This window comes from Sus scrofa, chromosome 9 (assembly GCF_000003025.6).
Source record: "Sus scrofa isolate TJ Tabasco breed Duroc chromosome 9, Sscrofa11.1, whole genome shotgun sequence".
NCBI lineage: Eukaryota > Metazoa > Chordata > Mammalia > Artiodactyla > Suidae > Sus > Sus scrofa.
In genome coordinates, this window is record NC_010451.4 from 122462566 (window position 1) to 123491144 (window position 1028579).

A 1028579-nucleotide genomic window follows, 5' to 3' on the forward strand; every position below is an offset into this window, starting at 1 on the left:
CCATCTTAGTCATATCCAGAATCCTTGGACTTTGTTAAGTGACCTCTACCTTTATATGAGTAATTTTTATTTATTCTTAGTTTATGAGAATAATAATGATTAATTTCACACTTGCTCATTCATTTCTTTTTCTCTTTTCCCATATTTTCCTAAGGGAATTATGGGATTTTTGAATTTTTAAAAAATTAACTTAGTATGTCTTGAGTTCTTATCTTGTGCTAGGCATTACTTTAGTACTTAATTTCAGCTGAAATTGGTTTCATTATCATTATAGTTCTATGGAGACAAGCAGGGAAATATGATAAAATTATTTCTAAACTACTTAACTGAAACCACTGCCAAGAAAGCAGACTGTCCTGTTACTAGGTTATCAGCACCCCAGGATAAGCTGAATTTTCTATCTCAAATTAGATAGTCTTCTTCACTCTTTCCCACATAGACATCAAAGTCTATTATCCTGTTTTTCTTAAGTCATCCTTTAAAAAATAAAAGTATTAGGAAGTCCCCTTGTGGCACAGTGGGTTAAGGATCCAGCGTTGCCACAGCTATGGCACAGGTCACAAGTGTAGTACATGTTCAACCCCTGGCTCAGGAACTTCCATATGCCATGGGTGCAGCCAGTGGGGTGGGGGGAGTGTTAATTAGAACTATAGAGATTGATTTCTTCAGAACTTTCCATTACCAAAAAACTGTATAATTCTTGCTTTGAAATGTCTTATCTGAATGGATGTACTTTTTTTTTTTTTTAACCACTGGGAGCAGTTTTCACACAGAAAAATTTAAATGATACCACCAAGTAACAAATTGGCATCAAAGTTCAACAAATGTTTACCTTTATAAAATGAAGTTTTCCCCAAATATTAATGTATTTTATATTGACTGCATAGCCAAATGAGAACAAGGATGATAAAGCACTCAGCCTTTCTCCAACTAGGAGAGCCCTCTGGCTTCTTTTCTGCATAAGTGAATAGAATAACCAAAGTCAAATGATTTTTGGCTGTAGATTTGCTATGCTCCTCTATTTTCTCACGGTAAGTTTCTAGGGTGAGAAAAAACCAAGTGACTCTAGACATAGGCAAGAGAATCAAGGAAAAGCATATTAATGATATGAACTCCCAAATTCCTTGCCACTTTGCTAAATTTCAGAATTGCTGTATCTGTGGTTTCTCAAACACTTTCTTCTGATTAGAAAAGCTAATAAAATTTAAAATTTCAGTTAACCAGGGCTCCTGTAACTCTTCTTTAAAGAAGAATCAAAGATAGTTTAGAAACATTAGTTTGCCACAGTTGTCAACTGTTGAACTTAGAGTTTTTTCGTGCAATTCCATAGATTATTTAGAAAAATGGAAGCCTCTCCCTGGCAGCCTTCATCAAAAGACCTTCTGGATAGAGTGTATACCCTGCTACCAGCTATGGTCGTGTCCACGAGGATAGAGTTGATTTCCTTCCGTGTCAATGCCCCAGTCTTGACCAGTCTGGAGCTCTTGTAGTAATACACTTAAGGGGAGAAGAGACGTTCTTTTTCCAAACGTGCTTTGTTGTCACCAGAAGTCACGCAAAATCGTATCTACTGAAGTGTGTCGAATGTCTAGCAGATAGCAGAGGCTTATTAAACAGTTGTTAAATGGAAAAGTAACTTCTACAGCCTATTAGTAGATGAGCTACTAAGTACATGTAGGAGGTCACTGGCTTTTTTAATTGATTGCTGCCGAGGCTGTGCCTCTTAGGACTCTTACTTACTGGCAGACTGGTCAGTGTCCTCACTTTGATCCTGTGTTGAATCAGGTCATGTGAAAACTTGACTCATGCTCCCTCACTGGTAATTAGATCGGTCTTCATCCTGTGGACTTTCTATTCTTCCTCATGGAGAGCAGACCGGGTCCCTCAAGGACAGAGCAGTCACTGCCGACTCACTGCCCACCAAGACAAGGCCCATCTCACATCAGTGTGTATTGTGTAGTGTTAGCTCCATTTGCAGAGGAGAAAACCACAGTGTTGAGTGACTGGCTGTGGGCACAGTAATTTCAACCAGGGATTAGGACTCAGAGCTGGCTGGCTTAGTAGCCCACCTGCTCCCTATTCCTTAAAGGAAAAAGAAAGAAATGGGTCGGGAGGGGAATGTCCTGCCTGGCAGCCAAAACTAGAAAGTGGCTTGTGACTTACTGCTTCTTTCAAAAGCTACGGCTGATTCGATCAGAACATGACCATTTTAAAGAAAATCAAAGAACAGCCTTCTCTCTCCCACAAGACACACACACACAACTACAGATTCCTCAGCAAGCTGGGTCCCCCTGATTGCTGCTGAGAATTTGTCTAACCCTCCAGGGAAGAAGGCTCTTGGGAATGTTTAACTAGTAACAACAAATGAGCTCCCTAATTGACTGCTTTCCATGGGATCCTCTCCCTGGAGCCAGGCACCTTCCTTCCCTCCTGTCCCTTCTTTCCAATGTTTTTAAGGTTTCATCCGTGGTGAATTGGGATGGTATACCCGAGAAGGCATGCACTTGCAGTGTATCAGGCATTGAAGGCGTAGAGAGGAGAGGGTGCCTACACAGCAATGAGATTGGCTGGCTATTGCTAAGTGCCACTGATGGCTCCAGGAGGATCGTGAACAGCAGAGGACAAGTACCAGGCAATTGAAAGCCAGATGTGGAACCAGAGGACTTCTTTGTTTGCATACAAAGAGGCTCTTATCTCCTACGGTGGGAGGGAAGAGGAAGGACCAAGATGAGGACTTAACAGAGTAGCAGACCTACAAAGGCAGGTCTGTTATGCTCCATCAGGGCTCCTGTTGGGAAAACCTGACACATGAGATGCGACATCTGGTTGGATCCTTCCCAAAGATTTTTGACTCCTCAAACCCCTGGGAACAGTCTGAGCCTAGGGACATACCTCACCATAATCCTCACTAGCCTTCCCTCTTCCCATTCCATGATTCCACAGGGGCTGGAGGAGACCCTGAGGGTGCTTGAAGAAAGGAGCCAGAATATAAGATCGAATAGAAAAGAATTTTTGGCTTGGAAGTGCTCTCAAAGATACAGAATTTAACTCCCTAGCAAGGATTCCAGGAGTCAGTACAAACTTGCTACCACCATGGCTTCTAGAAACATGGGAAAAGTGGTAGTCCATAATGAGCAAAGTTGAAGTTCCAGAATGTCTATTGCAGGCAGTGAAGGCACAAGCTGAAAGGCTCAGGGAAGTGGGCCTGCTGGATGCACTATGGCTGGAAGACCAAGAGGACATACAGTTAGGGACAAATATTATAAGGAATGTAATGGGCAGAGGTACAGCAGGATCACTGCAAGTTCAGAGGTGACTCTCTTCTATAAAGACACCGTTACAGAGCCATGCGGGCTGATAGCAGTAAGGATGATAGGACTCCAGGTGGCAGCACAAACCCATCCAAAGCTGATCATAATTGCTGCGAAGACTGGGAAGCTCAGACAGAGTGGCAGCCAAGGTCAGAATCACCGAGTTATGAGAATCTTTACTGGAATAGTGTTCCTAAAGAAAAAAATAGATGGACTGTTACCCAACTTTTATGCCTCAGCTTACTAGCAGAAGAAATCAAAGATGATCCACCAGGAAGCTGAGGGCAGTTGCCCAATGAAAAGTCGTTCTCCCTTGCCCAATTTCTGAATCTGAGTCAATTTTCAAACCCAAAACTATTGACAGAAGTGGCTGGGTCCATCAGAGGAAAAACACTGCAATATCATGGCATGTATACGCAGTAATGATTCCCCCATATCTTCCCCACAGGCTATTTACTCGGGTAACTAGGCACTAAGGAACAGGGAATACCCAGAAATTTTGAACAAGGTTGGACCGAAGCCCTAAATGATGCTCAAAACCTGATTCATCATGGCCCCATGTTAGGGTGAGTCCTATGGGGGCCAAATAATAAATGTAGTCCTGACCAAAGTCCCCTTTACAAAGATCCCCAGCACACATGGTCCCACCAAGTGGTCAATTACCCAGCCCTCGAATATGTAATTGTGATGACCTATTTGGCAACTGGCCTAACCTCCCACCTTGCATCCTCAGACTGCAAAATAAGAGCTATCGTATTGGGAAAGGCCAAATGAAGCCTCTGAAATTAACCCTTCCACCTAGGCACAAATAAATAAATGTAAAGTCATATTGTGAGGTGAGAGGGGAATCGAGATTATTGCCTCATTCTAGCCTCTGCTCCTCCTCTCCATCCTTGTTTATTTGACCGAGCTGGTGCCTGAAGAAACTAGATGGGTTGGGAAGGGTCACTATAGACCATCACAAGCTCAATCAAATACAACCACAATCACAGGCACAGTGCCAGCTGTGGTATCTTCATTAAACCAACTCAATATCACCTCAAGGACATGGTATACAGCTGTGGGTTGTGACGAATGCACTTTTTTCCAAAAAAAAACACAGGACTAGAAAAAATTCATCTTCTGAGAAAAATGACCATGTACATTAAGGATTTTTTTTCCAAGACCATGTTAAGTTCAAAGAGATCTGGACCAGCTGGACATTCGCAGGATGACATTATATTGATTGGAGCAAGAGGTGGCTAGCATACTGGAGACCTTTACAAGAGATGTGTTCTAGAGGGTGTGGAGACTCCCACACCTGTGACATTTTCAGGACTCAGTAATTAGGTCCAATAACCAGGGCATTGATAACCGTCTAGAAGTTGTTGAGTCAGCATATTCTACACCTCAGAGATACTGCTCTGACTCATGTACCAGGTGACATGCAAGCAATTCTGCTACTTGGACCATATGATGTGACAGACCCTATGGGGTTGGAAGTAAAGGTGGTGGGGAAAGGTACCCCGTGGAATTTGTGGCTCCAGTGAGAGAATCACAATGCAACTCCCCAGGCTCTGGAGCAAGACCATGCCATCTGCAGTGAAGAATTATATGCCTTTGAAAAACAGGTTCTAACCTGCCAGTGGGCCCTGGTAGAGAAAGAATGAGTCAGATGGGTGGAAGTGGTACTTCCAGGATTGAGCACAAGAGTGCTGGAGGACACAAGCAAGCTGCATGAACAGCTAACCCAGACAAACCTGTTGTCTACCTGAGATCACCCCAGAGCGCCTCCCTCAGGCCATGCCCATGGCTGTATGGGCATTTTATAAGAGCAACCGAAAGAGGAGAAAAAAAATCTGAGCTTGTTGCATGGATGGGTCAGGACCACATATCTTTTTTTGTTTTGGGGGGTTTTTTGTTTTGTTTTGGTTTTTTGTTTGTTTGTTTAGCTTTTTAGGGCCACACCTGAGGCATATGGAATTTCCCAGGCTAGGGATTGAATCGGAGCCACAGCTGCCAGCCTACGCCACAGCACAGCAACGCCAGATCCGAGCCGCATTTGCATCCTACACCACAGCTCACAGCAATGCCAGATCCTTAACCCACTGAGCGGGGTCAGGGATCGAACTTGCAACCTCACGGTTCCTAGTCAGATTGTTTCTGCTGCACCACAAAGGGAACTCCAACGCCATATATTTTGAAAAACCATAACGAAGGAAAATCCTCCCAAGGGCCAGAGCTTTGAGTAGTGTACTGGTCATCCATTTGGTGTAGAAAAGAGAAGGGACCCAGAGTTAGTCTAAATAGTGGTACGTGCCTGGCCAGCTGATTAAGAAAAACAGAAAGATCAGGGATAAAGAGTCTGGGGTAGAGGTACTTGGGTGGATTTAGTGGAGGTGAGCATGAAGTGGGAAAATCTCTGTACCACATGTTAACATCCCCAGAGAGTATCTACCTTTGATACTAAACAACCAAGTAGATGGCTCAGTCCACTGACCTCAGCAAGCCTCTGTCATCAGCCACTCCAGTGCTAACACGGCAGAAGCATGAACCAAGTGGCTGTGGGGGCAAAGAGGGAGGCTCTTTATGGGCCAGCAGTGTGGACTATCACTCAGGATGATATCTGCCCCCAAAGTCATCCGCCTGAAATAGAACCCCCAATATGGCACCACACTGGTTGGTCTTCCTCAAGAGACAAATCAGCCGGTTGGTAGCAAGCCGACCTCATTAGGCCCTTTCCATCTGTTCTTCACTCTCAGAGGAATAGATTCATATTTAGGCTGTGAGTTTGCCTTTCCTGACAACAGGGTCTTGACCAGCACAACTATCTGAAGGCTTACAGAGTATTTGATCCACTGGTACGGAATTCCATGTAATATCACCTAAGGCCAGAGGACTAATTTTTACAGCATGGGAGGTGTGAGAGTGAGCCCATGGCCATGGAATCCACCACCTAGAAGCTGCCAGCTTGCAAGACCCCTGGCGTGTATCCTGAAGACACAGCTACAATGCCAAGTCAGAGGCAGTACTCTGTGTGGATGGGTGTCATCTTTCAGGATTCTGTATGTGCATTGAATGAAAAGCCTGTATGCAGTACTGTGCCCACCAAGGGCACACAGGGTCTGAGAACCAAGGTGTGGAAGAAGGAATAGACCCACTTAGCATCACACTTATTAATCCACTTTCTGCTTTGTCCTCCTAACTCTGAGGTCTGCAGGACTGGAGGTCCTGGTCCCACTGAATTATGAGCTAGGGCACTTCGGGCTTCCTCTGTCCAGGCCCTAGCAAGCAAAAAGAGCAGTCATCAGTCGGTAGAATAATTGATCCTGATCATCAGGAAGAGAGGGCTGCTATTCCACAGCGGGCGCAGGGAGGAATATGTTTGGCATCCAGGGATAGAAAAAAAACCTGTTTCAGTGAACCCTGTGTCGTGTATAGCCTACCCTTCTGGATTCGCAGATTCTAGTCCTTTTCCTCATCCATCTTCAAACGGTTTTTCAACTCTTTGTAAGTTGTACGTAATTACACGTAAATTCTTTCTTGTCTGGTAGTGATTTTAGTTGACTTTCTTCCCACTATAGAAAAAAGTTTTGTCTCTGCTTGCAATTCATCCCAACATTTCGTTATGCCATACCTGTTCGTTTGGGCTTTTATGCCTTTTCTAAACTTTGTATATATACACACATACATATCTCATTCATCTTTATATCTGTTTAAGAGTCATGATTTTGTCTTTTTTCTGAAAAGAAAATTATGTTTTAATGCCAGTGACTTGGGCACTCTTGATACTCCTTTGCCCACGTGTCACTGTAAATGGAGAAAGACACAAACCTCAGCCCAAGGGCATGGTGACCAGAGCTCAGATGCCCTGAGGGTGGTAAGGTCTGGGCCGTACCACCAGACAAGACTCTGAAGCCGGAAGAGCTGATAACAGATGATGCAAAGCATCTAGAATGAATGGGTGTCAATAATGGCCCAGGGGCCAACCATATCCGTGGGGGTGGCTCGTCCTACTAACCGCCCTCTTCTGAGTTTCCTCTCAGGAAGAATCACCACTGGAGGAACTACTGTCTGAACCTGTGTAGAAAAGTGTGCCAAATGGGACAGAGGGTGGACCAAGATGGACACAGAAGAGCATGATCCAGATCTCTGTCCCTGGAAGGACTTGCCTCACAGGTGTGGGAGCACAGGTATGGGGGCTGCTGGGAGCCGTGTCTCTGGCTCCCAGCCTGCCCAGGCTCTGCCTCAGTGGCCGACAGTTACCCAGCCCCAGACCATGCCCTTTGTGGGGCAATCCATGTCCAGCGACTAGACCACCTCAATTGGAGTGACTGTACTGTGTACGGATCATAGAAGATCTCAGCCGTCTTGTCCGAACAGGTGACAGTTCTGAGAGGCAGTATCACTCCAGGGTCCCATGCCAGGTTGGTCAAGGATTTATCAGCCGGTCTCTGAGGGTCAACTCCTTCCTCCACCCATCCTGCTTCTCCCTTTAATTTCACAGGGGCAGATCCCTAACCCACTCTATACTTCATATTCCCTCTCAGTGCCTTCTTCTGTGGAACCTACCCTGTGAGGCTGGTCCCCTTGCTTCTAATCCATCTTCCCTCTGCAATTCAGAACTTTTAAATACACACCCAACCATGTCATTCCATCAGAAACTCAAAGTCATGGAGTTCCTGTTGTGGCTCAGTGGAAATGAATCCAACTAGGAACCATGAGGTTGTGGGTTTGATCCCTGGCCTCAATCAGTGGGTTAAGGATCCGGCGTTGCTGTGAGCTGTGGTGTAGTTCACAGATGTGGCTCAGATCTGGCATTGCTGTGGCTCTGGCATAAGCTGGCAGCTATAGATCCAATTCGACCCCTAGTCTGGGAACCTCCATGGGAACCTCATATGCCGCAAATGCAGCCCTAAAAACCAAAAGAGCAACTCAGAGTCATCAGGGACTTCTCAGATCAGGGTATTTGTTCCCTTAGACATGCAGGAGATGTGAAAAGCCAAAAATTACTCTCTTCTGTAATTTTAAATATTACCTACAATCTGTCTCTATTGTAGGACACGAGGCCCTTCAGAATCCGACCGTTGTCTGCTAGTCCCTCACCCTCAACCCCCTCCATCCTTGGAAGGGTAGCCCCAGGAAGGCGTACCTCCCAGCCTCCACCTCTGGGGCTGATTCTCCACAGAATCTCCCCGCCTGCCCTTCCCCTGTGCAGAAGGGCCAGCAAGCACTGCTCTTCGCTCTCTCTTTCAGGAAGATTAACGTGCCCCCATTCTCACATTCCGACCCCATCTCTGTTAGGTCTGGTCACTTGTGGTCTCTATCCCTATCCCAAAATTTCACCCTTTCGAGCGGTTCTTGAGGGAAAGGACATCTTCCAACCACAATGCCTGGTTTGCACTAAGAAATATTAGCTGAATAAATGAATTGAATAAATTTGGCCAAAGACAATTTTTTGGAATATGAATGTCAATAGCAGCCTTATTCATAATTGCAAAAAACTAGGAACAGCCAAATGTCATCAACAGACGAGTAGATAAACAAATTGGGTAAACTGTCTCAGTCTGCTAGGGCTACCATAACAGAATGCCACACGCTGGGTAGCTTAGATAACAGAACTCTATTTCTCATTGTCCTGGAAGCTGGTAACACAGATCAGTAGATTTGGTTTTTCTGGAAGCCTATCTGCTTAGCTTGCACATGGCTGCCTTCTCACTGTGTCCACACATGGCCCTTTCTCTGTGGACACACCAAAAAATAATTTTAAAAGAGGGCATAGAAATGCCTTTCACAGAGGTATAACATGAACATGTGTCATGAGTTCCCATCATGGCTCAGTGGTTAATGAATCCGACTAGGAACCATGAGGTTGCGGGTTCAATCCCTGGCCTCGCTCAGTGGGTGAAGGATCCAGCATTGCCATAAGCTGTGGCAGCTTGGACCCGAGTTGCTGTGGCTCTGGTGCAGGCCAGTGGCTACAGCTCTGATTGGACCCCTAGCCTGGGAACCTCTGTATGCCACATGGGTGCGGCCCTAGAAAAGACCAAAAAAAAAGTGTCAGATTTCATTTAAGTCATTAATTAATGAGAATCAATACAATGTTCCAACTTGTTCAAAAGAGAATCTAAAACACAAATATATACATATTTGAAATGCTGAGAAAAGTTTATAAATAAATGCAAAATCAGCAAAACTGGTCAATATTCATGGATCAATTCCACCAAATGCAATTGGCATTTCTATGGACAAAAATCATTTGCATTACTATCAGTTTTTCTACAACTTGGATAACGGCAGAGTAGCTCAGATAACCTGAAAGGGTGCACGAGGCAGAACATCCAATAATGGTTTTGGTCCATTTCAATGTTTTTCACAGTTTCCCCTACATTTTAATTAATGGCTAATGACCCCAAATGATATATGTCATTTGACATAATTAGATACACACACACATACACTCTAGGAAAAAATCCTTTTCCACTTGGGCAGTTAGCTACAGCCAGTGGCCAGTTCAGGTCCTGGGGCAGATGGAATCCTTCTCAGTTCTCTTGTTTCCTCTAAATCTTCACAGAAATGGTCCAATTCTTAGTAAGAGATATTACTAGCACCATCACTGTCAGCAAGAGAAAGTGTCTTAGATGCTCCATGCGGAAGAATTTTAAAAGCTAAGCACCTTTTTGTGATGTACAGGGCCCTATCAACCATAATTTCACCACGGCTCTCCTGGGGGCAGAGACAAGTCCCCAGGGCCCAGCTCCCAGGGCTGCTACAGACAGGGAGCTGGACTTGCAGGAGAGACACTGGTGCAGAGGCCCAAGGCGGGGAGACAGGGTGGGAGACTAGAGAGGTGATTCTGGGTGAACTGCATCTTGGGGGAGAAAGTAAACAGCCATGAACCATGCAGAGTGCCTTTCCAGATGGGGCTGCTTGTGAAGGGCCGATGGGGAGCCCAATGGGGCAGGACTTTGCTCATGAAAATCAGAGCTTTCAAGGGCTTGCAAAGCCCCAAACATGGGCACTTCTAGAAGGCTTTCTAGGAAAGTCAGAGAGTCTGCTTTGGCCTGATCCTGAACCCACTGGCCACGTGAGGATTCTTCTGTCCTCACCTCAGTCAAGGGAGCATCTCACACCCTGACTTAGCAAGCTCTGGAAAGGGACACTGTCACAGCTGCTGCTTCACGCAGTGAACACACTTCTGCACACCACTCCTGGGGTCCCCACCCCAGGGCTCTTTGGGGGGCACCTTCCCTTTGAACACCCTAACCTCCCCCACAGCCCATCCACCCCCTTCTTTCTCCACCACGGCTCTTCTAATCTGGTTTTGGACCCAACCTCTTGAAAAAGGAGCGCCTTACCATTTTGTTACCAGCGGATCCTTGATTACTGCTATGGACCTTAAGTGTGTAAAGATTTTGTTCATCAGCCCTATTTATTGCATAATAATCCTTGTCCCCATGACAACCCGTGGTGTCATACTGAGTGGATACAACGCTAGTCAAAAGCAAAGATACTTCTCATGGTAAATGTATAATTTCCATTAGACTCCTTTAAATACGGGATAGAGTTTATGCGCCCCTCCCCCTTCGCTGTCTGGGGACCCAGGTTGGGAAATTCTGTGCTGAGAAATAATGTTGAGGGAATACAGCCAAGTGTCCCTTGCTCTCCCCTGTCTCAGGTGGGCAAACTGAGGCTGTTGGTTGTAAGGGGAATTGACTTAGTCAAACTGACAAAGAATCAGAGTGGGAATTGAGGTTTTTTTTTTTTAGAAGTCTTCCCCTTTTTTGTCTCTAACTCCTCATAGCATTAAACGCTTTAAAAAAATAAAATAAACCTGGGGTGGGCTGCTATTTGCTCCCTCAGGGAGTCTTTTCTGCCTGCAGCCTGGTCCTTCCTATGGGATCCTAGAAGTATGGCCTGCTCCTCCCTTCAAGAGGCCTAAACCATCCCGGCAGGAAGGGGCCTGAGAGGTTATCTGGTCCAGGTTGTCCCCTAGGATGTTATTTGGGGGAAAAACAGCTTCTGCGGTCAATGACTTTTGAGTAAGGCAATATTTAACAAAGAGAAATAGGTTTAGCTTAGTTTTGTTTTCATGTCAGGACTTGGCTGAGCCTTTGAAATGCCTTTGGGCCTCATAACCTACCAGGATGGGACTATTATCATCCAAATTTATGGGACCTGAAGTCTCTTTGTCAGAGGAAACCTATTAATAATACCTCATGGACCTGGGGTTCTGAGGAGCGAGGCCCTTAGTCCAGCCCACCATTTCCAGATGAGGAAACCGAGCTGCAGGGGGGCCCAGCACTTGGAGCCACCAGGAGATGTGGCCCAGCCAGAGCCGAACCCAGGTTGCCAGAGTCTAATCCCGGACTTTTCAAATGTGGGTATTTCCCTCCACATCTCACCCACCACCTCCCTTCATTTCAGCCACAGAGAAAACTTCCGGTGGCCCCCGGAAGTGGAGGGAATTTGCTCAGACAGAGGCTGCTTCTGAGGCTCGTTTGTTTCCTCAGCAAAACCTCCCAGGCTGGTGGGAGCAGGAGAGGAGGCAGGAACCCCCCCGCCCCCGCAGGATGAGGTGTTGCACAGCCAGGGGGTTCAGAGGGCTCGCTCTGCAGCGGAAAAGCCCTGAAGGCAGCTTCCACACAGCTTCCTACGAGCCTGCTGCCTGCGTCTGGTCTTGTGCCTGGGCCAGTGGGAGGCCGTCTGGCTGCAGCTGCTGTGAGGGCTCTCAGGTGTCTGTCGCCACCCTGGTGGGCAGGACGACGCCTCTGGGAGGTGGAGAGGACCCGACTGCTCTTCAGAGCTTGATGGACAGCATCCCAGCCAGAAGAGAGGGGTCAGCAGGGCTCCAGGCTAACTGCTGCGTGACTCGAGGCAGTGCCTGAGGGGCTGCCAACAGCAAGGTAAAAAGACTTATTTTTCTCAAGAGCAGCATCTGGAACCCAGAAGAGCTGGGGCTTTCCGGTGCAATTGTGCCGCCTTCCATGCAGCTAAGTTGTACCCCGTCTCTCCCCTCTGCCCAAAGCGGCTTCTGAGACTCCAGGGAGACTCTCTCCCACGCAGGGTTAGGTTAGCCCTCCAGCAAAGCCAGACCTCCCTCCCTCCTTCCCCACCTGCCCCTAAAAATGTGGGAGGGGCATGTGTGCGGCTGTCCTTGGCGCCCAAGATGCCCAAAGTGAATGTCGAGCGTTCAAGGTGTGTGTGTGTGTGAGAGATAGAGGGGAGCGTTCTTAGGGCCCCCACTCTGAGAGCAGAGGTCTGGAGGGGCATGTGCGGGACTGTTGCTGGAAGGCTAGTCCCTGCCAACAGCCAGAAATGTAGTATCCTGGCCTGAAGTGGGGCTGGGGACTGGGTTTCTTTGCAACTGAGGCTAAATTCCTAGACCTTGGGTCTTAGCATCTTCTTCTGCAAAATCTGATTTGGGATAGTGATTGGGAGGTTTTTTAGAAATATGAGGTGCTGCTCTAATGCACACACAGGTATCTGCCTTTCACAGCAGGGAGACAGAGGCGATGGTGGCGTTTTAACACCTGTCTCCACTGACATGGGTAGGAGATGTGTGGGGAGGTTTATCCCCAACCCAAGACCCATGCTTCAGTCCTGAGTGAAAACCTCCTTAGAGAGTTTCTTCAACAAGTGCCATGCATGTCCAGTGCCCTCTTTATCCTCATTTCACTTGATCGAGTTCATACCCAGACCTGAGCTAAACCCTCGACCAAAGGATTCCACAGACAATCTGTGACCTCTTGTTGTCAGCAGTGTAAGGAAATGAAGGGGAGGGGTTACCTGAAGGCAGGCTCCTCTGGTAGTTGCAGATAAGGAAGGAAACATTCGACTGAGAAATATTTCAGGTCCCACGAACAGAGAAGGAAGAGGTGAGGCGTTCCCATTGTGGCTCAGTGGTGACGAATCCAGCTAGCATCCATGAGGATGCTGGTTGGATCTCTGGCCCCACTCAGTGGGTGAAGGATCCAGCGTTGCTGTGAGCTGCGGTGTAGGTCGCAGAAGCAGCTGGGATCCTGCGTGGCTGTGGCTGTGGTGTAGGCCGGCAGCCATATATGGCTCCAATTCGACCCCTAGCTTGGGAATTTGCATATGCCACTGGTGTTTGGCCCTAAAAAGCCAAAAAAGAGAGAGAAAAAAAAAAAGAGAGAAAGAAAAAGAAAGAGTGCGAGATGGGAATACACGGGCTGGATGACCAAAACAGCCTCTCTTAATAGGGACTGGTTGGTCACGCCGCCCTTGACAAGATCCCGTCTAGTCACAAACGCCCTTTGGAGGCAGGTGACCAGCCTTGCCTCTTGGGCTAGGTGGTTGTCCCTCTGAGCCTCGGTTTATGCATCTATAACAGGGGGGTGACAATATCGACTCTTAGGCTTGCCTTGTGGGTTAGACTAAGTAACGTACGCAAAGTCGGCCTGATTCTAAACCTCAGGCCTTAATCACTGCAAAGAGCTATGGACTCGTGGAAGAGACAGAATAAACCGCCCAGAAGGCGCTGCAGACCATGGGTGGTGTTGGGACAGAGGAGGTGGATCGAGAGAGACCCCAGGTGGGGAAGGAGGGGCCTTCCAGGTAGGGAGTATGCCGAACGTGAATTCCACAGTGAGGCGAATGGGACATGGGGTGTAGACAGGATGTGGGAGAGAAGAGACCAGAGCAGGTGGAAAAGGTGGGTAAGGAGGTTTCAGGCCTGCGAGCCGAGGTCGTGGACCACATTTCACTGGTCACAAGGACGATCGGCTGAGAAAGCATGATCAGATTTGGGTTTTAGAAAGCTCAGCCGGCAGCTACAAGGAGGAGAGACTGGAGCTGGGAGGCCAGGCAGGAGGTGGGTTGGCTTCTGTGGGGCTTCCCGGTGCTCTGACAGAGGGGAGGGCCGTGGAGAGAGGAGACAAGTGAGGGCTCAAGCCAGGTGAAGGGGGAGCCCGTCAAATGGCTGTCTTGGGGGATGGATGATGCCATTTGCGGGGAAAGGTTCAGAAACAGGGAAGATGATCTTTTAATTCCTAACATCTTCAGTTTGAAGTGTCTGAATAGGTGCACATGTCCTCCACCCAGTTATGTAGCACATAGCAGGAGCTTCATAAATACCCGTGAGTAGGAGTTCCCATTGTGTGCTCAGTGGAAAAAAATCTGACTGGTATCCATGAGGACGCAGGTTCGATCCCTGGCCTCGCTCAGTGGGTTAAGGATCTGGTGTTGCCGTGAGCTGTGCTGTAGGTCGAAGATGAGGCTCAGATCCCACGTTGCTGTCGCTGTGGCATAGGCCAGCAGCTACAGCTCCAACTCAGCTCCTAGCCTGGGAACCTCCACGGGCCCCAGATGTGAAAAATAAATAAATCAATGAATGAAATAAATACCTGTGAGTAAATGCGGTTGGGAGCTCAGCAGAGAGGGCAGCCTGAGAGGGGGCTGGGGCTTTGGCATACAGGGTGTGGCAGGGTGGTCTCAGGTTTAAGTGATGTCCCTTGGGGAGTCTGTACCACGTGAGAGTGGGGACAGAGCCCTGGGGGCGACAGGGGCAGGCAGAGGAGCTGAGAAGGAGCAGTTGGCGGCCCATGAGGATAAGCAGGAAAGACGGGGCTGTGGCAGCTGAGCAAAGAGACAGACTACAGAGAGGCTCAGGGACAAGGATTGTGAGGCATGCAGGGCATCCTGCAGCCCCAGCCCTGGCACGTGGGGGCAGGGAGCCACCGCTACACGGTTGCAAAGGGTACATACAGCTTTTTCAATTTTTCATTTAAAAAACTCTTTTTGAAGGATAGTTGATTTAAAGAGTTAGAGATTTTGGTATAAAGGAAAGACATTCAGAACCCAAAGGAGCGATATTACCCCTTTTAACCATTCTTTCTTATTAAGGACAAACCTCCACAGAATTAGCATTAGTTTTTAGCCACATGGCTGCGTGTGTAAGACCTGGAGTTTCAAGGCAGTGGTGAATTTTGTAAAGTACCTTTTTACCCTCCATGGAAATAGGATGGGAGGGGGGTTGTTGTTTGTTTCTTCTGTCTTTTAGGGCCGCACCCGAGGTATATGGAGGTTCCCAGACTGGGGGTCAATCCGCCACTGGCCTACACCACAGCCCCAGCAAAGCCAGATCGGAGCTACGTCTGCAACCTACCCCATAGCTCATGGCAATGCCAGATCCTTAACCCACTGAGCGAGGTCGGGGATCAAACCTGCGTCCCCATGGATACTAGTCAGATTCATTTCCGCTGAGCTACAACGGGAACTCCAAATAGGATAGTTTTTTAACTGAACTTTTGGTGTGAGGATTAATCTATTTTTTTCATAGCTTCATGTGTCTTAATCGAATGATTAATATAGTACGGAGCACTTTCTGTCTTTTCTCAAAATCCAAAACTGTTATAACCTTGACTCCAGCTTCAAACATCAATATCTTTCTCCCTGAAGCTGCTCTCATTCTGTGAATGAGAAAATGGACTTGGCCAAGATGACAGCGGTCACTGACAGAGAGCTTGGAGCTATAGGTGTCCCTCATACTGATGACAGCCTCCCACACAGCAGGCATGGGAGAGGAGAAGGGAGAGTATTAAAATATTTTCCTAATCCCCGTCATTTCCCCGTGATGAGGCTTATGGGATGAAAGGCTACAGTTTGGACTCGGACACAGGAACGGATACCCAGCAGAGTCAGGGTGGGTACAGGGTGAGTGGGGTTCAACGGTGATGGCGTCTGGCGTCTGGGTCTCCAAGAAAGGTCCCTGTCCCATCCCAGCAGCCTCCCTGCCTGCCCGCCTGGGGGAGCGGGTACAGGCTGACCCTGACCAGGTAGGAACCACGCCTTTGTTCTTCTTGGGTCTTAGTCAATTCAGGCGTGCATGGCAAAGGAGTGCGTGGCATACGTGTGTTCACACATGTGTCTGTACGTGCGTGTTGGCATGTGCAGAGAGGTATGACTAGGAAACTGGGTGGCCGCTTTCTGGAGGTGCCCATTTGTTCTAATGTCCTCATGTCTTCTCCCAGCCTATTTTTGCATGCTTCTCTTGTTATTTTCCCTTGCCCCTGGCCCCCACGCTCGACTATCTGTTTCTTCTTCTGATGGTTATTGTATCGCCAAGTTTCCAGGTCACTTAGGACTGACGTGTAAGGCCCACACCACTGTCTGTGACCCATGGCCACGCTGGGAAACGGGAGGAGGGCAGGTGGAAGGAGGCCTGAGCGGCGGGTATAAATGGAGTCAGGAAGCCCGGGTGCTGGTCTTGACCCTGCTAGTGACCGACCTTCTCACAGGCCCTGGGGCAGGATGGGCCGAACTGAGGGAGTGAATGAAACCCTCCGGAAATGACCTTGATCCTACTAGAAAGCAATGGCCCCCTCTTCTCCTCTTGGGCATCCTTACCTAGTAGAGAATTTTTTCTTTCATTTAACCACGTGGCGTTTAGTCAATACCTTTTATATGGCAGGCACGTGTTGGGACCAGGAATACAGATTGGGATCAGCATGTGCTCTGGGCGGTGTCAGATGTTGACAGCTCCGGGTGATAAGTGCTCTGGCAGAAGGGGCTCAGGGTGTTCAAACCCGGGTTAGGAGGACTGTGGAGGATGTGGGGAAAGCGTCCTTGCGGAGGCAGCACTTGAGCTGAGTGTGGCAGGTCTAGGAAGGGTCAGCCAGACTGGGACAGGATGTATGTGTGTGTGGAGCAGAGCAGCGTGTTTCAGGCTGAGGGAAAGGCGAGGAGGTGTGAACTAGTCTGGCCAAGCAGTTTAGCGCGGTGGGCAGGCAGCTTAGACTGTGAGCTGGATGGATCCCTGCGCCACGAGCAGGAGTTTGAGTTTTCACCTGCGGACTTGTGCTTCTTGAAACTGAGCTCAAAATCACCTGAGAAATTGATTAGGAAACAGATTCCTGGGCCTAAATAGGGAGTCAGAATCCCCATGAGTGAGACCTCAGAATCAACCTTTTCAGCAGCATCCCAGGAGAGTCTACACAGGCGCTGGTCTGACGGGCTGTGGGAAGCTGCGGGAGGGTTCTGAGCTGGGGAGAGGCAGGCACCTGGAAGACCAGTCCCGACACTCTTGGGCCTCTGCTGGAAGGAAATGATGCGGCCCAAGGGCAGGCCCCATGAGCTGCTCCAGGATCAGACCGTGCACCCCATGAGCAGGACAGGAGCAGCCAGGAAATTCTGATTTCCAGCTGGACAAGCTCCTCCAGGCAGCACAGTGCAGGGATGGCAGAGGTGTCCCTGCCACCCCACCTGCTCTAACGGGGAAACCTCCAAGACTCTCTCACCTTTTCCCTCCATCCTAAGTGAAACCCTATTTCCACCTCCCACAAGGCTCCTTATTCAAGTGAGTGTTCAGAGCCCACGGGGGAGGTGGAGAAGAGGCGTGAGGCTTGTGTTTTCATCCCCAGACGAAAGGGAACGAGGCTCCCTGGGATGGTGGATTTCCTGGGTGGTTCGAATGGAGGAAGGGGGCTCTGTGATTGCTATTTGCCAGATATGCGTGTTCCTCCTAGATTTCTCTCCAAAAGATAGTCATGAAAGAGTCTGATTGATACCCAAAGAAATAAGGCAGTTCCCTGGCCCAGAAAGGTGCCATGCTCAAGGGCCAAGGAAGGCCTGGCACAGACCACCCTCCAGGGACTCCCAATTCAAAGGATGGAGCCTAAGCCAGGCTCCTGCTCTGCAGCCTCATCTCACCCCCAGCCTTTCCCAGATTAATTTACACTTAACGCTTAAACCAGGCAGTTTCACACCTCCTTGCCTGTGTTCATGCTAATCTGGCCGGCTGAAAGGCCTTCTCCCACCCCTCCCCCTCTGTCTGGCTAATTCCTGCTCTTTCTGCAAGTCCTCGCTCTCCGTGATAGCCCCGCCCACCCAACACACATCTCAACCTAGCTCTTCCCATGAACCACCCACACCTCCACTCTGCTGACCTTGACGGGACCACTTACATGGAAAGTTTACGCACCTGCCCTGCCCCAGCACCAACTAGACCAGAAATTCCTCAAGGGCAGGGCACATTTTGTCTCCTGGTGCCTGGTACTTGGTAGGAGCTCCAGAGATCTTTGCTGAACCACACAGAATGCACGTGAATGAGAAGTGCCCTCAGACACGCGAAAGCCCAGATAATTTAACAGCATTCCAACGATTTGCTTGTGGGTGTTCATAGGACAGGTGCCTTTAAAGCTTCTATAGAGATAGGACACCTCATCCCCCTATAATAAGTGCAAAATAACAAATGTATTGACGAAATCAAAAGGGGATTATTTGCATTTTAAAGGTCGGGGGCGGGTTTTCTTTAAATATTAAGCTTTTGCTAGAACTTTCAGAACCTTGCCTTACAGATCATTAACTTCTGGGGGAGGGGCGGGAGCAGCAGTCATGGAGCCAGAACCTCTATGAATCTGAGCTCCAAAGTGTTGCCTCTAAAAAGAGGAAGCAAGCAGAAGCTTTTGGATCCAGACAGAACTGGATTCAGATTCTGGCTGTACTAGCTGTGTGGCCTTGGGCAAGCCCTGTAACCTCTCCGTACCCTGACTTTCATATTCCTAAAGTGGGGACACACTGCACCTCCTTGGCAGGCTTGTTTTAAAGATGGAAAAGATTCTCCGTAGAATGCCTTGCCTCAAAGGAGGTCCCCAGTAATAAGCAGTAACAGCAGTGTTGTTGGTAGGGTGACAACGCAGGTGGAGGAGAGGAAGGAGCCTTTTGAGGTTTACAGGAGTTTCCCTGGGCTGGCAGAACAGGTAGGGAGAAAGGATCCAGAAAGGAAGGGCAGGACCACCGTGGCAGCATATTTTGACTATCACAGCATTTTACAACTTTTTTGATTTTTTTTTTTTTTTTTTTTTTTGCTTTTTTCAGGGCTGCATTTGCGGCATATGGAGGATCCCAGGCTAGGGGTGGAATTGGAGCTACAGCTGCCACCCTACGCCACAACCACAGCAGCGCAGGATCCAAGCCGCACGTGCAGTGTAGACATGGCAACGCCAGATCCTTAACCCACTGAGCAAGGCCAGGGATCGAACCCGCAACCTCATGGTTCCTAGTCGGATTTGTTTCTGCTGCGCCACAACGGGAACTCCTGGATTTTTTTTTTTTTTTTTTTAACAAAACCTTTCCAAGTTGAACGTGACTGCTGGCGACAGCACTCTGCTATGTGGTTAATGTGAGGGTCTTGGACTTACTAGCTCTATGATCTTGGGCAGATCACCTGACTCAGTTTCCTCATCCGTAGAAAGGAGACAATAAAGAGTACCCATCTCTTAAGGCCGCAATCTGAGATAAGGAGTGTAAGGTGCTTAACCCAAGGCCAGGTGCACTGGATGCCCTCCATAACTAGTCCTAGTTACTGAAGTGATCAGTACTAATAAGCACAGAGTGGTAAGTTCCCTATTGGAGCAACTACTTACCCTGAGAATATGGAGCCGGGAGGGTGTTATTTGCAAGGGCCCTACCTTTGACTCTGTAGACCACCTGTCCCAGAGCTGCGTGAGCTTGGGCCTGTTCTGTAGCAGAAGGTTTGGCCTAGATAATCTCCCAGGTTCCTAAATTAGCTAGTCCTCCCCACTCCCACAGCTACCCAAACAGCTGCTCTCAGGCCTGGCGGGGTGCTATTGCCCTGCCCCTGTCCCCACCTTCTGCGGGGTAACTCCTACTAACTCAAGGGGGGGCCTGGGCTGGCTGGTTACCACACTTCCCTGCCACCCACCCCTGCTCCCTGCGGGGTCACCCTGAGGTCCTTACTGTTGCTACGCCTATTATCACGAGGCGACCCTAGCACGAATCAGTGCAAATAGCAGAGTGGCCAGGCTTGAGAGCGAAGCCTTTGGGCAGAAGGAAAGATGAGCCAGCACTTTCCCTTTATAGAGATTTCCGGAATCTCCTGGGTCCTAACTTACTGTTTCCTGGTGGAAAATAGATTTGAAAACGGTTGAGGGAGTTCTCTTCCTGATGCAGTGGTTAACGAATCCGACTAGGAACCATGAAGTTGCTGGTTCGATCCCTGGCCTTGCTCAGTGGGTTAAGGATCCGGCATTGCCATGAGCTGTCGTGTAGGTCCCAGACTCAGCTGGGATCTGGCATTGCTGTGGCTGTGGCTGTGGCATAGGCTGGCGCTACAGCTCTGATTAGACCCCTAGCCTGGGAACCTCCATATGCCGCGGGTGCGGCCCTAGAAAAAGACCAAAAAAACCCCAAAAAACAGTTGAGGCTCACCCCTCCCTCAAAGGAAATTCAGAAACTCCCTTTGGCTGGGGCCACAGCTGCAGGTAAAGTCCTTTGCGCCTCTTTCCACGTCTGGAGTCCCCAGGAGCCCCGAGAACCGGTCTCCTACCCAAGATGACTGCCAATGCGGGCACCTGGCTCCCCCCTTAGCAGAACACGTTGAGGGAACTCGCGTCCCCTCGGGTTTCTCTGGTGCCGCTGGAAAGAGGAAACAAATGACCTTGACCTCCAAGGAGACGGCCCCTCGCAGAGGGCGACTCCTCCGGAAAAGCTGTCCCAACAAAGGGCATTCCTCAGCTTCCACCCCGCTGCCGACAGCCGACGGCCCAGCCTCCTCCCCACGCCCGGGTGGAGGGCTACCCGCCCTCCCGCGACCCTCGGGAAGAACGTGGTGTTTTCGCAGCCTTGGCTGGTCGCACGGCCGCGCCCTCCCGAAGTCTCGGCTGCAGGCGCTCTCCGGGCAGACGGGGCGAGGCGGACCACGAGGGCTTAGGTCCGGGGGCCCGGAAGGCCGCCCCCGACTCGTGACCCATCCGAGACCCCAGACTCGCGGCCGTGCTCCCTGCTTGGACGTCTGGGGGCCTCGCTCGCCGCCGCCGGCGCCCCCGCCGCCGAGAGGGGCAGCTCGGCGGGGCGCGGGCGGCCGGCACCCAGGCCGCGGCGAGCGCGGAGGGCGGCGGGCGGGCCGGGTGGGGGCGAGGGCCGCTCCTCCAGCCCCTTCCGCCGCCCCTCCTCTCTGCTCTCCCGCTCCCTCTTCCCGTCCCGGCCGGGAAGGCGCGGGGCTTGGCCTCTCCCCCCTTCGTGGCCCAGCCATGAGCTAGCAGCCCATGCCGCTGCCTGCCCTCCCGGCCCACCCGGCGCGCTCTCCCCGCACCCGGAGGGCGGCCGCGGCCCGCGGGGCGGCGCCTCGGGCCCCACCTCACCCGGACCCCGGGGCGGCCCGCAGAGCCGGGAGCCGAGCCGGGCGCGCCCCGAGGGCCGAGGCCTGCGGGCCGCGCTCCCGGAGCCCCGGCCGGAGCCCGCGCGCCCGGGTCCCCGAAGCGGGCCTGGGAGGGAAGGAGAGCGAGCGAGCGAAGGGCCTCGCTTCTCCCGGGGATGGAGGGCATGGAGGCGGCGGGCCGACCCGCCGGCGGCAGCCTTCAGTGAGTACGGAGGAGGTGAGGCGCCGGGCGGGCCGGAGGTGCGGGACCCCCCGAGGGGAAACCGAAGGAAGGGTCGCGGGGGAAGCCCAGCCTTCACGTCCACCCTCATTTCAGCCCCTCCCGGTTGGAGCGAGTCCAGCATTTGGGCCGCAGACTGGTCGGTACCCCCACGGTTCCCCAGTGGAAGGTCTCCTCCTTCAGGTCTCCAGAGATGGATGATCTCTGGAATGCGCTTCCAGAGTTGACCTGAAAGAGAATTCTTTTAGGGGAACGGAAATTGCTCCCCATTACGTTCACATCCTCTGCTTTCGGGACTGAACCACAGAAGAGTGGAATCAGTGGTCGGCTGCAGAGACCTAGTTGATAAATTCTTGATTAACTGGTCCAGGAAGTGATCCATCCTTCCAGAGATAGTGCTTAAACTTCACTGGCTTAAAATGATGTGACATTCACACTCCTGTGTGTATTTTGCTTTATGAACTATGTGCCTTCCTGAAACATGTATAAATTGAATCATCATAAATGACCATAGAGGGACTTGGCATTTAAGAGAATCCTGCAGTGAATCTTTAGTCAATATATGAAGTAACTATATTAATTCCTAACTTGTAACTTATGTAAGTATGGATTTTTAAAATGTTTTCTCCAGAGTTCCCACTGTGGCTCAGTGGGTTAAGAACCTGACTAGTTTCCATGAGGATGTGGATTACATCCCTGGCCTCTCTCAGTGGGTTAAGGATCCTGCTTTTTTTTTTTTTTTTTTTTTTTAATCCTTTTCTAGGGCTGCTTCCCATGGCATATGGAGGTTCCCAGGCTAGGGGTCTAATCGAAGCTGTAGCCCCCAGCCTATGCCACAGCAACGCGGGATCTGAGCTGCGCCTGCGACCTACATGACAGCTCACAGCAATGCCGGATCCTTAACCCACTGAGTGAGGCCAGGGATCGAACCTGCAACCCCATGGTTTCTAGTCGGATTTGTTAACCACTGCGCCATGATGGGAACTCCCCAAGGATCCTGCTTTGCAGCAAGCTGCAGGATAGGTCACAGATGTGGCTTGGATCCTGTGTTGTTATGGCTGTGGCATAGGCCGGCAGCTGCAGCACCAATTCGACCCCTAGACTGGCAACTTCCGTATGCCACAGGTGCAGCCCTGAAAAAAAATAAAATAAAATAAAAATAATTTTTTTTTTCTTTTTTGACCACCTTTCAGCATATAGAGTTCCGGGGCTAGGGATCAGATCCCAACACAGGATCCTTAACCCACTATGCTGGGCCGGAGATCGAACCTGCGCGATCCTGTTGTGCCACAGTGGAAACTCCTAAATATGGATTTTATACATGCTGTTTACTTCAAGTGGGACAAATCTAGATGTACAGCGTTTAAGGAGCAGTTTCTCAGAGAGCAGGATAAATATTAAGACCTTGTGGCGTGTATGTGTGCATAGGATAGCTTGGGGAATAAGTTCCCAGCTCACTTTTATTCCCTGTGAAGACATATCAACCATGGCATCAAGGAGCTGTGTAATTTGGACAAGTCACTTAACCTTTCTAGACCAATATTCTTGTAAGAAGGGGTGTGAGAGTGAATGGTCATGAGTGCTAAAGAGACCTGGCCTTGGGAGGGGAAGCTTTGCACTCTCCTCCCGGCCTCCCCAGCACCTGTGTCACCTGATCTCTCTGTATCTCTGGTTCTCTGGAAAATGCGGATAATGCTCCTGTTCCAGCAGAACTGCACGAGGAATATTTTAGAGAGTATATTAGAAAGTGCTGGCAGGCATGCCTGGCACAGAGCAGATGCTGGTAGGGGTTGGTGCCTGATCCTGGCTACCGTGTGGGCACAGCCCCATGTGGCTGTCCTATGGTTTGTGCCAAGGGGACACCTTCCAGCAGAGGGTCAGATTCCTGGGTGGCACCTTCCTCGGTCCATCCTCGGCAATGGCGCTCCTTGGAAAGGGAAGAGCTTGCTGGCTATTAGCCAATGTTGACATCCTTCCCTGAGGCCTGACACCTGTCAGCAAAGTAAGAGGCCAGGCACGGGGGAATCTGGCCCCCATTTTCACTCTGGTCCACGCTGGGCAGAAGCTTCATTGTGCCCCACCTGTAACATGGGGGTGGAAAAAACTGAGAACACTCTTCAGACTTGGAAGAAAAACCTCAGTAATAACTTATTTGTACCATGCAATGATTTATACTCTCTGAGATGTTTCCGCATGACCTAGGGGGCATTCTCTGCTCTGACCCCAAGTTATTTTCCTCAAAACAGGGCTCTATATTGAGGCACTTTGGGGACCCCGCTCTCTGGAGCTCGCCCTGTGCTGGGTCTAAGGAGCTCTGTCTGCTTTCTTCTCCAGAGGACCCCAAATAGGGAGTCGAACAGCCAGCTCCATGGAGGTGACCTCAGTTGTGGAGAGAAGTGGCCCTGAGCCACAGCCAGAGAACGGACACCTCCCAAGACACTGGCCCTGTCCTCGAGAAGACAGGACACCCAGCCCCATGGCTCCCCAGCCTCCCAGGGTGTGGGGGACACAGCTCCAAGGCCCCTCTGTGCTGGAGTCCAAGGTGAGGGCCTTGAAGGAGAAGATGACAGGCAAACAGGGGGCAGGCCCCGGCCTCCCTTCTCAGGAGCGGCCATCCCTCAAGAAACCCAAAGGCAGGCGCGTCAAGGTGGGTGGACCCAGGACCCCGGCAGAGGGGTCTTGCTTGCCCGATGCTGGGATGGCCCTCCATGCTCAGAACCACGACGACAGGCCACTGGACGGCAGCGTCACTGAGGAGTCTGCCGGGAACGGGGGTGCCGGGCCCCCCCGGTCGCCTGCCCCTGGGCTCGAGTGCTGGAACAGGAGGAGCCCGCGGCCTCCAGAAGTGCTACGGCCCCTGCCTGACTGTGACAGGGCTCTGCTGCCAGGGCCTGGCTCTGGGCAAGAGAGCCCCATGCACAGGGTCCCTGCAGGCCAGCCTGGGGGCCCGAGTTCCTGTCCCAAAACCACATACATGCCCAGCCCGAGGAAAGGAAGGCCATACCCGCTGCAGGATGGTCCAGTCACACAGGGAGACCTGGACAGCTCGTCTCCGACCTCTGAGGAGGACTTTGTCCCCAGGCCAGTCCCGCGGGGGGAGCTCTGGAGAGCCGGAGACCCTGGGCGCGGCACCTTGTCCCTGTCTGACCGTGTGGAGAGGAACCGCCTTCTGCTGCAGGAGATGCTGAGTACTGGGGGGCAGGGCCCCTCCAAGGCGGGAACCCCAGCCTGGACTTCATCCTGGGACGGCGCTGCGCCAGGTAAGGCCCATTCCGTGGGTCTGGATGCGGGGGGCGACAGGAGGGAGCCCGGGAGAAGGCAAGGGGACTGGGGTTGCCCCGAGGGGTTGGCTGGGAGAGGCCGCGAGCATGGCTGCCTGTCACCAAATTCGTCGGCATGTCCTCTTCTTCTCGGCTTTGCCTGACCACCTCAGCCCCATCTGCTGACGAGCCCCAAGATCCCCCCGACCAGTGGGAGGCCATCCTCTATCCTTGGGCCGGGGCCACCCCACTTCTTCCCTGTGGCTTGGAGTTCTTTCTGGGTGGCTCTTTGCGTCTTCCTCAGGTGACGCACCCTCATTGCCTAGTGGACCTCACTGTCCTCTTGGTAGGAGCCCCTCCCCGCAGAGAGGTCCAGCGTCCCGACAGGCGGGCTGAGCTCCCGTGGCAGCCCTCCTGCAGGTGGCCTGTCCTCAGGCCTGTCTTTCCCTTCCTGCCTCCCGGTTCCCAAAGCTCATTCCTCACCCAGCACCTGCGAGGACCCACGTGGGCCCCTCAGCCCATGACAGTGCCTGCCACAGGGCCCCCCAGCTGTCACCAGGGCAGGCTGTGCCTCCATCGCAGTGGTCAGAATTATCTGGGGAGTAGGTGGCTTCTGGAGAAAACTTTCTCCTCATGTTCACTAAGGGGCAGCTGAGAGCCGGCTTCCTGACTCTGCCCTGATCTCTGCTTCTGTTTGGGGTCCTAGAGCGCTTGGCAGGGGACGTGATCTGGGACTCCAGAATCTGCCTGCAGGACGCGGCCCAGAGCAGGTAAGAGCTCAGAGCCCGCGTTTTCTCGCTCTCCCTCCTGGCAGGTGTCCCTGTCCCTTCATTTATGCAGCATCAGGAGAGTAGGAGACAGAGAGAAAGGGGGAGGCGGGGGGAGGGAGATGGAGCCGGGACAGGCAGACCCTGCACTGCAGGCCACGAGGCTCCTCCCAGAGACCTCCCGAAGGCACCTGTCACCCGTGGCCCGGGCCGTGCCCCTGCTACCTTGAGCAAAACCATGGGGCACAGAGCATGATGCGAAGGACGTCGCAAATGACCTGCTCTGCATCTTGGGACTCAGGGCCCTGCGCCAGCCTCTGTCTGTTTATCTTTAAAGTGGGCCACATAGCACTTGTGTGGCGTGCCCCTCAGGGCTGTCGTGAGGCTGACACAGGCGACAGATGTGAACATCCTTAGGGAAGGTATGCGAATGCGAGGCTTCTGCTCCACCAGCTCCTTTCCAGCCGAGAGCTGTGAAAGGACTCCCCTCCTCCACCCGCCCAGACTTCTCTAGCCCCTCCGCCAGTGCCCGGGGGAAGCTGGGCACCTGGGGTGGGGCAGTGCCCTGACCAGGCCAGTGAGAAGAGCCCCAACCGGGTGGGGCGATGGGACATCTGTGGGCCTGAGCTGGCGGCTGCCCAGGGCTTGGCCTCATCCTCAGTCTCTGCCGAGCGCCCGGCAGGTGAAGCCGAGAGAGATGCCATTTCCCCAGCTGTGCAGTGACGTCACCCTCCAGAGGGCCTCCTGGTTTCTGCTGAGGGCGGATGTCAGCAACGGTCGCTTCTCCCATCATCAGGCCACTCCTTGCGTAAATCCGCTCAGTTAGTTTGCCCTCCCCTCCAGAACGCATGCACGGGGCCCCCAGTCCTGCTTCCGCAAAGTGAGGGCTGCCCAGGTTCAGGCCATTTAGCTTCTGCTCGGCTGTTGGCCTCGGTGGCTTGGGCCAGGACCTGGTGGAGGGGGGCTGCCTGCCTCTCCTCATGTCCCCATCTCTCCTGGCCACAGGGTGGAGGAGCACGACTGTGGTCCTCGGTGACACCCTGTCCCCCACCCTGTCCCTCATCCTTCCCTGGGGAGCCCCAGGGGAGATGGCCTGGGCCTGGACATGACACAGCGGGCAACCATACCTTGTGTCCAGTGGAGGTGGGGCCTCCTCTTCTTGCAGCTGCTCCTCCCCTGCTGCCCCCATGTTTTCTTCCCTGATGGCAGGGGGGTGCAGCTGCAAGATGGGCCATGGCGGGGGGTTTTCCAGGGGTCGCTACCGAAAGGAAAAGCCCCTGACTCACATGTTGGATAATAAGTAATAAAAACATCCATCTTGGAGGAAAAGAACCTCACCCATGGGGTCAGAAGGGGCTGTCCCCAGGCCTGCGAGGACATGGCATTTGTGTAGAATCCTCAGGATAGGAATTTCTGGGCTCTTGTTTCACCTGCCAGGCCATCTGCCACAGTTGAAGGTTAAGTAGGGTGTCTGTGTACAGGCGTGTGAATATGTGTATTACATGATGATCTGACATGTGTGTGTGCGTGTGAGATGAACGTGAGTGTGTGTGTGGAAGGAGGTGGAGGAGGGGTGCCTCAGTGAGAGTTAGGACCCTGCCCGGGCCTCTCCGGGCATGGAGCTGACGTTCGGAAAGCTGTCCTCTGGCTTGTCTGGAAGGCCATTTGGTGCCCAGGGACTTTCATTGGTGATCTTTGCTTGGGCCCCTGCTGCGTAAACACCCAGCCTAAAGGGCCAGAGAGCATCTCCAGCCCAGGATGGGAGAAAGTCAGCCATGTCTCCAGGCCCCTGGGATGGGGCTCCTCCTTTGGCTCTCTTCCCGAGTTCCCCGGGCAGGCGCTAAAGGGTCCCTGAGACACCGCAGGGCTCCATCTCCCTGCAGGCAGGATGGGTTTATCAGTGTCACTTCCAAATAGCTGAACTTCCCGAGAGGCCTTTGAAATGAGGCACACTCCCCCAGCGCCACCCCCAGACCTTGGGGCCAAGGTCCTGGGGCTTAGGGACTGTCTCGGGGGGCTGAGGACCCTGGGCAGCGAGGGCTCTGAGACTGTGGCCCCATCGTGATGGCTGTCCTGCAGGGGCCAGCACATCACTCAGGACGGGCTCTGGCAGGGGCCCCTCTGAGCTTCTCAGTGTTTGAGGCTCAGAGGGTCCGGCTTCATGCGCAGTCAAGTTTAGCATCAGTGTAGTTCAGTGTTGCAGCCAAAGAGTGACCGAGTGAACGCGATGTGTATTTTATTATGTCCACAATTGTTCCTGCTCTGCATGGCAATAAGACGAGAAACCCTAAAGTGACGGTGACAGCAGAGGCCAAGACAATAGTCACTTTTCAGCTGGGGAGCTGGCCCCGTCCATGGCAGGTGGTCACAGGGAGAGTCGGTCCAAGAGGCCATGGGAGCCCTGGAAATGCTCCCAGACTCTCAGTGCCGAGACCGCCCCTCCCTCCCCCACCCCCGGTTGTCCCTGTATTGAGGGGCAGAGGAGGCCCAGTCCCAGAGGACTGGAGCATCCTGGTGGCCCTTCCCTCCGAAAGACCACACGGCACTTGCTTCCCAGCCTCTGTGCTGAACCACATCTTTACTTCAGCCTAATGACGAGCCCTGTTGATTGTTCCTGCTTCCCTGGAGGAGGCCCGGTCGGTCATCCAGCTCCTAGGCGTTGGGGTCAGTGTTCACTGTCAGAGCTGCTCGGTACCAAGGGCTGTGCTCTAATCATTAGCCAGCACTGCCGCGAGCTGTCCTCTTTGTGCCACACAGACCACACCTTGGTCGGGGATCTAGGGTCTTCAGCCTCCCCCAGCCTAGTGTTCTCACGTATAAACAGAGGGTGCTCAGACTCCACGGGGTAAGCTTGTTTCTGTCCTAAGTCACTGTTGACATGATTGAGGAAATGAGGTTTTGATTTGGGGGCGAGGATGGGGAGACGTAAGCCCTTCACTGGGGGCCACGGGGGTCAGTGCTGTCGGGGACCTTGCTCACAGTGGCCGTGACTGGGCCCTGGACTCATCAGAGATCGGAGAGGGTGCCCTGCCCCAGGTGGCTCTGCCCACATCCGATCTTAACTGCCCGCGGCATCCCATCCCCGGCGTCTGTAAAATGGCCAGGGCCGCCCAGCCTCTTACCTCTCTCCAGGCTCTGAGAAGGCGTGTTGGGATTGTTGGTTGCTTAGGGTCCCAGATCTGCCCCGCCCGTGCAGGAAGTATGAGAAAGCAGAGGAGCAGCAGCAGTCAGGGTGATGCCCACCCTGCAGGCCCCGCACCCAGAGTGGGTCGGAGTATAAAAAGCACCCAGGAGTTCCCGTTGTGGCGCAGCGGAAATGAATCCAACTAGGATCCATGAGGTTGTGGGTTCGATTCCTGGCCTTGCTCAGTGGGTTAAGGATCCAGCGTTGCCGTAAGCTGTGGTGTAGGTCGCAGACGTGGTTCGGATCCTGCGTTGCTGCGGCTCTGGTGAAGGCCAGCAGCTACAGCTCCGGTTGGACCCCTAGCCTGGGAACTTCCATGTGCCACAGGCACAGCCCTAGAAAAAGACAAAAAAAAAAAAAAAAAAAAAGCAGCACCCGGTGTTGGGCTGCTGAACGTGCCAGGGTGGTCCCCTGAGGCCCGAGAGCCCTCCTTGGCAGTTGGAGAAGCAGTGCTGTGTGACCCAGGCCGCTCAGCTTCAAATCACCCTCTGTGTGTGCTGTGGGATAAATGGAGAGAGAGGTCCCTGGGGTTGTGCTTGGTTGGTGCTGTGATGGTGAAGGCAGCTCAGGATTTCCTAGGTTGTTGATGCCCCCATTCCTGCGGTGGAATCGTGCCCATTTCTAGAGGCAGAAGCCGAGGCTCAGCATGGGGAGCCCAGTCTGCCATGTACACACCTCGTCATGAGAAGAAAAGGGATGGGGGCCAGCCTGCAGCAACTCAGACCTTGGCGGTGGGGGAGGGGGCAATTTTCAGGCCCCTTTGAGATGGCTAGTGATCAATGCTTCCTGTCCCAAAGCAGTTTCTAGACTCCACTTTAAAGGAGGGGCTGACAGGGAGCCCTCAGGAATCTCTGGGGCCCAAGAGATCGGACCCACAGCTGTGAGAGAATCTTGGGCTTTTAAAACTTAATATATTACCTGACATTCTGGGAGACTCTCCCGTGGTTCTGTGACCAGGTGTGATTCTAGATGGACTCCCCACTTTGCCCTCCCTGCCCCCTCTGCCTGCCCCAGCTTTGACCATAGCTGCTGCTGGTGGATCTCCCGCTAAACTGTCTGGGAGAAGCACACATGCGTGTAAGTGAGGGCTCGCCAAGGGCTGGACATCCCCAAGAGCTTGATGGGATCTGGATGGAAATAGGGGCGGATATTCCAGATGAGAAGGGCGTGCAGAAATGCACGGGAGAGGTGTGAGTGGATTGCATGGGGGATCCCATCAGGACCCAGGGTGGGAAGGCAAGCTGAGGCCCCGGATGCAGAGCCTTGGCATGGAGAGTTTAGGTGAGGCGATAGGAAATGGAGAGACATTCACTGGCTCCCTGCCTGCATGGGTGACCTCATCTCCTTGTGGTGCCAGGACGTTGCTGTACCCAGGTAGCCCGGCGAGGGGCTTTGGAGATCATTTTGGCTCCCTGACCGGGTTCTGGATCTTCGGGGTCCCCGGTCTCAAGGGGTCATGAGGCGTTCTGAGGGTGAGCGTGGGAGAAGACCCGAGGATTTGCAGGGTTGCAGGTGTACCTGAGGACACCCCCAGGCAAGGGCATAACAAAGACAAGCTGAGCCCCCGCCCGTCCTGCATACCCTCTGCCATTCCCCATCCTGCCCACAGACTCAGATATACAGACACAAAGGGAAACTGGAGGAAAGCCCCTTGCCACTCCCACACCCACTAAGACTAAACCTAAAAAGAAAAAAGTTACATTTAACCACTCACCAGCCTTTTCAACTATGTACTGTGCTCCCAAAGAATCTAGCGTTCTGGGTCCTGGTGGAGAAGGTAGGACAGGAACACTTGAAGCCCTACCTCACAGCTGGTGCCACCTGCAATTTCAGGCATGTCATTGTCACATAGACACCCCCCACATGAAAATCTCATTATGGTCCCAAGCTTTATGAATAAAGAGGCTCAAGACAGTTAACTTGCCCGAGACCATTCATCTGGAGGGGCTTGGACCGAAATGCAAGAGGAAGCCCTCCTCCATGGCCTCCAGAGTGGGACAGGCCACTGTCCCCCTATGTGGGGTGTCTTTGGTCACCTGCCTCCACACACCGAGTCCGTGCAGTGCTGACCAGAGGGACAGCCCACAGGGACTGTGTCAGCCTTCGTCAGAGAGGCAAGGACAGAGCCCCCTGCTCTCCCTGTAGGAAGTGCCCCTCCCAGGGCAGCTCTGCCCGCCTCCGCCCAGATCTTTTTAAAGGTGTTCAATGAGGCGTATCCCATAGCAGCTGTTCTTAAGGATGCAAGCTCTTCCTTCTCTGTTGAGAGAAGCGACTGTTTATTGTCTGGGCAGTAGCTCCCCTCTGCCACCAGCCTCCTCCACCTAGAACAAAACCTACATGCTCTCTCTAGCTTTAAGAGGATTTGTCACTTGCAAACATGCCTTCCCGGCAGATGACAAGGGGATCTCTTCAGCAGGTGATTTTAGTTCATGTTCAGGAATTCCATCCTTTGCTCAGGAAGAGGGCGACAGTAACTTAAGATGACAGCGCAAATAACAGAAGCAATAATAGTAATTCATGCTAACATTGATTGGGTCTCACCAAGTGCCTGGCTCTGAGCTCAGCTCTTGTAAGGGGATCCGTCTCCCTTGACAACGGAGCCCTTGTTTAGGAGAGGAGGCAGCTGAGGCTGCCAGGGTGTCCTCTGGGGTGACACCGCTGGTAAGTGGCAGCCCAGAATTAGAGCCGGGCAGGCTGCCTGGGAACCCCGCTTCTCACTACCGCTCTAGGCTCTGTCCTGTCAGTGTCCTGCAGGCCTGGGAAGAAGGGCCCCTGTCCTCCAGGAGCACGTGTTCCAGGATCAATTCCTGGCCCAATCTTTCCTCTTTGCCTCACTCGGGGAACTGTGCACAGTATGGCAGCAGGAGCACCCTATCCTTGGTCATAAAGAGCTTTGTAATAATGCGCAAAATGGCACAAAGGCTAGGCAGAAAGGCTTATATGCGTTCTGCACAATATATATTTTCCCTCTACCTGATGCATCCTGGAATATGGGAAATGTCAGCTCTGTTTCCATTCCAAATTATTTCCCTAATTCATGTTCCTGGGATGAAAGGGTTAAAGCCAGACTTGCTGGAGCTGATTATTTTAATCTAGGATTATGATGGCTGCAGAGAGAGGCTGCTCTGTCCCCCTGACCTCCCTGCTGGGAGGAAAGGGTGCTTGTCCTGACCGGAGATCCCGACCTGGCTGGACCTGGCTGTGAGGAGCCTGCGGTCAGAGCTAAGCCCAGCTCTACTGGGAAAGCTTCCCGGCTGAGGGGGGAGAGACCAGAGTGGGAGGGGGCTGCATGCTGCTTTTTGTCCTGGGAGCAGCTTAGGATGCTTGCGGTTGGAAGGCAGACGGAAGGGCAAGAATACTTCTGTGGGTGGGGGTGGGGTTCCCATTGTGGCTGGGCGGAAATGAATCTAACTAGTCTCCATGAGGACACAGGTTCGATCATCCCTGGCCTCACTCAGTGGATTAAGGATCTGGTGTTGCCGCGAGCTGTGGTGTAGGTCACAGACACGACACAGCTCGGATCTGGTGTGGCTGTGGCTGTGGCTGTGGCGTAGGCCAGTGCCTATAGCTCCGATTCCACCCCTAGCCTGGGAACCTCCATGTGCCGCAGGTGCAGCCCTAAACACACACACACACACACACACAAAGAATACTCCTGTGGAAACCCTGCTGTCCCCAACAGTTAGCTCTTTTAGGTGTTGCTGCTTCTTAAGGGCCAAACATCTGTGGTGTGACTGCCACCGCCCCCAGGAGAGGACCTCAAGGTCTCCTACCCAACTCGTGGCAGTCCAGGCTACCTGGCCAAAGAACTGGCCCACAGGTATCAGCATCAGTCCCCTGCCTCTGCAACTCCCGCTCTTGACAGATGGGGCCACTGAGGCTCGGGGAAGCACTCCGCCAATTTATCCTGTGCCCCACCAACTGAGCCCAGATTGCCACTTTCAAGACAGTAGCAAAAGCTGTCTGTGCTCGGGTAGAATTGCCTTTGCCAAGCCATATAGGCCACAGATTGGCCCACATCTTCCAGGAGTTCTCCAGAGGGACTGTGGGAGCCAGGACTGCAGGCTGTCATCCATGCTAGGAAGGGACCGCGTCCAGGGCTGTGGTCAGCTTAGACCGGAGAGCCTCCCTCAGAGGGAGGAGTCTGAACCTGTCTGGTTGGCACCCCTTGGGTAGACCAGCGCAATGCAGCATTGGGAGTGGGACAGGCTCACAGCACTATACCTACTTGCTCTGTCACTTGGAAGAAAGACCCCCTTCCCGCCACAGGGCTGTCAGGGTCTGCTTTCTCCAGGGTGCACCATGACCCAAGAGTTGCCTGCCCTGCTGACCTTGGCCGCAGTCTGTGAAGGTGGCTGCTGTTCTCCTCCCTGCTCTGTCTGTTGCTGCATGGATGCCTCCAGGCGCCTGAAAAACCCTGCTTTTCAAATCAGGGGAGAAACTAGCTTTGTCTGCCAGGAACCAAAGCAGGGCAGCTGATGGGAAAAAAAAAAAAAATTAACAGCTCCAAATCGAGGGAGCAGAAAGGAAATAGCAAAGCTGCAAAATGGCTTAAAAACCTGGGGGGAAGGCTGATCCTGGCAGCATCTGGCCAGCTGCCTGCAGCCCTCCAGCCTGCCCACCAGGTCTTGTGACAAATGCCCTCCGACAGCCGGGGAACCACAGCTGTCACCGGAAGGCTCCGAGTGAGCAGGCTGGCGGCCAGAGGCTCCGGCTGCAGGGGCGTCTCTCTGGGCTGGTAACCTCATTATCTCCGCTGGCGCAGCCGGAGCCCCAGGGAGCGCAGCTGCTCTCAGCAGTGCATTGGAGGTGCTGCCCGCTCGCTCGGGAAGCTGTGCCGAGGGAGGCCTCTCCCCACAGGGCAGCGGCCTGGAGACTCCGTTTCACTCGCTCCTGCAAGCCCTCCTAGTTCCAGAAGAGTGCCTGGGCCCTGCCAGGGTTCACAAGCACAGATGGTGCCTTTATTCTGGCAGTACTTATTTTTTAATCTTGGGCCCCAAAGCAGGATTAGGTGCAAATAATGAGGCGGGGGGAAAGAACTACAGAAAGAAAACATGATAGACTACCCAGAGCTTGTCTAAAGATGGCCCAAGGAGGCCTCAGGGTTGTGCCATTTTCCACTCACATCTCTGTCATCTGTCACCTAGGAAACTACTCGGTATCTCCCCGTGTGGAGCCGAGGCCCCTTTCTCTGGGCGGCTTTTGGGGTGGGTCAGGCTGGGGTCTGAGATGCAGGCGGGGCTGAGCCCTTACCTGCCTGAGTTCTCTCTCTGCGGACCGCCCCCCCCCCCGCTGCCCGCCCTGCCGCCCCAGGGAGGACAGCCCAGCAGAGGAGACAGCGAGGACAAAGGCAGCTGCTGGGGCCGCTGAAGTCACATCAAAGCATGTGTCTGACTCCAGCCGCACCCCGCCTCCGCCTGCCTGCCCGGGGACACGATGGGGAGGGCGCGGAGGAGGATGGGGGACAGATGCTGGAGGCGGTGGGGCTGGCGGTCGTCTGCTCTGCTCTCACTTGATGTTCGACCTTGAGCGACACACCAAATGTTCTTCTCTACCCTGGAACACCCTCATCTGTCAAGCGGAGCGCACCTGCCCTCGGCCAGCCTGGCCGGGGAGCGGGAGCTCAGGGAGAGAAGCGTCTTGTTGGTGGGGGCGGCGGGGCTGCTGTTTTCGCACAACCTGGAGCTGGCTATATGTCACTGTCGGGGAGGCAGCTTTGAAAAAGGGTTGCTGTCATTTTCTGCGGCTCTGGCCTGGCTGGGGAGGCAGCACATCTGGGAGGTGGTGAGGGCTGCTCAAAGACCCTTCATTGTTATGAAAATCAAGCCATTTGCTGGCTTGGTGTGGGTCCAACTTAATCTCTCAGGCCTGAACCGATGCCTGATGGGACTGAGGCAAGAAAGCACCAGGGCTCGTAAAAATGTCATTCCCCCGAGGAGCAGCATGGTGGCCGGCAGAGCCCGGATTCCTCGTGCCTGCAGTGGGAGCTCAGGGTGGTGCTGCGTGAGCTTGAGTGGGTATGTGTGGGTGCAGGGAGAGGCAGAAGGAGAGAGGGAGGTGGCGCGTGTAAAGACCATCTGGCTGGGCACAGGCCCAGCCCGACAACCCCGGGCCTTTTCTCCCCTCCTCCCGATGACTCCTGCTGTCTGCCCAGGGCAGGAACAATAGAATAATCTGGAGACTGCCCTACCCTTTTCTGGATCCTCCTGGGGTCTCTGCCCCCAGTCTCTGAGCAGATGTCCAGGGTTGGCCCGCTCCCCAGCCCCATCCAGGGTTGCTCAGGGCCAGGCCCCAGGCCCCGGGCGAGGTGCCCTCCGTGTGGGAACTGGACAAGGAAGGCCGCGCATGCAGGGCTGTTTCTGGCACAGCCATGCTCCACACTGTGAAAGCCCTCCTAATCCCTGTTATTTTCTCCTAATCCCTCCCCCGCCCGCTCTGGCCCGCGTGCCACCCGCAGGACCTTTGGTCCCAAGCCGGAGCCCGTGCTGAGCCCCAGGCATGAGGAAGCCAAGCACCTGCTGCAGCGAGCCCGCATGAAGGCCAGGACCCGGCCCGTCCGTGCCAGCCACGATATCGTGCCCACCCTTGCCCAGGGCAGCCGGTGAGTGGGGCCCCCGGCCAGACTGGCCTGGAAGGGCTGGGCCAGGAGAAGAGATGGGATGTAGCCAGAAAGCCGCTGCTCGCAACTCCCGGCTGTCTGTGGGGGAGGGTTCCCATGTCAGGCACGGGCTTTAATTCCTTCCCCGTCACTGAGCACCTTCTGATGTTATAGAACACGACCCGCGCTTCCCCGGGGGAAAGAGGTCAGAGTCTCGGAAGACAAAGACAGGCAGGCAGATCTGCAATTCTGTGGACTGAGGTATAGGAGAGGAAAGCAGGAAACCTCTGACTGCACCTGCAAAGGACAGGGGAGGCTTGAGAGGAGGTGGCTACTAAGTTTGGGCTTGAAGGGGATGTAGATATTCCCTGGGCAGATGATGGAGCCAAGGTGAGCATCCCAGGGCAGACACTGAGCAATGGTCCTGGGCTCGGGAGTTGGCCGGGCTAGAGCCTGAGAACGTGCTGGGGGTGCAGGCATGAAGGCCGGAAAGCTCAGTGGAGGCCGGTCCTAGAGGCCTCTAAGCCTGCCCAACAGTGTGGCCGCCTCCCCTAATAGCCAGGAGCCACCGCAGCAGGTGGGTAGCGCCATCACATCTTCAGGAAGGCTGTTCTGCGCAGGGGTGGGTCGGATCTCGGGGCCTGGGGGCAGTGAGGACGCTGCACCACCGGGGTCCTGGAGAGCTGTGATAGGGAGGAGAGTGTGGCGACAAGAGGTGGCTAAGAGCCAGGCCAGCAGGCTTAATGAGGCAGCAGGGAAGTGGTTAAGGCTCTGGAAACAGACCACTGTTTGCTGGCTCTGCCACTTACCAGCTCTGGGCCTGAGGAAGCCTCTGTGCCTCAGTTTCCTCGTTGGCAAATGGGAATCATAATCGTGCCTGTCTTAAACGGTCGTTGGGCGGGTTATGTGAGTTAATCTATGTAACATGTTTAAAGCAGCACTCTTACACGTGTAACCTCTGATGGTTAACTGTTTAATCAACTGGATGTGGGAAACACGAGAAAAGGAGCCTCCGGGATGGAGCCCAGGGTTCTGACTTGGCGTCTGGGGGTTCGGTGGGGCCTTGGCCAAGGGCTGAAGCTTAGGTGCAGGGTCAGGCTTTGGAGGGGTGGCCCACGAAACAGCCCTTGGAGATATGTATCAGACAGGTGGACACAGGATCTGCAGAGGGGCAAAGTCGGAACTGCAGATCGGGCATTACCCTGATTTTCCGATGCTGGAGCCGTGAGGGAAGGTGAGCTCGGGGATGAAAAGAAAAGAGCAAGTTCAAAGACGTTCACATCAGCACTCCACATGTGGCTGCTTCCTGAGTGATACCCGTCACCCCTGCCCGTCCCACAGTACACCTTAAGGAGTCCCTTGCATGTGGAGTTGGCCAGTGCACTTGGCCTGCAGTGAGGCTGCCAGCCCATGCCAGCGTGCCCCAGGTCCCAGCAGGAGCATCTGTGGCTGACAAGGCCTGTGGCTTCTTTGGCGCCAGGGGCACGGGGTGTGTGTGTGGCAGGGGGCCGGGGAGATTCTGTGTGAAACTGGACCAGATGGTCTTTGACAGGGATGCTGAGCCCACTCATTAAAGGCCGAGGACCTTCATGGCACCCTTGGGATGACTCCAGCATGAGCAGAGGGCTGCAGCTTGTTCAGTGTGTTCAGTGCCACTGTGACCCTTAGGAGAGGGGTTCAGGAGACCCTAAATCCTGGCAAGAGGTGCCAGACAGGCTACACTTTTATTTCCACGTTTTATGCCCTATCTCCCTCTATCTGGACAGGACTAGTTAGGGATGGGCGTGGGTCATTTGAAGCCTCCTAACTATCCTTCTCTGCATGCATGTGAGGCCCAGAGCCTTAGACGTCCGTGGAAGCCTCCCGTTTCATGTTCTGTAGGTACCTGGGCTGAATGGCATAGCCTCAAAACAGACACGGCTACCTGCAGAGCAGACTCGGCGGTGTACGTGTACCTTGAACACGCCCTCTTCCCGAAATCAGCAGCTCGTGACCATGACAGTCACTAACCTGAAAGGAGGTTCCCTTTCGCCAGGCTGGTCGCCGGCAGTGGGAATGCTGCTCAAGTGCAAGGTGACCCACTTTAGCAGCTGCTGTGTCCAGAAAAGAATTCCTTTGACTTGGCAGCCCTGGTGAATCCTCAGAGGGTATCGCTGAGAAATCAACGCCAGATGGCTTGCTGCAGATGCTTCTAAAGGTTACGCTTGTCAAATCACCCTGGAGAGCCATGCTGAGCTAACGTGGAGATGCCACACAGGCCCCGGGCCTCATTAGATGCAGGAGCCCCTCCCCCACCCCCAGAGCCCGGAGGCATCACTCCTTGCAAAGAGCAGCTTGATGAAAGGGGCTGGGAGAGTGGGGCAGGCGGGGCAGGCTCCAGAAGGCCTTCTTTATCTGAGATCTGGCTGGAGGTGGCCAGGGCCATCCTGGACAGGCAGGCTTTTCCAGGAGGCAAAGCCATAGTAAAGCAGCAGCCGCGTTTTCTGGAAGAAAATCAGTGGAGAACTGGAACAGCTCTTGGAAGCACGAGCTCTTGCCACTTAGGGGGCAGGCACACCGGGGTTGGTGTTCTTCGCCCAAGGAGGGCAAAACCTGCCAGCAGGAGGCAGGGCCCGGGAGGGTGACACCATAGGGGCTGTTCTCCTGTGTCACAGTGGCTGTCGTGTAAGGCTGTAGGGAGCCTGTGTGGTTGGGACAGTGTAGCCGGCCGGAGGGAGGGGCCTTCCTGTGGATGCTGTTCAGCTCCGGAGGGACGGTTGCTGAGGCCTCCACGGAGCCTCCTTGGAGAAGCTTGGCGGGTATGGTACTTTCTTGCTGCTAACGTGCCTTATTCACTCTGCACTTGTCTCCAAAATCCTCTCATCCCCTTATGCACTGGTCCCAGCACTGCTGGTGGAGGCCCCTGGAATTCAGCAGTTGAGATGAAGGTGCCTTATATGATCAAGCTTTCCTGCATTTCTCCATTTCTTCTTTTGATCTTTGTCTTTCTTCTTTTTTTTTTTTTTTTTTTTTTGGTCTTTCGTCTATTTAGGGCCACATCCACAGCATGTGGAGATTCCCAGGCTAGGGGTCCAGTTGGACCTGTAGCTGCGGCCTACACCACAGCCACAGCAATGTGGGTTCCAAGCCTCGTCTGCGACTTACACCACAGCCCACAGCAACGCTGGATGCTTCACCCACTGAGCGAGGCCAGGGATTGACCCCACATCCTCATGGATACTAGTTGGGTTCATTAACCACTGAGCCACGACGGGAACTCCTCTCCATTTCTTCTTTTAGAACAAAAATATTATTCCTACCTTTGGCATGAATTCCAGGATGGCGCAGTTCACCATCCTGAATGTAAAAGTTGGGCTCGCTGATGTGGCCCACCGCCCCCGGATTTCCTTATTAGATTAGGAATGTGTTGCCTCTAAAGCGGGGACTTTTTTCATCCTGAGAAAGTATCACTCACGTCCTGTCAGCAGAGCAGGGCATTGCTCTCTGGGGCCTGTGTGGGGGTTGTTGTGTCTAAACTGGGGTACTGGCTCTCCTATAGGGCCTGTCTTGCACCGGGTGGGCCTGGCTGGCCAGGGCATCCTGCCTGTGCAGCAGGGGCAGAGCTTCTGCTCAGTGGGGCTCTTCTGGTTGCTGTTTTTCTGGCTAGAGCCGTCTTTTCCTGGGCAAGAATGATCTGGAGTGCTGACCCCGGAACCCCACATGGATAGTCGAGTGCCCAGAGTGACTCTAGCACAGCCTCTTCTCAGATCCTGACAGCCTGAAAAGATGCAGGTGCTGGGAGTTCCCTGGTGGCCTAGGTGTTAAGGGTTTGGTGTTGTCCCTGCTGTGGCTTGGGTTTGATCCCTGGCCCAGGGACTTCTGTGTGGCCACCAAAAAAAAGAGAGAGAGAGAGAGAGATGCTGGTGCAGACAGAGTCTTCAGGGGCAAGGGCTTGGGGCTCTACTGCTTCATGATCACTTAAAGAGACCTGTCACCAGAAGATAGATCAGAGGGACCTCCCCAGCCATACTGAGACCTGCACGCTGCTCTCCAGTGGTGAGCCTGTCCAGGAGCTGTGCCTCTCAGCTATAAACCCCTCTCCAAAGGCAGGCCCACATGAGGACTTCCAGGGACCCTGGGCCCTCTTACTTTCGTGGGCTCCTTCCTCCATAAAAAACTTTATATTATATGACCATGCTGGCTTAAAGTTAAATGATATTAGTATTCTATCTGATCATCTTTTCTTTGACCTAAAAGTGTATTTATTTATTTTCCTTTGACTTTGAACAAAACGAAAATGTTTTCATGGGCCCTGGAAGAATCGTGGCCCCTGGGGTCTGTGGCTATCATGCCTAGTTGGATAAGTCATACCTGCCTAAATGTGGTTCCAGAACACAGGATGACCGACGATGCTGCAGTATTCCTCAAAACAGCCCTCGCAAGCACAGATTTTTTCAGATCTCAAAGCAGGCAGATCCACTTGCTTAGCACTAGTTCTTCTCTAAAAAATAATTCCTCCTGCAGTAGCGCTGACCAGGGGAAATGCTGCAGTCAGGAGTGTGGCAAGTGTGCAGGCCCCGCTGCTCCTTGCATCCCAGGGCGGTGTAAACCCAGAACGTCAGGCTCCGGGGCCCCCAGAGTTTGCACAGAGGCACTTTTAAGCTGCCTAATTTAGGAAGTACTCACCCGGCTCCTTGGAGTGAATCAAGGGCTAGGGCACAGTGCAGTATGACATGGCAGGGCTTTGGCTCTAGCTTTATTCTGCCATCTTGGCATTCACGGTGGGGTGAGCACCAGCCCCTCTCCTGGTGGGACCAGAGGCGTGGGATCCAGGATGTGAGGTTGTCATGTTCTGGCATGGCACAGGTGAGTGAGTGTCTTAAGCTCTCAGCCGTAACTGGCTCCCCTGGAGCTGTGCAGGGAGAGTCTTGGACAATTTAACGCTGACATCCCAGTCCACCCTGTGACCCTAAAGGGCAGCCTCTATCCATCATGCTCCATGCCGGGCACAATCCAGACCATTCCAACCCATCAGGGCTATGAGACTGGTTGGTGGCTTTGCTGTCAAGGCACCCAGGGAGGGGATGATTCGGATGGCCAGTGACCTGCCCAGGGCACAGGTAAACACAGGCTCCCCTGAGTCAGACATTTCTCCATACCAAAAGAACAGCCTGGAAGGACGCACTGTCCAGCCAACACCATGTGTAGTTATGGAAGTCAACCAGTTCGGAGGCCACTCTCCCCACTGGTTGGCACGTCTTCGCAGTAATTGCTAAGCACGGAGGGTTTCTTCTACCGTTATCTGAACTCCCTTCCCTTCGCTCGCACACCGTATCCGTCTTTCCATTGGGGAGCTAGAAATGGGGTGAAGAAGGAACTCAGGTTAAGGCAGCCTTTTTCAGAGCCTTGGCATCCATCCTGCGGAATCACTGAAGCATCCAAGGAGAGGAAGGTTTGGTAAATCGACCGATCACTCACATGCATTTCACTATAATAAGTTGTCAGGGTGTCAGGACAAGCTCGAGTATGGACAAGTGGGGTATGATTAGGGAGACCTTCCCAGGCTCTTCAGGGACTGGGAACCGTCACATAGCCATAAAGCATGTGGCACAGGTGACTGGCCACTCGGTACTTTTCTTAGTAACTGGAAAGAAACAGCAGGTCTCTCAAATCCAGGCCCCTGTCTCCAGACACGACTTGACCAGGAGCATGGTCAGTGTCTAGTTCTGTTTTCTTCTGAGGGAGAAAAAGTTCCCGCAACCTGCCTTCCTCAGCTGTTCATGTGCCAGTCAGCCTAGGGACCGGTCTCATGTATCCTCTCCCTTGTAGACACGTCCCTTCCAGCCCTGACATCGTCCGAGTCTGTGATGACAGGTGAATGGCCTGGGCACTCAGAGGAGGAGACATCATCATGATGGATTGGTCAGCGTTCTCCAAAGAGAGAGGCCACACAATTGTGTTTATATAGAGACAGAAAATTTCATTTTAAGGAGTTGCCTCCCAGTATCATGGAGGCTGACGTACAGTCTGCAGGATAGGCTGGCAGCCTTGAGACCCAGGGAAGAGTTGCATCTCAAATCTAAGCAGTCAGCTGGCAGAATTTTTTCTTCCTCAGGGAGATCAGTCTTTATTAAGACTTTCAGGAGTCCCGTTGTGGCTCAGAGGGTTAAGAACCTAACAGTGTCTGTGAGGATACGGGCGCAATCCCTGACCTTCCTCAGTGGGTGAAGGATCTGGCACTTGCTGGGCATAGGCTGCATATGCAGCTTGGATCCAGTGTTGCTATGACTGTGGTGGGGGCCAGAAGCTGCAGTTCTGATTTGACCCCTAGCCCAGGAACTTTCGTATGCTGCAAGTGTGGCTGTTGAAAGAAAGAAAGAAAGGAAAAAAAAAAGACTTTTGACTGATTAGATGAGGCCCAGCTCATCATAAAGAGCGATTAGCTTTATTTGAAGTCCACCAGTTTAAATGTTACTATTATCCAAAAACAATCTTCACAGGGAGTTCCTGTTGCAGCTTCCAGGTTATGAACCCGACTAGTATCCACAAGGATGCAAGTTCGATCCCTGGCCTCACTCAGTGGGTTAAGGATCCTGTGTTGCCGTGAGCTGCAGTAATAGGTTGTAGATGCAGCTCAGATCTGGTATGGCTGTGGCATAGGCTGGCAGCTGCAGCTCCAATTCGACCCCTAGCCCAGGAATTTCCATACACTGCAGGTGTGGCCCTAAAAAGCAGAAAAGAAAGAAAGGAAAGGAAAGGAAAGGAAAGGAAAGGAAAGGAAAGGAAAAGGAAAAGCCTTCCCAAAAACATCGAGAATAATGTTTGATCAGTACCTGGGCACCATAACCTAGCCAGGTTGACACATAAAACTAACCATCACACAGTGGTATCTACACTGGTAAAATTTAATGATGAGGATTCAAATGTAGTCAGGTTAAGAAGAAAGACTCCAGGAAATGATGGCAGGAGGGCTGCATGAGGTAGATGGAGTGAAAGGCCTGGAGGCCGTACAGGTGGTGGTGGGGGGGGGATAGAGCTGGAGAGGAAAGCAGAGGATGAGGAGGGCCTGCATTGTTACCTCAAAGACCATGAACTTGGTCTTGTGTCCCCTTGGGGGATGGTGTGTGGAAGCTGTGCTCCAGGAGGACCAGTGGAGAAGAGGCCACTTCACGGGTCTAGCGTGAGTGACAAAGAGAGACAAATAAGAGAAAAGATGTGAATCCAGCCACTTAGCATCGATTGGTGGGGAGGTGCTGCCTCGAAAAGGAAGGGAGGAATGTGGTCCTGCCTTAGGTGGCCTCAGAGGAAGTGGCCTGTGGGCCAGGTTCCATCGTGGCCTGAAAGTCAGATTACCTGGCTCCAGCGGTTCGGTGTGAGATTGGTACAGGTGTTTCCTTCAGCTGAGCGGGATTTGACTGCCAGCCAGTGTCTCCCAGAGCCAAGGCTGATGACAGAATGTGAAGACTCTTCCTAGCACAGGAATTGTTGTCACAGCTTTTCAGGATGCGTGCGTGTGTGAGGGGCTGGGGTGGGCAGGTACAGGAGGGGATGTTGGAACAGCAAGGTGGAGAGTCCGGTGTCACTCTGTCGAAACTCCGTCCAAGCAAGGTGATTAGGAACCCTCCCCCGGTGGACACTTTTGAGAGCAGGAATGCTTAAAAACCGGACTTAGCCCCACACAGTCTCTGCAGAGACTTAAAATGTGCTCTTCCCCTTAAACCTTTCTAACAAATATAGTATTGCCACAGCTGATCACAGATCACCAGATGCTTACGATGGCCAGGCTCCCTTCTAAACACATACACACATAGCACACACGGGGACATCTGTATCATCCTTTTGTGCCAGCCAGAGTTTAATAGTGTTTCATCTTAACTCAGGCTGAGCCAGGCAACCGAGGGAAAGCCAACCATAAGGCCGTGTTCATTTTCTTTAGCTCTGTGTTGGGAATCAGGATGGGCTTGTCAACTCCTCTGCTTTGCTGCCTGGTCCCCGAGGAACCTGATTTGGGGCGACTTTGGGCTGTAGCTGCTTGGAGCATTGTGGGAAACTGCACCCCAGGGTGGAGCGGTAGGGCTGGGGTGCCCAGGGAGGAATCCGCACCTCCGTCCCCTCCTTCTGCCCATGACCTCCCTTCTCCTGCCTCCCCATCAGAGATGGGCGGAAAAGCCCAGCCCTGGACCCGAGGATGACCTTTGCCGGCAGAGACAACCTCCAGAATGGGAACACGAGTGACTCCTCCAGCGGGGAGTCCAGCAGTGGGCAGCGGCCGAAGCGCAGCGCCTCCCCGTCGCACGTCCGCTTTGAGGATGAGTCAGCCCGCGACGCCGAGTCCCGCTACCTGGAGCGGCTGCAGCAGCGCCAGCGCCAGGGGCTGAGCACCACGCTGCAGCCCGCCGACCAGGGTCCCCTGCGCTCCAAGCCCGACCTCGCCGACTACATCTACGGGGGCTACTGGCGCCGCGACCCCGGCGCGGGGTCTCTCCACCCGCTGCTGAGTGGGCCGGAGCCCAGGGGTCTCCCGGTGCCACCGCCTGCTTGGGGCAGCGAGAGGAGGTGCCACGCCTGCGGCCACTGCATCACCCCCGATCTGGGGGTCCTTCGGGAGCCCAGAGCTGCGCACAGGATGGATGGGGTGTTGCCGCAGCCGCTCCTGTCGCGGGGCCTGAGCGCCACACTCGGGCTCCTCCCCACCGAGCCTGGGCTCCACACCGAGTGGATCCGGGAGACACACATCGGGGACCAGGCACGCGCCGAGGAGGTGGACTCGGCCTTGGACAGCACGGACACCTCCGACAGCTGCAGGACCGACAGTGAGGAGGCCGGGAGCACCCAGCCCAGCAGGGCCCGTGGGACCAGTCCTCGCGTGCGGGCCTCCAGGCCTCGTGGAGGCCACAGGTGGTTACGCAGGGCAGAAAGGGAGCCTCTCCTGGGTCCTCAGGCCCCTCACTACCTGCCTGGACCAGAGCTTGTGGAGGTGTCAGGTGAGGCCATGGAAGGCACAGGACACACGCCTGAGGGGACCCTGCTCCCCAGAGAAGATGCTGCCTCTAAGCCTCCTGCCCAAGACTCTAAGAGGGCTCCCCTGGGGTCCCAGGGGCAGCCTGGACCAGGGCTGGAGAATCACTGGGCTCACCCGGAGGATCCTTGGGCAGCCTGTGCTGTGGCCTCTTCCTCGGGGCCGGACCGGCAAGCCCAGGTTACAGAAAGCCACCAGAGCCACCCAGAGCCCTCTGCCCCCCGCCAGGCCCAGCAGCCAACCGCTCCCCTCCCCCCTGAAGGCTGGAAGCCTATCCCTCCCTCTGCAAAGAAAACCACCTCTCACAGGAAGGCAGCCCTGGCTGGGCTTCGCAAGCGGGGTGACCAAGGAGAGCCTGCGGACATCCGCCCGTCTCCTTCAAGAGGCGAAGTTCCCAGGACCTGTGATATCACCCCGCCACAGCCCCCACTCCGCAGCCCCCACGTCAGGCACCCACTGCAGGCCCTGGGCAACAAGAACTGCAACAGCACACCCCAGGGGCCACAGGAGCCCCAGGGAGGAAGCATCCACAAGGTCCAGGGGCAGAAGGAGCCCGAAGCACCCCTGAAGGACTGCAGAGACGGTACGGGATTGCCCCGGGCGAGGGCGGTCCTAGACCAGAGACCGCAGGCTGAGTCTCGGTCTTCACGTAGGGTTCATCCCAATAGATGACGTAGCCACGCACCGCTCCTAGCAGCCCCCGGAGCTCTCAGAGCCGCGGCAGGTGTTGGGGAAGCTGGTGGGCTGGTCTGGGGTTCAACATCAGCCTGGAGGCAGATTAGCCAACTCCCCCCAGGGGAGGCAGGGTGATGATGGTGGTGCCCTCTGATTAATGGCAACCTTGAGGTGTGTACAGAAGCTCCGAGCTCCATGGCTACTAGAGGCCTGGCCTTAAGGGAATTTTACAGACAAAACAGGGAGAGGCAGCAGCTCCAGGATTTCCAATTCTCTTAGAGCAGAAAATGCCAAATAATCATGTAGCTGAGGTCCTTTCCTTCAACTCCTTCATTTCATTCAGTCACTCACCATTCATTCAGCGTCGATCAAGCACTGGTTTCCTGCTGGGCACCGTCCGAGGCCCTGTGGGGGATGCACAGGTAAACTCATTCATCAGGAGTCTGGCCCTTCTGACCTTGAGACCTTGAGACCAGGCAAGCATGCCATCCCAAGGACACGGCGACCAGTATGCAGAACCCCTGCAAGGAGTGCTGAGGTGGTTCGCCGGTGTCTGAGCCCTCCTGGACCCCCACCCCTGCTGGGCAACATGGCAGGTTTCAGCAGGCGACACCGCTGAAGGATGGAGGGTATCACCTCTGTCCTGGGAAGGGGTCCTCGTAGTGTGGGCACATCCTAGGCACCAGTGGGCCTTGGGCAGATGCTGTAATCTGAGGTGAGCACCTTGGCCACTCACACATAGGCAGAGAAAACAGGCCCGCCACACACATGTGCCCGAGCTCTGGCAACCACGGCGCTGGGATCCCGGGCTTAGAAGCAGAGTGGAGGGGAGAGGGCAGAGAGGTGACAGGCCACCTGGACCGTAGTGAGGATGCGGATGCTGAGCGGCCGTCCCGCCCCTCCATCGCCCACGGGGACGCTAATGCTTTCCCACCCTGAGATCCCACCTGCCCTGCGCTAGGGCGTAGTTTTCTTCCCTCCAGGGGCCTCTAGACTGGCTGCTGGCTGCCGCTCCCCGCTTCCTGCAAGGCTTCTGTTCTGAGACCTGCTGACCCTTCTGGGCAGCCTGGCCTTGAGCTCCCCAAGGCCTGGAACAGAGGGCCGGTTGAGGCTGCTCCTCTCATTAGCCAGGAGGTCCTAGGCTCCTCCTGTCTCCTCCTCTGTAACCTGAGGGTAATAGTAGAACCATCTCCTAGAAACCCATGAAATAGTCTCTGTAGAAGGTTTAACTCATTGCCTGGCGTATCAGAGATGCCCCCAAAAAGGTGGCTGTCGTTTAAGCTGTGGAATATCGTAGCCAAGAAGATGGTGGTTCTTATCCCAGGAACCCACCATTGGCACCCCCCAACCCCCGCTCCTCTCATCCTCTGGCTCTGCTGCCTCTTGCTGGGAGTGTCCCCCTCCCCAACTGTGACCTTTAGGATGGGTCAGTGACACAGCAGGGTTCTATGGTTGTTGCAGGAAGACGCCAGGGCTGCAGCTCAGCAGCTGTTAGCACCCTCAGCTCCGTGGGCATGACCGTCCCCCTGGCCTCTGAGGAGCCAGGGTCCAGCCAGAAACCAGAGAGAGACCTGCAGAGGACAGAGCCGAGTTCCACAGGACATGTGTCATCCAGGTGAGTGACAAGAGCGTGAGCCCTCACTGCAGGAGGTGGGGGACTGGGGCACTGGGTGCGGGAGGAGACCCCCTAAAGTGGTAGCATGATAACCTCACTACTCCCAGCTCCTCCAAGGGCTCCTGTCCTGGGTGAAGCATGGCCACTCCTCTCCCGGCCCTCTTCAGTCCCGTGTCTGTGGTTATTCACCCACTGAACTTAACATCGAGTGGCCGTGAGCTCCAGGCACTGTGCTGGGCAAGCTGCACCAAGGTCCCAGCCCTTGAGGTGCTCCCAGGATGGGTTCTCTGTCTGAGAGGATTTGCTCCTGACTCTGGCCTAGGAAACAGCCCTGCATTCCCGGCTCCTTGCTCTCCTCCAATACTGGGGGTCTGAGTCTTGCTCTGGGGCCTCAGAGCTGTGGTGCGCTGGTCCTCTGGCCGGGCCTCCTCTTCCCCACTGTGCACCACTCCTGGTGACGTGCACCCCAAGGCTTCACATGCCACTGAAGCCAGGTCTCAAGCTCTGACCCCACGTGCTCCCCAGAACTCCAGATCTGTGATCCTCTTCCCCGACATCTCCGCGAGGATGCCTGAGAGGCCTGGCGGCACTCTGGATCACTCCAGGTAAAAGCTGCTTCCCCAAGGAGTTCCTGCTGCGGCACAGTGGGTTAAGAATCTGATTGCAGGAGTTCCTGTTATGGCACAGCGGAAAGGAATCCGACTAGGAACCATGAGGTTGCAGGTTCGAGCCCTGGCCTTGCTCAGTGGGTTAAGGATCCGGCGTTGCCATGAGCTGTGGTGTAGGTTGCAGGCGAGGCTCGGATCCTGCATTGCTGTGGCTGCAGTGCAGGCTGGCAGCTACAGCTCTGATTCGACCCCTAGCCTGGGAACCTCCATATGCCACATAAGGTGTGGCCCTAGAAAAGACAAAAGACAAAAGACAAAAAAAAAAGTCTGATTGCAGCAGTTTGGGTCACTGCGGAGGCACGGGTTTGATCCCTGGCCCAGTGCAGTGGATTAAAGGATCCAGCATTGCCACAGCTGCAGCATAGGTCATAGCTGTGGCTCAGATTCAGTCCCTGGCCTGGAAACTTCCATATGTCGTGGGTGCAGCCATAGAAAAATTTTTAAAAATCCTCTCGGGGAGTCAGCTGGGCTGCCTGTCTCCCTTCTCTCCCCCTCTCATCCCCTGGCCAGTCTCCTCCAGCTCCTCCAGCCTCCTTGACGGCGTTTCTCCCGGTCTCAGCACATTCCTTCTTTCTGGACAAATGGAATGTTCCCTACCCTCTGCTTTCTCCCTCTTGCCCCCTAGTCTCCAGAGTCCCTCCCCCACACAACAGTCCAAGGTGCCTTTTGAAAACCTTAATTCAGGGAGTTCTTGGAGGCTCAGCAAGATAAGCATCCAGCATTCTCACTGCAGTGGCTCAGGTTACTGCCGTGGTGCGGGTTCAGTTCTGGCCCAGGAACTTTTGTATGCTGCAGGCACAGCCAAAACAAAAACGAAAACAAACCCGAAAAAAAACAAATTAAAAAAAACCCCTCTTAATTCAGGGATGTCATTTCTCCTGCTGAAAACTCTGCAGTGGCTTTTCCTCTCACTTGGACCTCAAACCCCTCGCCTTGGCTGACCGCTCAGTGCCGGCCAGCCTCAGGCCACCTGTCTGGGCCACCTCTGTCCCTCTCTGCTTCATTCTGTGAAGCACCACCCTCGCTCACTCTGTCCAGGTCTTGGGGGCCTGGCCCCGTTGTCATGTCCTTGAACCCACCACACACTGAGCCTCCTCCTGCTTCGAGCCGTGCTTTCAGCTGTTCCCTCGCCCTGGAGCTCTCACCTCCAGTCTCGACAGGACTGACCCCTTCCTGTCATTCAGCTCATGGTCTAAATGTCATCTTTCCAGAGAGCCCTTGCCCGGCCACCTGGTCCCTCTCTGCTTCATTCTGCTCACGGGCCACTGATGGGTCTTCTCCTTTGTTTACTGCTCTTGTTCTGCTGTTCACAAGCTCCCAAGAGCAAGGACCTTGCCTGTCGTGCTTGCCACACACTCCACTGATCTGCCATGTGCCAGTGCCGACACGAGGCTTAGAAGAGGTTCTGAAGAAATACTGGGTGAATGGATGGCTGGTGGACCACGTGACCCCCACCCCCACCCCGGCCCCAGCAGAGGCTCCGAGGAGTCCACTCAGCCTTCCACTGGGAGCCTGGCCATCACCTCCTCCACCCGGCATTGCTGCTGCTGGCCTGAAGCTCCCCCCCCCCCCCCCCCCCGCCTCCCCAGTCCTCCCCCACCCAGCTCACAGCCCTCTTTGCATTTCAGAGCACGGCCAGGGGTCAGAGCAGGGCCCGGCCCGCCCTCAGCTGCCCCTTCTGACAAGAGCAAGAAAAGCAGCAGCGGCGGCGGCATCGCTTCCACCCTGGGGCTGAAAAAGCTCTTCTCGGCCCTGAGTCAGGGCCCGCGGCCCAAGCTGAGCAAGTCCCGCAGCTACAGTGTGGAACAGCTGCAGCCCCCTGCGCCCGGACCGGCTCCGCACACCAGCGCCCCCAGAGTGAGGAGGGCCCCGTCATTACAGTCCCTGCGTCTGGTGAGTCCCAGGGGCCCAGCCAAGGGGCGCGAGGCCAGAGGGGGTCTAGCCACCCCTGGAAGGAAAGGTGGACAGAGAAAGACTGGGAGAATGCTGCCCCCGGCACCCCAGGGGGAGAAAGGGGAGCCACAGCATCCCCACGGTCCCCCTGTGCCAGGTGGATCCCCGCTGCCCCATCCTAGACCCTTCCCTTCCTCCTCCCCACTCTGCCACCTCTGCCAAGTCTTGGCATCTATTGCTGATCATTCTGGAACCTTCTCCATGGCTGCAGCAATTCTGTTCATAGCACAAATCACTTCACCCCTGGATTTCCTCAGTGGCCTCTTCCCTGGCAGCCCTGCCCTGTCTTTCTCCAGGTGGCTTCCAGAGTGGTCCTCCTGATGTGCAAATCTGGCCTTGTCACCCCCTTGTTAACCTTCTTCTGTTGTCCTTTATCACCCGCAGGGCAAAGTTCAGGTCCCTCAACATTGCCAAAGGGTTGCTGTCATCTGACTCCTTTCATCTCATCACTTCCCTGACGCTCAGTCCCAGTTAGCTTGGACCTTGCAGTTCGGTAATCAGGCCACACTGTCTGACTTTGAACCTTCACCTGAAATGTTCTTTCTCCTTCTCTACCCGCTCATGTCTGCTCAGCCACCAACACCTAAGGTGCTGCCTCCTCTGGGAAGCTGCTTGCAACCCTTCCTTAGGCTGAGCTGGGAGCCTTGGCTTTGTGTTCCTTTCTCATCCTGTGCTTCTGTGCTTCATGGAACTTGTCACATAGTATTGAATTGACTTGTTCCCATCTCCCCTCAGTGGAATGTGAATTCTTTGAGGAGACACCAGTTGATCTTTGCCAGTATTTAGTACAACAGGTTCAATAAGCAGGGAGTGAATAAGGGAGTGAGTGAATGCAGGGCAGCCTGCTACAGGTCCCCCTCCCAGGAGTTCCCTCTGTGGCACAGTGGGCTAATGATCTGGCCTGTCTTTGTGGAGGCACCAGTTCAATCCCTGACTTGGCACAGTGGGTTAAGAATCTGGGTTAAGGATCCATTGTTGCTGCAGCTGTGACATAGGTCGCAGCTCCAGCTCAGATTCGATCTCTGGCCAGAGAACTTCCATATGCTGAGGGTGTGGCTGAAAAAGAAAAAGAAAAGGAAAAAAAAAGGTGTGTGTGGGTGTGTGTGTGTGTCAAGTTCCCCTTCCACGTGCAGCAGCAAACCATCAGCAGCACCTGACTCTCAGCTCTGAAAGCGCTGTTCTCCTCCAGGTGTTTCCAGATATGACGTCTGTTCTTCTCTCCTGCCCCCTCCTCTGGGCAGCACAGAGCAGGTGACCGTTGTTTGGGGCAGTGATCCTTCATTTTTCAGGCTGAAGTCAGGAAGAGAACGCAGGCGGAATGAAAATTCCATCAGTGGTCTTGCACCACGTACAGTATAAATGTTTGCTGGGCGAATAGATGGAGGCAGAGAAACAGAAGCAAAACATCCCAAGCTGGGGAGAAAAGCCTAGAAGGACCCTGTGCTCCAGGAATCTGCTTTTCTCAGGAAGTCAGCTTTGTCCCCCGCGAGTCTGAACCTTGGTGCCTGGAGGTATGGGCATCAGAGCTTCAGCCTCTGTAAACCCGAGGGAAGTCACAGCCCCTTAGTGTGATAGAGGGGCTGTTAGCGACCAACGTTGAGCGGGCAGAATAGACAGGAGGCTGGCCACAAAGGCTGGGAGCCAGGGCAGGGGGGACTGAGCAGCAGAAAGAACTGCTGAAGAACCAGAAAAAGAACGTCTCCCGGATATGGTCATGAGGTCGCTCAGGGCGAAGCCTCCCTGTTGGACTGTCCTGCGCTGAGTATGTGCGGCAGCGGGTGGATGGATGCTACAAGCCTTGGCTTTCGTTTTGCCCTCCTGAGCGGGCAGCGGCCGGTCCTCACCCGCCACGCGGGCTGCTCCCACGCCCTCTTGTGGCTGTGGCTCTGGGACCTTTGCATCTGGAAGGCTCCTCTCTCCCCTCCCCGCTGCCCTAGGGAACCCCGGCTTGTCTTTCCTGGCTGAGTTAAATGTGACTTCTCCCAGGAAGCCCTCCTGAACGCTGACCAAGGTCAGGGCCCCCTCCTAAGCTTCTTGATGATCTGGCTTACTTCCTGCCAGCACGGATTCCCAGTGTGGTGAAGAACACGTGGAGGACCTGTTTAGAAGTCAGCCTCTGGCTCTGCCATTCCCACCCCCACCCCCACCCCTGAATAGCCTCCCTGGGTCCGTTTCTAGAACGGAGACCTGACCTTGTGCCTCTTCGGAGTAACGTCACTTAGTGGCTCCCTGGCAGGTCATATAAAGTCCTTCCAGGTCTGGCCCTTGGCTCCGGCCCATCTCCCATCACCTCTGTGGTCCAGCCACGCAGGCCAGGAGAATGTTCCAGGACATCCAGGCTTTCTCACATCCCCCCAGGTCTGTGTATGCTGTTTCTTCTGCCATCTCCGTCTTCACTTGGGAAGCTCATGCTTCAGGCCTGCCCAGGCGTCCGCCCCTCCAGTGTCCCAGGGTTTCCTGAGCTGAGTCTCGCTCTGCTTCCCTGCAGGTCACCGTCTGTGCTTCTAGCCTGGCACTTACAACATGAATTTAGGGCTTTTCATCTGTCGGTGACCCCCTCACAGCCACTGTTGTGTGAACTCCTTGAGGGACTTTTGTCTTGTCCACCTTTTTATGTACAGTGTTTTATAAGTACATACTTAGATTGAATAAATTTTAATGTCAACCATTATAAAAGGGATACTAAAGAATCACAAGAGTAGGTAAGATTTTTAACTCTAAAATTGTGTTTATTGGAGTTCCCACGTGTCTCAGCGGGTTAAGAATCTGGCGTTGTCACTGCTGTGGTGCAGGTTTGATCCCTGGCCCCAGGAATTTCTGCCTGCTATGGACGTGGCCAAAGAGGAAAAAAAAATTGTGTTTATTATTCTGTAATTAATTTTATTTCGCCTTTTTTCTTGATCAGTGAGAAAATTCAATTTTTCTTAATTAATGAGATAATTAACACTTATGGTATTCAGTTGCTATTTCAGCCAAAATATTTTTAAACAGTTGAAGCTTCAGAATGCCTACACAGGCCCATCTCCTTAGGTAAGTTATGGTTATTCCCTGTTAAGCACTTTGAAATAATAACAAAAGTTTATACCGTTATTTTTATTTTATTTATTGTCTTTCGTCATTTTTTAGGGCCGCACCCACAGCATATGGAAGTTCCCAGTCCAGGGGTTGAATTGGAGCTGTAGCCACGGGCCTACGCCACAGCAACACCAGATCCAAGCCGAGTCTGCAACCTACACCACAGCTCACAGCATCGCTGGATCCTTAAACCACTGAGTGATGCCAGGGATCGAACCTGTGTCCTCATAGGTACTAGTGGGGTTCGTTAACCACTGAACCACAATGGGAACTCCACTTTAACTTACTTAGCTGGCTCTCAAGTTTGTGGTCGGGGTGGGGGGGCGTGGTCTCTGTCAACCCCTTGCCAGGTGGCTTTTCTCACCTGCAATATTGGGCTTTTCCCACCAGGTGTCGCCCTCTCGCCAACATCGGAAAGCTGCCTCCCTTCAGAACCTCCATTCTCTGCTGAGTGGCAAGGTGGACCGGGCCAACCTCTACCTGGTAGAGGAGCCAGGAAACCCCAGGGCAGCTGGCAGGTAAGAGGGGGCAAGTGATTTGGAGGGTAAACCCAAGGTCCATGCATTGTGGAGCTTTCTGCTTAACTCCTTCCCTCCTTAGCAGCATGGCCTGAGTGGAGTCCCTTCAAAAGAGAAAACAAGGCTGGCTGGCTTAGGGTTAGGGTTAGGGTTAGGGTTAGGGTTAGGGTTAGGGTGCCTTGGGGGTCTTGCAGTCTGCACCTGCACCTCCGTGCCCTTGTCCCCTGCAGCTGAGATCTGAAAAGGCTTGGGGTTTCTGCAGCTGTAGAGTTGGGAGGTTTGATTCCTCCATCCTACTGCTCCCTAATGATATCTTGAAATCAGAAGGTTCAGAGCACTTCCTAGCCCAGCTAAAGATCTGACTAAAGATCAAGGCCAGCAGCTGTAGCTCCGATTAGACCCCTAGCCTGGGAACCTCCATATGCTGCGGGTACGGCCCTAAAAGAAAGACAAAAAAAAAAAAAAAAAAAAAAAAAGAGGGACCCTGCTTAGAGAAATCCTACCCTCTCTGACGAGACCCTCTAGGCTTTCTGCTCCACTCAGGGGGTTCCATGGAGGGACTTCAGTGGGCCTCTTAACTCCTGGAAATTTTGTATAAAATTATAGTTTTTGCCAAATCTCAGAGTGATCTCTGCACCTAAAAAGTTTAAAAGCTACTGCTGTGGGGTAGGGGCTTCTGGCTCTGTAGAGCATCAGATGGCTGTGGGAACTCTCTGGGCCCAGCCCTGGCTAGCGGCCTCAGTCATCTTCCAGCTGGGGAGTGGCTGGGACCCAGCGCCCAGCCCCAGTCGCCCTCACTTGTCTCTGGTCGCTCACAGGCCAGCCAAGACGCCGTCCCGGCGTGCCCTCAGCGTGGAGGACGTGAGCGCCCCGGGCCTGGCTCGCACCGTGGGCCGCGTGATGGAGGTGTTCTCAGATGGCACGTGCCAGCTGCAGCTCCAGCGCTCCCCAGAGGGCACTTTTGGCTTCTGCGTGGCCTCTGGGAATGGACGCCGGGACTCAGGTAGGCCCGCTCCCGTTTCTGGCTCCACAAACCTGGGGCCGTAGCAAACCACAGCAGTTCTGGCCATTGCGGGTCTTTGGCTGAGCAACAAGCTCTGGACACAGAGCCTCTCAGTGAAAGGATTGGAATTCCCTCCAGGGGGTAGAGATGGCAGACTCTACCCCACTGTCCCTCTGCCACCTGCTGACATCTTGAAATCTGAATCTCAACGCCATCTTTTCATTGAGAGCCAGGAGGTCGTTTGTGCTGGCTGGTTCTCCGGATCCCTTTGATGTGGCTGGTGTGTCGAACTGGTTCCCTTCTTCGAGCTGTGGAGTGTGTCCAGGCACGTGGACCGGGCCTGCCTGGCTGTGCATCCCGGCCCCTCCCGCAGGGAGGATCTGGCTCCAGGCCCCCGGCTGGGCTGCCCGCTAAGTCCTGATTCAGCACTGGCAGCGTCAGGGAGGGGCCCTGGACATCCCTCTGTACCCTGGCCCTTTATGAGCCCTGCCCCATGAATCTTTTAGGGCACAATGACTTGCCCAGGCCTTGGCCTGAGGTCTGTGGGCCAGAACCCATGAGGGGGCGAGTGAGCCTGCAAGCCCTGTTCTCAGATGAGATGAACTGGGAAGGGAGTGTGGTAGCGGGAAGGCGGGAAGAGGGGAGGAAGGAAGGGAGACACAGACCAGAGAGACACGCTTGAAGCCGGCCCGGCTGGGCTCTGCTGCGGAGGGTTTAGTCTTTGCTCTGATCTCCTAGGTCAAAGTTATTTAGCCGACAAAAATCTGCCTGCTGCCAGAGTCGCAGACTGCAGCGCGTTCTTGCCTCTGTTCCAACAGTCGTTTCTCAGCAATGCATGTTGAGCACCTAGTCCTAGGTGGTGTAGATACTGGGGTTAGAGGAGTAAATGGAGCAGACAGAATCCTCCTCCTCGGGAGGACACGTTCTCTTGAGGGAGTGAGCCTGTAAGTAGCTCTGTCTGTGTATACACACATAGACGTATATATGCACCCGGTAGACAGATGTTTATGTGTGTTACATGTGTCAGCAGAAAGTACCGAGACACAAGCACAAGTAAAGCAGGGTGAGGCCCGCGTGCTGGGAGCTGGGAGTGCCAGTGGTGCAGCTTTTCTGAGAAGAGACCCCCGAGCAGACAGACACAGGAGTGAAGGGGGGGCCCCACGTGGGGTCTGGGGATGCGCTTCCCAGGCAGAGGGAGCAGCCAGTGCAGGAGCCCTGAGGGCCAGGAGTCAGTTGGCCTGTGGGAGGAACCGCAAGGAGGTCAAGCTGGACAGAGGGGCCCAAGAGGAAGAGCCTGAGCTGAGGGCAGAAAGGTGGGGAGATAGCTGAGCCCAGAAATGGTGAAGAGAGATGAGCTGAGCTCAGAAGGGGCTCTTTTCTTTTTTTCTTTTTCTTTTTTTTTTTTTTTTTTTGTCTTTCTTTTAGGGCTGTACCCGCAGCATTTGGAGGTTCCCAGGCTAGGGGTCTAATCGGAGCTACAGCTGCTGGCCTATGCCACAGCCACAGCCACACGGGATCCAAGCCACATCTGCGACCTACACCACAGCTCACGGCAATGCCAGATCCCCAACCCATTGAGCGTGGCCAGGGTTTGAACCTGCAACCTCATGGTTTCTCGTCAGATTCATTTTCACTGTGCCACGACGGGAACACCAGGCTCTTTTGTGACAGTGAGACAGGAGCCACCCAGGGCTCAGAACAGAGACTGACGTACCCTGACGTAACACTTTCAACAGGGTCATTGTCGGCCGTGTGGAGAATGGACCCTAGTCCGGGGTGGGGGGATGGACTGGGCTGTGGGCTTGGCGTGTGCACATGGGGGCCTGTGGGGACCTGCCGTGAGGCACAGAGAGCTCTGCCCGAATTCTGTGATCATCTGTGTGGGAGAAGAATCAGAGAGAGTGGGTGTGTGTGTGTGTGAGACCCGGTCACTTTGTCGTACAGCAGAAATGACACAACTTGTGAACTGACCACACTTCAATAAAACTAAAAAAAAGTGATGGAGAGAACAGACTAAAGTGGGATGAAGGGGAAACTAGGGAGACCAGTTTTCAGGCTGTTTCACTAGTCCAGCAAAGACATGGTGGTGGCGGCCCAGACTGGAAAGGCTGAGAAGTGGCCAGATTCCGGTCGACTAGAAGGTCGTTTTGAGTATTTGCTGGTGAGTTTTACTTGAGTGTGAGAGGTGGGGAGGACGAGTTTCTCCCCACTCTGGCCCTCCGGTGGGCACCCGTGTGTCCTCATGGGGAGACAGCATTTGTGAGCCTCCGTTGCCGTTAGCCACTCTGGCCTTTCCTCCAGCTTCCTTGCGCCTTTGGGGGACAGGCCCTTGCGGAGAGGCAGTCTGCAGGCATAGTTAAATGAGAGAGCAAGGTTTTTACTCCAGCGTCTCTGCTGTGTGCCCTTGAGTAAGCACTTACCCTCTCTGAGCCTCAGTTCTCCAATTTGTAAAATGAAGCTAATGAAACCCTACCTGGAAGAGTCATTCGGTGAGGTACAGGGGAAAGCGCCTGGCACTTTTCTTCCCTTTCCTCTTCAGTAAAAGAACATGTCTTTGGAGAGTGGGGACTTCAGATGGGGACAGACAATCTGCATCGTCTGTCATTGTAGGATCGTAACCAACCAGGCATTCTGTGCTCCCCCCATCCTCCCCCAAAGGCTCTTTAGGCCCCTTGCGGGCAGCGGGACCCCCTCCCCCATCACCTGTCCAGAGGTGCTGATGGGCAGGGCTCTCTAATGACCAAAAGCTTCTTTTTTTTTTTTTTTGGTCTTTTGTCTTTTTGTTGTTGTTGTTGTTGCTATTTCTTGGGCCGCTCCTGCGGCATATGGAGGTTCCCAGGCTAGGGGTCGAATCGGAGCTGTAGCTGTCGGCCTACACCAGAGCCACAGCAACGCGGGATCCGAGCCGCATCTGCAACCTACACCACAGCTCACGGCAACGCCGGATCGTTAACCCACTGAGCAAGGGCAGGGACCGAACCCGCAACCTCATGGTTCCTAGTCGGATTCGTTAACCACTGTGCCACGACGGGAACTCCCCAAAAGCTTCTTGACTCCGCCCTGGCCTGCTCTGCAGGGTGCTCCTCGCCCAGGCTGGTGCAAGCTCTTCCCTGTCCTGCCCAGGTGGTGCCCTGCTTCTGCTGCTGCAGGTGGCCATTGAATGTCCCCATGCACATGGAGCATGGATGGTGCTGGTGCCTCCTTGCCACAGGCCATCCTCCGATAGCCAAGGGTCACTTCTCCTGGGCCTCAGAGGGGCCCTGAGCTGGGGCTGGCTTGTATTCCTCGCTGAAACATCAAGATGCTGGTGTTCAGCCGCTGGCTATCGCATCCGATTCTATACAAGCAGGTGAGAACAGCAGGCTTTGCCTCTGCTTCTAATTGAACCCAACACGGAGATCATACATCCTAACAAAGGCCATTTCCAGCAGACAGGAGATGCCTCCAGCAGCAGTCTCTCTGTCATTGTGTGTTAGGACTGCAGTTGTGACACCTACCCCAGAATCTTCCCGAAATGCCAGGTGTGACAGCGGTGTCTGGTCCTCCGGCTGCATTCTTTTGGCTTTTCTCATCACTCCCCACCGGCAGGTCCTGCTGTAGAGCAGCCATTTCTACAGGCTCCACCTGTCCCGTCCTTACCTGTCCTCTGCCCACGCCCACGCAGACAGGCGGGCAAGCCACTAAAACACCCAGAGAGGAGACAGAAAGGCCAGGACAAGGGCTGAGAGGAACGCCTGTGTGGTCAAGATGCCAGGCAGACCTTGTCGAGCAGGGGGGAACCGGCCTTGCAGGAAAGAAGTGAAAGGGAGTCCTCGGCTCAGACCGTGGAGCAGGACTGTGTCCACAGAGGGCATGTGCTAAACCCAAGGCTGCAGACTTTCCGGTGCCTTGGAGATTTCAATGCACTTTCCAACCCGAATTTCAGAGAGTGGACCCTGATAAGCTTGACTTGTGTGGGGGCCAGAAGGTCCTTCCAGGCTCGGTGGCCCAGAGAGAAGACGTGTCTGACACCTTAAAAGGCTTGAAGCCAGAGAGGGTTCCTTCTAAGGAGGCTGAGTCTACAACGAGGAAGTGGAGTCAGGCTGGGGCAGCCGCTGTTTCGAAGCAGCCAGCCAAGCTGGGCTGGGGAGCATCGAGGGGGCCAAGTCGTGCAGATGCTGTCAGCCGCACAGGGTCCCCACCCTGCAGCCCTCCAGCGGGCCCACCTGCCCTGCACGGGTGAGGGGCGCTCAGCTTTCTCTGGAAGAGCCCATGCCTCCCTTCCTCTCTCAGGCAGAAGCAGCCGAAGGGAAGCTCGAAAGGTTTTCAGCAAAACCTGAGTCAAGAGGGGCCCCCTCAGCTGGACTGTCCTGGCTGTGTCGCCAGGGGAGGCCCCCAGAGCCTGCTCCACCGACGTGCGTTCCCCGAATTGCAACCAGGAAAAGAGGGAGAAGCAGCTTCTTCTGAGGCTCACTCCGCCTTAGAGACGTAGGGAAGGGGCCCAGCCAGGGGGACCTCTCAGGGCAGCGTGGGGAGAGGGCGTGTCTGAAGACGGGAGAAGGGAGCCCCATTGTCCTTAAGTATCAGGCTCGAATTTTTATGTTTCCCGGGCTTTTGTGCAGATGCCTCTAAATCCTAAGTAAGGAACCAGGGCTAGTCCTAAACAATCCTGTGAAGCAAACCAGGTTTCGATTTGACCTCAGCCACATTCTTGACTCCAATGATAGGACTGGGTCTTTTTTTTTTTTTTTTTGTCTCTTTTTTAAGGCTGCGCCTGCAGCATATGGAGGTTCCCAGGCTAGGGGTTCAATCAGAGCTATAGCTGCTGGCCTACACCACAACCACAGCAACGCGGGATCCGAACTACATCTGCGACCTACACCACAGCTCTCAGCAACACCGGATCCTTAACCCACTGAGCGAGGCCAGGGATCAAACTGCGTCCCCAGGGATGCAGTCAGATTCGTTAACCGCTGGGCCACGACGGGAACCCCAGGGCCGGGTCTGATTTGTGAATCCCACCTAACGCAGTGCCAGGCAAGGAGTAGATCTGGTCTTAATTGGTCAACATTATTTTCCTATTTTACAATCAAAGGTCATCCCAGAAAAGGATAAGACTAACCCAGTCCCACTAGGGGATACACGAACAATAACAGCTTAAGGCCTTGTTTGTAGTAGGGGCCTTTTAAAAGAGGAGACGGAGAAATGAAGCGATACTGTGCAGACCCGTACTCTGTCTCTATTTATAAAGCCAGTTGCGATTGTGAAGCAGAATAATGGGGTGTGTGTGTGTGTGTGTAGAAGCAGCTGCCCCCCCGCCCCCGCCCCCGCCCCCACCCCCGCCCCAAACAGCAGGCCTCCGCCCAGCGTTCCCCAGAGCTGCGTGTCTTGGCTCTGGCCTCCTGTGTTAAATGCCCCTGTTTTCCTTTGCAGGGTTCTACGTGCAGGAGATGGCGGACGAGAGCACGGCCAAGCTGTACGCGGGGCTGCTGGGGGTGGGGGATGAGATCCTCGAGGTGAACGGGGCCAAGGTTGCAGGGCTGGGCCTGGCCCACCTTAGGGAGCTCCTGGCCCACGCGGAGAGCTTGTCAATCCGCGTGCTGAGGCAGAGGCCTGTGCCACGGTGACCCAGAGGTGCCTTTGCCCTCACGGTCACCCCCTTGGAAACCCTGAACCGCCCCCGGGGGGTGGCTGGGAATGTGGCACACAAAGCTGCTTTGTCTGCTGAAAATGAACGCGGTGGCACGTAACCCCTTGGGCTGTGGCAGGGCTTCTGTGATCGGCCCTCCTAGGAGAGGAGGAGCCCGTGTGTGAATTCTGTTTACGGATGTTCATTTATGCAGAACCGGGGAGAAGAATATGGGTCCCCTGCCCTGACCAGGCCTGAGGTGGTGTCAGCGTCTTCCTGCACCTTTCTTGGCAGGGGGAGGAGAGAAGTTCCCAGGGGTCCTCTGGGTGGTCCCTGAGCATCTCCTCACTCCTGGGTCCCCTCCCTCCAACTCCAGGACCAAAGAAAGTGCCTGGCATATTGGCCTCGAGCCTGCCTTTTTCAGTCTCATTTCTCCCAGCTGCCATTGGACGACACCTTTGCTCTTTTTTCCAGAAATGGGCAGAGCATCTTGGAGTAACAGCCTTACAGCCATTGACCATAGCGTCCAAACCAAAAATTGGCACATGTGGTCTGGTGTGAGCACATCTGGGAGATGTTATCTAGTAGCCAGAATATTAAGAGTTTCTGGGAAGTCTTTGTGACGTGTAGGTTGAAGGGAAACCATGAAACGGAGACCTCTTTCTGGTCAGCCCTGCCCTGCCCCCACTGCCCTGCCCTCTGCCTCTGTCTTCCTGCAGGCTGCAGCTGATGCCAGGCTGTCCCCAGCCACAAGCTGTCTGCCCAGACTCCCTGAGGGTAGCCGTGGGTGGGCCACTGGCGGGGAGACGGCGGGGCAGGCGCAGGGGGGTGGGCTGTCCCACCTGGGCGCTTCCCACTCACGAAGGATTGGGACTGTCTGGGAGTAGATGGTTGTGTGTGTGTCTTAAATTATTAAAAAAGCAAGCTTCAAACTTCTCCCACTCTGCATTGCTAAATTCTGGGCTGATTGCTCCCTCTACCTTCACTAGGCAGGCAGGGGCCTGGGCGGGAGGGACACGGGCACAGAGGTGGGCTGTTGGCATGACAGAGCGGGAGGGCTGGGGAGACAGCCAGGAGGACGCAGATGCCTCCAGAGGTCACCCCTTGGCTGGGAAAGGAGCCCTGGGGAAGGTGCATTTAGGAGCAGGAGCCAGAACGGAGCTAAGAAGCCCTGGAGAGGGGCAGCCGGGCTGCAGGAGGACCGGAGCAACTGGCTGAGTGCAGGCTGTGGTGAAAGCAGCAGAGGCAGAGGAAAGTGAGTGTTGCTGCAGCTCTCAGCAGACAAGGTCGCTGAAGAAGGCATGTTGGCCGAGGGAAAGGGGATAGGGAAGGGCTCGGGCAGTCCTGGGGAAGGTGTGTGTGCCCCCCCTTGGCCTTGCCAGCAGGAGCCAGTCAAAATCCCTCTTCACTGTCTCTTTACTGCTGCTCCCAGAGCACCCCTGCCACTGCAGGATGGGGAGGGGGCATGGGGACCACAGGGACCAGTGGAACAAGTGTGCTTCAGTCTTCAACAGGTGAAGAGGGTGCTGGGACACCTCAGACCAACCTGGGGTCCCCAACGCATAGAAATGGCCCCGAAGCAGATGCTACAGGAGTGGGGAAACCCTGGCGGCTCCTGCACCCCAGCTCGTGGCCTTGTGGTCATACACCTTTGGGGAAATTTCATGTTGAAAAACGTTTCTAGGGGCCAGTGGCACCTCTCTTTTCTCAGGCTGGAGAGTTTAATGAGCCCCAGCGGGGAAGAAAGGGAAGCGAAGGCAGGGCTCAGGCAGGGAAAGGTCTCGGAGGAGTGCTGAGCAGCTGCACCTGCTGCCTCCGAGGGGCTGCACCTGCTACTTCCCAGGGCCAGGCTCCGGCTCTTGACACAACTTATTTCCTCCCAAAAATAGTCCTGCCAGGGATGTTCTGTTTACTGTCTTCAGCCACACAGAGGGAGAACCAAGCTCAGCCACAATGATGGAGCCCTCTGACTGGGGGCACACGCTTCCTACTGCAGCCTTCGCCCCCTTTCCAGAAAAGGCTTGATGGAAGGGGAAGGGAGGGGGGCACTCTGGGCTGTGTGTGAAGTCCACCTGCCTTGCTCTCCTTGCCAGGATGGTGCTCCTATCTGGGGTCAAGCGATGCTGGCCCCCAACTTCTGTGGGTGGGAAGAGACTTTGATTTGTCCAGCCTCCGGTTGGACCCTCCCCATCTGCTCTGCCTGGGCAGCTACTGCCCTAGAAAGCTGGATCCAGCCCGGCCTGACCTCCCACAGGCCCGTCAGAACCCTTTCACTTAGGACCTAATGTGTTAACTAGGAGCCAGGCCACGTGCCAGGCAGGAGGTCGGGGAGATGAGAAAGATGGGCTCTGCTTGATGGGGCCCGAGGCTGCGGAGATGCGCAGACGGAGCACCTGGCCTGGTGGTGCACCTGGAGGCCCGCTCAGGCCTGGGCGCGAGCCTGAGGGTGATCAGTGATTAGCTGGGGGAGGCGCCGGGGGAGGAAGTGCGCCCACGCACGCTTTTTAAAAGGAGGAACTTTCAGGAAGAGGAAGGTCTTTCAGGCGCAGAGGAAAAAGAGCTGGTGCAAAGGTGTGGAAGTCTCTGCGTCTGCCCCCTGCCCCTCCACGGATGGTGCGCTGGTTCGCGCTGTGTCCAGACGTCGCCTCACACAGGTAAGCATTTACCACTGCGACCTCACAGAAGAGAAAGTGGCCCTAACTTGCGCCTCGGGCATGTCGCTCTCCTTAGGACGACGGGAGCGGGGCGGGAGGGCGAGTTCTGCAGCGGAAGCCGCAGGCCCTGAGCTCGCGGCGAGGCCTGGGCGGGAAGGGCGCCGACTTTGAACGTGGAGAAGCGCCTCTTGCCGGTGGTGGAGGGCAGGTGGGAGGCGAGAGCGCGTCTGCTGCGCAGGGGGCGGCGGGGCGCCCCCGCAGGGGGACCGAGGTCCGTCGCGGGCCAGCGGCGGGTGACTGCGCGGGCAACTACCGGGCGCCCAGCGCGCCCTCCGGGCGAGGCCGCTGCGTTTCTCGGGCGTGGCCGGCAAGTCGGGCCAGCCGGGTGGGCCCCGCGAGGCCGCGCCGTCCCCGCCCCGAGGCCGCCCCAGAGGCCCCGCCGCGCCGCCGGCAGGAGGCTGGGCCGGGCCAGGCCGCGCTCCAGGCTGCCTGCTTTGGTCCACGGGGCAGCGGATGGGCCCGGGCGACGTTCAGCGGGACGCGGTCGCCCTTAGAGCCTGCAGTTTGACGGCACTGGGTTCGTGGGGGTTACACGCGCCCACCCCGCACAGGCAAGACGCTAGGGGGGCGCCGGAGGCCGGGAGGGCAAGGACCCTCGCTTTTGCCTCGAGGAGTGCACGGCTGCTGGCGGGGGCCTCCTGGAGGGCTGGGCGGAGAGCGGGGCCCGGCTAAAAGGCGCAGGTGGCGGCGGCGCGCCGGGCGCGGCGGGGGGCACGAGCTGGAGCCAGCGGGGGAGGAGGGGGCGACCGAGGCGACGCAGGGACCTGCGCGCGTGGCAGGGAGCGGGAATGGGACGCTGTGTGCGCAGTGTCCCCAGGGCTCTTGCATGGAGGAACCGTAGGCAGCGTTGGAATTTGGGAAACCAAGGTGAACCCGGGGATTCAGGGACTTGAAGCCGCTGCTCCGTGTCCCATCCTGCTCTGCCTGTTCCACAAACATTCCAGAGCCCTGCTGGGGACAGTAAGGTCACAGTCCCGAATCTGCGAGGGAGGGACTACTTATCTCTGGTTACAAACTAGGATTGTGAGGCTCAGAGGTTAAATTACTTATCCAAGGTCACGCAGCTAGTAACTGGGGGAGGCAGGATTTGGACCCGCCCTCTAGGACTCCCAGCCTCTATCCACCCTCCTGGAACCCTGTGGGGCTCACCTCCTTCAGAGGCCCTGAGCACCCCACTGTTGGCCCCCAGTGCCCATGACCAGCTCAGGTGCCACTCTGACCTTCACCTGGGCAGGCGTGGGGGAAGGCCAAGATCTTTTTCCAGGACAGTGTTTACTAATAGCAGGCACAACCACTATGGGTCATGAAATCTTTTAAAGAAAGACCAGCTTTGAAAAAAATAACTGCCTCATACAAGACAAGGGCAGGTTTTGTGTGAGAAATGCTTCTTTCAGATGTGTGTGTGTGTGTGTGTGTGTGTGTGTGTCGCCTGAGCCATAATTTTAAATGTCCTTCTGGCCTTGCTCTGAAGGCAACATAGAACAGGCCCTGGGACTAAGGGGGGACATTGTGCCCTTAGGGCCCAGGACTGGCCAGTGGGAGATGCTAAGACCTAGCCTGGGGCTGGTGTGATTGTGCTGGCCCTGGTGGGGGGTGGGGGGAGAGGCATTTTTGCTTATACATCCCTGTCACTGAGAGGAGGCCCAAGCCCTGGGGTGGAGAGCAGTGACTGGATGGTCCTCCAAGTTGGCCCCTGGCAGTAGGATCCCCAGGTGGGTATTTTTTGGCAGGAGCTTCAGTTTTTGGTTCCCCAGTTTCTCCAGCTCCCAACTCAATGCATTCACTTATCCACCCAGTCATTTAGCTCATGTGTGTGCCTTTGTTGGAGCAACCTTCCCTTTGCCCACCCATGGACCCCTGGCAGCCTTCAAAAGTATCAGAGGTGCCTGCCCTGGCATCCATTCCCCGCCACCTGCATGCTGACTAGGCCCCCTTTCCTTGGCTCCTGTAGAAGCTGGTACCAAGGGCTCTTTTGTGGTTCTTTTCCCATACAATTGCTTGTTTATCCTCCACCAAACTTACCTGGCAGCTGCACTTCCTGACAGCTGGACTTCCCAGCCCATCTGCCCAACTCATTTCTCACCCCAAATACCCAGGCCAGCTCGGAGGCTATTGAAGAGTCAGGGCTGTCACCTGATCCCCTTCCTTCCCTCCCTCTCCATCACCCTCTCTGAAGTTTTCCTTTATGCTACGGCACCAGAGCACCTGCTCAGAAATGGCAACAGCCTTCCTTGGCAGGCAGCTCTGCGCGGTCTCAGGCTGTGGGTTTGGCCAGGTCGGAGTGTTGGGCCCTTGAGGAAAGGGCTGCTGGGATTGGCTCTGACACTCTGCCTGTGGAGCCAGGCCTTAACAGCTGCCCTGCAGGCCTGGAGGGTATCCGGGCTCTCACGTGGATGCCTGGCTGCCTGCTGGGCCTGCCTTTGTCTTGTCCTTCTGCAATCTGGACTCGGCCCCACTCACAGTGTGAAGTCGCCCTGAAGGGGGTCTGGCCAGAAGCTGGGCACGCGGAGAGGCCTCCCTGCCCTTGGGATGCCCATATCCCCAGGGTGGGAGCAGCTACAGCTGGGCAAAGAGAGGAGCCAGTGTGCCAAGAGCTACAGTGGGAGCCCCAGGCAGGAAGCCCCACCGCACCTGGGGAGCAGAAAGCCTTCCCAGAAGAGCCAGCCCCAGGCCCACTGGCCTCCATGTGGCGCAGTGTTATCTCAGGAATAAGGAATGCTGGCAGCCATGGGCGCTCACAGCGGCCTTCAGATGCCACAGCTCTCTCATGCTGCGCGCCTGACTGTCTCCAGGCTTTTCTGAGTTTATATAATGAGTTTGGCTCATTTATTTTTTGCACATTTCCAGCCAAATAAACAAAAGCTCCAGAACATTTTATCAGCAAGGCTGACCTGCCTGAGGTCCGTGACCAGATTTCTGGACCTCTACAGCAGGCTTGCAGGGTTGAGTGACAGTCAAGCCCCAGATAGTTGGTGTCCACCTTTATCTCTGGCACTTCTAGTTCAAGGCTTTAGTCCACTGTCAACTTGTGCTGCCACAACTTATTTGATGTCTGTTCCTCTCCTCAGCTTTACCAATTTTTCTGGTTAGAAAGATGCCCTTTAATCTAACCAGGGATGGTGTATGCCACCCCTGACCCCTGGATGGCGGCTTTTCAAGAGGCTGCATAATGGTCCAGTCGGACCTGGGTTCCCATTCTGAAGCTACCACTTCCTAATTGTTACCTTGGGCAAATTTCCTGATGGTTCCATGCCTCCGTTTTCAGGTATAACATGGGCCTCCACAGTATTTCCCTCATAGGGATGTGAGAATAAAAACAGTTTTACTTCCAACATGTTCCCTAAGGCTTTGGTCAAAGACCTGCTGGCACATCAGATTCACATCAAGTATTGGCCGAATATTAGCTTTATTAGCTACTGATGAGATAGAAAGTTGGAGAAATTTGCTCCTGGCAGAGGTGGTGACCCCGTCCCAAAGGCCAGCCGATCTTACTGTGAATTTCATGAATGGACTAGTATTTAATGGTGGGCAGAGAGCGGGAGGGAGGAAGCATTGCAGAGGTCAGAGAAGCTGGCTTGGGAAGTACACGTCCAGGTCCAGGGTGGCTTCTGGAGCCCCTCATTCCCTGGGAGGTACTGGTGGGAACACTTGATTGAGCTCTGCCTCTCCTGCCCGAGACGGGGCCACCCTGCGCCTGGCTGTCAGCAGAGGTGGGGCCCTGTCCCCAGACAACTGACAGCCTGGATGTTCCAAGCATGGGGGCGCACTGATCTGGAATGTGCCCTCTTGGAAGTGGAAACGTGGTGGCAGGGTGCACGGGGCCCTCCTTTCTGTGCGTCCCCTTTTTGGTTCGGCCCTTGCCTTTTAACATGTCCAATGTGTTTTACGTACGACTTGCGGCCAGTGGGACCTCTGGAAGGACAGCACTCTTGCTGCACAGCAGAGCTGCAGGTGGAGTCAAGGCGCTGGGAGAATGGGAACCACCAGCCTTGGGGATGTGCTTCTCCCCCTGGCCATGCCACAGGGTTCCCGCTGTTCCCCCCCCACCCCGGGGCTATGGGGAGATGTGCTTTTATCAGGAGATGCCTGGAACCATGTCCTCCTCCTCAAGTATTGACTGTAACTCTCAAAGTACAGATTTGCCTCTGTCCCTCCTAGCTCTGAGGTCAGGGGGACATCAAGCTGAGAGCTCAGAAGCGCCGCTGGGCTGACTTCTGTGTGAGGCCCCGCGGGCACAGTGGGCGGCTCCCCTCTCCCCAGCTGTGGATGGACCTTGGGGAGATGCTGCCTCACGCATAGGCTTGAGACGCTATGAAATGAGGAAGTGTCCCTGTTTTGCAGAGCCGTTTGCAGTCCTACATGTGTTAACACACTGTTCTTAACAACAGTGCCTGGCACACAGGAGGTGCGTGATTAATATGAGGATGATGATGGCCAATGGAATGACCTAGCTCCTGCCCTTAAGGACCTTACGTAGCCTGGTCACCTTGTCCTACAGAGTTGAAGGCAGGCTCTTTCGACCACCGGTCCGGATAGGCAGTATTCTCATCTGCCAATGCTTCATGGTGAGGTGGGAATAAGGGACTCAATTCCTTTGCGTTCTTGGCTGTGCTCCCCCAGGTTCCTTGTCCCAACGGCAGCTGTGCTGTATGACACTGTGAATGCCCAGCAGGGCTGTCCTGGGGTTTAAGAGTCCACAGAACTTGCTCAGCCCGAGGAAACAATTTAGAATGCAGATCTTCCACCAGGCGTAAGCTCCGCCCGCCCCCCGGGCATATGCACACATCCATGTTTATTAGCGGGGAGCTGTGTTTTGGTTGGTCTTTGTGTTTTTAGTTCCTTTTATACCAAATCAAAAACCAGGACAAAGTTCATGGTCTCTTCATATCTGTTTTAATACTGAACAGTATTCTTTATACAGCTGTAACATGATTTCAAGAGCAGAAGTAGGAAACATTACTAACAGACTTCAGGGTGTAAAAATATCACTTTTAAGGACGGCGAGTTGAGGCTTTTTTAAACGCAAGTAATTGTTTTTAAAGTTTTCAAGTTTAGAGTGTCATCAAATTTTGTTTAACGACAGGATTACAATCAAGGCCATGAAGATGTTTTAATTTATGGGGTGGTTTACTGTAGCCTCAATCACACAACGCAGGAGGAATGGTTCTCACACCTGAGTGGGCATGAGGATCCCCAAGGGCGTGTTAAACAGCCCACTGGCCCTGCCCCGGGCTGCGAGATGGCAGGTCTGGGGTGGGGCCTGAGAATCTGCATTTCTAGCAAGTTCCCAGGCGATGCTGCGGCCGCTGGCCCCACTCTCTTGGAGACCTGCTGTGTAGAGGAAGCAAGACCTGTCCACCTATGGAGAGGCTGTAAACTGCTGGCACCAGGGCTCCGGCGCTGTTCTCATGGTGGGAGAGGACAAAGCACCATCTGGAAATCACCATGGCGTTTGCGTTTCTACTCCCCAATCTCACTTTAGTTTGTACCTTCTGGTTAATTAAAAATGAAATGCAGGAAGGTTATTTATCCTTGGAAGAAAAATACAATGGCCTAGTCCTGCAGAGTATTGCCAGGTATTTCCCATTTTTTAATTACACTCATTCCTGATTATAAATCAGCCAGTGAAGGAATATTTCCACTTCTGAAAACTGAATCCATCCTCACTTACAGCTTGCTTTCTTTGGCCCCTTCCTGGCTTCCAGGCCACCCCTCCCCCTGGGCCTTCTCCCAGCCTGGGTCAGTTGGCACCTCGTTGCATGGTGCTTAAGAGCAGGTCCAATAACTTAGTGGGACACCTGCCTGGCCTCTCCTCACGCTGCACAGACGTGCTATTTTCCTGAGGATTAGGATGGCCGCCTGTCCTAAAACAGACCGTATTATCTGCAGGGTCGAAATCCCCATTCAGTAGCAGGGTCTCGGCCCCACTACTATCTGTAGAATAGGAAAGAACACCCTGAACCTGGTCCCACCCCAGGGCTGCCGGAAAGCTGGGCTGGAGTGGAGCACTGGGCACTGCTGGGGAACAGGCCCGAGAGCTGTCAGTGGACAGCAAACCTATGGGCTTGTTTCTAACACTCCCCCAGATAATCAAGTGGCTTCTGGGTTTGGTAACGCCTAACTTTTTAAAAAATGGTAAAACACTTTCTCACCAGGGTCTGGCTGCAGCTGCAGCACATGAAATTCCGTGAGACCCAAGCAGTAGGGCAGGTGACGGACCATCACTGTGTAAGCACAGTGCCACCCACACAGCCCCGGGGAAGGGCTTTCTAGGACAAAGGTCCCCTCTGAAGGAAGACAGCACCGACCTGTCAGCTTAAGTCAGAGGGAAACCAAGTGTTTCTATACTAGTAACGAGACTCATTATCACTTAACAAAGAGAACTCCCAAATGCACACAAAGTGCAGCAACGAGACCAGAGCGCCACTGTAACTGTCAGAGCTTCGCTGCTTATCCAAACGCAGTCACTGCCAGCCTCTGTTAGGTCTCTGAGGTCAGAGCTCCAGGGGGCCAAGTCTAGACTACAACACACCCCGTGACTCCCATGTCTGCTGAGTTTCATCTCTTAAGACGAGAGGGCTGAGCTAAGTGACCCCCAGTCCTTCTGAGTCCACTGCGAGACGCTAATAGCCCAGGGGTACGCTCACGGCACTGCCCTGGCCGTCTGCTCTGGTCTGAAGGGCCGTCCTCCCCGTTCTCCTACTCAGACCTTTCGAGTTCCGGGACTCGACAGCACACAGGAGTGTCCCTGTGAGCGTCATCACACACCCGGTGGCACAGCCCCACGTCTGCAAATAACAGACCAGTGCAGGCCTGGCAAGAACAGGAGCTCCCAGTTTTCAGCACAAGCTATACAGGGAAGGCTGGGAGCTGGGGCTGGGCTACGGCACAGGACACAAAGTCTAGCTGCGCCTGTCAGGCCAGCAGAGGCTGAGCTGCCCTGGGCAGAACAGAGGCCCGAGGGGAGGAGGCCGAGTGCTTCAGGGCCCCGCAGGGCCCTCCCCCAGGCACTGTCCTTGTGCCCTGACTGTGTCAGGGAACCCGTGGTCTGCCTGCGGAGCTGAGGACTCACTAGTTTCACCTTCTCTCTGCTCTTGATGGACAAAGAACATTCTTTAAAAACAAACTATTCTTTGAAAACCTGGAGAGGAACAAATGCTAGGGAGAGGAAGACAAAGAGGGAGCCCTGACAGCAGCACGTTCCAGATTTTGGAACTTGAGCCTTCCACACAGTCCGAATTTTGTTTACAAATTTGTCCTGTGGAACAAGGTAACACCAAATGGTCCAAATCCCAGAGTGGAAAAGCAACGCGCGTTTATCGGTTGGTTTTAGATCCTCAAATGCTATGAATGCTCTAGAAAGGCAGTCATGGTCTCACTTGACAGGGGAATTACCAAAAGAAAAATCTTGGCTCCGCCACCTTCACTTACAGAAGGTAAAACACTTCACAGAGACAGATTTCTGCTGGAGTCAAGACTACATTTCTCTTCACAGCCCTTAATCTCACGAGGTGAGGAGTGGAAGTTGCCAAGTTGTTGGCTCCCAGACCCATCAGTCTGTTTAACTCTGGCTAAAAGCAGAGAATAACAGGCACGTTACCAAGTTTCTCTCCCAGCTCTGGCGCACGGATCCTCATGTAGCACACACGCTGCAACTTCTAATTGCCACACGGTAGCGGCATACAGAGCGCATTGTGATTTTTCACAGTTCACACAAAGACAGGATCAAAAATCAAGACTAAACTCTAGGTATTTTGGTTTTCCAGCTGGATTCCCACTCTGGCAAATTCTCTTAACGGTTCACTTCCCCATTTTACCTCCAAATCAGCTGATTAGTAAAATGTTAATCCGATACACAGAAATCGAGCTCTTTCTGCTGTCCACCCCATCCTGCCAGGTTTTCAGCAATGATGAGTACGGGACGAGGTACAGAAGCTGAAGGGGGAAAAAGCCCCACGGCTACAGGAAATGCCCCTGAGCTGCGTAGGGGTTGTTGCAAGCGTCCACACCTCCCGCCCTTCCATCACCAGGGTCAGGGGACCACCTGCAGGGGACCCACAGCATTAGGATCAAGGACGAGGAAACGCTTGTCCTTAAAAATAAACCTAAGCCCTTGGCATGCTCTCTCTGCCACAGTCTGGAGTCTGAATGGGGAACCTTCAAATCAACACCGATCTGCATACAACTGGGTCAGACCCAGGATCGGGTCAGCTGGGCCAGAAGTTAGAGCTGGGAAAGAGCGGGGGCCTCCAGGCAGAAGGCCCCAGTGCCCGAATTTTAAGTAAACTTTCTTTCTACATAGTTCCCTCTTCAGCTCTGTCTATAGTAGCCACCGTTTATCAAACACCTTAAATCAGCGAGCATGGCAACTCTAATATCCCCATTTAGTAATTAAAACCTCAGTGTCACAAAACTTGGTCCCCAACATCCAGGGAGAATCATACTCACTAATGACCAGCGTGTTCATGACAGCTGTGAGGGCAGAGTAAATCTGCTGCCACCAGGAGAAGAGCACGGCCTTTCGATAGGGCCACCCTGTGATTCCTCCAGCCACCAGCCACTCGGTGTAACGTGGGAAGTGGAGGTCACAGTCCTGCGACAAAGTCCACGTGGATGGTTAACAAGGACATGTATCTTTCAGTGCAGATTAAGGCTCAGCCCTGTCCTCAGTTTGCAGAAGACTTTTTAACAAGTCTCAAGCCTCTGTAAAATAAATCATCTGAAGCCCTTCATCATAATCACTTTTCCCCCAATCTGAACAAAAAATAACTCCTATATCAAATCGAGTTGAGTGTAAACACGGACGTCAGTCACCTATAATCCTCTTAGCTTTCATCAATAGGCAGATTTTCCTTACCTATCATGATCCTAAACACCAGAAAACACTTTTCTTTAAAAAACTGTTACAAATATTTATTAAAAAGTGCAATTCAAAGGTTAGCTGGGCAAGTACATCATTGCAAATCACAAAAAAAGGGGCATGGACAAAAGCCCAACACTAACAAACAAACAAAAAACAAGATACAAACAAAACAAGAAAAAAGTTAGCGTGCTGAGGAATGGGCTCCACAGGAGGAGATGAAAGTCAAAGCGAGAACTCCACCCAGATGTTGCTGTGCTTTCCAAGCGCAAAAGCCGACGGTGAGGAGGCGGGCAGCCTCCCCCACCTGCCAAGCGCTGGCTCTGTGTTCAGCTGCTACTTCAATATTGGGTTTTCATCAGGGAGGTTAGAAAAATATCCCATATACATGTGTACACTGGAGGCATTTTTAAAGTCATCAGAAGCTTGAAGTGTATAGTGTCTCAGCAGTTTCAGTTACTAAAACCCAATTAAAGCATCTGTCATTTAAATTTGGATGGGCTCAGCTATTTAAATGGAAGATAAAATCGAGTTGTCATCTTAGGGAAAATGGAACCAAGTTCACCTACTCATCCTTGGAATTACTCACAGGCTAAGAAAAATATGGTCCAGAATTAGCCTTTTTTGACATTATAGTTTAAAAGGACTGCCCACAGCCTCAGTCCCCAGGCACAGGGCCACAGGAATAAAGTAACCGCAAATGACACCTCCTCGCGATCTCAGTCTACCCACAGGAGCCGCTGGGCTGCTCATTTAAGGGTCACCCTCAAAAGGTAAGCTGCACTTCTGGAGAGGAGGCTGCAGGACAGCAGCATGAATCTGGCAAGGGCCTGACCCCAGCAACCTCGCCCACCCTCCAAAGCTGTCCTGTCCTCCTTTTAATTCAAGCCACAAGGTTGCCAGCCCCCCCGCAGCCCAGTGCTTCCCATTCCTTCCCACTGGTTATCTTACCACAAGAAGTACACCTGGAAGAGCACTTTCACCCCAGCACTTGTCCCTGAAAACCCCATCACTGCATCTTCTGTCCCCACCAACCACCAGCTCTCAGAGGCCAAGGGATGCTGCTGTGACAGAACTTGAAACATACACAGGTGCCCACACCCCCGACGGGGCGCTTTTGGATGGGACAGCGTGTGCCGGCTGGTGGGAGTGGATGGGTCTGAGCAGGAGAAAAGAGCTGCCAAAGACGGATGGAATGAGCAACAGCCAACAGGAGCCAAGTCTGTGAATTTTTCTGGATTCCCAGAAGGCCCTCCAGGGGGATCGAGGTCCGGGGAGGCAAAGCTGGGGCCAGCTGTCCTTGGAACAGGGCCGGTGGCGCCAGGAGTGTGCAGTGGTCAACTTCCTCTTCTCACCGGCCAGCCCCGTGCCGGGATGGAGGAGCTGTCTCAATGGCAGGGTCACAGAGAGAAAAGTCAGCGCAGGCTGTGTTTCCAGGAGCAGGAGGCAAGGAGCGGGCACGCCGTGCGCGATTTCTCCCTCTCCCCCGTGTTCATGTGTGGCAGGAAGCAGCAGCGGAGCCCTGCCGTCACAGGACTAAAAAGAGGATCAGCACGACCAGCAGGATCACGAAGAGGACGGCGATGGCACACCACTGGCGCCGATCTAGAAGGCAGAACCCAAGGATTAGCTCTCCCCAAATCCCTCATCCCCCAAGATATAGGTCCAGGAAACTTAAGGCAACACCTGGATACTGAAAGGGGGCAGAACGGACAAATGATGGGGCAGAAAGGCCCTGAGCTTGTTTGGGGGCACGTGTGGCCTGCACACACATGCCTTCATAACCCTGCCTGTCTCCTGAAAGCCAGCCTTGTAACAAGCACCTGCTGTGTCAAGTCTCTAAGATCTGAGACTGCAGCTTTCTGCTGGTGGTTACCACATTCCTGGAAAAAGTGCCCGTGTTTAGGGTCAAAGCTTGTCTGCTTTAATCTCCACCAAAGTCAAATCATTTAATTCAATAATAATCATGTTCTTTTCTCAACGAGCACAATGGGAAGATGGAAAGGAGATGAAAGCTACTGCTGGTCGCAGGCATGATGAATTCACCACCCCTGGGCAGGAGAAATCACACGGAGTTCCTGTTGTGGCTCTGCAGGCTCAGAACCGGACATAGTGTCCGGGAGACTGCGGCTTCCATCCCTGGCCTTGCTCAGTGAATTAATGATCCAGTGTGGCCACAAACTGTGGTGTATGTTGCAGATGTGGCTTGGATCCTACATTGCTGTAGCTGTGGCACAGGTCAGCAGCTGCAGCTCCAATTTGACCCTTAGCCCAGGAATCTCCATATGCTGCAGGTGTGACCATAAAAAGAAAAAAAAAAAAAAAATCACAAAACCAGTAACCATCTTAAAATAACTGACACAGCTTATCTGTAAATGAAAAGTGGAATGTCTTTACTGAAACTTTCTGCCCCACTCACAATTTAGAACAGGCACAGGAAACACATCTAAATGGCCGAGGGACAGGAAAAGGGCTCCCATGGGCTCTCGCTCACAATTCTGATGGCATCCCCCTCACTCGCAGGGCTGCTGTGAGAACTACACAACACAAATGTCCCTGCACACACTGTAGGCCCCCCTGGGGCACAGGATGCTGTCATCGTCAGGCTGTATCCTTCACTCGGGCAGATGGAAGAAGAGCAAGCAGTCTCTCCACCAAGAGACTGAGAGAGCCCGTGACAATGTAGCTCAACTGCCAGGAATATAAAGGTACATATACAACTCATCCAAAGTTGATCTGAAAGCCTATTTTAGCAGACCAGAGCTAGTGAGAATCACATTATAAAAAGGTCTGAATCACGGCAAGAGGCTGCAAAGCTTTTCACGAAGCAATACGAAGTCCACACAACATGCACTTAAATTACTTCAATGTCAGGAATAACTAAGTCTTAGAATCAACCCACAGAACTGCTCCAAACAACAGTGAGTGAAGCGAGTACCTTCTCAGGGGCTCAGCTTGCTTTACAACGGACATGCCAGAAACGCACCTGGTAACTGGGATTAAAGACCTCAGGTCCATCTGTTCCTTTTCTCAAACAGGACTATTCCAAAGGGTGAGGGGAGGCAGAGGTGGTCTACTCCATGTAATAGTATTACTCTTTTTAACTATCACTTCAACGGTCCGGAAAACTCAAATACCTAGCATCCTTTCATCTATTTAAAAATGTTTACAATAATCTAAAGTTCCCCTCAAAAAAAAAAAAAAAACTTCAAGGATGGTACAGTCAAGGTAAAATGCTTCCTGAGTGCCCAGGACGAGCATCCTGCCATCTCAGACCCCGATTTCCAATCCCATCAGCCTCTACCCAACCCTCCTCCCACCTCCATCACTTTCTCTTCCGCAGCTGCATTAAACAGGGGTTTTCCTCAAGGAGAACGTCCACCACACAAGCTGGTACAACCCAGGAATGTGCTTTTAAATCCACGTTCCCTTCTAGTGGTATGTTGCTTCTATGAAGCACGAGCTGGGTGACCTCAGGGAGCTGTTATCCTGACAGACCTCTCCCCAGAAGAGGCAGGGACTGACCACAAGGGCTTTTGTGATCTCAAGGGAAAGGTCCTAACCAGCTTTTGGCCAGCTCAGGACCTGCCTCAGTCAGGAGGAACAAAGGGGACGCCACAGGTAGGGTCCCCTCCCAACACAGTCTCCTCCCCTAAGAGAAAAGATGATACAGCATGTTGGAAAGCGAGGGGAAGAAAACCTTGGTATCTGCTCAAAAAAATATACTTTTTGGGGGTAGGAGAATGAAGATACCACCTTCCTGAGGCATGTGAAAGTCCTGTGTCTCTCGGGTCCTTCAAAAGTTTAAGTATGGTGTCTTGGCTGATGTGCCTGGGACGCAGCCGGCCGTGGGGAGGGCAGAAGTTCCAGCCCTGCGGGGCCATGGAGCCTATGGTCAATTACTGCCTAATCAAACTGTAGTGTGTTCTGAGGCACTTTCTTTTTCTTTTTTTTTTTTTTTTTGGCCACACCTTCCTGAGGCATGTGAAAGTCCTGGGCCAGGGATTGAACCTGCCACAGCAGCGACCCAAACTGCTGCAGTGACAACAGCAGATCCTTAACCTGCTGTACCACAGGAGAACTTCTTGATGCGCTTTCTTTAAATACAAGTTTGATTAAAAAGCTGTGAGCTTTCCCAAAAGTCCTGAGGAGAACAGAGACAAATACAAATTGCCTCGCCGTCAAATCGAAGCCAACACGGCCAAGCAGGAGGCCTCAAACAGTCTCTCTCTGGGAAGCAAAGAGAGATTCAAATGAACACAGGCAAGCTGTCCAAACCGAAAGGGCTTTCAGGATAAATGCTGTTTCCTGGCTCTCTTCTTAGACAAATATAACTAAAGTTCTTCCTTTGCACCCCAAACTTTACTTTCAGGAGAACACAGAAGAAAGCATAAGCAGGTCTCACTCAAGTGCTCGTCACAATGCGAGTCCTTTTCTAAACTGTTCCTACTGGGAATGCCGGGAACAAGGACACAGTGCGTCTTTGTGCCGTTGCTCTTCCCCAAACAAAACTGCTGCTGAAGTAGCTACTTGACTTTGCAACTAATGAGAGTCCTGGTGTTGAAACTGGTTATATAATACTTCAGTAAAGGGTTTTTTGTTTTGTTTTTTTCCTCAAGAAGAGGGGCAGGGGAGAAGAGGAGAGAACAGAGGGAAGCCAGAAAAGGACTCTGCAAATCTCCCTGGAGGTGTGTAGAAGATGACCTAGCTGGTGCCTGCCACAGGCAAGAAGAGCCTGTTAGAAGCATGAAGATACTTGCCCCAGGAGAGAAAGAAGAAAACCAGTCTGGCTGGAGCCTCCTTAAAAAAAAAAAAAAAAAAAAAAAAAAAAAATATATATATATATATATATATATATACACACACACACATATCTAACAGGTCCTTTGCCCCCCAGGGCCATCTTCTGCCTGCCTCACTCTTTTTTTCCCTCAAACATTTACTATGTGCTAGGACATGAGAGACACTGTTAAACACTGTACATTAATAACGATTTCATCTAATCCTCACAATGACCTTAACAGCATCAACCTATTTTTTATATATAAGAAACAGCCCAAGGGAAGTGTTATGTAACACTTAACTATGCGTTTAAAGGCTGAAAATTACATATATACATGAACTATTAGACTCTGTAACATGTACCTGAGGAGAGGGAATCAAGAGAAGACGACGTGGCCAGAAGCAAGGGGTGCTCCTCGGGGGCGGGGGGGGGGGGCGGCACTGTGGTTCAGAACCCTTACTGGACCTCACAGAATGTCTCAGCTCCTCCCTTCACCCAGCGACTCCCACCAAATAAAGAGAAAAAAGGGATCCTGGATTTTCTCTGACTTAAAATATATTACTTCTCATAAATAGGGAAGTAGTAACAAAAAAAGTCACTGAACACATCTTTCTATATATAGTAACTAATTTACTAAGAAAAAATGCTACTTCTTCACCCCCAGCTTGGTACAAATTTGCTGGAATAGTTCACTATAGATTTAAATAACGGTTTAAACAAGTTCTGCATGGCCATCTTATTCTGAAATAGGAGGGTTTTTCTTTCAATGAAAAGTCTGAGAGAAACAGTAACTGGATTCTTAATTACTGCTTTACAATAAATTCCCTATTTTGGCAAGGAAATAGGAAAAAAAGAAAATGAAGGATTTTCTAACTGCAAAAAAAGTTACTCCACAAGGAGAAAAACCACCCAACAATGCCAGCCTTGCATGGTGGGGACTGCAGACTTTTCCCATGCGAAGGCCTCAGGCAGAGGCCAAGGCCTGTGTGTGCTCGTCTTCCATTCCCAGACCCCAAAGCATGACCAAAATGCGCCAGAGGAAAGGAATCTGAACGGGCACACCATGAGAGAACCCCTATACTGCATTTCTAGACTTAAGTAAGAATGCTGGAGCTTGAAAAGGCATACATACCGCTGGTCATGTGAGATACTTTTGCAAGTTTCTTCATCACATTATCCAGCCGAGACTGAGTACTCTCCAACTCGTGAGAGAAATCATCCAACATACTAGAAAGACAAGCAGATGCAGGGGGTAGCTGGTCAGCACAAAGTCTTGAGATTAATAACAGGCCATGGAGCTAAATCAAGATCCAGGCCTCAGTTTTAGCAAACATCAGACAGCCAATGTTGGGATTCAAGCCCCCAATATTTTATCCTTGGGACAGGATATGTTTTTGATTTTAGAATTTTGGAAATTTTAAAAAGAAATTACGTATATTGTGTCTTGGATAATACCCCTGGCAGGGTGTGGGACAGACTCTATAATCAAACATACTATTTCTGCAGAGAAAACTATGAGGAGTCACAGCTGCAGTCAGTTCAGGTCAGGATTTTCTGTAACATAAGCTTGCTGCAAACATTTTTTAAATTTTTTTTAGAGCTTTCTAGATTTCAGAATTGCAAACAAGGTAATGTGGACCTGACCACAGGATAATACAAACTCAGCTTCTGTGCAGTGCAGCAGAAAGAAGGCTGTGTGAAGTATGACAACCAGGCTCTGCCATGTGCCACCTTAGACAATGGACTCTATTTCTTTATCTGTAAAATGGGACAATCCTGTCAGCACAGCTTCCTTGCCAGGGTTCTTGTAAACCAGGGTTCTCTGTAACATACAAAGCTGCACTGCAGCAATGTGAGGTAAAGAAATGCACTCTGGGAGTTCCCATCATGGCGCAGTGGTTAACGAATCCGACTAGGAACCATGAGGTTGCGGGTTCGGTCCCTGCCCTTGCTCAGTAGGTTAACGATCCGGCGTTGCCGTGAGCTGTGGTGTAGGTTGCAGACGCGGCTCGGATCCCGCGTTGCTGTGGCTCTGGCGTAGGCCAGTGGCTACAGCTCCGATTAGACCCCTAGCCTGGGAACCTCCATATGCCGCAGGAGCGGCCCAAGAAATAGCAGTAACAACAACAACAACAAAAAAGACCAAAAAAAAAAGAAATGCACTCTGATCAAATAATCATCTCCTTTAAGGCACCCTGTGCTTTATTATAAAACTGGGCAGCCTCGGGACTGAGCTCCTGACAACATGCGTGCCTCGTCTACACCTGCAGAGAAAAGGCTCCCCGAGGCTCACACTGATTGTTGGCCAAGGTGCAGCTGGGAAAGAAGACACCAAAATACTTACTGCAACAGTGTTTATTTCATAAATTGCTAAGCATTCCAGACTTTTCAACTTTGGATTAATATATGATTATCCTGAGGATAGAATGGGACATGCCAGTTAATACCAGAGGGCTTATTAACAAAGCTTTATTACTCCGGCAGCATCACTGACAGCGAGAAACTACTGGTCTTGGTCTGTGCCCACACAAGGCACCTGACAGCCCTGCAGGATTTGGGCAACCAACTCCTCATTAACTCACTCATTAAACAAACTCTGTGTTGACAACGAAACAAACAAGTCTTTGTCCCTTTCCTGAATTTTCAAATTAAAACATTTTTAGCTCATTTTAGAGCCTGGTAGCATTTTGGCCCTGCAGCTGGCAGACTTATCCAGGCAGGGCCAAACGCTGATACACGGGACATGCTGATACACATATACTCTATGTGCTGGGCAGGACTTTTCCTACTGAAGACAAAACAGCTAAGTCATCCAACCTCTGGCCCAAGAACTCATTTAAGTTTCTAGACCAGATCTAACTCACTCAGAGATATCCAAAAGAAATATAATTCAAGTCACATACGCCACTTAATTTTTTTTTTTATGGCCACACACGTGGCATATGGAAGTTCCCAGGCTATGGGTAGAATCAGCTGCAGCTGCTGGCCACAGCCACACCAGATCCAAGCCGCATCTGTGCCCTACACTGCAGCTTGCAGCAATGCTAGTTAAGACTCCTTAAATCCATGGAGCTAGGCTAGGATCTGCATCCTCATGGATACTAGTCGGCTTCTTAATCTGCAAGCCACAACAGGAACTCTATCACTTGATACTTTTTAGTAGCCACATTTTTTAAAAGTGAAATCAGTAATGTTTGATTTAGTGTAATACATCTAAAATGTTATTTCAACATGTGATTTTACATTTTTGTCATACTACGTCTTCAAAATGTTTTATACTCTGGGCCAATCTCAATTCAAACTGGCCACATTTCATGTACTCAATGGCCACATGTGGCTAGTTGTTACTGTACTGGACAGCACAGGTCTAAGTCTAGGACCCATCTTTTTTCCTTATTATTTTTATTAGTTATACAATTTGTGGAGCTAAATAGTCCTACAAGGCCTTTTAGAAAAAAACACACTTTGGAGTTCCCGTTGTGGCTCAGCAGTAATGAACCCGACTAGTATCCACAAGGAAGCAAGTTCGATCTCTGGCCTCGCTCAGTGGGTTAAGGATCTGGCGCTGCCATGAGCTGTGGTATAGGTCGCAGACACAGCTCAGATCTGGCGTGGCTGTGATATAGGCCAGCAGCTACAGCTATGATTCAACCCCTAGCCCAGGAACTTCCATATGTAGCAGAGCAGCCCTGAAAAGCAAAAATAAAAATAAAGAACCACACTGTCTCCTGTCCTGAGGATATTCAGCCCCTCACACTACACTCTCAGTGCTGCTTCTGGTTTTTGGAGCTACATGCTCGCTGAGCCAGCTGACTCAAGACACAACGAGAGGCTAGGGCCTAGCCCTCCTTCCATTTCATTCCCCACCTCTGCCTCCTTCCCACTCCCCTTCCCCCTTCCTTCCAATGTAACTGTGTCACAGTTTGAGAAGGTCAACATTCAGGGTTACACCGTCTTCCCGGCTCAAGGGCTTGGGACATGAATCACACTCCTCCCTGGCTCTCCCTCTGCTGGCTGAGGACTTCTCTGGTCTGCTGGGTCAGTAACCATTCATCTTTCTCCTTCCCAGGATCTACACTGTTATGGCCTTTGTTTCTTATTTGAAGCTCTATGTTCCACAGGTTTTATGCTATTAAAAAAAGTTAATCCGTCACTATTCCAGTGGACTTTAGAGAGGGAGCAGAGATGAAAGGTTGTGTTCTCTTCACCATCTTTAAATGGATGTCCGCCAGGCTCTGCTGTCTCCCTCACATGGATAATTGCTCAAGCAATTAGTCCTTTCCTATTCCCATAATGAATTTTAGGGTAGGTACGCATTTTAGACAAATTAATCTGAATGCCTAGATTCCTGTTCCGCCAGCTTCCTGGTCTCCCTGCGTCTGGTCTTTTCCACTATGGTTCACCATCTAGACCACAGATACATGGGCTTCCCCCCAAAGGTAAACCCGATCATGGCATTACTAACAACAGCCTTCCTTCGCTGGGGTTCTATTTCCCATTACCCTTTGCATAAAAAGTCCTACCTCCTTAACATGGCTTCTAAGGCTTTCTCTGATCCGTTCTCTGCCTCCTTGATTTGACTCCTGCAACATCCCTCTCAATCCCCATGCTCTGGACACACTCACCTTCTCTGTTCCATGTACTTTTCCAGCTCTGAATTGTCACAGGGGCTCTTCCGTCCTTTCATTAGACCCCCTTTCCGCTCCCTCCTCCCACCCCCAATCTCACCCCGCCTGGCTGCCTTCTACTCATCCTTCCAGTCCCTGTTAACCCCTCTTCTCGTCTCAGGGACTTTAGACGTTAGGTCTGCAGTTTAGGCTATCAGGGCTCTCCAGGCACTCGCACTTCCCCCATCATGGCACCCTGCACTTCTCTGTCACCATTAATGACCTGTAGCAATCCATCCAGTGGCCTCTATGATGACAGAGACACCGTCTATTCTCCTGGCTCTTCTTTGGATACCAGAGGACTTCCCACAGAACAAGATGCCCAGTTTGAATCTGTAATGAATGAATCTATGATGTGGAACACAAAACTGAGGTAGAAGAGTGTCTGAAATATCCTAGCAGAACTGCGTTTTTTTTTGTTTGTTTGTTTTTTTCAGAAAAAAATATTTGTAAAATAGGGTGTTATGTGGCATCATTTAAGAATGCTGGTTTGGGTATCATACTTTAGGAGCACATGGGAGTGCCCTGCTGGATCGGTGGGTTAGCGTTGGCACTGTAGCAGCTCAGGTTTAAATCCCTGGCCCGGGAACTTCCACATGCAGTGGGCATGGCCAAAAAAGGATGGGTGGGGTGCACAAAGAGATCATTCTTAAGGAAAAACGAAAAAATCCAGTTATGTCTTTTGTGTTTTCACTTTTTATTTTGGAGGAGGAAGATTTTTTTATTAATGGGAACTAAATTTATACTTTATTTCCTTTATGGAAATCAAAATTTAAGATGCAGAGCAAAAAGTTCTATTTGGTGTAGCTGGAGAGTCACAGGATGTTAAGGTGACCTAGGTCCTCTCCTCTTTGGGACAAGTATCTCCAGAGGTCACACAGCCATTATCAGTTTCACATGTCCATTCATAACAGCACTTCAAGTGTCCAGAGGAATTTGCACCTGTTTTTTCAGGTGTTTAAAAATATTAATAACTTTGCCTAAACCCTGTTGAAAATTGCATCTGACAGATTTGCTTCTTTTGGAGAGGCTAGTTTGTAAAACAGAATAAAGATGCAGCTATAAACAAAACAGCTTTTGGTTTTTCTAGCCATGTAACTGTCAGGCTTTTTAGGGGTCCTCCCCACCTCCCTGCAGCAAGAGGGGCGTCTCAGCACTCACACTGCCTGCTCCTCCAGCTCCCCTCCGATGCGCTGGGACATGTTCTTCAGCACCCCGATGCTGCCAGAGACCAGCTCCAACTGCTCGTCCTGCTGTTCCACGATCAGCTGGTGCCAGAGAAATGGGAAATAAGCAATTAAATCCATCTTACCTGATTCCAAGCCCAGCACCCGAGCAGCTGCTAGCTTCTTTGCCAACTCGGGACAATTCACATTCAGAAGCAAAGCCCAGAAATCAAAGGACCAGACCGTCGCCTCCGAGAACATGCTGCTCAAAAGGCTGGGTTGTCAAGCTATGGCCATCCCCTGCTGCTCCAACTTGTGAACAGTCAGCAGGGCTTGAAACCACCCAGGGAGATTTACCCTGCTTGGCTGAAGTCCAACAAGGAGCAGACAATAGGCAAAAGCACCTGTGCAGTGACCAGAGACACATGGGGAAGCTTGGGAAAAGGAAGCCCGCTGCCAGGGTCAAGGTCTCAATCCGCCACAGCCAGCCACAGCTTAACTACAAGAGAAAGTCTGGCAGATCTTCTCTGGACGTGAGAAAACCATGCACACAGAGTCTACTGCTCCCTCCTCAAGGACAAACTAGAAGAGGCTCTGAGGCAGCAAGTTACCTCCAGGACAACTTTTGAGCAAGAATTACTTTAGCCTCCTCACTTTTTATTAAAAAAAAAAAAGTTTTCTTGGCTAATAGAGATTTAAGTAGACAACTGGTTAGGCCAATGTGCTAATGGAAGAGGAACATGTAACTTATGGGTATACAGGAAACACCATATTTAAGAACCAATAGTTCTGACACATAGATAATCCTCAAATGCCCAGACATTTTACCATTAGCTTCCTTTTAGTAATATGACGGCACAGCAGAAGCAATTATACAGATGTAACCAATCTCACCTTCCTTTTACCCTTTAACTTCCACCAAAGCAATCACTTTTTATGTATAATGGAACCAACAATAATTTTCAATGAAAAAACAAAGACTCAATTTTTCTGAAAGTGCCTTTGTGGAAATGAACAAAAAGCTGAGCTCACAAGTAGAGGATGCAGAAGAGGCTACTATTTTTAAGTCAATGGCCTCTGTTAGCTCTGGGTGTCTGGTCTGCTTGTCCTAAGAAATCTAATCAAGCTTGGTTCTCTTCAAGCTGTCATGCTCTGAAGGAAGCTGTAAACACCCTTGATACAGGCAATCATCACACAGGTAGACTCAGGCAGCTGCAGGGCGAGCTCGGGTCCATCCCGCCTGTCATTAGCAACAAAGGCCTGCTGGCAGGGGAGCGGAGGGAGGTGCCCCCACCTCCTACCTCCCTGTCCTCAGCTGTGGGTCTCAGGTACCTGCTGCTGTGCCTGCTGTTCCTCGATGAAATGGGAGTTGGCCAGCTGGAGCTCCCGGTCGAGGCGCCCATATTTATCCGTCGTCCCAGTGCTCCAGTTCTGCCCGCCACTGTCTCCTAGCAGGGCCTGCGAGGGCAAGGCAGAAGAAACAATTAGCACCTCTGAACGAGCGCCCCATCACCGTGATATAGAGAGCTCTCCCGCTGTGCATACGCCATCTTCTCTGGGGTCAGCCTTTTAGGTAGTGGTGGAGGCTGGTGCCTGCGTGGTACAATTTAACCAATGCTAGGAAGGAACTCTGTCTCCAAGATCTCCCAGTGAGACTTGCAAATGGGCTCTGTCCAATGAAATGCAAACAAAAGTCAACTTTAAATCAACAAATGCCTGTGTGGGTACTGCTTTATGGATCTAAAAAACACTTGGTGTCCTCAGGCCAGCTCTTCCTAGCACCCTTGCAAGTTCACCAGACACCTGGTGTGGGTTTTAGTTTGATTCCCGAGTCTGGAGTTCTTTTTATTTAAGTATGACCCAGGGATGTTTTTGGTTTTGGGGAGGGGGAAGGACAGAGTTCCCCAAAATCACAAGTCATCACCCCTCACACACGGAAGGCATAAGAACCACTAATGTAACCTATAGATAAATCCCAATGCCCTTCAGTTGAACTAAAAGGCCACAGGTTTTCCAGATGGAACGGGGGGGGGGTTCACTAGGCAGTATGGCTACAGTGGATGCCTGACTCTGATGACCCAGGCGAGTGCTAGTCCTAAAGTCAGAGTTCTCCATGCCTAAGCCAGGCTCAGGTTTCCCAATACAAATTTGAGGAAGTTTGCAGCCAGAAAAGGCTAAGTTTGGGAATGCCTTCTATGAGGAGGCCAGCCAGGAATGTGGGATCCCTGCCTGGGATCCCTACAAGCCTTTCTGACTTGGTCAAAGTAACTGCTCAGACCAGCCCTGCACAAAGAACCAGAAGAAGGTGACAACTAAGATTCTTCTTCTGAGTTCCCGTGGTGACTGAGCAGTTAAACCCAACTAGTATTCATGAGGACATGGGTTCAATCCCTGGCCTCACTCAGTGGGTGAAGGATCCAGCGTTGCCATGAGCTGTGCTGAAGGTGGCAGACGTGGCTCAATCTGGTGTTGGTGTGGCTGTGGCGTAGGCTGGCAGCTACAGCTCCAGTTTGACCCCTAGCCTGGGAACCTCCATATGCCGTGCATGCGGCCTTAAAAAGACAAAAAAAAAAAAATTAAAAGATCCTGCTCGTTCTGACACAAAAACTCTAAGAACTCTATGAAAGATAGTGGGGACTGGTGATAATTTTTTCAAGGTCAGAAAAAGGCTACAGTGCATCATTAGGCTATGGACCGAAAACTGGAGCTCCTGGAGCCACAGTTGGGGCTATTTTTTCTAGCTCATCCATGGTCTACTTGGGTGGACACATGTCATGCTGTTAAGAATCAACTGTGCTTTATTGTGAAGAAGTTGAGATTTCCTCAACCTGACCTCCAGGGAGTCTGTTCAGTGGGAAAGAAGATGGAGAGAGGGCCCAGAGCCCTGAGGACCAGCCTGTGTGAAGGCGCCAGAGCCACGGGTCCCAGCTAAGCAGGGCGCAGCGCACGGACTCTGCCTGTGTGAGTGCTTGGAGAACTCTGACCCCTGCTATGCCTTGGAAACCAGTGACTCGAAGACATTTCTCTCCTGCCTAAAATAAAATTCCCAGCCATACTTGGAAAGGCTACACATTTATGTTAGTTCAACTAAGCTATCTAGAGAAGAAAAATTCAAACAGGAGTAAGAGAAGATAGGTGTCACTACTCACTGTCGCAACTACCCCAGGTGCAGGCACTCAGCTTCTGTAAGCTAAAGCGGAAATGAAAAGGAAAACTCCAAAACTTAGCCAGCTTGTAGCCGTTTACTAGCTGCATCTAAGAGTTAGTGCCAGACAGGATGGGTGAGCTAATGGTTTTTCCTAGTTGCATTGTTAAGAGCAAGGGAGATAGATGAGAAGGAAAACAAAAACAAAAACAAAACAAAGACTTGAAAACTGAAATGCAGGGAAAGGAAAGAGGAAAATTAAGTTGGGTGATATTTGGAAAGTTCTCTCCCTTTCTTCAAGCTTTTATAATTGTTTTCAAAATTAAGTGAGTCCAGAAACACCCTTAGGTATACAGGATTTACCTCATAAACTCCCGATTCTCAGTTAAAAATGACAAACTAATTTTTTTTTTTTTTTTTTTTTTTGCTTTTTAGGGCTGCACCAGTGGCATATGGAAGTTCCCAGGCTACAGGTTGAATCGGAGCTATAGCTGCCGACCTACACCACAGCCACAGCCACATGGGATCTGAGCCGCATCGTCAGCCTACAGCACACTTCACGGCAATGCTGGATCCTTAACTCACTGAGTGAGGCCAGGGATCGAACCTGCGTCCTCATGGATATTAGTCAGACTTGTTTCTGCTGAGCTACAACAGGAATTCCAATAGCTCTTATTTTTTATGTGTCAATGCCTGGGTTTTAGTTTTTGAAATGTATTAGTTTCATAATTTATTTGTAATAAGTTATAATTATTATATATAATTATCTAATAAAAACTGGACCTCACATCAAAAAAAAGATACGTAAAATAGTAGAAGGTTTCATTTAACACGCATTAAATTAACACACATTTAAGGTTCCTGAAATGCTTTACATAAAATTTCAGTCCTTCAATGTCTACTGAGTTCTATGCATAGGCAATGTAATAGCTGCTAGAAATAAAAAAAAGAAAGAAAAAAGGCCTTGACACAATCCCTCTTTGCTCACAAAGGAGCTTGGGGTCCAGCAGAGAAAAATCAAGAAACTAAGCAATTACAGCTCTTAACAGAGTGCCTGGCACACAGAATATGCTCAACAGGTGCAGAATAAATGGCTGTGTGGTAAGGGCTGTAAGGTTCACAGAGGGTGCAAAGAGCCCAGAGGGGACAACCAGAGGGTGTGAGGGAGAGGAGGGGAGGTTCCCTGACAGCAGCACTAGGGGCTCAGCATACAAGGTCCCCTGCTTGAACGCATGAAATACAGATGTCAGAATTTTTAAATTCTACGTAACTGTGAATTTTCTTCGATTGATACTGTACATTCTGATGTTTACTCACCTGTCTATTTTTCCTTTCAGCTAAAGCCTGTATAGATGAAGTTGACATCTGATCCTTCATGTCCTAATGAAATAGGAGACAAGAAAACAAATAACATCCTTAAACAAAACCATAATTAACATGTCTCAAAAATTAACAGTCTCAAAAATAAATAGAGGAGTTTCTATTGTGGCACAATAGGTTAAGAATCTGGATGCAGCAGCCTGGGTTGCTGCAGAGATGCAGGTTCCATTCCTGACCCAGTATACTGGATTAAAGAATCCAGCATTGCCACAGCTGCACTGTAGGTCACAGCTATGACTTGCTTTCAATTCCAGGAATTTCCATATGCCACAGGTGTGGCCATAAAGTAAAAATAATAACTAAGAAAATAAAAAGAAGGACATATCCTTAAAAAAGAAGTAACCTGGATACTAAATTTAAATATAAGGAAAATGAAAGCCCTCCGCCATCCGCCCTGTACCTACCATAGGCTGCAAACACTGCTAAACACATAGACACATTTATTAGTGACTTTACAATGATACTGTGAAGCTGGTTTTATCTTCATTTTACAGTTGAGGAGACTAAGTAAGATCTAGAAAGACCAAGAGGCTTTCTCAAGGTCACCTAGCCAATAAACATCAACCCTGGGGGACACAAACAGAAGCTTGGGTTCAAGGGCTAGCATTTTCAAGCATAATACATGTAAAAATCCACACACTTCAGGAGTTTCTGTTGTGGCTGAGCAGTAACGAACCTGACTAGTATCCATGAGGAAGCAGGTTCGATCCCTGGCCTTGCTCAGTGGGTTAAAGGATCTGGTGTTGCCATGAGCTGTGGTGTAGGCCGCAGACTCAGTTCATATCTGGCATTGCTATGGCTGGGGCGTAGGCTGGTGGCTACAGCTCCAATTCGACCCCTAGCTTGGGAACCTCCATATGCCTCAGGGCACCGTAAAAAGAAAACACACACACACTTTAGAATATATTTACCATTAAACACCAAAGAACACTATCAAATGGTGATAAACAGCTAACTTATTCCTGAGTTGGAGTCATATAGACTATTTCTTTCTGTGTGTGTATGTGTCTTTTTGCCACTTCTTGGGCCACTCTCGCGGCATATGGCGGGTTCACAGGCTGGGGGTCTAACTGGAGCTGTAGCCGCTGGCCTACACCAGAGCCATAGCAACACAGGATCTGAGCCGAGTCTGCGACCTACACCACAGCTCACGGCAACGCCGGATCCTTAATCCACTGAGCAAGGCCAGGGATCAAACCCGCAACCTCATGGTTCCTAGTCGGATTCGTTAACCACTGCACCACGACGGGAACTCCTAGACTATTTCTAAAACCAGAATTTCCAGAATGGTATCAAAAATAATTTTGTGTGGAAGGAAAAATGAATGGACCCATTACTACAAAACACTATTAAATGTGAGCCATCGGCATCATATTTAATTATAACCCAATATAACTTAAGACGATTTCAGCTGAGTATAATTATTATAATACAATTTTTCTTTTTAAAAAAGGCTGCCAAAATACTTTGTAATTTTCTGTTGGCAAGCAGGTTATTTTAGAGACGCAAATGTTGAGGTATTAAGCTTTTAGAAACCTCTTCCAAGACCCATGACAAGTAAATGGTAGAAGACATAGTGTCACAGCTTCCCTAATTCCTACTGTGCTAAGTCTGAGTGATAACCACCTTGCTTCAACCTTCAAACTGCCTGTTCCTCCACTTGGCAAATACCGATACCCAGTGTGTGCCGGTGCACAGCAGTGATGATACAGACCAGGCCCCTGCCTGACACAACTCACGCCATGGTGGAGAGGAGGCAGACAGCAATCACACATAGTCTTCAACAAGGCGATTATCATGTTGGGAAGGAAGGGAGAAAAGGGCTGAAATCCAGTGGGTGTATGCCACTTCAGAAGGATGGGGTAACACCTGATTAAGGCCTGAGGGCAGAGAAGGTGCTCACCACAGAAACAGCAGGGGCAGAGAATTCCAGCAGGGGGAAGAGCAAGCACAACAGCCTGGAGGCAGGAAAGGCTCAGTGAATTAGCTTTTGAGAAGGAAGGTCCGTGAGGCTGAAGGAACCACTGTGCGCTGGGTGCTGGAGGAAGGATATAAGACAAGGCTGGCAAATCATGCAGGACCTTCAGGCTGCTTAGATTTTACTGAGGGAGTGGTTGGCAAACTTTTTCTGGAAAGAAGTAGATATTAAATATTCAGCCTCTGTCATTTATTGTGTGTGTTTTTTCTTTTCTTTCTTCTTTTTTTTTTTTTGTCTTTTGAGGGCCGCACCTGCAGCATATGGAGGTTCCCAGGCTAGGGGTCTAATCGGAGCTGTAGCCACCAGCCTATGCCAGAGCCACAGCAATGCCAGATCTGAGTGGTGTCTGCGACCTACACCACAGCTCACGGCAATGCCGGATCCTTAATCCACTGAGCGAGACCAGGGATCAAACCTGCAACCTCATGGTTCCTAGTCGGATTAACCACTGAGCCATGATGGGAAATCCTGTCTTTTCTTTTAAACCACCCTTTAAAAACTGTAAAACCATTCTTAGATCTTATGGGCCACAGATGGCAGGCCCCTGTTCCAAGGCACTTTAGCTATTCTGTGGGGAAAATGTTGCCAATTACGCAGAGCAGAATTAAGGAGATCATTTCACTGGCACACATCTAAAAGTACCAGTGCTGCCCAGGATGGGAAAGGGTACCTCTAGGAAGGAGTGCCCTGATGTTGGGGGCCTTCAACAGAGGGTACAAGAACCCTTGGAAGTGACACTGGGCAGGTAGGTAGGGCATCTGCAGGTGCTCTACCTGGAGTGCAGCTGCCCATAAACTCTGGGATTCTTTATTTCATCTGTTCACAAACTTCAAAAGACGAATGCCACCCAGAGAAACTGAAGAAATTTACTTAGTAAAGAAAGTATTCACCAAAAACATCGAGATACTGGTGTATTTAAAAACAAGGGAAACTTGGAGTTCCCGTCGTGGTGCAGTGGTTAACGAATCCGACTAGGAACCATGAGGTTGCGGGTTCGGTCCCTGCCCTTGCTCAGTGGGTTGACTATCCGGCGTTGCCGTGAGCTGTGGTGTAGGTCGCAGACGCGGCTCGGATCCCGCGTTGCTGTGGCTCTGGCGTAGGCCAATGGCTACAGCTCCGATTCGACCCCTAGCCTGGGAACCTCCATATGCCGTGGGAGCAGCCCAAAGAAATAGCAAAAAGACAAATAAATAAATAAATAAATAAATAAATAAAAAATAAAACAAAGGAAACTTAAGTGATATAAGCCATGTTTCTTAAATGGTTGGGATCTACCTGAGGTGTTAAAAATGCAGGTCGCTGGGCCCCACCCAAACCTACACAGTCAGACTCTAAAGGCACAGCTTATTAAGTCCCCCAGGTGAGAAGCTTTTGAGAACCTCTGATCTACACAAATTCTAAGTCTTCAATGAAACCATTATGCAGGATTCCTCAAATTAGATTTTAAGATGACATTCTGATATTCAAATAGTATGAATAGTACATTCCCATTTATTTAATACATATTAATAACTATACAAAGCAAATAGCTGAATAGTCCACTGGTGGGATAATATATGCCTCTTAAAAAATCCATTTAACATTTTATAATAGCCTTTTTAAAAATAATGACCATTACTTGATAATGAAAATTCAGCACACATGTATGGAAAAAGCAACTCTGTTAAGTTCCAACTGAACTTTGAACATCATCAATAGACTATGTTATTGCTGTTAGAAGGTAGGACGGTAAAGGGGGAAGCAGTGACTGTAAAGGTGCTTCTAGGTGCTGCTTCCACAAACCGTGATCAGGTTATAAACTCCTCAAGCTGTAGGCTCTGGGTGCATGCAATTTTTCTTTTTTTGTTTTTTTGCCTTTTCTAGGGCCGCCTCCGTGGCATATAGAGGTTCCCAGGCTAGGGGTTTAATTGGAGCTATAGCCGCCAACCTTTACCAGAGCCATAGCAACTCGGGATCCAAGGCTCATCTGCAACCTACACCACAGCTCACGGCAACACTGGATCCCCAACCCACTGAGTGAGGCCAGGGATAGAACCTGCAACCTCATGGTTCCCAGTCAAATTTGTTAACCACTGAGCCACAATGGGAACTCCCATGCAATTTTCTGTACTGTTATAATAGAAATGTTTTTTAAAAAAACTACTGCTCCTGAACAACGGCTGGAAAGTACACTGGACCACTTCCTTGAAAATAAACTTGACATTTTGTATTAAGAACCTTGATATTTGTAACAGATATCCATTGCCTTGACCCAGTAATTCTACCAATAGACTTTAAAGAAGTAATATAAAATATATACTGAAACATTCATGCAAAGATGTAGTGTTATTTTAGTATGAAAGAAAAGTAGAAATAAGCATCATATCCAGATAATAGTAACTTACAGTAAACCCATACAACGTAATATTATGTATTAGACATTACACTTACAAAGAGTTAAGTGAACAGATAATTCACAGAAAAACACAAATAATTAAACATGAAAAGATGCACTAACCTATTAATGATCAAAGAAGTGCAAGCCATGAGATATTTTTCCCAGTTAGACTGGAAAAGACGAAAAAGACTGACACTATTTAGTGTTCATAAAGGTATTAACAAATATAGACTCTTACGCTGTCATCAGAAATATAATTGATAAGGTCTTTTTGTGGGATACTTTGAAAACATTAACCAATGTTTAAAATGCCCATTTTCAGAGTTCCCATCGTGGTGAAGTGGTTAACGAATCCGACTAGGAACCATGAGGTTGCGGGTTCGGTCCCTGACCTTGCTAGTGGGTTAAGGATCCAGCTTTGCCGTGAGCTGTGGTGTAGGTTGCAGACGCGGCTCGGATCCCGCATTGCTGTGGCTCTGGCTGTAGGCTGGTAGCTACAGCTCTGATTAGACCCCTAGTCTGGGAACCTCCATATGCTGCAGGAGCGGCCCAAGAAATGGCAAAAAGACAAATAAAATAAAATGCCCATTTTCAAGAGTTCCCATTGTGGTTCAGTGGTAACAAACCCGACTAGTATCCATGAGGACATGCATTCAATCCCTGGCCCCGCTGAGTAGGTTAAGGATCCAGCATTACCATGAGCTGTGGTGTAGGCTGCAGAGGCGGCTCAGATCTGGCACTGCTGTGGCATAGGCTGGCAGCTGCAGACTGATTCGACCCCTAGCCCGAGAACTTGCATATGCCTCTGGTATGGCCCTGAAAAGAAAAATAAACAAATACAATGTCCATTTTCACTGCAGTTTTTAGTAAATATCTAGGATATGCTCACAAAAAAGGTTCCTGAATTATGGTTTACAATTGCCAAAAATTAACAACCATCTAAATATCTATCAAAAGGGTCAATGATCACGGCAGTGGCTCGGTCACTGCTCTAGAGTGGATTCTATCCCTGGCCTGGAACGCCCATATGCTGTGTGCATGGCCAAAAAATAAAAAAAGAATAAAACTACTCTGTCCTAATACAGTAGCTATTAGCCAACTACAGTTATATATTGAGCACTTGAAATGGAGTCAATAAAACTGAGGAATTAAATTTTATTTAATTTTAATTAATTTGGATTTAAATTCAGTTATTGGAAAACTTTTACATATGTCTAGAAAATACTGGGTATGCAAATCAACATTTTCAACTGTAAGTTTTAAAATTCTAAATACAGATCAAGTATCTCCAATGCAAAGTTCACTTCTGAACTAAGGTGTGCTTATTAAGTCTAAAATATATGCTGGTTTTAGCTTAAAAAATGGTTAAAATTTTTTTAAATCTCAGTATTTTTATATTGATTACATGTTTGAATGATAATGTTCTAGATATAAACAAAAATTTAAATAAAATATAAGTTCACCTGTTTCTTTTTATTTTTAATATAACTATTAGAAAATTAAAGATAGCTTGCATTTTCCTATTTCTGCTAGATAGCACTGCTCTAGATGTATCTGTATTGATATGACTATGTCCACAATATTTTTTCATAGAAAAAATTATAAACTAATGAGTCATTTCCTTTTTTTTTCTTTTTAGGGTCATAACTGCAGCATATGGAAGTTCCCAGGTTAGGGGTAGAATCAGAGCTGCAGCTGCTGACCTACACCACAGCAACGCCAGATCCTAGCCTCATCTGCAGCCTACACCATAGCTCACGGCAAGGCTGGATCCTTAACCCACTGAGCTGGGCCAGGGATTAAACCCACATCCTCATGGATACTAGTTGGGTTTCTTACCGCTGACCAACTACAGGAACTCCTGTCATTTCTTTTAAGAATGTACTTCAATGTCCATAAAATGGCTAGGAAAAAAATATATTATAAAACTGTTAACAGTGATTATTTCTAAGAGTGGAACTACAGAGTGGAAAGGCATTTTCACTTTTTATTCGTCAAAATTATTTGCACTTTAAAAATATTAAGTGGAGTTCTTGTCGTGGCTTAGCAGTATTGAACCCAGCTAGTATTCATGTCGATACAGGTTCGATTCCTGGCCTTGCTCAGTGGGTTAAGAATCCCCAACGTTGCCGAGAACTGTGGTGTAGGTTGCAGACATAGCTCAGATCCTGCATTGCTGCGGCTGTGGTGTAGGCTGGCAGCTACAGCTCCAAGTCAACCCCTAGCCTGGGAACTTCCATGTGCCACCGGTGCGACCCTAAAAAGCAAAAATATATTAATAAAAGTTCCAGTTTTTAAATTTTCTGTTTAATAAAATATGTGTGTGTGCACGTACGGGCAGGAGGGCGTTAGCTTTGATGGTCAGTGAACACAACAGCTGTATGGAGTGCATCCTGTGTGTAGCCATGGCCGAAGGTAAAGAACTATGGCTACTTTCACCATGGCATTTTTTTCTATGTAAGTTTTAGCTGCCAGATACCATACCAGAGATTACCTTCTTATTAGGCTTTGGAATTTTAAACTATGTCACTCAACAGTTTTGAGCATTTTGTAACAACCTGTCACACCAAAAACATAATTACTCATCTTCTTTCTAATACATGAAGCTTAGAACAAGCAATCAAGAAGCAATTAGTACCGATAAACATGGTTCACCTGCCGAAAGAACAACAAATTTCCTGCTTTCTTGTGCTCCCGCTTTCATTGTATACCATCTTTCAAGCCAAGTGAAGAGGACACTGTAAATCCCAGTGCTTCCCAGAGGTCTCACATCCTAATGTCATCTGTGCCCACACAGGATGCATCACCGTTTTTGATTAACCAAAGCCATTTCTATGTTGACTTATAATTGACTATAAACAATTCTTAGGTTTAAAAAAGGTTGGACTTTAGGGGGAGGGTGATATGGTTCTGATTGACTTTGAAAGCTGAAACAAAGCTGGAGAATGTTAGGGAGGATAATTTAATTAAGAAAAAAAGACTTGCCATGAGGAAAATTTATTAAAGTCTCAGCTGAGCCTAGAACTCAGGTCTCCTCACCTCTCATTCAATGTCTGTCATTCACTGCAAAACCTTTCACTACTAAATCAACCCAAAGTCTCTTCTGCAATAGATTTCCATAACACAAACATTTCATATGCAAAATAGCTGATGTATAGGCAACTCCACAAATGTAAAAATGATTACCTCAAAAATACCAAGGCTATATGCACAAAAACAAGAATATTTTGCTTTAGTGAAAACTTCCAGTAAGCCTTAATAACACATATACACAAGACTCTTTAAACAAAAATGACTTATTAAAAAAGCAAAAATGGGGAGTTCCCATCGTGGCTCAGTGGTTAACGAATCTGACTAGGAATGATGAGGTTGCGGGTTCGATCCCTGGCCTTGCTCAGTGGGTTAAGGATCCAGCTTTGCCGTGAGCTGTGGTGTTGGTCGCAGATGCAGCTCGGATCCCACGTTGCTGTGGCTCTGGTGTAGGCTGGTGGCTACAGCTCTGATGGGACCCCTAGCCTGGGAACCTCCATATGCCGTGGGAGTGGCCCTAGAAAAAGCAAAAAGACAAAAAAATAAATAAATAATTAAAAAAGCAAAGATGGTGAACACTGAGAAGAAACACAGTAGAAAGATTTAGTTCTTTGCCAACAGAACAATAAAAAATGTATAATCTATCACTGACTGCCTTGCCTAAGAGGGAAAAAGCACAACTGGCATCAACTGTGGGTCAAAATGTATTTCTTTAAGCAACTAAACAAAACCCCACTGATAAGCCCCGATAATGGTTACAGAGGAGCTTACATAAACTTGTGATGTACAAATTCCTAATATGAGCTTGGCCTTATGTTTCATTTTCCAAATCTAACTTTCTGATCCCATGCTATCAATGTCTTCTATGTGGAACCCAGAGACTTCTGGATATTAACACTATGTGCTTTTTTTTTGGAAGGAAAAAAAAATCAAGTTGGCATCAATGACTACTTCCTTCTCTTCCTCAAAACCTCAATTAGACTATATTAAAATCAGGGGAGCAAAAACTCAAGTATTATTAACCCGCCACGAACAAACAGTAACAGCTTCCAAAAAAGGGGTCATAAAAGTAGGATGGTTAGAAAATCTAAAACATTCAGTTGGATCACATGGTTAAGTATAGTTTAAGTTTCAAGTCTAAAAGGACGGCAACACTGTCAAGTATGTGCTTGATTTAGAATACTTCCTCCAAAGAACGTAATTTTAAAAGATTTTTAAATATTAGAAAATGAACTTTGGATGATAATTCCAATTATACAACTCAATTTTTACTATACTGACTTCTGAATTTCAATTTGCAGAATTTACAAGTACTATCTTGCAGAAAGAACAAATGTAATGATTAAAGTCAAGAATATACACTTCACTGCAAGGCATCATTTAAATGCCAACATCTAGGGAAGTGTCCCTCAGAAAAAGAAATGATCATAAAAAAATTTATGAGTTCCTGTCATGGCTCAGTGGTAACAAACCTGACTAGTATCCATGAGGATGCAAGTTCAATCCCTGGCCTCACTCAGTCGGTTAAGGATCCTGCATTGCCGTGAGCTGTGATATAGGTCACAGACATGGCTCAGATCTGGCATTGCTGTGGTATAGGCTGGCAGCTATAGCTCCAATTGGACCCCTAGCCTGGGAACTTCCATATGCTGAGGGTGTGGCCCTTAAAAAAAAAAAAAAGGACAAAATAAAAATTTAAAAAGCACGCACTACATTTATAAAATAAGTAACTGGGAAGTTATTTACCTTACCAAAATATATGCCACCTAATGAAAGAGCCTCTTTATTAGAACAGCCTCTGACTTGGCTAGAGATTAGGAGTGTCTAATCCACATGCTCACTGTATAGATGGGGCACCTAGGTCTAAAAAGGTTAGTGCCCTATTAAAACATGGGTTTATTTCTAAACAATTTAGATGTATGTATAGAGAAAGGCAACTACTGAGTAAAGGAAGGAACAAGAATCTTTGAGGTTCAGTGATAACCTACCGTTTGAAATATTTTCAAAAGGAAATCACATGACACGGAGTCTCTGGCAAACGCAAACCAAGGTTCCTGCCTAAGATGACTCTTAAAAAGCCATATGTTAGCACTGGTATGATCCCAAGTCTTTTTATTCAAGGAAGCTGCTTTCTAGTACATATGTTAAAGACAGCTGGTTCTCTTACATCTAGTTATGCTAATCAACTGGCTTAGCCATATAGTTTCAAAATACAAACATATCTTAACGACAAAAAAATTTCACTTAAACACTATTTTTCTCTTAGGTTTTTCTAACAATAGATTATTATTTAAATAATTTGAGACTAAAGATTTGTTCACTTGGATTGATAGATATTGATTGATAATTGCTGCTCTGGATAACTCCCGAAAGGCTGACAAGCAGTTGTATATGAAAATGTCAGTAACTGGGTTGCAAGAGTTCCAGAAGCAATTCAGATGGTGGAAGAGGCCGCCATCCAAACCCAGCAAGAGCACCCTTCACAATACAAAGTGATCACCAATCAATCAAGAAACCAAATGGTTTCTACAATAGCAGTTCCTCCTTTTGTCCAGAAAAAAAAAGGTATATTAAGAAATAAAGAAGAGAGAAGATTTGGTTTGGAGGAAGGAGAGGTATGGACAGGAAGGACACTGCTAAACAGTAACCTTCTCAAAGTCAGCAGTCTACTCTCTCATTTTTGCAATGAGAAATAAGACTGACATTACTAAAAATGGATTTCTTTTCCATCAGCTATGTGGAAAGCTAGCATTTAATTCATCTTAAAAAGTGGTTTCAGAGTTGACTTATTACTTTCAATTAAAGGAAATAGTTCTGAGAAGTCTGGCTATTTCTTGCACAAATAACACAGTAAGATCACATTCCTTACCCTGACGACTTGCCGAGTACTTGTGATGAAGGCTTTTCTGATACTCAATTCTGTCGCATCAAGGTTGAATTTTCTAGGATTTGCTTCGACTATGCGTGGGTCCAAAAGTCAAGGTAAAGCAATCTCATCTTCAAAAGTCTAACAACCAGCATCATGTTAAACCAAAGAATCTCGCATAGGCAAGCAATCGAATCTGGCCCAGCCTTTCTGAACACATAGTCAACACGACCTTAGTCATTCTCAAACTTTCCCTGCCCACGGCCAGATGAGGATCCTTGTGCCCCAAGGCAGAGATGACCTGCCTGGTCCACTACAAACCCCTGAGTGTCTGACTACAGCTGAGCTGGGCTCTTCCAGCTGCCTGAGGGCACTGTGACGACTCCAGATCACCTTTCCCATGATAGCTTTTGCAAGACATTTTCATTTGCCATTCCAGGCCATTCCACTTGTGTCAAGAAGCCAACTCTACTTCTTAATCTAGAGATCGAGGCTTCTTCCTTGAAGCTTCTCTGCTCTCCTCACCCCTAGCCTGGTTCTTCCACTCCATGTCACTCACAGGGCTCTCTGTACTTTTCTCTCAGAATGCGCACATATACACTTGTGCTATTATTTGATCAGTGTCTGTTCTCTCACCTTTCAAGCCCCTCTCCACCCCTATCATAAATTCCATGATGGCTGGTACAGTTTTGCTTCCAAATCCAATCTCAGTAACTAACAACATGTCCAGTAAATAGCACACTATTTGCTGAATGATGAATATTTATTAAAATTTTTGTCCTCTTCATCTCACAATTTCTCTATTTCCCCTAATCTTTTTCTCTTCCCTCCTTTATTGAGGAAAGACATTATCTCCCTGTAATTGTGCTTTTGATTCCACTCCTTCACATATTTTGCTCCACTAATTTAGAGACCACATTTATCTTAATTTAAAATTTGGGAGTTCCTGTCATGGCTCAGTGGTTGATGAATCCAACTGGGAACCATGAGGTTGTGGGTTCGATCCCTGACCTTGCTCAGTGGGTTGGGGATCTGGCATTGCCGTGAGCTGTGCTTTAGGTTGCAGACACTGTTCGGATCCTGCATTGCTGTGGCTCTGGCGTAGGCCAGTGGCTATAGCTCTGATTCGACCCCTAGCCAGGGAACCTCCATATGCTGAGGGAGCGGCCCAAGAAATGACAAAAAGACAATAAATAAATAAATAAATAATTAAAATTTGCCCTGGGGTCATTACGATTAACAGAAATTACGCACTCCACACATCAACTGAACATGAACCTGTGTGCTGACTATACAATGGTCCTGACAAAAGCTGGTTTCTTTGATGTTTTATCACACTTAGAAAAATCAAAATAGAACTCAGAACTCATGCAACTGACATATCTTTGATATAAAGTTCTAATTTAATGGGATTTTTCCAGTTTAAAAAAGGCCATATAATTCAGCTTTTACAGTTCTCTGGTTCAAAAGTTAGATCTGTGGACTTATCTGGCATAACGGCATGACTTAGCATAACAGATCTGCTGTAGTAAATGCACTTTCAGGGTCTAAGATGCCTCTCTAATGCACACTGACATTGAACAGGAAAAAGTCGAGAGAGGGATTTTCTTTTGATCTCTAATTACCAATGTATAACACAGGTCTGTACATACCATGCATAATGATACAGCTAACACTTTTACAGAAGCTCACTATGTATCAGACACCATTCTAAGCTCATTACCTGTTAAATTATGAGCTAGGTAAAGCTGTTATCCCAATGTTCTACTGAAGAGGAAACTGAAGAGCAATGAACCCAAAGCCAAAGTTAGTAACTGTTGGAGTCAGGATGTGAACACACAGTCTGACCCCATGGTCCAAGCTCAAAACCACTGCACTATGCCTTCTCCATGTTGCAGGCTCTGTCATGCACTGGAGCAGAATTTGGCAACTCTACCTTAGCTTATTACACAACAATTTTAAGTGTGTCATGGTACAAATAAGAGCAATGTCAATCGGTGATAAAAGGAAATATCTAATCTATGTACTTAAGACACCTGGGTGAAAGCTTGTCCACCTGCCTGTTTGCCTCCCATGGCAGACACCACAGAAAAGGATATTGATGGTTTCGTCAAGGTCCTCTAGATCCCACTCTATGCTCCGGAGGTTGTTTCTTAGCTCATTGGTGGTCCAGTCGATTTCTTCCCTTGTGGCTGTGGTTGGGTCCTGGAGGAGCTCTGTCCATCTCTGAAACAATCCCTGTGCAGTGTTGACTGCTTTCTGTACCTCTCTGTAACCAGGTGAAGGGAAAGGAGAGAAATCGGACAACACGTTCCATGAACAAGTTATTGCAACACTTAAGTTAACCTTTACTATCAGACACTATCCTCAGCAACCACCTCCCATTCCCCATAGTGTTTCTCAGTCATTAGAGAAGATTCTTCATGGACAAATAGCAAAGTTCAAAACTTTAAAATAACCTGAGTATTATGTTCTCTGCTGATTTTAAAGTAAAACAGTCATTATTTAAGCAGCTATAGTATCAAATTTTTTCACCAAGCACAAAAATTTAATTTTTCTAAGACTATATTTAAAAGTAATTTAAGAAGCAATAATACACACTAACTAAATGGTCAACTGGTGTGAAGTAAGTCATATTCAGATGAAAAGATCCTAAAAGAACTTTCCTTTTCTTGGGGAGGCTGGTGCAGAAAGGAGGCTACAAAGGGTAGAGGAAGGCTTACTCTTACACAGCTAGTCTTTTAGAAGGTAAGTATCTTAATCTGAGACATTCTAAAATCCAAAATCTCATTAGAAGATTTCCAAACATTATTAGCTTTAAATATATCTACTTTCCTGGATTAAGCAACTCTGTACAGCTGATTAGTGTGTTTCATGTTTAGAGAGAGAGAGAGACTAGGTGCCATGGCCTATTTTGCTTTTAGGTTAGATACAGTCACAAAATCTTAAATCACCAGCCCCTTCTGCCTGTTGAGCTGACATCCACCACTGAAACATAATAATCTAACATTACTACATATAAAAGTCAAAAAGGAGTCATTTTATAATCATGGTCTCTTGTACACAAAGATTATAACCTTCATGCTCCCAAACCAAGAGATGTTTGGATCCTTGTATGGTTTCTTTTTTTTTTTTTTTTTTTTTTTTTTTGTCTTTTTGCCTTTTCTAGGGCCGCTTCCTGCAGCATATGGAGGTTCTCAGGCTAGGGGTCGAATCAGAGCTGCAGCCGCTGGCCTGCGCCAGAGCCACAGCAATGCGGGATCTGAGCCGAGTCTGCAACCTACACCACAGCTCACGGCAATGCCGGATCCTTAACCCGCTGAGCAAGGCCAGGGACCAAACCCGCAACCTCATGGTTCCTAGTCGGATTTGTTAACCACTGCGCCATGACGGGAACTCCTGGATCCTTCTATGATTTCTTAACCAGTTCTTCTTGGGTGTTCAATCAGTGTGTTTGTTGTCTATGGCTTTAAAACAGAAATTGCATGCATTCTATTCCCTCTGATACTTCAACTACCACAAGAGACAGCATATGGAAGATCCCAGGCTAGGGGTCAAATTGGAGCTGCTGGCCTATACCATAGCCACAGCAACAAAGGATCCGAGCCACACTGCGACCTACACCACAGTTCACGGCAACACCAGATCCTTAACCCACTGAGCAAGGCTAGGAATCAAACCCGTGTCCTCATGGATACTAGTCGGGTTTATTATCGTTAAGCCACAATGGTAACGTCTCAAACAGACATTTAAAAATATTTATCAATTAATGAAACATAATGAAATTACTATATGTTAATGTTTTTGCAAAAAAATTCTAAAACAAAAAAATTAGAAGAGGAGCACTGTTTCACATTTTTGCATATCTCTTTAATATCTAATTCAACAATAGACAAGTGGATCCTCACGTCTGCTTCTACATTCAGTCTGCTGACACATGTTTTGGTTGACGTATATGATGGAAATGCAGTTATCAGGCAGGTACACAGTTGGAAAAGGGAGGAGTATTCTAATAGTCTTTTCAGGTAACTGGATATACTTTTTTGACACTATACCAAATCAACAAGTGGCAGTCTCTTAGAAATTAGCTGCGATGTGGAAGCTGAAACTATAACAAAGACCCTGTGAACTCTCATACCTGACAATCCACTGCTCTGCCTTGCACTGTGAATGGATCTTTCACCCATGTATGATTTTACAGCATCACGTACCAGTCATTGTGAAGTACTGGTTTACTGAGTATCAAAGATCTTCCAATGCTGACTCATTTATTATACAATAGCCAAAATCATACAATATCATCACCACCAATCTCATCAGAAAACCTTAATTATTGGGAATCTTTAAGATGACAGTAATTGATATAAACTTTCCAAAATTCTACTTTTTTTAAAAAAGGGCTCTCATTTCATCATCCACAAAAATACTGTCAGCTGTTTTCCAAGAAGTGACAGGTTCTTGTCATTCATTTCTGAGAAAAACTCTTCTTTTTTTTTTTTTTTTTTTTTTTGTCTTTTTGCTATTTCTTGGGCTGCTCCCGCGGCATATGGAGGTTCCCAGGCTAGGGGTCGAATCGGAGCTGTAGCCACCGGCCTACGCCAGAGCCACAGCAACATGGGATCCGAGCCGCGTCTGCAACCTACACCACAGCTCACGGCAACGCCGGATCGTTAACCCACTGAGCAAGGGCAGGGACCGAACCCGCAACCTCATGGTTCCTAGTCGGATTCGTTAACCACTGCGCCACGACGGGAACTCCCAAGGTCAGCCATCTTATCTCACGATATAGCAAAATGCTTTAGACACACTCTCGTTTCGCCATGTCGAGTTTAAAATGTATACTAAGGCTGGGAGAAAACATTTGTGAGTTACGTGTCTGATGAATGACTTGTATCTTAGAAGATATTTCAAAAACTCTCAAAACTTGAGAAAACAAACCCAATTTAAAAATGGGCAGGGAGTTCTCCTGTGTGCAGTGGGTTAAGGATCTGGAGTTGTCACTGCTGTGGCGCAGATTTGATCTCTTGCTGGAGGTTCAAACCCTAGCCCAGAACTTTCAATGCTACGGGTGTGGCCAAAAAAGGAAAAAAAGGGGGGGGGGGCAAAAGATCTGAACAGTTAGAGTTCCCGTCATGGCTCAGCGGAACAAATCCAACTAGGAACCATGAGGTTACAGGTTTGATCCCTGGCCTCGCTCAGTGGGTTAAGGATCCGGCATTGCTGTGAGCTGTGGTGTAGGTCGAAGACTCAGCTTGGATCCAGCATTGCTGTGGCTCTGGCACAGGCCGGCAGCAACAGCTCCGATTATACCCCTAGCCTGGGAACCTCCATATGCCACAGGTGTGGCCCTAAAGAGAGACAAAAAGACAAAAAAAAAAAAAAAAAAAAAAAAAAAAAAAGATCTGAACAGTCACTTCACCAAAGGCGAATATAAATGACAGCTAAGAACATGAGAAGATGCTCAATATCATTAGTTATCAGGAAAATGCAAATTAAATCCACAATGAGGTATGACTACAAACTTCACACAACCAACTGACAGTGTCAAGTGCTGACCAGGTGGTGGAGTAACTGGAATTTCGTATATTACTGGTGGGAATGTAAAACCGTACAGTCACTTTGGAAAACAGGGCAGCTGTTTCTTAAACATACAAAACATACACTTACCGTATGACCCAAGAACCCCACTTTAAGGTGACATAGAAACACACAGGTTCACACAACAATCTACAAATTCTTACAGTGGCTTTAGTCATAATAGCCAAAACCTGAAAACAACCCAAATGTCCTTCAGTCAAAGAATGGACAAACTGCAGTACATCTGCACAATGGAATACCACCCAGCAGTAGAGGAACAAATCACAGATACACGCAGTAATATGGCAAAACCTCAAAAGTGTTAGGTGAAGTGTGAGAAGTTAGACTCAGAGGGCCACACACTGTGTGATTCCATTGCTGTGACATTTTGGAGAAGGCAGAACTACAGGGACAGAAAACAGATCAGCAGTGGCCAGGTGCTAGGTATGGGGCAAGAGGCTAGAAGGAACAAAGAGAAACTTTTAGGGGTGATGGAACTGTCCTGTAACTTACTGTGGAGGTCAGTAGTACCAATTATATGCATTTGTCGAATTTCACAGAACTATACACTTTTTTTAAAAAAGGGTCAATTTTACTGTAGGTAAATTATAACTTAAAAAAATGAAGGCGTTCCTACCATGGCATGGTGGGTGAAGAATCCGACTGCAGCAGCTCAGGTCACTGTGGAGGTACAGGTCTGATCCCCAGCACAGTGGGTTAAGGACCCAGTGTTGCTGCACCTGTGGCACAGGTTGGCAGCTGTGGCTCAGGTTCAATCCCTGGCCTGGGAACTTCCATACACCACAGGTGATGGAAGAATATAATCACTCCTGGTACAGTTTGGTGACACTGCCTGAATTAGAGTAGGCTAAGGCACCAGCAGGTCTACCTGCCACAGCTTTTGCACCATCAATGTAAATGTCAACATGATGAAAAAAAGCAAGTAATATCTGAGTACTATCATGAAAAGCATTTTAAGCTGAGGGGCTCTTCCATGAGAGGATCTTGAGATCCCCCTGGGATGAGTACACTTTTACAACCACAGCTCTTAAGACACTGATACTCAGATTTGAAGGGAAGGAGGGGCACACCGGTGGATTCAATTCTAGCGGCAGAGAGAGAGTGAAATCAAGCATGTGAGAACTTGAGCATGTCCTAAAGAAGAAATGAAAGAAATGGCAGGAATTAGAAACATGCTGCAAAGCAATCCCCGGGTAACATTCAACACCCCACAGGCCTGGCAACAATCTCTTGTTGTTAAAAGAGGTTTCATTTTTAGTGTTCATTTAGTAGTGCGGACATCAAAAAACGTCAAAGTAGGAGTTTCTGTTTCGGTGCAGCAGAAACGAATAATGAATCCGACTAGTACCCATGAGGATGCGGGTTTGATCCCTGGCCTTGCTCAGTGGGTCAGGGATCCAGTGTTGCCATTAGTTGTGGTGTAGGTCACAGACACAGCTTAGATCCTGTGTTGCTGTGGCTATGGCAAAGGCTGGCATCTGTAGCTCTGATTTGACCCCTAGCCTGGGAACTTCCATATGCCGCAGGTACGGCCCTAAAAAGCAAAAAAAAAAAAAAGTCAAAGCAGTCTTATTTTATATTTCTAAGACATGCTCTAAGGGAATCACAAAGGTGGGAACTATCAGCAATGGTTCTAATCTTGAAAAGCCAGAACCTGCAGTGCATCAAGAGTCCTATCTTAATACAGCAACTAACAGGGTCCCTCAAAGTTAAAATATCTCCCAACTTCTCTTCTTCCAGTACCATTTCAGCCTAGCATTAGCCTGAAAAAGAAGGATGAAGAGTTCTCTTGTGGAACAGTGGCTTAAGGATCCAGTGTTGTCACTGCAGTGGCCCAGGTCACTGCTGTGGCATGGGTTTAATCCTGGGCCTGGGAACTTTCTGTAGATATGGCCAAAACAAAAACAAAAACAAAAACAAAAACAAAAAAAAAACACAAAAAACACAAAAAACCAACTTGCTGTAGATGTGACCAAAAAAAAAAAGGGCATGAACGGAGAGAAAATGCATGTCACAAACAAAACCTATTCTTAAGCCAAGCGTTAATGGTAACTAGAATATCCAAAAGAACCTGGGATTTCCAAAGTTTCGAGAAACACAAGACACATGTAATAATGTACAAGACTCTAACCTGTGAGATCACCCACTGAACTCGGAGTTATTTGAAAGTATCTGGCATGAAATATTTAGAATCACCTGGCATTCTAAGTAAATCGATGAACAAGACAGAGGAGTATTAACCATGTCAGTTGTTTGAGATTTGTGAGGATTTTAACAGAAAAAGAAGAGCTGGTGAGTTTTCTTCACCTACCTTCTCAGCAAAGGTAAGCAAATGGCTTCTGCACAAGTTGGCTAGTAGGCACTTCCCACACCTGCCTGCCCAGCATCGTCTACTCCCAGGTTAGTGCTCACCACAGTCAGCCCATGGGAGCGTGCTGCACCCCAGGAGGAGTGCTGAAGCTGCCAACTCCTTAGGCCACAGTGATCCACTTTCCTCTGTGGTCTCCAGCAAGGTCAGAATCACAAGATATTGCCTCTTTATCCTGTGGAGTTTGGTCTGGCTATTTTCAGGCTTTTCTTCCAACTAACTAATGGGAATAATCTACCAGAGGCCAGGTATCACTTGAATTCTTGGAGCTCTTCAGCTTTGCAAACTTCTTGGTAAAAAATAATCTGCTCACAGACAGCTTTAGATATCACGTCTGACACCATTTCACCAAAAACTTGCTAAGTGCTTTCCTAGGAATTACAGGTTTTGCTCCTGACCCAGATCTTTAAGTTCCTTGAAGGAGAGAGATGGCTATCCCCCACAGAAAGCAGATGTTCTGCTCCCACATCTGTTGTGGATGCCAGTCATCTTACACATTTCAAGGGTAACAAGAGCCACAGTGTTGGAAATACTAGGGGTAAGGATTTTGCCCTTGCTGTCCACGAAGCAGTCAATCAAAATCATGGGACTCAGCCAAGGCAATCCTGAGAAAGAAAAATGGAGTTGGAAGAATCAGGAGCCCTGATTTCAGACTACCTACAAAGTTACAGTCAATCAAAACAGTAAGGTACTGGCACCAAAAAAAAAAAAAAAAAAAAAAAAAAAAAAAAAAAAAAAAAAACAACAACAACAACAAAAACCAGAAATATAAAATCAATGGAACAGGAAAGAAAGCCTAGAAATAAACCCACGCACCTATGGTCAACTAATCTATGACAAAGGAGGCAAGAATATGCAATGGAGTGGTGCTAGGAAAATGTGACAGCTACCTGTAAAAGAATGAATTTAGAACACTCTCTAACACCATACACAAACATAAATTTAAAATGGATTAAAGACCTAAATGTAAAACCAGATATTATAAAACTCTTCGAGGAAAACATAGGTCGAACACTCTCTGAAATAAACTACAGCAGTATCTTGTCAGATCCACCTCCTAAAGTAATGACAATAATAACAAAAATAAACAAATGGGACCTAATTAAACTTAAAGGTTTTTGCACAGCAAAGGAAACCCTAAACAAAATGAAAAGACAACCCATAGAATAGGAGAAAATACTTGCAAATGAAGCAACTGACAAGGGTTTAATTTCCAAAATATATAAACACCTCCTGCATCTCAATATCAAAAAAACAATCAACCCCATTAAAAAATGGGCAGATCTAAACAGACACTTCTCCAAAGAAGACATACAGATGGCCTGAACATACATGAAAAGATGTTCAACATCACCAATTATTAGAGAAATGCAAATCAAAACTACCATGAGGTATCACCTTACACTAGCCAGAATAGCCATGATGAAAAAGTCTACAAACGATAAAAGCTGGAGAGAAAAGGGAAGCTTTTAACACTATCAGTGGGAATATAAATTGGTGTAACCACTATGGAGGGTCCTCAAAAAACCAAAAATAGAATTACCAATATGATCCAGCAATCCCACTCCTGGGCATCTTTCCAGAGAAAGCCGTAACTCGAAAAGATAATGTGTACCCCAATGTTCGCTGCAATGCTATATACAAGAGCCAAGGCATGGAAGCAACCTAAATGTCCATCAACAGAGGAATGGATAAAGAAGATGTCGTATATATAGTCCGTGGAATATTACTCAGCCATAAAAAAGAATGAAATAATGCCATTTGCAGCAATATAGATGGACCTAAAAATTATCATGCTAAGTTGGACAATGAGACACAAACACCTTATGATATCACTTACATGCGGAATCTAAAAAAGGATACAAATGAATTTATTTGCAGAACAGAAACAGACTTTGAAAAACTTATGATTTTCATAGGGAACAGGAGGAAGGGATGGACTTGATGGTGGGGATGGAAATGTTCCAAAATTAGGTTGTAATGATGGTTGTACAACTATAAATATAATTAAAAATTTTTTTTAAATCCTGGGACTTATCATATCCTCATGGATATGAACTCCCTATGACACTGAAAGCCACACCAACTCCCCCTGGGACCACGTGCAATGCAGAGCTTCTTTCCCAGGAAACAAATGTCAAAAATGAAAACACAGTCCACATCTTCAAAGAATGTATCTTTCAGGCAAAAATAAAGTCATTCAAGCTTTCAAAACTGAATTCTTTCATTCTTTATAAAAAAAAGGGTTGACACTGGCAGGATTAACCAACTCATTTTGTTTTTGAAGTGAACCCAGTACTAAACCCCGGTCACTGCTAGTTGAGCCTTTCCCATTCAACGTTCCAGTCTATTCCACCACAGTGAAGGGCTCACCATACCTACCGACCCTTAGGCAATACATCAGATATCCAGAAAATCAAAATTTTCTTATCTGGATCTCACCATTTGTCAGAAAGATGGGAGGAAGAAGTATTTCAACCATTAGGGAGCTTATGTTCCCCAGAATCTGTCATTCAGTTGTGGCAACAAATTACAGGATAATCATAGCTGCAACCTTCATCAGCCTTTTGATTTCTCCATTCTTCTTTGACCATGCTGACAGGCTCTGAACTGGCATCCATTCCTGTTACTGTGCTTGTATAGCAATTACTCCAAAACTTAATGACACTAAACAACCATTTCTTATGCTCATGGATTCTGTGGGTCAAGAATTTGTGCTGAACACAGAAGGGATGGCTTAATCCTGCTCCATAACATCTGGGGCCTCAGCTGAAAGACTCAATAGGCTGGGGCTATAGGAGCAGGTGCTCTTCATAGCATCTCTGTGTTTGCATAGCCTCTCCACGTGAGCTCTCCAGCACAGTGGCGTCAGTAGAGCTGGACTTATGTCCCCAAGTCAGAAAGATGTAGGTTGATGCTGAATTGGTTGTCTTTTGTGACAAGTTTCAGGAATCAAGCAGTGTCGTTTCTGCCCCATTTTGTCAGTTGAAGTAGTTATGAAGGTCTGCCCAGGTTGAAGTGAAAGGAACGAGAATCTTAGTTTGATAGAAGAATGTCAGCCTCAAATTTGAGAAAAGCAAATGGGACAGGATATATATTGGGGCAGCCATCTTTGGAAAAACATAACATGCCACAACATTTATATTTGCGGCAGCACCTGTCCTGCATGTCTCTTTACAGAGAGGCCCCTATTTCATCAACACAGAGAGGCTAATGAAGGCAGATGGTTTCCATTCTACTAATGAAACCTGAAAAACCCAAGCTGTGCAAGCCTCTGCAACCCTATCACCTTCCCACCCCATAGCCCATCAACCAGTTTCACCACCAACCCCTGGGGCTAGGTGAGGAGGAGCTCTTTTTACCGTTTGACTTCCACATTCACACCGTTTGTATTTAAAGGTAAAAACACACACGCTCTGCACTTGACCTTACTGCCATTTTGTAATTCAATTTCACTGTGATATCTTTCTCAATAATTCTCATGGAGGGGAAGTCTTTTGTTACCTATAGTTATACACACTTTTAACCTCAATCTGCTGCCATTTCCACAACCCCCGTGGGATAGCATAATGCTGCCAATGCAGGTCAAAGTCACGGGTGACTTGAACTCATCCTCATTTTCAGTGTACTTGACACTACAGCCTTTCTATTTTCTTCAAACTCTCACTTTGTTGTTTTTGTGGCATTGTGCTCTTCTAGTTTCTACCAATTTTCGCTTTCCTATTCCTCTACCTGGTCCCAGCGTTTCTCAGCATTTAAAAAAAAAAAAAAAAAAAAAAAGACAAGCTGCTGCAGTGACAACACCAAATCCTTAACCCCCTGTGCCACAAGAGAACTCCCTCAGCACTCTTTTTACAGCTTCTAAGTGGCTTGTCAACACTAGCAGGTTCAAAAAAATCCCTTGAAGCTGGTACCTCCCCAAATCCATTTCCAACCCTAATAATTCGCCTGGGACTAATTCCTGTATTTTTAGCTGCCTATAGGATCATCCCATTTGCCTAAAACCAAACAGTTCATATCCTCCCTCTGAAAAAGCAAGTATTCAAACAACAAAATAAAACAGGGGAAAAAAAAAAAAAAAAACCCACCAAACTGCTTCCTTCTCTAACTTCTCCATTATAGTTAACAGTGACACTATTTTCCAAGATTTGAAACTTGTCTAGACAAGCATCACTTCTGACTCTTCCTCTGACTTCTCACCTTGCACAACCTCAGCTTAAGCTGCACCACTGGATTTTAGATCTGGAAGCAACTTTCAAGATTACTAGTCTGTACTTACTGACAAATAAAGAGAACTGGTGTTCAGACTTTTTAGCTGCTGGCCTCAGGTTCTTCAGAACCAGGGTATGAGGTGTCTTCCAGTACTAACAGCTACTTAATCCCACCTTTGCAAAGCCCCCAGACAAATCTATTTTCTTTAGGGAATTAGAAGACCTGGGGTCGAGCCCTTAGAAGTTGTTTGACTATAAGCAAGTGCATGGTAACCGCTACATTAAAACTGTCTCCTGATGAAGAATTTACATTAGGAAACAGATTACATTTAAAGTCCTCAACTGGGTATTCCACGCAGCCACCGCAGCCTCCTCCTCCTCCTCCTCCTCCAAAACTGGCTGACTTTAATTTCCAATCTGAAACAAAATCTGTTTCAGCTGGCAGGTCTCCCTACCCTCCCTTTCCTCACTCCAGGTCTAGGGCTCTAGACTTTCACTCACTGATTCCCCATCCCCAGGCGGAGGAGTCCTTATACCTCTGCAAATGAAAAGCAACATTTCCTCTAAGGCCCAGACTGAGGCCTTACCTGCTTCACTGAGGTGCCCCTGATCATCATTCCCACTGGGGTGGGGGTCTTTCTAAGTTTTTTCAAAATCTCCACAGCATCCCAGCTCTACTCCAAAATCGTACACATAATGCACACTTTCTCCCACATTCTTTCACAAAATCTGCACAGTATCCTCCAAGCTAGACTATAATTTCAGGAGCCAACCATAGTATCAATAAATCTTTAACAAATGTTTGCAAAGTGGTTTTACAATGAAACATCTGATTGATTTTTAAAAAGTAGAAAATGAGACCTGACTTATATTCAATTTTACTGATTAAAATTACTCTGCAAACAATAATTTTCATATTAACTATGGCAATAAACAGTTTTCTCAACACTGTGAATAAAATGCACAATGCCTGCCTCAAAGGACCTCATAACTAGTGTTAAAAAGGCTGTATACGCAAATACACAGAGAGAGAGAAAGAAATACTACTCACCCAGAAAAAAAGAATGAAATAATGCCATTTGCAGCAACATGGATGAACCTAGAGATTATCATACTAAGTGAAGTAAATCAGGGGAAGACAAACACCATATGATAACATCTATATGTGGAGTCTAAACTATGATACAAATGAACTTATTTCCAAAAAAGAAATAGACTCCAAACTTATGGTTACCAAAGGGGATAGGAAATAGGGGAGGGATAAATTAGGAGCCTGGAATTAGCAGATACACACTACTATATATAAAATAAACAACAAGGTCCCTCAGTATAACTAAGGAACTATATCCAATACCCTGTAATAAACCATAACAAAAAAGAATATATATGTTTATATATAGGACCGAATCACCTTCTATACACCAGAAACTAACACAACTACAAGGTAAATCAACTACAATGAAAAATACAGAAAAAAAAAAAAAAAAAAAGATTGTACCTATAGACAAGATGGTTAGAGAATAATGCAATGTAATATATACTGTCTTGCTTGCTTATGCCGTTATTTCAACAATGACCCACAGCCAAGAGCCTGGAAATAAAACTATCCTTGTTTAGATAGACAAAGCTCCCAAACCAGCAAAACAGTCAAGAACCACAGCATTCATGCTTTTTATCTACAGGAGAGGCTCACTTGGTACCAAAATACTCTCATATTCCAATGCTCAATTTCTTAGTGACTCCCTCCAATTAGAAGTTGCAAAGAAGACAAAGAAAAAAACAAACCAACCTGAAGAACCCCAAACTCAAAATGGGTCCACTCATCAAATAAAGTTCTTAATGAACACAAAGGTGAAAGCGACATAATTCACCTAGCAAATTAGTCAAGATTTCTTAAAATGAGAATCTCAGTACCGGCAAAGGATTAGGGGAAAAGGACCCCTCAAACTTTGGGGGTATATAGGGAGTAGAGGGGTGATGGGGTGTATCGTGGAGGGCAATTTGGTAATATGCATTAGAAGCTTTGAAAATGTGCATGCCCTCTGAATCAGCAATTCTGCTACAGGAATACAGGCTATAGAAATAATCAGAAGCAGAACTGAAGACCTGTGACAAGCAGGCTTATCACTATATGTAATAGCGAAAAATTTAGGAACATCATAAATGTCACCCTGGGTGATAAATTATATAACACTTACATGACCAAATACAATGCAGTCATTAAAAAGCCTCCCTACCAAAGGCATTTTAAGGACTTACAGAAATACAGGTGAAAAGATTAAGACAGTATGATCCCAATTTCTTAAATGATTATTAAAAATACTCATTTATATAAATCCTGGCCTTTCCAGTGACAAGCTCTTGAAGTTGGAAGTTTGTTTCTACACTCTCTAAATTTCATTTTCTTCATTTATAAAATGATAATAATAGTACTAGTATCTACTTCATAAGGATTAAAAAGACAATCCCTGTCAGGTTCTCAGTACAGTGCCTGATATACAATAAGAGATCAAAAAGTGACGGATAGTATTACATAACACTATTAGTAGAAACATAGATCAAAAAGACATCAAAATTTTAGGGAGCTCCCTGGTGGTCTAGTGGTTAGGACTTGGCACTTTCACCACTGTGGCACAGGTTTGATCCCTGGTCTGGGAACTGAGATGCTACAACGAGATGAAGCACAACATGGCCAAAAATAAAAAATTTAAAAAAAGACATGGAGTTCCCATTGTGACACAGCAGAAATAAGTCCAACCAGTAACTACAAGGTTGCTGGTTTGATCCCTGGCCTCGAGCAGTGGGTTAAGGATCTGGTGTTGGTATGAGCGTGGTGTAGGTCAAAGACGCAGCTCAGATCCTGCGTTGCTGTGGCTGCGGCCTGCATTTGTAGCTCTGATTTGACCCCTAGCCTGGGAACTTCCATATGCCCCCGGTGCAGCCCTAAAAAGCACACACACACAAAAAAGACACCAAAATTTTCACTAAATTTTTCTGGATGGTGGCATTTCAATGAATTCTTAATCCTCTTTCTTATATTTTTAGTTCCTAAATTTTCTAAAATGAACATATATTACTTTAACTCCAATTAAAAAAAAAAGCTGTAATCAATGATAATGGAAAAAATAAATATTATGAAGAAAAAAGAGGTCTTTCAGAGAGAGCAGCCTATTTGAATAGAGACATATAAATAGACATTTAAAGAGAGAATATTTACTGAGCACTTAATATATGCCCCAAACTGTGCTAAGGCAACTTACAAGTATGAACTCATTTAATCCTCTCAACCAATAAAGCAGGCGTTGGTTGTTAAGCGAACTTTGAACATAATGAAATCAGTTCAGAGAGAGTAATTAATGTACCAAGAGTCACACCAAGCAATTGACAGAAGTAAGATTTCAACCCTCGGTCAGCCTGATTACCAAAGCTCAGCTCTTTCACCAAACTTCACTGCCTCCAGAAGTCACATAAAAAAGGAAAATTACACCCAGAAACCCATTTCCTTTCCCTTTACCCAGCTTTATTCTTCTGACAGAATTTAGCACCACCCCACATATCATAAATTTGTTCATTGTTATCGCCCGTCCTGAGAATGTAAGCTTCATAAGGACAGGGATGTTGTTAGTTCACGGCTGTACCCTTAGTCCCTGGCACACAGAAAAAAGACACTTAGAGATGAAGGATCAGAATAGACCTCATCATGTCTCTCTGGTCGCATCCGGCAGCTTGCTGAAGAAGCTGCTTACAAGGGTCCAGGTGGAAAGGACCAGGACATGGACTAGGGTGGAGGAACCAAAACCAGAGAGGTAGAGAAGATGCCAGAGATGGCCAGAAGATGCACTGATAAGACCTGATGGCCAAATGGACATGGGACCGAAGGAGAGTGGAGAGCCAGGAGTGAAGAGGGCCGAGAGGAGCAAGCCATGTGTAAGTGGGAGAAGAAAAAGAGAAAAGGGGAATGGCATGGGGGGATGTTGAGTAATTAACAGAAAACAGAAAAGCACTTAGGAGAGAGTTGGGTCAGAGTGACCAAGGTGTGGAATGTGCACATATATGCAGGGAAGGAGGGGACCCCTGACACGATGGGAATAACCCAGTGAGAACACACAGGAGAAGGGCAACTAGACAAACCACAACTTAAAGCGCAGGCCTGGGGTGACTCAGTAGAGCTAGGAGCTCCGGTAGTGAAAAGACCACTGGCAAAGTCTGTGCCAGGTAGGGTCACACTTGCCCCAAGGGCCCAGCTGGGGTGGTTTCAGCCTGTCGTGAGGGATTCTGCTCTGAACAAGAATATATTGACAGTGTCTAAACCTCACAGAAGGAGCCTCCAACACTCAGGCACTAACCACTGCTTATTTTTGTCTGTCTGCTTTTTTAGGGCCGCACCCGAAGCATATGGAGGTTCCCAGGCTAGGGGTCCAACTGGAGCTGGAGCTACGCCACAGCCACACCAGATCCGAGCCACATCTGTGACCTACACCACAACTCACGGCAATACCAGATCCTTAACCCACCGAGTGAAGTCAGGGATCGAACCTGCGTCCTCATGGATGCTAGTCAGATTTGTTTCCGCTGAGCCATGACAGGAACTCCTGCATATTTAAATTAAAACAGCTTTTTAGGAGTTCCCACTATGGCTCAGGGGGTTAAGAACCTGACTAGTATCCATGAGGATTTGGGTTTGATCCCTGGCCTTGCTCAGTGGGTTAAGGATCTAGCGTTGCTGTGGCTGTGGTATAGGCAAGCAGCTGCAGCTCAGATTTGAGTCCTGGCCTGGGAACCTCTGTATGCCACAGGTGCAGCCCTAAAAAGAAACACTTCACCTGTACTGTGAAGTGTTAACAGTGTAAGTAGAATTAGGCAGCTGAAATTTGACTCCTGGGTCCACTTATTAGCTGTGTGACTCTGGGGAGGTAACTCAACTCCCTCAGCTCCTCACCTATAAAATGGGGGTAATACCCACATCATAGAGCTGTTCTTATGAAGTGAAAATTCTTTTTTTTTTTTTTTCGGTCTTTTTGCCATTTCTTGGGCTGCTCCTGCAGCATATGGAGGTTCCCAGGCTAGGGGTCGAATCAGAGCTGTAGCCGCCAGCCTACACCAGAGCCACAGCAACACGGGATCTGAGCCACGTCTGCGACCTACACCATAGCTCACGGCAACACCAGATCCTTAACCCACTGAGCAAGGGCAGGGATCGAACCCGCAACCTCATGGTTCCTAGTCGGATTCATTAACCACTGAGCCACGACGGTAACTCCTAAAGTGAAAATTCTTATAAAGTGCTTACTTAGCACACAATGCCTGGCATAGGAGTTTCCTCCTATTATTATCATCATTACTTTCCCAAATATACTTCCTTCCCAAATATGCTTTCCTTGATTTCTAAACACACGTTGCCTGTTTCAAGGCCTCTGCCGGTAGTGTTCCCACCACGAACCACCAATACCAAGGAGAATTTATTCAACACTGATGCTATATACTCAAAGTGCTGGGCTGGAAATACGGGAAAAACAAGCAGACCCTCAGACCTCACACTCTTATAATGAAAGACAGCCAGAGGAAGAGGTGCAATAATGTGTTGTAGGTGCCAAGGGAAGCACTTCCTGGAGATAGTGAGATGCTCACAGTGAATCCAAAAAGCTGAGTGGGTGAATTAGGCAAAGTAAGAACACCCAGTACTGTGGTCATAGTCACTAGACTGAGTCTGGCAGTGCCAGAGCTCCATGCTAAAGGCAGGCAGAGTGAGCAAGGGTGGAGAAAGGCTGCATCCCGAAGTGTTCAGATTTACCTCTATAGGCAACAGACTGCCACTAAATGATGTTAAGGAGAGAACTCCTGCATGGGTTCTAGAAAAGCTACACCTGTGCTGCCCCCAATATGGAAGCCACATGAGGCTGCTGAAGCAGGCTAGTGTGGCCGAGGAACTAAATTTTAAATTTTCTTTCTTTTTTTTTGGTCTTTTTGCCTTTTCTAGGGCCGCTCCTGTGGCATATGGAGGTTCCCAGGCGAGGGGTCGAATCGGAGCTATAGCCTCCGGCCTACGCCACAGCCACGCAGGATCCAAGCCGCGTCTGCAACCTACACCACAGCTCACGGCAACACCGGATCCTTAACCCACCGAGCAAGGGCAGGGATCGAACCCGCAACCTCATGGTTCCTAGTCGGATTCATTAACCACTGAGCCACGATGGGAACTCCTAAATTTTACATTTTAATTTAACTTTAAAAACTGATATACACTTCAGCTACCAAAAATTCTGAAAGTATACGTGGAACAATCTGGGTACATCAATCCGCACTTTGAACTGTGTGTTTAATGAACTCCAAATAAAGATCAAGTGTTTCTGATGAAAATTTAGTGTCCAAATTGAGATGTGCTCTAAGTACAAAATACTCGCCGGATTTTTAAGACGTAGTACAAAAAGGGAAAAATCTTTCATTAACAGTCTTTATATTCATCACATGTTGAAATATTTTGAGTATACTGGTTAAAGATGACATTAAAATTAATTTCACTTGTCTTTTACTTTTTACTGCATCTACTAGGCAATGTAACACGGCATGTGTGGCTCACACCGGCATACTGGAGAGCACCCAGCCAGCAGAACTAAGATAGATGAAAGAGGAAAGGGATTGGGAGCAAGAGGACCAAATGGATACTCTTCTTGCCAATAGTCCAGAAGAGACACAGGCTGAATTATCTAAGAGCTACCCATCTTCAAAACCTAAGACATACTACTACCTCCAAAGCTTTTCCAACCACAGCCATTCCTAATGAGATGCCTTTCTCCGGACTACTGGGGCACCTAATCTTCTGTAGCATTCACTTCAGCATTTGATCACTTACCACCTGTCATTTCTACTTAATTTGGGGGTAAGTTGTTTTTCAGATTAGACTACCAGCTCCTAGGCTACAGCATTTGATCACTTACCACCTGTCATTTCTACTTAATTTGGGGGTAAGTTTTTTTCAGATTAGACTACCAGCTCCTAGGCTAAGGGCCACAATTCAAGCATCTTTAATTTTTCCACATCGTGGGGTGCATTTTCAAAACTTTCAATAAGCAGAGATACATGGCTCCATACATTCCCTCACACATTGTGGAGGCACTCATGTAGCTAATTTTACTTTTCCACAGCAGAAGGGTTTTTTTTCTTTTTCTTTTAAGGGCTGCACCTGTGGCATATGGCAGTTCCCTCCAGGCCAGGGGTCTGAATTGTAGCTACAGGTGCCGGCCTATACCACAGCCACAACAAAGCCAGATCCAAGCCTCATCTGTGACCTACACCACAGCTCATAGCAATGCCAGATCCTTAACCCACTGAGTGAGGCCAGGGATGGAACCCATGTCCTCATGGATACTAGCTGGATCCATTTGCACTGCGCCACAACGGGAACTCCCACAAAGCAGAAGGTTTTGACATCTTAAGAACATGAGCTAAAATGATGTCAAAGTCAAGCAAGACTCAAGGCCAATGTTCCAATAAAGCAGTGATATCTAATCAGTGAGCAAGCACTGGTGAACTGCACTGGCTACCATCAAGAAAAAAAAAGTCAAGATGGCAAAACAATTTTGCATTTTCACAAATCCCATTAAAAATTTTAAAATTCTGATTATCTACAGTCTCCACAGCCAGAGATAACCTTTGCAACCCTAAGCATTAAGAACGTTCACTCAAGGAAAAAACAGTTTTCACATTTAAAAATTATCCCCTAAAAATCAATCCTAATAAACCACACATTTTCCAGGTAGAGAGCCACATATTACCAATAATCTAAACTCAGCGTTTTTCCATTTATATTAAAGTCAGGTTAAAAAAAAACTTTTAAAGGCAATGTTAGAAATACATAAATATATTTAACTGTATCATGGGTAATAAAGTATTTAACTTAAAGTACCATTTAAATTTTGTAAAATGAACCGTAAAAAAAAAAAAATAACACTCAAGCAACTGGTCAACTTTTACCCCTACAGAAATAGGAAGCTAGTAGCAACTAGTTGAAAGCAGAGGCACTTTAAGGTCATTGGCACTGATTTTTCCAGAACGTTGCAGTTCTCAGATTGTTTTGTTTGACATTTAAAACAAAAGCTGACAAGTTATAACAACAGAATCAATCTTTTCTGCATTTGTTTAATGGCTACAAAGCCTATATAACAGAGTGCAGTTAAAGCTTCTATCTCCAAACAAACAATTGAGCAATCAAAGATGGAGTCACGACACTTCTTAGGGAAAAATAAGTTAGGACAGCTCTAGTCTCAAAGGCAGAAAAAAGAAGAAATGGGGGAAACCTGTCAAATAGCCTGGATGAAATCAGGGAGTTAAAAAGAAAGCACTCATTTCCTTTAGCACTGTGGGAAAATCCCTGTGCTAACAGAAAGCTAAGGAAAGTTTGGTTTGGCTGATTTCATTTTGTTTTCCTTCCAACATCACCACTGAGTTTGAACAGCAGCTTTCCTCCCCTCCCATTACTCGGTAAAAACTCCCCCACTGAATAGAGTTGTCTTCCGGAGCCTCGCGCCCCCGCCTCCCAGCCTGCAAACGTGCTCAGACGCCTCTGGGCTTGTTGTGGTCTCGCCAGTCAGCGGGCCAGCGCTCCGAACTCAATGGACAATGGGAGCTCACCCCCGTCCACGCCAACTACAAAGCTCAGGAGGCCCATTTCCCTTTTCCTGCCCAGATGCTGTTTTTCCCCCTTCAAAGCAGGGCCCGGTGCTCCACTACAGCCCCACTTTGGTCTGGGACGCCTGTCTCCCTCCCCACCTGAGGAGCTGCTGAACCCCTCGACACCCCTCCATAAGTTGTAGAACGGCGCACAAGCCAAAGGAGACCCCCCCCCTCCCCAGGGGCTTGACTGGGGGCACGGTTTCAAAGTCCAGGTAGCACGAAGAGGGGATGTCTCTGGACGCTTTATCATAGCCCTCAAGGCTAAGCGGTCCCCACGCCAGACTCTACTTGTCTCCCCTCCCCCTAGAGCGAGAAAAGCGGGGAGGTGAGGGCAGGCAGCACTGCCGCCGCCTCCTCCAGTGGAGCCCCCTACGACACTCACCCTTTCACCACAAAGAAGGGGTCCTCCATGGACATGGCGTCCCGGCCCCCGGCCGCCTCACGCCTGCTCTGCGCACAGGGCGCCCGCGCCCTCCCAATCTCCCTCTGCCCACCCCACCCGCCTCGCGCAGCAGCCCGCGTCTCGGCCTGCGGGACCTGTAGCGGCTGCGCGCGCAGGCAGGGGTGCACCGGCCCGCCGCGGGTCCAGTACTCTGTCTGCACCTCAGACCGAAGCCGTGACTCTGGCGCCGGCCCCGGCGCGGCCCCCTCCTCGGCTCCTCCCGGCGCGTCCGGCCGCTTGGCCCCGCCCCCAGGTCCCTCAGCCTCGACCAATCACGAACGCCGTCAGCCGCACCACTTCCGCACTCGCGCTCACGTGACCAGAGCCCCCCCCACCCCCCATCAGCAGGGCCTGGGCCTTGCGTTACTCGACCCTGGAGGCGGGGCTCTGGCGGCGGCGGAGAGGGCGGGTCTTCTCAACACTCACCTCTCAAGATTCAGGGGGAGGAGCTGCTTGTTCCCTGGCAAGAAAGGTAGTCAGGTTTCCTAGATACGGAGATAGTATCAGCTTTGCACAATCTTTTCACCTTTCCTCTCCTTTTGATACTTATTTTGATAACATATAGATTTAGAAATCCATCTCGTCCTCGACTTAGAATAAAGCTCGTCTACCTTATCTGACTCTGATAATGTTGCACAACTCCTTTCTGTGGGTCTTATAGTGCCCAGCAAGACGCTGAAGGCTGTGAGTTATCTCAGTATCCTTGGAGGGGAAGGTATTATTATTCCCATTTTGCAGATTAGAAAAATTCATATAGGTTTCAAGATTTCTTGTGCTCACACAACCTGGACAGGGCAGAGCCCCAGATTCTGTGCACTTTCCACCAGGCTAGGATGTGTTTTTGTGTGTGTTGCGTTTTTTGTCTTTTCTGTGTTCTTGAAGTGATCAGTAAGATAATTTTTTCATACAGCATATGGTGCTTCCTGGAAGAGAGCATTTTTGAAGGACAAAGAAGGGGCCAGGTCTGGCAACTTCTTACCAGCTAAGTGGTTCAAGAGCTCTTCCAGGAAGCCTTTTGGTCAGAACAGTTTATCAAACTCATACGCTAGATAGTCTATGGGTTTTGCGAACTTTAATTGCTGATTATCATTGAGCACATACTGTGTGGCAGGCACTGAGCTTAGTTTATCTCAGGTGCTCTCACAATGTTGTAATCCCCATTATACAGATAAGAAATCTGAGACTTGGAATTTAAGTGACTGGCTTAAAGTTAGCAGTCTTTTTGAAGATAGAAGAGTCCTCAGAGCCAGACAAACCCTGTTTGAACCTGGGTTCTGTTATTCAGTCTCTCATCTATAAAATATGAATATTTAGCTCATAGATTGTTGTGAAGTTTAAATAAAAATGGCTAGATGGAGTTCCTGTTGTGACTCAGTGGGGTTAAGAACCCAACTAGTATCCATGAGGATGTGGGTTCCATCCCTAGCCACGCTCAGTGGATTAAGGATCCAGAGTTGCCTTGAAGTGCAGCATAAGCCAGCAGCTGCAGCTCCTATTCGACCACTAGCCTGGAAATTACACGTGCTGCAGGTGCAGCTCTAAAAGGGGAAAAAAAAAAAAAAAAAAGCCTGGAAACCCCAAGTCTCCCACAGAGTGAGGAAGTGAAGTTAGGGAAACCAGTCTGGAAGCTGCTGTGGTCATCTCACCTGAAGGGATGAGGACTAGACCAGGACAGCAGGGATTGTAAATGGAGAGGAAGGAGAGAATCTGATAGATGTTTCCAAGGAAAAACAAAACAAAACAACTAGACTTGATGAGAGATTGAATGGGATCAGGGAGGAAAGAGGTAAAAGTCAAAGACTCCAGGCTTCTCCAAGACCCTGGAGGAGCGATGGAGGTCAGATGTGGGGGGGAACCCTCCTGGAAGAGAACTGTTTCAGTTCTGAACATATTGAGGTGAGGAATTGAAAAGGGATCATCTTTCATTCATTCAACAAACACATGGAAATTGAGATGAGAATGGTGATTAAGATCCAGAGTTGCAACCAGATTACTTGGGTTTGAATCCCAGTTCTGCTACTTCCTGATTATTGCACCTTGGGCAAACTGCTTAGTCTCTGTCCTCAACTATGAAATGGACACCACAAAACACCTCCCTCATAAAGTGGCGTGAGGACTGAATGAATTAATGTCTGAAAAACGCTCAGAACAGTGCCTGGCATGTGTTGTTCTCTTACTGTGCGCTAGGTACAGAGGACACAGAGATGAACACGTTTGGTCCTTGCCATCAAGGAATTCTCAGACTGGTGGGAGAGACAGGCCATTATACAAAATGAGAAAAGAGCATGGGTCGCCATAGAAACGCAGAAAAAAGCTACCAGTTTATTTGTGTTTGGGGGGGAGAGTGGGTTCTAAACAATGGCTAGGGGCAGCCAGGAGACAGCGTGGCAGCCTGGAGGGCAGCCGTGGCAGAGGGCATTGCTGGAGGGGAAGAAATGAGATTGTGGCAGCAGGAACTAAGGCTGAAAATGGGCAGAGCTAGTTAATCGGGGCCCTTGATTGTGATGTTAGGAACTGTGGAGCTGCTGCTATACATCACGATAGCTGAGGGATAATGCTGGCATTTGAGACAGGTGCAGCAGTGGCTGAAAAGTCATCTGGAAGGTCATGGTCCAGAGAAGGGATGGGGATGTCCTGAGATGGGCTCACTGCAATGAAGATGGAGAGGAGGGGTAGATATGTTAAAAAAAAAATACTTAGAGGCAAAATCTGGGCACCTGGTGAATGAATGGTTCAGGATATTGGGAAGTTGGGGAAGGAGGAAGGAAAGTTTCTGGAGTTGGAAGTGGGTAACTGTTAGTTCCAATCACTAATAACACAGGAGGGTTAGATTGAAGGTAGATATAAATTAGCTGCTAGTATATTGGTTTTCCCCACTAAACTGGAAGCTCCTGGAGAAAGGAGACTATCTTAATGTGAGAATCACCTCAATGCCTGGCATAGCCTCTTATTATCTATTCCGTGGATTTATTAATTAAACCACAAATGAGAGGTCAGAATTTAATAAGCAGAAATCAAGAGGACGGAGGACTTGGAAAAGCCCAATGTAATCAGGGGTTTGGAAAAATACCAACAATGGAGATAGTGGAGGGTCGGGATAGGAAACGTGTGTGTATGTGCAGGGGGTCCCTTTCTTTAATATGTCACCTCCTTCACCCTCTCTCAAACCAACCTAGACCTTGGCCTCCACTGCCCCAGGGAAAGGGAAGTATAGGGTAAAATGTAAGGAGAAACAAAGGAAGCTATTTCTTTTCTAAGTTTAACAGGCTCCAGGTTCTGGCATAAACAATAACACAATAACTCAGGAAGAATACTCAGCAAAAAAACATCTCCTCAACCCCCCCATCTTTCCCCCCCCCCGCAAAAAAAAAGAAGAATGAAAAATTCTCATGGAGTACAATAATCAAAATAGTAGTTGCCTTGGGGTGGGGAGTATTGACTAGGAAAGGAAACTTTCTGGGGTGATAGAAATGTTCTATATTTTGACAGGAGTGTGTGTTACACAGGTGTATGCATTTGCCAGAACTCATCCAGCTGTCACGTCTAAATTCTGCCCATTTGGCTGGAGAAGGCTGACATTCCAACCTTAATTTTTGTAGAGTCCTAAGAGGGCATCCAAGAGAAGCTCGGGTCCCTGAGTGAGTCACCACGGTTAGAAGAGAGAGTGATGGAGGGAGCTTATCATAGCCCTGCAAGGTGCCCTGTGCTGAAATAAGAAATGCCTATGCAGAGAAGAGGGCATAGGCCACCAGGCCTCGGATCCCATGAAGATAAGCATCAGAAAGGATCAAATCACACCCTGTTGCTAAGGATGCCAGGACAGACTAAGCCACCCCCATCCCCTAAGAGCTGTGGGAGTTCCATAACACTCCCACAAGGCAATCTCTTCCATTTTCAAAGAACACCCAATGTTCCCTCACTAGGTCATTTTAAGGATCAACTAAGCTGATAAATGTGAAAGCATTTTGAAAAGTATTTAAGGTCCTATAAGCCTCCCTAAAGCCTTTCAAAAATAATTTAAAATTTTAAAATGTGGTGAAATACACATAACACAAAATTTACTGTCTCGGGAGTTCCCTTCGTGGCTCAGCGGTTAACAAACCCAACTAGGATCCATGAGGATGTGGGTTCAATCCCTGGTCTCGCTCAGTGGCTGCTGTGAGCTATGGTGTAGGTCGAAGATGCGGCTTAGATCCCACGTTGCTGTGGCTGTGGTGTAGGACAGCAGCTGTAGCTCCAATTTGACCCCTAGCCAGGGAACCTCCATATGCTGCAGGTGTGGCCCTAAAAAAAAAAGTTTACCAACTTAATGATTTTTAAGTATACAGGAAAGTACGTTCACATGGTTTCCCAACCAATCTCCAGAAATCTTTTCACCTGCAAAACTGAAACTCTGTACCCATTAACACCGCCTTATTCTCCCGTACCCCAGCCTGGCAACCACCATTCTACTTTCTATCTCTATGAATTTAACGTCTCTAGATACTTCATATAAGTGGAATCACATGGTATTTGTCTTTTTCTGATTGGCTTTTTTTCACTAACCATAATTTTCTCAAGGTTCATTCATGTGGCGGCCTGTGTGTCAGAATGTCCTTCCTTTTTAAGGTGGAGTAATATTCTGTGGTAGGTGTAGACCACATTTTGTGTACCCGTTCATTCATTGCTGGACGTTTGGGTAGCATCTACCTTTGACAACTGTGAATAATGCTGCTATGAGTGTGGCTGTACCAATATCTCTCTGAGACCCTGTTTTCAATTCTTTTGGGTGTATACCCAGAGTTGGAATTGCTGGATCATACGGTTATTCTATTTTCAGTTTTTTGAGGAACCACCAGAATGTTTTCCATAGTAGCTGCACCTCTTTTTTTTTTTTTTTTTTTGGCCGTGCCTTTAGCAGTGACCTGAGCCACAGCAATGACAGTGCCAGATCCTTAACCCACTGCGCCACAAGAGAACTGCTACATTCCTGCCAACAGTGCACAAGGGTTTCAATTTATTCATATCCTTGCCAACACTTTTTATTTTCTATGTGTGTGGTTTTGTTTCTCTAGTAGCCAATCTAATAGATGGGAATTGTTGTCTCATTGTGGTTTTGATTTGCGTTTCCTTAATAATTAGTGACATTGAGTATCTTTTCATGTCAATATTTCATTGTAGAAAATTCTCAAACTTTAAATGCATTTTTCCTGTGTATGAAAAATTTCTATGTATAAAAACAAATGGTGGGAGTTCCCGTTGTGGCGCAGTGGTTAATGAATCCGACTAGGAACCATGAGGTTGCAGGTTCGATACCTGGCCTTGCTCAGTGGGTTAACGATCCGGCGTTGCCATGAGCTGTGGTGTAGGTTGCAGACGCGGCTCGGATCCTGAGTTGCTGTGGGTCTGGCGTAGGCCAGTGGCTACAGCTCTAATTCCACACCTAGCCTGGGAACCTCCATATGCCGCGGGAGTGGCCCAAGAAATGGCAAAAGACAAAAAAAAAAAAAAAAAAAACAAATGGTGGAGTTCCCATCATGGCTCAGCAGAAACGAATCTGACTAGTATCCTTGAGAACGCAAGTTCCATCCCTGGCCTCGCTCAGTGGCACTGCTGTGAGCTGTGGTTGTAGGTCGCAGACATGGCTCAGATCTGGTGTTACTGTGGCAGTGGCGTAGGCCAATGGCTACAGCTCTGATTCAACCCCTAATCTGGGAACTTCCATATGCCACGGGTGCGGCCCTGAAAAAGACAAAAAAAAAAAAAAAAAAATTGTTTATTGGCCATTTGTATGTATTTGAAATATCCAAGTCCTTTGCTCATTTTTAAACTGTGTGGTCTTTTTGCTGTTGAGTTCACCCTAAATCCTTTTTTCCTTTTTTTTTTTCAAAATCCTTGTTGAAACAAGCTAGAATAAGGGAGAAAATTGCTACGTAGATGTTAAGTATTAAACTTATCATTATCTCAATCTTTTACAAACCTTGATATGCATGTTTATGTTCTGGAACACTCCAGACAATACTCATACTTGTTGGCGTCCACTGATCTGGCTATGACTCTCTACATTTCCCAGCAAGAACCACAGGAAATATCCACACACTGGTCATGTTTTCTTTCCTCTGCTTGGTTGTTACCAACACCTCCACCCTTATCTACACACTAGATTAAAATAAACCAAGAGGAATTTTAGTCAGCTTATATATCTCACACAAGGAAGTGATTAAAATTTTCTGGAATATCCTGTTGATGGTCACTAGAAGTGTTGTTTTAAAGTGTGTGATGACATGTATTAAAAACAGCAAGATACAAAATCCTCTATGAGATACAATTTCAATTCTGTTCATTTTATATATAGAAACTTTTTTATACATAGAAAAAAGAAAATGAACTTAAAGTTGGCAATTTTCTGTAATGAAATATTTATTTGGATAATGAGAAATGTAAAAAGTAAAAAAAAGAAAAAAATTGAAGATAAATGAGAAAGCCAAGTGACCACATATGAAAAAACACATCGGAGTTCCTGTTGTGGTGCAGCTGAAACAAATCTGACTAGGAACCATGAGGTTGCGGGTTTGATCCCTGGCCCGGCTCAGTGGGTTGAGAATCCAGCATTGCTGTGAGCTGTGGTGTAGGTCGCAGACGCAGCTTGGATTCTGTGTTGCTGTGGCTGTGGTGTAAGCCGGCAGCTGTTGCTCTAATTAGACCCCTAGCCAGGGAAGCTCCATATGCCGCTGGTGGGGCCCTAAAAAGACAAAAAAGAAAAAAAAAAAAATCATGGACTTGGAGAATAGACCAGTGGCTGCCCAACAGGAGAGGGAGGGAGTGGGAGGGATCGGGAGCTTGAGGTTATCAGATACAATTTAGAATAGATTTACAAGGAGATCCTGCTGAATAGCATTGAGAACTATGTCTAGATACTCACACTGCAACGAAACAAAGGGTGGGCAAAAAATGTATACATGTAAGAATAACTTGATCCCCTTGCTGTACAGTGGGGGAAGAAAAAAAACAACAACAAAAAGAAAAAACAAAACAAAACAAAAAACACCTTACACAAGAGGACATTACAAAAATCTTCATGGAAGCTCTCTATTTAAGGGTAAAATATAAATCTGAAACAACCTAAGTGTTCAAAAGAGATAGATACCTAAATTTGGGTATATTCATATAATGGAGTATCATATAGTAGTGACCTTGAGTAACCTAAAATACTTGAATGTCAAAAATATAATGTTAAGTAAAAAACAAGTTATAGAAGTATTGATTATAGTACTTTTAATATTAATGCTGAAAATGCTATAAAAGAATACTTTACATTGCTTAAAGAACACACGCAGACACACACATACCCCAGAATGATAAACACTAAATTTAAAATAGTGAGTCTGGAGGGTGGGAGAGATGTATAAAGGAAACTTGGTAATTATTATTTCTGAGGCTGGGTCTTACTTCTGTGACTTACAACTTATTGAATTATTTAGCTGTTAACTACTGCATGATGCCCATTTAAAAAGAAAATTTAACAAGTGAAACTCAGGAAGAATGAAGAGTTTCTTTATTAAAACTGAAAAAAAAGATAAAAGAGAACACATCAAAGTTTAGCAATTTTAAGTCCTTTTTAGAACAAGGCAAGTTAACATTTGCAGCAACATGGATGGACCTAGAGATTGTCATACTAAGTGAAGTAAGTCAGACGGAGAAAGACAAATATCAGTTATATGTGGGAGCTAATAAAAATGACATAAAAGAACTTATGAAACAAACAAACTCACAGATGGCAGAATTGAACTTACGGTGACCAAGCAGGAATAAATTGGGAGGATGGCATTAACATATATACACTACTATATGTAAGTAGATAACTAACAGAGACCTACGTACAGCACAGGGAGGTCTACTCGATGTTCTGTAATAATCTATATAGTAAAAAAGAATGGATATATGTATATGTATAACTGATTCACTTTGCTGTACAACTGAAACACAACATTTTAAATTGAATATATGCCAATAAATTTTTCTTAAAAATCACAGACTAAAGCAAGTAAGAAATGTATGAATGAATGGGTCTTAGTGAGTACTAAAAGTTAAAATACACTAGAAAGGGGAGTTCCCGTTGTGGCGCAGTGGTTAACGAATCCGACTAGGAACCATGAGGTTGCGGGTTGGTCCCTGCCCTTGCTCAGTGGGTTAATGATCCGGCGTTGCACGTGAGCTGTGGTGTAGGTTGCAGACGCGGCTCGGATTCCGAGTTGCTGTGGCTCTGGCGTAGGCTGGTGGCTACAGCTCCAATTCGACCCCTAGCCTGGGAACCTCCATATGCCGAGGGAGCGGCCCAAGAAATAGCAACAACAACAACAACAACAACAACAACAAAAAGACCAAAAAAAAAAAATACACTAGAATGAAGCAAATGTCTCAAAAAAACAGTAAATTTGAACCACTGTCGACGGGCAAGCGTGACTTTACCATCATCTATGAATTTGTTAATGCACAGGGACTTTACCATCATCTATGAATTTGTTAACCACAATCTCTCTTGGTCGACTAGCAAACAACAGTCATAGTAATAACGATTGCTAACATTTATTTATTTGCTAAGTAATATCCATGTATACTCTTCAGAAGTGGCTCCAGAATTTCTACATGGGGCAGGTTTTAGAGTGTAGTTTGTTTGGACATCACGGCTAGGAGGCTGGAACTAAGGTTATATGGCAGACCCACCCTTTCTTTCTTGAGGGTTTATTTGGAATGGTGATTATGTGTGTGTGATGATAATGCTCTAAAGTCCCAAGAAGTGACTTGGTTCCACCATTGCCGATTTCATTGTATCCTCACAACTTTGCAAAGCAGATATTGTTATAACCCTCATTTCCCACGAGTGAAATCTGAGGCTTAGAGTGATTAATAATTTGCCCAAGGTTTCATAGGTAGGAAGTGGCAAAGCCAGCCCCAATTGAAAATAAGCTCATCTGACTCCTAAGCCCATGTTCTCTGCTCTAGAATATTCTACTGCTGATTTGTACACGGACGGGGTAGGCTTACCCCCAAATTGGTGAATGGATTTTATAGAAGCACAGAAAACGGCTCAAATTAGATTTCACAGACTCGTGCACGCGTGTACACACACACACACACTGAATTTTTTTAAACAGCCCAGAGGAAGCTACTTATTGAATGTGGTAAAATACATTGCAGTCTACTGAAAACAACATATTTAGTGAACAAGACCCTTTGGCTAACTTAGTGACTTGTCTTTTGGTTTTTGAAGATGACTTGGCCCATTTACAAATGGTTCAGATTCTTCAGAAGGACCTTACGATATGAGGCAGTAAAAAGCAAAGACATAATTAAAGGGATCCATAGTCAACAAGCCAGGCTGAGATTCGAGGTAAGGTAATTGCTCAGAGGTAGAGCTAGTTTCCAAGGAAATACACAGGACACTCCCACCCCAGTGCTTCCCAGTTTAGGGGGGCAGTCTTCCCTTGTCCTTTAAGATCTTGATCGTTATCGATTTTTTGTATTTAAGTTAAGGACTATTAAAGTTATGCTATAAAAAATGAATGTTGATATTGGGAAATTGCTAAGTGAAAAATAAGTTACAAAATAATATTAGGATGTATTAGGTTGTGAAACCCCATTTTGATAAAATGAACCCCAAAGTTGTGTTTGGGAGTTCCTTCGTGGCTCAGTGAGTTAAGCATCTGGCATTGTCCCTGCTATTTCATGGGCTCATTCCTGGCCTGGAAACTTTCACATGCCATGGTTAAGCCCCCTCCAAGAAAGTGTGCGTGTTTGTGTGTGTGTGTGTGTGTGTGTGTGTGTATGTATACATAGTCATGCAAAAGCTCTGAAAAGACATGTACGAAAATGCTAAGAGTAGCTTTCTCTGAGGAGTTCTTTTTTTTATTTTATATCTTATTATTCTGATTTTTTTTTGGCGTGTTTTTCAAGTTTTCTGGATTGTATTCGGTAATTTGCACTTTGGCTAAAATGACAAAAAAAAATGAAAGGCATGATCACCACACCTACTTAAAAAATTTTTTTATTATAGTTGATTTATAGTCTTGTGCCAATTTCTGCTGCACAGCAACGTGACTCAGTTATACATATGTACACATACCTACTTTTTAATGTGAATGCAGCAGGCTGAAGCACAGTATGCAGTGTGAGGACATCACATGAACAGAAATTCACAGGGACAAGTAAAGACACTGCCACGGAACTCCAGTGCCTGTGAGAAGTATCTGGGACTGCTGGGGACTCCGGGAGTGGCACATGGGTGTCCTAAACTTAAGTGAAGAACCAAGGAAAGAACAAAGGAGGGAAGGAGAAAGGAAAGGAAGAAAGAAAGAAAAGATCTGAGAAGAGAAGGTGCTAGGAGATGCTGAGAAGGTATCAAATATTAATTTCATTATTTGGCTTTTTTCGTTTGGAAAATGGAAGACATGTAGTTTTCTATTGCTGATACAACACTAACTACCACAAACTAAGTGCCCTAAAACAACACAAATTTATTCTTACCATTTTAGAGGTCAGAAATCTGAAAGTTGGCCTCATGGGCTAAAATTAAAGTGCTGGCAGGGTTGCATTCCTTTGGAGGCTCTAGGAGAAAATCTCTTCCTCCTCTTTCCAGTTCTAGAGACTGTTTGCCTCCTCATATAGGACCCTTGTGATTGCACCCCCTCAGGTAATCCTGGATAATCTCCCCATCTCAAGATTTTGGAGAGATCCCTGGCCTCGCTCAGTGAGTTAAGAATCCGGCATTGCGGAGTTCCTGTTGTGGCGCAGTGGTTAACAAATCCGACTAGGAACCATGAGGTTTCGGGCTCGATCCCTGGCCTTGCTCAGTGGGATAAGGACCTGTGGTGCAGGTTGCAGATGCGCCTTGGATCCCGAATTGCTGGGGCTCTGGCATAGGCCGGTGGCTACAGCTCTGATTAGACCCCTAGCCTGGGAACCTCCATATGCCACAGGAGTGGCCCTAAAAAAAAACAACAAAAAAAAAGATTTTGGAGATTGGGATGTGAATATCTTTTGGGAGAAGGAAACCAGTATGTTCTACCACCTACCCAACACATCATAAATAGAATTTCATCGAATTCTTCAACAACACTGAGAAATATACTCTAGGATTTGCTTTTAAAGTAGAGGAAACTGAGGATTCCCTGCTGTGGTACAGTGGGTCAAGAACCCAACTGCAGCGGCTCGTGTTGTTGTGGAGGTGTAGGTTCGGTCTCTGGCCTGGCATGGTGGATTAAAGGTCTGGTGTTGCCGCACCGGTTGGGTGTAGGTCACAGCCGCAGCTTGGATTCAACCCCTGGCCCTTAAACTTCCATATGCCAAGGGTGTGGCCATTAAAAAAAAAAAAAAGTTGAGGAAACTGAGCCTCAGTGCAATTTGGGATTCTGCACAAGGTCAAGTAGCTGGGATGCAAACCCAGGTCCATGAACGGAAGCTCAAGCCAGCCTGCCTGGTGGCTTAGCCTCCACCCACCCCTCCCATTCCCCTCCTGTCTGGGCCTGTCCTGCAACTCCCTGGACAAGTTTAAGCTTCTGTTTCCCAACTCAACATGTTCTCCTGATGACAGTGTAGCCCTGGTTTGGTGTTGAGGATTGTTAAGCAAGCTGCCTCTCAAAACTTTCTTTGAGGCTTTTTTCTAGCTCTCCTTTATTCAACAAGCATTTTTTGAGTTATTATAGCTGGATGCTAGAGCAGCAGAAAAGAGAGACCTAAGCTAAAATGGACAGGACAGTCTCTGTGAGACATACTAGGTACGTCTGGACTGTAGCATTGTAGGAAGTCAGAGCTGGGAGTTCCAGGTCCTGGGAACTTCATGTGAATCTTTCTCATGGACTTCGGGGTGAAATCTAAGCTTCCGGGAATAAGCAAAGGCTTCTTTTCTTTTGAGCTCCCTGAGGGACCAGATGTGATTAATCTTCATGTTCTCTGTGTCTTTCAAATAGCCGTGCTTCATAAATATTTAAAAGTTGGGAATGACAGGCAGAGCAAAAGGAGAAAGCCGTGTCTGAGACCAACAAATGGTTAAAGGTCACCGCAGAAGGCACTCAGTCCTTTTGTTTTCTCTCTATTCTACCTAGCAACTGATAACACTAACTATTTCTCGTCATTTTATTGGGAGATGGCCCTGGGCGTTGCTCAGTTGCTGATTCACTCCAGAGCTTGGGGTATAGGTTCCTGAAAGATCAGCAGGGACCTGTCAGTGTTTTGGTTAAAAGGATCAGAAAGAGAAGGACTTTAGAGGGGCTGATGTTACCTCTCATCACTGTTTTAACGGTGAAGCACAGCGATGCTCGTGAGTACCCCAAGTTCTCTTTGCTCTGAACTCCAAAGCTGAGGCAGCCTCAGGGAAACAGCTTCTTCCTAAAACTTCTGGTGAAATGAAGAAGCCAGGGCAGAACAGTGTGTTCGTTAAACCCAGGACTTGTTGGAGCGATGGACTAGCTGTACAATTTGTGTAGGATTTTGATGTCCCCTGTCTTCTGAAGGGTTGGAAGTCATTCTGGAAAGACTCTCTGGGTAATCTCCTACTTCCCTTCTGAGCATTGTTCCCTTTCTTTTCTGCTTATAGCTTTTCTTTTACTTTTGTTTTTTCTCTCTACTAGCCTGGTGAGTCTCATGAGGATGTGGTCAGAGTTTCAAGGCCATTGAAGAGTTCCATTGTTTGGGTTTATTTGCTTTTCCTCCTCACCACAAGCCCTACCTGTAACTCAAGATCCCGGAAAGATAAAACCATGGTTCTGGACTTGTTCACTGGGTGTAAGATACATCAACTGAGTAGAGGAGGTTTTCATTGTTTAGGGAGCCCACATTACCAGGGAAGCAGGTGCCTTCTGTTGCCCCAAATACACAAGAAGGCCCATGGGCTGCAAGCCCCAGGCTTCTCTGCCCTAAGCAACTCTGGTAGTTGCTGTGTCCCTCTGCAAAATGCAGTTTTCTCTGAATAGCCCTTTCTTCGTGGTTTTAGCTCCCATTGGGCTTTAGAAACACTATTTGTTTGTCTAATTTCTACCCCCCGGGGGTATAACGGCCTCCTATAGTTGCTAGCTTCTGGGTGCCCCCATCATCTCTCATTTGTTCCCTTAACCCTGCCCAACCTCTGCAAGGAGTCCCTTCATTAAAGCGTCTTCATGTGACTCATCAGAGAGAAGGCTGTTACCTGCCAGGACTCTGACTGAAACATTCTGAGGATTGAGGGATCACAACTCCAGGAAATTGGGGTCACTGCTCCAGGAAATGTCTGGATGACTCCAACATCACTTCCAGTGTGTTGCTTTCATTGACTCCATAGCCTGCAGTAGTCTGCTCTTTCCCTTGTACTTCTGTAGCTCCTGCTCACCGTTTTGTAATTTTCTTTTCTTTTTGCTGCAGTGTGCAGTGGCCTGAAATAAAATCTCAGTTCCCAGACCAGGGATTGACCCAGGTTAGAGTGGTGAAAGTGCTGAATCCTAACCACTAGACCACCAGGGAACTTCTGGTGGAGTTTTGTAATTTTCTACTTACCAAAATCTTTCTTTAAAGTCAGGGAGAGACAGCCTCATTTTTCTCATTTTCCTTGTTCTCCCTAGTGACCAACAGGCACTTCATAAGTGCCTCCTGGGTGAAATTATGTTTCAAGGTGATGTCCCTAAGAAACTGAAGTAATCTGACCAGAAGCCATAGAGAACTTGGGCAGCAACAGTGACTAAATTCACAACTGTGGTTTACTCTAGTTGCAGAATTTGTATGAAAATGAAAGATGTTTCACACATTACAACTCCTCCTGTTCTTCATTTCAGCCTGTGGGAAACTGAGGTGGTGACATGGGTGGGTGTTATGGGGGTGGGGCCATGCATGGGATTTCTCTTGCAGAGCATCTAAGGTTTGTGAGTTTCACCTTGAAAAAAACCAAGGTCAGTCTCTCTCTCTCTCTCTCTTTTTTTTTTTTTTTTTTTTTGTCTTTTTAGGGCTGCACCACAGCATATGGAGGTTCCCAGGCTAGGGGTCAAATCGGAGCTGTAGCCACTGGCCTATACCACAGCCACAGCAACGCCAGGTCCAAGCTGCATCTGCGACCTACACCATAGCTCACGGCAACGCCGGATCCTTAACTCACTGAGCAAGGCCAGGGATCGAACCTGCATCTTCATGGATGCTAGTCAGATTTGTTTCCACTGAGCCATGAAGGGAATGCCCAAGGTCAGTCTCTTGATATCACTCTTAACTCTGTTGATGTATCAGTCCGCTTCACGAATAATGGAGTCCTTCACAGACAAGGGACTGATGATGGATAAGCCCCCTTGAATTGTCAACCAGGCTGGTGCTAAAATGACAGACTTGCAAATTATCTGTTTAGAAATGACCTTGAGTTCAAAGAGTTAACATGAGAAAATATGGGCATTTGCTACAGACTTTATTAGACTTCTTCAGTCTGTTTCCATGGAGCTGTAGCCAGGGTACATGAAGTAGAAATTTCTCCAAGATAATGATTTACTCCCCTAAGGCCCTCTTCTTCTTGGGTGACATCAAATCTATCTAAATCTGAGAGATTCAAATAATTTGTAGATTTCCTGCTGACTAGTTGGAATATCTGTCTAGTCTCACTAAAATCCATTGACCTCAGTCATGTTCTTACCCCAGAGGATTGCCACGAACTGGAGGAGGGGGCCTAGGTTAAAGATCAAACATGTGGCTCAATCAACACTTGCCTTATGAAACGCAAATTGAGACAGATGACAAAGGACATTCTTTCTGGTGGCCAAATTTATGTGTATTATGGAAAACCTTTCAAGAGTATAAGTGCCAAATCACATTTTGTTACAACTTCAATGAATCATTTAAAAGAGAATAAAATTCATAAAATTGCAATTCTTCTGGGAAATATAAGACGTATGGTCATCCTTGTATACAGAGGGGGCTGAGAAAGAACCCACCAGGGCACATTCATTCTCCAAAGCTTTACGTAGAACACAGTGGTCTCCCTGCGAACACACGGAACAGGCACCCTCCTTGAGGACTTGGTCTTGCTCTTCTGTCTGGAAGGTTGTTCTCCCATGGTTCTCTTCCTCACTTCATTCACGTCTCTGCTCAAAAGCCACTTGCTCAGAAGACCTTTCCTGATCCCTCTACCTAAAAGATCACCTCTCTTCATACTCTGTTTCCTTTCTCTGCTTTATTGCTCTTCACAACCCTTATCAGCAGCTGATCTTTCTTCTAGAAAGGAGCTCAGAGGGCCAGGACTTTGAGGTGTTCATTGCTGTATCCCTAGTAATGAGGACTGTGCCTACCGGAAATTCAGAAGAGAATAAAACTTACATGAAAGGAGACATTCACTGGTAACCTCCAAAGGATAGCTTCAAAAGAGGAGCTAGGAGTACCCGCCATGGCGCAGCAGAAACGAATCTGACTAGGAACCATGAGATTGTAGATTCGATCCCTGGCCTTGCTCAGAGGGTCAAGGATCCAGTGTTGCCATGAGCTGTGATATAGGTCACAGATGTGGCTCAGATCTGGTGTTGCTGTGGCTGTGGCGTAGGCCAGCGGCTACAGCTCCGATTAAACCCCTAGCCTGGGAAACTCCATTTGCCGTGGGTGTGGCCCTAAAAAAGACAAAAAAAAAAAAAGAGTAGCTGAAAAGTCAGACTGTCACATTTAGCACTTCTGGGCCCTGGATAAGTTCCTGTGATGAGAGGAGTTGTTAAGAGGGGGACTGGCAGTTCTTGATGCAGATAGAACCACCCACATCACTGCATAGTTTGAGAAGTGTCCAAAGGTCCTCTTAACTAAAAATATCACCCTCCACTTCTCCCCCTCATTCCCACAATGCCTGAAATTCCAGAGAGTAGTTCCCAGGAATCATAATCATTTTGACTGTATTAAGGCATCAGGCTACTTGGGAGGGCCATCGAATAATTGGGACTTTGTTGAACTGGTTATCCAATAGGGACTCGCAGCCAATCCTAGGAAGGTCTGGAACTAAGAGCCTGGGCAATCCAGGACAGTGAGTCATCCTTGACACAAGGGGGCGGGAGAGAGCAATGGTGATTTGGGCAAGGAGCCTGAAACAGAGCCTGGGATGGGGAAGTGCCAGTGCTTAGGACCAGCTGGGTAGTCTAAGGCAGAGGGACTTCCCACCTGAGAAATCAGAGTCTAATTCCTGGCTCCTCAATTTATGGATTCTAAGGATAATCTTGGGCAATTTTCTTCATCTGTCTGCATCCATTTTTGATCCATGAAATGAGAATCTTAAGACCTACCTCAAAGAGTTGCTGTGAGACGTCAAAGTAACTCATGTTCGTGAAAGGCTTAGCTTGGTAGCTGACCCGCAGCACATATGAGCTCAGGAAATAAGTGCTGTTCTGAGGGTGATGGTTCAGATTTTGCTGCCCTCCATAGCCCATGAAAAGTCCAACTAGGAGATTTCCCACCTCCTCCTAGTGGTATTTCTGGATTCCTTCATGTGAGAGCAGGATCTTTCTCCTCTAGCTGTTCAAACACTCCATTGGTACTTCTTTTGTGGCACTTCCTACTTGCTGTCATGTGTTCTTGTGTTGTATTTATGTCACATGCTTTAGCTCTCCAGTAATACTGTAAGTTCCTGAAGAAAAGAACTGGTGTCTCATCTTTCCCTTTTTGACATTGCCTCATAATTCCCTGTACATGGTAGAAACTCAATAATTATCAATTGTCCCCATGGACAAACACCTGAAAATACTATATCAATTATTTTATAATACAGTGATTTTTCACAGTCTTTTGTCCAAATGATCAAGCTAGTTAATCCGTGGGGTAAAGGGAACACCATTTAGGAAATAAAATCATCATTGCATTTGGTCTAATTGCTGTCCAGTTGTGTTGTTCAGACTTTCCAGCAATGTCTATCAGTGACCACTGGGACAGAGCAGCAAATGCTCTTTGAGAAGTAGCTTGACTGGCCTGGACAGAAGACCAAATTCAAAATGGTAGATTTCAGTTCAATAAGTGGATTGATGCTGATAATCTGTTCATGGAAAGAGAGAGAAAAACCTAATTTCATAACTTCTGCAGCAAGAAGAAAGAATCAGAAGATGTTATTGAATCACATGAAATTGCTGCTTTGGTAGATCAAAAATGGTCAATTACAGGCCTTTTCAAATGATTCAACCTTCATAGTTATCACCGAAGTCTAATCACCTATCATCTGTAAGGTAGAGCTTATCACAAGGTCTGATGTACCATGAGAGAAAGGGTACCATGGGCTTTCCCGTATTTTTCTGTTCCGAGCTACTGACTTAACATCTGTCAACCAACTTCCCATCGGAGCCGAGATAGCATTTTGGAAGCCCAGCTAAGGAGCAAGTGTGACTTATACCTGTGGGCACACCAGATGGGTAACTGGGTTTATGGCAAACGAAGAGGAGAAGGCTGTGATGTCCTGGACCAGAGCCACACCATGGCTGCACAAGGGTGGCCAGGCAGATGACTGGCAAACGGAGGCCAGCTTTTAGGAGCAAGGCAGGCCCTAAAGTCGGGGCTGGATCATGCAAAATAACTGCTTCAAAAGGTGATGTCAGTGATACCCACTTAGGATAAATCCTCCTGTTGAACAGTAATACACCAAGTTGGTAATACCTTTTTTTTTTTGGCTTGTTGGCATCTACGAAGCATGTAGACCCCAGATGTCATAAAAGGAAACCCAGATTCCAAGAGAATTTCTATACCAATCTGTAACACAATCTCTTTTAAAATTCTTTCTTCCTTCCCCTCCCCCATTCTTTGCCTGGAATTTGTTTCTTTGAAGTGTTTTTGTTTTTTTTTTTTGCTATCAATAGTTATGGAAGCAATTCCTACCTACTTATTTAACCCCTCACTCCCTCAGCTCCAGCACCAGGCCTTCTTGCTGCTCCTGGAATGTTGCAGGCTTGATCTTTCCCCAGGGCCTTTGCACAGGCTCTCCTGCCTGGATTGCAGTCCTCAGGTACCAGCCTGGCTCCCTAGCTCCCTGCAGGCACTTGTTCAGAAGTCCCCTTCTTAGGGCAGTCATCCCTAACTGCTGATATTTAAAATTATATATTGCTTAGTTTTCTCTGCAGCTTTATTTTCTCTATGGCACTTTTTTTTTTTTTTTTTGGTTTTTTGGGGCCACACCTGCAGCACGTGGCAGTTCCCAGGCTAGTGGTCAATTCAGAGCTGCAGCTGCCAGCCTATATGACAGCCACAGCAACACAGGATCCGAAACACATCTTCCACCTACACTGCAGCTCATGGCAACACCAGATCCTTAACCCACTGAGCAAGGCCAGGGATTGAACCTGAGTCCTCATGGATACTAGTCAGGTTTGTTACTGCTGAACCACAATGGGAACTCCTCTATTGCACTTTTTTTAAAAGACATATTTTATACATATATATATATATATATTTTTTTTTAATATTGTCTGCCTTCCTCCCCTCCTCCCACTAGGATGTAGGCTCCAGAAGGGCAGACAATTTAATCTGTTTTGTCTATGGTGTACTTAGGGAGGGCCTGGAATAGCGCCTGGCACACAGGAGGCACTCAAATTTGTAGAATACGCAGACGGATACTAAGCAAGTTTAAGAACTAATGTTCACGACTTGCTTTTCCTTTTGCCTCCATCTTTAAATAGCTGCATTTATCTGCTAAGGAGCCGCAAACCTTTTGATGTGAAGGAATAGAACCATTTGCAAAATCAGTCACAGATTCAAGCATATACAACTTTTGCAGACTCCAGACCAGATATAAATTAGATTTCAGCTCTGCTCCCCATTCTTTAGCCTGCCTCTTATGACAAGTTTTTTGTTTTTTGTTTTGGCTGCACCCACAGCACATGAAAGTTCCCAGGCCAGGGATCAAACCTGTGCCACAGCTATAACCAGAGCCACAGCAGGGACAATGCTGGATCCTTAACCCCCTGAGTCACGAGGGAGTTCTAGAAAAAAAAGGAAATTACAGACAGACTTGCATGCACAAAAGCTGGCCCAGCCATTTTGTGAACCATTTTTTTAAATGAAATATATCTTTAAAGTAAATACATATTTATAAGTGAAGAGGAAGGCGTGATCATCATTGAGTGGACGATCAGCACAAGGGATGGGAGTCTGACACCCATCCGAGTTTCTCCACAGTGACGAGGGTCACGCCTGAAGATTCACGTGCTGCAGGAACTCATGAAGGGAGCGAGAGCAGCGGGATAGGCCGCCTGGAAGAAACTGGGAGGAGTGGTGTCTAACCCAGCTCTTGGACACAGGCAAGGGAAGCCGTGGACAGGATACTACCCTTTAGAGGGGCCTGCTCTGGCACTCCCCAGCCACATCCTTTCCCACAGAGCCAAGAGTCCCTGAGGCCAAGGGGAGGTGCTCACCCCATGTCTGTACCACCCGCAGGTATCTGGGACCTGCAGTTCGCTGCCCAGATGACTCGGGGCTGCTTGGGTTTACATAGGCCTCTTCCTTTGGTCCCTCCTAAGGATGGACTATCCTGCCTGAGCCTCTGCCAGGCTCAAGAGGTGGCAAAGAGGCAGTGATTGCGGCTGAAACCTAAATGAGCAAGCAGGGGTGCCTGCATATGGGTACAAGGCCTTTGGCAGGGCTTGGTGGAGCTGGGGTAGGTAGAGAAGGCAATGGTTCCTAGGCCAAGGGCTGGGGGCTGGAGAATGGAGGCCAGCTTGTTCTGTGCCACCCCAAAGTTTGAAATTTTTCAATGTGAACTTGGCCTTTTGAGGTCACAGGAAGGGCTATTTGTCAAATGTTAAACAGGTTATTAGCTTGATTTATTCCTTTTAAATATTTGGCCCTCTGGAATGTGGGCCTCCTTTGTCCTCTTGACTCAGCCATGCAAACGTCAGAGCTGGTTCTGGGAGTGTTCAAGAGATGGGTTTTGATGACTGAGGAGGATTTAGATGGGTCAGGATGGCAGGACGAAGCAAGACAAGAGGCTCAGAGATGCGCATTTCCAGCCAATAGCGAGCAGGGTGGGGGAGGAAGCCACGGTGCTGCCTGCCCTCCCCTGCCAGGTCTTTGCATGGTGTGGGGGCCCCTGCCCTCCAGCCTGGGCTCTGCTTACCACTTAGGCCTCCTGTCTCCCAGTCTCCCCTGTGGTGCTCACTGCGCTCCAGGGCTCCTAGGCCATCGGTTCCCACAGCTCATGCTCTCCTCCCTGCTGCGGCACACGTGGTTTCTGCTCTGCTCCCATGTCCCTTCCCAGCTTCAGGACCTGCTCACCTCCTATCCGTCCCAGAACCTCCCCAAGACATATCTTCTCTGGAAAGTCTTTCCTGAGCACCAACGCCCCATGCTGACCCCCATCGTGACACTCTTCCCACGACTTTGAAACTGCTTTGCCGTCTCCACCAGACCGGGGGCTTCTTGGTTGAGCCTAGAGAAGTTCAGGGCAGAAGTGGCGGGGAGTGCCAGTTTTGTTTCATTTTAGCCTACTTTTGACCCTTAGTGATGATTACAATTCTTAGGGTGATGTTTGGCCAGAAGAAAAAGTAGAGAAAGAATAGAAAAATGGTCGAGAGTGTTGGTTTGGTATAACAGCAAAAACACTATGCTTTTTAAAAATTTTTCTCAGGAGGCTTGATGTGGATTCTCACTGGGGGTCCGTCAAGCAGATTCACCTGGTGTGTGTGTGTGTGTGTGTACACACCTACACGTGTGTGCACAGTGATGAGGTGGGGCCCTTATTCTTCTACCTGGAGCCTCTGTGGTGAAACAAAGGGGTTAGGTTATCAGAGTTTTCAAACCCTCAGGGTCCCTGGGGGACAGCTCTCCTGGGGGCCCCTTTCCCCACTGCCCAGAATATTTACTTCACTTACAAGTTGAGTTACCTGTAAAATTTCATCCTAAGATTTCCAAACCTGAACAGAACAGACTCCAGGTCTTGGCTAAAGCTCTCAAGTCCTATCCGGGACCCAGTACCTGGGGTTCTGTGATTTCTGGAAGAGGAACTGGGTCCCCAGGAGAACGGGTGCAGCGGAACATGGAAGCCCCGCATGGGGGTTCAGTGGAATGCAGCTCATGGCTCCGGATCCGCTGTGACTCTCACTATCCACCTTCTTTGCCTCCCTCCAGGGACTCACTCTCTGAGATATTTTCGCCTGGGCATTTCGGATCCTGGCCATGAGATGCCTGAATTTATTTCAGTTGGGTACGTGGATTCTTACCCCATCACCACGTATGACAGTGTCTCTCGGCAGAAGGAGCCGCGGGCCCCGTGGATGGCGGAGAACCTGGAGCCCGATCACTGGGAGAGGTATACGCAGCTGCTGCGGGGCTGGCAGCAGACGTTCAAGGCGGAACTGAAGCAGCTGCAGCGTCACTACAATCACTCAGGTGGTGAAGGCAGTGGAGTGAATGCTTTCCATCTCCAGCCCCCATCCCGGTAGAGAGGCCCCTGGGCTGATGGCGAGTGTGAGCAGTTGCTGAGCTGCATTCTTTTGGCAAAGCCTGGGCAATCTGGCTGATGGGTTCAGCGCCTGCCATCTGTCCTGTGCGGCTTCCAAATTGTCTGTTTCTTCCTCAGGAGCCCTTTGCCCCGTATCCCGATCCCATCCCCATCAGGCTGCTGACCTGTACCTTCTCCTTTCCCATCCTAAATTTGGCCATTGCCCATCTCCTTTCCTGGTGGCCAGGCTGAGGCAGGTGCTTGCCTGCGCCCAGCGCTTACTTACTACATTAACTTTCCCAGGGCTATTTCTGGCTCCTGCGTCTCTCTGCCCCCTCCACTGTATTAAAAAGTTTATCAATTGGTCACTCCCAATACAGGATAACGCCCAAGGCAGGGGTTAGCATACTCTCTTGGCCTGCAGTGGGTACTCTGCAGGTATCTGTCGTTAGGTGGGCTTATGTCACAGGACCCTCCTGGAGACTCAGTGATGCCATGGCAGGCCTGTGCAGTGATGTCCTGTGGGGCAGAGGAGGCTCCCAGCCAGGCCCCCAGTCACAGCACCTGGGCACCCACCTCCACATCCCCACGTAAACCTCTGTCCCCTCCTGCCTGCATGTGTGTTCCAGGGCTTCACACTTACCAGAGAATGATTGGCTGTGAGTTGCTGGAGGATGGGAGCACCACAGGATTTCTCCAATATGCATATGATGGGCAGGATTTCATTATCTTCAACAAAGATACGCTCTCCTGGATGGCTGTGGATAATGTGGCTCACATCACCAAGCAGGCATGGGAGGCCAATTGGCATGAGTTACAGTATCAGAAGAACTGGCTGGAACAAGAATGTGTTGCCTGGTTAAGGAGATTTCTGGAGTACGGGAAAGATACCCTACAAAGGACAGGTAAAGAGGAGAGAGAACACCTTGACTCCACATCCTCAGAACCTGTGTATTTTACACATAACTTCCTCTAATCTGGGTTGTGGTCGCCCTATTCTAAAAGCTAGTTTGTTACTTGGACTATGGTGACCTGTAACTCCTTGTGAAAACGTGCCCTTGTTCCTTTTTATCAGCATTTTGACAACATTCAGCACTTCCACTTGTCTTGACAGAGTGGAGTACCTCCAGGGACGCTCCCTTTAGGGGAATCCAGTGAGACTGAGCCTTCCATCTGTCAGTGATAAGCTGGGAAATACTCTGGGAGGTGATGCAATTCTTCAGGTTGTGTGGTCACCAAGGGCTTACACAACACTAGGATGAATGGAAATCTCCTTCACTTTCCTAAAGGGTAAACTTTATGATACAGTTTCTTTCAGTACAAGGCTCCCCTTATACACCGAGGATATGATTTGATTAGTCAACTTTAACACAGGACTTTTCATGTATGATCTCATTATTCAAATGAATTACACATGCATCATGCTGGGGGAAACTCCTAGACAAAACTGAATGTCTCTTTCCCACAGGAGTGATGTTTATTTATTTTAAAAATCACTTTATTGATGTATGTATGTGTTTTGTTTATTTATTTATCTAGTCTTTTGTCTTTTAGGGCTGCGCCCGCGGCATATGGTGGTTCCCAGGCTAGGGGTCAAATTGGAGCTACAGCTGCCGGCCTAAGCCAGAGCCACAGCAATGCCAGATCTGAGCCACACCTGCGACCTACACCACAGCTCATGGCAATGCCAGATCCTTAACCCACTGAGTGAGGCCAGGGATCGAACCCGCAACTTCATGGTTCCTAGTTGGATTCATTTCCACTGCACCACGATGGGAACTCCTGTATATATTTATTTTAATGGCTGCAGCCATGGTGTATGGAAGTTCCCTTGGGCCAGGGATTGAATTTGAGCCACAGCTGCAACCTATGCCACAGCTGTGGCCACAGTTGATCCTTTAGCCCACTGCATCTGGCTTGGAATCAAACCCAAGCCACTGAAGTTAGATTCTTAGCCCTCTTCCCCACAGTGGGAACTCCCCAGAAGTGATTTTTAATGGTGGGACTTTCTAGAACTGTGGCAGCCCCGTGACGCATCTGGGCCACAGATATGAATATGAATACTGACTCTCTTCTAAGCGCATCAGCTTTGGAGGCAGGTGACTGGCGTTTAAGTTCCAACACTCCCACTCACCTGCTGAATAGCCACCTTAATCTGAATTAAGAAACCTACTCAAACTGGCTTAAGCACAAAGAATTTTTAGGTGGTAAGCCTAGGTTCTGGGTCATTCTTGGTTTTAGATGTTTCCTGCAATGAAGAAAATTAATTGGGAAATGCAGTTGTCAAGTTCTAATATTGTATGCTCAGTACATAAAATATCTCAATTAAACTTGAACTTCTTCTTCCTAGAACCCCCACTGGTTAGAGTCTATCACAAAGAAACTGTTCCAGGGATCACAACTCTTTACTGCAGAGCTCATGGATTTTACCCCCCAGAAATTTCCATGACATGGATGAAAAACGAGGAAGAAATGGTCCAAGAAATGGATTATGGAGACATTCTTCCCAGTGGGGATGGGACCTATCAGACATGGGTGTCAGTTGAGCTGGATTCTCAGAGCAGCGACGTGTACTCGTGTCACGTGAAGCACTGCGGGGTCCACACGGTTCTTCAGGGTGCCCGGGGTAAGGACGGGCTGTGGCTGTCTGGGAGTGAGACTGAGGAAAGGGGGTGAGCAGGAAGCATGGATCACTGCTTGCTTCAGAATGGGTCTGCTTCATCAGAGGTTCTCTAACTTGGTCTCAGGACTGCTTTCTACTCCTAAAAAAATTATTGAGGACCCCAAAGAGTTTTGTTTATGTAGTTTATATCTATTTCTACTTACTATATTATAAATTTTAAAAAATTTTAGACACTAGACAATACAAGCACATTTTTCATTTGCCATCAAGGTGATGATGTCATACCAAGTAAGCCTCTAGAAAATGCCACAGTGACCATGTAAGAGAGAGTTTTTTTTTTTTTTATGGCCACACCTGTAGCATATGGAAGTTCCTAGGCTAGGGGTCAAATTGGAGCTGCAGCTGCCAGCCTACACCATAGCCACAGCAATGCTGAATCGAGTCACATCTGCGACCTACAGCACAGCTTGCAGCTGTGATATAAGAAGTGACAGTAAGAAAAATAGTGTTGGCTTCCTGATGATGACAGGGACAAAAGTCCCGGAAAGTTAAGACAGAATGGGAGAAGGACTTGTGGATTTTCCCCATTTGCTTACTTTCAGAATTGGAAACTATGCTTCTGGTGCTGAAAGCTGGTGCTGGATTCATTGTCCCAGCCATTGCCCTGGCTGGAGTTGGCATTCTGGCCTGGAGAAGGAGGCCCCGAGGTAAGAGGCATGTGGAAGGATCCTAGGGGGTGACAGACTGTCTCTCCACAGCTCCACAGAGTTTTATTTGCTGCATCTGCCTCTCCAAGCTCCATTTAGAAATAGGTTGGGCCTCATTTTGCCATCACAGGACTTGGAACACCTCTCTCGCCTTGTAGGGAACACACACCATGGATGATGCTTGCAATGAGAGTGGTCTGTTTCATTGGTGATGGCTGATATCAACAAAGTAGTACAATTCCTGCCCAGGGGGACTGTCCTCCTAGAAGTTGGGTCAGAGAAGACAGAATGATATTGATTTGTCTTTTTTCCAAACAATATCACTGTTATTCATTAGAATTGACTTTTGAGGGAAATTTTGCCCTTGGTTTCAAGACTCCAGTAAGTTTTCCCATTTTGACAAACATTATCCTGCCCCAGTCTTGTGGCAATCCTTTTTCTTCTAAATTCATCTTTCAACATATGAAATATGGAAAAGTAGATACCTTTGGAAGAGGGAACTCAAGGTAAGAAAAAATGGGAAGGGGAAATGGGAGAGATACAGGCTCTTGGCACCTTGGGGGAAAACCTTATTCAATAAACATGTATTAAATGCCCACTATGTTCAGAGTTCTGTATTGGATCTGGGGTACAGCAATGGAAAAGACAGACACGATCCCTGTTAGAGAGCTTATAAGGTTGTTCCCACCTCTGGCTTCACTAGGTGCTCAAACTGATCACAGCATAATATTTATGAGACCTAGATTATGGGTTTGAACCCCATGTGGGCTAGGAGTTTGGCTTTGCTTCAGACTTAAACCCCACTTCAGGCGATATCATACAAAGCATGCTCTTCCATCGAAGTTAAACCAACCCTCTCAGAAAACTATCTCTGAGATGATGGTCATTATGTTTTCTTTATAATAAAGCATAATTCCAATCCAATAAGCGATATCTGCTGAAGCAAAAAAAAAAAAAAAAAAAAAAAAGATTATTTTCTATTTTTACCTCACACCCTTCTCAAGAATGATACACATTGTGAGCTTTTTATCTTGTGGCATTTGTGAATTTAAAGTTTGTCAAGGACTAAGAGTATCTTGACAAAGCAAGCTAAAAAATGTCAATGCCAGCTTCTCAGATTTTGCTGAACATTGCACCATTTATTTTTGAGCTATACGGAAAAATGCACATATCGGACTAAAAACTCTTTTCCTTTTAGAGCAAAATGGAATCATCTACCTTCCTACACCAGCTCACGATGGGAGATAGCTGTTTTCCAGTTGCCTTTCCTCTAGGAAGCATGGTCTCCTCTGTTCCTTGTGGACTCAAATCCAGCACGCAAAGCCCTGGACCACACCCATCACAGACATGGACATACCAGACATTATAGGATTGAGTGTTCAGGACAGAGAGGAACCATGAAATTCTGTTCCTTAGCTCTAAAAGGACTGTGAGCTATCAAGATCTTCTGATGGGCTCCTTTATCACGTTTCCTCTAGCCATGGCTTGTCTCATGACCCAGCACTTCCTTACATCCCATTTGTCATCAGTGGTTTTCAGGTGGATTAGAGAATCTCAGGGCTAGGAGAAACCTTCAATCCAGGGTTGGAAATGTCTTCTCCAGTACCTCTGACTCGAGCATCCAGCCTCCACCTGAATTCCACCAGTGAAGGGCCCCTCATTACATCATAAAATGGCCTTTGTCCTCTTTCATGAGAGTGTTTACTATAGAAGAGCTTGTGGGTACCATGACTGTGACCCTATAGACAGGCTGGACCATCCCAGGAGAGCAGCCAGAGAGTTTTTGCAATGGCCTGTGAGTAATGGGATTTATACCTCTCCTGGCCCAAGAGAAAGCCAAAGTGCCCTGTTCTTTTTTTTTTTTTTGGTCTTTTAGCTATTTCTTGGGCCGCTCCCGCGGCATATGGAGTTTCCCAGGCTAGGGGTCTAACCAGAGCTGTAGCTGCCAGCCTATGCCAGAGCCACAGCAACTCGGGATCCGAGCCGCATCTGCAACCTACACCACAGCTCACGGCAACGCCGGATCGTTAACCCACTGAGCAAGGGCAGGGACCGAACCCGCAACCTCATGGTTCCTAGTCGGATTCGTTAACCACTGCGCCACGACGGGAACTCCCAAAGTGCCCTGTTCTTATGGCAGCTCTGCCTGGTAGCTTGGCATCTTGGAAATATACCTGGGCTTATCTGTGGAGGTGCTCTCATTCTTCCTATCTTTAGTGGAAAAGTGAGAACAATAATGATCAGGCAATTACCTTCAGTGGAACTGAACTACATAGACTTGAACCCAATTGAAATCTTTTATTTAAAACAATTTTTGTCAATTACAATCTTTTTTTTTTTTTTTAAAAGGCTGCACTCACAGCATATGTTAAGTTCCCAGTCCAGGGAATGAATCCAAGCCACAGCTGTGACCTACGCCACAGTTGAGGCAATGCTGGATCCTTCAGCCCACTGTGCCAGGCTGGGGATGGAACCCACAACTCCACAGCGACCCAACCTGCTGCAGTCAGATTCTTAAACCCACTGTACATGATGAGAACTCCACCAACTGCAGTCTTTTAATGTACAAATGAGAGTATGTTTATGTCTAAGAAGAGGGTTCAAGTCTAATTTCTGTCCTTCCTTTACTGGCTTATTGTAGATGGACCCCAATCACCTTTATCCATGTGCTCTTTCTCCATATATCTGCCCTGCGAATAAATAAAAGCCCCGCTGTGAGAATTAACACCGCCTTGATCCTCCTTATTCTTCCCAACCCTCTAAAATCCCTGCCATCATTTACCTCTTGTCCTGCCCTGTGTAGCTGCTGGTCCTGGGGTTGACCATCAGTTACACACTCATCTGTCCCACTTCAATGACCCTGTCTGACCACACATATCAGCTCTGATACTTATTTCAGTGGCCCCAACTTTGACAACTGACTTTGAACATGTATATCAGGCTTGAACTTTGCTCTCCCTGGTCTCTGACCTTTACCCTCTGGCCTTAATCATCATAGCCATGGGTACAGGCACACTCAGCATGCCAGGGCTATTCCTTGCTCCATGTCCCCACCTCCTTCCATGGATGAAGCCCCCATTGTACATCTCTTACCCAGTACCAGCTGAGTTGCCAGAGAGCACAGTTGATTTATTTTGCTTTTAGGGCTGCCATGCAATTTCCATACCGTCTTTGAGGCAGTGCTGCACTGTAAAGACAGCAGCTTTATTTTGGGAATGGTTTCTTAGGGTTAGAAGAATCGAGACAATATATTTTTGGATGGACAGTGACTCAGGTGAGGTATCGCTGAAAATGTCTCTCCATCTACCTGATCCTCTCATCAAAGTTGTGAATAGTCAAAACCTTTTTGGGTTCCCAGGGCCTACACTTAACACATAATAAAAATGTCCACACGGGGAGTTCCTGTCGTGGCGCAGCAGAAACAAATCCAACTAGGAACTATGAGGTTGTGGGTTTGATCCCTGGCCTCGCTCAGTGGGTTAAGTACCCGGTGTTGCTGGGAGCTGTGGTGTAGGTCGCAGACACGGCTTGGATCTGGTGTTGCTGTGGTGTAGGCTGGTGGCTACAGCTCCGACTGGATCCCTAGCCTGTAAACCTCCATGTGTCGCGGGGGAAGCCCTAAAAGACAATTAAAAAAAAAAAAAAAAGTACACATGATGGAGAGGAGTTTTTGCAGGATTTTTGTTTTTTCCTTGGGGATTTTATAATAAAAAGAGAATTATACGAATATAATAATAAAGGGAAGATTTTTCAATAATACCTAAAATTTTGCAACCTTCATGTTACGAGTGGCTCAAGATTACATTATTTCCTAAGATGTTTAGACTTACTGTTCCATTGACTCATGTTTGTTGATTACAGGGGCTCAGTCATTGGAATCTATGAAGTATTTGATAACAATCTAAACAATAAAAACCAAGAACCATGCTATCATCACAATCATTATTTTGGCTTTGGATTGTCTTAATATTTGGGTTAAGAATGTCAGGTGAGAGAAATCAGTTCAACTCTCTTCTTCATTGTCGTCTCTTTTTTTTACTCTATTTATTATCCCCTTTCTTTTGAAGCACATACAGAGCAAGATGTAGTATATTTAAATAGCAGTGTTCACAAGGAGGGAAGGAAAGAATTTGAAGAGCAGGGTGAAAGTCCAGTAAGGTTTTCCTGGGGGCTTGTCTGCTGTGCGCTGTCCTGTCAGAGGGCTGGCCTTCTCTGCCTCCCCACTATTTTCAAGTTCTTCCGGGCTGTTCCCTCCTTTCTGAGGAGCCACTGACTTAGTGTTTCCTCTTCTCTCTACTTTTGGCCTGAGAGAAGGTTGTTTCACAGTTATGGCCACAGAAATAGTTGTCCACTTAGGAGGCCTGTTGATCATTTTCTGGCAGGGGCGCTCTAAGTGGTCACGCCTTATTTTGATCACCCATGCCTGGGGTTTTTGTCCTAACATATGCAGGTTGCTTGTCCCCATGGGTGCATAAACTGGAGCGCCAGTGCATTCATTTACTGTGAGAAACACCGTGGCCGAGTGGGTCAGGTATTCGTCTCAGCTGGTCAGCACTGCTTCCAACAACAGCGTCTATGTGACAGTGATCACAGAGTGGTGCCTGGTGGCCCCCAAATTGGTGCACAGGGGACACATTCTTGCTCTTTAGCCCCCCCTTTCCAGGGTTAGCTGTTCTTTCACACACTGTTAGTTCACAGAATGTTCTTCAGGGAGCAAGCATTTGCCCAAAGCCTCAAGCAGTGGGCAGCAGCATCAGAGAGAAGTGGGGTGCTCTCCCAGCCCATGCCTGATTTACCACCCTTCTCAGAGGAAGAGTCCCCACTGCCCTTCCTGAAATGCCTTCACTGCCTCGCTTTCTTTGGAGGTTGGTCACCTTTTAACCTGTCATCTTGCTGTAACATCTCTGTACCTCCCTTTCGTTCTGGGTCCCCTTTCTCCAAAGTCCTTCTGTCTTCTGGTTGCCTCACACTCTGAAAGCTGTGTAACAAATCCCAAATCCTAGTGGCTTAAAATAACAACAATCAATTTATTATCTTTCATAGTTTCCATGGGTTGGGGATTTGGGTAGGTCTTGGCTAACCTAACCTAGTTCTGGTTTGGGGTTATAGCCAAAGAGCGGCTGGAACTGAAACAGTGCAGGACTGGAACAATGGGAGGTGGGGTCAAGCATCTCTCTCTCTCTCTCTCTGTGTAGACTTAGGGGATCTCCATGTGGTCTCTCAGTGTGCGTTAGAATGGGCTTCCTCACGGCATGGTGGCCTCAGGGCAGAAGACTGCTTACCAGGCAGCTACCTTCCCTCAGAGCACGTATCCCAGGAGATCAAGGCAGAAGCATGCAGCATTTCTCTGTCCTATGCTTGGAAGTCACATAACGTCACCTTCACCATACTCTAATTAGTCAAAGAAGTCACGAAGTCCTGCTCACGTTTCAGGGGAGGGTACAGGGATCCTAACACTCAATAGCAAGTTTGTCAAAGTCACGTTGTAAGAAGAACATGTGGGTGGGAGGTATTGTTGTGGCCATTTGGGGAAAGAGAGAACCTGTCACAACTGCCATGTCCCCCATCCTGTCCCCATTCCACCTTGTATCAGTGTCTGTCTAGGGCTGCTGTGACAATGTACTGCAAACTGGGAGGCTTCTAGAACAACAAAAAATTTTCATCTCACTGTTCTGGAGACCACAAGTCCAAAATCAAGATGATGGCAGAGCTGTGCTTCCTCTGAAGACACTAGGGAAACGTCTGTTCCAGGGTTCTCTCCCAGCTTCTGGTAGTTCCTTAGCCTGGGGCTGTATCCAGGCTTCACCTGCTGTTCTCCCTGGGTGTCTCTGTGTCCCAATTTCCCTTCTTAGAAGGACACCACTTATACTGGTTTGGGGTCCATGCTACTCCAGTAGGACCTCATCTTTAACTACATCTGCAACTACTCTGTTTCCAAATAAGGTCACATCCTTAGGTACGTGGGGCTAGGACTTAATCACACATTTTGGGTGCACACAATTCAGCCCATAGCACACCCTTACCAAACCTCTGCAGGCTCCCCTCCACCCAGCAAAAAGCCCCTTTTGCACCAGCTAAGCACTTAGTCAATCAAACTAATGAAACAAATTCTCCCTATGGTGAGACTGACCAGTCAGTCAGTCCACCTTAACGCTCTGTGAGAAGAGTTAAGTCAAATGAATCTGGCAGAATCGTGGATGGTTCTGGGGGAAACTGGGGGACCGGAATCCTTTCTTTAAATCACACCACTCGGTTTTCTTCCACTTATAAGACTCATCTCCCACTCCCTGCAGGACAAAGAAAGATGTTCCTGGCCTCCAACTTTCATCCCTGATGGTGAAAGCAGCTGCTCATTGATCTACTTGCCTAAGAGCTTCTCCTCTAGAGCCTGAGGCTTCTGATGATTGCTGCCTTTGATTCACCTAAGAAGGTCACGTTCTGCCAGAGGAGGGAGACTGGTGCCTTTTAGTAGGTTAAATAAGACTTCAGACCCCTGGACATAAGATAGCTGGAAGCACGTAGACCATCAGGAGCCCCTTGCTGAGGAAGAAACCCAAACTGGCTCCAGGGGAACTCACCAAGGTTGCACTGTGGCCTCTTCCTTCTTCCCTCTTCTTTCCCCATCACTGGCTTGGCTGAGTGAAAAAGAACGCAAAATACAGCCACTTATATGAGTGACTTACCATGTAGCTAGATAAACATCATACGTGCCATTAAATGTATCTTTCTTATAAATCTTGTTTGATTACAACACTAAACTCTGCCCACTTATTCGACTTCCGGCTCAGGAACTGACTGAGGAGAGCCACAACTAACCTATACAGGACATTTGCGTAAATTAGAAAATTGCTCCCTTTCTCTGGATGGACACTGACTGAGGCCAGGTCACATGGCTTAGCCAGCAGAACACAGAGTGGATTTCTACCCTATGTGGCCCCTTGTGGGGTGTCCCTGTACAGAGCACAACCTTACATAGCAGCTCTGTCCCTACCAATAGACAACAGAGGGAAACTGGCTGTAGACTAAGACGAATGGAGGGGGTGAAGGTAGAAAAATATGGGTCAAGTCATTCAAAACAGTAGAATTAAAAGCCCTGTTTGTGTATCCAAACAGCTAAAATTATCTGAAAGGTTTTACATAATCCTATCATGGAGTTTATTTATGGTGATCTATTTTTATCTTTTTATGTCATATTAGACAGTCTGTGATGCCTTGTATGTAGTAGGAACTCAGAAAATACTTCTTGAATGAACCAGTACAGTATTTTAATTAGCGAGGCCTCATGTACTGGTGCAAAGGAACAGTGTCATCTTACAGGTGAAGTCATCGAGGGGAAATAGCCCACTCGGGATCAGATGACGTTCGAGAGGCCCAGGATGGACACTCCAAGGAGTCATCTGAAATCTTCAGAGGTTTCCTCAGCATTAACATCCTTTATTTAATACTTTATCTTGTTATTGCCATCTGTGAGATTAGGGATCCCAAACATTCAAACCACTCTCCCCCCCACCCAACCATATTAGGGACAGGAATAGATGTGAGAGGTTCTTACATGAGGCACTGTTTTCTAGAAGGCTTAGAGAAGAGGTGCTGAGAAGGAGGAGTCCTCAGTCTCTTAGGTGCCCAGATAGGTGACCCTTAATGTATATCTTTTTATTCTTAAGGCCAGTAGAACTGTTATAGAATCTCAATATTCCTTTCTATGGTCACTTGGGTATTTAGTTAATGAAAGTTTTTGAAATACAAACACCATCAGTTCTTACCCATGACCTATGAGGTGTAGGAAACTACTCATTCTAAGGAAAATTGATCACGCCTGCATTCTCCTCGCCCCCTTCCTCCCATTCAGTGTTAGCTGGACCCGGCTGGAGCTTCTGCATTTGTTCCTTGGTGGGGGCTGGGTGTGAGAGAATGTTTGGGACCAGAAGGTTCTGAGTCGGTTGGGGCTAGACAGTTGGAACCGAGCGGCTGAGTAGCAGCTGGAAGGCTGGCTTGGCCTGGAGCCCTGGCAAGCTGGGGCTGGGGCTGAGGCAGTAGCAGCAGCCAGACCTCTGAAGGAGCAAAACAGGGGCCGGAGAGCAGGAAAAAAACAGCTTCTGAGAAAAGAGCTTCTTTAATGGAAAATAAATTCCGGGACCAGGAAGCTCCAGAACGAAATGGGAAGCCACCTGAATGGAAAAGGCAGTGAAACCAAGGGAGAATTGAGACATTCACCCCCAAGCTAAAGCAGTCTTTGCTTTTTTCCCTTTTGGAAGTATCAGTGTGGATTCTAAGGTGAATTGGTGAGCTGAACTGACTCAAAGCTCTCTATTTTTTTTTTTTTTAAACCAACATGACAGTAGCCTAAATAGAGAATTCTGGGAACACACAGAGAAGGCACAGACTCTAAGAGGTGACGATTCCGGGAAAATCTGAAAGGCTGGAGTAGTAAAAGGTAAAACTCTTGGAGTCCTATCGGCTGCTGAAATACAGCCCCTTGATGTACCTTAAAAGATCCAGAGCATATACTCTGCATTATTACTCACATAACGGCTACAGATACATGGGGCTGGGCATTGCACACCACAGGAAGTTGCCAAACCAGATGTAACCCCCAGAGGCTGAGTTCTTGGGATGCCTGCCACCCTACTTTTAAAAAACTGAATTAGTCATTGATCCCTGAGGATCAAGGAAGGTTGAGGACTACGAAAGGCAAGCTGCTCTAACCCAATTTAGGCCTTTGCAACTGAAACTGAGATCAAATTTCAAAGAACTGTAAACTTGCTCACCCTCATAGACCTGAGATTAGTCTACACAATGACGTGTTTATAGGCCCAAGGATGATATTTTCAAGGATTGTCCTCTGCCATGATGCATTAGTCATTGCTCTGTGTTGAACTGTATACACTGTACTTTCATTAAAGCTAGAGTTTATTTACTCCAATTTCTTACTAATATTTGCCACGATAGTGATATTCAAGTTAAAGTCTCATGTCTTTCATTATTTAATTGGCCGTTCATAGAATGTTTGTTCCATGAGGCCCGAGATTCTTGTACCTGGCACACAGTAGGTATTCAATACATGCACGTATTGACTAAATGAGTTGCTGTAGTACTTGCTATGAGGCAGACTATATAGCAACAGTCCAATGATGTTTTGAAAATCAGCAAGGGCAGAAATGTGCTTATAAGCAAGTCAAGCTCACGTGACAGAGAATGAGTCTAGGGAAGGTAATCTGGAATGTATTTCTATAAAGTAGACCCTGGGCTTCATGTTGATGGAAGAAATACATCTCTGACAGCGATGTTTTGAGATAATGCTGAAACTCATGTCGATAAAATGTTAGAGCCTGATGGAAACAGGAGAGCCTGCATATAAATACTGCATTAATGAAGGGGAGGAGGGAGAGAGGCGACGACATGAAGGGCCCAGCGCCATCTCCCTCCCCGCAGAAGCTGGGCTGGGCTTCCAGGGCCAACCGGCCGTTGTGATGGTGACATCTAGGAACTCAGAGATGTCCAGGAAGACAGAGTAAGTTCTAATCTTCTCGCTTCCTTTTGCCTTCTCCAACTGGCCAATCCCCAAAATTAACTCCCTCTCTCAACTCCTCAGTGCCCTGTGGCTCTGGCCCGCAGTGGACACTGGCTCCTCTATGCTGCACAGCTGTTTCCCCACAGCTTATCCCTCTGGCTAGACTCTGTAAGGATAGTTTGAATTCTATCTCCTTTGCTTGGCACCAGAGCGATTTTTTTTTTGGGGGGGGGTGAAGGCAGTTCTGTAACTTTATTTAACAGTCAGCTGTCCTCATCCACATTAACTGCAGATTTTTGAAAGTGATGACAGGTACATAGCTAACCAATGTGTAGAACTTGTTTGGTAAATCATCATCTTCATTATGTTTTCTGGACAACCACAGCACAAGAATCCGGTCTGGGGCATCTCTTGCTCCTTTGGCCCAGAAGGTTTCATTGGGCCCCATGTCAACGTGCACTCTGGAGTTTCCATCACCTTCATGGCAAATATCCGGATTTCCTTGATTGCCCAAGGGGCGCACTTCTTCAAACCCGCTCCATGGATGCGCTTGCAAATGTTGATAGTCCATTCCCTGTCGCCACCTTGGTGACGGCGGCAGCCCTTCTTCCCCGGGAGCCATTTCACCGGGCCCTGGTTGGAAAAGCAGTATCAGGGAGATATTAAGTTTTTTAGCTTCTCAGCCTCAGTTTTATAAACACAGGTGTGTAAGTACCCATCTCCCAGTGTTAATGTGTTAACTGAGATGTGTGTATGTGTGTGTGTGTGTGTGTGTGTGTGAGTGAAAGCACCCTGTGCGGGTCATGCCACGTGCTGCGTCCCTGCCTCTAGGTTTCCCCAGGGACTACCATCTATCTTCCATGTCATCATGGCTACCATTCGTGGCGTGTTAATATGAAGTGGGCACTGTATACGATGACCTCTTTTCCTCATAATATCAAGAGCAGGTCCATGTCTCTGAAGTTCAGAGAAGTTACGTTTCTTGACGAGTCCCAGTTCACAAGCGGCAGTGGCATCATTCAAACCCAAGTCCTTCTCCATCTACAGCTGGGCTCTTGCCAGTACACCACCCTATCTGCACACAGTAGGCACTCAATCAGTGCTTGATGAAAATTATAAAGTATCATCTATACAAAAGTATATTCTATAGTGAACCTTGAGAACAAAGGAATAAAAACAACTTTACATAGAATCAGATAATTAACAAAGTCCCTTACAAACTTGTGAACATCTGAATCTTTTGGCTTAGCCTTTGATAATGTGACTTAAATGCTGAATAGGGCCAAATGAAGCACATAGGGAGTTGTCATACATTTCATGGAAATGTCAGTGAAACCCATGGATAAGATTCATTCTAGACAACTCTTGGCAGATGGAAACAGCTGATGCACAAAAGGAAAATTAAAAGCTTCTGACTTCGCAAACACAGTCTCTTAAGGTAGACCCAGTGGTACCTAGGATTTTTGAACTGGGAGGTCATTTAGGGGCTATATATTCTCTCACTTTACAGATGAGGAAATTGAGGCTTGGAGAGCATAAAGTGATTTGCCAAAGAAACTCTAAAACCCATTACAGGCTTGATATCTCTATAACCTAATGTCACTAGTCATTAGTGAAATGCAAATTAATAAAACAGCTAGATATCACTACACACTTATAAAAACAGCTAAAATAAAAAGTAGTGACAACACCAAATGTTGACAAGGATGTGGAGAAACTGGATCACTCATCCATTGTTTGTAGGAACGCAGAATGGTAAAAAGCATCCTGGAAGATAGTTTAGCCACTTCTAAAAAAAAAACAACACCTAAATACATACTTATCTAGCAAATACCCTCCTGACAACATACTCCAGAGAAATGAAAACCTATGTCCACATAAAAATGGGTACACATTGCTCATAGCAGCTTTATGCGTAACAGCCAGAAACTGGAAACAACCAAAACATCCCTCCATGGATGAATGGTTAAATAATGGTACATCCACACTATGGAAAACTACTCAGCAATAAAAGAGAATGAACTATTTACGTATGCAACAATTTGGATGAACCTCAGGGCATTACATTGGATGAAAAAAGCCACTCTCAAAAGGTCACATACTATATAATTCCATGTCTGTAACATTCTCAAAATGACAAAATTATAGAGATGGAAAACAGATTAGTGGTTGCCAGGCTTAGGGTTGGTTGGGGGAAAGAGGTCAGGTGTGACTACAAAGGGGCGGCATGTGAAAGATAATAGCCATGCATCTTGAAGGCAGTGGTGGTCACACAAATCTACACATGATAAAATGATACAGAATTATACATGCAGAGTGTATCAGTATCCATTTTTTGGTTTTGATATTGCATCATAATTACATAAGCTGTAACCATGAAGAGACTTAGTAAAGGGTACCTGGGACTTCTCTGTACTATCTTTGCACTTTCCTGTGAATCTATAATTATTTCAAAGTAAAATATTTTTTTAAAAAATGGGACGACGTGGACTTTCCGCTGTGATGTAATGGGCTAATGATCTGGCTTGTCTCTGTGGCACTGCTAGTTCTATCCCTGGTCCCATACAGTGGGTTAAGGATCCAGCATTGCCGCAGTTGTGACGTAGGTTGCAGATGCTGTGCAGATGGGGCTCAGATTCCATCTCTGGCCCAGGACTACCATATGCTGCAAGTGCAGCCAACAAAGAAAAAAACTGAGGGACAATGCAGCAACTCATTTGTTTTACAGTGCTTGTAATTATCTGGCTCACATGAAAATAGTTTTATATAGAGATTGGCCAAATAATAGAATCGACTAATCATTGTAGTTTGTTAAAGTCATCTGTGCCTGTTATCATAGCTATCTCAAAACTTATTAGAAAAATCCCATTTTGTTTGCAATCAGTAGATTGTAAATTAAGAAACCCAAGGGGACCCATTAACAATGGAATCATCTGAAAATCCAATCTTAATTAGAATTTGGTAATTTCATGTTATACATTAAAACAATCTGTTTGGGGAATATTGGGAGTATTCCACTGTTTTAAAACCCCATAGAAGAAAAAGGGCAAGGTATCTGGGGCCTGGATCTTGCTGCTGTTTTTTACAAATGAAAGATGCCCCCACTTAAGGTAAGCGCCATCTACTTACGTGACTGAAAACCCTCATCACTTGCTGGTGAGCAGCTGAAGATGATCTGAATGTTAACCCTCTTTCTGCACAGCAGGAGGGCTACCCTTAAGACTGATTTCACTTCAGCCATTCAGATTCTTGGGTCCTCAAGCTGGTTCCCTTGCAGCAGCTCTTTTTCTAGTCATCACAGCCGTACCTTGAGTCTACAGGTAAATCGCCCATTTTCTGGGGGCTCTTGGTGACCTAAGGGGCATGACTAATGATTTCCCTTGTGACTGTACCAGTCAATCTAATGAATGAACTTCAGTTAACTGCATAGTTCCTTAGGGGCAATTCCACACGGTGTGGTTAGACATTATAGCCAGAATCTCAACTCTGCTTGGCCTGTATTTAAAGATGTAAGCCTGGTCAGTTTTGTCCACGATGGCTATTTCAAACTCTCCTCACTGCCTCAAGCGCTCTGCCTGATCCCATCCCATTTGCCTCCAACTTCGCAAAGAAAGTGGGATTTCTCAGAAGAATCTTAGCTCCCCAGCCACAGACGGACCTGCACACCATCCCCCATTTCCCTCCTTCCCCAGTCTCGGGACTTTTGTTCTGAGCAGGCCCCCACCTCCAGCTAGCTGGCTATCTATCTATCTATCTATCTATCTATCTATCTATCTATCTATCTATAATCTATTTAGCTTTTTAGGGCTGCATCCACGGCATATGGAGGTTCCCAGGCTAGGGGTCAAATCAGAGCTGTAGCCACTGGTCTACACCACAGCCACAGCAACGTGGGATCCGAGCCTTGTCTGAAACCTACACCACAGCTCACGGCAACGCCGGATCCTTAACCTTAACCCACTGAGCAAGGCCAGGGATTGAACCCACAACCTCATGGTTCCTGGTCGGATTCATTTCCACTGTGCCATGACGGGAACTCCATCTTTTTTAAGAAAATTTTATTGAAGTATAGTTGATTGACAGTGTTGTGTTAACATCTGCTACACAGCAAAATGATTCAGTTGTACACCCCCCGACACACACATATGCTTTTTCACATTTTTTTCCATTATAGATTATCACAGGACATTGAGTAGAGTTCCCTGGGCTACAGTAGGACCCTGTTGTTGAGCCATCCTATGTATACTGCCCCCCCTTAAGTTCTGACCCCATCGTTTACTGACTCTCCTGAGACCTTTCTCCACCACTGATTCCCCTCTTTACTGCAGCTTCCACTTCATAAGAGTGGTGCTGGTGTTTTTAGAAAAGAGCAGAGATTTCACTGCCAGCCAGACAACAGTTTGAATTCCACCTCCTCCATTTAAAGCTATGCGATCTTAAACTATTTTTTTTTAATGTGTGGTAAAATACACATAACATAAAATTCACAATCTTAATCATTTTAAGTGTACAGTTTCATACTGTTAAGTACATTCACACTATTTACAGCCAATCTCCGAAACTCTTTCGACTTGTAAAACTCAAAGTCTGTACCCTTTAAACAGTATTCCCCCCTCTTCCCAGCTCCTGCCACCACCATTCTATTTTCATCTATGAGTCTGACCACTTCAGGTACCTCATATAAATAGAATCCTACAGTGCAAGTCTTTGTGGCTGGCTTATTTCACTTAGCATAATGTCCTCAAGGTTTATTCATGTGGTAGCATGTCTTAAGATGGTTTAAAAAACCATCTCCAGGAAGTCCCCTGGTGGTGCAGTGGTTTAGGAATCTGGCATTCCCGCAGCTGTGGCTTGGGTTCGATCCCTGGCTAGGGAACTTCTGCATGCCTGGGGTGTGGCCAAAAATTAAAAAAATAAAAATAAATGCAAAACTGAAAACCATCTCCAAATCCCAGTTTCCTTACCTATAAGCTCCACATCTTCCCAAAAGTTGTTGAGGGGATTAAATATGATGGGAACTCGATTAGCAATAAGATCCTGATATGTCTAATCACTTACGATAGAACACGATAATGTGCAAAAATAGAATATTTACATGTATATGTAACTGGGTCACCATGCTGTACAGTAGAAAAAAAATTGTACTGGGGAAATAACTATTAAAAATAAATAAATAAATACGACGGGAACTCAACTTTGGTTGGCTCCCTTTCCTCCTGTTCCTGTGGCCCTCTTCTGAAGATTTCTTGCCTTTTAACAAACCTCTCTCAACTTTCAGAAACCTCCCCAAGTTTCTAGATTTCTCTACTTCAGACCTTTCATCTTCACAGCACAGTTCCTTTTTTTTTTTTTTTTTTTTTTTTTTTTTTGCTTTTTAGGGCTGAATATGAGGTATACGAAAGTTCCCAGGCTAGTGGTCAAATCAGAGCTCTGCAGCTGCCAGCCTCCAGCCACGGCAACACCAGATCCAAGCCTCATCTGTGACCTACACCACAGCTCATGGCAACACCAGATCTTTAAGCCACTGATTGAGGCCAGGGATCGAACCTGTATCCTCATGAATACTAGTCAGGTTTGTTACCACTGAGCCACAGTGGGAACTCACAGTCTGAGTACTTAAGAACAAAAGGTCTGCTAGCTGTCTCCCTATCACTTTCCCATTATGCTTCAACACTGCAGAAAGACATGTGTCACTGCCATTCTGGTCATTCTACTGCTGGGGAGGTCAAGGGGTAAGTCCCAACTGTCCAGTCTATTTCTTGGTCAATTTTCACTTGTCCTTTCTGCACTAAGATATGAATTAACATCACTGAATATACTTTGTTGAGATCTCCTTCCTTGATGCCACCGTGTACTATTCTGAGCTGGTGGAAAAGGTAGTTAGGGATAAGGTGACAGAGGATGGTTTGTTTTTTTGTTTTTTTGGTTTTTTTTGTCTTTTTGCCATTTCTTGGGCCGCACCCGCGGCATATGGAGGTTCCCAGGCTAGGGGTCGAATCGGAGCTGTAGCTGCCAGCCTACGCCAGAGCCACAGCAACGCGGGATCCGAGCCGTGTCTGCGACCTACACCACAGCTCACGGCAACGCCAGGTTGTTAACCCACTGAGCAAGGGCAGGGATCGAACCTGCAACCTCATGGTTCTTAGTCAGATTCGTTAACCACTGCGCCACGACGGGAACTCCGAGGATGGGTTTTAATGCATTCTTTTTATTCGTTCCAAAACTATTTTCTGAACACTACCACTTGCCGGCTACTGTCCTGGGTGCTAGAGATACTTCTGTGTACAACACAGACCCACGCGGTGCCTTCTGGGGGCAGATGCTGCTCCATTAAGGGTTGGAGGGTGGCTGAGGCTCCCCTACTTACTCCCATAGTTCCATTATCCATTTCTGCAACTAGGAGAAGGAAAAGAAGCTCAAGCCATTCTCTGACATCATGAGCCTCGGTCCCCAGCGCCCCCCTCACCCCCCTGCCCTGCGTCACAGAAGAATTACTTTCGCCCTATATAACCTTGCCTTTGTCCTTGCACATAGTCCTGTTGCAGGCTGATCATGATGGATTTCTATTGTATTCTCCCCTGTCTGTCTTCCCCATGAGGAGGTGAGCTGCGGGAAGGCACCACTGGATGGGGTCCTACTCAGCCAGGTGTTCCCGGGGCCCAGGATGGGGCCCAGCACACAGTAGACAGTGAATCTTCATTAGATGAATGACATCAAGTAATTTTTTAAAAAGAGTTGACTAGAATATTGGGATAGCTCTTTCTGTCTTCTTATATTTTATGGGTTAGAATATGAACTGCAGGGATTTCAATAAACCCTGGAAACATTTAAGAAACATCTCAGCTGCTTTTTCCTTCAAATAGTCCTTTGCTGCACTAAATAAAATTGGGCTATTCGACGTCTTTTTCATTCCCCTTGGAATGTATTTTGGAGCTGGAGGGGACCTTAAATGAACCTCATCATTTCACGGATTAGGATCCCGTGGACTGTGAAGCCCCACAGCTTGCTCAGGGTCACCTGACTGGCTAGTGGCAGAACCCTGTGAGAATCTGATTCCTCACTAGTATTCTCTTCACTATCCCCAGCTGTCTCTCAAAAATTCAAAGCAATGAATGTTCACGGGGTAGCTATTAGATATAAGATGGTACACTGGTTTCTACTGGTGAGACAGAGGTTGAAAAAGGTCCCTACCTTGGACCATTTTATAATCTAGTGGAAAGAAAGCCATGTACGTGGAAAATTCTAGAAAACATATGCAAAAAAAATAATTTTTGTGAAAAACCCATGCAGCAATGAACTCCAACTGAAGGAGTGGAGTAGAATTTGGAGTAAGCATCATATTAAGAAACTGCCCACTCTTCTTCTTGGGGGAATGGTGATGTGTGTGTATGGAGAGGGGGCTGGGAAGGGGGGGGGTGTCCCAGAGACCACTTCCAGCACAGCTGGTGGGGTTGCAAAGCCGCTCATCTCTCGCTGTGTGCTTAAAGGACAGGACAGGATCCATGACGATACTCAGAACAACTACAGGTTTTTTTGAGCAGAGAAGAACCAGGCTCAGTACTTCAGGCACAGACTCACATCCTTCTATTTTCCTTCTTTCTTTTTTTTTTTTTTTTTTTTGTCTTTTTGCCATTTCTTGGGCCGCTCCAGTGGCATATGGAGGTTCCCAGGCTAGGGGTCTAATGGGAGCTGTAGCTGCCGGCCTACGCCTGAGCCACAGCAACGCAGAATCTGAGCTGCGTCTGTGACCTACACCATAGCTCACAGCAATGCTGGATCGTTAACCCACTGAGCAAGGGCAGGGACCGAACCCTCAACCTCATGGTTCCTAGTCGGATTCGTTAACCACTGCGCCACGACGGGAACTCCTATATTTTCTTAATCTAAAAATGTTTCTGGTCCTGTCGTGCCTCAGCAGAAACCAATCTAATATCCATGAGGACAGAGGTTTGATCCCTGGCCTCTGTCAGTGGGTTAAGGATCCAGCTTGCCCTGAGCTGCAGTGTAGGTTGCAGGTGCGGCTCAGATCCAGTGTTGCTGTGGCTGTGGCATAGGCTACAGCTCCGATTTGACCCCTAGCCTGGGCACCTCCATATGCCGTGGGTGTGGCCCTAAAAAGACAACAACAGAAAAAGTTCCTAAACGAGGTTTTTTCCAGCCAAGAGTCTTAGTTTGCAATTCTAGTCAACACAACTTGATTTTGTAAAACCATGTCCAGAAATGCCCAGGATATTAAGTGATGCAGGACTGCAGAGAATAGTCAGTAGAATTAATGTGCTAATGAGGTAGTAACACAGCTTTGCTCAGGATTAACACATCCAGGAGCCAACCAATTAACTGGCCTTTCTAATACCTCCCAGGCATATTCTGTGTTCAGAGCTTGGTAAAGCTCCTGGTTTTTGTAAATCTCAGTTCTCCTATGCTTCTTATTTTTTGCGGGGCTTGGGGAGCGGGGGAGGAGTTGGAAAATGAATGGCTTAAAGCTAGCTGAGTGACAAATCCCAGATTGAACTCTCTTGTTGTTACACCAAATATTGGTTACATATCTGCATAATCACGAATTTGTTTAGCATCATCCTGGTCCTTCATGGATTCGCACAGCCTTCCCCCAACCCCAATTTGGGTCAGGGCAGAAGCCCTGCTCGCTGGGCTGCGGGGATTCTATTTTGCCTGTTATTCTGGCACCAACCTTGCTCTCTAATTAACATCACTCTATCATGCAGAGTCCTTGCCAAAGTAAAAAGAATCTGAGCATCTCTAACGTCTAACATTTAAGTCAGCCACAGATGCCTTTGGGAGAGGGTCCTTAGGAAATACTACACCACATACTCCATTCCTCTCTTTACTCTAAAAGCCCTTTCCTGGTGGCCAAAATATCCTTTCTCTTCATGAGATATTTTTCTCGTGCTTAAGATGTTCCTCAAGGTTTGGGAAAGGTACTGTCATAAAACACTTTACATTTAGGATAAACGAGGGCCTTCTGTAGAGCTCAGGGAACTATATCCAATCTCCTGGAATAGACCATGACGGAAAAGAATATAAAATAGAATGTGTGGAGTTCCCTTCATGGCTCAGCGGTTAACAAACCCAACTAGAATCCATGAGGATCTGGGTTCGATCCCTGGCCACGCTCAGTGGGTTAAGGATCTGGAGTTGCCGTGAGCTGTGGTGTAGGTCGCAGACATGGCTCAGATCCTGTGTTGCTGTGGCTATGGTGTAGGCCTGCGGCTGTAGCTCCGATTGGACCCCTAGCCTGATAACTTCCATATGCCGCAGGTACATCCCTCAAAAGCAAAAAAAAAAAAAGAGTGTGTGTTTGCATATAACATTAGACACACACACATGACTGAGTCACTTTGCTGTACAGCAGAAATAGGCACAATACTGTAAATCAACTATACTTTAATCGCTAAAAATTTTTTTAAAAATCACTTTACATTTGTGGAGCCACGTACTGTTCTGCCATTCCCTTTCCTGGAAGCCCTTTCCTCAAGGAATGATACCTGTTTTTCTTTTCTCGAAATCATTAATTGAACAAATGTGTGCTGAGGGTCACCCTGCGCTTGTCATGTACACCACTAGGTGCTGGAGAGGATACATGAGGAACAACCCTTGTTGGAGCATCAGAGTTAATCATATTACTTCTCTATTTTGCTTATCGGTTAGAAGAAAGTTTGCCAATTGTTATTCCTCCTCCAGACTCTCAGGAGAAAAAGAGTTATGAGAATCCCAAGAGTCTTCCTCTACTATGTATTCATCCATCCATCCATCCATCCGCTCACTCCAACACTGCCAGCATCCCATGGCCTCCTTCAGACCAAGTGCTGTGCTAGGCACGGAGGATGTACGCAGGGAAGTCCCAGTCTAGAGGGACACAGTTGTATGATCAGACCATGAACCAGAACATGCCCGTGAGAGTGGAACCAAGCCCTGTAGTTTCTAGCAGCTGACATTGATTGTGAGTTAATTCACAGAAAGGTTTCTGTTTCTGATGGCTGCTTTAATTACCTTTGGGTGTATTTTCAAGGAAATTCAAAAACAGCAAAACCTAGAATTCAATTTGATATGTGTGATCTTTCAACCTTTTGGGGGCATCTTTTGTCCTTCTGTTTCTCTGCCTTCCTCCTTTACCTTCAGGCTCCTGACCTTCTCAAAGGCAGGTTGCTCGTCTGTTCCCTTTGTTCAGTGCATCGCGTGCTTTCCCTTCCCATCCACACCCCCACTCATGACAGGAGACATTTCAGGACCCCAGAGAGCCCGGGCTGGCAGAGCAAATTGACATGTGGGAGGGTGAGAGGCAGTCTTTCAGAGAAAAGCAAGAGGAAGAGGTAAAAATGGCAGGCTGAGTGAGCAGAAAAGGGAAAGGAGAAATAAAGACAAAGCAGAGAAAGAAGAAGGAAGAAAAAAGAAAAAAAGAAAAGCAACAGCAGCCCTAATCAGATCTCTCCAGACCTGGTGTTGAGCAATTTCTGTAACTGGGAGTCAGGTTTAGAAAAAAGCTGGCTGGAACGGTCTTTCCCAACATGGGGGCGAGGTGGAGCGGAATTACAGGAATACCAGAAGACCTGACTCATTCACCGAGTCGCATCTTAAAACGGAGAGTCTGCTTCGAAATGATGAACTTGGGGCGGGGGGAGAAAATCTTCCCAGCATCCATCATGTGTCGCTTTTGAAAATTATTATTTTGGAGCACAAGCTGTTTCCTGTCTTTAAAGCCTATTATCTATTTCCCTTCCAGGTGGAGCCTGGGCTGCCTGCTAATTTAATCCCCTGGGCTTCCCCCTCTGCCTTCAAGATCTCAGAGATGCAGGCTTCAGAAAGAGGGCACCTTTGTGTCTTCCTCCCCTGAAGGCCCCCATATACCCTGGCAGCCAAGGAGATGCTATTTTGGGAAACAGCAGCTGAGTGGGGAGGATTGTTAATTGTTTGTCAAACCTTTCCAGTCTAGTTAGATCTCATGGAAGGCAAAGAAAAAGAGCAAAGCCAAACCCTTTCCTTCACTCTGTTTTGCTCTCCCATCTGAGAGCGGGCATCTCCTTTTCCTCCTCAAGCACGAGCACACAAGCTAATGTTTTTTTAAAAACACAAACCAAAAAAACCATTTCTTCTATCCAATTGGAAACACATGAAACATATGAACACAAGAACCAGTCAAATTAAAGAATCATTTATAAGCCTAAAAATAAGCAAGCAAACCCCCCCAAAAAAAACAAAACAAAAATCTGATCATAACAGAAGAGACATCAGAGGTTCTGCCATCCTTTGGGACGACAGCATTTATTCAAACCACAGTTGTGGCCAAACTGACTAAACAGATGCCCCCTCCCCTGCCCACACGCCCTGACACACTTGAAAACAATTCCACCCAGGCACACTAATCAGAACATCCATGGTGACACACATTCGCTCTATCACACTGTGGACAAATCCAAAATCAAACAGAAAATGACCCATGCTGTGAAAAGCTTCCTGGGGACTCTGACCTCAGGGGCCCCCACGGGACTCTGAAACTCCCTAAGCATTGCATCAGCCTACAAGGAAAGGGGAGAAAAGAGTGGGAACCAAAATCTTTAAAGGGCAATGCCACATAACATTTTCAAACTAGTTTTTTCTTCCCCGGCCAATTCTCATATGAAAGAAATCTAGACCAATATGACTTTTAAAGAACACTTTTTTTTTTCCCCACAATGATCTTTTTGGTATTTTCAGGAAATGCCAAAAGGAATTGTCTTTTAGTAAGAAAGGAGTTAGAGAACTTTGTAAGAGATAACAGTGCAGGGATGGATATGTTACAGTCATTTTTCCTCAAGAGAGCTCAGACTGCCTTATAAACATAAATCTGCTAATTCACACACCAGCTCCTGGTTAGACAACAGATCTGAAACTTCCTTTTACACTGGAGGATGTGTCTGCATAAATACTTACTCGGAATTTGCTTAGTCAAAATGAGCACAAGATGGGTTAGTGATCTGGGGTTTTTGAACTGAATGAACAGTCATGTTGGAATATAGATCAGCTGTGTTGATCTAAAATGGACTTGACTGATGAATTAGAATTTGTTCTATTGGCTACAGCTATTAGAAGGGACTGGGAAGATGAGGCAAGACTTTCTGATTGGCTGAAAGAGATAAATTGCCCCTAAATGAGATGCTGATACCCAGTAGGGTTTTCCATATATCACTAACCAGTAATGTTTAATTAGAACAGAGTAGGCAAACAACTATTGTCTCAGTATCACACATTTGTAACTAGCATGGCAGAAAAAGCAAACTATTTAAAAAAAACCTATTTTATGTAAAAATAGCTTTTATAGGGAAATGGTAGAGCTTAGGGTCATGGATAATTATGAACTAGGGTAGGATAAAATTTGTTTGTTTGTTTCTGCTTTTTAGGGCCGCACCCGAGGCATAGGGGGATTCCCAGGCTAAGGGTCCAAATGGAGCTATAGCTGCCGACCTACGCCACAGCCACAGCAATGCCAGATCGAGCCTCGTCTGCAACCTACATCACAGCTCATGGCAACACCGGATCCTTTACCCACTGAGGGAGGCCAGGGATCGAACTCTATACCTCACGGTTCCTAGTTGGATTCATTTCCACTGCACCACAACGGGAACTCCTAGGGTAAGATAAAATGTATTTGCCATGATAGTTTGGTGAACGTTGCCACTGAATAATTTGTTAAGTATTCTTGTGCTCCCTCTAGTTAGTTGTGTTTGAAATATTAGCCTAAGATTTGGGGAACCCATTAATCTGTTTATCAAATAGTGCCCTTCGATATGCACGCGGCAGTATTTGAGGTTCTGTGTGTAGCAGAGGCAGGATGCAAAAAAACAGTGTAATGTAGCATCTCTCAGCACTTCATCATGTCACTGGAAATAAGAAATATATACCACATCAAAGTTAAATAAATGAGAGTAAATAAAATATAGAACAAATAAAAGGGACTAAGATAACAAGTGGTATTGTGGCTTTAAGTAACAAACAACAGGTTACGAGAGAGTGGGCATGCCCTAGAGAACACACTGTAGACACCCGTGGGCATGGAAGCCTTCCTGGGCGGGGGGGTGTGCAGCATTTGAGCCAGAGGGGAGAGGGTCTTCTGCTGAGGAAGCAGGAGGTGAGACATACACTTTTGACTACACCTGTCCAGGTGGGGAAGAGTGGGGCATCTGTGCTGCTCAGGCTAATAGAAGGGTAGAAAGATTTGTTTAGATTCATATACTCATAGAATTTTAGAACTGAAATGATCCTAGAGTAATCAGCTAGGCCCCTGGTTTTCAAACCTGGCTGTACATTGTAATCACCTACAGAGCTTTAAACAATTCCGCTGCCTGGGTCTCACTCCGGAGATCCTGATTTAAGGCATCTGGAGTGAGGCCTGGGGGACTTGATATTTAAAGGCTCCCCAGGTGCTTCTAATGTGCAGCCATCGTTTGAGGACCAGTGATTTCATCCAACTGCCCCATTCTACAAGATAAGGAAGGACCACCTGCAAATCTGCCCACACACAGCTGGTGAGATGCCAGGCTTCTTTCCCCGTTCCATTCCATGCTGTTTGTCTTTGACAGTGTATTGTGGAGATTAGGCCAGAGGATTGGATTTTTGCCATAAAGGTCATGGGGAACCACTGAAGGTTTTTGTGCAGGAAAAGGGCACATTGAAAACAAACGGTCCTACAACTCCCAGTGGACTTCAGAACAGAAAAGAATCAGCGCACCCTAGGAGCACACAAGGATAATGCTGTCCAAGTGAATACTTCTCTCTGAAACTGAAGTGTGCATGTTTGGTTTTTGTTTCTGTTTGTTCGTTTTGGGGGGGGGGGTTGTTGTTGTTTGGCTGCCCTGGAGGTACCAGGCCTGGGATGGAATCTGAGCCACAGCAGTGACAATGCTGAATCCTTAACCTCTAGGCCACCAGGGAATTCCTGAATGTTTGCAATTTGAATTTAAAAATAATATTGTGCTAGGAGTTCCTGTGGCTCAGTGGTTAATGAATCTGACTAGGAACCATGGGGTTGCGGGTTTGATCCCTGACCTTGCTCAGTGGGTTAAAGATCCGGCGTTGCCGTGAGCTGTGGTGTGGGTTGCAGACGTGGCTCAGATCCCGCCTTGCTGTGGCTCTGGTGTAGGCCAGCGGCTAGAGCTCCGATTAGACCCCTAGCCTGGGAACCTCCATATGCCTCGGGAAGCAGCCCTAGAAAAGGCAATAAGACAAAAAAAAAAAAAAAAAAAGGTGCTAATTTTTGTTATCACATTCGGATAAGTAGAATTGAGCTTCTCTATCTTTGTGGCTACTTCTAAGTTCTAGAAAGAACTTTCTTCTGGCCAGTCAGCTCTGTTTTTTTACATTTTTCTTTGATTTTCTCCTCAGCTCTAAAGCCATCTAAGTGTTTCATGCTTTTCACTTCCTTTTCACTGTATCTTTCCTCTGCTCTCCCTCTTCACTAATCAAGGACATTTTTTAATTGCTCACAATATGCTCGTGCATATCTATATGTCCACACCCCCCGTCTCTTTATGACCCCCAGGGCAGTGTGGTCCAACAGAAATGCAATTTGAGCCACACAGGTGAAAAGAAACAGGTTAACTTTATATAGCAAAAAATATATATATTTTATTTAACCCAATATATCCAAAATTGTATTATTTCAACACATAACCATTCTTAAAAACATTAATGAGATATTTTACATTCTCTCATTGATACTGTCTTCAAAATCTATATATTTTACAATTACAGAATCAATTCAGATGCTAAATTTTCAAACTTCACAAATACTACACAGTACAGTTGGGTTTCAGGAAAAGGATTTTATCCTGTTCCAGTTGTTAAGATTTTTTTTTTTCTTTTTACAGCTGTACCTTTGGCATATGGAGGTTCCCAAGCTTGGGGTCGAATTGGAGCTGCAGCTGCTGGCCTACACCACAGCCACGGGGGATCCGAGCCCCATCTGTGACCCACCCTACAGCTTGTGGCAATGCTAGATGCTTAACCCACTGATCGAGGCCAGGGATTGACCCAGTCAGGTTCTTACCCATCTGAGCCACGACTGGAATACCAGTTGTTGCATTTGAGTGAAATCAAATTTAAAATTCAGTTCCTCAGGTGCATTCGCCACCTTGGCCTAGGGCCTGCAGTATTGAACAGGGCAGGTCCAGGGTTTCATGTGGTGGTGTTTTCTCATGATGTGGCTTGAGAGGGTACTATGCTCATTCTAGTGAGTTTGAAGTGTTCCACTTATTGAGGGAATTTGGAGTATTAAAGGAGATGAAGTATGACAAAGATGACCATAAAAACAACCTAAGTTTCTCTGAGCCAACATACAAAATTCAGGACAAGACAGAGGGTGGGGCTGTAATAGTTTCAGAAAGGAAATGGGGAGGAGAAGAAAAGACAAGCAGGTTTTGGTACCCACCCTTCGTCGAATGCTATTTGGAGATAAAGAAATTCTATAGGAGTTCCCGTCGTGGCGCAGTGGTTAACGAATCCGACTAGGAACCATGAGGTTGCGGGTTCGGTCCCTGCCCTTGCTCAGGGGGTTAACGATCCGGCGTTGCCGTGAGCTGTGGTGTAGGTTGCAGACGCGGCTCGGATCCTGCGTTGCTGTGGCTCTGGCGTAGGCCGGTGGCTACAGCTCCGATTCAACCCCTAGCCTGGGAACCTCCATATGCCACGGGAGCGGCCCAAGAAATAGCAACAACAACAACAACAACAAAAGACAAAAAGACAAAAGACAAAAAAAAAAAAAAAAGAAATTCTATAGTCTTCAAGCCGCCAAGGAAAAAAAAGATGTAAAATACGCCAGAAGAGCGAGAGAGAAAAAGTTGAAAAGCTGATTTGTCGGTTCCAAGAAGAACAAGAGCATTACTCACATACAAGTGCTAATACTGTATGTTCACAGGGCTTTGCTCCTCAAGAATTCAGGATCACTTCTGTAATTTCAACCAAAAGAAATTCCAAATGTCCTAACATTGAAAGGTAGATACAGTGCCGTTAAATTACTTCACTCATTCACTTCTCACCCATTGTTACCTCTCACTGAGCTATTGTGTGCATAATCCATAGCACGTCTGCACTGTTTTCATACAGACTAGACTCCATTTAAGGCAACACAGGAGTTCCCTGGTGGCCTAGTAGTTAAGGATTCGGCATTGTCACTGCCATGGCTGAGGTCTCTGCTGTAGCGTAGGTTTGATCCCTGGCCCGGGAACTTCTGCATGCTGTTGGCACAGCCAAAAACAAACAAACGAACAAAAATTAAGACAATATAAGCTCTGCAATCATCCAATAATAATACTTAGCCTTCAATTAGTCATGGAAACAAGAATCCATTCTGTGATTTCCTTACTCAACAACTTCTAGTAGCTCCTTGTAGAAGGTTCCATCTCCTCCTCATTCAGGCATCCATAGACCCACTCTTATGTAGCCCCAGCCTCTGTTTCCAGCCTCTCCCACTTACTATAGGTGCTGGCACCTCTACCAATGAGGTGTTGCCTACCGCGGGCTCTGTTCTCTTGCTGCTTGGAACTTGTGGACCCTGCATGGGGTTTTTTCAATGACCTCCTCAAATACAATTTCTTTCTCCCATCTATGTTCCTTCCTTCTCCAGACTCTTCTTCCACCCCAAGATTACATGAGGTGTGTCGTGTTCCAATAACTAACATACATTGATAGTTTAATATATATCAGGCTTTGCACATGTTACCTTACTTTATCCTCACAAAAGCTCTAAGAGGTAGAGTTCCCATCCTGGCACAGCAGAAATGAATCCGACTAGGAACCATGAGGTTTTGGGTTCAATCCCTGGCTTCACTCAGTGGGTTAAGGATCTGGCGTTGCTATGAGCTATGGTGTGGGTCACAGACGTGGCTCAGATCCTGCGTTGCTGGGGCTGTGGCATAGGCTGGCAGCTGCAGCTCCGATTGGACCCCTAGCCTGGGAACCTCCATATGCTGAGAGTGCAGTAAGCACTATTATTATCATCTCTATTTTAAAATTTAAAAAGACCAAGGCACAGAGAAGTGAAGTAATTTTCCAAAGGTCACATAGCAAGTAAAAAGTAGAGCTGGCATTCCAATTCGGGAAGCTTGTCTTCAGAGCCTGCGCTGTTAGTGTTTTATAGTGACAACTAGCTCTCGAAGAAAGATAAAATAGAAGAAAAAATTTCTCATGCTTTTTTTTTTTGGTCTTTTCTAGGGCCGCAGCTGTGGCACATGGAGGTCCCCAGCCTAGGGGTCTAATTGGAGTTGTAGCCGCCGGCCTGCACCAGAGCCACAGCAACATGGGACCTGAGCCACGTCTGTGACCTACCCCACAGCTCACGGCGATGCCAGATCCTTAACCCACTGAGCGAGGCCAGGAATCGAACCTGCAACCTCATGGTTCCTAGTTAGATTCGTTAACTACTGAGCCATGACAGGAACTCCTCTCATGCTATTACTCAAAACATGCAGCTTGCTTTTTGTAATTATTTATGTTATTATTTTATCTCCTTCTTTCTCTCTTTGCTAGAGAGGAGCAACTCTGGGTCTCATGGACTAGTGTCATCATTTCATTAAGTTGTGGGAATAGATAATTACCTGAGGGATCACATCATTTGGAGGCTTCTAGATTGTCAATTGGCTATAATCAAGACCCCCTTTCACTAGTATTTCTAACTAAACACTCCGATTGGCCAAGCCCTAGTGCAAGATCAGGCCAATGTTCCACATGGACTCCAAGAAAACTCTAATCTGTTTAGTTTTATGATTCAGATTGTGGCTGCGAGTTGTCTTTTATCAGAAGACACTGCATAATAGAGCAGATTGTGTATGTAATGTCTCCTTTTCAGAACTGGAGAAACTAAAGGATCCTGAGGTTATTTACCCAGAGTCCTCAGGCAGGTCAGGTCTGTGGTGGAGTTTTGGTGGGACTAACTTTAACTGACTCTCCAGGAACCCAGTCTAGGACCCTGGACAATCCTGTGGTGTAAGTTGTTGACTGACCAGAAAATTCCAGAACACTCTTCCCCTATAGTTTTACCTTGACACAAAATAAAATAATGACATCATGTTGGGAACACAGGACTTCTCTATTTGTATTTTTAGAACTTGTTAGATTTTTCCAAGGGTGGACTTTGTCAGTCCTCCTGTTCAGGAAAAATCATTGTGCAGAACTTGTACTATTTTTATTTTCAACTGATGTAACAACTGTGTTGGTTCTAGAATCTAAAGAACAAAGTGGTAGGCTAGCTTTAGTGGAGAACCAAAAACTTTGTTCCTAGACACAAAGCCTTGATAAGAAGTCAGAAATTTGGGGACTTTTATTTTCTTATTTATTTAATTTATTTATCTTTGCTTTTGAGGGCCGCACCTGCGGCATATGGAAGTTTCCAGGCTAGGGGTTAAATTGGAGCTACAGCTGCCGGCCTACCCCACGGCCATAGCGACTCCAGATCCCAGCCGCGTTTGCAATCTACACCACAGCTCATGACAACGCTGGATCCTAACCCACTGACCGTGGCCAGGGATCGAACTTCCTCTTCATGGATACTAGTTCGGTTCGTTACTGCTGAGACACGACTGGAACTCCTGTAACTTTTAGAACCCCCCTTTTCTGTCTTCAGAGCCTAAATTGACAAGTGCTCAAGAATGCATGTGCCTCTTGGAGGCAGGGGACTTACCCAAAATTAATGTCTTGTAGTAACGCTATTAGTATAAGGGTATCCTTTGCCGCGTTTTGCCGTCGTCGCATTTCTGCCGGGTAGCTTACAGGTGTGTGCCGCCTAGGAAACAGTGGCGGGAGAGGGAGGAGGGCTGATCAGGGAAGGATCCGGCTGATTAGGGAAGCAGAGCAAAGTCCACCGCCATACTCAGATGAAAGTCTGAAAGGTTAGTTCGCCTTGGTTCTGGCGAGCAGCACACAAGCCAGAATCTTGACGAACCAAGAACTCCCCCTGCTCTCCGTCAACCACGCTCAGAGAACTGGCCTGGACTAGGCGGTGGGCGAGTGGCGCGCGTCGCCCCCTTTAAGAGCCTGCTCCGCGGGACTAACGTTCGAATGGCCCCCGCGCCCCTCCTCGGTCTCCGATTGGCCGCGCGCGGCGCACGAGGGCGCGCCGACCGGCCCCGGAACGGTTGGCGGCCCTTCGCGATTGGCTATCGAGGCGCCTTTATAAGGCGCCTGGCGGCCGGGAGGCCCTCAGTTAGCGACCGGACCCGAGACTGGCTGCTGGTCTGTAGTGGGGAGGGCGCGGGAGCAAGAGAGAGTGTGTTGCCAGAGTCGTTTCTCTTCGGAGTCAGAAGAAATCGAGGGTCAACCCCAGAGGCGACGAACTTGTTGACGCCTCTCGTTTCCGTCTCAGCTTCGGAACGTGGGCTAGGGTTCACCCCCTCACCCCCGCGCCAGCCCTGGGAAAGGGGAGGCAGGATGGAGTTCAAGCTGGAGGCTCACCGCATCGTCAGCATCTCCCTGGGCAAGATCTACAACTCGCGGGTCCAGCGCGGCGGCATCAAGCTGCACAAGAACCTGCTGGTCTCGCTGGTGCTCCGCAGTGCCCGCCAGGTCTACCTGAGCGACCCGTGCCCCGGCCTCTACCTGACCGGCCACCCCGGGGTCCCGGCGCCGCCGCAGCAGCCCGGGGAGCCGGCAGCCGGGCCACCCGCGGGCTGGGGGGAGCCGCCCCCGCCGGCTGCCCGAGCCGCCTGGCCAGAGCCTGAGCCGCAGCCGGAGCGCCCTGCCGTCCCAGAAGTGCCACGGGCGGATGACGCGGAGCCCGCTGCCACGGAGCCGGGCGCCGGGGACACTCTTCAGGGCCGAGAGGCGGAGGCGGCGGAAGCTGCCTGGCGCCGCGTGGAGGGACCGCGAGACACAGCGGTCGTAGGGGCCGGGGGCCCTGCTGGAGCCTCGGACGTCTTCCCCGCGGGGCCCCGGGCAGCACGCCACCCCTGCGGCTGTCCCCCGGGGGACGAGGACACGCCGAGCGCTAACCCCCGCGTGGACGGCTGCCGCGCGCCGCGTCCGGCCGGGGACGAGCCTCCCGCGCCTCCCCCCCTCTGCCCCAGGAAGCGCGGCGCGGCGGGGGTGGGCGGCGGCCCGGCGGGCTGCCCGGTGCCCGGCTCGACCCCGCTCAAGAAACCCCGCCGGAACTTAGAGGAACAGGCGGGCGGGGCGGCCGCGGAGGAGGAAGAGGAGGCGGAGGAGATGGAGACCGGTAACGTGGCCAACCTCATTAGCATCTTCGGTTCCAGCTTCTCAGGACTCTTACGGAAAAGCCCCGGGGGCGGCCGGGAGGAAGCGGAGGGAGAGGAGAGCGGTCCGGAAACCGCCGAGCCCGGGCAGATCTGCTGCGATAAGCCGGTGCTGAGAGACATTAACCCTTGGAGCACTGCCATCGTAGCCTTCTGAGCCCCCGGGGTCTCCGTCCGGGAAGGAGGTTGAGCAGCGGGCGTCCCGACGAGAGGGCTGGGCCCCTCCCGGCTGCGAGGACGCCCCCGAGACGGTCGGCGCCGAGCGCGAGGGGGAAATCGGGTGCCGCCGGGCGGCACAGACTGCCCTTGAGCTTGGCGGCCGGCTGGGCCGTGCCTCCCGGGTCTGCTTTTGAGACTCGGGAGTACGGGGCTTATTGGAAGAGGACGATCGTGGACTTTTGTGTCTGTGTATGTCACTTTGTCTTGTTGAGTTGAGACTATTTTGTCCCCCCCGAATGCCACACGCCTTCCCCGGGGCGTAGGGGACTGGGGGCAGACAGGGACTTTCCTCTGCCCGCAGCGCGGAGAAGGAAGCGGCTCAAAAGGCCGGGCCCCGGGGAGTTCCCCGTTCGTTCTCGGGGGAGGAAGGGACTTTACACACACCCTTCACATGAAAGCTAGCACCGCACCGGGGCCAGGAGTGGCGTTTCCTCACAGGATTTCCTACGACTTGGAGGGATTTCGTCTGGAGTAGAAACGTGTATTATTTCTCTCCCTCCCCACCTTGCTCTCTGAAGAAGCGTTTATACCCTGTGATTACTCTGGAAAAGGGGAATGTTAGCGGCCCTTGTCTTCCCCACAGGGGGAAAAAAAGCCTGATGCACTTCACAGAAGAGATCAAGCTTGGAAATATGGAGCTTATAGAGAAAAGATTTATTTTGTAAAATCTCTAGATCAGAACTACTACACAGTGCTTTTAAAAAGTGTTTAAGGAAACAAAGTTTACAGACAAGCCCTAAGTGGAAAGACGTTATGGTTTTGTAGATAGTGACTCCAGTCTTTGTTGTATAAAGGTTGGGGGAGCTGACAAGGTTTTTGTACAGTATTTTCTCCTTCGTTGTATTGATTTTTGTATAAAAATGTAACTTTACGTGTCTAACACGTATTAAATATTTTGAAGCAACTTCACTGTCTCCTTGTCTGGAATCACCTGTCTGGTTTGGGAGGGATGTGGGCGGAGGGGAATTGTGCTCCGGCTGGAAAATTGAAGGTGTGGTTCTTAATACCAGTCGTGGACAGACTGGGGACCTTGTTTGTTGACTTCTTAAGTATCAGAAGCAACACGTTTAAGATTTCTCCCCTACATCAAAGGACTGCTGTTAGATACTAATGTCAGTGGGCTGCCAGTTTCTTGAAACCTGCCACTGCACCTGCCTTTTCTAAAGTCAGGGGATTTGATTTTTTACAGCCCAATCTGACAGTGTCTAATATTAAATTAACCTAAGTGCCAACCTGTGAAGCCCTTCCCATCCACAAAAATGTTTCTCATTAATACTCTGTTTCCTGTTATACAACATGGGTCATCTTTTGCTACAGAAAAAACCTGATGTGAGGGAAGCTGAGGAGACTGACTTGCCCAGCTGGTCATGTCTACTCTCTGCATTCCAGTGGATGTCAGGATGGAATTGTCAATGCTTGAAAAAAAAATTTTTTAATTACATCTGTAGAGAGTAAATGCATTCGTAAATGGAAATTGCTTGTGTCAAACTGGGTAAGGAAGGAGGGCTAGGCAATTTTAACTTAACAAAATCTGGTTCGCTCTTGTCACCTAATGGTGACATCAGTGTTTGGGTCATGGTAAACACTTAGGTGATGACAGCCAAGTCATCCATTGATTTTTTTTTTCTTTTTTTTACTACAGTTGCTACATTTAAGAGTTTTTTGTCTAAGGTGAAATAGACAATATTTGAATTTATATCAGAAGCAAATCAACTAGAGAATGGTGTCATAAAATATGGTTGCTAGTACTTTAAAGGATGGAATTGGTCTATAACAGCTTATGAATACATGGGAGTTTAAGAGGGGAGAAATTGAGGAAAGATTAGAGAACACTTTAAGAAAGTGTGGCTTTTGAGCAAAAGGAGAGGCCTATGGATAAGTCCTGATTATGTGAACTTTTGTCATAGCTGAGTAGGCCAGTGTTTTGATATTTTTATAAATCTGTTAGTGATCCATTAAGCCTAAGGAACTTTCTACTTTATGCTGAAGCATAAATACTATGTATAGAATTAAACATTCTGTAATCAGGGTCTTGTTAAAATTGACTAGTTTTTCTTTCAGAGATTATCTGCTTAAATTCTGTTACAGCCTCCAGAGATCCATTGAGTGCTGACAGCTTTAAACTGAAGGTGTCCAGGACCTTCATTTTGCAAACATTTCCTGTTGCTAGAAAGTAATTATTATGCCCGAACAGCTATCTCAGTACATTTTTATGTTTGAAAGAGGGTAACATTTGGTGTGTTTAAGAGAGTTATTTTGGATGAGGTGAAAATTCCCATCGATCTTTGTTTTCACATTGGGATGAACCATGGGACCATGAGTCTGCTTCATTTAGAGAGGGTACATGGACATATTTGATCGTTAGGGAACTATAGCTTTGTAGGAAATCAGAAAAGATCTTTTTTTTTGTTTGGTTTTTTGTTTGTTTTGTCACAGGGGCAGTATGTCATGGTGAGAGCTGGACTCTGAAGCCAGACTTCTTGCATCTACCACTTATTAGCTGAGGGACCCTGGATAGGTTACTTCATCTCTTTGTGCCTCAGTTTTTTCAGATATGAAATTGAGATAACTGTACCCACCTCATAAGGTTGTGATAATTAATGTCGATGCCCCTAAAGTACCTCATACATGGTAAGCACTCAATTTTAGTTGCTAATGTAGAAGTTCTGTGTATATATCAGATCCATTAGAGTCAAAGAATTATGTATATTTGTAAGAAAGGGAAGCAGAGTCTATTTTAAAATTATCCTATGCGAGAATTTTGGGTTCTTTTATTCTTGCTTTTCTCTGGGCACTTGGCAGTCCATAGAGCTTAGTCAGAACAGTTTTGCTGTTCTGTGTGTCTCACACCAACCCTGTGACTTTCCTGATTGTATCAAACAGCTCTGCTTTCAGGGAGGAGTAAGCAGGAGTGAAAACACTCAAGGAGCAAGAACTTGTTGACATACAAATGTTTTCTGTGGATGCCTAGAGAAAAAAATAGCCCACAGAGTTATTTTTAGCCTGAATTGCTTGGGCATAGAAGGTTTCTTAAGCTGTGTTAATTGATAGGTCCTGGAAAAGAGACTTCCCAGTGCCAGGATGGGGTTATCAACACACAACTAAATCAGATTCAGTGTGACTAGAAACGAACCATAGTTTTGGTACCTAACCATTTCTTTGACCACTCTAGGAGGGACTAGGATTTTGATCAAATTAACCTGAGGTCTGGTCCAGAAAGAAAAATTTTTTGACCGTCATATGAAAACCAGATGTTGAAAGTGCTTTTTGACAAGTACTCCAAGAAGATCACACGGATAGTGAATAAAGGTGGTAAGTTTTAGTACAAGACGTTTCAACTCTGTCTTTTTAAGCCTGTCTTCCTTCTCAGAAACCATGAATTATCACTGGGGAGAAGAACGAATGATGGAAAGCTGGACAGCTTGAACTGCCCCTCCAAGTAAATGGCTTTGCCCTAAGGCACCTAGTGGAGTAACAATAACTTGCATTCCTACCATTACCACTGATTGGATTTGGAGATGAGAAGTGGAAGGGGGAGTTCCCATCGTGGCGCAGTGGTTAACGAATCCGACTAGGAACCATGAGGTTGCGGGTTCGGTCCCTGCCCTTGCTCAGTGGGTTAACGATCCGGCGTTGCCGTGAGCTGTGGTGTAGGTTGCAGATGTGGCTCGGATCCCGCGTTGCTGTGGCTCTGGCGTAGGCTGGCAGCTACAGCTCCGATTAGACCCCTAGCCTGGGAACCTCCGTATGCTGAGGGAGCGGCCCAAGAAATAGCAACAACAACAGCAACAAAAGACAAAAGACAAAAAAAAAAAAAAAAAAAAAAAAAAAGAAGTGGAAGGGAATGGGCCACCAAACAGCTTTGGTAGAATGTGTCTCCGAATCAAGCTAATAGGAAATATCAGGCTCAGAATTCATAATGACAAAACTCCATCTTATCACTGGATTAGTCCGAGCGTCTTCAACTCGCTAGGCCTGACAACTCAGCTTAGAGCCTGTGAGATGAGGTCGAAAGGCTACTACCTACTGTGACATGGAGTTTGATGGACATTTATTCCCTTATACTTCTTTTTGTTAAAGTAGAGTTAGTTCAGTTCACTGAATAACCAAAGAACTTCTAATCTTTTGCCTTAAATATTTTATTCTTGTTCTATTTGTGAATTTTTTATTCTCCTAGCCCTGCTTTGATCCCAGCGGTTACCGAAAGAAGACAAGAATGAAAAGAAACGCTGATCCAACCTTCCCGTGACTATGAAAGAAGCCATTACGATTAGGTGGGGAACTCTGGTGGGGAGTGAGCTCTGCTTCCCAGGACTCCTGGCACTCTTTCCAGTAATGAGCAGTTTGTCTCTCAGCCTTTGAACCATTGTTCAGATTTAAAATGCTGCCCACTGGAAAGCCTTGGGAGGAAAAATACAGTAGAAGCAGAGGCGATGTTGGGAATCATTGTGAATTGCACTCACAGCCCTGGGAGTTTTTCAGTAACACTTCTCCAGGGCCCGCCAGGGAAGAGAATATATGAGAACACAAAGTGTGAGAGGACACACACCTAGTCGAAGGCCTCTTTTCTGCTCCAATGCCTGCCACCACTCCCCTGCCCCAGTGGGAGTGAGGGTTTTGACAATAAACTATCTCTCTGGCAATCGCTGTCTCCCAGAAGAATAGAGCCCAAAGCGTCTTTGCTGGACTGTGTCCTGGGGTTTGTCTCAGACCTTCTGGAATCCTACAAGCAGGGAGGGAGGAGCCTCTAGGGACAGGACTCGTGAAAGGGCCTCTCCGTCTCCCCTCCTCTGCTGACCAGCAGCGGCCTCCACCGCTGGAAGCTGCTCACTTCTTGGCTGTCAGCTCTGGAGAGCTGCAGGAAGAAGGGCTGGTTTCTGTCATCGCCTCCAAGCACCTTCAGCGGGCGATTCTCTTAGGGCACTGGCGTAAACTAGGCCTGTTGATATTTGTGGGTAGATTGGACTCATTTTATATCATCAAGTTTTCTGGGACCTGGTCACAAGACATCTCTATTGTCTGTGTGATAAGCCACATCCCTAGCTTTCAGGATGAGGGAGAGACTCAGCTTCCCCTTTTCTGCACATTAGGCACCAAGCGAGACCTGATCCCAGCCCTCTGCTTTCTCGCTGGGTTTTCACGACTGGGCTTCTGCCAGGCTGTCCCAGCCCAGTCATTCCCCTAGATGCCAAGGCATGGCTCCTCTGTGTTTTTTTCTGGAACTCGGGGATGTACCAAAGCCACTTGTTCCCACCCACTTATTCTTCAATTCATTGGACCTCTCGAGCCTTGCGACAAAGCAGCTGTTGGAAACTTGCTTTCTCTGAGGGAAAACATAGCCATCAGGTTCCCTCTGCTCACAGCCCTGAAGTTGTCTCCAAAGGCAGGATTTCCTCAGGCTACTCCCCACACTTGATACCTTTCCTGAATCCAGGATACCAGCCGTGGAGTTTTTCTCCAAATTGCTCCACAAGTGTTTGGTTTTTCCTTTTGAGCCAGTCATAGCATCATCCTGCTCTTTGTGGCACAAATACTTTCTTCAACGCTGTAGTTGTTTTGTCCTTCTGTCTCTGTCTGCCTGGGTCTAAGTTCCCCTTCCCTCCATCCTCTTTGGAAGGCACTCACTTTTATTGTCTGCCTGGAAAGAGTCTGAGCTACAGGGAAGAGGTGTGATTGGGCATGCTCCCACCAGCTAAGAAGGAGTAGAGTTTAGATTTCTTTCTTTTTTGGTGGGGGGGGCAAACCCATGATATATGGAGGTTCCCAGGCTAGGGGTCCAATCAGAGCTATAGCTGCTGGTCTATACCACAGAAACGCAGAATATGAGCTGCATCTGCGACCTACACCATAGCTCACAGCAACGCCAGATCCTTAACCCACTGAGCGAGGCTAGAAATGGAACCCACAACCTCATGGTTCCTAGTCGGATTCGTTTCCATTGTGCCTGGGCAGGAACTCCAGATGTCTTGACCTTGAGACGTGCAGTCTCCTGAGACTCTGCACCCCAGTGATCAAGCCACAGCTGCGATCCCTGGCCCTCCAAACCCCGTGCCTCACCAGACCTCCAACCTCCATCACAGTAGCAGAGGCTGGGTGTGGGAGTAACCATCCTGGAACAGGAGCAGCCACGGAAAACCACCTTGGCTGTGGCCAAGGAGAGGCCAAGCCAGGGGAGCCCAAACGTGGGCTATGAAGCTTCCCCTCCCCTTTGCTGAAACTGCCTGTGCCACTTTCTAGAACAGATAATGAAGCCAAAGGGCTGGTCTGATGGAGAAATCCCAATGTGCCCTTTGCCTTGCCTCCCCTCTCTGGGCTTTTATTGATTTGTAGAAGCTTTTTACAGTGAGTTACCAGAGGTGGCAGTCGGGGGTGGGTGTGGTTATAACCCGCTAGAATCCTGCAGCAGAGGTGATGGGCAGAGAGTGAGGGGGGACTGTGAAAAGACACTGCAGGGTGGGGATGGCCGCTGAGTCAAGTTCTCCAGCTCAAGGTCAGCTGTGGGCTGAGTGAGCTCGGGCAGGAGCGCCCCACCCGCTTTCTTTCCCCTGGCTTTTCTCAGGCTGCATCACAACCTCCCTTTTTCTTTAGACAATTTCCAAGTTTTATTTTTGGTTTGGAAAAGGGCGAAAGTACTAGGACATCTGCATTTATCAGCACGAGCGTTCCCTCTCCCTCTCTCTCTCTCTAACTGCGTGACCTACTTTAGAGACTGGAGTTGCTTTTATTTTTATGGCCATGGGAGAAATCCCTGAAAGCAAAGTTTCAATGTCAGCAGCTGAACTTAGAGTACAAGGGATGCTATGCCGAGGTCGTGATTACTCTATGATTTCTGTGGTTTTTCTCCTCTTCAAAATATCTCCTCTCCCTCTTCAAAATATCTTTTAAAAGGCACTCCTGGAGTTCCCCAGCGTGGCACAGCAGAAACGAATCTGACTAGGAACCATGAGGTTGCGGGTTCGATCCCTGGCTTCGCTCAGTGGGTTAAGGATCCAGCCTTGCTATGAGCTGTGGTATAGGTCGCAGATGTGGCTGGGATCTGGTGTGGCTGTGGCTGTGGCTGTGGCGTAGGCCAGCAGCTGTAGGTCCGGTTAGACCCTAGCCTGGGAACCTCCATGTGCTGCGGGTGTGGCCCTAAAAAGACAAAAAAAAAAAAAAAAAAAAAAAAAGACAAATTAAAAAAATAAAAAAAAATTAAAAAGGCACTCCTAGTCCACACTGCTGAGAGCGGCTGTAAAGATGCCGTGTGGGGGCGATTCGGCTGTGTGGGCTGGCCCAGCTGTCTGCTTCCCAACCTTTTAGTCACCTCAGCAGGAGGTGTCTGGCCTCCTTACACGCAGAGCTTTGCTGCTCCTTAAGGCTCCTGAGCTTCTCTGTGAGAGCGGAGCATCTCCTGCTTATCAGTCAGGAAAGAGGAAACATGGTCCAGAGACCGAGTGGGGGGTCGGGTGAGAGAGAACCCGAGCAGAGGCAGTGCTGGAATTCACCCTGGACTGGGATCCCTCTGAGCCAGGACTTGTGGACAAGAATCTGAAAATGTGACTCACTGCTTAGAGAGTCATTCATCTTTCCAGGTTTCTATTTATAGTAAAAAAAAAAAAAAAAAAGTATTCACTTGCCTCACAATTGTGATTTGAAGATAAATTAGTGTGTGTAAAGCAAAACCAGAAGATATAAACAGCTCAGCCCTGGGTCCCATCAATTAAGTCTTTACCGGAGGAACTCATCAATAGGGAATGAATACACAGACGCAAACCACGGGATCCTGGTCCTCAAGTCAACACAGAAAACTCCCAGGAAATCTGACCGTAGATAAGTGTGATCGAGCCCTTTGCTCCTCAAAGTATGAACAGTCCTCAGACCAGCAGCTTGGGTCATCTGGGGTTTTACCTGAAATGCAATATCGCAGGCCCCAACCTTGACCTACTGTATCTGCATTTTAACAGGATTCCCCAGGTGATCTGCATGCAAGCTTAAAAAGCAGGTGTTTCCACTGATCTCAGTGTCAAGAATGAACTTCTCAGCTGGAGGTCACTCAGCCTTAGTACCCTCAGGCCATTCTTTCCCTCACACCAGGTCTCTGGCCACGTGGGACTCTGGGTCTTTTCTTATGCTGCTCTGGAGGGGAGCAAGGCCAAGTTCAGAGCCGATCCTTAAAGCTGACCGAAAATAGAACCTCTGCAGGCAGAAGCTAAAGACCCAATGAAGGGGAAGCACGAAAGTGGGGCTGGAGTAGGAAGAGGGTGCTGTCAGCAGGAACACAGCTTGTGGAGATGCGGGCGTGGAGCCAGGCTTCTGCCCAGGGAGCTGGGGAACAGAAGTCCAGGAAAATGGGAACACTGAACTAAATATTGGTGAATTTTGAGAGAGGTTCAGGTAGAAGGTGGGAGAGAGAGCTCGATTATCAAGGGAGCACAGAGAAAGATGTGGAGGCTCTGGCTGCATCCTCTTCCCCAAGAAATTTGGCAAAAAAGGCAAAAGAATACCAGGATGGTGGCTAGAGAGGACGCTGGGTCAGCTGAAAGGGCCTGTGCCTGTCTTAACACCGAACCAATGGGCTCAGAAAGTTCTATGGAGGTGAATGGGGTTGAATATATAAACTAAGTGAGGGGCTCTTATCAGAAGGAATAAACACTTTCTTTTCCTTCTCCTGTCAAATAAAAGGAGACTGGAGACACTAATAAATCACTCCAGGGACCTTGTTAGTATCAGCCGCCCACATTCTCTTCCGAACCTTTGGCCAGCGAAGACTCTTGCTGCTTCAACGCCAGCAGATCCAGTTGGCAAGGTGACAAAATAAGAGGGGACCTCAGAGGACGAGGGAGCCCTTCCCCAAACCCTAGTGCCGCCAGCTACTAATCCAAAGACATACAGTTCTGATGCTTCATTCCCTTTATATATTAGGAGTTTAAAACATGGGAGTGCAGGCATGTGCTCTGAGGAAAGCAGGATTCGGGTTCTTGTCAGCAGAAACACACACACACACACACACACACACACACACACACACACGTCTGTCTGTTCTCATTTGCAAAGCCAGTTATGAATGAGCATGGTTTCCTGGATAAGAAATTCCCTTTTCCTTCTCCCCCCTCCCCCCCAAGCAAGTCTGACCTCATCTGTCATTCTCAGTGTTATGGAGGATTTGTCTGAGGCTGAGAACAGGTTGAGGCATGTCCAACAAAGAGGCCCCAGTGCTCAGAAGAGGGAAGGCAGCCGAGCAGTTTTAGGTCTTAAGGCAACTGATGAGAGGTTAAGGAGGTGAGAGTGGGGTGGGAGAGAAGGGTGAAGACAGGAGAGACAGATGTTTGGGATGCTTTCAAGAGAAACACAAGATTAAAAAAAAATGCAGTCAGAAAACAGGAAGGATATGAGAAGGGGGAAAAGGGAGTGAACTGAACACAGTCGTGTGTTTGATAGAACATAGCCCCGTCCAGATGGAGAAACTGCCATTAGCCCCCAGCAACATCCTCTGTACCATGGGGAAAAACACAGAAGAATGAATAGCTCTCCTTGGTGGTGGGATCATTTTGTGCTGAAGCTGGAGGAGAGAGTTACAAAGCAACCTCCGTCCTAGGCTTTCATCTCGGTTTTCTGGAAAGACAAGGCCCTAGCTTGTCAGTCTTTTCATGCTGCGACCACCAAGAGACAAACTCGACGCAGAGCTCAAAATTCCCTGAGTCTGTGGGCTTTCTGTCCTAATTAGCTGAAGCTATTTCTAAAAACAAACACATCACCTCCTCTCACAGATTCCTGTGCAGCCCTATTCCGGCTGCTACCTGCACGCAGTGCCTTCCTGACTTCGGTCTGCTTCCCCTAGTCAAGTTCCTTCTCTGGCATCAGTGTGCCACCTTGCCAGCACATCCCACTTGCTCAGGCTTCTAGCACCACCTCCGCCATGAAGCCCATTCCCACCCTCTTTCCAGTACCCACAATCACCTTCCTCATTCTTTACTTCCAGCTTTTGTTACTTCATTCTGTTCTGCCCCTTCCCTCATCCTCCCTCCCCTCAGCACTACCTACTGGGTAGCTAATGGATTACTCAGCTTACAATATCGTTTTTGTGATATTATCAGCCTCTGACTCAAGAGCCTCCAATGACTTCCCATATTCTCTACAACCTCCTCTGCCTGCTGTGCAGCCTTTCATCCAGCCGTCATTTGTTGTCTACTCTGTGCCAGGCTACTCTGTCCCAGGTCCAAGATGAGTCAGGAACTTGATGTTTAGCGGGGAGAGGGCTGGTAACTAATTCACTGTGATTCAGGCTTCATACCGTGGTGATCTGGGGATGTGGATGAGGGGTGCTTAACTCAGAATATCACGTTATTTCTGGGCTGGGTCCCCAAAGGCAAATTGGAGTTAGCCAAATAAGGAGTAAGAGGAAAAGAATTCCAGGCAGATTGAGCTGCCTGTGCAAAGGCCCTGAGGCCAGAGACCTGGTAAGTATCTGGACATCACAACATCCAAATTCCTAATGGAGCATGAGCGTGGAGTAGGAATGGCTTGATGAATTATAAAAGACTAGGGTACCATGTCAGGGGCTTTGGTTTCATCATGAAAGATGTGGGGGAGCTAAGGAGCTTTTAGGCAGGTGTGGGACCCGATCAGTTTTGCATTTAGATCCATCCCAGCTATAGTGTAGAGACAGGACCAGAAGTGGAAGAGGAAAGCCTGGAGGCAGGGGGAGGCAGGGCCAGTTAGAGGGCTGTTCAGTGATTCTGGCAAGAAATGACTGGAGATATTAGCTGCTGTGGCTCATCTCCTGAGGCACCTATTGTACATTGCCTTGTATTGTTATTTGGGTTTGTTGGTTTGTTTATATCAAAGTGTAGTTGATTTACAATGTTGTGTTAGGTTCAAGTACACAGCAAAGTGATTCAGATAAACATACACAAGCACACACACATATATATACCCATACACACACATACATATATATATATATATTCCTTTTTTCAGATTCTTTTTCATGATAGGTTATTATGTTGAGTATAATTCCCTGTGCTATACAGTAGGTCCTTGTTGGTTATCTATTTTATATGTATTTGTCGTATGTATTAATCCCAAACTAATTTATCCTCCCAGCCACCCTTTCCCCTTTGGTAACCATAAGTCTGCTTTCTGTGTCTGTGAGTCCATTGAGTACGTGTTTTTTAACTTCCTGAAATTCTTTCCTTCTCCCGTCCCCACCAGATTATAAATTCTTTGAAGATAAGTGCTGGACCTCAATCTTATCTATGTAGAGGCCTTTCAGTGCCAGGATCTGAACTGATATCAGTTGAACCAGAGAAGGTGAAAAAAATAAGTAAATAAATAACTGGGGACCAGCCTGGAAGCTAGGCAGGAGGGAGCTCCCAGCCAAAAGAAAGAAAGGAATGTGAGGCTTCTTTCACTCAGACCCCACACTTCCTGCAGCCCAGCTGGGTTTCCACTGCTATTTCTAAGAAGCAAATTCTGAGTCACCTCTTTCTTCCTAAATTCTCTTCCCCCAAAGGATAGGAAGGCTATAGGTCTTGGAGTAGGGAGGGTGCAGCACCGTCTGATTCTTTCCCCTTTTCACAATATAGACAAAGAGCAGTGACATTGACAATGGCCAAGCCAAGAAGGTAGCCAGAAGGGAACCGTTCGCCTCTCAGTCCTGGGATCTCGGTTCTGTTCAGCATGGAATATCACTTGGAAAGTGGGCAGAGGGTGCTGAAATTAGCCTTGAGAAGTTGGAGTAGGGTAGCGGGGCTGAGGGAAGGCAGATGTCTCTTAGACAGTGAGTGGAATCAATTCATTTCAGCCACTTCTCTGGTTACCCGGCTGTCTTGTAGGTAATTGCCTGTTTACTCACTTCTAGTTCTCAGAGGCTGTCGGACTCTTGCTGCTCTGGGAGTTGTGGGTTTACCGACCCCCCTTCTCCCCTTACCTTCTCCATTGTATTGAACCCACTGGGAAGGAACAAAGACCAGAGTTCAAGTTCTAATGAGGTCTCCAGTGAGGCAGAGGTGATAGTCTTCATTTGGTCCCAGGCAGAGTGATGTTGAAATCCCAGAACTAGCCTTTAAATTGGCTGTTGGCCTGGTGTGCAGAATGAGCACCCTGGGGAGGTGAGCAGACCTGAGGAACTGGGTTTCCCTGGGAGAGGGGCTGGGAGTGCAAGTAGCCCTTCTGGATTCATTTCTTCCCCAACCTACAGTCTCTCCCCCAGAGAGGGCATTTGAGTGCTGTGATTTAATAAATCCCTGAAAGAGTGGATTAAAGATGTGATAAACACAGGTATGCAACTTGTACTCATAAAGCAGAAGATAAGTGAATCCTCGTATCAGACTGTAACTAGTAAGAACTTGGACGAATGCTTCCCAAGTGGAACAGATAGGTGTTAGTCCCTTCATTAACCAAGGTCCTTTGCTGCATTTCTGTTGTGAGGGATGATCCCGTACTAATAAAGCTTCCTGCCTCTGGAAACGAGCAGCTGGGTATAAACATTGACACCTTGCTAGTAAAAGCCATGGGTATGCAATTCATACCGTCTCCTCATTAAAGCACATTATTGCTTATTCGCAAATGATTAGGGCTGTAATCAACTAACCCTTAGGAGACCCCAGCTCAAAGGATCAAAGCTATTTCACTATAGACTGTCAATATGAACCTCATTGAAGAGTTTATTGTTGCTTCTGCTTAGAGATATTAGGTCCCTTAAGGACTGCCTTGATCTCTGTTCAAGTTCAGTTCTCCCCTTTGGCCAGGACCCTGGGGAGGCAATTGGGAGTCTTTGGGCAGGAGGAGAAGGAGATGTATCTCCAAAGGCATGTGGAGCGTCTCTACCCCTTCCTTCCCTCCACCATGCTCTGCTCTCAGCAGTACTGATGGGTCCCCCCCCCCCAAAAGCCATCTTTTCCGAGGATTCCTCTGCCTGGAACGCTTTTCCCACAGACCTGCTGGGCCTGTTATCCTGGTAGATACTTCTCCTTGCTGAAATTATTCATTCACATATTTCTCTTCCTGACCAGACTGTGCCCTCCTCAACTCTAAACCCCATTCATCTTTCTAGTGCCTTAATCTAGATCAGAACCCAGCACATGGTAAGTGCATAGCCTTAGTTGACTAGATGTTGTCTGGGGAGACTCAAGCGTTGGTTTGGCCCATTCACTATCTGACTCTCAGCAAGTCACATCATCCTGAGTTTTAGCTTCTTCATTTAAAAATAAATCCTGCCAATTCCAACTCACACAGTGAATTAAAAATGAGACAACTGTGGAAGTGCTGAACCAAACGCCAGGTGGTGGAGGTGGTAGGAAGGGTGTTCAGCTCCAAGCAAGACATATTTGTCTTAGTCTGCTCGGGCTGCCATAACAAAATGCCACAGACGGGGTGACTTAAACAACAGGAATTTATTTTCTCATAGTGTTGGAGCATGGAGATCAGCGTGCCAGCATAGTTGGGTTCTAGTGAGGACTTGCAAATGACTGCCTTCTCATTGTACGCACACCTGGTGGTGGTAGTGGAGAGATTCTCTTTCCCCTCATATAAGGCCACAATGCCTATGAACTCAATTTTAATTACATCCTAAAGACGGTACCTCCAGATGTAGTCACATTGGGAATTAGAGCTTCAACATATGAATGTGCTGGTGGTTTGGGGGGGGGAGATGGACAATTCACTCTACAGTAATATTAAAGGCTATTCAGCAGCACATAGAGCCCTTCAGACCTGCCTCCATGCCCTCCAACTTGCAGATCTGGCACCCTCCTGAGTCCAAGCACCTTCTGTCTTATTCTCTGGGTTGTCAGATTGTCTTCTCTGGTCCTGTGTTAACATTTATTCTTTTATAACTCCCTGTCTCTTACTGGGGCAGCTCTTCTGGGCTTGGGTTTCTGGTGCCTAGACTTGGAGTGTGTAGTGGTTGAAGCTGTCCTATAGGCTAAGAAGTAAAAAGGAAGTCATCTGGTATTTTAATGTGAAACTGAACCAAGGATACAGGAGTGGCTCTGAAAAAACAACTGAATTTCTTCTCCCATTCAGAGGACACTTGGAAAAGGTTGTCTGTATCAAACTATGACATCTGGAGAAATAACCAATAAACTCTTGGGAAAGCATTTTGCAGCTAGAGTCTATGAATAATGACTTGTGTATCAGCTAATAGATGTCCCAGGAACTAAATAAAGCATGTGTGTGCCAAATCCTACAGCTTATGAGGAATAGTTCATACATTACCTCATTTTCACAATAATCATTTCTCAGATGAGGAAACTTAGGCCTAAATGGCCCAGCAAGTCTCACGCCCTCTGGTTGCACATCCCCAAACTCTTGACCATACCAAGGTAAGTCCACCATACTACTTCAAAGAAAACACAGGGTTCTAAGAACTAGGAAGGGAACTCTTGATGCTCCTCCACTCTAATCATGGATAAGTGAAACTCATTTGCCCCATATAACTCCTTTCTTCTGCTCTGCAATTTTATGGAATTTGAAGTGGGAAATATATGTGGAATGAGCCAACATTCTTAGAGGAAAGGCCTTTACAAAAGCAGGTTATTATTTTATTATGGTCTTTTGATTTGGGACCAAATTTCAAAGGACCTGAATACTTTGTGTATTTCCTGGAGATGCCCTGGCCACCCAGGACAACTGAAGGCACTGTCTAGTTTTAATCATATTCCTTCACTAAACATTAATTTAATTCAAAACCTTTTCTGCGTTGAACTAAATTCCAGGGGCTCTGCGCTGCCCTAGCCCACCTTCCCAAAGTGGGGGGGTAGACGCTGCCTCTGAAGAGGGATGGTGTAAATGGAACTGTCTGGTCTGCCCCATTCCTTCCTCCACTTCTTCCTTCCCCTATTTGGTGGATCAAAGTCTCCATTCTCAATTCTTTAAGGCCAGAGAGCGATCCGATCTGTGTCACAGCAGATGACAACGCCGGATCCTTAATTCACTGAGCCACCAGGGAACTCCCAAAGTCTTCAATTCTGTCCCAATCACCCTGGAAGCTGGAGACACTCTTTTGGGTATCTGCAATACTCCTTGCACACCTCGCCAACAAACAAAACGGGCGAGGTCACGCACGATGGAAATCTTCCTAGGAGTGGGGTCTGCAATCTCATCAAGGAGCAACAGGGACTTTTCAGAGTGCAGTGAACTTGGGGAGGGGCTTCCAGAACACAAGACTCAGTAGCAGGAGGGCGATTCCCCCTCCAGCCCACACTTTCGGGTTTCTTGCCCCACTCCCACCCCACCCCTCCCCACCCCACCCCCACCCCACCCCCGACCCTCGGGTAGGAGAAGGCTTTATTTTCTAGGCACCCCTTGCACCTGACTGCGCAGGCCCGGGACTCTCCGCCAAGGTCTCCTCCCATCCCCAGAGAAAGGGCTGGGTGGGGAGACCTGGGGAGGATTTTGAGGGGCCGGAGGTCAGGCGCGGCCGGGGGAGGCTCTGAGGAGACAACACGGCCAGCGCGGCGCTCCTGCAGCCTCCACCGCCGCGGAGCTTCCTCCCCTGCTCCCGCCTTTCCGGGCGGTCCGGCGACGGGGAGGGCAAGCTTCCTGCGCCAGCTCCCCTGGCGCCTGCTGCCGGGCCCGTTGGTGGCCCCGCCCGAGAGCTGGCCGGGCCGCAATGGGGCGGGTCGGGGCCTGGGACTGAGGCCGGCGCTGGGGTCTGGGCGGAGCGCGCCGCAGACTAGAGACCGGCCCCGCCCGGCAGCGCTGGGAGTCGCCCCCACCTCCCCACCGCGCGCAGCGGCCGCCGTTGCCAAGGTTACCAGAGGGGCGCCCAGGTGGGAGGGAGGCAGCCTTGGCACCCGCCCGCGGACCTGCGCCGCGGGCGGGGCGGGGCGGGGCTGGAGTCACAGCTAGTCTCCATGGGAACCGCGCAGCTATTTCCAACCCCCGGGTGGTGCCAGTGGCGCGGTGCCAGGGTGCGAGGGTATTGCAGGACAGCGGCAATCTGCTGCAGCCTGGGACTTGACAATGCGCCCCTTTTGTAGCGCGGGGCCCGTGGGCAAGAGGCCCGGGTAATCGGAGGGCCCGCCCCCAGCGCGTCAGGCCTCCTCCCGGGCGCTCTTGGGCTGGGAGCCCGGCGGCCCCGGGTGCTCCCGGCTGCACGTGCTGCCCCATCCGCCGCCCTCGCCAGACAAAGCGGGGCCCTCCCGGCCGCGTTTCCCTGGCGCCCTCCTTCGCTCGACCGACCCTTTGATTTCATACTCTCGTCTTCATCTCGCTCGACCCAGCCCTCACAGCTGTCTCCTGGAGCGCCTTCTGTTTTGTGCTTGCCACCTTAAGCTTGGCCTTCACTCCAGAGATTTGCCTTCAAAACCGACTCCGTTTGACCTTGCCCCTCCCCCACTCTGTCATCTCCTTTGCCAGCTTAATGCTTTTGTTGTGAGGGCGACTGCTCTGCCCTACCTTTTGTATTGTCCGCTGGCTCCCCTACCTAACACAACCTACTTTCTGTCCTCAGCCTTTTCAAGACTTCCCGAAACCCCCTTAACATCTCTGCCTTTTTCTCTCAGGAGACTGCGATAGCAGAGGGGAAGTCGCCAATGGCTACCTGGATCGAGTCCCCTTTGTATTTCGTTCACATCACCCTTTTTTCTTCCACCGAGACACCGCATCCTTTGGCTACCGTCGGTGGCGCGGTGGTGGGAGTGTAAGAGGAGGTCTGCTTCCGCTGCCACCATTACCTGTTTCTTGGATGGTTAAGCTTGAGTAAAGGAAACTTCTGGGAAGTGGCCAAAGACCCTTGACATGCCCCCCGCAGAGGAAACATCGCTGACGTCATCTCTGCTTGTCCACTCTGTGCTTCAGGTTACACAGCATCTGCCTCTCCCCACCTCTAGACTCCCCTCGCCCCTGTCCACGCCCCCACCCCCCTCAACAGCACATTGTTCATCCTTCTGGCACCAGCCCTAGAAGAGGAAAGGGCAGGTCCTTCTCCCCAGGAAGGAAGGTGGGGCAGAGGAGCTCCCGCAGGAAGGGAAGGGAAAGGAGGGAAGGAAGGAAGGAAGGAAGTGGCCAACAGAAGAAGGTGGAATCCGGTGGGAGGGCTTTGCATTGTTTTCACGCCTTTCTTTTTTACCTCTGCAAAGTCAAGCCCAAGGCCATCCCAGCGGCAAACTTTTGCTGCCCTCTCCCAGAATGCCTGCTGAAACTGCCTCCTTGAGTCTGAAGGGGACCAGTGGAAACTTTGGGGGACATATTTTCGGGAGGTGGGCAGAGTTCAATGTATGCTGCCGATTTTTTAAGCATGTCCATGTTTTGTGTGTCCGTTTCCTTTCGTTTCTTTTCTGTCCAACAAAATCAGCTTTTATTTTGCCTTTTTCCCCATAAACAACCCAAGGGTGGAACTAGGCCTCAGGTAAGAAAAATGTATCTAATGTTTTCTGAGGATCTTCTGCCCTCAGAAATCTGCTTACAGTCTGTAATGCTTCACATTGAATGGGGCTTTATAGTTTATAAAGATCTGCCACTTAACACGACCTCATCTCAACCACTATTTTTACCTCTTCTTGGTCTCTTTCACCACTAACTTTAAAACTCAGTCTTCCGGGGAATAAATATTCATCAATATTGCTCTCTAATATTCCTTTCACTCTTTTTCAGGCCAAGGCTCAAATTGCCTGCCCAGGAACACAGTCAAGGAAGTGCTTTGGTCTATTCTAGGCTTGTGGTCCAACACCAGAGACAGCTTCCTTGTAAACTCGAAGAGGTTGATCATGGGTCTATTATTTGCATAGTGTATCTTTGCATCTGCATTCACTTAATATCCAAATGCTTAGAAAACTGCCAGCCAGTTTTGTGGCTCTAACAAGGCAGTGTCTTGTTCTTTGAAAGCCTCCGAGTAAAAACAGTTTATATGTGCTTTGGAAGTGCTTGTCTGAAATCTAAAGTTAACCTCTGTTTGTATTCACGTCTTCTGGATTAGTTACAGTACCCTGAACACTGAGCAGAGGACAGAGGGAGTAGGGTTTTGTTTTTCTCAGTCTGGAAAAGCCCATCCTTGCTCTGTCTGTAAGCATATCCTTCTGGGAGGAAAATGTTATCAGCAATATTCCGATGACCTGGGATGGGGCTGAGGATCAGGAAGGGAGCCCAACAACCCGAGGATCGTTTTTGTGTTTCTTTTGGTGTTAAATTGCTGTCTTGTTGATGGAGGAAGGTAAGAAGGGGTGGAGACCCGGCTCGGTGGAGTTGGGAGGAGCATGGGCAGAGTCATGTGGGCTTGGCTTCCTTTCCTTCGATCTCGCTTACCCAGTGAGCTAGAGAGAATTTGCAACCACCTTCAACTAGAGAACAATCTGCAAGCCAATCTGCCCTGGGCACTGCCTCCGGGAACTTACACTCTCACAGATAACACAAGTTCTGCAAACAGATGTGTGGAGGGGTGTGGGATGCAGCAATGGGGATTTTTCTGGTAAGCAGTAGAAAGGATTTTCTCATAACTAGAGATCTCAACTGTGACAAGGGCTGGGCTTCCTTAGGTATTTATGGTCATAGATATGGACAGGGAGTCTAGGCTAGATGACCACCCATCAGAAATCCTACAGTGCATGTTCCTGGGCTGGGTGAGGGGCGAACTGATGACCCCTGTGGTTCCCTTCTAATTCTAAGAGCCCGCCATTTTCAAATATATTAGTGATCCTAGGCAGTGTGCAATGAATGGCGTGAACTTTAGAGGGATTCTCTTCACTGATTAGCTGTTGAGTGTGTACTTTGTCCTTTGGCTAGATGCTACGGCAGATCCAGGGATGTGAAGAATGGGGTTCAAGATCTTTGCAAAGGCCACTGCCACTCAGGGCAACCTGAGGCAGAAGGGTTCCAGGCCAGAGTGAGAGTCTCCGTTTACTTTTCAATCAAAGCCCAGGGGTCAGCATCCTCTTAGGCCATTGCCCTGGGATTTGTTTCTTCATGAGACACCGGATTGAAAGATTTCTAGGGCTTTTGATCTGGAGGAGAGAGGGCAGAAAAGACAACCCGTATGGATCCAGAGAGACGTGCTGAGGGAGTGAGGCCATGTCTGGCAGGGTGAAAGCCGGGTGAAGATAGAGACCCCCCCACCCCCGTCCCCACCGCCATCGGGATATGCTGGGATGGGGACAGGAATGAGAACTGGGAGGAAAATGAGGTGGAAATGAATGGGCCCCTGTAGGAAGAGGTAATGAGGTGAATCAGAAAAATCTGTCACTGAGATCCAAGGAGAGACCAGGAGGTTTCATCTCCCTCGGTCTTTTTAAAAAATGAGCCGTGTCAGTTAGAGGATCTGGATTGATGAAGACAGATCTGTTTCCTTGGCTCTTACCAGGAGGCTAGGAATGGAGCAGGTGGGGGCTTTACTGTGGCTGCTGAGAGAGATGTCGCTACCCCAGCCCTTGGGCAGCCCGGCACCAGCTCAGGGCCCCATCTTTCTTTTCCCACCTTTGGCAAAAGGAATCCTGCTAAGCCCCTAGAACTCCTTCCCTGGCCAGTGCTAGGCACCCCGCACCCCCTCCCCATCAGCAGACTCCTCAGGAAGAGTCTGGGCACCTGTAAGCCAGGGAGAGTGGTGGGGTGGGTGGGGGGGATCCCTGCTCTGCAGCAGTGAATGTGGGCGGGGGGCGAGGGCGGGGGAAGAGGGGCTTTTCTGATTTGCTTCTCTGTTCAGGGGAGTATCAGTTTAATCAGAGTCCCTGGCATCCTTGCGGATGGACGCTTCTGCTTTGCTGGCTTGCCTTTGTATGTCCTGAATAGCTTCCCCTTACCCCAGCCCTGGGTACTCTCAGAATCTTCTGCCCACAATGTCCTTCAAGGGGTCATGCCTTTCAGCTCCAGGAGGACTCGGGTGTGTGATTCGAAAGGCCTCCTGGGGGACAAGGGGACAGTCTCATGACCCTAAACCTCAACTCCTACTAGCCTGTAGCTTCTGTTGGGCTACTGGTTTAGTTTGAAGCATCATCTCCCGTTCTCCCTGAAATGCCAATGCTGCCTCTGTGGGAATGATGCCGCCCTGGGTCACCACCTGCTGTAAGGAGCTGGCAGGCCCAGGAGGGCCACTGAGCAGGGACCAGGAACCTGAAGGAAAGGGATCTAGGACAAGGGAATTTTGCTAAGGGTAAGGACAAGTCAAAGGAGAAAAAAAAAAATCAAAAACAAAACACCAGAGCAAGGGTTAGGAGCCACTGTTGCTGTCTTGGCTCCATGCCTGTGAGTGGAAGGACTCTGAAGCTGACCCCAGGTCCTGGCTGCAAGCTTAAGAAAGGTCTTCGACCTTCTCTGAACTCTAGGAACAGTGTCCTGGGTCATCTCAGAACCTCTCTGGAATAGGAGGATGCTGGCAGGGAATTGCATTCTGAATCTGAGAACAGGAAGGCTGCTGCTGGGAGTTTTGCTCTTGTCTGCGTTCAGATCATCGCACGGCTCTTTGCTTTGAAGGATGAACGGAAGCCAGGGGCTCAGTTTGACAAGCGCTCTGCGGGGAAATGGTGGGATGCTGTTGTGGGCTGCAGGAAGCTCTTCTCCTGCCCAGATGATGGATGTGATGGGCCTCTTCAAAGGAGGCAGCCAGATGCTGGCTGCTTTTCTGGTTTTAGCTTTCAGTGGTGGGGTTCAGCTGGAAAGCCCTGGTGAGTATTTCATGCAAACCCAAGGAGGGCCAGAGGCACCTTGCCTGAGCTCAGAGTCCTCAATGTCACAGACCTCAGGGAGGCAGCCCTGGGATTTCTGCCTGCCGAGGGCAAGGCTGAGGAGGGGCGGGGCTGAGCTGGCAGCTGAAAGCCATGGGGTAGAGGATGCACTCTTCAGCCTCAGAGGAACTGACCTTGAGGCTGGCGCACTGGACAGAGTGACCAGGAGAGAGCCCCCTGCCTCCTGTGCCTCTTCAAATGTCGAGAGCTAAGTGGTCTCGGGAGCACCAAGGTCACCAGGACCTATTTCTACGTTGACTGATTGGTGTTATCTCCCTTCTTGGCAGAGATGTTTGAGAGCTAATTGGACCCAGAGCCCTAAGCGAGGTTTGCCTTCACTTTCCGAATTAAACCCGAATGCTTCCGTATTAGGTACTCAGGTCTCTGCAGTTCGTCCCCTGCCCACCTTTTCTGCCACATCTTTTGACCCTGTCCGGCATGTATAGCCCCATCAAGTCACACTGAACTATTTGCAGGTTTCCAGGGCATTGTGTACCCCCGTGCCTCTCCGTTTCTGCCCATGCTGTTCCCTCTCCCCGGAGCACACCCTTCCCTTCCCCAATGCCAGAGGCCACTGGCCTTCCAGAGGGCTTGTGTGTTTCACCTTTTCTAGAGAGCTTTGCCTGATGCTCCCCACCCCAGAGGAGGGCGTGCTGCGCAAATCGCAGCAGTTACCATATTGGATGGTGGGGCTTTGCTCCCCCGTCTCCCTGACTGACAAGAAAACTTCTTCTGGGGTTTCCCAGAACTCAGCACAGCGCCTATACACATAGTTAGCCCTGTGTATTTGTTTAATTGCTCATGGCCTACGACTCCCTTCCCTCGCTAGAATTAAAGCTCCACAAGAGCAAGGATCTTGCCTTCCTTGTTCACTGCTAAGCCCCAGGGTCCAGCACATAGTGGGCCTGCAATAAATATTTGTTGAATGAATGCATGGGAGTTAGGGACTGTGATTCACCTTTTGGCTCTTCCCCTGAGCGCCCTGGTGGCCACGTGTAAGTTACTCAGCCTGTCTTGGCTGGTGTGGTGGGACTCGTGGGGGACCGGAGCATTGCCCTGAGGCACCGGTTCAAGCCTTCAGGGTCTAGGGTCTTATTCCAGCCTCTGCTGCTGTGGCCAGTTCTGGGAACTGTTCTCAGCCTTGTGCATATGCAGCCCAGAAATACAGAGGAGTAAATCCCTGTGGGAAAACTCTTGGCCAGCTGATACATGCTTTCCCCTTTTCTTCCCGCGGATGACTTTGAAATACATTTCAAAGTGTCCTCCGAGGGTCCCGTAGGACTGGTCAGCCAGTCAGCCTTTATGGACAGCTTCATAGTCACTAGTGAGTGTACCGGCACTCCTTCCTGCCCTGTTTTTGCCTCCCTGGGTCACTTCCCAAATATACTACTCATATGTAGTCTGGCTCTGCTTTGGGGGGAGCCCGGGTGAAGACAGCCAGGGTCCGCTCGTGGCTCTGCTGCTCACCAGTTTTGTCTTTGGGTCCAACCACTTCACCTCTCTGCTTCTGTTGCCTCTGAAAACAGAAGCTGAAAAAGGGGTGTCATAACAACCCACAAGGTTTATAATATCGGATCATCTATGTGCGAGCGTCTGCATTAGCCCCTGCATATACCAGGCACACACCAAAGCGTCCTTTCTTGTCCTCCTGCCTGTGTTTGTTAAAACGCAGGTCTGGGAAGCCTGCTTGGCCTCCTGAGGGGTGAGGCCTTGTGAAGAAATGTTGCTGAGCGGGATCCCTGCTCTGGTGGGAAGGCCAGAGCAGAGGAGCAAAGGGTGACGAGGCCGGGTGACTCAGGCCTTTGGCAATGGGGCCATTCTTTGGAGCATTCTGTAAACATGGGTCAAGGGAGTCTTGCAACAGGCCCCACAAGTGGAAGGCTGGAAGAGGCCAGGGTGTGGAGGCAGGGAGGGGCCCAGCATGTGGCTCACAGGGCCAGAGGTGGTGCATCCGAGATGCTCTTCTGGTGCAAGTGAGAGGCCATCAGCCAGGGTAGTGACTTCCCTGTCCCCCACTTGCCAACCTGTCCACCCTACACCCTCTCCCAGATGACAGCTTTTGACTGCAGAGAAGAATCCCAGCATTTTTCAGCCTTCCTCTCTGCCTTCCACCCCATGTTTCCCTCCAAATACGTTGAGTTCCAAAGCAATGGAAACTCATTACTGGCCCTATTATAGCCGATAAAAGACAGTTTTTTATTTTTTTGTTTTTGTCTTTTTAAGGATGCACCCACGACATATGGAAGTTCCCAGGCTGGAGGTCAAATCAGATCTACGGCTGCCGGCCTATGCCACAGCCACAGCCGTGCCAGATCCAAGCCACGCCTGCGACCTACACCACAGCTCACAGCAACGCAGGATCCTTGACCCACTGAGCAGGGCCAGGGATTGAACCTGCGTCCTCATGGGTACTAGTTGGGTTCGTTACTGCTGAGCCACAATGGAAACTCCTCGGGGGCAGGAAATCTGCCTGGATGCTGCCCCTTAACTTATCCACTACCTGCCCCCTCAGCCTACAGTTAAGGCAGGTCCTGGTCACATCAAGCCCCTTGGCTACTGGGAAGCTCTTTGGGAAATGACTCAGGAGGTGCTGGCTCAGCTTTCTTGGCCTTTTGTCCTTACCTCTTTGAGCCATAGGGCATCTGCTTCCCACCCTCCCTGGCAGTCCTGTGCCCTGAGAGCCACACCCACTGGTGTGCAGAAGGACTGTCTCTCTCCTCCCAGGTCTCCTGACCCCAGGGGACCAATGAGGGATGGGAGGTTGGGGCCAGGCAGAAAGTCTGGATGCCACCTTCACCACAGGGGTGGCCTCTTCTCCCACAGCCACCCCCTCCACTTCCCCAGGGACTAGATTCCCACTCTTCTGGAAATCTGGCAGTTTTCTGGCTCTGGCTGAGCCCTCTGGAGGAGCCCAGGAGGGGAGAGGGCCAATCGCCAGCAGAAGACAGTGGCCGCAGGGGCTTGTGCTGTCTTTGCCTCCTCCCTGTCCCTGTCTTTTGGGCCCCCACCCCCTCCTGGCCAGTGAGTCATGCTCTCTGGACTCCGTACTGTGCCCCACCTTATGGTCAGGTGGTTGGGTATGCTTAGAGACCCTCGGCTCAGCTCACTCGGTGGTCCCCCACACCCAAGAGTAGAAGGGAGAGAGAGAGAGAGAGAGAGAGAGAGACAGCAAGGAGAAAATTGTCAATAAATCGCCAGGGCATTTCACCTCCAGGCTCTGATTCCCAAATTGCTACACTAACGGCGGCGTGAGCATCTAAATCATCACCCCTGTGTACACCACCTGTGTGTGGCGGATCCCAAGGTGGGTGGCTGGTCCTCAGTCCTGTGCCTTCCCAGCCCCATCCCTCCCCTCCACGTTCCCCAATCCTCTCCACACTCCAGACCCGAGTGGCTGACCGCAGATGGTATGAGTCATGGCTTTTACGACAGGGGTTCTCAAAGTGTGGGTTCTGGACCCGTGGCATTGGCGTCACTTGGGAACTTGACATGCAGACTCCCAGGCTCTCCCTGGACCTACTGCATCAGAAACCCTCGGGCTGGGACTCAGCGATCTGAGCTTATCAGCGGCGCACCCCCCCCCCCCCCCCGTGATTCAGTTGTCCTCTGAAGTTTGAGAATCACTGTCTGATCACCCTGTTTGCAATAGTCTGAGCAGAGAAACCCCCGTCTGGAGCGGGGAGGCTGAGGTGGGAGCAGCTGACTGCTCTCCAAGCCAGGCTTCCCGGTGAACACCCTATATATAGCTCATGGAAGGTGCTGGAGGCCTCTACCCACTGACAACAGCCCCAGAGGCAGCCAGGAATGTGGGCACTGCTCCCTGTGTTTCTCCCACTGGGAGTGGGAACCACCAGAGGGGTGGAAGATCTCTTTCCCCAAGGCCTGGAGAAGCTGGGAGAGGGGCTGGGAGGGGAGCCAGGGGATGCGGCGTCTCCTTGAGGATGGTGTTCAGGGCCAGTGACTCGCGTGAGGAAGCATGTTAGCTCAGAGTTGAAATGCCCAGGTGGTTCTGTGTGTCTCTGGAAGGGGTGCCTGTGACGGTAGTGTTTGATAAGTTTGGTTAGTTGGGTGGCCATGCATAATTGATGGCGGTAGAGAGCAGAGTGGAAGGAGCACTGGATGGAGTCAGGAAGCACGAACTTCTTCCCACTTTAGAAGCTGTTCTTTTCTTTTTTGCTTTTTAGTGCCACACCTGTGACATATGGAGGTTCCCAGGCTAGGGGTTGAATCAGAGCCATAGCTGCCGGCCTACACCACAGTCATAGCAATTCGGGATCCGAGCCACGTCGATGACTTACACTGCAGCTCATGGCAATGCCCGATCCTTAACCCACGGAGCAGGGCCAGGGATCAAACCTGTGTCCTCATGGATACTAGTCGGGTTCGTTACCACCAAAGCCACATCTTTGTGGTAACTTAGAGCCATTCTTTCAAGCCTCAGTTTCCCAACCTAGACAATGAGGGTAATATTTTTTACTTCATTTACCTGAAAACAATGCTCTGAAGATAGACTAAGAAAGACCCTTGTAAAGTTGTTTGGAAAAAGTTCAGAGTGTTTAGAATCAAGTCCTACAATGCTAGGTGTTTTTGTTTTTGTTTTTGTTTTTGTTTTTTTTAAATCTCTGTTTCTGTGATCTGAACAAACAGATTCAAGGGGAAGTTTTGAGTGTTGGAAAGACCAGTTGTCCGGAAGCTTGGGCTCTAGTTTCAATTTTGCCATTAACCAGCCACATGATTGTGGATCAGTCACTTTGTCTCTCTGGGCCTCAGTTTCCTCATCTGTAAAATGGGAGCCTTAGATTAGATTATAGCGACTGTCATGTCCAAATTTAACAGTCTTACAGCCCATGACTTTGATTAGTTGGTCTTCATGGTCTGGATTTCCACGTGGGCTCCATGCCGTTCAAGGAAACAAAAGAAAAAAGATGGGCCACATCAGAATGTTATTGTTAGCGTGACATTGGATTCTGGACCCAGGGTAGACAGAAGGCAGAGCAGAAGGCTTTCTGGAAGGGTGGTATGTCCTTCTCAGACAATTTGCTGGAAGCCTGGGTGGTTTTTTTCACCCATAAAGCTAAGGTCAGCAGCTCATAAACAAGGGAGTTCCCAAGAGAGAAGCAAGTGGGCTGGCTTTATAGACGTCCACCCTCCTGCCTCTTTGGCTTCCTGACATTGGATGGAATGTTCTTCTACTCTTCTCCATCACAGTTGACAAAGCTGGAGACACAGAGACCAGAAAGGGGGTGGGGAGAGGCTTAACTCCACATCTCTTCCTCATCCTTAGCCTGCCCTTGAGGGGACCACGCAGACAGGAGGGCAGGGAGCAGGCCACTGGCTTCATAAAGGGAAAAGAGAGCCCAGCACCCCCTTAACAGGACCGGCCCCCTTGCATTCCAAACATCACCTCTGGTTCTCTTGGCCCTGGACGCTCCCCGTCCCCACCCAGGCCAAGGGTGCACATGTCCCGAGCCTCACCCCCATCCTTCCTCCTGCCTCTTTGGGGCCACTCACAGCTTTGGCGAGCAGCATAAGTGGCAGAACCGGTGTCAGAGTGCCCCGGGGCTCTTGGAGACTGTAGCTCCTACTCCTGGGAACAGCCAGAGGCTATTTCTACTCCCTTCCTTAGTCAGCACAGGGCGGGAAGGGTGAGGGCCTGGGAAAGGCCAGTGGTGTGAGCTTCTGTGGCAATTGCGCTTTGGTAAACACAGTAATAGCAGGTCTGGGATTATGAATGTTGCCGCTGATAATTATCAGCTGCAGCGCGTTCCCTCCCAGGTGGGCCACACGGAGCTCATCCTGGCGCAGGGGGCTGTGGAGGAAGCTCCGGATTTCCCAGAGCTCTTCCTACAGTTGCTAGGCAACTGGGAGTCTGTGCTGGAAGCGGGGAGCTCATTTCGGAAAGTCTCCCCAGGCCTCCCAAATCTCTGAAATCTACATCGATTGTTCTCCAAGTGGAGACCTTGGATGACTGACTGCTTACCTGGTGGGGTCAGAAGTTGGTCACTGAATGAGGGGACCATGGGGGCGGGGGGGATGGGAGGGGGGAGGCGGCCTGGGAGCCACCCTTTTGCTAAAATGCCACAGCTCCTGTTTAGGGCCTGGAGCTGAGTTCACATGCATTATTGCTGTAACTAGTTGGGATGAGAAGCAGCTCTAGGGTGGTTGCCTGGTACTGGCCAGAGAGGTCTAAGAGGTGATCCAGGAGAAGAGAAGATGAAGGGGAGGAAGGTGGGTTCATGCCATTTGGCTTGTTTTTAGTGGCAGGTCCCTGGAGTGTGTTAGGGAGCAGGCCCAAATGTCTTTTGCTCCATTCTGGTGTCCAGAGACCAGTGTTTGAGACCGCAGGGGAGGAGAAATCTTTTGGAGCTGCCTTGAATTCTTGCTAACGATGATGTAATTTGGGGGCTGGTGAACTGAATTTTCTCTGTTAAAGGACCCAATACATCGTCTCTGGCATGACTTAGGAATCTACTCCCCAAACCCTCAGCATCATAGGCTGGGGCAGGTGCGCAGTTGAGAAGGAGGAGGAAGAAACAGCAGGGACTATTGGTCCCCAACTCCATTAACCTTGACCCAGTACCAATGACATTTGCCTTTTGAATTCTGAGGAGTGCATCTAAATCTGCTTACCTGGTGGGACCCCCTGGCTGAGATGCAGAAATGAATCGCAAAGGAATTAAAATTTAGCAAGCCTTCCGTGACCCTGTACTCAGATGGGCACGGTGCTGGGTGCCAGGAGGAAACAGGGACCTCCCCTCAAGGAGCTCACGGTCTGGCCAGGGAGGTGTCACATGCGTACTGCACCTAGAAGTCATTTTTGCTTCCTAGGGATGAGTTTCCTACAGCAGCCAGAGGTTGAAGCTTTGTCTTAAGGTGGAGGTAATTAAAACCTGTTTATCTTCCCACAGCAAGATGTGCCTCAGGGCCTCTGCATGTCTGTTTGCCTGAGTCAGGGATCACCTCCTCTTCTCTGGAATCCTCTGGGCGGGGGCAGGGGGAGGGGGGAAAGACGTGAGGTTCATCTCTGGTGTGGGAGCTGAAGAGGTGGATGCCAAGAGCTCCCTTCTCAGCGGCTGGTCTCCTGGCAACCTTGACCATGGTCCTCTCCACGTAGCCAGAACCTCCTCAAGATGACCACGATGAACAAGTGTGGTTAAAAGTATTCAAACAGGAGTTCCCATCATGGCTCAGTGGTTAATGAATCCAACTAGGAACCATGGGGTTGTGGGTTCGATCCCTGGCCTTGCTCAGTGGGTTAAAGGTCCAGCGTTGCTGTGAGCCTGTGGTGTAGGTCTCAGACACAGCTCAGATCCTGCGTTACTGTGGCTGTGGTGTAGGCCAGCAGCTGCAGCTCCGATTTGACCTCTAGCCTGGGAACCTCCATATGCCGTGGGTGTGGCCCTGAAAAGACAAAAAAAAAAAAAAAAAAAGTATTCAAACAAAGAAATATTGATGGTCAACATCACCTTTGGCTTCAACAGATATTCATGGAATTCTCACCGTGTGCCAGCTAGGGGGCTTGGCGCTTTCCCTTGACTATCTTACCCAACATTCTCTCAGTAAATCTAGAGAGTAGGTGTCAGCCCCATTTTCCAGAAGAGAACATAGAACGTTGGAGGCCTAAGAGTCCTCACCAGACTCGGTGAGCCCAGTGCCGCTTGCACGTCCTATGAGACACCACCTCCGTGTTCTGCAAGAATTTCCAACTCATTTTATCCCAAACCAAGTTTACTATTATCTCCTCCTTGGTTCAGTGGCCACTGGTCTAGCTGCCTGAACTATGGAAGTTGTCTTGAGTATCTCCCTTTCTCTCATCCCTACTTTCTATATCTGTTTCCCTTACCACCTAAACAGCCCTCTTTTTTTTTTCTTTTTAGGGCCATACCTGCGCCATATGGAGGTTCCCAGGCTAGGGGTCAAATCGGAGCTTCAGCTGCTGGCCTACACCACAGCCACAGTAACACAGGATCCAAGCTGAGTCTGCAACCTACACCACAGCTCACGGCAACTGGGGATCCTTAACCCACTGAGCAAGGCCAGGGATCGAACCCGCAACCTCATGGTTCCTAGTCAGATTCGTTTCTGCTGCGCCACAACGGGAACTCCTAAGCAGCTCTTGACTTCACTTCTTTTCCCTTCCTGGACCACTGTCCTGATCCAGGCTCTCATAATTCATCAGCCTGGTCATCACGGCAGCCTCTGCCTGGGGCCTTCCCCACCCTTTCCCATCCAACCTTCCGCTGGAGAGTACCGCTGAGTCGCTTTCAGGATCAACACAAACCCACTGTTTGGAATAAAAAGTCCATTTGGACTGGACTTGTGGTGACGTGTGTCCTCTCCACGTCCCCAGGCACCAGAGCTGTTTGCAGTTCCCGCAATGTGCCGTGTGCTCCCCTGCCCGCAAGTTTTCTCAAGCTGACCTTTCTTCCCGGACGGCCCTTTGTCTCAGCCAGCTCCACTCACTGCCCCAACTGCCATGTGTGTAGATCTTTGGACCTAACCTGAGCTTTCCCCCTTTCAGTTAGCGCTTCCAGGCACCCCCGGAGGAGATGGTGGCCCCTCCTTGTGCTATTTGCCCCCAGAATGGATCTTGGGTCTCTGCTGACTGGAAGTGGCACTATGTGGTATTTGACCACGGTAGTGGGTATCTGACAAATGAACTGCCTTAGAAAATCATGCTTTAAGTGGGAGAGACACTGCAACATACCCCTTACAAAAAGAACTTTTCGGGATTTCCCGTTGTCCCTCGTTGGGTTAAGAATCTGAGTAGTATCATGAGGATGCAGGTTGTATCCCTGGCCTTGCTCAGTGGGTTAAGGATCCCCAATTGCTGTGAGCTGTGGTGTAGGTCACAGACTCGGCTCAGACCCTGCATTGCTTTGGCTGTGGCATAGACCAGCAGCTGCAGCTCCAATTTGACCCCTAGCCTGGGAACTTCCATGTGCCATGGGTGCGGCCCTAAAAAGAAAAAAAAAAAAAAAGAAATTTTATAAAGCTATCTGAATATAGCATAGAGTTCATTATTCAAAGGAACAGCATCAGCATTTGTTGAAGCCTCCTGTGGACAGTGCTGGATGTTTGCACATGTCACATCACCTAATCAGCAGGGCTGGGACTAGTGCAGAGACAGCCTAGATGGCACAACCACAGTCGTTCAGCAGTCACCTGCCAAACCTGGGGTTCAAGTCCAGGCAAACGCTCTGTTCCCTCCCCTGCCTCCTGTGGCCTCTTCTGTTGAGAGGCAGGTTTTCCAGAGTGGGGTTGTCTTTTGGCATTTGGGGGTCTATCAGGACTGCCGCAAGAGAGGGGAGAGGGGATGGGGATCAGTGATGCCCGAGGCCCCCACAACTTCATCTCTTGGTTTCCCCTGTGTGTGGCCATCACACCTCACTGTGGCTCCCTGAAAGCACACATTCTTCCAGTTGGATTGTCACGGGCGGCCCTGAAGGCTGAGGTCACCATGATTCATATGGCAGCATCAGGCATGTAGGGCCTGGCCCGAGTGCTGCACAATCAGCAGGGACAGAAGCAGACACAGAGCTGGGGAGGGGGAGGGGGTGGGGTCTGGCGAGCCCCGAGGGAGGGGCCTGCCCTCCCACCTCTGTCTCTTTGCTCCAGCAGGGTAGTGCCTGGTGCTCAGTGCAGGATTGCTGCATGAATGAAGGAATGATGGGGTGAGTCCCAGAGGTCCACGATTGTCAGGTAGGAGAAGGAAGCGTTTTCCCTTTCTTGGGTGTCTGTCCCTCCGATGGCGGGTATTTCTGCCATAAGCCATCCCAGCATTCCCACTGCTCTCCTCTTCTCCCCTCTTCCTTCCTCACCTCTCTTTTCTAGTCTCATTACCCCACCCAGACAATGACTTTACCTGTGCCAGGCTTCAGGGTCTCCTCTAGAATGATTCAACCGTTATTCACCAAACGATCATCACGTGACTTCCTTGTGTGCAACAAGTGCGAGGCTCTGCCAGAGGAGAAAGGGAGACGCCATGTGCCTGAACTTCTGGAGTCACATCCCGTTGGGGAGCCAGACAGTCAACAGGCAGTTGCAATGGAGTTTGAATGGAGGTGAGAGCAGCGAGAGACATCCAGGAAGACGTGGATGGATGGGGATCAGGGAGGGCTTCTTGGAAGAGGTGACACCTGAACTGAGCCAAGAGCACTTGCAGCCAAGAGACTCTGAGAGTGAGAGTCTCCTTACATTTTGTGCCCTAAGCGTCTACTTTGCCTCACTTTAGTCCCAGCCCCGACCCTGAGGATAGGCAGGAGCTGGTAGGAAAGTGATGGCCAATAAAGCTCCTTGCAGGGAAAGGAAACGTGGCACGGGGCAGAGCCCTGAGGTGAGAGTCCCCCAGAGCCTTCACGCCCACCTCTCCGCAGGGGTGCTGGTATTGGGGGTGAAAGTTGCTGGTACCTGTACCTCATACGTCATGCCCAAGAGCCAGATCACTGTCCCACTCCCAATGCTACCAGTGCTCTTGTTGGGAAGAGTTCAGGGTGGCATGGAATCAAGTGTCCTGGGCAGTGAAATAGCTGATTCTTCCCTAGTGCTTACCTGGGCGCTAGTTGCCATCACTACCAGCCCAATCTATGGATGGGGAAACTAGGCACAGAGTGGTTGAATAACTTGTTCAAGGTCATCCAGGCAAAACCTGGATGTCAACCCAGGCAGTCTGGTGCTAGAGCCTGTGCATCTAACCACTCACAGGTCTCCCCTTCCTGGTGATCCCTTGGAGTAATGGGAGAGCTGTTGATAAAGGCTACAGGTGTGACATTTCTGAAAGATCCCCATTTTACCTTAAAAATTCATATACAGGGAGTTTCCACCATGGCACAGTGGAATAAGAATCCGGCGTTGCCACGGCTGCGGTGTAGGTGGCAGCTACAGCTTGGATTCGGTCCCTGGCCCGGGAACTTCCATATGCTGCAGGTGCAGCCATTAAAAAAAAAAAAAATTCGTATACATCTTGTATCTATTACAAGATAAAATCCCTATACATTTAATCAAAACAATGCCTCTCACCAAATACTCCGGTAAAATTGAGGCTCCTGAGAGATGTGCCATATTCATCCCAAGGCACTAAGTATCCCCAGGGACACAGTCTGTAGCTGGACAGGTACAGGCAGCACAAGTTTCAGAGCAGGAAGAGCTTGGCTCTGGCTGGAGGAGCTGGAAGAGGGGGACCTTGAGCACGGCTCTGCAGTGCTGCACTGCTTCTCGCCCTTGGCTGCTCACCTTGTCTACACTGGCCGCTCTCAAGTCAGGGTGCATCCTCTGATGTCCTCACGTGATCTTCACTGCAAAGGTCATCTGGAAACGGGCTACTCCCACTCTGTGGTCACCGAGCTACCTTGTTTACCACTATTCCTGTCCCCTCCCCCTCCTCTTCTTCCTCCTCCTCTTTCTCCTCCTTCCCCTCCCCCTTCTTCTTCTTCTTTTTTCTTCTCTTCTGGAGGGGGCCTCCCCGAAGGTCACGTGAGCCCCCACATGTGAGCACAAGCTGTGGGGAGCCTCTTCCATCTTGGTTCACAGCCCTCAGTTCTCTCCATTCTTCCAGTTCCTCTCTTTTCTAGAACTTTCCATGTTTGCTCACATTGAGCCACTGCAGAAACCCCTTGAGTGCCCCCCCCAATCACAGCAACCGGCACATACCCAACATTTTGATTCTCCTCTCTTTACGCAGTTGCCAAAGAGTTCTCCCTGCTCTGCCAAATAGTTGTCTGCCTTCTTTCTGTTCCAGATGTGCTTCTCGCGGGGCAGACCGCAAGGCTCTGCTGGGCTTCTCTATGCTGCAGAGAGAGACCATCCCAGATCCCTCTCCTCTGCCAGCCTGCCTGTCTCTGCAGCCTCCATAGAGCTCATCTACTCACCCAGCGGAGGCGCGCTCAGTACCTGCGATGGTTCAGGTGCAGTTCTAGCCAGAGGGATGCAGCAGCAACCGTGACAGGGATGTGGCGAAGCTTACATCGTGGAGAAGGGATTGGGCAGTAGAGACAGACAAAAACAAAACAAAACGCCACCAACAAAAACAAACCCAAAACATCCCATGAAATGAAGTAAATAATATACTTTCAAATAGTTAAAAGTGCTAGGAAGAAACTACACTAGGATACTATACGGAGTGACAAGAGGAGAGGAGAAGTAACAGCAAGTGCACAGCCCCCAGGCCTGGAAAAAGCACCAGACATGGAGAAGAGCCAGCGTGGCCGGAACGCAGAGACTGAGGGGCAGGAGGCGTGGATGAGCGGGGAGAGGCAGGCAGGGCTGAGGTCACCCATGGCCTCATACCCCACAGAGAGGAGGTAGATTTTATTTCACAATGTGGTGGGGGGGAAACATGATTGCTTCCTGAAAAAGACCACTCTACTCCGGCTGTTGTGGGAAACAGAGTTTAGGGACCAAGCATGAGAACGTGGTAAGCAAGTGGGAGGCTGTTATCATGACCCAGGTCACCTGGGATGCTGGCTTCAGCTGCGGGTGGCAAAGAGGGGGAGAAATCAATAGAGTCAAGAGAGATGGTAGTAGGCGGCCAAGACAGGAGCAGAAGCAGCTTGAACTGGGACTCCAATGTCCAGGAAGTGAATCCAGAGCCCACCACCCACCAGCTGGGGGTGCTTGTGTGATGACCCTCCTCCTTGCAGCGAGGAGAGTGGCAGCTGCCCCCCCATCTCTCAGGTGGAGGAGGAGAAGGCAAACGGGCCTGTGTGGCCCCTGTGCGACAGGGCTCCACCATGTAGCTTGCGATGCTGCGTCGGGGGTTAAATCTAGTCTAGAGAGGCAGCTCCATGTTCCCGGCATTTCCAGGAAGCCACCTCTCCTCTGTTAAGAGGGATAAAGGGATTCTCACCCAGGCTGCTGGGAGCAGGCCCAGCTTCAGGGTAAATCAAAGTTAACTCTGTGTCATGGGTGAAGGGAGTGCTTGGGGATCTTTGCCTTTCAAAGTGGGGAAGTGGGTTTGGGGCAGGGGCTGGGAGATGGCCCAGGGCCATGGGGGAGCGCGGCCTGAGGGGCTGATGGTGGCCACACAGGGCAGGTGGATTTGGACCTGAGGGCGAGCCTGTCACTGTCCTGATGGGGCAGCTGGTAAGGGGGGGCTCTGGATGTATGTGCTCTGGGGGGTGAGGAAAGGAAGGCCCGGGGATGCTGCTTGACTGTGATAGAAACTCTCGGTAGGGTTGGGTTTTGACCTTTCATGGGTGGAGTGGGTCAGTTTGGAGCCCTTTCCATGGACGTTCTGAGAACAGAGGTCCCACCCCTGGAAATCACCTATCCCATGCTGGCTTGTGGTCAAGAAGGCCTATAGCCCTGTGGGAGCTGGCTGCCCTGGAGGCAGGGGACACAGACCTTTATTAAGGCACGAATCAAAGGTCAGCGTAACATGAGCAATATCCATGGGCCGCACCCCTTTCTCTTGAGTTTTCTGAGGTCTGGACTTTAGAACCTCGGGTTTCTAGAGGGAAGTGAAAGGGTGCTGACATCACCTGTTCGCCTACAACACTCAGGAGGTGTTGGTGACAGTAAACACTCTCTCCATGGTTTTTAGACCAGGAAACTGAGGCTGGGAGGGATGAAAGTGACTTTTCCCCAAGTCACATGACTGGTAATGATCCAGGCTGCCTATCCCCAGCTCCTGCTCCAGCACGTGTCTCCTGCAGAAGCTGGGTGCATGTCAGAACCTCCAGAGGATCTTGTTTGTTGTTTTTTTTCTTTTTTAGGGCTGCACCCACTGCATATGGAGGTTCCCAGGCTAGGGAATGGGTCGGAGCTGCAGCCACCGGCCTACGCCACAGCCACAGCAATGTGGGATCTGAGCCGACTCTGCGACCTACACCATAGCTCATGGCAAGGCTGGATCCTTAACCTCCTGAGCGAGGCCAGGGATTGAACCTGCATTCTCATGGATGCTAATTGGATTCTTAATCTGCTGAGCCACCACAGGAACTCCCAGGGATCTTGATTTTTAAAAAGTCCCTCAGACACGTGTCTTGGTTATCCAGGATGGGAATGTCCACCCTGCACCATGTGGCTTTCCCGAAGGCCTCCATGCGACAAGTGGAATAAGAAGAGGGTGTAGGCACCCACCTTTGGAACGTTGCCTTGGAAACACAGACTCTTACCTGGAAAAGAAACTTGCAACTGTGTTGCCTGGCTTTCCGGCTCTGATGCTTGGAATGAGTCATTGGATTTCTCTGAACCTCAGTTTCCTTGTCTGTAAAATGGGAATCCAAATACTTACCCTCAGGACTACTGAACGACTTAGGATATTACAGTAACGACTTAGCTTAATGCCCAGCTCAGCTAACCACTGAATAAACGGTAACCATTAACACCGCTTGCTGCATCACCACACCGTTTTTTCGGGGAGGGCAGATGGAGGACACTTCGTTTCTCGGTGGCCCGCCCATCACTGCGGCCCCTCCTTGGCACAGCCTGGTCCATAGAAAGAGCAGACGGCCAGGCACTCTTGCTCCCTCCTGGGAAAGCCCAGTGTCCCCACAGGCCATGGGGGCCTGGCCCCTGATGCTGAGGCTCGGACACATGGGGACACTCTCTGCTTTTCAGCTGGTGAGCCCGCCCCCCTCCCCGGACTGGCCTGGGGGCAGCTTGGGCAGGAGGAGCTGGCAGGGGGAGCTGGCCCCGTGCTGAAGAGGCTGGCCCTGCGCCCTGCTCCTCTGCCAGCTGGGCGGCTGGGCTGGGCAGCAGCTTGGATGAGCTCGAAGGCCCAGCGGGGGCCTCCGCGTGGCAGCGGCCTCCCCGCGCCCATCCGCTAGCACCAGGCCATCTGGTGCCTCTGTCCCCTTTTGTGTGTCTGGGGGAGGGGGGAGGCGACTTTTCTCTGGCCAGCTTTCTTCAGAACTGGGGACGGAGGAGCTGGAGTAGCGTGGAGGTGGAGGGCTCACTGGGCTCAGGGAAGGGGATCGGGGAGACTGAGGCCTGAAAGGGGGTGGGGGGGAGGAGGGAAAGTGCAGAAGGAGTGGGTGCTCTCGGGGACCTTGACAGGGAAGCTAAAAGGGGGTGAGCAGGAGAGACAAAGCTGTGTAGAGGGATGTGTTGAGCGGTCAGGAGGTGGGAATGAAAGTGTGCAGAAAAGAATGGAGGCCACGAGCAGAAAAAGGTACACGGACTCTCTCCAAATCCAATGCATGACGCTGTTGCTGTCTTTCTGTTCTAGGAAAGAGGAAGTGAGAGCCCGTGGGCTGTAGGTGCAGGGAGGGAGTGGCTGAGAGAGGAGGCTGGGTTTCCGGTCACAGCAGCCTGGGGTCCAGCCCAGCCTTGCCCAGCAGCTGGGAGGCTTGGGTCCCAGTCAGAACTGCCACGAACGGCAGACTTTGGGAAGGGAGTGTGGTGGTTGATCCCTAGGGTTGGGGATGAAAGTTGTGTTGACAGATAGGCGCTTCGAGGTGCTGCACTTGGGTCATCCAAGGGGAGCCCTGAGTGAAATGATTTTAAAGAACCTCACATTTGGGAATTTATAGTAGCTTTGAGGGAACTGTCCCCCGTCAGAATATCCCTCCTCCTCCACGCAGGCCTCCAGGCAACAGGGCATAAATAAAGCAGACACAGAAAATAACAGTGGTGAGTGTGCTGCCTTGTTTCTCTGGTGTTCTTGGGGCTCCTGTTCTGCCTTCGTCATGAAGCCGTGAAGGAGACACAGAAGAGTCTGTTTTCTCTGCTGGCCTTGGGTTGGAAACACCCCTCCCCTGGCCCTTCGCCCATCAGACTCGGTTCCCAGAGCCCTCTCAGACTTCAGCTAGCTGCTTGGCTTCTTCCAAGCAGTGCCGCCCCTCCTGGACCCTGAGATATGCATTCCCCTCTATGCTCTCCCAGAAACCTGTCCTGTCATCTGCAAAAGGCCTTGTCAGCATCCGTCTTCTCATCCCATCCGCAAAGTGGGACTGATCCCCGCTCCCTTCCTTGAAGCGGGAAATCTGCACTGAGCTAAATCATGACCGAGGCACTGGGAGGGCATCTTAGCTAAGTGCGATTCATTGAGCGCACATAGGTCCATTTAGCGTCAACCAATGTGAAATGTTTTTTTTTTCCCCCTCCTCCTTAAGGTCCCTTGATGATCACCAGTTGGTGGCTCTGGAAGCACGCTGCAGCTCTGGGGGTGATGGGGGTACCCCAAGTGAAGGAGCATGCCATGGAGCTGGCCCTGCTGCGCTCGGATGGGCTCGGTGAGGGGCTGTGAGGAGCAGGGGGGGCAGGGCTCCCTGCCAGAGAGGCTGGTGTACCTCGAGGAGGGTGAGGCTGTCGCTCGGAAAGCCCCAGCCAGGAGGTTCAGCAGATGTAGCTGATGGACAGCTGAAAGGAGCAGCGCTCGCTGGGAGATGCCTGTTCACGTGTGTCTGCAGGCGGGCTCCCGCTGGCTCAGCTGAGCCCCTTGAAGAGAGAACAGAGGGGACTTTGTAGCCATCGCTATTTATTGAGTGCTTATGATGTGCTGTCACAATTATGCTATACTGTCCTCACAGCGATCGTGAAGGGGACAAAGCCTGGCCCAGAGAGCCTAAGGGCCTCTCCCACCATCAGTCAGCTAGTACAGGGCAAAGTCACTGTTCAAGCTGTGGTGGGGGGATGGCAGAGGCTGAGCGCCCACCGCTGGGCCTGCCGGGCAGCAATGGAAGGAGAGGGACGAGGGGCTTCGTGGAGAAGGCTTTGGAAATGGCCCCAAAGAATGCACAGGACTTGAACCTTTAGAAGGGTGATACGTCTTCTAAATGGAGAAAATTCGGATGCAGAAGCACAGGGTATATTTTGGGATTTGGGCAGCGTGTGGGCGATGGGGGAGTTGTTTGGAAGGAGATCTGGCCAGGGAGGCAAGTTGGGGCTGTTCTGTGGAGTCTTCTTCTTCTTCTTTTTTTTTTTTTTTCATTTTTAGGCCTGCATCTACCTCATACGGAAGTTCCCAGGCTAGGGGTTCGAATTGGAGCTGTAGCTGCCAGTCTATGGCACAGCCATGGCAATGCAGGATCTGAGCTGCATCTGCAAACTTGTGGCAACGCTGGATCCTTAACTCACTCAACGAGGCCAGGAATCGAACCTGAGTCCTCATGGTTACTAGGCACCTTCTTAACCCGCTGAGCCACAATAGGAACTCCTGTTCTGCAGAGTCTTAATGCCACTGTAGAGGGTGTATTGTTTTCAGTAGAAGGTCGGATCCCATGAAAGTCCTGACGGGGGTCATCTCAGGGTCAGGGTTGTCCTGGCAGGGGTCTAAGAAGGAATCTGGTGAAACAGGGCAGCAAGGGCCAAGGCAGGAGACACAGTGGGGAAGCTGTGTCCACAAGCAGACTACAAGAGCGGGGAGAGGAGATGTGTGGGTCAGAGAGTTTCGGGCCTGGGAGGAATAAAAAATGAGTGAAATGTCAGCTGCGGGGGATGGTGGGGTTATTTATAGAAATGGGGAAGTCACAGAGAGAAGGCCTTTTGGGGAGTGGGGGAGGGGACGGAAGGCCGATTTGACTTTGAACCTGGTGAGGTCAGTTGTTGGCTGGACTTCTAGGTGGCCAGGGTGAACAGGAGGGGCTCCCTGATAATCAACGCCAAAACCTCATCCCAAATGTTCAGGTTCCTAATTCTCCATGGAGGTGCTGAGCTCAGAGGTTGGCTTTATGTCCTGTGCCTCCCGGTGGCACCAGAACCTCGATGTCCTGGGAGCTGTGAGGCCCAGTCACCACCTGGCGCTGAGGTCAAAGACAGCAGTTACCCAGTTCCTGTGCCAGATGTGGCCCCTCAGACCTTCAGGGAAGTTACAGATAAACAATTTCTCTAAAGGGGTGTCCTGGCAAGGCCCAACCCTCTGTTTCTTTCCCAGGAAAGACCTTGTCCACACTTGCGCAGAAGCACCAAGGCTGGCAGCAGGGTGGGGGCTGGCACTTTGGGTCAGGGGCCATGGCAGTGACCCTGCCTGGACAGCCAGCAGAGATGGCCTTCTTCTGCTGGCTTTTCCTCAGCATGAGCAGGAAAGGAGCCATCACTCTGGCTGTTGACGACTCCCATTCCCTCATTTTAGCAAGTCTTGGCCTCCTCTCAAACCCGCCACCTGCACAGGGCAAAAGCCTTCTGAGGAGTTCCCTTGTGGCACATTGGGTTAATGATCCAGCATTGTCGCTGCAGCGGCTTGAGTCATGGCTGTGGCATGGGCTCGACCCCCTGGCCCAGGAATGTCCACAGGTCAAGAGTGCAGCAAAAAAAAAAAAAAAAAAAAAAAGGCCTCTGAGTCCAGATATTGGATTTGGGCTAATCCTGACTCTTAGAAGGTAGCGCTTTGGGAAGAGCAAATTATAATGTAAATAAGATCCCGTCATTCATTTTTTTTTTTCCCCATCGGATAAGTATGTATCTCGTGTCTACTCTGTGTCACAGAAGGAAGAGTTAAGTTAAAGGCCCCTCCTCTGAGGAGCTCAGTTGGGATGTAGAGGCACGAATGGGTAAAGTCAGCATAGGAGGGGCCCATAACAGATTCAGAGGAATCAGGATGTCCTCAGGGAGAACAAAGATTTCAACCAAGACAAGAGTAAGCAGGAAACTGTCCAGGGAAGGGAGAGGGGAAACTGTCTCCTGAACTGGGAGCAGCAGGAGCACCCCAAGAACTTCTGTTTTGGTGGGTCTGGAGTTGGGCTTGGCCATTAGCGTGGTAACCGCCTCCCCCAGGTGATACTAACTTGCCGTCAAGGCTGAAGGCCACTGCCCCACCAACCTGTTTGTTTGCACGGGAATGATGACACCCCCTTCCCCCCCTTTCTCCTCCTCAGGCAACCACAGGCCTGTGCTCCTGCTGGAGAGGAGAAACCCTTCCTTTTCCCCCACCTGCCTGAGCTTGCCTGGGGCCCTGCAAATGAGACAGACAAAGGCGATTAACAGGAGAAAAACAAGTTTATTAGGCCTGTGCATACACACAGGAGCGGATAAGGGCTGTTTAGTGGAGCTTCTGATGGAGATTCCTCTGGTGCCTTCTCTGGGCAAAAATAAGGATCTGGAGTAGTCTCTGGTGATTAACTTCTGACCTTCCGGGTAAAGAGGGGAGGGGAATGTTTTTACACATTTATGGCCTGCTTTTAGGCAAATAGGGGGAAAGACAGAGAGCTTTTCTTCTATTTTCTTCTCAATTGCCTCCAGCTCAAAATAGTCCTTAGGCCAAAGTGGCCTATTTTGGGGTGGTGTATTCTGCTACCCTTTGCTCACCAGGCCTATTGGCCCTCAGCACACAGCAGATGGTCAGAGAAGGTGAAGATGAGTCCACTGAGCAAAGCTCAGGTGAAGGTGATGGCAATGGCCTCACTGCAGACGGACACACAATTTAAACGGCTCTCCTAGTTTTAAAAGAGAGAACTGTGGTTCCCCTAGAAGATGCGAAACTTGTCAAAGGTCACTCTGCAAACGACACAGTTGGCATTTAAGTCTCCCTGTTGGGAATGCTGCCTCAGTGTTTTTCTGGCTTTGTGTTGACAGGGCTGGGCTTTCGTGGGGGGCAGGAATTAGGGAAGCTGCTGTGTCATCCCTGCCTTTCCTCTGCCACCCCAAGTGCCCTTGTGCCCCCAGCTATTTTCTCCCATTTGCCTGATTTTTATCAGAGGTGATTTATCTTTGGCTTTCACCAGCGGTGGCTTGGAGGGCACATCAACCATTTCAGAGCCTCTCAGGAAAGCTCAGCCTTTATTTGCACCCTTGCCAGGAGACAATTTCTTCAGCGCCTTGGTCTCCTGGCCTCTGGAGCCTGACGGTGGCACTCCTTGAAGGAGGGGCCAGCTAGGGACAGAGAGGGGCAGAGTTGCCAGTGGTGTGTTTCTGAGCATGCGTCCCTGGACCTCTGGGTTTGCATGGCAGCAGCTCAGCCTGGGGCTAAGGGGAGGGAGGCGTGCCCGGGCATGTCTGGTGGGGCAGGCTGGTCAGGAGCCCAACAGCACGAAGCCTGCAGAGATCCTTGGGAACCTCCACTGGACTCTGGGGCGTGGTAAACTGGGCCTGGAAAGAGTGCCTTAGTCAGGGGAGGGGAAATCTGCTCTGGGGGGAGGAGGGATGGGTGTGGATGATGATGGTAGGCAGGTGGGTATCCTTTACTGAGTACTTCCTAGATGTTGGGCACCGTGCTTCAGTCCTTTATAGGCATTAGACCATTTTCTCCTTAGAAAGTACTTTGAAGTGAGACCTACTCCCACTTGCAGATTTTACATTTGGCAGTTTACAAAGCTCACACCTCCAGCCACCAGTGGAGCCCCCATCTGGTGAGCTCCTGACCACTGCCCTCCCTGGAGCCCTTCTAGAGACACCTAGAAATAATGGGTGCGTTGTTGCAGGGACACTTAGAGCAGGTGTGGCTCAGAACCAGCCATTACGGCTTCCTCTTGCTCTTGTGTTTCAGACCAGCAGGGTCTGGGAAATCTTGGGTTACGTTTATAGGTCTTTAAAAGCAGAACTGTTTTCACCCTTGACTCTAAAATAATATACTTTCTTTAGCCTTTGCTCATAATGAGGTCTGGCTGTCTTTAAAAGACTCTTTAAAATGTTTCCTGCTACGATTCCTCTGGGCCATTCTACTATGAATTGGCACAAAAACTAACAGCTTAAACTCTTCTGGGCAAAACTACAGAAGAAAATAAATCCTGGAGTGTCACAGTTGGCCACAAACTGAGCATGAGTAAGCTGCCGAGATACTGATTGGTGAGAAAAAGCTGATTTGTGTCATTGCTATGTGTGTTACCCTCCCTCAGTGGGCAACCGCCTTATGAATTGTGCCCCCAGAGATCTATTTATAGGTCACTTTGCAAAACTCAGAACCCCTTCCCTCTGCAGAATTATTGTTACACACAGAGGCGGAGCTCTGAAGCTACTCTAGAAAGGCCCACCTATGGCTGGAAACCTTCTATTTATGATGAAACAACAGGAGAAAGCAATTCAGCCCTGAGGTGTAGTTAATTTTTATCATCCCTTTGTTGTGACAGGAAAATACCCCACCAGATACTTTATCAGGGACGTGATGACGTCATAGGCAGAAGCGCAGCTTCTTTCAATGTGCAGGTTGTTACCATTTGGTGCGCCTTGACCTCTTCCTCCCCCCACCTCTATTGGATCTTTCTAGAAGGCTTGCCGCTCACACCCCCCCAACTTATTTGCATGTGTGCGCATGCGCACCCAAGGAGCAAGCGCAGCAGGAGCCGCGCCTCTGACGCATGCGCACGTGTGTCCCCCGACGCTCCTCACTCTCCGGGTGTGAGATGGTTCTTCATTACTTTCCAGGAGTCTGACGACAGCCAGGGGACAAAGGTCAGTCCCACCTCCCTAATAGGTCTCCCTTCATATTGTAGCGCCATCTTCCGTGGCCTCCATCTTTATTACCAACTCCCTGGTCATCGTTTCTCCGGGAGACAAGGGCAAACTTCCCTGGCTGCTTTCCTTCCCACTGCTTCCCCTGCCCCAATCCCCGTGTCCGTATTCCACACAGCAGCCAGACTTTGTGTCACCTCCCAGTACGTTGAGTGGGATCCGGCGCCTACCCTGACCCCGCCAGGCCTGCGTGGACCCCTGCTTCTCACCTCCTTTCTCTTTTCTCAGCCCCCCCCCCCCCCGCCCCCATGTTTGGCAGACACCAGGCTCGCCCCTGGCGCTGGGCTTTTGCTCTTTCTTCTCAGTCTGGGCCTCGTTTCCTCTCCCTGCCCCTTCTCATCTGGCAGGTGTCAATATAAATATTAACCTCCTCCTGAGAAGCCTTCCTTGATCTCCCTTTTCTTTTTTTTTTTTTTTTGTCTTCTGTTGTTGTTGTTATTTCTTGGGCCGCTCCCGCGGCATATGGAGGTTCCCAGGCTAGGGGTCGAATCAGAGCTGTAGCCACCGGCCTACGCCAGAGCCACAGCAGCGTGGGATCCAAGCCGCGTCTGCAACCTACACCACAGCTCATGGCAACGCCGGATCGTTAACCCACTGAGGAAGGGCAGGGATCGAACCCTCAACCTCATGGTTCCTAGTCGGATTCGTTAACCACTGCGCCACGACGGGAACTCCTTGATCTCCCTTTTTAAAGCGCCTCCTTCTTCTGTAGTCTCTTGTTTGATCCTGCTTATTTCCTTTGAAGAAGCGATCACAGTCTGCGGTGCTCATGTGTTTACGTGTGCCTTCGTATGCTGTGTCTCCCCCGCCAGAACGTCATTTCGAAAGCCCAGCTTTGGAGTTCCGGTCGTGGCTCAGTGCAAATGAATCTGACTAGTGTCCATGAGGACGCGGGTTCGATCCTTGGCCTCGCTCGGTGGATTAAGGATCCCGCCTTGCCGTGAGCTGTGGTGTAGGTCGCAGATGCAGCTCAGATCTGGCATTGCTGTGGCTGTGGTGTAGGCCGGCAGCTGTAGCTCCGATTCGACCCCTAGCCTGGGAACCTGCATATGCCGTGGGTGCAGCCCTAAAAAAGAGAGAAAAAAAGAAAAGGAAGCCCAGCTTTGTCCAGCCTCTTGATGTCATAGCGGCAGCGCCCAGAACAGTGCCTGAGAATGAGGGTGTTCATAAATGTTTGATGAATGAATCTCTGAATGAATCTAGAGCCTTCGGAAAGAGCATATGAAACAATGTCCCCACAACAGGGGCATTTTACAGAGCATGACAGGATTTGGGGAGACAGACACTGCATAACCCTACAGAATCCTGCTGATTGAGGACTGGCTCAAAGTCAAAGTCAAGGCCGAGTTGTGTAAGGCCTCAGTGGTTGGAGGGCATCTGCTGGGGTGGGTGAGGATGAGGTTTAGAAGCACAGATCCTGGGGTCACTGCTGGCCTGGAATGGTGTATGGGCTGAGGTTTCCAGGAGGGTCCCAGGGACGTACAGCAGCCGCTGGTTAGGACTTTGTTGCATCTGTGCTCATAAGGAACCCGGGCTGTGTGGTTATAGAAACAAGCCCCACCTTCCCATCCATATTAAGTGGAATGAGAGTGATATGGCTGGGGTGAAAATAATCAGTTTAATTGGTTTTAAATATGCTAATGCCTGTTCCAAAACACAGTGATGTGAGCAGATGTGAGCACACCTTTGGGGGTGTGACCTTTATGCCACAAGGTGGGGTGACATGAGTGAAGCAGATGCTACAAAGATAACTTAGGAATGCATTTAGAGAGTCAAGTAGAGATCTCGGGGAAGAGAATTCAAAATGTGTGAAGAATTCGGTGGTAAGGGGAGCTGAATGTGAGGCAGAAGTTCTTTTAGATGTTTGTCTTGGGCCATGAGAGAGAAATGAGATATTATTTTTGCAATATTAGAATAACGGATTTTCAGTCTCAGTAGTCAAGGTGCCCCTATGCACTGAATCAGTGGGTTTGTGGCTTCAGGGGAGACTCACGCATCCTATAGGACAAAGAAGTCTTGCTCAGCTTTGCATTTCGATTTAGAATATTACAAGCCCGTAGGATGCAAATAATCAAGAACTTGAAAGCTGGGTTGTTGAGAGGGAGATTTTCTGTTTTCCAAGAAGATCCCTTTTTTGTATCTAGAGCACAGCGTGGGGATCTAAGCGTAGAGTGATGTGTGAAGCCAGGGTGCAAGGAGCAGAGGGTTCGACACAGAGGAAGCGCCAGCCACTCAGGAAGGAGGCAAAACCCATGTGGTGCTGGGAGAAGCTTGTTTGAGGGTCAGAGGGTAAGATGCTGTGTGAGTCCACCTTGGATTCCAGGTGGAGTGGCCGAGCTGGTTGAAACAGCCCAGATCTGGTGACAGACAACAGGAAGGAGGGGTGCTTATGCCATTTCACTTTGGGAGGAGAATCTCTTGCAGGTGTCTGTACCGGGCAGTCACAGCCCTGTAGGAATGCTGTTATGTTTCAGCAGAGGGAGGGCCTGAGACGGTGGCCCTTGCTTCTCCAAGCCATGCATGAGGGTGGGTCCACAACCTCCCAGATGACCCCTAGGAAGGAAGTTTGGAAATAAAAGCCTCACCCCAGTGAGGAGTAATGGGATTAGGGGTATGCCAAGGCTGAGTCTTAGTGTGGACAACCAGAGCTGGGACCAGAGGGAGGCTGTGGCTGAGCCCTGGTGGGGCAGGGGTGCCAGGGGCTGAGGGTCCATGCTGCAGGGCGATGGCCAGACTGCCTGGGCTCTTTGAGCATCCCAAATCCAGTGGGACAAGGGCGGGAGAGGATGTGGTTTCAGGACAGTGCTTGAGAAAGTCACTTAAGGGTTTTCATTCATAAGATCAAACTGATTCCCCGGTGTGAAATACTAAGACACACACAAAATGAAGGGGTTGTCTGGTCTGGTCTCATTCTTCTCTGGTCAGTTCATTTCTGGAGCACTGAAGTCACACTGGCGTCCTCCCACCTTGAGACCGAATTGATAAAGCCTCTCGCACTCCCAGGAGAGAGGTGAGAAACTGCCACGTGAGAGGAGGTCAGAAGGAATTGAGAACGTGTAGTGAGGAGAAGGACAATTCAGGAGTGACTCACTGCTTAGTTCGTTCATGGTCCCAAGAGTGGCCTTGATGTGTGGACATTGCAGGGAGAGGTATTCCAGCTCTAAACAGACCTGTCTAGTGATTCTCAGCTGGAGTAGCCTGAATCAGGACGTGATGCCCTTCATGAAGCTGGTGTATCTAAGCCCAGGCCGGGACATCATGCAGGAGAGTCAGACATCTGTCTGGGTCATAGGCCTGGACAACCTTCAAGATGTCTTCCAATCTTAAAGGTTTGTGGAGTGCTGAATGAAATTCTAATTTTATAATCTCTGACTCAGATGCTTTGAGTCAGAGGATCTGAGTGGAAGGATCCCAGCTCCTTGTCAGACAGACCAAAGTTTCTAAGATTGGCTGTCATTTGCTAGCTTTGTGACCCTGGAGAATTTCCTTCAACTTTCTGGTTTTTGGGTTTTTTTGTCTTTTTAGGGCCGCACTGGTGGCATATGGAAGCTCCCAGGCTAGGGGTTGAATTGGAGCTATAGCTGCTGGCCCACACCAAAGCCACAGCAAGGCCAAATCCGAGCCATGTCTGCGACCTACACCACAGCTCATGGCAACGCTGGATCATTAACCCCCTGAGTCAGGCCAGGGATCGAACCTGTGTCCTCATGGATGCTAGTCAGATTCGTTTCCACCGAGCCACAATGGGAATTCCCCCCTCAATTTTCTGAATCTCAGTTTTTCATCTAAAAGATGACAGTACCTTTCCTGGCAGAGTTTTGTTGGTATTAAGTGAAACAGTGTAACAGAAGATGAAAAAAAAAAGATCAAAGCAGATTGTGTGTGTGTTAGCAGGAGCGGGGAGAATACAGGACCTCGGCAGTGCTATAAAACTGTACTAGTGCCTACTGGTTAATTTTTGTCTTCGTAAGACCAGGTTACGAGCATCAGGATTAATGACAGGATAAAATAGACTCTGATGGGATGTGGACAGATTTTGGCTTGGATCCTCTTAGCAAGGAAGGGAAGGGTGGGGCCTGGGAGGAGAGGAGGCACCTGTGACTGTGCCGGGGGAGGGGCAGGAGGAAGTCACCCTCTGGCTCTGTTCCTGGGGTTTCTGGCCATGGAGGAGTCTGCTGTGGAGGTGCCCACCCACAGGAGTGGGCCTGGACAAGACCGCCACGACTGGTGTGGCACTTTCAGCTGTGACAGGGACACGGGGTTTCTTTCAACCTTCCCACCTCAGCTTTCTGCCCCAGCTCCTTTCTCAGGCCCTCCTGGTGCCTCTGTCACAGTGTCTCCTCTTAGAAACAGCTCAGCTTGTTCACAAGGAGCTCTAAGTGGCTGACAGAGCTAAACACGCCACCACTCCCAGGGACACTGCACTTCAAGCCACGGGTGACTCTCTGCTGGGGTCCTCTCTTCCACGGCATGAGGGTCCTGGTGGGAGTGGGCACCTCTGGCACCGCCTTGTCTGGCACCGCCTTGTCTGGCACCGCCTTGTCTTTTTGCAGAGCTGACCTAGTCTTGAGTCCGGGTGGACAGACATGAAGGAACAGGCCCCAAGCTTTGCCTGGGGGGGCAAGGCCCCCCCCCCCCCCCCCCCCCCCCGCCCTGGTTGGAGGAAGTGAGTGGGTGGGTCCTGCCTCCCGCTGCATGCTGACTCAGTGATTCCTGGAAGGAGGTGATGTCATGATGTCATGGTGACGGGGCAGTTCCCTCCCCAGCAAAGTCGGTAGGAGAGTGTGTCTCACTGGCACTGAGGCCTGAGGCTCACTTAAGAGTGACCAAGTCCCCTGGATCTTGCAGGCCACTTAATGCCGCCTACAGTGACAGCTCCCTTCTCCAGATTCCCACAGCTGGGATCACTTGTCCCTGCGGTGATCCCATATTTGGGGCAGTCTTGGTTGATCTTAAGCATCCGGCCTCTTTCATTTTCCCTGTGAACACATTCAGAAATCCTAGAAAACCATCCTAGTCTGAGCATGCCTCCTGGGGCTTTGGGCGCAGGAGCCACCAAGCTGGCGCAAACCAGAGCACGGCATCACGGGTATTCTTGTGTCTTTCTCCAGTTTCACATCTGGATGTCTTTTCAACAGTATGAATGGCTCCTCAGAGTCAGAGCTGTGTCCTTTTATTTCTTTTGTCTTCTCCAGGACTCCCCTTCGGGCTGAGGGTGTGGGAAACTAAAAAGATTTGGGGGCAGGGTAGAGGTGTAAGCTCCCTCTCCTGTCCTTGTCAGCGCCCCCCTCCCTTTACTTTGTGGGGGTTGGAGGCATCTGCAGCAGGGGCCCTCTGGGTATGTGAGAACGCCACTTCTTCCAGATCAGATCAGCACTAAATTAAAAGGTAATGGTAGCCAGTCCTGGTGTGGGCTTGGGAAAAACCCGGCTGGATTTGTTGGGGCCTGGGGTGCTTTCAGAAAACCACTCCCTGCTCCCTTTTTCGCCAGAGACTCCCTGGGAGGGACGCGTGTCAGACCCATGTGGAGTAAGACAGGTCCTTTGTCAACTGGAGTCTGGATTCAAATGCCAGCCACCTCCCCTGTCGTTCTCCAGACCAGCTCCACATTTTACAAGGGAGCCCCCATGTGGCCTTGTGCTGCCCGATGCTGCCCCCTATAGGCGGTTAGGGGGCACAGCCCTCACGACTGAGCCTGTGCCACCGGGACGGTGGCTTTTCATCACTTAAAGCTGTCAGAACAGCTAATAGGCCATGAATATGGAGAAAATTAGGCTTCTCCAAGTGAATTGGGTGTTGAAAGACACTGAGATAAATGCTAGAGGTAGTGAGAATTGATGGATGGAGCCCTGCTTACTGCAGCCATCTCATTTAAGTCCAAGCTCACGACAGCCCTAGAGGGGAGGCAGGTGTTCTGAGGCTTTGTGTAATGCATGATGGAATCTAGTCTTAGAAAGTTAAATAATGGTCCCAAGGTTATATATCCAGTAAATGCTGGAGCCATGTCTTGAACTCAGTGACCCCAGAGCTTGGTGACATCTGCTGTGCCATCTCCCTGTGCTAAGAGGGCAGAAGCCGATCCAGGAGGAAGATTCCTTTATCTGTAGTGTGAACAGGGTTCTTTGGAATGAGGGTGAAATTTCACGGAAGGAGTTTTAGCTGTAGTCTCTATGATGTGATTTTAGGGATGCTGGGAAGGTCCCCCTCCCTGGACATATGCTCCCAACTTGCTCATCCCATTGCCTGGAATTTCATTGTAGGGAAGCCATTCTTTTGACTAACATGGGCCAGGAGGTGCTCTCTCCCTAGTTGGAAATATGGGTCCTAAGGGGAAGTTGCACATTAACCCTTGCATTGTCATTCTACCTCAGTGGGGATTAGCTTTTCTTTTTTTTCTTTTTTTTGGGGGGGATTAGCTTTTCTGATTGCTTTATCCCTGTGGGAGAGGGTTAAGAGTATATGGGGAACCTGAAGGACTGGGGTATCTCTGATCGTCTTCCTGGATGTCACAGAAACTCCCCAAGCTGAAAATGTCCCAAGCCAAATGCTTCTTCTCTCTGACCCTGTCCTTTTCTTGGGCATCAAACAGGCCCAGAAGTCTCCAAGTTCTCCTTCACTCCTCCACCTCATTGGTTCTGAAGTCCCACCTGGCCTGCCTCTGAAGTGCTTGAATCTTTCCTTTGCACACCCCCCACCTCTGGTCCTCTCAGGCCCTTGTCAGCTTGTCCCTGGCTTCTTTTTAACCCTAGGGCTTCACTCTTCAGATCCCAGAGCCGCAGCAGCAGCAGCAGCAGCAGCAGACTTTCTAGAGGGTAAATCTGATGTTGCTGCATTTCCTCTTCAGATCCTCCTCGCTCTTAAGGCATGCAGACTCCTTAGTGTTTTATCACAGGTCCCTCAGGACGTCATTGCCACCCTTTTCTTTAGCCCCAACTCTGTCTCCCCTCAGTACCTCCCTTCAGTCACCCTCCTCCATCCCATTTCTCAGTCTGATTGGCAGACACTTTTCCTTTGTCATCTTGAATGTTCCTTCACATCTTCATGCCTTTGCCCATGTGCCAGTTTGGTCAGAAAAGCCCTTCCCTTTGGTGGTCAGCTGACCGCACTTTGGTGAAGCCATTCCTGATTCCCACCTCTCTCCTCCAAGGAGGAGGTAAATTTGTAAATCTCTGTCTCCTCCATGAAGCCTGGATGCATACATGAATGAACAAAGGCTGAGTAGATGAAGTCAGTGAATGAGTGGGTATCCATTTCATAGCACGTGCTGCTGATTTTGAAATGAGTGCAAACCAAACCATGGCTGCATTTATGAATGTTGCTGTCCTGCACTGAACGTGCATGCCTGTGCATTGGTGGGCTGTGCTGGTTCTGTTGTGATAAGTGATTTGATGGGCCTTGAACTTCCACAAGCAGAATAGTTTCAGAACATTGCCATGGAGACGAATGAGGACTCAAGCAGCAGGGTACCACTTAGGCAGTGACAGATTTTACAGAAAATGGTCTTAGACACACCTTTCTTGTCAAAAAATCCCCTAGCTAACAGGAAGAGTGCTTCAACCCTGAGTAAAATCTTGTACTCCGGATGAACAAAAAGCTCCTGAAGTTAGGAGAACAGGAAGTAGCAGGTCAGGAAGAGGATGAATTCTCAGTGATAGACTGAAGGAGGGTGCTAGTGCCCTGACTCGATGTTGGGAGTTCCAGATACTATCAGAAAATAAGCAGAAGATGAAGACATTTCAAATATATCGTTACATTAAAGAATGTGAGGAGGAAACCTGTTGTGCGAAGTGATGGAATATCACACGGAATATTCAGGGCTGGGGGAAACTGGACCCTTGGACCCTGGGAACATGTTGATCGTTTATTACAGAACTAGAACTAAAGCCTTCCAGTTCGAATCTGTAGAGAATGACCTTTCTTGTCTGCCAAAAATCTTTTCTTTCAAAGGCTGGTTCAGGCAGCCCCACCCTGTAAATGAAGGCCTTCGTGCCCTCCAAACAGGGTTAACTTCCTCTTCCCTCTGTTCATTGCATCCGTTGATCTGTCATGGTGGTTCTTATGTCATTCTCGACTGGACTGTGACCTGCGTGAGGACAGCACCCTTGTCTAGCCGTCTCTGTGCCGCCACACCCAGTGTAGTGTCTGGCATCGAACATATTAGGAGCTGTGCTGTGTCTCCCAGAATCCTCATGTGGAAGCCCTACCCTCCGGCACCTCAGAAGTGACTGTATTAGAGACAGGTTTTTAAAGAGGAGATGAAGTTAAAATGAGGCCGTTAGGGGGGCACTTCTTAACCAGTGCCCTTATAAGAAGAGGAAATTTGCACACAAGAGTAACATCAGGGATGTGTGTGCACAGAGGAGAGGGGGCTCAGTGAGAAGGTGGCCCTCTGCAGGCCAAGGAGAGAGGCTGCAGGAGAAGCAGCTCTGCTGACACCTTGATCTTGAACTTCCAGCCTCCAGAACTGTGGGAAAATAGCTTTCTGTTGTTTAAGCCACCTCGTCTGTGGGATTTTGCTGTGGCTGCCCTGGCAAACTAATACAGAACACTTCCTCAATAACTCTGTCAAATGAAGACAGAAACACTGATTATAAGAGGCAGAAGCAGGTTTTGGTTGAAGATACTAGGAATGCAACCTCTAGGAAGCCAGGATGGCTCGGCTCCCCACTGTAGAAAAAGCCATGTGTCTAAATGGATGCCTTGGCCACCTGTAAAAGAGATGTGTGTGTATAATATAATATACTATGTATTAATATAAAAATCTAATAGCTATAATAAAACACAAATATTAAATATTTATATTTAATATATATAATTTTTGATTATTTTGAAATAATTTTAAACTTTTGGAGAAGTTGCAAGAACAGTATAATGAATTTCCATATCCCACACCCAGATTTCCCAACTCAATATTTTACTGAATTTACCCTATTGACCCCCCTCTCATTCTGTGTGCATATATGTGGATGTCTGAACCATTTGTCTCTTTCTGAACCATTTGAGAGCAAGCTGTTGATACGATGCCCTGTCACTTGTAAATACCCCAGGGTAAATTGGCCCCAAACAAAGGTTTACATACTCCCCACACAACCCTCCACATTAGGGAATGACCTTTGATACGTCACCATTGCTCTGTTCACACCCTGCCCCCCTCAGCTGTCCCAACAATGTTTCTTTTTCCTTTCTGGTCCAAGATGATATCCAGGAATACCTGTTGCATTGTTCTCATGCTTCTTTAGTCTTTTCCTTAGCCTTTCCTGGTCTTTCATGTTCTCAACTCTTTTAGAGTACACAGGGCTTTCATTCTGGAGGATGTCTGGTGTCCTCTCATGACCAGATTTGGGTCATGCTTTCTTGAGAAGAACACCTGAGAAATGCATTTTCTCAGTGAATTACCTGGGAGTGGCCTGGGGAAAACTGACAGTGTCAGCCTGACCTATAGCTGATGCTGTTTACCTTGTTGTTTTGATACCTGTTGACCACCTACACCCATTTGGTGATCATTTGTCTTGATCACTAGTCATGTTGGTATCTGTCAGGTTTCTCTTTACATGGGTAATTCTTTGGCATTTTGGAAGGATATATTCTTATTCTTGATCAAACTGCCATCCATCAGGCTTAGCTTCCCTTGATGTCTCCTGCTGGAATCAACCACCACTCTGACAGTTGCCAAAAGACTGTTTTCTGTTTTCATTATTCCTTCTACTAATATTTATTACTTGGCAGGCTACTGTAATTAAGAGCTTTCCCGCAGTTCTCTTGTGGGGCAGTGGTTTAAGGACCTGGCATTGTCACTGCAGTGGCTTGGATTGCAGTTGTTGTGTGGGTTCAGTCCCTGGTCCTGGAACTTCCACATGCTGTGGTTGCAGCCAAAAAAAAAAAAAGCTTTCCCATTTTCTTTATTTGTTTATACATTTATTTCAGTAAAAATTCTTATTTTATTCAGTAGGTTATATTCCACTGCTATCCTTGTTTATTTTTATGTTCAAATTGTTCCAGGTAGTGGTCCTTTCAGGGTGGTCTCTGTATTCTTCTGACATGTCTCCTTCATTCTTGGCACTTCCTTACTTTCTGGCACAACAATTAGTCACAGATTCACCTTGTACTTTTCCTGTTCCAGCCTGGAATTAGCCCTTTCTCTAAGGAGCGCTGCCTCCTTTTGGTGGAGGACGGTATTTAGAAATCAAGATCTGGGCACTGAGTGTGTTTGCTGTTCCTGGGATAACAATTGCTTCCAAGCCCTTTCATTGGAGAGAGGAAATCTATCTATGCCTGTGCACACAGCTGCATATACACACACTTTCTTCTAGAACTTCTTCCCTGTCTATCTGTGTTTATATACATTTTTTAAAAACACAGGTTGCTATTTATACCTCCAATCTCAATCCGTTTTCAAAGTTCTTTATAACTTTCTCCTTCTCCGTATTTGTAACTCCCTTGTCCAACCTGGCTCTCATTATCCTCAATATAAGGACCTATTTGCTCAATAAGTTTACTTGTTTGCTAACGTATTAAAATCTCCCAGTCACACAAGGTGTACCCTTTGCCTGCACTCCTTGTCCACCCCCTCCAGCGTCCTGTTACTTGGGTGCCAAACAGATGCACCATCAGAGCAGCTCCACATTGCAGCCTGCCTCCCTGTCAGTACCAGTTGGGGGCCTGGAGCCAACTCTTCCATGCCAGGAAGGGAAAGAAAGAAGAAAGAGGAAAGGAAGAAAGAAGGCAGCTGGGCAGGTTGTTTTAATTAAAAGCTAAAAGGAGGGAATAGGAGATGATGTTTCACCTAACCAGCAAGTCCTTTATCAAGAATTATTTTTTTATTTTTTCCTTTTTAAGGCCACATCCACGGCATATGGAGGTTCCCAGGCTAGGGGTCGAATCAGAGCTACAGCTGCCGGCCTACACCACAGCCACAACAGCATGGAATCCAAGCTGAGTCGGCGACCTACACCACAGCTCATGGTAACACCGAATCCTTAACCCACTGAGTGAGCCCAGGGATTGAACCCACATCTTCATGGACACTAGTTGGATTCATTTCTGCTGAGCCATGACAGGAACTCTTAAGTGTTGATTAATAAGAAAGTATAGATAGATGGACATGTGTGTATGAATTGGTAATTTTGTTGTAATAAATTATTCAATTATTTATATTTAACGTATAATGCATTGTTGATATCCCTCTCTTTGCAAATGCCATGAAACCTTGTGGGATAGAGTGGTAAATATGAAATAGCAGTGATAGAGTCAAAAAAATGTCCAGACAATTCACAGTTGGGTACATGCCTCCCAACAGGGACACGTCTCAGAAGTTTGCGTACAAAATTGAGAAAAATTTGCCTTCTGAAGCTGACACCAACAAAAATCAGTCTCAGATGACTGAGATGAACCACTTGTGGTAGAACCATCTTGGAAGATGTCTTATAATTGGCTACTGGATACAGCTGGAGTGCTTTCCAAATTTCCATCAAGGAGCCTTCCAAAACCTCCCTCTGCAGTCATTCATTGATTCAACACCAGTCATGTTGGTGTCTGCCAGGTGTCTCCCCGCAAAGTTATCATTTCTTTCTTTGAAATTATGTGTTAGTCTTCTAAGCATTGGAGGGATAGACTGGGGGAGAAGATACTGTCCTCATATTCAGAAAGTTCATAGTCTTGCTGGAGGGACAGACTAGTAACCAGACTGTTTGAATACATGTGCTGAGTGCCTTGAGAGGAGCAAGTGCCCAGCCCTGACTTGATGTAGTGCATATGGAAAGGATTCCCAGAAGAGGTAGCATCTAAGCTGAGGCCTCAAGGACTCATGGGAGTTGGCCAAGAGAAGCAGCTTGGGAAAAATGCAGACCTGGAAAAATGAGAGCGCTTGGAGCACTCGGAGTTGCAGATGGCTGTGTGTGACTGGAATGGCAAATTTGAAGGGCTTTGGGAGGGCGGGTATATGCCTGAAGACCTATGCAGGGCCTGGATCATCACAGGTCTTGGATGCCATATTTAGGCATTTGAACTTCATCCCAGGAAGAGTAAGACTTCCCTTGAGGGTTTTGGGCAGATGTGTGATGCAATCATAGTCCTGTTTTAGAAAGTGCCTCTTGCTGCAGTGAATTAGCCAAACTCAAGGTTAAGAGTATAGTCTCCACAAGCCTGCCCTCACTCAGACCTCAGCTCCAAGTTTGAGGGTCCCCAGGATCACCTTCTTTTCAGAACAGCTGGCAGTAAATTCAGGGGTTCCCATGTCTACACTCAGGTTTGATAATTTGCTTGAACAACTCATGGAATTCAGGAGAGTATTATACTTAGGAGTAGAATTTTATTATAATAAAAATATATAAACTGGAATTGGTCAAAGATCAGTAGAGTGAAACCTGAGACGTTTCCAAACAGGAAGCTTCTGTATCCCTAGGATGCATCACATCCTCCTCATCTTGATGTTACAGTACACTTGAATCTTGCAGCCAGGGAAGTTCTTCTGGGCTTCAGTGTCCAGAGTTTTTACTGAGGCTTCATTAACCAGGCATGATTGAGTAACTGCCCATCATCTCCAGGTCCCTTCCCCTCTCTTGTGAACAGGCTGATGATAGCATGTGGCCCAAAACCCTGGCCATGGGCATACATCATAAGGGTCTTCTGGCATGGCCAGCCACCACTCTGAATCATCTCATTGGCATAAATGAGGGTCCACCTTGAATAACAAAGGTACTCCTCTCAGTGCAAAAGTTGCAGGAGTTTAGAGATCACCTCCCAGGAGTTCAGGCAAAGGCCAGAACTCTCCTAGGTGAGGCCAGATTTCTTACTATGTCCTATGGTATGGCAGTTAGACTAAATGAGACCAAGTCTGGAAGCAGGGAAACCAATTAAGTGGTTGTTGCAGAAATCCAAGAAGAGACGGTCACCTAGACCAAGGAATGGCAGACAGAGTGGAAAGAAGTAGAGGGGCTTGGAAGGCATTCAAAGTAGAAGGTCAGGACTTGGTGGTTGATTGGAAAAGGGGGTCGAGGGCTGGGGAGGAGTCAAGATGATGGGCAGGTGTCTGGCCTGGACACAGCTGTTATAGGCCTGCTGCCTACCAACAGCACATACTGCTGAACTGGGAAAAATATGGCGGAGTGGAAGAAGGGACTTAAAAATTTAAAACTTTAAGATGTTAACATTTTTATTTTGGGGAGTTCCCTTTGGGGCTTGGTGGTAATGAACCCGATGAGTCTCTATGAAGATGTGGGTTCAATCCCTGACCCACTCAGTGGGTTAGGGATCCAGGGTTGCCATAAGCTGCAATGTAGGTTGAAGACACAGCTTGGATCTGGCATTGCTGCGGTGTATGCTAGCAGCTGCAGCTTGGGTTTGACCCCTAGCCTGGAGATTTCCATATGCCACAGGTGTGGCCTTAAAAAAGACCAAAGAATTTTTTTTTTTTTTTTAGAAATTTTTTTTTTAAAATTTTGATCTAGGCTTTAGAAGTCATCGCATCTTATCCCATGATACTGGCTGGCGATATGAGGTCTGTGTGTCTAAAGAGGATTTGCCAGCCACTCTGGGCAGCATTCTCTGTACTGGAGACCATGGCCATGGAGTGAGAGCCCCATTACTGTCACAGACAACCCACATCTGCCCTGGAAGCTAGATTTAAGGGAGGTCTTAGCAGTGCCAGATAACAGAAGCAAGAATGCAGACTCTGGAGCAGGTAGACTTGGTTTGAATGCTGCCTCTGCTCTGTGACTTTAGGCATATAACTTAATCTCCCTGAGCTGCTTTTTTAATCTGTAAAATGGGAATGATAACATCACATAGTGATGTCAGGACCAAAGACGATTGTGTATTTCACAATCCACATGGATGAGTGTCTTGCCTTGTTGACATTAACACCCGAGACCCTTTCTCAGGCTATCCTGATTGCATCCATTACTCCCAGGCCTGGCACCCACTTACCAGTGGTATTTATTTCCTCCACGAGGTCTGCTCTGACCTTCAGAATGCAGAGGAAACTCTCTTCCAAATTCTCTACCCTGCCACCTGCATGGACCATCGCCTGCTTTGCCAAGCGAGCTTTCTGTTTCTTTGTCTGCAGTTTGCGTCTTCATTTGACTGTAACCTCTTTCAGAGCAGAGACTTCCATCATTTTTAGCACATTCCACTTTGGGGTTTTAGTGCAGTACCTTTTTGTACCTGGCACTTGCTCAAAAAATAGAGATCAATTGATATTTCACCTACATTTGCCTCCTAAAAATTGCTCCAGAGTCACGAGCTGAACTCAGCCCACATAAGGTCATTACTACAAAGAAAGATGTTTATTCATTTATCTGTTTATCCAGCTGCCTACATTGACACACATCCAAATGAGGACAGTACCTCATAAGGGGGCTCTCTGAAGGATTCCCAGGAGCCTGTCACCTCTCAAAACATGTGTGGAATTCCTGCTTTGAGTTGGGAGGAGTTATTTTTGGAAACAGTAAAAAGTCATCTGGGCCAAATTTGGTAGGTGTGGTCATTCAGGGGGTGAGTGAGTGGGTTTGGAGAAGGCGTCATGATAATCAGTGCATATTTAATTGGGCATTTCCAGTATGCCAGGCACTTCACATTCACTGTTTTATTTTAATCTTAATATCATCCCTATGAGGCAGGTGCTATTATTATCCCTATTTTACAGACAAGGAACCTGAGGCACGAAGAGTGCAGAACACACTCTCTGAAAGGGGCTCCATTGCTTTTTTTTTTCTTTCCTAAGCAAGCGTTAGGGCGCCAGGAAGTGGGCAGGGCAGACAAACCTTAGTGACCCTTCTGCACCCCAGGAGAGATGAGGGGTGTAGGCACCTTATCTAAAGACATCAAAGCCAGGAACTGTGATATTTGAACTGATGGGGGCAGGGAGAGCATGAGGAATGCAGGAGTTGAGAACACTGGTCCTTTCCTGCAGTGTAGGAATTGCAGGCACAGGGCTCCTCTGAGAGAGCGTGGAGAAGGGAAGGGACAGGCCCATGGCCGGGGGACCCGCAAGCAGGGTAAAGATTCCCAACTGAAGGATTTCCTTTTGAGCTTTTTTACTTTCTTAATGTTGTGTTCATGTTTACCAACTGTCAAAGGAGTTCACGTTCACTGTAGAACGCTTGGAAAATAAAAGTATAAAAAAATGAAAATTATCTATAAGTGACCCTCCTCCCAAGATCTCAGGCTTTGCTCAGACGAGGCTGCTGAGCAGATCAGTGCACAGGGGGGTTATTTATAAGCTCCCTCCTTCCCACTCGCCCACTCCCTTTTCTGCCTGGGCTAGAAAAGGGCCTTCAGCCAGGACATTCCCTTGCAGCCTACTCAGGCTGCTATATAAAGCCCTGCCCTTCTAGGGGCTGGACGGGGATGTTCCTTATCTCTTTGCAACAGGGTTTTGATAATCTGCCCAGTTGGCAGGCGCTCGGAGATGTGCCAGTGGGCTCTGGCTGTTGCTACCAGGGCCTCCAGCTTTGTGGGGTCGTCTTTTCTGGTTCCCACTGAGACTTGGCCAAGGACATTAACTGAAACCTTCCACCATAGGAGGCTGTTGGCTCATTTCATTAGAGGGCAGTTGCCAGACAGCAGAGGTGAACCTGATGGGCCTGGCACGGGTGCTGGGTGTGCCTGGTGTGTGCAGGCTCCGTGTCCCCTCCTGAAGCAGCCTTGTCTGCCCCCTACTCTTTCAGCCCCCACCCCAACTTCCCTACCCTTTCTCTTCCTTCATGCTTGGCTCAGAGTCTTCATCCATATGGCTTCTGTGGGCAAAGGCCTTCCCTGGCTGGTGGCCTGCTGCATCTCAGTTCCAAAATTCTGGGCTGGACTCCTCCCTAATCAACAGTGGACTCTGCCTAGAAAATAAGTTTTGCCAAGGAAGGAAGAACCACTTCGTTGCTGCAAGTTGTGGCAGAGGAGAGACAAGAGAGGCATCCTGAAAACATGCAGAGACTTAAATCAGACAGAGCCAGTGTGAAATTCTAGCGCCACCACTTAAATAGAGGTATGATCTTAGCAACTTATGTAACCCTTATGAGGCTTAGTTTTCTCACCTTTGAGATGTAGAGAATGACATCTCTATCTTAGAACTCATGCAAAAACTGTAAAAGATAACATGTAAAGTGCTGGAAACATTATGGTCACTATTTTAATTTTTTTTTAATATCGTTTATGATCATTTGGATGGGAAAGAGGTAGTAGCTTCTTTTTTCCCTCTTAGATTTGAGGTTTCACAGGGGAACTCTTGATTTGGTTGTTAAGAAATTCATCTAGGCAAGTGGGTGCATGTTCCATTGATATTTAAATGAGTTTTTCAGGTTCAGAGAGAATCCTTTCAAAGCAGCTTCTGGGCCCTGAATAGATCGTGGTTCACCTTTGTATTGGCCTCAAGAGAATCAGATCAATCTTATATGAAAAGGCAAGTCATTGCACATACTGCCCGGTCAAAATTTAGTAGCAAAACATCCCTACTGTAAGCCGCAAGGCACTTTCTAGATGGAATGGTTCTCTGTAAAATAATAGAACATTTCTTATCAGAATTTAGGAGGAACAATTAAAGCATTGCCCACAGAAGATAGCAGGTGAGATTTTATGTGTCAATTGGACTGGGCCACAGGGTGCCCAGATATTTGGTCAGATATAATTCAAGTGTGTCTGGGAAGGTGTTTCTGGATGGGATTAACATTTGAATTAGCAGACTGAGTAAAGCAGATTGCCCTCCCAGTGTGGGTGGGCCTCATCTCATCTGTTGAAGGTCTGAGTAGAATAAAAGGCTAAGAACAAAATCCACCCCCCTTTTTTTTGGTCTTTTTAGGGCCTCACCCATGGCACATGGAGGTTCCTAGGCTAGGGGTCGAATCGGAGCTGTAGCTGCTGGCCTATACCACAGCCACAGCAACTCAGGATCCAAGCCACATCTGCGACTTATACCATAGTTCATGGCAACGCCAGATGCTTAAACTGCTGAACATGGCCAGGGATTGAACCTGTGTCCTCATGGATGCTAGTCATGTTGGTTTCCCCTGAGCCATGATGGGAACTCCAAGAACAAATTCTTTCTTTCTGTCTTTGAGCTGGGACATTGATTCTGCCTTTGGATGTGGACTATAACTTAACACCATTGGCTCTCTCTGTGTCTCCAGTTGCCATCTGTAGATCTTGGGACTTCTTAGCCTCCATAATCACATGTGCCATTTCCTTGCAGTAAATTTCTTTTTATATCCTATTGATTCTCTTTCTCTGGAGAACCTTAATATATGTCTCTATATCTATATCTATACATATGTATGTAGTCTTATAATGAATTAATAAAAAATTAACCAGGAATGAAAAAGTCAACTAAGCATCCAGCTGAGGTAGTTAGAAAAAGGTAAACATAAGGAAAGCAGAAGGAAGGAACTAATCAATGTTAAAGCAGAAATGGATGAATTATAAGACAAAAAGTTTTATAGTTAAATTATAAGACACAAATAAATTCTAATCTAATTCTTTGGAAAAAACAGTAAGATTTATAAGTTGTTAACTAACTTTGTTAAAAGTAGGAAGAAGGCACAAATAAGAAATGCTAAGGGGAAAATAACCACAGATGGAATTAAAAGGATCCTTAGAGACAGTTGGCCAACTCCGTGCAAATAAATTTAAAATCTTACGTAGCAAAAAATTAATCTTACCCAGAAAGAGATCTGGCCTTGGTCTCTGGATCCTGGGAGGTAATCCCTACACCCTTAGATTGTCCTGACTGGTAAGAGTATCTTTGTTTAGCTGGGGCCTGGGGCACACTCGACAGTCTTAACAATATAGTTTATGATGGGAGGTTTGGGTCATCCAGCATTCGCTCTATCCCTGGAGCATCTGGAGACTAAAAGTCAGCCAGGTGGGCAGTCAGTACTGTCTGTGTGATTGAACCCCAATAGAAACCCCGGATATCAAGGCTCAGGTTGAGTTTTCCTGGTTGGCCGTGGGTACCGTTGCATGTTGTTGTGGGGAAACTTGGTTCACGGCTCCCCTGGGAGAGGACCAGTGCAGCTCCGTGCTTGGACGCTTCTTGAACTCTGTCCTCTGCGTCTGTTTCCTTGGCTGGTCTTAATCTACATCCTTTCAGTGTACTAAACTGTCACAGTGAGTACAGCAGCTTTCAGTGAGTTCTGACATTTTTGAACTTGAGGATGGTCTTGAGAGCCCTCCAATTTTGCAAAACATTATAGATTGGATCCTTTCCTGGGAAAGTATAATCCACCAAAAACTGACCCAATATCATAGTCAATGACATAGACAATGTCAGCTTGCCTTATTTAACCTATCAATTAAGAGAAATTCCAATAAAATGAATAGCTCATATAGAAAAATCTGAAAAATGAATGGGAAACTAGCCCTAAAAGATATAACATAATGCATATTATAAAACTTGAGTAATTAAAATAGTTTAGGACATCTTGTAGTTGAAACAAAGTAGCAAGTCCAGAAATAGACCAAAACTTATTGGGAATCTAGCTTATGATAATGGTGGCATTTTAAATCATTTGAAAAAAGATGAATTATTCAATAAATGGTGTTGAGACAACTGGGTAGCCATCTGGAAAAAAATTAAGTTGGATCCATACCTCATTTCTTATATCAGGATGCATACCAGGAGAAATCCATGATTTACACTTGTAAAAATGCTGGAAGAAACTATGGGACATTAAAAACTAATGACCGTTTTGTAAGGGGAGGAATTTCAAAGGTGATACAAAATGTAGAAACCATAAAAAAATGGTAACTTCTATTGCACTAAAGTTATGTGTGGTGGGAGTTCCTGTTGTGGTATAGTGGAAATTAATCCGACTAGGATCCATGGAGATGTGGGTTCGATCCCTGGCCTTGCTCAGTGGGTTCAGGATCCGGCTTTGCTCTGAGCTGTGGTGTAGGTTGCAGACGCAGCTCGGATCTGGCGTTGCTGTGGCTGTGGCGTAGGTTGGTAGCTACAGCTCCAATTCGACCCCTAGCTTGGGAACTTTGATATGTCATGGGTGCGGCTCTAAAAAAAAAAAAAAAAAATTGTGTGTGGAAAAACTAGCAAAAGCAAATTCTAGAGTACTGTCAAACCAGGAAAACCATAATATTCCTAACACAAAGAGACTTTTTATGAATCAGTGAGAAAATTGCCAAAAGATATAAACAGAGTTCACAGAACAGGAAACACAAAGGACTTATCAACCTGTGACGATGCTTCACATTACTCATAATAAGAGAAATTGTGAAATAAAACCACAGAGAGATAGCACTTACTATTTTTCAGTTGCCAAATTGACAAAAATAAAAATTTTATTTATAAACTCTTGGTAAAGGTATGGGAAACAGAAACTCTTACATGTTGCCAATGAAACGGTGACTCTGTACAACCTCTCTGGATGGCAAAAAATAACAAATGCACATACCTGTTAATGAGCTTTCTACTGCTAGGAATTTATCCTAATATTTTTAAGATAAAATATAGCATATCTCTTTGGGGGGGTGTTATTTGAGGGTAAAAACTTGCAGCCACTAGATACATAAGTCCTGGAGAGCTAATGCACAGCATAGCGATTATAGACAATGATATTCTAAACTTCAAAGGTGCTAAGAGATTAGATCTTAACCTCTCTTATTATAAAAAAGAAATGACAATTATGTGGTATGATAGAGGTATAAAACGTTATGTGGTGTATGTACAGTTATTCCATGAAGCCTTGATTATAAAAGAAACTACCAAAATGTCTACTTAAAACAAAGACTGGCTCAAATAAACTGTGGTGCATTGAGGCAATGGAAAACGATGCAGCTCTAAAGTAGACTGAGTGAGCTCCCAGATACACTTCAAAGTGAAAGAAATTAGATGTGTGTGTGAAACAGACACACTACGCTCATTTGAGTAAAACAGCAAAGAGGAGAACAGCCGTTATGGTGAGAGCTAATACGTGTAGTTTAACCTCGGCTTCATCCTGTGGAGTAGGTACTATGATCATACCATGTTCTGCAGATGGGGGGGCGGGGGACCAGGGCACAGAGAGATGCCCCACATCCCAGCTGGAAAGGGGCAGTGCTGGGTCTGGAGCTCAGACAGACTGGCTCAGAGTCTGTGCCCTTCCCACTGTGCCCTGTTCCTTTGTATGGAACACGTGCATATTTGCTTGTATATTCATGAGCTGTCTCTGGGCAGCTAAGGGAAAGGCCTGAGGGTGTATTCCACTGTATTCCCTTTACACTTGACTTTGGATCATGTGGTGTATCATATATTAATACATTTAAAACAAACATACATTTCTGATTGGGAGCAGGGTTCAGGAGAGGGGAGATAGGGCACAGGACCCAGGTTCCCTGAGGCAGATGGAAAATTCTCTCATGGGTACCAGGAACCTAGGGTCTCTGCCTACCGTGCTGGGCAAACTGTGGTCTCATCATGGACCCCCAAGATCCACTCTTGGGGTATTTGTAAGAGCTGGAGATGCCCAGGCTCTGTGCATTGCAGAGCTGACCCAGCCCACCTGGCCTCCTGCTAACTCTGGATCCAGGGTCAAGGAGGTGGGCATCAGGCCAAGGCCTCTGCTGTGATCTGTGTGTCTTCTCATCATGCCTCCCACTGCCCCCAGCCGGTTGGGCTTGCTTGGAACATCTCAGGGCAGTGGGCTGGGCAGGGTCTCTCTTGGACGATGCAGAGAATGATTTTCTGCACAGGAAAGTGTTTTTGCAAAGGGAGGTGGTGCTGCCCAGAGGAGAACCTTCCAGGTTTCAAGCACTTGGATGTGGCTCCAACTCTGGATGGGGGCTGGGGTTGGCACAGCTGTGCTCGGGAGTCTTCGACAGCCAGAGAGAGAGGGTGTGTGTCCTGGGAAGTTCATGCTCTATCATCTGCTCCCCAGAGAAGGTGTCCTCCCTCTGCCTGTGCCTTTGTCTCCTTGCCTGGTACTGCCTGAGATGAGATGGTGTCAGGAGGCCACCTCTCCCCAGCGGCTGGCCTGCTTCTCAGGCTGTAGTGCCGAAGGAGCCAGAATACCCGCAACAACCACAGACCCACAATGTCCATAAGTGCAGCAAGTGCAGCAACCTCACACCCATAACAACCACACAACCACAATGACCACAAACTCCAGGACCATTGCACATGCTGCAGCCACAGCCAGATGACCATATACCCATGCAACCACATAGCAGCAACAACCCCACACCCACAGTGACCTGCAGCAGCTACAGCATCAGCTGTCATTGATCAAATACGTGTTATGTTCTGACCCCCTGAAAAGGAGCTTTCCGAAGACTCCTGCCATGGATCAGTGGAGTAGCCTCTTCGGTCCTTGAGGTGGGAATTGTGGGCGGGCATTTGGATCAGGTGGGTGGGCTCAGAACATTGCTGCCTCCTCTGAGGGAAGCCTTCAGAATCAGCTGAAGGCTCAGCTGGGCTCTGAGCCCCAGGGTGGGGAGGGGGGCGTCTGTCTTGCTTCCCTTCTAGGGATGGCCCATGACGCTCAGTGTGGAGCTGTCATTCCAGGGGCACGTCCTGAAAAGGAGGCTCTTGCTGTCTGAAAACCACTTTCCTAGAGGGGGTGGGGGTAGCAGTTTGTTAAACAGAAAACCCGAAGCACTGCCAGCTCATTGCTGTAAAATAATAAGCCTTTGCTCTGTGCAGCCCAGCGCTGGTGCCCACAGCTCTGCCCAGCGGAAGGCCCGGTCCCAGCCTGTGAGGGGCTGACCATGTGCGAGGAGACACCTGTGCCCAGAGAGGTGGCTTAGACTCTCAATGCAGACGGTGCTCTGAGGGAAGGAGCGCCACCCATAGCCAGTGCCACAGGGGGTGTGGGGGTGGGATGGGCATGCTGATGCTTAGGGCTCTCAGGAAGGCTTCCTGGGGGAGGTGGGCTTGATCTAGCTATCCAAAGAAGGATCCCACTCCCCCAACAGAGGGAAAGAGGAGAAGGAAGGAGAAGAGTGTGAGCAAAAGCCCTGAGGCCAGCTGAGTCACTGGGTGGCGGGTATGTAGGGGTTGGGGTGTTGGGAGAGGTGGGGGCGGCTCCTGTGTGCACGAAGAAGGGTGTAGGATGGTTGGGGGCTCAGAGGCCAGAGAGGGAGCATCTGAAAGAACCCTGTGGGCAGTGGACGCTAGCGAGAGTTTTCTAGAGGGGTGGGCGGCGATGTTTGCAGCGCAGGGTCTCAGGATGATCTTCCTAGCAGCTCTACTTGGGGTTGAGTGATGGGACACTGAGGGTGTTGTGGGCTACACAGGTTAGGACAAGGGAGAGCCTGGGACTTAGGCTAAGTGTCCCCTGTGAGAGTGAGAAAGTTGGGAAGGACAGGGGAGCGGACAGGATCTGATGATGGCTTGGATTTGGGGAGGATGCGTCAGGAACGGCCGGTCTGAGCTGTGACGCAGGTTGCAGATGCGGCTTGGATCCCGTGTTGCTGAGGCTGTGGTGTAGGCCAGCAGCTGAAGCTCCAATTTGACCTCTAGTCTGGGAACTTCCATATGCTGTAGGTGTGGCCCTAAAAAGAAAAGAAGGAAAGAAAGAAAAAAAGAATGGTCCAAGGGGTGGCATTGGGCTTCTAGGTAGACACGTCTGGGGGGGGGTCCGTCCTTTATGGCGAGAGGAGGTGAGCTTGTGTAGCACGTGAGGTGGGGTTGTGACCATGGGGTGGGGAAGTCCAGAGGTTCTTAGCTAGAAGGCAAGAAGCCTTGGAGACTGACCGAGGTGGGGTGGCTGGGGTGGTGACAGCTGGAGGAGCAGAGGGGTCATGGCAAAAAAAAAAGTGCCTGAGAGAGAAAAGCAGAGGAGCTGTTAGAGGACCAGGACCCAGCTCTGGACCAGGAGGGAACGTGGGGGCGTGAGGTCAGGGAGAGGCGGGGGGCCTTGGGCAGGAGCCTCTGGCTGCAGAATGAGGACGTCTTCTGCCCCCAGAGGTCCCCTTTCTCTTCCTGACTTCAGGGCTTGCTGTGTGGTCATGTTGGTTACCTTTCCGTGCACCCCGCTTCCCTGTGAGCCCAAGAAGGCCTCCCCCCCACCCCGCTTTGTGCCTGTGCCCAATGCGGGGCCTGGCATTCAGCAGCTGCTACACAGTGAAGAAAGGAGCTTACCTGGCAGGTGAGCTGTGTGAAGTCCTAGTGGTGTTGGAGCAGCAGACTGTTGTCAGGAAGCTGGGCCCCTGGCCCACTAAGTGGGGAGGAGGTGGGTTTGGGTCAGAGTTTGTTGAAGATTGTGGTGCGAGGAGGGGAGGGCGAGCTTGAGTGGGGTGGGGAGTCCCAGGCCAGGAACCAGAGGTGATGGGGAGGGAAGGGGAGGGCAAAGCTGCAGGAGAGCTTGCAGTTCCCGAGGAGGAGGAGGAGGAAGCTTATGCAGTTGGCTCCCTGGAGTTGGAGCACAGGGAGATGCTCAGTCACTTTGTCCATGTGGCTTAGGCAGATGATTCCCCCTCCTGCGAGGAGGTCTGAGGTGGGGAGCCACCTGGGCAGGCGGTTCATGCAGAGCCTGCTGCAAACTCAGGCATTACTCATCCTGGGTAGTGGCCAAGGGGCGGAGTAACCAGGAGCCCGAGCTGGCAGGGGGCCACAGGGTGAGGCTGGTCAGAGGCCTGGGGTGCTGGGCTGGGGCTGTAGTGAAGAGGCAGGAGTTGGGAGGATGTGGGAGAGTGGAGCTGGATCAGGATGCAGAGATCATGGGGGGTGTGGTCTTGAGACAGAGAGGAGGGGGAGAAGTGCTGTCTAGATCCGAGGGGATAGGCTTTGTTTGGGTGTTGAAGTATAGTTGATTTACAGTGTTGTGTTAATTTCTATTATACAGCAAGGTGACTCAGTTACATACATACATATATATATATATATATATATATATATATATATATAATGTTCTTTTTCGTATTCTTTCCATTATGGTTTATCACAGGTAATAGAATATGGTTCCCTGTGCGGTAGAGTAGGACCTTGCTGTTTATCTGTCCTGAATGTAATAGTTTGCACCGGAGTTCCTGTTGTGGCTCAGTGGTTAATGAACCCAACTAGGATCCATGAGGATGAGGGTTCAATCTCTGGCCTTGCTCAGTGGGTTAAGGATCCAGCATTGCTGTGAGCTGTGGTGTAGGTCGCAGATGTGCCTCGGATCCCCCGTTGCTGTGGCTCTGGTGTAGGCCAGCGGCTACAGCTCCAATTAGACCCCTAGCCTGGGAACCTCCATATGCCGCAGGAGCGGCCCTAGAAAAGGCAAAGAAAAAAAAAATAGTTTGTACCTGCTAATCCTAAACTCCTAAGCCTTCCCTCTTCCACCCCCTTCTTCGGCAACCACAAGTCTGTTCTCTGTGAGTCTGTTTCTTTTTCGTATATAGGTTTATTTATGTCATATTTTAGATTCTCCATAGAAGTAATATGATATGATATTTGTCTTTCTCTTACTGACTTACTTTGTTTGATAATCTCTCAGTCCATCCATGTTGCTGCAAATAGCATTATTTCATTCTTTCTTACGGCTGGTAATAGTCCATTGAATATATGCACCACATCTTTTTCATCCATTCATCTGTTGATGGACCTTTAGGTTGTTTCCATGTCTTGGCTGTGGTAAGTAGTGCTGCTCTGAACACTGGGGTTTATGTATCTTTGTGACTTATAGTTTTGTCTGGGTATATGCCCAGAAATGGGATTGCTAGATCATATAGCAACTCTAGTTTTAGTTTTTTGTGTTTTTTTTTTTTTTTTTTGTCTTTTTACCTTTTCTAGGGCCGCTCCTGTGGCATATGGAGGTTCCCAGGCTAGGGGTCTAATTGGAGCTGTAGCTGCCAGCCTATTCCACAGCCACAGCAACTCGGGATCCGAGCTGTGTCTGCAACGCACACCACAGCTCACAGCAACACTGGATCCTTAACCCACTGAGCAAGGCCAGGGATCGAACCCACAACCTCATTGTTCCAAGTCGGATTTGTTAACCACCGAGCCATGATGGGAACTCCTAGTTTTAGTTTTTTGAGCAACCTCCACACTGTTTTCCCTGCTAGCCTCACCAGTTTACATTCCCACCGACAGTGTGGGAGGGTTCCCTTGTTTCCACACTCAAGGGGGTAGGTTTTAACAGAACTTATGTTGTCTGGGCCATTTCCATGTGAGGCTGTGCGTGTGAGGAACTGAACTGCCCCCTCACCCTGACCTTGATTCTAGGCTGCTGGCCTGTGATTTTGTCCACGTTAAGGGAAGAGAAATCTCCCCATCTCCCCTTGGGGAGAGTTGTTACTTTTGCTGACAAGCACACTATGCTTCCTCTTTTCTGATTTCAGAGAAGAGCTACACATTTCCTTCAGGGAAAGGGGAACCAGTTCCCAAAGCTGTCAAAACGGTGGCCTCTGAAAAAAAGAAACCAAAAAAACCCAAATCCAACCAAGAACCATGAGATTGTGGGTTCGATCCCTGGCCTTGCTCAGTGGGTTAAGGATCCAGCGTTTCCGTGAGCTGTGGTGTAGGTCACAGAGGCTTGGATCCGACGTTGCTGTGGCTCTGGCGTAGGCCGGCAGCTGTAGCTCTGATTAGCCTCCTTCCCTGGGAACCTCCATATACCACGGTGCGGCCCTAGAAAAGCAAAAACAAAACAAAACAAAAAAAGTGGCCTCTGAAATTTGGCCCCTGGGAGAAAAGTGGCCTCTGAAAAGTGGCCCCTGGGAGAGGGCCTCTCAGGCCCCTGTCCCCAGACTCAGCCCGTTGGGGCAGAAAGAGCGTTTTCCTTCATCTCAGGCCTGTTCTAGGCCAGTGATTCTCAGCTGTGATTGAACAACAGTATTTGCCCAGGAGCTTTAAAAAATCCTATTGCCTAGGTAGCTGTGGGATCAGCCAAATATGACTATGACTGGGAGTGGGCATTGTGTGCTGGAAAGCTCCCCCAGAGCTTCCTGGGTACAGCCAGGCTTGGGAACCTCAGACCACATGCTGTCCCGTAAATGCCTCTTTATTTACAGCTTGTAACCCGATCTGGCCAAGAGCTGGGCAGGTGTGCTGATAGTGTGGTGCTTCAAGGTTTAGGGGAAAGGTGAGTAGGGCAAAGGGTAACCACCAGCATGAAATGCTTCTGAGTTAGAGATTGTCATCTGTCTTCTCACTGTTGGACAGCTGCTTGTACCTGGCACAGGCCCCTGTCCTTGTTCTCAAGGGTTAGAAAACTCCACCTGCACCTCTCTCTTTGCTTCGCTGGCTCCCTGTCTATATGTAGATCAGACTATTATGCATGTGTCTTAGTTGGCTCGGGCTGCTAAGTCTGGGTGTATTAAACAACAAACTTCTCATGGGTCTGGAGGCTGGGAAGTCCTAGATTGGGGTGCCAGCACGGTGGGGTTCTGGTGAGAGCTTTGCAGATGCTCACCTTCTCCTGTATCCTCACGTGGCAGACAGAGGAAGCTCTGGCGTCTCTTTCTCTTCTTAGAAAGGCACTAACCCCATCATGGGGACCCCACCCTCATAACTTCATCAAAATCTAATTATCCCTTGAAGAGTCCATGTCTAATACCATCATATTGGGGATTAGCACTTTACCATGTGAACTGTGGGGGCACACAAGCCTTCAGTCCCTAGCAGCTTGATTATCTTATGCTACCAGAAAGTTTTCTCACCCTCACAGAGGAGTTAACAAGGTCTAGTTCATAACCTGACTTTGAGGGCCGGAAGAGGTACTACTTGGAAAATGCCTAACATAATTCCCAGCTCATTGCTGAAAACAACATATCAAAACCATTATTGACATTATTGTTCAGATATGTTGTGCTTTTGCTGTTTGGTTCTTAGGTTTTGTGATTTTCATTGTGATATCATTCTTTAGTAATTATTTTGCCTGGGCCCATGGGCTATAATTTCTTTGAAGCATTTGTGCTTGGAAATGTGTATCTATATCTATATCTGTCTTCTCTTGAATGAACAGTAGTTTAGCTGAGCAGAGTTCTGTGTTGATTAGTAATTTTCAGGACTTTGCCGGAAATTCTATCATGTCTTCTGGCATCTATTGCTGACAATGTTGCTAGCAGTTTTGTTTTTTTTTTTCTTTTTTTGTAGGTAGTAGTATTTTCTTGGTTATGATGTGTTTTCTTCATCCTTACATGTCCTTACATCACTGTGACATGTGGGCACCTCGACACATCATAGTGAAAATACAAGTTTCTGCATATCCATACTTAGAGTTCCTGGAGAATTCTAACTTTAATAGTGGAAAACTTCAGATGGTATCTCTTTGGGCATCATTTCTCTCTTATTCCTTTTTTCCTTTCTTCTGGAATCCCTGTTAGCTATATGTTGATGCCTGTTAGTCTACCTTCTGTGCCACTTACCTGCTCTTTCATATTTTAAAAAATACATTTTCCCTCTTTGTGCTGTTTCATGGGTGATTTTTTCAGTACTGCCTTCTAATTAATCTCTTCCACTATGACTTCATAGCATTTATCCCCTACGACTGAGTTTACATATTTCAATGCCTGTATTTTTTGCTTTATTGGTTCTTTTTCCTAAGTTGCTTTTTAAAATTTTGCCTGTTTGTTGTTTTAATAACTTAGGTTTTAAATATATGGTTTTGTATGTTTATATATAGGATCTTTGAGCATCTTAAACATTTCTTCATAGCACTTGTTACTGCTTGGCATATTGTACAATTTTGAAAAATTACCTGTCTCTTTCACTAGAATGTAAGTTCTATGCAGGTAGTCATTTTTTTTTGTTTATTATTATACCCTCAGTACCTAAAACAATATCTGAGAAATGTAAGCACTTAAGATATTTGCTGAATAAATGAGTTACTTATTTTAAAAGTCAGTGCCAGTTTGCCCTACCATTTCACTTCACTTGAATTGAATCCACTTTCTGCCACTTTTCCATTTTTACTTGCAATTTTAGACTGCTCTTCCTAGTCTTTCTCTTGGGGAAGTTTTTATTAGTCATTTTGATCTCTCTGGTGCCCACCCTCTCCCAACCTAGTGGTTTTGCTGTAGCTTCCTCTTGACGCCCACAGCCCCCAGTTCAGAACCAGGTTTTATATCGTCAGCTCAGGTAGCTATGCTGTCAAGATCTGGGGATATTGCTGATGCTGTGCCTGGAACAGGACCAGGTTCTTCCTCATGTAGGGATGAGAAGTTTTGTATAAGCCTCAGCCCTGGAAGCAGTTCATTGTGTGTTTTAAACCTCTGTATCTTGAGTGTGGGAGCCCCACACAGGAGAAAAGCTCTCCACCCCTCTGTGGGACTTCAAGGCCTCTCCAATGAGATAAACTCAAAGAACCTCTGGCTGAGATGAAAATTACCAGACCCTTAGTGTCCCTTCCATCCAGTTGCAATTGTTACAGGGTTCTCAAGCACCTCCTGAGCAACCTGGCCTACTCCTTCCTGCCCCCTGCTAGGAAAGGTATTTGGCCCACTCCTCACCCCACACCGTAGTATATGCCTCCAACCAACCAGTAAGTGTATTTTAAGTCTTTTCCCCTCTCCTTTGTCCCTGGGCTGTAAAAACAGACATGACCATGCGCTCAGGGTTGGCTCTCCCTGATTATCAGGAAGCCATCTGCCGCCTAGCAGCGTGTCTTATCTCAATAGACTCTTCTTTTTCTTCACCTCGCTGTAAGGCTGAAAATTGTTTTTCCAACCTGCACGCGGACCACAACACCCTCTGCCTGCTCCCCACCCTAGAGCTTCACAATCCCCACTCCAGCTCATAGCCTGGGTCTCTGCTGTAGTCCTTGGAGATGCTGATCTTTTTGAACAAGTCTTTGAGTTTTATTTATTTATTTATTTTGTATTTTATCTGTTATTGTTAAGTGTTTGGAGCAGAGCGGATCTTACTACTTTATTGGTTCCCCATTAAACCTATGATAACATGAGGCCCACAGCATTTACACTTGAAAGTATGGAGTGAATGCTGAAGTTGGAGATACCTTAATGTTCATCTCACTTCACCTCCTCATTTCACAGAGGAAGAAACTGAGGCCCAGTGACTTGCTTTGGGTGCCACATGTTAGTAGCAGAACCTGGAGGGTGAACCTGACTCTACAACCTGGGTCTTTGAACACCCACCCTTGAACATGATTTCTCATACAGAATGGCTTTCCCCCTTTGCTGCTGTGTCTGAACCTCACTCACAGTCTAAGGGCCAACTCAAGCTCTGCCCAGCCCTCTATGGTCTCTTCCTTCTCTTGAGGCATATGGTGCTTAAGAGCAAGGGAAGGAGGCTCAGCTCTAATAATTAATGAGTGCCTCCCCTTGTAATGGGTTTGCCTGCAGGGTCTTCTCCATTGATGGATGTGTGGAAGCTCACATTTTTGTATACACCACTGCCCTCTAGTGGCCACAATGGGGATCAGCTGCATGGAAAGTTGCCCCAAGACCAGTTTGTCTCGAGTACCTTAAGGTTCTTTGTTTGTTTGTTTCTTGCTTTTTAGGGGCACACCCATGGCATATGGAGGTTCTCAGGCTAGGGGTCAAGTCAAATGAGAGCTACAGCTGCAAGCCTACACCACAGCCACAGCAACACCAGATGCTCGACCTGCTGATTGAGGCCAGGGATTGAAGCCTGAATCCCCTTGGATGCTAGTCAGATTTGTTTCCACTGCACCACAGTGAGAACTCCCCACATTAAGGTTCTTATAGTCATAACTTCCCTGCCCTGCATGGAGACATAAATTCAAGTCCAATTTATTTGGAATTTCAATGCCAAGTATGTAAGTATATGAATATAATCAGAAGCTATAATCTTATCTTGATGGCCTCTAACATTTTCCAGTTGATGTTGTTCATCTAGGCAGCACTGTCAGTAGAACTATAATGTGAGCCACTGAGTAATTAAAAGCTTCCTAGTAGCATCATTATTTTAAAATAAAAAAGTGTTAAATTGGTTTTAATGATATGTTAGTATATCCAAAATATTGTCATTTCGATGTATTCAGTATAGAAATTATGAACAGATGTTATACATTTTTTCCCTTGTACTAAGTTCCTGAAACCTGGTGTGAATTTCTCAATTGCTGCACACCTCAGCTCAGACAAGCCGCGTTGCGGATGTTTACTGGCCACATGTGACTAGTGGCCATTGAATTGGACAGAGAAAGTAGGGGGCAGTGGTTTCCAAACTCTGTCTGTCCTTGTTATGACACCGACGTTTGTACATCTGTGAGGAGCATTTTCATCAGTGTGCAGCAGAATGAGACTAATATGAATCATCTTTTTTTTTTTTTTTTTTTTTTTTTTTTTGGCTGCCCCGAGGTATGTAGAGTTCCTGGGCCAGGGATCTGATCCAATCCACAGTTGCAGCCTAAGCCACAGCTACAGCAACGCCATATCCTTAACCCACTGTGCCAGGAGGGGGATTGAACCTGCGTCCCAGCACTCCTGAGAAGCCGCCAGCCCTGTTGCGCCACAGCTGGAACTCCATGAATCATCTTTTTAAATGTAAAAGTCAATGTCAGATTATCACCCATCTTGCTTGAGGAAATGCTCAGGGATTGTCCTTCTGACTTTATTACTGTTGATATATTCATTCTTTTATGAAGTGGTGGCAATGGCAGATGACAGATTATTGATCAAGTATTCCTAGTTTGTAAATAAAACATTCTCAATCCTCTCCAGGGCCCCACACCTTGTGTGCACATTTTACTGGTGTGTGGTCTATTAAATTCTGGGAGCCACATGCTAGGCAACCCCCCTTCCAGCCCAAGCCTGGACAGTTGATAGTCACAAATGGGACACACATCTGTGTGCTGAGGCTACTGGGCAATTCTCAGGGGTTCCATTCTATAGCTTTCTCTCTGCCTCACAAAAACAAGGAAATGCAAGCGAGTGAAGCGAGAATATAGGGGTGACCTTGGATTTACTCTAAAAACCACAACTAAAAGAGTAAAATCATTAGCAAAACCCAGTTCTTAGCAATAATTAGTAACAATTACTATTCAGTGGAGTCTGCAGACTTGGTTGCCACACATCTGGAAGATGGCATCACAATGTCACCTCTCTTGTTTTAAATGCAAGCAATGGAAGGTGATGAAATACAACAAGAGAAACCACTGCTTTATGGGAAAGGTCTTTATTATTGTCCCGGGCTTTGTAACAGTCATATCTGAAGTGGTTCTGGGTAGGTTTGTTTCACTGTGTATGGCTGGAGGTGAAGGGGTAAGAGTCCCTTTTTCGGGAACCAGTGGCTTTACCCTGTGTGCGCACATGGAGAGTGTCTTCTTGCAGTAGCTCCAAACTGCAGTCTGGTCTCTGGATCCCCTCTTCTCTGACTCATGTCCCCCCTTTGATTCACCTGCCTGCTCTCTGTGTCCCAGGAGGTCACAGCCCTGTCCCAGACTTTGGGGCTGATCTTCAAGGTGTCCTTAAAATGCGCCTCTGGTCACCCTGTTTATAAAAGCAAGCGGTTCTCTCCCGCTCAGCTGTCACTAGGGTGCTCATTAGCAGATGTGCTTCTTTTTCAGCCTTTCTGCTCAAGTCATAATATGGAAAAGATGCTAGCAAGTAGAAAATTTGTAAATCAAATAATTTTGATTGCTCTGGGAGTTCACTCTTTAAGAAATCCTGTGGTGAATTCTTCTTTCGAAAATTGAGTCATCAACCCTCTATCCATTTTAAAAATTTAAGTTTTAATACATTATCTTGCCTGAGGGAGAAAAGTTCGCTTGTATTAAAACATTAAAAAGGTGCAAAAAAAAAAAAAAAAAAAAAAAAAAAAAAAAAAGAAAAAGATTGAGCCTAGTGTTCCTCCTCCATATTTAAATAGTGGTGGGTAATAATGGTTATCCAGCTCCCAGCAATTATGCTAGTATTAATGAAGGGACCCTAGTCAAAAGCTGTGCCCAAGGGAAGCTTCTGCCTGAAAGTCAGGGTTAGTGGCCCAGCCATTGTTTTAATGGATTTTCAATGAGGTGTGAAGATGACAGGTCGTTAAGGGTGAAATTTTACGATGCCACTGCTAAACAAGTACAATTAGTGTCTTTGGTATCCTGACCTTGTTTCTGTTTTTATTTCCTTACAATCTTGGTGAACTGACGCCCCGAATCTTTAACTGTTAATTTATGTCTAACAGCATTCATCGAGCCTTTGTTAACTCAGAGTAAAAGTGTCCCATCGCAGCCGCTTTTGTGGGAAGGACATTAATAAGGCCCCCTCCTCCCTAAAGACATTTCAGAGGCGAACCTGATGACCCAGCCATTTCCGCTGTTTCCGCTCTCCTGGCGTCTCTCCAGGCTCTCTGGCCCTTTGCGTGCCCAGCTCCCACAGCTTATTGTCTGGAGTAGCCAGACTCCCTGGCCCCCGTCTGGAAGAATGATGTGCAGCTAGTGGTTATGAACTCAGCCTTGAGTCAGATCACCTGCGCTTGTTTCCCCATAGGAGCTGTGAGTCCTTTGACGAGTCACTGGATCTTTCTGTACGATCGGCCCCATTAGGGCCTCTGAGGAATCCTCCAGGGCACTCTTATCTTCCCTCATTTTGAATCCAGGTCCCTGAGCCCAGACCTGGCTTGACTCCACCCCTAGCACTTCTGGGGACTCAACTTTTGCTTCTGACCTTTATGCCCCTGGCTGAATTCCCTTTGAGAAAGGTCGCATAAGCCCCTTTTTCTTATTTTGAGTATCTGTCTCCTACCCTAGGGATTGGCCGACCATGGTCTGTATCCATGTCCCACTGCATGGTTTTGTCAATAAAGTTTTATTGGATCATAACCATGCTCATTCATGTACATATTGTCTATGGCTGTGAAATTGTCTTTCCTGTGTTAACAGCAGTCTAAAACATTCACTATCTGGTATTTTAGTGAAAAAGTTTATTATTCCTTGTCTGTGTGGATTGAATTATGTTCTCCAAAAAAGACATGTTGAAGTCCTGATCCATCTCAGAATGGGTACCTTAGAATGTAGCCTTTTTGGAAATAGTCTTTTTTTTTTTTTTTTTTTAATAGATTGTACTGGAACCAAGCAGTTTGACTCTGTTTCGAGATAGTTGATATACATGCATAGATAGGAGATGTTCATTTAATTTCTGCCCCCACCCCACATCGTTGTTTGCATATACTTTTTTTTTTTTTTTGTCTTTTTGCCATTTTCTGGGGCTGATCCTGCGGCATATGGAGGTTCCCAGGCTAGGGGTCGAATTGGAGCTGTAGCCGCCGGCCTACACCAGAGCCACAGCAACGTGGGGTCCGAGCCGCGTCTGCGACCTACACCACAGCTCACAGCAATGCCGGATCCTTAACCCACTGATCAAGGCCAGAGATCGAACCCACAACCTCATGGTTCCTAGTCCGATTCGTTAACCATTGTGCCACGACGGGAACTCTGGAAATAGAGTCTTTATAGATAATCATGTTGTTAAAATGAGGTCATTAAGGTGAGCCTAAGCCAGGATGGCTGTTGTCTTTATACAAAGGGGACATTTGAACACTGAGTATATTAACTCTGTTTTCTTATTTTCTGTATTCCTTATTTATTTATTTTTTTAAAGGGCTGCACTTGCAGCATATGGAAGCTCCCAGGCTAGGGGTTGAATCAGAACTGCAGCTGCCAGCCTACACCACAGCCACAGCAACGTGGGATCCAAGCCGCATCTGCAGTCTACACCACAGCTCATGGCAATGCTGGATCCTTAACCCACTGAGCGGGGCCAGGAATTGAACCCTCATCCTCATGGATACTAGTTGAGTTCATTACTGCTGTGCCACAATGGGAACTCCTTATTTTCTGTATTATTGATGCTCTGGTATCTGGGCCTTCAGTGACTGGGGAAAGACTGTCCCTCTTGGGGTAGCCAGTTCCCAGAGTTAGCACATGACCAGCATGGAAGCATGCCTTTCATATGCAGAGGAGCCAAGGCAGTGCCCACACTCCAAGCCACCCCTCTATCTGGCTCTTATGCTGCAGGAGACAATTCTTATGTCCCAGGAGGCAGTGCTTCTAATCACTAAGGATCAAGTCCTGGACAACTAGGGACCACCCTACACCCAGAGCCTCCTGAAATTATTAACTGTCTAGTCCCAAGTCTACTCATCTTGCTTACTGTGCCTTCCTTATTCCTTCCTTGAAAACCACGTAAGGACCCCTGCTCATGCTCTCTCCTCTCTTTCGCCTCCTGACCAACCCTGGTGCTCCTCTGTGGCTCTGTGTGAATGGGGTGCCCTGTGAAAGCTACAAGAAACAAACTGTCCTTTCCAGGGCGGTTGTCTTCTGAGCTGTCGGTCTCACCATACCTGAACAACACTAAAATCCTGGGTGCATTATTATTATTTTTAAATTTTCTAGCTGCACCCATGGCATATGAAAGTTCCCCGGCCAGGGGTCAAATCCAAGCCACAGCTGTGACCTAAGCCACTGCAGTTGGATTCTTAACCCACAGTACCACAGCAGGAACACCCAGGTACATTTTAAAACTCAGAGATGGGAGTTCCCATTGTGGCTCAGCAGGTTAAGGATCCGACACAGTTTCTGTGAGGATGTAGATTTGATCCCTGGCCTCACTCGGTGGATTAAGGATCCAACAGCTGCATAGGTTACAGATGTGGCTTGGATCCAGTGTTGCCATGGCTGTGGTGTAGGCTGGCAGCTGGAGCTCCAATTTGACCCCTAGCCTGGGAACTTTCATATGCCATGGATGCAGTGGTAAAAAAAGAAAAATAAAAAACAAAACACAGAGACAGGAGTTCTCGTTGTGGCTCAGTGGGTTAAAGACCTGCAGCAGCTTGGGTCACTGCTGAGGCACAGGTTTGTTCTGTATGCCGCAGGTGCACCCAAACACAAAACCAAACAAACAAAAAAACTGGAGGCAGATACAGAGGGAAAAGAATGTGAAGACGTAGAGTGTCTTGTGAAGATGGAGGATTGGAGTGATGTCTTTACAAGCCAGAGAACACCTGAGGCTACAGACCTGGAAGACGGGCACAGGCTGTTTCCTCCCTCCTGCTTTCAGAGGGATCACGGCCCTGCTGACGCCCTGATTTTGGACTTCTGGCTCTCAGAACGTGAGTCAATAAACTTCTGTTGCTTGAAGTCACTCAGTTTGTGGGACTTTGTTATGGCAGCCGAGGAGACCAGTACCCACCTAACCAGTTCTTCCGTTTTCTTTATTCCTCCTTGTTCTTTTACGTAATGTACAGGTGCATCCCTTAGATCATTGCCCAGTGACGCTTACATACGTTAATGCATCGGGGTCTCGTGAAGTAGTTGGGTCAGCGGGAGGCTCATTCACCCTGCGATGAAGGCTCAGAGACCGTGGGGGTGAGTGGGGGGAGGACCAGTATCTCCCGAGGGCTCGTTAGTGCTTTTTCCTCCCGTTATCTCAGGACTGCCCCCTCCCCCGACCAACCTGAGGATTACTTGCCGGAAGTTCTACTAATAATCAGATTAGTATATGCAGGAAGGACCTTTTCTTCTCACCTCATTCTCCCGTCTCTGCTTGGCTTCTCAAGGCAGAACCGCCTGAAGGAGGTCAGACCCCCTCCAGCATTACCCGGTCCTGACCAGAACCAGCCGGCGCTGACTGGACCTGGATCTGGGGAAGCTGTTTCCTCCAAGGCCGATGCTGAACTTCCCCGTGTGGGGTGAAATGAGAGGAGGTTGCTCTAGTGAGCCCTTCTGTTGCCCCTCTGGGTTGTGGCGGGGGTCTGAGGAGCAGGAGCAGAGAGTGGGAGAGGCCTGCGGCTGTTCCTGAGTGTAGTGCTGTTGTGATGGCTGGAGCGGGCCCTGGTCAGGGCTTGGTCTGGACACTGTGGATTCCTATGACCTCTGACACCAGGTGCCCAGCAAATCTCCTGAGGTTCTTAGAATATGATCTTCATCTTTTTTTTTTTAAATTTTATTATAGTTGATTTACAATGTTGTGCCAATTTCTGCTGTACAGCAGAGTGACCCAGGCATAAATATGTATGTACACACATGCACACACACACACATTCCCTTTCTTTTTTTATATATAATGATGTTTATTTTTTTCCATTAGCGTTGGTTTATAGTGTTCTGTCCATTTTCTGCTGTGCAGCAAGGTGACCCAGTCACACATACATGTATGTACACATCCTTTCTTCTCACATTATCCGGCGCCATCGTAAGTGACCAGACATAATTCCCAGTGTACACAGCAGGATCTCATTGCTAATCCATTCCAAAGGCAATAGTCTGCGTCTATTAACCCCAAGCTCCCAGTCCCTCCCACTCCCTCCCCCTCCCCCTTGGCAACCACAAGTCCGTTCTCCAAGTCCATGAGTTTCTTTTCTGTGGAAAGGTTCCTGTGTGCCGTATATTAGATTCCAGATAAAAGTGATATCATATGGTATTTGTCTTTCTCTTTCTGACTTACTTCACTCAGTGGGAGAGTCTCTAGTTCCATCCATGTTGCTGCAAATGGCATTATTTTGTTCTCTTTTATGGCTGAGTAGTATTACATTGTGTGTATATACCACATATTCCTAATCCAATCATCTGTCAGTGGACATTTGGGTTGTTTTCTTGACTTGGCTGTTGTGAAGAGTGCTGCATTGAATATGCAGGTGCATGTGTCTTTTTTAAGGAAAGTTTTGTCTGGATACATGCCCAAGAGTGGGATTGCCGGGTCATATGGTAGTTCTATGTATAGTTTTCTAAGGTACCTCCATACTGTTCTCCATAGTGGTTGTACCAGCTTACATTCCCACCAGCAGTGCAGGAGGGTTCCCTTTTCTCCACACCCTCTCCAGCAATTGTTATTTGTGGACTTATTAATGATGGCCATTCTGACTGGTGCAAGGTTGCATCTTGTGGTAGTTTTGATTTGCATTTCCCTAATAATCAGTGACATTGAGCATTTTTTCATGTGCTTGTTGGTCATCTGTATATCTTCCTTGGAGAGATGTCTATTCAGGTCTTTTGCCCATTTTCCATTGGGTTGTTGGCTTTTTTGCTGTTGGGTTATATAAGTTGTTTGTATATTTTAGAGATTAAGCCCTTGTCCATTGCATCATTTGACACTTTATCCCATTCTGTAAGTTGTCTTTTTGTTTTCTTTTTGGTTTCCTTTACTGTGCAAAAGCTTGTCAGTTTGATTAGGTCCCACTGGTTTATTTTTGCTTTTATTTCTGTTGCTTTGGGAGACTGACCTGAGAAAACATTTATAAGGTCGATGTCAGAGAATGTTTTGCCTATGTTCTCTTCCAGGAGTTGGATGGTGTCTTGTCTTAAGTCTTTAGGACATTTTGAGTTTATTTTTGTGCATAGTGTGAGGGTGTGTTCTAGTTTCATTGATTTGGGTGCAACTGTCCAGGTTTCCCAGCAATACTTGCTGAAAAGACTGTCTTTTTCCCATTTATGTTCTTGCCTCCTTTGTCAAAGATTAATTGACCATAGGTGACTGTGTTTATTTCCAGGTTCTCTATTCTGTTCTATTGGTCTGTCTCTCTGTTTTGGTATCAGTACCACACTGTCTTGATTACTGTGGCTTTGTCCTTTTATTTTTTTAGGGCTGCACTTGTGGCACATGGAGATTCCCAGCCTAGGGGTAGAATCGGAGCTGTTGCTGCCAGCCTATGCCAGAGCCACAGCAACACCAGATCTGAGCCTCGTCTGTGACCTACACCACAGCTCATGGCAATAATGTATCCATTAACCCACTGAGTGAGGCCAGGGATTGAACCTGCAACCTCATGATTCCCAGTCAGATTTGTTTCCACTGCACCATGATGAGAACTCTGATTACGGTGGCTTTGTAATATTGCCTGAAGTCTGGGAGAGTTATGCCTCCTGCTTGGTTTTTGTTCCTCAGAATTGCTTTGGCAATTCTGGGTCTTTTGTGGTTCCATATAAATTTTTGGATTGTTTGTTCTAGTTCTGTGAAAAATGTCATGGGTAATTTGACAGGGATCACATTGAATCACATACTACCCAATTGAACCCCTTGGGTAGGGTGGCCATTTTTACAATATTAATTTTTCCAACCCAGAAACATGGACTATCTTTTCATTTCTTTACTTTTTTTTTAATTTCCTTGATTAATGTTTTATAGTTCTCAGCATATGTCTTTTCTTTTTTTTTTTTTTGTCTTTTTGCCTTTTCTTGGGCTGCTCCCGCGGCATGTGGAGGTTCCCAGGCTAGGGGTCGAATCAGAGCTGTAGCCACAGCCTACGCCAGAGCCACAGCAACGCGAGATCCGAGCCACATCTGCAACCTACACCACAGCTCACGGCAACGCCGGATCGTTAACCCACTGAGCAAGGGCAGGGACCGAACCCGCAACCTCATGGTTCCTAGTCGGATTCGTTAACCACTGCGCCACGACGGGAACTCCAGCATATAAGTCTTTTACCTCCTTGGTCAGGTGTATTTCCAGGTATATGACTTTTGGGGGGTGCAATTTTAAAAGGTATTGTATTTTTGTATTTCTTTTCTTTTTTTTTTTTGTCTTTTGTCCTTTTTTAGGGCCGCACCCATGGCATATGGAGATTCCCAGGCTAGGGGTCTAATCGGAGCTGTAGCTGCTGGCCTATGCCAGAGCCATAGCAACACCAGATCCGAGCCACGTCTGTGACCTACACCACAGCTCGCGGCAACGCCGGATCCTTAAACCACTGAGTGAGGCCAGGGGTTGAACCCACAACCTCATGGTTCCTAGTTGGTTTCGTTTCTGCTGTGCCACGATGGGAACTCCTGTATTCCTTTTCTAATATTTCGTTGTTCATATACAGAAATGCGACTGATTTCTGAATGTTAATCTTATATCCTGCTACTTTGCTGAATTTGTTGATCAGTTCAAGTAGTTTTTGGGCTGAGTCCTTAGGGTTTTCTATATAGAGTATCATGTCATCTGCATACAGTGACAGTTTTACCTCTTCTCTTCCTATTTGGATGCCTTTAATTTCTTTTGTTTGTCTGATTGCTGTGGCTAGGACTTCTAGTACTATGTTGAGTAACAGTGGTGAGAGTGGGCGTACTTGTCTTGTTCCAGATTTTAGTGGGAAGGCTTTTAGCTTTTCTCCATTGAGTATTATATTTGTTGTGGATTTGTCATAAATGGCTTTTATTATGTTAAGGTATGTTCCCTTTGTATCCACTTTGGTAAGAGTTTTTATCGTGGATGGATGTTGGACTTTGTCAAACGCCTTTTCTGCATCTGTTGAGATGATCATGTGGTTTTTGACTTCTCTTTTGTTAATGTGGTGTATGACATTGATTGATTTGCATATGTTGAACCATCCTTGTGAACCTGGGATGAATCCCACCTGGTCGTAGTGTATGATCTTTTTTATATATTGTTGGATTCAGTTGGCTAAAATTTTCTTGAGAATTTTTGTGTCTATATTCATCAAAGATATTGGCCTATAGTTTTCTTTTTTGGTGGTATCTTTGTCTTGTTTTGGAATTAGGGTGATGGTGGCATCATAGAATGTCTTTGGGCACACTCCCTTTCTTATATTATCTTCCATCATGGTCTATCCCAAGAGACTGGATATGGATATAGGACTATATATAGGATATATCCCTGTGTTACACAGTAGGACCTCATTGCCTATCCATTCTAAATGTAATAGTTTGAATCTACTCACTCCAAACTCTGATCTCTGTTTTTTCCTTGTTTAGTTGTTATAAAGCATCTTCCACATCAAGGCTATTTTGTAAAGTTAGGCCAGAATTTTGGGGACCATGAATGGCGGGGGGGCCATCCCATTAGGCCTTTATTTCCATATTATAGATGAGGACTTTGAGTGTTAGTGGGGTCATGTCTCCAAGTCAGTCAGGGATGCTGATGGCATTGGAGGCTGGCCCTCTGGCTCCATAGCTCCTGTCATCATATGGGGCTGTGGTGGGGCAGAATCTGTGTGGGCAGAGTCCGTGCCCTTGGAGTGTTGATCAGAATGTGATTTCGTGTGCACGCGCACTTGCGAGCAAGAGGGAGAGAGGAGAGAGGGAGGGAGGGAGGGAGAGAGGGAGAGAGAGAGGGAAAGAGAGAGATATACAGCAAAGGCTCGGTGGACTCGCTCCTGACTGCACTGAGTATGGAAAGTGCTTGATGCCACTGGGTGTCCAGCTGAGATGGGAAGGATGGAGACTTAGAGGCAGAAAAGTCAGAGTGTGTCCTGGGGGGGAGAGAAGAAGCAGGTGAAGGAATAAAAGGAAGGAAAAGTGCAGAAGGGACGGAGCAACACCCATCTGTACCCTGCCCATCCCTTCTGGCCTCTGTTCTCCCCCTGAAATAAATCAAAGAAGGATCACTGTCCTGGCCTCAGTGACACTGGTTCCCAAGACTGCCTGGTTCTGTCTTAACAGGAGGAAGCAGTTGTGACCAGGGGCCAGGGGGTGGGGTTGGGGGCGCCTGGTCACAGGTCCTAGAAACTGGGCTTGGGAGAGGCTGATAGAAGGATTTTGGGAGGTGGGGCCCCATCTCAGGGGGGTGGGGCAGGTGGCCTGGCGCTACAGACAGGACAGCTGATGGCTGTCATGACAACAGATGAGGAAGGGCAGGCCTACCCTTTCTGCCTGTGGGATCCTGAAAAACAGCCCCAGCGTATGTCCCCATCCTAACCCCCAGACCTGGGAGTGTTACCTTATAGGGCAAAAGGGACTTTGCAGATGTGGTTAAGGATCTTGGTGATGGGTGGATTATCCTGGATTATCCACGTGCACCCCATACAATCACAAAGGTCCTCTAAGTAGCTGCAAGGCCCCCCAAGTCTTCAGTGTGGCAGAAGCCGTTTCCTCTATCTGATGAAAACTTATTGAGTGCCTAATACACATCAGGGACTGCTCTGGGGGCCCCGCATTGGCAGCAAGCGACATGGCATTCCCTGCCCTCAGGGAAGACAGGAAATAGGCCAATACTTGTATATCAGGTGGCAGTAAGTGCTGTGGGGAAATGAGCACGGTGGGGGCGTAGAAAGTGCTGGGGGCATAGAATGGGGGAGGGGTGGTTAGGGAGGGCTTGGTAAGATGCAGTTTGAACAATGGAGCTCTCTGAAGAAAGAACATTCCAGGTGGGGAGAATAGCTGGACAAAGGCTGGGGGCAGGAGCATAGCAGGCACTTGCAAGGGCAGCAAGGAGCCCAGGCTGGCAGAGCGAGCTTTGGGGCAGTGATAGGACATGAAGGATGTGCAGAAGCAGAGGGTGGGTGGTGTGAGGTCTTGGGACAAAGGAGCCCTGGAGGGTTTTGCACAGAGGAGTGAGATGGTCTGAGAGTTAAAAAAGATTCCCTCCAGGAGACCTGACACATCTCCTTTCCATGTTCTGCCACTGGCTCCACTGAAGCAGTGGCCCTCAGCTACATCATGAGAAAGACAAAGAAACCAGTCTTTGTGACTCCATCCACCTCTTTCTTGTCCCATTTCTCCTCATTAGAGGAGCCATGGCCTATGCATTGTCCTCTCCTCCTGCACAGCAACTCTCTCAGCCTGCTGCCCCCCACCCCCAGTATGGTATCAGTCATTTACACTTTAGTGAGATCAAGGGTTCTCACTTGATCCCGTGTTCCTCTCCAAAGCTATGAATTGAATTGTGTCCCCCCACCCCAAAAGTCATGCTGAAGTCCTAATCTTCAGTGCCTCACAATGTGACCTTATTAGGAAATAGGTTATTATAGATGTAATTACTTAAGATGAGGTCATAGTGCAGCAGGGAGGGCCCTCAGTCCAATATGACTGGTGTCCTCTTAAGATAATGATGTGGAAATACGAGGAAAGGCAGCCATGATGGAAGCCGAGATGAAGGATGCCGAAGATGGCAGGAAACCACCTGAAGCTGGGAAGAGGCAAGGAAGCGTCCCTCCCTGGAACCTTCCAAGGGAGGGGGACCCTGCCAACACCGTGATTTCGGATTTCTGGCTTCCAGATCTGTGAGAGAATAAAAGTCCTGTTGTTTTAAACCACTCAGCTCGCGGTACTTTGTCATGGCAGCCCTGGGAAACTAATATGGGGATATAATCTTTGTTAGGGCCTTATTTCTGAAAATATTCCACTCTATCCAAAGAAACTTCTGGTATTCTGTTGGCCTCCTAATCAGACTTTACTTGAAGTCAATAATGCTTTGTTTTGGGGGGGGGAGGTCCCCAGGCTACATGAGAATTCAGAAGGGCCCATTTCTCTCCACTGTCTGATTTGCTTAGCTTTAGGGGGGTGGTGCAGCTGAGGAGTCCAGGTGGACCTCTACCCCACTGCTGGGTGGAGTTTGACTCCAGGATGCTGAGAGTGTGGGCTTGGGAAGAGGAAGATGTCAGAGTCTCAGTACTGGGCTGTGGCCGAGGCTGGATGAAGGGGCCCTGGAGACCAAGGATGCTAGATGCTCAAACCTTGACTCCTATGGACAGGATTAACCTGTCCATAGCTGTTAATTGCTGAGCCCTTTCCTGTGCAGGTCTGTTCATGGGCTAGAGATGCAGAGGGTGATCAAAACAGAAATTCCCCCCCCAAACAAACCCTCGCGTGCAAATGTTCACTATAGCCGTATTCACGACAACAAAAGTACAAACAATCCAAATGTCCATTGGCTGCCCAGGGACAAACAACATCTGGCATATCCATACGATGGAATGTCATTCAGCCAGAAAAGCAAAGAAGTGCAGCTAACTGCTGCAGCAGAGTGAACCACAAAAACATCATGCTAAGGGAAAGAAGTCAGACACAGAAGGCCGCATATTGTTTGCTTGCATTTACACAAAACGTCCAGAATAGGCAGATCCGTGGAGACAGAATGCACCTTAGTGACTGCCCTGTGGCTGGCGGAGGCAGGAGTGGAAAGTGACTGCTTACCGGGTATGGGCTTGATGAAAATGTTCTGGAACTAGGTAGTGGTGATGGTGCCCTGTGAATGTCACTGAGTCTGCATTTTAAAATTAACCTTCATATGATTGTACACACAGACCTGAGAATCCCTGCCCTCCTGCATTCACGTGAGAGGTGACAATTCAGAAGGAAATACATGTTTAAGGTAAGTGCCCTGAAGACCAAGAATACACGATAAAGGGACAGAGAGGGATGAGGAGGTGCTCTTTTAGAGTGGTCCCCGCCGGCCTGGCTGAGTGGGCTGTGAGGGAGGGAGCCTGGGGGAGGTCTCTGAGAGGGGATCCTTCCAGGAGGAGGGAGCAGAAGGGGCCAAGACCCTGAGGCAGAAGTGGGCTGGCGTTTTGGGAACCCAAAAGAGACGAGAGGCTCAACAGGGAACGTCCAGGGACCAGGCCCCTGGGACCCCTGAGGGGCGGGGTTAGAAAAGAGAGGGGGAGAGAGCATGCGCAGAAGCGTCTGCCAGGCTGTGGCCACCAGCTGCGCAGCTGCAGGATGCACAGGTCAAGGGGGCTGGCTTTGGCTGTGTCAGGTAACACCAACGAGAGTTATTCAGAGTGGGACTCTTAGGTCTCTCTTCCCATGCAGCGTGGTCATGATTAAGCAGATATGTAAATAGGGGAGGATTTTTGTTGTGCTTTTTTGAGCAGAATACCTAAGTATGTTCATTTATCATTTTTTCATTCAGGTCATATCGAATGACATGCTGTATTTCGCACAGGTGGGTCTTTTGTTGTCCCCCTGCCCAGGGCTCCTTCACCCTCTCCCGCTGCTTTCTTCTTTCCCATTGCACTTATTCTCACCACACAGGCAGGTATATACCCCTAGTTATGGTTAATTTCTGTGTCCTCTGGGCTAGGCTACAGCACCAAGGTTTTCAATCAGACACCAACCTTGTGGTGCTGTGCTCTCAGGATGTGCTAACCATCTACAGTCAGTTCACTTTGTAGATTACTCTCCCCCCGGCCCCAGGGCTGCACCCATGGCATGTGGAGGTTCCCAGGTTAGGGGTCCAATTGGAGCGGTAGCCGTGGGCGGACGCCACAGCCATAGCAACACCATATCGGAGTCGCATCTGCAACCTACACCACAGCGCACAGCAACTCTAGGTCCTTAACCTACTGAGCAAGACCAGGGATTGAACCTGTGTCCTCATAGATACTAGTCAGATTTGTTTCCACTCAGCCACGACGGGAACTCTGGAGAGGACTCTTGATAGCATCTAATGGGTGGAAAGGCCTTAACAGCAAAACTGAAGTTTCCCTGTGGAAGAAGAGATTCTGCCTGAAGATGACAGCCTCGACTCCTGCCTGAGTTTCCAGCCAGCCTGCCTGCCTGCCCTGCAGATTTAAGCCTCATAATTTAAGCCTCACAATCACGTGAACCCATTCTTTGAAATGTTTCCTTCGATATCCACACATACACATACACACTTAGATGCTTCCTAGGGTTCTGTTTGGAGTTGGTATTTCTGTTTATCATCCCCTCCCCCAGAAGCAGGGTCCTGCCCGTTCCCTTCACAGCCGTGTCTCAGAGCCTAGAACAGTGCCTGGCAGTGGGAGGGCCTCAGTCACTAAGGTCTAGTGGATGGTTCTCCATAATTTTTGTTTGTTTATTTGTGTGGTCGTTGGCTCAGCTTGAAAATCAACAGAAAAGAAAGAGAGAGAGAAAGAGCAACCAAAGTCTAACATGAGCTGGACATTTTCCAGGGGTGCCCAGGGCGGTGGGTCTGGCTGTTGAGTGTGCGTGTCTCTGCAGCTGAGAAAAAGCTGTGGCAATGCAGAAAGGGGGCGCATTTAAACTCAAGTTCAGGTTTTCCTAGCAACATGCCCACCCCCGGCTGCTGGCTGTTGTAATCCAAGCACCAAACAGGTGCAGCTGGGGCAGTTCGCGTTGCTAGGAGAACAGGGACTCCTGACTGCTGTGGTATTACCAGGGCATGGGGGTGGGCGGTGCCTTTTGTTTCCCCAGTAATTGTTTTTCAGCAAGGTGTGCAGGAGGAGCTGGGTGAGTGGGAGAATGAGGGGAAAAGCATAAGCCCTAATGTTTGTTTGTTTGTTTAGGAGGTAATGGTCCGTGCAAAGCCTCTTGTTTCAGAAAATGTCTCCAGTGGGTTTGCAATTAGGGACAGAGTCTGTAGGAGCTTATGAAACAACCAATCCCCCATCCTGTTTGGCTGCTGGCATCCACAGGCCATCTGGATCAGAACAGGAGTGTGGGGGTGGAGGGGGATGGGGTGTAGGCGCAAAGGATCAAGCTGGCTCGGGTTGGGGCCGAGGGATTTGGTTCCCGAGTTTGCCATCGCTTAATTACATTCACACATCATCCTGACCTCCATCTTCTAGTAAACTGGGTCGAGCGGCTGAAAAACCAACCCGAACCCCTTCCCCTGTGGTTCGGAGGAACATTAGCCTGGATGCTGTGATGTGGTTGGGGGATGGGAGACCAAGAAAATTCCACTCAAGGCCGCCCTTTCTTTTTCTTTCTTTCTTTTTTTTTTTTTTGCTCTTTCTTGGTCCGCTTCCGCGGCATATGGAGATTCCCAGGCTAGGGGTCTAATCGAAGCCGTAGCCACCAGTCTACGCCAGAGCCACAGCAACACAGGATCCGAGCCGCGTCTGCAACCTACACCACAGCTCACGGCAGTGCCGGATCGTCAACCCACTGAGCAAGGGCAGGGACCGAACCCGCAACCTCATGGTTCCTAGTCGGATTTGTTAACCACTGCGCCATGATAGGAACTCCAAGGCCGCCCTTTCTAAGCGTTGTCTCCAGGTGGGAAGTACCCAGTGTTCCCACTTTTACTTCGTAAAAGAGGAAGCCGATGCAGAGAGCAGAGCTGTCCTAGTAAGTGACAAAGCTGTGAGCCTGGCCCAGCTCAGTTCCATTTCAAAGACCATCTTCTTTCACCCATATCTGTGGTCCAGGTGGGTTAAGACGTCATCTGCTACAGGATTTGGAGCCTTGCTTTGGGGCTGTTTTTTTTAAGAGAATGTCCTAAAGAAATGAAGTTCTCTCCTAGAGAAGCCTCAGGAGGTGTAGGTAGCAGAAAAAATACTCAGTGATCATTGAACTGATGTTATTTTCCTCTCGAACACATGGAAAGCCTACTTCTGAGCTTCTACTCTGGTCAGGTGGTGTTGTGGGACTGAGCTTCTGGCTAATGGATGGAGCTAAAGGAACAAGCATCCTTGCCCAGTATGGTCCTAAAACCAGCCTGCCCTCTGCAGGTGCTTTCTTCCCACCTGCTGGTTGGATGCAGAGGACTCAGGATGGGGCTCTGTGGCCCTGCAGGATGTGGAGCCCCCAGGGAGGACCCCGGGGGTCTGATTGACCTTATGGAGCAGAGTATCTTCTTCCCTTGATGACACTGGATTAGGAGTGAAAAAAGCCCTTGTTATGTCAAGCCAGAGGTGTTAGAGCATTTAGGCCGTGCTGGTTGATGCAGAGCATACATGAGGGTGTGTGATGAGGTCACTTTCACTGGAGGGCGGAGAGAGTGATATTTGGCAGCGATGTTTCCATGAGGAGGGGGGAGGAGGCTCCTGGTGTCAGAGGGTGAGGTTTCATTAGCCACCCTAAATTAGGAGAAAAGGGAGCCACTGTGTGTGTGTAAAAATTGCAGTAAACACTCTCTGGTGGAGCCCTTTCTGAACTGTAATTAAAGATAATGATCATAATAAAAGTTCAGTTTGATTGCAAGCTCACTTTTCTAAGTGTTTTACATGGATTGTAACATCCCAATGAGGTAGAAACCCTTAATGTCATCTCCACTTTATAGGTGAGGAAACTGAGGGGAAGTGCTTTCTCTGTCACTAGAAAGTCAAGGGCAGAGCCAGGATTGGAGCGCAGGTATGCTGGCTCTGGAGCCCGCCTCTTACCTGTGACATCTATCTCTGTGGAATGTGCACGGACCATTTTTCAGCAGGACAGAATCAAGCTGTCTTCCTTTGCTGTTTGAAACAAAGGCAGATGTAATTGGGTGGCTTAAGTGTCCCGAGTTGCTTAGGGAGCCATGCATGCCATTTGATCCTTTCTGAAATGGTGCCAGATGTTCCTGGAACCATCCCAGAAGGAACGGGAGCCCTGGGGTGATGGGGAGGAAGCCAGTGGGAAAGGGGAGGACAGCCTGCCTGCATCCACTGCAGGTTTGTCTTGTGTAGACCCGTGCTCAAGCAGAGGGAGCCCCAGGGGCTGGACACGTGCTTCTCGGACCTTAGGATCCCCCACCGGACCCCGAGCACACTGGTTAGTCTGTAGGGCTGCAGAAGGGGCTCTTGGAGGGAAGAGCACTGGCTGCCCTTCCTCTTCTATGTCCTGAGAAGAAGGATGGGTCCAGAGGTACCTTATACAGGAGAACCACTTGGCCAAAGTTTGTTGAATCCACATAACAAATACATACACATATTTCATACTCTTTTCCATTGTTGTTTATGACAGGATACGGAATATCGCTCCCTGTGCTATCCAGTAGGACCTTGTTGTTTATCCATCCTCTATGTACTAGTTTGGGTCTGCTGATCCCAAGCCCCCAATCTTTTGCCCCCCCTCCCAGCCCCCCTTGGCAACTGCAAGTCTGTTCTCTATGTCTGTGAGCCTGTTTCTGTTTCGTAGACAAGTTCATTTTATGTCGTATTTTAGATTCCACATAGAAGTGATACAAGGTATTTGTCTTTCTCTTTCTTACTTACTTTGCTTAGTGTGAGGATCTCTAAGTCCCTAACAAGTTTGTCTCATAGCAAATACTTATCCAGAGCCTCCTGTGGGCCAGGCAAGGTACTAGATGCACTAGTGAGCTGAAGGACATGGCTCCGCCCTCACGGAGCTTTCAGTCTGGATTCTAGATGATGGATGTTTCGTTGGAGGACAAGCTGGAGGTCGTAGGTACTATGGAGGTAGCATGGGGTGGGGAGAGACTCAGAACGGGAGTCCAGCAGCCTCCCAAACCAAGCCAACAACATGACTGGGATGTAGGTGTTTTCAGACAACTAGACCCTGTTGGTCACAATCCTTTGTTTGCAAGACCTGATGGTGTGCATTTCAGAGGGGAGGGCGGGAGTGGGGAGGAGCCCTTAGCGGGCTGGCTTCCCTCAAGGAGCCAAAAGAGGGGCACTTGAGTGGAAATGTGGATAATTGATAATTCTTTTTTGGGACCAGCAGACATTGTGCTCAGAACAGGCTCTTTCCATTTATTTTTTATTTATTTTTTTATTTTTTTGTCTTTTTGCCTTTTCTGGGGCTGCTTCCCCAGCATATGGAGGTTCCCAGGCTAGGGGTCGAATTGGAGCTGTAGCCACTGGCCTACGCCAGAGCCACAGCAACACGGGATCTGAGCCATGTCTGTGACCTACACCACAGCTCATGGCAACACCAGATCCTTAACCCACTGAGCAAGGTCAGGGATCGAACCCACAACCTCATGGTTCCCAGTTGGATTCGTTAACCACTGAGCCACGACGGGAACTTCCAGGCTCTTTCCATTTTTGATGGCACTTTCACATTCGATATGCTCAGTGCCACAGGCCTTCAAATGGAGCTGAAGTCCAGTGAGGAAAAGCATCATCACTGGCCGGTCTGGAGTCTGGAGGGCATGGCACGGAGGCAGCCTCTCTCTCCCCACGGGCTCAGGCGCTTCCCTGGATAGGAACGTTCCAAAGCAGGAGTGCTTTCTGTTTGATGTGTGTCTGGCTCTTGGGTGCTGGTGACTTGATGGCCTGCGTTTATTATTTATTTATTGACGTTTCCAGGTTGGGGGTTGAATCAGAGTTGCAGCTGCTGGCCGATGCCACCACCACAGCAGTGCCAGATCCGAGCCCCCAGGGATCGAACCCAAGTCCTCATGGATCCTAGCTGGATTCCTTTCCACTGAGCCACAGGGACTCCCAGTCTGGCTTTTTTAAACGGGATGTGTTCTGAGCTGGGGCAGCCTTCCTGGGCTCAAGGGGAGGCCGCCTGTTGTCAAAGCAGAGGCTCCCTCGCTTCCTCTTTGTGCCCGGTAAGCGCTGCCCCCCCCCCCCACTCTCCGCATCAGCTTTTGTGAAACTCATGGTAACTTACAGGTGAGGGTGGAATTCCAAAAATACCTCTTTTCCTGTCATCTCCCCGAGCTCCAGTCCTCTGTGCCCAGCTTTTTGGACTTCCTGCCACACTTCAAAATGAATGTTTTCTCATCCCTCAACCATCATTTCTAGAGTCTTCTCCGTGCCAGGCCCTCTGGGGGTGGGAGATAGAGAATCAAGGAAGAGATGCCCCCTATATCTGTTGAACTGGCCCTCTCCTTCCTCCCCCGGACACTGAGCGTGTCTTGAGAGCAGGGGCTACCTTTCCTTCTGAGTATGTTCTCAGCCTCCGCGAGTTAGCACATAGTAGGTGCTCAGTAAACATTGTTACCTATGTGCCAAATGAAACACCTGTCCTCCAAAGGCTTTGGGTGATGGACGAGGCAGAGAAGGGAACCAGTAGTTTGTAGTTCACCCAGCACACATGTTAGGGTGGAGGGGAGCAGGGGGAAGGCACTTAGCTGTGTCTCGGAGGTGGGACTCAGGGACGGCAGTCTTTTTTTTTTTTTTTTTTTTTTTTGGTCTTTTTGCTATTTCTTGGGCTGCTCCTGCAGCATATGGTGGTTCCCAGGCTAGGGGTCAAATCGGAGCTTTAGGCACTGGCCTATGCCAGAGCCACAGCAACGCGGGATCCTAGCCGCGTCTGCGACCTACACCACAGCTCACGGCAACGCCGGATCGTCAACCCACTGAGCAAGGGTAGGGACCGAACCCACAAACTCATGGTCCCTAGTCGGATTCGTTAACCACTGCGCCACAATGGGAACTCCCCCCCCTTTTTTTTTTAATTTTATTGGAGTATAGCTACCTTACAAAGTTGTGTTAGTTTTAGGTATACAGCAGAGTAAATCAGACTATCTATCTATCTATCTATCTATCTATCTATCTATCTCCATTCCTTTTCGGAGTCTTTTTCCCATATAGGTCACTACAGAGTATTGAGTGGATTTCCCTGTGCTATATAGTAGGTCCTCGTACTCATCCATTCCATATATAGTGTCTATATGTCGATCCCAACCTCCCATTTTATTCTTTCTCCCAGTGTTTTCCCTTTGGTAATCATAAGTTTGGTTTTGAAATCTTTGAGTCTGTTTTCTGTTTTGTGAACAAGTTCCCATGTATCATTCTTTATTAGATTCCACATATTAGTGATCTCATATGACATTTGTCTTTGACTTATTTCACTTAGTATAATAATTTCTAGGTACATCCGTCTTGCTGCAAATGGCATTAGTTCTTTTTTATGAGTAATATTCCATTGTATGTATACATCACATCTTCATCACCCAGTCCTCTGCTGGACATTTAGATTCCTCCTATGTCTTGGCTATTGTAAATAGTGCTGCTATGATCATTGGGGTACATGTATCTTTTCTAATTATGGTTTTCTCCAGACATACGTCCAGGAGTGGAATTGCTGGATCATATGCTAGTTCTATATTTATGTTTTTTTTTGTTTTGTTTTGTTTTTTGCCTTTTAGGGCCATACCCATGGCATATGGAGGTTCCCAGGCCAGGGGTCTAATTGGAGCTGTAGCCTCCAGCCTACACCACAGCCACAGCAATGCCAGATCCAAGCCGAGTCTGCGACCTATACCACAGCTTACAACAAACACCACCAGATCCTTAACCCACTGAGCGATGCCAGGGATCGAACCCACAACCTCAAGGTTCCTTGTTGGATTCATTTCCACTGCACCATGACGGGAACTCCAACATTTAGTTTAGTTTTTTTTTTTTTTAAAGGGATCTCCCTACTGTTCTCCATAGTGGCTGCACTAATTTACATTCCCGCCAACAGTGTAGGAGGGTTCCCTTTTCTCCACATTCTCTCCAGCACCTATTGTTTGTAGACTTTTGATGATGTCCATTCTGACTTGTGTAAGGTGATATCTCAATGTAGTTTTGATTTGCATTTCTCCTATAATTAGTGACACTGAGCATCCTTTCATGTGCTTTTTGGCCTTATGGCCTACAGCTTAACTATGAGGCAGTCTTGAGCTGCGAACAGAAGGGTAAGTGGAGGCAGCCTGGTGAGAAAGGGGAGGGAGGTGGGGAGGGCCATTCCAGAGACCGACCAGCAGCTGACAGTGTATTCTGGGCGAGGTAGGAGGCCCAGGGCAGGTGGACCCGCTCGTCTTTCTACAAATCAGCCCCACCTTCCCTGATCTCCCAGTATCCATGGAGACGCCTCCATTTTCCTGGAGACCTTTCCGGCAACCCTCCACAGCCCATCTTCTCTCTTCCTTGGGCCTCTTGTTCTCTGTGTTCTGTGCTCACCCACCCCCCGAGGCCTCTGTTCTGGTTCCACCACCTGCATTGATGTTCTGCTTGCCTGGGTTACTGTGCAGGCCACTGAACTGGTCCTCCTGCTCTTGTCTTGCTTGACTCCAGTCCACTCTCATCCATTGTACCAGAGTCTTTCTGGAGCTCATTCCTGACCACAGTTCTCCTTGCTTAGTAGCTTTCAGTGGCTCCTCCCAGGAGTCTACTAAATTAGGTGAAAACTTCTTGACTCAGCATGCCAGGACTCCAACCTGTAGGTTCTACCAACTTTCTAGAACCTTCTTCCATTGTCCATATTCATGCAGTCCTCACCAAACTGGACTTCACCCTTCTCCAAACATGTGTGAGTTCCTTCTGCCTGGGCTATCTGTTCCCATGTCTCCAGATGTCTCTGGGGCCCCACTCCCTGATCAACTATTTGATAGCTCTTAATGTCTCACAGTACAATTCTAACCTTCCTGCAGACCTCCTTCTTCTGGAGCCTGAGGAATTGTCATCAAGGTTGGCGGCAGTGAGGGGCTAACAGAGGTGTTATAGCCAGAAGACCCAGAAAGACCTAAGCCCTCACAGCCACTACCCACAAGGTGCCAGAGGGAGGGTCAGAGGAAGAGCAGAGAAGAAAGAAGAGTCACATTTGATGGCAGCTGGGTGTGGGCTCTGTGCGGCAAACTGAGGTCAGAGGACTGAGCTTAGGGGCCTTATTCTCCCCAAATCTCTGCTCTTCCTGTGCTCTGGCCAGCCGCGTGGAAGAACAGGGGAGAGCGCATCACCTGGGCTGGTGAACCCACCTGCTACAAGAACAGAAGAGCGGGACCCACCAGCCACCCCACCCTGCCCAGCCCGGAGCTTTAGGAACAGTGACCACACCCACTTGCAGGTATGGGCCAATCAGTGACCTGCAGTCTAACCAATCTGCCGAGCATTCTCCCTCCTGGGGACAGAATGGCAGGGGACACATGCAGGGAGGGAGCCCTAGCATGTCTCCTCGTACCTCTGGAGTTCCCCAGCACCCAGCACAGCATGGAGACAGTGGGAGCCCCAGGGCCTTGTTGGATGAATTTGATACCAGTGCTGCCAGAGTGAGTGATGGTCTGGGTCTGCTCTCACCTCTGGGTCTAGACCTGGAATCTTTAGATTGGGCAGAACTAACATCAGAGTGATGACCCTAACCCTAACCCCTAACCCCTAACTCCTAACCCTAACAGGCAGGCTCTCCCTGCCTCCCTGCGAGCACTGACACAGCGGTACCTACTGGGCTCAGAGGATTCAGAAGGGATGCACATCAAGGTTCAAGGCCCAGAGATCCTGACTCCCTTTGGGAGACCATCCCAGGGGAAATGGATATTACAGCATGGGAGCCAAGAGGAAGGAAAGCCCAAGAAGCTGAAAAAAATCAGGACAGAAGCACTGGGCAGTGGAAAAATACAGACTGAGCGTGAACGTGACCCTCTCCGGTTAGGGAGAGAGGATGCTAGGAAGGAGGCCACGGGGACCTGCGGAGGCAGCTGTACAAAGGGGACTTTCAAGAGTTGCATCAACCAAGGAACTGAAATCCCAGACTCCTGTCTGCCCTGCCGGGTGCTGGGGCTCTGGTCGGCTTCCCCAATCCTCTCTCCTGAAGTAGGGCTTTAGTTCTGCTGGCCATGTAGAGGCAATGAGCAATGCTTTTGGCTCTTCTTCATCTTGGGGTAGGATCTGGGGCCAGGGCTGCCTCTTATTTCTCTCCCTTACTCTGATGTCAACTCCCGCCCTGTCTAGAGATTCCCAGTCCTCGACTCTGGGGTGGGGCCAGTTTTATTCTCATGACACTGGGCCAGTGGTCAGAGACCCTGGACTCCACCTTGAAGAAGTCAGAATGGGACCAGCAGGTGGATTTGCCCTCATACCAGGACACTGCCTCTGCCGTCAGACTCATGGAGGTGTTCATGCAAGTTCTGAACAGATGCCCGCGGCTGCCAGGGATGTCCCAGGCTGTGGTCCCGGGATTCTGCGATTCTGCCTTCGCAGTGGTTCTGAGTAGGGTCCTAGATAACTTGTTTGGCTTCTTTGTCCTGTACATGTTTTGGAGGGATTGTAATGTCTATTCTCCTGGTTTCCTAAAGAGCAAGCTGCCTTCTAAATTCAATATAGAAAAATCCGCGAGACAGTCTTGATTCTTTAAATTTCCCATATGGTTTTGGATCGCAACTCCTTCTCATTCCTTTCTCTCACCTCCAAATAAAAAAACCCTTCATTTGAGGAGTTTTTAATAGTCAGGACTTGAGGCTCTTACTCTCGAAGCAGGTGTATTTGTGTTTGCCTCTCATCACAAGGCTGCTAAAGTTATTATGGATCAGAGATTTTGCATAGTGATGGTCTTTGTTCTTCCAAATGCTTTCTTCAGCCTTATCTCATTTGAGTCTCACAACCCCTCTGTGAGGGAAGTTGGGTAGGCGTTTATTTTTATCTTCATTTTCTGCAGGTGGGGAAATCCAGGCACTGGCTGATGGAGGCACAAGGAGTCCAGGGCTGAGTTGGGGTTAGAATCTGGACTCTCCTTGGGTCCTGATCTGCAGGCACGACCCACAGGGTGAGGAGCAAGGCTTCTGGCCTCGGAGCTGCAGACACCCTCTGTCTTCATTCCCTCATCAGCTCAGGGCAGTGCAGGGAAGCCAGGGATTTCAGGGGATAGGAGCCTCAGCCCTCAGCCAAATATTCTCTTACAGGAGCAGAAGCCTGAGGGTCCGGCTGTGCAACCAGCGGGGGAGAAAAGGGTCCCTGCAGACAGCCCTGCTTTCCCAACTGAATTAATTTCCTGTTACCTAGATCCTACCAGCCCTTTTGGGGTGATACTGTCTCCACCCACCATCCTTCCTTTTCTTTTGCTTCCTGTCCCTTTGTCCCTGTGGAAACCCAGGGCAGCCAGAGCCTGCTCGGCACTTTCAATCCCGCGGGCTGTCTCGCCGCGGATCCTGCAGGTCGCCGCTGGGTGGCGCAGCTGTCCGCAGTGTACGGGCTTGGGTCCCGGTTCCGGATCCAGGAGGCGCATCTGCCTTTTGCCTCCATCAACCCTCGGTGGGAATGGGGCTCCTAGGGGCACCGGGAAGTGGAAGGGAAGGGAAAGGGGTGTTTTCCAGGAGCCTGAGGGCGGCTCCCAGGCTGTGGAGCCAGGTGGGGCTGATCAAGGCTCAGAGTCTTTTCAAGAGAGGTGGATAGGTCTGGATGGCTGGGTTGAGGTAGGAAGGACGTCGCTGGAACCTCTTTTCTCCCAGGGAAGCCATCTCTGGATTAGAATAGGCTGGAAAATTGCATTTCAAGAGCAGAAGAGAAATATGCTGCACATGCTTTGGGGAGGTGGGAGTCTCCCCAAATCTAAGCAAACAAAGCACTTACTACATGGCAGGCACTTGCCAAATGCTAATGCCTTTAATCCTCAGAACTACTCTACAACCTCATTTTACAGTTGAGAGCACTGAAGCACAGCTTCCCCTCTTAGTAAGTGGCATAATGGGGGTCCCACCCAGGCAGGCTGGCTCTTCCACAACCCAATCTCAGGGCTGGGATGGGCTTCAGACCCACTCCTTCCTTATAGAATGCACTGGCAGGGAGGCATGCCTGGGCATCCATGGACCTCTTGCTTCATGAATTCATTCATTCAGCCACTGTTGATGTAGGGCTTGCTGCTTGCCAAGCATTTGGGCTACAGTGGTCAGCAAAACCAGCCACAGTTCTTGTCCTTGTGGAGACCTTGTCCTTGTTGAGCTAGTTGGGGACACAGAGATTAACTGAATAATCACACTAATGGCACTTACTGAGATCAGTGTTCTAGAGAAAGCTCCCTCTTCCTCCTGGCGCCCCCCTCCATGTCCTCCCCCACCAGGCCCACCTGGCATATCAGCCCCTGTGTATCTGCTAAGATGCTAGCTCAGAACTAAGGGCATAGATGGTGACTTAACTTAGTTGCCAACCGTTTGTGACTTAGAGGGCAGATCACATCCATTATCTTGTTTGACCTTATCCAGGATAAGCTGGTGCCATTCTCCTGGGGAGACAGGCTTTTTAGAAGGGGATGCTTCAATCCAGAAAAGCCTAGAAAAAGTCTTTGCTTTCCAACTTGGATGTGAATCTAGACGACTGTCACCTGATTTGCAGTGTTTACCAATTTCTGTGGTCTCTCTGTTAGTGGATTTCAAGGTACCAATATGATGTCACTGATTAAGGAGTTGGGAAGAGATGCACAAAATTGACTTTCATAGCCCATGTGAGCAAGTCTCAGCACACTGGTGACAGTGTCTCTTAACTAGTTGTGTAAATCGAGGCAAGTGATTTAACCATTATAACTTCAGTTTCCTCATCTGTAACATGGGCTAACAATACTGTTGGTGCATATATTAAGTGACTTACTGTTGTCCCTACCTGTCTCATTGAATCCTTACACTGTTCTTACTCATTCTGCTTACTTGGTTTCATGTCTATGTCTCCAATAAGCTATGAACTCCTTGAAAGTAGGGACCTTGTTACACTCATCTTTCTGTTGTTATTATGGCTTTATTGTTGTTTTTGCCTTTAAAAAAAATGAAGTATAATGGACTTACAATATTATATTAGTTTCTGTTGTATAATATAGCGATTTGACATTTTTTATACATTATAAAATAATCACCATAAGTCTAGTTATAATCTGTCATCATATAAAATTATTATAATATTCTTGACTGCATACCCTATGCTGTACATTACATCTCTGTGTCTTATTTATTTTTATAACTAGAAGTTGTATTACTTAATCCGTTTCACCTGCTTTGTCACCTCCCCAAACCCTCCCCTCTGGCAAGCACCGTTTGTTCTCTGTCTCCATGAGTATGTTTCTGTTTTCTGATGTTTGTTCATGTATTTTGTTTTTTGGATTCCACATATAAGCGAAATCATATGGCATTTGTCTTCCTCTGACTTGTTTCACTTAGCATAATTCCCTCTAGGTTCACCCATGTTATTGCAGGTGGCCAGATTTTATTTTTTTTATAGCTGATTATTATTCTTCTATATGTATGTACACACACACATACGTACCACATTGTCTTTATCCATTCACATATTGATAGACACTTAGGTTGCTTCCATATCCTGGCTATTTATAAACAATACTGCAGTGAATTTTGAGGTACATAAATCTTTTTGATATAGTGTTTTCATTTTCTGTGGAAAAATACCCAGAAGTGGAATCGCTGAATCATATGGTAATTCTATTTTTAATTTTTTGAAGAATTTTCGTTCTGTTTTCCATCCTCACTGTACCAATTTATATTCCTACCAACAGTGATGAGGGTTCCCTGTTCTCCACATTCTGTTACCTGTTGTCTTTTTGGTAATAGCAATTTTGACATGAGTGAAGTCATACCTCATGGTGGTTTTGATCTGTATTTCCCTAATTATTAGTGATGTTGAGCATCTTTTCATATACCTGTTGGCCATTTGTATGTCTTCTTTGGAAAAATGTCTATTCAGGTCCTCTGCCTGTTTTTGAATCAGATATTATTTTTTTATATTGAGTTGGGTGAGTTGTTTATATAGTTTGGATATCAACCGTTTATTGAATATATAATTTGCAAATATCTTCTCCCATTCAGTAGGTTGCCTTTTCATCTTGTCGAGGTTGCAAAATGTTTAGTTTGATTAGGTGCCATTTGTTTATTTTTGCTGGATCAGGAGACAGATCCAAAAAAGTGTTGCTAATAAGACCAATGTGAAAGAGCATACTGCCTATGTTTTCTTCTAGGAGTCTTATGGTTTCAGGTCTTACGTTTAAGTCTGTAGCCCATTTTAAGTTTATTTTTGTATAAGGTGTATGAAAGCATTCTGGCTTCATTCTTTTGCGTGTAACTATCAAGTTTTCCCAGTACCACTTTTTAGGAGACTGGCATGTCCCCATTGTATATTTTTGCCTGCTTTGTCACAGATTACTTGACCATATAAGCAAGGGTTTATTTATAGGCTCTCTATTCTGTTCCATTGAGCTACATGTTTGTTTTTGTGCCGGTACCATACTGTTTTGATTACTGTAGCTCTAGTATAGTTTGAAACCAGGAGGTATAATACCTCCAGCTTTTTTCTTCTTCCTCAAGATTGCTTTTCATATTCAGGATCTTTTTTTTTTTTTTTTTTTTTTTTTTTTTTTTTTGTCTTTTTGCTATTTCTTGGGCCGCTCCTGCGGCATATGGAAGTTCCCAGGCTAGGGGTCGAATCGGAGCTGTAGCTGCCAGCCTACGCCAGAGCCACAGCAACTCGGGACCCGAGCCGTGTCTGCAACCTACACCACAGCTCACGGCAACGCCAGATCGTTAACCCACTGAGCAAGGGCAGGGATCGAACCCGCAACCTCATGGTTCCTAGTCGGATTCGTTAACCACTGTGCCACGACGGGAACTCCATATTCAGGATCTTTTGTAGCCCCATACAAATTTTAGGAGCATCTGTTCTGTTTCTATGAAAAATGTCTTTAGTATTTTGATAGGGATTGTGTTGAATCTGTAGATTGCTTTGTGCGGTAGGGAGATTTTAACAGTCTATGAGCATGGTATATTTTTCCACTTATTTGTGTTGTCTTCAGTTTCTTTCATCAGTGTCTTATAGCTTTCAGAGAATGGGCCTTTTTCACTTTCTTCATTAGACTTATTTCTAGGTATTTTATTCTCTTTGATGCAGTTGTGAATGGGATTATTTTATTAATTTCTCTGTCAGGTAATTCATTATTAGTGGATAGAAATGTAATACATTTATATATATTAATTTTGTATCCTGAAAATTTATTGAATTAACCTGTGCTTACACACACACACACACACACACACACACACACATTTTTACAGCCACATCTGTGGCATATGAAAATTCCTGGACTAGGGGTTGAACCAGAGCTGCAGCTGAGGGCTATTCCATAGTCATGGCAACACTGGATCCAAGCCACATCTGTGACCTACACCACAGTTTACAGCATGGCTAGGGATTGAACTTGTATTCAGTATCACAGAGACAATACCATATCCTTAATCTATTGAGCCACAGTGGGTGCTCCTGCTAATATTTTTTTTTGACAGATTATTTAGGGTTTTCTATATATACTATCATGTTATCTGCAGATAATAACAGTTTTACTTCTTCCTTTCCAATTTAGATGCCTTTTATTTCTTTTTCTTGTTTGATTGCTGTGTCTGGTACTTTTAATCCTATGCTGAAAAAGTGGTGGTGGTGGGCATCCTTGTCTTGTTTCTGATCTTAGAGGAAAGCTTTCAGCTTTTCACAACTTAATATGAGGTTGGCTGTGGGTTTGTCTTATATGGCCTTTATTATTTATTATGTATGCTTTCTATACCTGCTCTGTTGAGAGTTCTTTTTTTTTTTTTCTTTTTGCCATTTCTATGGCCGCTCCTGCGGCATATGGGAGGTTCCCAGGTTAGGGGTCTAATCGGAGCTGCAGCCGCCGGCCTATGCCAGAGCCACAGCAACGTGGGATCCGAGTTGTGTCTGTGACCTACACCACAGCTCACAGCAACGCCGGATCATTAACCCACTGAGCAAGGGCAGGGATTGAACCTGCAACCTCATGGTTCCTAATCGGATTCGTTAACCACTGCGCCACGACGGGAACTCCCAAGAGTTCTTTTTAAATCATAAATGAATGTTGAATTTTGTCAAATACTTTTTTTGCATCTGTTAAGATAATCATAGGATTTATATCCTTCATTTTGTTAATGTGGTGTATCGTGTTGATTGATTTGCAGATACTGAACAATTCTTTCATCCCCGGAATAAATCCCACTTGATCATTATGTATGATTCTTTTAATTTATGTTGAATTCAGTTTGCTAATATTGTGTTGAGGATTTTTGCATCTATGTTCATCGGGGATATTGGGTTGTAATTTTCTTTTTTTTTAGTATCAGGGTATTACTGGCCTTGAGAATGAGTTTGGAAGCATGTCTTCCTCTTCAAATTTTTGGAATATCTTGATAAGAATAAGTATTAAATCTTCTTTAAATGTTTGGTAGTATTCCCCTGTGAAGCCATCTGGTCCTGGACTTCTGTTTGTTGGGGGTTTTTTGATTACTGATTCAATTTTTACTACCAGTAATATGTCTGTTCTAATTTTCTGTTTCTTCCTGAACCATTCTTGGAAGATTGTTTGTCTATGAATTTATGTATTTCTTCTAGGTTGTCCATTTTTTTTGGACATGATTTGTTTGATTTTATGATTCTTCGTATTTTTATTTTATTGTATTGGTCTTAAATTCTCTTTCATTTCTGGTTATATTTATTTGGGTCCTCTCTCTTTTTTTCTAGATGATCTGGCTAAAGTTTGTTTCTGTTTACCTTTTCAAAGAATCAACTCTTAGTTTCATTGATCTTTTCTATTTTTTCAGTGTTTATTTATTTTTGCTCTGGTCTTTATTATTTCCTTCTTTCTGATGACTTTAGACTTTGTTTTTCTTCTTCTGATTCCTTCAGATGGTAGGTTAGATTGGTTTTTTGAGATTTTTCTTGCTTCTTAAGGTAGGCCTGTATCACTATGAACCTCAGTCTTGGAATTGCTTTTACTATGCCCCATAGATTTTAGAAAGCTGTGTTTCCGTTTTCATTTGTCTCAAGGGATTTTTTGATTTCTCCTTTAATTTCTTTTTATTGCTTAGTAGCATGTTTTTAGTCTCCAGTGTTTGTGGGTTTTTTTTTTTTTCCAATTTTCTTCTTAGAGTTGCTTTCAGTTGATTGTCATTGAAAAAGTGCTTGATATGATTTTAGTCTTCTTAAACTTATTGAGACTTGTTTCATGGTCTAGCATGTGCTCTATCCCAGAGAATGTTCCATGTGTACTTAAAAAAAAATATGTATTCTTCAGATTTGGGGTAAAATGCTCTGTAAATATCTATTAAGTTCATCTTATCTAATGTGTCCTTTAATGCCAGTGTTACCTTATTGATTTTCTGTCTAGATGATCTGTCCACTGATGTAAGTGGGGAATTCAAGACCCCTACTGTTACTGTATTGTTGTCAATTTCTTTCTATTTATATTTGTTCCCACCCATGCCATCAAAGTGAAGGTGAAATGCCAAAAATGGGCTCTCCAGCATCTTTCACCTGGAGAGAGTTCCAGCAGTTCCTTGCCCATTTGGCATATGTGCTAGGGTTAGTAAATGAATTTCCTTCACATGTAGTCTAGCTGTCCTTTAAATCGCTGTTTTTTGTTGTTTTTATTTATATGTATTTATTTACATATTCTGCTTGAAATGGCGGGCAAGTCTGCACTCAGGCCCCTCAGAGATATCCCTCTGTGCTGCAGGTCACCATGTTGGGGGTGGGGTTTCCATCAGTACTGTGTCTCTGTCGCATTACTCATACTATGGGTCCTTCTATTGTGTGTGTGTGTGTGTGTGTGCACAGAAGCTGTTCAGTCAGCCCTGTTTCTTCAGAAAGAATTGCTTTAAATATTGGTATAGATTTGTTCTGTCTGTGGGAGCAGGTGAGTACACCACCAATTTGAATCCCAAGTATCCACATTCATCTTTTTATCTGCAGCATCAACTACAGGGCCTGGTGCATAGTAAGCTCAGTAAATGTGTCCCTTTCAAACTTAAAGGTATGGCCCTGTGAGAGCAGATCATGTAGTGAAGATGTTTTATGAATAACAGCCAATTCTAGAGAGGATCCATCCCTGGGGTTCATCTCTGGGCTCTTTGGATCTTTCTGTGATTCTGGGTGATCCACTCACTACTCAGCTTGGGCTTTTCCCTGTAAGCTTGGGGAGGATTGACTCACTGCCTCCTGTGTGGATCTTTCTTGTGTAGCCAGCTTTGTGGATCAGATTTTAGCTTTCCAAAGTCTGTGGATCATGTGCCATCTGAAAGATGATTGTTAGAAGGATCACCCTGAGTATCTCTCTTGGGCTGCCCAGACCTCCTTGTCTAGGTCTCTGGATTTGGAGGCGGGTGGGGGTTGGAGGCTGGGGGCTGGAGGCTGGATCATAGCCATAAGGAGCTCTTTCCATGAAGCCCTCCTGGCTCCTCCCCAGCTCTCTCAACATTTATGGAACAGGGTAGAGAGAACACCAAGGCAATCACGTTGCTACCCTAAACCTAAGAATCATGCTTATATATGGGAAAAGGAGCCATTCTGGCCTTCTCCCCGTGAAAAAATCAAATCTATCATCAGTCACGCCCACTCTAGCTCTGTCGCAGCTGGAAAGCCCCCCTGTGAGCTTCCTCTGGTGTGAGCTGGACCCTCTCTGAATCTCCTGTGTTCCCTTACTCCTCGCTATTGCCAGCAGTGCCCAGCTTGGCACTACCCACTGCTGCCCATGAGCCTGAAGCTCCCTTCCATCTCTGCTTCCCTTCTTGCTTTGTAGTTGCTACACTGTCTCCAGACGTATATTCCCAAGGTGAGGGGCTGGACAGCATGGTGATCAGGGAAAAGAGCCATAGGGAGATTGACCTCTACAGAAGGCTGCCGTAACTACACTCTTACTTTGGCTGCTGTGTACTTTTGCTCACCAGATCTAGCTGCTCGCCATACAGCAGCTCAGTGGAGCATGCATATACTGTTCCCCAGGGTGGCCTCAGGGTATCTTGCATCTCCAGACCTAAAAGCTTTCTTCTAGGAATCCCATGGGAAGAGGGCCCCCACCTTCCCGCTTCTTTCTTCATTAGGACACTTGCCTGGTGGTTTTGAGGCCTCCTGCCCTTGGACAACATATCCCATTGGTTGACACAGTCCTATGGAGTCTGCAGTCACTGTTCATTGGCTGTGTCCTTTCCTTCCCATGCCCATCACCACTGACTTCCCTCATCAGTTCACACCTGGACTCCTAGCTGGGCTTCTTCTCTCTTCCTTCCTTTTCCTCTACATTCAGGTACATTCTCCAGTGTAAGTCTGTTCATGTATTCATTCTTTCAAATGTACATCACACCTCAGCTCTGTGCCAGGTACTATTCCAGGTACTAGGGGGTATGGCCATGAACAAGACAGGTCTCTTGTATCCTTGAGCAGCTCTGTCCTGTGCCTCCAAAGGCTTTCCAGGGCCCATGGAATGAAGTGCATATCCCTCAGTTTGGCATCTGGAGTGCTTCAGTATCAACCCCAGACTATTTTTGCAACTCCTTGATTTCCATCTCTTGCCTGTGCACTCACCTGCAGCCTTGCTAGACCACTTTGCTTTCTCCAAATACACCTTGCAGTTTCTTTGTTCTGGAAAGCCCTCTTTTGCCTTCTCTATTGGCTTCTTGACTTGCAGCTCCAAAGTAACAGCTTTGCACTGTGCCTCTCATGTGGTTGGTGCTTCCTGAAAATCATGGCGTCAAATGGGATCCATCAGTTGGCAAAGCCAAAATAGATGCTTTATTTGCAAAACTGAGCAGAGAGACCTTGGAATTCAACCTTCTCAAACCACCTGAAGTTCTGGAATAAACTCTTTACTTCCTTTGTCCATGATTTATTCTCAGTAGGATTCTGTTCACTACAGATTGTCTTGGTGAGTCCTGCATAAGTGGTTTTTGGTTGTGTTATTAGAAACTAATTCTGTGAAATCCTAAACCTCACAAAGGATTTAAAGTCCATTCATGAAAAGTATGAGATGAATTCCATAATTTAAAAGAAATTTGGTGATACGTCCTGTACCTATTTTTTTGTTTGTTTGTTTGTTTTTTTAGGGCCACACCGTGGTATATGGAAGTTCCCAGACTAGGAGTTGAATTGGAGCTGCAGCTGCTGGTCACAGCAACTTAGGACCCAACCTGAGGGTCTGCAGCCTACACGAAAGCTCATGGCAATGTCGGATTCTTAACCCACTGAGCGGAGGCAGGGATCGAACCCACATTCTTATGGATACTAGTTGGGTTCATTACTGCTGAGCTGAAATGAGAATTCCTCTCTTTTACCTACTAATTCCAATGAAAAACAGAAAATAATATCAAAAACTATTAATTAAAGACAGGAACCATATAACAAGTGAAGGAGGAAGAAAAAAATATTGGAAATGTCCCACTTCACCAGCTGATCTCAGATGCCCAAGGTTGAATACCAGCTCATTGGTGCTTGACTTTGGGCCCATTACTTACACTTTATAGTTATTCTGAGATCCAAATGAGACAATTCACATAAACCAGCTTAGAAAAGTGCCCATGTGGTGAGTGTTCAGTCAGCATTGGTAAGACACAAACCACGCTCTTCATAGCAGCTTGGGCTCACTCTTCACTACACGCCCACAATCCCTTGTCTTCCATCTGACATCCAAAGGCTCTGAAAGCGTAAGGCTCTTCTATTTTTTTGGTAAGAAATTAATTGGGTAGCAAAACCTGAACTGAGCTGATGCTGACTTGCTTCTAGTGTTTGTATATCCCACTAAATCTAAATGTTTGGTTCACATATACAGTTCTCTGCAGAACTGTCAGGATACCTGACTATGAGGTGCCAGCCCAGACCTCTAGGGGGGAGTCCTACAGTAAATTAGTGGCCCTCTAGTATCTCTCAAAACTCTGGACATTCTAAATTCTGAAATGCATCTGCTCCAGGGACTTTTAATATGGGGTTCCAGACCTGTTTTAGGAATTTCTAGAGAAGAAATAAACTCATTGAGTTCTGAGATGGATTTATCATAGTCTTTGAATAAGGAGTCTTGAGTAATATGATAATAACATCCACTCACCCAACAAATGTTTATAGCAGTTTGAGCATATGCAGATCCATCTTTTTTTCCAACCACTATGGAGTTTCTCCGAACTCTTGTGATAGCAAATTGTACAAATAGGTATAGGTCTCTGAGGAAGCAAGTTCTCTGTCTTGTTTCATCACCTTTAAAAAGTTATCTGAAAAGTTATAGTTGAAAAATACAGATCTTTCATAAAATCTAGATCTTAACCACAAGTGGGGATCATTTGGCTAGACATGGCTCAAAATGTTCTTGTAGTTCTATGAACTGAATAAAACTGTGAATATCTAAAGTGATGCTATTGACGTGAATACAGAGTAAACATCATCTCCCTCCCTGGGCTTCTGTTTCCTCCTATAAAATGGGGGTGACAATGGCAACATTTATTAAGTGCTTGCTAGGTGCTGGGCAAAGTTACAAATGCTTTACACATTATTTTATGTACCTCATTTAATTCTCACAACAACCTTATGTTATAATATCCCCATTTTGCAGCCAAGAAAACAGAGGCAGAGAGAGGTTAAATAACTAGCCCGAGATGTCCAGCCAGCAAATGGTGGGTTCTGAGATTTGAATCTGGGCAGTCTGGTTCTAGAGCACAGATTCTAATAATAGTATTTCCTCTTCTTCCTGTCACTCCTTTCTTTTTCTTGACTGGTGACATGCTAATTACTAACCAGTCTAATTCACACTCCTTTAAATAGCCCCATTAGTTTAGCTGACTGGAAATTTGTATGGTTTAGTTGCTTTTTCTACCTGCTCTTCATCCATCCATCCATCCATCCATCAATCCAATTTAAGATCAATACAATAGTTACAAGGATAATGGAATGTAAATAGTTACAGGGCTACTACCAGTTGTTAGCTTTTAACCTCTTTGAACATCAATTCGTTCACCAAAATAAAATGGCACTGGAATGTTTTCAGACCACCTGTGAGTATTACATGGGCTGTTTTATGTCAGATGTCTAGCTTGGAGTTCATATTACTCCATGCAACTGAAGGCATAATTACATTGAAGAAGTTCTATGGCTGGTAGGACTAAAATTTCACAAGTGCTCCCACCTTCATGTTTGTTCTGAAGTCAGTGATATTTAAGTTTCAGGAAATCTAATCATGCTGCACCCTGGGAGGCGCTCACCCTCCATCCCCCCAGGGCTGAATTGATTCAGGAGCCGATGTCCACCTTGGCCACCACTGCCCTCTGTGACTATGGGAGCCCTGCCTGTTGGCTGGCAGGGATTTGGGCACAGTGAAGTGACCCCTTCTCCTTTCCTTCCTGAACTTGCTCTCCACAAGTCTGGGCTGCTTCTCTCTGAAAAAGAGGGTAGAAGGCCTTTTCCAGGGAGGGCATGGAAGGGTGAGCATCAGGGATAGATGAGCAGCAAAGATTGGACTGGTCTGGGTGGTAGCTGGAATATGTATTAGCTTCTTGGGAGTGTTCCAACAGCAGGGCCAGCATTTAGAAATTTCTAGTCTCCTGTAATTCTGATCCTGGATATGGTTGGGGAATGGAGGTAGACACACTTTTGTCAGAGAGACTTTGGCACTCAGGCTCTGCTATCTGGGTTGTGAATGCTCTGTGTGTGTGTGTGTGTTTGTGCGTGTGTGTATTTTTCCATAGGTAGACTGTCGGCCAGATGTCAAACCAAGGGCAGAGGAATCCTTGATTAGTTGTCTCCCCAACAATACCCCATTCTTGCCACTTCCCACAAGTTCAGTACAGAAATATGACATGTTTTACATCTGTTATCCAAGTCATAAGGTTTTCAAAGAGAGTCCATATTACATAATAATCATCAATAGTAAAACAGAGACACAGACCACAACATAAGTAGGACAAACAAACCAAGCATAGGTTCAAGCTGTTTCCTGTAGTCACCTCCCTGGTGTCCTTGGAAGGAGGCTCACATTTCTGGATCAGCCTCTATAGTCAGGGAACAGGAGTCAAGCAACCAGGATGCCCGTGTGTGGGACCACCAGCCAGCAGCCTGCAGCCAAGGCTGAGCTGAAAGATTGTCCAGCTTTCACGGAAAGCCATGGAAGCCACACCCACAGGAGGGGTGGAAGGAAGGGGTTCAGTGTAGGAACACTGCTGGGGATACCCATTCAAGACCCTTCAAGGACTCAGAGACAGGGGTCTCCCCAGATGCTCTGTGGAGCCCGCGTTGGAGCATCTGGACTATTAGCCCAGCTGGAGGGGAGCAACCTATTGCTTCTGGAGTAATACTCTAGAGAATAAGTACCCTAAGAATAAAAAAGCACATGCCTGCTCTTATGAACAGCAAGGCTCGTGAAAACATTCGACCTTGAAAGTACAGCTGTTGGAGGAATTTGCAACTACCGAGTGAGCACATGCTGATTATCCAGGCCCCCTATTTAAGACTGAAGATCCCATGAGTCCCTCATTTAATACTTACTGAGCCCTTACCTGTGGCAGGTGCTGTCTGGATGCTGGAGATACTGAACTGTACAAACAGAATCAATATCCCTGTCCTCACTGAGTCTACCTCCTGGTGGGGTGACCCAGGTCCTAGATAAGTAAATATATGGCTGTTGGCTAGAGACAGGTGTCTGGAGAAAAACAAGGGACAGGAAAGGAATGTTGGGGGAGGGTTGTATGATTTTAAGTGGAGTGGCAAGGTGGTCTCGCTGAGAGGCAATATTAAAACGAAAGTCAGAAGGAGGTAAGAGAATGAGCCTTGTGGATGTTTAGACACAGAGTGGATTAGACAGAGGGAATGGCAAGTGCAAAGGCCTTGTGGTGGGAGGTGGGGGAGGGGACCAGTAGGACCACTGCGGAGGGTAAAAGGGAGACTGACTGGGGATGACACAGAGAGAGGAGGGTCATGCAGGACCTCGTGCATCGCTTCAAAGCCTTTGTTTCTATCTTGAGAGATGGGAAGCTGTTGGAGCATTTCTCCAGAGAAGTGACTCAAGGTTTTATACGATCACTTTCCCTGAGATGTTGAAGAGAGACTGAAATAGTGTTTGGCCCCAGCTGTGGGAGGGTGGTGAGATGGTTCCCAGGAGTAAGACAGAATGCCTTCAAGTCAGATGTGACTTGCCCATTTCTGAGCCTGGCTGATGAGATGGGCTGCCAACAGTGGGTACCTGGGGAGGAAGGTCGACTGAGGAGACAGTGAGATAAACTCACAGGCGCCCTGTGATGAAGAGAAAAGAAGAAAACTGCAGCATGCGTGATGCAATTGCATCTGTGGAAAATTGCACATGTATGTAAGTAAGAAATGAGAGCTGTGTGAAAACTACCGTCAAAAGCCGGCAGTGGTTAATTCCCTTTCCAAAGTGACTAAATATAAACTTTTCAGAAAATGTGTAAATTCAGGGGCTTTTAAATTGCTTAAGATTATGTCCTCTTTTCTGGATTCTCTTCCTTCTTCCCATGCTCTGTATCACCGACATATTTTTCATTTTTATTTTGATCAAGTGGAAATTACTCCAAAGATCTATAGTTTAGAATTTAGCACTACTTTATATCCTGTAAGAGGCATCCTAATCCTATAGCCTCAATAGCCCTTTAGTTTCTGGTTTAGCATACTGTTTAACTTTCCACTTAATATTTAGCAATAACATGAATGGCAATTTGCTCATTTGAAAAAGCTGTGTAATGTCATTACCATAAAGATATGTACTACTGAAGACAATCTACTGAAAAAAAAAAAAAGGCTGGCAGTGGTAATGTCTGGGTGGCAAGTGGTCCTGCTTTTTTTCCCCAACACATTTCTGTATCGTTTAATTTTTTTTTTACAATAAGCAGGTATTATTTATATAACCGTGAAAAAAAATCTGATACAGCTATTTTCATCCTGGAAGAATAAAAGAGAATCAGTGTGATTACTGGAGCTTCTGTGGTTTGTTCTGCTAGTACATTTTATGACTCAGGCCCTCAAAAAACAGGCTGTAACTCATCAAATGGGGACAGTGATGATGTCTTCTTCAGTTGGTCACCTGGCAAAATCCACATCGGAACCTGCGGTTGCTTCGCCCCAGCAGCATTTGTACCTGTCCGTTCTGGGTTCAGACATTTCCTCCCTGTGCTGCAAGTGAACTAACAGCTCATCTGCACCATTGCAAGTCCATTACTGTCAAGCTGTGCGATGCTACATAATGGACATGAACTAGAGATTTAGGGCCAAACTTTACTAGGTGCCCAGTGGAAAGCAAGAAAGCGACTGAGAAGGAAAAAGCACCACCTAGGAGGAACATGCTGGGTCTCAGAGAAATGCTTGGCCCCTCATTCACAGCCCCTTTCAAGGAAAAATTTTAAAGGTTCTTCCAAAGGCAGAGCTGGGGAGGAGGCGGGGGTGGGGAGGGGCGCCTAGGCCTGCCTGAAGCTGCCTCCTGCGGAATCACCTCAGATGAATAATGAACCCCCCAAGCAGCTGAGGAGCCGCTCTTCAGCCCGCAGAGATTTCATGAAAATTTAAAGACCCGAGCTGAGGCAGGCACTGCATGTTGTCTTAGCCGTGTTGGACATCTTTGAAAGCCCACAGTCTCAGAGTCTCCCAGGGAGGCCCCTGTGACATCGGCATGGGTTTCCTGGACCCCCGAGCCTTTGGGGCACCCTTCCCTGGGGGACTCTGCATGGTGAATGGAGGCAAAGGTGAGCCCAAAGGTGAGGGTGCCCGGTCCTTCTGCTAATACCTGTGGGTCGGTTCCAGGTGTCCCCACAGCAGCCACCACATCACGGGTTACCATGGCAACGCCCACCCCTCCCGGGGCCAGGGCAGAGGGAGGGCTAACAGGAGAGTATTTCCTGAGCTGCCTTTCCAGACGGATGGGGGCTAAAAATACCCCCACAGTTGGCACTGGAGTGGAGTCTCTGCCTTGGGTGTCTCGCTTCCCTGCATGTTCTGGTCCTCCAGGTGGAGGGCAGGCACTCGAGAAAACTCGGGATGACCTTGACAGCCCTGTGTGGAGGCAGGCCTTGTTGGGGCTGGTGTGAGGAGAGGGGGACGCCGCTGCTGTAATGGCAGACACAGGGCCTGCCTTCTTCACCCAAGACGTCTTTAGGTTGGTCACCCCTGGGCAGCCTCCCTGGAAAAAGCAAACCACTGGTGGCTCTGGAGGGCGCTGGAGAGGTACGAGTGCTGTGTGGCCGCTGCTCCCCGGCAGGCCGCCCAGGGTGGAAGAGGCCCTTTTGGGTCCCTGTTGGGCCTGGGTCCCGGCCCGTCCAGGGTTTGCTGACCTTGAGGTTTTCCGCTCTTTCATTTGGTGTGGCAGGGACATGCCTGGAAGCAGAGACGTGAACTTTAGGGCATGCTTCTGATGGCAGCGCTGGTCTGGGTGCTGCATGTGGTGAAAGGGGAGGCTTACCTAGGCCTACACGGCGAACAAGGACCCCTGTGTCCTGTAGGAGGTGATGTGGAGACTCGAGGCTGTGACCGAAGGGCCACACACCTGGTGATGGGCCACACCCCCTCAGGGCTCAATAGGCATCTGTTGGGCTCTCAGACGGTCCACCCAGCTCACCCAGAGGCCACCCTGATGGCCTCTAGATTGGTGCTCCTCAAACCTACATGCCAAAGAACCCCCATGGTGCCTGTTAAAATGCAGGTTCTGGAGTTTCCTGGTGGCTCAGTGGGTTAAGGATCTGGTATCTTCACTGCAGTGGCTCAGGCTGCTGCTGTGGTATGGGTTCGATCCCTGGCCATGGAACTTTCGCATGTTGTGGGCATGGCCAAAATAAAATAAAATGCAGATTCCGACTCTTTGGGGCTGCGTGGGGCCTGAGACTGTGCATTTCTAACCAGCTCCTGGAAGGCTCAAGGGCAAATGGTTTGCAAACATGGAGGTAAATAAAAATCCCCGGGGCAACATTTAAAAACTCCAGATTCCTGGGCTCCGTCTGCAGCCCCCTGAATCCGAGTCAGCATAGGGCTACCTGTCACAAAAGCTAAAGTGTGATTAGCCTTCAGCCAGGCCCTGGGAGAAGTGCTCCTCCAAACCAGTGCGGTTCCAACATTACTCTGTTTAGTTAGGATTCGCCCTGCACAAAGCTGGCCTCCCATAGTTCACTCCTCAACAAATATTTACTGGCTCTTCTGTGTTTCCTTAAGAGTTTCTTCTTCCTCTTCTGGCTGGACAGATAGGCGACAGATGACAGACTCTGCTTCATGCCTCTGAGGCTGTGGAACTGAATTAGAGAAATCTCCAGTGGCTTAGGTTCAGTGGGCTGGTTTCCTTACATGGTTACAGAGCAACTAATGTGTTCTTAATGAGCTGCCATTTACTTATGCAAATAGCAGGCTCTAGATGCCAGGGGGATTGGGGCCGAGCAGCCGGGCATGCCTCTGCACGTTGTGCTTTAATGCACGAGCTGCTGTCCTTTCGGAGCTAACCCTGTTTTTCATCTTTCATAGCTGCTGTGCAGCCAGTGTTTGTGTGTGCATGCATAAGTGTGTATGTGTGTCTGGGGGTCTCTTCAGGCCACCTTGGCATAAACGCATCTATGCCAGCCAGAGGTCCTGTGGAAGTCACAGGCCTCTCCCTGCCCGCGTCTGTTTTGTGCCTGGCCTCCCCAGAGCCCTGGGCGCACCAGTCAGGGTGGGAGGCCAGCGCTGTGGAATTACATGCTTTAATGGGCTTGCTGGATCCAGGCAGTGCTATAAATTTCATTTCTGGTCTCTGTGAAAAACTTTTAGCAAAGGTTCCCTTGCATCTTGTCAGAGAAAAAAAAAAAGGGGGGGTGTCTTCATTTCTCTGCTGCTCTTCAGAGAAGCTTCTCCCATCACCCAAAGGAAGACACTGCTCAGACTGTGAGGGTGTGGGGTCTCTGAGCGAGCGGGTCTGGCTCCGGCACCCTTCTTTTTTTGGCACAGAGGAGCACCTTGCTGGGGCTGCCGTCCCGGGCACTGTCCAAACAGAATCGAGAAGGCCTCTCTTCTTATTTTCCAGCACTTTCAGAACATGTTTGGGAAAGCAGAAATCTGTCCAAACAGGCATGGCATTCTTGAGAGAGTCAGAGACATGCTTCTGATGTGCTTCTAGGCCTGTCTGCTCTGGCATCTCATTAGTGCTGTTTTGCTGCCACTCTCCTGCAGTCACTGGCTGTAGCTGCCGGGTGTCTCTGAAACTCACTGCAGAGGACAGCGCCCCTTATCCAGCCAGCTCGCCCCTTAACCCAGTGGGAAACGCTGGCTGCTGGAGCGTGACCATGCCCCTAGGGGAGGTTCCCCTACGGATGCCTCACACAATACCTGTTCTGTCCCCAGCATCCTGTATCTCCCAGGCCCGACCTATCATCCCTTTCTCTCTCTCTGTGGCTGGGGACCTCTTTACTGTGAATCCAGGGAACTTCTTGCTGGGAATCCAGCTTGGCAGGAAGCATGGACCCCACCGCAGCTGAAAAATGAGGACATTTTAAAAAATCTGTGCTCATGCCCTCTAGCCCCAGGGTCAGTCCCGTCATGAGGGGTGTGTGTCATGAGCGGGGTGAGCTGATGCCTGTCTCTCCAGGGAGCAAAGGTCAAGGCATGGCAGATGGCAGGGCCCGCAGCAGAGATGGGCAGGGGTAGGTGGGGCTCTCATCCCTGACTCCCACTTAAGACACAGATCACCTTGCCTCGTCGTGGTCTCAGTTTCTTTCTCTGCAGGATGGGAGATTGGTCTGAACTTCTGTGGCCTCTGTGAATTCAAAAAGGCCAAAAAAAAAAAAAAAAAAAAAAAGAACAAATGATTAAACCACGTGGGCTAACATTTCAAAGTTAGAGGTTTCATACACAAATATGGGTTTTTTCCCTTCTCTGGAAAAATTGGCATATTTGGCAACATCACTGCCTCTTGGCAGCACATGGCTGGAGCTGAGGAATTGCTGCCCCTGTTTGCCGGCTGGGCTCTGCAGTGGGGTCCACTTTGGGGCCCTCTTCTGATGCCAGGCCGGCCCACTTTATCGCTTTATGTACTTGGTCCTCTAGGCACCAGTTTGATTTCTTAGGCCCGCCCTAGCATCTTACCAGAGTGGCTTAGAACAACAGAGATTATTCCCTGAACTTTAGTCTGAATTCAAGATGCTGGTCAGGCCCCCTCCCTCTGATAGCCCTAAGGGAGAAGCTTTCCTTCTTCTCGCTGGATTCTGATGGTTTCCGGGAATCCTTGGTGCTCCTTGACTTGTAGATGCATCACTTCCGTCTCTGCCTCTGGTGTCACGTTGTCACATGGCTTTCTCCACGTGTGTCCACGTGTTTCTTAAAAAGGGTACTAGTCACTGGATTTGAGCCCACCCTAATCTAGTGTGGCTGCAGCTTAACTTAAAAACACCTACAACGACCTTATATCCAAATAAGGTCATATCCTGAGGGTGCTGGTGGACATGAATTTGCGGAGGACCCTACCCAACCCAGTGTAGCACAGATGGGCAACCCTGGCCCAGTGGCTTCACACCTCTGACTCGCTGTCCTCCTGACTTCTGCCCTCAAGTTTCTTCCTCTCGGTGGCATTCACTTCTCCTTCCGCTCTCTGGATATAGAGAGAAGGCACCACAGTTTTCTTGTCTTGGTTTGGCCACTTGAAGGGCCCCCTTGGGGACAGTCATTGTTCTTGTGGGTGTTTTGTTTCCATGTGTCACTGCAGGACACAGATCCTGCCTTAGGCTGTAGCAGGCATATGCTGAGTACCAGATGTACTTTTTCTTCCAGGTCCCATGCAGCCCTCAGTGGCACTGTCTCTGCGTAACCCTGTCCCTGACTCAGCCTGGAGGTTAACTGTCCTTCTTCTGGGCCCTCATAGCCCCTTGGACATACGTTTATTCCGTAATGGAGAAGAGCATCTGACTCCATATTGATCTGTTTTTTTCTATCTTTCTTTTTTTTCACTTTTTTGGCCACACCCACAGCATATGGAAGTTCCCAGGCCAGGGACCTGCACCATAACTGTGGCAATGCCAGATCCTTTAACTCATTGTACCACCCCACTGTGCCACAGTGGGAACTCCTGGATCTGCTTCTTTAACTTTGACCTTTGTATTCTATGGCATTTGCGACAAGTTAATCACTAAAGGGAGGTTGCCTATCGCTTGAAGTATACATAATAACCCATCTCCAGGGAACCCCATCTCCCATGCCTGAGCACTAAGCTAAAATACCTTTGCTTAGCTCACAGGAAGCATCCTGACCAGGCCTACCTGTGAATGGCTGCAGGAAAGAAGAAATTAACACATCTCTTCTGGAGTATGGCTGGAACCCCTAAATATGTACAACAACTTACCTCCTGTTTTATTTTACCTCCTCACTCCCCTTCTTTGTTCTATAGAAGAAACTAGTATCCAAACCCAGGCAAGTCCTTTGGGACCCTAGTCCACCACCTTCTCGGTCTGATGGCTTTCTGAATGAAGCCGCTATTCCTTCCCCCATCAACTTGTCTCTCTTTTTGTTGGCCTGTCCTGTGCTGAATAATAATATGACCTTCAACTTGGTAGCAATTCTAACACTTAATGACTCAATTGCAATGAAGTGTTTATAGACCTATTTCTTCTCCGGACTCAGAGCTCCATAAGGCCAAAGACCATGCTTTTCATCCAGACGTTCAGCCGGGAACATGGTCAGCCCTTAGTAAATGTTTCATGAGCAGATGATGCTTTTACCTAGATGTACCAACTCTACAACTAGGGCGGGGTTGCCTCCCTGCCTGCCCCCTCCATGCCACTGGAAGCCCAAAGCTGCAGTTTCACCTGGATGCAGATGAATGCGCCATCTTCTGACTTGGCCTTGACTGGGTGGGAAAATTGAGAAGAGATAGAGATCCCGGCCCTCCCTTGCCGGCCATTCTCACCCCTCGGCCTGAGGTGTATGTTTTGGAGTTTCCTTCCCCGCAACCATCAGTCTTGTTCAATAGAAACATTCACTTAGTTTCAGAAGGCATAGTCCCCAGCTCTTTCTCCAGGGGGTGGATGAGGCCCATGGTCTGCTGGATCCTGGCAGATTTCATGTCTTTGGTCAAGGGTCTCCATCCCAATGAGACTCAGTTTCTCCATCTGCTGTGTCTGTGCTTCAGTCATAAAATTTTTCCCAGTAAGCATCCGCTGAGTTTTTATCATGTGCCAGGCGTTAGGCCTGTTGGCTTAGGAGTAAAGTAGTGAATGAATGAACACAGGCCATGGTCATGTAGTAGGGTTTGATTTCAATTGTGATAGGTGCCGTAAAAGCTACACAGGTGGTCCTCTGACCGTGTCTGTCAGGAGGATGCGAGGCCCTGGGGAGGCCAGCTTCCTTGGAATGTGGCCTTTGAGCTGTGCTTTGAAGGATACTAGGAATCTCGTTGATAGAGGTAGGCGGGGACAGAGAATGGCCGAAACAGGACACAGGAAGACCTTGAGGCGGGAGAGAGTGTAGTGTCGACAAGGAGCAGGGAGAAGGCCCGTGTGTTTGGAGGTTGGAGAGTGAAGGAGGAAGTGGCCCGGAGAGGCCGGCAAGAGGCAGGCTGGGGCCAAGCTGGGCCTTGATGCCCATCTTGGTGCAGCGGGAGCTGTGGAAACATTTCAGGCAGGAGAGTGACATGTGTCAGTTTGCATTTTCAGGGGCTCCCTCTGACTGCAGTGTGGGGGACAGACTGGAGGGAGCAAGAGGGAAAATGAGGAGAGTGGCAAGAAACTGCCGGAGTTGTCGCAAGCAGAACCCGATGGTGGCTTGGATGGAGCTGGAAGGAGTGAGGAGCCAAAGGTGGACGTGGGCAGTGGTAAGGGGATCGGACAGACTCGCCAGGGGATTAGATTTGGGGAGTAAGGGAGGGGGGGGTGTCATGGTTGACTTGAGGTCTCTGGTTTATAAAATCGGGCGGTGGCTTCTGTCATGGTGAAGATCAACGGGCGGGAACCAGGCTTTGGGGAGAATATTGCGAGTTCACTTTGGGTCATGACTGCATTCATTTCCTGGGACGAAAACGGGAAGCGCCTTGTTCCTGAAAAAACCTCAGGCTCTTTAGAGAAGCACCTGTGGTTAGATTCAGAGATGCACCACTCTGTCCCCCTACGTCGTATCCACTGGGACCCTTGTAGGAAGTAATTACTGAAAACGTGCTTATTGGGGGACTGATTGATCTGGAGGGGAGCAGTTGGTGCTACATGGGCAGTTTAAAAAAAAAAAAGATGCTTTCATATCCTGAAAGAATTAAATGTCCTCTTCACAGGGAGCCACTCCCTCAGTCCTTATTTCAACCACAAATGGGCAGGAAGCGGTGGACCTAGGAGCTGGGCTTCAGGCACCCATGTGCTCTGTGACCTTGGGAAGTTTTTCGAGCCTCTCATTTCCATGGCCAGGATCAGAGACGATGGCGTGGCTGAAAGGGCTTTAGAAAGTTAACTATTACGTGGTGTGTTTTATCGCTGTCACTGGGGCCGCAGCTTTCTCAGGCGCCATCTGCTGCCCCTTGCAGTTAGGAGGAGGAGGGGTTTGTGGCAATGACCACGACATCACTTGGTGGGTTTGGCTGTCAGCTTCTCCCCCGTCTGTGGTCCCACAGCCAGATTTTTCTTCCACGTGACAATGTCCTTACGCAAGAATTTTGCAAATTCAGTTCCTTGAGACACTGTGCCAAATCCTTCAGCAAAATTGAAACCTTCCACATCTGCTCTGTTCCTCTTAGTCACTAATTTTGGTAATTTGATTACAGAGAAAAACGCTCTCTGTTGGAACTTTTCGGCTCTGGCCCAGCAGACTGGTTCTGCTCGAGGTGCTGTGTCTCCCCTCCTTCTTGAACAGGGTCGTGTTATTCCTGCTTTGTTCTAGAGTTTGGAAAATACAGCCTGGACCTGAGCTGCCGGGGGCAAACTGCCTCCAGTTCTTTTTATAGCAGGGTGGGGCATAAATAAATAAATACATTCACATATACATAAATACTCTGGGCAGCTGCTGCTGGAAAGGATCAATACCTGCATGTGTTTCCTTCGACAAAAAGGGACGGGCAGAGAGTGTTACAGATGACTTCACTTACTGGCCCCGGGAGCCCAGCCCGGCTGTTTGAGCTGTGAAACCGTGGGCAGGTCCTTGGTTTCTTCAGGCCTCCGTTTTCTTCACTTGAAAGTGAAGGCATTTAAGTTGGCCTTTCCGGCTCAGACGGTCATTCATTCATTCCACAAATATCTGTTCAAGGCGCCGGGGATGTAGCCTTAAATAAATCAGATGCAAACTCCTGGTTTCGAGAAACCCAAATCCTAGTTCTGTAGTGGGATTGTCTGTTCCCTTAGGAAATTGCGGTTGAGACCCTGCTATGGGACAGGCACTCTGCTGGACACTGGGGAGACGCGGGTGGCCCAGGTAGCAGTGGGCGCTGCTGTGATGGAGCTTGCGGTCTGAGAGGGAGGAAGTGATCCCAATAAAGGGGCCTTATTGCCTTGTGATGGGGTGAAGAGCAAGATGCTAGGATGCAGGGGTGTGTGTGTGTGTGGGGGGGACCTGCCCCTGTCTGAGGGTCCAGGAAGGTCTCCTGAGAGGAGAAGGCTGCTCTGAGAGGGAGGAGGAGGAAGAGGGGAGGGAGGGGTGTTCTGGGCCCAGGAAGAGCCTTTGAGAAACTGGGAGGAACTGGGAAAGGCCTGAAGTGGCTGGAGCTGGGGAGGAGAGGGGAGTAGGAGGAGGAAGCAGAAATTTAGCCCGTGAGCTGTTCACCAGGGCCATAGGCCTCCACGTCTACATGGGGACCGGGAGACCCAAGACCGTGGGGACCCCTCAGAGAATGAGGTGCCCCCAGTGACAGACCCCAGCCTACGGGTGGCACTCTCAGGTTGGGGGTCCTCTTCAGCCAGCCCAGGTCCCCCCTAGTTTACGCTCAGGCCCACCAGCCTTCCGGGCCATTGGAGCAACCCTTCATAGTTGGCCTCCTCCAGACACTACTTCCCCCTAATTCCTACCTCCCCCCTTTTATTTGGCTGCCCCCATGACATACGGGAGTTCTCTGGCCAGGGATGGAATCCGAGTCTCAGCTGCAGCCTGTGCCACAGCTGTGGCAATGCCAGATCCTTAACCTACTGCTCTGAGCGGAGGATCAAACCTGTGCCTCAGCAGAGACCTGAGCCACTGCCATGGGATTCTTAACACAATGCATCACAACTGGAACTCCCCTAATGTCTTTCCTTTTTTTGTTTTTGTTTTTGTTTTTTTTTTGTCTTTCTAGGGCTACACCCACTGCATATGGAAGTTCCCAGGCTAGGGGTCCAATCGGAGCTGCAGCTGCTGGCCTATGCCACAGTCACAGCCATGCGGGATCCAAGCCACATCTGTGACCTACACCACAGTTCATGGCAACGCCGGAACCTTAACCCATTGAGCGAGGCCAGGGATTGAACCCGCAACCTCATGATTCCTAGTCAGATTGTTTCTGCTGTGCCACAACAGGAACTCCTAATTTCTTTCTTTTATCAATTTCTTTTCCTGAAGAGATGTCTGTGGTTGGAGGCATCCAAGTTCTTGGTGGTATGAGGGGGGCCTTTTGTAACTGCACAGTTTGCCCTTCCCAGTAAGCTGGGTCTTTCCCTGCATATTTTCTTTGGAGGCCTTGCTGGGCTCTGGCTGGGCTCAGAACTTTGGTGAGAAGGCCACGTGGGACCTGAGGGGACTGATCGTGAACCGTGCAGTGCCCACATCAGGAAAGACCCACAGACCCAAGAACCAAGGCCGGATTCTAGCCATACTGCACTGATGCAATCTTGAAGCAAACATTTTATTTAAAAATAAGACAGGGTTTTCCACATGAATTGTGTCCCCTGAGGTGTGACGTCCAGTGGCATGCCTGCCCTCTGAGCTTCATTCACCTCAGCCACCTTGGAGCTCCTCAGACACGCTGTGTTCTCTCCCTCCTCAGGGCCTTGGCCTGTGCTGGGCCTTCCCTTCGAGGGCTTTTCTTCCTTCACCTCACATCCTTTTGCCTCTGTTCCCCCCACTCCTCCTTCTCAGCTCAGCTGAAACATCACTTCTTCAGAGAAATCTTCCCTGACCCACCCGGGCGTGATTTTATCCTAACGTGGCTCCCCATTCTCATCCTTCAAAGCACACCCTTCAGCGTACGGTTCAGTCTGTGAAGGGGTTTGACTACTCCCCACTAGACTCTGCGTCCTCTGAGGGCAGGAACCATGTCTGTTTTGTCATTGTATCTTCAGCACAGAGCACCAGGCCTGGCACACCACGAGTGCCCTGTAAACATTTGCTGGATGAGCAGATGATCATGCATTGCCATTTCCTAGCCTTTTTGGATGTGCTGTTACGAGGGATCTCAAGAAAGCAGAAACCACACTCTCTTTTGATGACTGTCGGGCTTGTGCTTTTGGGAAACCTGGGCTAAGGCAAGCCTGTCAGGACACGTGTTTTGGTCTGTGTTTGACAATAACTCTGGCCAGAGGGGAAATGAATGGGATATTCAGGGGTAAGGAGCTCAAGGCTCTGGGCAAAAATCAGACATTTGGGCAGAAGCTGGGAGTTCGATGTGGCCCAGACAGTTCATGCTCATCAAATATCCACATGTTCCCTCCATGCCCTGGCTGCCCTTACACTGGGGAATTGTGCCTGGTTCTTGCCAGTGGACCATGCAGAAGTGATGGGAGCCATTTCTATGGGGAGGCAGTTAAGATGCATGTGCCTTTTTCATCTCTCTCATCCCTTTCCTTGAAGGCCATGTGTTCATAAGACGCAGTTGCAGTTATGGAGAAGGGTTTCCTCATGTGTGGCCAACATTTTGTGAATGAGAAATCCTTGTTGTATCAGACCTTTAGGATTGAAATGAATCTTATGACGATTTCAGGATGTCTTTGTTCCTGCAGCCTCTCAGAGACTGTCCTGACTGATACCCTCACCACAGTAAAGCTTCTTCAGGATTCAGTTTTCTCAAAAGCAAAATATTTATTTTCTTTTAAATTCATACCTGTTAACCAGATGGCATCGGACGTTCTGGAATTTGTATTAAGAATTCTAGGCATCCCACCAGTGATTTTTCAGGCACCACAGATCCTGTCAACATTTGGTTGCGTTGGTCTCTTCTTGAAGGCGTTTCCTTCCCCTCCTCCAGGAACAATGTTTCATATTAAGTAAAAGTCTTCGAGCCTTTGGTGGCATTTCTGACAGCTTATGGAAGACAGGTTCTGCTTGGCAGGCCTCTGGTGTGTCTCGCACACCCTTCAATCTGGCCTCTCCCAGGGGAGATGGGCGGAAAGCACATCCCTCTCAGCCCTTCGTCTCCTCCAATTTTCAGAAGACTCAGAATTGAAAGGCTCAGACCTTGATCAGATAAAAAAAAAAAAAAAAGAAAAAGAAAAAAAAAGCCCCCAGTTGTTTATAGAATGAGAGAGGCTGCTGCTGAAGAGGAAGGGGCTTCTGCTGGTGACAAATGACTGATCCTGTCCACACTGAAGGGGCTCTCTGGCTTGCTTTCGCTCAGGGTCCGACTAGCTGGCTGACCTTGGGCGAAAGCCCACTCCCATTTCCTCCTGTGTGAAATGAAGTGTGTGAGTGGTGGCAGGGCGATGTGGTCCTTGGTTGGTTTTCAGGGGTCATAGGAGCGGGTAATGGGGACATCGGTTATGGCCTCTCCTTGCCAGAAAAGTCTTGCTTTTATTTATTTCATTTGTGTGGTCGGATAAGCCCTTGGTTACTACTAACTGCTCTCTTCTTAATTCATGTTTTGTTCTGGTTGTCATGATTCCAAAAGAAAGAGGTGGGTTTTTTTTTTTTTTTTTTTTTTTTCTCCCATCCTCTGCAGTTTGGGTCTCCAGGCCCTAGGGGTTTGTTAACAGCATCTGAGATTCAGGACAAAAAAGTCATGCACAGGGAGGATCACTCTCCGACCTAAGTTTTGTTTGGAGGTGGGTTGTGCAGAAGGAGAGGCGTCTGGGCTCAGAGCAGTCCTTCCCAGGAGAGAAGTGGTGGCAGGGGCCAGTAGGGGGTTGGAGGCCGAGGTCTCGCCCGGCAGAGGGAATGGTACTGGCGGTGGGGTGGCTGCTGTGTGCTTTTGGAGGCCAATGCTTTGGCCTTGAGAATAGCTGTGGCCGGGTCTCTGTGGTCAAGTATGTCTGGATGAATGAACAATCGAGGAGAGAGCTATGGAGGGTGGTCTCTGTGGAGGAGAGAGCTGTGGAGGGTGGTCACCATGGCAAGGAGCCATGGTGGATGCAGAGATGAAGGGCAGTGCCCCAAGGGACGGGATGGGGGAGGGGATGCGTCGGGGACCGGCCGGCACTGATCCGGGACTCCTGGGCTACCACGACGAGTAGAAACTGGGTGCCAGACTGAAAGGGTGTCCTTCAGAAGAATAGGAAGGTGTGTCATGTGGAGGGAATCCTCCGCTCTGCTTGTCTGGCCTTCTTCTTTGGTTCTTTTCCAGAAAAGGCGATTAAACATTTGCAGCCCCCTGTACCTGCTGAATGACCTCTGAGGTTCTTTCTGGAGCAGACACTGTCGTTTTCTTTTAAAAATTTTAATCGAAATATAGTTGATTTACAGTGTTGTGTTAATTTCTAGTGTACATCAGAGTGAATGAGTTATACATATTTGTACGTATTCTTTTCCATTATGGTTTATTGTAGGTTATTGAATATAGTCCCCTGTGCTATACAGTAGGACCTCGTTGTTTATTTTATATATAGTAGTTTGTATCTGCTAATCCCAAACTCCTAATGTATTCCTCCCCCACCCACTTTCCCCTTTGGTAACTTTATTTTCTATGTCTGTGAATCTGTTTCTGTTACATAAATAAGTTCATTTGTGTATGTTTTTCTCTTTAGGGCTACATCGGTGGCATGTGGAGGTTCCCAGGCTAGGGGTCGAATCAGAGCTGTAGCTGGCAGCCTATGCCACAGCCACAGCAATGCAAGATCCGAGCCACATCTGGAATCTACACCACAGCTCATAGCAACTCCAGATCCTTAGCCCACTGAGTGAAGCCAGGGAGCGAACCTGCATCCTCATGGGTACTTGTCGGGTTCTTAACCTGCTGAGCCACAACAGAAACTCTGACACTGTAGTTTTAATGCCAGCTTAGCGGGGGGGTGAGTGTCTCACACCAGGGAAATCCTCTCACCTCCTCCCCAGCTCTGCTCTGCAGCAGGGCGGGCACACCTGTTGCAACTGTAGAGTGTCAGCCGTGGCTGGGAAGTCTAAAAGGATCCTCCGACAGATTTGAATTCCAGTTCACAGAATATACATGCGACTGGGAGCAGCAGAGCCAGATGTGGGTGGGGGGACCTATCCTGGCTCAGTTGAACCAGCACTGACCCCCTGATACCTGGAAATGCTCAGAGAACGCAGAGGCTCTACCCGCCAGGCCAGCTGAACTCCCCAGTGTTGCTGCCACTGCTCAAAGGCACAGCTCCGGCAAGTGAAATGAGCCACTGACCCCACTGGGGACCTCCGGTGGGGTTCATGTGAGGTCCTACCCACAGCATAAACGCATGCATGAGCTGGGGGTGTTTCTGTGCCTAATCCAGCCGTGACTGCCCCCTCTGTGTTTCACTGGCCAGCAGGGTTTTTGGCTTCTGGCTCCCTTAAACCTCCCGGATTCCGATTCAAAGTTTACTTGCATTTCCCCTACACCACTGGCGAGGTCTTTTCAAAACCCAACCATGCCAGCCCCCTGCTTAAAACCCTCCAATGTGTTGAATGAAAACCAGCATGTACATTACTTCTCACCCCGAGTGAGCCATCTTGCCGGCTTTTCTTGCCTTCCTTTTCCCGCCCTCTTTCCACTCTAGTCACGTGGCCCTTCTTCCAATTCCCAGTCTTCCTGGTGAAGACTTCCTGCCCCAGGACCTTTGCACGTGCAGGCCCTCTGCCTGCTTTTCCTCCTGTTTCTTATCCTTCAGATCTCTGCTTCAATATTACCTCCTTCAAAGGACCTCTTTGACCACCCATCATGGAAACATCCCTGCTCTTCTAGACTCTGTCACAGCCCTGCATTGATTCCTGGACAGAATTTTTCCATCTGGAATAATTTTAATTATTGCTTGCTTTGGTTGTTTCTGATCTGTCCTCCCCAGGAGTGAGTTCTTCAAGGGCATGGACCCTGCCTGTTTTATTCCTATTGCATTATCCCCAGTCCTGCTTCTAGTTGTCACACAGCAGGGGTTCAATATATTGAACAGAAGTATGTAATGCATTGATCTTGGGGTAAAAGAGATTGCAGGGCCAGCCCTCCGAGTTTGGGCCATAAGAGGCTCCGCTGAGTGTGAGGTAAGGCCACCTGCTGACAGGTGCCCATCTCTGGATGAGGGCAGCTGTGGGCCCTGTTGGCAGGGCAGTGGGCTCCTGCTCTCTCATGGCTCTGGCCCCCCTCTAGACTGTCATAGGCATCCCTTCACCCTCTCCCTGGCCTCACCCAGCAGATATGAGAAGGCCACCAGGGAGCTGGAGAGCATCAAATGCTACAGGAATGGCTGGAAAAAAAATGCGGTGTGGGAGACGCCCTGCTGCCCCTCGCAGCCCTGTCTTTTCCTGAAGCCTCCAATGGGAGCATCACCACTTAGTGAGGCCAAAGGAGTGGATTTGGTGGTTTGTCAGCTCCAGGGCAGTGGGGATCACCCAGGGAGTTGAGTCCAGGTGAGACTGTAAAAGATGCTATTGTCTGAGGTCACAGAGAACAGCCCGTTTTAGGGCCCAGGGTCTCACTTGGGAGTCAGTGGATAAAAGAATGATTTAGTAGCTTGAGAAAGGGAAACCGGCTTATGAGGCTTCCTCCAGCTGCTCAGCCATAATACCGTCCAAGAGCTGACCTTTAATGTGGGCGTGTGAGGCCAGCCTGCTGGGATAGACCAGAAGGATCAAGCCAAGAGATACTGATGGCAAATCTAAACCAATCCAGGATGGAAGAGCTGGGCTGGGGGTGGGGGGCACAGCCTAGGGGGAGGGCAGCCAGACAGCTGGCAGAGAAAAGCCAGCAGTCAGAGATTCGTAGGGGGACTGGTGAGCGCATAGGACTCTTGTGGGGGTTTGAAACAGTGGGAGCCACCCTACGCCTGAAAGCCACACCAGCAGAAGGACCAGTGGCATCGGGGGGCGGGGGATGGAGAATGTTACTGCCACCCCAGAGCAAGGTGGGCAGGGGTGTCTGGAGCTGCTGTGGTGGGTGAGTGTCATGGACCTTCGGCGGATATTTGGTGGCGCTTGGCAAAGCCTCCTGCATGTAAACAGCCCCATTCCGGCCTATGAGGAATGTAGCATCTCCACTTCCCAGATAGGGACACAGGCCCTGCAGAGGCCGAATGGGTTACCTGAGGCCCCTGGCTGATGGGGGAGGGGGCAGAACCAGGATTGGAGCTTTTCTGAGGCTGAGGTCAAGCTTTGGTCCTTTTGCTAAGCCATAGAAGTGTTTTGTGAGTTGTGGAGCCCCTGCTAGAGGCTATGGCCACTCTCCTCCTGGATCTTCCTCCTCCTCAGTTCCAATCAAATCCAGTGCTGAGAGCCTTCACCAGGCCCAAGCCTGCTCATGTTCTGCTGCTCTGCTCCTTCGGTCCATGTAGTGACCTTCCTCACCCTGGACTCAGCCCCCAGGAGATCCAGGCGTGGACTTTGGGGCAGAGCATGAGGGTAGATTCTGGAGTCAGGGTTTCTCTCTCAGGCTATGCCATCAGTAGGATGGAGAGTCTATATGTTTGTAAGAACCGGCCGAGTCCACCAAAACCTCCTCCAGGTTCAGGAGGGAGCCCTGGCCTGACTTGGATGGGGTTTCTCTTTTCCTGGAAAAGCTGTGGTGAATTGCCTTAATGGCTCCTATTCTTCCCTCTCTCTTTATCCATGCCCTTTACCATGTGACTTTGTGGATTTTATTTCCTTATGTCTTGAAGCTGGGGCTAGTCATGTGACTTGCTTTGGCCAATAGAATAAAGCATAGTTTCCAGCCTGGACCTTGTGTGTTTGGGCGTGCGCTCTTGCTCTGTCCCTGGAAAGGATATGCCTGGGCTTGCCCACTGGCTGATGAGAGGAGGAGGATGAGAGACGTGTGCTCCACCTAAAGTTTCCAGCCAAGCGAGAGAATCCCTGGTGGATCTGCAGATGCTGGCCTCCACCAGCCACTCTGTACCACTGTGTGAGCCATAATTGTTTAATTTTGTGGGCTGTTTCAGTTTTGTGGCTGGTAAGCAGTAGTCTGTTAGTGGTAGCTTACAGATTCAGAGGCACTTGAAGAACTAGTAAATTGCCAGAACTCTGAAAAACTAACACAATATATTATGTAGAAAAAGAAAAGAAAGTTGGCTGAGCAAACCTTAGCTCAGAAAGGGACTTAGTGGTGCTGAGTCCCACCCCTTTATCCTGCAGATGAAGAATCTGAGCCCCAGAGAGGTGAAGTGACTTGTTCCAGGCCACACAGCTGTCTTGAGAATAAGAGTCCTGTTTCTCAGGCCTGGGCTCTTTCATGCCCCTGCCTACAAACCTGCCTGCCTCCATATATAGTTCAGATGGGCTCACTGAGCTGGTGGGGGTCTGAACATATGGGTGAAGGTCAAGGGTGGGTGTGCTCCAAGGCCATGCTCTTACCCTCTGAACCTTGTAGCCTCTTGGCCTCAGGGTCTGAGATTGAGTAAACCACCTTAAAGCAGGAGGCCAGTTCCAGCATGACCATTCCACCTTCCAGTCGGGGTCCCCTGGCTCCGAATGACATCCAGTTGCTGCTTTCAGCTGCTAAGCCCCAGAGGTCACTTTTGTGCTCTGTACTTAATGCCTCATTGGTCTTGTTCAGGAAACTGTGACATGGCCTCACACAGTTACACCACAGACAACTGGCATTGCCCTGCCCCTGGAGGCTGAGAAATGCTCCTTGTGTCCCAGGGATGGTATGGAACAAATGGCTTGTGTCTTCCCGTGCTGCCACTTCTTCACTTGCACACCTGTTCTCCCAGAGGTGGGCCGGGGGGCCAACCCCTGCCAGGAAGCCAGGTGTGAGTTTTCATGTGTGTGTGTGTGTCTGTGTGAGCAGGGACTGAGACTAGGGTGGGATGGTCCCGTGGTGTATACCATCAGGGATCTATGAAGCTCTTCTTCCTGGATAGACCATGATAGGTTTAATGATCCTTATGCTTTTCCATAATTCTTCTCTTCCAGGGCCTCCTATCGGCCTTGTTTCCTTTTCATTCCCTTCCTATTAGATGTGCATTAATTAGATCTGTGCTGGGAGAATCAAGATTCCATCCCAGTCATGGGAGGAGGGCAGGTGTGGGGCCCCAGGCAGCTGATTAGAAAAGAACAGCCCTACTGAGCCCTCTGCTCAGTCCCCACCTTCATCCAGGCTTCAGAGGAGGGTCTGGGAATCCTGGGTCTGTGGATGGTCAGGACACAGAGCTGCACTCAGGGTGCTAAAAGGAGACATGGGGGCTGCCTTCTAGTTCCCAAGGTACTTTGTATGATGATTTCCAGTCTGGCTACACATTAGTGTCATCCAGGAGTTTAAAAAACATCCATATGCCCAGACTTCATCTCTGACAATAGAATCAGAATTTTTTGGGTGGTAAGGACCTGAGCAAGCTACTATTTTACAACTCTCCAGGTGATTCTTAGGTGCAACCAGAGTTGGAACTCCTGCTTCCAGAGCTGAATCTGCAAGAGCCCCTGTGAGAACGTCCACCAAATGCTCTTTTGGGCATGTGATGGTTAGACAGTTCTCTGGGTTAAGACAAAGTCTGTGGTAGGCTGAATCATGGCTCCCAGGTTCTAATCCCTGGAACCCATGAATATTCTCTTATTCAGAAAAAGCATCTCTGTAGATGTGATTAAGTTCAGAATCTTAAAATGGAGAGGATTATCCTGGACTTTTCATGTAGGCTCTAAATGCAATTGTAAATATCCTTTAATGAGGGGGCAGAGGATGATGACCCAGATACAGAGAAGAAGGTAATGGGGAGACATTGCAGAGAGAGATTTGAAGATGTTGGTCTTGAAGACTGGAGTGATGGGGACACAAGTCAAGGGGTGCTGGCAGCCCTCAGAAACCAGAAGAGGCAAGGAACAGATTTTCTCGGGAGCCTCTACAGGGAGGCAGCCCTGCCAACACCTTGATTTTGCCGCCATGAAACTGACTTCTGATTTCTGGCCTCCAGAATTGCAAGAGAATAAATGCGTATTGTTTTAAGCATTGGAGTTTATGGTAACATTTTACAGCAACCACAGGAAACTAACATACTGCCCACTGGGGAGGTCCTTTGAGCTGTCAAGTCGCATTACTCTTTTTTTTTTTTTGTCTTTTTGCTGTTTCTTTGGGCTGCTCCCGTGGCATATGGAGGTTCCCAGGCTAGGGGTCGAATCGGAGCTGTAGCCACCGGCCTACGCCAGAGCCACAGCAACACAGGATCCGAGCCGCGTCTGCGACCTACACCACAGCTCACGGCAAAGCTGGATCGTTAACCCACTGAGCAAGGGCAGGGACCGAACCCGCAACCTCATGGTTCCTAGTCGGATTCGTTAACCACTGCGCCACGACGGGAACTCCTGCATTACTCTTTATGGGCAACATTCCTGAGCCCAACACATAACCCACATGAATCCAATCCATCAACCAGTTGCCAACTAGTATTAACCAGAGGACCAGCCCTATGCCTGATACAAAGGCAATTAGCAGGCAGGATGGGTGGCAGCCTGGGGCACGGTTGGGACAGGAGACTGAGCCAGCAGACTGGATTGGCATCATTTGTGGTTTTCTACTCACTGGTCACATGACAATCTGAGAACCTTTATATAGACCTGGAAGAGCTGTTATAGGCAGGGAGAGGGGACTGGAAGAGAGGAGATGACATCCTTGGAAAGGATGAGATAGTTTGAAGATAGAAATATGCCAGAGCTTTTGTGGAAATAAATGCATAGATAAGCTTGGCTAGAGCTGAGGTTAGAAGTGGGAGGTTGTTCTTAAACTTCAGCATGCTGACTTGTTGAGGGGTGGTGTCTAGGAACCTGCATTTAATACAAGCTCCCTGGGTTATTCTCATTGAGATAATTCAGTGATCCAATTTTGAGAAACACTGAGTTTGGGGTCATTGAGATAGAAAATTGTGAAGTTGATTATAGGCAGGTTAAATGACTTAAAAATTAGCAAAATTTTAAGTGTTATTTGTTTTACCACTCCATTTCTTTTATATCTAAGCCATATCTTAAATTCTTATTTTTATTATATATACATACATAGCTACTTCTTCCTATCTCAATTTAGAGGCAACATCTTTCAACTCTGTTAGATATTTATTCTGGTTTTTGGCCTCCGTGTCTCTAAATGACGTGCTATTTCTTGATCTTTCAGTTTGAGACATTAGCTACTGACTTTCCACTTAAGTTGATGATTAAATTTTTCAGCCTTGTCTCTATCGCTTTCAACAGACCAGTTCTCTCCCTCCACCTTCCCCCAGTAGCTATCTTATAAGTTTTTGTTAAGTTAAAAAAATCAGTGTTTAGAATTTCTAGGAAAAACTGTTCATGGCCAAGCCATATAGTATATTACAATGGCATTTTCTTTATTATAGAACTTAGCTGTCTTTTGGAATAATAAATTCCTTTGTTTTAGTTTTATCTGTAGTAGAGATAGCTAACTGTGTCCCAACATCCTTCTCCCCTTGTTCTGGCAAAAGAGAATTTTTAGGTGTACATTGAGCTACACCTACAGCTCCCAGCCTCCCTTGTAGCTGGATATAGTCATCATGGCTAAAGTGGGCCAAATAGCAGATAGGCTGGGTCATGCCCTTAAAAGAAGGAATGCATTTTCCTCTTTTTCTTTCCTCCTTCCAGCTGAGGAATGCAGATGTGGTGGCAGAGGGAAGATGGACAAATTTAGACTATAGGGCAGAAGTCACATGTTGAGGAGGAGGGGACGACACTATGGAGGACACCTGCATTCCCCTGAGAGAGAAACAGGCTGCTGTCTTGTTTGATCTCCTGTACCACTAAGTCTCTTTGGGGCCCCAACCTGTGTTAAAAACAGCTCTAATGCCCAGGGCGGGTTTTGTTTTATGTCTAATATTTACTTAATTTATAGTTCAGTTGAGTATAGCATTCTAAATTGGCAAGTTTTTCCCTCTGAATTTTTAACTCATTGCTTCATTGCTTTTCCAAGTTACTGTAGGTAAGTTCAATGTTATTTTGATTTTTTTCTTGGCACATGATCTGATTTTCCCTCTGAAAACTTTTACGATGCTCTTTTTGTTCTCAGTGTGCTTGTGCTTTAACAGTATGCCTAGACATGGATCTTTTTAAATATGTTGAGATAAGTATGCAGTGAGCTCTTTTTTTTTTTTTTTTGGTCTTTTTGCCATTTCTTGGGTCGCTCCCGTGGCATATGGAGGTTCCCGGGCTAGGGGTTGAATCGGAGCTGCAGCTGCCGGCCTACACCAGAGCCACAGCAACGTGGAATCCGAGCCATATCTGGGACTTACACCACAGCTCACGGCAATGCTGGATGCTTAACACACTGAGAAAAGCCAGGGATCCAACCTGCAACCTCATTGTTCCTAGTTGGATTTGTTAACCACTGCACCACAATGGGAACTCCTGCAGTGGGCTCTTTTAATTTAGAAACTTAAGTCCTTTAGCTTTAGGAAAGTTTTTGTTTTTATTATTGTTTCTTTTGGTTTTGGTTTTTTGAAATTTTGTTTTTTTGTTTCTCGCTTTCTGGAAATCTGGAAGTCCTTGTTATTCAGATGTTGGCTCTTCTGGAATGATCTCATTTTTTTCTGGTAGACTTTTCTCAATGTTAATTTCTAACTCTGCTATTGAAATTTTTATTTCCTTGATTATAGTTTAATTTCCCTGATTATAGTTTAATTTCCCAAAGTTTTGTTGTTTCTCTGAATCAGTCTTTTTTTCTAGTGTTGTATCCACGTTTCATGAATGTAATATCATCTTTTACCTCCCTGAGAATTCAGTTATAGTTTTTTTTTTTTTTTTTTTTTTGGTCTTTTTGCCTTTTCTAGGGCCGCTTCCTGCAACATAATGGAGGTTCCCAGGCTAGGGGTCTAATCGGAGCTGCAGCTGCCGGCCTATGCCAGAGCCACAGCAACACAAGATCCGAGCCACGTCTGCAACCTACACCACAGCTCATGGCAGTGCCAGATCCTTAACCCACTGAGCAAGGCCAAGGATCGAACCTGCAACCCCATGGTTCCTGGTCGGATTTGTTTCCACTGTGCCAAAATGGGAACTCCTCCAGTTATAGTTTTTTTAAAAGATATTTTCTTCTGCTTTTTGCAGTGGCTCTTTTACCTCCTACTTTTCGTTTGTTTGTTTAGGCCTTTCTCTATCATGTTTAAGAATTTCTGGAGTTTCCATTGTGGCTCAGTGGGTTAAGAACCCCACATAGTGTCTGTGAGGATGCAGGTTTGATCCCTGGCCTCTCTAAGTAGGTTAAGGATCCAGTGTTACTACAAGCTACAGTATAGGTCGCCCATGTGGCTCAGATCTGTCGTGGCTGTGGAATAGGTGGGAAGCTGCAGCTCTGATTCGACCCTTAGCCTGGGAACTTCCATATGCCACAGTGCATCCTTAAAAAGAAAAAAAAATAATTTTCTTAAATTTCTACAGTTCCTGGGTAAATGTTCATATTTAAGAGAGAGATACTCAACTTGGAACTTGGAGAGTTTTGACTGGTGCCTCCCTGTAGTCAATTTCATTGCAGATCCCCACATGTCAGTAAATCTAGGTCTTTTCTATGGTCCAGTTTCCCTGCAGAGAAATGCTCTTATCTCTTGCCTTGGAGTGTAACACTGGCTGTTTTTTAATTTTTTTTTAATTTATTTATTTATTTTCTTCTTAGGGCCACACCCATGCATATGGAAGTTCCCAGGCTAGGGGTCAGATCAGAGCTACAGCTGCCAGCCTACACCACAGCCACCACAATGCAGGATCCAAGCTGTGTCTGTGACCTACAGTGTAGCTCACAGCAACACCAGATCCTTAACCCACTGAGTGAGGCCAGGGATCAAACACATTTCCTCAAGGATACTAGTCAGGTTCATTGCTGCTGAGACACAACAGGAACTCCTGGAGAGAAGTTAAAGAAGGCCTGGGAGTGCTGTTAGAAGGCAGCCTTCAGCTATCATACATTCATGAATAGTCTCAGCTGTGAAGAACCACCTTGTCTAAGATTATGTCCTTCCAGGAGTAGCCCACGTCCAATGATTGACTGAGGTGAAGATATAAAAGCCTGGCATTTTGGGCCCACTGTGGGATGACTCTTATGGGTCATTTCAGCTCTAGAGTTCCCATGGGATGACTGAGGATGTCAGACCTGCATTGTACTGCATTTTTCCTTCTGCGCCATTCCCCTTCCCTTCCATAGGTGTTGCTCCTAAAAGCACTCTGTAATAAACATCCTGAATGGTAAACTCTATCTCCACTTTGCTTTCTAGATGACCAACTTGTGACGGCGTCTTACAGAGCATTCCATAAAAGCAGGCAACAGGATGGGAAGATGGGGTTCTTCAGCTGGGTTATTCATTCCTGCCCATTCCATCCCCAGGGCAATGAGGGTCCCATCTTTGATGATAGGTGGACACAGATAGGCAGTCTCTAGTGCAAGTCCAGTGGTTAGAACATTCAGGAGTGGTGAATTGGGATGGTGAACCAGTAGAAGAAAATGAACCAGATGGTGTTGTACATGAGATATTTGAAAAAAAAATAAAGGAAATAATGCTATAAACAGTGGGATTGGATGGTAGATAAATTTTCTATTGCTGTGTTAACAAATTGCTACAAACTTAGTGACTTAATGCAATTTACATTTATTGTTCTATGGTTTCGTAGGTCAGAAGCCTGACACAGGTCTCACTGACTTACAAGTCAAGGTATTGGCAGGACTGCCTTTCTTTCTGGAGGTTGCAGGGGAGAATCTGCCTCCTTGCCTTTTTCGGCTCCTAGTGGCTGACCAGAACCCTTGTTCCATGTTGTCTGGTGGGCCTCTCTGTAGTCGGTGGCCTCCATGGCCCCTTCCTTCATCTTTGAAGTCAGCAGTGGCAGGTAGTGTCCTTCTCATGTTGCCATCGCTCTAGTATTTTGTGGCCAGAAAATGTTCTCTGCAACATGGGTGAGCATCATGCAATCCGCTGAGGGCCTGAAAAGAACAAGGAGGTGGATGAAGGGTGAATTTTCTCTCTGCTCAAGTGGGGACATATCTTCTCCTGCCCACACCCCCCGGTTCTTGGACTTTTGGACTTAGATTGGGACTTAAACCATTGTCTGCCCTAGTTCTCAGGCCTTTGGGTTTGGACTGGAGCTACATCACTAGCCTTCCTGGGCTTCCAGCTTGCAGATGGCAGGTCATGGGACTTCTCAGCCTCCATGATTGTGTGAGCCACTTCCTTGTAATTAATCTCCTTCCTGTTGGTTTGTCTCTCTAGAGAACCTTGACGAATATGCTATCCATCCCTCATTCCAGTCCTAACTCCCAACCCTGCTCCTCCCCACCCCTCAACACAAAGGGCCCAGCCAGTTTCAAACACGCAGTGGGTATTTCCTGAACAACTTTGCTCAGCTCTGTACCTTGGCTTTAAGGAACCTCCCACAACGCTATGTTTATTTCACCTCCACCCTTCCCACCAGATTGCAAATTCCACGAGAATCACGGACGGTGTCAAGCATCCGCAGTCCTAAGATTGGGGGCCTTGTGCTTTCTAGGTGTGCTATACATTAAAAAAAAAATAAATGAAGGACTGACCTGTTCCTTAAGAAGCTCACTGCCTAGTGCAGGGATGGAGCGATGGGAAGGAAACAGAGGAACAGGAGAAGACTTAAATCTGGGAAGCAGTTATCAGGCTACATTAAAACTTCAGGGTATAGTCAACTTGCTGGCACTGACTGTCACTCTTTTCAGAGGTCTGAGGTGTATGAGGTTGGTGAAGCACAGGTTACCTGGAGAAGGTGGTATTTCATCCAGGCCTTGAATGGTACATAATGTCCACACAGCTCAGAACAGTTGGGACTGAGAGGGGCCCACACCTCTTCATTCATTCAACACATAAATTCTCGGTGTGTAGGTGTGGTAGGCCTTGTGCTTGGTGCCTGGGATGCAGCAGTGAGTGGAAGAGACCAAAACAATGTTTGTCCTTATGGAGTTTACATTCTTGTGGGGAGAGATAGACAATAACAAAATGAAGAAATGTATTCATGGTGTATTAGTAGGCATGGAATGTTTTGAGAAGAATAAGGCAAAGAAGGATGATACAGAGGGTCAGCCAGTGAGTGGGTGCAAAGCTGGACTCCCTGAGAGTGAGGTAAAGAGCCATGCGGATTTTTAGGGGAAGAACTTGTGGGCAGAAGGAATAGCAAATGCAAAGACGCTGAGGTGCCTGTATGTCGGGTCTGTGCAGTTGGCTCAGAGAGAACTAGGGCAAGAACAGTAGGAGATTGGGTTCAACCTTTTTCTTTTACTCTGAGCTAGAGGGAAAGCATTGGAGGGTATATTAGTGTCCTATTGCTGTGTAACAAGGTACTGGAAACCTAATAGCTTAAAATGACATGCATTTATTGTCTCATCATTTCCAAGGGTCAGGAGTCCAGCATGCTTTCATTAGGTCCTCTGGTTAGGCTCTCCCCAGGCTGAATCGAGGTGCCATTTGGAATGTGGGACCCTTTTCCAAGCTCACTGATGGTTGGCAGAACTCAGTTCTTTGCAGTTGTAGGACCGAGACCCCTGCTTTCTTGCCAGCTGTTAGGCTGGCACTATTCTCAGCTTCTAGAGGCCACTCTTTCCTGCCATGTGGTCCTGTTCAAAACGTGGCTGTTTTGGAGGCCATCTTTGCTGCTTCAGACTCTCTGATTTCCTCCTTCTCTGACTTCTGGACCCTCTTTTAAAAAGGTTCCCCTGATTAAACCAGGCCCACCCATACCAGGAACAGGAATCTTGGGACCATCTTAGAATTCTGCCTCCCACAGAGGGCTTTGAGCAGGGGAGGGGCATGGTCTGGCTTACGTGACAGCAGGATCATGCTGGTTCTGCATTGAATAGACTGAAGCAAGCAGACATGGCAACAGGGCAGCCAGTTAGGAGGCACTCGTGGGCTGTTGGGATGGAGAGGGCAGAGAGTATGTGTTGAGATTTCTGCATGGCCAGGGAATGCCTGGAGGCTTAGCTGGGGCTCCTGGTCTTTGAAGGGGCCGTGGTAGCATTCTGAGTTGGGGACAAATAGAACTTTAGAGTCACCAAGCACAAGGGCTCTGATGTGCCTCTGCCTCATCCTGGGAAAGGATTTGCCAGGAGAAAAAGCACAGTGGTTACCACTGGGCAAGAGGCAGAGAGGAGGTGGGTGTGATGTGTCTGCATTTGCTGAGGAAACTGGAGCCAGGAGGGGCAGGTAACATACCTGAGAGCCTGCGAGCTCCCATTCCTCCCTCTTCTCAGCACCTCCTGTCAAGGAAGATGCGTCACCGGCTCCCATGGAAGGCAAGGCAGCATTGGCTCTGAGCCGTGGGAAGCAGAAGCAGTCTGAAAAGCACAGCAGGGAAGGACCTGTGAATAGCCACTCATCCAGCTCTGAGGCTTGTCAGTGCTCCGCGAGGGAGAGAGGAAGACAGAGCTCGAGGGGGCCTGTGTGAGGCGGGTTGATGAGGGCTCCTGTGGAGGTCATTGTGAAAATACCCAGCCCCATGCCTGGCACAGGGCAGGCCCTCCACCCAGTGATGTTCCCTGGGGGCTGGCTCTGTGGGCCAGGTGACTCGCTTTCCATCCTCGCCCCAAGGAGTTCACGGCTTTGTTGAATGTGAGTTTTCAAGTAGCCTGTGTGCAAGGCTCTCAGGTCAGACCATGTAGGCTGAGATCCTGGCTCCAGCCCTCACCTGCATGCTATTGTGAAGATCCAGCACCCTCTGTGCCGGGCCTCCTCTTTGTCGGTGGGGGATGGTGAGAGTACCTGCCCCAGAGAATTGGTAGGAAGCTTGTGTTAATGACATGAATGAAATCCGTAAAGCGTCTAGAACAGTGCCTGGGGCACAGGTAAGGCATACCAGTGCTTGACGCAGAAAAAGCTTGCAGCCTGGACTCACGGGTGACCTATCCTCACCTCGCCAGGGTCTTTCTCAGTTCTCAGAGCTGCTTTGTACTGGATGTGAGTGGGCTGAGGTCACATCCTTTATGTGAACGAAGGAGAAAGGGGTCCCACCTGTTCCTGGGGAGACATCAGTGGTCCCTTGCACGTGGCCTTTAAGCCTAGACCCTCCATCCTAGACCACTAAGGCCCAGTTTCTGGGGACGGGAACTGGGACTGAGCTTTTCAAAGGTCCTTGGGAGATTTTGGAATCTAACTGGCTACGGTGCTTCCTGATTCTTTTGACCTCTCTTCTCTGCCTTATTTGATTTTTACTTTTGTGTCTCTGAAGAGTGTGCATGTGTGTGCGGTAACCCTGTGCCATCCACCTGCTCTGACAGAGTTACGGAAACAACGGGCTTGGATGTGGGCTTTTGTACCAAAGCTCATTCCATTGTTAGGTCGGTGAATGAAGCTCGTTACTGGTTCTGGTGCTCCTGTCCCTGGGTAGAGAGCTTTCCTGTTCTCCGCCCCTAGCCTCCCTCTGGATGAGGCAGCTATGCCGGCCTGACAGGCCTTTTCTGACCATTGCCTGTGTCCCATTTCTGAGTCAGGCAGAATTATCAGAGGGCCTGCGGAACTGACAGTAGCTGTTCTGGGAAGTCAGAGAGGGAGGTAGAAAGACGAGGCCTGAGCTGGGTGTGAGGAGGGCAGGAGAGCTTCTGAGAAGAGGTGAGAGAGGCCCCTCCCCAGAGCCCTCAGCCTCCAGACGCTGCCCAGGGGATGGCGGTCAAGTGGAAGAATTGAGAGTCGTGTCTCTAGTGGGCTCTGTTCAAATGCACCCCCCACGCCACCCCCAGACCCGAGCCAGGTAGCTTGGAGCAGTGTTGTCTGTCTTTCTGACTCTCCCTGATTGTTTTGTCACGGCTGATGGCTGATTTCTAGTTATATAACTTCCTCTCTGCTAGATGAAATCTCATTATTCCGCAGTGTGGTGCCCGCCAGGGCTGGGTTCACGTTGAGCTACCTGAGAGAAACCAGAATGTGCTGTTTCTCATCATTTCCACCCAGCAAGAGAATTGGAGAGAGCACTCCACCCCAGCCAATTACAGGGGGGCCCTTTGGGGCTGTTATATAATCTTCCGCAGACCAGGGAGTAGAGCGGGCCTCGCCCCTCTGGTGGGTGCACTGTCCAAGGCAGCATCTTTCCGTACTTGGCAGGTCTTGAGTAAGTACGTTCTCTTTCAAACCCAGAGGTTTTGTTTGTTTGTTTTGTTGGTTTTATGGCTGCACCTGCAGCATAAGGAAGTTCTGGGCCAGAGGTTGAATTGGAACTGAAGCTGCCAGCCTACACCACAGCCATGGCAATGCCAGATCCTTAACCCACTGATCGAGGCCAGGGATCGAACCTGCCTCCCTATAGAGACAATGCTGGGTCCCTAACCTGTTGAGCTACCATGGGAACTCCAGAACCCAGAGGCTTTTGAAATGCTTTTGGATGTGGTTGGGTCAGGACTCCCGAATCATCTCGTACACTAATAAACAAAAATAAGAAAATAAACTAAAGCAGTGAGAGCCCTTCCCACCATGCCTGGTAGCTGCTATGTCTTAGGTCCCAAGCAAGCTGTGAACTAGGCACCTCAGGTCACCAGCCCAAGAACCTTTGAACCTGAATACGAAAACCCTGACTCCCAGGATGTGGCTGCAGTGGGAAGCAGAAGCTTTGGTGAGATGCCAGGGCTGGGAGCCCTCTGAGGCAGTGAGGGTGGCAGGATGGCAGGGTGGGGGAGCGAGGGGGTTTTGGAGTCAGCGGAATTGGTTTGACTCTGTTCTGCTGCTTATCAGTCATGTGATCATGTGATCTTGGACAAGTCAGTCAGGGTCCAGTCAGGAAAACAGAATTCACTCAATTTTTCAATAGAGGGTATTTAATTAAAGAGGCAATGGAAGAGCCAAAGAGACAAGCAGAGGGCGGGGAACGCGGGACCAGCACGGCAGGAGGCTGCCACCCCTGGGGCTCAGGGTTCAGAAGCCAAGGCTGTGCCTGGGAGCTGGGACCATGGAGGCAGAGAGCATCCTGGGGAGCTGGAACCATAGGGGAGACAGAGCCTTGGCTGAAGCAGAAAGAGATGAGGAGAGATGCTCGCATTGGCTGAGCCTGGTGGAGGGCAAAGGAGCCTGGGAAATGAGTCTTCTGTGATACAGAACCAAGCAGGCCATGAATCTAAGAACAAATAGGTGGATGGCTTGCATGACCACTAATGTCTCTGAATGAATGTGTCTGATATCAACCACTGTTGCTATCCCCTGGCTGAGGCTTGGAGCTGGCCTGGTGGATGGATGCTCTCAGTTGTCTGTGAGGGAAAGGGAAAGCCATGCTGCCTATGGAGGAACCTTCTGTGGACACAGCACTGAAGCCCTCCTTGGTAACCCTAACAGGGCTGAGTTAGAGTAAATGCGACCTCCTGTGCTTCCCTTTTATGCTTTATTTCTTTTTTTCAGAAGCCACTCACCCTTCCTCTCTTTCTTTCTTTTTTTGACCATGCCCATGGCATGCAGAAATTCCAGGTCCACGGATTGAACCCGTGTCACAGCAGTTACAACACTGGATCCTTAACCCACTGAGCTACCAGGAAACTCCTTAAAAAAAAAAGGCTAGTAATTTTTATTTAATTTTGCAAGCCTAAGATGCTACCTACCTCTTCTAAAAAGACTTTTCAGGCAAAACCCAGATCTACCTGAGTGACTTCAGAAAAAGAGGCTTTAGGGAGAGTGGGAAGCTGATATCACAGGGAGGTGGTTGAAAGTGTGTATCAGACAAACCTCTGAAGCATCCTCTCCAGCTGGTGGTCAGAAACCACATCCATTTTCATCTCTCCTCTTCCTCTTCTCTCTCCACCTGCTTTCCACCACCCATCTCAATCAGTCCAGCTGCCAGTAAGAGATGGTTTAACCAAAGGAAGTTTAATGAAGATTCTGTCCCCCAGGAGAGCTGGAGCTTGGAAAGGGGGTCCTAGAGAAATTCAGCTGCTGCATTTCTCAAATTGCGGCAAGATGTGGAGGGAGCAGAGGGATATATAGCCATGTACCAGCTGTGGAGGCTACCGTTGAGGTCAGAGCAGAACAGAGAGGGTCGGAAGGGGTTGGGGGGACAAATTAAGAGTAATCAGTACAGTCTACCCTCTTTGTCACTTGGCATCTATTCCTGTCCTTTATTTAGTAAAGAATCATGAGTTTCTCCAGCACAGGGGAAGCCCCAAGTCCCATGGGCCCCACTATCCTTATACACACTCCAGTCGCGATCCTAAGCTATCATGTTGGCCATGGATCTTCATATGAAACAGCAGGAATAAAGTAGGGGAAAGAAACAACATAAAGCTTTTCTTCCTCCACCACTCATTTTGTGTCCTCTCCACCCCCTGCCAGCACCTTGACTGTTGGGCAGCTAGTGGATGACCCAAACCTTCGTTTTCTCAGGATCTACAACTTTAGTGGTCCCATCTTTACCTGGTTGCCCTGGTTTCCCAGTGACCCTTATTATTGGACATGAGAGCAGTGAGAGATGTCCCAGGGAATCCTCTCAGTTGACTTGGCCCTCAGGTGTAGCAGCAATCATTTCCTCTTGTTTTAATTAAATTAATTCATTAATCATCTCCTCTGACTGTCCATGAAGACAGTCATGGCCGAATGTAGCTTGGATTGTGTTCTTTGGTGGAAGCCTTGCTTAGTTTGGGTTCCTCCAAAAGCTGACCTTGGGACAGAGACCTGGGTGCAGGTAGTTTATTTGGGAAGTGATCATGGAAAACATGAGTGAAGGTGGTGGAGGTAAGACAAGGAAGGGAGAAGGGCCAGTGAACGGTGAATTAATGATCACGTGACTCTGGGCAGCTGGGCTTGGTCCTGGCATGCCGGGACCCGCCTGCCGCACTGTGGGGAGGGGCTCACGTGGGCTAAGGGAAGAGGGACATGGTCTGAGCGAGTGGTGGGCGGCATCATCACTGAGCCCAAGGGAAGCAAAAAAAAAAAAAAAAAAAAAAAATCCCTGAATTGGGTTATTGGGCAGTAAGAAGATTTGTTCTCACCTTTGCCTCTTGGCTCTGGGACCTGGATTATCTGACTTTAGGGGAATAAGCACCATATGTTGGTCCCTGTACTTCATCCTGTAGAATGAGGATCACAACCTTACAGGGTGTGGGTCCCCAGCTGGCACTGTGGAAAGGGGCCTGCCCTCCCAAAGCTTTGTTCATGGACAAATACGACCTTGGTGAGCCAGGGAAGAAGTGAGAGCCCAGGGGGCATGGAAGGAAATACCTTGACCTCTCTCCTCCATTCCCTCCTTCTGCCGTCTCCTACTGGTGCCTCTCATTGGCTGAACTCCACTGGAGGCAGAGGGGAAGGCAGCCTGGATGGTGCAGCCCACAGGGGTCAGTCTTCGGGAGAAAGCGCAAGGCAAAGAGAGCTAGATGGTTGGGGGAGGGGGCAGCAGTGGCGAATAACCAGTAGGCAGTCTGATCGATTGCCTCCAGGTTGCCGCCCCGCCTTCCTACCCATTCCCACAGTCACCACCTCTGTTCCAGCCTCATGATCCCACCCTCATCACTTCATCCCTGGAATACTGGGACAGTCTCTTAACATATCTATCTCCAACCCGCCATTCCCAATGCCTGAGGCACAGACCAGGTCCCATCACTCCTCCTCTTGGAGAACTCCAGTGTTCCCCAATCTCTGCCCTTTACTGAAGATGGCCAGGTGCAAGGCATTTTAGGGGATTAAAAAGATGATTCAGAGACTGCACTCCTTATTCCTAAGAAGGAGGATAGAAATGGATAATTTCACCACAAAAGAGGTGTGTGTAAAAGATACATAACTTTAGATTCTTAAATGTCTTAGCGTCATACTGAAGGCTCTCAGTCTAGCTTGAAATTTTCCTTCTAGACTTGTTTTCTAAGACTTGGGCTCTACTGCATTTTCCCATGATCCCTGGGTCCCAGCCTTGCTGATTGCCAGGCATACTTTGCAGTCAGGATTCAATGCCTTTGCTTTTGTTGGTTCTTCAGCCCAGAGAGCTCCTCCTCGGCTGGCCTTTGGGATGGTCTGATCAGTCCTTCATGGCCAGGTGAGTCAGAGCACCAGACTTCTAGGGCCTCCTTCTTGGAGTGTGGTCCTGAGACCAGCAGCATGGTATCTGTCACCTGGGGGCTTGTTAGAAATGGGACCCTCAGGCTCACCCGAACTAGACTCAGAAGCTGCACTTGGGGAGTTCCCATTGTGGCTCAATGGTGACAAAAATGAGTAGTATCCATGAGGATGCGTGTTCGATCCCTCACCCCATTCAGTGGGTTAAGGATCTGGCGTTGCTGTGAGCTGCAGTGTAGGTGGCAGATCTGGCTTGAATTTGGTATTACTGTGGCTGTGGTGTAGGCCAGCAGCTGTAGCTCCAATTCAACCCCCACCCTGGGCACTTCCATGTGCCGCAGGTACACCCTCCCCCCAAAAGAATCTGCATTTGGACCAGACCTGCAGGTGGTTCCTATGCACTTGGAAGTCTGAGAAGCATCAGATGTTTTGTGAGCTACCCAAGTGGGGCTTGTAGCATGAGGAAGGCAGCTTGCCCCCTTCCCAGCATTCCAGAATAAAGTACAAGGGCTCAATTTTTAGTTAGTTGTAAACCGCTTGTGTTCTTAGCTCTTAAGTTATGAGGATGAGGGGCTAAGAAAATGGATAAAGGATAGCTTCTTCATGATAAATGCCATGGGTTTGAGTCTCAGCTCTGCCTCACATTAACTTGGGGCTTTAGTAAATTAACTTTAGCAATTAACTTTTCTCAGCCTCAATTTTACAAAACATAATGTATAAATCATATCATAACATAGGTGCAAGGATGAAATGAAATAAAATATGTACATTGTTTAATAAATGTTAACTGCATTTGTTATTTTGCAAACACAGGAAGTAAAGGAATTGGGCAAGAAGCAAGAAGCCATTGGGTGGAGAGGTCTGGGCCATATAGCCAGTGATGGGAGGGGTGGGTCTTTGGTCACAGAGCCCAGGGGCTTAAGAGTTACAAATCAGAGCAAACAAAGGCACATCCAAGAGCAGCTGAGTCTCCTGGCTGAACAGATGCTCTCCCAACGCATGCTGTCCTTAGGTACTGTCTAGAAGGTAGGTGGTATCCTGGTGGGCTTCCTGGACGTGGTGTTGTGGGGGTTGTGACCCTTCCCCTGAGGTAGGAAGTCAGCTGTGTCTGATCAGACAGGACTGAAGAGGAGATATGCGCCCTCCTCCTGGATGACTCGTCTCAAATAACTGCCACCACCTAACGTCTGACTAGTGTTCTCTTACTTACAAAACACTCATCTCCATCATCTCTTTTAATTTGGGCTGTGACAGGGTTTAGCCTGCTCGTTCAGGTCTCCCATGACTGCCACTTTGGCTGATTCACATGGGAGAGGTGGTGTAATCAGGGTAAAAGCCAGCCTTGAATGTATCTCTGCAGACGTTGACATTTCGAGCAGGAAGTAAGACGTGAGGTCTCATAATGTGTTCTTACCCCTCCTTCCTCTTGAAGGTTGTGACTTTAGAAGAGAGAGGGGCTGTGGGAAGGGTTCTAAAGTATGAGGTTGGTGGATTGAACAGGCTAGAAGGATGAACTACTGGCAGGGATGGAGAGAAAACTCAGAAAATGTGGGTTTTGGCCTGGGTATGTGCCAAACCCATCTTGAAGATGTTAAAGGGGCATCTGAGACTATGGAGGAGGATGTCCTGGAAAAAATGAATGGAAAGCTCAATATGGATCAATGGCACATGGAGGCAGTTGACGAATTTTCAAACAAAAATAAGAAAGAATGGGTGGGGAACATGCCTGTAGCCTCCAAACCCAACCACACAGGGTGTGGGCCACACACAATTCGAACTTGAATGTCAATGCAAGCGGGTAAATACATGTGCAGATGTGTTTTCTCCATCTTGGAGGTTCATGTCAAACGGAGAAGTGTCACTAGTGCTGTGGCTGTGACATACCCTCTTCCAAAGAGGCAGTGTTGCACAGTGGGTAAGTCTTGGCTTCAGGAGTTCAAATCCTGGCTCTGTCTCTTATTCTTTGTATGGCTTCGGGCAGGAACTCTGGCTTTTCTTAGTGGCAGTTTTCTCATCTGTGAAGCAGGAATAAAAGCAAGTCTGTCTCATAAGGTCATGCAGAAGATTCTGTGAAATGATGTAAGCAAGGAACAGCATTGGCCTCTTAGCAAATGTCCCGTTATTATCAGTGGAACCTTTTCTGTCCTGGCAACTTAAGCTGGCCCTCCCAGCTTCTCTCCGGGTCCCCGCCCTGGCCTGCCCTGGATTTCCAAAGGCACAAGGAAGTCCAGAATTCCCCAGAGTCACACAAAATACCACACGGGTAGAGAAGGAGCTGCCCAGGCGGGAGATGAGAGGGCGCTGGTAAGGAAGTAGGAGGAAAACCAGGGGTAGGTGGTGCCTTGAAAGCCCAGGGAAGATGGAGTTGAGGAGAAAGGAGTGATCACCAATGTCACAGGCTGGGGACAGGGCAGGTGTGCCATCGAGAGGACAGTAGATAAGCATCTCTGATCCTGGGGGCTTTGCTGGGATGGAAGGATGGGACCCAGGAGGCAGCCCCACCTGCTGTGAGATCGTGGAGTCCACGGACCTCTCTGTCTTGGCCCTCCTGTTACAGTTAAATGATTTATTCTTTTAAATTCCTTTTAGCTTTAAATGATTCTATGATTGAAAAAATTAACTTTAAACTGGAAATTCTCTCTCTCTCTCTTTTTTTTTTTGTCTTTTTTGGGCCACACCCACAGCACATGGAGGTTCCCAGGTTAGGGGTCTAATTGGAGCGATAGCTGCCGGCCTACGCCACAGTCACAGCAACGTCAGATCTGAGCCGCGTCTGTGACCTACATCACAGCTCATGGCCATGCTGGATCCTTAACCCACTGAGCAAGGCCAAGGATTGAACCTGCGTCCTCATGGATACTAGTCAGATTTGTTTCCACTGAGCCACAACGGGAACTCCTAAACTGAAAATTCTCAATTCAACAAGATTTTACTGACCACCCAGAAAACACAAGGTTCTTACTGAGTTCAGACACATTGGGGAGCACACACTTGGTTTAGAATTCTGGGCTTGTCACCTATGTGCTTTGATCTCCAATGAATCAGTCACCTTTCTTGATCCTGAATTTACCCAGGTGTTCTAATAGATATTGAGCACAGGCTGCCCCGTCAAAGGACCAGATGTTTTCAATGAGATTATTTCATTGACTGCTTCCACCCCTGTGAAGAGTTTATGGATGTGCAATAGGACTTAGAGAAGTTGGGTCAGTTATTCAGGGTCCCAAGTCTGTGAGCCGTGGAGGCAGGAGGTGAGCGGAAGTCTGCCTCCTCCCACATGCTGCCTCTCCATGCTTATTGGTCGCTTTATCAGCAGAAGACTCACTGCCAAGGCGATGTGTCTCTGCCATAGGGCAAACCTTGTGAACTACAGTTAGTTAGTTATCTGTCTCTCCTGAGGTAACACATAATTGCCGGGTGTCCTTCCACAAATTTCTCATGGCTCGGGCAAGCATACATGCAGTGTATATAGATGTCTTCCTCCATCCCTCCCTTCTTTCCTCCCTTCCTCCCTCCCTCCCTTCTTTCTTCCCTTCCTCCATCCCTCCCTTCCTTCTCTCCCTCTTTCTCTCTCTCTCCCTGTTAACTACATGGGAGTCTACTAGATGCATTGCCCTGGCATGTGTTTAGTTCCACGTAATCTATGCGCATTTATTGAATGAATGACTGAACTTGCTGCTCACCTTGTTTTGCAAAAGTGAGAAGTTAGGTCAGGCCCTATACCTCTCACCAGAGAGATGTCCTCTCTGCGTATAAACTGGTAAGAGAAGGTCCCAAGAGAAGCAGGTAGAAAAGAAACAGAAAGCTCTCGCTGAGACCTTGTAGGAGCACCAGGCTTTGGGCAGAAGGGGCCTTAGCCATCATCTAGAACCACAGCTCTCCACAGACACAGCTATGTTCAGGTTGTAACGAGGCTACACGAATTTTGTTCAGTAATAACGTAGGGAAGCTTTAGACTTTTTTGGTCAAAGTTATCCTTGGAGTAATGTAATCTTCCAGGCAACCCTGGGTCACCCATGGGCTGAGTTATATATCACAAACCCCTGAGAATATGAGTGCCACCCGCCTCTCACTTCCTGCATTACCTTTGAATCAGGATGCAGGTTTGGCTACTCTGACAAAGACCTGAAGCTGGAGCTGGCATCAGTTTTCATAAATCTTATGAGCTGGTTGTTAAGCATAGCCATCCTTAAACATTTTAATTATATAAACTTAAAAGGAATAAACTATACCAAAAACAGAGGCAGTGAATATTCAAAACTTACTGCTTCCTGATGCTGATTTCCATCTGTTGCATGAGCATGGTGGCACGGCTCGATAGAGGTGTGATATTGCAGCCCCTCGGTTCTGACCTTCCAGGCTCCTTCCGTCTTGCTGCTCTGGCATCTCAGCACCTGCATTCCATCCTGGGTCCAGGGAGGCTTGTCTCTGCTCTAATATGCTGTCTACATCCCAGCCAGAGGAGTGAGGGCAAAGAGGAGGGGGAGGTTCACTCCTTCCCTTTTCAAGTCATGGTCTTTAATTTGCATACATCACTTTTGCTGACCTCCCGTTGGCCGTACCTCACCGCAAAGGATCCTGGGAATATGGGCTTTATCTGGGCTGCCATGTGCTCAGCTAAAACTCTTTTTACTCTAGAAGGAGCGAATAGATGCAGAGGAGACCACTGGCAGTCTTCGTTGTAACATTTCAGGAATTCTTCTTAGCTAGCCCTGGGCCACTAAGTGTTCTATCCCACCTTTGCCCTTCTTCTTCTGAAGGCTTGTTACAGGGCTCAGGAAAGTCTCTTGCCACTGTCACAGCTGGAATAGACATGGCGTCTTCCAGTCTAGCTCACGTCCTCAGCCTCCAGGCAGTGAGAAGAGACTCGGAGGAATGTGAGCCAGGACCATTTCTTCTACAGACAGGGCACCAGCAGCTGAATAGCAACACAGGAGCCCCCCTGTATTCAGGGCTGAGCTGGGCTCCGAGTGGGGAGGGGATCATGATACCAGGAAAAACGCGATCGCACCTGCCTCAAGAGCTTCTAGTCCAGATGAAACGCTTACACCTGAAAGATCACTAACAATATGGGCAGTAACTGGTAAGGACAAGGTAATTCCTCTCTAATTTTAAATTCTGGGCAGAGAACCAGTCTCCATGAGCAACCAGCTCCTGGTTGGACTAAGTAAGCTCTTGTTTTTAGCGTTTACAGTTATAATCAAATCAAACCTGCAACAAAGTTAGGTTGACATTAGTTAAAGATCTACATAATTGTTGTGCTGCCTGGTAATTAGGCAGAAATGGTAAGCAATTCACATAAATGACTGTAATTAGCATTATTTTTTATAGCCAACGATTTAAAATTTCCCTGTTACCCTGTGCAGTTTATCAGTTGTCACTCTTGGCTCTGGCGGTAATGAATGCTTTATGGTAGGTGGGCTGCCTGGCTCTCTCTAGCCCCTGGTCATTGTCTAGAATGGCTTTTCCCATGCTTCCCCTCCCAGCCCCCTTGGTACTGGGAAGTGGTGTGGCAGAGTTGTCATGTGCTTGGGTTCGAGTCAAAATGCCTTCACCGCCTACTCCATGGCTTAAGCAGGGTAACCCTAGTGAATTGTTTAAGCTTTCCTCAGAAGTGCCTCGACCTCATTCCTGAGAATGTCTAGGACATAATTATTAATACATGGTAGTTGTTAACGCACATTCGCAAATCTATTTGACAAAGAATTTTAGCCTCTGCTATTAACCAGGTGCTGCTCTAGGAGCCAAGAATTATTTTAGCAAACCAAAGTCCTACCCCAACTTTTTACATTTTAGAGGAGGGAGACAGACAGATAATCAACATCGCAGTTTATCAGAGGGCGGTAAGTCGGATGAGGAGAACAGGGCAGAGTAAGGTGTAGCGGCGAGGAAAGGTGCCATTTCAGCAGCAGGAGTGGATCAGGATAAACCTAGTGAAGGTCCTGACTCTCAGGGCTGACTTGTGCTCATGCTGCTTGTCCGCTGTGGGGCAGCAGGGATCCTGCTCCACTTCCTCATCCCTCTGAAAGCCAGGTGGACGCCCTCCATCCCCTGGACCTTCCCTAGTCGTTATAGCAGGTAGATGGGAAACACAGAAACTTAAGTCTGGCAGTGACCTTGGCCAAGGCAAGGTGCACACTGTGCCTGGCTCCAAGGTGGTCAGGAATCTGGGGCTAACTTGTGCCTGGAAGGAGAGGAGCCAGAAATGTCAGTGTGTTGGGTTATCTTCATTTGCCCCAGATCTGCTCTCTGCCCTTGCTCCGCCCTGCTCCATGCTCTTGCACCTGAACTCTGGACTGTATCATCAGGGTTCCTTTGCCCTCTGACAAGCCCTCTTTGGATTTGGCCAAAATGGTGCACCTGCAGGAGAGCTGAGGGCCAGAAAGGGCGGGCCCTTGTTCCTGTGGTTGTTTTTCTACGGCACTGCCATGCCCATGGCTCCACATCTCAGATGGGCTCTGGTGACACCATTCCCTTCCTTGAGGACTAAGGGTGAGCAAGGGTGGTGCTGGCTTCCCAGCACTGCTAGTCTTTGAGGCCTCAAAACCTATCTTGGTTTCCTCTGCACATAATACCTTCGTGAAAAGATCTCTTCAAAGATGAGTGCTCTGTTTGCTTCTGGCCAGGACTGTCTGATATAATAGATAAAAATATCTATGCCACAGAGTTCCCTCTGAGGAGATGACATTTGATGTGAGGAAGAAAGTCAAGCGGGCATCTGGTGGAAGATGCTGGAGTTGACAGAGAGGACCCAGCGAGGAGGAGAGGGGGGTGCTTGGCTCATTCAGGGACTGGGAACGGCCCCGTGTGGCTGGAGCTGTGAGTGTGATGGGATGTGGCTGGTGGGAAGAGGTAGGAGTCCAGACCAAAAGGTGGGAGCCCGATTATGTCAGACTCTTCTAGGCGAGGGGAAGAATTTGGGATTTTATTCTGAGGGACCTAAGAGACCATGGCAGTGTGCCCTGACTTGCAGTTTTGAAGGATCACTCTGATTTTAGGAACAAATCTAGGAGGCTAACGTGGGAGTCTCAGAGGGCGATGTGGTGGCTTGGACTGAGGTGAGAGCTGCGGCAGTGGTGAGACGGGGCCAAATTAGGGTGACATGTTTAAAGGGGAGATGACACGAAGTTTGCTGACTGACTGAATGTTGGCATGAGAGGAAAAGAAAACGCAAGAACCACTCCAGGTTTTGGCCCGAGGGAGAATGATTAAAGGATGCAGTTTTTCGGGGGAGGTGAAATTGGGTTCAGTATCCATCCTATTGAAGACATCTGTTAGACCTTGAAGGGGATCTGTTGAGTTAGTGGTGAGAGGGAGAGGTCAGAGCTAGAAATAAAATTTGGTGATTTCTGGAGTTCCCGTCATGGCGCATTGGTTAATGAATCTGACTAGGAACCATGAGGTTGTGGGTTTGATCCCTGGCCTTGCTCAGTGGGTTAAGGATCCAGCATTGCCGTGAGCTGTGGTGTAGGTCACAGATGTGGTTTGGATCTTGCATTGCTGTGGCTCTGGCATAGGCTGGCGGCTACACCTCCAATTGGACCCCTAGCCTGGGAACCTCCATATGCCGCAGGAGCGGCCCTAGAAAAGGCAAAAAGACAAAAAAAACCCAAAAAACAAAAAACAAAAACAAACAAAACTAGGTGATTTATAGTGGTAGGTTGTACTTAAAGTCAAGATATGGAGGGCCTCTCCTGGGGGGTAAGAGCAACAGAGAAGGAAGAGGTCTGAGGATCAGAGCAGGACAGTCTAACATTTAAAATTTCAGAAGATAGGAGTTCCTGTCGTGGCTCAGTGAAAAAGAATCTGACTAGGAACCATGAGGTTGTGGGTTTGATCCCTGGCCTTGCTCAGTGGCTTAAGGATCTGGTCTTGCCCTGAGCTGTGGTGTAGGTCACAGATGCAGCTCGGATCCTGCATGGCTATGGCTGTGGTGTAGGCCAGCAGCTACAGCTCTAATTGGACCCCTAGTCTGGGAAGCCCCATATGCCGCAGGTGCGGCCCTAAAAAGCAAAAAGCAAAAAAAAAAAAAAAAAAAAAATTTTCAGAAGCTCAGGAGGCTCCAGCAAAGGAGGCTAGGAAGGATGAGCTGAATAGGAGGAGAGTTAAGTAAAGCAAGTGTTTCAAGTAGCATCAAATGCTGCTAAGTTAGATGAAGACACCCTTTCAGGTCTCAGCTTGACTGCCCCTCTTCCAAGAAGTCTGTTCAAATCCCCTAGTGGATTCAGTAGTCTTGCGATGTGCTCCCATACAACCCTGCTTCTCCTCTGCATTGAATTTCCTCCTGCCTGTCCTTCTGCCCCAATGCACACAGTTCCTTGAGGGCAGGGGTGGAGGCTTAGTCATTAATCACACTGAGCACCATGCCAAGCACTTAGTAGAGCTAAGCTCATATTAGTTCACAAAAATCCATGAATCAATCAAGATGCTCCCATTCCCCCGGCCCCGAATACATTCACTGTCCAAGCCTCCATATTTTATTTCCTATATTTTTCATCTTGCAGGGATCTGAAATTTTGTGGGCTCCTTTTTAGCATTCTCCTTATAGGAGTTGGGGCCCCACCAATGTTCCTCCTCCTTATGACACTGAGTGCTTCTGGGACAATTCCCACTGGTTGAGCAACCTAGGTCGCATGGGATGGAGCTGTAGAAACATGGAGATACAGATTTCCAGGCTGTCTTCCTTACTGAACTCTCAGGGAAAGACAGAAGTGGGGAGGAGGAGGTGAGAGGAACAGGGAGGGAGCTGGGGAGGGATGGTGGGTGGGAGAGAGAGGGAGGTGGGGAAGAGAGGAGGGAGAAGGAGAAACCCAGAACAGGGCTAGCGGCACAGTGAGCATGAGAGACGTGGCCTTGGGGAAATGAGCTTTCCCCCCTCTGGGCTCTCAGAAATGCTAAGAAGCTCCTTAGGGGAGGGGCAGGGAACGGGGAGGTACCTGGTGTCCACTGGGCACAGAAGGGATGGAAAGGAGAGGCTAAAGGCGTAGAATTCAAACTGAAATTGGGTGGGTGAGAGGGAGGGGAGCACACGAGCTCTCCGATTTCTTCTGAGCATGGAATTGAACCATCTCTGGATGGAGCGACTTGGCGGAGCACGCTGAGAAGGTGGAAGAAAGGACGAGAGGCCCCATCCTCATCCAGCAGGGGAGAGGGAGCAACGAGTCTTGGTTCCTCTCCTCCCGGGGGAACAAACAGTCAGCCGAGGAAGGTTCAGGGTAGAGGGGTTGAGTGTGACCGGGCTGGGACCTTCTCCTTTTGGTGACGGCCTCAGTGCTCTCCCGAGCATTCCTGTTGGCCACTGGGGGTGAAAGCATGGTGGGTGTTCCAGGCCTTGCTGAGATCTGCAAAACTGGGTGCTCCTGGGGTTCAGGGGTGGCCCTGGTCCTTGGCCCGTGAGCGGAGCGTTCCAGGGTTTGCTGGAGTCTGGAGTCTTTGCCAGACTTCGTCTCACCTAGCTCCTAACAGTGCTAATTTCCAAACCCAATCATTTCCACAAAGAGCCTGGCAGGCTCACCTCCCTTCTCAGTGAAGATTTAATAGCAGAGCGCTGAAACAGGTCTCGTTGCTAAGCCATCATTATTTCCCCAACATGTACTACAGGACTCCTACTAATATACCGGGAAGCATTGTCCTAATTAAAACTAAACGACTCATGTCAAATTAAATGAGTGGAGTACATTGGGCGAGCCAGGGCTCTGGCTTGCGATTTGTGTTTGTTTACTTGTTAATTGGCCAAGCTCAGTAATCTACAGCAGCCTTTTCTTCTCATCAATAAAATTACTGATGCTTCAGACTTGGTCTGCCGGGGAGCCGTGGCCTGGGAGATGAGATATGTGACAAAGGGTCCCACTGAGCCATCTTAAGCTGTTGAGCCACCCCTTGTGCTGGGGCTCTCCTGGAGAGAGGGAGCACCACCCTTACAACCCTTCCCCTTCTTGTGGGTGCTGCACAGAGTGCGGGCATCTGAAGAGCTCATAGGTGTGCTGCCCTTAGGAAGAGCTTTGATCCCTTATCTTCCTAGGTCCAGGGGTCCAGATGGGCTTTGAAGGCTAGTGTATCCAGAAACAGCCCCAGGGGTCAGGCATTTTTTCCAGTTCACAGATGAGAAAACTGTGACTCAGAGAGATTGGGTAGCTTGCTAAGCCCCCCCCCCCCTCAAAGCACACGCCCACCATCGCATCCATCACAATGTGTGTTTACTGCCATTTACCTACCTGCCTCCCGCACTATCTCGGAGCGCTTGAGTACCCAGTGGTTTCATGGTGGGTAGATGCAGTTCACATCATTGAATGGTGGCCCTGTGTGTAGATGGTCCCCATGGGAGCCCATTGCTGTGTGAGCATATTCCTCACCTGTTACCTATGGCTACATTTCTACAATTTGGCATTTATTCTTTTGGTTTAAGGTTCATATTTTGTGGAAAAAAATGGTGAATCCCAATGGGCTGTGCATTTTGCCAAGTGTTGTCATTTTCACCTACTTGTGAATGAACATACCAGGTTGGCACTTTCTTCAGAGATGCAGCCATCTCTCACAGGGGAGGGCACTGTGACTCAGAGAGGTCCTGCAGCTCCTGGGTGGCAGCTCCTAGGTGGCAGCTCCTACGTGGCAGAGCTGGGGCTAGAACACATGCTCTTTACATTCCAGCCAGATCTTTTCCCCTTTGTGTGATGCTCAGAGGGATGGCTTTGACTGGGCGGGTTAAGGGGGGCACCTGTAGTACTGGACACCTGGGGCCAGGAGGGTTGTGGGAAGATCATGGCCAGGAACCCCCCTCCAAGAGAGGAGGGCTCCCAGGGAAAGGGGCTGGCTATTCTCCCAGCACCACACACAGGGCGTGTGGTGCTTCCACCCTCCCAGCAAGGTGAGTTATTGTCAGAGTGAATATCCTACCCTCCGACTGCCAGTGGTGTTCAGAAAATAACCCAGGCTGTCATTAACCAGTTAGCATAATTTAGAACCAGCATGAAAAAGAGGGAAAGAAAAAAGGAGCAAGGGAGAGAGTTTACCCAAGAGGAAGACAGCGTAGGCTCCAGCTGGCTCTCCCAGAGGCTGTGCTGGTGCCCAGGTCTAGCTGGAGCCCCAGGCTGCAGCCAGTGTTTTGGCAGCTGAGGAGCAACCCCCCACTCCACCCCCCGTGTGTGTGCTGGCCCTGACCCGACCACAGTGGTCAGTGTGCCCTGCTCTGCACAGACCGTGCGGGGAGATGTCATCTGCAATCCAGTGCACTTTGCACAAAGGCAAAAAGATGTGTATGGGATCCTAGAATGTTCGTTGCTATAGCAACATCTGCCTTTATTATCACCTAAAACCATTCACGGTATAAATATAGTAACTATTTGACTTCCCCACCCCCAGTCCACTTGGTAGGTTTTTTTTTTTTTGGTTGTGGCAACCAGAGAAATAAGAAAGCCACAACAAACTTCAGTATCACGGTTGTGTGTGTAGAAGCGATTTTTGGAGGTGGGGAGGGCACAAGGACATTTGTGGTTGGGGTAGATTTTCACAGCCTGCAAGTTAGTGGAGAGGCTGCTCTTTACACCCAGTTCAGGATGGGTGAAGTCCTAGAAATAATGGGACAGATTTCCACAAGGCAAGTTGAAAGCAGACCACTGAAGTTGTGGAGGTGCAGAAGATGGGAATATTGTAGTGGAAGGTATTCTACTTTGTAATCAGAGAGACCTGGGTTCAAATCTTGGCTTCCCTGCTTACCACCTAACACTGGGCTGCTGTATCCTCTGAGCCTCAGTTTCCTCATCTATAAAATGGGGACGTCATAACCCACAGCTTATTTCAGCCCCTTAATCTCCTTGGGCCAGAGCTTGACATCTGCTCCCCAGCAGACGTTTGTTTCCTATGTACCAGCTCAGTCCTCTGCAGGGGAAGGCAGAAAGGGGCAGGCCCAGCAGGGACTGGGGAGGGCGATGGTTGTGCCAGCCTGGACAAGGGGGCCAGGCTAGCCCTAGGGAGCAGGGCAGGGCAGGGCACAGTAGGGAGTGAGAAGGAGAAGGCTGATGTTTCATGGCTTGTATTTCCTTCCGAAGATGGAGTTTCCATGTGTGGAGCTGTTGACCAGGAGTGGGTGGGGGTGGAGAAGGAGGCCATGGGCAGCAATCCAGCCCTGAGAGCCTGCTCTGAGCCGAGCGCTGTCCTGGGAACAGGGGTATAAGGATGAACTGTAGAGTCCCACTGAGGCCAGAGGGTCCCCTGCTTTAGAAAGAATAGAAACTCTGCTCTCATACCCATCCCAATCTCCCTGCTCTCTTGCTTCCTGAGATGAACTGATTTTTTTTTCTCTTGGAATCCAAATGATAAAAGAAAATACTTACGCAGCACTTACTGCTTGCCAGGCACGGTGGTAAGTGCTTTACAAATATTAATTCATTTCACCCTCACAATAATTCCATAAGGTAGGAAATAATATTGTCCCACTTTGCAGATGAGCAAGTAAACCAAGGCACAAGCAATGACATACACAGGATTTGCGTGGTCATAAGGGACTGGCTCCAAGTGTGAGACCTAGTCTGAGAGCTTCTTTTTCTAAAATTCTCATGAGGGAATATACATAAGGCATTTTGCCTGGGCCTGGCTGCAGTAAGTGCACAGTAAATGTTATTATTATTTCAGAGATATTCTCTGGTGGGAATACTGTCTGGCCATGAAGGTCAACTTTTTTTTCTCTTTTTGCAAATGGCTCTCTTTGCCTTCAAAATCTGACTTGGGAGAGAGAACTTCTTCCCTTTATGACCAGAACTCTCCAGAAACAAGTAAATCCTATTAGGAGTGAAGAGGGTGGGGATGAAGAGCCAGGCTGCAGGACTAGGGCTCTGCAGCCAGGGTCATTGTTCAGGAAACCCTTATTATAGTCAGGCAGACCTGGGTTCAAATCCTGCCTCATGCATGACTAGCCACATGCCTGTAGGCAAGTCACTTCAACCTTGTGAACACTGCTTGGTGTGCTGTCGTGATGAGTAATGACGTGTGGAAGGCTCTTCCCAAGATGCTGGGTACATAGGAGGGGCTTGGTGAATGCAGGTCCTGTGATGATGAGGGCAGTGATGCTGGTGGTGGTCAGTTACATTCCAGTAAAATTTAAAAGAGGTCTGTGCTCAAAGAAGTTTTGAAAAAAGCTGTACTCAACATAACTAAACACATGCTCTTGCTGCAAGACTTCTCAGAGCTGTACAAGAAGCTCAGTGCTCTTCTTTCCTCTCTTTGGGAAAGAGAGAGGATCAGAAAAGGGCAGCCAGAGGAATTCAAATCACCATCTTCAGAGGCGACCTATTCACCTCCCAAGGGCCCCATCTTCTAATACCGTCACTCGGGTTGGGGTTTCAGTCCAAAGCATATATGATGGCTTAGAGTGCCAATATAAAATGATTCAGTAAACAAGGCAGAAGTCATGTGATCCTTCATGACCCAACTTCCATCATACTTTAGGTTTGAAAGAGTCACAAACCCACTGAAGGGCAGGGGAATATAGACTCCACTTTTCAATGGGAAGAGTATCAGTGGACCTATCTATTCAACATTCAGGAGGTTTGTTCACTATGTAGAGAAGTGAAATCTCACAAAGGCATATTAATAATGTGGATAATTTGTTTTTGTCAAAATTTCCTGTAAAAAGAATTTCTTTAAATTGTTCAATAACAAAAAATACCATAAATGATAGTATGCAGTACTTATCAAGCTGTTTCTGGGGCAGAGATTCTTAGAGCCATCTTACAAAACAAACAAGCAAACAATTACATGGTCAAGTAAGCTTGGAAATTGCTTCACAGTACACACAATCCCCTCTTGGAGAGTCATACTAAAGATTGACATTAATGTCCTTGAGAGGTCCTACAGCAAAGAAATGTTTATTTTGCTTTGGAGTTTAGATTTTTCCAAAACCTATTGAGTGTAGACCCTTTACAATTTTCTTTCTAGGCTGCGCCAACTGTTGAAATCCTGCTGAACTCAAGAGTTCCTTGAGCTCTCTTTGAAAAAGACTGTCTAGACTCTGAATTCCAGAGCAAACTTCTTCAGAAGAACGAGTCTTAAGGTATTTAATAACTTTTTCCCCCAATAACTGTAGTATAATTTGCAGCACTTGACTTGAATATTTGTAGCAGATGGGTTAAACCAGCATCTTTGGCTATGGAGCCTGAGCATTGCAATTGTTGAAAGCGCCTCAGGTAATTCTAATGTGCAGTCAGTTTGAGGGCCATTGACTTAGTGTATTATCTCACAAAAAGATTGCTCATTCTTTGGAGGTTGTTCACTTTGTTAACAGTTCCTTGCTGGAAAATTGGGAGAACAAAGAGGCAAATTTGCAACTCTTACTGAAGGAGAAATCACAAAAGAGACAGGCCAGACATGGAACATCCACATTCACCCCGTTCAGCTCCGTGAGTCTGCGGTTGCTCTTCCCCACCACTTGCACCCCTGCTTCTGCTCATCTCCTCCAGATTGCATCGTCAGAGCCATTACTGACTATTCTGCTGAAGTATCCTCTCTCCTCACCCCACCCCCAAATACTCAAGACCTTATTCTAGAATGGATAATTCAAATTGGAGGATATGTATCAACTGGAGGACCTGCCAGGGGGAAGGAGAGACAAACTCAGACAGATTGGAAGAGAGATTTCCAAAAATTGTGTGGGGATTCAATGGGAAGAGATTGGAAAAGAGGGCAGATGTAGGGATGGTGAAGTGGAGACAGAAAATGTGATGTATCCATGATAGGAACATTTCGCCCACCCATGTGGGACATGAGTTTTAGAGTTTTATGACACAGACTAGAGAAAGTTCACATACGGCTTTAGGTTCTCCACTCCCATGGCTAACTTTCCCTAATTCAATCTTTTGAAAATTGGTACACTCAGAGCCTTTGTGGCATGATGTGTACAGAGGAAAGTAAAAGAATAAAGGCAAGTGTGGTCAGTCCCAAATCCATCCTCCGTGGTAATCTTGGAGGTGGCTGGGCTCCATGTAGAATCTCGGAATTCTACATGGAGCCCATCTGTGAAGTGAATGATGGTCAAAGGTGCAGAGGGAAATGGCATTAAGTGTCCTGCCAATACCCTTAAGGTAGAGCATTCTCCTTCCGTCATATAAGAAAGGTGACCTTAAAAACTGGAGTTCCCTTCATGCCTCAGTGGTTAATGAACCCAACTAGGATCCATGAGGATGCGGGTTCCATCCCTGGCCTCATTCAGTGGATTAAGGATCTGGTGTTGCTGTGAGCTGTGGTGTAGATCATAGATTCGGCTCGGATCCAGCATTTCTGTGGCTGTGACATAGGTTGGCAACTGTAGCTCCAATTTGACCCCTAGCCTGGGAACTTCCATATGCCACAGGTGCAGCTCTAAAAAGCAAAATAAAATAAAATAAAATAAAATAAAATAAAATAAAATAAAATAAAATAAAATCTAGAGGAGTTTGGGTGGGAAGGAGAGTCCGATACCTGTGTTACACATGGATATATTATTACTTACTTCTTGAACCATTTCTCCTCTGTTAGACATTTGTTTCAAAATCCTTCTATTATATGACACTGTGTAGACATTGTTGTACATACATCACAGTCTGAATCTTGGATTATTTTCTTAGGATAAATTCCTAGGAGTAGAATTGCTGGATCAAAGAAGAGAGGATTTTTAGGACTTTTGACATATGTTACTAACCACTCCCCACTAGAAAATTTGTACCAATTTATACTCTCACTAGCAGTGTACAGAATTGCTCATTTCTCCACATGTCTGCCAATGCTTAAAATTTTTTAACTTAAGAATTTTTTTTTTTTGTCTTTTTTTGCTATTTCTTGGGCCGCTCCCGGGGCATATGGAGGTTCCCAGGCTAGGGGTTGAATCGGAGCTGCAGCCACCGGTCTATGCCAGAGCCACAGCAACGCTGGATCCGAGCCGCATCTGCAACCTACACCACAGCTCATGGCAACGCCGGATGGTTAACCCACTGAGCAAGGGCAGGGACCAAACCCGCAACCTCATGGTTCCTAGTCGGATTTGTTAACCACTGCGCCACGACGGAAACTCCCAAGAATTTTTTTTTTAAGTTAAATTTTGTTTCTTGGTGTTCTTATTTTTTCTTTGCTCCATTTCCGGGTTGTTCTAGGAAAGAAATGTTTCCAGCTTTATTGAGATATTATTGTCATATAACAACAGTAAGTTAAAGGTCTACAACATGTTGTTTGATGTTCTTACATATTGTGAAATGACTACCACAGCAGTGTTAGTTAACACATCCATCACTTCATATAATTACCATTTCTCTTTTTGTGGTGTGAACTTGGAAGATCTATTCTTTAATCGCCATGTTGTACATTGGCTTCCCAGAATTTATTCATCTTATAACTGGAAGTTCATGATCTTTGACCAACATCTCACCATTTCCCCCACCCGCTAGCCCCTGGTTACCACCATTCTACTCTCTGACTTTCTATGAGATTGCACGTATAAGTGATGTCATATAGTATTTGCCTTTCTCTTTCTACCTTATTTCACTTAGTATAATGCCTTCAAGATCTATTCATGTGGTTGTAAAAGGCAGAATTTCCTTCTTTCTCATGTCTAAATAATATACCATTGTGTATGAGTGTGTGTGCATATGTGTGTGTGCCTGTGTGCCTGTGTGTGTGTGTGTGTGTATCTCACAACTTTACCCATTAATCTGTAGATGGACACATAGGTTGTTTCCATATTTGGGCTGTCGTGAATAGTGCTATAATGAACATGGGAGTGCAAATATTTCTTCAAAATACTGATTTGATTTCCTTTGGATATATACTCAGAAATAGGATTAATGTATCATATGGTAGTTCTATTTTAAATATTTTGAGAAACTGTTTTCCATAGTGGTTGCATCAATTTACATTCCTACCAATAGGGTACAAGGGTTCCCTTTTCTCCATATCCTTGCCAGCACTTATCTCTTGTCTTTTTGATGATGGCCATTCTCATAGTTGTGAGGTGATATCTCATTGTGATTTTGATTTGCATTTCCCTGATGATTAGTGATGCTGAGCATGTTTTTATGTATATGTTGGCCATTTATGTGTCTTCTTTGGGAAAACTCTCTATTCAGGCCCTCTTCCCATTAATAAATATGATTGGTTTTTTACTACTGAATATGATTTTCTTATATATTTTGGATATTAACACTTTATCAGATATATGATTTACAAATATTTTCTCCCATTCTGTGGATTGCCTTTTGGTTTTATTGACTATTTCTTCTGCTGTGCAGAATAGATAGTTTAATGCAGTCTCATTTATTTTGGTTTTTGTTGCTTGTGCTTTTGGTATTATTTCTAAAAATTATTGGCAAAACCAATATTAAGGAGCTTTCCGCCTATGTTTTCTTTTAGGATTTTCACAGTTACAGGTCTTATGTTTAAGTCTCTAATTCATTTGCCTTAATTTTTGTGACTAGTGTAAGATAGGGGTCCAGTTTCATGCTTCTACATGTGATTATCCAATTTTTCCAGCAGCATTTATTGAAGAGACTATCCTTTTCCCATTGAATATTTTTAGCTCCCTTGTCAAATAGCAGTTGATCATATATGTGAGAGTTTATTTCAGGCTCTCGTTTCTGTTCCCTTTGTCTACATGTCTATTTTTATGCCAATATCATACTAGTTTGGTTACCATACCTTTATAATGCAGTTTGAAATTAGGAAGCATAATGCCTCCTGCTTTGTTCTTTCTCTGGCTTGTGTTGGCTATTAAAGATCTTTTGTGGTTCTGTAGAAAGTTTACGATTTTTTTTTCCATTTCTGTGAAAATCACATTGGAATTTTGATAGAGATTGCACTGAATCTCTAGATGGCTTTGGGTAGACCGGACATTTTAACGATATTAATTTTTCCTATCTTGAACTGGGATATCTTTCCATTTAATTCTGTCTTCAGTTTCCTTCATGAAAGTCTTATAGTTTTCAGTGTGCAGATCTTTCACCTCCTTGGTTAAGTTCATTTCTAAGTATTCTGTTGCTTTTGAGGCTATTGTGAATGGGATTGTTTTATTTCTTTTTCAGATATTTTGTTGTTAGTGTATAAAAACACAACTGATTCTTAGAAAGAAAATTTTAATGGAGTAAATTAAAATGTGTATTCTCTTTCTTGTCTGTTTTCTCTTCAAAGAAGAGAAAGATGGCAAATATCCCTTTGCTTTAGAAACAGGACAGTGAATTTTTTTTTCTTTTATACATTTGCTCCAGTCAGAAGTGGAAGTCTTTGAGGTTTATAATAAAGAACAATAAATCCTTTCTTTTTAATGAATGTTGTAAATAGAAGATGGTCATATGAGATTTCCTCCAGAAAATGGTCATATGAGATTTATTCTCCTTAGCAATGGCCCCAAATTTGTCCCTGCAAGAGTCTCAAAATCTTACTTTGGAGAATTTGTCTTCTAGCTGGAACATGCCTCCTAAAATGAATTTTAAACAAGAGTTCTTGATAGAGATTTAAGTAAAGTCATGAGTTAGTTCCTTCTTTTGTTTGTCCTTCAAATTGTCTGGGTAAATTATTGAATGTCTACTAAGTGTCTTGCACTATACAAGATGTTATAAAGTACAGATGAGCTTCATTATTCATTCATGGATTCCATATTTATGACTTTGCCTACTTGCTAAATTTTATTATAATCCTATTCAGTGGCTCTTTCATGGTCATTTGTGGACCTGTGTAGTACAGGGAAAATTTGAGTTGTCCAAAATATACATTCCCAGCTGAGGCAGAACAAGGTGTTTCTCTTTTTCTCATGTTCTAAATAAGTGTCCTTTTGTGATGTGTTTAGTGCTATATTTTTGCATTTTTCTAAGTGATTTTCCTGTTTAAAATAGCTCCTAAGGGTAGTGCTGAAGTGCTGTCTGGTGTTCCTAGGCACAAGAAAGCTGTGATGTGCATTAGGGAGGATATATGTGTGTTAAAAAAGCTTTATTCAGTCAGGAGATATAGTGCTATTGGCTGTCAGTTCAATGCATCAATAACAATATCAGAGGCTGACAGTTTGCCTTGGGAGATGAGACAAACACACATAAAACACGTAATGAACAACATAAACAGTAAAAATGATATAAATACCAAAGAATCATAGGGCAAGTTAGAACAAGGCTTTCTGAAAGCAGTGGTCATAAATCTGGGGTCTGCTGAAGGAAGAAGGTTTATGTAGGTCCTGGAAGCTAAGAGTAGGAGTGATGAATAGTCTTGTTTGAGGAGGAGGGGTTGTAAGCCAACTTGTCTGAATTTCAGAGTAATTTTGAATCTGAGGCATATGAGAAATAAGGGTGGAGAATAGTGTGGGGAAGGTTTGGGAGGGTCCTGAATATTAGTCTGGAAGAGACTGGGTTTGTTCTTTAGACCAGTTGTTTGAAAAAGAAACAACTTTACTGAAGTATAATTTGCATAGAATAAAATGCACCCATTTTAACTGTGCTGTGTGATGAACTTTGGTATACACTCAGGTAAACACCACCACAATCAAGATATAAAACATTTCTACAACCCTAAAATATTCAGTCATATTCCTTTGCAATCAATACCCCCATCACTCATAATGCTAGGCAAAAAATATACAGCATAAATTTGCCTCTTATAGGATTTTATATAAATGCAATAGTGAGTAGTTTTATGAGACTGATTTTTTTTGCTCAGCATAATGTTTTCGAGAGTTATCCATTTTGTTTATAGCATATAGTTTCTTAAAAATGCTAAACAATATTTCATTTTATGGATATAAGATTTGCTTATCCATTCACCTGTTGTTACAACCATTTATATTGCTTCCAGTTTTGAGCTATTATAAATAAAATTACTGTGGCCATTTATGTACAACTTTTTTTGTGTGTGAAAATAGGTTCTCATTTTTGTTCGATAAATATCTAAGTAATACTGCTGGGTCATATGATAAGTTTATATTTAACTTTTTAAGAAACTGCCAAACAATTTCCGAAGTGGTTAAACATGTCTATAACCCCAGCTATGTATGAGAATTCCAGTTATCCTAACAATTAATATAGTCTTTAAAATTTTTGCCATTCTAGTGGGTATCTCGGTGTAATTTTAAATTGAAATTTTTTTTTGTCCTTTTAAGGCCTCACCTGAAGCATATGGAAGTTCCCAGGCTAGGGGTTGAATTGGAGCTGTAGCTGCCGACGTACGTAACAGCCACAGCAACACCAGATCTGAGCCATGTCTTTGACCTACACCATAGCTCACCACAACACCAATCCTTAACCCAGTGAGGGAGGCCAGGGATTGAACCCACATCCTCATGGATACTAGTCAGGTTCATTACCACTCAGCCACAATGGGAACTCCTAAATTAAACTTTTTAAAGACGAATGCTGTTAAACTTATTTTCATGTAGTTGAGATTTTATATCTTATTTTGTCAAGTATCTGTACAAATATTTTGCCATTTTATTTATTTATTTATTTTTGTATTTTTTTTTTTGTCTTTTTAGGGCCACACCCATGGCATATGGAGGTTCCCAGGCTAGGGGTCTAATCAGAGCCATAGCCGCCAGCCTACACCATAGCCACAGCAATGCCAGATCCGAGCTGCGTCTGTGACCTACACCACAGCTCATGGCAATGCCGGATCATTAATCCTCTGAGCAAGGCCAGGGATCGAACCCGCAACCTCATGGTTCCTAGTTGGGTTTACTTCCCCTGCACCACGATGAGAATGCCTACATTGCCATTTTAAAAATTGTTTTTTTGTATTATTGGCCTGGAGACATTCTTTAAATATCCTGTGTATTAGTCCTTTGTTACATATATGTATTACGGATTTTTTCTTGTGTGTCTTGCTTTTTCATTTTTGCAATGGTATCTTTTGAAGAGCAGAAATTTTTATTTTTGAAGAAGGTTAATTTACAGGTTATTTATTTTTTTTAAGGTTCATGCTTTATGTATCTTCTCTAAGAAATCTTTGCCTTTGAGTTCCTGTTGTGGCTCAGCGGGTTAAAAATGCAACATAGTGTCTGTGATCCATGGCCTTACTCAGTGGGTTGAGGATCCAGTACAGCTGCAAGGTTCAGCTCCAATCCTGCGTTGCTGTGGCTGTGGTGTAGGCTGGCAGCTGCAGCTCTGATTTGACCTCAGCCTGGGAACTTCCATATGTCACAAGTGTGGCCCTAAAAAGAAAAAAGAAAAGAAAAGAAATCATTGCCTATTTCAAGGTAACAAAAATTTCCTCCTCTTTGTTTTCTTCTAGAAGTTTCATAGTTTTAGCTTTTACATTTCAGTTTATGATCTATATCATTAGTTGTTGGTATGATATAGGGAATGGTTGAGGTTTATTCTTTTTTATATGGATACCCAGCTGTTTCAGCAGTACTTGTTGAAACAACTCTCAGCTTTCTATCCTATTCCACTGACCTATATTTCTGTTTTTTCGTGCCAGTACCATACTGTTTTGATAACTGTAACTTTGTATTGCAGTCTGAAGTCAGGGAGCCTGTGGATTTCTAATTTTTTTAAAATTTAGAAAAAATTCAGCTATTACATATACAAATTTGTTTTGTTCTTCCCTTCTGGAATTCTCAATATACACATGTTAGACAGCTTGTTATTGTCCAACTGTTATTGTGGTATAGGTATTTTGTTTTGTCTTAGTTTTCTTCTGTTTGTTTCAACTGTTATGTCTTCAAATCCTTTTATATTTTCTTCTGCAGTATTTAATCTGCTCTAAATGCCATTCAGTGAACTTTTCATTTCAAATATTGTATTTTAATGTCTAGATGATATATGTTATTTTTATTTACATGTTCCATTCCTCTTTTCATATGTTCATATTTTCTTTTAAAATAGTTAACATAGTTGTAACATTTATAATTGTTATATATCCTTGTCTGAAAATTCCCCATCAAATCAGTCATTTCTAGATCTGTGTCCATTGACTGATTTTTTTTTTTTTTATGGTTTTGAGTCACAATGTTCTGCTTTTTTTGCATTTCTAATAATTATTTTCATTGGAAAATGAACATTGTGAATTTTCTTTGTTGAGTGCTTGATTTTGTTTTATTATTTAAAGAATGATAGCTTTGTTTAGGCAGGCATTTAAGTTACTTGAAAATCAGATTGATCCTCTTGAGGTTTGTTTTAACATTTTTAAAGGCAGATCTAGAGTGTACTTTAGAGCTCCACCATAATAGGGTCCATTTGTTTGAGCTCTGGGAATTTCTTGGCTTATAGCTCTCTGCTAATTGTTCTTTCCTAGCATGATGGATCTTGACCCTATGCATGTACAAGTTAGTATTCAGGCAAATTTGAGGGAACCCCTATGCACATTTCTGGAGCTCTATCTTCATATAGCTTCCTTACTTTCAGTATTATATTCTGCAACTTCTAGCTGCTTTGGCTTTCTAAAATCTCAATCTTTCTCTTCACAACTTGGCAAGACCACCAGGCTTTGTTTGGATTTCTTCTCCTTGTGCTACAATTTGGAATTTTCATGAAGGTGAATAGTCGGGGTGAATATAAAAACAATGCATTTAAATCCCTTTTCTCAGAGATCATAATCTTGCATTACTTATAGTCTACTATCTGAAATAGTTGCTTAATGTATTTGTTTAATTCAGGAGAGCAATTCCCATAGCAGTTACCTATTCGTAGGTAGAACTGAAATCAAGAGCAATATTTATCAATGTGTGTTTGAATTTGTGTAATGAAGTATATGCATGTTTTGTACCTGGCCTCATACAATTAACATGGGTTATACATATTGTCTTAGTTGGCTTGGGCTACCATTAAAAAAATACCATAGATGGGATGCTTGAACAGTAGAAGTTGATTTTCTCAGTTCTGGAGCTAGAAGTCCATTATCAGGGTGCCACCATATTTGGATTCTGTTGAGAGCTGTCTTCGTGGCTTGCATATGGTTCCTTTTCACTACATCTTCACATGCAAGAGAGAGAGAGGGAGAGAGAGCACTCTGGTGTCTCTGTGTTTATAAGGGCACCAATCCCACCATTAGGGCTCCACCCTCATGATATCATCTAAACCTAATTCTCTCTCGAAGGCCCCATTTCCAAACACTATCACATAGCAGTTAGAATTTCAACAAATGAATTCGGGTGATACAATTCAGTCCATAGCACACATAACTCAGAAACATCTATCATTACTCACATTAATGGTTTCCAACTTATATGGTAGCCACTCTGCCAAGATGTGTTTTAGAACCTAAGTGACGAAGCACCTACCTTCTACTCTATTAGTGCTATACAGATTGAGAACTACTGCAGGTAATAGGGAGCCCCTACATACAAGTTTTAGAGCATGAGTTGACACGATGAAATGGTGATTTAGGTGTTGAACTATAGAGAACTAAGTGTAGGTGGGTGACAAGATAGTAGATTATTTAACGATCATTATGGTAACCAGCTGATAACTTCTCTCAGGGTTATAGGTCAGCAGAATTTGTCACTAGTCATTTGCTTTGTTGGTTGTGCCCAGGCTCATTATCCTCAGTACTAGAGCCATGGACAGCTCTGTCAGTGAAGAAATCTTCAAAGACTCACATGTTGAAATGCATTGTTCATTTATTCATCTAGCATCTATTTTGTTTAACTATTTATTTATTTTTTTTGTCTTTTTGCTTTTTCTAGGGCCGCTTCCCACGGCATATGGAGGTTCCCAGGCCAGGGGTCTAATCAGAGCTGTAGCTGCCGGCCTACGCCACAGCCACAGCAACGCAAGATCCGAGCCGCATCTGCAACCTACACCACAGCTCACGGCAATGCTGGATCCTTAACCCACTGAGCAAGGCCAGGGATCAAACCCGCAACCTCATGGTTCCTAGTCAGATGCGTTAACCACTGCGCCACGACGGGAACTCCCTGTTTAACTATTTGTATCTAGAATTTTTAAGGAGTACAAATTAAAGACTGCTACTCTTACCCTTGAGAAGCTTATGAACCTCTTGGGAGGGGAGACAAACAAAGTAAGTTAAAATATAATCATAATAATAATTCATCATTTTGGTATTATCTTACTCTTCCAAAGTGACTTCTCAATTCTTCTTTGGTCAAAAAGATAATCAATATACTGTCTTGCAGATTGTCCATATGCTTTAGAGAAAGATAAAGGATAGTCAGTGTGGGATGGCATTAGCCAGAGAAGACTTTCCAATGAGGTTTTTTTGAGTATTTTCTTGAAAGATATGCTAAAGAAGAGGTATAAGTTCCTTTGGGCTACAGAAAACTCCTGGCAGCTATCATAGCTGCCCAAGCTGACTTAGCCAGGGTAGAAGGTGGACTTTGGGAAATATAACTGGATAAAAGGAGGACCCCCGATAATAGAAGTCTTTAAGGCCAGTCTGAAGCATGTGGACTTGATGCAACAATCTAAGAGAGATGCGTGGGGAGCTTGCCTGCAGCAAAGTGTTGGAAATTTTTTTCCTATGTTTTCTGTTCCCTTCTTTTTCTTCCACTTTCATGCGAGCTTTATTTAAAATTTACTTTTGGCACTAATAAGCTTTTAAAATAACCTTTATGCTTACACTTTATTTTTTAAACAAGCCATAAAATAGATCATCACCACAAAAACCTATAATAAAATTTTAAGACCATAACAATTAAGTTAATGTTTTAAACTGGTAGCTGAATACTTCTGGTCTCAGAAATAATGCTAGACACTGAGAGAGATACAAAGCTTCAGCATTTCTTCATTTACTTTTCAGTCAGTACTTAATGGGTTGTGGTCCATGTCTTCAGGGTCTTATTGTCTAGTGATCAGAAGGGACTGAACTAAATGGCTGGTTGAATGTAGATCGCCTCTCTTCTCCCTCAGCTGCGGGAGAGGGTCCCTCATACCTCGGGGCTTTCTGATTGTTTTAGGGACTTGGAAGGGAGGATTCAAAGGGGAAATCAGGAACAGCTACTGAGACCTTTATTTTCGTATCTCAGAGCACCATGTTGATATCTTCCCATGGAGATTTCTTGGGAGGAGTCATATTTCTTTTCCTAGGTTGTTGAAAACAGTCATTTGCATCTATAGTTGGAGGTCAAGTAGAAGGCTGGAAAGAGCATGAAAGATGTAACTTTCTCACATGGTTTGGGGGATAATGCCCGGCTGTGTGAGGAAATATTAAATGAAAATCATTGATTTCACCAGCAGGTGGGAAGCACTGACAGCTAAAGGATTTTAGTCTACAGTAAGTACATGGCAGGCCATGTGACCACAATTTAGAGTTGAATGCAGCCTAAGATTATATTAACTATAGTGTCTAAGCATCTGAAATAAAAGAGTTTCCATTTTTTCTTTCCATTGGCCAGTTTATGTCTAGAGTGTTTTATTCCTTTTCAGGAGCCAGGTTTAAAGAAAGAAATAGGCAAAAGGATCTCCTAAAATAATAAAAGATTAAAATAAAAAAATGAAAGGATTTGAAACCAAGTAGTATCTGTAATGGTTGAAGGAAGTCTCTGTGTTGCTCTTGTGGAAGAAAGGACTCAAACAGATTTGAGAAGTTTTAGATATCTGACAGCCTGCCTTGTGGAACAGGAATGAGTCTGGATCTGCATGAACCCAAGAGATGAGATTAGCAGCAACTCAAAGACATATCAGGGAAATTCAAGTAGGGGAGAAAAGTCAATTAGAATGATTTCAAGATCGACTGTCTTGTCCATTGTGAGTAGGAAGTTTGCTGATACCACAAAGGTTTGACGTACATATGGGGGAAATGCTGTGGAAGGATTTCAATATATGAAAGCTCCTAGGATGGTTCAGTTTTATGCTTCTGTTCTCTGTGATGAATCCCATTACACCTCAGTGCCTTCTGAGTGGTGAGAGGTAGGGCTTATGGGAATCCAGGGGACCTTGGATGAGCAGTTAAGGAGGGTGACTGCCAGACACCCCAATTATGAGTCATATTTGAGCTATCCTTAGAGGCAGGGTAGAGGGAGGAAGAGAAAAATTCCAAGAGGGAAAACACCTTCTGTTGCTCTTGGCAAACATTTGAAAAAGCATCACCAGCTTGATGCAACCCTATATCAGGGAGAATGGCCTCTGGTGCACTGGTCCCTCTATCTGTCTGTACTTAGCAAGGCAGGAGGCTGATCTTGGACAACCTCTATTCTGTATCTAGTCGGTTATTAGCCCTTGGGGTTGTGGGTGAAATGAGTGAAGGTCTGTTGTAACAGGAGACAGAGCTTACACTGAATCAGAATCTGTATTTGATATTTCCTGATGGTCTTTGCTGTTCTCTCTCCCCTTGGCTTATGGGGACTTGCCTGATCTCTAGACTGTATGGGCCACATCACTAGAATAGGTGAGTAGCCTAGAGTTTGCTGCTGATGGCTTCCTTCACTTGGCATTGATGCAGCCTTCTTTCTCTGTCTTTGGTGGTTATCTTTTCACGTGGATTTCTCTTATATTTCAAATAAATCATAGCAATCCTCAGGTGAGGATTGACTTATATATTTTTTTTCTTTTTTGGCCACCCTTCTGCATATGAAATTCCTGGGCCGGGGGTCAGATCCAAGCTGCAGTTGCGAGCTATGATGCAGGTACAGCAATGTGGGATCCTTAACACACTGTGCCAGGCCAGGGATTGCACCTGAGTCCCAGCACTCTGGAGACACTGCTCATCCCTTTGCACCACTGCAGAAAGTCTAGGATTGACATATACTTTGTGTGTGCCCTGTAGCACCTAGCCCAGTGCTCTTGTGTAATGAAGGGGCTTTAAGGATAAATGCCCATTTGTCAAAGTAGATATTTTTGTAAAGGAGATAGATAATATTGGCTAGTTTGTATCTAAGGATGTTGTGATTGTATGTTATGAACATTAATCATTGAATATCATATTGTTCCTTAAAAAAAAAAAAAAACATTCAGTTGGCTTATATCATTTGGAGATTCTTGCCATTGGGGTAGGTTTTGGACACCTCTCCTGGCCCAGCATTGGGGATCACCTTTGAGGTGTGTTTGGATCCGTTTGTTACAGTGAGTTTTGGGGATTTTTCAGCTGACGACATGAGTCTACTCAAAGTCGGCAATACACTCTCTGCCCCCCTATGACTTGGGCTGTTACTTCTCCCAGCGTAACCAACAGAAATTTTGCCAAGAAGCCACACGTGTCTATTAAGTCCCTAAGTGTCCAAAAGGAAAAGAAACAGGGCAGCTAGAATCATTATCAAATGCTGGCTTCTGTGTGGGTTGCAGGGTGATGGTGACCTTCTAAACAGTATCTCTTTGGCCCATTTCTTTTTCTCTCTGGTAAAGACAGATAGGGCAGCAGCTCTTGAAGGAGATCTTCCACAAACACAAGAGGCCCTTTCAAACAGAGGTGGTTTTTATTGCCTGGCTGAAAGTTCACATCTGGGGAAGCCAAGGAAACCACCTTTAAAAGGCTGCATGTGGACCAAATAATAGAATCCTGAACTATGTTTTTGTATTTTAAAAATAACAAAACTTGGCAGATAATGGGAGCGTGCCATGATTTAATTGCTTTGGGTATTCATTAAAAAAGAACAGCTTCCAGGGAGGGATTTTCATGACTGTAGGAGTGTTCAAAAATTGTCTTTGTGTGTGTGTGTGTGTGTGTGTGTGTGTGTGTATGTGTATCCTATAAATCATCATGAAAACTGAAGCAGCAGCAGCAGAAGCATGGCAAACCCATTTTACTGCCAAAACAAAATTTGTTGTCTGCAATAAAGTGCCCAGGGTCTTATGGGAGCTGCTGGCATCCTCTCTTGCTTAAATTTTCCTTCCTTGATTGAGCTTCTTCATCTCTGTTGCCCGGTTTTCTTTCCTTGCACCCCTCTGCCACTCAAATGATCTTTCCTCCTCAATACATAACACCTGTGAGACACTGAACTGTTATTTGTCCCACCCTTTAAACTCATGACCAACAGAGGTAACTCGGGCTGTTCCATTCTGTCTTCAGTTGGTCCGTGTACTCACAATAACTTATTGTGGTTTTTTATTCTTTAGAAAACTTACAGGCTTTCATGGCAAGAGTTAAGACAGCTGTGAAGAAATGTCCTGTTGCTCCCGGTTCTCTCTTTCTGAGGTGTGTTGAGCAGCCTCACCTCATTTTGGTCTGTTTTTCAGATGAGAGGGAGTAAGTGTCTAATGCTGTCCTTAAGTAGCTGTGACCTTAAGGAAATCATTTCTCAGGGTCACAGTGTGTCATCTTTAAGAAGGGGTGGATTTGAAACTGATAACACTTAATGACTTGAACCTAGCCAGAACCCAGATTGGGACTTGAACCCATGGGCTTTAAATTAGAATCACTTACGTGGTGTCTGGTCTTACTGAGGTTCAGGTTCTTTGTGCCTCAGCAGAGAAGGAATTTAGCAAGAGACAAAGTGATAGGCAAGAAATGGATTTATTAACATAAGACCCTTGTGGAGTTCCCATTGTGGTGCAGTGGAAACGAATCCAACTAGTATCCATGAGGACTCCAGTTCGATCCCTGGCCTCCCTCTGTGGGTTAAGGATCCAGTGTTGCCGTGAGCTGTGGTGTAGGTTGCAGATATGGCTTGGGTCCTGCGTTGCTGTGGCTGTGGTATAGGCTGGCAGCTGTGGCTCCAATTCGATCCCTAGCCTGGGAACCTCCATATGCCGTGGGTGTGGCCCTAAAAAGCAAAAAAAAAGGTAAGACCATTGTGAGAGATGCAAGTAGGCAGGAAGGGAGGCTCTGCCCTGAGGATTAGGTGAGCTATAATTTTATAATCCCAGGGGAGTGGAGGTGGGAAAAGATGGCCTCTTTCTCTTTCTTTGAGTAGTAACTCCTCCTTGGTATCTGGTAAGAGATTATTTGACCCTATAAAATCAAACTAGGACTGTCATGGTGCTTATTAAAATCAGCAGAAGGGTGGTCCTGAAACTTCTGCCCTTGGTCTGAACCTGAATGCAGGCCTCACCCCATCCCCCGCCCAATGACCTGAGGCATATCTTGCGTCTCCACTAGCCAAGCAAGCCTGCCTCATTCTGATGAGCCCTCTTGAGCAATTATTAACTTACAGTGGTCTCCCCAAATTCCCTAGGTTTCCCTCTGTATCCATTGTCCCTTACTGGGACTTCTACAACTATCTGTGTAACTATCCTACTCCATCCCTATCAGATGGAGTTGCCTCTAGAGGCTCCATTTGTGACTCTGCTCCAGTTCAGCGTTCCACCCATGCTCCGTACGGCGAGTACCCTGGGTGTGCAACAGACAAGAACTGGTTGCCTATCCAGGGAGGGAGAGCTCTGCCCGAGGGTGGGAAATGGCATTTGCAAAGCCCTGAGAAGTTAAGGCCTGCAGCACTGAAGAAATCATTATGTTATTGAATGAAAATGTCCCAGTACAATGTCCTGAGCATCTTAGAAGAAAGAAGCTATCAAAATCTAATACAGAAATGATTCTTCTTTTGTTTTAATTCATAGGCTTTCTATAGGCTAAAGTGAGATTTCATTGGTGTTCAAGCTTGGGGTGGAGTTTTTTCACAACCTTTTTTTTTTTTTTTTTAAAGTGCTGTTCCAGTCGCCTTTTTATTTGGTCATACCAGTAAGGAGCAAGCAAAGGCCAGAGCTGGTCTAAGGCTGTGGGGTGGGGTTGTGGGTGGGATCGTCGCCTGGCATTGAACACAGGTTGGAGAGGAGTTGCACAGGCCCCAGAGTTGCCTGAGGGGCGTAGTATTCCTTGGCCTTCGTCATAATGATCCAGAGGTACGGAGAAGCCAAAGGGATGTCAATAGGAGCCTAGTAAGGCCTGTGGTACAATGTGGCATGTGACATGTGACTTGGGAAACAAAGAATACTAAGAAACTTTTAATCTGGAAAGGAGAAGCCTTGGGAATAGCATCGGCATAATTTGCCAGTACTTAGACTGTCACGTGGAAGAAGAATTAGGCTTGTTTTTGCACTTTCAGAGGACATTACTGGTGGATGTTAGACTGATTTTGGTTCAGTTCCAAGAAAAATAGTCTAATAGCGTGTCAGAAAAAGGAATAATAACATTTTACATCTTCATAGTGTTTTACATTTACGAAAGGGTTTTTTTCCTACTCAATTTAACAGCGCCATGAGGGAGGTAGGGCTAGTATTATTATTTATATTATTATTAATCATTATTACCACCAACGCCATTGTTTTGAATCAGACATGAAATTGGAGAATATACTAAATTATTTAAGGCCATGAAATAATGGGTCAGCCTAACTCTGTATCCTAAGCTTTTCATTACATTTATAAACACACCCACACCCACACACACTCACACCTCCCAAATGACAAAATATGTGAGGAAGCAAGTTACCTGCTACTAAATCTTTTCTAATGGCCTGTCTGATCACACCATGCTCTTCTTTAAATGCTTCCCAGAATGCCTCTCCTAGAGTATTAACTCTCCATACTAACTCCAGGGCCTCTCTACTCATAGTCCCAGGGCCTAGCATGGTTTTTGAACTTTGGCCAGGATCATCTGGGAAGGATCAGCAGGTTGGGTCTGGGAACCTGGGAGGAGAATTGGCTAATTCAGGCTCTAATTTGCGGGCCCCCGCAGAGCAGCTGAGCACATCCCAGGGTGCACAGCTGGTTTCTCAAAGTGTTGCTATTCTAGAATTATTGGAAATGGCCAACAGGCCTCAAGCACGGGGCCTCTTTCCTCAGGCTTTAAGGGAAATTTAGTGGCAGTGGTCCATGCCCTTGGCGGTCTTTTGGCCTGAAGAAAGGGGAAAGGAGTGGACCAAACTCATTGAAGACAATCCTCTTTTAAAAAGATCTCCAAGGAAAACTTCCATATATTTCCCCGGTCAGTTCCTAACCCATTCCTGAAATTCTTCATTTTGCTGAATCCAAATATCCCTTGCTGGCTTTTAGCGAGCTGAGGGGTTGCTAACACTGAGCACTCCCTCTTGGGGTGGGCAGCAGAGCACTCACGCATGCTCTCTGACTTCCCGGTACATTCATTTTCAATTTCCCCAAAGAGCTCAGAATTATAACAGTTGATGCTATGATGCAGGTGTCAGACACATGAAAAGAGCTGTAGAAACTGGGGCACATAAACATATCCTCTGCCGTAGCTCCTCTCTGAAGTACCTAGATAATAGCATCTGATGCACAATTCCCCAGTTGTCTCACAGATGCTAAGACCACCACCAGATGTGGCCCCCACACTCCTGGGGCCTAAGGATTGATAACGTTAACTGCTGTCCCACCACCCTGTAACCTCACCGGCAGCCAATTAGCTCGTACTTGCACTAGCTGATCACGTTTCCTGGGACTGCCCTTCTTCACCTGGCCTTTAAAAATGCCTGGTCTGGGAACTTCCATATGCCACTGGTGAGGCAGAAAAAGAAAAAGAAAGAAAAAAAAAGAATGTCTTCCGAGATCCCAATGGTGAACTTGGGCAGTTTTGAGCCTCAGATGTCCTAAACTTCTGGCTTGGCGCCCTGCAGTAGATGCTGCACTTCCCTTCCCCACAACCTGATGTTGGTAGATTGGCTTTACTGTGGCAGGTGAGCAGATTCAAGCTTGGTTCAGCAACATTTTCCCCACCAACAAGTTAGAGTAGCTTGCTTTCTCCTGATTTTTTTTTCTTGTCTTCTCATAGTGTTTCATTCAGAGAGTTCCAGAGCTGCCTCTTTTCTCACCTTGTAGCCTCAAAGGTCCGGAAACCTGAGATGGTTTTGCACAGACACCCTGTCTGGACACACCAATCCTGTGGCGAGGGGCTGCTGATGTGAAGGGGTGACAAGGATAGTGTAATCGGGAAGGCTCCCTGGAAGAGGCAGGCTATCAGCAATGTTCTGAAAATGGTGTGTGTCTTGGCTTGGGAGACAGGCGATAGAGACAGAACCTCAGAGGGAGCAGGTTGGAGCCAGACCTGAGCATGAGAAGGAAGGGGCCAAAGGTGTTCTAGTGATGATTATAATGACTCATATCTTTAGAACCTGAGTCCCTGCTTCTGTTCCCAAACCTGCTTTTCTCTTTCCTTTTCCCTCACATTCAGAGCACACTGATAGTTTTTATTACATTTTTTTGGGGGGCGAGGTGAGCAGATGGACGAAGCTAGAACAAAAGAGTACATTGGATTTATGATGAAATCTGAACTTGCTTGGCATGAACAATAAGCTTAAAAGCTGAGGGTTTCTATTTAAAAAAAAAAATCTAATGCTTGGCTTTAAATATCAACAGCCAAAGTCTAGAGAATTTTTGAACGGCAGGATGACATAATTATTTCTCACTCAAAAGGAGATGAAAATATGACCAGCAGGGGGAAGGGAGGAGAATTGAAGTCAAATGGCTATTGCTGGAAGGTAGATAGATGCTTCTTCTGTGAAGAAGCTTTAGCACCTCTCTCTCCTGGACTGGATTACATTACAGGAGGAATGGGCAATGGAAATGGTAAATGGATTGAAAGGAGCTCCAAGAGCTCCTTGTACTCCAGAAGAAATTCTAAATGGATCAGAGATTTAAATATAAAAAGTTAGGAGTTCTTGCTGTGGCCAAGTGTGTTAAGGATCCAACTGCAGAGATGAGGGCTTGATTCCTGGCCCAGGAACTTCCATTTGCTGCAGGTGCAGCCATTAAAAAAAAAGCGCTAAACCATATCAGTATTGTTTAAAAGTAAGTGAATTCCTCCTCTATAATTTTGGAATAGGGAAAACATTTCTCTCTTTCCTTTTTTTTTTTTTTTTTTTTGTCTTTTCTAGGGCTGCTCCCGCGGTATATGGAGGTTCCCAGGTTAGGGGTCGAATCAGATCTGTAGGCACCAGCCTATGCCAGAGCCACAGCAACGCAGGATCCAAGCTGCATCTGCAACCTACACCACAGCTCACAGCAATGCTGGATCCCCAACCCACTGGGCAACGCCACGGATCGAACCTGTAACCCCATGGTTCCCAGTCAGATTCGTTAACCACTGCGCCATGACGGGAACTTCGGGAAAAAGTTTCTAACAATGACTTAAAACCAATAAAAGCAGTAGAAGCAATACAAAATTTGATCAATTTTATTACATAAAAAATAAAAAAAAACCTTGTGCCCAGCAAAAAATTACCATAAGAAAAAAGGCAAATGACAAAGCAGTAAAAAACTATTTGCAATTCATTTGTAAACAAAGAGTTAACATCTTTAATATACCGAGACTATCCCTCAACTTCCACTCATTATTTTGTAGAAGAAAAGCAGAATAAATGCTTGACTCTTTCCTTTTATTACTAGTTTTCAGAAGAATGAGTTGATTTCCAAGGATGATCAATAAAGGGTTTTTTTTTTTTAAAGTATCATAATGAATTTGTGGATGTATACTTATTTAATGTATTTCAGTTGATTGTAATTGTTCTTTGGTGGTCGAATTGTCCCATCTTTGACTGGTAAGAGACTTGTCAAGTTGGCTTCTGTGTCCATTTGACATGGCTCTATATTCTTTGACAGCTTTCTTGATTTCTGGGAATTTTGCTCGATACTATCAAAAATTCCTAACTATCGGGGTAATACTGTCTTGCCTTCTCACCAGCCTTTTAACAGAATAGGATGTCCAATTTTAGCTTTTTTTTTTTTTTAATCAGTCTGATGGTGAGAGATGATATCTCACTGTAGGTTTAAAATTTTTTTAATTTTTATTTATTTTTTAAATGAAGTATAGTTGATTTACAATAGTATATAAGTTTTAGGTATACAACACATTGATTCACTTTTTTTTTTTTTTTTTTTACTCTTTAGGGCTGCCCCCGTGGCATATGGAGGTTCCCAGGCTAGGGGTCAAATCAGAGCTACAGCTGCTGGCCTACACCACAGCCACAGCCACACAGGATCTGAGCTGCGTCTGTGACCTACACCACAGCTCACACAATGCTGGATCCCTAACCCACTGAGCGAGGCCAGGGATCGAAGCTGTGTCCTCATGGATACTAGTCAGATTCGTTTTCACTGAGCCACGACAGGAACTTGATTCACCATTTTTATTTTATTTTATTTTATTTATTTTTTCTTATTTTCCCACTGTACAGCAAGGGGGTCAGGTTATCCTTACATGTATACATTGCAATTACAGTTTTTCCCCCACCCTGATTCACCATTTTTAAATGTTATACTCCATGTGTGGTTAGTATAAGATACTGGCTATATTCCCTGTGCTGTACCATATATCCTTGTAGCTTATTTAGTTTATACATAGTAGTTTCTACCTCTTAATCACCTACCCCTAAATTGCCCCCCTGCATTTCTGTCTCCCCACTGGTAGCCACTAGTTTGTTTTCTATATCTGTGAGTCTAATTTCTTTTTTGTTATACTCACTAGTTTGTTTTATTTTTTAGATTTCACGTGTAAGTGATAACATACAGTTTTTGTTTTTCTCTGACTTATTTCACTTAGTATAATACCTCCCAAGTCCATTCATGTTGTTGCAAATTGCAAAAATTTCACTCTTTTTTATGGCCGAGTAGTATCAGTGTAGTTTTAATTCGCTTTTCTCTTAACTACGACTGAGGGTAAACAGCTTTTCATGCGGTTAGAAGCCATTTGCATTTTTTCTTGTGAACTCTCAGTTCATACTGTTATTATATAATATATTTTTAAGAGTGTTTTTGGCCTTTTCTGTTTTCAGAATGCCTCTATATATTCAGGACATTAATTCTTTGTTTCTGAATAAATTGCAAATAGTTTTACCTACTTTGTCATTTGTCTTTACTCTTTCCTTAGAATAATTTTTGTCATGCCAAAGTTTAAAACATTTCTTATGTAATAAAATTTACCAATATTTTTATTTCTTCTGGGTTTTAAGTCATAGTTAGAAACATTTTTCCTATTCCATAACTGTAGAGGAATTCAGAATTTACCCATATTTTTTTGAATAACTGCATGGTTTGATTTTTGTATGTAAATCTCAGATCCATTTGGAATTTATTCTGGAATATACAGTACAGGCAATGGATATGGTTTTATCTTTTCTTATATGATAATATGGATTATTATATGATTATACCATGTTTTCTCCATTTTGAAATGCTATTATTACCATATATTAAATGTTCATACAATAAATAAAATGTTATATCTGGGTCATTTTCCAGATTTTCTCTTCATGTAACAGTATCAAAATATTTTATTATAGAGGTTGATGAATTCTGACGTGACTTGCCGCTTTCCACCCACATAGCCATTGCTCATTTTGAGATTTTTCTAGGTGATTCTTGCTTATTTATTCTTCCAAAAGAACTTTATAATCAACTTGTCTGACTCAAGATAAAAAGAAAATTGTCTGGAGCTCCCATGGTGGCTCACTGGGTTAAGAACTCAGTATCATGTCTGTGAGGATGCGGGTTTGATTCCTGGCCTCGCTCAGTGGGCAAAAAACAATTATCTGATGATATTTTAGTTGAGATTTACACTTACAAAATACAAAAACCTGACCTCTTTAGGAGATGCGGAGTTGTTGAGTTGTTTCATTTGTTCACATCTGTTTCTGATAGTTCTATAGTTTTCCTCGTATAGATTTGGGGCATTTCTTTTAGGTTTGTGCCCAGTTATTTTATCTTATTCTGCTACCTTGAAAATTTTTTTTTTTTTTTTAACCATTAGACTTCTAAGTGGGTTTCTTTCTTTTTTTCTTTTTTCTTTTTTCTTTTTTTTCTTTTTAGGGCCATACCACGCATATGGAGGTTCCCGGGATAGGGGTCCATTCGGAGCTGTAGCCGCCAGCCTACACCACAGCCACAGCAACAAAGGATCTGAGCTGCGTCTGTGACCTAAAACCACAGCTCACAGCAATGCTGGATCCTTAACCCAATGAGCAAGGCCAGGGATCGAACCTTCAACCTCATGGTTCCTAGTTAGATTCCTTTCCGATGCGCCATGAAGGGAACTCCTGGGTTTCTTTTTAAATAATTTTAGTCCCTACTACTTTAGTAAGTTTTCTGGTTATTTGTGGTAGTTTTTCCATTAATTCTTTGCAATTTTCAAGATTATATCGTATGCAAATAGTTTTACCTCTTTCATTCCAGTTCTTATTCCTCTAGATGCTCTTTCTCTTATCTAAATGCATTAATTCCAAGTCAGTATTGGTTGGAGGAGACATAGTGCTTGTCTTGTCTTGTTCCTGAATTTAACAGGAAAGCTTTGGTGTTTCCTCATTTGTTAAAAGCTGGATTGGGGACTTTTGTCTCTTGGTTTCTTTCTCTATTGCCTCAACATTGAAATAATCTAATAACCTCTTCATTTCCCTCCCTGTCCTTCCCCTAAAGCTATTTTGAAATAATATCTTCTTATTGTCAGTTAATTCCAGTAAGGCAGCTCAGTGAGCTTATTTTACTTTTCACATATTCTTTCCAGCTTCCCTCTGCTTTTTAATGGTTGTCCTGTATGGGAATTGTCAGAACATAAAGTTCTACCTATCACCTTACAAATTCTTCCATGCCCTCCTTTGTAAGTATAATTTGGTCTTAGATTTATCAATAAATACACACTTAATGTTTTTTTAATTTTTCTAATTGTTTGCTACTAGTATATAGAATAAGAATTCTTTTTTTTTTTAATATTAATCTTTTATCCTAAAACCTTACTGTAGTTCATGTATTAGTTTTAGGAAATTTTTTTTTTTTTGTCTTTTTGCCTTTTCTAGGGCCACTCCCGCGGCATATGGAGGTTCCCAGGCTAGGGGTCTAATCAGAGCAGTAGCCGCTGGCCTACACCAGAGCCACAGCCATGTGGGATCTGAGCCATGTCTGCGACCTACACCACAGCTCATGGCAATGCCAGATCCTTAACCCACTGAGCAAGGCCAGGGATTGAACCTACAACCTCATGGTTCCTAGTCAGATTCGTTAACCACTGCGCCACGACAGGAACTCCAGGAAATATTTTATAATTTCCTGAGGACTTTCTCTATAAGCAGTCATGTCTATTTCATCACAGATATTTCCTACTTTTTAGTTCATTACAAGCAATTTTCCGTTACCTTACCGACTATAGGTATACCAGTTGCTTGAAATTCTTTGAGAATTCTAATGTCTGGATCATCTCATGGTTGGCATATGTTGATTATCTTTTTCTTTGAGAATGGGTCACATTTTCCTGAGTCTTCTCTTGTTGAATAATTTGGGATTGTCCCCTGGATCTTATGACTGCTGTATTGTCGACTCTGCATTCTGTTATATTTTTCCAAGGAGTGGTGATGTTTTAACAGATGATTAACTTGGTTTAGACTGAGATTGCCAGCTCTCTTGCCCATGTTGGCTGTGACTCGGATCTTCAATTCTTTAAGCCATACCTATAATCTGCTTTCAGTTTCTCCCGCGTATGCATGGTTCAAGCAGAGACTCGAGCTGGGCTTACAGAGAGAATTTGAGATTCTCCTTTGCTTGTGCTTTCCTTTCTGGAGTTCTGGCAGCCCTGGCTGTCCTGGCTCCTTTGCATGGTTCCTGTGGTCAGAAAGATAGTGGACTTTCTACCAGAATTTAAGCCATCCCACACCAGTGTTGCTGCAGCTGTGGTCTCTCTCAGGGGAGGGCCACAAAAGTGGGGAGCTCATTCCATGCTGGTCATTTGCTCCAAGTTTTCCTCCCCTCAAAAGAGGCATGCGCTGGAGTTCCCATGGTGGTGCAGTGGTTAACGAATCCGACTAGGAACCATGAGGTTGCGGGTTCGATCCCTGGCCTTGCTCAGTGGGTTAAGGATCCGGCATTGCTGTGAGCTGTGGTGTAGGTCGCAGACGCAGCTTGGATCCTGCATTGCTGTGGCTCTGGTGCAGGCCTGCCTTTGCTCAGTCTTCACAGTTCCCAGGTAGTGTTCCCCCAGGGTTTATAGCTGTTGTTGTTGTTGTTGTTATTATTATTATTATGGTGAGCAATTACTCCTCCATACCAGAAGCAGAACTTCTTTTAGTACGTGAAGGCCCTGGGGAGTTCCCCGGTGGCACAGCAATTTAAGGGTCTATGCTGCTGTGACTTGGTTTTGATCCCTGGCCCCAGAACATCTGCATGCCCTGGGTACAACCACACACATGAAAAGGCCCAGAAGTCTGAAGTTCATGAGGGAATCCAGCCTGGGACAGGCTCCGTGGGGATTATTTTTGATCGTAAGAGTCTTTCAGTGTGATTTACCAGCTCCATCAATGGCAAAGTTTGCCTTTTTGGGGTTGAGGCTTTGGTTGGGGCTTTCTGTCTCTGAAGGAGTATTTCCTGCCCCTTTTGTTCCTTTGAAGCCCATGAAGCTAGAAGGAACCAGGACAGGGTCAGGTGTCACCCCTCCCACCTCTGAGCAGGTGGGTCTGTGCGCAGCAGACTTCGCAGATTGCAGAACAGGTTAGAGCCGATCTGAGCAACATGACTTTAAATCTTCATGTATGACGATGTCTCTTAGCCTGGCAGCCTGAGCTGATCACCTTGTTTCCATCAGGGGAATAGGATGTCTACAAAGGCACAGAGAAAGGGGATCAGGGTGGCGCGCCGTTTCTCAAATCCTGAGAAAGACGTTCCTTGGGTCCAACACATATCTTCTGTTTTTTTGCATAACATTTGTGCTATATTATGGTGTCTCTCTCTCTCTCTCTCTTTTTTTTTTTTTTTTGGTCTTTTTGCCTTTTCTAGGGCCGCTTCCCACATCACATGGAGGTTCCCAGGCTAGGGGTCTAATTGGAACTGTAGCCGCCAGCCTACGCCACAGCCACAGCAACACGGGATCCGAGCCTCGTCTGCGACCTACACCACAGCTCACGGCAACGCCAGATTCTTAACCCACTGAGCTTTGAGGCCAGGGATCGAACCCGCAACCTCATGGTTCCTAGTCGGATTTGTTAACCACTGCGCCAGGACGGGAACTCCTACGGTGTCTCTTAATTCTAATTTTTTTCATAAAGCCTTTTCTAAGTGTCACTAATGGCATTCTTTTGAAATCTCTTTAGGAATGAAGTGTCTGTGAAATGTATTGTCCCCTGTGTGGTCTTCTGACAACTTCCGGTGTACATGTCCTGTCTTTTCTGCCAGTCTGTAATCATTTTGAGGCTCTGAGTCGCATTTCTTAAATTGACCTGCCCAGCAGTGCTAGCAAAGGGCATGTTGTCCAAGTAGAGTTAAGCTGAACTTGAAACCGGGAATTCATTTTGACAGCTCTGGGTTTGCTGCGGTAAAGAATGCCTGCAAATTTCACAGCAGGTGGTCTTCAAACCCTGCTGAGAGCACACCAGGAAGGACAAGGGGGGTTTACCAGCTCCAGTCTCCTGAGAGAGAGCATGCAGTGCCAGATATTGGAGTGGAGCTTTAAAAGAAAGTGGTAAGTAATGAACCTGGGTGTCTGAAGATTTCAACTTAAGTTGAGGGGCTTAAAGCCAAGAGGAGAATTGCCCAGAAAGTAAACATGGCTATTTCAACTGCTTAGGGACTTAACCAAGTTAAATTCTGGGGCATGATCCTGATACTTTAATTGAAATTAAAATTTAATATCAATAAAATGGGGTCACAACATTGAATAAGAGCAGCACTTTATTCTTATCTTGTATGCTAAATGTCAACTTGACTTTTTTGTTTTTGTTAACCCAAAGTCTCTGTGAGCCCAAGGAGTTTCTAAGCTGGGTGCCTTCAGCTCAACAACTACAGTTACATTATTGTGATTTTAGTCACAAGTGGTTTTTGGACATTCTGTGTCCATCCGTTTGCCTCCTGACCCGATAGGATATACTTTTAAATTGCTTTGCCAGGAGTGCTACTGGCTGTGTTTTATTCCATGTGCTTTTTCTCCCGACCATCTTGTGAATAAACCTCACTGATTTCTCCCTTGTCTGAAATCTCAGCACCTGTTGTCCACACTGCCCCCACTCAAATCACTGTCTTTGATGCTAAGTTCAATGCACTCAGCATTATATACATGGTAATCAGGGCTCAAGGCCCAGAGTTCCATAGTTAGTTTCCCAATATCACACAGTAATTTGATTGACAAAATTGTGATAAGAAACCGAGTCTTCACTGACAGTTCAGTATACTGCCTACAAGGCACTGCTCACACTTACTATCCATATACATAATAACAATGACAACAACAACAACAATAATAATGTGATACTTCTGTATGATGTTTTATGCTTTATTTCTGTTTAAGGCTGAATTTGATTCTCATGTAGGTATATACCACATTTTCTTTCTCCATTCATACCTTGGAGGATTTTAAGCAAGGATGTGACCTGGTCTGTGATTTAGAGCAATCACTCTGAGGTGGGGGGCAGGCAGTGTGGTTCTAGAATGGAATGGAGGGGGCAAAGTGGCAGCCGGGGGACCAAGGAGGGGCTAGTGCTATGGTCCGGGCAAGGTGGCCTGGCTGCAGGCATGGCAGAGGGCTTGGGGTCCAGAGATATCCTAGGGATGGGAATTGGTGGGATTTGATGAAGGTGATAAGATATTTGTCCTAACTTTAGAAATCCAGCGGTGGCTCAGGTCTTTATGCTTTATTTCTTAAATTATTATCATTTTCTTGCTTTTACCAAGATAATACTGATTGATTAGAGGACTAGCCCCGAAGATGGGTAACATTACGCCAATGTTTGGTTCCTAGAATCGGGCTCTATTTTGGGATGAGAATACTTACTAGGATTTTCCATAGCCCAGATTAAAATGTACCAACACTGATCTCCTTCCTTTGTGATGACTGTGCTCACCACGCAGTAGCTTCTGAAGACTAATTTGTTTCTGCAGATATGCTGAGAGCCAGAAGGAGGTATGCTGGCTATAGAATGTAAGTACTTTCCTCCAGGCCTCAGAAAACACAACCTCCTAGGTGTAAATTGGTAAACCTGCATTCTACTTTTCAGCCTCTGGACATTTTGGTTTATGCGACTTTCCCCCTGATACTGGTTAATTTCAAGGAAACCAACAAAACTAAGTTTCTGAAACTGCCCAGCTGAGGTTAGGTTCTAAGTGGCAATGACTCTGCTGAGCCTTTCAGGCTGCATCTCAGGCAGCAGCCCATCTCCCTCTTGGCCTTTACGAAGATTTCTGGATCTGCAAGAGCTCCAACCAATCACAGCCTTCCAAAGAGTTACTCAATTGATGCGTTTGGTTTGGCACATCCCATTTTACGTTAAGCTAAACTTCTTTCACAGACTGAGTTTGGTACTAACAAGGCTTGATGACAAGGTCAAGTAGAAAACAAAAAAGAAAACAGACTAGGAAGGCCCTCCCACAGGTAGTTCCAGAGAGCTGAGAGACACAGAGGATGCCGGGCTTTTAATTCAGGTGGCTTTAAAAAAAAAATCCTTAAGCCAATGAGATTCTCATGCCATTTATTTATTCGCCAGAAATGTTGTTCTCACTGACATGTAGGCTAAACAGTAGATGGCATTTACTACTGCCATGATAACACTTTGTCATTAGCCACCCCCAAACTCAGAAGCTGAGAACAATAACCCTTTCTTCTCAAGGAGCAGTAGGTCACCTGGGGCAGCTTTGCTTCTTGTTATAGCAGCTGGGCTGCTCTGCATCACGCATCCCTCCTGTCCCTCCTGGGACCACTGGGCCAGGCAGGGCGTGTTCTCTTCACGGGAGTGGCAGAGGGGCTGGGGGTCAGTCCTAAGGTGTCACGTCTGCTGGCATCTTGTCGGCCTGAGCAAGTCATGTGGCTGAGCCCATGTCAAAACCCAGAAGAGTTCCCTGCCTTCTTGTGGGAAGGTCCACCAAGCTACACAGCAAACGATGTGGATACAGGAGGGTTAAGGCAGTCCACCCCAGGTACAACTTGGAATTCTTGGAAATCTGGTGTTATTTCTGTCCCCGAGAAGGTTCTGCAGATGAGAACTTTTAAAAAGAGAATGTGGCAACAGTTCGGTGGTTCTCAAAAAGTTAAATATAGAATTACCATATGATTCATTATTTTGACTACTAGGGAGACATCCGAAAGTTTTTCCTTTTTCCCCTTTTTATGGTCGCACCTGAGGCATATGCAAGTCCCCCCGCTAGGGGTTGGATTAGAGTTGCAGCTGTCAGCCTATGCCACAGCCACAGCAACACTGGATCTGAGCTGCATCTGCAGCCTATGCTGCAGCTTGTGGCAATGCTGGATCCCTAACCCACTGAGCGAGGCTAGGGATGGAAGTCACATGCTCAAGGAGACCTGGTTGTGTTCTGAACCCCCTGAGCCACAATAGAACTCTGACATCCAAAAGGATTGAAAGCAGGGACTCAAACAGGTACTCGTACACCAGAGCCAACCGATGCAAGAGTGAAGGTGCCACATTCAGCAAAGCCAGTGAGGTGACACTGAAGCCCAAAGAGGTGCTTTACAAGACTCGAAGGGCTTGCCATGGGGGAGATTCCAGGTAAGGATGTGATAGTAAAGTGTCCAAACCCTTCTGTTTTGATAATTGGGCTATTTATATTTTTTTTCTGGGAAGGAAAAGCTAATGCGTCCCTCAGAAACTACTAGTTTCTAGTGGACAAGGAGCTAGAGTCACCTGTCCAAATAGCTGTACTTTCCTTCCCCCCAAAGTTCTTTGAAAATATGCCAATGCCGTTGTTACCTCTGGATGGTGAGAGAAGTAAGGACACACACTGCTTGCACAAAGCTTTCATGCCTTTATTGTTTTTGCTTCTTCTCTCTCCTGTCCTCAGTCTCCATGGGCTTGGAAAGCCATGGATTCTCTCTTGTCTTTTTGCTTGTAACTGCATTTTAAGAGTGTCTCCCTGGAGGGGCAGGGTTGGCACATACTGGAGAAGTGGTGGGTCATCTGCTTAGCTGTACCTGTAGTCAGGCTCCAGGGAAGTGCATACTCTAGGCATGGGAAGAGAACATTTTATTTTTTATTATTAATTAATTGATTAATTTGCTTTTCAGGGCCACGCCTGTGGCATATGGAGGTTCCCAGGCTAGGGGTTGAATCGGAGCTGCAGCTGCCGCCTATGCTACAGCCACAGCAATACAGAATCCAAGCCAGGGATGAGACTTGCAACCTCATGGTTACTAGTCGGATTCATTTCCACTGTGCCACATGGGAACTGCTGTTTTTTTTTATTTTTTAATTAAAAGGCTTGTTTTTTGTTTCGTTTTACTTTTTGGCTGCATCTGTGGCATGCAGAAGTTCTCAGGCCAAGGATCGAACCCAAGCCACAGTGTAACTGGAACCACAGCAGTGACAATGCTGAGTCCTTAATCTCTAGGCCACCAGGGAACTCCAGGAAGAGAACATTTTAAACTCTTCCTCTGATAAGGCATCTGCTGTTTACTCAAGGACCCTGGGCCTAGGTGATTTGGGTACCACTGAGCTCTGTGAATAACATACTGCCATTTTCAGCATGCCTTGGAGGATGGGAACTAAATGCTGCTTCTTTGGCCTTAAACTTCTCTTTAGGCAAATATGGCCCATGGAAGTCTGGGTATTACCGGAGTCCCTAGAACTGTAGGTCTGGTTTTCCTGCCATGGTTCCTGAGGGCAACAGTGGCTGAAGAGACTGCAGGGCAGAACCAAGAGCAACCAAACAAAGGCCCCAAAGGGGGCAATTGACCTGGTAGCCCAGGGTTTCGGTGATAGAAAGCGAGGGGGCATTTGGTGAGCCATCATCAGAGCATCCATGAGGCCCAGGCAGAGGCTGCTGGGAGTACCACCCACTGTTTCCAGGACCTTGTACCCACCATCCACTCCTGATCAATGAACATGAATTCCTGCCTGTGCTATTCTGGTGTCATTAGGTTAAACCTTGGTTCTGCCTCCTCCGATTCCACACATCCCACAAGGACAGGGTGGAGAACAAATAAGACCAGTTGTCCTTGGAGTGAAGAGACCTGGAGGGTGGCTTCCTTCAAAGGTCCCTCAGGGATGATGTGTTCACAGGGATGGAGAGTGAGAAGCCTCCAGTGGGCTATGGGGGAGGAATGCGGGCATCCAAGGGAAACAGTTCATGGACCGTGACAGTTTGGAAAAAACTCCTGGGTTACTGATCTTCCCTAAAGTAATCAATATGTGTGGCATTTAAGGATTCAAATTTGCAGCCTTCCCTGAAAGGGAGCAAGGTGGTTCTCAGACATCTGTGTAATTTCAGAGCTAGGAGAGGGCATGGGAAGTTATCTTACCCATTTCCTTGTCTGCAGGCAGGACCAACTCAGATACCTGACTTGATTCCAGCTTAAAAAAGAAACGTCAATTGGAGTTCCCGGGTTAAAGAATCTGGAGTTGTTGCTCTTATGGCTTGGGTCACTGCTGTGGCATGGGTTCCATCCCTGGCGTGTGAAATTTCACATGCCACAAGCGTGGCCACTCAAAAAAACTTCAATTTTGGCTGTCTTTGTAATAATATTTATTGAGCATTTTCTATGATCCAGGTATGGTCTAAGTACTTGACAGGCACTACCTCTTTCATCCCTCACAGTCGCCCTGTCAGAAAGGGATTGTGTCATCCGTATTATGCAGACGAGGAGACTGAGGCACGGGAGCTTAAACAACTGGCCCAAGCTCACGTGTTATTTAGTTCATGGCCAAGCAGACAGTGAATCGCAGATGGTCTGGAGCCTGCGTGATCACTCCTCATCATCTCATTTCGGGGCACCTCTTCAGTTTGGTCTCGGGCTGTGTGAGTCTGCTCAGGCTGCCATGAGCAGGTACCACAGACGGGCTGGCTTAAACAGAAAGCTCTTTGCTCTCAGTTCTGGAGGCTGGAACTCTGAGCTCACGGTGCTGGCAAGGTTGATTTCTTTCTCCTCAGGCCTCTCTCCTTGGATTGGAGGTGGCGTCTTCTCTCTCTGTCTTCGCCTGGTCTTCCCTCTGTGTGCATCTGTGTCCTGCTTTCTTTTTATAAGGACACCAGTCGTACTGGACCAGAGCCCACCTCAGTGACCTCATTCACCTGAATCACATCTTTAAAGACCCTATCTTCAAATACAGTCACCTATTGGAGGTTATGACTTTAATATGTGAATTTTGGGAAGGAACACAATTCAGCCCACAACACCGGGGGATGGAGAATGTGGGTCCCATTGAAGCCCATGGTGATTATATTGCTTCTCGTTCTTTTCTTCTGTGTGGGGATATAGTCCCACCTCTGCTGTTTGCCTACGAGGTCTTCTTTTGCACGTGGTTAATTATCTGCACCATTCTTTCGTCCGTGAATGTGTCCAGTTTCATATCCTGCTTTGTAAATAGTTGGATCCAAATCGAAAGCATACTATGTTCATTTACATCTCATTTTTTGCTTTCTTCCTACTGATTCATAGACATTGCCCATTCTGGGTTGGAGGAGAAAATTTAGTGTAGAGATGGAGGAGGTAAAAGAGTATGAACATTGGAAAAATAATTCCAATTTCTATCTCAAACTACCATTCCGGTGCCCCCTTTAGCACTTGAGCTGGGTCCCTTTTACTCTGTACCACATGTTGAATTAATAGGCCAAAGGGCTTCAGTTTGAAACCCCTTAGAAACCAAGAATCATAGAAACATAAGATGTGGAGGCTGAGGGCAGCTAAGAGTCTTGCTTGAGGCCTCCAGGCTCCTATGACTACTCAGTGCAGTGAGTTTCCCTGGTCCCATCCTTGGCCTGAACGCTACCATATTCCTCCATTGATTGATTACATGAAATTATTTCATTTCTTTATTCCTTTAGGTCAGCGAAGTCTGAAGAAGAGTCTTGCAATTACTCCCTGATCAGCTCCCAGTTCTGTTTGTCTTGTTAGATTCCTCAGAGGGAGCGAGACATTAGAAGGTAATGTGCATGGAAGAATTTTATTTGTCAAGCCCATGTGGGCAGTTTCCCATGTGTATAGATGGGACCATGTCTGATGCTAACACGCTCTTGAGAAATTACTTTTCTCTAAATCGATGTAAGATAACCATTTAGAGAGGCCTCCTCGGAAGCGCCCTGGAAAGGAGAGAAAACATGGTGTTAGATCCCTGTCCTCACCCCTGTGGTTTATGCTGGTTTGGATCCTTAGATTTTATCCTCTTAGAGCTTTTTATGAATTAGCACATATGATTTTTCTCACCCATTCTGGGGTGGTTGTCTTTCTTGCGTGGGGGAAAAAAGGTGGTTCTGTATGACCTTGGCTGCCTCTGGACCCTAGTTAATCTGAGACTCTTCCAGGGTAATCCACATGCTGAAGTCAGAGTTGCCAGTACCGTCCTTGCAAGGTAAAGCCAGAGCCCTTGACGCTCTTCCATGTACTTGTACTTGACTTGAAACTAAAACGAAGCTCTGGTGGTGATAAAATGCAGAGCAAGCCACTTAGCGAATAAACGTGCAGGAGTGAGCAAGCTGCATCTGGTGAATGGTGAACCCCAAGAGTTCAATTACCCCACATCCCTCCACAGAAGGTAACCATGGAAACCTCATAATCCAAAGCATCATCAGCCTCTGAACAAAACACACACACACTCACACACACATGTCCCAGGTGGGCAATGTATATGTATGAGTATGTGTGCATGTGCCCAGGTTTCAGTCATTGTGTATGTGGGGTGTGTTTGTGTGATGCCTTGACAGTTTGTGTGTGTGTACATCAGATGGAATTAGCATGGGCGTTTGCTGCCACATGCTTTCCGGTTCTGTTCTTGGGGTGATGAAAGAGCGTAGGTTTGTCCTAATGTTTGGGTGCTGTACTCGGAGCTGCTCAGAGCATGTGGGAGAAGACGTGCATTTTCAACTTAGTAGAGGGTGATGTGATGGCATGTTTGGGGATACAGGGGGATTGTTAACTTATTTTTTCCCATATCAGGTTTCTACTGCACAGAAGTGTATAGGACTTGGATTTTTCCCCAGCTGGGAGGTATGAGTCCCCTGAAATGGGAAAACTCAGCGTGAGTCCATATTGAGCTTCTCAAACAATCCAGTATAGATGCAAATCGGGTTTGGGGATAGCATTTTTACAAAGGAATGTCTTTTTTTTTTTTTTTTTTTTTTCCTTCAGGGTCTGTGCTGGTCTTTTTTTTCTCTTCTAGCTTTCGGCTTTAAAGCATTCCCTTTGTCTGAAGCCTGGGCTGATGTGAGAATGTGACACTAGGAGCGGGTGGTGGGGGCAGCTCCTGGAAGTCTGCTAGTGAAATGTGTCATTCAGTACGTGCATGATATCAGGAAGACTGGGTATCACTTGGCAGACCTTTGACAGTAAGGCAGCTCCGTCTGGGTTAAAGATTATTTGGGGACCAAGCAATGTGAAGGCTGGGGCTTCAGACCAGCGGGCGTGGGTTTCTGGCTTATGAATGGGGACAGCACACTGTGCAGAGTCTGGCCCTGTGCTTCCCTCTGAACTTAATGGGAGCTCTGTGCACAGGAATATGAGCTTGTGTGTCTATGTTTTTCTCGGCTCTGTTACTCCTCTTTAATGTGTGAATGAGAGAGAATTCCTTAGGGAGCAGTGGGAAGAAACCCATGTCTTCCATTCATATTTACAGCCAAGATTTCATAAATGGGTAGGTCTTGTTGGTCCATCAAAAGATGACTATCAAAGAATACTTTCTTTTCTCCTTTAAAATTTTTGTTTTATTTTATTGTTTGGCTGTGCCCATAGCATGCGGAAGTTCCCAGGCCAGGGATTGAACCTGAGCCACAGCAGTGACAACACCAAATCCTCAACTACTAGGCCACCAGGAACTCCTCTTTTTTTCAAAGCAGCTGCTTCCTGGATGACAGAAGCCCTCCCTGCCACCTCCCAGCAGGGGCCTGAAACACTGCCCAGGGCCTCCCCAACTCCTCTGCGATGGCCCACATGCCTCTGGCAGCCCCATCCCTTTGTCCGGCTGCCTTCCTCATGGCTCTGCTCCCAGAAGAAAGGAAGCAGTTATGCTAAAAGGCTGCAGGATATTTGCTTGTCAGGTGGCTGCCTGAAGCTCTGATACCCTGAAGGGAACTCCCTTTGCTGCACGGTGGTATAGTCACCTTTTGAGTTTCCCTGGGTGGTGCCAGAGCAACCCCAGAGATGGGCGGAAGGGAATCGCCCACTTGGGGGTGTTTTGGCGCACGTTCTCAACCCCTCCAGGAGCTCCTTCCACTCCAGATGGTCTCACCAAAATGTCTGCCAGGGCCCCTTGCTCTTGGCTCCCCAGCTCATCAGAACAGTTTGGGAAGGAGGTCTCCTTCACCCCATGCACGTAGTATGGAGGAGGCTTGGACTCAAGTGAGCTCCCACTGTGGCTTCCCCCCCGCCACTTCTGGGATGTGCCTTGAGTCTTTAACAGGCAGTGATCCGGAGACCCATGATTTGAGGTATTTTATACTTCATGTAAAACCAATACTTCCTAAATGCCCCCCACATGGCAGCCACCGGGGATGCAGCTGTGAAGGAGGTGCTCTTTTTGCCCTTAGTGGGCTCGCGTGCCAGCTGAGGTACCAACAGTACAGTGAGAAAAAGTTCAATAGGTGTCACTCTGGGGCACTCTGGGAGCTGATAAAGGGGGCACAGAGGCTTCTTGTAGGAACTGGTGTCTGATCCGCAACCTGAAAGATGAGGGGGAATTAGCTGGGTAAAGGGAGGTGATGGGATACTTTCCAGCAAAGGGGAATGGAATGTTGTGGAAAGAACTGTCTCATGGCAAATGGCGTGAGAGAGAGAGGGAGAGAGAATGGGAGAGGAAGGGAGGGAGAGGAAGAGAGAGGAGAGAAAAAGATGGCGACCGGAAATAAACAAAGATGGAGAGACAGAGACAGCTGGACCAAGAGGAAAGGCTGGAAGGTGGAGAGATGAGTGGAGTAGAGAGAGGACCAGAGAATCAGGGATTGTCAGCGGTGGAAGGAACCCTAGGGAACATCTACAAGCCCCTCGTTTTATAGATAAAGAAACCAAGGCAAAGAAAGGTATTTGCTGGAGTCACACAGGTGTTTAGCTAAAATGCTGGGCAAGGAATCTAGATCTCCTGGCTTCCAGTAGGTTTGCCACGGAAAGAGCTAGAAAAGGATAAGAGGAAAAAGGGGCATCAGAGACGAGGGAAGAGAGCTAGCGAGAGCCCTGACGGCTGAGATTCCTGGGCGGCTCACTGCGTGGAGTGCAGGCAGGCGAAGTTTAGATATAATCTAGGCTGGGTTTCTTTCTTTTCCTTTTCCCGTTCCCTCTTTTTCTCCTTCTCTTTTCCCTTCTAACCACATCCTGCCTACAACTAGATGTCAGGGAACTGGTTGCCATGGCTACTAAATGGCATTCTAGCAGGCTGAATTATTAAAGCAGGGTCTTTTCTTTGAAGCCAGGGCCCCAGCACGGAGTCCCGCTAGGGGGCGTAGGGCACAGTAGGGGGCACAGGTCTTCACCGGCAGGGCAGGCCGGGGTGCTCTGTGGCTGGTCTGGCTCAAGAGATGAGAGTGTGAGCACCTTGAGCACGGAGCCCTCCGGACCCCCTTGCCGGGTCTAGCTGCCGCCTGGGAGTGGGGAGGAGGTGCATCTGCCTGGGTGAAGAGTTGGAGGCATGTGGGCCTAGTGTGCTAACCGGAGTCCCTGCATCCCAGCTTACTCTCCCCACCTCCTGCCTAGAGCAAGAGGCGCTGAACAGCAGCCACAACTCAAATGAAAGAAGAGCTCAAACCAATATTTTTGTTATATCCGAAAGGGCACCGTATTGTTTGAATTAGTTGTTACTCGTCAGAGAAGCAAGAAAGAAAGTGGCAGGTGTGTCTGAGGGATTCTACTGGGGCATCCGGGCTTGCCCTTGTCACTCCTCAGACAGGTAAAGGGTATCTGTCATGGAGCCATCCAGTAGGCAGCATGGCGCCCTCCCATCAATAAGAGTGGGCCGTCAAGGAGAGTCTTGTTTGTGGGCACAGTCATTGTTTGTTTTGATGGAGGAGGGAGGCGAGTATGGATGCTCTTCTCTTAAGGAGATTCCAAGCCAGGAAAACCATCAGCCTTCTGGTATCCCAGCTCTTTAAACTTTTTCATTTAAAAAAAGAAACCCAAACATTGTCATGTGAATTATTCCTGCTTATTGGCTGATGAAGAAGGGCCTCAGTAGCTGATAACTGCCCTGTGCCTGTGTGTCCTTATGCTGCGGGTGGGGCACCAAGTGTCCCTTTGGGGGTTAATGGAGTCAATAGATTCTGAGGTGAGTTTTCCCTCTAATAGAGTCAATAGATTCTGAGGTGAGTTTTCTAAATTTAGTGGGGGAATCTCTACCTTGTGTCCTCCCCACTCTGTTTCTTCTCCCTTGAGGGCAGGGCTGCTGACTCCCCAGGCCTAGGGTTCTGACCTCCTTTGCTCAGGGCCCAGGATCTCCTCCACCAGAGAGGCTCCCATTGTATTCTGATGCCTGAACTGGAAAAAAAAAATCTTAATACGGAACCTGCTCTGTAAGACTTTCCAAAAATCTGTCAGCCTCTGAAAAACTGATGTATAGCCCTGATTTTTTTCCCCCGAATGCTGGAACAGTTTTTCCTATCAGGGCTAAAGGCTGGGTTTACCAAAAATCTAATTTATAGAGGACAGACTCACTTCTCTTCAGGGTTGATGATAATTTGGGGGACTTAGGTGATGCTGGGGTTGAATTTCTGGACCCTCCCACCCAGAGCTCGTGGGGTGAGGTGGGCACTGAGCCAAGGAGACCACACGGTCCTTGATCGTCACCTCCTTTTCCCCATCCCGAGCTAAGCGTGGGGGGCGGCGGGGGGCGGGGGGGAACAGGAGCCAGTGGCCTTGTGGCCTTTTAATTCCTTCAGTGCATGTCTTCCGAGATGTACCAGGCCCTGGGTAGGTGGATATACTGGGTACAACGTTGACTAAATAAAATCCTGCTCTCAACCATGGGAAACTCAAAGCTAAGGAGGAGAGGCTGACTGTCTTCATTCAACTCTGATGACCCCCAAAGAAGCCTGTAGAAGACTTGCCCCATCTTTCTTAGCCAAGGCCGGGTCTAAGGAACCAGAGCTACAAGGGAGCCAACTCTCTCCTTTCTCTTCCTTCTCGTCCCCTGCTTCTTTTCTGTTTCTCTTCGTGGCCCTTTCAGTCCTACTGCTTCCTCCTCTGTCTCTCTGCGTCGCTTCTGTTCTGTGAATCTGAATTGTTGGTGGAAGGTGGGGAGCTGAGTAGAGCCACCTGGCAAAGCCCCTCTGCTCTCCTTCCACTGAAGAGATTGGGCTGGTGGGACCTGAAGTCTCCACCATCAATGGCTCTGGGTGGTGTTTCTGCTAGAAAAGATATGCAGAGAGCCAGAAAAATGGGAGAGGGAGCCTCTAGAAAGCCTTGGAGATCAGATGCCAGTCTGCCTGTTTTTAGGGCTGCTAATTTTCTGTGCTCCTTAACTACCCCTGGGGAACAGGGTCATCCTTTGAGCCCACAGCCGGCCCCCCTGCCACCCTCAGAGCGCCTCCAGGTCCCTCCAGAGGCAGCAGAGATGCCCCGCCCTAGGGCTGGGGTCCCCTTCCCTTGGGTAGCATCTGGCTCAGCGACTGGTCCCCTCACACTTTCCCCTCTCTTGATCCTGGAAGACCCCTTTGCATCTGTTTCTGTTCAGATGCAATCGTGCGCTTCCATCACGGTTTCCCTGCCCAGACAGGCAAAGGCCTGACCCTGGAGCGGGGTGAGGTCCAGCAGCGGAGCCTTGGGAGCAGCCGCTCCCGTTCACACACGGGCTTGGCGTTCTCGACTGGAAATCGCCCGTGGAAGTTTGCGGTCACTGAACTTTTCCGCGGAAACCTCGACCGACATTGCTCGCCTCCAGGAGCCTTTACTACACCGAGCCCCGCCCGCCCGCCCGCCCGCGATCCAGCCCCCGGCCCCGCCCGCAGCCCATGTGCGCGCTCCCGCTCCCGCCCGCGTCCCTCTCCGCACCTCCCGCCTCGCCGTGCAGCTTGGCCCGACTGCTGTTTCTTCCTCTGTTTGGGTACAGCTCCAGTCGTCTCGTCTCCTCGCTACCCGCCGTGTGACCCCTTTGGGGTGGCATGAGTGCGAATTCTTTTTCTGATTGTCAGAAATTTCTTTTCTACGGTGGGGGCCGGAGGCAGATTTTTTTTCCTCCAACTGTCTCCCTTCTCATTTATTTTATTCTCTCCCGTCCCTTCTCCTGCCTTCCTTCCCCGCTCCCCTTCTCCCCCTCCCCATTCCTCCTTCTTCCCCCTTCCATTTCACCACCTCTCCTACCCCCTCTCCCCGTGCCCCTTCCCCTACCCTTGTGCCCTTTTAAAATAATTCAGTGATGTCTCCGGAATACTAGCACTCTCCTCATTCAGCCGAGCGCGGGACTCTGCGTTAATTCAAGGTAAGCCCGGGTTCTTGTTGCCCAGGGAAAGGTCGTCTGCGCCCTGGCGCCGGCTTTCTGCGGGGCTGTGCTGCCCTCCCCGGCGCCGGGCTCCCTGGTCTTGCTACCTGTTGGGGGTGCGTGGACCGTGGAGATTCCTAGTTTGCCCAAACCTTCTCCTAAGCCGGCTGGCTCTTCCTCTCCGCGCGCTGCCCTTTTCTTTGCAACTTCCGTGTTAATTTCCCGGGCGTGGGAAAGCCCCCGCGCGCTGGGCGTTTCGAGGTGTGAGTGATGTACCCCTTGCCAGGGTACCCAGGGCTGGCACCTCGTTCGTGCTTGCGTGTTTGCTTAGCCGGCAGCGTGGGAGCCGAGGCAGCGCAGCCAAGCGCAGAGGAGGGGGTGCCCGTCGGCAGCAGCCGGGTCTCTGCCAGTCCTGGCACCCGGGAAGTTCTGTGGAGGGGCCACTCCAACGGAGGGCTTGCTGAGCAGGGGCTGAGGTTCCAGCGAAGTTTCTGGGAAGGAAGCTGGGTGCGCCCTTGGAAGCGTCCTGGGATTGGTGCTGGGTAGGCTGGGCTGTTTCTAGAGCCTGGGGTCGGTGGGGAGGGCGAGTGAACCCTATCCTGGGAACTAGGGCTCAGAGGAGGAAGGGGAGTGCCCTGAAGAAGCCGAGCTATTTAGAGAGACTTGCTTTTTGACAGGGTTTGCGTCTCTCTGGGAGAGGGTGGTTGCACCTTCTTTTCCAGGGATGAACACCCAGTTTTCTGCCTCTTTGCTTTGTGCCATGCCCAGGAGAGAATGATGGGAGACCCCGCACCCCATCCCCCTGAGATCCAGGCTTCTGTCTCACTCTAGGGACGGAGGTGGCAGTTTGGCCACTTGCCCAAGGAGGAATCCTTCCTCTCACTGGGTCTGTGACTCTGTGGCCACTCAGAGCAGGTGGTTCAGGCTGCGTAGGTGGGTGAGTGATCCAGGTCTGGGGTATTGTAATGATTCACTCTCTCTTTTACCTTTGGAGGCTATGGTGTTGGAACACTGATTTGTTCTTACTCTTGGGGGACCAAAACCTCATAGTGTCACAGAGACCTCATAGTCAATGGAAAGGCTAGAGGGGCCAAGCAGCTTAGTCCAGAGAAGAGGCTGGAAGACCTGCACCTCGAGGAGTGTTTTCATGAACGAAAAGAGGTTTCTGACACTTAAGTAAGAGCATGACTATGTCAACTGACATCAGAACTAGAGAAGAGGGGTGTTTTCTACTGGGGCTGGGAGCTAGGGTATGCACCGGAGGAAACTTCTGGTTGACAGTTCCAAAAGGAATTCTTTTTTTTTTTTTTTGTCTTTTTTTTTTTTTTTGCTATTTCTTGGGCCGCTCCCGCGGCATATGGAGATTCCCAGGCTAGGGGTCGAATCGGAGCTGTAGCCCCCGGCCTATGCCAGAGCCACAGCAACGCGGGATCCGAGCCGCATCTGCAACCTATACCACAGCTGATGGCAACGCCGGATCGTTAACCCACTGAGCAAGGGCGGGGACCGAACCCGAAACCTCATGGTTCCTAGTCGGATTCGTTAACCATTGCGCCACGACGGGAACTCCCAAAAGGAATTCTAATGGAAAATAATAGAACTTCCTCTGCTGCACACGTGTGGGTCTTGTCAGGGTGTGCAGCCATCTCTAGAGCCCAGAAGGAGATGATCTTTTCTTTTTTGATTCCATCTCTGCTCTTCTCTCACAGGCTATGTCTTTGGCCAGCTAAGATTTTTTTTTCCTACCGCTTTGTAGTATTGGGTAATCATATAATTTATTGTTCAAGCCGGGACACTTTTGAGAGTAAACAGAGACATTAACAGTAATTAGACGTGGACAAGAGAGACTGTCTAGACAGATCGGGATGAACGATTGCCCTGAGAGTGATAATATAGGCAGAGGGACAGTCCACGAGGAGCATGAGATGCTTTTGTGTCATGTGGGTCTTGCACCTTCCTTTCTGGTGGGGTTCTTCTTGACTCAGATTGCACATGGACTTTATTTCAGTTCCCTTGGGGGAAGCCAGTGCCGAATATGAATCTGTTTCCTTTGATGGACTTCTCTTTCCTCAATTCCACTAAACCTTTCCTCCAATTCCCACTCCTCCAATGGAACTTTATGCTTTGATTGCAGGAGTTACAAGTAGAAGGTGATTTAGGTGGAAAAGATGTGTATGTTTCTATCCCTCTGTCTGCTTGCTTGTGATATTTATAAGCATGGGCTCCCAGGAGGCTGTCCTTCTGCCAGGACTTGTGGTGTTAGGTTGATGGCTGGATGAGATACAGTGACCCTTACGGTCAGTCACATGGTTGAGCAGTTGGATCCCTGCTGTCATAACTCCTCAGCTCTCCTGGGGCTGGGGTAGGGTGTGTGTTGTGTGTGAGAGAGGTGAGGGGGGAGGAAAAAATCCTATATGTGTCTGGGTTTCGAACTGAGAAACTCATGTTCAAGAAGCATCCTAATGCGCAGAAGTACCTGACTTTTCCTTCCTGGCTTGTGTGAGGGAGTGATGAGGAGCCTGAGAGGCTGTGTCGATCACACCTTCATCCCCCCAGCAGCCCATGGGCCTCAAAAGTTTAGTTATCATTTATGAAGTGCATATTATTTTCCAGATACTAGAGCAAGAAGTTTCCATACTTTATATCATTAATGCTTATCCAGTGCTTTTAGGTCAGTATCCCTATTTTATAGGTGAGGCAACTGGAGCTCAGAAAAGTGAAGTAACTTGCTCAGGTTCACCCAGTGGCCAGCTGAATTCCTTCATGGAATGGTACCTCTCTGTGCTGCAGTTGATGTGGTCCCTGTTAGGCTCACACATTTGGTCCTGTGTGTTTGGGGCCCTGGGGATGATGGGTGGTTTCAGAGTGGGGTGGATTAGGCAGTCTGCTCATCCATCCTGTCTGGTTCTTGACTCATGTTGCCCCATTCTTTCTGTCCACATTGTCATTTCTTGGTGTCCGTGAAGTTTGTGGCCCCACCCCCTGCCCTGCCACCTGGACCATCCCTGGAGGACTCCCTCTCTTGGGTCCCCCTCTCTTGTGCCCATGAACGCCTAGGGTGGGAGCATTGTCTCATGGATGAGCAGAGCGTATGTTCCCACTTGGTATCTAGGGTCTGTCTTCACCTTAGTTATGGGAGCCTTCTTCTCTCAGGATCACATTTGATTGAGTCTGGTTGTCTCAGAGACTGACTGCAGCCTAGATATGAAGAGAGCCTTCGCAACCCTTGGTTTGCCCAGAAGTAACTCTATAGACCAGCTGGGGAAGCTGAAGGTCCCCAGCTGACACTCTTAGGTCCTTTAGATCCTTTTTTCTATCACTGAGGCAAAAATAGAGCCTTAAGTAGGTAATTCTAGACAGGGTTTCCACCTATTCATCCTTCCTATTTACCTTGTAGCACTGTAATCACCCAGCCCCAGAACAGCCTGCGTGGGGAAAATGGCATTAATCCAGTGGGCGTGAGCTGGATAATGGAGCGTTGGCCCAGGTGACTTGACTTCTGACCAGCTCAGCCCATTAAGGAGCTTTGTGACCTTGGGCAAGGTGAGAACCTCCCTGGGCCTCATTTAACGTGCCTGAAAATAAAGGTTGGGCAGAGGCCCCCCCAGGTATTCCCAGCTCCAGCGGTTGAAGAGCCCATAGCTCAGGGGTAGCTCTGTGCTCTGCTTCCATAAGTCCTGAGCAGAGGCACACCTTCTCAGCCTCCTCTTCCTGGGTGGGGGGTGGGGGAGCTCAGGGGCTGAAGGATAGGAGTTAGATTGGGTGGGGGGAGCACTGAAAGAGGCACCCTGGGGAGGAGCCGTGATGCCCTGGTCTCCTGTGGGCAGGCCTCAGCCCAGTTCTGGTCTGGGAAAATGGGGGTGGCTTATCCAGCCTTTCCTCCTGCCTGCCTCATGTTACCTTGCATCCCCAAGGAGTCTTATTTCCTTGTATCCCCACTAAGTGACAGAGAATTGGGAAGAGCAGGAAACGCAACACTATGCTAACCAGCTTCTATAATATTTCCTGAATGATGAGCTAAGCCCTGGCGGAGGGGTCGGGGTGGGAGGCAGGACCCTGGGAGAAGGTGGTGTGCAAAAAAGCAAACAAACAAACAAACAAGGGAGATACGTCAGTCTTTGACCTCATGGCCCTCGCAGTGTGGTGGGAAGCCTGGATCTAGGCCATAGTACGGTAACAAACTCTAAAGCCATTTGGAGCCAGAAATCCTGTTACAGATTCTTTGTAATAGGATGGGGGGGGTTTACATGCAAATCAAGAAACTTCCTGGCAAAGCAACGATGTGTGGTGGCTCTGTCATCATAACTCGGAACACTTAGGTTAGGGGTGGAATCCTCATCTCTGACATGAGGATTCTAAAGGGTTCTGTTGTCTGCTGTACCTGTATGAATGGGGGAGGGGGGAGCAGCAATGAATGAGATTCTAGAGTTGGGCTTTACCAAGGAACGGCCTTCCTATCTATGATCATCGAGTAGTATTTTGGAAGATTCATCCTCTGGAATCACCGAGTCTTTATAGCTACCCTGACCATACTTGAGAAAACATCTTTCCCTGTCAGTGCTAGCTTGGTGTTGCGGTAAAGAGAGAAGGCTCCAGACTCTCACTGTAGGGTGAATGGGGGCAGCAGCAGCTGAATGGGAACTGGGGGAGGGCACCAGGCTGGGGCGCAGCAGGAGGAAGGTGGCATGCTGTCCTGGATACACAGCAGGCCTTGCAGCCTGTGGCAGGGCAGGGCATCCAGCCCCGTGTGGCCTTTTAATTTCTAACCGGAGTAACAAAATCTAGGGCTACATTGATGGACACACCTTTTAAGGATGGAAATACCACTGTAGTTGCAGAAATGTACCTTGACCCAGCTCTCTGTTTCTTCTCGGCAGAGGATGTCTGCATTTATGCCTCCTTTATGTATCTTTTGGGGTCCCCCCTCTCCTGAATCAAATGTGTACAAGGCCTTTTGATGGGAGAAATGGCGAAATAAAGATGAAAAATGACGTGGTTCTTACTCTCAAATAATTGGTTTCTAGCTCTAAGTACAGGCCTTTGAAGAAGTCTTGGTTTCTTTGATCTAATTATGTGTTATCTACTCTTGCCCCCCTTCTGACTGGCTATAGACCAGGGGTAAATCACTTGCCAACCACGTTATCAACACATAAGTTGAGCTGCCTGTTCTTAGAGAGAAGGGGCCTGGACCCAGCATTGCCTGAGCCTTCTCCCATTTTAAGAGCAATGACTCTTCTGTGATTTTTATCTCCCATGCATTCTCTCTCTCCTTCCCTTTATGCTTTGTTTCTCTCTCTTACCTAGTCATACAATAGATTTTTTTTTTGTTTGCTATATTTACTGAATAGGAATTTTTTTCTTTGTTCTTAATTTAAAAAGTGGTGGAGAACATGTTATATTTTTGCCTCTTGAAAGAAAATACACTGAATCTCTCTTGACTTATTTGGTCCTTGACTGATGTTTTCTTGAATGTAAGCATCCTACAGACAGAGTTGATGACTTCTTTAGAGCAGGCATGACAGGTGAACATGTACCCAACTCCCTGCTCCTTTTTTTTTTTTTTTTTTTTTTTTTTTTGTGCCAGATCTCTGATGCTGGGTTCGTGAAGAAGAGTCATCTTGTTAACCTTGCCCTTGGGCTCTGGCCCAGAGTGACCCCCAGGGTTCCCCAAGGAGGGGAAGGAGCTTGGGCTTGGGGGTGGGGAGGGGCAAAGCCCCAGATGTGAGCCTCGGCTCTGCCACTTAGTGCACAAAATCATAGCCTCTCCTTGCTTCTCCCTCCCTCCTGTACCCCCACCCTTTCTTCCCACCCGCGTTCCTTCTGCAGCTGTGTCTGTCTCCTAAGTGCCTGTTCTGGGCCAGGCACTGATTTGGGTACTGGGAATACAGCAGTGCACACTGCAGACACATTTCTTACTTTCGTGAAATTTTTGTTCTACTGCAGGAAGAGAGTGACAATAACTAGACAAGTAAATTTTTTCAAAATAAACCAGACTGCAGTACATGGCAGTCAGAAAATTAATATAGGGTGACATGGCACTTGATTGGGTAGCTCTTTAGATTGGGTGTCAGGGAGGCTTCTGAGGAGGTAATATTTAAGCTGAAGATCAGAATGGCCAAAATGAAATTCGATCCATATCACCAATTCTCATAATGTGGCCACTCTGAGGAACAAGTACAATTGTGTATGGAAGTGTTTTATAGACTGTATAATAAATGCAGCACATTTTATATCTCATTAGGCAAAATTCCTTGAGGGCAAGGATTGTGACTAATAATTACTTGGAATCTCAGTACCTAGCATGGTAGTAAACATGGGCTGAAAAAAATTATGTGTATAAAATTAGGGAGTTCCCACTGTGATGCAGTGGGATTTGCAGCATCTCTGGAGTGCTTGGATGCAGGTTCAATCCCCAGCCTGGCACAGTGGGTTAAGGATCTGGTGTTGCCACAGCTGTGGCTTAGGTTCCAACTGCAACTGGGATCTGATCCCTGATCCGGGAACTCCATATGCTGAGGGGTGGCCAAAAAAGAAAATAAATTAATGTGATAAAATAAAATTGGGAGTTCAGAGGGGATTTTTAAGAAATAAAATGAAGTCTGTGACAGGCCTTTGTTGAAAGAAGGCAGTATTCCATCCACTCTGGCCACCGCTGGACTTTCCTGGCGATCTCTCTCTGCAGTGGCCCATGGAGAGTAGAGAAGGTTCCCTGGACATCATCAGGGCAGAGGGGATGGAGAGGGACGGGCAAAACGGTGGGTGTAGACTTCCTGAGGAAAGTCCAGATTCCTTATCTTGCTTTTCAGGGTCTTCCTAACCCAGAGCAGAGGCTAACTTCTCTGGAATTGTGAGGAGAGGCCACGGGCTCCCTTCCTCCACATCTGGGTGGAAGGCCTCCCTTCCCATGCTTCTACAACCTTTGCCTTCCTCCAGGCCCGCTGTACCTCTCTCTTGTCTCCAGTCCGGGACCTGGCTCAGCAGGTGCTCAGGACACCTGCGTCCATTCTGCTGCCTGTTGCCTGTGGCTCTGCGGACCGGCTCCCCTCCCTGTCACCCTCCCTGTGGGTTGAGTCAATGCAGCTCACCTACTGAATCCAGTGAGTCACAGCTTTTCAAACACGCAGGTGTGAATCACTCAACTTGTGGCCCTTGAGATGTCTTTGGTGACAGCCGAGGGAGAAGACCGTGTCCCTGTCCCTCACCTTCCCATTGCTTTGTCATGCTTCCTGTGCTGAAAACCTAGAGCTCTTATCCCACGGCCCTTCTCTAGGGCTGCAAGACCAGATTTTAGGGGGTACATATGAGTAAGTATTCACTCATGCGGTAGGGGGCTTTCAGGGAGGACATTCTGTCCAAAAGTGTGGTTCCTGGACCAGCAGCATCAGCATCACCCCAGACATCCTGAATCAGGACATGGGGCTGGGACCAAGCTCTTCAGGTGAGTCTGATGCACAAAAGTTTGCGAACCACTGTTAGAAGCATAGATGAAGGGGTGTGCAAGAAACTTGGTACATCTTATGCTTCTTGAGAGAGAGGAGTTGTTATTCTTATTTTTGTAGGAACAAAGAATCCAAGATCACAATAGGTGGTGGAGCCCATTTTAGAATCAAGCACTGGCTCTAAAGCCAGAATCACTCCGAGGTTTAGACCCCTAATTAAAAAGCACATATTTCTGGAGACACCTGCTACTAATCACTATCATCTTAGCGCTCATTGCTTTCCTGGCCATTTACAATAGACTTCTGAGAAGAGAGCTACAGCAGCTCCGTGGTGGTACTGCTTGGGGAATTTCTCCTCTGGTTAGCTCTGGCTGGGTTCCTCCTCCTCCAGACGGGAACCAAGCGACTGATCCTTCGGTGCTTTCTGGTCCCCATCCTGGCCCTTTTCACTTTTTTGGGTCCCAGAGGAACATCAACCCCTTCCTTTGCTTCAGCCGTCACCCATGCGATGATGACTTCCAAATCTGTTTTCCAACCCAGGATTCTCTTTTGAGTGTTCAGATTCCTCTTCAGCTGACCACTGGGCATTTCTATTTCAGTGCCCCCACAGTATCTCAGCATTACCTTGTCCCACACTAAATCCATCATTATTTACAAAATTTTGTCTTCTTCTCAGAGAGCCTCTTTCAGCACGTGGTACCACCATCCATTCAGTTATCCAAGCCAGAAATATGGATGTCATCTGTGACTCTTCCTCCTCCTTTTTACCTTGTTCCCTCACATACATTTTGTTAGTGAGGGTGTTCTGCTGATAATTCCTCCATAATGCCTCAGAATTCTGTCCCTTCTGCTTCCGTCCACTCCCACTGCATCCATCATTTCTCTCCTGTTCTCTACTGCACCTGTCTTGTTTCCTCAAATCCATATTCTTTCCGTGGACATAGCCATCTTTTAAAATGCAGATGTGAGCAGTCATTCTTCTTTTTGACGTCATCCTATGGTTCCTTTTTTCAGAATAAAGTATATATGACATGATGTATAAAAGCCTTTCATGGTCTAACCCCTTGCCTGCCTCTCGAGTCTTGTTTCAGGATATTTCCACTCAACTTCTTCTTGTACTCCCCACTCCTGAACTACAGCAGTAACCTAGACATGCCCTCCTCAAAGAAGCCTTAATGCCTTTACCAGTGCTAGTTCAACTTGACCTTTCCAAGCCCCTTCTCCCAAGGGGCTCAGAGTTGCTTTTTCTGCCAAACTCAGTTACTTCTTCCAGGAAGAGTCCCTTGATCCTCTTCAACCTGCACTAGATTCTTTTCCTTTGTGTTCTCTCAGAGTCTTGTGTTGTAGAGTTATCATTGCCAGCCTTTTCCTAGAGTGTAAAATCTTTGACAGCAGGAATCTTTTATCTATGTCTTCTAAATGCTTTGTACTTGGCAGTGACTAATAAATTTCTTGACTATATAAACAAGTAGAGAGGCCACCCTGGAACCTTTGGCAAATCCTGATTCTCCTTCCCTCTGTTGTGGTACCATCTTCCCTGCGATTGGGGCATTGTACTCACCAACTATGATTTTAATGGAGTCATCATTTGTTGATTTGGAAGGGACAGCAAGAACCCATCAACTCCTCTCAGAGAAAGTGGTGAGTTGACTGAAGGCTGTGATAGATGCCCCCTGGGATATGTGTGTGTGTGTGTGTGTGTGTGAGAGAGAGAGAGAGAGAGAGAGAGAGAAAGTGTTCCCATGAAGCCTGAAGAATCTAGGCAGATTCTATAGTCCTGCCAACTTTGTATCCAGTAATTTTTAATGTAAAGACAGTTGAAGAAAGGTTTTCTTGGGTTTTCTGTTTTTTCCCTTTGGGAGAAAGACTTTGTTTCACTCTTTTCAATTATAATTGTGTACCCATGGCTCCTCTGTACATTATTTGGAATGTAGTCTTTGCTAAATAAACTTTCAAAAGGGCTAATGGATAGACTCCTATGAAAAGTTTTGGGTTGAGAGCTTGGGGGCAGGACCCATGAATCCATGATAGGACCAACTCATTCCCATCGCTTTGAACACCATCTTTATGCCCTAGTCTCCTCCATCTGTTTACTTTTGCAGTATAATAAGTCATCCCCCAAACTCAGTGTCCAAAACAGACATTTAGTATTTCTCACAATACTCTGGGTTGGATGTGGTTTGTTTGTCCTGGGCCAGCTTGGCTGGACTTGGATGGTCTAGGTTGGCCTCCTTTACATATGGGGGTCATTATCTGAGGCTGTGAGAGAGCTGGGATGGCTGGAGCCCCCTCTCTCTGTTTTTGTTTTTGTTTCAATGACCATACGTGTGGCACATGGAAGTTTCCAGGCCAGGGATTAAATCTAAGCCCCAGCTGCGACCTATACCACAGCTGTGGCCACACTGGATCTTATAACTCTGTGCTGGGCAGGGGATCCAACCTGTACCTTGACAGTGAACCGAGTTCCTACAGTCAGATTCTTAACTACTGCACAACAGAGGGAACTCCTGGTGCCTCTCGGTTGCTCATCCTCAGGAAGGTTAGCCAAGGCTTGTTCTCACGGTTGTGGAAGGGTTTCCAGAAGCAAGAGAGAAGGCAATCCCCAAAGCACAAGCCTTTTTCAGGACTCTGCCTGTAACACATTTGCTGTTTTTCCACTGCCTAAAGTAAGTCAGGGTCAAGGCGAGATTCAGTGTGGGAAGGTCCTTCAGTGGAGCAGACACCAAGATCAGATTAAATGTGCAAGGATTTTACTGGGGGAGACACATAGGAAAGGTAATGGGGAAGGAGCCGGGAAGGGCTGAAAGAGCTTAGAACACCATGCAAGTCTGACCCTGAGTGAAGGGTAGAGGGAAGAAGAGTGGGTGCCAGGGTTGCAGCCTGCTCTGCGATCCAAGGATGCTCGGCAAGGTGGTTGGGAAGCCCCACAGCTTGACCTCAGAGGGGTCCTGGGTCTCCCAGAATTGGGCCTGCCTTAGTGTCCCTGTCCTGCTCCCTCTGTGCAAATTTAGTGATGGATTTCAGAGCCCAGTAGCTGGGGCTCTTGGTCAGTTAAGCATCCTGTTTAGACATCTGCCAGGCACATTCTCACAACCACCTACAGGGCCATTACTCAAACACTTGATCACAAGTCTCAGATTTATGCCTCTAGCTCAGACATCTCTTCTGAGATTCAGATCTTTCCATCCATCAGCTTTTAGCAATGTCTTGGCTGTCTCAGAGGCATCTCAGGATGAGTAGTTGAGACTGAACTCTTGATCACTCCAGCCACATCTGCTCCTCCAGCTTTCTTGTCTTGGCAAATGGTACCTTCATCCAGCCAGTCCAGGCTCACTGTCGATGCCTCTGCATGCCCTGAGGCCATCATATGAAATCCTGTCAGTCTACTTGCCTGGATGCTTCTTGATCCACTCTTCTCTATGCCCCTTGTCACTTCACTTCGTCTAAAACCATCATCATCTTTTTTGTGTGTGTGTTTTTTTGACTTTCTGGGAACGCTTCTGTGGCCTATGGAGGTTCCCAGGCTAGAGGTTCAACCAGAGCTGCAGCCGCTGGCCTACGCCACAGCAACATAGGATCCGAGCCGTGTCTGCAACCCACACCACAGCTCACGACAAGCCAGATCCTTAACCCACTGAGCAAGGCCAGGATCGAACCCGCAACCTCATGGTTCCTAGTCAGATTCGTTAACCAGTGAGCCCCAACGGGAACTCCGAAACCATCATTGTCTTTTACTTAGACCATACAACAGCCTCCTAACTCATCGCTCACTTAGGCCCCTTTATTACACTTTGCTGATTTTTTTTTTTTTTAAATTGAAGGTTTATGGCAACCCTCTGTCAAGCAACTCTTTTGGCACCATTTTTTCCAACAACATTTGCTTATTCATGTTTCAGTGTCACGTTTCGGTAATTCCTGCAGTATTTCAAATTTTTCATTATTGTTATATTTGTTATAGTGATCTCTGATGAGTGATCTTTGATTTTACTGCTGCAAAAAGATGATGATTCACTGGGGACTTAGATGATGATTAGCATTTTCTAGCAATTAGATTTTTTGTTTTTGTTTTTTCTTTTTGGCCACCCCTTGGCATATGGAGTTCCTGGGTCAGGGATCAGATACGAGCTGTAGTTGTAGCCTAAGCCGCATTACAGCAATGCTGAATCCTTAACCCACTGTGCCGGGGCCAGGGATTAAACCTGTGTCCCAGTGCTCCTAAGACGCCACCAGTCCCATTGCATCACAGCGGGAACTCCAACAATAAAGTATTTTTAAATTAAGGTATGTACATTGGTTTTTAGACATAATGCTGCTGCACACTTAATAGACTATGGTATAATGTAAATATCACTTTTTATGCACTGGGAAACCAAGAAATCCATGTGACTTGCTTTATTGCAATATTTGCTTTATTGCAGTGGTCTGGAGTCGAACCTGTGATATCCGGCTTTTATCCACCACCTCTCCCTGCCATGGCCATCTCCTCCCAGCCCTCTCCCTTTCCCGATTCTCTGCCTGCCTCCAGCTCATTATGGCTGAAATGAATGGAAGGTGGAGGCATCTCAAATGAAATGTCAAAACAGGCGTTAGTCATCTTGGTGAGGCTGGCTGCCCAGGGAGTAAGCAGAGCAGAGAGGTGGGCAGGTCAGCCTCGGGAAGGTGCCTAGGGAACTGCGCAGACAGCCTGGGACGTGCGTGGCTGCAGCAGCTCTGTCCCCTGCTTCTGTCATGCTCTTTTCCCCTCCGGGTGGGGGAAGGCTTGCTGACATCCTAGAATTGTTGAAACTCTGTTGCCAAAACATAGAGCTACCCAGGTGGCTATGACAGGGTTTCCTTGTGAGTGGGAGAGTCCAGAGGGTGTCAGATGGGAGTGATTAAGCGGAGGGGGACTCAGTTCTGCGTAGAGGGCTCAGAGCACCAACGGGGGTCAGGCAGCAGTGACATTGGGTCCTGGCTCCCCCATTCATTCATTCCTCAGTGGCTTTGCACAAATGACTTAGCTTCTCTGAATCTCAGCTTCAAATGTATGTAAGAGTAATACCTACCTCACAGGATTTGTGTGGCGTTTGAGTCAGTATAAGCACTCAGCAAACATTAGCTGGAGCTGATTGAGACTTGTTTGGGATCCGGGGATAGTGCTGAGCTCTGGCGGGAAGGAAGAGAAAGCAGCATGATGTGGCTGGGTGCCGCCGTTGTACGTCTTCGTCCTCTGCTATCCTGTGGCATCGCAGAACCTCAGGCCCACTGGGCCTCCAGCAACGTTGACAAAATGAGCATATAAAGCCTTTGTGGGAGGCGGAGGGTAAAGATTGCCTCGGATCCCACATCCTTAGTCAGGGCTTTGACGGAGATGTCAGCTGGGAGGGCTTGGGGGATGTAATTTGTAGAGGCCCTTCAAACCATTAAGACAATGAAATACACTTCCATTAAAAATACACATTGCACCCCCATTTTATTGCTTTACTCTGCTTTCTAAGTTTTCAGAGCAAAAATTCTCAAAGTAGGAGTTCCCATCGTGGCGCAGTGGTTAACGAATCTGACTGGGAACCATGAGGTTGCGGGTTCGATCCCTGCCTTGCTCAGTGGGTTAACGATCCAGCGTTGCTGTGAGCTGTGGTGTAGGTTGCAGACGTGGCTCGGATCCCACATTGCTGGGGCTCTGGCGTGGGTTGGCAGCTACAGCTCCGATTAGACCCCTAGCCTGGGAACCTCCATATGCCGAGGGAGCGGCCCAAGAAATGGCAAAAAGACAACAACAACAACAAAAAAATTCTCAAAGTCTAGATATGAAGTACCAATGAAATAATTTGCTTTCTAAGCGTTTCGCTTGAAAAATATGTATACTGTGTGGAAAATGGCTCCTGATAGGTTTGATGTTTTCTTTGGCTTAATAAGGGTAGGGGGTGCTTGAGGTTTGTATTGCTATTAACTTGCCATGAAGAGTTTAGCTCTGATTTTCGTTGATCCTGAAACAGTCTCCAATAGTGAGGGGTAGGAGGACCTTTGAAGGAGCCCTAACAGATGTAGTTACACTCTGGATCTCACTGCAAATCCAGGACATCCAAAAGTTATTACACCTGTAGTAATGCCATTCTTAACCTTCGCAGCCATAGAAGCCTTAAGACTTGATGAAAGCGTGGACTCGACTTGGTAAAATGGATGCCCCAAATATTCACACAGTATCTGGGGCCCCAGGACTTGATGAAGCCCATCCTACTTGGAGTCTAGGTAGACCATGCCTTGTCAAGAATATTCTTAGCATCAGGAGTCCTCCATGAGAGGACTGGGGCAGAACTCAGAGGACAGGTGGAGAGGCAGGCCTGGGACTTGCCTTTGCCGGAGCATCTGGTGTCACGACTCACCAAGGGTATTTCCGTTCTCATCGTGCAAACTTGCCCTCTCTGAAGATGCCTCCTTTTTTAAAAATGTTTTTATTTTTTAACTTTTCAATGAATTTATTACATTTATAGTTGTGCAATGATCGTCACAATCCAATTTTATAGGATTTCCATCCCACACCCCCAGTGTATCCCCCCCACCTTCCCCCGAACTGTCTCTTTTGGAAACCATAAGCTTTTCAAAGTCTGTGAGTCTGTTGAAGATGCCTCCTGCATCGCACAGGGATGGCTCCCTTCTGGTAACTGTGGGCCCTCTTGTCTAGGAAGATGACCCATGGGCAGCAGCCCGTGGGCACACAGCAGAGGGTGGCGTGGGGGCTGGATGACACCCTTGCAGCCCCTTTCTGAGAGAAGTCTGTGGAAGTCCGTGGGCGGGGCTTCGCCTCTGGCCGCAGTTACTTTCCTTCCTCAGATGTGTTGCTTCTCCTCTCTGCCCATCTTCTAGGGTCTCAGCTCCTCCAGCACGTACTTGGCGTCCTTCCAGCCCTCGCCACCATCCCTGTCACTCTCACTCTCGGCGGAATCCGTGTCTTCAAGGCCTGCGCCTCCTCTGAGCTGCATCCTCTGTGACTCCTTGTCTTTTGGTTAACATTGCAGCCACAGTTAGACCTGACTGTGCAGTTAGAAGGCAGCTAAATTAGAAGGGCAGAGGCTGCACCTTCTGCCTGGCCACCTAGAGGCTCAGAGCGGCAGGTTTAACATGAAACCAAATGTGTCTTTTAGAAGAGCAGCCAGGAGAGGCAAGAAAGCTCCAGTGAGAGCTGTGGGGACTGTGAAGGGAGATCCTGGTGGGGATGACTGTGGGGTTTGTTGTTTATTTGTTTATTTGTTTACAATTGACACAAAATACTGTCTTAGTTTCAGGTGTACAGCATAATGGTTTCATCTTTGTATATACTTTGTCTTAATACCACCTTAAATCTAGGAGAGTTGTATTCTTATCTCGGTTGTGTCACTAACTTAAAAAAAATTTTTTTTTGGTTTTTATTATTTTAAAAAAAATTTTTGTGGAGCTATAGTTGATTTACAGTGTTTGAGGTGCATAGCACAGTGATTCATTTTATACACATATATGTATACTTATGTATGTAATAGATATATTCTTTTTCAGATTCTCTTCCATTACAAGTTATTACAAGGTATTGAATATAGTTCCCTGTGCTACACAGTAGGTCCGTGTTTGTTTTACATACAGGCAATGCATCTGTTAATCCCCAATTCTCAATTTAAGGACATGACTGTGTTTTTATTTTTTCAATTTTTTTTATTTTTAGTCTTTTTAGGGCCACTCCCACAGCATATGGAGGTTCCCAGGCTAGGAATTGGAGCTGCAGCTGCTGGCCTGCACCACAGCCACAGCAACGTGGGATTGGAGCCGAGTCTGTGACCTGCAGCACAGCTCATGGCAACGCTGGATCCTTAACCCACTGAGTGAGCCTAGGGATTGAACCCGCATCCTCATGGACACTGTCAGGTTCATTACCAATGAGCCATGATGGGAACTCCATGACTGTGTTTTTAAAACTCTTCTTTACTTCTCCAGAAATCATTTGACTTTGCTTTTTTTTTTTTTGTCTTTTTGCTATTTCTTGGGCCGCTCTCGCGGCACATGGAGGTTCCCAGGCTAGGGGTCCAATCAGAGCTGTAGCCACCAGCCTATGCCAGAGCCACAGCAACGCGGGATCTGAGCCACGTCTGCGACCTACACCACAGCTCACGACAACACCAGGTACTTAACCCACTGAGCAAGGCCAGGGATCGAAGCCACAACCTCATGCTATTTGGATTCGTTAACCACTGCGCCACAATGGGAACTGCTTGACTTTGCTTCTTAATGCAGTAGAATCCACTCCCAACCCCTCAAAAGGCAGTACCAGTCCTCCCAAGAGTTGCTTGCACTTGTATCCAAATCCTCACCTTTAAGTCTCTTCTTTTTATTTTACTCTTTAATTTTTTTAATTTTGTTTTTGTCTTTTTTCTTTTTAGAGCCACACCCGCAGCGTATGGAAGTTCCCAGGCTAGGGGTCTAGTGGGAGCTGTAGCTGCCGGCCTATACCACAATTACAGCAACACTGGATCCTTAACCCACTGAGCGAGGTCAGGGATCAAACCTGTGTCCTCATGGGTGCTAATCAGATTTGTTTCCACTGAGCCATGATGGGAACTCCTAGTCTTTTCTTTTTAAATTTGCCTTTCATTATGGAAAATCTCATACATATACTAAAATAGGGAGAATAGCTGCTACACAGTAGGTGCCCACTACCCAGCTTCAATAATTCTCAACTCAAAACCAGTTGTTTTGTTCCCTTAGTCTCTACTCTGTCTCCCCACTGGATTGTTTTGAAGCAAATTCCAGTCATCGTATAATTCTATCCATAAATACTTAAGCACTCATCTCTAAAAGATAATGGGTTAGAAAAATAACTGTCATAACATTACCACTCTTCCCCAAGTAAACAATACTTTCTTAGTATCTTCCGTTATCTAGTTGGTGTTCACATTTTTCCAATTGTATCTTTTTTTTTTAAGCAGTTCATTTGTTTGAATCAGAATCCACATAAGGGTCACACATCAGATTTTGTTGAAAGGTTTCTGACATCATAATCTGTAGGCTCCTTCACCCCACTTGATTTTTAGTTTCATGGTTTATTTGTTGAAGAACTATGGTCATATTTTCTGCAGATGTTCCCACATTCTGGAGTTTTCTGGTTGCATCCCTGTCATGTTGTTGAAGGTTCTTGTTTCCTGGATTTCTTATAAATTGGCACTTAGTGCCATCTGGTTCCGATTTGGTGTTTCATTATTTTGTAAGAGCACTTCCTGGGGGGTGGTATGTACTTCCGTCATATAGGCATACAGTGTCTGGTTGTTTCCCTTCATGTGACATTAGCAGCCACTGAGGATTCTTGCCGAGATCAGAGTTGGCAGACTTTCTCTGTACAGGGCCAGACAGTAAATATTTCAATCTGTGAGCCATGCAGTCTCTATCAAAACTACTCAGCACGGCCACAGTGTTTCGGAAGCAGTCAGAGCCAATACAGAAAGGACTGGGCATGGGCGAGTTCCAATAAAACTTTATTTAAAGCATTCCTGTAAGGGCTCAGAGGGTTAAGAACCTGACTAGTATCCATGAGGATGTAGGTTTGATCCCTGGTCTCGCTCAGTGGGTTAAAGGATCCAGCTTGCTGTGATCTGTGGTGTAGATCACAGATGGGGCTCGGATCCTGTGTTGCCATGTAGGCCGGCAGCTACGGCTCCCATTCGACCCCTAGCCTGGTTACTTCCATGTGCTGCAGTGTGGCCTTAAAAAACAAACAAATAAATATACCAAAAAACCCTTTATTGACAACATCAAGCAGGTCAGTTACAGCCCAAGGCCCATAGTTTGCTGACCCCTGCTGGGTGATTTATTTCCTTAGGGGCTTGCACACTGCGATATCCTGATCCTGTCCTTCCTTCTGCATTTATTGGTTGGAATCACTTGTAAAGAGAGAGTTTTCCCTCTTTACAATGGCTCTCGCCATTCTTTTTTGATCCTTCTTTAATGAGGCTTCCCTCTACCCCCCCACCCCACCAAAAGTGTTCAAGATCATCAGAGACTGTCCTGCCCCTAAACCCAGTGTTCTTTTTCCAGTTCTCGTTTGAGATACTTGACCTGCCAGCAGCATTGGACGTAGCTGATCGCTCTTGCTTCTCTGAAATGCTTCACCCGGCTTTCAGGACCCACCGCCCTCTCCTGGTGTTCTTCCTTTGCCATTAGTAACTCCTCAGTGGCTTTGGTTAATGTTTCCTAATCAACCAGTCTGTGAGGGTCTTGGATCCCCTAGGCTCAGTGTTCAGACCTCTTCTCTTCTTTATCCACAATCACGTCTCCAGGATTCTAGACATAGTTCACTTCTAAACGTATACAAATATAGCTGAATATATGTGTATCATATTACATATTATATTTAATATGATATGAAATATATAGCTCTAGCCTGTTTTTTTTTTTTTTTCCCCCGCTTTGCTTTTTAGGGCCACACCTGCAGCATATGGAGGTTCCCAGGCTAGGGGTTGAATTGGAGCTGCAGCTGCCAGCCTACACCACAGCCACAGCAAGGCAGGATCCGAGCCACGTCTGTGACCTACTCCACAGCTCACGGCAATGCCGGATCCCTAACCCACTGAGCGAGGCCAGGGATCGAACCCGAAACCTCATGGTTTCTAGTCGGATTCGTTTCTGCTGCGCCACGACGGGAACTCCCTGGTCTTCTTTCTGAACACTGCATGTCTCTCAAGTTGCCCGTGAGGCATTTCCACGTGGATGTCTAAGAGACATGTCAAACCATTCTTGTCCACGTATGAATGCTGGATCTTCCCCATAAAACTGGCTTCTTTTTCAGTCTTTTTTATCTCAGTTAATGGAAACTCCATCCTTGCAGTAGCTTAGGCCAAAAAAAAAATCTCAGCATCATCCTTGACACCTCTTTTTCTTTCACTCCCCACATCCAATCTGTTGGCACATCCTCTTGGCTCCATTTTCAAGATATATCCACTTCTCACCATCTCCGCTGCTACTAACCTGGTTCAAGCTATTGTCACTCCCCCACCCCCCCAGGATTGTTGTCACAACCTGCTACTAACAGAAGCAGGTGGTCATGCTGCCCTACTTGGAGTGCATTCTCAACCCAGCAGCCCAAGAGACTCTCTAAAAACTGGAAGTCAAGATATCTCACTCCTCTGCTCAGAACCCTCTATGGCTTCCCATCTCATTAAGAGTAGAACCCGGAATCTTTAAAGGGGCCTATGGAACCCTACAGGGCCTGCACCTGCCCCACCCCTTACCTTTCTGACCTCCGGACCCACAGCTCCTCCCTTGTGTCTCTCTGCTCCTGTCACACAAGCTCCGTGCTCTATCTAATATGCTAAGCACACTCCTTGCTTCCGGCTCTTTGCCCCTGTGGTTCCTGCTGCCTGGGATGCTCTTGTGCGTATTTGCATAACTTGTCCCCTGCCACCTTTAGGTCTTTGCTTAAATGTCACTTATCAGTGAGGCCTTCCTGGATCACACTGCTACTCCTTCCACCCCAGCAGGGCAGGAAAGAAGAAAAAGTGAAGATCTCAGCACAGAGAAGCCTCTGAGCGCTTAATAGGGAAGCTGCTTGGCTGGACCCCCATGGGAGCATTTCCCTGGCCTTCCTCCTCCTCTGTCCTGACTCCCTCTGCACCCAGTCTCGACTGTAGATGCAACACCAGGATGCTGAGGGGGTCCTGCCTCTCTGTCTCCATGCAGGACACTCTCAACTAACCCCACCAAGAGACCTCTTTTTCCTTTCCTTAAAAAATGAGCTCTCTGGATATAACATAAGAAAGGGATGGTAGGAGTTCCGTCGTGATGCAGCGGAAACAAATCTGACTAGGAACCATGAGGTTGTGGGTTCGATCCCTGGCCCCACTCAGTGGGTTAAGGATCCGGCATTGCTGTGAACTATGGTGTAGGTTGCAGATGCAGCTTGGATCCTGCCTTGCTGTGGCTGTGGTGCAGGCTGGCAGCTGTAGCTCCAATTAGACCCCTAGGCTGGGAACCTCCATATGCCATGAGTACAGCCCTAAAAAGCAAAAAAAAAAAAAAAAAAAAAGAAAGAAAAAAAGGGAATGCATATATATGAATGACTGGGTCACTTTGCTATATAGAAGAAATTGGCACTACATTGTAAATCAACTATAACAAAAATTTTTTTTTAAAAAGAGCTTTCTGGCTTCTCCGGGTTGCTGGACTAGCTGGGGTGTTCCAGAACTAGGGCTGGTGTGGGGGATTCACAGCCAGCCCTGAGGGCTTTTATTCCAGGCCTTCACCCATGAATCCTGCTTCAGTGTTCTCTTCTGGAGCTCACGCTGGCCCAGTAAAAGGCCACGCTGGTCCCCTCTTTGGGCCTTCCTTCCCTTCCGTCTGTCATCCAGGGATGAGCGTGCCTTGGTTCCTCTCCACTCATCTGTGTGAAAATTGTGTCTGTCATTTTGAATTTGAATCCACACCTGACATATGGAGACTTCTGGTCCCTGCTGGGGGAATTTGGGTGATGTCACGAGGTGGTGATGTCTGCAAGGCTGATGCCCTGGAGCCTTTCCCCAGCCAGGCTGCTCATTGTCCAGTCCTTGGCCCTCACTATAGCATCCAAGACTTAGAGCCAGATGGAGCCCCAGGGATCACCTAGCCCAACCCTCTGAATCTTCTGAGAAGTGGCAATCCACACTACCTCGCTGCTGTTCAGGGGAGCCCATTCTACATTCAGACACGTCTAATCACTGGAAAACACTTGAGACCTTCAAATGAATTGAGTCTCCTATTTGTCTTCTCGAAGGGTACTTCTATAGTGACTTTTTCAACACATTCCTCCAGCGAGGGCCGCATGAAGATAGAACCAATTAAATTCCCATTTGTCAAGACGGGAGCTTCTGAAAGGCAGGCATCCATCCTGTTCATCTCTGTATTCCCAGCACTTGACATGATACCTGAATAAAACAGGTCCTCAGAGTTCCTGCTGTGGTGCAGTGGGTTCAGAATCTGAAAGGGATGGGTGTGTGTGTGTGTGTGTGTGTGTGTGAGAGAGAGAGACTGGGTCACTTTGCTATACAGCAAAAATTGGCACAGCGTTGGAAATACTTTATTTTAGTGAAATATTATTTAATCATTTTAAATACTATACTTTAATAATGATAATAATAGAAAGAATCTGCAGCAGCTTGGGTTGCTGTGGAGGTGTGGGTTGGATCCCTAGCCCCTCCAGGGGGGTTAAAAGGATCTCGCATTCCTGCAGCTGTGATGTAGGTCACAGCTGAGACTCGGATTCAGTCCCTGGCCCAGGAACTTCCATATTCCATGGATGCTAAATAAAATTAAAAAGAGTAGGTTCTCAATAAATGTTTGTTAAAAACAATGGTAAATGAGGAACTACTACTTTTAAGCATTTACGATGTGGCCCATAAGCTCTTTATGTGCCTCCAAACAACCCAGTACAGTAGGCAGTGCTTTTATTGCCATCTTTTTTTGGATGAGGAAACTGGAGCTAAGAAATGTTAAGTCCCTTCCTAAGGTTGCATAGCTATGAAAGGGAATAATAAGGATTCAAATCCACGGGTGTTAACTCTACTATTCACTCTTATATATGTTATTTAAGGTTTCTTTCTTTCTCTTTTTCTATGGTGGTCAAATATGTATAACATAAAATTTACCATGTTCACCATTTCTAAGTGTACAGTTTAGTGGCATTAAGTACATTCACATTGTTGGACAACTGTAATCACCTCTCATCTCTAGAAATATTTCTTCTTCCCAAACTGAACTCCATACCCATTAAACAGTAACTGCTCCTTCCTTCCTCCCCAACTCCCAGTAACAACCATTCTGCTTTTAGTCTCTATGAATTTGACTACTCCAGGTACCTCATACATGCGAAATAATGTAATATCTGTCCTTTTGTGACTAGCTTATTTCACTCAGCATAATTTCTTCCAGGTTCATCAATGCTGTAGTGTGTGTTAAGATTTCTTTCTTTTCTAAGGCTGAATAATATTCCAATGTATGTATATACCACGTGTTGTTTATCCTTTCTTCTATGGATGGAAACTTGGATTTCTTACGTCTTTTGGCTGTTGTGAATACTCTGCTATGAACATGGGTACACAAATATCTGTTTGAGTTCCTGCTTTCAGTCCTTTTGGGTGTACACCCAGAAGTGGAATTGCTGGATCATATGGTAATTCTGTGTTTAATTTTTTTTTTTTTTGGTTGCACCCATGGCACAATGAAAGTTCCTGGGTCAGGGATCAAACCTGTGCCACAGCAGTGGCCCAAGCTGATGCAGTGACAATGCTGGATCCTTAACCCGTTGCATCTCTGTTTAACTTTTTTGAGGAACTGCCATGCTGTTTTCAACACTGGCTACATCATTTAACATTCCCACCAGCAATGTACAGGGTTCTTATTTCTCTCTGTCTTATCATCTTTCTTTTCTTTTTCTTTTTTTTAAAATAATAGCTATCCTAATGGATATGAAGCAGTATCAATGGGGTTTTGATTCACATTTCCCTAATGACTTATGATGCTGAGGATCCTTTCATGTGCTTATTTGTATATCTTGGGAAAGACATGTATTCAATTACTTTGCTCATTTAAAAATTGAGTTGCTTGTTTTGCTATTGTTGAGGTATAGGGATTCTTTATATATTCTGGATACTACACCCTTGTCAGATATGTGATTTGCAGATATTTCTACATTTTGTAGATTTTGCCTTTTCACTCTGTTGACAGTGTTCCTTGATGCACATCAGTTTTAAACTTAGAAATTCATTTTAGCTACTTTTCTTTTGTTGCCTGTGCTTTTGGTGTCATATCTAAGAAATTATCACCAAATTCAGTGTCATGAAGTTTTCCCCCCCACTTTTTCTTCTAAGAGTTTTATGATTTTAGCTCTTACATTTAGGTCTTTGACCCATTTTGAGTTAATTTTTGAATATGGTGTAAGCTAAGGGTCCAAATTCATTTTCTGACTGTGGATATCCAGTCTTCCCTACACCATTTGTTGAAATTACTGTCCTTTTCCCATTGAAAAGTCTTGGATCCTGTGTTGAAAATCATTTGACCATATATGTGAGAGTTTACTTCTGGGCTCCGCAATCTATGTCATTGATCTATATGTCTGTCTTTATGCCAGTACCACATTGTTTTCATTACTGTAGTTTTCTAGTAAATTTTGAAATTAGGAAGTGTGAGACCTCTAAGCTTGTTTTGTTTTGTTTTTTTTTCAAGATTATTTGGCTATTCTAGGCCTCTTGAATTTCCATATGAATTTTAGGCTTTTGGCTTTTTATGAAAAAGCTGTTGTTGGGATTTTGATAAGGAATTCATTAAATCAGTCGATCACTTCAGGCAGTATTGATACTGTAAGATGCTTAGGTCTTCTAATTCATGAACATGAGATGTCTTTTCATTTGTTAGTATCTTCTTAAATTTCTTTTAGTAATGTTTTACAGTTTTCATTGTCTTCATTTTAATGATTTCTCTTTATTTAAATAAAATTTCCTGCAGCCACCTAGGTCCGCTCCTAGAAAGTAACCGTTGTTACCATTTTCTTATGTATCCTTGTCAGTAAAATTTTAATGTACAAATCTCTCAAAACCAAATAGTAACATACATAATTTACTGTTCTGCCTCTTGGTATTTTTTCACTTAGAATTGATCTGGGAGATACTTTCTAAATCAAGACAGTAAAATCTGCCTCTTTCTTTTTAAAGGCTATGTACATTCCATAATTTATTTAGCTGATCCCCTTTTGATGGACATATAGGGGCTTAAGGTGGGCAGCATTTTGCTATTCGGTGAATAGCATTTACCTTAAAGATGTCATTTGTACACATGCAAATATACGTGAAGAAAATTTCCTAAAAGTAGAATTGTGGAGCCAAAGAGCGAGTTTAAAATTTTGCATTATGGACCCAAATTGCCTTCCTTGGAAGTTGTACCAATTTATCCACTTAGCAGCATGGTGGCTGTTTCTTGCATCCTTGCCAATATAGTGTGTTATAAAACTTTTTTGGTCCTAGACTATCTAAGAGATTAAAAATGGTATCTCTTAGTTTAAATGTGTATTTCTCTTATCATGATATTGAACATCCTTTCAAATATTAAGAGCCATATATATTTCCTGTTTTGTGAATTGACTCTTCATATCCTTTGTACATTTTCATGTTTATTTGTCGTTCATTACACATTAAGGACATTTCTCCTTTGTTTGCAGTATTGCAGAAGCAGAAAATAGTTCCCTAATTTGTAGTTTGCCTTTTGAAATTGTTTATGTTTTTATGACAATTTTTATGGATTTGAATGATCAGCCTTTTTATTACTGCGTTTTGGTTTTATATTGCCAACAAAGGCCTTCACAACTACAAAAATTACACATTAAAAAATTCCAGCACTTTTATGGTTTCATTTATTACATTTAGTTCCTTGATTCACTGATAATTTACTTTGGCATAAGACTTGAAGGAAGGATCTTACGTAATTTTTTCCCCCATATGTCTATTCAGTTGTCTCAGCACCATTTATTGACTATATGTTTCTTCCTCAATGATCTGAAATATAATATTTCTCATAGACATTTGGGTTTCTTTCTGCATTTTAACTTCTATTGCTCCATTTGTCCATTCATATGCCAGAAACGAATGTTTTAATTAATGTCATTTTATAATGTGCCTTAATATGTGGGGGCTAATTATCTTATATAACATTTATTTGTCAGAATTTTCCTGGATATTCTTGCTGATTTATTGTTCCATGTGCACTTTAAACTTATCTAGCTCTCCCCAAAACTTTTTGATGATTTTGTTGGGAATGCATTCAGTTTATAAATCGACTTTAGGAAGAATTTGCATCATTAGGATGTTAAATTTCTTTGTCCATGAGCATGTTATGACTTTCCATTTGTTCAGGTTCTTGTTTTGTGTCCTCAGATGAAACATTTCTTTATACATCTTGCATATTTCTTATTAAATTTATTCCTAGCGTTTTCTTTTTATTTGTTATTGTAGGGATACATTCTCTTAACTACCAGAGGTCTCATTGTGCTCCTAGAAATTTAGTCACTACAGGTTTCCCATCCTCCTGGCCTGGGCTCCTAGAGTGTCCCTAAAGGAAAAATCCTCCCAGATGTTTCCATTTATTCCAAATCTGCCCTGTGATTTACTGTCTGTTTTACTGTCTGAGTAATGGGCCTCTTTCAGGCCATTATTATCATCTCACATTTGTCTAAAAAGCTCTTTTGTATATGTGGTTTCACTGGATCCTTCCAATAACCTTGAGGTGTTAACAAAGAGGATATTTAGGAAGTTCCCATTGTGGCTCAGTGGTTAACAAATCTGACTGGGACCCATGAGGTTGTGGGTTCGATCCCTGGCCTTGCTTAGTGGGTTAAGGATCCGGCGTTGCTGTGAGCTGTGGTGTATGTTACAGACGTGGCTCAGATCCTGCGTTGCTGTGGCTCTGATGTAGGCCAGTGGCTACAGCTCTGATTAGACCCCTAGCCTGGAAACCTGTGTATGCCATGGGAGTGGCCCTAGAAAAGGCAAAAAAAAAAAAAAAAAAACCCAGCAAAAAACAGAGGATATTTATTCATGTCCTTGTTAAGGGGGAAGTTATTACCAGGCAGGCAGACTGGGAGCTCACACGGGTGGGGCTGGACCTGGTGCCTCACGTTTTGTCCAGGCTCTCACTGCCACTGTCCTTGCCTCACAGCCCCACCCTCCTGTCCCATCTCTGGGAGGAACTTTTCTGTCCCTCTTTCTGGGGTTGCTCTCCAGTTCTTGGTCCTGAAGCCCAAGACTGGGTGCTCTGGGTCCGTGTAGAACTGGATCCCAAACCTCCTGGAGCACACCCCAGCACCTGCTGCAAGACGTGGTCTCTGCCACTCGGATGTTCACTGAAGCAGTGCTTGGGAAAGTTTGTTGTTTCCAGAGGTCGTGCTTGCAGGTTGACAACCCAAACTGTCTCATCCTGCTGCCTTGACTTCTCAGAGACAACATGGAGACACCCCCACCTGCCTCTCCCCTTGTCTAGATGAGGATTAAAGGCAGCCTGCTTTATTTTCCCGGCTCAGCAGGGCACGGATTGTGCTCTGAGGTAGGTTCAGTGTTCTTTCCCTTGCAGAGAATCTTCTCCTGGGCTCCAGGATTAGTGGGGCTGCAAGGGGCACACAGTCCTTGAGCACAGGTGAGACCAGACCAGGGACCGAGAGGAAAGCTCAGAGGTCCAGTCAGAATTCACTTCCTCCCTCCCTTCCTTCCTTTTTCCCCCTCCCTTGTGCTCAAAAGCATCCACTGCTTTCTATCTTCCCACTTCCTCCAGCTGCTACCAGACTGGTCATGCTGCCATTTTTTCCTGAAGGTTCATGCATTCATTCACTCATTCATTTTTTTTGGTTTGTTTTTTGGTTTCTTTTGCTTTGGGGGGCTGCATCTGCAGGATATGGAGGTTCCCAGGCTAGGGGTTGAATCAGAGCTACAGCCGCCAGCCTACGCCACAGCCACAGTCACACCAGATCTGAGCCGCATCTGTGACCTACACCACAGCTCATGGCAACGCCAGATCCTTAACCCACTGAGCAAGGCCATGGATCGAACCCGCAACCTCATGGTTCCTAGCTGGATTCATTTCTGCTGCACCACGATGTGAACTCCCATTCATTCATTCACTTATTCAAGCTTTTATTGACTACTCACTCTGTCAGACAAGTTCCAGTAGCTGAAGATGTAGCAGAGAACAAGACCGTGTCCTTGCGCTCAGGGGGGTGGGAGGAAATAAACAACAAGCAAGTTACCAGAACGGAGAATAAGATGGCTTCCCACAGGGAAAAGTGCCATGAAGAAAGCCAAACCAGGGGACATGGAGGAGGGAGACCTGGGGTCTCTTCCAGATTAGGCTGTTGAGGGAGTTGTCTAAGGAGGTGTTATTTGGTTTGAAACTTGAATAATAAGAAGCTGGCCTTGCCAAGATCTGCCATGTGGGGAGAGGAAAGAGCAGGTACAAAGGTCCTGAGGAACACGGCCTGTTCCAGCAACAGATGACCAGGGAGGTGGGAACACTGTGAGCACAGAGGAGCAGATGTAAGAGGAGGAAAGAGAAGGAAGCACGGCCCTTCCTTAAGCCAAGATGCAGAGTTTGGATTTTAAGTATTACAGGGAATTTGGAGAGTTTTAAGCAGAGGAGAGCAATGATCCGACTCATTTTAAGGCTATTCTGGCATGAAGAGACAGAGAGCAAACTGTTCATAGCAATATTATTCATAGTAGCTGAAAAAACTAGGAGCAACCCACATGCCCATCAACAGTAGAATGGATAAATAATGGACTGTCATAGAACAATAAAAATAAACTAGAGCTCTACACACAGCACAGATGAATCTCATAAATAAAATGCCGAGTGAAAGAAGTCCAGTACGAAATAATACACACAGTGTCATTCCATTTATATGGAGTTCAGATGTTAGCCAAAATCAAAACAGTAGCTTTTAGGGATTCACGGTTAGGTGGTAAACTATATGAGAAGCTAAAGAAGTGATTATTTAAAAAGCTAGGATAGGGGTTATCTTTGGCAGGGCAGGAGGGCAGTGATAGGGAAGGGGCACGGGGAGGGCTTTGGGGGTAGAACTGGGAATGATTTACTTTTTTTTTTGTCTTTTTTTTTGCAATTTCTTGGGCCTCTCCCACGGTATATGGAGGTTCCCAGGCTAGGGGTCCAATCGGAGCTACAGCTGCTGGCCTACATCACAACCATAGCAACACCAGATCCGAGCCACGTCTGTGATCTACACCACAGCTCACGGCAACGCCAGATCCTTAACCCACTGAGCAATGCCAGGGATCAAACCCGCAACCTCATGGTTCCTAGTCGGATTCATTAACCACTGAGCCACAACGGGAACTCCGGAACTCCGAAATGTTTTACTTCTTGATCTTGCAGGTGATTGCATGTTATGTTCATGTTGTGATAAACCATAGAGTTATACATTTTTGTTTTTTGTACTCTTCTGCATATGTGTTATACTTCACAATAAAATGTGTAAACACTGCATTTTGGCTGCTCTGTGACCAGTGGGTTGAAGGAAACCGAAAGTAGGGGGTGGCCCAGCACTTAGCTGACTGAAGACATCCAGGTGTGGTGGTTTCCATGGCACAGCTGTGGGATGTGCTTTAGAGGTAAAGTCCATGGGGCTTGCCCACAAATTGGATGGTTAGTGGTGGTGATGCCGAAAACAGCAATCTGGATGCAGTCTGCATTGGCTTGAGCAACTAGGCTATTTCCTGAGAAAGCAGATTTGGGAGGAGGGTGGGCGTGAAGGGGAGACAGTGAATTCTGCATTGGTTCTGTCAAATTTGCATAGTATGTATTTAATGGTGAAATCAAGTAGGCAACAGGTTCCTACCTAGCTTGTCGACCTCCAGCCTTGCCCCCTTCATTGCATTCTTGACTCCCTGGCTCAAGAGATCTATCTAAAGAATAAATCTGGGGAGTTCCCGTCGTGGCGCAGTGGTTAACGAATCCGACTAGGAACCATGAGGTTGCGGGTTCGATCCCTGGCCTTCCTCAGTGGGTTAAGGATCCGACATCGCCGTGAGCTGTGGTGTAGGTCGCAGACGCGGCTCGGATCCCGCTGTGGCTCTGGCGTAGGTTGGCAGCTACAGCTCCAATTAGACTCCTAGCCTGGGAACCTCCATATGCCGAGGGAGCGGCCCAAGAAATGGCAAAAAGCCAAAAAAAAAAAAAAAAGAATAAATCTGGTGATGCTGCTTCTCTTTCCCACATCTCCCCAATAGCTATTGCCTCTATCCCCAGGAGAGGCTAAATTCCTCATTGTGGCCTCAAAATGCCATACCCAGCTGGGCCCTGCCTCTCCAACTTCATCTCTCCCAGTAGCTCCCCCTCACCCCACACCTACCACACAAAAGGACAGCAGATTTCCGCACGCCTTCCCCTCTTCCCTCACCCTTCCTCTTGTGCCCACTCTTCAAGCCTCGCCTTCCCCCAGGCGGCCTCTGCATGTTTCTTAGTCCCCAGGACCAAGTGGGGTGCTGTCCTGTGTGTGCTCAAACCCCCTCCTTCATTTAGCTCTGCTGTTAGCACTCATTCCAGGGCCCTGGCATAACTCTTCATTTCCATCTCTGGGCAAGGACCTGAGGGCAAGGACCAGGTCCTGTTCACAGCTGCATCCCACACAGCTGCACCACACCTGTTAAGGCAGATGTGCAACAAGCCCCTCCTAACAAACTAGTATTTAATACACACCCTCTCCCACACACACTCCAGGCACTTGTGCGTTCTCTTCCATCTGCAAAACTTTCCGACTCTCTCCATCCCAAGGCACATGTCAAATGGCTCCTTTTACAAGCATCCTGTCTCTGGCTAAAGAGCTGAGGCTCTGAGGCAGACCTTCAGGGAGAGAGGACATTGGGAGGTTGATGGCGCCCCCAAGTCCTCTAAGGGAGTGGCTGCTTTTCTGCTTGAGGGTTTGGAAGTCACCAAGGAGGAGGCACAGATGAAACTGGAGCAGCTGTGAGAAAGAGAAGGGAGAACAGAAATCAGATGAAATGATCCAAAAATTGCCCTGGGGAAATCCCTGGGTCTCAGGGGCTGAAAATTCTGTCTGTCCTACAGGACATCAGGCAAAGCCTGTTGAACGGCATCAGAGATGTCTTCCCTGCCCCAGAGCCACACTTCTCAAGGCATCCTTAAGTGGAAAAAAGAGCCACACAAAGTATGTGTCAGAGCATGGCTTTTGTTGGACCTATGATGGGGGTGAGGTTTCTAGTCTGTTTGCCTGGAACCTTAAGGTTTTTTTTTTAGAATCTGTTGGCAGAGCCTTGAATGCCTCTGTGGTTCACATTGACCAAGTCAGCCTAGGGATTTAGCTGCATCTGAGCTTATTCTGCAATTATGCTGCTTCTTTCCTCCCACCCCACTAAGGCCTGTCATCCATAGGTGGCGGAGGGATGATAAACTGAATTTCATCCCTGTAAGAAAAAGACGAGCTAACCCAGACCCTGGAGTGAAAGACAGTGGCATGAGGCTGGTGGAACTGGAATTAAGTGCCCCCTCCCGCCCCCGCAGAGGGCCCAGAGCAGGGAACCGTGTGGGTGCCCTGGCACAGGCTACAGACTCCACGGCTGGGCTCCTGGTGAACAGGGAGAAGCTGTCTTGCAGGGCGAGTGACTGCCTGCCATCCTGATGGACAGTTTGGCTTTGGAGTGCAGGGGGCTGATTTCCTCCTAAAGCCTTTTCGCAAGAGCGCCCCAGACCTTGGGGGACCCTCTCACAGTCAGCTCGAGCCCAGGCGATAGAAAACGGAGTGGTTGGTGGGCTGGCAGGACACGGCATCGCTTTAGCCCTCCTCACTCTCTGCGTGGCCATATGCTGAGATGGCGGGCCAGGCAGAGCAGGCCGCTGAGAAGGTCTTGGGCCTAAAATAACAGCTCTGGGTCTGCTGGCTCCAGAGCTTCCCGAGGCATCTGCCTGTGTGACTATAGGGAACTGTTAGAATAAGAGACACAACCTTAGAAAACTATCCATAGAACTGCCGTATGACCCAGCAAGCCCACTCTTGGGCATATATCTGGACAAAACTTTCCTTAAAAAAGACACATGCACCCGCATGTTCATTGCAGCACTATTCACAATAGCCAAGACGTGGAAACAACCCAAATGTCCATTGACAGACAATTGGATTAGGAAGGTGTGGTATATATACACAATGGAATACTACTCGGCCATTAAAAAGAAAAAAATGCCATTTGCAGTAACATGAATGGAACTAGAGACTCTCACACTGAGTGAAGTAAGTCAGAAAGAGACAAATACCATATGATATCACTTATATCTGGAATCTAATATGTGGCACAAATGAACCTTTCCACAGAAAAGAAACTCATGGACTTGGAGAATAGACTTGTGGTTGCCAAGGGGGAGGGAGTGGGAGGGATTGGGAGCTTGGGGTTAATAGATGCAAACTATTGCCTTTGGAATGGATTAGCAGTGAGATTCTGCTGTGTAGCACTGAGGACTATGTCTAGTCACTTATGATGGAGCATGATAATGTGTGAAAATAGAATGCGTACATGTATGTGTAACTGGGTCACCATGCTGTACAGTAGAAAAAAAATTGTATTAGGGAAATAACAGTAAAAAAATTAAAAAAAAGAAGAATAACAGACCCAAATGACTGGGCTGCGGAGGCCTGTTTATGGGCAGGGGGAGGCGGTGCGCCATGTACTCACCAAGGGATTTCCGAGATGAGGTACCCATTGTCCTCACTTGGCAGGGAACAAACAACTGAGGTCCAGGAAAGTCAGGCAATTTGCCCACGTCTCTCTGATTCTTGAGTGGCTGGGCCAGGGCTGAGCTTGGATATTCCTTGGAGCTAAGGGTCCCTGGGGGCAGGGGCCCGGGAAGGCGGGGCTGCAGGGCTGTCTCTGCCTCCACACAACGGGGTGCAAGAGCAGTCTCTTCATGCCTCTTCTGAATGCAAGGCCCAGGGTTCCTGAGCGAAAGACCATCTGACGTTTTAGGTGGGTGATGGGGCAGGAAAGGGCCAAGCCTGGTGGAGTGTGCGATGGAGACTCCCGCTCGGTCGCAGGGGCGGCAGTGAAGGTGGCGAGGGCAGGAATGTTCCCTTCGGCCCCATCACTCCGCCTCCCCTCTGCTCCAGCCAGTCTCATCCTGCTTCTCCTCTCTCCCCACCTCCGGGCACCTGCATCAGCTCTTCCCTTTGTCTGGAGTGTATTTCCTCGGATAGCTCCGTAGTTACATCCTCTGCTCCCTGCAGACCTTTACTCAAAAGTGACTTTCTCAGAGTTCTTGTCGTGGTGCAGCGGAAACGAATCCAACTAGGAACCATGAGACTAAGAACCATGCAGTTGCAGGTTCGGTCCGTGGCCTTGCTCAGTGGGTTAAGGGTCCACCGTTGCTGTGAGCTGTAGGGTAGGTCCCAGAGGCGACTGAGATATGGTGTGGCTGTGGCTGTGGTTGTGGCTGTGGCGCAGGCTGGCAGCTGTAGCTCCGATTATAACCCCTAGCCTGGGAACTTCCACATGCAGTGGATGCGGCTCTAAAGTGCAAAAAAACAAAAACAAAAAACCCCACAAAAAAACCAAGGGAATCTTGACACTCCCGAATTCCTTTGTTCAGATCCCTTCCCTGCACATCCGCTAGGGTCACAGAAATGAAGCCTCCCACAGGCTTGTCTCACAGCCTTGTTTATTTTAGCTCTAACCTGATTTCTCTTAGGATTGGTCTAATTATCTCATTATCATGCCTGTCCATGGAGCCAGAAAGTCCCAAGCTGAAGAGAGACAAAATAAGGAAGGAAAGAACCAGAACACGTCTGAATATTCTCGCTGCCCTGCCTTTTCTTCTTTTTTCCCATCCCCGGATGGCCGTGTGGCATTCTGGCCTCTGAATCAGCCTGTGGCTTGTTTTTGCCCAGTAAGGCAGAGCGATTCCTACTCAAGAAGCCTCCCAGGCAGATGGCCTCAGAGCCCTGCCCACACCTCCATCCCCAAACTAAAGAGCCCGCAGGTGCAGGGCTGGGAGGGCAAGGAGATCTGTCACCACCTCTGAACCTCTTCCTCCTCCATCCATGATTCCAGGTCTTCAGGCCTCAGGCCTCCATTCGCTTTGCCTGTTGTAGTTAATCATTTATGAGCTCATGGAGTCTAAACTCAGTGCCTGTGTCTGCTCTCCTGGTGGATGGAGTTAGTGACAGCTAGCAGCCACAGCCTGCTGGGCGGGGCGGGGACTGGCCCCCCTCTCCACGGAGGGCTTTCCTGGGTATTGTGCTCTGTGGGGATTCCAGTCAGAAGTGCACTAAGATGGTAAATATTTCCCCTTACTATCAAGACACAACAAAATCCCAGCTAAAAGCATAAAAGCCACTTTGCATAGCATTAATTATTGACACTGCACGACAGCAGCTCACCTCGGGGTGCCAGGCCAGAGACAGCTGCTCTGTGGGAAAAAAGCAACCAGCCTTTTACAGCTAGGAGAGACCACCTCAGGGAGAAGCTACCCAGGGCCAGGCCAGGGCAAGGGTGGGGACCAGGAGCTGGGCTCTTGCCCTCACCTGCTCAGGTAACCAGAAGGTGACAGTGGGCCACTGTAGAGATGGGCCAACTTTCTGCTGACCACCTCTTTGGACTGGCACCATCTGGTCACTGATACTTAAGTTGGTAGAGGTTAGAACGTGGAAGAACAGTGAGCCAGGGTCACCTTAACCAGATGCCTGCCACCCTGTTGACTTGTGGCTCTATCACAGGCAGTGGCACCGAGAGTTACAACAGTAGACTCAGTCCCCCTCCTCAAAGTCATCGGTTTAGGAGAGGGAGGTTGTTAACGCCTCTTGTGCCCAGTGCTGAGCCCTCCTCTGAGCTTAGATGGGTTCTAGTGGACAGGACAGGGTGCCATGCCAAGGAGATGAAGCATCATACTCGGTCTTCTCGGGCACCCGGGGAAAGGGCAGGGCAAATATAGCTTGGAGCTTCAGAAGCCTGAGGTTCTTCTCTGTGAGGGCGGGTCTCATCTTCGCCACCGCCCCGCCCCCCCCCCATCTAGTCCATCCCTCATTTTACAGTTGAAGAAAACATTCATGATCCGAGGAACAGGGTCAATGCCATTTGCTGAATGGCTGTTCTGCTTGTCATTATCTGAATGATGGGCCTTGATCTATGTTGCTGGGCCCCAGATCTGATGAACCCTTGCCGTGCTCCCGGGAAGCCGTGCATGGTTGTGACTGATGAACCATTGCATGTGCTCCTGGGAAGCCATGCATGGTTGTGACTGGTATGTGTTGGGTGGCTCTGTGGTTGCCTGGGAGGTGTTTGTGCCTTGTGTTTACTGCATGCTCTCTTCTGGAAGATACAAGCCAGGTTTCCGAGAAAAGGGCGAATTTTCCTTCTCTTCCTACGTTCCCTGACATCTAAGGCCATGTTCTGCTTTCAGCTGCTCCGCTTGTCCTCTGTATGTGGAGACACTGATGTCTACTTAAGACAGGGACGTACAGGGTATCAGGCTTTAGGGAGCAGCAGTGAGCTCTGACATGTCCATTTAAGAGATGTGAGCCTAGTGAGTGGACCGGGGCATGTGGACAGGCAGTGGGTGGAGGGCAGAACCAGCACCCACCACCCAACCCAGACTCCCCTTCAGTGCCTCCTTCTCTCCAGGGCAAGTCCAGAGAGCACCCTTTGGGATGCTTTGGGGGGGCCATGTGGAGAGAGCTGGCAGGTGGCGGGTCTGGGCTGGCTGCTGTTATGGGACAGAGAGAAGGTCAGAGAGACATTACAGTGTGGCCTGAGGTTGGCCCTCAGTGGGGTTTATGCCCATGTTTGGGTGGGGGCGGAGGTGCCCTGCACTGTGAGTCTTATCCAAGACCACGCAAGTCAACAAAACCTGGACTGGACTTGAACCCCTGATTTCCAAGGACTGGGCAGTGAAGGAGCTCTCACTGGGGGCTGCACGGGGCTAGGCTGGGGTAGGAGGCAGGGGCTACCGAGAGGAATCTGCAGGGAATTTGCAGTCTTACCAGGAAGATGAGATAAATCAGCCCTGCACCATAGAATTCAGGGCTAAGGTGTGTTGTAGGAAAACTCCAAGTGCTGGAGGTGTTCAAAGAAGAGAATGAAGCCCTGGGATGAAAAGGGAAGATGACAGAAAAGCAGCCTCGAACCAAGTCCCCATGGATGGGTAAGATTGGAGAGGCAGGGAAGGCATGAGGGCTGCCAGGTGGGGAGCATCTTGAACAAAAGCACAGAGTTATTGGGTGATGATGATGAGACAGGTCTATAGAAAGGATGGATTTGTGTGTGTATGTGTGTGCATGTTTGTGCATGTGTGTGTGTGTGTGTGTGTATTGGCGTGTTGTGGATGAGGCTTTAAGAAATACATGAGTGAACCAAGTTGGAAATGTATTATCTTGATGTTGTGACATTTGAATATTGCTGAGTCCACCCTAACCAACAGCTGTGTGACCTTAAGCAAATTCTGTCCCTTCTCTATTCTTCAGTTTTCTGGTAGGTAGTTGCCTTTCCAGACTTTATCCAGCCCTAAACTCGTAAGAGAGGCATTTTGAGCAAAGACCCTCTCCTTGACTTTCTTGCTTCTGAGACCTCCCCTGAGAATGAGAAGTGGAGGGAAAGGGTTATTTTTTTATGACCCTGCATCCTGGCCGGGAGACTGCCTTGGAGCTGCCAATACTTATTGGTAGAAATTTAGTGCCGCTCTTAGGAACCCGTTGCTCTCGGGCAAACCAGAGCCTGAATTAATGCCTTAATTACTCAGGCAGCCTTCCCTGAGGCCCCGTTTTCCATTTTAATTTTGGGAGACTCATGTGTGTGGTATTCTTCTTCTCATGATCTGTCATCAGTGAGGCTGGAAAGACTTCCCTGGAGCCCCAGTGGAGGACATGCATGATGGCTCCTGGTGCTGGGAGCCCTCCATCACCTGGTGCTTGGCAGGGGCTCCTCGAGAACAGGGGCCCTGTGGCAGAAAGGCCCCTGGGGCTTTGAACACTCCTCCACTTACCTCCATCTCCTTTGCTCCTTCCTCCCCCCATCTTGCCTCCCATCATATCCAAGCGCAGGGGAACTCAATGTGGCCTCTGGCTCCACATCTCTGATCTGACCTCACAAGGACTCCTAGACCTCAGCTTGCCCAGGACTGAGAATTAACTCCACACCTGTCATGTGCCTGCACTGACCCTGACCCCTGGGCATCAGAGTAGCTCTAGGACAACAGCCCTGCAACCTGCTGAGGAGGACGCGAGGATTGTCACGAAGCAGTCAACCAATGGGAAGGTACAGTGATGTGTTAAGTGGCCCAGGAAGTGTGTGCGGAAAAAGATGAATGCAGACGTGGCAGTGAAGTACTAAGGCTTTTTCAGGTAAAGGAGACTGAGATTCAAGTCCAGCTGGCTGTCAGTGAAAGAGGGAGGTTTTGGTTCACATCACTGGGCAGATTAGGGGTGGGTCTAGATCAGGTTCAACTGGACCAAGAGTTCCAACAATGCCACGCTGCATTTTCCTTGATGGCTCACCTCACTCAGGTTTTCTCCTGTCTGCTCTTTGAGTATTGACTTTCTTCCTCATTATATGAATACAGTTTGTTGGAATGGTGAGGAGGATGGTATTGCAGGCCCCCTTCATCCAGGTGCAACAAAAGAGTGTCTCTCGTTCCATGTCTAGAAGTGAACTCTAGCCCGGTCTGGGTTACACACTCCCCACTGACCAGTTAGGTTATGAGAAGTGGCGACTTTGGCCGGGCCACCGTCACACGGTGGTGTGACCGTGGTCCGGTAGCTTCCATGATCGCCCTTCTGAGCAGAATCACACGCCTGAGGTGGGAGGAGCAGTGCCTCTAGAGAAGAGAGGGTACTGGCCAGACAACAGCAGCAGCCTTTTCTGGGGTCTCAGTGGCCCAGAGGTAATGCTGGTTGCTCAACTCAGAGGGTCCCTGGGACTCAAATGGCAGCAGGTAGGTGGAGGAGGGAACACTGGGACTGGGTGATTTGGGCTGAAAGGAGCTCCCCTGGCTCAGGTCTTGAGGGGGTGACCAACATTCCACATCACAGTGTCCCAAGGGGCCTGAAGACCCCAAGTCTGATCTGAGTCCAGGAGCATCTGACCAGGTGGGGGCATTGCAGTGGGAGTTTCCGGGCAGTGGCCATGCTCATCAGGTAGGGTGTGCGTGCAGATGCCATGGTTCCCGCCGCCTGAGAGCTGTCTGGACTGGAGCAGGATGGGGGCTAAAGTGCAAATCAGGAAATGGGGGGCAGCCTTAAAAATTATGCCAATCTTGCAAGGGAAGGAACAAGGCTGCCAGTTCAGAGAGCCTGTGAGGCCAGCCCTAGGCTTCTAAGTCCTTGGTCATATCATGGCCCTGTTTCTTGAAGCTGCTCTGTTCTCCTCTGTTCCATGTAGTCTAGGAAGGGCTGAGACTGTAGGAGACAGGCTGAAGGGGCCGGAGGAACCAGGAGCTGATGGACCTTGAAGGATGGTAGAGAACATTCTGGAAAAGTGGAGAAGACCCAGAGTTACAGTGGGCATACAAGCAAGGGTCAGGGAGCACGTATACCGTTAGCCATCCAGACTGGGGTCCCGCCTCAGCAGAGTCGCCCCCCATGTTTCAAACTTGGAAATGGTCAGAAACATCCCCCCCACTTCCTTTGCCTTCTCTGTCCCCATTCATTCCCATCGATCACCTCCCCAGTTAAGGGATTAATTATTTAATTCAACAGTGTTTATTACGTGCCTGCCATTTACTAGGCACTGTGCTGGTGCTGGGGATACAGGGGAGGACAAGGCAAGTGCAGTGGCAGGGAAGCCACGAAACAATTCTAAAAGAAAGTAAACGAATACATGAAATAATTATAAATGGGGGTTAGTCCTTTGAAGAAAATAAACAGGGAGCTGGCAGAGCAAAACAGGAGGGGGGAATCTTTTTTTTTTTTTTAAATTGAAGGATAGCTGATTTACAGTATTGTGCTGGTTTCTGCTATACAGCAAACCGATTTGGCTATACATGTAGAGGTATTTATCTATTTTTCTGATTCTTGTCCATTGTGGGTTATTACAGGATAAAGAATATAGTCCCCTGTGCTATACAGTACATTCTTGTTGTTTACTTTATATATGATAGTATGCATCTGTTAATCCCATACTTCCAGCTTATCCCTTCCCCTCCCCCCCCCGGGAACCATAAGTTTATTTTCTAGGTCCAGGTGTCTGTTTCTGTTTTGTAAATAAGTTCATTTGCGCTGGTTTTTAGATTTTGCGTATAATGATGTCATATAACATTTGTCTTTGTCTGACTTCCTTCAGTTACTATGATCATCTCCAGGGCCATCCATTAGAGGAGCTCTTTCTAATGCTGTGTCAGGAAAGGATTCTAAGAGGTGACATTTAAGTTTAGATTTGAGGAAGGAGCCAACCATTTAGAAGAGCAGGACAAGAAGTCCAGATAGACGGAGTGGCCAGCAGCATTGGAGTAACTGAAGGAAGACTGGTGCGTCTGGACTCCCCGTTCATGAGCAGTGTTGGAACTAAAGCCAGAATTAAGAGCATTGTAAGGTGGTCCATACAGTGAGGAGGGAACTTGCCAGTGTCAGCCAGGACCACCTCCAGGGCTCAAGGCCCAAGGCCCACAGAAGTACTCAGGGTCCATGGTGCATCATGGAACATGGCAGGTCAAAAACGGTCCCATCCTGGACTCTCCAGCACTGAGGAAGATGGCCTCTGTCCTGGCGTTGCAGAACTTTGGATCTTACTTTAGGAGAAAAGTGATTGGGATATCGCATCTGCTTTCTACAGTGGCTGTAGCAAACTGTCACCCACTTGATGGCTTAGAGCAGCGGAAATCTATTCTGTCACCTTTCTGGAGGCCAGAAGTAAGAAATTGGAATCGCTGAACTGAAATCAAGGTTTTGGGCGGAGGAAGCTCCCTAGAGGCCCTAGGAGAGAATCTGTTCCTTGCCTCTTCCAGCCCTGATGGCTGCTGGTATTCCCTGACTTGTAGCCACGTCCCCTTCCCTCTCTGCATCCTGGTCTCATTGTCTTCTTCTGTGTCAAATCTCCCTCTGCTTCTCCCATATGAGGACACTTGTCATTGCATTTAGACCTGGAAGGATAATCCAGGTGAATCTCCCCTTTTCAAGATCCTTAATCACATCTGTAGAAGTCCCTTTTGCCATATTAAGGTGACACTCGCAGGCTCTGGGATATTAGAATGTGGCCATATTTGGGGGCCATTTTTTAGCCTATCCCAGATGTGATTTTAAGGAGAAGGAGGAGGTGAGGGAAGTGGGGGCAGGGTCCATGCTTTGCACCTAGTTGGAAGCCCCAATGAGTACTGGTAAAAAGAGTTGATTATATTTCCTATGATATATATACATATATACATTATACATACACACGCATTTTATATATATGTATATATGTGTGCGTGTGTGTGTGTATATATATATATATATATATGTATTTTTTTTAATAGTCGTTCCGGTGGCATGGTAAATTCCCACGCCAGAGGTTGAATCTGAGCCACAGGTTTGATGCTGTAGCTGTGGCACTGCCAGATCCTTTAACCCACTTCACTGGGCCAGGGATCAAACCTGCACCTCCACAGTGACCCCAGCCACTGCAGTTGGATTCTTAACCCACTGTGACACAGTGAGAACTCCCTGATATTTTAATTTTTCATTACATTTTAATCCTGTCATTCCCAGGAGAGGATACGACCAGCAGGAAAAAGGAATGAGATGTTTGGGGCGGCAGAAGCCCTAGGCCTTTCAGCAACATCAACTCTTTTGGCTTTAAATGAAAAGCCTCTGGACCTGGAGTAAAAGGGCAGAGCAGTGGGGAAAGAAGGTGTCCAACCCGGCGTGGGTGATGAGAATGGCAGAGGGTGGTGGAGGGTGGGGACTTGTGTTGGCATTAACAGCGAGGGTTGTTTTGCTGACTTCAGTCCTGAGTTTTTATTGTTAGATTTTTAAGAATTCATGGACTTAGGAGTTCCTGTTGTAGGTTAATGGGTTAATGATCTGGCTTGTCTCTGTGGTGTCGCTGGTTCAATCCCTGGTCGGGTGCAGTGGGTTAAGGATGTGGCTCAGGTCACAGCTGTAACTCGGATTTGATCCCTGGTCTGGGAACTTCCATATGCCTCGGATGTGACAGAAAAAAGGAAAAAGAAAGAATTCATGGACTTCAATAATTACATGAGAAGAACACCATATTTCTTAGATCTGTCAAAGAAACGTTAAGGTCTCCTACCTCGACAGTCTTTTCAGAAATATTGAATTTCTTCTTATTATTTCTGAAGTTAAACAAGAATAAATTTGAATAATTAATGCATTGGTCTCTCTTCACCGCCTCCTCTGCCACTTGTTAGTGTCTATATCATCTTAAGGTGCTGAGAGGAAAGAAAGATCAGAGACGTGGAAGTGCAATTTGTGGAGATCAGCTAAATTGCTCGTGTGACTTGTGGGTGGAGGTGGTTATAACTGGAGGGTGTGAGGGTCCTTGGTCTAAGCGCCTTGGGGTCTGTGCCCTTGTGTGCTGCCGTTGATCTATCTGAATGCAGGACTCTGGTTGGTGAGCCCTTTAAAATAAGGCATCCTGGAGTTCCCATTATGGTTCAGCGGAAACAAATCCAACTAGTATCCAAGAAGATGTGGGTTCATTCCCTGGTCTCACTCAGTGGGCTCCGATGTTGCCATGAGCTGTAGTGTAAGTTGCAGACATGGCTTGGATCGTTCATTTCTGTGGCTGTGGTGTAGGCTGGCAGCTGCAGCTCTGATTTGACCCCTAGCCTGGGAACTTCCACATGCCCCAGGTGCGGCCCTAAAAAGCAAAATAAAATAAAATGAAATAACAAAATAAAATAAAGCATCTTGGAGTTCCTGTCATGGCTCAGCAGTAATGAACCCGACTAGTATCCATGAGGACATGGGTTTGATTCCTGGCCTCGCTCAGTGGGTTAAGGATTTGGCATTGCCATGAGCTATGGTGTAGGTTACAGTCAAGGCTTAGATTCTGCCTTGCTGTGGCTGTGATGTAGGCTGGCAGCTACAGCTCTGATTCAACCCCTAGCCTGGGAATTGCCATGTGCCACTCGTGTGGCCCTAAAAAGACAAAAAATTTAAATGAAAATAAGGCATCCTTTCTGATTGGGAAGAAGGGGATTATGGCTGAGTACAGGCTGGGGTTGTCTCTAGGCAGGACTGGTGAGCTCGGCTCTGACCTGAGGGAAGACGTGCAGAACAGGGACTTGGACTGACCCTTAGTGCCCCTACCAGCGTGCTCTTGGGGGCTTCAGTCATGCTGCCCTGGCTCCAGGACAGCTGCTTGTTACTGGCTGTGCCGCTGTCTTCTCTGTTGAATGCAGAGCTTTGCCAGCTATATATATTGGGAATTAATGGGACTGGGAGCTTTTTGGCTTCCTCAGCTAACCTATAGAAGGGCCTGTGGGAGATCATCTTTCTGGGATCCTAGGAGGGGTCTTCATTATATATCCCACAAGCACTTAAAGGAATCTGCCCTGGGTTAGGCCCCAGGGATACCACAAGGCCTGGCACAAGCTTGACCCCCAAGGAGCTTTTGTTTAATGGGAGAAACAGACAAGTAACGGGCAATCATAATATAGTGGGATCAGGGCTGCTGCAGGCCTGGGTGCAGCACAGAACCTGGTCTTCAGAGTCAAGGGTGGCTTTCTGGAGATGTCATGTCTACTGTGAAGTCTGAGAGAGAATTTTTTTTTTTTGTCTTTTTTAGGGCCACGTCTGTGGCATATGGAGGTTCCCAGGCTAGGGGTGTCTAACTGGAGCTGCAGGTGCTGGCCTACGCCTCAGCCACAGCAATGAGGGATCCAAGCCTTGTCTGCAAACTTCACCGAAGATCATGGCAACACTGGTTCCTTAACCCAGTGAGCAAGGCTGGGGATTGAACCTGCATCCTTATGGATACCAGTGGGATTCGTTTCCGCTGCACCTCAATGGGAACTCCCCGAGGTTCAGCAGACTTTTAGGGAAAGATACTGGGCTTGAGATGACATTGGTCTGGAACTCATGAGACGGAGCAGGACAGAAGAGGCAGAACCTAGGTAGTAACTAAAGCTGAGAGAGAGAGATGAGATCTTCCAGGAATAGCAGTGAGTGAGAAGAGATGAGGCCGTCTCTGGTTACATAGAAAAATGACCAACTTAGGGGCTAAAAACAACAGTTTCATTATAACTCACTGTTTTGTGGGTCAGGAAGCTGGGTAGGACTCAGCAAGGCAGATCTTCTGTTCCATGTGGGGATGACTCAGTAGGCAAGGCTACTCTTATTTAGGAATAAGGAATTGAAGAGATTCCCTGAATACTAAAGTTGATAATTAACTGGCATGCACCAATAATGCTATACTGGGTTGTTAAAAATGAGACATTTCCATACCTACTTGATAAGTAGCCACTTCCCTGAGTTCCTGAGTGCTGTCTAACTGCCCTGGCTGACTTGGTCCCTGCTCTGTGCACATAGATTACACTTTACTTTATTTGTGTATTATTCAAATTGAATATTTTTCTCCTTGTCAGACTGGAAGCTGAATAAGGGCACAGATTTTTTTTTTAAACTGATGTCTTCTGTAATCACGCTTGCTACATAATCGTTAATCAATGTTGCTCAATAAAAACATGAGTGAAATCAACATTTATTATGATAGACATATACCATGGGGTGGCCACATTCTTCTGGGCATCAAGAGAGACAGATGATAAAATATATCAGCAATGCTATGTCAGACGTTGATGAGTGCTATGCAGAAAATTCGGACAGGAGAATGGGAGTGCCAGGAAAGAGCTGCTTTTTCAAATAGGGCTTCCAGGGAAGGCCTTGATGAGGAGGTGCCTTTTTTTTTTTTTTTTTTTTTTTTCTTTTTAGGACTGTACCCGTGGCATAGGAAATTTCCCAGGCTAGGGGTTGAATTGGAGCTACAGCTGCTGGCCTATACCACAGCCACAGCAACTCGGGATCCAAGCCGCCTCTGTGACCTATACCACAGCTCACAGCAGCACAGGATCCCCACCCACTGAGCGAGGCCAGGGATCGAACCCCCATCCTCAAGGATACTGGTTGGATCGGTTTCTGCTGCGCCACAATGGGAACTCCTGAGGAGGTGACTTTCACTTGAAGGGCTAAAGACATGAAAGAGCAAGCTTACGTGGTTTGTTTGGGGCAGTGGAAATTCATCTCATCAAAATCCATACCTTCCTTGCCGACTTCCTGGGTCAGAAAAATCACAATTAGGGATTACCTCCTGCAGTTTGGGTTGTCTATGCCTTACACTGTTCTCTATTTTTTCTTTTTGAAGCCACATCTGCAGCATATGGAAGTTCCTGGGCCAGGGGTTGAAGTGGAGCTGCAGCTGAAGCCTCTGTCACAGCCACAGCAACAATGGATCCAAGCTGCACCTGCGACCTACACCGCAGCTTGTGGCAACACCAGATCCTTAACTCACTGAGTGAAACCTGCATCCTCATGGACACTATGTTGGGTCCTTAACCTGCTGAGTCACAATGGGAACTTCTTACCCTGTTATTTTAGAGGGACTCAGAGCCGTGATTGTTAAGAGCTCAGTATGAAAGATTTGGCCTATCCCACCCCAAGAGAAGGTTTTCCTGGAGAGAGAGAGAGGCAGAGCAGTAGGGCCCTGGCTACCCCAGAGTGTCCTGGGGAGACAAAAGCATTATGGGCACGATGTGGGAGAGCAGAGGAGCTGATTTCCTTGGGAAAGAGCCGGGAAGGGGAAAGGAGGGTTGTGTCCACAAAAAAACCACAACAAAAAGTGAAAAAACCACCCCCAAGCCCAGTGAGTAGCATTGGTAAATGAGGTTTAGTTTTTTACTACCTCCTGCAAGACATCCAGAAACCCCAGCTGTGTCCAGTTGTGGGAGGAGTGGGAAGAGGCCAGAGTCTGAGGGGACCCTGCTCCCTGAGGAGAGATGAGCCCCATGGGAGGAACCTCACAGAAGAGGGGGGTGACTTCACCAACTAGAAGAGTCTTTAGGAGAGTCCAGTGAGATGGCTGAGCTGGGCGAGGCCCTGAGCTGACTACTTGGGTTCAAATCCTGGCCCTGCCATGAACTAGCTGGTGACATTGGGCAAAATCATTATCCTTTCTGTGTGTTTCCTCATCTGGAAATGTGGAAAAATATGTCACAGGTAGAGGTGAGGGTTACACGAGGCATTGTGTACTGAGTTCTTAGTGCCCCGTGGACTAAATACACGAGGCATTGTGTACTGAGTACCTAGTGCCCCGTGGACTAAGTACACGAGGCATTGTGTACTGAGTTCTTAGTGCCCTGTGGACTAAGTACACGAGGCATTGTGTACTGAGTTCTTAGTGCCCCGTGGACTAAGTGCTCACTTTACAATAATTAGAACTAAAATCTGGAAAGGCTTTCATGAAAAGAGAGCCTTCCCCCACAGTGCTTGTTTCCAGATTGGTAACTGATTGACACTTGCTGGAGGACAGCAGGTGTGGCCCGAAAAAGCAAAAACCAAACAGATGTACAGATTGAGGATTGTTTTCATCATTTTCTTATAAAAAAGGAGGTCATCAGGAGCTCCCTGGTGGCTTAGCAGTTAAGGATCCAGCATTGACACTGCTGAGGCTCATGTTTGATCCCTGACCTGTGAACTTCTGCATGCTGTGGGTACGGATAAAAAAAAGATTACCATGCAGATTTCTCTGTGTCTTGTTTTTCTGGTTTAATAATACCTCTCACAGCCCACTTTTTGAGAACACATTTGTTGATGAACTGTGGCACCTGTGCGGGTGGGGGTTCCTCTGCTGCCTGCAGTGGGCTCCTGTTCCATAACCATCCAGCGGGGAGGGGGAAGGGTGTTCCTTAGGAGAAGTGGGCAGAGCACTTCAGCTGACCCTACTCTGCTGAGGTCAAGGACAACACTTCCCTGATAACCCACCTGCCTGTGAGCAAAAGCAGATGCAGGTCTTCCCAGGGTTGTCTCAGTGCCCCCGGGGTAGCAGCACATGTTGAAAACACACGCGGTTACTATTGGCTCACTGGCCAGTCTGTGATCTCTTTGCCTTGTGCAGGTGTGCTCCTGCGGAGAGGTTTATCAGGAACGTCCAGGATGACTTGGAGGTGGTTGTGGCAGACTTATTTTTCCTTGAACTGTTGGAAAGTAGAGCAGGAGGGTGCAGGGATGGAGAAGGTAGCAGGACTCTCTAGTCACCTATTCCCTGGCTGTTGCCTTCCAGTTGTGTGTGTGTGTGTGTGTGTGTGTGTGTGTCCAGGTTGATTGTGCCGTCGTAGAAAGTGATCTCTGCTCTGTATCTAACCCATATTTGCTCTGTATCTAACCCTCTTCCCATAGTTTAACATAGGACTTTTTTTGTGCCTGGTTCTTGGGGGCAGCAAGATGCTCAATAGACTCTTGGTCTGACTTGGTCCCTCAGTGGCTGGACCCTCCCCAGAGCCCTGCAGTCCCTGGAAGACAAATGTGCGCTGGCCTTGGTACCACCTGCCACCGGTCTTGCTGGGAGAAGATATCCAGGCCCTGCTGGCCTTGGCCTTCTTTAGATTCTTCCGCCACCAGTTTCAGAGCTCTTGTCGCCACGGAGACTGTTCCAGGCTCCACCACTGGGCTCTGTTCCCCCCGCCCGCCCCGAGACTCCTGCAGCATCCTGGGGTTTTCCTCATCCTGGGGCTCCAGGTGTGTGGAGGCTGCAGTCTCTACCCCCTCTCCCGGCCCCTCCTCCCTCTCCTCCCAAGCCCTAGTGGGAGCTCTTAGAGGCTTCATGGCGCCAGTGGACAAAATAACCGGTTCCTCAAATTGGTTCTAAATATAACCAGCATAGCAAAGAGGCTCAGCCAGAGGGTTTGGAGAAGTTGTACTTGGGTAAACAACTGTTTATTTCTGATTAGGTTACCAGTAATTGGAGCTGCCCTCTCCCAGGCTTCCTCTTTGACTCTTTTTTAGCAGCAAATGCAACTGTTTCCATTGGCGCTGCCCGCTCCTCCCTTCCCACCTGCTGCTGCCTTGCCCACCAACTGTTTGAAAGGAGTCTTTACTCTTGTTCTTGTTCCTGAATTAACCCCAACAGCTGGCTGAGCAGAAAGATGGCCAGGTCCCTGGGGTGGGGGAGCCCAGGCTGATGGAGCCGTTTCCAGGGATGGGCACCACCTCACATTGCCATGCTCAGGAATCCTCAGCGGGGCACTCTGGGGACTTTTTAAGATCCAAACCGTTATTTTTCCTATCTCTATAGGAGCAAACCAAAGTAGCTGCATTATTCTGACCCTTCTCAGGGCACCTGGCAAGCAGAGCTGGTGCCTGAGGTGCTGCCCAGGGGCTGGCAGCCTTTGCAGTGGGGATAGACTCCGGTTCTGGTTTCCCTGTTTCTATTAATTTCTCATTTTGAAATAAAGGGCATTGCTGCCAGGCCCCTTGTGAGCTCAGCTAGAGTGGGCTGCTGCCGCTCATTCACAGACGGAGTTGCCTGTGTATCACCCAAGGGACATCCTGCCCCTGCTCCTCGGGGAGCTTCAGCTCTGCCTAAGCCATCACTTTTCAATCTGAGGCAAGTTGGCGGGTATTTGGTTTTTCCTGGATTTCAAAGCTGTATAGATGAACCCCCAAACTGCCGCATGCCATTTGGAACCTACATGCTGTGAATGCCCGCGTCCCCGAGGTGTCCCGGTTGGACACCATCCCTGGAGTCTCTGCCCCTTGGCCTTGTGAATGAGGGCAGCAGAGAGGCCAGTTCCACTCCAGGGAGGGGTGTTTGCCTGCCCTTCACTCCTGGGGGAGAGGGGGGGCTGGGATGTTAGCGGTGAAGGGAGTGAGAGATGTGCGGATAGAGGGCTCTCGGTCCCCGAGGGGGAGGTCTGGTCATCTGCCCAGTGTAGGAGGAGGCGGAGGAGAGAGACCTGGACAGGTCTTTCAGGAGGACAGGAGGGTGCTGGCTGTAAAAGCAGACTGGCCTGCATCTGTCCCCAGCCATCTCTCCGTGTGGTCAGTGCCGTGTCTTCAATGCGTGACTGAGCCATCTTACAGTCCTCATGTTTTGAGGGGACCAGGCAGAAGGAGCCTTTCCTTTGTTTGGGATGGGCGAGCTCTACCTGTTAATCCCGTTCCTTGGCCAGGGCGATTTCCAGAGACTTAGCTGAGACCTTGGACGCGTGCAGAATCATACGAAAGGTCACACATTCGGTTTTGTTTTGCCGCAAGATGCAGCAATGGCATTTGTGCTGATTTCTATTCTAGTGTGTAAAGAGACATGTTCAGTTGTGTTTGGTGAACTCTGATTCAATATGTAATCTTAGGAGGGTTTAGAAGGTTGCAGATGTTAGATGTTAGAAAGACCTTTCTTATTGTGGGCTGGTAAGCCAGTGAACCAAGGAAATTTAGGGCTAATCCTTCCATGGAGATTTCTTGGAAAAGTCCAGATAGTTGCTTTTTTGGAATGCATTGAGTGTGAATGTTCTTTTTTTTGCAGAAGGAGTGCTGGTGAGTGGAGAATCTGGCCATTACAGAGCTGTGTTTTAGATCTGATTTATTCCTAATGAGCTCTCATTTCACATCAATGTAAAGCAGGCTTCTAGAAACTGTCCTCCCTCAGAAGTACACCCGGCACACTACATAATGTCCTTGTAACATTTTACCCCATATGTCTCTTCCTCAAATACCAGTCTAATGCATATGCCGACAGTGTTGCCCACTTATAACATTTCCTTCCTTTTATCATTTTATCAGAAACTCAGGGAAGCAGGGGTGGGACCAAGGGAATTTTGGATGATGCTAGAGTATTATTGAGATGCAACTTCTGGTCTTTTCTTGAAAACCACCCTGGATGTGCTGGGTTCGAGTACTGCTTCAAGCACTCATTGACTGTCAGAATCCCTGATAAGTCCCCTACCCTTCTTAGCCTTTGTCCCCTATTTGTGCAATAGAGGCTTGGCCTGATTAATTCATTCAACAGGGATTCATGGCCCATCCGCTATGTGCTGAATACATGGGAGGCACAGTCAAATACCTTGAGCTGCCCTTTTGCTGGGTAGTTGGGGGAGAGGGTGGCAGTTGGAGAGCCTTTGACAGAAGACAGACACACATAAACAAGTGAGACCAGGGGCATAGATGAGGGATGGAATAATTCTGCCTGAGAGAGACAGGAAATGGCTCACTGTGGGAAGTGGCATTTGCATTTGGCCTTCAAGTAGGATTTTTTTTTTTTTTTTTTTTTTTTTTTAGTGTACAAGGGGGAAAGGCAGAAAGAACCATGTGGGCAAAGACACAGGTTCCAGCCTGCATTGTGAACGTGGGGAACAGTAAGCAGTCCGGGGTGGCTGAAGGGGGAGGTGATGCCGCAGAGGAAGGGGCCTTTTGAAGGAATGTGGGCTTGCCCTCCAGTTCTGATATTCTGTGGATCCGAGATTCCCTTTGGGGTAAATACTCAGAGGCTTGGGTGGTGGTGAGCTTTACAGCTCCCGAGCTTCCCTGGCCACCTCTCTGAGGCTCTTCCAAGATTAAGTTGTGTCGTAGTTACTTCTCTCTACTCACAAATATCAGTGTGCAAGGAATGTAATTTTATTTATTTCTCTATAATTGAACGTAATTTCTATAGTCAATTCCCATTCTGCTAGAGAAGGAAAGTTAATCTGACTGAATTTGGAGCCCTCTCCTTTCCTTAGGGTTCTAGTTAAGTTTGTGGGACCTGGGAGGAGCTGGCATATATATATAAATTCACCCTGGTCGTTGCTAAATGTCAACGCTACTGACCAGCCCTGCAAACCATTGCTGAGTATTTTTGACTTTCCCTCTCTTGAGAATAACACTTCTTCATGTCTGGCTCTCTCCCTTGGCACATAGGAATCATAGTTGTCTTGCTGTTTCCATGACTCATGAGGTCATGGGTAGCTCCATGGGCTGTCAAAAGCCCTGTCTCTCATGCAGCCTTTTGTGGAAAGGAGTCTTGGCAGTTCCCCCCAAAGTTAAACATAGGTATGACTCAGCAGTTTCACTCCTAGGTGTACAACCAGAAGAATTTGTGTGTTTTGTAGACACACAAGAACTTGTATGTGAGTGGTCATATGGCAGCATGATTCATAATAGCCAAAAAATGAAAATAACACAGATGTCCATCAGCTCATGAAGAGGTAAACGTAATGGTGTCCTGTCCATACAGTGGAATGTTATTCAGCCAGAGAAAGGAATAAAGTATTCATACATGTATAACTGGGTAAAAACTTTGAAAACAAGTTAAGTGAAGGAAGCGAGACATAAAGGCCACATATTGCACGATTCCATTTTAATGAAATGTCGCAAATGGGCAAATCCATAGAGACTGAGGGTAAATGAGCCATTGCTAGGATCTGGGGGTAAGAGGAGTATTGGGAGTGACTCTAGACAAGGTGGGGTTTCTTTTTTGGGGAGGTGGGTGATGGAGACGATCTGCTCTTAGATGGTGGTGATGGGTGTGTACCATGGTGAACACATGGTAAATGGTGGATCTTATGTGAATTATATCTTTAGTTTCAAGACTGAATATCCACTCTCTCTGGATGTTCTGTACAACTGCTTATTCTCTGAGATCTTGTTGCCTCCCCAGGACTCACCTGGGGAAGGGGCCAAGGACCCCCAGTGTTCTCAGATCCCATAAACTCACGGGGAGGATGGTTCTAGGAGCCTTCGCAGTGGGCTCGTGGCATAGCAGTCCCCTCTCTTGGGGACCCACTGCATCCCTCTACCCTTGCTTTACCCCTGATGTCTTCCAGCTCCCCCAGTGTGGGAAGCTCTGAGCTTCTTGTTGGTATAATTCCCTTCAGTGTGTGGTCTGGGCACTGAAGCCTGTCTGCTCCTTCCTGAGAGCTGGGCTTTGGAAATTCACATGCCGAGAACCAACTCTTTCTTCCTCGGCAATTCTTCTGGGCCCTCCTCCCCGGGGCAGTGCACACAGACAGTCCCGACAGACCGAGTGAGGGAAGGAAAGAGCAGTATCGGGAGATATGGAGCTGCCTTGGGAATCCTCCGTTAAATTTCAGAATATCATCCTACCACTTGCCATATAATCTGCTTTGTGCAGTGGCCCTGCCCGATGTAGCAGTGATGGTCTCAGAGGCTCATGGCTGGGAGATTTGGCTGCTAGATTCTCCCATGACCCCCAGGAACTCTCGAGGGTTATCATTAGGAAGGGCTGACCATGGGCAGAGGCAACAGGAGAAGCCTTTAATGCCTCTGAAACCACCCCATGGGGACAGCTGTTTCCTCTCCTGCCGCCTCACCTGCAAGTGTATCTTCCTCAGCTACCTGTCGCCTCCTGCAGGTGTGTGCCTTGGTGCCCATAGAGCAGCTTGTAACCAGTCACTGCTCTGTTTGTGTTTGAGGATGTCATGGGGGAGGAAGGGGACTCGACTTGATCTTGAGGTCCTTAGGACGGCTCTGCTACCCACATACTGAGCCGCTTTGGACAAATTTCTTGACAAGCCTCAGTTTCCACATCTGTAAATGGTAATTCAGTTACTTACTGCATTCAGCCTCTCTAGCCTATGAATTAAGGATTATTCGAATTATTCAGTGTATTTATCGTTTAGCACATTACTGTACACAGTACCTTGCACATGGCAGGGGCTCAATAAATGGCCGATGTCATTATGACTTACTACTAGCTGAGTAATGAGCTTGACCTGATCATTTACCCTCTGAGCTTGTTCCTTCATGTGTCACATGGGCTGATACTATCTACTTTACAGAACAGGTTTTTTTTTTTTTTATTTTCAAGGAAAATGGTTCTTTATTGATACTTACAACCAGATCAATAGCCAGAGTGAAAAATGAAGAATTGGTCCTTCATATCTAGGCCTGCAGCAAAACAATGAGAGGTGATAAAATCTTTCAAAGTGGGTGGCAAGTTACATCCCATAGACAGGAATAGAGAGCAGTGCATTTTCTTCATTTATAAATGGAACAGAGAAAGCCATCACCTTTCCCTCCCAACAGAAGAGAGGGAAGAAAAGCTTTTACTCCTTCGAGACTGGATGGAAAGGGTCTTGGGATCTCGCCCTACCCTTTTGAAGTGTAAATACGTATTTTCAAGGGCCAGATAAAACCTGAGTGTCTCCACCTTTTAAGGCCCACAAATGTGGCAAAATGTTGAGATTCATCCCTTTGACATTTAGAGGTAATGGTCGGGTCTTTCTCGTACCCACACCTTGTGGCTTAATCAGGAACTTGGTCAGGCCACTATTTGTACAGGACGGTTTTGAAGACTGGGTGCATGCCAGCATCTGGCATTCAGTGGGCGTCAGATGACCCTTGATCCACTTTTTTCCCCCCACATTCTCTCCAGCAGCTTCTGGTCCATCCTCATGAGAGACTAAAAGGGGAGGGTCCTTATCCCCATCACAACCTTACAACTCTGGGTCTGGTTTTTTTTTTTTTTTTGTCTTTTTGCCTTTTCTTGAGCCACTCTCTCGGCATATGGACGTTCCCAGGCTAGGGGTCTAATCAGAGCTGTAGGCGCCAGCCTACGGCAGAGCCACAGCAACGCGGGATCCGAGCCACGTCTGCGACCTACACCACAGCTCACGGCAATACCGGATCCTCAATCCACTGAGCAAGGCCAGGGATCGAACCCGCAACCTCATGGTCCCTAGTCGGATTGCTAACCACTGCACCACAACGTGAACTCCCTCTGGGTCTGTTCTATTCCACACTCTTTTTTTCCCCCTCAAAGGCCCAGAGTGTCCTGTGTTTTCCTAGTCGCTGCAGAAATGGAAGAACGGACTCATTTGCAGTCCTGTCTTCTGTAGCTGATAGCAAGGCCTCCTCCTTAAAGGAAGGCGTCTCTGCCTTTGTTGCTGTTCCTCCTCTGGTGTGTTCGTTCCTTACCCAGGCATGGCTTGGTTGCATGGTAGGTGTGCATCTCTCAGACGAAGCTCTCAACCTTTCCTGGCCTCAGTCTCCTCCTCTGTAGAATGGGATGATGATGCTCTGCCTCGCGCATCTTACAGGATTATTCCTGGCGTCTCATGGTATGCTGAATGTGAAGATATTATGCACTTTGTAACAAGTGTACAGTTGTAAGGGATTGTTTTCTAGACTCTCTGACTACCCTAAGTTTTACCATCCCTCTTGAAACACAAATATCTCCCAGAGGCACCTCACCTGAGGCCTGCTATCAGTAGGTGAGAGCAAAGGATGATAGGAATAAGATTTAGAAGTGCACATTTAGGAAGAGAAATTGGGGATTGGGGAGGAATGTGAAAGAAGGGATCAAAGAAGCCAGACTCTTTTGACTGTACAGTTTGTCTCCAGCGGACCTGAGCCCTGGCCTGCGGCATCCTCAGTTACCCCTTTACGAGTTCATGGGAGACTGCAGGGGTTAAACACCCCTTTCTGGGTCTGCAGCCAGGCCTCTTACAGGCTCCAAAGCCCTGTGGGTACAGTGTCCCTGGGGGACGCAGCTGTGTTTCCAAGACAAGGTGAGTGAGCGGCAGGGATGGTCACCTCCTGCGGCTTTCTTTGAGGCCAGGTGACTGTACCATGTGCAGGAGACAGATAGACTTGCATTCATTTCAGGTTTCATTCAGTACGTTTCCAGGGCACATCTTGTGCCTAGTCTGCTACTGAAGATTATAAGGAATGCCGTTGCTGTCCTCAAGGCGCTCACAATCTCTTAGGAAGATAAGAAATAGAGGAAAACTACAGCAAAACAAAAACAAAACACACTCCTCTGTGAACACTTGCCAAAATGTGTGTGTCTGTTGCTGTGGTGCAGGGGAGAAAGACCATACCACCAGAAGGGCTGGGGAGGAGGAGGCGATCCGTGTTTGCAAGTATTGGGAACTAAACTGGGACAATGTCTTAGGTCACTTCCCTGGAGGCAGAGCCTGAAGTAAAGATTGGTATGCAGGTGATATACCACTTCAGACCTATTAGCGTGGCTGTCATCAAAAAGGCCCCAAATAAAGGATGTGGAGAAAAGGGAAGCCTTGTCCACCATTGATGGGAATGTAAATTGGTGCAGCCACTGTGACAAACAGTGCGGAGCTTCCTCAAAAAACTAAAAAGAGAACTACCATATGATCCAGCAGTCCCACTCCTGGGCATCTATCTGAAGAAAACGCAGACACTAATTTGAAAAGATACATGCACCCAATGTTCATAGCAGCATTATTTACAATTGTCAAGATGTGGAAGCAACTTAAGTGTCCATCAAAGAGGACTGGCTAAAGAAGATGTGGAAAATGTATATATATATATATACATATATACATATATATACATATATATATACATATATACATATATATATATACATATATACATATATATACATATATATAGTGTGAAATACTACTCAGCCATTAAAAAGAATGAAATTTTGCCTTTTGCTGAACGTGGATGGACCTGGAGGGTATTACATTTAGTGAGATAAGTCAGAGAAAGACAAATGCTGTGTGTTATCACTTATATATGTAATCTAAAAAGTGAGACAGGAGTTCCCGTCATGGCTCAGTGGTTAACGACTCCGACTAGGAACCATGAGGTTGTGGGTTCGATCCCTGGCCTTGCTCAGTGGGTTAAGGATCTGGTGTTGCTGTGAGCTGTGGTGTAGGCCACAGACATGGCTCAGATCTGAGGTTGCTGTGGCTCTGGCGTAGGCCAGCGGCTACAGCTCCAATTCTACCACTAGGCTGGGAACCTCCATGCACTGAGGGTGCAGCCCTAGAAAAAGCAAAAAGGATAAAAAAAAAAAAAAAAAGTGAGACAAACTGGTGAACATAACAAAAAAGAAACAGCCTCACAGACATAGAGAACAAACTAGTGGTTTCCAGAGGGGAGAGAGATGGGGGCAGGAGCAAGATAATGGTCGGGTATTAAGAGGTATAAACCACCATATATAAAATAAATAAGCTACAAGAATATACTGTACAGCACAGGGAGTATATATAGCCAATATTTTTAGTAATTATAAATAGATCTTTAAAAATTGTGAATCACCTGAAACTTTACGTGATACTGCAAATCAACTGTATCTCAATAAAAATAAAGTAAAATAAAATAAGATACCTGGCTTTCCAGGCACAGGCCTCAGACTCTGGCACCAGTACGTGGTGAGCAGATACTTTTCCTCCCCGATTCCACTGCTCCCTCCTAAACAATCCTGCTCCCTAGACCCTCACTGCATTGCGTATTCCTCCAACATCCTGCTCCCCCAGCATCCCCTCGTCCCAGGGCAAAGCCCTGCACCCACGACGCAGAGACTGGTTCTCATTTGACTGTCTTCTCTGGGTATTTATCCCCATTTCACAGCTTTTAGTGTGGGGGGACAGGACTGACACAGCTCACACACATTACAGCTGTTGTGTTGCATCTCCCCCCCCCCTTTTCTTACTACAAGGGGCTCTGAGGTTCTGCGGTCCCTGTTATTAGACACTGGAGCACATGGCAATGCCCTGTGCTAGAAGTTGACTGCATCTGCTTGGACTGTCGGTTGCATGGGACCTAGTTATCTCAAGGTAGGACTCAATACCTATCTCCGATTGACTGATTTGAACTATGGCACTTTGCTGATTCTCAGCATAAGCTAGTTATTTTTCTCTGCTTTCCTTATGAATTCTTCCCCACCCCTCCACCGTTTCCCCCTCTGCTTGAAAGGTGAGCCACCAGCCTGCAGAGACAAATCCAAGCCTGCAGGCGTGGCATTCATAGGAGCAGAGGAGAGGGCGTCCTGCACATGGGTGGGCTCTGGGGCAGACTGCAAAGGCGAGAAGCAGCAGTGCAAACCCTGACCCTGCCGCCCATCTGCCCTGTGACTCCAGGCAGTTTGCCTCACTTGCCTGAACTTGAGATTGTCTTACAAAGATGGAAAAGGAAACATATGCTTTTAGGTTGGGTAACTAAAGCGATGATAGACCAATGCTGCTAATAGTAATTATTATCTAACAGTCCTTAAAAGCTCATTTTGTGCCACATGCTTACCCATATGATCTGTCATCCTTACAACAGTCATTCGAAGTACTTTTAGCTCAATTTTATTTTTTAATTTTTATTTTTTTCTCTTAAAGCTGTACCTGTGGCATATGAAAGTCCCCAGGCTAGGGGTAGAATTGGAGCCATAGCTGCTGGCCTACGACATAGCCACAGCAATGCCAGATCCAGGCTGCATCTGTGACCTGTGCTGCAGCTTGTGGCAATGCTGGATCCTTAACCCACTGAGCAAAGCCAGGGATGGAACCCACATCCTCACAGACATTATGTTGGGTTCTTAACTCGCTGAGCCACAACAGGAACTACCTTTTAGCTCATTGTTGTAAGTGAAAGGACAGTGGTTTGGAGGCTGGCCTCCCTTAAAACTTGCTCCTCTTTCCATTATGTGGTCCCGTGTTTGCATTGAAGGAGGTACCCCTCTGTCTTCATATCTACATATCCTTTTGGGGCTACCACAGGGGGCTCCACCAGGATCCAGAACACCCCAACTTCCTGCAGTGGACTGTATCTCCTGCCCGTCCCATCCCTGGAGAGCTGCCGTTCGAGAGTATTGTGGTAGCACCTTCTGCCTTTGGAGACCCTATTGTTCCTCAGGATCAAGGCAGAGTCCTAGCCAAACTTTGATTTTGTCAAAGATCTTAGCTCTGGTGCCCAATCCAAAGTGCTGCTTCAAAAGTTCTCTTTTGAGTTAAACTGGCACCATCTTGTCTCTGCATTCGGATTTTTTCTTTCTTATCTCGGGTGTCAAGAATTTTTCCCTCTGTTTGTTCCAGGACCACCTGGACATTTATTTTTGTTGTGCACTGCAGTCTTTTTCTTTTTCTTTTTTCACATTGTGCATGTTTTTTCAGTTGACAACCGGAACCAGTTGATCATGCTGCTCATCCACTGCTTATGTGCTTTTTACACGTTATGGTTTGTTTTGGATTTTGGAAAACTCATTATCCAAGCAAAGAAGAGCAACAGGGGATAAAGAGAATAGTACGGTTAAAAGGGCTTCTGGATCTCTAATCTTCTTCCATCTTTACAGTCTTTCGGGCTTTGGCTTTCTTATAAAGATGAGGCTCCATCTAGGTGGCTGTCTTGGTATCATGGTCAGTGAAGCAAATCATGCCCATGTCAGTGTAGGCCCTTTCCCAGTTTTTGGACCATGGTTCCAGATTCTTATTTCTTCATAAAATTTCTAAAATCCATGGAATGTTTGGTTGCAACTCAAAACAGTTTTCATCCAATCAGATGACCTGGAATGCCTCTCTCTTTTCTTCCTCATTTCCTCTGCCATTAACAGCTTCCTTGCCTTCGTCTTCTTCCTCTTCAGGAAAAGAGCTGTCCCTCTTTCCATCTTGCTGACAGATGTAGTTCGTTTTCTCTGGGATTCTGTGTCAAACTCATTATTAAAGAGGACCTGGTCAAACAGATGTGGTTGGAAAGGGGTGGGTTCCACTGGAGGGTTGAGAGTTCCATAGAAGTTTCCAACGTCCTTTCCACTTTCTAATAATGCTCCATTCTCTTAGTGCTTTGCGCTGTTCAATAGTAGAGTCCAGCCCTGGTGCTTCCCCATCCCTGGGGACCCTTGTAGTTTGTGGAATGGTTCTCAAAAAGAGATTATCTCTGATCACTTGCTGCAATTTGGGGTCAATTGCTTCCCTTGGAGGGTCTCCTAGGGGAAGGGGGTGCAGCTGTGGCCCACCCTGGGGACACAGCCACGGTGGTGGCCATATCAGGGAGTAATCATCAGCATGAACTCTTACTGGAGGCGGACATCCTGCATGGGCCATCAGCACCTGCACACTGCAATCTTGAAAACCATTTAGGAAGCCTTGCTTTCTCAAAGGGGTACCGAATGTGCAACTGTAGAAAACATGAATAAGAAATAAATCAAAGTTTGATGCTCTCCAGATGAACTTGATTTGGGGTGATAACTATGTTTGTACTAGTTAGAAGTGAAAATAACAGAGTCGCTAGTTGACTACTTACAAGATTGTTTCTTAAGGAATGGGTAAGATATGGTAATTGGCTTCTCTATTTTAATTATTTTCCAATGCAACACATACAGTTCTGCTCCAGGACCATGAGAAATATGCCAACTTACTTGTAATTTACTCTACTTTCCTTGAAAATAGTGCTTTGTTTCTTATAGAGCTTTCAGAAATCCTTACCAATGCTTTTGATAGATATCTGTGCAGAGTACTTGGCAAAGAGAAAATGCATCACATATCTGCCAGAATAACCAAAAAGGAGATATTTATAACGAGGTGACAAATGAAAACTATTTCCACAGAGAACCTGGGGTACAAATTTTACTGTTGAAACGATTTCTAAAAAAGTTATTAGAGACATCTGAATTAGCCATAATAAAAGCTAGCTGAAAGTCAAAATTAGCCTGAAGTAGGAATATCAGTTTGGTTCAGTTGTGTGACAGAAACAAGTCAGACTTCCTTATGGAGCTTTAGGAAAAGCCACTTTTTAAAATTTACATCTGTATTTTTCCCCATGTGTCTTGTGAGGACAGAGAGAAGCGGATGGGGGCAGAGACAGGACCAGTGAGGATGAGGGCAGTACTTTGTCAGCATTGATACAAGAGGCCATAGAATGAATTTTGAAAAAGTTTTTGTGTACCGAAAGCAAAAAAAAAAAAAAAAAAAAGGAAAAAAAGCTTTATTGTGTGTGTGTGTGTGTGTGTGTGTTTAAATCAGTCTCTATTTACCCTAAACTTACCTCTAACCTTCCAAGAGGGGAGAATCGAAACATCTTGGAGGCAGTGGTGTGAATGGGCATAGCCTTTGGTGCCAAATTGCTCAGTTCTACTTCCAAGAGTAGATCTCCCACCCTCCCTGTGGATTCTTCAGAAAGTAAAGATGGTGAATATCAAGTACTCACTCAGCACACAGGTTCTTTTTGAATGACCACCAGGATTTGTATTAATGCTGATTTATGAGGATTCTGACTCGACTCTAAAAGAAGCATCACGATATGTGTTGAAGCGGATGCCGCAGAGGACAGTGGACTCTTTTGTCTGAGCGACTCCCTCATTCAGGTTGGGACGTTCCTCACTTAATTATGCAGGCCTGCAAGCATCCCGGTGAACAGTTGCATGTCAACATTTCAAAGCTGGTTGGCTCCGAGATATTTCTAGCTTGGAAATTTCCACTAATTCAAGCCTTGCGCACAATGCAGCGTGGGGGTTGAAAACTGAAATTACCTGGCTTGCTACCAAGCCTTTTTAATGGCAACATTCTCCAGTCTGTCTCCCAGTCTGACTAGGCCACAGGAGAAAACTGATGCCTGCTGTGTCACAAGCCTTGCTCTGTCAGTCAAACTTCCCCTCAGGGAAAGGGAATTCTCCACACACTAACTAAGGCATTCTGGGATGTGAAAGTCATAGGAAGCTCAAAAAGCCGTATCATAGAACTTTCTCTCCAGTGAATTTGTTGGATGAAAATTGTCGAGTATTTCTAATACATGGGCCTCAAAGATGGGGACCTTGCACCTGGAGGCATTTGCTTAGTAGAGCCAGGCTGTACCTGTCACGTTGCACTGGAGACCTTTAATGACCATGGCTCCCTTTTCTAACGTCATCAAGTCACCCGAATGCCTGCTGTATCTCAAACAGCATCTGATTCATAGAAACTGCCTTGGTAGGACATTCAACTCTGAATTGATTCTCGGATTTTGCCCCTAAAAACCTGAGCTAACCTAAAAGAAACAATTTTTAGTCAGTAGAATCTAAAATAACCTGAAATAGCAAGTTAAATAATTTCCCCCACTATCTAAGGAATTGGGGTTCAGTAATAAAAATGAATTTAGTTTTAAAAATTAGAAGGCATAGGGAGTTCCTGTTGTGGTGCAGCCAGAAATGAATCCAACTAGTATACATGAGGATCAGGTTCGATCCCTGCCCTCACTCAGTGGGTTGGGGATCCCATGTTGCTGTGGCTGTGGTGTAGGCTGGCAGCTGTAGCTCTGATTCGACCCCTAGCCTGGGAATTTCCATACACCTTGGGTGCAATCATAAAAAAAAAAAAAAAAAAGAAAAAGAAAAAAAAGGGTAAATTTTTTACATATCTAAGCTGTGTGTTTAATTTTGCACTGCTACATATATCAAGTAATAAAGATAAAAGACAGAAAAGGGTGACTAGAGTGCAGGAAAAACAATGCAATATAGTTAGTTGAGACCAAACAGAAAACTGGTATGCTGCATACCCTAAATGCCTTCGCAGTTAAAAAGTGGACCTCGGGTTTGGGTCTAATCTTCTCTGCAGCTGGAATAAAAAGAGAAGAACAATTAATCACAGGTGTCACATTTTCATAAAGTGAAAGGGCTCTGGAGAAGGTGTCCAGATGCCAAAGATGTAGAGATGGGAAGATGCTGAGTGACATAGTGGATGGATAACAATATGACGGGCATTGTTAGTTCACTCAACAGCTGTTAATAGAATGTGCGCAATGTGCTTACTTGCAGGTGGTGGGGGTGAAACAGTGAGGGAGACTCAGGCCCCGCCCTCACAGAGCTCATAGTCCCCATTGCCTTTGAGGGAACCGTTCCCTAGAGGTTTGTCAGCACAGCCTGGGGGCACAAGTCTTCAGAGCAATTCTGTGAAAAGAGGTTTTATCGGGGGATCAAATTCCTGTCAGTTGCATTTGTAGCTCATTAATCACCTGATCTGGTTTTTAAACTTGATAGGAGCCTCTATTAAACTGAAAAGGAATCCAGTTATTTGTTCCTTAAATGCTTATGAGCACTTGTTTGTGTCATACCATGGTAGACACCGAGAACATGAAGATGAATATCAGATGTGGTCAAGGCTTTCTAGAACCTTCCATGGCCCTGACGTTAACCCACCTAGGTGAATGAGTCAGAGTGATTGGGGGTGGGTGCTATTACAGAGGTGCCAACTGAGATTTCTGGAGATGTCTGATTCCTCCAGAAGGAGTCACCGAAGGGTCTCCTGAGAGGAGAAATTTGAGCAGAAGGATCAGGAATGATTTGAAGAACAAGAGTGAACACTTGGTACTTTGTCAGGAACTATTCCAAACGCTGTGTGTATGTATTGGATTAGCTCATTTTAATCCTCGCAGCTCTGCGAAGTAGGTCATATCAAGACTCCCCCCCCCAACTCCCCATTTCATAAACGAGGAAACTGAGGCACAGGGAAGCTAAGCAACATGCTGTGGATCACCTGGCTGGGAAGTGATGTCGAGCCTGGAGCCCCTCATCTTTCTTGTCCCCTCTGGGTGACTTCTCTTGAGACCCTAGATGAGGCTGAGTTTGCTGGCTGCTTAGAACGTATCTTGTTGATGAATTATGGACTTACCAATGTAATTATTTATTTAATATCTGTTTTTCCTTGTAGACTGCAATCTCCATTGAGGCAAAATTACTGTGTGTGCATCTTTTTACTATTTAATTTCTAGTGCACAAGTTTGGCACACATAAGGCACTCAACAAATATTCATTGAGTGAGTGGATCCAGGGAAGGGCCTGAGTTGTATGAAGAATGCATGGTTAAAGCCCAAGGTGACAGGGAGGTGGGAGTTGGGTGTGGAAATATTTGGAACAAACCTACACATCATGCCTGCCACCTGTGTGGATACCTCTTTTGTTGTTGTTTGCTTTAATATAAACCTCAGCCTGGATTATCCACCCTTAAAGGTAAGCTGTTTATTTTTCTGGGGCAGAGACAAGAAACAGGGAAGAAGGTTGGACAGGGCCAGTTTGCATCTTAGACAGCGTTGGCCTACCAGATATTTCCTGAGCCAGGTTAAGGTCACAGAACCTGCAGGAACAGGTTTTCATATCTTTTAAAAATGTTTATTTAACTATAGTTGATTTATAATATCATGTTAGTTTCAGGTACACAGCAAAGTGATTCAGTTAAACATATGTATATATATATATTTTTTTTTGTTTGTTTGTTTTGTTTTTTTTGCTATTTTTTTGGGCCGCTCCCGCGGCATATGAAGGTTCCCAGGCTAGGGGTTGAATCGGAGCTGTAGCCGCCAGCCTACGCCAGAGCCACAGCAATGCAGGATCTGAGCTGCATCTGCAACCTACACCACAGCTCACGGCAACGCCAGATCGTTAATCCACTGAGCAAGGGCAGGGACCGAACCCGCAACCTCATGGTTCCTAGTTGGATTCGTTAACCACTGCGTCACGACGGGAACTCCATATTTTCAGATTATTTTCCATCGTAGGATATTACAAGATATTGAATATAGTTCCCTGTGCCATATAGTAAATCCTTGTTGTTTATCAATTTTATAGATAATTGTATGCATTTATTAATCTCATACTCCTAATTTATCCATCCCCCTTGGCTTTCCCCTTTGGTGACTGTAAGTTTGTTTTCTTTGTGAGTCTGTTTCTTTTTTGTAAATAAGTTGATTTGCATTATTATTTTTTTTTAGAGTCCACATTGTTATGTCCTAATTCTCTTTTCCTCCCTCAGTCTCTAGGAGACAGAGGCAGAAAGGACCTCATGCTGGGAGGTGGCTTGTGACATGCCTCCCTTTGTCCCCTCCTTTCCCAACCATTTGGGGAAGGTCCCTCACAGCTTGGGGTGGGAGGGGATGGGAAGCGGTTCCTACCCCTGGCTTCTTTCTTGCTGTTTGTGGCAGGAGTGGCAGGAATGGGCCGCTCTCCCATCCTGTGACACCATGTCACTCTTCCTTTGCGTCCCGAGCTGCCTCCTACTTTCTATTTCCAGGGGAGGATGGCAGCAGAGTCTATATTTGGTGGGATGTTCTGCTTTTTTTTGGCACATTTGACTCAGTGAGGCTGTGTTAATTAGACAAGTTCAAGAGCCCTGAAACTGGTAACTGAAGTTTCGTGCCCTTTGCTACTTCTTTCCCTCCAGGGGCTGCCAGGGATAATGTGACTGTTTTGGGCTCAGTTCTTCCTGCCATTTGCATGATGAGGAGCTCAGCTTCTCTCTGGAAGAACTGGCTAAGGAAAGAATTTACTGTACAGTTCTTTGCTTTGAATGTTCTCACTAGTCCTCTGAGTCACATTAACTTATTTGTTCAGTGAATGGATGTTTATTGAGTGCCTGCTAGGTGAAGAGGTCTATAACAGTGTCTAAAAAAAGGAAGTAAATAGGGTTCCTATGAAAATCATGGACAGTGTTGCTGAGGTTGTTAAGAGGACATAGAAATTGAATGCTTTGAGAGTGATCAGGATAAGCTTCATGGGGAGATGGTGTTTGGATTAGACTTTTAAGGATGGATAGGATGTCAGAGTGGACTTGAGTGGAGGAGACCATAGAATGAAATTTCAGGTGGAGGTTATTGTGTGAACAAAGGTCAGGAGAAAGAGTACTTGGGGTCTGGCAAGAGGTCAGTATTCTTGGAGCAAATAGTTCATGTGATGGTAGTGGTGGCGGGGATGTGAACTTAGAGATGAGGGTTGGGGCTAGATGGGGGGAGTACTTTGGGGGTTACATGGGGAGCCATAGTTTTATATGGGATACATTAGGGTAAAACTTGGATTTTAGGAGACGTCTTCTAAAATAAGTATCTTTGGAGAATAAATTAAAGGGAGGAGAAATTAAAAGCAAGGAGACCAGTTCAATTCAAGTCAGTCATACTAGCTAACACTTAGACAATGCTTACTGTGTACCAGGAATTGTTTTTTGCATTTCACAATTTTTTTTTTGGTCTTTTTGTCTTTTAGGGCTATACCTGTGGCATATGGAGGTCCCCAGGATAGGGGTCCAATCGGAGCTGTAGCTGCTGGCCTATACCACAGCCACAACAACTCGAGATCCGAGTGGCATCTGTCACCTACACCACAGCTCACGGCAATGCCATATCCTTCACCCTCTGAACGAGGCCAGGGATTGAGCCTGTGTCCTCATGGATGCTTGTCAAGTTTGCTAACTGTTGAGCCACGACGGGAACTCCACATTTCACAATTATTAAGGCATTTACTCTTCACAACAATACTCTGTTTGATGCTGTTGTCTCTGGGTTATACGTAAGAACACGAAAGTGTAAGCAAGTTAAGTGACTTGCCTATGGTCATATGGCCAGTGAGTTGCGGAACCAGTATGAACTCAGGCAGTCTGGCTCTTGTATTATATATGCTTAATACCGCACTATGTATTTTCCCTAGATTTGTTGAACCCCAGCAATGCTCAAGGAGCTGTTAGCAATATAAAAATGTAAGTAAAACACACATAGTTTCATCCTTCATTTCTTAGTTAAGAGATAATTATTTCTATAGTTCAAATGAAAATTAAATCTTGAACTGTGACGATGGTAATAGAAAAAAGGAATAATGGACAGAATTTGGTGATGTTATTTGCTGTGGAGTTTAAGGACACTTGTAATTTGCAATCTTGGGCTGGCTCTTCAATTTATTCATTTGTAATATGGGTATAGTAATAATGACAGAAATTTTGCTTTTGGTCAAGATGAAGTAAAGGGACCATATTTAACCTACCACTTGAAATACCAAAAATTCAGACACAGTATGTGAAATAATGGTTTGCGAGACATTGGGCATCAGCATAAAAATTTAGTAGGGCCTGAGGAATGAGAAACATAAGAAGTGAACTCTTTCATTGTCCCAGCTTACTATCTTTTTTTTTTTTTTTTTTTTTTTTTTGTCTTTTTTTTTTGCCATTTCTTGGGCCGCTCTCGCGGCATATGGAGGTTCCCAGGCTAGGGGTCTAATCGGAGCTGTAGCTGCCAGCCTACGCCAGAGCCACAGCAACGCAGGATCCGAGCCGCGTCTGCGACCTACACCACAGCTCACAGCAACGCCGAAACCTTGACCCACTGAGCAAGGGCAGGGATCGAACCCGCAACCTCATGGTTCCTAGTCGGATTCGTTAACCACTGCGCCACGACGGGAACTCCCCAGCTTACTATCTTGAGAGTTTCCAGGCCAAACGCTGGGAAGGGAAACCTTGGTAGATCCCAGAAAACTCCCTGAGTTGAAGAGACAGAATTGAGAGTCCAGGGAGACCAAAGTAGTTAGAGTTGTCAGGACAGAATTACAGAGAAGAGAGAGTTGCAAAGAGACAGGACTCTAGGCATTTCTAGAGAATCTCTTTTGAGTCTTTAGCTGAGTACTCTTGAGTGCATGTGTATGAAGAAATAACCCAAGGCTAGGGAAAGAACCACCTGAAAGGATCAGAGGTAACAGTGACCAGCGCTCACACAGGGCCAGAAATGGTACCTATACTCAACAGCCAGACTGGAAACCTTAAGATTTGAGGGCACTGGGGAAAGCACACAGAAAAGGTGTCTTCAATCGTGGGGAATAATAAACTCTAAATAAAACACTACTTTGGTTCTGCATAACAAATTTCAAAGGAAGTCACAAAAGGATTGAACAGTTTCCAAAGAAAGTGCATCCCAGGAGAAAACTCACAGATATTCATGGTTAATTTTGTTCAGCATCCAATAAGGTAAAGTTTCCAATGCTAGCTATCCAATCAAAAATTACCAGGCATGCAAAGAAGCAAGAAAATATAACCCACAGTGAGATAAATTTATAAACTAAAACTGACCCACAACGGATCCAGATGTTAGAATTAGGAGACAAAGCCATTAAAAATAGTTATAACTGTATTCAATATGTTCAAAAAGTTAAGTTGAAACATGGAAGATATAAAAATCCATCTTTTAAAGATGAGAATTACAATGTGTGAGATAAAAATATGCTGCATGTTAGTGGTAAGTTAGACTTTGCAGAAGGAAAGTTTAGTGAACTTGAAGTTGTAGCGATAGAACATATCCAAAGTGAAACACGGGAATGAAAGAGAATTTTTTAAAAAAGAACAGACCATCTGTAAGTTGTGGAGAACTTCAAGTGGCCTCATGTACATGTGACTAGCATTTACAAAGGAGAGGAGAGCAGAAGGGGCAGAAAAATATTTGAAGAAATAATAGGTGAAATTTCCAAATTTGATGAAAACAATAAATTCACAAATCCAAGAAGCTCCCAAACTCTAAGCACAAGGAACCTGAAGAAAACTATGACAAGGCACGCCATAATCAAATTGTTCAAAACTGTTGATAAAGAGAAAATATGAAAAGATACCAGAGAAAAAAGACACATTATGTAGAGAAGAAGCAAGATAAGGATGATAGCAGATTTCTTTTCAAAGCAATATAGATGAAAGATTGTGGAATATCATTGAAAGAAAAGTATCACCATCAACTGAGAAGTTATGTCCAGAGAGAGTATCTTTCAAAAATGAAGGACAAATAAAGACTTTTTCAGACATACAAAAGCTGAAAAAAATTATCCCAGCAGAATCACACTATAAGAAATGTTAACGGGGATTCTTCAAGCAGAAGGAATAGGATACCAGGTGTAATTCTGGACCTACATGAAGGAGTGAAGAACACCAGAAATGATATCTACATGGATAAACATACAAGATTTTAAAACTTATTATTTAAATATCTTTAAAAGAAAATAAAGTCTTTAAACAAAAGTAATAACAGTGAAGTGGTAGTTTATAATATATGTAAAAATCAAAGTCACAACAACACCAGAACAGAAATTGGGAAGGGAGAAATGGAAATATATTATTGTCTGGTTCTTATGCTATCATTTGAGGATAGACTGTCCCAAGGTAATATGTTCACTATAAATCTTTTTTTTTATTTTTTGTCTTTTTTTGTCTTTTTTTTGTTGTTGTTGTTGTTGTTGTTGCTATTTCTTGGGCCGCTCCCGCGGCATATGGAGGTTCCCAGGCTAGGGGTTGAATCGGAGCTGTAGCCACCGGCCTACACCAGAGCCACAGCAACGCGGGATCCGAGCCGTGTCTGCAACCTACACTACAGCTCACGGCAACGCCGGATCCTCAACCCACTGAGCAAGGGCAGGGACCGAACCCGCAACCTCATGGTTCCTAGTCGGATTCGTTAACCACTGTGCCACGACGGGAACTCCCTGTTCACTATAAATCTTAAAGAAACCCCTAGAGTAACAAATATGTGTACTATAAATGTGTACTATAAATGTGTACTATATAGGTGTAATAACAAATATGTGTGTGTGTGTATATATATATATATAGTAACAAATGTGTACTATAAATGTGTACTATATATGTATAGTAACAAATATGTGTATATATATAGTAACAAATATGTGTACTAACTATGTGTTCTATAAATCTTAAAGAAGCCCCTAGAGTAACAAATCACAGAGTTATAGATAATAAGCTAATTATGGAAATAAAACAGGAGTTCCTGTCGTGGCGCAGTGGTTAACGAATCTGACTAGGAACCATAAGGTTGCAGGTTTGATCCCTGGCCTTGCTCAGTGGGTTAAGGATCCGGCGTTGCTGTGAGCTGTGGTGTAGGTCACAGACACAGCTCGGATCCCACGTTGCTGTGGCTCTGGCATAGGCCCGTGGCTACAGCTCCGATTAGACCCCTAGCCTGGGACTCTCCATGTGCCGCAGGAGCGGCCCTAGAAAAGGTTGAAAAGACCAAAAAAAAAAAAAAAAAAAAAAAAAGGAAATAAAACAGAATCATATAAAATATTCAGTTTATCTGAAAGAAAGCAGAAAAAGGAAAAAAGAGTCAGAGGACAGATGGGACAAATAGAAAATAAAAACAAGACAATAGATATAAACCCAACTGTATCAATAAACACTCCAATTAAAAGACAGTTGCTGTCAGACTGGATGAGAAGGCAAGACCTAACCGCGTATTTCCTATGAGAAATCCGCTGAATATAAAGACACAAACTTGATGGGCTTGAACACTTATAAGAGAAAATAAAGTTCTCAAATCAATGACTTCAGCTTTCATCTTAAACTAGAAAAAGAAGAGCAAGGTAAACCCAAAGTAAGTAGAAGAAAATAATTAATAATGATCAGAGCAGAAATCAATTACTCTAAAAACAGAAAAATATAGAAACAAATTAATGAAACTGAAAGCTAGTTCTTTTGAGAAGGTCAGTAAAATTGATAAACCTCTAGCCAGACTCATCAGGAAAAAATGAAAAAAGATATAAACTACTAGTATCAGGAATGAGAAAGGTGACATCATTATAGATGCTGCATGGTATTAAAAGGATAATAAGGGTAATATTATGAACTTTCTGCCAATAAATTCAACAACTTAGATAAAAATGACAAATTCCTTGAAAGATACAAACTACTGAGCTAATTTTAAAAGAAATAGGTAACATGATTAGCTGCACAGATATTAAAAATATAATATTTGGTCAAAAATGTTTCCACAAAGATAACTCCAGGCCCAAATAATTTCACTGGTGCAGCCTACCAAAGGTTTAAATATGAATTCCATACAAATTTTTCCAGAAGATTGAAGAGGAAGGATTACTTCCCAACTCATTTTATGAAGCAAGAATTACACTGATACCAAAACCAGACAAAGACATCACAAGAGAAGAAAGCTGCAAACCAGTATCCTTCATGGATGTAGTTGCAAAAATTCTGAACAAACGTTTGGCAAACTGAATCCAAATCTTTGGCAAATGAGCACATGATAATATGGTGAACATCATCAATCATTAGGGAAAGGCAGATTACAGCTTGAGAATAGGAAAGAACTGGAACTCTTAAGTGCTGGTGGTGTGAATTTGAAGTGGTATGCCACACTGTAAAGTCATTGAGCAGCTTTTTAATAAGTTAAACATATATCTATACTATGACACAGCTGTTCCACCCCTAGTTTTTACCCAAGAGGAATGAAAGCATATATCCATATAATGACTTGCATACAGATGTTCACTGAAGCTTTATTTGTAATAGCCCCAAACAGGAAACCCCAAATATTCATCACTAGATGAATGGACAAATTGGTACATTCATACAATGGAATACTACTCAGTAATAAAAAGGAAATATTGATACAAGCTATAACATAACATGGGATGAATCTCAAAGCAGTCATGCTGCGTGAAAGAAGCCAGACAAAAATGAGTAAATAAGGTATGATTTCATTTATGTAAAATTCTAGGAAATGCACACTAATGTAGAGAAAACAGATCAGTTGTTTACTGGAGAGGGTGGAAAAGTGGGGAGGAGTGAGGGAGAGGTTACCAAAGGGCACAAGGAAGCATTTGGAATAATGGATATATTCACTACCTTGATTTTGGTGATGGCTTCTTATTTATTCAATTCAATAAAGCTATTAAAAATAATAATGACCACCTAAATGATTAAGAAGATGACATGTGAAAGCCCCGTGTATACTGTACAACACTGTAGAAAAGTTGGTTATTGATTACCTATTGGGAATTAATTACAGATGACTGTGTGATTATAGGCTTAGGAAACTGGAAGGGTAGGAGTAACAGAAATAGGGAGAAAGGAAAAGGAACTTGTTTGCAAAATACAGTGATCTCTGTTTTCCAAAATGTCTTGGAGCGAGCATGAAATATGGAGTTGCAGCTGCAGAGAGGTGATGCTGCCACAAATATGTGCAAAAGGGCTCAGAGCTGAGAGCTGGAGGCAGGAGAAGGGAGGAGATAGCTGGAAAGACAGCATGAGGAGGGAGGAGTAGAAGTCTGAGGACACCCCCAGAAAATTTTATAACAGCACCCGGGCAGCTGGGGGCACTGTTGGGGATATGGTGATTAAAGGTCATCTGAGGGAGTTCCCGTCGTGGCTCAGTGGTTAATGAATCCGACTAGAAACCATGAGGTTGTGGGTTCGATCCCTGGCCTTGCTCAGTGGGTTAATGATCCAGCGTTGCCATGAGCTGTGGTGTAGGTTGCAGACTTGGCTCGGATCCCGCGTGGCTGTGGCTGTGGTGTATGCTGGCAGCTGCAGCTCCAATTTGACCCCTAGCCTGGGAACCTCTATATGCCATGGGAGCAGCCCTAGAAAAGGCAAAAAGACCAAAAAAAAAAGGTCATCTGAAATGGTGACATTTGAACTGAGCCAGCCATGTGGAGGGCAAAAAGAAGAATGTTCCAGACTGAGGGGCAGCAACTGCAGAGGCCTGGAGATGGGAAAGACCTTGATATGTTCTAGAAGCTGTTTTTGGAGACCAGTGTGGCTAGAATTGGTCAGGAGAAAGGAAGGTATGATAAGACTAGGTTGGGCTGAGAGGCTGCAGTGATTTTTCCCTCAGGAACACCCCCTGGCTTATTTCTCTTATGACATTGTGTTATCTTTTGATCACCTTCATTCATTTTGCCCACCTACTACCCCGCACCTCTCACCCCTCCCCCTCCTTTAGCAATCACCAATCTGTTCTTTATGAGTTCATTTTTTTTTAGATTTCACGTATAAGTTCATATAGTGTTTGCTTTTCTGTCTTATTTCATTTGGCATAATGCCCTCAAATTCCATCCATGTTGTTGCAAATGGCAGAATGTCCTTCTTTTTATGGCTGAATAATATTCGTGTGTGTGTGTGTGTGTGTGTATCACATCTTATTATCCATTCATCCATATTATTATAAATTAATAAAATTATAATAAAAATGGCAGAAGCAAAAAATAAGGAGAGGATTCTAAAGGCAGTGAGAGAAAAACAGAGTTAATTACAAGGGAATTCCCATAAGGCTATCTCATCTCTTCCCTTGGCTTCACTTTTTTTTTAAATGGCTGCACCTGTGGCATGTGGCAGTTCCTGGGCCTGGAATCAAATCTGTGCCTCCACAAAGACTTGAGTCGCTTCAGTTGGATTCTTAACCCACTTCACCACAGTGGGAACTCCAGAGGGTTCCCTTTTCTCCATGCCCTTTGCAGCATTTGTTATTTGTAGACTTATTAATGATGGCTATTCTGACTGGTGTTAGGTGGTACCTCATTGTAGTTTTGATTTGTATTTCTCTAATAATTAGTGATGCTGAGCATCTTTTCATGTGCCTACTGGCCATCCCTGTGTCTTCTTTGGAGAAATGTCTGTCTAGGTCTTCTGCCCATTTTTTGATTGGGTTGTTTGTTTTTTGTTGCTGAGTTGTGTAAGTTGTTTGTATATTTTAGATAATAAGCCCCTTTTGGTTGTATCATTTGCAAATATTTTCTCTAATTCTGTAGGTTATTTTTTCATTTTGTTTATGGTTTCCTTTACTGTGCAAAAAGCTTGTGTTTGATTAAGTCTCATTTAAAAAATTTTTAAAAAATTTTTATTGCCTTGAGAGGCTGACCTAATGAAACATTGGTATGGTTATGTCAGAGAATGTTTTGCCTATGTTCTCTTCTAGCAGTTTTAAGGTGTTATGTCTTATGTTTAAGTCTTTAGGCCACTTTGAGTTTATTTTTCTGCATGGTTTGAGGGCATATTCTGATTTCATTGATTTACATGCAGCTGTCGAATTTTCCCAGCACCACTTGCTGAAGACACTGTATTTTTCCCATTATATATTCTTGTCTATATTATCAAAGATTAACTGACCATAGGTATGTGGGTTTATTTCTGGGTTCTCTATTCTGTTCCATTAATCCATATGTCTGGTTTTTTTGGTAGCAATACCACACTGTTTTGATTACTGTAGCTTTGTAATATTGTCTAAAGTCTGGGAGAGTTATGCCTCCTGACTTGTTTTTTCCCTCAGTATTGCTTTGAGATTTCTGTTTTTTTTTTATGGCTCCATCTAAATTTTAGGATTATTTGTTCTAGTTCTATCATGAGTAATTTGATAGGGGTTACATTAAATGTGTAGATTGCTTTGGATAGTCTGACCATTTTATTTAATTTAATTTATTTATTTATTTTGTCTTTTTGCCATTTCTAGGGCTGCTCCCATGGCATATGGACGTTCCCAGGCTAAGGGTCTGATCGGAGCTGTAGCCACTGGCTTACACCAGGGAGTATGGCCATTTTAATAAAGTTAATTCTTCCAATCCAAGAGCATGGAATATCTTTTCCATTTTTTTGAATCCTCTTAATTTCCTTGATTAATGTTTTATAGTTCTTGGTGTACAAGTCTTTCACTTCCTTGGTCAGGTTTATTCCTAGACATTTTATTATTTTTGGTGTGATTTTTTAAAAAGTTTTTTTTTAACATTCCTTTTCTAACATTTCAGTGTTTATATAAAAATGCAACCAATTTCTGGATATTAATCTTGTATCCTGATACTTTGCTGAATTTGTTTATCAGATCAAGTATTTTTTGGTGTGGAGTCCTTAGGGTTTTCTACATGTAGTGTCATGCCATCTGCATATAGTAGCAGTTTTACCTCTCTGCTTCCAATTTGGATGACTTTTATTTCTTTCTCTTGTCTGATTGCTGTGGCCAGGACTTCCAATACTATGTTGAATGAAAGTGGTGAGTGTGAGCATCCTTGTCTTGTTCTCGATTTTAGTGGGAAAGCTTTCATCTTTTCTTCATTAAGTATTATATTGGCTGTGTGTTTGGCATATGGCTTTTATTATGTTGAGTTATGTTCCTTCTATACCCGCTTTGCTAAGAATTTTTTTATCATGAATGGATGTTGAATTTTGTCAAGTTTTTTTTTTTTTTTTTTTTGCTGCATCTTTTGAGACGATCATGTGGTTTTTGACTTTTCTTTTGTTAATGTGGTGTGTTCCATTGATTGATTTGCATATGTTGAACCATCCTTGTGAACTTGGGATTAATCTCATTTCATCATGGTGTATGATCTTTTTTATGCGGTGTTGGATTCAGTTGGCTAAAATTTTGTTGAGAAATTTTACAACCATATTCATCAAAGATATTGGCCTATAATTTTCTTTTTTGGTGGTATCTTTGTTTGCTTTGGTATTAGGATGATGGTGGCTTCATAGAATGTCTTTGGGAGTGTTCCTTCCTCTTCAACCTTTGGAAGAGTTTAAGAAGGATGGGTATAAGATGTTTTGTAGAATTCTCCTGTGAAGCCATCTAGTCCTGGGCTTTTTTTTTTGCAGGGATTTTTTAAAAATTACATATTCAATTTCACTGCTAGTAATTGGTCTGTTCAAATTATCTATTTCTTTTTGATTCAGTTTTGGTGGGTTATATGTTTCTAGAAAGTTGTCCATTTCTTGTTCTCAAATGTGTTGGCATATAATTGTTCATACTATTTTCTCTACTTTTTTTTTTCTATTTCTGCAGTATCAGTTGAGATTTATTCTTTTTCATTTCTCATTTTGTTTATTTGGGTTCTCTCTCTTTTCTTCTTGGTGAGCCTGGCCAGAGGTTTGTTAATTTTGTTTACCCTTTTGAAGAACCTGCTCTTGGCTTTATTGATTTATTGATCCAGCATTTCTGTGGCTGTGGTGTAGGCCAGCAGCTGCAGCTCTAATTCAACCCCTAGCCTGGGGATTTCCATATGCCACAGGTGCAGCCCTGAAAAGCCAAAAAAAAAAAAAAGAGTCTAGGAGTTCCTGTTGTGGTTAAGGATCCAGTGTTGTCTCTGTGAGGATGTGGGTTCAATCTTTGTCTCACTCAGTGGGTTAAAGATCCAGCATTGCCATAAGCTGTAGTGTAGGTTACAGATGTGGCTCAGATCTGGTATTGTCATGGCTGTAGTATAGGCCCCAGCTGCAGCTCCAATTTGACCCCTTGCCCAGGTACTTCCATATGCCACAGGTACAGCTACAAAATAAAAAAAAAATTTAAAGAGTCTAGATTTTCTTACCCTGCTTCCCCACATTTTATGATTTTGATGTCTTTTTTTTTTAAACATCTTCATGTTTATCCTTTACCTGTTCCTTGTGTTTATCATCACTTTAACAAATAGTTTTTTTTTCTTTTTGATCTGTACACTGGCTTATGTAAGGGATTACTTTCCAATTGTGATTTCCTATATCCTATATCTTATTTAGAGGAGACCTTTCAGTTTTTCTTTTAGGATAGGTTTTGTATTACTATATTCTTTTGGTTTTTGCTTGTGTGAGAAAGTCTTTATTTCTCCTTATATTTTAAATAATAACCTTTCTGAGTAATGTATTCTACCTTGAAGATTTTTCCCTTTTAGAACTTTGAAGTTATCTTGCCACTCCCTGCTGGCTTGAAGCATTTCTGTAGAGAAATCAGCTAATAGATTTATGGGTGTTCCCTTATAATTAACTCCGCTTTCTCTTACTGCCTTTAGAAGCCTCTCCTTACCTTTCACTTCTGCCATTTTTTTAATGTGTCTCGGTGTATGTATGTTTGGGTTCCTCTTATTTGGGACCGTCTTGCTTCTTTTATCTGAATATCTGTTTCCTTTTTTAGATTTGGGAAATTTTTAGCTGTAATTTTCTCAAATACATTTTCAAACCCCTTTTCTCTTTCTGAGATCCCTGTTATATGTAGATTGGCATGCTTTATATTATTTCATATATCTCTTACATAGCTTTATTTTTTTTTTTAAATTTGGCTTTCTGTCTGCTGTACTGATTGGTTTGGGTGATTTCCATTATTCTATCTTCCTAGTCACTAATTTGTTAGTGAATTATTCATTCTGCTCTTCATTGCCTTTTGTATCAGCAAGTGAATTTTCTGATTTTTCTTGGCTCCTCCTTATAATTTCTAGTTCCTTTTTACAGTAATCTCCATCACTGCTAATAGCTGTTCTTGACTCTTACAGTATTTTCATTACCTCCTTTTTGAAGTTGGTGTCTGTTAGACTGCAGAGATCTGTTTCATTGTTTGCTCCTTTATAGGACTTCTCCTGTTCTTTTAAATGGGAATGGTTCCTGTGCTTCTTAATTTTGCTTATATTTTTCTTACTCTGTGAGTTTAGGGAAAACAATTATCTACTGTAATCTTGGAGGGCTGTTTACATGTGGAAGCATCCCTGGGTACCTTGTATGGGTTTACTATTTTTTTTTTTTTTTTTTTTGCGTGAGAACTGCTTTTTGTTTAGTTGCTTGCTGTCTCTTTCTTCAGTGTGGGCAGGCCATTGTCCCCTTGATAAGGCGTATGCAGCTGCATGGCCCACCTTTACTTCCAGGGAGGTGGGGGCAATGGGCATTGCCTGCAGGAGGCACCTGATCACCAGTCCCTTGGCAGTGGTGGCAACTCAGGGGAAGTTTGAGGGCAGTGGGCTGCACCTGGTTGCAGGGCCTTCAGCAATGGCACAGCTCCCCCAGGGATGTTGAGGTGGCATTCAGTAATGAGACCCTTGGCAGCATCAGTGATGGGGTATGTGGGTTCCCAGGGAGGAGGGGGTGATGGGCAAGTGCCTGGCTGCAGGCTGCTCAGAAGTGGTGGCCGTGGCAGGCTGTGGTGCCTTTAGCAGGGGCAACAGTGGGGCATGTGTTCCCAGGGAAGTAGGGGCAGTGGGCCACAACCAGTCACAGGGTCCTCCACAGTGGTGTCAGTCCCCAGGGTGTTGGGAGCAGTAGGCAGTGGTGGTCCAAACCCAGCTCTGGAGTCTGAGATGGCTTTGGTGGCTTGTACCCACCCTGCAGCCCATAGAGGAGGTGCCCTACTGCCTGAGAGCCTGTGCATGCAGAGAAAGAATTTCCCATGACAGTCCCATCCCCACCCCCTCACCGTCCCTGGTGCATTACTTCTGTGGCAGGCCCAAGACTCCTCCTGCACTGCCTCTGCTATGATGCACCACTCTTTAGTCCTCTTCCCAAAGTGACTTCTAAGGCCAAACCTAAGCACAGAGCCCCCAACCTGAGTGTCCATAATATCAGAGGTCTGTGTGGCACTCTCTCTGCTTTGCTTCTCCTCAGATTGGCTGCTGTGCATTTTTCTGAGGCTTTCAGGCTCCTCATCAGTTAGGTGGTCTTCCAGGGTGTGGATTCCTTTCCTTTTTCACAGCTCCCTCCTAACAGTGTTGGTCCCATCCTGATTCCTTTCTCTCTCTCCATCTCTCTCTCTCTCTCTCTTCCTTTTGTCCTAACCATTTATGTGCAGGTTTTCTTGCCCATTTTGGATGTCTGAGGTTTTTTGTCAATAGATGTTCTGTGAGAATCACTCTATATGTAGATTTTTAAAAAATGTATTTGTGGGAGAAGGTAAGCTTCACGTTCTAGTCCTCTGCCATCTTGATTCCAGCCCTTATTTTTAATTTTTTGAGGAAACTTTGTACTGTTTTCCATAGTGGTTCCATCAGCTTATATTCCTACCAACAGTGTACAGGGTTCCCTTTTCTCCACAGGGTTGCCAACACTTGCTATTGATCTTTTGATTCTAGCTATTTTTTAACAGATGTGAGCTGATATTTTATTGTGAGGTTGATTTGCATTTCCCTGGTTATTAGTGATACTGAACAAGCATCTTTTCCTAAACCTGTTGACTGTTTGTATGTTTCCTTTGAAAAACATCTATTCAGATCCTCCGCCCATTTTTAAATTGGATTTTGGGCTTTCTTTCTGTATAGAATCGTATGATGTGTGTGTGTGTGTGTGTGTGTGTGTGTGTGTGTATCGTATATATATCATAATAGCCCCTTTCTCCCATTCAGTAGGTTTTTTCATTTAGTTGATGGTTCCCTTTGCTGTGCAGAAGTTTTTTAATTTGATGTAGTTTATTTTGTTTATTTTTGTTTTTGTTGCCTCTCCTGAGAATACTGATTCAGATATTTCCATATCAGATATAAATGATGGGGTAGGGGTGGGGGGCAAAGGAAATAGAGGGCACAAATGGTGCAGTTGGGAGTGCTTAGAGCTAGGACAGTGTGTGTGTGGTGAAATGCCTCAGAACTATGACTCTGACCATGAGCCTGACCACTGTCTTAACTCTTTCTTGTTTAAAATTTAAAATAGCCTGTGGGGAGATAGTCTTCTTTTAGGTCAGCAGTCTGACTTTACTATAGAACTCAGTTGGGAAATTAGTTTTTCGTTTTAGGAATTTCTAGAAAGTATCTGTGGCAGTAACTGGCAAATGGTCATTAAACCCATTTCCTCTTCCTTCTGGGTACATAGCTTGACTATGTTCCTCTGTCCCCCTCACAGTTTTGTGTGGCTGGCTGACTGAGCGCTGGCTGGTGGAATATGAGCAAAAGTGGTGTGTGACACCTCCAGGCCTGGCCCTGAAAACCCCTGCATCATCATCTGAGCTCCTTCTCTTTTTTGCCAGCTGGTTGAATGCCAGAGACCCAGTGGAAAAGCAGCACCATTCGCTGGAACTTCCTACAATGATGAGTGTTCTAACTCTCTGCCGTCCAACATGGTAGCCGTATGCTTACTGAGCATTTGAAGTGCAGTTAGTGTGACTGAGGGGCTTAATTTTTTATTTTATTTACTTGTAATTAATTTAAATAACCACAGATGGCTATGGCCACCACACCGGATAGCATAGCATTTGATGGAAGGAATCTGGTCCCTGAGTGACTGGGTGGAGCAGAGTTCTCACCTGCCTGCATTGCCCGGTGACGTGCATGAGAAAAAAATATTTATTGTGTTGAGATACTGAGATACAATATCTATTCTATAAAATGAGGGACACCTGCTGATTCACCTACACTAAAAATTCATATAGTATGCATCTTCAGCTGGTCAGCTATGTGGCTGGATAAACCCAATATCTAGTATCAAACCTGATTATCTAGTATCATTCTTAAATGGACAATCCAGTCTCCTTTCACCTCTCCTGAGCTCCCAATCTTGCCCCACCCTGTTTTATTGGGGGAAAAATGGAGCCCAGGAGGCAAACACTGCCTCCTTTTCCCACACAGGGTAGCTGACATTGCTCCACCCCAGCTTCCTGTGTGGGCTCCAGCAAGTCCTATCGCTCTTCTGGTTTTTGCTTCCTCACTTACAAAATGGTGGTTTCTGGGTTTGCTTTTTTATTTTTCCCTAAAATGCTTCTTTTAAATATGTGCTCTCACATGGATGAATATACAAAATGTACTCCATTCAAACCATAGAATATCATTCAGCCTTAAAAAGGAAGGGAGGAACTCTGATTCATGCTACACATGGGTGGACCCTGAAGAGCTAAGCTCCATGAAATAAGCCCAGCATAGAAGGTCAAATCCTGTGTGGTTTGTGTGGTTCTAGGTAAGAGGTGCTATATTGTCTAATCCACATGGCAGAGAGTAGACTAGAGGTTCTTAGGGCTCGGGAGGGGAGTTTCCATTTTTGTTTAGAGTTTCAGTCTGAGATATTGGGCATGTCTGGAAATAGATAGTGTGATGGTTGCATAGCACTAAGTGTACCTAATACCCATGATTTAGAAAATTTATTTATTTTAATTAATTAATTAATTAATTGTCCCACTGCATATGGAGTTCCTGGATCAGGGATCAGATCTGAGCTGCAGTTGCAGCCTACACTGCAGCTGTGGCAACGCCAGGTCCTTTAACCCACTGTGCTGGGCTGGGGATTGAACCTGCATCCTGGCATTGCAGAGGCGCTGCTGATCCCATTGGGCCACAGCAGGAACGCCCCAAGATTTTTTTTTTTAAAGCCACAGTTAAAAAAACAATTAAATCTGTGTTCTCTTTTTGCACTCTCTGTTTCTTTTTCTTTGAAAGTGGTTTTCACTCCAAGTGTTTCTGTCTTCAGACTCCTCACTACCCCCACACTCACCTGGGCCCTTCCACTCACTATTCTGTGCCTCTGACTTCAGCCTTAGCACTATTTTTTTTTTCTTTTTAGGGCCGCACCCATAGCATATGGACATGCCCAGGCTAGGGGTCCAATCGGAGGTGCAGCTGCCAGTCTCTGCCACAGCCACAGCAATGCAGGATCCTACACCATAATTCACGGCAATGCCAGGTCCTTAACCCACTGAGTGGGGCCAGGGATCAAACTTGCAACCTCATGGATACTAGTGCCTTAGCACTCTTGCCTCGTTCTCTGCTTTTCTTCTCCTTAACCAGTTTGTGCCCAGACCTGCGATCACCATTGCCTCGTGCCTCACTCACCTGCAGCCTCTCCAGCCTAGCTTCTGCCCCCAATTTCTCTGCTGAGGTGGCTTTTAGAGATACTGCTATAATGATTTCTCTGTTCTGCTCTGAAAGGGTGGGCTCTGGGGACGGCTGAGTCTCATTTCTCTGGGGACTTAATCCTGTCACATGGCTCTTCCTCCCCACCTATACATTCTAGACTCTCACCTCCTACTCCCTGGGTGTCAGGAGAATTAAAAGTTTGTAAATTGCCTTGCGTTCCTTGGGGATAACTACCAAGTGTTAAGAATAAAAATGATTTCATATAAAGCTGCTGAAAAATAGGCAGTGAAATGATTTACAGTCTCCCCCATTGGGCTGTGATTATGAACATCTCAGATGAAATATCACATTTCGGGGAGACAGGTGACGCTTGTGTTAGGCTGCTAATTGTAATAAAAAGCTCAATTTGCACTTCTATTTCTCATTCCATTGGGTTGAGGAGTAGGGGGTGGCAAGGATGGGGCTATTCAGGGGAGCTTTATATGCCTGTCCTTGAGTCAGTGATGGAAAATAATTGTTCCATCATTGTAGAGTCAAAGCTTGGTTGCTTGGTTCCATTTGCTCCCAGCTATTCTGTTACTCAGTAAGGCTGTTGTTTTTCCTGTCTCTCTTTTTTTTTTTTTTTTTTTTTTTTTTTGTCTTTTTGCTATTTCTTTGGGCTGCTCCCGCGGCATATGGAGGTTCCCAGGCTAGGGGGTTTTTAATCGGAGCTGTAGCCACCGGCCCACGCCAGAGCCACAGCAACGCAGGATCCGAGCTGCGTCTGCAACCTACACCACAGCTCACGGCAACGCCAGATCGTCAACCCACTGAGCAAGGCCAGGGACCGAACCCACAACCTCATGGTTCCTAGTCGGATTCGTTAACCACTGCACCACAAGGGGAACTCCTGTTTTTCCTGTCTCTTAAGGCAGAAACTACTTCCATCATTTACTCACCCACCCCTTCCTTTTGTTTTTCTTACTTTTAGCTCCTTTTCACCATCCCTCTCTCCTTCTCTTGTTCCTTCCCTCCCTCCATCCCTTCCTTTTGCCATCATTCCTTAATAATTGTGATCATCTGCTGCAATGAAGAGACTGGAAATGAGGTGGTAAATGAGAAACAGGGTCCCTTGTAATTGAAAGCTACAGTGATTGACAAACAATGATATAAGCAGTTCTAACAAAGAGCTATTCATTTGTTCATTCATTCATTCATTCAACACATCGTTACCGTGAGCCAGGCAGTGTTCTGGATACTGGGATATGTCAGTGAACAACTGATAGTGGAGTTGAGATGGGCAAAGAATAGACTTTTGTGGGATTGCAAAGCAGGGGATTTTGTCTCATCTAAGGGTTGAGGAGGGACCCCAGAGAAGGGGTGCTTTGACTGGACCCTGCAGGTTGAGAAGAAATTAAGTTGGCAGAGGGGATCAGGGAAGTGGTTCAGCCGGATGCTGGAGAGAGCAGCTTGCGAGAAGGATGGAAAGAAGCTTGCTCAGGGCAGCTGGAGCATGTGGTCTGTGGGGCCAGAGTGGCAAAAACGAGTCCTGAGAGCCAGACAGGGGTTGATGCTAAGGGCCATCTAAGCCATGATGGCGAGTGAAAGGAGTTCCTTCTAGGGCATCTGAAGGATGCTGAAGGGGCTAAGGACAGTTTGGACCAGAGCTGTCCAGTAGAACTTTCTTTGATGGTGGAAATCCTGCTCTGGCCAATATGATAGCAACTAGCCACACTAACCGTTGCTTGAAATATAATTGGGGGCACCGGGGAACTGAGTTTTAGATTTTACTTTATTTTATTTACATATCAAAAGCCACATGTGGCTAGCAGCCACCATATTGGACAGCACACACCTGTACTGTCTGCTCATCATACCCAGAAACATAATGGAATTTCTTCTGCACAGGACCCCCACGTGGGCCCTTCTGCTCCTCTCAAGCCCTCCCCGGCCACTGAGACCTGTTGTCCCAGCCGAATCTCCTGGCTCACTGGGTAGCCATATTCTACCAGTTTTTATGTGTGTCCCCTTCCTCTTCATTGAGCCTTTACGTTCTCAGAGTGGGGACCGATCTTGGCTTTTGTTTTTATCCCATGGCAGGGCTGCATGGCCTGTTTTCACTGAATAGTTTTTGATCCATTGATTGGCTCCTGTTTTCCTTCAAGAGCCATTGGATTGACAGCTCTAAGGAGGCAGACTTGTGTCCTGGCCCTGACTGGGTACACAGAGGAATCTGCCTGTGAACCACACGCCCTCTAGGACCCCTTCCGGGGGAGCCCAGGAGCTCTCGTTCGCTCAGCCCTCAGACACCTCAGGGCTTCGAGTGCATTGGGATGGAGGGGTTTTCTGCTTCCTTAGGGAAAGGCCAGGTGTCACCTCGTGGGACCTGCTCTCACCCTGAAGAGCTGTTGGGCTGTTCTTTTGAAAAGCCTTATGGTGGCAGGAAGGTTGCTTTCCATTCCTGCATTTTCTCTTGACAGTCAAATCACTTCCCCACTGAGATGTACAGTTTTAAAATGATTGGGAAAAGCTCTATTTCCACACTTATGTTTTCGACTCAGCTTGAGGCATGAAAGAAAATGTTCTTGGGGGTCATTGCTCTTAATCAGTCAGGGGATCATCAATCATCTGTTAATTTTCTCGCCTTCCTCAACCATCAGAGTCAAAGATGGCAGAGCCCTGCCCCAGGGGGAGCCATTTCCCAGCACAGGGCTCTGTGTGGCTGTAGGAGCCCTCATGACACGGTGGCCAGGCCTCGTCCTCCCCTCTCTGGAAGTACAGATGATGTCACCCCCTTTCAGAATATGGAGACGTGGTAATTTTAGTGCTGGAACAGGGGTGTTGCCCTGGCAAGAGTCTTGGTTCCCACGTGGGGAATTTGTTTTCATAGAATAAAAGACTCTCAAATATCATTTAGTCAGTGCTTACATTTTCTCAGTGTCCCCTCTGGTTGTTGTCACCTGCAGTGACCAGGACTGAGACCTCATTACTACATGAGGCTGCCCTCCCATCTGTAGGTCCTTCTGACATTGGAGTACATGTCACGGGGCTGAGCCACAAGCTGCGTTTGTAGCCTCCACTCCTGGACCCTGACCTTCCCCAGGGGACCCTCTGAGCCCAGCCTGATCTTCTCTCCTCCATATGAATAGCCCCAGGTGTTTGATGAGAGCCCAGTCTTTCCTTCTCCCAGACTGGCCCCCACAGCTCCTTTAGCTATTTCTTGGACGATCAGGTATCAAGCCCCATAGTCATCTTGGCCAACAGTGTTTAGTTTCTCCCCAGAGTGGAGCATCCAGAGCTAAACTTCGTAGAGCACACAGAGCAGAGCCACCCTCTCCCTTATGCTGCATGTTCTCCTTTCACACAGCCTGCGAGACTACAGAGCTCCACTTACAGTCCATGCTTCTTATCTGCAGTAGCTGTGTTTTATAGAGCTGCTGAATTAGTGAATTCTGGAGCCTTATTCCCAGGGGAAAGACAGGTTTAGGGTTCCTCTGCGCATCTGGTCACAGCATTTTCATCAACCAATCAATACATAATCTTGTTTTATGTGCATTTCTGTTTAAGGACACCTTATTATATTTATATATATGGTTAATTCATTAGCATTGAACTCACACCCAACAGTGCCATAAACTTATGCCTGAATGAAGTTTTATCTAGCACATTTATTTCTCTCTAAGTCATACTGCAGTCTTCTTGTGCTTCGGGACACATCAGCATTAGGTTTGGGGGGCCGTTTTAAACAGTGAAAGCATCAACAGAGCACGGAAATGCAAAAACCATGGCACTAAAGAGACAGTGAAAAGGACATGTTCACAGTATGAGCTGCAGTGAGAAGGCAGAGCCTCACCTTGTTTGATGTTGGCTGGCAAGTGTGCTTTGGGTGCCTCAAATTTTTTGCCCCCCCTGGGCATGTCTGTGGATGGTCACCAAAGTGCCTCGGGTATTGATTTGGGGGTACAGGTCAATTTTAGTGAGTAGGTGAATTTGTAAATATGGAATCTGTGAATAATGAGGATTGGTTGTATTATGAACAAGAGGAGGAAGTAGAAAAGTGGTCAGCTTTCTGCAGAGATGTGGGGAGTGAGTTCCCCGGGCAGCAATTGTGTGACATCCTGGGAACATGTATATTGCAGGAAAGTCCAAAGTATTGCTCCTGAGTCTTCCTTTTGTCCTGTGTCCTTGGATGGACTCAGCTTGGGGAGGACCTGCCTCTCGTTTGCATCAATACTGTCTGGCCCAGAGTGGGCACTTGGTGACTATTTGCTGTAAGGCCTGTGGGGTTGTTGTCAGTGCTGGTTCAGAGCAGAGGGAGCCGAGGGAGAGAATGAAATGGGACAAAGGAAGGCCTAAGGAGCACTTACAGCGAATACACAGAGCTTAAGATTAATTCAAAAAATTAATGAAGAGGCAGTGGAAGGACCTGCAGGAGGAGACCCAAGTGGCTGCAGCCACATGAAATGATCTGGGGAAAGGCAGGCTCTGACTATTGCGATGGGGCTGGTGAGAGGCAGAGCTCTTGTTTGCCATCTCCCCAGGGAGGACTTTCCTTCTTGAGAACGTGAGGCCTCCCCTCCATGTAAAGGATAACTGCTTTTTTTTTTTTCGTCTTTTTGTTTTTTTTTGTTGTTGTTGTTGCTATTTCTTGGGCCACTCCCGCGGCATATGGAGGTTCCCAGGCTAGGGGTTGAATTGGAGCTGTAGCCACCGGCCTACGCCAGAGCCACAGCAACGAGGGATCTGAGCCGCGTCTGCAACCTACACCACAGCTCACGGCAACGCCGGATCGTTAACCCACTGAGCAAGGGCAGGGACCGAACCCGCCACCTCATGGTTCCTAGTCGGATTCGTTAACCACTGCGCCACGACGGGAACTCCCGTCTTTTTGTCTTTTTGTTGTTGTTGTTGTTGCTATGGATAACTGCTTTTTGTGATAGCTTCTTGAGACTGGGCTCAGCTGTTATGCCCCCTGTGTAGATAAGCAAAGGGCTCAGGGGGTTTAAGCCACCTTCCCAAGAGAACAGGATCAATGATGGACCCTGGGCTCCCACCGTCACTGACCCGGCCACAGGGAGTGGCTTCAGCTGAGTTCAGTGATGGCTAGAAAAGAGGATACCATTTAATTTATTTACTTGTAGTGAAAATTTAGCAAAGTTGAAAGGAGAATGTTGAGAGAGCTTATAAAAGAACACATGCTGTTTCATGCTCTTTGGTGGGTGTCAGGTGGGTTCTGTTCGGTAGTCATTTGTTGAACCTCTGTATGTCCTTCCTCCTGGAAAGGATGGACTCAAGGCTGGACAGAGGTGGAATATGGTCAGTGACAGCTGCCCATCCATAGGGGAGTGGCCTTAATCTGTGTATTGTGAAAGGACAGCAATGTCTGTTTGTGGGGGTCAAAGTGGTGGCTGAAATTTGTACCCTTTTGTATAGTAAGAGATGGAACGTGGGATCTGCTGCCTAGAGATGCCAAGGAGAAGTTGATAGGTTGCCAGTTCCGTGCTTTGCCCTGTGGTGGCGCATCTGAGAGCCCTAGGTGCTGGGAAGGTCAAAACAATGAACAGGATACAGTGAGCTATAGCAAATATCTGTAGTCTAGTAGGGAAGTAAGTCAGATGGACATTTAGCTATGTAATTGTAATATTTGCCCACCATCATGTGATTACAAAGGAGGGAAAATGTACTTCCTGCTGAAAGGGCTGTTGGAGACAGTTTGACCTGTTATTTGACCCCTAGACTGCCCCTGCCCTTGTATTCCTATCTCTGTGCTTCCTACCCAATTGCTCAAGCCCAAACTCTAATAGAAGATGCATCACTGATTCCCCCTTTTCCTCATCCCCCACATCCAGTCTATCTCCAGTCTGCTTAGCGTCTATCTCTAGCCTAGAACTTGAATCTCTCCATTGTACTCCTTATTTATTGCCACCACTGAAGCCTTGGGCACAACTACCCCTTCCTGGACTATTGAAAGAGCTTCCTGGGTGGCTTAAAATTCTACCCAACATCCCCTCTGATCAGTAGTTTTTGCAGCAGCCAGAGTAATCTTTCTAAAAGATAATTCAAAACCCTACCACTTCCCTCTTTAAAAACCTTTTATTTTTGGCTTCCTATATTAGTCAGTGAAACAACTTGAAGTATTTCCAACAGAGAATATGAATACAAGGATTTTGTTGCATAGAAACAGAGGATGGGAGGCAACCCAGAGCAGGAAATCACTACCACCTCTGGGCTGGAGGGACCCAAGCCTAGAACCTAGAAGCTCTTTGATCATGGTGGGACCCCTGGTGGGAGGGAGCAGGGAAGCTGCAATGACAAAGGAGGCACCGCTCTTGCCATAAATGCCAGCTGGAGAGGAGAGAGAGGAAGTACTCTGGCTTCTCCCTTCTTCTCACTCCTGGAGTCTCTCACTGGGGCCTCCCGATCTTGGCAGAGGTTCACTGTCAAGGGAGCCTGGGAAATACTGAAGTGGGGAAGCAAATAGGTGAAGATACGCGCTCTTTCCATTCTCTGCCTTTGCCTTTGGGGACTCTCCAGGTGCGCTCCTGGCTACCTGTCCACCCCTGTCTTCCACCAACCTGCCCTTCCTTCTCATAGACCTGCTCCTCCAGTCTCCTTTCTGGTCCTAGAGCATCTCAGGCTCATCCTTCCCCACCCCTCCGCCTAGTGCCCTGTCTCACTGGATGTACATCCCTTGGCTACCCTCCTGACTGGCTCCTTCTTCACCTCCTCAGTCTTAGCTCACATGGCACCTTCCAAGGGGGGCTCTTCCTGACCCCCCATATGTGTAGCTCCCTTCACCTTACTGATGGCCACTCTTCTGTCATCCTGGCATTTCTTTATGACTTCTGTATTATCAGAAGCATTTTGCAGATTTGTTTGCTGTTTATTGTTGCCTCCCCTCACTTCATTCAGATCTCTGCTCAAATGCTGCCTCCGCAGAAAGGGTGGCCTTCCATGACCACCCAAGCTCATCCGTGACCCACACCCATCGCGTTCTCTTTCATTCCACAGCTTGATAATTGTTATCTGTGCAAAGCTAGGCAGTCCTTGGCAAACATACACGCACACACACGTATTTATCTTCCCCACTGGATTATAAAAGACATGAAAGTGGCTTGTTTACCTTGTTCACTTGAAAGGAAAGCTCCACAAAGCCAGGGGCTTTATGTGCCCCGTTCAGCAGAGTCAACGGTTGTGAACATTCCCAACACTTAGAATGGTGCCAGACATAGTACCTACTCGGTGATAATTTAGGCATGAAATTGAGTAGAATCATTTGTTCACTTTTTTCCAAAAAAATTCATTAAGTTTCTATTATATGCCACACACTATTCTGTACGTCGAAGATATGGTGGTGAATAAAGTAAACATGCTGCCCTTGAGTTTATACTCTAGTGGGGAAGATGCACATATGTACATACTATATGCATGTATTTGTTTTTTGCCAAGTAATAATTTTGTGAAAGCATTTTTGTATGTATATATATACATATATACATTTATATTTGTATATTTTATATATATATATATATATATATATACACCTACTTTTTTGACAAGTTAATGATGATTAGTTCTGTGCAAAAAAACTTTATAAGAAACTAAAATGTGATGAGAGAGGGTTTCTTTTTAGCTTGGGAGGTCATGGAAGGTCTTTCTATGCTGTGGGAAGTGACACGTGAAAAAGACCTGAAGTGAGGAGCAAGCCATGTGAATATCACAGGCAAGAGTGTTTGAGGCAGAGGGAACAGCAAGTGCAAAGGTCCTGAGGCAGGAGGTGTTCCTGGAAGAGCAATGAGGACCGGAAAGCTGTGGTACAGTGAGTGAAGGTAGAGGGATGGGAATGGAGGGGGAAGTCAGGATTCAATCATGGTAGGCTTGTAAGCAACAGAAAGAGTTATGGATTTTATTCTGAGTGTGATGAGGGATCATTGGAGGGTTTTGAGCTGGGGATTGATGTAACATAACCTACATTGTGCTAGAATCGCACTGACTGCTTCTGAGAAGTAGGCTCTAAAGGGGCAGGTGAAGCTGAGGAATGACAGTGGCTATGGTACAGGTGAGAGACGACGGTGGCTGGGTGCAGCTGAGTAGCAGTGCTGTTGCTGAGACATGGTCAAGTTCCCCATATATTTTGTATGTGGAGCTAATACATTTTGCTGATGGATTGAATGTGGGATGTTAGGGAAAGGAAGTCAAGGGTGAATCCCCATGTTTTTGACCTGAGCAACTGGGTGACTGATGGTGTCATTAACTGAGACACTGACAGAAAAACAGAGCAAGGGGTAGAGAGCAGGAGAATGAAGACTTTTTATTTGGACAAATTCAGACTCCCAAGTGGAGATGCCGTGCGGGCAGCTGGACACGTGAGTCAGAGGTTCAGGGCAGAAGTCAAAGGTGGGGGTAGACCTTTGAAGTGTCCGAATACAGAGCGCAGGGCTCTGGGTATTCTGATCACCTTTCCAGGACCAGAGTCCTGGTCCTGCTGCTTCTTCCATGAAGCCTTCCTTGACTAGCCCAGGCCTTTCCTTTGCTTTCCTGTTATTTCCTTTAAGCTGAAGCCCTTCGTTTGGGTTGTTCAGGGAAGCTGTGGCTTCCACCTCTGATTTAGATCACCAGGGCCTTGACTTTGTGGAGGGGTAGGCCCGGTTCTCCGTAGGGCCTCTCTCGCCTTCTGTGTGTAGAGGCAGGTGGGCTGTGTTTCCCAAGGCCCTGTACACTTGGTGCTGTGGGTCCATCAGACAAGAGCCTGTCCTCCTTGTCATTAGAGCCTTGAGCCAGGGTCCTCAACACACATATGGATGAATTCAAACCATCATCAGGGAAGCCAAGGACAAAAGGACACAGAGTGTAGGATTCTAGATATAGGAAATATCCAGAATAGGCGAATCCGTAGAGATAGAAAGCAGATCAGTGGTTGCCAGGGGCTGGGGGGTGGGGGATTGGCCAGGGACTGCGTAATGAGTACAGAGGTCCCTCTGGAAGGATGAAGAAGTCCCTGGAATGAGATAGCGGGGATAGTGGCACAACATTGTCCGTGTACTAAATGCTACTGATTTGTAAACTTTAAAATGGTGGATTTTGTGTTTTAACCACAATGTGTATTTTATTTATTTATTTATTTGTTTGTTTATTTATTTATTTATTTATTTGTCTTTTTGCTATTTCTTGGGCCGCTCCCGCAGCATATGGAGGTTCCCAGGCTAGGGGTCGAATCGGAGCTGTAGCTACTGGCCTACGCCAGAGCCACAGCAACGTGGGATCTGAGCCGCGTCTGCAACCTACACCACAGCTCACAGCAACGCCGGATCATTAACCCACTGAGCAAGGGCAGGGACCGAACCCGCAACCTCATGGTTCCTAGTCGGATTCGTTAACCACTGCGCCATGACGGGAACTCCCACAATGTGTATTTTAACCACGATGAAAAAAAAATACCAAGAAATGTCTACAAGTCTTTTCGTTCTTTTCTCTCTTTTGCAGCCTCTCGCTTGCACTGGCTCCCTCTGCTTGGGGCAGGGCTGGGGGCCAGAGGTGAGGCACTGGATGGGGGAGCTTGGAGGTTTATGGTTGGGGGGGACTGGTGCTGACTTGCTTCAGAGGGCAGTCTGAAAGTTTCCATCGTGGCTCAGTGGGTTAAGAACCTGACTAGTACCCATGAGGACGCAGGTTTGATCCCTGGCACCGCTCAGTGTGTTAAGGATCCGGCATTGCGGTGAGTGTGGTGTAAGTCACAGACATGGCTCTGATCAGGTGTTGCTGTGGCTGTGGTGTAGGCCAGCTGCTGTAGCTCTGAGTTGACCCCTAGCCTGGGTGCTTGCATATTGCCATAGGGGCAGCACTACCCCCCACCAAAAAATGGGGAGTCTGTCCATTTGTAGGGAGAAGTGGAGGAAGACAGGGTTGGAACTGCTGAGCAGGGTGGATTTGTTTCCACCTAACCTGGGTCTCGGATGCATATGGGGTGGGCAAGGGCTGGTCACAATGTGAGAAGCAGCTAAGCTGAGGGATCCCCGTGGAGACGGAAACTGAGAACACCCTCTCGGGGGCTGAGTCTCAGGTGAACCAGGTTGTCCCTGGTGTTCTGAGATGCTTGATAGCAGTCAGGACACATGCTCTGGGGGTAGTACTGTAGCCCAGGAACCTGCTCAGCTAGTCAGGCGTGTGTGTGTGTGTGTGTGTGTTTAGAGGAAGGACAGATATCTCTGGGGAGAGACTGAGTAAATGGTGGAGAGCCTCTTGTTGGCCTCTTGTTGACCCTTGGATGATAAGCAGAGAATATTATTCTTGAGAGAACTCTATGGCAGATCAGCACAGAAAATGTAAAACATAGGCAGTTTGGTGCTTCCCAGTATAATCTCTGTGACTTTTCACAGGGCAATAGAGCATTTTAGGATTTCATCCAATCTTATCTCCCATGTTTCTCCAACTGGAATCTTTTTCCTGACACTTAATTAAGCCTTATTAACTTCAACCTCCACCCCTTTGCCTATACAATTCACTTTGGCCAAACCCTATCTGTTCTTTAAGAATAGCTCAGACCTCACCTCCTCCAGGAAGCCTTTCTGATTTCCTCCAGCCCACAGGGGTATTTCTCTCCTTTTCAGAATTCTTCAAATGTTTTAAAGTTGATTTTCCTACCTGGTAAAGCCAGCTTTTTCCAAGAGAGCTATTTCAAAGTTGTCACCATAGTAGGCAGGCCCAGAGTGGATGTCTGACCAGCATCTGGTGAGTGGAAATTTATGTAATCCTAAAGATCAAGTAATCAGTGTTTAAAAAAGAAGAGGAAGAAAAAACGAGGTAGGTTGAAATGTGTGTGATCAATGATTAATGAGCCCCTCCCCTCAAAAAAGAGCGCTTTAGAAATAAGACAGAGCCATATAGTTATTGGCAGCGAATGTGAAATTATGGTTCTTGGAGAAAAAGGGAGGCCGCCCTCAATTAATGATTAGTTGGAAAAAGAAAAAGACAGCGGTGAGAGAGGCTGTGATGGGGAGCAGGCTGAGAAAGCATAGCATGAAGATGTTGTGTGATGTTGGCAATTTTGAAATGTTACATTTAGCAATGAATAATAGATGACTGATCTAGGAGCACATGCAGGGCTGGCTCTTTAGGAAGGTAAGAATAGGGTCTATGAAGTGATGAGGAAGTTAACTGGATAGCTGTATTGGAAGATATGAGGTGGTTTGTTTACCAATCTGTGTTGTCTGCGGCTACGAATGGATTTGTTCTGTGGAGTGCTGCAACCTTAAACAGCTCTAGGTGTTGTTTATATGTTCCACATGCTTTCATGCTAAAGTGTGGTGCATTAGTTAAACACAGGCTGTGACGGTAAGCTGCCTGGGTTTCAATCCTGGCTAGACTCCTTCCCACTTATGGGACCTTAGGAAGGTTACCGCACTTCTTTGTGCCTCAATTTTTCTCATCTATGAATTGGGGTTAATAGTAGTAGCTTCCTTATAGTGTTGTGAGGATTAAAAGGGATGTAATTTATGTAAAGCATTTGGGAGCATCCAGTGTGTCGTAGGAGCCAACCTATTGTTAGTTGTTATTACCATCAGGGCTTTGGGGATGGGAAGAACAGGTGTTCATTCCGGATGGAGGCAGTGCGAAGTCGTGGGCCATTGTGTGTTCCCTGGGCCTCAAAGGCTTTGAAATCCCTGATATTTCAAAAATTTGCAAAAATGTTTTCAGTATTCAAAAAGTGAATACCAAGGACCTCTTCCTGGGCTTGTGGGTCTGAGGGCCTGGAGCTGTTTGTGTGACTCCCAAGCACCATGTGTCACAGATGGGACCACTGCCTGGCCCTGGGGATGCGAGGAAAGGGAGAGATTGGCTCTGGTCTCCAGACAGGGCCCTTGAGAGACGCCATGAAGGTGTGATGTGCTGGGTTCTCTGAGTCATAGACAGTTGTCCCAGGTGACCACAGATCCCTGACGAGTCCATGGTGTGGTGGGTCTTTGGTGGAAGAGTCGGAAGGGCAGTAGGTGCAGCTTCCAGGGCTTTAGTTCAAATCCCAGCTTGGCTTCACCACTTCTATGACTTTAAGAAGCTACTTAACTTCTCTGAGCCTTGGCACACAGGAGGAATAAATACAATATTGCCTATAGCAAGTCTAGCACATAGTAAGTATGAGAAGTGTTCATTCCCTTCTCCTTGGTTTCATCACCTGTGTTGTGGACAATAAAAAAAAAACTTGTGAGACTTTTATCATAATAATATAGATATAGTTATAAATATAACTATTATGTAGGTAATAGCTATTCATTTATTCAACAATTTTTTCATTCATATTCAACTATTATATTCAACTATAATAGTTATAATATATAACTATTATATAAATGAGAGTTATTCATTTATTCAACAATTTTTTTTTTTTTAGTGTTGACTGTCTGTTAGATCCTGCCCTAGCAGCTTAGGGCATATCAGCAAATAAAACAGGAAAAATACTTGCCCTTTTGTAGTTTAAATTTTAGCAACGGAAGACAGGCAGTGAACTAACATTAGTGAGTAAAGTTTCTAGTGTGTCAAAAGATGTTAAGTGCTATGGGAAAAAAAGAAACACAAAAGTAGAATAAGAAGGCTTGGGAGTACTGGGGAAGCGGCATATAAAATCAGATGGCCAAGACAGGCCTCCTTGACAAGGTGATATTTGAGCAAAGACTTGAAGAAAAAGATGAGGAACTTAGTCATGATGCTATTTAGGGGAAGGGCATTCCATGAGGAAGAAACAGCAAATGCAAATGCTGTGGGAGTGTGCCCAGCATGGTCCAAGAACAGCCCAGAGGCCAATGTGGCTAGAACAGAGTAAGGGAGTAAAAGACGAAGTCAGGGAGTAACAGGGAAACCAGACCATGGTGGGCTTTGTGGCCATTGAGGGGGGATTTGGCTTTTACTCTAAGCTAAATGAGGATATACTGCAGGGTTTTGCGCAGAGAGGAATGATCTAATGTGCCTATTTAAGAGAACCACTCTGTGCACTGGCTGCTGTGTTTAAGGCTGACCATAGAGTGGCAAGGATGGGAAAAAGGAGACCAGTTAGAAGGTTACTGCTGTATCCACGTGAGAGATGATGGTGGTTTGAACTAAGATGGTAGCAGTGGTTGGTGAGAAGCAACTGGATCCACTTATATTCTGGAAGATAGAGTCAATAGGAGTCCTTATGATTGGATGTGAGGACTAAGAGAAAGACAGCAGTTAAGGAGAGTCTGAGTAAGGAGGAGGATGGAATTGCCATCATCAGTTCAGAAGAATTGATGGAACAATTTTGGATGGGAAAAAATTAGGAGTTCGTGTTTGATCATGTTGAATCTGAGTGTATGTTAAATATCCAAGTGGAGAAGTCATGTAAACAGTTGGTTACATGAGTTAGAAGTTTGGGAGAGAGATCTAGGCTGAGATATAAATTGGGGAGTTGACAACATATAGATGGTAATGATTAAAGCCGTAAGACTACATGAGGTTACGAAGGGAGTGAGTGTAGACATACAAGAGAAGAGGACCAAGGACAAGTCTCAGAGCTCACAACCTAAAAGAAGTTGAGCAGAAGTTAAAAGAAGCAACAAAGGAAGGTGAGGGGAAGTGATTTGTGAGAAGGAAAACCAAGAGAGAGTGTACCGTGATGGAAGCCAAGTGAAAGTGTTTGAAGGAGGAAGGAGTGATCAACTGGGTCGAATAATGTGATGGGCCCGGTATGCTAGTTATCCACTATGTAACAAATCACTCCCAAACTTAGTAGCTTAAAACAGCAAACATTTATTATCTCATGTAGTTTCCGAGGGTCAGGAATCTGCGAGTGGCTAAGCTAAGAAGCTCTGACTCAAGATCTCTTGCGAGGTTGTGGTCCAGCGGTTGGGGGGGCTGCAGTCATCTCAAGGCACACTGGGGCTGGAGAATCCTACTCTAGGCTCATGCTGACAATTCTTGGAGGTCTTCAGTTCCTCACTGGCTGTTGGCCAAACAACTCATTTCCTCACCACGTGGGCTTTTCCATAGGCTGTCTGAGTGGCCTCATGACATGGCAGGCAGCTTCTTCCAGAGCATGTGATCCAAGGGAAAGAGGGAGAGCACGCAAGAGAGCACCCAGGGTGGTAGTCACAGCCTTTTAGAACCTAATATTGGAAGTGTCATTCCATGACGTCTGGGTGCTCTTGGTCACACAGACCAAACCTGGCACAGTGTGTAAGGGGATTGATTACATAAGGCTGTGACTACTAGGAGGTGGGGGACACCTTAGAAGTTGGCTACAGTATCAAGTGTGACAAGAAATGATCATTCGACTAAGCAATGTGGAAGTCATTGGTGACCTTAACAAAAGTCACGAAGAGAAACATTTCCTTAAATATGGTGTAAGAGGGAGTTTACATCGTGGCTAAGCAGAAATGAATCTGACTAGCATCCATGGGGATGCAGGTTTGATCCCTGGCCTTGCTCAGTAGGTTAAGGATCTGGCCTTGCCATTAGGTCGCACAGGTCACAGATGCTGCTCAGATCCCGTGTGGCTGTGGCTGTGGTGTAGGCTGGCAGCTACAGCTCCGATTTGATCCCTAGCTTAGGAACCTCCATATGCCCTGGGCGCAGCCCTAAAAAGACAAAAAATAAAATAAAGTAAAGATGGTGTAAGAAAGAATAGTAGGAGAGAAACTGAGACAATCAGTATAGACTGCCCTTCTGAAGAGTTTTCTGCAGAGGGGAGCAAAGAAATGGGGTAACAGCTGGTGAAGGAAGTGTTTTTTCTAGGGTGAGTGAAATAACACTCTATTTGTATGTTAATGGGGGCAGTCCAACAGAGAGTGCAAAATTGATGTAGAAGAGAAAGAGAATTACTGGAGCATTGTCCTTGAGAAGGAGATAGAGATACACGTTTGTGTCAAGGAGAGGTGTGCTTTATTTCTTATTTTTATTTTTTAAAATTTATTTTATTGAAGTATAGTTGACTTACAATGTTCATTGCTGCTGCATAGCAAAGTGATTCATTATACATATATATTCTTTTTCATATTCTTTTCTGTTATGGTTTATCACAGGATATTGCATATAATTCCATGTGCTATACAGTAGGACCTTGCCGTTCATTCATTCTCTGTATAATAGTTTGCATCTGCTAATCCAAACTTCCAATCCATCCTTCCACTACCCTCCCTCCGCTTTGGCAACCAGGAGTCTGTTCTCCATGTCTGTGAGTCTGTTTCATGGATAAGTTCATTTGTGTCATATTTTAGTTTGCACATTAACGTGATATCATATGACATTTGTCTTTCTCTTTCTGATCTACTTCACGGGTTACAATAATCTCTAGGTCCATCCATGTTGCTGCAAGTGGCATTATTTCATTCTTTTTAATGGCTGATATATATCTTGCATCTTCTTTAGCCATTCATCTGTCAAAGGACTCTTAGGTTACTTCCATGTCTTGTCCATTGTAAAGAGTGCTGCTATGAGCATGTGGGTACATGCATCTCTTCTAATAATAGTTTTCTCTAGGTATATGCCCAGGAGTGGCATTGCTGGATCATATGGTAGTACTATTTTTAGTCTTTTAAGGAACCTCAGTACTGTTCTCCATGGTGGCAGCACCAATTTACATTCTCACCAGTGGTGAAGGGGGGTTCCCTTTTCAAAGAGGAGTGGACTTCAGCTAGAGGCATTCTGGGTATTGAATAGTCAGGAAAACAAACCATGTGGTAGGTGGGCCAATATGATTATGGGAGTTTGTGGAGTTGTCTTCTGAGCATGCCTTTTTCCTCAGTGAAATGGGAAGCAAAGTCATCAGCCAGGCTGATTAGATGGTATATATTTTACAAAATCATGGTCTTGATACCTTTGATGACCTTGATGAAGGTAGCTGACTATGGCTGCAGTTAAAGCATCTTCCTCACAATTCCTTTTGCTTTTAGTCAAAAGGTAGAACTTACATTCTCATAACTTGTCTAGATGGTGAGGCATCTGTAAAGTCATGGTACTCTTTGTGAGTACCCTAAATAAAGTACTAGGAGGGTACTTAACCCTAAATAAAGAGTTGATGTTACAGCAGATAAAATTACCTCCCATATTCTCACATAGAGGTAACAGAACTTAGAGTTTAAGAAAAACAATTACAGAAGAGAAATCTTAGCAATGAGGAAATTCTTTCTGTTAACTCATTTTCTTCTGGGAACTGAAGGAAGACTGGAGTCTCCTTATTTCAGGAGGAGAACACCTCTGGTACCTGGATGGAAAATCTCTCTAGTCAACCTACTAAATTACTGGCTGAGACTTTTAGGGCAGCTCAGAGCCCTGAAGATAGTCAGCCTTTCTGTCTCCTGATGAGGGCATAATGAACCAAGCAAACAGACAGACTACATGGTGAAAAAGCACAGGGACCTGCTGAGTTCTTAGAATATCTCTAGAAAAAGCAGGAATATCAGCCTCACCCAACACCTCCCAAGCCTCTAGCGGGACTTCCCTTATTGAACCCTCTCCTTTCACGAGATCTCACTGGAGTGAAAGTGCTTAGGACTCTGCCCTGGACCCCTAAGCAGCCCAACCTCTGGGCCAGGTGCCTGGGTCTCCTCTTGAGTCCACTAGGAAGGCTCTAGGGAGAAGGGAGGACAGTGAGAGAAGCTTTTAAATGGGCCACATCTGTGATGCTTAGAATCTAGCTTCAAGGCATCCTTCCCTTTGCCTTTTCCTTGTACCTCCTTCCCCCTGCCTGGCCCCTCAGCCCTGGGACCTCCAGGTGGCAGCCTGAGCATGAGGTCAGCTCTTGCTCCTCTGGTTCCTGCAGGCATTTCCCACAGGCACTCTTCCGGTGCTTAAAAAGCCCTCACCCCATTGGCTGGGCCAGAAAGTAACCTTGGAGATCCTGGATGCCATCCTAGCAACCGTGCCAAAGCTGGGGCCACCTCATTTTTGCCGAGACAGATGCCCCTGTAAGAGGGAACAAATCAATTCACCAGCCTGAAGCTAATGTACTAACGTCACCTTATCACGCTGGTACTTGGTTCAGGGAAGCCACCCCTTCCTTCTATCCCTGCTCTGGTGCTCACTTTTCCATTGTTGTGTCAATCCCAGGCTTCTGGGAGGCTTCATGGGCCACAGGATACCTGCCCTGGGCTGACTCTTGACCTCTGTCTAGTCTTCAGTCAGTTGTAAAATTAATCTGCTGCCATCTCAACATCTCTGAAGACCACAGGCTTTGCTCAGATGCTTCAGCTGATGGGAGAGCCAATTAATTCCCATTTCTCATAAAGCCTTCAGAGTGTGAGGGACAGCTATTCTTTCCTTCCCTGTTTCCTGAGAAATAGAAAAAGAAGTATTCAAACTTTAAATGATATAACAAGAACACCTTCCTTGGTAAGCTTTATAGCTTGGGAAGTGCTTTTTTATGCTTAATCTTATTTAATCCTCACACTGAATCTACTGGAGGCCAGGAAAATTATCTCCATCTCACAGATGAGAAAACCGAGGCCAGGAGAGGCCGCTGACTTGCTGACACTAAGCTGTCACCTGACAAAGCTAGAGATAGAGGAAGAGGAAGGACCAGAAAGAGCAATTCAGAACAAAGGTAAATTCTGGAGGAAAACCCTCCTGGCATCCTGGGAGCTGGGCGTCCAGGAGAGTGCTTCCTCTCCATGGGCCTCGCTGAAGGAGCCTGGGGTTCTTGGAGCCCCAACACCTCCCTACCTTCCCCAGACCCAGCCTGGGTCACCTTACATTGTGACAACTTTCCACTCTGTCTCATTTTCAGAAAAATGTCTTAGCGGCACCACCAGACCTACTCTAGTGTGATTCCCAAGAGGTTTTACTTCATCAAGCAAAATCAAGCATCTCCTTGAAAGCTGTAGCCCTGTCCCTAAAAATCAGCCTTTTCAGCTCCATCCAAGGGCAAAATGCGATGGAGAGCCAACTAGAAACAGAACTCCCTTCCTGGTGGTCCTGCTGTGCAGAACGTCACTTCAGAAATTCTGCAACAAAAAACAAAAAACAAACAAAAAAAGGAGTTCCCGTCGTGGCGCAGTGGTTAACGAATCCGACCAGGAACCATGAGGTTGTGGGTTCGGTCCCTGCCCTTGCTCAATGGGTTAATGATCCGGTGTTGCCATGAGCTGTGGTGTAGGTTGCAGATGCGGCTTGGATCCCGAGTTGCTGTGGCTCTGGCGTAGGCCGGTGGCGCCGGCTCCGATTCGACCCCTAGCCTGGGAACCTCCATATGCCGCAGGAGCGGCCCAAAGAAATAGCAAAAAGAAAAAAAAAAAAAAAAAGAAAGAAATTCTGTCTACACCCAGAGGGCATAAATATTAGGGAAAACCTCCTCCATGGGTTTCTAGGTGAACCTCGATCTTGATCCTTCAGTGAGCTCTCCCTCCCACCTCCCAAATCCCTTGAAGATTTTCCCTCATGTTGTGACCGCTTTGCCCTTCTTCTGAAGTCGTGGGAGCTGCTTCTTCCTGAAATAACCTGAATCAAAAGGGGATGGCTTTCAGGAAGGTTACAATTAGCCTTTCACTGGTAAGAAAGCTCAAACAGATTTTTTTGAAAGGAAAAGAGGTGGAAAAGGAAAAAGAAGCAACTGAAAAATCTTGTGGTCTTCTGAGTCAGTTGAGAAAGCACCACATTATTTCAGCGGAGAGCTCTTCCAACGGAGACACATTGATTTTTGGCTTCTCTTCATTGTTTTTATTGCCGATTACATCCTCGTTTTTCTAGAGGATCAGCCTTGGGTGGGGGTGAATGAATTACTCTTCCTCACAGTTCATTGATTTCTGTGTTGACACACAACGATTTCAGCACAGAATAGGAAAGAAATCGCATCCTAACGGAGCGATCTAAAGTAGGAAGGGTTGCCTTGGGGGCAGTGAGATCCCTGTCAATAGAGGTGTTCAAACATGGGCTGAGTGATTGTGCAGGGCATATTTAGAGCTGACTCAGGCAATGACTAGGAGGAGAGCGTGGGTAATCCTTAACGTCCTCTCTCTCGTGGTCAACACTAAAACCTAGATGACTTAATCACTTTAGGCAGAGCCTGCATGTCAACCAGGACACTATTTCCCACGTGGTGGTATGCCAGGGAACATTCCCGGGTGAGGAGTTTACTTTGAAAAGCAGGCAACACGAAAAACAATGAGATGTCCTCTCCACGCCTATTAGAATGGCCAAAATCCGGAATGCTGACACCACCAAATGCTGGTGAGGATGTGGAGCAATAGGAGCGCTCGGTCATTGCTGGCAGGACTCTAAAATGGCACAGCCACTTTAGAAGATAGTTTGGCAGTTTTGTGCAAAACTAAACATCCTATTACTGCGTGGTCCAGCAATCATGCTCATTGGCATTTACCCAAAGGAGCTGAAAACTTATGTCCCTGTGAAAACCCGCACACACACGTTTTTAGCAGCTTTATTTGTAATTGCCGAAATTCAGGAGCAAGATGCCCTACAGTAGGTATGTGGATGATCTGGACCATCGGACAATGGGTTATTCTTCAGTGCTGAAAAGAAATGAGCTATGAAGCCATGAAGAGACACAGAGGAAACTTAAGTGCACATTAGTACGTGAAAGAAGACAATCTGAAAAGGCTACATACTGTATGATTCCAACCACATGACATTCTGCAAAAAGCAAAACAACGATGACGGTAAAAAGATCTGTGGTTGCCGGGGGTCAGAAAGGTGAGGAGGGTTAAATAGTTGGAGCACAGAGGATTTTTAAGGCACCATTATATGATACTATAATGGTGGATACCTGTCATTATACATTTGTCCAAACCTATAGAATGTTGGACAAGTAGAACAAACCCTAATGTAAACTCTGCACTTTGGGTGATAATGATGCATCAGCGGAGCTTCGTCAGTCCTAACAAAGGTACCACTTTGGGGATGCTGTCAGTAGACAAGGCTGTGTGTGTGCAGGGGCGAGAGGTGTATGGGAACTCTGTGCCTTCCTCTTCATTTTGCTGTGAACCTAAAACTGCTCTGAAAATTTAAGTCTTTTTAGAAAACTGAAGAAAAAGGGTAAAAATAGAATTAGCACATCAAATCATGATTTTATGGATAGCATTGCCTAGGAAGACGCTATGACAATCAGTGCCATGGTAACCCACGTTAAGACTGCACACATTACAGGTGGGGTCCTAAGACATGACCTTGAACAGTCCAAACCTTCATTGCTGAATTTCCTCTCTAACTGTTCCAAAGGTTGAATAGTCCAGATAATCCAGATAAATAATGTGGAATCACATCCGCAGTATTTCTGTGCTGTACCTCAGTGCTCTTCCTAAGGATACATTGCAAAGCAGGTTTGAATTTACACAGCCACAAAACTCAGAAATATATAGTGTTTCCATTATTTACGGAACCTTTGATTTCCGAGTCCCCAGCCACTTTAATGGAAAACAACCCAGTCTTCCCAAATTCATGTATTTCCTTGGTTCTAGCCAGAAACTTTCTAGTTATCTCACGATTTGTCATTCTACTGATGAAATATACAGTTAACTAATAGTCTTTGTCCTGCTCCTTCCTTCCCGGAGCTCTCCTGGCCTGACGCTGGGGTGGGGGGTTGTGACTGGCACATGGATGTCTCTCGATGGGTGGGTACTGGGGTCAGGGCATCAGCTGCTGGAGCCTCTGTCTGCCCTGCCAATGCTTCTAGTCTCCTGTCTCTTCCTTGCCCCAGCCTTGCGGCTCCTCAGGACAGTGGCAAGATGCCCCACTCCTCTCTGTGGGCAGTGTGTGCTGAAGACAAGAAATCTTCCGAGATTCTCCCGAACCACTCGGGGGACACAGGAGCTTTGGAAGTGGGCTGGGGACTGTCCCAGGCCCTCCCTCTCCCGCTCCCCAGTCCCACCCTGCCTCCACTCTTCCTCGAGGCACATTGAGCTCCCATGGATCAGTTTGTGTCCAGAGGTCCAGAGAGGAAGCAGGCACACGCTCTGTATTAGTGCTCCAGTGGCTCCCACTCTGATAGTCTCCTGCTGTCTCCCCCGGCTCCTGCCGCAGGCTCTTCCCAACACCAGCCCAGTAGGATAATGTCACAACTCTGCTTAAAACCCTCCGCTGGCTTCCCACTGCACTCAGAGCAGGAAGGCACAGGCCCTCCGTGTTACCTGAGTTTCTCTCTTGCTATTCCTGTTCTAGCCCCACCGGTCTCCTTCCTATTCCTAGAATGTTCTTGGCCTGCTCCCTCAATAGGACCTTTGCACTGCCTTTTCTGTCTTCCTGGAGACTAGAACTCCTCACTCCTTCCCTACCTTCAAGTTTGTTCAGATGTATGAGGTCTGCTCTGACCAGGGGGTTTAAATCGCGGCCCACCTCATCTCCCCCTACCCTCTCCCAGTGTGACCGTCTCTTGCACAATGTCCAGTTCTCAGCTTAGACATCCTGTCTTCCCAGCTCCCCAGTGCCGTCTAGGACTCCCAAAGCATGTTCTTCTTTTTCTCGTTGGAGCACTTATCGTGGTGTCATGTCAGACTGTTTACTGGTCTGTCTGTCGCCTTGGTGCTTAGCCCAATGTTTGACATGTAACAGGTACGTCTTATACATTAGTCTGTTTAGAGACCGCATGAGGGTGGGGCCTGGAAAGATCTGGAAGAGGTAACTGTAATGCCTGCTATGGGTTTTCTTTTTAGCTTGTTGTAGTCATGCAGCCACTTACAATGTGGCTGTAATTGCTATAGGTCTAATCTCACAAGTGCTCTGTGTCCTAGTGCCCAATCCCGGGGAACACTAGTCTGAGCTGCACACTGGGAATTGCCAATATTGTGCACTGTGTGTTTGTATTGAGCGTTAAATCCTTCAGGTCATATCATCCCTGGAAATGCAAATTTTGTTCTCCACGAATTCTTTGGCTTAAAAACAGGTTGATTATAATATCATTGTTAGTAATTACATGGTAAAATACACAATCAATGACCAGAAAGAAAAAAGCATAAATAAGTAGTCGGAGAATGACGCAATGAGGGTGGGATGAAGGAAAGCATCTAGAAGCTTTCAGAGACCAGGCACACTTGGAAGGCATTGGTCTGCCCTAATTCCATTTCCATCAGCGCCTGAGGATCCAGCTCAGAAGCCATGATTTTGCTCCTATTGGCAGGCTGCTCTAACTTCCCACGCATCCAAGCCTAGCTGAAGGGTGGCCGGACAAAGGCTGGGTTCTGAGGCAGGTCTGACGCTGGGGCCAGACCGCTGGGATGAGCCCACCCTGGCAGATGGATGGGGCAGAGCTCAGCATCTGGAAGGGATGGTGGCCACTGCAGGAGCTCCCAGCTGGCCAGAATGCAAGGCCCTTGAGGGCTGTAGGCTTGTCCTCCTTCCTGGGGCCACCCTGAGGAGACCTCGAATGCCAGGCTCAGGGCTCTGCACTTATTTCTCTCGTTGGTGATTCAGACGGGCTCTCTCAGTGCAACCGTGCTCCATGCTTAGAGCTGCAGAGTGAGGGGCTATGCCTGGGTGAGTGCTTCTGGAAGCCTGCATTGAAATAGGAATCCTGGTCAGAGAGGAGATTCCCTTTGGCTGCACAAATAGTGCTGTCTCCCGCCCCTCACTTTACTGCAACAGGAACTTACTCTTCCAGGGAAATCAATTCAAATTGTCTTAGTCTGTGTGGGTGGGGGCATATTAGCAGGCACTAGCTGGAGATGCCCTGTGCTCCTGCGATTGACCCTTGAGAAGTACTCGATGGAAATAAGATACTGTGGAGAGGTTTTTGCAGCACTGTGGATTGTCCGCCCCGATGCCGCAGTGGTTTGGACAGATGTACACCTGTCAGGGAATACATGTGCTCTCCTGAAAGTGAGCCCCCCAGCCTTTCTCTGTCCCAGGCCAGGCAACTGGGGCACCTCAACTCTGTTTCTGCAGGTCCAAGGAGTTGTGGCATTTGTTTTCTTTCCAGCTGTTGTCGTACGTGACCCCTTCCGGAGGCTGTCCGAAGAACAGTAGTATTCTGTCCTGAGATTTCTACCTGCCTTAAGATCTTCAGAAAAAGTACCCATTCCTTTTTGGCCTTTCTGTTTCTCTGTTTCTGTCTGGGTGCTTTAGAGAAGTAGAAGGAGCGACAGAAGTAACAAATTGTGGAAATATCACAGATGCTCAAGAATTTCAAGGTAGTCTCGTAGAAGTAATTTTTGGTCTACATTAAAAAGTACTTGTGTTTAGAGAAAAAAAAAGTAAAAAAGAAAGTGCCTATGCTGAGCTTAACCCCTTGGGTTTCCTTCTGGATTCCTTCTGTGTCGCTGTATAGAATTCCCAGTGCCTTTGTCCCTCCCCAGCACTAGTAGGTGCTCGACAAATGAATGAATCCGTGTGCTGAATGAATCCGTGGTCCTTTCTGCGCAGTGGTGTATGAAATCTCCTCTCCCATATTTAAGAGTCTCCCTTCCCTTCTCTAAGTCAGGCAGGTCCCATGGAGATAGTAAGCAGATTCTTTAAGCTGAAGAGAAAGATGAATATTCATGCAGATTGGAAAGTTGCAAGCAAAAGCCCCTTAAAACCACTCCTACCCACTCGAATGTAGTTGTAAGGATTTCTGCAGAAGCCAACTCTCTAAGAAGATTAATTCACCACAATAGCAAAATTATGGTATGGGAAATTCCCTCCTTTCTGCTGTCCTTCCCGCCCCTCTCCCCTCCCCCACTCCTCCTTTTTATAAATATTTATTCAATGCTTACAGGACAGGGTGGCTTCACGTAGCTTAAAGGCCAGTGTGTATGTGGCGGCGGGTGGGGTGTGTGTGTGTGTCATCATTCATCAAAGGATTGTAAAGATCGATGCGTCTGTGGTGTGAGCCTGCTGCATAATTGATCAGGACCCACCAGCGCTTTGCATCGTTGAGGTCCTGTTTTCCAAATCATCCGGATCCTTTTGGTGACTTGATTGCCACAACATTCAGGGTTTGCCCTTTTTCTTTTGCATAAACCATATCTGTTTTTCTTTTTCTGTACACATTATGATGTGGCTGATTTTTAGCAATTGGTTACTACCCCACTGGATTGGCCAAAATTCCAGGTATTTGACGTATTTGTGGGCATTTGCATTTTGATTCACTTTTTGGTTATCACAGTATAAATAGGCATAGTGTGATACAGATGATCCGTATAGGTTTTCTCCTCCCCCTCTTGGCAAAGAGGTAAACTGCATTTCTGCCTTTCCTCTGTTAACGAGGCCCAGGAGACTGAGTTCTGGCCAGTGGAGGAGAGGGAGGTGACAGACGTTACTTCCAGGTCTGGCCTCCAGACCTTTTGCAAGATTCCTCAAGTGCTTTTCCTTTTTCTTTGTCTCTAGGCTGGAGAGAAAAAGTGTAGCAGAGGACTCTAAAGCTTTAGATTCAGGTGTTAGCTGTCTGTTTTTGTAAATAAAGTTTTATTGAAACAGTCACACTCATTTGTCTATGTATTATCATCTATGGCTGCTTCTATACTAGAAGGCAGAGTTGAGAAATTGCAGCTGAAATGCAAGTCCTGCCAAGCCTAAAATATTTACTTTCTGGCCTGGGGGGAAAAAAAAAAGCCAACCTTGAGGGATGATAGGACCACTGAATGAGATAAATCTGGGTCCTTGAAAGACTGTGTGGAGCAGAGCCCCGCTTTCCCATCTTCTAGGCCAACTTGTGTCATTAGACTGTGACAAGAGAGAAATAAACCTTACTCTGTTAAACCACAGATATTTAGGGGTTGTTTTCTAGCATTATTTACTCTAATAAATTAATGTCATTTACATAATAAAAATGATAACTGATATTTATTGAGCATTTTTATCAGGTACTGTTCTACATGTTTCTATATTCAGTCCTCAGAACAACTTGATGAAGTATCTACACTTAATGACATTTTATTTATTTTTAATTTTTTGTCTTTTTGCCATTTCTAGGGCCCCACCCGCAGCATATGGAGGTTCCCAGGCTAGGGGTCGAATGGGAAGTGTAGCTACCAGCCTAAATCAGGGCCACAGCAATGCGGGATCCCCGAACCGCCTCTGCAACCGACACCACAGCTCACGTCCACGCCGGATCCTTAACCTACTGAGCAAGGCCAGGGATCGAACCGTCAACCTCATGGTTCCTAGTCAGATTCGTTAACCACTGAGCTGTGACGGGAACTCCATTAATGACATTTTAAATGAAAAACCATGTCATCTGCCCAGGGATTCGCTGGGTCAGAGGAGTGTAGGGATTCATACCCAGGTGGCCTGGCTTCAGAAGGCTGGCTCCTAACCTCTCTTCTTTCCCTTGTATTTACATAATCCACATCTCCAGGTTCTTTCTCAGATGTTGTCTTAACATCGGAGACTTCTGTAAGACAGGTTATGTTATTATCCATGACAATATAATGCATAGTTATATATGTTGTTATATATTATATAATAGAATATAAATGATATCATAAGAATTATTGTTATCGTTCAAGAGAGGAAACTGACCTAGAGATATGACTAGCAGGTGGCAGAACTGCCTCCTGAGCCCTGAGATTCTGATGCCGGATCAAGGCTCTTTGTCCTCTCCACCCCAGCAGACTTAGCGATCACTCCATATTGGAAGCCTTGTGTTTTCCCTGAGTCTTGGTTTCCATTCAGAATGCACCAGCCTGTCAAATTGCTGTTGGACATTAGCCCATCCCTGAACAGTCACCATAACAACATAGACATATGGAGAGGAATGTGGGATGGGCAAAAACTGACGTCGGCCCAGGGAGGATGGAGCTTGGCAGGGAGTGGGGGTGGGTCAAGGAACTCATCCTCCATGTCTCTTCATAACTTCATTTTGTGGTGTAGACTGAAAATGGGCGGAAGGGACACTCTCCTACCTGCAGGGCCTTTAATATCCTCATTCATCTGGGACATTACTTCTTACCCACTAAGCACAACCTCTCAGGACTATATGCTGCTTTTAGTGTTTCTCAAGACATGATCCTTGGGCTGGAGGGGGTGGGGTGCTGCTTATTAAAATTGCAGATTCCTGAGCCCACCCATGATCTAGTGCATGAGAATGTCTGGAGGGAGGTTCCAGGAATCTGAATTTTAAAATCAGCAATATAGCTGATTCTGCTCTACACTAAAGCTTGACAACCACAGCCTTAGGAGGTTACAGCAAAGGAAACGGTCCAGCTTTTACTCCTCCTTTGTGGTTGGGTGGCAAGCTGGCTCAGATAAGAATCCCGAGATGGATATTTATTACCATACCAGAAATGGTCCTCTCTGAGCAGGTGGGTGAGGACAGGAGTAGGGTCATTCCCCGCCTCTCCTTTTACTGGGCAGAAAGCCCATTAACTGTGTCAGTTTCTTTCCTAGAGCATCAGTTCCTTCTTTCTTTCCTTTTTTTTTTTTGATTTTTTTTAGGGCCGCACCAGCAGCATATGGAAGTTCCCAGGCCAGGGATCCAAATGGAGCTGCAGCTGCCGGCCTACACCACAACCATAGCAATGCCAGATGTGAGCCGCATCTGTGACCTACGCTGCAGCTCACGGCACCACTCGATCCTAAATCACCCACTGAGCAAGGCCAGGGATCTAACCTGCATCCTCATGGATCCTAGTTGGGTTCGTTAACTGCTAAACCGCCAAGGGAACTCTGAGCATCATTTTTAGAAAGGAACTCAGAATGGCTTCTCAGTTGTATAGTATCATATTTCCTTTCCTTTTCTTTCTTTTTTTCTTTTTTTGCTTCTTAGGGCTGCATCCATGGTATATGGAGGTTCCCAGGCTACAGGTTGAATCAGAGCCACAGCTGCCAGCCTACACCACAGCCACAGCAACACAGGATCCGATCTGCTACCTACACCGCAGCTCATGGCAATGCCGATCCCCAACCCCTGAGCAAGGCCAGGGATAAACCTGGATCCTTGTGGATATAGTCGGATTTGCCTCCTCTGGGCCACAAAGGAACTCCCTATAGTACCTTATTTTAAAAAGTGATTTCCTCTTGTGGTTTTTCATTTCTTATAGTCAGAAATTGAGACTCTCTTGCCCTCTTCCTGCACAGGGCAGACAAATGGCACAGAGCTGCGATAGCTCAGGTCCAGCTCAGGGACATTTGTGTGCCCACCACTCACCTTTTAGTGCCCATCAGTCCCATTTCTTTCCACTGTCTCCCAACCCTTGCCATTTGGTGGCATATCCTTGCTGAACTCAAAACTTTCAAGGTGTGAAGGCAGCACACTCACAAGAGCATAAACTTTGTTGACATCCTGGTGTATTCATTTTTTAGAAGGTGGCTGAAAGAGGCCCATGTTCTGGAAGAATCAGAAAGTGAGGGGTAGGAGTAGAATGGGCACGACGTCAGTGAGAGGAAGATGCATGTCCTCAGTGTGGCGGACTCACCTGCTGGGCCAGAGAGGCATAGTTGGACCAGAGGGATGCATGGACCATTATTACTACAGCAGTCAAAAATAGATGCATAGTTGGAGTTCTCGTTGTGGCATAGTGGTTAACGAATCCGACTAGGGACCATGAGGTTGCGGGTTCGATCCCTGGCCTTGCTCAGTGGGTTAAGGATCTGGCATTGCCGTGAGCTGTGGTGTAGGTTGCAGACACGGCTTGGATCCCAAGTTGCTGTGGCTCTGGCGTAGGCCAGCGGCTATAGCTCCTATTAGACTCCTAGCCTGGAAACCTCCATATGCTACAAGAGCGGCCCCAGAAATGGCAGAAAGACAAAAAAGAAAAAAAAAATAGATGAATAAAATGAAAACCCCTGATAGGATATAGAGGGAAGGATGGTGCAAAGAACATAATGTTCCCTTTCAGAGGAAGAGCTCCACTTTGGTTCTGGAAGGGAGAGAGGGCAGAAAGTTTCAAGAATGAGACCACCAGTTCAAGCATCTTCGGCAGCGCAGGATGCTTGGAGTGGGGCTGGAAGGAAGGCCCTTTCCCTGCTATTGCATGTGGCCTGACAAGCAAGGCAAAATTTTTTAAAGGCGCTGCTGTGTTGCAAATGTGTCACTAAGCCCTCTTCCTCCTCAGGAACCCCGCAATTTAAGATCCTGTCCCCTGCCCATTAGCCAAACAAAGCAGCAAAGAACGAGAGGAAAGGTGAGTAGAAAGCAAGTGTTAGAGAAATAAGACAGGTGCCCTGGGAATGTTCATGAACTCATTTGTTGGCCAGTATCTCAGAGCAGCAGGGCTCGTTTTCCTTCCCCTAGAAACTGAGGTGTGGGGACCACAGGACAGCAGCTTTGCCCTCAGGAAGCCTCTCTTTGGTGTGTCCCCTATTGATTCTGTTTTGTGAATCTCTACCCCCCCCCCCATTTTGGCCTACCACTCTGTAGAGCCCACTCCCATGGGCACAGAGTGAGTGATGATGGTGTCCAAGAGGTGCAACTGAAAGGGCAAAGTTTATAAAAGCTTATAAATAAAGTTTTATCAGAACACAGTCACATTCATTTACATTTATTGTCTGGTTGCCTTCATGCTGCAGTAGCAGAATTTGGGTAGTTGCAACAAGGATTGCATGGCCTGCCAAATCCAAAATATTCATTATTTGGTCCTTTACAGAAAAAGTTTGCCTGTCCCTCTAGATCTAGAGATCTTGCACTGGCATTAAAAGCTTAGCCTTGAAGTGGCAGGTATACTCCATTCACAGCTTACTGGCCAGCATGAGGGTGATATGACCCCGTTCAACCATAGGGGGCCAGGAAGTGCAACCTACTATGTGCCCAGGAGGGGGATAACCAGAATAGTTGGCCAACAGTAGCAATGACCACCATAGCAACCTACTATGTGTAGAATTCAGTATTAGGTGCTGGATATAGAAAGATAAAACGGAATCCCTGATCTCAAGGAATTCAAGGAATGCCAGAATGTGAGGGTTGCGGGGAGCTCAGCCTAGAGTGGATTCAAGGGTCCTTCCCTGGAAGATGTAGGGGCCGTCTCGTCTAAATCGCCTGGGATGGAAGAGGCCCTCTCAGCTTGATGATAGCCAGACCTAGGGACTGGCCAGTTTGGCAGGTGGTGGGGGTGACAGATTCCCCTGATGAGCATTTATATCAATAATAGAAGGGTTGTTTAACAGGAATTCTTAAAGGAAAGATGAGATAATTTCATGTTTTGATATTCGTAAAATTGATTCTGTTGAAGCGGGAGTGCTGCAGTGCATATTATTGCTGCTGTAATTTTGGCAAAGATGTGATTCAACTTGGCAAAGTGTCTGGGAAGGGGAAATCCAGTGAGAGGGGAGAGGGTGGGCCAGGAAGCTGAGGCCGGGAGCCAGGTCCTGGGGGCTTGGTGGGAGCCGCGAGGGTGTCCTGGGAGCCTCTGCTGCGGCGGGGTGGGGGTGGGGGGTCCTGGGGACGAGGATGCTGCTTGGGTGCTTGGGTTTCTAGCGGTGCAAAAGGCTGCAGAGGGAGTGGGAGCGGCGGGGAGGGGTGCGTGCATGTGTGGGGTGGGGGAGAGACATTTAAACACCGTAGGAATGAAGGATAAATTTAAAATCCATCAAGCAGCGTTGCGACAGAATGAGAATGTGAGGAACATGAATCACTCTTTCTAGGGACCCGCCCAACTGTCTGCAGGATGAGAGATGTCTTTTCTCCTTCATTTCTCCTCCCCGCCAAGCTTATCCTGGATCCTTTACCTCCCCTGCCCCTTCCCCCTTGCCCCCAGCCTTGGTGGCTGAGGACCTGCACTGAGCAGCACATCCCCAGGGCTCCAGCCCAGCACTGGGTGTGGTGCTGACACGACCAGGCCAGGTGCTATAGAAATGCAGGAGGCGACAAAGGAGGAAGATGCCATGGGCCGCTCTCCAGGGAAGTCAGAGTCCGTGTAAGGTTCCTAACAGGCTTTATCACCTGTGCACTAAGATCATCCTGCCTTTTTCTTTCTACCTGCTTCCCTCTTGTAATGAGGAGGAGGCTGGAGAGGCATCGACGGACTTCTGCTTCACGGGGCAGAGACAGTGTGAGCCATAGCATGAAAAAAAAACTGTGAGCTGGGATTTGAAACGTGACCCCTCTCCCTGCTCTGACTTTTATTGCTTAGTGGGACCCTGGACAAGACTCTGCCTCTGTGGACCTCAGCTCCCTCACCTGTAAAATGATACAGCTGGACCATTAAGATTCCTGCCCCCTTGAAATATTCTTTGTTTCTGTGATTTGCGATTTGACGTGCAGTGCAGACCAGGGCAGGCAGGGGCGGGGTCTGGAGGGCAGCATGCTGGGAAGATGTCTCCCCTGGGGCCTGGCACAGTCCCCCCCCCCCACCTCCGTGCACAGTGGGTGCTCAGTGAGCACTGGATGAGCGATTTGGATTCCAGGGCTCCTCCCAACGTGTAGAACCAACTGCAGGTGTTGGAGCCAAGGGGGCATATGTGACACCTGCGGTCACTGGGGGCGCGTGGCTAGAGAGGAGGCTGGGAATTCAGGGTTGGGCTCTTGGCTGGGAGGGAGGCAGTAGGTAGATCTGGAAAAGGTGGGAAGTTCAGGCTCTCTCAAGTCAGGACTACCCTACCCGCACCCCTCCCCCAGACCTCAGATTTGCTGTGGGAATTCTTTCTGAATCCTTTGGGTTTCCTAAATCCTCTTTGCACACGCTCTTCCTTTTGCCTATAAACTTCCCTTTCCTCGGCCCGGCAGGTTCTGCTTAAATGCGGCCTAAGGGGCATTTTATCCACTCAGCGCCCCAGCCCCACCCCAGATGCGCCGAGAGGCCCCTCCTATGAGCTCACATAGCAATAGGGCCGACCGCAGTCACAGCACATCAGGTCCTGTGGTCAAATCCATGTTCTTCCGCTTCTCCCGCGGGGAGGATGGGACTAAATCCAGCTCCTCTTGGCGTGCCCAGTGCCTGGCACGTGGTAAGCCCTCAGCCCATGCTGATTGAATGAGTACGTCTTTCAGAGGCAAATCTAGCCACAACCTCCCTGGCATGGGAAAGAAAAATGAAGCTCAAGGGAAGCTCAGGCACCTGATTCCACACATGCTCCGCAGATCCTGCGGGGATGCAGATAAGGAAAGGCGGAAGGAACTCGTGCATGGGTTAGCCAGTCCTGAGGCAGGGAGTGTGGGAGTTAGGGCAGCAGCTGGATTTCTCCAGAAGAGTCAGGACACAAGAGAGAGAGTTGGGAGGATTTCTTTTCCCACAAATGGAGAGAACAACCAGCTAGCTGTTGGAGGTGGAGGCTGAGAAGCGCAGCCTCCTTCCCGATCGCGGCGCCCTGAGACATTTATCAGGGTTCCAAGTAATTATTCCAGCCTCTGCCTTCTGCCCTAGATTGAAGTTCATGGGACAAAAATCAAGCCTGCTTTGTTGAACTCTAGACACTCAGCACCTGGCACCCAGCCTGGTCCACAATGGATGCTCCTGAGGGCCGTTTATTGAGTGCCTACTGTGTGCCAGTTTCTGGGCCAGGCCCGAAGCCTCGCCCTGGAGGACGATGTCATTAACGTCTTTCTCTTCTCTATCCCCCTGTGCCCGCCCCTCCTCTCCCTGCCCTCCCCACCCCTTATCTCTCGCCCACCTCCCCGCGCAGAGCAATGTTCTGTGATGGTGCCCGAGATGCGTGGACTGAGCCCAGGCCGCAGGCTGCCCGAGCCCATCCTCTGCCCGGCTGCGGGCGGGAGCCCTGAGCCCAGGGCCGCGGGCCACCGCCTCCGCCACGTCCTGGCCCTGCCGGAGGAGGAGGCATGGCGGCCCCAGCAGTGCGCGCTACTCGAAGCCGACGCCTCCGAGGAGGTGGGCATGCTGCCGGCCTCCCCGCGCTGCGCCGCCGCCGGCTTCGACAACTTCTTCCCGGTGCAGGAGGGCGAGGGCCCGGGCTGGGAGGGCAGCTCCAGCCCCTTCCTCCCTGTGAGCCCCGAGGTGATGAAGAGGCGGCGCGGGGGTCTCATCGAGCAGCGGGACATCATCAAGGCCCACGAGGCGCACAAGATGCAGAGCACCCCGCAGGCGCGGCGCAAGGAGTGGGAGTGAGTACCTGGCGGGCAGCAGCCGGGTGTGGGGCGGGGCGGCCAGGGAGGAGCCAGGGGCGTGGGGTCGGGAAAGGATGGGCACCGAGAGGCAGGTGCACCTGTCTCCGCTGCCGCAAAAGGGGGACTTGACTCTCCGAGGAGGTCCCTGAGGTCCTCAGCCCCCATGGTGCCACTAACCAGCTACAGGCTGTGTCAACCCCACCGAGGCTTATGGCTGTCAAATGGGTGGTGAGCGTGCTTGTTGACCAAGAGCCTGGGCAGAAAGAACTGGGGCCAGATTCACACCCTGAACATCCCTGAAAAGAGGATCTCGGTAAAACCACGGAGAATCCACCAAAATGTGAACCGTCTATCTCTTCTCCTCCAGAATTTCTGCTAACCTTCCTCTTTCTAGTGTCACTCTTGTGTGAATGATGACGTTTGGGGGCAAGAGATGGACGGTGGATGGAAGAGATGGACCAAGACCCTCCCCCTCCCCCCAAACCCTTTATTTCTCTCTCTCTCTCTTTTTTTTTTTTTTTTTTCTGTAGAAAAGCAAAAGCATTTATGTTCTGCCTTTGGCCACCTTTACCCTGATTGATGCTTATTGAGGGCTTGGGCTCTTATTCCTAGGAATTCCAAATTAAAGGGAGATAGTATTTCATGGAATTTTTAATCACCCAGATTCATACCCCACTCAAGGACTGGATTTGTCCTTAGGATGCCAGTGTTCACTCTGTGTGTCTGTATGCCCTGTACGGATGTGTCTTTCTTCTTGCCTTACTTAGATTGAAGAGTCGTTAGATGTCATCAAGGGCAAGGAGACCGGCTCTCGGTGTTTTTTGGCGGTGCTGGTCATAATGGAATTTGCCTTCCTGGCTTGCACCTTCCTGGATGGTGCAATGGGGGTGGCTGAGCTGATCTCTGGTGGGCTTTTCTGATGGATGTTAACATGTTTTCAGGTTCATTCATTCAGCAAGCCCTCATGTGTGCGGGCTCCTGCCATTTGGAGAGGAGTTGGGCCAGCACTCAGCAAGCCTTCTCTCCTGTTGATCCTCTCCCAGGGCTGTTAGTCCTAAAAGCCTTACATTGCTCTCTTAAGTGCCAGCAACATTCTGAGCACCTTCACTTATTTTAGCTCCCGTTCATCCTCATCCTTACTGTGAGGTGGGTGCACGCAGTCATTGTCCCCCTTTAACCAGTGAGGCACAGGGAAGTGAAGTGACTTTCCCAAGGTCACTCTGATAAGTACTGCCTTGTTACTATGGTTTGATAATTGGCTAGTGAGTTGTACCCTGGAAGTCTGGTTCTAGAATCCATGCTTCTAACTACGAAGTGCCTTTTATTCCACTTCCTGCAGAATTTAACTTTTTATCTCAACTGCTTGTCGAGAGACCACGGCAGGAATACTGGCTTAGGGGTTGAGAGCCTTGGGTCTAATGCCCAAGGTGACCTAACCAGGTGAGTGGTAAGTGATTTGAGAAATGAATAGGGGGAAATAGATGACCATTTGAATACTGTGCAGCTCTTGAGAGTTGGTATTTCTTCTATTCAGAAGTACTGTGTTTTTTATGCACCTCTGTCTTGTCTAAGAGGGTGCTGAACACATGAGGGCAGAGACTGGCACATTCTTCATGCCCCTCAATGCCTGCCATGTGACTTAACTCAAGCGTTCCTACAATACTGCCTGAAAAACTAGCTTCATGATGGCTAGCAATGGGTGACTAACTCTTAGGTCTTTCTCTAAGTTAAACTTTTGCTAGTATCGGGGGGGGGGGGCAGTGGGGATGATGGGAGACTGTGGCAGGTCCATGGGGAGACAAAACAGGGCAGGATCACCAGTAGCTTGGGGACATGTCAACCTTAAAGAGTAGCAGTAGAGGAGGACCCCCCCCCCAAAAAAAAATAGGTGGAAAAGAGTGGCCAGGGCGGAAGGAGGAAAGCCAGAAGAGAGTACGAGGGACAAAGAAGCAAAGAGTGTGTTCAGAACGAAGGAGTCATCATCTGAATAGGATGTTGCTGAAAGGTCAAAAAAAATGAGGATGGGGAAGGATGGTTTTGGCAATATGGCGGTGACCTTAATGGGAATGGCTTTAGGGATATGATGGGACCAGGTCCCTGTTGAGAGATTTGAAGAGAAAATGGAAGGTGATAGAGACAATGACGTTATCCCACTCTCTTTGCTCCCCAGCACTCACAGCCTCATCACTGCAGCCTGCTTGGGGATCTCCATGGTCAATGCCACCAAGCCTTTGCGTTCACCACAAACTCCCTCCCCACAGGCTCTGTGCACGCCCTGGTCTGCCCTCCTTCCCCCACATCCCAGACCTAATATTGCACCAGCTAGGACTCATGTTCCATTGTGCTTGCTAGAGCTTTCTCTGGACATTCCCTTCACCTCCTGTTCTGACTGGAATCTGCTTCTCCTTGGAGAATGCAACGTGATCTGCAGCCACATCATGTGATGGCTGTCCTCCCTCCCATACTGCTTGGTCCTCTTGAAACTGGAGGTGGGACGGGTGTCTCTTTGCTCCTTGTTGTTGCTTCTAGACCATTATTCCTCATGTTTGTCCTCAAATGCCAGTTTGGCGCTCATGCCGCCAGACGTCATCTACGCACTCAGGCCACTCCCCTTCATCCCAGGAAGATGTTGGCTCTCTCCCCATCTCTTCTCCTGCCAGCAGTTTTTGGTTATTTCCATAGCCGCTTAGGTGACCCTTCCCGTGCCCTGGCCTCTTGGTTCCTTAACCCCTTCTCCCCAGTGATTTTTCCCACCATACTTCCAGCCTAGACCTCACTTTCCTGGCCAGCCTGAACCGTGTCGTAATTGCTCCACAGTCTCAGTTTCAAGCATCCTGCTGTCTGACCACCACCATCTCTTATTTGTCCAGTTCACTCTCTCTGGGGTCCATTCCCAAGATTCTTTAAGTTCCCGGGCATCCCTAAGATATTGATGCTATGACTTTGTCATTGGCCCTCCCCAACTGTATCCTCACTTCTCATCCTATCAAGTTAAATTCCATTGAAAGCACCAAAAATACTTTCTAAGGGGACCTTGCCCTGGAGGTCTCCTCCTACCTCTCAGCTCTGTCTCCCGCCAACTTCTAAAACAGAGCCAATCAGCAGCCAAAGGCAAGGATGCTAGATGCCTCCCAGGTTGGTCAGTAGCCTATGTCATGCTTCACCACCATTTTAACCACTTCCTGGTTTTCACCCTCAACTCCTTGCTCCATTATACTGGTCTGGCAAACTCCAGCCCTGCTTTGATCCCACCTGCCACCTATTCATCACCTGAGCTTGGGCAGCTGAACGTTGCTACAGCAAAACACAGCTGTGCTCACTGGGCACACTGTAAACTTGTGACCCCCGCCCCCCCCCTCAAGTCCGCCCCAAGTCCTGCCAGGAAATCCTACTTCTTTTCCTTTTTCATGCACCCTCACAGTCTTGTAGAGATTGTTTCACACACGTTTCCTTTCATTCTCAAACCCCGTCTCTTGCCAGCCTATTCCTAGCTCATAACCACAACGGCCCTCCTGCTTCACTGGGAAAGTAGCATCAATCAAAGAGACTTGCATGAGCTCCGACACCCTCATTGACCAGCCGCTGCCTCTGGACCCCTGTGTCTGGCCGTTCCTCCTGTTTCTGCGGGCTGACCCCTCATCACGCTCCATGTGGCGGACTGGGGCCCACGCAGAGCAGGATGAACCCACTCATCTGTACTCTCTGTCTCTGGTCTTTCTCCCACAATTCCCTCTGGAGCCCATTCCAATCAGGCCTTTGTTCCAGTGAGACAGGCAGCTCTTGTGATGCCTACATGGTCCTTCGCTTTGCTAAATCCAGTGACGATTTTCCATGTCCATCTTTTCTGGTGGACAGTGGCATCAGGAGTAGCGTTTGATCACCTCCACTCTCTCTTTCTCCAGACTCTTCTCTTCCCGCTCTGCCAGTCTCCCCTCAATCTCTTTGGCTAGCTTCCTTTGCCTTGTCCCGATCCCTAAACATTGGAGGCCCCAGGGCTCTGTCCTCCGCCCTCTTCTCCCCTCCTCTCTCCTCCCCTCCCCTCTTCTCTCCTTATCAGCACTTACTTCCTAGTGATCTCATCCAGCCCCGGCCCCTTAGTTAGGGTAATATACTGATGATGCCCAACCTTCTCTCTCCAGCCAAGACGCCACTCTGAATTTCAATGCTACCCACATAGTCGGCATCTTCTCTTGTGTGTCTACAGGTATCTCAAGCACAGTACGTCCAATGGCAAAATACCAACTTTCCTCCAAACCTGCTTCTCCTGTAGTCTTCCCTGGAACCTACACTCCTGCGAGGGTGGGAAACATCAGAACCATCCTGACTTCTCTCACACTGACACCCAATTCTTGCCAATCCTCACTGGATTTCCCTTCAAAACATAGCAGGTCACATTTCACCACTACTGCCACCATCTCCCTGGTCCAAGCCACCTTTTTTATTTTATTTGTTTTATTCCATAAAAAGTTAATGTGCTACTTACCAGATACTCAGCACTTCTAAACACTTTAATCCATTTAATCCTTTTAATCAAATGAAGCTGGTGCTGTTATCCTCCAATTTGCAGTTAAGCCACAAAAAGTTTGAGAGACTTGCCCAAGAGGATTGCTGCAACTGCCTTTTAGCTAGCCTCCCTGCTAGAGCCTGTTGCCCCTCCTAAAGTGAAGGGTCCTTTTTTTCCTTTTCTTAACAAGATTTTTTAAACAAAGGAGTTGGAAAGATAGTGCATAGAGTTTCCTTGGAAGAGTCTTCAGAAACCTATGGCATCAGTCCTCTGCTCTAGCGGCTTCCTGCCCCACACAGAACAAACCCTCGTTCTTAGCGCCGTCAACATGGTTCTGCATGACCTCCCTCCTTGAACTTCACCTTGACATCTCCCTGCAGAAGATGCACAGGCGTCTTCACCTTCCTCTCTTCATCTTTCCCCCATTCATCGGCTCCGGCCGCACTGGCCTTGAGCCAGCCCTTGAATCCATCTCACTGCAGGGCCCTTGCCTTTGCTGTTCCCTCTGCCTGGAGCGCTCTTTCCCCGCAAATCTGATGGCTCCCCCCAACTTCACCGAGGTCCCTGCTCAGAGAGACCTTCCTGATCACCCCATTATCACCCTCTCTCTTATTTGTGCTTTATTTTGCATCATGGCCTTTGCTATTGTTTCCCCAACACACATGTATTGTGTGTATATGTGTGTGTGTTTGTGTGTCTGTTTCCCTGCACTCAAATGTAAGCCTCTTGAAAGCAGGGACGTTGTCTTATTTTCAGGGTCTAGAACAATGCCTCACCTGTATCTGGCTCACAAGAAGTATTTGTTGAATGTATGATGAAACAAATGCACTAAGGGGAATTGATACCTACTCCAGTCACCCAGCTTCCAGGGAAAAAGGCAGCTGAGTTCTCTGGGTCAGCTGTGTGGCTGTGCAGGTTGCTGACTGTGCAAGGCCCTCCAGTTGAATAATCAGCAGAGGAAGTGGGGAGCCTGTTCTCTGCCCTTCCTCAGGGCTGCTCAGGACCCCGTGTCTCCCGTGCACCTTGGAGAGACAGAGCCTGCTCCTCTCTGCTGTCTTCGGCCTCCCGGCTTCTCCTGACTTATATTCTAGAGACAGGCTCCTCTAGGCACTAGGACAGAGCACCTTTGTCCTTTCTCAGGGCATGGATTTGCTGCAGTAGGAAATCAGCAAGGAATCTCTGACAGCAGCCCTGCTCCTGCCTCAGCTCCAGTCCCTACCCAGGCCCCGTCCACCACCCACACAACTGACAGCCCGCAGCACACACACAGTGCCGGCTTTACAAATCCTGCCTCCTTGGCAGGGACTCAGGACTCTAGTGATGCACGAAGCAGACTAGAAACCATCCTGGGGGGTTTCCAGCATTTTTTGCCTTTGCCCGCATGAGCCAGATGCTGGGAGGGAAGGGAGTTGGCAAGCTGGGAGGAGACCTCAGTGGGAAAGGGCCTCCGTTTTCCTATGGACGGACTGTAGGCAATTTGAATGAAACAGATCATCTTGTGCAGAATGTTTTTTCCCAAAGAACCTGTGAAAAGGTGTCCTCGGGCCCAGTGTGCAGGTTATAGGACCTTTTGGTTAACACTGCCTTTTGTGGCTCTATTGAGCGGGAACAAAGCCGTGCTTTGCTAATGCTCTGCTATCATTCCCTCCAGCGGCCAACGTGTGTTCATATACACTCTCATCTGACCCTCACCGTGACCCTGTGAACCCACTACTGTTATTCTGTGAACCCGCTACTGTCATTCCTGATTCACAGAAGGGAAAAATGAGCCACAAGGTTAGAGGTGCTGCTAGGTCAAAAAACCCAAGTCTTAGTAACGACTGCCACTGCTTATTGAGCACTGGCTAGGGGCTTTGCACGTGTTATTTATTCTAGCGGAAATCAGAGGTACTGTTAGAAAGAACGGAAACATTTCATATGGGACTATTATTGCATATGGATTTGGAAGAAAGGAAATTATGTGTAACTTTAAAGTCTGCGTAGGTTGGTACAACTTATTCTCTAAAGAGAGAAGCCGTATTTCCATAATCATAGTACTTATCACACCGTATCGTAATTGCCTGTTTACATGTCTGTCTCCCCCACTAGACTGTAGAGCAGGACGTCTGTCTGATTCCCGTTGTTTCAGGCACTTTGCACGGTGCCTGGCACATAATAGACTCTTCAGAGACATTCGCAAAATGAAGAAAAAAAAAAAAAAAGATGTGAAACTCAGGTTGGATGAGGTTATAGGTTAGTGGCCCAGAATCACACAACTGGGGAGGATTCCGCCCCCTCCCCTCTTGCTCCATGGAGGCCCTCTGCCTGCTTCCGTGTCCCCTCCAGTGACTGCACAGCGCAGGCAAACGGCAGGAACCCAGTTCAGGCCGGTTGGGTTGATTCTTACAAAGCGACTTGCAGACTACGGGACCTCCGTGTTACCTCTCTGTGTTTTTATTTTTTGCCTTTTAGGGCTGCACCTGAGGCATATGGAAGTTCTCAGGCTAGGGATCGAATCCACTGCAGCTGCTAGCCTACACCACAGTTACAGCAACCCTGGATCCAAGCCATGACTTTGACCTACACCACAGCTCACGGCAGCACCAGATCCCCAAGCTGCTGAGCAAGGCCAGGGATTGAACCTGCACCACAGCAGCGACCTGGGCTACTACAGAGTTCCCTGGTGGCCCAGTGGATTAAAGATCTGGTGTTGTCACTTTCAACACTGTGACTGTGGAGGGGACCAGGCTGTGTGGCACTTGTCAGGGAAGGCAGTCAACGGTGTAGGGTGATGAGATCCAGAGTTATCAGGTGTCTAGTTTAGACTATATGGTAAAGGGCAGATTTCTCTGAAGAGGAATCTGACTAGCATCTATGAGGATGCAGGTTGATCCCTGGCCTTGCCCTCAATGGGTTAAGGATACAGTGCTGCTGTGAGCTGTGGTGCAGGTGGCAGATGTGGCTAGGATCCTGCATTGCCGTGGCTGTGATATAGGCTAGCAGCTATAGCTCCAATTTGACCCCTAGCTTGGGAACCTCCATATGCCATGGTTGTGGCCCTGTGCCACAGGTGCAGCAAAAAACAAACAAAAAAACCCAAAAAACAAAAACAGAAACAGAATGGACCAAGCTTATTAAGTTCTGGAGAAAGAACACTGCAGGCAGCGGGAGGAGTCATGGATGCTAGTCAGATTCGTTAACCATTGAGCCACAACGGAATCTCCAAGGTTGGTCCATTCTTGTCATTTTGACCTCAATGATACCTCCTCAGAGAGGATGCCCTTCACCATATAGTCTAAACTAGACACCTCATAACTTTGGGTCGCATCACTCTACACAGTTGACTTCCTCCCCTGACAAGTACCATGCAGCCTGGTCCCCTCCAGAGTCACAGTGCTGGAAGTGGTGCCCCCAGGCCCTTAGCGAATGTTTGTGAGTGAATGAATGAGTGATTGATTGCTCAGTGAACAGCTGGTATGGTTATAATTATGATCTTGATGCTCACCTGGCCTCTGACAGCCCCCACTCATGTTATGGGGTCTAGTTCAGGGAGCTCAGGGCGCCAGAGGCTAGAAGGGTCTAGACCAGGATAAGCCCCTGGGGTGTGGCACCTCATGAGCTGTAAAAAGCCAGGGTAGCTGAATTGTAGTTGGTTTTGACATTGTCATCCTTCATCCTGTCCTTTTCTGTTTTTTGTTTTTGGCTGTGTGTACAACATCCAGAAGTTTCTAGGCCCCAGGGATCAAACCTGTGCCATAGCAGTGACTGAACCATAGCAGGGACAAGGCCAGGTCCTTAACCTGCTGAGCCACCAGGGAGCTCCCGTCACACCTTCCTTTGATCACACTGAACCATGAGTGATTCAATCTTGGGAAAAAATAGTAAACCTTTCTGAGCTTTATTTTCCTCCTTTGCTGTGTTGTGGATGCGGACAGTGACCTTTTTGAATTGTCAGGAAGAGTGTGTAAAGCCCTTAGTCCAGGATTTGGTTGTTTTTTCCCTAATATTGGGTTGGCACCTTCCAGAGCCATGACTTGCCATCATCGTCTACAGCAGGGCACAGAGCTTTGCTGAAGTGCATGCATGGAGGGTGCAGTCGGGCTTGGGATCAGCTGTACATATCAGTGGATCCCAGCAGCTCTCAGGTGACCAAACGAGGAACTGCCAGTGCCTGGCACAGGGTAGAGAGTCAGTGCATATCAGCCATTTTATCATCATCAGCATCTTCCTTGTTGCCATCTGGTCCAGCTGCCTCGTTTACAGATGAGGAAAGTGGGCTCCCGAGGGCTGGGTGACTGCAGATGCGCCGCATAAAGCATTCTTCTGATGGCAAGGTCTGTGGACGTGGTAAGAGAAAGGCACGGTGGACGCAGCCCTGTAGATCTCACCCACTCCTCTCACAGCCCTGCAGCTGCGCCAGCTGGGGAGGCAGGGCTGGGGCAGCCAGACTGGGAGAGACGATAACACACACCCCACCAACATTCTCACCAGCTTTCACACCACTCTCAGCATCCGTGACAAGTTCTGTGAAAAAATAGACATCTCAACCTCAAAGCTTTCTCGTTGAATTTTTCAAGCCATTGGGCCAATTTTCCCCTGCACTCTTGAAAGGCAGCTAACCCCATGCGGAAGGAGTCAGACCAAGTGGGGACGTCATTCCGCATGCTGCCACTTGCTGGCAAAATCAGGCCTCATCTGGGTCAGTTCTTTGAACATGAGAATCTGTAGAAATGTCACTGCCAGAGGGGCACACGGGCAGAATTTGTTCAGTTGGATAGATGTGCTCTGTGCAATGAGCCGATATTTTATTAGAATTTCAATTTGTGTGCTTTGAGGAGGAGCAGGAAGGCTTGAGGTCGCCACAGTCCCCACCACTCCCTACTGCCTCAGACAGAGCTGAGTTATTGGTTTGGAGGCCTAGCTTTGCCCCAAAGGCACCTGGGTAGGCAGCCCTGCAAGAGCTCCAATGCAGCATTTCAGGCGCTTAGGGTTGTAGTGTAACAGACTTGCTGAAACCAGAACATAGCCAATGGAACATGGAAACCACAAGCCTTCAACATGCTGCCTTATCAGTAGCCAACAGCATGTTTGGAAACCACAGCCGAGCAGGGACTGAGGCATATGTCCTGCCTTCTTGGGATTCAGAGCAGCCCAGGAAGTGCCCCCTGCCCCCACCCCAGAACTGACACACAGTTCCCGTGACCCCGACACTGGCTTCAGGATGACCCTTGGAGGGGAACTTCCCCACACATCCTTGATTTTTTTTTTAACCTTTTCTCTAGGGATTTTTTTTTTTTCCCAAAGTCTCTTTCTAAGTCTGTTCTCTAGTAATTTCCCTTTCCCTACATTTTTTTCCCTTTCAAATCTTCTGGCACTCCTGCAAAGACTTCCCTTAGCAGACTCAGGGTTCACGTGGTGGCGGTGGGGGTGAGCAGTGGGGGGCATGTGCGGATACCCAGCCCCTAGACGGTGCCTGGTGATCCTCGCCCCTCATAACCTCTCTGGTCCTTCTCTGCACCCTGGGATGCTCCAAGGGAAAGCAGGATGTGCCACCTTCTCCAGAGCGTGAGGTCAGGAGCCGGCACTTCTTGGGGTCAGGTGATTCTCTGTTGTCCTGGTCCATCCCTTCAAGGCCCAGACAGGAAGGAGGGGGCAGGGAGAAGAGTGTGTGACCCTGCAGCCCAACCTCAGTCCTGAGGTGCCCCAGGTGTCCAGCCTATGTCTTTGCTTCCCCTTCTGGCGCCATGAGAGTCCTGTCTGTTCTGAGGGACAGGTGAGCCAGTGTCCCAGTCACTTGGCCACCTCCCCTCTGCCAGCATGGGCCACACCTGAGTATCTTCAGATGTTCAGCCTCCTGAATACATCAAGATATGAAGATTCTGTCCTCTGAGATATTTTTTTTGAAGCGAATGGGAAAAGGGGTGCCCTCTAGTGCCAGCTACATACATTCTTTCTTCTGGAGGTAATGTTTTCCCTGTTTTATGGTGCCCCCACGTGGTCGTTTGTGTGTAGTGCAGCCATCGTCTTTCACTTGGAAGCTTTTCAGTCTTGTGCGGCTGAAATGGGCTGGAGCAGCCTAGTGGTCACCCAGCCTATCAGAGGTAGGGACACAGAAGCCAGAAGCCCCCCGAAGGAGGGCCTTGAAGAGCTGGGTGAGCACCCAGGCTTCAGGCCAGGGCTTCCTCCTCCTCACTGCCTTGCCCTGCCCTTCGCTCACTTGGATGCAGGGCTGCAGATGAGTCAGGAGTGTTTTTCTCTTGGAGGTGACAGGATAGTTTAAAGATACATTTAGAAAAGAAAATATTCAGTAATGAAGATTCCCCCCCCACACACACACACAACCCATGGTATTCCTAGCACTGCGATAAACGAGATGTTTAAAAACATTGCTTCACATAATTTCTCCGTGAACGTCCAGATGAGAAAGAAGAGGCAGAAAGAAAGAAGCGCATCGCCCTAGGTGCTGCGGCCAGTCTGTTGTGAGCCTTGACCTCCTGGGGGGGGGGGGGCGGCCGGGGCTGGAGGGAGGCCTGCCTCCCAACCTGTACAGTCAGTCTTCCTCTTGTCTTTGCTGTCGGCCCCTCTCACTCCCTCCTCTGTTGCTCTTTGAAGCCTGGTGTGAAGAAGGAATGAATAAACGCAGAGTTGGGGTCCTTTTGACTTCTCTCCCTTCCTTCCACCTCTAACCTGGAAGCCCTGGGCAACCCCCCTGCAGCGCTGCACACCTCTTGCTACCTGCCACACCGCTCATCACCCCCTGATCTCAGTGATGGGAAGGCTGCCTCTCTCCCCAGATGTATCGAGAACATAGGGAGGAGTTAGGGAAATTCCTTTCTGTTCTTAGAGGACAGAGATACTTACTGGGGGGCGTGCTCTTTGGTGTGGGGTAGGGTGGCGCAACCTACCTGGCCTGGACATGCTGGGGTCAGGTCCACCTTCCCCCGCCTTCTCCCTCGTCTCAGCCCCTCCCACCCCCACCCCAGCTGTCCTCCACCGTGGAGGCTCTCTTCCCCTTATATCTGTGCTGGAGCTGGGAAAACCTGTCCCTCCCTTTCCTTGTGTCATGAAAATGCAATCATGTGACAATACAGATCTGCATTTTGCTTGTATTCTTTTGCTTTTTAAAACTTAACACCATCAGGTATGGCGTTCCTTGGCAGTTTCTAGAAAGGTGACCACAATGTCTCTTTAATGCTGCGTCGTAGTCCTTAGATGCAGTCTCTTTAGAACTGCAACTGATTCCCGCAGCCCCTCTCCGTGGGAGTCCCTGGGGCGCTCCAGCGACCCTCTCTGATTGCGCCTCTGTGACCGAGCTTTCCTTCCTGTGGGAGAGAGTCACGGTGGACGGAGGAGGCTTTCCCACTCTGGGCTGGCACCCCTGAGGGCTGGTGCTTCTCCACAAACCCCTCCTGGCATCTCGGCCTCAGATGGAAATGTGAACTTTTGCAGTCTGTGTTATCCCTCCGGCCCCATGGGTGAGGTGCAATGAATTAATAATATGCCAGCAGGAAACAGAGAGATGGAGTCATTAATTGTCAGTCAGTGCGCCCAGCCTCTCTGCTCACTAATTAGCATGCTGACAGCTTCGCCTTCATCCAGAGCCAGAGCCATGCTTCAGGGACACTTGTGGCTCAGCTTGTGGCATCCGCACAAGGCGGGGGATCGATCCCTGCTGCCTTCCTGGGTGGCCTGGGGAGCAGCCTTGCAAGAGGCTGGCTGTCTTCCCAAGTTTCTTCAGGGAACCCCCATGGGCCTCCTGGTGGGGGAGGTGAGGATGGCAACAGGCCAGAGGTGGGGGCGGTGGGGGGGGTAGGGAACGTCCAGGCAGAGCTGGCAGATGTGTCCTGTTCTCGGGCCCAGGTTGCAGGTTTGTGTTTCTGGTTGTGCTGCAGGTCAGTGATACTTGCCGAGCTGCTCTGGGTGTCGTTGGCTCAGGGAGGAGCTTTGCCTTCAGGCCCCCTCTAGGGAGACGCCTCAACATCAATACGGTTCTAACCCCACCATCTGCTCACACAGCATGGACACTCCCAGGAGGAGTAACGTTGAGTCTGGCCTTGGCACAGGGCCAGAGTTGTATAAGGTTGCTCATGAAATGTTTCTGGGAGACAGTCACCAAGAAGCTGTGTGACCCCGAGCCGGCCTCTTTCCCTTCCTGAGCTCTGTTGGTAATGCGGCTTAGCGCTGGCTTGCTGTCTGAGGTGGTGTGGCCAGAGGGCTTGGAGCACAGATTGTAGATCTGCTGCTTGTTTTCAATCTGGACTCTGGCCCCTGGAAGCTGGGCGGCTTTGGGTAAGTTGCTTCACCTCTCTGGGCCTGTGTTTTTCCATCCTTTATTATGTAGAGCTAATCTTAGCTTGATATTGACGTAAACTCCAATCTGATGAAAATAATTTTTTCCCACGTTTGACAGATGGACTCCAGATGAAATCTTTTTGGCCACCTGGCTGCGACACAGCCCTGTTCCTTCCCGGCTCCTCCCCGCTCCCCGTCTTCCCAAGTAGACTGTGGGTGGCCATGTGACCGAGACAGAGCCACATCCTCTGGCCTGGGATGTAGGCGTCACCTCCGCCTGCACCGGCCCTGACTTGGCTGAGGGCCAGGCTCTGTCAAGCCCGTCTTTTATCCTCCTGTGCCCAGGCCACCTGCCCTTCCTCTACTGCGCCCTTGGGCCCCTGCTCCCAGCTGCGGGAGGACGGGGGCCGCTTGTTGCAGACTCTGGGGAACAGCTCTGAGACGAGGTTGCATCGCAGGATGTTCCTGCAAGGGGGGTGGGGGGGTGGGATGGGGTGGGGGGTGCTCTTGGGATCAACACCTGGGGAAAGGAATGAAAGGAAGCAGGATGGGGCAGAGGGGGTAGTTGGGCTGCGCTGCATCTCGAAAAAGGCGTCGAGTGACCTCGTGGGGTGAAGGACTGAAGCTTGGACGGTGTTCCAGAGCTGTTTGGATTTGGGCAAAGAAGACAGGTCTTTCTTTTCCTTCTCTCCCAGACACTGGATGCAGACTGCCCCCAGGGAGGTGGCATGACCTTGGTCCAGGCGGCCAGCTGCATCCCAGGCAGTTCCCAAGGGGGCACCAACAGCGCGGGCTCTGTGTTAACAGCATCCCAGCAGCGGAGAGTGGGGCCCTCGGCCAGAAGGGAGATGGGGCCCAGCCACTGCCTTGCTCTAAGGGTGCCCATACCATGCAGAGAGAGGATGTCATGTCCCACCCCCTACACGGTGCAGACTTGCCTTTGAGCAGAGGCACAGGGTCCGGCCAGAACCTTCCAGAACACCAGCCAGGACCTGTTCTCCTGAGGGCGCTCCGCTGTGGGGAGTACCCGCCTCTCTGTGCTGAGCTCTCCCCACACCTATGGGGATGGTTGGGGCGTCTTGGTGGAGGGTCTGGGTCTTTCCCCACTTTCACAGCGAGCATCACCTGTCGCTGCGTCCAGGCTTGGCTCTGCCATCTCAGGCTCCTCTCAGATGCTAAGCGGCAGAGCTTAGTGGAAGCCAAAAGTCCTTGGGTAGACCCAGGACTGCCACCCCATAGCCTGGCACATCTTTTCATTTTTCTGGGAACAGCAACAGCAACATCCCGGGGTTGTTTATGTCTATATAGTTATCTTTACCCGTAAGCTTCATACTTTCTTACGCTCTTGTGATGTGCTTAATCTCATGTTCACTAATGTTTATTATTAGTCTTTGGTTCTGCTCTAACAAAGTACCATAGCCTCGGTGACTTCTAAACAACATAAGTTGACTTCTGACAGCTCCGGAGGCTGGAAGTCTGAGGTCAGGGTGCCAGCGTGGTCCGAGTCTGGGTGGGGGGAAGCCTCCTTTGGGTTGCCGACTTCTCACTGTATCCTCATAGGTGGAAGGAGAGCAAGCGCTCTGGCTTCTTCTTATAAGGGCAGCAAGGCTTTCATGGGGACTCCACCCCCATGAGCTAATCACGTCTCAAAGCCCCCCACCTCCAAATCCCACCACATTAGGATTAAGCTTGCAACATTTGAACGTTTGGGGAACACAGACATTCCGTCCCTTTGCAGTGTTTCTCTGTCCTGCCTTCCTCAGGCTATAGCCGGGAAGAAAGCGCCAGTTTCACAGCGAGCCTCAGTGACCTGCCTACCCCATGCCCGGTTTGCTGTAAAAAATATGGGTGCCTGGATTCCAACTCTGAAGATTCAGATGCAGATACTCTTAGGTGGACTCTTGGCATTGATACATGTGGATGTATATGTACGTACGTATATACTGATGATTCTGAGGTGCAGCCAGGATTGAGAGCCGTTGATCCAGACTTGTGGCTGCAGGTGGGTAGGTGCCTGTGTCCAGCCTTCATCAGGAGCCAGTCCCTCTGTCATCTTTCCTGGGACATAACGGATTGTCTGAGATGGTCTCCTGAGACACTCATGTTTTCTTTTTTTTTCTTTTCCTTTTTTAAAAATTATAGTGGATTTACAATGTTGTACCAATTTCTGCTGTACTGCAAAGTGACCCAGTCATACACATGCATACATTCCTTTTCTTATATGATCTTCCATCACCACGGTCTATGCCAAGAGATAGATGTAGTTCCCTGTGCTATATCGTAGGACCTCATTGCTTACCCATCTCAAATGTAAGACACACATGTTTTCTCGTCCGGGGTAGGTTACTTCTCTGGGTCTTAGAAGACAAGTAGAGCATCTCTGAGGGGTTCTGGGTCTCTGAACATGTAAAACACGGTGCCAGGGCTGACTGGGTCATAACTTGTGTCCTTTTATCTGAGACTGGGATAATGGGGAGTTCCTGATTGGCTCAGCAGGTTAAGGATCTGGCATTGTCACTACGGTAGCTCAGGTCACAGCTGTGGGGCAGGTTCGATCCCTGGCCCTGGAATTTCCACATGCTGAGAGCAAGGCCCAAACAAACCATCCCTCTGCTTGACTCCAAAGTTTGTGCCACCATACAGTAAGTGAATGACATCATCCTTCCAGTAAACTCACTGGGCTTCCAACTGGTTCCAGTTCTGCCTCTGTCCTGTGACCTTGGATGACCTCTCTGATCTCCATTAAAAAAAAGAAAAAGCTTACCGGGGAGGCTTATCTGGATTTAAATCCAGTTTGAATCTGCAATGCTTAGTGGTCTGATCTAGGGTAAATTACTTTGTCTTCCTGAACCTCCTTCCTGCCTCTGTAGGACATTATGTGCTGAGCAATAACACTGCATTGCCAGGACATTAGAGAGTTGACAAAGCGCCTTCACTGCCTCATCTAATTTGAGCTTGGAATGACCTGGCATTGTATCCATAAATAAGAGGCTCACCAAATTTAAATGTTTCACCCGGAATCACACAGCAAGAGCTGGGATTGAACCACATTTTAATTTATGTTTCAGCTTTGCTGAAGCTGGACCTTGCAATTTCATATGCCTGTAAATAAGTAAGGTCTGCCGACAACTCAGGGGTTAAACGGTTACAGAGGAACCAGGCCACGTAGACTCATTTTTCCGTAGTTTCAGCCATTGTTGGTTAGACCTGGTACTGTGGTGACCTTTTCAGGGTTATGGGCTGGCCTCCTTCAGGAGTCCCAGAAAAACTACGGCTCTCTCCCCACCCCACAAACACACACTCATATATACACACCAGCCTGAACATTTTTGGCTACAAATTATAAGTGATTTATTTCACAAAACAAATAGAAAATGGTATTCCCAAGGATTGTGCCTCTTCCTCAATTTTTCATGTAGAAATTCATGACCATTGGCTAAAGAAATCAACTTACACAAGTAGAACAAAAGTACATTTAGGTTCTGCTTAAAAGTAAATATCCACAGAAGATTGTTGTTATTTGTCTTGAATAAGGAGCTAAAATTGCAGAGTGACTTCTCATGTGACAGTGGCTACATCATTTTTGCTCTCCAGTTGCTTTTGACTTGGTTTTGATCACAACCTACTGATCCTGAAACTCGGAGGTGTGTCATTTATCAAAAGGGGCTCCAAAAGAGGAATTCTTTGGAGAGGGCATGGGTGTGTTCTAAGCCAGTGAAAGCCAGGGGTTGACGGAGAGGCTAGAACTGGGCGTTTCAGATGGCTGCAAGAGGAAGACGAGTGGCGGAGCTGTCAATTCTTCTGACCTGCTTCAGAACGCTGATAAGAATGCCGGGGACCCTGGGTGTTTGATGTTACTTGACAGAGGCATCGGATACATTTTTTTCCCTCAGCACTGAGCCACAAAGCCACTCAGCCATTCCCAGGAAGGTCTCTCTCTGCAGTCACCTTGGCCTGTTTTGTTTGGCAGTCTGTAGGAATGTTCAGGATGAGGTTTTTGCCTTGGAGAGTTGGGGAAATTCTTATCTTTTAAAATAGTCTTCTCATAAAATCATTTCATACCATGGGATGCACAGATAGAAAATGCATTTGTGACCTTCTGTTTTAGGAATTGAATTTGCCTTTTTTTTTTTTTTTTTTTTAGTCTTTTTGCCTTTTCTAGGGCCGCTTCCACGGCATGTGGAGGTTCCCAGGCTAGGGGTCTAATCAAAGCTGTAGCCGCCAGCCTATACCACAGCCACAGCAACGCCAGATCCGAACCGTGTCTGCAACCTACACCACAGCTCAGGGCAACGCCGGATCGTTAACCCACTGAGCAAGGGCAGGGATCGAACCCGCAACCTCATGGTTCCTAGTCGGATTCGTTAACCACTGAGCCACAACGGGCACTCCTGAATTTGCCTTTGAGAACAGTGATCTGAAGAATACATTGTGGTTTTATTCTTCTTATTACAAGAGGTCTGGAGGAGGCAGCCTGGGGCTGCTGAGGCAGGTCCGTGATGTCATCGGCGTCTTTCCACCCAGCCATCTTGAGTGTGGGCTTGTTGCCTCAGGGTCCCAAGTGGTGGATCTGTGTCCCGCATTGTGGGCAACATGGGAGAAAGAAAAAGAAAGGGCAAAGCACAGAGGAAGTGACCGTCTCCTAAGACCTTTCCCCACAGCCCCGATTTGTTACTTCCTTGGCCTGCTCTGTCACATGACTTCCTCATGTGAAAAGGAGGCAGGGAAATGTAGGGGTTTTTTTTTGGCTATACCCCAGCATGCAGAAGTTTCTCATGCCAGGGATTGAATTGTGCCACAGCAGGGACCAGAGCCACAGCAGCCACAACTGGATCCTTAACCTGCTTGGCCACGGGGCAACGCCTGGAAATGTTTTATTAGTGGACCACTCAGCTGTCTTTTATAAAATCAGGGTTCTGTTAGGAAAAAAGAAGAAAATGGCTCTTGGGTTGGGCAACTCATATTCTCAGCAGTGAGAACCTTGTCAAAACCAAGAAACAGTGCAGCATTGCCATTTTATGTTTGGCAATGAAAACAGAACCAAGACATGTATAAGCTTTGTCTTACTGTAATTTTCCAACTTAGGCTATATCCAGTGTAAACGAAGATTATCCTGAACGAGATGGCAGGATCTAGTTCAATTTTTATCAATGGAAAACTCTTTCAGACCCCATTCCATGGTGATGGTTTTGACTGGACTCTACCTGACAGTCCATGGAACATCTCACATCACCCGACACTTGCTTGGGTTGAAACAAACCATGAATGACAAAATTTAAAACTGCTTTCACAAAGACGGTTTGCTAAGTAACAGAAAAGACACTGGGGGAAAAAAAACCCTTGAGCTGCTCTAAGTTTAGCAAACATCAAATGACAAATATGTCAGTTTCCATAGAGAAACCAAAGAACCATTTCTATGTTCCTGGAATCAAACGTGGCTGTGTGTGTTGGGTCAAGAGACGAGAGGACTGGATTGGGTGACGGGAGCTCGAGACTGGTCTCACCTCTTTCTCTAACTAGCCAGGTGGTGTTCACCAAACAGCTCTAGGCACGTCACCTCTCTAGTTTCAGTTTGGACATCTGTGAAAGGGGTTGGTCTCCATCAGTGTTATGTAATTGAAATAGTCTGTGAACCACAAATGTAGACCACTTGTGCTCTTTTAAGATTTTTAATAGCCACATTTAAAAAGTAAAAAGAAACAGTTGAAATTAACCATTTTTCCTGCTAAGCCTTGGACCTCAGTGTATATTTTACACATAGAGCCCATCTCAATGTAGACTAGCCACATGTCAAGTGCTCAGAGATACACATGGCGACTGACTACTGTTTTGAACTATACTGTCCTGGATGAGCTCCAGGGTTTCTTTCAGGTCTGACCCCTGGGGATTCTAAACTTAGGCCCTCAACTTTCCTTCCTGATTAAGGCTCTGAATGTCACAGCCTCTCCTGCCCAATGCCATCCTGCCTGTGGTATTTTGATTTATAAGAAAAATGTAGGCTTGACCCTTGAACAACATGGAGTTGAATTACATGGTCCACTTATAGGCAGATTTTTTTTTCCCACTGAATACATACTACATACTGCACAATCCGCAGTTGGTTGAAATCACAGATGGAGGACTGGGCATGAGGAGTGCTGACTGTAAAGTGAAGACCTGATTTTCTGTTCCCCTCATCCCCACCCAAGTTGTTCAAGGGACAACTGTATGTTTGGTCATTCAGATGACCAAATTTGTTTCTCATGTTTGTTTGAGCTTTGTTCAAGTTTCTTACCTCATAGCTACCAAAACCCTTGGAATTTTCTGTTAAGAATGATACAGGTGTCTTTTGTTAAATTACTGTGGTTAATGCCTGTGGATGGGGGCTGGTTGCCAGGAGAACCACCATGTGATTAGATGCTTGGACCTTTCATTCCCAATTCCTAACATGTGAGGAGGGTGAATCAATCACCAATGGTCAATGAGTTAATTAATCATGCCTTTGTAATGAAGCCTCCATAAAACCAAAGGACAGGTTTGGGGAGCTTCTGGGTTGTTGAATGTTTGGAGACTGGGGAGAATGGTGTGCCTGCAGAGGGCACAGGAGCTCTGTGCTTCTTCGCTATGCCTTGCCCTGGTATCTTTTCATCTGTTCCTGAGTTATGCCCTTTTATGATACACCCATGTTCTAGTAAGTAAAATGTTTCTTTGAGTTCTGTGACCTGCCTAGCCAATTAAGCCAACCGAGGAGGGGGTGTGGGAACCACTGATGGCCAGTTGGTCAGAAGTACAGGTGACACCCTGGGCTTACAATTGATTGGCATCTGAGTCCCAGGAGGGGGGCCATGGGAACTCCAATTTGTAGTAAGTGGGTGAGAAGCCCAGGTAACAACGCCTGTGATTGGTGTCTGAAGTGGGGGTGAGTCTTGTCGGACTGCACCTTTAAGTTTAGGCTATTTCTGGGTTGATAGTATCAGCACCCAGTTGCATTGTAGGGTATTTCCCCCCAGCCCTGATTTTGGAAATGGGTCCAGAAACCTAGAAGACTACTCTAACCTGGACTGTAGCGCCCTCTGGTGTCAGGGGGAGGTACCATTACTTTCCTGCAGCCTCCCCTCTCTGTCCTGTACTTGGCTTCTTTGTAATCACTTCCTTTCTGCTTTTTCTCAGGTTAGCATCCCAGGCCTCTCCCTGCTCCCTTCGTCCTGTCCCATTGTGGCCCCGTAGAAACCATATCTCCCAATCCTGCTTATCTGGGCTGTTTAACATTCCTTCAATATGGCATTCCATGGCCTTTAAAATCTTCAACCATTAAAACAAAATGTAATGATATAGATTTTTTCCCTCTCATTACAAAAGATGTATTCATGGGAAAACAATTGGGACATATGGAAGACTATAAAAAAGAATATAAAAAAATCACTTGTAATCCAATCACTCTAATCCAAACGCTGCCAACATTTTGATGTGTTTTTCCCTCTGGTCTTTTTGGAAGCATTTTGTATACATAACAAACGTGTTTTTAATTTCTTTCCCCCCCATAATTGAGCTCCTACAGAATATATGGTTTTCTATCTCACTTCTTTCACTTTTCATTGTATTATAATAATACTTAAATATTGTTTGAAAACCGGATTTGTAGTCGCTAATGAAGTTCAGGGAGAGGCTGCAGGGCTCTTATGCTGCTTGTTAAGACAGGGACTTGTAAAAGCTTAGTTCCTGTCTTGCTGCTGCTTTTTCCTCACCAGAGAGGTCTTGACCAAGAGAATTACAGATACGGGGAGCAGCAGCCAACTATTTCAGTAATAGCTCAGTGGGCACCTGCTACCAGCACTTCGTTGTTTCTGTGCTCATTCATCTCCTGATCCCCCTTCCTGGAATCTTAGATGCTCTACATGGGCCTGTGGAGCTGACTTGGGCCTGACCGACTTAGTGGGCCTGTGTGGCTTTGGGTAAATGACTTAACCTCTCTGGGTATTTCCTCATCTGTGGGGATAACAGCAGTGCTCACCCCATGGAGTTTTGTACAGATTAAGTGAGGGGAACCAATAACATGCTTATCACAGTACCTGGCAGATAATGACCAATAAATGTTAGTTTTACCATTTCCCTGTCATTGGGCATTTATGTGAAACATTTTTTCACTGTTATAAACTATGATTTATTGATATGAGTGCTTACTAGGTGCCAAGTATTCTTCTAGATGCTGGGAATTACATGGGATACCTGTGACCAGACAGGTGTCATCTTGTGGAGTTTAAATTTTAGCGCAGAGACGTGACAAATAAAGTAAGTTCACGTGATGACAAAGGGCTACAGATAAAATCAAACAAGGTCATGTACTGAGCTAAGGTGTGGCAACTTCAGGAAGGGTGGCCAGGGAGGACCTTTCTGAGTAGGTGACCTGAATGACAAGGAGATCTGGGAAAGGGCAAGATGAAAGGCTCTGTAAGTAGGAGTTAACTTGGGGAGCTCGATCAAAATTCAGAAGTGGGAGTTCCTGTCGTGCGTGGCAGAAACAAATTCCACTAGGAACCTTGAGGTTTTGGGTTCGATCCCTGGCCTCGCTCAGTGGGTTCAGGATCTGGCATTGCCATGAGCTGTGGTGTAGGTCGCTGACGTGGCTTGGATCTGGCATTGCTAAGGCAGTGGCTCTGATTTGACCCCTAGCTTGGGAATCTCCTTATGCTGCGGGTTCAACACTAAAAAGCAAAGAAAAAAAAAATTCAGAAGCAGTGAGTGAGCAAAGAGGGCGGAGGGGTCTGGGAAGTGAGCAGGGGCCGCTTCATCATGGAGAGCTTTGAAGGACCGAGGAAGGAGCATGAACTTTATTGCATAGGGCGAAGGATGCCCGCTGGAGGGTTTTGTGCGAAGGAAAGACTCACATTCAGTAGTGTGACCCAGATGTGGCTCATTTGGGTTCAGGAGAGCTGATTATGCCCATGTCTTCCCAACTAATTGTTTGGTGACCTCATGTTGGTAATTTAAATAGTCATGGTGAGAGTATTTACACCAGAGAAATGGGTTAAGATGCTACGAACGAAGGCTTTCATCCTCCGGTGAGCCCATTATTAAAGGTTTATGAGCACACTGCTGGAACAAACTGATCTAGGTTTTTAAAAACACTTCTTTAGCTGCTCTGTGGAGAATGAATTATATGGAAGTGAGACTGCAATGAACATTCTTGAACATCTCATTTTGACTGTAGTTCTGAGTATTTCCTTAGAAGAAATGACTAAAAGTGAAATTATTGCATAAAGTTATCTAATTGCTCTCCACTGAAAGTTTTTACTACTTTATACTTCTATCAGCAATGAGACAATTTTCCTGTATCCTTACTATGCTGATCATTATCAATAAAAATAAAAAGTAGATTTGTTTAAAAATGGTGTCCTATTCGATTATTAATGGCCAGGTGTTTATTGCTCATTTATTTTCTTTATTGAATTATTTATTCATGTCCTGTGCTCCTTTTTAAAAATAGAAATTGTATTTTTCTCATTGATTTGTCAGAACTCTTTATACATTAAATGTTTTAATTTTTTGTCATGTTATAAATAATATCCTTAATTTATTCTTTGCTCACTTAAAAAATACATCTTTTTTTTACATTTCTATAGAATAAGATCTGTATTGTTTCTTCTACTGCTTTTGTGGTTTAAAAACTTTTCCATCTTGAAGCTAGAGGCATAGTCATTAGTTTTTTACCTATTTTTTAAAAAATACATCTTTAATCCATCTGGAATTTATTTTGGTTTAAAATTTTAGGTAATATTCAGTTTTATTCTGAATGGTTAACTAACTTTCCCAGCACTATTATTGAATACGTATTTCTTTCTCCACTGGTTTTAATGTTACCTATATCATCATCTACAATTTAGGTATAGTGGAGTCTGTTTCTGTCTTTGCTTAGTTACATTGATCTATTATTTCCTCACTGTCATGCTGTTTTAATTTTTAGCTTTATTATATATTAGAACATCTGATAAGGTAAAATCCCTTCTGGTATACCTTAGAAGCACTTTGCAATGATATAAAAAATTAGGATTTTGTTGGGAATTGCAACATGCTTTGATTGGTTTGGATAGAAAGGATATATATATGTACACATATACATACATATATATATACACACACATATGTATATATATGTGTGTATATATATATGTACTTTTTCCATCTTGGAACATGGTTTTTCTTCAAGGTTTCACTTACCTTTTGCAGTAAAATAATTTCCTTCCTTTATACACATTCTGTTTCTACATATATTAAGGGCTTTCCCCCCCAGAAATAGTTTTTATTGTTGTTATGAACAAGATACTTTTAAATAACATGTTATTGCTGGCATGTAGGCAAGCTCTACCTTCTCGTGGGCATGTATGTTCACCACCTACATTGATATACCATTAAAATCTAAACTCCCAGAGCCCCTAAAGCTCTGCCTGATGTGGCACTGCCTGCCCCTCCAGCTTCATCTCCTACACCTTCTCTGTTCTCTCTGTCCTCTGGGTCCTCTGGCTTTCTCTTACCTCCTCCAACAACCTCAACTTTTTTCATTTGGCCATTTTGCACACTCCGTTCCTCTTATCTGGAACTTTCCATTCTGTTCTCTATGCAGCTGTTTCCTTTTTACCCTTCAGGTCTGGCTCACACATCCTCTTTGCCTAGAGGACTTTCCTGACTACTGTATTAATCTGGGATAACTTATTTGCAAGAATCATGGGCATTTAATTATCAAGCTATTTCCATTGCACAGGACAGTGTCTGTCACATAGTAGACCCTCAATATATGTTCTTGGTCTTAGCCAATGGATCTGGCTACCTTTCTAAACTCTTGAATTAATTCTAATACAATTGATGGAGTTCTTTTACTTGGAATGTTCAGAATCAGCTTCTCCTAATTTGATGATATTTCTGGGGTTCAGGTAGATCCAAAGAGTTCAGTGATTGACAACAAAATAGTATGCAATAAAATGCAACTTAGTTGCCATTAAAACTTGGACAACTAAGAACTCTCACTAATACATGATTCCTTTGAGACTGCTAGGACCTCCCCAAGCTCGCTGAAAGCATCCCTGACTGGTTGCACTAAAGTCCAGCACGCCACCCCATCACCATGTGCCACACGGTGTAGCACATGTGCGACTCATGTGCCACCTGTGTAGTACCGACAATTTTATATTCTCTGTAAAAAATGTCCACATCTGCTCTCAATCTCTTCGTCTTCCTGTGCTCTTTTTCTACCAGATTATTTCCACCTGTGTAAATACATGTTCTATAACCTCATACTTTTATTTAAAAAAAGGAGCCCTTGGAGTTTTCACCATGGTGCAGTGGGATTGGCCTTGTCTTGGGAGTACTGGGACACAGGTTTGATCCCTGCTCTGGCCCAGCACAGTGGGTTAAGTATCTGGTGTTGCCGCAGCTGCGGCTCAGATCTGATCCCTGGCCTGGAAACTCCATATGCCCCGGGGCGTGCCCCCCCAAAAAAGCATCCCTCCCTTGACATCATACCCCTTCTTTCCTTCTTTCTCCTTTGTCCCATTTCTCTGCTCTCCTTTACAGCAAAACCTCTTGAAAGAATTGCCAACAGTTGTCTCCCCTTTTTCATCAGCTGTTTCCTCCGTAAGCCACTCTAACAGATTTCTGTCTGCTAAAGCCACGCTTGTGAAGTGGCGTCCTTGTTACTAAGTCCCAAGTTTCCTTCTCTGCTTTTATTTTATTTGACTTGTCAGAGTATTTGGTACAGACGATGACTCTCATTCTTGAAACATTTACTTCTCTTGGCTTCCTCGAGAGCATGCGCTTCTGGTTTCGTGCCCTATTTCTGTGGCCATTCCTTATGGCCTCTGTTGCCGGCTCTTTGATGCTGCATCCCTAAGTAGGTATGCCTCACGGCTGGGCTCTGGCCCTCTGCTGTTCCCTGTCTCTACCCACTGTCTAGGATCTCATCCATTCGTATGTGGTTCCAGAAATCCATGTCCGGATGACTTCCACACTTATAGATCCAGCCTTTATCTCTCCTCTGAGCGCCTGAGGCTTAGTCCACATCCATCCTTGAACTCAGGGTCTAGCGGCATCTTCAGCTTAACATGTCCAAGCCAGAACTTTCAAATTTCGCCATTTTCCAAATCTATTCCTCCCCCTTGTCTTCCCCGCTCCACAAATGACAGCACCATCTGTAATGTGGCTCTCATCCCGGTTTATGCCAAAGAGTTAAGGGAAGTGTGTGGCGGGAGTACCAGCTATGTTCCCAGGGCACTGTTCCCCGGACTGTCCTTTCTCCAAGCCGACCCTCCTCATTTTGTAGTACATGTCCCAGAACCCATTATCTTTTACGGCCAGTTCTACCTCCCCACCATTCCCACTTCCTGTTCCTTCTTCTTAAGAGTTGTGGACTCATAATGACTCTAGAAGCAGAGGTGCTGAAGGCTGGAGTGGGCAATGGCATTGTCTTTTCACAGGGTATATTCAGCCAAGAGAAGGTGGGCTTCCTGGTTTTCTGGGTGATGCAGCTCTTGCATCTCTGGGATGTGGAGCAGGAGGAGGCATGATGCATTTTTGGAAAGTCCTTCAGGCTAGTGTGTTTGTTTTCTTCCAATTCCATTCCCCCCCCCCTTTAATGTTATTTGGGCATTCCCACTGTGGCACAGTGGGTTAAGGACTCAGCATTGTCTCTATAACTCAGGTCACTGCTGAGGTGTGGTTAAGGACTCAGCATTGTCTCTGTAACTCAGGTCACTGCTGCGGTGTGGGTTCAATCCCCAGTCCGGTGCAGCGGGTTAAAGGTCTGACGTTGCTGCTCCTGTAGCATAGGTCACAGCTGCAGCTCAGATTTGATCCCTGGCTTCCACATGCTGCAGGTGGGGCCAAAAAAATAATTGATTTTAAATGCTATTTGTTTTCGTCCATTTTTTTCCCCCTTTATCATCATGGGTATTTTGGTAGGGAGTGAGAAAGCCTAAATCAAAAACTGTCAGATGGTGTTTTAAACTAGAAATCCCTAGAGAAAGGCAAATATAAACAATTATGAGAAACTTCTTTATGCTCATCAGAATGACACAATTCAGAAAAATGTTGGCACTGATGTGGGGAGACGGGAACTTTGATGGACTGCTGGTGAGAGCATAACTGATACAATGATTCTGGAAGGTAGTTTGGCAGAATCTAGTGAAATGAAACATGTGTATGACCTATGACCCAGAAATCACGCTCAGGCACGTAGATCCTAGAGAAATTATGTGTACAGATCCAAAAGGCCACGTCTAAAGATTTCGTTGTCATGTTGCTTGTAATAGCAGGGAGCTAACGGCAGCCTAGGTGCCCATTACAAAAGGAATGGTAAGTCAAGTGCAGTGGAAGCAGCTCTGGGATATGCAGGAGGGAAGCAAGAGCCTACACACTGCAATGGGGGTAAGCTTTAAGATCACTATTGAGTCAGGAGTTTTCATTGTGACGCAGTGGAAATGAATCCAACTAGTATCCTTGAGGATTTGGGTTCGATCCCTGGCCTTGCTCAGTGGGTTGAGGATCCAGTGTTGCTGTGAGCTGTGGTGTAGGTCTCAGATGTGGCTCCGATCTGGCGTTGCTGTGGCTGTGGTGTAGGCCAGTAGCTGTAGCTCGGATTCGACCCCTAGCCTGGGAACCTCCATATGCTGCAGGTGCAGCCCTACCCCCACCCCCCAAAAAAATCTCATATTTTATGAAGATAAATGGATATCTAAGGTTATATGCTAAATGTGTCAGCGAAGGTATTTGTGCTGAGGGAGGAGTTTGAAGGTACACATTAGGGATAAAGATGCAGAAGCCCCGTTGCCTCCTGAGAGGTAAGAGCAGCATGCTCAAAATCGGACAGAAAGTTCAGATTTGAAATATTTCCCCTGTGAATTTCAGAAGTCTAGATTTATACTTTCTGAAAGTCTTTTTTTTTTTTTTAAGAACTACCTTTAAAGCCCAGGCCCACGACTAGCACGCGTGGGCCAGGTCTTTGTCGATGGTGGTGAGGGGTAGACTTTCACTCCTTTCGGCCCCCACACTGCTCCACGTTGCCGTTGGTGTGGGATTCTCTGCAGAGTCAGTCACCCTGGGTCTAGAGGATGAGCCCTGTCCATCAGGCAAAGAACACTCACCCCTGCCCCCCCGCCCCCGCCCCAGCACCAGGGCAGTGATTGGCAGTAAACAGGCTTTCAGCACCTTGCTGGCGACTTCCAGTTATATCACTCTGTGGGCGACTTTCCTAGTGTAACATGCTTGCCTTGCCACGGGGCTTAGCCAGGCAATTCCCCTCTCTCCCCCCAAAAGCAGATCTCACCCGAAGAAACAGTGTGGGGACGTCTCCCAAGATGAATAATCTGGTCACAGGTAAATAACACAAAAATGGGCTTCCGTGAGTGATGGCCAAACCCATCTCCATAGGAAAACAGCATCTTTTCCATTTAAGAAAGACCTTTGAGGAGCTCTGTTCCAGTTCAGCCAATTGTCTCCCAAATGTCTGTTGAGTGCCTCCTGAGTGCGAGGGGGCTGAAGCTTGGGGGCAATTCCACGAGATGACCAGACGGCTCTAGACTGAGTGGTACCCAGAGTGCGGTACATGGCGTACAGTCCTTGGTGCAATAATAGGAAAGAAGAAGGACATACATTTATAGAATGTTTTATACCACTCCGAAGTGCTTTCCTGCCAATTATCTCAGCGTGGCTTTCAACCATACTCTCAGGCAGTACTTGTGATCAGGTAGCTGTTTTCTTTGGAAAATGGTCCCCAGCATTGGGCTACCTACTTTTTGGGGTTGCATGAGTGTGTGTGTGTGTGTGTGTTGGGGGCAGGGGGAGAGGCAATTGTCGTGTGCTTCCGTGGAAGGAGATGAGGGAGCCAGGACTGAAACATTTCCCATCCTTCGTCAGTGATTCTCAACCCTGCCTATTGATTCCCTGGGGGTGTGTCGAAATTTTTCCAAGGAAATTAATTGTCATGCACTTCCGTTTTTAAAATATACCTAAGTGCTGTGTAGCACAATGCTTCTATTCAGAGGTGGGCCAGGGGGGTGGACTGGGAGTTATATGTGTGTCAGAGAAGCTGTCCATCAGCCAAAGAACACTAGGCAGCTGAAACTCCCCCAAATTTGGGGGAGTGATTGGTCTGTGTTCACACTGGCAGGGTTGGCAGAGGCAAAAGGGGGTGGTGTTCCTGAAAAAGTTGCTATAAGTTGTTGGATGACTGGAGCGACTCCAGACTCTCAACAGGAGATGCCCTGACTGGGGCTCCAGCTGTTCAGATGCCCAGCTCTTCCCAGAGTCTGGAAAAGCAGGCTTCCTGGCCCCTGGGGAGTATGTCACACCCCCACCGCACAGTGGGTGGTGAGGCTTCAATTTACCAATATTATTTTTAATTGGCTGAGTTAACGATTCAGTGCTTTTTAGCATTTGTTTATTGATACCAAGGAGTGCTGTTGGATGACTGCTGAGTTTAAGAACAGAATGGTGTTGGAGTTCCTGCTGTGGCTCAGTGGTAAGAAGCCCGGTTAGTATCCATGCGGACACAGATTCATTCCCTGGCCTCACTCAGTGGGTTAAGGATCTGGCATTGCCGTGAGCTGTGGTGCAGGTTGCAGACATGGCTCAGATCCTGCATGGCTGTGCCTGTGGCTGGCAGCTGCAGCAGCTCTGATTCCACTCCTAGCCTGGGAACTTCCGTACGCCACACGTGTGGCCCTAAAAAAAAAAAAAAAACCCACCAAACAAACAAACAAAAATAACACAGTCGTGGTTGGTCATTCTTTGCCTGCCCTCCCCAAGTTAGAAATGCCACGTTTGCTTCATTGTGGCATTTGGTTAATGCACATCCCATCACTGTGATCTCAGAACTTAAAGTGCAGCATGTTGGGTCGGGAGGAACTGATGGACGCCTGGGACTCAGAGGAAAGTATCAAGGCTCACCTCTGCCTTCCTCCCCTGACCTTGTGGGGTTTGCCTGGCAGCTGCCAATGGTTTTGAGCTGGAGGCAGACTCCTAGGTGTTCTTAGCCTGATTCTACACAGCGCAGTAGGAAAGGGGCGAGAGAAGATAACTGGCAGGAGGGGAGCCTCAGGTTTGGGAAGATGAAGCAGCCTGGGAGAGGGCAGGGGAAGCCGGGACGGGGTCGGGGGGAAAGTTAGCCAAGGCCTAATTCACCACAGCTGACAGTTGGGAGACGGACAATGCTGCGTCTACACACTTCCCAGGTTGTGTAGTCAGTGCAGCCACTGCACTTTCTAGAGCCTACATGGACCTTGGCCTCTGGCGTGCACTGTGATTGGCTGGAAGAATGACAACCCTGCTTCCTGTTTCACTGGGGGATGTGGGGGGGAGCGTGGGGTGTGAAGGGCAGGGGCCTTCTCATTGTTCCCCATTTTGTTCCCAAACCTTGCCTTCCCAGCTGTTCCCAAAGAGCTGCCCATGTTTCTCACTTCTTCTTTGGGAGGCAGGTCAGCTGCCTGTCACCCAGATGGCTGGGGCCCCAAAGGCCTCTTCCAGCTTCCGAATGTCCGGGTTCTTTAAGCTCCTAGAAGGAGTTTGAAGACAATTATGTCCTGATTCTCAGCCTCAAATGCCCTTGATTTTCAGTCCTTCCCCGCCCTTTATCCGCTTGCTTCCTTCCACCCCCAGAAGGTGGTGAATGTGTGGGTGCGTGGGTGGGGCACAGTGGGCTCAGCTAGTGATGTTTCACCCCACGGGGGAGCAAGGTTCTCAGTGCCACGGTACCCAGCTGTCCCATCCGTGGGCCACTCTCTCAGCAGAAGATCTGCAGCCCTGCTCTGTCTTTGGTGTTCCCTCTTCATCCATCCCATGGGTCTCAGGCTGACTTCTCTCCTTTCCCTTGGTCCAGAGCGGGCAGAGCAGCATGCTCATAAACCAACAGAGAGGAGCCTCCTACCCTCAAAGGGACAGCCTAACATAATAGGAAACACACCAGACTTGGGTTCGAGTCCTGCCTCTGGCTTTGCAAACCGTGTAAGCTTGCACAAGTCACTTTGCTTTTTTTTTTTTTTTTTTTTTTTGGTCTTTTTTGCTATTTCTTTGGGCCGCTCCCATGGCATATGGAGGTTCCCAGGCTAGGGGTCGAATCGGAGCTGTAGCCACCGGCCTACGCCAGAGCCATAGCAACGCGGGATCCGAGCCGCATCTGCAACCTACACCACAGCTCACGGCAACGCCAGATCGTTAACCCACTGTGCAAGGGCAGGGACCGAACCCGCAACCTCATGGTTCCTAGTTGGATTCGTTAACCACTGCCCCATGATGGGAACTCCCACTTTGCTTTTTAAGACTTAGTTTCTTCCTCCACAAAATGTCTCGGCTTTCTCGCACTCACAGAATTCATTTTTTAAAATGTGCAAAAGCTCTTTGCAAAATATTAAATGCTAGGTAAAAGTAAGGTACTGGGCAGGCTTGCACAGCCTCAGGCTTCTCATTGGTTCTTCTGGCAGCCAGAAAAGACTCACGGGGACAGCTTCATCCCCCTGGTCCCAGTTGTGACCTGACACTTCAGCATTTGTTTCTGCCCTGATTTTTCCCAATCGATGGGAAAATGCGCTCTTCTTATTTCTAAGTTATTGAAGACGGCTAAGAAAATGGTTTGAATGTCTTTTGAGTGCTGACACTTTAAACCACAGTCAATCGCCGAGGAAAAGCACACAGCAGAGCTGGAGGTTCACAAAGATGCAGACAGCCTGTTGCAGGCAGGACCCCTGGTCTTAGCATCTCACTACAAATTCCTGAAGACAGCAGTTTCTGAGATGAGGTGTCCTGTACCAGCGGCAGGAATGCTGTTCCTCCAGTGGATGTGAGAAAACGGAGGTTTTGGGGGAGGAGACAGAGGTCCCTGCAGTGATAAGTTGGTGAGGCCGGGATTAGTTCCCAGGGCTGTCAAAAGCCAGAATCCATCCTCTTCCCACCATAGCACGATGTACGTAACTACGGCTGTGATCTAGATGTGGCAGCTCGCATCCTGCATCCACCTCGAAGCAGGACTTAGCACTTGGATGAATGTGCAGAATAAATGGAGCTTCACAGCACATGGGTGAGAAATGGAGCTTTCACTGAAGAGTTTCTGGGACCGGATGAGGAAGACATTTTGTATTGCACTTCACTTAGAAAAACTTTTTTGAATCCCTTGAAATTTTTTTTTTTTCTTTTTAGGGCTGAACCTGTGGCATAAGGAAACTCCTGGGCTGGGGGTTGAATTGGAGCTGAAGCCGCCAGCTTACACCACAGCCACAGCCCTGCTAGATTCGAGCTGCATCCACTACCTACACTGCAGCTTGACTCAATGCTGGATCCTTAACTCACTGAACGAGGCCAGGGATCAAACCCCGCATCCTCATGGATACTAGTTGGGTTCTTAACCCACTGAGCCACAGTGGGAACTCCCCTTAATTTTTTCTTTTAAACATCTCTGATCTTTTCCTTGATGCCTTTCCCTTAGCTCTACTTTCAGGGTTGGCTCAGCTGGTGCCCCTTTGTTATTCCAAGCAGTTCATCGCCCACCCTGGCCAGCAGATGGGGCAGCTGAGCAGACCCTCCGCGGTGCATCTCTAATGGCAGTCAAGTGAGCAGGTGCAGTGATTCTGCCCTGTCCCCAAGCAGCTCATCAAAGTGTTCACCCAACAGAACTGCTGTCTCCGAGGATAGGGAGGACTGTGCTTTTAAAAATATGATTTCCTCGACATTGTGTTACGTGGGAGATCATGAGGGAGAGAGAGTGGGCTTAAGCAACGGGAAGACCAGTGGGGAAAGAGAGGAGGAGGTAGCTATGAGACACTGAAAGCTGGAATTACAGGACTTGGGGATTGCTCGGAGAGACAGGGAGAGGAAAGGGAAGTATAACTCTCAGGATTTTGGTGACAGCAATAGGGTGGAATGAATTCTGAGAGAGAAACAGATTTGAGATGGGGTGGAAGGAAGGAGTTTAGGGAAGATGATGGATTTTCTAGATGAAGGGCTATCTTGCTGTCTCCTTGAGATGTGGTCCACCAGGACCCCCACCTGTCTGGCTCCAGCAGACGTGCTCCTTGCCTTAGCCTTGGGTCGTCTGCTGGCGGGCTCAGCACCAATAGGAGATATGGGCAGAGCTGGTCCAAGAGCTCAGAATGCCCTTCCCCAGGTCACTGCCTTATGTGCTCTTTGCACTTGACTCTGCTTGGAGTTCCCTGGAATTGTTCCCATCTCTAGAGTCTCCTCTTTCATTTTATTCTGGCTGTAGTTCATCTGTTTTTCTCTCTCTCTGTTAATTTGTGCCCATCGCTTTTGATCCTTTAGAATTTTCTCATGCCTTTGGTTCACTGGTGGCATTCTTATTTTCCAGTCCTACTCATAGATGTATTCTTTTTTTTTTTCTTTTTAGGTCCACACCCACAGCATATGGAGGATCCCAGGCTAGGGGTCCAGTCAGAGCTACAGCTGCTGGGCCACACCACAGCTCATGGCAGTGCCAGATCCTTAACCCACTGAGCGAGACCGGGGATAGAACCCACAACCTCATGGTTCCTAGTCAGATTCATTTCCGCTGCGCCACGATGGGAACTCCAGCTGTATTCTTATATAAAACAAAATGGAGGGAAAGGACAGGAGACGTGTTCTTAGATTAATCTCTTGATTGGTTGTCCTACAATTACGTGTTTTTATGTCCCATTCCCCTTCCTGACTTTGAACTCCGTGAGGGCAGAAGAAACAACTCATTCAACCCTTTGTTCCTAAGCCCCAACCCAGTCTTCTCTTACATGCGCTGGGCAACTAAATATTTCAGGTATTGTATGTTTACCTTTTTTGTAAACTTAAAAAAGACAAAAATACATCTTGCAGCTCAGATTGTTTTCCCTGTATTTTCCATTCAATGGTATTCCTGAGTGCCTCGTCTGTGTTTAGCATGGGTTTAATCAAACATGAGGAAAATATCAACATACCAGAAGACTGAAGCCTTGAAGCTACTTCCCCTGCTCCAGCCTCTAGACTTTAGGGCTGGAGAGGATGAAAGATGGGCAGTGAGGGTGGAGGATGGTGGTGAGGATGAAGGATGGGGATGAAGGATGGATAATGGGGATGAGGGATGGTGGTGAGGATGGAGGATGGGTGGTGAGGGTGGAGGATGGTGGTGAGGATGAAGGATGGGGATGAAGGATGGATAATGGGGATGAAGGATAGGTGGTGAGGGTGGAGGATGGTGGTGAGGATGAAGGATGGGGATGAAGGATGGATAATGGGGATGAGGGATGGTGGTGAGGATGGAGGATGGGGATGAAGGATGGATAATGGGGATGATGGATGATGGTGAGGATGAAGGATGGGGATGAAGGATGGATAATGGGGATGAGGGATGGTGGTGAGGATGGAGGATGGGTGGTGGGGATGAAGAGTGGTGGTTGTTCTCTGCAACAGAGGAGGTTCCTGGTGTGGCTGTCTGAGTGGTGGGTGAGCTTTTCTCAGCCTACCCACCTGTTTTTGTCACACCAAGTATGTGATGTATAACAGGTGATGTGCCACATAGGGGCCTTGCCCTCAAGGAGCAGAGGAATAAGTCTGACACACAGTCAGCAGTGGGGGAACTTTCAAAGTCAGAGTTAAAAATTGCAGCATTTGACAAATCTGATCCCAGCCTCACCTCACTTGCTCAATTAGTGGTTCATGCTGTCAGGACAAAGGGGGACATCATTGTGGGGAAAACATCTTTGCAGCTTTGTATATGGCTCCTGAGTTAGTCCAAAGGGAATCCTCAACAACCCTACTTTTGGGAGATGCTTGCTCTCTCTGCCCACCACACTGAGCACCCAGCCCCAGCATTCATGGAAGAAGAGGGATGTAAAGACACACGCTCATTCTTCTTCCTCCAAGTGACTGTCCCTAAGTCATCTTGGAGCCCACCTGGCCATTTGTTCTTAAAGCATCATTTCTCTAGACTGGCTTCTTATGTGCCCACCAGCAGGGGTGACCTCAGGGTCTGGGGCAGTCTATTTGCCCTGTAGACTGTGGTGGTCTTTGGAGTTATTTCCAGCCTGGGAGAAGAATGTGGCAGGGGCTGCTGGACCATGGTCCTGTCTGGGGTCTCCCAGCATCTATGAGGTCACGCACAGGTGCAGTCCTGGCCTTGCAGCACAGCCTAGGTTTTACCTCTGCTTATAATAGAGGATAGAATAAATCTCAGCCAAAGGGTCCAGACTTGCTTGCTGCCAAGCATTGCATTCTGAGCACGTCAGAATACAGTGGGCCTAATGGATAGAGCTATTATAGATGATCTTATTAATACAGCAGACCGCTGTTTCATTACAGGGGCTGTGGGCTCCCTCAGCACCCGTTGCTTGGAGTTACTGCCATCAGCTTCATCTTGTTCCTGGCGTTCGAGTGGCTAATGCACTGTATGAAGATTCAGAGGCATTTAATAAGATGATCAGATGCCGTACTGAATTAATGTTTACAGCTCCTTGGCTTGGGCTCTCTAAATCTCGAAGTACTTGGGATTGAAAACGAAGACTTCGGCTTGGGCTCCCCATTCTCTCGGTTTACCCCCATTATTCTTTTGCAGCATGTGCCCTTGGAGCCTCTTGAACCCTGTCATTTGGTGGCAGAGTAGATGCTAATATTGTATGAAAGGTACAATGTGTGTTTCCAGAAAAGCTCTGCTGGTGGCTGGTGGGGCTGTGGCTCCTCCTGGATCATTGTGTCATTTCCAGATGCTTGGCACCTGTTGAAGCCTTTCTTTCAGAAGAATCTGGGCCATTGTATTTTAAGGATATACTATCATCTTACTTTGTAGGGTGATTTGGTTAGACTCTACTCCCAAGGCTCTTAAGTTCTTCCCAAATATCTTGCCTCGTTTACTGTCAGACACTAGGAGGAAAGGGCCTGGATTAGAGCCGCAGAATTCAAATATCCAGAATATACTGGCTTCTCCTAGGAGTTATTAACGGAGTAAAAGAAAACCTGATTGTTATTCTAGTTTGGTATTTTTTCTTATCCAAATAGAACTCTATTAAAAAGTTAAATCTATATATACACAGTGTAGTGTATTAGAGTTTCTACGGATGCCATAAAAAATCACCATGCATTCAGCAGCTCAAAAGCCACACAGATTATTACCTTCCAGTTCTGTGTGGAAGAAATCTGGTATGGGTCTCACTGGGCTAAAATCAAGGTCTCAGCAGAAGATTCCCTTTTGGAAGCTCTTGGGGAGAGTATTTCCTGCTCATTCCGGTTGTTGGCAGAATTCATTTTTTTGCAGTTGCTGGGTCGTGGTCTCCAGTCTCTTGCTGGCTGTAACCTGAGGGCTCTCTCCTTCTAGAGGCTTCTAGACCCTTTTCTGGTTTGTGACCCCATTCCTCCATCTTCAAAGCCCGCAGTAATTGGCTGAATCTTTCGCAAGTCACATCTCTCTGATCTACCTTTTTTTGCCATCCTCTTCTGCTTCTAAGAGCTCATGCGATTAGATGAGAGATCTTGTAATTAGATAGATGAGACCATCATAATCTAAGTTCATCTCTCCATTTTAAGGTCATCTGATGAGCAGCCTTCATTCCATCTGCAACCTTAATTCTCCTTAATGTACAGGTTCTGGAGATTAGGATGTGGATATCTTTGGGGGGGATGTTATTCTGTTAACCATGTATAGCTTCTTCATAAAGCCCACAGTGCGTTAAGTTCTAGAGGTAACAAAAGGGGGAGGGCAGGTAACATCTGTTGAGCACCTACAGTGTGCCAGCTACCATTCTAGACCTGCACATGCATTATGTGCCTTAGGTAAGTACTCCTTATTTTGGGGATGAGTTAACTGAGATTTGGAGAAATTAAGTAACTTGCCTGGGATCCCAAATATAGTAAATGTTAGAGCCAGGATTTGAGCCCAGGAGGGTAAGACTCCAAAGTCTGAATGCTGCTCTTTCCATCATCCATATTGTTTCTCCTGGGATCTCAACCAAGAGCTTCAGAATTAGGCTTGTTTAAATATAAATGTTTCTTCTAGCTTCATTAAAGTCTGTTTGAATTCTGCGCTTGAGGTGGAGTGTAGCTTACTCATTCTCCCTGACTTCTGTCTCTGATAAGCCGCAGAACCAATTTTATATCACTTGGACCTGGGACAAGAAATTGAGGAAGTGAGGAAACTCTATCTCAGGGCTTTTGGCTGGGCCAAGTTCAAAATTCTTTTGAGAGTGGCTTAAAGTGGAACCAGGAATCATGTCCCTGTAGTGTCCTATCCTGCATGTTGGGAAGCTGGTTGAATTCTTTACTCTGTTCTGCTCATCTTAGATGCTGGTAGGAGGCTAGTCTTGAACAAGCAGCAGTGCCTCTTCTCCCAGGTGACCAAAACTGAGGGGTCTGGGGTGGCTGCGTCAGCTGCGTTGGAACTGGGGGAGCTCTGCAGGAATTGCAGTGACAGAGGAGACGATGGGGTGGGGCAGAAGGGCATGCCAGGTTTGTTGTGGCTATTGGCAGGTCCCCACCTGAAGGCCTCCAGTTCTATTAAACAGCTCCAGTGGTGTGATCATTGATTTCCTGCCGATGCAGTTGGCTTGGATCTGGGTTGATGCTGTGGCCTTTGGAAGCTCACAGTTCAAGCCAAAGATATTTGGTTTTTGCCTCAATTAGAAAGATTCCCAGAGACACGCAGTCCCATCCCTGAGACGCCTGCCACAGTAACAACTTGGGGAGGCTGTAGCTATTTCAGTCTCATATACACACCCATATGTACACTCACGTACACACTTTAAATAATGTGATCGGCTTATGTCCTGCTTCAGTAGTCTTGTTTTTTCCTTCCAATTTTGGTACTGCTCTGACAGGCTGGCAGGCCACCATGATTCTGTCTTTGCACGTTGATTAAAATGACTGTGACAGATCAGAATTGCAAGTTGCTAACTTGCTTTTGAGTTCTGGCTGGTGAAGAATTTATGTCTATCCTAATCTCTTCGCCCTCTTAGCTCCTGCATCGAGAGAGCCCGGAGTGTTGTCTGAAGTGGTGTTGGCGTCTTTCTAATTGCACTCAGGAGGGTGGGAGGCTCCGGGGAGGAGCCTGTGTGAGGAGAGACACCTGGGCCTCTTTCTGCTGATGACCAATTCCTTCCCACAAACCACCTGTGTGGGAAAGTGCTGGGCTGTGGCTCCTTCGTTTCACTTCAGCAAACACGGATCGAACATCTACTTTGGGTATTCAGAGACAAACCATGACAAACCTCTCCCACAATTAGAAAAGACACATAGAGTGTTATAAATGCAATGGGAGGCAGGAAAGTCTAGGGTGTTATGGGGACCCATAGGAAGGTGCCCGACAACCTTGGCAGTGGATGGGCAGGAAAGGCTCCCTTAAGGGATTGACACATAAGGTAGAGCTAAAAGCAAAATAGAGATCTTCAGGTGAGGGAAGGGGAGAGAGGGAGTGTGTGTGTGTGTGTGTGTGTGTGTGTGTACACGGGGTTCAAGACGAAGTGAAGAAGACTTCTAGGCAGAATAAATGTCATGGGCAAAGGCCCAGGTGCCAGAGAGAATGAGGCAAATGAGAGAATTAGATGCAGAGATGATGAGTGGAATTGAGTGCCGCAGGATTATGGATGGAAAGTGGAGAGAGATTAGATTAGTGGAAACTGAAAAAACTGGGTGATCTATAGACCAAGCAATAAAATTTGTGCTTTATCCTCTGGGAAATGGAGGGCCACTCAATGATTATAGAAGAGGAGTTATACAAATGGATTTGGCTTTAAAGATGATTTTAGCTGCAGTGTGGAGAGTGGCTTGGAGGAGGCAGCCCCGGAGTCAAGGACACTGATTGCAGTAGGTTTGTTTTTTTGTTTTTTGTTTTTTGTTTTGGTCTTTTTAGGGCCCGCTGCAGAATATGGAGGTTCCCAGGCTAGGGGTTGAATCAGAGCTGAGGCTGCTGGCCTACACCACAGCCGTAGCAATGCCAGATCCTTAACCCACTGAGGAAGGCCAGGGATCAAACCTGTGTCCTCATGGATGCTGGTCAGATTCATTTCTGCTGAGCCAGATGGGAACTCCCTCATTACAGTAGGCTTTAAATGAAGAAAGCAGTAAACCTGACTTAAGGGATAGAGAAAGTGGGCGAATTTGAGAAATATTTAGGAATGGCAAAGGATAGGACTTAATCTTTTTTTTGCATTTTTCTTTTCTTTCCCCAATACATTTTTTTTCCTGCTGTACAGCATGGTGACCCAGTTTTACATACATGTACATTCTTTTTTCTCCCATTATCATGCTCCATGACAAGTGACTAGACAGAGTTCCCAGTGCTGCACAGCAAGATCTCATTGCTAATCCATTCCAAAGGCAATAGCCTGCATCTATGAACCCCAAGCTCCCAGTCCATCCCACTCCCTCCCCCTCTCCCATGGCAACCACAAGCAAATGGGACTTGATCTTGATGATTGATTCCATAGGGTTCAGGGAGAGGAAGTGGCCACAAGAATTTACCCAGATTTCTGCCTTAGGCAACCAGATGGAGGGTTGAGCCATTCACTATGACAGAGAGAAGAAAGGCAGAGCAGATGCGGGAGGCTGGGGTGGGAAACATGAGCACAGTGTGGACAGCCGAATGCGAGGGGCTGTGGGATGGCCGAGAAGGAGCTTGAGTTTGTGTTGACTCATTTGGCTGGGTTGGTTAGTGAAATGTGAACAATTTCTGTGCTGCTCATAAAGAGCCACCGCCCTGAGCAGCCACTTATCCACGTTCCCCTTCCACTGCCTTGCTTGCCTGTCCCTCAGTCCTTCCCAAGATCTAGAAACTAAGTGATACTGTGGGTAATGTGCAGTGTGGCAGAATATCTCCTCTCTGCCTGGTTAGTGCCCTTGCCATGGCAGTTCAGTCATCTCCTCTTAGAGACAGCTAAGTATCCTGCAGGCAGTTGATTGTAAAAAGTCAAGAGCTCAAGGGAAAGAGAGGTCATGGCTAGGAATACAGTTGGCCCTGCATATCTTTAGGTTCTACAGTCTCAGATTCAGCCGACTACAGATTGAAAGTATCCAAAAATGTTTTTTCCAGAAAGTTCCAAAAAGCAAAACTTGAATTTGCCTTGCTGGCAACTATTTACATAGTATTTACAAGTATTTACATAGCATTTACATTGTATTAGGAATTGTAGGCAGTCTAGAGATGATTGAAAGTGTACAGGCGGATGTGTATAGGTTAGATGCGAATTCCATGGCATTTGATGTAAGGGACTTGAGCATCTGTGGCTTTTGGTACCCCAGGGGGTCCTGGAACCAGTCCTCTCTTCAGATACTGAGGGATGACTGTATTCTATTTGAGGTCTTCAGCCTAAATGTTGAAGCCTTGGAGATTAGAGTCTTCGAGAAGAGTGTACAGATTGGGGGTGTCCCCTAGGGTTAAGGAATTTGGACTTGATCTGATAGGAAGTGAGGGGCCAATAAAATATTTTAAGCAGGGGCCTGAGGCCACTAGTGGAACCTCCAGGGGTAAGAAGAGTGCCAAAGACAAGGTCGCTGCCCTCAAGGAACTTCTGATCTAGCTCAGTTAAGGCAAGATAAATACTGCCCTTTGAAAGGAACCAGCTCACTGGGTGTGGTGATGAAGTTGCAAGTGAGCAGCACTGTCCCACAACACAGCCCAGAGCCCCTAGTGGGAAAGCTCTTCCTCCCCCTACTAGTTGAGGTCAGTTGAGAGCTTAGTCAGCCAATTGGCCTTTGTTGGAATTCTCCGTAATAGAGACAGCGCCTCAGAACTAAATGACTTCTGAGTTCCCTTTCGAAGCCTAGATTCTTAAATAAGGGGAAATGTTCTTAATAAAAGTAAGAGGCTTTGTATGCACTTTGCAGTTTACCAGAACCCGTTGAGGCTTATTACCTCATTTCATCCCTTCAGGTGACTTAGAGGATATTGCAGAGATAGGAACTAAGACTCAGAGAAGTCAGAGGTTAATAAGTTACGGAGCAAGCCTCACATCTGGATCTTGAGATCCAAGGATTGGCTCTTTCACTCTTTTCCCGGTTTGCAAACTGTGTTCCTTGGAGCCCATCAGGGACTGCATAGGGTTGCAGGAGTTGGGAAGCCTCCAGGAAGTCGGGCTCAGCACCCAGCCCATGTCAGCCAGGCTGTCAGGCATTTCTTAGGCTTCTAGATCAGTCTTCTTTGGAAGAATTCCCCCAGGGAAGCATTTCCAGTGGGGGGAACCTAACCGAGCCTGTCTTCAAGATTCCTTAAGGGAGGTCTGTCTGGAAACCTTCCTTATAAGTTGATGCTGGGCCTCTGTTTACCTCACACAAGACCTAGCAAGCCACTTCCTTTGTCCTAATCTCGACCGTGGGGCCTCCCTCTGGCCTCTCCCTTCTTGACCTGTGCTCCGTGGTGCCAGTTCTTCTCAGCAGGATGTCTGTTTGCTTTCTGTCTCTCCACCCCCTCCTAAAAATTCCTGGCACACCAGACCCTGAAAGAATGAATATAAAAATTTACCAGCTTGGATTCTTTCCCAGACATGCATTGTTGCTGACCCTGTGACCCTCAGCAGGATAGTTTTAGTATCTTCAAATTTTGATGGACTTGTGTTTGGACACTCAGTGGCAGTGTTTTCCTGAAACCGCTGCATCTCACGCATTTCAATTTACCAGTTCCCTTGCCCAGAGAAATGATACCTGCCTTAAAATGATCCTTTTTCCATTAAAATATTTTTTAAAAGGCTGCAGTTTGCCTTGATGCACAGTAAGTATGAGTTAGAGGGTAAAGAAAAAGGCTCATGCAAACACAGTCATTTTACTTCTTGATTATACAGCAAAATTAAGAATGCGTATTTCTGTGATTTCCATTTCTGAGAACTGCCTAGAACTTAGTGGCAATTTCCTGACTCACCATTTGTGAAATGCAGGCCGAAGCCTTTTTTATTCTTCTCAGATATTTATTGAACACCTAGAATATAGGTGCAAAGCTAAGTTCTAGATTCTGTGCCGGATACAAGGATTTTAAGGAATGGTTTCCACCTTTAAGGGAAGTAATGGTCCTGCATGAACTTAATAATACCAGGAGGAGGCAGGGAAGGAGGGATGGAGTAAGTATTGGGGGCGTAGTCAGCTTATTTCAAGGCCCGATGACAGGTGACCTTTTTATAGCCTGCTCCAGAAGTATGGGTGTTGGCAGCAGACTTCTGCTGGGGACAGAGGGCAAGAAAGGTCGAGCACTGGAAAACCAACTGGTAAATCACCTCCCAACTATTGGTGTGGTTGATGGTGGAGAGTTCTGGAAGGCAGTTATGCCACCAGTGCCACTGCTGGTGGTGCAGAGTTATGGACTCAGCTGGAATCCTTGTGCTGAGACAAACTCAAGGTATTTCAAGTATATGCTTTTGAAAATCTGTTTGATCACGAGTAGCTCTTGATTCCTTCACTCCTGACAGACTGGAGTGTGGGAGACATGACCCTGGAACAGCTCCACCACCAGATCTCCCAGAGCACAGGCTCTGACATCAGAGGCCCGAGTTCAAATCCCTGCTCCTCTTTTTCCACTCCACTGTGTTGGCTGCTTAACTTTTATTGGCTCAGTTTCCCTACAGTGCAAAGGAGAGATCATGCCTGCCTTGCTTAAGGAGTTAAGAAGGGTTGTCAAGAAGATGAGAGAAAGTGCTTAGCATATAGATGACACTCAAATAAATAGTATTTCATGACGTTCACTACAAATCCAAGGGCTTCATAGTACGATCAAGGCCCCTAGGTGGTGGGGGCCTAGTGTGGACGCTACACTTCGCTCTCACAAGGGTCGGGACAGCCATACAGCATGGCAGTGAAGGTCTAGGGATCAGGAGCCTCCCCGGAGCCTCTCAGATAAGCCTCTTAACTTTCTCTGTGTGATAGTCCTATTCTTAGACTGATGAAATGCAGAATTGGAGAGAACTTTCCATCCATGCAAAACAAAGGTATTTAACAGGAGAGGCAGCTGAGGCCTAGAAGAGGCGAAAAGACACCCCAAGGGCAAAACAGAGATGTAGCCCTGTCTTGCCTCCCAATATAATGCTCCTCCATATCGAGTTGCTCTAAAAACTGATGACAGCTCAGGGGTCTGGGAAGTTAGTTCATGCATCACGAACCTAATGATCTCTTTAGCCGGACCACCCCAGATTAGTCTTAGATAGGTCTGTTTTCATCAGCATCATTCAAGGACTCACAGCATAAAGGTAACATAGAATGGGAGTGGAAAGAAGCTGTTTTCTCCTCTTTTTGGACTGTTTGGCTCCCTCCTTGCCTTTGGTTCTGTAGGTATTTCCCTGTTCTGATCTGGCGTTCACTCATTTGGCATTTATTCCACGTGTACAGGGCTTTGTGAGTGGTGTGGTGGGCAAAGAAATGTAAGACCAAACTTGAGGGTCTTATCGTGTAGAGAGGACATGCACAGTGGAAAAGCTGGATAAATAATATGAGGGAAAATCAAACCAAGCAAAAATGCAATGCACTGTATGATTAAGTGTCAAAATGAGAAATTGCTGTGCTTCCAAAGCTAATTTATGGGTTGATGCCTGTTGATGACAACATTTTCATCAGTTTGCTGTGAAATGAGAAAATAGAGCAATTAGTGATTATTTTATAAGGCTCAATTTACAGACATACCTTGTATTACTGCACTTCGCTGTTTTGTGTTTCTCAGATGCTGTGTATTTTACAAATTGAAGGTTTGCGGCAGCTGTGCATTGAGTGAGTCTAATGGTACCATTTTACCAGTAGCATTTGCTCACTTTTGTGTATCTGTGTTGCATATTGGTAGAAATTCTTGCAATATTCCAAACCCTACACTAACGAACTTGCTGAAGGCTCAGACGATGGTTAGCATTTTTTAGCAATAAACTATTTTTTTACATTAAGCTATGTGCATTGCTTTTTTGGACATAATGCTCTTGCGCACTTAATAGACTACAGTATAGTGTTAACACAACTTTCTTATGCACTGGGAAACCAACAAATTCAAGTGGCTTGCTTTACTGAGGTATTTGCTTTGTTGTGGGGGTCTGGAACCAAACCCACAATAGCTCTCAGGTGAACCTGTATTTGTTTTGCAGGATTTTCTAGCAATATATGCTTCCAAAATTTCCATGCTAAAATGCTCTTTCTTTTTATACAATGATGGTGTAGAAGTAGTGGCAGTTGTTTTCGAAAGCTGATAGTTAGAAAAATAACAAGTTGGCCACAGAATAAGGTTCTTTTTGAAATTTTGCTCATCCTTGAAATCCAAGGACAGGGAATCTTTGGTGTGTACACATGTCCAGAGCGGAGGGGAGAAGCATTATTGAGTACAGGAGCGATCAGGGACAGCTCCCAGGACAAGGACAAGCATTGATTTTGTTTGGCAAAGGATTTGATTAAGTGGAAGGGTACAGGGGATCTTCCTTGTGAGGGAGTAGGGTGAGAAGAGTTCAGGGATAAGTTTGGAGGGTTCATTTAGAGGAGTAGGAAGAAGTCTGGAAGCCTTGTCCATTTACCTGCTATGTCTATAAAAAAAAATTCTACCGGCTCTTACTGCAATAACAACAGATCTCTGGATCTATTGAATTATCCAAGTCACTGTCTTGAACCACATGCCCCCATCTCTGAATCAATGAGCCAGTCCACATGTATTCCAGCTCTGGCCTCTGCTGTCACATGCTAGTTTTTGATCTTACCTTAACATTCACATCTGGTGAGCAGTAACTCATTTCCAATTCTGACCTCTTGTTTCCATCCCTGACCACAATTTGGACTCATTATTAGGTCGGACCTTGCTCATTCTGGCCTTGTCCAGAGATGTACACCTTGGGGCAAGCCCCGGAAGGCAGCACCCATACTGGGTTAGCCTCTGGTCCTGAGGAGGGCCCACTGAGCAGTGATGTGTAGGATGCATTGCTGAGAGAATGGGAAAAGTCTCAGTAGGACATGTGACTGGGTGGAGAGGGAGGAACCTGTGGCCAAAGCCTGTGGGTCTGGGGCTGGGATGGTCACCATTGACTAAAAATAAATGGGAGGAGATCCTGATTGGAGGAGGAAGAGTCCAAGAATGGGAAGGGAGATAAAGGAAGGCTGGAGAAGGACCGGGTCTACTTGGAACCAAGAAGGATTCATGATCAAGAGCCTATGAAGAGAGTCCAGAGAGCATGGAGGAGGAGGAGGTAGAAAAGAGTGTAGCCTCACATGAAGGATGCAATTAGTGCAGGAAGAACTGGGTAGATGACAGTAAGGGGACTTGGGAGCCTACAGGAGAAAAGATGAGAGATACCACTAACCTGGAGGTCATAACCTAGGGTCTTGGCGAGAACCCATCCTTTCTGGACCAGGAGTCATCCTTCACTATAGGTGAGCAGCCTGAGCGTGAGGGAGAGATGTGCTTGCTTGGCATACTTGCTTTGTGAGCCTTCGTGTGGTTTGGGGTATTTCCTTGACACAAGCCTTTGCCTCCTTTGCTTGGTGTTTTCATGTCTTTCCTTGCCTGTTCCTCCTCCTCAGAGCAAAGAGGTCCTTACTTCCAAGAACTGTGTGTGTGTGTAGGACACAGAGAGGGTATCAGCCAAGAAGGCCATCCTTCTTTAGACCGCTGTCATGGGCTGCTAGAGCAGGGCATCTATTTGAGCTTATTTATGCGCCTGGAGTTGAGATCCCATATTTTGCTTATTCCACCAGCTTCCCACGCTGCCAGGAAGGTGCTAAGAAGCAGAAATTCCAATTCCCCCTCCTCCAGCTCTCTCTCTTTCTCTGGTATTCAACTCTGAGGGGAGCTAATATTTACCTGCTGCATTAGCTGTGGGGCTGTGGGATGTGACAGCTGGAGGAGGAGAAGACTTTTTTTCTTTATTCCTCCTCCACCTGTCTTTCCCTAGAGGTTTGAAAGGGGAAAAATTGTAACTGTAATCTTCAGGACTGCCTAGCTGAAAAGTGGAGATTGCTAGGAAGAGTTCCCCCACTCTTATGTTAGCTTCTATGTTTAGGGGCAGAGCTTCTCTGTGGCTTTGGGGAGATGCCCTAAAGATCGAATCAGCCATGGGGCTACCCTGGAAGGAGCCAAGGGACACTTATTTTTTTTTCCGGGTGAGGGACTCCAGAGGTAGGGAGTAGAGGGCATGGATGACAGAATCTGAGGCATGTCTGTGATGATCTCAGTTGGTGCTGGCCAGTGTGGACTGCCCCTACAGGGGAGCCGAGCAGATTGCCATGGCTGGGTACATAACTGCTCCCAAACCCCGGGAGCTCTGCCTGGTGCTGACCTAACCTGCTTATTCACCTGCTCACCTGTCAGGAGTTGAACATATACAGTAAATTGAACAAATGTCTGAGACCAGGAATAGGAGAAATGTCTCAGTTCAGTATAGCTTGTGAACAAAAGAAAGATGAATAACTTGTGATGTTCTTAGACCTTGCTACATCCCTGCCATAGGAAAGGAGGCTTCCCAAGGATGCTGGAGGAAGGAACAGGTAGGGGAAATGGAGTAGGGACAAAAAGAGGAAGCTCAAAGTTGGGGGCAGGTGGGGCTGTCTTCCCATGTGGACTCTCAGTGTGGTGTGGGTCCACCTGTGTCCATGAGCTGGCTCCACTATGGACCAGGGCCACTCCTCCACTCAGTCCTTTAGCTTTCTTTTCCTGCTTTTCTAGCCATTTTCCAGAAAGCCTGTTTCTATTCTTCAAACTGCTCTTTTGAGCAGTGTGTCATGAATTTTTCTCGCCCCAGTTTGTTCTCTTGTTGCCATGGTAGCTGGCTAGGGGTCTCCAGCTGGCTGGGGGTGTCCTGCTGGCAGGGCATGGAGGCAGAAGGCACAGGTCATCCTGCACGGGTGCTTCTGGAACTGCTCCTACAAAAGCTCCTCTTGGCCTCCTCCACCCCACATCCCCTCAGGTCATATACCCTATGCCGCCCAAAAGGCCAAAGCAAAAAAAGGAAACAATAGTTACAGTTTTCTTTTGTTCTGGTTGTTTCAGAAACAGCCAATCAAGGCATGTGCTGCCTTTTTCAGAGTAGAGTTATGGAAAAGCTGAGATGGGATGGCTGATGGGGGGAAGAACTTCAAGGAAACATGTTGGGTCTACTTGTTCCATCCACAGTTAAGGAAGTGAAGAGAAGGCAGGAAAGTGAAAAGCCACTTCTAGGAAACATGCGTAATTTGATGTGCTGTGGGCCCTTGGCTGCTGTGAACTAAGCTGCCCCTAGCTGGGAATCTCAGAGTACCCAAGTTTTTATATGGACTCTTGACTTCGCTTTTGAGGGTCCTGTGTTTTTAGTGCATTCTATCACCAATATTAGCCTTTTCAGCTTTCACTTGAGTTTTCTGTCGTGGCTGTTTTTCCAAAGATACATTTAAAAATATTTATTCACCCATCCATCCATCCATCCATTTATTCAAAAAATATGTGAGAAAGAATTATTGAGTACCTACCACAACTATGTACTGTTCCAGCTGTGGGGCTATAGAGGCGGACAAGATTGACAGTCTCTACTCCCAAGTAGTTTACATTCTTCTGAGACATAGCAATAAATAAACAAGAAAAGATCAGAGAATAAAATGTAGAAGATCAACAGAGGGTGATGTCATAGAGGGTCCTTTGGGTGGGTAGTCCAAGAAGGCCTCCGAGAAGGGGGCATGGAAGCTGAGATTGGCACACCAGCAAGTAGTCACTATGGGAAGATGGGGGAAGAGCATTCCTAGCAGGGAACAACTAGCTAATGAGCTTAGATGTGCAAAGTCAGAAGCAGGCCTGTGTACTTAGAAATATTGGAGCCCATGTGAGTGGAATGAGTCAAGGAGAGGGAAGTAGGAGATATAGTCAGATCAGAGGGTCATTGTGTCAAGCACCTTATGTGGGGTCACACCAGAGCCTCTTGGCCTCACATGTTTCTGGAATCTTTGGCTGCTTGTTCCAGCCCAGCTGCCACTGTCGTGCTTGGCCATCGTTGTGCGTGTAAAACTCAATAGCCCCTCACCTCATGCTATGCCCCTCCCATATCTTACTCTGAAGCTTCCCTATTGATACTGAACCATGAGATACTCAGGATTCTCTTGGGCAACTGCAAGTTGAAGAAAGAATTTAACTCCCTGAGCCGTGACTATTGACCAATAGGAGGAAAGGCAGATAAATTCTTCTCCATTGAAGGACGGTTACCTGAACTTCTAGCAGTGACCAGCTTAGTGGTACACCCTCGTATTGGCTCTCTTTTTCCCTCTCTTCCTTCCTTTTTCCCTCACTCCTGCTTCCATGTGACTGCACCTAAACCCTTTCCTCAGGCTCTGCTTTCTGGGGAAGCTGGGCTGAGACATACAGATAGGCATTAAATGATGAAGGGCTTTGTTGGACATGGGAAGAGTTCTGCATTTCCTTCTGAGAATTAGGAGAGGTAGCTAGAGAATCCTGAACAGGGGAATGATGATCTGGTTTACTTTTTAAAAGGATGACTCTGATTGCAGTCAGGTGAATAAATTGAAGGGAGGTGGACTGAGAGCAGGATGAGCAGTGGGGAAGCTATTGCCATGGTTCAAGCGAGAGACAAAGGATGACCCAACCAAGAGTGGGAGCAGTGGGGTCATGAGCATGTGTATCTGTGACGAGGATGATCATAAGGCCAGGCTGCACTGAGATGGGTGCTGGGTGCTGGGTCAGGTTGCTCTCAGTAATGGACTTACCTCTGCACAGCAGCTATTGTGCTTGGAATTGAAATATGTGGGTCAGCAAGATGACAAATTGCAACCTGCCATGGACCTTCATCTGCATTAAGCATAGTGAGGCTCACCCTTGGGGACCACTGCCCAGGAGCACCGAGGACCTTCGCACAGCTCCCTGGGGATGGCATTATTCACACTGCTGCCTGCTCAGAGGGCAGGAGTTTGGTTTCCCACTCTTGATTGATTCACATCAGCCCTCTGCCTTCATTTGTTTCATTTGTTTCCACTTAGAGAGGGTTATTTATTTGGCAGAAAGGAATCCATGGCTAAAAATTTAAGGAGGAGTTCCCGTTGTGGTTCAGTAGTTAACGAATCTGACTAGGAACCATGAGGTTGCAGGTTCGATCCCTGGCCTCGCTCAGTGGGTTAAGGATCCGGTGTTGCCGTGAGCTGTGGTGTCACAGACACGGCTCAGATCCCACGTTGCTGTGGCTCTGGTGTAGGCCGGCAGCTACAACTCTGATTAGACCCCTAGCCTGGGAACCCCCATATGCCGTGGGAAGCAGCCCTAGAAAAGGCAAAAAAGACGAATAAATAAATAAAAATAAATAAATAAAAATCTAAGGAAATACCTCTTCCATTCATGAATGATAACTGAGTCTTGGATTCAGAGAGCCTTGGGTTTCACTTCCAGCTTGGCTAGTTCCTAGGTCGCTGGCCTCAGTCTAAGTTTCTCATCTGCAGCATGGAGATTAATAACACCAACTGCCTGGAGTCACTGTGAGAATTAAATGACTTGGGCGTATAACCTGCCTGCTACTTGCTCTCCCCTTACTGCGTTCATACTAAGTCAGTCCCACGGAAGGTGCAGTTCAGGGGGATTGAACTGAGGTGGGTTCAGCTGGGGCCCTCATCTGAGAGACCTCCTGCTAGGCTTTAGCCTGAAGATAGTGGAGTTTGTGCCATTCAGGTAGGTCATAGATCCTTACAAAACATTCCTCTGGTGATATTCAGGAGGCTGGAATCTAGCTCTTTCTTCTGAGAGGCTCCAAGCAACCTTCGTCTATGAATTACTGTGATGGTACATAATTTGAGACAAATGTTGTTCAATCCATTTTATAGATGGAAGATTCTAATGCAGTCAAACTCAAAGGCATTTCCCCCTTGATGCTGTCTTCTTCATGTGCTCAACTAAAAATTAGGCTGGCGCTTGCAGGATAAATCATCAGTTGCTAACTGTGGCTGATGTGAACCACTCGTAAGAACCTCAGACCCATCTTAAATAGCATAAGTTTTTTTTTTTTTTGAAATTACAAAGGTGTTTTATATTTATTTTAGAGCATATGGAAAAGCACAGCAAAGACGATTTAAGTTAGCCATGATCCCATGATGTACAATTAATTCCTTCTAAGGTTTCTCCCCTGCCCACGGATAAGTATGTACACTCACTAAATGGAGACTGTGATGCATAGATACTGCTTTTGCAACCTGCCTTCCCAATGTACACTGTGAGAAATTTCCTGTGCCATTAAATATTATTTTACCATATGATTTATTTTAGCTTATGGTTTTTAATAATCATCAAATTTTTTGTGTGTGACTGTGTCTTATGTTATCCAGTTCCTCACCATTAACATTTGGGTTGTAGTTTTTTAATATTCAAATTAACAACCCAATGGGCAGTTTTATAAATGCATACTTGTGTGCAAGTTTGATGATCTCATAAGGACAGAGTCTTGGAAGCAGAAGGTATTATTGGGGCACAGGCAATTGCCTATATTTATGACCCTTGAGAAATACTGCCCAGTCTCTCTCAGGAGCATTTGTACGAATTACATCTCAGCCAGGAGTGGCTGAGAGTGCTCACATCTTTGCCAACTCCGTGTATTTTCATTAGTAAGAATATTTCCTGAATTTTTAAAATATTTATTTGAATTATGGTATATTTCAGACATTTAGTGCAGGAAACAATTGAGAAACATATGTATACCCAGCACCAAGTTTAAATGATGCTCTGTTTTCCATATGTACTTAATCTCTCTCCCATTTTTAAAGAAATGAAATGTTACAGGTGCACGGATGTGCCCTCCTCCCTTACCCCTCACTCCCCAAATCACCACTTTTCTGAAATGGATATTTCATTACACATGCATTTTGGTACTTTTAGTACATACGTGCATGTTAATAAAATATGTGAATTTTTGTGCGTTTTAAAGTTTTATATAAGTGATGTATGGGATGTGCCCTTTTGCAACAAAGTGAACATTCCTTTTTAAGATTTACTAGTGTTATTACACGCACACTTAGTTCATTATTTTACTTTCTGCTTAGAACTGCCTTGTGTAAATAAATCACAGGGTTTTAACTTACTCCCCTTGTGAGGGGAGCTAGGTTGCACCTATACTTTTGCTATTATAAGCAGTGTGAAAAGGATCAACCTTGTCTGTGTTTCCTTGGGCACATATGTGAGGTTTTTCTCTCGGGCAGGTGCCTAAAAGTGGAACGACTGAGTTTTGGAATGCTCATTTCCAGCATTATTAGATGTCACCACGTTGCTTTCCAGAGTGACTGTGCCATCTACCCTCCCACCATATGCAGAGTTCTCACTTCCATGTATCCTTCACACCACTTGAAATGATCAGCATTATGAAAGTTTGACGATCCGATGCGTGCAAAAGGATATCCAGTTATTGCATTAATTGCATTTCCTTCCTTCCCCCCCCATTGCTGATGAAATCGAGCATTTAATATACGTTTATTGGCCATTTGGATTTTTTCTTAGGTGAATTGTTGGTTCATATCCTTTCCCCATATTTCTATCATGTAGTTTGTGTTTTGTTCGTATGATTTGTGAGAGGTCTTATGTAGTCTAGATATGAATTGTAGGTTGTAAATATCTTCTCTGTTACATGGCTTGTCTTTTTCACTTTGTTTATGGTGCTTTTTGTCATACAGAGTTATTAATATTGCTGTGGTAAGATTTATCTGCCTTTGCCTTTGTGATTTTTGTTCATTTTACCGTGTTTAAAAATTCCTTCCATATACTGAGATCAAAAGAAATCATTTGTACTGTTTTAGTTTTGCTTATCACATTTGGCTCTTTCAGTTCATTTGGAATTAATTTTTGGGTATAGAGGTAGGTTCTGATTTTATCTTTTATCCCCCCTCCCCCATCAGTCCTTTGTCCCAGTGCCATTTAATGACTAGTCAGTTTGTTTCCACTATTTCTAGACATCTTACCACTGGTCTAATGGTATATCCCTGTCACTCACATGTTGCTAATTTAGTTTTTATAGCTTTGTAATTTTGATATGAGGGTAAATCTTCCCTTCAACTCTGCCAAATTATCTTGGACATTGGCCCCTATTATTTCATGTGACTTTTAGGATTGGCCTGTCGTATTTCATTTTAAAAATAGGATTTTGATTGGAACTGGATTTACAGCTTCATTTGGGGGGGGGGGTTGCAATCTTCAAGCTCTTTTTCCAACCCTGAACATGACATGTTTCTTCCTATGCTTAGATCTTCCTTAAAGTCCCTCAAGAGAGTTAAATTTTTTTCTTTACATCTTTTATTGCACATCTGTTATTTGATTTGTTTTACAGTTTTCATGATATTGCATGATGTCTTTTTATCATTGTATCTTCTACTTCTTTATTGCCTTAGTTTCTTTTCTTTTTTTGCCAGGGGGACCAACAGAATTTTAAATTTTATTTTAACTCAATGGATTTTATTCTGTTTATAGTTGTGCAACCATCATCACAACCTAATTTTAGAACATTTCCATCCCCAATCCCCAATCCATTCCTTCCCCCTCAACCTGTCTCCTTTGGTAACCATAAGGTTTTCGAAGTCTGTGAGTCTGTTTCTGTTCTCCGTATAAGTTCATTGTATCCTTTTTTTAGATTCCACATATAAGTGATAGCATATGATGTTTGTGTCTCACTATTTGACTAACTTCACTTAGCATAATTTCTAAGTCCATCCATGTTCCTGCAAATGCCATTACTTAATTCTTTTTTATGACTGAGTAATATTCCATTACATATATGTACCACATCTTCCTTATCCACACCTCTGTTGATGGACATTTAGGTTTTTTGTTGTTTTTGTATCAGACCTTGCACTTTTGTATACTTATTTTGTATCCAGCATCCTCATAGAACTCTCTTATTACTTTGAATGGTTCCCTCCACCATAGACTGTCCTATTTTGTATGTAGACATGTATCGATTGTGAATAATGACAGATTTGTTTTTTTCCTTTACAATCCATATGCCTTTTCTTTCTTTTTCTCTACTTACCACACTGGCTAGTACTTTAAGTACAACAATGAATAAACACATTTTTAGTCACATACTTCACTTCAAAGATATGGCTTGACTTAAAGTCTGTACTCTTCCTGAATAACACCTTATCTCTGGTCACCCTTCCCATCTTACATGGCACTGTTGTCTCATGGTATGGCTTTATTGTGTGTGTGTGTGTGTGTGTGTGTGTGTGTGTGTGTTCACAAGTTGAACTGTCTTATCTGTCATCTATCTATCTCTTCGTTTTACATTCGTCCTCATATTTACCATTAACTTTTGCTCATCAGGCCATTTTCTTGCATGGCATTCTTTTCTTCCATTTAAATTTCCTTCTTGAGAAGTGTCGTATAATAATTATTTCACCTGAGTTTGAATGATAAAATCTTTATTATTCTGAGAAAGCCTTTATTTCTACAACCTCTGTGTGTGTGTGTGTGTGTGTGCGTGCACGCGTGTGTGTGTGTGTGTGTGTGTGTGTGTGTGTTTGGCTGTGGCATGCAGTGGCTTAATGTGGGATCTCAGTTCCCAGACCAAGGATTGAACCCGGGCTGTAGCAGTGAAAGCACAGAATTCTAACCACTACACCACCAGGGAATTCCCTCAACCTATTTTGAGTAACAATTTACTAAGTGTTTTTTTGTATTTGAAAGTACTATTCCATTATTTTCTAGCCTCTATTATTATAGCCGATAATCTAAATGTTGTTTCTTGTACATAATTTGTATTTTTTCTTGGGGTTCTTTTAAGATTTTTCTCTTCATAATTTGAGAACTTTTAATATTTTACTAAAATGTGTATATGTTGGATTTATTGTTGTTCATCCTGCTTAGAGCTTATTGAAATTCTTGACTCTGAGGATTTATGTCTTTCAGTAATACTGGAAAATTTAATTTTCAGCTTTTCAAATACTGTCTTTCTCCATTATCTCTTTCTAGAACTCCCATTAGATACATTTTGTATCTTTTTGGTCTGCTCTCCCTTAATCTTAACTTTCATCATATTTTCTGTTTGTCTTTCCATGCTGTATACTTGGGAGTTTCCTCTGATGTGCCCACCTCCTTATACTTTCCGTAGTTGTGTCTAACCTCAAGGTTAACTTATCTACTGCCTTTAATTTTGGTGATTAGATTTTCCATTACAATAAATTGCATTTTCCACTGAAAAAAATTTTCCAGTGTATCCTGTTATTTTCTTTCTTTATATACCTTTCCTATTATTTCAAGCTCTAAGGCTCAAATTCTCTTGTTTATTATATCAATTGACTTTTCCTTATGGTAGGTTTTTTTCCTTGTGTGATGAAAAAGTTTTGAATTCAGGCTTATGCCTAATGATGCTTATTTTTCCTGTGGACATGCACAGTCTGAGTTGTGAGAGTAGCCTCAGAGACTGGTTTTGTTTAATTCTTTTACTTAACCCAGGAAAATTACTAGGACTAGTTTTTACTTTGGCTTAAGGCTTCTTGAACCCCTGAACATGTAGTGTAACTTCAGCTCATAAATCCACATAACATATACGACCTTGAGTTTTGATTCCTCAGGGTTTTGCTTTTCTTACTTACACAGCTTCCTTTATCTCCTTTTGCTCTAGAGTTGATTTTTATGCAGTTTATTGTTTTACTGAGAGCACAGTCCTTCAAGTGTCCTAGCTAAATGCAGAATCTCAGTCTCAACTTCTGTCCACTTGTGCTCTTAAGACCTTATCTCTTGCTCTCAAATGAGCGTTAATACCCACCCATTAAATCCTCAAGGTTACCAGGACTAATTAGTGCCCATGGGACAGCTGCAGTCTCGGTTCACATGCTTAGTCCTATGTTTTTTATTTCCTCCTAGGAATTTCCTTTTATATTTTGCAAGTTCAGCAATATATGTTTTAAAATATATTTGAAAATGTATTTCTGTACTTTATCTAGTTTTCCAGAAATTTTTAGCAAGAGGTTTTTCTTATTCTGCCAACTCGCTAGTACTGGATCCTTGAATGACTTATACAAAGAGAATTCTCTAAAATAGGAAAGCATAAGATATTTCCTGGGGGCATACACAGAGTCCTCCCAGACTTATAAGAGTGACATTCCTAGTGGAGGGGTTACTCAATGCTGGACTGAACACAGAAGATTTGAGAAAGGACGTGGGGGAGAACAGCAGTGCATTAATGGACCTTCTGCCCCCTAAGATAGTGTTCTGGTGCTTAGCTAATGGCAGTTCATTTAGAAAAGTGATCATTGACAAGTCCTTAGCAGCAGCTTCTAAAAGTGCCTTGCTTGAGGTGGTGGAGTCTTTTTAGGGAGTGAAAGATCGTAATCTGGAAGCAGGGCAATGGTTCTCAGGTTCTGGTAAAGGTAAATTCTAGAAGCAAAGTGGGAGCCACAGAAGGTGTTGGTGAAAAGAGATTGAAGGACTCAAGCTCTCCTCTAAATTTAAACATTAGAAGAGGAAGAAAACAGAAGGAGAAGCAGGGGTGAGGGTGTAAAGGATTGAGTTGAAAGCATGAGTGTAGGAGTTTTCACTGAAGACAAAGCCAATTTGAGGGAGAGAGCCTAGCCTCCATGAGCCCTGGTAACCACATTTCTTAGCATTCAGAGTATGAGGAGAAATGCTGCTTGTCTGTGATCCAGCTGCTAAGCCTTAAGCAGATGATACTGGATTGTGATCACTCTTATGCTTTAGCCTGAGTTCTCTTTTCTGTCTCTGCTAAGAATATGTCTCTTTCATACTGAGGTGTGGAACTCCTTGTAAGGCTCTGAGGCCGTTAGAAAACCAGACATGCAGTTCTGAGTTCATTCCAGCATCCAAAGGCTCTGTCTTATCAGCTATGAGAGAGAAGTGAAAGATTGTGCTGGTGTGGCAGGAGCAGTCTACTGGGAGTTCCTGCATCCCGGTTATGTGCTGATGAGTTATGGGATCTTGAGAAACTTATTTAATTATTATATGCCAGTGGTCTCGATCAGGGGCTCTTTTGCCCTTCCCAGGAGACATTCTGCAACCCGGAAACATTTTATTTTTTTCTTGGCTGTACCTGCAGTATGCACAAGTTCCTGGTCCAGGGACCAAACTTGAGCCACAGCAGTGACAACACCGAGTCCTTAACTGCTAGGGCACCAGGGAACTCTGGAAACATTTTAAATTGTCACAACCAGGAGGTCCATCTGGCATCTAGTAGTAAAAAGCCAGAAATGCCACTCGACATCCTGCAAGGCACAGGACCATCCACCCTGACAAAGAATTTTCCAACTCAAAAATGTCAGTAGTACTGAGGTTGAGAAACCCTGCTCTGCATGCCTGTTCTCATCTCTGCACAGGAGGCCGATAGGTGTGTGGGTAGGTTAGGTACACTTTATATTCTACTTACGCATCTGTCTGCACCCAGCCCACTGTCATGTCTGCACCATGTCCATGGAAGCGTGAACCAAAGGAGACAGGTTTAAATCACCCCTCCTTTTCTACCAAAGAACAGCATTGTGTTCTTTGGTGTCTAGTGATAAAAAGCCAGAAATGCCTGAGCTTTGCAGATTCACAGCAACCACTGTGTTTGCTTCCACACAATGGACCATTCATCTTGTTACATTGCGCTTGCAAGTTGTACTTGTCCCTGTTAAGTAAGCAGCGAGACCTGTTTTCTTTGAACTGAACTGCTTGTCTCCTGAACAGGTTTATCGCTTCTGTCTTTTCCTACACAGCCTCCCAACATGGCACAGATCCTAAGAAGCCCATGTCCTGGTTGTGTTCATTTGGCTTTGCAGTTACCATTCATTCAATAATTCAATCATTCATTCAGTAAACATGCATAAGGCAGTGGTTACTAGTGTGGAGAAAGAAATGATAGATAAATGATGCCCCTTGCAGTGTAGTAGGAAGAAGAGATCCATATATCATAGGATCTGAGAGGCAGGAGGACAGAGTGCCAGAGGTTCTTGGAGGAGAAAGATACCCTATTTGCGGTATGACCACAGAATACTTTGCAGAGGAGGTATGGTCTGAACTGGGCTTTGAAGTCTAGTTTTTTGACAGGTGGCTAGGGAAGAAAGGGGACAGAAGGGAGAAAGATAATGAGAGATGATACGAAGGAAGATCTGCATTTGTGGAAGGTGCCTGCATGTGTTTAAGGGCTGGTGAGAGCCCTGCTTGATTGGAGCAGGCATTGAGAGCTACACAGTCGCAGGAGATATTACTGGGAGCAGAGATGGGGCAGGGCTGGGGCATTTTGTTCAGTCCTGGTCCTTAAAATAAGGATTTACATGGGATGACATTTGAGTTTGCTTTCAACCCTAAGGTTATACAATTCCAGAGTTATATGTGATAGGCACTAGAAACTCATCTATTCATTCAATAAATAAATGATTTTTTTCTTATCAGACACTGGGCTAGGCATGGGGGGAAAACATGCAACCAGCTCTTGGATTTTGCTGCACGGCAGGCTGGGGATAGGGTCTGAGTTGGGCCCTGCAGCGACTGGTTGTGGTGGAAGAGGAAGGTGGGTTGGGAGGCTCGTCCCAGCTTCCAAGGAGGAGGTGTAAGTTCTGGCCTTGAGAGGTGGTGGTGCAAATAGGAGTGAAAGGAAGCCTGTGATGTGGAACAGAAAACAAAAGTGATGAGAGACTTGGGGAACGGATGGTGGAGGAGGTGGGCAGGAGGAAGCCTTCAAGGATGAGCCTGGGTTAGGGGGAGACTAACCCAGTGGCGAAGGTTAATAGAGACCTGGGGAGGAGCTGGTTTGGAGGCAAAGATGATGAGTTGGTTTTTAGACCATTGATTCACGGCTCTGTCAAGCCATCTAGGTGGGGGAGCCCATGTGAGCAGTTGGAAACATGGTACCAGACTTTATAAAGAACAGGCCGAAGGGACAGATGCGGGAGTCTTCCAGATGTTAGCTGTAGTCAAAGCCATCAGGATGGATGAACTCAGCAAGAGGGAGGGTCTACACTGGGGGTAGAAAATCGGCTCAGAGGGTTGCACACCTTTAGGAGGAAGAGGAAAGGGAGGAAAAGGAAGGAGAAAAAGTGAAGAAGAGAAGGGGCAGCGAGGGAGGGGGTGTGGAGAAGGGCTGTTAGAGGGGAAGCCAATCCCTGAGCCCTAATGCTGCAGGATGTATACACACCCTAATAGCCTTTGGGGAAGCAGACTCTGGTTCTTAAAAGAATTCCTTGGAATGTATTGAGCTGTGGAAGTGCTGAGCCACCTGATCATTTTATCACTTCTCAGCCAGAGGGTGGGGGGAGGCTCCCCAGTGAGTCATGGTCCTGTGCCTGCCGAGCTGTGGGGAAGAGGTTTGCTGTGAGCGAAAGCTGCTTGATTTACTGGAGGAAAGGTTCCCAGAGCCCTGCGGGTGTGGCGACAGTGGGATCTCAGTAGCCACGACCTTTGGCCTGAGAGGAATGCCACTTTCCCCACAAGGAAGACATCTGGGGACTCTCCGTGTTGGATTTTATCCTCGCTGTTCGGTTCTCTCCTGCCTGGATGGCTGAGTGGCTCTGTGGGAATTTGTACTCACATGAAGCCTACAGTTTCCAGAAAAGGGGCTTTTCATCTTTTTATTTTTTGTGGTGGAGGAGGCTCTGTGCCCCCGCTGGACCCTCACTGACTCAGGAGAGACTTTAAGCTCTTCCACTGAAGAGTGGCCTCAGGCTCTTCCATCCTTGAAACCATTCTTGCTCAGCCTCATGGTTCAGGCCACGCTTGCTCCTTCCGAGTGGCTCTTGCAGTGAGGGGGAGGGGGGGGGAGGCTGTGACCTCTGGCATCGGGCAGGTCCAGGTCCAAGTCTGGCTCTGCCACCTACTCACTGAGTGATCTTAGCGTAGAGGTGTCCTTTCTCTGGTCACGCCAGAAAAATGGTTGAAGCCTCCGAGGATTCTTATGCAGATCAAGCGAGTTGCCACACCCACAGTGCCTAGAAACTCATCTATTTGCACATAATAATAAGTATTTAATACCTATTACAATGAGTATTATTACTAGTCAGTACTTTTCTCTGGAATTATTCTTTGCTTGCTTGATGTATGCTTATTTTTGTTTTTAGTGGTCTTGGAATTTGCAATATGAAAATAGACCTCCCACAAAGGGTATTATTACTGCTTTGAAACTTTTTCATTCATGCTTCTGCTTCCCTCTCTTTTTTGTTGAATTGTTTTCAGAGTTTCATTCCTTTTCTTCCACTGATTTCCACCTCAAAAAAAAAGTAATTAATTTGAAGAAAATTATAACCTAACCCCCCTTAGCCAGCTCCTGTCTGGCTCCCTAGGCAAATGAAGGGCCTTGAATGCTTTGATTGTTCTGGTATAATTTCTTTTGAAAGTGGGGAGCTGTCGTTTGTCATCACCTGTAATGCCTGGTGTCTGTCCCTGCAAATATCACAATGGTGCCGCCCACTGTGGTGTGACACTGCCAGTGTGCAAAGCCCGTTCACACACATCATCTCAACGGGCTCAGTCTCATTTTGGGAGCTGGGTCCTTTCACCCTAGGAAGCTAGTGACTGTCTTCAGTTTTTAGGGGTGTGTGTGTGTGTGTGTGTGTGTGTGTGTGTGTGAGTGAGTGTGAGCTTGAAGGATTGCTTCTTTTCTTTTAACACAAAAAGCTGAAGTTTCAAAGCAGGTGGGGTGTGGGTTAAACACTGTTCTAAATGGCAGGCCTGCTGTTCATGGGGAGGGAAAGTGGCCTGAAAGTTTAAAAATAACCTGAACATTATAGACTCCTGTGAATTCTACAGCCCGGAGCACTGCGCGTCTGTGGGTGTCTTACCTGCTGGAGTGCAGGCAGGAAAACAACAAGTTGAGAGGCAGGAGGATTTAAATGTGCTGAATCCTTCAGTGGCACGCGTTGGCAGCAGAAGTATTCATAGAAACAAAATCAAGCTGTATGGAGATCGGGATCAATATTCCTGAATGGTCAGAACATCGCTACCCTTGGATTTGCTGAACACAGAGCACTGGCTAATATTTGGGTCCGCAGGGCAGCAGACCTTCCTTCTCTGCTGCTGGACATCATCTTCTCTTCCTCCCCCCACTTCCCTCAGGATCCCTCCAAAATCTGGCTGATAACTTTGCCAGCTGGCTACCTAGATGGACCTACCCGGGAGCTCAGGGGCTGGGCATTTGGGATAGATTGGGCTCTTCATTGACTCACAAGTAAAGGGGCTATAAAGCCATGCTTATCAAGAGTAAACTGTGCCCAATTATATACACTTTGGATGTTGAGACATTTTAAGAGATTCAATAGTTGTTTTTTTTTTTTTTTTTTGCCTTTTTTTGAGCCGCTCCTGTGGCATATGGAGGTTCCCAGGCTAGGGGTCTAACTGGAGCTGTAGCGGGCTGCCTACGCCAGGGCCACAGCAACTCGGGATCCAAGCTGCATCTTCGACCCACACCACACCTCACAGCAACGCCGGATCCTTAACCCACTGAGCAAGGCCAGGGAACGAACCCGAAACCTCATGGCTCCTAGTCAGATTCGTTAACCACTGCGCCACAACGGGAACTCCGCGTGAGATTCAATAGCTTTTGAAGGAGGACTCAGTTCTCCTGGTGTGGCTTATGCATGGGGACATTGTCAACGAAGAACTGAAGCTGCAGGTCAGGCTAATAACACCAGCATGGACCAGAATACAATGCACTTGCCACTCTCTTGTCACCACTGATCTGTCAAATCACTGCGGAGATTTAGAGGGCTCAGACTACTGCTGTCACTTTTGCATGTGGGGCAATCAACCCAGCCAGGACTGAGGGCTAAGTCTGTCTTGTCTCATATCTGGGGTCCTTCAGCCCCTGCTGAACATTTGGGAATTAGGACATGCATGAAATTAACTCTCTACGAATGACACCAGCGAGAGACCCTAGGGTGGTGAAGATAATGGATTTTGGAATCGAAGAGACCTGGGGTGACTTTCTGTGAGCTCACTCATCACCCATCTGACTTTAAGGGATTATATAGCCTCTTTCAGTTTTGCTTGTCTCACGTGTAAAATTCAGATTATAACGTTCCTACCACATAGGCTTCTTCTGAGGAAAGTACGGGGCTTAGTGCAGCGCCTTGCACATAATAAGTATTTAATACCTATTACAATGAGTGTTATTACTTGTTAGTACTTTTCTCTGGAATTACTCTTTGCTTGCTCGATGCTTGCTTATCTTTCTTTTTGTTTTTAGTGGTCTTGGGATTTGCAATGTGAAATTATGATGTACTGGAGAATAGAGATGAATTTAACAAAAGAAAAATAGCATAATGGGAAGCTTTGATTGATTATATTAATACATGACCACTACCTCTGGCAGAATTTCTTTGAGGAATGTGACTGAGTGATGGGGTAATGATGAAAAAACAAAACAAAACAAAAACAAGTCTTTAAGGGAAAGGGCTGTATAATGAGTGTTTCTATATATGCGCGTCCGAAGGACTGGCTTCTTAAGGGTATTAAGAGGAGTATTTCATAAATCCTTTTTTCCCCTCGGTTTTTAGGGCCGCATCTGCAGCATATGGAGGTTCCCTGGCTAGGGGTCAAATCAGAGCTACAGCTGCTGGCCTGCACCACGGCCACAGCAACGCAGGATCCTTAATCTGCTGAGTGGAGGCCAGGGATCCAACCTGCAACATCATGGTTCCTAGTTGGATTCGTTTCTGCTGCGCCACAATGGGAACTCCCATAAATTCTTTTGATTGAGAATTACATTCCCACCTTTCGTATTCTTAAGTGACACATTAGAGGTATTTAGAGATATGCAAAAGATGGATATTCCTCACCCTGAATGTACTGTATTAAGTCTGTCTGAGAGCTCTCAATAGCAGAGGAAAATCTGTGTATGTTTGGACACATGACTGGCAGAACTTGAGATCAGATCAGAAAGCTAGTGTGTGTCTGCACACAGTCGAAAGTGTGTGTCTCTTTTACATGTAATTCTTCCTAAGAGAAAGAAGTATGACGGTGACATTTGCTTTTTCTGTAGAGAGAAGAGGTAGAACCAATTAAGACTGTAGTTGATTATTTTGAAACAGAATTTTATTCTTCTGTGTTTTATTTTCCATAGAAAGGGATCTGAAAATATTCTCCACGTAGGGATCTGAATGCCTCTTTGTAATAACTGATTCCCCACATCTTAAGCGGCTACATTTGTAAAGAGCAGGAGATATTCCTATAATTTATGATGGATGAAAAGAGGGTGAGGCTGTTGTTGTGCTGGAAAAGTTCCCCCTGAGTTAGAGTCTTGTGATCTCCTACAAAACAAGCAACCTTTCTTTCTTTCTTTCTTTCTTTCTTCCTTCCTTCCTTCCTTCCTTCCTTCCTTTCTTTCTTTCTTTCTTTCTTTCTTTCTTTCTTTCTTTCTTTCTTTCTTTCTTTCTTTCCTTCCTTTCTTTCCTTTCTTTCTTTCCTTTCTTTCCTTTCTTTCCTTTCTTTCTGGCTGTGACCATGGCATATGGAAGTTGCTAGGCTAGTGGTCGAATCAGAGCTACAGCTGCCAACCTACACCACAGCCACAGCAACATGGGATCAGAGCTGCCGCTTGGACCTGCACCACAGCTCACGGCAATGCCGGATCCTTAACCTAGTGAGCAAGGCCGGGGATGGAACCCATGTCCTCATGGATGCTAGTCGGGTTTGTTACTGCTGAGCCATAACATGAACCCCAGCATCCTTTCTCATTAAGGAGAGGATGAACACTCAACTCAGAAAGAGCAGCTGGAAACATCGGACAACAGAGCAAAGACTCAGTCAGAGGCAGAAAGTGTTAGGAGAAAGGGTGGCCCCTTAGATAGGCACCAGCTACCTGGTCGATGCCAAAGCCCTTTTTTGCTAGAAAGTGTGGAAGGAGGCACATCATTCATTCATGGACTAGGTATTTAGTGAAGCCCTGCTATAAGGAAAACATAAAGAGGCAGCACTCCCGGTACTAATGAAGGGGAAGCTCCATCTTCTGCACTGGAGCAGCTTAAACACAGTGGAGGAGACAGCGCACAGCTACCTGCAAAACGAAATAGAAGGCCCTGGTGAAGTTATATCCATGATGACAATGGCAGTGGGTAAAGAGCAGTCTGTACATGAGTGATACAAAAGTTCTGTGCGTTTATAGGAGGCAGGGATGCTGCTCCATAGAGCTGGGGAGGTGGTGGAACGCTTTAGGGAGGAGGCAGAATTGGACTGAACCGCATCCCTCGAAGGAGAGATACCTAGTGGTTGAAGAATGTCCTTGGGTCAGTCTGCAGCCGGTGCTGTGAGCAGAGTTTTGAGGTAGGTGTGGGCATGACGTGATATAACTGTGTTAATGCTGTGGTCCATGGAGAGATGGTGCTGGAAAGGTGGTTGGAATTCAGAGTGTCTTGCGTTGTCAGGCTAAGGAGTTTGGCCATGATTTAGGCAGCAAGGAGCCACTGAAGTTAAGTGCTTTGACAGAGAGACTGATGTCACCAGGGTAGAAAGTAGACTTTTTGGAGGGGGACTTATGACAACTTCCCTTTCAAAGGCACTGAGCGTGAGATGATGGACGGTTCACATGGAGATGCCCAGTGACTTCACGTTTGGATGTGGGAATGAGGTGAAAGGTACTGGTTAGAGGCTCCATGTGGAAGGAGAGGGATAGTTGAAACTGTGGGAAAGGACGTGACCCCACAGGGAGAGAAGTCAGAGAGAGAAGGTCAAGGGTACACACATGGGGTACTCCCACGATGAAGGGAGAGGCATTCGAGGAGTAAAGAAGGACCAAACCCAGAGAAACGGGGCGGTGTGGTGATGAGGATGCTTGGAGGAGGGGCCGCTGAGCAGGAGGGGAGGTCAGCATTGCCGGTACCCGCAGCATCATTAAGGAGGGATAAACAAGGGCCGTAGGTCAGTGGAGGCTCCCTGCAATTTCTGGGGGTTGGAAGGGGCAGAGCCAGCATGGTCTGACCAGATGCACATTTCAAAACTGGCCTCAAGTCCATATCATATGGGGATGCCTTATTCACTCTGATTATTTTATACCAGGTGGGTGTAACCAGCTGCTCAGCGTAGGAGAGAGTGGGAGAGAAAGGGTGTGGTGATGGACAGGTGGTGGCTTAATCTGCGGATGATTCCCACCCAGAGTCCTGTGAGAGGGAAGCCTGGTGGGCGGGGTGGGAGCGAGTTCGCTTCTCTGGGCCGGCAGGGTTTCTCTCGGCTCTGTTTTCCCTGTGAGCTGCTCTCCCTGCTGCTGGGACATGGTCCTCGAGAGTGACATGTCGGGAGTGAGTGGATCAAGAGCAGCCAGGAAGGGCAGGAGGCAGCCTGGCACCCTCTCACCCTCTGCCCTGCCTCCTTGGCTCCAGCACCTGACCAGCCTGCCACGTGGAAGGCACTCATTTTCTGTTTCCTGAATGAATGAATCAGCCCGAGCCCACCCCGGCTGAGCAGGCTTTGCAATGCGTGGGCTGTATTTTGTTTTCTGAGCAAGAGGCCAAGGGGGTGGATGGATGGGTGTGTTTCTGTCACTTGTTCTTACCCTTAGATGGCGATGCACCCTCTGCTCACCACCCCCACCCAATTGGTGCTGGCGTTCTGCCAAGTGGTCCTGTCCCCCTCCTTTGCCTCCACTGAGCTGCGAGGAGGGACACCGAGGGTGGGAGTTGAGGTGCACACGCTGGGGCAGGGATCCTTTGCTGTCTGGGGCTAGACACTGAACCTCCAAACTGACTTTCCCAGTGGGGGTTGATGTGTGTGGATTTCAACATACCTTGTCCTTTATCCAGGCTGAAAAGGGACCTCATCTTATGGAAAACAAAGGATCGAAGTGGTAATACTAGAATCTTTTCGATCCTAGATGCACTGAAAGAAAATAAAGATGCTGACTGGTTAATGAATTCCCTGTCTTGCACACCCTCACAGCCCAGGCTCTCCTGTCCCCAGAGCACCTGGCCAGGCCTCCAGTGCCCTCTCTTCAAAGGGATGTCGCTGACTCTTCCCCTTGCCGAATTGCCTCCAGCCTGGGTGATGTCTCCCTTCTCGGGCCCACCGTGCTTTCTTAGGGGGTACCCCCACCCATGCTCTCTTAAGGTGCATGCCACATTCTGTCTGGTGTTAGGGTTCTTCACCAGGACGTCTTTCTCTTCTCCTCTCTTAGAGGCCGTGACTGTGTCTCATTTATCCTTGAGTCTCAGAATCCCTGAAAATGATGCGCGGCACCCTTAAAGGAGTCAGTGAGTATTCGTAAAATGGGTTTGTGAATTAATCAAGAAGTAAAAAATGCGTCTCTTCCAAGTATCCAAGCCTTGAGCTCTTCAGACTGTGGTCTCTAAGATTTTGCTTTCTTTTTGCTTTTCCCTGTCTTGCTGACCGAGTCGCAGGCACTTATACTCTGTGCCTCTGTCCACCCTACACACACCCCAGCCCTTCCTACGCTGTCTTTGAGCAGTCTGCTTCCAGAAGCAGAAAGCTGCCAGGTGTGCAGTGTTTGCTGTGTGTACCGTGGTCACAGCTACCATGGCTGAAATGTATTGAACAAACACTTGTGTGGCACTTACGGTGTGCCGGGTACGGATCCAAGAGCTTGACACATTTTAACTAACTTAATTTCATAACAGCCCTGTGGGACCGGTGATGGGCATGGTTAGAAATTTAACCCTCTGGGCGACTCTCTGGCTCAAGGTCATGGCTTACCTCTCAAAGGTCTAAGATCATGCCTGTGACCGGACTTTCAGCAAGGAAAACATTATCTTGACATGCAGTATGTTAAGAGCGGCCACATATTGTTAAGAACGCTGACCTTATCCTCAGGAGGTACAGCTCTGCTCTTTCCTATCTTGGTGCACTTGGACAAGTCGCTGAAGCTCTGGGCTCCAGATAATAGAATGTGTCTCACAGTCCTGCAGCGAAGATGCAGTGAGATAACACTGCCACGGTTGGCACCCAGGAACTATTGAGTTGTCATATACGAATGGTTTTAAAAACATTTTTTTAGCAAAATCTGCACATCTATAGTTAGCTGATAGAGTGTTGGAGCTGTGGGGCTTCTCAGGCATAGGTTCGAGAAATGCCGGTTCTAGGGACAGACGTTACATAAGGATGTGAAGTTATGTTTTCACCCAAGTCAGGGCTGTAAGGTAGCATGGAAGCCACCCGACTCCCAAGATGTCTGCATTGCCGTAATGCTTCTCTCTGCTCTGCTATGAATTTGCACATGGTCTCCTGCCAACTTTTTTCTTAAAACCCACTCCCAAATCCTCTCTGCATTATGTTCCTTAGAGTGCTGCTTTGCATAAGAGTCTATTTCTTGGAAGAACTCAACAGGGGAGAACTAGCACAAAAGGGGCTCCGATCACTTAAGCCCCTTTTGAGTGGAACTGGCAGGGTAGGGGGAGATGAGGGAGTGGGGCAGGGAGGGTACCTGCCTTTTGGATGAGGCGAAGTTTGCAGAGTCCTGAGCGATGGGCTGAAATCTCCTATGGAGATGGCTCAAGGCCTGATGGATCTGGAAAGAGCTTTATGAATGAGGCAAATAGATGAAGTGCTTCTCCAGCCTTGCCACTCACATCTCTCCAGCTTGGTCAACCCCCCGTGGCCTACGTGGTCTCAGGGGGTGTGGGTACCTTATTTCTTTCTTTTTGCAGAGGAGATGGAGGGGGACCCCCCACCCACCCGCCACCTGCTTTCCCATCAGTCAATGCCTCTCCTGCTTATACCTGGAATGGAACACTGGAGTAAGACGCTGCGGGGTGAAAGCTTTGAAATTGAACTCTCTGCATGGGATTCAAGCTCTAGGAAAGTTTTTCACTTGCTCCCTCAGATCCTTTTGGGTTTCTAGTTTTCAGGTCAGTTCTTGCAGAAAAACATGTAGACCTTTTGACTGCACCATCTTAACATGTACGTGCGTGCGTGCGTGCGTGCGTGCGTGTGTTAATCTTGTACCTGTGTGCCCAGTGTGAGGCTGCAGGTTTCCAATACTGTGAGATGGCTGGTTGAATTGTTGGTGAAATTTGGGGGCATAGGTCTCAGCAAAGTGCCACAGTGGAGTAGAGGACTGGTGACAAGAAGTCACCTCTCTGAGGTGTCGTTCCTGAGGTGCTAAGCTGCCAGGTACCTGAGCTCACAGCGATGTGCTCAAAACTGACCAGTAGATGGTGCTGTAACAACACAAATTTTTGGCTATTGTCCCTCCTGGGCTGGAGAGGGATTTTAGAAAACCAGTTTGCAATCAGAGTCAAGACCAGTTGCTGATTTTCTGCATTTCCATTTGTGGGTCTTTAAGAGGACAGTGGAACTAGGGACATGGGAGGAGAATGCCTGCCAAGTTCCCTTATGAAGAGCATTATGGCACTGACCCAATCTCAGGGTTTTTTGTTTTTGTTTTTTTAAGGATCCCCATGGATCTTGAGGGCAGTAGATGTGTTCTCAGTTAAGCATCTTTCTAGCATGATCCCAGGAGCCTTTGGCCACTGCCCAAATTCAATTTGAGGATGGTATGCACGGCATTCCCACAGGCTTACAGCCATTATATAGTTTCTTCTCTTGATGATGAATAATTTGGAATCACCCTATTATTGCCCAGAAGAAATGAGCCTGGGTATTAGAAAGAGCCTCCAAGCGAAAGTCAGAAGAACTGTTAGAAGTCCGAAATCTGTCTGTTGTCAGATGTGGGCCGGATACTTAATGTTTCTAAAACTCTGATTTGTCCACCCACTCAGGGTCATGATACATATGTTGCCAGGCTGACCTTACTGGTTTGGAGTGAGGTTTCTATACACTGAAAACTATTAAAGACACAGTAGATATTATTCGGCCATTAAGATTGTAGCCCACCCGAGGCTGGGAGAATGGAGGCACTGGAGGGCATCAAAGAAGCTCACAGATCTCAGTCTCCAGGTGGGAGTGAAGATGATAGGGTGCCTCCCCCTGCCCCCACATTACTGCCCTTAGGCCAAGTCCATTCCCAAAGCCGTTTATACCTTCCTGTTTGCCTCTGTCCTCTTGGGCTGCACCCTCCAGGAATTCCCAGTTTGTAAGTCCCCTGCAGAGGGGCTCACACTCTCCAGCACACTGTACCTCATCCCCAGTACATCCATTTGTGACCCCTGCCTTGAGGTAACCACAGCTCCAGTGGGTTCTCACATTTCCAGGTGTAATATCCTGTCCTGGGGATTTGAGGTCCCTAAAGAATTACTCTAACCACAGAGAACACAGGATGCTGCAGAGCGCGCAAAGGCAATTAATACTGGGTCTCTGCTGAGGGGTGATATTGCAGAGACCCCCTCATCTTCCAAGAACCTCTTCCAGGAGGTAAAAGGTTGGTGGGCCCTGCTTCCTTTGAGCTTTAACAAACAGGCATGCCATCCCCCCATCCTGCCCTACTAAGGCCAGGACACGAAGGAAAGGGCTAAAGTGGCAGCAAGAGAATGCATTTCATCAAGCTTTCTAGCCAATAAGGTTATGGAATCAAATTTAATCCAAGTGGATACATTCTTTTCCTCCTCGTCTATTTTATTCATTCTTGGGTCCTCAGCTCCTAAAACAGTGCCCAGGGCTCAGAAATACTTGTTAAATGGTTTGAATGAGTTTGTGCTATAGGCGAGGGTCCTGCCTCTGAATGCATGGATTTGATCATCTCTGAAAGTCTTTTCTAACCCTAGGTAGTTTACAGGGTTTCTGAGATGGCTCTTGGGTGACTGGTTCTGAAAGACTGACAGCTGCCAGGGCTTTGGGTTCACAGTGCCACCTTCCCTTTTCCTCTGATGAGGTATTCAGAGAGGAAAGGACCCTCCAATTACGGTAGGCAGAAGGGCAGAGGAAGGCAGTTATGTGAAATCAAAATATCAATTAGAGCTGACTCACCTCCACTAGTCATTTGGCCTCAATTGGGCTCCCCTGAGCCAAAGGGCAACAAGCCATGCGCCAGGGCAGCAGTGCCTGCAGGGGGTGGATGTGTCGAGACCATGCCTTTGATTTTCCAGCACCAGAGGCTTTCCCAGACACACACACACACTCACTCACGTACGTTCTCGCCCAGCAGACCCGTGCCAGGGCTCACATGGCCTTGCCCCCGCACAGGCACATCCACCAAGGAACACAAGCAGCTTCTCACTCTGACGTCACATCACCTCCCTGCTCTCCACTTAATCTCACACACAGAGACACGGCCTTTCCCATGTGCAAATCCACACTCACCCATTTTTTCCAACCTCTGGGCTCTGGTCAGTCTTTTGTTTCCTTCCTCTGCCCCCACACCCAGTCTCTTCCGTGGCTCAGATGGGCAGGATTTGGGTCGAATGTGCGTTCAGGCCAAAGCAGGGGGCAGCTGGTACCGTCCTCAATTCAAACCACTGACTCACTTGTGGGGAAGGGCTTGGTTGCTATGCCAGGGACCCCTTCCGTGGAGTTTGAGGTCCACCATTCCCAGCTCAGACACTAATTCCATTTTTGTTTTCGTCATTATTGGGTGGGTTTGAGGAAGTCAGTGTTGCTGACTTGGAGGTAAAAGAGCCCCCCGATTGTTAAGATTTCGAGAAGGGTAGTTTTAGCCCAGAACTCATCACCTAGGGCCCCAGTATCTAGACCACCCTTCCAGAAATGGATGCGCTGGGCTCTACTGGAGCTAAACCCAAGGGGCCGCCTCAGATCGCGCTTGGAGAAGCTCCCGCCTGGGCTGGCTCCTACGCCAGAATGTAGAGCCCTTGCGGGGGCCTCCAAGCTGCTAAGTGGGGACAGGGGATGAAGGGGGTGCTGCCTTCTCCGCGGAAATCCTGGGGCAGCGCTCTCTGAGCCTGGGAGGTGCGGGGAGCAGCACCCGGGCCCTGGCCCAGGGCGCGCTGAGCCCAAAGGCTTCGATTCTGAGCCGGGGCGGTGGCGCGCCGGGCACAGCCCCGGGCACAGGCCTGGCGGGCGCCTCTCTCGGAGGACGGAAGGCGCGAGAGCGAGCGCGCGTGCGTGTGCGCCCCCGCCGGTCGGCTCTCAGGCGGAGACTCCGCCGCTCCGCCAGCTGCGCTGGCTGCTCTCCTCTCCGCAGTCCTGGGGAAAGGCGACTCTAGCCTGGATCCTTGCGGCGGTGGCCCGCTACCCTCTGGCTAAAACGATCATTAAGCCCAACCCGCCTCGCGTCCCAAGAACCTCGTGCCGCCGCGGGCCGGGGTCCTTCCGGCGCCAACCCAGCCCCGCCCTTGCTCGCCGGCCCCGCCCCCGCTTCTGCCCGCGCTCCAGTGCGCGCCTCGCCGCGCCTCTGCGCTCCGCCGGCTCTCCCGCTCGCCTTCCACCTCGCCTTCCCCAGCGTCTCTTCCGCTCCACCGAGGGGGGCTGCCAGGGTGGGAGAGGAAGACCGCGTCGTTAGTGAGCAAGTTTGGTCCCCGGACAACTCCCGTGCCAGGCCACCGCTGGGCTCGGCTGCAACCTGTTCCTCCCTCGCCCAAGTGCTCGCCCGCCTGCTCCCTCCCGCTCTCCCGCCCTCTCGCCGGCGCAGCCGCGGATCGCTGTTGCATGCTGATCCGGGGAGGCGGCGGCAGCGGCGGCGGCGAGCGCTCCGGGCGGATGCTGGCACTCCGGCTTCGCTGCTCTCTGGATGCGGCTCAACTTCTCCCCGAAGCACAGGAGCTTTGAGGTCATTTGTCCCTCTCCGGTTGGATCGACTTCTTATTTTGATATTTTGGGCGTCGCGGTTTACGCAGGAACCTCAAAGCCGCTCTCTTCCCTCCCTCCCTCTCTTTCAACATTTGGATGCGTCTGTGCTGGCAGATTTAAAGACCCAAGTCTTGGCTGTGGAATTTCTTAGATGGACTTGCAGGGGCTGGCGTTATAAAGCATGTCTCCATAACCTCGTCCTTTTTTTCTTTCTTTTTTCCTTTTTTTGGAAAAGTTCTTTTGTTTTCTCCCCCCCTCCCCCCACCAATAAATTACCAAACTGTTACCTAGCGGGCCGGTGCCGGCCTCTCTCTCAGAACTAGGTGGTGCGTCTGCCAGAAGAGGAGCTATGTTTGAAGAGCAGCATACTCCACCCCTTTCCTCTCCACTCCCTGAACGCCACCACACACTGGCATTTTGAAAAAAAAAAAAAAATTGCCTCCAAAAACTGAGCACCCCAAGCCCTCCCCTCTTTTTTTTTCCCTTCCTTGAGGAATGGAGCTTCGCAGAGGTTGTATTTAGATTCAACAGTTCCGAGCGGCAGGGTTCCTGCTGCTGCTGCTGCCTCTCCGAAGAGCTCGCGAGGCTCCCTGGAGGCGGTGGTCCCCGTGCCTGTCTGGATGCAGCTCTGAGTCTCCGTGTGTCTTTCTGCTTGTTGCTGTGTGCGGGTGTTCGGCCACGATCACCTTTGTGTGTCTTCTGTCTGTTTAAACTTCAGGATGGCTCGCTTCGGGGAGGCAGTGGTCGGCAGGCCGGGGTCGGGCGATGGAGACTCGGACCAGAGCAGGAACCGGCAAGGAACCCCCGTGCCGGCCTCCGGGCCGGCGGCCGCCTACAAGCAGTCGAAAGCGCAGAGGGCGCGGACTATGGCTTTGTACAACCCTATTCCCGTCCGGCAGAACTGTTTCACCGTCAACAGATCCTTGTTCATCTTCGGAGAAGATAACATTGTCAGGAAATACGCCAAGAAGCTCATCGATTGGCCATATCCTTTCTTGCCCACCGTAACTCCCCTCTCCCCCTTTGCATTTCTTCCGGTAAGGGGGGAAACCTAGCATGGAATTTGCCCCCCTCCTCCCCTTCCTGGTGCCGATTTGCCTCTTTGCTGAAATGCACTCTATACTTTGGTGCATCTAAGAGGCAAGCTTGGTGCCCTAGAGACCGGTGTGGGCACTAGTGTTATTCAAGGTAAGACTTTCGGCTTTTGATTTTTTCAGTGTGGAAGTCTCCCGCATCCCTGGGTGCGTGGCAGTGTGGTATCTGCCCCTTTGGGGGCTGGGCTTTGATTCGCGCCCCCCTAGTCCCTTCACAAGCTGCACTCTACGGGGAATGGATTGCCCCTAACCTCAGGGTTTTCTTTCAAACCTTGCAACCCTCTTCCTCCCTCCCTGTAAGCCATCTCCTTCGCCCCATCCCCATCAACTGGGGAGACAGCTACCCTATCTGCCTGTGGGAAAGTCAGAGCTCCATGAGGGGATTTATCAGTTCAGAAGCTTCAAGAGCTCTGAGCCCCACCTTGATAAATAGATAAGTAACACAGGCGTCTGGCTTGAGACCCAGCTAACTCCGGGGACTGTGTTTAAGTTCCACTGCAAGTGGAGGGAATGAATGTGTCAGGGGAGGCAGTCTCTAATGACATGGCCCAAACGGCTCAGAGTTGGGGTTCTCTTCTCAGCCATGAAAGAGCAGCTCATCGGGGCCCATGCTTTCTTTGGTCCTCGGTTGCATACTCCTGCCTCCTTAATGCTTGACTAGCTGAGTGCTCTCCCAGTGCCTAGCATCCAGGCAGCTCTTCTGGGCCTGGATTCATCAGCGGAGAGCTGCATCAGCTGAGCCCAGAGGTGCAAGCAGCCTGCCTCTCCCTAGCTCCAAAGCATCTGCTCTCCACAAAGAGCTGGTGGGGGCGTCTCTGATGGTGGTGGTGTCAGGGCGAACCAGCACAGAAGGAGCTCCTTTGCGGGTTTAATGAAGTGCACCCAATGCAGGGTGCTGATTAGGCATCTCACTGCCTCATTCTTCACTAGGAATATGGGTGTCTGGCAAGGTCTTTAGGAATTGGGGGTTGCTGGATGGTGAGGGGGTTGAGCAGGGAGCAAGCCCGAGGGATGGTGTTAAAAATGGGAGTAGGCTTGGAGACACAGGACTTTGATGCTTGTGGAGAGAGATTTCTTGGGAGGGATGCACCTGCAAGAGGCCACTCCTCTTCTTCCCGGTCCTCCCTCAACCCCACCCCCACCTTCCAGGTGTGCAGCAAGGAGGCAGCTGGAGCCACTTTGGGTCTCTGTTATCAGCGAGCCTCCTGGCTGCTTCCCCTCAGGGCCTGGGCATCTCCCTGCTACCCCCAGCCCAGTCTCTGGCCTTCCCCTCCTTCCTCCCCTAGGTCCCTGCCTCAGCAGCACCGTGATTGGCTGGCGCCTGGTGCTTCTAGGCAGCACCCCTCATTAGAAACGGAGGAGCAGCTCTAAGCAGATAGTCCTCCTGCTGCTGCTTGTATCCTCCCACAGCCACCCCTGGCTGGGCTTCCTCTCTCCTCCTCCCTGCGCTTCTTCCCCCCCCCCAACCCCCCCAGAGAGAGATCCTGGAGCCAAACAGTGTCAGAGTTAAACCTATCCAGGGTGAGGGGGACGGGAGGGGAGGAAGGGTCGGGTCCCCGCAGTCCCGGGGGATGCACTGCACAAAGCAACAGCCCTCTTTGTGTTTTGTGCTGCTGCGGCTGCGAACACCCCTCTGGTTAGGTCCCTACAGATTTCCCCGGCAGGCACCCCTTCCCCCGACCGCCCACCTCCTGCAGTTCTCTAAAATTTCCCACCCACCAGGTGCTGTTTTACAGTGCCCCTCTCTTAGGGGCGTGTTTACCCAGACAGGCGCCCTCCCTTTTCCTGGCGGTAGACAAAGCCGCCCAGGCGCCCCGCGGGTGGCAAAGCGTGCCCGCAGCCGGCATTGGCACCTCGGACAGCGCCACCGAAACTCCCCCGCGGCCTGGGCACCACCGTCCCCGGGTTCAGCATCTCGGGCACTTCCGGCCGGGCCTGGGCTCCCGGGCGGGGTCATTGAGCACGTTTCCTACACCACGCGGTCGACTTCTCACGTTTTCTCTTCCGCTGCAAAGACCCCGCCTTTCTAGCGGGGCTTGAGAGCCGCGCAAGGTGCCACTGTGGATTTCACTGCGCTCGTCCCTTGTCTTCGTCCTGAATGCACCAAAGACAGTTTTAAAGAGACACTAGGATGTTGATTCCAGCATCCCACTCAATGCCTTGGCCAGGGGCCCCATCCCAGTCATCTCTTCCATCCCCATAGTTGGAAGTTTCCCGGTGGTTCTGCAGCACGTAGGCTGTTTGTCCGGTGTTCAGAGAACATCTGTCAAGGTGTGTGGAGGAGCCCTGTTGGCACATTTAAAAATACACCATGTTTGCTGCTGCTTCCTGACTGCACGATGTAATTGACTAATGTATCTTACCTCTGGTGGTGACCATTTGGAAACATTATGCTTCTGTGGGTCCTGCGTTTTCTCTAATACCGCATCTCAGTTCCCAGTCTCACCTCGCTTCCTTTTTAACCCCTTTCTGCAGGGATCTTGCTTTTTCTTACTGAGAGTCATGTGAGCAGTGGTTACCAGTAAAGCTTTGGAGCTGAGCTGGCTGGGTTCACGTCTCAGATCCTTCACCAGCTCTGTGACCTTGAAAAGTTACTTCATTTCTCTGTGACTCAGTTTGCTTATCTGTAAAATGAAGACGATAATAATGAGTTATTGGGAGAATTAAATGAATTAATATATGTCAGGTTGCTAGAACACTGCCTAATTACCCAGTAAACACTAGCTGTTATTAGTAATAGTCCTTTAGAAATTTCAGCATGCCTGGAGGGAGGGGTCTTGGTTCTAGTGAACAAAGTCTCCTAGATTTTGGCTTCCCAAAGACAGCAAGGAGCAAAGTCTGTATCACCCGGGGGCTTGTTAAAAATTCACAATCCCAGGTAACAGAAGAAACCAGTGGTTAGTTACCACAGGGGAGAGGGGCAGGGGAGGGGTAAAATAGGTGAGGGGGATTAAGAGGTCTAAACTAGCAGAAAATGCATGGCACAGAGAATATACTCTGCGTTTTATAATAACTTCGTAGAGGGTGTGAGCTATAAAAATATTGACTCACTACGTGGGCCACCTGAAACTAATACAGTCTTGTAAATCAACTATACTTCAATTTTAAGCAAGTCAGAATCCGGAGCCATACTTCAGAAGTACCGAATCAGACTCTACCTTTTACTATAAAATCCTCAGATAATCGGTGTGCACCTTAAAGTCTGGGAAGTACTTTGATACTCTTTGTAGGGGCCAGATTTTCACGAAAAGAAAGGTTGTTGAGAGCACATGCCAAGACCTGTTTTGAACTGTCATGTTCACAGGCAACAATGCCTGAGGATTTTGATTATTTGTGCAGTACGCTTTTGGAGATGTATACACCTTGCATTCGCTGCAGAAAGCCACTGTAGGAGTAGGAGGATAATGTGTGCTCCCGCGTGTTGTGTTAGTGGTCTCTTAGCGCTGCCTATGACTGGTCTTTAATCAGATTAGTCTGAAAAGATCAATTAAATAGAAGGAATAATTTCATTTATACTTGTGGGGCTCTCTGACTTGGGTGGGAGTGGTCAGCGCATCCAGTTATTCATAGGGAAGCTCTAGTTCTTACAGGAAGACATGCCTGAGATAACCCAGATTTGGCATGAAAGATGGTGGTAGGGTAACAGCCCCCTCTGAATGTGTTTCATTTTTCTTGGAAGCTACATCTGCATAGGGAGATAATTTTATTTTCTTATGGCACTCTCTTCTGCTGTGGCTACCATAACCTTTCTGAAAATGCTAATCTGATTTAAAATGTAGTATTACATTTTCTGTGATTCCTCCTTTCTTGCTTATCTGATAGAGATAACAAAAGGGCTCTCTTTCTCTCAGGGAATTGGCTGCTCTGAATGTCACCCCACGTTCGTCGTGCCCTCTGGGTACCAGCTCCAACCCTTCTGTGCCCAGATCCTTGTGGACCTGTGAGGTCTCCTTTGTGGTTCCCGAGGTGCTCCTCACATGTTTGCCCTTCTCCAGGCTAGAGGATGAAGGGAAGAAATGGCATCCCATTGATGGGCATCGGGAGGTTTCTTCCCCACTGATGGTGTGGGGCATCTCAGCAGGGGAGCACGTGTTTCATGTGGAAGTGATCCTGGTTTAAAGTAGGAAGATCAAACGTATTTGTAGCCACTGAGCTGATGAAACTCATTTAATGAACCTGTGAATGGACATACGTGATTTCGTGTTGCGGAGAATTTCATTATAGCCCCAAAGGACTCTGGCTTTGAGTCAGAGGTTACGTGCTTTATGATGGAGCATTTCTCGTTGTCAGTTGCCCATTATTTTTGGAGGATTACTGAAAACTTTAGTTCCCCAAATGCCCATGGTGACTTATGCGTTTCTCCTCCTTTGATTGCCTATCAACATATTGTACCTTGAAAGACAGTAGACTGTAATCCTGGCAAGGATTTCAGGTTTGATGTAACTCTCACGGCTTATGAGTCAGAGCACTTTGATTAGGGCAGAGGGTGGCCGTGAACAAGGAGGAAGCCTGTAATTATATCCTATGCTCAGATACTGTAGAAAGCCTTCCCATCCTCTGTGTAACCGGCACGGATGCAGTGAAACAGCGACTGCGACTGGCACCAAGGTTGCAGGATGGAGGTCTTCATTTTCTGAGGCTCCTGGGACCATCTCCACATGGTCCAGCCGCTTTGCCCTTGAAAGAAGGCACGGGTAATACTTCCTCCCAAAGCCAGGCTAGGACTTGTGGTGGGGACCAGTTGTAATTGGGATGCAGCTGGGAAAGTGAATTGGAGTGAAGGAGTTTGACAGAAATGAAATGACTTGGGGATGGAGACAGAAATACCTTGGATGTGATAGTTGTGTCTGTTGGTTTGCATGCCCTTATCTCCCGACTTCTCTCCACTCGCTTTCCCTGCACTTGGTGCCCTGCACGCTATGAATTGAGGAGGAGGAGGAGGAGGAAAATAATGAGAACAGGCCTTCTTTTTATCTTCTTCTGAGAGATCCAGACTCTGGGATTAGAAGCTTGATCCAAAATTGCTTATCTCTCTTTAGCTGCTGCTGTACCAAATGGAGATTTTTTTTCCCTGCCCCCCTCAAACTCTACTGCATCTCTCCCTCTTTATAAGAACATCTGGTTTCTTTTCATCTCATATTCTTAGTTAAAATAAGGTGGAGTCAAGATGGGCTAAGCTGTGAGAACTCCTGCATACTCTTTGGCTCTGTGTTCCCTCCGTTCATCAGTAGCTTCCCACTTGTCATCCTCAGGGCTGCTTGCGAAGCTACAGCTCCCCGAGCCCAGCTGTGTGGTCCAGCCCATCAGAGGCAATGCTGGCCATCTCATTTTGTGTATCCCTGACCACAAAGGCATGAAAGGGGGAACCTGCATGTGACTATAATTAATACCCTTTTATTCAAAGAGAGAGCCCAAGTCCTTCACTTCACTTTTTCTTTATGCCCAGTCCTCTGCCCTTTTCATCTTTCTATCTTTCTCATTTTTCGGTTCAGCCTTTGTGAATAATTCATTAGATGTGTGGGTTTTTCCTAGGATTTTTAGAAAAGGAAGGTTATTTGTCTTCCCCTTGGTTACGAGCAAGATCTCTTACAGAGGGCCAGCCTCACACATCCACACAAATCAACTTTTTCCTTTAAGTCCTCTGGTTTTTTTTTTTTTTTTTTTTTACTGAAAACATTTTTTTGAAATAATGCAATCGATTTTAGAGTTTTATTACATAAGTCCTTTTTATTTTTATTTATTTTTGCGGTGGGACTAGGACACATGAGAAAGGCAGCTGCGGTGAAAAATCTTCTTAAATGGGTTTTCTGCTTGCTGTTTTATAGCGATCGCCTCCTACCCAGCCCCGTTAGGTGGGGGAGCCCCATCAATCGGCAGCCCTTCCCTGCCTCTCTTCAGAGCACTTGGTTAACTAGAAGGTATCTATGTCTCCAAGCACTTGTCAGTCTAAATCCTCGCATCGTCCTAGGTCTTCGTGCTGATAAATGCTGAGCCACTGAGCTAAGAAGCAGGCTTCTGGAACGGCTGCTTTTCAGATTCCAGCGTGAATTCACTTAGGGTTGGAGGGGGAAACGGGCCCCGAAATTAGTGTATCACCATGCCCTCCCCTTCTTCTACAGCAGGGGTGGATAGCGATGCCAGAGTCCTCTATCAGCACTCCTCTTCCCAGATGTTCTACATCTACAGGGAGGGGGCTGGTGGAGGCTCACCAGCCATGTTGCCAGCATCGCTCTTAATTAAGGACAGAGAGTATAGCACAAAATGTTTAGGCTCCTCCGACCCCGTGGTCTCCTGTGGGTTGAGTCTACTTCAGGGAGCTGTCTAGGGTGTGATTTTGCTCCGTGAGCACCTCGAGTATGTTTACTGAGTTTTCCATTCCCCTCGTCTTTGGCCCATCCTGGGCTGTCAACTCTTAGCCCTATTTACGAGCCTCTATGGTCCCATCTCTGGAGAGCAAGGAGCAGCTAGAAGCTATGTCCTTCAGAGGCAGGAATTGGCAGATTAAGGAGAACAGCATGGAATGACTTTAAAAAGTGTCTGTTACTCAGTCCATCCCTCACCCTGTCCCTGGCAGTGCCGTGGCATAGCTGCTTTTCTTACTGTATTTTGAGCTCCAAGTCTGTAGGACCGAGCAGTTCCATCTCAGCCTTGTTGAATTTTTTTTGAAAGGGCTGCAATGAATCCATTTGTAAAGTAGTTCATCCCAGAGGCAGGTGGGCAGGGTTTGGGGATGTAACTCCAGGCTAAGCTCCAGCTCCAGGCTTCTGTGGTCCAGCCAAGTGAGCCCTTCAGGGAGGGGCCCTCTTGTGTCAAATGTGTGGGTTTTTTTTTTTTTTTTTTTTTTTGCCTGTGAGTGGTTGATTTGAATTACTGTTGCAACTCTGTATCATTTTGAGGCTATTTTTAAGGGGGGGACTACATTTTTGCTACATCTGTTCCCCCCCCCCCACCACTTCCCCCCATATGTGGAAAATTTGGAAAGCTTGTTTCAGTTGTATGCACTGGCTTTCTAAAGGTTTGTGTCCTTAAACCTAGAGAGGGTGGGGGTGGGATGTCCCCCCCCCCACCAGCTTTTCTCCTTTAGGGGAGATGAGAAACTTTAGTGTGTTCAGACTTTAGTGGACAGCAGATTAGAGGGGAGAAGTGCGCTTGTCAGTGTCAGGAACTGGGGTTTGCCAGTGATTAGACTCTGGTATCATTTCTGTAGCTAAGATGCAGGGGGCTCAGAGCGGCCTCTGGGAGCCAGGGAGAAGCCTCTGCAAACCAGCAGGAGGAGGTCGTTGATCCTTGCAAATGTTTCCCTGCCTTCAGCTCAGTTGTAGGTTTGAAATGTTTTGAACTTCCTGTGCCTCTCTCTCAATTTCCACACCATTGTCTCAGGGGGCTGGTCAGAGTCCAAAAGCATGAAATGGATTTTCACCAGTCACTCACTGACGCCCTGGCAATTTCCAGCTGTGTGCTCTTGGGAGCTATTTTGCTACTCCTGTCAGGGAGGGTTCTCTCCAGCAGGTGATTTATGTCAGTATCAAGGCTAATTCCTCATTTAGCTTTTTTGGGTGTTGAAGTTGTGCATAGGCACTCGGTTTCGTCTATACTGGTGGTCCCCAAACGTCGGTGTCTCTCCGAATCTCCTGAAGAGCTTGTTAAAATAGATTGCTGGACCTCTGTCCCGGGGTTTCTAATTCAGTAGGTCTGAAATAGGGTCTGAGAATTTGCATTTGTCACACTGCAGTGGCTAAGAAGACCAGTCTTATAGCTTGCCCATCCTAAATCCCCCCCTCCCTTACCCCCACCCATACATCAGCCAAATTAACAGGGTACTTTGGATTCAGGTAGTGAGTCTTTGAGACTGTCTTTATCAAAATACAGAGGATCTTGGGAGCTGGGATATAGTAAGCTAGTATAGGACATTATCGACTTAGAGTTAGTTTTTTTTTTTTATTTTTTTTTATTTTCCCACTGTACAGCAAGGGGGTCAGGTTATCCTTCGATGTATACATTGCAATTTAGAGTTAGTTCTTACTCTTTTTGACCTTAGAATTGAGAGCAGGCTCTTCTGAGAATAGGCAGAGGACATGCCCCCATTTAATTCCAGCACCCAGCACCATGCTGGCCCTTGAGGCAGCATTCAGGAAACTGTTATCAAATGATAGGATTGATCGGTTACTTTTGATGAACCACAAGCATCACTGAAGTGCCTATTATGTGTCCAGCGTTGTGCTGACCAGGACCTGTGGGACCAGGTGTAGCCTTAGTAGCAGGAGAGGAGGATGCGAGAAGGTAATGAGGGCGCTGGCTGGCTGGCAGGGGGTGGAGAGGTCATTATATGGGAATTTGGAGGTTGTAAACTGCATCAGAACCTGGCTGAGTATCATACCAGTTTTGGTCCTATCCAGCACAGGCTGTGAAAAAATTGCCGAGTGTCTGTTGCTATCTGGCATTTGTTTATACAGAACTCTGTATTCATTGGCACCCAGAGAGCTATAGTTTAATGATGATTGAGGTTTGTATCAATGGCCCCTAGGTACCACAGAATGCCATAGTGCGTCCTTAATATCACCGACGAAGTGTTACGTTCAATGTGCTTGCTCAGCACTGTGTTCAACAGGGTTTGAGTGATGCGTGTACTTTATTGTATTTGGAGCTTTTGCAGATTATAACCCATATTGATTATATAAAGTAACTCTTCCTTATTTTTTTTTTTTTTTGTTAAATTAACCGAAGCCGCCTTCTCCAGCTACACTGGATCACGACAATCACTGCATGTTCTAAAAATGAATCCTTTAAGCTCTAGCAATACTGTAGGACCTGGAGATGGATCCTGATACAACTGTCATAATGTCAGATGGTGGTTAGAACAAAGTCATTATTTTTTAAATGGATTGATAGCTCAGGAAGCTTTAGATTCACTGAGCAAGTTCTCCACCTGACACGCTGGCATGGCTTCTGACTGGGTGTGCTTGGTTCTGTAGGCTGACATTGAAAATAAACCTTCCCCATCTCCCAGAGCGTCTCCAGTAGGCATCTTAGCCAGAGGTGGACAGGTGATACCTGCCCCAGCTTGACTGAATTATCCAATTTTTGTGCCTTTGGCTGCTTCTCCGCTCTTTGGTACTCTTGGCTTCTTTCTTTTTGATCACGGTCAGAGGTGTTTGGCTGGAAACAGTTCCTTGCAGGACGATGGTCTTTAGACACTGAAGGTTTTGGAATTTCAGAGTTGGGGCTGACCTGAAAGGCTGTCTAGAAGGCATCTAGATGACTGTTCTTGGAGGATGGGGACAGTTAGGTGCCTCTGATACAGAGTTTACAAGCTTTCTATATTGGGATCACAAATCCTATTGCACGATGTTGTGGATCCCTCTTTCCTGAAAAACACACATACAATTCTGCATTCAATTTCAGGGGAGTCTCTGGATCATAATTTGAAAAGGCTGACTATGTGAGAAAATTCCCACGTTCTGGGATGTTGGGATGCTGGGTCAGCAAGCATAGGGACTCTCACCCCAGCATCATAGCCTTTAGGTATAAGTGTGATAGGAACTCCATGTGAGTGCATCAGCCATGCCGCTGTGATAAAACACAAGCATCCCCACCAAAGAGCATGAGGGCAATATAGGAACTCTGTCTGTGTCACCCTGATAGACGGCTGTCAAGCTTCCAGTGTCAGGGTGCTCTTCTGTTATTAGAAAACTTCAAGTGTAGGAAGTTGAAATGTTCCTCTTTATAATTTACACCTGTTTTTTCCCTCGTTTCTGTCCTATAAGGCGACACAGACCCAGTCTACTTCTTGTTCACTTTATGGTACTGTGGCCCTGAACAGTGCTGTTGGTTAAAACTTTCTCTGATGATGGGTATGTTTTTATCTGCTGTGGAATACTATAGCTGCTAGCCACATGCGGCTCCTAAGCACTTGGTATATGGCTATTGTGTCTGAGCGCTAAATTTTAAGTTTTATTTCATTTTAATTAATTCACATTTTTTCAGCTGTGTCCATGGCACATGAAAGCTCTCAGGCCAGGGGTCAAACCCGTGCCACAGCAGTGACCTGAGCCATAGCAGTGACAGTGCTGGATCCATAACGCACTGATCCACCAGAGAACTCCTAATTAATTCAAATTTAAATAGCCACATGGGAGTTCCCGTCGTGGTGCAGTGGTTAACGAATCCGACTAGGAACCATGAGGTTGTGGGTTCGATCCCTGCCCTTGCTCAGTGGGTTAATGATCCGGCGTTGCCGTGAGCTGTGGTGTAGGTTGCAGACGCGGCTCGGATCCCGCATTGCTGTGGCTCTGGCGTAGGCTGGTGGCTACAGCTCCGATTGGACCCCTAGCCTGGGAACCTCCATAAGTCGCGGGAGCGGCCCAAGAAATAGCAAAAAGACAAAAAAAAAAAAAAAAGAAAAAAGAAAAAAAAAAGCCACATGTGGCTAGTGGCTACAGGACAGTACAGCAGAGGTAGAGAAGCTAGACAGAGTTGGAACGTCTAAGTCCTATCTAGGTTCTCTCATTCATTTGCTTTGTAACTGGGTGAGGTTTCCCTAGCTTGGTGTGCAGGGCTTCTCCTGATTCACTCTGCATGTGGCACCAATCTCTCTCAACTGCTGTGGTGCCCTTCTCTCCAGCTGTTCCCATGGGCTGCTCATGCCTGAAGGGACCAACCTCTCCTGGGCCTCTGTGTCTGTGCACTTGCTGCTCTCTCTGCCTGGAATGCCTTCTGTCTCTCCCTGACTTCCTGGCTTTGAGACTACTCAGAGGTCCCTTCCTCCAGAAAGCCTTCCTTGATTTCTCTCTGCAGAGTCAGACCAACTCCCTTCTCCTGGCTCCTGTGTGGCACCTGGTCTATTACTTTCTTGTAACCCTTACTTAGCACATAACTTTAGTATTGGTTTAAAGTCTCTGCAAGCGAGGGACCATTATCTATAATTTTTAGATCACTGAAACATAGAACAGTGCATATTAACACTGGCATTTTACACATGTATTACAATTAAAATAATTTTTTGGGGAAGAAATGACATTCTACTTCTGATTTGATTTGAGGTATGGTCAGCTTAAAACCTTGGATCTTTTTGTTACAATCGATGACAGAGTAAGTTTTCTCTTGGACTGTTCTCTTTCAACTTAATTTTTGATGGTAAGTTCAGGATTCTGTGTTTATTTCAAGTACTTTTTATCTTCCTTGCTTTTGGTCCAACAGTCCATCCTGTAGAGATTCTTTCTGAGTGAGGCCAGGGAACTAATTTTCATCGAGTATCCGTAACCTTCAGACGCTGCGTTTGAATGAAACAATCCAGTGAGATACATGTTTATCCGCTTTTTATATATGGGGAAACTGAGGCTAAAGAAGATTAAGTCGCTTACCCAAGGTGAACTTGAACCCTGGCAGTCTGACTCTAAAGTTTGGGTGGTTTCCTTAACACACCGTCTCTAGACACAACAGTTTAGTAAGTGAGCTCTGTACCCCCAGCTCTGTGTCATCTGCAGACTGGATAGGCATGTGCTTTATGCTTTCATTCAAGTAACTGATAGAAATATGGTTAGAATCTGGGAGCCCGCCTCCTGCTCACCACTGGTGCATTGGTCCACACTCATCGGCTGTTTGGTGTTTCTTACATGTTCTGAACTGTGCTTTAGGCAGCAGACGTCCTTCTATTTTGTCTGTAAGGATATTGTGTGAGATATCCTTGTCACACGCTTTGCTGAAATCACTACACACTTTTATGCCTATTTCACGTCTCTCGTAAGCTAGGATAGAGCATCTTGCTTTCTGCAAAGTCCACAGCAAGTATCATTTTCAGAGACGCACTCAGACAATATTTTATTTGTTTCCTAGGCAGCAGAAGTGTTGAACCCTAGAATCTCAGGAGTTGAAGGGATATTAGACATTAGCTAGAACAGTGCCCAGTGGATGAAAGCTTCACCTTAGAGTTCAGGATTTCCCAGTCCCTGTCCTGGATAAAAACATGGCCTTTAGATTCACATCTTGGTACCGTCTCCACCGCTTCCTGGCTGTGTGGAAGATTCTCGATTCTGATGCTGTGCCTCAGATTCCTCAAACATAAAATGGAAATCGGAATTTTACCTATAGGGTGTATCTTAGAGGATTTTCGTGACGATCAGATGAGATAACACGTGTAAGTTGTGAGAGCAGTGTCTGGCACATAGGAAGCCACGAATCCCTCTCGTTAGTATCTGCTTAATTCTAGAGGAATCAACATTAAATGCCTGCAGCTAAGTGTTCTCCTCCTAACAGTACCATCTCCTTTCTGCTGGCTCTGGTCAGGTGTCTCACCTGCGCACCGCCAGATGATGTTTATGTGACTTGTGTGGGTTTGATAACCTCCCTGGACCTCAGCATCTTCAGATGGGAGATGAAGGTCACCTGCCTGCCTTTGCCTCCCTTCCAAGACTCTTGGGAGCCAGCATCTGCTAGGGTGTGGGAAAGCCCTTTGGAACCATGTTCGATATTAGCACGGCATTCATGTCAATGGGGATGACACACGTCTAACATGTTATGGGGTATTTACCTCGTGCCACATCCCCGTGCTAAGTGCGTCCCGTGGATTATTGCATTTTTCCCTCACGACGGTCCTACAGAGATAGGCGTGCTTGTTTTCCACATTTCACAGTTGGGAGGATGACAGCATGGAGAGGTTAACTCATTTGCCCAAGATGACCCAGGGAGAGGGAGCTGGAAGGCTGCTCCCACCCCCTGCAGCCTGGTGGTCTGCCCACCAGCCCTTTTTGTTTCTCTTCTCAGTGTGACTGGGTTTATGTCTTTAAAACCACATTTAAACGTATCTAATCAAAACCTGCCTTTCTTCGTGTGTCTCTGATGCCAGTGTGACACTGACGCTGTCTCTCAGGACACGTTTGGTTTACAATCCAGAAAAAATACCTTCAGGAGCCGTCCGGAGGCTGAGTTTTCCCCGCAAGCTTTTGAGAGAAGCAGATAAGCTGTTCAGAACCATGAGCCTCAGGCAGAGTCACTAGATTTTGTTTTTGTGTGTGTGAAAGCGCTAGCCACCGAGTTTCAGATGGCCTGATTGACAGCTTGTGGAAGGGCCCTTCCTCGAGCCCCAGTTTGGCCCCTGGGTAGGTTTTCTTCTCAGGGCTTGGAGGCCTCCCAGCTGACTCCTCCCCTCTGTTTGGGTTTCTGGGTGTTTAGGGTCTCCGTCTTTGTTGGGGCGGAGAAGGGAGTCAGGATTGGACTCCCTGACCGGTGGAGGAAGCCTCTGAAAGGGATAGAGGGACGCCACAGGGAGGGGGAAGACTCCTTGGCCTGGAGCCCTTGGACCTTTGTCTAAGGCGCTCAGGGAAGGTCCTCTGACCAGGATACGGGAGGGCATTTTCCCCGAGGGCCCTGGGTATGGGTGTGGGTGCGAATGGAGCAGCAGGATGTACCACCTGGCTTCTGGAAACCGGGCAGAAGACTTAAAGGAAATTAGGGAGTGGGTTTAAAACAAATGAAAGGAACTGCCTCTTCTTTCTGCTAACTTTGGGTTGTGTTTGCAAGGGAATTTGTGTTTATGAGATAACGAAGCCATATGGATGTGCGAGGATGCATGTGTTCTCCTGGTCTGTTGATGCGAGAGCAGTTGAAGGGCGTAGGCTTGTCTGGAGGTGGGGCGGGTAGGTGGATATGGTAACAGGGGGAGGGCTTCGTTCTGGGAAACATGGGCCCATGGAAATTCAGAGGATCTGGGCATTTTGGCAATAGAATGGTCCCTTCTCCTCGATAGTTAGGTCTGTATTTATGTATTTTTGAGATCTCCGTCTGCCCCTCCTCCTTCAAAGTTTGCTGGATAAGGGTCCTCTCTGGGGAGCCCCTTCCCTTGGTGACAAGTAGAGAGTAACCGGCAAATAGCCACCTGTGAGGGTACATGCAGCAGGCCTGAGCTCGCTTCTGTCGCAGACATCAGGAGACAGGCTCAAAGGAGCAGAGCCAGAGGAATAGATTCTGGAAAATGAGAACTGTCCCACAGCTTTCCATCCTTCTGCTGTGAAACAGGCTGGGTTTAGGACAGTGCCGTTCAATTGTAAGGTTGATCGTCTCTTTTTTTTTTCTCTTACCTTCATTTATTTTTACTTTCATATAATCATTTTTGTGTTATTTTACCAGCCTTCTCTAGGGAGCCTGATTCCGGCCTGAAGAGTTATCCATCCCCCGGGACGTCGTCCTGAGAGTGTTCAGAGGAAACTCACCTTTATTAAGTGCCTGGTGTGGGGCAGACACTCTCCAGTGCGCTGGTGAGAGGTGTTATCATTTTACCCAGTTCTCTGCGACGTGGGTGTTGTTTCCTCGTCTTGCAGATGGTCAGCCCTGGGTCACAGGTGGGTGTGGGCTGACCGCCCCCCGACTTCATTGGCTCTCTTCTTCCCGTTGTACCACCCGGCCTCGGGTCAGACCGGAAGAGTAGCAGGGACGTCTTTTTAGATCGGCAGCACCCATGGAGTGTGAGGCTCAACGCCTGGAGGAGGACAGGGTCTCAAGGTGGAGAAGGGCAGGGACCTCGTACCTGTCGTCGTGGGTATCACGCGGCGGTGGACAGCTTGCCCTGGGCCACTGGAATGCAAGCTTAGTTGGAATCAGGGCTCTTTGCTATTTTGTCCTCTCTTCACCGAAAGCTGTGTTGTTATTCTTCCTTTATCACTCTCAAAGGACCTTTGATTTGCCCGTTCTTCTTCTCTTTTTAATATTAGCATATAAAGTCTATTTTCTTTTTTCCAGCCCTCTCTTTTCTGGGGCACCTGTAGTGTGTGTGGTAATGTGGAGGAGCCAACTTTTATGTTTTATGACCTTTTTTTTTTGGCTATTTTAGGGCTGCACCTGTGGCATATGGAGATTCCCAGGCTAGGGGTGGAATTGGAGCTGTTGCCGCCAGCCTACACCGCAATCACAGCAATGCGGGATCTGATCTGAGCGATCTACAACACAGCTCATGGCAATGCCAGATCCTTAATCCACTGAGCGAGGCCAGGGATCGAGCCCACATGCTCATGGATGCTATTCGGGTTCATTAACTTCTGAGCCACGATGGGAACTCCATTATGACCTGTTTCGAACCTTCACCTTTTACTGAAGGCTTCTCCCTTTGTGGTTTGTTAAGGAGGAAATGGGTTGTGGGGACAGAGAGGCTGCAGAAAAGACTAGCCCAATGGAGAGCATAGAGAAGGCCTACAATAGGCTTATGGAAAAGCAGCCTTAAGTTCACCTCCAGGCTGCCATTTTGAGAATTCTAACTTTTCATCATGAACTGTTTCTTAGAGATATGTTAGCTAGTCCAGCTTGGATTGTCATGGAGCTCCTGTTACTGAAATTTTAGAAATGTTTCCATTGACTCTAGACACTTGAAATGTGTACCTGGGGGTGCCAGGGTTTCTGCTTTGGGTGTTATTGTTGGGTTTCCTCATCAGTCGCTTCACCAAAAATGGTGTCTCTCAGTTGTAATAATGGATGCTCCTCCTTCGTTTCTCACGTGCCTTCCCAGCCTGTTACCTATGAGCACTAGAGCATAATAGGATCCTAGAGTGATAGGAACCCAAGAGAAACTCCCACTTATCTGTCAGAAAGCTGAGGGTCAGAGAGGTTAAGTGACTTGCTACTGGTCTCTCATAAGTGACAGAGCTTGGACTAGAACCCAGGGCTCCTTTGCTCACATGTCCTCTGTTTTCTTCAGTACTTTCTTTCTTTCTTTCTTTCTTTTTTTTTTTTTTTTTTTGTCTTTTCTCGGGCTGCTTCCTGTGGCATATGGAAGTTCCCAGGCTAGGGGTTGAATCGGAGTTGTAGCCACTGGCCTACACCAGAGCCACAGCAGTGCGGGATCTGAGCCGTGTCTCCAACGTACATCACAGCTCAAGGCAATACCAGATCCTTAACCCACTGAGCGAGGCCAGGGATCGAACCCGCAACCTCATAGTTCCTAGTCGGATTCATTAACCACTGCGCCACGACGGGAAGTCCTTCAGTACACTTCTCTACCTGGTCATCTTCCTTCTATCCCCTCATCCTCCTCTGGGATGTTTTTCATCCTTTTGTTACTTAGCAAGTTTTAGTGGTTCTCTTGGGTTGGAGCATAGGAGGCTGGCTCATGATTCATAAGAAAGGATTTAATTAAGAAAAAGTAAGATTGGACACGAGAAGGAAGATCCAAGGGAAGCCCGTCAGCACAGATCCAGGGAGAAGGGGAAGCAGTGATTCAGAACAATGGTTACTGTGTTCTTCTCCCAAAAATGTTGCTGGAGAACTGTACGCAATGGTCATGCTCACTAGGCAGTGGGCTTCTCCCCGGGGTGTAAAGCAAGATCACATCTCGGCAGATGGGAGAATGGATGCTCAGGCAGGCACTCCTTGCCGAGTGTTTTCTAGACTCTTCAGTGCTCCTGAGAAAGGTAAATCATCCTTACTCTACCGTAAGAGATATGTTCTTGAGAAGAGTCAAGTAGGGATGGAGGAGACAGACTCAATAGAAAGATCCCTTTCTTTTAGAGCCCTCCCTTCGAGCCAAGAAGCCAGGGAGTTGTGCTTGATTGCTCTGACAATAGGTGCCTAAGCTTTTTAGGAATCCAGAGAGGTTTCTAGTCCTGGCTCTGGAAAAGTCTTGTTCCTCCTCTGGTTTTAGTATCTGTGTCTATAAAATGAGTGTGCTGGATTTGTTAACAGAGCTCTAGGTACGTTTCAGTTCTTTTTTCTTTTTCTTTATCTTATGGCTGCACCTGGGGTACATAGAAGTTCCTGGGCCAGCTACCAGCCTACACCTCAGCCACAGCCACACCAGATCTGAGCCACATCCACAACCTGTGCCGCAACTTGCAGCAACATTGGCTCCTTAACCCGCTGAGCGAGGCCCGGGATTGAACTCGCATTCCAATGGAGACTGCATTGAGTCCTTAACCCACTGAGCCACCATAGGAACTCCCCACCTTTCAGTTCTCACCATGGTGCCTCTCTGATTCCACTTGCTCACTTGCTATCTCCCCTGAGTTGACACCATTAGCTGTCAGGGCTTCCAGCTTCAAAGGCAGTGTTCTTTTCCGAGACTGCACGTTAAAATCAGCCTGGGTCCTTCTAGAAATGCTGATGCCCAGATGGTAGCAGAGACAAATTAAATCACAATTCCTAGAGATGGGATACCTATAGCCTTGATTTTTAAAAGCCTCTCGGGTGATTGCTGTGCAGTCCAGGGTGAGATCTGATCTTCTAGAATGAGAGGTGAACCTTTTACCTGATGGATTTCTTTGGATTGTGCTTTGAACCTTGGGTCTCGGTGGGTTCCTCTCCGCTCTCATAGAGGCTACAGTGATACAGCAGGGGACCTCTGGGCCTCTTAGAATTCAGCCTGAGAAAATAGGGTGATTAATTCTTATGTTTCATGGCGCTGGCACACCATTCACCTGTGGCTGCCTCTGGCACATATCCAGCGGCATAGGTACCAGCCTTCCATGATATGGATGATGGTTCAGACATCGTGAAGGCAAGTCTCACTAAGGGGCCACCTGAGTCTCAGGGGAAGAGTGAGCCATGCTGACCCAGGAGGCCCTTGAGCAAGTGACTGAAGGCTCACTGACCAGAAGGGAAGAAATCTTTCCCATTTGTTAACTCTTTGTGCATAGAAAGGTTGATCCAGCTCAATGACCATCAAATACAGGCATCTCTTCCTCAGTATCCTTGGTGTTCTCCCAGAGACATGGAACCGACAATAAGGGGTGCACTGGAACCAGCTAGTCCCGGCTGGTGGGTTTCAGCCACGTGGATCTCTTCTCAGCTCCACGTGCATTGCTCTCAAGTTGGTAGCTTGACACTGGCCAAAGAGAGAGTCTTTCTATGCTCGACCTTGGCACATGCTACACATCAGAGCTTTTCTCCCTTCGGAGAAGCTGGTTGTTGAACATTGGTTCGTACAACACTTAGTTTCCCATTTAATGAAATAGTCCGTTGCTTTGTGGAACAGCGGAGCTTCTGCGTGTTGCCCCAGGTCTGTCTTTGGGTGGGCGTTCCACCCTGTGGTCTTAGCCTTGCCCTTCGGAGTAACGTAGACAACACGGAAGCCCCTTGTGACCAGCGAGCCCTCCAGAGAGTTGAACACAGCTGTCATGGCTCTCACGCCGTCCCTTTCCAAGCTGAACTGAGCGTCCTTCGTACCTTCAGCATTTCCTCCAGAGATGTGGAGCTTCAGAAGATGTCTTTGAACATGGGGGTGCAGTTGCAGGGTTTTCAAGGGAGAACAAAAACTTTGCTCAGAAATGATCGGTAGACTCTCACACAGATGGTTCATTTTCCTTCTACACTTAGCCGTCTGAGCTCCACAGAGTGACTCTGCATGGAGGGGGCTCAGTCCTGGGTGTGGGTGCTGGTGGGAGCCCACATTCTTCCCCTGCACCGCTCATGGCTGCCGGAACGCTTGATGGGCTCGCATTCGTCAGTGTCTCATCAAAACACTGATTCTGGTTTCTGAAAGAGGTAATTTTCCTACCGCTGTTTTGTTTTCCTTCCAGAGGCTTTTGATATTCCTCTTTTCTTTCTTCCCTTCCCTGTAGCATTCAATCAGTTGTCTCCTGATCACCAAAACCGTGTGTCAACTGATAGCATTTTGAGTCCAGGATTCAGTCAGACGCACAAAAAGTGAATTTGTTAAGACGTAGCCAGGTGATTGTAACTGAGGCACAGGAGAGAGGGAAGTGGTGCTGTCTGAATTCCGCAGAACCCCCGCTCCCCTCCTTTTAGGACTGGGGCTCTGTTGAGTCTGGAGCTGGTCTCAGCACCGGTGAACCAAGTTGACAATAATGTGGACTTGCTTTTAGTCATTTTATATAGAGGCCAGGGACATGGGAGGTCTTTGGTCGCAAGCTATGAAAAGTTCAGTGCAGCTGCACAGCCAGCGTTGCAAAAGGGTAATGCTAGAGATCTTCCGTTCTGAGTAACTGAGTCCATTGACCTCCCTACGAGAGCAGTGGGACCGTACTGGGAAATGGAAGGCCTTTGGGGGGTTCTCTGCCTCTCTGCTGTATTGTCAACATTGCTTCCTTTGTCTTTCATTCATTAGGGTTTCAGTCTTGAGGAGGAGGTGTAATGGCATTTCCATCTTCTTGACAGAGAGCGAGGTGCGTTCAGGACTGCCTGTCAGATGGTGAATTTGAACAGAGGCAGCTGTTGTCATGGTGATGGCAGGTTGCATCCCACCAGCATGGAAACCCAAGTTAAAAAACTGATGTTAAGACTGGAAATCACATGATACATTTTTGTTGTGTTTTGTTTTAAAAAAAGAAGTGGGGTATGGTTCTTCAGTCTGGTTTTTTTTTTTGTTGTTTTTGTTTATGTTTTTTTTTTTTTTTTTTTGGAGTCGAGTTGGGTGGTGAGAAAAATTCCAATACGCAAGGCCATAATGAAATGGGACAACACTAAGTATGCAGAGCCTTCCACCCCATTTTCCTGCTTATTGATGGTGCGTTTTTGCTGCCGTGGGGCTGGGCAAGTAGGGAGAGGTACAGGATGGATTTCCACATTGGCAGCCAGAACTGTGTATTGTCATACGGGGGAGCACAGGGGTTTAGCCCTCCTGCCCTTCGATGGCCATGTGTATGCCACTCTGTTGATGAGTCCGAGAGAGAGAGAGACTGGGAACCTAAAAATAAGGACTGAGAAAAAGAGATGGGACTGGAGTTGAGGATGTGACTTGCCCCAGATATGAGAGTGGTTCATACATTGCTAAGTTCAGATGCTTAATGTTGTTTTTCAGGAAATTGAAAATTGTATCTGTAGCCCCTCAGAACCCCAGAGAATACTGTCTCTCTGTTTATTCCCTTTTCTGGAAGATTCTTTGGATGCTCTGTCCTGCTCAGTGAGCCATAGGAGCAAGATCAAAGAAGTCCAGAGGGAGCCCATCCGGGAGCATATTAGCCTCTAGGTCAAGGCTCCCTCGGACCATGGCTAAGCTCTGAACCTGGCTTCTCACCTCTGAGCCTGGGTAGGACAGGACCATGCGGGCTGACCAAGAGATGCTAGAAAGCCCTCTTGGCTCACCATCTTTTAACCTCTTCCTCTCTCCTACTCTAATCCACCATCTGGAGAAAAGGTGAAACATCCTTCCAGGAAGGAGCGCTGGCCCTGGGCCTAACAGGCTTGGTTTTAATTTTCTTTTTGGTCTGTGGGGCTTTGAAGAACTGTACACGTGGCATGTGTGGAAAGGCAAGGAAGCAGCTGTTCCCGGGAGAATGTGGCCTCTAGGGAGGGGTGCAGACACTCTGTGGAAACGGTGGTGATGGCTCTGGCCACGTCTGGGTTTTAGACACAAGGTCTTGTCTCTTCATGATTACTGGTCCCTCCAGGACTATGTATTGTTGTCTGCAGCCCAGGCCGGGGTAGTAGGGGGTATATGATCTCACCAGCATGATCTCACTGCATTTCCAACAGGGTCTGATGGAGCCAGAGCTGGACTTCTGTGATAGTTCAGCCCCTCCTGTTCTTAGCCCTGGCCTTGGGTATAATTAATGTCCCTTCTCATCGCCGGGAGAGATTGCATCAGAGCCATCAGCTTCATAAATCCTCCTCTGGGGACTGATGTTTGGATGTGCTTTCCATATTCCCAGGAGGTTCTGGGCCAAATGTCTTTGGTCTCTTCCCGGAGGCCCATTACCGTAATTTTCTTTTAAATCCTTTATTGCGGTGGGTCTCTTCACTGTCAGCCCATGGCTGCAGCCAGCCAGCCCACTCCCGGAGGCTCTGACCACGAACAGACGCGTCACGCAAAGCTTAGAGCCACAGCAGATGCTTGAAGATTGATTTAGTAGGATAATAAAAATGACTGTGCATTTGGGTAGCACCTTACGGTTTGCAAAGGGTTCTCATCTTCATGTCTCATCTTAGTCTTTGATCCTTCTGTAGTCCACAGTGGGTTCCTTGGGAACATGTGGCCCTGATTTTGCCTGATGCAGATGCCATGCTGGGTGGCTTTTGCATGGAGAGCTGTGGTGGCTCTGGTTTCCATTGCCAAGCTGCTGTTATCATTCCAGGTCTTGAGGAAGATTCTGATTCTTCTCATGTGCGTACAGCAGCACAAAAGCCTTGGGTAGCTAGTATTTCACTCTTGTTCATATTTATTTATTTATTTTAATTTTTAAATTTTCTTTTTACTTTTTAGGGCCACACTGGTGGCACATGGAAGTTCCCAGGCTTAGAGATTGAATCAGAGCTGCAGCTGCCAGCCTCCGCCACAGCCACAGCCACGTAGGATCCGAACCATGTCTGCGACCTACACCACAGCTCACGGCAATGCCGGATCCTCAACCCACTGAGCAAGGCCAGGGATCGAACCCGCAACCCCATGGTTAGTAGTAGGATTCATTTCTGCTGTGCCACGACAGGAACTCCCGATATTTAGATATCCCTTTGGTGTTGTGTTTGAGGGAATCATACTAGGTAGCCCCCCTCCAATGACTGACTTTGCCTCTACATTCCACTTGTTAGAATGATATATGTATTTTTTCTTTTTCTGCTGTACAAGATCCTTAACCCACTGCACTGCAGCAGGAAAAACTGGAATGACATTTTGGGTGGGGGGGGATGAGGAAGGAGAAGAAAGACACCCACAAAGATGCTCAGGCCATCTCCTGAGAGTCTTCCGTCTCTTAGAAATAGACATCCTCAAACAGGAGACAGGGATGGGCAGGAGGAAAGGAGACAGAGCTTCTTGTGGAGTGCGTGCTCTGGGCCCCAGACGAGAGGTGGAGATGGATCCTGAGACTGTGCAGACCCCCCAGGAGTGTACAGGAAATGCCTGAGTGGCCAGAGTCTACCTCCCCTCCAAAAGCGCATCCTCCTTTAGGCCTGCCTGAGGTCAGGGAGAGAGCACAGCATTCCATCTGCCGGCCTGTCCCTGTGGGCCCGCAGCCCCTCTGAGCCCATTCTGTCTCCCTGGTGTTGGAGTATCACAGCCCTGAGAGGAGGCAACTGAGAGCAGACGGGGCCTATAGCCAGCATCCCCGTGGTAATAGAGATGCCTGCTTCCTTTGGGGCACCCGGGATCCAATGCTTGAGGCCTAGGTCCTTTCCAGTCCTGTACCTACTCATCAGTCCCTGTGAGGTGTTGATGGGGCAGCTCTGCTGGGTGGGCAGAGGGAGGGCTCAGCTCCTGGGCCAGGCCCCTAGGGCTCCGTTGACAAGCAGCGCCAGTGCCACCATGGTAGCCTGTCTGTAGCCGGTAGGGCAGCCCTTTCTCTCCCTCGCCCCAGCTTTCTGGGCTTCGGGAAGGAGATGAACAAATAGCAGGTGTACAGGCCAAGTCGTGCTGCTCAAATTAGCTGTGTTGCCAAGGAAACAAGTCAACCATTCGAAGGAAGGAGCATTGGGTAAAGGAGATAAATCAATAAGGGAACCTATTTTTATCATTTCCCTAATGATTGTCTTGAAGCTGTGAGACGGGAGAGGGAGAGCTGGAGTGACACAGGTCCTCATTAATGGGCTCAGAGGGAGAAAGGAGTGAAGGGGTGTTCGGGGAGATTGCCAAGAAAGTTTAGAAAATGAGGCCCTTGGCATGCCGACAGACAGATGCAGAGAGGAGGCATCCTTGCAGGTTTCGGAGACCTTCCAAGACCTTTTCCTCCCTGGGTCCAGCCCCTTTGTTCTCCTGCATTTGATCCTCTCAGAAATCCTGTGTGGATTTCTTTGACCCTCAGGTTGGGCTTGGTTTTTGTACTGTGTGGTTTTTTGCAGAATTAATAATAGCTTTAATTGATTTTTAAAAATATTTTTATTATAGTTGATTTACAGTATTGTGTCAATTTCTGCTGTAATTGATTTTATAATTATAAGTGAATACATGCTCATTATAACACTCAGACACTGTGTCAGGAGTAAAGAAGAAGCCCTGTTACCCCCCAAGAAAACTCATTATCCTTCTAGCAAGACCGAGGGTTTTTTTTTTTTTTGGCTCTTTAAAAAACATTTTTTTTTTTTTTTTTTTTACCTTGAAGGGATCGTCTATGCATGTTGCTTTCTTTGTTTGCACAGCTAATGTGTGTACGTGGCAAACAGCACACAAAGTTCAAATGGGTGTATCATGGAGAGAAAGGATGGGTAACTTTTATAAAGACAGCTCTGGCTCTGTTTTTCCTATGCTATTTGATTATCAATTGAGTGATTGAAAACCTGTTATGGCATGCCCAGTGTGTGCTGGACAGCAGGGATGCAGACGTCTCTGAGTCACGCAGAACCCCTGCCCTCAGGCTCCCTTACTGCTCCGCGTCAGCTCCATTTAATCAAGATCTCAAACCATAGTCTAGACCCCGGGGAAAGTGTTCTCCAAAAAGTGTCTAGTGTCGGGTGCAGAATGTGATGGGAGTCACTGCATTCCTGGCAGAAGGCGTCAGAGTCCTTGGACAGACTTCCATTCTGTTTCATGAAGGGCATTGTTCTTTGAGGCCTTGGCAACATGGCACACTTCCTCTGACTTTTCCAAGCCACATCATTGTCTAGCCTGTGAGGTGCATCTGCTTACCCTGCAGGCCATAACTTGCAACCCAGGTTTTTCCCCTGGGAGATCTTGTAGCAGAGCTCTTGCATATGCCTGGAGCTTGAAGTTCTTTTTCAGGAATTCAGAGGAGCAGCCCTCCTGAGTCAGCTCCTAAGGTGGGGGCCCAAGCCAGTAGGAGTGACTACAGCCCTGTCTTTGTGATGGGTCCTTAGTGGAGCTGCTGCTTACAGATGGGGTGCTTCCCTTCCATTCACACCCTCGCTTAACACCAAGTGACCTCCTGCTGTGTACTGGGAGCTATACTGAGCACCTCCTGTGATGAGATGAATGATACACCACCCCTGCTTTCAAGGTACAGTTTCTTAGAGGAGAGCAATGTGAGGAGAGATGATAAAACTGCACTATGCAAAGAGCTGTGGGGCACAGGGAGACACCTTTATAGGCAAGGGCGATATGTGACCAGAAAGGAGGAGAAAGGCCATTGCAGGGGAAACAAAAGCACCAAGATGCAAGTGCTCATTTTTTGTGCTTTCTTCAGAAAGAGAAGTGGTCGTGAGATTAAAGGAAGGGGCTGTAAGGTAGAGTAGCTAGAGCTGAGGCAGAACTGGCTATTCTCTCCTGCTCTCCTGTCCCAAAATTTCTTTGTTCCCCTTCTCTCTTTTACCTAGTCCATAGATACATGGAATTTTTAGAGTTTTACCTTTATTTGCATTAAAATTTCACCTCAGATTCTTAATTACACCTGACAATGTATTTATCCTGAGGATGAGATGCTCTGTAAGTCCTGAAGGGACATCCTTCTCAAGGGATCTTCAAAATTTTAAGCCAGAGGATCACTGCTCTGAACAGATCCCTAGATATCAGACCATAGGCAGAGGATTTGGGTTGGGAGGACCTGGGCATGGGGTATTCTTAGAACCTATGAATTACCAAACCCTCTTCTTAGAGTCTAGCCTCCTGGGCCTTAGGTGGTACTATTTGTTGAGTCCTCATGAATTCTCAGCCATTCAGATGTCTGGCCCATCACAGAAAGTCTGGCCCTTCAGCCTTTCTCCTGCCCTGAGCATCCTGCGGTGGTAATGGCCACACCTTGCCAAGGATGGTCCCCCACAAGCCTCATTTCTCTGCACCTGGACATTCTGGGCTAGGTGAGCTTACCATTCCTGGCAGGGAGCTTATGCTTTGATTGTCTGGTGTGGAGGATGAGGTATGGCAGTGGGCATGAGGAGTGGGGGGTGTGCAGAGGGGCTGCAGCAGCCCGGTCAGGCCTTGCTGGATGGAGATGCACGGCTGTCAGGAGCTGCCTTGCCTGGAGGTCAGCAACTAAGAGCTCCTTTATCTTTATGTCTGTGATTGTCACTGTAAGGTGTTCAGGAGAAGAAGCCTGAACCCCCAGTAGACCTATGAGAGCTCACAACATCTGCAGCTCGAATGAGAACATGCTCGTCCCCTGTTCTGCTTCCCAGGGCACATTCTGAGCTCCTTGGACCTGCCGAGCAGCCTTCTAAGCTTGCGAGGGCTGGGCGGGGGGGCCCTTCCAGTGAAGGACTGGCCGAGTCTGACCCTTTTTGAACATTTTTGCTAGAAACAAGGACCGGGCATGAGGTGGAAGGGGTATGAGTTTCGCTCCTGTCAGAGCCACCGCCCTCATGTCCCTCAACCCTTGCGGACTGGCAGTGACATCTGCCCTTTGTATCAAGGCTTCCCAGACATGTTCCTATGAATAGCATCCTCAAGAGAGTTGCTCTGACAAAGGGTTATATGGTGAAGCGGCCTGGGAATGCTGTGTCCTGTTCCCAGCCCCCTTTGGGGAGGGCGTGCTCATTGCATACAGTAGTATTAAAGGCTCCAAGAACTCTGCTGGGGGTGGGGTGCAGGAACCTGCTTACCTGGACCGAAGCCGGCTTTCCTTCATTCATCTGATTGCAAGTTCCTGTAGCACTAGGATTCCATGGCCTGCATTTTAGGAATATGTCGTAAATGCCTTCCACTTCTGTTGTCATTTGTCACCAGCTTGTGGTCATGCTCTTGGTTCCCTGTCTGCACCCATCCCCTGGGGCTGTTTTCGGGAAAGGGCACGGATTCCTGGGCCACCACCTTTGCCATGTTCCCGTCGTCATTTTCCTGTTGGAGTCTGGGGAATTCTGGGTGTCTGAACCAGGCCCCGGACACGGCAGCCTATTCAGAGGTCTGTGCGATACCAGGTCCTGGGGTGGTCCTGATCATTCTGTGCTTGTTTAGAGCTTTGGTCAGAGACCATGATGTGATGGAGGAGAGCCCCCCCCACCCCCACCGCTGCCGTGATGGGTGGGTGCCGCGCATGGGGGCTTGTCCAGAGAAAGTAGATGTGTAAGTGAAGCGGGCATCTCTGATGTGTCTTTGCGGGCAGTTTTAGCTCTTGGGCGCCTAGCTTGGTACCCAGAGAGATTGAAGGAGGAGGAACGGCGAGGTGTACTGGGGGCTTTTCACGTAGTGAGGCTCCCCTCTGACCGAGAGGGTCTCAGCAAGCACAGTGAGGTGCGGAGGCAGGAGGCTGGCTCTGAGGTCCTCTGAGCCTCATCCGGTTTTCAGATCCAGTGGCTGAGCCCTGCAGGCCAGTGGAGGCCAGCAGAGCTGTCCCTAGGGTGTGCGTCCTGTGCGCGTGTTGGGGTACGTGGGAAGGGAGGATCGCCAGCAGCTGGAGAATGGGCTGTGACTCAGAGATGCAAGGAGATGAGGGAGGAGATGGCACTGCTTAGTGAGAATGAAAAGTTCTCAAGGCTCAGATGCAGTCATCTCACCTCCTGCAGCCTCCTGTTCTAGCATCAGGACCAGAGTTACTGGTGGGGCAGCTCACGTCTTGCCTGTACCACCTCTGGCTGCAGACTCCCTGCGTGCTGCCCCTCTCAGAGATGCCATGACTGCTCCTCTACCATTGATGTTCGCTGACGCATGTATCCGGGTGGCGACGGGGAAGCCGCAGGAGGCGCGTTTATGATCCGCCCGCCTCCTGTACTCCCTAGCGAGGGCTCTGGGCCCTAAATCCTACACAGCCAGCCTGAATGTGTGGGGAGATGAGATCCCTCCCTTCCCTCCACTGTTAGCAGCCTTACTCCTCGTCTCTCCTGCCTGGTTTCCAGATGCTGTCAGATCAAAGGTTGCTGGGCAAGACCAGTGGCAATGACTCGCTTCTCTTTGCCACAACAGTAGTTAGAGAATGAAATCCCATGTGCAGAATGACTCTGGGGCTGGGGTTTCCCTCTCTCTTTTCTAACTGTCCCCCGCCTCCTGCTTAAAGCAGAGCTTATAGCACAACCTTCCTGTAGGAATCAGGATGCTGGCAGTGGAGTCATAGTTCCGTTTTTCAAAAAGGCGCAGGGAGCCCCTTCACCTGTCTTCAGGGCAGTGTAACAGGAAAAAAGCTGAAGTCATCATCCACTCCCTTGTACTTTGATTCCTAGAGGCCCCGACTTTGCTGCCCAGGATGCAGAGTCCTGATGTGTGTCTCTGTTTCCTATAGATTAGAAGCTGAGGAGAAAATGAGGTGGGACAAAGCTAGCTTCTCCTGGCCCCATTAAATATGTTTCTGAACTGGATGTTAAAATAGAAGGGAGCGCATGGAGAGAACCGTTCCTTTCCCAAGGGCTTTTCTTCTATTTAGTTGAGCGGAGGTTCTAGAGGAGGATACTCCAGATGTGATTCCCAGAGACAGCAATGAACAGCCACAGACGGATCCTTGCTGAAGCATCCCATTACAGTCCAGTGGTTTGAAGACTGAGGATACTAGGAAGCCTGCAATGGCATCAACACGTCTTCCTCCCTTCGTCCCGCTTCCATTTGCAGCCCTAGTTAATTCCCGGATTTATCACTGAATTTACTTAAGTATCTGGAGTGTCTGCCATATGGCCATTGTATTATTTATTGGCTGCACTTGTCTTGGAGAAGATGCTTTGTGTTCAGAGCTTAATCAGAAACAGAGTTCCACGTGCTAAGGACCGTCCACTGTCCTGCCTGCCTGTTTGCAGACGGCGCAGACGCGATGCGGGTTGATAAAGTTGTGTACCAGGGTGCACAGCCGTCTTGGAGGCTGTGTCCCTCTCTCATTGGTGAATCTTTCTTAACTCCTCCTGTCCCACGCCGTTTGAGTACATGATCCTGGCCACCATCATTGCCAACTGCATCGTCTTGGCCCTGGAGCAGCATCTTCCTGAGGATGACAAGACTCCGATGTCCCGCAGACTGGTAGGTGCCTCCCTTCTTCTCACTGTCCCCACCCCCCATTCTTCTCCCCTGGATCCCTTCTCCTTTGCTTCATCACCCGGCCCCTTCTCTCCTTGCCTACCCTATAGTTCTGCAAGTTTGTTCTGTTTTCGGGGAACGAGTTGATAACAAATCCCATTGGGATTCATAAGAACAAGAGGACTGATCTTTTAAATCCCTGCTTCCAGGAGGTTCTGAGGGGGCTGCAAACCCCTGTGTGTGCACTGCATGGCAGCCGGGCAAGAAGAAGGGGCAAGCATGAGGTCCACTCACTTCACTTCTCTTTCTAAGGGACTTTGGAAGCGAGAGGGAAAGGGGAGGGTAAAGAGAGGAGGAAGGATGCTCAAAGCCTCTGTGCATTCATGGTTCTGAACTTCCTAAATATTGGCCTATTTTCTCTGTAAAGAAATTATCTACGTGTCTAAAGTAGTTCCCCTAAGAGAGCAAACAAAATGCTTAAAATCCAAATGTGTGGGCACCTGGCTTCAGCTTCATTACCTGTGAATGAGAAAGAACTTCTAAGCTCCCAGCATAGGTGAAGGCCAGCAGTGGGAAAGCCAACCTCTTCTGGGCAAAGCCAGCACCATCGGCCACCTTCCTGGGAAGACGGCTGGTTCTGGGTATGAGGCCCATATCCATCCATTTCTGCAGCTTTCCCCTGGGGTTTCCTTTGCTCTTGTGTCCTCTCTAAGTCCCGCAGGGCCCCCACTTCCACCTGTACACGGGGCTAGGCACCAACGTCCAGGTGTCCTGGAGGAGAGAGGAAAGGTCAGAGCAGAGGGTACCCAGCCAGGGTGTGCCTTGGCCTGTGACGGACACAGCTCAGTCTGCTTACCAGCACTTCTGCTCTTCATCCCACAGGAGAAGACAGAACCCTATTTCATTGGGATCTTTTGCTTTGAAGCTGGGATCAAAATCGTGGCCCTAGGGTTCATCTTCCATAAGGGCTCGTACCTCCGCAATGGCTGGAACGTCATGGACTTCATCGTGGTCCTCAGTGGGTAAGTCTTCTTCCTGCTTCTTCTTGGTGTGTGGAGGGGCCGGCCCGTGGAGTCATGAAGTGGCTGGTGCAAGGAACCTGGGGATGTGAGGATGGAATTTGGTGGAGAAGGGACAGAGGAAGAAATTCAAGGAAAAGATTCTCCCTGGGGCTGTGCCATAGGTGAGCCGCCTGCAGAGAACAAGTACTCTGGAGATTCATGGGACCTTTGGCAGAGGCCATGGATCTAAGCTCTGGCTGCTGCTGCTGCTTCTGGTTTTCCATTCTGTGCTTGGCTAAGTGGCGCACACACCAGCCAGTGAGTTCTTTTTCCTGAAGCAAGCTGCTTGCCCCAGCCTGAGAGAGGCACCCCCTCCAATGGTCCAGGAGATGCTGTCAGGTGCAGTTTTCTTTTGGAGGTTGAAGAAGACTCCAAGTGTGTTTTCTGAGACTCCTGTTCTGATAACGGAATTTGTTATGCTTTACAGATTTATTTATTTACAGACTTATACATATTTATAATACAAGGAGACATAAAAGTGAATCACATGGAAGTGTTTGATGACACAGCCATTTGGAAATTAACATAGGAATACTACATTGTGGCTGATCCAGCATCATAGGCGGCCTATCTGAAGGCAGTACACTTACTTATGTATTTGATAATTGTTCTTTTGGAAATGAAGATAGTATGCCTATAGCAGGGCTGATGAAGTGCTGTTGGCTGCACTTGATGTTGGCCTTGGGTCTGATGATCACGGGCATCCCTCCCTGGGCTTTTGTGTCTTCTTGTGTGCCTTTTGGTGCCTGCGAGGGAGAGGAGCAGGCCAGGCCCTGTGGGTCCTGTGTCAGTGTAACAGTCAGGGCGTGGTATGGAAACGCTCTTACCCAGCTGCCTACCAGACTGTAGTTCCAACCCCTGAAGCCAGGGTGAAATGGAGTGGAAAAGGGGCGGGGTATGAACTCCCATTGCGATTGGCCGAAGGCAGAGGGGAGCAAAAAGACATTTTTCAGAGAACAGCCAGAGGAATGCGGGTCGTTAAAATCTGGCAGGAGAGAGAGTTTGGGATTGTTTGCATCTATTCATTATCTTATGCAGTAGACATAATCCTCATGTGTTTCACCTTCATATCAGTTGTGATTAAGTGAAAGGGCGAAAGTTGAGTGTGTAATGGACTGGAAGGTGTAGATCCAGCTCACAAGCATCATACCTCTTAATACTGGGAATGGATAAGTAGATAGAGGTAACTATTAATGTTTAAAAACACCTATCGTTGTATAGAAGGATTTTCCGAAGGTTACTTTTCTAAAAGAAAAATATCCTACTGCATTTAAAATAGGTTTAGTGTATAAACATACGGCTTATCCTTAGTGTTTCAGAAGTACATGGACATAGACTGCAGTATATCTGGGTGATGTTTTGTGGGATTTTCTTCTCCAAGCTTTATTGGAGTATGCTTGACAAATAAAAATTGCATATATTTAAGGTGTACGAGGTGACGAGTTGATGGATGTGTGCATTGTAAAATGACCACTGCAACCAAGCTGACATATCCATCATTTCACATAGTTACCTTTTTTTTTTTTTTGGTGGAGAAGAAACACTTGAGGTCTACACTTTGAACAAACTTGAAGTATGCACGTGATTATTTCCTGTCCTCCCCATGAGGTCCTTACACCTCACCATGTATATCACGTACCAGAACTCATTCCTCTGTGGTTGAGCATTTGTATCCTTTGATCAGTACCTCCCCTTTTCTCCTCCTCCTGGCCCCTGGTAACCACCAAGCCTTCCTCTCTCAGTATGATTTCTACTTTTTGTTTTTTAGACGTCACATTAAGTGAGATCATGCGGTATTTGTCTTTCCCCGTTTCACTTCAAATAATATCCTTCCGCTTCATTCATGTTGTCTGGAATGTCAAGATTTCCTTCTTAAAGGCTATAACATTCTGTGTGTATGTGTGTCTCACATTTTCTTGATCCATCCATCCATCCGTTGATGGACATTAGGTTGCTCTCGTATCTGGCGGTTGTGAACAATGGGCAGCGAACATGGGAGTGTAGATACCGCTTTGAGATCGTGTTTCTCTTTCCTTTGGATAGATACCCAGAGGTGAAACTTCTGGATCACATGGTAGCTCTATTTTTAAATTTTTGAGGAATTTCCATACTGTTTTCTCTAGTGATTGCGCCAATTTACATTCCCACCATCATGCACAAGAATCCCTTTTCTTCACATCCTCGCCAACAAATGTCATCTTTTGACTTTTTGATAATAGATGTTTCAAATGTTCCTAAGAAAATAACATATACTATGTAGACTGTACACAACTCATAATGGTTTGACTTAGGTTTTTTTGACTTTACATTGGTGCAGAAGCAATGTGCATTCAGTAGAAGTGGTGCTGTGAATTTTGATCTTTTCCTGGGCTAGTGACAGGCAGTGTGACACCCTCTTGTGATGCTGGGCAGTGGCAGTGAGCTCTGCCATCTCAGTTAGCCATGGAATCCTGAGGGCAAACAATTTATACAGCGACAACCATTCTGTACCTACACTGGTTGTGTAGGTACAGTAGTCAATACATGGCATGAGATAGTCAACACTTCATTATAAAATAAGCTTTGTGTTAGATGATTTTTCCCAACTGTAGGCTAAGGCAAGTGTTGTGAGCACATTTAAGGTATTTAGGCGAAGCTGTGATGTTTAGTAGGTGAGGTGTATTAAATGCATTTTTTACTCACGTTGTTTTCAAATTACGATGGGTTTATTGGGATGTAACCTCATCATAAATCCAGGAAGATCTGTACAGTGAAAGGCCTAAATGAGTCTGAGTCATTTAGGAATGCTGTGATTCTGTCTGAAAGAAAAATAATCTGTTGTATATGTATTATACATTAAAATTGTATGAATTCTTGGTCCCACTGAGTCCTGTATGTGTCAGAGGCCATTTGAAATGTCTCTTCTAGTCCTCTTATTTTTATATTCGTCTATGTTCATTAAAGAAAATACAGAAAACACAAGTCAAAAGAAGAAAAAAATAATCACCTGTAAGAAACACTCATTATTTTGTGGCATTTCCTTCCAGCCCCTTTAGTGCTAAGCAGACTCTCTTTTCCATGGTTGTAATTTTGCTGCCTTTTTCCACATGGTGTGGGCATGGTACCTATTACTCCGTATTTTGGTAAACATTTGCAGTGACTGATCAGCAGTTTGTTAAATAGCTGTGTACAGCTGACAGCCCCATTTTTTTTTTTTTTTTTTTTTAGTTTTCTGAGACATACTGAATTCTGCTTTTGGATGTTTATTAATTATTGTTATTATTATTTGTTTTTTTTTTTTTGTCTTTTCTAGGGCTGTGCCTACAGCGTATGGAGGTTCCCAGGCTAGGGATCCAATTGGAGCTGTAGCCGCTGGCCTACGCCAGAGCCACAGCAACGCCAGATCTGAGCCATGCCTTCAACCTACACCACAGCTCACGGCAGTGCTAGATCCTTAACCCACTGAGCAAGGCCAGGGATCGAACCTGCAACCTCATGGTTCCTAGTCAGATTCGTTAACCACTGGGCCACAACGGGAACTCCTGTTATAAATAATTATTAATGATGCTCTGTTGTACATCTTTTGGATACATTTTAAGAGGCATTTTGACAGGCTGAAGTGCTTCTAAAGGAGAGTCTGCCTTTCTGGGACCTAGGATGTGAGGGAAGGGGTGGAATTGGGCAGCTGACGCAGCAGAGAAGGCTGGTGGGAACTGTCAGCACTGCCTTCAAAGGAGGGTTCCCGTGGTTGACGGAGCAGATTTGTAGGGGTCAGCACAGTCCTGTCAGGATGGCCAAGAAGGCCTTCTGTCCCTGCCTGCATGCACGTGGGTGCACAGGAGCAGGTGCAGGTGCTGAGCTCTCGGCCATGTCACTTGTCCTCTTTGCTCTGTTTCCACCCAGGGCTGGCATCTCCCCTTCTTGGTGGCTCTTCAGTCTTTGCTAAAAGGCCATTGATGTCCATCTGAACCAACAGCACTGTGCCCCTGTTTTTCCTGAGCTTACTCACTCTTTCTCTCCAGGGAAAGGGCTTAGGACTCTTGAGATCTGAGCGAAGGGTTGTGGTTCTATCCGAGAGGAATGGATAACCAAATTTCATCTTCTGTTCATGCGATGCTTTCATCTGCCACTTTGCATTGCTTCTAAAATTATATTTCTCTGCTGGAGCATCTCTAAAATCAACCTTGTCCTAAAATGACTGCCTGATATGGGTTAATTGACAGCATTTGTGTTTCTTAGTGGTAAATAAAACTATGGGGCATCTTACAACTATTGGGGTCTTAGATGCAGTGACCCCAATAGTTGTTGTCATACCAGCCCAGGGAGGCAAGCAGATTAGCTAAGAGTTAACCCGTTCTCAGAGAGGTTAGGTGCTCAACTCAAGACCATCAACTCCTTAACAGCTGACCCAGGAGTTGGCACGGCGCCCCTTGACCCAGGGCTGGTATTTCTCGCCTGCCTGGTGCTGCCCGCTCTCCAGGTTTCCTGATCCCCACGCTCACAGCAGCCCCTCCTGGCTGCTCTGACTTCACACCTCAGCTCCGGGTGTCACCTCACGTCTGCTTCCTGTGCACAGGAGGAGTGACAGGTGCTCAGTCTGAGGTTGTCCAGCTTCTCAGCTCTCAGTGTGTAGTGGTAGAGGGGAGGGGAGGGCTGAGGTGCCAGACAGCTGGCTTAGCAAAGGACCTTCCATCACTACTCTTTGCTCAGAGATGGGTAGCTGGGGGTCCTGGGCCACCACATTTTGCCTGTATCTCCAGCCTTCTAATCTTTAGAATTTTAGGTCTGTAAGTTGAGAGAATTCATGGTAATGTATATAAATTAATTTATGTACATTATTCACCTAATCCTTATAATCCCTACATAAGATCTCATGATCCCCATTTTGTAGATGAAGAAATTGAGGTTCAGAGAGGGTACCTGACTTTCTAGGAGGCACTAGATCTGGGACTTGAGCCCACATCTTCTGGCTCCAGGTTCCTTCTTCTTCATTCATTCATTTATTTTCCCACACTGTCAGTGACCTCACAGCCTCACGGACTCTGTGGTTCTATAGCTCTGTGATTCCATGTTCTTTTGGTCCCCGTGAAGCAATGTGGGATGGGCTCAGAGATGAACATAATCAGGCAGATGTCCCTGATCCAGAGCTGAGGCTTCACGTGCGACCTGAAGAGGACCAGAGCCCCGTGTGTCCATCCTGAGCCTTCTCTTTGTGGGCTTGGAATAGAACCAACTCTCTGCTCTAGAGTTAAGAGGGCACATTACTTAACGCTCATGGTTTAATGCTTAAAATCTGAACCAGAAGTACTAGCTTGTTTCATTAATTGGCATATTCCTTCCTTCATCCATCCATTCATCCATTCATTTATGCAATGAAATGTGTGCTGTTGAAAGTTCAAGCAGATTTTGGGATTGAGAAACCCCAAGTTAATGTATTCTCGTTTCTTCTAAAAGACAGTGGAAGAGTTCCTTGGTGGCTCAGTGGTTTAAAAATCTAGCATTGTCACTGCTATGATGCAGGTTCGATTCCTGGCCCCGGCACTTCTGCATGCCTTGGGCATGGCGCCCCCCCCCAAAAAAAAGAGAGTGGAATTTGCCACTCTTTTAATAGACTGTTACCTTATATAACTTTGGATCTCTCTTATATTGGTAACAATTCAGGAGATGTTGTTTATAAACATTTGTTTGGCCATCTGGAGAATCCTACATTATTTGAAGTCATTATATATTAATCTAAATAATAATCACAGTACCTGGAATCTATGGGCAAAGGTAGGGGAGGATGAGAACTCAGACACTTCTGACACTTGGGTAGGAACAGGGAAGTGAGGACTGTGTCTCTGAAGCCTGTTCATCTCTGTAGCCCCTGTGCCTGGATTGGAATAGGTACTTAATAAATGCTAATGGAATGGAGTCACTTTCTCCATCCCAGATTATCTTGCCACCGGTAGGAAACAGACAAGAGTGCTGGGGGCAGCCTGGGGCTGGGAGTACGGAGGGGCTGCCTATTCCCAGTCCTTGCCCTCGGTCTGGCTGAACCAGGCACATCTTCGTCTCTCATGAAGCTCTGACTCAGCCCAGCTGCTCACATGCTGATCACTCTGTTAGAGAAATGAAAACAAGCGATGTAGTCTCTAGGTTAGCAAGAGAGACTGGGTTTCCTGTCATTCGGGCCTAGGTGCTAGGTGCTCACTGTTATCTTTTGGGGATTGCTTCCTGGGGGATGGGAGCATGGGCGGGGTCGGAGCTGACCATTGAGACTCAAGCTCCTGGAAGTGGTTATGGGTGGGGGAGGGGGCATGGAGAAAGCAGCGGTATTGCCTCACCTGGCATTTGCCATGGAATAAAAGCTGTCATTTATGGAGCCATATTCCACAGATGACATTTATATTTATATCTTTATCTACAACTGTTGCTCAGACTGTGCTTTGCTACCAGTTTTGCCAGCTTTTCTGTGGGAGATGACCTATTTTGACTTCCCTTAACTGCGAGCCCTTGGGTGTGAACCCTGAAGAGTGGGCAGGTGTATCCGAGCCTGGGGCTCTGTCTCCTTCCTCTCCCACGGCCATTTCCCCAGGGCCCCGGTGACCACCTGTCCCCACCCCCCTGACTTCCTTCAGGAGACATCATGAGGGCCTGCCGCGTTCCAGGCACTGCACTTGATATGGGTGGGAAGGGCTGAGTGTCCCCACCAGGAGCCCACCTGTCATGAAACTCAGAAGAAGGGCATCCAACCAAGCCCTGGGGGCTGGGGGTAACTTCTTGGAGGAAGGAACATTGAAGTCGGGATGTGAGGGTAGGCGGTTAGGACTTAGCCAAGGATGGAGGAGAGCTTTTCTGGGTGAAAGGATGTTACATACAAATCCTTGAAGTCGGGAGAGAGAGAGAGAGAGTTTGTGCACGCGCGTGCGCGTGCGATCGAGTGTGTGCAGACACGTCTGGGAAAGAGTGAGTGATGCTCCCTGAGAGGTCGGCAGGGGCCAGTTGAGGCCATGCAGAGGCTATGTACTTATACTATGGCGGGAAGGCGGTGGGGAGCCACCGAAGCTTTGAGCAGCAGTGGGATGGTGGATGGTTGGTTCCCACTCTGTGCTGGATGCTGCACATGTGTTTTTATCCCGGAATTAACTCTGAGGAGGGGCGTGGAAAGGAGACGGGAGCCACCACCATACCCTTGGCTGCAGTTCTGGAGGCGGTGCATAACCCAGCAGAGGGAGGAAGGACGAAGGGGAAAGGGGTCAGGGAGCAGCAGGGCCCAAGGAGATGCCGCAGAGGCGCTGGGAGCTGCCAGGGGACGTCCTCAGTTCCGCACCAGTGGCACAGGCAGCGTGGTTCAGCCCGAAGCCCGGTGGGAGGAGGATGATAACTGGAGCTAAATATACATCGATAGGTATTTTTAGAGGGTTTCTGTAAGGAGGCCGCCCTAATACATGAGTTTCCCAAGCAGCTAAAGATCGAGGAAAGCAGTTTTCCTCCTGGAGCCCCGTCGCTCCAGTGCCGAGAATGTGGGGGAGGTGTTGCGAACGCAGCCGCGGGGCCCCCAGCCCAATTTAAGTCTCTGCGGTAATAGTATGCTAACACTTGGGATTTATATAGCGGCTCCATGCCAGTGAGCCTGGCGAGCATTTACAGACCTGTCTTTTACTCATCCTTTCTGCTCCAAGTGGGTGGAGCAGGGAGGTGGGGAGGAAGGAAGGGGTGGGCAGAGGAAGGAGGCAGTGGAGCTTGTGGTTTCAGAGGTGGGGAAACTGAGGCTGAGTGGGGAGATGTGGAGGGCTGGGGGCTGTGCAGAGGAGCCGAGTCAGAAGGAGAGGAGGTCTCCTGGGCGTCATGCTGATGGCACAGGGCTCGCCGCTGCTCCCTAAGCTGGACTGCTGCTCAGGTTCTTTCTCCCAGCAGAGGTGGTGGCTGCTTGTCTGAAAGACCTCCCCGTCCTCCCTGGCTCCTTGCTTATTTCTAGCTCCCCTTTGGAGGAACACAGCTGCTACTTTGCAGCATCTCTTTTCATTGGGACCGTTAGATCGCTTTTAATTGGGTGTATGGTGGAAAAGATAGAATGTGGAATTTCCATGCAGGGGAGAGGTGGGCAACAGGCAGAATGTGGAGCTTGGAGGGCTCTTTGTAGCTCCGTGCTAATGATAAACCCAGTTCTTTCAGGGAGACCCCAAACGAGAGTCCCAAGTAGTGGTTGATGGCAGCTGAGCTGCAGTTTCTCCTCAGGTGGGAGAAAATTCCTTCTTGTCTATATACTCTGTCTGTCTTTCTTCTGTATTGTGATTCATCATCGATTCATTCCGTGGATATTTTTTGAGTACTTAACTGCGTGCTGAGTCTAAGACATTGCTGTTGGGATGGTGTCTCTTTCTTGAAAGGCTGCTTCTTGTCACCTCCATGGATGGACAGAAGGTCAAACTGGAGAGAATGAGTGGGGGCCGGATTGGTCTTGATGTCACCCAGGAGGAGGGGAATCCAGAGCGAGTGGAGGAGTTTCCAGGTCGTCTGGTTTGGGATAGTATTTTTCTAGCTCTAATTCCTTCAGGGTAACCAAGGGAAGGATGACAAGGTGCTTTCTAAGCCAGACCACTGCCCTGGGCTTGGCGCTGCCACTGAAGCCAGTTAAGTGCAGGCAGTCTTAGGTACATCCATGAGCATGTGTGCAAGAGGGCAGCGGGGGTGAAAGTTCCAAGGCAGGACTGCAGAGCAGAGATGGCTAAAGCATAAAGGTACCCTCTGGAATTCCCATTGTGGCACAGAGGAAGTGAATCCAACTCGTGTTCATGAGGTTGCAGGTTTGATCCCTGGCCTCACTCAGTGGGTCAGGGATCTGGTCTTGCTGTGAGCTGTGGTGTAGGTCGCAGATGTGGCTCAGATCCCACGTTTCTGTGGCTGAGGTGTAGGCTGGCAGCTGTAGCTCCAATTCAACCCTAGCCTGGGAATTTCCATATGTGGCAGGTGCAGCCCTAAAAAGCCAAAAAAAAGGACACTCTATAGATTTACAAGAAAGACTTGAGAATGAAAGAATGTTCACATTTCTGTTTTGTGGATGATGTTATGTCTCCTCCTTTGGGTAGAGCTTTTGTGCGTTTCTGTATATATCATAAATATAATCCCCGATTGAGTACATATGTGTCAGTGTGAAATGCGAAATGTAGTGGTACTATTTAACATATTTCTCCCTGAAGTCAGAAAATAGAAGATATGTGGAGTGCAGAGTGGTTATCAAAGGGAGCAGCACAGATGTTGCAAGAAGAAGAGAGACCGTGCAGGACTTCAGGGAAACATACAAGGGAAGGTTAAATCTGAGGTCCCTAAACTCACCCACCCAGTTTTAGAAGTGGAGGAATGATTCATTTATCTAGCTTTCCATATGTATTGGTTTTCATAGCAGAGAGAACTGAGAGGCTCAGGTGCCTAAGCCACACGTCCGTGGTCTTGAGCTGAAATGTGCTGAACTGGGACTTGGATCCTGGTGTGTCAACCTCACGTCCAAGACTTGGTTGCAGCTGGGCTTCACTGTCTCTGGCGGCGAGAGTCTGCTGCTTCTTGATTGTGTTCAGGCCACTAAACTGGAGGATGAAGAAATAAATAAGACTTAAAAATTGTTGGCCGGAATCTGTTTATCCGTCTGTCTGTCTGTCTGTCTGTCTATCTATCTATCTATCTGCAACTAATATGGAAACAGAGTTTGATATAGCAGACTCAGTGGTTCAGGGGCCCTCGGTTCCGGTCCTGATCCAAATGTACATTTTCTCTGTGATTCTAACCGTGACACTTTCCTGTATGAGACCTCATTTGTGGAATGAAAGAAGCACCTGCCCTCGCTCCCTACCAGGTCTCGTGACAAGCAGATCCAGCAGTGTCGATGCTGATGCTGGTGATGATGGCTTGGATTTTCCCAGGAGCTTTCATGTCTTTTTTGAAATGTGGAAGCGCTCATACACCACCTCAGCACCCTCATAGGCCATCTTAAGCAGAGGAGCAGACAGCAAGCAGTTCTCGTCTCCACTTTGCAGATGAGGAAACCAGAACGCACAGAGGCGAAGTCACATGCTCAAGGCCCGGCACTCACAGGGGGAGGGATTGGCATCTTCATTGTGTTCTCAGCAATTCTAGGGCCCGTGTGCTGTGTCTACTATACAGCAGAGCTGTCTCAGCAAAAGTGTTTTGAGAGACAGGGAAGCGAAATACGAAATCAGGGAGCAGTAATACTCCACCTCCCCAGGTCAGTGATGCTATGAAGATAATTGTTCAAATACACATAAAGCACCTCGAGTGAGTGCCTAAAAAAAGATGTTTAAAAATGGAAAACATTCCAAATACTGTAGTTCTGGAGGCCTCATTCAGAAGAGTCATTTATCTCCGTAAACCTTATAACTAAGAGACAAGTTTCGCTGCAGCCTATTGCAAATTCCAAGGCTGTGGCTGATTTAAAATTTCCCATTAGTTGTCATTTTGTTCAAGACAGATGTCTCCTCCAGATTGAACAGGAGATAGATCTTATTTCCTTTTAAAAAATAGCTAATGTTGCCAGAGCTAGCCAGATGCGTCTACGTTCTTAGCAGCAACAAAGAAATTTGATGTGGAAGTTGAACAAAGGCCTCCACTTTTAACCTCATCAACAGTGAAAAATATTGCATTTTCCAGATTGCCACTTAACAGAAAAGCTTCCTTCCCTGTGTTCGTCTCCATCTTCTAGCCCCCCCCCCCCACACGTCAGTAGGCTCTGGGTATCAGAAGAGAGAGCTGCCCTGCCTCTCCAGAGGGATATCCAGTCAGAAGGACCGTGCACAGCACTCTGGTCCTCACTCTGAGCAGAGGTGACAGGAAAGGCTGAGTTCTTATGTCCTTCCTCTTGTCTTTCATCCCCTTCCGTCTCGGCTGCCACTCTTCTGTCAGGAGCCTGGGCCTCGGTGACAGAATGCTTAGGCGAGGGACTCAAGGTCATGGCTCTTCTCCCCAGCCTCAAACCCTGGGACAGTGACTGGGAGGCAGAGTGACAGGTGTGGCTGCTTCATACTTGAGATGGCATTTGCGGTGACGTCTCATGGTTGACCTCCCTCTGGGGATCCCATGCATCTCACCTCCCCCGTCATCCTCTAGGGCCAGGCTGGTCCTTGGGGAGTCGTTCCATCACCCAGGACATGTGACCAGCCACGGGGAGATGAAGCTGAAGCAGAACGGGTTTGGGGGATGTCTTTACTGTTGAGTCTTAATCAAAACCCCGGGCAAGCGGGGATAAGCAGAATGATGTATCTTCTGGCCCTGGCCCACCACTCAGGGCTAAGCATCCCTAGACCCATATCTGCAGTTGAATGATGGGGGATGACATGAGAGAAGGCAGGAAAGACAAAGGGAGGGAAGGATAGAGGCAGCCAGCGCTGAGTATGAGAACCTCTCATGCTCCAAATGTTGTGCTGACTGCGAGGGAGGCAGCCGTGGTCGGAGATACAGCTTCTGTTGTCTTAGAGCTGCTGTCTAGCAGAGAAGACAGGTATTAAATCAAACATAAATCAAGTGATGTATAAAGTACTGCAAAGGAGAAGTGTCACCTGCTAGGAAGATGGTTTTGTTTCTTTTGTTTCTTTATTTTTTTTTTGTTTTTTGGCCATGCCCACAGCATGCGGAAATTCCCGGGCCGGGGATCGAACCCGAACCACAGCAGTGACCTGAGCCACAGCAGTGACAACAGCTGGATCCTTCACCTCATCTAAGCACAAGAAGGTCAAGAGGTTGATAATGTTGTTGGAGTAGCCTTTGGCCAGAAAAGAAGAAAAGAAGGAAGAGGGCAGGATGAGGAGTGTTTAGGTGGAGGGCAGAGCAGGTGTGAAAGGCTGGCGATGGGAGAGGGCATGGCAGGTCTGGGAAACAGAAGGAAGGCCAGTGCTGCCCAGTGTAGGAGGGGGGAAGGGGCCACATCGTTCAGGGCCTCATTGGCATCACGGAGAGTCTTCAGTGGGAGGCCATTGGCTGGTTCGAAGTAGGGAAGTTGACATATTTGCAGAAAATGGGTGATGTTGGCTGGGAAGATAGAACTTCCCAGAAGTTCTATTCTTTGAAGCAGATTCTTTGTCTGCTTAGAATGAGGGTAGAATTAATGTCTTCAAAGAGTCCTTCCTTCTCTCTTGCTGCTTCCTTCCGACACTGGCCCTCAGCCATAATTTTGTTTAACCTCTTGGAACTGCACCAAAACGCAGTCTCTAGACCTTGTAATCTAGCCCATTCTATGCTAAAGATCATCTACCCCTGCCTGGAGTAGAGACATAGTCCTGCCTTCTGGGTTCACACTCTGAGCATCTCCTACTGATTCAAATAATGGGTAAGAACTGATGAGTGTGTGGGCTTGTATTTTTTGATGTTCAACAGAGAAATGATTTGAAAAATGCTTTTCTGAGAACACTGCTATATGATTATTAAGATTTTTATTTTTCTGATAGAACAATGGTCAAAAGATCAAGCCAACCCACATGTTTGTTTATGGGATGTTTCTTTTTTTCCTGCTCTCTAAGCCCATGACACATCATGCTGCTGAATCTGGATCCTAGTTAAACTCTGGTTAGTAACCACCATAAATATACCATTGTGTGATTTGGGGGCCCCTTCCAGGGTGAACTCAAAATGCTTTGTAATTCTTTCACTTCTCACTTGGGAAGGGGAGATAGAGGCCTCCCTCCTGGTTCCCTTTGTGAACAGGTGTTGTATTCTCTGTTCTAGAGACGGGTCGCCCAGATGGAGGCTTCACAGCTGGGATCTGGGGCTGGAGACGGGTTGTTCAGTGCTTAGCCCAGGCTTTTCCCCCTGAGGACTTAAATTCACATTTCTCTCCAGATGAGTGCAGCCAGCTCGTTAGTGTTCTGGCTTCCTCTTCCCTGCTCTTTCTTTGTTCTCTTCTCACTCTCCCTAACCTTTCTCTGTTTTTGTTTTTCACTCTGGTTCAAAATAAAAGACCGAGTGAGTTGGGGCAGGTGTCATGGAGGGTGGTGTGTTGTGTGTGTTGTGTTGTGTGTGTGTGTGTTGTGTGTGTGGTGCTAGTTCCAACAGACTCCTTCTTAGAGCTCTATTAGAGTGACTCTGTTCTTCAACCCCTCTCCCCCAACAAACAAATCCAGTATGAGGTGGGTTCTCTCTGCTGGACTCTTGAGAGCTCAAAGTTTGACCAGCTACCACTGCAAACAAAGGGGGGGGGTCCCATGATTACTTTAACTCCCCCACCCCACCCTCCAATTGGGACTGATCTGAAGCCAAACTGAAACTAAGCACTAGGAAGGCACCCAGGAATTCAGATTTTTAGGACCACATGCAGAATGGAAACAGGAATATACCTTAAGAATCACCTGGGCCTTCCAGTGGTTTTTCAGTGGGCTGTGGGTCTGTGGAGACCCTGGGATGATTGCAGATCTGAGGCCACATCCAGCCTTGGCTCTTTCCTGAACACTGTTTCCTACAGCTATGTACCACACTTTTCTGAAAAGTGTGTGGGTGCATTGTAATTTATCAAATATTTATTAAAGACATTTAGAAGCATTGTTGAAGGAATAGAGGCTTTTCCTCCCCATTTAGTCAGTTAGCATAGTGGTTAACAGTTTGGGCTGTGTGGACAAGCAAACCTGAATTCCTGTTTTCTGCTGTGCTGTTTACTAGCTCTGGGTGGTGGGCAAGTGATGCAGCTTCTGTCAGCCTTCCTGGCTTCATCTCTATACAAAAGAGGGCAGGTGGCGATGGACAGTTAAAATCTAGCTTACAAAGTTGTTAGGGGGCTATATGAATGAAATGACTCATCTGGGAGGGAAAAGTGGGTCTTGGGGTTTTGGCATTAAAAAATGGGAGCCTCATACTGAAAGGGTAAGAGTGCCTGATCCACTCTGTCCCACTGTTACAGAGGATGAGGCTGAGAGGCCCAGAGAGGGCTTTGGGAGCTTGAGCTCCAGTGAATGCCTCGTACTCTTGTCTCTGATTAGAAGGTCACTTGTCTGCAGCTAATGCCTGAGTTAGGTCTGGCTTACGCATTTCTGGTGTTCAGTCTAATGGTGTAGATGCGGAGGGGAAGTAGAAGTTAGATATAGTGCTTGTACTTTTTTTCTTTTTTCTTTTTTTTTTTAGGGCCATACTCACGGCATATGGAGGTTCCCAGGCTGGGGGTCAAATTGGAGCTGTAGCCGCCGGCCTATGTCCAGCCATGTCAGATCCCAGCTGCGTCTGTGACCCACACCACAGTTTACGGCAACGCCAGATCCTTATCCTACTGAGCGAGGCCAGGGATTGAACCCGTAACCTCATGGTTCCTAGTTGGATTTGTTTCTGCTGCACCATGACAGAAACTCCACAGTGCTTGTGTTTATGAATGGAAGGGTTTGATTGGAGTAGAGTGTGTGTGTGTGTGTGTGTCTGTACATAAGGTAGCCAGGGACAGTGTAATCAGGATCCAGCCTAGTTCTGGGTTGGGTGGTTCAGTCTTCAGGAGTGGCTAGAAGACAAAGATGTAGGTTGGTGATTTAGAGACCTGGTCGCCTTCTGTCTAGTGGCTCTTCTGTCTGGTGATGTAACTTGGATAGTTAACTTGCTTTTGGTGGTTGCTTGCCCATCTTTCCTGTGTCCTATGTGTATATAAACCTTGTCTTACTGTCCTGAAAGAAAATATATCTTTCTTCTCAAGCATTTTCAGTTTGAATATGGGTCTTGATTTGATTGCTGCTTGAGAGAGGAGAGCAATGTTAGCTGTTTAAATCTGTTCTCTGAAATTCTCCAATGAAAATTTATAGATTCATAGCAAGGCTGATAAAGACTGTGGGGAACTGAATAGGGCAAGAAGGAATGATAGGATCTATGAAGACTCCTAGACTCCTTGCTGCAAGAGGATGTGGGATGAGGGCAAGAGATTGTTAGTCCTTTTTTTCACTCAGTGACCCTTCTTTCCTATCCACTTTTCCACCCACCTATCCATCCATCCATCCGCCCATCCACCCATCCACCTATTCACCTGTTAATCTACCCATCTATCTAACAAACCATCATGCATTATTTATTGAGCAAATAAGGAATGCCAAGACTATGTTGGATACTGATTATATCAGTAATATAACTGTTAGGGCCCATTGCCACATGGAGCTGACCATTGATCCAGGCTTAGGGTGGAATAAGAAAGCTTAGCCTGATGTTGCCTGGACTGAACTTGGTAGTCGGAGGAAGCAGTGGTTTCATAGATGTGTCCCCATCCATTACCAACTTCAAATCGTACCTTAGTAGAAAGCCTAAGGCCTTTCGTGTTGGGCACACCTGAGCTTGAACCTCACCTTTGCCATGCAGGTGTTACTTTGGGCAAGTTCTTTAACCTATTGGAACCTTTTTTTTTTTAAGTTGAAAAAATACCTCTGTTGCAAGATTTGTGTGCTAGATTGAGTAGCACTAGTTGTTTTAAGAAACACCTCCCCAGATTTCATTGGGTTAGCACAGTAGATTTATCTCTTGCTCCTTGAATAGACTGCTGTGTTCTTGGCTTTCCTTCACTTGGTGATTTAGAGACCTGGTTGCCTTCTGTCTGGTGGCTCTGCCATTTTTACATTCTCATCGTTTATGTCTCAATGGAAGGAGAGAGAGAGTATGAAGAAGGCATACCTACTTTTTACATTCACTGGCATAAAAGAGATGCACAATTTCTACTGTACACCTCACTGGCGAGGCCCAGCCATGTGACTCAAACTGGGTGCAAAGGAAGCTAGGAGATCTCCTCTCTAATTGGGCGGCTACTTCCTATCAACAGCCCTACACTGAGCATCTATTTTGGAGGATAGGTAGTGACCACTTGATTATCTATGTGAGGGTGAAAAAAGAAAAATTATATAAATTGTTGGACATACAGGACATACACAATAACTTTTTTCTTGCAATTATTAAAAATACCTGTTGATTCAAGAACTATTTCCTAGGCATGTACGAAACATTTTATTAAGTATTGGAGCTAAAAAGTTAAATCATAAGCTATCTGCCCTTGAGGAGCTTTCAATCTCATACAGAGATAGCATCTGTATACAGATAATTTTAACTTGTGCTCACTGCCAAATTTGCAATAAATCTGTTCTGCCCATTCAGCGTTTCATCTGTCCACCTTTTATCAAGTGCTGACCATGCACAAGGCCTAGTTGTGAGTGTAAGGGGACAGTGAGAGAGGTAAATGAGGAGGAGGTGGAAGGTCATTGGGAATTTGATTTCGTTTTGCTCTAAACCCACGACTGTTGACCCCTGTACTAGAGACCGGAATCAGCAGCCCTTAAAACACTTTTGGCCGCCTCTTTTGATCCAGCTTTCAAAATAAGAATGAGGGAGTTCTCATCATGGCTCAGAGGAAACGAATCTGACTAGCATCCATGAGGATGCAGGTTCGATCCCTGGCTTCGCTCAGTGGGTTAAGATCCAGTGTTGCCGTGAGCTGTGGTGTAGGTCGCAGATGTGGCTCAGATCCTGCATTGCTGTGGTGTGATGTAGGTCAGCACCTGCAGCTCTGATTCCACCCCTAGCCTGGGAACTTCCATATGCCATGAGTATGGCCCTTAAAAAAAAAAAAAAAAAAGAAAGAAAGAAAAATAAGAATGAGGAGTTCTTGTTGTGTCTCAGCAGGTTAAGAACCCAACACAATGCTCCTGAGCATGTGGACTCGATTTCCGCCTCGCTCAGTGGGTTAAGGATCTGGTGTTGCCACAAGCTGCGGTATAGGTTGCAGATATGGCTCCAATCCCATGTTGCTGTGGCTATGGTGTATGTAGACTGGCAACTGCAGCTCTGATTCATCCCCTAGCCTGGGAACTTCTGTATTCCGCAGGTGCGGCTGTACAAAGGAAAAAAAAAAAAAAGAAAAAAATAATGAGAAGCAAGTATTTATTTCATTTTATTTTATTTTTGTGTGTTATTTCTTACTCAAGATAGTAAAGCCCAGAGGCAGTTGGCCAGCCGAGGCTATTTATAAAATGTCCACGTTGGCCTGGATGTCACCGCGGGTTAACATCTGTCAAACCCCAAACTCGGCAGACAGTAGGACAGAGGATCGGGAACCAGTGTCAGAGGGAAAACCAGCCTTTCAGTTTACTGATGTTGTTTCTATCCTTGGTTTGTACAAAGAAGGTGGAGACATCAGATGTTTACCAGTGAACTATGCAGGACCATAGCAAATAAACTGCAGTTGGTAAACAAATAAATGGTAGTTTTGAATCTTTGGAGCAGGATTTATTATCGTGGCCAGCATGTTCAAATGGTCCTTGGGGGTGTCAGTTGTGTGGCTCCTGCCATGCCTTCTGTGGGGGTTATGTAGTTGGTTCTAGAAGAGCTTTTTCCAAGGAAGAGGCTAGTTTGGTCCCCTGTTCAAGACCCCAAGGAAAGGAGTTTCAGAAAGCAGTTGCCCAAATTATTTAGCTTCATCGATTGTCCTTCTGTCCAGCTCTGGAAAAGGGCTCTTCTTTCAGCACGTGGCCCTTGTCAGAGGGATGCTAAGTCAGGAAACAGAGTGGAGATGGCTGGAGAACTGGGATTACTTGGTTCTGCAGGACCTCTGACTTGGTCAACAGCTGATGGTCAGTGCTAAGCACAGCACTGAATATTTTAAAGGTTTTCTTTTTTAATTTTCACAAAAACCCTATGAAGGTGATACTATTATTATCGCCATGGGATGAAGAAATCCGGGCTGAACTGATTCAGTAATTTTCCCCATATCACATGGCTGGTTGCTGGTGAAGCCAGGATTCAAATGAGATGGTCTGATTCCAGAACTTATGTTTTTAACCATGATGCTACACTGCCTTCCGTGTGTGTGTGTGTGTGGTGTGTGTGTGTGTGTGTACGTGTACACTATGGGGCTGCCTGGTCTGCTTTTTTACTTCTGATCTACTGTAATTATCAACAGTAAAGGGATGTATCTGTTGATAGGTCAAAATCCAGCCAGAGAATATGAATTGACCACTCCTTGGTATTAGTTACTGGGAAAATGTCTTTTATTGAAGAGGATTAAAAGAACAACAGATTATTGGATTTTCTATATCACTTTGATCTTGAAATCATTTTAGACATATTATCCACTTAGCCCTTTGAAATAGGTTAGCGTAATAATGCAGACAGCCTGGCAGAATGGAAAGAACAAAGGCTGTGGAATTATATCGTTCTGCATTTCAAGTCTGAATCTGGCTCTGCCACCCTGAGCAACCTCTGTAGCCTGTTAGCCTCAGTTTCTTCCTTGGAAAACTAAGGGTTTGGGGTATTTGTATTTTATGAACATCATAATATGATGCATGTACAGCACTTGGCACCGTTCTTTGTACAGAGTAGGGTTGTGTTTTTTTTTTTTTTGGTTTTTGTTTTTTAGTTTTCTTTTAGGGCTGCCCCGTGGCATATGGAAGTTCCCAGGCTAGGGGTCAAATCAGAGCTGCAGCTGCAGGCCTACACCACCGCGCAGCAATGCTGGATCCGAGCCGCATCTGTGACCACTGCCTGGCAATGCCAGATCCTTAACCCACCAAGTAAGTCCAGTGATCAAACCCATATCCTCACAGACTCCATGTTGGATGCTTAATCTGCTGAGCCACAATGGGAACTCCCTGTGTGGGTTTTCATTGGTTTCTGTTACTGTTTACCAATTCATTGATGGGGAAAGGGAGACACAAAATACGTGAATACATTCCTCGAGTTATTCTAAGCCCCACAGAAGTTCTTGACATAGCCAGGATGAAGTTGATGTCTCTGTATTTTCTATCTCTTGTTACTTGCAGTAGGTCATAATAGCTTCTAGAATATAATAAATCTTGATTGGGCTTCAAGGCCCCAGAATCATGTTTTTTGATCTGTATTCACAGATTTTAGTTTACCTAGGATATGGGTTTCAAATTATAGTTGCATAACTATATTCATCTAATAATAAAGCACATCTATCCCTAACTGTACCTAATAAAGCAAAGGATCACTTGGCTACAAATAATAGCAATGCTAGCCTGATGGAGGTGACCTTGTTTTTATCTCCTTTTTCTCTTCTCTCTCTCTTTTTTTTTAAATTTTCTTTCCGTTCTGGTTTTAAATGTACCTGCTCTAAGAAATCCATCCATTTTATTTCCTCTCCCATTCCTTATTTGCGTCCCATCCTTTCATATTTGTATAATCAAAATCTCACGATGGTTCTGTCTTTTCATGTTGCTTTCTGATGATACATCTGAGTCTTCTTTTCAAAGGACACAACATATTAACATTTATTATAATAAGTGATTTATGTGCTTTCATTTATATAATAATTTGCTGGTCTTTAGACCTTAGTATTTTTCTTGTTTTCTTATTTTTTTCCATATTGATTAGAAACTTATAATCAGTTCTTGGAATTACCAACCCAATTTTTTTTTTTTGTCTTTTGTCTTTTTAGGGCCACACCTGGGGCATATGGAGGTTCCCAGGCTAGGGGTCTAATCGGTGCTGTTGCTGCTGACCTACACCACAGCCACGCAATGCCAGATCTGAGCTGCGTCTGCAACCTCTACGATGGCTCACGGCCACACCGGATCCTTAACCCACTGAGCGAGGCCAGGGGTTCGAACCCACAGCCTCATGGTTCCTAGTCGGATTCGTTAACCACTGAGCCATGATGGAAACTCCTATCAAACAATTGTTAAGTTGATGTGGCGGAGATACTACTTTTTATCATTTTTGTTTTATTTCCCATCACCTCCTCCACTTCTTTGCAGCCTGTAAGCATAAATACACATACACATTAAACATGATGTTGAAATTTTAGTCGCTTTTTAAGACTTATTGTATAACTGGTAGTTTGACAGTCAAACTGAGTCAGTTGCCATGAGAAATTGTGTGTTGCAGTGGAAAACCTATCCTAATTACAATCACTCCATTCCTGGTACTGGTCCTTATTTTTGGTATGGCGGTAGGTCTAGTTTGTAAGCATCCTGAGTCTTAGTTTTCTGCTCAGCAAAGGAGCAACACTAGCCTTCCAGAAGAGTCGAGGAGATTAGATGGAACGGCATATGTGAGCATGTCTGGTACCTTCCTTGCTGCTGCTGCTGCCTTTTTCCTGTCTCCCTTCCCCTGTGCCGTTTGCACATCAGTAGGAGGAGTCACGGGGGCCCCGGATGCAGTTATTTATAATCAGGCCATGGTGTTGCAGAGCTGGGAGCCCATTAAAGTTTGATGGGGATTCTGGGCACTCCTGGACTGGAGAAGTGAGATGCAAGAGAGGAAGAGAAAGAATAAGAAATAAGAGTGAGAAGTTGTGCAGCTTTCGAAGCTGATAGTCGCAGGCTTACGGTTGAAGATCTGTCCATCCGTGTGCCTGCCGATGGGTCATATATATTCTTGCCTGAGGCTGCATCAGAGTACATCTGTGTCTGTACTTTCATCTATATCTTCCTCATATCATGCGTTACGTTGAGGAGGACTCTTGAATCAAACAGTATGGCAGGTGTCTTCCCTTGGCAGCTGTCTTGCTTGATCAGGGATTTCATTAAAAGGATTTAAAAGCCTTTTCTTTCCCTTAAAAAAATTATTTTTAGGGAGTTCGCATTGTGGCGCAATGGAAAGGAATCTAACTAGTATCCATAAGGATGTGGGTTCGATCCCTGGCCTTGCTCATGGGTTGGGAATCTGGCGTTGCCATGAGCTGTGTGGTGTAAGTTGCTGATGTGGCTCAGATACTGAGTTGCTGTGGCTGGGGCATAGGCTGGCAGCAGTAGCTCCCATTCGACCCCTAGCCTGGGAACCTCCATATGTTGCGGGTGCGGCCCTAGAAAACAAAAGGAAAAGAAAAAAAAATTTTATTGAGATAACACTGGTTTATAGCAATACCATAGCCCATTCCTATGAAGTACTTTAGGCCTGGATTCCCCTGCTGTTCTCTAAACTGCCCCAAGGGGGTCTCTTTCCCTTCCCCACCTCAGTAGCATCCCCATCCCCTGACCCTGACCAGTTTGCTCTTGTCTTTGCCGGAAGGACCCCATCCTAACAGTTTACTGCGAATAAAGTCCCCCAGGTCATCATTTCTGGAATGAAAATCCTGGGCCTGGTTGGACATTTGAAAGTGAATTTGTTGCAGCACGATAGTGACTCAGCCCTTACTTCACTCATGACTCTAGCCTGCTGTTTGAGGGCAGACCCATTTCCCTACGGGGTGAGCTGAGATGATCTTCTCTGTATTTATGTGAAAGGAGGGAGGAAGGAAAGACGGATGATTTTCAAAGGGAAAATCTCCTCCAGATGTAATTGTGTATTAAAAACAAAAGCAAAAACACGAAGTCAAAGGATTTGAAAAAGGGTGATTGTTTTTTTCTTGAGTTCAGAGGCATTCTAGAATAGGTAAGTTCTCACCCTATAGTTTTTATTTAATTATTTTCTACCTCCTTGATTTTTCTCTTTGATTAAAGTCTTTCCTACAAATGACACTTGTGCAATGTCACGATGTCTCACGATGGTGTCAGGAGTCCGGGTGGTTATAAAGAAGAGACCTGGAAGTGTGTCAGGAATGCTTAGCTACTAGCATCTGCTCCGGGCACGGCCATCCACTCAGAGTGACAACCCCAGCTGCAGCTGATCCATGTGCAGCCTGGAAGGTTTGGATGGATGGGCTTTCTGGAGTCTTGAGTTGCCTAAAATGGTCTTACAAGTTAGCGTATATGAGCATTTTCCCCCAGGGAAAGGGTCCATGAGCTTTTATCAAAGGAGCCCATGACTCACATTTTAACACCATTCTATTAACTGATCTTTAAGGAACCTACAAGCCTGAGAACTTATTGGGGTTTTATTTTCCTTCCTGTCATGTAGACGCTTCTGTTATATTTGATGTCTTCATCAACCCAAGACCTTGTTTTCCACCTGCTGATTTATGTCACCTCTCCCCTCACTGGGATTGTCATCAGTGGGTCCAGTCCCTGCAAGGGCCTGATAGCTTGATTCCTGGCCTCACGTTTGCCCCACCTCTCCTCTGTCATCATATATACAGTTGCATTTTTTCTTTCTTTTTTTAAATTGAAGTATAATTGATTTACAATGTTGTTTGGTTTAGGTGTACAGCAAGTGATTCAGTTATACATATACATATGCATACACATATTTACATACATGCATATGTATATGTATAACTAAATCATATATGTATTCTTCTTTTCAGATGCTTTTCCCTTATATGTTATTCCAAAATACTGAGTGTAGTTTCCTGTGCTATACAGTACATCCTTGTTGGTTGTCTTTATTATATATAGTAGTGTGTATATGTTAATCCCCAACTCCTAATGTATTCCTCCCTCCCCTTTCTCCTTTGGTAACCATACGTTTGTTTTCTATATCCAAGGAATCATTTCTTTCTTGATGCCTTCGTCCTGATCAGAACCTATGGAACATTTTCTTTCCTCTTTGCTATGGAAAAGAAGCTCTTTAGCCTTGCATCCTGGAAGTCCATCCACTGCATCTCCTGCCTGCCTCCTGCCCATTGCCCTTCTTGTGTCATCACATCACCGGGGGCTCCTTCACCCCAGCAGGGCCAGACTCGGAGGTGACGTTTTCATCCCGAAGCTTCTCCCCGTGTTCCTTCACTTGGTGTCACCCTGCTTTGTTCATACCCTGCCTGCCTTCTAACCATCTGTGCCAGGACATTCAGTGGGAAGCAGCTGGAGACCTGACTCCCCAGGAAGAGAGACCCCCTTCTCAGACTCCCTCGGCACTTTGCCGCATTTTCCCTTCCTCAGCAGCTGCTGTCTTTCCTCTTTCGTTATTCCTGTGGCTCTCTGGTCTCTACTTTGAGATCAAGGCTGGGGGCAGGTGCTCTTTCCTTCTTCTCTGGGGTAACTTGGGTTTCCTCAGACTCATCGTAGATGCCCAACAAAGGGCAGATGCATGAGGAGGTGAGAACAAGAGTCTGTTGGTATCTTGACTGCGGAGCAGAGTGGGGAGAAGGGTGTGGGAATCAGGGGTCCAACTTAAGCCTCACTCTCCAGGTTCCTAGCCTGCCCTGGTGCTTCTCCATGCTGAGCCCACGTAACAGGAAGGAAAGTGTGGGCCATGACTGAACCTTAGGCCCAGTCATGGTGGAAGTGGACGTTGAGCTCCCAGTCCACTGAAGGTGGGGAGCTGACGGTGTAGACGGGATGCCATGGTGCTTTGACCAGGATCGGGGGAGGGCAGGGGTTCCACCCCTTTGCCTTCATCCTTCAGCTCCTATCCCACGTTGGCTATGCACTTAACTCAGAGGAGGCTATTTTCTTTCTCCTTGTGCTTGTTGTTGTTTATTTAAAACAAATGATGTATTAGTACTGCCAATTTTCAGATTGGCTCAGATTCCTTTTCCCTCAATCAATTGCCCTTTCCGCTTCACCTCTCCTTCCTGGACGATTAGCGAAGTGTTTTGTCTTTGGTTTGGATGAATAATTGATTCAGAAGCTTTGTGAATGATTCATGGCCCATATGGTGGGGCAACAGGGTGTGTGTGTGTGTGTGTGTGTGTGGCCAGCACTCATGGAAAGCTCAAAGGCTTCTCCCTGGATCAGTGCAGGGACTGATACTGACCATTCTCCTACCCCCAACCCCTGCCCCCAGGGGCAGAACAGGCTGTATATGGCCTTTCTCTCTGTGTTCAAGGGTGAGAGGATTGAGCTTCTCCCAGGAGAGCAAGGTTCTTTTATGTGTGTGCATTTCCATCCTTTTAGATCGGTAGGTCTGTTTTGTTTTTTTTGGGGGGGGTCAGATTCATCAGCGGCCTGGAGTTTACCCCCTTTAAACCAGCTGTTCACTTTTCCCAAGATGAATGGTTAATTTGACCTACTTTCAAAGCATTTAAGAAAAGGGCTATGTTGCTTTTCTTCCTTTGCATTACAGTATTTCAAACCTTCCTAATCAAGGCACTGTCTCTCTTAACCTGGGTCTTAACCTAGATACTTTCTGCTAGACACGAGTTTGGTTTTCTTGTATATCTCCTTCACTGGAGACAGACAACCCCTGGTTATTCATTTTATAGTTCTTCCTTGTCCTTGAAAACTGTCATTAAATACTTGTGTGCATGAGTCAATGGGACTGATGCCTAGCTTGTAGGAGAGTATCATTCCTTATCTACAAACCCTCTCACTTTTACTCATTTTATAGGGAAAAATAGGGGCTCCTGAATATGCCCTGATCCTTGGAAGCCAGCTAAGAAAAAAATAATTCTATTACCTAAACAGATTTTATTTTTTTTCTTACGTGGTCAGACTCTACATTTTGTTATAGGGAGTTGTGACAGAGATAGCATATAAGTAAAAATGCAAGACTCTGATGAAGATGTGGCAGTATGTTTATTGGTCATTTGCATTTTTTCCAGGAAGGTCGTAAGAATATTTTATATACCCATTATAACGTAACGAGTAATGGTTAAATCAATTTCACCCATAGCTCAACATCATCACTTAACTTATAAACTCAACGGTTTTGGAAGTTGACTCTGTAGAACGTTAAGCATTGAAATTACTGTGAATGCTATTAACAATTCATTTAAAAAGTTTAGCATTAACAATAAATATTTATTTTTGGAGGATAATATGCATATGATTTTGGTGTAATAGAGTGCTATTGTAAAATAAAGTTGAATACTGCAAGGTATTTAATTTTTACTAAATTAAGAAATCTATGGGATGGAAACTCGTAGAGTTGTGATGGACACACCATTCTTAATCACGGCAAGGTCTGGTATTCTCCAAGTTGAAATAGAATCTTCAGGCAGATAGAACCAGTAAAGAAAAGAGATAACAAGGGAAATTCAGAAAGTCCATCAAAAAGCAAAAGGAGAGGAACACAGCAATTAGTAAGACAAATAGAAAATTTAAATGAATGTTGGAGTATTAATTTAGTAGCAGTCAGTACAAATGTAGATAGATGAAGCTTCCTTTTTAAAATATAGAGACTCTAACTTTAACCCTGTGTTTAAAAGATTTAGCTGAATAAAAATGGTATTTGAAAATTAGAAGTAAAAATGTTAGGACAAGATATGCTAGACAAGGCCCATTGAAAGAAAATTTCAATAAAAAGAAATACAACAATTTTCAAAAAAACATTAAGGTGAAGGCATTAAAGGGGATGGTGATGACTGATAAAAGGAAAATCATTCAAGAAAATGTAAAAGTTATATCGTTACGTTTCATCAGCATAAGTGTCTGTTGAATATTTAAGCGTAACTGCTAGAGATTTCCAACTGATTTTGAACAGAATGTAACCAACTTCTACTTTACAAAAAAGTCCTATTCCGTTTCAGTCTACATGCAGGTACCTTTAAAATTTTAAGCCTACCGCTGTCTTTTATCTTTTACGATCGATGACAGATCTGATATCGACTTGATTATTTCTTTACAGAGTCTTAGCAGTCCCCCCTTATTTTTGGTGTTGTAAAATTTCACCAACAGATGCCTTGCGTAATGGTTTTTTATTTATTTTTATCTTCGATGCCAGTTCTGAGGACCCTTTCAATGCAAGATTCATTTTCTTTATTGCTTCCTTCTGGGAAGTACTTTTGAATTGTTTTTTTCTTCCTTCAAATAGCTTCTTCCTTTTCTCCCGTTTCTTTAAAATATTTCTATTTTATCTATTTCTATTATTATAAATAATGTTGGGACTTTTCCTGTATATCCTGTATATCTCTTAGCTTTGCTTTTTTCATCTTCTTACCGCTCCGTATTGATTTCTGGGACCATTGCTCAGTTTTATTTTCTAGGTCTCTAATTCAGCTGTCTGTTTTGCCATTCAGTCTATTTAGTCATCTAAAAAATTTTCAGTTATTGAAATTTTAATTCGCACTGTCTTTAGTGGTTTTTCATAATGCTTTCAATATTCTCACGCTTCCCTCCCAGCTAGTAATGATCCGTATTCATTCTCATTGGGTGTAAGTCCTTTTATTGCTGAATTTGTTTCCTCCCTTTGTGGTATTGAATTTGTCAAGTGTTTGGTGATTCTTGATGGTAATGTCATCTGTCATATCTGTTTGTTCAGACTGCTTCAGGGAACAAGTGTAGGAGGGGTGCGACCTGCTGCTGGGTGGCCAGTCCCCTATTCCTTTCAGCCATAAAAAGGCACAAAGGGCACTGCCCCCCTTTCTCATCCAACTTCCGTGCCTATTGCCTTGGCTTCTAGGTAGATGTTCCTTTATTGCTGCATGGTCCAAGGAGGTCAGGAAGGGAGAGAATGGTGAGGATGAGAGAGTAAGGTGCCTGCTTCTCCACCTAAACTGTCACCCTGTTGGTCACCCCCTGGATCCCTCCAGACTGCAGTGTCCACCATTTGCAGACAGGAGCACTGCCTGCACTTCTGGCAGTTGCATCCTCATCTGAGCACTGGGAGCTGTGGTTTCCTTTTCAAAATCAAATTACTTCTATTTTCTGTCCTAAGGGCATTCATTGCAATCTCTCATCTACCAAGGGTCTGTTTCCCTTCTTGCTTTCCAGGGTGGTTGTTATATGTATGTGTAAAAGGATTTCTAGGAATTTGAAAGAAGGAGAGGCTGCTCAATCTGCTTGTCTGAGAGAGAGAACTGGGGGCACTTATGCAAACCTCACTGAGTGTTTTCATGTTCAACATGAGATGATGTGGTGATGGGGGTGGTAATAGAATTTGAAAGCATAGTTATGTCAGGCATTATTCTAAGTTCGCACTTTATATATGTAAACTCATCTAATTCCTCAATTCCTCTGTTGTTATTGCCATTTTACAGATGAAGACACTGAGGCACAGAGAGGTTATGTAGTTTACCCAAATAACTGTCTACCTACTCCATAGGGTTAGTTGGAGGATTATTGAATTAATACATGTAAAGCACTTAACTTGGTAGCTGAAATGTATTAAATCATAAAAAATGGCAATTATTTTTCTCAGAGCTACCACGAAGCCCAACTGATAACAGCCACCCATAAATAGTGAAAAAGTTACCTTCTCCTTGGTCTGCAGAAGGTCATATAGAAGTTGTGCGAGAGAAGCATCTGTCCTAGTGTTTTCTTTTGTAATAAAAAAATATTGGCCACTTGGTTCCCACGCTACCAGGTCAACATTTTAGATTTTTGGGTCTTGAGTTCTTGGTGCTTGAGACCATTTTAACCTTTTCTGCTTTCTCATAGGGTATGATTGTAAATATGTAACTCAGTCAATACGTTTTTTGTTTCTTTTTATGGCTGTACCTGCAGCATAGGGAAGTTCCCAGGCTAGGGTTTGAATCAGAGCTGCAGCTGCCAGCCTACCCCAAGCCACAGCTTTAAGGGAACTTGTGCTTTAATATTTACACGTATATATCAGTGTCCAGCACAATGTTTGGCACAGAGTGGGTGTCTCATAAAGTACTGCTGAGAAAATGAGCTTGCAGTGCATGTAAACTGAATGCAAGTTTCTGCCTTCATGGGACCCATGGACTAGGAAGAGAGAGACTTGAAGAAGTAGCTGGATTACAGCAGTGCTGCGTGCTCTCTGGTTGGTATCCTGGGAGCATGGAAAAGAGAAGGTGACTATGTTTGGGGAGGGAATTACAGGGGAGTGATGGTTGTTTCAGCTGGTTGTTGAGGATGGTTAAGGGGTCGCCATAGAGAATTAGAGAAGGGTATTCAATCAGGGAAAGTGGAGGACATCACCCAATATAAAGCAAACCCCTGAGAATCTACAAAGTGAAATCTGTCAGTGGTGTTAAGTTAATCTGAAAAGACTTGGGTTGAATTTTGAGGAAGATCTTGCAGAAGACGAGCACCATGGATTTTCAAACTGCAGTACGATTATGTAGCTCTTTGCTTAAAGCCTGTCAGTCATGTGCTATGGTCTGCAGAAGAGCACACGAACCATTCGAGATCCTTCTCGACCTGACCACATGCAGCCTTGCCCTCCAGCTATACTGGACCACTTGCAGTTCCTCGAATTTTGTGCTATTTCATGCCTTCTCTCTTTTGAACATGCTCTTGCACCTGCTTGTCCTACTTGCTAGTTCCTCACTTGGCTAGTTCCTCACTTCCCTCCCTCTCCTTTCCTCCCTGGCCAGGTTCACTCATGTTCACCACGATTGACATTAGTGTCCCCTCCACTGAATGGGGGGCCTTAAGGGGAGGGGCTATGTCTTATCCATATCTGAACCCCTTGTGTGTCTGGCGCTTAGTAGTCATTCAGCAAATACTGCTGAAAAACAGGTGTGTGCATAACAGAACAAGCTAAGGAGTGAATTAATGAATGGCAGATATGAAAGGGAGATGAATTAAAAAAGTTAGGCAAGTGGTTCAAGGATGCTCTTAGGCCATGTGAAGAGATGCCAAGTTGATCCCATCTTTGTCCAAGGATTACCTTTGTGGGAGGAAGAATATATCTTTCTTTGTCTCCTTCCCCTTCCCTGACAATCCTTGAACATTGCTACTGCTGCATGAGCCCCTCAATTCTGTATGGCTTATAATGTCCAAGTCCCACTGAAGCCTGCCTTAAATTGAATGAAAGAAACCTGAAAAAACTGATAAGCTTTCTTCTTAGTTAATAGAAATCCTTCCTCAGGGCAATAGCCTCTGAGTATTATATATAAAACCATTATGTTACTTAATGGATAAAAGTCCTGTCATAATTTACCTTTTCTCCATAGAAGACAGATGGCAGGTCTAGACTGTGCTCTCAGTTGCCATATTAAGAAGTGTATGGTGAAGGTATGCTTTCGACTAGGGGTCTTAAGTTAAAATAGGACAGAGGTGAAATTAGAAACCAGGATTTATGACTTCAGGTCCTAAGTCTTTCAACAAATTCAGGCGTTCTCCATTTATCCCCCGTTTGGCCTCTGTCTTCATGACCATCAGCAGATACTCAGTGAAGACCTGCTGTATGGTTATGATGTCCTGTTGTGTGCTGGTGACACAGTGCACAGTGAGAGCCTGTTTATGATGAGGGGAATGGAAGATCTTCACAAAATCCACCTTAATGTAAGCACATTCCCTGCATATCTTGTCAAGTTGATTATAATATACACATATACACAGTAAATATCAGAAGTCTTTAAAATTTTTATTGTAGTTGACCTACAATGTTGTGTTAGTTTCAGGTGTACAACAGAGTGAACCAGTTATACATAAACATATATCCATTCTTTTTTCCCATATAGGCTATTATAGAACATTGAGTAGATTTTGCTGTGCTATACAGTTGGTCCTTGTTAATTGTTTTGTAGATGGTAGTGTGTATATATTATCCCTCTAATTCATCCCTCCCCATCTTGGTTTCCACTATGGTAACCATAAATTTGACTTCAAAATCTGTGAGTTTGTTTCTGTTATTTAAACAAGTTCTTTTGTATCATTTTTATTAGATTGCACCTATAACTGATATCATATGATATTTGTCTTTCTATGTCTGACTTTACTTAATATTGATAATCTTTAGGTCCATCTGTGTTGCTGCAAATGACATTATTTCATTCATTTTTTATGGTTGAGTAATATTCTGTTGTATATATGTACCACATCTTCTTTATCCATTCCTCTGTTGATGGACATTTAGGTTGCTTCTATGTCTTAGTTGTTGTAAATAGTGTTTCAGTGAACATCAGGGTCCATGTATCTTTTAAAATTATGGTTTTCCTTGGATAGATGCCCAAGAGTGGGATTGCTGGATCTTATGGTAATTCTATATTTAGTTTTTTAAGGAACCTCCATACTGTTCTCCATAGTGGTTGCACCAATTTGCATTCCCACCAAAAGTGTAGGAGGGTTTTCTTTTCTCCATACCCTCTTCAACATTTATTATTGGTTGACTTTTTGGTGATGGCCATTCTGACTGGTGTGAGGTGATACCTCATTGTAGTTTTGATTGTATTTCTCTAATGAGTAGTGATGTTGAACATATTTCCATGTACTTTTTGGCCATCTATCTATCTCCTTTGGAGAAATATCTATTTAGATATTCTGACCATTTTTTGATTTTGTTTTGTTTTGTTTTTGATACTGAGCTTCATGAGATGTTTTATATTTTGAAGATTGATACCTTGTCGGTTGCCTCATCTGCAAAGATTTTCTCCCACTCTGTGGATTGCCTTTTCTTTATTTTTTTTTTTGTGGTTTCATTTGCTGTGCAAAAGATTTTATGTTTGATAATGTCCCATTTATTTATTTTTATTTTCATTACTCTAGGAATGAAAGATATTGCTTTGATTATGTCAAAGAGTGTTTTCCTGTGTTTTCCTCTAGGAGTTTTATAGTATCTGGTCTTATATTTAGGTTTCTAATCCATTTCGAGTTAATTTTGTGTATGGTTTTTAGAGAATGTTCTAATTTTATTCTTTTATATGTAGCTGTTCAGTTTCCCCAGCATCACTTACTGAAGAGACTGTATTTTCTCCATTGTATGTTCTTGCCTACTTTGTCATAGGTTAGTTGACCATAGGTGCATGGGTTTATCTCTGGGCTTTCTATTCTGTTCCACTAGTCTATATTTCTTTTTTTCAGCCAGTACCATACTGTTTTGATGACTGTAATTTGTAGTATAGTCTGAAGCCAGGGAGCCTGATTCCTCTAGTTCCATTTTTCTTTTTGAGGATTACTTTGGCTATTCTAGGTCTTTTGCATTACCATACAAACTTTAAAATATTTTGTTCTTGTTCTCTGAAAAATGCCATTGGTAATTTGATAGGGATTGTACTGAGTCTGTAGATTGCCTTGAGTAGTATAGTCATTTTGATAATATTGATTCTTCCAACCCAAGAGCATAGTATATATATCTGTGTCATCTTTGATTTTTTTCAACAGCATCTTTGTTTTCAGAGTACAAGTCTTTTGCCTCCTTAGGTAGGTTTATTCCTAGGTATTCTTTTTGATGCAGTGGTAAATGGGATGGCTTCCTCATTTTCTCTTTCTGATCCTTTGTTGTTAGTATATAGGAATGCAAAAGATTTCTGTGTATTAATTTTGTGTCCTGCAGCTTTACAGGATTCACTGATGAGCTCTAATAGTTTTCTGGTAGCATCTTTAGGATTTTCTGTATACAGTATCATGTCTTGTGCAAAAAGTTAGTTTTACTTCTTCTTTTACAACTAGGATTCTTCTTTTTCTTTTTCTTCTCTGATTGTTGTGGCTAGGACTTCCAAAACTATGTTGAATAAAAGTGGGGAGAGTGGATATCCTTGTCTCGTTCCTGATCTTAGTGGAAATGCTTTCAGCTTTTCACCACTAAGAATGATTTTAACTGTGGGTTTGTCATATTTGACATGGCCTTTATTTTCCTCTTTCCCACTTTCTGGAAGGTTTTTATCATAAATGGGTGTTGAATTTTGTCAAGTTTTCCCAGCATCTATTGAGATGATCATATGTTTTTATTCTTCAGTTTGTTAATATGGTATATCACACTGATTGATTTGCAGATGGTGAAGAATCCTTGCAGCCCTAGGTAAGAGAGGTCTTTGATTAGGTGCTTCATCGTCAGGAATTTTCTGCATTCTCATCTGATTTCCCTCTGTTCACCACCATGTTCTCCATGTTCAATGGCAAATAGCGTTATATGACTTTGTACAGGATAGTGTCTATTCTTTGTGTGTGAAGCACTTAGAAGTCATCCAGCAACATTTGAGGATTATTGAATGAGCTAATGAATGAATGGCAGATCTGAAAAGGGAGAGAATTTAGGAAGGCAGGCAAACGTGTCAAGAATGTGTTTAAGGTCCTGAGGGTCCTGAAATTTCACATGGTTTTAGACCAAAATTTGTCATACTTTTCATTTTGAAAGTAGCTCAGGCTTTATACTCACCATTCTGTGGCCATGATAATAGCAGTTGAAGGTACACCTAAAAAAAGACAGAGAGAACTTCTAAGGAATAGGATTTTAGAAGCTAGAGGTTGTGGGAGTTTGGAGTCTCTGAATTAGGTGGACAGTGAAGGGAAAAAAGGGAGAGAGGCGTGATTGATAGTTTAGTAGTAGCAGGATTGTAGCATTAACAGAAGTAAATTGATGCTCATCTCCCAGATTAGTTAAGAACAGCCTAATTAGCTAATGAACACTTCCAGTCCTGTGTTCTGAAAAGCTCAGTTTCTGGGCAAGCTGCAGTGCTCAGCAGCAGCTGCAAAAGCCTATAGACATGCTAACACCAGGCAGAGAAGCACACGCTGAATTCTGACCTGCAAAGGCTGTTTTTTTTTTTTTTTTTTTTTTTTGGTTACCCAGTTTAAAGGAATATCAGAGATCATGTTTAGTAAGATGAACAGAGAGGCACCAGGACACAGTGGTCCAGACTCTGGAGCCAGACCGCCTGGGGTCAGTCACAGCCCAGACACTTGACTAGCAAAGGGATCCTTACCTTCTGGTCCTCAGGTCCTGGCCTAGTCCCGGCTCCTACACTGTGTCAGGGTCTGTCTTTGTGACCAAGAGAACATGGCAGAAGTGAGAGTGTAACCTTTGAGGCTCAGTCATAAAAGACATTGCCACATCTGCCTTGCTTCTTGGATTACTTGCTCTGGGGAAAGCCAGCTGCCGCATTAAAGGACATTCAGTGAGCCCTGTGGAAGCTCATGTGGTGAGGAACTCCTGCCAATGCCAGGTGAGTGAGCCATCTTGGAAACCTAGAATAGGTAAGCCTTCAGACAGGTGCAGCCCTTGCTGACATCCTGACTGCATGACCTTGAGTCATCCTGAGCGAGAACCAGGCAGCTCTGTCACATTCAGAATCCTGCCCCACTGTGTGAAATGACACATGCTCTTGGTTGCTCTAAACCACTCAGGTTTGCTCTGCAGCCGGAGACAACCGAATCAAGAGACTTTTTGTAAAGACCTAGTTGCAAGGATATCGTTAACAACAGATTAAAGTAAATAGTGGCATGTTCCTTTAATTTCTTTTCCAGAACACTTAAATAGTAGTGTTTCCCACAGTAACACTAGTCCTGCAAGATGCTCCATATAAAAGGGGTTTGATGCTTGTATAAGTTCGGGAAATGCTATACTGGATCATAGTTCTCACACACATATTTGAGAATCTAAGAGGTTCTGAGTAAAGGCTTTTTTGTTTAGCCCAATATTTTTCAAACGTATACGACCAAGACATTTCATTATTGGATATTACTTGGTAAATTGCTATGAAACATCCTGGAAGAAACATTATTCTATAGTATTGATTCTCAGACTTAAGCCTACACGGACGAGAGCTTGGAGACATTTGGAGAGTTTGTTAAAACATAGATTGCTGCTTTTAAAATTTCTCATGCAGGTGACCTTGGGTAGGGCCTGAGAGTTCGTATTTCTTATATGTTCTCTAATGATGGTGATAATGCTGGGAGGTGTGTGTGGGGATGGGGTAGGAAGAGCCCAGACCCTTTGAGAACACTGTCAACAGTGGATTCTGGGCTTTTTGGTAAAAGCTTTAAAGAAAGAGTATGGAAGTGACCAATAACCACAGGAAAGGATGATCCGCATCATTAGCCATTCAGGAAATGCACATCACAACCACAATGAGATACTCTTCTCACTCAGCAGGACAGTTAGAATAAAAAAGACAGATAATAACAAGTGTTAGGCAGGAATATGGAGAGACTGGCAGTCTTAAACATTGCAAAAATGTAAAATGGTTTAGCTCCTGCGGAGAAAAATGTGTCAGTTCCTCAAAACAAAGTTACCATATGACCCAGCTGTTTCATTCCTAGATGGATCCTTAAGAGAAATGAAGACGTGTGCCCATCCAAAAAACGGTACACGAATGTCCATAGCAGCCTTAGGCATCGTAGGCAAAATGGGAATCACCCAAGTGTCCAAGAGCTGATAAATGGGATAAAGTGTGGTCTATTATAGAATGGAATACTATTTAACTGTGAAAAAGGAACGGAGTATTGATGCATGCTACAATGCAGGTGACCCTTGAAAACATTATGCTGAGTGTAGGAAGGCCTTCACAAAAAGGTCACATATGGTATGATTCCGCTTAGATGAAAAGTTCAGAACAGGCAAATAGAAACAGAAGTGGTTACCAAAGGCTGCTGGGAGGGGGCTGGGGAGTGAATGATAATGGGTATGGGATTGCTTTTTGCAGGGATGAAAATGGCCTGGAATGAGATAGTGCTGATCACTGGACAACTCCATTAAATATACTAAAAACCACTGAATTGTGCTCTTTAAATAGGTGGAGTTTGTGATGGTAAATTATAACTCAATAAGGCTGCTGTCTAAAAGAATGTATATAGCTTCTAAATTAGGATAGCAGCAAAGATACAGATATCCAATTACAGCATCTGTTGTAACCCTGTTATAATCTATAAGATGCCAAAGACATGCCACAAAGGAGGCGGTGGTGGGCTCTACAAACAGGGCCTAGGATATGGAAGCCCTTTAACTCTCTTCTCTCCTCCTCCCCCACGGAGATGATAAATGTGACTGTCACTTTATGACAGCTCTGAGAACACTGTGGAAGTGATGGGGAAGCAGCAGGTTGACCCCAAATAGTTGGGAGAAAGTATCAAACCTGCCTCTGATCTGTCATTCACAGGGGGCTGTGACAGCAGTTTAATGAGTTAACCTTCCTAGCATTGGTTGGCTGGTTTTGGTGGTGTTGTTTGTTTGTTTGTTTTACACTTAAAAATACTTGAAGTTCTGGAGTTCCTGTTGCGGCACAGCAGACACCAGTCCAACTAGTATCTATGAGGATGTGGGTTCGATCTTTGGCCTCCCTCAGTGGGTTAAGGAGCTGGCATTGCCATGAGCTGTTGTGTAGGTCACAGACACAGCTTGGATCCCTTATTGCTGTGACTGTGGCTGTGGCCAGCAGCTGCAGCTCCAATTTGACCCTAGCCTAGGAACATCTATAGGCTGGGGGTGAGGCCCTAAAAAGCAAAAAAAAAAAAAAAAAAAAAAAAAGCTTAAAGTTCTAAGCTGGAACAGTGGCCCTCAAAGCTTTGTGTGCATTAAACTTACTTGGGACTCTTGTTTAAAAAGCAGAATTTTGGCCTTACCCCGAGAGGTTGGGGGACCTACATGTTGGGCAAGCACTTCAGTAGCCTTGGTGGGTTTGGGACCCTGTTGAAAACAGCTGAGCTGGAAAAAGACCTAAACTATGTTGGAAAGTACATACGTAAGTCTGCATGCAACTGATCCGAGCAACTCTAGGCCGTGGGGGAGAACACGTGTTGGGTGGAGCTTGAGCTGTGTCTGAAATATTTGTATCTTTTTAAAAAATGATTTGAGGATTTCCCACTGTGGCACAGTGGTTACGAATCACTGCAGAGGTGCACACCTGATCCCCAGGCTGATGCAGTAGTGAGTTCAAGGACGTGGCCTTGCCGCCGCTGCAGTGTCGGTTGCAGCTGTGGCTCAGATTCAGTCTCTGGCCCAGAAACTTCCATATGTTTTGAGTATGGCCATTAAAAAAAAAAAAAAAAAAGGGATTTGAAGCAAATATCAGAAAATGGTGGAGTTCCCGTCGTGGCTCAGTGGTTAACGAATCCGACTAGGAACCATGAGGTTGCGGGTTTGATCCCTGGCCTTGCTTAGTGGGTTAAGGATCTGGCATTGCCGTGAGCTGTGGTGTAGGTCGCAGATGGCTCAGATCCAGCGTTGCTGTGGCTGTGGTGTAGGCCAGCGGCTGTAGCTCTGATTCAACCCCTAGCTGGGAACCTCCATATGCTGCGGGAGCAGCCCTAGAAAAGGCAAAAAGACAAAAAATAAATAAATAAATAAATAAATAAAATAAAATTAAAAAAATAAAGAAAATAGTAACGCCTGTTAAATCGGGGACTCTGTATGGCTGTGTACACTGTCTTATGTTCTGACTCTGAAATATCTCATAATAAGAAATATATCAAAGTACTTTATCATCTTTGGAATTTTAGATTGGGGCCCGTGTTTCCTGTAGGATGGGAGCTCCCTGGCGGGCCCGGCCCTGCCTTCTCCTCTCAGAGGCCTTCTGCACGAAGGGGCCCCTGCTGGCTACTCCTGGCTCCACACAGCCTCTTTCAGGGCAGGACGCAGGAACTCTGCAAGCCCCTGATAGCATTTCTACTGACGGAACAGGAAGGAGAGGAGGAGAGAGGAAACCGCAGCCTGCCTGCTTAGTCCCAGGAGGCTTGGGAAGATGCCATATTTGCATCACAATATTTGTCACTTTATTTGCCTTTTCTCTTCTTCTTTTCAAGACCCCTGCCTTTTCTTCCTGTCTCCAGGAGGGAGAAAGTTTTGTTTCCTTTTTTTTTTTTTTTTCCTTTTTCCTTTATAGGGCCTCACCCGTGGCATAAGGGGGTTCCCAGGATAGGGGTCAAATCAGAGCTGCAGCTGCCAGCCTGCCCCACAGCCACAGCAATGCCTTGGCAGCTGCAGCTGCTGCTGTGTGCCTTAACCCACTGAACGAGGACAGGGATCAAATCTGCATCCTCATGGATGCTAGTCGGGTTCTTGACCCACGGAGCCACAACAGGAACTCCCAAGGAATATTTGTTTCTTGCTCAAAGGCTACCCCTCAACCCTGTACCCCTGCCCCACATCTAATTTCTTTGCTGTTTTCTTCAGGTATATTCTTTCCTCCTTGTACATGGTTGGGCACCGAGGTGCAGACGAGGTCACCAGATACTACTTCAGGGGGGCATCTGCTGGGGAGTGGGCCTTCGCACTTTGACCTTGGGGTGGGGGGAGAGGGTTAGAAGAGGCTGCAGGGGAGCTGGGATGACTGGCCTCGTGGAGAGGGAAGCTGGGGCTCTGAGTGACACGGGTGCAGTGATAGGAGGCAGCTGGCTGGCCCGGGGCACTTTGGTAAATCGGGAGTCCACATCCAGCAGACACAGACCTGGGTTTGAAAGGGGATGCATGCCAAGTCATCAAGTTTTAAAGCAGTCTCCGGCCAATTGGGCATCCTGCCAGCATGTGCCATCCCCGAGGAGGCAAGAGCTCTGGCAGAGTGTTCTGGCCCAGGAATGAAGAGACTCGGGGCTCCTGCCAGCTGTTGCTTTCCCTAAACCTCTGCCCTCTTCTCTGAAAGCAGGCCACACTCTCTGTCTGCCTCGCGGAGGTGATGAGCATAGGAAGGGCTTCTGGAAGATTGCTGACTTAGAATTTCATCATTGCTGCAAGGCCTTACCGGCGGCTGCCCTCCTCCACTTCCCCGATCTCCCCACATTGGCACCTGCTGGGGTGGTGCCCTTTCTTTTCCCTCTCAGATGGTCTCTTCCAGCTCTGTTCTCTTCTAGGTTTGATGCCTCTTACAGTTTCTAAGGCTGCGTGAGGGATGATTCAGGTTCAGAGTGGCTCTCAATGACCAGGCAAGTGTTGACCATCGTTCTGGGCCAAGCCCTGTGCCAGCTGCCTTGAGAGATGCAGCGGTAAATAGGACCTCTTCTCCGTGGGACAGGTCTGCAGGCTCAGCCCCTGCTGGTCAATTTTCATTCTGCCCCTTTATGTCAGCGGGCTGTCTTTGGGGACATTAGATGCTCTAGGCATAGGTGTTGGGCTCTTTCAGACTCTGGGGATTTGGGGTCGAGCGTTTGTGCTTGGGGTCCCGTGGTGGGGGAGGGTACTGAACTCATCACTTTTCTGCATCCTTCCTGAGTTTCCCAAGTCTTGTCTGTCCTTCTAAAATTAGCGATCTAGGAGTTCCCATTATGGCGCCGTGGACTGGTATCCATGAGGATGTGGGTTCGATCCCTGGCTTCGCTTAGTGGGTCGGGGATCCGGCATTGCCATGTGCTGTGGTAGGTGGTGTTGGTCACAGATGCAGCTTGGATCCCGAGTTGCTGTGGCTGTGGCTGTGGTGTTGGCCAGCAGCTATAGCTCTGATTCGACCCCTAACCTGGAAACCTCTATATACTGTGCATGCAGCCCTAAAAAAACAAAAACAAAAACAACAACAACAAAAAAAGGAAATAAAATAAGCGATTGATTCTCCCCTCAGTGTCATCCTCCCGGCCAGCAGCCCACATCCTCATCATCTCAATACCTGTGGATGATTTAACAGCTCATTGATTGGCTCCTTGCCTTCGTTATGTCCCCGATTTCAGTTGGTTGACTTTTGTGAGACTCTCCTCACAGCCCCTTCCACAGCAAGACATGCTCCTGAATGGGAACATTGAAAGGCCACCTATTTCCTGTTCCAGGTCTGGCCTCTTCTGCATGGACTGTGATGTCTTCTCTGGTTGGTGACACTGCTTCCCCCCCTCCCATGAACTTGACACCATTGCCACCTGCTCAGCCCTGTTCTCCTCTGTACACCTGCATCCCTCTGTCACAGCCCTGCTCAGGACCTGCCCTCATTGGAAGTCCCCTCTGTCATCCTCCTCCTTCCTCTCCTGTGCATCCTTCCATCTCTCCTCGGCGCCTTCCACCCTGATTCCTTAGCATTCAGAACCACACTTCATTCGAACTGGGAGGGATCTGAGAGAGCCTTGAGTCCTGCTTCTCTCCTGAGCCTTGAGAGAGGGGAAGTAACCTGCCTGTGATGCACGCCAGGTGACCTCAGGACCAGGCCTCCCGTCCCTGGGCCAGTGCTTCTGCCATCACAGGCCACCTAAAGATGCAGAGGAAGTTCTCACCCCCTGCCAGCTGCAGTGTTGACCTCAGCAGCCTCAGAGATGCGGTGGAAGTAAATAGCAGTGTTGGTGAAGGATTTCGTAGTCCCCGCCTTTTCCATGCAATTAGCACTTTATTATAGTCTGATCTCATGCTCGTTGTCAGTTCCACACATGGAGCCCTTTATGATATAGTACACCATTGCCTTGTTCACTAATGACTTTATGCATAGACCATCTTACACGTCTTTTGCCGTCTGTAACATCTCCCACAGGTCCAGGCATGGAAAGAACCCACTCTATTTAGGGATCCACTGGGTTTCAAGGACAAGTCCAGGCAAGGCTCACATTTGAGGTATTGTTGTAAGGGGGACCTGCCCCCCCCCAAACATCAGGGTGGCCTGAGCTCTTCATGTGAGTCTTCCCGGGACCACCTGGTTAGAATTAGGTATCCCCCTCCCCTCTGTTCGCATAGCACTTTGCTGCCTTGACTGTGGCTCAGAACTTGTGGATCATTCGGAACAAACCCCTGCCTTCTGCGGGACCCCGAGTGTCCAGGGACATTAAGACGTGGTGCTCCATACGTAGCTGTGGAATTGAATTTTATGAACACAGTTAACACCATCTTATCCACATGCGGTCTTTCTGCACAGCCCAGGGCCTCTTTCCACATGGGAGCCAAACCCCAGGCTGGGAGGCAGGCCAGGCTGGGAGGGTTTGGGATGGTTTCCAGATGGACAGAGGTAGGTCTCTGAGCGTGTCTCTAACCGCCTCTCCATGTCACATATGCAATAAATTACTTGGGTTTTACCCACCATGGTTAGTTGGCTAAGTCGCTTCCTCCCTGCATCAGCCCAGATGGTGAAGAGGTGACATATTTATTGATTACGCTGTGGGTCAGAGAGGAAAGCAAGCTGCCAGGTAACAGGGCTCAGGCAGCATTTTCCAAGCACCCAAATGGCTGTGGTCTGGACAGGAGAGGTGTGTCTGCAGGAAATGGGGAAAGCTGGATGCGAAGAGGATGGCAGCTCTGAAGGCTGGAAGGTCTTGGCCTGTTTTACAGATAAAGAAATGGAGGTTCAAAGAAGGAAAGCCAGCCCCAAGTCCAAGGGGAGGGGGAAGGAGAGGGCTGGGACTGCTGGGCCCCTGCTCATTCGCTCAGGCATCCTTTTCCCTAATGCCACTGCTCCATTCAGTCCTTAGCCGGTATGTCACACAGCTGAGTCGTCCTGTGCTTGGAGGGCGTTAGGAAAGGAATAGCCATGAATGGATCAAAACTGACACGCAGAGGATCACCTGGCTGGGGTGGGCTGGAGCGAGGAGGAGGAAGAAGGGCTGGAGAGAGAAGGACGAGTGGTGTGTGCTTCTGATTCTGGATACATCCCTCCTCTGGAAAAGAGGAACAAGCAAAGGAATGAGAGAAGGCAAAACCGAGCGCCCATCGGCCGGGCAGGGGAGGTGTGGCTCTAACAGCTCACCACCACGCTGCTTCTAGAGCCACCTCTCTCATTCCCCTAGAATGATATTGCCTCAATTGTAGAGTTTTCTAGAATGTTCTGGGAGATGGAATCTGTCCAACGTGGGGCAGGGGGTGAGGAGGCGCGGAGAGAAAGGGGATTACCCTTGGCTTCCCGTCGTGTTTGCTGGAGCTAGAGGCTCTGCAGAGGGAGCTCTTGATGGGTGGGAGGCCCGTGGCGCTCTGCGTGCATCTTCTGGTGGGGAAAGGGAATAGATATAATAATGATTCGATTTCCAAAGATGTGTAATTAAGTAGACCCCAAGTCCTAAGTAAATGAAATGGAAAGAATTATAAAGTTCTGAATTAGGATGTCATAATTAGATAACTTCAGAACCAGAGAGCAGAGCTATGGCTTTCCAGCGATGCCTATGAGAAAAACTGGTGTTTTCTGATGTAACTGATGTTATCTTAATTTGCATTAGTGGAAATACCAGGCCCAGAGGAAAGGCAGTAACGGTATGTGTTCCCATCCCCATGTAAATGGATATGTTGAATCAAGATGCCTACCGTCTAAGAGTGGCTGACCATCTGGAACGCCCCCTGGAGGAGGGCGGCAGAAGAGTGTGGCATTCTGGAAACCAGAGTAACTTTCGGACAGGTGTTTTTAGGTGTTTAGCAAATGGCGAACCCTGTGATCAGTTCAGGGGACACAGAAATGGAAGACATGGCCCCTTCCTACAGGAGTCCAAGTATCTTGGGAAATGAGACCTAGACTCCCACCATTCCAGTAAGAGGGGTGAGGCTATGAGAGAGGAAAGTGCAGAGGGGCTCGGAGAGCTTGAAGGAGGAAGCATCAAGACCTGCGTGGAAGAGTCAGGGAAGGAGGCAGTTCAGAGGAGCTGCTGCCTGCCTGCAGATTTATTCAGAAGGGGCCATCAGCTGGGTGGTGGGGTTGAGGAGGACATTCACAACGAGGGAACACAGATGAGGCACAGAGGTGAGAGCAAACCTGCTGTATTTCGAGAACAGCACGCATGGCTGGAAGGTAGGGAGGAGGAGCATGGCGGTTCCAGATGTAGCCCGACGGGCAGAGGGAACATTAGGTCTTGTGATAACACATTGGGGCTTTCATATGAAGGCAGTAGAGGGTCATTAAAGGATTTGAAGCCAGGGAGAAAATCCCTGGATAGATACAACTTCCAACTCTCCAAGGCTCACATTCCTGTCGTGGTGCTAGTGATGCTTAGGAAGGAAGGGGTACGACTCGAGCCTGGAGAGCCAGTGAGGGGACTACCCTTTATGTGTTTTATTGTCTAAAAAAAATGAAGGTATATGGAGTTCCTGTTGTGGCTCAGTGGGTTACAAACCTAACTAGTATCCACGAGGATGTGGATTCGATCTCTGGCCTTGCTCAGTGGGTCAGGGATCCGGCATTGCCGTGAGCTGTGGTGTAGGTCACAGACACGGTTTGGATCCCATGTTGCTGTGGTGGTGGTGTAGGCTGGCAGCTGCAGTTCTGATTCAGATCAGTCCCTAGCCTGGGAACCTCCATATGCTGTGGGTGCAGCCCTAAAAAAGAAAAAGAGAAAAAAAAGACTGAAAAAATAGAAGTTATAAACCTGGACTGAATCAGTGAGACCAGAGAGGAGGGGTCGGATATAATTTCTGGATCTTTAAATTTGGGTTATGTGGGAGAGTGAAGAATAAAAAATGAGTCCTGGGTTTGGTGGGTGGGTATTCCTTCCCTGAGAGACAACGCCCTGGATGAGGAGCATTCTGGAGTTGGGGGACAGTGGGGGGCGGTGGTGCAGTGTGAGGATGGTTCTGTCTCTGTTGGGTTGGATGTGCCTTTTGGACCACTGGGTCTGGTGCTCTGATAGAAAGGGTGGAAGTCAGCTCAGCACTCGGTGTGGACATCTGCTGTTCATTGGTGTGCGGTTGACATTTGAAACCACAGACCTGGGTCAGTTTGTCCCAGGAGAGCAGCAGAGAGAGGCCAAGGATGGACTCCAGGGGACCCTGCATTGAACAGGTGCAGAAAACATGGGCGACCTGGAAGGAGATTAAGTGGCAGCTGGCAGAGAGCAGAAGACAGGTTAGGAGAGACATTAGTGGGAAGGAGTTTCCAGGAGAAGCAAATGGTTAACCCGGTGCCATGTGAGGAAGGGCAGCACTGCTCGCATTTGCTTGAGAACCCTTGAACCTTTCTCTGCTTCCTTGCAAAAGGTGAGCGCCTTTTCTTTGGAGCAGGCAGTAAGGTACAGGGGCCCTGCCCCTCTGGAATGGGGTGTTATTGCTCCACATCCTAGATTTCCTGCCTCAAGTCCATACTGGATCTAGGCTTTTGTGGAAAGCAGAGAACTGTCATCCTTGGGAAGTTTGCCCTGAGAGGCAGAGGGGGCTGGGTGTGAGGAATTAGTGCCTTCGTTTATTAAGACTCTCTGAGCTCCTTGGAAGGCCAACTTTATTTGGATATAAATAGAAGGTATTATTATTATGACACCCTCATGCTGTATCTGAGCCAAACACGGGAGTCCCCAATATTGTATTTGTCTCTCTGGGCTTCTGGGGGTGGGGGGTGGGGGTGGGAAAGAACGGGACATTTAGGTTGCTAAGTGATTGTGCTTCTAAAAATAATGAAATTCCCCAGTGGCTCTCTCTCTTGGTTTTTTTTGTTTGTTTGTTTGGATTGAGAGGATGCCAAGGTCAAGGTATGGATGGCAGGCTGTGTCTCGAGGCGGCCTCAGGGCAGCCTGGTGGGAAAGGGCAGGGGAAACTCTGGCTCTCCAGTCCTCCTACCTGCATCCCCTGAGGGCTCACTACTTTGGGAAATCGCAGGAAAAACTGGGCCTCCCTCTGCCTGCATTGAAATGCCTGGTGAGGTAGTCAGCCCCTGTGGTTGCCATGGTGATGGTGGGCGGTGGAGGGGAGGTAGTGATGCAGCGTTTGGCCTGTGTGGCTGAGGTCCCCAGCGCAGGCTGCTGGAAGCCCAGGCTCTGATGCTCTCCACAATTCATTTGGGATTCTGGAGGGTCACTTGCTGCAGTGTTGAAGGCTTCAGACAGGCCAGCCTGTTCAGCCAGCTGAATCTGTTGTTGTTGAATGTGCATCTCGGTGGCCAAAATTTGGCAGGTGTTCCTGGGATTAAGAGCTGCATGGTGACTTTGATGGAGGAAGGGGGTGAGTGGAAGGGAGCGCTGAGCACGGCAGAAGGGGTGGGATCATAGTTTCTGATAATCGAAAATGGTCTTTGAAATTTATCTGGTTCATCAAACTCTTCAACAACATTCCTGAGAGCTGGTCACCAAGCCCCTGCTTGAACTCTCCCTATGATGGGGAGCTCACTGCTGAGAAGGACACACCATTCCGTTGTCGGACAGCTCCTAAGTTCTCCCCAACCCATCCTCCACCCCTCCCTCCCTCCCTCCCTCCCTCCCTCCTTCATTCCTCCCTTCCTCACTCTCTACATTCCTTTCTACCTGTCTTGGCAAAATCTGGCCCCTTGGAATATGACCCACTGGCTCAGTTAGGCCAAGAAGAAAAGCAGTGTAAGTCTTCATCTAAGTGGTGGCCACCTGATACCAAACAGAAACATTTAGGCTTTTCTCAACTCCTTCTCACCTGACATTTCAAGACACTCTGTGCTACCCCCGTCCTCCACGTTTCCCAATATTGCTCTAAAAATGTGATGCCCAGGACTGAACATAGGATTCCACTGATCTGACCCATGTAGGGAACTCGCAGATGGTACCATACGTCTGTGAACACAGTCGGAGCCTATGTTTTAGTCCCTTTATCACACCATTGGCTAAGGAGAAGCTTGTGGTTGTCTGTCATCCTCAGATCTCTTACACGTGAGCAGTTGTCAGGGTCCTCTAGTTTTCTACTTTTTTGCTGTTGTCATCTAAGCCATTGGTGACTGTGTCGAAATGGACAGAAGTAATAATGATTGAACTCAGTGGCACACTGCAAAGCCCTCCCTATTGGTTGCAATTAATAATATAATTACGTTAATAGCCAAGTGTTTGCTACTTAGCTATCTATCGATCTATCCATCTACCTGTCTATGTCTCTATCTATCTAATCAGCCCTCTCTGGTTTTCTCTTGGTTGCTATTATTGGCATTATTTTTCTAATGAGGCCATGGAACCACAGAGAGGTTAAGTAAGTAACCTAAGGTCTCACAGGCCCAAAGTAGCAAAGGCAGTATTGGGATTCCACATTTTATTCACTGAGCTGTAAAATTTGGGCAAGATTTTTTCTTATGTCAGCACCTTACCCAGTGGTTTTCTCTCCTTTTCTGATAGCCTAAGAGATTTTGTCTAAGGATGTACTCAAATACAGGGATACCAGATCTTAAGCATTTTCCTGATCTATTCACCTAGTAACTCATTAAAAAAAAAGAAACAAGATTGTCTTAGTTCAGTGTGTTCCAAGCACTCTCATGCCAATTCCCGATAATAAGACACGATGCTGATACTGAGAGGAACAGGCCTTACCTTTGCTATGCCCCCTCCTCTGTGCCAGGCACTGAGCTAAGAGACCCCGTGCACTATTTGATCATCTTGTTTTCTTTTTGCTCACAAACTATTTACTGATGTATTGCCCAGTTCCTCTGGGGTTGACAATGAGTTTACTTGTTATATTCTAGAACCATCTTTTTGAAAATGAAGAATTTTCTCAGGAGAAAATTGACAGAACACTAAATCAGCTATGATGGAAAAATTAAAAAAAAATAAAAATAATTTTTTAAAGAAGACTTTTTTTCAGGTCTCTAGGGCCTTTTTTTTGTGTGTGTGTTTTTAGGGCCTCATCTGCGGCATATGGAGGTTCCGAGGATAGGGGTCCAATCGGAACTGAAGCCGCTGGCCTGCACCAGAGCCACAGCAACGCAGGATCTGAGCCGAGTCTGCAACCTGTACCACAGCTCAAGGCAATGCAGATCCTTAACCCACTGAGTGAGGCCAGGGAATGAACCTGCGTCCTCATGAATGCTGGTCAGGTTCGTTAACCGCTGAGCTGAGATGGGAATTCCTAGGGCCTCTGTTTTTATCCCCGGTTTCTCACAAGCAGTTTAGGTGTTCTTTCAGTGCTGAGTCTAGGCGTGCATTGCATTTGGGAGCTGGAGACTGGGTTTCGGTCCACTTCTCCAGTTCTCTGTCTGTGGGACTCACAGCAGATCCCTCAGCCTTCTTGAGCTTTAGTCTCCTCATCTTTAAAATGGGTACAATAATCCTGTGTAGACTGTTTTTAAGGATTTGGAGGTACTTGTGTTGGACAGCGTTTATCACTCTCAAACGTCCAAGTTCCAGGCATATTTGAGCCATTGTCTTTTTGTTTTGTTTTGGCCACGCCCATGGCATGTGGATGTTCCCAGGGCCAGGGATCTAACCTGTGCCACAGCGGCAACCTGAGTACTGCAGGGACGATACCGGATCCTTAACCTGCTGTGCCACTGGGGAACTCCTTTGAGCCATGGTTATTGTTTAAAATGGTTAGGGGTTCTCTGCTACATTATCTCCTATCTGGGTTTCACTTTTGACAGAATTCGTCCAACCCTTTTAAAATTATTTTATATATTTATAAGACACACAGAGGTGTGCCTGAATATTAGTCACTAGACTCAGAAAGAGGCACCCACTTGCTCTCTTCCCCACTGATTTGGCTTGAGATACAAGAAATGGGGCTGCAGACTTTGGGAGGAGAAGGGTATCCATATAGAATTCGCTCATCTCAAGTGAAGCTTCTGCCTGTCCCTAATCAGCAGAAGTCTTGAAAGAAGCAATCGCATGGATCCTGGAAGGACAGAACCATATGCTTCGATTTTCTTTTTCTTTTCATTTTCTTTCCATCCTTCCCTGTGCTAGCAGATTCACCCGGTTACCCCTGCATTTTCTCCCGGTGTTATTGTGGGAGGAAGAGCTGCATACAGAGAGCAACCAGCTTCCCCCCCCCCCCCCCCCCCCCCCCCCCCCCCGGCACCAGCAGCCTCATTTTCTCATTGAGAAAACAAAGGCACAAAAGAATGGGCTTATCTGATGTCATGACCCCGGCAGAGCCAGGAGCTCCCCTGTTCTGTCCTGGTCTTGGCTCTTGGAAGAGGGGGTCCACTGGATTGCAAGCTCCAAGCTCGTGACCGTCTTGCTTGCCATCGCATCCCAGCTCCTCACGTTGTCTGGTATCTGATACACAGGAAACGTCAACCTACATTCACGCGGGAAGGGATGAGCAAAGGAATGAAGGGAGAGTTCTTTTCCATGGAAACTGCAGCGCCTGGCACGACATGCAACCTTTCCTAAGCTTTGGGATAAGAAATCCCAGAAAGTAATTCATTAGAAAAGCTCCATCAACCTTGACTCCCTACATCCTGTCAGAAAGAATGGAACTGTTCTGAGCTTGTTGGAAACGTGGGCCTGGACTCGCCAGTGATTTTGGAACGAAGGAGGCCTTGGGCCTCCAGCTGCTGTCACTGGGGAAGGGAGCAGGAGTCCTATGCAGGACGGGGTTTCTGCTTCACATGTGAATATACTAGAGTGTCGCGTCGCACGGCATCTTCTTCCTGGATGTCGTGTGGGGTGACATTGTCGCGCGTCATCTCTCTGGGGCAAGAAGGGGGCAGTGTACCTTCCTTCAGGGTTTACACCAGGCATGAAGTCCCCGAGACAGTGCCTTCTCATCCATTTTCATTCCACCGCGTCCCTGGGCAAGAGTCTTGCCTCCGCGTGTCCCCGTAAGAGCCACCTCTAAGCAAGAGTATAAATACGAGGCCAAAAAGAAAAAAGAAAACAAAAAGCCCTGCAGGTACTGGTCACTGGAATTCTTAAAAGCACTTCTTCACGTAATGGAATCAGCTCCTTCTCCCCCAGAGAGGGGTCACCCTGCGGGGTGGACCCACTTCCCTGCCTGTACTGCATTTGCTTGGGGGGTGCCTGGCTTCAGGCCACCCTGTGGGACTGGAGGGCTGTCGTCGGGGTAGTGAGGAGACACTGTGGCCATTCTGAGGAAGTGAAACGCTAATGCTCCCGGTTCACCCTCATTTCCAGAATGGAGGCCAGAGCGTGTGCAGCATCACTGCTGTGGCTGCTGCTCCCAGGGGTGTCAAAGGAGCGTTTGGAGGGAGAGCCGGCGATAATTGGCTAGTTCACAGCCTTTCTCAAGGTTCACACAGAATTTTTAGTCGCCCCACCCCCACCCCCACGGCTTTACTGTGAAATACATCGGAGGGGGTGAGGTCAGCAGGCAGGCGTGTCCCCAGTGTCAGGATGGGCCCGCTCAGCCTTCCTGTCCCCTTCCCCCCCCATCTTGTCTCCAGACCATTCCTAGAATGATCTTTCAGAATGTAAGTCTGATATGCAATTTCCCACTTTAAATCCTCAGATACCTCTGTACTGACTCTCACATAATGCCACCATCTAGCCTCGTCTCTTCCCACGCCTCCTCCACGCAGCCCTCCAGTCACCTGAACGAATTATGGTCTCTGAGAGGTGTCAGATGTATACGCCAGCACCTCTGTGTGTATCTTGCCTTAGCTAGAGGTGAAGAAGGGCTCCAGTGCACCCACCGAAGACCTGTGTCATCAGATAGAGTCAGGAGTGGAAGGAACAGCAGAGGGGGCTCCTGGCACAGAGGGTGTGGGATGCAGGGCCCCAGACGATTTGTCTGCAACGTGAGGAACAGTCCACGTGGCATTAAAAGGTTTTGATTGTTTCCAGGAGCCAAGGATAATTGGAGATTTTTTTTTTTAATCTGTTGGGTTTTCATTATATTTGAAATTTATCCATCAAAACCTGTCTTGACATGAATGTACAAATCCCCTGCCACTTCAGAGGCCGTCCTGGATGGGGCTGTGAAGCGTGCTTCTGTGGGAGCCTGAGGTGTTCTCTGCGATGCTGAATTAGAAAGTTAGGGAGCTACTCCAAGCAACCTGGCCCCTTTTTATAGCTATGTTTTTCTGATTATAGAAGGAATACATTCTCATTAAAGAAAATGTGCAAAGTACAGATAAGCAAGAAGAAAATAGCAGTAGGAGTTCCCGTTGTGACTCAGCGGTTAACAAACCCGACTGGCATCCATGAGGATGCAGATTTGATCCCTGGCCTTGCTCAGTGGGTTAAGGATCCGGCGCTGCCATGAGCTGTGGTGTAGGTCGCAGATGCGGCTCGGATCCCCCATTGCTGTGGCTGTGGCTGTGGCCGGCAGCTACAGCTCAGATTCGACCCCTAGCCTGGGAATCTCCATATGCCATGGGTATGGCCCTAAAAAGACAGGGAAAAAAAAAAGCAGTAAACTGTAGACCCATCACCTAATGATCACTGTCACCATTTGGGTATATTTCCTTCCAGCTTTTATACCTTTCACATTGTTGAATTTATGTTATACAAAAAAGATATTTTTCCTTTATAATTGAACTGTTTTTCCCTTTAAGACCATAGGATGAATTTTTCCATGTTATGAAAAATAATAGAGAAATAGCATGTTAAGGGCTGCATACTATTTCACTGAGTACCCTGTACTTTGCTCACCATTCCCATCTTGTTATAAGACTAAGGTCTCTCTGTAGAAACTGGTATGAATGTTCCTCAGAAAATTAAACATAGAATTACCAAATTTCATGGCTGGGTATATACCCAGACGAATTGAAAGAAGAGACTTGAAGAGAGATATTTGTACACCAGTGTTCATGGCAGCATCACGCACAATTGCCAAAAGGTGGAAACATTGGTAGATGAATGGATAAACGAAATGTGCTCCAGGCATAGAGTGGAATATTATTCAGCCTTCAAAAGAAAGGAAATCCGAATGCATGCCACAACACAGATGAACTTTAAAGACATGATGCTGAGTGAAATAAGCCAGTCACAAAAGGACCAATATGGAAGTTCTATTATCTGGGGTACCTAGGCTTAGAAAATTCATAGAAACCTAAAGTAGAATAGCAGTTAGCAGGGACTGAGAGAATGGGGAGATGGTGTTTAATAGATACAGTGTTTCACGTTTATTTCCTTTTTATGGCTACACCCGTGGCTTATGGAAGTTCCCAGGCTAGGGGTCAAATCAGAGCTGCCGCTGCCGGCCTACACCACAGCCACAGCAGCCCAATATCTGAGCTGCATCTGCAACCTACACCACAGCTTGCGGCAATACTGGATCCTTAATCCACTGGGATTGAACCCACATCCTCACAGAGGCAACGTCAGGTCCTTAACCTGCTGAGCCATAATGGGAACTCCCAGAGTTTCAGTTTTGTGAGGGGCAAAGTGTTATGGTGGTGATGGTTGCACAGCAGTGGCGATGGCCTTAATGACACAGAACTGCACACTTAAAAATGGTGAAGATGCTCAATTTCCTGTTAAAACCCCCGAGGAGTCTGATTTTTTTTTGAAGTCGGGTTTAGTGAGGTATAATTTACACATAATAAAATCAGTCTTTTTGAGAGACAACAGTTCTGTGTGTTTTGTCAAATGTTAATGGTCAGCCAACTACCACCACAATCAAGATGGAAAATATTTCTTTCACTCTAAAATTTCCCTCTAGCCCTTTTATAGTCCCTCCTCTCTCTCTAGCCCCAGCCCCTAGCAGCCACTTCCCTGTTTTGTGCGTAGAGTTTTGCCTTTTCCAGAATATCATACGAATGGAATCATTTAGTTTGTCACCTTTTGACTCTTGCTTCTTGCATTTAATAGAGTACTTTTGAGACTCATCCATGTTGTCGCATATGCCAAGAGTTCCTTCCTCTTTATTGCTGCCTGGCCTTGAATTGTATGAGTATATCGCAGTTTGTTTATTCACCGTTTGAGGGACCCTTGTCATGTTTCTGGTGTAGGGCAGTTAGGAATCTAGCTGTGAGAAGTATCTCTTCATTGCTGGGTTATAGAGCAAATGTATGTTTAAGCAGCTGCCAAACTGTTTTCCAAAACGGCTGTACTATTCTGTAGTCCCACTAGGAAATATACAAGAGTTCCAGTTGCTCCACAGTCTTACCAGCACTGGCTTTTGTTTTGTTTCATTTTTTTTTAAATTTTCTAATAGGTGTGTAGTAATAACTATTGTGGTTTTAACTGACATTTCTCTAGTGATTAATAATGGTGCCTCTGTCCATGTGCTTATTTTCCAATCATCTCTCTTTGAAGAAGTGTCTATTTGCTTCTTTTGACCATTTTTAAAATTGGGCTGTTTGTGTTCTTATTTTTTAGTTGTGGGTGATTTTTAGATTTTTTTACTAACATAAAAAGTGGTTCAGTGCACACTATCATCTGTAAAACTTTGCCCTCGGTTTGGAGTATGTACTTAAAATGATTTCCTAAAATTTTGGGTCAAAGAGCGACCATCTTCAGTGTCCTGGCGTACGCATCGTTCAACGGCTTTTCACAGTGTTCGCACCCAGAGTTCTTGTTGTGGCGCAGTGGAAACGAATCCGACTAGGAACTGTGAGGTTGCGGGTTCGATCCCTGGCCTCGCTCAGTGGGTTCAGGATCTGGCACTGCCGTGAGCTGTGGTGTAGGTCGCAGACGCGGCTCGGATCTGGCGTTGCTGTGGCTCTGGCGTAGGCTGGTGGCTACAGCTCTGATTTGACTCTTGGCCTGGGAACTTCCATATACCGCAGGTGTGGCCCTAAAAAGACAAAAAAAGGGGGGGAGTTCTGCACCCATTTACTGTCCTTCTAGTGGTGGCCGTTTGATAGGTAGAACAGGCGATTGTGCTGTTTTAATGTGAATTTCTTTGACTATAACGCTATGGAACGTTCTCATATCATCATTAAACATTCTGTTTCTTCTTTCGTCCACTGTCTCCAGCCTTCCCATTTTTAATGCTAGACTGGCACAGAAATATTTCCTGGCTCTCTCTTTCCAGGGTCAGTTATAAAGTATGCGAAGCTCAGTGCCAGGAATGTGGTTTACAGTATTTTCATTTTTCATCAAATATTAACCAGTCTCAGCCTGGTTTCTTTCATGCTCAGGGGCCATGAGCTAATTTGCATCGCTGGCAGGGTAAAAATAACTTCAGAGCTGAAAAGAAAGATCATCGCCATTGAGTTAAATTTGGACCTTGGGTGTCAGCACTTGTACAAGGGGCAGCAGTCCCTTCGTCTAGACGCCGTTATTAATGAACTCGCTCCATTGTCCCTTATAAATAGCAGAAGGTGCTCTTTTAAATTCCTTTGTGAGAAAATGCCCATGCCACTTCGGTCTTTGACTGGGAGAGCAACCTCTTGATTCCTCTAACAAGTCAGTGTTTTATTTTTTCACCGTGAAAGTACAGTTAAAACCCCTCGCTTTGTTTGTGCTTCCATACTTTTATCAAATAGATTTGGGCAACCACGAAAGCGTTCTTATGTATAAGCACAATTCTTTTTAATTATTAAAATTGCTCGTATTTTCGTATTCCACATGGGTGGTATGGGATGGGAGATGACTCAGAAGTACTGGAATGAATTTTGGTTTAATGATGCTACAAAGTAAAAAGCATTTTGTTTTCTCTGACAAAATAGCTCCGGTTCAGCACTGCAGACTTGATACTTTAGAACGACTTTGCAACTGCCTCTTTATCATGCACGGTAATTGTAGGTTTGTCGTCTGTGCAAGTACGGAAATTATCGGGGTATTTTTTTTTTTTTAATACTTGTCATCCTAGAAGACAGAAAAGCATATGCCTGTCATACAAACCCATCTCTCAGGTGTTGTAGGCAGAACTAGGAATGTGGAACAATGGACACATATATTTTTTTCCTAAAATTTATGGATCCATGATTTGTCTGAAAGAGTCATTGATTTGAGAATGTTTTATAAACTCAGATTCTTTCAGCCAGATATTTCCCAGACAGCCAAAAGACAAAAAAAATAAAAAATAAAAAATAAAAGTCCCCTTACCCCAACACACTGAGAAAGTAGAGTTTTATTACTTAGGCTTTTCTTTTCCTCCTCTTTGGAAGGATCCAGTGTTAACTTGCACTCATCAGCATTTGCTGCCTAGAGAAGAGGCCTCTGACTCTCTGCAGGATCATGAATGTGTATAATATTTCTGTCTTTCTGAAGCCAAAGAGGGAGCGTAGTTTCAGTATCTTAGGAATTAAGCCACTTGTTAGGGTGACATCAAGGAAAAAGCTAGTACATCCTCTGATGTATCGGCCCTATGCCAGGGACATGTTTCTGAGTTTTTCTTTGTTTTTCATGTATCCTACTTACCTCTCGTCTGACCATGCCAGTTATATCAATTTCTTTGCTTCGGCTTCTTATTCAGAGGTTATTATCTGGACAGAATAAGTGATTGGGTCATGGTGAGTGATGGAAGTTAAACCTGGACTAGTTTAAGCCAGAAGGGGCTTTTAAGGGAAGAGATGTCTCACGGGCCCACTAAGTTGCAGAAATGTCAGGAAGTAGTTGGGCTTCAGGAATGGCAGGATCAGGCAGCTGTCTCCAGAAGAATTCCTTCCTGCCTTCATCCCTCTCAGCTCCAGGGGATCAGCTTTATTCTCTCTCACGGCAGCCAGCTTTGTTCTGGGAGAGAAAACATGGACAGCTACAGCCTTTTATTTTATGGCTTCTGTTTTATCTTGTAGCTGCTTCAGAAATGTTCAACCAAACTCTGGTCCTACATCCAAACATCCTATGGACCCTGTCCCTGAACCTAAAAGCTGGCCAGCAATGTCACATAAGAACATTAGAATTTTTTGAAAAGAACTGTAGAGATAGAGGTATTGTTGGAGAAAAGGCAGGTGCTGGCTGTATGCACCATAGGCGGCCACTCAGTATGGGCAGTGCTGGATGATACAACTGGTGTCTGTGATCTGCTCTTGGCATTTGCTGGTGCATTCTTCTCCCGAGGCCTACCTAAGGGGCTTGGCCCCCGAATGGATACTTAGCTGGGTTCTGTTCCTCAGCCTAGCCCTCTCCCTGGCTAGCCATATCACAGATGCTTGTTCCTGGTCCTGAGGGAGGCCTGGGGAGAGAACACGTGTGGGTGGTAGATCAACAGAAATCCCTCCCCACTACTAGCAAAACAACTCAAAGAACATGTATTTATGTTAGCGCATTCCTGTAATGTGGGATTTCCCTCTCCAGCAATTTTCCTTCTTTGCCAACTCTCTGAAGCACAGTTTTGGTGACAGTCATATCATGCTGCAGGCACAGGACACCATAAGACCCTGCAGAGAGGCGGCTCTGTGGACATCCGGGAGAGGGCATTTGTCAAATATATGTGCCTTTGGGCTGTAATTCCAGCTATTAGCCATCATCTTTTGTAGCTCCTGAAAGCCCTCCAACTTAGGAATCTAAATGTCTGCGTTTGAGTCTCAATTTGACCATTTACTCTCTCCGTGACCTTGGGCTAGGTCTTGGTGACCTTTCTCTCTGCGAGCTTTTAGTCTCACCCTTAGAAAATAGGGGATAAAGGAGCTGCTGTGGAAGAGGGCTATGTAAGTTGTGAAACAGAGAGGAAGCTTTCTCTTATCGTCGTTGTCATCCCCTGGTTGTGAATGACAGTCAGTTTCTACCCAGTGCTTTTGGCATTTCTCCTTGCTGGGTCTGGGTAAATAATCGGGAACTTTCTCATTAAAAAGAAAGAAACCTGGCCCATCAGTGGGAGCTTGGCCTCTGTTTCCACTACACTGAGGTTCAGCTGGTGAAACCCTCCTGTGTCTGTTTCTCTGTCCTTCCCTGTGCACCACTGGGGGAAACTCTTCTTTTGGATCAAGGCTTCCTTTGGAGACACAGCGGGATTAAGGTTTATGCATCCCCTGGGAACTGTTTCAAGGAGAAAGCAGAGGGGATTTCATCATTTCATCAGCAATGATCAGTGGGGACCTGTGGCTGCGGGTCGTCCTGGCAACCTCTTCATTTCTGCGGGAGCGGGGCTGCGTGTGCTTCTCCAGAGTCCGTGGGGGAGTAGGTGTGAAGAACACGCATTGCCTTTGGTCTTAATGGCAGTGGTTCTCAACCAAGGGTCCCCCTGGAGGACATTTGATGATGTCCAGAGACCTCCTTAGTTGTCATGACCTGGCGGGGGGTGGAGGAGGGGGTGCTGCTGGCATCTGGCGGGTAGAGGCCAGGATGCTGCTCTACATCCTATAAGGTGCAGCACAAACTCCCTACAACGTTGGGTCTTAAGTGTCAGTACAACTTCCTCTCCTTGATGTGACACGGCGTGATTGTCCAACTTTCTTTTGGTGGGAAAGGAAAGAGGAATTTTATGCTGTGATGTTTCTGCTTATCAAAAGGCATATTTGGGGACATCTTCATATTCACTAGGATTCTTAATGAAACTTAATTAGGAACCCCATTATTTTATAATCCAGAAAGAGTTGCCTGACCTTTTTTTTTTGGGGGGGGGGCTTTTTAGGGCCGCACTCGAGGCATATGGAGGTTCCCAGGCTAGGGGTCTAGTTGGAGGTGTAGCCACCATCCTATGCCACCACCACAGCAATGCCAGATCCAAGCCATGTCTGCAACCTACACCACGGCTCCCGGCAATGCCAGATCTGTAGCCCACTGAGCGAGGCCAGGGATCAAACCTGCATCCTCATGGATACTAGTCAGATTCGTTTCTGCTGAGCCACAGTGGGAACTCCTGCCTTACTTTTATTAACTAGAGAACTGCTTGTTCTCTTCTGGAAAGAGGCCCTCTCTATTGGAAACTTGACCCTGCCCCCCTCCTTCCTAGCCTCCTAAGAAATATTAAGAGTTCTTGGGTATTATTTATTATTTGAGGACTTAGAAGAAAGGCCATGCTCCACTCTGACCCAGGGCAAAAACCAAACCAAAGCAATCAACCAAGGAAACAGAAACAAATGGCTGTCTCGGCATGGTTTTGAAGTTAGCCTGTGTGCCTGTGGTCTCTTTAAGACTGCCGTTCCCAGGGTCAGTGAGATGCTGACACCACTTCAGGTATCACAGGAGGAAACAGGGTCTCACCTAGAATGCTGTGTCTGCAGTGCTTGGAAAAGCACAAAACCGTTCAAGGCAAACTGTCTCATTGTTCTGGGAAGCCACCAAGAATGGTGCTGTTAAAGCAGCCGTTTGTATTAGTCCATCTCACTCTCATTGGAACAGTCTCCTTAGAGAAAATGCGTGTGTGTATCGGCCGGTCTCTACATCTGGGTTTTTCGAACGGTGGCCCAACCCCATTTGAGGGTCATGAAAGCAATATAGTTGGTTAAACAAAAGATAGCAAGGAAGAATCCAAGAGAAAATACGAATGTGTTACACGTAGGAGGAGTAAGTTATTTTATGAAGCATTATACAATTACACGAGTAGATGCCCTCTGGCTTGTGGTGGAAAATGTATTTCTTATTGTAAGCGCTGGTCAGAAAGGTTGGAAAATCATTGCCGTTTATGTTGTTACTTTGGTTCTAAGCTTATGGGTCAGTTGAAGCCCCACAGGATATTTTCCCTCACACTCCAAGGCCCCAGGTCCATGCCCTGTCCATTCGTGAACCACGACGCAGGACGATGGGTAATTGGCTTAGATTAATCTAAGCGCACGCTTTAGGGCCGGAGAGGGGCCCAGCCTCCCCACGGGGCTTGGCCAGAGGATGTCTCGATTATCTGGGACGATTACTGTAGGGGAGGCACACAGTAGCTGCTGCCCCAGGTGGGGCTTCTGGAGCTAGAAGGTGACATTAACCCAGGTCCGGAGACCAAGGTAGACACCCAGGTATAGAAGATGGGGCTGGGGAGGTGATGAGAGACCAGTGGTGAAATCAGAGAAATTCTTTGGCACCCAGAGTAGCAGTGTGAGTAACCCGATGTCCTGTCACCAAATATAAGCCTGGAGCTTTGGAGCACTGCCAGTCTTGGTCCAAACCTCTGACACAGCCCATAAAGTCTTCTTGATTTGACATGTGTCCAGTGGCTTCGGCCTCTCTGCCCTCCCTCCTTCCCTCCATCACTAGGTTCCAGTCATGAGAACCCTGATTTGAATTTTTCAGGTCTGCCAATCCCCTTTCTGCCCCTGGGCCCTCTGCCAGCTGGGAAGTTCTTCCCATGTTGCTCCCTCTAGCCTCCTCATTCTTCACCTTTGAGCTCCTATGCTATTTCCATAGGAAAGCCTCTCTGCTCTGACTTTCCGCTTCCTGTAATTGTGATCTATTTTGTGTCTGTCCTTCATTAAGTTTCATCAGGACAGCCATCATCTCTGTCTTGGGCTCCATCCTAATGCCAGCATCTCCTGCATAGCATTCACTCAGTATGTATCAGGAGATCACGTAGGTGGGGTCTGGGCTCTGGGATGGAGCTAAGCCCGAATGGGATCAAGGGGCCCCCGCCTAAGGGCTGAGGAAGAAGAGGAGGCGGATTGAGGGACTGGGAACTGGCTGGGCCTGACACCTGTTTTCTCTGTCCAGAAATGAATTTTGATCATGTTGAATTTTGGAGAGGAGAGTCTTGTCTCTGTGTGAACAGTTTTAATAGTCACTGACTCTTTGGGGTTTTTCAAAATAAAGTATATATAAATTGATGCCCAGATCAAATCATACTTCCAGTAATTTTTTAAAAGAAATGGAGAGGCACACATAAGGTGTAATTCCGTAGATTTCTGATAGGTCCTCATTACTTGCACACGTGGTTAAATGGATGTCCATGTCCCAGGTGTATATATACAGGTGCCTGTGGGCTCAGTCACAGGTCCACGGACAAGCCCAGCCATTCTGTCCCAGCAGGGATGTATTAGTACTCGTTTCTCCTGAGTCCAAGGTTTTTCTTGGGCACCACTCTTGCATATCATTAAGGAAGGAGCCGAGGTACATAAAAATGTGAAAGGCAGTTTCTGCCGTCAAGGAGCTGGCTTTGAACCTGAGTTACGAGGATCCACGTTAATGATCAGGCTTTTTTCCTAAGATGCAAGAACAGTATGCGGTCAGGTGTGAAATGTCGTGCAGCTCCGGATGTTGCGAGAAAGGGGAGATGGATGTGAGCTATGGGGCTGTAGCACCATCAGGGTGGGCTTGGACGCACAGAGTTTTAGAGTGAGAAGGGGTCCAAGAGCGCCCTCTATCTGACCATCTCATTTTCTAGATAACAGATACATTCCTTCTCTTCTTCCTCCGAAACACCTATTTATTAAGTACATTCTATGAGCCAGGCTGTCCTGGATATTGTCGTTTTTTTAGTTATCCCATGTCCAGCTTCCCTCAGGGTCCCTGATCTCCTTTTTGGGAGAATCTTTTATCGTTTGTGTTATTGCTGGGGGCCTTGCTTATCTTGAAAGGGGTGGAGGACTGTCCCAGTGCAGCCAGATGAGGGGGTGAGTGGACATGTGACTTAAGCTCAACCACATGCTTTTTCCACAGGCCTTTTATTCTGGCGACATTATGACAGTAGTTTTAGTGGGCAGGTATATCCACAGTAGCCTAAGAATAGGATGTCCTGGATTCTCTGACCATTGCCAAGTGTATTAGTTTCCTGTTGCTGCTGTAACAAATTACAGCAAACTTGGTGGCTTAAAGAAAACTTACTGTCTTCAGTTCTGGAGGTCAGAAATCCCAAATCCATTTTACTCGGCCAAAACCAAGGTGTCAGCAGGGCTGTGCTCCCACCAGAGGTTTGAGGAGAGAATTCCTATCTCTGCCTTTCCCAGCTTCTAGAACTGCATTTCTGGTGGCTTTGGCTGGTGGACCCGTCCTCTTCTTGCTTCCCTCCCCACATCACCTTCTTTCTAGTCACGTCTTCCCCGTGCCTCCCTCCTACAAGGACGCTTGTGCTGCTTTTAGGACCTATTTAAAATACACTTCCCATCTCAGAATCCTTAATCGCATCTGCAAAACCTCTTTTTGCCTGGTCAGGTCACGTTAGGTTCCAGGGGTTAGCATCTGGATGGCTTTGAGAAGCATTATGCTTTCCTGTTTTCCCAGCCTGGTTTCCGACATGCCTTCAACTCTGGGAGCTCCTCGTATCCTCTCCCTATCCTTTTGTTTGTTTAAGAAACCTAGAATTGGTTTCTGTGGCTTACAGTCAAGAACCCTGCAGGGTAACTCAGCACTCTGTGATGAACTTTACAAGCCATACCTCTTTTTAAACAACATCAACCCTCTTAAGAAGGCATGGACCCCATGTTGCAGATGAGAAAACTGTAGCTCGGAGAGGCCTTTGCATAAGGCCAGACAGCTGGTGTGAGGGCTGAAACTGGTGTCGAGATCAGCCAGTGAGACGGGAGAACGTGTGTGCAACTCCTTTCTCAGAATCCTTGTGCAAGTCTCTTTCGATTGTGGACCTTTTCCAGGGACAGGCAGGGTTTCAGCTGGGCCCTGGAGCCTGGAATGAATTCCTTAGACAGGGGAGAGATGGCGTGAGGAGGGTTATCCAGGCAAGAGGAGAGGCTGGAGAGTAAACGATGAATGGGATCCTACTATGTAGCACTGGGAACTCTATCGAGTCACTTATGATGGAACACGTAATGTGAGAAAAAAGCATGTGCGCATGTCTGTGTAACTGGGTCACCATGCTCTACAGTAGAAAAAATATATATAAATAAATGATAAAAAAAGGAATAAGCAAGGTTTTCTTTTTTTAAAAAAGTTATAATAGTTTAATCATTTATGTTACAGTTACTGTATAGAAATGAACATTATCAATAAAAGGAAATTACGAAGTCAAAAAAAAAAAGATGAATCCAAGAGATGCAGTAGAGGAAGCACAGGATGGACTTTGGTGCCTCATTGGAGCCAGAATAGTGAAAGAGATGAAGGAACTGAGCCTTAACGGAAAGCTTTGCAGTGACCATGAACAGCCCCCTTCCGGCTGCTACATCCTGCTTCCAAGGAAATGATATCCTGCCTCCACTCTGGGATGGGAAGCCAGCTTGGAGTCGGTGCCTTCCAGTCTCCTCGCGGTCTTCTCATAATATGGGCTGGATGCACACCTAACACCCTAGTTGCAAAGATATGGACAGTGTGGTTTTCAAAGGCGAACGAGGCTCTCCCTTGGGAGTTCTATGGTCAGAGATAAAACAGGTGATTTCTGGAGCTCAGGAGGGAATTCCAGGCCTAATGATGACCCACCTGGGCTTGTATCTCCTCTCAGAAGAGAACTGGAATGTGGGCAGTTCTTTAGGGCTGGGGCAACCACTGAGAGGGAGGCCCTTTTCTTGGTCATTTCTGGTCACCACTGAGGTAGAGTGGCCAAATTTAGCAATAAAAATATGAGATGCCGAGTTAAATATTAATTTCAGGGAAGCAAGGAGGAATGTCTAGTGTGATATTTGTACAAGGCTTCTGGGCACTTTCACCCCTGCATGTGTGCAGTGACATACACCTGTGCAAAGAGACAGACCTGGCTTGACAAGGAGGCAGAGACAAAACCCCAACGTCAAAAGGAGTGCAGGGTTGAAGGATGCTTTGGGTAATGACGTGGGAAGAGACCATTGGCTTGTAATCACCCGAAAGTATCTGCCTCCCCGCCCCCCCATCATCTGCTGTGCTGAACCCCTGTTTGACGATCAGGCCACATCATCAGGAGTCCACTAGCTTCTGTTTTCTTCTCACTTGCTCGCACCTGTAAGCAAAAATGATGAGCCGTGACATCTTCAGGAGACAGTTTTTGAACTTCCACCGCATGTAGATCGCAGCCTCTGTGCTGAGGCTGGTCAGAGGTTGTGTTTGCACTCTGACTCTCCTCTACCTCAGGAATCAAGTGATGATCAGCCCCCTCTGGGTACAGAGCTCCCCACCAGGCTCTGTGCTCATGGGGACAAAAGAAATGGAGCACGCTGCCTCTGCTCCCGAAGAGTGCACGCGCGTGCCTCTTGGCACGGCAGAGAGCTTAGCTTTTAGTAACTGGGAATTGGACTCATCCTGGTGGCCTCGTTCTGGTCTTGCGGTGCACGTGTCCCTTGCTGTGTGTGGATGGGGATGTGGCCGTCACCACCTGGGGCACGGGGAGCCCCACGCCCTACTGGCCCTGTGAGCGATGCTGGCTCACATGTGGGAGTTAGCGGTTGAGGCCTTGGAATGAAGGAAGCCAGGTTTACTGGCTTGTCTGCGGACCACCCTCTGTGACCTTGTTATTTTTTGTGACATGCTGGACAGAGGAACAGGGGAGGTGCCTGAGACAGAGAAGCCAGTGGCTGGCACGCATGGCCGAGTGGGAAACGATGGGCTTGGATCTTAGACGAGGATGGGTGTTCCTGCCTGCTCTTGCTGTTTATTAGCAATTTAACTTTGTTGCTGAACCTCAGCTGTCTCCTCTATGAGATGAAGTCAATAGTGATATCGGGATAGTTTGGAAGATTTAATGAGATCATATATCTGGAAGATGCTGGCGTGTAGGAGCCCTGTGTCTGGCGCTACAGCATTTCCCCTTCTCATAGCCCTTTGTAAACACTTCTGTTGCAACACTCTTCACGATGAATTACGATCCTTTCATTTCTGTATCTGTCTCCTGCTAGACTGAGGGACCAGGGCCTTTCCTACTGGTCCCTTGCCCTGAGCCTCCTGCGCAGGGTCTGCTCTGGATAAGGCCCAGAATCGTGCTGAGCTGGGGGCTCTTCAGTGCTTGGATTTTGCTGGGGGGCAAGTCTTAGACTCTAGAGTCTTCCTCCTCCCTTTCCTCCCCTCCCTAACTCTCCCCCTGGGGCCTGGACAGCTCCTGTCCTGGGGGATTTGTTGGCGAGCAGGCGTCTTAGCAGTTCATCGAAGAACCTCATTAGACTCTGACATGCTGGCGGTCAGGTTTCCAGAGCACCCCCGCCGGATGCTCAGACAGGCCTGCGTTTGAGGAGCAAACCAGCTCTGCGATCCTCATCTTTCCTTTGATAAGATCTAGCGTTTCTGCAGTATTTCTGTCCACTCGACCCCTGCTTCCGCACGTTTATTCTGCCCGTTTATTCAGTGCGGTTCGATCGGTCGTGCATTTATTGAGCACCTTTTGCCAGACCCTGGGCTGGGGTGGGGCGTGTCGGGATGAGGAAGACAGGATCTCTGGTTGAGCTTTTCCAGATCTCAGAGGGGAGACTGGTGAGAAAACAGAGACTTTCTGTAGGATGTAGAAAGGGCGCTGATGGCTGTGGGCACAGAGTTCTATAGGAGTACAGAATAGGGCCCTTTTCCTTAATTATCTTTTCCTCCATTGCTCCTGGAGTTCCCATCGTGGCTCAGTTGTTAACAAACCCAACTTGTATCTATGAGGATGTGGGTTCGATCCCTGGCCTCACCCCATGGGTTAAGGATCTGGCGTTGCCGTGAGCTGTGGTGTAGGCCGGCAGCTACAGTTCCGATTGGACATCTGGCCTGGGAACCTCCATACACCACTGGTGCATCCCTAAAAAGGCAAAAACGAAAGATAAAAAAAAAAAAAAGAATTTCATCGCTCCTGTTTCTTTCTAACAGGAGCCAAATTGGATTGGGGAGCTGAATGGTATTTCCTGCCCTCTAGGAGGATTTGAATACTAGGAGGCAGCCAGTGGCCATGAGCATCCGCCAAAGGTTCAGCTGTTAGCCCTCCTGCGCTGGATGAAAGAGAAGCAGTTCAGGGGCTGGGGGCGGGAGTGGCGCACAGGGCCCCAGGGGCATGGCCCTGCCTGAGGTCTGTGGGGCTTGGAGGACCTGGGGCGGTTGGTTCAGTTCAGGGCTGCACTTGGTGGAAAGGGCAGGGACACAGCTCCGTGGCTGGCTGCAAACAATATTTTTGCTTCTCTCCCTGAAGTCAGCTTTGCTTTTCTTCATCCCATGTTAGCCCCCGTGTTTCTCTGGCATTTGCTTCTCCATCAGCTTCCCTTCCTTCTTTCCCTGTCTGCTTTCGTCTCCACACTTCTCATCACTGCTCACAGCGCCACCCTATCCTCCTCCTTTCTCTCTATCACGTCGTCCTCTTTACGCTCCTGCCTATTTGCCTTTTAGCATCATCCTTGGGCTCCCACCTCTGTGTTCCGTAGGGTACCTTGTTCAGCTCAGAGTTGGGGAGGAGATTTTCATTTTTCATGGCCCTTTTTAGGATAGGAAAGAGCATCTCCTGTGTCTGGGTATCCTAGGAAACAGAACTCTGATTTCCAAAGGGGGCCGATTCTATCCACTGTGTCTCTAAGACATCGAACCAGAGGGAAAGCCGCCCCGGTGTGTGTCCCAGGACTCAGAGCACGTGCCCCTTTCCCAGCTAGGGATCCAGGGGGCAGTGAGCCCGCAGTCCTGGGGTTCTGGCTCTATCTCTGTGCCCATCCTTGAAACTTCTCTTTCTCTCCCTCTTCTTCCTTTCACTTCTTTCAATTTCTGTCCTCTTTTCCATGTTTCGCCTCGCTCTCTCTTCTCTTTCTCCCTACTTGTTACTCCCTCCTGAATGTCTCTCTTCGGCCTTGGAAAAGAGAGTCAAAACCAGTGTCAGAGGAGTTCTCACTGTGACACAATGGGATCGCCAGGGACTTGGGAGTACTGGGACGCAGGTTCGATCCCTGGCCCGGCGTGGTGGGTTAAGCTGCAGCCTGGGTTGCCACCCTGCCTTGGATCTGATCCCTGGCCTGGGAACTCCATATGTCACGGGGTGGCCAAAAAAGGGGGGAAAAAAAAAGCAGCATCAGAAATTCTGCTCTTCTAAAATCCCTCCTTTTCAGATGAGAGGATGGAAGTTTGGGTTGGGGGAGATGGAGAAAATTTGGGATTCTTGCCTAGCTCCTGAGCTGCTTTATGAGACCCAGCTGGCTTTCTGGTTCCAATTTTGAGGTTGGATCAGCCTGGAATGACAGATTGCAGTTGAAAGAAATCACCATTGGTCATTTAAGTCACCTTCAACCCAATGGGGGACCCCTTTTCTCGTCCTAAAGCAGAGTTCTTCTGTCGGTGCCTGAACCTTTTTAATGTTGGGGAGTCACTACCACATAAAGCAGCCCACTTGGCTGTTGGCCGGCACTGCTTGTTTCAAAGTTACTGCTCATAGCTATAATCTTCTGGCTCTGTGTGATCTGTGCCTGTTGATTCCATATCTACTTTCTAGAGACAATACGGCAGAAACCTTTTGTTCACGTTCTCATCCAGGTACTGAAGGCACTTCAAGGCATCTTCTTCGGAGCTTGAAATATTTAGGAGAATTCCCCCAGAAATAATTAAATGAAATAACCATTCTGGACAATATAGAAAATTCAGTTTTCTGAATGACTCATTCCCCAATAGTTCCATATAGCTAAAATTGTGCCGGTACTCTCTAACAGAAAGAAAACTAAAATTAGACAAAGTTGCAAAACCAGTATTATTCACATTCGTGTTAGCTCTCATGTCTCTTTTGCACACTGTGGTTTACAGAACACCCGCAATATTCAAGACCCTGCCACAGTACCTCTGTAACTAGGCCATGGTCCTCCCTAGTTTGTAGATGAGGAGAGTGAGGCTCATAGAGTTGACTTGCCCCAAGTCACCCAGTTCTCAGTGCATAGTCAGGACAGAAACCCAGTTCTTCTGGCTCCTCGTCTTCTGCTGTGTCTGCCATAAATACTTAAGTGGCTTTGTCTTTCCAAAGCACTTGCAGTGTCATGGGATTATAGGAAATAAATGGTCTCCTCAAGACAAGGTACCTGGTGTACACAATCTAATAGGATTGTTATGGATTTTTGTATCGTGTTCTCTGTGTGTGTGTGTATGTGTGTGTGTTTGTGTGTGTTTCTGGATATGGCTGTGGAAGTGGAAAAGTCAGAACCAAGAAACCAGATTCAGGTCAGGCTGTGATTTGAAGCAATTATAAAAATACTGTATGGCAACCGGTGAACTTATTCCCTAATTGTAAGCATCAGTGTGATTGATTTGTTTGCTTAAAATTCTAAGTGTCAGGATAGAGAAGCATGAGTTAATCCAGAGAAATTTCCTGAAGGAGATAGGAGACAGAGAATCTCAGAAAATTTTAAAATAAAAAATACAAGGACCTTGATAAGTTGGAAAGAAGGGAAGGAAATTGACAAGAGGCAGGGAAGAGGGTAGGGGATGAGGTTTCAGGGCAGGAATGAGACACACGCCAGGGACCTTGTGTTTTACTAATAATTTGGATCTAGGCTTCTAATGTGATGATAAGTTTTCCTCCTTAGCAAAGTGAAACCCAGATAGGCTAAATTTAATTCCACTCGGAATCACTGGTGATTCACCCAAGCTCAGGTGCACCCACACACAGCTGGCATCAGCTCTGCGTGCTTTCCAGGCTGATCCTCCTTTAACCCAGCTTCCCCCATGAAACAGGGGGAGAAAGCCAGCCTGTGGTAACCTCGACCCTTTGTGTCTCTGTCTTGCAGCATCCTGGCCACTGCGGGAACCCACTTCAACACACACGTGGACCTGAGGACCCTCCGGGCCGTGCGTGTCCTGAGGCCCCTGAAGCTCGTGTCAGGAATACCTAGTGAGCACCTGTCTTTCTTCTTTCTCCTCTGCCAATAGCTTTGCTGATGTGTCCTCAGCCAGATCCAGGGTCTAAGATAACTGGGGATAAACAGCAAATAATTTCTCCTGGGAGAATGCCCCAGGAGTAATGAATAGAAGAGATGCAACAATCACATTTCATTTTAAAATGTAGCAGATTTTTTTTCAGTTTCAAAAGGATGAGGGAGTTCCCTTGTGGATCAGCAGGTTAAGGAACAGCATTGTCACTGTAGTGCTCAGGTCACTGCCATGGCATGGGTTCGATCCTGGCCCAGGAATTTCCAATGGTGCAGGCGTGCCTCCCCAAAAAAGAAAAAGAAAGATCTTACAGTATAGGAAATTTGGAAAGCAAAGGAAATGATATAAGATGAAAATGAAGAGCACTCACTATTCTATCACTAAGAAATAACTTTTGTTAACATTTTTGCATATTTAAAAATTTTTTCCCTGAATATTTTCATATAATTGCATCATACTGTACCTTTGGTTTTGGATCCCATCATAAGCATTTTCTTTTCCTGATATTAAAAATTCTTCAAAAGCACAATTTAAAAAAATCTATATTATAATCTGTCTTATATGGGTCATGACTTAAGTCACTTCTAGGTTGCTCTTCCTTTATTTCTGTTTTTTTTTTTTCCTCTAACCAGAAATAGTGCTACAACAAACATCTTTTTACTTGCGTATTACTCAAACCTCTGATTATTTTCTTAGGATAAAATTCTAGAAGTACAAGTTTTAGGTCAAAGGATTTTTTTTTTTTCCTCTTTAGGGCCACACCCACAACATATGGAAGTTCCTAGGCCAGGGGTCGAATTGGCGCTACAGCTGACAGCCTACACCACAGCCACAGCACTTGGGATCCGAGCCACATCTGTGACCTACACCACAGCTCATGGCAGTGCTGGATCCCTGACCCACTGAGTAAGGCCAGGGATTGACCCCACACCCTCACGGATGCTAGTCGGGTTCATTTCTGCAGCATCACAATGGGAACTCCCAGGATATGGTATTTTATGTATAGAGGTTGTACTGATGGTGCTTCCCCACCAGTGGTGGGAGAGCTGGCCCTGAGAGAGAGTCTTGGGGAAGAGGACCTTTGGCCTCGTTCTTCCAGACTTACAACCTAGCAGGTCTGGGCCTCGTTCCCTTTAGAAAAGAACACAGGGTAATACGTTTCATCTACAAGAGGAATTCAGAAGACAACGTGGGTGAAATAAAGAAGGGACGGGTACTGGGCGTGCAGATGATCAGGGGATGGGCAAGTCAAGGAAGCCGATCCCTGGGGGAAGGGATGATGGCAGCCTTTGGATGGACTCGTCCTGCTTATCCCGGTGAGAATTGCTGAATCATCTAAGAACCTGGGGTTTGTGTCCCCTGAAGACTTGCCCCTGTTCTCCAGGAGAGGGTGAGCCGAGCCTATGGTTCAGGCGGTGCTGAGTGAGCGAGGGCTCCGCTTCCCATTCTCTCCCTGCCTTCCAGGCCTGCAGATCGTGCTGAAGTCCATCATGAAGGCCATGGTGCCTCTCCTGCAGATCGGCCTCCTGCTCTTCTTTGCCATCCTGATGTTCGCTATCATCGGCTTGGAATTCTACAGTGGGAAGCTGCACCGAGCGTGCTTCACGAACCATTCAGGTAGGGTCACTATCTTCTGGCTTCTGCTTCTTCTTTTCCTCTCTCCTCCAGTCCCTGGGATCAGTTCAGGGCATTCAGAGGCTAGTTAGAAGAGTATGTCCTCTTCCAACCCTGGAATCAGAATCGCCACGTCCTTGTCATCCAGCCTAGACTAAGATCCGCTTTGGGTGCCACTCTGGCGAAGCAAGTCACCTCTTAGGTTTCTAGTGGGAGGATTTCAGCGAGAAGCTCTCCACTGCCCCATCCCTTGGTGGAAGGCTGTGAAATGCATGTTAAAAACCATCTGCCTGATGGAGTTCCCATCGTGGCTCAGTGGTTAATGAATCTGACTAGGAACCATGAGGTGGCGGGTTCAATCCCTGGCCTTGCTCATGGGTTAAGGATCCAGCGTTGACATGAGCTGGTGTAGGTTGCAGACGCGGCTCGGATCCTGCGTTGCTGTGGCTCTGGTGTAGGCCGGTGGCTACAGCTCCTATTGGACCCTTAGCCTGGGAACCTCCACGGGAGCAGCCCAAGAAGTGGCAAAAAGACCAAAAATAAAAAAAAAAAAAATAAAAGAAAAAACCATTGCCCGAAGGACTACCCTTTGCACAGTGGCCTCTTTGGCCTCCAGCCAGTGAGACCCAGGGGTCGAGAGTCAGAGCTGGGGTCCTCCAGATCTTGGAGATGTTTTCCCTCCTTGGTCCAGCTCATGACCCTCCCACACATGGTGTGAAAGACCTCCGGGACTCTGACTTGGCTCGAGGGGTGCTTGGGAGATTTGTGGGGAACTCACACCCCTCATTTTGTCTCTTTGTGTATCATTTGTTCTTTTCAAGTTGAGTGGACTGCCCTAGGCAGAAAGGGTCAGGGGAGGTTGAAGGAGCCCCGCTAGGTGCAGTTTTTGTAAAAAGAATCTTCAGAAGATACCTTCCAACTTGGATTTTTATTTTTGGTTTTCGTCCTATTCAAGATCAGAATTTAATCCTAAAACAAGGAGTTAAGACCCACGGAAGGGACTGTGGCTTACAATTGCTCCCAAGAAACCAGAAAGAACTCAGGGTCTGTGCTGGAGTTGCAGTTATAAATCTGCAAGACTCTGCCTAAGCTCAGACCTTTCTGTGTGGTTCAGTCCTGGAAATTGCTGCAGTTCTCAGGAGAAGGTGGAAAATGGACCCCGTGGGGTTGGGGGCTTGTGGAAGAGGCTGCATTTTCAGAGGCGATTGGGGTACCCTGAGTCGAACGCACTGCATGTGAGGTTAGGCATAGAGAGAGGCCAGAGGGGTAGCAGCCAGAGCCAACGAAAGGACAGACCTTTCTGTGGGTCTAAACAGAGTTGTGTGTTTGTAGCCTCCTGGGGTCATTTCGGCTCATAACCCTTGCGTGGTTTATCCCTCACCCTCCGAATATGTCTGCAGGTATTCTAGAAGGATTTGACCCCCCTCACCCATGTGGCGTGCAGGGCTGCCCAGCTGGTTATGAATGCCGGGACTGGATCGGCCCCAACGACGGGATCACCCAGTTCGATAACATCCTTTTTGCTGTGCTGACTGTCTTCCAGTGCATCACCATGGAAGGGTGGACCACCGTGCTGTACAATGTGAGTAGAGCCGGCGCGGGAGCAGGAGCGGGGGCTCCTGGCATGGGGCGTCTGGCATTGTTGGGGCTGGCTCGTCTGCAGGGAGGGAGGGCTATGTGTGGTGTGTGGACTTGACCGTGGTAAGGGTGAGCAGTTCATGTGCCTCTGTTTTTTGGCCTCTTGCTAAGTATACAGCATCTTAATATAGTTAGGAAATTGCATGTCATGTTTGATGGGTGAACAACGCTAGCTAAATCAGATCAACTCAGCAGTCAGAGAGTATGTCCTGCTGCTGGGTCGACATGGTGGTGGGATTCAGTGAGGGGTAGCAGGAGGCAGAGATTTCTTGGTTGCTGTCTTCAAAGAGTTTGCCATTGGCCTGGAAAGGTATTTCAGTAGTTCTCAACCGTGGCCAAACGTTAGAATCAGCTGGGAGCTTTAGAAATGGACACCGCCTGGGCTGTACTCCAGACCAATCCTGGAGGGATAGCTACGGGTAAAGGCTTGCCGTTAATTTTATTTTTAAAGCCTCTGAGCTGAATTTCATATGTAGCCACCCTCAGGAGCCCCTGGATTACATGCACATAAGAAACATGCTTACTTGTAAGACTCACTAGGGATGCTGGTTCAGCATCCTGATTCACAGGCCTTTTCTTTGATTTTGATTTCATGTGGTTTTGAATAGTGTGATTCATATGACCAGGCATGTTGGAAAGCTTCTGAGGGAGTGAACAAGGCAAGCCTGTCTAACTGTCTGTCGGTGGAATTAGGGGATCCCTGCATGGGCGCACTAGTTAGGGTGACTACTGAAGGGCCTTCCACCTCTCAGAGTCTGATCTTGACAAGTTATGAAAGTCATGGTGCCAAGTCTAAGTGCTAAGAGGAAAGAGGCCAGGGAGGTGTGTCGTTTGATGCGTAAGGGACCTAGGTGGATGAAGCAGTTTGAGCAGGTTGTCTTCAGTTAAACAGGTGCTGCCTGAGATCTGCACCCTCGTATGGAGCCAGGCAGCCCACCCCAAGGCTGTTACCTGTGGAAGAGTCCTCCCACTTACTTGCACTGCCTCATTTACCTCAAGGTGACCTTCAGTTCCTTTTAACCTGACTCCATCTGTATAAACATAGTGTGGGGGACACAGGGTGGCTTACAGAAAGCCTCCTTTAGAAGGACATGTGGACATAATCTATATGGGAGAGAAGGGAGCTGCTGACTCAGGAGAGACTCAATCAGATTATCATAGCCGAAGAGCCAGAATTTGCATAAGAGCCCATGCAAGTCGGTGCCTAGTAAATGTCCATCCCTAACCTGGACCCATTGCCATGCCGGCAGAGCAAGGCAGGTGGAGCTTTGTACAGAAGAGCTCCAGGCTGTTATGCTGAAACTCTGCAGGGCAATGAAGAAGTCCCAAGGACCAGCGTATGCTCAACAAGCCCAAGGGTTCTGTGTGACCCTCTGGGGTTCCCACCAGTTGTGGAGGTGGCCGGAAAGAGGGAAGGGAGGCCCAGTGACTCCTCATTTGAGATGTGAAGGTTGTCTTGAGGCCATGTCACTCAGTTATCCAGGCACCTCTGGAACTTGCAGTCCCAGCCCCACAGTGGCTAGTGTCATCTGTAGGGCTTTGGGAAGGATGCCAAAGACTCACCTAAGTGATGTGATAAGTACATTGAAAGCCTGAAAGGAGAAGTGTTGCCTTTTGAAGATACAGGTGAGATCCGTTGGTCCTCTGGAGCCAAGGCTCGGAAGGTACTAAGATAAGAAGGAATCCCTCATCCTTGCATTCATTCCTTTGTTCATTTTTCCATCCATTCATTCATTTGGCCCACATTAGTGAGCATCTGTGATGTATCAAGCACTGTGCTAGGCACTATGGTAACAGAGGAGGAAAAAAATGCCATGATCCCTGCTCTCTGTTGCTTTTTTCAAATCCCAGTCTCTCTCCACTTATATATCGAGCATAGGTACAGAGGGAGGTTACACAGAGGCAGTGAACTTGCTCTCTTTGTCAGTGCACTCTACCGAGGAAGAAGAGAGAAGAAGTCCATCTGCAGATGCTCTGAAACCTTTCATTGCTCAGGCTCCCAGGGCCGCAGACTCATAGTACCTCTGACTTGCAGGCCATCAGTCATTGAACTTCACTGAAGTCCTTCTGCTACTCCTGTGGCTGGATCCAGGCTCGAGAGAACTCAATGAGCTATAGGGCTGGTTTCCAAAAAGTGACTGACTATTCCTGGGGCAGAACGAACTCATGTCTACTTTGAATTATATCACTTTCAAAGCGTTGGAGCCATGGGGAGAGCATGGAGCCAGGAGTCCACAGGCAGAGGTGATGGTCATAGGCAGAAAGCTACCCCTCGATTCAGGAGAAGTTGGATGGAAAAGACACTTGATTTTCAGCCAGTGGAATAAGGACACAGTCTGGTTCCCTTAGAAGAGAGGGCTCCTGCAGGGTCTGGGCCTCAGCTGAGCAGGGAACTGGGGTGTGAAGCATGGCCCAGGTAGAGCTCTCTTACAGGAGCTGGAGTTAGGGTTGTCTGCCACCGGAAGAAGGTTCAGAGCCATGGACTCTTCATACTGGTGGGTATAGAGGCTAGCAATATAGGATGGAGTCATATCAGACAAGTTTTGTTAAAAAATCAAAATTTAGCTGAGTGAATTATATTTTATTTCATTTCATTATTTTTTGTCTTTTTATGGCCACACTTGTGGCTTATTGAAGTTCCCAGGCTAGGGGTCTAATCAGAGCTGCAGCTGCCAGCCTCAGCCACAGCCATAGCAATGCCAGATCCAAGCCACATCTGCCACCTACAGTGTGGCTCATGGTAATGCCAGATCCTTAACCCACTGAGCAGGGCCAGGGATCGAACCTGCATCCTCATGGATACGAGTTGGGTTCGTTTCTCCACAGTTCACAATGGGAACTCCCTCAACTGAGTGAATCTTAAAGATGTTATTGACTTTATTAAACCATTCACCAAGCAAGCAGCATCCCATCCAGCAGCTGGAAAGGCGTGCTGAGAAGCTGTACAAAATCGAAGACTTTAATAGACAGAGGGTTCGGCGCCAGGCAGTTAGTAAATAGTGGATCTGTTGTGGCAAGCTCACTCTCCTTTTGGGATGGCAGGCTTTAATCAAGCCAATGGCCTCACTAGGCCTGACCGTGATTCCTGATTGACTGCTTTAAAATCCCATTTGTAGGCGAGGCTGACATTGTAACGAAGTTTTGATTTGGTGACATGGAGAAACCGTACACCTCAGATTGGAACTTGAAACCACAGGGCCAAGACTCAAACCCAGCCAAAGTCCAGATTGGGATTTGAATGCTCTTTTATTTTTATTTTTTTTTATTTTTATTTTTTTAATTAAAACCACACACCTAGTCCCAGGACTTACTGAAGTTCAGGTTCTTGATGTCTCAGCACAAAAGCAGTTTAGTGAGAGGCAACCTGATAGGAAAGACGTAGATTTTTTGAGAGATGGATAAAGGGTGGGCCGTCTCATAAGACAAGAGAGAGTGGCTCTGGGAGAAACACACTCCCAGACAGAGTGTGGGCCATCTCAGAAGGTGGGAAGTCAGAGGCCCTGAATATGGGGTGGTGAGTTTTTATGGGCTGGGCGGTTGCATAGACAAATGGGCGGAAGGATTATTCCAACTATTTCAAGGAATGGTGGGGGTTTCCAGGAATTGGGCCGCTGCCCACTTTTTGGTCTTGTGGGGCAGCCTTGGAACTGTCATGGCACCCTGAGAATGTCACATATATGACAAAATTGTCCATATATGTTAGAACTAGTTGCCCCCCACTGAATTCACTATAAACAACCAGTCACCTTAGTACTCTAAATACATGCGTGTATATATGTATGTTTCTGCATAGAGAGAAATTACCCACCGGGCCTTTCCTACCTCCACTGCTAATAAGATGCAACTATAACTGTGTTGATTTCTCTTTCAACCACGCGTGCTGGGAAGGCCCAGTTCCCCCAGATGCCCTATCTCCTCACAAAAGCCACAAAGAAAAGGGAGTCCCTCTTTCCCAGTCCAGTGCTTCTTCTCGTCAATGGTCACAAGTTCGTAAGATTTATTGGCGCCAGTTATGCCCAAACCATTTGGAGAACCTTTGGGTTTACACTGTACACAGAAGCTATCAAACATGTGGACCCTGTGTAGCCTTATTTCTTTTGAGCTGGAATGCGTCCCTGGTGTCCGTATCCCTTTTCTGCGGCACAAAGCCTTCCTTGCTGCCTCCTGGGACATGGGTGGCTCTGCCATGGGTTACCGTTACCTTGATTTACATGTAGCTTTTCTCCTTTTCATGCATGATTGTAAGGGAGGGGGGAGAGTTCCCATTGTCAGGGCAACCTGGAGTCAGTCCTATGTGCTCACTTTCCTCTCTCCCAACATTTCAACTCGGCTTGGTCACCCTCCAACTGTGTTCTTGGCTTCCCTCCCTCTGGTGGTGGAAAGATGCAAAGCAGTCTACAGTTCTGCTGGCTGCTGCTTCCTGTTTTGACTGTCTCTCCAAAGGTCTTCTCCACTTGCAGACTCTCCCCTCTTCTTACTAGTTTTTTGGTTGGTTGGTTTGTTTGGCTTGTGTTTTTACAGCCACACCTGTGACATAGGAAAATTCCTGGTTTAGGGGTCGAATGGGAGCTGCCGCTGCTGGCCTCCATCACAGCCACAGCAACCCTGGATCCTTCAGCCATTGAAGGAGGCCAGGGATCCAACCCCCATCCTCATGGATACTAGTCGGGTTCTTAACCCACTGAGCCACCACAAGAACTTCGGACTAGTTTAATTCGTTGTATTTCTTCTAATCTGGCTGGGTATTCCTTTTCCAATACAGCCTCTTGTCCCTTGGCTCAGTGCTGTTCACTCTACAGATGTTACTTTGGCTCTAGTCCTCGCTTCTAGCCTCTTCCTCTGGGCTAGATGTGGCTCTGAGGTTGGCTTTCCCCTGGTTCTGGTCTGAATCTTGTTTCTCTGCTGTCGTTCTGGTTTTGTGTTAACCTGCCAGAACAGGTTATTGGTATCCGGACTAGTATCCAGATTTCAGCAGCGCCCCGTTGCCATGTGCAGTTACTCACATCTGTCCTCTTCGTGGCGGGTACTTTGGGTCTGTGCTTGTATTTTACATCTGTATTCTTCCCTAAGCCGTTTCACTCCTCACTTGGTGTCGATCGCTCAGGCAGATGTGGACACGTCTTGGGGGCGCGCTGTTGCTCTGGCCTTGCGGGCACGCCAGCTGGATCTGTTACGACTGCCTGGGTGCTGTGCCACTGTGCTGGGAGAGCTTTTCATACTCTTTCCTGGCTTTTGGCACAAAAGGGCGACTGGTGGTCTGGATGCTTTCTGAGAGTCTTCCTCTCTCTGAGCAGTCCTTTGGTTGGTAACGGTGCCTGTGGCTGTCTTTTAAGTTGCCTCCTCCCTACGTCACATAGCTAAGAGTGGTTGGTAGGTGGTTAATAGCGATTTGCTTTTTGCCTCGTTGGCATTTTGTGTCTGTGTATTAGGCATAAGCATATGAATAACACCATATCCAAGGGCTGGTGGAAAACTGCCACCTCCAGCTTCCTGAAGTTTCTCTGATGTTATGGTGCCTATAGAGAACACGTTTGGTGCTGAGTTCCATGCAGCGAGGAAATGTGTCTTCTTATCTCGGCTCCAGTCTTCCTTACCACCTCCTCCACATGCCCAGGAGACAGAACATACCCCAAAACTCACTTGACAACCAGGGCCCAGGAATCTACCATCGTCTTATGGTGGCAGAGCCCTAAAGTGTACCCGCTGACCTAGGATCAAGTATGCAGTGGGTGGAATTTGTAGACTCCTGAAACCAGGATCAGTCATGCTCCAGAATAGGCTGACTTTCCCCCCACATCCGTGTCTCTACGATTCTGTGCCTGTGTCCTTGCAGGAATCTGGGACCCTGTCATACAGATGGCACCTGCAATCTGGTATCAGCCTTGCTCACCTCTGACTTATGCAGTACACAGAGGGGTTGGTCAGTGGATCCTGGAAGTTGGTCCGCTCCTTTCCCGTGAGGGCTGAGAGGTGAAATAGATTGGGAAGAAGATAAAAAATTGAGTTTGGACACGAATGAAGAACTCGTGATGCTTATTTGATCTAGTGGTGTAAGGAGAGTTGGATAACCAAGTTTAGGGTAGAAGATATAATTTATATCTTAAATTATATTACTTATATGTCATACATTTATATTTATATATTTAAGATACATCTAGGCTAGAGATATAAATTAGGGGGTTTTCAGTGTATAGATGATACTTAAAGCCCTAAGAGTGGATAAACCATCAAGAAAGGGCATACACTGAACGATAGAGAAGAGGTTTGAGAACTGAATTCCAGTGTGAAGATGTTGGGGAGTGAAGGCCTCCTCAGCAAGGAGCCTGAGAAGGAGCTGTAAGGGGCGTGGCATCCTGGAGGCCAAGGGAAGGGAAGGAGCTTCAGGGAGGAGGAAGGAGAGGCGATGGGCTGAGTCAAACGCTGCCTTTGTATGGGTCAAGTAAGATAAGGGCTAAGAATTAATCATCAGAGGCCAGGAGAGGGGAGTGGGAAGGATGAAAGCCTGGTTGGAGCAGGTTTGAGCCAGGGTTAGAAAGCTGTACAGACCATTGCAATGAGTTTCGTTGAAAGGGAAGCAGAGACTATGGGGCAGGTGAAAGAAATATCCTCTGTTGAGATTATTTTTGTTGGACTATCCTGATGAGAATGAACCATTCAAGAGAAGGATGTTTGTTGATGGAGAGGGAGGATGGTTGGTGGGGCAGCCCTCTAAAGCCGGTTAGAGGGGATGGGCTTCTAGCCCCTTGACAGGTGGAGGGCAGGGCTTGAGCCCAGCATCATGGTTCAGCCATAGTCCTAGGAGGGAAGGCTGCAGGGGCAGGGATGTGGGCCGGTGGTGATGGAAGCTTCTGGAAATGCCCGTCTCTTTTCTCACGGAAAGTCAGACCATCAGCAGCAGGTGGCAGGAGATAAATGTTGGAAGTTTGGGAGAAGGTATGAATAGTTTTGTGGGCGAGTGAGGGAGTGAGTAGAATGGGGATCCCTTTTCTGGGAAGCATTTGGGACCCACTTGGGGTTCGTGGTGCTGAGGTGAACGTGAGACCAGTGAACATGCTATATTCTCTTCTGGTCACGTTCGGCCACTGAAGTCCAGGCAAGAGTGGATGGAGCATTGGCATTTCCCAGCCTGGTTTTTCCAGGTGAGAATAATAAAATGAGGGTCAAGTGAGTGCCCTGGGCAGAGCAATGGAAATGGAGCTGTGTGGGGAGGAGGGAGGTGGGGGGGGACTGTGAAAGGCGAGGAAAGGGATTATCGGCCCTTTTGCCAAAGTTGCTCTGAAACCTGCCGGCCGAGTGTCATTCATGAAGTGAGTTGAGCAACCTGTGTCATTGCAGACAGGCAGTAGAAGGAAGTATTGAAAGCAAACGTGCCGAGTTCTAATTTCGTGCTCGAACTGCCCCCAGGAGAGGCAGAGTGAGTGAGTGGGTGAGGGCTGCGTGTGCCCACGAGGAGCCTGTGACTGGGAGGTGTGACATACCTCCTGTGCCCGCCCAGACATCCCTCCTGGGTGCCTGGCTCTGCTTCAGCCCAATTCAGAGCGTTGACTTGGGAACATTTGAGGCCTGAAACCCAGCGGCCCGCCCCCCTTCCTCACTAGCCTTTATTCTGTCATCTTGTTTTCTCCCTCAGAGTGTCTCTTTTCAAAAAAAAATGCATTTATGGTTGTAGCTTCTGCTGCTGCCGTTGGCAGCCTGTTTTTCACGTGAATCACTTGTCCTCTCCACCCTGCAGTGCCTTCCTCCTGCACCCTCTCCATGGCGCTGGAGCCCGGGGTCTCCAGCTGCCACTCCCTGGCTCCATCCTGGGAAGTCCGTGTTTTTTTTTTTTTTCCTGTCTCGTGCATGTATTCTCATCCATAGCTGCTTCTCACCCCGGACTATATTCCTCTTCTTTCCTGTCCGTTTGGATTTCTGAATAATTTGTCAAGCCAGAGATGCCCTCATGTTTGGGGTTGGTTCCAAATACGCCAAGTTCGCCTCCTGATCAGGTGCCTGAATTTCAACCCCACACCAGGCCAGGCTCCAGATCTTTTGTCTGTGCGGAGCCATTAGGCTGGCTCAGGGCTTTTGGCCTTTCTTGTCGCCCACTCTAATACACAGTTTCATTTCTGATCCATGGCCAAGGCCTCAAGTGCCTGGTGCGTCAGGCAGCCTTCGACTGTGATCCCTCTGTTCTGAGGCAACACCAGGCCTTAGGAGTCAGGGGCGGAAATGAACTCAGGGCGGCACGTTGGCGATTCCATGGCTGTTTCAGGTACTTTCTGCTGGATCACTCTCAAGGCCAAATCCCTATGGGATCCCAGCCTGACAGGGATGACACGGGGCCAGTCTCTGACACCCTGGACAAGCCAAAAGGTTTCTATCATGTTCCTCTCAGTTGATCATTCACTAGGCAACTATTTCTTGAGTCCTTTGTCTCAGTGTCCTTAGAGTGGGGTCCTTCTTAGCATCACCTGGGCGCAGTTCATACAAGTGCAGGTTCCTGGGCTCTGCCTGGAGGTGATGCACCAGCAGCTGCAGAGACAGGAGGATGGAATCTGTATTTTTAACAGGCTCCCTGGTGATTGTGAGGCCGCAGTGACCAGTGACGTTTGTTTGAGAGCCACGGTTCCACGTAGTGACTGGGCCTGGGGAGGGTGAGGGGAGCTGCAGAGCGAGAGCGTCCCGAAAGACAGCCGTCGCCCTGTCTCCCCCACTGCGTGGATCTGCACGAGGTCACGCTTTAATCCGTATGTGTCTAATAGAAGGTGACTGACACACACTGGCTCTTGGGAAGAGGATCAGCCCGCTGGCCTGTCCATCCTCCGGAGGGTACATTTCTGGCTGCCTCCCTCCCCTGCCTGCTGGGTCTCCCCTTCCTGCTCCATCCCTGGGCACCGCCCTTCACCCCGAATCAGGGACTTGTCAGCAGAGATTTGGAGCTGGGCTTCGGGGGCTCTTGCAAAATGGTCTCAAAATTTTTTTTTAAATGCCTTTTTTTTTTAAACTTATAAAAATGGAAATCTAGTTGATTGACAGTGTTTCAGATATATAGAAATAGGATTCATTTATATGTGTGTGTGTGCGTGTGTGTGTGTGTATACACACACGTATATACCACATATATGTGAATATTATCCATAAAAAGAATGCAGTCCTGTCAGTTACAGCAACGTGAATAGACCTAAAGACAAATACCATGATAGCTTTTTATGTGGAATCTCAAAAAAATGATACAAATGAACAAATTTACATAACAGAAATATATCAGAGACATACAAAACGAATTTATGATCACCAAAGGTGAAAGGGAAGAGGAGAGATAAATCAGGCACTTGGGATTAACAGGTACACACTACCACATGTAAAACAAATAAACAACAAGGACCTACTATATAGCACAGTGTCTTATAATATCTCATGTAAGATATGAATATCAATATCTTACAGCATTATTAATGTCTTATAATAACCGATAATGGAAATAATCTGAAAAATTATATACATACACAAAATTACACACACATACATATATACACATGGACACACCACGTATTCTTTATCCATTCATCCGTTGATGGGTCTTTGGGTTGTTTCCATGTCTTGGCTGTTGTGAATAGTGCTGCTCTGAACATTGAGGCACATGTATCTTTTCAAATTAGAGTCTTTTTCTTTGTAGGTGGATGCCCAGGAGAGGGATTGCTGGATTATATGTTAACTCTATTTTTAGTTTTTTGAGGAACCTTCCTACTGTTCTCCATAATGGCTGTAGCAGTTTACGTTTCTACCAAGAGTGTAAGAGAATTCCCTTCTTCTCCACACCCTCTCTGGCATTTATTATTGTAGACTTTTTTATAATGGCCATTCTGACCAGTATGTGGTCAAATCATTGTGTTTTGGCAGTTCTCTAATAATTAGCGCTATGGAGCATCTTTGCGTGTGCCTGTTGGCCATGTGTATGTCTACTTGGGGGAAATGTCTATTTAGGTCTTTTGCCCATTTTTTAATTGGGTTGGTTGGTTTGTTGCTATTGAGCTGTATCAGCTCTTGGTACATTTTGGAAATTAATCCCTTGTCAGTCATATCATTTGCAAATATTTTCTCCCATCCCGTAGGTTATATTTTCTTTTTGTTGATAGTTAAAATACATCTTTTAGCTACCATACTCCCGTGAATCCAAGATATTTGCCATCAATTATAAGATCTACTAAAAACTTAATAACAACATTTCAAGGGGAAAAAAAGCCTACTACATTCCATATGTTACATAGTCATATATTCTGAGTTCTGGAACCTTCACCTATGAAGAAAGGTATATCAGAATTGAGGAAGTGGAAGTTTTTTTTAAAAAAAAAACAATATAAAGTGTCACACATCATCAGTGTCTTCTAGATCAAAATTTCAGACTGGGAGAGCTACCTGAGGTCACCGTGGCTTAATTCCTTTCTGTGCAGACATTAGAGTAAAGCTCCCTTTGCCATTTCCATATTCATTTGCACTTTGTGTCAATGTGCTATTGATTAGAAGGCTTGTAGTTCTGTGTTCGTCTTTTTAAAAAATTCAGGCCTGAGCTTGTTTGCTCGCAGAAAGTGATATAAGTGAGCACACTCTTCCCTTTCTGTATGATTCAGGATTTTCTCACTACTGTGAAACTAAAACAAAATACAGAAAGAAACTGGTTGCCAAAGCGGATTCGAGACTGCAACAGTCATCTCTAACCCTGGCTTCAGTCCTTATCCTCCCCCAAACCAACTCATGTTTTGAGTGACTGATTCTATCTTACATACATGTTTCGTGTTATAAATACATATGTGTATGAAATAGCAAAAATACGCTTATGCCAAAGGCATTCCTCTCTGTGCATTTTTTTAATTTTAGTTTTTATTTTTTATTACTCAATGAATTTATTACATCTGTAGCTGTACAATGATCATCACAATCCAGTTTATAGGATTTCCCTCCCACAACCTCAGCGCATCCCCCCAACCCCCAAACTGTCTCCTTTGGAAACCATAAGTTTTTCAAAGTCTGTGAGTCAGTCAGTATCTGTTCTGCAAGGAAGTTCATTCTGTCCTGTTTTCAGATTCCACGTGTCAGTGAAAGCATTTGATGTTGGTGTCTCATTGTATGGCTGACTTCACTTAGCATGATAATTTCTAGGTCCATCCATGTTGCTGCAAATGCCGGTATTTTGTTCCTTTTAATGGCTGAGTAATACTCCATTGTGTATAGGTACCACATCTTCTTTTGATCCACTCCTTTGTCGATGGGCATTTAGGTCATTTCTGTGCATTTTCTGCATTGACGTTCTGATGAAGATCATGTTGGAAACAATGATTTCTGTTCCTAGAGGTGGTTTAACATGGGTTAGGAATCCTGGTCCCACCTTTACTACCTGTGGGACCTGAGCAACTTAGTTAACCTCTGTTCCTTAGTGTCCTTAAAATATCATGCGAGGATAGTTATGGTGACCGCCTTGTAGAGCTGTAGTAGGAATTCTATGAGATAACTCAGATAAAGCCCTTGGCATGGGCCTGGCACATGGGAGGCACTCATGGCGTCAAATAATTATTTAAAGCATTCTGGAAAAACCACTCCTGGAGGGGAGATGAGCAGAGCATCCCGCTCACTGTCGGGATCTCTCTTTCAGGCAGGTCCCCTCCTGTCTCTCTGCCTTGCCACCTTGTGTCTCTCATGTGCATGGTTGCCAGTCTTGAATCCCTGTTCTTCGAATTAGATTTTTTTTCCTCCCAGAGACTCCTCTGACTACCGCTGGAAACTTGCAGAAGAGATCTTTCCTCTGAGGCCTCTTCCCCAGGCCAGGAGCATTCATTTGGTGCTTTTCCCACATGCCCCATTACAGGTGGTCTCTTGCTTAGGTGCCTCTGTCTCTCTTCCCTGTTGAAACCCTGTCATCTCCTGGCATCAACCACAGTTCCCCAGGGGTGGTTCAGCATTCCAGTAAGTATCCATTGATGGACTGGTTTCACAGAGAGGCTCTGTGAACCCATCAAGGGCAGCTTGGCTACAGACCACCCGGCTCTCAGGGTCCGTGTTCTGATGAGGGGACTTCGGCTGGGGACGGACGCGGCTAGTGCTGGACAGCGGCTGTCACCATGGTTACTGCAGTCTGCTTTTCCCACTGAGCTGCCGCTCAGCGCCCTGCTCCCTTCTCCTGTGACAGGTAGAGGCACCAAAAAACCCAACTAGTGAAACATAAGGGGACTGTACTTTATTGGAGTGTTTCCACAGGGCTTGTGTGTAATTAGTGGTTTATTTCTCTGACACAGCTGGCCCTCCTGGCTTGGAATCTGGCTCTGAAATGCTCTTAAAGAGACCCAGACTCAGAGATGGCCATCTGAGGGATGGTTAGGGTCTGGGAGCAGAACAGAGAGAAAGGATGTCCTGTTTTCTGTGATGAAACATGACCAGGAACAGCCCCCAACTTGAAGACACTGTTTCTGGCATCACTTTCTGCTGCTGAATGTACCTTTTACAAGCTCCATTTGTTTTACCTTTGAAAACATCAGCTTGGGGTTTGATACACTGAGGAGGGCCGAACAGCCGCTGGAACCCCTCTTGCCACGAGCCCCATGATTGCAGGCAACACACTTGTGTCTCTTTGTAAATGTCAGTTAAATGAATAAATACATGTGTGTTAGTCTTCTCATTAGTAAGATGGGGGTAATACCACCTGCTGTTTCTAACCTCAAGAGTCTTGTAGCAATTACACAAGATAAAACACATGAAAGTGCTTTGAAAATACCCTGAATCCCTTATTCCTTGCTTTGTGAATGCTCTTTTTATGACTTTTTGCTTATATGAGCTATATACTTACACACTCCGTTTTGCTAAGTGAGGTTTGTTTTTTTTTTCTTTCTTTTTTTTGCTTATTCAAAGAGGGTATCTGGTTATGCTGTCACGGGCGTGTAAGGCAAATTCTCCCATCTTGTTTCTTGTTCTTTAGCATCTGTTTGCTCTGCATATCAGAAGCTCTCATGGCTCGTGTTTTTGCTTAGAAGCATAGTGTTGTTTAAATTAAGTCTGTATTGAAAAACTTACCTGTGTCTGTTACAAAAATGGCATCTGAATACATTTTAAGAGTTCATACTAGTTTTTACGAACTTGCATTACCTCTAGATGATTGGTGAAATGCTGACATTACGGCTGCCATAACAAGTTTCAGGACTTTCTACACTTCGTGTTAGGGCAGACCCGACATCAGTCTACAGCAGTGTTTCTAGATGGCCCAGGACAGAGCCCTTGATGAAGTTTTTATCAGTCTGGCATGATAAGAAAATAATAGCAGTATGGTTTTTCATGAAACTGAATGTGTTCAACTTGTAATTGAATTTTTTTTTTTTTTTTTTGGTCTTTTTGCCATTTCTAGGGCTGCTCCTGCGGCATATGGAGGTTCCCAGGCTAGAGGTCGAATCAGAGCTGGAGCCTCCGGCCTACGCCAGAGCCACAGCAACGCGGGATCCGAGCCGCGTCTGCAACCTACACCACAGCTCACGGCAACGCCGGATCGTTAACCCACTGAGCAAGGGCAGGGACCGAACCCGCAACCTCATGGTTCCTAGTCGGATTCGTTAACCACTGCGCCATGATGGGAACTCCCTGTAATTGAATTTTAATTGAAAAAAGTTAACAGCCCTGTTGCAAGCCCCAATTCTTTTGTATTTGTTGTGTGAAAATTCTCTGATCTGTGAAAGCAGGAAAAAAACCCTATGGTAATACAGACTTTTATCTATGTAGTAGATTAATCTATTAATATAATTATATTGATATAAATAATGTACTTGCGAATGCTCGGTATTGCTGTTAGCAGTTTGGTGCTTGAGTTTTCGTTTCCATTATGCTGACAGCTTTTTACATTAATTTTAACGGGAATTAGTAGTTGCTTATATGACTCGTCGCCAAAGAATGAATATTTTAGAAAACCAATTAGGTTAGAATAATAAATACCATAAGGAATAGGTGGTGTTAGACACTGGATTGTACTCAGAAGATCTGGGTTCAAGTTCAGGTTTTATCCCCACGCCCCACTCCCCAATGCCATGATTGCCTAGGCAAGTCACATGACCTCAGTGAGATGCATTTTCCTCTTCTGTTAAATGGGGGCACTTAGTTCATATTATGGTTGTGAGAATTAGATCAGAATGTTTATATGAAAGTGTTTTTTGTGCTCAGATATGTTTTATCAATTTCAGTTATCTTTTTTTTTTTTTTCCCCACTGTTACAGCAAGGGGGTCAGGTTATCCTTACATGTATACATTACAATTACATTTTTTCCCCCACCCTTTCTTCTGTTGCAACATGAGTATCTAGGATTTCAGGTATCTTTAAAATACTTGAAGATGATGCACAGTGATGTTCAGAAGATTTCTGTTATTGAGCTTAGCAATGTGGATTTTTCACATGTAATCTTTAAATGGGTTTTGGCAGATTTGGTCAATGGGGTCCCTTGGAAGGAAGACAGAATATATATTATTCAAAATATTGTTGGAATCTTTCTCTTTCGTTTGTGCACAAAACGTTATAATAGCATACCTTTTCTAACCGTTTCCTTGATGACGTAAAACGGAGCCACTACTTCCTGAATCACTTGTATAAAAACGGCAGATTCTAGATGAAGCAGGAAAGAAAGGGAGTGTGGGAGCCTGAGTCCTTTCTCTGGAGTGACTGATCTGAGTGACTGAGGCATGCCACCACTTGCCTTTGGGGGTGCTACTAGTTATAGCTGTGCGGTGAATCAGAGAGGATGCCCTTCGTGATTTGGAAGGAAAGGCAGGACCCAGAGGGCAGCGGGCCTGTGCCCGCATAGGCACAGGTGATCCCGCCTCCCTTGCTGTGAGTCGTGATCCCATTCCAGTTCTTGGCAGCACATGTCCCCCAAACCAAGGCGGGACTCGGGTAGTCTGCCAGGCTGGCACATCTCTGTCACAGCCTCCCTCCCAGGGCTTCCAATCAGGGCTCTATCTCTTTGCTTTCCCCAGGTCTCCCATTCTCCTCTCCATGCGAGAGGTACCTGCTCCTTAGCACATTACGTTGGAGAGGCGTGACCCAGCCCCTCGGGGAGCATGTCCCCTTGAGCAAGCTGGGAAGGAAGAGCAGGGAGGCACCCATGACTAGCTAAGTCACCAAGGTCGTGCACCCCAGGGACTGGGCTTCCAGCTCCAGTCCTGCTGGGGACCTCAGATTCCTTGGCCTCGTTGAGCCAGCAGTCTTATCTACCCTCTAGAGTCTCACTCTACCCAGGAGCATGAAGCCTGGCTCTCATCCCACGCTCCTAGAAGCAGCTGTGACTATCTGTGCGTTGAGCCTGGGAAAGGTTACCGCAGAGTAATTGCCCATATTTGGTCTGTGTGCTTGTGTGTGACTGAGCGAGGGGGTTGGGGCGTGTGCCTCCCTTTTGTACCAAGTTATTTATTGCATTTGTCTTACGGCTTCCATTTAGAGCTAAATAAACTGCAAAGTAGGTTATTTGAGCTGGATCTCGGGTGTTTTCATCAAGTGAGGAGGTGGGCGGTGAGGAGAGAGAAAGATGGGCGATGGGGCAGAGGAGATTCAGTGAAAGGGGTCAAGAGAAGCACACTGTGGCTTTCCCCCTCCCTCCAGATGGGTAAGGCTTGCGTGAGTTGTGGCTTGTCCACTGACAGGAGGACCTTTCGAAGCACTTTCTCTGTCTCAGGCATTTGGGAGGCAGCCTCCCGTGGCCAGATCTTGATTTTCAATTTATGGATAAAAAATGAAGGCATGGCCTCCAGATTGCACAAAGGCTGCAGGGAGCTTCCCCACCCACCTGTCTGCCTGCGTGACTTGATCACATCCCTTCCCCTGTGTGCCCTTGAGCAGCTTCAGAAGGGAGCCGTGGAAGGAAGAATGTCCTTAAGGCATATTGTCATCACTGAATCCCAACGAGCTTTCAGGGGTCTCATCTCCACAGAGCAGAGTCCCTCCCCCACCCTATGTGTGAATATCAAGTTCAAACTCCCTGCCAGCCCAGGGAGTCCTTTGTTGTTTCAAGAGACTCTTGGTTAATCAAAATCTCTTATAAATTCTCTTTTGCATGGATTTGATAAAGGGTCTTTCTTGAGTACCCGACGTACTGTACATAATTCATAATATGAAGCGAGATGAAGTAGCAAGAGCGAGAGAAGATAATAACTGGGGAATTAAAAGTTTGAGGCTTTGTTACAAGCTGGGAGAATGAGTCAGTGGCACATATGCCTTGAGGGAGAGCTTTGCACAGAGGTGGTTTTGGGGTAGGGGCCCAGGGGTTCCAAAACGGAGGAGGAAGGATGCTCAGGAGTCAGAAGTAGGGGGTGTGGAGGAGATGGGCGAGGGGCAGGGAGGAGAGGGGCAGATTGTGAGAGGGGGCGAATCCCCAGCTCGGCCCTGCCTCTTTCCCTCGCCTCTAAGGAAGGAAATAGCCTGGGGCCTTAATCATCTCCCCATCTCTCATTCCTCTCCTGGTTTAATTAAATTCCTGTTCTAATTTGGAAGAGCTTGCATATCCTCTTCTGCTGTGGCAACCAGTCTCTTTTACGAGACCCACCCTGGCACTCAGGAGCTGTGACCTCGGCGTGGCTTTTGCGGTCATGGTCAGTCCAGCAGTGGGCAGAGGTCGACTCGAGAGGAGAAGGGGGTTTTCTTGCTGTGGTCAGTCCTCTTGTTTCCCAGGACCTCAGCCTGCCACCTCCCCTTACACCCCCAGAGGGAAGCCTCCCCTCCCGACTATATGTCTTGATGTCTTTCTCATGGCGTTAACCTCTCCTCTGGAAGGACAAAACATGCTTTGTTGGAATCTCCTTTGGACATTCAGTAATGCTGGAAAGAGATGAAAGATGATAAACACGTGGATAAGAATACTAGCTGCCATTTCTCTCAGACCTGCTGTGTGCCAGGCACTGTGCTGGCTTCTTTGCCTGTTTGACTTCTTAATTCTTACAGGAACCTTGACGCTAACTCTGATCCTTCCTCATTTTGCAAATGAGGCAGCTGAAGCCCAGAAAGGTTAAGTGACCTGCCCAGGGTGGTTCAGCTATTAAGGTAGAAAGCCTGGATTGAAGCCTCATGTTGCCCAATGAGAAAAGCCCAGCCCTTTTCCATTGCCCCCTGCTGCCCTCAGAGCAGATAGGGAGAGGAGACGGTGGGACGACTGGGCAGTTTAGTTCAGCTTAATTTACACAGCACACTTTAGACGGCCTCCTAATTGCTGGCATGGTAGAAAATATTTTGTGCCTGCTTTTGAGGAGAGATGACAGACTCAGGTTCAAAGGATGCCATGATAAAGTGTTGTCATCCCTTTTGGCATTGTCGACTGAGTGCTCTGGGGGCATAAGACGGCGGCTGTATTCTGCCTGAGATGGTCAGGAGAGGCCTCGTGGAGAAACCGCACAGCGGCTTGCTTGGCATAGTGACAGTTTGGTGGGTTCCAGGAACAGCAGGACAGCTGGAGCACTCCAGGAGGGCGTGGGGGGAGAAGGGATCAGAGAGCTAGTCAGGGCCAGACCACACTGGGCCTTGCTGGGTTTTATTTCCCATTTGATGGGAAGGCTTTGAAGTATGTTGAGCAGATGGGTGATATGATTTGATAGATGTTGAAAGATCACTCTGGCTGCTGTGTGGAGAACTGGCCGTGGGGAGCAAGGTATCAGAAGATGATGGTGGCAAAGTCTGAGACGGTTGCACTGGCAGTGACGCCAGGGGTCGGACTGGGATGTATTCTGAAGGTAGAGCTGGTAAGACTTGCTGATGGATTGAATCTAAGGTGAGAGAGAAAGGAAAGAACTGATGATGGCTCCTGGTCCACATTAATGTATTAACATGGTACAATTTCTCGAGAGTGGGAGGCTTAGAGAAGGGGTTAAGTTGGCTGACCAGGGTCAAGAGTTCCACTGGGGTATGTTCAACAGGAGATGCCCATTTGATGCGTATTAGGTATCCAATTAAAGAGGTCAAGATGAGTCAGTGGTTGGATATATAAGCCTGGAGCTCAGAGGAGAGGGCCGGGCGGGAGATACCCATTTGAGAAGCATCAACTTGCTAATGGTTTTAGGGTTATGGGATTGACAGGGAGACGGTATAGATAAGGAAGAGGACTGAACTCGGAGGAACCACAACTCAGTGTGTATTAGCCCAGCAGTGGGCCTATTACTATGGCCCCGAGACCTTCAGGCTTTTCTCTTAGAGCTATTTCTTTTGGAATTTAGCCCACATTTAATATTATTACTTCTCCTAGGAAGCTGCCAGGATAATAACATGCTCTCGAGCCAGTTTTATGGCAGGGCCATGTTTACTGGAGAGGAAGCACAGAGCGTTTGCACCTCCAGTCAATGAGTTGGTTTAGGACAGGTACAATTTCAGGTGTGGACAAAGCTCTTCAATCCAGTCTGCTCTGGTTCCTTTTCCTTTTGTCTGCTCCTCTTTTCCTAGAAAAATTGTATTTTCCCTTCTCCTCGCAAAATTGTGATGTTGCTTGTACAGCTTGCTTTTTATCTCTTAGCTATACACCTTTGCACTCAACAAACACTTATCGAGAGCCTACTATGTGCTGGACTCTGGATGGACTCGGTGCTCGAATGCTCTCTTTTTCAAGCCCAGGGCTCCTTCAGTCTTTGCTGCTCGGAGAGTCATCTACTCTGTCCCCCTGGCCTCGATGTGTTACATTCACCTGTATGTCATTATTCATACCCGCTACGTCATGTATCCTTAGATCCTGTGGCTGCCAAATCTTAGAACCATCCCCTTTCTTTCTCATACTGCACATTGAATTTATCGATAATTCCTCTTGGCCCTCCGGTCCCTATTTATCCAGCATCTAACCAGCAATCCTGGCCCACCACACCCTGGCCCCAGCCACCGCATCTCTTGCTTGGCTCACTGCGTGGGCTCCCTGCGTGCATCCCCGCCCCACTTTGGTCTGTCCTCGTGACCCTGGAAAATGTCAATCAGAACACGTCGTTCCTAGGGGAACCTCCAGCGGCCCCTCCTCTCTCCCTGAGTGAAAGCCCAAGCTCTTGAACCTCAAGACCCCATGTGCCCTACCCTGTCCCCCACTGCTCCTCTCCTCCTCCCCTAACGGCCTCCGCCAGCTGTAGGGGTCTTCTCGCTGCAGACACATCAGGCCTGTTCCTGCCTTGGAGCCCTGCAGTCGTGCTGTCTTGCTGGGATGTTCTTCCCCCGTCATCAGAGGGGGCTCAGCCTTTCCCCTCCTCGGTCTTTACTAGGGAGCCTTTTCATTTTCACGACAACCCTGTTTAGGATTGAATTCCCCTTTCCCTCCTCTATCCACATTCCTGGTTTCTTTCTTTCCAGAGAACTCAGTGCATCTGTTTTCCCCATTTATTTGTCTGAGGCTAACTCATCCCACGACAGGAAGGCTCCCGAGGGCAGAGATGTTTGTCTCATTCACTCTTTTGAACAGTTGCTGCTCAGATCAATGCCTGGCACAAGATAAGCTCTTAATAAATGTTTACTGAATGAATGAATGAATGAATGAATGGCAGAATATGAGTTCATGGGGGAGTTCATGGTCAATGCACTGTGTCTGTTACAGTTACTGTTATGCCCTTGGCCATGGCGCCAGAACCTCCTCTGCCCGGTGGAGTGCATGGGCTAGGCGGTTGGCTGCCGTAGGGGGACCTAATCTGCACTCTCAGGACAGCATCCCCATGTGAGAAGCAGCTGGCCCTCTCGGGGTTGAGCCATTCACCCGGGTGTCTTTAATACTATTAGCACACTAACCATCCCAGGTTTGAGGTTAGATCAATCCACCGAGGGGCTTGCTGAGGTCATATTCACAAAAGCAAGTTGTTCATTCGACGGTTCATGAGATCCGATTTTATACATTCAAGTAACTGTGGGGTCTCTGGTCCGGGAGATGCAGGGGAGATGGCAGTTCCCGGGAGAGTCCTCGTGACGCCTTCATCCAGGCTCGGAGCTGGTGCCACAGCAAGCCTCAGACTCCACTGGGTAGAGTTTGGATCTGTGAATGAAGTGGAAGTAAGTGACCCTTAAAACCAGGAAGGGAGGAGTTCCTTCCTGGCTCCGGAGAAATGAATCTGACTAGTATCCATGAGGACATGGGTTCGATCCCTGGCCTCGCTCAGGGTGTTGAGGATCTGGCATTGCCGTGAGCTGTGCTGTAGGTCACAGACATGGCTTGGATCCCTTGTTGCTGTGGCTGTGGCATAGGCCGGCAGCTGTAGTTGCAACTGGACCCCTGGCCTTGGAACCTCCATATGCCATGGATGTGGCCCTAAAAACAAAACAAAACAAAACCAAAAAACAGGAAGAGAAACCTACTGGCCTGAAGAATTGAGAGACCATTTGTTTATATCCTTGGAGAGATTTAGTGTGAAAGGACCAGGGCGAGGCATCACAGCAAACCTTGAGGTATGTTATATATTATACCTTATATATCTTATATACCATGCACTATTCTTCCTAGTTTTTAAGCTATAAATTCACTTGATTTCTCAACAACCTGTTCAGACAGGACTATTACGCCCCCATTTTGTCGTTGAGAAGACCGAGGCAGTCCACCCCCAGAGTCTGTGCCCTTAACCGTGACCCTGCAGCTGTCTCAGAAGAAGTGTGGCTAGAGGGCCATTCAGGTGACTAGAGAGGTACATGTGCTTCCACGTTGTTTTGATTTGTGACATTGTTGTGGGGAATGGCGGTGTGTGAAAACCGAGGTTTTTATGCGGCATGCATGTGTGAACACTGCAATTAGTATTTCTAAGAGAGAACAGGGTTTTTTTCCCCCATGGCGCCGAGCTGGAGACTTTGCTTATGACATATTTTTTTTTTTTTTTGGAATTTTCATAAGAGAGACTGTTAAAGTAGGGCTGTCCTTTTGATGAAAGTCCTAGAGGCTTTGGGACCCTCGAAGACTGGTCAGATGCTATTAAACAGTTTTCACCTTTGATCTTCTGTACTAAGGAATTCTTGATTACCCAGGAAGGATTCTATGGTGATTAGAGGAGCCAGTTTCTTGTCCTCTCCTGTTTTTGCCTCTGCCTGTCTGTCTTCTGTCCCCGGTGATGGAAGTGTCCTGGATACCATCAGGTGTCCACAGCAAGGGACTCCGGTTGGCAGCAGCCCACCTGTGGCCCTCTGAGGGCACTTCTCATGCAAAGTGATGGCAGAAGGCCAGCAACACCTGGTGGAAATGAAACTTGGGGATTGTCTTCTGCCCCAAGGCAGCCTTTGCCCTGCCCTGTGGGTGACAGAGCTGGCCAGCTCTTCACATTCTAGAACTACTGATTTTAAGAGAATGACCAGGCTTCTTGTGTTTGCGGGTCACGTGAACACAAGTCCCTCCTTGTGACTCCCTTGAAAGGTACCCAGATGTCCAGTCATGAAGTCCTGTTGCCTTCTGAGGCCTGAGCAGGTGGGGAGTTCTACCTGGACCCGGTCTCAGACTGAGGTTCCCTCCGCTGCCAGAGTGCAGGCCTTTGGGGAACGTGCCCCACTTTGATCAGCCCTTCTTTTCGGGGAGTGATTGGGATCCCAAGAACCCACTACGTTCTTCCAGATTTCTGAGCTCAGCACAACACGCAGCATGTCCCACCCATCTTCCAGGCAGGCTTGAGTCACATCTTTCATGGAGTGGGCAGCCTTGGAAGCGATTGAGAAGAGGAGCTGAGGTTGGCTTCCCTTTCCGTGGGCTGAGTCTGGGGAGGGAAAGAGGGGGACTGGTTGGGTGTGGCCCCAGAGGCCGGAGCTGCATCAGGATCAGCAGGTTCTCTCCACATAGCACCAACCTCACACTCACTCACGGAGGCTCTGGATGCCACTTTGCGCTGACAGGGGTGAGGCTGCTGCCAAGTCACTGGAGATGAAATTGGGTCGCCTGTCATGATTCCTGTGGGAGAAGGCAGAACTGTGCTTACTACACACCTTGCTCAGCGTTAACCTCCAGCTGGAAACGATCCCACATCCCGGCTAGACGGAGACACCCCTGCCCCTCTAGGGCCGCACCGATCTCCTCTGGGCTGGGGTTAGGCCCAGGCTGCCTCCTTTCACCTGGCACAGAGTTTCTTAGCGGAGGTTGAGTGACTCTTCTATCTTTTTCTAAGTCCAGCTTGTAGACCAAGGGGAGGGCAGCGTCCTTGAACCCCTCCTGGTGTGGGAAAGATGAGAACGGCCCCTTTTGTCATTCCGAGCGTGGAGGAAGGTTCTCTCTCAGAGAACCACCATCTCTAGCCAGGCTCTTCTCTGAGAATGGAAATAAGGAGAGCCGTCCAGAGATGCAGCGAGCGAGGGAGGAAAGGGAGAGCAAAGAAAATCATCTGAAGTGTGTGCATGCACGCTTGGACCTTCGTGTCTTCGAGAAGCAATTGAGGGGAGAACAGTGAGATGTTAGAACAAGCAGGAAGGAGGCTGCGGTGGGGGAGAAGGAGGCATACACGGATAAAAGGAAGGAGGAGAGGCTGCCCTAAGAGGCAGGAAATGGGGCGGTAGGGGCTGGGGGCAGAAGGCAGATGGGGCTAGAAGTGGAGGGGGAGCTGCACTCTTTCCCAGATGCTGACACAACTGATCCCTGAAGCCAGAGCGATGCCCCAGGCAGCATTCAAACCTCAGGCCAAACACATGCAAGAAAAGAATCCCTTTTATTGTTTTCTTTGTGATTTGGGCACAGGAATAACAACCAAAAAAGAACACAGACGGAAAGAGAGACAGGGAAAGACAAAAACCTGTCATGGAGGTATGAAAATTTAATCAACACCCAGTGTTCTTAGCTGGTCAGAGCGAGCACAGATCTTATTATCTATGCAGCTATTTCTGTCACCTCCCAGGGGGCCTCGGAGCAGCACCCGCCAGTGCCCAGCGTCTGGAGGACAGCGCCTGGGACTCACTGTCCTGGCCTCCGTTGTGGGGGGGGGGGTGGGAGAAGAGCCTGGCATCATCTCGGGAAGCTTCCAGCAGAGGGAGGTGCCAGGCTTTCCCTAGTGGGTATTTATGCACGTGGCGATTCCAGCGAAGGCTTCTCCTGGGCTGCGAGATAGGAACTCTTCCTGAGCATTTAAAACCCAGCCGTGTTACCTTCGGTGCGTGGATACGGACCAGTTTATCCACCTTTATAGGACGTTCCTTCCCTCTGGCTTCAGGGCCATCACACTGACCTGTTTTCTTCCATTTTTCTGGTTGCTTCTCCTTCTCATTTCTTCTCACTCACTCTTTCCCGGGGGATGTTGCTTAAAGTCCCTTTGCTATCTGCTGATGACTCGAATTTATATTTCTAGCTCAGAAATCTCTTCTGAGCTCCAGGCGTATAGATCTAATTACGCGCTGCTAGCACCATTCCCTAAATACCACAGATTGACACGCCTTCACCTGAAGCCTTGATCTTCCCTTCGGCTCCAGACTCCATCCCGCATCCTGCATCCTGGTCCAAGAGCCCCACCGCCTGTTTAGTGGCCTAAGCAAGAGCCTCCTCTCTCTCTTGTTTTTCTCCCATTCCTTCCCTGTCTCGCCCAGCCAGTCTGGTGGATGCTGCCCTCACACTGCATCCCATTCCCCCGGCCCAGCCGCAGGGCCCTGGTGCCTCCTGATGCTCTCCCCACTTCTCTCTCTCGTGCCTGCCTCTCCAGTCCATTCTCTGCAGCCGGACGGATTTGGAATGCACGTCTCCCACGTCACTTCCCTTTCTCAACTCTTTATTCTGTTCCCATTGCCCTTGAAATACAGACAAAAATCTTGACTGTGATCTGCGAGGCCTGTGGCCCCCGTGAGCCCTTCTGGCCTCCCTGGCCCCTGCTTGCTTTTTGTGCTGTGGCCAGGAGGGCCTTGGTCAGTATCACACAGCCCTCAGGATGTGCTGTTTTGCATGTAGTGGCATTTCTTCCTTTGGAGCCGCTGCCCTTTCTGGTCACCGCCTGCTCATCTCGTAGATCCAGTTTGAAGGACATACTCGCAGGAAAATCTTTCTCGGCCAGACCCTAAACAAAATCAGCTCTCCCCAGAAATCTCACTCGTGACTCTGCTCTGTTTTTCTTTCGAGCACATACCACCCCTGTGCTATTCCACTCATTTTGTAATATTTTAAGTAGCACTGTGCCTCTAACCAAGTGTAAGCTCCCTGGGAGCAGGGCCCTGTCTGTCCTATTCCCTGTGGGGTCTCCAGGGTGCAGTACCCTGCCTGGTCCATTGTAAAGGCTGAACAGATGGATGAATCTGTCCTCAACACCTCTGAGTCTTGGGGCTTTTTTTTTTTTTTCTTTCTTTTTTTATCTTTTTAGGGCTGTACCTGCGGCATATGGACTTTCCCAGACTAGGGGTTGAATCAGAGCTGCAGCTGCCGGCCTACACCACAGCAACAAGGGATCCCAGCCGTGTCTGTGACCTACACCACAACTCACGGCGATGCTGGATCCCTGACCCAATGAGCAAGGCCAGGGATCGAACTGCATCCTTATAGATATTAGTCAGAGTCATTTCTGCCAAGCCACAACAGGAGCTCCTAGAGCTTTGATTCAAGCACAGGGTGGAGATGGGGCAGAGCATCCAGGAAAGTGTTGCAAGGAGTCCTTGGCCCTAAGGCCCTGTCCTACCTGCCCTAATGTGTTCCGTGTTATCAGCTTGGGCACACATACATTTTTGCAAATAGAGGTTATGTCCGCTCCGAGGATGGTGTCTTAAATTTTATGGACACACATTCACTGGGTTTTATTTTCTGGGATGCTGTATATATGTAGCTACCTCTCAGCCCCCATCTTCCCAGATGCATCTTCCTCCCCTTCCCAGTGGCCTAGCTCCCTGGGATACCAGTGCATCCTATGGTCCAAGCTGTCTGCGTTAAGACAACCTGATAGCCTCGTGTTCTCAGCCATGGCTCTTATTCTGTAGAAGCTTCAGCTCTCTGCAAAATGCGAATGAGATTATTAATGGTAATAATACCTTGTCTATCTTTCAGGATTGTTGTGAGGAAAAGACGAGTTCATTTATGTCAAATACTTTGAAAACCGTACAGCTCCATAAAAGTGTTGGAATTAAGTAAGGATGTGGGGAGTGACGAGAGATGAGCCATCACTCTTAACTGCCGTGGAAAAGAAAGTTTCTTGGAGGGGGTGGGATTGAGAACGAGGCTGGCAAGATGGTGTTTCAGGCAGGATCCTGACAGGAAACAGCAGGCACCTACAGCTGGGGGTGGAAGAGGTGGAATGAAGAGAGGGTTTGGGCGATGTGGTCAGGGCCAGCAAGTGATATTTAGACCCCAGGGACAGCCCCATTCTTTCCACTGGTGGGTTCAGAGGAGCAGGGCAAGGACAGGGGATGATCAGAGCTCAGTGAGACCTGGGAGCAGGGAAAGGGGCTGCCATGTCGTGATCACAGAGGGACCGGGTCCAGTCAGAATTGCCATGCCAATGCCCAAGGGCGTCGGGAAAGAGATACCTCCAGCTCTCTCCTGCTGCTGGTGCCTCCTGTAAGAAGTGAGAAGCCTAGGGAGCCAGGTGGTGAAGTGTGAAGGGGCGAGCCTCTCAGGGCACAGAGAAGAGCAAGGAACACATGGGCGAGGGGCAGGCAGCTTATACTGAGCCCAGATGGATGTAACTTGGGAAGACAGGCACGAGGATGTCCAGATGAGGATACTGATGTAAGAAAAAAAAAGGGGAAAGCCTGGAAAGTAGTTAGGACAAGCTGAAGCAGGCGATGGGAACTAGGATTTAAGAAGTAAGGAGTTCCCATTGTGGCTCAGTGATTAACAAATCCGACTAGGAACTATGAGGTTGTGGGTTTGATCCCTGGCCTCACTCAGTGGGTTAAAATCTGGTGTTGCCATGAGCTGTGGTGTAGGTTGCCGACATGGCTCAGATCTTGCGTTGCTGTGGCTCTGGTGAAGGCCAGCAGCTATACCTCTGATTAGACCCCTAGCCTGGGAACCTCCATATACCCCGGGTGTGGCCCTAGAAAATACAAAAAAAAAAAAAAAAAAAAAAGAGAGAGAGAAGTAGGTAGCATTAACCAAACCGCTGTTGATTGTTAGGCTTGGAAGGTTGGGTTTTATCCTGCCAACAAGGGAAGTCATGGAAGATGTTTCAGTGGAGAAGACCCATTATGAAAGGTGCATTTGGAGAAATGGGTTGGGCCGAGGTGTGTGGGCAGATGGCTATCACAGTGGGGCGAGATGGGAAGGGCGGGGGACCTGGACCAGATGACAGCCCTGTGAGAGCGGAAAGTGCTGGCTGCACATGAGGACCGCTGGGAATGGATGCGACCTGGATATGGAGGTTGTCAGCCCCATGGGAGACCCAGGGGCCCAGAGAGGCCCCCAGTGCTGCCATTTCTAGGTAGGATTCCTTTGCCTGGCCCTGTACCTCCCTCTGCTCTATGTAGCCCCATGCCAGGGTCTTTGTGACCAGTGCTTCTCTCTGATCTCTTCCTCGGGGCATCTCCTGCAGCTGCCTGCTTCTTTGTTTCTGGAAGCCTCATGCCCATTCCTGATTCCCAAGGGCGCATTCTTACTGTGAGACTCCAGAATGATGGGCTAAGGCTTCTGCACGGGACAGTGGTTCTCCTGATGACTGGGTTTCAACCCTTCAGCTGACGCTGGACCAGGCAGGCAGCTTTAGACTGGGGGAGACAGTTACCCCCAGAGGTGAGCCCCCACATTCTGTAAGGGGCATGAAACCTTGGAAGAAGAAATGAAGAGAAGGGATTTTTTTTTTGCCTGGCTTTTTCCTTAGCACCTGAAAGAATGGTCTACCCAGCAGGACCCCCTCCTGCCTGTCTCTCCAGTGCCATTTCTATATAGAATGCCAACTCTTACTTAACATCTGCCAAGCACAAAAGGTGCATCAGGAAACAAAGTGAACTGCTGGCAGTGCCCCTGGGCTTAGGCCTGAAATAAGACAAACAAGAAGACAAAGCATCATCTTGGGAGATGAGGGCCTGGGAGAGAGAATGACCCTGGGGGCTGGCGTGCTGGCTTTGGGGTTGTCTGGCCCCTCTTCTGCTCTCCCTTCCTTGAACCTCGCTTATTTGAGAGATGTTTGTGGGTTTTGTTTGTTTGTTTCTTTATTTGTGTTTGTTAGTTGGTCTGGTCACTGGTACAAGAGTAGAGGCAAGCTATTTGGAAAGGACAGATGCTGAGCTGGAGGGCATTAAACAGAAAACAGCCAGGTGTGATGGGGAAGCAGTGGGAATAATAGCCTCAGGTGTGGCGGAATAGAACGAGGAAGAGGAGAACGGAGCAGGCAGGGGTCCAGGGCCCCACCCCAGATTCCAAGTGATAGAAGCCACTCTGGGTCAGGTCGGGAGTTGAGGGTGGGAGGGGGGACTTCACCTGGATGCTTGTGTGCAAGTTGTAGGAAAATTGCTAGGGAGCCCGATATAAATCATTATAATCATTTATTCATCATGTCATTAAGCCCTGTAGTTAGCTTCTTTATGCATAATCTTTCTCACTTCTCACAGTAGTTCTTTGAGTTAGCATTACTGAGAGCTCCAGTTTATAGATGACAAAGACCCAGGCTGAGTGAGTCGCGTACCTAAGATCACACAGCTGCTCAGGGGCACACGTGGATCTCAAACGCATGGGGGCCAAACCGAGATTGTCCAGGGATTGTTCCACCTGGATATAGATCCTTAGTGGGAGCCCTTAATGGATGGATGGTGTTAGGGAAGCGTTGCCAGGCTGGGCACATCTCTGCCCTTACCCCATCCCCTTCCGTGTCTTGGGAGCTGGCCCAGACACACCGACACAAGTGTTCATTAGATGGATGGTCAAGAAAGGCTGGGAAAAGCCATCTGTTTGGTGTGTAGAAGGCAGATCCTCTTACTCTAAAAGCCATGATGCTTTGTCCTTCATGTTGTCTGGGGCGGGGCGGGGGGGCGCAAACCTTTTCCTCCAGGGTTACAGAGAGAAGCTGTGGCCTGAGCAGACTTCCTGAAGGCCAATCCTCTTAGAGTTCCTGCACACAGCACCAATTGCTAATGTCTCCTGCCCTTCTTCTTACCCCAACCCCAAATCAGAGGCCAGTCACCTAAGCATATATGCTTGAGAAATCCCCTTCCAGACATGTCTTTGCCTAATTGGCAGAATGTGTCTGAGTTGTTGGGAGATACTCAAGAGTGTATCTTTTTCACCAGCACTTTCCTGCCTTGCTTGTTCTGTGCAAGACATCCAGCCTCAGAGTACAGTATCATGCATCTGCGGTTTTTACGTTTGATATGCCGAACATTCTTAGTCATTCTTTGCAACAGAGCGAAAAGTTCTGATGCAGACATTGTTTCTCATACTTAAATGGTTGAAAGAGTTGAAAGCAGGCCTTGTGAACTTCATCACCTGAAGTTTTATTTGCAGCGATTCACGCTTACTCAGTAGTTACGACAACACTGGTCTTCTGAGGCTCAGGAAAGCCCTGTTCACATCGTGGGGAGCTCCTCAGCCTCTGTCCAGTGAGTTCCTTCCATGGCCAGCTCTGCGCCCTACACAATGACATGTGATTTTGCTCTGATGTAAATAAAAATGATGGAAAATGGAAGTTCTTCATTGAACCCTTACTAGAGGCCAGGCACTTCACTAAGGGCTTTAAATGCATTATTCCCAACTCCTGCAACAACTTTGCAGTGTAGCGTCATTACTGTTTTTTAGATGAGAGAAGTGAAACTTCAAGAGTTAGTCATTTACCGAAGTCACGTAGTGAGTAGGTCTGTCTGAAGGTTCTTAGTCTGGGCTCTTAGCCTCTGCCCAGATGTGAAAGCCCTTCCTCCCCTGCATAGCAGGGAAGAGTTCTCATGCTAATCCTTTTCCATGGTCACGAGCACAGAGTCAGACCCTGGAGAAATGATAAAGTGTGTCTTCGAGCTGCTAGCCTTCCTTTCCTTTTTAATATGACCAACTCCCTACCCTTATCACCACAATCAATACACGTTCATCTTTCAATGCCTCTCCCATCAAATTCTCCTCCCCATTCATTCATTCTATCCCTTGGTATCTTTTGTATGCTCACTATGTACCAGGTGCCACGGTGGGGCACTCCTCTAAGGCAAGGTGCTAATTTTAGTTACTTAACACTTTTTTTTTTTGGCCGCACACAGCACATGGAAAGTCCCAGGCGAGGGCTCGAACCTGCGCCATAGCAGCGGCCCGAGTCACTATGGTGACAATGTCAGATCCTTAACTCACTGTGCCACAAGAGAACTCCTAGTTACTTATACTTTTGTTTTCTCTTGGAAAATAATTCATGCTAAAGACTTAATTCGAATCAAAAAATAGAAACCTTGTCATTTATCAGCAGGCAGGTGATAAGATCTTCTGGGCAGGTGCACCTCTGCTGTCAAGCCAGGCAGTTGTCTCCTTTCCTCAAGGATAAGGTGGAGTTGAGGTGCAGAGAAATAAGTCCAAATATGATTTGGATCCAGAGGCTTTATCTCACTTGATGATCTGTGGATTCACCAGGGGCAGGGTGCTTTCTCACGTAGAAATCTGCTCTCAGCCCCTGACCCCATCCCTGGATCGGTGGCTGGGAGGAATCAGCAGTGCCATGTGTACTGCCATAGTTATTCTAGTGTTTTAAAAGCCATAGCATTGGAAGGTGCTGTGGTTAGCAGGTTTTTCGCTAGGCAGTTGGCTTATCAACACATGAAACTAAGAGCAGATTATGAAAATAAGCTTCCAGTCTCTCCCAGGACAAATGACAGTACTGTAAGGGGATTAATATATCTGAAAAAAGTGTTTCCTTCAGAGTCCACCTGTGGAAGTAAGGGGAAAGAAGAACAGTGGCGGAAGGGATAGTAGGACCCATCCCTCTTCCTGCAGGTGCTCTGCCCAAACGCTGGGCTTTCCCGTCTGTCTGGTGTTCTGCTCTCCTGGCTGGGAGGGGCTCATGCCACTGACCTTTCAGTCATGTGACTCACTCTCCTGGTTCTGGGAAACATTTCACTCACAAATTGGCTTCGCAGAGAGCTTGCCTGTGGGAGGGTGATGGGTTGACCTGAGCACATGTGGGTCCTGGTTCTTGCATGGTTTTATTTGTCGTGGGAAAGGTGGGTTAGGTGAGTCTGACCTGAGAAACAAGTTTATTCTTGGGGTTGATGAATCAGGTTTGAGAGCACTCCATGCCCCAGGGCCAGATGTGGAATGTATGGAGTCTACTCAAGGAAGTGGGTCCCTGGGACCTCCTAGAAGTCTGTCTGATCCCCAGGCGGTACCCTTGGCCCTGCCCCTTTGTCAGTCTGAGGCCACCAGGCTCCAAGTCTTCTTCCGTAGCAGTCAGTTGGGGACACTCCTAGACCCACAAGCAGATCGAATTCCTGACTCTTCTTTCCTGCATAGCTCCTGTAACCTACAGTTTCAAGCAAGAGAGCTCCCCGTCCACGTCTTCAGTGTAAACAAAACTGCCAGGTGGACTGAGGAACTTTTCCAGCCTCAAGGTTATGAAGATACTCTCCTGTCTTACCTTCTGGAAGTTTTATTAGTTTATTTTTCACATTTTGTTTTCAGTCCACTCACAATTGATTTTTATGTATGTTGTGGCAATGAAGATTCATTTTTTAAAGAATGAAATAGGATAACCTGACCCCCTTGCTGTACAGTGGGAAAATAAAAAAAAAAAATTACATATAGAACTTCCATATGATCCAGCAAAAAATAAATAAATAAATAAATAAATAAATAAAGAATGAAATAATGCCATTTGTAGCTACAGGGAGGGACCTAGAGAGGAACATTCTCATCGAAGTAAGTCAGAAAGACAAAGACAAATACCATATGATATCACTTCTATCTGGAATCTAAAATATGACACAAGGGAACGTATTTATGAAACCGAGACAGACTCAAAGACATAGAGAACAGATTTGTGCTTGCCAAGGGGGAGAGGGGACCGGGGAGGCTTGGATTGGGAGTTGGGGATTAGCAGATGAAAAGCGTTAATATAGAGAATGGATAAACAAGGCCCTACTACACAGCACCAAGAACTATATTCAATGTCGTATCATAAACCAAATGGGGAAGAATATGAAAAAGAATGTGAGTAACTGAATCACTTCGCTGTACACCAGAGACTAACACAACATTATAAGTCAACTATACTTCAATTTTTTAAAAAATTCACTTTCTTGCATATGGACACCCAGTTGACCTAGCACGACTTATTGAAAAGACTCTTCTTTATTACTGTCTTTGTCATCTTTATCATAAGTCAGGGGACCGTATGTCTATGAGTCTGTTTCTGGACTCCTTCTGTTCCATTGTGTCTCTTTGTCTTTGCTTCAAGGACCAGTTTCTTAACAATTATAGCTTTATAATAAATTTTGGTATGGGGTGATGTTATTTCTCCAGATGTTTTCTCCCCTTTCAGGTTTGTCTTGACTATTTATTTTTTCCCTTGCATCCTTGCATTTCCATATATATTTTGGAATTAACTTATACGTTTTCATTAAAAAAATTTTCCTGCTGGAGTTTTGAGGAGACCGCATGGAATCTGTAGATGACTGGAGGTGGTTGATGTCTTTCCAATATTGAGCCATCTCATTTATGAGCATAGTATCTATTATATCTACTCTAATTTTTCTCAGTAGTATTTTATAGCAAGTTGTGTACAGGTCTGATGCCTCTTTTATTAAAGAATGTTCTTGATGTCCATGATTTTTTTTTATTGTTTGTTTTCCAGAATTTTGTTGCTAGTATAGCAACATACCAGTGAATTTTGTTGACCTTGGTTCTTGCCATCTTGCTAAACTCGCTTATTTGTTTTACTGGTATATCTAAAGATCCTTTTGGATTTTTTACATATGTACCCATGCCATCTGCAAATAATGATTGTCTTTTTCCTTCCTTCCCAATCTTATACCTTTTGTTTCTTCCCTTATTGCACTGGCTAGGACCTCTAGTACAAATTAAATATAAGTGATAAAAATGGATGTTCTTCTCTTATTCACAGTCTCAATGGAAAGGCTTCTAATATTTCCTGATTAAATAGGATGATTGCTGTAGGGTTTTCATATATACCATTTTTCAGGCTAAGAAAGGTCTATTCCTAAATTGCTGAAGTGGATTTTTTTTTTTTTTGTCTTTTTAGGGCCACACCTGCAGCATATGGAGGTTCCCAGGCTAGGGGTCCAATTGGAGCTGTAGCTGCCGACCTACGCCAGAGCCATATCAGCATGGGATCCAAACCGCATCTGCGATCTACACCACAGCTCATGGCAATGCCGGATCCTTCACCCGCTAAGTGAGGCCAGGGATTGAACCCACAACCTCGTGGGTACGAGTCAGGTTAACCCCCGAGCCATGAAGGGAACTCTTAAGTTTTTTAAATTAAAAAAAATTGAATTTAAAAAAACTCAAGTTTTTTAAATTAAAAAAAGGAATGAGAAAAACAAATAATACTGCTTGTCTGACTGTAATGGAAAATATTTTTCATTAAATGGCATTTTTAAATGTTAAAAAGAGTTTTTTGTCTGTTTGTTGTTTTATCATGAAGAGAGCTTGAACTTCCTTAACTTCATTTTCTCTACTTGTTGCACTGATCAGATGATTTTTCTCCTGTCTTCTTTTAATATGTTGAATTACACTGATTTTCCAGTGTTAAACTTTCAATCTAGTCTAATACCAAGTTTGTCATGCTGTGCTTTTTTTTTTAATGTTACTGAGTTTGATTTGCTATATTCTAGCTTTGGATTTTATTATCTATTTTCGTAATAGAGATTAGCCTGTAATTTTCCTTTTCTTAAATTAAATGTCCCACTTAGGTTTTGAAAACCTTAGGTTAGGTTTTCCTCATGAAACAAGATCATGTTCCCTTTCTTTCTCTGGTCTTTAGGAGAATTTGTAAGATTGAAGGATTGAAGTTAATTCTTTCCATAGAATTTATTCATGAAGCCATCTGGGCCTGGCAGTTTTTTTTTTGTTTGTTTGTTTAGATTTTATTTTGGCTTTATCCAAGTTGCAAGTTTGTTTGTTTAACAGTGGAAACATCAGTCAGTGTAATTCACTATATTAAAAGAATGAAGGAAGGAGAAAAATTGTGAGCAATGCAAGCATGACCAATGTAGAAAAAGAATTTAGTAAAGTTCAAGGTTGGTTTTAGTGATTTTCTTAAAATTAAAGATTTAATTTCTTTGCTAGAGATCAGATGATAAGTTTTCCTACTTATTCTTGGGTCAGTTATTTTATGTTTTGTTTTTAAGATAATCGTTTATCCATTGCATCGTCCTTGCATCTAACGCATAAAGTTGTTAAGCATACATTTGATGTGCATAGGATCTGTAGGGGTGTCCTATTTTTTTTTTTTATTCCTGATAATGATAATCTCTGTCTTCTCGTCTATTTATTTTTTAAATCAATTTTGTGAGAGGTTTGTCAATGTTATCAGTCTTCTCAAAGAACCAGTTCTTGGTTTTGTTGATTTTCTATATTGCAAACTTATTTTTATTTCAATTTCTTTTCTTTATTATCTTCTTCTAATTCAAGGAGGGGTTTAATATGCTCTTCAGGGTGTTCCTGCTGTGGCTAAAGGGTAAGAACCCAACATAATGTCTGTGAGGATGCTGGCTCGATTCCTGGCCTTGTCCAGTGGGTTAAGGATCCCATGTTTCCATAAGCTGCATCTCAGATCTGGTGTGGCCATGATGTAGACCTGCAGTTGCAGCTCCTGTTTGACCCCTAGCCCAGAAATGTCCACATGCCACAGCTGAAGCCATTAAAAAGATGCTATTCTTTTTCAACTTTGTATCTAAGGTATGCTTTTTATAAGCAGTTTTTGTCTTTTAATTGACATCACTAGTGTCTGTTTTGTTCACTGTGATAAATTGTACCTGGAATGGTATCTGGTATATTCTAAGTGTTCCATCAGAAAAGGTTGAATGAGTTCGTGAATGAGCATCGGCTCTTTGTCAAGAGCAGGAGATGAGGACAGAGAGAAAGAGAGGGAGGGATCTGAGTTTATCCAGCCACGAGTGAACGAGTACAACTCCCCTGGGCGCCTTTCTCCTCTGTTTAGTTGCCTCTCTGATTTTGCCAGCTTTTATGCTTATCTGTTTCATACCCGTCCCCCTGTCAAGACTTCTCCTTCCCTTCTCCGCCATCCCCATCGCTGACAATTAAAGCAGTGAGAGGTGTATGGGCTCAAGTGTATAGCATGTTCTTTGCCAGCATCCTGGCGGCCCCTCCTTTCCAGTGTTCTCCCAAGGAAGGATTGCCTCCCACACTTCTCTCCATTACAAAAGAGCCCAAATGACTCTGGGTATTTTAAGGGGCACAACGTTGTGACAGTGACAGAGTGATGTGGTATTAGCACAATGACTCCGTTGGAAGTGCCATTAGGGCTTTTCATGTCATCTGGGTGACTGCTGCTTTGTCCACATTTAGCTGGGTGAGTCCCAGAGCTGAGGCAGTTTATTTTCAATGTGGGAAGAAAAGCTTCTTGGATCTGCATGGCAGCTCCTGTTTTTTTTTTAAAACTCCAAACTTTGATATGACTTTCCCCTTCTGTCTTGCTCCACAGGCCCAAAGATGCAGACAGTGGGGGTCCCTGCATGACGTTTAATTTGCCAACAGTGATGTTTTGAATGTTGCAGATACATCAACTATCAGTTGGCTGTGTGTTTGTATTTATGTGAATATGTGAGATAGGGAACTAGGTGAAACAGAGAGAAACATAATTGGGAAGAGTAGGAAGATGCCAGAGAGGGGATGACAGTGGGCATGGCAGCTAAGAGTCATCTTAGCAGAAGGGACATCAAAAATAATCTGGTTGAGTCTTCTGTTCTGGAGTAGGTGAAATATCCTCATCCATTTTTGTAGACAACATAGTTGATATTCAGAAGTGTTTCATTATTTGGTAAGGAAGTTAAATTTTGGAGTTTCTGTCATGGCTTAGTGGAAACAAATCTGACTAGCATCTATGAGGACGCAGGTTCTGTCCCTGGCCTCACTCAGTCTGTTAAGGATCCAGCATTGCCGTGAGCTGTGGTGTAGGTTGCATACATGACACAGATCTGGTGTGACTGTGGCTGTGGAGTAGGGCAGCAGCTGTAGCTCCAGTTTGACCCCTAGCCTGGGAATCTCCATATGCTATGGGTGCGGCACTAAAAAAAAAAAAAAGTTTTTTTTATTATTTTCTGTTATTTTATTTTTATTTATACATATTTTATATTTAGTACTACATCATTTATCATTATAGCACATTAATGGCCATGAAAATTCAATGAGAACCAAGCCGACATCATGTTGCATTAGTATGTGACCCAGAGAAGCTTTCCTCTTTGGGGGCCATTGATTAGTTTCAGAGGCACTGGCGCAAGCTGGCTATGTGGCACAAGTACACGTTAACTCTACAGGAGAGCCTGGGAGAGAAGGGGAACAGATCAGCATCACCTAGACCCACGGCCAGGAAAGCAGCCTCACGGGGTGAGTCAGCCTTGTCATCCTCCTTGCCGTGAAGGAGAGCATATCCTGACTGCTGTGACAGATATGCAGATACACGTCACCTGGAGAATGTCACTTCACCATGCTGACACCCCTCATCCACATGTGGAGTCATGGGCTGACATGTGCAGTTGCATTCATTTCTTATTTTTCTTAAGTTCATTCATCTCAGGGTGAGACTTGGAGGGAGAGTTGACAAATGGGCCAGAGATAACATGCTTACGACTGGTCCACTGATAACATGCTGGCCCATGAATTTGAGAAAACAGGTGCTCCTACTTATTGTCCGAAGATGTCCTCTTCCTAGGAGTCCCAAATGGATTGTGCTACATTCATAGCAACGTGGTGGGTACTGGGGGGGTGCACAGAGGTAGAAGACTTTAAGAGAGCTTCTTCGAGGGACTTAGTGTCTGGTGGACTTACATCCACCGTATCGTTCAAACAATAATGCAAGAGGAAGCGCACTCAAGGGCAAGGGCATGGTGAAGGCATACGTATCTTGAGGAACGCAGAGAAGAGGGAGACTTCTGGGTACCACGGAGCCAGGAATAGTTCATTCTCACAGGAGAGGAGGCATGAGCTGGCCTATGAGAAATGGAGGGGCTTAAGTCAAAGAAAGTCGGGACGGCTCCCTTTGTGGTTGTTTGGGGAGAGCCTACGTGACTTTTAAACAACACCGTGTATATCCTAATCATGTGTGGAGTCAGGGGTCCCCTAACAGACACTCCAGGAGGGAAGAAGAGAAGGGACAAAGACCAGGAGGTATCATCAGGCATGAGAGGGTCAAACAGCTGTCCAGTTATCCAGCAAATGTTTCTTGTCTGGTGTCAGTGAGCAGGCCAGATTGACCACAGTGGAAGATTCATGTAGCAAAGTGGCGACAAGTATGTGTGGTTGTTGCTACAGCATGTGAAGCTTTGACTGTCAAGCTAAGGGTTAGAACCTCACTAACTGTTGGCAGTAACCCCCTGACTAGAAGTTTTGGGATAAGAACCTGCATGTTTTAAAAAATAGTATTCTAATGCTTAGTATCACTAATTATTAGAGAAAGGCAAATTAAAGCTACAGTAAGGTCCTACCTCACACTGGTCAGAATGGCCATGAAAGAAGCAATCAGAAATGACAAATGCTGGAGAGGGTGGAGAGGAAAGGGAACCCTCTTACACTGTTGGTGGGAATATAAATTGGTGCAACCACTGTGAAAAACAGTATGAAAGTACCTAAGAAAACAAAGGATGGAATTACCATGCGATCTAGCATTCCCATTCCTGGCCATATAGCTAGACAAAACTATAATTCAAAAACATCCAGGAGTTCCCATCATGGCTTGGTGGAAACGAATCTGACTAGCATCCATGAGGACCCAGGTTCGATGCCTGGCCTTGCTCAGTGGGTTAAGGATCTGGTGTGGCCATGAGCTGTGGTGTAGGTCACAAACTCGGCTTGGATCCTGTGTTATTGTGGCTGTGGTGTAGGCTGATGGCTATAGCTCCAATTTGACCCCTAGCCTGGGAGCTTCCATATGCTGTGGGTACGGCCCTAAGAAGACTAAAAAAAAATCCATGCATTCTTATGTTCATAGCAGCTCTGTTCACAGTAGCCAACACATGGAAACAACCTAAATGTTTGTTGACAGACGAATGGATAAAAAAGATGTGGTGTATATATAATGAAATATTAATCATAAAAAGAACGCTATCCTGCCATTTGCAGCAACACGCATGTAACTAGAAATTCTTTTATTAAGTGAAGTCAGACAGAGAAAGACAACTACCATATAATATCACATATATGTGGCATCTAAAATACAACACAAATGAACCTGTCCATGAAACAGAAACAGACTCCCAGATGTAGAGAACAGACTTGTGGTTGCCAACGGGGAGGCGGTTCGGGAAGGGAAGGATTGGAAGTTTGGGGTTAGCAGATACACAAGGTTATACATAGAATGGATAAACCACAAGATGCTATTGTATAGGAGAGAGAACTATATTCAATATCCTTTAATAAGCCATAAAGGAAAGGAAAAAAAAATACAAACAAACTGGTGTTCGAGACAGACATCTCGGTAGCAGTGTGCAGGCTGGCTTGGGGCATGAGATGACCGGTGGTGAAGTAAAGGAAGCGTCTAGGCCAGGAGGAGGATTGAGTGTTAAAAACAATGCAGTTAGAGTTGGAGTTCCCATCGTGGCGCAGTGGTTAACGAATCCGACTAGGAACCATGAGGTTGTGGGTTCGATCCCTGCCCTTGCTCAGTGGGTTAAGGATCTGGTGTTGCCGTGAGCTGTGGTGTAGGTCACAGACCTGGCTCAGATCTGGCATTGCTGTGGCTCTGGCGTAGGCCGGTGGCTACAGCTCCGATTCAACCCCTAGCCTGGGAACCTCCATGGGATGCGGGAGCAGCCCTAGAAAAGGACAAAAAATAATAATGCAGTTAGAGTTAATGGAAAGGTGTGGAACACAGAGTTGGCCGTATATTAGCAAAATAGGTGCATGCGAAGGGCTCACTGTGTCCATAGTTCGTGAGCATATGTAAAGGGGAGGCAGGAAAAAAAAATTGAACATATGGCTTCCTTCCTCAATTCCTCAAAGTCTACCCGAGCATAAAATGCAAGTCTTCATTGCAAGTCAGTGTGCCAAGACTAGAGGACAGATCTTTGATAAGCAGAAGGAGCTGTGGTGAGGAAATTTAATAATTGGCAGTTCAGCCACCGTTTGTGGAGCTCCTTAATGGCTTCAAACATGACCATATAGTATCACACCTGATTCTTACCACAGCCCTGTGAGATTGGTATTCTCATCCCGGTCTAACAGGGAAGAAACCGAGGTGCCGAGAAGTTAAATGACCTGTTATGTCACCCAGCCTGGAAGTGGCAGGGTGTGTCTCAAGCGCTTGGCTGCTGACTCGAGAAATGCTTTTTCTCCTCCCGTCTTGCCTTGTGCTGCATTTTGTGTGTCTCCTTTGCAGCCATGGAAGACCCTGCAGACAATGTAGGTAGGATTGTTAGTGTGTGAGGAGGGGAGAGGGCCTTCCTCCCTTACCGGCTCTGTTTTTCTCCACTGCTGGTCAAGCTTTGGCCTGTATCAAGCTTCGTCCCCCTACAATGCATAGGGAAGGGGTATCTACAAACAGAGCCAGCTTTGTCAGCTGTGCTGGGGTCATGCCCTGCCCACCATGAGTATATCCTTTCTTCAGAGGACATCTAAGACCCTGCTGAGCTAAGACATCTAGTACGGGGCCTCTCTCACTGCCCAGAATGTCCCTGCCCTAATTATCATGTCCTTGAGTAGCAGAGTCCCTGCTGCTTTCTCCTGGAGGTCAACCAGGACTCCACCTCCTCTCCTTGGCACTGATGTAGCAGGGGTACCTCAGGACCGTTGCTGTTCTCAGATTACGCTGGGCAACTCCAAGGTGAGTTCCTCTATTTCCTTCCCCTGAGAGTCTTACAGAATCACCTAGAACTCTTAGGAAGCCAGCTCCTGGGTCAGCAGAGGGCTGTTCTCTTAAAAGGAGTCAAGTTTCGTTGCTGAACCTTCTCTGATTGGGAAGACAGCATTAGAGTCATTGGGAGGTCTCTTAGTTTGCTAAGGAAGCCAACATATACCACAGGCGGGGTGGCTCAAACAACAGAAATCTGTTTTCCCTTAGTTCTGAAGTCCGAGATCAAGGTGTCAGCAGGTTGCTCCTAAGGATTCTTCCTTGGCTTGCAGATGGCCGCCTTCTCACTGTGTCCTCATCCAGTCTTTCCTCTGGGCGTGTGCATCCTAGCGTTGCTTCATGTGTCTGTATGTCCACCTCTCATGAGGACATCTGTCAGATTTCATTAGGCCCCACCCTAATGGCCTCGTTTAAGTTATCGCCATGTTAAAGGCCCGATCCCCAAATAGAGTCAACATTCTGAGATACTCGGAGTTAGGTCTTGCACATGTGAATTTTGGAGGGACAGTGTGCCGCCCAGACCAGGGGGGAGGCACTTCCTCACTCCATAGTTCATCTGTCTTTTGTCTTCACTCCCCCCAACACCTTTTCTGTGAGTCCATTTGGGCTGTTGCCAGAGAATGAAAGGATGGGATCTGAAGTGGTTGCTTAAAAACTGTTACATAATACGTTCCTCAAGGACAAGGATCACTCCTTATTATTTTTTTTCTGCAGTTTAGCAGAGAGTAGGCATAGGGTAGGTTCTTAAAGGTTTGCTGGATGACTGTGTGACTAGAGAACTTGTCTGAAGCAGGCGTAATTCTTTGGGAACGTAAACTTAGAAATTTCTGTGTAATCAAATATAGTACTTCATAGACCGTCATATAGATGTTGCCAGTTAAAAATTTTGAAAAAAATCAAATGTCGGTAAAGTACATTTTAAATTCAGACCATATAGGTCTAATCTCCTCTTTCTTAGATGAGTGACAAAGGAAGGACACGAGAGCAAAGTTAGAGGGTGCTGCCTCCTTCATTGCCCCCATAGGCTCTTGGGCCTTGGGAAGATACTGAGCATCTCTCAGGACCTTTTGCCATCTTCAGACTGAGGGGATGGAGTCTCAGATGACACACAGGTTTCTTCTGAATGCGTAGTTTTCAGCTGATTGCTGTGATTGCCTGGAGAAGGATTCTGAGATCACGTGCAAAACCATCTTTGAAGAGCATCTTGAATGATGAGCCATGTCTGCCAAATGCACCGGAAGAAGGAGAGGTGACATGAATGGAGATGTCCTCTGAGGTCACACTGAGCAATAAAGTTCCGTGAGTTTATGATTCAGGAGAACACTTGCGAAACTTGCAGGGCCCCATTGTCATTCCCAACAACATTTGCTTGCATTGTGCTGTTAATATGTAGGAGTGCTCATTGGCAGAGACGTCTGGTCAACCACATGCTGGGTGCATACATAGTGTGTGACTTGATCTAAATTCAGGAAAACACGCATCGGGCGTAGGACTTGCATACACACATTTGTTAAGGTGCATTGATGTAAAATGTGCAATTAAGAGGGTAATGAGAGGGGTTATCTCTGAGTGATGATTATGGGTAATTTTTGCTTTCCTGTTTATGCTTTTTTTGTACTTTTCACATGTTCATGAATTACTTTTATAAGGAGAAGAACACAATTTTATATAAAAAAAAAGAATCACATCCTAGCAGGGTGAAAGAACAATGAAACATTTCAAAGTTCAGTTCGTTTCAACAAACACCCATGTCTAATTCAATAAATAGTTATTTAGCATTTATAATGTTATCAGGACAATGAACGTGACAAATATGACAAGCACTGTGAGGTTACAGATCATTACGATTCAAGCTGAGGAGCTGTTCACAGGATGCATGTTTCACAGCAAAGAAAGCCATTGAATTGGCCTCGCGGGAAGAGTTGGCAATCGCTAGACAGGATCTGGAAGGTGGATATTTCTGTCAAAGAAAACAGAACCCGTGTCTGGAAAATGTAGCACGTTTTCAGGGAGCTGGGAAGGGTCAGGCTTGGGAAAGGGAGAGGGGTCCTGTCTGGGGGTGGAGGGAGATGAGTCCAGCAGACAGACTGGGCCAGCTTGTGACGCTCGTGGCCTCTAGCTGGTGAACAGAGTGTAGTCACTGCAGAGTTCTGAGCAAAGGAAGGCTGGGATAAAGCAGTGTGTTGGCTGCTGGGTGGGTTGGAGGGGACTAAAGGCCAGAACAGTGTTCAGGTATAAGGAAATGCTGTCTAGGGATTTGGGGTTTTGAGAAAGGCCTTTTAAGATGGTAGGTAGGTCTCTGCGTACCCAGCTTCTACCTACTGTTGTTAATGACTACAAATTAGGGAGAGAAGGTGGAAGTTGTGTCCCTAACACCCTTATCCCGTGGGTGAGGTTAAAGGATGCTAAACTTTTTGGAATTGCGACACAGTAATTTCATTGTTGTAATGTCAGGTCTTGTCAACCCACCTCTGCTTTCTCTGTCTAGCCTTTTTTTCCACCCTGTTATTGACACTGAGTTCATATTCATTTTAGTTCTCAAGTGATCTAAATCTGTATTTTGAAATTCACATGAGATCATGAGAAATTTTCTGTAATGCTGTAAGCTAGCGTCATGGGGTTGGTTAAGTTATATTCTTAAGAAAGGGAAAAAAACCCACCCAGAAGCTCTATGGCGTGATGAGGGGTTGAGGTGGGCTGTGTGTCACTGGCCAGAGCCGGCAACCTTTGCATCCCATCCTAGGTGAAAAGCTCCACTCTCTTCCTACAGATGCACATGTTCAGTGCTGATCACTGGGGGTGGCTCAGGAACCTTCCATTTTGCTTAAATTCTTCAGCATCCCCCAGGAATGGAAGCACTCACTCTACAGACATACATGAGACCAAGTTGGAGAGCAAATGTCCATAGGGCTTGCGGAGAGGAAGCCAGACTCTATTTCTAAAGAAGCACTCTGTCTGACCAGATTATCCTTCTTCTATTTAAAATTCCAAGTCCTTTCTCCCAGGAGCTCACTGCCAGTGGCCTTCTTTGTAGTCTGATAGTCAATTCAAAATCATATTGCTTCTGGAAGATGCAAGCTTGACATGCAAAGACTATCATGTGCATTATTATTATTTTTAAATCACAGAAGAGGCTTGAGGGGGGATATAGATGTTAAGATTAACTCAGAGATAATTAGCTGCAGTTAGGGCTGAATAATAGGGATCATTCCAAAACTCATTAAGAGTCTGCAAAATAGATAGTTAGACTTTATCCTTGACCAAAGCCCATTTGTCCCAGAGTGAAACATGGTAGCTGCAGAAAGGCAGCTTCGCCAGCCTGAAGTGTAGGCGGGCCTTTCTTTATGAGTTAGGCATGTTCTCGAAATTTTGTGTGTCAATCAGCTTTTTGTAAATGGAATCTTTTTTTTTTTTTCATTAACTTACCCTGTAATTTCAGCAATGTTTAACCTTCATTCCTGATTGATCTTGAGTTGGCAGTTAACTGTGAGCATTTAGCTTTGGATTGTAGTGCTTCTTCCTCCATCTCTTGCTTTTTTCTTTGCTCCCTTTCTCTCACCAGCTACTTAAGGAGCAAATACTGTGGGTTGGGCACAGGAATGGGTGTTGGGAATATAAATGCAAATGACAGGTAAATAATTACCAAAGGAGAGAGAAATGTAACATATCAAGGAGTGCGAGGAGGCCCATTGGAGCAGAGTCCCTCTGTCTAGGGAGATGGGGGGGGTGGTATCAATGATGCCTGAGCTGAGTGCTGAAGGAGACGAAGATGGAAGGAGGACCTTGCTTGAGTGGTGCCCCCCACCCCAAGATGCTCAGGGTCGGAGGCACGGTGGGCTTGAGTGTTGAGTGGTTTAAGTGTCAGGACAAGCAGCCGGCCGTGGATGGTCTTGGCTTAGCCTTCGACATGGAGTGAACCTTGGTGAAACCTTTGAAACCTTTATTTCTCTCATCATCAGAAGGGGTTCTTTGACTACTTTTCTCTCAACGTTTCTGTCATGTACATGTGTGGATTTCGTAGTGTGAATTGCCTTCTTTCAATCTCAAAGTTCGATCTATAGCGCCAAAATCTTAACATTCATAAAGCAGGGCACCCCCAAAGAAGGTTGAGAGAAAAAAAGAATCTTCTAACTTCCAGTGGGCACTCTCATACTTGACTCAGCAACTTAAAGAAACGATTATGTAGAGATTACAGATTTCCTGTGGCAGAAGGCATCATAAGTAATGTCACAGGACAATGAATAGACTGAGAAAAATGGCACATCAAATCTAGTGTGTCATGTAAATTTGACATATAAAGACCCCCAACAATTTATAAGATAAAAAACCATATAGAGGAACAAAGGAAATAAAACAGTTCAAAGAGAAGGAAATCCAAATGGCTGTGGTTTATATACTTGAAATGATGACGATACCCAGATAATGCAAAATAAACCAGGAAATAAAACCCATTTTTCAGCCATCAGATCAGTCAACAAGGAAGGGTCATAATATCCAGTACTCGTGAGGATGTGGAAGAGGAGGCACTCGTGAAATTTTGGTGGAGTATCTGATGATTGCTACAGCCTTTAGGGGAATGAATACTGAAAATATGTGTTCCCTTTGACCCCCTGGTAAGCCCATTTTTGAGACACCCTTCTCTTGAAATTAAAAGACCAGTTGGCGAGGGTGCCATCTGTCAGAGAGGGTATTGGGCCTTGTTTTACAGCAAGGAAAGCAAAAGCAAAACCAAACACACGTCAGTAGAGAGATCTGCAGGTCACTTAGCAGTGGTGGTGCACGTGCCCGTGGCGGGTGTCTGTGTGTATTTTAATGAATTCAGTCGATGTGTTTATCCTGCAGGGACATTCCTGATGTGTTTTACATAAGGTAAGCAAGTTACAGCATAATGTGTGTAGGGCAGACTCCACCGAAATGAATACACAAATAGCACAGTGCTGTGTGTCAGCTGGAATGCACTTGGGGGATGGGTGGGACGTGTCCGCAGCAGGCCTTGGATGCTGGAAACCCAGCAGGATGGGAAGGGCGGTGAGGGGCAATGTTACACTTTCTCTACATGTTTTTGTGTTGTTTGGTGCTTCGTCCTAATGCACATTGCTTTTGTAATTTAAACTTTCACAAGTACGTAAAGATTCAAAACTGATTAGGATGCTTTTTCTGCTCCTGCCTGGCCCTTCTGTGGTTCACACCAGCTTGAGGACAGTGACATGATGCTAAGTGAGGTGAGCACTCTGACCCCACTCCAGGGACTTTAAAATCATGCCTAGAACAAAGCAGTGCCATCGATGCTACCCACGACACCTGTTTTATTTTAGCCTCCCCACTTTGAGGCCCTGTCTTTCATTCATCCATCCGTTTCTTAGCTATAAGTTAAATACACACACACACAGTTGCCTGTTGTCTGCCAGGGTTTCCGCACGTATTGGCTCTGAGCCTGCCTCCCCTTCCAAGTGTTAGGATTGGTTTTTCCAATGCTGACCTGATTCCTCTCAGGCCAGGTGGGCTAGCACCTTCTGGAATTGTCCCCAGGGAGCCAGAAGGCCTGACTGGAAGGAGTCTGGTTTGTCACCATCAGCGGGGTGGGGCTCCATGGAGGCCTGCTGTCTAAGAACAAACAAACCCAGCCTGGCACAGCATCACAGGGGCGCTTTCATGGGCTCAGTGCCCAGGGCAGCCAAGCTGCCAGCCAGGTGTGTGATGCTTGGTTAATGAGGTGATTATACGCTGTCCCGGGGTCCGGGTTGGGCGCTAATGAGCCTGGGCTGATGTGGGGACCTCTGGCTGAGAATGGATGTGCTCTGCAGGGAGCTCTCAGGTCCCAGGTTGACTTTTCTTTTTTGCTTTTTAGGGTTCTACCAGCGGCATATGGAAATTCCCAGGCTAGGGGTCCAGTCAGAGCTACAGCTGCTGGCCTGCACCACAGCCACAGCAACATCAGATCAGAGCCATGTCTTCGACCTACACCACAGCTCATGGCAACGCTGGATGCTTAACCCACTGAGCAAGGCCAGGGATCGAACCCACAACCTCACGGTTCCTAGTCAGATTCGTTAACCACTGAGCCACGATGGGAGCTCCTGACTTTTCTTTTGAGAAAGTCTTATAGGACCACTCAAGCTGTCAGACCTCCCTCCCCCTTTTTTTTGGTGGATCATGTATTATGCCTTGATTCATTGTCCTGGCCATTCTCCTCTATTGCCTCCTAAGCCGCCTGAGGTCTGGGAGTGTCTCTGACAGTTTGCTCCCCCAGCGTAGCGCTTTGGGCATAAGTGGTGCTCCGTAAGCAGCACACAGAAGCCTGCAGTGTGTGAGGGTTCCGGGGAGTCCCCAGAGCTGTATTCTCAGAGGCCTGTCACAGCAGGCAGGGCAGTGGGGAGGGACCTTTCATCACAGCACCTCCTGCTGGCCTTTCAGCTGGATGCTGCCCTTCACAGTGAAGTGGGTGCTGAGCACCTGAGGGCAAGCCGGCATTCCCTCCCCAGGGAAGAGCAAGGGAAAAAGCCAGATCCTCGGCCTCCGGGGAGCACGATAAAAGCTCAGCGGGTAAAAATGCCTATATTCTTGCCTCTGGTTGCCAGCTGAAGGGAAGCTGAGCAGTCCTCAGTTGGAGCATCTTTTCTAATGGGTGGCTCAGAGTGGTTCCCCAGGGAGCACCCCCAATCCACATGGCCTTTCCGGGGGCCTCCTGTCTGGCTCCTCAAGCCCAGGGAGATCAGATTCAGCCCAGGCTTCATGGGATGGTGGCAGTACTGCTCTGTGCATCTCAAGATCCCCCTGGAACTCAGACAGATGTCAATAGCAACAGATCTGTCTGGGAGTGTCCCGAGGGAAGGGCTCCACCCTGGGGAGCCCCAGGGACTCCAGCCTGACCCGACTCACCTGGAACTGAATGAGCTGATGCGCGGTATTGGCAGGCACACCTTCTCTGCCTGGGACGTCTTTTCTTAGCCTCTCTCCACTGTGCAGCCAACACAGGGCTGTCACTGAGAAACATCAGCAGGGCGGGCTCACCTGTTTGGTGGCACTGAAAGAGCAAGTTTGCGCATTTCCATTTTTCTTTCATTCCTACATTTTCAGAGGAGCCAATTATAGAGGGCCTACAAGCATACAGGTTTGGGAATAAGGGAGCTCGTGTCTATTCCAAGCGCTGTCACTGGCTTTTTGTGTCACTTTGGTGGGAGGGGGGTGGAGGGAGAATTCTGCTGGAGGGTCAGGTCAGCCACATCTGTCTTTACAGATGTGAGCTTTGTTTACTGTTTAATTTTTGAAAACCTAATGACAATAATAGTTCCTATAACCTACTTCCCTAGTTTGATTTGCGTGGCCCATTTTTACAGTTATTCCGTCAGAGGGATTTCATTTATAAAGTCCCTCACTGCTGAGACTCTGTGTGCCCCAGTTATGAACCATGTATGTCAACACTGTGGAAATGAAATCTGTACCCCCTGGACCCATGCAGATTGCTTTGATTCTGGGCTGAATGGAAATATAGCCTCAACAAGGCAGATAGGTTTCTAGAGGGCCTGCTGTCTTGAGGGCACTTGGGGGGCAACATAAAGACACTGAAGACACAGTCCTGCTCCTTAACACATGTACAGTCTGGCCAATACCTCTGTAAAGCTTGCGGGAGTCCCACGGACAAATATCATCACCTTTTGGGTTTGAAAGCTATCATAATTGCTGTTATCAGTTACTCTTTGCTGAGCCCCGAGATCTAGATCTGATCTTAGATTAGAGTTTCTGGAAGGCAACTCTGCCCTGGAGAATTTCACGCAGCGTGTTAAGTGGGGTGTGCTTGGGGGAAAAATGCAAGAGGAAGTGAGGAGGCCAGAGACGGACAGAGGCGAGGCGGACCCACACCAGGCAAGCTCGGTGCCCCTTCAGAGGTGCAGGGCAGCTCCCAGTGAGGGGTGCAGTTGGGAGCTGGCAGCAGAGGCAGATGGTCCCAGCGGCTGGGGACTGGGTGTGTCCTCTCCGAGGAGCTGAACTGGCCAGAGCACAGGGCATCCACTTACCACATGCTGTCTGCCTGCTGTCCCTTGAGCTGAAGGTTTTGACGGGATTATTTCTAAGCCAGTCCTTGTAGAGGTGAGACAGTTGAGGGACAGAAAAGCTAAGCTATGTATGTGAGGCTGCACAGCTAGGGCGTGGTGAGGGGTGGGGTGCGTTAACCCTCAGACATTTGTTTGCTTAATCTTCTTAGCACAGCTTCTTGATAGGGATTATCACCCCCATTATACAGGCTGAGACACAGAGGCAGCTGGAGTGTAAATGATTTGCCTCGTGTCACAGAGCTAATTAGAGGTGAGGGCAGTGTTGTCCCCTTACACAGTCTCATCTCACAGGGGTAACCTGTCCAGTGGGACACTCCCAGTTCTGGCTGGAACAGGCACACACCCTTGGGTAACATGGAGACCCCTCCCCATTCTCCCCGCTCCATCATTGTGGACAGAAACGTGTCCTTTATTGTGGGTAAAGGAGCATGGTCTTTGAAGTCAGGCAGAAGTGGGTTTGAACCCCATCTGTTTTCCTACCCACGTGCATTCAACTTCTCTGGGCTCAGTGTCTTCATCCATAAAATGGGGGTTGCACTGATGACGTGGTTGGGTCCTCATGAGGATTAGAGGTAATCCGATAGGAGAAATCTCAGCATATTCTCTCCCACCCCCCTCCTCCAAAAAAGTGTCCAGGGTTGCACAGGGGTTTTCAGAGGGCAGATACCTGGAACATAGCGGTATTCTATTGATTCAGCCCTTCCTCATCTGCTTTCTTCTCTCATGCGGAGACAAAGCGAGGCTAAGTCTTCCATGTGGTTTGCTCAGAATTCTAACACTAGCCTGTTAGTCTAATCATAACACAGTTCTTCTTGGAAACAAACATAGCAACAGCAATTATATCTTACTTTTAATGTCTAATTGGCTGTAAACTCGCTTTCCCAAAGTTATTTCCATCGAGCGTATGGAGCTTGGTGCGTTTTGCTTATTCCTGTGTCCTCCTGCAGCCCCTGCCTTGCCTTTATTAGGGAAGCCGGTTGGCTGCGCGTTTGCCTTGTGGGTGCCTGGGAAGCTTCAGCCATTCCCGGCAAAGGGCCGAGAAGTCTCACAAACCTTCTGCTGCTCATTACCCATTTGTTCTCCCCCTAGAGCTCCTGACCTTGACTCCTCACGCCAACTCTGCCCCTAGTCTTGATCTTCTGCCCTGGCCTCTGAGGCCTGCCCCCTGGTGCCCTCCCTTCTGCTTCCACCCCTGCAGCCCGGTGCACTCAGCTCCCTCTCCTCTTAAGCCACTCATCCTTTCTTACAGGGAGGGTGGCAGGGCTGTCCTAGCCAGGCTGTGTGACGCTGGGAGCTGGGGTGCAGAGGAGCAAAGCCACATGGCCGTGTCTCCACTGCCTGTCCAGACTGAGCACTGCCCTTAGGAAGAAACGACCTTTCCAGGAGCCTGGCTGGGAGCTGGAGCCTGTGTAGGAGCTGTTCCCTTAAGCTTTCCCCTCACTGCGCTTTTCCAACTCACTGAAGCTTAAATCCTTCTGCAGGGCTCAGGCCTCCGCGTAGGTGTGTCTAATGCCTGGTCATCCTGGAACGGGGGCGGGGGAGGCACTGGACTTGTTGCTATGGCAACACGCAGCTGAGATCCTGGACCCATTTCATTCCTAGGAGATTTCGAGGTGCATCAGGCTCCTTCTCACCCGCCCTCTTTCTCCTTCCTCTCCATCTTGCCCCACACCCTCTCTCATCTTTCTTCCTCCCCATTCCTTCCTCCCCACTCAACCTCAGACATTCCCCTTCCTCTGATGTCTCTCTTGCTCTCTCTCTTTTTTTTTTTTACTCCTGGATACATCAGCACAGCAACGGAGACTACCAACAGCAGATTTTTTTTTTTTCTAGAATAGTTCTCAAACTTTAGCAGACATCGCTTGAAGAGCTTGTTCAAACACAGGTGCCTGAGTGCCGAGCTTCATCCTGAGAGTTCTGATCCAGTGGTCTGCACTGGGGGGAGTTCCTGCTGTGGCGCAGTGGGATCTTCAGAATCTTGGGAGCCCTGGGACATGGGTTTGATCCCAAGCCTGGTGCAGTGGGTTAAGGATCTGGCATTGCCAAAGCTGCAGCTTAAGTTGCAATTACAGATCAGGTCTGATCCCTGGCCTGGACTCCACGTGCTGCGGGGTGGCCAAAAAAGAAAAAAACAACAAACAGAGGTGTGCACCAGAACCCGAGAACCTGCATGTCTAGCAAGGTCCCCAAAGCTGCTGATGCTGGGAGGCTGGGGGGTCACCTTTGAGAATCACCGATCTGGACTATGTTCATCCAATTTAAGATAGTTATGGCTCTGGACTATTCCTTTACGTTTCTATTCTAAAGGATCTGATTAGCTCAATACCTGTTCGTACAACAGATGTGAATCGAGCAGTATTCAGAGTACTTATAGCAGGTAAGCTACACAAAGACACACACAACCCTGTCCTCCAAGATTTCACAGATTCGTACAGGGGACTTACAAGTAAATAATTATTATATGGTGTGATAAATATTACAATCACCTGAAATGAGAGGTTTGGAAGTAGGCACCAATCTCCTTGCATAGAGCAAGTAAAATATTTAGATGAAATGGATATAAATAATAGTGATTCATTCATTCTTTCTTCCCCTTTTTCAAAGATTAAGGGGACCTGAGCTTCACTTACTTAAATAATATTCATATACAATGTTTGTGAAGCATTTTCTGTTTCATTTCCTGTATCAAGCCCAGCATGTGTTGAGTGGGGTCAGACTGCTGCCTGTCGTCCTAGACCTGTCACTTCCTGCCTGTGCAGCCTCAGGCAGGTTGTTCAACCACTCTGTGCCTCAGTTTCCTCATTGGAGACAAAGGCTACAGCATTAGCATCTGCTTCAAAGGGCTTTAAGTCTGCTTCTGCCTTCTTGAGAAGATTAAGTGTGCACATGTGGGCAAAAATGTGCATAGTAATTGCTCCAATAAGCGTTGGCTCTTATTATTGATGTTGTGTGACCTCATGATAAATATCAAGAGAGTTTGCCTAGAGAAATTTATACCCTTCAGAGTCAATAAATCACCAAGGTTTAGCCAAAAGAATGGTTTGGGGCTGGCTCTGAATGTGGGAATTAGAGCTTCTCAGAACAAGTCTGAAAAGCTCCTGGGGCACCAGAGGGCTCTGGCTGGGCAGTCAAGGCATCAGGTCATGCAGACAGAGTCTAAGAAAGGCACTGAAGGATGGCCAGGATTTTTTGACAGTGCCTTTTTTTTTTTTTTTTTTTTCCTTTGGGAGGATGAGGGAGGATTGTCAGGATGGAAGCTTAAAAGCATTCCCAGCTCATAAAACATCTCTGCCCCCACAGAGCTTAAGAGGACAGAACACAGAGCCTTCTGGCTGCGACCTAGAAAGTTTTCAATGTAGCTTTGACATTGAGAGGATCCAGAGTCCCCTTCCCTGAGACTGGCTTTCTCCCCAATCACCTTCGTATGCAGAGGCCACATCAAAGAGGCTGTGTTTTCTGCTGCTCTCTCCTCTCTTTGTCACCCCCAGCCCCACCCCCCACCCCGCCAGTCACTGAGAGATGTGCTTCTCTGTTGTAGTTTTGAGATCACGGAGAGTTCTCCTAATCTCTGCCTGGGGCCCCATCAGAACTCAGTCCACATTCACGTTCAGTATCAAGTCAGAATTTGCAGCCTCCTTCAAACCCAGCCTTACAGCTGAAACTGTAGCTGGATGAAATGGCTGAATCCACCAGATTTTTGTTTTTAATTCTTTCTGAGCTCATCAGAGATGAGAGTGATAGAGCCTTTCTTCGTTTGGAGAGGATTAGAGGATGAAGTCCTTCAGTGGCAAGATACACCTGGGAAAGGCTTATTAAGTGATAATCCCTGATAAACCCTCTCTAGTCATCCCGGGACTCTGCCCTTTTAGTGATGGAAAAAAAAAAAAAAAAAAAAAACTCTAGGCATTTAATTAACTCTTTGAGAAGTCCTCTATCTCAGCATCTTTTCTGTCTTGTCTCCCTTTTGCTTGCTTTAGATGTAATCAGAATCATGCATTCAGCTTATTCACTTATTTACGTATTCACTCAACAAACACTTGCTGAACACCACTGAGAGCTAACTTGGGTTTTCGGGGCAGATAGATGGACACTTAAGACCTCCTCCTTGTTCTTGAGGGGTGTCAAGTCTTGTAGAGAAGGACATACGTGCAAGCAGTGATCCCCGTGCAGAGTTGCGTGGCATCCTAGAGTGCAGAGAGTGACCGACGCCGGGAAGGTTTCCTGGCAAAGGTAACATTTAATCAGGGCTGTGTAGAGGCTTTCCACACGGAAAAGGCAGAGACGGTGTTCTAGGCAGTGGGGGCAAGATGAGCCAAAGCATAGAAATATGAAAGCACAAGGCATATGAGGGAATTACAAATAGCGGGCTGTGGCCGTGTGACTTGGGATATGGGGAGGCAGGAGCTGTGCCAGAGAGCTTGGGCTGTGGGTACTCTTGGTAGGGGATTTGGCACAGGCAACTGCTGGAGGGTTTTAAGCAGACGAGAGACAGGGTGAGCTATGTTGGTTAGAATGACAACTTTCCCCTGCTCTGAAGACTAAAGCCAACTGTGGCTGGGAGTCGTTTGTCCCACTTAGCGAGATCACCCTGGCAACAGAGCAGCTGTTGCACTACTAGCCAGGGAACTTGCTGTGACAGTCTTCCTATCTTACCAGATATCCAGGGTAGGGAAGAAGCCACTGAGTTGAGGTATGGACATCAAAGGAGTTAAATAATATAATATTCAGATAGGATCACACCATGCAGTTGGCCAGAAACTATTCTTTCTGCTGGCATTGCTGTTGTAAATACCTGCATCCATGGCTCTGTTCACAAATATGTTCCATGTTAAAACAGCACTTCTCTCTCTCTCTCTCTCTCTCTCTCTCTCTCTCTCTCTCTCTCTCTCCCTCTCCCTCTCCCTGCCTTTCTCCCACCACGCAAGAGGCAACTCAATGTTTTGTTTTGAGGGGAGATCAAACATGGGTTTGGATTTCGAGTCTATAATATGCTAACTATGAGACCTTGGGAAAGTCCACTGCCTTTTTGGGCCCAGGGATGTTGTTGTTGTTGTTTATTTTTAACACAATTGTTCTTAATATTCGCAACTGGTTGTGAACATTAGAGTTAATATACATTTTGCACTAGGCTCGGTGTTCAGCATAGAGTAGAGATGCTTAACAGATGGAAGCCATGATTCTCTTTTTTTCTCAATTTTACCAGAGTCTTAGGGTATAAGTCACAGGAGGATGTGTGGATAAAAATGTTTTCATCAGATCTTCTCAGTAGCTCCAGAAATAGGTTTGACTGGGTCCACGTTGGAGCTGCCATCCAACAGCTCATATGCATTCTTGTGTTAGTCACCCATCATGGTTGATCTCAGTACATTCCACCCTAATGAGCAGCAACAACAGTTGTGCAAAGAATGGGAAAAGCCCAAAGGCATTTTTTTCCAATGGTTCCCAGATTGGTGAAATAGTACACAATATTATTTTATTAGCCTATATTCTCTTTTGACCTTGTGATACCCCCAAATCAATGGGAATTCTCAATTAGAATAAACTCTAATTCCTTAGGGGAAAGAAGAAGAACCAAGGTGAATTTCCAGGAGGGCAGCAACAATGTGAACAAGACAGCAGAGAGCAAGAGATGAGAACAGAGAAGGTTTTGGGGGGGAGAGGTAGAATTGAGACCAGAGAATATAGTCCATGAGATAGAGGAGAAGCAGAGTGAGGAATATGGGTCTGAGTGGGAAGGGACCCCACATCTGTTGTCTGGTGTAGGCACCTACTCAAGAGAGGAATTCCCTCCTCAGTGTCCCTGACAGATGGCCGTCTGGCACAGTGATTCCCATTCTCTTTCACATCATGGCACACAGAAAAAACAACATTTGTCTAACACCGGGATGAGTGGACCAGGCTGTGCACAAGTGGAGGTGACCAGCCTTGGGGACTCTGGCTGTGCCAGGCCCTGCAAGTGGCCGTGGGAGGTTAGTGGAGTGACCTGTGGGGCACACCTGCAGCCCAGTGTGCTTTGAGAAACTCTGATCCAGCAGGACCAAAGTGGAGAGACTCTCAGACTGTAAATAGGCATGGAAGACTGGGTATTTTATTAGCACAATTATCAACACCAATGCACAGTTAATCGAAGATGTTTTCCAGAGATCTGTCTTGAAGTCTGAAGACACAAAGACTTCAAAACCGTGATTTCTTGGTTTCAAGCCATTCTTACCAAGGAGTAAGAGTAATGCCCGTGGCCATCAAATAAATGAAGCTTCCTGGCTTGGGGCTTCTTCAGAGAACCAGCAGGGCTTACCAGCCTTACCTAGTGTTTCACACACAATCATTAATTAAGACAAGGATGTTCAGTGATAAATTACTTTACCTGCTCGGAATCCATCGTGGATGGAGTGAAAGAAAAATGATTACCACAAGCTCTTGTTTTGAGTGTCTGCTTTTATGTGCTGTGCTGAATATTTGAGTTAACTAAGTGTTCCTGCTATGTATCAACAGAGATGCCACTTTACGGGTGATGTATTTATTTCCAGAGAAGGAAACTCACATAGGCCTGCAAGGCAGAAGAATAGTACTGGTGGTAACCTCTCTTATTAATCGACAGCGTTGTTGAGGATCCCTTGTTTGTAGAATAATATTCTAGGCATCAGTAGAGTGAACAGAGGAATACAAGATGCCCTTCTGTCTTTGAGAAAAAGTCAGCCCGAATGGAAAGGGAGGACCAATATGTGAAAGAGAACATATAAAGAGGGTCTGTACTTAAGTACAAAGAAAAACCCAAGGGCAGCACTTAATGTTCTCTTTTTAATTATAGGCATTTATACTCATGCCTTGGCTTTCTTATGGCTACCAAGGCCCTCAAGGACTATTTTCCTTTCTCATTCATCTTGTGCAGAGTACACACTCAAAAGTGTCAAATGCATATATATGCTCCTCTGGGATGTGCCTAAGTGCTGGGGAATTCTGGAGAGGGATGTGCTTAGGGGAAGCCTGGAGACTGAGCCGTGTTCTCCAGTATGAGGGAACCCATGGCTTGACAGAGCGAGTAGGTGGGGAGGAAGGAAGGAAGAGCCCATGGGAGTGAGAAAATCCAGACACTTAGTCCACCATCCAGGGTCCTCTGCAGCCTGTTGCTCTTCGTCTTGCTTACTGGCTCCTGCCCACAGCAACTGTCTGCGGCTTCATCATTCCCACCTCTTTCCCTTTCTTGGACTGTCTTCCTCCATTGATGGGCCAATCTACATCCTTCTCCTGCTTCAAGTCCAGGTGAAGGCACGGCCCCAGGAAGCCTGCCAGAGTGTCTCCCATATTTCTTTCTTCATTAAATCCAAGAGCCATGTTCACAGCTCCAGGCTCCGAACAGTCAGAACAAGTAAGACACATCGTCATGGTCTTCAATGTCAGGTGGCTTCCAAGTGAGAGCACGAGGCTAGACTGACTATATGCAGAATAGCCAGAGGGAACAGGGCTATGCATATTTCGTTTCAGTACTTAAACCATGTAGAGAAGAGGCTGGCTGTGGAGAGCAGACCGGGGTCAGAAGTCCTAGTTCTGCTTCTATAATCAGCTAGTGGAGCCTCTTGGAGCAGTCACTTAGCTTTTGACCCTTGGCTCTTCATCCATAAAATGAGGGGTTTGTGCAAGATGCTGTGATTCCTCCTGGCTCTGTAATCTGCAAGAGGATGAAGGTTACAGTCCTCATGTCAGACTGCATGGAAAATAGTGATTGGTTAGCTGGAGGGGACAGTGCACTCATGGAAATGCACCAAATCATGGTACCTAGAAGGAACGATCTCTGAGGACCATGGTATGGAGCAGACAGCCAGCTAAGGACTGGTCAAAGACCTCTTGCACGGGTGTCATCAGCACAGTCTTTCTAGAATACAGTGGACCCTACACAAAGCTCTTAGCGTGTAGTGGGTCTGTCAAGCCTCGGGCGTCCTTAGTGGCTCAGCCTCAAAGGAAAGGTCCTCTGAGACGTCTGTTCTCTCATTCTCTGAGCTCTTTGCGGTGTCTGACTTTCTTGCAGGAGCACATGAAGTATCTCATTAGCCAGCCGTGTAGAATGGGAGAAAGCGGGATGCGTATTAGCTGATTGTCATAAGAAGCACCCTCTTTCCGAAGCGCACTTCGGCCAACTTGCATGGGGTGGCACGCTCGCCTTTTCCCACGCTGGCCCGGATGGCTCACTGTAGGGTCAACTGTCTGGCTTCCCAGTGGCCCCAGGATAATCATTGTTCTTTCACTCCCTCCACGATGGCTTCCCGAGCAGGTGAAGTAATTTGTCACTGACCATCCTTGTCTTAATTAATGATTGTGTGTGAAACACTAGGTAAGGCTGGTAAGCCCCACTGGTTCTCTGAAGAAGCCCCAAGCCAGGAAGCTTCATTTATTTGATGGCCACGGGCATTACTCTTACTCCTTGGTAAGAATGGCTTGAAACCAAGAAATCATGGTTTTGAAGTCTCAGCACCTTGCTGTAATTGCCAGGCAGGAGGACCTTCTTGCTGGCGTTTTTCCTCAGGACTCTGTGTTATGGCAGCGAAGTTGCTATAAAGAATAAAGGGTTGTTTGTTTGTTTACTGGCTGTACCTACAGCATATGGAAGTTCCCAGGCCAGGGACTGAATCTGAGCTGCAGCTCTGGCAATGCCAGATCATTTAACCCATTGCACTGGGCCAGGGATCACACCCAGGCCTCTGCACCAAAGAGCCCTGCAGTCATGTTCTTAACCACTGTGCAACAGTGGCACCTCCAAAAGATTTTTTTAAATCATGAATTTCTACCCTTTCCCCAGTCATTACTGTCAATATTTTTCACTGTTTTGACTAAAAGAAGACTTTTCCCTTCATACCCACACATGACCCTGAACCATATAAAAAACCTGTTCAATTTTATTTGGAGAAAATTTAAAATGTTTTATTATAGAAAGATTCTTGAGCATAGACACATGTAGAGAGACGAGAATATTGAGCCCCTGTATAACTACAACCCATGTCAACAGTTAGAAGGATCTCTTATCTCTATCTTGGGCTCCTGGGCCGGAGCTCAGGAAGGGAGGTGACAGAATCAACCTCACTAATAATGATATAATGTAATAATGATATAAGAATTGTTAGGATTTCACCCAAGGAAGTTAAGCACAGCAGGGCCCCGAGCCCTGTGCGATCTGAGGCTCTGACATGGAAGCCTTCTTGGTCCAACGTGGCTCTGCTCACCCTCCGTCACTTTGACATTTACTTGTGAGTCGTCTTCCGACGTGTGTGGGTGGATTTTCACAGACACATCAATACCTGTTGGCCCAGCCCTCGTGGTGATCCCTGCCCATGTCCAGGGCGGGGCAGTGCATCCTGCTCCGTGACGCCGAGCAGAGCTCCCTGGCCCAGAGCGCTCCAAGGTGGTCTCGTTAGCATCCTATTGCTGCGTGGACGAGGCTGGGAGTGTTGTCTCTTCAACCTTTTCTCGTTGCTGGGCTGGTCCTGCTCTGTTTTTCCACTGGTCCAAGAAGAAGAAGATTAGGTGGTGGAATGCCCCATCGGAAGTTCTCCGGGGGGTGCTGTCGCATCCTCCACGACGGTCACTGACAGTCCAGGCCAGTGGAGAACGTGACCGCTGGCCATCAGGTCCGGGGGGCTTGGAACAGCCAGAAAGCATGGAGAGCCTCAATAACGTATCATAGGCCTCTGGCTGAGCCACATGCTGCCTTTGGAGCTTGTTTGTGTGGAGAGACTTAGCATGTTTATTAAATATGCTCAGGGATGTGAAATGGAATGAAATGCTTTGCCTCCAGGGCTGACAGTTTCTGCCTCCTTGCTGGGTGGCAGCAGGTGGCTGGGTTTCACTCCGGGGCTCGCTGTCCTCACTCTTTCCACCTGTTTCCCCACCCTTCTTTCTTGCTCAGGGGCTGGGCAGACAGCTCTTCTGTTCTGGCTGCCAGCTCCTAGTGTTCTCTTTCTTCTTTGCTGTCATTCTCCCCTGGAAGGGAGTAATAGTACATAGGATTGCTTTTAAGAGACGTGGGACCAAACAAGGTCTGGTGAGTCACGTGCTTTCAAGAAGCTGGTCCACTGTGGTTTTAGACTGTGGCCTCATCCCTTTGCTTTCTGGGCCTTAGTTGCCTCTTCTACCACGTGATGGGGGAGACAGCATGTCCTCATAATCCTCTAAAACCACAGTGGGATTCCTGGTCTGCAGAAACCCATGATCCGCAAGCTTCTGCTTGCCCAGGCGTTGTAGGCTCTACTGTACATTGTGTCCCCTTCTTAAAATGTGGGCAGGGTCAGAGGGGAGGGCCTGCCTTTTGAAACACCATCCGCCACCCATCTGTTTAAATCGGGCAGGGTGTTACCTGCTTTGGAAGGTTGGTCAAAACCCTGACGAGGAAGAGATTTAGTGCCTTAAGTTAGACTCCCTATCAGCTGACTCTGAGACAGAGATGGTTTATTCATGAACTGCTTTCAGGAGAAATCCGTACTGATGGAGGAAATTAGAATAGATCAGGAGAAAATACGAGACAAAGCTGTGGTTTCACCAGTTTTAGCCTCAGCCCGATCCCCCGGGGAAGCTCCAGAGTGAACTGCACCACAGAGGTGGTCCCACGCAGAGCGGAGGGGCCAGGCCCTTGACTCCTGCATCAGTGAGTTACTGGTTACAGGTCGCTGCTCCCCATGGACAGGCATGAACTCCCAGATGAGGAGGGTAGGTTGGCCAGGGGCTGACTTCTTTTTTTCTTCTGACTGACACCAGATCCTTAATCCACTGTGCTGGGCTGGGGATTGAACCTGTGCCGCTGCAGAGACAGTGCTGGATCCTTAACTCACTGTGCCACAGCAGGAACTCTCCAGGGGCGGCCTTCTGAGGAGGATCCAGGTGTGAGCCATTAGCCGGTACCCAGCGCTGCTGCAGGACGGGTACACCTGCTGCACAGGAGCCCTGTTGGGGGCAGCAGAGGATCTGCCACATCCAGGCTCCTGAGAGCTGGACGGGGGGGCCAGGCTAGGAGGCGGGGTTGGAAGGGCCCTTCTGAATGTAATCCCCTGAGCGCAGAGGGAGTGTGGATGATTGAGGACGTGCGGGGACATGCGCCGATGTGAGTTCCCAGTTGGAACAATGGGTTCCAGTGGTTATAATGGTCAGGAGGATGATGCATTTGAGAAGGAGATGGTGGGGGCTTTGATGGGGGCTTGAGGGACACGCCGGGGTTATCTGAATGCTGCCAGCACAGTTATGTACAGTTTGGAAAAGTCCTCTAAGGGGCCTGTATGTTTCAGTGCAATGTCCGTATGGGGCCTGGGGCTGCTCTTGCGAAGACGCAGGAGTTCATTCTCAGGGAGCCTTCCCTGGGCCGGTTTTTCTTCTGACGTGTCCTCTACGTCTTGGTGCTTCTTGAGCTTTCTTTTTCTTTAACTGAAGATTGACAATGTTGCGTTAGCATCGCAGCAGTTAGCACAGCTGTTCAGTTACCTACATATGTATATATGTATATACATGTGTATATTCTTTTTCAGATTCTTTTTCCGCACAGGTCATCACAAGACACTGCGTGTAGCTGCCCGTGCTATGCCGTATGCCCCTGCTGGTTATCTCTGTTATATATGAAAGTGTATATATGTTAATCCCAAACTCCTAATGTGCCCCTTCCCCTCCTCCCCCCTTGGTAACCCTGTGTTTGCTTTTTATGTCTCTGGGCACTGCTTCATTCTTAATCTTGTCCTCCTCCTTTCTCCTCCGTGATAAACTTTTCTGCCCTCTCTGTCTCAGCCGAGGTAGACTGTCATGTACCTCCTTAGTCTGAAAGCTTCAGCCGGCTCTTTCCTGACCGCGCCTGGACCAGATCAGAGGCACCTGCGGGTCAGCTGCCTGCTTGGTCCCACTGTCACACTCAGCTCCGTTTAAAGTTATACCGTGTGCGAGCTTGCTTATTGAATGTGGGTCTCCCAGTTATCCTAGTTCCTGAGGGCCAGGGCCTGAGGCTCTTGGTTCATCATCTATCCCCAGTACCTAGGAGAATATCTCTCACCTAGGACATAGTCCTCAAATTTGTTGAACAAATTAGGGCATTTAGGGAGTTCTCGTTGTGACTCACTGGGGTAAGCATCTGACTAGTATCCAGGAGGATGCGGGTTCGATCCCTGGGCTTACTCAGTGGGTTCAGGATCTGGCATTGCTGTGAGCTGTGGTGTAGTCACAGACACGACTTGGGTCTGGCGTGGCTGTGGCATAGGCTGGCAGCTGCATCTCCAAGTCGACCCCTAGCCTGGGAACGTCCATATGCTGCAGGTGAGGCCATAAAAAGCAAAAACAAAAAACCGAAAAAGACATTTAGGCTTTGCAACATGGACTCCAAGTCCCAAGTCCCTCGGGATGCAAAGGAGCTATACACTTGGTGCTGGAAGGGAGTGGGGGCCCAGGGGAGGCCAGTCAGCTGGGCAGAGCTGGATGCTGGCCTGGTACCCTCAGGGAAGGCAGTCAGCCACTGCATCATCTTTGGCTTCTGTCCTTTTCCTTCTCCAATCTTGCCCTCTCTGTATTCTCTCTCCCCAGGGTGGTCAGCAGAGGTCTTAGACACATGCTTTTGCTCAGATGAAAGGCCTGGCCTCTTTGACAACCTGGAGTGGCTTCTCCAGCCACCCCTCCATCTGAGCTCAATTGGTAATTCCCAAGGTCTTTCCTTGAGCCTCAAGGTCAACCATTCTCAACTGGAAGCTGTTTTTATCTCCCAGAACATGTGGCAATTCTGGAGCCACTTTTGGTTGTCACAACCCAGGGAGTGCTCTTGGCATCTAGTGGATAAAAGCCAGGGGTCCTACAAATGCATTCCATAGGACAGCCCCCCATAACAAAGAATTCTCCAGTCCAGGATGCCAGTGAGAAACCCTGCTCTGGCTCAGTCCAGGGCTCGCCAGCGGGCGCCAACACCAGCCTGGAAAGCAGGTGTGCCCCAGACACTTTTTTTCCCTACAAGGACCCTGGAATCGGAATCCTCGTTTTTCCCAGCCCCAGCTCACTCAGCCTCCCCACTCAGCCGTGTGTCCTCTAGCCTCCCTGGTCACAGCTGCTCTCCCTGTGAAACGCGTGGATGTCCATGTGGAGGCCCTTTAGCCTGTTTTCTGCAGAGCCCTGTGGAACCCTGATAGAGACCTGCTTCCAAGAATGGGGCTAGCCCTGCGGTTACAGCCTCAGGCCAGAAGAACCATGGAGCCCTTCCTCTTGCCATCTCCATCCCTATCTTTCTCTCCAGCCCTGCTCCTCCCACCCCTGCCTTCCCCCTCCCCCGGAGATTAATGTGGTAATTGCCATGTGTGCCTGTTTACCCAGGGAGTGGGTAGGCTCACCACCCCCAGGCAGGCAGGTTCCCAAAGGAACACAGTCCCACTGTGTCAGGCCTGGTACCCGCTGAGCACTCCCTGTGCAGGTGGGCCGCCACCCCCGACTGCTTTCTCTGTCTGTCATCACCCCCGTCCCGCGCTCATGTGCATGTGTGTGTCACCCAGGGAATCAGCAGGTGAGAGAGATGGGGGGCGGCAGCCGGGCTGCCAGGCTAGGGCCTTGACTGGGCCAGTGGGAGGAGAACGAGCATCTTAACGAAGAGGACATTGCCCCGAAGCACAGCGCCCCAGAGTAGGTGTTCCATGAATGGCGTGGAAGGAGGAGGCTGGCATTCTCTGTGTAGCTTTCCTTGCAGGGAGGGGCCCGGTTTACACTTCAGCGGCTCCATAGTAGCGGTCTGGGCAGGGAAGCTTCCACCACAAGACTCTTCTGGCGCCAGTATCCAGCGGACAATGTTTAGAAAGTAGGGGACGTCCTTCTCCGGGGATCTTGCACAGAGTACATAGCATGACTGTCCTCTGTCCCCAAAGGAAGAGTCACCAGGGAGGATAAAGGGTGACGCTCCTACCTGCAAGGTGCTTGGGCATCACAGTAGCGGGGGCATGGTAGAGAGAGGAGGAAGGGGAGAAGTTCCCCTCTCACAAGGTAGCCCTTCCTCTCTCCCACATCCTGCTCATGTCACAGACACACGTGCCCACCCGGGAGGGAGGGCAGGACTTGCACCTTGCTGCCTGGCACTCCTGACCTCCCACCTCCTATGGAATGGGGTCACTTGCTGCTGTCCGAGTTGGAGATTCCTTTCTTCTTTTTCATCTCAGAAGATACTTTCAGAGTTGGCTCACCTACCCTGGACAATTTTAAGGTTTTAATAATGATGGATCAGAAGGAGATTGAAGCTCTAATTAGCCTCAGAAAGAAATGTGCTTGCCATTTGGAAATTTGGGAGGAGGGAAGCGTGCGGGCCTTTGCTTGCCCACTGCCTGCTGAGGCCTGTCCCCTTGTCTTGGGGGACCTGCCATCGATCCCAGTGACAGACAGGTCTGGTGAGGGTGTGAGGCCACCTGGAGAGGAGGGAGGGGAAGGGAAGAGCTCAGAGGAAACCGGAGGGAGAGGTGGAAGGTGTAGAGAGGGTGCGGCACGCCTGTTAAAGGTTTGTGAAGAATCTTGGGGGCGCTGCTTTCCCCAGGAGAACCTTGCAAGCTCTCAGTCATCTTAATAACCCCTAGGGCACAGCTCTGCTGTGCTGGGCTCCTCCCCAGGAGCCCTTTGCTCCTCCTCTTCCTTTGCTCCTCTTCTGCTCATCTAACAAGCCATGGTGGATGACTGGTTTTTTTTTTTTTTTTCTTTCTTTCTTTCTTCTTAGGGCCACACCTGCAGCATATGGAAGTCCCTAGGCTAGGGGTTGAATCCGAGCTACAGCTGCTGCCTACACCACAGCCACAGCAACATGGGATCTGATCTGTATCTGTGACCTACACCACTGCTCAGGGCAATGCTGGATCCTTAACCCATTGAGCGAGGCCAGGGATCAAACCTGCATCCTCATGGATACTAGTTGGGTTTGTTGCCACTGAGCCATGATGGGAACTCCTGGATGGCTTTTTTTTTAACCAGTTCAGACAAAGCTTGAGGGGAATATCAGAAGGACTTTTGGGGGGCCTATTTTAAACATGAGACTCATCTTACTCAAACTGGGGTCATTTCTTGATCGATTGAGTGAGAAATGAGCAGACAGTCAAGGTTCTTGCCTTCATGTTGCTTAAATAGAAACCCAAATACCTCCCAGTGTGCTGAGTAAAAAGACAATCTCCATCATCCGCATCTTAGAGAAAAGCTGGGAAGCACATTCCAGACTCTGGGCCTGGAAGAGGAGGCCTTGTCTCCTTGTATTTCACAGGCTGTTATTTCCTGATATGTTCATAGATTTCCATTGAAAAGGAGGTTTATCATCAAGGAAGTGTACGGCATGGTGGAGTAAATAGAGTTAATAATGTGCCTTTTTGGTGGGTCTTCTCACCGGCTAAGGGGAAATGTAATGTGCCATGTTTCCCAGGGTTTTTTGGTTCCAGAAGCTCATTTTCCACGGAACACATTAACCTCTTACAGATCTCTAGTGATACGAAGAACACAATTTGGAGAATATTCTTCACTCTACAGCATCCCTGGCAAATAGTCACCCAACTGAAATTGCTCTAGTCATCCTCGAAATATAACACAGTCGCTCTTGGGACCAGAGATGCCTTTAAAGTCACAATGTCCTCATCGCCATTGCCAACACCAGTTCCTGTTTATTGGCAGCTGAGCTCTGATCTGCGTGCTGGGAATAACTCAGTTCTTGCTGCCAGAGAATGCTAAGAAGGAGAGCTGGCTAAGCCATAGAGTGTGTGCTGTTGGCTGATCTGGACCACCAGTGGTGAACCATTGGAGCTAAGCAGTCTTGACAGAATGTTGCAGTTACAGTCATGAGTAAGGATAGAAGAGGTTATACAAGGATCATTCAATCTATCTTTCAGCTCATTAAAAGACCATGTCTCAACCATCTCAGAAAAAAATAGCTTCCTATGTCCATTCCAACCCTGTGCAGCCCATGGCATCCAGTTCTTCTGCATCTTCCTTCTGATAATCAGGAGCAGTGTTCCCTGAGCTCTGGTTCGCATCTTCCCTGCTTGCGTTTGACTCACCAGACTTGGTTAAACCAAAGAGCCAGATTCTATACACTGAAATTGGCCACTCTCTGCTTTAGTTCATTCTGTTCAAGAAGGTGTTTGTTTTTAACTTTTATTCTGCTTCGTTTGCAATCATGTCTCTCTAAAAAGTATAGGGGCAAGAACAAAAAGACACAAGTTTGGTGGAAGAGGTTGCTGCTTTAGAAGCTGTGTTTTCATGGACATGCCTACTATACAGAGATAGCTGACCAGCAGGAGACTGTATTCTCTGGACTAGCATTTTTGAATTTGAGGTGGAGAGAAAATGAGACAACTTGGGGAGGGGGGAACCAAGATAGAATGTCATAGAAATCCAGGGGAAGCAGGAAGGCGATCCAAATATATTTGTAAAGTTAGTAGTGAGAGAGAAAAATGATAAATCATAGGGACAAGAAGCACTTTGCCATAAGATATTTTGAGTTCTGATCTTCATTTTACTAATTTAGCATGTGAATTTTAGGTATGATATTTAATTTGGATGACCTTGTTTCTCCAGTGAATTGGGAGACGGTTAAGTTTCAAACAAGTATTAAAGTTTGTGTGTGGGGGGCGGGTTGAGATTGTGGGGATTTCAAAACCCTGTGATATAAGAGACAATTCAATAGATGAATTAGGAAGATTTGGCGTTGATATCATGGGGAGAGAGAGTCAAGGCAAAGCTTGGTCCAGAGGCTCAGGTGTTAGAGAGGACTTTCCAGAATGCTCCACAACTGTTTCAAGGTCCTAATGAGACATCCTACCAAGAGTTGCTTGTTTTTGGCTAAGGCCTGTGGTATAATCCTCCCTCGACCCTCTACCATTCAAGGGGGTTGCATCTCACTTGTGGTATAAGAATCCAGACTATGTATTTCCATGTAGCTTTTAGTTCACTATATGTTAGTATTAGAGAGTGAGCAAGGGATCACTCTTCAAATCTAGATTTATTCCTTGTTTTTCCAGAGCCTTCTCAGGGCCAGGTAGGCCTAGCTCTATACATTGGACTATGATGGAAGAGAGAAAGCCAGAGCCCAGGGTCAAGAGCTGAGCAGGATGTGATAATACTAATCTCTCCCAAGCAACCTGTCAAGGCCTTTGCTAGCATCCGCAGAATAAGGTGATGGAGTTCCCGTTGTGGCTCAGCGGTAACAAACCTAGCTAGTATCCATGAGGACATGGGTTCGATCCCTGGCCTGCTCAGTGGGTTAAGGATCCAGCGTTGCCATGAGCTTTTGGGTAGGTCACAGATGCAGCTCGGATCTGATGTCTCTGTGACTGTGGTGTAGGGCAGCAGCTATGGCTTTGATTGAACCCCTACCCTGGAACTTCCATATGCTGAGGGTATGGCCCTTTAAAAAAAAAAAAAAGCATAAGGTGATGGACACAGCCTACCTCTGTCTTGAGAATGTGCCCAATCAAGAGTTATAGAAGCTTGGACCCCGCATCGCTAAACACTGTAAAACCAGTGATTATTAGAATGATCTTAGAATAGCGTTTGAACCTTCTGGATTCAGTTATTCATTGAGTGAGGACATTAGGATGATATGTGAGGCTGACAGTACCCTTCACAGTGTACATGGGAGAATATGAGTTAATCTACAACCATACCAAACTGGGAGTGAAGCGAGGTGCTGTTTAACTGTACTGCACTGGGTGTGTTGCATTGCCCTACATGTGAAGCCGTAGGCATGGAGGCCTTCTCTTGGCAGATGGTCTTGATGGAGTATTGAGGAACAATTTCTTTCTTTCTTTCAGACCAATGATGCCTTAGGAGCCACCTGGAATTGGCTGTACTTCATTCCCCTCATCATCATTGGATCCTTCTTTGTTCTCAACCTAGTCCTGGGAGTGCTTTCCGGGTAAGCCAGATGTTTCTCTCTCCTCTTCCTTCTAACTCTAAATGAATGCTTGCGACTCCTGGCAGATTTATTCATGGAACCTGTGTGCCAGATGCTACTCTAGATACTGGGAATGCAGTTGTGAACCATCATTTTAATCATCTTTATTATCCTTAAGAATAAAAAAGGATAAAAAATCTTTAGATCGGTCCAGCATTGAACATGGTATCTAATGAGAGTCCATATATCCATCTATTCCTTCATTCTGTCACTTAATCATCAGAGACCTTCTCTGTCAAACACTGTGCTGGTTGTTCCGCATATGAAGTTTAATAAGAATTAGGCTTTACCCTTAGAAGATTATTCCTGTATTGTGGATTGAACATCAAATTCCTTATGTGTGGCTTGAATTAGTGTACGGCTTGAATTAGTGTACATCAGCAAGTACTCAGTGTTCAATGTCATGGTCAACATTTCAAGGAACACATAAAAGCAAAAGGCACAGTTTCTTAAGAACCTTATGTTTTGCTGAGAAGATAACACAAACACTTGAGACAGGAAACTGGAGTTCTTTTACTGACTAATATAAGATACAGCTCCTTTGTGTGGGGAAAGGACAAATTTCTATAGTTTGAAGTTAGCAGGAATGGTTTCCTAAGGGATTAGGATTTTGCTTGGGGTACAGAATATGTCATGGGATAAAATATGTCAATGGAGTTAATATTCCCGGAAGGGGGAGCGTCACATAAGCAAACAGGAATTGGGACTTGTCAGGGGGAGTGAAGAATTATAATGCAACCTGATTTAACCTGAGTGGAAATTTCACTTTGGGAATTGAAAGGATAAAATAAGAGGGCTGAAACCAGAGTCTTAGAGGGTCTTTGATTTTTCTAAGTATAACTGAATATAATTTCTTGTCTGAATGGTAGACGTTTTTAAAATGGAAATTTATAAGGTGGTACTTCTGTTTAAACATAGCAGATTTTATCAAGTTGGTCATTTCTTTTTTTTTTATTTTGATGTTTTAGGGCCACACCTGCAGCCTATAGAGGTTCCCAGGCTAGGGTTGAATCAGAGAGACAGCTGCTGGCCTACACCGTAGCCACAGCAACACCAGATGCAAGCCACGTCTGCAACCTGCACCACAGCTCATGGCAACACCAGATCCTTAACCCACTGAGCGAGACCAGGGATCAAACCTGCGTCTCATGATGCTAGTTAGATTTGTTTTTGCTGAGCCAGGATGGGAACTCCAAGTTGGTCATTTCTTGTTGTCTCCACTAACACAGAAAATAACCTTTGATAAGAATACAGTGACAAAGAGAACAGGAGAGGACATGAAAACAGATGAGCGATGTCAACCATAGTTTTGAAGACAGTCAATGGTAACTGATCTAGTGGCAGGAAACCTGAGGTTCAGTTACCTACAATGAGGAATGCAGTAAGAAAAGCAAAATGAGAGCCCTAGAAATGCTTAGGGATTAAGGCAGCAGGTTTGTCTGAGAGCTGTGGTGCAGGATGCTAAAACAAGAGGATTTTCACAAGTCCTTGTAAGGCACATTTAGATGCATCCTCCCCCATACTTTCAAGCTCTTCCCCCAGGTGCTCACAGGTACCTGCCCTGCCCAGCCCCCACCCCAGCCAGTCAGACTTCCTCTCTGTAGAGGCTGAGTCAGAGAAGCTTGGAATAGGAACATCAGGTGCCTCTGAGGGTGGAGTTGATATTTTGTAGTGAAGCTAGGAGTCCAGAAACTGAATGTCATGCCCACTTCTACTGCTTGCTCTCAGAAACATAGCAATCTGGTGGAGTTCCAGCATTCCTCTGTGGGGAAACTATCCATCTGAGGAGAAAAGACCTTGGTTTCCTGATATTTGAGGGTGACCAGAGAAATGGTTTGCTGATATTTGAGGGTAACCAGAGAAATGTTCCCACCTGTCACCTTCACTGAGGCTCACCGTGTTGGTTTCCTGTGACCACCCTAACAAATGACTACAAACTAGGTGGTTAAAAGTGTGAGAGATACTATCTCACAGTTCTGGAGGCTAGAGGTCCAAAATGTGGCAGAGTCATGGTCCCTCTGAGGCTTTTGGGGAGAATTTATTTCCTTCCTCTTCTAGCCTCTGGTGGCTCCAGCATTCCTTGGCTTGTGGTTGTGTCACTCCAGTCTCTGGCTCTGTTACTTCCTTCTCTTCTGTCTAGAATCTTCTGTGCCTCTCTTTTAAGAGGACACTTGTCATTGGATTTAGGGGCACCTGGATAATCCAGGATGGACCTCTCCATCCATTGATCCTTAACATAATCACATCCTTTTTCCAAATAAGGTAACATTCACGGACAGGTTCCAGGAGTTAGGATGTGGACATATCTTTGGGAGAGGACGGTACCCATCAAACCACTACACTCACCATTCTATAAGCCCCAACCATACACACAGGAGTTTCCCATGAGCCTTTTGTGCCTTGCTCTTAAATCTGAACATACATTAGTGTTCATTAGCATTCAAAGAAAGTGTTCAACACAAAAGACAAAATAAAAATAATAAATAGCAAAAAAAAAAAGAACGTGAGGGAAGATGCATAATGCAGGGAGCAAAAGATAGCATTTTAAAAGTATAATTGATATCAACAGAAATCAAAGAGAAATTATTATCCACAGATTAACAGATTGCTGTTTAAAAAGAGAACATTTAGCAGTTGAGATGAACTCTTGGAAATTAATGTAAAATAATTAATATAAAACTCATGTTAATGTAAAATGAATTAATGTAGAAAATATAAAAATGTAATAAAAAATTACTTAAGAGTTGGAATATAAAGTTGATGAAATCACCCAGACAGTAGAACAAATATAAGAGGATCCAAGGATTGGTTCAACATACAACTAATAGGAATTCTGTAAAGAGAATAGGGAAATGGAGGGGGGACAAATTAACAAAGAAAAATGCCAAAATGTTCCTAGAACCGCTAAGCTCACATTGCCAGATTAAAAGATTTGTGAGACATGTGCAAAGATATTCTTTCTAGCATTATTTTTGATAGTGGAGACTTGGAGAAAACCTGAGTTTCCGTAACTAGGAGAGTAGTTCCATGCAGACATGAAATTGTTTGTGACAGTTTGGAGCAGCAAAGACCATGTGAACACATAAAAAACTGAGTTTAGTGAAAACAAGAAGTAAACAATATAAAACCATCCACGTAAAAAATACATGCATACATAATGTACAGTTTGTAAAAATTCATTCAGGTAAAAAGTATACATTGCTTATATAGTAATGGTTGTTTGTATGGCACAGAGATGAGCGAGAGGTGTGGAGATAAAAGAGAACAAACGAGTTAATAATAAAAATGCCCACTGAGCACTCAGCACAACTAATGAGAAGAGATCACACCAAGATAAATCATCATGACGTTTCAGAGTATCTGAGTAAAATAATATCCTGAAAGTGTCTGGTGATTGGGAAGGAGATGAATTTTATCTATAAAGAACCAGGACTTAGGATGGTTTTGGATATCTCAATGACATTGAAATTTAAAAACCAACAGAGAAGTTCCCAAAACTTTGCAAAGAGAAAAATCTCCAAGATAGGATTCTATACCTAGCCAAAATGGCAATTGTTTGCGAAGATGGACTAGTACTATTTGAGACCCTCTTTCTGAAGAAGTTACTGGAGCATGTATCTCACTAAAAATAAGGAGTACACTGAAGATGGAGAAGGACACAAGCCTCATGGAAACAAGGGATTCAAAAGAGAGAAGGAAAGGAGGAGACTTCAGGATGAGGCAAGGGGAAGCCTAGGATGATAACTGTCAGAAGGCCTGGGGAGCAACAAGTTCAGATTTGAGTAGCGTGGCAGAGGGCTCTAAAATTGACATCTTTAAGAAAAAAAAAAAAAAGGAAATTAGTAGATTTCCCAATCTGTGTTACTATATTTAGAAGGGTTTAATGTTTATACTATGTATATGAGTCTATAAATATTTGGGTGTATTTGCACACACACACCAATCTAAGCAATTTATTCCACAAAATACCAAAGTGGTACCACTTAAGGAATATAAGCCATGTAAGTACCATGTATAGCTCAGCTGTCAATTGGATTTACATTGTTCACACTGGATTTTGAGGTAGCCCCTATGGTGCTGTTATTGCCTTGAGAGGATAGGGGAGAATAAGTGTGGGGCAGAACAGAGAATGTCAAAGACTAAAATCTTAGGTTGCACAGTAGGGAGTCCTGAAGCAAGATCTACAACTGAAAGATAAAGAAATAGCAGTTGTGTAAGTGTAATATTTAGAAAATTGGAAATGAATACTGGAAGAAACAGGTACAGGCGTTACATGCACTTGCCTCTAGGGAGTCAGATTCAGGGGTGAGGAGGGGTGAGGCAGTGGGCTGCTATTTTTTCATTATAAGCTTTTAAAAATATGCCTTTATGCCTTAAAACTCAACTTGTATTACTTTGAGAAAAATAGAAACTAACTTTTAAAATTATTGCACACACAAAAAGTGTGGGACAAAAGGAGGGTATCAGGTTATTCAGCTGGCATCTTGGGGAATGATTGGCATGGGGAGAGACCATTTTGGTCGGATGATGGAGGAAACAACCATCAGCTCGGTGGTGCTAAGAACCTCTGGTGACTTGAGAAATGGTCATGAAAACAGTAAAAACAGGAGACAGTGTGAAGGTGTTCTAATAGTGTGCAACTTGAGTGGAAAGTCATAAGACATAAGGTGTGTACTCGCTTAGTAGCTGCTGACATCCTTTATGCCAGTGGGTAATTCTCTCCATGTCACCTGTAGGTGTGACTCACATGCCCTGCCTTAGTCCCTGCCTGCAGGAGGGACCTGACCACAGCCTTCTTTCTTCTGGGATTTGAGAGGATGATCTCTCGTTTGTATAATTTTATCTGATGTTCTTTATCCTCACTTGTTTCCTAAGTGTGTCCATGTTTGGGTTGAGAAAATTCAAGTCAGAGTCTCACTGTAGAAGAAGAAGTCATTGATGTTCCAGATAAGGTTGCTGTGTGGGTTCAGGATGGGTCCTAACAGAGCTGGAAATGGGACGGAGCACTGCCCTGAAAGATAGTTCGTGCGTCTGGCCATGTCCACTCTGATGGACTCTCTCTGGCTCAGCATTGCATCTTTGAATGCTTCTGCATCCTTCTCTGGGTAGGAAAGTGTGGTTATGTTGGGAGAAGTGTGAGCATCGGCATCAGTCGGTCCCACAGGTGAGATCCTGACCCTGCTGCTCATGAACACTGTGCATCTGGACAAGGTCCGCTGAGCCTGCTTCCTCCTCTGTGAAAAGGAATGGCAGGATCTCGCTCCCAGGCAGAGGCCTGGCCCAGGTCTGGCATGGAGGGGCCCTGAGCTCTTAGACCCTTGACAATATTGTTGTTCATTTTCGCTACCTGTTGGGTGCAGGTGGCTCTCATTTGAGCAACAGCTTGGGATTTGGGGCTTGAACCAGTGCAGGACCATCGGCTCCTCTCTGACCAGGAGACGGCCTCCTCAGGTTGGGGGGGGTGAACAGAAACCAGAATGGCATATGCCTCCTTAGCACTTCTCGAGAAGCCTAGGAAGTGGCAACAGCAGCTGGGAACAGCTGGTGTGAATAAATTCTGACATTTAAAAGAGTGTTAACAATAGGGGCCTGCAGGCTGGGGCTGAAATATTTCTGTCCTGTTTTTTGTTTTTTGTTTTCTCTTGTTCTGATGCTCAACGCATATGGGTTTCACTGGTTCTGCAGAGGGTTTGGCAGCATCTAGTTCTGTGTATGGGAGTTGGGGGCAGGGGCTTTCCCTCCTGCTTCGTCTGGCTCTCACATGCCCCAGGAGGGGATGTGGGAGGTCTTCTTGGAGGAAGGGGTCAGTGGGGAGTTGCACTCGAAAGCCGGGGGGAAGCTCTGAAGGTTTTATCTCCAGGGCACGTGTTCCCCGTGACCTGCAGGCACTTTGAATGTTGGGCACCAGGGCTTCCTAAAAAGCAGAGGGAGAAGACTATGGAGGGAGGAGCCTCTGTGTTGAGAAGAGTCTGATGAGAGGGGTCGGCAGCCCACACGGTGCTCGTGACCCACCGAGTGTGGAAGTGACTGCGGCTCCCATCCCAGGGGAACGGGCCTTGATGGGAGGAGGGCTGTGAGGCATGTTTGTCAGTTTCAGTGTATTTAAACGGGAAGTACGGATAGAAGCTTTGTGGCATTTTTGCTTGTCTCAGAGGAAATGGGATTTGATGAAAACCATTAGCTTGGGCTTGAAGAGAAGCAGAGCTTCCTGTCTCCATGGAAACAAACCAGGGCTGCCTAAGCATGTCCTGAGATGCAGTCAGGGCTGCAGGGCAGAAGGCACACGCAAACAGAAAATGACCCTTATCCTATGGCCTCTACCCTCTGCTCCCAGGGCTTTGGGAGAGAGGGAGGGAGGCTTGGGGGAGCAGTTGCGTTGTCTGCAAACTGGGACAGGGACAGCCAAGCATGGCACGGCTTGCACATGGACACGGGGAGCTTGTATGTAAAATGCGTCATGGTTTTCAGAGCACCTTTGCTTCCGTGCTCTTCTTTGTTCCTTCTAACAACTCCACGCAGTAGGTAGAGACTATTTTTCTTTACAGATGGGAAGAGGGGGTTCATGGTGCGAACCCCCAAGTAGTTACTGGCAGTGGTGTAGCCAGAGGTTGTAGCTTTGTACTTTCTGATTAGGGGCTTGTTTTAATACACCTCTGCCACGTGGCTGCCAACCAGGAATACTGGCATCCAGTGTGGCACAACTAGAGAACATCAACCTAGGGTAAACCTAGAATGTTAACCTAGAACTGACCATAGAGATGTTGGCGCAAGTTTTAATCCATACCAACACTGATGCACATGCTCACTTGCACACACTGGTCTTCGAGTGCACAGCATGATATGGTACATACGAGGGAGAAGATGCCGAGCCCCACTGTCCAGGTCCCTTTGCCTTCCGACTAATGGGGAGGGGTGGGCTGTCCATATGAGAGGAGAATTCCTCTGGTCGCATCTCTTGGATGAGTGGAGTGGCTCCCCTGATGGCAGTGGTCTGTCTGAGTTGCCGCCACTCATTTTCTCTGTAGGTTCAGTGTTCTCTGCCACGCAGCAAAAGGTGATAGTGTGGCTGCTATGCATGAGACACCGTGCTAGACTCTGAGATTACAAAGATGGGTAAAATAAAGAGATTGTAGATTAACTGAGGAAATCAAAATGCATGAAATGGGGTCTAAATTCAGTGGATCCAGAATTGTAGCCCTCTCCACAGCTATTTATTGAAGGCTCACATATGTCCGTGTTTGGGCACCTGCTTCTTGTGAGACATTGCTGAGAATCCCAAGGTGAACAAGGACCTGGATCCTGTGCACAGAGAAGAGGCTAACGAATATACCTTCAATACTAAACCTGGATCTGCCGAGTTACCTGCCAGAGCTTCCTTTTGGATATTGGGAGGCAGCACCTGAGTATTTCTCAGGCCTGACTTGAGATAGGAAATGATTTTTAGAGGGAAATTATCCATGCCCAGCTCAGTGGTCCAGATGAGCTCTCTAAGGGGTTGATGGGTGTGAGTTGGCCTGTGTATTATCTTCCCGAGGCAGGCTGCTTCCAAGGTGACTGGCCACAATAAGCATGTGCATGAACCTCAGAGCTTTCCTCCTGCCAGGATTCTGACCCTGGAGTCAACTGGGAGAAATCCAGTGAGCAGTTTCTGAGGGCTTGCTCTATGTCACCTGCTGCTAGGGACTGGGAATGAGACCAAACAGGGACGGAGATACGCTGCCCTCAAGGAGCTTATAGCCCAGGTAGAGAGATAGCACAGGCTGAGCGTTGATATTAGATGGCAGCCAGGTCCAGGCAAGGCCCCCTGAAGAAGGTGACACTGATGGATTCTTTTGAAGACATGATATAATGGGTAGCCGGAAGAAGGGAGGGGGGCTTCCCAGCAGGTCAGTGGTCAAGAAGGCTCAACAGGCCATTCTGAGTGACTTGAGTGCAGCACGACAGGGGACGGAGAGGAGGTGGAACTAGAGGCATAGGCAGAGCCTCATCATGAAGGGCTCCTCCTATGGGCTAAGCCAGTGCCCTTGAACCTGATCCCAGAAGCTTGTGGGAGGTTCTCAAGTTTTAAATGAGAAAGACAACCAGGTTGCATTTGAGGATGATTGCCTCGAAGAAGCAAGATTGCAGGCAGGGAGACACGTTTGAAGCAACATTTGAGGAAAGAAGCTGAGAAGCAGTGAGGCAGGCGGGAGTACAGTGGAGGGTGATGGAGAGGATGGCCCAGATCCAAGAGGTGTTGGCGGGGTGGGGTTTGCATGACTTAGTGACTGTGTGGGTGTGTCTGAGAGTGTACAGTGGCGCAGGGGTAGGGGGGTGTCGGTGGTGGAAACAGGAGGAAAGTCTCTTGGCCTGCTTCTCGGTTTCTGAATTGAGCCACTAGGTAGCTGGGGGAGAACATATGACAAAGAGGTTTTGAGGGAAGGAGTTTAGGTTTTGGGCCTGTGCAGTTTGAGAAGGCGTTAACATACTTCATACCTTTTGACTAGTTCACAGCAGTAGTGTAGGGTTTGTTTTGGGTTGATTTTTTTTTTTTTTAAGCTGTCTCATGCTCCCCCCCATGACACACGTAACTACTGTTTTCTTTAATTCTCACAAGGACTCTTGAGTTATTACTGTCTTCTTTCATAAATAGGATAGCTGTGATGGGGAGCTTTGGTAATTTGTCTAAACTCACAAAGCAGCAGGTTCAGAATTTGGATGGAGGTCTGGCCAGACCCAAACACATATTACAAAGAGTTTAAATGTGTCCTTTTGAAAAGGGAATTCTCTGGAATGCAGTGTGGCAGAATGTGATGGAAATGAATGGGCCCTCAGTGGTGGTCAGGACACGTAGAACTTTCTGGTTCTGCAGACAGATTGCATATCAGACACCTGTTGAGACCAGAGTAGAGTCTTTGTAGTTCCCACCTGAACTGGAAGGACCCTCCTAGATGAGTTGTGTGACCATGGGGGTCATTTTGTGCTATTTTGTGTATCAGTTGTCTCTTAGAGGGTGATAGAAATTATTGGAGGCATAAGGGATGGCCAGTGTAGTTTATTCTGGCCCCCATGTTACAACGGAGGAAACCCGACCAGCCCGTGAAGTGACTTGCTCAAGTCGTGCTCAGTTCCTTAGTGGCAGATCTCGCTAGAACCTAGCCCTCTGGCTTCCTACCCAGAGCATTTATTTCCTGGGCACAGTGGGTATAGCTTAGTAGTAAAATACAAATTCTGTATACAGCGTACCTGGGTTTGAATCCCAGGTGCATCCCTTGTCTGTATGACCTCAGGTAAGTTTCTTCACATATTCCCTCAGTTACCCAGTTGCAAACAAGGATTCTAGGATCTGCCATTTGGGTTGTTGGAGAAACAAAATCACATCATTCATGTTAAGTGTTTAGTACCTGGGAGGTAGTACATCCTTAATCAGCGTTAGTTCTTGGTAGCAGCTTTCTTCTCTCCACACCTTGGTTTACACCTCAGTAGGTGGGGCTGGGAAAGAGTCATTCTTACTTATCAAGTTCCCCCATTAAGCTCGGGGATTAGCACGAACCCAGATTGTCAATATCGGTGGCAGGGCTGGCCATCCACGGCCCCCTATTCCCTAATGATGGACCATTGGCCACACCTCCGTACCTCCGCAAGGGCCCGTCCCCTTGGACACTCCCCATCTTGCAGTTTCTTGGGGATGCCCTCTGCTCCTGTGGTCTGGAGTAAACCCCTGCTCCCTTGGCTTTTTTCCTTGTTGAGCCTCAGGACCCGTTTCAACTTTGACTTCCTTCCTGAGATGTTTCCAGATCCATAGCCCTACTCCATTCGGTTAGGACTAAAATCCTTCTCCCATGTGCTCCTACAAGCACTACGTACCTGTTCCTTGGAACCTGCTACTCATTATAGCGTGACGCAATTTTCTTATGTAATTTCATAACAAGGCTAAAGCAAAGAGCTAACATTGAAAGCTCGTTATCTGCCTGGTACTGTGCTAAATACTCGAGATACATTATTTTGATTAATTTTATGTCAGCCTCGCGAGTAAGGGACGGTCATTAATCCCATTTTATAAAAAGCGAGGAAATGGTGGTTGAGAGACATTGAGAGTCTTGCCTACGACTGCACAGTTAGCGGGAGCAGATTTCTCCTGTCCCTCCGAGGACGCACCTTCTTCCTTGTATGTTATGAATGTCCCTGCCACCTGTTAGGTTTCCTTTCTTATGTGGGAGGTGGCTTTCCACATAGTCGGACCTCCCTGAGCATCTCAGTGGCTTCTTGTGCTCAATACCTGATGGTTGAATTGAAGGGAAACCCAATAACCCCAGGCCCCTCTTGCAGATCTCTTGCTCCCTTGTGACCTTCTGCAGGATGGTATTGCAGGGGACTGAGGAAGAAGCTGGTTTCTTTAAAGTCTGGAACAGAATTGCTTGGCATTGGTGATCCAGGTGACAGCGCTGGAGAGGCTGTATACTCTGCAATGACCGTCCGTGCTTGCCTCTAACAGGTGTTACAGACATGACATTGTCACATGGTGAACCTTTTTTCACATAGCTATTGATTTTTCTCTTTTAGCTAATTCCTCATATCCTTTGCCCATTTTCCTCTAGCTGTATTTATCTTTTTCAAATGCCCTTAAAAGAGCTATTTGTATAGCGAGGATATTAATCCAATTATATGACACGAGGCACACATTTAGGGAACAATCACTTTTAAAGGATCATTAAAACAGCCATCCTAGTGGGAACTGTGGGCAACTATGTGTGTTGGGGGGATAAAAAGACTAAAGCAGTTATTCTTTTTTACTGTAGAGCACTTTATATAGAAAGTGTTTCGTGTATATTCATTTGTTTAATTCTCATAGCAATTCGAGGAAGTGTGTTGTTATTTTACAGATGAGGAGTTGATGCTCAAAAGTGGATAAGTGACAAGCCCTAAATTGTAAATCTAAGAGTGTGGTGTTCTGACCCTGAGTCCAGTGTTCCTTGTTGTACAAAGCACTGTTTCCCATTCTGGGGTTGGGTGTTTCTGTGGAATCTTTGCTGCTCACCTTCTACTCAAGACATAGAGATGTGATTTACATGGATGCTCCAACACAACAACAAAATGCTCTTTTGAGTTTAGCTGTGAGATCAACACATATTTGTTGAGCACTTCCTGTGTGTCAAACACTGTTCTAGATGCTAGAATTGAAAAATCCCTCCTCTCATAGAGCTTATATCCTCATTTGGACATGGAACCTCTGTTTTCTGGAATATTACTCCCACTTTAAGATGTACCAGTAGGAAGATGTGTAATTAGTGCCAATACCCCAGAAATATCCCGTGTCGATACCTCTGTGGGCTGAGACTGTGAACATTAAATGTAATGCTTTGGGGGCGGAAGAGCTCTAGGTATCTTCTAATTTATTGTTTAAAATTTGGTTCCTTCTCAAAAATCAAGTTCTAGAGCACTCTTTTATTTATCCGGAGAACCAGGGGCTGTACCGGGATTGATGGGCCTGAATCAATGTGGGAGGATCATTGTTTGAAGATGCACAGTGGGGAGGGAGCAGTGAAATCATATCTGTAGACAGACACCAGAACCTTGCCCAGAAAGGTCAGCTCTGGGAGGCAGGGTTGAAGTGTTAGGGGGAAAGGAAGAGAGAAACCTGTGAGTAGGGCAGTCAAGATGGAGCATCACAGCAAGGTTGTGTTTTACGTGGACTCATCTTTTTATAGAGAAATGTGAACAGGAATTCATTAGCTGCCTTTTTGGTGACCAAGACTAGACTTAAATATAAAAATGCCTCTATTCTCTGCTGAAGGATCTTTTCTGCGTGGAATTTTTGCTTGGCCAGGCTCTTAGGTGGCTGAAACAATCCTGCTACCTCCTCTGCCATAGCCTAGGTAACTTAGAATAGACTCACCCTCCAACACTCTGATACCTGTATTTATAACATGTGTGTGTACATACAGGTGTCTCACACACAAATACGTATACATGTTCATGTGCATACATATGTGCCTGCATGTATTTCCACACAGGTACATGATGTTTTATATTCATGCCCAGTGCTAATGCATAGACATGCTGTGCTCCAGGCTTTATCCCCCTAGAAATTATTTAAGGAACCCAGTAGATGACTGTGCTGTTCTATGAATTGGCCTTGCACCTTGTACCCTGTATTTCATATTTACACCCTACATTTAAACCTATTCCAAGAATGTTTTCATCTTAAAATCCCATTTAAGTAATCTGCTTTTCAGAGGAGGAGCTAATTTTTACCCAATAGAATAATAGGAAGTAATGTTTAAGAAGATGACTTTAATGACAGGCTGACCTGATTTAATTTACCTCTCTGCTCCTAAGCTCCAAAAGGTTGTTTTTACTTGAGTATCTCTTACGTGTCTCAAACTTGGGATGCTCTACACTGAATTCATTGCCTCATTCCGCTACCCCACCACTAAACGCACCCACTGTGCGTCATATTCTCCCTCTGTTATCTTCGATCCCATTCATTATCTAGGATAGTAACCTTAATTAATCTGGGTCCTTTCTCTTTACTTATTCTCTGTGTCTAGCTGCTCATCAAGACCTGATTGCACCTTCGAAAGGTTTTATGAGCTGTATCCTGAACTGTTGCAGTTACCTGTTTAAATGCTCTCCCTACCCTCATCCAGCCTGTTGTCCATGACCAAAGCAGTCTTTCTAAACTAGATATCTAATTACATGTGTTTACCTTAATTATTTATAATGGCTTCCTATTGCCTAAATGATAGGATAATTTATGTGTTCGTTTGTTCAGTTTTTCACGAGATAGGTATTGAGCTTCATACTTTGTGCCAGAAAGTGTTCTAGAATCTGGGAATATAGCATAGAATGACACTAAAACAACAACAACAAAACCCCTAAAAGTCTTCCCCTTGTGAAGCTTAATTTCCAATATAGGGAGAATCGAAGATTTGTATATTCTCATTTAGGTAAATGAAAAGACAAGTACTGTTCTTGAAAAGGAATGTTTCAAATTACAAAGATGTCTGTTTTTCCTAGTTTCATCTTTAGTAAATGCAGATAAAAATTTTACTTACCAAATTTTTTTGAAATTTATTTGAAAACTTATAAGGTGTATAAGAATACCTGAAACATTTCTTCAGAGTTCCTGTCATGGCGCAGCGGAAACGAATCTGACTAGGAACCATGAGGTTGTGGGTTTGATCCCTGGCCTCACTCAGTGGGTTAAGGATCTGGCATTGCCTTGAGCTGTGGTGTAGGTCACAGACGCGGCTTGGATCTGGCATTGCTATGGCTGTGGTGCAGGCTGGCAGCTACATCTCCGATTGGACCCCTAGTCTGGGAACCTCCATATGCCGCGGGTGTGGACCTCAAAAGACAAAAAGACCGAAAAAAAAAAGAATACCTGAGATATTTCTTAGAACAATGAAGAAGGACTTTTCTGTAGGTAATAAAATATATTCTCAAGCTGCAGTTATTAGAACAGTGTGATCTACTATAGGAATAGGAGGACTAAAAGCAGATTCAGTATACATTTGATTTTACAGTATATGTGAATGTCATTTACAAATTAGTGAAGATGAGTTATGCAATGAGGTGTTGGTAACTGGCCTGTCACTTGGAAAGAAAAAATTAAACTGGATCTCTATCTCCCGTATATTATACCAAAATAAATTGCAGGTGGAGCAAGGACATATATTTTTAAAATTACATTATGAATAAGTATTCAAAAAGATTATGGGCAGTTTAAAAATCTTCAAGAGGGAAAGCCTTTCTAAGCATGATATAAACCAATAAGCCACTGGGGAAACAATTGATAAATTTGTAAACATAAAAATATACTGACTACCATAATTCATTAGTAAGATCAAAAGGCAAAACGTGAGTTATTTTTGAATTTTAGATTGAGGATTAAGGGAGGTGGTAAAAAAATGTGATTGATTAGTAATAAAACTGTGAAATAGTTGTGGCTAGAAAGCGAGGATCTTAAATACTGATGGTTGAAATGTAAAGAGAAAAGAGAAGTGAAGATTTTAGGTGATAAAAATAATCAGGAGTTCCCACCGTGGCTCAGCAGTTAACGAATCTGATTAAGCATCATGAGGTTGCAGGTTTGATCCCTGGCCTTGCTCAGTGGGTCAAGGATCCGGCGTTGCCATGAGCCGTGGTGTGGTTGCAGACGCGGCTCGGATTCCGCGTTGCTGTGGCTCTGGCGTCGGCTGGTGCTACGGCTCCAATTAGACCCCCTAGCCTGGGAACCTCCATGTGCTGTGGGCGCGGCCCTAGAAAAAGACAAAATAATAATAATAATCAGGATAAGGTGACTGGCTTTAGTGGATGAGGGAAGATGATTTAGGATACATCCTGAGAGTCACTTGCAAATGTCTTGGAGACCTTTGGTTTCCCGTTTACTGAGATGAATAATACAGGGAGAAAACAGCTCTGTTCTGGGAGGAAGATGCATTCAGTTTCAGACAGAGAGTGTTTGAGGTTCAGGAGGGCCAAACACATAGATAGGATCAGCCAATATCTGTGTTTTAAGCACAGAGGGAGAAAGATGCCACATACTATCAGAACGGAATAGAAAAAAATGGCACAAATAGATAAAGTTATCCACAGAGGGCTTGTGGGGAAGGAAAAACAGAGCTAAGGATTGAGATTTCTAGAAACACTAACCATTGAAGAATTAGAGTATCAAGACTGGTCAAAAGGATATCACACATACAGGATTTCAAAAAAGAAGAGAAAATCCCTAATGCTAACTGAGTCATTGAAATTCAATACAAAGATGACTGAAAAATAGCTATTGAGGCCATCAGTGTTGAGGACCTGGCTGGCTGTTTTAAAGGCTTCCTTTTTTTATTTTGAAACAATTATAGAGTCACCAGAAGTTGGGGGAGAATGTGCAAGGAGGCCTTGTGTCGCCTTCACCTGGTTTCCCCCAGTGATGACATCTTGCATAACCACAGGACAATACCAAAACCAGCAACAGACACTGCTACAATCCATAGAGCTTATTCAGGTTAAACTGGTTTTCGTGCAGTCCTGTGTGTGTGTGTGTGTGTGGCTCCGTGCAGTGTTATCAAGTGTACATTTGTGTAAGCACCACTGTAATCAAGATGCAGAACTATTTAATTACCGTAAGACTTCCTCCTGCTACCCCTTTATAATCACACCCCTCGTCCACCACCCACTCCCCCCGTCAACCCCTGGTAACCACTAATTTGTCCTCCATCTCTCTAATAGAGAATGGTATATAAATGGAATCATACAGTATATAACCTTTTTAAATTGGCTTTTCCCCACTCATCATAATTTGCTTGAAATCCGTGCAGAAATTCGCATGTATCGGTAGCTTATTCCTCTTTGTTTCTGAATAGCGTTTCATGGTATGGATGTTCCACGGTGTGTTTATCCATTTACCCTTTGGGAGGACATTTGAGTTGTTTTGAGTTTTGAGTTATTACAGATAACGCTGCTGTGAATATTTGTGTCTGTGTTTTTCTGTGAGCGTAAATTTTATTTTCTCTGAGATAAATGCCCAAGAGTATAATTGCCAGGTCATAGGGTTAAGTGCATGTTGAGTTTTGTAAGAAACTGCCAATTGACTTGCCAGAGTGGCTGTACATTTCCCATTCCTGCCAGCAAGAGTGAGAGTTCTGGTCTTTCCTTGTTGTCACCGGCTGGCTTTTAAGAATTAAGTAATAAAATACGGTGAACACTAGTGAGTATCATAATTGATTAACATTTTAAGATAATATCTGTAAACCAATGATTATTAGCTAGTCACATTTTTAAACATCATGGACCATACATTCTCAGACAAAGGGGAGAAATAACAACAAAACCAACATGGGGTGGGTTGGAAAGATGACTATGGAGTTAATAAATTTCGATTTTAACAATTAAAGGGTTTAAAACAGGGTCATCAGAGACACAGCTTCAACTGTTCAACTGCTAGCTTCTTTATTCATCAGTTTATTGAAGAGTCCAAAGAAACAGTCTTTGTCTTGCAGGACCTCTCAAAGTTGGCACAACCTACTTTTCTAGCCTCCATTCTCCGTTCCCCCTCCATTAGCCCTGCCACACACTCGCTGTTCTTGGATTCCCCCAGGTACACGCACCTCTATTCCTTTGTTCCCTTTTCCTAGAAAGAACCACCAAATTCCCCTTCACACACCTGTTTGACTAGGGCATACTGACTCCCCTTTCAAGGCAAATTCCCCTTAAGTTTCCTCATCCGTGTTTACCCTGCACTAAACACAATCCTCTACCAGGGCACTTGTCTCATTTTCTAGTTATATGTGAAAGTCTTTGCCCCTTTCATAGGTTCTCCTTCCTTTCTCCAACTCTTAGCAAGTATAATTAATGAGCACTCAATAGGCTCCCAGGAGATGCCCTCCAGCCAACGAATCAAAGGCCATCTTCCTGTTTATGGATGTCCATATTCGGCAGCAATTTTCCTGAGATTTTCAATGGGTATGGTTCCCCTGAAACCCACGTTTAATATTAGCGGAAGAGCAGAGCACAGATGACTATAGCAGAACTGCATTATTTTGCAGGTGTCGAGGGACACCTCTCAGACCTGTGCTCAGACCTTCTCCATAAAAGGGAGAAGGAGGAGACACATGTCATTTTCAGTACGGTGGACACGAGCCAGTGGAATCAAATCACTGCTGTTTGAGGGGCTTTTTAATGGATTTTTTTTTTTCGCTGATGTAATTTATCCCATATGCTCATTTCACTGTGGCTTTTATGCCAAAATCTTAGTCTTTTCAAGACGAGGAAAAAAAATTTTTTTTTTCCTGCTTGAACCTATGTCTCTCTTTCTGGTCTGTGGACTCTCACAGGAATTGATTTCACCGCATGGAAATGCGTAATAGTATTAGAGGCTCCTTTCATTCCGCGCTTATAGCCCATAGTCAAGCCCCTATAATTAGACATGTTTCTGTGCACTTGCAGACATGTGCACACTGAGGTGGCTGAAATAATACCTCCCAATTTCCCTGGTTGATAATCACAGTCTTTACAACTTGGTTATATATTGGGTCTTGGCATTTCTGGCTGTTAAGTTCCAGCGCTGTTCGAGTTGTTGTTGAATTAAAAGTTCTCTATTTCCCCCTCAGTGTCAAGTGCATCACTACATTCTCAACACTTAATTATCGGTGCATCCCAAAATATTCCTCATTTTGCAGAAATATTGAAATTACTCTTTCCTGTTGAAGAAGCAAACTCTGATACGCGGAAAGAACACGGAGATGCTGTGTTCCCCAGAGAACCCGGGAAAGGAGCGAGTTATTGAGAGCATTTGGGAGAACAGGGGGGACCCTCAGACCTGCCAGTGGGGCCACATTACTCTTGTCCACGTGAAATAAAACTTGATAACTAATCTGCTTGCCGGCTGACAAATCTGTAAGCGCAAGTTGACCCGACCAGGGTGGATGGAAATGGCAGTAAAATGGGACATGGTGCTTCTCCCCTCCTCCCGTGACCTTATGGTCTGCACACAGAGAAGCACCTCTGATGTCACCGTGCACTGCTTTTTCACATGGTCATCTTGCTTTAGATCAATACCCAATGGTCAAATACAACACAAGGGAGGGAGGATATTATTAGCAGGCATTAGTGCCTCGGCCAGCAGGTATCTGATAACCAAGAACTGAGGGTAGAAGAGACGAGAGAGGTTTTTTTTTAAAAAAAAGTAAACAAAGGCAAGAGAAGAAATGCTCATGTGATGATTTGTGAAGATATTTTTTCAGCAAGGGTGTATTAAGCCCCCATGTATTGGCCATTCTGAGTGCGACAGTGGGTGAGGAGATGCAGTTCCTTGCCCTCAGAAGCTTCATAGCCCAACGGGGACAAAAAAAACAAGCAAATAACACCATGTGATGATACATGTTTTGAAGAAAAATGAAGAGGCTTTGAATAGCTGCTCTGGCTCTGATATTAGGTTGAAAAACATGAAACTTGAAAAAACAGCTCCTAGACCTTGACGATCAGTGTGGGGCAGACCTTGGCGTCACCCCTGTGGATGTGGGTTCCTTGGCTGTCACAACGGCCCCATCGCTGTTCCCCACTGGAGAAGTGGCGTGTCTGTTGCTTTAGTGGGACAGTGTTTGTTATTCTGAAAATATCACGGCCCAACCAAGGGGGCTACAAAAAATGACCAAGCAAAACAGTATCTTCAGTGCATTCCTCAACTCATGTGGGGTGCCCCCTGCGCTGCACTTGCTGGGTTAAAAAGATGCTCCTGTGTTAACCAGTAGTGAAAGATGCCCTGGTGGATTAAATAGTTTGATATTCCCTCCAGAGGCAATAAGCTGGCATCTAGGACTATGCTTTTATTGATATCTCTACTTTCTTATTTAAAAAATTTTTTTAAATTGAAGTATGGTGGATTTACAGTGTTGTATTAATTTCTGCTCTGCAACAAAGTGATTCAGATACACACACAAACTTTTTTTTTTCCCTATTTTAGGGCCATTCCCGCGGCATATGGAGGTTCCCAGGCTAGGGGTTGAATCGGAGCTGTAGCCACCGGCCTACGCCAGAGCCACAGCAACATGGGGTCCGAGCCGCACCTGCGACCTACACCACAGCTCACGGCAACGCCAGATCCTTAACCCACTGAGCAAGGCCAGAGACTGAACCCACAACCTCATGGTTCCTAGTCGGATTCGTTAAGCACTGCGCCATGATGGGAACTCTGAGACACATTTTTGTATTCATGGTTTATCATAGGACTTTGGGTATAGTTCTCTGTGCTGTGCTGTAAAGAAGGACCTTGTTGTTAATCCCTCCATGTGCAATAGCTCCCATCTGCTAAGCCCAGCCTCCCACTCCATCCCTTTCATGACCCCCTCCCCCTTGGGGACCACAAGTCTGCTCTCCATGTCTGTGAGTTTGTTTCTGTTCTGTAGATAGGTTCATTTGTATTTTAGATTCCACATATAAGGCGTATCATACGGTATTTGTCTTTCTCGCTTAGTATGATAATCTCTAGTTGCATCCATGTTGCTGCAAATGGCATTAATTTGTTCTTTTTATGGCTAAGTAATACTCCATGATGTGTGTGTGTGTATATACATTGTTTCCATGTCTTGGCTATTGTACATAGTGCTGCTGTGAACATGGGGGTGCATGTGTCTTTTTGAATTATAGTTGTGTCTGGATATATGCCCAGGAGTGGGAGTGCTGGATCATATGGATGGTAACTCTATCCTTAGTTTTCTGAGGAACTTCCATACTGTTTTCCATAGTGGCTGCACCAACATACATTCCCACCAACAGTGTAGGAGGCTTTCCTTGAGATCTCCACTTTCTGTATTCCCTCTGCAAACACCTATGAATAGGAAAAAAAAAAGTCTGAAACTCTCAGAGGGAACCTCAAGGCCAAATCATGTCCCAGATTGTCTGCCCCCCAGAGAGGGGGGATGTTATTCATTCGGTCACATATTTCTGACCCTTTTCTCAGCCATATCCTCAGAAGCAGTAACAAATAGCTACCTCTAGGTAGGCTATTTTTATAGACAAGTTAAGCAAAAATTGTCCCTTCTTTCTAGGAATCTCTGGCCCATATATATAGTTTTAACCCTGGTCAAGATCTGGTATTGGCAAAATCTGAGAAGTAGAAATTGATGCTTGAAAACAATTGCATTTAGAGTGGATAAGCAATGAGATCCTGCTGTATAGCACAGGGAACTATATCCAGTCATTTGTGATGGAACATGATGGAAGATAATCTGAGGAAAAAAATATATGTATGTATGTATGCACATATGTATGTATATATGTGTGTGTGAGACTGAGTCACTTTGCTGTACACTAGTAATTGACAGAATTATCAACCATAACGGAAAAATAAAAGTCATTAAATAAATAAATACTGATTTTTGAGATCACATAGCTTAGTTCTTCCCCAGTTTAATGTCACCCCTTCCTTCTCCCCATCCTTTTGTCAGAGAAGAAGGTGATTTGATGGACTGACTAGTTCGCAGATACTTCTTTCAGGGGAACCCAGTTTTGGTCTGGGTTCCCCTGAAAGAAGACCCCAATAAATGGATTGGCTCTAGGTCATTCATTTGGGAGGTGATTCTAGCTGTAAAAGGGAGAGAATGGGGAATTGAGACAGAGAAGGGGAGACAGCTGAATCATATGTATTAATTCAGAGGGTTGCTAGTGTGGATCGCTGAAGCTTAACCTACTGGGAAACTTCTAAGGTGCCATCTAGGACATATTTCAGAATTGTTCCACTGAGTCCTAGGACATTGGATATATATTTATATATAATCTCCATTAATTCTTGTCCCTCCTTGCATGATGACCCTTCCCTGAACAAGCCTCTGGGGATTTGGAGAAATCCCTCTTGCAGAGTAATAGAAAAATGCGGGCACTTGAGGTGGCAGCCGTCATATTGGTCAGAGTGGACAGGATCTGTCCACTGAAGCTTTGGGACAATCAGAGGGGACCCAAGGGGATATGACATGGGGCATCCGGAGTGTACACTGCTTGCTGTCCATTCAAGGAATTGTTCATTCATCCAGCATGTGTTGAGCACCTACTGTGTGCCAGTTTTTCTGAGGTTAGTGTCTAGGTAAGTTCCAAATGGCAGCATGGGGATAGAACCTGAAGTATGTGGTGGGCTGGAGGAGCAGGAGGTCCACTGCCCAGAGTGAGAGCATCCTTCAGTGGCCAGGAGGTAGGGGTGCCACTTAGAGCCCATGCACTGGGCAGGGCACTCTTGCCGTATCCCACAAGGCCAACCCAAGTCCTCAAAGGTTAGGTCAGCATGACCCCACTCTGCTCCTACAGCCTGGCTTCCTCCTCCCAACCTCATTCATCAGGACAGACCCGCCATCTGTCCTGCCAGCTTCAAGTCCTTACCTGTCTCTCTCTCTACCTTCTCCTCTCCCCTGTACACCCACCATTCCAGTTTATTCCAGTGCATGCTTGTCCCACTCAGCCGTCCTCCCCTTTTCACCCACCCCACCCCTCACTGTGAATTACGGTATTCCCTTTATCTTCATTTAGTTCCCTCGTCTACACAGCTAATCCTGTTAAGGGCCAATTTGAGCAGTGCTTGAGTCTGGAGCTTTTATGACTTAAGCAGTTGGGGATCTCCTTCTGTTAACAGTGATGAATGATACAATAAGTAAGCAGAGTCTCAATTAAAATCCTCATTCATCATGTTTGATATCAGAGTCTAATCTTAAACTCAGTAGCTTCATAAATTAAAAATAGTGTGTCTCAGTAGCCAGGGGGTCATTCAATCTTAAGAGTCTCAGGACACTGTCCCCATCATCTGGGTCAGGCCCACACCTGTCAGTTTTACACCCACCCTCAGCCCAGAATTCTGTGTTTTCTGGACCAATCATCTTCCCTCTTCCCAGTGGGAGGAGCAGCAGATGCCTGGGGGTGTCAGGAGAAAGGAGGGAGTGGGTATACTTGTCCTGACTGTATTTGTTGCGTCATCCAGACCTCAGCCCAGAGAACCAGAGCACAGGTCTTTGGGATGCCAGTCCTGTGAGCAGCCGTGTGGCTCAAACCATCATTTCACCCACAGCTGCCCCAGCATGCCAGAGCACCAAGCTTCTTCCCCGAGAGGTGGGGGTGAGCACCAGCCTCTCGTGATGGTTTGGGCTCCGTGTGAGAGTTCAGGCTCTCACCTCCCTGTTCTGGTCGCTTTTCCCTCTCCATCTCCATCCTAGTTTTGATAGCAAAGGTTAATGTTATAATTAAACAATCAATTTAGCAAATTTTCTTTAGGGATTTCCTTTCCTTTCCTTGTGGCAGCTGCAGCTCTGATCTGTAGCGATCCCCTGTGAAGTACATCCGAGGTGTTTGCATTCCCCTCATCTTCGGTTGCTGCTGGGTGTTTTTGATGCTGTTTTCAATGGCTAACAAATGATAAATAAGACACAGCGTGTGCCTGGTTTATGTAAGCACGAAGGAAGGTACCTGCTTCTCTCTGCAGGGAGAGAGGAGGAGGAGAAAAGAGAGGGGCAAAGCCGATGGCTCTTACCCAAGGCCTTGCTTCCAAACCTCACGGGGATGTGAAGCTAAGAATATGCATCGGATATTGTGAGGACAGGGGCAATTTCAAATACACAGTGGGTACAAGCTGTGCTGAAGTCGAGAGGATGTGAGAAAATTTACCTGGCGGTGATATCGGTCGTCTTTTCTTCCCTGTTTTGTTTCTCGTGCAAAACATATACGTGGCAAGAGACGGAAGAGGGGAAGGCAGTTCGTGGAGGGGAGAAGAGGAGGAGAAATAAACTTTGCGAATTCTCGTTGCCATGACAACGAAACGAGCTCCAAAAGTGGCATCTCTGCACTAGTTTTGCATGGGGAGGCAGGGGAGCCCAGAAGGAAAGAATTAAAATAATACAAATAATAAAACCGTGATCAGGAGGCCACGGGCCCCTCTGAAGAGGCTCTCAGCACGCCTGGCCACGCTCTGGGGACCTGGGTCACGGCAGCTGCGTGCTCCTGGCTGACCGTGGCAGAGCCTGCGGGATTGTGGTTCTGAGTGGGAATGCTTTTCATAACCTCCTGGGCTCTTGACAATGCGAGGCTCATAGATTCCGAGGCAAGAGACTGCATTGTGTGTGAAGCTTATTGTGCGGGAGAAGCCTCTGAAAGCCAGGCTCTCCTCCTCGCCGCTGCTCCTTCGTCTCCTCCTCCCGCCCACCCCGCCCCGCGGTACTCCTCTCAGTGGGTTCCCTGTAACCCAAGTGACAGTGTGCCCTGAATCCCTCGCACAGCAGCTTAGAACAGCAAGTGTCCATCACCAAGCACTCATTATGACTAGAAGGCTCTTCTCCCCAGCCACGTGCCCCGGAACTGTGTGGGGTTTCAACCGAAGAAGGCAGCGTGGGAAGTTTCTGTGGGCTGCAGCTGTGGCACAGGTTGCACCTGCGGTGCGGGTTCAGTCCCAGGCCTGGGAGCTGCCACGTGCCCGGGGTGTGGCCAAGAAAAAAAAAAAAGAGACAGCTTTGAGGAGCATACAAAATCTTGGAATTGTGTAGTCTTTTTTAAAAAAGGTATGTATAGGAGTTCCCAACCTGGCACAGTGGAAATGAATCTGACTAGGAACCATGAGGTTGCAGGTTCTATCCCTGGCCTCGCTCAGTGGGTATAAGGATCCAGTGTTGCCATGAGCTGTGGTGTAGGTTGCAGAAGTGGCTCGGATCTGGTGTTGCTGTGGCTATGGTGTAAGCCGGTGGCTACAGCTCTGATTAGACCCCAACCTGGGAACCTCCATGTGCTGCAGGTGCAGCCCTAAAAAAGACAAAAGACAAAGAAAATAAAAAATTTAAAAAAATTTTAAAAAGTGTGTATAATGAAGAACTTCCTTCTTGCTGCCTTGTCCTTGTTCAATTATCATTCATTTTTTTCCTCATTAGAAGAGCTATAGACATTGCAATACCCATTCTTCACTCATATGATCATCTTACAGCATTTGAACCAATCCATGAGTTAACATGCTTGCTCTTAGCACTGGGTGAAATTGGGGACCCTACTGCCCCCTTGTGCTAGCTAGATATCGGTACCCATTAATCTGTTGGCTATTTTATCTCTACCGCCAAGCACCATAGCTGGCACACAATCATTACTTAATAGATGTTTGTTGAATGAATGCATGAAAGCATGCTTGATTCCAGTTCAGGCCTTCCTTATTATTTGTGCTCTGGCAGACCCCAACAAAGGGCTGTGTGGCCATAATCAAGCTCAACAGACGATGTAGGTGAAATAATACCCCTAAGGAGGACAACAACTCTACTGAAATTAGCAAATCATTGAATGAGTGAGTCCTTTGGATCAGCAGAGACTAAGCTACTGATCTCCCTTTTAGATATTAAACCAGTCACATTGTTAATATTTGCATAGTGCTTCCTATATTTTAGACCCATTTATTAGTGAGGCAACCTCCTTTTCCTCTGACTTTATGTGTCCATGTGGAGGAAATTCCTCCAGAAAACACTGGGTTTCTCTCTCTCCCCTTCCTTCGTTCTTCCTGACTCCTAGCTGGTGAGCTTAGAAGAACTGGGTATGGTTCCTTCAGACTCTTTCTCCTTTTTTAGAGCCAGCCTGCCCTCCAGGTGTAGGTGCCCTCGCCTCGTTTTAGCTCTTAGCTTACAGTGACAGCACCCTGTAATAGGGTGGTCTTGAATTCATAGGTCTTGCCTATGACTGGGTGGTTCAAGATGCTGAAAGCAGCATTAGGGATAGAGCTGAAGCCATCCACTGGGCTGGATTGGAAATTAAAGCTGATAGTTTTGTCTTCTTGCATCAGACCCCTGCATATCCTGTTTCTCTCAGTTGGTTCTCTAATCAGGAGGAGAATAAATGCATTGATCCCTACAGTACTGTTAGGCTTGATTAGAAAGTCGCTTTTTCCCTTTAAACATGGGATTTTAAATGATACACTACAATCTCAGAGGTGATTTTTGTCACATCCAAGGTATCCAGAAATTTCAATGTGTTTACCTTAGACACATAGCCAAGATCAGTTGGGAAAGCATAGCTACAGAACACAAATGGTCTTTATAGCACACTGGACTAGTGTGTGACCTTGTGACAACCCAAAATAGGAGACTGAAAAAGAAATCCGAGAACTGCTTCTTTCTCCTGAAGCTTACATCCTCCCCAAGAAGCTGAAACCTGTCATTCTTTCATATTGGCCGTCGCTGCCAATGACTGGGGATCAACCGTGGCTTCTAGCAGAGCAGCTCTGTGGAAGGAAAGAGGGTTTGAACTTGGCTTTGAAGGGCAGCTAAAATTTAGCTAAGCCAGGAATGGCGTGGAGTGGGGCTGGGGAAGAGGAATGTTTTTGGCAGGAAGAGTGGGACGAGCACCAGCCTTGAGGCTGTCATTTATTTTGAGAGAGAGAGGACCCTGCATTTGAGAATGGAGGAGAAGAGTGTATATATGTATGACTGGGTCACTTTGCTGTGTAACAGAAATTGACACAACTTTGTAAATCAACTACATTTTAATTTAAAAAAAAATTTAAAAGTAGTGCAGACAAGTTCAGCTTTGTTGGGTCTGGCCAGACAATGGAAGGGCTCACAGAAGAAGGGATTAGGCTTGATCCTGCAGACAGTGAGTTACTGTGCGTACCGCAGCGGGTATACGGGGTGGCCATTCAGGACACGGCATTTTAGGAAGATGGACTTGCAGACCTGTCTTATGGGCAAGGACAGCTGCTCATCTGTTCCTTTGCCACCTCCCAGCTCTTTAATCTTCTAGGACCTGCTCCTGCATGGGGGCTGTGGCTGTGGGCATACCTGGCACAGAACGTAGGCTAGGGTGCATCTAAAAGGACTGAAAGAGCATTCATTCTGCTGAGCGCAGGCCTTGAAGGTTTGTGATTAGACACAATGATGCAAGTTATCTCCCCCCCCAAAAAAAAGCCTTTTTTTTTTTTTAAAGATATGAAAAATCTGAAATAATAGTCAGCATTCATCTCAAAACACACACATCAGGGAGCTATAGCAAAGGGCTGTGTGTCATAGCAATAATAATACTAATAAAGCCCTTGTTCATAGAATATTTATTGTGTGTTGGGGCTTTTCTTACTGTCTTTGAGCGTCTCTAACATGTATGTCTCTGATAAGGACATCGTGAGTGGTCATTAGGATTTTCCAGTGCGGGAGATAAATACAGGTTAAAAAGGCATCCCCTGATGTGAAGGGCTGGCAAAGATCTCTTACCAAAAATGGAGGCAGTGTAGCGTCGTGATTTGGGAACTGAAAGACTCAAACCTACATCCCGACTCTTCATTTCACTATTGTATGACCATGGGCGGATTTCCCAACCTCTCTATTTCAGTTTCCCAGTCTTTGAAATGGGGATCACAATACTTCACAGAGGTTTTTTTAGGTGTTGATTAAATGGGATAATAAACACAATAAACTTTGCACAATGCCTGGCACATAATGGGTGTTCTGTAACGTATAGGTATTACGTTAAGCTAAGGGTTTCGTTAACTAACCTCCTGTGGAAACATAATTTTTCTTATGATCCATTGTGTCTTTGAGGTGAGGCTTTGTAAGAGCCTCTGAATAACTAAAAATATGATACATGGTGAAAGTTACACATTTTCTCCCTCATGCTCCCTTAACACCTTTGCCTGATTCATTTATTAGCACCTTGGGGTAACAGAGCCCCCGAAGTAAGGTAGCCCAGCAGGACAGAATCATGTTAATAGCCTGGGAATGGGGTTGTCAAAGATGACGGAGTCTGGGAAAAGCTAAAAGGAAAGATAACAAGATGTGTTGAATAACCACAGAATGATAGGAAAAATTTACGTATTATCTATTTTTTTTTTCTTGGTCATTTTGCCTTTTCTAGGGCTGCTCCCATGGCATATGGAGGTTCCCAGGCTAGGGGTCCAATCGGAGCTGTAGCTGCCCACCTACACTATAGCCAAAGCCACGCCAGATCCAAGCCACATCTGTGACCTACACCACAGCTCACGGCAACGCCAGATCCTTAACCCACTGAGCAAGGCCAGGAATTGAACTCGCATCCTCATGGTTCCTAGTTGGATTTGTTAACCACTGAGCCGTGATGGGCATTCCCATATTATCTATTTAATTCTCATAACAACTCAAAGATGGACTGTGTGTTCCTTATATTACAAATGAGGAAATATAGACCACAGGAGATTAACTGGCCCAAGGGTCCCTGGCTAGGAAGTGGAAGGACTGGGATTTGAACTCAGGGCTCTCTTAATCCAAAACCTGTTTGCTTGGTCCTGTACTCTGCTGATCCTTGAGCAATGCACAGAACAGTGATGCCTATTGGAGGAAGGCAAACTCGGGGGGGCCGAGAGTCCGGGTGAAGCCAAGGAGGGACTAAGGGCATAATGCCAAAGGCTTGATGTAAAGAGGTAAAGAGGTAAAGATATTAACAGGGAAATGAGGGGAGAGTGGTGGGAAGGTTTACTCTCATAATTCCCACTTCCAGTGTTCCTTAGGGTTGCCTTGGTCTGGGGAACCTGAGCCCCTGCCCATACTCCCAAGGCGCATTACCCAGCAGGACAGTGCATTGCAGCAGGGGTGGGGTCCTGAGAGGGGCTGCTCAGCATCCATCCCCTTCAGTGGCTGGGGAAAGAGCAGACCTGACTGAGCCTGGACAGGGGCCGGGGGAGCTTGGGATGGGCTGGCCCTCTGTTACTTAGCATACCAGCGTGCAGAACTGACAGACACATCCGTGTGCAGAAGGGAACCACAGTCAGAGCGAGGGCTGATGTTTTAAAGCTGAGTCCCCAGTCTAAGGCGCTTTAGAGAAAACATGAGTTAGGATCCTGGCTGGAGGACCCGGGGGGGAGGAGGAGTCAGTCAGTGGGGGAGAATCCACATGGGCTTTGAGAGATGGTCCTGGAAGGGTTCTCTGGGCAGAGGGTGGGCTTTTGACATGGTTTCTCTGTCCTTCTTTGTGAAAGCTGTCGGGGCACTTTGCAAGCAGCCAGGTCTGATGTGTAGAGTGCAGAAAACTTCAACTGCAGGGGGAGAGGTGTGATTCAGGGTGAGAGCGCAAGCCAAGGATGCAACAACACAAATGGGCTTGAGCGAGTGAGAACTGCCACAGTGAGAAGTAGGTAGGCTTCCAGCCAACACAGCCAAGGTGGGTCAAGGAACTGTATTCTCCTGGGGCACGTTCCCTAAGGACAAGCAAACCAGCACGTACCCAGCCCCCGCTGCTTCTCAGGCTCCCTGGTTCCAGAAATGAAGAGCCAAAAAAACAAGTGTCCTGTGCCTAGTTATCCCCAGTGAACCCCATTTCCAAATCAGGCATCTCTTTTAGTCGTGACACTCGGCTGCATCTTTGCAGCAGTTGAAAAGGTTGACAATTTCATGGAGATCTTTCCACTTCTCTTAGGTGTCTCTTTTTCATCTCCTAGATTTCTGACTACTCCCTCTCTCAGTATTAGTATAGATTAAGGTGTGTGGCTGACACGACCCCCAAAATCTCAGTCGCTCAAATCAAGCCACAAGGTCAAAGTTGCATGTCATAGATGCCTCTCAGAGACTCAGGCTGACAGTTGTATACTTGGGCACAGAAGTGCCACCTAACAGTTCTCGCATTTCATGGGTCAGAAGTAATCACAAAGCCTTGCCTAATGTCAAGGTTGGAAGAAGAGCCGTCCTGCACGTGCCTGAAAGCTGAGCAGAACTCTCAGTAACATCTGCCTCACTCGGTTTGCTGATTTCTTTTTCTCTTGGTCCTAGTGAAACATTGGTTCTGCACAGGGAGCCACTCTGAGCCACATGGCCCTGCCCTTTCTGGGAAGTCCATTTACACCCACAGTCATCCCCTTTCTATATCCTTCTGACCTTGCATCCATGTCCCCACCTTTTGCCTCTCTCCTGAGCTTCAAAACCATATTCCCAATTGTGCGAATGAATTACTTGAAGCTCATCATACTGCAAACCAAATGAACTTCCAGTACCAAAACCCTAGCTCCTCTCTCTGCTAACATACCCATTTAGCCATCGTGGCAGCCTTTGAAATTTCTGGCTCTTCCTTATCTAGTCTACACATTCCTTTTTATTCTGTGCCATGTCTGTTGGCCTGTCCATCCTCCGTTCCATTGCCAAGGCCCTTGGTCATCTGAGGCCCAGATTCCTGCCATAGGCTACCAAATAGCATCTCTTCCTCATCTTTAGTCTTTGGCAGAAACATAGCGATTTTCCTAAAAATAGATCTCATCATGTTGCGCCCTTCTGTAAAAACCTTTGAGAATTTCCTCCGACCCACAGAATGAAGTAAAGCACATCAGCTGCTTGGGGGAACGGGGTTGTATTTGAACAGAGCCAGACAAGAACTTGAATCCTGGTCTACCGCCTACTAGCTGTGAGTAAGTTATTTAATCTCATTGAGTCTCCATTTTCCAGTCTGTCAAAAAGATCATACCTGCCTCACAGGGTTGCTTTATCTTTTGTTCGGGTCCATGCCCATCACTCTGTGGGCTGGGGGCTTGCATTTGCCTCCTCTGCATCCTGGGCTAATGCAGCCATTCTCTGACCTCATCCCCACCTACTTCCCCTGCCTACTGTGCTTCCTCACACCAGGGGAAAGAGAGCTCTGGAGGTTTTTACCCTACCTGTGATGTGTTTGTCCTCAAACGTATGTTCCAGACCTGGCTGTGTGGTCATATCCAGCCTCAGGGGCTGAGAAGGCAGAGAGCCAAAAATATTACACGAGCAGCATGAATAACTACTCCATTACCGCAGAGCAGTTACCTCACACTCTTGCTCTCTGGATTACCTCCTTGCCTGGTCAGGCTCTGACACAAAGGCTCCCTGGGACCAGTCATTAGTCAACCCCGGCAGATTGCACAATAGTCTTAAGTATATCAAGGACCTTAAGACAAGAACTGACTGTTAAAGATGCTCTAACTAGAAGGAAAGCCAAGTCAGTTCTCCTCATAATGGACGAGGATCCTGAAGGACCAAGGAGGGCAAGACCTCCCCATCCAGTGCTCCCCAGCATCCCAGTTTCAGGATGCCCATCCTGAACCCTCATTATCCCTGCTAGCGAAAGCCACCATTCAGCCTGCGTTTTCACAGTGGCTGGTGTTATTTATTCTCTACTTATCCTCCAAAACACGTCCTCTTCCCTGGACACCTTCCCTAGTTCTTCCCATAGAAGTGAAGCCTCGCTCTTCTTTATCCTGTCCATATCCCATTTATAGCATATGCCGTTTTTATTGTTTTACCTCTCTGTATCCTGGGGAGATTGGATTTACTTGAGTACCGGAATGGTATCTTATATGTCTTTATATTGTCCAGTTTAGCAAGCTGCTCTTTATCCAGTGCCGCTGGATAAGACTCTGTCTGAATGATCGGAAAAAAACAATTCCCACAGCCACACAAACAGGCAGAGTTGGTACCCAAACCTGAGACTCCTGATTCTTGTTCCCAGTCACTTTCTACTGAATTTTATTCAGCTTGTAATTGTTCAGTCTCTTGTAGTATTGTGTCCTATGCTCTTGTGCTTGGGTTTAACAGACTGTTTCTTATCAGATTTTGCTTTTCTGTTCCTCATCTGGTTTGCTTTGTCTCTCATTTGATAATAATACCACTTTGCCATTCTAGATAGATGTTCTCCCTAAACAAAGGTTTCCACCCCCTTTTTCTTTACTTTAATTATGCTACATACATACATACATAGATACATTAATCATGTGGGGTTTTTTTGCCTTTAATCATGCTAAAGGAAATAAGTAGGTTAATTCTAATTTGTAATTTGACGGGTTGAATTAAAGGAGTCTAAATGGCTTTGGGGGCCAAATGTTTCGCAAAGACTGGGTTACTCTCTCAACAGGCTGTATGAAGGTATTTTACAAACTGTAAAGTAGCGTACTGTTAGGAGCATTACACATAACATTAAAATGTTATAGTATACTTAGCATCCAGCCTCATGTCTGGTGGATAATAGATGCTGAATGAGAATTTGATGAGCAGATTAACACTTTGCCCTCAGGTGTGTGCTTACAAAGAAGATGTTTCAAAAAAAAAAAAAAAGTTTCCTTGTCTAACTGGGTTAACCATAGCTCACTTTTAACTCTGCAAATCACTTCTACATCTATTATTTCATGCTGTCCTCACAACAAGCAGCCACAAACTGTACCCCTCAAGTAATTCATTGCTGTATTCTGGAGACCTTGTACAGGTCTTCAGGGGGACCGAGCTGGACACTGTGGCTAACTAACCCACTGCAGCTAACAAATCCACTGTGTCTAACTAACCCATTGCGGCTAACTAACCCACTGCAATCTGCTTTCTGCCAACAGCAGCCCACTGCAGCAGCTTCCTCCTTGGGGACCAGTCACCTTACTCCTACTGACTCGGGCTCTCTGAGATACCGCCTTTTTACTTCTGAAAGGGTTCCAGCACCTTCTCATAGTGCTCCAGATGGCCATGTTTTGGGCAGGTGTTTCCAGGTGTGAAGATCCTATCCGCAACCCCCTCTCCAGAGGTTCTCCATCCTGGTCTCATTCATTCAATGCGTATAATAGAGAGTTCCTACTCTGAGCCAGGTGCTGTGTTCAGTTCCATAGGAAAAGCATAAATAAACCTACTTGTAAGAGATCCTTTCAAACTTTGTCTACGAGACTGTTTAGACTAATTCATCTCATCGTTTTATTATCCCTGGTCGCCAGAATTTACTTATTTTCGTACTCGATCCCTGGTCTGGAAACTTCCATATGCTTTGAGCATGGCCAAATAAATAAATACATAGTATTTAAAGATTGATTACCGAGCTTCAGAGGTCAATAAGAAATCATGTTTCCAAGCAGTGTCTTCATGTCTGAGTGTTGGCCTTTCAGGCTGACATGCTGTGACAAGATAAGGAGCCTATTTTAGTCCTTATTGCTACTCAGGTACTGCAGCTTGGATTGCAGCTAGTAGGAATTATAAGGCCCTCCTACTCCAGTGAGGACATGCTCAGAAGACAAAGCCATGCGGGGCTGCTGGCAGGACTTTGCTCTGGAGAGTTCTCCTGCATGGAGGTGTTTAGGAGGCGGGCTTGTGAGTGAGGGGCAAAGAAAGTTCTAAAAAAACCACGGTGGGCTTTGCTCTAGCCCACCTCAAAGAGGAGTGGAGATCCTGGGTGACTTTTGATGCTAATTTTTATTGTTATACCTGGTGGTGCTATCCTTGGCGTGTCTTTTGCTGTCTCCTTGGCTAGAGAAATGTGATCGGCTTGACTGGGAACCTGAGACAGAGGGGGGGTGTCAGCAAGCCCCCCTTAATTCACAGACTTTAGGAGAGGCGGTCAGTGGGGGTACCTAAGGGCTGCATTAGAAGGAAGAGTGTAAGATCTCCAGTAACCAGATGGAAGTGGGGACCCTGGCGTTACCAGGGCAGCAGGTGCTGGGACGGGGAGAACAGATGGCACTTTTCCACCAACCTCCACAGTCTTCTATTGGGATTTTCCCGTTTTCTGTCTTCGTCTTTAGTGTTCCTTTAATGAGCTCTGGAATCTATGACAGAGTGCTCTGGAAAGTCACTCAGAGGGTTAACACTGGGAAACCAGGTTTGTTACTTAGGGACTGAAATGGCCTGGGGTTTGCTCACAGCTCCTCTGGCTTGTCAAGCCCACCCCTCAGCTGGCTGGAGCTTGGCCCTTTAAGAAGGTGGCTAACTGCAGGCTAGGGAGGAAGGGATGCCAAAGGTTCTGTTTACAGAAATTCAGGGAGCTGGGTCTGAGAACCCAGTGGCTCACCCCTGAACTTGGTGTGGGTAAGTATTAAGATAGTTGTGATGCTTGATAAGTTTTTGAAAAAATGAGGCATTGGGTCAACTATAAAAAGATGCAGCTGACAGACAAAATATCTTGAACTGGGCAAACCAAATTTCTTGACGAAAAATTATTTCCTACGTATGTTTTAGGGTCTTTATGATAGTTTATGGCTTATTACCATTTCTAGAATACCTGTGTGTGTGTGTGTGTGTGTGTGTTTTACGCTTTTATTCCTATCATAACTTCAAGATGAATTATTATCCCCATTTTGTGAGAAACAGAGGCTGATCAGTGACTTACCCAGAATCACATCACTAATCACTAGGCCATGTCAGGGTCATGACTGGAAACCGGCTCTTCTCCTTACAGTCAGCCCTTTAACCACGAAGCAGTGTGTTCATGTCTCATGGTTCATTGATTCACAGAAATGCTGTCTGAAATATTTCATATACACAAAGTAAAAAATACGTTGTTTTCTGTATCGTTTGTACATACATGTGGTACAGACATGAATGAAGGAAGCATCTGGGTGTGCACAGTGAAGCTTGAGAGCATTCTCACTGCCGTTGGAGCCCAGTAGTCTTTCTGCAACCGCATCTTTCCTCCTCCCCTCACGTGGTGCTTATTATCCTTTGGCTTTCCATTGGTTTGACTACCTGTGTATGTTTCCCTGCGTAAGAAATCATTGTTTGGTTATATGGATTGGAGCATACTGTGTATATTTTTATTCATCCTGGCTCACTGTTGTGTAGCATCCCACTGTATAAATGTACTGCAAGTTATTTATCCATTCTACTCTTGGTGGGTCCTTCATGTTTGTCGCTAATGGAAATATCTTGCCGTGATGATTCTGGAAGAGGTTTTCTGGAGTTATATGGCATATGTATTATTCAACTGGACAAGATAATGTTCAGTTACTTAGCAATAGTACCAATTTACAATTTATAATTTCACCCGCAGTTTAAAAGAGAGCTTCTTGTTCCCTGTCCTTGTTAACACCAGCTTTTTGACTTCTGATTTTGTGTCAGTTTGATGTGTATAAATAGCATCTCATGGTTTTAATTTGCACTTTTTGATTATTAATGAGGTCATTTTCAAATATCCATTGCCCTTTTGTATTTGACCTGTTTGTCTTTTTTAATTGATTTCTAATTCATTATATACTGTGTAAACAGTACTTTTTTTATTAGTTTTTTGTATTGAAATAATTCCTCACAGTTTAAACATGTCATGTCATCATTTTGTTCTGTGGTATCCTAACTATGAACAGAAATTGGGAGTTTTAATTTATTTGTGTTTATCCATCATATTTTTATGGTTTATGTTTTGTAATCTTATTTTTTTAAAAAATCCTTCTTTTCCCCGAGGTTATAAAGACATTCGTATGTTCTCATCCAAAAATTTTGTGAAATTTTGCTTTCTACATATAAGTCTTAAAGCTACTGTGTGTGTGTGTGTGTGTGTATGTATGTGTGTGTGTGAATGATTTGGGATAGAGACCCATTTGCAATTATTTTCCGTATAGATAGTGATGTCTTTATTCAATTACTATTGATATAATCTCTTAATTCTATTAAAGTATATGTAGATTTTTTGGGGGTTTTCAACACATAGTCTTGTTATCAGAGAATTACATAACTGTTTAATTCTTTTTCCCACTTATTCTACTTATACCCTCTATCAGATTGGAAGCTAGCATTATTTTTCCACTGGCTAAATTTTCTTTTTTCCAGGCATTCTTAAATTAATAAAACTTGTGTCAACTCAGTGCCTTAACCCTCTTTCCATATAATATAAAAACCCAACAAGTTATATTACCCTATTTTGAGCTTATAAGCTATTATTGATCAATATGCAGTTCTCATTTATCTTTTTAGTCCAACAATTTAATCTTTATATTTTAAGTAATTGAGTTTTGTTAGAATAATTATGTCTACCATCTTTCTTGCTAATCATTCTTCTATTGTAGACTTTTCTTTTTTAAAATTGTTTTCTTTCTTTTTAAAGTACATCCTTCAGTGTTTCCTTCAGTAAATATCTTATGGTACAAATAGCTTTAGTTTTTATTCATCTGAAAATATTTGTATTTTGACCTTCATTCTTAAAAGTTTGTCAGGATTCATAATTCAAAGGTGACAGTTATTTCGTCTCATCGTTCAAAAGATATAATAATCCCTGTATCCTGACTTCCAACATTGCTGATGAGATCTAACTGCCATCTCTTAATAAATGATAATTAAAAAAAATCTCTCAGGCTTCTTTAAAGTCTTTGTCTTTGATGTATGGTTTTACTCTAATGGCTCTGGTTATTTTTTTTTAACTTATCCTGCTTTTATATGTATTGTGCTTACTATATCTGAGTATTTCTTCAATTCTGAGAAGTCCAGTTATCTTTTCAAATACTTCCTCTCCTTCTTCTTTCTCTTCTCTTTTTAGGAACTCTGACTTGACTTATTTAAGATCTTTATCCCATCCAACACTTGCACTAACCTCCCTTTCATCTTTCCCATCTCTCTATCTCATTGTGTGCCATTAAAAACAAAAAACAAAAAAACCAACCAGCTATAATGGAAAAAAAATAAAAATTATTGAAAAAAAGAATTAACCAAAAAAAAAAAAAACCCTCACAGTTCACTGATGTTTTTTTCAGTGCTATCTGCTTTGCTGTATTAACTTATCTTTAAAATTTTAAATTTCAAAGATAGAAAACACAGATTATCAACATCAGAATTGAAAAGGGGTCATCACTATAGCTCCTACAGACATTAGATAGTAGAGATAAAATTTGAATAATTTTATGCCATAATTTTATGCCAGTAAATTCAACAATTGAGGTAAAACGGCAAGTTCTTTGAAAATGTAAATTGCCAAAACCTTATTCAAGAAATCGAAAAATCTAAGTAAACCTATTTATTTTAAAAATTGAAAGTCTAGGAATTTCCCACCAAGAAAACTCCAGTGCACATTGCTTCACCAGTCAGTTCTACCAGACAAAATACCAAATTTCATGAACTCCTTCAGAATATAGAGGAGAACTGAACACTTCCCAACTCGTTTGATGCGGACACCATAACACCAGTACTTAAGCCTGACAAATGTATCATTAGAGAAGAAAATTGTAGAATAACATTCATCATGAACATAGATGCAAAATTCCTTAACAAAATATTATCAAACTTGGCAGAATATGAAGGATAATGATGTTTAATCCATGAGTTTAAGATTGGCTTAGCATTTGAGAATCAATCAGTGTAATATGCCGCATTTACAGAATTAAAGGGAAGAAACACATGTGACACCTCTGTGGACGCCCAAAAAGATTTTAACAAAATCCAATACATTTTTTATGATTAAAAGTTCACAGTAAACTAATGATGGAAGAGAGTCTGACAAAAGGGCATCTAAAAACCTACAGCTGATCTCATACTAAACAGTGAAATATCATTCCCTTTTCCCCTCTGATCTGGAAATGGGCAAGAATTTTCACCACTTCTATTCCACATGGTTCTGTAGATCTGAGCCATTTTAATAATGACGGGGAACAGAAATAAAGGGCACACTGATCAGAAAGGAAGAAGTAAAACTAATTTTTTTCATCAACAATATGAAAAAATCTAACAATAGAATCTACAGATTACTACTTATTGGAGCTAATAAGCAAATTTAGCAAGGTCACAGGATGTAGATCAAATACAAAATTGAATTGGGTTAGTTGTACTTGCAGTGATCAGTTTCAACTTAAATGAATTGAAAATTTTAAAAAAGTAAAAAAATAAGTTATCCAGGAATGAATCTGACAAAAGATGAGACTGGGGACTGGGGACAATATTTACATAATATGTATCCAGTTTTATCTTTTAACCCACGTTGTCGTTGTTGTTTTTTTTAATGGCTGTACCCACAGCATGTGGAAGTTCCTGGGCCAGGGATTGAATCTGAGCCACAGCTGTGACTTGGCAATGCTGGATCCTTTAACCCTTTGCTGGGAATTGAACCTGTGCCTCTGCAGCAACCTGAGCCACTGAAGTCAGATTCTTAACCCACTGTGCCATAGCAGGAACTCCCCAGTTTTATCTTTTTAATCTTAGAAATGTATTACTTTCCTGTTATCTTAAGAATGTATTACTTTGCATATGTGTTGTGATTTGTCCAGCATCTGGATATTTTGTTTAAAAGATGTCCCATATATATATACATTCTTTTTCTCACATTATCCTCCATCATGTTCCAAGAAAAAAATATGTGTATATATAAATATAATTGGGTGACTTTGCCATATAGCAGAAATTGACAGAACATTGTAAATCAGCTGTAATAAAAATAAATTTTTTTTAAAAAAAGATATTTCAGGAGTTCCCGTTGTGGCGCAGTGGTTAACGAATCCGACTAGGAACCATGAGGTTGTGGGTTCGGTCCCTGCCCTTGCTCAGTGGGTTAGCGATCCGGCGTTGCCGTGAGCTGTGGTGTAGGTTGCAGACACGGCTTGGATCCCGCGTTGCTGTGGCTCTGGCGTGGGCCGGTGGCTACAGCTCCGATTCAACCCCGAGCCTGGGAACCTCCATATGCCGCGGGAGCGGCCCAAGAAATAGCAACAACAACAACAAAAAGACCAAAAAAAAAAAAAAAAAAAAGATATTTCAGAATACTAGTGCATGTTTCTGCCAGAAGCAGAAGTCAATTCTTTGACTTTTCAGATATATAAAATACATCCATTTTCTGAGCATTAGGTGGACATACAGTTCTAGCATCATGGTGACTACCTTATCTCACACTTAAGCAAAATTGTTTAGCCAAATCCTATCTAGTTACCCCTTCAGACATAAAACCTATACTTACTGCTGTCCCAGGTAGGAGGCATTACTGCAAAGCAGTAGGCTAACCTCTGGAAAAAACATCAGCATGGTATATATTTTGAGGTGTCGGCTTTCTTATAAATGGGGCTCTGGCTGTACACGTGTTATGGGTAGACCCATTGTGCACATGAACCTTTTCATGGCTGTGGATGTAGCCACATGTATGCATAGATAGAATGTTTTCAGATAAGATGTGTTTTCAGGTAGGAATGAAGATTTGGAAATAAGTAATGATTTAATTTAAACTAAGAATTCATTGTAATATTTGGATGCAAGATATCCAAATATTACATGTTTAACTCGCAAAAGGATATGACCGTAATTCATGTTATTGAAAATTGGTGCTTTTAATGAGAATCCATTTCTCTTAACTACCATTTGATAGTAGAAGAGCAATATAAATTTACTGCTTCCTGCACATGATGATAATGTGAATTTAATGCCTCCTTGTGGCTTCAGTCCCTCAACCACAGAGAGCAGGATTGGGCAGAGACCTTCTGTAGTGAGGTTCAAGGCCTTTTGTGACCTCAGGCTCTATCCTTTTGCATGAGTCCATCCTCAGGGATGAGAAACGGAAGGGAAGAGAGAAAAGAAAAGAATGAAAAAGAAGAACAACAAAAAGCAGAGGAGGTGGGCACACAGAAAGAAAGAAGAGAAATATACATTATACATCAAAAAGATGTGACAAAATGCTACCAAAATAATCATAAGGACAAGTGGCATCAGCTTCCTGGCTTCTAATTTGCCTCTCTGGAGCCCTTTGTGGTCAGAACAATATTGGTCCCATCACTGCTTTATTTTATGACCTCAAACAGGTTCTTAAACATCCTTTGGCCTCTTTTAAAAAGTGAGATGATATTGTTTATTTTGTGTTTTTGTGAAAATTAAATGATACAATGTTTATAAAACATTTAGCAGAGTTTCTAGAACATCGTAAACACAAAATACATGGTAATTAGTATGATGATCTCAATACCACATCTTCTAGCTGCAAAAAAAAAGAAAAAGGAAAAGAAATAAATTGGTTTTTCTCCAGATAGTGCTTCTCACTCTCTGCAGTGGAAAAATCGCTTTTTAACATTCCCAGTCTAGTTTGTATTGATACTTTTGTGAAATGCAACTCTAACACAAATGGATTACCATAAACATGGAATAAAAAAAATACAGACATAAACATAAGCCCTTAATTTTTATTCTTAAATTTAATTGACATCAAATATCTATCAAATTGTTATACCAAGCCAGTCTCCCAAAGCATCAGAAATAAAAGCGAAATAAACCAATGGGACCCAATCAACTGACAAGCTTTTGCACAGCAAAGGAAATCATAAAAAAAAGACAACTTACAGAATGGGAGAAAATAGTTTCAAACAGTACAACTGACAAGGCCTTAATCTCTAAAATATACAAACAGCTTATACAACTCAACAGCAAAAAAGCCAATGACCCAATTAAAAAATGGGCAAAAGACCTGAATAGACATTTCTCCAAAGAAGATATACAGATGTCCAACAAGCACATGAAAAAATGCTCAACATCACTGATAATTAGAGAAATACAAATGAAAATTACTATGCGGTACCACCTCACACCAGTCAGAATGGCCATCATTAGTAAGTCCACAAATAACAAATGTTGGAGAGGGTGTGGAAGAAAGGGAACCCTCTTGCACTGTTGGTAGGAATATAAGCTGGTACAACCACTATGGAAAACAGTATGGAGGTACCTTAGAAAACTATAGATAGAATTACCATATGACACAGCAATCCCACTCTTGGGCATATACCTGGACAAAACTTTTCTTGAAAAAGACATGCACCCGCATGTTCGTTGCAGCACTATTCACAGTAGCCAAGACATTGAATAACCTAAATGTCCATCAACAGACTATTGGATTAAGAAGATGTGTTATATATACACACAATGGAATATTACTCAGCTCTAAAAAAGAACAAAATAATGCCATTTGCAACAACATGGATGAAACTAGAGACTCTCACATTAAGTGAAGTAAGTCAGAAAGAGAAAGATGAATACCATATGATTTCACTTATATCTGGAATCTAATATAGGGTAAAAGATTCACAAATGAACCTTTCCACAGAATAGAAAATCATGGACGTAGAGAACAGACTTGTGGTTGCCAAGAGGGAGGGGGAGGGAGTAGGAGGGACTGGGAATTTGGCGTTAATAGATGCAAACTATAGCCTTTGGAATGGATAAGCAATGGGATCCTGCTGTATAGCACTGGGAACTATGTCTGGTTACTTGTGATGGAGCATGATCATGTGAGAAAAAAGAATGTATACATGTATGTGTGACTGGGTCACCTTGCTGTGCAGCAGAAAATTGACAACACTATAAATCAGCTACAATAAAAAAAAATAAAAATCATTATTAAAAAAGTCACCAAGCACTTTTAATTTCTGAATCTGTTTTATCCTGAACTGTAGCATTGTACAGGTGGGCATTAGTCCATGGACCACACACACATGTACCACTGCTCTGTGAGGAGCAGATCTCTTGATGGGTGTAAATGCATTAGGATAGATTGTGGTAAGAGGAGGGCTTGAAAGCTCTTAGACATCTATACCGGGCTGAGGGGTTATGGTCCAAGTTGGCAGCTCCTGCCCTAAAGCATTCGTTTGCACACATATCCCTGATTGTTCCAAACTCTGGAAAGTCTTCTCAAAAAGCCCTATTCAAAAGTGGTTTCTTTTGAAGGTGTCACAGATGTTCAGAAATTTACAAGGTGAGCACTTAGAATTGAGAAGTAGTCAGGTAATCTACTAATACTTTGTAATATCAACTTTGTCAAGGATGTACTCTTCTCCTCTCTGAACTTCACTGATATTCCTTTGTCTCTGGGGCTGATTTATATTATCATTGACTCAAATACCTGTTTAGAGTTAATATCCCAGAGTGAAAAAAAAAATACAAGAGTCATCTACACAGTGCTTTGGACTTTAAGAGAACCAACTACTTTGGGGCTTCAGATTCCAGGTCAACTTGTGCATGTTTAAGATGTACCGTGCTTAGTGCCTTTGCTCTTCTGAACCCACTGACACAGCATCTCAGTGAGGTTGGTATTTTTATTAGTGCCATTCATTAGGAAATCAAGCCTCAGAGAGGTGGAATGACTTTTCCATGGTCTGTGATTCAAAGCTAGGTGTATTGAGTCCAAATACAGTTTCTTTTCTTTTTTCTTTTTTTTTTTTTAACTCTACTATATGTTTAATTCTCTAAGAGCATCTTGTTTCTTTGGTTATGTATGCACTATTATGGAGTCCTAGTTGGGAAGTACATAGCCCACAGTAACCCTAAGCAGTAATGTCCACCCCATGCCAGCCTTTCAGGAGAAAAGCTTTGCTTGTACCTTACCTGCATTTGTAGAATGTGTCTTTAATAGACGTTTTGAAATTTTCAGTGAGGTAATGATTAATTACATTTCAATGAAGAACTCTGGTTAAGTGTTAGACAAGCTAAAAAAGTTGATGATTCATTAAATATCCTCAACTTGAACAAAAGTACTAAATAAAAGATGATAACTATCAACTTAAGTGAGACTGCAGAGAGATAAGGTCTCAACTGTGCAGAAAATATTTAAGTAGCATACTCTAAAGAATTTCCTGGGAGTTCCCACTGTGGCTCAGCGGGTTACAAACCCAAACTAGTATCCATGAGGATGCGGGTTCGATCCCTGGCCTTGCTCAGTGGGTTAAGGAGCTAGAGTTGCCATGAGCTATGGTGTAAGTCACAGACGTGGCTTGGATCCTTTGTTGCTGTGGCTGTGGTATAGGCCAGGGGAATTTGGGGAAGGAACACAAAACACAAAGGAACACATAACACACACACAAACACACACATGTGCACACACACTGAAGACCAAAGAGAATAAAAAAGCAATTTATTGAGACAAAGGTCAAAGGACCCTTTGAATGGGTATGGCCCTTTGACTGGGGATGGAATATTCATCGAGGGATGGTTGAGGCTGTGGCCTGGGTTGCACCTGTTGCATCTGGTCCTCCACTTTTATCTCCTGAGCCCACCGTACTTGCGCTCTCAGAGCTGTTTCCCCTTACGTTTTCCCTTCCTAGTCGAGCACCACATGTGGAAGGTCATACACATTCGTCAGCAATCTGTGCGTTTTTATTGCCCAGGCTCCACGGTTTTCATGGTCAGAGTTTCTTGTTCAGAAACTGCAGTTTCGTTTTAAAGGCCATTCCTCTATGTGTCGTGGCCTCATTAAGAGCAGAACATGGAGGCAGCTTTGCCTTCTGCCTAATGCCTCTGCATGAGGATGCTGTCCTTGGACCTGGCCCTTAATTTCCCACCTCAGTTGCCTCTACTGTGTGGGACATCAGCTCATTCACTTAGTGCACATTTTTTGAGCAGCCCACTTGTGGCTGGGATGACGGATACATCGCTGAATGAAAAGAGTTTGACACATCCCTGCCCTCGGAGAGTGTATAACGTGATAGGGTTACCGACAGGTGGACAATTTCCATGAAGAGAAATGGTTGTGGTACAGCTGCTTCTAGTACAACTGTGTGACTCGGGCAAGTATAGTTGCTCTTCTAAGCCCTGATTTTCCGTCTGAAAAATAGAACTAAGTTTGAGGGGCTTTCTGATATGCCCTGGGGAGGTGAAGAGATGGATGTTCAGATGAAAACTCCTGTCTGGCTCATCATGGAACAGCCGAAAGGGAGTGAGTGGGGAGGCCTGGTCAGCCTCAATGTGATGAGCTCACTTGGTGCGTCCACCTGCCCCAAGTCCCTGAGTTTTCCGTCAGATGCCTGCTCCTCTCCTCACCCTTCCCCATTCCTGTTCTGTCAGTTCTGGGCCTTCTCTCTGGTTCTGTTGGTCCATCCCCAAGCAGAAGCATCTATTAACAGAGAAGAGCCTTTTGATGCTGAGCCAGGAAGATTTTTACCTGCCTGAGATGAATCTTTAATGTTTAAGTGATCTCGTGGCCGGGGGTGGGGTGGGGGAGTGGAACAAAGGATTCTGGGACATTCAAAGCTCTTTACACAGGAAACAAGGTGCCCCCACAGTGCTGAGTGTACCATGGCTGAACTTGCTGAGAAACTCTCAGCCACTCCCTGAAACACAGCCGCACCCACTCCCCAGGCGCCTGGGAACCTTTTGGGGAGGGTACCGATTGAGGCAGCTCCCCAGCAGAGTGCAGAAAATGTCTCGGAAAAGAACACAGCCATTTGTTCTCTGTCAAGATGCCTCTTTCATGCTGTAATTAGAGTGCTGTGGGGGGTGGAGATGGGGGAGAAAGATGAATTTGAAGTGTTCTTACTCCCTGCCCCCTCGGCTTATTCTTCCGGCGCCACAGGGCTTTGAACCCACTGAAATGCTGCGACTGAAACACGCCCTGTTATACGCACAGAGACAGAGAAAGCTACCCCTGTGCCCCTGCGTTCCTGCCTCCCTAGTGCCAGTGCTAAAGCGAGCGGGCGTGGCCTGGTGGGGATTCAACAGGGTAGAGGAATTAGAATTGTGCCTTGTAACCCTGGGGCTCTCACAGGCCTGGGTCTCCCAGGAGTCTCATTGAACCGATGGAGCCTATACCCCAAGTTTTGTTTTGGTTTGGTTTTTTTTAATGGGAGTGTAGTTGCTTTGCAGTGTCGTGTTAGTTTCAGGTGTAGAGCAAAATATTTCAGATATACACATACTCATTTCTTTTTCAGATTCTTTCCCCGTATCGGTTGTTACAGAATATTGAGTAGGGTTTCCTGTGCTACACAGTAGGTCCTTGTGGATTATCTCTTTTAAATAATAGTATTGTGTGCGTTGATCCCAAACTTCTAATTTATCCTTCCGCCCCCGACATTTCCCCTTTGGTAACCATAAGTTTGTTTTTGAAATCTGTGAGTCTGTTTCTGTTTTGCAAAGTAAATTCTAGCAATATTGATATGGTTACATCTGGAAATGATCATAGGACTGGTATATACCTAAAAGTGTTGTGAAGATGAATGAAATAATAGACGTAAAGCAGTTAGAACAAGGCCTCACTTAGAACACATTAAAGATGTGTTTCTATTATTACAGCCATTTTAATCTAGAGCGTTTCATTTTTACGAAGAAAGGTACTGGTAATGGATTATACTAGACACCCAGGAAAGATTGCTATTTTGACATGCTTACCTATTTTTGAAGGTACACTTTGGAAAGCATTTTTTATTAAGATTTCTTTCGATGAAACTGAGAACTAGTATATACACTAAATGGATTTTCATTTTAAGAAAAGAGTCAGGTGATTTTTTTTTTTTTTAGCCTTTATTTTTCCAGTCTGAAAAACAGGAATACAAGTGTGGTGATCCCAGAGTTCCCTTTCTGAAAGGTTGTAAGGATGAGCTTGTGAGAACTCAAAGCTTTCAGTGTTCCAAGTCCCTGCGATTCTGTGATCATCTCTGCTGGTAGAAGGAAATGATAAAGCTAGTTGGAGGGAAATAGGGCAGCAGTTAAGAATATTTGCGGGGATTTGGGGTTTTGTTTTGAACTGCATTTGCAGCCGTAGCAATAACAATTTCTTGATTATATTTTGCTGAAAAATCGGTGAACATCTTTCTCGCACCTGCTGGCAAGGGAGGAGAAAAGAAGGGTTGGAGAGAGTCTAGGATGGCTGTTTGAGTCACAGCGGATAATCCTTGAAGCAGCTGGCTCATCTCGTGTGGAGAACAGAATTGGTGCTATTGGGCCTGATGGTCTTTAATACAAATGTGTCAGGATATCCAGCTGACCTAATACACAGCTGAACGCCTGGTCTTCCCCCCAGGATACTGCTTCTCCCAATGTCTTTTCCATCTTGATCAGTTGAGCGCCATCCTTCTATTTGATGAAGCAATAAAACCTTGGCGATCATTGTTGACTCATGTCTCTCTTATACTCCACATTCAAGGTGTCAGCCAGTCTTCTTAGCTCCCCCCGCACAATAATATCCAGTGTCCCAGTATTTCTCAGTGTCCCCTCCCCTACCACGCTGGCCAAGGCAGCCACGAGCTAGAAGTAACCTGGGAGGTGTCCCTGCTTCCTCATCAGTCTGCTCTCAATTGGGTACTCAGAGACATTCTTTGAGGACTTAATTAGGTCCCATAACTTCTCTGCTGCACCCACACCCGCACTGGTTTCCAGATCATACGAAGCGAAAGTCAATTTATTATCCATGGTCTACAGTCTGCTGGCTCTGCACCTCCATGTGGCCTACTCTGACCTCGTTCCATTCATTTTTCGTTTATTTGGTCCACTCCAGCTGTACTGGCTCCTTTCTGTTCTTTGGAAGCTCCCCCACGATGTTCCTGCACCCCACAGCTTTGCCCTGACTTTGTCTCTTCTGGAATGTTCCTCCTCAGAAATCTGCATGGCGCATACCCTCACCTTTCTGCTGTCATTTCTCAGGTGTTCTCGGTGAGGCCTTCCTGGCGACTCTGCCCCAAATCCCAGACCCTCTTCGCATACTTACTAGCCTCTGTGCTTTGTTTTTCTCAGCACGTATCAGTTTATATAACATACTTCATATTGTGCTTATTATCTGTTGTCTGTCTCTTCTTTGGGAATGTAAGCTCCATGGGGCCAGGATTTTTGCTCTTATGTTTGCTGCTGTATCCCCATGAGCTAAAGCAATGCCAACCGCATAGTAAGCACTCAATAAATTATCTTTTCAAAGCAGAATGGGGAAGAGAGTGAGATGGATGGGAGAGGGCCTTGATAGAAGGTTTTGTGCACTATGATACATTCTTAGGAATGTTAGCAATGCTTAGTTAAAATTGACTCTTGAAATACCTATTCTGTGCTAGACTACACACTTTGCATCTCTTGTTCAGTTTAATACTAAAATGCTTTGAGAGGTACTGGGTTTATTCCTCCTTTGCAAGTGAGGTTAAGAACTTGCCTGAGGTCAAGCTGTGACTCAAACCCAGTTCAGTCTTGTGTCAGAACTTTGAATCATTGTGCTGTAACAGTCTGGATTATACCACCTTCGGGGTTAAAAAGAAAGCAGGACACACACTCCAGCTCCTTCATTATCTTCTTCATGTTAATTGCAAGGCCTTCCCCGGCATCTAATCAAACAAATAAACAAGATCTCCATGTTAAGAAGAAGAAAAAACAAAAAAAGACTGAGAAAATTTCCAAAGACACTAAAAGAATCTACCTCTTCTAGGTCTCATGACTGAAACATCATGACGAGGTGGAATGGCCCTGGCTTTAGAGCCTGGAAATGGAAGTGATGCTCCATGTAGCCCCACCCCCCACCCCACCCCCCACGCTGTTGGCCTTAGGCCAGCAGGCCCTCTGACCTCTGTGCACCTTGGTTTCCTGAAAGCCGAGGTTTGAGAGGTGATGTGTCATGCCCTTCCCACCTGCTCTTCCGGCCTGTGAGACTTGTGGCCTTTCTGTCATTGCTGTGGGTGTCACGTGGGGTAGTGGGGGTGGGATACAGCCATTTGCTTGCCCTTAATTACCGCTTTGGGGAGAGGCTTTCCTCAGCAGAGGTGCCTTCCCAAAGCCTCACACTCTAAGGAGAAGCGACATAACATGATGCAGTGCCTGAGTTCACGCATCCCTCACCCTCCTGGGTGCCCATCCATTCTGCTTATTAGAGTCAACACTGGATGGCATTTAGAGGCCTGGGTACCATTTTGGCCTTTATTTATTGACAACCTATGTCTCCTTAAATCCTTTCTGGAACAAATCAAGGGATAAGGAGTCAACTGTTAATGCAGCTGAACCGTGTGACCTTCAAGAAGGTGTTTACCTTCTCTGGGCTTGTTTGCTCCTCTGCAAAAGGGGAGACAAGGTCCCCCCAGGCTCCTAAGTGCATCAAAAAAACTACTTTATGCCTCCCCCCCAATGCCGTTTTCCAGTGAAACTGAAATAAAAACACTGTGAACCCATGACTGCCTCTGACTTCCCCCAGTCTCTTTGTTTCAGAACAGTTAGGGTAAGAGGAGATTTGGTTTGGGTTTGGTTTGGTTTTTTTGGTTTTATTTTGTTTTGTTTCTGTTTTTTGATGTCTAACCCAACTTCCTCCTGCCTCAAGCACCCGTGCTACAGGAAGATGGGCAAGGTTCCACTGGGGGCAGTGACGCACTTTGGAAACACAGGCTTTGAAGATTAATAAGAACATGACTGTGTGGCCATTTGTGTGCTTGGCAGTCTGTCCACACATGCTTCTGCATGCCAGTGTGAGCACGTGTGCATTTGTAGCAGTGTGTATGAGAGGAAGCATACAGGTGTGTACAGGAGTGTGGGTAAACAGATCTTTGAGTCACACGGGCCAGCCCGTCCTGGCGGTTTTGTCTGCCTTTTTGTTGCCATGACAGCCGCAAGGGCCTCTGCGTCAGCAAAGCTCCCTGTGTGGACAGAACGAGGAGGAGGGGTCTGGAACTAGAAGCCAAAATTGGGAGCCACATAGTCCTCTGATCGAGCGTTTTTTGTCACGGTAAACCTACCCGAACTCTTCCCCACTAGATGAATGTAGAGATACCCATCCAGGTGCCCTGTGACCCTGAGGTGACATAACATGGGCAAGGATTTCCAGCTGTAGCAGTACTGCGGTGAACATCACTCCTGATCGCCAGCAGCCAGTCACTCTATGATGAATTCTAGCAAAGTGAATGGCCAAAGCCCCTCCCATGATCCTACAGACTAAAACCAGTCCCTTTAAGTTATTAGTATACACTGCTTTGTGAATTATCTGTGGCAGTGGCTCCTTTATAGGTCCAGAAGTTTGTAAAATATGAATCAATTTGAATATTAGCCTATATATCATTACTGAATGCAAGTCCCTGCACCCCCCCCCACACACACACAGAGGCCAGACCATATCAAAACACTGGAATTTGGAGCAGAGAAAGGTTTATTGCAGGGCCATGCAAGGAGACAGGTGGCTTATGCTCTAGAAACCCCAAATTCCTCCAAGACTTTCAGCAAAGCTCTTGTGCAGGAAAAGTCAGGGAGAGGAGAGGCATGGTTAGTTGTTGCAAACTTTTTGAGGTTGGATCCTTTGTTCTTGCAGCTGTCCGCATAGGTCACGGTCAGGTCACAATGTTCCTGTAAATTTCCATCAAAACGCATGTTGACAAACCCTGTCAGCACAGCAACATCATTACCCCTCATTTTACTTGTTCAGGGTCCCAAGGATTGACTTTTGCCTGCTGAGGTCTAGACCTTGGCTAAGACAAGGGTGTCCCTGTTCTAGCCAGTTACCCTGCCCAGGAGCATTCATGCAGCACCCAGCCTGGGTCCTTCCACCAGTGCCCAGGAAGAAGCAGATATCAGCTGGCAGTGCCCTCCTGGCTAGATCCTCAGACCCAGTCCAGTCATCATGGTTGCAGAAGTCAGGTGCTGAGGATCCATTCAGCCCTCAGGCTCCTCAGACCACCCGACAGCTACCTGGGTGACTGCTGCTACCCAGGCCACCGAGATGCTGTTGGCCGAGTGGGGCTACTAATGGCTGAGCACCCACCCTGCCCCTATGACAATATGACTTGAAAGATAACTCCTCCTCTTTCCCACAGCCCTCCCCAGTCATGCATGATACATGTTGGGGGGGTTGCACCTTGCCTGAGATTTTATGTATCATTCTTCCACTTTATCTAATTGTGAATAATATAGAATTGGCTGTGTATGAATAGTTGATTTTTACAAATTATGCCTCTCATGTAAACTGCTAAAAAACAAAAGCAGTCACAATTTTACATCTACTAACTAGGATATATGAAGAAAACTGTATTTAACCGTGCAATAGGACATCCGCCTCCTCCTTTGCTCCTGAAACTGAATTTAGAAACTCAAACCTTGCATACCTGTGAGACCACCAGAGTAGAGGCTCAGCCATGCTCAACTCCCAGTCACCTTCTCTCTATCTGTGTGAGAGCTGTGTCATGAGGGGAACTGCAGGTTATCCACCCAGGGTATTAAAAAAAAAAAAAAAGGCAGCCCAAAATTATGGATAACAGCATTGGGGAAGAAGTATCCTAATGAAATGCAGTGGGTTTTGAGATACAATTTTATTGAGATACAATTGACATATAACATTGTATTAGCTTAAGATGTAGAACATAATGATTCAATATTTGTATGTATTGTGAGATGATCACTATTATAGGTTTAGTTAACATTCATCACCTCACACGGTTACATTTTTTTCTCATGATGAGAATTTTCAAGATTAACTCTTAGCAACTTTCAAATATACAATATAGTATTATTAGCTATTGTCACCACGCTATGCATTCTAGCTCCAGAACTTATTTATCTTATAACTGGAAGTGTGTACCTAGTGACCACCTTCACCCTCTGGCAACCACCAAACTGTTCTGTTTCTATCAGTTTTTTTTTTTCAATTCTGCATGTAAGATCATACATCTGACATAGTTTACTTAGCATGATACCTTCAGGATCCATCCATACTCTCCCAAATGGCAAGATTTCCTGTTTTATTATGGCTGAATAATATTCTATTGTGTATATACACCATATTTTTAAAATCTGTTCATCTGTTGATAGACACTTAGGTTGTTTCCATGTCTTGGCTATTGTGAATAAGGCTACAGGGAACATGGAGCTACAGAATCTCTTTGAGATAGTAACTTCAGTTCCTTTGAATATATACCCAGAAGTGGGATTGCTAGAGCATATGTTAATTCTATTTTTAAGTTTTTGAGGTTTGAAGAACCTTCCTACTGTTTTCCATAGTGGCTGCACCAATTTTATATTCCTGCCAACAGTGCAAAAGTGTTTCCTTTTCTCCACATTCTCACCAACACTGGTTATCTCTTTTTTTTTTTCAATGAATTTATTACATTTATAGTTGTACAATGATCATCACAATCCAGTTTTATAGGGTTTCCAGCCCACAACCCCAGTGCCTCCCCCCAACCCCTGAACTGTCTTCTTTGGAAACCATAAGTTTTTCAAAGTCTGTGAGTCAGTATCTGTTCTGCAAAGAAGTTCATTCTGTCCTTTTTTCAGGTTATCTCTTGCTTTCTGATAATAGCTCTTCTGACACATGTGAAGTGATATCTCCTTGTGGTTTTGATTTGTATTTCTCTGATGATTAGTGATGTTGAGCATCTTTTCATGTATCTGTTGGTCATTTGTATGTCCTCTTTGGAAAAATAATCATTTAGTTCCTCAGCCATTTTTAAAATGGCATTTGTTGTTGTGTTGTTGTTGTATTGTTGAGAGTTCTTTGTATATTTTGGATCTTAACCCCTTATCAGATATTTGATTTGCAGATACTTTCTTCCTTCTATAGCTTGCCATTTCATTGGATCTTCGTCATTTTATAATCTCTTGCAAGAATCCATTCGGGACTCTCAGACTAAAACAGATGTATCCCTGTTCTGGTTGTGAGCAGAGGTGCAGGGGTGGGAGGGTGTCCTTCTAATGTCAACATTGTCTGAAGAAGAAACTGAGACAGACAGGAAATTGGATACACCGAGATAGTCATAGGGCCACTCTTTGAGCCACCTTTCAGCAAGTTTGGCAGTGTTCATCTGAATGACAAGTGAGGTTATGGCTAGATGCTTTCTCTCTGCAAAAGCATCATCATCTGAATAACCCCAGGATAATCCTCTGTGAAGAGGAGCCAGTATCCAAGGTCTCAGGGAAGAGACGGACCAGTGGGAGGAACACACTTGCCTTTCCTAGGTCTGGCCACCCACATACTCACGAGACTGGTGGGCATGTTGAATCTAAGGTTGGAATAGTCGTTTCTTTTTGGCAGGTAATGGAGCCGGATCCTGTTTGTCCCTGTGTTCGCCAGAGTGCCATGTGCATATAAATAAATGGTGACTCTGATGAGGACACAAAATCAAACAGCACATCCCTAGCTTGACTAATGCTACAAATTTTATACTAGGTCCTCACTTGGTGCCTGTGCTTGGCTGAGGAGCCCGTGGGGCAAAGCTACCATCTGTGGGATTATGACTGAATGTCTCTAAGTCAGAATCCCACCCAGGCGGAACAGTAGGGCAGTACCACAGGAGCCTCGGTTGGCCTCAGATAGCATCCCCTTCCCCCGCCGCGCCTGTCCCCACTGTCCCCCATAGAAGGCCGCTGTGCCTCGGGACTGGGGTCCAGTCTGGTGCCGAGAGCCCTTCATCCTGGGAAATAGGGCATATGGACTGAAAGCCAGGCTGCCCCCTTGGCCATCATGCCCTGGACCTTTGTGGGGAACCTGGTGCTGAACCATTTGTAGACATCCTGCTTCTGGGTCACAGAGGAGCTTCCTTGCTGCGATTTATTGCAAGTCAGCCCTTGTTACAGGGGTTGTAAAAAAATAAAAAATAACTAAAAAAGGAAAAAAATACATACTAGATCCTTTTTAACCCAACACAGAGCAATGGATGTTTTTGCTGCTCTCTCAATTAAAAAGTTAGTTCTTTTAGAAAAAAAAAACCAAAAAACTCTGTATTTAGATCCTTATTTTCTTCAACCTTTGACTGAAACATAAATCCCTTTTGCAGATTTTAAATGTTAATTGCTAGATAGCATGAAAGACAGCTAAGGCATTGTAGAAACAGCACTTAAGCTGAATCAGAAGACACTGTTTGCATTGGGCTCTGCCTCTTGTTAATTTGGTTGTCTAGGCCAAGTAACCTTTCTGAATCTCTTGGAGTTTTTTGCAAATCTGAATGAAATAATTGACACAAAATGGATTTAGAAAATAAAAATGTTATAAATGTGGTTTATGAATGTTAGCTGTTCTTAATATTTTATTGTTATAACCTATGAAATCTGCTATAATTCTAGGCTACAAATTAAACTTCAGAGGTTCTTGTTACTTCAGTATTTGATGATGCAGGCTCTGCTTGGCCTCATGGAACCCTTAGACTAATTAGGGAGAGAAGCCATGGGCACAAACACTGTGACAGCAAGGGAGGGGGTAAGAAATGTTGTGAAGGACGCTGGTGCCAGACTTTCCGCCCTAGCCTCCCAATGGAAAAACAAAACAAGACACAACAAGCCGCTTGATGAAGATAATACAGCAGGACCCCCCACACAGCCCTTCTTCCCTCACTGATGTGCAGGAGCTGCTTGGGAAGTATCCCCACTGGTGCCAACTCTGTTCTTTATTTCTTTTAGCCAAGAGACTTCTTAAAAAGACCAAGCCAGATTTGTTGGGCTCTGGGCCTGTAAAATGCCAGGTGGGAAGGTGGGAGGAAACGGGGGCCTGCAGTGGCAGAGGAGAGCAGGGAAGCCAGCTGGTGAGACTGGAGCCAGGAAACTTGCAGATACAAAGGAAGCTTCGACTGGGGTGTCTTGGCCTATCCTACCGGAAGTCAAGCTGTGTAGTCATTCTGGGGGTCAGATAGAGGTGACACACTACGTACTTCATAGACTAATTCTACAGAGATTTTAGGGGAGCCACAGAAAGAGAAGTCGTGGTGGCAGTGGTCAGGAATTACCTGGCAACTTCTGCGTTCTCGCTGGATCACCTGGCTCCCTTTGGATCAGTGCCGAGATGCTGCACCTCTTCATTTAAGCCTTTGAGAATCAGGGCAGAGCTATCAGTATACCAAGTCAGCCTGGATATTTCTAATTTAAAAAAGTCTATTGAATATGTCCTATATGTCAGGCTTACTCTAATCCTGGAGGATGCAAAGTTGAGTAAGTAAGAATGTTTTCACAAAAAAGCTCACATAGAAGGAGTGAGACAGTCATATGTACAGTTCACCACAGTAGAGATCTGGCTGTAACATGAGCTGCAAAGAGATGGAGGAAATGTAGAGTGGAGGCCAGGAGATGGGGGGCAAGGAGGCGGGGAGGGAAAGCTAAACAGTAGAGGTGACATTTGAACCTGGCCTTGAAGAAGGATTTTAATGGACTCTGGCAGGTCAGAAGGGGTTATCAGCAGTGTGAATTAAACCTTGAGGTCCCTCGCTGCTTTCTCAGGAATCATGGGCAGTGTGCTGTGGTTGGAGCATGGCTGTGGGGGGCTGCTGTTAGGTAGTGGGTCATTGGATAGATGGGAGGTGAGGTTTGAAGGAAAGGTTTGGATCCAGTTGTGCAGGACCCTGAAGGCCCCTTTAAATGGTTAGCAGCCGAGAGAGGAGGCTGTAGAGGAGGAGAAAGTAGAGAAGAGAGAACATGGAATTGAAAAGATCTGAGGGTCATGGTCCCTCATAGAGGCTCTCTGTCCTAAGACACTTGGCTTCTCAAAAGGGCTCCGTAGCTTCCCTTAGATTCAGTTTTCTGAGCTGGAAAATGAAGATGTTGGTAAAACTGCAAATGCTGAAGGAGTACTGAGTTTCTCTCCTCAGAGCTTGCTTATATTCTCCTTTTCCAAGGTCTTGCTCAAAATGTTGCCTCCTTCTAAACCCTCCTGGATTCCTCAGAGCGTAGTTGAGAAAATGAAGACACATACATAAAAAAAGATAAAGGAAGCAGCCTATAAATACACCTCTGGGCTGGGCGGATATGTGAGGAACCTGGGCTCTTAGCATAGACAGGCCTGAGTTCCAAACCTGGCTCCATCTCTTACTTAAACTTGGACAAGTTGTTTAACTTTTAAATTGAATCTGAAAAGACCTGTGCTACCTTCTCTCATCTTGGCTGTAAAGATTAAAGGCACAAAATTGATGAAGGTGCTTGGAACTTAGAAAATACTCCACAAATGTCACTTGCTATGGTTATTGTTTTAGGTTTGGAAGTGATAATATCCAATGTTATATTTTAGAAAGGTAATTCTAAGAGCTGTGAAATGGATGAATGAAGGGAGGAGGACAGGGGTTGAGAGACCAGGTAGATGCTATTGCAGTAGTCCAGGTGAGAAGGATGAAGTCCTGGACCAAGGCAGTGGGAGTAAAGAGGGAGGCTGGATCCAAGCGCCATTTTGAAGATGGAACCAATGGCGCTAATCAGACAGGAGGGACAGAAAGAAGACGAAGAACCAGAGGGAAGAACTTTGGTAGATGGTAACACTATGAACCAAGTAGCTCCTTGTTACTTTCTAATTGCTGAAATCCAGAAGAGCAGGTTAAAAAAAGAAAACGAAAAAGAAAACAGAAGGGGTCCCAGGCTTAAATTCTGTTACCTTGACTCTCATTGCTCCTGGTCAGCTCTTCCTTTTAACTCTCTCCCTCCTCCTGCTCCTGCAATATCATTAGTAGAACCCACTGAACCTGAAACCAAGCCCAGGAGACTTTCTCCTTCCCGTGTGCCTTGGCCCCGAGCTCTTAGCCCAGTTTTGACCCCTGTAAGGTGTCTGTGCCCATGTAATCCATCTCTCCCTTGGGAGGAGGGGCCAGATGCGGCAGGAGCTGGCATCCCTCTGAGCCGTGGTAGACTGGCACCTCTCCTTCCCCTGCACAGGCACCTGACATGTCCCTCAGTCTGTGGCTCATTTCCTCCTCCCTAGACATGAGGGAGTAGCTTGCAGAACCTATGGTGGGTGCTGGGCTGTCTTAACTTCAGGCTGCTGCTCTTTATTGATGGGGAGCACCTTAAATAAGTGGAACAGCTTCCAGGGCAGTAGTGCATGAGCTGAAGCTGGGAGGCACAGCATTAGCAAGGGCTATTCTAGCTGGAAGTGTGTTTGGTGATGAGAAGGGCATGGGCACAGAGGGGGCATGGGGAAGGGCCTTTTAGCAAAGCTTTCTGCATCCCCCTTTGCTTATTACTAGTTGAATTTCATCATCTTCCTCTCTGCTAGGGAACCCTCATTCCTCTTCTCCCTTTTTTTTTCCCACTGGGCTTGAGTTGTTGTTGTTATTGTCATTTGTTTGTTTGTTTGTTTTTTAATGGTCTTGTATCACAGAGTGGCTCAGGTCCTCTGTGCCTGTTAGTGAGCTCTGTCTTCTCCATAAACCTCCCTCTGGCCTTTTCTGTCTCATTATCCCCTCCATCCCCTCCATCTTCCCATCATCTTTCTGCTGGAGCCACGTACGTTCTCCTGTGTCCCTTCCTCTCTTACTTAACCTCAACCAGCCATCTGCAAGAAGCACTTCAGCCCTTCCAGGTTTTAGTGTCATAGTCTTCAGGGGCAACCTGTACTGAGCACCACAGGGCACAGCCACTGGAGGAAGATCCCAGCAAGTGACCCCCCTCCTTTAAGCTTTGGTCTCCCCATCTGTTTTTTTTTTTTTTTTTTTTTTTTTTTTGCCTTTTGTCGTTTTAGGGCCACACCCATGGCATATGGAGGTTCCTAGGCTAGGGGTCTAATTGGAGCTGTAGCCGCTGGCCTACACCACAGCCACAGCAATGTCAGATCCAAGTCACGTCTGCGACCTACACAACAGCTCATGGCAACGCCGCATCCTTAACCCACTGAGCAAGGCGAGGGAAGGAACCTGCAACCTCATGATTCCTCGTCAGATTCGTTTCCACTGCACCACAACAGGAACTCCTAAATAGGAATTTTAACAGTGCTTACTTCATTAGGCGACTGTGAGGCTGCAGTGAGTTAATGGGGATGAAAAACTTCATACAGGGCTTCATTGGTCAATATACAGTAGTTACTGTTGTTAGTAAAAAGCATAAAGGGTAGCTGAGCCCTTCAGACAGAGTAGAGAGAGTCCTTTTGTAGCTGGAGAGATACAGCGTAGCATTTTGGAACCTAGCTGATCACATTACTAAGTAAGTAGCTTTCAAAATAGAGCAAGCAGAGAAGGGTAGTGCTGACTGGGATGAAACTGATCTGGGAAGGCTTCCTCCGTGAGGCTGAATTCGGTGCGTTTCTGTGCATCCTTTTCAGGAGATCATGCTTGCAGCCTGGGACAGAGAAAATGGGGTGTACATAGTGCTACTCAAACACTCTCTTTTCTACTTGTCTCACCCTTTCTTTCTTTTTTTTTCTTTTCAAGGCTGCATCTGCAGCATATGGACATTCCCAGGCCAGCGGGATCAATTTGGATCTGCAGCTGCCAGCCTATGCCACAGCCACAGCAATGCAGGATCCTAGCCACATCTGGGACCTATGCTGCAGCCTTGCAGCGATGCTGGATCCTTAGCCCACTAATGAGGCCAGGGATCAAACCTGCATCCTTACAAAGACAACGTCCGGTCCTTACCCCGCTGAGCTACAGTGAGAACTCCATCCTCACCCTTTCTTTGAGTCATGGCACTGCCCACACCCAGTGAATCTCATCCACCTTGTCCACAGGGAATTCGCCAAAGAGAGAGAGAGAGTGGAGAACCGGAGAGCTTTCATGAAACTGCGGCGCCAGCAGCAGATCGAGCGGGAGCTGAATGGATACCGTGCCTGGATAGACAAAGCAGGTAAGGCCTGGGGCCTGGAGGAGGTTGGTGATGGGCTCCCGCGACGTTAGGGACCCACCCTGCTTCTCACGGCCATACTCCATTCAAAGGGGCGGCCTGGACCAGAGCAGAGAGAAGGCCTTGATGACTTTCGGGTGCCCTGCTGGCCCCATGGGTTCCCTCTGGAGTCTGTCCCTGTCCTTCTGCCAGACACCGTCCATGAATGAGGCAGGCGTGTTAGCAAGGGGAACAGAGTAGGAAGTACCATAACCCAGGGCTCGAGCTGATGGGGTTTTGCATCCCTGCTGCCCTACTTCTGCTAAGAGTCCGTTCATCCCGCCAATATTTACTGAGCAGTTACTTGATGCCAAGTCCTGCTCTAGGCACTTGGGAGACAGCAGTGAGCTGAAGCTCTGCTCCCATGGAGCTCATCACCCTGTCGTTGGAGAAGACAGTGATGAACAAAATACTAAGGAACTTTTGATAAGGTGCTAAGTACAATGAAAACAGATCCAGGTAGGATTAGGGCTCTAGGGTAAGTTGCAGTTTTATTTTTTATTTTATTTTATTTTATTTTTTATTTTTGTCTTTTTGCCATTTTCTTGGGCCACTCCCATGGCATATGGAGGTTCCGAAACCTCATGGTTCCTAGTCGGATTCATTAACCACTGAGCCACAACAGGAACTCTGTAAGTTGCAGTTTTAAATAGAAGATCCGGTAGGCGGAAACTTGAAGGATTTTGGGGGTGGGGAGAGCTGAGCAAAGGATATCCCAGTGCTCCCAGACCAGCAGGGAAGGGTGGCAGGAGGCCAGAGCAGATCCTGTATGACCTTTATGGGCCATTGTAAAAAGTTTGGGGCTTTCCTGTGCTTAAGTAAGAACCACTGGAGCGTCTTGAGCAGCAGAGGGATGTGCTGTTTAAGATTTTTGGGAGGTCCTGATGTGGCTCAGGGGTTAACAAACCTGACTAGTATCCATGAAGACACAGGTTTGATCCCTGGCCTTGCTCAGTGGGTTAAGGATCTGGCGCTGCTGTGAGTTGTGGTGTAGGTCGCATACATGGCTCGGATCTGGAATTGCTGTGGTTGCAGCATAGGCCAGCAGCTACAGTTCCCATTTGACGCCTAGCCTGGGCACTCCTTATGCCACAGGTTGCGGCCCTAAAAAGACAGAGACCAAAAAAAAAAAAAAAAAGATTTTGAAATTTTGAAGGAGCACTTGGTTGCTGCATTGAGAACAGGCAGTAGGAAGACAAAGCCAGAAACAGGGAGACCGACTGTGAGACTATTGTGATAAGCCAGCTATTGGATGAAGCTAAAAACTGGTTTTCCCTGTCTTTGAGTTGTCATCACCTCCTCATTCTGTGGCTCTGCCTTGGGCACAATTCTTGCCCAGCCCTGAGGATAGGTCCAGATCTATCACAATTTCGTTAACCCACAGAGCTGCCAGATTCAAGTTTGACTGTAGCTCCACTGCTGATGGGGGGTGTCAGTCACCCTGTAGATGTCAGTATAAAGGATGCATTTGATTTTCTTATTATTTTAAAGATTGCATTGCGTGGGTATCATATATCTTTATTTCCTTCCTGAGCAAGGAGTAAACATTTCTAATAGTAAAAAAAAAAAATACATTTGATAGTCAGCATCTTTTTCTTGTTCCTGGAAGGAAACAGAGCACCAAAGAGGTCTCTCAGGAAAAATTTGGAATATGATTCGATACTTAGTTGCCTGCACCTTACTCTTCTCTAAGCTTTGGAATGACTCTGTGACTCTTATTCTGACCTTGGTGCTAGAGTCACTTTGGATGATTTACTAGGGTGAGAGAGCGTGTGTGATGAGAAGTGCCAGGTCAAAGCCAGATAAAACCCCACCTCATTTGGGACCATCTGCCTCTCCTTGCTGCTTCCGGAAGCAGGAGCCAAGAGCGTGGTGACTTGTGCTTCCGTGTTGCCCTGTCCCTTCCGAGGCTCTGGTGTGCAGGTGACTGTGAGCTTCCCCTCCATCTTCCCAGACCAGTAACTCAGCAGATTTGCTTCCAGGCCAGGCAGGCAGCTTGCAGGTCCCCGACTGCCCTTGGCTTTCTGGGCAGCGGAGCCATGTGACAGACCCCCATGGCGAGCCGGCTGGCAGCAGAACCTAAAGAGAAGTCTCCCAGCCTTACCATGCCCCCTCTGAGGGTCTGACACGCAGGATGCTGCTTTACGGCTGTGCCTTTCAGATACATGCGGAATTCCAAGGCTCCACTTTCTTCCAGTTGGCAAAGCCAGCTCTCTTCTCCTTCTAGGAAAAAAGACGCATTGCGACGTCAAATTGTGCTTCCTGGCCCTTCCCTTTACAAATGGAGCATGAGTGAATCAGAGACATATGGGTTACATTTCCCTGGAAAGACAGTCTTAAGTTCGAAAGCGAACTTGGCAAAAAGCATTGGGAGGGGCGCGGGTTCCGCACATCCAGAGCCCTCAAGCGCTTCCCAGAGATGCTCAGCTGCACCACACACCCCCCGTCAGCCTTGGGGGTCCTCAGATCCACCCACTGCCAAGCCCAGACACTGCACAGAGTCTAGAGGACTCCCTGGCTGAGGTCATTCATGTTGCACTGAGTACCTCATTTTAAAAGGATGCCCTCCAAACAGCAAGTGCTGTCAGTGACTTTAAAACCCTCTATGTGCATATAAAGGAGCACCCCACCAATAACTCGTAACCTGTTAACTTAGTTTTGCCAGAGGGCGGTACTTTAAGAAGGAACCAGCCAAACGTTATGACTCGATATAATGGCCATCCTGCCTGGTACCTTCCGAGGCTCAAAAATGTTCCCCTCCCTGCAAAATACATTATATACTCAGTTTTATATGCAGGTGGAATTATGGTAATAACTTTACCCTCTTATGCCTGTCCTTTTATGTGTTACAAGTGCTTAAGTTAAACCATTGCTTCATAGGACCTGCTGTAGCCCAGAAGCTGGGGGTCTGAGGGCACGATGCCTGGGGCCCCCAGCTCCCTCCGCCATGGCTGAGGAAGCGATTGGGATCAAAACTCATACACACCATTCCCAGTCAGGGGGCTTAGAATCCCACCAGGTGTGGGATGGAAGCACTGTTTTATTGGTAAGTTTGGAGGGATGTCAGGGAGGCACATTCTAACAACTCTTAGCAGAAAACAGTGTCCATCCAGCCAATGGTGACCCATCTGTGGCTTGCAGATTACTCCTGGGAAGGCCAAGAGGGGGGGTCCAAACGACGGATGGTTGTTTCCCAAACACCAACCACCAAATATGCTGGTTGCTGGACACCAGTGGGGTTACACTAAACGCCACCCAAAGTTAGAGCAGACCCCGCAGGTTAAAGGCCCAACCTCAGACATCTGCCTCCATTGCACATCAGCCTGGATTCCCCAGGCGACCTGTACTTCTTCCTGACTGGCTACAAATTCAGGAAGTTGCAGGTTTGGTCATTCATTAGAATGACTTAGAACTCAGGAAAAACTATCACCAGTTGATTATGGAGGGTACAAGTCAGTCACAGCAGAATGGACAGGATACATAACTTATGGGGATGGGGTGGGGCGTGGGAGTTGAGGCAGCGACAAAGCCTGCATGCCCTCTCCAGGCACATCACCCTCCCAAGCACTCTGATGTGCTCACCCACCCATAAGCAACCTGACCCCGTCATGTGGGGTTTGTATAGAGGTTCCTCCATTATGTAAACATGCTTTTTTTTTTTTTCTTTCTAGGGCTGCACCGGAGCCATGTGGAAGTTCCCAGGCTAGGAGTTGAATCGGAGCTGTAGCTGCCAGCCTATGCCCCGGCCACAGCAAAACCAGATCCAAGCCACACCTGCAACCTGCACTGTAGCTCATGGCAACACTGGATCCTTAACCCACTGAGCGAAGCCAGGGATGCAGCCCACGTCCTCATGGATACTAGTTGGGTTTGTTACCTCTGAGCCACAACAGGAACTCCTATGTAGACATGATTGATTAAATCATTGACCACTGGTGACTGAATAGTCTCAAGCCCCTCTCCCCTTCCGGGAGAGACTGAAAGATAACCTTCTAATCCTGTGGTTGGGGTTTTGGGTGACCAGCTCTAGGCCTCTCCCACGGTGAATCATCTCATTAGCCTACAAAAGTAAATTCCAGAGGTTTTAGAAGCTCTGTGCCAGGCAGGTGGACAGAACCCAAATATTTATGTTGTATTATATCACAGGGACAAATTCACAGTGGGCCCAAGCCTCTTCAGCTCAAGCTCTGCTCACCAAGGCAGGATGGAAGTGGTCAGGGAAGAGGAAGCGCCCACCACCCCTGCTCTTCTCTTTGAGGGGACCCTTCGCAGCTTCTTCTGCCTCTTCCATGAAGAAGCTAGGACTCAAAACATGGTCTCCTCTCCTGGATGAGGGAGTAGATGTTATGACCTTAGGGCTGCAGACGAGAGTCAACCAAGGAAGTTCCCGTTGCTCGAAATGGGTTAAGGAACCTGGATAAAAGAAAAAACAGAAGTGGAAAAATTTCATTCTATCAATTCAAGGGATTTTATTTTATTTTTATTTTTTGTCTATTTGTCTATTTCCTAGGGCTGCACCTGTGGCATATGGAGGTTCCCAGGCTAGGGGTCGAATCGGAGCTACAGCTGCCGGCCTACACCACAGCCAGAGCAACGCCAGATCCTTAGCCCACTGAGTGGGGCCAGGAATCGAACCCGCAACCTCATGGTTCCTAGTCGCATTCATTAATGGCTGAGCCACGACGGAAACTCCAATTCAGGGGATTTTAGTTAAAAAGATCGGCTCTCCCTCTCAGGCGTATTCTCCTAAGCAGTGCATCAGACGCAGAATTTTACCAGTCAGCCCCCCTCGCCTCGCACTGCCCCCCTCACTAAAGAACTTCCTGTTCTGATGTGTCTCAGGAGCTCCTTCCAAGATGTCTTTCTGATGCTGGTGCCTGTGACCAGCTATGAGCTCCTTGCAGGCACACAGCGCAGCACCCTCTCAACCCTCCACCTCCTCCCCCGCCCCCGTTGCCCTGGAGCCAGCGCTGTTCCCGAGGGATTTTCATTTTGCAAAATAATTTGGCATGTACTGATAATTTACTAAACCATTTGTTTTCCATATAGAGGAAGTCATGCTTGCTGAAGAAAATAAAAATGCAGGAACATCAGCCTTAGAAGGTAAGGATGTGCTCCAAGGCCTTACTGCTGTCGCATTTGCCCCCTCTTCTGCGGTGGCAATCTCTCTTGATCAAAAGAGGAGAAAGGAATAAAAGAGGGCCGGCCGTGCTGGGATTTGAAATGCAAGTCTCTCGGTCATAAAACCCCTCATGCTTTAAGATGAAGGGAATTGAGTCATGGATTTAAATGCTCCTGAAAGTGATGAAAATGAAATCCGAGAGTTGTTTTGTTCCAGGGCGTGTGATTGATAATGTGCCATGACAAGGCCATCATACCACCAGTGGCATAGAAAGGGATCTGCTTTGACAATGGGCGGGGATCATCTTGGGACCACGTTCATTGCCAAGAAGTGACATTGTTTATGCAGAGCCTGAACAAATAGATCCGGGGTGCCTGTTTATCTGCCGCGCTTAGATAAGCTCTAGAAGGATTCAGGAGCCCTCGGGTGTCCCGGGAGCCACATTGCTGTAGACATTTGCGACTTATGTAACTCTGGCTCGGGTCTTCACCGGGGCCTCTTGCCCAGAATGATCCGGTTGTTCTTGTGTCCTCTGTCCGGCCTCCCCCCTCCCTGGTGCAGTGCTTCGAAGGGCCACCATCAAAAGGAGCCGGACGGAGGCCATGACGAGAGACTCCAGTGATGAGCACTGTGTTGATATCTCATCTGTGGGTGAGTGGAGGCCGGCAGAGCTGCTTTCCTGGCTCTGAGTCTCCCATCGAAAGGGAACATCTGATCCTGGCAGAAGCACCACAAGGAGGAAGGGAACCTGAAAAATCCAGAACTTTGGGATGTAATTGGGAAAAGGCATCCGGATCTAACCTAGCGGACAGTGACTGACAGGCAAAAAAAAAACAAACAAAAAAGGACCAGGAGATGGTCTGTATGTGAAACATGGGGTTTGGGGCCAAGAAGGCAACCCAGATTCAAGTGTGGCAGGTGCATCCCGTATGCGTCTATAATCCCCTCTTTGCTGGGTGTGATCATGAGAACCCACTTTGGGATGTTGCTCAGGGATCCAGAGGATGCCTGTTTGAGAACTGCAATCATGTGCTTAATCAGAGTAGCACCTGCCTACTTGCAGCCCCTGTTTCCATGTGATGTTTAAACAAATTCCTCCTGACAGCCCTTTAGCGTGACTGGTGTTCAATCCTAGGTTCTCTGAGAGATGGCTGGCTGATGGCAGATTTTTCCTCCCCAGAAACAGGGAAGGGTCTGCTCCATCTTTAAAAAACTGAAGAGGAGTTCAGAGCCCATTGCCGCTTAGGCTGCCAGTGGTAGAGAAATGGCAAATGCAGCAGGATGATTCCAGTGCCTGAAGCATATGTCAAAAGAAAGGCCAGGGAGAAGCCCAGTCTGTTTCGAACATAAACACGATCCCCTTAGGATTCAGGAGACAGGCTGGATGCCTGGTGTCCTGCCCAGGGAAGCTTTCTATCTCCTGGGACTGAGAGTGCCCAGGGGAAAAGCAGGGATCTCTGCTGTGCTGTGGAAACTCTTAGCCCATAAGCTGGAGACTCCCCAGGCCTGCAGCATGGCAGTGCCCCGGCCCTGGGACCGAAGCTGCCCCTCTTGCCCTCCGGATGCCCCCTTGCCATGGAGCATCATCTATTTTGAAGCCTCCTTCTTCTTCCTTCCTCCTGCCTCTGTAGGCACACCTCTCGCCCGAGCCAGCATCAAAAGCGCGAAGGTGGATGGGGCCTCCTATTTCCGGCACAAGGAGAGGCTTCTGCGCATCTCTATCCGCCACATGGTGAAATCCCAGGTGTTTTACTGGATCGTGCTGAGCCTCGTGGCTCTCAACACCGCCTGTGTGGCCATCGTCCATCACAACCAGCCCCAGTGGCTCACCCACCTCCTCTGTAAGTGAACAGTGACTGCTGGCTCTCCTGGCAGCGCCTGGACGGCAGTGTGAATGTCAACAGGGCAAGCCCTCTCGGCCACGTTGTGAGGGAGGCCAGAGTTGTCATCAGCGGGGCGGGGGGGGGGTGGTCAGGATTATCACATGACAATTCCCACCTGTCATTCATGATCAAATCAGATAAATCTTTGCTGATGAGTCCACAAGATAGTGTTATGCTTTATTTGGGGAGTCTAAGGCTTTCACTTAAGTGACTTAAGGTAGCTCAGGGATGTAGGGAGTCTTGGTCACCAAAGTCTCGGGAGAAAATGCTTAGGGAAGTGGATGCCTTCAATGGACCCGAAAGGAAACCTGTAGGCCAGCTGTGGGTAAGGCTGCCAGTGGGAGGAAGTGAGGTTCCTGATGCTGTCGGGCTGTGCGTGTGTAGAGGAAATGCAGCTTCTTCATCCAAACCGTGCTGAAGCCCTTTCCCTCTCTCCTGAGAGCCACCTGCCATTTAAAGGGCAGTAACAAAGCCCCCCGTCAAACAAGAGCCAAGCTGACCTGTGGAGTGGGCCTGAGACTCATTCTGGCTCTGAGCACGTCCAGACGTCATTAGGTTTTGCCTGGCACTGACCTGACGTGGTCACCAAAAGTCCTGTGGGGGTCCTGTTGCTATTGAGGGTTCCTCTGTGGGTCGGGGCGGGGGGGCGGTGGCGGTGGGCCCAGGGAGGGCAAGAGCCCGTGCCCTCCATGGAACCAGTGCTTCTGCCTTGAATGCTTTCAGACTATGCAGAGTTTTTGTTTCTGGGACTCTTCCTCCTGGAGATGTCTCTGAAGATGTACGGCATGGGGCCTCGCCTTTACTTCCATTCTTCATTCAACTGCTTTGATTTTGGGGTAAGTGCTCAGATGCCCAGCGCGCCCCAGCCCCGCCCCTGCCTAATGTTGATGTGCTGGGGTTTGAGATAAGCAGCTTGCTCCCAGCTCAGCCTGAAGCCCTGAAATCAGAATTTATAAAAGGGGAGCCAGTAGGATTAGCGAAAGGGAGGGCAGGAATGAGAGCAGCCTTGCTGTCCTAGAGTTTGTTTGGGCTCTTTAAATGCTCTTATTTTTAATGTTTGCACTGAAGTGTAGACACGCATAGCATAGCGTACATACCCCTCAGTGTGTGTAGATCACAACGTACAGCTGTAGAACGCCACCCATAGGCAGCGTTTTCAACCACTTACTATCTTGGGGGGGAGCCTGAAGGAGAAGGCCAAAGACTTGATTCCAGAAGGTGGATCAATAAAACCATGAAGAGCTTCTGTACTTACTTTTTTACTTCCATTTAAAATTGGAGAAATTATCCAGATAGACCCTTAAGTGTTCCCACTCACCCTTTTATATTCGCAGGCCCCACATCAGCTCCGGTATCGTGTTCACTTTCTGAGTAATATTGACATATATAAGTGTGTGTGTTCCTCGCAGCCTGCAGGGTGCTTTCACGTATGTCTTTGTCCTCTTGCTTTCAAGAGTCCTGCTCACTCTGTTAGGTATCAGGAGTTGGGCTGCGTGTTTACACAGGAGTACAGAGGGGGCTTCGTGGACAAGTTCCCACAGCCAGTTAGCAGCAGAACTAGGGTGCAAAACTTTGGGTTCCTGAACCACCTCTCTTTCTGCCAAACCCACTTCTTTTTCTGCCAACTCTTCCGTTAGGTGCTAACGATTTTGAGCACGTGCCAATCTACATTTTAACTTGGAACATATGCTTCTGGGTACAGGCAATTTTCAGGCATAACAGCAAGTGAGAGGCCATTTTTACCTTCGTTTCCTTATCTATGCACATTCCAGCGTCACTGTGAGGATTCATTTTTGTTCTTTCTCCTAGCGCAATGTGGAGAACTAGAGTAGACTTTCAGTAAACATGCAATTAAAGGAAAAAGCAAATTGAACGGTTGATTTGACATCGCTGCTTCCCATAGCAAGCAGGTTCTATGCCACCAGACAGTACTGTCATCTCAGGGTGTGTGGGGCCTGAGCGACAGAACGGTGTTTCATGTGCAGGTGACCGAAACATTCTTATTAGCACTACATTCTAGGACGATGAGAAAATGTGGGCCCTCCCTGAGCTTTTCATGTTGGAAGGCAACCCGAATTAATTTAAATTTGTTTTCTTAGTGGAGGGCGGCTCTTTGGTCTGTTTCTGTTCAAAGTGTTATAAGAACAGGATGGCTGTCGGATCTGTGCAGATGTGGTGAGTAGCTGTTGTAGTTTTCAGGAAGGACAGGGCGGCAGGCAGTAAAGCGATCTGCAGTGCAAAGGAGGAAATTCAGCACGGGGAGTGGAGAGCAGTGGGCAGAGAGGTGGTGTAGTCCCATTTTTCTTGGCAGCCTTCATAAATAGGTGGTCCTATTGGAGGTGGGCTGTGCGGGGAGGGAAGAGTTTTAATTTCAAAATAGCCCACTGAGAATTGTGGATGGCTGAACGTCACTTGCTCCTCCCTCCCCTCCCTCTCCTCCTCCTTCCCCCTCCCCCCTCCTCCCCCTCCCCTTCTTCCTCCTCCTCCTCTTCTCCCTGTGGCTGGGTTTGACTCTTTAGGTCACAGTGGGGAGCATCTTTGAAGTGGTCTGGGCAATCTTCAGACCTGGCACGTCTTTTGGAATCAGTGTCTTGCGAGCTCTCCGACTTCTAAGAATCTTTAAAATAACCAAGTAAGTGATCAGAATCTGGACTCTCCCCAACCACCTTTGGGAGTGGAAGCTTTCCTCTCTTACTCTATTGCCTTCCATCCTCACTTCCCCTTCTCAATCCCCTTCCCTACCCCACGCCCCACTCCCTCTATTCTTTTGCTCTTCCTCCTCTTCCAAAGATCAAAGCAGGAAAACGCCCATGATGCCAGATCCTGTGCCGTATTCCCAAGGGGAGCCACATTACTGCTGCCACGTCTCCTTCCTACAAGTGTACAAAGGCAGCTTATCTCATAGGCCACCAGGCGGATGCCCAGCTGGGCTTGGGGATAACTCAGGACTCAAGTGCTCACTGTGGTAATGCCGTCTTGGTTTTTGTAGGTATTGGGCATCCCTACGGAATTTGGTGGTCTCCTTGATGAGTTCCATGAAGTCTATCATCAGTTTGCTCTTCCTCCTCTTCCTCTTCATCGTGGTCTTTGCTCTCCTAGGAATGCAGCTCTTTGGAGGCAGGTAGGCGTCAATGTGCTTTCCATCCCAAGGAGCCTAAAAACCTAGTGTTTCGCCTGTGAGCTCCAGGGTCACTCATTTGATCACCATGTTACCATCTTGTTATTTGCGTCCATGGCCCAAAACCAACCATGAGTGTTTCTATTTTTAATCCTTTCCCACTGTACGGGGTTCTTGTGGGGACCCCTCCCTGTGGAATGTACAGGAAGGTACATCATGGGGCCTTGTAACTCAGGATCAGCCCAGACCCCATCCCATCGCCCGTGCCCTTCAAGCACACTGTCCCTCAGCAGTGATCGCTGATACCATCCTCCCAGTTACGGGAATCGGGGGGAGAGAGTTGGGAAGAAGGGAATGTGAAGAAAGGGAGCAATTTCATGACAAAGATTTTCATCTCATTCTCTAAATTTCCTTTTCAGGTTCAACTTTAATGACGGGACTCCTTCAGCCAACTTCGACACCTTCCCTGCAGCCATCATGACTGTCTTCCAGGTATGAGGTCCCTAAAGCATGTTCTGGAGGATCCCTCGCTGCACACACCGCAAGACGAGGATGGGTGATGAGAACCCTACCTCTTCTCTCCAGGCTCCTCTCAGGCAACTTACTGAGTAATCCTCACCGTAGTAACAGTAGTGCCTGGATTTCTACTGCTCTCTTCTTACCAAGGTTAAAAGAGCTCTATTGCGAAGCCCTCGCTGGCCTGCTCCCTACACTGGTTCATTTGCAAGAGATGTTAATGAAGCCAGAGACATTCAGTATCATCGCATTTCTGGTTTTATGGAATTGGAAACATCTCACTCACTTATCCGTTGGATGAAGTATCTTTTCTATGACCCCCCCCAATTTTTTTTTTAAATCATGGGGAGATATCAAAATCAATAATGTCTGAGAGCTAAAGGAAAATACTATTTAGGCAGAATCTGAGGCTGAACCAGAACTGGAGTCCGTGAGGCTCTTTCCAGTGGTGCTGTGGGCTCAGCAACTGTATCTTGGCAGCTCCTGGGGACAGGTGGACAGGCAAGCAGTGCCTGGGCCACCTGATCTGGGTGATGGCCACAGGCCTGGCAAAGCTGGGGTTTGGGGTGGCAGGGGAGCTCTGCCTTTTGAGGACTAGAGTCTTTCCTTTTGATATTCTCCTTCCATTTTCAGTGCCTAAAATTCTCTTCTGTATCAGAAGGATGTTGAGGGTTCTTGGTGGGTGTGAGTTTTTTCCTCCCTGGCAGGACGGTCAAGCGAGGGGGTAGCGGGAAAAGCCCCAGGCCCAGAATTTTCCCCTTTACCTCGATCCCCTTTGCTCAGCCTACCCGGGTCTCTAACTTGCCTGTCGTTTGCTGTGTGTAGATCCTGACGGGCGAGGACTGGAACGAGGTGATGTACAACGGGATCCGCTCCCAGGGCGGGGTCAGCTCGGGCATGTGGTCAGCCATCTATTTCATTGTGCTCACCTTGTTTGGAAACTGTATCCTTTTTAAAGTGCTTCCCTTGCTGCCAACCTGGACCAGCACGTGCGGAGAGGAGGAGCGGGGGGCGGTGATGATAATAGAGCTGGGGGCGCATCGGGGAGACATCTCGGTGTACCAAGAGATGCAAGGACCCTGACCTTAAGGAACTCGTGTGCTAGTTGGATAAAGAAGATGAGTATGAACAAAAGAGAGTATCATCCAAGCTATCAGGTATCATAATATCCAAATTATCAGATTATCATCACCAACAAAACCATGTGAGTCTGTTACAGGAAGTGGTTGGAGAGACTATAAGCTGGAAAAAGAAGAGAGGACGGAAATCACTATAGGCTGAAATAGCAACTGTTGTAAATAGCGTGGTGGTGAACATTGGGGCGCATGTATATTCAATTATTTTATAATAACCTATAAGGGAAAGAATCTGAAAAAGTGTGTATATATATATATATATATATAGAGAGAGAGAGAGAGAGAGAGAGCGTTTATATGTGTATAACTGAATCACTGTGTGATACACCTGAAACTAATATGACACTGTAAATCAACTATCAACTATAAAAAATTTAAAAAATGGTAACCAGTAACTAACTCACTAGTAACCTAATGAATTAATCACTCACTAAGAGAGAACAGAGTCTTCCACATAATGAGATCTCAAGGTATTAGTATTATGATTCATGCTAATACTACTGAGCATAGCTAACATTTCTTGTATTCGTGCCATTCATGAGACCTTACACTAAATGCTTTATAGGTGCCATTTCATCTAATCTTTACCGTAAAGGACTTAGAAGAAATCACTTGATCAAAGTCCAACAATTACTAAATTGTAAAGGGAGCCTGGAAACCAAGTGTATTTCCTTCTGAAACCCAGGGCTGGTCATGGGATCTAGACCAGGAAGATTTAGGTTTTCATCCCAGCAACTCTGCTTAAAAGCTGTTTGGCCTTGGGACAGTCACTAGATCTCTCTCTGAGGTTCTCAGATGCTCATCTGAAAGGAAGAAGCAGGATCGATTTCCTTGTTAGTTGTAAATAGTAAATGAGATAATTTACTTGAATAAACCTTATCAACTGCAAACTTCTGCATGATCATTAGATGTTTTGGGGGAGCGGGACTCGCCTTGAGTCAGGATTGGTGGAGCGAAAAAGGACAACCTGTGATGCAGCTGTATTTTGCATTTTCCGTAATCTCACAGAGACGAGATGTTCCTTTCAATTTGCTGTCCTGCAGACTTCTAGGAGCCAGGGCAGACTATAAACTGAACACGAGAAACCCCTAAAAAGGCAGTGAGTCATGGAAATGGAAGGCCCATTTGTCACACGTCACTTTGACTTTCTGGTTCCTCTGAGAGCAGCCAGACCTGGACTTTTGTGCTAGGGCCAGTTCTGAGTTCCACCACCCATAGGCCTCAAGGGTAATTGGAATCTGGGGCCTCAGAGGTTAGGGCATGGAGTAGGACTGGCTTCCATAATGGTCTTGTGTGCCCTGAGACAGTCTGTTAAACGAAATACGGACGCCTCCCAGGACCAGAAGATTGAAGTCCATGACTGAGAGCTAGTTGGTGATGAGGCCTTGGAATCTCATTTTTTGTCCATCTTTAAGGACGGAATAGCATGATTGGTCCAGATGGGCTTCCAGAAAAGGGGAGGCGAGCTCCTGCTTCATTCTCCCTACCCGTCTTGTTCAGTGATTCTTAACCCAACATTGCTGTGATAAGAGGCCAGAGCCCTATCAAGGCTTCCTCACTCCATCTTAACTCCCTGGGAAGTTTTTTTTTTTTTTATCTTTTGTCTTTTGTCTTTTAGGGCTGCACCCATGGCATATGGAGGTTCCCAAGCTAGGGGTCCAATCAGAACTGAAGCCACCGGCCTACAGCACAGCTGTAGCAACATGGGATCCCAGCAGCATCTGCGACCTACGCCACTGCTCACAACAATGCCGGATCCTTAACCCACTGAGCGAGGCCAGGGATCAAACCCAGGTCCACATAGACACTAGTTGGGATCTTTAGCCACTGAGCCCCGACGGGAACTCCCCCCTGGGCAGTTTTATTTAGATATTTCTTTGTTCCGTACAAAGAAATGATATCTGGAAGGAGGGAAGAAGACATATCCTCTTTCAAAGAGAGTCAAATGCCTCTTTGCGGGCAGCTCCTGTTCCTGCTAGTGGCCCAGACAGGAAAGGCTGGAGATGCTCTCTCCGCCTTGCCGGAGCCTTTCATTTTTCTTACTTGCCCATCCTTAACTCATCATGCCAGACACGCTGCTGAATGTGTTCTTGGCCATCGCCGTGGACAATCTGGCCAATGCCCAGGAGCTGACGAAGGTAAGCCTTGTTCTCCAGGGATCCGATGGTCCTCTAGTGCCACTGGGGGCACGCAGACTCCGAAAGTCTGCATTGCTGGCCTCAGACCTGCTGGGAAGGCCCCTTCTCAGAGCTTGTGGACAGTTGGGAGAGCGCCCCGTCCATAAAGGAAGCCTGGTTCACATTCATTGCGTTTGCTGAGCCTGGGACCAGCAGCCTCGGTCTCTTATGGGATATAGAAGATAATCACTTGGTCACTGCCAATTCTCAGAGGGGTCCTTTGTAGGATTATGACCTGGAAAATAAAGAACACACCATAGTCCTGGATTTAAGTCCCCCCTCTCCTCCTGTGGCTGTGTGGCCTTCATCATGAGCCTCTACCCTCCTGGGTTTCAGCGTGAGAGGGGCCAGGAAGGTCGCAGTTCCTAGACGGTGGCTGCCGCGGTATTCCAGTGACCATGATCATTTTGGCAGAAGTTTCAGTGGAGGCAGACCCTACATTTCTCAAAGAGCCGTTCCCTCTTGTCTCTGAGTCCTTTCTGTAGAGGTGGAGGCGATGCTAATTGCGATGGGATGGCCTAGGGAGATAAGCGACAACCTCTCCCCACACAGAGCAGATTTGGCTTGGGGAGGAGCTCATAGCATCCTGGCGATGCTTCTGAGCTTTTTCCACATGTTTATTCCGCGATGCGTGGCCCGTTCTGCCCCGCATGCCTGAGGCTCTTATCTGCATGGTGAGGTAGGGAACAGTACCAGCTCTAGTATCTGAAAAGCTGGCCGTGAGTCACACATCTGCCACTCGCTGGCTCTTTTAGCTTGGGCTGGACCCCTGGTCTCCATTAGTGTTGCTTGCTTCGTCTGTAAAGTAAGAATGCCGTCTCTGCCTTGCATCCCTCCTGCTGGTACCTCGAGGATCAAGCCAAGTGCTGTGTGTGAAAACCAGGGCGGGTATGGAGATGTCCGTAGGCTTCGCAGCTCTGGCCATTTTAGCAGAGCTGGCTTGCCTTGGTGTCATCACATAGAGGGACAGTTAGAAGCAGGACTGTGGGCGAGGGGAGGAGGTCCCTGCCTGAGCACCAGGTGGGGTCACTTCGCCGTGCAGGGAGGAGGGCGTGATGGGAGGCGTGGCCTTTGCTTCAGGGGGCTCTGCCTGGAAGGGCCCCACTCTGTCACTCCCAGGCACTGCATCTGGAAGTGATGGGGTGTTCATGGGACCTCCCCAGCGGTGGCCAGCTCCCTTGATGGCTGGGGGTTGGGTTGAATGCTACTGCTTTCCTGGGAAAATGTGGGGCAGCCTACAGGGCAGGGGAAAGACCAGAATGGCTGGCCATGCCGGGGCCGAGGAGGCTGCTGTCTCAAGGAGCCTGCGCCCCTGGCCACCTGACGTCTCTGGGCCAACCTCACCTCATCCTGCCTCGTTTCCCCTTCTTCTTTCCACTTTCCTCACTGTGCCAGGCCTCCTTCTGGGGAGGGTCCCCGGAGCTGCTCTCCTTCACAGGGATTCCAGGCCAGTCCCTCTCTGCTTTGTCTCTAGGATGAGCAGGAAGAAGAGGAGGCTTTCAACCAGAAGCACGCCCTGCAGAAGGCCAAGGAGGTCAGCCCGATGTCTGCACCCAACATGCCTTCCATCGAGTGAGTCGGCTGCCCCCACCCTAAGACCCCCAGGCTCCTGTGCTCACCTCCAGTTGCTCACCTCCGAACTCATTTACTCTTGGGGGAGGGGGGGGTGCCTGCTCTGTGTCAGGAAAGGCCCTATGCATACGGCTGTGAGCAAGACAGGGTCTCTTTATTCAGAGCCTTTATTTCAGTGAGCAAAATAGCTGATAAACACTCAGACCTAATATCAGATGGTGATAATGGCTGAAAAATAAATAAAACAAGGTGCTAAGGCAGAGGAAGAAGAACTGGGGGGGCATACCTTCAGGCAGTCTGGGAGGGCTTCTCTGAAGAGGTGCTATTTACGCAGAGACCTAAATATGTAGCCGACGGTCATGGGATACAGTGAAGGCAGAGTGTTCCCAGCAAGGCCCTGTGGACGCTGTGAAGGAACAAGGGAGGAGAGGGGGCGACGAGGCCAAGGAGGTCCTGAAAGTCCAGGCCAGGGACATGGGCTTTTATTCTAATTGCATCCACAGGACGGTCTCCAGGGGAGGGTGGCGATGATACGGTTTGCTCTTTTAAAAGGTCACTCTGGTCTGGGGAGGGTGGACTGTAGGGCCCAGACTGCGGGCAGGGAGCCGGAGATGGGCTCGTAGAGTGAAGTTGGTGAGCATTGATGGGGGTTCAGACTGTGGTGACAACGGCCTAGATGAGAAGTCAGCCCACTCGGCCTGTTTTTGGGAGGGAGAACCAACAGGATGAGCTGATGGAGTCACTGGCATGGGGGTGGGGATGCAAAACAAGAAGAAATCAACATGCCTGCTGGGGGTTCAAGTCTGGGACCTAAGCAGCTGGGTAGATATGGAGGGATTTACTGATGCCCAGAGAGCCGTGGAAATCCCAAGGTTCTCTTGGTCCACATTCAAGTTGAGGGGCTTATAAAGACATGCAGATTTGGCCTCGCTCAGTGGGTTGAGAATTGGCATTGCTGTGAGCTGTGGTGTGGGTTGCAGATGCTGCTCAGATCTGCCGTGGCCGTGGCTGTGACCAGCAGCTGCAGCTCTGATTCGACCCCTAGCCTGGGAACCTCCATATGTCGCGGGTGCAGCCCTTAAAAAAAAAAAAAAGGGGGCATAAAAGTCATGCAAGTGAAGATGTTGAATGGGCTGCTGGTCACGTGAGTCTGATGCTTAGAAGTCAGGGTTAGAAATCAAGATGGGGGTCGGGGGAGTTGACATTTGGGTGGCATTTAAGCCATCAGCCCGGATGAGGTGAACCCGGGAGCGATACGTGGAGAAGCGAGGGCTGAGGACAGAGGCCAGAGCGCTCCTGCGCCGTGAGGTCTGGCAGAGGAGCCCCCGAGGACATGGTCAGCAAAGCTGGAGGTGGGAAAAGAGAACCGGGAGCGTGGTAAGACGTGGAAAAGAACACGCTTCCAGAAGGAGCGGGTGGACGGCGGAGCTCAGGGCTGTTGAAAGATCACATAGGATAAGGACAGAAAAGGGACGGTGGGATTGGCCAATGGAAGCTGTTAGCGACCTTCGCAAGAGCCGTTTCAGTGGCCCGGAGAGGACAGAATCCAGTTGGAGTGGCTTAGGGGACAATGGGAGGTGACAGAGTAGAGCAGCCAGTGTAGACTCTGTGAGGATCCAGCCTGGCCTCGTGGCTCCTGTTGGGCTTTGCAGGGGGCTGGCCTCTGTGTGGCACTGGAGGAGGGTCTTGGTGGGGAGGCTGAGAAGTGAGGCCAGAACCAGTGAACTCCCTGGGTCTGCGAGAGGACTGTGGAGGCCCTGGGTATCGCTGGGCAGGGGCTGAGACCTCTGGCAGTCGGACTCTGTCCTGGCCCCAGACCCTGTCATCTGTTCCTTGAAGCTGGTCAGGGGCGCTCCCTTCTCTGCACAGAGCTCATGCGCATGGCTCAGTGTCCTCAGCCTCACCTCACAGGGGCATCCCAGAGTTGTGTGTGGTGGGGGGGCCTCGCTCCCCTGCACGGTGGCCGTCTTGCTCTCCCTTTCAAAACTGAAGGAAAGCCTGGCCTCTGGCCCCTCCTCGGTGAGTGCGGGAAGAGAAAAAATAATGTTCAAAATTGATGGAGAAAGGTGAGACACCTCCTTCCTCCCTAGAATCTGCTCTGGGCCTTGAGTAGTTTCTGCCCCGCTTCCCCTGCACTCAGGAGGTTGGGCTAAAAATACACGCACACAGGTATCTAAACATGCTAGTGGGTAGGGCTGGCTGTCACTTCGAAGTGGGTGGTTCTATTTACTGAGATGAGGAAGCCTGGAGGAGGCGTGGGTTTGGAGATATGAGGTGGGAAGGATGCTTGGCCCAGAGTAGAAACCCACTATTTATAGCACAAAAGAATGAATGAAACACTGGTAGGCACAGGGCCCTAGGGATTGAGCTGTGTGTGGATCCCGGCGCAGTGAGGTGGGAGGGGAGCTCTCACCATCCCCGATGAGCAGAGAGCCAGGCTCTGGGTGCTGTGCCCATGCTGCCAGGCAGGTGCTGCTGGCAGAACAACCTCAGCGTGTGCAGGCGAGACCCCCGATTTCTGGGCTACGGTCTCACTGAGAAGGTGGCATCCAGAGAGAAAGAGGGAAAGAACGTGATTGTAAACCGAAAGGCCCAAGTGCTAGCCATCCCTCTCTCAGTCACCTGCTCTGTGACCTTAGAGAGAGAACCTCTAGGATCTAGAATCTCCGTTTCCCCGTCTTTGAAATGGGAAGAATACCACCTGCCCTTGCTGATCTGCAGGGTCCTTGCAGAGTGTGTGTGAGGTCACATATGTGTGAGTCAGAACGATGTTTGTTTGATTGTAGGGATGAGGTTGGTAAAGATGGTGATAGGATGTGAGGCTGGATCTTTGCCTGTGAGAGTGGAGGAGTCAGAGGAGTTTTTGAAGCGTGTGTCTGCTTTATGGGGACATCAGACGTTGGTTCTCTCTTTTGCCTGGCCCACATGTGTGCGTGCGTGTGAGCATATAAGAGAGAGAGGATTCCTCCATGTATGCACACTCTTACACACGTGCTTCTGAAGGGATGGTATGTGGATATTTGAGAATTTGCAAGTGGACGGTGGCAGGTGCTTTTCCTAGTGGCTGTGCCTGCTGCCCGTCTGATGGCTGCTTCTCTTTCTCCCTGCGGCCCATGCATCTTGGCACAGCTGCCCCACATGCATCGCACTGCCCATTCGGAGGGGTGCCTTCACTTGGAGAGCTCACAGGCCTCTCCACAGTGATGTCTGCCTCCGTTCTGTGGGTGCTCGTGTGCCTTGCGCCTCTTCCAGATGATTCTGAGTGAAGCTCAGACCAGCTGCCTCTGCTCCCTCTGCCCACCGTGAATCAGGCTGGTCCCCAGTTGGGGCCGTGGCGGTTGAGCAATGCTAGCTTGCAGACATGTTCTCCAGGGGTGGTGTCAGTTCCATCAGGGAAGGAGCAGCATTTGCTCCTCCCAAGTCCAGGGGGCCCATTGGGCGAGTGGGTCCATCAGCCCAGGAACTGGGGCAGGGGCAGGGGGGTTTAAATCCACAGACGTCACAGACGTGCCCTCCTCCTGAGCGCTAACCCTGCACCAACAGCTTCATTTTTCCTGTTTGCCTTTGTGGGTGGTGCCCCCTCCGCCTCTCCTTGGTCTTGAAAGGACACGGCGCATGTGTGTCTCTAGAAGAGATTTTTCCGCATGCGAGTCCAGGAAGGTGAATACTGTGCTTTTACCCAGCTGGACAGACTGAATGTTCAAGACCTCTGGCCAGGGCCAGGGCCAGGGCCAGGGCCTTGCCTCCGTGCAGGGAGCACCACGCACATCCTCGACTCCGTGGATGGCAGCCCTGCCTCTGGTCGTGGGCTACTTCTTGGCCTTGATCGTGTGCATGGCAGAGCATCTGTTCCCTGCATGTTCTGTGATTGATGAGCGGGCGTCACAGCCTCGTGAAGATCTTAGAAATGATGGTGGGTGGGGAGGGGGGGATACAGCTCATCACCCCAGTCTGCAAGGTTTCCAGAATAGGTCTCTGAAGGATATTTAGGTGAAAGTGTGAATGCCAGTGGTGCCTGATGACCGAGCATCCGAAGCTGTTCCCTCCATGAGATGATAGACCCTTTGCATCCCTGCATGTTTGCTTCACAACGAGAGAAGAGCTGTGTGTTTGCACGCAGCGGGGAAGCAAGGTCACCCCCCTTGGAGAGCAGAAGGTGGGGTCTGCAGGGGGCAGCAGGCACTCAGGGAGTCCGTGCCCCTCCCTGGAGATCGGCTGGTGTCCATGGGGCTTGCGGGTCCTAGAGTTTGGGGTGAACTGAACCTGTCCGTTTTTCTTCCCCAGAAGAGACAGAAGGAGAAGACACCACATGTCGATGTGGGAGCCACGCAGCAGCCACCTGTATGTGTGTACCGGTTTGCGTGTTTGTGAGTGGTTACGTGTGGGTGCGGGGACACCGTGTCTTTGTCCTTGCCCCGGGCGGCGTGGCAGTGGGCGCACACATCAGTGTGTGCTGTGGCGTGTGCGTGTGTGTTCCGTGCACATGGTTTGTGGATCTGGCCTCCGCACCCTTCACCGTGTGCCTATCTCAGTGTGTGTCCCAGGTATGTGACCCCGTGCGCAGTTGGCTCTCCTGTGTGGCCTGTGAGTGCGCATGTGTCGGTGAGGGCCGGCAGGGCCATGGGCTGCCTTTTACGCGGGCAGTAATGGATGGCATGGGTGGGTCCAGCAAGGATGCGTGTGGGCACATGTAAGCGTCCCCTGCGTGGGCTCTAGGCCTGTGCCCACAAGCACGTGTGCGTGCAGGCATAGGCGTCGCCCCTACCCCACCCCTGTGAGCCCCTCTCTGTGTCATGTTTGCGTGTTCCTGCTGCCACGTGGATGCTCAGCCCCCAGGCTGCACTGTTCAGCAGTGGTTTTGAGTATGAGCTGCTGGTGGTCTCCGGACATTGAGTGCCATGGGTTTGATGAGCGATTAGAAGAGAGACCCCAGGGCACCCTTATTTTTTGGAGGGTGGTGCCAAGACTCTTTGTGACCTGAGTCTGCTCACCACTGCCATTGGTCACCCTTTGGTAGTACTGACCATTGTACTTCTCAGCCCTGGCTTTCCCAGGGGAAGGAGAGGGAGAGGAGGACAGAGAAAGGTCTCTGACCTTGAGTTAAGGGCTGTTGGTGGGCACAGAGTGGGTACAGGTTGATGCCCTGAAAGCACAGGGGAGCAGGGGGGTGAAGACTGGGCAAGCCTTGGAACTGCCACCCTGCAGGCCCTGGGGCCCAGGACTCAGTCCTGGGTGCACCCCTCCCCGCTCAGCTACTGCAGAGCAGGGAGAAGAGGGAAACCCCAGGGAACCCCACGGACGGGGGGTGCACTGGTCCAACTGCCCACTCTCCCCTCGCATCTCTCTGTGCTTCCTGTCTGCAGGTCCTGGGCTCTCCCATTTGCTCCCCCCGTGTGTCCCCCTTTCCCCTCGGCTGCCGAGGGCTGGCCCGCACCCTTGCGGCCGCCCTCCCTGGCCCTGGGTGTTCTGATCGGGCACTCGCCCTCTCCCCTTTGCCAGGAGGGAGCGGAGGCGCCGACACCACATGTCGGTGTGGGAGCAGCGCACCAGCCAGCTGAGGAGGCACATGCAGATGTCCAGCCAGGAGGCCCTCAACAAGGAGGAGGCCCCGCCCATGAACCCCCTCAACCCCCTCAACCCCCTGAGCCCCCTCAACCCGCTCAACGCCCACCCCAGCCTCTACCGGAGGCCCAGGCCCATCGAGGGGCTGGCCCTGGGCCTGGGTCTGGAGAAGTGCGAGGAAGAGCGCATCAGCCGTGGGGGGTCCCTCAAGGGGGACGGAGGGGACCTGGACCACCCGAGGAGCCCCCTGTCCCTGGGCAAACGGGAGCCGCCGTGGCTGGCCAGGCCGTGTCATGGCAACTGTGACCCGACCCAGCAGGAGGCAGGGGGCGGGGAGACCGTGGTGACCTTTGAGGACCGGGCCAGGCACAGGCAGAGCCAGCGGCGCAGCCGGCACCGCCGAGTCAGGACGGAGGGCAGGGAGCCCTCCTCTGCCTCCCGGAGCAGGTCCGTCAGCCAGGAGCGGAGTCTGGATGAAGCTGTGCCCAGCGAGGGGGAGAGGGAGCGCGAGCCCAGGGGCGGCCACGGGGTCAAGGAGCCCACAATCCAGGAGGAAGAGCGATCCCAGGACTTAAGGAGGTAAATCAGACACAGGAGCACGCTAGAGGCATGCGGCACAGCTGGTGTGAGGGGTTCTGCCACAGGAGCCCTCCTGAGCCTCGGTTTCCCCTTTAGTAAAACGGGGGTGTTACCGTACCTTTGACGTGGTCTGTGTGCATTTAAGAGCAGTGGGGTCTGTCCCCCTGAAAACCAGGGCATCTCCTGTTGCGAGTGGGCCATGGATGGATGGCTGGGGTGGAAGGCAGCGGATGCCACGTGCTCTCTGGCAGGGCTGCTCGGGCGCCCTCCCCTTTCCCCGTTGCCAGGGGCATCAGCCGTTTTGGAGCAGCCCTTCTATCTAAGCACCAGCTGACTCCTCCTCTCTCTTCACAGGACCAACAGTCTGATGGTGCCCAGAGGCTCCGGGCTGGCAGGAGCCCTCGATGAGGCCGACACACCCCTTGTCCTGCCCCAGCCAGAGCTGGATGTGGGAAAGGACGCGGTGCTGACAGAGCAAGAGCCGGAGGGCAGCAGTGAGCAAGCCCTGCTGGGCGATGTGCAGCTGGACATGGGCCGGGTCATCAGCCAGAGTGAGCCCGACCTCTCCTGTGTCACAGCCAACACGGACAAGGCCGCCACCGAGAGCACCAGCGTCACTGTCGCCATCCCCGACGTGGGCCCCTTGGTGGACTCAACCGTGGTGCACAGTGAGAACACCGTCCCTGTCCCCATCTCCTGCCCCTCCCATCACACCTGGGGCTGGGGAGTCACAGCTCTGGAGTCGTCCCAGGAAAGCTCCCCAGTGCGATAAAATCGTTCTCCAATGTGTAATAAATAGCAGCAGTTTTCTCCCAGGTGCCAAGAACAATAAGTTAGAATTCTCTCAAGCTTAAGTTTTGCCTATAAAATGTCTTTAAGCCTTTGGCCGCTGTGACCACCCTAACATCACAAATGATTTTGTACCTGTTTGTGTATTTAGGGATTTGATTGTTGTATGACTGTCTAATGGTATAATCTGGGACACACCCCCCCCCACCTCCAGGTGCCCTGCCACCTGACAGGTTAGGGCTCTGCTGCTAGAACAGAAGACAGCAGGAGAGCCCAGCTGCCAGTGGCTCAGTGTGTGGCCTCCAAAAAAAACCTGTCTCTCTCGAGGCCTCCGTTTATCATCTGTGAAGTGAGAGCATTGAACCAGATGACCTCTGAGCCTTTCCCTGTACTAACATTTTATGAATCTATTACTCTTATCTACTCTTTTTCTCCTAGGAGCTTTTAGTCATGCTTTCTCTCACAGTTCCCTCAGGCAATAGATGTTCCGCCTCTGAGACCTTAAAGGGAAATACACCTCAAAGTCACTTGACACACACCCGTCCCTGTGTTAAGCCCACTGGCCGCCCGCCTGTCATCACTGACTGGTGACCGCAGGATTCCACTCTTGCTTCTTTCTTTCTTTGCCCACATTTTTCCCTTTTCACAGGACAGTCTTTTCTCCCTGTTTTGCTGTCCTCCTCTGCTCTATCTGCATGTCTTCACCTTCTCAAAGCAAAGAGCACTTCTCAAAGTTTTCTTCAAAGTGCCAGTACTAAAGTCTCGCGTGTCTTGTGCCCCGGGGTTGACTTGGGTGGGTGTGTCTCAAGCTCTGACTCACACCTTGTGTTGGTGTCTTGTTTGGTTTTATGCTCTGATAAGAAAGCGATGCAGGGAGCTCCCATTGTGGCCCAGCAGAAAAGAATCCGACTAGTAGCCATGAGGATGCGGGTTTGATCCCTGGCCCTGCTCAGAAGGTCAGCGATCCAGTGTTGCCGTGAGCTGTGGTGCAGGTCACAGATGTGGCTCGGATCCCGTGTTGCTGTGGCTGTGGTGTAGGCCAGCAACTGTAGCTCCGATTTGACCCCTAGCCTGGGAACTTCCATATGCTGCGGGTGTGGCCCTAAAAAGAAAAAAAAAAGAAAAAAAAAAAGTGTATCAGACCCTCCTTCAGCATTAAGAAGGCTTGGCCCTCCTCTGTTCCCAGCATCTGGCCTTGGTCGCCCATGTTATCAGAGGGCTTTTGGACACTTAGGATGGCTTATCTTTTGGAAGGACCTGGAAGGAGTAAGGACCTCAGAGGTTTGCAGCTTGCACAAGGTTCAGGGTGGAATCATTCCCTGAATGGGAAAATAAGAGAAAAGGATGGGATCCCCCCCACCCCCCCAACAGCCTCATCCTCTGTGCCACTTCCCCCGCACTGGGATTTGCATCTGGAAACAGCAGAGGACCAGGCGCCCCACTTGGTCTGTTTCTCATCCTCTCAATCCTGGGATGTAGTCATGGACCCATATTCGCATAAATATTGCATTCTCATTTCTGCATTAATCACGACTGGGAAAAGCACAGCCAGAAGGGCAGCTGCAAACAGAGGAATGGCTTCGTAAAATCTTCCGCTGCAGTGTGATTTCTGTGAAAGGAGAGAGGATTTTGAATTGGGAACCAACACCAGCTGTATGGCTTTAGGATAAACTCTTGAATTCCTGGGACTTCAGTTTTCCCATCTGTATAAGGGAAATAACATATGCTGTTCAGAGTGCATGGATGTGGAAAATTCCATAAATGAATAGGTATGAAGAATCCAGGTTTTAAATATAAATAACTTTATGACTTTTATTTAGCTATAAAGAAACTTGGTAAACTTTGCAATAGAGACAACCATTCTTTTTACTGGAAGAAACGTTAGTATTATTTATATGGCACAAAAAAAAAAAAAAAAAAAAAAAGCTATACCCCATGAAATTAGGGCAAGGGTAAGGCTAGGAAGAGAGCCAAGGCCCAATTTGGTGTAATCTAGAAACACCCCCAGTGTGTGCAGGCACCTCGCCAGGCGACTCCCAGCTCCCTCTCCTCTCCTCTCCCTCCCATCCCCACGGGAAAAGAAAGGGCACCATTCTTGCATGTGGCCAGGTTTCTGAAGATTTCAACCCATTCCCCTTGCAGTCAGCAACAAGACTGATGGAGAAGCCAGTCCCTTGAAGGAGGCAGAGATCAAGGAGGAGGAGGAGGAGGTGGAGAAGAAGCAGCAGAAGAAGGAGAAGCGTGAGACGGGCAAAGCCATGGTGCCTCACAGCTCAATGTTCATCTTTAGCACCACCAACCCGTAAGACACCCTCCTTCGCCACCCCGCTTCGGTGCCAGGGTAAACCACCAGGATTTGAGCCAGGGCAGGGTGATGAGAAGCAAGGATGAGGGTCCAGTCTCCCTCTTGACCCTTCGGGGTAGAATGGGGTCAGACATCGGAAGCATCCGGCATCACTTGTTCATAGAATTAACGAACAACCCTTAAACTCTGTGCCCATAGGACTCTAAGACAGGATGGCGTGAGAAATGCCATGAAGAAGGGACTCTTCACCTACTCTTTGCTCAGTAGGTGATGCAGGCTGGGAAGGATATCTGCTTGGCATGCGTCCCCAAATATTCCAGGGGGGCGACAGCTGAGACTATGGAGCCTATGACAACTAGGTCCTGCATTCTATGTTCTACCTGTGAATTTTGCAGAAGGCATGTTCCTCTGAGCAGAGGCAAGGCCGTGAGATGGGCCTGGCAGGGAAGAATCTGGGCGATCAGATTTAAGAGAGAGGCAAATTTGAAAGAGAAGCTGCCTTCTGCCCTAGAAGTGAGCGAGATAGACAGGTGGACCAGCTTCTGAGTCTAGGAAGACAAGGAGGCTTTCACTGACCACGTGGCCAGTGTTCGGGCAAGGCCCTAGGAAGGAAGGAACCTGGGCTAAGAGATGTTGGGTCAACCAAGGCCGGGATGCAGACTGTAGAATAATCACTTTAGTCAGAATACCTGGGGCTCACAGAAACCTGTTGCTACTTTCATCAGGAATCTTCAAATCAAGGTCTCTTTTCATGGTTCTTGAGTCTTAGGATTTCCTTGCTATGCCCCAGTTTCTGGGGGAGCAGACACTGAGACACAGTGGAAGGTACCACGCGTGTCGTCTTGATGCTGGCTTGCTGCTCCCCACAGCTCAGATGTGCTTGCCGCTAATGTATCTTGGCCTGCGTACGGCAGCCTCTAACCAATCTGATTACCTTCCCCCACTGGGGCTTTAAATCAAAGGTGGTGCCTGAGAAATTAAATTGCTCTCTCCACGGCGTCTTCTGGCCAGGGCCTGGCTGTCTGGAAGAGGCTGATGGCGCGTGGGGCCGGAGACGAAGGGAGGGATGGGCGGGAAGCGGGGCCAACTGAGCGGGCTGCTGCACCCCACAGGATCCGCAGGGCCTGCCACTACATCGTGAACCTGCGCTACTTTGAAATGTGCATCCTCCTGGTGATCGCAGCCAGCAGCATCGCCCTGGCGGCCGAGGACCCCGTCCTGACCAACTCGGAGCGCAACAAAGTGGGTGCTCAGATGCTGCTGGCCAGCCTCCGTGATGCCCAGATACCACCCCATCCCAGCACCGCCCCCCCCTCCCCCACCCAGCCTTCGAGGTGGAGGAAGAAGGCTTCTTGGAGAATGAGGCAGGCTTGAGATGTGGCCCATTGCTGCTCCTCAAGGCAAAGTGGGAACCCTTGCAAGACCAGCCCCCACCTTGACCCTAACGCCCAAGTGCACTGCCTGCCTCTCTGCCTTCGCAGTGGGCCTCCCACCCCGAGCCAGCCAGGGCTTTGACAGGGGGTTTTACAGCCACCTGTGGGTCGGATGGGGGCTCTGAGCTGGGGTCACGGTGATGTTTGGGGAGCTACAGGTCTCCCCAGGCTGCCGAGGCACCTCCTGGAGGAGGACCCAGGGCTGGGTGTCAGGAGGTGAGAGGGGTGTGGGCAGGGTTGGAGCTGACAAGGATTCTAGTGTGGGAGAGATTCGCGGGGCAATTGAGACCCAAGACGTTAGGTTCTGATGGGGGCGGGAAGGGCCAAGGACGGGCCACCAGCTCATGCGGCCCCCCTGCAGCATCCACGGTCTCCCTCCCCCCTGCAGCCAGCTGATGGGCACAACCCCGAGCTCCTTCGGGATGGAGCGGGGCTTGGGGGGACCGTGCGGCGGAGCCTGTCCAAGGAGAGTGGGTAGCCTGGTGGGCTCCACCTTATGTGTCTTACAGGTGCTGAGGTACTTTGACTATGTTTTCACCGGCGTGTTCACCTTTGAGATGGTTATAAAGGTAAGAGCCGCTCGAGAAAATCGGGCCTCTGGGCCCTGGAAGGGTCACCTGTCTGCTTCTTTAGTCCTCTTCCCCGGGGGTGTCACTTCCCAGCCAGCGATCGAACCTCTGCTGATCCCTGCTCTGGCCTCAGGTCCTGGGGACATCTGCCATGGCAGGACACTGCTGCGTGGCTCTGTGGAGACCACTGTAGACCTGTGGACAGGCCCCAGGAGGAGCCAGGCCCACTGTCAGCTCTCAGGCAGGCAGTAGGAGCCTCGCGGGTGTGGGGCCCGTTCTCACCTCCCCAACACGCTTCCTGGTTGGAGCTTGGGTACCGTGTGTGCCAAGGCTAAGACTTAGGAAGGGGTGCCCCTTCCTGGCCCCCATTGAGTCCCAGTGACACTCACTGCCCTTCACTCTGTCCCCCACTGCCCTAACACCCAGAGTCCTCTCTTGTTCCCTGTCCCACTCACCTGGGGTTGCTCCCATCTGTGCATGTGTGGCAATGCCTGGTGCTCTGAGCCACTCATAAAAGGAGAGATGTGGCGGGTTCTGGGAGCTGAGGAGGCTACGTGAGCCCTGATGGCGACAAGAAGGGGCCTGGGCCTCACACTTTGGTGCAGAGAGCCTGCGGGACCTTTCCTCCCAACCCCTCAGTGCAGGGTTAGTTTAGAGGCATTGCCATGGGGAGCCCAGAGCCCAGCGCATGTATTGCTGGCACTCCTGGCCTCATGGTGGCCTGTGTGTCCTTCTCCCACAGATGATAGACCAGGGCTTGATCCTGCAGGATGGGTCCTACTTCCGAGACCTGTGGAACATCCTGGACTTTGTGGTGGTGGTAGGCGCATTGGTGGCCTTTGCGCTGGCGTAAGTTCACTCTTTTTCTCATTCAGTTCCCTTCCCTCCCTCCTTCCTGAGACTGGCTGGTGTGAGGTCTTCTCCAGGGCTCATTCACTCAGTGTTCCCAACGAAGGCCACCCTGGGAGTCTGCTTTCCAGTTGTCCCCAGCAGAGCTCCTGAGAGCCTTACAGCCTCAGCACACGTGCCCTGAGGGGAGCAGGGCGCGTCTCTAGGGAGAAGTCAGAGCCCCTTGAGTTCCTCCCTTTGAGGGGAATTAGCCAGGTGGCACTCACCTGTGTGCCTCTGGGCTCAGGGTGAGACCCAGAGACAGCTGATGGCCTCTTTTGTTTCTTGAATCTGTCCAACAAAGGACCAGCTTGAAAGAAAAATGCAAGGATGGAGCAGAGTTGGGGCTCCCAGGATCCTGGCCTTGGGGAGAGTTTCTGCTTAGGAGCAGGGGTACCCGGAGCTGTTCCAGGGATGGGAGAACCATGGCAACGTGCTCACTCCCCAGCCTTTCTTGGTAACATGCTTAGGAAAACAGTCTTAAACCATGGAGGTCACAAACCATGTTCATTACATCAGGGGATCTTTTTTTTTTTTTTTTCTCCGAACACTGATCCAGCCAAGGGCTCTCCTAGCGCTCCAGGGTGTAGCTGGGATGTAGACATGTTCTCAGAGCCTTTGCCTGCAGCTGGTGTGCGAAGAGCGCCAAGGATGAATGACAGCCTTTGGGGCTCTGTCCGTACCTTGTTCCTCTGTCAGAACAGTCACCCTCTCCAGGGTGGCACAGCAGACTTCCCAGCAGCCTTTCTGAGTGCAAGAGGGAGCCTCATCTTCTAGGGAAGGCAAACTACACTGTGTGATGGGGCACAAGGAGAGCATTTGGGAGCTGCTCTCATTGACGGCAGCTACGAACGAACGGGAAGGAGCAAAACACTTCCCTAAGCTTGATCTTCCCGGGTCTGAGGGTCAGGTAGGGGTCATCCATCCTGCCTTCTCCCCAGACACTGTCAGCTTCCATCCCTCTCCATCCTGGAAGAGAAAGCCATGGGGTCAAAGTCAAGAAGGAATGTTCTTCAAGTGGCCAAGGGTGGGGCGCTCTCTGACTGTGGGAGAAATGAAAGGTCCCCAGCTGTGCTAAGAATATGAGACCTCCCAGAACCTACAAGTGGAGCGTGTCCATTGCTGCCCCAGCCACGGGGGACCCTCCAAAGGAGAACCACGCTGAATGTGGCTTGGAACCCTCAGCTGGGCTGGCAGGGCAATTCCAGGGTCCCTCACCTGCCTATGCACCATGGATGAACCCCTTTAGAGAGACCTGGGATCACCTGTGCCCTTCACAACCAGGAAGCCTCCTATTAGCCATGTCTGAGAAATTTCCGAGGAAACTTCCAAACGTGTGGTCCTTTCCCAAGTATCTGGTCCCCATGTGGACTCTCATAGCAAAATAAAACATGAAGGCAACTCTGGCTCAACCCCAGGGACCCTTAGCTTCTCTCCCTCCTCCTTCGTGGGAAGAAGCTTCAAAGTCTGCCTTCGACCTAAGAGGTCCACCCGTTTTTGTTGTTCTGAGAGATAAATCTTACCCCTCCGTGTTGAAAGTCAAGTTCCCTTTTCATTTTACCAACTCACTTGTGTATGTTGTTACCATATTGTTCCTCTTGCTTATTTTGATCTCCGTAAAATAAGTTGTCTCTCTTTGAAGGCATAAAGGACAAGGAGAGAGACGCACACAGGAAAGAAGCCACCCCGTCTTGAGGAACAGCAGAGGTCACTGGGGTCACAGAGCAGAGTGGGGGGAAGCGGGCGGGCTGTGGAGTCAGGAAGGCCCAGCTCCTCCACGGACCAGCCACACGGCCGAGAACAACCCAGCCAGACAGGAACCCCCTTAACCTCTGTTTCTCATCTCTGACACGGAGGCAAAAGGACACGTGTCAGGGGCTTAGCCCAGGGCCTGCCCCAGTGTCGGCGGTCGATCCCTTCCATCCTCCATCAGGTCAAAAGTCCGGCTGTGGAGCAAAACGTGTGTTGATGCGTCATGTACACACATGGCTGAAGGTGAACACGGGCTGGGTTCCCAGCCTTGGTCGTTGTCCGCACACACACACGTGGCCCATGGTGGTGCCTGTGGGGAGGTGAGGAAAGGAAGCCTCTGCATGCCTGCCCCATGTCCACAGTCCAGCTGTCTCTCCTCAGATCCTGAGCAGTGGCGATGAGCTGGAGGGTTGTCACCTGTCTTGTTCTTTCTCTGTGCCCTTTGAAACCTGGCCGTGGTAGCTTTGGTGCTGGCGGCAGGGGAAGCCTTAACAGCCCCGGAGCCGAAGCCTCTCTGTTGGTCCTCAGACCAGGTACAGTCCAGGGAACCCCAGGAATCCCCTGGTTCTGGGGTCCACGCATATGTGATGGATTGAGAGTTATGATCCATCCCTTGCTTTTAGTGACGTCACTTCTTGAACTGTTTAGGAAGTGGTACTTGCGCATCCTTCTCCATCCGCACTCTTTCTGTCCTTAGCCTCCCTCAAAGCTTGTCATGCGTGTCTCCTCTTCCCTTTTCTCCTGCTCATGGAGGAGCCTCACACCCCCTCTGCTAGCCTTTCTCACCCTCTGCTGAGGTCCAGATAGCACTTGCTCTTGCGCATATGCTCATGCTTCCTAACTCTTTTCTCTCCCTTTCCTCTTTAAGGGCACCGAGAATTCAGCTTTCCCTTTCTCTTGGGTAGGGTCTCCCCTGCCAGCAGAGGGAGGGCCTAGCCTGGAGCCGGTTGATGTCGGAATAAGGCCTTTGTCCCCCTTCGGGGCTGTGGTCAGGCCTTCAGGCCACAGGAAGCCACAGAAGTTTCTCTATAGGTGTGTCAAAGACCTCCCTCCCTCCCTCCCGACACAACTCGCACTGTCATATGCCATATGTTTGCCTCTAGGGACAACCAGAGTTCAGATGACCTTCCTCCTACCCTGTCACTCCTTGAGGTTGAACCTCGCTCTGCTGAGGCTTCTGCAAAGGCCATTGCTCACTCTGAGCAGACGTGATGGTGATTGCCCTGGTAACACCTTTCCGTGGCTCCTCAGAAATCAGAAGTGACTTGGTATATCCCTGCCACCCCTGGGAGCCATTCTCAGAGCCCAGCCCATGTCCCAAGAGCCACAGCCGTCACCAAGGGGAGACCATGGCCTCTAGCTGAATTCTCAGACAGCTGAGCCCTCCTGCAGAGGTCTGCACCTGCCGTCATGTATGTTTTCTAGAAGCATATATGTTGTTTTTGTAGTGGCTGAAGAGAAACCGCTCTTCCCTGTAGCTGCAAACACCAAGTAAGGGATGTCTTTTTTATAATGTAAACCCGACAGATTCTGCGTGGAGAGTGTTGACTTTTGAGGCGGAGGGAAGAGGAGTTGTTTTCTGAATGTGGGTGTGGCTGGGGATAAGAGGATAAATGGGAAGATACCCACATTGCACTTTTCCTGCTCTTCCCCGGCCGCTTTTACATTATAAAGCATTTATAAAAACACTCAGGTCTCTCTCCGCCTGCCCGATACCGGTGCAGAGGGAGGCTGCTTTGCCAGCAGTTGGCCCTGGCTCTCTCACCCCGCTGCCCTCATGACACCCCACTTTCCAGGCCATGCGGAGACATGGAGTGTTTGCCAACTATAAATGTCCTGACTGTGCCTTTTCCTCTCTGTGGTTTCAAGAAAAGTCTGGTGAGTGACTGCCTCTCTGAAACCTTTCTCTTTTACCGTTTTCTATCTGAAAAAGAGGGGTTCTTCTGTTTGATAATTCTTTTCCCCCAAAGGACACTGCTTTTCCCAGTTTCCTCACGCTGTCTCGCCATCCCTTCTGCTTCCCAGCCTCCTGGGAAGGCAGCGATGGCTCCAGCCTTGGCATTTCTGGGTATCTGCACATCAGGCAACTTACCTCACGTTGGGGCACCCCCTACCCCCACCCAGAGTTAGCTGCCTTGTGGGGGGCAGTCAGGTGACTACTGTGCAGGTTGAGTTCACGAGCCTTTGGGGATCCTGTCCAGTCATGGCGATGCTATGTGGCCCTCCAGCTTCATGTCTTCCGTGTCGACTAAAGGGGTCCAGCCAGCAGGTGGACCGGGCCAGCATCTTCTCAGGTGTGACCACAGGGGAGGACGGAAGCAGGTGTGATCCTGCCCTCCCGCCCAGGCCCCTCCCACTCTTCATTCCCATTGCTTTACAACGTGGTACTTGCCCAGCTGGAGTCGAGTCACGGGGTGAGCTGGCCTGGGTTAGATTCTAAATAGTAAACTCACAGGGTGTGAGGCTTTCTCAACACAAACAGTTCAAAAGAAAAGTCATTAGTGATTCTGCTCCCACCTCCTCTCCACCACGGGTCTATGCACCAGAGTCAGGCAGCCTCTCGGGCCGCTGATGCCAAAGCATCCCGTTACGGTTTTCCATCATAGCAGGGTATGAGGTAAGGTCAGGACTCCCTGGCACGCAGGGGATCTGGATCACAGCCACACTTGGCCTTTCATTATTCAGTCCTTAGCCAGAAAAGAAAAACATGAGTCCGTCTGCCTCTTGATGCCAGAAGGAGCTGGAATTCCCACATTAGCTTTTATTCCATTCTTTTCATTGAAGTCTGTCACTTTCCTGACCCTTGACTTTCCGCCCTAGTCTCGAAGCTAGATGAGGTCTTTTCTGAATGCATTCAGAACCAGCCACAGCAGCAGAGCTGGTTCTGAATGCATTCAATGAAATACACGAGCACAGACAATTTGAGATTTGGAAGGTCCCTGAGGAGTCACAGAATATGGTGCTCTGGTTCTGGTTTTGCCTTTGAGGCTTTGTGCTTGTGAACGTTTGGCTACGCCCCATGAGAAAGGAGTGACCGTTTCGAGCTGAAATACTGGTGTGTGCTCACCCTGGCGGAGCATGGCAACAGTGTCAGGTCTGTGACCTTTCATCTTGCACCTGCCTGACCTTTCCTCTTGACCTTCACCATCTGCCTGTGTCCAAGGCAGTCCTCTCAAACCTCAAGCTTTGCCTTTGGGACTTCTTTATTGATGGCCCCCATTCTTTTAAAAGTGAAAGGGGAGTTCCCGTCGTGGCGCAGTGGTTAACAAATCCGACTAGGAACCATGAGGTTGCAGGTTCGGTCCCTGCCCTTGCTCAGTGGGTTAACGATCCGGCGTTGCCGTGAGCTGTGGTGTAGGTTGCAGACGCAGCTCGGATCCGCGTTGCTGTGGCTCTGGCGAAGGCTGGTGGCTACAGCTCCGATTCGACCCCTAGCCTGGGAACCTCCATATGCCGAGGGAGCGGCCCAAGAAATAGCAAAAAGACAAAAAAAACAAAATAAAATAAAAGTGAAAGGGGCGTCTCCCACAGGAAGCTATGCCTCCGCATTAATCTTGTAGGGGGAAAAAAGTGGACCAAGTTCTGCTTCATGCAAAGAAGACCCATTTACCACTGAGCCAGACAGTTCATCCAGTTCCCTGCTCTGAGGAAGAGAATGAAGGATTAAAATTAAATTTAGCCGTCAGGTAGCCTATTAGCTGTGGATTTAGGATGCTGGCTGAGCTGGAATTGGAAATTTCCAGCTGTGAGCAGAGAGAAGAATGTCATTGCTTGAGACTCTCGCCTTTGGAGTCGCCTCGAGAGTGACTTTATCTGACTTTGTGCCCTGGCAGGGACACTAAAGATGATTAATGGCCATGGACTCTTGGGGTTCCTACTGCTGTACTTTATGCCCTAGTTGCTTTACTGGTGGGGTTCGGGAGGGAGTAAGGGGGGATCATAGGGGGAGCCACATGGAGGGAGTATCCGAAAGAAAGAGAGAAATTCCCCGTCTACCTGCTCATGCCTCTAAGCCCCAGCATGTGTAGTTTTTGAAGAATACTGGAATATGCATTGTCTGTTACAAGTGCCATTGGCGCTGCTGGGGAACCTTCTATAGATTGTGCACTTGGGGACCTATATCACATGGAGGCAGTGAGTGAACACCTCAGTATTTCTCTTATTAATAAGCACAAACTCAGGAGATGATTCATTGTGAATAGAATCTCAGCCACTGGCCACAGAATCAAGCAAAATGAAGGTCAAATTAGAGAACTCGGTCTCATCTGCAGGGTCACCAGCAGTTTGGCAACCAGCTAGACTCAAATGCAAAAAGCACCTGGCACAGGAGGTGAGGTTTCACAGCCCTGGGAAGAGCCCAGTCCTATAGGATTAGTAGAAACCCATCACAGTGCCCTCCAGGTTTTAGAGTAGGTTTTAGAGTAACTGAATCAGAAGATTTCATGATGGGACTAGGAAAGTATCTGCTCAGATCATGTGATCTGCCAGCCATCTGCTTGATCCGCATATCCAAAGGATGTGCCCAGTCTCCAGCTAGGGGAGTGTATTGCCTCTCCCCAAGGCCTTGTTAGAACAATCAGCAGGTAAGGGATCATTGGGCATGTTTAGAATGTGAAGACTAAGACACAAGACAAATCAGGTCACTATGCACTGGAAGGAATAACTTTTAGGAGACAGGTGCCTTGCTGTCTCTTGATGCTTCTCGGTGCTTGACCAAAAATACCTTCCAGTAAGGGTATAGGGCTGTGTTTTGCAAAGGAGAAAGTTTGCAAAGGGAGTGATGAGTGTATACAGGGAATGATGAGTGTATACCGGTTTCTGCCCTAACCACTGAGCGTAGAGCTAATGCTCTGGTCACTTAACAAAGAAAGATGCTAGAGTCCCCAAGGACTTGGGGTTCATGAGTGATCCCAAGAGATGCTAAGGTATGAGTCAAGAGGAAAATTAAACCCCAAATGGCAGCAGCCAAGCAGTGACAAGGTCACGGTGCTGGATGTAAGTTCTTCTTGCGGATGAACTAGCCTTGCCAGCGGCTCCTAGAGAGTTCTGTTTCCAGAGATAAGCACAGCCAATGCAAAGGGGAAGGCTTCCTCCTCACTTCCATGGGTCTTGAGAATTTTTAAAGGGCTTTCGCACTCTTTTCAGTCCTGTTTCACAGTCGAGAAATGGATTGCCTGAGGTTTGCCTTCTTTGACTCATTTGACTAGAAAGCAGCAAAACCAGTTCTTAAACAACTTGATAATTTTGAGTTCAAGTTCAAGGCTTTCTCCCTGACATTGAGCGCCCTTCAACCTCTGATGTTCTACCTGGTTCCAAGTCATTAACCTCTGCAAACTCCAGAGCTTGGTGTGGATCTTTCCTGATCCCATCGATCCTCTCCCTCTGCCTGGAAAGAGGCAAGACCTATAGGCCAGATGGGGTTACGTATCACTGAACTTGGCTGTTTTGCTGTTCCCATCTCTGTCTTTTTCATCCCATGAACCCTCACAGACCCTAAATGGATGAAGGATACTAGGATAGACGGCTCAGTATTTGAGCTCAGGAACTACTGGTTTCTTTTCCTGTTTCCTTCTTTGGCTAAAACCCTCCAGGGGTTCCCAAGTGGAAAGGCACTATAACATTATAAATAAGAGCCTAGGTTTCAGAGTCAGGTAAACGTAGCACCGTTCATTATTAGCTACTTAACTCTTTGAACTTTTACTTGCTCATTGCTAAGAAGAAATTAAGAATAATTATATTTGGGTCTTGTGAGAATTAATTAAGGTAAATTATATTCAGTGTCCAACATAGTGTCAAACCCTTAGTAAGTACATAGTAAATGGTAGTTATTATTGACTGCTAATCATAGTCCAGGGTCCCCACGGCATAACCTCACCGCCCCCCCCCATACCAGCAAGTCTGTCCATTTCCCAAGCACAAGAGACCCCCTTCAGGTCCCGGGTGCTGTTTCCTCCTGGGCTCGCAGGGGAGAGCAGAAAGCAATTCCACTTAGGAAAGGGAGCTTCCGAACCCGATGTCCTGTCTCTGCCCCCCTCCCCGTGGAAGGAGAGTCACTTCCCAGTGGAAATCAATTTGCAAGCACGTCCTTTGAGAAAAGGGGGAACCTAGGAACTGAAAAGCCAGATTACAATGAATGACGAGTGATTACACATGAAAGACCTGGAGGGCAACTTGACAACTGAGCTGGACAATTCTCATCTTTTACTGATGATGAGACAGAAGAGCAGCAGGGCATTTTTTTTTTTTCTTCTGGAAAGCAGCCAGGAACTTAACAAATAAGTAGGAAAATAAATGGGGAGGTGGGTAGCCCAGTGGAGCCCCAGTTAAAGTGGACCCGTGCATTCACGCGTGGGATATCACCCACAAAGTTTAACATTCAGGTCAACCTCTAGACCTGATAAAAATCTCACTAATTAGCTAGGCCGGGTCAGAAAGTTCTGATGATACATTTAGTAGCGAGGAGTAGCAAGGTATTATCAGGTGATTTGTAAAGAGCCCATGAATTTTTTTCTAAACCAGTGTTCCTCGATTGATCGGAGTACTTGAAGAGTTTATTGTCTTAGTTTGATGAGACCTCTCCCTTGCAATCTTTTTAAGTCAGATAATGGCTTAAATGATGCCCATATGCAGGATTTGGGAGAGGTCATGTGGCTGAGCCTATGTGTAAATTTATGATACATTTTAATTAGTGGGGCTAAATTGTTGAAGCTTTATCCTGACTCTGTGGCTTTGTTAGCCAGTATTCCTTTCATTTCAAATGGCAATTTTCAAATCTGTACTGAACATATGTTAAAACTGAGAACGCAAGCATGCTTTTTAGCAACCACTCTAAATCATAGTTTTTTTGTGGCTCCTCCGCAGTGAGAGATCTGTTTGAAAGATGCGCAGAGCAATGACTCATCTTTTTGTTTGGGGCCTTGCTTGCAGTATGCACAAGTTCCCAGGCCAGGGATTGAACCTGTGCCACAGCAGTGACAACACTGGATCCTTAACCTTCTGTGCCACCAGGGAACTCCCCGCAACGACTGATCTTTATTTAACTATTTAAGTTGAGTCTGATTAGTCTCCCTGGCTCAAACTTGTGAGAGTCAGAATGGGACAAATAACCCCCTACCCAGAATGTTGGCAGCCACAGTCAGCTGTGAAGAGTGTATCATCAAAGAACTCCGATTTCCAAAACAAGGGACACACAGGATGGCCCGAGATCCCTTTTGTCCCATAGTATGATATTTTACTAGGATCCTGGGGTAAAATTAATCATAGCAAATCCTGTCCTCGTCCACGTGTGTAGGAGGAGCAAGAATTACTGAGCCTTTCTTCATATGATGGGCATCCAAGAGTTTGAACCTCTGAGAACCCATTTCGAGTCTCCTGGACATACAGGTCTTGGGATTAAGGACCTGCGCTAAGCAGAACATGAAAGTCTGGACCACCTGCCTGTCCATTGATCCCGCTCTCTTCTCTCATTTTGGGGATACAGAAGAGTCTCCCTGAGGTTTTGCTCAAGAGGAATAGAGCCTGTGGAAGAGCTGGTGACCTCTACAGTTGTTTGGATAAAATTTTCAGTCAAATGATACCATTCTCCCCATGGCATTTTGCTTGCCATTATACCTTCATTAGTTTGCTCAAGAACTGTATTCTCTCCTAGATTAAGGAAGGATCAAGAGGGTAGGGACCGCATCTGTTTTATTCACACCTGTGTATCGGGTACTTAGAATAGTGCTGGCCATTTAGTAAGGATTGCATCCGTACTGTTATAGGAATGGATACAGGCCTCTTGGGCTGACCTATCACATGATGGGTCTTGTGCATGAGAAGATGCTGTTATAATTCAGGAGAAGGTATTACCTCTGCCTTCCCAGCATTTGGAGATGATCACATGAGCTTTAAGGTTGATAAGTCCTTGGCTTTAATTCTCAAACCACCCACCGTTCATTTAGCATTTATAGTGAAAGTTAATTTAATTTGGAATGTGGAATCATTCACTGAACAAAATGGTCATCAGAAATCTAATGAGGAGTTCCCATCGTTGCTCAGTGGTTAACGAATCCGACTAGGAATCATAAGGTTGCGGGTTCGATCCCTGGTCTTGCTCAGTGGGTTAAGGATCCGGCATTGCCGTGAGCTGTGGTGTAGGCCAGCAGCTACAGCTCCGATTCAACCCCTAGCCTGAGAACCTCCATATGCCACGGGAGCAGACCAAGAAATGGTAAAAAGACAAAAAAAAAAAAAAAAAAAAGGAATCTAATGAGCTCCCTGGTGACCTAGCGATTAAGGATTTGGCATTGTCACTGCTGTGGTGCAGGTTCAAACCCTAGCTTGGGAATTTCTGAATGCCGTGGGCATGACTGAAGGGAAAAAAAAAAAAGGAAGTCTTTGCTTGTGGCATATGGCGATGTAACATAGGTTTATCAAACATTTTAAAAAAAAAGTAAAAGGAAGAAAACGTACCCTTCACAGCAATTGGCAACTAAGAAGCAAAGGTGGAATTCTAGGCACTTCATAGTAGCAGGCTGGATCACCCATGTCGCTGGGGCTCACTCACTCAGACCTAGCGCAAAAGGACATCTTCCTGGGCCTGCAATTTCCTTTGCAGTTAAGTGGATTTCAGGGCGAATTTGGTGAGCTGTCTGACAGAGCCTTGAACCAAAACCTGCTGGTGCAGAAGCTGAGTGGTACAGAGCAAGAGCACTGAGCATCACAGAGACTTGGGGTCATGTCCTGTCTCGCCCTGCCAATGCCAGGCACTCGGCCTCTGGGAATCCCATCTGTGAAATGGAAGCAAATAATCCTTTTGTCCCAAAGTTCCCAGGGGTCCAGATAAAAGCACGGAACACAGCATCTAGCCAAGAATAGACATTCAGAAAGTGAGCTTTCATTATTTCTATCTCCAATGTGCTACAGTTTTTGCTGCCCAGCTTTATTTCTGTCCTTGTTAAGCCTCAGCAACAGAGCTAGGATGATTTTGCTTCAAGCTTCACAGTAAACAGCTCACAGAGGACAGGTGGTCCTCCACGTCATCACAAAGCATCCTTTTGTGTGACGTTGGGATTGTGATAGACAGGGCTTTCCCCCATCCTTCAGGATGGTTCTGCAGGGTGGCCCATCTGTGCTTTGAGAGCTGTCCATGACGCTGCTGTCCGTCTTCCAGTGAAATCCTTTGTGAGCATAAATATGCCTCTGTGACTTGAAACGCCCTTCCACGAGACAGATGTTGGCCCAGAGCAGGCATACTTCCTGTAGTCTAGTTTCCTGTAAAGTCACCGGACCCAGAAACATTTTATCTGAAGAGTAGTAAAAAATAAAGTCAACCCTCAATTCTTTGCTATTTAAAAAAAAAAAAGAAAAAGACATGGAAGTGAGAGCCTACACTTAGAAAGCTTGACTTAAACTAGGCTGCGTGGCATAAAGTACAACATGGGAGTACCATCTAACAAGAGGCAGCTTCACTAGTGCCTGCAGAGGGCCTTTGCCTGTGCAGGGTGGAGAGGAGGGCGTGGGAACAGATGGTGGGCTGGCCCTTCCTTCCTTTTCCCAAAGCGTGTGGACTCTGCAAGTGCCAAGGCTGTAAGCGGGATCTCTCGGGCCTGGGCTTCTCCAGTTTCCCCTTGGAAAATTCCCTTTTCTCCCTGAAGTTTACTGACGTCTCCCTTTTCTCTTTCTCTCCTCTCCGTCTCTCTTCCTTTTTTTTTTTTTTTTTTTTTTTTAAACTGCTTTCTTGGATCCTCCATAGGAATGCTTTGGGGTAAATATTTTTTCTTCAATTTTCTTTGAGGTGAAAAAAAATAGAAGGAGGAGTGGGTTGGAGGAGGGAGAGAGTGTGGTTGGGAGGGAAAGAGCTGGCTCATTGAGAAAGGAGTGGTGTATTTATATGAGTGGTGTGTTTTCATTGATATCCAAGAGAACAAACACTGGGAGCCACCAAGCCTTCTTGGAAAGTGATTGTTCTTATTAGTGTGGATATGTATGTGGCTTGTGTGTTGCCTTTTTAGAGAGGTAGACAGATGAAGCTACCAATGAGTTTATAAAATATACAATGCCTATGATGCAAAAGCCTATCCCCTGTGATGCTTTTGGATTATCTGTATTCAGATCTAACGTTGAATAAAAGTGACTTCTGTGTTGTGGATTATAACCATTTAAGAGGGTCCTCAAATTCACATCCTAGGCAAAGCCAGCGTTCTTTGATTGTATCAAGTGTCTTCCTACCTTGCCTTGTGTGAAAGAATGGAGGGTCTTTGAGCTCCCTGTCTGGGGGACGGGTATGGCAGGAAGGACCGGTAGAAAAACAGGCAGAAGCCTTGTAGTTCCCCTCTGAGGTTCTAGGCGGAGCCCATTTCCTGGGATAGCTGGTGTCATGGTAATCGGGGCCATCTCGATGAAAGAACCAGAGCCCAAGCTTACTATTTAGAGTCTCACTTCCTACCATCTGTGTGTTTTACAATTACAGTGTTTGACTGGAATGCAAAGATCTCAGGGGATGAGCAGGGTAGCAAGAAGCCTGCAGGTTGATTTATTCATTTCCTGCCTAAAAATAGAGAAATGCATCTTACCTACTAGGAGCAAGCATTTCCGAGAGGCTGAAGAAGGTCCTTCGCTGTCAGGCAGGGATAAAGGTGGGCAGGGCTCGAAGTTTGGGTCTCCCACCGGAGGGCTGTCGGCGGCACGGGTTAGGTGGAGCTTGCTTACCTGGGAAGGGCCTGTGGAGGAGCCAGCCGCACAGAGATGATCAGGATGAGAGCTGAGGTCCTGGCGAGACGCCGGCAGGATGTGCTCGCTCTGGAGCCGGCAGCACAGCAAGGGTGTCATGTCCCCAGCAGCCCTCCTGCCCCTGCTCTCCCCTGAACTCAGGAACTGTGCAGAGGGGGCAAACCTAGAGCAGAAAGGAAGGACCAGCTTGAGTCCCCCGATGAGATTTGCTCTTTACCGTGGCTCCCTCTTCAATTCAGCAAATACCATTTGAGAGCCTTCTGCGGAAGGCTAGCTAGACAGCACTGTGACAGGCCACCGTGGACTGCGGTCATGGTCCCTCGTCCGTTCACCCTCCGTTTCCTTCTGGCCAGTGGGGTCATGAGCAGCATTGCTCAGGCCATGACGAGGAGGACGTGTTGATTGATTTGTGTGCCTGGGTGCCTCTCTGGTGTGCCTGCATCCTTGGTGTGAGAATACGTGGGTGTGCGTGTGCGAGTTTGAGTGTGCAAGCGTGTGAATACGTGTGCACTGGGGAGTGATCGGGAAATTGCCCCGGAGCATGTTTTGCGGCGGGGGTCGAGGGGGGGAATCTCCCTGCAGGAGTCTACCCTGACCCCATTCCCAGCCTCTTGCCTACCCCCCTCCCCCACTTCCCCTGGTATTAACGCAGTCGTGTGACTGTCACTTTAATTCTCCCCTGTCCTGTGCTTCCCCGGGGCCTCTCTCCCTGCAGAACCAACAAGGGGCGGGACATCAAGACCATCAAATCCCTGCGGGTGCTCCGGGTGCTGCGACCACTGAAGACCATCAAGCGCCTGCCCAAGCTCAAGGTGACGTCCTCCGAGTCTTTCCCCATCAGCTCCCCTTCGTCCATCTGTCTCCTCTCTCTGGCCATGGTTGGCCTGCTTGTGGCGAATTATACCTGGGAGGACTCCTTTTGCTCACACGGGAGCTGAGCTTCTTTTCACTGCTTGAATTAAGTGTCTTCATTTCAAAATATCCAGTATTCCCCTCCCCCCCCATAAAAATCTATAAAGAGGCTTTTGCGCCCCTTGAGTCCAAACCCACGAAGCATTTTATACTCTCTGTGGCAAGTCATCTAGGAAGAACAAGTGCGGCTTTTTTAAGAGCCTCCTGTGTCGTTAAGGTGGATCAGAACCCAAAACAGGAGGAGCAGAAGCCCTCTGTGTGGCGGTCTGCACACTAGGTCAGACCAAACAACCTGGGATGGTTTCTTTCCTTGTAAGTCTGTAGAAAGAGAGGATCTTAGAAGATCCTTAGCCCTAGACTTCATATTTTTGAGGCACAGCTAGGTCAACCCCTTGCCCGAGGGCACAGAGTCACTTTTGGCACAAGCAGAGGAGAAATGGGGACATGAGCTCACATGGATCAAGTTCTCCCTGTTGCCAAGACCTGTGTCTTCATAGGTCTGTTAACCTCCTTCTCCTGGTCCCTGACCAGTGCCCTCCCTGCTCGCCCACCCTGGGCTCCCTAGTGGAGTCTTCCTGCCCGCACAGTGTGCTCTACCAGTCAAGTTGGCTGGCATGTCAAACCCGCCTCTTCCACATGCCTATTTTGCTGTTATGGAAGCTGAAACCTCATAGGGAAAAGTTCTTCCTCCCTGAGTTCCTGTGAATGAGAGCCACCACCAGGGAGGGGACAAGGGGGGACTCCCCTGCCTCCCAGTTCCCCTTTCCCACTGGGTTTGCATCACCTCTGATATTCCTCACCTACCATTCCACCACCAGCCCACTGCTTCCCGTTCAACCCTCTGGCTCTGCAGAGAGGTAGCAAACCAGCTAGGTTTATCAGAGCCTTAGGACCCCAGGAAAGTCACTTTTGAAAGGCCCCTAAGTGTCTGAGATGTGGTTTCCTCTCCAAGCCCAGGGCCCTGGCCACCTGCATGGATTTCCAAGGACAGGGAGTCATGCTCCAGAGGAAGTGTGCTCGCCACTCTCCTCCTCCACTGCCCCGTCTTCCCCCCGCAATGAGACACCTTCCACAGGATCAGATCAGGTGGTCTTTCATGCACAGGGCTTGGCCTTGGTCAGTGCCCATGAACATGGATTCCTTTCTGCCTCACCCCCAGCAAAAGATGGCCAGGAGGCCTGGGGGCCCAGCCCTGTTGGTAGCTGCAGCCCAGGCCCCGTGGTTTCACCTCCTCTGAGCCACGTTGGGGTCCTGAGAAGAGTTCAGATGGGGTGATGAGATCAGTCAACCCCAACCTTTGTTAATTCCAATTAATTAGGAAGTGCCGGGTCCTCTCTCTGCAGCTCTGTCACCTGAGGGAAACGTAGGTGGCTCTGATCATTCTACCAGGTTGCATGTCACTCACACTCCCTGCAGTGTGGAACTAATTAAATGAGCAGTGTTTACCCAGCACTGTGAAGGAACAACTGCCTAAAGGCAGCACCACTCTGGGGCTAGGCTCTTCAGTGAGCTAAACCTAAATACCCAGAAAATAACCCTCAAAAGGCTTGACGTGTTGAGTTCCCATGTAAGTCCTCATGGCTCAGGGACTTGAGTGGCTTCTCCAGAGGGAGATACATCATCTTGAACCAAAGTCCAAATTCCTGATTCTGTCCACCAGGTTGTCCTGTCTCTAAGAGACGGCAGCCCTCACCCACTTCCTGCATCACCCGTTGAATCTTCATCCCCAGCACAGCCAGCTTTGACCTAGGGAATGTTTACATTAAGTGGGGAACATAATTGGAATAAATATGTGAACTTATCACACAGGATCATTCCAATGAACAGAGATGATAGTTCATTATTACTCTCTGGTCTATTTAGAAAGACCAAGAGAACACAACACGTATTCAGTATATAAATCAAATCTAAGAATGTCCCCAAAGAGGTTACAAATAAGCTCTTTAATGCCTAAAACAGGCTAAGCGATTTCAAGGATCCCTTTTCTGCAGGAATGTCTGCTTCACACCAAGTGGGGTGTACGCAATAGGATTCCGAAAAGGACTCCCATCACTGCCTGATACCATGTGGTCTCTCCTGCTTTGGGTTTCCTTTCAGATTCAGGGCATGTGTTCCCCTCCCAAATGGTAGGTTCCCAGAGCCACCAGCTGCTTAGAAGTCAGGGCTGGATCCCCCGAGAGTCACTTCCTAGCAGGGAGCTATCTCAAGAGTAGGGCACCTTCTCAGTGGGGCCAGCCGGTGGTGGTGTGAACCCAACGCAGCTCTAGACAGATACACAGACCGTTCCAGGGGCTCACCGCAGGGCTCTTGATTCTGTCCGCAGGCTGTCTTCGACTGTGTGGTGACCTCCTTGAAAAACGTCTTCAACATACTCATTGTCTATAAACTCTTCATGTTCATCTTTGCTGTCATCGCGGTTCAGCTTTTCAAGGGCAAGTTCTTCTATTGCACGGACAGTTCCAAGGACACAGAGAAGGAGTGCATGTGAGTGCCACCAGCACGTACCCTTCACTTTCTGCTAAAGTGTGTTCTGATGAGGTCTTACACGACCCTTTATAGCTAGGCCTGTTGTTTCTCTTACCTATTTCCGTTCCTCTTGGGGAAAAAAGGCAAAATGAGAAGTTGCTAAAGGTTGATTTGTGTGCGACAGGGAACATGGCATTTTACAGCAGGTTTTGTTTTTAAATCTTTCTAATGACCTTTCGAGATAGGTTTTTTTTGTTTTGTTTTGTTTTGCCTTTTTAGGGCCACACTAGTGGCATATGCAAATTCCCAGGCTAGGGGTCGAATCAGAGCTACGGCTGCCACAGGTGCAGCAATGCAGCATCTGAGCTGTGTCTGCGACCTACACCACAGCTCACGGACACTGGATCCTTAACCCACTGAGCAAGGCCAGGGATCAAACCCACATCCTCATGGACTCTAGCCGGGTTTGTTATCATTGAGCCACAAGGGGAACTCCCCGAGATAGGTTTTATTTGCACATTATAGTGTGGTAGCTGAGGCACAGAAAGTTTTAAGTAAGTTGCTCAAGGTTACCTAGCGACTAGTGAAAGGATTTGGGATTTAATCTTCCATGTCTGTTGGGCACTCAATCCCCTTTTTATTCATAATTATATACTGCCTTTAATACAGTTCCTTCTTCCTTGCATTTGAGTGCTGATTTTTTTTTTTTTTTTTTTTTTTCCTTTTTAGAGCCACACTCACAGCATATGGATATTCCCAGGCTAGGGGTTGAATTGGAGCTGCCGCTGCTGGCCTACACTACAGCCACAGCAACAGGGGATTCGAGCCATGTCTGCAACCTACACCACAGCTCACGGCCACACCGGATCCTTAACCCACTGAGCGAGGCCAGGGATCAAACCCACCTCCTCATGGACACTAGTTGGGTTTGTTACCATCGAGCCACAAGGGGAACTCCCCTGAATGCTGTTATTACCGCCATATGTTATTGGCGTCCCTAGGATTCCTTTGCTCTTCCATGACCTAGAGTGAAGGGGCCCTGTTTCCTTTCTGCTCTGGTTTTAGAGGCAACTATGTTGATCACGAGAAGAACAAGATGGAGGTGAAAGGCCGAGAATGGAAGCGCCACGAATTCCACTACGACAACATCATCTGGGCCCTGCTGACCCTCTTCACCGTCTCCACAGGGGAAGGGTGGCCTCAGTGAGTGATGGGTTGGCATTGCTTGTCTGTGAGCTGGGATAGGGCCGCACGCAGTTGTCTTGAAAGGCTGATTTCAGGATGAACAAGGCTCATCCTTTGGGATTGTGCCAAGGAAAGTAGCTGGTCATGAGGAGGTGAGACAGGCAGAAGAGAGGGAGAATGAAGATCCTTCGGGCGAGAATTAAAAGGGACGTGACAAAGTCAGGGAAATATTGGAACTGCTTAATGTTTTAGCTGATTGTTGAGTTGAGTGGAGCCAGCTGACTCCTGGAGAACAAATGTGTTTTGAAGAGCTCTCCACACCTCAGGAGGTCCCTAAGGCCTGGTTTAGACAGATTTATCCTCCACGTTGGCCTTGGACCTGAGGGTTGAAGATTAAGGAGGAGCTGGCAGAACCCAGAGACCCTTTCGGTGACCATAGCTCGTATGGCGAAGACAACAGAATGCAGTTTCTTACGCTGCTCGTGGCTGCAGGCCGATTTGTTCAGAGACATGGCCGTTCCCAAGGCACCACTCTCTGGTGGCAGCATACTCTTTGGGAGGCCAGATGCCGAATAGATATTCAGGAGTCTCTTCGTATTTATTCAATGGGACAACCTAAACTATAACATAAGATCACTCCAGGGCTTGGGAGTTGGATGCGTGATGGCACAGGGTCTAGAAGGAGCCATGGATTGGTGGGGGGTGGGGGGGTCCCTGGGTCTTCACCACCTTGGTGATGGGACCCCCCCCATTCACGGAGGATCCACAAAATTTGAAAAGATAAGAAAATATACTAGGGGGCACATCTACGAAGAAAGCCTTGAGTCGGAGTGCGTGCCAAGACCGCCGCCCACCATCTGTGCCCTGCCCCCTCTGTCCCCAGAGTTTTGCAGCATTCTGTCGATGTGACCGAGGAGGACCGAGGCCCGAGCCGCAGCAACCGCATGGAGATGTCCATCTTTTACGTGGTCTACTTTGTGGTCTTCCCTTTCTTCTTCGTCAACATCTTTGTGGCGCTTATCATCATCACCTTCCAGGAGCAGGGGGACAAGATGATGGAGGAATGCAGCCTGGAGAAGAACGAGGTAAAACCAGGGGTCTGGGGTTCTAGGGCCCCGGGGGCTCCAGAAAGGCCAGAAAGGACTCTCAGACCAGCAGCTAGGAGGACAGACTGTTCTTAACGTGACTGTGACGTATAGAGAGAATTGATGAAAAAATTTCTTAGCCAGTTGGGAACCTTTTTGGAGCATTTTCTGCTCTGTTGAAAGCCCAGGTATGAGGCACGAAGACCTGGAAGGGATGGAAGGTGTTTGAGAAGCTGTTCTGATCTTTACACGGTGCACGCTCTGGAGGTCGGGGTGAAAGATGGGTGCGAGTCTTTGAACATTAAGACATCGGCTTCCCTGGCTGCGTCTCTCGATGGAACGTATTTGCCCTAAGGGCAGGGAACCTGTCTGACTCATTACTGCTTTTCCCAGAGCAGGTATAGTTCAGGCATGTTGTAGGGTTCCTTGTTTTTATCCTGGAGGAACTAGAAATTGTGAAGAGTCTATAAGAGAAATGCAAGTAAAATGCCATGGGGACGTAGCGGGTGATAGATGGTTCCATCTGACTGCAGCCGTCAGGTGGGCTCCCGGCCAGAACATCTCAGCCACAGGCCCTGTAAAAAGACATCATTAAAATGGACTTCCCATGTGGCTCACAACAAAAGATCATGAAAACCATGAGTCCTTACCCCATGGAATAGACCCTGCTAGTTCTGTGTATTCACTTTATTTATTTATTTAGTCTTTTAAGGGCCCCACCCACAGCATATAGAGGGTCCCAGGCCAGGGGTCGAATTGGAGCTACAGCTGCCGGCCTACACCATAGCCACAGCCACGCCAGATCTGAGCCACATCTGTGACCTACACCATAGCTCATGGCAACACCGGATCCTTGACCCACTGAGTGAGGCCAGGGATTGAATGCGTGTCCTCATGGATACTAGTCAGCTTCATTTCTGCTGGGCCATGGTGGGTGCTCCATGTGTAGTCACTTCCAGTGACATCACATGTGGTCTTGTCCAGATAATCTCTTCTGCCACTTTTATCTCTGCTGGTCTAGCCCCAGCCTCGTTTCCTACCCTGTCGTCCTCGCGCCGTCTAACCCATAGCCCACCACGTGCACGGGGCAGGGAGTCCGAGCGTGGGCTAATCAGCGTGCCTCTCCCGCAGAGGGCGTGCATCGACTTCGCCATCAGCGCCAAACCCCTCACCCGCTATATGCCCCAGAACCGGCAGACCTTCCAGTACCGCGTGTGGCACTTCGTGGTGTCCCCGTCCTTTGAGTACACCATCATGGCCATGATCGCCCTCAACACCGTCGTGCTGATGATGAAGGTGAGAGGACGGCGCCTGGGAGGTGCTCAGGGGGCCGGACCCGGGCCACCGCTCCCTCCCGCAGCCCTGGGTGGGCGCCCGAGACGCCAGCCTAGCAGTCTCTTGCCTCCTTACCTGCGTTGCCCTCTCAGAATCGCTTTTGGTTTTGCCTCCATTGATTGCCCAGCCATTTTGTCAATGCCATGCAGGGCGGCAGTCCGGGAACTCGGAACCCAAGGGGTGGTGAGGGCAGTCATATCCAGATAAGGGTGACGGTATCGGGAGATAGTCACAAAGTTTTGGAAGGAGTTTGGTGTTATTTCATACTAATTGGTAAAGGGCTTAACTTTAGAAAATGTTTCTGCCTTTCCTACCTTCCTCTCTAGGGAAGACTGGCCACCCAGTAACTTGGGTGGGGCATGATCGGAGTTTTCACGCGTGTTGCTTTGCTTCATCCTGCTGCATAGCCTGTGCGCGTCTCCCCTCTGGTCCTGGATGGTCCTCCCTCCCCCTTCATCATGCACTGGATGTCCCCCAAGGGCAGGGATGAGAGGTGGCCAGCCTCGGGGATGTGGATGCCACTGTCCCCTTTAGGGGTTAATTCTCTCCTCTTTTCTCTCCCTGGCAGTACTATTCCGCTCCCTGTACATATGAACTGGCCCTGAAGTACCTGAATATCGCCTTCACCATGGTGTTTTCCCTGGAGTGTGTCCTAAAGATCATTGCCTTTGGCTTCTTGGTATGTTCTGGAATTGACCCTGGCATCATGCTTGTCCTCATTTCTTGGGGGGGTACATCCCCAGCCTTTGTTCGGAGGCAGTGTCCCTCCTATTCCAGCAGTGGTTCACACACCTGCCCTTCTGATCACGGGCTGGTTGTGACTGCTCAGTAAACTGCCAAAGAGACACAAGGATGGGCCAGGATGTTAGGAGAAAGGGCGAAGGGAAGCCGACCCCCAGCCCTACACTCATCTAGCCCTCAGCTCTGCTCCTGTCAATTTCTGTCTGCAGTCGAGCAGGGGCAATCACTGGGTCTTAGAACATTTAGTAAGAATGATTTGCTGAGGAGGAATAAACCAAGGATCGGACTGATAAACCTTGAGTGCTTGTTGACGTGTACAAGGTTTAAAATGTTATAATTCAAGTGGGAAAATATCTAACCCTCTTAGCCTCAAACACAGCAGATAATAGATTTTACCTAGATAATAGATAATTGTCTTCCTCCCTTTCGTTTCGTGTAATTTGTGCCAATAAAAATAAATGTTTAGTACTTAAGCCTCTAAAGGCTGATGACCTTTGAAATGTGTGTGGCTGTGTGTGTGTGTGTGTGTGTGTGTGTGTGTGTGTGTGTGTGTGTGTGTGTGTGTGTGTGTGTGTGTGTTTGGGGAGGGGGGTTCTGGAACTGGGTTTGGTAGGGTTGAGATGAGTCTTCCTGGTATGTCTTCTCCTTTGACTTCTCCTCAACTGCTAATTACAGTTGTTTGGCAAATTCTTGCCCCTGCCCTGGAGAATATAAAGCAAACCTAGCCCTTTGCTTCAGTGTCCTCTAAGCCGAATAATCCTCTCTCCCCCGCCTTGCACCCCCCCACCCCCACCCTTGGCTCAGTGTTTACAGTGAGATCAGCGGGTTGCAGATGAAGCCGCTTGACAGCTGTTTGACACTTAGTGTGTGAGCTACTGTTTCAAATCCTATATGTGTATGGCTTCCCTCTCAAGAAGAGACACTTAGCTTGTCATCTGAGTACTTGGTTTGTCTGGTGGCAGCTTGAACAGAGACTCTGGCCTTGGCTTGATCAGTGTGCGTGCTGAGGGTGGGAGTTGCTTCTGCTCTCCTGGGGGTCCCTTGAAAAGTCACTGATGTGATGGTTTTGGGAGGAGAGTTGAAGGGAACCCATTGTAAATGGTTGTATTGCTAGTTGTTTGATTCCCTTTTGAGTCTTGGAGGAAGAAAAAGGTAAACCTACCAAGATGCCTTTATAATACTGTCTAGCCCTGGGCAAGGGGAGCAGGAGTGGGGGGCACTCTGATGCCACAACAAGGAAAGTATTTGTCTGCCTCTTGATTATTTGCATGTCTGTCACTTAAGTCCTCAATTTTTCATCTAATTATGGTGAATGCTGAATTCATGTTGACAAGCTTAACTAGATGATTGGCCCCAAAGCCTGCCTCCTTCCCACGCTCACCCCCATATTTTCATTCAAGGTCTAGAAGTTTTCACACTATGAAAGGTACCACTAGTCTTAGATAAGTCTTTTCATTGATATAGTATTGTAGATTTTCAGAATAGCCTAATATATATACTGTTTTGTCAGATCGTTTTGAGGACTCTGAAATGCATGGCATGGCAGATACTATTATTATTGTTGTTATTACTTTATTTATTTATTTTATCAGCTATATACATGGCAGGTGGAAGTTCCTGGGCCAGGGATTGAACCTGTACCACAGCAGCAACCTAAGCCTCTGTAGTGACAACCCCAGCTCCTCAACCCCCTGCCCCACAAGGGAACTCCTGTTGTTATTTTAAATGAGAAAATATAACTCAGAAAAATTGTTGCTTTTTGAAGACTACACAATAAAAGGCAGTAGAATTTGAATGTGGAATGGGAATAAAAAAGGAAGGAAGAAGGAAAAAGTGGGAGAGAATTAACATACGTTGGTGTCTACTAAGTACCAAATGCTTCACGTACTATTTATTTTAGCTTCCAAATAGCTCTATTAGATGGGCATTACAGTTTTCTTCTTTTATGGATGAGCTGGTGCTCTGGAAGGTTCGTAGTTTGCATGAGATTACTAAATGGCAGAGCCAGTGTTCGGATCCTGGTCTTTCTGACTTGGGAGCCCGTACTTTGTCCAGCATAATCTACTTGTCTGCCATACTGTGTCGTAAAGCAGCCTCAACTGGAATCCAGGGCTTGTCCTCCAAGACCTAGATTCGTATTCCTATCCTAGCTCTCATATGGGGACCTATCCAAGAATTAGGAAGTTCATCCCAGGCTGGAAATAGGGCAGCCCTAAGAATTGAGGAATGGAGACTCAACTTGGCCTCACTCCGGAAGCAGTCCGTGTCCTTCACAGAAGTGAGTTTGTGAGGCTGTGTGTCTCGTTTCTCTACGTGCCTGGCAGGTGCCTGTGACTTTGGAATTAGACCGACTTCTCTAAGGCTCAGTTTTCCCGTTAATAAAAGGAGGGTCACCATAGCTGCGTTATAGCCTTAGATACTGTGTGTGTGTGTCCAACCATGGAGGAGACCTAAGGCATCTAGTCCCTCGTAAGGGCTCGTACACATCCCTCCTCCCTCTGCTCCGTTTCCCTATTGCATCTCTCTCCCCACTCTTCTGCCAGCCCTGCCACTGAGTGTTTTATGAACATGAGGTGTTTATCACTGCCTATTTATAGCATCCATGCGAGGAATCAATGAACTGAAAGAATGCCAAGGAAGGGCCTGGACCAGAATCTGGCATGTGTAGTAAAGAGTCGCTAATGCCAGCTGTGGGGATGGAGAAAGTTACTTCTGCAGCGCTCTGAGGGGCTCTTACACAAGGTGCTGCCCACGTGGGTCCTGTGTTTGGAAACCCAGGTGTTTGGTTTCCTCTATGGGATATAGCCAAGGTCTGTGTTCACCTGAATCCTGGAGATGGGAGCAGAGCCCACTCTCTCTGTTAATTGGGACATTATCTCTTTGGCGCATCATCCAGGTCTTTTGCCACTTCGTCTCCTTCAACCCTCAAATGTTATTATTGCTTCCTTGTGGCTCATTTAGTTACACCTCCTGGACAGGTGTAACGGGGCAGAGAACAAGAGGAAAGATGAGCTTGTTCATCCTCATGCCCATCCAAGGTTGGCTTGAAAAGGTTTCATGGGAAAGGCTAGGAAGAGACTTTCAGCGCATCTTTGATCTCTAGTTACGTAGGACATCTTCTGTGGCGTTCACGGTCAGTTGAAAGTCAGAACTGTATATTTATGGGGTTATATGATGCTATATAAATAATTCAAAAGTTACAGAAAACCTCAGAGTAATATTGTAAATAATTATATTATCTCGTAGCTGACAGTGATGATCTTTCTTTTTCAGACTTCAGAATGTGGGTGACCACAAATTTCTTTCTTACATGTTTTTAATGTAATATTACATTAAAAATCTTACATGTTTTTTATGGAGCTTTTTAGCGACAGCTTCAAAAACAGGTCTCCAAATAGTGATGAAACTACTTCTCAAGTGAGAAATTCTTTTTTTTTTTTTTTTAATCATGTCTTTTTACGGCCACACCTGTGGCATATGGAGGTTCCCAGGCTAGGGGTCTAATTGGAGCTATAGCTGCAGGCCTACGCCATAGCCACAGCAACACCAGGTCCAAACTGCGTCTATGACCTACACCACAGCTCACGGCAACACCGGATCCTTGACCCACTGAGCGAGGCCAGGGATCGAACCTGAAACCTCATGGTTCCTCGTCGGATTCGTTACTGCTGTGCCACGATGGGAACTCTCAAGAAATTCTTAAATTAGTGAAGGAGAAATTGCATGTCTGGTTAGAAATAAGGAACTAAAGCCAAAGTTAGGATGCACTTGTACTTGAATTGACAAGTTTTAATTCCAAGGGACAAGGTCGTAGAAAGAAAGATGCCTCGTCTCCATTTTTTCCCTGTTTTCTTGTCCTTTTTCCTTTTCCCGATGTGCTCCTGACTGAATTCACTTGGCAGAACTATTTCCGAGACACCTGGAATATCTTCGACTTCATCACCGTGATTGGGAGCATCACAGAAATTATTCTGACAGACAGCAAGGTGAATGGTTCCTAGACCCTTCTCCTTAAGCTTGGCCCTGGAGTCGCATTTGAAAAAAATCCTCCACAGAATGAACTGGGGGTTTGGGATTGGCTCTGTACATTCAGTCCATCTTCAGCTCCTTCAACCAAATCTTCAGCCCCCTATTCACTTCCTCACTCCCGAGCTTTTGCAGTAAAAGAGGAACATTGGATGGCACTGAGTCTCATGGGAGGCTTGGTCCCCTTTGCCAGACTCAGACAGCAGCCATCTAATGGGATCAGTGAGATAACGGCCCCTAGGAGAGACCGAGTGTTCAGTGTTCTGCTAGATTCTTTGGCAGATACAGAAAAGGCACAGGTCTTCATTCTCAAAATTGTTAGCCCTGAACTGTTTCCCTGAAATGATTCATCCTAAAGCAGACTCGGAGAGCTCATCACAACTCTGAATACTGGGGGACCATCATGTGCCAGGGGGATTATTAGGTCTGCCCGCTGGCACTGGAGTGCAGAGTTAGGACCACTCATAGAAGACCGGGGCGGCCAGTTTTATCAGTTGTGCGCAGGGCACCCTCCTGGGATACCTCAGACCTTCCTACCTGGCAATAGAGGGCAGACCTGCGGAGGCTCTGAGAGATGGTCCAGCCTCACTGGCCCATAAGCTGGAGATGGGCTTCCAACTGAAAGACAGAATCCATGTTTAATTTTTGAGCTGAATGTGGGATAAATTCACAAATACTAGTGCTTAGATTTTCTAAATGACCATAATGTCACTAATTATATGTTTCCTTTTGGTCCACCAGCTGGTGAACACCAGTGGCTTCAACATGAGCTTTCTGAAGCTCTTCCGAGCTGCCCGCCTCATCAAGCTCCTGCGTCAGGGCTACACCATCCGGATTTTACTGTGGACCTTTGTACAGTCCTTTAAGGTAGGCGGCTCCGGCCCCTTCTGTCTGAGGGTTGAGGTGGTCCTGTCGTATCAGACAGCACACAGGTGATGTGGCATCATTTCACAAGTTCACTCACCCCTGGGAATGGGTGTCATCAGAAACATTCAAAGGACATAGCTGTTCGTAGTTACAGCGCAGCTCAACCAGGCAGCCGTCAGCTTATGACTGATGAGCTAAAATCTCATTCTAGAAAAACACCTCAACTTGTAGCTCACTTATCTTCTCTGACCACCAAGGCAGGGGGCTTGTTTTGTGCAGTGGGCTCCCTCCTAGGTTATTCCAAAATGCTCTGAGCAATCCCGGCCACAGACAGAGCCAGCCACCTGAAGTTACACATCCTCTGCATTTTCAGGGGTTCATCTGTGGCTTATTGCACAGCACAGTTCTTCAAAGCACTCCTGGAGCTGTGTTTTCTACCAAGAGGAGTCGCACCAGACCTACCCATATCATCATTCATGTCTATTTCCTGAATCACAGAATATATAGCATGCTAATGGTCACCTTTGTGTCCTACAAATTAATATGATGTCTGGGCAAGGTTGATATGGTGAGCTGCTTTTGAATGGTCTCATGGGGCTGTGCAGAGGTGATATGTCATAGATACAAGTTAAAAATTGATACCTGAGATCTACTTAATGGCAGAGACTTCCAGTTAAAGAAGTTTTCCAGACATATTTAAGTATCTTCACAAATGGAAAACAGTATGGAGGTTCCGAAGAAAACTAAATATAGAGCTACCATATGATCCAGCAATCCCACTCCTGGGTATATATCCAGACAAAACTAAAATTCAAAAAGATCCATGCACCCGTATGTTCATAGCAGCACTAAATGTCCAACGACAGATGAATGGATTAAGAAGATGTGCCACATATATACAATGGAATGTTACGCAGCCATAGAAGGAACAAAATAATGCCATTTGCAGCAAGATGGTTGGAACTAGAGATTCTCATACTGAGTGAATTAAGTCAGAAAGAGAAAGACAAATACCATACAACATCGCTTATATGTGGAACCTAAAATATGGCACAAAGGAGCCTATCTACAATCAGAAACAGCCTCACAGACATGGAGAACAGACTTATAGTTGCCAAGGCAGTGGGGGAGGGAGTGGGATGGCCGAGGAGTTTGAGATTGGTGGATTCAAACGATTACACTTAGAATGGACAAGCAATGAGGTCCTACTGTATAGCACAGGGAACTATATCCAGTCTCTTGGGATAGACCATGATGAAAGATAATTTAAGAAAGGGAAGGTATAAATATGTCTGGCCAGGTCACTTTGCTGTAGAGCACACATTGGTCCAACACTGTAAATCAACTATACTTTAATTTTTAAAAATTTTTAAAAATATCCTCATGCTCTAGCAAATATCATAATTAGTTTGGTTTTAAGGTTTGGGAGGCATCAATGTTGTTCAAAAGCCTGTTGTCTTCCTCTTATAAAAAAAAGTTTTTCAGTGAATGTGTTTTAAAAATAAATTTGATGGGATTGACTCTATGATGAGAACTCATGAATTCTCTGAATTGCCTTGATTTTAATCATTTCTATATTTTAATTACAGATTGAACTAAAGAAGGCATGTCAGTGAATTCTTGGTTTCTCTTCCTTTGAAAGGGAGTTCGCCCCACGCCATCCTCACTGATTTATCTCTCCATCAAGGCCCCGGGGATTTGAGATGTGAGACCAGTTGTAAGGATGTTTAGGTTCCTGCGAGCAACCTTGACATTTTTATTGTGTTTAGAGTAATTGTGTGGTGTGATAACTCCCACAGAGGCCTCACCTCAATGAAAACTGTTTTTCCAAAGCTAAATGACAGAGGAGAAATCGAAACACCTTAGTAAGAATTTACCACTTGAGTCTCAGGTGAATCTGGATTTAGAATTTGAAACACAAGATACTCTTACAATCTTTTTTTTAGAAGCCTGCCCAAGAAGTCACAGTTGTTAGGGAGTCTCTAAAGGTGTCAGCCTGTCATATTATCATGATCACCAATTCTCTGTAAAACTGTATAGTATCGAGGGCAAAGAAAAGCATGTCAAAAGTTGATGGCCAAATGGTTGGCTTGAATAGAGAGAGAACAGTGACATCAGGTGACTCTGCCTCCAGGTGACCCAGTGATGGATGGGTGCTTCATTTTTGGAGCAGCCCTGGGACACAGGGTAGAAGTTGTTTTCTTGGCCTTGGTTTAACACATGGCAGAGGGTCTCACCATGTAAATAGCGTTGCCCCTGCTTCTACCTAGCCCCTCCACCCTCAGCATCATCCAGTTCTCCACCACTGACCCCTCCTCAGTTCTTTTTCTTCCACTTATGTTGTGTTGGAATTGATAACATGACAAGAAGAGATCAGGAGGACTCTTTGGTCCTCTCCCAAAGCTGGGGGTGGGGAGAGGTGGTCTAGGGACTAAAGAGGTGAGAATGAAGAAGGTAGAACAAGGGCAGGAAGTAAATGGTAGCAGGGGACAGAAGGAGGCCAGACACCTGCCTCCGCTCTGTCTGCTTTCAGCAGAGGGTATCTTCACAGTCCCCCTCGAAATGCAGCCGCTCCTCCCACAGGTCTTGGGAATCAGCACTCCATTGGAGAGAAGACCCTCCCAGCAACTTTCACTTGTGTTTTAATGTTATTCTTCATTCAAGTTGTAAAAGTCTCCCAGGGCTCTTCATTTACTTAGCTCTGTTGGTAAGCTCTGCCCAGCTCGTGCAGTCTGAAAGCCTGCAATTGCTCTCCTGGGATTCGTGCTGTACACACACAGGAGAGAGTGGAGGCTCACAGTTGCACTAACTGCCAGGAAGCCTCCCTGGGAGGTAAAGGAGGAGGGCTCCCATCATCAGTGCCAAGAGCCCCATGGAATTCTAGTGCTCGTCCTGGCCCCAAGCCCAACTGCCCTGTGTCTCCCACCTCTCCCAGCCACCAAGGGCAGCTCCCTGCCTCTCATCTCCACCCCTCACCCCCTCCAACCCCACAATTAAAGTGCTGTCATCCCAGAGTGGCAGTTAGCTTGCAAGTCATGGAATTTCACACCGCGTGGCTTCATGGAATGGTTTTGTGGTGGCTCACATTTTGAAAGGCTTTTTGGAATTTTTTGCGACACAGAACGAAAGGTCAGGAGGCTTAAACATTGGAAAAGGATGTTTCCTCAGCGCTCAAAGGATCCTTCTAGGAACTGACCAACAATGGAGACCCCAGCCATCTCGTTTAGCTTCCAGATGCTGCGTTACAGTTATGATCTCGTCATTGAGAGAGGTGGTGGGAAGGGTAATACAGGGCTTTGGGAGCCAAAGCTAGATGCTTGCAGTGTAAATGGCATCACAATTGCCCAGGTTATTAATATTCAGCGTGCAGAACTGGGTGAATCCCAAGCCCAGGAAGTTTTTCCGGCTCTCCCTTGGAGATTTGGTCCACACATTTCTGAGTCAGGGAGTATTCTCAACAGAGGAGAAATTACAAGCTTCTCCGAGGCCACAGCTTACATACCTGTCAGAGGACATGGATATCTGCAAAAGTATGGAACCCCACAATAGAACATCCCCAAGGAATAGAATCCTACCCCTGTGCTGACGTCAGTCTCAGAGGCAGAGTTCCTGTACAGCCCGTGATGTAGGTGGTGGACCCTGGAGCTGCTGCTCTCTAAATTCATGGTCATGTCTCTGTGTTCCTTCCAGGCCCTCCCCTACGTCTGCCTTCTGATTGCCATGCTTTTCTTCATCTACGCCATCATCGGAATGCAGGTGAGCAGGTGCATCAGGGGCCAGAGGGGGACACTTGTCACCCAGATTGTTTCTGGCTTTCCAACCTGAGCGCACAGGATTGAAGGTGCTTTAAAGAACCTCTTTTTGCCCAGAGGCTCGCTTTCAAGATCTTGTTGGAATGTGACCTTGGGAATTCACATGTGCATCGTAGCCCAGGTGCTGGGGGTGGTCTGAGAGGGGGCTTCCTCTGAGGTTGTCAGATCGTGGTGCTGCCTCACAAGCAGCTGGACTCAACACCCTTCTCCTTAGCGAGAGGGGTCCCTTGTGAGACTAAGGAGAGGGTGAGGTCATGATGATCCTTATCTCGGGATCCTCCTATATTTGAGCCAGACCTAAAAAAGGGTCAAGTGGTTGTTCCCCTGTAAACAGTGACACAGAATGTGTGAAGTTACATCCCAAATGGCTGAGATTTATGCCTTAAGACCCACTCCTCAGGATAACTCAGGGTTCCTAGGGAAACCCAAAGGCCACATTCCAGCTGATTCCTCTCAAAGGACCATGCAGCTTGCTGGACAGTTCTCCTTGGTTATCCGAGCCTTCCCAGTTTTGGAATTGAGAAATGGATGACATTCCTGCTCTGGGTACATATGCAGGTAACCAGAGGCCCGTTGAGCAGAAGAGGCCGAAAGATCTTTCAAAGGTGACTGTCCTTTGTGGTGGGTGAACTCCTACTGTAAACAATCAGCAGCACATCCCATGAACCTGCCTCGTTGGTTACACAGGCTCCCTGCTGGGCTCCAAGAGCTAACTTTCTGATTTGGAGATATGGAGGCTAAACCCCAGCATAGGACCTCAGCCAAGTGGCAGTCTCCTGCAGTCAGGCAGTCTGGCTCCTTTGGCCTGCCAGCTGCCTTTTCCATGGTGCCTGCCATCTGGAGCCACTGCACGCATCCCCCAGGCTCGCTGTGTCAGCAGCCCTTTCCAGAGCTTCTCTGAAACGTCTTCCTTTCACTCCTCTCTCTTACCTGCATTTCCTAATTTTGTTCATCTTCTAATCCCATTACCGGAGAGTTTTTGTTCTCCAGAAATACAATAGAATGTCAGGTGTCAAAAAGTGCGAGACGTGGTTGAGAAGTATGAGTTCTTCTTCATGGAGGATGTTTCCTTAGAGCTTTAATGATGGTGTCGGGGGTGTATTGGAAGCTGAAGATTGGCTTGATGACTTCTAGTAAGTCCCTTATAACTCGAAGATATTCGACTCTAGAAATAAAATGTTCTTGGACAGCCAAATGAAACTTGATTAAGGAGGTTTTGTTTGTTTGTTTTTTGCCCATGCTTAAAATAGCTTTTATCCCCTTTTCATCTTCAAGCAAAATAAACTAACACCATCTCTAATACTAACCTGCAAGTAATACTACCAATGATGATAATATTATTTTCCATCGCTGGAATCCCTGAGGGTTACAGACACTGTGCTAAATAGAAGTTCTTATCCAGTCCTGCCTCCCTTTCTCTCCCTCTCTCTCCCACACATATACCACACACAAGATACATAACCAGTATATTCAGGAGTGATGTGAAAATGTTTATTGGTGGGTCTCGTTGTCTCTGTTCATGCTTAGCATAGCTAAGTAACTTGTAACACATTCAAGATCTCAGATAGTAATTGAGAGAGCTGAAACTTAACCTCAGCTCTGTCTGATCCACAGTCTGTGTTCCTTCTGTCCTTCATGTGCTCCGCCCTGTCTCTCCTCCTGCCAACAGCAAATGAATGTTTCTTTAACCCTTTAGTGGCAGGTAGAACTTCTTCAGTTGTGAAATTGTGACATTTACAATCACTGTGATGTGTAATGTGTTACTGCCTTTAGTCTTATTTCCAAAAAATAAGAGCACTATTTCCATTCCACCAAGACAGGGGTGGAAATCCTGTCACATATTAGATAAGCTGAAGCATGTTAAATCCAGGCTAAAAATTATCTCAAAAGGCTGGAATAGTGACCTGTAAGCCTTCAGTTGATCAAACATCGACTTGGGAAAGTGGATCCAGAGATCTGAAACGGTGACTTAACTTTAGCTGGACATCTTCATCCTGGCCCATGCCAGAGACCCCACACCATGCACAAAACACAGCTAGCTTGTAACTAGAAAGGTTGTGTGTCATATAGGGTGTTCCCATTGTGGCTCAGCAGAAACGAATCCAACTAGTATCCATGTGGATGCAGGTTCAATCCCTGGCCTTGCTCAGTGGGGTTAAGGATCTGGCATTGCTGTGAGCTGTGTGTAGGTCATAGACACAGCTTGGATCCCGCGTTGCTTTGGCTGTGGTGTACGCCGGCAGCTACGGCTCCCATTTGACCCCTAACCTGGGAACTTCCACATGCCATGGGTGTGGCCTTAAAAAACAAAATAAAAAAGAAAGAAAGAAAGAAAGGTTGTGTCTCATATAGTCATAACAAAGCAGAGGGATCCATACAAACAGAAAAGCAAGAGGAGAGTAGACAAACAGTGGAAAGACATAAAGAGCAACAGGATGGATCTATGAGAAGAAAGTTATTTTGAACTTTTAAGGGCTTCTTGGAAAAGAGAGCTTTGCAGAGAAATCTAAAGATGGAAGGAAGCAGTAACTTGCTGTGTTTGGGAAGGAGCCCTGGGGCTACAGGTCATGAGGAGGTGAGGCTTTCAGCCTCAGCTCCACCACTGACCAGCTTTGCAAACTTGATCAAGTCGCTGAACCTCTCTGAGCCTGAGCAGCATCATCAGTGAAGTAGAGGAGATGGAGAGAGAGATTTATGGGTCCTTTCTAGCTCTAAAGTTCTGTGATCCCAAGTGAAAATGGATTTAATATTTTCCATTATACTTTCATTAACTTTTCTGATGGGTCTCAGCATACCTTTCTTCTCTTCCATAGCCTTTCCTTTTGATGTAGGAGATATGGGTTAATGACAAGAACCAGGTGAAAAGCTAAAAAAGGATGAAAAAAGTTAAAGACCACCTTCATAATAAATGTACATTTTTGGCTTTGAGTTCCTTCACTATCACACACATTAACTTTTGTCAAATCACCGTGCACCCTCCAGCAAGCTCATGACTGGACAGAGTAAGAAAATCATAAGGACAACTAATGATGGCTTCAGGAGTGTTCTGGGGAGGGAAAGCACTGTATGCTGTGTGTTTGCGGTGAATCAGGGATAGATCTTGGGTTCTGTATTAGGAGGGTGAAGAGGGCGGAGGTAAGAACACGAGATAGGGGCAAGAGTGTTTGACAGTCTTCGCCTGGCATGTCCAGAACTAGAGTGGATCATTTGGGTGGGATTTTTTTCAGTGCTGTTTGTCTGATTGGGAGCCCTGAACCCTCATATCTTCCTCCTTCCCTCTTTTCCCAGGGCTGTGAGGCTGGCCACCCCCATTCTCCCCTGAGAGACAAGTAGTATTTAGGTTTTAAAAAACTGCATTGAGAACAAATTCCCCAAGCAGGTGTCAGTGGGAGTTATGAGAGCAAAATAGCAGAGACTGTTCCTCAATTGCACATTCCAGACACTGTTGGGGGAAAAGCATGTTCCATTGAGCACATATTAGATAAGCTGAAGCATGTTAAATCCAGGCTAAAAATTATCTCAAAAGGCTGGAACTGTGACCTGTAAGCTTTCAGTTGATCAAACATCAACTTGGGAAAGTGGATCCAGAGATCTGAAACGTTGATGGGGAGGAAAGTGCAGGTGAGGGCACCCTTCCCATCTAAAGAGACGTGGGGCTGACCTTGCCTCTGGACAGCACTGTGTCTGTCCAGAGGCAAGGTCAGCATTCACTGTGGATAGAGATCTCTGGGTTGTCCCTCTTTTTTCATTTGAATGTGTACAGTGACCATATTCTGAGCTCAGCAATCAGTAGCAGATGAGTAGTAAACTGACTCTGTAACCAGATCTGCCCAAACCCAATTTCTTTTTCCTCTTCCAAGCATCCAGTTTGCCTGACTTTCCTCATCCTTTTGGCCTGAACTTGGTGTGTGCTTATCCTCATGGATCCTGGATTACAGATGCATCAAACTTCTGAGATGGGACCATCTGGATGGGAACATATTCAAGGAAAATAGGGATGCCCCTGTCTGACTTAAACCTCTTGCAAATTCCAGGGCGCCATCTGCCTAAGGGATAAATCACATCTCCCACAAATAACACATGTTCTCATCATCACCAGCTGAGACAGAAAGGAGGGTAGCTCGTGCCCTCCTATTACGGCGTAATGCCTTTGACAGCCTGCTAAGGACCATGGCGAGTACATGGTGCAGAGGTGGCATAGCAATAAAAAAACCAAATTAGGTGTGGGAGGAACGACATCTAAGCAGAATGACTTCCAAAGATCTTGCCTTCCGTGGTCCTTGCAAGCACTCGTCTTCGTCCTCTTTGCTTCGTTGGAGAAGAGAACGCTTCCCATGTATCAGACCAAGCAAGTGGAGTCTACCAGCCATCCTGGGTTGGAGTTGTCTGCGTCAGGGCCAGGCCACCAGGAGGAGGCATGCGTGTGAATTCGCCAGCCCTGCACGTGCATCTCCTAGCATGTGCTGGACACATCCCCCGCTCAGTAATACTCGTGTCCTTCTGTTGTTTTTCTCATCCAGGTGTTTGGAAACATAAAGTTGGATGAGGAGAGTCACATCAACCGGCACAACAACTTCCGGAGTTTCTTTGGGTCCCTGATGCTACTCTTCAGGTACCTGGATATGTAACTGTAAGAGGGAGGCAGAGTCAGCCTGCCTCTTCCTCCCGTTCCCCGTTGTCCCTTTGCGCTGCGTGCCCTGCTCCCGTGACGATCTACACTGGGGTGCCGGTGAGGGGTGGGGCCCCCAGAACTGCTCTGATGACCTTAGGATGTTTCCTCCACATCTTTGCTTTATGAGTCAGTTTGCACCTTAGCACGTCATCCAGGGCTCCGAGAGGGAGAAGGAGCGGGGAAGGGTTCAGAGCAGATTCCATGTCAAGGCGGAAAGCACGGATGGCCAGGCTTACGTGGGGTCAGAGAGAGACCCACTGCTCTGTCAACACAGGCTGGAGAAGCAGTGGATGAGGGGGCAGAAGCCCAGAGCCCGCTCGCTGGCACTCTCCATCCCAGGGTGGAAGCACTAGGGAGCAGCGAAGTGGACACCGAAGGAGCCTCGGGCGGGCAAAGGGGCTGGGGAACGGGGGCCAGGGAGAGGTTCGGACACACAGACCTGCCGCTACTCACCGTGCTGTCTTTTGGGCTCAGGAGCGCCACGGGCGAGGCCTGGCAGGAGATAATGCTGTCGTGTCTCGGGGAGAAAGGCTGTGAGCCCGACACCACCGCCCCGTCAGGGCAGAGCGAGAGTGAGCGCTGCGGCACCGACCTGGCCTACGTTTACTTTGTCTCCTTCATCTTCTTCTGCTCCTTCTTGGTGAGCCACAGGGTGCCCTTGGCTTGAGAGGTGGCCCAGCCCACCCCTCTGACAGATGCAAGAGGCTCCCCTCGGTGTTCCGTTCCATCCCACGCTCCGGCCCCTGGGTGCTGGCACATGCACACCCAGAGGGATGAGGCCAGGATGCTCATCAGACTCAGACACCTGGTGGGTGATGTCCTGTGGCTGAGAAACGTCCCTGCTGCTTCCAGGGAAGGACTGTGAATAGAGGTGACGAGGGGATGGGGGTTCAGTGAATGGAGCATCGACTCTCACGTGAAATGTGACCCAGAGTAAACCCTTTTCTTCTCTACCTCCAGTATTTTTCTCTTACAAGCAGGGCTAAGCATCTCTCATCTCTCTGTGGAGACCTTTGAACTGTTTGAGAAAGGTTCCCTGAAACGATGCAGGGGACAGTGTCAGTAAGAGCAGGATGAAGACAGTGTAATAGATTCAGTTCTCTCTTGTGTCATTACGTTTGATGGCAGTTGGCCAGCTGGATAGACATAAAGGATATGATTGCTTTGGGCATCGGTAAATATTGAATCATATAGGTGGAGCTCACCCACCTATAAAATGATGAGACGCCCTGGGAGGGAGGGGGGGTCTTCTTTCTTTCTTTGGGAGAAAGCATGACTCAGCACCGCAGCATCCAGCCGTCTCTACCCTGCACAAGTGGCGATAAACAGAATGATGGGCAAGGCGCTCCCAGGTCATTCAAAGGCTCAGTCTGGTGTTCCTGGCCACCCCAGTGTCCCTCAGCTCAGCTTCACTGCGAATGCCACTGGCTGCACAAAAATCTAAAACTAAAGCAATGCCACTTAAAAGTGGTTGGCTTCACAGCTGGTCATGACAGGGAACTGTCCCGTGTCCAGGCAGTTGTGCCTCTTTAAAGTGATCCCAAAGAGACTTTCCACAGTCCACCTGTCAGGTTTAGGGAAGTGGCTTACAGATAAACTGGGAAGAGGGGCTGGTAAGTTGAAGTCACGGGGACTGGGGGAACCCACTGTGTGGCCTTGGCTTTGTTGCTGTTCTAGCCTTAGCCAAGGCACCTTCCCTTTTGTAGCCTCGGCAAAATGGGAAGAAAAAGTTCTTGATGCTAAGCATGGTATCCATACAGTGAGCTAATACATGTCTTTTAATACATGTCCTTCTCATGGATGTGAACGATTTTTTAATGAAAAAACCCAAAACGTCATTTTATTTATAAATAGGGAAGTACGACATATGGTGAAAATAACCAAAAGGAAATGAAGGATGATGATAGAACCCAGAGTGTTTTATGGATTTGTTCTTGTATTCAGCACTTTGAGCACATTTTTACTGAGTGGCTCTTAAAAGGCTTGCACTGAGCTAGGCTCTGGGGTAAACCGGCAGTGAGTGTCTTGTCCTTCTGTCCTTCTGTCATCAGTGCTCTGAATGAGGGAAGTGAAGCGTATAGACGGGCATGCAGACACTGCGGTCGGATCCTACATCGCTTAAGTATTTAATAATAAATATTTTAAAAGAAACCCAAGCTATAACTGGAAAATTAATTAGAGACCATAACGGAACTTTAAGAATTTTGAGATGGAAGGTACTGCATAATTCACATTAATGTTATTTTTAAAGAGGCTGTATTCAGTATGAGATGATCTGCTTTCAAAGTTCAGCCCTACGTTGACTCTGTGACCTTGGGCAAGTTACACAGCTTCTCAACTCCATGCAGTCCCTCTAAGAAGATTTAGCAATGTGCTGTGATTGTGTCCAGCCGTGTGCTTGGAGCTAAGAATACAAATGTGTATGGGAAGTGCTTGTGTCCTTCAAGGGCTGATGTTAATTAAACCTGCCTCACAAAAAAAGCACTAAAATGTCTTAGAGGTGTGAATGCACACACTATAAAAGATGATGCAAATAGAAAGCAATAATACAAATAGTTTCTGTTAACATGAATAATAGGTATCCCAAAAGGAATATAAGGAAAATGTGTTTATACCATCAGCCCTGTCTGCTGGGTCCACATGTGTGGCTTCAACCAACCTCAGATTGAAAAATGTCAAAACTTGAATTTTCCACATACCAGCAACTATTACATAGCCTTTACATCATATTAGGTATTGTAAATAATCTAGAGATGATTTAAAGTATACAAGAGGATATACCTAGGTTATATGCAAATACGACAACCCCATTTTACATAAGGGACTATAGCATCTGCAGATTTGAGTGTCTGGAAAAGTCCTAGAATTAATTCCCCACAGGTACCATGGGATGATTGTATATGAAAAAACCTCTTCTAACCTGGACGGTGATTGAATACATTCACTGGAGCTCCCCTCTCAGCAACTGAAAGAAAAGCCCTTGCTAGGATTGGGTTCAGCTGCATGAAACAGAACTGCTCAAATAACAGTGGCTTAACCAAGAGGGATGTTTCTTTTCCTGGCATGTCAGCAAAGTCTGGAGGAAGGCAGTGCAGGCTTGTTATGGTGGCTGCACGGAGTGGCTAGTGCCCCAGACGCCTTCTCTCCATCTGCTCCCTCACCTCCAGGGAGTGAGCCTCAGCCTCTGGGTAAGAGGACAGCCAGACCTCCAGGCACCCACTTACACGCTAGGCTCTGGAATGGAGGAAGGAAGGAAGAGAGGAGACTGGTCATTGGGATGCAGCCAGCAGTCTCTGTGTTGCAGAGAAGGCTCCCGTATCCTGTCTGCAACTCTGGCCCCTCCCCCCAGCCAGCCACTTAACCTGGGAATGGGCAGCAGAGGCTCTTGTTTGCTCACCCTCACAGCTGGTTCCTCCCTGTCAGGCAAGACTCTTTCACTTGCAAGGGACAGAAAGTCCAGCTGCATCCAACCTAAGCAAAAAGGGATTTTAGCAGCTCATATCAACACAGAGTCTGGCAGGACAGGCTTAAGCCACCTTCATCTGGGGCTCAGATGACATGCCCAGGACCAGGTTTCCTCCTCTGTTGACAGATCTCTTCCCCAGGCTTTTCCACGTGAGCTCTTATCTCCCACGCCCCCAGCTCTTGGCTCCAACACGACTATAGCAGAAGCCCTGGACCCCGGTCCCCACACCTTCATGCCCCACCTAGTCTCTTGCGCGGAGGATTCAATGCCATTTTATTGGCTTTGATTGGATCGCCAGCCTTTGTGGCCCAAGAGGATGGGATTCAGTGGCAGGTCGAGGTCTGGGTTATGGGCAGTGCCCCGCCAAACCATATGAACTGGCAACAGGCGAAGGCTGTGTCCCCGAGAGACCGGAAGCGTAGTAAGTGGGTGCTGGGCAGCCGGGAAGCAGCAAAGCAGCGCTGTTCGCTCTGGGCAAGGCCTTGAGTCTGCCTCCTCTAACTCTTTATCTAGGTGCTGTCCTGACACTGGCCTGACTCAGGAGCACCGTAAACTCTCCCCCTGGTCTCCTGCCTGCTTCCCACATGGCTACCAAGGGTTCTTTTTTAAGGCACATAGCCCTTGGTCTCTCTCCTAGTTTAAACTAGTGGTTCCTGTTGCCTCCCACATAATCTAGATGAGAGCTCAGAAAGCTATAGCTAAATCCAGGCCACATCCAGTTTACCACCTGTCTTTGTACGGCCTGTGAGCTGGCCATGGTTTTTACATTCTTTTTGTTGATGGTGTTTTGGGGTTTTAGCTTTTATTTTATTTGCATTCAGATTTCACCAAACACTGAGCTCAAGTCAATGCTGGCTCTTTGTTCAGAAGTTTGAAATAAAAATAAATGGATAGACAGCTTCCAGGGTCCATTGTTGTACAATATATTAAACAATTAGAGAAAATCTAGGGGGTGGTGTAACTAAGACCTCTGTGCATTTAGGAGTACAGCGTATAGGGACAAGCCATGTAATCAGAGAGAAAACCTGTTTAAGACTGAACAGAATGGTCCTTGGTTGCTGACAGAAACTCTCTCTCCTTGACATTGGACTTGAGACAAACCAGGGAGTCTGGTGGTATCCAAACCCATAAATTCAGTACAAACAGGAACAACAGGATAGGTATTAAGGGATTGGTTCTTGCTGGTTAGGATGTGGGGGGCCATTCTGGAGGCTGGAGATGTTGCAGCTTGAGTCTAGGATGGGTGGGACAGCAGACCAGAGACAGGATGGTTCATGCTTTCCTCAAAAATCCCCAGTTCTCCAAACAAGTTCCAAACAGAGGCCATTCTTTAATAGCTGAGAAAAAAAATTAAAAAATGAATAATATGAAGATAAACCGAACGATAAATAATTTTCCTGATGTGAATATTATATGAAAGGTAAGCCTTTCTTTCCCCACTATACATGCTTCTTTTGTGGCTTTTACAAAAAGTCGCTGTGCTGCAGTGGGTTAAAGGATCTGACACTGCTGCGTCTGTGGTATAGGTCACAGCTGTGGCTTGGATTCAGTCCCTGGCCTGGTGAACTTCTGTATGCCCTGGGTATGGCTGTAAAAATTTTTTTTTAAAGTCTCTAATATTTGTATGTTTCCAAACCATCACAGTCTCTGCTAAATACTAAGTAAGTCTGTAAGAATATTCATGTAACAACATGTAGTGAACCCCTGCTGAGCTAGAACTTTCTTCTCTCCCACCCCCAGCACCTGGAGCTCTGTCTAGAAAACAGCAGGTGCACAATAAATGTCAGATGAGTAAGCGAGAGCACAGGGTCTTGGAAGCACTTAAGAGCCATGAACAGTTTCAAACGGTCGCACAGGAAGCCCTGCAGCCGGCTCTAAGGCATCTCACCAGTTGTCTTGCTAGCCTCTTTGTGAGCAGGGCTGGGGGAGGGAGGCTTGGCATCAGGCCTTGACTTCCTCCAGCCTTCGAGAACACAGTTGCTGCTGCTGCTTCTGCTGCTGCAGTAACAATGAAAGAAACTGAACAGATGACAGAAGCACCCAAGGAGTACTTCACATGTATAAAGTGGCAGAGACAAGTGAGGCCATCGTGCTCACACAGTGAAACGTGGGTCCCGGATCGTGAAAAGGTGTTGCCTTCAGCAGGATGGGAAGTGCTTTGCCTAGGGACTTCGGCCTTACAGACCTTTGAATTCTTTATTTGCCTTGAAGCCTGTTTTTCTGCGTTGGGTTTCCCCTAAACTCCTCTCCTCCCCCTTGTCCTCCAGATGCTCAACCTGTTTGTTGCTGTCATCATGGACAACTTTGAGTACCTGACTCGGGACTCATCCATCCTGGGGCCTCACCACCTGGACGAGTTTGTCCGTGTCTGGGCAGAATATGACAGAGCTGCATGGTATGTAGGCCGTTTGGCCCCTCTGGAGCCCTCGAGGAGAAGGTTGGAAGTGGACTCCCCTCCCCCATGCCTGCCTGTTACAGAAGGAAAGGAGATTTCTTTTGGCTGCAGCCCCCAGAAGAGGCCAGTCCTTGGACCGGCTCTGGGATCAAGCCAGTTATCAACTGGCTTCTTTATCTTCCTCCCCTGGTCTTTCCTTCTGTGCTAAGCTTTTCCCTGTCTTTGCCATTCTCGGTACACAGTTTGCATCTCAGAGTGTTTGACTTCAGTCCCTAGAATGCTTCCAAAATGGTTAGTGGACTTTTCAAGCAGGGGGGTGGACAGGGGTTTTCTGGACCAGCTGGACATCTGGCCCCCATGGTCAGTGACATGAGTCTTTGATCGCCTCCCTCTCGAAAGGTACAGTTTCAGATAACTCTGAAATTATATTAAAAACCCAGCAAGGTATTCTTCTAACTGATCTCTTATGGGTTTGTAGTACATGAAACTGAGCTAAATGGCAGCAATTGGCAGGGACAACTGCCTCTAGTCTCTGTTCACTTTCCAATAGTTCTCAAGTGATACGGTGCCTTCTGGGCTTTAGAGCAGAGGCTGGCAAACTATAACCCATGGGCTAAATGTGGCCCACAGTCTGTTTTTGCAAATAAAGTTTTATTGGAACACAGCCATGCACATTTATGTACTGTCTATGGCTGCTTTCATACTGCAAGGCAGAGTTGCACAGTTGTGACAAAGGCAATATGGCCCTCAAATTCAAAAATATCTGACCCTTTACGGAAAACATTTGCTGATCCCTGCTTTAGAGTTCAAAGGCAGCCTTTTGGCCCTCACAGTTGAAGACAGGAGGGCTGTGAGCGCTCACTCCACGGGAACTTTTTGTCCAAAGTCATCTAGTTTTAGGATCTTCTCTCACCAGTCCGTCCATTCTGGTCCCCTCTGAAAATACTAGATGAAATGCCATCCTTCCTAGGAATGGGCCTCGTTGCTTCCACCTGGACCACTTCCTAATCTAAGACTCCTCCCCCAATGTGTCCTCCTATGAGGCTGTGGAACGTGGGTCACTGCTTTAGGGGTCGGAAGAGTTCATCGGAATTCCTCTTCCTCTCAGTAATTCCTAATGATTTAGTGCACTGCGTTCTCTAAAGCCATTCCTGTTGTAATGGCGGAGTGATGGCTTTTACTTTCTGGACCTACTTCCTAGTAGGACAGGCTGCTTAATGCGACAGGCAGTGTGTTCCAGGGGACTACAGCCAGTCCTGTATCTTGTCAGCTGTGTGGCCTCGGATGAGTCATTCAACCACTCTGTGCTTGCTCATCTGCATAACAGTGGTAATGCTTGAAGACCTCAAAGTGGTAATGATGCAAACCTTGAGGCTGGTTTTGAGGATTATATTAAATCATATATGCAACTGCTGTTCTCCTTATAACCATACGGGAAAGCACGTGGAACATATGGAAAATTGGTGTCTATGAAACTGGATGGCCATGGGCTTCAGAGACCAAGAAGGGACATCTTTGCTCCCCTGAGAAGGGAGAAACCAATGGCAAGCAAAAGAGTTCATTGCTTCCCTAGCCTCCCTCAGGTGCCCTTGGCTCTCAGAAACCCCAGCTTCCCAAATGCTTTGGGCATCAGATATGCTGCTCCCCAGTCCCGCCAACTGCTGGGAAGAAATGATTCCAAGAGGACAAATCATGAGACGCAGACACATGAGCTGTGAAGGAGCCGAAAGACCAAGGAGAACCTCTTGTGTCTGCTTTGAAATGCACAGCAGAACTTGTCCTGGTTACAGTTTCACTGGTCTTCTTTATGAGATGAGAAGGGAAATGAACCAAGGTAAAGGGAGCCAGTGTCCTCAGAAAGGAGACTGAGACAGGTTTCTGGGCACATCAGCCTCTAGACAGGAGGTCCAATGTACCCAGGTCCCAGCGCAATAAGAAACAGAAGAACACTCATCTCCTCTCAAAAGTCAAGAGACTTGTAAGTACTGCTCTGCTGTCGTTCGTTCCAAAGAGGAGGAATCAACATCAACGGTAGAATCAAGAAAAGGTCAGGAAGAATGAAGCTGGGGCAAAGTTGTATTCTCAGCATGGCCGGTGAGGATTGGCTGCTTGGAGGTAGAGATGCGTGCTTATAATTTCCGGTGAAAACCCTGGTCCATACCTAGATATGGCCAGACCTGCAGATCCCGGACTCTTGCTGACTTGGTCCAGCCCCTGATGGAGCCGATGCTTTAGCCACTGAGAATGAATCAACGGTTGATTCTGTCCTTTCCACAGGATGCCAGAATTCTCTAACAGGCTCAGTGAAAGGGAGTTGATAAGACAGGTCACGTTCCTGGAATTCTGACTGCTTCTGACCAAGCTGCCTGTGGGCTGGGTGGCAGGACTAGGGCTTGCAGGGAGAGCATCGCAACTCCTTCCCAGGCTGCACTCAGAGCACAGATCCCGGCGGGCTTCTGCCAAATAGAGAGGCGTGTGCCCAAGCAGAACTTGGGAAAAATCTGCCACAGAGAGAAGCAAATTCCCTCGTGCCAACTGTGCTCCTTGCTAATTAGCCTAATGGGCCAATTCTCTCTCACCGTCAGTAGAAAGATGCTGACTTCCCATTGCCCTGACAAGCGGGTCTGTGTCGCTGACTGCAGTCAGCGCCTGTGAAATGCCAAGGATTGTGCAGTCCACGTCTCGGCAGCCTGCTGTCTGCTTTTGACGGCGGTCAGAGGCATTTGTGAACTGGTGGGCTTTGTGCTTAAAGGCCTACCTGGTCCCAGGCTCCATGTCCTGCATCTGGCCAGGGAGGGCCAGACTGGTATCTCAGGCTGCTTGTGGTCACTAGGCATTGAACGGGCTCAGATTTCCTTAGAAAATTGGAGTCAGTGCGGTTGGCAAGGTGAGGGTCCTCTGATGCTTACCGTCCTCAAGCTCTCTTGGCCTGGCTTTGCTGGGCCCAAGGAAAGAAGCTGCCCTTCCTCTTCCCGCCGTCCCCTTCATGGCTAAGCTGTCATTCCTCTCCTCCCCTTCTCTGAGTGTCCTATTAACCCACTGTGCTTCCTTTACAGCGGCAGGATCCCGTATAAGGATATGTACAAATTAGTGCGGGTGATCTCGCCGCCTCTGGGCCTGGGAGAGAACTGCCCCTACAGGGTGGCTTGCAAGGTTTGCCTCCGGTCCCCAGCCGTGACCATGACCATGACCGTGACCGGCGGCGGGGTGCAGCCTCCAACCCCCCCTCCTCTCCGTTCTGCTCCACCACCACTGCGCCACATGAGGGAACCTTCATGTTGCTTTCCTTTGAGTTTAAAGAGGTCCATACCCTCCCAGAACCAGCAGCTGTTACACAAGGAAGAAGGGCACACTGGGGGGCGGTGGGGAGGTGGGAGAAAAAGTTAAGGACTTAAACAACGGAGACTTGACCTGTTTTGTTCACATCTGCACACACACACACCTGTCTCTGTCTCTCTCTTTCCCACTGCACCTTAATGTGTGGATTTAACCAGAGGGACCTCTCCCTCCTCCAGAGAATACGGAAATCTTTTTAATCCAGCAAAGAGTTCTGGTTTCCTTCCCCTGGAGATGGAGAGCCTCCTTTTAGCAGACGAGTATCCCTAGCCCATAAATATCTTAGAAAAGTGGGACTCCTAGCATCCCCGCATCTTCCCAGCCCCCCAGATCCTGGAGGGTTTGGCCACGAGCAGTTGTAAAAGCTACAGGACAGGAAGGAGGTGAGAAAGACTTAAAAAATGAGGGCAGGAGGTGAGGCTAAAAATGTAAAGAGAGAGTGGGTGGCGTGTGGGAGACTCGAATAGCTCGGAGGGTCTGGGAAAGGTCTCAGTAGAGGCGGGAGGGCCCCAGAACAGATTTCTTGCTTGTGGGGGTCTTTCGTAACTGCTGAGTCACTGCTTGTCTGTGAGACCAAGGACTGTTGTTCAGGGGCACCCAGGACCTCCCTCTCTCTCCAACTCTGCCCCCCCTCTCCCCGGGGGACGGCAGCACAGCGGCTCCACCAGCCCCTGCCCAAGGCCAAGCCCACTAGATAAGGAAGCCACTCCTGGCACACGCAGCAGGAGGGGAACATGGGCTCCCTGGGGCGTAGCACAGCCTGGCAACTGGAAAACGACTTAGGCCCAAGAAGATGGCAGCCTGGGTGACGGGAAGGAGCTGACCTGGGATGGTGACAAGTGATTCCAGTACTCAGGAGGCCGAACAGCTGCCTCTGCAGAGACTCTTTAAACTCCACCCTGGTGAACCCTGCAGCCGCATGTGGGAGAGCCGCCGGGAGGGCAGCATGGCATGCGCGATGCTCCTCCTCCTCCTGGTTTTGTTCCTTCTGTCCCCAGCATGCCTCACCCACCATGCTGGGGCCCAGGGACCCCTCTTCTCCACAGAGCCAGGTGGAAGCAACGAGCCGACTCTGAGCAGCAGCCACAGCCCACCACTGCCAGCGCCAGCCGCCGCCTTCTCACAGCACACGGGGGGATACACGAGGCTCCGCCTGTGGGTTCAGAGCAGGAGAGGGGCCTGACTTCCAGGCCAGGGCGGGTCCCCAGCGGGGGGCCGGAAATCCTAACCCACGGCTGGATCACCGTCTATCCGGTTTATACCGCTCGCACACAGCCCTGGGAATTGCAGACAGGCGTGTGTTGCAGGGGGGGACGGAGGGCGTGAACAGGGAAGCAGAGGGATGCTAAGCCCGGAGGAGAAAACGGGGCGTCCCGACAGCAGACGCGAGAGTCAGAGGGTCAGAGGTCGCCGCCACGTTCCCGGGTCTGTGTGGGGCGTGATATAAATCCGCACCAGGATGGAGATGCGTGTCTGATTTGCCTCAATTAACAGGTTTCCTATTCTTTTCCTGTTTGTCTATTTTGTTTCGTTTTTCTTCTCCTGTTTTCTGTACTTCTGTTTGTTTTTGCTCCCCGGGAATGCCTGGTCTCCTCTCCTCCCCGTCTGCATCTGTTCCCTGCCACCCTCCCTGCCCTGCCACCTGCCCCTCTCCCCCTCCCTCCCCGCCATGAGCAGTGGCCGCATCCATTACACTGAGATGTATGAAATGCTGACTCTCATGTCACCACCGCTAGGCCTCGGCAAGAGATGTCCCTCCAAGGTGGCATATAAGGTAGACCACCCCTTCCTTTGTTCTGGGCTAGCGACCCCGCAGGAAATGGGATCCAGCTGTGGGGAGGCCAGAGGTGGGGAGGAGGAGGGGCTGGGGAGGTGGAGGCGGAGGGAACCCAGCAGGCTCTCAACCAAGAAGGGATGAGACAGAGGACAGGGTCAGGGAGGTTCACAGAAGCACGAAGAATCCAAACACACGGAGGTTTGTGGAGCCTCTTGGCCGTGGGGATTTTTTTCTGTGTGACTCTCTCTTTCTCCAAGTGTGTGGCTTCTTGGAGGTGGGTTACTAGAAGGGAAGTGTTGCGTAGCACGCTTCCTTTCAGAGGAGGCAGAGCGGTGGCCTGCGGGATAGCAGATCTGAGCAAGCAGGAAGCCTATAGGCAAGACAGCTATCAGAGCTCACTGATAGAAAAAAAGAAACATCCTCAGCAGATAAGGACATAATGCCGAAATTCCTCTAAACGTGGTCCACGAAGAAATTTTCAGCGGAGAGGAAAACGCTTAACCCATTTCTTCCTCTGTGATGTAGGAAGGAATGATGGCTTGGTTCCTTCTAGGTATCAGAAAAAAAAGAGAAACAGCATGATAGACGATGCAACTCCCGTCCCCCTTTAGCCCAGCTACTCGTTTTTCTTAGCAGCGCAAAGGAAAATGCGCACACATTGCATTTGGCATTAGGTCAGCTCATTGGCACAACAGGGCTGTGGGTGGATTCCCCTCAGCTCGCTTAGGGCAGCGTTGTCCAAAGGGAGCCCCTTGCCCTTAGGATGCCCAGAGCTTTGGGGGCCTGAGTTTTGTCTTCACTTTGGTAATAGTTACTGTTAGTTTCCCATCACTGTTTAGACTGACCCTGAACTCTGCTGTTCTCTCCTTCACCTGTGAATGCACCTCAAGGATGTTGCCCCTACTTTAGAAGCTTAAGGAAAGATGGAGCTCAGACACAAACCAAATGGCTTTACTCTCAGAGACACCGTGTTGGTGAATCACATCAGGCAGGATGTGCCAGTGGAGCATGAGAGACCCTGCCTTGGGAAGAAACATTTGCCTTCCTGCCAGGCTGGTGGTTCTGCCAGAGGACCTTCTCCCGCTGCTGCCTCCCAATGTATAGCTCCAGAGAGCATCTCATTGGAACAGGGCCCCTTAGGGACCCTCACCCACCCCACTCCCTGGCCCCTCCTGTGCAGCTTAGGGGCTGGCATCCTTTTTGCTCATGACGCCACATCCAAAAATCTCAGCTGGTGGCACGTGGCCCTGAGTTCTTTGAATTTCTGGGGGGAAGCTTGGTGGGAGAAGGGATGTGGGGATTGGAGGACAAGTTTAAAAAAATTCCGAAAGCAAGATACTCTCTGGAAAGTGGATTTGGCCCTCTCTGTTTGATCCCCTTCCTTCGGGTGAGGGGAAGAAGGCCGGCCCACTCTGCTCCCGCCTTGGTCACCCTCCTCTCCTCCTCTCTTCTCCGCTCTCCCAGCCCTCTTCCCCTGGACCCTGTTTGCCCTCTCCCACTTGTCCATTCTCCTCTGCCTCATCCTTTGGATAAGCTGGACTTCTGCATGTTCAACCATGTGCTGGCAAATTTCATCTTTGGAAGACTCAAAAAGGGGGCATCAGGATGCACCTTTCAAGTAGGAGACGCAAAGCACTATCTTTCCATCTGCGTTTTGGGGGGTATTCATGGGGCCAGTGGAAATCTAGCCCTGAAACAGGGAAAGGAGCCACCTCGCAGAGCTGACTCCTTCCCCTGAGCCTCGGTTTTGAAGAATCCCCGTTAAAGACATTCCTAGGACTGTGGAGGGGTCCTACAGAGTGATGAGTCCCTCTTTGCTTGGAATTCGGCATCATTCTCTAGGAAAAACACAACAAAACCCAAAATGAAACAGCAGCCAATGAGCCTCAAGTGAGAAGCAGGGAGAGGACAGGCCGGGGACAGGGGAATCCTTGCCCTTCTTTTTTGTCTCTGCATTTGACCTTTGCACTTTTCTTCCCTTCTCACCAAGGTTTCTTTCGATATATTTTTTTTTTTCTCCCGCTGTTTCTTTTCTCTCACGCAGAGGTTGGTCCTGATGAATATGCCCGTGGCTGAGGACATGACCGTCCACTTCACTTCCACGCTTATGGCTCTAATCCGGACGGCTCTGGACATTAAAATCGCCAAAGGTCAGTAAGCTTAGGAAGGAAAAAGATGCTGGAACAGCTCATGAGGGGTGGTACAGGATGGAGATGCTTGATGCGTATCCATCCATCAATGCAGTGACTTGGAAATCAAATGGTAGGGTCCCAGTTTCACCTCTGAGACAGAATAACCGTAATCTCTGCCCTTTCCTCCTGGTGGTGGAATGAATGGTTTGCTAATCACTGAGGATCCTTTCAGGTATGTCATCTTTGGTATCTGGCACATAGTAGGTCGTTTAGAAATATTTATTGAGCAAATGAGTTTTGATTTCATTATATGGTATCTTTAATGTCTTGGACACTGTCTGTGGCAGGTGTTATCATGGCAGTACTTTTTTCTTCTTGATTTTTAATTCAGTGACTTAGACAAGAAAGGGAAGGGTGTTCCAGTTGTGGCTCAGTGGGTTAAGAACCCAACATGTGTCCCCAAGGATGTGATTTCAATCCCTGGCCTCACTCAGTGGGTTAAGGATTCAGCATTGCCATAAGCTGCAGCGTAGGTCCCAGATGCGGCTCGGTTCTGGCATTGCTGTAGCTGTGGCATAGGCTAGCAGCTGCAGCTCTGACTGAACCCCTAGCCTGGGAACCTCCCTATGCCACGGGTGTGGGCCTAAAACATGATGGAGGATCATGTGAGAAAAAGAATGCATGTATATGCAAACTGGGTCACTTTGCTATACAGCAGACATTGACAGAACATCGTAAACATCGTAATCATTTTTTTTTTTTTTTTACTAAAAATAAATTATCCAAACTGTCCTCAAAGAAACCACAGGCAAATGGCCACTAACATGGATACAGTCAAGACTGGGCTCATTTCAGGAGCATCAGCACCTGCTCTCAGATCGTCTCGTGACCTAATGCATTAACCCCCTGTCCGGGGATGGGAGGAGGAGGATGGGCAAGGGTCTAGTTGGAGGGCATTCTGGGAATTCGGGAGAGGAGCTGGAGAAGGGCTGAAAGGGGAGTGCTTGTGGAATCTGAGGTCTGTTAAAATGGAGAAGGGTGAGCAGATTCAGAAGCAGCAAAGGGGATCTAGTGAGAAGTTACAGGCACTTCACTTAGGCATTTGCTGGACTATTTGTGCACGTTCTAAAAGTCACATTTCAGGGAGCAGAGTTGAAGTTCTCCAACCACTGCCACCCTTCTCTTCTGCCCTCTCCTCAGATGAAGCCAAGTTGGTTTCAAATGTTACAGGATATTTTATGCCTGTTCCATGGGTGGCTTGGCTTAAGAGTCTTTTTTTTTTTTTTTAAGTTATGTCTAACATTGAGGTGTAACACAGACATAAATCTTGTGTACAATTTAATAAATTTTCACCAAGTGAACACAAACTTATAACCAGCACTGAGATCAAGAAACAGAGCATTGCTATGCTTTTTTCCACTCAATCTCTCTTCTCAATGGTTTAGTTTTTGCCTTTTTAAAAAAATTTTTTTAATTGAAATATTGTTGATTTACAATGTTTCATTAGTTAGTGCTAGACAAGCTTGCCTGTCTTCATGCTCCATGTACATGGGATCATACAGTACGTTTGGGTTTTTTTGGTATCTGGCTTCATTTACTCAAAATTATGTTTGTGAGATTGAGCCACATGGTTGCATGTGGCTGTAGTTCAGTCAGTATCATTGCTGTCCAGTATTTCATGGCGTGACATTACCGGAGTTTATCCATTCTGCAGGTGATGGGTATTCGAGTAGTTCCTAAATTGTGTCTGTTGTGAATAGTGTGTGTGACTATGCACAATCTAATCTAGCACGTGTCATGATACACATCACACATTTGTATAGGGAATGTACTCAGAAAGAGGGTTGCTTGTAACTCCTCTGTCTCTGATAAAATTCAGTGAAAATTTCTCTAACCTTCCTGATCTTGTCTGATCCAAATACTTTTTGTTTTTGCTTTTTTGTCTTTTTAGGGCCGCACCCATGGCATATGGAAATTTCCAGGCTAGGGGTCCAATTGGAGCTACAGCTGCTGGCCTACAGCACAGCCACAGCAATGCCCGATCCTTAATCCACTGAGTGAGGCCAGGAATCAAACGTGCATCCTCGTGGATGCTTCGTTTCCACTGTGCCACAACAGGAACTCCATTTTTTTAATTAATTAATTAATTTACTTATTTTTTGTCTTTTGTCTTTTCTAGGGCCGCACCAGTGGCATATGGAGGTTTCCAGGCTAGGGGTCTAATCAGAGCTGTAGCTGCCAGCCTTTGCCACAGCAACACAGGATCAGAGCCGCATCGGCGACCCACACCACAGCTCCTGGCAACACCGGATCCTTAACCCACTGAACGAGGTCAGGGATCGAACCTGCAACCTCGTGGTTCCTCCTCGGATTTGTTTCCACTGCACCACAATGGGAACTCCTGAATCTTTTTTAAAATCAGGTCACTTAGCCTTTGGGGTCAGAGTCCTGGAAGAAGTGATGCGCATCTAAGGCTGGCTCTGTGGCTCTTTGCTTTGCCCTTTGATATGCTGAGCACCCGGGAGGCTTTCTGAGTGAGTGAGGAGGCGGATCTTGGTCCTAGGGCCTCAGATCTCCTAGGTCCCTGAAAATGGGAGCTTCCTGAGCAGAAAGACCCAGTAACTGCAAGACCCCTGTCACTAAGGGCCCAGATTTCCTCTGAGAATATGAGGCACGGTGCTGACTCGGCTCCCGCCTCACCTGCTCCCTCCGTCCTTGTCCTTTCTGTGTCTGTTTTGGCTGTTAATGACTCATCTCATCCTAGGTGGTGCAGACAGGCAGCAGCTAGACTCGGAGCTGCAGAAGGAGACCCTGGCCATCTGGCCTCACCTGTCCCAGAAGATGCTCGATCTGCTTGTGCCCATGCCCAAAGGTGCGGGGTCTCCTCCTGGGGACCCTTGTCACCATAGGCCCAGCATGCCAGGACCACATCTTTTGCGGGGTGGGGGTGGGGGGGCAGAGTGATGAAGGCGATAAGGGAAGGGTGCTCTTTTCTTCTTCGGCCACAAAAATGCCTCACTTCTTAAGTCCCTTTTGTCATTAATGGGAAACAGTTTCTTAAGAGAGGTCCCTGGGGTGGTGGGTGAAACTTCTTGGGTGTGTGGTCCTAGCCCTTCACTTAACACAGTTTGGCAAACCCTCAAGCAGCTGAGGGGGAAGGCGGTGGTACTAAGAGATGGAAATGTGACCCGAGGTGGGTGGGAGGGATGCTTACTCAGGTGCTGCTTATCCTCAGTGTCATCACCCTCCCTGGTGGTGACAGCTCCCTGAGGATAGACAGACATGGGGACCTGGTCTGTCTGTGTCCTCAGTGCCTGGCACACGCAGACCCCTCTATCGGTGTTGGACGAGTAGGTGGGTGGAGGAGCAAGCCTGCCTCAGAGGTGTCCTCACTCTCCCCCGCCTGTCTTCTCCCCGTTCCCGTGCACGCCACGCTGGTGTTTTTAGCCTCTGACCTGACGGTGGGCAAAATCTATGCAGCAATGATGATCATGGACTACTATAAACAGAGCAAGGTGAAGAAGCAGAGGCAGCAGCTGGAGGAGCAGGTGACGGTCCAAGACGGTGGCGGCGGGGCGGGGGCGGGTGGCGAGCGCAGGCACAGGCTCAGCATCCCTGGGGCACCGCCCCTGCAAGTGCTGAGAAGCAGAGGTAGGGAGTGTGGGGTCCAGGAACTCTCTGGGATCGGGGGATGAGAAACCCGCGGGGCAGAGGTTCCGAGAGTCACACCGGGCAGCAGTCAAGTTCTTGGGTGACTCAAGTAAATGATGTTTCCTCCCACATCAGTGTAATTTCCCACCCAGTCCTCTGAGTTCCTTTTCTCTCTTTTGACCCAGAAAAATGCACCCATGTTCCAGCGCATGGAGCCTTCATCTCTGCCTCAGGAGATCATCGCTAATGCCAAAGCCCTGCCTTATCTCCAGCAGGACCCCGTTTCAGGCCTGTGAGTATAAGCAGAGGGGCCCCGGCTCCCCTGCCAGCGTTGTCACTCTCGCCATCGGGCAGATGCAGAAACTCACTGTTTGGACGTGCCCGAGAAATGCAACCGACTCTGAGATGGATGAATGATCCTCTCTGAGGTTGAGAGGACATTTTGTGCCTTAAAATGGTTATTCAGCGGGCATAACCGAAAAGCAGACTAAGCATTTTTGGTGCCGAGGCCAGTTTGGGAGACGGGGGCGCCACTGGGAGTGGACAAAGGAAGAGGGGAAATGCTAGTAGCACCGTTTCACAGGGAAGAAACAGGACAGCAACGTACAGGGAGTTCCCGTTGTGGCTCAGTGGGTTACAAACCCACTGGTATCCATGAAGATGCAGGTTCAGTCCCTGGCCTTCCTCAGTGGGTTAAGGATCTGGCATTGCCATGAGCTGTGTGTAGGTCATATACTCAGCTCAGAGTGGCTGTGGTGTAGGCTGGTGGCGATAGCTCTGATTCGACCCCGAGCCTGGGAACTTCCATATGCCACACGTGTGGCCTTAAAAAGCAAAAAAGAAAAGAAAAGGAAAAAAGGCAGTTCAGTAAGTTGCCTAAGGCCATAGGGCTGTCAGGAAGCGGAACTGAAATTTAAGTCTGTTACTTCCAAGCCCAGAGAGTCTTCCCGTTTTACTGTGTTATCTGTAAATGAGAGCAAAGGAACCTTCAATCAGGCAAAACAATTTTTTTTTTAAACTTTCTATATGGAGAGTGAAACCAAAAACCTAATGAAAGAACTTACCAATTCTGGGTTGCACGTCTTGCCCCAGTGTGGGCACTAGTCATAAAGGATCTGTTATATGTACAACCAGGGAGATTTCTAGTGAGTGCCCAAAGGACATGAGGCCCTCTACTCAACATAAATGACCTTTTGTGGTTGGTGACTTTTTTCCAGTCTAACTCTCCTGGAACCAGGAATCCCTAAATATTACACCTTAGTAATTGCCAGAGGCGCGAAATGCCAGGCTTGGGGATGAGACCTCTGTCAGAATACCATTTGGGAATCTCACACCAGGAATTATGTTCTGCCTGTGGTGGTGGAGATCTGGTTTGGAAAAGCATTGTTTTCAGAGGTCACAACCCAGCCTGTTTGGAAGAGAAGAAAAGGAGCAGAGCCATGCCCCAGGCTCATATTGACAAAACACATGATGTGTTGAGGTAGCAGGCGGGGGTTCTTCTGTCTGCAGAAAACAAGTACTTGTTTCTCTTTGGTCTGTGCAGGAAGGAGGCCAAGGGGCGTGATGAGAGCACTAGACTACCTCCTTAGAAGAGCTGTCTTTCAAGGGCCTTTGGCTTAGAAAGGAAGGATACCTTCCCCATCTAGACATGTCTTAGCCATAACAATCTGCGGTACAAAATAACTCCCGCCATTGGCCCCTTCCGACTTCTCTCCCATATGCTTCCTAATGCAGGTACTCATTGATTTGACCAAAATTTACAGAGAGCCAGGGTGACCCAAAAGCTGGCACAGGCAGTGGGGTTTTCAGCCGTCCACGTGGACACAATTCTTGAAAAAGAAATGACGAGCGTGAGCAAGGTGAAACTGTGGAAGAGTAGGCTATGGGGATGCTCCATACAGGAAGCAGTGAACATAGTTGGAGCATCTGAGGAAGCGTCCCTGAGGAAGTGAACATTTGAGTGAGACTCAAAAGCAAGCATGTCAAGAGGTGAAAGCAAGCATGTAAGTTTGAGGAACCTGAAAACCGTCCTGATGGTTGGTGCACAGCGAGATCAGGAGAGGTAGCAGGGGAGGGGTTTGGAGGGGCTGGGCCGGAGGGATACAGAAGTTTAGTTTCATCCAAGGATAATGGGTCACCTGATCATCAGAGTGGCATGATCAGATCCGGGCTTTCCCAAGATCATTCTCTTATGTAGCGTGGGCTCCATGGATTGAAGGGAAGCAGCTGGAGAGGTGGTATACCACTTAGTCAGCAGCTGCAACTGTGTAAATTATGAATGACTGTGGCGTGGACTAACAGGATAGAAAAGTATAGAGACAGTCAGATGGAGAGGTAATTCAGTCATAGAATGGGTGGGATTTGGTGGTCGATTTGCTACATGGCGCGCAGCAGAGGTGCTGGTTTGAGCCCCTGGGTGGATGTAGGTACATTTCCTGAAACGGAGAAACCATTGGTGCAGCAGGTTGGTTGCTTGGGGCCATCTGTGTTTGCAGAGCCCTGTCTTGTTCACGTAGAGACGGCTCTGGGGCTACTGCGGTGAATGGGCCAGGGCTCCTCTCTTGTGAAGTTTCCATTGGGTAGAAAACCAGATGTGAGCCAAAATTACGGGACAGGAGAAAACCTGTCATTTTTGATATTTAATTACAGTTCCGAAAAGGGCTAGGACGAAAAAGAAAAGAACTGCAGTGCGATCTGAATGCGTGTGAAGGGGAACTGACAGGTTCTGGGGCGGGGGGCGGGGGGCAGTTAGCAGAGATTTCCTTAAGGAAATGACGTCTGCTAGGAATTTTGAAGAATGAATTCAAAAAAGAGCTGGCCAGGGGCCAGGAGAGTCAGAAGTACTCTGTGCTGGGAGAATAGCCTTTATTCAAGTCCTGAGGCAGAAAGAAGCCTGGCACATTCAAGCAACGAAGAATGTTAGAATTCAGGAAGCAGGGGGAGGCTGGCGAGGTAGAAAGCGGATCTGACAGAGGCCCCACTCAGGCTTCTGGACGCCATCCTAACAACAGTGAGAAGCCAGACAAGGTTTTCAAAGTTAAGAGGTCACTCGGGGTTCAGATTGTTTAAGTCTCTAAGGTTGTTGAGTGTGATTTTTAAGGGCCCTCTCTACCTACCTGTGGGGGCTCCTGCAAATGCTCATTTTCCGCAGGACAAAAGGGGACCCGTGTCCTACAGAGCAGTGCTCATCTCCTTTCCAGTGGCTCTTAGTCATCTTCCTCCGTGTGCCTTCGCCTGACAGTTAAGCAGCCTTGTAAATAGCAGAGTGCTCTCTAGCAGGTGTAAAAATTCAGCTGAAGCCCTTGCTGGCCGTAGCGGCACAAGTTGGGTGAAAAAAAATCTGCTCCTCAGATTTTTGCCTATGATCCCAGTCTCAGTAAGATTGTGTGGATGGATTCTTTTGGAAGAACTGACAGTTCTTGCTCACGCCTCAGGTTTTCCACTGGAGTCACAGCCCTTAGCAGTAGGCTCTGCAGTGGCTCTCTCTTCTCTAGATGGGACACTGGCAGAGATGGTGTCCCATCTCTCCCTGTTAAAACTCTACTCCACTGAGAGAGCTGCTTCCCAGTCACTGTTGTCCCTCTTCCCATGATCAGGAAACTCCATCTGTATTGTCGGCAAGTTCTTAGGAAGGACCGGCTCCCCTTTTTTTTTTTTTTTTTTTTTTTTTGTAACCAGCCCAGTGGCTCCTATTGGCTCAGGGTGTCTGAAGGTACCAAACCACTGTTTGGTACCAGACACACTGTGATAGCTCCCCACACTTTTCATCCAGAGGCCTCTAAACAGTTGGCCAACTCTGTCCTTGACCTCATTACCATTTAAATGTCCTCTGACATAGCCATCGACCGAGAGGTTGTCACCTCTTCAGTATCACCTCTGAAATCATTCCACCCAGGTCATAAGCCAACAGACACAGTGTCTGGTATAGAGCAGTCCTTTAATAAATGTGCATGGCATTGAATTGTTTCATTTGGCCAGGGATGTTGGCACAATAATGCCATATTCTTCCAGAGAGTGGAAGAAATTTTTTGAAAAGACTATGACTGCCTAATATTTAAACAAACTGTTCACTGTTTAAACTATGGCATTTTTCTGCCGAACAGAGAAACTGAGCAGAAACAGGTTTACCATCTAGCATTGGTCTTCCATATGGCTGAGTGTGACAAATGATGTCATTTGTCACAGATATGCTAGTCGCCAGCAGAATGATGAATGGTTCCACATGCAGGTTAAAAACAGTGGTTTCTCTTTTCCAATGCTTAAAAAAAAAAAAATTCTATTCTAGGGCTAGCCACCTGTAAGTTACCAGGCTTACAAACCAATTGAGGCCAAGGGTGTGGCCCTTGCTGGGAAGGAAGTCTTGTCTGGGTGAGAATTGATAATGGCCATTACGTCATGACTGATTCTCTCTTATGCACGCATTACCTCTGAACTTGGCATTCCTTTGCAGGAGTGGCCGGAGTGGATACCCTTCGATGAGTCCACTCTCCCCGCAGGAAATATTCCAGTTGGCTTGTATGGACCCAGCCGATGATGGACAGTTCCAGGAACAGCAGTCTCTGGTGAATGAATGAGTTACATGAGCTCAAAAATACTTTCTTGGTTTCCTGATCCCTCCCACTCTCATTTTCAAGTTTTATTTCATAGCCATGATCCATAAGAAAAACCTTTTCTGATAGCCCAACCAATCACCATGGGAGCTTCCAACCATCTCCCTTTTCATAAATGAGTTCCTCCTGTTCTCTGACAAGTGCTTGCTCTCTGATTGTACAACCTTAGAGGTTTTTTACCTGCTGCAGGAGCTTAAAATGCTTCAAGCCATGCCCTCTTCATTCATGCTTCTGTGCCTCGAATGGAGAAGCAAAAGTTAGAAATAAAATCTTGCCTTTGATAGGGAACCTTAGGTTGAATCATAAGAATGAGTGGCACCACCGAGGCAGCTTCCTGTAGCCCAGGAATGCCACATGCCAGCCCTGAAGCGATGCCCACCTCCTGGAGAACTGAGGGGGAGCCTGTGTAACAGTGATTGGTGTCCGCTAGAACATGTGGAAGAATCTCATGCCTCTGCTCTGTGTGGCTCAGGCAAATTGTTCCTTTTGGTCGCTATTCTACACGATCAAATACATTCTAAGAGGCCCCAGACATCACTCTCCTGAGCCTAAAGATTTTCATTAGCATAAATGGCAAAATTCCTGAGAACTCTACTGAGTGGACTTTAAACTTAGAGACCAGAGGGCAGACAGAATTTTCAGTTTTATGAATACAAAGCTAAAATGTGATTCCCAGAGATGATGGAGTTTCCTGTTATTCTTAGTTTGGGAGCCATGAGATCATGTTCCCTCCTGAGCTTAGAATTAAAGCCTAGGTCATTGGCTTGGAGAGAAAAAGGGCAAAACCCAGGCTTTCCAGGAGTCTATAGAGACAGCTTGGGCTAAGTGAGTTCCACGTCCCTTTGATTCTAATTCATCTGTGCTCTTCTCTCCCCTTCATTTTTTTCCCCTGACCCCTCACCACTGCTACCGTGTACCCCAGAGCCTTCCTGAATGGATGTGTGGGTGGAGTCAGTGTGGCCTGTCTGTGGAGGGCATGTCTGATGGAACGGGTACCCTTCTGAGGGCAACAGACACTTCAGTAACTCCAGCAAATGAGTGATTCCATCTCCAGTGACTGAGACAGGGAATTGTGCATGGTTGTATTGGGGAGACAGCCAGACCAGCCCGCGCCCCCAGTGTCTGCATGTTGCCTGAGGGGGTTCTTAGTAAGATGGCTAAGAATCCTTGGAGGGATTCCTTGCCTTCCTCTTGCAAAATTAGACCAAGGCCCAGGGACTAATTGGTATAGATATGTCACTCTTAAAAGGGCTTCTCATTTTATGGCTTGCCTGGTGATGTGTCCAGTGGGAAAAAAAAAAACCTCAATAATGTATCCTTTCTTTCGCAGGGAGGCTTTGTCACATCATCCTTTCTGCAGGTTCCCCAGGGCTGAGACATAGTGCCAGGACTCTCTGGATCTGTGTTCATCTCATTGTCAGTACTGGCGTGTGTATTTCAAGTCAGGTGTCAGCTCGTGCTATACACTCACCACTGTGTACTGCTGCCCATCCTCTGGGGCCCCCTGCTCCACATCCTGGGGCCTGGCCATGATGTGTGTGTGCGTGCGTGTCTTGCACCACCTCTGATACCCGTAGACTGCAGCGTTGTTATCACATCTGTTGTGAGTCGGACCTGTGTGCTATATACTGCAAACACTGTAACTTACTCAAGTGCACACATCACGTCCTGTGAAGGCAGTTCCTACCAGGAGCCACTCCGCTACATGGTCGTGGAGGCCAAGTGGATGTCTCAGGCACCTCTTCCTTTACCAGTACTGTACTCCTACTCCCAGGGTTTTAGGGTGTCATGTCCTAAACAAAAGAAAGTTTTAGTGTCCAGTATAATCTCCAGATGTCCAGGATATTCCTAGGCCTCTTTGTTGGGTGGCCCATATAAACATTTTTCAAGCAGCTCTGCTTTTTATGCAGTGACACTAACTGTTTATATAGAGCATGTACATTTGCCAAACTAATATCCTTTACACAGGAAAATTAAGGGCCCTAGAGAACCTTAGAGATTTCCAATCCCACCTTCTTAAAGCTCTCAACTAGCACAGTCCAGTACAATAGCCACGGCCAATGGGTAGTGATTTGGACACTTGAAATGTGGCTAGTCCAAACTGCTGTCCTCTAGTGTTAAATATATACCAGCATAGTCTCATGAATTTTGTTATGTTTATTACATGTTGCCATGGGAATGTTTGCATAGATCAGATTAAGTAAAATCTAGTATTAAATTTCATGTTTTGTTTTACTTTTACAAATGTAACCACTAGGAAATTTTAAATTATGTAAGTGACTCCCATTTTATTTCTCTTGGACTGCACTAGTCTAGAGCATTCCTAAAAGATAGCTACCCGTTCCCTTTGGGGGATGGTTTCAATCATAAGAAAGCTCTTTTTTTTTTTTTTTTTGTCTTTTTGCCATTTCTTGGGCTGCTCCCGCGGCATATGGAGGTTCCCAGGCTAGGGGTCTAATTGGAGCTGTAGCTGCCGGCTTAAGCCAGAGCCACAGCCGTGCAGGATCCAAGCCACATCTGCAACCTACACCACAGCTCACAGCAATGCCGGATCCTTAACCCACTGAGCAAGGCCAGGGATCGAACCCGCAACCTCATGGTTCCTAGCCGGATTCGTTAACCAGAGCCATGACGGGAACTCCAAGAAAGCTCTTAAAGTCATGTTTTTTTAAGGCTTGAGAAGATATATTTGACACTAGAAAATAGTGACTTTCCTTAAAACACTGGTTGCTATTTAATTGACATTTTTTTCAGATTAAAAGAATAAACCCAACACTACCAACTCTCAAAAAGTAAATTTCGCAAAGCTATAAAATCTGGAGACTCACCTAGTGATAAATAAGATGATACTTGACTAGAAAAAGGTGACCTTGGAGTTTCTGTAGTACGTTAAGAACCTGACTGCAGTGGCTCCGGTCACTGCAAGTTCTATCTCCAGCCTGGTGCAGTGGGTTAAAGGATCCAGCATTTCCACAGCTGTGGCTTGGATTCAGTCCCTGGCCTGGGAACTTCCAGGTTCGGAAGTCCACTTCACAGGTGGGGCCGTAAAATTTTTTTAAAAAAGAAAGAAACACAAAGGTGATTTCAACCTCTCAATCCTAGGTAGAGCTTTTGGAAGTCCACTTTGCAGGTGAAGCCGTAAAATTAAAAAAAAAAAAGAAAGAAAGACACAAAAAGGTGACTTTTACCTCTCAATCCTAGTTAGAGCTTTCTGTTTGGGACATCTGGTATACCACACATGTGCACACATGGACACAGGCATGCATACACATATAACCAAGGCCTTAAAGACTCAAGTCTCTCTTCAAAAAGCCATTCTTCATATGGAAGAGGCAGAATCATCCACTGGAAGAAGAAGCAATGAGATGGAACCAAGTCCCACAAGCTTGGCTGTGTGTTTATTTCCAGGAGCCAGAGGTTAGTGAATTAAAAAGCGTGCAGTCCTCTAACCATGGCATCTACCTTGCTTCGGACACCCAGGAGCATGCGGGATCCGGGAGGGCATCCTCTATGCCACGCCTGACTGTGGATCCCCAGGTAAAAAGCAACCACCACCTACCATATGCAGTGGCATCCTGGGCTGTATTGAATTGGTGGGGTATGAAAAAGCATCTGATAGTTTCGACTTGTCCTCGCTCCTTCTCTATAAGCAAGACCTGGCTCATGTTCCTCCACGGTAGGTTTCCAATGAAGCCCTAACTGCAATAGCCTACCCAGAAAAATGGCATAACTCCCTCTGGACAGGCTCAGCATCCTCAAGACGCAACCAGCCATGCAAGGAATAGTTTCCAGGATCTTCCCCGTGTCTCTTTTCCTCCTTCCCTGGCTCCTCTGGCACACGTGCAGTTACCTACACACACAGCTCTGTGTCAGGACTGTCTGTCCTATAACCAGTGCAGGCCACACCTCATTTCCTTGTCTGTTTTCCTGGCTTCTTTTTTTGTCTGTCTGTCTTACATCGAGTTTTGACAGAGACAAGAAGTTTCTGTGGATCTGTTTTGTGGGTCTGTGGCAGATCAAGATGCCATGGTGTAAGGCAGAGCTAGGGAGACCGGGGAGGCAGGGAGCCCTTCAGTAACAAGGTCGCCGAAGCTCTAGCGCTATGGGGCAGGGCCTTCCCTCAGGAGGGCACACCACCCAAAGGCACAGCCTCCCAACGTGGAGACTTTTTGACAGCTGCCCTCACTTGTGTCAGAGCAGCTCAAAGTTCACTGCAGGTCCTAGCTAAGGCCCTGAGGTAGGTGGCTGTGCGGGCAGCTTGCACAGGACGCGCAGCTGCCTGCTTTTCTGAGCAGAGAGAGGAGCCCTGCGCAGCCCAGGCACCGTGTTAACCTAAAGACACCTTTGGAACAGCCTTCTCCAGTGAAGGTCTGAGCAAGAGGGATTCAGGGGAGGTGACAGTTTGCAGTCTTTCCCAATCTCAGTCCCACACCTGGCTTACTTGCAGACCGTGTCAGTCATTAATCCAGACTTGTGTTCCTCGGGGGGGGGGCTCGTGTTTTCAGGTGGTGACAGACCCTAGCTCCATGAGGCGTTCCTTCTCCACCATCCGGGATAAGCGCTCCAATTCCTCGTGGCTGGAGGAGTTCTCCATGGAGCGAAGCAGCGAAAACACCTACAAGTCGCGTCGCCGGAGTTACCACTCCTCCCTGAGGCTGTCGGCCCACCGCCTGAACTCTGACTCAGGTGAGCAGGCTGCAGAGCGGGCCTCTCTGTGCTGCTCCTGCCCCGATGGGCTGATTCGGACAAGAGCGGGAAATCGCTGGAATGGAATCCAGATAAAGATAAGGTGGCAGAGAGTGAAGGAAGAAGGTTCCTTAACAAAGGGGGTTCCCTCTCTGACTCACCTCCTGAAACAAAGCAACAGAACCCCCGCTCTGGCCGTCCTGAAAGCTGATGAGGTTGCTTCCCTCCAGGGTAGGGCTGTCGCCATCACTCAAATGCAGGTCTCCCGAGGGCCTTTCTGCAGAACCACTGGGCTAGCTTAGGGGTGGGTTAAGACCCCTGGCAGGGGCTGGGCTTTACCCACCGACTGCACTTCAGTCCAAACGGTGTGACCTAGAATTGTTTTAGGTGTTGGACTTTGTTTGTTAAGGAAAAGGGTCATATTGATAGAAGCAGAAATCACCGGTCTGGTTCAAATTATTTCACTAGGGAGGAAGCAGAGAGTTAAAAAAAAAAAAGCCGTGACATGCCCCGTATCAGTGAGTGGCAGAAAGGAGACGAGATGTGCCTTCCTTGGACTTTGGTCTCACAGCATTACAGTAACTGTGTCTTTGCTTCACTCACAGCACCTTTTTTTTTTTTTTTTTTGTCTTTTGTCTTTTGTCTCTTTAGAGCCACATCCGTGGCATATGAAGGTTCCCAGGCTAGGGGTGGAATCAGAGCTGTTGCAGCTGGCCTACACCACAGCCACAGCCACGCCAGATCCAAGCCGCGTCTGTGACCTACACCACAGCTCAGGGCAACGCTGGATCCTTAACCCACTGAGTGAGACCAGGGAATGAACCCACACCTCATGGTTCCTAGTCAGATTTGTTTCTGCAGTGCCACAACGGGAATTCCTACAGCACCTTCTTAACTCCCTTCTGCTAGTGCCCTCTTCCCCCAAGAACACACACCCATGTTGGGGACATAGACAATTCCTAGGCCACATTGCTGGCAAAGATTCTACCTTGGTGTCTAGCATCAGCAGAAGCGGAGGAGAACGAATGATGCGTCCTTGGATGTACACGTCTTTCCGGTGGCAACTTGCACACTTACCTCTTCACAAAAGGGTGACTGTCCAGCCTCCCCTTGCAGAGCTCCTGAGGACATGTCTGCAGAAACTGCAATTCTCCAGGGGCCTGGTCCCAGGCTGTGAGACTTGTCAGCAACCAGGATGGGCAGGGTTCTGATCCTTTGCTCTGTCATCTCTCACAGGCCACAAGTCCGACACCCACCGCTCAGGGGGCAGAGAGCGGGGGCGATCGAAAGAGCGAAAGCATCTTCTCTCTCCCGACGTCTCTCGCTGCAACTCCGAGGAACGAGGGACCCAGGCCGACTGGGAGTCCCCAGAGCGTCGTCAGTCCAGGTCTCCCAGCGAGGGCAGGGCACAGACCCCCAGCAGACAGGTGAGCGTGGAGAGCAAGCTGAACCTCTGCAGAAAGACAGGGAAGGTGGGCTTTTAACCTTCGGTCACCCTCATGCGGGCATCCACTCAAACCTCAGTTGCGCAGGAAGCTATATCCATTGTGCACAGACATTAGCAACTTCACACTTGTGTGCTCAGAAGTGATGGGAATTCACAGAAATCCACAGAGTCCCCCAGGAAAGACAGTGGTGTCTGGGGGTCCTTCCATCTTGGTCCTCAGAACCCAGAGATACAAAGTCACAACAAGTGAGTTCACAGATATCTCAGGCCAATTGAAGACCAAAGGCTGGATTTTAGCCAGAAAGGTTTCTTTAACCAGTCGCATGACCCTTCGTATTGGTTGGAATGGGGATTCCTTTCTCAATAGGGGATTCAAAAGTCAGGTCAGTTCAACTTCACTGATCTAGTTTTTAGCCACCCCAAGAGGAAGAAGCAGAGGTCTGCTTTTGGTCTGTTGCTGAAACACCAGCCTCGGTCTGTAAGCAATGAGATCCTGCAGTACAGCACAGGGAACTGTATGTGGTCACTTGTGATGGAACATGATGGAAGATAATGTGAGGAAAAGAATGTACATATACATTTATGACTGGGTCACTTTGCTGTAGAGCAGAAATTGACAGAACACTGTCAATCAACTACAATAGAAAAAATTAAATCTTATTGCTTTTTTAAAATAACTGCCAAAGCTGTGTGGAAACATCCTCTGGGGGCTTCTGCCATGGCTCAGCAGGTGAAGACTCTGACTACAGCAGCTCAGGTCACTGTAGCGGCACGGGTTTGATCCCTGGCCTCACCCAGTGGGTTGGTTAAAGGATCCAGCATTGCCACAGCGGCAGGGTAGGCTGGCAGCTGCTGCTCATATTCAGTCCCTGGCCTGGGAACTTCCATAAGCCACAGGTGCGGCCATAAAAACAAACAAAGCATCCTCTGGTTCTGTTTTCGTCCTCACTAGCATCCCTTGCTCCCTGCCTAGCCCCCAACCCCGACTCCGCCACACACACACTCCCAGACTCTCAGAGACCAGATGGGAGCGCCACCCAACAGCAGTGAGCAGCAGGGAAGAGGTGGGGCTGCCAGAGCCAACTCTTGGAGGCAGTTTACTTCTAGAGCAGTGGTGTCAAGTTTTGCACAAAACAGAATCACCTAGGGCTTGTTCGAATGGCACATTTGTGGGAACGCAAGGCTTCTGCTTCAGCAGTGAGACCTGCTAGAAAGTGGAACCCAGAAATCTTCATCTGGACGGACCCCAGAATCTCCCAGGAGATGGTGTGCAGGTGGTTCCCAGGTCACACACACCTTGAGAAGCCCTGTTCTGGAGGTCTATTTACCAACCCCTGGGCCTCAGGGACCCTTGGGAGTAGGTGAGCAGATCCAATCAGGCCTGAACCAGCAGATGAGTTTGTGGGCATAGAAGCTGAGGTAGGCCTAGCAAGCAACTTAATACAAAGATGCCAAAAGAGAAGATGAGAGAGGGTATCTGCTTGCCCTTAGATCCAATTCTTGGCGTTCCCATCATGGCTCAGCGCAAACAAACCTGACTAGTATCCATGAGGATGCGGGTTTGATCCCTGGCTCCACTCAGTGGGCTAAGGATCCAGCACTGCGGCTCACAGGTGTAGCTCAGATCTGGTGTTGCTATGGCTGTGTCATAGGCTGGCAGCTGTAGCTCTGATTTAACCCCTCATCTGGAAACTTCCATATGCCACACCTGCGGCCCTAAAAACAAAACAAAACAAACAGTTCTCATGTTCCCCAGACAGAGCAAAACTAGAGCATTCATTCACTTTTTGTGTAATTGTCTTTCCCAAAAGCTTCGAGGCTTTCTTTCAATGGGCCACGTGCTATAGAGAGAGCGCTTCCGTTCATTGCTGCTCAACGACATGTTTGTTCCATGGACTGGCAGCACCTGAGAGCTTGTTAGAAATGCACAATCTCAGGCCCCAGCCCCAAACTTCTGACCCAATCTGCAGTTCAACAAGACCCCCAGGGATGCATGAGCGTGCTGAAAGTGACACACCTGGGCTCCACGGTATGGGCTCCTCAGTCTCCCTTAACCTCCACAAGCCTGAGTAGACATGACTGGTAGCAGAGCAGTGGCTCTAGTGGGAGGGGTTAGGGACCTTAACCAAGTCCCAAGGAAGGACACTGCCCAACCTAAATGCCTAACTGCACGTTTCTCCCACTGTTCAGGGCACAGGGTCCCTGAGCGAAAGCTCCATCCCCTCCGTCTCTGACACCAGCACCCCAAGACGAAGTCGTCGGCAGCTCCCACCCGTCCCTCCAAAGCCTCGGCCCCTCCTTTCCTACAGCTCCCTGATGAGACACACTGGGAGCATCTCCCCACCTGCTGATGGAAGCGAGGGTGGCTCCCCACTGACCTCCCAAGCTCTGGAGGGCAACGATGCGGGCCTGCCCGAGTCTTCCAACCCCCGGCACGCACCACAGGGCCAGCCTGCCTCCCCTCCACGCTACATCTCCGAGCCCTACCTGGCCCTGCACGAAGACTCCCACGCCTCGGACTGTGGCGAGGAGGAGACGCTCACCTTTGAGGCAGCTGTGGCCACCAGCCTGGGCCGCTCCAACACCATCGGCTCTGCCCCGCCCCTGCGGCACAGCTGGCAGATGCCCAACGGGCACTATCGGCGGCGGAGGCGTGGGGGGCCTGGACCCGGCATGATGTGTGGAGCCGTCAGCGACCTCCTGAGTGACACGGAAGAAGACGATAAATGCTAGAGGCTGCTCCCCCCTCCGATGCATGCTCTTCTCTCACACGGAGAAAACCAAGACCTGAATTGGGAAGCCAGTGCGGCCCGGGGGGGAGGAAGAGGGAGGAAGGAGCTGGAAGGACAGCATGCATCAGCTGAGAGGAGGAAGGGCAGGACAGAAGGACCACCAGTCAAACCCACCCAATTGCTATATTCCCCTTCGCCAAGATGGGCACTGCCATAGTTCTGCCTCTTTGCTGGGGAAGGAACCTATGAGACCGTGGAGGGTTATTCCCAGGGGAGAAGGGACACGAGGATGGCTTTGCTTCCCCTTGCCCCTTCCCACTTTTCTATAGCCGTGAAGGGACAGAGCCAGCCTGGGTCTCTGCGCACTGCCCTGAAAAGCCTGGAGGACCTTCTGGCTCTTACCTGGGGAGTGTGGAGACCCTGGGAGAGGAATTCATCCCTCCCCAGCTCTTCCTCCCCAGCCAGCACCCCTGCCGCCAGGGCAGCTGCGACCGTGTCTCATGCGTGATCCTGTGGCTTGCTTCCATGGAAGCAGCACAGGCTGAGTTCACGATCATGGGATGTCAAGGGTAGGAGGCAGAGAGGGAGGAGAGGGTAGACGGGGAAGGTGTGGGGGTGCTGCGGTGGCCGCAGTCAGCGAGGGCTGGTCTGGATGAGCAAAGCCATAGTGCGGCAGCCTGCCTGCAAGGAGAAGGGCCAAGAAGCCGAGGGCTGGTGGTGCTGGTCGGCACGGTCCTGTCTGAGGCATCACCCACTCAGTAGGTGCTGTGCTTCTTAGGCAAGGAGGCCCCACCCCGGGGTCCACAGAGGTGCCTCAGGCTCTGGTACAGGTGATATTTTCAAAGTGTTTCATGAGCTCTGTGACCAGGGCACTGGCTGCTGAGAGTGGGGTCAGAGCTTTGGTGCTGGTGCCCTGTGTCACAGCAGACCTAAGCCCTGGACATGCTGGGCATGGGGGAGCCCTGGAGGTGGGTAAGTGTGGCAGGGAGCACTTAAGGGACTCAGGCAGGGTCTGTTTTCCAAAGAGTATAGAAATAACCTGTCTGTGGAATGGTTTACACCGCCCCAGCACAGACTGGCTGAAGGTCAGCCCAGACTCGGGCAGGAGGCAACAGGCCTCTGTGCCAGGCAGCAAGGCCAGTGCTGTGCCCAGCCAGTGAGGCCCAGTGCCAGTGGCCCGGCCTTCCTGGCCACTCCCCAAGAGAGCAGCACATACGTATCCTAGGTGGGCTCCCCCTCACCTGATGGGGACTTCCAAAGAGATGGGATGGGCCAACAGATTGAAAGGAAGAAGCTTCAGTGAGAGAAGTCTGAGTTTACTGAGGCACTCCTGCGAGGGAGGGGCCCTCCATTTAGCAGCTTCTGCAGCTTCCTTGTGGTGGAGGTAGGTTTGCTAGAATAATTGCAGGTGATGAGTGCATATACCTCAGCTTAGACCTGGGCTGCTCCTTCTAGCAGAGCAGACCCTGATGGGGCCTCAGCACATAAGGTGGCAGGCCTGGGGCCCCGGTGGCCCTGAATACTCCCCTGGGCTCGGCCCCTCCTCAGAGTAGGAGCTGAGCTGAAGACAGCCTCAGGATCTTATTCCTAGCCCTCCAAAACTCAGAAGCATCGAGCACAAGAGATCCCTTTCTTGGCTGATCGATGCTCCTTTATGACCCAGATCATCCATTAGGTGGAAACACATTGCCCCCTATGTCCCTCTCCCGTCCCCCAGCACCATCACTGGCCGGTGGAAGGGTTTCCTGGAAGGGGCTACCAGCAGGGCCTTCCTTTCCCAGCCAGGAGCAGGTGGAGCCTGCCTCATGAGACCCTCCAGAGGGAGGCTTGGAGGCCCCTGCCAGAGATTGCAGGGGGTAAATGCCCTTCTCCTCCTCCAGCCCAGGCAGACCTCGCCTTTTGGGTGGGAGCAGTCGTGGCTCTTATTTTTCTGAAGAAGTTGGGTTTTTTTGTGTTGTTGTTGTTGTTGTTGAAATAGAACTAAGGCGTAGCTGCCTCGGCTCAGAAAAGCCAGACTCCATCCTGTGGCTGCAGAATCATGTGCGATGGCCCTGCCTTCTCTCCCAGACACGGCTGGAGCTTCAGGCCCACAAACCAAAGTAGTCCTGCAGCAGGAGACCAGTGAGGCAGAGACCAAGGCTTCCTGCTCTGAAACCCTCTTCTCCTTTCACTTTCCTCTCCCACTCGGCACACGTGTGCTGGGGCGGGGGGGAGGGACCAGGCGTGTGACTATAACACCCCGATCCTAACAGACGTGATTGTTACATAAGACTCAGGCGCTGGGCCTCGTACTGTCTTTAAAGGTTTCCTCTGCTCGGCGTCATTTCATGCCAAAGTGCTGCTCTGGGCTGCTTTGTGCGCACAAAATTGCTTTCTCTCACCTCGGCAATGCAGCTTTCCAGAAGGACAGGCTGACACAGGACGGCCGTTCTGCACCTGCGAGTCTGTTGCCTTGTGGTTTGAGAAAGCGGGTCGAAGTGATGCCTTCACGCCATTGCAACAGGAGACATTTAGGCTGGCAGAGCAATTATCAGAGTGGAATTTGCCTGCAAACACCAATTTTACTGTGCCAGGAAACCTTTCGGGACACCTGGGTTCCTTAAACTCACATACATGCAAGCATCTGAGTCCTAAAGAAAGTGGCATAATATCCTATAGATGCAGGTCCCTGACCAACGACCTGGGATTTTCTAGAACAAGTGAACTTATGAACTCACCTCTTTTATTCCACTTCCCCTGACAACGAAATTAGGTTTCTTGTCCCTTAGCCTGTGTTTACTCTTCTATTAAGACCAGAAAATAAAAGACAATTTTCTATTAAGTCACAGAACACATGAGCATAATCTTATAATGGTTTCCTTTCTCTTCTGAATAAATAAGAACTTTACCCTTCCCTCTAAGAGCCGACCGAGAGATCCATTCCAAGGTATCAGATTCTGCCTCTTTCCCCTGCAAAGAGGCCCCCATTGACTCTCAAAACCCATGCTTCTCTTTGGATTAAAAATTCTTTTACAGCATCTCGAGCAATTCCAAGCAAAAGAGGACCACCACCAGTGTTGGAACTACCCAACATGATCCAACTCAGCACCGAAGACTCTTTAGCTGAATGTCCGTTTCCCTTTTACTAAGATGAGTCTTCAGAATCTCCTCCAAACCAAAAAAGAGGGAGGTGGTGGGGAGAGCAGGGGGAAAAGAAGGAAGGAGGAGGAAAAGAAAAGAAACCAAGACAGAGAGATGTTCTAACTAGGCTCGTGTCTAGATAACACCTCTCTTTACTTACCAAGGTTCTAGACAGACTTCTGATGGGGAGGTCATGTCTCTTTCTGGGTATCCCTCTGCCTCTCAACCCCAAGGGGACAGGGTGCCAGCAGGCCATCAGACAAGGCAGTAGGGCTCCAGGCTCCAGGCCAGGGTGCCCTGGGAGCTGGGGTCAAGACAGAATTACGCACACTGTGAAGGGACTGTGTCCCCCAGGCTCGATGTGAGCCATGAACACAGCTGCCCTGTGTAGGGTAGTGCACTTTCGTAGCTGAAGAATCTACATCTACCTTGGGTTTCACTTTTCCCCATTCAGCGTCCCTAGGAGGTACTGACGTCACTGATACCATCTCTCGGAAGCTGAACTCCAGATGTTCTGGATTTTGCCTTCCCTTGATTCTGGGACCACAAAGAGAAGATGTCATGTTCCATCCCTCGGCCAGCACGCAGCCTCCACACATCCTCCCTGACACACGCTAGGTGCTGAGCCTGAGTGCCCTCTGCCCTCCCATCCCAGCCCTTGTTTTGCTGCATGTTCGCAACGACCCAACTCCCGAGGGGGTTAAATCTAATCAGTCCAAGCTTATTTGTCAACACGCCTGCCTCCGCGGTGCCCTCTGCCCTTGGGGAATACTTGATTCTCATGAAATACAGCTGGGGGCTCACGAGGTGATAGTCACAAAATGACCTGAAACAGTGTAAGGTGGGGAATTGCTGCAGAGCGTGTATGAAATGTACACATACTCACTGAAAGCCCACTGCAGGGGAATTAAAGTGAACAATTTTGCTTTTTTAAAGAAAGTTCTCAGTGTTTCATTCCATCCTCACTTCTGAAGCCTGCCTGGATGTCTGGTTTTTGGACAGACTTGTTTCATGGGTCAAGCCAGGGACAAGGTGAGAGGTTCTTTAATTTCTCAGCTCAGCTATCATACATCGTAAGAGGTTGTATTGAATAAAAAAGGCACATGTGTAGCAGGACGGGAGCAAAGAGTCACCTATTGTACGCAGATTTTTTTAAAGTTATGTTTTGAGATCCTCAAAGGCCCAATGCCAGCGTGTGCACAGAATCACAGGAGAGTTTCCAGGCCTTGGGATAGATGCTTGCTCACCTGCTTCTCAAGCATCCTGTCTGTCCCTCCCTCCTGGATTCCAGAGCATCAGGCACAACCTGGAGTTTCAGGAGAGGACTTTATACTGCAGGGAATGAGGAGGACACGGGCCCCTGCAAGTGGCCAGTCAGGGCCTGATGCTTTAACTCCAGACAGGAGCCCCAGCCCCAGAAGGACTCAGGTCCAGCTGTGTATCACTCTGTGTCCCCACTGAGACTGATTTTAACAGAAGCCAAATGAGATTAACTCAGGAGTTGGAACCGAGCCTTTCCATGAGGCGATCAGACGAGAGCCTATGTTAATAAACATTACCTGGATGGGCAGCTTTGTCTTCTTGATCTTCGTTTTGTCCCCTCCGAACCACCCAGTACACCATAGCCAGGTCTGACCCCACAGAGCAGCAGCCAGTGGCCTCTGTGCTAGCGGTAGGGGCAGGCTCAGCCACAGCCTGTGGGGTGATTTGTCAGCTGCAGCTCACCCCATCAGAGAATAGAGACCGACCTCATGGGGGGACAAAAGACTAGCAACAAAAAAAGAACCATCTTTGGTTTCTGATGGCCATCTTTTGCTTCTCTTGCGTCCCTCTGCCTTGAGCCTCTGAGGCTGATGCCTCCCAGAGAGGTCACTCCAAGCCAAAGATAACAGATTCAGATGGGCCCAACCTACCCCAGGGTCTGGGACGCTGCTGTTAAAATTCAAGCCAGTTAGAAAGCAGGCATCAGACTCAGAGGGGAATTTAATCACATCGTTGGTGAGGCTGGGGTGCCTCAACTGCCTTCCTATTCTTATAGTCTTTTTCTTTTCCACTGCATCCCTCCATTCTAGAAATGGGGGGTGGGGAGTGTCTTGACCTTCTAAGTGCAGAAGGAGAGACTTTATAATAAGCCATGCTATTATGTAAACATGTTGTTAAGACTGAAATCTTATTTCTCGGGGTTTGAAAGAGTTGAGTAGATCAGGTAAAAAGAGATCAGGGGAGTTAGGTTTATTTTTATTTTTTGTTTGTGGTTTGATTGCTTTGTTTTTTTTTTTTTCCCCTGTAGTAGGCCTGCTCTAGAACAGCAAAAACAGATGAATGTGTGCTCTGCAGAGCTTTCTCTTTAGGAGTTAATTTCTGTTAAATTTCATGATGTGATGTTTGAGTCAGAAATCTAAGGTTACACAGTACCTGCTCCATCTTCCCTCCCTGGTTTCCTTTTTTGTCTTCTCTCCTTCTCACTGGGCCGCTTGTCTCTTGTTTCTCTATCTCTTCTCCCTCTAGAAACTTAAAATATAATCTAGAAGAATGAAAAGCTGCCTGAAAACATGGGGAAAGCCAAGGAAGTAACAGAATGGCTAACGTTTCATAGGTCCTTTTTAACCAATAAATACAAAGCTTACCTCTTGGTGAAAAGATACAATTTTTTAGAAGAATGTAGTAATTTGGTACATGAAAATTACTGAGAGTCAGAAACAGTCAATTCTGTTCTAGTCCTTTGCACTAACTTGTGCCTTCAGCAAGATATTGCATCTCTACTGTCTTTCCCATTTAGGAAAATTAAACTATTAATGCTTGGCAAGTTCATGGACGTGTCAAGTGTTTAGAAGTTAGTAACTCATCATTTAAAGCATTTAGTCTCCACAAATCAATTTAGAAAAGTCTTCACTCCCTATATCCCACTTAGGACCTATGAAATTCCTGGCATTGCTGTATTGCTGTAACCTTTTTTTTTTCTTCTTTTTTTTTTGAGCAACTCATGTTTAATGGAACCTGAATCAGGATTGCTTTAATTTCACACTCTATTCCTCTATTTTTCCCTCCCTCCTCTTCTTAGCTTTCAAACAACAACAACAACAACAACAAACCCAGGGAGGGAGTCAAGTGTTCATGCTCAGAGCTTTCCAGGGTCTTCTTTGTGGATACTGAGCCGTCTTAGATCAAGCACTCACAAGCTAAGACCAGAGGCTCACCAAGAACCCTTCTCCTCTTCCCTACTGGAGATCTGAGTGTGTGTCTCTCTCTGTTCTGCAGGTGGCCAGGGATAAGAACGGATTGTTCTCAGTGCTCTGGAGCCAGAGGCCAGAGCGTGTACCAGGGAGTACCACTTCCCTTAGAGGAGGGCCCCCAAACTGAGAGGACCCTAAATCTGCCAAATTCAAATCTGACCTTATTTGGTGACTCAATTTTCTTTCCAGTACTCTAATGTCTTATAGTGATGGCCTGCACCAGACAAGAACCGCCACTCAAGGCAAGTCTAGTAGAAATCTTGATAAAGGATGAGCAGGAAAAACACACTCCAAAACTTCAAAGTGCCATTAATCAATGTTTAAAAACAAAAGTAATAAGAAACGAGGGCTAAACCATGTAATCTAACTGCCAATTAACGTATACAGTAGTTGTGGTTTTAGTTACATTTGATATGGAGCTATATAGAGTTAAGCAGATTCCAACAGATTTAGCAAAAACATAGGTATTGTATTTTAATGGCTACCAATGGAGAGATGTATTTAGCCTGCAGGCCAAACTTCAATCAGTGTTTTTCTATCCTGGGGTTTTGTGACCAAGCCAAAATTTATACAAAGCCACCCTAAGTGCTGCAATTGCAGAGGAACTTCCCTCTTGGTGACATTAGAGAGACGTCCAACTCTACTCAAACTGCATCTAAGATTTGGAACTCACCCAGAAAAACAGAGGAGAAAAATCTAAAGCACCAAGTGTGCGTGGCATTTCGTAGCTGGGACAACTGGGACAGAGGCGAGGAAGACAAGTTCTAGAACGAAGACAAGGTTAAGGTGGGAAATACCAGCTGGTCCCAGGAAGAGGATGAGTGGAGGTGTGTGACCTGGGTCTTCATTTATACCACATCACTGGTCAACTTGTTAGCAAGATAGCAGATGCAGAGGGGTTCTTTCCACTCTAGGTAGTGGATTTGAAGGCCTCAGGGGATTAAAGGAGCCCTGGGGAAAAAATTTCCAGACTTGGGAGATGGAGGGAAAGGAGGTTTTTGCTTTCAAGCAGCCTGAAGACAATCTCTGTGACTTCAGGAGCTCTTCAGTATACTAGTGCCAATAGTACATTGATCTTCCTGGTGGTACAAGTGCCACAGGAGGGGAGAAGGGCATTGAGGGGGATGGGAGTTGAGCTTCATTGGGCATAGATTTCAACCTCCCCAGGGTGCACCAGTACTAGCTTCAGGGGATAACACTGCAAGGAAATGGACCACCGAGTTTCCAGGGTGTCTGTCCTTGAGGATCCAAAGGCAGGCCATTCCCCCCTTTGTTCGCTCTTAGAGGTTGAGCACATCAGATGAGATCAAGAGGGAAACTGGGGGCTCTGCCGTGGGCTGTGAAAACGCTGCCACCTGCATTACACAACACCTGTGAGTCAAGGCGCTTGAGACACTTCCTTAAAGGCAGCACCCACCGCAGGGTGCCAGCCTAACGCCCCTTCAGTGCCCGTGTTTGAATGGCAGCCAGTGCTGGCCCGCCCATAGCATCGGTGCATCTCTCCCAAAGCCAGAGTTCAGCACTGCATGTTGACCAGGTGGATATCCTGTAATATAAATGCTCGTTTGGATCCAAAAGGAAAACCATTAAAAATTAAAGAAAGAGGAACAACTTTAAAGTTTTTTTTTTGGGGGGGGGGTCAAAGAAAAGGATAAATAAATAAAACCTTGTTGTAAAGAATTGATCAGCCTGATTCCCCTCACTCGATGTGTTTCTTTGCTCCCACCACAGAGGGAGGGAGATCTCGGGAAGGAAGCCCTGCCAGGATGCCCAGTTTAAGTGGGAAGCTGCTTCCAGGGGTTGACGTCTGCTCGGCCCAGCTAGTTATGAGGAATTCCAGTTTCCTAAAGTTCCAAGGACATCCTGGGCCTAGAAGACTTTCTTTTCTTACAAACGTTCATTCTTTTTTTTTTTTTTTTTTTTTTTTTTTTTTTTGGTCTTTTTAGGACCTCTCCCATGGCACATGGGGGTTCCCAGTCTAGGGGTCAAATCAGAGCTGAAGCCACTGGCCTACACCAGAGGCACAGCAACATCAGATCCGAGCCATGTCTTTGACCAATGGATCACAACACTGGATCCTTAACTGACCAAGCAAGGCTAGAGATCAAACCTGCGTCCTCATGGATGTCAGATTTGTTTCCTGAGCCACGACAGGAACTCCACAAATGTTCTTTGTCTTAGGGCAAAGAAAAATAAAAACAAACCAACTGGTTCCCTGAAACTGAAAAAGTTGAGCAGCTTTTTCTGATCAGAAACATACTATCTCTGGGGAAGGAGTTTAAAAGTAGGGAGAGACTCTCTTTATGGAACATGCGGCTCCAGGACTAGAAGAACTATTACCAGCCTCCCTCCCCAAAGAAGGGAAAGATAATGGGACACCAGCTTAGCTGCCAAGTTCAGTATGGAGCAGACTCCCCAAGGCTTCTGGGAAAGACTTGTCCATTCTTTGCTTGTGCCCATGTCACTTCTCATTTAACCATCGAAGCTTCCTTAATAAAAAGAATCAGTCCCTGGGTCTAGTGATCCCTTAAGTTCTCCATTTGGAGAACAACTTTCTGTCTCATTCTCCCTGGGGCAGCAGCAACATCTTCTCATCCTAGTGTTAGGCTTATTATCTTAAGCTGAATACTTATATTATCAATTAAATAAAAAACAGAATCCTAGGATAAGTCTCCCATTTCTGCAGTTCCATCAAAGAGAGCTTCTCAAGCCCTAAGAAATACTGTTTTATGAAGCAAGAATGACTGCACCATATTTTAGATGGTCTTAATTATAAGAAAATGGTCTAGGTCCTTGGAGGCTGGATTGAAAACTTGCAAAATCTTGTTCAACTCTCAGGTTTTTATCATTTTCCAGTCGCTGTTTCTTTGCCATGGCTTCCATCACCACAGGATCAGGAAAGATAGAATGTGAGCAATGGTTTTCCTTATCTTCATATTTTTAATAGGATGACTAATTGGTTTGTTAAGGCAAAGGCTGGTCTGCAAGGAATTTTTACATGGATTGGTGATTTTTTTTTCTATGTTTTCTCCTAATATAGACCTTAGGTCCATGGTATTTCACAGGGTAATGGCACTGGGAAACCCATGTAAAGAAAAATAGATGCTATTTTTTTTTCTGGTGTTTCTGTATTATGCTTCTGAGCATCTGTTGGTTACCCCAACACATGGCCTTTAACCTAAAGTTTGCCTCTAGGATATTACAAACTTGTCTTTACTTGCATACCACGTTCCTTTGTTAATAAGCTGTGCAAACTCCCAAACTAAAGGTGTCTGTTCCTTCAACGCAAAATGCTGGGACTAGTCACAGATGTAGCTGACTCTGGAACACCCCAAGCATAAGAGGCAGCACAGAGAAAGAAGAAAAGAGAGGCTGTAAATGCAAGTGCTGGAGTCAGACCCAACAAAGGTCAAATCGGTGCACCAATCCTTCACTGTGTGCCCTTGAGCAAGCCTCTTAGCCTAAAACATACGTTCTTCATTTTTAAAATGGGAACAATAGTAGCAACAACCTCATAGGGTGGTTGTATGGAGAGGACAGATTACTGCATGTAAAGAGAATAGTCAGTGTCTGCCCCCTAACAGTCATTCGATAAAAGTCTGGGAACACCATCCTTATCATCATGTAGGAGTTCTCCAACCCCCCTAAACCCAAGGAACTGAACTCTTTAGAGACATGTTCTAACCACAAAGATGTGCTCCTCTTCCATTAGTGAAACAGAGGACAATCTGATCCTCAGACAGAATCTAATGAAAAGGGAAGAAATTAACTTTAAAAACAGGCAAATCAGGGGTTCCTGTCGTGGCTCAGTGGTTAGTGAATCCGACTAGGAACCATGAGGTTTCAGGTTGGATCCCTGGCCCTGCTCAGTGGGTTAAGGATCTGGCATTGCCGTGAGCTGTGGTGTAGGTCGCAGACGCATCTTGGATCCTGCACTGCTGTGTCTCTGGTGGAGGCCGGCGACTACAGCTCTGATTAGACCCCTAGCCTGGGAACCTCCATGTGCCACAGAGGTGGCCCTAGAAAAGGCAAAAAGATAAAAATAAATAAATAAATAAAAACAGGCAAATCATTGTTCTCTAACTATTTCTATATAATGCCTCCAAAGAAACAAATCCTAAGTTGCTTATTCTTCACTTCTAATTTCCATATTCGTTTAATAACAGGATGGAAGAAATGCTAGTGGAGATAGTAATTGTAAAAGTAGCAATAAAGTTCATGGAAACATTAAAACACAGTAAATATAGAAACACAGCCATATCCAAGGCAGTGTGACATAGGAAGCAACTCACAAATCAAAGGCACATGTAAGAGAAACATAAATTCAGCATCAATGGCTTGATTGTCACTCCATTAAAAGAAAGAAGAGTCAGATTAATCCTTTTAAAAAAACACTGTTAGGTGGTCAATAAAAACGCTTTGTTCACCAGGCATGACTAGACATAACTAGACTGTACAATGCTTTGCAGAATCGTTAGGGTACCAACAGGACAGAGCAGTGTGAATCAACGACTGTCAGTCCATCTAGGAAGGGGACACCCAGGCCTCGGGGCATTGCTTCCAAATCTCTGGCCTCTGCTTCTGCATGCAAGACCACATGGGTATGCAAAAATAACTGCTGCCCCTGTCTGCTGATATTTAAATGATTCTATACACACAGGAATCACAGAACCAGACTGTTAGAGCAGGCAGGAGCCTAGATGTCAGTTCTGGCCCAATCTTGTTCAGATGTGAGGGATGTAAGATTTAGAAAAACTCAAACATGGGTTTTCCAGAGATCAAGGAGATCTCCTGTGAATCTAAACAACCACTGTAGGCTCTTGAAGTGGCTCCAGCAACCCTAACACAAGTTTCAAAACAGAAGGGAAGAAAACAGGCTGAAAAATACCCAGGGAGCCCTTTTGCTCACACATCCAGAAAATTCCTTTGGAAATCTAATGGAAGCAATGGACTCTCTCCTTTGAAATAAGCACACAAAAAAATCCAAGTCTTCACATCCCCCAGCACCATCCCCATTTACAACCCCTGCAACAGTCCCAGGAGGTTTTAGGGAAACATCAGGTGTGAAACAGAGCTCTTGCATCAAAGGAATTCAGAGGAAGAGCTGAGACATCAAACTACTGAGTCCTGGAAATAAAGGGCAGAATCCAGGCCCAGTTCCCAGGCCACAGGAAACGCTGCTTTCCTTGGCCTCTAGATCTAATGGCTTGACTTGGATGAAGTACACTGTGAATGGCTGGGCGGGGTCTGAGAGGAAAGGTGCCTTATAGAAACACAGCTCAGTAAACAGGTAGATCTGGGCCAAGTTCCAGTTACACATTGAATCGTGATTGTGGCTATGTTACTTAGCCGCTAATCCTTGGTTTTCCCAACTATAGAATTAGAATAACAAGACAAACCTAGTATAGTTGTACTTAGGATTAGATATTACAGTTGACTTTTGAGCAATGCAGGTTTAGGGACACCAATCACCTAAGCCTCCAAAATCCGCCTACTGCTCTCTCTGTCTCAAAAATATAGGAACTGACAAATGACTCAACCAAGGACAGGAAGCTGAAACAATATGGATAGAATCAGGAGTCAAACCTTAGTTCTTTTGATTCTACATATTGTGATTTCTGAATCAACACAAACGTTATTTTAATTTAGAAATCTAAAAAAAACTGGAGTTCCCATCATGGCTCAGTGGTAATGAACCCCACTAGGATCCATGAGGATGCAGGTCAATCCTTTGCCTCTCTCAGGGGGTTAAAGGATCCAGCGTTGCCATGAGCTGTGGTGTGGGTCACAGATGCTGCTCAGATCCCACGTTGCTGTGGCTATGGTATAGGCCAGTGGCTATAGCTCTGATTTGACCCCTAGCCTGGGAATTTCCACATGACACAGGTGCCGCCCTAAAAAAGACCAAATAAATAAATAAGAGTCCATAAAATGAAAATACGGGTACTGTATTTATTGAAAAAAGCCTGCATACAAGTTCAAGCCTATGTGGTTCAATGGTCAACATACTACTTGGCATGGTGCCTATCACATGGCAAACATTCCGTAAAACATGATTGCTATTATTATGAATCTATTCACCCATTTGTCAGACGTATTTGTTAATCATGTGCCATGGTGCCAAGCACTAGGGTTTTGATAATAAACAAGCCAGGTAAAGCAGTGGCTTCGACTATCCACCATCTAACGGAGTTCCAGACAACAAATAAACCGTTGCCACACAGTGTGATTCTTATAGGGTGGGGAACACTACAGAAGCCCTGAGGAGGGGTTTGGGAGTCAGAAACAGCCTCTGGGAAGAGCTGGTATTTGAATTGAGGCCAGAAGGATGACAGGGGTTAGATGGGCCATAAGGATGGGGAAGAGACTGCCAGGTGGAGTTGTGGGAGAAAATAGTTTGCAGTGGTTCAAGGGCAGGGTTTGAGAGGGAGTGTGAAGGGATAAGGCTGGAGCCTTAAGGGAGAGCACAGAAGTTGTGTTCAGAGCTCAGCCTTCACCCAACCACCGTGTTAGCCAATGGCAATGGCAAGTATTAAATTATGGGACAACTAGACACAGACATGGGTAAGTCAGACCAGGTGTTCTATCTAAAGGATAAAGAACAAAGGATAGTTGGTGTACACCAGAGAGAAATAACAACATTCTCCAAGACAGAGATACAATTTTCTGGCCACCAAATTTCACACTGAGAATTCACAGCTAAAGGTGATAGACAATATGAGTGAGTGAGGGTCACATCAGACCCTGTGGAGGCTTAACCATCTCCTCTAGGTTCCACTCCCAAACATGACACTGAAGCCATTCTCAGTGTAGGTGAATCTGAAAAAGCGCCAGGGAATGCCTCTGCTCATGCATCCCATTAATGTTGAGATCACACCGTTATGACAACGGCTCATACAGGGTGACCCCGAAGCCTGGACAACAGCTCCCACTTATCACCTTTGACTCCACCCCTCTCCCCAGCCTAACACAGCCCAGCCAAACCCCTCTGTTAAGCGCTCAGAAGAACCCAAGAGGAGCTGTTTCCCAGGAGCCTCTGGGAACCGTGGTAACAAACCTTCTGACCTGTGACTCTTTATCCCCTTATACTGACATCAGTGGGCAGCCACTGAGGTGGTCTGAAGCAGAGGAATAACCTGGTTTGATCTGCAAAAAAACAAAACAGAAACACTAGGGGAGAAGTGAGGAGAATGGAGTTCAAAGGGGAGAGATTCATTTAGGAGAGCAGGTGAGGGGAGCCTGGGCAAAGATGAGGACAGCAGAGATGGAGAGACGCGGACAGGACGGAGAAGTCTGTTTAGGAGAGGACTGGGCAGGATCTGATGACTGGTTGGTGGGGCACACATAGGAATCTGTAATTTCCAAAGAATGAGCAAGCAAGTTAGTTAAAATGGTGTATATTTCCTTTGGCTACTGCAACAAATTATACAAACTTGTGGCTTGAAACCATACACATTTATCCTCTTATAGTTCTGGAGTTCAGAAGTCCAAAATCAGTTTCACTAGACTAAAGCCAAGGTGTAGGAGGGCCAGTTCTTTCTGGAATTCCTTGCCTTGCCTTTTTCAGCTTCTAGTGGCCACCTGTATCCCTTGGCTTGTGAACCCTTCCTCCATCTTCAAAGTGTATCACTCCAAGCATACAAGTGCTGTCTCCTGTTAAGAGGGAAAGCCCTCATCCCTCACATAAGAGATGCTGTGATCACATCAGTCCAAATAGGTTATTACACACCTATTTTTAAACAATGCCTCTACTCTTGTCTCAGAGAAAAGCCTTCATTTATTTATTCTTCACTTCTAATTTCCTTATTTATTTAATGCAAAATGAGAGCTACTCTGCCAGATCCAGCGATAAGAGAGGGTTTTCAGGCACCACGATTGGTTCCTAGCCCCTAAATTTCCTTGAGACAGGGAGAGAGAAAAGTGAGTAGGAGAGGGAGGGAAAGGAAGAAGAATAAGGAGAAGTATTAACACAACCAAAGTGCAACTTTGCCATAACCAAGCACCTCACGCTAGTTGCCAAACATGGTGAAAGGTTCTTTCGTAACTAGAAAAATCAGCAGATTAGTCACACACTAATCGAGACCTATTTTTGCTTGAATTAGGTCAGTCTTCGTTAAATGCCTCTCTAGAAATAGGCGGAGGTTAAACTCCCCATGGGTGCTTTGCGCTGCTGCAGCAGAGATGACTCATGTTCGCTCATCTTACAAGTTGTACAGATGGCTGGGAGTGGCTGATGGAAGCTGCCCTGCCAACTCTCCCAAGACTGAAGCCCACCATCCCCACTGCAAGCCATGCAAATAGACCATAGAGTGGGCAACTGTGAGCTGACCTTCATGCCAGGGAGCACAAAGGTTACTTGACCCTTTGAAAACAGAGTATTCAGGAACTATCATCTCAGCTAGCTGTGTATCTGTGACTGGCACATAAAAGTTCTTGGTATCCTGGTGGAGTGGCAGCTCTCTGTAGTGGAATAAATAACCACTCTAGCTAGGTCCTTGTAGGGTGACCAACCTGTTTCAGTTTGCTGGAAAGGCTTGCAGCTTTGGAATCCCCTGGCTTCTGGATAAACCAACCATTGGTCAACCTAAGTCTCTCCATAAAGAGCAAAATCCTTACTTGAAAGATATTCTAGGAGTTCCCATCGTGGCTTAGAAGTTAACGAACCCCAGTAGCAACCATGAGGCCGTGGGTTTGATCCCTGGCCTCGCTCAGTGGGTTAAGGATCCAGCATTGCTGTGAGGTGTGATGTAGGTCAAAGATATGCCTTGGATCCTGCATTATTGTGGCTGTGTGTAGGCCAGCAGCCACAGCTCTGATTCATCCCCTAGCCTGGGAACCCCCATATGCTGTGGGTGTGGCCTAAAAAGATAAAAGAAAAAAAAGATATTGCAGGTTCTCCACGGCAGATGAAAAATTATTGGATGAGAAAATAATCAAGGTGAAAGGGGTTTTAGTGACTATATAATCCAATAGTTCTCCAACTTTAGTGTACATCAGAATCCCTTAGGCTATTTATTGAAAATGCAGGTTCCTGGGTTTTACCTTCAGAAATACTGACAGAGTAAGTCTTGGTGGGGCTCCATATTTTGCCATTTTATAAGCATTCTGGATGGTTCAGATTAAAGTGTCCCATGAAGCCATATTTGAGAAACAGGGATTTAATTCCAGCCCCTCATTTTATTGATAAGAAATTGGTGCAGTGTAAGGCCACACAATAGGCTAATTATAGCTAGATCTAAAATAAAAATTCAGATACACATTCCCACTTTGCTGTACAGCAGAAATTGACAGAACATTGTAAATCAACTATAATAGGGGAAAACAACAACAACAACAAATATACATTCCCGTCCAAGTCCAAGATTATTTTCCATTTGAATTTGGGGGCTACATGGTCCTTTCTTCTTCCAAAAGTCTGTTTATATTGTCCCTCCGGAAAATATCCTCCATCCAAGAAAATATTTAACAAAAAGGAAAACTGAGACTCACTAGATGTAACCATATTTATAGGGCTTGGCATTTCTTTCTGTTAGTACCTGATGTCAGCTTCAAAGTAAAAGAAGTTATAATGTTTTGTTTTCCTTCTTGAGGAGTTTCTTGGAAGCATCAGCTGCTTTGGGCCAGTCTACATTTTTGCACAAGGTTGGAGACCTCACACTGACTCAGCCAAGATAAGGATTGTTAATTATAAAGGCACCTTGGGTTAGACACAGACTCACAAAATCCTTAACTCAGGCTCCTAAATTTGCCCTTTGTGGAGCTAAACCCAGGGCCTTTCCAGTCAATGCGGTTCTTCTCCAGCTTGCCCATCCTATGTAGAACGGTATTTGTAAATACCAAAGAGTACGCTTTTGAAAGCAGTATTTAAGGTGGCTTTGTGTAGCTTTCATCTTTTACCCACAGACTTGTCCTCTGGAGCTTCCTCTTCCAGAGGACAAATCATGAGGTATTTGAAGACCGTTATCAAGACTTACCCAGGATAAACATCCCTAATTTGTTCAGGTGTCCTCTTTCTAAATTCTGCCTTCTCTTCTAGGTATGATCTGGAACATTTCTGCCTTGTTAAATGGTGTCAGGCAGATCTGAACGCAGTTCCTCAGCTCCATCCTCCCCCCTCACATCAGCATCCATCATTGCTAACGGGTGAGAGAGGTAAAGGGAGGTAACACATCTCACGTGGAGGCTTAAAGATCTCCAAGAGTGAAAAGAGTACGTGCAAAGGGACCCACCCAGGGCATGGAAGGAGAGGTGGGTATATAAGCTGCCTACCTGCCATGGATGGCACCTTGCTCTTTAGCAGTGGTGACAATAAACCGAAGTCATGTGGATTTGCCTTATTTAAAAACTTCGGTGAGCTATAAATTCACATACTGTATCGTGCATCCACTTACAGTTACAATTCACTAATTTTAATTATATTCAGAGTTGGGCAACTATCACCACAATCAATATGAGAACATTTTTCATCATCCAAAACATCATCAAATTTTAAATATTATCCTAATCAATTTATCTCCTAATTATTGTCAATCATTTCCAAGACCTTCACTCTATGCAGTGATACTTGGCCTTCCAGTGAGGTACTGGGTATTATAAGAACTCAGTATGAAAAAATGAGGGAAAAAAAGGGGGGGCAATGCATTTCTTAGAGACTATATGACTTTGTTGCACAACATTAATTACCAAATATTTCACAGTTTTCTATAGAGGCTAAGAACAAAGACTCTGAAGCCAAATCAGTTGGGTTTCCAATCCTGGCTTTACCACTTGCTGACCATGCGAGAGTCTGTTCCATCTGTAAAATGAGGACAGTATTTGTTCTTGCCATATATGATGCTTATGGGGATTAACATAGAAAGCGTTTAGAGTAGAACCTGGTTCTACATCACTGCTTGCTAATCTAATTATTGTATATATAATTTACTGTTACAGAGACTGACCTTCTACCAGGGTAAACTTTTGTGATGCTATGGGTCATGTGATTTTGTATTTGTACATCTAAACTCTTAGCAGCTCAGTTTGCATTACGAGTCTGTGGTTCAGATGAAAGCCTCTGTGAAATTACTAGCTATTGAGCATTTTACTTGGGAGAAAAATTAGCTGGTCTAGTGTTATTTCACAAACACAAAGAAATTCACACAGCTACAGAATGGCAGCGTCTGGCTTAACAACACAGTCTTTTAACTCTCATTCCAGCTATCTAGTGCCCAGAAGGGGACCCAGTACTAATAAGCACTAAAAATATCTTATTGGAAAAAAAATGAATGATTTGCTTAGAATGTACTAGAAAGATCTAAGAGAGTCGCTGCCCTCCTTTAGGCTTCTTTATTTGGTGTGCGCTTAGTCTCTCACTTCAGGAAGTAAACACACACTTTTATTTACCTAGACAATCTTTCCTGCCTTTATTCTACCTAGCTTCCTACTAAAACTTGAGGGACAAGGGAAGCAGGAAGAACTGAAGCTGGCTAAGCACCTTTCTGAGATATTACCATAGCTCCCTATAGTTTCCCTATTATAGCTATAATCACAGCAAATCATAATGTTTCAGTTCACTCCGCTAGAATGTAAGCTACATGAGGGTAGACACTGTGTTAATGTTTTAACAATATTTATTCCTGGCACAGCAAGAACCTAGTATAAAAATATTTTCAGGTGAACATTAGAAACTGTGGAAGACAATGATGACACTTTACCAGTATTCAGTCCCTCCCGATTCTTTCAAGAATAACTTTCAGAGAGTTCCCATTGTGGCTCAGCAAAAACGAATCTGACTGGTATCCATGAGGATGCAGGTTCCATCCCTGGCTTCGTTCAGTGTGTTAAAGGATCCAGCATTGGCTGTGAGCTTTGGTATAGGTTGCAGATATGGCTTGTATCCCATGTTGCTGTGGCTGTGGAGTAGGCCGGCAGCTGCAGCTCTGATTTGACCCCTAAGCTGGAAACCTCCATATGTTGCAGGTGCAGCACTAAAAACAAAAAAGAAAAATTTTTTCCCTCCACACTGATATTTAAGAAAGTCACATGACCACCAAACCAGAGAAAAGCCTATCTCAGCCAACCTTTCAGCTAGATGTGGCCAGTGACCGGGTTGTCCAAAGGAATGTAAGCAGAAGTGATAAGCACAACTTCCGTAAAAGGAAACACATGCCATCTACTTTTTCTCTTTCCTTCTTTCTTTCAGCTGAAAGGCAGTTGTGGTGCTGCTGGGTGAGACTAAAACATGTGGAGACAGAAAACACCCTAAGGATGGTGCAAGAGCAACAAAGTGCAAGGAACCTAGGTTCCTGGATGATCTTGCAGGGTAGAACTGCTTGGCCAGGGACAGGCTGCTTGACTTTGACTGTTAGATGAGGAACATACAAACCTCCAACTTTTTTGGGTCCCTCTCTTTGGGGGTCTCTTTGTTACAGCTGGGTAGGCCCTTCCTTAACTAGAATTTAAAACAAACATGAGGATTCCCAATAGTCCCTGGGGAGGCACTGACCATTCAGAACCTTTGAAATTCTAGGCACTTGGCACTATGTAAGGTCCATGGCTTGCAAGGAATGAACAGCTGTATTCAGTAAGGTTCATCCTAATACCAGAGGGAATTTCATGTATCTGGACATAAAAATAGCAGTGATCTTGACCATATGTCAACAAAACTGGAAGAAATCCTTGATAGTACAGAGTCCTGGTGACTTGACAGATGGGTTAATAACTGGCCCCTCAGAAAGGGGCATCCATTCATGGCAACCCTTGTACTCTGTTCTATGAGCATGACTCAGCTACTCTTCCCAGAGCTGATTCCTTCCTGGGCTTTCTATCCCTTTCTTCTTTTTCTACTCAACTCTGACTCTGCTGGCTCTAGTTCTAAGGTTTAAGGGAAAACATCTAATTAAGCCAATTTAATCAGTACCTGATGGTCCACTGGCCAGACTACTGATGGTCTGTTTTCCGTGGAATGTCCTTCATGTGCAAATTAGCTACAGCTAAAGTGGGATTAGGAGTCCTCTGGTGAAGAGCATGGCCCTGTTGCTGTAAGAATCCGCCTGAGGTTTCACCCTCAGCAAGAGTGTTAGTTTTCTGCTACTGCTATGACAAACTACAAAAAAAAAAAAAAAAAAAAATCTAGTGGTTTAAAGAAACAACTTATGATCTTACACTGCTATAGACCATAACACCACATGGATCATACTGAGCTAAGATCAGTGTGTCCACAGGATGCATTTCTTACTAGAGATTCTAGGGAAGAAGGTATTTCCTTGACTTTTCCAGTTACTAGAGGCCCCCTACGTTCCTCTTCTAACTTTAAATCCAGCAACATCAACCAAGTCCTAAGTCCTTCTCACACTGACATGGCTCTGATTCTCTCTTCTCCCTGCTCTTTCCACTTTTAAGGATCCCTGTGGTTATTTGGGGCCCACTCAGATAATCCAAGATAATTTCCTTATCTTAAGGTTAGCTGATTAGCAAACTTAATTTCATTCTCTCTCTTAATTCTCCCTGGCCATATCCAACTATGGTCATCAATTACAGTGTGTGTGTGTGTGGGGGGGGTTCCTCCACATACCACCAACTAGTTGTTCAACACTAGTTGAAATGTCTGACAAGTCTGACAATTCGACTCATTTCTGATACTGCCTACCAAGAAATAGCATCAAATTCCACATAGTAAGGGCTCAGTCCTACAAGACTCCCCACCACTCCAGCCACCATCTCAGATGCCAATTCTAAGTCCCAGGTTGTCACCCATGCTTCTGACCAACAGGCTATAGATGAGAAGTTCCAATGACTTCCTCTGGGGGTTTGATTAATTTGCTGGAGCAGCTCAGAGAACCCATAAAAACACTTCAGTTTACTAGATCACCAGTTTATCCATAGAAGATACAACTCAGAAAAAGACAAGTGGAAGAGAGGCATAGAGCAAGGTGTGTGGGAGGGTACAGAAGTCTGTACCCTCCCCAAGCTCACTATTTTGGTAGTATTTTGGAACAAGATTAATACCAATTTTATAAAATAAATTGGGAAGTATTCCTCCTTCACTGTTTTCTGGAAGAGTATATAGGATTCACATCTCTTCCTTAACATAGTCATATCTTTTTATTTAAAATGAGTATCTTGGAGTTCCTGTCACGGCTCAGTGGTTAACAAATCCGACTAGGAACCATGAGGTTGCGAGTTCGATCCCTGGCCTCGCTCAGTGGGTTAATGATCCGGCGTTGCCGTGAGCTGTGGTGTAGGTTGCAGATGCAGCTCAGATCCCACATTGCTGTGGCTCTGGCGTAGGCAGGCAGCTACAGCTCCGATTAGACCCCTAGCCTGAGAACCTCCATATGCCACAGGTGCAGCCCTAGAAAATACAAAATAAATAAATAAATAAAAGGAGTATCTTGTAAAAAGTATACAGATGGATCTTGGCTTTTTTCTCTTTCTTTTAAAATCAATCTGAAAATCTCCATGTTTCACTTGAGGTATTAGATCATTTCTACTCAATATAATTACCTACATGGTTGCTAATTCACTATTTTTTCAGGTACTTTTCTCTACCGTTCCTCCTTTCCTACTTTTTCTCCATTCATATATATGTTGGACTTACTGTTATCCATAGGACGCTGAGGCTCTGTTCTCATAATTTTTAGTATTTTTTCCCTCTGTTGTTTACTTTACAGACGGATTCACTTGCTGTGTCTTTGGGTTCACTGATCTTTTCTTCTGCACTGTCTGATCTTCTGTTAATCCAAAGCAGTGAGATTTTCACTTCAAATATTTTTCTTTTCTTATCTGAAGCTCCATTTGATTATTTTTTATAACTCCGTTGATTTCTTCCTTATGTTACAGTTTAAATATTTGACCATTTTTACAGTAACTGTTTTAACATCCTTATTTCTAATGCTAACATTTCTGTCATTTCTGCATCTATTCCTATTGACTGATTTTTGCTCTATGAATCACATTTTCCTATTTCTTGGAATGTCTAGAAATAGGAGATGTCTAGTAATTTTATTCAATACTGAATTTGGGAATACTATGTTGTTGAGTGTCTGAATTGTGCTATCTCTCTTTAAAGAGAGTTTAGGCAGGCAGTTGGATAATTTGTGGATTGGTTTGATTTCTTTGATGCCTGTCTTTAAACTTGTCTAGAGTAGGTCTAGAGCAGTCTTTATCCTATGAGAACACAGCCCTAGTGCTAAGCTGTGGGGTCTACACTGAATGCCATTGTGTGGTTACTGATGGCTCTCCAAACTGGCTGGTCATAGTTTCAATATATCCTCACAGCTTAAACATCTCATCAACCTGTATGAGCTCTGGGGATTATCCTGATTACAATTCTCTTGGGTATACTTTAGCTGGCTTTGTAGAGTTTTCCTCTATGAATATGCAGCCTCATACGCTGCAAAAGAGGATCATGAGGATCCTTTTTTTTAGGATCCCTTCTGGAGTTATTTTTTGGCTCACTTTTTTTCTGAAATTCTTCACTGCAACATCCACCACTACAACTGCCTTGAGCCCTAATTTCCAAATATCTATCTGTTGAATTCATGAAGGTCACTGGACCCTGCTTGAGTTGACCCCCTTCCACCTTATGTCCACAGTCTAGAAGCTGCCTTCGAACAGAAATCCAAGGCGATCCCAGGGCTCAACTTACCTGTTTCTCTCCATTTAGCTATTAGAAGTCATGCTCCTGTCCTTCCTATTGGAAAATACTTGTTTTGCATTGCTACAGACTGAATATTTGTGTCTCTCCAAAATTCATACGTAAAATTAATGACCACTGTGACGGTATTTGGAGGTGGAGATTTGGCGGATGATTAGGTCATGACAGTGAACCTCATAACTGGAATTGACGCTCTCATAAAAGTGACCCCACAGAGCTTCATAGCCCCTTCCACCGTGAAATGACACAATGAAAAGACTGCTATCTGTGAACCAGGAATGGACTCTCACCAGACAGCAAATCTTCAGGCACCTTAATCTTGGACTTTCCACCTCCAGACTGTGAGAAATAAATTACTCTTGCTTACAAGCCACCTAGCCTACAGTAATTTGTTATAGCATCATGAATCAAGTAAGACACATGTATTTTGTCTAGCTTTTTAATTATTTATAAGTGGTTTGTCCTAGTGCTTTTTTTTCCCCTCATCTTTTTAAGGCCGAACCCCCAGTATATGGAAGTTCCCAGCATAGGGATTGAATTTGGAATTGCAGCCACTGATCTACACCACAGCCACAGCAATGCTGGATCCAAGCTGCATCTGAGACCTACACTGCAGCTTGCCCCCTACACTGGATCCTTAACACACGGAGCAAGGCCAGGGATCAAACCCACATCCTCATGGATACCAGTCAGGTTCTTAACCCACTGAGCCTCAAGAGGGACTCCTGCCCTCGTCCTTGTTATTTCATCACAGCTTTAAGCATAAGTGCAGTTAGAGACGTTTTATTTAACCCATTTCTATACATAAAAGTTTTCATCCTGACTCATTCATATAGATAGAAAGTTCACATGCAATGTAAATAGGAAAGAAAGAATAGGCAGAGAAAACGAGGAGGTGAAAGAGGGAGTTCACAAAATAGGAGTTTAGACCCTTCATCTTTTAATCCAAATCTGACTTTGTATATCTTTTGTATGTATAGTATTATTTTGAAAGTATAAAAAGGGAAATATTAAATATTTTAGCAAGAGTTTTCTCTCATTGGCCTATAAATATTGCATATTTTAAAAATAATTAGGCTAAACTAGTAAGCAAAAGGGGCTTCATGCCTTGAGGGAGGTTTTGATATGCACCTGTAATTGTATACATTTAGAATTAGTTAAGCAATAAACCCATCATATGTTCCCAAAGTCCTTCCATCCTCAAGACTGATCAGCCTTCCCTGTGAGCCTGAGAGATCAGGAGAGCAAAGATCCACTGATCATCCCAGAATGTGTGCAGAAGAAGACTGAAAGATAGGAACCAAAAGTTCCCAGCCCTGGTTAAATTTACAAAATAACTAAGTAGACAAGTCAGTAGTATCTAAATATAACCTCTGCTGAAAACTTTCCTTTAACAGCTCTTACTATTTATGTGTGAGCTGAAAGCTATTGTCAGAAATAGGTAACGTCCATATATGTCTGGATTTCTATTGCTATCTCTTGGCCCGGAGCTCCAGTGCATCCGCAGGAATGGTTATGGCCCGCAGATGTAATGATTAGCACCATGTTCTCAAGCAGAGCCCTCTCATAGGTATTCACAATCATCAGAAATGAAAGCCTTTTTCTTTGAAATTCAACAACCAGGGCCTCTTGGGGGACCCTTCCCTTGCTTTAATCAAACTTGCAGAGCAGCAACAGTTAATGCTGAGAAGGAATGCATTTTAGAAAGAACTGTACTGTCCCCTCAAAATTGTTTTGTATATGAAAGCTGCAAGTCAGTAAATAAGAAATACACAGTGTACATGTATATATTCTCAAAAACACAAATACACATGTGTATTTAAAAGTTCATTCCAAGCAGCTATCCTTTAGAAGTTTCTCTAAAGGAAACTGTGTTAAATATAATGAAAGGAAATATAGATGTGAAATAAGGCATGGACTTTGAACAAAATAATCTCACAAGTAAGATGAGAGAGTGACATTATATACCTATAAGACACAGCTAAGACCAATAAGGCATAAAGTGTTAAAGAAAAACACACATATACAACCCAAGGGAATGAAAGAGGCTGGCATACAGTAAGTTCTAAAATATTTATTCAGTGGATAAATAAATGAGGAATAATTTTCTTTGGTCATATATCTTAAATACTATGGGATCGTTAAATAAACTATTGCCTGAAAGAGGACAAAGCCTGGGGAATACAAGAATGCTCATAATAGTCTGATCTTTCATCTATGATTCTGGACCTGTGCAGTCTAGAAGTATCAGAAAGAAATGTTTCTGAACAATTTTCCTAAATTTTTTCTCCAGAGGCTATGTTATGGTGAAATACTATGTTGGTATGTCATCAGTTATCAATATCAGGTGCATTTTGCTCTCTACATACAATACACATCCAGGAGGAATGCCCCAGAAAACCACAGTGTGACATAAAGGCAGATGAAGGATCCAGCCTGCATACTAAAGAGTATGCTAGAAAACAAGAAACCAAATAAATTTCTTCCTCCTCTCCCTTCCTTCCGCTCTTTTTCTCTCCACAGTACATGGAAGTTCCCAGGCCAGGGATCAAATCCAGGCTGTGGCATAGCTGTGGCAATACCAGATCCTTAACCCAATGTGGTGGGCCAGGGATCATACTCATGCCTCAGCAGTAACCCCAGCCACTGCAGAGACAATGCTGGGTTCCTGTACCACAGCAGGAACTACAAGAAACCAAGTACCTTTCTGATGCTGAGACATGTAGAAGAATGTGAGCTCCTCTCGGGCAGGCAGTATGACTTCTAGAATTTCATCCCTTTCTATTTCCCTCCAGTGCAAAATAATTTCTACTCAAAAAAAAAAAAAAATGGGGCTGGGAATTCTGCTTCCAACTAAGATGGAATAATAGGGACCACATTTAACCTTCCATCTGAAACAATCACAAAAGGACTAAATGAATGAAACAAAGGTTTGCAAGACACTACCTATCAGGCAATGAGAGTAAGTGATCCTTGGGAGATAGGAAACACCATATTCCTATAAGAGATGGAGCACCTGATGGCCATAGTGCAGGATAGGGAGATATGAGGGGGAACCATGTAGAGCCCAGGGAATTCCACAAGCTTAGGTGAAGGAGTGGAGTTTTTAAGAGACTATGGAGGCTCAAGTTGGTAAAAGAGTACTAGAAAGAAAAGAGCTGTACAGAGAGAGAATTCTGGAGACAAATACTTACCTAGGGTGTTGCTTTTTGTTTTTTTTTGTTTGTTTGTTTTGTTTTGTTTTTTGTTTTTTTGCCACATTCATGGCAAATGGAAGTTCCTGGCCTGGGGATTAAACCCGAGCCACAGCAGTGGTCCAAGCCATAGCAGTGAAAATGCCAGCTCCTTAACCACTAAGCCACCAGAGAATTCCTGTCCCCAAGTATTTAGCTGAATGCTGGTCAGCACATGTATATGAGGAAACTACTCAAGGATGAGGGAAATGCATTTGAAATACTTAGGGGTAACAGTAACTGGTGATCAGACAGGGCTAGGAAATTATCTGTTCCCACCAACCAGACTGAAAAAACAAATGATTAAGGAGACTTTGGGTATAGTATACACAAGGCTCTTACCCCAGGAACGGGGAATAATTAGTCATCAATTGATAACTGCTCCAGTCCTCTCTTATAAACCTTAACAGCAAAACTTGAACAGACTAAACTGGTAATAATTATAACTCATAACAAAGCTCAAGAATATTAACAGCAATATAAAAAAATCCAGCACCTTACAAGTAAAAGTAAAAATGTGTGATATCCAATAAAAAATTACCAGGATGCAGAGAAGCAGGAAAATGTAACCCATAGTTAGATAAAATTATCAAATGAAATTGACTCATAACTGACACAGATGTTAGAATTAGCAGGCAAGAACACTAAAACAATGATCACACCTGGGTTCCATATGCTCAGAACCTAAGAAGAGACATGGAAAATATAATTCAAATTGAGCTTCCAGAGATGAGAGTTACAAAGTGTAAGATGAAAAATAAACTGACTGGAATTAAGAGCACATAAGATTTAGAAGAAAAAAAGAGTGAACTTCAAGATACATTAAAAGAAAAAAATTTTAAAAAGACACAGTGAAGAGAGAATTAAAAATGTAAACAGAGCACCAGTGATCTGTGGGACAATTTCAAGAAACTTAAGAAATGCATATTTGGGACCCATGTATGGGAAGTTACAGAAAAAATACCTGAAAAATAATGGTTAGAAATTTCCAAAATGAATATAAACTCATAGATCTAAGAAGCCAGATGAACCACAAGAAATAGGAATAAAACTACTCTGAAGGATATCAAAATCTAATTGCTTAAAAACAGTGATATAAGAAAATATTAAAAGATTAATTTTCAACAAAGGAGGCAAGAACATAAAATGGGAAAAATACAGTCTCTTCAGCAAGTGGTGCTGGGAAAACTGGACAGCTGCATGTAAATCAATGAAACTAGAACATACCCTCACACCATGCAAAAAAATAAACTCAATATGGCTTAAATACTTAAACATAGGGAGTTCCCATCATGGCCCAGTGGAAATGAATCCTACTAGGAACCATGAGGTTGTGGGTTGGATCCCTGGCCCCACTCAGTGGGTTAAGGATCCGGCGTTGCCATGAGCTGTGGTGTGGGTCTCAGATGTGGCTTAGATCTCGCATTGCTGTGGCTGTGGTGTGATCCAGTCCCTGTAGCTCCAATTAGACTCCCAGTTTGGGAACCTCCATATGTCGCGAGTGCAGCCCTAAACAGCAAAAAAAAAAAAAAGGCTTAAATATAAGACAAGACACCATCAAACTCCTAGAAGAAAACATAGGCAAAACATTCTCTGATATCAACCATACAAATGTTTTCTTAGGTCACTCTCCCAAGGCAAAAGAAACAGAAACAAAAATAAACCAATGGGACCTAATAAAATTTACAAGCCTTTGAACAGTAAAGGAAATCATTAAAAAAAAAAAAATGACAACTTAAAGAGTGGAAGCAAATAGTTCAAAATGATGCAACCGACAAGGGCTTAATCTCCAAAATATACAAACAACTCTTACAACTCAACAGCAAAAAAAAAAAAAAACAAAAAACAAACAAAAAACAAAAAACAACCCACCTGACTGAAAAATGGGAAGAACACATGAACATTTCGCCAAAGAAGACATATGGATGGCCAACACCACATGAAAAAATGCTCAGCATCACTATTTATTAGAGAAATGCAAATCAAAACTACAATGAGGTACCACTTCACACCAGTCAGAAAGCTATCATTAATAAGTTTACAAATAGCAAATACTGGAGAGGGTGTGAAGAAACCCTCCAACTTGCACTGTTGGTGGGAACATAAACTGATACAGCCACTACGGAAAATGAGGTATGGAGGTACCTCAGGAAACCAATAATAGAACTCCCACAAGATCCAGCAATCCCACTCCTGGGCATCTATTCAGATAAAACTTTGATTGAAAAAAATACATGCACCCCTATGTTCACTGAAGCACTATTCACAATAACCAAGACATGGAAACAATCTAAATGTCCATCGACAGATGAATGGATTAAGAAGATGTGGTACATATATACAACGGAATGCTATTCAGTCATAAAAAAGAACAAAATAATGCCATTTGCAGCAACATGGATGGAACTAGAAATTCTCAAACTAAGTGAAGTAAGAAAGACAAACACCATATGATATCACTTATGTATGGAATCTAATATATAGCACAAATGAATCTATCTACAGAAAAGAAACAAATTCATGGACATAGAGAACAGACGTGGTTTCCAAGGGGTAGGGAGTAGGATGGACTGGGAGTCTGGGGTTAGTAGATGCAAACTATTACATTTGGGGTGGATAAGCAATGAGATCCTGCTGTATTGCACAGGAAACTATATCCAGTCACCTGTGATGGAACATGATGGAGGATAATGTGAGGAAAAGATTTTATTTATTTATTTAAATGGGTCACTGACTGCACAGCAGAAATTGACAGAACATTGTAAACCAACTAAAATGAAAATTTTTTTTTGCCCTTTTTTTTAGGGCTGTACTTGCAGCATATGGAAATTCCCAGGCTAGTGGTCTGATTAATCAGAGCTACAGCTGCTGGCCTATACCACAGCAATACAGGATGTGAGCTGAACCTACATCACAGCTCATGGCAATGCCAGATCCCCAACCCACTGAGCGAGGCCAGGGATCAACCCCACATCCTCATGGATATTAGATTCATTTCTGCTGTGTCACAACAGGAACTCTGCTATTGAATTTTTTTTTTTCTTTTTAGGGCTGCACCCATGGCATATGGAAGTTCCCAGGCTAGGGGTCAAATCAGAGTTGTAGCTGCTAGCCTACACCACAGCCACAGAAATTCAGGATCCAAGCCACGTCTGCAACCTATACCACAGCTCACAGCAATGCTGGATCCTTAACCCACTGAGCAATTCCAGGGATCGAACCTGTGTCCTCAAGGATACTAGTCAGATTCCTAAACCACTAAGCCAGGATGGGAACTCCCTAATGAAAAAATTTTAAAGAAACCAAAAAACCAAAAAAATGTTTTCCCCAACATTAAATTTTATTTTTATTAATTTGGTAAAGAAGAGACAAAGAATCCTGGAAGTGATCATTACATGGGTAAATATAAAATAGTTTATTATCTAAATATTTATTTAAAAGGTTCAAATAAGTAACAATGAATTTTGTGGTTTAAAATATCTGTGGAAATAAAAATATGACAACAGGACAAAGATCAGGAGGGTTAAAATGAAAGTAGGCTATTGTAAGTCTTATATTTTTGAGAAGTCATATAATATCACTTGGAAATGGACAACCAATAGGTCATAAGTCAGAATATATACCCTAATGCAGTCTCTAGAATGAGAAAATAAAGAGCTATAATAAATAAGCAAAAAAAAACCACAAAAACACCCAGATAAAATAGAATTATAAAAAATGCTCGATAAATCCAAAAGAAAATAGGATAAAAAGGATAAGATAATGATAAACAGATGGGACAAATAAAAACCTCAGCAAGATGATAAATTTAAAACATATCAATAACTAGACTAAAAATAACTAGTCCCAAATAAAAGGCAATGATTGTCAGATTAACTTTAAAAAGCAAGCAACTTTATGCCACCTACAAGAAACACATCTCAAATATAAATACACGAATACATTAAAAGTAAAAGAATCAAAAAAATACACAACACTAACAGTAGTAAATAAGAAAAAGCTAGGAGTTCCTATGGTGGCTCAGTGGAAACAAATCCGACTAGGAACCATGAGGTTGAGAATTCGATCCCTGGCCTCACTCAGTGGGTTAAGGATCCGGCATTGCCGTGAGCTGTGGTGTAGGTCAGAGATGTGGCTTGGATCTGGCATTGCTGTGGCTGTGACGTAGGCTGGTGGCTACAGCTCCGATTTGACCCCTAGCCTGGGAACCTCCATATGCTGTGAGTGCGGCAAAAAAAAGACACAAAAATAATAATAAAAAGCTAAAGTGCCTTACTAATGTAAACAAAGTAGATTACAAGTAAGGATAAAATAATATTTCATAATGATGAGGAGTAGTAGAAATAATAATCATAGAAGTTTATGCACCATATAACAGAATTTCAAGACACAAGAAGTAAAAATTGACAGAACTACAAGAATAAATGAATATACCTACAGTTATTTTTAGAGATATCAATACATTCTCATAATAATTGATAAATCAAGTAGAAAGAAAATCAATAATGATCTAGCAGACTTGAATAACACTTTCATTTAATTTTATCTAGTTGACTAGCATGGAAGATTCTACAAATTAGTAGGATACATGCTATTTTCAACTACAGAGGTAGTATTTACCAAATAGACCATATTGTAGACCATAAAACTACTGTCAAAAAATTTAAAGTATTTGAGTCATACAAAGTATATTCTCTGATAATTTTAAAATTAATTAAAACCCAATAACACAAAGCTCTCTGGAAAATCCCACAAATATTTGGAAACTAAATAACATCTTCAAATTACATATGAGTCAAAGAATATATCAAAGGGGAATTAAAAATTATTTCAAACTTAATGAAAATGAAGTTAGTACCTATCAAAATTTGTGGAATGTCGCAATTTATAGAATTAATGCCATTATTAGAAGAGAAGAAATTCCTCAAATCGATGACCTCAGCTTCCACCTGAGGCAACTAGTAAAAGAATAGCCAATTAAAACCAAAGGAAGTAGAATAAATGAAATAATATCAGAGCATAAATCATAAAACAGAAACACAGGAAAATAGAAAAAATCGATGAAACCAAAAGCTGATTCTTTCACATTAAGGGGTAAATATTTAGTCAGATTAATCAGGGTATAAAACATAAACTACTAGCATCAGGAATTAGATCAAGAACATTATTATGGATCATAGTTATTAAGAGGCTAAAAAGTGAATATTACAAAATAAACTTATGCCAATAAATTTGAAAACTTAGATGAACCTAGTTAAAAACCCTCTTACAAAGCAAACTCCAGGCTCAGGTGGCTTCATTAATTAATTCTACGAAGGGTTTAGAAATAATATCAAGTCTACACAAATTTTTTCAGAAAACTGAAAAGAAGAGAGTGTTCTCCAAGTCATTCTATGAATTCAGCATTAAACTTATAGTGAAACAAAATAAAAACATTACAAGGAGTAACTACCAATCAGTATCCCTCATAAATATAGATGCAAACATTCTAAACAAAAATTTAACATATCAATTCCAACAACATATAAAAAATACATCATGACAAACTGGGGTTTTCTAGGAATGCAAGGTTGGTTTAACATGCAAAAATCAATGACTGTAGGAGGATTGTGAGAAGATGGCAGTGTAGGAAGCAGCAGAATCTGTCTTCTTACCTAGACAATGATAGCACTAGCAGAATCTGTGTGATGTAACTGCTTTGGAACATTGCTAGAATAGACTTACTACTTCCAGGGAAAGTCTCTGATGGTAAATTGAAGTGAGTTTCAGTCAACTTCAGCTCTTAGCATTGTAGCAGCTACCCATTCCCTACCCCTCTGCCCCATGCAGGTGGTTATGCATGTTTTCCTGGAACCACTTGCATATAGCTTGCACGAGCCAAGGTGGTCAAAAAAGAACCCTGTCCTACAAACATGAGGAATCTGTGCTCTAATTGTAACTCTGATTCCAGAGGTACAAATAAAAGAAGTGGCAGCTAAGTTACTGTTTCTCCCTCTATTTTTGTAAGCTCCTTCCCCTCTGACCGAAATGACTCAGTGGGATTTGAAGGGCCAGTGCTATCATTCCTTTTTTTGTTTTTCTTTGTTTCACCCTTTGGGAGCCAGACATTGAAGACTATGACATTCAAAAGCAACCACATTTTGGAATAATTTAGAAAGTCACTCTCCATATCTGGGGAAGGCACAGGCTCAGAAAAGACCTGAGAAGATTTTGAATTTACCCCTTGGCACAGAGATAGCCTACAACAATGAATACACCCCCCCCCCAAAAAAAAAGTAAACCATGGGGAAGGGAGAGAATCAGATTCCCAGAGAATCATTTTATTAGATTCAAATGTTCAATTTCCAATTAAAAATCACAGGCGTATAAAGAGACAGGAAGATATGTCATTCAAAGGAAAAAGGAAATCAACAGAAAGTGTCTCTGAAAGAGATCTTTTGGCAGATCTACTAAACAAAGAATTCAAAACAACTGACTTAAAAATACTCCAAGAACTGCCTGAAGATAAGGAGAAAGTCAAGAAAATAATGAACAAAGTAGAAATATCAATAAAGAGATAGAAAACCTAAAAACAATCAAAAAAGAAATTTTTGAACTGAGAAAAACAGTAGCTAAAATGAAAATTTTACCAGAGGGATTAAAAGGCAGATTTGAACAGACAAGAACAAGAATGAATATTAGTTGATGATAAGATGATTACTAATTCTGAGGGAACAGAAAGAAAAAAGATCAGAAAATGTTAACAGAGCCTAAGAAATCTTTGAGACACTATCAAATGAACCAACATACATGTTGTGAGAATCCCAGAAGAAGAAAAGATAGAGAAAGGGGCAGAAAGAATATTTGAAAAAATAGTGGCCCCAAACTTCCCACATTTTTATGAACACATGCATATAAACATCAAGAAGATCAACAAACTCTAAGTAGAATGAACTCAAGATATATTATAATCAAACTGTCAAGAGCCAAAGACAGAATTTTGAATGCAGCAAAAGAGAAGCAACTTGTTACATAAAAGAGATCCTGAATTATATTATTGGCACAGTTCTTATCTGAAATTTTGGAGGCCAAAAGGCAGTGAGCTGATATAGTCAAAGTGCTAATAGAAAAAAAGTGAACAAAGAATCTTATATCTCTCAAAACTGTTTTTCAAAAGTGAAGGAGAAATTAAAACTTTCCCAAATAAAAGTCAAGGGAGCTTATAACCACTATATTTTTTTCATGCAAAAAAAAAAAATGCTAAATGGAGTGCTATAGGCTGAAATGAAAAGACACTAAGAATATACATAAGAATATAACAACATAGTAATGCAGGAAACTAGAGAAAAAACCTATAAGGCATATAGAAAAAAATAGCAATAATTATTTAAATGTAAATGGATGAAATTCCCCTATTGAAAGATTTAGATAGCAGAATAAATGACAACATGACGCAAGTACACGTTGTCTACAAGAGACTTTGCTTATCATTGCTTTAAATCCAATGATACAAACAGGTTGACGGTAAAAGTCTGGAAAAGAATATTCCACGCAAACAGTAACCAAAAGAAAGCAGGAGTGGCTATTCTAATATCAGATAAAATATACTTTAAATCAAAAAAAGTATACAAGAGACAAAGAAGGACATTATATACTTTAAAAAGTTTCAATATAGCAAGAATATAATGATTATAAATACTTATACACTAAATAAAAGTTATCAAAATATATAATGCAAAAATTGACAGGATTAAAGGGAGAAATAGACAGTTCTACAATAATAGTTGGAGACTTCAATACCCCACTCTCTATAATGGATAGAAAAAAAAAAAAGACAGAAGAGAAAAATAGAGGACTTTACAATGTATAAACCAACTGGATCTAACAGACATATACAAAAAGCCTCTGCCCAATAACAGAATACATATTCTTCTCGAGTGCACATGGAATATTGTCCAGGATAGACCATAGTGCAAGCCACAAATTATGTCTCAATAGATTTTAAAAGACAGACTCTTACAAAGTGTATTTTCTGACAACAGGGTGAAGTTATCAATCAATAACAGAAGAAAAAAAAAGAGCTCACAAATTTGTTGAAATTAAACACCACATTCCTAAACAACCAATGTATGAAAGATGAAATCACAAGAGAAATTAGAAAATACTTAGAAATCAGTGAAAACAAAAGCACAACAAACCCAAGTGAAGAGAACACATGAAAGCAGTGCTAAAGGTGATATAGCTATAATGCTTACATTATAAAATAAGAAAGATCTCAAATAAACCACCTTTATAACTTAGGGAAGTGGAAAAGGAAAAAAAACAAAACTCAAGAAAACATGAGAGGTAGCAGAAGAAATAAACAATAAAAATCAGAGGAGGAGCTCCTGTCGTGGCTCAGTGGTTAACAAACCCAACTGATATCCATGAGGATGAAGGTTTGATCCCTGGCCTCGCTTAGTGGGTTAAGGATCCGGCATTGTCGTGAGCTGTGGTGTAGGTCGCAGATGAGACTGGATCCCACATTGCTGTGGCTGTTGTGTAGGCCAGCAGCTACAGCTCTGATTCAGCCCCTCGCCTGGGAACCTCCATGTGCCATGGGTGCGCCCTAGAAAGACAAAAGACAAAAAAATAAAATAAAAATTAGAGGAGATCAACTGAATTGAGACAAGAAAAATGATAGAGAAAATCAGTAAAAACAAAAGTTGCCTTTTGAAAAAGATCAACAAAGTTAACAAACTTTAGCTAGATACACTAAGAAAAAAAAGAGAAGTCTCAAATTACTAAAATCTGGAATGCAAGATTTTTATCTTTATCACCAATTTTATAGAAATAATAATTATAGGAGGATACTATGAGCAGGTGTATGCCAATAGATCAGTTAACTACATGAAATGGAAAATTCCTAGACACACAAGTCCTAATAAGAATAAATCACGAAGAAAGAGTTCTCATTGCGGCTCAGCAGTAACAAACCTGACTGGGATCCATGAGGACACAGGTTTGATCCCTGGTCTCACTCAGTGGATTAAGAATCCAGCATTGCACTGAGCTGTGGTATAGGTTGCCGATGTGGCTTGGATCCCGTGTTGCTGTTGTTGTGGCGTAGGCTGGCAGCTGCAGCTCTGATTCGACCCCTAACCTGGGAACTTTCATATACTGTGGATGTGATCCTTAAAAAAAAAAAAAAAAGAAGAAATCATGAAAAACTAGAAAATATATATAGATCTATAACTAGTAAGGGGATTGAATCAGTGATTGAAATTTCCCAACCAAGCAAACTCTGGACCTGATGGCTTCACTGGTAAATTCTACCAAATATTTAAGTAAGAATTAATACCAACACCTACCAAGCTTTTCTAAAAGATTAAAGAGGAGAAAATAGTCCTTAAGTTACCCACTGAGCTCAGCATTAACCTGACAGAAAAGGCAGACAAAGAAACTGAAAGAAAACTACAGACCAGTATTACATATGAAAATTGGTGCAAAAATCCTCAATAAAATACTAAGCAAATCAAATTCAGCAGCATATTAAAAGTATTATATTCCATGACCAAGTGAGATTTATTTCCAGGATGCAAACTTCAAATGTAAGAAAATCTATTAGTGTAATACATCACATTAACATAATGAAGGGGGAAAAAAATCTACATGATCATATCAATTGATACAGAAAAAGCATCTGGCAAAATTCAACACTCTTCTACATAATTAAAAAAAACCACTCAGTAGTCTAGGAATAGAAGGAACTTAGCTCAAAATAATAAAAACCATATGTGGGAAAACCCATAGTGAATATCATACTCAATGGTGTAAATGTAAGAGCTTTTCTTCTCTAAGATCAGGAGTAAGGCAAGCATTTCCATTTTCCCCACTTCTATTCAACCTAGTGTGAGAAGTCTTAGCCAGGGAATTAGGAGAGAAAAGGAAATAAAATACATTTACATTGGAAAGCAAGAGGTAAAACAACCTCTGTTGCAGAAAATTTTATATGGCAAAAAACCTAAAGATTCCACAAAAAAAAAGAAAAAGAAAAAGAAAATCTGTTAAAATAGACAAATTCAGCAAAGTAGCAAGACACAAAGTCCATACAAAAAATCAGCTGCATTTCTTTACTCTAACAACGAACAGTCTGTAAAAGAAATTTTTAAAAAATCCATTTACTATAACATCAAAAAATACCTAGGAATTAACTAATGACGCAAAAGACTTGTACAATGAAAAACAAACATTTGTAAAAGAAACGAAAGGAGACATAAATAAATGGAAAGATACCCCATGTTTGTAGACTGAAGATTGTTAGGATGTTAACACTATGCAAAGTAATTTAAAGATTTAATGCAATCCCTATCATAATCCCAATGACTTTCTTTATGGAAATAGATAAATCCTAAAGGTCATATGGAAACTTAAGGGACCTCCAAATAGCCAAACAGCCCTGAAAGAACAGAACAAAGATAGAACAGAGAGAAGAACAAACAATCCCATTTCCTGATTTCAAAACTTACTACGAAGCTACACTCATCACAACAGTATGGTACTGACATAAGTTCAGACCTACAGACCAATGGAATAGAACCAATTCCAGAAACAAATCCTTGTACATGTGTTCAAGTGACTTTCAACAAAGGTGGCAAGACCATTCAATGGGGGAAACCAATGGTTCTGGAAAATGTGGATATTCATATGCCAAAGAATAGAGCTAGATCCTTAAATAATACCAAAACCAAAAATTAACTCAAAATGGATTTATAACCAAAACATAGACCCTAAACTATAAAATTCCTAGAAGAAAACATAGGATAAAAGCTTCCAACATTAATTTGGCAATGATTCTAGTATACAACAGCAAAGGCACAGGCAACAGAAGATAAAACAAATTGGACTTCACAAAATGTCTTAAATTTGTTCACACAAAGACACTATTGACAGAGTAAAAAGGCAATCCACAGAATGGGAGGAAATATTTGGAATCATGTATCTAATAAGGGATTAATATCTGGAATATATAGAGAAGTCCTAAAATCAGTAACACCAAACAACCCAATTTGAAAATAGGCAATGGACTTGACATTTATCCAAAGGAGATATGCAAATGAACCATGAGCACAATTAAAGATGGTCAACATCACTAATCATTAAGGCAATGCAAATAAAATCTACAAGATACCTCATACTCATTAGGATGGCATATACATATATATATATATATATATATATATATATATATATATATATATATATATATATAAAAACCGGAAAATAATAAGTGATGGTGAGCATGTAGAAAAATTGGAACTCCTGTGCACCATTCACTGGAGCGCAGCCACTGTGGAAAACAGCAAGGTGGTTCCTCAGAGTTAAAAATAGAATTACCGTAAGACTCAACAGTTCCACTTTTGGGTATACACGCAAAAGAATGAAAACCAGCATCTCAAAGAGATATTCGTTTGTTTTGTTGCACTATGTTTATAGCAGCATTATTCACAATGGCTAAAAATTATAGATAAAACCCTCACCAGACTCCTCATTTGAGGAAAGTGACCACGGACTACATCACAGATTTTATAAAAAGCATATTTGAGAACTGTGTCTCAGGGGAAATCTGGGTATGGTCACTGGCATATGAAATGGACTGGAAATAGATTAGAAGCCCACTATGTTTTTGAGGGAGTTGTGTTACCTAAGAAACCATGAATATAGCTTTTTAAAAGGATGTGATTGCTTAAAATGTAAAATAATCCTTACAACTTCCATAAATATAGCAGACTTTAAATGCTGCACAATACCCCCCAAAGGGCACTTTGTATGTTTAAGAGAAATTTCAGACAAGGGGAGACTTCTCAAAGACCTAGGAGCCACCAATAACAATGAATCAGAGAACTGTTGCCAGAATCAATAGAATAAAGAAACCATTCCACCCCAAGGATGGATACCTTGATGACATCTGCCTAATATGTCACCACATTGCTTGAGACAAGTGTCTGTACAGTGTCTCCACTCTTCTCCTTTCTGAAGGGGTGTTTTTTATGGCTATCCCAGCCCTGTCCCCTCAGTGTATCCTGTTGGTGTGGGCGGGAGATGGATGGGGACACATACATAATTTTCTTATTTCATGAATTGTTAAGAAAACCTACATGTGGACTTGATGCAAAGGGCTGCATTAACACCTGGGTTCCTGAGCTTTAAGCGGGATATAGGCACTGGGTGGGGCTTTGAGTGGCCTCTGTGGGTTGTAGTCCTATGTGTGAAAGTAGGTGTGAAAAAGACTTCGTGATCAGATTGCAAGCCTATGGCAGAGGCTTGCTAGATGCTCATCAATCCTGGCTTTTTTTTTTCCCTCTTCTTAACACAGAAGACTACATTTCCCAGCATATTCTTACAGTTAGGTTGGAACTGTAAGAAATGATTCTGGCCCGTAGGATGCAGATAGAAAAGATCATACTTAGCCCCGTTCTGTCTAATGAGATGACCACTAAAGTTTAAATTAAAAGTTGAGTTTCTCAGTCACAATACATTTCAATTGCTCAATAGGCACATGTCTAGTTTGTACCATACTGGCTGGTGCAGACATGCAGCATTTCCTTCATCACAGGAGTTCCATTCAACAGTGCTGCTCTAGCCTTCTTCTTTTTTTTTTTTTTTTTTTGGTGTTTTTGCCATTTCTTGGGCTGCTCCCGTGGCATATGGAGGTTCCCAGGCTAGGGGGTCTAAATCGGAGCTGTAGCCACAAGCATACAGTAGAGCCACAGTAACGTGGGATCCAAGACACGTCTGCAACCTACAACACAGCTCACGGCAATGCTGGATCCTTAAACCACTGAGCAAGGCCAGGGATCAAACCCACAACTTCATGGTTCCTAGTCGGATTCATTAACCACTGAGCCACGACGGGAACTCCTGCTCTAGCCCGTCTGCAGTGACCTTGGCAGTCATTCCCTAAATGAGATGAAGCCTCAGAAGGCCCAAACAGTGGGGAGAAGAGGGACTCTAGTTATTAGGACAAACTTTATAGATTTAAGTTTCAGCTAGAAATAAAAGGTACTTCTAGTTAAACAAGTAACCAGTGGATGAAAAAGTCCTATTTATGCCTGTAGCAGAGAACTGGGGACAAGGGGAATAATATTACTGCTTTAATAACAAGGTTATCTTCCTCAACACTGAAAATGTTTGTATCCTTTATCTGTTTATGGTATTTGCAATGTGCTACAAAAATAAGCCAACAGATTATCCTAACTTCTAGGCTGATTATCCCCTCAGAAATCTTTTTAGAAATCCTTGAATTATGTTCTCTACCAACAGAGTTTGTAAATCAATGGTAAACCTCAGGGCTTGTTGAAACATTTCTAATCAATGAAGTCCTGGGATGCTTGCAAAAGTGCTTTTGGAAAATTGAATATGATCTAAATTATGATTAGGGCAATGGCTGCCTGGGTGGCTGAAAGATTCCCTGCGGGCATGATAAAAATTCTTCCCACCCCTCCACCCCAACAGAATCAAGTTAACAGGGTATTTTGCGAAAATATTCAGAAGGAAATGAAGTGGATTTTTTCCTCAAGAAAGCAAAATCTGCCATAATTTCCAACCTGACAATTATTCTCATTCCTGATTTGGTTTCTTGAACAATTCTCCAAAAGAATCTAATGGGTACCAAGCATCTTTCATGACCTTAGCTTTCTCTCTGATGATTCTGACAAGGTCAAATGGCCCATGTCAGTCTGCAGCCACAGGTGTTGTTGATTTGTTTCTCATATGTGAGTATGTGTCTACATGTACCTAAATAAATTATACCCCTTCCTTTTTAAGATTTTGCCTCTCTGCATATCTAAGTTCAAGCATATTCCTACACACAAACAAACATATCACACTGGTAGCATCTTTTAAAATTTTTTCTATGAAAGTATAGCTGATTTAAAATGTGCCAATTTCTGCTATACAGCAAAGTGACCCAGTCACATACACACATACACATATATATACATACACACACATACACACACACATGCACACATTCTCTTACATTATTTTCCATCATGTTCTATCACAAGAGACTGTATATAGTTACGCTGGTAGCATTTTGATGGGAAAGACAAACAGCATGATTCTACCACTACAATGTGACCACAGGCATTGTCATCACTTAATTTTTCAGGACCTTGTTTCACTCTAAAATGCATGTTCGAATGAAATAACTGCTAAGATCCATTCTTATTAACTCACATTATTTATGACTTTCATGTAAAGGAAGACCAAATAGAAAAATAAGGAAATATTCTACTTAAAAATTCATTGTCCAGCTTAATCATGTATTAGCTTTAGGCAAGAGTATGTGACCTTTTTATTTATTAATGTCCATCAAAAAATTAAACTTTGTTTCAATTTCTCTAAAGTATTCTTGAATTCACAAGAGCCTTGGCTATAAGAGCAAACTCTCACACCAGTAAATTCCAGGATTGATAAACTGATATTGTTGGCTGGATAATCCAGGATGACATTGACATTTGCCGTGATACAGAATTTGACCAAACCAAATGTGTATTTTTGTTCTATAAATTGAGAAGTTGTCCTGCTGACATTGCTGTCTAATGCAAGGCTGCATCCATCTAACTTTGAGTCACTCTAATCTCTCAAGTATCTTTCTTTCATCAGGTACTTTTTAAGTACCACAAGTAATCGTATAAACTCAGAGAAAATACTTGGTCCTTATCAATGTCCCCTAATATCTCCATAGGAAAAGAATATTTAGTCAACAGCAGGACTAGAGTGTGTAAATAGTGTTACACAGGGACAGTAAAACTAAATTTGGGTCCTAGTTTCTATTCATTATCAAAAACATTTATTGAGCAACCACTGTGTCCAAAAATTTGGGGCCAACATCTGGAAATACAATAGGGAACAAGACAAAAATAGCTTATGTGATTTTGAGGCGACGATAAGCATTCCACATGTAATTGCAGGTGTGATGAACATTTCCAAGGGGGACATTAAGAATTCAAGAAAGCTGAAACCAGCCAGAGTGTAGAGAACAGGGGAAAACAGCCTGAAATGAAGATGAGGTACCCAGGAGCCACAACATGGAATACCTTGTAATAACACTAACCTTTCCAAGACTCTGTGACATTGGAAAGACCTCATCATCTTTCCAAGCCATTGTACAATGGGAGGTTAGAGCAGGTGGGCTGTATGATACAGTCAACTTCTAGCTCGCAAGTTGAAAAGGTCCATGGCATCTATTTTTTCGATGTCCCAGAGGTTCACTAGCTTAAGTTCAAGGGTTGAGAGAAATGCATCTATTTAGGGAAGACTTTAGCCTGATGTCTCAAGTGATTTTTCACTATTCCATGAATTCTATGAATGTCTTTGTATGTTGTTAGGGCAAAAATGGCATGAGGATGACAATTTGTCATGCTGTGTGGTCTAGTCATTGAATGGAGATCCTGAGAGTGTGCGGTCTTCAGTCCTGCTGATTCACCCCATCTGGAGTAATTATTACTCTCCACCTTATCATTTCCATTCATCCCTCTGAATTCCCATGAGGGTATTAAAAATGCTTCTCCTATAATAGTCATGATTAAATGGTATAAAATGTTCGAAGTATCTGGAGCAAAAGGTGTGGGCAATACAATTGGTTCAGTTCAGCCCAGCCAGATAAGTAACCTGAATTTCGGCAAGGTGACATTTCCTGATAGTCTTATGTGCTAGGAGAAATAATTTGGCCTGAAAAAAGTTCTGGTAAGCAGATTCACAGAAGGTGCATAGCAACTGCCGAGACTGTGTGCCTTGCAAAACCAGGAAAATGTCTTTTTTTTGTTGTAGTTGTTCTGCTATATTTAGAACACCTAGACAGTGTCAGGGCCATAGCTCAATAAATATTTATAGAACATTCAAATTCATCAAGATGTGTACTGGTACAGTTTATGTCAACTCAATTTACCTTGATGGATATGCAGCAAGGACTCATAAGAATCATCAAGGATAGTGACCCACATTTCTGAAACTGATCCAGTCTCTTTCCTGTTACCCATTCTGATTTGTTTTGTATACCTCTTGACTTCTTTGGTTTTCCAACTTAGCTTGGCTCAGTCACTCAGTGTTACATTTTCTCTAATGCACTCCTATCTCCGACAATCCATTTTGAGCTTAGTACTGCAGCTTCACCAACATCTTATATTTGACCTTTTGAATGACACACACTGTGACAGAGACCTTTAATTTAATTCTTTTGGTGATACAAAACAAGCCACTTGTAACATCCATACATCACTAGAAAGCCTTTCCTTGCATTACGGCAAAATTTGCTTCCTCTAACTTCAAACCATTTAACCTAATTGTCTCCCTTGGAGAAATGGAAAGACAAGTCTACACCTTTTTTCACATGACAGTAATAAAAATAAATAAAACTTAGCAATTATGTTCTTCCTCAAGCTCTTTTCTCTAGAAACACTTTCAACCATCCTTTAAGACATAGTTTTGAAGTCATTTACCTTTCTGGTAAATTTGAGTACATAAACAGAAATTGCCTGACAAAAGCCACAATACCCAACATCAAAAGGAAATCGGTGAACAATAAAAAATTTGTAGAATATATAATAGATAAAAGCTAATATTTCTAATACCTAAATTACTCAGAAAATTAAGAAGGGAGACACAAGACTGATTAAATACAGGCAAGATAAGTATAATTAACAAAAATATATATAAAATGGCCCTCAAATATACAAAAAGATGTTCAGTCTCACTCATATTTAGATCTCATGAGATTTAAGTTAGTAAAAATTAAATTATACTGATATACCATTTTTACCCATCAAAAAGATGGGGAAAATCCAACAAAACAAGACATTTTTGCTGATAATGCTAGGTAGAAACTGGCACTCTCATGCATTGCTGATGGGAACATAAACTAGTATAATTCTTTTGGCAAAGAATTTGGGTTTACGTGATAAAGTATATGCACTTAGTTAATGATTACTGAGTGAGGCCAGGAATCAAACCTGCATCCACATGGATCATCTCATTACCACTGAGTCACAACAGGAACTCCCTCATTGTAGATTTTGACTCAGTGTCATCACTTGTAAAATAACAGTAATTATAATAAAGTAAACTCGCAGAGTTGTTATTAGGATTAAATACATGTGTAAAATTCCTAGAATGACGAAGGCACATGATCTATATAAATACTCGTTATTAACAGTTACTATAGAGCTCACATTTGAGTGAACAAGAGAGAGAGAAATACACCAATACCAGGTGGCAGTAATACTTAGGTGAAAATAAGGAGGACAGATGGCAAATGAGCCATTTAATTAATCAATTAATTATTTTTTTGGCCATGACTATGGCATGAAGAAATTTCCATGGCAAGGATGGAACCCAAGCCACAGCACTGACAATGCCAGATCCTTAACCACAAGGCCATTAGGGAATTCCTAATGAGCCCTTTTAGATTAGGAATCAAGAAAGGTCAGTAAGAAAGAGTCCACCAGGCTGAGATTTGGGGAAGGCTGATTAGACAAAGGAAATGGCTTGTGCAGAGATCTTAAGGCAAGAATTAGCAGGTCATGCTTCAGAAAGAACAAGAAAGACAAGGAATAGGTGAAACCAGCAGACAAACAAAAGGCCAAGTAGGCCAGGCAAGGAGTTTCATTTCTTCTCTCCTTAATTCTTTCATTGTGTATTTGCCAGTCACCCAACTAAGTGTACTAAGAACCCTGATAATTCTGGCTCTATATTTTTAAATCACACTGTTAGAGGCAACTTGAGGTAACAGTTAAGCCCTAGGCAAAGGTCAGACTGCCACACAGGAGACGAAACCATCCTCTAAAGACTCTCTCTCCTCCTTTGTTAGAGCTGCCTCTGGTTGGGTGATGCCCCACTCCATTCACTGGTCCTCAGTTGTTCAATCTGCAAAGTGGAACAACATATAATATAATCAAGGTATCTGCTTCAAAGGTTAACATTGAGCTTTACCAGTAACGAGGGAGAGAGAAACTTAGAGTTAAAAAACAGAGTTGGCAATTATAGGAAGCACTTCCTTGAAACTTGACGTTGAAGAATATAAGATTGAATATGCTCTAGGTTAGACAAAGAACCATAGCAGGAAGGACCTATCTTTTAATTTGGGATTATGGAGGAAAGAAGACACAAATTCCCTATACTGTATTGCTTTTTTGACTATGGAAAGTAAGGATATTATTTTTCCTGAGGTTATTCATTAGCCTAGAGCAGAGGCTCTCTTAAGCTTAATCCAATACCTACTGAGAGAGAATCTCTGGGACTTCTGATGTTGACTAAGATGGAGGAATGGAGATCATGTTTACTCAACCACTGGGAACAGCCAAAAAGTGGGCAAAACATATAAGGCAATGGATTGCAAGACCCAGACCCCAGACATAAGCAAATAAAGTACAGTGATCTCTGAGTCTTAGGAAAGAAACGTCTTGTGATTACCCCAGCTTGCAGCAGCCAAGTTGTTGCCAGATTCTGGCACAGGGCAGGCCATTGTGAGTACTTGAGCTGAAGAGGGAAAGCTGAGATTCTGGTGGAATTAAGCTGGTGGAATTCTAAGGACGAAGTACCATAGAGGGAAAAAAAGTTGTAAAGAGAGTATGTGTGCTTTGAATATTTGCAGAGGGTAACTTTTGAGTATTCATCTAAACATTGATCAGTGCATATGTTTAAGAAAACTACCCAAAATTAGGCGGGAGAATATGAAAAGATTGAAGGTAATAGTGTTCAGCACTCCTACAGGAATAAGAATAGACAGAATGGAAAACGCAGATTCAAGGGACAATGGGTCAATTAAACAGGTTTTTTTGGGTTTTTTTTGTTTTGTTTTTTTTTTGCTTCAGTGGTGAAGAATAATTAGCCCTTAACTGTTTCAATTCTGCCTATCAAATCTTAAAAGCAAACAGATAAGAATTATTAAAGTGTTTCCAGGAAACTTAACCATACCAGAACTAAGCCTAAGAGTATGAGTACAGAAGTAGCCAGTACTCAACAGGGTAAATTTCACAATGTTTGGTATCTAATTTAAAAATTGCTGCACATAAAGAGAAGGAAAAAAAATGCAACTCATAATGAGGAGATGAGTCAAATAATTGAAAATAATGCAGAACTGACCCAGATACTAGAACTACTAGTCAAGGACATTGCAATTATACACTGTATTCTATTTAATTTAAGAGCTAACTAGAGACTGAGAAGGTATTTTTAAAAAGCTAAAAACAAAAACAAAAACAAAAAAACCCTAGAGAAATAAAAACTACAATGTCTGGTGTAAAAATTTACTGGTTGGAAATAACAGAAAATTAGACATGACAAAATAGAAGACCAGCGAATTATAAGGACATATAAACTATTCAAAAGGAAACAAAGATAATTTTTAAAAATTAACAAAGCATCAGTGAGCTTTGGGATATCTTCAAGCAGCTTAACTGAAGAACCCTAAGTGCAGGACGGTGTCGGAAAAAAATATTTGAAGGAATAATAACTGAGCTGTTCCCCAATTTGATGAATAGAGTACAAACACAGATCCAAGGATTTCAACAAAGCCCTAAGCACAAGAAACATTAGGAAAATTACACCAAGATACATCATAATAAAACTTCAAAACCAGTGATAAGGAGAAAATCTTAAGAGCATCCAGATGAATAAAAGACACATTATTTGCAGAAGAATAAAGATAAGGAATAAAACAGATGTCTCATTGGAAACAAAGCAAATGAGAAGACAGAAGGATCACACATTAAAGGGCTAAAATAAAACATCCGTCAACCTAGAATTTTAGGCCCAGAGAAAATATCTTTAAAAAATGAAGACTAAGAATCCAGAAGGAGCTTTTTGGTATGATTTGTTTGTTTGTTGCCAGCAGATCTGGACTATCATAAATGTTAAAGGAAGTCCTTCAGGGAAGAGGAAAGTGACACTGGATGTAAATATGGCCTATAAAAAGATATGAAGAACAGTGAAAATGGTAATTACATGGATAAATATTTATGACGTTTTCCTACTATTTAAATCACTTTAAAAAACAATTAACTGTTTAAACACAAATGATAACAATGGGGTGTTTAGTTTATTGCAGTTTTATACATATATAAAGGTAAAATATTTTACAAATATAGCACAAAGGAAGGAAGTTAAGTACTTAAAGAGTTCTAACATACACGAAGTGATAAAATATCATTCAAAGATGGAATTTGATAAGTTAAAGGAGTGTGTATAGTTTAAACAAAACCCTAAAACAACAAAGCAAAGAGTTAGAGCCAATAAGCTAACAGAGGTGATAAAATGAAATCATAAATCTATTCAAGTATTCCCAAAAGAAGGCATAAAAAAAGAAGAAAAGGGGAGTTCCCGTCGTGGCGCAGTGGTTAACGAATCCGACTAGGAACCATGAGGTTGCGGGTTCGGTCCCTGCCCTTGCTCAGTGGGTTAACGATCCGGCGTTGCCGTGAGCTGTGGTGTAGGTTGCAGACGTGGCTCGGATCCCGCGTTGCTGTGGCTCTGGCGTAGGCCGGTGGCTACAGCTCCGATTCAACCCCTAGCCTGGGAACCTCCATATGCCGCGGGAGCGGCCCAAGAAATAGCAACAATAACAACAACAACAACCAAAAAGACAAAAAAAAAAAAAAAAAAAAAAAAGAAGAAAAGGGGGGAAAGAGCAGAGGAAACAAATATAAAGCAAATAACATGATGACTGACAAATCTAATCATATCAATAATCACGATAAATAGAATGATCAAAATAATACAATTAAAAGGCAAAGGTATGTGATTGTACAAAAAGTGAGACCCGACTATATCTTGACTGCAAGGAATATACTTGAAATATAAAAACACAAATAGCTTATGAGTGAAAGGATGGAAGAAGTATACATTGCACACATTATTCAAAGAAAGATGGAGGGTCTAAGTTTCATAGCAAATAATATTAGCAGGGATAAAGAAGATTAAAAACTTAAAAGTTCTGGGAGTTCCCGCTGTGGCTCAGTGGTTAATGAATCTGACTAGGAACCATGAAGTTGCAGGTTTGATCCCTGGCCTCGGTCAGTGGGTTAAGGATCTGGCGTTGCCATGAGCTGTGGTGTAGGTTGCAGATGTGGTTGGGATCCCACATTGCTGTGGCTCTGGCATAGGCCAGAGGCTACAGCTCAGATTCAATCCCTAGCCTGGGAACCTATATATGCCGCAGGTGCAGCCCTAGAAAAGACAAAATGACAAAAAAAAAAAAAAAAAAAAAAAGCAAAACAAAACAAAAAAAACTTTGACAGTTCTGAATGTTTATGAATCTAATAACACAACTTCAAAATACATGAAGCAAAAACAAATTGAACTTCAAGGAGAAAGACAAGTCCACAATTATATGAAAGCTTCAAATAATTCTCTCTCAAAAATTGATAGGACAATAGGAAATAAAATCATTGAGAATACGAAGACTTGAACATTATCAACCAACTTGAACTAATGGACATTTATAGAACATTCCACCCAACAACATCAAAATAAACATTCTTGTCAAGGGTATAGTTCAATTGTTATGAAGCAACTTCTGGGCCATTAAACAGGTCTCAATATATTGAAAAGGAATTATGTCATGGAAAGCACAGTCTTTGACCACAGGAATTAAATTAGAAATCAAAAACAGAAATATGTCTGGAAAATATCCAAATATTTGGAAACTAAATAACACATTTCTAAATGACCTATGGGACAAAGAAGACATCAAAAGGGAAATTAGAAAGTATTTTGAACTACATGAAAATGCAACATATCAAGATATATGAGATGCCACTAAAGCAGTACATAAGGGGAAATTAAATACCTGTATTACATTTTTACTTTTAAAATTTATTTTATTGAAATTACTTGATTTACAATGTCGTGTCAATTTCTGCTGTATGGAAAAACGATCTGGTGACACACACATATATATATATATGTGTATATATATATATGTACATTTTGTTTTGTTTTCTTTCTTTTTTTCTTTTTTCTTTTGCTTTTTTAGGGCCACACCTGTGGCACATGGAAGTTCCCAAGCTAGGGGTCACATCGGAGCTGCAGCTGCCACCCTAAGCCACAGCCACACCAGATCTGAGCCACATCTGTGACCTACACTAGAGCTCACAGCAACACCAGATCCTTAACCCACTGAGAAAGACCAGGGATTGAACCCACATCCTAGTGGGATACTAGCTGGGTTTGTAACTCACTGGGCCACAATAGGAACTCCTATACATTATATTTCATATTTTTTCCACTACAGTTTCTCACAGGAAATGTAATATAGTCCTTGTACTATACCATAGGACCTTTTTTTTTTAATCCATACTTTATATGATAGTTTGCATCTGCTAGTCCCAACTCCCAGTACATCATTCCCCCAGGGAAATGGACATAAAGATACATGATGTTCAAAAGTCTCCAAGCTGCATCATTTCAAAGAAGACTACATCAAGGTGAATTATAATCAAATTGTCAAAATCAAATACAGAGATACTTTTGAAATCGGTGGAAAAATGTAGTTATATATAAGGAAATCCCGAGGAGACTATGAGAGGATTTTTCAGCAGAAATTTTGTAGGCCAAGAAAGAATGATAAATTCAAAGTTCTGACAGGAAAAAACTGACAAAGATAATATACCCAATAAAATTATCTGTTAAAAATGAAAGAGTAATAAAATCTTCCCCAAACAAAAACTGAGCAGTTTCTTGTAGACCTGTCTTACAGGAAATGCTTAAAAGAATTTCTCAAATTGAAACAAAAACTGCAAACATGAATGGATATGAAAACATAGATCTCACTGGTAACAGTAAATATATAAACAAATACAAATAATGAACCACTGTACTCGTGATACATAAGTTACTTCTAAACCTAATAGGAAAGTTAAAAGATAGAGCTTTCTCAATAGATACACAACATATAAAGAACCAAACTCTGACTACAAGAACACAAAGTGTAGAGATGAGGAGTAAAAGTAGAGCGTTTTTACTGCAAATGAAGTTGCTATCAACTTAAAATAGAGGGTTATAACTACAAGATATTGTATGCAAGTCTTAAACTAATGACAAAGTAAAAGCTATAGCAGGTACAAAACTGATAAAAAAGAATCAAAGCAAATCATTACCCAAGATCACCAAACTAATAACAACAAAGACAGTGAGAGGAACAGACAAAACAGCTACAAAATAGAAACAACTAGTAAAATGGCAACAGTAAATCCTAACCTATCAATGATTAAATGTAAATGGATTAAACTCACCAATTGAAAAGCATAGAGTGGCTGAAAGGATAATAATTAAAAAAAATCTGTTGACATGCTTTCTACATGAAACTCAAATTATATTTAAAGATACATAGGTTGAGGGGAGTTCCCGTCACGGCGCAGTGGTTAACGAATCCGACTAGGAACCATGAGGTTGCGGGTTCGGTCCCCGCCCTTGCTCAGTGGGTTAATGATCTGGCGTTGCAGTGAGCTGTGGTGTAGGTTGCAGACGCGGCTCGGATCCCGCGTTGCTGTGGCTCTGGCGTAGGCCAGTGGCTACAGCTCCGATTCAACCCCTAGCCTGGGAACCTCCATATGCTGCGGGAGCGGCCCAAGAAATAGCAACAACAACAACAACAACAAAAAGACAAAAGACAAAAAAAAAATAAATAAATAAATAAAGATACATAGGTTGAAAGTAAAGGGATAAAAAAAAAAAGATATTTTGTGCAAGTGGTAACCAAGAGAAATCAGGGATGGCTGTACCTGTACTGGACAAAATATAGTTTAAGTCTAAAACTATCTCTAAAGACAAAGAAGGACACTGTATAATATTAAGAGTATCAACTTGCCAGGAAGATATAGCAATTATAAATATATATGAAAACAACATATATAAAACAAAAGCACCCAAATGTATAAAATAAATATTGACAGATCTGAAGGGAGAGATTGACAACAGTTCAATAACAATAGGGAATTTCAGTACTCCACTTACAATAATAGACAGATACCAGACAAAAAATGTATAAAGAAATGACTGACCTAAATAAAAATACAGACCAAATAGACCTAACAGATATACACAGAAGTTTCTTTCCAACAACCAAAGAATACACATTCTTCTCAAACATAGATGGAATATTCTCCATGATAGATCATATGTTAGGTCAGAAAATGAGTCTTAAACTTTAAAAATGAGTTCCTGATGTGACACAGTGGAAACGAATCTGACTAGCAACCATAAGGTTGTGGGTTCGATCCCTGGCCTCACTCAGTGGGTTAAGGATCTGGCATTGTCATGAGCTGTGATGTAGGTCACAGATGCGACTCAGATCCTATGTTGCTATAGCTGTGGTGTAGGCCCCCTAGCCTGGGAACATCTATATGCAAAAGAAAACAAACAAAAACAACAACAAACTTTAAAAAGATTGAGATCATTCCAAGTATCTTTTCCCAACTGCAGTAGAAAGAAAGCGGAAATCAATAAAATAAAAAAATTTAGAAAATTAACAAATAAATGAAAATTAAACAACACATTTTTTCCATTATTTCTTTTTTTAAAAAAATTGTATTATAGTTGATTTACAATGTTCGGTCAATTTCTGCTGTCCAGCAAGGTGATGCAGTTATACATACATATATCCTTTTTTCTCACATTATCTTCCATCATGTTCCATCACAGGTGATGGGATGTCGTTCCCTGTGCTATAGAGCAGGACCTTATTGCGTATCCACTCCAAATGCAATAGTTTGCATCTACTAACCTCAAACTCCCAGTCCCTCCCAAACCCTCCCCCACATTGGCAACCACAAGTCTATTCTCCATGTCCATGAGTTTAGTTTGTCTCTTTTCTATAGATAGGTTCATTTGTGCCATATAATAGATTCCAGATATAAGTGACATCATATGGTATTTGTCTTTCTCTTTCTGACTTACTTTACTTAGTATGAGACTCTCTAGTTCTATCCATGTTGCTGCAAATGGCAATATCTTGTTTTGTTCTTTTTTATGGCTGAGTAGTATTCCACCGTGTATATGTACCACATCTTCTTAATCTATTTATCTGTCAATGTACATTTAGCTTAAACAACATGATTTTGAACAACCATTGAATCAAGGAGGAAATCAAAAGGGAATTTTAAAAGTATCTCAAAACAAAGAAAAACACAATATACTAAAACTTATGGAATGCAATGAGAGCAGTACCAAGAGAGAAGTTTATGGTAATGCCCAAAATAAAGAGAAGAAAGACCCAAAATAAGCATCCTAGGTTTACATCTCAAGAAACTAGAAAAACAACAAACTCAGCCCAAAGTTCACAGAAGAAAGGAAATAATAAAGGTTAGAACAGAAATAAAATAGACAAAAATAGAATAAAACAAAATTAAGAGTTGGTTTATTAAAAAGATGAACAAAACTCTTAGCTTGAGTCTCAATTCTTATACAAAGTCTTTGAGAAGACTCAAAAAGTAAAATCAAAATTAGAGAAGAAACCTTATAGTGGATGGTCATAAAGGACCATCATGAACAAATGTACACCAACAAATGGGATAATCTAGAAGAAATGGAAAATTCCTAGAAACATACAGCCTACCAGAACTGAATCAAGGTTTGTGGCCTAGAGGTTAAAGGATCATGCATTGTCACTGCCAGAATGCAGGTTCAAACCCTGGCCCAGGAACTTCATCAAAAATAAATAAATAAAAAGAGAGAGAGAGGAGGAGGAGAGGAAGAAATAGAAAGCCTAAACAGAGTCATAACAGATAAGGAGATTGAATCAGTAATCGAAAATTTTCTAGCAAAGAAAAGCCCAAGACCAGATGGCTTCACAGTGAATCCTACCAAACATTCGAAGAAGAAATAATACCAATCTTTCTTAAACTCTTCCAAAAACTAGAAGAAGAAGAAAATACTTCTAAACTTATTTTATGAGGCCTACATTACCCTAATACCAAAAGCAAAGACACTATAAGAAAAGAAAATTACAGGACAATACTCCTAATGAACACTCAGCAAAATACTAGCAAACTGAATTCACGAGCACATTAAAGGGATCACACACAACGCCCAAGAGGGATTTGGCCCTGTGATGTTAAGATGATTTAATATATGTGAATCAATCCGTGTGAAACAACATACCAACAAGATCAAAGAAAAAATCCACATGATCATCGCAACAGACTGAGAACAAGTATTTGACAAGGTTCAACATCAATTCATGATTAAAACTCTCAACAAAATAGGTACAGAAGGAACTTGCTTCAATAAAATAAGGCCTTATCTGACAAGCCCACAGCTAACATCGTAATCAATGAGGAAAAACTGAAAGCTTTCTATCTAAGATTGGGTACAAAGCTAAGACATACACTCTCACCACTTTTTTTCATCATAGTACTAAAAGTCTAAGATATGGCAATTAGATTAGAAAACATTTTAAAAACATTCAAATTGGAAAGGAGGAATTAAAATTATCTCTGTAGATAAAATGATCAGATAGAAAGCTGTAAAGACACAATTACAAAAACACAAAAACTATTAGAATTAATCAATGCAGACTGTAAAATCAACAGGTAAAATATCAATCATGTTTCTATATAAGCAACAAACTATCCAAAAAGGAAATTAAGAAAATAACCACATTCACAGCAGCAACAAAAAGAATAAAACATTTTTTTGGAATACGTTTAACCAAAGCAAGAGACTTTAAATTAAAAATTATGAATTTAAAGATACTGATAAATGGAAAGACAACCTGTGTTCATGGATTGAGGAATTACTTAAATGGCCATATTACCCCAAATGAGCTATAGATTCAATGCAATCCTTATTAAAATCCCAATGGCATTTTTCATAGGTATTAAAAAATCCTAAAATTCACATAGAATCACAAAATAACCCCAAAAGCCAAAGCAATCTTGAGCAAGAAGAACAAGGTTGGAAGAGGCCTAACACTTCCTGATTTCATTATATATTATGAAGTTACAATAATCTAAATAGTATGGTACTGGCATAAGTACCATAAGAGAGTGAAACTGATTTCAACTGATTTCAGTCAACTGGTTTTTTTTTCTTCAATTTTTTAAATTAGAAAAAAGTTTTACTGAGGTATAAATAATTTACAATTTTATATTAGTGTAATTATATAACAGTGATTCAAAATTTTTACAGATTAAACTCTTACAAAAGTTGACTACTTTCCCTGTGTTGTACAATGTATTCTTGTAGCTTATTTTATACACAGTAGCTTGTATCATTTAATGCCTAACCACATGTGCCCCTCTCCCTTTCCTCTTCCCACTGGTAACAACTAGTTTATTCTCTATGAGTCTGTTTCTTTTTTGTTATATTCAGAAGCTTTATTTTTTTAGATTACACATATAAGTGATACATATAGTATTTGCCTTTCTCTGACTTATTTCATTAAGGATAATACCCTCCGAGTCCATCCATGATGTTGCAGATGGCAGACTCACATTCTTTTCTATGGATGGGTAGTATTCCTTTACACACACACACACAACTTCTTTATTCATGTGTCTACTGACAGATGTTTAGGTTACTTTTATATTTTGGCTATTGTAAGTAAATCTGCTATGAACTCTAGGGTACATGCTTCTTTTCAAATTAGTGTTTTTGTTTTCTTGGGCTATGTACTCAGGAGAGAAATTGCTGGAGTGTATGGTAACACTGTTTTTAGTTTTTTTGAGGAAATTCTTTACTGTTTTCCACAGTGGCTGCACCAATTTTTTACATTCCCACAGGGTTCCCTTTTTGCCACATCCTTGCCAACATTTGTTATTTGTGGTCTTTTTTATGATAGCCATTCTGACAGGTATGAACAGAATGCCTCACAAGTACTTCACTGTGGTTTTTATTTGCATTTCTCTGATAATTAGCAATGTTGAGCATCTTTTCATGTGCTTGTAGCCATTTATATGGCTTCTTGGGGAAGATGTCAGTTTTTTCTGCCCATTTTTAATTGTTTAGTTTTTTTTTTAATATATTGAGTTGTATGAGCTGTTTATATATATTTTGGTTACTAACCTCTTATCAGTCATAACATTTGCAAATATTTTCTCCCAATCTGTAGGTTGTCTTTTCATTTTGTTGAAGGTTTCCCTTTCTATGCAAAAGCTGTTAAGTTTAATAAGGTCCCATTTATTTTTTCTTTTGTTTTCTTTGCTTTAGGGGAGAAATCCAAAAAATATTGCTCAAAGTATCTCTAAGAGTGTTCTTTCTATTCTAGTTTTATGGTTTCCAATCTTACATTTAAATCTGTAATTATTTTGAGTTTATTTGTGTACATGATATGAGAAAATATTCTAATTCCATTCTTTCATATGTAGGTATACAGGTTTCCAAGCACTACTCACTGAAGAGACTGTGTTTTTTCCATTGTATATTTTTGCCTTCTTTCTTATAGATTAACTGACTGTAAGTGCATTGGTTTATTTCTGGGCTCTCTATTCTGTTCCATTGATCTATGTGTCTGTTTTTGTGCCAGGACCATACTATTTTGATTATTGTAGCTTTGTAGTATAGTCTGAAGTCAGGGAGCTTGATTCCTCCAGCTCTGTTTTACTTTCTCAAGACTGTTGGGCTATTCAGGTCTTTTTAATTTCCTTAGAAATATTTATTTGTTCTAGTTCTGTGAAAAACAAAATGTCTTTGGTATTTGATAGGAATTGTATTGATGCTATAGAGATTTCTTGAGTAGTATAGCCATTTTAATAATTTTAATTCTTCCAATCCAAGGCCATGGTCTATCTTTCCATCTGTTAGTGTCATCTTCAATATTTTTCATCAGTGTCTAATAGTTTTCTGAATACAGGTTTTTACCTCCATAGATAGGTTTATCCCCTAGATATCTTATACTTTTTGATGCAATGACACATAAGATTGTTTCCTTAATTTCTCTTTCTGATAGTTCATTGTTAGTATATAGAAATGAAGCCAATTTTTCTGTATTAATTTTGCATCCTACAAATTCACTAATTTCATTGATGAGCTTTAGTAGGTTTTTGTTGGTATCTTTAGGATTCTCTATGTTCAGTATTATATTATCTGCAAACTGACAGTTTTAATTCTTCCTTTTCAATTTGGATTTATTTTACTTCTTTTCCTTGTCTAACTGCTATGGGCTAGGATTTCCAATATTAGGGTGAGTAAAAGTGGTGAGAGTTGGCATCCTTGTCTTGTTCCTGACAGAAGAAATCCTTTCAGTTTTTCACTGTTGAGTATGTTAGCTGCTGGCTTCTCATAGGGGCCTTTACTATGTTGAGATATGTTCCCTCTACATTCATTTGCTTGAGAGTTTTTATCATAAATGGATAATGGATTTTATCAAGAGTTTTTCTGCACTTATTGCAGTGATCACATGGTTTTTGTTCTTCATTCGTTAATGTGGTGTATCGCACTGATTGATTTGAAGGTATTGAATGATCCTTGCATCCGTGGGGTAAATACCATTCGATCATGGTGTACAATCCTTTTAATGCATTGTTGTTTAAGTGTGTTAATATTTTGTTGAGGATTTTTGCATCTATATTCATCAGTGATACTGGCCTGTAATTTTCTTTTTTCATGACATCTTTGTCTGGTTTGGGTATCAGGTTAGGTTGGCCTCATAGAATGAGTACAGAAGCATTCCTTCCTCTGTAATTTTTTGGAATAGTTTCAGAAAATAGATGTTAACTCTTCTCTAAATGGTAGAATTCACTTATAAAGCCATCTGCTCCTGGATCTTTGTTGTGAGTTTATTACCAATTCAATTTCATTACTAGTGATTGATCTGGCCATATTTTCCATTTACTCTGGGTTAAGTCTTAGGATATTCTACATTTCTGGAAATTTGTTCATTTCTATTAGGTTTCCACTTTATTGGCATACAGCTGTTCATAGTAATCTCCTATGAACTTTGAATTTCTGTACTGTCAGTTGTAACTTCTACTTTTTTATTTCTGATTTTACTGATTTGGGCCGTCTTTTTTTCATGCATCTGACTAAATGTTCATCAATTTTATTTACCTTTTCAAAGGACCAGCTCTTATTTAGTTGACTTATCTTTGACAAGTGTGCTAATAACACACAGTGGGGAAGTATAGTTTCTCCAATTAATGGTATTAGGAAAAGTGGATATCCATTTGCAGAAAGAAACTGGACCCTCAATTTTACCATACACAAATATAACTCAAAATAGTGTAAGACTTACATAAGACTGGAAATTGTAAAACTACTAGAAATAAACATAGGGGTCAATCTTCTTGACTTTGGTTTAGGCAATAATTTTTTTTGGATATAACAATAAAAACATAGGCAACAAAAACAAATGGGACTACCAGGTCATTAAACTGGAAAGTTTCTGTACAGTAAACAATCAACAGAGTGATAAAGAAAACTTATAATGGGAAAAAATATTCATCAACCATATATCTGATAAGGGGTTAATATCCAAAATATATAAGGCATTAATACAACTCAATATCCAATAGTAATCCAATTTTATGTTCTTGCCTCCTTTGTCAAAAATTAATTGACCATAGGTGTCTGGGTTTATTTCTGGGTTCTCTATTCTCTTCCATTGATTTGTATGTCTGTTGTGGTACCAGTACCACACTATCTTGATTACTGTGGCTTTGTAATATTGCCTGAAATCTGGGAGAGTTTTGCTTCCTGCTTGGTTTTTGTTCCTCAGAATTGCTTTGGCAATTCTGGGTCTTTTGTGGTTCCATATAAATTTTTGGATTGTTTGTTCTAGTTCTATGAAAAATTTCATGGGTAATTTGATAGGGATTGCCCTTAATCTGTAGATTGCTTTGGGTAGTATGGCCATTTTTACAGTATTAATTTTTCCAAGCAAGGAGCATGGAATATCTCTCCATTTCTTTCTGTCTTCTTTAATTTCCTTGATTAATGTTCTAGAGTTCTCAGCATATAATTCTTTTACTTCCTTGATCAGGTGTATTTGCAGGTATTTGATTTTTGGGGGTGCAGTTTTAAAAGGTATTGCATTTTTGTATTCCTTTTCTAATATTTCATTTTTAGTATGCAGAAATGCAACTGATTTCTGAATGTTAATCTTATATCCTGTTACTTTGCTGAATTTGTTGATAAGTTCAAGTAGTTCTTGGGCTGAGTCCTTGGGGTTTTCTATATACAGTATCATGTCATCTGCACAGAGTGACAATTTTGCCTCTTCTCTTCCTATTTGGATGCCTTTTATTTCTTTTGTTTGCCTGATTGCTATGGCTAGGACTTCCAATACTATGTTGAATAAAAATGGTGAGAGTGGGCATCTTGATCTTTTTATTTCACCATTCACCATATTAACAGATTAATACAGAAAACCTATATAATTATTTCAATAAAGGCAAACAAAAGCATTGATAGAAGCCATTACCCATTCCTTACAAAAACAGTTGGCAAACAAGGGAGTCTTTCTTAAGCAAATAAAGGGCATCTACAAAAAACCTACAGCTAAAGGTGAAAGAATGAATGTTTACCCTCCAAGATTAATAACAAGACAAAGAGGACTTCATCACTTCTATTCAAATTGTCCTGAATAGTCAAACCAGTGTGTAGTAAGGTAAGAAAAACAAATGAAAGGTATCTGGATTGGAAAAAAAAGAATAAAACTCTTTTTATTCAGAGATAACATGATCATCTATGTATAAACACCTATGAAATCTATCAAAATATTACTAGTAATAATTGTGTTTAGCAAGATTGCAAGACAGAAAATCAATATGTAAATATAAATCTATTTCTATATACAATCATCCAATAATTATAAATTGAAATTTAAGAAAATATAGAAATAGAAATAAAAATATAAAATACTTAGGGATAAATTTTACAACAGATGTGCAAGGTCTATACATTAAAAAATATAAAATGTTGCCAAGAGAAGTTAGAGCCCTAAGTGAATGGAGGATTTACCATTTTTATAGGTGGGAAAACTCAATTTCAATAGATATCAATTCTCTCCAAATTTATTTATAGATTAAATGTTACCCAAATCAAAATTTCAGCACGTTTCTTTGTAGACACTGAAAACTGATTCTCTTTTTTTAGGGCTGCACCCGTGGCCTATGGAAGTTCCCAGGCTAGGGGTCAAATTGGAGTTGCAGTCACTGGCCTACACCATAGCCACAGCAACGCCAGATCCCAGCCACGTCTGGAACCTATATCACAGCTCACAGCAAGGCCAGATCCTTAACTCACTGAGTGAGGCCAGGGATTGAACCTGCGTCCTCATGGATGCTCATCAGATTCATCTGCCGAGCCATGATGGGAGCTCTGACAAACTGATTATTAAATTCATATGGAAATGCAGAGTAATCTAAAATAGACAACTCAACTTTGAAATAAAAGAACAAAGTTAGAGGACTAATACTATCAGATTTCAAGACTTATTATACAGCTACAGTAATTAAAACAACATTGTATTGGTGCCAATAGACATATATCAGTGATACCGTCTGATATATCAGACTCAGAACAGTGAGTCCAGACTCCCACACTTACTGAAAACTGATTTTTGACACATATGCAAAGAAGAAAAGATAGTTTTTCCTGCAAACTGTGCTGAATTATTTGTAATTAGACATCATACACAAAGAATAAACTTTAATCATTTTTGTACTGTATGCCAAAATTACATTAAAACAGATTATATACCTAAATATAAAAACTGTACAACTTTTAGAATAAAACAGGAGTATTTGTGTCCTTAGGTTAGACAAAGATTTCTACTATATGAGACCAAAAGGACCATCCATTTAGTAACAAATGAAAAAACTGGACTTCATAACAAAAATTCTCTTTGAAAGACACTGTTAAGAGAATGCAAAGACAGCCACTTGTAAAGCATGTATCTAATATAGGACTTGTATCTTCAATATATAAAAAACTCTCATAACTCAATAGTAAGAAAATAAACAATTCAACAAAAATGGGCAAAAAATATGCCCATTTGAGCAAAGAGACATAGATGGCACATAAGCTTAGGATGCACAACATCATTAGGAAAAAGCAAGTTAAGTCCATGATGAGATATCAATAATACTTTTAAAAATGGCTAAACTTAAAAAAAAAATGATTTACCATGTCAAGTACTGGCAAGGCTGTGAAGGAACTAGAAGTCTTACAGATCCCTGGTAGGAATGTTACACGGTCCAACCACTCTGGAAAATAGTTGGGCAGCTTCTTAAAAAGTTAAGAAAACAACTGCCATCTCTTCTAGCTATGCCACTCCTAAGTATTTACCTAAGAGAAATGAAAAGCCTATGTCCAGCAATGACTTATACATGAACTTTCATAGCAGTTTGATTTATAATAGTTCCAAACCGGAAAGGACCCAAATGACCATCAACAGATGAATGGTTAAACAAACTGCCGTTCAATGAAATTCTATTCAGGGATAAAAGGTAATAAAAACCATTGATTGAACAACATGGTTGGATCTCAAAAAAATTATGCTGGGTGATAGATGGCAAAAATGAATGCCTAATGGTATTACTTACACAAATTTTAGGAAACGATTAATACATTGGGACAAAAATCATATCTGTAGTCTTCTGGTAATGGGGGTTAGATTAGTGGAAGGGAAGAGTTAACCAACAGGCAGGGGGCAACTCTTGGGAATGATGCATGTGCTTATTTTCTTTATCGTGGTGATGGCTTTATGGGTGTATACACAGGCCAAAACTTAGCGAATTGTGCACTCTAGGTAGGTTTAGCTCATTGTATGTCAATTAGACATCAGTAACTGTTTTGTTGGAAAAGAGAATCTCTGTGATGGGAGTCCAAATATTCATCATTTTATTCGTTTCTTAGTAATGATTTTTATTTTTTCAATTATAACCGGTTGACAGTGTTCTGTCAATTTTCTACTATACAGCAAGGCAACTCAGTTACACATACATGTATACATTCTTTTTTCTCACATTATCATGCTCCATCATAAGTGACTAGATATAGTTTCCAGTGTTATACCGCAGGCATAAATTTCTTTTGAAATTATAGTTCACTTACAATATTATACGATATTCAGGTGTACAACACAGTGTATACACTTTTTTTTTCTTTTTAGGGTAACACCTACTGCATATGGAAGTTCCCAGGCTAGGGGTCGAATCAGAGCTGCAGCTGGAGACTATGCCACAGCCACAGCAATGCTAGACCCTAGCCGAATCCATGACCTATGCTGCAGCTTGTGGCAATACAGGATCCTTAATCCATTAAGCCAGGCCAGGGATAGAACCTGCACCTGCAGGGATACTATGCAGGGTTCTTAACCCTCAGAGCCACAATGGGAACTCCTATATTTTTGAAATGTTATATAAATGAGAGAAGTACTGACTTAAGATGGCGAAGGAGAGATGGTAACTCTGTGGAGAGTTTACCTGAGTTCCCTTGACAACCACACAGCAATGGCCGCCTGACCGCATCTTATCGCCAGTGCAGTTTTGATGCTCAGCTGCAGTCCCTTGCCTGGAACCGCTGGCAATGCTGTTTGGCCTTGTGATTTTTTTTAGCATAATGTTTCTCTGTTTCTATCTTTCCCAATTTTAGTCTGTCACAGAACAGTTGCTTAGATACCTAGCCGGCTATCATCTGTCCTCTAAACACACCCACTGGAGCAGATGACAATGTTTAGAATTGTGCAACAGCAAAAAAAAAAAAAAAAAAAAAAAAAAAAAAAAAAAAAATTAAACAATTGTGTGACTATCTGTTAGGCCATAGGATAGTTATGTGATCCTCTCCCCCAGCCCTCACTCACAGCTTCTAGAGAAGGAAGATGGTTGGCTTGTTTCTTCAGCGGAAATCAGGAAAGACAGTTTAACCACCTCATGGTGGAGATGTAAGCTTTTTTTTTTCCCCTTCAAAGTTATTAAGACAAATATTTGCCCTCCAGTAAGTCTTCTAAAAAAATGACTGCAGGAGGAATGTGCTCTCATTGTGAAGTGTGTTCAGGTGTGATAAAGAGACTTCCACCTCCGAACCCTCCACTGGCCTCCAACTCCTGTGAATCATGACTGCAGGAAAGACTCCACTGGGAAAAATCTATGGCCCCATGTTTAGGCTTGTGGAATTCTTGAGCAAGAAGCTGATGGCCCAAGGAGCCTGTGGATAAGAAGAGGTCTGAGAAATGATTGGCCAGCTGTACCTATACTGTTTTGATGGGTATCTGGACTTTCTGATCTGAATCTCTAGCCATGACTGGACCACCAACCGCCTACAATCCGCCTAATGATATATGAACTTCTGTCCTCCATCAGACGGGAACACCCTCTAATATGGTCCCCAAATCTATAACGAGATCTGCCTCCTTATTCATTCTTTCTTCTGATACAACCCATGGGGAGGGGTCTCTGGATCCTATGCCACCTCCTTCTCAAAAATTTCCACCTGTTGGTTACTTCTTCCTTCCCCTCTATCTTGAACCACTCCTCTCTGAGTTTCTTGCTGTTCAAGTCAACTCTCCTCCGTCTTAACACATACATAACACAATCTCCCTTTATCCCTTCTCATTAAGCTATCTTCTCATCTTCTCTTTACAATTAAACTGCTTAAAACAAAAAAACAAAAAACAAACAAACCTGCTTCCCATTCACTCTTCTCCTCTAATAGGCCTTTCTATACCACACAACTAATGCTCTTCTTACCAAGGTTGCTCATAACTGTCTTGTTAAATCCAGTGAGTACCTCTCAGACTCTGTAGACCTGACCTCTCATGTGTGACCACACAGTAAGCAGAGTGTTTAAGAGCATGAATGCTAGTCAAGAGAGCCTGAATCTAAATCAGGGCTCTTTCTCGTGCTAGCTTTGAGCAGGTTATCTAACTTCTTGGTTTTGCTTTCCTTCTCTGTAGTATGAAGATGATAATAACAGTATTTATTGTATGGCAACGCTGAGAGAACGTGATGAGCTACATATATCACTTAGAACAGTGCCTACTGTGTGGTGAGCACTCTGCTACCACTTTTGGCCACTTCCTGTCTTGTTCCTGAAACACTCTTGCTGCCATTTCTGCTCTCCTCCATCTACCCATTTAATTGTTCCCTCTTGTCTCCCTGGTAGCTGCACTTTCTCTGCCCTACCCCACCCTGTTCCATTTCAGTATTCCTAGGTCTTCTCTCCTTACTCTGAGTGAGTGCTCCTAAACCAAGCTTCACTTCCTTCCTGTATTCAGTGACTCCACCTCTGCCTCTACTCCCTATGATTCATATGCAACTACTTTTATTACCTTCATTTAATGCCCCACTGGCTGCTCAAACTCCATATGCACGCCCCAAACTGTTTACTATCTTCCTCTCCAACATTCATTTCCCATTCTGTGTTCGTTTTCTCAGTGACCGCACCAACTCTTCAGATGCCCAAGTTATAACTTGAGTTGGAGCTTGAATTTCTCCCTCTTACCCTTTATAAGCCATCACTCATTAAGCCAGATGTCCTCTATAAATTATCTTGATTCTATCTCTCTACCACTCCTTTCAGTCTCTGGTTAGGCCTTCACCATCTCTTGCCTGAATTGCTGTAAAAATGCCCAAATCATTTCCCTTCTTTCAGTGTTGTTTCTTTCCAGAGCTCTTTCATTGAAGCCCTAAGACCTGGTTACAATGCAAATCAATTCTTACCAATTTCTGTACCAAATTGTTCAACTGTTCTTCCTTGTTCTTAAAATCCAAATTTCTAGCATGTTGTTCAGGGGTCTTTAAGACCTTCCCTTCAACTTCTTTCTGGCCATTTCTCCTTTCACTGCAGTCTACAGTCCATCAGACAAGGCTAATTTCCAATCCAAAAATGTTCTAAATTCTACTCTCATCTCCAGACTTACATGCAGATCTCCTCCCCTTCCTATTCTCTCCTATCGTGATTTAATTCCTACTTGGCTCAGATGTCACCTCTATTGTCCAGTAAAATGTAGTTGATTATCACTCTGCTAATAATACCTGTTTTGCATCTATTAATAAATTTATTTCAGCATTTCCATTACATATATATTGCATTGTGTATGTTTATTTTTGACTTATTTATAACATCCTACTAGTTCCCTCATTCCCAATTTAAATGTTTTGACATATTGAGAATAACTTTACCCTTTTAGTTTTTTTATCAATTATTTTTAAAATTTTATCTATTAATTTTGTCTTTTTAGGGCCGCACCCATGGCATATTTAAGTTCCCAGGCTAGGGGTCCAATCGGAGCTATAGCCACTGGCCTGCGCCACAGCCATAGCAATTAGGGATCTGAGCCGAGTCTGAGACCTACAGTACAGCTCATGGCAATGCCGGATCATTAACCCACTGAGCGAGACCAGGGACTGAACCCGCACCTCATGGATACTAATCAGATTTGTCACCACTCAGCTTTAATGGGAATTCCAAGTTTACCCTTTTTAAAACTTACCTCTTAACAATGATGTGATCAGTTTACTATAATTATTCCCAGTTTGCAGATGATGAAATTGAACCTTAGTTCATGATGAAGTTGGGGCAGGAAAAGATTTAATAATTACTAGTAAGTGGCAGAAAAGCGTTTTAAACAAAGCCCATGCTTTTAAGTACTACCTTACCCCACCTTCTATGAGAAGTGGGGAACCTTGTTTGTTTTGACCACCATAGTATTTAGGTAAAACAATGCCTGGTACAAGGCATGTACTCAATAGCTATTTAATAACCTGTGGGCGGAATTAATTGGCTAAAATCCCAGTGTCTGACAAGTTTCACAAGTTGATTTTCTAACAATTCCATCTCCAAAGAAGTAGAAAAATCAAGCACACATATTGCTATACCAGGAGATCAGGAAAATGAATGAAACATACTATATTTGGATTTCAATATATTTACGATACCACTAGACAGGGTCTCTCCTAATATTCCTTTAGGGAAGAAAACAAAATATAAGTTAGATGTTATTAGATGATAAAAGTTAGCTGAAACCCTCAAATGCTGATTTTCAAATTACAGAAAGTAAGACAGGACTCTCTTTCTTTCTTTGGTTTAACATTTTCATATACCTTATATGTGGTTTTTACTAGCTATATAACTGTAGGCCCCAGAACAGTATCTGGAATAGGGTGAGGGCTCACTAAATATATTTTAATGAGTGAATGAATGAACGCATATAGTGACATACTTGAAGTTTGGATAACAGAATTGTAATGAAAATACATTGGATGAACTCTCGGCCGTATTTGATACAAATGATAACTTCCCCCTACTTGAGAATTCCTTGCTGGTTTTCCATCTGTAGCTCTGGGCATTCCCTTTCTTCCTCTTTTCTGGAGTGCTCTCCCTCTTGCAGAATGTAAATGGTTGGGTTTCTAACATCCTTGTTTCTTCTTATTTCTGAGCCTCTCACCCCCTCCCATTTACAGCTCCTATCAGTACACTGATGAATCCCAAATCTCTAACTCCAGACTGATTTTGTCATTGACCTTCTTGTATTCAGCCTGACATCTCCATTGTCAATTCAAACTCATCATGAGCAGAACTGAACTTATTACTCACCCTGCTCCCAAATATACAAATAGCAAAACCAGGGAAACACCTACTCCTCTACCTAGATTCTCTTTATCAATGAATGTGCCAGGTTTTCATCCAGATATTCGAGCCAAAATCTCAGGTATTATATTTACCACCTGCCTCCATTACCTTCTCTGGTTAATCTTTCAACGGGTCCTGTTATTTCTACCTGTAAATATCTTGTTCACCTTCTCTGCATCTCTGCATTGCCACTGCTGCTACCATGTTTCAGAGTTCTACCATTGCTCACCTGTAATACTGCAACAGCCTAACCAGCCTCCCTGCCTTCAATGGTGTCTCTCTCTGGTCCATTCTTCACTTTGAAGCCAGAATGATCTTTCTAAAGTGAAGATATGATGCCCCTACTTTCTTTATATCATTTAATAGCTCCCTATTTCTTTTAGAATAATATTTGAGCCTCAGCTTGGCTTACTCCTACCGCCTTGTGTTCTACTGATGCGTCCTGATCCCATATCCCTAGCCTGAATAATGCCTCAAAATCTCCATGCAGCTTCTCCCTTCTTTGATGAAGCTGTTTAGTTTAGGGGAAGGAGATCATTCTTTCTTTCTTGTCTGCTCAACCAGCACCTCAATCTTTGTCACTCTTCAGCTAACACATCATTTCTCCTATAAAGCCTTACTTGATTCCCCAAACCTGAGTTAGAGACTCTGTTACAGCATCTTGTACTTCCCGATAGAGCTCTTATCTCACTAAATGGTACTCAATGGACTAATTGTTCCTATTCCTCATTGGACTGAAAGGATCATGAGGACAAGAACTGTGTCCACCAAATTCAGCAATTTATAGACCCCAAAAGAATGATTACAGGATAGTAGATCATGAAGATTGTTTGAATGAGTAAAAAAAAAAAATTAATAAAGCATCCATACCTAAGAACACCCATCTAAGTGCCAGGATTGGCTCTTATTTCAAAAATGCATATGTATAAGCAAGGGTAAAGGAAAAGGAACTTAGCAATAGCACATGTGAAAGAGATTAAGAATTGTATAATGAAAGGCTAAGAATGAGTCAACACTCTGAGCGTGGAAGCCAAAGAACTGATTCAACTTTAGCAGCATTAATCTGAACTATGATATTTGAAAGACGGAAATGACGGCTTTCCTACACTCTACTAATTGCAGCATGCCTAGAGATTTGTGATCACCTCTGGACACTACATTTTGAATATAATAAAGACAAGCTGGAGAGAGTAAGAAAATGACTAGAAAGATGGAATTTAACTGACAACTCTAAGACCTTAACAAAAGAAACTGAAGACAAAAACAAAGATAGCTCATGCTCATAGATTGAAAGAATATCGTTAAAATATCTGTACTGCCCAAAGAAATCTACAGATTCAGTGCAATCCCTATCAAAATTCCGATGGCATTTTTCATAGAAATAAAATAGCAATCCTAAAGTTTGAATGGAACAACAAAGGACCTTTATAGTCAAAGCAATTATGAAAAAGAATAACCAAGCTGGAGGTATAATGGTCCCAGATTTAAAACTACATTACAAAGAAGTTGTAATCAAAATGGTGTGATATTGGCATAAAAACAGACATAGATACATGGAACCAAGTATAGAGCCCAGAAATAAACCTATGCTTATATGGCCAATTAATTTATGACAAAGGAGCTAAGAATATATGATGGTGAAAGGACAGCTCTTCAATAAATTGTGTTGTGAAAACTGTACACTCACATGCAAAAGAATGAAACCAGACCACTATCTTACACATACACAAAAATTAACACAAAATGAATGAAATTTTTCCAACCCAGGAACATGGAGTATCTTTCCATTTCTTTACATCTTCTTTAATTTCCTTGATTAATGTTTTATAGTTTCCAGCATGTTAAGTCCTTTACCACCTTGGTCAGGTGTATTTGATTTTTTCAGGAACAATTTTAAAAGGTATTGTATTTTTGTATTCCTTTTCTAATATTTCATTGTTAGTATACAGAAACACGACTAATTTCTGAATGTTAATCTTATATCCTGCTACTTTGCTGAATTTGTTGATCAGTTCAATTAGTTTTGGGGTTGAGTCCTTAGGGTTTTCTATATATAGTATCATGTCATCTGCATACAGTGATGGTTTTACCTCTTCTCTTCCTATTTGGATGTCTTTTATTTCTTCACAATAGCCAAGATATGGAAACAACCCAAATGTCCATCAACCAATGATTGGATTAGGAAGATTGTATACATACACAATGGGATTCTACTCGGCCATAAAAAAGTACAAGAGAATGCCATTTGCAGCAACATGGATGGAACTAGAGACTCTCATACAGAGTGAAGTAAGTCAGAAAGAGAAAGACAAATACCATATGATATCACTTATATCTGGAATCTAATATAAGGCACAAATGAACTTTTCCACAGAAGAGAAAATCATGGACTTGCAGAATAGACTTGCGGTTGCTGAGGGGGAGGGAGGGGGTGGTTGGAGAGCTTGGGGTTAATAGATGCAAACTATTGCCTTTGGAATGGATTAGCAATGGGATCCTGCTGTGTAGCACTGGGAACTATGTCTGGTCATTTATGATGGAGCATGATAATGTGCAAAAATAGTATGTGTACATGTATGTGTGACTGGGTCACCATGCTGTACAGTAGGAAAAAAAAATTGTATTGGGTAAATAACGATTAAAAAATTTTTTTAAATCAATTAAGGAGTTGAATGTAAAGCCTGAAACTATAAAACTCCTAGAAAAAAAATAGGCCATAAAGTCCTTGACTTTGGTCTTTGTGTGAAGATCTTTTTGATCTCACATCAATGGCAAAGGCAACAAAAGCAAAGATAAACAAGGGAGACCACATCGAACTAAAATCCATTGTTTGGCACAGCAAAGAAAACCATAAAGAAGATGAAATGGCAACCTACAGAATGGGAGAAAATATTTGCAAGTCATATACTTTTAAGGGGTTCATATCCAAAATATATGAAGTCGTCATACAACTCAACAGCAAAAACAGCAAAAAAGCAAACAACCTAATTTGGAAATGAGCAGAATATCCTAACAGACATTTTCTCAAAGAAGACATACAGATGGCCAATAAGTATATGAAAAAAATTCAGTATCTCTAATTATCAGGGAAATGTAAACCAAAAGCACAGTTAGATATTACCTCACCCTGTTAGAATGACTAGACTTTTTTGGATGAAAAGATAAGAAATGACAAGCGGTGGTAAAGATGTAAAGAGAAGGGAACCATTGTGCACCATTCCCACTTGGTGGAATGCAAATTTGTGCAACCACTACAGAAAACAGTTTGGGTTTTCTCAAAAAATTGAAAATAGAATTACCACGTGTTCTAGTAATCTTACCTCTGAGTATTTACCCACCACCCTTCCCCTGCCAAAAAAAACCCACCAAAAACATTTACTTGAAAGGATATATTCACTCCCATGTCCACTGCAGCATTATTTACTGTAGTCAAGACAGGGAAACAACCTAAGTGTCCACTGATGGATAAACAGATAAAATGTGGCATATACATGCAATGAAATATTTATTCACTTAAAAAAATGAGAAGTTTTCCACTTGTGACAACTTGGATGGACCTTGAAGGCATTATGCTAAGTAAAATAAGTCAACAGAGAAAGACAAATACTGTATGATCTCATATATTTACGGAATAAAAAAAAAAAAAAAAGAATCCAAGCTCATAGATACAGAGATGGGAGTGGAAAGTGAGCAACATGGTTGAAGGGAATCAACAGGTACAAGCTTCCACTTATAAAATAAACACGTCATGGGGATGTAATTAGAGCATGGTGACTATAGTTAATACTACCATGTTGTTTATTTGAAAGTTGCTAAGAGATTAAATGTTAAAAGTTTTCATCATAAGGGAACCAATTTACAAAAATTTATAGTGAGAGTTAACTATACTAACTAGACTTATTGTGGTGATCATTTTGTAATATATACAAATATTGAATCATTATGCTGAACATCTAAAATTAATGTCATGTTACATGTGAAATCTCAATTCAAAAAATACATTTTAAAAAGTAGGTTTATGTAGAAAAGGATCACTCTTCTAATCATATTCTCCATACTATACGAAAAAAAAAGATTCAACTTAAAACAATATGAAGGGGATCAGAACATATCATCACAAAATATAGTTTGGAGTGGCGTATTAGCATATTGATTTGGCCTATTGATGATTTATTGCTGAAGGCAAGTGAGAAATAGCAGTTGTAGGAAGGGTTCTCTGATATCCCTCTTTTTACCTAAAAGAAGGTCATAAATTTCCCATGAAAAAGGTGTCAACCTTGTATCAGGAAGTGGAGAACTTTCTCATCACCAGAGGTAAGAAGTTGATGCCAAGATGAGTCTGAGGTGATTTTACTAAAACCACCTTTAATGTCCATTTGTTTTCCCAATTAATTCCTAGTCATGTTCCCACAATAGACCAACCCTAACCCAAATACCTTTTTCCTTGTCTCATCATGGCTTCACAATTTATCACTCTGTTAAAATGGTATCTAAACCCCTGGGTTTAACTACTTTGAGGTTTTCATTTATTTCCATGAATCCCTCTGTGCTAAATCAAAATATTAACATCAAATAAAATTGTACATTTATTCTCCTGGTAATCTTCCCTTTGTGAGTTTTATTTACAGGTCTCAAATACTGAACATAAGAAGGTAGAGGAAAAGTCTTTATTCCCCTACATATGTGAATTAACAACCTATTAAAGGCTCAACATAATCATGAACACTGCTTCTAAATAAAGATGATTCCTTCCAATCCTGAGTTTCTGCAACTGTGACACTTAGGTTTCTTAATCTAAAATCAGGATGCTTAAGAGAGGGATAAAAAGCAACAGGCCTCAAAAATATTCTTTGATTCATCAAGGACTTTACCAATTGATTGAGGCTGCTTTCTTAATGAAAGGCTGAAGTTTTCTTATTCTTATGTCCTTAAATGTCACATAGTTTGGATATGGTTTTCTCATTCCTGTTATACTGCAGAGTTTGTATATAATTAAATACTGATTTTCTGTTTTCTCAATTCTTTGGAATCTATGGAGGAACAGTGAGGAGGATTCTCCAATTAGAGCAAATTTGGCTTCTCCACTCTCCTTTAGGAAAATAGACTAGATGCAAAGGTGTTTAATTACCATCTAGTCTCTCTAAATAGGTGTGAGATTCCAAGCTTTATGGTCCTTGATAGCTGTAACCAGCTTATGTAATGCTGTTCAAAGTAGCTCCTATGGTCTATTTCTTCTTTCCTTTCATTTTGAAGTTTTCTGGATGCCACTAAGAGTCAACATTTGCATGCCCAATGGGTACTGAAGTAGCCCAGAATATGCCACCACAAAATATGCCTCTTTCGCACAAGGACTATTTTGAATTGAAGGCAATTAAAAATCAACAGATGCAATTAGAGTCCTGTGCTCTCCCTTTATCTGCTTAAAAGCAGAGCATACCTTTCCCTTTGAGGAAGATCCCCCCTACTCCAAGTCCACTTCCCAAAGGTGAAGAGTACTCTTATTACTAGAGATGGAGAGTTGATAATGAAAGGAGTTTGCATAGATAGCCCTTACTGAAATAACTCTTATCTCCTATTGGTCCCCACAAATATTTCCTATCATTTCCTCACTGTTTATCACCCCCTGGAGAACAAATCCTTTTCCCTGTCACAGTGGTACATAAACCCCCAAGTCTTTACCACTTCTTTGAACTTCACTTCCTTCTGTGAACTCCTGGGCATATAACTATCCATAAAGACCCTGTGCCTTTTCTCCAAAACTGTCTTTCGTTGGTTCAGTTCACACGTCTGAACCTAAGAGGGTAGAGGAAAAGATTTTCCACCCTATGATCAATCCTGTAACTGTGCTGTGTGTGAAACAGTCCACTCAAAGCATGATCTCTGCCCTTAGGGTAAATTAAGTGAGATAACAGATGTAGTGGGATATTACATTGAGCAGTAATAGTCAAGTGTGAATGGAAAAGAACTACCCTGCCTCTAGGCTTCATTATTGGGGACTACCTCTAAATGTTGGCTAGTTTATAATAGCCATAGGCATTGCTAATGAAACCAGTACAGACAGTGAAAGAAAGTATCTGTTCTCATTTCTCTCTCTTTTTTTTTTTTTTTCTTTTTATGGCCGTACCCAAGGCATATGGAAGTTCCTGGGCTAGGGGTCAAATTGGAGCTGCATCTGCCAGCCTACATCAGAGCCACAGCAACACCAGATTTGAGCTGCATTTGTGACCTATACTGCAGCCCATGGCAATGCCAGATCCTTAACCCACTGAGTGAGGCCAGATCGAACCCACATCCTCACAGAGACAACATCTGGTCCTTAACCTTCTGAGCCACAACAGGAACTCCTGTTCTCATTTCTTAATCTGGGCAAAACACTTTTCAGGTCTTGGCATTCTATGGAGAAGACAAGATCACAGAGAGTAGGCATAGTCCAGTGCAGTAAAGCTCATATCTCCCACACGGTGCATTTGAGAATAAGCAACCTGTCACATCTAATGCACAGACTTGAAGACAGACACCCTCACTCAACACTACTTACAAGAAAGTGGATAACTCATTTATTTCCTGTGAAAATGTATTCTATGAAATAAGACCACAGAAGCCAGACTGGTCAATGTGAGTCCACGGACATCTGACTGGTTGATTGACAGATTGATTATTCTAGGAAGAGCCTTTCTCCTGAAGGGTTTCAAGTATTTCTCAGATAACTTAGAACACATTAAGGCCACTTGATAAGAATGTATAGCATTGGAATTGAAACTTCTTGAATGTTGGGCATTCTTTAAAGGTTAATAATGTCCAAATTTACAGAACTTGTGATAGCGTGCCCAGTTGCTGTCATAGATTCTCAATATAGCTATACAATATGGTTGTACAGTGTCTGACATTCTAGCAACCAACAACAACAGCTCTTATTTGTTGAGGGCTTACTCTGTGCCAGGCGTGGTGATAAGAGTCTATATAGTCTTATTATCATAACCACCACATTTCAGAAGTAATGATGAAAACATGTTAAAAGTTACTGAACAGTTGGTAGGCACCATTCTAAGGGACTTTATGAGCCTTATTTAATTTAATCCCTTTGAGTAAAATTATCTAAAACTTGCACATAAGGGAAAAAGACTCCAACATGGGTTTTCAAAGGCTCACTCAGTGGTTTCTAATGACCTGCCTAAGGGTGGTATGATTTTGTAGAGGAGATAACTTTGACTTGGAATTTGCTGTTGTTCAGGTCGAGGCTTTGCATAGCTAATTTTTAACTGTTAGGAAACTGACACGTTACAAATGATTTTTGTAAGTTACTTTTGTCTGATAGAAAAGATAACCCTAAAGATCAAGGTTGTTTTGCTTGTAGGATATTAACCAGTTTTGTATCAAATATTGCTGTCCTATGGGAGCATTCTTTCTCTTTTCCAATGACTATGTATCTATTTCTTTATCCTCCTTTAAACCAGTTTGTCATCCTTCTGGTTCCAGTATTGTAAAATAAACCTTTGCTACAATCTTACAACACACACACACACACACCACACACACACACACGAGAATGTCTTAAAGTTTTGGAAATTATACTTTGACAATATTCACAGTGGTCCTGGGAAGGATTTGCTATAGTCCTTATCCCTACATAAAGTTGAAGAAACTGAGAAACTGAGACAAAGGAATTAATTACTTGCTCAAGGACACACAGACAGCAAGTCATAGAGTCAGGATGCAAACCCAGACAGTATGACATCAGAACTTACACACTTAACTTACAAATTTTTTATAACACAGCTGAGACATTAGCAGAAGCATCCACAAGACCTTGCTCCAGTCAGTATAAGAACCTGGTTATTCTGGCTCTGATCCATGTGTTTAACATCTGTGTTCTACTATATAGCATGTACAGGTGTTGTAGGGTCTAAAAGAGGTGACTCATAAATAAGATGAAGGGGGATTTAAATCAGTCTTAAGTCTTCTTTTTTTGCTAACTCCACCAAGGTTACATCATAAGAAACCAAAGCCAAAATAACACAATGAAGCACAGCAAAAGGACAGTCCAGATGCCATTAAAGTGACAAAGTGTTTTTCTCTTCCACACCAGCATTTCTTCTTTGGCAAGTCGACAAATGAGTTTGCTAATTGTCCAGAGTTCCAAACTCTTGGTTTTGCATTCATTCTGATTTGCACTTCAATGCCATTAGGGAAGATTACTAGAAAATAATTTAGAGGATGAGTCCACTGCTTCTGGTAAATATGCCAGTGAGAAGGCAAGTTCATTGCTCAACCAAGTGAATCAGTGGGAGAAGTAACTTACTGGCACTTAACAAATAGAGATTTCCAGATAGTCAGGAAAATATATGCCTTTTAAAAATACTTCTGCTAGCCCTAGGATTTTGTAGTTCTTTGGGAAGACCATGGAGTTGAATCTTTCCACTCTATATGTGCTTCTCCCATGCTCTATTGGACCTAGAGAGAGATAATGCATCTTAAACCAGGAGTTGCTGATGCCAATGCACACAGAAAGGTAAGTAACATGAGGGAATCAGATGGGGATTCTGTGGACTTTCTGACCAAAAAGGGTTCATCCCTTCCTTCATTCAGCTGATTAGGCCACATATTGACAAAAGCTCTGTGTCACCACATTCTTTAAAGAAACCCAAACTTCAGACTTCTATTTAAAAAGTCCTGCTTGTAAATATTGGCAATTATTTCCATTTTTTTTTAACATTGTGCCAACTCTACAAAACGGATCTGAAGCCCAAATATATAGTCCAGAGAATATATATAGCCCAGAGGTCCACAAATCCTGCTTTAAATAAACCTAACATGAAAAAAAATCTAGATGTATGTAGATGTTAAAAAGAGGGCATAATTATTATTTTAAAAGGACTCATCTGTGTTCCTCTAGCAAGCAAGTTCTTGTCTGCATTTGAAATATTACCAGGTTCAGGGAAATTTAATTTGAGCCCAACTTTGAGCAGACACCAGCTACGTAAAACACCTTAATTTGCAGAGATTGCCAACTCCTGCTTGGCCCTGTCCTCCTAGTTCTTTGAACTCAGGACTATTTTAATTAAACTTCACATTTCACTCATTCAACAAACATGTATAAGATGGCCGTTAGGTCACAAGATATTTTCAAGGTTCTGAAAATACCAGGGTAGATAAGATTTGGTCCTGGAAGAGCTTGTGTTCACCGGAGGGCAATATGTCTAGTAGTAAGAGTATAGATGCTTTTAGAATTGACGAATTTGATTAGAATCCTGAATCTGATTATTATTAGTGCTACTGCCTGTTTACTGACTCTATTAACTTCTTCAGTTTCAGTTTCCCCATCTGTACAATGAAATAATTCCACCATTCTAAGCAGATTTCATTGGAGATATGTGAAAGCAGTAGGAAAATAGAAGGTGTTCAATAGTTAACTAAATCTTCAAAATTCACATTCTTGGAGTTTCCTTTATGGCTCAGCAGGTTAAGATAGGACATAGTCTTCATGATGATGTGGGTTCAATCCCTTGGCTTGACTGAGCAGGTAAGGATTTGGTGTTGCTATAAGCTGCAGCGTAAGTCACAAATGTGGCTCAGATCTGGTGGTATTGTGGCCGTGGTGTAAGCCTCAGCTGCAGCTCTGATTCAACCCCTAGCCTGGGAACTTCTATATGCCACAGGTGTGGCTGTAAAAATAAAAGAAAAAAAAACAAAGAAGAAAGGGGAAAAAAAGAAAAAATTAATAGTCTCTTTTTATTAAGTAGAAAATTTTGTGGCAAGTGACATAAACTCAATTCAAAAAATGGTGAGGCAGAAAAGATGAGGATTTTTTTTTTTTCTTAGAGTACAAAATAAATCATGTAAGCAAAAGAAGAGTTGAGTAACCAAACCATAGTGGGGCTGGGAATGCATCAGGCAGGAAGAGCCTGGGATGCTGCCAGGGCTTTCTCCCCACTTCTCCTCTGCTCTTTTACTGCAATTCAACTTCCTCCACATGACAGTGCAGGTGCTGAAGACAGTTCCCACACCTCATGTTTCATAGCTTTTACCTTCGGAGAAGGTCCACCTCTCTTATTTTAGTGCCAGTTCAAAGAGGGCTAGGAAAGGACCCTGAGGGTGATGACCCAAGCCAAGCCTTTCTAAAGCCATCACCCAGGGGCTGTGGATAGGGATGACGTGAACACAAGGAAGTTCCCTAGACACACATGAGCACCTGGAGAAGAAACAGTTCCTAGAGTAAGGAGAGATGCTGGTCTCATGAGAAGGAAAGGCTGTGAGATGGACACACTGGTCAACAATCTCAGCCCCTTAGGACTGGGTTCAAGACACAGGCAACTGGATTCCTCTTCACCAAGAATATCAGCTGTAGGGTTGCCCCCAAAGAAAAGGCCAGTGCTTTTAGCAAGAGGGAATGGTTTCTGGACAGTCCAAGAAATGACAAACTACCTCAAACTAATTAAATTAAATTGATCTCCAATTATGTTCCGTATTGATAAGTTTGACCCAGGTTTTTCTTCTTTTAGGCTGGCTAGTATAACTCTATAGTTAATTTGCCTTCTGGAACCCCTTTCTCCTTCTGTTTTCCCTACTTGCTCCAGGAGTTTCTGATATACCCACCAATCCTTAACCATACAGTCTTCACTTCCTACCTCTCCTGTGTGCACCTAATAACATCTGACATTCCAGTAGTTATCAAAAACTTTCCCATAATTATCTAATTATTTGATGCTTATAGCATTTCCAAAAGGGACAGGATAAGTATGGCCTCCCAGTTTTATAAATGACACAGTAATTCCAAATCAGATCACGGAATTGAACTAAGACTTAAATTTACTATATGATTTTTATGTTGAATCATTTTATGTTGAGGCTGACTTATTTTTTCCATTAGACTCATATGTTCCTCTAAGGACTAGAATCTCCTTGGCTTTAAACCATACCCCAAGAGCACTGAACACAAGACTAGATTGGATGTGTGTCAAGAGAACCTGAGCTGTCAAAAGGTGATCCTACCGACACCTTCTTTACCTCAAAGTCAATCTCCAACTGCAGGCTTAGAATGTTCTGGAGATGTGCCCATATGATGCTCCATGAATTCATAAACCTCATGAACCCAAGTATAGGGATGATATGCTGAGTATCACCACTTCCAACTGTACACAGAAAACATATCCTGTGCGATGGCTCTTCCAGGCAGCTCTAACAGTTTTACTGAGATATAGTTTACATACTACAAACTCTACACATTGACAGGGCTTAATTTGATGTTTTAACAGGTAAACATAACCACTATATCAAGCCGTCACAACAATCAAGAAGTGAAGCCATCACTAGCTCTCAAGACAGCACACGCGTGAATCACTGCAAAGGTTTCCTCCTGTCTCTTTATAATCCCTCCCTGATTCCCTTCTCCCCAAGGAAACATGGACCTGCTTCTGTCACTCACTGTACATTAGTATGCATTTCGTAGAATTTTATACAAATGGAATCACCCAGTATGCACTTCTTCATTCCTGGCTTCTGTCACTCAGCCTAGTCATTATGGGATTCATCTGTGTTGCTGTGTGTTTTAGTGGTTCACTCCTTTTTAAATGCTGAGCAGCATTCCATTGTACGAATATGCCAGTTTGTTCATCCATTCACCTGTTGTTGGACATAGCGATTGTTTCCAATTTGGGGCTCTTACAGATGGATCTAATATGATCAGTGAACAGATAATAATATAGACATAAATGCTTTTCTTTCTGGGGAAAATATCTAGGATCAGTAGAGGAGGAGGATCATATGGTAGGTATATGTTTAGCTTTTTCAGAAACTACAATATTGTTTTCCAGGGTGATTATACCATTTTTAAATGCCCACCCACAGAGTATGGGAGTTCCATTTCCTCTATGCCAACACTTTGTATGCTCAGTCCTTTTCATTTTAGCCATTGTAAAAGGTGTGTCGTGGCATTTCATTTGGTTTTAATTTCCATTTCCCTCATTCATGATATTTAGCTTCTTTTCATGTGCTTAAGTGCCATCTGTATATTTTTGTGGTGCAGTGTCTGTGAAAATACTTTTTCCTTTTTAGTATTTGGTTATTTTCTTATTGAGCTTTGAGAATTCTTTACATATTTTAAATACAAGTCCTTTATCAGATATGTGCTTTGCAAGTATATTTCCCCAGTTTGTGGTTCTTTTATTGCCTTTACAGTGTCTTTCAAAGAGCAATTTCAAAATCTTGGTGAAGTTCAATTCATTGTTATTTTATGGGTTGCACTTTTGATGCCAGACATTTTAAACCTTTAGAAACTTGTAACTTAAAGTAGGAGACTGGGGAAAATAAGGAGAAAGGGGGGAGAAAAGGGAGGGGAAAGGATTTACTAAAATTAGCCAGTGATTTGGCTGCAGCTAGCAAGCCTTGTTCTAAAGGGATTATTATAATGCTTTTATTCTGTGGGACACACACACACACAGAGCGCTGTTTAGGCACTTTCTAGAAGAGATGAAAGTGTTTCCAAACAGCATTTCTGGCTAGTGTTGTTATATCCAATTGGCTTTATTGTTTGCTTGGGTTTTTTGTTTTGTTTTTTGGTTTTTTTTTTTTTTAATTGGCTCCTCTGCTTTCTTCTTGACACAGACATTCAAAAGGTTAGTTTGTATTCAGAACACTCAAGTCCAAAATACGGTCCTTTTGGCATTCCTAAAAGCATTCAGCCGCGATGGACTTAAAACCTCTGTTGAAGCCTCTAAGTGATCCTGAGAAGCCCATCTCAGCAACGTTGGGCAGCATTGGGAATGTGATAGGTTCGTTTCTTGGAGTACAGAACAGAGAGGCTCTGTTGCTAGGGTTCCCTGGTAGAATCAAGGAAGTTTGATGGCGTCAGCATAGGGGTTACTGCGAGCACATGCTGGACCAATGCTGCAAAAAGCTCGGGAGCCGAGTGCTGCACCAGCACCCTGGGATCTTTGGGTGGCATTTTCATCAAGATTCCTGATGACAAAGACTACCGGCATTGGCCCCCACCGAGAAGCACCCAGATGCTTGGCAGGCACAGGGGCTGTGTTATAATCAATCACCTCGCCCTCTTCTGGGAGCCTAGAGGCAAAGTGGAAAGCTCAGCACACGCAGCACCTACGGCATCTTGCAGCAAGGTGCAGCATCCTGGGGAGAGGGAGGGGAGGAGGCTGCTGCTGCAAATCAGCAAGCCTTTCTCTGCCTGCCAGCAGACTGCATCAAACTGCAGGCAAGAGCTCTCTCCAGTTCAGGTCTCCCGGCAGCGCTGCTGAGGCTGGGATTTCCCCAGAGGCCGGAGCAGGAGCACAGAGTGTTGTGGGGCAGAGTCCATAAAGGGAGCACCATAAAGGGAGCACACATCCACTTCAGAGTCATCTGCAACATCCTTCATTGTCTGAAAATGCCCATAGGCATGGTTATGTTGGTATTTTTCTCAGCCCACCATCCCTCATACCCGTCTATTTCCCCCCCTGGGGTGGAAAGCTGATGTCTGCCTGAGCAACACTCCCCACAGCCAGGGTTTACATCCTCTCTGTTTTATTGGATGGCAGATGACCAGGATGAATATATCATAGAAATTATCTGCTTGGATGCAGGGGTGCGGGCAGGGGTGTGGAGAAGGAATAAGACCCATATTTCTGGCAGACTGAAATAGTGACAGAGTAGCAGGGTGTTCTCCAGGGGAGGCAAATTTTTTTTTTTTCTGTCCAGAAAATAGTCTTGGAGCCCAAAAGGTGTTTCACAGGGTCATGCTATACCTGGTAAATTTCCTCCTCATCTCTGAGGTGTCCACCACAATATTTAACTGAATTTGAGGCAGCAGTAGGGGTGCTTGGATTTTTGCAAGAAAAGGAAAATTTGCAGACTTAGAGAAAAATCCCTGCCAAGAAACCACAAGGCACGAAGGGCCTGATAATAATTCTGGGGAAACTGCGGCTGAAGCGTCTAAGAAAGGTGCCCTGGGTGAAAGACGACTCATCTTTGCAGGCTTGGAGGGCTGAATGAAAGATGCCCCGATGGGCTTTTGGTCATTGAAGTGCAGACCTCCCCATGTGCCTTGGAAGGAAGACTTGGAGACTCTCATGGAAGGTCGCCCCCATGCAGGAGTCTTGTGGGAAGGAAGACTATTGATTGAAGGCCTACCTAAGCCAGACAGCGCTGGGAGGAATCTGAGCTGTGGTCATCCTGCACAAACTGCAGGCAGCATCCAGCCTCATCCAAACAACAATGCTGTGACATAGGTATCCTTTTCCCCACTTTAAACCTGATGCTCAGAGGGTTTCCTTAATTTGTTCACTTACCCTAACATTTACTGAGCAGCTTCCATGCGTCAGCACACTGACAGCCCTGGGGAATATGAACAAGACACAGTCCCTGACTTTGAGGAACTCATGATCAAAAGCAGCTCAACTCATGGGGCCAAACATGTCAGGGGCAATATTACAACACCATGCTCTGTAATATATTTTAGTCTCATTCAATCTGAGTGGCAGTGCAATGGTACCAGGATGGAAGACTAGATAAAGGAATAGTAAGTTTGCACGGAACCCGTCGTGGAAGGCTTCTCATAGGGAGTGACCTTGAATCAGGTTCTGAAGGGCAAAGAAATTAACCCAACAAAAGGAGGGAAAAATACTTTCCAGAATTCTACTACATCTCAGAATGGATTTTGAGCCTGACTGTCTGATTGGCAAGTCTGTTTGCTCCATCAGCTACTATGGTCTTAACCTTGGAGACTCCTCACCTTTCAGAGGTTGTCTGTCTCTAAGGGAGTGGGAATGGCTCAGTCAGGGTGGAGGACCAGGCTTCCAGGATTTAAAACTCATCAATACCCAAGGCATTTCTCAACATCTTCCCTCCCCCAATAGAGACGAGGATATGAATTCCTTTTTAGACACCTTTGGCTTGACTCCAGCTTTTTCTTCTTTCTCTAGATCCAGAAGGGTGTTTTACATGTTAAGTTTTACCATTGTTCAGATGTCAAGGCCAGCAGACCAGAAGATGATTGTCACTGAAATGATAGTTATACTCACAGACCCCAAAAGAAGAGGGCATGCCATGCCATGGGGGTGGGGGGCCCACATGAAGACAGAGGGAGCAGGGAGCTCATGGGCAAGAGACTCTGTGACTTCTAGGGCGGGGGGCAGGGGGTAAGGGTGAGGCAGGGAAACCAGGCTTAGCATTGGCTAATATAAATAATTTCAGCATGCACTGGGGAATAAACCATTCCCAGGTGTCTGGTACCTGGCCACGGGGTGATCAGAGCCCACAGAGGAGGCAGCTGGAGGTTAGGGCTATGGAATGGTTTATGTGTATGTAAAAGCAATGCTTCTGTGCCAGTCTTCTACTACCTCTTGCAAGTGGCTAACCCTGGGAGGGGCAGTCCCTCCAGGGTGAGCAAGGCCCCAAAAGGTCAAAGCATGAAACATAGAAACTAGAGAACATGGTTTTATTTACAGAAGGGAGCTGCTAGATTCTTCTCTGCTACCTCTCGCCAGGGTCCTGCCTTAGGGGGCTTTCACCAAACTGAGAGGTGTTCTGACTCATCCTGGTAACACTCCATATTCTCTGATTTGCATCTAAAAATTATAATATCCAAATTCAGCAGTGGATTTGGAATTCACACATCTTTGTGTGTGAGGCTGATTTCCCTGGATCAAACATAAATTCCTCTTTCGAAGAAAGATGTTTAAGTCTCTCTAAACTGCTGAAAATGAGGTTGTGGATCTCTCGGTCATATATGAACATTGAACTGGTTCAACCAATTATGGGTCAACTGCTGAGAAATCAATCAAACCCAACAGCAGCCAGTCCATGCCAGTCAACCTTAATAGTTACAACAATGAGGCTAAGGCCAGGTATTGTCTGTAGCCATCGTCAGCCCCAGCTGCAAATTAGAATCACCAGGGAAGATTTTAAAACCAACCAATATTTGGGCCCTGCAGCAGATTAATTAAATCAGAGTCTTTGAAGGTGCAGCCTAGGTAGCAATATATTTCACAAATTCTCTATGTGATTCTAATGTTTAGCCAGCATTGAAAACCACTATCATATATCTAAACAAATTATTAAACAACTTTACAAGGGTTGTTAGACTAGCTAGTTAAATGCTCTTGGAATAGAAGGATATTGTTAAACTGGCCATACTACCCAAAGCAATCTACAGTTTTAATGCAATCCCTATAAAATCACTCATGACATTTTTCACAGAACTAGAACAAACAATCCTAAAATTTATAGGGAACCATAAAAGACCTAGATTTGCCAAAGTAATCCTGAAAAAAAGGACAAAGCAGGAGACATAACTAGTCCAGACTTCAAACAATACTTGAAGCGACAGTAATCAAAATGGTGTGGTATTGGCACAAAACCAGACATACAGATATGCAGATCAATGGAACAGAATAGGGAGCCCAGAAATAAACCCACATGCCTATAGCTAATTAATCGTTGACAGAGGAGGCAAGAATGTACAGTGGGGAAAAGCCAGTCTAGTCAGCAATTGGGGCTGAAATGTTGGACAGCTACATGCATATCAATGAGGGTAGAACACATCCTCACACCACACACAAAAACAAACTCAAATGGCTTAAAGACTTAATATAAGATACAGCACCACAGAACTACTAGACGAGAACACAGGCAAAACATTCTCTGGCATAAATCATACCAATGTTTTTTTAGGTCGGTCTCTGAAGGCAATAGAAATAAAAGCAAAAATAACAAATGGCTAAATTCCTATTGCAACTCAGCAGGTTAAGAACACAGCATAGTCACTGTGGGGGTGCAAGTTCAATCCCTGGCCTTGCTCAGTGGGTTAAATATCCAGCATTGCTGCAAGCTGCAGCATAGGCTGAAGATGCAGCTTGGATCTGGTATGGCTGTGGCTGTGGCATAGGCCTGCAGCTGCAGCTCTATTTTGACCCCTAACCTGGGAACTTCCATGTGCCATAAATGTGGCCTTAAAAAAAAAGGAAAAAAAGAAAGAAATGAGACCTAATAAAACTTATAAGCTTTGCACAGCAAAGGAAACCAAAAGACAAGAAAATAAAAAGACAATTCTACAGCCTGGGAGAAAATATTTGCAAATGATGCAACCAACAAGGGCTTCGTTTCCAAAAGATACAAACAACTTATACAATTCAACCCCAAAAACCCCCAACAACCCAACTGAAAAATGGGGAGAAGGAGTTCCCAAAAACCCCAACAACCCAACTGAAAAATGGGGAGAAGGAGTTCCCATCATTGCACAGTGGTTAACGAATCTGAGTAGGAACCATGAGGTTGCAGGTTCGATCCCTAGCCTCACTCAGTGGGTTAAGGATCTGGCGTTGCCGTGAGCTGTGGTGTAGGTTGCAGACGTGGCTCGGATCCCGTGTTGCTGTGGCTCTGGCATAGGCCAGCGGCTACAGCTCTGATTCAATCCCTAGCCTGGGAATCTCCATATTCCACGGGAGCAGCCCTAGAAAAGGCAAAAAGACCAAAAAAAAAAAAAAAGGAAAGAAAAAGAAAAATGGGGAGAAGACCTAAACAGACATTTCTCCAAGGAAGACATAGGGATGGCCAGTAGGCATATGAAAAGATGCTCGACTTCACTAATGATTATAGAAATATAAATCAAAACTGCAATGAGGTACCACCTCATATCAGTCTGAATGGCCATCACTAATAAGTCTACAAATAACAAATGCTGGAGAGGATGTGGAGAAAAGGGAACCCTCCTACACTGTTGGTGGGAATATAAATTAGTACAGCCACTATGGAAAACAGTTTGAAGATTCCTCAAAAAACTAAAAATAGAGTTGCCATATGATCCAGCAATCCCATTCCTGGTGATTTATCCAGAGAAAACTATAACTTGAAAAGATACATGCACATCTATGTTCATAGCAGCACTATTTACAACAACCAAGACATGGAAACAACCTAAATGTCCATTGACAGATGAATGGGACATACATGGAAATGCAGTACTACTCAGCCATACAAAAGAATGAAATAATGCCATTTGCAGCAATATCAATGGGTAGACCTAGAGATTATCATACTAAGTTAGGCAGAGAAAGACAAATATATGATATCACTTATATGTCGAATCTAAAATACAATACAAATGAACCTATCTACACAACAGAAACTTACTCACAGATGTAGAGAAGAGATTTGTGGTTGCCAAGAGGGGGAGAAGGGGTGAGAAAAGGATTGCAATTTGGGGATTAGCAGATGTAAACTATTATATATAGAATGGATAAACATTCCTACTGTATAGCACTCAGAACTGTATTCAATATCCTATGATAAACTGTAATGGACAAGAACATGAAAAAGAATGTCTATATATGTATAACCGAATCACTTTGCTATAGAGTGGAAATTAACATAACATTGTAAATCAACCAAATGTCAATAAATTTTTTTTAAATTGCTAAAAACCAAAACAGAATAGCTGGTTAATACCAAATGAATGTTGTCAAAATAATGTTTTGGTCTGGTGTGGAACCATCTTGATCTTATGACATAGAGTTCTTGCCCTAAAAGAGCTTGGTCTTGGACACGCAGGGTCTGCTACTTCCTGCTACCAGAAACTCTAAAACATGTCTGCTTTCTCCTTTATGCTGCTTTGATGAGCTAATCAGACTGGACTGAAAGAATATTCTATTACTCCCGCTACCCTGTGAAAATAAAGATTATTGGAGGCTCTGCTAGATTCTAAGAGGCATGTTTTTACTTCCTGTTGCCATTATGGTGTGAAATTGAAGACCTATCCTCCAGTCATGAGCCATGTCTCTGTTGTTTCTGATGGAATTTGAATGCCAAAAAAGAATTGAAACATCTGACTATGGGCCAGGATGCCTGTTCTTTGTGAGCTGTCCAGATCCCTGGCCAAGCTCTTTGTACTCCAATTACTGACAGAAGCAAAGAGCCATTTACCCCCATCAGCTCAGTCCTGCAGCAGATTGGTCTCCAGGGAACTCTATACCTGGTCTTTGAGGTGTCTTAGTAAGCCTTTCCTCCAGAATCTTTTGTTTAAAAAAACCCTCACTCAAAGAGCAGGAAACCTTACTTTGGATGGATGTTTAAAGGCTGATTACGGCAAACCCCTTCTGAATATTGCAGCGTTCTCTTGCTGTGATTAAGCATCTGCAGTGATCATTTTATTGGATAAACAGAAGCACCCAGGCATGAATTAAATGGGCTTTCTCAAGGTCACTGAAAGGCCATCTTTAGATACTCTTACATGTCATATATATTAGTAATGATCTCAGTGATCATGGAATATATACATATGTGCACACATACTGTATATATTACACATATGTATATTTGTGTGTACATATATATATATATTTGAGAACATGTAAAATAATAATGGTAGGAGCAGTAGTAATCCCTGAGCATATCATGATTTACAAAGCATTTCGTCACAGCATTGTTAATGATAGCTAAACTTCATGGAAAGTTTATTATGTGCGAGGTGTTGAGCCATTTACATGAATTTTCACCCTTAATTTTCATAAAACTTTATCAAAGTAGGTGCTATTATTCCTGCTTTAGAAAGGGAGGGAGAATAGGAGGGAAGATAGGTAGGAGGATGGAAGGAAAGGAAAAAAGGAAAGGGCAGGAGGGAAGGAAGGGAGGAAAGGAGAAAGAAAGAAAAGTTAATTGCAGAGAGGTTAACAACTGGGCTAAGCTTTCTCACTGATAAATGGTGAAGCTGGGTCTCTAACTTGGGTGAGTCTGACTCCAGAGCTGATAACGTTAACCTTCCAAATGTCAGGCCGATGCTATAAAAAGGGGGAGGCTCTCTTGCTGAACCCTCTGTCCTTCCAGATCTCTAAACGGAGAAAAGTACTCATCCTGGAATCTCTTCTCTATCCACCCTTACCCAAAAGTGATGTCACACCCAGCCCCATCTATATTCCAAGGACCCCTCAACTTCATGTCAGCTCCCAGCCTCTCCCACACACAGAGACCTGCATATCCAAGACCTATTGTTCCTTTGCACTCAGAGGTCTAACAGGCAACTTAAATTTAGCAGGTACAAACCAAACTCTTGAGTCCTCTCCCTTGGAGGCCTGTCTTCTCTAACCCAGCACTCCTTGTTTCGATAAATAGGCCCAGCATTCACCCATGGGCTTAAGCCAAAACCCCTTGGAGTCCCCTCTCAGGCACAATAATCCATCCTCTAGCAAATCTCAGCCACCCAACCCTCCAAGAATATCCCAAATATGACTATCCCACCTCTACTGCTATCATAGTTCAAGCCATTTTCCTCCCAAGAGTTCCCCCTGCATCCTCTTCCATAGGCTCTCCTTCATCCCCAGACAATTCACACTGAGGCTAAACATCGTTTGGACAGCAAACTGTCAGCCAATGGACTGCTTAAGCATGGTCGGTTTTCCTTTTGTCCTCCATCTGGTATGGCTTAGGAAGTGTCACCTTCCACCACCTTACTTCCACTCAGACCACAACCTCTACGCTTTTGCATTAGGTGTTGAATCACTCCTCTGGCAACCATGATGTGGAGTCAGTGCTCACCACTGGGCCACTGGCTTGTTCTTTCTCTACCAGTCCCCCTTCTAATAATGGGGTTCCTGTGCCCAAGCTCCTATGACCCACTCCATCCCTTTCCCAACATCTATACTGATGGCCTCGCTTTGGATGGTTGGGTTTATTGCTTGTTCTGGGTTTTTTACTGAGCTGGTTGGTCAGATGCAGCCCCACGAGGAAACAAGGAGAGGTTCAGGATAACAAAGTTTATGATCCTCACAGGTCCTAGAGAGCAGGGACTGCCTGCCACACAGGGGCACAGGGGAAGAGCCAGGTTTTGGTCAGGTGGCAGAAGATGGGCTGAGACGAGAGCTTAGGTCACGGCCTTTACTGGAGTTTCTGTAGGAAAGGCAGTTGAGGGTAACTAGTTTGGCACTGCCTAGTTTGAATAATTTGGGCAAGCTCTGGTCTATTGGGGTAGTCTGTGGTTGCCTAGTCCTGATCCTGGGATGATTAAACTAGAGGAATACTGGCCCCTGTGGTGGACAGACCGACAGAAGAGGCATGGCTCTGGAGAGGTTCCTTTGCAATCAAAGGCCTGATCCTGTCTCAGCTCTTTACTGACCAGCCCTAGGAGGGGCAGTCTCTCCCCAGTCAGAAAGGTTTATAAGATGTCAAAGTATCATAACACATGGAAAGTACAAGACAAGTAGATAGCACAAGGCTTCAGCCCCCAACCCAGATTCCCAGTGTAGGAACCTGCCTAGGCACTCAGACCCTCCTGTGAGCAAAAGTGAGGCCCTACTTTTTCCTTGGAAGCCCCTCCCTGGGAGTCAAGACCTGCATCTGAGTCCACAGGGAAGTCCAGGTCCTGTTACTGAGAAACAGATGTCCCAGCTAGCTTAGACCTCATCAGGGACCCCTACTTATTAGGAGATCAGCTCTGGGCTCCTGCCCTGTTCCCAACCTGTCCCAATAGCAACAATAATATTTCTAGCATTTTTGAGCATTTACTATATGCCAGACACTAGACTAAGCATGTCATATTTATTTTTCTTCTTACAGCCACACCCATGGCATATGACCACACCCATGGCATATGGAAGTTCCCAGGCTAAGGGTCGAATTGGAGCTGTGGCTGCTGGCCTACGCCATGGCCACAGAATTGCCAGATCTGAGCCACATCTGTGACCTACACCACAGCTCCCGGCAACGCCAGATCCTTAACCCACTGAGTGAGGCCAGGGATTGAACCTGCAACCTCACGGTTCCTAGTTAGATTGTTTCTGTTGTGCCATGCCAGGAACTCCTCGTGGATACTAATTGGGTTCTTAATCTGCTAAGCCACAAGGGGAACTCCAAGCATGTCATATTTATTATATCATTTAATCTTTCCAAACAACTATATCAATTGGGTACTATTATTATCCATCATGTTAAAATAAGGAAACAGGCTTATGGGAGTTAAAGAAGTTGACTAAAGTGTAGGAGCATATGTGTCTGAGCTGTCATCCAAACCTCAGTCTGTATCAAGCACGGCCATGGGTCAAGCCTCTACTGGCAGAGTTTCTCAAAGTATAGCCCAGGGAACCTCTTACATCAAAACCACCAGAGGTACTTGTCAAACCTATAGATGCCCCTAAGTCTGGGGATGGGGGCCAAAAATCTGCATGGTGAACAAAAGCCCAAAGGAATCCACATGCACACTCAAGTTGGAGAAACACTGCTGTAAGCACCATTGCCAAGTCTGCTGGGAGTGAACCGATGTCCTCCACAGAGGTAAGACTTGGGAGATCTTTGCAACGGGTGTGTCTTCCTTCCTCAACTGAATGCAGATCCTCAGCTTGGCTCCCAGTACAGCCCCTTTCTCCATGTCTGAGTCAGAGGGTGAACGGCCAGGTGGCTCTTTAAGCCCTACTGGAGAAGGCTGGTGGCAGTTATATTGATGAAACTCTATTGGAGGTGGTGGTTTCACAAATGGTTCTCCCCAGTTTGACCCACAAGACCAGGCCCAGAGGTATCGAGACAGGCTTCTGCAGGGTGCTAGGAGGCAACATAACAGCCGTGCTGATTTATAGAGGGCTTGTCTGCTCCCAGAGTCTGGGATGCTGTTTATAACAGTGAAAGCTCAATCATCCCAGAGGAACGGTGGCAGCCAGGTCCCTTACCCTCAGCCCAAAGTGTTCAGAAGAAGGGCACAGCAGAGCCCTTGGGGAAAAAAATGATATTGAAAAAAATTAACTTATGTCCAAGTGCTGGCAACTATAAATGAAATACCTTGATAGAGAAGAATGAAATGTTGCCATTTGTAGCAACATGGATGGACTTGGAGGGTATTATGCTAAGTGAAATAAGACCGAGAAAGACCAACGCTGTATGATATCATGCATACGCAGAATTGAAGAACTACAACAAACTAGTGAATATAATACAAAGCAGCTGACTCACAGGTATAGAAAACAAACTAGTGGTTACCAGAGGGGAGAGGGAGGGAAGAGGGGCAAGATAGGGGTAGGGATTAAGAGGTACAAACCACTGTGTATAACAGGCTACAAAGACATGTTTCACAGCACAGGAAATATAGTCAATTTTTTAAATCACTATAAATGGAGTATAACCTTTAAAACTTGTGAATCACTATATTATACACCTGTACCTTATATAATATTGCACATCAACTGTACCTCAATACATTTTTTTAAAAAAAGAAACCCTCAAGACGCACTCTGCTGGATTAGAGTCTGCCAACCTCTGTCTTCAAGGCACTTGTGGCCTGGGGCTCTTAAAGCACTGTGAAGGGGGAGTTACCTTTTCAGACAACATCAGAGGCCTGAGGGGGGAGGCTTTGCCCGTGAGCCCAGCTGAGCCTGCAGAAGAAGGGCTGGGACTGAACACAGGCTCCCTGAAGATGGGAGGAATGAAGGGTCCTTGGGCTGCCATAATGACCTGCCACAAACTGGGTGTTTTAAACCAACAGACATCTATTGTCTCACAGATCTGGAAGCCAGAAATCCCAAATCAAGGTGTCGGCAAGGGCTGGTTCCTTCTGGAAACTCTGAGGGACAAATGAACCCGTGTTTTCTCCTCGCTCCTTGCGGCTGCCAGCAACCCCTACCATTCCTCGTCTGAAACACACAGCACTTCAGTCTCTACCTCTGACTCCACGTGAGCTTTCCGGGTTTCTCCTCTGTTTCTTTTCTCGTATAGGACAACCACCATCAGGTTTAGGGTCCACCTTGTTATCTTGAGCTCCTGACCTTAATTACGACATTTACAAGGACTCCTACCCAAAGAGAGTCACATTCTGAGGTTCCAAGTGGACATATATAGGGGCCATTATTGGACACATTACAAACTGATATTATTACATAGACAGGAAAACCAGGGCTCTAGGAAGTCACATTACCCAAATCACAAAGAACGTACATATATGTATGATGGGGTCACTTTGCCGAACAGCAGAAATTGATAGAATCCTTGTAAATCAACTATATTTTAATAAAAAGAAATTTTAAAAGCTATTAGTGAAAGTGCCAAAATCGAGAGAGGACAAGTTATGCCACCTCTGTTAGGACAGTCAACTACTTGCTTTAGCTAGAAGAGGGATCCCAAGTTATGTGCTATCAACAGTAGATGAAGGAAATGTCTTTGACTAAAAATGAACCGGTAATGTCGACACCAAGTCACTTTTGCATACTTTGCTTTGCCTGGTTGTTTTGAACAGAATGTCCTCTCGATTTGCAGGTGGTTTCTTTGAAGCTACCATCTCTGAGAATGCACCTGTCTTCAGGTTATTTACTTATATTCACGGGACCAACACTGATCAAGTGCCTGTTATGTGTCAGACTCTGCTCTGGGCAGCACAGCTAAGAAGATGCGTTAAGACACAGCCCCGGTCTGCAGGATGTTTTCTGCCTGGTGATGAACACAGGTGTCTAACAGACCACTTGCAGGACAGAATGGAGCTGAGGGTAACAGGGAATGTTCCACATTCCAAGGAAAAACCAAGGATGGGGCCAGGAATTGTGCCCACAGACCATGAGGCAGGGCCCAGGAAGTGAGCTTTTATGGAAAGAAAAATAGTGGTTCCTCTGGGAAGCATATGGGGAGAGGATTCTAGATCATGGGCAAAGGTGAGTAAGTAGGGCTTTAGATCAGGGGCATAAGTTAGTAGATAGGACTGTTTAGATGTGGGGGAGTGTTTATTGAAGGACTGAAAAATTAAGCTGGGGCCATACTATTACTATCCTTGGGTGCTAGACTTGGAGTGCAGGTTTTATTCTAAGCCACGAGGAACCACTAGATGCATTTTTTTAAAAAAGCCCGCAGCGGAATGGAAAATATATGTAGAGAGGCCTAGATTGGCGACAAAGCCCATCAAGAGGCCTTGCAATAGTCCAGTTGCTAGCACTTAGAGCCTGATGGAACATCCGACATTGGGGATGGTGAGGAGGCATGAATTAGAAAACTTCCTTTGTCTCCACCCTGACCACCCACCCCACCCCCAGGTTAAATTCCATCCTCTTTTTTGCTTCCTGAGCACTCCTGGCTTGACTATTGTTCATGGATCACATGACACCATACTTTTGGTTTACAAGTCAGATTCCATCATTAATCATGGGTTTCTTGAAACTGTGCCTTATTCATCTCTGTTTCCCAGAACCTAAGAGAGATGTCCAATAAATACGCATTGATCGATTTTTAATGAGGCAGAACCAACAAGAATTGGTGATCAATTCAATATGGGGAGTGAGGAGGAAAGGAGGAATCTAGAATGACTCCAGAGGCCCTGCTTATATGGCTAAGAGAGGGTGCCATTCCTAGTAAAGACTGAGGAGTTGGGGCTGGCCTGGGTTTATTGTTACCTATTGTTAGCTCTTTGAGCAAAGATACTTCATCAGACCCAGCTTGGTATTGCATGTCGTAAATACTTCATAAGCTTTTGTTAGCTTGAATTATCTGATGGAGGGAAACCCCTCATCTAATGGCAAAACATCAGTGGAGTGGGATTCAGAACTGAGCTTCACCACTGATCCTACTCTGCCACTCTCTCTCTCTCTGAACTCAGAGAAGTGGTCCAGACTCTGCCTGGACCGCAAAGCTTACAAGCCCAAATCCTTCAAATGCCACCTCCTTCAGGAAGTCTTCCCTGATTTCCCTATTACTCTCTACTTCTTCAGATATTCATAGCCTCCCCTCAGTCATCACCCCACATTTCTGATGGTACTTTCATCACTCTCTACTTTTTTTTTTTCTTTTTTTTACAGCCACACCTGCAGCATATGGACATTCCCAGGCTAGGGTCAAATTGGAGCTGAGGTTGCTGACCTACGTCATAGCCACACCAACACCCGATCCAAGTTGCAGCTGCAATCTATGCTTCAGGCTTTGGCAACACCAGATCCTTAACCTACTGAGTGAGGTCAGGGATTGAATCCACATCCTCAGACAGTATCGAGTTCTTAACCCTCTGAGCCACAATGGGAACTCCAACTCCACTATTATTCTATTTCAGAACGTGCATGTCCCTTCCTGGATTAAAACTACCAAGAGCAGTATTTATGGCAAATTCACTTACCAACAGTATGGAGCAGGATACCATTGTAAATAATTTTGCTGAATGAATGAAACTTATTAAGAGGTAGGAAAATGGTTCCCGAAGACTCCTCCTAGTTTTCACACTTATTTGACAACCATGGCCTGGTTTGGGGGAGTGAGGCTGGTGGCAGGGGAAGAAGAGAGCAGATCTGGGCAGGGCAGGGAGGGAAGGACTCAGCCAAAGCTTCTTATAAGCCAAAGCATCCCGTAAGAAATCACAACCGTTTCACTGATGCTTCTCCTGCTTAGAGAATAACAGAGTGAGAATCTGGCTCATTGAATCTAAGGCAGGGGGGGCAGGGATCAAAGAAGACACTCAAGATGGGCAGGTTGTTGGTTCCCCTAAAGCCTCTGAGAATTCTCCCTTCTGCTCTGCCCTTTCTAGTTAATGGGGGGCTTCCAGTTTATAGCCTACACAAGCCTTTAGTTCGGCTTGGGCTGTTTAGTCGGTATCCAAGCATCGGAATATCTCTGACAAGGATTCCCACTGACGGGTAGGGTCACAAGCCCCCACCTCCTACCCACCCAGACAGGCCTTCAGAGACCTGGCTGGAGCCTGCCCTGGCAACGAAAGACGCCCTCTAGCGCTGCTCCTAAATCAGCACCTGTGGGGGCGGCGTGATGCTGCAAGCCCCTCCTTACCGGGAGGGATCCTATTCGTAATGGCCTAAAATACTCTGGGCTGCTGTGACTCACGCCCGCCTGACATTTGCCTAATTAATTCTGGCTCTTACATTCCCCACTCGAAGGCTTGTCAGGGAAGGCGCGGGGAGTGAGCGCCAAGAACTCAGGTGAATGTGTGGCAGGGCCTGCAAAAGGCCGGGCAGTGAGGAAGTGAAAGAGGCCAGCACCTGGGCCTCCCGGGTCTCCAGGCAACTTGCTGGGGCAGCTGACTTTTCCGCAGCCGCGCTGGAAAGGCCTGGGCAAGACAGAGGTTCAGAGGGGCCTGTGAGAGGATGCCAGAGGCTGGGGCCTGCCCTCTCGTTACTGGTCGGCATCAATACAGATGCACTCTGGGCAGCCCTGCATTGCCAGGGGAAGGTGAAGGTCTTCAAGCATCTGCGCTGGGGTCGGGAGACAGGTGGGGAAGGTTCCACTTTGTAGTGTCAACTGGGTCTTGATGGGGCTAAAGATCTATGAGGATGCCGTTGAGGCATTCTAGCTATCAGAAATGGGCGCTTTGGAGTTCCCATTGTGTCTTAGAGGGTTAAGAACCTGACATAGTGTCCATGAGGATGAGGGTTCAATGCCTGGTCTTGCTCAGTTGGTTAAGGATCTGGTGTTACCGCAAGCTGCTGCATGGGTCACAGGTGTGGCTCGGATCTGGTGTGGCTGTGGTGCAGGCCAGCAGCCGCAGCTCTGATTCGACCCCTAGCCTGGGAACATCCATATGCTGCAGATGTGGCCATAAAAAGACAAAAAGAAAAGAAAGAAAACACTTTAAAAACGTTTGTATCCCAGCAGCTGATGAAAATGCAAAGCCCTAAATCCCAACCCTCAGAGATTCACTGCAAGTGATATAAGCTCTGAAGGTGATTCTGCCACAAACTGTCCTCCCTCAGACACCTGTAGACAGTGTTGGATCACATGACCATCGCATGATAAGAGGTTCCCCTCGGAAGCGCCCATAGCCCCCTTTGATAATGCTGCTCGCCTCATTAAACCCTGCTCTCTAAACTCGTGGGGCAGAAGCCCAGCACCAGGTCAATCCAGTTCCCTTCTCCTTGGATGCCATGGTGCTGTTGTAGAAACACATATATCAGTGAAAAAAAAAAATGTTGCCAGCCCTATCAGTGAACAAAGGATGCTGCAGCCATCAAGTCACTGCAGTCCCTCTTGGTCTCTGCAGCCTGAGAGCCCCAAGGGAACTCCGGATGGAGAGAAATAGCCCTCAGCCACGGCAGCCACCTCTAACTGTGCCAACCTGAGGTGACTCAGGATAAGAATGTACAGGATCCTGGCCCCACAGCACTGAGATGCACCTCAAAGGAATGATTTTGGGGAACCCAGACTCTTGCATCTTCCCATACATGGAGAAAGCGCTAAATTCCTTAACTCAAGATGTCTGGTTTTCTCTAATTGACAGTAATTTTTTGATGTTCCAACTACAGGGTCTGCGTTGCAAAAGCTCCTATATATTCTGGCTCCTCTGTCACTCAGAGCAGTCGCTCAGAGCTATCCGAGAGGTGCCTCCTGGGCTTAAGTCCTCAGCTTTGTCTGGCAAATAAAACACAATTCTCAGCTTTTACGTTGAGCTTTTTTTTTTTTTTTCCTGATCGAGACACACACACACACACACACACACACACACACACACACACACACACCTGGGCAGGGTGGTGGGCCTCTAACTCACCTGGGCTCTGACCCAACCATCACACTGTGTCCCCTCACTAACCTAAGGCCAAGGACTAATGTTACATCCTTTTGCCACTTTTGCCTGGACCACCTGGCCACCCCACTCTGCAAACAGCTGTAACTTCCACTTCACAGCAAGACAAAGGTTCTGAAGTTGAACATCCATTCTCTCCCCAATACCTAGAACTGTATCTGCACAAGCATCCACCTTTCCTCCTTGTCTCTGGGGAGGAGACCTCCGTTACTCAGCATCGGAGTCACCATTACTCCTCCTCTCTCATCTTTTCTTTATTGGCTTGTCCCCATTAACACAGGTTCATGTGCAAGTCTCTTCACTAAAAAAATTCTCCCTTGGAGTTCCCTGGTGGCCTAGAGGTTAAGGACCTGGCATTGTCACTGCTGCAGCTCAAGTCATTGCTGTGGTACAGGTTTGATTCCTGGCTCTGGGAACTTCTGTATGCTGTGGGCGCAGAAAAAAAAAAAAATTCAGAGCTCCTGTTTGTGGCTCAGTGGGTTAAGAACATAGCATCCATGAGGATGTGGGTCCTGTCCCTGGCCTCACTCAGTGGGTTAAAGATCTGGCATTGCCCCAATTTGCGGCCCAGGTCACAGATGTGGCTCGGATCTGGCACTGCTGTGGCTCTGGTATAGGCTAGCAGCTGCAGCTCAGATTCAACCTCTAGCCTGGGGACAACCATATGCTGCAGGTATGGCTGTAAAAGAGAAAAAACGAAACACCAAACAAAAATTTTCCCTCAATCCTCTGCCCTTTTGCCACTCTAGGACTTTTCCCCTTTTCATCAGCTTTCTGAATGAGTGCCTCATCTCACTTTTCTCCATTTTTCACCTCCTCTGTGTGTTATATTCCAATTTCTCCTGCCGCCCACCCCCCTGCACTGGCCCCACCATCTTTCTGAAGTTGCCCTCATGAAGATAGAAATTTATTCTCCGTTGCCCAATACAATTGACACATTGCTCATTCTACCTCGCGTGGCCTCCGAGCAGCTCTTGAACCTGCTTCCCTTGAGAGCATCTCCTTCTCTGTCCACACTGCCTACCGCTTTCTCTCCCATCTCATTCCCCTCCCAGGGCCCTTTCTTCGCCTGCCTTGGAAGAGCAGCCCATCCCTGGGTCCCACTCGCATTCCACACACTCTCATGGCTTCAACCACCATCCACATCCCTTGATCTCCCCGAATCTACATCTTGAGCCCAGATCTGCTGCACAAACTCTGCCCTATGTGGCTTATTGGACATCTCCCCTCAGATGCCTAACAGAGAGCTTTAATGCCGGTCTAACACAGTACTCACCACGTCTGCCTCCCGGCCAGTTTTCCATCATTCTCTCTCACTTTCCCTGTGTTCTGCAAATCAGCGTTTCTCTAAGGCGAACACTTATTTTTATGTTCTGGCATACATGTCACATTTTCAGAAAAGGTTCTCCAACTATATTACCTAAAATAGCGATTCTACCCCACCTTCCACTAAAGGCCACCCCTTTATGTTCTCTTCAGAGACTGTATTGTGATCTCAACTTTTTAATTTATTGTATATATTTGCTTTATCCTCACTCTGTCCCACTTAAAGGCTCTAGAAAGGAAGGGAGTTTGTCTCATTCACTGAAACATCTCCAATGCCTAGAATGATGTCTGGCTCTTAGTAAATAGTTGTTGATGGAATGGAAGAGAATCCACTGGAGTGTTTTGAAAAATGCAGATGCATGGGCCTGGCTCCACCTTCTAAATAAGAATCTCTAGGCAGAGTGTCCAGAAAATTAGCACTTTGAAGAAGAGCTCTTTAGGTTAGTTCCCTTATTTATTTATTTATTTTGCTTTTAGGGCCACCCCCATGGCACAGGGAAGTTCTCAGGCTAGGGGTCACATTGGATTTATAGCTGCTGGCCTACACCACAGACGCACATGGGATCCAAGCTGTGTCTGCAAACTACACCACGTCTCATGGCAACGCTGGATCCTTAACCCAACTGAGTGGGGCCAGGGATCGAACCCACATCCTCATGGATGCTAGTCTGATTCGTTTCTGCTGCACCACAACGGGAACTCCTAAGTTAGATCTTGTAAGACCTATTTCCTAACAAGATGAATGTCATTACCATTGGCTCGTGGACCTGCACATCCAAACTCAGCCTCCCCGCTACTTTGCAGATGTCATAAACATGCCTTGTTTCTCCCTCTGCTTGTCATCTTGTGCCATCTAGGCTAACGCTTTTGGCATCACTTAGCTGTGTACCTTCCTTTCTATTTGACAATGTCACCACCTTCACACTTTGTCAATTACCCAGGGATGCTTCTAATTGGTATCTCTACCTGTAGTCTTGACCCAACACAATCCATTTTTCTATTCTTCCCTCAGCTGACCTTTCTAAGACGCAAACATCATGACCTCATCCCCCTGTTAAAAATCTTTCATCTCTTCCTCATTGCCTTCAAAATTAGGCTCAAATTCATGATCATGTTCTGGGGACCACACTTCTCCAGTGTCAGCCTTCCTGAGTCAACCTTATCCTCTCTACTCCAATTAAACCAGATAACTTGCCCAAGCCCATGCCAACCACCTCCCCTCATAGTTTGGTGTGTTTTTAGCTGCTGCTCCTTCTGTCTGAAGGAGTTCCCCCTTCCTTTTCTCCCAAGCCAAACCCCAAGCAGTCTCTTTTCTCATCAAGTTTGCATCCTCCGTCAGAACCAAGTATACTTCTGGGCCGTGGCTAAACGGAGTGGACTTGCCCACTAAATTTCTGGACCCTTAAATGTTGTGCCCTTGAGCTCTGCATCCTCAGAATGTTCCAGCAGGGGTGTGCTTGAGCTAGCTTGCTTCAGCTTGGGAGGGTCAACTGGATGCACCTTTTCCCAATTCCACATTTCTAGTGGGAGCTTGTAATCAGCCATGGTGGAAGGATATTTTCTTTTTGGCTATGTCCCCAAGGCAGGAGGAAGTTCCTGGGCCAGGGACTGAACCCGCACCACAGCAGTGACAATGCCAGGTCCTTAACCTGGTAGGCCACCAGGGAATTTCTGGAGGGAGTGTTTATACCACAGAGACTGGCACATGCTATAAATCAGGACTTTGTCTGGAGAGCTGGTTATTAAACATTGACCAGCATCACCACTGCCTACAGGAAATGATGTCTAAAGTCCACTAAGTGCACATTCAGTTTAGTCAGCATTTGTTGGGTGAGGGAATGAGTGTATGAGTAAATAGAAGTCTTAGGAGTCAAAATTTTCTTCTTGAAATTTCCAACTTTATATTTCTTGTACAACAATGTTCCCATCGGTTCGTTCATTTAAAAAATGATCTTTGAATAAACAGCTGTTGTGTTTTTCCTTAGTCTTCTATTTTTCATACTGAAGTACCTTGATCCCTTGAGCCATTCCTCAGGCCACTTGGCCCACGGGCAATGACCCCAAGAGGTCTGTCTGTGCCTTCTAGATATGACACAAGGCTCCAGGGACGGTCTGATCACCGCTGGCCACCATGGAACCATCCATTCCAATAAGTGGGGTGTGGGGTTTCATTGCAGAAGCCCAAGATGTGAGCTGTGCTCACACACAGACACACCCATGTGTGTGCATATTACAGATACCCAACTCCATCATACATTTTGGCACTAAGTGGGTACTGAGACAAAGGGCCAGTGTTCACATGGATCCTTATTAATTTTAGTTTTTTTTTTGGTCTCAATGTTCTAGTCCATTGAGATGTCATTTAATTTTGATTCTGCCCTCTTGCAATTTTTGCCCTCCTCTGGCCTCCAGCTTCTGAATTATGCATCAGAGATTCCTCCACAGGCAACAGAAGAGGAACCATGGGAAATAAGCAGCGAACAGTCACTGAGGAACGTCTTCCATGAACAAGGTATCAGGCAAGATATTTCCATATATTTTGCCTCTTTAATTCTAGTAACAACCAGCAAGCCAAGTGTTAATGGTACCATTTTAACAGATGGGGACTTTGGTGCTTCAAGGCGTTAAAGAACTTAGCCAAAGTCAAGGGGAGCTGGAACTGGAACCCATGTCTGCCTGAGTCGTAAGTCGATATTCTGGGTACACCTCTGCACTGCTTCCCAGAAAATATTCCTGATGACTAATATTAGTATTCATGGAATTCTTTCCTTCTGAGATGCTTATAACTTTAGGAGGCAATTTCTATTTCCCCACTAGCTTCTTTCTTTGGCCAAATTTAGATAATCTCCTCTGAGTGACCAAAGAATGGCCTAGACTGCCTTACCGCAAGGTAGTACGCCGCCCAGTGGGTCACTGCTGCCATGTAGCCACTAAAGCAGTAGCAAAATCAGCCCTCTCTTTGGATCACGTGTTGGGCACTTATGCACCAGGCTCTGTGTGACCCTTGCCATTCACATGAGGTAGAAATGACTATTATTCTTGTTTTCTATGTGTATTAACTAAAGCCCCAAGAGGCAGAGTCACCTGCCCAGTCACAGCTAAGAGCAGGCAGAGCTGGCCTTCTGCACCCATGCTTTCCTCCAAGATACTCGAGAGCCTTCTTCACCCAAAGGGATTCAGAAGCTCAAACTGTCTCATAGGTCACTTGGAAAATCCCTGGCCTGGTTGACCTTTTCTGTAAGATCCTCTGGGTTTTCTAAGGGCAGCTCATGTATTTGCAATCCAATAACATTCAGATCCGTTTCCAAATTCCATTTATTTTTTAACTCTATTGTAAGAAGGAAAATAAGCAAAGGATGAGGAGAAAGAGGAGAGGGATTTGTGCCTGTTCATTCCAGAGCTATAGTTCTTTTCTTCCCAGTGTTGCCAATGTGGCTACGAGAGTCTAGTCCCTTCCATCATGTGCCTGTCTGATGATGTCAAAACGGTCAATCACCCAGGCTCCTCAAGGCTGCTGGATTCTGTGTCAGCATCTACATCATGTCAGTGCCTGGATGGGCCAACAGAGTCCTGACAGGTTTACTTCCTCCAGATGGATGTATAATCTCCACTCACTCCTATGAAAATGCTATTTTTTTCCTTTGCTTGTTCTCTCTTACATTCTCTCTCCTGCCCTGGACAGGTCCTGCCTAAACACTGTCACCACAATGAATCATGAGCTGTCAGGCAGAGTGAAATGTCATACTGCAAGGGGCTTGAGCTGCTAACAGGAGCCTGAAATCTTAAGAAACAACCCTTCTGAGGCCAGAAGAGCCGAGCAAAAAGAAGAGGCGGACTTACTGACCAACTTAGGATACAGAGAGGGTCCTACATGAACACTGTTGGCTAGATTCCCAGTAGGGACACCTGCATCAAAACTGTTTTTGCCCCTGAAGACTCTTCAAGTCTCACTGGAGGATTCACCACCCAGCCCAGATTTGGGTGTCAGCATCATTAGAAAAAGCTAGGTGAGTATGTTCTAGGGAAAATTCCAGGAGGTTTGTGAGGAGACAACACACATTCTTGATCACATTGCATCTGTCGGACAAGAGATGGGGGTCATAATGACCTATCCTTCCAGAACTATGACACCATGCCTCATAAACAAAACAACCCAACTTATTTCCTCTCCTCAGGACACCCTTAGTTCCAGACCCTGCAGCCCTGTTCTTGAGGGAGGGAGCCAAACCCACTGCCTGTCCTGGGTTTGAAGGAAATTCCTTAGGAAAGATTAATCTGCAATTCCACTGCTCACCATCTCCAGGAATGAAGAAATAGGATTTAGAAAAGTACTTTCATTTAGGGTCTTCCTGTTGCCAGGACAACAGGACCATTCATCTTTCCACAGCTGAGTTCACTTACAAAAAAAAAACCACCATTCAGTTCCTACTCAATACAACACACATTCGTGGAGCATCTAGGAATCTGGTTCTGTGCTAGATCTTGAGGATGTAAACACAGGTAACAGGACTCCTTCACTAAAGCAGTTTATAATTCCGTAGGAAGATCCAAATGTCTTATATAATCATGTTAGGTATGCAAGAAAAGAAGTGTGTTTAAGGTTTAGATGCAGAGAGCTATAAAGAAGGAAGCACCTGTTCTGTAAGTGTGGGGGCTGTCCAAGAAGGTCCTAACAGGAGGTCATATGGCACAAGGATTGGAAACAAAGTGCTGTGCTTCCTGTTCAAACTGGAGGACAGAAAATACGTTATCTCTACTACCTCCTGAAACTCTACTAAAAATGATGACATGGGGATTTTTTTTTAAGGAATAAATCTTTAAGGACAAAGAGAATAAGAATACCAAACTTATTATTTTGAAGCAGAGAGCAGATAGGCAGCTGATTACAGACCCAACAGAGCTGAAAAGGCTGAAATCTTAGCTGGCAGTGGAGGTAACTGCCCTGCAGGACCCTAGAAAGTTACAGGATTCCTCTAACAATGAAGGTGATGGTGAAGGTGACAGCAGGGGGAAGGGCTAAAGGTTGGTCTAAGAAGCAATAAGACCCTCAGATACCTTCCACCACCACCCTCTCCCTCTCCAGACTGTACAGACGCTGGATTGGGGACATGAGGTACAGCTGAAGGCAGAAATGCTGTCCTAAAAATAAGGGGATTCAAGGAAAGTCTTCGTAGAGAATTACAAAAGCATTCTGTATACTACAACCAGAACGAGAGTACCAGGCTCTTGGAAAAGAGTGAAATTTTGGAGTTCCCATTGTGGCTCTACAATAATGAACCTGACTAGTATCCATGAGGACTCAGGCTCAATCCCTGGTCTCGCTCAGTGGGTTAAGGATCTGGCATTGCCATGAGCTGTGGCGTAGGTCATAGATGCGACTCAGATCCCACGTTGCTTTATCTGTGGCTGGTAGCTGCAGCTCCAATTCGACCCCTAGCCTGGGAACTTCCATAAGTGGTGGGTGTGGCACTAAAAGACAAAAAAAAAAAAAAAAAAAAAGAAAGAAAGAAAGAAGAGAGCAAATTATTTTTTTCCTGAAAAAAACCTGACTAGTCCAAGAGATAAGACAAATAAGGTTCCACAGTGGAACAACTCAGCCAGGTCGCCTAAGAGTGAAGCTGTTTCTAGTCAATGAATTCTACTCACAAGCCTGGAGATTTTCAGGACACCACTCTTTTTTGGGTGATTACTGATATTTCTGGGTTTATTTACACTTTTTGTTTTTATAATGTGATTATTGATATTTCTAGATTTACGTATTTCTTTTCCATTCCTTTTTTTTTTTTTTTTTTGTCTTTTTGCCTTTTCTGGGGCTGCCCCTGCAGCATATGGAAGTTCCCAGACTAGGGGTCGAATCAGAGCTGTAGCCACTGGCCTATGCCAGAGCCACAGCAGCTCGGGATCTGAGCCACGTCTGCGACCCACACCACAGCTCACAGCCATGCCAGATTCTTAACCCACTGAGCAAGGCCAGGGATTTAACCCGCAACCTCATGGTTCCTAATCAGATTCGTTAACCACTGAGCCATGACAGGAACTCCTCCATTCATGTTTATCACAGGATATTGAATGTAGTTCCCTGTGGACCTTGTTGTTTCTCCATTCCATACATAATAGTTTGCATCTGCTAACCCCAAACTCCCAGTCCATCCCCCATCCTTGGCAAACACAAGTCTGTTCTCTATGTTTGTGAGTCTGTTTCTGTTTTGACATAGGTTCATTTGTGTCATATTTTAGATTCCACACACAGGTGATATCATATGGTGTTTGTCTTTCTCTTTCTTACTTCACTTAATGTGATAATCTCTAGGTCCATCCATGTTGCTGCAAATGCATTATTTCATTATTTTTCAGGCTGCATAATATTCCATTATGTGTATGTGTGTATATATATATACCACATCTTCTTTATCCATTTATCTCTTAAACTAGAAAAGACAGTCCAGAATTTTCAGATGTTTGAAAAGAGCTTCTCATATGAAAGACAAAACCAAACAATAACCACAACGAAAGAGGAAAAAGGGAATCTAGAAGAAAACCAAGAAAATTCATGGGAAAGGAAACTATAAACTTGTATATGTTTTTCAATAGTCTTAGAATGGAAAGCATTTTATTAGTGAAAAAAATCAAGATGCTCTACAAAGAAGTGAGGGCACTTATAGGACCAAAAAATAAAGCACTCTTGGAAATAAAAAAAAGCAGGAAGACTGAAAAACATTGGGAAAATAAGTTGAAGAGATACCCCAGAGAATAGAACAAAACACACACAGAGAAAAAGAATGGTATTAGAGAAATAGCCCAGGAATTCCAAGGAACTCCAGAAAGAGGGAGTGGCAAAAACAGAAGTTGTCACATAACAAATTCAAGACTCTTTCTCAGACTTGAAGACATTGACTTCTGGATTGTAAAAGTACACCAGTGGCCAGCACAAAGGAAGAACACAGACTCACACCAAGCACATCATTATAAAACGTCAGAACTCTAGGGGCAGAAGACCTGGATGTTTTCAGAAGGCCATATACAAAGGATCCAGAGTCTGAATGGTATAAGAGTTGCCTAGTTTTCTTCTTTGCCTTTACCACTAAACCACTGGCAACAGCACTGGAAGCTAGAAAACATGAAGCAGTGCCTTCAACACTCAAAAGGAAAATAATCTCCAGCCCAGAATTCTATACATGGCCAAACTATCAATCAAATGCGAGAGAAGAACAAACGTGTTTCCAGACATACATGCTTTCAAAAACTTAACCTCCCATGGACATTTTCTTAGGAAGCTACTTCAGGAAATGGTCTGGCAAAGAGAAGTGATTCATGATAAAACGACATGGGATCCAGGAAACAAGGGACCCAGCACAGAAGAGAGGGAAATGACTCTAGGAGGAGGAGGAAGAAAAAGCAGGAAAACAGAGTCTCCACAGCCCTAAAGTAGAGGGGATACAGACTGGGGAGAAACAGGTCCAAGAAGGTGAACTTGATGAAATGCATGTGAATATACTGAGAAGAAATTTACATATGGAAGAACATCGAGGTAGGAATTAGTGGTGGGTGAACAGAAAACTACGCAAATGAAGAAATAAGATGATTATTAACTCCAGGGAAAATTAAAAGTTATACAAGAAAGGAAATGTAACCATGCTTTCCCACACGGGCGTGCTGTGAATATAGTCATAATTATGTAAACATTGAACCCTGATCTAACACAAAATGATGATATAAGTCTATTGGGAGACTGAGGAGAGGAAAATTGTGGAGGTGGGTGTGGGAGGTGCTAGAGAGAGCTAAATCTTCATCTTCCAGGGCGAGCATTCAATAGGTAACTCCTAAAACTGAAAATCAAGAGGTTGGGCGTAGAAATGTGTTATTTAGCAACGTGCAAGTAAATGCCCGATAAAGCAGCCACAAAGGGTTGCCTCTGGGAAGCGGGAATGAAGGAGGGAGAAGGGGAAGGTCAGGAAACTGCCAATAATAATGTTTATTCCCATTTGACTTTTTAGAATATGTATAACTTAGATGAAATCTTTTTTGAAAAGAATAAATCCAAGTTCCCTGGGTGGAGAGGAGGAAGCTGTCTTCACGGGAGAGGAAAGACTGTGTACAAACACACAGATCTCAGACAGTGTGGTGTGCTGAGGATCGTGCTAAAGAGAGGGAGGAAGAGACGGCGATGGAACAAGAATCCAGGTCATCAAGGGGCTTGTCTGCCATGAACCCAGAGCGAACAGGTCACCAGGTGTTGGGAGAAATCGGGAATTAGACTCTGAACTGAGGGTAATGGAATTGCTGCTGGGGTCATTCAAACAAGCAAAGGTTAGTCTGATTTCCAGAAATGGGAAAGAGTTTAATGCTACAGAACAATGGCTCATTGGTTAGTTTAAATCCTAGAATGGACTTTCAAAGAGATGGCTTTAGAGAAGAAAAGGGATAACGGTAAGACATCAACGTGAATTCATGAGAAAGTCACACCAGAATAATCTCGCATTTTTACCCTTCATGGTTATGAGATTGAGAGACCAAGGAAAACCTGTGCACACAGGGTCTCAATTGCAATTAAATATCCGTCTTCCTGCTGTCCCTGTGGAGAAGACACGCAGGCTTGGTGACATTTCCATGAGGTCACTGTTGTAACTGCCTGATTAACCACAAACAATGGTGTCTATCACTTGCACAAGTACTCAGAAGAATCAAGGCCAGTCTGCAAAGACATAGGGGAGACTTGTGTCAAAACTGCAAACTGTTCTCTTTATCCTAAATATTTTTTTGTCCCAAGTCAATATTTTTCACCATGAATCAGATGAAGACTTTTTTTTAAAAGAAAATCAAGTTCCTACATGTCAGAACCTGAGAAGGCAGATTAATAGCTGGGATGGAGGGCAGTCTCCTAAATGATCTTGAGATATGTGAAAAATGGACTGAATCCAACCATCTACGATTAATAGGAACAAGGTAAATTTTTTGACTGGAGTACGTGATTCCAGCATCACCTGGCCACCAGTTACGTGTCCAGATTTCCTCGTAGCCACAAGTTCCTTAGACTCCAGACAAAGGTAACTACATGCAGCTTTGACCCAGGTTCCCTCTGTCTTTGCAGACTGGCCTTGTTGCTTCTGTAGGAAACGTCCTCCCACTTGCCCCTCCCCTCTCTATGCTGTCAACACAAACTCAACGGTCGGATTCAACTCAAGTCTTGTATCAATTTCGCTCTGCAATTTCTCTTTCTGCCCCAGTCTCAGTAGAGTTTTAACATCCCCTCTCTGGGATCCTACTGGACCCAACTGATGTCCGGCAGAGTAGCTGTAGCACTTTAGGATCATTTGTTCCCTTTTATGAGTGGGGACCTACGATGAGGTAGTTAAACAGCGGCTGGAGCTTGGCTCTGCCACATATGGGTTAAGTCCCTTAACCTTTGTGTGCCTCACTTTTTCCTTCTCACAAGAGAGAGGGGATAAGAGCTCCTTCTTTACAGGGTAGTTAAGAGGATTAAATGAGTTAATATTAATGACTGGTGTATAGTGTGTGTTAGCTGTTTATATACACACCACTCTTGTAATAGCCTTGACTACCCTGTCATTTTCACCCCAGCACTTAAGGCAGTGCAGGGCACAGAGTGTGGTATCTCCCTAAAGCCCCTCACTGGCTCTCCACTGCCCCCAGGAAGAAACTCCAATTCCCAACCTGCCCACTACCTCACCAGCCACTACCCTCCCCTTACAGCTTTCAGATCCTACACACCAGCCTGCAAAAATGAACTTTTGGTGGCCAGAATATCTCAGGCACTGACCTTCTCCAGACTTTTTCTCTGGGACATTCTTTTCTCTCTGAACTTTGAGGTTCTGAACCAGAGCCACGTTCACGGTGAGGCAGCTTGGAGGTCAAAAAAGATGGGTGGGGTCAGGTCACTCTCTGTATGAGTACGTTACTGTGGACAGGTGAAATGTCACCCCCAAACTGCCACCAGGATCTTCCTTCACTTGAATGGCTACCCAAAGAGCCTATCAGCACAGTAAAGGATCTGTCAGCCCTTCCAAAAAGCTTTTGCAAAGTCCCCACCCCCCACTCAGTGCAGACATACCCAACTAGTCCGCTTAACTTCGAACCACTGTAAAGCTGAATCAACACTGACCAGACTTAGAATATTGACCAAAAACATTCTGGTTTCTCTTACATTCTAACTGAGCTCTTTGAGGTCAGAGACTCTGTCCAATCTCCACATTCTGGACCCTTCAGATTCTTCACTCAGTGTCATGAACTTGGGAGTTACTTCCAAAGTTCTCTGCCGTTTTTGACAAGCTAGAAGCCCTTTGGGATAAAATGAAAAATATCCTTTGCATTGAGAAGAAATGAGATGATGTTATATTACCTTCTATGCAACTTTTAATCACTGCTTTATTATTTAAAAAATTTTTATTTTAATTTTTTTTTGCTTTCCAGGACCGCACCTGTGACATATGGAGGTTCCCAGGCTAGGGGACGAATCAAAGCTATGGTCACTGGCCTACACCACTGCCATAGCAACACCAGATTCGAGCCAGGTCTGAGACCTACACCACAGCTCATGGCAACCCCGGATCCTTAACCCACTGAATGAGGTCAGGGATTGAACCTGCATCTTCGTGGATCCAAGCCGAGTTTGTTAACCGCTAAGCCATGACAAGAACTCCAATTATTACTTTATTTTTAAACATTTTAAAAGTACTGTACAAGTCTTTCAGCTTTCCAGGGAATTTGGGCTTCCAAAAGCTAGGAGCCATTTCCTGATGCAGATAATGAAGTCTTCTGAGTGGGAAAGCAGTGCCATCCAGTGGCCATCTTGTGTAATGCAGCAGCTCCTCCCTATTCCCTGTACCCGTATTTTTCCTACTGATCTTGAATACAAAGTCTCAGAAATCCTGTAATGTATAAACATATTTTCCCCAAATCATTTGGATATGCTTTTTTCCCCTTTGGTTTGATATCTGTTAACCTTTTGAAGGATTAATGTTCTATAGAATTTCTTGGAGAAAAAAAAATCTCTCAAAATGTGATGCAGGGACATCCAGATGGGGGTTCTAGAGACTTTTAGGGGTTCTGCAAGGTCAAAATTATTTTTACAATACTTAGACATTATTGGCCTTTTTAGTCTTATTAAGTGTGTGTACACTGTAGTTTTTCAGGGGATACATGATGTGTGACCAGCACAGGCAGATATGAATATATTGAACTGGAATTGAGCTATTAAACCAGATACTGAAGAGATTTGCAACGTTACAAAAAAATATGTAACTTATTTTGTTGCTCTGGAAGTTTTTCTTAAAATTCTGTTTTTTTATATTAACATAAAATGGGTTTACTATTATTTTAAAATTAATTTTTAACTTTTTTTAAAAATTGAATATGATTAACTACTGAGAGCTCTTCCCCATGCCCACAAATGCCTTTTGGGGTCTGCTATAATTTTAAGATTGTAAAAGGGCACTAACTAAAAAATCTGAGAACCACTGCTTCAGAGCCTCATTGAAATGTCATGTCGTGTTCCTGGCACCATTTCTGGACGGAATGGTACACAAGGGAGACTCATGACCTCACTGATGGTGGGACACAAACTATGTGGGCATATTTTTTTCTGAGGAGGAGATACTTAACTTTCATTTGGTTTCAAAGATACTGTGACTTGGTCTGCCCTCACAGAGGCTAGCAACCACTTGAAAGTGGACATAGCCTAGGCTTGGAGCTCTCATCCTCATCAATCTGTGCTTTAAGCAAGAGGTAGATAAAAGGTCATTCAGAACCCCTGTTGGAACTATGGAGAAATCAGATAAATCACCCTTATAACTTTATGGGTACAGAAGCAATCTTTTGTGACCTTTTAAGGTGTGATTTATAGCTTGCCATGTCCATAAAAGGACGTAGCCATCTAATAAGAAAGACACAGTCTACATCCTGGGGTAACAACAGGACACAAGCCTGAACTTCAAATGCTTTTCCAAAGTTTCTCTCTCTATACTACTGATCTGTTAAAAATCAGATTATTGGATTATCGATTCCATTTAAAATTCTTTTTCTAGTTTCTTGTTCATTAATTTTTCTTTTCCTTGGTTGAATGTTTTAAATTTTTTATTAGTTCTCTCTCTCTTTTGGGCTGCTCAGGAGCTGAAGTTGTGACTTATGCCACAGCTGTATGCTAGATCCTTTAATGCACTGTTCCAGGGCCGGGGATTGAACCTGCATCCTGGTGCTGCAGAGATGCCACCAATCTCATTGCACCACTGCAGAAACTCCTAAAAATTTTATTAGTTTTTAAGAATAAATCATTTCACACTACTAACATTCCCTTTAAATATAGCTTTCACTGTATCCTCTAAGTTTTTATATAAAATGTTTTCATTTTAGGAAAATTCTAAATAATCTATGATTTAATTTTTTCTCCAAAAATTGTTTTGAGAGGTTTATTAATTTCCTATTTTTAAAATATATCATTATGAATTCCACTGAATTTTTAGATCAACTTCACTGAGATAAAATTTACCCTTTTAAAGTATTTGATTCAATGGTTTTAATATATTCAGTTAGATAATACTTACAACAACCTTACTGTGGAATATTTTTTATCATCCCAAGAAGAATTGTTGTATGCATTTTCCGTCACTCCCTAATTCCCTCAGCACCCCTTCCCTACCCAGCCTGGACAACCTTTAACCTACTTTCTAACCGTATAGTTCTCTTGGTGAGGACATTTCTTGTAAATCAAATCATGCAATTTGTGGCCTTTTGTATCCGGATTCTTCACTTAGCATCATGTTTAAGATTTATCCATGTTGTGAAACAGATCAGCATTTCTTTCCTTTTCATGACTGGATAATACTCCACTGTGTGGGTATTATACCACCTTTATCTATTTATTATTTGATGGACATTTGGGTTGCTTCCACTTTTTTATTATCAATAATGCTGGTATGAATCTTTCTATACAAGTTTTTGTGTGGATATGTTTTTAAACTTTTTCTTTGCTATATATCCCTATGACTGAACTGCTGGGATATATTGCAATTCTATTTAACCTCCTAAGGAAATGCCAAAGTCTGTTCTAAAGTATTGCACCATTTACAATCCCACCAACATTTCTTTACACCTTTGCCAACATTTATCTTTTTTTAACTTTTTTTATTTTAGTCATCCTAGGGGTGTGAAGGGTATCTTATTGTGGGTTTGATTAGCATTTCCCTAAGGACTAATGATGCTTAGTCCACTGCATTTTGACCAGATTTTGGACTGTGATTTTTCTTTGCAGCTTAATATATGAACAATGAAATGTTCCATCAATTATAGAAGAAAAGAATGATATTCTTTTGTAAGACCCTACGGTTAGTTTTCTCTGGAGAATCCTGATATATAATGTATATATTTTTATATATACATTGAAATTTTATCCTTGCTTACTATTTAACTGTTTTGTTTCTTAAAAACTCAATGTGCCAAAATCTTTTACTGCTGTTGTGTTTCTGCTTCTTCTATACCTAACATCTTTCCTTTAAATACATTGAGATAGTATTATTTGTCACTTAAAGGTTTATGATGGTTTCAGTTTTGTGAATTATATACTTGTTAACAAAATCATTTGTTTTATGTAAAAATGTTTGAAAATATAAGTTTTGTCTGATATTGATAGTGTTTCCTATCAATATATTATCACTGATATAGATACTGTTTCTTATTAGTTGCATTTGCATAAAATGCTTTTGACATGTTTGATTACAAATTTCAACACCACTTTGCTTTAAATATGTCTCTGATTTAAAAAAACTATACACTTACACTGTCTGACTAAATCTATACATGTTTGTCTTTTTTTTTTTTTTTTTTTTTGGCTGCACCCATAACATGCAAAAGTTCCTCAGGCTAGGGATCAGACCTGAGCCACAGACATTGTGGTACTGGTACAAAAACAGACATACAGGTGAGAACAGAATAGAGAACCTAGAAATAAACCCAGACACCTATAGTCAATTAATCTTCAATAAAGGAAGTAAGAATATAAAATGGGAAAAAGACAGTCTCTTCAGCAAGTGGTACTGGCAAAACTGGACAGCTGCATGTAAATCAATGAAACCAGAACACACCCTCACACCATTCAAAAAAAAGATAAACTCAAAATGGCTTAAAGACTTAAATATAAGACAAGATACCATAAAACTCCTAGAAAATAATGTAGGTAAAACATTCTCTAACATCAACCATACTCATGATTTCTTAGGTGAGTCTCCCAAAGCAATAGAAATAACAAAAATAAACCAATGTGACCTAATCAAATTGACAAGCTTTTGTGCAATAAAGGAAACCATAAAACAACGCAAAAAGACAACCTACAGAATGGGAGAAAGTAGTTCAAAAAGATGCAACTGACAAGGGCTTTAATTTCCAAAATGTACAAACAATTCTCACAACTTGACAGCAAAAAAACAAAAATAAAAAATAAAAAATAAATTGAAAAATGGCAGAAGACCTGAATAGACATTTCTCCAAAGAAGATATACAGATCACCAACAGCACATGAAAAAATGCTCAACATCACTAATTATTAGAGAAATGCATATCAAAACTACAATGAGATATCACCACACACCAGTAGGAATAGCCATCATAATAAGTCTACAAATAACAAATGCTGGAGAGGGTGTGGAGAAAAGGGAACCCTCCTGTACTGTTGGTGGGAATGTAAATTGATACAACCAATATGGAAAATACCATGGAAGTACCACAGAAAACTAAATATAGAACTACCGTATGATCTAGCAATCCCACTCCTGGGCATCTAAGTGGACAAAACTTTCATTGAAAAGGATACATGCATCCCTATGTTCATTCTAGCACTATTCGCAATAGCCAAGACCTGGAAACAACCTAAATGTCCATCAACAGATGAATGGATTAAGAAGATGTGGTATATTGGTTTTTTTCATTTGTACTATGTTTATCAGGTTCAGCTATTGGTGTTATGCTTACTTTATAAGGAGTTTTCTTTCAGTGCTCTGGAACAATTAGTAATAGAGTTTACATATTCGAAATTAAACAGTGGTTAGTAATTTGCTGAGAAAATTTTTATGCCTGGTGCTTTGAGTGTAATTCTTTAATAACTTTCTGTGTTGTATGGAAAGTTATTTTATTTATACTTTCCACCTTTTAATATCATCCTTTTATGTTGAGTTATGGTAGGGAACTGGGGGTGCTATATGATTAAGTGGTGAGTTCATCTAATTTTGCTTATACTAACAGGTCTCTGATGTGGATGACTAAAATATTTTTAACGGTTTAAAAAAAAAGACATGGTATGTATACACAATGGAATGCTATTCAGTCATAAAAAAAAAACAAAATAATGCCATTTGCAGCAAAATGGATACAACTAGATTCCCATACTAAGTGAAGTCAGAAAGAAAAAGACAAATACTATATGATATCACTTATATCTGGAATCTAATATATGGCACAAATGAACCTATCTATAGAGGAAAAAACCTCATGGACATGGAGAACAGACTTGTGGTTACCAAGGGGGAAGGGGAGGGAATGGGATGGAATGAGAATTTGGGGTTAGTAGATGCAAACTATTGAATTTGGAGTAGATAGGCAAAGAGATCCTGCTGTGTAGCACAGGGCACTGTATCCAGTAACTTGTGATGGTACATGACGGAGGATAATATGAGAAAAAGAATATATGTATATGTATGACTGGGTCATGTTTATGTAGAGCAGAAATTGACAAAACATTGTAAATCAGATATAATAAAAATATTTTTTAAAAAGTGTAATGGTTAATCTGTTTTATTAGGCAAGGTGAAGCAGGATAACACATAATTACTATCCTGCAATAAATATACCTAATGCTTTGATATTACCAATTTCCTATTATTTTCTGCCAATGATATTGTTTTTCATCTCTGATGACATTGTGATGTGTACCATTAATTTAATAACAGCTTTGGGGGGAAAATACATGCAAGTATATAAAAGTTGTCTTTGTTAATTTTTAGCCGTCAGTAACACATATGTCCATATAACATTTTAATGTAAAAGCAGAGTTTTCATCTAAGTCCTCTAAAGTTTAAAAATTATCACAAAACATTTTAACCATTAGCAATTATAGATAAAATTGTAGTACATTTATGTTTTTTAAAAATTATCACAAAACATTTTAACCATTAGCAATTATAGATAAAATTGTAGTACATTTATGTTTTTTAAACCTACATTCATAACACTGGTCTTCTTGGCACCATTAGCATAATTTCAAAGTATATCAAAGAATGCCAGGGTTTTGCCTACATTTCTTATTTGGAAATTTTTATCGTTTTAAAAATGATATTATTTGACAGAGCCTAAAGGATACTAGTTCTTCCAAACTCATGAATTGGTCCTATCAAACTCTTCCGGTTTTGAAAATTCTGCTTAGTACGAGGGATTTGGCAGTAATATTTTTATTGCATTGTGTATTATCTGAGACACAATCTATTTACAAAATAGCTTTTTATTTCAAAGCTGTCATTTCGCTATCTTTTTAGGACATTTTATAGAACTATAGGAAAGGGAAAATATCTTTTTCCTTAGCTCTTCTGAGTTCTCAGCCTGTATCAAAAGTGAGATGAACAAAAGCGTACAAATTTATTTAACATAAATTTTATATGACACAGGAGCCTTCATAAGGAAATGAAATCCCAAAGAAGGGGTTAGACCTGAGTGCTTTTACGGTTGGTTTGATGAAGACTAGAAAGTTGTGGGAAGATATGTAGGGGGAAAACGGTATGAACTAAGAGTAGTAAACTAAGAAAATAAGACGTTGCCGCCTGGGAGTTCCCGCCATGGCACAGTGGTTAACGAATCTGACTGGGAACCATGAGGTTGCCGGTTCGGTCCCTGGCCTTGCTCAGTGGGTTAAGGATCTGGTGTAGCCTTGAGCTCTGATTCGACCCCTAGCCTGGGAACCTCCATATGCCAGGAGTGCGGTCTTAGAAAAGACAAAAAAAAAAAAAAAAAAAAAAAAAAAAAAAAAAGAAGTTGCCTGTTCTTTCAGATTCCTCTCTGCATCCCTGGGTCTTAGGAAGTAAGGAAGTTCCTTTCCTCCAGGTATGAGGAGGGCGCCTCTCACATGAGGATCTTAGGAGCTGTTTCAGAGAGAGATCTGAAAATCCTTTCTGTACCTGCACAAATCCCCTTATTCTGAAATAGTCAATGGGGCATATTTTGGGGTACTGTGTCCTCAACCCTATCCCGAATAAGCTAAAATTTCCAGGGAGCGGACAGGGCTAGGTCAACGCAAAAGTCAGTGTTATATCGATACCAATAACTACATCGGATTGGCGTTCCAGTTGAAAGTCAGTCTCCAGTTCAGCTCACACACACGAAAGCAATGACAACCACATCATAACTTACTATTCTACTGGACAACTGTAGGTAGTTTTCAATATCAACTGCACATGCATTTAATTTGGAAAGATAAGAATGTTTATACATTTGGGAAATAGATAAACAATCGGTTGATGTAGTTCATCATGTTGACCATTTGAAAAAATGTTGCAGTTAGGATTTTGTATATACTTTTTTATATACACATACATATATACTTGCCTAAATACGTCCTTCAAATAAAACTTCTAAAGGATCATTGAGCAAATAGTCAAAGGAATATGTAAAGGTTTCATTATGCATTGTCAAATTGCCATCTAGAAAATTTCTATGAATATACTTTCCTGACCAGAAATGAGAGTGCTTATTCCCCATGTCCTTGCCAAAATTGGTTTTATCATCTTTTACTATTGTAGATCTCCTGGGCAAAAAAAAGAAAAAAAAGGAAATCTTGTTTTTGTTTGCATTTATGATGTTCAGTATGTGTGAACATTTTTCATAATTCCTTATTTTCTGCTGACTTGAAATACTATTACATGTGTGGAGACTATAAATGTTATCATGTATGTATATTGATCAAATATGTTAAAAATATATTCCCAATATCCCACTGACATTCTGATTTAACTCATGCTTTGAGCACAAAGTTTTTCAATTTTAATGTAATAAAATCTATGAATCCTTCCCTTTATGATCAAGCCTGATTTTCCCCACACTGGTTTAAGCTTTTCACATTATTATCAATTTTTGGCAAATTTTAAAGGTCCTGGGTGTACTTTTCTCCATATTTGCCTTGCTTGAAGTTCATGGTACTTCCTCAATGTGTAGCTCAAGATCTTTCTTCAGTTTCAGAAAATTATCAGTCATTATCTCTTTAAATATTGTGTCTGTCTCGTCTCCCTATTTTATCCTTGAGATTAAAATCCCAAGTAGGAGAGATCGTCTTACCATCATGTGTATTTTTTTGTGTGTGTGATTTCATCATTTTTTTAATGATTCTTACCTTTTTTCTTATCTTTATCTTCATTTCAGCTATATCTAAACTCATTCAGTTTTAATTAGTTGTGTTTTTCAACTTTAGGATTTCCATTTGATACTTTAAGTTTCTAGTTTTCCTGCCCAAATTTTCCTTCTTGTTTAACTCCTTCAATGTAGTAAGCCCAACTATTTTAAAGTTGGTGAGGACGGCCCTTTTAACTCTCTTAATCTGAATTTCCCATGGATCTGTTTCCCTTGTCTGTTTTCATTTTCTCTCGGTTTTCAGTCAAATCTTGTGTTTTCATACACGTGGGTATATTTGACTGAGTGCTGGCCATTGTTAATGAAAACTGCACAGACAGTTGAGACTCTAGATGACATTCTCTTCTTTCCGAGACAATCTGTTTTCTTCTCATGGGCCACAAGGCCAGGAGTACAAGCAGTCCCAGATCACTTAACACCATCAGAAAAGTTTAGATGATCTGAAGGTGGCTTTCTGTCCCTAGGGGAGCAGTTCTATTCCTAATCCATGCTTATTCCTAGGGCATAACCCTTCAGAGTTCCAGAAGACCTGGACCCTTCCTGCTGGTTTAGCTTCTTACCTCCAGTTTGTTCCCAGACCCCTCTGGGTCTATAGCTCTGCTCAGCATTTTATTCTCCCAGCAGCTGATCTTGACAGTTGCCTTGGCAGGTACATGCAATGCTGGGCTTTTCTCCTTTGCTTTTTCTCCCAGGATCTTAGCCTCACAAATTCTCATTGCTTGGAAAGCTCGCCAGAGCTTTTAAACAGATCAGTTTTCTAAATTTTCTTATTATTTTTAATCAACAGAGAAAGTAATCTAGACTACCACTGCTGAAAATATAACCCTAGCCTGATTAAAATTTTTTTTCTTTGCCATTTATTCTGTTCTTAATTAAAAAAAATTTTGATCAGGCTCTCTGTTTAACAAGGTTTCATGTTAGGGTTACTAATCTCATCCAAAGCTTGAATGCTAACACAGGTTTTTCTTTTCAGATAATGGCAATGCTTTTGTCATAATTCTTGGACAATTGTGTTGGTTCCATTTACTCTATTTCATCCAAGAATGTCTATTATATTCATATACTGGACACTCCATTTTCCACCATCTGTACATCATTTTTTTGGTTAGCATTTTCTTCCATTTATCCTTTTGGTCTCATTTCTGATGATCTTCCCATTTTTCCCCCCACTGTTTCAGTTCCCTACAATCTGAGTTCTGCATAGTTTGTCATTGTAAATTTTAATTTGTACTATTTGTATTATAATTTCCTTGCAAATGTTCCTATGTCTATTTTCAGCTCATTTTATGATTCTCATCTAAGCTAATTCTCCCTTTGTGACTTTTCCCCTCTTCATTCATAGAGTTGACATCTCTTTAACTTTTTGAGGCTATTGAATAATCCCGAAATAACCCAAATCCTGCAATAGATCATTTTCAAATATATGTTCATCCTTTGAGACTTCTAGATCCTATTAGGCAGTTTTTCTTTACGGTGGCTCAATCTGCATACCTGGAACTTCTACTTGAGGAATCATTTTAAATTATGTACAAAGGGAATACTTTGAATCGTGGAATTTATAAACTCCTATGGTCACCATCAGAAAATTTAGAGCTGATAAAACAAGGATAAAATTGGATGATTACATTGTATTCTTAAAGTCTCAAAGATTAAACCGACCTCCAAGCTATCTTTTAATTTCTTTAAATTTTGTAATACTCGTAACTACCTTAATGGCAGCAGCACGTTTTAGTTTCTATTACTTGTTCACCAGACATTTATTAAGTTCCTGCAGTAATGATGAAGGGAACACGACACAAAAAGACATGTATCCTAATTTCAAATACTATTAGCAAAGAAAACAGGGAAAAAGTATTACTGGAGAAAGGTATATTTGTGAAGAAAAATATAACCTATTTCAAAGAGCTTTGAAGAAGGAGTTGGGAATTAACTGACCTAATTCATCCAGAGAAACTATGTGTACTGTCAAGTAAGTCAGTTGCTTTATTTGAACCTAATCCCAACTGTAAAAACACTAATCGTTTCAGCTTCCATGTTGCCTCGATTTTATGGGAGCATTAATGTGAAGCTACATGAGGATCTTGCATGTGATATAAGAAAGTCCTTGTGTAACTTCAAGGTGGATTATCAGTGCTATTATTTTCACTATAATTATTATTCTCATCCGTGCATCTCTAGGTCAATAGTCTATTAACTTCAAAGGACTGGTGAGAAAAATTCATAGAGAAGAATCCATAAGGGTCGATGCATCTTCAGAGCAGTACCTGTGCACAAACAGACACATTTTCCTTATGCTTCCTGGTGTTCCCTTGAATGAGAAAAGCAAAAAAACCAACTGATACTTGCTATTTAGTTTTTTCATGAGTAAAATTTCTAAATTAAAGAAGTCTGTTATTTCTATGTTTCTATTTCTTGTCTCATTGTCTTTTTAATGATACAATCTTTTTGCATTTCTTTGATTCTCCGCTATCCCCATCATTAGACATTATTTTGCCCATTTTAGCAAATATCAATATTCCAGGTTGCCAATGAGAATGTATAACATAACTCATGTTTTTGGGGTATCCACTGGCCACATGCATGGTCAGAAACACACACATCAGCACTGTAGAGATGATTCCTTCCCTTAAAAAATTGAGAAGTTTCCTTCCTTAGTTTCTATATTGTCAACCAGTGGGTAGGTGGCAATGAAAATAGCTGTAACAACTGGTACATATCTTTTCCTAGCTTAGATGACATGACAGGATAGTAAAAGATCATGTGCCTTGCAGTTTGCATTTTTGGTTTTATAGTAATAGAGATTAGGTGGAAATTTTTCTTTTAGGTAGTTCTGAGTATTATAGTAATGGAGCTTAGGTGACTCCTCTACCCTCTTGAAAAGATACACAAAGAACTCTGCTCACGAGCCACGAACATGGTTCATAATTTTATGATTCATTTCTGAAGCAAATTGTCTTCTATAATTGCATGTTTTGGACATTTTAATATAGGAAATAGTCTTTAGTACAAAGACCTGGAATAATTTCCCATCTACTCTCTGACCTAGTGTTTATTAAGTTGCATACCTACTGATTAAATAAAACTGCTAAAACAGAAACACAGTATTGTAGTAACTCAAAAACGTATCAGAGGAGAGGGATCTTTCTGAAGAGAAGTTTTACTCATTTGACCACACCTTCTGTTCTTATTTCCCTCTGAACTTTGAAGTAGAAAGTTTATCTTTTGGAGTTAAGCTACTGTCCCTAAATTTCTACTGAGCCATGGTGATCTTTGCTCACTAAGAAGTTATTTTGAGAAAGCATGATGAGTACGAAGAAAATTCACTATCCTGACTGGACCACCCTCTCAGCAAATATCTACACCATGAACTATGTATTAAGGATCATGCCAGACAGTTCATTACTAAAGGAATGAGGAAAATATGGTCCTTGCCCCAACAGTTTTTCTCAGAACATCCAATTTTATTCAGGAGAGGGAATTCAGAGTAAAGTCTAGAAGACCACCAACCAAGCCAAGATAGCAAAAACATTGAGTTCACAGACCAACAAGGCTCTGAATAATGACATGGCAGCACTGGGGCCCAAGTGCTCAAGAAAATGTAGCCATGATCCACAATGGAATATTACTCAGCCATACAAAAGAATGAAATTATGTCATTTGCAACAACATGGATGGACACAGGGATTAACATACTAAGTGAAGTCAAAGACAAATATCATGTGATATCACTTATATGTGGAATCTAAAATAGGATACAAACGAATGTATTTACAAAACAGAAATAGACTCACAGACATAGAAAACAAACTTATGGTTACCAAAGGGAGAAGGTTCAGGACCAATTTTAAAGCGACAGTAATATCAACACTATGTGGTATTGGTGAAAGAATAAATGGAACAATGAAGTATAACAGAGTACAGGAATAAGCCCACATAAGTACCATCATTTGATTTATGACAAAGGTGTCATTATAAGCCAATGGGGAAAGAATGATCCTTTTGGTAAGTATCACTGAGTCAACCAAATTTCACTATGGACAAAAATGAAGGAACTATAATCAATATCCTATGAAAAACCATAATGGAAAACAATTTTTTTTAAAAAGAACGTATATATGTAACTGACTCACTTTGCTGTACAACAGAAATTAACACATTATTAATCAATTACACTTCAATTTTAAAAAGAGAAATAAATTATGCTGAGAATGAAAAAAAAATGAAAATGAAAAAATTTAAGATGGATCATAGACCTAAACAAAGTGTAAAACAATAAAATTTCTAGATGAAAGCATATGAGGATATCTTCATAAATCTTGGAGTAGGCAAATATCCTTAGGATACAGAAGTCATTGGTGATAAAGAATATGTTAATTGGGACTTCCTTAAATTTACAACAGAATGAAAAGTCAAGAAATGCCGTATATAGACTTGGCAACAGACTCATATTTAGACTATATAAAGAACTATGTAAAGTACAAGCAACAAAATTTAAAAAGCAAAAGACCTGAACTTCAAAAAGGAGGTATCCAATAGGTCAACACACATATGAAAAATTATTCGGCATCATAAGTCATCAGGGAAATGTAAGTTAAAGCCACAAAATACCACTGTACCTCTATCAGGACGGCTGAAATTAAAAAGGCTAATAATACTAAGTGCTGGTGAGAATGCAAAGCTTATAGCACTTTCAAACATTGCTGTTGGGAATGCAAGTTGGTATAATTATGTTGGAAGACCAGTAGACAATCTCTACCACAGGTAAACATATGTAAGTTTGATATCCAGAACCTTCAATCTTGAGTACCTACCTAAAAGCCATGAAAACATAGCCACCAAAAGACTTTCACTAGAATGGTCACAGCAGCTTTCCAACAGCAAAATCTCCTAACAATCCAAATGTCCATCAACAACAGAACGGATAGTTTATTTATATAATGAAATGAAATACCACACAGGAATAAAAGGAAAAATTACTGCTACATGCAACAGAGATGAATCTCACTGACATGTTGTTTAACGAAAAGAGTCAGGAAAAAAAAAAAACACACATCCTGTACAAGTCCATTTATACACAGTCTGGGATGGACCTCTATCTATTTCACTAGAGGTCAGAGAGCAGTTACCTTTGAAGGTTATTAATTGGGAGGAGGAGTGCTGATACGACTTCATTTTATTTATTTTTTATTTTTTGGCTTTTTAGGGCTGCACCCACAGCATAGGAAGGTTCCCAGGCTAGGGGTCAAATCAGAGCTACAGTTTCAGAGCCACAGCAACGCAGGATCCAAGCTGCTGCGTCTGTGACCTACAGCACAGCTCACGGCAATGCTAGATCCTTAACCCACTGAGCAAGACCAGGGATCAAACCCGCAACCTCATGGTTCCTAGTCAGATTTGTTTCCACTGTGCCATGACAGGAACTCCCTATTTTGTATTTTGATCTGAATATTGGTTTCACAAGTGTATAGATATATAAAAATTCACCAAGCTTTATACTTAAAATTTGGGCACCTTATCATAGGTATGAATATGTACATTATACACACGTATACAAACTTCTATGTGTAAATATATACACATGCTTAGTAGTGTCTGGTCTCTACTAAGTACTCATTAAATGTTAGCCATTTTCATTATTGTTGTTATTAAGACTCCATGGAGCAGGAGTTCATGTTGTGGCTCAGCAGTTAACAAACCCGACTAGTATCCATGAGGATGCACGTTCGATCCCTGGCCTTGTTCAGTGGGTTAAGGATCCGGCATTGCAGTGAGCTGTGGTGTGGGTCACAGACATGGCTTGGATCCCATGTTGCTGTGGCTGTGGTGTAGGCCGGCAGCTGTAGCTTCGATTCGCCCCCTAGCCTGGGAATGTCCATATGCCCTAAAGAGACCAGAAAAAAAAAAAAAAAAAAAGACTCCATGGAGCAGAGAGGGTAAATTACATGACCTTATTTCAGAGATGGCAGAGGTGAAGCTTGACCATATATTCAAGGACTGTTCGAAGCCTGCAGAACTGACAAGGGCAAGAGCTGGGGCTTGAGTCTTCCGACACTGCCTCTAAGGCATGAAGGCCTTGTCTCACCTGCGCTCTTTCAGCAGTCACTGGAGTGGCCTCTCTTCCTTTCTGCCCATCAGGACGTGCCTTCTACCTTCCGTGCCTGAGTGCTGGGGACGTCAAGTTCAGTTCAACTGATTAGGAGAAGCAGGAGGGCAATCAGAGCAAGCACACCTGAGCTTTGGATAGGAGGCCTCACAGTAATTGGTGACAAATTAAAGGTGTATTTATAACTATGTACACATTGCTAAAACCACGTACTGCCATAATTACCCACAGTCACAAACTTGGTTTATTAGGAGCCCAGAACATAGGATTGAGAGATAAGAGAGGGGGTTTATACAGTACATGCAAGAGGCCCCTGCTTCCCATAGTCTCAGTTCTGCTGATGGCTGTGCTCCAGGCAGAGCACAGACACAAGCAGAGGAGGAAAGTCACTCTGTTGTAAGATCACTTTGTGATTCCTTGTCTGTGATGCCATTTCCAGTTTTTAAAAGTCAAATCGTGGCTACTATTATTCAGTATAATATAAGCTGAACAAATCTCATGGGAAGTCATAGGTGCTACCAAAGTTCTCATGGGCCTCTCTCAGTGTCCTGGGAAGAGATTCTCAGAGGGCAGAGGCCCTGAAGTGGAAGCATGGCTGCTTCTAAGAACTGGCATGGGAAGTAGCGAGGCTCGGGGGAGGCTGGGAGGAGCTGGGGTCATGTGAGAGGCAGAACAATATATTAAAAAAAAAAAAAAAGAAAGAAAAAAACCATTTCTAAAAGAAAGAACCTTCTAGGCTCTCTATTTTCTGCTTTCAGAGCCCTGTAATTAAAAGGTGTTGGGGAGTGAGACAATCTAGAGCTGGAGAGAAGGTATCCTGTGGTGAACCATCGAATAGAAACAAAGCACCATGCTGGGAGTGGCTGGATGAGCTCTGCACTAAGGAATAGAGTTTTAAAAATTCAATTCCCCTCCACTACCCTGCCCAAGATCCCTAGGCCTCTGGGCACCCCTGCTGGCTGGTCAAGTTTCTGTTCTCACTTCACTTCAGCTGTTGCTGGAAGGGGGACCCCTTCCAGGACCCAAGAATGGACTCTTGTCTAACACTCGGAAATGAATTGTCCAGGGAGACATACGTGCTGACAAAGCAAAAGACTTTACTGGGCAGGGGCGCCCAGAGGGTGAGCAGCAGGGTCAGGGAGCCCAGGTGAACGGCTCTGCCACGTGGCTCACAGTCTTGGGTTTTATGGGAATAGGGTTAGTTTCCAGGTTGACTCTGGCCAATCGTCTTGCTCGGCGCATGTTTGGTCTGGCTCAGGGTCCTTCCTGGTGGCCTAGGCACCTCTCAAGCAAGATGGATTCTAGCACCAAGTATTCTTGGAAGTTGGCTGTTTCCTCCCTCCTACGAGCACCTCCCAGATTCTTCCAGTAGTCTTCAGGATAGCACCCCATTCTTAATCAGGGCCTCCTGCAGTGAGACAACTCACACAAGCAGCTCCAGTTGTGCTTGGCCAAGGTGGGCTCTTTGTGTCAAGGGTCCCCTAACACAGACAGTCTCTCTGTCTCTTATTCTCTCTCCCCAGCTCCTCCCTCCCTCCTGAATCAAGCAGAGAAGGTACAGAATTTATTTTTGCACTTTTGTGGCCAGGCCGGGTTATTTTTATCTTTATAAATTATTTCCTATTCTTTAAAAAATGCCTCATTTAATGAGATGTATTTCTAAGTGACTGGGGTTATGCATATTTCAGTAGGCCCCTCAGGGCCCTCTGAGAGCCTGGCCTGGCAGGCATGTTTCCATGTCCCCCTTGTTCCGGTTCTGGGTGTGGCCCCAGAAGCCAGGTGGTAACAGCTCCAGGAGAGAGTGGAGAGGGAAGATTTACCTGGGAGGTGGGGGTGGGAGGTAGACTGCCTTCCTAGGCCCATTCTACACTGCTGTTGTCAACTGATAACTCTGGTAAAGCCGGGGACCAGTTTTCCATGGTGTCTGGGGTAGAAGAGGACAACACGTATTTTACCAGAAGCTGCTGTGTACAGATCTTACACTAGAATAAGTTGAACAGAAAACCCCAGGTCAGGAGTTCCCACTGTGGCTCTGCAGATTACGTACCTTACCAGTATCCACGAGGATGTGGATTTGATCTCTGACCTGCTCAGTAGGTTAAGGATCTGGCGTTACCACGGGCTGTGGTGTAGGTCACAGACATGGCTCAGATCTGACATTGCTGTGGTGTAGGTCGGCAGCTGCAGCTTTGATTTGACCCCTAGCCTGGGATCTTTCATATGCCAGAGGTATGGCCCTAAAAAGAAGAAAGAAAGAGAGAGAGAGAAGGAAAGAGGAAGGATGGGAAAAAAAGAAAATCCCAGGTCTTCCCAGCCTGAGTCCACCGGACATCCATCATCTTCACCATTGATATTTGCAACTATGGGTTGAAAACACTTTGATGCATGAGCAAAACCTCTGAATTTTAGCAAGAGAGCTGCCTTAAATAGAAAATCTGGGAAAATCTAGATACGGCTTTCTAATGTCAGAAAAAAAAAAGAAACAAAGAGAATAGGAAATACAAAGTGGAAACAATGACAGCAATGGCTCAACAACGAGCAGTTATTATGTTCCCACTGCAATCTCAATACTGAGCTATAGTCCTTACCTCCATTGTATCTCATTTAACCTTGCAGGAACTATGAAACAACAATTATTATCCCCATTTTTCAGAAGAGACATATGAATTTTAGAATGGTTAGGGAACGAGTCCAATTCCAAACAGCTCAGGAACATCAGAGAAGGTCTGTTGGCTGCAAGTCTTCAGAGCAAAGGGAAATGGAAGGGAAAGAAAAGGGAAAGGCATTGGGAGAAGCAGAGTGAAATTTACAGGTAGGTAGAGAGGATGCAAGTTGTGTATGGATGGTAGGAGAAAGAAAAGCATTTTGGCGTTAAAAAATCAGTGTCATGTTGGGATCCTCCAAGAGATGTATTTTCATAAAGAAATGTTCTTTTTAAAAAAAAAAATTAGCTGACAGGTGTTATATTTGCCCAGATTTTAGGATAATGAGAGGTAGAAACTGTTCCCGAAGTGTCATTCATCTGGTTGGAGGGATTAATAGCTTGGAAAGCCAGCTGCTATTTATTATCTCACTTATTATCTCCTTCAGAGTAGTACAATAAGTACGCTACTCATTATCACACTTTCAGAGCAGAACTAGGCTCCCGTGCTCTGACAATCCATGAGAGCTTGTTAGGTCCACTGACTGTGTCATCACTGGAGGGGGTGTAATTCTGAATGACCTCTGAGGTTCCTTCCTGCCCTAAGGTCTCATCACTCCCTCTTCTCTCAGGTTTCCTATTCTCTCTTGTCTCCATCTACCTATTCTATCATTTATCTTCATCTCTGTAGATGGTTCCCAAAGCTAAATCATGGCAACTCAGAATTGGACATGTATGAAGCTTTAAAAAGCTAAGATCAGGTAGAACACTACACTACACTACATAGTACTAATATATACTATATGAATAGAGTATATAATTCCTGGATTGAGTGCACGAATAAGCAGGTCATTATTCCTCTTACGTGGTCTGCCCCACCCCAACTTTGCTATAGGTCCACGGGATGCAAAAATGGTATTTCTAGGAGCCACTGTACCAGAGATGGTCATAGACTGGTGACTCTTCCTGGCGATACGACTGGAAGGAGGAGGTACCTTGCTGTCATAGCTCTAAGATATCCTCTCCCAAATTTGACTTTCCTATCTTGGACTAGATTGGGAGGCATATGGTGGGGGTGGGGAGGGCATCTTTTTATTAGACTCTTTGGAAGACCTTCTTGATATTCAAATTCAGGTTGAAAGTCTCAAAAACCAAAGGGCTAATTCTTAGATTTGTCTATTAGGTTTGGGAAGAAATAGAAGTTTTTCTTGCATTGGAAGTCCTGTGGAAAACTTACTTCTCTCCCATTCTACCCTTTCTATTCCCTTTTCCCCCACTTATTTATCCTCTTCTACCCACCCCTCCAAGTAGGGTATTGTAACTCTTGAGGGCAAGAACATGTCATTTATCTTTGCTTTATCAAGGCACTCAGTATTCGCTTGTAGGTGGATGGGTAGAGGAATGAACGGATGCACTGAGACTGGACAAAGAGAGGAGACTGAAAATCTCCTAAATCTGCCACCTATATTGGCCATGTGAATTAGGCAATTGTTCATCTTTCAGCCAGAATTTTCTATCTTCCACAAGTAGAAACTGAACCCACCTCATAGTTTATTATGAAAAGCCAATGAGATAATCTTCAAAAAAGCACTTAACAGAGTACCTAGTATTATTAACCTGCTCAATACGTGTTACCTAGTTAAAGAAAAACAGGAATAAATGGTAAGATTGAGAAAAAGAAAATCCAGGCAGCTCAGGGAAGATGGCAGTAAAATACAAGCTTCTTTATTCAAAGTGAAGTTTAGAAAAATCTAAGAATTCTGTAGGGTGAGGTCTTTAAGAACCCCAAATCTGGCACCCAGTGAAGACAGGAGCAATTTGGGAGGCTGCAATCTCATCATAGTCCAGAAGGTCTGGGCAAGCACTTTTAATTCTTACCAAAACAACAACAATATTGCAGCTCAAGAAAGGAAGTAAAGCTCCCGCAGCTGGCAACAAGCCTTATGTTTTTTGAGGGATAGCCCTTTAATCTAGTGCTCCCTTCTTTTGTTCTTTTAGAACTGACCTAACAAATATTTATTGAATATTTCCTATCTAGGTATTACATCATTATACAGGGCTTCAGATATGAGTAAGAAGCCTACAGTTGCCAGTCTAATATATGAAGATCTTGGAAATTGTCACTCCTGTCCTCACAACAAGAAAAAAAAAAAAAAAAAAAAAAAAAACTAAAAACCAGCTACTTTTTAGAGAAATTGGAAAGACAAATTTCCACAATGAAAACTGGAAAGACAGGTAAATATGAAGAACTTCAGCTTGCCTGAAACAGAAGCTGCTGCAGGAACCAGCTAGAAGCATTTAAGGGTAGTTGACTGATTGCTGGAGACTGAATATGGACTAGTTTGAAAAATAAAACTCCTCAGGGCTCAGCTTTAAGGGGAGAAGTTCCACTTTCATTTACCTCCTGGAGTTTTTACCTCCAGGAGTTCCACCAGGTTTTGGGGGTGAATATTGAGGAAAAATTCCCCATGCTTCTGGCATCAGGAGATAAAGCAAGCATCAACAAAAGACTTAGATATGGTAGAGATTTTGAATTATCCAACTGGGAATTTAAAATAATCATGATTAAACATGTTAAGGAAAAAGTAGACATATATGGAAAAGTAGACATACACAAGATCAGATTAGTAAAGTAAGCAGAGAGATGGAAACTCTAAGAAATAATTTTAAAATGCAAGAAACAAAAAGCACTCTATAAGAAATGAACACTTTTGATAATCATCAGTAAATTAGACAGGACCACAGAAAGAAATCAGTGAGGTCGAAGATAGGCCAATAAAAACTTTTCAAGCTGAAAAGCAAAGAGAAAAAGAATGAATAGAGCAAAGTTACTAAGAACTGTGGAACAATTATAAAAGGTATAACATACACATAATAGGAATAGTGGAAAGAGAAGAGAGGAAGAAAAGAAATAGAAGTAATAATAGCTGAGAATTTTCCAAAATTAACAACAGACACCAAACCACAGGTCCATCCAGACAACTCAGAGAACACCAAGCAGCATAAATATATATTTAAAAAAACCTATGCCTAGGTATATTATATTCAAACTGCAAAGAATCAAAGACAAAGGGAAAGGTTTATAAGAAGGTTATATCTATAGAGCAAGAAGGGTAAGAATTAGATTAGACCTCCCTTCAGAAGCTCTGCAGTAAGAAGAGAGTAGAGTGAACTATTTTTAATTGGACTGTTGTTTGGGGCAGAGTTAGAACTGCAATCCAGATTTCCAGAAACCACTTCTCAACCCATCATATCTTGGTTCTTCCTCAACTGGCTTGAATGTTCCTCTACAACACAGAGGCTCTGTTACATTAAGGGCTAGTCTGTGAAGATGAATTAGATCATGTCCATTCCCTTCTTAAAAACCTCCAAAGACCTCCCATTGAAATTACACAAATGCCAACCTTCTTATGGGTTTCAGAGCGCTCTGTGACCTGACCCCAACTTACCCTTTAGAGGTATCCGCTCCTGCCTGCCCCTTCCCACTGCACACGCCACACTCATCTCTTTTGTTCTCATCCAAGCTGCTCCCACCTCAGGAACTTAGCATCAGCTCTTCCTTCAGTCTCAAACACCCTTCCCCTGATCTTGCTCCTTTTCCTCCTTCAGGTGAAAACTCAAATGTCATTTCCTCCATGAAGTCCTCCCTGCTCACTTCAGCTCCCCAAATAACTATGTTACCTTGCTTTATTTTCCTCATAAAACTTATGGCTATCAAAAAATAATGTTGCCAAAACAAAAAAAAGAAATATGGCATTTGCAGCAACATGAATGGACCCAGAAATTATCATATTAAGTGAAGTTAGAGAGCAAGAGACAAACATCATATAACTTATATGTGGAATATATAAAAAAAGGATACAAATGAAATTATTTGCAGAACAGAAAAAGACTCACAGACCTTGAAAAACTTATGGTTATTAAAGGGGACAGGTGGGGGGCAGGGAGGGGTGGACTAGGGGTTTAGGAGAAAAATGTTCTAAAATTAGGTTGTGATGATGGTTTGACAACTCTATATAATAAAATTCATTGAATTATATAAAAAATAGTGTTATTGGTTTGTTCACTTGCTTACGGTCTGTCTCTCCCACTCGAGTGTAAGCAGGAACCTTGCCTGAACTGATCCCTAGAACAAGGCCTGGCTCATGGCAGGCATTTCAGTAACTTTCTGAATTCATGAGCTCTCTTCTATTCAAATGTGAAGTCTCCTAGGCAAGTAATATACCAAGGTACTATCAGTCGCTAATAATAGATGACTGTGGATGTGTTTAACAGTTTCTTTCAAGAGCACCAGCTAGCAGGGATTCTTGATTGTCTGGGAGCTCAGTGAGGAAAACAAAAGAGGATTAAATCAGCTTGCAGATAAGTGAGAAGGTTTTGTTAGGGGAGGAAGGGCAAAGAGTCTCGGCGGAGGGGAGGCATGGCTTGTAAGAGAGGATCCAGGTGAGACACCAACATCCAATGCTTTCACTGACATGTGGAATCTGAAAAAAGGACAGAACAAACTGCTTTGCAGAACAGATACTGACTCACAGACTTTGAAAAACGTATGGTCTCCAAAGCAGACAGTTTCGGGGGGTGGGGGGATGCGCTGGGGTTGTGGGATGGAAATCCTATAAAACTGGATGGTGATGATCATTGTACAGCTATAAATGTAATAAATTCATTGAGTAATAAAAAAAAGAAGCAAAATGATGAGTAGATTTATAGCAGAACCTAATCAAACTTTTTCCTCTTAAGAGGATCCAGGTGAATGGAGGACGCCTGAAAGGGCTTCTGGAGGGGAGAGGAGTTTGCCATCAGGACCCCATCCACTCTCCTCACTGGCGTACTCAAAGCGGACCCCAAACACGGCATCAGAGAGGCACGTAAAACATCAGGGCATGTGTTCCAACTTCCCTGTGACCCTCTTTCATTCAGTAACATCACCTGTGTAGCACTCAACACAATCCTGCCTTGACCAGCGGGAGTCTGTACTACTTGCAAAGAGGAAATGCAGGAGCAACTGCCTAAGAAATCTCTAAGCTGGAAGAAGCATCTAAAAAGATGAATTCCTCAAAACTCTGGAGGCCTGACTTTCTGGAACCACCCACAAGGTCAGGCTAGAGACAGGAAAACAGGAGACGAAGGGAGTCCCCTGAGGGCTTGGGGCAGAGGTGTTCCTCTGGGAATTAAATAAGAATCATGACAAGACACGTGGAAACAATGAACAATGACAGCTCTATTCTGGAGGGAAAGGAATACATCTACCCATCACATCCAGGTTGGAAGCACTGAACAGACAGAACTTCCATGAGATGGCACCACTCACAGCTCCAGGACTACAAAAAAACCAAAGGTGGATTTCCCCCAGTTTCTTAGCCGCTCAGAGTTCTTTGGCTTTCTCTCTGTGGTTCTTTCGAAATAGGGCTGTGCCCTTCCCATCTCATTATTCTGCAGGCCTGTGGCACGGACTTACGTAAGACATGTGCAAAGAAATCACAGGATTTCTGGGAAGCAGATCTTACAGGCTTATTTTTTCAAACTGCATTGCTAAATTTAGGGAAGTGATTCAGAAGACACCCCCACTCCATCACATGCACACCCCTCTGTCTAGTGTTTCATGCACGTTTAGCTGTTCCTCTTGGCATTTTATTTTATTTTTTTTTTATCTAGTTTCAGCAAAGGACCTTGCATTTGTCCACAAAAGTCCTTTCTGTAAGGATCATTTGCTTTTTGGGGGGGAGGGGGTGAAGTGATGGCTTGAATTCACATGAATAAAATAGAGAGCAGGGCATAACATCGCTTCGCACAGATCAGAAATTCGAGGATTGCATAGTTCATGAGAGCAAATGCGTTCCTCCCCTAAGGGCCTGGGAGGGTTGGGGTAATTCTCACAGGGCACCGATCTTTGAAATGTCAAGCTGAAAATAAGCACTTGACATTGGATGCAGGCGATTGGCTCATTTGTTTGGTTCTTTCCCTGTTTCGTGGGGGCAAGAGGCGGTGTGGTGACCCCCACCCCGCCCCCTGTGGAAAACACACAGTCAGGCGAGGTCTAGATCCTAATCCCTGATGTGTCACTCATGAGGCATGTGTTTCTGAGCCTGTCATTGCCTCTTTCAGCCTCCTTTTCCTCATCTATAAAATGAGAGGGTTGGGCTGGATCATCTTTGCCCAGACTGCTACATACCACTAGCGGGAAATTCACCATGACACTTTCATCCCTTTCTTTGGTCACTCACAAAGGTCAGAAGCACTTTACAGACTTGGTGTGTCCTGTAATAAACAAACACTAAAGATACAAAGCTCTGTGGATCACATTTTCCAAACTAACTTACAAAACAGCCGTGGCACTGCTCTCTTCCTCCTCCCGCAACATTCTAACCTCTATCCCACTCCCCTAATAGTCTAAAAAACCCATTTTGGGAAATCCTGAATGAGATGACCTTGTAGATGAGGTCGATGACCTTGCTGGCTCCTGTCAGCTCCAGATTCAGCTCATTTCTACCATGAAGGCTGTCGTCTTGCCTGACACGCGCTGGTGCAATGAGGGGAGACATGGTTCTTGCCTGCGAGCTGCTTACAGCCATGGTTTATTTTGGATCATGTGAGGGAAGAGCAGGTTGTCTAATGAGCTGATGACATCACTCTGAAGGCTGAGCAGGCTGCTTCCAAAGTTAAGGGGTATTGATACTCACTGGCTGATAAAGAGCTTGCCTTAAGTCCATTTTTGTTTACCTGTGAATTCATCAAAAATAGGTAGATTCGCAGTGAAATACTGATGGGCCAGTATCATCAGCTTCCCACACGGAGCTGAGGCCACTCTCCCATCAGGGGAGACCATGAGTAAGCGTGGCCATTGTAGGATAAGAAAGGGGCCGCTGAGGATGGTGCAACAGTGCCGGGAGCATCTGCCCATTCCCTGTCCTGTCTGAAGTGACTGTGGGAAATACAATTGAATTGAAAATAGAAGATCCCTTCCTGTTTGATGGTGGGAGCAGCAGCTTAAAATCTGCTCCAGTACCTTTTATCAGAGCATTTCTCTGATGTGGGATTCTCTTCCAGGCAAGGCAATTCCAAATCTGCCTCAAGCTTTACAGCTAATGGTACCACCCACCGAGTCTCCATATGGCCTCGGGACTAAGGACATTTGTTTTCACTTTCAAGTGGCCCCTAACTGTGCTATAGGCACAATAGCATGTGGTATCAAGCCATTAGTGATACAACTTACAGGCAGAAGCTACAGAGAGAAGAAGCTGGCAGGAAGGATGCTGTTTCAGGGCACCCAGAGGGCAGATGGCTCACCCATGGCACGTGGAACTCTGCCTATATGGGGGCTCACCTTTAATGAGCAGAGACTGGCCTTCTCTGCTGCCTTCGGATCCAGTGTTAACAGAGATGACAGGTGACTGGAAGAGCAGTCAATTGAAATGTACAAAATGAAGCAAAATGTGGGCGACTGTGGGAGGGGAAGAAGACGAGGAAGACAGCTTATGAGCAATGGGACCACAGGACGATAAAAGGGAGCAGATGTCAATCGGAGAGAATTTCAGAAGCAGAGGTGCCTTCAATTTCAAGTCTAGGGGAACTGAATGCCTTTCTCCCACCCCCGTGCGTAGCAGCAGGCGAAAGAAAACAGTGTTCCCCACAAAGAGAGTGGGATGTCAGGGAGAGGGACAAACAGCAGCCGTTTGCCACTGCTCTTTCCTAGACCTGACACACCTGCTTGAAGACATGTGCAGGGGTCAGGCTGAATCTGCCTGGGGAGGGTTCTAGGTTTTCTCATTAGTCGATCTCATCTCCCATCTCTTGAAGCTGGTAGGGTGGCTGCTTTATGCTACACCATGGCTTTGTCTTTCTGGCAGTCTGCTGTCTTGCAGGGAGGAGATGGGGGAGAAGCAGCATTCTGCCAAGTGTTTGGTCCCCAAGTGCCAGGAGGGCCAACCAGCTGCAAAGATCTAACTCCAGAACCCCTGACTTCTCCAGTTTTGCCCTTCCTCTCCCAAGCCCTGTTTTTCTATCTTGTTGAATTCGCTTTTCTCTTCCCTCTTGGACCCACCTCCTCACTGTCCTCCCCACGGAGACCCACAGCCCAGCCTATCAGTGATTGTCTCACCAGCACTTTATACCACTTGGTGTTTTGGTCTTTATCTTGTGATCTGTCTGCAAACTTCTAACCCCAAGGAATGCAGCCATCTTTCATCATCATTTTTTTTCTTTTTTCTTTTTTCTTTTTTTTTTTTTTTTTGCTGCTGCTTCGATAGCTGCTGGCTAGAGAAAAATCCAAAAGATCGCTGCTTCTACTGAGTCATCTGTCATCCATCATTGCTTTCCTGAGGTGGCCACCTGACATTTTTACCCCCTTTTCAAGCCCTTTCCTACTCCTGCTCTCCCCCGCCCAGCTCCCCATCTCAGCAAATGGCCTTCCCCTTCTCGCACATGGGGCAACACAAACATCAAAACCAGGCAGCTGGGTCTTGTTCCATGAAGGCTCTTTTAATCACAGGAGTGCCTTGATGAACTTGGATTTGCAAAGAAAGGCTTAGACCAGCAGAGGGAAGTAGGTTGTTCAGTGTAATAGAAGGAGGAAATGTTAGCATTCCCAAGGCTATCATAGGAAAGGAGGAGGAAGGAACAGAGATAAAAGGAGAGAAAAAAGAAGACTGAACACAGGAATGGTTAAAGCAGGTTGACATCCCTGGGTGAAGAGGCCAGTGAAAAGCCCCAATGGGGAAAAACGAAAAGACTTTTAAGGACAAGAGTGAGTTGTTTCAATGAGAAGTAACTTGTGTTGCTGTGATCAATACCTCTCCTTTGCTCCCCATCAAAAGCCTCTGTAAAGTCCACCACAAATAAAAGTGCTTTTTGGGAATGCCTTTTTGTAGAATTTGAGGCAGAGACATCAGAGTGCCCACAGGATGGGAGAGGATCTCATCACTGAACCAGTTCAGGGAAAGCCATGATCAAGATGCAGAAGAGCGAGTGAGGATGCCAGTCCCTGGGAGCCTGCAGAGATCTGTGGGAGGCTCCAAGACTTTCACAAGGTTTGGAATGATATTGAGGCAACCTTGTCTCAGTTTAGAGAGGCAGAGTTGATCCCATGAATAGATATTTGGGTAAAACAACAACAGTGTCTGCAAATGGAAATATCTTCAATTTCACCCCCACTCTCCAAACATGTATCCAACTTTGCCTATTTTATCTCACTCTCATTCATCTCAAGAAGGAGGAAGGGGTGTGATGTGGTGGAAAAAGCAGGAATCTCAGTGTCAACAAGACTGGGTTTTTGAATCTTTTGTGTGTGTGTGTGTTTGCCATTTCTTGGGCCCCTCCCACAGCATATGGAGGTTCCCAGGCTGGGGGTCTAATCGGAGCTGTAGCTGCCAGCCTATGCCAGAGCCACAGCAACACAGGATCCAAGCTGCATCTGCAACCTACACCACAGCTCACGGCAACACCGGATCGTTAACCCACTGAGCAAGGGCAGGGATCGAACCCGCAACCTCATGGTTCCTAGTCGGATTCGTTAACCACTACACCACGACGGGAACTCCAGTTTTTGAATCTTGATTCTAACCTTACTAGCAGTGTGGATTTGAGCAAGTTGCCTTAACCTCTCTGAGCCATGGTCAATGTTCTCATCTGCAAAATGAGGGATACAACACTTCTAGGATTGTTTTATAAAAAAATACATGATATACAATAAGGGACATAAGCATTTGTGGGTTTTGGCATCTGTGGGGTAGGGGAGTCCTGGAACCAATCCATCACGGATATTGATGGATGCCTGTATGTGAAACTTCACAGACCCTGGTACACAGAAAACACTCAGTAAACATTAGTTCTTCTCACCATCCATCCTTACCTCCCTTCTCTATCCTAGTCCCTCATCTTCTCTCTGAGGCTGTTGCATAAATCATTATTTTTGTGTTTTCTTATTCTCTTTATATCTTCACATAAATACACTCAACACCTACTCTTATAAAACTCATGTTTCCTGCCCTATTTCTCTTCTCCAAGGTGAAAGTCTTGATATCACCACCAGAAGCACATCAGTGGCTTAAGGATCTGGTGTTGCCATGAGCTGTGGTATAGGTCACAGACGTGGCTCACATCCTGCGTTGCTGTGGCAACAATAAATAATAATTTAAAAATAAAAATTTTGAACTTATAGAAGCAGAACATCAAAACATGATTTCCAGGGGATTAGGAATGAGGGGAGGAGGCAGAAGGAGGATAAGTCCGTGGACAAAGTTTCGGTTATGCAAGATGAATGAGTTCTGGAAATCTACTGTACAGCAGCGTGATAAGAGGTAATGAAATTGTACGGTACATTTGAAATTTGCTAAAAGAATAGATCTTAACTCTTCTCAGCACACAACTACATAGAGCTATTGGTATTTAGCTTCACCGTGGTGATCATTTCACGATGTTTATGGGTGTGTTATAGACATGTATATAACCATCACAATCACTTTGTTGTGCAGCAGAAATGATCACAACTATAATTGTGATAAGTCTAAATCAACTCTACTCCAATAAAACTTAAAATTAAGGGGGGGATGGGGACATGTGGGGCCAAAGAGTCATGAGGCGAATGGGTTCTGGGAATCTAATGTAGAGCTTGGTGACTATAGGTGACAGCACTGTATTACATACCTGAAAATTGCTGAGAAAGTAGATCTCAAGTGTTCTCATAAAAAAAAAAAAAAGATGGTAATTATGTGACACACTGGAGCCATTAGCTGACACTATGGTGGCAGTCATTTTGCAACATATAAATGTATCAAGTCCATGCACTATAGATCCTAAACTTCTACAATGTTAAAGATCAATTATATCTCAATAAAATTAGAAAAAAACAAAGAATTTCAAATTAAAATGGTATATTTAAAATGTATAGGTTCTGGGAGTTTCCTTCATGGCTCAGTGGTAATGAACCTGACTAGTACCCATGAGGATGAGGGTTGGATCCCTGGCCTTGCTCAGCGGGCTAAGGATCCGGCATTCCTGTGAGCCATGGTGTAGGTCGCAGATGTGGCTCAGATCCCGAGTTGAGGTGACTGTGGTGTAGGCTGGCAGCTACAGCTCTGATTTGACCCCTAGCCTGGGAACTTCTATATGCTGGGGGGGCGGCGGGGGGGGGGGCATAGCCCTAAAAAGACACACACACACGAAGTACAGGTTCTCAGTAAAGTTGTTAGAAAATTAAATATCTGCCTTCAGTCCACTTAAACCAGTTTTATGATGGCTTTTATCCTGGCTTGTGTCAGCCACCACAAAAAGCCTCAGACTCCCGGGTCACCCCTCATTTCCCATCTTCTCATCCCTAAATGGTTCTGCATTATCCCAATTCTATTCCTATATCCCACTGCTTCCCAGCTCCCCAAACCACCTGCTATGCACCCTTGAATTCCTGCTTATCACTAGCAAACATCCCCTATGTCCCCAAGCTCTTCTCTGAGCAGTCCTTTCTCTTTCTTGCTCCAAGGAAAAGTAGGTTCTCCGGAGGATACTGCTTCCAGCCGGGCAGGGGCTCTTTCCTCCCACAGCCCTCAGACTCCTGGGCTGGAAGTGGGATGAGGTCCTCCTCACCCCTCTTTGCCACTTTCCAGCCCTCTCCCTTGCTCCTCCCAAAATACCCCAGCTTTGCCTCGTATGTCATCAGACACCCACAACCCCTCATCATAGCTGTAATTTACTGACATTTGGTTCAATGTCATTCTTCTCAGTGCTGCTTCTGTCCTAAGTTTTGGTGATTTGAACAGACAAGAAAGTGAAAATGCATGCACACTGGCCACTCCCCTCACTAGATACCCCTTACTCTGATGATCCTGTCCTCCACCCTTCCTCGGGTTCCCACCCCCTTGGTGACATCCTAGACGCTGTCTTAACAAATCACTGCCACTCACCCTGGAGACAATCCCATGATGCCCTCTCCTCTCTAGAGCCCTAGACCAAACATTCTGACCCTACCTAGTCCTGTAATTCAATGATTCTATCATCTTTCCACTGTCGGTGCCCCCTCCCCTCCTTAGCCAGCTTACATTCCATAGTCAGTGCTCAGGAATTTCGGTGTATGTATCATTTTCCATATGCCTCAATTCCTTGTATTTACTTGGCTCAACTCCAAATTTGAGTTATTTCTGCTAGCTGCACTGGCCTGCAACTTCGATGCAGCTTGAAGTCGCTAGAAACATACACATTTGCACACAGGTACACACACACAGCCATGCCACCTTGTGTGCTTTAAATTCATGCCTCAGTCCTCAGGGGGGCCTTTGATGCCACCCAGCAGGCACAGTGGATCCCCGAGTACACTGGCACTCCCACTCTTTGAGATAAGTAGCTCACACCTCCTCCTTTCTCTTCCTAAGTCCAACGCCCCCATGCTCACTCTCAGCTGACCATCTTGTCGCTTACTTTCCTCATGAAATTGGAGCAATCAGAAGAGCTTCCGCAAACTCCCACCACCTCATTTACCCACCTCCAACCATCTGCACCCATATCCTCTGCTTTCCTCCTGTTATGAAAGATGAACTCTTACGTTCCTTTCTAAACCCAGTTCCTCCTGCGTGCAGTTAATACTGAACTGGGGGTAAGCTGTGTGTTTGGTGGTGGGGGGTGGCAGGGTTATTTTTTTTCTAATTTCTTGCTATTATGAATAAGAATGTCATGAATATCTTAATGCCTTTTTTTAATTTTGGATTTTTTCTTAGGATGGATTCCCACCTAAGTATAATTATGGGGACCAAAATTTACATTTTCATAGGGATACAGTTGGGGGGGAGAGAGGGTAGATCAAGGGAATAAGCAGCTTCTGACTCACTGTCAAATATGAGGGGAGAAAATTAATGTCGTGAAACTAGAACTAAAGTTCAATAAAAACACAAATGGCATTTGGAGAATATGTTTGAGGTTATATGTTACAACACCATCATTTCAAATAATAACAAATTTAACTTCCCTTCCCCCAAAAGTCAATTCTTTAAAGTTTTAAATTTTTTATTAAAGTGTACTTGATTTACAGTATTGTACCAGTTTCTGCTGAATAGCAAAGTGACCCAGTTATTTATACATATACATTCCATTTCTCATATTTTCTTTCATCATGGTCTATCCCAAGAGATTGGATATAGTTCCCTGTGCTATACAGTAGGACTTCATTGCTTATCCATCCTAAATGTAACAGTTTGCATCTACTAACCCCTAACTCCCCTTCCATCCCACTCCTCTCCACCACCCCTTGGCAACCACAAGTCTTCTGGGAGTCTGTTTCTCTTTTATAGATAGGTTCATTTGCAAAATATTTTAGATTTCACATATAGTGATATCATATGGTTTTTATCTTTTCTCTTTCTGACTTACTTCACTTAGTATGAGACTCTCTAGTTGCATCTATGTTGCTGCAAATGGCATTATTTCATTCTTTTTTATGGCTTAGTAGTATTCCATTGCATATATGTACCACATCTTCTTAATCCACTCATCTGTTGATGGACATTTAGGTTGCTTCCATGTCTTGGCTAATATAAATAGTTCTGCAATGAATTTGGGGTGCATTTTATCTCGAAAAGTTATACTTTTTTTATGTTTACAGTTTTTCTTGGAGAAATAACCAAAGAACAGTAAAAAGCTAAAATATTAATTGCTGCTTGCACTTGGGTCAACTTGCATAAAATAAATCTGGAAAGGGGTTTCAATTATACAGTTTTCTCATCCACAATTATTTGTGAAATTGAATCTCAAATTTTAACATTCCCCAAACTGCACAAGCACATCCATAACTGTGAAACCTTTGCTGATATTGGTGGGAGGAGAGTGAACTGAAGGTCAAATAAATCATTTACTCCGGCCAACTTCCTGCTGTACTTTGGAGATTTCTGTTATCCATAGTAAGCAATGTTGGCAGTTTCCTGTCTTTTTTTGTGCTTCAGATTTTTCCATTACAAAAGCAGTATGTCTCCAGGTAAATGAGGTGGTTTACCATTTACTTCTTAAACTATATCCAATCTCTTGGAATAGAGCATAATGGAAGATGATACAAGAGAGGGGAAGTATATGTATGTATGACTGGGTCACTTTTCTGTACAGCAGAAACTGGCAAATTGTAAATAAAACATAATTTTTTAAAAATATTATAAAAAATTTAAAAAAGAGAAAGACAAATACCATATGATATCACATATCTAGAATCTAATATATGGCACAAAGGAACCTTTCCACAGAAAAGAAACTCACGGGCTTGGAGAACAGACTTGTGGCCGAGGGGGAGGGGGAGGGAGTGGGATGGACTGGGAATCTGGGGTTAATAGATACAAACTATTGCCTTTGAAGTGGATAAGCAATGAGATCCTGCTGTATAGCAGTGGAAACTATCTAGTCACTTACGATGGAGCATGGTGGAGGATCATGTGAGAAAAAGAATGTATATATGTATGTGTGACTTGGTCTCCTTGCTGTACAGGAGAAAATTGACAGAACACTGTAAACCAGGTATAATGGAAAAAATAAATTTTACAAAGAAATTATCACAGCAAAAAACATTCTACGTGTAACAGCTATAGAAACTCTAAAATAGTCACCCTATGAAGAGTGGACAAAACCTATGTGAGAAAATCATAACACTTTCCTGAAGGGCATTAAAAAAGGTCAGAAAAAATGAAGAGCTATACTATGTTCTTAGATGAGAGAATTCAATATTGTAAAAAATCAGGTTCCCTTCAATTGATGTACAAATTTCAAACAAAATCTCTAGGAGGATTTTAAATGGATTTTGATCAAAAAAAGAATATTCTGGAAGAGAAACATGTAAGAATAACAACAACAAAAAATTTTTTAATAGTGATGAGGGAAGCTTTCTGGATCAGACATCATACTACAAAGCAAGAGGAACTGAAACTGTGGTTTTGGCTTAGAAATAGGTTGACAAATAGATCAATACAACAGACCAGAGTCCAGAAAGAGACCTGCATTATAAGGAAATTTAACTTATGATAGAGTGATGCAATTTCAAGTAAATGGGGAAGGAGAGACTATTCCACAATAGGAATGGGAACAGCTGGCAACACTTGAAAAATAAAAAGGCCAGCTATTATCCTCACCAAAACCAAAAATATAAGCTCCAGGTAGGTCAAAGAGCTCAGCATAAATACTGTTTGTCTAAAAGTATTTGAGAAAAAATACATAGAGGAGGATAGTATGCTTATAGCCTTGAAGTAAAGAAGGCACGACGTAATACACAAAATGTAAATAGCCTAGAAGGACCGATAGTGATTACATCCAAATTTTAACATTTTATACAATAAAAGACACCAAAAACAAATTAAAATACCAAGCAAAATTCATAGAATGACAGAACATGTTCAGGTTTTTATATATAGAGAGAGATTTCATATAAATCAATAAGGAAAAGACAAATGACCCAACAGAAAATGGGCAAAGACTACGAGCAGGCAATTCACAGAAGAAGCAATCCAAGGAGCCAGTGAAGATAGGGAAAGATGGTCTCCTTCACCACAAAGGGCAAGACCCCTGAGTGTGAGAGAGCTTTTCCTGCATAGACTGGCAAGCAGGAGGGCAGGGAGTGGAAGGGAGCCTGTGGGCAGATGGAGAACTTCCAGGACTGGCCACGGGCAAAGGAACTGGGCACTCTCATCTACTGTGGGATGATGCAATTGGTACCATCTTTCTGCAAGAAAATTTGGCCCCGCTGATTAAAAAATAAAATCTGCATACCCTTAAAAAAAAAGAATTTCTTCTCTGTCCCTTCCTGCAATAAAGTCTCAGTGAGGAAATAAAAATATATAAATCCACAAGGAACAAGAGACCACAGAAGGAAACCATGATTAAGAAGATTTGGCAGATTTGGCAGTTTGGGAAGATTTCATTTCTACCAAGTTTAATATACGGATGGAGGAACAGTGAAAGACAATGCAGAGTAAATTCCAGTTCAGGGCCTGCAGAGGCAAAGGTTAACTTGCCTAAGAAGTTCCTAAAAAGGTTTAGCGCTTGGAGACCCAGCCATCACCAAAGATGAAGGTGAGGTGTAGCACTGGAAATAAGGGGCTTGTATCTGTGTAATGAGCAGCTGGATCCTCCCAGGTCCTCTTTCTAAAATTATACAGCCAGAGAATGATTCCCTGCAAAAGATCAGAAGTTGATTCTCTGGTGAAACTAAATAAGAGAGATTCTAGACCTGGAAACACCAGGCACTGGAAACAGGGAAATTTAGTCAAAGTTTGCACTTTAAACAACAAGACCTCAACTTCCTTTCCCAATCTTGCTCCCGGAGCACAGTCAAGCACATCTGCCATCCCATTTCCCAGACAAAAAAAAAATTTTTTTGTCTTTTTGCCTTTTCTAGGGTCGCTCCCACAGCATATGGAGGTTCCCAGGCTAGGGGTCTAATCAGAGCTGCAGCCACCGGCCTACACCAGAACCACAGCAATGCAGGATCCAAGCCACGTCGGCAACCTACACCACAGCTCACAGCAATGCTGGATCGTTAACCTACTGAGCAAGGCCAGGGATCGAGCCCGCAATCTCATGGTTCCTAGACGTATTCATTAACCACCGCGCCATAACAGGAACTCCGCCCAGACAAAATACTAGAGGATTCTTCATTTAGGATAATAGATACCCCCCAAAGAAAGATGTTCACATACTGACACATGTGGGTCTCTTAAAGGAGAGCCAACCCCTGACTGTACCATGGTTGAATCCCACAGCTTATGAAACCTGTGCATGCATGCATGCAAAATTTCATATCACATTTTAGTACCTTATTTTTAAACTCAATAGTTGAAAACTCTGAAACATTTCAGGAAAGGCACTAACATGAAAGAGACAACTAAAAAGAGAAATAAATACTACGCAAAGAAAAAAAAGAAAAATGATTACAGTATGCTGAGAAAAAGACATTACATTCATGAAACAAGACAGGGTACTATGGAAAAAGAACTGTATTAGTTAAAATATAATAGGCTCTGCTGTAGTAACTTATGCTCAATTGTCAATGACTTAGGACAGTTAAAAGTTTATTTCTCATCTATAACAAGTTCAAAGCAATCAAAAGTCCTTCTTTTTTTTTTTTTGTCTTTTGTTGTTGTTGTTATCTCTTGGGCCACTTCCGCGGCATATGGAGGTTCCCAGGCCAGGGGTTGAATCGGAGCTGTAGCCACCAGCCTACGCCAGAGCCACAGCAACACGGGGTCCGAGCCGCGTCTGCAACCTACACCACAGCTCACGGCAACGCCGGATCGTTAACCCACTGAGCAAGGGCAGGGACCGAACCCGCAACCTCATGGTTCCTAGTCGGATTCGTTAACCACTGCGCCATGACGGGAACTCCCAAAAGTCCTTCTTAAACATAAGACATGACACCATAAAACTGAGAAGAACATAGGCAAAAGATAAACTGTACAAATGTTTTCTTAGGTCAGTCTCCCAAGATAAAAAAAATTTAAAAAAATGTAAACAAATAGGACCTAATTAAGCTTCTGTACAGCTAAGGAAACAATAAAAAAAAAAAAAAAAAAACCAGAAACAAAAAAACACAAAAAGATGACCTCTGGAATGGGAGAAAATAGTTGCAAATGATGAAACCAACAAGGGCTCAATCTCCATTTATTACATTTAGAATGGATGGGCAATGATGTCTTACTGTATAGCACAGGAAACTATATCCAATTTCTTGAGATAGAACATGATGGATGATAATATCAGAAAAGGAGTATATGTATATGGATCACTTTGAGGTACAGCAGACATTGGCACAGCGTTGTTAATCAACTATACTTTAATTTTTGAAATGCTTTTTTTTTAAAAAAAAAAAAAAAAAGTATTTCTTCTTTATGAGACTCAGAGATCCAGGCTCTCATTACTTTGTGATGCCACAATCTTTACATGTGGCTTACAAGGACACCACAGCAGATGGACAGAAGGATGGACTGAGGCATAGCTTTTAACTGCTTCAGCCTGGGAGTGACATGTGTCACCTAAGCTTACAGGCTATTGGCCAGATCTAGTCCAAATCTAACTGAGTCTGGGACACAGAGAAGCACATGGAATATTTGTTGAGTCTAATATCCTGTAACACAGGACTATCAGAAGAGAAAAAAACTCTTGAAAATTATTATCATAGCTGAAATTTACATTTCTATTGGGACTTTAGACGATAAAGAGGAGGAAGTCAGGAAATAATTTTGTAAAAGACAGAGAGAAATTAAGAACAGTCTATAATGCTTCCAACTGTTAGGAACTCCATGAAGAGTACAGAGAAAAGAAAGAATAGAAGGAAATTTTTCTATGCAGTAATACCAGAAGTCACCCAAAGACTATAACCTGCAACCCTCCAGATGAAAAGAGCCCATTGACACAGGCATTCATCCTTTGTGCTAAAAAGCTACAACCAGGAGTCTTGTGATATAATGCTCACCATCTGTGGGTAAAATAAAAGCCCTCAGAGACATAGCCACCACTCGGTTTGACAAAGGGAAGCAGTATGACTGGCAAGCACCTCACAGAGCCTGCTCTGTTCAATATATGATGGTGTGTCTTCTGTTTATCACTCAACATTATACAATAGTGGTATTTCAATGGCACTGGATTACCATGAAGGTAATTTCACGGCTATTCCATTTACTGATTACAGATATTCTGTAGAATAGATACACCACGTTTTACTTAACCCTTCTAATATACTTAGAATTTTATGTTGTTTCCAATCTTTTGTTGTTATAAATAAGACTGTCCTGAATATATTATTGTCTAAATTTTAATGTAAATGTGGATTATTTCCCTAGGACAGATATTTCCTTAGGATTACTTCCCAAACTGTAAGGACAGGAGCACACCTTATATTTATATGACTCTCAGCAGATTTTATAGAAACCGACTTTCACAATTACACCAGTACAAAAATTACACCCAGGTACATTTGAACGTATATGTTTAGCCACGCATTCACCAAGCTTGTATATTTTTATTGAAAATTTTTTTGCTAACATACAAGTAAAGGGCTTTGTATATATTTTTCTGTAGAACTGTAACAATTTCATTTCAATAAATAACATTTATCAATAGTTATCTATTTAGTGCTTTGCTTACAACTTTACAGGACTTCTCTATATTGACACTTTGTCAGTTGTTTGCCTTTAGTTTTTTAACATACTGACATTATAAAAATCTTTAAACAAATCTGTTGATTCTTAGGGAGATATTACTTATAAGCAGATGATTCTACAGAACATTGGTAACCACTTCATTTCTTTTTGTTTTACTATGATTAATTTTTTTAGAAGTCCACAATAAAAGAAGTTTAATAGTTATTTAATGCGTGCCTATGTTCCAGGCACTGGAGTTCCAAGATAGCTAAAAGAAGTCTCTTTCCAACAGTTTATAGAACTGAAGCTTCCTACAAATTTTTAGACTCTCCCAGCACTGCCTCTATGCAAAATGCTTTCTTTTCCCAATGATGTCTCATGTGCTACAAATTCTTATATGTAAATATAGTCTGTCAAAATCCTAATAGCATTTTTCACACTAATCAAATAAGCAATCCTAAAATTTGAACCACAAAAAAAACCTCAATAGTCAAGGCAATCTTGCGAAGGTTCAAAACTACAGGCATCACACTCCCAGATTTCAAACTATATTACAAATCAATGGTAATAAAACAGTATGGTTTTGGCATTAAAAAAAAAAAAGACATAAATCAATAGAATAGAACAGAGCACCCAGAAATAAACCTATTCCTACATGGTCAATTCATTTACGACAAAGAAGCCAAGAATATACAATGGGGAAAGGACTGTCTCTTCAATAAATGGTGTTGGGAAAACTGGACAGCCACATACAAAAGCATGAAACTGGACCATTATCTTACACAATACACAAATTTTAGCTCAAGATATATAAGAACCGAATGTAAGAACTGAAACTGTAAAACTCCTCAAAGAAAACACAGGCAATAAGCTCCTTGATTTTAGTCTTGGTGACGATCTTTGGGATCTGGCAACAAAAGTAAAAACAAACAACTGAGGAGTTCCCGTCGTGGCGCAGTGGTTAACGAATCCGACTAGGAACCATGAGGTTGCGGGTTCGATCCCTGCCCTTGCTCAGTGGGTTGGCGATCCGGCGTTGCCGTGAGCTGTGGTGTAGGTTGCAGACGCGGCTCGGATCCCGCGTTGCTGTGGCTCTGGCGTAGGCTGGTGGCTACAGCTCCGATTCAACCCCTAGCCTGGGAACCTCCATATGCCGTGGGAGCGGCCCAAGAAATAGCAACAATAACAACAACAACAACAACAACAACAAAAAAAAAAGACAAAAAAAAAAAAAAACAACAACAAACAACTGAGACTAAATCAAACTAAAAACTTTTTTCATAGCAAAGGAAACCATCAAGAAAATGAAAAGGGGAGTCCCCGTCGTGGCGCAGCAGAAATGAATCTGACCATGAGGTTGCAGGTTCAATCCCTGACCTTGCTCAGTGGGTTAAGGATCTGGCATTGCCGTGAGCTATGGTGTAGATCACAGACATAGCTCAGATCCTGCGTTGCTGTGGCTGTGGTGAAAGCCAGTGGCTTCAGCTCCGATTAGACCCCTAGCCTGGGAACCTCCATATGCTGCGGGGTGCAGCCCGAAAAAGCAAAAAGAAGAAAAAAAAAAAAAGAAAATGAAAATGCAACTTATAGAATGGGAGGAAGTATTTGCAACCATATCTGATAAGGAGTTAATATCTAAAATATACAAAGAACTCATACAACTCAATAGCGAAAAATCAAAAAATCCAGTTTAAAAAAATGGGTAGAATATCTGAATAGACATTTTCCAAAGAAGATATACAGACGGCCGACATATGTAAGGATGCTCAGTATCACGCATCATGAGGGAAATGCCAAACAAAACCGCAATGAGGCATCACCTCAACACCTGTCAGAATGGCTATTATCAAAACAACAAGAAGTGTTGGTGAGGATATGGAGGAAAGGTAACCTTTGTGTGCTCTTGGTTGCCTTGCCAAATGGAGTAACGTTGGGTCCCTCCTGCAAAATTGGTCAACGAGTGGGTTTTCTGGTCCTAGACAGCACATCCTATCCAGCATATCCACTTCTCTGAGCTTTGATTCCCTCCTCCACCATTTGCAACAGCAGTTGTTGCAATTTCACTTCACCTTGTGTAGGTCATTGCTTTTCCCAGTCTTTGGAGAGATATACCAGCAACTGTTTAGCGTTATCTCTTAGGCCCTTGCTAGGGCATTATCTCATAGTGATGGTGGAGTGCCCTCATATCCACAAACTCTCCCTTAACCAACTTTATATACTGTTCTCCCTTGGTCAAGGACACACAAGGACCTCTCAGACACACTCTCCCAGCTTCTGCCAATAAATTCTCTCTAGGTCCTGAGGCCCCTTCAGGATATAACAGAATCTCCCCTGGGGTTGGCCCAGCACTCTTCTCATTGAGCTTTGCTGAGATGTGATGCTAGTTATGAGTCTGGCGGCCGGGAGGGGAATTGGAAACATATGCTGAAGAGGACTCAGCAGTGTTTACAAGGCCTCATCTGAAATCCCTTTATAATCGTCAAGAAAGCTGGGGGTAGGAGACCACTTCTTCAGGCTCAGAGGGTTCACAGGAATCAAAGTTCAAAGTACAACCACACAGACAGATCTTTATCCCAAATCTCAAGGTCATGTTCTTTGCCCAAAGGCCCCAACTTTGACTTAAAAGGCTTGCCTAGGCTGAGCACTCAGCCTTCTGAGAGCTTTGCACTATTGCAGTGAGGCCCTTGGGCTCTTTCCGCTCCTGCCCTGTCCCAGCTGCAGGAGATTAAGGCCTTGCCATGCTCACGTTTTGCCTTAACTTTCTGACCAATAAGTTTGAGTCTATAATTTTCTCTCTTCAACCACTCATCCAACGCCAGAGACCTTATAGTTAAGAATTCCCCACATCTCCCAAATGCTGAGAAACGATGCCAATTAGCATACCCCCTTCCAGACCTGAATCCCACCCCCAGCTCATTACAGATGGAAATCTTAGCAATCACAGCATGCAGCATAGCAGGCATTATCACTTCCCCACCTACCTCCAGCTCCAGGGTCCTTATTTGCCATCCAGACAGCAAGTGAGGCAGCTCCTGAATCTCACCCTCAGCGTAGGCTTCTTAAGACCACCTCTCATGCCAGGGGTCTTGAGTTGGGTTCCTGTGCCACCAAGACTGAGATGAAGATTCTTGTAAGTGATCAAGAAAGCACTCTGAGGAGAAGAGGAAGGATAAGAAGCAGAGTAGAGCGGGAAGAGAATGCTTAAACAAGAGTGTGGTGCCTGCTGAAAATAAGCTACAGCTCGGTCCCACGAAGCTGGTGTAGCACTACAATAAGGCTCAAGGAGGGCAGTCTTTTGTATCAGGAAGTCCACTGCCATTGGCTGAGCTCTGCCCGGGTGGTAGGGGGCATTGCCTCCCGAGCAAGGAGACTTGTTATAGGCTGAGGACTGTGTTAAGGGCTAGGGGCAGCTGTGAATTGTTATCAGTCAATAGAACCAGAAGCCTGGGGCTGGGGGCACTGCTTATAAAGAGGATCCAGTTGGGGCACATGGAAAAGCCATCCCACTAATATTTAATGAGCATATATCATATGCTAAATTCTTTTTCACTATCTCTTTTAAACTTCACAGCAACTCCAGAAGGGAGGTATTAAAATTGCCTCCATACTACAGGCAAGGAAAGTGAACTTTGAGAGTTTAAATGGCTTGCTCATGGTTACAGAATGAAGGTTCATGTTTTCAGGTGTAATAAACTTGTAGATAAAAAGGAAATGCTTCAGCTTATGTGTTTGTTAAATGGGTGCTCACAGAACCCACTCAGGATCACTTTTTTTTTTTTTTTCTTTTTCTCTTTTGGCCATCCTGCAGCATATCCTGGGCCAGAAATCAGATCTGAGTTACACTTGACTTACGCTGAAGCTGGATCCTTTAACCCACTGTGTGGAGCTGGGGATCGAACCTGTATCCTGGCACTGCAGAGACACACCGATCCCACTGCAGCCACAGCAGGAACACGTAGCATCATATTTTTGGAAGCTGAAAGTAGGGACTCTGGAGTTAGCCATTTGGATTCAAATCCTGAGTTACAGTGCTTTTCAATAATATTGCTTCTTGAATATAATTGTGATTCTTCCTTGCTCTGCTTGCTCTCATGTGTCGATCTTGTTTGTGTATTGTGAGTATGTGTGTGTCAACTCAGTTACTCACAATATTTAATTACTCAAAACATCACATTTCCCAACTCCTTTGGATAATAGGTGTGAAAAATTACTAAGAAATTCTCCATCAAGTGGGGGGAAGCCAGAAAAACAGTCTAGATGGCAGATTAATTATAATCTATCCAGCTTTTGGCTGTGTATTAAGTACTTTATGTCCACTTTCCTCATTATGAAACAAGTATTAGCATCACATCTCATAACATGGATAAGAAAACTGAAACTCTGGGAGGTTTATTAAAACTAGGAAGGGATCTATCTGGGAATTGAATAAAAACCATCATCTCTCTGACAGTAAAACTGTTCTTGGACCTTAACGAGAAAATGGCACCTCATGGACTCACATAGAGACAATTGGTGAGGCAGATTTCAGGACAGGCAAAGGAAATTTTCCACTTTCTCAACTCTTTTCACATGAGGCAAATCTGAAAGCTATGAAGGAAATGGAAAATTTCAAAAAACGCTCATTCACTCAGCACTTCACCGAGCGGGAGAACATTTCTGAAACAAGAAAGAAGAATCATTAATAATGACCTGCTAAAATAAAAAGTATTTTTCTAGAGGCAGTGCCCTGAGCTGACACAGGATGGAATGGCTCGGATTCCACATCTTGAGTGAAATCATCAAATCAGGTTCTCTGGCTCAGAGGGGAGCACGAGGTTTTGTAGTGGGAGTGGCTACCTATTACCATGGAAACCAAACCAGCCACTTGCCCTAGAGGGTGGCCTCTGCAGAAGGTTCCCGAGGCTTTCTTTGCTTCTTCTCCATACTCACACCCTCCCACCCCCCACTGAATAAATCTATTGCTCACTTCCTCTATGCTCTGTTCCCTGGGGCGGCTCTTCCAAAGGAAGCAAAGTTGCTTCAGGCCACTTTTGTTGTTCTCAGACAAATTAGCCTATGTAGGCATCCATTTCCTCATTTGTGAAATAAGAAAAACCCACTTCTTTGGATTGTTGTGGGGGATATATTTTATACAGAAGTACACTGTGTGTGTGTGCAAGCCTAGGACAAAACATTTCTGAATAAATTCAGATACCTTCCCCACATCTCACCCTATTAAAAGCAGAACGAACTGGAGGAAGGGCATATTTCTTCCCTGTTCAGAACTTTTACTGGCACTCCACGCCCTATGAGATTAAGAACAAACCCTGCCTTGTATTCAAAACCTTTACCATAAAACTCCACTTCTCACTCCTCATGGAACATGATCTGCATTTGCTCACCTGTATACTCTTCTCCTGTCCCTTTCTCTGCTTGTACTGGTCTCTCTCAATTTTGCCAAAATGTTATCCATCACTTGAGTCTCAAAAAGTGTGGAAATTCTACACAAATCAAATTTCGGTAAGTTTTGGAAATTGTGAGTATTCCATTCCTTCAATGTATCTTATTATTTATTGCGGATGAAACTTGAAAAATGTTCCTTAATGTTAGCAAACCATCTCTTTTAAGTGCACACCTCGATGGATTTCCAAGCAGAGCACACAGCCATGTAACTACGTTCTGGCTCAAGAAATACAGTATTATTGGAGTTCCCACTGCGGCACCCTGGGTTAAGGATCTGGCATTGCCAGAGCTGTGATATAGGTTGCAGCTGTGACTCAGATTCAGTTCCTGGACCAGGAACTTCCATATGCCTTGGGTACAGCCAAAAAAGAAAGGAAGGACAAGAAAAGGAAAGAAAGAAATACAGCATTATAAATATTCAAGCAGTTTCCCTCAAGCTGTCACCTGAAAATTAACAGGGTTCACCTCTTGGAAAGTGTCCAGCCAAGACACAAACCAAACTGAAGAGCAGGAGAAGGAAGGATTCGTTGTTCACGAGCAAGGAGACAACACCTGGGATGTTTCCCAAAGCAGTGTCTCTCTGTGCAGCAAAACTGGGGACATTTTAAGCTAAAGTGGATGCATCACTAGGAAGATGCTTGGGTGGTATATGCATATTCATGGAGGGGCTTAGAGGAGGCGAATTCAGTATAGAATTGGGGCAAAGGGTGACAGAGTTCCATCTCTTATTGACTGGAGTCACGAGGGTCAGCAGGGGTCAGGCAGCATCATCTTTAGGTTCCAATTAGTCTGGTGGTTGAGTGCTTGAGCGGGGGCGGGGGGAGGGAGATTCTGCAAAAATAGGTCAAGAATGTGCTTCAGGCTAATCTTTACCTTTGAAACAGAACTGGGGAGTCTTTACAACTGATTTGTTGTCCCCAGTATGGTCAAGTTATTTCCCTGGCCTGCTTAAGAGCCTGATTCTCTTCCTCTAGGAACCCCCTACCCCATCTGCCTCCAATGCCCCTTCCTAATTATTCTACCCCCTTCTCTAAACGGAGCTACTCTCCTAATATCCAATATCATAGATTAACTTTTTTTTTTTTTTTTTGCTTTTGCTTTCTAGGGCTGCACCCACAGCATATGGAGATTCCTAGCCTAGAGTTTGAATCGGAGCTACAGCTGCCAGCCTACACCAGAGCCATAGCAACAGGGGATCCGAGCCATGTCTGTGACCTACACCACAGCTCATGGCAACATCAGATCCTTAATCCACTGAGTGAGGCCTGGGATCAAACCCGCAACCTCATAGTTCCTAGTCGGATTTGTTTCCACTGCGCCATGACAGGAACTCCATCATAGACGGACTTTTTTCTTTTTAAGAACTGTATATAGGTGGAATCATATAGTTTGTATTCTTTTGTTTATCAGTTCTTTTGATCACTATCGTTTTTGAGATTTTTATTAATAGTGCTGTGTGTAGCAGTAGTTCATTCTTTGCCATTTCTTGATAACATTCAATCATGAATATTCCACAATTTTTGATCTGCTTGCCTGCTGATAGGCGTTTGGGTTGTTTCTAATCAGCTAATCAGCATATGTGCTGTGAAGCCTCATCCGAGCTCATCTGTCTCTGGCCCAGACAATGCACAATGTGACTGCAGACTTTGGTGAACTGAGATGTGGACACACACCCATTTTCCCCCTCAGCCACCCTCCCTCCAAGGTTAACACAGCATGAACTGAGAACATTCTTGAACTTTGTGCTACAGAATCCCAAGAGTCAGTTACCAAATACTCACAAAATTCTGTGAGTAGGCCCTTAAAATAGCCAAGTGTTCTCTCTGTTAGATTTGTGCTATCTATTGTCTAACAAGGTGGTCAGGAGTTATGAGTATGGGACCCACAGGAGGAGAGACCTATTTCCTTGTGTTTTTCCTAAACCAGGGCAACTCATTAATTATGTAATACTAGGGCGTTAGACCTGGAAGGGGCTTTGAAGCTCATCTATTTTAATGCCCAATTTTCAGAGGATCACAGAAAGCATAGAGACGTCAGTGGTTTTTCCAAGGTAAAATATTTTAGGGGCAGAATGAGGTCTAGCACCTGTCTAGAAGAGTCTTCTCCGCCAGATGCCACCACAAGCCACTCAGATTTTCTAACAGTCCCATGCTGCTCTCCCTTCCCTGGAAACAGGCAGGTTTCTCACGGATCAGCAGACAAACATCCACCTTCCTTCGGAGGTGGAGGGAGGAGTTCCGCTTTGGGTTCGCTTTACACATCACTCCACCAAACCCCGTATCTTTCTTTATAGAAAAGCCACCAGTCGAAACTCTGAAGGTACTGTACTCCAAGACCTCGCTAGAGGAAGTGACTTGGGGCTGTAGCAGCAGAACCTCCCTACCCACCATCATCCCCTTGAGAACTGTTAACAGGCAAAGGGCCTTTACTGCTTACTCCTGAAGGAGCAGAGCACCAGCCACAGCGAAGAGGTGGTGCCAGGAGCCTTCTACGTGCTTTACCCGCATCCATTCATTCAATTCTCACGAGTCTCAAGTAGCTACTATTATTGTCCCCATTTTATGATGAAGTAACTGTGGTCCAGAGAGGCTAAGTGACATACATATGAGCTCACTAAATCTTATAATGATGACACCTTTTAGCCTCCCAGGGGAAAGCTGAATCTTCTGGAAGGTCACGTGATAAAACTGTGATGGGCCACAGCCACAGCTGCATATGTAAATGTGTCCTCTGGTGGGGACAGAGGCTCTTGGCAAGAAGTCTACAGTTCTTCTACATATATATAATTTATATATATAACCATATATAATATATACATTTATATAGTATATAATTATATAATGTATAATTCATATACAAATTAATACATAATTTATATATACGTTATAATTATAATTTATATAGTATATAGATTTTATAATTATTATTATTAAATATAAATATATTTCTATATAATTTATATAATTTAATATATTTATATACATAATTTTTGGGCCTGTGTGGCGAGGCTACCATTGCCCAGACCAAAAACACGTCCTGAGAAGCAGCACACTTATGTGGCACACCCAAGGGGAAGTGACAGGCTGAGTAAAAGTCCATAAGGCTTGTAGGCAGTGATAACACACCGTCACTTCTGGTAACTGAGCCAATGGTGTGGGCAGTTGCTTCTGGACTACTCTGTTTTCCCGTATAGTTCATTTCCCATAAACTGAAAGTAGAACATGCCAGTGGGTGAGTTAATTTTTACCAGAGGAGCATGGAGCGTCCCTCACAAGGTTTGGATAAAATGTCAGCCTTCTCCCCCAGCTCCTGACGCCAACTCAGTCCACCAAATGGCTGTGGCCAGATGAGATTTCTCAGGACTAAGCCTGGGGTGGGCAGCAACTTGGGAGCCAAAGGGATGAACTAGAGGAAGTTCAGAAAATCAAGCTAGGACCCAATTTTCAGGTAGGATGTGGACAGTCGTCCTCCATAGATAAGGCCAAGGTCACCAAACTGGGAGTTGGAGCAGGATTAGGGCACCAGAAAGTCAGGAAAAACAAGGGCTGGGAATTCCCAGGCAATTTCCTTGAATTCAGGCTGGAATCAGTGGCTCACCTTTAAAAACAGGCACATGCATGCTTAGGGTATGGACACAGCAGACTTGAAATTCCAGGGAAGAGAATTTAAAATCTGAGTTCCCCTGTCGTGCAGGGGTTAAGCATTTGGCAGTCACTGCAGTGGTTCCAGTCACTGCTGTGGTGCAGGTTCAATCCCTGGCCCAGGAAATTCCACATGCCTCAGGTGCAGCCAAAAAAAAAAAAATCTCATCGCTCTTTCAATGTGCATGTTTTTATTATTAATGATAATGTTTTTCTATATGTTCCTCCATGAACATTTCCTATATGTCAGCATTGTTTTTTCAGCAGAGGCTTATTGACTAAGTAATTTTCAAGGGAATCCTTGAGAAATGCAGTGGAAGCTATGGAATATGCTGAAGTGTCCGCTCACAGAGGTCACCCCACCCCAACACCTTTCTTGTCAGGTCTCACACAGAGAGAGGTAGGACAGAATTGAGAACGCACTCTGGAAAAAGACCAGGTCAGACTTCCAGGTCTACAGTTTACTATCTGTAACGTTGCTTGCTTGCTTGCTTTCTTTCTTTCTTTTTTTTGTCTTTTTGCCTTTTCTAGGGCCCCTTCCCGCTGCATGTGGAGGTTCCCAGGCTAGGGTTCTAATCAGAGCTGTAGCTGTCAGCCTACACCAGAGCCACAGCAACACAGGATCTGAGCCGTGTCTGCAACCTACATCACAGCTCACAGCCACGCTGGATCCCTTACCCACTAAGCAAGGCCAGGGATCGAACCCACAACCTCATGTTCCTAGTCGGATTCGTTAACCACTGCGCCATGACAGGAACTCCTATAATTCTTGCTTTCTGAGCCTCAGCTCCGCCATCTATAAAATGAAGAAGGCAACGCCTACTTTACAGGCTGCTGTCATTAAGCAAGATAATGAATTAGGTCTGCATAAGATACCTGACCTGTGCCTTTCTCCTTGCTCTCCCTTTAAACTTCTAAAGGAAGGCGGACATCAACATGGTGCTAAGACAGAGCAATGAATAGGATGCTGACTTGAGGTTTGATCCAGCCAAGGAGATATTCCACTGGCATGCAGGGGACTCTTGGCCTTCAGTGATCCCTCTAATGGTATTTGACTCAGTCCCTCTCCCAGATCAAATGCTGTTAGTACCAGAATTCTTCAAAACGTTAAAAAAACAAGGAATACCTGAGTAGTATAAGGCTACAAACTTCTTACAGTATTTCACTCAATACTTAGAAACTTTATTGCCCAAAGAAAGAAGTTTAAAAAAAAGGTGATTATAATTATATATTGTGAGTACATATTGGCAAGAATACTTTTGTTTGACAAACATAGCCTGTTTGTTTGTTTGTTTGTTTTATGCTTTTTAGGGCTGCATTCATGACATATGGAAGTTCCCAGGCTAGGGGTTGAATCAGAGCTACAGCTGCCAGCCTACTTCACAGCAATGTGGGATCTGAGCTGCTTCTTCAACCTACACCATAGCTCACAGCAACACTGGATCCTTAACCCACTGAGCAAGGCCAGGGATCAAACCCACATCCTCATGGATACTAGTCGGGTTCATGACCGCTGAGCCATGACGAGAACTTTCAAACGTAGCCTGTTAAGTGTTGGCATCCACTGTCCCGCACTGCAGCTGAGTGGACTTCACATGTTCCTCAAGTCTTGAAAGAGCCACAGAAATCCATGCTGGTCTGTCACTTTCTATCAATAAAGCAGGACCGGTTAGGGCAAGGAGCGTTTTACGGGGAACTCTCTTCTGTTCCCGTGCTTCCTTGAGGAACATGATGGGAGACCACATAAGACATATTGCAGCTCTGGTGCATCCTCTCCCATCAACAGGAATCAAAAGAACTTAGATCATCAAGATGGTCCTATGCCAGACGCATTCAGGATGAGCAAAAACATTTTCCTGGAAGTCTGAGGGACCCAGGTCTCCAAAAGTATATATAACTGCTGCCTTTGCGTCCTGATGGGAACGATCATCCCACATCTTAGCTTCCAAAGGCCAATTTCTTGTTCGTTGATGTGAGCAATGACTGACCTTTGGGTCACTGTGTCTGCCTTGTTCTGTTGTGGTCCTTTCCCTCGAGGTACTTCCTTGGGATGGATGACTAGACTCTCAATTCCATCTTCTGCTGCATGAACTAGATTTTCACCCATTTCTGTTTTTAAGATCTCGCTTCTCTTCCCACTCTCTCTCCCCTCTCTTTTCCCTCAGGATTTTTCTCGATGTTTTAACTTTGTATTTCTTCCTTTTTTTTTTTTTTTTAATGCATTTCTACCTTGATGCTGACAGAAGTCATCAGTAGTGAAAGAGCAAAATTATTCAGTATCCTCAAGTAATTGGCACTGGGGTGAACTCAGATGCAAATAAAGATGTTTCAAAGGACTGGCACTTACGGGAAGACAGAACCATGTGAAGTATATAAATCCCTGTGGTTGAAAAAATAAAATCTAAATTTAACAGTCATTGCTAACAATGCTCTAAAAAGGCACAAGAGGAGAGTAGTTTCTCAAAACAGAAGGTAGTGCCTTGCTCCAAGTGACGTTAGATTTAGCAGATGTTTATTGATTATCCACTACATGAAAGATACTATTTCAGGTAGTACTTTTCCATGAAAGTAGTGCATAGCAGGCAAATGACCAGCATGCCATGGTATCGATCGCAAAGAGTTGGTGGCGATGGGAGAGACAGCCATCCATATAGCTTACATTCTACCCCAGCTCTGCCCAATAAAACTTTATTTTTGCTTTTTAGGGCCACACCCAGGGCGTATGGAGGTTCCCGGGCTAGGGGTCTAATCAGAGCTGTAACCACTGGCCTGCACCACAGCCACAGCAACGCAGGATCTGAGCTGTGTCTGTGACCTACGCCAAAGCTCACAGCAATGCCAGATCCTTAACCCACTGAGCAAGGCCAGGGATTGAACCCGCAACCTCATGGTTCCTAGTCGGATTCGTTTACGCTGCACCACGACGGGAACTCCCACATATGTAACATTAAAATTTCTGGCAGTCACTTTGAAAAAGTAAAAGAAACAGGTATAAATTAATTTTAATAACTTTATATAGCTAATATACCCCAAATATGATCATTTCAACATGTAATTAATATTTAAAATTATTGAAATATTTTTCATTCTTTTTGTCATATTACGTCTTTGAAATCTGATGTGTATTTTACACTTACAGCACCTCTCAGTGCAGACACCACATTTTCATTAGGAATACTTGATTTGTAGTTAGATTTCATAAAATTTACAGTTAAGAAATATACCCAAATTGTTTTGAATGCATTTTAAAGCTTTGCAACAACTGAATCAAATACCAAACATCATTATCACTGTCAAGTTTTCACCCACTTTTTTTTTGTCTTTTTACAGCCACCCCTGTGTCATATGGAAGTTCCTAGGCTAGGAGTGGAATTGGAGTTGCAGCTGCCGACCTACACCACAGCCACAGCAACACAGGATCCAAGCTGCATCTGCGGCCTATGTCACAGCTCGTAGCAATACTGGATCCGTAACCTACTGAGTGAGACCAGGTATCCTCGCAGAGACAAAGCTGGAGTCTTTTTGCCTTTTTAGGGGCCGCTTCCACAGCATATGGAGGTTTGCGGGCTAGGGGTCTAATCGGAGCTGTAGCTGCCAGCCTACGCCACAGCCACAGGCAATGCGGGATCCTTAATCCACTAAGCAAGGCCAGGGATCAAACCGCAACCTCATGGTTCCTAGTTGGATTTGTAAACCACTGAGCCATGACGGGAACTCCAAAGTTGGATTCTTAACTTGCTAAACCACAATGGGAATTCCCATTCACTCACATTTTTATTTCTTTATTTTTTTGCCTTTTTAGGGCCTCACTAAAGCATGTGGAAGTTCTGAGGCGAGGGGTTGAATTGGAGCTGTAGCTGCCAGCCTATGCCACAGCCACAGCAATGCCAGATCCAAGTTGCATCTGCAACCTATACCATAGCTCATGGCAATTCCAGATCCTTAACCCACTGAGTGAGGCCAGGGATTGAACCCACATCATCATGGATACTAGTCAGGTTTGTTAACCACTGGGCTTCAATGGGAACTCGCACTCCCCACTCACATTTTTAAAATTTGTTAATCCTTTCTAGAATAATTACTTTGATTTGGAAACAAATGTGATTCAAGTTCAAAACTATGTTTGTCCAAGTTAAGCAAAGTCACTAATTCTTGTATTATTAGCCTCAAATTCAAAGAGATTTTATATGTCACAAAGAAATTCTAATATTAAATATTAACAAATCTTTTTCTAATTTTTTCTTGTAGTTTTTACAGCTAACTTATATCTCACTGTGAATCAAGACTAAAATGTGTGCATTTGGGTCTATATTAGAGAAATTGTAAGAATCATTATTACGGATTCATGTTATGAAAAAGTTCAATTTCAGCACAATGCCTGAAAATCTAGGTCTTACATGTGTTTTTCTTCTCTTTAGAGCTTCAGATTGAGTTGCTCATATGAGAAGCATGATAATGAGAAATCATAAACAATACACTGCCATGTTTACCTTTGATTATTGAATATTTGGTTTCCAAACACACAGAGGTAATGGCACAGTAGATTTCTATACAACCCTTCTGCTACTCAACAAACAGGCAAAGAACAAAAAAATTAATACATTTATTATCTCCTATTTCTTCCAATATTCCATAAACCAGCAATGATGCATAAGCACTTGCACATATGTACTGAAACAAATTAAGTTTATCCATGAAAAATTTATCTTTTTTCATAGTTTGCGTCTCAAAAATAAGGACAAACTGAAGTGCCCATCGTGACTCAATGGAAACGAATCTGACTGGTATTCATGAGGACACAGTTTCGATCCCTGGCCTCCCTGAGCGGGTTAAGGATCCGGCGTTGCCGTGAGCTGTGGTGTAGGTCACAGACGCGGCTCTGATCCAGCATTGCTGTGGTGTAGGCCAGAAGCTACAGTTCCGATTGGACCCCCTAGCCTGGGAACCTCCATATGCTGTGAGTGTGGCCCTAAAAAAGACAAAATAAATAAATAAAAATAAATAAATTTAAAAATAAGGACAAATTTATTCGATATATATCACCCAGAGGAAAAAAGTAATTGTTTATCCTTAGCAATTTTCCCAATTTTGAATCAACGGATCTTTGATATTGTAAGAAAGGTCTTATATTTTATAGAAAATTATCTGATCGCTTAACTGTAGATATTTTACTTTTGGTAATGTACGTTTTAATTTTTTTCTTCATAATTTTCTAACAGAATTTCCATAACAAAAATAACTTCTTATACCTACTCTCTCTCCATCTAGAATTGGGTATGTGTGTGTGCATGGGTGGGTGTGTTGGAAGCCAAATTGTTTTACAGCTGACATATGTTACAGGCTCAGACCCTGTTAAAAATCATTGAAAAGAGTTTTTGTTGGTCATTTAATTTTGATTCCAGGCAATTCATTTATTTTCTTTGGACTATTGATCAAATTTATTACATAATTGCTAAAAAAAAATCCATGTATTATTTAAAATATTTTTTACCTGACAAATCACTTTTAAAAATTTTGCTCAGTAAATTGCAGTCACTATAAAACTTGCAGAACATCTTATTTCAGCCTGTCTTTTTTCCCCCACTACTCTGGTCATAGTGCTAGCTTCTGCATTTCCATTTGACTCTACAGGAATATTCGGCCTTCATTTTGATTTAAAAATCTGTCTATACTTATTTTTTAATCTGGAAAAATAACTTAATTACATTATAATGAAAATAACATGTATTTCAATTTAGTTACCAATTATAATTTACATAGCTACTACCATAACTTGCGCTGCATAAAATATTAAAATAAATGCGTCATGTTATACTAGTGCACAAGAAAAAAAAATCATTCAAATTGAATAGTGGGTTGACACCAGCTAGATCAATGATGTGTTTACATATACCACTAAAATGACACACGTGCCTGACACACACAGTGTAATACAATAATAATATCTGAGACAATATAGTGTTTAAAGTGAAACATGAGCCTATCAAACAATAAAGCTCTGTTCAATGGAGAAATATTTTACATTGCTATAGCTTTTAATTTCTCTCTCTCTTTTTTTTTTTTGTCTTTTTGCCTTTTTTCTAGGGCTGCTCCCACGGCATATGGAGGTTCCCAGGCTAGGAGTCTAATCAGAACTGTAGCTGCCAGCCTACGCCAGAGCCACAGCAACATAGGATCCAAGCCAAGTCTGCGACCCATACCATAACTCATGGCAACACCGGATCCTCAACCCACTGAGCAAGGTCAGGGACTGAACCCGCAACCTCATGGTTCCTAGTCAGATTGATAACCACTGAGCCACGATGGGAACTCTTGCTATAAATTTTAAATTTAAATTAATTAAGTAAACTTAAAAATTCATTTTCTTAGTTGTCCTAGCCATCTTTCAAGTGTTCAACAGACACATGTGATTGGGAAAAAGGCAACTTCTGATTCTCTCCCTCCTATTCTCTCTCCTACCATTTTTTTCTCTTCACCCTTGCCCAAGGGAGAAGGTATTGTTACTCAAGTTGGTTCCAGATCATTAGTTGAAACATATTTCTTGGTGGTTGTCTTTTCCACTTCTAGTGCCTTGTAGTTGGGTGGGTAAATTGAACCTGTTTCCCTAGATCTCTTCTACTTCCTGGTGACAAAATAGCTGCCTACAACCCCAGGCTTACATCCTGTCCTCTTACCAATTCATAGTGGAAAGAACATTCATCTTTTCCAAAAATTAAAAAAAAAAAAAAAACAAACTTTCTATAATTGACTCTATTTGCCTCTGATGATTTTGGCTTGGGCTATATTCCTGGCAGGAGCAGTGTCAACCTCACTGAAACCACACAAACTCAGAAAAGGAACCAACAACTCCCTATAAAGAGTCAGGGCACTTTTGCCAGAAACAGGGCAAGTGTTTACTGGGAAAGCAAAAATGATCAATCTCTGATACACAGATAATTTGGAAAATAGAAATAATAACCCCTAACTTCCCAATTTGAATATAACTGTTGTTGGTATTTTGGCAAATTTACTTCCATTATTTTTCCTGATTGAGATTATTTTTACATGATTGTGATTGTAATTATGGTTTACTTCAAACTCTTCTCCTGCTTTTTTTCTCTTACCATTCTCTTGTATGCATTTTCCATGCCTATCATTTTTCTAACCATAATTTTATGTCCATGGACACCAAAGTTGCTTCCTTTTCTTTAAAAATTATAAATAGGAGTTCCCTTGTGGTACAGAAGGTTAAGGACCTGGTGTTGTCACTGTAACTTTTTAGATCACTACTGTGGTGCAGGTTCAGCCCCTGGTCCAGGAACTTCCATGTGCCAGGAACTTCCATGCCACAGGTGATCCAATAAGTAAATAAATAAGTAAATAAATAGAAATTATAAATAAAGCTGTGATAAACATCGCCATGCATATAGCTTTTTCCACTGCTTGGATTATTTCCTTAGAACAGTTGAATTTTCCAAATGCTAAATTACTGGGTCAAAGAGTATGCATATGGTTAAGCCCTTTCTAAATTTTGCCCATTTTCTAAAAGGGACTGTATTTATTCATAAAGGCTATCACCGATATAAAAGTAGTCATTATATGTAACATGTTGTCAGGTCAAAGGACACCACTAAAGATGATGAAGGTAGCGGTTTCTTTGCGGGTGATGAAAATACTTATGAAGAGGATTTTTTAACCTTTGAAACTGTATCGATTTTGCAGAAATCAGCTGTATTCTGCCCATTCATGCAGATGCATGTTTTCTTTTTGAAAAATTACGTTCATCATATAAGAACACAAATTTATAGGAATCAAGAAAGTAATATCAATAATATGGCACGGGATTATCACAGATTTCAACCAACTCTCATTTCACTAATATCTTCCACACAATATAGCTAATTAAGCATCTGGGCAAAAATGCGCCCATAAGAACATACCTCACTATGCTGTTAATGATAGCAACACAATGGAGTCCTGACTCCTGAGGTTTAGATGCTTTTCTCCACCTGTTTGCTAGACCTCTCAAACCTGAATGTCTCAGGGCATCTCAAACATATTCAAAATGGAAACCATTTTAGGACTTAGCACAACGCCCAGAATGTAGAAAATGATCAGAAATAGCTCTTTGGTGAATGTTGTTGTCCAATAAATCCACTTTACTTTCTATAATTCATTATGCTGAATGTTTTTCATCTAAGCTAGAAACCCCATTATCCACCATCAACCTTCTTTGCAGCCTTCTATTGGAGTAATCACCAAATTCTCTCTTTTTTTTTTTTTTTTTTTTGTTGTTGTTGTTGTTGTTGCTATTTCTTGGGCCGCTCCCGGCATATGGAGGTTCCCAGGCTAGGGGTCCAATCGGAGCTGTAGCCACCGGCCTACACCAGAGCCACAGCAACGCGGGATCCGAGCCACGTCTGCACCTACACCACAGCTCACGGCAACGCCGGATCGCCAACCCACTGAGCAAGGGCAGGGACCGAACCCGCAACCTCATGGTTCCTAGTCGGATTCGTTAACCACTGCGCCACGATGGGAACTCCACCAAATTCTCTTAATTCCACTTTAAAAAGGCCCACCGTCCCTATTCTCCAAACCATTTCTACTGCCCTAGTTCAATCCGCTCTCATCTCTCACCTGGATTATTAGCACAACTGCCTCCAGTCTTATCCTTTCTCCACTCTCCTAAAATAATGAGCTTTCTAGAATTCAGAGCCTTTCTAGAATTCTAAGCAGTCATGGTCCTCTTCTGCTTAGAATTCCACAATGGTTCCCCCTACACAGGGCAAAATCTGAAACCATCTGCCTGGCATATAAGAGCCTTGGTATCATTTGACCTCTGCCTACATGCCTGACCTCACCTCCCATCTCTGCTCCCACCCCGCCCACGGCAGCATGACTGAACTGATGACAGCCCTCTCAATTTGCACTCATCTTTCCCATTTTCTTCCTGCATATCATTTTGCAGCTGCCTCTCTGGAATACTCTCTCGCTCTACTTTGTGAGTCTGAGAGCCAATTTTGACTTTTTCTTCAAAACTCATCTTAAAAGAAAGTAAGTCCTTTGAAAATATTGAAGAGGAGGTCAGATGAGGACAGGATCAGCTCTGTAGTTCTGGTGCATCGCTTTGCATAAAAGCACTGGCTGGAGCTATCAGCGTGGAAAAATTCTCAGGACAGCACGAAATGAGAGACAAGCCGTCAGCCACATTAGAAGGCAGAAGAAGGGAAAGAAAAAAAAAAATAGGAAACCAAGAGGAGCGTAGACACATGCAATCTCCCAGAATTCAAGGGAGGGGAGAGGTTTAAGCAGAATGGTATGACGAAAACCGTCAAATGCAGAAGAGAAATAAGAGTAGGGTGATAACCTCAAAGCGGGCACTGGTTTTGATACTGAGGAGGCTTTTGTAATCTTGGAGCAGTTTCAGGGGAAGATGGAGGCAAAATCTGACTGCAGGTGTTTGGCTGAAGAAGAAATGGAGTTGACCACTCTAAACTACGCTTTCAAAGGCTGGGATTAAAGTTGGAAAGAGGGCCATTGGGTGATGGCTTGAGGGGTAGATAGGATAAGAGAAGGATTTTTTTTTTTTTTTTGTCTTTTTAGGGCTGCACCCATGGCGTATGGAATTTCCCCAGCTAGGGGTCCAATCGTAGCTGCAGCTGCTGGCCTATCCCACAGTCACGTGGGATCTGAGCCACATCTGTGACCTACACCACAGCTCATGCAAATGGCAGATCCTAAACGCCCTGAGCAAGGTCAGGGATCGAACCCACATCCTCATGGTTCGTTAACCACTGAGCCATGAAGGGAACTCTGGTTTTTTTGTTTGTTTGTTTTTAAGAGGGAATATCAGCGAGCAGAGAGGACAGAGCAGGGGAGGAGGCAGTGATGAAAGACACAGATCTGAGACAGAGGAAGATCTCTGAAGACACCAAAAGGGATGTGATCAAGGGCCCAGATGAAGGACGAGGTGTCATGGGGGAGAAGGGACCACCCGAATGTAGGAAAAGAAAAACAGGCTGTTATGTGATCCTCAATTCCCAAAACATTGCACGAGGCCTTGTTAAAGTCTGCAAAATGATCCGAAGATAAAAGAAGATATGAGAGGATTTCTATATACTTCACCATATTACTTCTGGCCAGTTTTGACAGTGAGCGGCAAGGATTGAGCGATACATGCGAATATGAAAAATGGCAACTCAAAGTAACTCCCTTGGAAGGGAAAGGGAAAAGGTGGTGTTAGTTTGGAAGGTGAGGGAAAGAAGGGAGGGCGTGATGAAGGTAAACCGAGGAACGCACAGTCTTTGGAACCAGACAAACCTGGAAGCAATGTTGGCTCTACCACTTACTTTGATTTTAAATATGTTTCTTAACCTTCTCTGCTCCTGAGTTTCTTCTTTCAAAATGCTATGAATAATACTTGCCTCCTGGGATTGGAATGAGAATCAGAGGCAGTATATTTGAAAAAAAAAAAAAGTAGTACATGTTTTTCACCTTCCATTCCCTCTTTTCCAGGAAATATCACCTGGAGATATTTATTGACTGTATTTAAGTGATCTTCATCAAGGTGTGTGCCAGGGAAGTTTTTTAAAGAAATATGCCACGTATAGATAAATTAAGATGGTTACCTTAAAAAATATTCAGTAAAAAATGAAGAGCATGAGGAGTTCCTAGTGGCTCATTGGGCTAACCATCTGGCACTGTCACTGCCATGGCTCAGGTTGCTTCTGTGGCTCAGGTTATTGCTATGGCTATTGTGTGGCCAAAAAAATAAAGATGAATAGCATGAGGCCAGAATGGCAGGAAAGGCAAAACATATATAGCTTTATAGCTTGTGGCTATAAAAGATAGTATAAGAAACAGTAAAGATAATATTGGTAGAGAAGTCTTAAAAGAAAGAAGGAAAGAAGAAGAAAAGAGAAAGGAAGAAAAAGAGAGAAAAAGAAAGAAATTAAGAAAGAAAGAAAGAAAAGAAATATTATTCATAGGGAAATTGTAAAGTGAAAACAGAAGAGAGAATCACTTTTCTAGTATGAGTCAGTATTTGCTTTTATACCATTTCATCACAATAAAGTAGAATCATTGATTCAGCTCTGTGTAATCAAAAGAGCACGGATTTGGGAGCCAGACAGCCATGGCTTTGAGAATTGACTTTGTCTCACACTAGCTGGATGATCTCAGACAAGTGACAAATTCCTTGAGTCACCGTGTGTTAGTTTCCTAGGCCTGCCCTAATGAAGTGCCAAAAACTGGATGGCTTGAAACAACAGAAATTTATTGTCTTATAATTCTGGAGGCCAGAAGTCCAAAACTAAAGTGTCAGCGGGGTGATGCTCTTTTGAAGCCTAAGGGAGGATCTCTTCCTTGCCTTCTTCTAACTTCTGCTAATCCAGGTGGATCTTGACTAGCAGATGCATCATTCCAATCCTCTGTCTTCATAAGGCATCCTCCCTGTGTGTCTCCATCTTCATGTGGCTGTCTGCTTACAGCAACCAAGTCATATTGGATTAGGAACCCACGCCATTCCAGTAGAACCTCCTCTTAAATAACTATAGCTGCACTGACCCTACTTTCAAATACAAGGTCACATTCCAAGGTGCTGAGGGTTAAGACTTCGACATAGATTTTTTGGGGAGACATAATTCAGCCAATAATACTCAATATCTTCAATCCTTAGGTGAGACTAAAAGTACATTCTTTGCAATGTTGTTATGAGAATCTTGTGTAAACTTCCGGAAAAATACCGAGCATGATATACAACACACAGTAAATGAGAAAAATGAAGAGGAATCAAAATCAGTCTTCAAAACTGTCTTTTGGTGTCATGATCTGAATCTGATTCCCTCTGAGTTATGCGCCAAGAAGTATTGGTGGAGAGTTCTTAGTAGGTTCTGTGGCTCTTTAATACGGCATTCATGGGTGACCTGGGTTCAACGTTTACTGACCACTTACTGTATGTTTGGCATTGTACCAGATACAGAGGGATACCTGGGGAGGAGACCTGAGGCCACTTCTGTGGTTTTCTGGGTGGTTTATATTCCATCTCCCATCCCAGGTAGCCCTCCAATCTAGAAGCCATGGTCTAGAAAGGGGTCAGCAAACCATGACCCGCGAGCCAAACCCAGGCCACTGACTGTGTTTGTAAATAAAGTTTTATTGCAAGATAGCCGTGTCCATTTGTTTATATTTGTCTGTGGTTATGTCTGTGTTTCCATGGCAGAGTTGGGGAGTTGTGACGGAGGTAGGCCCACAAAGCCTAAATGATTTACTATCTGGGTTTTCATAGACATGTTACCTTTCTGATAATGCAGACTTTGACTTATATTCTCTTTCTTTTTTTCCATCGTAGGAGACTTAGACCCTTCGCAGTCCACAAGCTTATCAATTCTCAGAGCTTCAAGTTCAGGTAGAGCTTGGGTCCTGATCTCTCTGATAACTTCGACTTGTCTATACCCTGGGGTTAGTCATTCATAATAATGCATCAGTAGTAGTTCACCACCTGTCACAAATGTACCACACCAATGTAAGAAGATAATAACCAGGCAGGTATATTTCTCACCATCCACTCTTAAACTTGGTACTCTGCCTACCTCCATTCTTTTTATGGATCCTATTGAATAATTTGTTATTTCTTTTACATTTGAAAAGATACAATACAGAAAAAATTCATTCTTCAGCAAACACTTGTTGAATACCATTTACTAATTACATAAGTTTTACTATAATAATACTAAAGTACTGGAACATAGTGCTTTAATACATTTCTGATGAGATCTGAAAGTTAGATTCATTTGTAATAGATGGTATTTTGGCTCAAAATATCCATTGCCTCTTCCATAGGGCCCCAGCCTATGGGAGGAAGACATACCTGTGCTCAGAGCAGGCTTGGTCATGCGACTTGCTTTGATCATTTGATCATTGGAATAGGACTGGAGCAGACCCACTTTTTTTTTTTTCCTTTTTAGGGCTGCACCCACAGCATACGGAGGTTCTCAGGCTAGTGGTCAAATTGGAGCTGCAGGCTGCCCGCCTACGCCACAGCCATAGCAATGCGGGATCTGAGCTGCTTCTGCGACCTACACCGCAGTTCACAGCAACATCAGATCCTTAACCCACTGAGCGAGGCTAGGGATCGAACCCACAACCTCATGGTTCCTAGTCAGATTCGTTTCCGCTGTGCCACGATGGGAATGCCTGTCCTATTTCTGAAAGAGCTTTAAGAGTCATTCTCTGGTCGGTCACCACCCCCTCTTTTTCATTCCGACATGAAACTGCCATGTTTTAGATAGGGCTGCATTTTCATCCTTGGTTCTGACATGACAAAGACATGAAACTGAGTCAAATCTGACCCCAGTATAGACATGAGAAATAAACCTTTGTTGTGAGCCATTAAGGTTTTGAGATCTTTATTGCCACGTAGCCTAGACTGAAGGAAAAATCACTGACTATATTTTCTTCGCATTTTTCAGATCAAATAACATTTAAGAGTTCTTTTTCTAACTTTCATATTATGGATGACAATTTGCAACTTAAAGATAATCAAAATAAGGCCTAGAAATAAATGTCACTTGTGAATTAAATAGAAGTATCCAAACTTCTAGCTGGCAACTTAGAGTATTACGCATAGTGTCTAATTATATAAATCCTATTTGACTTATACTGCTGCATACTCTCTATTTTAACATTTTACTGTGCTTACTTTATTCGCATATCTAAGCATGTATCCATCTAACAACCCGCCATATTTTCTGAGGTATTTTACGTAAGTTTCAGGTGTTAGTTACACTTCACTCCTGCACATTTCAGCATGTATATCATTACCTGGATTTCAATATTGGCTTATGATTTTTTTCTTTTGAGGCAAAATTTATATATAACGTACAAATCTTCTGTATATCACTCAATGCGTTTTGCTAAACAGAGGCCCCTATGCGACGCAAATCTCTATCAAAACATAGAACACGACCACCAGCCAACAAAATTTTCACTGTTTATTTTAGCCCATATATTTACTCTGTGTATGTGCTTCTGAATGTTGCATATATTTTTATTCTGAGCTTTAGATATACAGAGATTTAAATGCATTTCTAGAATTCACAGTTCATGTCTCCAGAGCTTATGAATGATCCACTTGGACAGGAATTTGTTCCTAAAAATAATTTTTTTAACATCTGAAAATTTATAGATTTTTTCTGGATAATTTTCTTTCTCTGCTTTTGCTTTTCGAATAATAATTTTGTTTCTATAATAGCCACCCAACAGAAGATGTGTCTCTACCACATCAAGCAGTAGCATCATTTCCACTAATTGAAACTTTGGCAGTCTCATGTTCTACAAGAGTCACTGGAGGTGCTGGGATGTATTTTTCTGTTGCTAATCATGATGCAATTATGTTGGCTTCGACTGCTTAGGGCTGAGGCTGGTTACTAAAAGTAGGAAAATGGCAAAAAAAAAAAAGAGAGAATAGAAGGTTTATACTAAATGTTTGTGGCTGTATACATGTAACAGACTGGAGGAATAAATTATATCTTGAGTAGAGAAGATGGGCTAGCATGGAAAAACAAGGAGAAATATGGGCTGGTTTTTACGCCACTTGGAATGTGGTCTTCATTTTCTTCTTCTGCTTCCCTGATCCCATCCCTTTTTTGGCCTCTAAGATAACATGTACCCATATCACAAAAAATAAACATTGTAGCAGAGCAGTCTGTTTATATATTATTATACAATGTGCATGTAAAATGCTCATACCTAAAATCTACAGACTGAGGTGTTGAGTCCTATGTTATTCATACAGAGAGAGGTAGCTTTTACTGGAAGTTAGTTTAATCAATGGCTTCTATTGATTAACTTCACTCTTCAGTACCGTTCTAGTCATCTTTCTCAAGATATTTGTCTTTCAGGATTTAGGCACCAAGATTTAATGCAATTAAGTCAGATGTTGCAGAAATTATTATAAATTAACGGGAACTAATATGCACCCTGTTTCCAGGAAATCTACAGTAGAATCCAATTTGGGAAGAACAGAATTGCTGGACAACGAATAAATCCTGCTGAGCACAGCGTAAAGGAATTCATGGCTGAACTGAGGTGTCCAACTACACTTAATCTTGAAAATCTTTTCATAATGATCTTTCTTGGCTATAATTTAAAAGGCCAGAAATAGAAGAACGAGGAAAAAGAGAACAGACACCATGGACAATCTATAAAATCATCTATGATCTTTCTATATTTCTTCTGAAGATTCTTTTTATCCCAGCTCATTGTCTGCTCCTCTCCAGGTACCTTCCTAGCTTCCTCTTGAGATACTCCTTGGACTCCCTGTTTGTGAAACTTTCTCAGACACAAATTAGTAGAGAGGTTATTATAAGCTTGGAGGCAGAGTCAAAAATCCCTTGAATGAAGTAATCTATCAGCAAATCATTCTCCCAGCCCCTACTTATCCCAGACCCATCACTGAAAAATTACTGTATTTCCTCTATTTATTGAAGTACATAAATGTGTTAATTTTATAATTAGGAATAACTTAGAGACATGATTATTCTCTTTAGGTATCTTAAGAGCTATCATTTCTAAGATGAACTTCTCTTTATATCTCCTTAAGGTGAAATTAAGTTTTATAAGTAGACTTATCTATAGGCCAGTTTGGGGCTACTCTAGGGAAAGCCTTTCCAATAACTAGTCAGATAGTAGGATGGAATACCTAATGACTAGGAGAGATTTCTATTATTGAAGTCACTTGAAGGTCACGGAAGAGGCTAGGTGACCACCTGAATGAGTTTCCTGAATATAGTGGTCCTTTATCAAAATTTTGTCTTGGAGATACTTAAACCCAAGGACTTTACATCAGATTTTCATTGATCTAACCATTTGTCTACTTATCTATCATATCATATTGGATGTCACAGTCAAGGGTTTGCAGTCGATAGGTATATTTCTTACTGTCAGTAAGCTTGCTCTGGGTTTATGAGATCCAGTAAAGATACACCTACATCAAACTGTTTGTCTTTATGTTATTCATCAGTCGACCACCTCTCAAATCCATATCCTTGGCACTTGTCTGAACATGTGAGACAGGAGCTTCAAAATGCTCTATCAGAGAAGGGTATACTTTTGGGAATTACAGAGACCAGCATATTACTAAGAAGTAAACCCATGTATGTGATTGCAAAATTCTACAGGTAGTCTTCAAGAAGTTTCATGTTCATATTCTGTGCTTAATTCGGCTTCATATTTTCTCTTTAGCAGGGTTTGTATAAGGACATTGTTATTCTGGCTGACAGTTTCATACCCCTGCTTTTCCAGTAAGAAATGACCTCAAAAATGGCATGGCCCAAGGTCTGTGCTAAGAAAATTAAGCTTCTTTAGAATTTGACTCCCAGAAAAGTTGTACTGTATTTTTATATATTACAAATATGCACTATATTTGTAATTCATGCTGCTTTGAAGCTGAATCTGTGGTTATTCCACTGAGTCCATATTAAAGCAATTCCCTGGTTGTATATTATACTCATGAGATTTGGTGATTGATTATTAAACTTAGAGTTAATTATGTTTATTGCACCAATCCTTGCTGAAGGAAACTTGGGAATTGTCTTTCTCATCCTTAATTATTAAATCATAACATGCAATTCTGAGGACATGGGAATTATTTTCCTTTGCTCAAAAGCCTGACCCACCAATTTTACTAAACAAAAATGTCTCTTGATACTGGATAAAACATTTTAATTTTGCTATTAAAATATAAAAGGATATTCTACTCAATAGCAGATCAGCTTTTCTCCTTAATTGCTGCTTCCTCCTTTTACATTTTTAAGGGCAGAAAGGTTTTATTTTTTTCCTTGCTGAAAACATATGTTTCTCTTTAAAGAACGAAATTGTCTTACAAGGTTATAAATGTCCTATTAGTGTGCTAGGGCTTCTATAAGAAAACACCACAAATTGAGTGGCTTAACAACAGAATTATTGTCTCACAGTTCTGGAGGCTAGAAGTCTGAGATCAAGGTATCTGCAAGTTTAGTCCTTCTGAGGGATATGAAGGAGAATCCCTCTCCTTAGCTTGTCAAGGGCCCTCTCCTCGTGATATGTGTCTGACTCTATGTCCATTTCTCCCCTTTTTATAGAGACATTTGCCTAAATAAATAAATATCTCTCTTTAGTTTGTCAATGGCCCTCTCCTCCTGATAGCATCTGACTCTATGTCCAATTCTCCCCTTTTTATAGAGACACCAGTCACACTGGATTAGGACCCACCCCAATGACCTCATTTGAACTTTAATTCTGTAAAGACCTTATCTCAAAGTAAAGTAACATTCTGAGGTGCTAGGGGTTGGGGCTTCATCATGAGCACTTTGCAGGGGGCAGGGGGTGCATAATACAACCCAGAACCAAGTGTCATCATGGAAAATGTCTTACAATGTAAGTTACTTGTCCAGCAACATTTGTTATTTCTTAAAAGGAGCTTGAATTATCTTTGCAAACAATGTTACCTCTTTACTTTTTTCCTATATATTTTAAACAGAAAAGATAACATGATCTCAATATATGTCAAGTAAAAGTGGTCAAAACCAGGGAAAAACAGACAAATCCATAATCATAGTGGGAGCTTTTTGTACATATCTACTTTAGTAATTATAGAGCAAGCAGACAAAAATTTAAGGATACAACACCATGAAAGAATAATCAAGAAACTTGACCTAATGGACACATATAGAATATTCCACCCAAGTATTTCAGAACATACTTTCTTTTCAAGCACATATAAAACATCTGTAGAGGAGTTCCCATCATGGCTCAGGGGAAATGAATCTGACTAGTGTCCACGAGGGTGCAGGTTCAATCCCTGGCCTCATTCAGTTGGTTAAGGATTCAGCATTGCTCTGAGCTGTGTTGTATGTCACACACTTGGCTCGGATCTGGCATTTCTAAAGCTGTGGTATAGGCCAGCAGCTGAAGCTCCAATTTTTTTTTTTTTTTTTTGTCTTTTTTGTTGTTGTTGCTATTTCTTGGGCCGCTCCCGCGGCATATGGAGGTTCCCAGGCTAGGGGATGAATCGGAGCTGTAGCCACCGGCCTACACCAGAGCCACAGCAAAGCGGGATCCGAGCCGCGTCTGCAACCTACACCATAGCTCACGGCAACGCCGGATCGTTAACCCACTGAGCAAGGGCAGGGACCGAACCCGCAACCTCATGGTTCCTAGTCAGATTCGTTAACCACTGTGCCACAACGGGAACTCCTGAAGCTCCAGTTTGACCCCTAGCCTGGGAACCTCCATATGCCACAGGTGGGGCCCTAAAAAGACCAAAAAAAAAAAAAAAATCTATAGAAATTAAATATAAACTGCATCATTTTTTAAACTTATAAATTGAATATAAGACTGAGGCAAGTCTTATCAAAATTCAAATTAATGAAATTGATTAATTTGATCCTACTATAGGTAAGATAGAAATGGATAACAAAGGATAACCAGAAAACTCTCATATATTTGGAAATTTAGGACATATTTTAATAACCCATGATCAAGGAAGAAATCATAACAAAATCAGAAAATATTTTGAATTGAACAATATGACAATATTACAAATCAAATTTTGTATAATTTAGCTAAAGAAATCCTTAAAAGGAAATTTGTGGCCTTCAAATCATATACTAGAAAAGAAGAAAGACTGTAAATTAATTGAGCAAGCATTCTGTCAATCTAGGAAAGTTATAAAAGGACTAAAAAAATAAGTATGTGAAAAGAAGAAATGAAATAGCAAAGAGCAGAAAGGAGACAGAAAATACATATACAGCAGAGAATCAACAAAACGAAACAAAAAATTTTAAGGACTAACAAAATCAACAAGCCTCTGGTGAGACTTTTCAAGAAAAATAAAAAGACGAAACAAATATCCAATAAAAGTAATGAAAAAAGAGACTACCCTCCAGATCCTGCACACATTAAACATTTGGTAGGAAGGAAACCTAAGAACTCTTTCAGACAGAAATTCTTAATGTCTTATCCTCTCCATCCTCAGCTTTGAGAGACCGTCAAAATCACCGCATAAAATAAATGGACTATTGGATAGGCCTTGCATACATTTATCCTACAGGCGCAATAATACGGGAGCCAGCTCCTTATTATTAATGCAAATGAAGGCTATTGGAAATTCCTACAATTAAATTTCGGGAGTAATCATCAAGTCGCCTTTAAATCAATAGTGTTAGGAGTTCCCTGGTGGCCTCATGGGTAAGGATCCAGCATTGTCACTACTGTGGCTTGAATCACTGCTGTGGTAAGGGTTTGATCGCTGGCCCAGGAACTTTCACACGCCGTAGGCATATTCTGCCTAAATAAATAGTGTCAGTTCTTTTTTCTCACTAAAATGTAATTAATTCTCCCAACACACAGTAAAATAGACCAATTTTAAGTTTCACTCTCTCTCTTTCCACTGGAGGTAGCGTCAGTACAAGGTGCAAACAAAAATGCTGTTAGGAAGCCAAAGGTTAGACAAATCTAAATTAATTTGCCCCTGAATCATTAAAGTCCTTTTATTATATGAGCATAACTTGAAATATTGAACTAAGGGAGCCATTTGCAAGAGGCTGGTAATTTTACATAGAAATTGTAATGAACTATATAACATGTAACTCAGCAATATACAACTTTTGTGTTATTAAACAAATTCTTAACCTCTGAGAGAATTTCCAGTTTAATTACATAAATCAAGATAAGAGTCAATGTTTTATCACTGCAGAATATTTGGGCTCCACAAGGCATCACTTGTGACCCTACATGCTCCTTATTAGTCTGACATTTCCATAAAATTAGGAACACACCTATTAGGCAAATAAGAAACACTATCTTCTGTTGATAAGTATTTTTTTCTGAAACTCTGATACAAAGTTGTCCATAAGCTGAGACACATGGAGAGTTGTAGAAACAGGCCTGACTTGACAGGTGCTTCCTCTGTGGAAATTGTAATTCATCAGAGAAATGAAAAACTTCAGGTTTGTTCTGCTTTTTTGGACAACGCAAAAGGTACAGAAAAGTTCAGAGGATAATAGAGCAAACACTCAAATATCTGCTACCCAGAACTAACCAAAATTAACACTTAGGAATATTTTCTTCAGATCTCTTGATGTCTATTCGGGGAGGAAGGGGCAAAGAAAGAGAATTTTACAGAAGTTTAAGCTCCATATAATCTCTTTTCTGGTGCTCATCTCCTCCATCCCCCACCCCTCAAAGCAAGGAGCAGGAACTTGTCTAGGCAGTGCTTTTGTGTTTAGGACAGATGTAAATATCCATAAATAATACAGCATTTAGGAGTGTGTCTTTATTGTTCTGCAACTTCCTTTTCTCACTGGACATTTTCTAAACCAATCAGTGTAGATACAGCTCTATTTCATTCATTTTAACCGTTATTTAGTATCCCATCACATGAATAAAACACAATTTATCTTTGCTCTTACTGATGAACATACAAGATATTTCTAAATTTTTGCTATTGAAAATCATGTTGTGGTTAATGTTATTATATATGTATAGCTCCTCATGCAGGTTTGAATTTCTTTCTTTCTTTTTTTTTTTTTTTGCTTTCTTTTTTGGCCACCCTGCAGCTTATGAAGTTCCCAGGCCAGGAATCAGATCTCAGCCGCCACTGTGACCTGCCACTGCAACTGGGGCAACTCCGGATGCTTTAACCCACTGTGCAGGCTTGGGGATTCAACCTGTGTCCCAGTGCTCCAGACATACCCCAGATGCCATTAAGCCACAGGGGGAACTCCACGCTTGAATTTCTTTCTTTCTTTCTTTCTTTTTTTTGTGTGTGTATTTTTTTTTTAGGGCCATTCCCGTGGCATATGGAGGTTTCCAGGCTAGAGGTCCAACTGGAGCTGTAGCTGCTGGCCTACGCCACAGCCAAAGCCATGCCAGATCTGAGATGTGCCTTCAACCTACACCACAGCTCACGGCAGTGCTGGATCCTTAACCCACTGAGCGAGGCCAGGGATCGAACCCACAACCTCAAGGTTCTTAGCTGGATTTGTTCCCGCTGCGCCATGATGGGAACTCTCATGCTTGAATTTCTTAAGGGCAGTGGTCTCCTGCTTTGTTCATCAGGTTACCCTTTTAAGAAAACATTTAACTGCCTATCCCCAATATTTCTATTTATTTACAAATTATACAAATGCCCTTTCACACTGATATACAATATCCACTTTTTTTCTTAAAAGATCAAATAAATAAATTCAAAGTTCTATTATTTTCTTCCCACATCCCATTTGAATTGCTGGGGTGCAGAATATAAACGTGTTCATCTTAACTTATATTACTGCCATATTATTACCATATTATATTATTATGTATCAATATAATACATTATTATGATGATATTACTCTGCAAAGACCTGTGCTAATTTGTCTCCATTCTAGCAGAGTAAAATTGCCATTTTCTAACAACCCTTCTACTGCTTGATATGAATGTTTTAAACATTTGATTTGAAAAAAATTTCAACAAGCAGAAAAGGTGCTAATGTCACAATGGCCTCCTAGATAAGCTTCACTAGATCCACCATTAATACTTCACTGCAATGAATTCTTTCTCTAGTCTTTCTTCTTTCCTTCCTCCCCCCACTTCCCTTCATATGCATTTATCTTTTATTTCCATAGTTTTTCCTGAGCCATTTGAAAATAAGCTGCAGAACGTTTGACCTGTTTGTCCCAAGTACTCCCACGTGAGGCTCCCATGAACAGAGACATTCTCTTCCATAACCATGGTACGTGGCCAAATTCAAGAAGCTCAACATTGATAAAGAACTATAACATTTCACCAATTCTCCCACTTAAGTCCTTTTTTGTGGGTTTTTTTTTTTTTTTTTTGGTCTTTTTGCTATTTCTTGGGCTGCTCCCGCAGCATATGGTGGTTCCCAGGCTAGGGGTCGAATTGGAACTGTAGCCACCGGCCTACACCACAGCCACAGCAATGCCAGATCCAAGCCATGTCTGCAACCTACACCACAGCTCATGGCAATGCCGGATCCTCAACCCACTGAGCAAGGCCAGGGATCGAACCCACAACCTCATGGTTCCTAGTCGGATTCGTTAACCACTGAGCCACGACGGGAACTCCCCTTTTTTGTGTTTTATTTTTTTTTTTTCTGACCCAGCACAACATTGCCTTTCGCTGCCATTTCTCTTTAGTCGCCTTTAATCTAGAGCCGTTCCTTAAATGTTTTCTTTTTCATGACATTGACCTATTTGAAGAGTACAGGCCAGTTATTTTGTGTCCTGTTCCTAAATTTGCATTTGTTTGATGATTTACACAGGAGTAAACTGGGTTACGTATTTTGGGCAGCAACACTAGATAAGTGATGTGGTGTTCTTCTCAGCGAATTGCATCAGGAGGTTGTCAGATTTTCCTTTTTTGAAAGTTTTATTGAAGTATACAGTTCATTTACAAGGCTGTGAAAATTTCTGCGGTACAACAAATGGACTCAGTGTATATGATATACACATATCCACTCTCTCTGATTCTTTTCCCACATAGATGATCACGGAATCCTGGGTAGAGCTCTCTGCGCTACACAGCAGGCTCCTGCTGGCCAATCGTTTCATATACTGCACTGTGCATTTGCCAATCCCAAACCCCAAGTCCATCACTCCCACCTCCTTGACCTGTCCCCTTTGGTAACCATAAGTTTTCAAAGTCTGTGAGTCTGTTTCTTTTTCTTTCTTTCTTTTTTTTTTTTTTGTCTTTTTGTCTTTTTAGGGCTGCACCCGTGGCATATGGAGGTTCCCAGGCTAGGGGTCGAATCAGAGCTGTAGCCACTGGCCTACGCCAGAGCCACAGCATCGCGGGATCCGAGCCTTGTCTGCGACCTACACCACAGCCATGCCAATGCCAGATCCCCAACCCACTGTGCAAGGCCAGGGATCAAACCCGCAACCTCACGGTTCCTAGTTGGATTCATTAACCTCTGAGCCATCGACAGGAACTCCTCTGTGAGTCTGTTTCTGTTCTGCTAAGTTCACTTGGTTGTCATATTTCCTTAAATTTTGCCAATCTAGCGGACGAGAAATGGAATTGCATTTTATTGATTCCTCGTAAAGTCGAACATCTTTTCCTTGGAAATTCAAGTTCCTTTTAAAATTTTTAAAAATAAACTTTGCCTATTTTTCTTTTGAGTTTTTAAATTGATTCATCTGAGTTATTTGACAGTTATATGTGTCAGAAATGTTCTTCTAAACTGTCACTTGTCTTTATTTATTTATGCTACCCTTTGCTTTACAGATCTTTAAAGCTTTAGTGTAGTCTAATTCCACCAAGTTTCCCTTCTGATTCCTTTTGTTGTCTTATTTAAAATAAAATCCCTCCTATGCTGTAAAGATATCGTAAGTTTACTTCTTACGGTGTTAACATTTGTTTTTCACATCTGGGTATTTAATACTTTAAGATGTAAGAAAGAAATCTTTTTTTTCCTATATGTATATTTTGTTGTCCCAAATATATTTGGTTGAACCATTAACTTGTTCTCTGACCACTGATTTACCTGCTTTATCATATACTAAGAGCCTATGCATGCTTGGATTTTTTTCCCCAGGCTCTCTATTCTGTCTTAGGGATCTATTTGTCCAATCTTGCATCAATATAAAACAAATTTAAAATGACTTGCTGTGTCATATATCTTACTAACTAGTCAAGCTACTCCCCCTGTTATTTCTTTTTATGCCCCCCTCAATTGTTTTGGCTGTTTGTGGGCCTTTAACTCTTCCATGTAAGTTTTCAAATCAGTTTTTTAACGTCCTTAAAGCATTCATATTGAGGTTTTTATTGGGAGTGCATCGACTTTATAGATTAATTTACAACAACTTAGTCTTTATAATATTGACTCCTTCCATCCGTGAACATGAATTTGATCTATTTGGATTTAATCATGTCTGTTACGTTCCTCAATAACATTTTATAATTGTCTCCATGAGTCCTGCTCACATTTTATCGGATTTTTATTCCTAAACATCATAAAAGTTTTATTGCTTATGTAAACGTTATCTATTTTGTTACATTTTAAAATTATTGCTGGTGTATAGAAATCCATTGATTTTTATAAATGAATCTTGTGTTTAGATCTAATGGTTTGTCCATTTTTTAGACTTTTTAAATAGACAGATCATCTCCAAATAAAGATGGTTTTGTCTCTTTCAAACTTGTATCCTTTTTTCTTTTTTCTTATTTATAGCACCACGTGGGTCTTCAAATAGCATTGAATAGTAATAGTCATAATGAGAGATATTCTTGCCTTGTTCCAGACTTGAAAGAATTTCAACAGTACAAAGCTAGTTGGAGCTTCTCGTTAGGTCAAGGTAGTCGATATTTTGGGTTCCCAGCATCACACCCCTCTGTCCTTCTCTAAATTCATCTGTACCAATAGTGAATGAACATCGTTGATGCCTGCTAGCAGTATCTCACCTCAAGCATATGTCATGTGTCTTTGGGTTTTTGGTTTTGGTTCTCCCCAGTGGGCTTCTCTGTAATAGCAGGCCTTTTTAGAAACCAGAGGAACCCACTCAGTCCTTGTGTGGAGACGCTCCATAGGAGTACTGAAGGTCACCCTGAATCAAGGGTGAATGGAAGCTCATGGAGAGATGCTCCAACCTCTAGTCTTTTCTTCCTCTTTCTTTGTTTCTATGTTTCTAGGGCTCTCAAGTGGTATCTGTAACAGTGATCTTAACAACACATTTATACGGACTTACCTTCCTCCTTTGTTTCATTCTGTGACCTCATAGTCGTTGCCTGGAGTCACCTCCCAAATAAGGTATTCAATTGTTTGGTCGTTGTTTGAAGCTCTGTTTTCAAGGAACTTGAAACAAGTGTCTCCATTTTGTAATTTTTATCATAAATTTATAGTGAATTTTATTGTATGTTTTCTGTCATATCTGTTGAGACAATCCTATGTTTCTTGTAGTTTAATTACTGTGGTCAGTTACTTTAATAAACTTTCTTTTTCTTTTTTTATTTAATGATTTTTTTTTTCCACTATAGCTGGTTTACAGTGTTCTGTCAACTTTCTACTATACAGCAAGGTGACCCAGTTACACATACACCTATACATTCCTTTTTCTCACATTATCATGCTCCATCATAAGTGACTAGATATAGTTTCCAGTGCTATACAGCAGGATCTCATTGCTTATCCATCCAAAGGCAATAGTTTGCATCTATTAACTCCAAATTCTCAGTCTATCCCGCTCCCTCCCCCTTGGAAACCACAAGTCTGTTCTCCAAGTCCATGAGTTTCTTTTCTGTGGAAAGTTTCCTTTGTGCCTTATATTAGATTCCAGATATAAGTGATATCATATGGTATTTGTCATTCTCTTTTTGACTTACCTCTCTTAGTAAGTCATAAGTAAGTCGTAAGAACTTAGAGAGTCTCTAGTTCTATCCACACTTTAATAAACTTTCTTGATGTTGAAACAGCTTCTCATTTTTGAGACAAACCCTTTACAAAATGTGTGTATTTTGTTTCATTGTTTTGTTCTTGGCTTTAGATTTTATTTCCTGCTGGATTTGATTTCTTAGTATTTATTTAGGATTTTTGAATTTGTATTTATATGTGAGATTTGGCCATATTTTTCTTTCTTTGTATTGTCCTAACTAAACTTGATATAAAAGTTCCCTTCTCTCTTTTATTCTCTAGGATGACTTGCATTAGAAAAGGATTATATATTCTTTGAAGATTTATTAAATTTAGTGTGAACCACATAAGCCTTTTTTTTAGGTTGAAAGAAAGACTTTAAATAAAAGATTAAATTTTTAGTATTTATTATTTTATTTAAGTTTTAATCTCCTTGAAGTCATTTTGATGATTTATATTCTTTTAGAAATTTTTTCATTTCATTTAAGTTTTTAACTATATGGGCATCAGATTACTTTATCAAAATACTTATTCCAGTTTTTTGTTGTTTTTTTTTTTTTTTGCTATTTCTTGGGCCGCTCCTGCGGCATATGGATGTTCCCAGGCTAGGGGTCCAATCCGAGCTGTAGCCATCGGCCTACACCAGAGCCACAGCAACGCGGGATCCGAGCCGCGTCTGCAACCTACACCCCAGCTCACGGCAACGCCGGATCGTTAACCCACTGAGCAAGGGCAGGAACCGAACCCGCAACCTCATGGTTCCTAGTCGGATTCATTAACCACTGCGCCACGACGGGAACTCCCTTATTCCAGTTTTTAAATTTCCTACTGAAATGTAATTTTGCCTTCTTTTTCATTTCCAATATTTTTGTGCTCCCTGATTTTTCCCTTGGCCTGTCCTTTGTTTTTTTTTCAATTTAATTCTATTGACATACAGTTGATTTACAATTAGTTTCAGGTGAACGTAAAGTGAATAAGTCATACATACACATAAAACCATTTTCTTTTCCCATATAGATTATTACAAACTACTGAGTAGATTTCCCTGTGCTATACAGTAGGTTCTTATTAATCATCTATTTTATACAGTAGTGTGTATGTTATTCCCACTCTCCCAACTCCTCCATCCCACCAACAGTTGTACCTATGGTAACCATAAGGTTGGTTTTGAAATCTGTAAGTTTGTTTTTGTTTTATAAATAAGTTCTTTTGTACTATTTTTAGTAGATTCCATATATCAGTGATACCATATGATGTTTGTCTTTCTCTGACTTAATTCAACTCAGTATGGTAATCTCTAGGTTCATCCATGTTGCTGCAAATGGCATTATTTCATTCTTTTTTTGGCCAAGTAATATTCCACTGTATATATGTACCATATCTTCTTTATCCAGTCCTCTGTTGATGGACAGTTAGTTTGCTTCTATGTCTTGGCTATTGTAAATATTGATGTAATGAGCATGTGGGTACATGTATCTTCTTATATTATGATTTTCTCTGGGTATATGCCCAGGAATAGGATTGCTGGATCATACAGTAGTTCTATATTTAGTTTTTAAAGGAACCTCCATACTGTCCTCCATAGTGGTTGCACCAGTCTACATTCCCACTGACAGTGTAGGAGGTCACCAATATTTATTGTTTGTAGACTTTTTTTTTTTTGGTCTTTTCTAGGGACACCCACAGCATATGGAGGTTCCCAGACTAGGGGTCTAATTGGAGCTGTAGCCTCCGGCCTATGCCAGAGCCACAGCAACATCAGATCCAAGTCACATCTGTGAACTACACCATAGCTCAGGGCAACGCCAGATCCTTAACCCACTGAGTGAGGCCAGGGATTGAACCTCCAACCTCATGGTTCCTAGTCAGATTCATTAACCCCTGAGCCAAGATGGGAACTCCATGTTTGTAGACTTTTTGATGAAAGTCATTCTGACTGGTGTGAGGCTATACTTCATTATAGTTTTGACTGGTGTTTCGTTAATAATTAGTAATGTCAAGGATTTTTTCAATGTGTTTTTTGCCTTTGGATAAATGTCTATTTAGGTCTTCTGCCAATTTTTTTGATTAGGTTTTTTGTTTTTTTGGTATAAAGCTCCATGAGATATTTGCATATTTTGGAGATTAATCTCTTGTTGGTTGCTTTGTTTGCAAAGATTTTCTCCTATTCTGTGAGTTGTCTTTTTGTTGCTGTTTTTTTTAAAAATGGTTTCCTTTGCTGTGCAATTCATTTGTCTATTTTGCAAGTGCTTTCTCTTTTTGCTTAGTGTTTTCAAAGAACCAGTTTCTCCTCGTCATTTTTTTTCTGTTTTCTAGATTACTATTTTTCTCCTCTCTTGATCATATCCTTATTTAGTAGCTGTATCTGCGTCTACCTTCTACTCTAGGTATACGGCTTTAGATAAGCCAACTCACAGGCTGTGAGCACACATTCTTGGAGAACTCTAAAATGGCTGTGGAAAATGGTACCATGAAAAACAACCAATAGAATGGGAGAAAAGAGTTGCAAATAATGCAACCAATAAGGACTTAATCTCCAAAATACACTAACTCATACAACTCAACAACAAAAAAACAAGCAACCCAATCAAAAAAATGGGCAGAGG

At 46.1% G+C, this 1028579-nt stretch overlaps 6 protein-coding genes and 3 long non-coding RNA genes across 27 annotated transcripts; 7 read left to right on the forward strand and 2 right to left on the reverse strand.

The window, feature by feature from the left end:
• KIAA1614 (KIAA1614 ortholog) lies at positions 21484-60507 on the forward strand. Its single transcript, XM_021063756.1, has 10 exons — positions 21484-21631; positions 23984-24909; positions 25616-25679; positions 35318-35461; positions 43592-45039; positions 46593-46746; positions 49043-49307; positions 52833-52960; positions 53779-53963; positions 59376-60507. Exons 1-10 carry the CDS (start codon positions 21585-21587, stop codon positions 59567-59569), a joined length of 3555 nt encoding a protein of 1184 aa, XP_020919415.1. The 5' UTR covers positions 21484-21584; the 3' UTR covers positions 59570-60507.
• On the reverse strand, positions 71172-118066 carry STX6 (syntaxin 6). 3 transcript variants are annotated; one of them, NM_001243720.1, is made up of 8 exons: positions 117767-118008; positions 98637-98806; positions 96541-96635; positions 86224-86286; positions 83094-83219; positions 81757-81863; positions 77061-77155; positions 71172-72750 (listed from the first exon to the last, which is right to left on the reverse strand). In NM_001243720.1, exons 1-8 carry the CDS (start codon positions 117799-117801, stop codon positions 72674-72676), a joined length of 768 nt encoding a protein of 255 aa, NP_001230649.1. In that variant the 5' UTR covers positions 117802-118008; the 3' UTR covers positions 71172-72673. The 3 variants fall into 3 exon arrangements, with proteins under 3 accessions (NP_001230649.1, XP_020957664.1, XP_013835364.1); XM_021102005.1 differs by lacking the exon at positions 71172-72750 and adding an exon at positions 72757-75945 and having other exon boundaries at positions 117767-118066; XM_013979910.2 differs by lacking the exons at positions 71172-72750; positions 77061-77155 and adding an exon at positions 79543-81537 and having other exon boundaries at positions 117767-118065.
• LOC100511275 (major histocompatibility complex class I-related gene protein) lies at positions 129945-148897 on the forward strand. 4 transcript variants are annotated; one of them, XM_021063759.1, is made up of 6 exons: positions 129955-130121; positions 138878-139138; positions 139820-140095; positions 141541-141816; positions 142416-142520; positions 148814-148897. In XM_021063759.1, the coding sequence occupies exons 1-6, from the start codon at positions 130076-130078 to the stop codon at positions 148852-148854; spliced, it is 1005 nt and encodes a 334-aa protein (XP_020919418.1). In that variant the 5' UTR covers positions 129955-130075; the 3' UTR covers positions 148855-148897. The 4 variants fall into 4 exon arrangements, 3 of the variants coding, with proteins under 3 accessions (XP_020919418.1, XP_003130402.1, XP_020919417.1); XM_003130354.4 differs by lacking the exon at positions 148814-148897 and adding an exon at positions 143719-146459; XM_021063758.1 differs by lacking the exon at positions 148814-148897 and adding an exon at positions 146382-146459.
• Positions 171216-173385, forward strand: IER5 (immediate early response 5). Its single transcript, NM_001258436.1, is given in 1 exon segment — positions 171216-173385. A coding segment is annotated over 1 exon segment (978 nt). The 5' UTR covers positions 171216-171441; the 3' UTR covers positions 172420-173385.
• LOC102160814 lies at positions 186725-190317 on the forward strand. The gene is made up of 5 exons (XM_021063969.1): positions 186725-186784; positions 187740-188213; positions 188969-189263; positions 189545-189664; positions 190059-190317. The coding sequence occupies exons 1-3, from the start codon at positions 186725-186727 to the stop codon at positions 189107-189109; spliced, it is 675 nt and encodes a 224-aa protein (XP_020919628.1). The 3' UTR covers positions 189110-189263; positions 189545-189664; positions 190059-190317.
• Positions 230010-269984, forward strand: LOC102161394. Of its 2 annotated transcripts, none has more exons than XR_002335958.1 (4): positions 230010-230414; positions 257208-257275; positions 257816-257848; positions 265937-269984. It is a non-coding gene; the product is annotated as an uncharacterized LOC102161394 (long non-coding RNA). The 2 variants fall into 2 exon arrangements; XR_002335957.1 differs by lacking the exon at positions 230010-230414 and adding an exon at positions 249124-249356.
• CACNA1E (calcium voltage-gated channel subunit alpha1 E) lies at positions 364821-855807 on the forward strand. 10 transcript variants are annotated; one of them, XM_021102616.1, is made up of 51 exons: positions 364821-365261; positions 427276-427324; positions 473296-473731; positions 543629-543895; positions 571587-571692; positions 572572-572711; positions 636805-636908; positions 638411-638563; positions 639961-640142; positions 704820-704923; positions 760157-760272; positions 765358-765411; positions 765992-766081; positions 767062-767271; positions 768037-768149; positions 769833-769945; positions 770303-770434; positions 770851-770923; positions 771773-771890; positions 774154-774221; positions 775735-775832; positions 780117-780173; positions 781332-781973; positions 782328-782641; positions 784905-785064; positions 786180-786309; positions 787010-787069; positions 787812-787918; positions 799443-799454; positions 801135-801231; positions 803655-803815; positions 804863-805000; positions 805866-806067; positions 807199-807363; positions 807971-808081; positions 812046-812129; positions 812911-813036; positions 816727-816792; positions 821369-821460; positions 821995-822160; positions 827254-827381; positions 830438-830534; positions 834539-834644; positions 837391-837498; positions 838074-838174; positions 838463-838569; positions 842728-842839; positions 846296-846424; positions 847393-847573; positions 848810-849000; positions 851211-855807. In XM_021102616.1, the coding sequence occupies exons 3-51, from the start codon at positions 473310-473312 to the stop codon at positions 851751-851753; spliced, it is 7356 nt and encodes a 2451-aa protein (XP_020958275.1). In that variant the 5' UTR covers positions 364821-365261; positions 427276-427324; positions 473296-473309; the 3' UTR covers positions 851754-855807. The 10 variants fall into 10 exon arrangements, with proteins under 10 accessions (XP_020958275.1, XP_020958274.1, XP_020958279.1 ...); XM_021102615.1 differs by lacking the exon at positions 830438-830534 and adding an exon at positions 832395-832491; XM_021102620.1 differs by lacking the exons at positions 830438-830534; positions 846296-846424 and adding an exon at positions 832395-832491.
• On the reverse strand, positions 841923-851693 carry LOC106505021. 2 transcript variants are annotated; one of them, XR_002347088.1, is made up of 4 exons: positions 851564-851693; positions 848651-849026; positions 844536-844680; positions 841923-843124 (listed from the first exon to the last, which is right to left on the reverse strand). It is a non-coding gene; the product is annotated as an uncharacterized LOC106505021 (long non-coding RNA). The 2 variants fall into 2 exon arrangements; XR_002347089.1 differs by lacking the exons at positions 848651-849026; positions 851564-851693 and adding an exon at positions 845716-846297.
• LOC100512122 lies at positions 1010402-1023291 on the forward strand. 3 transcript variants are annotated; one of them, XR_002347092.1, is made up of 4 exons: positions 1010402-1012988; positions 1015572-1015669; positions 1022231-1022337; positions 1023108-1023291. It is a non-coding gene; the product is annotated as an uncharacterized LOC100512122 (long non-coding RNA). The 3 variants fall into 3 exon arrangements; XR_002347091.1 differs by lacking the exon at positions 1023108-1023291 and having other exon boundaries at positions 1010402-1011149; positions 1012932-1012988; positions 1022231-1022425; XR_002347090.1 differs by lacking the exon at positions 1023108-1023291 and having other exon boundaries at positions 1022231-1022425.

Bases quoted from the DNA above. Each gene is read 5' to 3' on its own strand.
- KIAA1614 (XM_021063756.1), top strand. From the start codon at position 21,585: ATGGAGGGCATGGAGGCGGCGGGCCGACCCGCCGGCGGCAGCCTTCA. The intron at 49,308-52,832 runs GTGAGTCCCAGG...TTTTCCCACCAG, and splicing joins CATTACAGTCCCTGCGTCTG to GTGTCGCCCTCTCGCCAACA. The intron at 52,961-53,778 runs GTAAGAGGGGGC...GGTCGCTCACAG, and splicing joins AACCCCAGGGCAGCTGGCAG to GCCAGCCAAGACGCCGTCCC.
- STX6 (NM_001243720.1), bottom strand. From the start codon at position 117,801: ATGTCCATGGAGGACCCCTTCTTTGTGGTGAAAGG. The intron at 83,220-86,223 runs GTGAGTAAACAT...TTGCCCTCGCAG, and splicing joins CTGAAAGGAAAAATAGACAG to GCCCTGCTAGGAGACAGTGG. The intron at 72,751-77,060 runs GTATGTATGCCT...TCTGCCTTCTAG, and splicing joins AGTATCTCACATGACCAGCG to ATCGGCGCCAGTGGTGTGCC.
- LOC100511275 (XM_003130354.4), top strand. From the start codon at position 130,076: ATGTTACCTCTCATCACTGTTTTAACGGTGAAGCACAGCGATGCTC. The intron at 139,139-139,819 runs GTGGTGAAGGCA...TGTGTGTTCCAG, and splicing joins GCGTCACTACAATCACTCAG to GGCTTCACACTTACCAGAGA. The intron at 141,817-142,415 runs GTAAGGACGGGC...GCTTACTTTCAG, and splicing joins GGTTCTTCAGGGTGCCCGGG to AATTGGAAACTATGCTTCTG.
- LOC102160814 (XM_021063969.1), top strand. From the start codon at position 186,725: ATGGCCCAGCAAGTCTCACGCCCTCTGGTTGCACATCCCCAAACTCTT. The intron at 186,785-187,739 runs GTAAGTCCACCA...ACCCTCGGGTAG, and splicing joins AAACTCTTGACCATACCAAG to GAGAAGGCTTTATTTTCTAG. The intron at 188,214-188,968 runs GTTACCAGAGGG...TTTTTCTCTCAG, and splicing joins CAGCGGCCGCCGTTGCCAAG to GAGACTGCGATAGCAGAGGG.
- CACNA1E (XM_021102616.1), top strand. From the start codon at position 473,310: ATGGTGCCCGAGATGCGTGGACTGAGCCCAGGCCGCAGGCTGCCCGAG. The intron at 782,642-784,904 runs GTGAGAACACCG...TTCCCCTTGCAG, and splicing joins GGACTCAACCGTGGTGCACA to TCAGCAACAAGACTGATGGA. The intron at 827,382-830,437 runs GTATGTAGGCCG...CTTCCTTTACAG, and splicing joins GAATATGACAGAGCTGCATG to CGGCAGGATCCCGTATAAGG.